The 1,061,127-nt window shown below is 38.3% G+C and overlaps 10 protein-coding genes, 5 long non-coding RNA genes, 3 other non-coding genes and 1 pseudogene across 35 annotated transcripts; 13 read left to right on the plus strand and 6 right to left on the minus strand.

Moving 5' to 3' along the window:
- Positions 1 to 15,829: 15,829 nt before the first annotated feature.
- LOC118497109 lies at positions 15,830 to 17,325 on the minus strand. The gene is made up of 2 exons (XR_004899658.1): positions 17,243 to 17,325; positions 15,830 to 15,907 (listed from the first exon to the last, which is right to left on the minus strand). It is a non-coding gene; the product is annotated as an uncharacterized LOC118497109 (long non-coding RNA).
- A 468-nt stretch (positions 17,326 to 17,793) lies between these two features.
- On the plus strand, positions 17,794 to 60,302 carry LOC114507668 (phosphatidylinositol 4,5-bisphosphate 3-kinase catalytic subunit gamma isoform). 5 transcript variants are annotated; one of them, XM_036010774.1, is made up of 11 exons: positions 17,794 to 18,345; positions 20,696 to 22,702; positions 25,656 to 25,721; positions 25,834 to 26,059; positions 27,477 to 27,580; positions 30,312 to 30,458; positions 32,915 to 33,005; positions 33,792 to 33,922; positions 34,892 to 35,003; positions 36,216 to 36,373; positions 44,365 to 45,404. In XM_036010774.1, the coding sequence occupies exons 2-11, from the start codon at positions 20,708 to 20,710 to the stop codon at positions 44,365 to 44,367; spliced, it is 3,033 nt and encodes a 1,010-aa protein (XP_035866667.1). In that variant the 5' UTR covers positions 17,794 to 18,345; positions 20,696 to 20,707; the 3' UTR covers positions 44,368 to 45,404. The 5 variants fall into 5 exon arrangements, with proteins under 5 accessions (XP_035866667.1, XP_028381418.1, XP_035866664.1 ...); XM_028525617.2 differs by lacking the exon at positions 44,365 to 45,404 and adding an exon at positions 57,081 to 60,302 and having other exon boundaries at positions 17,795 to 18,345; XM_036010771.1 differs by lacking the exons at positions 17,794 to 18,345; positions 44,365 to 45,404 and adding exons at positions 18,360 to 18,720; positions 57,081 to 60,302.
- LOC114508256 lies at positions 19,318 to 19,445 on the minus strand. Its single transcript, XR_003685504.1, has one exon. It is a non-coding gene; the product is annotated as a small nucleolar RNA SNORA28 (small nucleolar RNA).
- A 19,973-nt stretch (positions 60,303 to 80,275) lies between the features above and the next one.
- LOC114508294 lies at positions 80,276 to 80,375 on the plus strand (annotated as a pseudogene).
- Positions 80,376 to 172,350: 91,975 nt separating this feature from the next.
- PRKAR2B (protein kinase cAMP-dependent type II regulatory subunit beta) lies at positions 172,351 to 289,458 on the plus strand. Its single transcript, XM_028525437.2, has 11 exons — positions 172,351 to 172,907; positions 196,241 to 196,276; positions 259,374 to 259,426; positions 262,757 to 262,840; positions 272,223 to 272,329; positions 274,966 to 275,119; positions 281,682 to 281,783; positions 283,074 to 283,148; positions 285,256 to 285,321; positions 285,454 to 285,592; positions 287,554 to 289,458. The coding sequence occupies exons 1-11, from the start codon at positions 172,601 to 172,603 to the stop codon at positions 287,685 to 287,687; spliced, it is 1,257 nt and encodes a 418-aa protein (XP_028381238.1). The 5' UTR covers positions 172,351 to 172,600; the 3' UTR covers positions 287,688 to 289,458.
- Positions 196,546 to 198,210, plus strand: LOC118497111. The gene is made up of 2 exons (XR_004899660.1): positions 196,546 to 196,755; positions 196,977 to 198,210. It is a non-coding gene; the product is annotated as an uncharacterized LOC118497111 (long non-coding RNA).
- Positions 284,504 to 299,509, minus strand: LOC118497110. The gene is made up of 4 exons (XR_004899659.1): positions 299,069 to 299,509; positions 294,859 to 294,943; positions 286,061 to 286,134; positions 284,504 to 284,691 (listed from the first exon to the last, which is right to left on the minus strand). It is a non-coding gene; the product is annotated as an uncharacterized LOC118497110 (long non-coding RNA).
- Positions 299,510 to 299,606: 97 nt separating this feature from the next.
- On the plus strand, positions 299,607 to 331,570 carry HBP1 (HMG-box transcription factor 1). 2 transcript variants are annotated; one of them, XM_028525303.2, is made up of 11 exons: positions 299,607 to 299,689; positions 308,443 to 308,626; positions 310,826 to 311,054; positions 314,048 to 314,186; positions 314,550 to 314,661; positions 314,765 to 314,877; positions 318,531 to 318,687; positions 319,378 to 319,522; positions 326,154 to 326,471; positions 329,258 to 329,399; positions 330,481 to 331,570. In XM_028525303.2, the coding sequence occupies exons 1-11, from the start codon at positions 299,675 to 299,677 to the stop codon at positions 330,496 to 330,498; spliced, it is 1,572 nt and encodes a 523-aa protein (XP_028381104.1). In that variant the 5' UTR covers positions 299,607 to 299,674; the 3' UTR covers positions 330,499 to 331,570. The 2 variants fall into 2 exon arrangements, with proteins under 2 accessions (XP_028381104.1, XP_028381102.1); XM_028525301.2 differs by lacking the exon at positions 299,607 to 299,689 and adding an exon at positions 306,742 to 306,760.
- On the plus strand, positions 323,871 to 325,930 carry LOC118497113. The gene is made up of 2 exons (XR_004899662.1): positions 323,871 to 324,281; positions 324,497 to 325,930. It is a non-coding gene; the product is annotated as an uncharacterized LOC118497113 (long non-coding RNA).
- A 250-nt stretch (positions 331,571 to 331,820) lies between the features above and the next one.
- Positions 331,821 to 695,196, minus strand: COG5 (component of oligomeric golgi complex 5). Of its 2 annotated transcripts, XM_028525999.2 has the most exons (22): positions 695,073 to 695,196; positions 683,295 to 683,434; positions 676,347 to 676,404; positions 671,429 to 671,483; positions 671,257 to 671,326; positions 654,318 to 654,438; positions 545,989 to 546,119; positions 507,858 to 508,023; positions 490,372 to 490,484; positions 490,042 to 490,119; positions 468,444 to 468,525; positions 433,773 to 433,977; positions 424,203 to 424,364; positions 420,968 to 421,067; positions 388,775 to 388,885; positions 386,821 to 386,883; positions 380,439 to 380,542; positions 362,665 to 362,902; positions 356,281 to 356,357; positions 339,714 to 339,840; positions 338,962 to 339,041; positions 331,821 to 332,623 (listed from the first exon to the last, which is right to left on the minus strand). In XM_028525999.2, the coding sequence occupies exons 1-22, from the start codon at positions 695,164 to 695,166 to the stop codon at positions 332,509 to 332,511; spliced, it is 2,490 nt and encodes an 829-aa protein (XP_028381800.2). In that variant the 5' UTR covers positions 695,167 to 695,196; the 3' UTR covers positions 331,821 to 332,508. The 2 variants fall into 2 exon arrangements, with proteins under 2 accessions (XP_028381800.2, XP_035866668.1); XM_036010775.1 differs by lacking the exons at positions 671,257 to 671,326; positions 671,429 to 671,483; positions 695,073 to 695,196 and having other exon boundaries at positions 683,295 to 683,429.
- Positions 512,215 to 512,375, minus strand: LOC114508286. Its single transcript, XR_003685529.1, has one exon. It is a non-coding gene; the product is annotated as a U1 spliceosomal RNA (small nuclear RNA).
- GPR22 (G protein-coupled receptor 22) lies at positions 617,964 to 625,902 on the plus strand. Of its 2 annotated transcripts, none has more exons than XM_036010777.1 (3): positions 617,964 to 620,690; positions 621,631 to 622,565; positions 624,267 to 625,902. In XM_036010777.1, the coding sequence occupies exon 3, from the start codon at positions 624,293 to 624,295 to the stop codon at positions 625,592 to 625,594; it is 1,302 nt and encodes a 433-aa protein (XP_035866670.1). In that variant the 5' UTR covers positions 617,964 to 620,690; positions 621,631 to 622,565; positions 624,267 to 624,292; the 3' UTR covers positions 625,595 to 625,902. The 2 variants fall into 2 exon arrangements, with proteins under 2 accessions (XP_035866670.1, XP_035866669.1); XM_036010776.1 differs by having other exon boundaries at positions 617,965 to 620,690; positions 621,631 to 622,661.
- Positions 643,099 to 644,882, plus strand: LOC118497112. Its single transcript, XR_004899661.1, has 2 exons — positions 643,099 to 643,767; positions 644,295 to 644,882. It is a non-coding gene; the product is annotated as an uncharacterized LOC118497112 (long non-coding RNA).
- Positions 695,197 to 695,244: 48 nt separating the features above from the next.
- DUS4L (dihydrouridine synthase 4 like) lies at positions 695,245 to 714,480 on the plus strand. 3 transcript variants are annotated; one of them, XM_036010778.1, is made up of 7 exons: positions 695,245 to 695,488; positions 703,828 to 703,964; positions 706,498 to 706,619; positions 710,472 to 710,589; positions 711,875 to 711,997; positions 712,751 to 712,977; positions 714,152 to 714,480. In XM_036010778.1, exons 2-7 carry the CDS (start codon positions 703,849 to 703,851, stop codon positions 714,397 to 714,399), a joined length of 954 nt encoding a protein of 317 aa, XP_035866671.1. In that variant the 5' UTR covers positions 695,245 to 695,488; positions 703,828 to 703,848; the 3' UTR covers positions 714,400 to 714,480. The 3 variants fall into 3 exon arrangements, with proteins under 3 accessions (XP_035866671.1, XP_028381977.1, XP_035866672.1); XM_028526176.2 differs by having other exon boundaries at positions 695,246 to 695,450; XM_036010779.1 differs by lacking the exon at positions 695,245 to 695,488 and adding an exon at positions 695,784 to 696,005.
- A 4,145-nt stretch (positions 714,481 to 718,625) lies between these two features.
- On the plus strand, positions 718,626 to 767,315 carry LOC114508179 (B-cell receptor-associated protein 29). Its single transcript, XM_028526188.2, has 8 exons — positions 718,626 to 718,677; positions 719,090 to 719,198; positions 722,143 to 722,243; positions 727,500 to 727,650; positions 731,856 to 731,991; positions 739,224 to 739,332; positions 761,696 to 761,796; positions 766,364 to 767,315. Exons 2-8 carry the CDS (start codon positions 719,107 to 719,109, stop codon positions 766,397 to 766,399), a joined length of 726 nt encoding a protein of 241 aa, XP_028381989.1. The 5' UTR covers positions 718,626 to 718,677; positions 719,090 to 719,106; the 3' UTR covers positions 766,400 to 767,315.
- LOC114508279 lies at positions 742,768 to 742,897 on the plus strand. Its single transcript, XR_003685523.1, has one exon. It is a non-coding gene; the product is annotated as a small nucleolar RNA U109 (small nucleolar RNA).
- A 37,913-nt stretch (positions 767,316 to 805,228) lies between the features above and the next one.
- On the plus strand, positions 805,229 to 853,353 carry SLC26A4 (solute carrier family 26 member 4). 5 transcript variants are annotated; one of them, XM_036010781.1, is made up of 21 exons: positions 805,229 to 805,793; positions 806,580 to 806,746; positions 808,051 to 808,190; positions 812,047 to 812,157; positions 813,734 to 813,918; positions 814,560 to 814,724; positions 820,971 to 821,123; positions 821,227 to 821,309; positions 824,497 to 824,644; positions 825,566 to 825,679; positions 829,780 to 829,857; positions 829,988 to 830,083; positions 831,458 to 831,564; positions 835,548 to 835,617; positions 837,568 to 837,660; positions 838,588 to 838,683; positions 839,170 to 839,400; positions 843,491 to 843,545; positions 844,657 to 844,799; positions 847,106 to 847,189; positions 851,085 to 853,353. In XM_036010781.1, exons 2-21 carry the CDS (start codon positions 806,583 to 806,585, stop codon positions 851,106 to 851,108), a joined length of 2,340 nt encoding a protein of 779 aa, XP_035866674.1. In that variant the 5' UTR covers positions 805,229 to 805,793; positions 806,580 to 806,582; the 3' UTR covers positions 851,109 to 853,353. The 5 variants fall into 5 exon arrangements, with proteins under 5 accessions (XP_035866674.1, XP_035866676.1, XP_028381753.1 ...); XM_036010783.1 differs by having other exon boundaries at positions 805,229 to 805,517; XM_028525952.2 differs by lacking the exon at positions 805,229 to 805,793 and having other exon boundaries at positions 805,863 to 806,746.
- Positions 853,354 to 879,665: 26,312 nt separating this feature from the next.
- On the plus strand, positions 879,666 to 897,115 carry CBLL1 (Cbl proto-oncogene like 1). 5 transcript variants are annotated; one of them, XM_036010786.1, is made up of 6 exons: positions 879,666 to 879,788; positions 884,803 to 884,970; positions 888,565 to 888,662; positions 889,040 to 889,123; positions 890,166 to 890,239; positions 893,214 to 897,115. In XM_036010786.1, the coding sequence occupies exons 1-6, from the start codon at positions 879,740 to 879,742 to the stop codon at positions 894,247 to 894,249; spliced, it is 1,509 nt and encodes a 502-aa protein (XP_035866679.1). In that variant the 5' UTR covers positions 879,666 to 879,739; the 3' UTR covers positions 894,250 to 897,115. The 5 variants fall into 5 exon arrangements, with proteins under 5 accessions (XP_035866679.1, XP_028381096.1, XP_028381097.1 ...); XM_028525295.2 differs by having other exon boundaries at positions 879,668 to 879,788; positions 888,562 to 888,662; XM_028525296.2 differs by lacking the exon at positions 879,666 to 879,788 and adding an exon at positions 880,511 to 880,814 and having other exon boundaries at positions 888,562 to 888,662; positions 893,214 to 896,697.
- Positions 897,116 to 913,675: 16,560 nt separating this feature from the next.
- On the minus strand, positions 913,676 to 946,289 carry SLC26A3 (solute carrier family 26 member 3). Its single transcript, XM_028526031.2, has 20 exons — positions 945,917 to 946,289; positions 945,273 to 945,412; positions 941,263 to 941,373; positions 940,897 to 941,069; positions 939,497 to 939,661; positions 937,955 to 938,107; positions 937,452 to 937,534; positions 932,671 to 932,818; positions 932,446 to 932,559; positions 932,261 to 932,338; positions 929,043 to 929,138; positions 927,938 to 928,044; positions 926,792 to 926,861; positions 926,608 to 926,700; positions 924,170 to 924,265; positions 923,609 to 923,842; positions 922,005 to 922,059; positions 915,976 to 916,118; positions 915,770 to 915,835; positions 913,676 to 914,087 (listed from the first exon to the last, which is right to left on the minus strand). The coding sequence occupies exons 1-20, from the start codon at positions 946,045 to 946,047 to the stop codon at positions 914,064 to 914,066; spliced, it is 2,280 nt and encodes a 759-aa protein (XP_028381832.1). The 5' UTR covers positions 946,048 to 946,289; the 3' UTR covers positions 913,676 to 914,063.
- Between the last annotated feature and the right edge of the window lie 114,838 nt (positions 946,290 to 1,061,127).

The raw sequence follows: 1,061,127 nt of genomic DNA on the forward strand, positions 1-1,061,127 counted from the left end.
TTTGTGTGTGGTTGCAATTATGTTTATGCAAAAGAAAGTTTATATATACATTTCTTTTTCTTCTGAATGTATCTAATATCCATCTCCCTTTGCAAATTCATGCCTTTACCCCTTCCCCTTTGATGTTTTTGTTAGTACAAATTATCCTTATTTATGCTGTGAGTTCATTTCCAAATTGTGGTATCTATTGTCTCCTTCCTCTCTTTTAATATTATTACTCCTTTTAAACTTAATGTGATATTAAAGTATATAGTACCCTATTATAAAAAGGGTTGTAATATCCTTATTCCATCTTCTTGTTGGTGATCTTACTGATAGTTTGGTGAATTTTTATTCTTTGTTTTAGGTAGAATAACTCCTTTGAGTATTTCCTACAATGGAGGTCTTCTGATGGTAGTTTCCCTCAGCTTCTGTATGTTTGGAAAGTCTTTATTTCTCCTTCATCTAAAGGGTAACTTTGCTGAGTGTATTATTCTGGCCTCATAAAGTCTCTCTGTCAGTAGATTGAATATTAGTTTCCACCCCTAACAACTTAAAGGGTTTCTGCTGAAAATCCAGTGATAATCGTGGGATTTTCTTTCTAAGTTACTGTTTTCTTTTCCCTGGTTGGCCTTAAGAATTCTTTCTTTGTTAATAATTTTTGACAGTTTTAATACAGCGTGCCTTGGAGAGTATCAAGGATCAAGCTCTTTCAATAGGTTTGAACAGGATCTCCATTCCCTTCTCCCTCTCTTCTTCTGGTATACCTATTATTCTTACATTGCTTTTTCTGACAGAGTCAGATAATTCTTGTAGAGTTCCATCATTTTTTATCCCTAAATCTCTCTCCCCTCTGTGGCATTTCTAGATTTCTATTTCAATATCTCTAATTCTTTCCTCAGTCTGGTCAGTTTTATTTCCTAAGCTCCTTAGTTCATTCTTTATCTTTTTACTGAGTTCTTCATCTTCAGAATTTCTATTTGTTCCTTGTTTAAAGTTTCAACGTCCTTGGCAAAGCACTTCTTATTTTCATTGATTTTATTTCTGAGTTCATTAAACTGGCTATCTGTATGTTCTTGTAACTAGAGTTTTTTCAGAAATGCAATCTTGAATTCTCTGTCATTTAAATCATATATTTCCACCCTGGCAGGTGTGGCTCAGTGGATTGAGCATGGGCCTGTGAACCAAAAGGTCACTTGTTCGATCCCAGTTAGGGCACAAGCCTGGATTGCAGCCAGGCCCCCAGTAGGGGGCACGTGAGAAGCAACCACACGTTGGTGTTTCTCCCTCTCTCTTTCTCCCTCCCCTCCTCTCTAAAAATAAATAATATTTTTTTAAATCACACATTTCCATGTCTTTAAGTTCATTTTCTGGAGGGTTTTTTTTTTCCTGAGCTTCCCGGTTACATTGGTCATTCACAGTATTTGGTGGCTTTCTTCTCTATTTAGACATCTATGTATGAGTGATACCTCTCTAGTAGATTGATAAGGACTTGCTTTTGTTTTCTTGCTTGCTTTTGTTTTCTGGTAGGTGGCGCTGAAGCACACATTTTTAGTTCTCTTATACCACTCTGGCTTTTCAGATCTCTGCAGGTTGGTGGAAAACGTTCTGTGTTCCATGGGAAGGTGAGCATCTCATCTCTATTTGAGTGTCCTCAGTCCCAGGGGACCAACCCCACAAGGGAATGTGGTGGGAGATGGGGTTCCATATCTGTGAAATCATAGTGCTATCCCCCACAGCCAGACACTGCTGGCAGTGCAGCCACAGTGGATGAAGGGGGGTAAGCAAGAGGATGCTAGCTGCTACCTCTGTTGCTTTGTTCTGCCAGTCATGGTGATTGGCAAACATTAGCAACTTCCCTTCTGTATCTCCACTTGGTCCTGGGATTAGTTGCAGACTGTGCTTGTTGCTCAGGGGAAAAATGTTTCTGTAGTACCAGTTCTCAGGTTTGCAGGTAACATGCTCCACAACCCAACATTCATTGCTACAACTTCTGAGGCCCACTCCTCACTCTGGGAGCATGAGGGCAGGCAAGCTCTTGGCCAGGGAGAGGAGGCAGCCAGGCTCCATGGCTTTGTTTCTCATCTGGAATGGCTACTGCCAGACAACCATAGCCACACCCCTGTGCTTCAGCCCTCTCCAGGTCACTGGGTTTGGCCTCAGCATGTACTGATCACTCCTGAAGGAATGCTCACAGTATCTCTCTGCTCCTTCAGGATAAAGGAGCACCAGTAGCAACCTGATTCTTCCCTTCTCTGGGCTGAAATTCACAAGACATCTCAGGGATATGAGCTCCAGGTTGTCCCCAGCACTGAGTCAGTCCTTCTCCCTTCCCACCTCCATGGTTCACTATCACTTATCCACCTTCAAATGATTCAGTGCATGAATCTCTTAGATGCGCTAGTGCATTGAGCAGGGAAATTTTATTGAATTATAGCTGTTCAAATTGTTGAAACTTTAAGGGAGAGACCAAGGGGACCTCTCAGGCCACCATTCCTCTGATGTCACTTCAACAAATCTACATATTTCTTTTTTATTTCTTTGAATGGTAAGTTTTCCTTCTTATTCTGCCTGTTGCTGTAAGTTGTCTCCTAAAATTAAGTCTTCATTCTTCAGTCCTTTTACTATACCCAGCCTTGTCTCCTCTACCTCTCTGTTCTCCTACAGTTTTCTAACTGGTCTTATAGTTTATGTTTTCTTTGAGTATTGTGATTATACAGAACATTAGCATTTGTAATAATATTACACTGCCCACTTAGGTCAGTATCAGTTTAGGTAACCCTTTTACATTGGAGTCAAAGATGATTTTTTGACTTAGGATATATTATAAAGAAAGCACTTTAAGAGAGAATATCTGAGGATTGTCTAAGAATGAGGTTAGGAAGAGTATAATTCACATTAAAAACTTGACTAGTTCAGGACTTCCGGCAAGATGGAGGAATAGGTGAATGCACCGTACCTCCTTGCACAACCAAGAATAGAAAAACAATAATTTACAGGCATAATTTCACTCAGAACTGTCAGAGGATTTATCTGAATGGAAGTCAGACAGCCAAGAAGTTGAAGTAGACCCGTACATCCAGACTGGTAGGGGATGACGAGCTGGGTGGGCGTGGGGCTGGCACGGGTCGGCGGCGCGAGGAGCAAAATCGGCAAGACAGCCATCTGGGGCGCAAGAACGCAGCGGTGATCCCTGAGTATGCAAGCTGCGGCTGGGGGAACCAGTAGGGCAGCAATTGTGGACCAGGGCAGAGCTCAAGGCCCAGGATCCCAAGCAAGGAAGTGTCTGAGCCCAGGAGAACAGAACTGCCGCCATCGTTCCCTCTCATCCCTGCTCCCACCCCCACATATAACGTCACAATGTAGTGACTGGGGTGCCCAGCCCCGGTGAACACCTAAGGCTCCACCCCCCACTGTAACAAGAGCGACCAGACCGGAAAAGGAAAAAATAATAATAATAATAATAGGAGAGACAGGGAAAGACATAAGACATGTTTCCAGCACAACAGATCAGTCCCCCAGGACTCATCCTTTTGAGCGACCAAGAAATAGCCAATCTATCAGATGCGCAATTCAAAACACTGGTGATCAGAAAGCTCACGGAATTGATTGACTTTAGGCGCAATTTAGATGAAAGGATGCAGGTTACCATAAAAGAGATGCAGGAAGATATACGGAAGAGAGCCAATAGTGAAAGGAAGGAATCTGAGTCTCAAAACAATACAGTGGACCAGAAGGAAGATAGAATCAACCAAGCAGGAAAGCATGATGAAATAAGAATTCAAAAAATCGAGGAAAAGCTTAAGAGCATCAAGGACACCTTTAAATGTTCCAACATCCGAATTATAGGGGTACCAGAAGGGAGGAGCAACAAGTGGAAAAGCTATTTGAACAAATAATAAAAGAGAACTTCCCCAATCTGGCAAAGGGAACAGTCTTCCAAGAAATCCAAGAAGCTCAGAGAGCCCCAAAGAAGTTGGACCCAAGAAGAAACACACCAAGGCACATCATAATTACATTAGCCAAGGTAAAAACGAAGGAGAGAATCCTAGAAGCAGCAAGAGATAAGGGGACAGTAACCTACAAAGGAGTTCCCAGACTGTCAGCTGATTTCTCCAAAGAGACCTTACAGGCAAGAAGGGGCTGGAAAGAAATATTCCAAGTCATGAAAGACAAGGACCTATATCCCAGATTGCTCTATCCAGCAAAGCTCTCATTTAGAATGGAAGGGAAGATAAAGCTTTTCAGATAAGGTCAAATTAAAGGAGTTCATCATCACCAAGCCCTTATTTTATGAAATGCTAAAGGGACTTATCTAAAAAAAGAAGATAAAGAAAAGACATGTATAGTAAAAGGACAGCAAACTCACAATTATTAACAACCACACCTAAAGCAAAACCAAAAGAAACTAAGTAAACAACTAGAACAGGAACAGAACCACAGAAATGGAGGCCACATGGAGGGCTAGCAGTAGGGGGGTGGGAGGAGGAGAGAAGGGGAAAAGGTATAGAGAATAAGTAGCATAGAATGTAGGTTGAAAATAGATAGGGGTAGGGCAAGAATAGTACGGGAAATGTAGAAGCTAAAGAACTCAAAAGTATGACACATGGACATGAACTAAAGGCGGGGAACGTGGGTGGGAGAGGGGGTACAGGGTGGAGGGGAGTGAAGGGGAAATGGGACAACTGTAATAGCATAATCAATAAAATATATTTTAAAAAAAAGAACTTGACTAGTTCAACAAAGGAAACACTAACTCAGGATGTTCCAGCCACGATGGCAGAGTAGGTGGACACTGGGCTCACCCCCTTCCATACCTACATCAAAATCACAACTAAACTGTAGAATAATTGAACTGAAGAACCATCTGAAGACTAGCTGAACAAAAGTCCTATAACTAAGGATATAAAGAAGAAGTCATACCAAGATTAATAGGAGTGGAAACGTAAAATGGGCTGGCCCCACACCCAAGTGTTGTGGTTGAGAAGTAGGAGGGATAACTCAGCTACAGAGGACCCCCTGAGGAGTAAGGAGGCCCAAGGCTCCCCAAACCAGAGCACTAGTATCAGGAACAGGAGCCCACAAAACATCTGGCTGTAAAAACCAGCCAGTATTCCATCCATTCAGGTGAGACAGAAAGCTGCTAGAAACCCATGCATTCTCTTAAAGGGCCTATGAACTGACTGTTGCTTGCAGGTACTCATCATGGGCTCCAGTGGAGGAACAGAGGCTCAGAAAGTGCCAGAGGCATACAGGGAGAAACTGAGTTGTGTAGCTTCAGGGCGAAGGCTGGAGGGACAGCCACCAGTGTCTCTGTGTTGAGCCCTAGTTCAATGCAATTGGCAGACAAAAACCATCTTTACTTTGTTGAACCCCCTTGCCCAACACACACACACACACACACACACACATATCTGAATTTGCATTAGTCTGGTGAACTCTTCTCACTTCACTCTGAGACCCCACTCCACCAAAAATGTATGTAGGCCCCAGGTGCTAGGCCTCAGTGTATACTGTGACTTTTGCAGATTGGCTTCAGGCTTAGCACCGGCACCAAATCTGAAACTGTATTAACCTGGTAAACATGATACACCTCACCCTGGTGACTCTCTAAGATCATGCCTCACCTAACTCACGTACCACTCAAGACTTTCAGCAGCTGAGACTTACAGGCATCCAGCAGGCAGCAGCAGATTTCGGGGCCCTTTGTGCCTTTTGCTGACTTGCCCCAGCTCCATACTGGTGGTAGTCAGCCTCACTTTTCAGTGTGGCCTCTCCTACATGCACCCAGGTCCAGCACAGGTAGCTACCAACTGTGGATCACTCTGTAGCTCTTGACAGGTAGTCCCAAGCTGGTCACAGACAGTGTCTGACATTGGTCTGAAACTGAGCCCCTCCCAAGAGGACTCAGAACCAAAACACCCAGTGGCCTGCTTCAGAACAAAATGCAGCACCATCTGATTAGCTCTACAAGCAGCACACCAAAAGGATGGTCCCATCCAAACAGGCATCAGACCCTGCTGGGCAAATCCTACACCATGATGTCAGCCCCACACAACACCTCGTGCACTGTGTTTGTGGCCAATCATCACAGCCAGTTAGCCTGAGGGTCAATCCCACCCACTGACATGCCGACAACAAACAAGGCTCAACTACAGCAGGAGGGCACACACAACCCACAAAGGAAACACTTCTGGAACACCCAGTTCAGGTGACACCAAAACACTAGGCCCCACAGGACACCTACTACATAAGGACACCCTGCCTGGGAGATGTAATAGATCTGCACAATACATAGAAACAAAAACAGAGAGGCAGCCAAAATGAGGTAACAAAGAAACATGTCCCAAATGATAGAACAGGAGAACTCCCTTAAAAAAAAAAAAAGCCTAAATGGAATTGAGACAAGCAATCTACTAGATAAACACAATGAAGGATAAAAATATCTTATCAATAGATGCAGAAAAAGCATTTGACAAATTCTATCGGATGACAGAATTTGCAATGTGGGAATACAGGGAACATACCTCAACAAAATAAAGGTCATTTATGACAAATCCATAGCTAACATCATACTCAAAGAGGAAAAGCTAAAAGCATTTGCCTTAAGATAAGGAATAGACAAGGTTTTTCTGCACTTTTATTCAACATAGTATTGGAAGTCCTAGCCACAGCAATCAGACAAGAAGAAGAAATAAAAAACATCCATATTGAAGAGGAATAAGTAAAATATTATTTGCAGATGACATGATACTATATAGAGAGAACCCTATGGATTCCACCAAACCACTATTAGAACTGAAGACTGTATTCAGTAAAGTAGCAGATATAAAATTAATATTCAGAATATTCAGAAATCAGTTATATTTTTATATGCCAATAATAAACTTTTAAAAAATGTTTTAAAATCCTATTTACAATTGCTTTAAAAACTACCTAGGAATAAATTTAACCAAAGAAGTGAAAGACCTTTGCTCAGAAAAGTATAAAACAAAAGTATAATTGAAGAAAGAAATTAAAGATACAAATGAAGTATATGTGTGTTCAAGGACAGGAAAATTAACATTTTTAAAATGTCCACACCACCCAAACCAATCCCTTTAAAAATAGCAATGATGTTTTTCACAGAACTAGAACAAATAATGCAAAAATTTATATGGAACCACAAAAGATCCCAAATAGCCTCAGCAATCTTGAGAAAGGAAAAAGTTGGAGGTATCATGCTACCTGATATCAGACTATACTGCAAGGTATTAGTAATTAAAATAGCATCATACTGGCATAGAAACAGATAAATAGATCAATGGAACAGAATAGAGAGCCCAGAAATAAACCCAAGCATTTATAGTTAATTATATTTGAGAAATGAGGCAAAACCATACAATGGGCTAAAGATAGTCCATTTAATAAATGGTGTTGGGAAAATTGGATACATGCAAAAAATTCAACTAGATCATCTTCTTACACCATGTAGAAGAATAAACTCAAAATGGATTAGGACTTAAATGTAAGCCCCCAAACCATATAAACCTAGAAGAAAACACAGGCAGCAAACTGACAGTTTTCTTACGTCCCAAGGTGGTCTGTGGCACAGAGGCAAGGACTAGGAGGGCATGTGGCCCCTGTGCGGTCCTTTGTGGGTCCTCTATAGCCTTTCCTGACATGGACCTGGCTGTCCACCAGAATCAACTGGAAAGATTATTATAACAATCCTTTTAACAAATCTTTTGATTCCGGAGAAAGGATTGAAACAAAAAAGCCTGTTTTTTTAACAAGTCTGCCAGAGGGCTCTTATGTAGCCAAGCCAAACCTGGCATTTGTTAAACACCAGCATAGCCCATCCTGTTTCCTCATAAGCTTGGAACTTCCTGCTACATAGCCAAAGAGAAAGACTCATAAACTATTGTCTCCCACTGAGAGGTATACACACGTTTTCATGTTCCTGTCATCATCCATTGTGAGGTGTATTGGAGCACAGGATACAAGGCATCCACAGTGAATCTTGACCTTGGTCGCAATTATACTACTGCTACAATTTAAGTGTGATAATCATAGAATTTTTAAGACAGAACTGAAGAAACAAAAGGAGAAAAAGATCTTCTGGTATTAATTTCAGTTATTTCAATACCATTAAAAAGGAGGAATTTCTAAGAAAAGCCACACAAAATCCCTAAAGGGGAAGAAGAACAATTTTTATAAAGAAAGACAAAAAGAATTATGTATGATTTATTTTTACTAAAATCTACATCCAAAACTCTGAAAATTATCTTATTTAAAACTGCTGGAAAAAGAAATTAGCTATTATTTTTCTGTAATTGTATACCTTAAACATTAGATTAAATATTTACTGTTTCTTTGGTATTTTTATATAATAAAGAAGCTATAGCATCACTTTGTAGCATTTTTAAATCGAATGTTGTATTTTAATGAATAAATAAGGGCTGGTTTATAACACTTAAATTTGATGCCAACAAAATCTCCAACCCAAAGCAGCTTTACATTTCAAATCCCATACAGCAAAATTAACCTTTTAAAATCTGATCCAAAATATTATCTCAGCCTATTTTTTTCAAGGAGAACCCTTCCCTGATGTAGCAGTCAGACCTGCATTGACAAACAACTCCAAGATTTCAACACCTAGACCCACGAAAGGTACATTTTCTACCAGTATACATCCTGAACATGTGTGAACTGGGCAGGTCTACTGATCCCAGTCTTCCAGGGGCCAGGCTGACAAGGCCTCAATATGTGCTTCCAAGTCATCCACAGAAGCTTCTACTCACATGTCATTAGTCAAAAAAAAAAAAAATGATCACTCCTAACTTCAAAGAAAGTAGAAGATTTTCATCTCTCTATCACCTCCCAGGAGAACTGGAGTATATTTCACCAGCCTTATTGACTATCTCACCTGCTTTTGCTTTTTATCTTCTTTGGACTTTGGCACCTTATAGTAATCTACACTATCTATCCCCTCATTTGGAACTCATATCATCTATCCAATAAACTTATATTATCAATAAAACAACAACAAAACATTTCATTCTTTTCACCTTCATATTAAAGCAAGATCTTATTTTTCTTAGGATCAACATCCCTAGTACATCTCATTTTGGCAGAGCCAGGGTGCCATATATGCTAAAAGAAAAGAGAAATGGTAGTGCTGATATGGCAGGGATGACAAGCTGTTCCAAAGACTGATGACCCTCCCCACCACCACCATAGGGTAGAGATGCTGCTGAGTTACAACAGGAGATATACTCAGGCCCTTGCAATAGGTCTGTTACATGACTGAGTTCTGGCCAATGTAATGTAGATGAAAGTGCCATTCACACTTTCAGGCCCAGCCCATAAAATCTCCTGCTACTCTTATCTTCTGACTGGTTATTGATGCCTGAACCAACCTAGAAAGCCACATTTACAAGATAACAAAGCCTCTAACAGCCTGGTCTCCAGGTGACTACATGACCCAGACCTTCCACCAATCCTTTATCCTGCTGATCATACATATTAACTATTTCATTAAAAATAGTTTTATTGTCCTGGCTGGTGTGGCTGAGTGGAGTGAGTGTTGGCCTGCAAACCAAACAGTCGCTGGTTCGATTCCCAGTCAGGGCACATGTCTGGGTTGCAGGTCCTGGGCCAGGTCCTCAGTAGGGGGCGTGCAAGAGACAACCACACATTGATGTTTCTCTCCCTACCCCTTCTCCTCCTCTCTCTAAAAAAACTTTTATTGTGATAAGTAAACTTTAATAGTGATGGGGGTAGTTAGAATAAACTGATAGAACACTCCAAAGTGTGAATTTTATAAAATGTTTTGATTAGCCTCCACAGTATAACTCCTTAGCTGTCCACTAATTTCTCTCCATTCTCTTGTGTGTATTCTCTGGATTACTGCTCTGCCTGATTAGAAGAGAATTTCCCAGCAAGTGAGGGAAGACTGCATTATTATGGAGGATTTTGGAGAAGTACACAGGGAGGACTGCCAGGTTCTGGTTTTGTACAACCCTTTACTTACCACTAACCACTTGACATAGAAACAAGATATAACTGAGGCAGGAGACAGCATAGGAAGAACTCTGAGACTGCAATACTGTCACTGGCCAGCATTTAGCACCCTGGTTGCCACAAAACGCCTTTTACCAATTAGGTAGAATAAATAGTAAACCGAGGCATGGAGGAGGAAGGAGACATGCCTCACAAACTAACTCAGCAGTCCTGAGCCTGGTCTGATAATATTTCCAGGTGTTCCAACATCACAAGAAACACTATGTTAGTAAGAAAGAAAGAAGTCCTTGAAATTCTATGTAGCATTTCCATTCTCTGGGAAAGAAAGCCCTGAAACTGTGTTTTCTTCCCAGGGCCTGGAATGTGGGAGAAGCTCCCAGTACCCAAAGAAAGACCTCATAAAACAACTTTGGTTAATTGCCTACCTTTGGTCACTGTCTGTTTTATGAGGGAGTCCCTGATGCTTACAGAAAGAGCCCGTAAGTAACTTTGGAAAATGCCCCAATTTTAATTAACCGCCTCCTGTCATGTATATTTTACAACAAGATAGACAAATGGGGTCTGGAGCAAGATAAGGATTCGAGCTAACAGACCCCACATACCTAAGTTTGGGTATTCACATTCCCCCAGGAAAGCTGGCGCCACATTTACCCATAATCAACATATAACTTTTTTCCCTCCTATCCCACCAACTATAAATCCTGAGAACAAAGGACTCTGACTCTCTCTCTCTCCCTCTCTCTCTCTACTCTTGGGGGCTCAGGGTGCTCTTGACTCCTGGGCCATTGGGCCTCTGGCCACCCGGCCTCAGGCTGCCCAGGGCTTGCCACCCTGGTCTTCAGCCGCTCTTGCTTTTGTTACCCTGCTTTGCCTGAGACTTTGTCTTTCACCCCCTGTTCTACCCAGTCCTGTTCTCTTCCATGAGAATGGGCTACTAATAAAGTGATTGCGTGCTACTAGATTTGCTGATATGTAATTCTTTACATGTGTCAGCAAGAAGAACCGGATCTCTCCCATCAATATAATACAATGTCAATGACTGTTTAAATCTGACAGGTCATATTCTAAGTGTCTCATGTTAGAAATAATTCATTAAGCAAAATTAGATATATGATAGTAGTTAAATTTTATCATGCTCATCAAAGCCTTAACATCTCTAACATGTTGTGGCAAACATATTGCTAATGGCTCTGCCAAATCTATTTCCTTTCCCCCTAGACACACAGGCAGGCTGAATTTCCTAGCCGCCCTTTGGTGTACTCCAGGCCCACGGGAAGGGCGGGACTTCCTGGGAAGGAGCTGGTCCCGAATGAATGCCTAAAAAAGCACAGTATCACCCAGCCAGCTTGGGACTAGGAAGTAAGGAAGATATAAATCACCAGGATTTTGTCATGGTTAACACAACATTCCCTAATATATGCCTTAGGACTGTTGCATTTGCTTCAGAGAACTAAAAGGTTGAAACTGAAGGGGATGGTCTGTAAGGTATACATCAATAGAGCTGTTAATCTGAAAAAGGAAGTCCAGCCCTATAGGTACACTCTAACCCCACCCCTACTCCCACCCCACCCTGTTCCATTTAGCTCTTAATTGTTTAAAAACTGCCACAGAATTCTTCTTGCCCTGGCATGGGGTGGGGCAGACCCTAGAGGACCTTGCCCTCTCTGAAGCACACCCATCAGGGCTTTCCCCTTATCTCCAAAAATTCTCTGACAGAGGGGAATAATAGGTAAAAACCTCCAGTTAAAAAAATAACAGTAAGTCATGGGGATGTAATGTATAAGCTAGAAAAAAGTCATTATTATTGCAATAACTTTGTATGGTGACAGATTTTATTGTGATGCTCCCATGGCAAGGAATATAAATATCAAATCACTATGTTGTATGCCTGAAACTGATGTCATACCGTATGTCAATTATGATAATTAAAAAAGCAAGACGACAAAATGGGTATTGTAGCTTTGGAAGAGAACAGGATTCTTCCTAGGTGCAGAGCAAGGCAGGTGCAGCTGTGGCCCCAGGCCACTGGCCCCGCCCTCCTGCTCCACTTACACTGGCCCTTGAGGGTGACCTACCAGGAGACCTTCCCCTCAAGCCACCAAAAGAAGCCCTGCAGGGCTCTGGCCCTGCTACATCAGGAGCCAGGGAAGCCTAGCTCAGGCCAGCACCCCCTCCCCTCTACCTACTTTCAGTCCACACTCTGCACCCTTTTTCTGAACTTGGAGAGGCAGGGCATCCTCTGGCTTCCTTCCAGTGGCTCCTGTCAGACTCAGGAACCCAGGGCTTTGGAAAAAAACAATCCTACACATAAAGATCTAAGAGGCAGTATCTCTTCTGATGTCAGGGCCTCAGCACCAAGGTTTTGAGATCAGGCTCTATTTGAGAGGTCTAAGGCTTCTTATCTCTTAAGACCCTCTGCTATGCCCTTAAACAGGAAAAATCCTGCGAGTAAAGGAACTGTTTACCAGGGAGTACCCCTCCTCAGCCTTCTCTCCCTCAAAAGAAAAGAATCCAGATGAGAGACAACACATATGTGAAATGGTGTAGCAAGTTTATTTATGAAATACACTTGAGTACGAAACTGCAAGCAGGCACCCAGTTAGTCTGAGTGCTCCAACTATTGGGACTTGGGGGTATGCTTGTACCCTGCTTCACATTCCCTCTCCTCCTCCCCTTTCCCATCTTGCAATTAATGTACAGCTTTAAAAGCATACAGAACTTCAAGGGCTCCCCCTCCTATGCTATTTTTTTCTTGTGATTTTCAGAACACCAGGCAATCTTATCACACCAGGCTCAACACTGCTGAATTAATGGGTGAACCTGTCTCCCTCCCCATCCCTGCCTTGGTTTACTATCTATCCTGTCTAACAGAACCATCTGTGATTTGGAAACTCCCTATTGCAAACAGTTTATTCAAGATCCTCATATGTGTGTAAGAGGTAGACAGAGACAGGTAGGTAATTAATTAGTTGTGTAGGTAGAGAGCTAAATAAAACTCCTTGACAATCTGAAGATCATGCTAAAGACAGGGTTGCAGGGGTGAGTCTGGGTATTTATTATATGGGAAAGTTCTCGATCACAAGAATGTAATAAAGTTTTTGGCCTTATGTTTCAGTCAATATAAATAAGGGAACAGCAAAGAAAACGAATAAATTGGGCCAGGCAGAGGGCTAAAAAGGGGATATTTCTAAAGTTCCTACATAGATGCTTATAATTTAATCAGACTAGCGTCCCTCCCAAGTTCCACACTGCACATCATTCCTCTCCCAAGTTTCCTTCTCAGGGTTCAAGAGGAGGCAGATTGCTGGGCTTTGGGTTTCATGGTTAAATGGGAGGGAGGGGATTGCCTGGGTTGATCTGGGCCTTCAGGAGAATCACCCAATATTCCTGTTCCTTCCTATAAATGCAAGGAATCCACTTAAGAAAACGAGCTATTCTATACAAACTATCCATTTCACAATTGTTTATCAAGCCCCTTGCTTTGTATGCAGTAAGTACCATGTACGGCCTCGGGGAGTTCCGTGGTGAACAGACCAGCCACTGTCCCAAGCACTCACAGTCTGGTGGAGCAGGCAGCTTCGTAAACATCTATTCTCTGCAAGGAGAAGTGCTCTGACAACTGCCACTTACCAGCACTGGGACCTGGGGCAAGTCACTGGACTTTCTCTGTATCTTGCTTTCCATCATCTGTAAATGGGTTTAATAGTAGTGCCCCTTCCTTGGGCTGTTGGGAGTATTAAATGAATTAATATATTAAAGTGCTTAGAACAATGTGAGACACACAGCAGGAGCTATGGAAGAGTTTGCTCTTGATGGTGGTGGTCACTAAGGGAAGAAAGCTTCCCCACCCTGTGTTCCCCTAAACCAGAAAGCCCTCCCAGAGGAGGTTACACAAACTGAGTAGAAGAAGAGGAGTTGGTCAAAGGTCTGGGGGGAGGAAAGAAGGGGGGAGGAAGAGGAGGGAAAGGAACAAGGGGAAGAGATGGAGCAGAGGAAGCAGTGATGGCAGTAGCACAGAAGTGCAGAGAGCACAGCAAGTGTGAGAACAGAAATCAAGTTCATTCGAATGTGAAGGCACTTTGGAAGATGAGGCAGGGAACATACAGAATAGATCATAAAGGTCTGTTGTATCATGCTAAGGAATTTGGATGTTTAAACATCTATTTATGAAAAAAATTTCTAGAAATCTGTGAAGTGCTTACTAAGCTGTATCAGCAGTTTAGCTGAACAAGGAAATTGAGAAAAGCACCCTCAATGGCCAATTTCCAATTATAAGAATGGAGAATGTGCGCAATGTCCTACAGCCACCTGGATCTGGCTATAGATCCCTGGGGCCATGTTGACTGTGACTGATTTTCCCTGACCCTAAAGTGGCTCCTCTCTACCCACATGGCATAATAGCTTACCTCCATAAGGCATTCCAGGCTGTGACAAACTCCTGCTGTCCTCCCTACTGCCCCTTTGTCCTTACTGTCAGAGTGCTGACATTTTGTTCTGGGGTCTACCCTTTTCTCCATCTAGGAACTCAGTAGAGAAAACTCTGATTACTCAAACCACTCACGTAATTCTTTCCCTCTTCCCAGTGATTGGCTGAGAGATAGATGGGTACTTGTCCCAATGCTGGCCAGAGACATGAGAGGACCCAGGAGGCTCCTGGGAATTTTCTGCCGTCTCTGAAAAGGGAACACACAGGCTGACATGCCTCTTCTTCCTCTGAATGTTGTGCTGGTATGAGACACCTGGAATTGCAGGTCCTCTGGCATATCTAACACAATAACTTTTGTACAGTTAGATAAATTGGCAGTTCACTGAAAATTAGAGATTTATGACAACTTTCTGTGGGATAAATAGGGTGGTTGTTATCCCTTTGTAGATTAGAAAACTGGAAGATATAAATTAGCATATATATTAGGGCCTAGAGAATGAGCAGAATAAACCCAGGTTTGATGATTGCTAGTGCTTCTATAATACCAGGATGTTTCTCTTTCACCATACCAGGTATAGACCAAAAAAGCTTCATAAAGATTGTCATTCATGCCCAGACAAACAAGCAAGGCATGAAAATCAACCAACCTGTTGCAATATATTAAAATATCCTTCAGCATTTTTGTTCACATTGTATAAGCCATTTGAGGCTGAGCTGAACATATATGAAAGGATGGATTCTAGTGCTTTTCAAGCTAAGAGCTATACACACGTCAGACAGCTACCCTACCCAGGAACAACTACCAATAACACAGCTTCCCAACCAGTGTGTCCCAAAGGGGTTCAGGGCCCTTGGGGATGCGGGCATTATCTCAAGTTTTGAGGAGGCTCTTCACTTCACCCCAGTGTCACAGTCAGTCCAGACTGCTGTAACCAAGTGCCTCGGATAGAATGGTGATAAACACAGAAATTTACTTCTCATAGTTCTGAAGACTGGAAGTCTGAGATAGGGCACAAGCATGGTCAGGTCATAGCAAGGGCCTTATTCTGGATTGCAGACACAGCTATATTTGTATCCCTACATGGCAGAGGGAGGGCAAAGGAGCTCTCTGAGGTCCTTTTATGAAGGCACAAATCTCATTCATGAGGGCTCTGTCCTTATGACCTAATTATCTCCCGAAGGCCCCACCTACTAATACCACTATACTGGGGGGTTAAGATTTCATTATATGAATTTGGGGTGGGAGGACAAACAGTTCATTGCACCCAGTCTGCCATACAAATGTTGTTACTGTTCCATGTGCCGAGATATGAAATAAGTGGGAAGAACATGCCTGTCTTATCATGTTGTTCCCATACCTTCTACTGATGTCCTTTACAAACCCTCCATTTTGGCAAACACATACATTCACTGTTTCGGGAACTGTCCTGTTTGTTTACAGTTTTGGCTTGAAGACCTTCCCTGTGATCCCTCTTGCCTTAAATCCTGCGTCTCCTCCTGCAAAATTAAAAAAAAAATTTAATTACACCCAAAGTGACCTCCTCCAGTAAATTGTTGCACATCTTATTTTTTTATCTGTGTGCCTTGTCTCTCCAAATAGATCACAAACAATCTCTCCGAAGGCTATAACAAAGATCCTTTCTCAGCAAATAATTCATCCTTAACCTGTTTATTGGTCATTGACACATCTTACTGTGTGCTTGCTTTCTAATCTGTTCCATCTTCTCATTCCTGTGATAGCTGGATGTGCTACAGAAGGCCAGACAATTTGATTGTATGTTTCACAGCTCCAGTGCACTGCATGACTGCTGGGTGTACAACATGGTGCTGGATGCATGGAGACTCACAGAAGAAAAAAAAAGAAAAGAAACATATTGATAAAAACACGATTATAATGAAGACTAGGAGTCTTCTAACCTAAAAATCTGGAGATAAAAGAGGACCTAACTAGTAAAGAATTCTTCTGCATGGCAGAAGGACTCACAATGAGGAAGGAGACACCAGCCATTACTTCTCCTTTGGAACATTTACTATATGTAGTCAAATTTTAGTGACTATATTAGGATTTGGGGAAGGGCAGGGTACTTTTATTCTCTAACCACCAATAAAACCTGAAGTATTTGCAAGTTCAGCCATAGAAAAGACAATTTTGCATAATTCAACTTAGCTGAGTATCTCCTGCAGAGGCAAGGAAACCCAAGAGCCAGAGTCTAGCATTTCTGAAATAACCTGTGTGTGTCAGAGGCATAGGTTGGGGGAGGTGGGGTGGGTGGGAGGTGAGCGGTGTCAGGTTGGGACTTTGCCCCAGGGTGTGACTGAGCCAGGGCAGGGAAAGAATCTGTTGAGGGACAGAATCTATTGCCTGATCTGGAGAACAGAGCTGGCCAAGCTCAAGGTCTCTCTGTGGTCAGCCCTACTAACCACAGACCCCTGTCCAGCCCACCTCCCATTGTGAGCCCTCCCAACACACTCTGTATGAAGAACAGCTTGGCAAACTCCTGCAGTGTGACTCCTTGTCCCTCCTTCAGATTTGGTCAAAAGGGCCAGCATGAAGGCTTCTAAAGCTGCCAGCCTCCTAAGGGAGTATTCCTACATCAGAATATATTTTAGGGTGCTAATAAGCCCCCTCTAAATATTTGGGACATCGTTTTTTAATTCAATAGTTTGACTGCTGACATCAACTATTATAATACAACTTATGAAGAGCTAAGATGCAAGAGGCCTATATGAAAAGAGATAGATCCTGTCGATCATGTATCATGATGTCAGAGTGATTTAGAGAACTTTTAATTATATACCTCCAAGGAACCTGTGACGCTAACACCATCCTACCTGTGGTCCCTGGGGTGAACTGGAGTCCATGATAACCCAAGGTGGAGAATGAACTCATATAGGAACCCTGGAATGGAGGACAGTGGGCACTGGTCCAGGATCTGAGTATGCTCAGGGGTCCTAGAAGGAATTGAGGTCATCTGGAAGATATCGAGCTACAGTAAAAATTATTTAGGATGGCTTTTCTATAGATCCTCTACTCTCATGACAATCAGGAGCCATCTCCCAGTAACTATCTGTCTGATTGTGTGACTATGCTCAGCTCCCTAATTTTCCCATGAAATCAAAAACCTCCCAGTTTGTCTGTAATCATTGCCCACAGTTAAGCCTCCACACCAACACTCACGTACAAACGCACATGCGCCAACATACACTATACTTTCTGTTTCAGGCAGCGATATTTTGGATCCAAATGCTCTGAAAAAATAGAGAACTACTTCACCAAGTTAAGGAAGTGAGCTCTCAGACCTTGTCTTTAAAAATGTTCAGCTTGATAACTGGGTCCCCTAGATCACTAGTTTCTCTTCCCCCACCCCTCAGTGGCAGCGTATAAACAAGGGATCATTTGAATTCCCATGAGAGAGAATTAATTGAATTGGCTTTGCAGGACTGATGGATTTAATTTGGCTCTAAAACTCTTCTTACCAGCCCTTTCTCTAATGCTGTGACTGTTAAGCCTTTTCTTCTGCTTAGAACCACCTAGAAAATATTTCATGTGTTTGTGTCTCATGAATGTGGGGTTTGTTTGTTTGTTTGTTTGGATCTATGTAATTTTAATTTGCTTTGGTCTCTCACAATTATTAAAAATTAGTTCAAAGAGTATAAAGAATGTACATGGTAAACAGTGCCCCTTCTCGTGCTTCACTCTCTGTGCTATTAACAGGAAACGCATTTCTGACACTTTTAAAATGAGCAATCACACGTATAATCAACTTGGTTAAAACTTCCTTCCTGGTAACTGCAACACTTCCTCTGCATCTGGATACGAAGGGAGACCCAGAAAAGCGGAAGAGTTTAGAGGTACACTGGGTAGGTTCAAATTTATTGTTTTCAAAAATTGAACAAATGATCCTTCAGCTTCATCACCTCCACTGCTTTATCAGGTATTTTTTCCCTTTCTATTTTTTGCCCTTTTTGGGGATGACTGGGAATAGTGACTCTTTCTTCTCAGCTAGAATATTTTTATCTGAAACGGTTGCTGGTTCTTGAGATGATACTACCACTGAATGTCTCTGTTTCATTGTCTAGTCCAATCTGTATGTTTAGATATCCAGGAGGTTCCGGTGATAGCTTTGCAGGTGCATCAGTCCTTTTTTGTTTTTGTTTGAGAGGAAGAGGGAGGGCACAGAAGTCTGTGCTAGCCAAGCTTCACATTCTTACAAGTGCATGCTTAGCCATTATTGTACTTATCAGTGTTTCTGAGGTCTTCTTGTAAAAGGCAAACACTCCATAACCTCAACCATGAAGAAAAGCAGTGAGTATGTAATCTGCCTGTTTCTTCTGCATCTTGTATCTTTTAAGACTGACTGAGGCAGGAGTTATTGCTGTGTATTTCTACGTTGCCTAAATTCAGACCTATTTTATTTCAAGTGTGGGTATAAATATATCTTGGAGTTCTCTTCTTTGTTATTCTATAATGTAGCAACATTACAGATCAAATAGTGAATGTTTTAAGCTGCAAGGGACAATGCTTTAGGACAGCTGGTTTCATGTATTTACTAAGTAGAATTTCATAATATTTTATGGAGGGAATATTGACTTTAAAAGTAACTTTAAGCCAATATTTGAACAGAAGTTTGGATCTAATGAAACTTGTCTTTCTTATCTTTTAATCAAACTCTTCTTTTTGGTATGTGTCAAGTGCTCCACTATTTCTTAAGGAAATAAGTAGTTATGAGTCTCACTAATATTAGCCATTTAAGAGAGTAAATGTTATCTTCTAAAAGAATTTTTGTGTCAATTGTTGATTCTTATTTAGAACATAATATCTGACAATACAGTGAAACAGAATATTAAAATAAAAACACCCTATTTCTATTTCAACTTTAATATTCCAGCATTTACTTTTTTTTTACACTGTCTAAATCTGTATAATGGCTTGTCTCGTGGAAGAGAGAGCACTGAATAGGTTAGACTCCGTTGCTGCAGCAAGCTCAAATTGTGTCAGACAGTAGCATTTCCATTACTATTCAAAGTGTTTCCTGCTGCCGTATGTCACACTTGTACTTAAATGCTTTGTGCAGGGTAGGTACTCAATAAATATTTATGGAAAGAGTGGATAAATTGATGAGAAGAAAGTTGTGAATTCTCATTATAAACATAAAATATTAGAGAAAAAAAAGAAGTTAAATAATCAGTTGGGATCCAAACGGTAGGTTACTGGAGCCCAGAAGTCCTTCCTTCCTCCCTATGGCTTCTTGACTGTCTAATGTAGAAGGTGATGTAATGAACTAATGAACTGTAACAAAGTTAAAATTACTTAAATGTTCTACAAAGAGGGTTCAGCCATGGGTGCCTCCTCTAAGACACGACCCTAACATAGCAGTGACAACCCAGAACTTCCTGATTCAAAATGATAAATATGCGTGAATGCTCTTGGCCAAAACTACTGATTCTGATATTTTTGAGTTTTGTTAATGAAATGATTACCTTTCCTGACTAGAAAGAAAAAAATGAAGAGAAAAAAAAGAAAGACAGGAATTTGACTAGGGAGTAGATACAAGAATCAAACAGTTTGAACACAGAGAATGTGAAGTGAGGTTGGGGAAGGCATCTGGGTCCCAATAAGTGGGAGACTGAACAAACAGGAAATATTTCAAAGGCCTGTTTTCTTAGTGGGGTTTTTTAATATTTCACAGAGCACCTCACGAACTAGCACTTGATTTTTAAGCTGTATTTAAAAACAATTAACACTTTGAGCCATTATAGTATGCTAGACACCATGCTAGGTTAGTGCTTCACATATTTCCTTTATTAAATTAAATTCTCAAACATAAGTAGATAGAATGATTATAGAACCCCTTACAACACAGTGATACTGAATATTAAAATAAAAATACCTTATTTATACTTTAACTTCATTATTTTAGCATTTCAATTATTTTTTGAAGTATTTCTTACTACACTATGTCACATTTGCCCTTAAATGCTTTGTGCAGAGTAGGCACTCATCGATATACCATCCTCCACACTGAACAAGCACATGCATTACCTTATTTAATCCTCACCTCCAGCCTCTGAGAGTATTACTCCTTTTGAACGATGGGAAACAGGCTCAGAGATTATTTGACTAGCTCAAGTCACCAGATACTAAGTGGCAGGGTGGGGATTCATGGGCCCTGACTCCAAAGCCCCTCGTGCACATTAGTCTACACCGTCTCCTGCCATCTCACAGAAAAATGCACCCGGAAAGTGCCTTCCCTGTGACACAGCCCTCTTTTTCTCTGCTCCCAGGTCGCACAGGGCATGGAGTTGGAGAACAATGAGCAGCCCGTGGTTCTGAGAGAGGATAACTGCCGCAGACGCCGGAGGATGAAGCCTCGCGGCTCCGCGGCCAGCCTGTCCTCCATGGAGCTCATTCCCATCGAGTTCGTGCTGCCCACCAGCCAGCGCACCAGCAAGACCCCGGAAACGGCGCTGCTGCACGTGGCCGGCCACGGGAACGTGGAGCAGATGAAGGCGCAGGTGTGGTTGCGTGCACTGGAGACAAGTGTGGTGGCCGACTTCTACCATCGGCTCAGCCCCGACCATTTCCTGCTGCTCTACCAGAAAAAAGGGCAGTGGTATGAGATCTACGACAAGTACCAGGTTGTGCAGACGCTAGACTGCCTGCGCTACTGGAAGGTGCTGCACAGGAGCCCAGGCCAGATCCACGTGGTACAGCGGCACTCTCCGTCAGAAGAGTCGCTGGCTTTCCAGCGGCTGCTCACCGCCCTCATAGGCTATGACGTCACCGATGTCAGCAACGTGCACGATGACGAGCTGGAATTCACACGCCGCCGCTTGGTCACCCCACGCATGGCCGAGGTGGCTGGCCGAGACCCCAAGCTCTATGCTATGCACCCCTGGGTGACGTCCAAGCCCCTCCCGGAATACCTGTTGAAGAAGATTACCAACAACTGCATTTTCATTGTCATTCACCGCAGCACCACCAGCCAGACCATCAAGGTCTCGGCTGATGACACCCCAGGCACCATCCTCCAGAGCTTCTTCACCAAGATGGCCAAGAAAAAATCTCTGATGGATATCCCCGAAAGCCAAAATGAACAGGACTTCGTGCTGCGCGTCTGTGGCCGCGATGAGTACCTGGTGGGTGAAACACCCATCAAAAACTTCCAGTGGGTGAGGCATTGCCTCAAGAATGGGGAAGAGATTCACCTGGTGCTGGACACTCCTCCAGACCCAGCCCAGGACGAGGTGAAGAAAGAAGAGTGGCCACTGGTGGATGACTGCACAGGAGTCACTGGCTATCATGAGCAGCTGACAATCCATGGGAAGGACCATGAGAGTGTGTTCACTGTGTCCTTGTGGGACTGTGACAGGAAGTTCAGGGTCAAGATCAGAGGCATTGATATCCCTGTGCTGCCCCGAAATGCTGACCTCACGGTGTTTGTGGAGGCAAACATCCAACATGGGCAGCAAGTCCTTTGCCAAAGGAGAACCAGTCCCAAACCCTTTACAGAGGAGGTGCTCTGGAATGTGTGGCTTGAGTTCAGTATCAAAATCAAAGACTTACCCAAAGGAGCTCTACTGAACCTCCAGGTCTACTGTGGCAAAGCTCCAGCACTGTCTGGTAAGGCCTCTGCAGACATTCCGAGTTCTGAATCCAAAGGCAAGGCTCAGCTTCTCTATTATGTGAACCTGCTGCTGATAGACCATCGGTTCCTCCTGCGCCATGGGGAATATGTGCTCCACATGTGGCAAATATCTGGGAAGGGAGAAGACCAAGGGAGCTTCAATGCTGACAAGCTCACGTCTGCAACCAACCCAGACAAGGAGAATTCAATGTCCATCTGCATTCTTCTGGACAATTACTGTCACCCAATAGCCTTGCCTAAGCATCGGCCCACCCCTGACCCTGAAGGGGACCGGATTCGAGCCGAAATGCCCAACCAGCTTCGAAAGCAACTGGAGGCTATCATAGCCACTGATCCACTTAACCCTCTCACAGCAGAAGACAAAGAATTGCTCTGGCATTTTAGATATGAAAGCCTTAAGCATCCAAAAGCATATCCTAAGCTGTTTAGCTCAGTGAAATGGGGACAGCAAGAAATTGTGGCCAAAACATACCAATTGTTATCCAGAAGGGAGGTCTGGGATCAAAGTGCTTTGGATGTGGGGCTAACAATGCAACTCCTGGACTGCAACTTTTCAGATGAAAATGTAAGAGCCATCGCCGTTCAGAAACTGGAGAGCTTAGAGGACGATGACGTCCTGCATTACCTACTACAGCTGGTCCAGGTAGGGGATGCCAGTGTAATTTACAGAGCACTCTTCTCTAGGAATTCATTTGCATGTGCACAGGAACCCCATTCAGTTGTCGTCAAATGCCCTTTGTCCAGAATATCCTGATTTGTCAGAGCAGATCTAAAGAAGCCACCTCAAAAAGTAGTACCCTGTTCCTTTTTTTTATTATTATTCTCTTTGATGGTTTTCTGACAGGCATTTTGAAGATGTTAATATTTCCACTTTTTAGGAGGACTGAGCTTGTGGCAATATGTTGTTCTCATTTGTTGTATTAATGATAGATTTGATTTAACAGAACGTTCCCTTATGCCAAAGCTTCAAGCGATATACATGCTTTTTATGTATTATTACATTTAATTCTTCCAATAACTATGGTGGAGGTCAAGTTAATACTTTAATTATAAGGAAACTAAGGCAGAAAGTGAGGCTAGCTAAGGTGCCTAAGGTCACATGCTTTGAAAGACTAGAGTTCAAACCCAGGAGGTCTGACCCCAGGCCCTGCTCCTTTCACTGCCTCCCAGGATCCTGCATCAGTCCAGTGTCAGGGTCGGGGTCCTAGAGATAAAAGGCCATACTCTCTGATCATGAACATGACATTCATGAATAACACCTCATATCCGGATGGGACCTTGAAAGTCCCTCTCTTTAGACAGGTCTGGCACTGCATTTCCACTCGTGTTCTCATGCCTTTCGTCATTTGCCTAAGGTTTTCTCAGGAAGTTAAAAAAAGGAACAGTTCTCCTACTTACTGCAGCCAATCTCAAATTAGATTGTGCTGCTTGATAAGGACAAGGAAGTAAAGAAATTGAAATTCTTGTTCAGAGTGCAGGAGTGTTCATTCATGAATTCAATAATATGCGCATAGCACTTCTGCTGTTCTGAATGCTGGACATGGTGCGGTGATGAAAACATAGCCCATCTCTGCTCTCAAGTAGCTTGCTGTGCATGAAAAAGACTGACGTTTAATAACAAATTATAATGAATACTTTGGGGAAAACCTAGAGTATTATGAGAAAATAGTTAGGGATCCTGGGGACACAATTTAGATTGAAGAAGCCAGGGACAGTTCCAAATAGGTGATATTTGAGCTGCGATCATTAAGATTAGCCAGGGTAAGTGTTAGACACTAAACTGCCTAATTATTATCTGTATGACTGGAAAGCCCTGGAGTTTCTTGACGAACACTGTGGATGCTCTTCACTTAAATTCTGAACCATCACCTTCCATTAAGCAGGTACTTGAAACATGATATTTGGCTTTTACCTTCATCTATCAAATGGATCCAATATTTTAATCTGTCTGTCAGTGTAGATACTAGCATAACACTAAGGAAAAATTTAGAATAAGCCAAGCATCTTCAGCTTTCTAGCTCTCCAAAACAAATAGAACATAAAACAAATTTGCATGAAATATGTTCCAAGTCCCAAGGCCACTATGAATTATTTCACATTGTCATTTTCACACATAAACCTTCCAGAATTGGAAAATGAATGGTGTTCTTGGAGATATTTAAATGAAAAAGGTCAATAAGTAATATCAGCATTGAATTTGTGGTCATAAATTTGAAGAGTAATAGTCATTTGTAAAATTGAGATATTTTCAAATATGGTCAAATGACTCATTTAGACTAAAATGTCCTCCTCATTGAGACCTGCATTGTCTTTACAGAAGTGAAACATGAAGATGTTTGAAAAGACTCACATTAAAACATTTCTGAAGTGAGTACTGCTAGTGAAATAACCATACTCTTCAAATTGAGATCTTAGCTGGAGCTACAGTGGCACATATTTGACCATACCCATGGAAAGGATCTTTGAAAGTATTGGGTATAATTGAAATATTATCAAATCAGTATTGATCGCTTCCAAACTGGAAAACCAGAGTAAGAAGTGGAAATCATACCCAAAGTCCCCAGGCCTTAAAACGTAAAGTGGAATGGGAATTTCTCCTGTATCATCTGAAGAAGGGTAGACCATGTCTATTTATAAAAAAAAAAAATACTCTGACATATTTAACTTTAAGCCTCCTTTCTTCATCATACCTACCCTATAATTTTATGTATGCATCTATAATAAACAGTATTTGTTAGTCTTACTGTTTTTAAAATTATGGACTATTGCAGATTTATAGAAAAGTACACAGAATGGTGTAACAGATACCACACACCCATCAGGGCTCAATTTTTTTTACATTTTATTGGTTCTTTTTCTTCAGTCATGGAGCTATCATTAAGTCAGTATCTCTACATTAACCAAGTGATATGAAAACTGCTAAACACTTTTCCTGAGGAACCATATTAAATAAGAGATTTTCAGACAAAAGCTCTGTATACACCACTACCTGGCAGGGGGTAGAGATCATTCTGCATGAATCGAATCAGGCCTGCTGTTTACTTGCAGTTAGAACCTGTGAGACAGCTCAGTTACTTGCCTTGGAGATGCCAGGCACACACCCTGAGCAGAAGTGGAGTGATAGCACTTTTAGGATCTTCACATTTAACAAATACTTTTCTCCTTACATGTACTCTGTCTTCACTATTTTCTTTCCAACAACTATTGTGTCTTCACTATTTTCTCTCTTGCCTTCTACTTTTATAGATTCATTATAGCCATTTCCATCTTTCCCCACTATCCTTCCAATCAATAAGTTAAGCCCTTTAACGGAAGCCAAAGCCATCCCCTCTTTGCCTTTGAAGTCATCAAAAGCACATGACTGTGAGTCAAGAGTTCTGGCTTCTACTCCCAGTCCTTAAGCAAGTTCACTTTGGTTCACTCTGGCCCAAACTGTCCTTGAAGAAAAAGTTTTGCACTTAAGTGGCTGGTAAGATTCTCATCACCCTACCCATGAAAACCCACCAAGACAGAGTGCTAGTTTTTCTCCATTTTCTTTTCCCTGATTAACCAACATAGAATGTAGCCCTACAAATGTCCATGTGTTGTTCCTTTAGGCTGTGAAATTTGAACCTTACCATGACAGTGCCCTGGCCAGATTTCTACTGAAGCGTGCTTTAAGAGTAAGTACCTCCATTTTGATTATAGCATGACATTTTAAAAGTTACTCAGGATTGGCTGATAGATCTAGACCATTAGTCACAATAATTTCAACCATCTTGTTCCCACCCTCAGAACAAAAGAATTGGTCACTTCTTGTTTTGGTTCTTGAGAAGTGAGATAGCCCAGTCCAGGCACTATCAGCAGAGGTTCGCTGTGATCCTGGAAGCCTACCTGAGGGGCTGTGGCGCCGCCATGCTTCACGACTTTACCCAGCAGGTCCAAGTAATCGAGATGTTACAAAAAGTTACTATTGATATTAAATCACTCTCTGCTGAAAAGTATGACGTCAGTTCCCAAGGTATGGTAGCTACATTTTCTGGGTTCTCTTTCCAGATGCCTTCATCTCCAAATGCCATCATCCCTGGAAGGTACTTTGTGCATTCCTAAAGGCAGCAAAGAGCAATTTTTAAAATCCTCTCTCTTTAGGGAGCAAGCAAATTTAAGTTCTCTCTTTACAACTTAATATATTTTAAAAATTGTATATATATATTTTTAATGATGAGTTTATGATAGATATTAAACTGAAAATTTTTAAAGCATTATGTAGATATAAGATCTTTTTAAGAACAATTATGCATACACAAAAAGATTAGTTATTTTCGAATATTTACCTTTTACCCCATCTTTCAATATATGCATATAATTTTCAAATTTTCAGTATTTTAAAATAAATTATTAAGAAGATATATAAAATTTTTGGCACATATATACATATGTGTATATACATATATACACATATATTATACATAGTATATATACTATATTATATATTTTATATATAATATATATCAGAGTACTTCATATAAAAATATATATCACCTCTTCTCTGAAGGCACTTCTAATATCATTTTCTTATCCCTAAGAAATCCTGTCCCTGCCCTGCACGGAGAAAGAGAGGAAAATTAATCACTCTTTCTTTGTCATCAGTACATCCTTCTGGTCTGCTAAACTATATGAGCTGGGAAATATCTTTTATTCCTGTTTGTATACCTCGACCCAGCAGCATGGCTCATAAGGGACATTCACTAACATACTCAGCCAGTATTTTAAACTTCTAAATATTTAGAATTTCTCCTTTTTTCCTTTTGATTCTTTTCTAATAATCACCAATAAAGCTCTGTTCTAAACGTAATAATAGTAATAATGATCTTACTCGCTTTTATTTTCATTGTAAGTAAGAAAGGGAAACATTCGTACTGGCCTACAGTCTGTTATACAGGGAGTAATTTTTAATTTCAGTACTTTACTTTTAGAATTTAGAGGCTGTCACATCATTTCTACCCTGCCTAACTTACTCTTTGGAAAAGATTTTACAGAACTTTATCCAAATTCTATTTATTATGGTCTTCAAATGTATGTTCCCCAAATCAGATGGCAGTTTAAAGTTTCACACATTAGAAAGAAAACTAAAGTATCAGTTCCTTAGCGCTATTCTTAAAATACCCTTCCCTACATGACCGTCCTGGTGTACTGTATCTGTCCCCTATCTCTGCCCCTGGTGTAGTATGTGGTAGTATTGCTCCCAGTGAGCCTGCTTCCCTTGACACCCCAAATGGATAGTTCCTCCAAGACAGAGACTAACCCCCCTTTCTCTTACTCCACACCAGACCAGACGTGTAAAGTGTTGTGAATAGATGTGGTCTTAGGAAGTGTCGTGGATAATGTTGGTACTTTCTTGAGCTCACATAACTCTTGTGTGCTTTTGACAATTACAGTTATTTTACAACTTAAGCAAAAGCTTGAAAACCTCCAGAATTCAAATCTCCCCAAGAGCTTTAGAGTTCCGTATGACCCTGGGCTGAAAGCGGGAGCACTTGTGGTATGTATCACCTGGGTGTCTCCATGTGGTCTGCATGTCTTGAAAATGTCTGTCAAGCTCTTTTCTAAACACTAGATACTAAAAGCCTCAAAACAAGGCAATCACCCAGCCATTTTGTTTTAAATTAGCTTTCATGAGGAATCATTTATATGCAAAAAAAGTCCATTTTAAGCATACAGTTCATTACCGCAATCAAGATATAGAACACTTACATAGAAATTTTGTAGAAAGAGTTGTTTCATATTCTTTTTTTAATAAGTCCTTTCTTCCTTCCATGCCCCACCCCAGACAACAAATCTGCTTTCTATTATGTAATTTTGCCTTTTCTAGAATTTCATGATGTGAAGTCATACAGTATATAGTTTTGTATCTGGGTTATTTTATTTAGCATAATGCTTTCAAGATCCATCCATGTTGCTGTGTGTATCAGTAGTTTGTTCCTTTTTATGACTGAGTAGTATTTCCTGATATAGCAATGCTACAGTTTGTTTTCCATTCACCTTCTGAGTAAATATTTAGCAGTGAGATAGTTGGGTCAAATGGTACATGTGCATGTAATTTCTTAAGATACTGCAAGGCTGCTTTTCCAAAGTAACTGTACCATTCATTTTACATTCCCACCAGCAATGGATGTGAGTTCCAACAGTCCCACATCCCAACCAAAACTTGTTATCAGTCTTTTTAAAAGACTGATGTAGCCATTGCAGTGGTGTGATGTGGCATCTCATTGTTGAGCATCTTCTCGTGTGTTCAGCCTCTATCTTCTCTTGAGCAGTTTCTGTTTACATCCTTTGTTCTTTTTTAATGTGGGTGGCCTTTCTATTTCTCTATGAGTTATTTATATATTCTGGACACAAATCCTTTATAAGGTATACATTTTACAAATATTTCCTCCCAGTCTATGACTTGTCTTTTCATTTTCTTAGTATATTTCAAGGAGTAGAAGGTTTTAATTTTTATTAAGTCAATTTTTCACTTTTCCTTTTATAGCTTATGCATTTTGCACTCTAAGAAATATTTGCTTAATCCAGCAATGCTCAACCTGGGGTGGCCAACCCCCCTCCTACATATACACACTCACATGCCAAAGGACATTTGGTGATGTCTCCAGACATTTTTTATTGTTACAGTTGGGAGGATGCTCCAGTGGGTAGAGACCAGGAATGCTGCTCAACACCCTAAAATGAACAGGGGAGCCCCCACACTCCAACAAAGAATTATCCAGCCCAAAATATAATGCCAAAGTTGAGAAATACTGCCTCAGTCAATGTAACAAACATTTTTTCCAGAAATCATATAGGTTTAACTCTTACATTTAAGTTTTTATCTACTTTGAATTAATTTTTGTGTATAGTATGAGATAAAGATCAGGTTTCATTTTTTTTATCTGAATATCCAACTTTACCAGCACCACCTGTTGAAAAAAATTGTCCTGTTCCTGTTTAAATATGTTGACAATGCTTTTGTCAAATGTCATCTGACCATGTGGATTTATACCTAGATTCTCTATTTTGCTCCACTAATCTAAATATATCTATCTTTATGTCAATACCACAGGCTCTTAGTTATATTCAAATAATAAACCACTTCATATGTGCATAACACTCTTACAACAGTATATTTTCATTAACCTCTTCTCATTGGTACACTGTTTTTCTTATGCTTTTAATTTCTACATATAGTAGAAGCCAAACACATTGTTATTATTTTTGCTTTAAACAGTTGAAATAGATTTAACAGATTGACCGTTTTCTATATCTACCCACACGTTTACCGTCATTGGTGTTCTGCACTACTTTGTATAGGCCCGTGTTTCCATCTGGCATCATTTTCCTTCAGCCTTCAATATTTTTAACAGTGCAAGTCTTCTGGCAAGAAATTCTTATTTCGCTTTCATTCTTGAAAGATATTTCCCCTGGAAAGAAGGGGACATTCCTCCCTTCATGTTTATTTTCTGTGCAAATAGTAGTAAACTGGCCCTAAAATAAAAACAAACACTGTCATCTGTCCTTATCCAGTTAGAGATTGCTAGGAATAATAACATGTAATACAGCTTCAAATTGTGTTAAGTTTGTTTTTTTTTTAAGACCACATCACATTTTTGATGCATGGTGAATTCACTTTGGGCCAAAACCCCTAAGATTTTTTTATCTTGGAGTGACTACTAAGCCACATTTCCAGAGAAGTTCCTTGAGTTTATTGAGGTGTATGGGGTTTTTCTTTTGAGAGAGGATGCATTGTACCTGAGTGCCAGATTTCTGCTTACTGCAGTTAAATTTTATCTTACTATATTTGGCCTATTGCTTCTGATTCTGCAAAAATAGTTTTTACATATTGATAGCAGGAGAATACTTTTTCTCAAATTAAATCTTACAAGGCCAAATATATAAAGAACAGCAAAGCTGCTCTGTATTAAAGGGGACCTGAGAGTATCAGAGTTCATGAGAGTAGGGCATGGGAGGATGGGATCTGCTAGATCTCTTGGGCATCTTCACAGACTCTTAGGGTTCCTTGGAACACACTTCAACAACCACCAGTGTAAGTGTTGTGAATTGCTCTCACTAGTATTTTCAGATTTCGTGAGAACCCTTTGTATATTTTTACCAAAATCATTGAAAATCATTTCCCAAATACAAGTTTGTCCTGATTATTTTTAGTGATAACTTCACAAGAGGATGTGTGTCCCCACAATGTGTATTCATTGCATATTAAAGCATCTGTTTCCTGACAGATTGAAAAATGTAAAGTAATGGCCTCCAAGAAAAAACCCCTGTGGCTTGAGTTTAAATGTGCCGACCCTACGGCTCTATCAAAAGAAACAATTGGAATTATCTTCAAACATGGTGATGATCTGCGCCAAGACATGCTTATTTTACAGGTATGCTACTATTAAGGACTTTTTTCAATTATGTGAAAAAATAATTCTAGTATATTAGATCTAAATATAGATGCCTTCAGTAGATGCCTTCTACTGACACTGTCGTGTACATCATACAAGATGAACAATGATAAAAGATTACCTAAGAGAGGGGGAGTATGGCTATGGGTCATTAGATGCACAATCTGATGAGCATCATGGTTCTGTCCATTCCTGACAAGATCCACAGACAACATTCCCAGATAGCCAGATATGTCTCCCCCACCTATCCTCTGTTTTATACACCCATTCCTAGTATGGTAACCTAGAACACAGGCATATTTACCCCACTAGCATTCACTTAATTCTTATTCATAGACATAGCTACATACCCACAGGTTCTCTTGTTAGATACATCACCTTTGATACACACCCACATACATAAACGCAAATGAATGATTTGATAGCAAGGAAAGGGAAAATAAAGAGGTAAGTGACTGGAGAAATCATGCAGTTAAATGACAAACAGTGAATGGACTGCTGGAGCATGTCAATGGCGAAGGTATCGCTGTTAATCATTTTTCTATTTTCTAGCATTTTTGGATAAACTTTAGCTTCACAAATTTATAAAGTGATACTCTATATTCTAATTTCTTAACATTGTAGAGGTAACATAATTGCCAATATTTAATGTGATTTATTTAAAACAGACAAGCCACAATGATGGAAATGTAGACTATTTAAGAATAAGGTCATGGGTGTTTAATTCCCTCTGTGTTTCTGTTTTTGCTTCTTTCTAATATGGAAACAATATTGCCCTTTGCTCTCTTTTCAAGAATGGTATGTGTATTTTCCTGGAAATAATTTTTTATTAAAAAAAGAAAAAGTCCTTCAAACCTTTTTAAATTAATTAAATTCCCAATAAATCTGTAAAATTGAATTATTTTCCCTGGATGGTGTGGCTCAGTTAGTTGGAGCATCATCCCATAACTGAAAGGTTGCCACTTAGATTCCTGGTCAGGGAACATAGGTTGTGAGTTCCATCCCTGATGCCTGCACATGTGATCCCAGTTCTGGGTGTGTTTATCTCACATTGATGTTTCTCTCCCTCCCTTCCCCTCTCTCTAAAAAGCAATGAAAAAGTGTCCTTGGGTGAGGATAAAAAAACCTTTTGAATTATTCAAAGATATATTTGAAAAGCACAAAACATCACTCATTTTCCTCTCATTTTGAGGGAAAGTTTGCACTTTACCTTTATGTACTTTGTTTTGTTGTTAGGGCACTTGGCTTGGCAGATAAGGACATGTTATTTAAGTTCTCTAATCCTCAGTCTCTTCATCTGCAGAATATGAATAATAATCATATCCACTCTATAAGGTGAATGCAAAGGATCAACATAAAACAGTACCCAGTAAATGTTAGTTCTCATTATCATCGTTGCTATTGTTTTCTTGGTTATAGCCCAAGAGTGCCTTATGAATAAAAATTTGTAGGAATGGTAGAGTGGAACACTTTTTATTGTTGTTCAGTTACAGTTGTCCCTATTTTCCCCCCATTACTCTCCCCTGCCCTACCCACCACCCTCCTCCCACATTCAATCCTCCTCCCTGTTGTCCTTGTCCATGGGTCCTTGACATATGTTCCTTGACTTGACCCTTCCCTTCTTTCCCCCATAATGCCCCTCTCCCCTCCCCTCTGGTTACTGTCAGTTTGTTCTTTATTTCCACATCTCTGGTTCCATTTTGCTTGCTTGTTTGTTTTGTTGATTAGGTTCCATTTATAGGTGAAATCATGTGGTATTTGTCTTTCACTGCCTGGCTTATTTCACTTAGCATAATATTCTCCAGTTCCATCCATGCTGTCAAGAAGGGTAGGAATTCCTTCTTCCTTTCTGCTTCATAGTATTCCACTGTGTAAATGTACCACAGCCTGGTACTGGCATAAGAACAGACATAAAAATCAATGGAATAGAATAGGCAGCCCAGAAATAAACCCATGTCTCTATGGTCAATTAATATTTGACAAAGGAGACAGGAGCATAAATTGGAGTAAATATAGTCTCTTCAACAAATGGTGTTGGGAGATCTGGACAACTACATGCAAAAACAAAAAAAAAAAAGAAAAAAGAAAATCGACCACCAACTTACACCATACACAAAAATAAACTCAAAATGAATAAAAGGCTTAAATATGAGTCATGGAACTTTTTTTATTGTGGTAAAATATACATAACTATAGTGGAGTAGATGAATCATGGCTAAAATCTATCTCAAAAGAAATCCATTTATTTTCATTCTCAAGGTAAATCTCAGGAACCAAAATTAACAGGCTATCAAGGAATAGAAACTTTAGAGCACCAGGTTTATAAATAAAAGTACAGTTGTTACTTATATATTCTGTGTTACCAGATAAGATTTTTTAAAAGAGAAAGCATATACACATTTATAATGGAAACTTTTTTGTGTTTTGACGCCCAGATTCTACGAATCATGGAGTCCATTTGGGAGACTGAATCTCTGGATCTGTGCCTCTTGCCATATGGTTGCATTTCAACTGGTGACAAAATAGGTGTGTGGTTACCTCGGGAGAGGGGTAGAACACTGAGTTAGTTTTAAAGGATTATAATTCCTTGAGTGTAGGCATTTACTAACTGACAAATTATAATCATAATCCATAAAAAAGGAGGAAAATGTTCTCAGGCTGGTGAATGTGGCTCCCAATTTAATATGGATATGCTGAAGGTAAATGAATTCATGATTCAAATCCTTGTGCCTAGACATGGAAATGATTTTAGTAAGAACTGGTCCTTCCTCTTTACTTTTCTACCTCTAAACTTTAACTGTTTCATTGCACATTAAACTTCTCCCTCACAGTTAACATTTAAAAATAGACAGAAATATCTGTCACTTATTTTAGTATCCCAGAATTCACATTATCAAAGCTATTACATATTCCGCCCTTAGGTGCTTTTACAAACATTTAACAATTTAACATCAATCAAACATTTTTATTCAAGTTTCCAATTTGAGAACTGTACAAAACCATTTACATTTGACCTGTAATTTGAAAAAGGAAAGGGGCAGATTGCCAAGTAAGGAAGGATATACTCAGGCCATAACTGCTTTTACTTAGTACTTTTCAAAACCATCCTTTTCCTCTTTTCATTTGGAGATATTGAAAGCATGTCCCACATGTTTTCTCCTCCTTTTGTTTGTTTTTATTACTGCTGAGACCACCAACAGCATGAACCTGGAAAATAGCTCTCTGCCCTCCATTCTGCAAAGACATAGCCATTTCTCCTCTGGACCAGGCACTGGACCCCAACCTGATCAAACTGTGTGCCTCCTCCTGTAGGAATGATCGAGATTGTGAAAGATGCCACAACAATTGCCAAAATTCAGCAAAGCACAGTGGGCAACACAGGCGCATTTAAAGATGAAGTCCTGAATCACTGGCTCAAAGAAAAATGCCCCATTGAAGAAAAGGTGAGCCTCTGCATTTCCTTACTCTGAAGGCTCCTTATAAGTTGTCATTTATATAGTAATGGTAGTTTCACATTCTCAAAGGATCTACCGATATCGTGCCTCCTGATGTATTTGGAGAAGCCCTTTATACATAAGGTCATGGGTGTTTAAGCACCTTCCTGTGCTGTCCTAGCATATGTGTATAAACAGACGTGTTCAGTTCAGAACTCCACGAGCATCTGCTTCTCCTTTGATTATCAGGCATGCTTTGCATAAAATTTGGTTCTGTGAAATAATTTGTTAGCACTTTTTATGAAAGTCTGTTTTTGTTGTTCAGCAGAAAAATTTAATTACCACATATAAATTTCTTCCTACCTGGGAAACACCACATACCATATAAAATAATTTCTAATTTACCACTTCACTCTAATGTAAATGGTAAATTATGGATGCTGAAAGTGTCAGTTCCACCATTCCTCTCAAGTACATGTGCTAAATCCTTCCCATGCTGCTGGGCTGCTGTTTGAAGTTCTGCTGCGCAAGATTAGCACTTCTTTGCATGGTTAGCAGCTTTTAGAGAGACAATATAATTAGCAGCACTTATTAGCCTGATATACATGTGTATTGTGACCCCATCATATTTTAAGTGGTCACAAGCAAAACACATGTTCACCAATGACAAATGATCATGGGTTCTGTATGGCTGTTGGCAAGTGACTCATGGTTAGAAAGTGAAGCAACCCCTTGATTAAATTGATGTTGCCCTTTGGCTCGTGTTTCCTCCTGGTGCTGTTGTGATTCATTGAATCTTCACCTAAATACAAGTAGAGCAATGAGAAAGTTGGCACTTAACAGATGTAACATTAATAGAACCAGGCACAACTAACTTGCTCTCTGAAAATGTAATGTCTTTTTGAAAGTCACTTGTAATAGATTCATGCTGCTCTTTGTAGTTAGAACACAACTAATAATCAGATGCTTTTTAATTAGTTTCAGGCAGCAGTGGAGAGATTTGTTTATTCCTGTGCTGGCTACTGCGTGGCAACCTTTGTTCTTGGAATAGGTGACCGACACAACGACAACATTATGATTACAGAGACAGGTGAGTTTATTTATTGTATATTTTTTGTTGTGGTGAAATACACATGACATAAAAATTTACCATTTTAACCAGTGTAAGTGTACAGTATGGTGGCATCAACTACATTCACATTGTTGTACAGTATCACCACCATTCATCTCTGAAACTTTTTCATGTTCCCCAACTGAAACTCAGTACCCATTGAATGCCAATTCCTCCTCCCCCAGCACAGAGCAATTTCTAAATGGAGTTCAAGGGTGGAGCACATATCTAGAAGTCATTGTCCAGAGACACAAATTCCATGATCACCCTAGATCACTCAGGTACGAGTAATAGAAGATGATATGGGAAATGAGACCTAAGTAGCATAAATCAAACAATAGCTAAGTAGGATCTTATCCCAGAAGCTCATGAAGGTAAGTGTGATCAACAGTGTCAGATTTCATAGAAAAGCAACAAAAAGAACTCATAGATAATCCCTTTAAATCTGAAATGCTGGGCCTTCCTAACTTGCCCCTCTTTATTGGTTCACTGTCCACTCTGACAGTGCTCAGTATTGGCTACCATGCCAGGAAATTTTTTTCTAAGAAATTTGGACCAATTTAAGAGGAGAATCTAGAAAAAGCACCACATTTGGGTAAACCACTTACTATCTATGAGAATTGAAAGAGATAATGCCTTTATAGACCCTACACATAATAAAGAGCTATACAAATGAGAAGAGATGACAGTAATTGTGGTGGGGATGGTGACAGTGGTAGAAATTGACCCAAAGGAGATTCAAATGACTTACTTGTTTCTTGCTACTCAAAAGTAAAAGGTAAATGTTCTTCCTCCAAGCGGAATGAAACATCAGTCTATCTTGAGTTACACAAGGGGCATAAGAGGATCTTGGGTATAGTGATGATATATTAGCCTGAGTTTTAATTTACATTTCTAATAATAATTCTGAAATGATAATTTTTAAATAACATTTGACTGTCATTTAAAGAACACCGAAAGGATATATATAGAAAATACCCTTGGTTCAAAGACTGTTTTGTGGCTACTACTACACACACCTGCTAAGACAAAAAATATCACTGGCTGATAAAACAGTATAAAAATAGCTCTGTCACCCAAGATAGTTCATTGTCAGGCAATTTAAAAAAAAGGTTCAAAAGTAAACAAAACAGAGTATTGTTACAAGTGCTTATGCCAGTATAATGATGTCAGACATTTTCTTCTTTTAAGGAAATCTATTTCATATTGACTTTGGGCATATCCTTGGGAACTACAAAAGTTTCCTGGGCATTAATAAAGAGAGAGTGCCATTTGTGCTGACCCCGGACTTCCTGTTTGTGATGGGAACTTCTGGAAAGAAGACAAGCCTACACTTTCAGAAATTTCAGGTAACTGGCCTCCCTCATGACCACCTACTGTGAACACCAAGCAGATGGTGCCGGCAGTGCACAGGTGCCCTCATATTTTCGCTCCACTTTGAGGCTCCTTGCACCTCTGCCTACCCCTTCTGGCATGACCACCCATCACCTCCATTCCTTCCCAAGTACAGGATGACACTTTTCAGTAATCCTGCCACCTAAAGCCAAACAGCAACGAAAAGCTTCAGTGGGACTGGCGATTCTAGGACATCAGAATGACACTGGTACTGAAGAGGGGGCTTTAAGAAAGATCACCTGGCAAGCAGGTTTAGCTTTTGAATATTTATCTATCCAAGGCACTGCCTAGAAGATCCAACTTTTACATAGATTTTTCAGGACTCTCAAATGATTATGGACTTTTCTTGATCATTTTTCCTCCAGGTATATATCAAACTGCTAATGCAGGAACTCTTGTTTTACCACAGTGTGCTTGTCTCATCTTTGTAAAGGACAGTCTTTTCTCTCATTTGAAGTCCTGGCAACTTGACTGCATGTTCTGCAGAGCTCTGGCTTGCCCGCTCACTGTGAACCAGCTCCCAGCTGGGTCTGCCCAGCTCCCTGGGAACATTCACATTCCACCTCTTTTCCAGGTCTTCTTGGTCTACATTCACTTTTGACTCTCAGATATTTTAAACACCTGAGGAGTAAAATTTTCACGCTTGCAAATTTAGTAACTGTGAATGAACATAACTCAGAAAAATTATAATTACTACTATAATATACCAATTTTATTAATAAACACAAAACAGACCAATAGAGGCAACAGGTGATGACTTTATATGTACAGCAGCCCTCTCCCTTAATGCCACTTACGTGCACTCAGCATTTTAGGAGTCTTTTTCCTGAGTCTCTTCTTGAGTCCTACATTATTACCCTTGGGAGGGCACACAGGCCTGACGCTCAGTGAAACAGGAACTAGAATGCACTGTCTTGAAACCTGTCTGTTCTTGTTTGTTCTCCTGCCTGATTTTCACTTCAGTGATTACAGGACTTATCCTCCACAGTTCCAGGAGTTTTGTCAGAGAAACTGAGATCTCTGCAGCCAGATGGTCTTAAGATTTTTAGTGTGTGTTTTTCTGTGTAAACTCAACTGGGTTTCAGACTATTTCCAGGGATTTGATACATTTCAGTCCTGTTTTTCTTTAAAGTTAAAATCATATGTTTTGACAACTTCCTAGAACAGAAAAATGGTTTCACAAAATAAAGGGGGGCGGGCAGGAAGGAAATAAAAAGAAACACCTGGAAGAATTTAACCATTTAATTGAGGGAAAACACTCCATTCTCTTCTCCTGGAGGTGACTCACCTGACTAGCTTTGAACAAACAAAGCAGCAACAGTGCTATTTAAAGAATCAGAGGTACTCAAGGAATTTGACCTCACTAACAGGTTCTCCTTGTGTCTATGGATGTGTTCTCTTCCTGGTCCTGACAATATTTCCATAGACCTAAAAATGCCCATGTCAACCCTAAAATCCCAGGAGGACTTCCCCTTTAGTCTTCTTTGTTGTTGTTTTAAATTTGGGAGGAGAGGAGGCCAAGGAGTGGTTGCCTCCCCATCCCCAGGCAGCTTCCATCCAAAGCAAGAACTCTTTGAAGGGAGACTTTGCACAAGCTATCCTCTCCATCTGGAAGCATTTCTGCATTCTTTGTGCCCAAAGTGTGTTTCTTAAGCCATTAGAACCTCTTTATCTAAAGTGACATCTAGGCAGTTTCCACCACTAAAAACACACCTTCATAAATTGTATGTACTTACAGAGAAAGATCTATACTTTAGAGTATTGACATACTATTTAAGTGCCTGTGTATATATGCACTTTGATCCTTAAACACAGATCCAGCAAGGTATTGTGGTTGGAAGGATGGGCGTTGAAGCAGAGAAACGAGTTTGAATCCTGGCTCTACTATTTCATTGCAGTGCATGTGATACAAATTATCCTTTCAGAACCTCAGTTTTCTCATCTGTAAAGTCAGAATACTAGGACCTATGTCATGTGATTTTTTAGGTGCTATTTCAATGAAAGGTGTAGAATTCTTAGCCCTGTGGCCAGACTATAGCAGAAACTGAAACCCATCACAACAGGTCTTCACAGTTTGAACAATTTCAAGTTGAGAAGCTCTTTCTGAAATGACATCCCAGGCAGAAGAGTAATATATAAAGCATGAAAAAAGTAGCATTATTCTGGTTAAAGAGCAAGTGAGGGTCCACGCTCTGCCTGCCCCCTTATCTGTTCCTCCTTTCTGCATTTGTCCCCACTCACATCACTCACAATCCGACAAAAGCCAAACATATGTACATATGTGTACAGTTACACAGATGCAGACCTTCTAAAGCTTCCAGCCTGACAAAGATGAGCAGCAAGTTTTTTCATCACTTAACTCAGACCTTTGGTAGTTTTTTTGTTGTTGTTGTTGTTTTACATGCTACTAAGCCTTTCAGAATATTTCCTGTTTCTTAGCTTTATGTTCTCTTTTGAGATGAAGTTCTTCAAGCTCAGGAAGCACATCTCTAAACTCTCTAAATAGCATCTCAGACCTTATATAATAAAGCTGTCATTTTTAGGTAAGCTGGGAAATGTTGTATATATTTACATTTGAATTAAAGGTTTCCTCATTTCCAGTGAATCACTCATTTTGAATTGACAAGATTAATTAATGCATACAGCACATTTGAATAACTTATTAGAATGGGTAGAAAAAAGTTGACCCACTTTTTGTTAAGGATAAGGTAAGCCCTCTCCACAAAGTCTTGAAAATAAACCTAGCAAGTGGCCAGAGGATGGAAGCCAGGGGAGCTGCCAGAGGACAGTGCTCCTTTATTTCACCCGTCTGCTTTCCAAGTTTTAATTCAAACTGAACTAAACTAGCACTGGTTAGCTAATTTAGCTGAGGACCATGTTCATAAATTATTTCTAGAACAGTGGAGAGTTCAGGAACAAACTATAGTCAGACAAAAAGACACAAAACCAAGGCCTGCTATTGGAACCTAGGATTGTCTGTCAGCCGGTGGAGCAACACACACACACACACACACACACACGTATGTTTCGATGATGACCATTTTGATAAGTTCTCCTTAGAAAAAATCTCTCTCTTACTGAAGAGATAAAAAAAAGAAAACAGTGTTTTGCCCACTGGCAATTTATTTTTGAACCATTTTGTTTTAAATTTCACTGGACAGTTATAGAACATATTACATGCAAATACATTTATATCACTGGCAAATAAAATGTGGCTTCCCATTTATTTTTATATAAGAATGTGGGGTTTTCTAATTAAAAGTAGTAACTACTTCTTAAAAAAAACCCAGCAAAATACTGAAAACATCAGTAAGATGAAAAAACCATTATCCCGTCTCCCAAAAATGATACTGTCAACAGTCTAGTGTTTTTCTTTCATTCTATTAAGTACACTATTTGGTGTTTTAGAAAGTTGTAAATTAATTAGAACTCGGTTAAAAACTGAAGAAATAGATACAAAGTTCCTCCCTGAAACTGTTCACTGACTTCTCCTCTGACTTGAACTAAAATCTAAATGTCTAATCTTGCCCTACAGGGCCCTGTGCCATGGAGCCCTGCTCCCTCCAACCTGCCCTGTGGCACCTTCCCCACATCCATCAGGTCTCAGTGGCCTTCTTCCATGCCTTCCCTGTCCACCTACCCAGCTGTTCACCACGTAGGCCTTCCCCCTGGAATGGCCTCCCTGCCCTTTAGGGCTCAGTCGAAGTGTTATTGATCAGAGCAGTCTTCTAAATAAGGTCCCTGGTGTCACTCTTTGCCACAGCCCCTGCATGTTGCCCTCATAGCATCTATCACAGTGTGTAACCATCTGTGCTAGCCTGCTCTTTGTATCTCCCTTCCCAAAGTAAGCTCTGTGTGACATGGCCACATCTTACCTGAATCCCTTCCACAGGGCCTGAGACATATAAGTACTCAGTAGGTTATTTGGGGTGTGAAGGAGTGAATGGTAGAGGAGGAATTCCTGCGTTAGTATGAAGTGGATGAGACTAGCCTGCCCCTTGGTTTTCTTCCTTCCTCATAACACATTGTATTCTATGAATTTATGAAGTAGTAACCCAGGCACAGATAGACAAACTACCATCACATGGATGCCAATAAGCCTTCAAGGTACAGGTTAAATAACTGTACATCAGAAGAAGTAAACCTAATTATGAAATCTAACATGTTTTTATATAATACAAATATTTGTTATATGACACCCCTTCACATTTTTGTGAAAGTTTTCTTACTGACATAACCATTACATATTTTTTTTCTGTCAGAGCCATAGTCCGTGCCAAGAGAATAAGACCTGTGGTGTATACACCTGGGGTATGTACTCCTATAGTATACATTCAACGTAGGACACTTTTCAAGGAGCACAAACAACTTGGCCTTGTATAAACAAGCATTTTGAAGATGTTCTTTGCACATAGTAGGCACTAAGCAACTGTACATCAGATAAAGCTGAAGAAGTCAGGGGAACATCTTCACATGCACGTCTATGCAAAGCAGGCAATTTGATGGGCGTACTTAAAAGGCACTAGCCCCTAGATGTCACTCTTAAGAAGCATTATATGAGAGAAGTCTGCGACACATTTTAACTCAGTGTTAACTCAGATGTTTAACTCAGATGTTATTTTAATCTAGGACGCCAGTTTTATCAGGCCCTGCTGGGCTTCCATCCCAGCAGTGCTGTCCCCATGCCAGGGTGTACCCACACCCCTCGACCTGCAGCCCCAGCCCTGGGCCCAGCCGCTATACAGAGTCCTGACTCGGGTTTCTAAAACCTTCATTCTCAGTTCACCTCTGCTCTCATCTAGCTCTCATCTCAGATCCCAGGTTGTCTGAACTACTTTCGCCTCAGTTGCTCCGCCAGGCCCTACTTGTTAACCTGCTGCAAGCCTTGGGTCCCTGCTCCCTCCTGCTATCTGTCTTGGAGAAACTCAAGTAGTCACCTAGGCCCAGCCCCAGGGAGCACCGGGGCAGAGACCTCACCATCTGATCCTCACCGTCATCCCGCAAGCCTGTTCTCTGACTCCCCTTCACTGTTTGGTGTGCCCTGCACTTGTCTACACCTGTAACTGTCTATATGTGTGACCTGCCTTGCTGGGCTATCTCAGCCTCCTGCTCCTTCCTGCTACATCACCAGGCCCTGTCCTTCCATATCCAAGAGAGCACACTTATTTGACACACACTTATTAAATACCTGCTGCATTTCAGATACTGTGCCAGGCACAAAGAAGGCTCAAGTGCTGCTCTTGGTAAGGTGAGATGTCTCTATAGTTTAATCCTCTTCAAATATGATTGTTCCCTAATTCATCCTGATTTTAAAGCAATGAATCTTTCCCAACACTGAACTTGGCTCCTGTGCATTGTGCATTCTGCACATTATCTACAGTGTGCTGGACACGGGTGACACAGAGCAGAGGCACAGCCCCAGGGCCCAGCAGAAAAGATACTATACAAGTTTGTATATCTTTCTACTAAGAGATACATATGCAATTTTGTACTAAGGATTTCGACCATGGGTTGCAGAGGAAGCAACTAAATCCTGGAGGATAGAAAAGGACTATGGAGTGAAGGAAGTGTTTATATTGGGGCCTTAAGGGCTGAGTTAAATTACATTTTGCCCTATATTGAATGTATACTATAGGTCTATACCACATGTCCAAACTTCATGCCCTTGCTCATGTTATTCCTTCTGCCTGGATGTTCCTTCCCTCCTCTGCATCATGAGAATAACATGAGCAAGGGCATGAAGTTGGTGTTCAGCATCAGTACTTAGGAATAAAAGCACAGTTGTCCAGTATGGGTGGAACACAGGTATACACAGGGGTGCGTAGTAGAATTTGAATCAAGAAAGGAAATGTGGGTCTAATTTGAAGCAGGGCGTGGGCTGGATTGGGGGGTAGAGAACAAAACAAAGAAGTCCTTTGGAGCTCATTTGATTAATCAAACATTACTGTAATAAAGGCTTATTACAGGTCACCAGGGAGATGACAAGTTTATCTGTCAAACTGCCCAAAACTTACTGAGTTGATAAAGGATCTCTCTTGAGATTTGTACCCTGGCGCACTAACGAGGACAAGCTCAGCCTCCTCCATCGAGTCTTGAGACTGTCAGAGCTTCACTATCTGTCTGTGCTGCCACTGGAATATATGCTCAGAGAAAGGTCTGGCATCAGCCCTTTGTAGGAGTTCAGATATGTTGGTATGACATCTCCCCGCAGATGCAAACTTGTCTGATTGTAGAATTGTTAGAACTTGGATAGGCTTGCTAAATTTTATCACTTTCCTGGAAAAGAAAAGAACATAACACTGAAAAATGGCCTTGGATTGGTTCCATGTTAATCCACCAGCATGCAGTGTCTCTCAGTGCTTGAGATATGAGACCTCTGGTACTTTTAAACATTTATCAAGAATAACCTTCCAACTGGCATCATTCTCTCAATGTTTGGTTTCTTTTAGAGAATTGTTTTGTCTACCATAAGAGCATTATTGAGGACACTATTCACCATGTTACAAAATGTACTCTTTATAAAAATCCACTCAGAAAATTTCTTAGGTCATAGTCTCTACAAAAACTGTTTCTCCTTAACAAATAGGTTTTTAAAATCTTCTGTATATTGGATGAAGTAACACATGCAAGCTTCCTTTTGGCTACAGATATATTTGAAGACCACCCATAGCAAGTATATAGGATTTGTGATATGTAGGCTTAATCTTTTATCCAAATTCAGTGTGGGTCATTTCCTTTGTGAGTCCCTCTCCTTCTTCTACCCACCTTTAAATAATGTTGTTTAGATTTTTATGTGTACAAATAATCTACCTTCAATCCTTTTTGGAACAAGACTAGAAGATATAGCATACCTCTACATATAGTCTCATCTATTTAGAATATTTTACTAAAATAGGACAGTTTAATTGTAACCTTTATCTTTATAATGAATGAATGTATAGATAAATATATGAGAACATGGAAATACAGCCCTTCTTCTGGTAGACAGAGCTAGTCTGAGAAACATTTTTAAGAAGTCTTTAAAGATAAGAATTCCATTCAAACTGAACAAATGGATGACCAAGTGTCAGACACACTCTTACTTCAGATTTACCAAAAAGCGCTTCTTCCATTATTAGGTCTGCTAATCAGTGACCTTCTCTGTTTGCCAAAATAACTTCTAAAGCATTGCCTAACTAATTCATTGATTCTTATAGAAAACAAAATAAAATCCCCTGTCTTTGACTGAAATATTTTTCTCCACTCTCCTTCCTCTAGCAGACAGAGGCAACATGATCATTTAGGAAAAGTTAGTGGGTGAGAACATTTCTCTTCATTAATGAGTATTTGTTTTTCTCCTCTTTTTCCTGTCAGCCACAGATTCTGCTCAGGGAGTTTCTGTTTCTTTAAGTTTTTTTTGTTTGTTTTTGATCCTGAGATTACTTCCTCATTTTTGTGCATTATGTACAGTAATATTTCACTTCCACTTTGTTTCAAGATGAAAATGGAGGAATTTAAAGAAAAAGCTGGCATATTCCACATGACCTTGGATAGTCTAAAGCAGTCAGAGCTCATTGGTGGTTAAGAATTGAGTAGATTGTACATAAAAAGTAGTTTGTTTGTTTGTTCAGTTTAGCAGAGTAATAAGTTGGTCCAGTTAACAAATCAAGTCAAAGTGTTGACCCTGAAATGGTAATCAATTCCTTTGTTCCCAAGAGTTATGGGAGTGGCAGTTTTGTAAAAGCAATCATTCTGATGGTACTAGGTGCTATAATTAAGGCATTGGAATCCCCTGTGAAGTTAAGAGCAGATATACTGTGTAGGCTTTCTCTATTTACTAGCTACTAAAGCATACTGTGTCCAGCTAATGACATTCACAATACTACAGTGTTCCCCACATTCACACTAACAGTGTATTAACTAAGTCCCTAAAATCAGATTCTTCCCTTACCCCTTCTCCACTCAGTAACAGAAAGCCTTCAACAGGCATCAGAGAAGGACAGAAGAAAGATGTCTGAGGTCAGTGCCAGGCAGCCCTGGCAGAAGGGAAAATTCCATTGCTACAGTCAGTAACTTCTGTGTTCTGTGCTTCCCCCTGAGCTCCCCAAGCCACATCCTCATGGTGCCTCAAACCACAGGCCTCTGAGCTGAGGCAGCATGGTCCGAAATGCTCTCACAGAATGATGGCTGAGTATAAAGGGCAGAAATGGAACCTCTGGGGCGTGAGTGGGTGGAGCAAGTGCTCACCGTGCCCCTCATAGCAAGAAAACCACCTGCATATGTAGCCTTTGTGCCTGTTGCGTGCTCCTGTCTTCCTACCTATCTCAGTGGCCAGTGTGGACAAAACCCACCCCCTGGACACTGGTGGGAACTGAGGCTCCTATCTGGACCCACTTCACTACCTAGGTCTTTACTATCTAAGGAGACATTTTGAACAGGTGGTCTAGATGGGAAGGTGACCTCCTCAGCATTGAGAAGTATGTGATCAATAATGTAACTTCTCACATTATTAACAATAATGGCCAACTACTTACATAGCATTTAAATCTCACCACTACTGTATGAAATGGGTATTGTTGTTATTATTATTCCACAGATGAGGAAACCGATGTCCAGAAAGTTTAAGCAACTTCTGTGACAAGCAGCTTGTCAGTAATAAAGCCAAGCTTTGAATCTGGGCACTGAGTGAAGTGTGAATCTGTGCTTTTAACCACTGCTCCACGCTACCTTTAAGCGATAAATCTGACACCAAGTTTCTAAGTCTGCACAGCCAGTCAGAATTTAGACATATGTCTGACAAGTATGGGGCATGTGGTTAAATTTGGGGATGACATTTCTTTCTCATAGAAGTGACTCCTGTACAATATATGAAAATCAGAACCAACCGAATAAATAAGAGCCAGTGTAAACTCCTTATGTAGGTGAGATGGCCTTCAAGAGAAGCAGAAACATCGATCAGTTGCCCCCCCCATATGCCCCACTACCAGGGAATCAAACCTGCAACCTAGGTATATGCCCTGACCAGGAATCAAACCCACAACTTTTGGTGTATAGGGTGACACCCCAACCAAATGAGCCACCCCAGGGGACAGTTCCATTTTAAACATCTCTTTGTGTGCTTTGGAGATCTTGTGCTTTGGTTAATCACTGTGTTGCCACTTAACACATACTTACTGAGCACCTATAGATTAGTGTTAAAACTTGAACCCAGATTAATTTTCCTCCTCAAAAAAATTGTGTTAAGGAATTTGACCACATAGTGCTCTCAGACAGCAGTGTGTGTGTGGGGCGAGGGGGACAGGAAGTAAGGGGTTTGCCTAGAGCTCCCAGTGTACAGGAGAGAAAATTATTAAAAATCAGAATGTAATCTAATTCAAAATCAAAAGTCATCCTCATTTACACCTTTGTGAAAATTGTGAGTTGGCAAATTAATGAGACTGTTGCTTGGGATGAAGTCTGCCCTTAGCCTGTGTAATTAGCAAAAAAATGAGAGAGACCTCAGTGGGTCCTCTGGGTGAGCAAGAGAAAATGATTCCCTCACGGAAATGGAGTCGTTAAAAACACAAGAGCATTAAGGTGCTGGGGCCCCTTCTAGGGATGTGATGCCTGGGCCACCGCAGGAACAGCACAGTCAATTGTGTCTGTGGAGCCTCCCCCAGAGTCACCCTGTCCTCCAGGTAGGAAGGGAGAAAACTAACATCTATTGAAACCTTGCTATGTGCCATCCTCTGTGACAGACACTTTATATATATTGTCTCACTTAAAAAATGCCAGAAGAGCCCATGAGTTTTTGTCTTTGGCTAGGGTGATGCATGCACAGTCCAGCCTTGACCCACAGAGTGACACAGGCATGACCACCGTTGTCATGGCAGTTACCTTGCCACATGCAAATGACACAGAAGAGGTCATCTAAAAGCAAAAAGAAAAATCACTATTAACATTTTGGCTTATAAACTTACATTCTTTTTTTAAAAAATTGTGTTCAATTATCAAAATGGGATTATACTATGTATTGGTTCAAACCTGCTTTTTAACTCAAAAGCTTTTACATGCTTATTAAATATTATTCTATAATATCATTCTAGTAGTTATAAAGAACTCAGTTATAGGTATTTTCATAAATCCTTTTTATCAATCCCAAGTTGTAGGATATTTAGGTTGCTTTCAATTTTCTACAATTTTAAACAATGTTCTAATTAACATTCTTATAGATATCATTACAAGATTAGCCATTTTTTAAAAAAAGGTAAATTCTGCCCTGGCTGGTATGGCTCAGTGGATTGAGCACCAGCCTGCAAACCAAATAAATGGTCACTGGTTTGATTCCCAGTCAGAGCACTTGTGTGGGTTGGGGGGCAGGTCCCCAGTAGGGGGTGCATGAGAGGCAATCACACATTGATGTTTCTCTCCCTCTCTTTCTCCCTTCTCCTCTTTCTAAACATAAAATAAATACAATCTTTAAAAAGAAAAGGTAAATTCCCAGCATGTAAATTTCTGGACAAAAGAATATAGACATTTTTAAAGTCAAACTTATTGAGGCATAATTCACATACAGCAGAATTGGACCTTTTAAGGTACACAGGTCTTTGAACTTTGACAAATGCATATCATATAACCACCACCACAATTAAGTTATATAACACTTATAAGCATGTTAAAGTTTTTGAGGCATGTTATCAAATTATCTGCTAGTAAAATCATACCTATTCCTATCTACCATCAGCCTATGAAAGGTGAACATTGGGTATTCTCCTTAAAAAATTTAAAAATAAGAAAGATTTTCCAAATCAGTAAATGAATGTTTCCATCTCTTTTTAGGTTAGTTATTTGATTACTAATGGAGTTTCATATTTTTTCATATGTTTATCTGTTTTATGTGTTACAGTATGAATCTTCATTTACGTCCTTGGCCTGTATTTCTAGCCAACTACTTACCTCTTTCTTATTTGTAAGAGCTATTGGGGGCTGGAGTGAAGAAGTAATCTGTCATGTTACAAATATGTTTTTTCTTGTTCTTTGCCTCCTTTAATATTTTTCCCTCAAAAGTTTGAAGTTTCTGTAATCTCTCCAGCTATATTTTACAGATTCTATTTTGGAAGTAATCTTTATAAAGTCCTTTCCCACTTCATGATTATTTAAATACTGTATTTGCCATTTTTTAATTTAAATCTTTAATTCATCTGGAATTTATTTTGAATATTTTTAAATTTTTTTATTTATGATACATTTTCCATTACTGTTTAGTCCCCTTATACCCCTTTCTCCTCACAATCATCACACTGTTGTCCATGCCCATGAGTCCTTGTTCCTTTTTGCTCAATCCCTCCACCCCCAAACTTCCCCCTGCCTTAGCTGTCTTCCTGCTCTCTATCTATAGTCTGTCTCTATTTTGCTTGTTAGTTTGGAAGGTTCATTAGATTCCACATATGATTGAGATCATATGGTATTTGTCTTTCTCTGACTGACTTATTTCACTTAGCATAATGTTCTCCAGGTCTATCCATACTGTTGCAAAGGGTAAAATTTTCATCTTTTTTACAGCTAAGTAGTATTCCATTGTGTAAATGTCCCATAGTTGTTTTATCCACTCAGCTATTGATGGACATTTGGGCTGCTTCTGTATCTTGGTGATTGTAAATAACACTGCAGTGAACATAGGGGTGCTTGTGTTATTTCAGATTAGTATTTTAGATTTTGGGGGATATATTCCCAGAAGTGGGACTGCTGAGTCAAAAGGCAGATCCATTTTTAATTTTTGAGGTATCTCCATACTGCTTTGCACAGTGGCTACACCAGTCTGCATTCCCACCAACAGTGCAAAAGAGTTCCCTGTTCTCTACATCCTCATCAGCACTTCTTGTTTCTTGATTTATTGATGGTAGCCATTCTGACAGGTGGGAGATGATATCTCATTGTGGTTTTAATTTGCATTTTTCAAATGATTAGTGATGTTAAGCATCTTTTCATATGTCTATTGGCCATCTCTGTGTCCTCTTTGGAGAAGTGTCTATTCAGCTCCTTTGCCCATGTTTTAATTAGAGTGTTGTTGTTGTTTTTTTTGGTGTTGAGTTTTGTAAGTACTTTATAAATTTTGGATATTAACCCCTTACAAGATGTATTAGTGAATATGTTCTCCCATTCTGTGGGTCATTTTTTTTTATTTTGTTGATGTTTTCCTTTGCTGTGCAAACACTTTTTAGTTTGATGTAGTCCCATTTGTTTAGTTTTTCTTTTGTTTCTGTTGCCTGGAGAGATATACACAATGAAATAATGCTATGAGCAATGTCCTAGATTTTGCTGCCTATGTTTTCTTCTACGAAAGATTTTTATGGTTTCGGGTCTAACATTTAAGTCTTTAATCCATTTTGAATTTATTCTTCTGTATGGAGTAAGAGGGTAGTCTAGTTTCACTTTTCTGCATGTATCTGTCCAATTTTCCCAACACCATTTATTGAATAAACTATCTTTGGACCATTTTATGTGTTTGCTTCCTCTGTCCAAATATTAATTGACTATAAAGGTGTGGGTTTATTTCTGGGCTCTCTATTCTGTTCCATTGATCTATATGTCTGTTTTTATGCCAGTATCATGGTGTTTTGACTACTATGGCCTTATAGTATCATTTCATATTAGGTAGCATTATTCCTCCAACTTTTTCTTTCTCAGGATCACTGTTGCTATGCAGGGCCTTTTGTGGTTCTTATGGTTCTGTAACATGCAAACTGGGCTTCAGCCACTTGGTGCCCTTATATATGACTCAACAATTCACGTTGAAGGAAACAGGTTTTTATGAACAGGGTTCCAACCTGGGGGAGGCTGATAGGACTGCTGCTCTGATCCCTTCTCTCCCATGAGACCCAGAACTTCTCTTGCATGAAAATCTACAAGCCAAAACTATGCCCAGAAGTCTCCCATTTTCCTATCTCCCCTTAAGTCAGTGATGCAAACATATCTCCATCCTCTCTGGTATGTGCACTTGTAGGTTTCAGTGTCACCATCTTCTCACAGCAGCTCTCTCCTTCAGGTTCTGGGGTGTGGTGCTCCCAGTTTCCATGTAGCCATCCAGAAACTGTGTGGCATACTACTTTGGATTATAGTGTCCCAGATGCTGGAGCCCAGGGAGGCACATGTCCCTGCGTGGGACCCTGCCTCCAGGAGTAGATTCCCATTCATCAGGATCTAAGACCCTGTGGGCCTGGCATCTGCTTGGTCCAGTGAGCACTCCTGTCCATGAGGGGGGCAGGGCCAGAGGCCCAGAATGTCCAAATACCAAAAGCCCAGAGAGAGAGCTTGCTCCAAACTTGAAAGCAAGAGTGACTTTGTACCAAGAGGCCATACCAAGAGTATGAGTAAGAGAGAGAGAGCTTTTCTGCCCTTTATGTTTTTAATTATATTTTATTGATAATGCTATTATAATTGTCCTGAGTTATCCCCCTTTGCCCCCCTCCACCTATCACCCCCCACACACACTCCCTCAGGCTATCCCCCATCATTGTTCATGCCCATGGGTCATGCATATAAGTTCTTTGGCTACTCCATTGCCTATACCGTGCTTTACAACTCCATGGCTATTCTGTAACTATCTATTTGTACTTCTTAATCCCCTCACCTCTTCACTCATTCCCCCATACCATCCTCCCATCTGGCAATAATCAAAATGATCTCTGAATCCATGATCCTCCCTTTACTTTAAAAGTTCCTCCCAATATCCCATGTGCGCAGGAAGCCAGTGGGAGTATCCAGCCTTTCCTATGATGCATCAGTGTCCACCATTTTTGTCAGCTCCCCAGTGTCTTTGACCCTCTTTCAGGTGCCATCTTTAGTCAGGCAAAAGTTTGCCAGCCATACACAGGTGCACATGTATATGTTAGTCCAGGCTGGGGCAACTCACCCCAACAACTCATGGAGGCACTGTATAAAATACCCCCTCTTCCCCTGAGCTGTGTCATGAGTCAATCTGCCAATGTGTGTTCTCACAGTCACATTTACAGTTTGCCCTAGCAGCAGCCTCCTTCCACAGCCTCTCCCTTCAGGAAAGCATGGACTGTTTTAATCTGCCTTTATTATACAGTGTGCCTTAAATGCCCTGCCTTCTGCTCCATCAGTACCCTTTCCCACCCTCTGCCTTTTTGGAGGACCAGGGGTGTCCCCCTGTTTTCCAGGGACCTCTGGTCTGACCTACACCATTATAGTTCCATATAAATGTTGAAATATTTGTTCTAGTTCTGTGAAATATGTCTTTGGTATCTTGATAGGAATTGCATTGAATTTATAGATTGCTTTGGGTAGTATGGATATTTTTCTAATGTCAGTACATCCTATCCATGAACACGGTATGTGCTTCCACTTTTTTATATCTTCTTCAGTTTCTTTCTTCAGTGTCTTGTCATTTTCAGAATACAGATCTTTTACATTTTTTGGTTAGGTTTATTCCTAGGTATTTTATTCTTCTGTTTTCTTAATTTGCCTTTCTGTTAGTTCATTATTGGCATATAAAAATGCAACTGATTTCTGGATATTATTTTGTATCCTGCTACTCTGAATTCATTTATCAGTTCTAGCAGTTTCTATGTGGAATCCTTGGGATTCTCTATGTACAGTTATCATGTCATCTGCAGATAAAAACAGTTTTACTTCTTCCTTTCCAATTTGGATACCTTTTATTTCTTCTTCTTGTCTGATTGCTGTGGCTAGGACTTCCAGAACTATGTTGAATAAGAGAGGTGAAAGCAGATATCCCTGTTTTATTCCCAATCTTTAGGGAAACACTTGTAATTTTTGCCCATTGAATATGATCCTGGCAGTGGGTTTGTCATATATGGCCTTTTTTATGTTTAGGTATGTTCCTTCTATTCCAACTTTGCTGAGAGTTTTTATTATAAATTGGTGCTGGATTTTATCAAAAGCTTTTTCTGCATCTGTTGATATGATCATGTGGTTTCTATCCTTCATTTTGTTTATGTGGTGAATCACATTTATTGATTTGGGAATGTTGTACCAAGCTTGCATTCCTGGAATAAATCCCACTGGATCATGATGTATGATCTTTTTGATGCATTGCTGTCTTCAGCTGGCTAATATTTTGTTGAGGATTTTAGTGTCTGTGTTCATCACAGATATTAGCCTATAATAATCTTTCTTTGTAGTGTCTTTATCTGGTTTTGGAATTAGGATAACGTCAGCCTTGTAAAATGAGTTTGGAAGCCTTCCCTCCTCTTTAATTTTATGAAATAGTTTGAAAATGAGAGGTGCTAGTTCTCAGAATGATTGGTAGAATTCCCCTATGAAGCCATCTGGTCCAGGGTTTGTTTTGTTGTTGTTGTTGTTGTTGTTGGGACTTTTTTTATTACTGCTTCAGTTGTCACTAGGTATAATCCATCTATTCAGATTCTCTGATTCTTCCTGATTTGGAATATTGCATGCTTCTAGAATTTATCCATTTCATCCATGTTGCCCAGTTGTTGGCATATAGTTGTTCATAATATTTTCTTACAATGCTTTGTATTTCTTTGGTGTCAGTTATTATTTCTCCTCTTCCATTTATGATTTTATTTCCTTATTTGGGTCTTCTCTCTTTTTTTCTTGATGAGGCTCACTGTAGGTTTGTTAATCTTGTTTATCTTTTCAAAGAACCAGCTCTTGGATTCATTGATCTTTTGTATCATTTTTTTAGACTCTATTTCATTTATTTCTGCTCTGATCCTTATTATTTTCTTCTGTCTACTCACTTGGGGTTTTTTGTTTTGTTTTGTTTTGTTTTTCTTTTTCAAGTTGTTTTACTTACAAAGTTAGATGTTTATTTGAGCTTTTTCTTGTTTTTGAAATAGGCCTAAGTCTATGAATTTCCCTCTTAAGATTGCTTTCCCAGTGTCCCACAGAGTTTGGATTGTTGTGTTCTCTTTTTCATTTGTTTCACAGCATCTTTTGATTATTTTCTTGACCTCATTGTTGACCCATTCACTGGACCATGTAATTAATTGGGTCATGACCCATTTAATTACATGTTATTGAGCTGATAGGTCTCTGCATGTTTTTCAGCGTTGTTCTTGTGATTGATGTCTAGTTTCATAACATTGTAGTCAGAGAAGATGCTTGATGTGGTTTCAGTCTTCTGAATTTATTGAGACTTGTTTTGTGTCCTAACATGTGATCTATCCTAGAAAACATTCCATGTGCACTTGAAAGTATGTATATTCTGAAGCTTTGGAGTGAAAAGCTCTGAAGATATCAATTTAATCCCTTTGATCTAGTGTGACGTTTAAGGCTACTGTCTCATTGTTGATTTTCTGTCTGGAAGGTGTATCCATTAAGTCACTGGGGTATTAAAATCCCTCACTACAAATGTACTTCTGTCAGTCTCTCCCTTTATGTTCATCAAGATTTGCTTTACATATTTAGGTGCTCCTATGTTGGGTGCTTAAATATTTACTAGGGTTATATCCTCTTGTTGGATTGTCCCCTTTATCATTATGTTGTGTCCTTATTTGTTTCTTACCATAGCCTTGTTTTTCAAGTCTATTTTGTTGGATATAAGTATTGATACCCCAGCTTTTTTTCCCTTTCCATTTTCATGAAATATCTGTTTCCATCCCTTTACTTTTAGTCTATCTGTGTCTTTTGATCTGAGGTGAGTCTCTTGGAGGCAGCCCATATATGGGTCTTGTTTACTTATCCATTCAGCTACCCTCTGTCTTTTGGTTGGAGAATTAAAGCCACTTATATTTAAAGTGATTATTGATAGATATGTATTTAATGCCATTTTATTGTTAGATGATTTTTACTTTTTTTCTTTCTTTTCTTTCTTCTTAAAGCAAGCCTTTTAACATTTGCTATAGTACTGGTTTGGTGTTAACAAACTCCTTTAGTTTTTTCTTGTCTGGGAAGCTCCTTATTTCTCCTTCAATTTTAAATGATAGCATTGCTGGGTAAAGTAGCCCTGGTTGTAGGTCCTTGAATATTTCATGCCCCTCCCTTCTGGCCTGAAGTGTGTCTGTTGATAAATCAGATGACAATCGAATTGGTGCTCCCTTGTAGGTAATTTACCTACTTTTCTCTTGCAGCTTTTAGTATTCTCTCATTGTCTTAAGCCTTGCCATTTTAATTATGATATGTCTCGGTGCAGGCCTCTTTGGGTCCAACTTATTTGGGGCTTTCTAAGCTTCCTGGATTTGTGTGTGTTTTTCCTTCACCAGATTAGGGAATTTTTCTTCAAATAGATTCTCCATCCTTTGTACACTCTCTTCTCCTTCTGGTGTTTCCATAATGCAGATGTTGCTGTGCTTCATGTTTTCCAAAACGTTTCTTAAGCTCTCCTCACTTTTTAAATTATTTTTTCTTTCTGCTGCTCTCTTGGGGTTTTTTCCCTACCTTCTCTTTCAAATTGCTGATTTGGTCCTTTGCTTCATCTAACCTACCGTTTATTCCTTCCAGAGTAGTATTTATTACAGAGATTACATTATTTATTTTTGACAGGTCCTTTTTTTATGGTTCCATGTCTTTTTTTCATGATGCTGAGTATGCTTATAATGATTACTCTAAACTCGTTATCTGATGAATTGTTTGCCTCTACTTCATCTAGTTCTTCTGTGGGTTAATTCTCTTGTTCTTTCACTTGGGGTCTGTTTCTCTGTTTCCCATTTTGGCTGCTTCTTTGTTTCTAGATCTTATGTAGATCTGCAAAGACTCTGGTGCAGACCTTTGTCAGATGCAGCTTGTGGATGGACCTGGGCCACCTGTTTGGAGCTATTAGTGATCCACAGCATATGGCTCCCTCTGCTGGGCCTTTTTGTGTGTAGAAACAACCAGACTGCACACTAAGGCCAGTTTTTACCACCAGTGGACCGGTGGAGGGTCAGCTAAAGTCTCAGAGCTCCTAGTAATCCACCTTGGTTGTTAAACTTAATCAATGACATAGCTTAAAGTTATATCAGCAGCCTGGCTTAACCTACACAGGATGGGGCAGTGTAATTCCTGTGGGCAGCACTATTACTTCCCCTCAGGCTGATGCCACTCACCTGCCTAAGAAAGACAGCCTCTGTAGTGTGGGAAATGGCAAGACACCCTCTGCAGTATGAAGGAATCCTGGAGGCTGTTCCTTCAGTTCTCTCCCCAGAACCATCAGTCCCAGTCTCTCTCACATGTATCTAGTCCACGCAGCCCTCCCTCTGCTGGAGCCCATAGTAAGTGGCTAAAAACAAAATTTTGTGCATCGGCCCTTTGAGAGGCTCTCTGCATCTCCAACCATCTCACCCTGGCAAACAGAAAGCCTGCTGCTTTTCACAGCTGGATGTTATCTGGGTTCCTTCGTGGCTTGGTGCTGTAGGCTGGGAGGCCAGCTTGGTGTTTTGACCCCACACTTCTCATGGAGAACCCTCTGGCCACTGAAATATCCCTCTGAAACTTCAGCTCCCACCCATGGGAACCCAGCCAGCCATCTCTTGCCTCCGGACTCCCTACCAGTCACATAGTGGTAAAGTGTTTTTTTCCTGTCTGTCCATGGTTATGAGGCTTCTCTCCAGCTAGTGGTCATTTGGATATTCAGGATGATTTCTCTACAATTTAGTTGTAATTCCAGATTGGTCCTGGGAGGAGGTTAGTGTAGCTCCCACTTACTCCCCCACCATCCGAGGTCTCTCCCTGGAATTTAATTTAGTATATCACATGAGGTAAACTTTACTTTTCCCCAAAATGATAAGCCAGTTCTACCAGCCCCATGTATCAAATAATAGATTTTCCCTATTAATCTGAGAAGTCACCTTTCTATTGATTATATACTTAGATATGTCTCTGAACTTTCCATTCTGTTCCACAAATTTTATCTTTTTTGTGGAAAGAATAGGTATTACTTCATAAGTTTAAAATATTACAGTTTTAAAATGTTTATTATCTACTATCAAAAGTACTGTTTTTTCATTACTCTACTTCTTCAAAATGTTCTCTAGGGCCCTAATTATTCCAGATGAAATTAAAACCCAATCTTTTATTGAAGTATTATTGTATTTACACATTAACCTGAGAAGAGTTTGCATCTTTCTAATAAGCATCCAGTCATCCCTGAGGAACAGGCTGTGCTGCTCCACATGTTCAGGTTTTCTTTTTCATGCCTCGGTAAATTTTTAGTTTCTAAATATGGGTTTTGCATGTTTTGTATGTGTGTTTATCCAGGAATCATAACTTTTTGCTGCCATTATTCATAGCATCTGTCTTTTCACTATACTTTTTAACTGGCAACTCCAATTCATAGCATTACATTTATTAATATCATAAAAAGCTAGTTTAATAAAAATGAGTTACAATAGTATTTTAGTTTTTCTCTTCCTTTGGTGTTCCAAGAAGACAATTAAGTTATTTGTAAATACTAACAATTTTACCTTCGCTTTTCTGATTTTATATTTCATTTCTTTTTCCTGTACTCCTTATACAAAATGATTGTAACAACTGTTAATTTCAGGTAATTCTTCACATCATTACATTTTAGTTACATATTGTTACATGTTACTTTCATAAAATTAATAGTGGATTTTAAGAGTAATTTCTGATGAACTACTCTTGCAATTTTGGAATAAACCTTACTTAGCTATGGTGTGTTATTCTTTTAACATTTTATTCAGTATTTTATTTGAAATATTTATGTTTATTATTGCTAAATTCAGTTTTCTTTAACATTCTATCTTTGTCAAGTTATGATATTACTGTTGGGTTATTCTAATGCTATCAAGTTGGAAATCTTGCATCTTTTTCTATGCTTTGGAACAACTTAATTGGCATAATCATTCCTGTTGTTTCATAAGTGGATTTAGCTCACCTGTGTCATCTAACTCACCTGTATCACCTGTATCATCACCAGCCATATTTTTAAAGCCCTCTTTCACTTATTCAGAATTCGTATTAAAATTCCAAAGTTCAGTCAAAAATTTTGAGAGTAAAACAGTAAAAAGCCAATTCATGCCCTGTCTGGTATGGCTCAGTGGGTTGAGTGCTGACCTGTGAACCAAAAGATCTCTAGTTCAATTCCTGGTCAGAGCACATGCCTGGGTTATGGGCCAGGTCCCCAGCTGGGTGCATGGGAGAGGCAACTATGTATTTCTCACACACTTCTGTTTCCCTCTCTTTCTCCCTCCCTCCCCCCTCTCTAAAAAAGCAGATAAAATCTTTTTTAAAAGGCTATTCTTTTTTTTTTAAAAAAAGCACTAATTCATATGTTTTCTTAGAATAAAACAACTAAACAAAGATGAACACTAAATCTCAAAACTATGTTTTCATCATTTCTGTGGATTCCATTAGCTCTTGGCAAAGATTGTTTATGTTTATATAAAGTTTATTGATTCCAGTATTGTGTTCAAAAACTGACTCATTACTCTTCAGAGACTACAGAAATTTCCATCCTCAATTTCCTAGGGAAGAATTGAAGTAAACACATAGACTCAGAAATAAGACAAACCATAACAATATCATTAGTTTTCCTTGAGCACACCTGGATATATGTAACTACACTCAAGTGCTTAAGAAATGACAAAAACATCTCATCAAGCTTTTCATCTGAGGCCGGGGACCTACCTTGTTTGTGATGGTTTCTTCTCACACACAGAGTAATGCTGTGCAAATTCCAGTATTGCCCAGTAGTCTCTAGCCTACTTAGTTATTATAACAACAATAACAGCATTTTTTTTCTTTCTTATCCAGGATGTGTGTGCTAAGGCTTATCTAGCCCTTCGTCATCACACAAACCTACTGATCATCCTGTTCTCCATGATGCTGATGACGGGAATGCCTCAGTTAACAAGCAAAGAAGATATTGAATATATTCGAGATGCTCTAACAGTGGGGAAAAATGAGGAGGATGCTAAAAAGTATTTCCTTGATCAGATTGAAGTTTGCAGAGACAAAGGATGGACTGTGCAATTTAACTGGTTCCTACATCTTGTTCTTGGCATCAAGCAAGGAGAGAAACATTCAGCCTAATACTTTGGGCTACAATTAAAAACAAGTTATTGTTCCAAAGCTTTAAATCAGCATGTCAATCATTGATCTTGGATTTAAATTATAACAGGGCATTATGAAAACTGGCACCTCAGAAATACAGCTCTTTCCCTAGTTGGACTCTTTACTGGAGAAAAATATTGGCACATCTGATTGTTTAAGTAACATTCAGTTCTAGGCCTATGTGCAGGTTTGGTTCTTTCTCATTTGTCTCAGCACCTTTGGAGAATATTCTAAGTTTAAAAAGACTAATCCCTTCCTTGTTGTGCCTGACGTTTTGACTATCTTATTATTGAGTGCTTCTGGAAATTCTTTAGAATAATTGGTGACGTCTGTTTTCATCTGGGTTTACTCTCAATTTTGGTTATCCTTGTGTTCCTCAAGCTCTTTACAGAAAAAGATGTAACCATTGTAATCTTTGACTCATAGCTTAAACAATATTTTCAAACATCCTCTCCATGTCTGCAGATGTCAGTGATGTGCTGAAAGGAAGGAAAGTGAGTTAGTCTTTTCAGTGCCTTTGCAATTATGTTCTTTTACAGTGTACAACTGAGATAAACAAACACAAAATGGAAAATCTGAACCTTTGTGCCTCGGCCCTTCTCTACTGGTCTGGTTCCAAGATTATGAGTAGGAAAAATAGAGATGAGACTATTTGTCCCACTCTGTCCACAGGGTGAATTATTAGGCACAACTATTACAGCTTTTTCCAGCACAGAAACAGGAATTAACTAAAGGGACTCATTGTTTTTGCCTTTATATTTTTTCCCCTCCCTTTCCTCCTGCCTCCCTTCTTCCTCTTGCCATAGCTCTTTACTCAGAGTTGTGAAATCTTCAAGAACCCATTTACCTTAGATTCAAAAATTAGTTGAAAAAAATTATGGATTGGTTTCCACGTGTATTAATTTGAAATTTTTGTCTAAGAAGCTTTTTCTTTCTGTTTTAATGGAAGGAGATATTTGCCAGCTAAAAAGTACTCAAGTTAGGAAGGACACTACTTGCCCTAACCATCTCTCAGTTTAAAGAACTTTCAAACTTTGACACATTCTTCAGATTTTCTAAAAATAATTGAAATGTGTTTTTAAAAAACTATTTTCATCTATATATATTTTGATATTTATTGGAAGTGTTTAACCTTTGAGAAAGATCACTAAGTTATTTATAAAATATTTTTAAATTACCTATAGTTAATAATTTACAAGAGAATAATTCTGTTAGCAGTATCTAACTTTATTAATATGAATACATATTAAATCTGAAATTTTGCTAAGTAGATAGATACCTGGTTTGGTGTAGCCCAAACCTTACTTTTGTGTATGCAGAGGTTCAGTGGTTCTTAACCCTGGCTGCAAATAAGAATCACCAGGATACTTTTAAGAATACCCCACCTGAGCACCAACCTCAGGTTATAATTTCTTTGGGATGAGGCCCACACATCAGTGTTTTTCTAAGTACTTAGGGTGATTATAATACACAGCATTCGAAAGCCCTGCATGGCCTTTGAGGGTATGTACAGGTGGCACTGCTTTCTCACCCACAGAGCCTTTCCCTGGCTCATAAGGGAGCTAGAAAGAACTCTTTCTTGCCAACTTGTCTTTTAAAATCATGTTCTGTCCCCCTGTACAGAGGACCATGACCTGAAATGAAATGTGTATTCCTCTGTGGTAATGAAGGATAGATATTTTATGACATTTTTAGAGCAACAATTCCATACCATTCTTTTGAAGAAGAGTAGGAATGATGCTTTCCAATTCAGAAGAGGGTGCTTCTATTGTTTTTATAAAAAATAGCCAAGCTTGCAGAGATTCTACTTTTTATTTCAATTGCTGAACTAATCACCTTAATGATAGAAGAATTACAGAGCAATGTATTTATATTTAGCTTATTGGTGCATGTGCATACATAGTTGTTCCTCAAATGAACTTGATTCTTCCATATTCCAGAGAAGGCATAATTTTAACTCTATAGACTTGCAAATAAACAAAAATCACCTCTGTGTGCTTCCTTCATTGTTGAGAGTGAATCAATGACCCACACCTTTTACATTTTTTAAAATAATCTAGAACTAGGGTCATCTTGCTATTAAATGGAGATGCTGGGGAACAACCCACAACTCTATCTTCAATGCCAAAAAAAACCAGAAACCACAAGTCAGATGACTGAGATCAAAGCAGCTTTTATGTATGCCTAGAACTGGCTACATAATTTTCAGAGCCCAGTGAAAAATGTAAATGCCAGGCCTGTCATTCAGAAATTATTAAGAAATTCAAGCTGGCAAAGAAGAACTTTAGCCAAGCACAGAGCCCTTCTGAGCATGGGTCACTGCACACGTCACAAGCCCATGAAGCCGGCTGCGTGTGTGTGTAGATAATGGTTGTGGTGCTCAGTTTTACATTTAAACCAGGCCTGTATGAGTGCAGATAACGTTCCCAGATCAAAATGTGCTTCTGTTCAAACTGAAATACCTCATGTCTGTGGCTGTGCATCAAGACCTAAAACACCAGCCAGGAAAAGTGAGGCCAAGCAGATATCTGAGAACTCATCCCATATGACTGCACTGGTCTGGCTCTGGTGATACTCTCGTGAAAGCAGAGCAAATGGAAACATTTAGAGAGGAAATATATCAGCTCCTAAAGAAAACGTTTTAATTTAAAACATTAACTTTATGAAATATATCTTTTACAGAAGATGAATTATTTTTTGAAAAGGTTAAATATAGGAATTCTGCAGCATAATTTGGAGGCTGTTAGTCCTATATAATTGTAAATTGTTTTTTGAAATAAGTAAAAAAATAATTTAGAAAGTAAGTTTCTGGAGCAAATTCTGACCTTTATCTGGTAAACTAGGCTCTATTTGACTATGAAATAAAATGTCAATTGTACTCTACAACATGAATAAGAAATAAAATATATGTGGATTGTTAAAGTTTCTACTGTCTTATTTTCTACTTAATCCAACCTAACAACTCTAGCCAATAAATGTGGTTCTAGGCTGGGAGGAGACTTACACGTTTTTATGCAGGTGCTGGGGAACTGAAAGCACACACCTGGCTACAGCACCCACGCAGAAGGCCAAGACATTTCCTCTTCTGGAAAGCCCAGTTCTCCCCACTTGCATTTGTATATTAATTAGAAATTGGTAAATGTAAATAAAAGAAAGAATCTGATATCTCGTGTTCTCTAGTATATACCTTTTAATGTCTAAAAAGCCATAAGTACTGTACTCCGGGTCATAGAACAAGACCGGCCTAGACCCAGTCATTAAAAAGTATAGTTTGCTGGTGATAACAGGCACTTTATATGGGGGGCTATTGTGTGTTGAATCATATCCCCCAAAAGATACATTGAAATTCTAACCCATGGTATCTGTGAATGTAATTTTATTTGGAAATAGGTTCTAGGGATGTACAGATATGCCTCACTTTATTGCACTTCACAGATATGGCATTTTTTACAAATTGAAGGCAAGACCCTCCACCAGCAAAAAGATTAGACATGCTTTATTGAGATACTCAATGTATGCAGTGGTCTGGAAAGGACCCGCCATATCTCTGATGTCTGCCTGTAATTAAGATGAAGTCCTAAACTGATGCAACTGGTATACTTAACAGAAGATGAGGGAGAAGGCCATGTAATGGAGGCAGAAATATCTTGTCTACAAGTCAAGGAACACTTGGGGCTACCAGAGGCTGGAAAAGGAAAGGAAAGATCTTCACCAGAAGCTTTCAAGGGAACAAAGCCCAGCCAACCCTTGTTTTCAGACTTCTAACTTGAAGAACTATGAGACAAGTTCCTAGTGTTGTAAGCCACCTAGTTTATGACACTTTGCTATGCCATCCCCAGGAAGCTAATACAGTGTCAATAACCAAAGTTTTGTGGGGGTTTTTTTTTGGGGGGGGGTGGATGTTGAGAGAATCACACAGTTCTTTTTTTTAAGTAAACCTACTTGATATTTTCTGCTGTTATCAGAAGGATTTAATTGCACATGTGACAAAGTGCTAATATTCCTACTACATTTAAAAAACCCTAATAATTCAATAAGAAAAAGGTAAATACCTCATCAGAAAATACTAAATTCCCTCTGAAAAACACATGTGGCCAACATGACAGCAGACCCCAAATCACTTTAGATTTAAGAAATGAGAATTAAAATAACTTACTTTTTTCACCATCAGATTAGCAAAAATTGGTAATACCAGCAGTTGGTGATAATTTGGGAGAAAGAACACTTTATTATACCATTGAAAGCAGAGCAAGTTGGTAAATTAATGCATGGCATTTTGTCAATTTTATCAAAATTAAGAATTCTCCAATTCAGCAAGTCCACATCCAAGAATTTATTCTTCATAGATTATTGGATTTATGGGCAAGACTTATGGGCAAAAAGTTACCAGCATTCTTTGTAATAACCAAACCTTGGAAACAGCCTAAAAGTCCTTCAATAGGGGACTGGTGAGTTAAGTAACATCTATACAATGAACACAACAAAGCCCTTGATGAGGTAAGGCATGTCAGAACACACAGTGTGCTGACAACCACGTAGATCCCTGACCTACAAAGGAGTGAAACAGAAGTGGTTGCAGGACAGTGTCACGTTACAGCTGCACTCAGGTTAAAACCTAGGTTTGTGTATGCATTAAAAAACTGAGAGGATATACTTCGCATTTATTTTTTCTCTTGCATTTTGGGGAACTTGACTTTCTATCATTTGAACTTCTTAACAAGGGAAAAAAGTTACCTTTTTATTTTGGTGAAAAATGCAATCTGCATAATAATTGTATGCTTTAGCTTCTACCAGTCCTCATTAATAGCTCATACAATTTTGTTTCTCAAAGAAAAATTAACCATGTGAAGTCAATAGTTATCAAGTACTCACATCAAAGCCATTGATGGAACTTTACAGCATAAAAATGACTATGTCAAAGCCTCCTGCTTTCGCTGATTCTACTGGACTGTAATCTGTTATACGCTAAGGCTGGCCTGCTCTACCCGCTAAGATGACCAGACTTCTGTAAAAGGAGGGCCTCCAGGGGTGCTGTCTGTTCAGTCAGTGAGCAGAGCCTTGCCTGGCCCAGTTCTTCTCAGCTCTGCAAACCTCCTCTAGCCCCTGTGGCCATACTGAGCTCTGTCACAGTTAAGATCCCCTTTGGAGGTGCAAACTGACTCATTTTCACTTCTACTGAATGTTAGATTTCTTTTTTTCTAATCATACACTCATTAGTATGTATTAAATCTCACTGCCTACTGCTTTAGTGAGAATTTCCCCTTCTGGGAGCTGGGCTCTGAGTCTGGTCCATAATCCACTTGTTGATCTGACTTGGAGAAAATAACAGGGACAGGGACATACCAAGGAATTGGGAATCCATCTGCAGCATCTCAGCAGCACTTCTCTTCTCTCACAGCAGATGTACAGCCATCTGAGAAGTTTTATACTCAGATAATCAAACTCAGAATTCTTGATTATGCTCCAGAGTTCAAATGGGTCCCTACTTTGCAGAGATGCACCCACCATTATTCCCACTATTTCCAGCCACCTTCAAAGTTTGTGGCTGAACAGCAGCTTTGATCAGCAGATGTGTTTGGTGGCCAAAGCCATACTGGTACCAGCCACCTCCCACCTGGCACCTTTCCCTTCCATCATAACCAGGCACCTGTGTTACAAAACAAACAACCCTGTAACTACTGAGAGTTTTCCCTGGGGAAATTCCCTAGCCACAAACCCCTGCCAGATCCCTGACCTTCTCCAGGCCCTGCTCCCTCCAACCCATGGCTCTGGAAACCAGAGAAGACAATTGCTCATTTTGGGAGCAACTAGCATTCTCTAGCTCTTTCTTTCTTACCTGCTCAGCTGGACAAAGCACATGGTATGTCATGAGCTGCTCTTTGGGGAGGTCTACAGGGCAAGGAACCTGACCAGGGGAAGTATCTGACCAACAGCATGTAAGGAATTGAATTCTGCCAGTAACCACATAAATCAGTTGGAAAATGTATGTTTTGAAGATGAGGCTTCTGAGAGACCCAGAGCCAGACAAGCTAGATAAGTCATGCCCAGATTCCTGACCCATGGATGCCATGAGGTAGTCAGTGTTATGGTTCTAAACCACACAGTTTTGTAGTAATAAATAAGTAATACACTTTAGAGTTGTTTGGAAGATTTAAAAAGACAAAGAAATGAATTGACATGAAAGAACTTACTATTGAGTCTGACACAGAGTAGCTGGTTAGCAATGTTCATTGACTCTAAAAACAGGAGAGTTGCAACTATCACCAGGACTTGTAAACAGCAGCTGCAGCCACCAACCTGAGAATAACCCATATGTATAAAGTCTTCTGGTTTCAGCCTCATCAGAGAAACTCAGACCAAAATGTTTGACGTGTATATACAAACACAAAGACATAATTAATGCCTGTGTGTGTTATACATACTAATGCAGAAAATCTCACTTTTAAATATAAGCTTGTTTTTCCATGAATCATACAGCAGTGCCAGGTACCCCAGCAGGCATTGAGGCAATGATGATGATGGTGATGATGATGATGATAACAATGATGACAATGGAAAAGACAACAAAAAAAGAAAGGGAGCTCCCACTAAACCGTGTTTCATAAAGTAGCAATCCCACTGTTTCTTGTAATTTTCTCTCTCCTACCTTATACTTTATTCAAATATGCAAGTTCAAAAAGCAATCATCAACTGAATGGAAACTACAAGAAACATTTAAGGGAATCCAATCCCAGGCCCAGAGATGCCACTCTATTGTAACAGTTATCACAGCCCTTCACGGAAACTGGTAGTTGAAAGTGGTTCAGTACCACCAAAATCTACATGAAAATCACTGTAAACAGTGTGAAAGCATTTCAAAATGAGAGCAGGTCCACTCTATTCCACAGAACCTTCCTCTGTGTCTGCTGTGTGCCTCTGCCCTGCTCCGTGATACTGGTGAACCGAAATAAGCTCCATCTAGTGGACGGAATGAGCACATTTACACCTGACTCAGACAAACCCTGATGGAGCATGATCTGATGATGTCTGTTATAGGCTTGGGAGTAGGGCCAGGGATATAAAGATGACTTCTTGACTAGAGAGAGAAGACAGATTGTGATACACTATAACAAGTGTAAATAAAGAATGAAGAACATACAAAGGTGGCAAAAGTTAATTCTGACTAAGAGACTAGGAACAACTCCTAATGAAGGTAACATTTGAGTGTGGTCTTAAGGAATAAATAGGATCTCAACACACAAGGTCATCTCAGATGGCATGAGCGCACGGGTGGCATAGACAATGGCACAAAGGCAATGAGGTGTAAAGCCGCAAAGTGAGGCAAGACATTCCAAGCAGAGCAAAACACAAGTGTCAGCTGTATGGCAAAAAAGTGGAAGCAAAGGCTAAAATGGTCAAGATCATAAAAGGTCTTGAAGCTGAGCAGAGGAGGCTGGATTTATTGTGCATGTAACAGAAAGGCATACATGCCTTTTAAGAACAATACCAGTATGACCATGCATTAGTCAATATGCCTTATGTTGCTAGTGACTGAAATCCAATTCAAACTAACTTAAGCATAAAAAGAATGGATTGGTTCATTTAACTGCAAAGTAAAGAGGTATATGTGGCTTCAGGCTCAGCTGGTGCCAAGGAATAAATGTGTCATCTCAGCTCCACATTCCTTTCTTGTCTTCTTTCTCAAGGAGGTTCTGTCCACACTGTGGCAAAGATGATTGTCAACAGCTGGAAACTTACGTCCTACTGGCTTAAGCTCCTCTGTGAGAAGAGAGGGCTTTTTCCTCAGTAGTTCCATCAAGAGTGTGGTGGCTCAGTCTTACTGGATTTGGTTCACCCATTACAGATGTAAATACTATGGCCAGCATAATGTAGTGTCCATCCTTGGAGGGTGGAGTCAGCCATACCCCAACTCCATTCACTGAAGTGGTAAGTTCCTTCAAGGAAAATTCAAGTGCCGTTTTTAAAAGAGAGAGAAATAGGAATAATGGTGGCAAAAAAAATAGATACATACATTCATAATATTTTTAAAACAGCCCATTACAAAACAGAAAAGAAGTTATAGAGACAGAAAATAAGATGAAGGGAGTTTTCCCTGAGGAAAAAAAACCCTCTACAGCAGACTTGGCAAGAGGAGATATCACGCGCCATGAGCACGACCCGAACAAAGCAGTTGTTTGCGGCTTCACACAAAGTGTCTAGGAGTCAGGAGAGAAGAGCATTTTAAGAAGTAAGTTTGGGAATCATCTGTGTAATGAATATAATTTAGGGTGTCATGCAGTGCAAAGTCAAAACTTAGATTTATCATTTTTTTAAGATTTCATTTATTTATTTTTGGAGAGAGGAGAAGGGAGGGAGAAAGAGAAGGAGAAACACAACAATGTGTGAGAGAAACATAGATTGGTTACTTCTCGCACACCCCCAACCGGGGACTTGGCCCGCAACCCAGGCATGTGCCCTGACCAGTAACTGAACCAGTGGCCTTTCACTTTGCAGGATGACACCCAACCAACTGAGCCAAACCGACCAGGGCTTAGATTTATCTTTTATATCATGTTTGTACCCATATTAAATAAGTTCAGGTGACCTTGGTATGTTATCATAGTTAAATTGGTACCAGAACAAACACAGCCTAAGATAACTTAGCTTAAACTTAGAGGAATGCCATATATAGGAGTCTACTGGGGAAAAACAATTACTCATTCACATTACTTGTGGACTCATATTTTTCTTCAATTTGTAAAAATAAAATAAATGTCCATAAATTTGTAGTCATGTATGTGGTATCCATTTTATATTATGAATATTCTAAATATAGTATAGAAGGGAGAACCCAAGTGATGGAGTTTATTTAGGACACCCCACTCCAAAATATGCCACTTTGGCATTCTTATTTTGAGCTTAAAGCACTTGAGGAAAAGCAGATGCAAGAAGAGTTCTCTGACCTCCTATCTTCTTCCTAAAAACAGGCCATAAAATCTCCCAAGATAGAGATGCCCTCCCTGTACAAGGGAAAGAACATCATTATCACCAGAGGCTGGGAACTGCCACCGAAATGCATCTGTACAGCTATACTAAAATACCCCTTATCTTCCACTAACTTCTCTCTCCCACAAATCTCCTAGTCACTTCCCTATAATTACTGCCCCTAGCTCTAACCCAGACCTCTTTGTTTTGTCATTTCTGCACAAATTTATTGTTTCTTGGTCTAAAAGGTATGAAAGATTTCTGTTCTGGTCACTTTTGGGGGGTCTTCATTATTTTTCAAAGGCCCCCCATGGACATGTAAAAATTAAATAAAATGTGTATGCTCTTCTGTTAGTCTGTCCTATGGCAGTTTAATTCCTAGGCCTAGCCAGAGACCTTAAAAGGGTAGAGAATTTTTTCCTCCCCTGCATAGAAATCTAAACCCTCCTTTCATTTGGGAAGTGCTACAGACAGAAGAAGTTTGGGGAAAGAACACTGTTTTCTGGAGGTGGGTGTCCTGGCTGCACCCCAAGGCAAATCAGTCAGCCTGCCTGGCTTCACGATCCTCATCTGGACAAAGGAGATTGTACTGGACTCTGCATTAGGGTCCTTTCCATTCTATGATTCTGAACCCACAAGTCCCCCAAGCCTGGAGTCCCCTTGGGACTTGGTCTGCAACCCTGGCCTTTCTAGGTCCCAGAAAGGACCCAGAGAAAATTCTGAATCTTCTTCAGTCAGCCTGCTCAGTGTCAGTTCTGTAGACAGCCTAACAATTCCACCTGAATCCCCACAGGATTATGGAGCAGCGTTTCTGTGCAGATCAACCAGCCACACCCAGTGTGAAGCATGTGACTGAAGTCACACACTGACCCCTCAAATGGCCAGTGTGGGAGGTCAGCATCCTTGTGGTACCACAAGACAGACAACTACTACAGCACCCACAGAGGTCAGATATGAGAAGGCCCACAGCCCCAAACCTGGACCATTTGGAAAGAAATCTGGTAAAAGCTGATTCTAGCAAATCTGGGTGCTTTATGAGAGGCCTTTCAGTTGGAAGGAAGAGAGAATCACTATAACTTAAAATATAGGATTTACTTGGAGGATATAAATCTGTCTCATAAAATCTTGGATCCAGAACTACAGCCAAGCCTCCCAAAGAACCAGAAACTAAAAAAAAAAAACAAAACTTCAAAATCCCTTGCAACTCTCTTTCCTCTCTCTTACCTTTCTCTCATGTGTGCTTAAACCCCCTCCCTGCAGACCAGCCTTCCTCCTGTTGGTTGAGCAGAAACTAAGCAGGACTGCCTCTTAGCTCTCCTTTGGGTTGATAGTCTAGTTTAAACCTTCAGCACTTTTGCAGTCCAATTAACCTGAACTGAAGGTTATGATTGGCTCAGGTCTGGTCCAGTGTCTACCTCAAGGCTAATCAGTTATGACCAGGGAAGCAGAATCATGATGAAAACATGATTGCCAAGACTTACCCCCATTACACTGGAAAACACAGGCAGAATAACAGGCCATGTTTCTGAGCCTTTTGCCATAAATGAAAATATATAAGTATAAAAATATTTTGGCCAAGTTTTCTGTGATTTTCTTGCTCAAATATTTCACAGTATATTTAAAAATATACATAAAGACATTCTATGGTATTCACATTTTCTACATAGTTTAGTGTATATAGGATCTAAGTGGTAAGACACGATTCCTCGATCTGAACATCACTATCATTCATAAGTGACTATCACAATAATATGGAAGAAAAGCAATTCAATTGAGTGAAGCTAATCATCCCTATCTTTCACTCTACAAGTGAACCCAGGTCATTTAGTTCTCCCCAGCTGAGTATGCATCTGATGTTCCGTGAAGGAAGGATAAAATTGATTTCTGGTTATGTGGGTGTGTTTCATGCAAACAGTCTTCTTCAGCAGTTCTTGACTTCAAATAAGAACTTCAAGCAATAACAGGTACGTTTAGTGCTTAACCCATCTAAGAATAAAGAATTAAAGTTATATGGTTTCCATGGAAACCTTTTCTAAAGAAGCTTGCACATGCACCTTGTCAAAAAACAGGTGCCACAGCCAGGGAGTTTTTTTCCCACCCCAGGCCATACATTTAAAGGTCAAGGCCAGGCCTTCTCAGCTGAAGCTCTGGGAGCAGTGACTGGGCTTACTTTGTTTAAGGTTACTTTAGTATCAGTTCTCTCTTCACTGGTTGGTTCTATGAGAAAGACATGCCCAGGTAGCTCTCGCCATCTTTTGAAGCATTTGCAAGTTCTGGCTATCAGAGAAAGTGCAGGAAGTCCTATACTGTGTATCAAAATGAGTGACAGGGATTCCCCAGGGAACAAGAGGAGAGAGCTTACTAATTATTTTTATTTGTGTCTGAATTTTCAATGTACTAGTGTTCAGATTAGAACAAAAATGAGTAGGAAAGGGGCCATATATATTGGTGTCAGTTTCGTGATCTTTTTCAATAGCCAGGATCTTATAGTTGTGGGGTAAGATTACCAAACAAAACAAAACTATCAGGTTTGCAGAATTTTAGGAAATTATCAATACTTTGATTTCTAAAATGCCATGGAAGCTACATTGAAAATGAATCCTGCCTGGCTGAAAGGGATTTATTGTGAACCACTAAGCTTACCTAAATATGAACAGCTAGGCTTACCTGAGTAACCACCTCTTCCACTGCAACATTTCACAGTCCCCTTTCTGTTTCCCTCCCTTCCCATCTCCATAAAAACCAAGGTTGTTATCAAGAAGAAATCAGCCTGCCTCTTCAATATTTGCCTCTAATTTAGTGATGCTTATCTTGGAACGTCCGTGTTATTTCTTTGTTGGAAACTCTTGACATTTAGCAATATCAGGTCAATATCTTGGTTTCAAAGTCTTCCTTCATGTCCAACATCAATAGAGCAGATGAAACTCAAGGAAATCACAATGGAAGAGAGGCTATCATTGTAAGATATGGAAGAAACTTCATGACTCTATTTAATAGGTCAGGACAGACAATATAGCTACAACACTGACTAGTCTTAGATGGGCAAGAAGGAAAACTATTGGCCAGAACAGCACTTACTCAAAATTCCCTCACTAAGCAAGGCCTCTCAAACAGTGTGCATTTCCACTGGAAGTCATCCTCAACACATAGGATGCCATGAGCTCAAAGCTTAAAGTACCCAATTTACTTTCAAGGTAATGTGCTTTCTCTTTGATCAGCAAACATTCACATGTCAGGAACTAAGTGAAATATTTAGAATTGAGAATTCCTTCAGAGACAAAGTAATTAAGCTCCTGAGTGTATCTTGTCCTTGCTCACTTTTAGAGAAAAATCATGTTCCCTAACCAATCCAGATAAAATAGTACTAGGAAAAACTGCCTTTTAAAAAAATATTTTTTAAAAAATATTTCATTTACTTATTTTTAGAGAGAGGGAAAGGGGGAGAAAAAGAGAGGGAGAGAAATATCAATGTGTGGTTGCCTCTCACATGCCCCCTACTGGGCACATGACCCACAACCCAGTCATGTGCCCTGACTGGGAATCGAACCAGAGACCCCTTGGTTCTCAGGCCTGTGCTCAATCCACGGAACAATACTAGCAAAGGCAGGAAAAACTTTATTGAATCCACTTGCCTTCTAAATTTTCTAAAACACAAGAGCTCAACTTTTTCAAATATTTATCACTGATGAGTGATTTTCATCCTTCTGGGGCTCTGCTCTTCTTGTACAGAAAATGAAGCCAGCAATCCAAATTGACATAGGATGTGTATGAGCAAAAACTACAATCAGCTTTCCTTCAAAGTTCAATAAAGGTCCATCATTTTGTTAGTGGTCCTGCCCTCTAAAATCAGTCCTCTGTTTCTACCAATCAACAGTGAAGTGTGCTGATGATTCATAACTAAAACTCTATTCTCTTTTCTTCAAATTTCCTGGAACTTCCTAAAATTTTTATATTTATCTTAGTGAAGCATATAGGGCATATTTTGAATTCTTAGAATAGTCTGTCTTTACCAAGTATGTTAATTGACTTATGAGTATTCTGAAGTTACACAAACCTGGATATAGAAACTGCAAATAGAATGAAAAATTTCAAAATGTCTAATTAATTGGACTAAATAATCAAAATGGCACAGCTGCCTTGGAAAAGTCTAGCAGTTGCTTGAAAGATTAAAAATGGTGTTACCATATGACCCAGTAATTCTACTCTTAGCATATGAGAAATGAAAACCTATATCCACATAGAAACTAGTACAAAAATGTTTATAGCAGCATTATTGATAATAAACAAAAAATTAGATACAACACAATGAGACAGTAGAAGAATACTGGGTGGCCAAGAAGCCAAATTAAGACCAGGTGGCCAGAGGGTAAGTTGATTGCAAGAATGTCAGCACCCATCCACACTTTGCTTTAAAAACAAAAAATGCAGAATTTTATCTCCCTTCTAACCACTTCGTTTTCTTATCCTGACATGAAAAATTCCAGAGGCTTGCCATTTTCAAAGAGCCTGTCTTTTCATGCAAGCGTTCTTTGTTCTTAGCTTATAAAACAACTGAACAGAGCCAGCCCCCGAATCAGTTCGGAGGAACGTCGTTTCCTCTGGGCCGCCTCCCTTGTGCTCAAACCTAAATTTAATAAAATCTGTCTGTAAATTTCTCTGGGTTTCCTCTCAGTTTCTATCTTGGAAAACCTAAGACCCGGATGCTGGTAAAAAGATCCAACAATTGAAGAATAGATTCAAATGTGGTATAAAATGAAATATTATTCATTAATAAAAAGAATGAAGTACTAATATATGGCACAACATGAATGAAACTTGAAACATTATGTGAGAGGCCAGATCTCATTTATATTGCATGATCTCATCTATATTAAATGTCCAGATTTGGCAAATCTATAGAGACAGAAAATAGATTGGTGGTTACCTAGGTCAGGAGTGGGGAATGGTGGGAAGGAAATAGTGAGTGACCGTTAGTGGCTGTGGTGCTCCTTTTTGAGGTGACTAAATTGTACAAAAATTGATTGTAATAATGGTTACACAACTCTGTGAACATACTAGCACTGTATATTTTCAGAGGGTGGGCTGCATATCTCAATCAGACTTTCATGTGAAAAGGAAGTCAGAGACAATACAAGGAAGCATCAATGCTTCTATCATTGAACCTTGATATAAAAAGAGTCAACAACAATTTATTGTCAACTTTTCTATCTTGCTTCTAGGTACAACCTCTGCGTAATAACACCAGGAGAAAATCTGTTGTTTTTTGGCCCTTAAAAAGAAAAAAAAAATGGGAATGTCCATCGGGTACTTCAATAAACTGTGTCAGTTCTGAAAAGAACTCCATGAGTCAACAGAGTCTTCCCTAAGACTGACTTCGTGTTAGATTTTAGGCTAAGATTAATCTCCCTTGAGGAGGAAAAAATAATATAGTAATTACTGTGTTTCCTGTTTTTCTGAGTTTCTTTTCCTATTCTTGAACTAAGTCTCTGATACTAGTATATTATGCCCCTGCTCTAGTGGTATCATCTCTGTCTTGGTTCCTTATTACAAACGGTAACTAAAAAATCTCATCTTAATTTAAGACAAGAGTAAGGCTGTACGAATGAGTTTCTTTCTCCCTACTTTCATTTCTCCCTGTTATTTCTAAAATGAGGTTATTTGAGCCTATCAATTTCACAGGATAGTGTGTGATAAATGAGTCATATATAAAAGGGAAAGTGTAACCCAATAGCAACAGCATCGTTTTTTTTGAATGACATAGTATTTATTACTACTTTACAGTTTTGCCAAACCCAAAAGGTCCTTATCTTCTTTGCCCAGGTTATTTTGACTGCCTTAATTTAAGGTTATTAACTACCCTTTGCCTGATGCCCTAGGCACTTTAGGCAGATTTTAAAACACCACAGCCTTCTGAAAATCTGAACCAGTGGCTGGAGAGTGTGAGGAGTAAGACTGCAAAGGAAACTCTCCTTTGGGGAGAAGACCTCTCCAAGAAAATACAAAGTAGGAAGAGAAGAGTTGTTGGTAAAAAACCAATATGAGGCTTTTCATTTGGGTTCTATCAGTTTTTCTCTCTTCTACCCAGCATATCAATATGGTAGCCTACCTTTGGGTTATACTTTATGTGAGATAGTCTCCAAAGGTCTCCTAAAGAGTTCTGGCTGAGATAGTCCTCATATGGAAAAGTTCAAAAATGGATAGTGAAACAATTATTATTATTTTAATGCATGAAGACCTTGCCACACTAGCATAGCCTTTTCCCCAGACCACGTGGTGTTTGTGGGTTTGTTTTGGGGTTTTTGTTTTTGTTTTCAGATTCTTATGTTGCTGGGATCCTCGTTTCCTAAAACTAGAAGTTTTTGTCTTTGAATAAAATTCAACTTGGCACAATGGTTACTGAATACTATACAAAACACTGTGTAGGTTAAGAAGATAACTTAGATATAACTCTCAAGGATCTGAGAGTCTGACAAAGGGATAAAGAGCAAAAACAACTTTGATAGAAGGCACATCATGACAGGCATTGTTTACCAACAACAGTTTTTAGTTGATGATTTCCCAAAGCTTTTCTTCCATGTTTAATTACCAGTAGCTGCTAAGCATTTGAATAAAATGCAAATATTAAACAATCACCCAAATATGAGATCTACTCTCCGCTGTCACTTCCTCTGGTTTGCTGTCCTGGTATGAACAACATTCAAGCCCTCTAATGCACTAGCGTTCAGCTCCCTTTTCAATGAGACATTTGTATCCTCTAAAAGAAAGAACAATGATAAGCCAAAACAGCAGAGGAAGCTTTCAAAAGTAAGCCAGACTCTGGTGGGAAATGATTTAATTCTTTGTCATCTTAAAAGATCCAGGTGTTTTTAGAGTCCCTCAACAGATGGATTTTTCTTTAGATAGCTCTTACAAAAACACATGTAATACTAACACCTTAAAATCCCCCAATGTTTTGCATAAATATTTGAGACATTCACAGACAAATGCAAAACTCCAACTCCCTTTCCAAACTACAGAATTAATGAAGTGTTCTTTTAAAGCAAACAATGAGGTTTCTCTTTGGCAGAGTTACAGAAAAACATTTTCTTTAGAGAATGATCATGAAGACTCTTTATTCTCAGGATGTGAATGCCATCTATTTTCAGTGTATATCATATCTATTATATTTTCTTATTTTCCTCTAATGCTTCAACTCCTTTCCCTAATGTCACGCCCTCTACTAAACCTGAAAATTTAGTCTTTGAAGTCAACCAGATAAAACTCCCTAGTAAGTTTGACTACCCAGCAAATCTAGTGAACTTGTTAAATATTTTTTTAGTTGCACTGATATGGCAAAATCTTTGCTCCCATATGAATTCATCTGTGATCCCAATGAAGTTTTGATGAAATTCATTTGCTCATATTCAGAACTCCAAAATCAACATGGGTTTCTTTCCCAAGAGCAGACATTAAAAGAAACAGAGAAAGCACTGCCCACATGTTTAATTCCAGGGAGGTACCAAACGCATCAGCCATGGTGCCCATCCCACCACAGCCAAAGCTAGGGAGTTTGGCTTTGTTCCAAGATACTGTGACCTCACCTGACTGGTGGAACAGGAGCCAATCCACAGCTTGGCTAGTGACCTATGACATATCCTGATGTGGAAAGTTGATGAGACCTTGTCTTGGAAATTTAAACTAGGAAATAATAAGGAGATAAGCACCTCACTCTCTTATTTTCTCAAGTTCATAATGGTAATGGTAATAAAAGCATTTACAACACAGCAGAAATTAAGTTGATCAATAAAATTAAAGCACTTAGAACAGGGTATGGCTTGAATAAGCATGGAATAAATGCATTATCATCAACATCATTATAATTTTGAGTAGCTGTCTACTATTCAAAAACCTTTCATAAAAATGCATATGTAATAATGTATGTGTAAAAGCTGAAAAATAAAAGTAATCAGGGATAATTAGCCCTACCATATAAGAAAATTAAAAAATAAAGCCACTTGAAGCAAAATGAATTGAGATTCATGGAGAAAGAAGCAAATATGAATTGTTCAGAATCCCTCAATATTCTAAAAATATTCATCCATATTTTTCTTCTTTTACTTTCATTCTTTAGATTTAAATCTTTAGCCTACCTAGAATTTATCTTGATGTAAGAGGTGATTTTGAGATTCTACTTTATTTTTCCAAGTAGTTGTCAAGTTGTTTCAAAAATAGTTATTAATAATTTAATAATATATCTTCTCTTCACTAATTTGAAATGTCACCTTCATTTTAACTAAATCCCCACACATATGTAATATTGAGGGACATTTTTTTAGGATGGAAAGATATTCTGAAGGCATTACAAATTACTAACCGTAACTAAATGCAAATGTTTGGGGAAAATTTTATAAAGACGAATAGCAAATGCAGAGAAATATTTGCAATACAAATCAAAGTCTAAGGACTAATTTTCATAAAGAACCCTTTCAGTAGAAAAATGGACAAGGACATACAAATGATCAATAAGTACAGGGGAAATATTTAATTTCCTTATGAAATAAATGTAAATTTAAGCAATTATGTATCACTTTGCAACTCAGATTAGCTGACTTCACTTATAACAATGATGTTGTTGAAGATGTTAAAGAAACAATTTGATTCACTGCTAGAAACAGCGTAGATTGGTACAGTAATTTTGAATGATAATTTGATAATATATTTTCAGCTAGGAATGAACATTCCCTTTTACCCAGCAATTCTATTTCTAGATACTCAGGCAAAAAATTCAAGATTATGTATAAAGATGTTCATTGAAACATTGTTCATAAGGACAAAATACTGGGAACAGTCTAAATGCCCATTAAGAAGGCACTGGTTAAATACATTCTGGATTCTAGAATACTATGCAGCCATTGTTAAAAGATGGGCCCAACAAAATGCATCTTTGGGCTAGATGCAACTCATGGGTCACCTATATATTATCTTAGGATTTTCTAGTATTTATACTTGCCCTCACTCTCCCATTGATAATAAGATCTACCCATTACCTAACTACCCCAGTCATCCCTACTAGAGCATAAGCAATAACAACAAAAAAACACTTTAATGAAGAAAGTACTATAATTAACCAGTCATTTGGTTTTTATGAATAAAATCGGCAATGACATTTTCATGATTTTGTAAATAATTCATCATTTTCTGGGTTTTTCTAATTTCCAGTAAATTCCGAAGTCCTTTGTTTTGTATTATTTTTTAATGAGTTCGCATTTGTGTTTAGGTGCCTTTACTACCCCTTTTCTTTTCAGGTTGGCAATCAATGGCTCCTTGGTCTTGCTCCAGTTCAATGCAGGTTCTTTTTAAAGGAGGTGCCAGCCAAGGTGCAGTCATGCACGTCCTGCTCTAGCCCGTGGATACATTTGCAGAAACCAGCCCCTAGGGGTCAGAATTAACAAACTAGAAGTGGCCTCAGGGGATTAGTCCTCAGCTCTCAGAGCAGAAACCCTCAGCTCTATTTCTCTGGGGAGTGACCTCTTATCTGTTGTGAAGGAATTGGATTTTTCCCCAAAGAAATGTTGACTTCACTCGGTAAGATTGGAGTAGGGTGACAAACAGAGGACAATGTCAAAAGCACTGTGAGTAGGCTAATGAACCTTTTGCATATTGCACAAAAATATTCCTGACTTGATAATTTGGGTAACTATTTTAAGTCTTTCCTAATTCTCTAGCAAGGAAGAATGTTCTTTGCTGATTTGCCAACTTAGACCAAATATGCTGTATGTTCACACTGACAGAATTCTTCCTCCTTGTTATGAAACCACTATATGTTATGTAATTTTTTAGGGAAAAAACAAACATTACACATATGTTTTTAAATTATAATTGATAAAATTCTTTGACAAACCATTTTCACAGAAGCACATTTGTATTTGATCTCAGTGGAGTGTGCCAAAGGCTAACAGTTGAGAAGTGCTTCATGTTTAAAATGTTTATGGTGTTAGAATTTCAGATTAACATGTAGTAGTTCTTGGTAGATATCCCTATTAGAAGGAGAATGGCTCCTTCAGATTAGAGTGAAAAACTACTCCTTTGGGAGGAGATAAAAGTCCCACCGTTTCCTGTATTCCAGTTGACTTCACTTTTGCCCAATAGAAGGATAAAGAATAGCAAAGGCCACTGTCGTGGGCAATGACCAAGCCCGAGGCACCAGTTGGAGCCCAAGTTTCCTCCTAGTCCCAGCAATCCCACTGCATCCTTGGACACTATGAACATTTCAGATCCTTCTGAGCGTCTGGCCCTCCCCTACTCTGCTCCTCAAATCCAATTTCCCACTATTTTCCTTCTTCTTAAGACTTATTTTCAGCTGTCTTCCCCACTTGATAATAAATAAATCCCTTTATTATTCTCAGCCTATTCAAAGATGTTCCCTGCCCTCTACGTCCTCTACTTCCCTTGCATAAGAGGGAAACTCTACTCTCCTTGAGACTAGCACTCTCTCAGTCACCTGGGATAAAAGCTCTTCTATATTTTCCGAGCTCTGCTTTGTGCAGAATTCCCCCGTTTCCACTTCCAAATCGTTAATACTTTCTTAAGTCCCTCATTGTCATCCTTATCTCTGACCTCACTACACACTGATCTCAGACTCAGGCACTTAAATCACCACTTCCTTCTGGAGGACTTACAGCTCGTGAAAAATGATGTCCATAGCCACCCTAGTCACAAAACACCTGACATCTCAAAACCACACCTTGAGTTTAATTACTCCCTAGAATTGTTCCATTTCTGATATTTTAGACTCAAATGCCCACCACCTTAACCACATCCTATTTTTCAAGATCACCACAATACAGCCACCATTCAATCAGACTGGCACCCCCAGTTCTGAATCCCACCCACTCTCTCCAGCCTGTCAACCCCATTTTGTGTTCCCTTCAATCTTTTTTTCCACCCCAGATTTCATGTTCACTCACTTTACTCCCTTGCCTCTTGACGAGCTTCTACTCTCTCCAGTGCCTCACCTGTGTGGACTATTTACCTTCTCCCAGCTCTTCCCTCTGTATTTTCACATTACATACTCTTCCTGAGTGATCTCATCTACTCCCACAGCTTTACCTGCTATGTATAAGCTGATGCTTTCTGAAGGCCTATCTACAACCAGATATTTCTTCTAAATTCAGGAGGAGACACATAACCAACTGTCTGTTGGAAACTCCCATAAGCACTTGCAAACTCACTTTGTCAAAACTGAGCTAATCATCCTTCCCCCACAGTTGAGGTGGAAAATGTGATCCTCCTCTTATATCCCTTTTATTAGTGAATGGTACATTCCACCTATATCCCCAAGTGCTCCTATACTACCTTGAGTAATGTTTATTATAGCATTTTTCACAATTTTGTGGAAGCTTATTCACTTGTCTGGCCTTCACATTAACCTATATTTTCAGAAGACAAAGGCTTTCCTTGCCTCAGCATACATACCCAAAGCATGCATAGCACAGTGTTTGGAACATAGAGAGTATTCAACAAATGTTTGCTGAATTAATGAACAAATAACTGATCCAACTAGTTTCACATTTTGCAAAGTAGACTCTGACTGAAATCAGCGGGTTTACAGGCAATATGAGAAAAGAACAGTGAGAAATTCAGACAGAGTTTGGAGAAAAGTTTATTAAGATAAGAAAGCTACCTCTGTGTTAGGCTCCTTTTGTCTCCAGGATTAGGCCTCCCCCTAAAATGTTACTAAATTAAAATGAAAATAACAAGTTGCTGAGTTTGACTTTTCATGGAAACAATGAGCAAGAGCCCCACATTAACATAATGCAGAAGGTGAGGTGTAGCATCTGTCTTCTCTGACATAAAAGAGTTCCTGGGTACCAATGACATTCTCAAAACTAGTAGGTATCTGGAGCAAAGAGAGGACAAAATCAAGCTTAACCAAGAGTGAAAAGACCTCTGTTGGTCCATGCAGAGGAGATGCATGGAAGTGACAATGAGATATCCCAAAGAAACAGACCTGAGTTGGCTCTCTGAGAGTAAATATAAATCAACACTTAATAGATGGGATTGGAGATAGAGTTGCTACCTACTAGGGCTGTAAACTTGACTATAATGCAATTAGTTTACCTTAAGAAATGTGTAATTTTGGACTTGGATAAGGTGTGTCAGTAACTAATGACTGATCAGGTCTGGAGCATAGACAAGGCTGAGCTTATGAGCCCTTAGGTCTGAGGACATGACAACCCAAAGTCCTGGGACCAAAGGGGGATTTACTAATATCTGAGGTATGTTTGTTAATATTAGCCACGCTAGTATTTCCTAGAGACACAGTCTATGGACTGAATTGTGCTTACTCTCTCCCCACCCCGATTCATATTTTGTTGTCCTAACACCAGTGTGATTATATCTGGAGACAGGGTCTTTAGGAAACAATTAAGATTAAATGACATCATAAGGAGGAGGCTAATCCAATAAAACTGTGGCCTTACAGAAAGAGGAAAATAGAGAAAAAGAGGCTTCTCATGTGAGACGCAGCAAGAAGACACAGAGAGAAAGCAGCTGTCTGCAAACCAGGAAGAGAGTTCTCACCAGGAACGAAATCAGCTGACATCCCAGGCTTCCAGCCTCCCCACCTGTGAGAAATAGGTTTCTGTTGTTTAAGCCACCCACTGCGTGGTATTTTGTTACGGTAGTCCAAGCAGACTGAGACAACACCCAATATCAGGTATGGGCTCCATACTTGAACTTCTATACTCTCCTCTGAAACAATGGGTTTTCTCATACAAAATTCAGATTTGTAGTCTAAAGCCAAAACGTGAAGTCACATGATCCTTGTTGAGTCAGCCTTTGGGATCCTCTCTCTGTTTTGATCTCTGTAAAACGAGAATGACAATTCCCACTCCATCAGTCTCACACCATTGCTGGGCTGACCAAATGCATAAGAACACTCCCCACAAACCAGGAAGTTCCAGGAAACGCGAGTAGCACAGGATCAGGCCCCTCTCTACCTCTGAGCCACACATTATGAATATAGGCTCTTGGGGGTTTTTTCAACTAGTGCAAATGCTTATTTTAATTCCTAGTTGGAATAATTAAATGAGGAAGTGTTCAAAAGCAGCAGGAAAATTTCAGGCAGCCTATGCAGGGGAAGTCACAAGTCAGGAGGGAAACTTGGAAAAGCTGAGGCAGGAAAAAACAGAGTAAGACAAATGTGCAGCTTAAGGGGGAAAAAGCCAAAAAATCTAAGAGCTCTGGCTTCTTTTCCCAAGGCAACAGTCTGTCGCACAAGACAATGTCCCCTTCCAAAGGGAAGAGGGAGAGGTTTTCACAGGATAGCTCTTCTCTAGGCATGGGTGTTGGCGAGGGGAGAGGGACTGTGTGTTTGAGGTCTAGAGAAGACAAATCACTTGCGTAGAGTAAGGGTAAAAGTAAAAGGAACAAGGAAAGGAAGAAGGCCAGCAACCTGAATTTGGACTAAAGTAAATTCCGTCAAACATGATTAAATATACATAATGCAGAGAGCAAAAGCAGGAGCTCCAGTTCACACATCAGCCAAAACCTCAATCTCTCACCTGAGGAGCCAAGACGCAGAGCCCACATGGGGTCACACCCAGTGCTCTTGGATGAAGCCACCATGGACCAGAGGCCTGGAAGCATCGCTAGTGTGGGCATGCCACAGCCAAAGTACTGGAAAAGCATTAGTGAGTCCTATAAAGCTTTTTATTAAGATAAAGAAAACAGCCCTCACTGGTGTAGCTCAGTGGGTTGAACATTGTCCTGAAAACTGAAAGGTCATCAGTTCAATTCCCAGTTGGGGCACATGTCTGGGTTGCAGGCTAGATCCTAGGTTGGGAGCCTGTAAGAGACAACCAATCAATGTTTTTCTCCCTCTTCTTTCCCACCTTCCCCTTTCTCTAAAAAAATAAAATAAAATAAATTTTTTTTTAAAATACAGGTTTATCGTTTCTCAGCCTTTGGGCTAAGATCAAGTGTAGTATCTGTTCTTATCAGTTTTAAAAAATACAGGTTTATGTTAATGAAAAAACAAAACAAAACACTGGAGAAGCCAAAATGAAAAGTGAGCAAATATGACACAATGAAAAGTCCCCCACCTGCATGTTCCACTCCCAGCTCTACCGCTGAGTCCAGACTCTACCACAGTTCGCTTCACCTGTGTGGACCCCAGTCTTCTCCGTTATAAAGTGGGTTTCATAAAACTGGCTCAACCTGCTTTCCAGGGTTGTTAGGAGAATCAAAAGAGTTATAAGAGAAAGTATTTCATAAGTGGAAAAGAATCATACAAATAACTGGTATTCAATATAGGTATTTCCTCAAAGGCCACACCCCTTGCAGCTGAGGTTAGACAAGAGCTCCTCTAGGGACCTCAGCGCACTGTTCGCTCCAAGGAGCTCCCCACCTTCTTCCTGGGAGCTTGAGCCCCTGGTGGTGGCAGGAATGTGCTGCACTTTCTCTTCCTCTCCTTTCTCAGAACCATGCCCAGCAACAACAAAATACAAAACCTCCAGACTCTTGCACTCCTCACGCACTTCCTCCTGCTCAAATTCCTCATCTCCCCACTTCCCCAAAAATGGCATTAGTCACACACACAAAAAAACAAGCCTATTACAGGGTCTGCTGCTCACTCCACACGCCTCTACCTTTGAGTGTAACAAGATGATGCCCCTTCCTCCTGCCAGTGAAAAGGAAATGTTTGTCTTAGCCAGGCTGGAAGAGGGAGAGCAGTAGGGATTTTCCTGTGATGATCCAGATAAGCACCTCAGGCCCTTGGGGAACTTTTGGGGGCCCTCTCAGAACACCCGTAGGGGCATTAAGGCAGCTGGATTATGTGGGGTCAAAGAGGAGTCTGTAGCCCTGGCTTGCATCTCCTCTCCACCCACTCCAGTTGCAGGCCCTTGGCATCCACGCTGCCACCTGGCCCCACCCTGGGATGCTTCTGCCCTGTCCCTGACCTCTGGTGTGCCCCAACGCACTGACTTGTCCCCGCCTTGGCTTCACCTTTTCCTGGCCTCCTGCTCTCTCACCTGGAGAACCCAAAGAGTGGCCCAGGACTCAGGAATTTAGGCATGCTGGGCTCACTTTTTTCTTTCATTTTTTTCTCTTTGTTGGGGAAAAATTTTTCTCTCTGTGCTCACCGTCCAATATAATGAACTGTGTTTATTTACAAGGGCTTATTCACGACAGGTTTGCTCCTGACTCTTGAGGAAGAGTCTTGAGAATCTTGAGTCCCCAATCCCAGGGACGGAGAGAAGTTGTTTTGCTGATGAGATCTTGAAACACTGGGGTGGAAAACAGGACTTGGGGGCCCCCCCCCATAGTGACAGGACATATGCTTTTGTTATGCTTGACAGTGTACAATACCCTTACATGACTACATTATTTTAGTGGAGCCCCATGCAACCATAATAGGGGGTTGTTCAGATTAGAATTAGGGAACTCACAAAGGTTAAAATAACTGGCCCCGCAAACATCTAAGCTGGTTAGGGATGGCCCTGAAGCCTAGGCCTGATGCTTCTGCTTCTTCCCCCTCACCACAGTGACTCTACAGTCTCTGCTGCCTTCCAACCTCCACCCTAGATGCCTACTAGACCCGAGGGTTGCTCTGGGGAAGCAGACCCTGCCTCCCCAGGAGCAGCTCTGGTAGCAGGAAAGCCAAATGAGGGCTAAGTAGCAGGGGCCTTCAGAGAGACAATGAAGTCTCATGACGTCCCTGATGAGGGCCCCCTCCACTCCTCAAGCCTGCTTTCCCCAGTGGACACAAGCTGCACGTTGCTTGCTGCCTGTCTTGTGGCAGCCTGCAGGAAGTTTCCTCGGAGATAAATGAGAGGTGACTCCAACTCAGTGCTCCCCAATTTCATCACATTAGAACCACCTGGAGACCTTATTAGAAATGCTGGTTGCCCAGATCCCATCCCAGAGCAATTGGATCAGAATATGAGAGGGGCCTAGATATCTGCATATTTTTTAATTTCCTCAGGTGATTCTGCTGCACAGGGAAGATTTGGAACTACTGCTCCAACGGGCTCAGAATGAGTGGGGCACAGACGTGGCATGGTGAAAGGGGGGTGGATCACAGAATAGGGGTGCCCTGAAGTGTGCTGTCACTCCTTTTCTCCTCTCTCCCCAAAACATTCCCTCTTAACATGCATTTCTGGCTTCTCCTGGGGTGTCCTTCAGTGTCATAAGAGAGGAATGCTGGTTTGTGCAAGGCCCTAACTTTCTACCAAACAGCAGACCCACTTGTTGATGGGAGGAGTGGCTGAGAGAAGTGGTGACCACCCACCCTGAAGAAGGGAGGCAGTGAGATGAGAAACTGTGCTTGGACACCAGCTACTACTCAGCACTTTCAGCTGGAGGCCGAGGGGCCTAATCATTAGCTTTCCTTTCAGACATTTATCTAACAAAATCTCTGAACCAAGCTTTTCCCAGACTCCCACTGCTTACTGCCTCCCTGGGGCTAAAGCAAGTGACCCCTTTATCCAGCATTATAGTCAGAAGGACCCCCACAACTTAACATCAACTTAACCGTAACTCCCACCTCCCCAGAAAGCCTGTACACCCAGACCATGTCACAGGAGCAAGGAGACAAGAAACGGTCTCTTGAGTGGGAGGGGAGCAAGGTGTTTACTGCAGCAATGGAAAGTGCCCTACACAGCATATGCAATACAAAGGGAGAGGAGTAGATGTTTTTATAAACTGTTTCAATTATCTTCACAACAACTTGTGAGGCAGTAATTATTATCTCTGCTTTAATAACTATCATCTCAGCTCAACAAAGATCCAAGGGGGACATATACCCAGGACCTAGAAGGCAATAAAAGCAAAAGCATCATATACAGGCCTCAAGCTTAGGGGATAGGGTGAGGGGCAGTGATATCAACTGCTCATCAATAATAAATCTGTGCAGGGTAATAGATGGGACAGAAATCCACTGACCTCTCATGCTAACTAAATTCAGAGGAATATTATTCAGCCATAAAAAGAATGAAGTACTGTGACATGCTACAAATGGATGACCCTTGAAGACATCAGCTTAGTCAAAGAAGTCAGTCACAAAGAGCTACATATTTAGGATTCTGTGTATATGAAATGTTTGGAATAGATTAATCCATAGATATAAAAGTAGATTCCTGGTTGCTGGGGCCAGGGGCAAATGGTAAGTGACTGCTAATGGGTATGGACAGGTCTCTTTGGGGTGAGAAAAATGTTTTGGAATTAGATAGGGGTAATGATTGCACAACCTTGCAAATAACTAAAATTTACTGAATTGTACACTTTTTATCGTATATGAATTATATCTAGAAAATAAAATTTAAAAAAAACCCAAGGGTGAAAGACTTCAAAATCTGAAAGCAAACAGAGTTCTTTGAGGATCTTAGGGGGACCTGAGAGTAATTTTTGTAAGATCTCACAAGGGGCAAAGGTAGAATAGAAGCTAAAATTAGTCCGGTTCTGAATGCCCTGCTTTCCCCCCACCCAGTATCAAGTTCAGCCAGTCCCCTAACTCATCAGCAATGCTTGTTAGCTCAGGCCAGTTCCATCCCTCCTGATATCTTGCTCGGGTCTGTAGCACTGAGGAGCTGGGATTTAGGTTAGACGAGACTGAACTAGAAGAGGGTATGGGCAATGTGGGCCCAAGAATCTCTCTTGAAGGCTGGAGGAGCCAGGTGGTATTGCCACAGAAAGCTAAGGGGAACCTTGGGGCAGGACAAGGTCCCTGCAAAATCCCAGCTCCTGGCACAATATCCCACCCATGCCTCCTAAGCTCCAGCCCACAAACACTGACACCAAGTCAGGCCTCTCAAGTGGCAACTGCCATTCACTGAGCACCAGTGAAATGCGCCTGAAAAACTTCAGCCCCTCCCTCAGCTCAGACCCCAGCAGCCCTCAGCTCCCTATAAAGCTCAGTCCAAATGTCCTGACACTCATCATTACTCAGGGTCATGTGCTCAACTTTGGACCTTTGTACTGGCTGTTCTTTCTACTTGGGCCCCTTTTCCCTGGTCACCTATACAGCTACACTCTTGAACGTTGCTTCTGAATGAGGCTGACCGCTCTATTTTAAACCACACACACAAACACACACACAGTACTGCTGCCTCTGCACTTCTCATGCCCTCCTTATCCTGCTCACCTACCTTGTCTTACCTTTTTTCCATAGCACTTAACACCTAACATAGCACATCATTTACTTGGGTATTACTTTGGTTATTTCTTTTCTATTTCCCCCAGCTAGAACATAGTTCCACTATGTGAAAGTCTTTGTGTTTGCTGATGCAGCTCAGCCCCCCAGAACAGTATCTGACATAATTGTATAATGTTTGATAAACACATGTGAAGTGACAGCTGAACTGAAGAATTTGCATTTTGGTCTGTATGTCCCTAATCTACCAGACAGCTGGGGACCCACCACAGACACATACTTACCTGAGCCCTCAGGAACACCTGCACTGAGCTCAGCCCCAGCCCCATTATTACCGAATCACAAAAGTGAGGGTTTGGCTGCCCCCTGCTACCAATACGAAAATTCTGGAGGCAGGGGTTGTTGAGAAAGGAAAGAGGTCTTTACTCAAATGCTGTGCAATCTGGGAGAATGGCAGTCCTGTCTCAAAACCTATTCCCTCGGGGAAATCTGGAGGAAAACCCAGCCACCCTCAGCCAGACCAAAATCAAAGGCAGCATCCAAAGTTCCTTTTCCCTTTCAAAGTACTGTCCCCTGGGAGCTGCAAGCAGCCGTTGAAAGGTCATCCAGGCAGCTGAGCTTTTCACCAAGCCACTGTCAGGCCTCTGGCTCCCTCCTCAGAACACGCATGTGGGGCAGACACTGCATCCGCCATGTGGCTTCCAGGGCCAGAAGGTGCTGCAAATGCACTGGCCAGTACATTGGTGAGGTAAGCAAGCGTGAGTCCCCTTTTTCCCCTGGACTTCTATTAGTTTCCCATGTGAGTTGGACCAAGTGCTTTCTCAGCCCAAACTTCCATGCACTCAGGAAGAATCAGTCCCCAAAACAATCCCTCCTTTTCCCCAAACTAGACTGACATGTTCCCCAGGCCCCCGCCACTGGTGTCGCCATTCTGACCTCTTTGCCTCTTGTACCTGCCTTCCTGTCCCACCCCCAATCAGCTACCAGAGGAGTGTAGGAGGGCTTTTCCCCCATCCAATTATCTTGCCAGCCTTGCACGTGCTTACTGCAAGACTTCCCCCTGTGACCACCTTGCCCAGGGGAGGGGGATCTACCTCCAGGAGCAGGATGCATCAGGCAGCTGGTAGGCAAGGCAGCAGCTTGGTTACCCAGACACAGCAGCCCCACCCACTACGTTGGGCAGTTTGCAAACTCCTCCTCCGTGGACCTTCATGTTCCTCGTGGTCTGGCCAGGCTATTGGTATCACCATAAATCAGCCTTTTTCAAAGTCTTTTTTGAAAGACTTCCTCACTTCTAGCCAAGCCTATGTCTTCTCTTCACTGAGACCAACATCATCTCCGAATACCACCTCACCTGCAGTCCTCTTACAAAGAGGCATTTTTTTTCTCAGCTTAAATGCACCATCCACAACAGCTACTTTCCCAAGCCAACTGTGTTTCGCTGTTCTCTTCTTCCAGCCCCTTCTTTCTTTACTTCGAAGAATTTGTTTCAACATGAAATTGTTTTGCCTTTCTCCCCCTAGAATACAAGCTCCGCAAGGACAGTACCTATTCTGTCTTCTCCACTACCATTACATTAGCACTTAGTACACACGACAGGCACTCTGTTTTTGAAAGGAGAAGAAAGGCAAAGCTGAGGGCACTGGAGGCATCAAGGAGAGCTGGATTCGTTCTTGTTATTCCAAACTCTTCTGCTTTATTCAGTTGCACAGGATATAATTCCACTGAGGCTTCCAGTCCCTCATTCCACATTAGACAGTGAGCAGATCTTGAGAAGAAACAGGAGTTCTGAATATTAAAGGGGCAGAGACAAGATCTGCTAAAGAAGATCTGATAATGGAACCTAAGTGGGAGGAAAGGGGGTCCTGGTCAGCAGGAAACAGGAGAGGCTAGAGCCAAATCCAAGCCTATTGTCATGTTCTCTCCTGTTTGCTTGATTAGGGGATTTAATTCTAGAATCCAAGCCATGGGCATAGATGGCAACCAGCAAGCTAATTCTTCCAATCCAAATGGTGGTAACATTATTTCCCCAATTTTCCAATTAAATCCAAACATGTCCGTGGAGTGACACCAAATGCAAGAGTGTTTTCTCCACATTTAGAATAGCAAACTTGTACTGGGCCCTTCCAAAGTGCCGGCCCTCCCTGAAATGCATAATATGTATCACTTGGTCTAATTCTTACTGCAACTGTTACAGAACAAACAAGGGGGGCCTGGGACGATATACTATTATTGAAAGAAGCCCCCAGGTCTGTTATGTCTGCCGCCCAAGGAAAGACGTCTCTCAATGCCAGAGATTTGTGAAAAGGAAAGGAAATGTTTATTTAATGCTATACAAACTTAAAGTAGTGACCTGATGTCTTTATCAAAAATCCTAAAGTCCCTTTTAAAACACCCACAGACAGTCCTTCCTTCCTTCCCCCTTTGCCCAGTCCAGAGTACCGTATCTCAGGAAAGGAAATAGAAGTCCATGGCTCAGGCAGTCCTCTGGTTCTTCCCAGTTAGTACTCCATCTCAACTGGGAGACCTCCCTGGGTTCCCGGCACCCTCAGCTGAGTCGCCAGGATCTCTGCTAAAACCAGGTGGTGGTTCTCCCTTCTAAAGCTGTGGGGGTTCCCACTCTGGCAAAGGCACATGGCCCTCTCTCCCAGGGCCACGGGAGTCCCCACTCTGCCAGAGCCACGTGGTTCTCCCTCTCTCAGGGCTGCGGGAGTCTCCACTCTGTCAAGGCTGCAGGAAGGGAGAGTCCCCACTCTGTCCAGGCCGTATGGTTCACCCTCTCTCAGGGCTGCGGGAAGGGAGAGTCCCCACTCTGCCAAAGCCGCATGGTTCTCTCTCTCAGGGCTGCAGGAAGGGAGAGTACCCACTCTGTCAAGGCCGTGTGGTTCTCCCCTCAATGGCTGCCGTGTCTGGGTTTAAATCCCCACGCCAATCTTCCTCTGCAGCCCCATTTCCGACTCCTCCTATACTCGGGCACACGTGCCCTCAATCTGCTGTATTCTCCAGCTTTTCTGGTTGCCACTGTGGGTCTGGGCAGGTGTGACCCCATGTCCTGGAGCCAATCTTCTCCGAGCTCCCACGCAGGCGCTGTAACGGGGGACCTGCCCCCCAGTCACATCTTGGGGGGGAGGTCCCTTTCCATCCCCCTGGCCCAGAGCATGGCCATAGCTATTTAGCATATCTAAGTGACCAGCCAAAGGCTATAGGTATGTTAAATGACCATGCCATGGATTAGCTGCAAAGCTGCCCTGCATGATCTTGCTCTGTGTGCCCCTTCCCCCAACTCACACCTGTGGGGGAAGGGGTGAAGACACCTTAAAATCTCCTGGACACCTTGAGTTCTGGACCCCATTTCAAATGCCTATTTGGGATCCCCCCTCTTGGCAGCACCCTGTAACACAACCACATGATATAGCTCTCCTCATTCCCACTTTACAGAGGTAAGCAGGGAGCATGAATCTTAATTCAGGCAGCATGGCTTTGAAACTCACAGGCTTAAATACCACGTCTTATTCTATCTTTTCACTGCTTAGTAAAGCAACTCGTTTATTTTGTACATAGTTCACTTGACAAGGATGATAACCCAGCCCCTCTGTGCTCAGACCTAAACTGTGACTTGTTTACAAAGCTGACACTACAGTTGTTGATGCAAGAAAGGTTCTAGCTCTCAAGAGTTAGTAGAAACTTTTTAAAAAGCTGTTGTCAACAATTGCCTCTGTGCTGTTTTATTTTTAATTTTCATTACATCATTGCCTGAAAACCAGTCCTTTTGTTCCCATTTTGTGAAGATGGGAAAAGTCACAAGGCGTCAATAACACAGTGACCATCAAGATCTCTTGGTGATTTGCACTCCTCCCAAGCCACCTGCTGTAAAGAAAGTTAAGTAATTGAGGACGAGGCCTTTGAAGGGGTTTTCACGTTGCAAATATCTATCAATGCGTCACTTACTTAGCCTTTCCAAAAATAAGACTTTGATTCAGACCTACTTTGTTCTCCTTCACAGAGAAACTACATTTGAATAAAAGCATGAGCACCACCTGCAGTGCTTTTGCGCAAGTACACTGATGTTATTTCTGAAGCAGGACTACAAGGTTGGGGGCAGGGAGTAGTAGCCTCCTGCGAAGTTTTACTTAGGATGTTCCAAATTTCAGGCTGAGCCACTGAGTGTGACTCCTGTTCACCTTAGATGTTGACTCTGTGGAAAGGTTTTCCAGATATGCCAGACTCTTTTCCAAGGCCATCAAAGGTGTTTCTGGGATTCTGCATCTATTTAACAAACAGTATGGTTAAAAGAAGCACCTAGGGCAACCTAGAAATGGAAAGAAAGGGGTGGAGAGAGATTGTCCATGAACATGGAAAGCTTAGAGGCTGGAAAAATAGAAGAATGAAGGAAGAGATTGCTCAAGACTTCGTCAAGGTGTGGGGGCCTAACAGCTATTTATTTATTGATTTGCATCAGTAGGGACAGGAAATCTAAGGGACAACTTTTCCCTTCCCATATAGCTTTGAAGCTCTAGTCTTCCTAGAGCTGAAACCCATGCTAACCTTTATAAGAAAGGCAGATTGCAATTAGAACTTTGCCTGGAACTTGGAAGTAACACCTCCCCCTGCCTGTTCCCTAGAGCCAGTGAGTCCTGCAGAAAAGTGGCCCCTTGTCTTCTCTTCAGATGAGAACAGGAGGTGCTGGACACCAGTCTGAAGGAGCCCTGAAACTGGATTATAATAATCCAAGGCCCCAGAGCAAAGTGAAGTCCAGGCCTATTCCAAAACAACTTTGCAACCTGACTAAAGCCATATGGCTTGAATATATTCAAAGTAGATTTTGTGTGGGAGAAAGACCTTGATATTCAATCCATCTCTAAACTCATGATCTTCCATGAAGGGGACAGTGTCCTCAAATATCTAAAAGAGGGCTTTCTCCGACGTGTGATTCCCTGGACCATCTGAATCAGCTAAATTACCTATTAAAAATTCAGAGTCCTGGGTCCCAACTCAGACATACTAAATCAGATTATCTGGGATGGGTGGCACTTGAGAATTTGCATTTTGCAGATTAGGGGATTCTGAAGCGTATTTGGGTGTGGGAATCACTGGATTTGAAAAGTAAAGACTTAACTATTTTTGGGAAAAAGCTGGCCCAGGTGACATCACATTTTTAGACCAGTATTTCTTTCAAGCTCCCTCCTGTTATTATGCTAACAACAAGGCACTTACGAAGTTGCAGATTCATTGCAGAACAAAAGATCTGTACACAGACCAGTGGCATCTAATTCACTTAAAAGTCTCTGCCTTGCTAATAGTGCTATTTGCTGCTTAATGGCAGTTTGCTCTGAACAAAAGGAGCAGAAAGACTGTGTGTACAGGTGAATCTGACTTGTGCTAGTGATTACCATGGAAACGGCAGCCATTATCACTAGACAGATCCCCCCCAGGCAATCTTGCGGGTCCATTTTTTTTAAAGGCCTGGCTTGTGCTTACTTCAGACTGGAAATCCTGCCTCCTTGGGGCATGGTTCTGAGAGTTCATAAATGTGTGTCCCAAAAAGATGTAAACAGAAAATTTGCGTTCCTACCACTCTGTTTTCTTCCCTTAAGTGTCTTCCAAAAGCATCTCAGCATAATCTAAACAGGATGGAAATTCTCATCACTTAGCACAGATCTGGTCTTGCCTGTTGCTTGTAGGGCAATAGGAGAGGGTGAGTTTGAGATTGAAATAATACATTTGCCTTCTTCATTTCCCTTCTTAATTAGTCTGCCTAATAATAAATACATCTTCACTAAGATTTTAATTAAGTTGAAATTTTAAAACATTGTTTATTCTATACTGCGGCATTCAGGGGAACTTTTAAAAGGATGAATTTGAGGGAAACGATGTCATACTTTCGATCCAGAAACCTAGGCATTATTGCTGAGTACCCATGCACAGTGCACACTGTGTCTGCATTAAGAACTGAGCATTTTCTCTTTGCCTAAAAATGGCAAAATAACAGCAGCTACAAGCATATGTGTTTATCACAAAGGAAACAAGCCTCAGTGAGTTGTATCTTTATCAAGGAAACTTCCCACATTCCAGGGTAAGGCCTTCCCCTTCCAGGCTCAGAAACCTGAGTGCTCCCTGAATATATTCATCTCCTCAGGGGCAGACTCAAATCCACTAACCCCCAAAACCAAATGCCAGATGGCTCCATTTACAATGAGAACTACCTCTCATAGGAACAACACTTTCTCTCTTAGTTGGTCAACCCACAAAGAAAGCCAAATAATTAATAGAAAATGCCATTTTGCTCATTTACAATCAGAAAAACAAAACCATTATAAGGAATGGGATACTAAAAGTTTTTGTAACAGATGGCATATTTCGTAGAACTAGAACAAATAATCCAAATATTTATATGGAACCACAAAAGAACCCCAAATAACCTCAGCAATCTTGAGAAATAAGTGCAAAATTAGAAGAATCACACCTGATATCAAACTATACTGCAAGGACACTATAATCAAAATAGCATGGTACTGGCATAGAAACAGACATACAGATCAATGGAACAAAATAGAGAGCCCAGAGATAAAACCACACCTTTATAGTCAATTAATATTTGACAAAGGAGGCAAGAACATACAATGAGGTAAAGATAGTCTTTTCAGTAAACGGTGTTGGGAATATTGCACAGCCACATGCAAAAAGAAAAAAGAAAAAAGAAACTAGACTACCCTCTCATACCACACACAAGAATAAACTCCAGTAGATTAAATACTTAAACATTAGACTTGAAACCATAAACATCCTGCAAGAAAACATAGGCAGTAAAATCTCTGACATTTCTTGTAACAATTTTTTTTCTGATATATCTCCTCAGGCAAAGGAAACAACAGAAGAAATAAACAAATGGGACTACATTAAACTAAAACTACTTTGCATAGAAAAGGAAACCATCAACAAAATGAAAAGATGACCCACTGAATGGGAGAACATATTTGTCAATGATGCATCTGATAAGGTGTTAATATCCAAAATTTATAAAGAACTTATAAAAACCAACACCAAGAAAACAATCCAGTTTAAAAATGAACAAAAGCCCTTACTAGACACTTTTTCAAAGAGGACATAGAGATAGCCAATAGACATATGAAAAGATGCTCCATGTTACTAATCATCAGAGAAATGCAAATTGAAACCAGAATAAGATATCATCTCACACCTGTCAGAATGGCTACTATCAACAAATCAATAAACAAGAAGAGCTGGTAAGGATGTGGAGAGAAGGGAACCCTAGTGCACTGTTGGTGGGAATGCAGACTGGTATAGTCACTGGAAAACATTATGGAATTTCCTCAAAAAGTTAAAAATGGAACTGTCTTTTGACCCAGCAATTCCACTACTGGGATTATACCCTGAGAATCCCAAAACACCAATTCAAAAGAATTTATGCACCCCAATCTTCATAGCAGTGCTATTTACAATAGCCAAAATTTGGAAACAACTTAAGTGCCCATGAGTAGATGAGTGGATAAAAGAACTATGGTACATTTACACAATGGAATACTACACAGCAGAAAAAAAGGAATTCCTACCTTTTGCAACAGCATGGATGGAACTGGAGACTATTATGCTAAGTGAAATAAGCCAGTCAGTGAAAGACAAATACCATATGGTTTCACTTATAAGAGGAATCTAATGAACAAAATAAACTGAGGAGCAAAATAGAACCAGAGGCATAGAAACATGGAACAAACTGACAGCTGTAAGAAGGAGCAGGGGAGGTAGGGATTAATTGAAAGAAAGTGAAGGGATTAATCAAAAAACATATATACATGACCAATGGGCATGAACAATGGTGTTGGGATTGATTATGAAAGTGGGATTGGGCTCTATGAAAAGGGGAAAAATTGGGACAACTGTAATAGCATAAATGATAAAATATCTTTAAAAAAGAATATATGTACCCCTGTGTTCATTGCAGTAGTATTTACAATAGCCAAGATTTGGAAGCATCCCAAGTGTCCATCAGTAGCTGAATGGATAAAAAAGCTGTGTTATCTTTACGTAATGAAATACTATTGGGCCATAAAAAAGGAAATCTTACCCTTTGAGACAGCAAGGATGGACCTGAAGAGTATTATGCTAAGTGAAATAAGTCAGTCAGAGAAAAAACAAATATCGTATGATTTCACTTATATGTGAAATCTAGTGAATAAAATAAACTAACAAACAAAATAGAAACAGACTCATACAGCGATCAGACTGACAGCTGTCAGAGGGGAGGGAAGTTGTGGGACTGGGTAAAAATGGCAAAGGGATTAAGCAAACACACACACACACACACACACACACACTTCATAGACACAGACAACAGTACGGTGATTACCAGAGGGAAAAGAGAGTGGGGGAGAGAGAAGAGGGTACAGGTAGGATAAATCTTAATGGAAGAAGACTGGAGTTGGGGTGGTGAACACACAATACAATCTACTGATGATGTATTATAGAATTATACCTCTGAAACCTATATAATTTAATTAGCCAATGACACCCCAATAAATTCAATTAAAATGCCATTTTGTTCATTAACAAACAGAAGAAAAATGACAAGGAATGTAGTACTAAAAGCTTTTGTAACAGGTCCATTTCTGTAGGCAGAATTATAGAGGAAGTCAGATAATAATTAGAGATTGTCTGAAAAGCAGGAAATCAGAACAGACTTCAGATAAATCCAGTGTTTAATGGCATCAGACTTAGATAGTCTGATGCTTCCAGCTTTGTAATAGGACTGGTCCAGCCAGTGAGAGGGGATTAGTACCTCCCCCTTGGACAATGCTTTGAAGAGCCCTGCCAACTGTTCCTGGTGACTTCCAAACTAATCATCATGTTTCTGACTTTCACATTATTTCTTTAGCTTTGCTTTGAATGTCAGTCAAGTTATTGTCTTGCAGGATAGGGTTAGGGTGAGGCATTGTCTTTGAAGTGGAATGCATATTCTATGTGCTGTATTCTGCACCACATTGTGTTGATTTTATAGTTTAACTCTGTGCCAGCTACCTTATTTCAATTTTTGAGGACAACTTCTCTGAAGCTCCTCATAAATGGTCAACATATCTAAGTTTAATGTTATATTGCTTCTAATTTGCAAGTGACTCCACCTGGTATTTGAGAAGACAGTAACAAATTCACAATCCATCTCTTCCTTAGCATGGGTTTGCTTCAGACTGTGAGCTGGACTAAGCTACCTTCAAATGCCATTACAGAGGCATCATTGGTTACTTTGGAGATGCCACTCTCCTTATTGTGCTGGTTTGCCTTTTCCCCTGGTTACCATTTGCCCATCACCAGATACCCATTAGGTAAATGCTTGTACCTTCAACTGAGAGGGCTGCGGGCAGATAGGAGAGGAGAGGAGGGTAAAGCAGAGGCTGAGCAAGAGAGTGCAGATGGAGACCTAGTAGTCCCAGGGCTAGTCTGCAGAGACACAGCAAAGAGGCCATTAGAAAACATTTTAAAAGATTTTATTTATTTATTTTTAGAGAGAGACAGGAAGGAAGGGAGAAAGAAAAGGAGAGAAACATCAATGTGAGAGAGAAACGTTAGTCAGTTGCCTCTCATACTCACCCCAGCTGGGGAATGAACCCACAGCCCAGGCATGTGCCCTGAAGCGGCGACCTTTGGCTTTGTGGGATGACGCCCAACCAACTGAACCACACTAGTCAGGGCCATTAGAAAAGTTTTACATTTTGATTTGTTCTATTAAAATTTTTTGATTTGTTGGACTGAACATCCACTGCACGACTATACCTGATTTTACACATAATTATCTTTTCAGGTAAATTCTGATAAGCAGAAGGAAAGGGGAAACACTTTATATTGCTTTATTTAGGTTACTGAGGGAAAGGAGCTAGGGATTCAAGTTCTTCTGAAAGGTTTAGGCTGGAATGAAGAAGCCACCACTCCGAAACAAAGGATTAGGCCAGGAAAACAAAATAGAATGTAAAAAAAAGAGAGAGAGAGAGATACACAAGGCCACTGAATCCATAGATTCTAAAAGATGTGCAGGGTAGGGCATGAAAGAATGGCAACCTATTAGAAGGCTTCAGGCTTTACCTTTTCCTTCCCTTTGACCCTTTCCTCTACTTTAGCCTGTGGGTCTCACATTGTGAAGCAAAGCTGGCAGGTTATTGGCTGCTGGGGTATCATTAGGGTCTCTGCATGGAAAGTGTGGGCATCGTAAGGACACAGCAGACTACTGGAGTGGCCTGGCCCTCTCTGTGGGGTGTTTGTGGGGTCCTGCAACAATCTAAAGGCATGTAGACTTCTAGTCTGGGCTTCTTCCATCTCGAGAAAATTGGGGATCCAACCGAAATAAGGAGAACAAAGGAGTCTTAAGATTCTGCTGAAAAGGTCTGGGGTTGTTGACCATGACTCATATTGAGAGGTGTGCTGGTCCAAGCTGATCAGGAAATAAACAATTCCCAGGATCTCTATGGAGCTAGTCAACTGCTCATCAAGTCACAGAATACCCCAGAAAAGGGAAAAAGATGCAAAATGTCTCAGGGTCTATCCAAAGTTAAACCCTAGGGGGACTTCCAGCCAAAATGGAGGTGTAGGTAGACATACTGTGCCTCCTGGCACAACCAAAAGAAGAACAATAACAATTTAAGAACAAAAAACAACCAGAACTGACAGAAAATCAAACTGTATGGAAGTCTGACAACCAAGGAGTTAAAGAAGACACATTCATCCAGATCACTAGGAGGGGCAGAGTTGGGCGGAGAGGGGTCACAGCAAAAAAAAAAAAAAAAAAAAAGCGGGGGCTGGTGGACCCCAGGCATGCAATGCAGCAGCTGGTGGACCCAGGTATGCAAGGTGGCAGCAGGCGGACTCAGCAAAGCAGCGGATTTGGAGGGGCTTGGTCCACAAGGTTGCTTCCAGAACTGGGTAGTCCCACATTCTTGTGCAGATAAACCAGGCACAACTGGGAAGTGAGACAGACTGCACAACCCAGGGTCCCAGTGTGGGGAAATAAAGCCTCAAAACACCAATTGAAAACACCTGTGGGGAATGAGGTGCCAGGAGGAACTCCCAACTTCACAGGAGAGTTCCATGGAGAGACCCACAGGGTCCTAGAACATACACAAACCCACCCACACAGGAATTAGCACCAGAAGGGCCCAGTTTGCCTGTGGGAAGCCAGGGAAGTGACTGAAATCCAGCAGAGAGCAGAGAAAGCACCACTGTTCCCTCTCTGACCCCTCCCCCACATACAGAGTCACAGCCCAGCTACTGGGTTGCCCCACTCTGGGGAAACCTAAGGATCTGCCCCTCACTAGGTAACAGGTGCATCAAGACAAAAAAAAAAGGCCCAAATGAAAGAACACATCAAAGCTCCCAGAAAAAATACAACTAAGTAATGAAGAGATAGCCAACCTATCAGATGCACAGTTCAAAGCACTGGTAATCAGGATGCTCACAGAATTGGTTGACTTTGGTCACAAATTAGATGAAAAAATGAAGGCTACACTAAGTGAAATGAAGGAAAATGCACAGGGAACCACTAGTGATGGGAAGGAAACTGGGACTCAAATCAATGGTGTAGACCAGAAGGAAGAAAGAAATATCCAACCAGAAAAGAATGAAGAAAAAAGAATTCCAAAAAATGAGGAGAGGCTTAAGAACCTCCAGGATATCTTTAAACATTCCAACATCTGAATTATAGGGGTACCAGAAGGTGAAGAGGAAGAGCAACAAGTGCAAAACTTATTTGAACAAATAATAAAGGAGAACTTCCCCAATCTGGCAAAGGAAATAGACTTCCAGGAAGTCCAGGAAGCTCAGAGAATCCCAAAGAAGTTGGACCCAAAGAAGAAACACAACAAGGTACATCATAATTACATTAGCCAAGGTAAAAATGAAGGAGAGAATCCTAGAAGCAGCAAGAGATAAGGAGACAGTAATCTACAAAAGAGTTCCCATCAGACTGTCAGCTGATTTCTCAAAAGAATCCTTGCAGGCAAGAAGGGGCTGGACAGAAGTATTTAAAGTCATTAAAGGCAAGGACCTACATCCAAGATTGTTCTATCCAGCAAAGCTATCATTTAGAATGGAAGGGCAGATAAAGTATTTCTCAGATAAGGTCAAGTTAAAGGAGTTCATCATCACCCAGCCCTTATTGTATGAAATGTTAAAGGAACATATCTAAGAAAAAGAAGATAAAAATATGTACAGTAATATGAAAGCAAATTCCCAATTATTAACAACCACGCCTAAAACAAAACCAAAAACAAACAACTAGAACAGGAACCAAACCACAGAAATGGAGATCAAATGGAGGGTTAGCAACAGGGGAGTGGGAGGAGGAGAGAGAGGGAAAAGGTACAGAGAATAAGTAGCATAGATGGTAGGTAGAAAATAGACGGGGGAAGGGTAAGAATAGTATCGGAAATGTAGAAGCTAAAGAACTTATGACACATGGACATGAACTAAATGGGGGGAATGTGGGTGGGAGAGGGTGTGCAGAATAGAGGAGAGTGAAGTTGGGAAAATGGGACAACTGTAGTAGCATAATCAATAAAATATATTTTTAAAATAAAATAAATAAAAAATAAGTGAAAAAGTACAAATTGGTAGTTACACATTAGTCACAGGGATATAGAGTACAGCATAGAGAATATAGTCAATAGTATTGTAATACCTATATATGGTACTGGGTGAGTACTAGACTTATCAGAGGGATTAGTTCATAAAGTATATGCCATTCATCTAAAACTAATGAATAATATTGAGTATGTCAACCATAACTGATTATTCAAGCAAGCAAAATACAACTAAAGACACTGAAATTGAGAACAGGCTGATAATGACCAGAGGGCAGAGGGGAGGGAATTTCAGGGGAAAAGGGTGAAGGGTTTGCAGAAACAATTATAAAGGACACATGGACAATAACAAGGATAGGAGTGGAAATAGGGAAGGGAGGTGGAGAGGGCTGAGGTGTTGGGCTGGGGTGGGGGGAAATGGCAGAAAACTGTACTTGAACAACAATAAAAAAAAAGTTAAATCCTAGGGATTAAGCAGAGGCAACTCAGATAAGCAAAAGGCCAATTTACCAATTTTAGGCCACAGAACACAAAAATCTTGGAATTAAACTTTGCAATCTAGAAACAAGATGATGTAGGAGAGGCATCAGGAGTCCTGTAACACATGTTAAAAAAATTAAATTGGGGGCTAAGATGGCGTCAGAGTAGGAAGGAGCAGATTCAGCTTCCCTCTGCTCAGGGGAGAAAATCCTGACCAATCTACGGAGTAGAGAAGCAAGCAACCAACATATTTCAGCATATGTGAAAATAGGAGACCAAGGATTGTGGCAGAACCGAAAAACGGGACCCTAAGAAGAGTGCTGCAACAAGGTAGGGTCCCAGGGACCAGCGTGTGGTCCAGGGGCTGCACCCCAGGCCCAGAGACCGCTGCTGGGTTTGCCTCGGAGTCTTTGGGAGAGAGCCGGGACAACTGCTCCCTCCCCAGCCAAACAAGGTCTGAGCAGCACTGGGAGGAATCCAGGTGCTGGCAAACATACAGGGGCTGTGAGCACCTTTGGAAGCTGTCGACCCTGGAGAGGCTGGGTCACGCAGCAGGCCCCGACTCCCACAGTCACTGGTCTGGCTGGAGAGTTTGGTGGCAGCGGGAGAAACCAGGCCACTGTGGGGAGTGGCAGACTTGAACAGAAGGAATTTCTCAAGAGGAAGGAGTGAATAGACACGGACACTGTTTGGGGAATTCTCCTAAAGTGATCAGCGGCTCCAGCCTCCCTGCCACCCAGCCGTGGGCACCAGGCACACAGGCGCACATGCCGGGAGAGCATCCCCGCACCCCAGTCCACAGCAGTAACCCTGGGGAAAGACCTGATTCCCACACCCAGGGTGCAAGGCTGCTGGCCAAGGAAGAAAAGCCATACCAATCACCCCTCAGCCTGCTGCAGCCAGCAAGAGCAGAAAAACCGGTTTGGCCACTTTGAAACCAAGAGACTTTTTAACTTGATTCTATTTTTTTAATAATTTTTAATTTTTTAATTTTTATTTTTATTCTCTTTTGATTTCTTTTTCCTCTCTTTCCTGATTTCTTGTTTTATTCCTTCCTCCTTCCTTTCCTCCAATTTTATCTCTTCTTTCTTCCTTCGTCTGCCTTTTCTATTTTTACTTTTTAAAATTTTTGCTAAATACCTACAAGTGAGACAAAATCCTGGATCTGTGAAAAAACCAAAGTTGAACCCAAAGACGGGGCATGACAACAGCTGGGACAGTGAGATAAATTTCACTCTGCTATTACAGAGAACCTGCAAGTTATTGCATATTTGTATTATTATTATTATTTTTACATCTTTTTTAATAGTATTTTTGTATCCCTCTTCTTTTTGTATAGTCTGCTTTCCTAGGCTGGATATATTGTATTATCTAACAGCTTTCCCCTGATATCTCTTTCCATACTGTATTGCTAATCTACTGTCCTTTAACTCACCTGTGTCCCATTAGCACACTACTCAAGGTTTTGTACTCCATATTCTTGTTACCTAGATCTCATAGATTCTGTCATATGATTGTTGCCATAATATTATTGTAAATAACTGCTATTCCATGCAATTGTAATTACTTCACAACACCCCCCCCCCACCACCAGATCTTAGCCCATTTCAAAGTTTCCTGAACTCTATTACTGTAGTGGATAACTCTATTCTCTCACTCACTACACCTATTTACTATCCTTTACTCTCACCTTACCTCAGAATCTGACCTCCCACAACCTCCCTGCTTTATAGATCCAACTCATGATCCTTCCTTCCCCAACAAGAGTCTTATCTTCTTTCCATCCTTTCTAAAAATCAGCTAGCTGGGTGGAAGATCATGGTTAACACTATACATAGTCAAAGGATCTCCTATCTCTTCCCTACTTGCTACTACTGTAAATATCATAGAATTCTCTGTTGCTGTCTTAAACCATTTTGCCTTCCCCCTTCAACTGATGACAAAAAAGAATAGGTGGAGGTGGTGAACACCAGGATACCCACTGGAAGAGGAAACCCAACAACAAAGGAACCACTAACAGATAACAACAGAAGAAGGTGAAGGAGGGACTAGTAAACACACAAACCTCAATCCAGGACTTGTTTGGAAATACAACTAAACAGTAGAGACAGTACCCAATACAAACAACTGAACAAGAGCAAGAAAGAATGCTTTCAACCTTATACACACAGAAGAACCAGCTTCAACACAACCTGCCCTCACCAGCACAATGAAATACAGGAGGTGGTGGACAGAGTGACCCTCATTTAACCAGCTGGTGGGAAGGAACCACCAAAGAAAGACTCAACAACAATCAAAACCCAAGGCAAACACAAAGCCAACTCAAATGTCAGCCCAAGACCAGTGAGCTTGGGAGATCAAGGAAACTTCACCACTGAAACTTACTGCTATTCTACTGAAGAAGTTCACATCACAAACCCAGGGAGCCAGAACAGATCAATTTAAGAAGCTAAGGCCAACAAGAAGAGTCTCACAAACAATGGGAAGAAAAAGAAACAATCCCCAAATGAAAGGAAAGGAGGAAGCCTCAGAAAGAAGGTTAAATGAAATACAGGCAATTCAACTATCAGATATTGAGTTCAAAGCAATGATCGTCAGGAAGCTGAATGAGCTCACAATGAGCTACCAGAAACTACAGGAAAGCTACAATGAACTCACTGAAAACTACATCAGCATGAAAAAGGAAATAGAAACTCTCAAGAAGAGCCAAGAGGAAATGAAGAATATAATTTCTGAACTGAAGAACACAGTAGAAGGAATGAAAAGCAGGATCGATGAAGCAGAAGATCAGATCAGCGAGCTACAGGACAAAGTAGAAGAAAACACCCAGAAAGAGCAAGAAAAGGAAAAGAGGTTCAGAAAGAAAGAAGAGGGATTAAGAGAAATGCAAGACAATATGAAACGTAATAATATCCATATAATAGGGATACCAGAAGGAGAAGAAGAAGAACAAGGGATAGAAAACCTAGTTGAACAAGTGATGATGGAAAACTTCCCTAATTTGATGAGATAAAAAGTCACACAAATCCAGGAAACACAAAGAGTCCCATTCAAGAGAAACCCAAAGAGACCCACCTCAAGACACATCATAATTAAAATGACAAAATTTCAAGACAAAGAGAGAATATTAAAGGCAGCAAGGGAGAAACAGGAAGTAACATACAAGGGAACCCCAATAAGGCTAACAGCTGAGTGTTTCTCAATGGAAACACTCCAAGCCAGAAGAGAATGGCAAGAAATATTCCATGTAATGAGAACCAGAGGTCTGCAACCAAGGCTACTTTACCCAGCAAGGCTCTCAATCAAGATAGAAGGCCAAATAAGAAGCTTCTCAGACAAAAGAAGTCTAAAAGAATACACCTCCACCAAACCAGCTCTGCAAGAGATGCTAAAGGGACTGCTTTAAGGAAAGAAAGGAAAAGAGAAAGTGAGAGAGGAACACACGTACATAAAAGGCAATGAATAAGTACCTATCAATAATAACCTTAAATGTAAATGGATTAAATGTTCCAATCAAAAGACATAGAATAGCTGATTGGATAAGAAATCATGACCCACACATATGCTGCCTACAAGAGACTCACCTCAGGATAAAAGACTTGCACAGGCTGAAAGTGAAGGGCTAGAAACAAATTTTCCAAGCAAATGGTCAGGAAAAAAAAAGCCGGGATAGCAATACTCATATCTGACAAAATAGACTTCCAAAAAAGGTCCATAAAGAGAGACCCAGAAGGTCATTTCATAGTACTCCAGGGAAGAATCCACCAAGAAGACATAAATATTGTAAATATATATATGCACCCAACATAGAAGCACCCAAATACATAAAGAAAATCTTAGAGGACTTCAAGAAAGATATGGACAGCAACACAATTATTGTGGGGGATTTTAACACCCCACTATAAAAAATGGACAGATCGTCCAAACAAAATATCAACAAAGATATTGTGGCATTGAACAATACCCAAGATGAAATGGGCTTTACTGATATATACAGAACCCCCCATCCCAAAGAAGCTAAATACACATTCTTTTCAAATGTACATGGAACATTTTCAAAGATTGACCACATGATAGGACACGAAACAAGCCTCTACAATTTCAAAAAAAATTGAAATCATACCAAGCATTTTCTTGGATCATAAGGGACTGAAGCTAGAAACCAACCCCAAGGAAAAAAACCCAAAACACTCAAAATCATGGAGATTAAATAGCATGCTATTAAACAATGAATGGGTCAAGAATGATATTAGGGAAAAAATCAAAAGGTTTCTGGAAACAAATGAAAACAAACTCACAACAACCCAAAACTTATGGGACACAGCCAAGGCAGTCCTGAGAGGGAAGTTCATAGTGATACAGCCCCACCTAAAAAAGTTAGAAACATTCCAAACAAACAACCTAACCTTACGTCTGCAAGAACTCGAGGAACAACAACAAAGACAGCCCAGAGCAAGCAGAAGGAAGGAAATAACCAAGATCAGAGCAGAATTAAATGACATAGAGACTAAAAGCACAATTCTAAGGATCAATGAATCCAAGAGCTGGTTCTTTGAAAAGATAAACAAAATCGACAAGCCTTTAAGCAGACTCATCAAGAAAAAAAAGAGAGAAAACCCAAATTACCACAATCAGAAGTGAAACAGGAGAGATTACAACAGATACCACAGAAATACAAAGGGTTGTAAGAAATTACTACAAAGAACTGTATGCCAAGAAATTTGAAAACCTAGCTGAAATGGACAAATTTCTAGAAAAATATAATCTTCCAAAACTCAATGAAAAAGAAGCAGAAAGGCTGAACAGACCAATAACAGCAAAAGAAATTGAAGCAGTAATCAAAAAACTCCCAACACACAAAAGCCCTGGACCAGATGGTTTCACAGGAGAATTCTACAAAACTATTAAAGAAGAACTAACCCCTATCCTTCACAGACTATTCCAAAAAATCCAAGAAGATGGAAGACTCCCAAACTCTTTTTATGAGGCCAACATCATCCTAATTCCAAAACCAGATAAAGACACAACAAAGAAAGAAAACTTCAGGCCTATATCACTGATGAACATTGACGCTAAAATCCTCAGCAAAATACTGGCAAACCGCATCCAAGAGTACATTAAAAAGATCATACACCATGACCAAGTGGGATTCATTCCAGGGATGCAAGGATGGTACAATATTTGCAAATCAGTAAATGTAATACATCACATAAACAAAAGCAAAGACAAGAACCTCATGATCATATCAATAGATGCAGAAAAAGCATTTAATAAGGTACAGCACCCATTTATGATAAAAACACTCAGCAAAGTGGGAATACAGGGAGCATTCCTCAACATAATAAAGGCCATATATGAGAGACCTACAGCCAACATCATACTCAATGGGCAAAAATTAAAATCTTTCCCACTAAGATCAGGAACAAGACAAGGATGTCCACTTTCACCACTTCTATTTAATACAGTTCTAGACGTGTTAGCCACAGCGATCAGACAAGAAAAAAAAAATAAAAGGCATCCAAATCGGAAAGGAGGAATCAGAACTGTCACTGTTTGCAGATGACATGATAGTGTACATAGAAAATCCTATAGACTCCACCAAAAAACTGCTTGACCTAATAAATGAATTTGGCAAAACAGCAGGATACAAAGTCAATATCCAGAAATCAAAGGCATTTCTGTACACCAACAATGAAACAGCAGAAACAGAAATCAAGAAAAAAATCCCATTTGAAATAGCAAAAAGAAAAATAAAGTATCTAGGAATAAACCTAACCAAAGAGGTAAAAGACCTGTATTCAGAAAACTACATAACACTGAGGAAAGAAATTAAGGAAGACACAAACAAATGGAAACATATACTGTATTCATGGATTGGAAGAATTATTATCATCCAAATGTGCATACTACCAAAAGCAATTTACACATTCAATGCAATACCTATTAAAGTACCAATGGCATATTTCACAGACATAGAACAAACACTTCAAAAATTTATATGGAACCATAAACGACCCTGAATAGCTGCTGCAATATTGAGAAAGAAGAGTAAAGTAGGAGGGATCACAATACCTGGCACTAAACTATACTACAAGGCCACTGTAATCAAAACAGCCTGGCATAAAAACAGGCACATGGACCAATGGAACAGAACAGAAAGCCCAGAAATAAACCCAAGTCTCTACTATCAATTAATATTTGACAAAGGAAGCTGCAACATAAAATGGAATAAAAATAGCCTCTTCAACAAATGGTGTTGGGAGAACTAGACAGCTACATGCAAAAAAATGAAACTCGAGCACCAACTTACAAATAAATTCAAGGTGGATAAAAGACTTAAATATAAATTGTGACACCATTAAAGTCCTAGAGGAGAACGTAGGTAGGAAAATCTCAGATATTTCACATAGAAACTTTTTTACTGACATGTCTCCTAGAGCAAGGGACATAAAGGAAAGAATAAACAAATGGGACCTCATCAAAATTAAAAGCTTTTGCACAGCTAAAGAAAACAGTATCAAAATTAAAATAGAACCAACTGTATGGGAAAACATATTTGCCAATGATACCTCAGACAAGGGTTTAATCTCCAAAATATATAAAGAACTTACACGACTCCACTCTAAAAAGACAAGTAACCCAATTATAAAATGGGCAAAACACTTGAACAGACACTTCTCCAAGGAGGACATACAGAAAATCCAAAGACACATCAAACAATGTTCAATATCACTAGCTATCAGAGAGATGCAAATTAAAACCACAATGAGATACCACTTCACACCAGTCAGAATGGCCATCATAAACAAAGCAACAAACAAGTGTTGGAGTGGTTGTGGGGAAAAGGGGACACTAATGCACTGTTGGTAGGACTGCAGACTGGTACAACCACTATGGAAAGCAGTATGGAACTTCCTCAGAAAACTAAAAATGGATCTGCCTTTTGACCCTGCAATTCCACTGCTGGGTCTATATCCTAAGAGCACTAAAACACCAATACAAAAGAATCTTTGCACCCCGATGTTCATAGCAGCACAATTTACAATAGCTAGATGCTGGAAGCAACCAAGATGCCCATCAGTAAATGAATGGATCAAAAAGTATGGTACACTTACACAATGGAATTCTATGCAGCAGAAAGAAAGAAGGAACTCCTACCCTTTGCAACAGCATGGATAGAGCTGGAAAGTGTTATGCTAAGCAAAACAAGCCAGGCAGTGGAAGACAAATACTATACGATCTCACCTTTAACAGGAACCTAAACAACAAAACAAAGAAACAAGCAAAATATAACCAAAGTCACTGAAATAGGGTACAGTCTGACAGTGACCAGAGGGGAGAGAAGAGGGAATTTCAGGGGAGAATGGGAAGGGTTTACAGGAACAAATTTAAAGGACACATGGACAAAAGCTAGGGGGAGGGTGGTAATGGGAATGGAGTGGGGAGGGTTGGGTGGGTGGGCTGGAACAGGAGTAAATGGGAGGAAACTGTACTTGAACAATGATTAAAATAAAACTTAAAAAAAGGGAAAAAATTATATTGAATAGATATTTTTTGAAACATTATTAACCCGAGGGAAGAAGAAAGCAAGGAAAAGTGTAGAGACTGGGAAATGTTTCATCACATACCAGAGTTTTATTTCTTTTTAAAGCAGATCTTTTGGAACTAAACAACTCTACATTGATTAACTGTGAAAAGTGTATGTGTATGTATATTTAATTTGTTGACATAAAAAAGCTAGTTACAGCCCTGGCTGGTGTAACTCAGTATATTGAGTGCCAGCCTGAGAACCAAAGGGTAGCTGGTTCAATTCTCAGTCAGTGAACACCCCTGGGTTGCAGACCTGGTCCCCAGTAGGGGGAGCATGGGAGGCAACTGCACACCAATGTTTCTCTCCCTCTCTTTTGCCCTCCCTTCCCCTCTGTAAAAATAAATAAATAAATAAAATCTTTTTTTAAGCTAGTTATATTTCATGAAACAACATCAAATAAAAGTAGCAGGGACCAGACTTCTGGCCAAGATGAAGGCATAGGTAGAGAGACTCTGCCTCCTCGAAAAACCAAAAGAAGGACAACAACTAATTTAAAAACAAAAACCAACCAGAACTAACAGAAAATCGAACTATATGGAAGTCCGACAACCAAAAAGTTAAAGAAGAAACATTCATCCAGACCAGTAGATGGGGTAGAGATGGGAAGCCAGGATGGAGACGACTCCAGACAAGGCAGCAGCAGCTGGTGGATTGGGAAATCCCATATTTGTGTGCAGATAAACCAGGGAGAGGAACAACTGGGGAGCGAGACCTACCACACAACACAGGGTTCCAGTGGGGGAAAGAAAGCCTCAAAACTTCTGACTGAAAAAATCTGTGGGAGTTGCAGTGGTGGGAGGAACTCCCAGCCTCACAGGAGTGTTCATTGGAGAGATTCACAGGGTCCTAGAATGTACACAAAACCACCCACCCAGGAATCAGCACCAAAAGGGCCCAGTTTGCTTGTGGATAGCAAGGGAAGTGACTGAAAGCCTGTCAAGAGCTGAGCAATCAATATTATTCCCTCTCAGACCCATCCCCCACATACAGCACCATAAAGCAGCAACCTGGGTTTCCCCTGCCTGGGGAATACCTAAGGCTCCACCCTTTACAAATTAACAGATGCACTGAGACAAAAAAAAGATGACCCAAATAAAAGAACAGATCAAAGCTCCAGAAAAAATACAACTAAGCTATGAAGAGATAACCAACCTATCAGATGCAGAGCTCTGAACACTGGTAATCAGGGTGCTCACAGAATTGGTTGAGTATGGTCACAAAACAGAGGAAGAAGTAAAAGCTATGAATAGTGAAATAAAGGAAAATTCACGGGGAACCAACAGTGACAGGAAGGAAACCGGGACTCAAATCAATGATTCGGACCAGAAAGAAATAAACATTCAACCAGAACAGAATGAAGAAACAGGAATTCAAAAAACTGAGAAGCTTAGGAACTTCCAGGACAACTTTAAACGTTGCAACATCTGAATTATAGGGGTGCCAGAAGAAAAAGAGGAAGAGCAAGAAATTGGAAACTTATTTGAACAAATAATGAAGAAGCACTTCTACAATCTGGCAAAGGAAATAGACTTCCAGGAAGTCCAGGAAGCCCAGAGAGTCCCAAAGAAGTTGGGCCCAAGAAAGCACATACCAAGGCACATCATAATGACATTACTCAAGATTAAAGATAAAGAGAGCATCTTAAAAGCAGAAAGAGAAAAGGAGACAGTTACCTGCAAAGGAATTCCTATAAGGCTATCAGCTGATTTCTCAAAAGAAACCTTGCAGGCAAGAAAGGGCTGAAAAGAAGCTTTCCAAGTCATGAAAGGCAAGGACCTACATCCAAGATTCCTCTATCCAGCAAAGCTATCATTTAGAATGGGAGGGCAGATAAAGTGCTTCCCAGATAAGTTAAAGGAGTTCATCATCACCAAGCCCTTATTATATGAAATGTTAAAGGGACTTATCTAAGAAAAAGAAGAAGATAGCCCTGGCTGGCATAGCTCAGTGGATTGAGCTCGGGCTGCAAACCAAAGTGTCACAGGTTCGATTCCCAGTCAGGGTAAATGCCTGGGTTGCAGGCCATGACCCCCAGCAACCACACATTGATGTTTCTCTCTCTCTCTCTTTCTCTCTCTCTCTCTCTCTCTCTTTCCCTCCCTTCCCTCCCTCTCTAAAAATAAATAAATAAAATCTTTAAAAAAAGAAAAAGAAGAAGATCAAAAATATGGACAGTAAAATGACAACAAACTCACAATTATCAACAAGTGAACCTAAAATGAAAAAATAAAGATAAATTAAGCAAACAATGAGAAGATTCAGGAACAGAATCACAGAAATGGAGGTCACGTGGAGGGTTATCAATGGGGAAAGGGGGAATGGGGGAAAAGGTACAGGGAATAAGAAGCATAAATGGTAGGTACAAAATAGACAGGGGGAAGTTAAGAACAGCATGGGAAATGGAGAAGCCAAAGATTTTATATGTACAACCCTTGGACATGAACTAAGGTGGGGGAATGCAGGTGGGAGGGAGTGTGCAGGGTGGAGGGGAATAAAGAGGGGGAAGGGGACAACTGTAATAACATAATCAATAAAATATATCTTAAAAAATAAATTCTTGTAAAATCAGCAGCCGAGATTTTTGCAATGTCTGGGAAGCAAAATTAAAAATATATTAAGTTTGGTCTAATTAAAAGCTCAAATGCAACTCATTGTTTCACTCTATTCTTAATCAGGAAAAAGCAGCCTTGGAAAAAATGAGCCAGATGACACTTTTCTCATTTCAAATATTGAGTTCAGCTGATTGCTTACCATTTATTTTTAATAAAAATTCTGATTATCAAATAAAATAAAATAAAGTAAAATAAAAGTGGAAAGGGGTAAGAACTCTGGAATTTGAGTTTAATTGCTTGTAAAATCTCTACCTGAGCAATCATAGAAGCCCAATATACAGGTGTATCCTTCTTTAAAGAAATCAGTTATGGCATCAAATCCTTTCCTATGTTTACACACTCTAGTTCTGCAATATTTCCTATTGCAAGTAAATTTATATTCAAAATATAGAAAGTGTCTTCAGTCTCATTAAAAGAATAAAAATAGCTTAAAGCTCACTACTTTATTTTTAAGTTTTTCTATTATCTTACATTCCTTTATTTATGCAGATCTGTCTTATGTACAGTAGCTGGTTCTGTCAAATAATCATACAAAGGCACTCTATTGGTAATCCTCCCCAAAAGAGATTCAGGTAAAATATATATTAGTGCACTTCACATACCATGAAAACTTGAGACTTCATTACAGATTTCAGTTTTGAGGTCATATGTTACAGAATGGATCGAGCGGTTACAGGGTCTCTCTGTCACTGTGGATTGTTTGTTCACCACTGAGGAATTAGAATTATGGCTCTCAATGCTTGAGTTTGGTAAAAGAAAAGGAGCTATTTATTCAAAATTTATATAGGTTTAGAGTAATGGCAGAATGTCACCATTAGATACTCAAAGTCCCTTAAAACACCCTGTTCCCTGCCCCCACACACAGTCCTTCCTTCCCCATCTGCCCAGTCAGGCCAGTCAGGGGTAACATTTCCCAGGAAAAAAAAATAGAAGTCCGTGGCTTGACTAGTTCCCGGTTCTTTCCAGTAATCCATCCTCAGCTGGCTGGCCTCCCGTGGTCCCCAGCAACCATCAGCTAGGTTGTCACGATCTCCAGTTCTCAGTCCAAACCCGTGTGGCACCTTCTTATGGCCCACCAGTGAGAGTCCTTTAACTCCTTTCCTTTCTGCAACATCTCTCCTGTATTCTTCCAAACTGCTAAAAGAGAGCTCTGCATGGCAGCTACATGTTGCTTTCCTGCTTCCTAAGCTGCATGGTTAAGCACACCCCACAAGGCTGCCACACCTGAGTTTTAAATCATGGCGAGAATTTTCCTCTGCATCCCCATTTCTGACTCCTCCCATGACTGGCTACACCTGCCAGCACTCTCCTGTTTTTCCAGCCTTTCTCAGCTGCCATATTTAGTCCAGGCAGGCATGGCCCTATGGGTAGAGCCAACCATCTCCACTGCGACCAGGAGTTAGGTCATGACCAGTTACATCATGGGTCAAATTCATGCCCATCTCCCTGGCTCAAAGCATGGCCACAGCTACTTAACATATCTATGAAGCTAGCCAGCTGTTATAGACATGTAAAATAACCCATTTTGCATATTGGGTATAAAGCTGACCAACTGTTGATATGCAAAATAACTCCCAAGGGCCCTGGTCCATGTGTCCCATCCCCTAGTCCAGACTTCTGAGGGTGAGGATATCCTATATTTATATATTTTCTGGACACCGCAAGCTCTGGACCCCATTACAAACCCCTCTCTGGGGGGGGGCCTGGCTACACCGCATTACACAGGCACAAAATTCGAAATATACACAAAATTCGAAATATACATAAACTGAGGTAGGGTGATAAAAGTGGGCTGAAAGAAACCACAGGATTAAATTGTGTGTTTTGCTTGCATGAGAGCTTTGGTGTGAACAGAAAATGTAATCACATAGCTCTAGTAGTGCAAGGGGCTTCTGTAATCTATGGCAACTGCCAGGCAGTGGGCAAACTGCTGGTGTGCTCTGCTGGAGACTTCGCCAAGAGCTCGCTTCTTCTCAGCCTCTTCTTTCTTAGGTTCTTGTTTCAGTTTGTAATCAGCCCAAAAACTTTGGCCACATCTTCAGCCAGCACGGAGCAGGGTAGTTTCACAGAAGGAAGGCAGAGTTCATTGGCAATATATTTTTGATCATCATGGCTTCCTCCTCTGTCTTCCCTTTCAGCCATTTGGTGGCTAATGAGCCGGGGGTAATTGTAGAACCACAGTCAAGGGTTTTAAACCTGGTATCCTCGATCTTTCCCCTTTCATCCACTTGGATCTGCCATTTCATTACATCACCACAGGCTGGAATCCCCACCAATCCAGTTTCAACATTTTTAGATGTCTTGCCAAGAGACCCCACATTCGAGGATTTTTATAATGATAATCTATCTTCTTATGATGGAGCTGGGCTCCAGACAGCAGGGCCAAGGCTACCAGCCACCACCACCTTGCACAGACAGGCCAAGCCTAAAGCATCAACACCGGAAAAATCCCAATGGTATGTACTATATTTTCAAACTTGAACCATTTGGGCCATGCAGCTGCCCACGAACTAACTGATAAAAGCTAAGGTTTCTAGTGCAGACAATGGTATTTATAAGTAAAGCTTTTTTCATTCCATTGTTTGCCATGATCCACATCCTGACAGCCAGGCCCTGCCCTGCCCACCTGAGAGCAAGCCCACAGCCTTGCCAGCTCCACCCCATGCAGTGTCAGCCAGAAGAGTCCTTATTGTAGCAAATGAAAGCCACACTAGCTACTCAGTCTTTCCTTCTTACACATGAATGGACCATTTAGGATTGCTACGCACAGGAATAAAACTAGCAATAAGAGAGACCAAGATAAATAAATAATCAAAGAAACAGAAATAATTCAGGAAACAGAGCCAATGAGCTATCCATAAACCAAGGTTAAAGTACTAGAAATAAGGAGCAATCAGGAAACATAAAGAACTATTAGAAATTATTAGTTACTGACATAAAAAAATACAACAAAGTTCTCAGACCTTAAAACAGAAAGACAAAAAGATAAAGAAAAAAATGAGATAAAAGTTGAGGCAATTTTATGTTTTGTGTGTTTTAGCTACCTCTCCCTACCCTCAACACACACACATAAATGCTGAAACAAGACTAATTCAACAAGTGTAGCATTCAACAAGTCAATTCAGGAGAAGACAGAGATTACGAAGAAGAGGAAATTAGCAAAGAAATAATGAAAATTTTTTAAAGCCAAGGGATCACAAACCATGGCTTAAAAGTTTGAAACTATCTATTAAATGCCCAGTTCAAGAATTTTAAAATACTTATTCCAAAACATATTACTATGAAATTTTAGAATGCCAAGTATAAAGAGAACATCTTTAAATCTTCCAGAAACTAAAACCAACTCAGCCACTAAAGAGCAAGCCAAAGTAGCCTCAGATCTCTCATTGGTGGTGGTGGGTGATGGAAGGCCACAGAGCTATACTTTCAAAGGTGTTAGGGAAAATAATTTTCAACCTGTTGTAGTGAGATTATATCTTGAAGTATTAATCTGCATGTTTCCTGTGTGTTTCTTTTCCTCTTTACTTACTCGTCGAACCACTAGGGTCCTTTCTTCTTCCAGTCTCTTCTACTCAGATTGGCATGAGTTACCCATTTTAGAAGAAGCAAGAAAGACTATGAAATTAAAAGGAACAAACCTTTAGACAAAGGACCAGACAGAAAGATATATTTTCATGCTTGCAGAACTAGTTTTTCCACCCCAAAGACTAAATAAAATGTGGACTGGGGAAGAAAAGAAAAGGGCAGAAGGACCACTTCAGAAAGGAATGAAGAAAGCTCTAAGTTGAAGGGGGGAATTGGCAAAATGGGGAAAGACTTTCTTCCAACCAACATCTCAGCTGGTTGCCTGGAAACTGATTTGGTATTGAACTGCCCATACTGGTTTCAGTCTCAAGTGAGGAACTCCACCCTTCTGATATTATGGCTGGCCATCAATCTATTGAGTGTCCAGTCTGATGAGACATTCGTTAATATGAATAGACAGTGCACTGTCTGATGATATACACCCAAGATGTTTTGTGAAATGTTGGTGGCATGAATAAAATTGTTAGAATGTACTGGGACATGGACCTAACCCACCACCTATGCTGGAACAAAGAAGGTATAGTCACAGGCTAAATACCTGACCACGTATCAGCAACAGAAGCATAGCTGTTGGCATCCTGCTGGAAACCAGTTAAATCCTCACTGCCCCTTCCCCTGTCCCTTGAGATTTTTACAGAAGCAGCCCTCACCAATCAGATACCCTGGACACTGGGGCAGATCAGCAGGGTGATTCACCCTCTGCCCAGGGGTCTGCTACACACCTTAAAAGCCCTCTACCTTTTCTCTTGGGTCTGCCATCATTTGGGACCCAGCCTGCATGATTGCAGTGTCCTGCCTCAAGTAAAAGCCCCTAATTGGACTTTTCTGGCTCCAGGTCCTTTCTTAGCCACCTTGGCTACCTAACAAAAATGCATTTTCCTCTGCTTAAAATTGGGCTGGGAAAAACCAGCTGAATATAGCCCCATTCCAGTTACTTGAATACCATACCCAAACTATCAAATGCATTGACAAAACTGAGATATTTTGAGACATTCATATCTTAGTTTTATACTATTTTTAGGAAGTTTCTTGATCTATTTTATCAAAATGAGGGGAGGCAAGAAAGGAAGATATGGGATTCAATAAACACACTAAATATAATATAAACAAACAGTAAAGGGAAACCCTAGTATTCTCAGAATATTTGCTATAGTATAGACCTAGAATATAAGCAATTCTTTTTTTTTTAATCCTCACCCAAGGACATTTTTTCATTGTTTTTAGAGGGAGAGAAAGGGAGAGGGGGAGAGAGAGAGAGAAACATTGATTGTTGCCTCCATACATGCCCCGACCGGGGATCAAACCCTCAGCCCAGGTATGTGCCCCAACCAGGGATCAAAACCTGCAACTTTTTGGTTTATAGGACAATGCTCCAACCAACTGAGCCACACCAGCCAGAGTAAAAATAAGCAATTCTTTTAAGGAACAGGAGAATGGAGGTCTCTGTGGGAAGGTGGCCTCTATTCTAAAGGTAATCTTGATGAAAAAGGTGGTATATGGACAGAATGTTTGTGTCACCTCAGAACTCATCTATTGAAACCCTACCCCTCCCATGTGATGATATTAGGAGTTGGAGCCTTCTGGGGGTAATTAGGATTACATGAGGTTATGAAGGTAGGGCCCTTATAAGAGTCACAAAATCCCTTTCTCTCTGCTCTCCACCACGTGAGGATACGACAAGAAGTTGCTGTCTACAACCTGGAAGAGTGCCCTCACCAGAACCAAAACTTACTGGCACCTTGTTCTTGACCCTCCAGCCTGCAGAATTGGAGATAAACGAGCTTCTGTTGTTTCAGCCACCCAATCTATGGAATGCTGTTATAGCAGCCCAAACTGACTAAGACAGATAGTATAATGCAAAGAATTATTCTAAACCAGTTCTTCAAGAAACAAATCAGTGTGTGTGTGTGTGTGTGTGTGTGTGTGTGTGTGTCTTATAAGGCCACTAATCCCATCATGAGAGCTCCTCCTCCATGACCTAATTCCCACCCCACCCCCAACCATTCAAATGCCCATACTGCCAGTAACGTCATATTGAGGATTAGGATTTCAACAATTGAATTTTGGGAGAACACAAACATCATTGCATAGCATCAACTATAGAACTGGGCAAAATGACTATCTTTCGGGGAGTAAGACAAAGAAAAAGCATTGAAAAAGATGAGGGGCAGGCATTAGAAGGGGATATGAAAGTTCCAAGGCCCAATAAGGGATTGTGTGGCCCCTGATGATTACCTAGGATGTCTTTAAGTGTGAAGCAGGAAGGGAAGGGAGAGGCCCTAGAGGGCTCTTTCTGTTCTAAAGACTTGATGGCTCTCCTCCCTCTGTGGACCTGAAGTAATTGTGCTGCATCTGGGAGAGAGACCTGCTGACCTCCCCTCCCCAGATTAGGCAGTATCTCTCAAACTTTGTCCTCACTGAGTCATACCAGACCACAGAAGCTCACCTGGGTTTGCAGATAGGCAATAATGACAATTTGGCATGGGTATGGCTGACTTTGCTTAGATTTTCTCTAAAAGCAATGAAAAAAGAGCTGCACAAAGTATATAAACAAGGGAAATTTGCTGTAGTGTACAAAGATTTCCCATTGCCTCCCTTTATATTTTCTTTTCTCTTTTCACTATTTTTTAAATTGGGGTGACATTGGTTAATATGATTATACATTTCAAGTGTAGAGTACTACCATACCACATCTCTGTATTGCATTTTGTACTCATCACCAAGTTTAGTTTCCTGCCATCACCATATATTTGCCCGCCTTTGTTCTCTTCAATCTCCCCCCACCCAACCTTCCCCCCTTTATCTTATAGCGATCTTCCCAGAGTTGGTGATCTTGGCAGCTTGCATGGATACCTTTTATGCTCCAAGTCAGAAAATACTTACACTGGCATACAATGATTTTACTATCCAGGAAGTTACATCTCTCAAACCATTTATTTGGTTTATAGCCTTGAAATGTTTATTGTGTCAGCCCTGAAACAAATCTCCCCTTATCTGTGCTTATGCTTCTGGGCTGACTTTTCCATTTATGTCCACTAGACAGGCCGGCCATTACACATGCCTGACCTTCCAGAGGTGGACCTAGTTCTGTGAATAATGGCAGCTCACTCTAGTGAAGACTTAACTGGACAGAGGAGAAGAGATGAGTATCTATTGACCTTTCTGGAGCAAGGAAGCTTCTAATATACCACATAAGAAAGGGAGGGCTGCAAGCAGTGTTTCAAAAGAATGTATTGTTTAGTGTTAGTGGAGAATAAAACAAATTTACAATATAGTTTCTTAATAAATCATAAACTACTTTTCTATTGTTATGAATTACATTGATGATGGTATTAAGGATATTTATGTTTTTTTTTAATTTCATGAATCCTGATTTCAAATGTTTGAATTTGCAATGATTGATGAATACAGATTCCTTTAAAATTGGGATTTTTCAAATAGTTGTTTGGGTTTTTTTGTTGTTGTTGTTATCAAGAAAACTTTTTAAAATACTTTCAGCAGTGTAAGAAATTACCTTCTGTACTTGGAGGGTAAATTTGTGATGACAGTGTTTCTTCTTTACAACTCCCCCTATCTTTTTGGAACAGGCTGTGATTGTGGGTGGATTATTCTGATATTACTGCTTTGGCTGTGCAGTATTTTGCAGCTTAAAAGTTGAATTTTGCTGTTATCACTGAACATGCATCCTTGCTAAACACACAATGGCAGTTCTCTAGGTATAAATGAGTTCTTTAGGTTCTGTTATTTCAGTTCAGTGTCCCTCAAATTTTAGCATGTATTAACATCACCTGGAAAGATTTTTTTAATGCACATATCTGGGCTTTACTCACAAAGTATAAGATTGAGTAGTCTGGGTAAGGGCCCAACTATCTCCACTTTAAGCTTTGACCTGAGAACCACATTCTGAGGGTAAATCATTGCCTTAGAGCAGATTTCTCAGTCTAAGCATGGCCGTGACTTTAGTTGAATGAGTACTTGCTATGGGGCTGTTGTCTTCATCTTGGGAGACTTAGCAGCACCCCTAGCCTCTGCCCACTGGATGCCAGTAACATCCCCATCTTCCTAGTTCTGACAAACAAAAATGTATCTAGACATTCTCAAATGCCCCCGGAGTAGATCTGCAAATCACTGCCTTATAATCTTGGTTCTTATAAATTCAAATATCCTAGCCACCCAAGCATTCTTGTGAGTAATATATGGGACTTTAGTCTCACATATTAATTTTCTTAGGACTCTATATGATAAAATGAGTCTTTTGTCATGGAGAGTTCAAACTAAGGGCCTATGATTATTTCTAGCCCCCAGACAATTCTTATTTGACCAAAATATTTTTTAAATTACTAAAGTTAGTTGCCAACAGCCCTAGGTGGTGTGCCTCAGTTGGTTGTAGTGTTGTTCCATAAACTGAAAAGTCACAGGTTTGATTCCCAGCCAGGGCACATGCCTAGATTATGGATTCAGTCCCCACTCGGAGTACATTCAAAAGACAACCAATTGATGCTTCTCTCTCATATCAATGTTTCTCTTCCTCCCTCTCACCTTCCTTTCCCCTCTTTCTGAAGTCAATAGGCATGTCCTTGGGTGGGGATAAAAAAATTAACTGCTAACAAACAAAATTTGAGATTAGTATTCTGGCTTTTGCTTGAAAAATCAGGTCTTTTCACATTAGCCTTGAAGGTAACGTCACAGGTGGGCACAGGTAACCAGGTTCTTAGTGATTGGGACAAAGAATTGAACCGAACACCCAGAGTTTATAGAAGAGAACATGGGAGCAGGCCAACTGCAAGCAGAGATTGACCTCATTGGCCGGAGGGACTCTATTCTTACAGGGCGGATCCTTCCTGGCTAGTTTTGGTGGGCTTTACTGCGCATGTACAAGTAGTAGCATTACTTTAAAGCTACTGAGCTTGTGGTCTCCCATGATCCTCCCCAATTGGCCACCAGGGAAGAGGGTCCCACAATGCTACTGAATTGACCCCTGTTTCTCCTGCGGTCCCCCTGTACTAGGTTTGCCTTTCCCTAAGCCAGAGAATTATAGCTGTCCATGTTAGGGATTGGTGAAAAGGAAAGGAATTATTTATTCAAGTTACACAGCCTTAAGAGTAATGACTTAATGTCTTCATTAAAATCCCAAAGTCCTTTAAAACACCCACAAACACACACAGTCCTTCCTTTCCCCCTTTGCCCAGTCTGGGGTACTGTATCTCAGGGAAAGAAATAGAAGTCCATGGCTCAGGCAGCTCCCGGTTCTTCCCAGTAATCCTTCTCAGCTGGTAGTCCTCACTTGGTTCCCAGCACCATCCACTGTGTTGCCGGGATCTCCAGCTAAAGTCTCGTGGTGATTCTCTGCTAGAGCTGCATGGTGATTCTTCTCATGGCTGCAGCGGGGTGGGGGGAGGGGCGTGTCCCCCTACTCTGGCCAAAGCTACGTGGTTCTCCTCACTGCCACAGATGCATGTTCCCTTCCTTACATGGCTACAGCTGCGTGGCTCCCTCTCCAATGGCTACCAAGTCTGGGTTTAAACATCCTTCCAGCTTTACTGGGGTGCCATCCATGAGTCTTCGCAGGGGTAGCCCCATGTTGTGGAGCCAGTCATCTCCAAGCTCTCACGCAGGCGCTGTAATTAGGGGGAGTTGCCTCCCAGTTACATCTTGGGGGGAAGTTTCTTCCATCCCCAAGGCTCAGAGCATGGCCACAACCATTTAACATATCTATGCAACCAGTTAAAGGTTATATGTTATGGTTATAGGTAAAGATTATAAAGGTTATGTTAAATGACCACACCAGAGGTTAGTTGCTATGCAAAACAGCTCTGAATGGCCCTGCTCCATGTGTCCCTTCCCACAACTCACACCTGTGGTGGAGGGTGAAGACATCCTATATGTCTTTCTAATATTTCCAGGACACCTTGAGTTCTGGACCCCATTACAAGTCCTTCTTTCGGGGGCCCCCTGGCTGCACCCTCCTACAGTAAGAATCAGCTGAACTAGAGGCACAGCTAAAGTAGAGACGCAGATGTGCTTTCCAGTTGCCTGAGTCTGCAGTTGGCAGGCCTCACTCATCCATAGTATCTGCCCGGCTCCTAGAGGCGCTGAATTTGCAATTCTGGGTTTAAAGCTCCACAACTACTAGCTGATGTGGAAAAATTCTGTTAGGGTTGGCAACTGTGATGCTAACTCTTGAATGTATTAAAAATGAATTAGATTGTAAGGCAATGGATCAAATATATTAATCTCCTGTGATTACTATATCTTCTCATATACTTATGAAGAATTTTATGTACTTCCACCTTTCTAAAGTAAAATTTTGTTCATAGGCATTCAGCCCCATTTACTAATTTATCACATTCTACAAAACCTTTTTTTCATTGACTAATGCAAGTTTGCCTTCTGAGAATTCTCTTTCTTAAGTGCTGGTTCTTGATAGGCAAATGAACCATTTCCAGGGAATAGAAAAACAAAGGAGAAATGGGTGTGTGATGCACTCCTCTCCACAGTTACTCTCACCCCACCCAAACCTATGCTGTTGTGGGAATAACAATTTCATATGAGACAGCTAGAAACTGGAACTTGCGACTGATCTCAAGATAAAAGTGGAGGAAAATAACCTGGTGTGGAGATGCATTCATGGACATGTAACTGTACAGTCACATAAGACCCTGTGTATAGAGGGACCCTGCACTTCATTTCACAGAGTGGCCATGCTGAATTTTTTTTTCTTTTTTAAATTTCTTGTAACTCTGTAGTAGCAAATACCCATCTGTAGGAACTAACTGAATAAGCCACATAACAGAGGACTGTGAAGCTGCAAAAGGAACAAGGCAGACAACCACATACTATTGTCTGGAGAAGAGGCTATTTTATTTTGTTTTATTTTCTTATTGTGGGATGTGGGAGTGTTCAAGAAAATTAAGTTCAGGGATTTCATTATTATAAAGGGAGGTAGGGTCCTTTTCCTTGTTGAGATTGGAATAGATTTATTCAGGAAATTAATAGCCTCTAAGAACCATCTATATGTAGGGAGCTGCTAGGCAGTGAATAAAAAGCACTGATAAAAACAAGGCAGTATGGTGGTATGGAGCCAGGTGTAAATGGATTCTAATGAACTTAGATAAACCACATAATAGTTCTGATCTTAAGAAGTTGTAAGATTTAAATGTGTGTGAGCGCCTGGTGCAGTGGTTGGCACATAGTAAGCCCTTGATATATGGCAGTATATTAATATGAAGGGGAAATAGATGTATCAAACCATGACAGTAGAACCTGAGGTATTAGTGAGATCAGGCTGCCATAGCAAAATACCACAGACTGAGTAGCTTAAGCAACAGAACTTTGTTTTTTCAGAGCTCTGGAGGCTATGCGTTAGGATCAGGGTGCTGTCTTGGACAAGTTCTAGTGAAAGTACTCTTCCTCAGCAAGGAAGAGAGAGTTTGGGTGTCTCTTCCTCTTCTTATAAGAATGCCAGTTCTACTGGATAGGAGCCTTATAAGGATGCCAGTTCTACTGGATCAGATCTCCACCCTTAAAGACTTCACTTGTCTTAACACCTTAAAGGCCCTGTCTCCAAATGCAGTCACAAGGAGGATGAGGGCCCCTCGTTTGTATTTAAGGGATACAATTCAGACCATAACACCTGACATAAGTACAAGAAGGACATCAGTGAAAGTGCACAGCTTTTCAGGTCGAGGGAGGTCAGAAAGGCTTCACAGAGAAGGTGATTCCTGAAATGTTTCTCTGTCTAAAAGGTATAAAAGATTCCTGGTTTGGCCACTTCTTTGGGTCATATTTTTGTGGGGCAGCTGAACATACGTACTTAATAATTTTTTTCTCCTGTTAATCTGTCTTTTATTAGAAGTGGGGGTGTTTCACTCAAGATCCTAGAAAAGCAGAGGGACAATTATTTTTCCTGCCCTATACCTCCTTCCAGAAAGTATTTACATTTTGAATGCTAAGAAAGGTAAGTTAATCAAAAATAATTCATCTCAAAAGGTAAATTTTTAAGGACCAAATCTCCCAAATGGATGATTTGAGCAGCCATTTACCCCTCAAAATCATTTACCCCTCAAATGATTTTGAGTAGTAAGAATGTGAGTTATGGAGAGAGGGAAGGGGACCCTTGTAGGGAGAACTTGTAAAGGCAGGTCAGATGGTGAGTAAACAATTCTCCATCTTTCAAATTTATGAAAAAAAAATTAAAAAGGAGATGCCTCTCTCCAAACTTATGTTTGAAAACAGAAAAGTTGGATAGCATTCTACTTGGAGCCTATGGCAGAAATTCCTTTATCTTCAAAAACAACAATGGTAAATTCCCAAAGAGAATGAACCCAAACTGAAAAGCACTCAGTCATTTTCCATTTCCTCTGCAGGGAATGAGGGAAAATAAGAAAGACTATTGCTCACTTGGCCAGCCTCTTTCTGAATCAGCTTCTTCTAGAAAGCTGAACTACTTCTACATAGATATTGCAGATATCAGAGGTCTCATTAACTAACTGTACCTCTGCTAGTAATAATGATGGTTTTAATACAGGCTGTTATACAAGGAAGACTTTTTTTGTTATGACAAATGTTAAGTTACAGATCTGAGAATGTGGCAGTCTTTTCAAAACTACAGAGAAAATGGACATCAGTGGAAAAGAGTTGCAACTTAGAATAAAGATGTGGTTAAGCATGGAGTCTCCATACTGCTTTAAGTTCCATTCCCTGCCCTTCATGTTGTGTGATCCCAGCTAAGACAGGGAAAGGTAGGTTGAACATCATTTAATAGTTTCAAACTGAAGATCACTTAGATATCCAAGCATACCCTCAGCAGAGAAAGAGAAGAAATGAGGTGGTTGTGGGTAGTGGGTCAAAGATAAATTTTAATCTTGAGCAAAAAGACCAACAAGAAAGTTTAACTATAAGGTGTAGAATGAGTGCTAAGCCTACCAGTAAGGAAACAGGTATAGAAAAAGAACGCCTTTAGAAGGAAGGAGATGTGTGCTTAGTCCCAGTTTTATGACTATGTTGTCATCCACTAGCATGTAAGCAAGATGTGGGCAAGAACATTTTGTCTGTTTTGTTCACTACTACCATAGTCCCACCCACAACTTCATTTTCTGTGGTTTCAGTTACCTGCCATCAACTGCAGTCCAAAAATATCAAATGAAAATACCAGAATCAAAGAATTCATAAGTTTTAAATTGCATATCATTCTGAGCAGCATGACAAAATCTCACACCATCCCACTCCCCCAGCCAAGGACGCAAATCATCCCTTTGTTCCGCATATCCACACTGTATACATTCCCTGCCCTGTCTTGGTTGTCAGATCAATTGTCACAGTATAGCAGTGCTTGTGTTCAACTAAACCTTATTTTCCTTAATAATGTCTCACTCACCTCACTTCATTTCCATCATGTAGGCATTTTATCATTTTAAATCATCACAAGAAGAAGGGTGAATATAGTACAATAAGAAATTTTGAGAAGATGGAGGCATAGGTAGACACATTGTGCCTCTTTGCGCAACCAAGATAGGGACAACAACAATTTAGAAACAGCATAACAAGCAGAACTGAAAGAAAATTGAACTGTATGGAAGTCAGACAACCGAGGAGTTAAAATAGTCACATTCATCCAGACCAGTAGGAGGGGTGGAGTTAGAGTGGTGGGACCCCACATGTAAGGCATCCCGGGCATGCAAGACCACAGTGGGCAGACCCTGGGTGAACAGGCGGTGGCTGGCAGGCCCAGAAAGACGGCGACTGTGAAGCAAGGAAATAGAGCCTAGGGGAACTGATTGAAAACCCTTGTGGGGGTTGAGGCACAGGGAGAGATTCCCAGCCTCACAGGAGAGTTCCATGGAGAGACCCACAGGGTCCTAGAATGTACACAAGCCCACCGACACAGGAATCAGCGCCAGAAAGGCCCAGTTTGCTTGGGGGAAGTGGTTGAAGTCCTACAGAGAGTGGAGCAAGCACCATTGTTCCCTCTTTGACACCTCCCCCACATACAGTATCACAACCCAGTGACTGGGTTGCCCCACCCTGGTGAACACCTAAGGCTCCACCCCTCATACTTAACAGGTGTGACAAGACCAAAAAAAAAAAAAAGGCCCAAACGGAAGAACAGATCAAAGCTCCACAGCAAATATATCTAAGCGACCAAAAGATAGCTAACCTATCAGATGCACAGTTCAAAGCACTGGTGATCAGGGTGCTCACAGAATTGATTGAATCTGGTCACAAATTAGATGAAAAAATTAAGGCTACACTAAGTGAAATGAAGGAAAATGCACAGGGAACCAATAGCAATGGGAAGAAAACTGCGATTCAAATCAATGGAGTGGACCAGAATGAAGAAAGAAACATCCAACCAGAAAAGAATGAAGAAACAAGAATTCAAAAAACATGAGGAGAGGCTTAGGAACCTCCAGGACATCTTTAAACATTCCAACATCCAAATTATAGGGGTACCAGAAGGAGAAGAGGAAGAGCAATAAGTGCAAAACTTATTTGAACAAATAATAAAGGAGAACCTCCCCAATCTGGCAAAGGAAATAGACTTCCAGGAAGTCCAGGAAGCTCAGAAAGTCCCAAAGAAGTTGGCCCAAGGAGGAACACACCAAGACACATCATAATTACATTAGCCAAGGTAAAAATGAAGGAGAGAATCCTAGAAGCAGCAAGAGATAAGGAGACAGTAACCTACAAAAGAGTTCCCATCAGACTGTCAGCTGAGTTCTCAAAAGAGACCTTGCAGGCAAAAAGGGGTTGGAAAGAAGTATTCCAAGTTATGAAAAGCAAGAACCTACACCCAAGATTGCCCTATCCAGCAAAGCTATCATTTAGAATGAAAGGTAGATAAAGTGCTTCTCAGATAAGGTCAAGTTAAAGGAGTTCATCATCACCAAGCCCTTATATGAAATGTTAAAGGGACTTATCTAAGAAAAAGAAGATTAAAAATATGAATAGTAAAATGACAACAAACTCACAATTATCAACAGCTGAACCTGAAAAAAAAAAACAAAAACAAACACAAATTAAGCAAATAACTAGAACAGGAACAGAATCACATAATGGAGATCTCATGGAGAGTTATCAGAGGGGAGAGGGAGGGGGAGAATCGGAGAAAAGGTACAGGGAATAAGGAGCATAAATGGTAAGTACAAAATAGACAGGGGGAGGTTAAGAATGGGATGGGAAATGGAGAAGCCAAAGAACTTACATGTACAACCCATGGACATGAACTAAGGGTGGGGGAATGCTGGTGGGAGAGGGATGCAGGCTGGAGGAAATAAAGACGTGGGAAACAAATGGGACAACTGTAATAGCATAATCAATAAAATATCTTTTTAAAAAAGAAAAGAAATTACAGCTCAGAAGGGGCAGCCCAGGAGTCTGTGAACTGGGCAGCAGTGGCCCTGAGAGGTTCTAACCCAGCTGTCATTCTCTGGACACTGCCTTCTGCCCTTGCCACTAGTGGCTTAGAACCCTATTGCTCTCTATCCCGAGTAGCATGTTGCAAGATAATTCAGATATACACATGCTCTCTAGCTATCCATGCCAAATTCTACAAGTTTGAACTTGTACCCAGTTTGCTCTTGTATTTGTCATCGATAAAATTTCTCTTTGTATCTTCTCTATCTCATTTAGTCCTAGCCCCAAGTCTTCTCTGACCTCCTTAGGGGTCATTACATTTTCTACAAAGTCCCAGAGGAGCACTGGAAAGGCACACTACATTCTGCCAAGCACACAATTACGGCTGTAGCAATCTGCCCTGAAGAGGACCGTTAAACTTTCACTCCGTCCTGCCTTTTACCCTTTGTCAGTTCTGAATATACACAGTAAGACTGAGACAACATAAGCTGTGCCTTTTCTCAACCTATCATTACAAATGAAGAATTGTCCTATTTTAAGATATCTGGAGAGATTTCTCACCTTCTAAGTAACTGTGTTCAGCAACCCTCACAGAAGATTCTATTATAATCTCATCTATCCCATATGCTAAAGTTAAGACCTGCTATTTGTTGAAGCAGAGATTGGTTCAATATTTGTTGTCCTCCAATATCCTTTCCTTCATCCTCTATGGTAATAGAAGCTCTGATTGGTAGATATTCATATAGATACTTAGTATCAAGATTGCATAATTTTGCCCCCCCCATACACACACATTTAAGTGTGGCCATGTTGCTAAGAGCTGGCTAATTGCATGTAATAGGAAAAGATATGTTCAGCTCTGGGATATGTCTTAATGAAGGGGCATGACCACCACTCCCCCACTTTCTATCCCACTGCTTGTAATGTGGATATGGATATGATGGCATGTCATATAGGACCATGTAGATAAAAGCAGTATCAAAAGTATCAGAGAACAATAAAATGGAAGGAATTTTGGATCCCTGAGTGATTCATGGAGCAAAACCTCCATTCCATCTCTGGAACCATCTACTCCTTGACTATAACATGAGAGAGAAATACATTTCTACCTGGTTTTAGTCTCAGTTACTTTGGGAAACTATATAATAATAAATATACTTGCTTGTTGTGCATGAATCTTCTTTTAAGTCCAATCACACTCATTCTTCTGACTCTATCAAGATAAATGTCTATTTTCCCCTGCCCTTGTAACTTTCCTGTAAACTTTCTCCAGATACTCTCTATTACTCAAAGTACTTAACTTCTCTAGGGGTTCATCTCCTCATCAGTGAAGTGGAGACAGTGGTACCTACTTCACAGTGTTATTAAACATTAAATGAGACTGTATATATATATATATATATATATGACAGATTAAAGATGGACACAATTTCATTGGTATTGCTCCCACTGAGAGGCAAGTTCTCTGCCCTTTCGCCTTTGAATCTAGGTGAACTCTATGACTACTTTTATCAGTAGACTACGGCAGAAGTAATGCTGTGGCCCCATTCAACATTGCTCAGTGCTATGGTGCTATGGTTAACACTTAACCAAGAGTTAACCTAGTTACCCTTGGTTAAGTGACCTTCTGAGGGTCAGTAAAACACTAGCTTGAATTATTTTCCCTTTTTCATAATTTTGTAGACCAGATTAAATTAGAAAAATACCCATATTTATACTCTTGGCTTCCACTTCTGTCTCTTGGAACTCTTATTCTTGGAAGCCAGCTGCCATCTAAGAAGTAGGTTACCCTAAGACCACCATGCTGTGGGAAGCCAAGCTGTATGGAAATTGGGGCCAAGGAACATTGAGGTGCCAAGCATGTGACTGTGGGCCTCCTAATCTCAGATGCCCTAGGGATGCATGTAGATCCTAGACAAATGGCCCAGCAAAGGCCTCCCCAAATTCTCTGCCCACAAAATCAGGACCAAAATAAAAGTCTGTTTTAAGTCACCAAGTTTTGGGGGTAGTTTGTTAAACAGCAATAGATAACCAGAACTATGGACATAAGCATGTGATAAACACTGACTGTTTGCTGGCCCTGACTCAGGTTTAGCAGTCAGCACTCAGTGACTCCTTGGAAGTCCTCCAGCATGATGATATTCTATGTGAATAATACTGCACTTTAATAAAGAAACACATTTATTATTCTTATCACAGTTTTTATTTTCACTATTTTGATAACAGTATTTTAGTTTAGTTGGTTTCCTTTGTAATACTGTGTATTTTGTTTGACACAATTAAAAATCTTATGCTTAAATAAAATCCATAAAACTTCATTAAACTTCCAAAGAATTTATGACAAAAAAGTGAGAAAAAGAAGAAAATAAATAAAGAATCCTTGTTGGGGGATGGCAGAGCAGATGAAAGGAAACTGGGTCCCTGAATAATTGCATGAAGCAGAATCCCCTCCCTAAGCATTCCCACAAACTTGTAATGGACTGTGATACCAGCTTAAAATAAACTTTATTGTGTTAAGCCACGGAGATTTGGAAGTTTTGTTATTTAGCCTATTCTTCCTAATATAATGTCTAAATATATAAGATTTCATTTATATGCATCAAAAAATGCTACCTGGAAGAGAGGCTATGATAAAGGACAGAATAGTTTAGCCAGGATAATATAAAAAGATAAAGGTGACTCTAAAGATTATAACCAGTCTCACAGATGACCTCAGCCTGGGATCTTGCTGCACTGGAGTCCCTCCTTGCCCAAGCTTTACCATCTCTCCTAATGCACACTCTCGGGTGCTTGATCTCTTCCTTAATACTGACCCTTTGCCTCCTCTAAGCTTTTTCCAGGTTCTCTGAGGGATGGCTATTGCTCAGTGTTGACCCTTGCTGCCTTTGAACACTGGCCTCTGACTCTCCTTGGCTCAGGATGATCTCCTTGGCTTCCCCCTGTGCCTCATTCTTGGTCTTGGCCTGAAGTCTTCTGGCCTGGCTCCCACCCAGTACCCAGAGTGCCCCCACCTAACATCGCCTGATGCTGAAGTTAAGCCATTCACCCTTGCTTGAGTGACCGTCTGAGGGTTAGTCAACACTAGTTGGAATTATTTTTCCTTTCCCATAATTTTTAAAGCAGATTGAGTTAGAAGAATATACATATTTATACTCTCAACTGTTCATATTACCTACTATATAGTGCATGAAAGTAAAAAAAAACCCTCTTTATTGAGCACTTTACTATGTGTCAGCCAATATGTTAAGTACTTTTGCATTTCCTTTAATCATTGCCAAAATATCCCTCTGAGGCAGATATTATAGCTGCACATTTTCAGAAGAAATAAAATGGGGATCTACAAGATTAAATTATTGCCTAAGATCACACAGCTATTAAGAAGTAGAGCTGGGAGTCTGAACTAGATTCATCTTGTTCCAAAGCCCTTCTCTTTTTCACTCCACAATGTTGACTCTGACAACCCCATTTTGGGCTACGATTATTCAAATAGGCATATAGAGTACATATACAGTAGGCAAATAAGGCTGGAGGAAATACAGTGCAAATGCATGAGAACTGTCCTGGCCATCAGTATTTCATATTTCTCTCAACAATTTGAACCACGCAACAGAAATATGGCCATCACACCCTGGCCAAGCAACTCAGTTGATTGGAAAGTTGTCCCTTCCCATACACCAAAACACTGTAAGTACAATCTCCAGTCAGAGCATGTACCTAGATAGTGAGTTTAATCCCCTGTCAGGGTGAACATGGGAGGCAACTAATTGGTGTTTCTTTTTTTCTCTCTCTCTCTTCCTGCTTCTCTTTCTAAAAATCAATGAACATATTCTTGGGTGAAGATTCAAAAATAGAAAGAAAAACAATGTAGCTATCACTTGCCAATGATGTTAAGGTGATTAGTTGAGCAGCAGTCAAAAATAGTCATGGTAAAATTTAATAAGGACAGAACTTCAAAAGCAAAAGTACAAATACACACCTTAGAAGATTAATTTTGTGTATACTTAAAAATATTCCCAGGTTCACAATCACTCAGCCGAACAACCCTAATGATATATTTTGATGTTGGTGATAGTGTTGAATATTGTGCTGTTATTTTTTAAAGTATGACTCCAGGAGTTATTGGCAAAAGAAATCATGGCGTGGAGAAACCATGATGTAACCTTTCCACTCTGTTCAACCTTGGCCAGGACTTTATTGGATTATGTGGCCATTTTGGAGCCCCTCATTGCAAGTGGTATATGAAGGCCTTGGCCATGTTCCAGGGGCAAAGCAATAAAAATGGTTAGCTTGGGGTACAGAGCTTTATTAACAAAGCCCAGGAGATCATGTTTATGGAGAAACAAGAGAGATAAGTCACTAGAGATCAGGGTGAAAAGTCAGAAATTTCAAACGCTATCGAAGCATTTTTCAAATTGTGCACCAGAGGCCACAGGCATCGATCACCATCACCGCAATGCATTAGAAACGCAGACCTTGGAAAGATCCCAAACCTACTAAAGCAAATTTCTGTTGGAGGACAGGGAAGCACCCCAAAGGATTATGAACACTAAAGATGAGAATCTTTGTGCCGGTGTTTTCCAACCTTCACTGTATGTTGGAATCACCTGGAAACACTCCCCAGAGATTCTAATTAATTGGTCTGGGATGATCTAAAGGCATCAGAATTGTTAAAGCTCCCCATGTGATTCTAATGTACAGCCAAGGTTGAGAACCTCTGCTCCGCGCTAAGATATAGCATATGAATGCCAACAAACAAACTGGCCAACTTCCACCAAATAGTTGAGAAACTGGGTAATATTAAGTTTGTGAAACATTTTAATTAAATAATTCCTTAGTATTCACTGTGAGTTACCTTTCCAGGATATTTTTATAACAGTGATTTGTCTGCTCTGGTAATCAGGACCTGAACCTCAAAGTCATTGTGAACATAAGTTTTTTTTCTCTGGATTCTGGAGACTGCATTCTACCTTTCATTTCGGTTTTTCTGACAAGGGCTATGTAGGATGATAAATAAAGTTATTATAGAATGCTTTTAAACAATGGCAAATGTCAGAGAATGACCTGAGCCTCTTGATTCTCAGTGTGGTCTTCCTCTTCACTATGGTCAACTCTAGGCACCAAATCTGATCATTAGAAATGTGCTAGTAGTCATAGGTGCGACAGGGAACTTGTTCCATAGCAGAATAGGGGCAATTACTGCTGCTGATATCAGGCATTTGTGCCTTAGATCAAATTTGAGTTTCTTACCAGGGATATTTACATTTGGGACCTTATCTGATTGTATAATGATATTAACTGGCTCCTGAAGGTGTCTGACAATTTCTGGTAAAGGCCCTTCCCTACTCTCTTAAAATTATATTTTAGGCAAATTTCTTCTTTTTCTATAGATGCATAATTTTGTACCTTATATTTTAAAAATTGTGACAAAATATACATAACATAAAATGTATCTACCATCTTAACCATTTATAAGTTTACAGTTCAGTAGTGCTAAGTACATCTACATTGTTCAACTACTCTCCAGAATTCTTTTCATAGTGCAAAACTGAAACTCTACCTATTAAACAGCTTTCCCATTCTCCCCTCCCCTACTTGCATATCTTTTGAACATGAGAGTTACCAGTTTAATCTACTCTTTAATAAGTTTCCTATAATTAAGTGGTCTACAAAGTTTTATTTGGTGTTAAGTATATTTGCCAATTTAGTCTTAGATCAAAATATTTTCTTTCTCCTTCATGGATCCATATATCACTGGTCTAGGGCAACACATACAAGTACATTCTGGTTTTTCTTTTGGTAAAGTATTCATCCATTTAAGAAAGAATAACAGTGGAATTTTTTAAACTAAGTTTCTCTTTAGTGAACATTTAAAACTTTTATAATACCAGTGGTAGAGAAATCGTAGCTCTCAAATGTTGGTGGAAAAGAAAATCAGTTTAATAAATTAGACAATATCCAACAAAATGCATAGACATTCTTTCATTAACTATTAAACTGCCATATCTTTACAGGTATAGTTACAAAAGTTAAAAACAACTGAAATGTGAATCAATGGGAGCTGGTTAATACAGTATACTGTATAACAGACTATTATACAACTGTTAAAAATAATATGATAGCTCTGTGTATACTGATATGGGGAGATCTGAAATATATTATTAGTGTCCTAAAGAAGTACATAGATAGGAAAATCTCAGATATTCCACACAGCAATATTTTCACTGACATGTCCCCTAGAGCAAGGGACATAAAGGAAAGAATAAACAAATGGGACGACATCAAACTGAAAAGCTTCTGCACAGCTAAAGAAAACACCGGCAAAATCAAAAGGGAAATATCTGTATGGGAAAATATATTTGCCAATCATACCTTGGACAAGGGTTTGATATCCAAAATATATAACGAACTCACATCACTACTCCACACCAGGAAGACAAACAATCCAATTTAAAAAATAGGCAAAGGACCTAAATAGACACCTCTCCAAGGAGGACATACAGAGGGGCCAGAGACATATAAAAGGAGGCTCAATATCACTAGCCATCAGAGAGATGCAAATTAAAACCACAATGAGATATCACTTCACACCAGTCAGAATGGCCATCATAAACAAATCAACAGACAACAAGTGCTGGAGAGGTTGTGGAGAAAAGAGAACCCTAGTGCACTGTTGGTGGGAATTCAGACTGGTGCAACCACTATGGAAAATGGTACGGAATTTCCTCAAAAAACTAAAAATGGAATGGCCTTTTGACCTGGCAATTCCACTGCTGGGATTATACCCTAAGAGCTCTGAAACAACACTTCAAAAGAACCTATGCACCCCAATGTTCACAGCAGCATTATTTACAGTAGCCAAATACTGGAAACAGCCTAAATGCCCATCAGTAAATGAATGGATCAAAAAACTGTGGTACATTTACACAATGGAATACTATGCAGCAGAAAGACAGAGAGAGCTCCTACCATTTGCAACAGCATGGATGGAACTAGAAAGCATTATGCTAAGTGCATTAAGCCAGCTGGTAAAAGACAAATACCATATGATCTCAGCTATAAGTGAAATCTAATCAACAAAACAAGCATGAGAACAAAGTAGAAACAGAAACATGGAAATAAAGAACAAACTGACAGTAGCCAGAGGGGAAGGGGGAGAAGGACAATGGAGGAAAGAAGGGGAAGGGTCAAGGAACACGTATAAAGGACACATGGACAAAGACAATGGGGTGGAGGGAGGACTGAATGTGGAAGATTGGGGAGGGGAGAGTGGGAGAGAGTAATAGGGGAAAAATAAGGACAACTGTAACTGAACAACAATTGATAAAAAAAATTCAAGGTATAATGGAATGGCATAACCCTTTTGTGAAAAAAATCTTAACTTTATACATACATTCATACACAAATATGTATGTATACACATATATGTATTTGTGTGTCTGGGGATATATTCCCTTTTCTGGAAGGGTAAACAAGCAATTGTTAACAATTGTTCCTTTGGGAAAATAGGCAGGTGGTTAGGAAGGTGTGGGAGACAGTAGAAACACCTCTCAATACTATTTGAAATTTTTAAAAAATGTGCTTATATTATTTTTAAGATTTTAAAAATATCACCGAGTTATCTATAAAATGGGATTATGGGCCATTTAAATTTTAATCTTTATTATTTTCTCTATATAAAGAAGTACACTTTAAAAGTCATTGGCATCTCTGGCAAAACAAATCATGGAATTTTATTTTCATGCCTTAGATATTTAGGCAAATACTTTCATTACTAGTTTAAGTCGTACAGTCTTCCAACTGTTTATGTCTCTACAGTAAAAAGCCAACCAAACTAAATCAACCAACCAACTGAACAAACAAACAAAAAATCCCTGCTGTATTTTCTTTTTTTGACAATACAACAAAGGACATTTAATAAAACTCCCCTCAGTTTTCTTCTTGGGGCTCTGAAAAGAGTCTTTGTAGGAGCTTTGTAATTTTATTATTTTTTAAAGCTTTAGTACAGGATTCATCATTTTCTATATATTTTGCTTAGACAGTTTTGCTCAAAGATTTCATTGAATAGAATATAACATCTATGCATCATTCAGGGTCTGAGACACTTAAAGTTTCTGTTTTGTAATAAGATTGCCTCTTTTTCTTCTAAACCTGGGAGTTAAGGTTTAAATATATTTTTTAATTGATGTGAGAGAGGTGTAGCATCCAGCAAACGCGAGGACAAATATCGGAGACTTTCAGGGTATCAAAGATGTTACTTTATTGGCCAAGTTTAACCTGCGCAGGGGCGAACTCTCAAAGTGTCCAACGACACAGTGCCCACAAGGAGCTGCAAACGACAGCTGCGCCGAGCGTTCACATCCAGGTCCTTATATAGGGTTTTTGGTGCGAGCAAGCAAGCATTCCACAGAAGCTGACATAGTGGTTAGCTATTTGCTTACAGAGACGGCGCGAGGGAATTTCAAACCAAGCATTCTTACAGTAGGCGGGAAGGCAGGATGTTTGTTCAGTAACCTAGTAATCTCCTGTCTCTAACTAGCTAGGTTCCCATTTTCTCATGGTCTAAGTTTATCCCTACTCCTTACAAGAGGCAGGGGAGAGAGATCAGTTTGTTATTCCACTTATTTACGCATTCATTGGTTGCTTTTTGTATGTGCCCTGACCAGGGATTGGACCCATAACCTTGGCGTATTAAGATAATGCTCCAAACAACTGAGCTACCTAGCCAGATTCTGGGACTTGAGTTTCATTGCAAGTGAAAACATTCTGCTTTTCTCAGGTCAAAGAAACACATTCTGATGCAGTGCAATAGAACAAAAGGTCTTCCGTCTCTGAGAACTAGCTCAAGATTTCCATATATATCATGCACTAAAAATTAGAGAAGAAAATGTTTCCTTTTTTCTGTTGTAAAAGGACATGTGGTGTTAGTTTTCTGGTTATTATAACTAACATGATGTTTACCTCTGTGCACGAATAAGTGCACTGAGCACTTGTGCCAAAAATTATGTAAATGAGCTATTTCATATGGGATCAAAGTTGCCATTCCAGAGGAACTGCCTCACACATCTTGCTCCTTGAAACTTTGGACTAAGCCAGACCTTGGCCTGGGTCAAACCAACATTGTTTTACAACTGTTTGTAAAGCCAGCAGGACAGTGGACATCTTGACCCCAAAGACTGATGATTAGAATCTGAAGGTAGAATTAGCAACCGGTCATGTATAGCCAAGAGTAGCTCAGTTGATCAACATCTATAGAAACACTTTTGTGTTTGTGTTAATTATTCCTTTCCTTTTCTCATAAAAACCCTTGCTTTCACCCTGTAATTGGGATACTACTTGGGTTTCTGCCTGAATCTATGCTCTCTGAATTGCAATTCTTTGATTCTAAATAAATGTTTCTTGATTCTCACTTCAACTTCTTAATTTTAGGTTAACAGTTGTAACAAATCAGCTCCTAATTACTTTTTTTTCCAAAAGGTGTTTTTGTTGAAAACCAATCACTTTGAAAAACAATAAACAAAACCCAAACTTACTTTTAGTTACCAGAATATCAGAGTTACAAAAAAGTCCAGACTATATTATATAACTTTTAATGGTATTCCCCCTAAATTGAACTCACCCTACTATGTCCCAGCATAAAAATGCAGAAAGCGCTTATTTAGAATTGAGTAATATTCATTGGAAAATAAATTTCTGGCAAAAGTACAAAGAATGTGCAGTTCCCATAGAATTAAACAAAAATAGATCTTGTTCAAAATAACAATAAAAATCCCATGGGACTAACTAGTAAAAGATGGCTGGCACTGTTTGAATTCCATTACAAGAGCTAAAGTAGAACTTTACAAAGTAGTAACATAGAATCATTTATCTTTCTTTGCAACCCAAGCAGCCATCTTGGAACTATCCTGGTGACCACAGCTTCAGATAAGAATTCATACTAGTGACCATGCTGGACAGACAAAAATTGCTTTTCTACTTGGGGGTTTCAACAAACATGTGCTGTCCAGATACCTCAGATGTTAGCCATCGTGCTGATCACAGAAAAATCATACTTTAAACACAACTTCTTGTTTAATTTATGCTAATGTGTCTAAAATGTCATTCCATTGAGCAGAAATTTTTCTTGCTATCAGATTCTAAAATAAGAATAACATGGTCAGAATATATTGTTCTTTAAGTTCTTTTCACATAAGGATGAAACTTATCATGTCAGATTTCAGTTCACTTTGCATACTATAAATACAGCATATTTCCACACCCCTTCCACCATCATGTAATTTTTACTAATTTCAAAGAAAAAGCAATTGATTCCCAATTATAGCTAGATGGTTAGGTGATTTTTATGTCTTTGTAAGAATTTTCATACAATAAACTCAGTAATCAGAAAAAATCTTTTTAAAATTTATATTATTTTATTGTTGTTCAATTACAGTTGTCGGTATTTTCTCCCCATCCCTCCCCCCACCCCCTCCAAACCCATCTCCCTCCCTTTTTTCCACCCTCCCCCTTGGTTTTGTCCATGTGTCCTTTATAGTAGTTCCTGAAAACCCATCCCCCCACTGTCCCCTCCCCTCTGGCTATTATTAGATTGTTCTTAATTTCAGTGACTCTGGTTATATTTTGTTTGCTTTTTCCTTTGTTGATTACATTCCAGTTAAAGGTGAGATCATATGGTATTTGTCCCTCACTGCCTGGCTTATTTCACTTAGCATAATGCTCTCCAGTTCTATCCATGTTGTTGGAAAGGGTAGAAGCTCCTTCTTTCTCTCTGCTGCATAGTATCACATTGTGTAAATGTACCATAGATTTTTGATCCATTCATTTGCTGATGGGTACTTATGTTCCTTCCAGCACTTGGCTATTGTAAATTGTGCTGCTATAAACATTGGGGTGCATAGGTTCTTTTGAAGTGGTGTTTCAGAGCTCTTAGGATATAATCCCAGCAGTGGAATTGCTGGGTCAAAAGGCAGATCCATTTTTAGTTTTCTGAGGAAGTTCCATACTGTTTTCCATAGTGGTTGTAACAGTCTGCAATCCCACCAACAGTGCACTAGGGTTCCCTTTTCTCCACAACCTCTCCAGCACTTGTTGTCTGTTGATTTGTTTATGATGGCCATTCTGACTGATGTGAAGTGGTATCTCATTGTGATTTTAATTTGCATCTCTCTGATAGCTAGTGATATTGAGCATCTTTTCACATGTCTCTGGCCCCTCTGTATGCCCTCCTTGGAGAAGTGTCTGTTCAAGTGTTTTGCCCATTTTATAATTGGGTTTTTGTCTTCCTGGAGTGGAGTCGTGTGAGTTCTTTTTATATTTTGGAGATCAAGCCCTTGTCCGAGGTGTCATTGGCAAATATGTTTTCCCATATAGTTGGTTCTCTTTTCATTTTAATACTGTTTTCTTTAGCTGTGCAGAAGCTTTTTAATTTGATGAGGTCCCATTTGTTTATTCTTTCCTTTACATCTCTTGCATTAGGGGACATATTCCTGAAGATGTTGCTGAGTGGAATGTCTGACATTTTCCTGCCAATGTAGGAAAACTCTTTTATTCAGAATATTTGTCTTAGAAAATAGTCATTTAAAATGAGGCAAAGATTCCAATTTGCCTATTTGTTCTTGGAGAAGAGTCTCTTAAGACATTAAAAAGGAAAAGCATGAAATGCAAGCCATTTGTGTGTATATAAGTGTTAGCTGGTTTGCCTTTTAAAATAGCTAGAAGGGGTTATTCCCTACTCCCCAATCCTTTCTAAATAAAAGGAAAAAACTCTGTTGGATGCCTGTGCTAGGTCAGGTGGCCAGCTCCATACAAGCCCCAGCAGAATGGAAAGTAGTTCTCCAAATGGACCTCACACCTGCTGGTGCACAAGGCTCCTATCTTCCCACGTCAATGGTCTTTGAATGGTCATCGAGGTATCACAGAGTCATAGTTTATTTCAGGGAAATTGTCTCTCCAAAAGATTCAGAAATGGTTGAATGGCATTGTTATGGAGATGCATGGTGGCAGAGTAGAAAGAACATGGGTTTTGATATTAGGTGGATCCAAACTCAATATCTTGCTTCTACCTATTCTAGTCATGTCATCTTGCACAAGTCATTTTGTTTGTCTAAGTCTCAGTTTCTGCATCTATAAAATAAGGACAGTAATGATTTCATAGATTTTTGGAGGAGAGTAAATGTGATAATATTTTTAGTGTGTATTGAATATAAAAACTCTAACAATTGTAGCTGTTGTTATCCTGGGTGTTGTTACTGTTGGTATAATTTCCTACTCTAATTGGCACACTTAGAATTTATGTTCTGTCCTTGCCAATCCAATATTTTCATTCTTAAGTCTCTGGTGGTGCTAAAATGTTGGTTAAATAACTGTCTCCCCTATTAGGTTGAAAGAGCCATGAGGACAGAGGTCTGGTCAACTTCAACTTTATATCCCTCCTTTTAGCTTGGCATTCACAGTACAGGTTGTTTTTGGTATGCTGAACATGTCTGAATACACTAGAGCCTAATAAAGCTTATTTGAACCTTTCCCATTTAAGTTACTTAAAATATGCGAGTATTTCAAAAAGCCTAAATTCACCTCCAAAAATGCTTATGAAATATATTTCAACACACAACCATTGCCAAGACGTAATGGCAATATCAAAACACATAGCAACACCTTCTGCTTACTGCTGTTAATCAGAAAACAGCTTAGTGCATCTATGCATGTGTTCTCATTTGAAGTGTTCCTATGAAATACATGATGCATCAATATCATCAGCCTCATTCTATGGGTGAAAAATATGAGACGAATAAAGTTAGTAAATATTGCACTGAAAATCTATTGTGTAATCAGTGGTGACATAAGCACAGAACCATCACCTAGTATAATTCTCCCCTTTGAAACAAATGTTTATGTCTCAAGATTAAGCATGGGTGTACATTTAGTGCTTAACTGGAGAGTTACTTACTATCAATATAATTTGCTTCCCCAATTGGAATTACTTCCTTCTTTCCATTCTAAAAACATTTATTCATATTCTCTAATGACACTTATTGAAAACCCTCAGAAACAATGTGACTTTTAATTTTATCACTTGAAATATCCAAATGTCCTTCACAGAGCAAAAGGCTGATATCATTAGAAAGATTAGGTGTCCTTGATTAGTATTTTTCAAAGAAATAAAGAGTTATGCAGATTGCTTTGCGGTTATGGGGAACTCCCTCTGACATTAGTGCATGATTTTACAAGGATATAGAGTAAGACAAATAAATTCATAGCATACAGGAGGAAATTTTACTCTTAAGAGAGTCTTGCATTTTCTGGATAAGGGAAGGAGGGCAGTTTCAGACTTACTGCTGTTTTGGTATTATTATAATGTGTTGCAACCATGTAATATAAATCTCCCTTTGCTTTCCTTATAAAAATCATCCTGAGAAAAGACAGCAACCTTTCTCAGCAACTGGCTCCTCTTCCAGGTGTGCAATCTGCATCCTCACCAAGAGGGACTTCAGCTTGGAAACTCATGCAACTGCTGTAAGGTCACAGCAGTTCCAACCCTGCAGACAGTGTCAGACAAGACATAGGAGATTCTTCCCCCACTCAGCCATTTTCCCTGACATACAACATAGATGAGTATAATTTTTGAAGAGCCATTGGGGTAGGTCTACTGTGCAAATGGGAACCCACTGGGCTTTGCCTTGCTAAAAGCAGAGAGGCAACTAAGTAGAAAACATTCTCCTTGCTATCCCAAATTCCTTCCCATTGGGCTAGCTGATATTCAAATTCTGTACATAGTTTCATTCCTTACTTCCTTAATGAGAATATTTCTGGTGGGGGAAAACCAACATTAAGCCTCTTGTTATTTTCTCTTTCTGCCTCTTTAGAGAATGGAATTAACCAAATCCTTTCTTAAAAGCAATGTATAATAATAGAGAATAAGGGCTATTGGGAAAGGAGAAAACAGAGGAGGGAAAAATCACTAGCCAGCTTCTCTTGGGCCATGTGTAATGGTTGGGTACCTTTGCTCTAGGAATATACTCACCATTAATAGGACACTAAAGAATCCTAGAACTTGTCCTTTACTGGTGTATTAGCTAGACTTGGAGATGAAATGCCATTTGCTGAAAGTCTTCCACAACTAAGTTGTCTTTTATTTAAGATTCTGATGTAATGACTCATATCTTAGAGTCTCAAAAACATATCCCCATGAGATATTCTAATTTCTTAGTGTGGTGATTATATCTGAAACAGGAGTGCAAACTTTTTTTTGCTAAAAACACTGGAGAACAAAAAACAGTTAATCTTCCATAACACTGTTCAACTCTTCTTAAGAAACTGTTTGCTGATAAATTCTGCAGTCCTGTTTTCCTGTCCTGCTGGTTGATCAAGGGGTTCAAGGCTCAGGACATGGGCCAGCTTACTTCCTCCTGTTTTTATCAGGGCTACTGCAGCAGTGCTCCAGTGGTGGCAGCCTTGATAGCCCTCCCCTTTCTGTCCCTCTTTCCCTAATTCTAGACTTCAGTGTGGTCACCCTTTTCCTTTCAAAGACAGCTGTGGGAACATGAGAGCTCAGACTGTTATTTTGCTGTAAGGCAAAACTATGTTTTAAGCATTTAATCATTCCATAACATTTGAAATTACCACTTGCATATATATATAAAAGGTCACAAAAATGAAGGTAATACCCTCTTTTTTAAAAAAATCCCTGTATTGAGACTGTAGTTTAGATAGACAGATACATGATAGATGATTGATAGATAGATAGATAGATAGCTAGAGAAAGTCAGGAGTAAAAAAAAATTACCATTTATGTTTGAATAGTGGTTTACATGAGATGTTCCAGGATATGCGAGGTCAGTCTGGGAAAAGTCCAACCATTGTTAATATGATGAATAAGGTTTTCATGGCTTTGATGTAACCTGGCAGCCAGGGAGAGTGTACTGGAATGCACATGTATGAACAATGACGACTTCACTGTACTAGTCAGTGGGGGCAGTAGATGCTATTGAGTGAGCATGTATGGCTGTCACATTCAAAATGACTGAGCCATTAGAGCAACAAATCTGCATAAAATTTTGCATTAAGCTTGAACATTCCTCCATAGAAGCTATTTGGAGGATTCAGGAGGATTTCAGAGACAATGCCATGAATACAGTGCAAATAAAAGTGTGGCATAAATGCTTCAAAGATGGTCAAGAATCTGTTGAAAATGAGCCACATTCTGGAAGGCCTGCAAGCAGAACACCTGAGAATGTTGAATGTGTACAGACTGCAATGGCAAAGATCAGTGACTGACAGTGTGAGAACTAGAAGCTGATCTGGGGATTCCAAAAACTACTGTGTCCAAGATTCTGATGCAGAATTTTGGCATAAAACATGTCATGGTACAATTTGTTCCATGGTTTCTGCTACCAGAGCAGAAGGAACATTGAGTTGCAGTTGCTAATGACTTGATTCAAAATGCTATGAAGGAACAAGATTACCTCAAAAAGTTCATAACTAGACATGAATTATGGATCTGCAGCTATGATGATCCAAGAATGTAGGCCCAGTTGTCCTAATGGAAGTCACCTGGTTCTCCACTCCCAAAGCACAGCAAAATCACAATGAGATCAAGACCACGTTAACTGTGTTTTTTAATTGGGAAAGCGTTGTCCATCACAAGTATGCCCCTCCAAGCCAAACAATTAGTAAGGAATACTATCTCAGTTGAGTGATGCAATACATTGAAAACTGCCACAGCTATGGGCAACTGGTGATTGGGCAGCTTCGTCACGACAATGCACCCACTCGTGCATCGCCTGTCCTGCAGGGGTTTTTTTTGGTGAAATATCAAATCATCCTTGTGACTCAGCCCCCTTACAGCCCAGATTTGGTACCTGTGACTTGTGGCTTTGCCCAAAACTAAATCACCTTTGAAAAGGAAGAGATTTCAGACCACCGATGAGATTCAGGAAAATATGACAGGGCAGCCAATGGCGATTCCAACAAAGGATTTTGCAGAGTGTTTTTTTAACAATGGAAAGAGATGCTGGGAGAACTTTGTGAGGTCCCAAGTTGCCTACTTTGAAGGGGACTGGGCATCTTTGTTCTATGTACATCATTTCTTGTACCTTATACCTTCTTCAAAAAATGCCTCTATTTACATGGATGGATACTTTCTGGACAGACCTTGTAATGTTTGGCTAAAATATTTTTCTAATTTTACTCAATACTTATGTATAAACTAAGTTGATACAGTTCACAAGCTAGCTGGGGTCTTTTGTCTAGTGCTTAGCCATGAGCTAAAACTGAGCTTTTATTTTGCATGGAACCAAAGAATAATGTGGGTATTGTGTAGCCTATTAGCTTGACATTGCCACAGAAAACAGGCAGCTGAAGAAGCCTGTGCTATTCCAGCACCCATTCCTCAGAGCTCCTTCTTTCACATTCTTCTGCCTTGACTCCAGTTTATCTTACCTTCACTCTCTAGAAATAAAGTCACTTAAAGTCTGACCCAGCTACCTCTAGAAATGCTAAGTGCTTTATGGACATTTTCTTATTCAACCTGTAATACCTCTAACAGACCCATGGGAAACAGTTCCATTACTGCAGCAAAGAAAATTAGCTCCATGTAGTCTAAAATATCTACACACAGCAAGCTGATACAGCTACCAAGACAAGAAATCAAAGCCTAATCCATTAAAATATGATTGCCTCATTTCTTTGTAACCCAAGGGTTTGTTTTCATTTGTTTGTTTGCTTGTTTTGGTGTGACATTGTCATGAAAGTATGGATGCTATTTAGTAAATGGAAGAAGAGTACTTTAACCTTTCTGATAAAATTCAGCAAGCATGAGATTGTCACAATTAGAATCAGTTGTCTTTTCCAGATTTAGGTGACCTTTTCTAAGTGGAGCAATTAAAGTTTAATTAAACACAAAGAAGTTTAAGGTTTCACTCAAAAGCCAATTTCTAAATCCAAAATTTCAGTGCTAAGGCTCTGCTTACTTTTAACTGAAAAATAATTAAAAGAGGATTTTTGAAATATTGCATGTGCACTGGTTGATATAGTCTCATAAAGAGTTATTCAATAATTTCATTAGCTACTTTTAGATGTCAAAAGAAATATAAAACATTTGAAAAATGAAGTCATTGATAGTAAATGCTGCAATCAACTTTGCATGGCACAACAGTTGTCAGATAACATATGGAGATAAAAATGTTCAGTACTGGACTGTGCCTTTCATTTGTGGCATATGGGAGGAGGGAAGGATCGACAAGTGGCTTTGTAGGTCAGTGTCAAGTTAACTTCAGGAATGACACAGAGCAGATTAGCTTCATGAGAAGATCTGGGAAGGCTCCTGCATGTTCTTTTCACTGACATGAGAAAAACAAAGAATCTCAGGCCAGGTGTGTCCCTATTCACTGAATTAATTAATTAAGGATGTTTTCATCCTTAGTGAAAGCGCTAAAGATGGTTTAGGCACTTAAAAACAATAATAACAATTCTTACACTTATATGGGACTTAAGTGTTTGAAAACACTTTCATATCATTTCTCATTTTGTCCACACCCAGCCCATTATCTCCATTTACTGAATGCAGAAACACTCAGTTTCTCTGAAATTCAGGCTATAACCACTCAGCACCATGAGATGCAACATTGAGATACAATCCAGAATTTGCAGCAGATTGGAGAGAAACATTTGTGCCCTTCCACCCTGCCTGGCCCTCAAAGGCTGAGAGCAAAGCTACTGCCAGACCCAAGAGTCAGCAGTGTGAGGTTCTTGTGGGAATGAACTATTGACTGGACCTCTGGGTGGGGGTTAAGGACAGAAACGTCTGTGCCATTCAGCATGCCAAATTCCTCCTTTTCAGGCTGAGTCACGGTCAGATTAAGCGGAATGTGCACTGTTGTGAATTAGGCCCTGTGAGGTAGCCCAACACTTCCATCTCACAGAGCACGTGCAGTCACTCTGTAGGCGCATGCGCTGAGGAATGCACCTGCAACCGTGACTGTCGCTCACACCAGATTGGCTGCAGAGCACACAAGCCTTTATGAGGTCTCCCGTGAAAAATTTTACATTCTGACTCTAAAATGTCCACTAGGAATTAGTTCCGCCTCCGACCTAAATTGAGTTAAAAGAAACACATTCAACATTTTTCAAAAACCAAAGCATGAGTCCATTTTATAGATACAAGAATGCCAAGGTAGGCAATGGGTGCCACAGAAATATGGCTCCATTTTGAATTGAGCCAGAATTCATATCTTACCCACGTGAAAAAAATGTTCTCTAACAGAACCATAAGAAACTTCAATTTTTCTTGGAAAATTCCTGTTTTTTGTTTGCAGTGGTAAAGTTGAAACCTAAATATCTATTGGGAAGAACAACTTATTTTAGGAACCAAGTTACTTTGGATAGCATCATGGCTCCCAAATGCCCCACAGGAAGTGTTTTCCTGTGTTGTGCACAGGTACAGGTTTTTGTGGGTGGCTGCAGTATTTTTCATGTTATTTCAGAACACTGAAATACCCTTCTTACCACCACATGTTTACAAAAAGTCAACTGAAGCATAAAGAAACTGTCCAGCAATTAGAGTCAGTTTAGGGCAGTGATTCTCAAAGTGTGGGAAGAGGGCTCCTGGGGATCCTTCTCTAGGTCTTTCCTTTTCCAACCACATATCTGTGTGAGGCAGGATTTTGTTCATATACTTCAACCAAAACAACATATGGCAACAGTTTCAATGCAGAAGCAAACTAGAGAAGCAAACCATCTTTTGTTAGGCCACACATCAAAAAGATTTGTAAAAATATAAAACAATGCCATTCTTAATGAATTTGTTTTTGCTTTGCAAACTATAGGTTTTTGTCATAAAATATATTATTTATGTTTACATGTAATTGGTCTCTTATTGTAAATGAAATAGGGCCTTGACCAGGTGGCTCAGTTGGTTGGAGTGTTGTTAGTGCACCAGAAGGTGCGGGTTTTATTCCCTGGTCAGGGCATGTGCCTGGATTGTGGGTTCGAGCCCTGGTCAGGGCACATGGAAGGCAACTAACTGATATTTCTCACGTCGATGTCCTTCCCTCCCATTGCCCTCTCCTTTTTCCTCTTCTTCTAAAATCAGTTAAAAAACATGTCTTCAGGTGAGGGTTTTAAAAAATAAAATACTTAATATTTAAAAAATTTCCTAGTTGCAATTTCTAGTATTATAAATAGCAATAAAAATAACTCAAACAAAAGCTCTTTGAGGTCCTCAATAAATTTTCAAGGAGTCTTTTTTTTTAATTTTAACATTTTTTATTGCTGTTCAAGTGCAGTTTTCTGCTTTTTTCCCCCACCCCTGCCCACCACCCTGGTCCTCCCCACCTCTCTCCCCTGTTTCTACCCCCCGCTTTTATTACTGTCCATGTGTCCTTTATAATTGTTCCTGCAAACCCTTCACCCTTTTTCCCTGTAATCCCCTGCCCTCTCCCCTCTGGTCACTGTCAGCCTGTTTTCAATTTCAGTGTCTTTGATTATATTTTGCTTGCTTGTTCTTTTGTTGATTAGGTTCCTGTTAAAGGTGAGATCATATGGTATTTGTCTTTCATTGACTGGTTTATTTCGCTTAGCATAATATTCTCCAGTTCCATCCATGCTATTGCAAAGGGTAGGAGCTCCTTCTTTCTTTCTGCTGCATAGAATTCCATTGTGTAAATGTACAATCCTTTTTTGATCCACTCATTTTCTGATGGGCACTTAGGTTGCCTCCAGCACTTGGCTATTGTAAATTGTGCTGCTATGAACACTGGAGTGCACAGGTTCTTTTGGATTGATGTTTCAGGGTTCATATAATCCCAGCAGTGGAATTGCTGGGTCAAAAGGCAGTTCTATTTTTAGTTTTTTTAGTAAATTCATACTGTTTTCCACAGTGGTTGCACCAGTCTACATTCCCACCAACAGTGCACTAGGGTTCCCTTTTCTCCACAAACTCTCCAGCACTTGTTGTCTATTGATTTGTTTATGATGGCCATTCTGACTGGTGTGAGGTGGCATCTCATTGTGGTTTTAATTTGCATCTCTCTGATAGCTAGTGATACTGAGCATCTTTTCATGTGTCTCTGGCCCCTCTGTATGTCCTCCTTGGAGAAATGTTCAAGTCTCAAGGAGTCTTGATACCAAGAAGTTTGAGAACTGCTGTGTGAGGGAATAAAACTCCTGTTAAAACAGAAAGTAAATCACATTATCAAAAGGGACTAGTAAGGATGGATTTAAAATTTAAATGAAGAAATCAATGTTGTAGTTAAAGGAAAAAGGGATTCAGAGAGAAAAGATATTTTCAGTAAGATTAAGAAAGAAAACAAAGTCTTAGGCAAACATATGCAAAGACCAAATAATATAGAAAATAAACTTCAGGGAAAGGCCTTCTCCTTTTGAGACTTTCATGGGAACTTGTTTTTGAAGGGGAATTTGGGTGTATTTGCTCTAGTGGGATGATAGCAAAATCACTGGGAAGGCAGAAAAGGAGTTTTGTCAGCAATGAAAGTATTATGGATGGATCAAAATATTTGTAGGTCTAAAATTAACATGAGGTCTCAGATTGATACATGAATTGATTTTAATTAAAAGATAAGTCAGGATACAATCTAAATGTTTAATAATTGTGATTTGGTTAAGTGAATTTATACATCCTTATGATGATATGTATATTCAGCCAATTATGTTCTGGAAGAATATCTAATGACTTGAAAAAATGTTCACAAATTGGATCTTCCGGCAAGATGGAGGAATAGGTGGACGGACCGTACCTCCTCGCACAACCAAGATTGGAACAACAATAATTTACAACAATAATTTACAGATAGAATAACGCCCAGATCCGGCAGAGGATTTATCTGAATGGAAGTCGGGCAGCCAAGAAGTTGAAGTAGACCCGTAAATCCAGACTGGTAGGAGAAGACGAGCCGGGCGGGCGCAGGGCTGGCGCGGGTCGGCGGCGTGCGGAGGTCAGGGAAAGTTTGGCGCGAAATCAGCGTGACAGCCATCCAGGGTGCAAGAACACAGCGGTGATCCCTGAGTACACAAGCTGCGGCTGGCAGACCCAGTGGGGCAGCGATTGTGGACCAAGGCAGAGCTCACAGCCCAGGATCCCAGAGAAGGGTCTAAGCCCAGGAGAACGGAACTACCACCATTGTTTTCTCCCGTCCCCACCCTCACATATAATGTCACAATCTAGTAACTGGGGTGCCCAGCCCCGGTGAACACCTAAGGCTCTGCCCCCCACCGTAACAAGAGCGACCAGACCGGAAAAAAAAAAAGGAGAGGCGGGGGAAAAATATGTTTTCAACAGAGCAGATCAGTCCCCCAGGACTCATCCTTTTGAGCGACCAAGAATTAGCCAATCTATCAGATGCGCAGTTCAAAACACTGGTGATCACAAAGTTCACGGAATTGATTGATTTTGGGCGCAATATAGATGAAAGGATGCAGGTTACCATAAAAGAGATGCAGGAAGATACGCGGAGGAGAGCCAATAGTGAAAGGAAGGAATCTGAGTCTCAAAACAATACAGTGGACCAGAAGGAAGATAGAATCAACCAAGCAGGAAAGCATGATGAAATAAGAATTCAAAAAATCGAGGAAAACCTTAAAAGCATCCAGGACACCTTTAAACGTTCCAATATCTGAATTATGGGGGTACCAGAATTGGAAGGGGAAAAGCAACAGATTGAGCACATATTTCAACAAATAATAAAGGAGAACTTCCCCAATCTGGCAAAGGGAACAGTCTTCCAAGAAATCCAAGAAGCTCAGAGAGCCCCAAAGAAGTTGGACCCAAGAAGAAACACACCAAGGCACATCATAATTACATTAGCCAAGGTAAAAACGAAGGAGAGAATCCTAGAAGCAGCAAGAGATAAGGGGACAGTCACCTACAAAGGAGTTCCCATCAGACTGGCAGCTGATGTCTCAAAAGAGACCTTACAGGCAAGAAGGGCCTGGAAAGAAGTATTCCAAGTCATGAAAGACAAGGACCTACATCCCAGATTGCTCTATCCAGCAAAGCTCTCATTTAGAATGGAAGGGCAGAAAAAGTGCTTCTCAGATAAGGTCAAGTTAAAGGAGTTCATCATCACCAAGCCCTTATTATATGAAATGCTAAAGGGACTTATCTAAGAAAAGAAGATAAAGAAAAGACATGTATAGTAAAAGGACAGCAAACTCGCAAATATTAACAACCACACCTAAAGCAAAACCAAAAGAAACTAAGTAAACAATTAGAACAGGAACAGAACCACAGAAATGGAGGGCACATGGAGGGTTAGCAGCAGGGGGGTGGGAGGAGGAGAGAGGGGGAAAAGGTATAGAGAATAAGTAGCATAGAATGTAGGTTGAAAATAGATAGGGGGAGGGCAAGAATAGTACAGGAAATGTAGAAGCTAAAGAACTCATAAGTATGACACATGGACATGAACTAAAGGGGGGAAATGTGGGTGCGAGGGGGGGTACAGGGGGGAGGGGAGAGAAGGGGGAAAATGGGACAACTGTAGTAGCATAATAAAATATATTTAAAAAATGTTCACAAATCTAAAAGCATATTTCAAAACAATATTTGGAAAAATATAAGTGTAGAAAAAAGATAGGAAGGCTATAAACAAAAATGTTAATTTGGTAATCTCCGAATGATAACATGAGTGATTATTATTACACTTTTGTATTTTATTGTATATTTAATTTTCCCAAAATAATAACAATAATAATATTACAACAAACTTGTTTTGGTGGAGCTGCCTAACATTCTTGTTTTCTTCAGAGGGTCCGGGCTGGAGCCATCTCTACCCAGACCAGCCACACCCACTGAGTCCTCCCTAGTTTTAATAAATAGGCCCAGGAAGTCAGTCTCTTCCTTCCTCCTACAAGGGTCATGGGAGCACTCCATTTTGTTCTTCAAGTCAGCAGTTCCAGCATGTGCTAATTGATTGTATTCTGTGAATGTATAATTAGATACTTTGAAGCAGACTGATGAACTCTCCTTGAAATAATAAATGCAAATTAATGTGAAAGTATAACTCCAGGATTTCCTGTAAGAATCTTTTATTACAGTGACAGGAGTTTTTAGCACAGTACTTAGCACAAATAATTTATTGCCTCCGGTGGCATGTTAGATACCTTAGGTGACTGTTACTATGGAAACATCAATACCCATATACAATTTAATTCTATTCCCACAAGCTGAAATGAAAGTTGGCATTATCTTAATGTTACAGATGTGAGAATTGAGGCATTCAAAAGCTAAGAAGCTGGCTCAGATCCAGCAACAAACAGAAGCAGAAGAGGGGATACCAGTCTGCTGACATTCAAGTCAGGATACTTGTTGCCTCTTCAAACTGTGTGCTCTGCAAGTTTGGTTTGGCACAGACTTTTCTGTACTAGAGTACTACTGGGACAGTCTATTACAAGCTCAAGGTGGGAAAAGACAGTGTTGTTAACTAGAAACAGCAGGAGAAAGAAGAGGGTGCAATTAAGGCTCTGAATGAAGTGCCCTTAGGAGTAAAAGCCAACAAGCCAAGGCATGGAGTAAGTGTGCACTAGCCAGTCAGCCCTGCTTTGCCCAAGTAGGAGAAGCTCCAGCAAGCAGGAAGGGAAGGAAATGTCCCTGTGCATGAAAGAAAGAAAGAGTGCTAAGAAGCATTTAGACACGTGAAAGAAAGACTATTTCATTTTAAATAAATGTGGTATGGGAAAGAAATGCAGATCATATTTAGATGTCAGGACTGATATTTTTAAGTAGTAATTGTCAAACAGCAAAAGTTTCAGCAGAGTAGCTTTTCTTCTGCTTTCCCCATTGTCAGAAGGACATGATGGCCCTTCTCCAGGCCATCTAATCCTTCTAATCCTCTGTTTTGGTGCAGGGGGTGGGGTTGGGGGTGAAAAATTCCAGAAAACCTAGATAGAGAAGATCCACATTTTATGTGGAGGTTATAGTCTAGGGAAACAAAGTTACAGTCAAATGACTTAAAAAGGGGATTATTTTCTTACAAATTGGCATAAAAAGTCTACCCTCCCACTAGCCACCACTTTTTATTCTTTAATACTGTTTGTCAGTCATTGTAAATAATACTTAATAATGCCTTATATGAATAAGAAATAATTTTGGGGGGTTGTCCTGGCTTCTTAAAAATTTTTTTAAATCATTTTTGTTGTTGTTTGAATACAGTGTCTCCATTTTCCCACCAAACAACAAGTGCTGGAGAGGATGTAGAAAAAAGGGAACCCTCATACACTGCTGGTGGGATTGCAGACTGGTGCAGCCACAGTGGAAAACAGTATGGAATTTCCTCAAAAAACTAAAAATGGGACTGCCTTTCAACCTGGCAATTCCACTGCTGGGGTTATACCCTAAGAATCCTGAAACACCAATCCAAGAAAACCTATGCACCCCAATGTTCATAGCAGCACAATTTACAATAGCCAAGTGCTGGGAGCAAAATAAGAAATTATTTTAAAAGACTTTAGAATTTACACTATGAAACTGTTTGCTCTGGTCTTGGTAAAAGAATTATAGATTGCTCTAAACCAGGGGCCCGCATGTGAAGATGCAGATGGTAAATATTTTAGGCTTTGCAGGATACACAAAATTTCTTTAAAAATGTAAAAATCATTCTTGACTCAGTTGTAAAGAAACATAATTTGCTGCCCCTGCCCTAACCTAATGCAGCAAGCATAGGGCAGTAAAGGGCAGGGGCAAGAATGAATGGGTCATCAGTATCCACCTCCGTCCTCTCCACAGACACGGTCCATTCACTCACACTGAATCTCCAGCCTCTAAAACAGCGTCTACTATACATTAGGCCTAACTGTATAATTGTTGACTTAGTAAATGTAATTCCAAATTTGGATGACTAGAGACAAGTTGCAACTTGTTGAAAGTCTGCAGATCCTCCCCTCTTCACCCTTATAATAAATGTAATTCCAGATTTGGATGACTAGAGAGAAGTTGCAACTTGTTGAAAGTCTGCAGATCCTCCCCTCTTCACCTTTATTAAATGTAAAATATATTTTGGTGCTGATTTTTTTCTATTATGAATCTGAGTGTTGAGAATCTATAGCAGTGGCCTCTACTCTCTCCGGGCCAACACGAGTCTTGTCAATAATAAAACGACTAAATATATGACATAGCACAATATGTTCTATGTGTATGAGCATTTAAACAGAAAACAGTACTTAAAAGGAGTTAACATGCAACAGAGACTTCTTTTATGTGAAAATCATCCTGAATAGAGGAACACAGGTATTTCCTGGTAGAGTGGAAGGAAACTCACAGTTCCTGAGCCAATTTTATGCTAGTGTGCTTAATACATCATTTAATATAATCCACACATGTCATTGCAAGATAGAGAATATTATATTTTATGGGTAGAAAACTGAGGCTCAGGGAGACTGAATAACTTGCTCAAGTTCCAAAAATAAGTAAGTGACATATCAGGATACAAATCCAAGCTTATCTGTTCCCAAACTTCATGATCTTTATATTATATCTGACTGTGGTCAAAGTTATATTTTTAGCTCTATCAACAATTTGCCATGTGACCTTTGAGATGATTGCTTTACCTTATTCATTAAACACAAATATAAATAGCTACTCACCTCTCTGGGAGTTCAAAGAATTCATGAATGTTACAAAACACAGCACATAGCACTACCTGGCACTCAATAAATATTTGCTGAATTTGAATTTTGTTGAACATCTCAATTGGCTGACTCCCCTGAGAAAGGAAAGCAGAGTGTGTGGAGCCCTGATTTACCACCCTGAGAGGGAAAATGAAAGAAGCATGAAATGCAATGAAATGTAGTCGGGGGTATAAATATAGGCAAAGTGGGTGCAAAGCAGAATTTAAGGAATAGATGATGTTGGGTTTCTAGAAAAATTAACATAAACATGTATCAATGATTTTCAAAGGATTTTTGGTTTTGCTTTTGTTAGCAACAGAGCTTTTCTTCAGAAATCTTATTGCAGATACAGAGCTATTCTTTGCCTTGCTTGTGGGTTTCCATGGTATCCCTTGAGGAACTTTCATGGAACTCCTCAGGCCAGCTCAGGGCATGGTTTGAAATTTCCTGTTTTTATACCTTCCTCCTTCCTTAATACCCAATCTAACGTACTATTTACACTTAATGAAGGGTGGGTCTCCTCTTTCTCCTAATAAGAGTATGGAGACCTACTCTGCAGAGTATTTTCCTGTTGATGATTATCACACTCAGAGGTTGAGGCTACTTAGGCATGGTTTAATTCAGGCTTTAAATGATGGGGTCAGGAATCTGTGTCTCTCCATTTTCAATACTGCATGCTCTGTGAAGACTCAATTCTCAAGTCTCTTTCCATATATGGCAAACATGGCCACCAACAGTTTCAGGCTTGTATTATCCTCAGTACCTACAATCTTAGGAGAGAGTGATGCTTGCTTAATAGTACAAGTTTCCTTAAAGGATTTGATTGGCTCATCATCAGTCATGTGCTCATCTGGATCTAATTACTACGGTTGGAGCAATTCAGAATTTGATTGGGCAGGCCTGGTTCATGTGCCCAACCCTAGCATCTGGGGAAAGCCAATTCCAGCAGAACATGTGGACTGCAAAGGATGTGTGTGAAGGGTGATGGCCCAAAGTCAAACTGGGCACAGAAAAAACATGTCCACTCCACTGATCAGAGAGTTGATCATGATGGTGAGCAAGCCCGAGACAGGGAAATCTGAAGACCAGGATGACTAAAGTGATAATATTTTAAAAAAAAAGTAGAAGTAGAATTCAGGGACAAAAAAAAGAAAAAGATGAAAGAAATGTCCTATTAGTGTGCATTTCTACTTCCACAGGAGAAGAAAAAGGTTTATTTGGTCTCTGAAGGGAAGTTGAATAGATTGTGAAGCCATACAAAGGACTATTTGTCATCAGGATAAGACGAAAAGCAGTCAACAAGTGCCTGCATGAGGATTTTGTGTGGGAACCCAGGTTATAAAGTTATTGGGGAAAATTTCAAGAGACATTTTTTGCAGTGATTAAGTTGCCAGGGGTGAAAGAACAGAAAGAACAAGACATACACCTTAGGAGTAGAATAATTTCTTATTTATTTTGGACACAGTACCCAGAGGGAAAAAAAAGTAGAGCTGTTGACTGGACACAAATAGCACTAAGTCAACCAAAGATACAGACCACTTACATGGTAGTGTAGCATGGTGGTTAGATGCTCAGGTTCTGGAATCAAATAGATCTAGGGCTATACAGACTCTTCCTCTTATTGGTGATACAATTTTATTCCTTCTGGGCCATGGCTTCCTCATCTGGAGAATGGGAATAATAATAGTTTCTAGTTCCTAGACTTTAGTGATTTAGAATTAACAAGATAACATTTGTAAAAGACTTTGTACAGTGTTCAGCGCATAATACATGTACATAAATGTTGTTTATATCATTTAGAACAAGATGGTTGATAGATATAATACACTGTAGATATTTTATACTTGATGACATCAAAACAAGTCACCTAAACTGGAGTGAAAAAACTGAATTGCCTTAGAGATAAAATTGGAGGTGGGGTAAGGGAAAGTAGACTATTGTAGTGAAGAGACCAAAATACATGATATTTTAAAATTTGAAATAGAGCAAGTCATTGAAGTATATTTTTCATGCATTCATTCTTCATTCATTCATTCAAGAATGTTTTGCTAAGACCCATCCACTAAGTGTCAGGCACTGTAAGCAAGATGCTATGCATAAAAGGAATAAGGCAAAACTCCGGATCTTAAAGTCCTCACAATCTAGAAGAGGAAAGAGAGAAGGACATAAATGATAACAGAACAGCATGAGAAGAACCACACAGAGCTTTAATCAAAGTGTGTGACAGGAGCAGAGCAGCGAGCAGCCTATTCTACCTGAACATTCTATGACTCTAGAGAGCATTAGGATACAGTCTACTTCATACTTAGAGGTTGGAGGTATAGAGAATAAGAGTTCAGTAATCTGTAGTCTTAGAAGGTCACATCTAGAAGCAAAACTGACAAATGTTAATATATGTTGAAGCTGGGACTTCTGGCCAAGGTGGAGGCATAGATAGATTCACTCTGCCTCCTTGCACAACCAAAAGAAGGACAACAACAAATTTAAAAATAAAAACCAACCAGAACTGCCAGAAAATCGAACTGTATGGAAGTCAAACAACCAAGGAGTTAAAGAAGAAATATTCATCCATCCTGGTAAGAGGGGCAGAGATGGGCAGCTGGTGCAGAGAGGACTCACAGCAAGGCAGTAGCTGGTGGAGTGGGTGGTCCCATGTTTGCATGAGGATAAACCAGGAGGAACAACCGAGAAGTGAGACAGACTGCACAACCCAGAGTTCCAGGGAAGGGAAATAAAGCCTCAAAACCTATGACTGAAAAATCCTGTGAAGGTTGCAGTGGCAGAAAAAACTCCCAACCTCATGGGAGAGGTCACTGGAGAGACTCACAGGGTTCTAGAATGTACACAAACACACCCACTTGGGAATCAGCACCAGAAGGGCCCAATTTGCTTGTGGGTAGTGGAGGAAGTGACTGAAAGCCTGCTGAGAGCCCAGCCAACGGCATTGTTCCCTCTTGGACCGCCCCCCCCCTTGCCCGCAACACACACACACACACACAGTGCTACAATACAGCTACTGCGTGGGTGGCCCCGCTCTGGCAAATACCTAAGGCTCCTCCCCCTTACTACGTAACAGGCACATCCAAACAAAAAATATGGCCCAAATGAAAGAACAGATCAAAGTTCTAAAAACAGAACTAAGTGATGAAGAGATAGCCAACCTAGGGAATGCTGGTGGGAGCAGGGTGCGAGATGGAAGGAAATAAAGGGAAGAAAAAAATGGGACAACTGTAATAGCATAATCAATGAAATATATTTTAAAAATTATTGAAGCTGGGTGATAGTGGTTCTATTATTCTCCCCACTTTTATGTATCTTTGAAAAGATGCTTATAAAACTTTTTTTAAATGACATATGAAACCTAATGTCTCAGAGCCAGAAAAGAACAGTGAAGCAAAGAAGCACTTGGCAGCAGCCATTCCAGGAACTTACAGACTCGAGGAGAAAAGAAGAAATTCAGGCCTCACTTCATATGGATGGAGGAGTAAGCAGAAGAAAGTAAAGAGTAGGGGCCTGAGAAAGACATATTAAGGCAATGATAACAAGAAGAAAAGGAATAGAAATGGAAAGTGGGAGTAAGCAAGAAAACTAAAACAGAAATTCCAAACACCCACTTACAAAAAGAAGGGGAGGAGAAGGAGGAGAAATGAAAGGAAGAAAAGAAAAAAGAAAATATGATCAAAGCAGGCCTAGATGAAAGCATTAAGGGGAAGCTGAATAAAAAGGTTAAGCCACAAGCAAAAAATTATTATCAGAGATGAAAGAAATTAGGATTCAACTCCAAATGAGGAATAGTGAAAGAAAAACACAGAGGAGTGCCCCACAAGTACAGAGGGAGAATAAGAATTTCAAATAAGCTATACAACAATGTGTTGATTTAAGGTGCTGCAGTTTAAAGAAAATTTTTAGAGTGCAGTTAGTTATTTTTTAGGAAGATTCACATATACACCTTGACAAGTTCATTAGTTCATTTATTCATTTAAATAAATAGTTACTAATCTTGTTCTCTTAATCTTGCCAATTATAAGATGGACATGTTGATCATAGAGTTTAGAGCCTAGTAGCGGAGAAAAACAACTAAACAAGCAATGGTGATAAATTGTGCTATGTGCCATGCAGGTAAGTTTATATGGCAGGTCCTCACAGGCTGCCTTCATTTCCATGCAGGATGTTCCCCTAGTCCAGGAGCTGCTTCTTGGGCTTTGTAGGTGCAGAAACTTGATCTGTCCCAATGCCTATATCCTTCTCTTGGGGATGAGCACAGCTTAGCCAAACTTACAAAGACATAACCACCAGAAGTTTCATGTATTGATTTATAGTAAGAAAAATAAATATGAAAGATTCAGATACTTGTATTCTCTGATGAGCATATTCTTTCATGATAAACAAATATAAGTGGAGTTGGATTGCTCAGACAGAATGGATCACAGTAGGGGGAAGCCAGCTGGATGATCTTGTGCCGAGTGTCATGAAGCAGTGACAGCCCAGTGCATTCACCTGCACTCTAGTCATTATCTGCCTCATGGAAGACACTGGTGTTCACAGGTCAGGGCACGATCCCTCTGGCCACTGCTAGAGGAGGTGTCATATTCTAACTTTCTCATTATCTTTTTTATAGATTTTCCTACTTCTATTCACACATTCATTCTCCAGACATGGCTCAATTTAATTAACTATAATTTTTCCTAGATATAATCACAATTCAGTCTTCTCCTAGGTAATACGTGGGTTATATTTGGGCACTCACAATCTGTGGGTTCCTCTCTCTATAGGTCTGATTTTATCTTTAATGTTTTAATTATTCCCGCTTTCACATTCAAAATGTAATTTTAACCTCATTTTTGGGGTGTGCTCTCTATTTTCCACTTATTAGGGCACTCTCTAACCAGGGAAGTTTGGATTTGGCCAATGAATGGGAAGTCAGAGATCAGAGGGAAGAAGGAAAGTGAGGTAGGGATGTTTAATACCTCAACTCTCTCTTTCTGTGGTCACTGCGAATAGGCTCACTCTCCAAGAGCAAAAATCACAGCTGTTTTTGGGAAAGTCTTCTCTGTTTTTGTACTGTTTTCCCCTTTTGGCCTCATGGTGGTAAGAGTTGCCTGGTTTTGCTATTGCCAAGATAGTGCACTGTCCCTTGTTGGTCGCCCTACGTAAAGTCTTTTTATTAAACTCTCCTCAATTATCTACTTTTGATAGGCCATCTCTTTCCTGTTGGGACCCTGATATAGGTTGGGGTTGACTTTAAACCTAAGTATTACTAAAAGGAGATAAAAGTAAACAAGGCTGGAGCACAAATATGTTTATAACTGATTATATAATGATTGACACACAGAGAGATAGGAATTTAATTTGGGGGCCAGTGAAAGAACAAAAGTTAGGTATTTTTACCTTCTTACAAAAAGAAAGTAGATAAGGTAAAGTAAAATTCTGAATTGAAAAGAAATCTTAAGGAATGTCAAGTTTCTTAACAATGTGTAAAATTGAGGCAAGTTATGTTAAGTGATCCACCCAAGATCCTAGATTTGGCTTTCTCATTCCTAGTCTTCTGCTGCTTAACTCTATTTACCCTGGGGACATGATATTGTTTCCTAGAAGAAGGCAACATAGGTGTCTTATAGTTTTCTTTCACCAAATGAGTATTCAAAAAAAGGGATAGAGAAGGAGGTATGTGGTAATTTTATACATGCCCACATTTTCTTCATTTTCTTTTTATAATTTCTCTCTTTAAGAGGTGGAGCTACATTCTCTCCTTTTGAGTGTGGGCTGGATTTACTAACTTGCTTCTAATAAATAGAATATGGTAGAAGAGATGATGTGCTTTTTCCAATACTAGATCATAAAAGAAAATGTGATTTTCTCCTTGTTCTCTCTTGGACACTTTCTCCGGCAGAAGCCAGATGCCATGTTGTGTGGACACTCAAGCAACCCTATAGATAAGAACTAGGGCTACCACCAATAGTCCTTTCAGGGCACCATCTTGGAAGCAAATTCTTTAGCACCAGTCCAGCCTTCAGATGATTATAGCCCTGGATAATAGCTCACCTTCAGTCCAGAGCCAGAGTCACACCTCTAAGCTGCTTCTGCATTCCTAACCCACAAAAATATGAGATAATAAATGTTTATTGTTTTAAGTTGCTGCATTTGAGGGTAATTTTATTACATAGTTAATTAAGATAATAGGGAAGTGGAAGGAAGGCAGAACAAGAGAAAGAAGGGAGAAAAAGTAGTGGAGGTGGGGAGCTGCTTGTGAAACATTCTTGCACACCATAGCCAAAAACTGTTCAGAAAATACATAAATAACAAAAAAGGTTGATGAGCTGGGGAAGTGCCAGATCAACATCATTTGGAGCATAGAATGCCATGGTTTCTGTAAGAATATAAGAAAACATGCTTTATAGTTTAAAAACTTGAAATGTGTCTCTCTGGTCAGATCACAGTTTATACAAGCCCAATAAATAAGATTTTGTGGGGGAATATGATTACTCTTTATGGTACTGATCTCTGAAATCAAGAAAACATGTCCACCATTCCTAATTTCAGGCAAAGATAGATATATAGAGATCAATATGTTTATATAATACACACATATACAAGGTGGAGCAAGAGTAGGCAGTTGTTTGTATAAAAAATAACACCAATAATAAATAATAATATGACTCAACTGTTTTGCATACTCAAAACTATAAATCTATTTTCCCCCAACCTGTATATATATATACATGCAGGCAGGCTGTATTTGTATATTTATGTATGCATATACACATACATATACTCTCTTAAAAGAGGAACTACTTTTTAAAAAGTATTAAGTTCTCCATCATTTTTTTCTTAAAACTGCCTCTGGGTTCCAAGAGTTGACCTTTCCAGCTAAAATTCTTGTTAGAGTCTTTGCAGGAAATCTGGGAACTTAGAGGCTAAAGGAAGCTCTGCTAGTTCAATGTTAATATTTTTTCATTTTTTAAAAATGTATTTTATTGGTTGTGCTATCACAGCTGTCCCATTTTTTTCTCCTCTTTATTCCCCTCCACACTGCTCCCTGTTCCATCTGCATTCTCCAACCTTAGTTCATGTCCATGAGTCATACATATAAGTTCTTTGACTTCTCCATTTCCCATACTACTCTTGACTTCCCCCTGTCTATATTGTACCTACCATTTATGCTTCTCATTCCCTGTACCTTTTCCCCCATTTACCCCTCCCCACTGATAACCCTCCATGTGATCTCCATTTCTGTGATTCTGTTCCATTTCTAGTTATTTGCTTAATTCATTTTTGTTTTTGTTTTGGTTTTTAGGTTCAGTATTGATAGTTGTGAGTTTGTTGTCATTTTACTACTCATATTTTTGATCTTCTTCTTTTTCTTAGATAAGTTCCTTTAACATTTCATATAATAAGGGCTTGGTGATGATGAACTCCTTTAACTTGACCTTATCTGGGAAGCACTTTATCTCCCCTTCCATTCTAAAGGATAGCTTTGCTGGATAGAACAATCTTGGATGTACGTCCTTACCTTTCATGACTTTGAATACTTTTGTCCAGTCCCTTCTTGCCTGTAAGGTTTCTTTTCAGAAATCAGCTGACAGTCTTATGGGAACTCCTTTGTAGGTGACTGTCTCCTTTTCTCTTGCTGCTTTCAAGATTCTCTCCTTATCTTTAATCTTGGATAATGTAATTATGATGTTCCTTGGTGTGTGCTTCCTTGGGTCCACCTTTTTTGGGACTCTCTGAGCTTCATGGACTTCCTGGAAGTCTATTTCCTTCACCAGATTAGGGAAGTTTTCCTTTGTTATTTGTTCAAATAAGTTTCCCATTTGTTGCTCTTCCTCTTCTCCTTCTGGCGCCCTTATGATTCAGACATTGGAACATTTAAAGTTGCCCCAGAAGTTCCTAAGGCTCTCCTCATTTTTTAAAATTGTTATTTCTTCATTCTGTTCTGGTTGAATGTTTCTTTCTTTCCTCTGGTCCAAACTGTTGAATTGAGTCCCAGTTTCCTTCCCTTCACTGTTGGTTTCCTGTGAATTTTCCACTTTGAAAACTTTTCCACAGGAAAAGTGAAATATTCACTTTTCATAGCCTTTACTTCTTCCTCTATTTTGCGACCATACTCAACCAATTCTGTGAGCACCTGATTAGCAGTGTTTTGAACTATGCATCTAATAGGTTGGCTATCTCTTCGTTGCTTCATTCTATTTTTGGAGCTTTTGATCTGTTCTTTCATTTGGGCCATATTTTTTGTCTGGGTATGCCTGTTACATAGCAAGGGGCAGAGCCTTAGGAATTTGCCAGGGCAGGGCCACCCATGTTGCTGCAGTGACACTACATTGGGGGAGGGGTACAAGAGGGAATCCTCGGTTGTGCAGTCTGTCTCGCTTCCCAGTTGTTCCTTCCGGTTTATTCTTATGCAAACGTGGGACCTCCTGCTCCATAAGCCACTGCCTTGCTGTGAGTCCTCTCTGCCCCAGCTTCTCATTTCTGCCTCTCCTACTGATCTGGATGAATATTTCTTCTTTAACTCCTTGGTTGTCAGACATCCATACAGTTTGATTATCTGGTGGTTTGTTTTTGTTTTTAAATTTGTTTTTCTCCTTCTTTTCATTGTACGAGGAGGTGCAGTGTATCTACCTACACCTCCATCTTTGCTGAAAGTCTCAATGTTAATATTTGACGAGAAGATGGTTATCAGAGACTAGTAAGACTTGAAAATTATAGCCATTACCTATCTCAACAAAAGATTTAGTCTCAATGAAGGTCAGTTGTTCATCTTGTCAAACAATTCTATGTTTTGGGCCTTCATGAAGGACACCAAGTCCTTGTTGCTAAGTATAAATGCCTCCGTATGAAACTCCATTTTTTTTGGCTTTATGTTATGCTTAATACAAGACAAGGGGCCCTCTGAAGTTTCTGCTTCAAGTCCTCTAATTGGTGATTATGATATTTGGTGGCTGTCAGTCAGCTCAAGTGTGGATTATTTCTTTATAATCTCATTCCTTTCCATTCAGCTTTTATCTTCTCAGACTCAATGATGGGCAAACATTAAAGAAGGAAAGTCAAACACTGGCTGGTGTGGCTCAGTGGATTGAGTGCTGGCCTGCAAACCACAAGGTCACCAGTTTGATTCCTAGTGAGGGACCATGCCTGGGTTGTGGGCCAGGTCCCCAGTAGGGAGTACACAAGAGGCAACCACACACATTGATGTTTCTCTGCATTTTTTTCTCCCTTCCTTCCCCTCTGTCTAAAAAAATAAAAATAAACTCTTAAAAAAAAGAGGTAAAGAAGGAAAGCCAAGCTGAAGAAATATGACTATCATAAAATGTAGAAAAAAATTTCTTTGAACAAGCGAAGATTTATGATAAGAGAATTACTGCACTTTGTGCTTGGAATCAGAATAAAAAAATATTAGTAAAAAGAAATGATGAAAATGATAGGAGAGATTAACCTCATACTTTTCCCCCCAGAAGAAAGAGAAGACTACAATAACTTGTGAGTGACACAAAGAATCCTGGAGAGTGACTAATGTCCAGACAGTCCAGCTCTGAAAAGAGAGTCTGTGATAATTATGCAAGTATTAGGGGATGAACTAGGACTCCTTATAATTCTCTGGGATTATAACGTTGATTTTCCTAATGGGAGACTTGATTTTAAGTGGCAGAGGCAAACGTCTGAAAGTTAGAGGAGGAAAAAGAGAGTTCCGGAACAGATTGGCTTACCACTGCATTTGCCTACTGTTAAAATAAGCCTTTGGCATATATTTTCAGTCTGATTCTGGAGAAAAGGGAAGTAACAAAATCTATGATACTGGTGTTTTTGACTATTTCATTTATGGAAGCTAACAAAAGAATAGCAGTAATTGGAGATGCTCAACATTTTTGGATTCTGATTAAAATTTTTTCATGACTTCGCTGCAATGACTAGTAGTAGCAAGTGACAGAATAATACTTCAGGCCTAAAATTATGCTACAGAAAGATGGCAGACAAGACTTTCCAATATCTCATACCTAATTAATAGTAGAATGACCAAAAAGAACTTGAATAGTGCCTTTGTTTCAGGAGATAATCACCAATACAAAAAAAAAATAGCCAGCATATGGGTTGCCTTCTGTGTTAAACATATAAAAACACTAGGAAAATGTGATTGGAATTCTGATACATTATGAGCAAAGCTCAAATAAGGCAAGAATATTCACTCAACCCTTTGCAATATGCATAACAATAGAAACTCTGAAAATATACTGCACAGTAAAATGTTAATGAAATAATAAGCAAAAATTTCTGTGCATAATCAATGAAAGTAGAGAGTTATTAAAGTGGAAATCTACAGTTTAGGAAAAAGTGAAGCTATATAAATAAATGGGACACAATTAGAAATGGTAGCAGTTTGTATTGTATATCAAAAACTCAGGAGAAAATAATAAAGTATAATCCCAATTTGTTTTTAAAATAATAGTTATTGTTTCTGGATATTGGGAATATGGGAAGTTCTAATTTTTTCTTTATATTTTCTTATTCTTCAAAAATTTTATATATTATTATTTAAAATATTTTGAAAAATTGTGCTGCAAGTACAAGGCCAATACACTGCATAAAGAGCACATGTTAGTTGTAGCTTACAAAAATAATATTATTGTAAGAATGACAAGAACAGATGGAGCATGTTTTCATTTTGGTGACAAATACTCAAGTCTAGATGCAGTATAAAGAACTACAGAGTCACTGAGGAAGAAAAGGGGAAAATATAAAAAGAATGAGAAAAGGAAAATAAGTTTTTATTAGAGCCTTAAGAGTATGATTTTTTTTAACATACCTGGCTGGAGTAGCTCAGTGGATTGAGCTCGGGCTGCGAACCAAAGGGTCGCCGGTTCGATTCCCAGTTCAGGGTACATGACTCGGTTGCAGGCTAGGTACCCAGTGGGGGCCACATGAGAAGCAACCACACACGTTGATGTTTCTCACTTTCTCCCTCCCTTCCCCTCTCTAAAAAATAATAAATAAATAAAATCTAAAAGAAAAGCATAGACACAACATTTTTTAAAAAGTATGATTTTTTAAAAGGTGAATGGATGCAAAAATAAAATTGGCAGGAATATTAAATAAAAAGAATATTAAGCAGAGTTGATTTCCTATAGACTTTAAAATTATAATATTTGTACATTGTATAGAATATGGAGTATTTCTATTGAGACATTGACAGTATTACAGAACTCTAAACCTAAAAAGAATCTTAGAGTTTACCTAGTATTCAAATCCTTCATTTTATAGAAAAAAACTGAGGCCCAGAAAAACAACAATGTGACCCAAACTAGTTAGGGAGGGTTAGGATTTAAACACAGAACTTCAGCATTCAGTGCTCCTTTTGTCTGTTTTCATTGTAATTTGCACTGTATGTGGGCATCCTCTTACAACTTCCAAAAAGAAGGAACATTCATTAAGGCTTAGCCACGTCATGATAAATGCACATTTTAAAGGGATGTGTTGGACTTTTTTAAAACTGAAAAGGATTGGATAACAGGGAACCAAAAGAAAGAGGTAAGTTACTTCTTGGTTGAATGGAGAAAGTAGGGGCAGTGGAGTGGGCACAAGGAATGTAAATGAACTCAAATGCAAATCAGAAAGTATGAGTAAAAAAGAATAATTGAAACTGACCTTGAATCAAGGGAGGGAATGGACAGAACCAGATGGCTCTCTACAGAAAACTGATGATTGATGAAAACAATGAAATTTTAGGTGTTTGGGGTCTAAGTTTTACAGAAAGCTGAATAGACTCAGAAATCATCTTTTTCACAGAAATGGAAGTAGCAAAGTCTTCTACAAGTCTTGAAAGGAGAACAGAGGGTTAACAGAGTTCTTCTGTTCAGGGAACTATTACTTAAAACACTGACCACAGGAACATAAGTTGGATTTTAAAGGAATTATTTGATATAAAATCGTCCATCCAAGCCTTAGGAAGAAAATCCTCTTTAATAAGTATAAATAAAAATGCAAACAAAAATGTATAAAGAGTGGGTTGGGGATATTTAAATTTCAGTTTCTGTTACATAAGCAATTAATAAATGTAACCTATAAAAATAAAAATGGACAGAATTCCATTGAAGAAACTCATCAATATATAAATAATGCAAGGAGAAAAGACTGGCTTTTAAAAAATATTACAACTGTGAATGTTTGAGTTTCCTGTTTTTTAATATCACCCAGAAAAACTGTTTTAAATTAAAAATATTTATGAATTTTTATGAATAAAGCATTGGCAGCTTAAAGTTAAATCAAAAGATTGTCAAGTATTTTCTTCGTGACTAATTCTGACCCACTTCCCACTGAAATCAGAGGCTCCTGCAATATCCAATACTGGGGAGGACCAGACAGCAGTCCTGCACACTTCCAGGACAAGCGTTTTAAGAGAGGCAGTCCTATGGGAAGAGGAAGTCCTATGGGAAATGGCTACATTTGGCCAACTGCTGTCTCTGGGGTTTTGGCTCTGAGCCAAGGATCTTTCTAATAGTATATCAGCTGCTCCCAGCTGCTCCCACTCTGGCAGCCTTGCCACTAATATTCTCTGGCTCTATTTAATAGCAAAAAAAAAAAATGATGTGTCTATATCCAATACCAGCAGTCAACAAAAAGGACACATTTCCACTTGTTTCCAAATTAACTAGGTCTCCTAGTTTATATTCTTGCAAGCCATCATATAGTTCTTCATAATTTGTGTTCTATTTGTTTGCATACTGTCAGTTTCCCCAGACAAAATATAAAGACAGGAACATTTTACCTCATCCCAATTTTCTCCTTGTTTAACAGTAACTCTTAGCATGGTGCCTTGCACAGAATTGGTGCTATAAATAATGTTGACTTGTGGATGAATTCTCTCTCAGAGAGCCAAATACAGCCATTAAAGGAAATGTTCCTTAATCTATGTCAAACAGGTAACGTTTCATATTTTCTAATCCTGGAGAATGGTTGCATTTCAAATATCTTTCAAGGTTTATTTTCATTCATTTTGCTTAGTGCAACTCTCAGCATTAATATTTTTGATTCATTGAGATGTGCTCCAAAAATAGGAAACCAAATCTAAATACATAAATTGGCCCAGGAAATAGCATCCTGGATATATTATTATTCTTACTGATGATAAACTGTCTTCCCAATAGCTTCCCACCCTCCCTGGATTATTTCATGCCAAAAAAGGCATGCTTCTTCACAGAGCTCCTGGTTCTTTAAGTGGCAGCTTCTATTTAAATACACTGATAAGCCTTGTCAGGCTGTGCTGCAAATAAGAGTGAACTACTGTAAAGTAATGTTGCAGCAAAAACAATACTTTGGGTGGGTAGCTTCTCATGTTCCTTCAATCCTTCCTCATTTTTTGGAGAACCTTGTGAATTTAAAAATTGTTTTAAAGAAATTTTTTTAAAAAAATCATGAACTAAGAAAAGCTAAAAATATCATTATAACAATAACATTGTTACACATGCAAGCATACAGAAACAATAAATACATTTGATATCTTAATTACTAACACATGGTCTTACTTTGATGTAGCCCCTGGGAAATCATGGGGAATACTTATAGAGTTTATTTGATTTTTAGCTTGTGTTCATCTTTTAAGACAATAGGCTTATTTTATTAGGATCCATGGTGAATAACATATTTCCTGAGAAATACAATCTTTCATAGTCTTGAAGGACCAAACAGTGTCTAGAAAAAAATTATTTAACAAGATTTAACCTTATATGCCCTTATTGAGTTTTCATTTCAGATATTACCATAATTTTTCCAGTAGCAGGGTAATATCTTAGAAAGGATGAAGTTGCTAAGCTGTGCCACAAGTACATATTTTCAAATGATGTAGTTTATATATCAGAATCTTGCTGATAAATAGTTGGGAATCATTTGGTGGGAATATCATTTTAAATTTCCACTAAGCCTCATTTTTCTCATTTACAAAATGAAGGAGTTGCATAAGGTCAATGGTTTAAAATATTTAGAACAAACTCCTTTCTTCAAATAAAATAATTTGTCAAAGACTGAGGTATGCAATTGAATATAATTCCAATTAACATAGCTTGAAAATCACTAATCTAAATACTATCTTTTGTCCAATTGTCTATGAAATATTATCATCCCATTAATACATTCATGGTTCATATAAACAAATATTCACTGAATGCCTGCTGGAATTAGACTCTGCAAGGATTCTGCTATACCCTGTGCAAGCCAAGCCATGACCCAATGCTCCCAGCAAATTATTTTCCAGAGGGAGACCACATAATTCCACAAGAAAACCCCCAAAAGTTATAATACAAGTACAAAAGGATGCACCAAAGATGGAGGTAATACTTCTGCTAGGAGATCAAAGAAGTCCTCACAATGCTGTGACATTTGACCAAGAGGTAAGATTTCTGACTGAGGAAGATGCATGAAGGTTTCTAAATAGGGTGAACACATGAAGGTATGGAGGCAGGAAATTGAAAGACAATTTAAGAGAAAGACAAGGTTTCCAGTTTGGCTGTGGTATAAACAGCATGATAGGGACTTTGCGCTAGAGCTGGGAAATTCGGCTGGAATCACGTTACCAAAGTCTTTAAATTTGATGATAATGAGATTTGCCTTTATTCTCCAAGAATCATAAAGCCTTTTTGTGTGTGTGTTAGCGAAAAATAAAATAAACAGCCCTGGCTGGTGTAGTTCAGTGGATTGAGTGCCAGCCTGCAAACCAAAAGGATTGCCAGTTTGATTCCCAGTCAGGGCACACGCCTAGGTTGCAGGCCAGGCCAGGTCCCCAATGCAGGGCACAGGAGAGGCAACCACACACGGATGTTTCTCTCCCTTTCTTTCTCCCTTGCTTCCCCTCTCTAAAAGATAAATAAAATCTTTTTTAAAAAGAAGTTCCATTTTTTTAAAAAATGACATAAACAGAAATGCACCTAGAAAAGAGTTCTCAAAATAATGTGCAATTAGAAATGAGAAAGACTGGAGACAAGAGGGTTAATTAGAAAACATATTCTGGTAAGAAGTGATGGAAACCCAGTCTGCTACAGTGCAGTGCACTGAAATGTGTCCCCCAAAATGTGTATGTTGAAGTCCTAATCCCCAATATGATAATATTTGGAGACAGAGCTTTTATGGCACAGGTGGCAAACGCAAGGCCCGCAGGCTGAATCCGGCCCTCCACCTCGTTTTATCCCACTGGCACCTTGTTTATACTGAGCAGCAGTGCCAAGCTCTCACTTAACTGTTGAGGGGTAGTTACATTTATACACTCCTAAAATTACATTCGGCTTTTTGAAGGCAACCTTGAGGCTGATGTGGCCCCCAGTGAAAGTGAGTTTGACATGCATGTTTTATGGGGTTATTAAGGTTACATGAGGTGATAAGGGTAGGGTGCTAATCCAATAGGATCAGTGGTCTTATAAAAAGCGGTGAGAGAGAGAAAGAAAGAGAGAGTGTGTCAGTCATGTGAGGACACAATGAGAAGCCAGAAAGAGGGCTCTCAACAAAACCTAGCTGGCACCTTCATCTCAGACTCCTAGCCTCCAGAACTGTGAGCAAACAAACTTCTGCTGTTTAAGCCACCCACTCCACAGCATTTTGGTATGGCAGCCTGAGCATACTAACACAGATAGCAGCATCAGGAATAGCATGGAGAGGACGAATGTCAGCAAGACACCATGGGAAAAGAATCAACAGGATTTGACAACTAATCCACTTTGGGATGTGAGAGGCAAAGGTCAACAGAGGCTCTGAGTCTAAGCCTGTGACTAGAAGGTGTTATGATGCTATTTATAGAGATAGAGGGCAGAGGGAAAAGAACAATTCTGAAGGGACAGAGCTTAATTTTAAGTTTCTGACAAGTTTGGTGATTGAACTTGAGGTACTGGCAGCATAGCCACCCAGAGGCTTCTAGTAGGTAAATGCAATTATGGATTTGCTGGTTAAGAGACATAACTGAATTAAAAGTCTAAATCATTTTAGAGTCATCTGCAGAGGAGTAACACCAAGGACTGCTCATGAACAAACAAAAACATTCATGCACAAAAAGATATAAATAACCACAAGTCTACCCCAATGACACCTAGCATTATTTTTGCTATGTATGTCCAGCTTATGTGTACTTTTTTTTACAAATTTTAGAATTTGAGCAGTAAGAGTTGAGAAATGCAGAAGGTTTACCTTTAAAATGTTAAATAAAATGTAGTTTAAACACCCCAATCTGTTTCTGTTGGCCAAAAAAAAAAAAAGCAAAAAGAAATTATTAAATCATACAGTTCAACAAACAAAAGACACTATGACTCTGAGGCAGGGTTAAGGGTAAATTGTTCTTCAGATAAAGCTCATATTAGCTCTAAGAGGACTGAAAGCAAAAATGAAACATTCTTTCCCATCAGGATGCTGACTGGCAAGAGAATTCTACACCTTGGAATCTGGGTCTTTGAATTTCACAAGTGACAATGGGGTAACTAAACTGGAGAGAGAAAATGAGGAGCAAAAAGAGGAAATAACTGATAGAACAAGATATTATAACACGAAGGAAAATTTCATAAACATTAAACTATGTTACATTGTACAATACATAGAATATTTAGAGAATGAGTACTTTGAAGGTCCTTCCCTTCAAGTAAAAAGTGCTACTTGTCTAATGAACAACTGATTTCTAAAATTCATAGAATCTGAAGATGCAGGCTTAGGATTTCCTACCAGATGTTTAGCCCACTAAATAGGGACTGGAAAAATCTTGGCTATATGGCCCCCTGAACCCAAAAATAAAGAGTTGAATGGAACGCGGGGATGTCTGTAACTTAGTACCTGCTATAGAAATTCATACTCTCTAGTTTAACACAGTAATGTGAGTATTTTGTTTCCATTTCCCAGAAGCAAGCACTTTCAATTATTTAAACTATTTGTTTTGCTCTTTAATGACATGTTTCTACCATAAATAATATATATGCTACTATTTCTTGATTCTCCAATTCAGACATCTCTATTGCTTCCTGTGATGGGATATTAGGGTTTACTGCTCTTATTCCACAATCCCCAATGCAGACACAGATATACTCTTCCCTTTTTCCTTTTCTGCCCTGTGTCACCATATAACACTTTTTAGTTGTATCAGTACTGTTTTTTTTTATTTAATGATTACATAAAGATTGCCTATGGCTAAGCTACATAGTGTTCTTCGATTTTATTTCCTTTCTTGTTTTCCTTGGAGTGGACTGTGCTGTTTTTCTTCAATTGTGTAGTTTTCTCTGGAATTATCTTTTATTCATTTCTCAAACCCTGTGCTAGAGGTGTAGTGTTTTTTTTTTTTTTTTTTGCAATATAACCAAACATACTAGATAATTTATCATTGCCTTCCTTTTTCTTTAGGGACATCCTTCTGTATCTCTTTGATTTCCTGCTTCAGTGGGACTTGATGATCTCTACACCTGCTGAAAAGGCACCCCAGGCCCCTCCTCACCATTATCCTAAGAATTCCCTTACCCTTTGTTCCACATGCATGCCCCCAACTTCTTCTTTCTTTCTCCCTCCTTGCATCTTTTTACTCAATAAATTTTGAGTGCCATTATGTTCTAGGTATTTATCTGTGGATCAAGGAGGACTAGTAATAGGGAGTTCAGTGTTGGACAGGTTGAGTCTGAGGTGCTTATTAGACATCTCAAGGCAGCTGAATATAAAACTTTTGAGTTCAGAGAGGTAAATCTGGAGGTATAAGTTTGAGAATCATTTACACATAAATGGTTTTTAAAGCCACTGCACTTAATGCAATTGAACATGTAAGGTCAAGAGGATAAGACTCTTTTACTACCCAGCAAAAATACTACAAAGACGTGTACAGGGAGGTAGGAGAACCAAGAAACAGTGGTATCCTGAAAACCAGGTGAAAAAGCATTTCACTTTGGCCTCCTCAACAGGGCTGCCAGCAAGGAGACTTTCCTCTCAGGGAAGTCCCTGTCCCTCTTTAAAGGGTTTTCAGCTGATTAAGTCAAGCCCTGGATAAACTCATTTTGTATTGACTCAAAATCAATTGCTTTGGGACCTTAATTCATCTGCAAAATCTCCTCACCTTTGTCATATTTTATTGGATAGAAGTAACAGGGACTAATCACACTCAGGGAAGCAGATTCTACAAGCCCTGGGTAACAAGGGTCATGAGCCCAGGGACCCTAGAATCTGTGTGCAACTGAGTGGTTCAGTTGAAAGGGAAACAATGACACAAGGAAGAGGTGGCAACTGCAGAAGCAATTTCCCTGAGGAGGGAACAGGATGGAGCACAGGCAGACAGAACATGGACATCTGAATTAATAAGCAGAAGTACAAATATATGAGTGCAGGCACAGGTAGGCTGGTTGATGTGGTGGGAGCACATGTCAGTTCCCTTCTGCTTACTGGATCCTATATATTCCTATTTCTCAATTTTGTTCCTTGTTTTGATAAAACTTAGGAATCTTGAGAAAAGATAATGGGAGTTTGTATTGTTTAAAAATTGACATATCTGAAAATGTCTTTATCTACCTTTATTTTGCTGTATGTAGAATTCTAGGTTGGAAATAATTTTCCCTCAGCATTTTGAAGATATTGTTCCATTGTCTTCTAGCTTCCAGGGCTATTACTAAGAAGTCTGATGATTTTCTGAGCTTTTATGCTCTTCTGCTTATGTTAGTGTTCTAAAATTTCAGTATTATAGGGTTGGTGAGGGTGTTTTTATTTGTTGTTTCAAGGGCCTGTTCACAGGCTCCTCCAGTCTAGAAATCTATATACTTCAATTCTGGAAAAAATTCCTGTATTTTTTAAACAATTTTCTACATTTCTTATTGTTTGTTTTTCTTGAGCTCATATTGACCTTTCTTTGTTGTTATTTTTCTCTGCCACTGTCTAGATTTTTTCTTTTGTTCTATTTTCTGATAAATTTCCTCAACTTTATTTTGAAACTTTTTATAGATTTGTATAATCATAGTTTAAATTTCTAACAGTTAATTCTTATTTATTCCAAATATAGAATAGTGGCTGGACAGCCAAACTGCCTGGGGTCCTATCCCAGTACCACTTGTCAGCTATGTGATCTTGGACAAATTATTTAACCTCTCTGTGCTTTGGTTTATTAATCTACAGTGTAATAACATATATATCTCATAGAGTTTTTGTGAACATTAAATGAGGTAACATATTAGGTGCTCTGAGTCATATCTGATAAGCAAATGCTAATTAATATTTTTGTTATTATTGTATATCTGAGGATATTAAAGTACTTTACTTCTTTGAGGTACTTTTTTTTTAGTTCATTTATTTTGGTCCCAGTCTTTCATACTAAAAGTTTTTATTGGACACCTAGTGATTCTTACCTGAATTCATGTTTGTGGAGGTGGTAGTGGTTACTGACTGGTGAACTTCAAAATAGGGTGAGAAGCAAGAGAGTTGGGTTTTTCATCCTTAGATATCAGCATCTTTACTTCTTGTCTATTCTGCTGGTCAGTTCCCTAAAGAGGAGTCCTCTGATTTCCTGCTTGGAAGGGTGAATCTGGTTCTCAGAAATTTGGGAGTCCAGTGAAGAGGAAGGCCACTGATAAGTAGCTCAACAAATTGGAATCAAGTCCTTTCTTTTCAAAACAGTTACCTTATCCCCATAATCAGCTGTGAAAACCTCTACAGAAGGTCAAGTCCTCGATCTCCTGCTAGGCATGAAAGGGAGCAGTTGCTGGCCTAGGTAGGACAGAGGAGGGGTCAGAGGGTGGATGAAGTTATCAGCTCCCCATTCAAACATTTCATTAATCCTCACTCCTCATCCCTCTTAGAGGCACGTGGTGTCTCTGGATTCTGTGCTTCTGTGCTCTGTGATACAGATGTGATCTTGCTTCTGGCCGGCTTCCTCTCACTGACCCCGCACCCAAGCTTAGGTTCCAGCATTCTCTAGTTTGCTAAGTTGGTTCCAAAATTCTAGTACACAATTCTCATCTGCTCTTGTCTTTTCTCCTGTTTTTTTTTTTTTTATCTTTTGTAATTACAACATTTTTTAAAAGTTTAAATTGTGGGGAAATACAGGTAACAAAGCTTACCATCTTAACCATTTTTAAGTCTATAGTTCAGTAGTGTTAAGTATATTTACACTGTTTTGCATCCGATTCCAGGATTCTTTCATCTTGCAAAACTGAAACTCTTTACCCATTAAACAACCCCTAATTTCCCTTTCCCCTGAGCTGTTTGCCACCACTGTTCTACTTTGTTTCTAAAAATTTTGACTACTCTAGATATCTCAATAAGTGGAATCATATAGTATTTGTCTTTTTTGACTGGCTTAATTTTAGTTAACATAACATCCTCAACATCCACACTGTAGTATACATCAAAATTTCCTTCCTTTTTAAGGCTGAATAGTCTTAAATTTTTATTATTTTAAATTTTATTATGGTCTCTTGTTCTTTTGTCCTTATGACTTTACAGTTTTATTTCCCCATTCCTTTAGCCACTATTTTAGTGGAATTTTAGGAAGCAGAGATAAAGTTGTTAGTCCAACCTAGTCCTTAATAGGAAAGCCATATCCAACTTACAAAACGGACCATTTAAGGATATATTCTCTGTTGTTTCTTAGGATCTCTTTAACTTTATAAGATGATCTTTCAGCAGATACATTGTGGGGTGCCTGTACGGCATGCAGTGCCCATGTTTTACACTTTCTGCTGAAGAAGCTGTCTTGTCATGTATTTATAAACCTGGCCACTTCCTTATCCTGCACCCCACTGGCCACACTGACTGAACCAGGAGAGAGCCTCTCACTCAAGGCCAGCCAATCCACTGATGGTCAAGACCAACTAACTGGATTCTGTCTCTGGATAATACCAACTAGAGCCACCAAAACGGTAGTCAATGCTGAACTGCTATGGTATATAAAACTGTGAGTGATGGCCACAGTGGGCCTTGTGCAAGCACAGTGCCTGAGTCCTTTCAATTTGCCATTTTTTCTCCTTAAGTGGGTATATATTTCTTGTATAGACACTTGATCAGGATACATCCTAATCATTGGTAAGAAATGCTGTATGATTGATTGGTCATAGTTATTATTATTTATTGTGAAACTTGCCCAGACTATTGATTTGTCCATGCTATTGGTCTGTTTTGGCAATGGCATATAAACAAATTGATGTCTCTGTCCAATACTTTTTTAATTTCCCAGGTATGAAAACAAATTTGGTATCACTCTTATTTTATTCCAATGTTGAACTCTTGGAGTTCTTTTGCAATTGCTCCCTGATTTTCTGAGAAAATAATGCAAATTGCTTTGTAAATCAACAACCAAAGAATCAATACCAGTGTGTTCTTTTAAAGAATTTGAAGATAAATAGTCCCCATAAGCCACTGTCACTGCATGCCAAGGATCAAAAGAAAATGCTGAAAATGAAAGCAAAGAAAATCATACTACATTACCAAAATGGTTATGTGGTAGTGAATAAAAGCCAGACTATGATTTGAAAAGTGAACATTCATTCCAAGAACAATATTAACATAATAGGAATATCAGGATCAAGCTTTACTTTTTCAGGTGATGGTTATTGATATAAGAATTGATGTAAATGAATATTGTTATAAGAGAACTGTTTGCCAAGATATTTTAAATCCAACAGGTCTTCTTTTAATATCACACTATTACACAATATCACAGTATGGGAGAGACCATATAGGTCACCTAATCCAATTATGCATTTTATGCTTGACTCACTTCTTTTCCCCTAAGAAATGACAGCCACACAACCCTGGCAGTGTATTTGATGACAGAGCCATCCATCATGCCTCATATAGTAAACCCACAAAAAGGACTAAATACATTTTGAAACACAAATCAGGAAGCTACTTTGAAATATGGCTCTTGTAAATGTTTGGAAAAGGAGTGTTCTTCTCTCCTGCCATTTCTGTGGGAAGGGGTGTTAAGCATTGTGACAGACACCGATTATTGTTCCCAGAATTGGTTCTCCTTCATCTCCAAATGTTTACTTGGCACATGATTGCTTAAAATAAAGATTACATTCCCAAGCTTTCCTTTTAGCCATGTGTTTTAGTTGTTATTGCTGTGTAACAAATTAACCCAAAACTTGGAGAATTAAAACAACCTTTTTATATGCTCACAGATTCTGTGGGTCAGGATTTCAGACAGGGAATCACAGGACTGGCAGTCTCTGTCGTACTGGAATAACTTCTATCAAAACCCTCACAAGCCCTTTCAGATTCAGAAGAGGGGAACTAAGACTTCAATTTTTAATAGAGGAGTGGCACAGTTACAAGGAAGAGGCACACATGAAACAGGAAATATTTTTGCAGCCACCTTTGGAAAATGCAATTTGTCACACCACAGATGTGGCCATCTTGACTAAGTTCTGGCCAAGAGGATATAAGAGTACTAGGTGTGTTTAACTTCCTGGAAGTGTCCTTAGAGATGGGGTGTGTGTGGTGGGGGGAGTTGGGGGCAAGTTCCCTTCTCTTTTCCATTTTCCTCTTGGCTGAAATATGGATGAGATGACTGAAGATGGAGCAGTAATTTTGGACCACAAATTGAGAATTACAGAGCAAGGTTCTGGAAGGAGCCTGGGTGCCTGATGATCATGGAACCACCATTAACAGTGCTGAACTGCTTACATTTTACATTATAGAGAAATAAGCTATCGTGTTTAAGCTACTGTATTTTGCACTTTCTGCCACATACAAACAATGCTCATCTTAATAAAAAACACCATGAATAAACGCAGATGATGCAAATTTGTCTTAAATTACTAGAGCTATAAAGATAATAATGCTAACTTGGTTAGAGTTTGACAAATATTGTGGGCCATGCAGTGAGGATTGTGGTATAGTATTTAATAAAAGCTTACTCCTTAAAATGCTTGATGCTTACAAATAGAAGTACATTACTATATTTAAAAACATCACTATGAGATTGAAAAGAAATGGAAATAGAGAAAACATTCACCCTTGGAGTGAATTCAAGTTGGATTATTTAAAAAGGTTAATATCAAGAAGTATTTTTTATAAAAGGGACTATTTTGTTACAATTTGATTTCTAGTTTGTAGTCTCTGAGTAATGAAGAAAAGATAACTCAGAGTAAGTTAGCTTGCTGTTCCTGTATTTTATTTACAATAATATGGTGGCCATTGTAGAAAATGACATATGTTTTTAAATAGCATTTAATTGGCAAAAACCAATTTTATAATTCAAAACTGTAAACATTTGCAGAATTGGCTTCATTTCAAAGTCAAGACTCTACTTTGAAAGAACACATCTCTAATTCCATTTCTCTTTATACTGAAGTATTCTTATTTTTGAAGATATTCAAAATCACACAAGGCCTAAGGGAAAGTCTTAAAATAAATAATTAAGAGCCTAATCAAGCAAAGCTTTTCCTGCTTCAGGACCATCTGTCCTAACCATGACATTTTATTCCAGTTCCTGCACTATCCTATTTGAAAGGTATCCACTAACTTTGATAGGTGCCCCACAATAAACGGTACATTTGTCTCAATAAGTAGTAGTAAATGCATAGGGTGGAAAATGGAATAGTATCATTAAAGCGAAACATAATAAACAGGATGGATGGAGAAAGGCTGGATAAAATGTGGTGAAAGAAAAAGGAAGGTGTCACAAACATTTTTTCTTTATCCAAAGAGAACCAGTATCACTCTATGACTTTAAACAAAAGACATTACAAACACTTATCAATGCAACTAGATTCTCGGAAAAAAATAAAATGCCGCTACCGAGGTGGGGGCTTAAGATTCAGGGCAAACCTTGTGGCACCAGCGTGGGTTCCCCCTGGTGAAAGACTCATGAGAATTCGGCCCTGTGGCCCGCCCGCTCGGAGCGTCCGGACAGGTGTACGACTAGGCAAGGCTGGTTACGGGGCCCGGGGGCGGGGGCACAACCCCGGGTACTGTGAAGTGGAGGCCCCACGCCTCAGCCGCGCGCGCGGGAGCCACGTTCCCGCAAACCCGCCCGCCGGCTGGGTTACCATGGTTTCCGAGGGTCACGTGGGCGCACGTGGGGGGCTCCCTCCCGCGCTGCGGAGGGTGGGGGCGGGGCGGTCCGGGCGGGGTAGAGAAGCGGCCGTGGTGGGAGCAGGAGGAGCCGGAGATGCTGCCAGCCCTCCCGGGGCCGCGCTCGCTCAGCTACCGCCGCCGCACCGAGCAGCCGCGTGCTGGGCCAGCCCTGCCGCCGACGCCCATTACGCCACACTAGCAGCCGGTAGCGCTTCCTGCACCCACGGCGCTTGGTGGGTGCCGGGGGGCCCAAGGCTTGTCCGGGGAGGGGGCGAGGGCGGCGCGCAGGCGCCCGCCGCCCGGAAGGCAGGATGAGCATCGAGATTCCGGCGGGACTGACGGAGCTCCTGCAGGGTTTCACCGTGGAGGTGCTGAGGCACCAGCCCGCGGACCTGCTGGAGTTCGCGCTGCAGCACTTCACGCGCCTGCAGCAGGAAAACGAGCGCAAAGGCGCCGCGCGCTCCGGCCATGAGGGCAGGACCTGGGGGGACGCGGGCGCCGCCGTTGGGGGCGGAACCCCCAGCAAGGGGGTCAACTTCGCGGAGGAGCCCATGCACACCGACTCCGAGAACGGGGAGCAGGAAGAGGAGGAGGCCTCGGAAACAGGGGCGTTCAACGGTGAGGACTGACCCCCTGCCCGCTCCCTCTCCCCACAGCCTTTCTCCCCTGTGCTCTTGAATTCCTCATCTTTGCTCACCCACTTCTTCCCGCATTATCCACCTTCCCTACCTTCCCATTTCCCCCACCCCCTCAGCATCCATTTCTGACTCTCCTATTCGCCCACCTTCCTACTCTTGTCATGCCTTTCCCCTCGTCTCCTCCTGGAGTGGGGAGCTGAAAGGTAAGGGTTCTCTGCCCGTCTGCCCCTCTGGCCCTGAGCTGTGAGGCCGAGGACGGTCGGTTGGGGGTGGGCATCTGCAAGACAACTTTCACTGTGGTTGGAGATAACTGCTTTGGACGGATACCATTGTGCATAAAGAAACCTGGCCCGCTTGGCATCCTCTTTCAGCCCTTATGTTTATTAATGGAGTGTCCTAAGCGAAACCGCGAGGAGTGTTCGATTGGATTGGCTTTGTTGTTAGGAGTGCAAATTCTCTAAAAGGAGCATGAAATTGGGGAAGAACAAAATGTATGGTAATAGCTTTGATATTCTTGGAAACAAAGTAATCCCTTATTTTCCAATTTACCAATTCTGCGTTGTGTTATTTTTGGACACACAACAAAGGATCCTTTTTAACCTGTAACGTGCTGGGTCTTTGGAATGAAGAAACGGGGTAATAGTTTATTTTTCATATAAAACAAATATTGAGTGATTCGGAGCCGTTTTAAAAAATAAACGTTTGAAAAACACTGTAGGAAGTTTTGAAAGCTTGGTAAGTTGTCTTTAGAATTAAAAGCCAGTGAGTAATTGCAAAGACTGTTCCAGACACTGAAGCTAGAAAGATGAATGGGAAAGAAAAAGGAATTTTCTCAAATAGCTGCTCCTGGCAAGTCCCACCCCTTCTGCTTACAACCTTCTTTCCCTAACACACACCCACATTTGCAGCCTCCTGTGTTTACACAAATGCGTAAATCCCATCTTTATGGCATCACAAGTTAAAACAACATGGTGTGCACTGTGCAAGTGTTTCTTTTTGTGATATAAGGCAAACATGCATTCAGCATTGCAGCAGCTTTTATTTACTTACACTACTTGTGACTTCTGTGCCTGCAGTTCATTTCATATGATGAAAATAGTTACAAGTGTCATCTTGTGTGTGTACCTAGGAAGATGTTTCTTTGCAAAGTTGTTGAACCCTATTATAAAATTAAAGTATTTTTAGCTTGTTCAAAACAGTCACAAAATCCCTGGAAGTTAGTGCTCTGTGAAGATAAAGGGAAAGGGTGTTACTTAAAAATTTTAAATCAGTTTAAATTTTTTTGTACAAGAATTTAATCAAATAATTTTCTTACTAGAGGCAAGAAAAGGATAAAGGAATACATATTATAAATAAATGAGGAGAAGCCATTAATGGATAACACGAAAGACAGAGGCATCTAATGTTATTTTTTTATGCTTCCAACACACACATGCACACATATGTGCATACCCATGCACATGCACACACACAAAGGGAAAAAAGAGTTGTTTCCAAGATTGGAGGAAACTGGGAACTAAGGGAGTTGTTAAAGAACCTGTATGTGCTCAATACAATTTAGTATAACTAAAATACTTTGTATAATGCTTTTGAAGTACTTGGCATTGATGATTCCAGTTTTTCCTTACAGCCACGTATATTACACACAAGGCAGATTTCATTTCTATTTTGCAATGAAAAAATAAGTTACTAACTTCTGAACAGCAGGGATCATTTTGTATGGTTTTATATTTTCCAAGGCACCCTTATTGTAAAAATTACTGAGTGTGAGTTTTAATACATACTTGTTAACTGATTATACCACCTTCAACGACTTAAAAACTTTTTTGATTTTAACCAAATGCAATTTGATCGTTACCTAGTACACACGTATACACACACACACACACACACACAAAATATCAGAAACTTTGGCAGTGGTACTTCCCTCTACTAGGTGCAGTAGATAATGTCTACTAGAGTATTTTCTGTTATAATCCTCTCCTTTAAAAAAATAAATTGTATTGAGACTTGGAGTTTAAAAACATTTTCAGGCTGCCAGTGGTCGGCAGACTTTTTTGTAAAAGTTCAAGCAGTAAATACTTTATTTAGATTTTGTGAGCCACATTTGGGCTCTATCTCATATTCTTTTTTTTTTAAACAACCCTTTGAATACGTGTTCCTCTGGAGGTCGGGGCTGTACAAAATTGGCCACAGACCAAGGCCGTAGTTTGCCAACTTCTTGTCAGAGAGGGGAAAAAAATGTCAGAGTAATGCCATTGGAAAACAAAGGAGTGAGCCTGTCTGTTCAATGCCTAGGTCCAAAACAGTGCCCAGATATATTTAAACAAACAAACAAACAAATGAACCAGTTACTTGATAATCTCCTAGTAAAGGAAAGAAGTACTGGAAGATAAGTCTTAATTTACTGTGACACAACACAGAGCCAGCTGGATCAGTAATTCTTAAATTTTAGTATGCATCTCAAGGAAGTTCGATTCAGAAATGAATATTCCTAGGTACCATTCTTGGAGAGCTTTTTGAATAGGTTGGGCTGGGACAGGTTTTTTGTTTTTTTTTTCCAGACATGCTAGGTCTTTCTGATACTCATCGTTCCCTGACTACTCTTTGAGAAACATTGATAAACACTGATAAGAATAATATCTTTCTTGTATTAACAATTAAAAAGTAGCTGCCATTTAATGACATTTGGTGTATGCTAGGCACTAGCTAAATGCTTCAATTCATTATCCCACCTTTATGACAAAGACGACTGTTATTTGCTCACTATTTCACAGCCAGCGTGCTGCAAACCTGGTATTGCAACACAGGTGGGCTTGGCTCCATCCCTGTGCCCTTAACTCCCAGCTTTTACCTCTGGAAGGCAGTGAGGGCTGGCATCACTTGAGTATTTTTTTATGTCAAGCTCTACCTTAATGTGGTTTATCTTTAGAGCTTTGAAAAATTAACTTGTCCAAGGTTACACGTAGGGCCAGGAAGTAGCAGAGCCTGTTTTCTCACATCTCTCTAACCCAAGCCTATCAAGGAGTTTTTCCTAAATTAAATTTGTAGAATGGGCTGACTCACAAGTCAGGTTTTCCTGTCGTTGTTGTTTTCCTCAGTAATGGTGATACAATTGCATTGATTGGTTCATACCCATTTTCATGAATCCCTTTAGGACAAGTACTGGAATTTATGAACGAATGGGCAAATAGGCAAGTTTTTGACTGTGAAACGGGTGATCGTAGACTCATAGGCATGTGACATTGACATCTTAGTGTGGTGATTGAATCAAAACAAGGCAGCCCCGGTCTAGTAGCATGACTGGATGGCACCATATGAAATAGGTGGGTGAAGGTGGTCTTGACTCTTTTGCTTTCCTGTTCCTCTCCTGTTTTGTTTTAATTTTGTCACTTCTGATTTCTGTTTTCTGTTTGCTATCATTTCTAGTTAAAAAGGCAATTTTTAGTTATTAGAATAATAATGGCACATGGTAATCCCCTTTTGGGGAACTTCTGACATCCTGAAAGAAGCTATAATGGAGACCCTGCCTCCCTCTTTCCCATCCTGTGGAAGTGAGGAAAGCTTGGCCTATCACTTCGGAAAAGTCAGTGTTCCCAGGCTTGGAATTTATTAGAAAGGTTTAGAGTTTACAGAACAAATAGTTGGATTAGCTGCAGTTTGTAGTGGACTCTATAGTAATTACAGGTTTCCCCCATATAAAAGTAGAGTGTTCCTATGAAATCTTTTGTAAAATGAAGAAGCAATTACAGTTGACCCTTGAACAACAGGAAGAAGGGGTGGGGGTGGGTGTTAGAGGTACCAACCCCTCGTGCAGTCAAACATCTGTGTGTAACTTTTGACTCCTCCAAAAGGTAACTACTGATAGCCTATTGTTGACTAAAAGCCTACTGATAACATAAACAGTCGATTAACATATATTTTTGTTATATGCATTGCATACTGTATCCTTACAATAAAATAAGCTAGATAAAAGAAAGTTACTAAGAAAATCATAAGGAAGAGAAAGTATATTTATAGTACTAACTGAAAATATTCTGCATATAAATGGACTTATTCAAACCTGTGGTGTTCAAGAGTGAACTGTACCATTAATTTATATGGGAAATTTTGACCCCCAAAATAACCCACCAAACCATGCCAAATAGCACAAACCTAAAAATAACACTAACATAAAGTAAAAGTAGTGCCACTCTTGCTGCTCAGGGTACGCACTACCCCTAACATGGCTTGCTACAGAACAAATGCTGAACACTGTTTTTTACCTTTTGCCTTGTTTCATAAGAATGAAAATCCTCTTTTGTTTTTTTTTTCTCAGTTAGCAAAAAACAGGTATGCACTAATACAGGTTTTGTCGAAGTGGTGTAACATGAACTTTGAAAAGCAGAGAATACCTGTAGTGGTTTTACATAGGCATCATTGTGAGATCTTGTGTTGCTCAATAATTTCTTCAGTGAAATTGCTAAAATTATAACATTAAATAAAATTTGAAAATACCCTGATAAATAGACAAGTGTCCAGAAAAGCATAAGTTATACATACTGTATATGAAAAGCAATGAATCTGGAAGAAAAATAAACTAATATACACTATGGAAGAAGTAATTTTCCTTATTGTAGAAGAAAAGGATCTAGAATTCAAAGTGGATAAACAGGCCAAAAATGTAGAACAATATCTAATAAGCAGGCATGTCAGAGGTATATAAAAAGAAATTTACCATGTAAAAACTATGACTTAATCCTCTTAACTTTCAGCAATGTCAAATTTTTGTTGGAGATTTTTATCTACTGTTGACTTTTTACAATTTAAGGGGATTCTCAAAACCATGCAAAATATTGGAAAGTTGGAGCTTGTGGTGGTGGTTGTGGCGGCGGGAGACTTAGGGAACAGTTATGAAATGGTTGAAGGAGAGTTGAGAAGGATAGTCGTGTTTCTAAAAATGTTTTCTTAGTTGATTACGAGCAAATATCTGTTAGAGACAGAATTAGAAGAACTAAAGCCCCATTCCTACTTGAAGAATACAAGTCAGAAACTCATCTGTTGACACGGTTTACATGGTCTCTCTAAAATGAGATGACGGAAAAGTGGTGAGGGCAGTAGACGGACTGACTTCTCAAGACTCGGCTATGAAAGTGTTCTCACTGTGCTTGTGCTGGGAGTAAGAAATATGTTTATCTATCGAGTTCATGACCCAGCTGATAGCAGGAAGCTGGAGAGAGTAATAATCACTTTAAAGAATTGTTGCTTCGGCTAATTTATTAGGCTCACTTCTTTGTGCCCTTATATAAGAACTTGCTTTCTCTATGGCAATGAGATTATTATGAGACAAAGCAACCAATTGTCAGCTCTTCCCTCCTCCTACATGTAGCTGTCAGCATAGTACTGAAGAAATTTTGGTTGTTGGAGTTATCTTAAGCAAGTGACTAAAAGTTAAGATGTCTTAATATATCAGCACCCTCTTAAATACATTTAATCAGTTTGAATAATGTTTATGAAAGTCAGGTTTTCAGGCAACATTTATTTTTTTATGTATGAAGTGCTGGTCTAGGCATGTTGACATGTTACTAGAGTAATAGTACCTACCTCATAAAGTTGTTACGGACATAAATGGTTTAATATTTGTAAGGCCCATAGCACAGTGCACTCTCCAAATGTTGATTGCATGCTAAACAAATTATCTCATTAATGTGAAATCTTACAGAAGTGTACATTTTTCTTGCAGAATAGTAATTTTATTGTATTTGGGGGAAATGAAGCTAGCATTTGCACTTTCTGGAGATATAAAGTAGGAAATAAGTTTATGTGAGTTCTACTTAGGATTTAATATTCAGCTGTGTTGCACAGTAAAAAAACAAAAACCCTCACATCCTTTCAACTCATAATTTGTAGCTAAAAGCCCAGCCCAGGATTTTGTAATTAATGAGACTTAATGGTCTTTGGATATTAGAAATTTATGTGGTAGTTTTAAATCCTCCTGAAATGGATTACATCATTTATGACAGACGGCTAAAACATTGAAGGCATTATTTTACTTATGAGCATCAAACAATACTATTAGAAATTTAAAAAATAGTTTGAGTTATAGATGGTGATTATGATTTTCAGAGCAGACAGTTAAGAACATTATTAATTTTTATAGAAATATTCAGTGGGTTGCTTTAGTGTTGAAATTAGAAAATCAAAGTACTTGAAATAATGTCCTTTTTCAAACTGTTATCCAACTTTTATTTTAGGCTTTAGGAAAAGAGGGCATAGAATGAAAACACCCAAACAAAAGTAAAGTATTGGATGCTTCTGTGTGTCTACTTAAGTATTATCAAACTGTTTAGTCATCGCTTAATGTGATGGTTACAAGTTTTCTTTTTGGGTTGCTGGTAAAGTGATGTGCTATGTCTGGATGGGACTGGAGTAAATATTTAATGGTTATTTGTTGTTGCAAATCTCATTTTATAGATTCTAGTAAATTTCCAGCTGTAAAGATTTTGTTCATAACTGTGTCAAAAAAAACCGCTGTTTTCTTTTTAAACTGTGTAAATACTAATGAGATATTTTGAATTGATCAATAAGAAGTTAAATTGTAAGCCATTAGGTGATTTTTTTTATAGCCTCACCCAAGGACATGCTTATTGATTTTAGAGGGAGGGGAATGGAGGCAGAGAAACATCAATGTGAGGGAGAGAAACATTGATCCATAACCTCTTGTATGCACCTGGACTGGGACCAAACCAGGACTGAACCCACAACCTAGGCATGTGCCCCAACTGGATATCAAACCCGAGACTTTCCTGTTTACTAGACAACACTCAACCAACTGAGCCACACCAGCTAGGACTGTAACCCATTTAATTTAGCCTTTTAATGAAGATAATCCATAGAGCAAGCAGGCCTGTGGTGGAGGTTGGGATTGATGCACTATTTGAGAGTGAGGAGTTCAGTTAAGGAGATTTTGAGTAACTGACTGCAGAGTCTACTTTCTTAGTGTCGAGATCACATGATGCCAGAAAGGGGCTGAGGCCTGGAGAAGGAATACGTGAATGTTGGAAGGTAGCTGATTCACTCATCCACTCACTGCAGAAATTTTTGAGAATCAACTCCTCCATTGTTTTTAAGAAAAAAGAAATTATTCTTTTAAGTGTTCTATCTCTAGACTTCTTAAGAATCACAATCCTGTTGTCAGAGACTGTCTCCCAGATAGCATACATAGTCTATTTCATTTAACAGGTGGAGCAGCTGAGAGCCAGAGAAGTTCCTTAACCAAATTTAGTTGGTTTGGGTCTTCTTTGACATAGAACTATCACTGACATTTTCAGTGCTATTTATATTAACTTGCATATTATGAATTCTTTCTGTTTTCTATCAAGGTGGTAGATAAGGTTTAAGGTATAAAAGATTAGACCAGAGATTTTCAGCTAGCATGCCCCAGAAAATTTTAAAACGTACAATGCTTGACTATTTACTCAGGGGCACTGACCCTTTTTCCCCTTGGACTGTCAAATTAGAAAAACGACAACAGCCAATAACAATAGCTTTCTGTCATGAGTGAATCAAAATTATAGCTATTTTTTTTGGTCACATTGGCATAAAATATATTTTGGGTGTGCCTTGGAATTTTGGTAATTAGTTAATGTGTACCATGAGATGAGAAAGGTTGAAAATTGCTGGGCTAGGCTAAAGAAAACTACTTTTGTATTTTTGTGTTTGGAATTACCATTTTTTAAAGTATATTTTATTGATTACACTACTATAGTTGTCCCATTATTTCTCCCCTTAATACCCCTCTGCCTTGCACCCCCCTCCTGCCAGCATTCCCCCCCCCCAGTTCATGTCCGTGGGTCATACATACAAATTCTTGGCTTCTCCATTTCTTATACTATTCTTAACTTCCCCCCATCTATTTTGTACCTGCCATTTATGCTTCTTATTCCCTGTACCTTTTTTCCCCCCATTCTCTCCCTCCCTGTTGATAACCCCTCATGTAATCTTCATGTTGTGGTTCGGTTCTTGTTCTAGCTGTTTGCTTAGTTTTTGTTTTGTGTTAATAGGTTCAGTTGTTGATAGTTATGAGTTTGTTGTCATTTTAATGTTCTTGATCTTCTGATCATCTTCTTTTTCTTAGGTAAGTCCCTTTAGCATATCATGTAATAAGGGCTTGGTGATAATGAACCCCTTTAACTTGACCTTATCTGGGGAGCATTTTATCTGCTCTTCCATCTAAATGATAGCTTTGCTGGAGAGAGTAATCTTGGATGCAGGTCCTTGCCTTTCATGACTTTGATAACTTCTCTCCAGCCCCTTCTTGCCTGCAAGGTTTCTTTTGAGAAATCAGCTGAGAGTAAGGGAACTCCTTTGTAGGTAACTGTGTCCTTTTCTCTGGCTGCTTTTAAGGTTTTCTCCTTCTCTTTAATCTTGGCTAATGTAATTATGATGTGCCTTGGTGTGTTTCTGCTTGGATCCAATTTCTTTGGGACTCTCTGAGTGTCCTGGACTTGCATATCTGGTTCCTTTGCCAGATAGGGGAAGTTTTTCTTTATTATATTTTTCAAGTAAGTTTTCAATTTCTTGCTCTTCCTCTTCTCCATCTGGCAACCCTATGATTTAGATATTGGAGTGTTTAAAGTTGCCCCAGAGGTTCCCTAAGGCTCTGCTCATTTTTTTTGAATTCTTGTTTCTTATTGTGTTCTGGTTGAATGTTAATGTCTTCCTTCTCTTCCAAATCATTGATTTGAGTACTGGTTTCCTTCCCTTCACTGTTGGTTCCTTGTACATTTTCCTTTATTTCACTTTGTATAGACTTCATTTCTTCCTTTATTTTGTGACCATACTCAATCATTTCTGTGAGCATCCTGATTACCAGCATTTTGAACTCTGCGTCTGGTAGGCTGGCTATCTCCTGTTGCTTAGTTCTTTTCCTGGAGTTTTGATTTGTTTTTTCATTTGGGTCATATTTTTTGTTTGTCTCGTCACACCTGTTATGTTGTAAGAGGCAGAGCCTTAGGTATTCTTCAGGGCAGCACAACCCATGGCAGGGCAGCCTTCTCTGCGTTGTGGTGCTGTTTTGTGGGGCAGGGGTCCAAGAGGGGACAATGCTGCTTACTCGGCTCTCAGCAGGCTTTCAGTCACTTCCCCTTTACCCACAAACAAATTGGGCCCTTTTGGTCCTGATTCCTGGGTAGGTGGGTTTGTGTATGTTCTAGGACCCTGTAGGTCTCTCCAGTGGACTCTCCTGTGAAACTGGGAGTTTTTCCCACTACTGCAACCCCCATAGGTCTTTACAGCCAGAGTTTTTGAGGCTTTAGTTTCCTGCACTGGAACCCTAGGTTGCCATGGTCTGTCTCACTCCCCAGTTGTTCCTCCTGGTGTATCTGCACGGGAATGTGGGATGTCTCAGTTCTACCCCTGCCCCCTGCCAGCCGCTACATTGTCGCGCGTCCTCTCTACCCTGGCCTCCTGTCTCCACCCCTCCTATAGGTCTGGATGCATGTTTCTTCTTTAACTCCTTGGTTGTCAGACTTCCATACAGTTTGATTTTCTGTCAGTTCTGGATTAAAAAAAAATACTTTATTTATTCATTTTTCGACAGAGGGGAAGGGAAGGAGAAAGAGAGGGAGAGAAACATCAATGTGTGGTTGCCTGTCTTGTGCCCCCTACTGGGGACCTGGCTCACAACTCTGGCATGTGCCCTGACTGGGAATCGAACCAGTGATCCCTTGGTTCTCAGGCCAGCATTCAGTCTTCTGAGCTACACCAGCCAGAGCATAGTTGTTTTTTGTTTATAAATTGGTTGTTATCTTTCCTTTGGTTGTATGAGGAAGTGAAGCCTATCTACCTATGCCTCCATCTTGGCTGGAAGTCCTGAATTACCATTTTTTCTGTTCGATTTTTTTCCTTGAATTGAAATCTCATGTTAGACTTTATTTTTGTATTACTGAAGAAGAGACAATTGAAAAGTAAAAAGAATGCAGTGATTTTTCTGAGTTAGATGAATTATTATCATCGTATTCTTGAGCCTGGTTTTATTGTCCTCCTACTCTTACACACACCATTCAGGTGTGGTTGGGATCATCACAGAGCCCTGCACAAAAATCTCACCGTGATGCCAGTCATCATCTTTATTTTCTATGGGTTAGTTTTGTGTTTTGGAAATTCAAAATGACTCAGATTGTTCCGTTATGTAATTATTTTGTGGAAAGAATTTGATCTAAAATTTGTAGGTCATGACTTACATGAAAACAAAACAATCTAAAAAAAATCAGATATATAAACACAGTTGGTGTAACATTTATAAATGTTTTAGCAATAGGCTCTGTCATGTGTAGCCTAATATGTTTGGAAACAGAAAATTCATTCCAGTTGCTGCTGGTTAAAAATGTTTCTGTATTTAAGAAAAAAGACAAAAGGTCAAAATATAAACACATGTTCCACATAAAAGTGAAGCCAAGAAGATACACTGTATACAGTTATTCCGGTATCCGTTTGGCTAGGGACTGACATTGTTTAATTTACATTAGCTGTTCCAAGACAAAATAGTTCATGGCAGTGATATTAAGAGGATTTTTTTGGATTAAAAAAAAGAAAAAAGGAAAAAAGCTTCCGTTTGTTTAAATACATTTCAGTTAGACCCCAAAAACATCATTCTAAAACATTCTTCAAATTAAAACATGACTCAGCTGTTTCATTTCAGTACTGTAGAAAGCTAATATTTGTTAAATGATACTCTTTTTATTTAATAATTGTTAACATTTTGACTGCTTAAGCATGAGACATTGAAAAAAATGCCACTTATAAAGTGTGACGATTGGGTGTTCATGCTCTGGTGTGTGATGCGCCTCCCACAAACCTTGAAAAAATGCCGCTTATACATACTTAGTCCTCACAAGGAAGTGGTATAGTCAGGATTTGAACCTGACAGTCTTAATTCAGAGCCCGTCTCCTTAACCATGGTATATACACTTCATTTTCAGCAGTTCTTACAGGGTAACATAGTTTAAAAGAACTACATATCAAAAAGTAAGCTACTTACTTTTCTTTCTCAAAATTTGCAGTCTAGCCCAGCATTGATCTGTCTGTCTGTCTGTTTTAGTTTGTTTTTTTTTTTTCTGTTTGTTACATTCAAATTCACATTTACAATAGTACTTTAGAAACTAAAGATACTGTTTATTTTTAGAAGTAGCACCACATATACTGAACTGTTTTAATTCTCAAAACTTTTTTGATTATATACCATCATGGGCAAAATCTATTTGAATATGCATTCCCAATAGGTATTTATGAATTATATACATGTACCAGTATATTAGTTTATTATGTAGATGATAAAGCTTCCCAGAGTATAGATATTGAAAAGAAAAAATAATGGTAAACAAGTTCTAATTTTTTCTATACTCCGAAGGATTGCTTTATACTCTGCCTGGGGTGCATGAACCCATTTTGTAGATCCCAACGCTAAACAATACAACACGACCCAGAACTATTAATATATAAGACAGCATGGCTGATTACCTTTGGTTTCCTGACTTAAGCTGTTGGGTTACAAAGGACCTGCCCATAGGCAGGGTTACTGTGGATGTGCATGCTCTCTTAAATGGACATTCATTAGGTAAGTTGTTTGACTCAATAGAAACCCTATTTTTTTTAAAGGAAATAAAACCAAAACCATAGTAGGGAAGATCCAGGCCTTAAGTTTATATTCCTGTCTTCACCTTGAACTCCAACCTAGATTATAGAATACCACTATTCTTCATGCAGATTCTGAATATGGACAAAAAGACTCATCATATCGTAGGTTTTTAAGAATCACCAAACCATGGGAATGCCAATTGGAATTAGAAGAAAATCTAAGCTTAAAGAAGTTTAAAAGAAATGCCGTTTCATGGAGCATCTCTCTCAGGAAGAATGTCTCTGGAGATGACATCTGGTTAGGAGGGAGACTTTTCATTATCTCCCCTTTTTTGTCTTTCGAAAAAATGTTCATCATATACTTGTGTGACGCAGACACCAGCCCACAGTGTCTGCAGTGTCATGCATGAGACATGAGACATTCACATGGACTACCAAGTCCTGTGTAGAGGAAAAGGGACGGCCAGGCTACCCTCTCAAGGGGAGGGCACCTCGGAGTGGCCTGGCCACTCTCTCAAGAGGAGAGCGCCCCCATCCTTCCTTCACAGGGTTTTTACTGGCTTTTGATTTGCCCAGGAATACAGGTAAAGTTCAGGCAGTAAGGATCAAACAATAGATAACATACTAAGAATTCTGAGGGCCTATTCTGAGTCAGGGTCTGTTAGCTAAAGGGCTACAAAACTCTGAGAAGCAAACCCGTTTCCTGCCCGAACCTTTATCATTTAATTAAGAGCATTCTTAGTGAAGCAGGTTTCACAGGAGTTTATGTATTCTTTCTCAGGCCTGATCACCCGGGGAATCTGCCCTTTCTAGCACAGGGCTGCGCTGCCCTCTGTCATTGTTTCAGGATTAAGTCAGGCAGAGGGAGCGAGACAGCCAAGAGATTAGAAGACTTCTTGCAGGCAGAATGAGAACTCGGGCTATGTGAAAGCTGAGGGGCGAGGATCCATCACCGCCTTTCTCCATAGCCCCCCAAGTCCTTCCCTGGGGCCTCCACGTGATCATGCCTGTCTTAGGTCATTCCCCCCTTGGGGAATCTTACCCGTCATTGGCTAACTGATCAAGCACTGGGGGTCAGTTATGGATGAAGTAAAAGGAGCAGAAGTGGTGCTCCTGCCAGGGAGATAAGCTTTTGTCTCCTTAGAGGCTTATGGTCCGAAGGTCGCTCCCTCAGCCTTAGCCATGGGAGGGTTACAGCTCCTGAAACCAGGCAGGGTGGTCCCCAGCACTTGTGTTATATATTTAATGAATTTTAACTGTAAAGAGACGTGAAGAAAAGTCAATTCTTTTATAAATACTCATTAAGTAGTCATTAACACACAGTCTGTAGAGACACACGACATGGTTCTTTAACTGACATGACTGAATATTGCTGCATAAGTTATTCTGGTCCTGACGCCTAGTCCTCCCTCCTTACCTTCTTGCTGAGCCCCACTCTTTCTTAAAGGCCAGCAGACGTTGTGCCCTGACAGAAATTTGTGCCCGTTCTCTGGCCAACATTAATGGCATCAATATGGCAGGGTGAATATGCACTGTATCTGAGTAAGCTTTGCAGATGTCAAGTGTCCCCACCCCAGGCAGGCAGGAAAATGCAGGACTGTGCTCTCTTTCAGCTTTCTGGTGTGGACTGTGCTTTGCCCAGAGTAGGTGATCAAATATACTTTAACCTCAATTGAAAACTGTCTGATTAATAATAAATGCCTGTACATGGGTATTTCTGAAGTGATTGAAACCCTCTCATGCATGTACATTTTTAAAATAGTCTCCTATTAATTCTTTACATAAATGAGTTTTAAAATGTTCACATGAAATGTAATAGCCTTAGCCTATTTTCAGTTTCATAGATTAGGCTTCATTGTATTAAAAATGAGGCTATATTATATATTGGCTTGGTATCTGTTCAGTCTGCAAAATGCAAAGAACATAGGCATATAGGCTTACCTTGCTGGTAAGTAGTTCACATTCTAATCTAGGAGACATTCTGACCAACCTAAGTTTACCACGTTACCTCTTCTTATATGAGCTTCATGCCAAATCTAAAACTTGTATGTTGCCATGAACCTTCTTCCATCAGCCTGAGTGCAGGCTGCCTCCTTCCCTTTCTGAGTGACTCCTGCCCACCCCTCAAGGCTCACATGTTCTTTGGAGCCCCCCAATTTTTCCTCTTTTCCTCTTGCTGCAGCACAGACTTCCCTTTATTTAAGATTCAGATTAACACAGCTACCCATTTACCAACCACCTGTGCTCGTGTGTCCTTTGGGCACCTCCAGATAATTTTATTCTAAACAGAATGTGTTATCTTCTGCCTCAGTTGTTATTCTTTCCTGTACACACTCATGTTGTTCTTTTTTTGTGTGTCCGATAATTTGATAAATGTGATCAATTAGAGCCTATATCCTCTTCCTCATACTTCTTATACCTGGTTGTTTATGGAAAACAAACATTGCTTTTAGTTGCTGAAATTTTAAGAGTAGTGACAGGAAAAATTAGAAACAATGCACACTTTTAAAAAAATGACTTCACTTTAGCATGGACTCGGGGTTTAAATCCTGGCTCTGCCATTTATAACATGTGGAACCTTGGGCAAATTACTTTACCATCTGTGCCTCAGTTTCTTCATCTATGAAATGGGAATAATGATAGTATGTACCTCAGAGGGTTGCTGTAAGAAATGAGTGAGTTAACACTGACTGGCATATACTCATTATGATGAGCTTGTTAAAGAAAGAAGGGAAGTGGGGGAAGGGAACAGTAAGTTTTTAGACATCTGAGAATATGACAGTTTCTAAAAAATGAAGTTTGCTTCGAAATATAAGAAGTGAGAGGTTGCTTTTCAAGGCTGTGTAGTAATAGTAACTTTTTAAAAAGCTGTTAATGAGCCCTGGGTGGCTCAGTTGGTTGGAGGTTCATTCTGTACACCAAAGGTTGTGGGTTCGATGTCTGGTCAGGGCACATGCCTGGGTCTCCGATTGGGTCATGGGTGTGGTGCATATAGGATTGATGCCTCCCTGTCTCTCTCTCTTTTTCAATCAACAAACATATCCTTGAGTGGAATATTAAAAAAAAAGCTGTTAATGAAAAATATGAAAACAGTCTTTAGGTTTTTGAGCTGTTTATCAAAACTTTTAAAAAAATGCTCTTTTAAATCTGAAGCCCTGCTTCTTAATTGCATTTGAAATGCAAGGCAAATAATCTGACTTTTAAAAATAAAGTTTAAAACAACCCCCAAACAATAGGATAAAGCTTTGCTTTGTTTTCCTACCGTCCCCCTACCTCGAGAATTAACTGACAGCATAAACAAACTTATGTGTACAAAATCTTCAAGTTTATAGTTTTATTTAAGTTTTTAAAAAATCATTTTAAAAATGCTCCAGGAACGAGAAGGTAGGAGTATTGAAAATCATCACTTTATTTAAATGAGGCAGCTGTTTATAGTAAAAACATCACTATGTGTCTGAAATAGAAATTAATTGGAAAAAATTAGTTGCATTAAATTGACAGCTTGTTTCTGTTTCCTCATGTCATAATATTTATGAAAGTAAGCTCAGGGTAGGACAAATAACTACCTAAGTTTTACATTAGAATGAGGTTTTATTTCAAAAACCTAATTCTGTACTTGCTCCACTATAAATTGCTAGCTTAATAGATTTTTAGAAGAAAAAAAAAGGCAGTTCTTTCAGGTAACTGTTTGTATGGAGTTGTTCACAGATCTTTGATTTCTTATTTGACTGTCATTAGCAACAGTTTAACAGCTAAGTAACAATAGGACATTTGATTCTTAATAATTCCTTAAAATAATTTCCTTACAATCCCTTTAAAAAAACCAAAAGGATTTTAGTGTTTGAATTTTAATACTCATTTGTAAAAAGGATGTTTTGTAGAAAATATTTTAGGAACACATTTAGCATTAAAAAAGTACAAAGTTTAGTTAATGCAAGATGAATGAGTTCTGGAGATCTAACGTACAGCATGGAGCGGTAGTTAACCAGTACTATGTCATGTACTTGAAATTTCCTGAGAGGTATATCTTAATTTCACACACACACGCACACACATGCACACATACACAAAATGGTAGCTATGTAGAGTGGTAAGTTATTTAGCTTGATTGTGGTTTCACATTGTGTGCATATATCAAAATACCAAATTGTATACCGTAAATATGTACAATTTTTATATGTTCCAAGGTGATATTTAAAAAATGTGAATTAATATGGTTGGGCTGCTGATAATACTGTTAGAGCATAGCAAGAAATTTTTATTTGCCAAAACCAACTAGCGCAGAACATTTTCTATTTTTTTAAAATGTGAGATATTTCTGCCCTGGTTGGTGTGGCTCAGTGTATTGAGCGCCAGCCTGCAAACCAAATGTGGCCTATTCAATTCCTGGTCTAGGGTACGTGCCTGGGTTGCAGGCCAGGTCCCCAGTGAGGGGCACTTGGGAGGCAACCACACATTGATGTTTCTCTCCCTCTCTTTCTCCCTCCCTTCCCTTCTGTCTAAAAAAAAAAAAATAGAAATCTTTAAATGTGAGATATTTCCAATACACAGAAAGGAACAGAGACTAAATAAAGAACACTCACATAAACCATCCTCTAGCTCTTAACAATTTTAACATTTTAACCCTTAAGGTCTTTTTTTCTTTTAAGAAATATCACGTACAGTAGGAGTCCCCTCTCTTACCCCCATTCTCTTCATTTCTTCTCCATCCATGACTGCCACTGTGGTCAGATTGGTGTTTATATTTCCAGTGCATGTGTTTGTACTATAACTACTTAGCCATCTAATTTTATCCAAAGATTAGAACTGGTGTTATTTTGCATACTTCCAAAGCTTTTAGTTGTACCACTTACAGAAGTTCATTTATATAAATTTTCATCTTTCTACTTGTTTTTGAGAACACTGTAATGATGTTACATTGACTCATTAAACCCTAGTTCATTGCTGTGTGATAGACCCTTGTATAAATAGACACTTTGTACATTCTTTAATAAGCATTTTGATTGTTTCCATTTGTTGTTACTGGAGTGCTATAGTAAACATTGTGTGTTATACAAATGTACTAGTGTTGTAAAGGTGGATTTCAAAGTGTTATGTGGGGACCCTTGGAGGATCCCCACATAGGTGTGAGGATAAACGCCTATTATATTAATTTTTCATTAGCATTATTGATTCAGCTTTGTTGAACCTAATGTTTTTATACCAAGCAGTGTTCTAGGCCCTGGGGGTACAGTCTTGAAGCAGACAGACAAGGAAGGACCCTGCCCTCAAAGAGCTTATAGTCTAGTGTGGGAGGAAACAAAATAAAGATAGTACCCTGGATACCTTTAGAAGTGCTGATGGCTATGAAGAAAATGAGACCGGATGATGTAGGGTCTACTTCCAACTGGGTGTTCAGGGAAGGGCTTCCCAAGGAGGGCCCTTTGAGTTGAGACTGGAATAGCAGGGACAACTTCGTCCTATGAAACTGTGGGGGAGGGTTTTCTATAACTGTACTTTTAGGGCAACCATAATCACATACCCTGATTGTTTTCTCAGTTGTTCTTCATTTCAGAGTCCTTATATTTTTTTTTAAAGATTTTATTTATTTATTTTTAGAGAGGAAGGGAGGGAGAGAGAGAGAGAGAGAAACATCAGTGTGCAGTTGCTGGGGGTCATGGCCTGCAACCCAGGCGTGTCCCCTGACTGGGAATCGAACCTGCGACACTTTGGTTAGCAGCCCGCGCTCAATCCACTGAGCTATGCCAACCAGGGCTTATATTTTTCTTATTTATCCTTTTAGGGTTCGTTTGCTGTGACTTTATGGTTGTGAGACAATCTGAACTCAAGCCTTGGGCTTCCTCTATTCTTACTAATTTTATTCGGTAGCATTCACTCTTAGAAACAGAACAGTAGTCTCCACAAATCTTCCCTTTGTACATATTTGACCTTGTAGGTTTAGAAGAGAGAGTATTAGTATATGTAGAAGCAGAGATTGAATTTCTGTAGTTTCGACAACAGACATCCTACATCCTACTCCTCTTCTGAACCACAATGTAAAAATGCTGAAAGTATCTGGGAGCCTTCCTCTCAGAACTGATATTGCATCACTCTGTGTTGTTGAGCTTAGCTGCCTTGGAACTGTTGTAGCTGGAGCTGTATTTTTCTTTTTGTTCCTAAGAGGGCATTTTTGGTAAAGGTCCCATGAATTAAAAAGTGGAGAACCAAGTTCACAAGCAAAAGTAAGTAGGAGTGTTTTTCCCCCTTATATAGTAGTTACATGTTATTACTGTGATATTTTAAAATATCAGTTCTATTTTGAGGACTTTGGTTCATGAATAGAAAGAATAAAAATATGTATCTTTGTAGTGGTCCTTAAAGTTGGCACTTGCTAAAAGCTCAGGTGTCTGTATGTCCTCTCACTGTGCCCTGCGGCTGTGCTTCATTATGTCTTGGTGGGATGGACTCTGGATTGCATGCTGTATAATCAGAAAGGAAGCAGAAATTGGTCCCCCAAATGCCTGCTTCTCAAACAGTTCCCATCATGTCTGATCAGAAGTATGTGGGAGGATACATGGCTGGTAATCTGTGTCATCTTAGGAGCAAGACTGGGAAGCTTTGAAGACCATCTTTTCAACTGTGGTTCGGTCCTAGTGCCCCTGAGGCCCTTCAGAGGCTCCCAGTGTCTGGAAACAAACACAAAGGATCACAGGACAGTGGCGAGTAGAGTATCTCTAAGTAGTACTTATAAAAGTGGTCCAAGTTCATTGTCTTTTGGACAAAAATGTAGACCGTAAGTGATTGTTTTCGATACCAGGAATGAAACGTGTAAAAAGTTTGAAAATTGTGTTAGGTTATTTAGCAAAGTATTTCAGGCTTTTGGGGTTTTTTTTTTTTTTTTTTTTGCTTTTCTGCTATTGATCTTTTAAAAAAGCTAATTCTTCCTTGATTCAAGAGTGAGTTGTACTGCCCTTTTAATTTTTGAAGTGTGGGCATAAGAGAAATGAATGTATTCTGAGCTAAGTATTTGCTCTGTTAAAAACGATTAATTTACATGGCTTCAGTTTATGCAATTTCTAGTACCTTTTATGTAGATAGTTAACAGATTCAGAAAGTGTTTATTACTCGAAAAGGTGACTAATAGAATAGGGATGCTCATTATTTCACTGACTCCAAGATTATTGTGTACATCTCCTCCCTTCAGGGCACGTGATCACTTTTCTGCACAGAGTCCATTTAACTAATGTGGCTTCGGTTTGATGATCCCAGATCATGACTCTAGGCTGTTACTTTGTTAACTTGGAACTTCTTTCCCAGAATTTGCCGTACGCCACTCTACCCTGACGTTCCTTCTTGAAGATCAAACTCACAGACTGATGCTTTTTCAGTTGACTGCTTTTGTTTTATAGAATTTAAGTTTTTAGTTTTGTACAGAATTTCTCTTCTAATTTTTTTGGTTAGGTAGCTGTTTACATGGTGTAACTGTTGCAGTCACAGAATCTGAAAACACAACTAGCATTTATCAGACTCTTCAGAGGCAGGGATTCTGTTAACAGTTTAAAGCAGTAAAATAAGTGGGACAAGGAGCTCGCTTTGTTTACCTCCCAGAGTTATTGATTTGTGCCGCAGGTATTTACATGGGCTTCTGCTCTGCCAGGTGCTTAGGCTTTGGGCACAAAGAACTGGGAAGATTAGCAGGTCCTGCTGACACCAGTGGAGCCACAGGTTGGGAGGCTTTAGGAATTAGAAGCTCATTCAGTTCACCTCAAGTCATGGAGGATTTTTCTTCTAAGAATATTTCAGGATTACAGTTATACTTCTGGGTCTCCTGGAGAGGAATTGAGACCAATCTAGTGGAATATGGTTTGGGGAACTGAGGGTATTTCTGGTTGACAAGAATTAAGATATTCATAGGACATAGGGACTCTCAGTCTTCCACTTGCAATGGGCGTTTGGAAGAAAGTCCAAAGCTATGTAAATAATTCTGCATTTTTCTTGAAGATTCACTAAGATCTTAGGTTGTATCTCTTTAAACTGTTAGCAGTTTAGTGTATTTTTTTATTTTGATCATTGTTCAAGTACAAGTTTTTCTCCCTTTTACTCCTAATCCAGCCACCCACCCAACCCTCCCCACTTCCTTCCCATTACCACCCTCCCCCTAGTTTTTGTCCATGTGACCTTAATTTGTTTCTGTAATAGTGTATACTTAAGTTATGTTTCATGTTTCTTCCAGAAATACCATGCATTTCCTATATTTTTCCTTCTGTATTTTCCTAGTTGCTAATATTGGGTTTTTGTGGGGGTTTTTTTTGGGGGGGGGTGTAAATACATTCATAGAATATATATAGATCAGAAACTCTAAAGGTGAAAACTTTATTTGACTTGTCACATTTAAAAACATCATCTGCTAACTTTTTTGTGAGTTTGTACTGCTGCTTACTTTGTGTGTGTTGAAAATGGTAATAATTAAAATTTGTAACAGTAGCCCACAATAAACATCAGTCTCTTACATTGAATAGGAATGTATAGTTTATAGGCACTTTCAAAGATGTTTCTATTTTTTCTTCATAGCCTCTGCTGCCGCCCCGCCCCCCCCCAAAGAAGGCAGGCAGGTCTTAACTTTTTGTAAGTTGGGAATTTAAATCAAAGTTACATGATCATTCGAGGTTTCACAGAAGGCAACAGGGCCGGTAGTGGATGGAGCCTTAGTTTCCTGACTCCTGGTGGCACCCGACGCTGGGTCTCAGCTTGATCCCCAGGGGCAGGGAATGTCAGCAGTGCCTGTCCTCACCTTCCTCCTGTTCCCTTCCCTGTCCTGGGGTTCCTGAGAGAGAACACCAGGCTACTCTGCCCAGACAAACATTGCTTATTTCCTGCAAGGCAATATGTCACCCTTGGTAATTAGACTAAAAAAATCTAGAAAAATTGTGAAGGTTACTATTACTTGCCAAAAGTTTGTGCAGGAAAGGTGTGTTTCATCCCTGCAAGTGAGTGTGAAAGAATATGGATTGAGGGACTGGATTTTTGGTAATTGTTGTCGACACCCAGTCTTCACCTTGGCTACTGCAGCCCACTAGTCGGGCAACCATCTTCTTAACAACCCAGTTCTGGGGCCCATTTGCTGTTGGGAAGTGGAAATCATAGTCATATAACCTATCTGCCCACAATTTAAAAGTTGATTACAATTTCTAGCAAAAATATACAGGATGAAATGAAGAACGCACTTTATAGTAAGTGAGCTATGTTTTGGTAGGGATGTCAGCATGCACACGAGAAGGCATGTGTCAGGTGTTGCACTTCCATGTGAAGTCACTATGAATATGAAGTGGCACTGCAGCTGTGATGTGACTTTTGAAATAATGAACATCTTATATTAAAATTCCAAACAAAACATAATACAACCCTGCCCCAAATTCCTTATTTATGTGGTAATCATGTTGTGGAAAATTGGTGTATATTAAAAACTGTATAAAATAATCATGTTTACATAAAGCAGTGTTTGGATCCAGGCTCAGATGGCTATAAACTGACTTTTTTGCACCATGAATGTCCATTTGGATATTTGAAAGGAGAACAGGACAAAAATTGTGGGATTCAGGACAGTTCTCTGTTGTACAGAACTGCCCTGTATGTTGTCTGCCAAATGCCAAGCATGTCTTCTAAATTATGGTGACAATGAAAAATTGCCCCCACAAGCTCAGAATATACCTTCTAGGTGGCAGTGCCACTTGTGTTGAAAATCTCTGCCTTAAACACTTCCAAGACACAGAAACCCAAAGAGATCATCTCAAGCCAGAAGCTCATTGTGCTACAATGTCATGGTCTAGAGAGGCTCGACAGGCTGCAGGAGGAAGTCTACTCTGTTTTTTCCCCCAAGGCTAAGATATGTTTTTGCCTTCATCTTGCCTTTATCAGTCTGCACTATACTACCCTGCGTTCCTGTGGTTGAAGCTTTTTGCATCCCCTCCATTCCCCATCCTTGTAGCTTTCTGGGGAGGCTTTCTTTAGACCAGCTTCTGAAGCAAGTGTGCAAAATGGGTTTGAAAGTATCCAAGAAAACTAATGGAAGTGTAAATATATGTAACTTACAGTTTACCCAATTAGAGGCTTTTTCATACATAATTTGTAACTAGGCAAACATGGCTAAATTATTTTGGTACATAAATTATGAGAATTTTATCTCTTGAAGGATACAGTTTTGCTATAAAGTATAATAATATTTTGATAATTGGATTTGTGAATTACTTCACAAAGTTAATCTTTAATAACAATGCAGATCAATATGGGGGAAATACTTAGCTATTATTGTGATTTCAGGAATCAATATTTTTGCTTTCTCTTCTTTGTGAGGCAGCCTTTTGGTGATGTACATAAGTTTAAATTCTCCATCTGTCATAGGGTGGTTGTGTGAGGTAAAGCAAATTAATCAGTATCTCTGAGCCTTGTTGTAAATTGTCCTTATCAGTAATACAGTGATGCTGATATTTAATAGCATGGTTGTAAGGACTCATTTAGAACATCTGATGCAGTTTTCTCCTAGTACTTGCTACTGTGTGTTCATATTTTTCAGGCAGTATAGAATAAGGCTGATAAAAATTTTAAGTCTTTTTACTTGACCTATTTCCATAATGTAAACAGTTTTTATAATTACTGTTTTGAAAATACTGAAATATTAAAAAGTATTACAATAGGCTCATGACATTCTGCTACTAAATATACTGTAGTACATGCTGTCATTTTTGTAAATAATATGGGCAACAATTTTACCTGATTCTCTCAAGAAATGAAGTTTTTAAAAACCTAACATCTTGAGATAACTAAAACCAAAACCAAGAAGAAGTAGTGGGCTGAGTTGAGTCTGGGGAGCGGGCCCCTGACAGGCTTCCAAGTTGAGTGGTACACTCGCACACACCAGCCTGAAATTGTAGCCTTCAGTATATGGATTTGTATGTCATGGACCTTTGGGTTACACAAAAGTTGTAAAGCCGCATAGCTTAAATCTGAGAATGTCGAGGCTACATTGTCCTTCACCTAATAATGATTTTAATATATGTGGGCATTTTAAATTTTGTTTCCTAATATTTGCCATTGTAAAAATGATGCTGCTGAATAGTTACATACATACATTACTTTTTTCTTTCTCTAGTGGTATTTCTTTTTAGTTATTATTTATTGATTTTTTAGTGAGAGAGAAAGAGAGAGACATCAATTTGTTGTTGCATTTATTTAGGTCTTCATTCGTTGCTTCTTGTGTGTTCCCTGATTAGAGATTAAACCTCCGACCTTGATATATCGGGATGACGCTCTAACCAACTGAGTTACCCAGCCAGGGTCTAGTGGTATTTCTTTAGGATAAATCTCTAAAAGTAAAAGTAGAATTAGTGTATTAAAGGACACAAACCTTTTATGGCACTTGATGTAATCACTAAATTATTTATAAAAATGTTTATAGATTTATACTGTCTTCAGGTAAGTAGACACTGAACAGCTGTCTCTAGGGAATTTTTTATTTAAAGTGTGAAATATTTTAATTTGTATTTCTTTGATTAGTAAATTTAAACATTTACTTTTCATATGTTTGTGGTATTTCCTCTTGATTATTTATTCACTTATTTTTTCATATTTAACTTACAGGATCACTTAACTATTTAGGTTTTTTTCAGGACTTCGGCTAAATTAGATTTTTATCTAATCATATTCTGCTTTTTTTTCTTTTAGCTCCGGTAATAAACCGATTCACAAGGCGTGCCTCAGGTAACTCTATGTTATGGATTTTGCTTATTAATGGTGACATTTTTTAAATGATACCAGTACTGGAGAATAAGGTATGAAGAGAATAATTGCTATAGAGCAGTGGTTTTCCATTGGTGTGTAGCCGCAGGCACACTGATGTGCCGCAAGAATTTTTAAAAACATGCAATACCTGACTACTTTGTCAGGGGCACTGACTTTTTTCCCTTAGATTGTCAGGTAACTGGCAACAGCTGTTCCTTGTGAATGAATCAAAATTATACCTATTTTTTTAATCAGATCAACAAAGATTATACTTCTTGGTATGCTGCAGAATTTTAGTAGTTTATGTGTGCCATGAGATGAAAAACGTTGAAAATCGCTGCTATAGATTGATAATTTATTTGTCATTTTCCCAGGAAAACATAACCTCTGATATAGTAAAGAATAGGAAGTAGTTGGAAATATTCTCTGATTGGCTAAACTTAAAATTACACTGTGCAGTGAAGCTAATATCCCTTTTTTTTTAAATTTTTTTTTAAAGATTTTATTTATTTATTTTTAGAGAGGGAAGGGAGGGAGATAGAGAGAGAGAGAGAGAAACATTAATGTGCAGTTGCTGGGGGTTATGGCCTGCAACTCAGGCATGTACCCTGGCTGGGAATCGAACCTGGGACACTTTGGTTCCCAGCCCGCGCTCAATCCACTGAGCTACGCCAGCCAGGGGATGCTAATATCCCTTTTAAATGGAGACTGTCACCCTAATTTGTTTATTCTTGCACTTAATTAGTTATTAGTATATGCATGATTCATGAGCCACAGTTTAGAAGCACTATTTAGAAGATTGGGTAAAGGGTCAAGGACACTCTAGAAACAGTGGTGGATGAGAGTTTTTAATAAGGGGCAGGAAAACTTAAAATGCAGATGCCATAAGAACTTATTGTCATGTAGCCATTTAGAATTGGAACAAATTGCTTTACATTTCTTAATACCCGTATGGCTATTGCTGTCTTCAAGATACCACAGTAACCTCCTACATAGTCACAGTGATTACAAGTGCTTAAATTAGGTTCACTACCTGCACTGGTAGAAGGACATAGCTGAGAGTATTTCTATCCAGAATGGTTGAAGTAAAGTTTGGGCATTGAAATGGGTAAACTGTTATTTGAAAAACTCACCTTTGTGGAATACTTCTTCTCTGAAGGTAGAGGACAAATGAAGTCTTACCATGTTTGGTTTGAGAAAATTACTCTTTCTTTTAAATATAACTAGATTCTTTTTGTTGAAAACCACAAGATAAACATTTCACACAGATCATCTTTGATGTTTATATAATGCAAATAAGTGATTCATTTCATAAAATTACCTTATTTCCATCCGTACTATATTCCTAAAGGTGTTTTAAGGTTGAGTTTTATTTTAATTTGTCAGCCATTACTGAAAAATTTACTCTAATGTAGTGACCAAGTCTGTAAAGAGAAAGACAAGGATTAGGAAAATGTGCTGTATTGGGGTGCTGTTTATTTTACCCTCCTAAATTTTTGTAATCTCAAGGTGCATTTATTTTAAATGTTGAAAACAAAAAGTAAATTATGCTAACTTGTGGAATGAGAGATTATGTTCACGTTAGTAAGTCGTCAAATTTTATCCCAAAGTAGAGCTATCAAGAATGATTATAGTCTGGTTCGGTATATAGTCTTTATGAGCAGTGGTGCAAATAATAAGAGAGAATCATTAGGGTGATACCTTGTTTTTGTGATATAAAATTCTTTCCATAGGTACAGAGATAAGAATCTTAGAGTAAATTATTTATTTTTCTGTCTAAAGCTATATGACATGAGATTTATTTCTGGGCAAGTTTCACTAGTATTTATTGTACCTTATACATATCACCAATTGATGAGTTGGGGCTTCAGTTATGTAGGTTAATTTTTTTAAAGCTTTTATTTAATTTTAGAGAGAGGGGAAAGGAGGGAGTAAGACAGGGGAAGAAACATTCATGCGAGGGAAACATCGATTGATTGCCTTTCATACACGCCCCATCGGTGGACTGAACCTGCTCTGGATTTGCCCTGCTCTGGAATGGAACCAACCACCTTTCGCTTTGCAGGATGATGCCGTCCAACGCAGCTGCACCATTGAGGTTGTAGGTTACTTTTTAAACACAATTGTTTGAGTGCCCCTTCACCACTAATCCTGTGAGCAGTGTATCTCAGCAGGGCTTTGCTGAAAATGGAGAGAAGATGGAATGTGAGCAGAGAAATACACATTAAAGTGATACTGCATTTACTCCTAGAATGACAGGACATAGGAAATGTCAGTGAACATAATAAGCAATTCGATTTAAAGAAAAATGATAAAGTGATACCAAGTTCAGAATCATGTTATATAAAGCATTATGCCTTAAAAGGAATAAAAATTGTTACTGTAACATTCTGAAACCATTATGAGACTAAATCATGACATTGAATATAGGAAGGAAAAGAGAATTAATTTATGGAGTGCCCCTGGTGGGTCAGGCACTAAGCATTTTATATACATTTTCAGTCTTTCAAGCAAGGCGCAAATAGGGTTATGTTTACTCCTTTAGATAAAAACAACAGTGGTTAAAAAAAAAAAGGAATGGGATTGTTACAGAAAACCCCCCTGTGGGTCTTTTGTTCTGTGGCACCAGATACTATTGCAGAAAAAATATTCCCCTTCTCCCCTGCAGTGGTCTTAATCACTCCGGGTTCTTTTTGCCCACTGCCCGGGTTCTTTTTGCCCACTGCCGATATGAACTGTGACTCTCAATGCCAGAGTTTGATAAAAAGGAAAGGAATTATTTATTCAAAAGTTATACAGGTTTAGAGTAATGGTGGAATGTTGTCATTAAATTTCAAAGTCTCTTTAAAACTCCCACAGACACACACAGTCCTCCTTCTCCTTGCCAAACCAGATCAGTTAGGGGTACCGTCTCTCAGGAAAAGAAATAGAATTTGTAACTTGGCTAGGCTCCCATTCCATTTTTAAAATAACTTTTGAATTTTATTGTTGTTCAGGTACAGTTTTCTGCCCTTCCCCTGCTACCCCTTCTCACTGCCCAGCCATCTCTACCCCTCCCCTGTCTCCAGGCCCCACTTGTTTTTGTCCATGTGTCCTTTATAGTTCCTGTAAACCCTTTTTCTTTCCCCCCATTATCCTCTCCCCTCTGGTTACTGTCAGTTCTTAATTTCAATGTCTTTGGTTATATTTTGCTTGCTCGTTTGTTTTGTTGATCAGGTTCCAGTTAAAGGTGAGACCTTATGGTATTTGTCGCTTACCACCTGGTGTATTTCACTTAGCATAATGCTCTCCAGTTCCATCCATGCTGTTGGAAAAAGTAATAGCTCCTTTCTTTCTGCTGCGTAGAATTCCATTGTGTGAATGGACCATAGTTTTTTAATCCATTTATTTAGGATGGGCACTTGGGTTGCTTCCAGTACTTGGCTATTGTAAATTGTGCTGCTATGAACATTGGGGTGCATAGGTTCTTTTGGGTTGGTGTTTCAGGGTTCTTAGGATATAATCCTAGCAGTGGAATTGCCAGGTCAAAAGGCAGCTCCATTTTTAGTTTTCTGAGGAAATTCCGTACCATTTTCCGTAGTGGATGTACCAGTCTGCATTCCCACCAACAGTGCACTAGGGTTCCCTTTGCTCTACAACCTCTCCAGCACTTGTTATTTGCTGCTTTGTTTATGATGGCCATTCTCAATGGTGTGTGTGAAGGTATCATTGTGATTTTAATTTGCATCTCTCTGATGACCAGTGATGCTGAGCGTCTTTCATTATGTCTCTGGACCCTCTGTATGTCCTCCTTTGAGAAGTGTCTGTTAAGTCTTTTGCCCATTTTTTAATTGGGTTGCTTGTCTTCTTAGAGTGGAGTCATGTGAGTTCTTGATATATTTTGGAGATCAAACCCTTGTCTGAGGTATCATCGGCAAATATGTTTTTCTATATAGTTGGTTTTCTTTTTGTTTTAATGCAATTTTCTTTAGCCGTGCAGAAACTTTTTTATTCTGATGAGGTCCCATTTGTGTTTATTCTTTCCTTTATGTCCCTTGCTCTAGGGGACATATCAGTGAAAATATCTGATATTTTCCTGCGTATGTTCTCCTGAAGGACTTTTATGGTGTCACGACTTATATTTGAGACTTTTATCCATCTTGAATTTGTTTTTGTGTATGATGTAAGTTGGTGATGAAGTTTCTTTCTTTCTTTCTTTCTTTTTTTTTTTTTTTTTGCATATAGCTCTCCCAGCACCATTTGTTGAGGAAGCTATTTTTGCTCCATTTTATGCTTTGTACCCCTTTGTCAAATGCTAATTGGCCATAGAGACTTGGGTTTATTTCTGGGCTCTCAGTTCTGTTCCATTGGTCCATGTGTATGTTCTTATGCCAGTACCAGGCTGTTTTGATTACAGTGACCTTGTAATGCAGTTTGATATCAGGTATCATGATCACTCCTACTTTGTTCTTCTGTCTCAAAATCGCTGCAACTATTCAGGGTTGTTTATGTTTCCATATAAATTATTGAAGTATTCTGTATCTGTGAAATATGCCATTGGTACTTTAATAAGTACTACGTTAAATCTATAAATTGCTTTGGGTAGTATGGATATTTTTGATGATGTTAATTCTTCCGATCCATGAACATGGTGTATGTTTCCATTTCTTTGTGTCTTTCTTAATTTCTTTTTTCCCTGTTGTGTAGTTTTCTGAGTACAGGTCTTTTATTTCCTTTTCTAGGTTTATTCCTAGGTACTTTATTTTTCTTGTTGCTATATCAAATGGGATTTTTTTCCCTGATTTCTGTTTCTGATATTACATTGTTAGTATATAGAAATGCCTTTGATTTCTGAATATTGACTTTGTATCCTACTGTTTTGCCAAACTCATTTATTAGGTCGAGCAGTTTTTTGGTGGAATCTATAGGATTTTCTATGTACACAATCATATCATCTGCAAACAATGACAGTTTTATTTCCTCTTTTCCAATTTGGATGCCTTTTATTTCCTTTTCTTGTCTGATTGCTGTTGCAAGGATTTCCATTACTATGTTGAATAGAAGTGGTGAAAGTGGACAGCCTTGTCTTGTTCCTAATCTTAGTGGGAAAGTTTTTAGTTTTTATTTATTGAATGTGCTATTGGCTGTAGGTCTCTCATATATGGCCTTTATTATATTGGGGAATGCTCCCTCTATTCCCACTTTGCTGAGTGTTTTAATCATAAGTGGGTGCTGTACCTCATCAAATGCTTTTTCCATATCTATTGATATGATTTGTGATTTTTGTCTTTGCTTTTATGTGATGCATTACATTTATTGATTTGCGAATATTGTACCATCCTTGCATCCCTGGAATGAATCCCACTTGGTCATGGTGTATGATCTTTTTAATGTATTGTTGGATGTGGTTTGCCATTTTTGTTGAGGATTTTAACGTCTGTGTTCATCAGTGATATTGACCTGAAGTTTTCTTTCTTTGTTGTCTCTTTATCTTTGGGATTAGCATGATGCTGGTTTCATAAAAAGAGGTTGGGAGTGTTCTGTCTTCTTAGATTTTTTGGAGTAGTCTGTGATGGATAGGGGTTAGCTCTTCCTTAAATGCTTTGTAAAATTCTCCTGTGAAACCATCTGGTCCCAGGCTTTTGTGTGTTGGGAATTTTTTGATTACTGCTTCAATTTCATCTGCTGTTATTGATCTGTTCAGGCTTCCTGCTGCTTCTTCACTGAGTTTTGGAAGATTATATTTTTCTAGAAATTTGTTTATTTCACCTAGGTTTTCCAATTTCTTGGTGTATTGTTCTTTGTATTAATTTCTTCTAGTCCTTTGTATTTCTGTGGTATCAGTAGTAATCTCTCTTCTTTCATTTCTGATTGTGTTTGTTTGGGTTCTGTCTCTTTTCTGTTGAGTCTGCTTTTAAAGGCTTGTCGATTTTGCTTACCTTTTCAAAGAACAAACTCCTGGATTCACTAGTTCTTAGAATTGTGCTTTTTAGTCTCTATGTCATTTAATTCTGCTCTGATCTTGGTTATTTCCTTCCTTCTACTTGCTCTGGGCTGTCTTTGTTGTTGTTCCTCCAGTTCTAGTACCTGTAGGGTTAGGTTGTTTATTTGAAATATTCCTATCTTTTGCAGGGAGGCCTGTATCACTATGAACTTCCTTTTTAGGACTGCCTTTGCTGTGTCCCATAAGTTTTGGGGTTGTTGTGAGCTTATTTTCATTTGTTTCCAGAAACTTTTTGATTTCCTCCTTGATCTCATTCTTGACCCATTCATTGTTTAATAGCATGCTATTCAATCTCCATGATTTTGAGAGGTTTTAAGTTTTTCCTTGAGGTTGGTTTCTAGTTTCAGTCCCTTGTGGTCAGAGAAAATGCTTGATATAATTTCAGTTTTCTTCAATTTGTTAAGGCTTGTTTTATGTCCTATCATGTGGTCTATCTTTGAAAATGTTCTATGTACACTTGAAAAGAATGTGTATTTTGCTTCTTTGGGATGAAAAGCTCTATGTGTATCAGTTAAGTTCATTTGATCTAGGACATTGTTCAGTGCTGCAATATCTTTGTTGATATTTTGTTTGGAAGATCTATCCATTTTTGATAGTGGAGTGTTAAAATGCCCCACAATAATTGTGTTGCTGTCAATATCTTTCTTGAAGTTCTGTAAGATTTTATGTATATATTTAGATGCTTTTATGTTGGGTGCATGTATATTTACAATGTTTATGTGTTCTTGATGGATTCTTCCCTTGAGTGTTATGAAGTGACCTTCTGGGTCTCTTTTTACAACTCCTTTTTGAAGTCTTATTTTGTCTGATATGAGTATTGCTACCCTGGCTTTTTTTCCCTATCTGTTTGCTTGGAAAATTTTTTTCCAGCACTTCATTTCCTGTCTGTGTAGGTGTTTTGTCCTGAAGTGGCTCTCTTGTAGGCAGTGTATGTGTGGATCATGATTTCTTATCTATTCAGCCATTCTATGTCTTTTGATTGGAGCATTTAATCCATTTATATTTAAGGTTATTATTGATAGGTACTTAAATTCATCGCCATTTTTTACCTGTGTTCCTCTCTCTCTCTTTTCCTTCCTTTCCTTAAAGCAGGCCTTTTAGCATCTCTTGCAGAGCTGGTTTGGTGGAGGTGTATTCTTTTAGACTTCTTTTTTCTGGGAAGCTCCTTATTTGGCCTTTCATTTTAATTGAGAGCCTTGCTGGATAGAGTAGTCTCCCTTGCAGGCCCTTGGTTTTCATTACTTGAAATATTTCTTGCCAATCCCTTCTGCCTTGGAGCATTTCCATTGAGAAGTCAGCTGCTAGCCTTATTGGGGCTCCCTTGTATGTTACTTCCTATTTCTCCCTTGTTGCCTTTAAGATTCTCTCTTTGTCTTGAAATTTTGCCTTTTAATTGTAATGTGTCTTGAAGTGGGCCTCTTTGGTTTTCCTCTTGATTGGGGCTCACTCTGTTTCCTGGATTTGTGTGACTTTTTCTCCCATCAAATCAGGGAAGTTTTCCATCATTACTTTTTCTTTCTTTTTTTTTTTTTAAGATTTTATTTATTTATTTTTAGGGAGGGAAGGAGAGAGAGACACACACACACACACACACATCAATGTGCGGTTGCTGGGGGTTATGGCTTGCAACCCAGGAATGTACCCTGGCTGGGAATCGAACCAGGGACACTTTGGTTCCCAGCCCGCGCTCAATCCACTGAGCTATGCCAGCCAGGGCTCCATCATTACTTTTTCAAACAGATTTTTTATCCTTTACTCTTCTTCTTCTCCCTCTGGTATCCCTATTATACAGGTATTTATGTTTCATATTGTCTTGCATTCCCTTACCACCTCTTCTTTCTAACTCTCTTTTCCTTTTCTTGCTCTTTTTGGGTGTTTTTTCTCCCTAGTCCTCCAGCTTGCTGATTCAATCCTCTGCTTCATCCAGCCAGCTTGTAATTCCTTTTAGTGTGTTTTTTATTTCCGAGATTTTAATTGTTCATTTCTTCCTGGTTGTTGTTTATAGTTTATATTTCCTTTTTCGTACCATTGTAGTTCTCACTCAGTTCCTTGTAGTTTTCTGTGAGTTCCTTGAGCATATTAAAACCATTCTTTTGAATTCTATATTTGATAGTTTGCTTACCTCCATTTTATTTAGCTCTTTTAGTGGGGAGTCTTCCATTCCTTTTGATTGCATGTTTTTTTGCCTCCCCATTTTAGGTGAGTTTGTTTGTTTCTTCATTCCTGATGTTTTGCTTTGCTAGCTGTCTTTGTAGGGTGAACTTCTATACTTCTATGGTAGGAGTTCTGTGGGGTTCAGTGGTGTGGTCTCTTTGATCTCCTTGTGTGGATGCTGTAGGTTTGCCCTTTCTTCTTTTTATATGGGCTTTCTAGTTGTACTTGGGTTTTTACTTTTTGGTGGTTCTTTTGTTGGTGGTTTTTCTCCTCCAGCAGGTATACTGATGTTTGCAGCTCCCACGTATTCTTGTATGGGATCAGTGTAGGGGGTAGGCAAAATGGACTAAGACAGCGGGAGAGTATTTTATGGGATTTAAAGTACCAGCAAGTAGAGAAGAGATGGGATATTCTTTGGGTAAGTATAGTGTTAACTATGATATTTCACCCACCTAGCCACTTTTTATGAAAGGTGAAAGAGAGATAAGACTCTTGTTTGAGGAGAGGATTGTGAGCTGAATCCAGAAAACAGAGCACTTGTGTAAGGTTAGATGATGAGATGTAGTGAGAGTAAAGGATAGAAAGTTGGCATAGTGTGAGAGAGAATAGAGTTAACAACAACAATGATAAAACTCAGGAATAAAGTGGAGTGGGCTAAGATCAGGGAGGGTTGCTGTGTATTTACAATTGCATGGAACAACCATTATTTACTATAGTACTGGAACAACAATAATATGTCAAGAAATACATGATTTGGATAGCCAGAATAGAAAGTACATGATGAGGAGTAGTGTGTAATTGGAACACAAGTGAAGTGAAAGAAGGAAAATTAAAATACAGTAGAGAGAGAATTAGGAAAGCCAATCAAACATTGCAATTAAACAGAGAAATAAAAATGAGGAAAACTAAACATATGGAAGAGAAATTTAAAAAATACTAATAAAATAAGAGAAGTAAAAATAATGAATAATAATAATAATACAAATAAACCATAAAATGCCAGTTCCATGGGATAGCAAAGTGACATTTGTCCCAGTTTCTCAGTTGTTGGGGTTAGCCTTGTGCTCCCTTTTTGTGTCTATCTCTGGACCTTTCATAACTCTGCATCTCATTGTCTCACTTGGGGGAAGAAAAAAAAGAGGAAAAGAAAAAAAAATAAGCCTCTTGCTGACTTTAAACCTATTCAGCGAGTTATGCTGGTCTTCCTGGTTGCCACAGGAGGTTGTGGGGGCTGGGCCTTGCTTTTCTCCCTTCCTATGGTTCTGGGAGGATGGGGACCGAGTCTGGGCCCAATATTCACAGTTCCTCAGCCTCTGGCCCAGGTGCTCTGTGAGCTGCTAGGCTCAAATCTGCTACTCAGTATCTGGGCGTGCAGTGCGAGTCAGGCCCGGGCACACTGTTCCACTCAGCCCCTCTGCTTCTGGGCCTGCACAGCTCAAATCACCCTCAGGGCGAGCCAGCTGCTGCTAGAGTTCCTTACAAAGCAGCTGCCCACTGTTCTTTACAAGCCCATAGCTTTTCCCACAGCCCAACTTTCCAACCAGTCAGAGACTATCCGAGTCAGGGTCTGACAAGGTCCAATTCCTTCTTTCTCCAGGTGTCGCCTGCACTCGACAATTTCTCTGGTGCTGGTGTCCAGTGTCAGTGGATGTATATCGCCTCTGTGTGTCTCCCACTTCACCTGTTTCCCGCAGTGACTTCCAGGTCCTTCCTTGTGCTGGGCTGCCCTCCTGCTCTGATAGGGCAGGGAGCTGGCAATCTAACTCTTCTACTTGTATCCTGAAGAGCTGGGCCAGGGGCCACAGCAGCCTGGGTTCCTGTGCAGATCCCAGGGACCTAACCATCCTCACTGTCTGTTTTTTAATGTCCTCTACAATTTTTGGCCTCTAAACTTTACATAAGCTGGGATTCCATTGGCTGTTCACTCTGTTCCTCAGGTAAACTAGGTGTTCCAACTGGGCACAGGGAGAATTGGCCTCAGCTCCCACATACCTCGCCGCCATCTTGCCATATCCTGTAGGCTCCCATTCTTAATCCAAGACCATCCTCATGGTGGGCGGGGAATCCTACATCCTTTCAAACCACATGGCCAAGAGAGAGAACTCTCACGGCTGCTACATCTTGCTTTCCTGCTTTCTAAGCCATGTGGTCAAGAGAGCCCCCTCTCTACCCCCAAACCACGTGGATTAAGCCCCCTTTCCACTCCTACATGGCATGATAAAAGCCCCCAAACTTCATGGTAAAGCTCCAGCATGGCTGCTGCACCTGGGTTTAAATCCCGGCTCAGATTTGCCTGCAAAACCCCATTTCTGACTTCTCCCACACTGGGTTACACCTGCCAGTAGTCTGGTTTCTTTGCTTTTGTCAGCTGCCGTTGTTAGTCTGGGCAAGCATGGCCCTGTGACACAGCCACCTTCAAGCCTCTCTGGAAGGCACATGAAATGAAGCCCCTCAGGCAACATTGCATCTGTGGGTTAGAGTCATGCCCCTCTCCCTGGTTCAGAGCAGCACAGCAGCTTTTAAACACTGGAAGGTTTTTCAGTTATGCAAAGTAGCTTTCAGTGGCCCTGCTTTGCTTCCCTTATTCCCCAAGCAATAGCTATGGGGGTTTGGGGAAAACTCTAGCTCAGCACCCCGTTACAGGATCTGTTTAATCATCTACATGTCTATAATTTATATTGACTTTCTTATATTAAAAAATGTGTTTAATTTTCACAGCAAAGAAGAATATAAAAACAACCTTAAAACATCTTGAAGAAGAAATTCTATAGCTTTCTTTGCTAATTTAGTGGCTAAAAGTAATTTATTTTCATGGTAGAGGTATATACATCAGTTTCTTTTCAAGTAGCATTTCCTGAAAATGAAAATAAATGTCTGCTTAATATAGATAGTCATACTTGGTAATTAAAAATTTCTTAGGCTGTCTTAGGCTTGGAGTTTTATTTAAGAAATATTTTTCTTCTTAGAAATAAACTGTAAAACTTTGTAATTTAGGGGAGGAAAATTAAGTTAGGTAAAATTAGCCAGAAGTCTGTATGATATGAAAGTTTTAAAAAGTATCTATTTTTAATGTAACAATAATAAATGTGATGTTTTTATGTATATAAAACAATAATAAGTATACTATGTGTAGTGCTAGGTATTCAATCACTATTGATTGAATGAAAAAAATGTTTATTTTTAATTCTGAGTTTTCCAAATCTCTGAGGTTTTTTGGCTTTTGATATTAATATTGCATCTATCAAAATAAGTTTTTCAACCTGAATGATTCAAACAAAACATTATTTCTTTTATGCCTTTTTTCTTTTGTTGTGGTTCATGAAGATAAGAGGAATGTTATATTAAAGTGTTTAACAAAAATGTTATTTAGGATCATTTTTACACTTTTAATAATACTTTTGCTAAATGCTTTTCATGTGTTTTAAGTGGCTGTCCACAAAACTGTCAGTTTTTATTCTGTGAGTAAAATAAATCATTTCACTCAGTATTTTTGAACAGAATTCCTAGATTTTTTTTTAAATCCTCACCTGAGGAGGAAAAAAGGGAAGGAGGGGAAGGAGAAAGAGAGAGAAAAACATTGATGTGACAGAGAATATTGCTTGATTGCCTCCCACATGTGCCCCAATTGAGAATCATACTGGGAATTGGACCCACAACCTATGTATGTGCCCTGACTAGGGGTTGAACCAGCCACCTTTTGGTTTATGGGGTGATGCTCCAACCAACTGAGCCACACTGTCCAGGGCCAAAGTTCATAGAATCTTAAGAGTTTGTGGAAGTTTCAGAATTTCTTTTTTTATTTTTTAAAAGATTTTATTATTTATTTTTAGGGAGAGGGGAAGGGAGGGAGAAAGACAGGGAGAAAAACATCAACATGTATTTGCCTCTCACATGCCCCAACCGGGGCTAAGCATGTGCCCTGACTGGGAATCAAACCAGCGACGCTTTGGTTCACAGGCGTGTGTTCAATCCACTGAGCTACACCAGCCAGGGTGAGGTTTCAGGATTTCTTAAGCAGTTTTCTACTTGGTACAGGAATGAAAGAAAGAAAACAAACCAATGGGCATTGGAAGAATAGGGTCTTGCCTTATATGTTAGATTGGCTAAGTTGTACAAAACATATTTGAAACTGTTAGATATCCTCCTGAAATCCAGGTAAATGTAACTTTGGTATCTTGCTGACAACACTCTATAACCTTAATTTTATTATTTATTTTATTAAGATATAATTGGCATACAATCTTGTGTATGTTTAAGGCATACAGTGTGTTGATTTGATACATTTCTGTATTGCAGTATGATTACTCCATAATGTTATTTTAAATAGCACCCCATAATCCTATTTTTAAACAAGGAAAAAGTATTGCTTTTGTTCTTTTTTTAACCCATTTCCACTCTTAGTAATCACTTCTTATCTGTGTTTTTTTTAAATACACAGAAGTCACACACAATCTATTTTAGAATTTTTATGTAATTAACATTGCCAAATTTGGGTTTAATTTTTCCTGTAGCTTATTGTGGGCTTTCTGTTTGGGAGGTCATTTTTTTAGGTGGGAAAATAGAAATATACCATTTATTGTTATAATTATTAAAATTAGCACTGACTGGTGTAGCTCAGTAGGTTGAGCATCATCTAGCAAATCAGAAGGTCACCAGTTTGATTCTCAGGGCACATGCCTAGGTTGTGGACAGGTCCCCAGTTGGGGACGTGTGAGAAGTAAGCAAGCTATTGATGTTTCTTTGTCACATCGATGTTTCTTTCCCTCTCTTTCTCCCTCTTTTCCCTGTTTAAAAATAAATAAATAAATAGGGTCTTTAAAAAGTTATCTGTGGTGGTAGATATAGTAACTCAATAAAACTTTGAAGAGTAAATAAGCAAACAACAATCTTGTTTCATTGTTCATCTAGTATAACATATGGGAAAGACTCTAGACTGTGAAGTTACAAAGACCAGACTTGAGTTCAAAGTACCCATTTAGTCCTGGAATTTGCATGTAAGTTCTTTATCTCATTGAGTTTTACTTTATTTTCATTTTATTTCAGTTTGGAATCATATCAGCTACAGTCATACTTGTGATGGTTAAATCATTTTGTTAAGCAGAATGTCTAGGCTCTCAAAAATGTTAAGTGGTTGTTCTCTAGAACATTAAAACAAAGGAAAACAATAATATCCTCAGCTCTGTGCCTTAGCCTGCCACCATTCAAAAAGCCTTAAAGATATAACACTATTTGGTATTCATCCTTTAATATAGGCATCTCTTTTTATTATTTGCACTTTATGATTTTTAAAAAGATTTTAATGGTTTTTATATGTGTTTTCCCCCTCTGAATTGAGGGGGACAAATGTCAGGAAGTACCCTTTCATCTGGAGACACTAGGCTGCAGCATGAGGTCAGACCTCTGTCTGAATTTTTTTTAACCCCAGCATTTTCTTTTTGAAAAAAGTCAAGCTTATAGGAAAGTATGAAGAGTAATTCAGTGCACACCTTTATCTAGATTTCCCATTTGTTAAAATTTTGCCACATTTGCACACTATTTTCCTTCCTTTCTTATACATGCACATACAGATATTTTTTGTTTTTCACTGAACCTTTTAGGAATCCTGAATCCTTCATGGATAGCTCCTAAAAATAAGGACTTCTTCTACATAATATAACACAAAATAGTTTAATCTTCATACAATGATGTTAACTAATATAGAGTCTGGAGTTCAGTTTCCTCAGTTGTCTTGATATGTTCTGTCTCCCTCTCTCTTTTTTAAAAAAATTCAAGCTCATTCAAGACCTTTATATTGATTGAATTTAATTGTCATGACTTTGCTTTTCTTGACATAAATTGACTTCTTTTTTTGCAACCTGCTTTCTTAGAGTTCTGAAGGTTATCCCTAACAATGAAACAGTTCACTGTATCGTGTGCTATGAATTCCTAGACTGCATGGGCACATGCACTGCCCAGTCACTGTGCCCCATTGATGTGCAGGAATCTCTGTATTGACATTTAGTGTTGCTTTCATGGACTAACCGTGAGCATTACTTGTTGTAATATGTAATTATTTATTCTAATAGAAATGAAAATCAAACTCCAAATTATGAATTTGCTAATTTTTCTTATGTACTTAACCAACTCTATATTTTTAACATGAGTATTGAACTTTATAGTATATTTTTTAGCACAGCTAAAATTTTCTATTTTTTCCTAAACTAACATTTAGAATAATTCAGGGGTAAAATTAAGTTTTTAAATCTCATATACCCACTGTGTAAAATGACATTAAAAACTCATTGAAATCACCCAAAACAGAAAAATGATTAGTCTCCAAGAAAGTGATAAATAGCAGAAGTTCAGATCTTGTCTTGAATCTGATTCAGGGAACATGTGCTCCCTTGATTCAGGAGACATATGCTTCCTTTTGTTTTGTTTTAGAAATATTTTGTAGCTGTGGCATTCATTGTTTTTATTTTGAAGTTATTTGATGAGATCTCTTAAACTCCTGTCCCTCTCCCATAATGATTGTGCCAGAGGTTATTCTCAGATTGTCAAAAAACTAATTTGCTAGTATGGCTGTATTTACCTTTATATTTGTTTTCGAAATGAGCATTTTCAAGCTTGGTAATCACCAGCACTAGGTAGATAATGCACACTGGAAGAATACTACTTTAACTCATTTATCAAACATTTACTCAGTCCCTAATGTATGCCAGATGCAGGGCTGGGGATACAAGAAGAGTCTGGGGAGCTACAGCACGTGGGAAGCTCATAGTCTAGCAGGGAAGCTGGTTGTGACTCACTGTGGTCACCCTCTGAGTGTGACCACAATATCCACAAAGGGAAAAGGAGAAAACATGTAGTTTTTCCATGGTATGGCTCACAGGTGCCATTTGAGCTGGTCTTTAAGTTTATAATGTGGGTTTGAAGCGGAAAGGTTTTTATTATTAAAAACTAGCTATTTTGATTATAAAAAACCCCTTTTTACAGTATGCTGCTCTGCCTTTTGCCTCTGTCATCAAGCACCTGTGTCATGGAGTAAACAGATGCCATGACCATGGTTAGCAGGGTCTTAGGGCCAGGAGTTATTTATGCCTTTGACTTACCATTGTTTCAGAACGTGTGTGTCTTACCAGAGTAGGCAGTCTGAGCTCTGGGTTCAGACAGGCCTGGGCTGGAGTACTGCCTCTGCCACTCACATGTCCACTTATTAAAAATAAGTAACTGTGTGTGTGTGTGTGTGCGCGCGCGCGCAGCCTTAGTCACCTTTCTGATGCCCAGTCTTCTCACAAGATTGTTAAACAGTAAATAATCTCTGAAAGACACTTAACACGGTATTTTTTCCAGTTTGGTTTCAGAGTATCTACCTGTTGTCCATATGTGTCTCCTAGATAGGCAGGGGCTTCTAGGAGCTTAGAATGAATGTTGAAGTGCATCAGAAGTAGCTCGTGGACTGCAAACCCTGACCTGAAGAATTTGTTAGGAAGATGATACCCCAGGTGAGGCTGAAATCAAGAGTCAGAGAGTTCAGCCAGGGCAACAGGGTGAAACCAGGGTGCTGTCAGTGAGCATGGGAGGTGAGAAGAGAGAGTAGAGGGTAGACCTGAGAGAGCAGAGGGTCTCTGAGATGCCAAAGCACAGTCCCCAAGGCTCTTCGTCTGGGCTTCTCTCTCAGATGGGGTGGAAGTAGCTTCAACTACTCCATGCACCTGTTAATGCTCAGTGCCCAGGCTAATGTTAAAATCGATTCTCCCCTTTGAATGGTTACAAATAAAACCAAAAAGAACAGAGCAGGTGGTACGACCACTTGTCCCCAACCTCTTCCCTCTCTTTATATTCTAGCAATGCTCATTTACTGCTACTTAAGCATACTGTGTTCTTGCAGGCTTTAGCTGGCTGTGGGATTTAGATTCCAGTGGAATCTATGGGAAATGTTGAGTCTGGTTCTTTTTTGTTAGTCCCATGAATGCAGATAAACTATCTCAAGGTCAGTGAGAAATTCAGTTATTGCCCTGGCTGGCGTAGCTCAGTGGATTGAGCGCGGGCTGCGAACCAAAGTGTTGCAGGTTCAATTCCCAGTCAGGGTACATGCCTGGGTTGCAGGCCATGACTTCCAGCAACAACCACACATTGATGTTTCTCTCTCTCTCTCTCTCTCTTTTTCTCTTTCTCCCTCCCTTCCCTCTCTAAAAAAATAAATAAATAAAATCTTTAAAAAAAAATGAGCTTTAAAAAAAATTCAGTTATTTCTTGAACTTAACTGCATTTTCTTCAAAGTACCCTTTGAGTCCTCCAGAGAAGAGAGAGAGGAATACAATAGTAAAAACATGACTAACAGTGCAGGGCTGGGCAGTGTGGGATGTCTCCTGTTCCTGTGTCTTTAGATTTTTCTCATCAGCGGACTCCAAGGGACTGTGTCATGGGAAGCCTCTGTAGGTTGTTAGCCCTTAGTCGGTCACTGCCTAAAAACACACATGAGCCACATGGAATGGCCATTTGAACTTATCACTACCATCTCTAATTAGGATCGGCGTTTAGGTCATAAATTCACCATAATTTACTCCACAAATTCTCTGTGTAAAGGGCCAGTTTTTCCCCATAATCCATTGCAGACCAGTACTTTTATAAAATATAGTAAATTGCCACAGCAAAATGAAATAGCTATAATAGTTTCTAAACACTTTTACTCTCTGTACTTATCTCATTGTGGACTGCTGTGATATGGGTGACTTGACCTCAGTATGCTCTGTAGGAAGCATGAAAGTTCTCATAAAAAGCTTTTATAAGGGGAAATTATGTATTTATCTAAAAGAACTGCTTATTAAAACAAAACCAGAAACCTTACTTGCCACTTGGCAGTCTGTGAGAACAGACCGCAGCTTGAACAGTGCCCCGCAGAGTGGTGGAATGGTGATACTTGGTAGCCCTGCGGCAGGTCTGTGGTGTACATATTGCTACTTCTGCTGCCTGGCATGTGCCTTGCTCCTATTGGGAATACTCCACAAACTTCGTTTGTCCAGCCTTGCTACAACTCACTGCCTCCCCTCCCCTAATCATGTTCCTTCCCCCTCAGCATTATTTCTGTCTCTCTGGATGCCATCTGTGTTTAGAGTACATACTCCTGCTGCTCTTACTATTATACATCATTTGCTATTATAGTTTTTGATGTGTCTCTTCCCTCCATTGAACTGTGAGCATCACAATTGATGAACAAAGAGAAAAGGGTATTTCTGGATGAAGTGAAAGAAAAAATAGAATGCAAAATAGAAGTGGGAGTGATGGCAGGATGCGAAGATTTGGCCAGATGTGGGTAATGGGGTTTACAATTCTATTTTTTTTAAATTTAATCTTTATTATATTTAATAAGGACCAGCCATGTATGTAATTATAGAGTGAGACTACTAAAGTGGATGAAGTTTTATTGGTGTCAAAAAAGCAAACACACTTCTGGCTAAGATGGAGGCATAGGTAGACACACTGTGCCTCCTTGCACAACCAAAAAATCCCCAACAATTTAGAAACAAAAAACAACCAGAACTGACAGAATATCGACTGTGTGGAAGTTGTACAGCCAAGGAGTTAAAAGAAGAAACATTCTTCCAGACTGGTAGGAGGGGTGGAGACAGGCTGCTGGGCAGAGAGGACTCATGGCAAGGTGGTGGCTGGTGGACTCAGTGAGGCAGCGGATTTCGGAGCGGGGCACACAAGACAGCAGCAGGTGGATCAGCCAGGTGGCGGATTGTGGGCTGGGTGGCCCCACATTCACATGCAGATAAACTGAGAGAAACTACGGGGGGGGCAGGATGGACTGCACAACCCAGGGCTGTAGCACAGGGAAATAAAGCCTCAAACCACTGATTGAAAACACCTGTGGGGGTTGAAGCTGCCAGAGAAACTCCCAACCTCACAGGAGAATTCGTTGGAGAGACCACAGGGTTTTAGAATATACACAAACCCACCCACCCAGGAATCAGCACCAGAAGGGCCCAATCTGCTTGTGGGAAGTGGGGGAAATGACTGAAATCTGGCAGAGACTGTAGCAAGCACCATTGTTCCCTCTCAGACCCCTGCCCCACATACAGCGTTACAACACGGTGACATGGGTTACTCCACCTGGGTGAATACTTAAGGCTCCGCCCCTTACTACAGAACAGGCATGTCAAGACCAAAAAAAATGGCCCCAAACGAAAGAACAGATTAAAGCTCCAGAAAAAATACAACTAAGCCACGAAGAGGTCGCCAGCTTATCAGATGCACAGTTCAAAACACTGGTAATCAGGATGCGCACAGAATTTGGCCGCAAATTAGATGAAAAATGAAGGCTACACTAAGTGAAATAAAGGAAAATGTACAAGGAACCACTAGTGATGGGAAGGAAACTGGGACTCAGATCAATGGCGTGGACCAGAAGGAAGAAAGAAACATCCAACCAGAAAAGAATGAAGAAATTAGAATTCAAAAAAAATGGGAGGAACCTCCAGGACATCTTTAAACTTTCCAACATCTGAATTATAGGGGTACCAGAAGGAGAAGAGGAAGAGCAACAAGTGCAAAACTTATTTGAACAAATAATAAAGGAAAACTTCCCCAATCTGGCAAAGGAAATAGACTTCCAGGAAGTCCAGGAAGCTCAGAGAGTCCCAAAGAAGTTGGACCCAAGGAGGAACACACCAAGACACATCATAATTACATTAGCCAAGGTAAAAATGAAGGAGAGAATCCTAGAAGCAAGAGAGAAGGATGACAGTAACCTACAAAGAGTTCCCATCAGACTCTCAGCTGGTTTCTCAAGAGAGACTTTGCAGGCAAGAAGAGGCTGGAAAGAAGTATCCAAGTCATGAAGGGCAAGGACCTACATCCCAGATTGCTCTATCTAGCCAAGCTTTCTTTTAGAATGGAAGGACAGATAAAGTGCTTCTCAGATAAGGTCAAGTTCAAGGAGTTTATCATCACCCAGCCCTTATTATATGAAATGTTAAAGGGACTTATCTAAGAAAAAGAAGAAAAATATGAACAGTAAAATGACTGCAAACTCACAATTATTAGCAACCACAACAAAAACAAAAACAAACTAAGCAAACAACTGGAACAGGAAGAGAACCACAGAAATGGAGATCAGATGGAGGGTTGTCAACAGGAGAGTGTGTTTGGGGGGGAAGGTACAGAGAATAAGTAGCATAAATGGTAGGTAGAAAATAGGGGGAGGGTAAGTATAGTATAGGAAATATAGAAGCCAAAGAACTTATACGTGTGACCCATGGACATGAACTAAAGGGGGTAAATGTGGGTGGGAGGGGTGTGCAGGGTGGAGGGGAGTGAAGGGTGGGAAATGGGACAATTGTAATAGAATAATCAATAAAATACATTTTTAAAAAAAGAATTATTGATCAACATACAGAAATACTAGGAAAATTACTGCTGGACTGCAACCCTTACCAATTAAACTTAAAAAGAAAACAACCTTACCTACCCTTCTAACCAATTAACCTTTCCCAAAACCTGTTACCCACCCTTTCTTCTCTTTGTAAAAAGGTCAACTTGAAAAGAGGTGTTAAGGGCCAACTTCTTAGATCCTTGACATCTAAAAAAAAAAAAAGAAAGCAAACACAATGAGGATGGGCTTGGACATTGAAGTCTTTGTGATGATGGAAAACCTGGAGTGGAAAGCAAATTGAGTCAGGTGCCAATCATGAGGGGTGCCAGAATGCTGTGTATATCATAGGGGCACAGGTGTTTGCATGGGAGGGCCAAGCAGTGGTCTGGGTGCCAGTGTGGGGAGCCATGAGAGTCACTCGCTTGTGCAGGGAGTGAGTCCTTCTAAGAGAACTGGTGTTCTTAGAGAAGAACCAGGTTCCAGCTGAGGCAGAGAAGTGTTGGAAATGTGTTATAAAAGCACTTAAAGGTGTGGGGAACGTATTGGAAAGGAGAAAGGTAGTAGTGGACAGGAGGAATCCACACGTCGGCAGTTCAATGAGCAAATACTAATTGAGCAGTTACCATTGCCAGGCACTGTGCTACGCACTGGATACTGCAGCAGCAAACACTCCCTGCCTTCAAGATACTTACAGTTTGATGGGTGACCTTAAAGGAGTGTGGAGATGACATTGGGGCAAAGGCAGTTGTCTGGAAGGTCTTGCATGCTGTGGGTGACCAAGGATGACAGAGTAAAGAGGGCAGGTTGGTTCTAGGGACTTTAGGTTCTAATTTGTTTACTATGAATACTTTACTTGTTTACTTGCTTAACTTACCTTTCTTTAGGGTTAACTCTGTTGGGTTTCCAATGAGAGCTTTTAACTTTCTGCTGTTTACCTTAAGTATAAAGGCAGTATGGTGTAGATGTGAAGAGCTTGAATTTGGGCCATTCTTTTATTTATGTATTAAATATTCAAAAGAAAACCTACAATGTGTTTGGCACTGGGTGAGCCTGAGGCAAAAAAAACCCCCCAAAACATCATTTAGGATCTTAGTTGCATCATTTATTAGCTTTGTGACCTGGAGCAATTTACTCAAACTGTCTTCGGTAAAACTGGGTGGTTGTAATTCGTGAAGAGAATACAGGTGTAGCTGTCGTGTGCATGTGTCTGTTTTAAGTACAGTGCCTGGCACAGTGAGTGCTAATATATCATTACGCTCAGTTTATCAAGTTTTTAAAATAAAAATGCCACCATATTAATATCCTTGTTATTTTCTCCTCTAATTTATCCCACTTAATTTTAAATGGCCAAAGTACATAATTTTATGTGTCTCTGACAGCTAATTCCCTCACCCCAAATTTGGATTGATTTAACATTGTAAGGAGATTTTGTGAGAGATGGAAGAGATTTCTTTGAAATACAACATCCTTGACTTCCGGCAAGATGGAGGAATAGGTGGACGCACCGTACCTCCTCGTACAACCAAGATTAGAAAACCAATAATTTACAACAATAATTTACTGTCAGAATAACACCCAGATCCCGCAGAGGATTTATCTGAATGGAAGTTGGGCAGCCAAGAAGTTGAAGTAGACGCATTCATCCAGACTGGTAGGAGAAGACCAGCCGGGCGGGCGTGGGGCTGGCTCGGGTCGGCGGCGTGCGGAGGTTGGGGGAAGGTTTGGCGCGAAATCAGCGCAAAAGCCATCCGGGGGTGCAAGAAGGCAGCGGTGATCCCTGAGTACGCAAGCTGTGGCTGGCAGACCCAGAGGGGCAGCGATTGTGGACCAGGGCAGAACTCGAGGCCCAAAAGCCCAGACAAGGGTCTGAGTCCAGGGGAACGGAACTACCGCCATTGTTTTCTCCCACCCCGCTCCCGCCCCTGCCCCGCCCCCACATATAACGTCATAATCTAGCAATTGGGGCGCACAGCCCCGGTGAACACCTAAGGCTCCGCCCCCCACCGTAACAAGAGCACCAGGCGGGAAAAAAAAAGGAGGACAGGGGGAAAAAAAAAATGTTTTCAACAGAGCAGATCAGTCCCCCGGGACTCATCCTTTTGAGCGACCAAGAATTAGCCAATCTATCAGATGCACAGTTCAAAACACTGGTGATCAGAAAGCTCACGGAACTGGTTGATTTTGGACGAAATTTAGATGAAGGAATGCAGATTACCATAAAACATATGCAGGAAGACACGCGGAGGAGAGCCAATAGTGAAAGGAAGGAATATGAGTCTCAAAACAATACAGTGGACCAGAAGGAAGATAGAATCAACCAAGCAGGAAAGCATGATGAAATAAGAATTCAAAAAATTGAGGAAAAGATTAAGAGCATCCAAGACACCTTTAAACGTTCCAATATCCGAATTATAGGGGTACCAGAATCAGAAGGGGAAAAGCAACAGATTGAGCACATATTTGAACAAATAATAAAGGAGAACTTCCCCAATCTGGCAAAGGGAACAGTCTTCCAAGAAATCCAAGAAGCTCAGAGAGCCCCAAAGAAGTTGGACCCAAGAAGAAACACACCAAGGCACATCATAATTACATTAGCCAAGGTAAAAACGAAGGAGAGAATCCTAGAAGCAGCAAGAGATAAGGGGACAGTCACCTACAAAGGAGTTCCCATCAGACTGTCAGCTGATTTCTCCAAAGAGACCTTACAGGCAAGAAGGGGCTGGAAAGAAATATTCCAAGTCGTGAAAGACAAGGACCTACATCCCAGATTGCTCTATCCAGCAAAGCTCTCATTTAGAATGGAAGGGCAGATAAAGTGCTTCTCAGATAAGGTCAAGTTAAAGGAGTTCATCATCACCAAGCCCTTATTTTATGAAATGCTAAAGGGACTTATCTAAGAAAAGAAGATAAAGAAAAGACATGTATAGTAAAAGGACAGCAAACTCACAAATATTAACAGCCACACCTAAAGCAAAACCAAAGCAACTAAGTAAACAATTAGAACAGGAACAGAACCACAGAAATGGAGGGCACATGGAGGGTTAGCAGCAGGGGGGTGGGAGGAAGAGAGAGGGGGAAAAGGTATAGAGAATAAGTAGCATAGAATGTAGGTTGAAAATAGGGGGAGAGCAAGAATAGTACGGGAAATGTAGAAACTAAAGAACTCATAAGTATGACACATGGACATGAACTAAAGGGGGAAATGTGGGTGGGAGGGGGATACAGGGTGGAGGGGAGAGAAGTGGGGAAATGGGACAACTGTAATAGCATAATCAATAAAATATATTAAAAAAAAAAGGATCACCCCCCCAAAAAAAAAAAAGAAAAAAAAAGAAATACAACATCCTTTAGCTTTTTAGATAAAAACAAAAGAGCAACTCCATTCTCCTCTAAATGATATTTGTGGACTTATTTTGAAAATAAATGGATCTGCCTTTTAAATTTTAACCTTTAATTTTAAACAGGCAAGTATGAATTTAGTTCCCACCCTCCCCCTTCCATGCTGTGAATCAGGTTGAACCACCTGCTTTTTGGAGCTGATTAGTAGGGAATGTTACTTTCACTGGGTTCTGAGAGCCCAACAGTGTATTATATGCTAGCTGATCATTTGATTATGTTTCTGATATTTAAAAAAATTAATGGCACAACTAAAACTCAGAAAAGTATGTTTAGGCCTTCTCTTTCTTTTACCAGTAGCAAGCAGGTTTCACCTGCACCATCACCACCACCCTCTCTCCTGTCTTCAGTCTTGAGTTACTAAAACTAGGGAACATTGATTCTGATGTTGCTGTTTTACAAACGATGGTATAATTAAACTGCTGAAACCTTAAAATATAGATTAGTGATATATTGTTTTCAGAATGGTAGAAAGGAGGAGTCTTCCGTTTGAAAGACTAAAGAACTTAAATAATGGTGTTGTTACACTTTTATCAAGGAATTGTGAATATTATCGTTATTGACCTCCATCAGAAAAGGTGGAACTGACCCCTTCCTTAGATATTTTAAAACAGGATTTCAAGTTATAGCTCCCTTTTAAAAACAGATGTGGATAATTCAGTATGTCCATTGTATAACACAAAGTAATACTAGATGCAAAGTGTCTCAGAAAATGTACATGGTTATGCTGTCAGGTCATTTTTTTTAAATATATTTTATTGATTATGCTATTACAGGTGTCCCATTTCCCCCCTTCTCTCCCCTCCCCCCTGTACCCCCCCTCGCACCCACATTTTCCCCCTTAGTTCATGTCCATGTGTCATACTTATGAGTTCTTTAGTTTCTACATTTCCCGTACTATTCTTGCCCTACCCCTATCTATTTTCAACCTACATTCTATGCTACTTATTCTCTATACCTTTTCCCCCTCTCTCCTCCTCCCACCCCCCTGCTGCTAACCCTCCATGTGCCCTCCATTTCTGTGGTTCTGTTCCTGTTCTAATTGTTTGCTTAGTTTCTTTTGGTTTTGCTTTAGGTGTGGTTGTTAATATTTGTGAGTTTGCTGTCCTTTTACTATACATGTTTTTTCTGTATCTTCTTTTCTTAGATAAGTCCCTTTAGCATTTCATATAATAAGGGCTTGGTGATGATGAACTCCTTTAACTTGACCTTATCTGAGAAGCACTTTATCTGCCCTTCCATTCTAAATGAGAGCTTTGCTGGATAGAGCAATCTGGGATGTAGGTCCTTGTCTTTCATGACTTGGAATACTTCTTTCCAGCCCCTTCTTGCCTGTAAGGTCTCTTTTGAGAACTCAGCTGCCAGTCTGATGGGAACTCCTTTGTAGGTGACTGTCCCCTTATCTCTTGCTGCTTCTAGGATTCTCTCCTTCATTTTTACCTTGGCTAATGTAATTATGATGTGTCTTGGTGTGTTCCTCCTTGGGTCCAACTTCTTTGGGACTCTCTGAGCTTCCTGGACTTCCTGGAAGTCTATTTCCTTTGCCAGATTGGGGAAGTTTTCCTTTATTATTTGTTCAAATAAGTTTTGCACTTGTTGCTCTTCCTCTTCTCCTTCTGGTACCCCTATAACTCGGATGTTGGAAAGTTTAAAGATGTCCTGGAGGTTCCTACGCCTCTCATTTTTTTGAATTCTAATTTCTTCATTCTTTTCTGGTTGGATGTTTCTTTCTTCCTTCTGGTCCACGCCATTGATCTGAGTCCCAGTTTCCTTCCCATCACTATTGGTTCCCTGTGTATTTTTCTTCATTTCACTTATTGCAGCCTTCATTTTTTCATTTAATTTGGAACCAAAATCAACCAATTCTGTGAGCATCCTGATCACCAGTGCTTTGAACTGTGCATGGGATAGGTTGACTATCTCTTGGTCGCTTAAAAGGATGGGTTCTGGGGCTTTCATTTGTTCTTATGTTTGAGCCATCTCTTTTTTTCTTGTTTGGTCTGGTCGTGCCTGTTATGTATGAGGGGCAGAGCCTTAGGTGTTCACCAGGGTGGGGCAACCCAGTCACTAGGTTGTGACGCTGTATGTGGGGACGGAGTCCAAGAGGGAACAATGGCGCTTGCTTCGCTCTCTGCCAATTTCAGTCCCTTCCGCTGCTTCCCCTAATCAAACTGGATGTTTCTGGTGCTGATTCCCATGTGGGTGGGCTTGTGTATGTTCTAGGACCCCGTGGGTCTCTCCAGCGAACTCTCCTCTGAGGCTGGGAGTCTCTCCCTGCACCTCAACCCCACAGATGTTTTCAATCAGTGCCCCAAGGCTCTATTTCCCAGTGCTGGGAACCTGGGCTGCACGCAGTGCCTTGCTTCACAATCGCCACCTCGCTGTGTCTGCAGGTTGCCACCCCTTGGCCGGGGTTTGCCAGCTGCCGCTTGTGCACCCAGGGTCTGCCTGCTGCGGTCTTATGCGCTAGGTCCCAACGTTCTTTGTGCAGAGCGACCCCTCTCCTCCTGGCTTCCTGACTCCGCCCCTCCTAGCAGTCTGGATGATTGTGTCTATTTTAACTCCTTGGTTGTCCAACTTCCATACAGTTCAGTTTTCTGTTAGTTCTGGTTCTTACTCTGTTTCTAAAGTAGTGTTGTTCCTATCTTGGTTGTGCGAGGAGGCACAGTGTGTCTTACCTATGGCCGAAGTCCTTTTTTTTTTTTTTTTTTTTTTTTTTTAATTTGAGTGAGGCTTGGTGGCTTTTCATTGTTGTTAACTCTTTGTATTTGTTTTTCATGTGAAGTGTCTGTTCAAATTTTTTCTCCTTTACTGATTTGTTAAATGTTTGAATTCCGAAGTCAGATCATTTTGGGTTTAAACTTGGGCTTTGTCACTCACTAGTTGTTTGACCTTGAGAGGGTTATTTAGTTTTTTCGAACTTCGGTTTATTATATGTGAAATGTGGTAAGTGTTGAGTCCTCATGGACTATTGTTAATTGATTAATAAAATAATCAATGTAAAATGTTTAACATTTGTATAGTAAGACTATAATATGTATTTGCTAGTTTCATTACTAATACTAGTAAGATTTTTTAAAAATTAAGAACAGAATTTGTCAAATGCCTTCCTAGCATTATCTGATCAGTTAGTTTTTCTCTTTTAACACAGTGATGTAATAGATTTTGTAATATTGAACTATACTTATATTTCTGGAACAAACTGCTTGGTCCTAATATTTATTATTAATTGTGTTCTTAAAATATAAAACACATATAAACTTATTTTAGTACAGATCAAAATACATTTTAAACAGAACCTGAGAATTTTAGGTATATTTCAGACATATCACTGAATGTGCTTTCCTGTTTTAGGTGAATAATGAGAATCACAGCTAGGGATCATCAAACTAGAAACTGTTGCTTGAAGCACCTGCTCACCCCAGCAAGAGGCATTTATTTTGCATGAGATGCCCTAGTCAATATATATAACAAGCAGCCATTGTCCATCCATACTTTAATGCCAATTGAGATTTTATATATGTACCTCATGCCTTTTAAAATAAGAGCCACGATGTAGTTTTATGAAACTGCAATAAAACTTCTAACACATAGGAAAGTCTTACATGTTCTAAATTGGTGTCTTTTTAAGGATGTGTGTGCCTCCATAATAGTATGTTATATTCTTTTTTTTTTAAGATTTTATTTATTTATTTTTAGAGAGGAAAGGGAAGGCGAAAGAGAGAGAGGGAGGGAGAGAAACATCAATGTGTGGTTGCTGGGGGCCATGGCCTGCAACCTAGGCATTTGCCCTGACTGGGAATTGAACCTGCGATGCCTGGTTTGCAGTCTGCGCTCAATCCACTGAGCTATGCCAGCCAGGGCCTGTTATATTCTTTTGATTATTTATATTATGTTATTAAGATTGATTTTATAGGGAATCTAGTGGAGAAATGAAATAAATACATTAGGAACATTTGTGTAAATTACTTCTCATGGTTTTTGTTCCTAAAACCATTTGCATTCATCAAATACTGACTTCTTTCTTAATTGTTCTTTTTTAACTGCAGAAGTACTGAGGGTATTAGAAATGTGATATGCATAGTAAAGATATTTTACATTGTATACAAACTTATATGTATAATTAGAACCTGGAATACCAATGAGAAACACTTTGAATAAACCTAATAGCTGCCATTTATTGAGGGCTTACCATGAACCAGGAACTGTTCTTTACATAAATGTTTTATATATATATAAATCCATTTTATTCTTAAAGCATTTCTACACAAGTACTGTTACTGTTTTAATACTACAGGGAAAGAAACTGTTACACAAAGAGGTAGTCCATGCCCCAGGTAACAGCAACAGAATGGCAGAGACAGGATACAAATTCAGGCTGTCTATCTATAGAACCTGTGCTCTTTTAAATACTTCAATCCACTGACAAAGATGGAATTACTTCCATTCAACAAACATTTACTGAGTGCCTACAGAGTATGTACAACAATGTACAACTTAATTGTTGTACATCTGGGACAGTGCCATGGTGTGGTGAGTAAGACACAAGTTCCCTGCTGTCATGAGGTGTACATTATGGTGAAAACAGAAAATATCAATAAAAATGTGAATTGATAGCTTCTCAAGGTTTTTCATGATGATGAATGTTTTTTGCCATTTCTTCATTTACTCAGTTGGGTTATGAATTCCTCCCTTGGCCATAAGTAATATGCTCTGTTTTTATATAAACCCAGGAGATTGGGCTGTGTAAGGAGAAATTCCTATACTTTGTGAAGACCTGGGTGAGAATGTGTTAGCTGTGTGTGAAATCTGAGCTTTTGTGTCTTCATTTATAAGCTAGGCATTGAATGCCCTACCTCTTGAGGTGGTGGTTAGGATTAAATACACACAGGCTCCTAGCACAGTGCTTGACATAGAACAGGCTGATAATTATTGGTTTCCTCCCTTCCCTACATTTTATAGTCCTAATTTTTAGTAGAATATATGTAAATGCAGATAGAGGGACTACATTGAATTGCCTGTAAATGATTATTTCTCAACAAAATGCTGTGGGTTTTTCCTAACTTACATACTTATTGCTTCAAATTCTCATTTAGGCATATGTTGAAAAAAGTTGATATTTTCAGGATATCTGAAAATTATTGGGTTGGCCAAAAAGTTCATCTGGGATTGGGAGTTCTGGCCAAGATGGAGGCATAGGTAGAAACGCTTTGTTTCCTTACACAACCAAAAGAAGAATGACAACCAGTTTAAAAACAAACAATCAGAACTGCCAGAAAATCAAACTGCATGGAACTCCTTAGGGGTGGAGACAGACAGCTGGGTGGAGAGGACCTGCGGAAAGGTGGCAGACTAAGTGAGGCGGGGTTGGCTGACTGGGAAACTAAAGGCTCAAAACCTGTTGCTGTAAAATACTATGGGGGTTGCAAAGACAGGAGAAATTCTCAGTCTCACAGGAGAGTGTGTTGGAAAGTGGGGCTAGAGTAGAGGCATTGTTCCCTCTCTGATCCCTCCCCCCCACACAGCACCATGATGCAATAAAGAAATGCAGGTTTCTCCACCCTAGCAAATACCTAAGGCTCCACCCCTTACTACGTAACAGGTGTGCCAAGACAAAGAAATATGGCCCAAATGGAAGAATAGATCAAAACTCCAGAAAAAGAGTGAAGCAATGAGGAGGTAGACAACTAAACAGATGCAGAGTTCAAAAGACTGGTAATCAGGATGCTCACAGAATTGATTGAGCTCAGTCCCTAATGAAGGTAGACATGAAGGCTACACAAAGTGAAATAAAGGAAAATATGCAGGGAACCAACAGTGAAGGGAAGGAAACCATATCTGAAATCAATGATTTGGAACAGAAGGAAGAAATAAACATCCAGCTGGAACAGAATGAAGAAACAAGAATTCAAAAAGATGAGGAGAGGCTGAAGAACCTCTGTGACAACTTTGAACATCCCAACATCTGAATCATAGGGGTGCCAGAAGGAGAAGAGGAAGAACAAGAAATTGAAAACTTATTTGAACAAATAATGAAAAAGAACTACCCCTATCTGGTGAAGGAACTACACTTCCAGGAAGCACAGAGAGTCCCAAAGAAATTGAGCCCAAAGAGGAACATACCAAGGCACATCATAATTATCTAAGTTATCCATACTTATCCACGATTAAAGATAAGGAAAGAATCTTAAAAGCAGCGAGAGGAAAGGAGTTACCTGCAAAGGAGCTCCCATAAGACTGTCAGCTGATTTCTGAAAAGAAACTCTATAGGCAGTAAGGGACTGAAAAGAAGTGTTTGAAATTATGAAAGGCATGGACCTACATCCAAGATTATTCTATCCAGCCAAGCTGTCATTTAGAATGGAAAGGCAGATAAAGTGCTTTCCAGATAAGCTAAAGGAATTCATTATCACTTAGGCCTTATTATACGAAATGTTAAAGGGACTTACCTAAGAAATAGAAGATCAAAAACTATGAATGTTAAAATGACAACAAGCTCATAATTATCAATAACTGAACCTAAAAAAACAAACAAACAAGAAAACTAAGCAAACAGGTAGAACAGGAACAGAATCACAGAAATGGAGATAACATGGACGGTTTTCAGTTGGGGGGTGGAATTGGGAAGAAAGGTACAGGATATAAGAAGTATAATTGGAGTCCTGGCTGGCATAGCTCAGTGGATTGAGCGCGGGCTGTGAACCAAAGCGTCACAGGTTCGAGTCCCAGCCAGGTCACATACCTGGGTTGCAGGCCATGGCCCCCAGCAACCGCACATTGAAGTTTCTCTCTCTCTTTCTCCCTCCCTTCCCTCTCTAAAATAAATAAATAAAATCTTTTTTAAAAAAAGAATAGTACAGGAAATGGAGAAGCCAAAGAACCTATATGTGGGACCCATGGACATGAACTAAGGGGGGGTGGCGAATGTAGGAGGGTGGGGGTTGCAGGGCAGAGGGAGGTTTAAAAGGAGAAAAAATGGGGACAACTGTAATAACACAATCAAAATATACTTAAAAGAGAAAAAGTTTATTTGTTTTTTTTTCTTTTAGATGGCTCTAATAGGGCTTAGTTGTTTTTAACTTTATTCAGAACAATTTTGTTAGATTGTATTTTGACAGCTGTCATATCAGCATGCATTAAAAAAACTTACCAAACTGTTGAATTTTTGTGTAGCCATTTTAATATTGAAGATGGAAGAAAATAAGTGACATTTTTTGGCATATTATACTTTATTATTTCAAGAAAGTTAAAAACCAGTGAAATGCCAAAAAAGATTTGTGCAGTGTATGGAGAAGGTTCTGTGACTGATTAAATATGTCAAAAGTGGTTTGTGAAGTTTCGTGCTGGAGTGTTCTCACTGGACAATGCTCCATGGTTGGGTAGACCAGTTAAAGTTGATAGTGATCAAATCAAGACATTAATGGAAATAAGCCAGGATGTGAAAGACAAATATTATATGATCTCACTTATAAGTGGAATCTAATCAACAAAACAAAGAAGTTAGAACACTGTAACCAGAGACATTGAAATCAAGAACAAACTGATAGTAACCAGAGGGGAGGGAGGAGGTCAATAATGGGGGAAAGAAGGGGGGAAGGGTCATCAAGGAAAATGTATAAAAGACCCATGGACAAAGCCAAAATGGTGGAGGAGTGAGGGTGGGAGGTGGGTGGGTGGGGGAAAGTGGTGGCAGGAAAATGGAGACAACTGTACTTAATACAACTTTTTACAACACCAATAAAAATAAAAAATAAAGACATTAATTGAGAACAATCAGCAATATACCACAGAGGAGATAGCCGACATCTTCAAAATATCCAAATCAATAAAGCTATTTGTGAAAATGAAAAATGTGTCTTTTACTTTACAGAAAAAAAATAAACATAACTTTTTGGCCAACCCAGTATTAATCATAAAAATATCTTTTTGAAAGAGTTAAGTATAAAAAATGCATCATAGCAGACTGGTTTCTCAAATTTTCCTTGAATGACATTGGTATATTACACTTCTGTGCTAGAATTCAGTTCCATATTTTGTACCCTAAAAATAATTTGTTACTTTGGTATTACTTTAAAAATGATATTGCTTATTTGATTATACTTACTAATATCCACATTTGGTTCATTAGAAATATTTTTAAACTAGTAACTGAGTATAATGTGGTAGTTTTATTGTACTACGGTGAGTTCTTGATAGAAGCCATATCCGTTCATTAAATTATTAATGTGTACAGTTAATAACCTTGGCCCTATATCTAGTCTGTCAGTGGGTTAAGGCTTTCTTTTACTTTCTTTCTATTGTCACCATACCAATGAGCATACACACAGATTTCTGTAGTGATGCTAAGTGATCTCTCTTGCTTTAGTCTTCCTCCTTTTTTCTAATTCATTTGGTACATTTCTATCATTTTACATGTCGCACAAGGCAAAGTCTATATATTTTAAACCTGTATTCAACTCAAGACCCTTACAAACCTAAACTCAGCTGCTCTATAACACTGTACAGGGTGGGGCAAAAGTAGATTTACAGTTGTGAGTACATGAAACAGAGTTCATTTTTGTATTATTATTTATTAGTCATTGTATTATTTTCTGTATGAACAAGTGTAAGCCTACTTTTACCCCACCCTGTAATCTGTTATCCCTAACAAAAACCTTGCCATCCACACATGTTGTGGCTGCCTATGGTATTCCGAACATTCTTGAATTGAAAATATATGTAATCCTTCCATCAACTTCTTGAATAAGGTACCATTATTATCCCCATTTTATAGACATAAAACTGAGCCACAGATAAGTTAAGTAACTAGTCCAAAGTCCCTCAGCTTCTCTGGAGTGCTGTCAAAGTTTGTTTTCCCCTGATGTGGGCTTTTTGCACAGCCTTTTTTAAGGGGCTACAGCCCTCCTCAGGTGTCACCTTGATGAAAATCTGTGGAGTGACTCAGTTCTTCAGTGAGAGACACATGATACCTGTTTATGTGGGGTAGCTATTTACATGGGGGATAATGCCTCTCTCAGGAGGTCATGTTTTAACCAAGACCTGGGAATAAGTGGGTAGCAGGGCTTGGTTGGGGGAAGCATTCCAGGAGGTTCCATGTGCAAAAGACTGGAGCTTACTCTCATTCATAGGAAAGTATGAATGTGTGTGTATTCCACTTCATCATTGTATGTTTGAGCTTAAGCCAGGTATGTCAGTAGAGTTTTCAAGGTTTACTCCTTATGTGATTCCTATACAGCTGACTTTTATTTATTTAATCATAGCAAGTTGATGAGGTAGTTCATAATAGCCACACTTTACAGAAAGAAAAGAATTGATATTCCTAATACTTAGTAATGTACAAAGGTCACACAGTTAATATGTGGCAGGAACAAATGGCAGGGCTGAGATATGCCTCACTCTCTTTGAATCCTGTGCTGTTTCCCCTACACTGTATATCAGTACTCTCTGTATAATAACCACATAAAATAGATTACACTACTGCTTTAACAGATGAATCAATCTCTCTAACCAGATTATATAGGCTAGTAGAGTGCAAGGACCTGGTTTGGTACTGAGTACTTGCATCTCTCATAAGCACCAAGCACAGCTTTACAAGTAGTAAGGTAGAGTTATTTTCATGTGGTAGTTTCACTAAAGCTGGAGGCATTTTGCATTTGATAAAACAGAATTTTACTAGTTAGCAGATGAGGTGTTTGCAAGGTGCATGTATTATTTTCATAAAAACAGTAAAGCTATTTTTTAAAAACACCAGTTCATGGAGCATAAGAACTAAATTGTAGAGCTAAGCCCACTGTTATTTGTTCTGCAAGATAGCAAAATTTGTTGGCAGAGAATATTTTCAATTTGATGGAGAACCTTTCTCATTTTTACATTCTCTGATATCACAGATGTGCGCACAGATGTGCGAAAAGTTGTGCGTACTCTTGTGAGAACCACACATGGTCCCCAAGCCATCTACTTTTGTTGTTAGAATTTCATTGAATAGGCCCTAGAGTTTGAACTTATTTTCCAAATACCACTTCCTTATCAATGATTGCTCTGTAGTTTTATTCTTAGTTATTTTTGGTAGTTGGATGAACCTTTGTTATATTATTTTCCATGTGTTGTCCTGATCTTTTGAATCAGTGTTCCCCTTAATTTCTGAAGTCTCCTGGGTTGCGAGTTATTGAAACACATTGAAATTAAGTGAAAATGAAAAATGTATTGAAATGTTGGGAGTGGAGGGCAGGCAGGAATGCAGCTGGACCTGAAGAGCAGCTGCACTGTTAGGGATCTCTCCGTCTCTTGCCTCTAACTCTCTCTTGTTGTAGGCTGCTTTCCCCACATGGTGAGGAATATGACCACCACAGCTCCACACTCTACAATAGCCACCAGAAAGAGACTGGCCTGACATTCCCTCAGATTCAGGCTTCCCAAAATCCCCGGAAAGGGTTCTGACTAGCCTAGCCATTCTGGATTGACCTGGACGTTGTCTCATTTGCCCATCTGGAGTCTGCTGTGACACAGGGCTCAGAAACCCAACCTCCCGTGGGACTTATTTTAATTGACCCGTTTTGGATTATTGGAATCGGGTCTGCTAGTTTATTCTTAGTTTGGGGCATCTGCAGTCTACCCAGCACATTTGTTAAGTCAGAGGGCCAACAAGCCTTGAGCTCCATGTAAGACAGAAACTCAAGTAACTTGTTTTACTTGAGTGTGCAAGTAAAACTTACTGCAGAGTGTGTACTGCTGCAGGTGACCTATTTGTATGAGTCTTTTTCTATTGAGAAAAATTACCATTTTATGATGGAATAATAATTTACACATAGAATGACAATAAAAATGCCAGACAAATGTTGCTTCTCTTCAAAAGAATAGAATTATTACCTTGCATATCAATTCATCCCACAAACTTTAAAAGAGATGAAGTGGGAGACTAAAGGTCACTGTAATTTTCTTTATTTCTTCAGAACATTAACAGCAGCCAGCCACCTGGTTCTCTCATACTCTGCAGAATTATTGCATTTAAAATCAGATTGGATGTTTTTTCTACACTTGCAAGTGTTTTTAATTTGTAAGAGGATAACTTTTGTGCTAAAATGTTTGTTTTGGGAATGTTTATTCCCTGATACCCATAGAAGAGATGGCTTTATATCTGGTTGGTTATACTGTCACTTCAGTTAAATTTAAAAACCATTAATCATTAACTCACTACATGCAAGACTGTCTTTGCATACTGTGAGATTACTAAAGGTGAGGAAGACATATCTTGTGCCCAAGCCCCTGGAAGAGCTGACCATGTGTGTACCCATGGCTGTCCTACCAGACAGCTGCTGTGTTGGGTCATGGCCAGTGACATTCACTCTGATTCCACTACACATGTTCTATAGAGAGCCTAAGTGCAAAGGAACAGAGACACATTCTGCTTAGTGAGTTTGTGCCTTCAGGGGGCAAGGGGTAGATGTGAATCTACCATTTCTGCTGGCCTGCTCAGCTCCTGCATGCCTTTCAGAGTATGAGCACTTTTAGTGATTAAAGGTATCTGTTTTCCAAACATGTGCCTTCTGAATGTAAGCCAGCAACAACTTATAGTGATCAACAGAAGAAAAAGCAATCAGTCCTAATGCTGGAGGGAAAACCCATTGTTGTGGACTTACTGTGGGGCTTCATAACCATTTTTCAGCAGTGGCTTCCTACAGGATTTTTAAGAATAACATACAGAGTATTGGAGATTTTTGCCTCATATATTGTATTTAGAATTTGCCCCCACATAATACATGATTACACTGAGGTAAATATACAAATAAGGTACATTCTCTGTTGCTACATAAAATGAAGCATTTAATTCTAACTTTTGTGCTTGGAGAAAGTGTCAGGGAGTATGTGGCATTTATGCAGAGCTTTGGGAGAAGAGTCAGATTTTGATAGCGGGGAGTGGGAATGGAACAGATAAATTGCCTGTTGAGCATACCACATGAAATAATACTGTGCTGAGGCAATAGTGAGTAGTCTAATGAGGTTAGAAATTTATGGGTTTTATTATAGGAGGAGGAGAATATAAAAAAATAGGTTTGAATCATCGTGGGAGACCCTTGAAAGTCTTCTCAAGAATTTGAATTTTATTCTTGGTGGTGTGGGAAGCATTAAAAATTTTTGGTCAGAGATGTACCATGACCAGGAATGGTCTGGATGGAATCCAGGAAGGTCCTTATTATTCTCCACTTCTCTTTTACCTTCACATCATGCAGGAACAAACTGAGATGTGATCTCTTTCCGGGCAAGGCCACATGTATCCATCAGACCACCTTATTAAGGTGTATGAACTCGGAGGAATTAAGGGAGGTAATGTTAGACTGTCAGCCCACTGTGCTATTACTATCTTTTAAGATTTTATTTATTTTATTTTTAGAGAGAGGGGAAGGTAGGGAGAAAGAAAGGGAGAGAAACATCAATGTGTGATTGCCTCTCACATACCCCCTACTGGCGACCTGGCCCGCAACCCAGGCATGTGCCCCAATTGGGAATCAAACCAGTGACCCTTTGGTTCACAGGCCTTCAATCAATCCACTGAGCTACACCAGCCAGGGTTATTGTCAACATATGTATTATACATTTATAAACCCAACCATTTAATGTTATAATTATTGCTTTATTCAGTCTTGTCCTTTAGAGTAAAAATTAAGAGAAAAAGTGAAAAAGATGTGTTTATACAGTCTTTTATATTTACCTTTTATTTCCTGCCAGTTGAAGTTTGCATCTAGTGTCATCTCCTTTCAGCCTGAAGAACTTCCTTTAATATTTCTTTTTTTAAAAAAATGTTGTAAGCTGTATGTCTTTTAAAAATTATTTATTTTTTAGAGAGAGGGAAGGAATGAAGAGAAACATCAATTCAAGAAAGAAAGATCAATCAGCTGCCTCTCACTCACAACCTGACTAGGAACAAAACACGCAACCCAGGCATGCTCCCTGGCTGGGAGTTGAACTGGTGACCTTTTGTTCTGTAGGACTACTTGTAACCAACTGAGCCACACTGGTCAGGGCTTCTTTAATATTTCTTATAGGGCACATCTGCTTGCAACAAATTCTCTCAGTTTTCGTTTATCAGAGAAGAAATATATTTCACTTTAATTTTTAAAGGACCATTTTGCTGGGTATAGAATTCTTAGGAGCTATTTTTCTTTCAGGAATCTGAATATGCCATTAATGCCTTCTGATTTCTGTTGTTTCTCATGAGAAGTTAACCATTCACTAATTTATTGTTCCCTTGTATAATCTTTTTTTTCTGTTTTGATGATTTTCTTTGTTCTTGACTTTTAACAATTTGACTGAAATGTGCCTAAGAATGGATTTCTTTGTGTTTATTCTAGGTTAAGGTTCATTGAGCTTCTTTGATCTGTAAATTGGTGTTCGTTATAAAAATTGGTAATTTCTTGGCCATTATTTCTTCCCATTTTCCCAGTTCTTGGTACAGAGCTCCTACAATCTTGTAATTTTCTTTTTTAAAAAATGTATTTTATTGATTATGCTACTACAATTGTCCCATTTCCCCCCTTTTTTCCCCTCCATCCTGCACACCCCCTCCCACCCACATTCCCCCCCTTTAGTTCATGTCCATGTGTTACACATACAAGTTCTTTGGATTCTACATTTCCTGTACTATTCTTAACCTCACCCTATCTATTTTCTACCTACCATTTATGCTACTTGTTCTCTGTACCTTTCCCCCTCTACCCCCTCCCATTCCCCGACTGATAACCCTTCATGAGATCTCCATTTCTGTGGTTCCGTTCCTGTTCTAGTTGTTTGCTTTGTTGTTTTCGTTTTTTTAGGTTCAGTTGTGAGTTTGTTGTCATTTTACTATTCATATTTTTTATTGTTGTTCAAGTAGTTTTCTGCCTTTTCCCCCTAGCCCTGCCCACCACCCTGGCTATCCCTCCCTCCCTCCCTCCCATTTCCACCCCCCCTTGTTATTGTTCATATATCCTTTATAATTGTTCCTGTAAACCCTTTACCCTTTTTCCCCATTATCCCCCTTCCCCCCTAGTCACTGTCAGCCTGTTCTCAATTTCAATGTCTTTTGTTATACTTTGCTTGCTTTTTTGTTTTGTTGATTAGGTTCCTGTTGATGGTGAGATCATATGGTATTTGTCTTTCACCACCTGGCTTATTTCACTTAGCATAATTCTCTCCAGTTCCATCCAAGCTGTCATGAAGGGTAGGAGCTCCTTCTTTCTTTCTGTTGCATAGAATTCCATTATGTAGATGTACCATAGTTTTTTGATCCAGTTATTTAGTGATGGGCACTTGGGTTGCTTCCAGCACATGGCTATTATAAATTGTGCTTCTGTGAACATTGGGGTGCATAGGTTCTTTTGGATTGGTGTTTCTTGGGATATAATCCTAACAGTGGAATTGCCAGGTCAAAAGGCAGTTCCATTTTTAGTTTTCTGAGGAAATTCCATACTGTTTTCCATAGTGGTTGTACCAGTCTGCAGTCCCACCAACAGTGTACTAGGGTTCCCTTTTCTCCACAACCTCTCCACAACACTTGTTATTTGTTGCTTTGTTTATGATGGCCATTCTCAATGGTGGATGTGAAGTGGTATCTCATTGTGGTTTTAGTTTGCATCTCTCTGATAGCTAGTGATATTGAGCATCTTTTCATGTGTCTCTGGTCCCGCTGTATGTCCTCCTTGGAGAAGTGTCTGTTCAAGTGTTTTGCCCATTTTTTAATTGAGTTGCTTGTTTTAGAGTGGATTTTGGAGATCAAACCCTTGTCTGAGGTATCATTGGCAGATATGTTTTCCTATGTGGTTGGTTTTCTTTTCATTTTAATATTGTTTTCTTTAGCCATGCAGAAGCTTTCAATTTCGATGAGATCCCATTCGTTTATTCTTTCCTTTATGTCCCTTGCTCTAGGGGACATATCAGTGAAAATGTTGCTGCATGAAATAGCTGAGATTTTCCTGCCTATGTTCTCCTCTAGGACTTTCATGGTGTCACAGTTTATATTTAAATATTTTATCCACCTTGAATTTATTTTTGTGTATGGTGTAAGTTGATGCTCGAGTTTCATTTTTTTGCATGTAGCTCTTCAGCTCTCCCAACACCATTTGTTGAAGAGGCTATTTTTACTCCATCTTATGCTGCTTCCCCCTTTGTTGAATGTTAATTGACCATAGAGACTTGGGTTTATTTCTGGGCTATTATCCATATTTTTTATCTTCTTTTTCTTAGATAAATCCCTTTAACATTTCATATAATAAGGGCTGGGTGATGATGAACTCCTTTAATTTGACCTTATCTGGGAATCACTTTATCTGCCCTTCTATTATAAATGATACTTTGCTGGATAGAGTAATCTTGGATGTAGGAAGCCTTTCCTGACTTTGAATACTTCTTTCCAGCCCCTTCTTGCCTGCAAGGATTCTTTTGAGAAACCAGCTGACAATCTAATGGGAACTCCTTTGTAGGTATCTCTCTCCTTTTCTCTTGCTGCTTTTGAGATTCTCTCCTTAACTTTAATCTTGAGTAATGTAACTATGATGTGTCTTGGTGTGTTCCTCCTTGGGTCCAACTTCTTTGGGACTCTCTGAGCTTCCTGGACTTCCTGAAAGTCTATTTCCTTGCCAGATTGGGGAAGTTCTTCTTCATTATTTGTTCAAATAAGGTTTCAGTTTCTTGGTCTTCCTGTTCTCCTTCTGGCACCCCTATGATTCGGATGTTGGAACATTTAAAGATGTCTTGGAGGCTCTCCTCATTTTTTTTTTTGAATTCTTGTTTCTTCATTCTGTTCTGGTTGAATGTTTATTTCTTCTTTCTGCTCCAAACTGTTGATGTGAATCCTGGTTTCCTTCCCATCACTGTTGGTTCCCTATAGATTTTTCTTTATTTCACATAATGCAACTTTCATTGCCCCCTGGGTCTTTTTTATGCTATTGAAGTACCCAGTAAGTTCCTGGAGCATCCTGATAACCAGTGTTTTGAACTGTGCATATGATAGGTTGGCTATCTCTTTGTTGTTTAGTTGTATTTTTTCTGCAGCTTTGAAGTGTTCTTTTATTTGGGCTTTTTTTTTTTGTCTGTGCATGTCTGTTACATAGTAAGAAGCGGAGCCTTAGGTGTTCACCAGGACGAGGCAACGCATGTTGCTGCTTTTGTAATGCTGTATGTGGGGAGGGGGTCCGAGAGGGAGCAATGCCGCTTGCTCTGCTCTCTGCTCATTTTTAGCCACTTCCTCGGCTACCCACAAGCAAATTGAGCCTTTCTGGTGCTGATCCTGGGTGGGTCGGTTTGTGTATGTCCTAGGACCCTGTGGGTCTCGCCAATGAACTCTTGTGTGAGGCTGGGAGTTTTTCCTGCTGTCACTTCAACCCTCACAGGTTTTTTTAGTCAGAGGCTTTGAGACTCTTATTTCCCTGTGCTGGGTTTTGCAGTCTATCTCACTCCACAGTTGTTCCTCCTGGCTTACCTGCAGGCAAATGTGGGTCTGCCTAGTCCACTAGCCACTGCCTCTCCCAGTCCTTTAGCCACTGCCTTTCCACAAGTCCTCTTCACCCAGCTTCCTGTTCCACCCCTTCTACAAGTCTGGATGAATGTTTTTTCTTTAACTCCTTGGTTGTCGGACTTCCATACAGTTCGATTTTCTATCAGTTCTGGTTGTTTTTTGTTTTTAAATTTGTTGTCCTTTTGGTTGTGTGAGGAAGCACAGTGTGTCTGCCTACACCTCCATCTTGGCTGAAAGTCCTAAAGCCTTGTAATTTTCTAAGTGGTAAGAATAATAAGAGCATCTTTTGAATTTGATCTTTGACCCTAGTTCTTGACATATAACTTCTAAATCCTTTGGAATTTCCTGGGTTATAGTAGTGTCTTTTGTTCTAGTGAGGTGACTCTTGGTGGGCTCCTGTATAGTTTCAAGATGCGAGCTGGTCACCAGAAAGACCAAGCTATATGTGCAGGCCTAGAATTTTCAGCTCCTTTCCCCATCTTCTGAGAAGGGGAGAGTGTCTGGAGATTGAGTTAATGATCAATCATGCATACGTGATGAAGCCTCCATAAAAATCCCAGAAGTATTGAGTTTGGTGAACACATCTACGTGCTAGAAGGGTAGTATAACCCAGCTCCACTGGAATAGATGCTCCAACCCTGGGGACCCTTCCAGACTTTGCCCTCTCTATCTGTTTATCTGACTTTCCCTGGATTCTCTGAGCTATTCTAGAAGTGATCAAATTTGAGGAGAGGGTGTGGTAACCTCTAGTTTGTAGCTGTGTTCAACAGATGTTGTGGGTAACCTGGGTACCTGCCACCTGCTATTGGCATCTGAAGTGGGTAGGCTTATGAAATGAAACCCTTACCTTGTGGGATCTGGCTCTAGATCGATAGTGTCAGAATTGGGTTGAAATGTAGAACACTCAGCTGGTCTTGGAGAATTAGCCAGTGTGGAAATGACCCACATATCTGTGTCAGAAGTGTTGTGAGTGTGGTAGTAGTTTGAGTAAATGAAAAACATTCCTTTGTTTCTCCTATATACTCCCAACTGTTCTAACTTGCGATTCAGTAGTTTTCTGTGAAATGCTTCTCAGTTTATTGTATGTCTTTAATTGATGTTGAGTCCTGAAATGTTTTTTATTTTTTTGTGAAAATTTCATCTTGTTTTTGTCATTGTTTTGGGGGCAAGGATTTGCCACACCCTCCACTCTGCTGTACTGCACCCCTGCAGGTGGTTTTTAAGCATTCAAGGATAAAGGAAGCCATGTTATTGTAAAATTGAGGTAGACATTAAGTCTCTATTCTTTTCTTTTAATCCTCACTGAGGATATATTTATTGATTTTAGAGAGAGGGAGGAAAGGAGATAGAGAGAGAGACATATTGATGTGAGAGAGAAACGTCAATCGGTTGCCTCCCAGATGCGCCCTGACCAGGAGTTGAACCCACAGCCTTTTTTGGTGTATGGGATGATGCTCCAACCAACTGAACCACTCATCCAGGGCTAAGTCAGTATTATTGTTTGAGAATTTTTATTAGAATATTTTCAGTTTTACAATAATATTGTTAATGAAGTTATTTTTATAACTACTTTCTAAGTAGTTCTAGTACCTTATTTCTGCCAGTTGTAGAAGCTGTACATTTTTAGGAAGTATTAAATTATAAAAATTATAATTTTTATAAAAGGATTAGATGCACTTCAAAGAAAGACTAATTATTAGCAAGATAACTTATTTTTAAGCCTTTTTATGTTTTAGTTATGAATGTTTCAGGGAGTTTTATAATCACTTTTTTAAAAGAAACCCTTTATTTCCAATTGTAGACATAAATTCTCTGTTGAAAATGAGGAAGACCTAGGGAAGTACAAGTACGAAAAATAGAATTATCACAGTCATACTACCAAGAAACAAATATAAACTTTCGTGTCTGCCCTATCAGACTTCTGCATATTTTATGTGGGCTGAAATCATGCACCTGCCTTGAAACCTGCTTTTACAAAAAAAAACCAAACTAGTAAGATTTGGTGAACATTTGCTTTTGTCATTAGATACTCTTGTAAAACAAATTTTAAGTGGCTACACAGTATATCAGTAGTATATGTGGATAGCTATCATAATTTGTTATTTGTTTATTTTTGGAACAGGTTTCTTCTGTTTTCAACTGTCATCTCTTTAGATCAAATTACTTGAAGATCACTTGCTTAATTGGATATGGACATTTTTAATTATTTTTTTTGCTTAAATATATTTTTAATTCATTTTTTATTTTACGTTCTTCTGTCACCATTTATCCCCCACACCCTCTTCCACCTCCATGTACTCCCCTTTCTCCACAGCCACCACACTTGTCCATGTCCATGAGTTCTTTCTCTTTTTTATCCTTTTTGCTCAATTCCTGGCCCCCCAAGCCTTTCCCCATCCCCAGCTTTTCCCCACCCTCTGCTGTCAGCCTGCTCTCTGTAAGCCTGTCTCTGTTTTGCTTGTTAGTTCAGCTTGTTCGTTATGTTCCTCATGTGAATGAAATCATATTAGTACTTTCTTTCTCTGACTGGCTTATTTCACTTGCATAATATTCTCCAGGCCTCTCCATGCTGTGACAGGAACATTTTCAAGATTTTTAATATTTTCACACTGACCTCTCCATCTCTAACCCCACTCCTTGTTTAGCATTTCACCAGCAGTGTATGAAAAAGTTCATTCTAATCTATGTACTCCTTCTAAAAGTGGGTTTTATTAAAAAAAATTAACTTGGCTTATTTATTAGATTTAAAATACAGGTTCCAGCACAAATAATGCCCCTATGTATTACAAAACCTTTTATTACAGAATTATAGGTATGTAATTCTGTATCACACTCAAGCATACCATATGACATTTTAGGTGAAATGTTCAAATTTAAACTATTAATTATTACACCCATATTATTACCCTACCAACCATACTCAAGCAGGTGTTACTTCTACTGGACCTTTTATATTTAATTGCTGTTTTATTTCCACATCTCCTGCCTTATTGTCTTTATATCGTTTTTCTTTTTAATTAAAATTCATTTAAATTCATTGTCATTTATCACCTTGCAAATTTTGACTTTTTAAAAAAGTTTCCCTTTGAAAAGTAGAAATGGAAATTGTCTCCAAGAAAATCCAATTAGGCTACTTACAAGGATTTATGTCTTTTGAATTTAATTAATGAGAAAGCTTGACTGAATTGCATTCATGTCTATGTGTGTGTATGTCTCTGGATATTGATAGGTGTTGTTCTGTCACAGTTTGGTCATATTTTCCTAAAATAGCATTGAAATTCTTTTCAGATTTTTGATGATCACATAGAGAGCCTTGATTGAAATACGTTGACCAAATGTTCACATTTGGTAGTTTTATTACTAAACCTGGAAACCCAAAATTGACTAAACCATTTTCCTATAACTCTGGCTATACTTAAGTGTATATTTAGCATCCCAGAACCATCTGGTCAGATGATACTGGTTATGAAAACTTACTAATAAATTATAGAAATCCCTGTGGTGATTCTGTTCCTATACTTTTCTTATAGGTACATGTTAAGCACATAAGCCTGAAAATCAGCAAACAAGTATTCAGAAGCTTTAAGAGCTCTAGCTTTACTGTATCTGAAGAGTAAAATTGTATTTTGATAAATGTGGGTATATTATTTATTATCAGTTAGTATTTATATTCATATTACTTTAATATGATTCAAGTCCTCAGACCAAAATAAAATGCCATGAGATGATCATATTATCTAAATTATTAGAGCATTTGCAAAAATTCTTGGGAAGCTGTTAGTGTTTTTAATCGAAGGATCAGAATTCTTTTTTGATTTCTCCTTGGCTGTTAATTTTTAAAAACCTATAACCATAAAATACAATGCTCAGAAGTTCTTATTAGACCCTTTTCAGCAAAGCACATTATAATTTCTGTTACATGTCCTCTAGTACAGATGATCTACTTACTGTTCGCTGTTTAATAGTTCTGGAGAATTTCAGTGAGGAATTTTAGTGATTAGTAGCAGGCTTTAAAATATTAATGGTTATCCAAATTTATTCTCAGAGTTATTCATCAGGTTCTTTGTATTTTATCTACTTATCTTGGTCATTTGCAAATTTTTATACTTTAAGAAAATTTACTTGGAATAAATTATTTAGAAAATATCCAAAAATTAGGCCCTTTGATTACATGTACTTTTCCTATCTTGGATCTTGCACATTGTTAACTTTCTTATAACCTTACTGATGAAAGGAACATTAATAGCTATGGGGACCACTGTCCTTTGTGAGAGAGAAAGAGGGCTCATAGTGTATCCTCCGTTCTCTCAATCCTACAGGCTCATTATAGTGTATGAACAGTGGAATTATGTCAAGTAGTTGAGCCTTCTGGTTCTGGATTCACCCTCACAGGTACATTCCATACTGACATGGTTTTCTGTATAAACCTACTGAGTGGTTTGTCTTATAAACTGTGCCATATTCCTTATAAATGAGTTACTTATTAAAAGAGGCTGTGGATATTTTATAGACTGAATGCATACATGTAGAGCATGTAGTGGAAAGAAAATGAAATGGAGATAGATGCAATGATTGAGTTCACATACTTCATAACTACAGTTTTTAAATACATTGGAATCCAAGTGTAGGATAAAAATTGCATGTACATGGGTTCTACACAGTTAGGGCTTTGTTTTTTCTTTGGAGGAGGCTTTGAAGAAAAATTGATACATTTTTTGAAACAGATTAAGGAATATTTTGTTTTCTGTAGCTTTAATAATAGGGAAAAAACAAATGATGAACACATTTTCATTTGTCTGAAGCTGTATTGCTGCTTATTTATGTGACTCAGTGACACTGATCTAATAGTATCTTGAACATGATGGTATGTTTGTAAGATATGAATGGTTCTTCATTATACAGTCACTTAAAGAGCATGGTGTACAGGTAGAAGAAAATTGTTTTTAGAAATACAAAAACACAATCCCATTTACTATTACAACAAAAAAAAATTAAGTACCTAGAAATAAATTTAACCAAGGAGATAAAAGACCTGTACTTGGAAAATTGAGAGTGCATCAAAAATGAAATTAAGGAAGATACAAATAAGTGGAAGCATATACTGTGATCATGGATTGGAAGAATTACCATCATTAAAATGTCAATACTACCTAAAGTAATCTATAGATTCAACACAATTCCTATTAAGATACCAATGGCAAGTATTCCAAAAATGTATATTGAACCACAAAGACCCAAATAGCTTCAACAATCTTGAGAAAGAAGAACAAAGTAGGAGAGACCAGAATACCTGATATTAAACTATACTACAAGGCCACTGTAACCAGAACAGCCTGGTACTAGTGTAGGAACAGACACATTGATCTTGGAACAGAACAGAGCCCTGATACAAACCCACACCTTTATGGTCAATTAATGTTTGACAAAGGAGGGCAGTGTCTCCAATAAATGGCGTTGAGGAAATTGGACATGTACATGCAAAATAAGCTAGATCACCAACTTAAACTATACATAAGAATAAACTCAAAGGAATAAAACTATGTAGGTCATAAAACCATAAAAAATACTAGAAGCAAACATAGGTAATAAAATCTCATATTTCTCAGAGCAGTATTTTTGCTGATATGTCTCTTAGGGCAAGGGAAATAGAGGACAAAAATGGGACTATATCAAACTAAAAAGGTTTTGTACCACAAAAGAAAGCCATCAACAAAATGAAAAGGGAACCCACTGTATGGGAAAACGTATTTGGCAATGATACTTCAGATAAGGGTTTAATTTCTAAAATACTTCTACAACTCAATACCAGGAAGACAAACAGTCCCATTAAAAAATGGGCAAAGGACCTGAGTAGACATTTCTCCGAAGAGGACATGTAGATGGCCAGCAGACATATGAAAAGATGCTCGGCATCACTAATCATCAGAGAGATGCAAATTAAAACCACAATCACCTCACACCTGCCAGAATGGCTACCATAAATAACAAACAAGTGTTAGGATGAGGAGAAAGGGAACACTTTTGCACTGTTGGTGGGAATGCAAACTGGTATAGCCACTGTGGAAAACAGTATGGAGTTTCCTCAAAAAATTAAAATTGGAGCTGCCTTTTGACCCAGTGATCCCACTTTTGGGAATATAGCCTAAGAATCCTGAAACACCAGTTCAAAAGAATATATGCCACCCTGTGTTCATAGCATTATTTAAAATAGCCAAGACCTGGAAACAGCCCACATGCCCATCAGTAGATTAGTGGATAAAACTGTGGGACATTCACACAATGGAATACTACCCAGCTATAAAAAAGGAGGAAATACCACCTTTTGTGACAGCATGGATGGACCTAGACATTACTATGCTAAGTGAAATGAGCCAGTCAGAGAAAGACAAATAGCATATAAACTCATTTATATGTGGAATCTAATGAACAAAATAAACTGATGAATAAAATAGAAATAAGCATGGACACATGGAACAGACTGGCAGCTTTCGGAGGGCTGGGGAGAGGTCGACTTCGTGAAAGAATGTGAAGGAATTAACCAAAGAACATATATGCATAACTCATAGACATAGGCAACAGTGTGGGAATAGCCAGAGGGAAGGGGTTTTGGGGAATAGGTGGAGGTGGGGAAAGGAGGGTGTAATGGGGATGTGTATTAGTGTCAACAATAAATATAAGGGGAAAAAGAAATATAAACATAGAAAGGAACTGGTAAATTAATGCACTTACTCAAAATACCTCTTGTTAAAGTGAAACAAGATACTGTTTTTGTAATGAGTCAGGGCAGTTTAGTGAAATATTTAATAGAGTATATCTGAAATATGAGACAGTAGAACCTTTTATACTGGAAGTAGCAGGAAAAAAATTATCAGTATTTTCTTTAGGATTGATAATTATACATCTTGGATGCTTCAGGAACCTACCTGAGTGAAGTTTAAAACAGAATTCTTTAGAGAACCAGAGGTGGTTTATGAAGTGCTGATTCTTAAAGCCCCCTTGATAACTGGAAAATGTATTTCTACCATTTGTACAAGACAGGGTTATATATATAGTCTTAACTAAAATCTTTTTAGTAAAATTCTGCTGACATGAACATAGATGATCTATTTAGATACTATTTAGGGAGAATATAGGGGGAAAGGTACAGGGAATAAGGAGCATAATAGGTAGGCATAAAATAGACAGGGGGAGGTTAAGAATGGTGTAGGAAATAGAGAAGCCAAAGAACTTATATGTACAACCCATGGACATGAACTAAGGGGAGAGGGAATGCTGGAGGGTGGGGGGTGGTACAGGGTGGAGGGGGAATAAAGTGGAGAAAAAAACTGAGACAACTGTAATAGCATAATCAATAAAATATACTTTAAAAATACCATTTAGTGAAGCCTGCCAACGTTTCTGCAGGATAGGTACATGATGTATATATTGCTTTTTTTTTTTTTGCTGAAATGTAGGCAGTAACACAGCAGATTATAATAATTTATAGTTTGATGCAGGAATATATTAAGTTATAAATTAAATCTTTGAATATTCATTTACTATTTGAAAGGCAGTTTTAAAGAAAATTGTAATGATTCTTTTCAGAGTTTATGAACCTTACTCTGAAGATTTTTAGGAATTTTTTTCTTTGTTTTTAAGTAAGCTGTGAGGTTGAGTTTAGTGCTCCCTTTATTCCCTTTCTGAGTGAGAGGAAACCTGGGGTTTAGGGCCGTCAGTGGTTTCTTTGGTCATTAGGGCTCTTCACAATATCCTGGTTTTTTCTTCTCTGAGCACATGGTAAGATTATACTTCTCTGTCTTCTTGAAGTTAGGAATGGCCATGTCACTTGTCGCATAAAATGTGACATATATTCCTTCTTGGCAGAAGTGACATGTATCATTTCCAGGCAGAAGCTTTAGGAGTGCAGGGGAGAGAAAATTGTGTTTCCTCTTTGGGTCTCTGGCTAGGCCTAAGTATTAAACTGACATAAGATGAACATGAGAAAAACATACAAATTTTATTGAATTTTTTACATATATATATATGAGAGCCTTTGCAGGAAAATGACTCCCCGAAGAAGTGATTGAAGCAGGAAGCTTTTATGCCTGTCAGACAAAGAAACAATAAATGTGTGAAGAATTGACAAGACAGGTTGGTACCATGTTGGAACATTTACTATGGGTAGTAAATGATGAAGAAGTAGCAAGGTTTGTTTATATGGCCTTTTCAGCTCTAAATTCCCTGTCTCCAGTGATAAGGATGTCTTCCTCCTGGTAGAGGGAGAAGGGTACCTTTGAGATGAGAGGTTTACCTCCTGCTTTCAGGGCAGAAGGGTGACCTTCCTGCTTTGGCTGTTTTCTCAGATGCCTTCAGCTTAAGATGTTTTGGGTTGCCACATCTTGACCCCATCAGAAGCCAGTCAGCAGTTTGCCATGGCCTTGGGGACTGGTAACATTACACATTGTGACAGCTCTGTTAGCCTGTAGTCTTCAGTAAAGACCACATGGAGCAGATTACCCACTGCCCTGAGATAGTCTTAGCAAGAAGTGAACCTCTGTTTCTTGTCACTAAGATTTGGGGATGCTTGTTACTGTAGTATAGGCCAGCCCACCTTGACAGATGCAGTTTCCGTTAGTCTAAGGATCAAAAGAAGATAATGCTTTTCTTCCAACAAAAAGAACTATTCATTTCTTCAACCATTTTTGTTAACATTTATTGTGTGCTAGTCATTATTCTAAGTATTAATATAGCAGTGAACAAAACAATCTCCTTTTTTTTCTCAGTGAACAACTTTCCATTCTTGATTATTTAAGGAGTCTCTTCTGTGAGTCCTTCCTCTGTCCTCTAAGCAGCTGGTCGCTCCTTTGTCTTCTATGCTCCTACAGCACTTCGTACATACCTTCATCATGGCATTAATATTATTGTTGATTATTCTATTTGTGTCTTGCTTTCTAAGCTGTGATCTCCTAGACAGCAGATGGTTATATACAGTACATAGTTATGTATATTTAAAGTAATATAATAATATAACAGTAAAGTAAATATAAAATATATAGGCAAAATAATTTTTACCCTATTCATAATACATAATGATAATATGGTTTGCATTATTATTTTGCTGTTTGTGTTATCTCCTAAATTTCACAAATTATTTTTTAAGTTAATTTTGTTGGGGTGACATTGGTTAATAAGATCATATAGGTTCCAAGGGAACATTTTTCTGACACATGATCTGTAGGTTGTGTTGTGTGTCCAACACCCAAAGTCAAATAATCTGTCACCATATATTTGGCCCCCTTTACTATCCCTCCACCCCCTTTCCTCTGGTAACCAAAATACTGTTGTCTGTGTCTATGAGTGGAGTTGTAGTAGTTTTTAGATTTTTCTGACTCACTTAGTTCACTTAGCATAATATTTTCAAGTTCCATCCATGTTGTCACAAATGGCATTATTTTATCTTTTCTTATATCTGAGTAGTATTCCATAATACATCTTCTTTATCTAGTCCTCTATTGACGGACACTTTGGTTGTCTCCATGTCTTGGCCACCTTGACTAATATACTGCAATGAATAGGGGGTACAAATATCTTTGTGAGTAAATGTTTTAGAGGGTTTTTTTGTAGATACCCAAAAGGAGGATTGCTGGGTCATATGCTTATTCTTAATTGTTTGAGGAACTGCCATACTGCTTTTCATAGTATCTATACCAGTTTATGTTCCTACCAGCAGTGAATGAGGGTTCCCTTTTCTCTACAGCCTCTCCAACATCTGTTATTTGTCTTGTTGATAATAGCCATTCTAACTGTTGTGGGATGGTATCTCATTGTAGTTTTATTTCCCTGATAGCTAGTGAAGTTCACCATCTTTTGCTGTATCTGTTGGCCATTTGTATGTTTTCTTGTGAGAAGTGTCTGTTCAGGTCTTCTGTCCATTTTTAATCAGATTGTTTTGTGTTGAGTTGTATGAATTCTTTATATTTTTTGGATATTAACGCCTTGTCAGAGCTGTTGTTTGCAAATATCTCCCATTGAGTAGGTTGCCTTTTTGTTTTGGTGGTGGTGTTGCTGAATTGCCTCAGAATTGCAATCTTGAATTCTCTCTCATTTATATCACATATTTCCATTTCAGTAAGTTTGTTTTCTGGAGATGTTTTATTTTCTTTCTGAACTGCCTTGCAACCTTGATTATTCATGGTTTTGATGGATTACTTCTCTGTCTAGGCATCTATGTATGAGTGGTACTTCTCCAACAAATTAATACGAAGAGGTCATTCTATTATTTTCTAGTAGGTGACACTGAATCACAAGTTTTTTAGCTCTCTGGCACTCCTCTGGCTTTTCAGATCTTCATGGGTGATGTTCCCTGGGTAGATGATTCCCTCCACCATGAAGTGGTCCCAGGCGACCAACCCCACAGGGAAATACAGTGGGCAATGGGGCTCCAAATCTGTGAAGTCCCAGTGCCATCCCCAGCAGCCAGATGCTAGCATCGCTATAGCCAGGTGGGGGTTAGGTGGGCTGGGGGAATGCAGCTGGCTTCTTTGTTGTTTTGCCTTAACAGTTATGGTGACCTTGGACCACTGTGTGGTCCCCTTTGTGCCTCAGCTCCAGGCTAAGTCACAGAGTGCACCCTTTGTTCAGGGAATAAAGTGATTTTGTAGTACCAGTTCTGGGGTTTGCAGGTAATGTGCACCACAACCCAACACCAAAGGTGAGGGGAGGCACAACTCTGGGAAGTCATGAGGTGGCCAGATGTGCCTTTTTTTCTCTGTTTAGAATGCCAACTGCCCAACAACTGCAGCTGAACTGTGCTGTTCTCTCTTACCCAGGTCTCTGGGCTCAGCTTCCGCTTCTACCGCCCACTCCTGCAGGAATACTCACCAAATTTCAAATTTCTTTGTTCCTCCTGGAGGAAGGGAATTCCAGCCACAACCTGATTCCTAGTTGTAGGGCTCCCAGTTGTAGGGCTGTGTCGCTGGCTCATCTCAGCTTTTCTCCCTTCTTGTCTCTCCAGTTCACTCCCACTTGCCTACCTTTAGATGTTTCAAAGTGGGATCTCTCAGGTGTGTTTGTACATTGAGTGGGGAATCTTTTGTTGAATTGTAGCTGTTGAAATTGTTGAGACTTCAAGGAGAGAGACCAAGGGGATCTCTCATACCACCATTCTTTTGACATGCATAGTTTTTTTGTGTGTTTTTTTGTATTTTAATGAATAAATAAGACTTCCTATGGGTCCTTTTGCTTGAGTATGATTTGGGATCAGAATGTGAACTTATGTATTTTTTGGACACATGCTAAATGCTTTGCTTTGTGAATTCAGATTTAAGATTGTGGACTTGGAGAAGGACTATATCTGCCAAGAAGGACTCCTTGTAGTTAACTGGGCACAAATTCATAACTCAAGTCTAGCAGCTGTTGCCCATAGAGGCCTCTCACATGCAGTATTTCAGGGAAAAGGTGTAGGCTGAACTATCAGCCTACAAAACAAAAGTACTGTGCTTCTGCCCTCTGAATCAGCCCTTATCAAGGAGTTTCTGGTATTTTTTTTTTTTTGGACCAATGGGCTGAGACCTGCCCCATTCAGTCAGAAGTGCACAGCCATATCTCCATTGCATCTGAACAGATCAGTCAGAGTGGCTCCATAATGACCAATCAGAATGTGTGAAGCTAACCAATCAGGAAAGTGCTTCTGTGACCAGATAGCACATGTGGAGCCATCCTTTGTATAAAAATGGACCTCTTAGGAACCAGCGTGGGAACTCTCTCTATATAAGCTGTTCTCTGTATTGTCTCTGTGGAGCCTAGTTTTGGTTTCCGCCAGAAGCTCCATTTCTCCAATTTGCAAACCATTCACCTGAATAAAGTTTTTCCTTTTTCCACAACCCAGATTAGGAACTCCTGTTGACACTGGCTTGGTGGCGGTAACTTGTGTTGAGAAGATTATCACTATTGTGTCAGAGAAGATATGGAGCAAATTACCTTTACAGAAATGTAAAGGGGGAAGGGGAAAGTATATTGACTTGTCATTTTGCCTCTTCCCTCTACTTAGCTCTGACTAGTATGTTCTTATACCAACGTTTCTCAATTTTATTTTTATAGGTACCTCTCCTTTTTAGATATTTCCCCTTAATAGTCCCCAATGACATTTTAATACCACAGATATACTGTATATCTGTGTGTGCCTGTATAAATGTATATGTTTGCATGTATGTATATATATATATATATATATATATATATATATATATATATAGTGTGTGTGTGTGTGTGTGTGTATGTATCAGTGCTTTATGTGGGGGGAAAAACATGCTTTTTTGACCCCTCTCCTAACGGTCTTGTCTGAGAATGCATGCCTTGAACTAATCTCTGTAACAGGTAATTTTTTTTCCATTGTAGGAAGGCATTTCTTTAATAGGCTAAGTTTAACCATACTAAATCAGAACTCTGTTGTCTGATGCACCTGTGCTTTTATAATACCTTTATTTGAAGCCAATTATCATTTAAATAAGTATGCTAAAATCTTAATGTACTGAGAACCTTGGAAAAGTAAATTTGATATTTTTTATAGAAGTCAATTTTTTTCTAGTCTAAAGGCCTTTAAAGCACGCAGTGTTTCTGTACAGGCTACATTTGCTTTTTATTCTTTCAATAAATATTTATTAAGGGTGTACCATGTGTAAGATTCTGCACCAGGTGCTGAGGCCCAGTGGCTCATGGAGTTCAGTTTGGTTCCCTTATGTTTTGTTAGCTTTGCTAAAGCTAATGTGGGTATGTAAACTTGTCCAGTGAAGAGTTGTTTTGACTGTCCTGCTTTTTATGCATTACCAACAGAGTATAGTGGGTACTTCATGAAAGACGCTGGGAGTTGGTGTAACCCCTGTGTGATATAAGTAAGAAAGGTACTTGGTCTTTGTCCTGCATGCATGGCACAGAGTTCCAGAAACCCTTAGAGTCTCCTCAGTGCTGTTTCTTTGATGTGCTCCTGAGGAGCTCCTAGACTATTCATAATGGGGGCTGGTTACCAGAAAGGCCAAGCTTTGATTAGAAACTTAAAACTTTCATCCGGCCAAGATGGAGGCATAGGTAGATACACTGTGCCTCCTCACACAACCAAGATAGGAACAACAATTTAGAAACAGAATAACAACCAGAACTGAGAGAAAATTGAACTGTATGGAAGTTGGACACCCAAGGAGTTAAAATATAGACACGTTCACCCAGACCAGTAGGAGGTGCGGAGTCAGGAAGCTGGGCAGAGAGGGGTCATGGGCGGAGAGGGGTCACACGGCACGAAGAGCATTGGGATCTGGCACGTAAGACCACAGCGGGCAGACCCTGGGTGTGCAAGTGGCGGCTGGCAAACCCTGGCCTAGGGGTGGCAACCTGCAGATCCAGCAAGGTGGCGATTGTGAAGCAAGGTACTGCACGCAACCCAGGATCCCAGTGCTGGGAAATAGAGCTTCGGGGCACTGATTGAAAACACGTGTGGCGTTGAGGCGCAGGGAGAGACTCCCAGCCTCACAGGAGATGTCATTGGAAAGACTGATGGGGTGCATAAGCCCACCCACATGGGAGTCAGCACCAGAAATGTCCAGTTTGCTTGGGGGAAGCAGTGGAAAGGACTGAAGTCCCACAGAGAGGGGAGCAAGCACCATTGTTTGCTCTTAGACTCCGTCCCCACATACAGCGTCACAACCTAGTGACTGGGTTGCCCCACCCTGGTGAACACCTAAGGCTCCGCCCCTCATACATAACAGGTGTCACCAGATTCCCCCCCGCCCCCCCCCAAAAAAAGAGATGGCTCAAACAGAAGAACAAATGAAAGCCCCAGAACGCATCCTTTTAAGCGACCAAGAGATAGCCAACCTGTCACATGCACAGTTCAAAGCACTGGTGATTAGGATGCTCACAGAATTGATTGATTTTGGTCCCAAATTAAATGAAAAAATGAAGGTTGCAATAAGTGAAATGAAGGAAAATGCACAGGGAACCAATAGTGATGGGAAGAAAACTGGGACTCAAATCAATGGAGTGGACCAGAAAGAAGAAAGAAACAACCAAAAAGAAAAGAATGAAGAAACAAGAATTCAAAAAATGAGGAGAGGCTTAGGAACCTCCAGGACATCTTTAAATGTTCCAACATCCAAATCATAGGGGTACCAGAAGGAGAAGAGGAAGAGCAACAAGTGGAAAAGTTATTTGAACAAATAATAAAGGAGAACTTCCCCAATCTGGCAAAAGAAATAGACTTCCAGGAAGCTCAGAGAGCTCCAAAGAAGTTGGACCCAAGGAGGAACACAACAAGACACATCATAATTACATTTTTAGCCAAGGTAAAAATGAAGGAAAGAATCCTAGAAGCAGCAAGAGAGAAGGAGACAGTAACCTACAAAGGAGTTCCCATCAGACTGTCAGCTGATTTCTCAAAAGAGACCTTGCAGGCGAGAAGGAGTTGGAAAGAAGTATTCCAAGTCATGAAAGGCAAGGGCCTACATCCAAGATTGCCCTATCCAGCAAAGCTTTCATTTAGAATGGAAGGACAGATAAAGTGCTTCTCAGGTAAGGTCAAGTTAAAGGAGTTCATCATTACCAAGCCCTTATATTATGAAATGTTAAAGGGACTTATCTAAGAAAAGAATATAAAAAACATGTGTAATAAAATGACAGCAAACTCATAATTATTAAAAACCACACCTAAAACAAAAACAAACTAAGCAAACAACTAGAACAGGAACAGAACCACTGAAATGGAGATCACATGGAGGGTTAGCAACAGGGGAGTGGGAGGAGGAGAGGGGTAAAAGGTACGAATAATAAATAGCATAAATGGTAGGTAGAAAATAGACAGGGGGAGGGCAGGAATGGTGTCGGAAATGTAGAAGCTAAAGAACTTATGACACATGGACATGAAGTAGAGGGGGGAAATGTGGGTGGGGGAGAGTGTGCAGGGTGGAGGGGGGTAATGGGACAGCTGTAATAGCATAATCAATACAATTTTTTAAAAAAGAAGCTTAAAACTTTCAGCCCAATCTTGGGCTGTGTAATGAGACCTCCATAAAACCCCCTCAACTGGTTTCAGAGGGCTTCCAGATTGGTGAACAAACACATTGAGGTGCTAGGCAGTGGGTGCACTAAAGACATCTTGGAGGCTCTTTGCCACCCCCACCTGCTACCCTCCATGCCACCCCCATTTCTTGCCCTCTGCTTCTCTTCCTGTTGGCTCTTCTTAAGTATCTTGTATAATAAAGTGGTAAGAGTAAGTAAAGCCTTCTTTTGAGTTCTGTTGGGTCATTCTAGTAAATTATCAAACCTGAGGAGGGGGTTGTGGGAACCTTCGATTTATAGCTGGTTGGTCAGAAGTATGGGTAGCCTGGGAATTGCACTAGTGTCTGAAGTGGGGCAGTCCTGTAGGACTGACTGAGTCCTTTAACTTGTGGGATCTAATGTTGCTTCAAACAGATAATGTTAGAATTGAATTGAATAGTTGGACACCCAGTTGATGTCAGAGTTGAAGAAGTGGTGTTGCAAAAGGTAACACATATTTGATACCCTTCATGTATCACTGTATCTCTATATCTGTCTGTCTGTCTGTCTGTCTACCTACCTACCTACCTATTTACCTATTTCTCATCTATCTGTTGAATTGTATGAAGAGATTGAGGGCAAGGCCCCAGAAGATGCAAAGTCAGTGTAATTCTCACTTTTATTTTCTGTCTTGCAAACTGTGACAGACGTCTGACTACACCATAGCATGTTATACTCTCTGCAGTATGAGAATGTACTTAAATTATTGGACCATTCTAGGTAACTACTGTATTATCCAAATACATATATGCACAGCATAATGGGAAAACCTTAATATTAGGTTCACTTAAACAAGAAGGCTCTGTCCCTCACTCTTGTGTAATTACTAAAGTATTATATATTATTTCAAGCTTGGATTTCAGATTGCCCAGGAGGGATGGGGTAAATATATTTCAGAAAGGATATGAGGAAGCTCAAATTATCTGGAGACCATAGTTTGAGCATAGAACATTTCATTCATTCATTCATTCGTTGGACAGATAGTTATTGAGTTCCTAATCTCTGTGCCAGGCCCTTTGGCGAACAGGACAAGAGGTCCTCATTTTCATCTATCTTTTCTGTCCCAATTTCTTGGACAAATGATGTAGGACATTTTAACGTAACTGCCAAGAACTAAATCATTTAATACTGGCACAGTAAATGTTCAGTGAATTGGATAGTTCAGAACCAAACAATAAACATGTCATAAAGTAGGTGTCACAAGTTAGGAGGGTGTTAAATAGCAAATAATACTGGAACAATCAATGAGTTATTTAGGAAAAAAAAATAGATACCCTTCATGGTTTTTAGTCAGAGTTTAGTGCTTGAAACTTAGAAATTACAGGGTTAAGATTTTCCTCTGTGAATTAAATTGTAAGATCAATGATAATGGGCCAGAGGATATATATGCTTATAATAAATACCTTAAAGAACCAAATACCTTACTTGCCGTATAATCACTTAATTGAATGTATTGATCTCATTAGCAGAGCTTAATTCATGGGCCCCATACTCACAAAGGCATCGATGTTGGTTTAATGTTCTGTTGTTGACCTCTTGAAATTCTTAATTTTTAAAAATGGTGGCTTTGTTTTTACACTGAGTCCTGTAAATTTTGTAGCACTCCTGCCTGTGAAATTGGCCATTTATAGAAACAGAAAGTTACAGAGCCCACCTTCAGAAGTAGATGTTCTCATGCTTTTAGGAGAGTTGCAGCCAACAAAATTAAATTGTCTAGGCCACATTAGCAGGGCCATCTCTTGTGTAAGTGGATGCCTCAGTCTGTCCCAGGTGATGCCATTAAACATTCATTTTATTTGACAAACTCTCTTCCTCCCAATTCTTTTCTACCAAGCAATCTTTTGTGATTTGGCTTTTTCTGTGGTCTTTCTGCAGGTAAAAAGCTGGCTAGTCATGCTGACTCCCTATTTGATTCAAGAAGTTAGTTATTAAATTGGCATTTTGGTGATATGCATCAGTTAGGTTCTTTAATAGGAGCCTGCCCCTTAGAGACAGGTCTTCTGTAGATTTCTGAGACAGAAGGCTGAAGGTGAGGCATCATACTGACGAATTCATCAAAGCAGTTGAGTGCAGAACTGTGGTTAAGAATGGGGACTTTGGAGTCAGCCAGCCAGTCCTGGGATCAAGTATTGGTACTGTGGTACTACAATATGTGATTCTGGCCAAGATACATAACCTCTGTATATCCTAGTCTTTCATCTGTCAAGTGGTGACATACCTGTCTTAGGGTTGTTGTGAGATTGAATGAGAAAATATACACTAGGTCAGGGTCTCTCAACCTTAGATCTATTGACATGTTGGAGGGTGGGTGCAGCAGGGTGCTATCCTGTGCATTGTAGGATGTTTAGCAGTATCTTTGGCCTTTTCCAGTAGCTTCCTCCTCAGCCCTCATAGGTGTTTACAAAATGTCTTCAGACATTGCCAAATGTCCTCTGGGGACCAAATTTGTTCCTGGTTAAGAATCACTCACTGGCCTAGGTATATAGAGCAATGCTTGGAGATGAGAAAGCTAATGTCAGATTTTAGAATAAATAATGGTAATAGCAATCCTAATGATGACAATATTCTTTTTTTGTTTGCATTCTTTGCTTTATTATTTTCTTAAACTGTTTTTTATTTTAAATTACAGTTGACATACATTTTTATATTAGTTTTAGGTATACACCCTAGTGGTTAGACATTACATAACTTAAGTGATCATCCTGATAAATCTCACACCATCTGACACCATACATAGTTATTAGACTATTACTGACTATATTCCCTATGCTGTACTTTATATCCCCATGACTATTTTGTAACAACCAATTTGAATTTCTTAATCCCTTCACCTTTTTTGCCCATCTCCCTGAACCCCCCCTCCCCCCACCCCAATCTGGCAGTTATCAAAACATTTTCTGTATCTATGATTCTGTTTCTGTTCTGCTTGCTCATTGATTTTGTTTTTTTTTTTTTATATTCCATTGTTGATAGATGGGTGTTGATTGCCATTTTATTGTCCATATTTTTTGTTCTTCTTCTCCCCCTTCCCCCCCTTCTCCCCCTTCCTCTCTCCTGCTCCTTCTCCTTCTCCTCCTCCATTTACTCCTCCACCTTCACCCTTTAACATTTCTAATAATACTGTTTTGGTGGTGGTGAACTCCTTTAGCTTTTTCTTATCTGGGAAATTTTATCTGTCCTTCAATTCTAAATGATAGCTCTCTTGGGTAGAGTAATCATGGTTGTAAATTCTTGAGTTTCATCACTTTAAATATTTTTTGACACTCCCTTCTGGCCTGCAAAGTCTCTTTATAGAAATCAGTCTTGACAGTCTTATGGGAGCTCCCTTGTAGGTACCTTACTGCTTTTCTCTTACTACTTTTAAGATTCTTTCTTTGATTTTAGCCTTTGGCATTTTAATTATGATGTGTCTTGGTATGTGCCTCTTTGGGTTCATCTTGTTTGGGACTCTCTGTGAATCCTGAACTTTCCTTCATCAAAGTAGGGAAGTTTTCTGTCACTATATTTTCAAATAGGTTTTCAATTTCTTGCTCTTTTTTTCCAGCACCCCTACGATGCGAATATTGGTATGCTTGAAGTTGTCCCCGAGGCTCCTTAAACTAACGTCATTTTGGGGGGTTGTTTTCTTTTTACTCTTCTGATTGGATATTTTTTGCTTCCTTATACTCGTATTCCAAATTGCTTATTTTTGGATAGAGTGGCTTCATCTACTCTATTGTTGATTCCCTATAAATTATCCTTTACTTTAGTTAGTGTATTCTTTACTTCTGTCTGGCTCTGTTTTATGTTGTTGAGGTCCTCACTAAGTTCATTGAGCGTCCTTATATCCAGTGTTTTGAATTTTGCATCTGATAGATTACTTGTCTGTGTTTAGTTCTTTTTCTGGAGTTTTGTTCTGTTCTATTTCATTTGGGCCATGTTTCTTTGTCTCATTCAGGTGGACTCCCTGTGTTTGTTTCTATGTATTAGGTAGAGCTGCCATGTCTTCTAGGCTTGGTAGATTGGCCTAATATAGTAGGTGTCCAGTAGGATCCAGTGGCATAGTCTCCTCCATCTTTCAAACTGGATAGTCAAGGCTCACCCTCATGTGTTCTGTATACCCTCATTTTATAGTTGGGCTTTGATAGCTGTTGCCATGTCAGTGGTAGGGTTTTACCTAGACTGATCAGCTGCAACATGTGGCTGTGACCATTGACCACCTACCGCCAACCACCTTGAAGAATCAGCTGTGCAGGGGCCTGCTCTGCAGAGCAGGACTTAACGTCAGGAGGGCTCTGGTGTCTGCTAAGTCTTCCTCTTGAGTGTGTCACTTGTGGAGGTGGTTGAGTGATGGTGCCTTGATGTGGCCTGAAACTGACCACAGGGTGCGCTGGCCCTGGGGGGCTGTCTCAGAGGTGCACGCTAATGTAAGCCACCACTTGTATCCTGCACGGGGCCACCCTGCATAAGCTACAGAGTGATCTGCAGATGGCTGCTACTTGTGCTGGGCTTAAAGGTGACCAGGCAATACCAAGTCATAAACCAAGGCCTGCTGCTGCTTGTGCCAGGCCAGGGGCTACTTAGTGAGAGGAGAGGTATAGGGCTTTGCTGAGGCCAGATGATGCTTTTGAGAAAATTTAGGAAAATCTGAATCATGAGCCAAGCCAAGTCATTTGTATGGAAAAGCCACTGGAAATAGGTTGGGGGATGGGGCGGGGGGCAGGCTTCTGGAAATCCCCATGGTGGGGCAAACAGTGAACTAGATTGATGGGAGTCTCAGATATGGCACCCTACCTGCTGGTTCTGTGAGGGGAGGTCTCAGCAAAGTAGCAATGGCCTCTGGCAGCACTTCTGTCTAGAATGAAGCTGCCCCTTTAGCCCTCACCCTAATGCCAGACAATTCACTTCCTCCCTGTATGTCTCTGGTGCCTTTCAAGCTGCTGCCCAATGTTGGGGTTCAGAGAGGGTGAGTCTGAGTAAGTTCATTTGGGGGCACATTAAGAAGAATTGCCTGGGACTCCAGAAGTTTCTGTCTTCCTCAGCCTCAATTGCTACTGGTTTTTAGAGCCAGAAGTTATGGGGACTTCTCTTCCTGGCGCTGGAACCCTGGGCTGGAGGGCGTCGTATGGGGTTGGGACCCCTTGCTCCACAGGGGGTACCTCCACAGCTGAGCTATCCCTCCTGATTTTCATCTGCCACAGTTTGGTGTGGGACCATCCCATTCAGTATCCCCACCCCTCCTACCATTCTCGTTGTGGTTTCTTCTTTAATTCCTTAGTTGAAGGACTTGCACTCAAGCTTGATTTCTGGCAGTTCTGAATTGTGGGGGTTTTTTTGTAGTTTAGTTGTAATTTTGATGTGGTTGTGTTACAGAACAATACAAGGGGGACCTGGGACAATATACTATTACTGAAAGAAACCCCCAGGTCTGTTACGTCTGGTGTCTATAGGAAAGACATCTCTCAATGCCAGAGATTCGTGAAAAGGAAAGGAAATGTTTATTTAATGCTATACAAACTTAAAGTAGTGACCTAATGTCTTCATCAAAAACCCTAAAGTCCCTTAAAACACCCACAGACAGACACAGTCCTTCCTTCCTTCCTTCTTTGCCCAGTCCGGAGTACCGTATCTCAGGAAAGGAAATAGAAGTCCATGGCTCAGGCAGTCCCTGGTTCTTCCCAGTACTCTGTGCTAGGCTGGTAGGCCTCCCTCGGTTCCCGGCACCCTCAGCTGTGTTGCCGGGATCTCTGCTAAAGCTGGGTGGTGGTTCCCCCTTCAAAAGCTGCAGGGGTCTCTACTCTGGCAAAGGCATGTGGTCCTCTCTCCACCACTCCAACTGCATGGTCCTCTCTCCCAGGGCCACGGGAGTCCCCACTCAGCCAAAACCACGTGCTTCTCTCCTCAATGGCTGCTGTGTCTGGGTTTAAATCCCCGTGCCAGTCTTCCTCTGCAGCCCCATTTCCAACTCCTCCCACACTGGGCCACACTTGCACTCAATCTGCTGTCCTTTCCAGCTTTTCTGGTCGCCATCGTGGGTCTGGGCAGGTGTGGCCCCATGTCATGGAGCCAGTCTTCTCCGAGCTCCCACACAGGCACTGTAACTCGGGGGACCTGCCCCCCATTCACATCCTGGGTGGGAGAGTCCCTTTCCATCCCCCTGGCCCAGAGCATGGCCATAGCTATTCAGCATATCTAAGCGGCCAGCCAAAGGCTATAGGTATGTTAAATGACCATGCCATGGATTAGCCCCAAAGCTGCCCTGCATATTCTTGTTCTGTGTGCCCCTTCCCCCAACTCACACCTGTGGGGGAAGGGGTGAAGACATCTTAAAATCTCCTGGACACCTTGAGTTCTGGACCCCATTTCAAATGCCCATTTGGGGCCCCCCGTTCTTGGCTGCACCCTGTAACAGTTGTAGGAGGAGGTGAGAACTGTGTTTACCTATTCTTCCATCTTGACTGGAAGTCCTCTGATAATCTTCTCTGGAGTCCTGGCTCTTACCCACTGTACCATGCTGCCATGCTGCCTGTTCTTGATACTATTCTTTTTTTTTTTTTTTTAAAGATTTTATTTATTTATTTTTAGAGAGGGGAAGGGAGAGAGAGACACACACACACACACACACACACACACCCCAGTGTGTGGTTGCCTCTCACGTGGCCCCCACTGGGGATGTGACCTGCAACCCAGGCATGTGCCCTGGCTGGGAATCGAACCTGCAATGCTTTGGTTTGCAGCTTGTGCTCAATCCACTGAGCTACACCAGCCAGGGCTCTTGACACTATTCTTAATGATGACATATTCTTGATTCCATTGGAGGCCCTCGGAAAGACATTTTGTCAGCAGCCTTTTATCTATCCTCTGTTCTTTAAATTTCTGTATCTATGGCAGAATTCATACGGGCTAGAGGGTAATGTATCAATAAAAAGACCTGCCTTAAAAAAAATGGAAAGGACTGTAGAGACGGGTTTATTTTTGGGCTCTCTGTTTTGTTCCATAGGTCTATGTGCCTGTTTTTATGCTAGGACCAGGTTGTTTTGATTACAATGACCTTGTAATACAGTTTGGTATCGGGTATTATGATCCCTCCTGCTTTGTTGTTCTTTCTCAAAATTACTGCAGCTATACAGGGTCATTATGGTTCCATATAAATTTCTGAAATGTTTGTTAAATATATCTGTGAAATATGTCATGGGTACTTTAATAGGGATTACATTGAAACTATAAACCATGGGAGCAGGGAGGGGAGAGTGGGGAGAAGGGTTTTCAGGAACTACTGTAAAGGACACATGGACAAAACCAAGGAGGAGGGTGGAAGCAAGGGAGAAAGGTGGGTTTGGAGGGGGTGGAGGGAGGGGTGGGGAGAAAATACAGAAAACTGTAATGGAACAATAAAATAATTTTTAAAAGAACTGAAAGAAGTAACGGAGCTTGCAAATTAGACTTGCAAATTAAGATGGGATTTTCAAGCTCAGAACCAGTGGTAGTTTTGTGATGTTTAACATTTTAATTTAAATCATATTGGGGAATTTTCTTCCTTGGTATCACTACATTAAAAATATATAAATATGCATATCTATAAAATCTTTGTAATTATAGTTAAAAAGCAAACGGGATAAGATGATTGTGAGAAATATGACACAGTAGTATTAAGAAATTGGTATGAGTCAAAAAGAAAACCAAATACATACATAAATTCCTTATACATAAGGACAAAGGAGGAAGTATAGTCAGCTTATAAACATTTGAAATTTGTTCAAGGTCAGCAATAACTTTTAAAGTTTTAAATCCCTTTTTTATCTAAATTGGGAAAGATTTTGTACAGTTTAGAGGAGTTGTCTTATACATTCTCCATAGGACAGTAAATAGGTACACTCTCTTTTGGTGGTATGTCTTAAAAATTGTATCTTTTAACCTACCCCTCAAAATAACATTTGAGAATAATTTCTTACAGCATAATTTGAAGTGTAGACATACATTTCTGCATGAAGATGTTTATTGAAAGGTTGTTTTAATAGAAGCCAGGCTAAGTGTCTAGCATTAGGGGAATGGTTAATTATAGCTTATGATAAGTAATCATCAGTCCTTAAAACATTATTTACAAAACGTTTCTATTAGCATGTAAATTTTTTACAGTGTTAAATGAAAAAAGGAGGTTTTAAAATTGCATATGCAGTATGAACTCAATTCAAAGAATAAAGACTGGATAGGAATATACAAAATGTTAATAGTAGTATTTGTTCCTAGAAGATTGGGTTATACATAATTTATGAAAGTCACTCCTGACTATATAATTAAATCAATCATTTCATAGCAGACTTAAACTTTTTTTTTGCTGTCTGTTCTTTTAGGTAACTTTTAGATCTTATACATTTCTATAGCTTGGAAATGAAGTTGGCAGAGGTTAAGCTATGTTTCTCTGAATAAGAGAAAGCAAACAGCAGTTGTCAGTGTCTTAAAGTACAGCTTTGTGTTTTAATAAATTCCATACGTACTGCAAGAGGAAATCGGTTTGGGGGTGGACTGCTTGTCCTGGATGAGGTGAATTAATGGTTTTTACACAATAGTACGCTTTTTGTTTATTAATTTTTTAAAGATGTAATTATTATAGTATTTTTCTTGATGAAAGAATCTTTACTCATTTTTATTTTTATAGTTTGTGCAGAAGCTTATAATCCTGATGAAGAAGAAGATGATGCAGAGTCCAGGGTATGTAATTTACTGAATAAATTAATTTTAAATTACTCCTATATTGGGTAAGGAAAATAATAATAGAAAAGGTGTTAACAGGCACATAGTTTAATGGAATTACTTTGACTATTTCTTTCCCCAGTTTTATCTCTGATAGTTTACTTCTCCTTCAATCTCTGTAGAATTACTTTTATCCGGTCTCTCTCTTTGGCTAAAGGAAAGGTAAATATAAAACCTCACTGCAGTTGTGGTTTTATTTCTTTTGCAAAAATACAGCTTCCTCATAATGACACTTTATTTTTCTTAGTATTTCTAGTAAAGAACAATATGGGGAAGAGCCTGCTGCTCCTACTAATTTGTGATAACTGAAGCTTACTCTGAAACAAACAAAAAAATCCTGGTAAAATGACATCTAAAGTGTCAGTACAGCAGTTGATATTTTTTATGAGTCTTAATAGTTTCCTCAGAAACTGAGATTTTAGAGGTCCTAGTGTTTTTGTAAAAATTTGTTCAGTTTGGTTGGAAGCAAATTTTTCAGCTGTGTTGTTTAGTGCCGATTTCCTGTTACTTATTTAGTAAAAAGTAAACTAAATAAAGAGGTCACTGTGCTTGGAAATGGAAGCAATAATTTACCCTTTTTTTTAGTACATATTTTACAAAAGTCCCCCTTTTCTATTTGGCCTTTAAAAATATAAACAAAAGTGTATTTCTGTAGCTCTCAAAAATACTTCTGTAAAATTGAGTTTAATATGGAAAACCAGATATTGCATCCCTAAGTCATTGCTTCATTAAGCTCCCTGAAATATATGTAAAATCCAATGGTAACAAGATGAGGAGGCTTATATGACCAGAAGATCTTCAAGGAACTCCCATTTCCCTCCCTACTGTGGAGATTCCTAACACCAGGGTTGGGGAGGGCAGGTAGAAAGTAAGGAACAAGTAAATTAGTTTAGAGACGGCAGTTGGCTTAACTTGAGGATTGGTTGACTGGATATATCATGTTTCTGGTGAAGCAGAGCATTTCCGGGTACACAAAAGTTATCAAAGTTTTGGTTTGCCAATGTGGCACCCCAGGTGGGAGCGGCTCCAACTTGGACCTAGAAAGTTATTTCAACAATGGTGACCTGATATCCCCAACTTTTTCTCTCTAAGGATAGAGCTTCTCAGCAGGTAAACATTTAAGAATGCTTTAGCTTGAAGGTCTTGATGAATTTCATGAAGTGAGAAATAACTTTTTGTTTTGTGCTGTTAGTTAGCCTTCCTTGCTTAAAGTAGGAAGAAGTGAATTTTGGTTGGCATGATTTAGTGAATACCCACATTTTACAAGTGTCTTGTACACAATGAGTTAGTAGTCACCAAATCTGTTTTTTCTGTGTTCATGTGTCACCTTAGAATCTAGTTTGAGATGAATATTGATTAGTGAACAAAAGTTTGCATATGTCTTACCCTTAAATAGTACACACATAAGTGGTATACATATATGGTAAATTTCCTTGATTCTTATTGGCCTTATGATTTTCGTTAATATTTAGCCATCTGAGATGGGTTGAAATACTGATTTTTATTTCCCATTTTAAGTTCTGATATATTCATGGGCATAGAACTCACCGCGGCTGGATTCTCGTTGCTCTGGTGGTGGGGCTAGCTGGCTGAAGAGGAGAGGCTCCAGCTTATTATCTCCCACGCTCACTCTTAGAGTGAACATCAGAATAGGGAAAGGTGGTTTGTAGGTTTCCAAGAGATCAACTTGTTGCCTGCTGCTTTTAGGATTGTCTTTTGCCTAACTTGTTTTATAAAAGTTACAAACTACCAGTGTTCATGAAAAAAATAGACCATTTGGTCCAAGTCAGTTTTGCCTTCTCTAATTTAGAGGGACTCTGGAGAGTTGGCAGGCCACACTTTCACAGAGCATTCTGTTTGTTCTTTACCTTCCTGGAATGAGAGTTTGGTAAGAATATAGGATGCTGGTTTTCTTGGAGCTCATTCTAAAGTGAGCACACCAGGACTGCTGGATTCATTTGTTCTCAAATCCACATTCTTGGTGTGGCATGGCACAATTGCTCCCTCCCTTTGGAGAGTTGCTCCCTGGGGAGGTATTTACATACAGGTTACATAAAAATGTATTTAATATCTACCGTACTGTACATGTAAGAATTTACTTGTTTCTAGAGACTGTATTATATTCTGAGTAAGAATATAGAGAGTGTATTAAACAGAATAAAGGAAGTCTCTAGATTTTTAGTGTATCTGTTGTCACCTGTTATCCTGTTCTGTGTTCCCACCAGCTGGGGGCTTGAGTGTCTGTAGCAATTAGACCATTGCAGACCTTTTACAAAGTGTAACTTGCTAACCTGGGGGAAACACTCCTTTCAAAAACATTGAAGTGCTGTCCAAAACACTAATTTGAAAAGATACATGCAGCCCTGTATTCACTGTAGCACTATTTAAAATAGCTAAGATATGTAAGCAACCTAAGTGTCTATCAATATTGGATAAAGAATATGTGGTATGTACAGGGTGGGGAGAGCTAGGTTTACAGTGAGTACATGAAACACAAGAGTTTATTCTTGTATTATTTATTAAATATTGTATTATTTTTCCATACAAACAACTGTAAACCTACTTTTCCCCCACCCTGTATCTACAATGGAATACTACTTGGCCATAAAAAGGAATGAAATCTTACCATTTGCAACAACATGAAAGGACCTAGAGGGTATTATGCTAAATGAAATAATTCAGATAGAGAAAAACAAGTACCATATGATTTCACTTAAATGTGGAATCTAAAGAACAAAGTAAATGAATAAACTAAATAGGCAAAGACTCAGAGATAACAGAACAAACTGATAGTTGCAGATAAGCGAGGGGTTGCAGGGCTGGGTGGAAAAGGAGAAGGGAGTAAGAAGTACAAATTGGTAGTTACAAAATAGTCAGGGAGATCTAAAGTACAATATAGAGAATATAGTCAATAATATTGTAATAACTATGGTGCCATGTGGGTACTATATATAGTATTTTTATAGACTTATGGGGGAAATCACTTCATAAATTGTACAAGTGTCTACCCACTTTGTTGTATACCTGAAACTAATGTAATATAATATTGAATGGCAAGTATAATTGAAAAACTAATAAAGAAAAACATTGAAGTGCTGTATTAATCAATGTACACCCACTCCTTGAGACAGATTATATTATTTTCTCCTACTTAGTAGGCTGATAGGTATCTAATTGCCTAAAGCAACCTTAGCACTCTCAGTTCTTCCTTCTAACATCCTACTAGGAAATTTTATCCCTTATAAATAAGAATAGACTAATTATTTGTTGGTTTATTTGGTGTTTTAGATTATACATCCAAAAACGGATGATCAAAGGAATCGATTGCAAGAGGCTTGCAAAGACATCTTGCTGTTTAAGAACCTGGATCCGGTAAGATAAATCTCAGTGATAGAAATGGTTTCTGCAGTAGTAGTGTGAAAAACTGTGCAGAGTCTTGGGATTCATTCTCTTTACTAGCTCACATCACCCTGTTGTGTAATGGCCCTATTGTGGGTGCCTGCATGTGCAGTGGGTTGTAATATAGGGGAGGAATGTTTGTACTGAGCTTGGGAGGTCACTGCTGTTAGAACAAGGAGTAAGCAGGCCTGCTGTTTGTCTGGGGGAAGACATTATCTCATCCCTCAAAGTTACTAGCTACAAACAGCCCTGAGAAATGGCCCAGCTGAAGAGAAGTTAGGACCTTGCATTGTCTCTACACCCAGCTGGAACATGCAGGCATGTGCAGGGCCCTTTGTGAATTGCCTCTCTCACCAGCTGGTAATAGTAACTATATTCTCATGTGTAACTCCTAACACATACTTTAAAAATAACATTTTACTTAGCTCTAAATGTAGTGGGGGTTTTTTTTGTTCTTTGTAAGGATTTCAAAATCTCTAGTCTTTGGTTTGGGATGTATTTCTAGAGTACCCTTTCAGTATGAGTGAGCACGCCACTCAGATTTTGCCTGGTTCTGCTTCCACCATCACAACTGTTGCTGTGTGGTCATTTGGGAGGAAAACCCTGCTGCTGTATTTCATATGTGAAAACTGAGTTAACTTTTGTGACTTACCTCGACCTTTTCTGGTCAAACTCAACATCTTAGTTTCCAGATTGATGCCCTAGAGAAGAAAACGTTAAATCTAGACCCGTGCTTTTAAAGACGAAGTTTTCTCGTAAAGGCCTGTTTTATAAAGAGGAGGGTACTACATTATACCGAGTCTTCTACCCTGGGTCTGCTCCCAAACTGAAATAAAGCTTCTGTGTTTCTAATGCCATTTATGTTGGTATCATGTTCTAGGAACATGGATTACATTTTGTGACCTTGGAGATCTTATTTTAGGACCATACATTACAAGTTTTGTCCAGTTTGATCCTGGTCCTCCAGAATTATCCCTGGTGGGCAGAATTAGGAGCTATGAAGAATGCAGTTCTCTAATAATGGAAGACTAAGAAATGGAATTAAGAGAGAAAATTTAAGAATTTAATTTACAAATGGAAAATTTCCCCTGTTGTTTTAAATAGTGGAATGATAGACTAAAGGGCATTTGTGAAATTTTGGTGGGCTTCTAAATAATCCCAAATCTCATTTATTTAGAGTAGTAATGATTCTGTGAAATAGAAGACACTAAACTGTGTGATCACTTATAATCTCCCACCAGTAAGAGTCCAGATTATTAGTGTAAAGATACAATTGTGTGTGTGTGTGTGTGTGTGTGTATAAGGTGATAATTTTGGTAGTGGGATTAAATGAATTTAGAATTTACTGTAACTCCCACTCTAGGTACATAGAGAAGACAGCTACACCATTAATCCTCAGTTTTACCCATTGGTATAGGCTTCACCCAGAGAAATTCTCTATTTTTCAACTAGAAATTTCAGAGGTCACCAAAAACAGTGATTCTGAAACTTTAATATGCCTGTATACCATCAGGGGATGTTGTTAAAAATACAGATTCATGTTCCACAGGACTGCAGTGAGCTGGAGAGCCTGCTTTTCTCACAAGCTCCCTGGTGATGTTGATGCTCCTACCCACAACAGTACACTTCAGTAGCAAGGAGTAGAGCTAGACGTGAAAATGCTCTAGCTCAGTATTTTGGTGCTACCATATGTAATTTTGTTTGCATATTTCCCTGTGAATTTGAACCAGTATTTTAATGCTTCTGCAGTGACTAAGCAATGATAGCCTGGTGTTTATGCACTAAGTGACAGATAGGCATGGGGGAAATAGCTGCCTATTCTAGTTCATACTCTAAATTATTATTTTTTTTTTGCCATTTCAACCCTAACTTTTTTAAAGCATTGTTAATACTTGGTTGCACTGAAAGCAGTTTAAAAAAACTTTTGCTAGTATATTCTGGCAAGGGGCATCTTTGCTTGAACTGATTATTTTTATAAATATGGGAATTTTTTTAGTCTTCTTTTGCTGCTTTTTTGAAGGTCTTCAGTATATGTATTTTTTTAACAAAGAAAAAGTTCATGAAACTACTAATTCATGAATTACCATTATTGAATGTTTTTATAGGGAGGAGCAAATATTACTTGCATAGTTGTTTCCAAGAGATCTTTCACTGAGTTAGAGCTCAAAGCATCTTGACTTATTTCCCCACCATCTCACTTTCCCTTCTAGGAAAGATGCAGAATATAAATAAGTAAAAGTTAATTTTTCTCAGTAAATTACAACCTGTAATAAGAACTTTATCCTCAAACTTGGTTGATTGAAGATTTTGGATTAAGCTTGTATTTCAAGTAGCTCTCTAGTTTTCTATGGTATACATTTTAACAATAACCCAAATGCATTTAAATTGAATTACACATTCACCTCCTATAATCTGCTTGTTATGCAGGAGCTCTTTTCAGCTCAGTTCCTTGGCTACCCACTGTGTTCCAAGTCCTGTCTAAAGTGTTGGAGGCCACAAAAATACTTAGACATGGTTATTGTCCTCTTGGAACTTAAATTTGATGAGGGACTCAAATGTACATATAAAGCAGTTGGGTAAAACATGATACATACTGTAATATGGTCAGGGCACTAAGAGAGAAGGAGGGTCTCTGATCCTCACTTGAGGAATCAAGAGGCTGGAGAGGCCACCTCCAAAGGTGAGTAGGAAGCTGCCAGTTGAACAAAAGTACAGAGTGTTATCACTGCAGCCTAAAGTGGAAGACATCCAGTGGTGGGAGTTAAGATGTGCATTCTCTGAGCATTCTGGAATGCCTCGCTATAGCGTGGGATGCATGCTGTAAGCAGTGGGTAGGCACAGCTGAAACACTTCAAGCAGAGAATGTAGCAATCAGATGTGTCTACAGGGTCACTGTGGTCGAGTTAAAGACCAGAGGGAGAGTGATAGAGCAAGCACAGAGGAACGGAGCTCAGTGAGGAAGCAGTGCCATCTGTGATCCAGGGAAAAGAAATGGGCCCAACTAGGGAAAGAAGGGGAGAGGGATGGCTTCACAAAATATTTAGGATTAGCAGAGGTTGGTACTTGGTGGTTGAATGAATTGGAACCCAACAGAAAGAATCTAGGATGACTCCCAGTGTCTAGCCGGAATGACGGTGAGGTGGTACATTTTCCTGAAATGGGAAAACTTGACAGAGGAAAAGGAAGCAGTAATCACTGACTGACAAGAATAATAATCTTGGCTTTGTGTCTATTATCTCATTTGAATTTCCTGAAGTCATTGTTTATCTTGAAAAGCTTGCACCTCCTAGGCCTCACAGCATTTTTCCTTGCAGTGTTGTAATATTCATACATTGAGCGCAGCATTTATAATTATTAATCTCTTTGAAGATAATCTTTTCATGAATATTTTAATGCTCGACTCAGTAGGCCATTTTTCTTCTGAAGTATTTCTACTATGAGGCAAACTGAAGTAATTTTCCTAAGCTATATGCTAGGCTCTTTCATTAATGAAGAGTAAATTGTTATTTTTAAGTGAGTCAGAGCCCTTTAACTGAGCTTAGTCTCCTAACTGCATTCTGTAGGAGAATAAGATAGGGATTTCCTATAGCAGTTGTCAGTCATTTTGATAAGGCCCTGTATGTTGAACATTTCCTAAGTTGTTCTCACTCTGTGTATAATTATGGGGAAATTACATTTTGATTGACTGGAACAGACACCTGTCACATAGAGAAGTTCTAGAAGAAATATTTGTTCTGTATTTTATCAGGAATTAGTTTTTAATATATCCATGTATGAATTCTTAAGCATTATAATATTTTTAAATGCAGCTAATTGAAAGATAGCAAAAATACTTATTATAGCACTGTTTTTCATCTTTGTCTACATTTGACATTTACAGCCAGAGCTAATCAATAAAGGTGATATTCCCCCTCCATTTGTCCTAAAAGAGTTGAAATATAAACAGTAAGCAAAACAAAGTATTAGTAAGCCATGTAATCCAATGTCATAATTTTAATAGGTGACCATATGTTGCCTGGTTCATGAACTCATTTCGGTAAAATGGCCCCTGTGGGGTCAATTAGCACCATACCAAGAAAGCACTGTTTTGCTCTGCCACATTGGCATCATCTTCAGGCCTGGCTGCTGTTTCACAAAGAGGTGCCAGGGCTCACACAGAGACCCAGGGCAGGGGTGAAAACCACTTCCTATGAACCCATCACCATTGTTCTCCCAAAAGTCTTTCTTAATTCACATGAAGATTCAGTATTATGTTCTCTGTATAAATGGAGAGTTTGGTTTTTTAATTAATTAAAAATGGTAAATCAGTATACATGTACAATTTACAAAAATTAAAAAAAAAAAAGAATAAAATTCTAAAACAACAAAAGAGTAGTCAGTGAAAGGAAATCTCCCTTTCATTCCTGTCTCCCAGCAACCCAGTTTCTCAGGAGCCAAGTTCTTTTAGCATTATCATGTGTATTTTCCAGGATTATGCTATGTATATACAAGTACGAACTTTTAAAAATTTTGGCAGCAAATTCTACACAGTGCTGTGCCCAGTTCTTTTTTTTACTTAACACCATGTCTGTACTCATGGAGATTCCATAATCTTTTTAAAATTATTTTTATCACTATTAATTTATTTGTAAAAGTTAAAGGTAATATGCTATAAAGCTTAATCATGAAAACTAACATTTTGCTATTGTCTAATGTATGATTTAAAATTGTATATAATAGGGAGGCTTCAATAGCAAAATAATATTGAAAAAGAAGAGCAAGTTGGAAGACTCACACTGGCCAGTTTCAAAGCTGTTACTGCATAGCTACAGTAATCAAAACAATGTGTTACTGGCATAGGGATAGACAGAGAACATGGGATACAGTGGAGTCTAGAAATAAATCTGTGTATCTATGGCTATTTGATTTCAACAAGAATGCTAAGGCCCCTGGCTGGTGTAGCTCAGTGGATTGAGTGAGGGCTGCGAACCAAAATGTCGCAGGTTCGATTCCCAGTCAGGGCACAATGCCTGGGTTGCAGGCCACGGCCCCCAGCAACCGCACATTGATTTCTCTTTCTCTCTCCCTTCCCTCTCTAAAAAAAATATAAATAAATAAAATCTTAAGAAAAAAAAGAATTCTAAGGCCATTCAACGGGAAAGAATAGTCACTTCAACAAATGGTGCTAGGACAACAAGATATCTACACACAAAATAACAGACTTGGCCTCCTACTTCATACCATGTAAAAAAATTAACTCAAAGTGGATCAAAGACCTAACTGTAAACTCTAAAACTTTATAGTTTTAGTTCTCTTAGAAGAGAACAGAGAGGTATTCTTGACCTTGGATTTAACAGTGGGTTATTAGATGCTAAAAACAGGAATAAGAAAAGAAAAAAGATTACAGTCAGACCTTGTTACTTGTTGGCTTCAGAACTTGTTAACCCCTGTACTCATCACATTTTGACGGGGAAAAAATGTTTCCACACTTGGCACTTGCTCAGGACTCATGGTGGTTGCCAGAACTTGTATGAGTCTATGCCACCCCACAAGAGAAAATGTTTCATCATTCAGTATTTGTTTCGGCACTTGTCATGAGTTTTGGAAGTAATTAACAGTGAGAACAGGGGTAACACTGTAATTGGACTCCATAAAAAAAGAAAATACAAAAAATTGTGCATTAAAGGACATCATCAAAAAAATGAAAAGATAACTTACAGAATGGGAGAAAATATTGTAAATAATATGTATGATAAGGCCTAGTATCCAGAATATGTAAAGAGCTCTTACTATTCAGCAACAAAAAGACAAACAACCCAACTTAAAAATGGGCAAAGTACTGGAATAGACATTTCTCCAAAGAAGATATACAAATAATCAATGAGCACATGAAAAATTTTCAACATGGTTAGTCATTAGGGTAATGCATCAAAACCACTTCACCTGCACCCTGGCTGGGTGGCTCCGTTGGTTGGAGTGTTGTCTGTACATCAGAAAGTTTGCAGGTTTGATTCCCAGTCAGGGAATGTACCTAGGTTGTGGGTTTGATTCCTGGTCAGATGTGTACTGGAGGCAGCTGATGGATGTTTCTCTCTCTCAAATCAATAAACATATCCTCTTGTAATGATTAAAAAAAATCCACTTCACCCGCAGTGGGGTGGCTATAATTAAAAAAAAAAAGGAAAATAAGTGTTGGTGAGGGCATGAGAAAATTGGAACCTTAATACATTTCTGATGAGAAAGTAAAATGGTTCAGGCACTGTGGAAAACAGTTTGGTGGTTTCTCCAAAATTAAACATGTAACTCAGCAAATTCTACTCCTAGTCATAGACCCAAAAGAATTAAAACACAGATATTCAAACAAACATTTGTATATGAATGTTCATAGCCACATTATTCACTATGAACCCAAGTATTCATTGGCAGATGAATGGATAAGCAAATTTTGGAACAAATAGTATGTATCCCTAAAAACAAATGAAGTAATGCTGTAACAGGGGTGAACCACAAAACCTTTATGCTCAGTGAAATAAATCAGACACAAAAGATCACATACTATAGGACCCTATTATATGAAACATCCAGAATGAGTAACTCTATAGAAACAGAAAATGGATTAGCATAGCCAGTGGGTAGGATGGGGTGCAGGGTAGAATGGCAAATGACTGCTCAGTGGGTACAGGTGTTCATTTTAGGGCAATGAAAACTGTTTTGAAACTAGATAGATGTGATGGTTGTACAACTTTGTGGCCACTGAATATTGTTCACTTTAAAATGGCTTTTCATTTTATGTTGTGTAAAATTTCACTTTGTAAAAATTTTGTATATTTAATCCAGCTGAGCATTTTGATTTCCATTATAACATTTAATGGCTAAAATACACTTTAAGGATGCAATTAAATCAACTATTTACAGAATTAATCCCTGAAGCGCCTCCAGAAAAGCCCTGGGTTCCACAAAACACAATTTGAGAAATGCCGGGCCCTTTCATGGCATGTAGAAGATGGAAAGCCAGCCTTGAACATTGTGTTGAGTGACAAGGAGCTGATCTCTGTGCAAGGGGTCCAGTGCCACTGATAGACAGCTCTCATTCTTGGACAAGTTTTTACATTATGCCAAAGTCTCCATGACACTTCGACCCCGCAGTCCTGCTTGTGGCCTCTAGCATCACTGACATCATCAGTGTGACCACATGCAGGTCTTTTCTTACCTAAATGCCTCCAGTTCCTTGAACTATTCCCCTGTGGCAGGTTTTCAGATTTCCTGATTACCCTTGAGTGTTCTCAGTTACTCCAAGGAAAGGTAGATGTCTTAAATACCACATTCTTACAGCTACATAGCTTTTCAGTGAATAGATATACCAAATTTATTTATCCAGTGCCCTGTAGGTAGACGTTAGTTGGTTTCCATTTGTTTTGCTATATGATGCTGCAATGAAAAATGCCTGTGCACATGTCATTTCGCAAATATCTATATACTATCCTCCTAGAAAAAGAATATTGAGGTGAAAGGTATGTGTATTTGGAACTTTATCAGATATTGACAGATTACTCTCTAGTTTCTTTCACTTTAGCAGTCTGTGTGAGGAGACCTCTTTCCCACACCATCTCCAACACTTAAATCTAAATGTTTATTTTTTTTTAATCTGACTGGTGAAAAAGGTATCTTACTTCAGTTTTAATTTGCACTTCTTTTTGCTTTGAAAGAAGTGGAAAATCCTTTTGTGTTTTTAAGAGTTCCTTCCCTCTTTTTCCTGGAAGCTTTACAGATCAAGTTTACAAGTCATGTTAGGGTGGGGCTTTCAGTCTTTGATCGTGTTGGACACCTTCCATTTACTGTATTTTGTCATGTAGAATGCGCACTTTTTGCTCAAATGTTTGAGGGAAAAATAATCATGTGCATTATACCTGGGTATAAGGAATGCATACTATGGATATAATGGGCGTAATCCCATGTTATAATGCATACAAAACTGTGGGTGTGCATAATACACAGTAAAATCCAGTAGCCACCTGTGTTCTAGAAATGTCACCTCCATCCATTTCCTCTTCTATATTGTGTGTATTCATACCTTATATTTCCTATGAAATGTTCAAAAAGAGTCATGTATGTTCTGTTCTTGCTCTTGATCCAGAGCATCTTTTAAAAAAAAAAAACTAATTTTGATTTTAGAGAGAGGGGAAGAGGGAGAGAGAAAGGGAAACATCAATGTGAGAGAGGCATCTATTGGTTGCCTTCCATAAGCACCCTGACCTCCAGCTGGAACCAAACTGAAACCATACCCAGGCATGTCCCCAACCAGGATAGAACCATCTACCTTTCTTTTGGTTTTGTGGAACGACACCGAACCAACTAAGCCATATCGGCAGGGACAGAGCATCTTGTTTTTTAACCAGTGTTCTCTACTTATATTTTCCTCACTACCCCCACAGTCTATCTTCAGCTCCTTAACTTGTAATACTAATGTATTTTGGCATGGGCAAGTTAGTGTTGTACCCTTTTAATACCCATTGAAAATAACTTGATAAAATATTCACAGCTAATAAGTGGCAAAGCAAATAACCCTCTTAAATCTTTTGACTTTTCTATTACTATGCATCATACTATTTTTCTGTGTCCATTTGTTTTGTGTATTCAAAGCCCTTTGAATTGTGTGTGGATTTCTTTTACTTCCTAGTTTATTCTCACTGGCTGAAGTTTATTTGTAAGCCTTGTTAAACTACCTGTTAGGAGAATAAAATGTTTATATAATTTAAGTAGTTTCTGAATATTAGATTTGATGTTTCTGGCTTCAGTTTTAATAAACCTTCTCTCAAGAGGTAAATGGTTGTTTCTTGAAAAGAACCTTAGTGAGAAAAAACAGTGATAGAATATTTGCCACAGTCATTTTTTATTTTGCTTTTTTGTGTGTGTGTGCTAAACCAAAAAGGACTGGAGTCACGATTTAAATTCACCAAGTATTTAAGTAATCTTCATATAAATTCTAGTGATGACTAATATAGGGAAGTTTTAAAAACAGATTTTTAAAAAGATATTTGCAGTAGTTCTTTACTTAACCTGGTCATTTTAGTTATGATTATATTTCACAAGGTATATGTGGTTTGATGGCTAATTTTTCATGTTAAAGTGGTGCTAAATGCAAATACTCTGAAACAGATGAATTAGAATCCATTTAGATACTGAATATGAGGGTAAATATATAATCATCTCATTTATATGTGGTCAGAAAGATTGCTATGTATTTTTTTGATAGGACTTAATAGCATGATATTCCATTTATTTGCACTTGCTCACAGAAACATAAAGCTAATTATGGTTACTTAAGAAAACATGTTCTAGATAACATATAGATTATATCCTTTTTTTTTAAATATAGGAGCAGATGTCTCAAGTATTAGATGCCATGTTTGAAAAATTAGTCAAAGAAGGGGAACATGTAATTGATCAAGGTGATGATGGTGACAACTTTTACGTAATCGATAGGTAAGTTTTGCATAGCTTCACTAAAATGTAACAAACCTTTTGGGTAAAATCTCAATGGTTATAATGGTAGCAATTTAATATATAATTGCTATTGCTTCTTTACTCGTATTACTACATAATAGACACTAAACCTGCTATGAATACATGCGGTGAAATCATACTGGATCATGAAAAGAGGCACAGTTTATAAAAGAACTGATGATTTTTATTTTAATCTATACATCTCAGTTGCTTACTGTGACCCTTCCCATTTGTTAACTTGTTTGACAGGTAGTTAGTATGTAATTGGTGCCTATTATAGTGAGAATTAGAAGCATAATACAGCACCTGAGATACTGAATCACAGTAAACTCAATCTGTTACATTTTTTATTAGCTATAAAGTAAAACGTGCTTGTGGTTTAAAAAGTCAAAGGGGGTATAAGGCAGAAAGTCTCATCCCCACTTCTTCAGCATCATGTAGTCAGTCTAGTAGTAGTTTGTCCTTCAGAAGTTGCTTATGCATTATTTTGTTTGCCTTTTAAGAACTCTATAAATTATTTTACTAAAATAAGATGGCATTGAAAAATCTAATTTCAGAAAACTTCAAGTTGTGCTTAATAAGACTTTGTGCATTAAGTATGCTTTTTACTGGTAATTAGGTGAGAGACCCAAAGTTGTGATAGGGGAGCAGTCTGAACTGAGTATTTCTTCACGTTGTAAAGTGATGTTGAAGTATTTATGAGACAATTGGTATCCCTACCCTGATTTATTGGATTACATTTGCTGCTGTGGGTAGAGCTGTGTTCAACTCAGAAGGCTTGTGGAAAATTACTCCCCATCTGTCTGCTTAGTCCTCGTTTCTTGATCTTCGCTCTGTGGGTGGTATCTTGCATAAATCAGCAGCGTGCGCTCTCTGCATCAAGGGTTTCCACTGATTCCTCCAATCCTTCATCCCAAATACCCTGGTGCCTGCAGAGCTGTTGCCAAGGCAGTATCCAGGGCCATAGTGCACTCTGATTTTAGAACAGAATAGAACCAGTTATCTCATATGTAAGTTACAGTCATGGTTTTTATATCATATACCACTTCCATCAGTGAAGTGCCTCAGAAATTCATTCAGCTATTTGTTATTTAATTGTAGGGGCCTATGAGAACCACGAATGCCATGTAGGATTAATCTTCTTTTAGTAGGTATTTTGACCATAATAATTCCCTTACCTTTGTATAAAGTGCATTCTTTTCAGGTAGTTCCTGATTACCCATTTGACAGGTGAACTCTCAGGCACACAGATGTGGCGTGAGTGGATGAAGGTTACCCAGATGATCGGTGTAGAGCCAGCCCTGCAGGCAGGTCTCTTGGCCACCATTTGTGTTCTGTCCATGCCCAAGGCCTCATGTTACCAGGGCAGCGATCTGTATAAAAAACCAGCACACAGTACTTTAACAGATTTTAGACTTACGTGATTTCAACTGGACTAGAACTCATTTTACTTCTCATCAGCACATTTGTTGTATATTTTACCTTACCTCAAAGTAGAAAATGTAGAAACTAGCTTTAGTGCAAAGGTATAAATATCATAAAATACAAGAATTAAGCTATGCTTGAAAATTAATTATTCAGAAAAAAATTCTAGATGTTATCCTTGAAATAGCCATTCTATATGTGAATTAATTAAGCCAATTACTCTCTTCCTTATTCACTAGTACTTTTTGTCTATTTTATTATGTCTTTGTTTGTATTGTTTTAACCATTCATAACCCTTTTTAAATAAAAACATTCCCTTTTTTTGTCTTTGCTAGGGTTTAGCCAATAAGATAAAGCCAAAGAACTTCAGTTGTTTGCCATCACAGGTGCTTCAGCAAGCCTTGAAACCATGTTCCCTGATAACGTACAGCATATGGAAAGGCAGTCTTCCACAAGAAGAGTGTAGTTCATATAAATACAGGATCTGGACAATATGTAGTGCAAATAAACCTCAGTGTGCTTGTGTTCCAGTAAAACTGTTTATGAAAACAGGCAGCCAGTGTGTGGGCCAGCCCCCCCTCTAGATTATAAAGGATCCTCACAAGTATTGTATAGTAATGGCTGACCAAATTGTTGTTTTTATATATATATATAAAATACATATATCTTAAATTGTTATATATATATCTTAAATTGTTATATATATATTTTAAAGTTATTTTCTTCTGATCTCAAAAGTAATACATATTCATTTTAGAAACAAAAACTCTTTATTAGGTAGTTCATGTCCCTGGATTCCTCCAGTATTCTTATGCTTAGAGATAACTACAGTTAGCATTTTCATATACATTCTTTCAGACGGTTATCGATGTGTATACTGCTGGTTGCTCTTAGTTATGTAATATCACTTATTTTATTACATACAGTTTTCATTGTTTCACCTTGTTTTCCCTAGCAGGCACATGTATGGTCCTCCCCCTAGTCTACTCAATGGTCTCTTCATGCTTTTCTGGATCAGGGGGTATCTCTAGAACATCTTAATGCCCTTTAATTGCTTATTGCCATCAGAGGGGAAAGGAAAGCATGGAATGAGGTTTTATTGCACAGGGCTTTTCTCTCAAACCAGGTTTTATTGTAATGAGATTTTACCTGAATTACTTTTTACCTTTTATTTTTCCTGTGTCCAACAGAGGAACATTTGATATTTACGTAAAATGTGATGGTGTTGGAAGATGTGTTGGTAACTATGATAATCGTGGGAGTTTTGGTGAACTGGCCTTAATGTACAATACACCCAGAGCAGCTACAATCACTGCTACCTCTCCTGGTGCTCTGTGGGGTTTGGTGAGTGAAATATTTCTTTGAACTGAATATTATTTGTAAAAAGCATATGACCAAAGCTAGGTAGATACAGTATTTTAGTTCTAATAGGTGGATTTATTGGGATCATCACCAAGCCCCAGGGGCTTAAGCAACTATTGGTTGCTGAAATGTTGGGCACTAAGACTGTGCTGAGTGGAATCTTCGTGTTTTTTCCCCCAGTCAAGTCAGGTGCTTAATGCACTGGCCCTGGGAAAGACACTCAGATCCAAAATGGTCCTCTGCCTTTGCTCATCTTTAAACAGTCACACTAGAAACCACCAAGGCCTTCAGTGCTCTTTTCTGAGATAGCCTTCTGTCTTAAGTGTGACCATCTGTGGCTCCCAAAGTGTGGTCCCCTAACTAGGAGCATCTGATCTGGGGCCCCACTTACTGATTTGGGCCCACTAAATCTGAAACTCTGGAGATGGAGCCCAGCAATCTGTATTTGAGCAAGCATGCCAAGTGATTGTAATGCGCACTCAAGTTTAAGGAACCACTGTAAACTGATTTTGGTGGGGTATACATTGATTGGTAACAGCTTTGCATTGAATAGCAGCTGTGTAGAGACAAAACACTTGGTGCCTGGGTTTCTTACCTGGATGCACATCAGATCTACTTGAGCAGGGGTGGGGGGTGGGGGTGGTGGTGATAAAAAATCCTTTTGCCTAGGCCCCACCACAAATTTAATCTCACTCTCCCTAATCAGACTCTCCCCAGGGTAGGGCCTGGGCCTTCAAAATAAATTTCTTAATGGTAGTATTAGGGTAATAAGTAATGGTAGTATAACAACACTTAAAAGTTGGTTCAGAGGCATTTGGGTTTGTCCTTGTCATCTTTGCATAGATGATACCAGAATACAGAGGAGCAGGCACTAGTAAAGCCGATTCTGGAAGACTGTTTAAGCTGGTGCTTGTACAGATCACCTTGGAATTTAGTTAAAACTCAGATTCTGATTCAGTGGGTCTGGGGTGAGGCCTGTGCCTCTCTATTTCTCATAAGCTCCCAGGAGACACCAGTGCTTCTGGGACCTGAAACACACTTTCAGCAGCACTGATGTAAAGGACTGTTTATACCACTTGTATTTTCTTTTTAAATTGTTGAAAACAGTCCACCCTGTAGTTTTGACATGCATCTATCAGGTTATTTCTCTCAAATCCTTTGTAGAAGAGGGAAAAGGTAAGATGATAGGAAGTGTGTTGATTTCATTTCCAAGGACTGTAGCTTCACAGAAGCTAAAAATCATTCAATCAGGACTCCACATTTGACTCCAAAGTGGATTCAGCTGGTAAAAATACCACTTGATCATAGAAATAAGACAGTACCCTTCTTTTTACTAGAACCAGGCAGTTACTGGTCTACTTACTAAAAATGAGTCATGTTTTAAGTTGTAGAAGAAAACTTGGAATTGTTTCTGGTGGAGGAAAACTCATCATCTGAAGTGTTTTAAGGGCTATAAAAGATTTGACTACCCCAAGCCAGCCCAGTGAAGCTTCCACATCAAGAGCAGACTTGATCCACAGGAAGTGTTCGCTTGTCAGCAGAGTGGTGGGGAAAGCTAGAGTCTGCCATAACCTGTTCCCTAAGATATCATGGAAAGAATTAGTCTTCTGAGCGGGGTTGCTTGATAACCTTAGAGAAAGAACTGATCAACGTGACCATGCTGATGATTCAGAGAGGTAATTATGGAAATGACTAGGATGAAAACATTTGAAATGGGACATTCTGGATTTTATTTATATGTCACAGTGGGTGCGAAGAGGTGGGCCACTGATAGAAATTTTTTTTTGAGACATAAAGCTTACTTCTAAATCTCTAAACTATTTCTAGTCTTCTCTGTTTTGCAATAAACTCTGTCTATTAAATGGTGTTTCAGCTGGTTCCCAAACTTGATCGTTTGGGAAGATTTTATGAAACACAGATTATTGGGCCCTACATGGAGAGATTTCAGTCATGAAACTCAGGGACCTCAAAAACCTTTTCTTAATACTCAGCTGATTCTGATGCCAAGCTTGGAAAATATTCAGTATTTTTTACTTTGTAAGACTTTCTCTTTTAAAAAATATTAAGAGTACAAGTCCAAATTATAGCCCTTGTAAAATTATAATAAACTAAACTGGAGAAAAGTACGCTTAATTTTTTTGAGACATGTTCACACTGGCATTTTTCTGCATCTTCTCAGTTCATTTAAATTCAGCCTTAATATGTTGGCACAATTTAGTAATTGAAGAACATATCCCAGTTAATTTTATATAAGTTGGTATTATTTATCAAAGTATGCCAAACTAACATAATTTGGGGGCCGTTTACTAAGAACCAAAATTTCGTTCGGTAGGGATTTTTTTTTAAAACAAAATTTGTAGGAAAGTCTTTTTTTTTTTTTTTTTTGATAAAAAGGAACAGAACTATTTATTCAAAAGTTATAGGTATAACAAAGTTCCTTTAAAACACCAACAAACACACACTCAAGTCCTGCCTTCCCCCATTTTTTGAGCTGTGATATTTAAAATTTCTCCAGTTCCTTAATTGAGTTATCTTTGAGGTTAAGTAGTATAAATATAGGAACATTTTAAAATCATAAGCATGAAATAAACACTGGAATTAGACTTAAGAAAGTTGTTTGTCTATGCACATCTTTAAGAGGACTGATATAATGTGGATATTAGAAAAATAATATTTCAAAAACTCTTATTAATTGCTTTATGATTTTAAAATATTTAATAGTGTTTCTCATGTAATTTTTTTACTGCAACTCATATTAAAAAGCACATCAGGAAACATGTATATGTGTTTGTAAAACTGAAACATACATAGGTAAAAAAACACTTTACTAAAAGGAGTTAATGCTATATTCTATTTTACTTTATGATTTTATTTTATAAAAATGCTGGTCATGGGTGAAGGGGTCAAAAGGTACTAACTTCCACTAACATAAAAAGTTCTGGGTATGTAATGCTCAGCGTGGAGACTGTAGTTAATAACAATACTGTATCATGTATTCGAAAGCTGCTGACTTAGGGTCAAGATGGTGGGGTAGGTAACTGCTGTACTTATTTACTCCTAAAACCTCATCACAATTACAACCAAATTGCAGAACCTCCTGAAATCTGGCTGAATAATAGTCCTATAACTGGGGAATTAAAGAAGCCACTTGGAGACTAGTAGGAGGAGCAGAGAATCAAACAGGCTTGTCTCATACCCATGTGTGACAGATAAAAATCAGGAGGGATAGCTCAGCTGTGGAGTTCTCCCTGTAGAGCAAGGAGTCCCAACCCCACACCAATTCCTCCAGCCCAGCGTCCCAGTGCCAGGAAGAGAAGTCCCTATAACTTCTGACTCTGAAAACCAGTGGGGTTTGAGGCTGAGTGAGACAAAAGGCTTCTAGAGTCCCAGGCAGTTACTCTTTAAGGGTCCCCACATGGACTTACTCGGACTCACTTCCTTTGAGTTCCAGCGCTAGGGCAGCAGCTTGAAAGGCACCATTGGCATACAGGGAGGAACTGGAACGTATCAGGTAGGCACTTGGGGAGATGTGCAGCTTTCTGCCACAAAAAAGTGCTGGCAGACACCATTCTGTTTCTGAGTCCTCCCCCAACAAAGCCAGCCAGCAGGCATTATACATGAGTCTCCATCAACTAGGCTCACATTGTTTGCCCACCCTGGTGATTCCCTGAAGTCCCTGCAGCATCCAACTTTTGGCCCTCTCAAGTTGTTTCCAGTGGCTTTTCCATAAGATTGGCCTGTCTTGACTTATGTTTTAGACTATTTAAAACCTCTCAAGCAGATTCTGGCTTCAGCATGCCCAAACCTCTCTTGCTAAGTCGCCCCAGGCCTAGCACTAGCAGCAGCCAGCCTTGATTTGCACCTTGTCCTTACCTAGGGACCTCCAACCCCAGCACAAGTAGTGGCCATCTGCAGACTGCTTCGTAGCTTATACCAGGTGACCTTGGCCTACATCTCCCAGGAGACCTCAGAGCCACACCGCTGGTGGACAGCTTCAGACCATATCAAAGCAACCCCCAACCACCTTCACAAGCGACACACTAAAGGGGCAGACTCAGCAGGCACCAGAGCCCTGCTGACGTAAGTCCTGCTCCATGGGGTGGGCCCCTGCACAGCTGATACTCCACTGTAGTCAGAGGTTGGTGAACACAGCCAGTCCTTGAAGCTGATTAGCCTGGGGGTAAATCCCTATCATTGACGTACCAACAGCAATCGAGGCTCAACTACAATAGGAGAGAGTATACAGTCCACATGTAGAGGGTGGACGACACCTGGAGTGTCCAGCTTGGATGACTGGGGGAGGCTGTGCCACTGGACCCTACAGAATACCCACTACCTTAGGCCACTCTACCAAGCCCAAGAAGACGTATCAACTTTACTTAATACATAGAAAAACACACAGGGAGGCTGCCAAAATGAGAAGAAACATGTTCCAAATAAAAGAACAGAACTCCAGAAAAAAATAAACATAATGGAGACAAGCAATCTACTAGATGCAGAGTTCAAAACACCAGATATAAGGATACTCAATGAACTTAGAACTTCAACAGCAGAAGAAAGGACATGGAGGGATACACTAACTGAAATGAAGAACAATTTACAGGGAATCAACAGTAGAGTATATGAGACCAAGAATCAAATCAGCAATTTGGAATATAAGGAAGCAAAAAACACCCAGTCAGAATAGTAGGGGAAAAAAATCCAAGAAATGAACATAGTGCTTCTGAGACAACTTCAAGCATACCAACATTCGCATCATGAGTGTGCCAGAAGAAAGAGCAAGAAACTGAAAACCTGCTTGAAAAGAATAATGACAGAAAACTTCCTTAACCTGGTGAAGTAGATAGATGTATAAGTCCAGGAAGCATAGAGCCAGTCTCAAACAGGATGAACCCAAAGAAATCCACACAAAGAGATATCATAATTAAAATGTAAAAGGTTAAAAACAAAAATTAAAAAATGTTAAAACTAGTAAGAGAAAATTATTTACCTACAAGAGTTTCCATAAGACTTCCGGCTGATTTCTCAACAGGAACTTTGCAGGCCAGAAGGGATGGGCAGGAAATAACGAATAGTCAAAGTGATGGAAAGCAAGAACCTACAACCAAGATTACTTTATCTAGCAAAGTTATCAATTAGAATCAAAGGACAGATAAAGAACTTCTCAGCAAGAAAAAGGGAAAGGAGTTCACCATACCAAGCCAGTATTACATGAAATGTTAAAAGGTCTTAAAAAGAACAAGATCAAAAAAATGAACAGTAGAATGTCTATGAACAGTTGAATCTAAAAAACAAAATAAATGAACAAGCAGAACAGAAAGACTCATAGATACAGAGAACATTTTGAGTTTTGCCAGCTAGGAGGGGGTTGGGTGGATGGGTGAAAATGGTGAAGGGAGTAAGGAGTACAAATGGTTGTTGGAGGTGTGAAGTGCAGCATAGGGAATGTGGTAGTAATATTCTAATGACTGTGTGTGGTGTCAGATGGCTATGAGATTTACCAAGATGATCACTTAGTTATACAATGTCTTAACTACCGAGGTGTACACCTGAAACTAACATGAGACTGTATGTTCACTGTAATTTAGAACTGAAAAGTTGCTTAAATTATAAATAAAGTTGCCAAGAGCAGATTTTAAGTGTTCTCATCACAATAAAGTTTTTATACGTGTGTAAAGTGATGGACATTAACTAAACTTTTTAATTGTGGTGATCATTTTCAATATATACAAAATCCAATCATCATGTTGTACAACTGAAACTGTAATATAACAGTTATACCTCAATTTAAAAATGCTGGTTATACGTTATCACTACTCTAGGGTTATCATCCATGGTCAAAGAACTGGGCACGAGTCCCAACTAGAAGCTGCATACATTGGTGGTTGCCAGGGGCTGTGCGTGGGGTGTGTAGGGTGCATGGGGAGATACTGGTCAAAGGGGAGATACAACTTACAGTTAAAAGAATAAATTCTGGGACCAAATGTACAGCATGGTGGTTATTATAGTTAACAATATTGCATTATATATTTGAAAGTAGCTAAAGTAAATCTTAAAATATTCTCACCATAAAAGAGAAATGGCATTTAGGTGATAGAGGCTTTAACAAACTCTACTGTGGGAGTCACTTCACATGGTATAAGTGTATCAGATCAACACGTTGTTTACTTTAAACTTACACCATATTATTAGTCAATTATGTCTCAGAACTGAAGCAAGAAAAAGAACATGGTGCTGGTATCTAGTTTTTAAAATGGAGTGACAGCGCCACCTTGTGGGTTTAGCTTAATACATGGTAGCTGATCTCTTCTGAATAAACGTAAACTGATGCTTCCTTTAAAAAATGTAAAATACTATTTTATATGGTTCTGTATTTCATGCTTGAATAAAAATTTTAAAACTTACATTAAATGTATAATAATGTTACTCTTATTTCAAAATCTTGTTATCATTCTTATTATAGGGAATGAAACTCTCTCTTAAAACTTTTTTTCCTCAGAAAATTCACCTTTTAACTGTCTTTGTATTTGATATTCTGCCTTAGGACAGGGTAACCTTCAGGAGAATAATTGTAAAAAATAATGCCAAAAAAAGAAAAATGTATGAAAGTTTCATCGAGTCACTGCCATTTCTTAAATCTTTGGAAGTAAGTATATATTTATATTTTGCTTTGAAAACCTATGTTTTATTAGGAATATTTACTTCTATACAAGTTTCTTTAAATAGAAATCTATCCATATTTTCATTTAAAGATTAGTTACAGTGTTTGTGTAGTTCAGTATTTCTTTCACTACTTAAAGCTGCATTTATTTTACTGTTTATAAGCAGTAGTTTCTTGTGAGCATCTCTAGCAGTTTTATGCAGTCTTTTTCTAAAAGTGATTTGAAATAAACATGCAGTGTCATCAGGAGCCACTAGTTATACCTTTCTAGGGAGAGTATCAAAATATAGAAATGGATATTAACTCAATATAACAAATATCTATTCCCTTATAAATATACCAGGGAAAAGAAACAACAAATAGAACAACATTCTCTCCCCTCACCAAAAAATTAATCTTTCTAGTTACAAAAAAAAAAAAAAGAAAGAAAGAAATTCCTCACTGGCCTCTCCTCCTCATGTCACCTTTGCTGTTTATTCCTCTTTTCGTTTCCTCTTAAATTGGCATTCTAGTATCTTTTCTTTTTTCAGGCTACTCTTACTCAGTGAACTTGTCAACTCCCCTGGCTTTAAACACTGTGTGTTGATGCCTTTTAAAATTGACATAATCTGATAAGGTCCCTCCCTAGAATGCCAGACTCATATAACTATCTAACTGCATATTTAACATTCCCTCTCAGACACTAAATAGACAGCTCAAACCTCACATCCTAAATCTACTCCACCCCTCTTCCCCGTCTTAGTGGCTGGCAACTAAGATCCTTTCAGCATCTGGGCCAGTGTCTTTGGGGCTAGCACTGACTCATCTGCAGAGTACCTTTGTTGTATTGTTAGTAGTATACGCCTGGCAAAAATTTTGGTCCCATTACAGAATGCAAACTAGGCAACTGATTTCTAGCAGCATATGTCTTTAAATTTAAATAGATCAGGGGTTGGAAATCCAAATGCCTTCAGATCTAGGCAAGTTACATAAAGAAGAAAAACCAAGCCAGGACAGGATTTTGGTAAACTGGAGAACATGTGCTCCATCTAAAGAAACAGCTGCAATTCCATGGTTGTTTTGTCATGTGGAAATATGGGCTGTATACTGTTTTTTCAAGAGAAACTGGGAATTCAAATTTTTTTTAGAAACTTACTTTAAAATGCTGTTAGTTAATTAATGTAACACATACATACCCATACACTTCTTGGCTTATTGGCTACTGATTTTTAAACCTCTGAAATAGATATTACCACCCAATTAATCTTTACTTAATAGTTATTTTTTTCTTTGTAGGTTTCTGAACGCCTGAAAGTGGTAGACGTGATAGGCACGAAAGTATATAATGATGGAGAACAAATCATTGCTCAGGTATAATCCTCTTTATGTAATTTAGTTTAGGGTTATATTCCAAAAGTTTCTTAAAAATTGTTACTCTTGAGTTTTTCTTATGTCTATAATTAGCATGTATTGATGGATTAAATGAATATTACTTTTACCACATGACCTATTTAAAATGGTATAATTTACAGCCATTAAGCTTTGAATATTTTTATTTATATAATTATCTCCTAATGAATATGTATTAAGCCATCAAGTGGACTTCTGCTTAATTTTGTATTTGTACATAATATATATATATATAAAGAATAAGATGCCATTTATAAGAAGAAAATTACAGGTGAATGTTCCATGAGATTAATGAGGACTCAGAAGGTGCACTGCAAGATATTAGACTTTTGTACAGTCAATTCATGATGTCATTCACGATGGCTGCTCCCTCATAAAATTAACCAAAAATGGAACACACTGTACCATATACTGTATTGGCTTCCAGACACTAAATGAGGGCCAACATGTTATTCAACCATTAATCTTATCTAAAAAGCACACTTCAAGCCAGTAGTAGTAGTATACCTTGGTTAGAATATGGCTTGCGAGAAGTAGGATTTATGAGATAATTGAATTTCACAGATTGAGCACACAGGTGATAGTACCTTATTTCCTAGTTATATTTTTGAAGTATTGAACAAATTATTTAAGCGGATTTTTAATAGATTCTGTAGTTTTATCATAATTATATACTGTATTGTACTATTTATCTAAATATCCTCTCTTCTTTGGATATATGTGAAACAAGATTCAAGGTCTGTGAGACTGAGGAAGTAATTGTTTTAGAAGGTAAATAAGTCAATGTCTGTCCCCTCCCTGCTCCCCATTCCCCAGACATACTCAGAGCAGTGAAGGGTTGGGAAGAAGTGGAATCAAATTAGAAAACAAGGCTAAGGTTCTATTATATAAATTGATAAGAAAGTATAGAACACTTCTGAAATGGTTTTTTCAGCTTTTTATTTTGAAATAATTATAGCTTCACAGGAAGTTGCAAAAATAGAAGAGAAGTCCCATGCACTCTTCACCTAGTTTCCCCAGGGCATCTTGCATCACTAGAGCCACAGTATCAAAACTAGGAAATGACACCGGCCTGATCCACAGACCTGACTCAGGTTTCACCAGTTCACATGCACTTAGAGCATGTTTTAGAAACTAAATTACATAGCAGTCGATGGATCTACTATGACTCAAATTTGAAAATGAAACTCTTATGAAAACTTGATGTAAAAATAAGGGAAAGAGATATGTATACTATACTTGGAGTTTATTAAGGATATTTTGAGATATTTTTAAGCATTCATAAACATACACATCTATATTATATAAATCTCAATATTTATTTTGTGATATAAATTGATACTATAGTTCTTGAATTACACTACAGGGTTTTAGAGTACCTAAGTTTCTTTTCCATATTACTTGGAGAGGCCCAGTAAAGTCGGTATCTACTATCTTTTGTATTATACTATTTAATTTAGAAGGCATCATTGGAAGTCAAGGTGGAGTTTATTCAAAAACATCACTGAGAAAAAAATGAATATGCAGTTAGAAATGGCAACACTTCACCCCCCCCCCAAAGGTTTTATTTTTATTTATTTTGCTTAATCCCTTCATCCTTTTCACCCAGCCTTTTCTTTCAGAAGTTTTTTTTTTTTGACACCTTGAGGTGGGTTGTCAATAAACAGGCATCTCAGAGTTTGGTCTCTAGCTAACTTCAGTCAAAACATCAGGATCCAAATTGACAGTTTCTGAATAAGTCTGGGTGTTCTAACATCTGTGCTGTTATCCAGGCTGTAGTTTGAGTGGAATTCTTATCCCAGTGTTATTTGCCATTTTTCTTGACTTAAAAATGCTGTGCTAGAGAGTGTATTCAAGTAATTTTACAAATGAAATCATTACTACATAACTGTTGATTGTAACCTCTGTTTAGAAAGTGAGAGATGGGAAGGAACTATGGGGTGTTGCTTTTCAGGCAGATCATCACTGGAGTACACTGGAGTTGGCTTGACTTCAGGGTTATGATAGGCAAGAGGATTTTTGTCAACTAAATTTGCATTTTCATTCTGTTTTTGTTTTATTCTAATAGGGAGACTTGGCTGATTCTTTCTTCATTGTAGAATCTGGAGAAGTGAAAATTACTATGAAAAGGAAGGTAAGTGTGAATTCTCAAAAATTCACATATTAGCTAGGAACGTAATAAATTTTTTGTGATGTTTAGACTAAAATTAACTTTTGTTTTTTCAACATGCTGAGTAAAAGTTGATGCTTTTAATGACCTTGTCAGGGTAAATCAGAAGTGGAAGAGAATGGTGCCGTTGAAATCGCTCGGTGTTCTCGGGGACAGTACTTTGGAGAACTTGCGCTGGTAACTAACAAACCTCGAGCAGCCTCCGCACATGCCATCGGGACTGTCAAATGTTTAGGTAGGACTCACAGTGGTGGGCATACTCCTCCTGGCTGAAATTTTTATGTCTGCATTTTATGTATCTATGTTGTACAGATTACTTCATTGGATTCATAGGTTTTATGGTCCCCACAAAATATAACAAGGGTAGCATTCATTGTATTATAAAATCAGTTTGTGGAAGCCAGGTTTTGTTTTTTGTTTTTTGTTTTGTTTTTCATTAAAAGTTTCACATACATATATAGTGTTTTTTTTATAGGCATGAAATAACATTTTATTATAATAATTCTGGGTACCACATTTTATATCTGATTTTTCAAATAACATGTATTCTGTTCCTCAAAAAAGGCTAAAACAATATTTTTATAAAGTGAATTAAGCTCTGTGGAGAAAGTTGGAGTATCTGTGGGAATACTTAGTACTGGGAAACACAGGTTAAGGTTGTGAGCACAGTACAATTTTCTTTATTGTTTAGCTGTTTAATTACCTTCTTAAACTGTGTAGTAGTTTGGCAGAAGTGCCATCTTCAGCTGCAAGATTATAAATATGACCAACAACTTGCTTTAATAATGAAAAATATAATTCAGGTGGTGTGAATATAGATGACACTTTCTTTAAAAAATTATTCAGCTATAATTAGCCACTCTATTTTCTTCATCCACCGTTTAGTAGAAGAAACTCAGCTTCTATATTCTTAAGATTTGTTAGTATCCTTAGAATTAACTTACAGAGAAGTCACTTTTTAAAATGTTTTAAAGTATAATGTTAATCAGTTGTTACACTTGGATAAAACAGAAGACAAACTGACAGGGAATTTCCCTGAGTAGAAATAGTAAACAATAAGAGTAAAGGTGATATGAATGAAAGCCCAATATTTTTTTTCTATAATTATATTCACATTAAAGAAAATTTGAGAAATACAGAAAAGGTAGGAAAAACTAAGGGGCACCCACACCACTACTACCCAGTGACTTTCCATATCCTATTATAGTTCCTTCTCATCTTTTATTTGCATGATTTTTCTGTTTTAAACAATTTTGTTAAATGCTTTTTTCATTCATTATAGCTTAGGCATTTTCTCATTTTATTACATCAAATTGTAACATTCTGTTAGGGAAATATGCACATTATAAAGTATTTAATGATCCCCCACTGGTAAATGTTTTAAGGATTTCGGTTCCATTTTGGAGGGGGCACTGCTTTCTCCAAATGTAGGATTTTCCCTTAGAAATGTTTTTTTTTTTTTGAGTGGGTTTTCCTTTTATAGCTTTTGCTATATATTGTCAGGTCACTTTTACTTCTACCAATTTACATGCTACCAGCAGTGCAAGAACATCCATTTGCTCTAATTTTGTAAACACTGCCTTTTTTACCTTTGTTACTTTAAAAGGCAAAAACATGTATTTTAAATCGTAGTTCTAGGGTACAGAGTGTGATCATATTTTCCATGTGTGTATTATAAAAGTGCATGAGATAGGCAAGCAAAATGACATACAACATATAGTTATAGAAGTGGACAAAGCATTATTGTGACTGCTATTTCAAAGTGACTATATGATAGTATAAGAGTAAAAATTATAAAAGGTTAACATTTGGTCTTAAAACATGGCATTGTAAACCTTGAGGGAAAACAAGATATTTCCTTGTCATCTTTGAGTTTGTATTTACTCAGATGACATAAGAACTAATTTTTTGAATTTCAAGGCCTTGCCGATGACAGTCCCTCATTCTTTTCTCAGTCTGGATCAGGAACTGCTCCCCAGCCTTGCATTGCGCATCATATTGCCAAGGAACTCTGGCTACTTTGAAGTAGAACAATTTTACCCTTATGCCTTTTTCTTGTATATTTATCTAAAAATACCATTGAATTATTGACACATACAGAATGAATGACATTACAAATTACTCAGAAATTCTGCAGATTTTCAAGGAACGTTATTCATTTTTCTTTTATTCGCCACACCCCCCCTTTGCTTTTAGCCATGGATGTGCAAGCATTTGAAAGGCTTTTGGGACCTTGCATGGAAATTATGAAAAGGAACATCACCACCTATGAAGAACAATTAGTTGCCCTGTTTGGAACAAACATGGATATTGTTGAACCTACTGCATGAAGCGAAAGTATGGAGCAAGAAGACCTATAGTAACAAAATTACACAGTAGTGGTTAGTCCACTGAGAATGTGTTTGTGTAGATGCCAAGCATTTTCTGTGATTTCCTGTTTTTTCCTTTTTTTACATTTACAGTGTATCAGTAAACAGTAGTGATAAGTCAATAGGCTTTAACATCACTTTCTAAAGAGATCATAAAAATATCGATATACTGATAAAATGATTTTGTGGTCCACAAAATTGAAAGGTTTATTCAAATGATTGTAATATACTGAAAGTATCTGTGTTTAAGAAGATAACTAAAGGATGTTATCATAGGCTATTTGTGTTTGTTTTGACTTACTCAGATTGATATGTCAGTGAGTATGCCCATGTAAGAGGGAACTTGGCAATGAATCATGCTATACAGCATGATTTCACATTCTTTTACAACTCATTGTATATATAGTAAGTACAATTTTAATCATTTTTGTTTTAAAGTTGTTCTGCCTTGATAAGTTACGTGCTGGCTTTGGCCTTTGGTGAAATGGTGTAACACATCATATGCAATTCAAGAACCTTTTATATTTTTGCAATAAAGTACATTTTGACTTCTTTGGCATAATGTCAGTAACCAGTAGTTTTAGGACAGGCAATTTAGTTGTAATAGGTGAGAGTCTTTTTCAGATGAGAGATCATTAACACTTTTTCCTCATAAAGCATATATCTCTGCTTCTTTTTCATTTACAATTCTCTGTATTCTTTATCTTTAAAATTTTGAGTTTGACATTTAATGTCACAAAGTTTTTTTAAAAGCTTTATTTTGAATTAACTTGTCTTCTAAAAGTCTAAGATCTTATATATACTACAAAAAAAAAATCCACACCAAAAATAATATGGGGTCCTTATCAACATGCGCACAAGATATTTCTTTGTTCTTCACTTGTATCCATAACATGATTCTTTCAGACATCTGCTCCCATGGGGTTCCTCCAAGGTAGTAAAAATAAATTTTTATAAGCAAAATCATATGCAAAGATAAAAGGAATTTCTGCCCATTCCAAATGTACCATTTGGCCTTACCATTTGCTTTAATGTAGACTCAAAGAATGACACCTCAACCAGAATAGATTTTCATTGATAACTGATAACTTATTATTGGCTACATAAGATGAATTATATTCAGCCAAAGCAATACAGCCTTATATTTCTAACCTATATAATCCAATGTCTAGAGAGATTAATTCTAACCAGTTCACTTTTCAATGAGGAATTCCATTTTAGGAAATGTTTTAAAGAAATATTTACATGGGTAAAATTTTTCTGTGGCTAGTGTGGTCTTATTAGAGAATGTTTTTGGTCTTACTTGTATAATTAAAATGTGTTTAAAATATGTTAACCAGATAATGTATATATAAGAAGTTAAAATATGTAAAGTGTAACTTCAGCCACATTTTAGAACACTGTTTAAAAATTTTGTAAACTTTCTTGTAGGAAGAGAGCTTACTATATGAAAATGACTTGTTTTCTATTTAATTTTATTTTGAAAGCCATGTTAATAAAAAAAAAAACCCAGAACCCCAGATTTCTGGTTCATCATTCTGTATTCTTTATTCACTTTTTCAGATTACCTATTTTGTTGCATAAACTGATGAACTATTCATGGAATAGCAAAAATGCCTGTTTAATAAAGAACTCTGAAGCTGTAAATGCCAGTTACATTATTGTTGGTTATATTTAAATTTTCCTTATAATGAAGCACACTTTTATAATAAACTATGTTAATTATGTTTAATCAAGGGTTTTTCATTTGTTTTTTAATGACTTCCAGAGTGCATATTGTACCATGTGGAGAGCATGAAAAACACAGCATGTGTGAAAACTAATCCCCAGGTCATAATAGAGCAAGAAAGCATGGTTCTGAATGGCAATAGATTTTTTAAAAAATTTTAACTATTAGTCATATGATTTTGGCATGTTTATATAATTATGGTATGTTAGAATAACCAAATAGATCTGGCTAAAAAATTTATGTCTTAAAGTATCTAAAACACTTCTAGTTTTACATGTGGATGTTATTTAATCACTAATCAAGAATCCTTACTAGTATTTGGAAGTTCTCTGTTTAAGTTTCTATTCAAGGATGTATTATATGTAGCTAAGAATTTTTCTCAGAGCATATTCTTTTAACACAAAAGTTCTTCCCCATATGTTAAATAAATATGAGTGTGTATGTGCTTCTTGCATTTCCATATGAACTAGGGCTTGGTGCATTATTGTTTAACATAAATACTCCTATGACACAAGTTGGTGAATACATTGGGTTTATTGTTAAAGTGCTGTTACAAAATGGTGGCTGGCAGAACATTTACTATGCTCAAAAATGCTGCTGCTGCAAATAAAACATAGGGCATGGAACAAAGGGGCTTTGAATTTTATAGAAGTATGTAAGATTAAGTGCTGAGTCCTTTTCCTTTATAAAGCATCTTTTAAAATGATAAAAAAAATGTCCTACTTTTCTCAAGAAATGTTATGTTTATGACAAGGATTTGTCATAACATGACCTTTGTCATTCTTAAAGAAAATTAATAATGTGTAAGCCTAAGTAATACATCTGGGTAAGCCAAGACTTTCTTAAATAACTGATGGGATTCTAATATCTAATTATGTTAACACTTAAGGGAGAAACAGAATTATAATGAATGCTGGCTTCTAAAATTAAAAATAGTGTATGGTACAGCTTGATAATGAATATCAGGATTTTGACAAAAGAAACTGGAATGAGAATTGAGACAATATAATAGGATTTCTGGCCAAGATGGAGGCATAGGTAGACACACTCTGCCTCCTCACACAACCAAAAGGAGGACAACAAACTTAAAAACAAAAAATAACCAGAACTGCCAGAAAATCGAACTGTACAGAAGTCTGACAACCAAGGAGTTGAAGAAGAAACATTCATTCAGACTAATAAGAGGGGCAGAGATGGGCAGCTGGGGTGGAGAAGAGGCAGCAGCTGGTGGACTGGGTGGTCCCACATTTGCATGCAGATAAATCAGGAGAAACAACTGGGGAGCGAAACAGACCATGTAACCCAGGGTTCCAGCATGGGGAAATAAAGCCTCAAAACTGTTATAACTACAAACCTGTAGGGGTTGAGGCATGGGAGAAACTCCTAGCCTCACAGGAGAGTTCCATGAGAGACCCACAGGGTCCTAGCAGGTACACAAACCCACACACCTGGGAATCAGCACCAGAAGGACCCAGTTTGCTTGGGGGTAGTGGGGGGAAGTAACTGAAAGACAGTGGAGAGCCCAGCAAGCAGCTTTTCTGACCCCTCACCCATACACAGCACCACAATGCAGTGATGTGGGTTGCCCTGCCCTGGCCAATACCTAAGGCTCTGCCCCTTACTGTGTAACAGGTGCTCCAGGAAAAAAAAATATATGGCCTAAATGAAAGAACAGATCAAAGCTCCAAAAATAGAGCTAAGCGATGAAGAGATAGCCAACTGATGAGATGCAGCGTTCAAAACACTGGTAATCAGGATGCTCACAGAAATGGTTCAGTATGGTTGCAAAACAGGAAGAAGTGAAGGCTATACAAAGTGAAATGAAGGAAAATACACAGGGACCCAACAGGAAAGGGAAGGAAACTGGGACTCAATGATTTGGAACAGAAGGAAAAAATAAACATTCAACCAGAACAGAATGAAGAAACAAAAGTTCAAAAAAATGAGGAGAGGCTTAGGAACCTGTGAGACAACTTTAAATATTCCAACATCTGAATCACGGGGGTGCCAGAAGGAGAAAAGGAAGAGCAAGAAATTGAAAGCTTATTTGAAAAAATAATGGAGAACTTCCCCAATCTAGCAAAGGAAACAGACTTCCAAGAAGTTCAGGAAGCTCAGAGAGTCCCCCAAAAGTTGGACCCAAGGAAGCACACACGAAGGCACATCATAATTACATTACCCAAGATTGAAGAGAGAATCTTAAAAGCAGTTAAGAGAAAAGGAGACAGTGACCTACAAAGGAGTTTCATAAAACTACCAGCTGATTTCTTAAAAGAAACCTTGCAGTTAAGAAGGGGCTGGAAAGAAGTATTCCAAGTCATGAAGGACAAGAACCTAGATCCAAGATGACTCTATCCAGCAAAGCTATTATTTAAAATGGAATGGCAGATAAAGTGCTTCCCAGATAAGGTCGAGTTAAAGGAGTTCATCATCACCAAGCTCTTATTATATGAAATGTTAAAGGGATCTACCTAAGAAAAGGGAGATGACAAAAAATATGAACAGTAAAATGAAAACAAACAACTAACAACGGGACCTAAAAAAAACTAACTAAGCAAATAAGTAAAACAGGAATTGAGTCACAGAAATTGAGATCACATGGAGGGTTATCATCAGGGTGGGGGTGAGAGGAGAACTGCAGGGAAGATACAGGGAATAAGAAGCATAAGTGGTAGGTACAAAATAGACAGGGGGAGGTTAAGAATAGCATGGGAAATGGAGAAGCCAAAGATCTCATATGTACAACCCATGGACATGAACTAAGGTGGAGGAATGGTGGTGGGAGCGGTGGTGCAAGGCAGAGGGGATTATAGGGGAGGAAAAAAATGGGACCACTATAATAGCATAATCAATAAAATATATTTTTTTTAAAAAAGTGAGAAACCTTCCCTGTTTCAGGGCACTTTTAAAGGCAGGAAAACTGGTTGCCCACCTGAACTATATAGTCATCATTTTTCACGAGTATTAAAAAAACATTTAAAATATTATGCAAATATTAGCAACCAAGTACACCAGGTATTTCCAGGGGACTTGTGTCCCCAAGAATAGCTATGAGAGCTTAAATTAATTCAGTTCTATAACTGATTGACTTCACCAAAATCATTTACTTTGTGAGTCCGTGGCAGAACTCATGGGCAATTAAAATCTCTTGGTTCCTTGTGTAATTCTTGGCTTCATATAGTTTCCTAATAGTGATGTTATTGGGCCTAGTGTATAGAGAAATTTATAGAAAGTTTCCAAAGCAGACAGTATTTTGAGAGGAAAACTCATTTGACCTACAGATCTGTGCCATTCTATCCCTTTTTATGCTGTTTGTAAATCTAATATTGCCTAGGAAATCCTAAAGAAGCATATGACTATGTTTGATATGGAAGTAATTGTCTATACCATAAAAATGAAATGCTACCTATTAGGTGGTCTAGCTAGACTTTGACTTAACCATAGCCTGAGTCTTGCCATTTTACCAAATTTTAAGAAGTATTTTTTTATATATGTGTATCTATGTACATATGTTTGTGTATATATACTGCAAAATGTATATACATGAAATGTTAGTAACAATTATAACATTCATTGTAGTAATGAATATCTTTTACTTTTAATGGAAAAACAAAACTTTTTTTTTCCAGGTGCAAGGGAAAGTTAAGTGTAAGTGGGACATGAACTCGGAAATGACAAGATGCCTGGGCTCTTCACTGGCTAACCCAGAGGTGAAACTCTAAATGCTTTCTATCTAACATTAAAAAATGTTTACAAAATAGAACCCCCGAATGCTCTTGTGAGCAGTAAATATGACCAGTCAAAATACTGGGTAAAATTGCTTCCAACTGCTGATTTTCCATCTGTGTCTGAACTGAAAACCTACCTGGATCCTGCTGAGGAACAAGAGAATGAACATGCATCCCTCCAATGCCACTGCCTCTTTTAGGCCAAAGGCTGACACTTGATACAACTGTCCTTCTCTTTACATGATGACTATATTCTTGAAGTGGAAATGAATGACACTTTTGAACACCAAGTAATATTTTAGGAGAGGTGTTCACTATAAAGATATCTTTGGCAAATCTTTTTTTCTCATAATTGCTCCTTAAAGCTGAACTTAAATATCCTCAGCCTTTTTATTACTATAGCACAGTGACTGTCAGCCTGTGTGCTACGAGAATTTTTAAAACATGCAATACCTGATTATTTAGTCTGGGGCACTGACCTCTTTTCCCTTAGATTGTCAAATAAAAAAATGACAACAGTCAACAACTGCCATCTGGTGTGACTGCCCTGTGCTGAGACATAAACATCTAGGTCATATAATAGAGTTACATCTTATTGGTCACATTGCTTAATAAGTTTGTGTCGGACTGGTTAATTCTTGGTACCAGAAATCCTTATATATAAATATAGGTACCTGTGTATTTATTTATTTACTTATATTTTTTAAAGAGAGAGGGGGAGAGAGGAAATGATTTGTTGTTCCACTTATTTGTGCTTGATACATGCCCTGACCAGCGACTGAAACCACGACCTTGGCCTACTGGGGCTATGCCCTAAGCAACTGAGGTAACTGGCCAGGGCAGCACCTGTTTTTCTAAAATTCACTTTAGAGCAAAAAGGGTAAATACTATTATTATTTTTTTGTGAATCAACCAAAATTACACCTATTTTTTGGTCAGACTGGCAATGTATATTTTTTGGTGCATTGCTGAATTTTAGTAATTAGTTTATCTGTGCCATGAGATGAACACAGTTGAAAATCGCTGCTATAGTGCATTATTATATGCTGTGTAACTTGAAGAATTGAAGTGTGTTAGACAAATATCATTTGCCTTTGAGAAGTCATTTGAGCAGATAAAAACCCATTACACCAGGAGGAGACAAAATGAATGACAACAGTGCTAATTACACATAATGTAGCTAGAAGATAAGACCTGTTTTCAAATAATAGTGATAAATATATAGAACAGGTGAGACTTAAAGCCCATGGAAGCTATTTAACAGAGTTAATGTTCAAAAGGGTATATGACATACAGCATGACACAATATACACTATACATTAGTAAGAAAATTCTTACTACTTATTCTCCCTAACCTTTCATCCATTTTTTTCAGCAAGCATCTATTTATTGATTGCACAGACAAAAAGATGCTTTATGGTCACCAGAGTCAAATCTTAACTTTTAGTTGCATTAATAATTACAAGCACAAGAGACATATATTACTCAGTTCTAAAATGGCACTCATCATCTCCTACACATTACAAGTTGAGTTTTTAAAGTAGTTAGTAAAACATGGAATGGTATTTTGGAGAGTTTAAACCTACCAAGACAATATTATCTGGAAAGTCTGAGAACTTACTTTTCAGACCATACATGTGTTCCATTTCCCAATTTTAATATTTAATTTGCGTACCTTTTGAGAATTTGCACAGCAGTATTCTCAGTATTTAAGCAATACCCCATGTTTGAACTTCTAAGTCTTTAAAGCAGTCACTGACCTGCCAAATGTGATGGAATCAAGGGAAATGTATTGTTTAATTACACACCATAGAATTTATCAATTTTTTTTTACCATCTTTAAGACTTCATTTCTGTCTGATAACAGAATTTTACCACTGGAAAAACCTTGATTTCGGATGACTTCTTCACATATTTTGGCCATAGTATGTGTGTAACATGTGATTGATACGGTATCTACACTAACCAAGAGTAGGTATTATTTAACCAAACTGATTTTTTTAAATGCCAGTTTTATTATGGAAATGTCTGAAGAACATATAAAAGTTAATTATATCTGAAAAAGCTGTGGTAATTATATACAATGAAATATTACTCGGTTATAAAAAAGAATGAAATCTCACCATTTGAAACAGTGTGGATGGACCTACTATGTTAAGTGACATAAGTCAGAGAAAGACAAATACCATATGATTTCACTTATATGTGCAATCTAAAGAACAAAATAAATGAACAAACAAAATTGAAACAGACTCATATATACAGAGAACAGATGCATGGTTACCAGTGGGGAAGGGGTTTTAGGGACTGGGTGAAAAAGGTGAAGGGATTAAGAAGTATAAATTGGTAGTTACAAAATAGAGGGAGGAGAGCAAAAGGGATACAGTCAATAATACTGTAATAACTATTGTGCCAGGTGGGTACTAGAAATATCAGGGGGAGTACTTGGTGAAATGTATGATTGGCCACTCTGTTGTACATCTACCTGAATGTCATCTGTAATAAAAAAATAAAAAACTTCTATGAAAAAAGTAATTACAGTTATATTTGTTTTAGTGAAAGAATAGAATTTCTATATGTAAAGATTTCCAAGGAGCTCTTGCTAGTTTTTGTTCCTTGATCTTTGTTCTGGCTTACCAGTTGACTGGTTTGGTAATAGTCACCCAGGAATTGATGATGTTGCTCACCCAAGGATATGTTTATTGATTTTCAGAGAGAGGGGAAAGGAGAAACATGGATATGAGAGACAAACATTGATTGGTTGCCTCCCATGCACGCCTTGAAGGGGAAGGAAACTGCAACTTAGGTATGTGCCTTGACCAGGAATTGAATTTGCAACCTTTTGGTGTTTGGGACAATGCTACAACCAACCGAGCCAGCGGGCCAGGGCTTAATATGATGTTTCTGTTAAATATACATAAGGTATCAGTGTGGTCATTTAGCTTCTCAGGAAAGTCAGAAGATAGGACTAATTGTAGAGAATTCTAATACTGATATTTAATCAGTTGTGACTGAACTACTACAATTTTACTCTCATGACTTGGACAAAAATTAAAGTATGTAAAAACTTTAATCTATGCATCCTTATCAATTAGCAAAGTGGTCAACAAACATTATAAACTAGTCCTGGCTGGTGTGGCTCAGTGGACTGAGTGCCAGCCAGCCTGTGAACCGAAAGGTTGCTGGTTCAATTCCCAGTCAGGGCACATACTTGGGTTGTAGGCCAGGTCCCCAGTTGGGGGCATGAGAGAGGCAACTGATCCATTTATTTCTCACACATTGATGCTTCCCTTCTTCTCTTTCTCCCTCCCTGCTCTCTAAGTATAAACAAATATCTGTAAAAAATATTAGAAACTAAATATTTTTGAATGAATCAATAGAGACAACTTTTTAGTGCTATTCAAAGATAAATTATTGCTTATACTGATTCAGTATCTTGATCTGAGGTTAAAGTTATTTTTCCCATTACAGTATTTACCAATAAGAATATCTCCACTAAGACTGTTAGAATTATAAGGTTTGTATGCTTGATGCTTTGAAAGAAAGGCCAATATTCAATACATCAGAGATGGAGTAAGAAAGTTCAAGAAGACAGAAGAACTAATACACAAATCCATCTTAAGAAAGCTCAAAATTCAGGGTTCTTATATATCAAGGGAAGACAGGATGGGTGAGGCAAAGAGGTGGGTAAAGACTGTAGACAGCCAGGCTGGGAAAGGGATCGAAAGAAAAGTGGGCAATTTCTAACTCCCTGAATTCCTGGAAGGTCCTTTGACCACCGCTGATCTGCATCTAGTTCTTGAGTCATTATTTTATGCACATTTCCCCACCTCTGCTGACACAAGGTATCCTCAAGTCTGAAGCAGAATTCCCCTACTTCGGCAATTTTCAAACATTTTTATCTCATGGCATACATAAACTAATTATGAAAATTCTGTGACAAAGCAAAAGTATACAGGGTCTAGCAGGAGTAACGCCTGCTTGAGTGTGGGTGGTAGGGTAATAATATGGGTGTAGTTTTAATTTGAACATTCACTTAAAATGTCATGTGGTGTGCTTGAGTGTGACATTGTTACAAAATAGCATGCTTATGATTATGTAATAAAAAGGGGGGCTTATTTGTGCTGGACCCTGTATTTATTGCTAATCTGACAAAAAAAAAAAGGCCATAGTTTTGATTGAACCACACCGATGGAAAAGAGATCAGTGTCCCTGACTAGATTCTCAGGTATCAGTGTTTTAAAAATTCTCAGTGGTACACTGGTTGTAAATCTTGAAATCACAGCTCTAGTTAATTACATATCTATAACAGGAGCTATTAGCCTGAAGGCCAGAGAGAGGAAACATTTCACTCTGTCACAAGGCTTTCAGTAAAACTTACAAATGGAAAGACTTCTAATGTAAAGTTTAGCCAAAAACAGATTTCACAGTTTATGCCCTGAAGAGGGAAAGGAGTAACTTAAGCTCTTGAGAACTCACTTTTTGGACAAGGGGAAGCTTTTCAGTTTCTTGGAGGGAGTGAGACATAAATATCTCAGATTTTAGTTTTAAATGAATAGGTGAATTCCATAAATTTTCCTTTTTGTCAAGAAATTTAAAATTGGAGTTTACATTTTCAATTTGGGGCACGATGAACCTCTCCTGAAAAATAAGGAAGAAAATAAGGATATACAGAACTGCATGGACACAGTCAAGCTCTTTTCTTGGATTACTCTATTAACCCCTTTTGGATGCTAGTCAAATCCTGTCCTTTTTCCTGAGGGAAAAATTCTGGCGTTTTGTTGGCTTTCTGAGTTATTTTTCACAAAAATGATTACTATTTGTGAATTCGGAAAGTAAAACCTTTGATCACATTCTATTGTGATAGGAAGGACTATCCTATAAATAATTCTCTTCAAGCATTCAAACGGAATCCCTAAAAAGAATTTGAAAATTTGTTTCAACATATGAGGGTAATTTTGGATTACTTGATTTGTTATGTGGCTTTCATGCAGATCTAAAAATTCAAGAAATGTAATTAATTGAAGAAATAATGAGCTATGATTTTAGGCTCTTTTCAGAAATTTGACTTGACTGTTTTCTTACTAATGTAAGTTTTCCTCCTCTTAAACTTTAAGCATACATATAATGATCTAAAGATATAAAAACCTAAAGCATAGTTTAAATGATTAAACACTAAAGGTTCAAAGGGAAAAGGCTTAATAATGTCTTTGTAATGCGAATGGTAAACATATCAATTATAGGCTAGATGTGCTGTGGACAGCCATGTTTAAAACGAAGGGAATCTAAAGCAGAGAAGCCATCCTCCTTGGGTGAGTCAGAGCATTAGTAATTTAAGGAGGAACTTTTGGTAGAAACAAGTGGAAAGACATACTTTTATCAATGGGAAGCCATTAGGAGGGGAAATATCGTTACCAAATACCAAAGAAACTTAGGTAATGATTAACAAATCAGTTTAAGTCACGTTATAACCTTCTGCATTACTGTAAACAACGAGCAAGTTGGTCAAAATAGAAAACACCGTTTTGATTTCCTTCAATTTCAAAGCATATAGTAATCGTCCACCCCTTTCACAGCTTTGTGAAATTTCCAGACCCTAAGCTTCCCTCTCAACTGCCCATTCCCAAGGCTATCGGTGCCTTGCCTATAGCCGGCAACAAATGTTGGGTGGCATGAATTGAGTAGGCAAACAAATCTTAAATTACTGTTCTGGGGTGACGAGCAGAGGCTCAGAATAAAGAAAATCTAATTCCACTGGAGCCCAGCACCACCTCTATTGTCCCCATCATGACGGGGACCGAGATTTGTGGGTGACTAGGACCATCGCGAGGCTACAATGCTTCCGCTTTGGTAGTCATCTCCTTCCCCTAACACTTAAACAATACCTTGGCCTGCTGCCAAACTCTGAGCAGCCAGGCACTATGGCTGTTTATGACCGAGAACCGGTACCGCGAGAGGCTGGGGCTGCTCTGACTGCTAGGACCAGTCCAGAGGAGGAGAAGAGGCCAAAGCCTTAAAATGCTCCCTTCCTCCGCCTCCTCCCTTTTGTCCCAGACACCAAAACAAACGAGCTGATACACGTGTCCCTATGACTCTTGTTTACTATCAAGACTTCGCTGTTCACGCACCTCTGGGATATGTAGTCCAACCGGTTCCTCTGGCACGCGGCTTCTCAGAAGCAGAAGTAATGCTGAGACTACGAACCCAGAATCCATTTCGGGAGCAAAGTTTGGCGTGGGTCCCTGGAGCCTCGGCAGCAATCCAATCCGAAGCGCTTATTTTAGTGACTGACATGCCATCTTCTCCAATAAACACAACACAAAAGTCAACACAAGCCCGCCCCTCGAGACGGACCTCGGTATCACCCAATGGGGAAGGAAAAGGATCGAATGGCAGTTCTGCAGACCAATAAGAGGGTGAAAGAGCTGGAAGGAGGCTCAACCCCCAGGGGGTTGAGGGGAGGGGGAAGACGAAGCTTGAAAGACTTGGTAATGGCGACGGGTTTGGTAAGTAGGAAAGTTTCGGTTGAAGAGTAAGAGCGGAGACGCGAACAGTAATGCGCACTGGGGAGGCCGGCCTCAGTGGGAGAGGGGGTACGCGAGCTGCTGGTGGTGTTGTCGCGGCCAGGGCCGCCCGCGCCCGTGCTGCCCGCACTCTGCGGCGGGTTTGTTGTCTTTTAGTTCGGGAAGGGGTGGGGGTGGGGAAGGGAGGGGCAGGATCCCGAAGGGAACGGACGGCCGGGCGTAGCTGGGTCCGCGCTCGTGATCCTCGAAAGGCTTCCTTCACGATGGGGGCAGTTAACCGGCCAGCAGCTGCCCGCTGTGAACCCAGTGGATCGACGCCCGGCGCAAGCTCACCTGGGCTTCGCGACCGCGCGGCTCCAGGGGGGCGCGGGCGGGGGCGGGGAGGAGTAGGCGAGGACTTAGTTCTGAACCAGGTTCGCGGTGGGTGGCCGGACTTGGTGCGGAGATGGGGGCGGGGGGAGGTTCTGGGCCGGGGGAAGGACCGAGGCGGCGCTGGGGCTGTCCAGGAAAGTTTGACTTCCAACTTCCACCGCATGTGGGTGGAGGGTCTGAGGTTTGCCCGCGGTGGGACACCGGCCGCGGATGAGGGACTCGAGTGAGGCGCTGCCTCATTCGGGTCTTAGAAGGGCTCGAGCGGTGCTGGGGAGCTCGCGGAGCCGCTGGGCCCCCGGGCTCATTGTTACGCAGTTCGAATGAATGGACTCCGAGGCGCATGCGCGGTGGAGCTGAGCGGAGGGGAAAAACAAGCCTGGAGTCCAGGCTGCGGTCACATGATGGGGGGAGGGGAGGGGGAACGCGATGAATGGCGAAAGAGGGTGGGGGATGGACTTGGCTTGAAACTGCGGGCACTGCCTCTGTGACCGAGAGCCGAGACTTGGCTGGTGATTCCAGTCTCCGCCTTCCAACCTTTGCTGCTGCCTTAGGCAGATTAAAACAAAAAGGAATCCAGGCGAAGTCGACCGCGGGGTCCCTGGTTTTAGCTTGTTTGAATGCTGCGTACTGTTTAGGGGATTTTACTCGCTTCTGTGCCTTCTGCAATACTTAGAGTTAGTTCTCAGGAAGTTTTCAACAAGAATCGCTTTTAAGAGGAGCACTGACAGCAGGACAGTACTGAGTAGTTTTTAGCTTAGGATGTGACCGATGCCATAAAACAGAAGGGTAAAAGGGAGTGATATGTATTAGGAAGTGTTGGAGTCCTAATAAGACTTCCACCTAAATACCCGTAACAGATGATTCCGAGCAGTGGTTTTGAAATTAAAGTTAACTTTTGAGAATTAGAATAATTATAACATTTGTGAATACTTTTCTATTGTTTACCTATTGATAATCTACCTTTGTAATGTATTCCTAGAATTTTTGGTCTTAGCTTACTTTTTTCTATTGTCTTTTGCTTTAACCTTACTAACCAGGAGTGTTAGGATCTTGTTTTATTTCCTTGATTAAACTACCCAGTTTTGTTGGGTTGGCAATATTTAGCAAGTTTTAAGGAAATTTAAATTATGTTCAAAATAGTTAAATTCACTCTTCAGTTTTCGAGTTACTTTATGCTTTTGAGGAAGCCACTTTACAGCAAAATACTGTTCTGACGACATTATTTATAGAACAAAAATTTGATTGCACATTCTAGTCCATTTTATGTAGTTTTCCAAGCCGAATTACCTTTTTTTTTCCTGTCTGGAAAACCCATCCCCCCTTGTTCACTTCTTAAACTTTGTTCACTTCTACATAAGTTAGTTAAAAGGTTACCTTCTCCCAAGATTTTATTGCACACCTGCCCCCACAATCCTCCATGCTTCAAAGTGCCTACTTCTCAGACTTCAAACGTGGACTGTCACTTTAAAGAATGGTCTTCTCCACTATATTTTCATTTTTTTGGACTTATGCTCCGTGGAGGCAGTATATATATGGCCTGGGGTTAATGAATGAATAAACTGCTAAGCCCTGAAGATTTCCTGGAGGGAGATTTTCAAGCTGGTGTCTTGTATTTCTGATTGAAATGAAGATTTTTTTTCCTGTCAAAAATTATGTTACTACCATATTAATGAGACAATGCCAGGTATTTTGCATGTAGTATATTTTAAATATGAAAGTGAATACTTAGAATGAATATAAATCTAAGCAAAATTTAAAGCTGACAGATACTGTATATTATCACAAAATTCAGAAAAAATAGTCTTGTTAACTGCCTGACACATGGATAATACATTCCTTCATACTTTGGTCTGCATTTACTTTGGTGCTTCATATATAATTTATACTATCATTTTCCATAGAAAATAGAAAAATAATTTTCTGTTGAAACAGATAGCTATACATTTTTAAAAGTTACTCAGGAAAAGTTAAATAGCTTAGAAAAACTTTTCACAAGTTGTCATAGGTCATGTAGAATTTGTAGAATTTAAGTTAAGTTTAGGGAAACAAGTTTCATGTATGAATTTTAGATTTCAAGTTTCTCCTACAATGACTCATCTTGAATAGTATTGGAATTGATAGCTTTCTTTTAAACAGGTTTGTGCATGGCTTCTTGTAAATGATGTATTGTGGGTTTTTTATTATCTTCATCAATATCAGCTTTTTGTGTCAGATCAGCTCAGAATTGATAAGAATCTGTATAGATGTGATTCTGTACTGTCCAGCAAAGGCAAGGAGTCTGGTGTGGGCAGCAGTGACTGATGCAAGAGGGCTTTGGAATCAGGTAATCATGTGGGATGTAGTATTTCTTTTCTTCTTTTAAGAAATTTAAAAATTTCTTAAAATTTTTTAAAGATTTTATTTATTTTTAGAAAGGGAAGGGAGAGAGAAAGAGAGAGAGAGAGAGAAACATCAATGTGCAGTTCCTGGGGGTCATGGCCTGCAACCCAGGCATGTACCCTGACTGGGAATCGAACAAGTGACACTTTGGTTCGCCGCCCGCGCTTAATCCACTGAGCTACGCCAGCCAGGGCTGGATGTAGTATTTCTTATACCTGCAGTAATTGTGCTAGGTAGACAGGTTCTGGTCCCATTTACAAATAAGAAAACTGAGGTATAGAGGTTAAATTCTTCAGCCACGTAGGTGGTAAGTAATATTCTACAGTAGTATATTTTACTAAAAGTACCACCCCTTGCTGGGGTGTGCATGTGGGTCCCCAGCATAATGGCAAACAAATTCTTGAAACATATCTTTGAAATCTTTTGTTAGAAGTTTCATGGAAAATAATTCTGGAAGAACTGCATTAAGGTCCCTGACTACTTTTGGTGTAGAAAGCTGCATTTAATATAGTTTATTATGAAGGTTCATTTTAGCTTAGAATTATAGTCCATTTTTAAGTACCTCAGTTCTCACGCTAGAAATCTCACGCTAAATTCATTGCAAATTATCTTCTGACCCTTTGCTCACAAAAAATTTGAGTTTGGTATACATACAGTCCTTCAGAATTGGGAGAGCATATAGGAACTTCTTTCAGTGAAATTTATAGTAAGGATGGACAGTGAAGGATTTGGGGTAGAATAGGCACTTGGACGTAGTCTAACTTATGTTGATCTATACCTTTTGACATTTTTCTCATTTCTTTTAAAAAAAAAATGGTCCCATTCAGTTGGCAGAATCCTGTTTTCCTCATCCATAATAATACTTTGTTCACAGAGCTGTTGTGAGGCTATACAAGGTTAAACAAACTGTGGAAATGGTCTGCATGGAGTAGGTAGGCATTTAGAAAAACTATTTCCTTCGCTTCCATTCACTGAAACTTAGTTATTTTTGGTCCTCTCTTAGTCTCTTACTTAAGATGTTGTGACCCTGTACTTCTGAAAGTATGCTAAACAAAAGCAATAGAGTCTTACCAATCCCACCCAATGGAAATTTGTAACATCACATTTCAAAGCACAGCTGCTGCAGAATGTCACTCTTCCCTTTTGAGAATCAGTGATCTAGTGAAGAGAGAACATACATACTTATACATGAATCTTATAGTAACCAAAGCAGAATACAAAAGTATGAATGAACAATGGGTTTAGCTCTACCAGGAAGTATCTGAAAGAGGAACTTGTTTATCAGAATGAATGTCTAATTGGTATATATGGGGGAGTGGAATATTTTTGAGTATGAACTCTTCTGGCATTCCTTTAATGTTATCAGGGGCCTCGCTTCCCCCAAATAGTTTGACCAAAAAAATGAAAACCAAAAACTTAAGCTTGTATATGGGTTTGAATTTTGCTTTCATGTATTTAATTCTCACACAAGCCCTGTGAGTACATAGAGGTACTGTGAGGCTGAGGTTAAATGACCTACCCAAGGTGACATGGTCTACAAGAGTGAAATTCAGGTCTTTTGACTAAGTCTGGCTTCCACTTGAGGTTTACAGTTGCAAAGTCTCCATTATCTCAAGATCAGTTTTTGATAACCAGCATCAATAAGGTATGCAACTGCATAGAACTCAAGTTCAAGTATTTATTTGGTCCCTTTTATTATTTGTAGGTGGCTCTTTCAAAATTAATTTTTTTTTTACTTCATTTACGTATCTACCAATATCCCATGTGATGGGATATTGGTAAATAAGGTTAGGAACTGAAGAAATGATAGTTGCAAGGAGGTGTTAGTGAATTATAAATGGTGATTGGTGGACAATGCAGGACCTGTTAATAGGAAAAAATCTAGATGGGAAGAAAGAAAATCAGCTCTACAGGGTGAGGGGAAGGCAGACAAGCTGCTACACTGCTTCTGTGGACCCCAAGAACAGTGATGTTTCATACACTTAAGACTAGCTCTGAGAAGATGTGTACGTGTGGGGCAACCTGAGTTTCATAAAGGTAAAAAAAAGAAAACTTTCAAGTTTAAGATTAAAGCTGGGGTGACTTAAGCAGTTCATATCTATATGTAAAGAGTTTATAGAATGACTCATTTCCTTTTACGTCTTAGGCATCACTAAGTAAGGAATCCATACTGATAACGAACTGTTGGCAGAGGAAGCTGGGGGCAGGTGGCTTACATGGATAGAAGTTTGGAAAGTTAATACATTGTGTTTTTAGTACACTATCCCTTAAATATTTGTTATAGATGTTCTTGCATACTGATACAGTGTTTCAGGATGATTTTGTATAGAAGTGAATGTCAAACCTCTATTCCAAAATCTTAAGTGGTTCCCCATTGTTTGATAATAGCTAATACTAGTCACTTTACTCAGGTTTGCTCTGTGCTGGGCACTGTTGTAAGCTTTTTACATGTATTAGCTTGTTGTGCTTTTAAAACAACCTATGAGGTGTAGATGCTTTTATTACTTCCATTTTATAACAAGGCATAAAGATTTTAAATTGTTCAGGGAATATAGTAAATAACAAATTTGATATATTAAGTCAGATAGCCTAATTTCAGAGTCCTTATTCTTCTCTACAAAAAACTCCCCAATTTTCCTGCACTAGGATTGAAGATTCTGATCTCAGTCTACCCTTCTAGCTTTAATATCCATGACCACAATACACACAAGACTACCTTACCTTCTGGTGATGGTGGATTCTGTGTCCTCTCAGCCAGTACTTCACTAATTGTGCATTTGGTCATGTGCATTTCTTATGTTCTGAGACCACCTTTTCTTTCTTTTACTCATTCATAGCAAAGCCCTGATCTGTAGAATTATGGTCATTTTTTACTAAAGTAGATTCATTGAGATTCATGATTCATCATTGAATGTTAACATTGAAACTAGTGTCTTGAGCCCTGGCTGGTATGGCTCAGTGGATTGAGTGCCAGCCTGCAAACCAAAGAGTTACCGGTTTGATTCCCGGTCAGGATACATGCCTAGATTTCAGGCCAGGTCCTCAGTTGGGTGTTCACAAGAGCCAACCATACATTGATACTTCATTCCCTCTTTCTCTGTCCCTTCCCCTCTCTAAAAATGAATAAATAAATAAAAGTCTTGGGGGGGAAAAACTAGTGTCTTGAATGTAAGTGTATATTAAATTAGTAAATATATATATTTTAAGTAAAAAGGAATTTGGCAATCATTTTTAGTCCACTTGTTCACTCACTGCACCTGGCCAAAATCATGACTCTAAGCCTCTACCTTCTCAACTGCAAAAATCAAGCTAACTTAGCTCTATCAGTGATTCCTAACCCTTGTGACACATGCAATTGTATAGTACTCCCAACAAAATGATAACCCAGGCTTTTACCTAAGTCAGTTTGTGTTACTCATCTTATTTTTTGTAGCCACCAGTTTTGTAGGAAATTCTTATACCCCAAGCAGATTTGCTATAACCACTTTATATTAGGTACTGATTAATCAGTCTCATTATATAAAGGCTGGTTAATCAGTACATAATAGATTATACTAAACTGGGAAGATGTGAAATTTCTTGCAAATGCCTCAAATGTATTTTAGATAAATTGTTATTTGCCCAAAGTAATTGCATGACACGTGACTTTTATTGAGATATGTTGGATATCTTATAATATTCCCAGAGAGGAAATTGCTGAAGCTGAATAGCTGTCTTGTCTCCTGTTATGAACTATTCTGTCTCAGTTAACTGTTCTACTTAGGACAATTGGCCAAAATATGTATAAATTAACTATGTGTCACTCTAAATAAAATAAAAATTTTAAAGAAATTTTACATTATTTCCACTTACTTTGTTTCAGTTCATCCTTACAACTATTCTAGAAGGAAAGTTGGGCAGGTGTCATTAACTCTGTAAATAGGAAGATACTGAGTGAGAAGTTCAGTCACTTAGGTCATATATTTAATAAGTGATCAAGATGGAATCAAAACCCACGCTATCTTATATTTAAACCAGTGCCCTTCACTACCTTCTACTTAGTGAAACATACAGTAGATACTGAGTAAGGCTGTAGCAGGGGTGTCCAACCCACGGGCGCATGAGGTCCAGGATGGCTATGAAGGCCACCCAACACAAAATTGTAAATTTACTTAAATTCTTTTTTTTTTATGGTGATTAGTTTTTGTTAGTGTTTGTGTATTTAATGTGTGGCCTAGAACAACAATTCTTCCAGTGTGGCCTAGAGACACCAAAAGGTTGGACACCCCTGTAAGCATGTCCAGGATATGGGTCATTTTTGAGGTATGCAGACAGCACCCAAAATAGAATATTAGAAAATAAAATGAGGCAATATGTAGTTTGGCTGTATGTGTCAAGAAGCTTAGGAAGGTGTTTAAGTGCCATCCACCTATTAGGAATCTAAAGAAATAATCAGATCTAAGCAAATACTATTGTAAAAAAATAAGAATGTAAATGCAGTGTTACTAAGAATAATGAAAAAGTTCAGGAATAGGAGGAATAAGTTAATTTTGGTACAGCCATATGATGTATGTTACTTATTTAAAATGGGTATTTGTTAATGACACAGGAAAATGCTTATGAACTTACGTAAAGGAAAAGTTATATGAAGAAAAATATGATCATGGGTACTTGTGTGAAAAAGACTGCAGACAATATACCAAAGTGTTAACAGTATCCAAATCCGGTTGGTTGATTAGAAATACTTACTTAAATTTTTTTTGAAAAGTATGCTTTTTAAATTTTTGCTACAGTGATTGTATTTTATAGTTAGAAAAACATTCATAATTTAAAAGATGAAAATGCCTTTGTAAGAAAAAAATTAGTATTGCCAGTGTTTTTTGGTGAGTATGTCATGACCTAGAAAGCTCTAGTATCAATATTAAGCATTTAACATCTTTTCATTTTTTGATTAGCTGGGTTGGGGTACTTTTAATGACTTTTAACAGCGATATGTTTCATTTATTTTGAAGAGAAAAGTATGTTTTCAGACTTTATTGTGTATGTCCTGTTAGCTCAGAACTTTTTTAGAAATGAGATTTGGAGTACAGCCTGAAAAATCAGGAAATCCTGCTGCTTCTCTCGCTTGTGTTAAATAAACCAGTTTGATAATATCCAAAGGCAAGAGTATAAAAGTTGTTATTTTCATAACAAAATTTAGTTGGTGGACTCCCCTGACAAATTATTTCATTGTGTTAACCTGTGTTATTTTCTTCTTTGTGATAACTTTCTGGCCTTGAAAGTAGATTTACTATTTATTAGCAAAATCTCCCTTGATTAGTATTCATTTTTTTAGAAATAATAGCCTAGTCAGAAGGACAGGTGTCTTTTTATTATGTCTAGGCCCCAAATTCTCATTAGGAAGACATAGGAACATTTTTATTTTCATGAGAAGTGTGATATATGGCCATTTTAAGAAACTCGTCTTAAATGTTCTTTACAGAATACAATTTTAAGAGTGTTAAACTTGTTTACTCTCATAAGATATGAAAACAAAATAATGAACACAGTAAATAGAAATTAAAATAGAATCTTCAACAAATAAATAGAATATTCTTTTAGTCTTTTTGAATTTAACCAAGGAAAGTGTTAATTTTCTTTTAAATTTGAAGATAGAAGCTAGAAAAAGACTAGCTTCTTTTGAGACCAATGAGACCAATATTGTTGGTCTCAATATTGGGGTCTGAAAGAGATGTTTGATTAAAACTATATTGTTATTTAGAAGAAAGGACTTTTATAAATTCAAGATATGGTCCTTTGGGGTTGGGTATAATTTAGTGCTGACTACATGGATGGTAGGTCAAGATATCAGGGAGTCATCCTGGTAGAAAGGATTTGATAGGGATACAAATAGAAATGTATAGTTAAAGGTATAGTATTGTGATGCCTCCGATTGATTTTATACTTATATAATCTTCAGATCACATGACTTGACATTTTTTCCTTAAATTATTTTTGTTTTAAAGTCGGAGCACCATAACATGGTGTGGGAAGTGAAGACAAATCAGATGCCCAATGCAGTACAGAAACTCCTGCTGGTAATGGACAAGAGAGCTTCAGGAATGAATGACTCATTGGAGTTGCTGCAGTGTAATGAAAATTTGCCGTCCTCTCCTGGCTATAACTCCTGTGATGAACACATGGAGCTCGGTAAATAAAATTAAAAACTTTTTAGGAATCCCACTGAAATTCAGATAATTTTCATGTGTGGCCTACCTTGAACTGCTAAAAAGTATGTAAAGTTTTATACATTAGTTTTCAATGTTGTCTTGTTAATTGCTTATAAAAATATTACTTAAAACCAACATAAATTTGAACTATTTATGGTTATCATAGAGACTCATTTACAGATTATTATACTAACCTGCCTTATAAAGATCAAGCTGTTAAACACCTTAGCAAAACCCTGCTGTGTGACTTTTCAAAAAGTGTTTAAACATCCTAGTGAGCTCAGTAAATTATCCTTGGCCACTCTTCATGTCTGGTTTGTTAGTGCACCCTTGAAACCTGAGGGTCTGCTGTTCGTGGTTATCACTGTTGCTGAGCTACTCCAAAGATATGTGACCTGTAGAAATGTGTAGGGTTGTTGAGATACAATTTTGAATTGTATTACTTTGAGATGTTGAAGAGTAAACAACTAATGAGTAACCTTGGCTTGCTGCCCAGCTTTTCAATTAGGCTTCCCCCGTCTTTAATATGTAGTTTTTCTAACGTTTACAAATACCCTGAGATGTGATTATCCTCATTTTACGAAGATGAAATAGAGGAGATCAGATTATATGCTATAGTGCTGTGTGGGAATTTGGAGATTCCGAACATCTTGGGGCATACACATGTTTGAATGCCAAGAGTTTACTGGGCACTATAATTCATTGAGTAGTAGTTATTGTTGAGCAGAGACACCACTTTAATTGTGTAATTGATCCTCCACCATCACGTTTTAGGTTTCAGGAGGAAACCAGGAATTTAGGGCCTGGGAGTGTGGGGGCTCAAAAGTTTATACCATCCAAAATGACTTAAGTTAAAAGCAGTTAATTTCCTGTACTTAAAGAAGTGAGCTCTTTATAGTATTGGAGGAAAAAAAAAAGAAATGAAGGGAAGAGGCTGTAGCAGGATTACAGGGTAGAGGTATATCAAGTTGGTAAGACATTTTGGTTGCTCTATGAAGGGGGGATATATTTTACTCAGTTTTGTAAATGGATATCCTGAATCAGTATTTATAAACAAGGGATTTCAGTTTTAGTAGGCTCTTTTGGAATATTTGCCTGAATAGGAGTTATGTGTAAGTACATTTATAGTGGCTGGAAGAGTTTCTTGACATACATTGAAGGGAACCAGGGATCTGTAGAGTGTGTAAATGTGTGTTTCATAAGAGTTTTAAGATCTGCAAGATGCTTTCTCTCTGTGTATTTTTTTCCTCGATATTTTAGAATTTAATTTTATAGAATTCCTTACAGCGTTCATAGCCTTGGTATGTACATGTGAGTGGTATGTGGGAAGTACTTCTCGTCTTCTCTCTTGAGGAGTAAAAATCTATCATGAAGTACCTATCAGGAATGTATTTACAGGAAAAAATAATAAATATTACTGAGTTCAGAATTTCTCAGTAAATAATTTGTCATATATAAAGTTGAATATGTAGTACCTAAAAATTTATATGTGATTTTAATCTCATCTTTGAAAATTGTTTCATTATTGAAGTAATTTTGTATAACAGGTTAATAAAAGTATGTGAATGATGAGTACATATATGCACACATAAAATGCCTTTTTCCTTATTAATGTGTTCATATAAAAATGTTGTAGTAGCCCTGGCTGGCATAGCTCAGTGGATTGAGCGCGGGCTGCGAACCAGTGTCGCAGGTTCGATTCCCAGCCAGGGTACGTGCCTGGGTTGCAGGCCATAACCCCCAGCAACCGCACATTGATGTTTCTCTCTCTCCCTCCCTTCCCTTTCTAAAAATAAATAAATAAAATCTTAAAAAAAATGTTGTAGTAGTATATGGATTACTCTTCAGGAAAGCATAAAAAACTTGGGGGGGAAATCAGGAAATACAAACCTTGTTTTTCCAGTTTATGAATGGTTTGTGATAATTACATGGTTTAGGTAGTAAAGTTATTACATTTATATTATTGGATTCACTTTTCTATTAAGCTCTGTTTACCCTAATGTACTAGGTATCACTTTTTAAAATTGAAGCTTGTTTCATACAAAAAAATTTTTTGAATTTATACTTTTCCTGTCACAAAATTACTTGGCTAAATTTGAAGATTTCTCTTCCAACTGTAATTATAGTATTGCCCTGTTTTAGTAATTTACATTTTATAATGTTGAGTGTGTTTTTGCAGATGACCTTCCTGAACTTCAGGCTGTTCAAAGTGATCCTACCCAATCTGCCATATACCAGCTAAGTTCAGATGTTTCACATCAAGAATATCCAAGACCATCTTGGAACCAAAATACCTCAGACATATCAGAAAATACTTACCGTGAAAATGAGGTGGATTGGCTAACAGAATTAGCAAATATTGCCACCAGTCCACAAAGTCCACTTATGCAGTGCTCATTTTACAACAGGTAAGAAGACTATATTTTTATTGAAAACTTCTATCATTACAAATAGCTATTAATTTTTTTTTAATTTTAAAAGTAGTGCTATTAACCATTTAATGAATGGTTTACTTAAATTAGGATTGAAGTAAAGTTACCAGAATTAAGCTTCTTATAATGATCAAAGAGCTATTTCACTCAATAACATGATTTCGTACTCGGAGAATTAGATAAAAGTGATGTGAAACAGCATAGTGAAGAATATTTGTAAATATTTTAAAGTCACTAGAAAATACATCAGACCAAGAAATACCTTATTGTTACTGTATTTCTACCTATTGAAATAAAAATTGTATTTGTCCAAAGAACTGTGATTATAATAAACATTATATTTTACAACTTGTATCAACCATAAGTTCAGTTCCTCTTTTGTCTAGGTTTATTTTCTTATCGTGTACATGACCTTATGGTTCTTAACCTATGTGCTAATACTAAAATTAGCTTATCTTAAAATTGTCAACTTATAAAAGTTAGTCTCCCGTTGGTGAAAACCACTGTTTCATACACCTCAACTAGGGTTTAAGAAAATAAGTTGTCCTATGAAATTATGGCAGCTTTCAAACAATATTTCTAGAGGGACCTAGGTGGATAATGTTTCATTAACTTTTTAAAATCATAAAATTATTTATGTAAAAAGATACAGATAAATATGATAGGTAGTAGGGGGGAGAAATGCCCAGATTTGCACTCATGGGGATGGATAGATCATAATTTCATACTAGGTGATATAGAAATAACTCAATTTTGGTAAGCGCTCTTTAAGTTAGTATAATTCTTTGCTAAAAAATAAATTTTTTAGGTGTGAAAACTGATTTTCTTACAACCCATTAATTCTGCTGCTTTTATTCATCAGGATATGGTCTTGATTAGAGCAAATTCATTTTAGTTAACTTCAGTTTAATTCCATGAAAATTTCCACAGGATAGAAAAACTTGCCTTTTAAAGTATTATTTCCTTTAGAGTCCCAGTTTTTGTTACAGTCTTAATAGTCAAAAAGCTAAAAATTATTTTACGTTAAAAAAAAAAAACAAGCGCCTTGGCTGGTGTGGCTCAGTGGATTGAGTGCCAACCTGCAAACCAAAGGGTCGCTGGTTCGATTCCCAGTCAGGGCACATGCCTGGGTTGCAGACCAGGTCCCCAGTAAGGGGCGTTCGAGGGGCAGCCACACATTGATGTTTCTCTCCCTCTCTCCTCCTCTTCCCCTCCCCTCTCTAAAAATAAATAAATAAAAATTTTAAAAGCAACAACCATCACAACCCTGATTTTACTATCGGGCTTTCTTTTTTCCCCTTTCTAGTTCACAAATAATACTTTCCATTTTTCACCACAGACTCATGATGATGATTAATAATATAGTTCATGGAAAGTTGAGTAAACCCTTCAGAAGAAAAGCAATATAAATAAAACTGTAAATAAAGGAGTGTCTCTCTGAAGATGTAAATTTATTCTCTGTAGTATTTTCTGTGCTTCCCTTCTTCCTAAGGAACAAGACTAAGAGGCACAGTCTGCTTTCTAATACTGTCAGTGGCTGTTCATGCAGCCTCTTGTAGCCTGTTATTAACCTATTTAGTTACTGAGCTTTGGATTTCTGAAGTTGTATCTGTATAGTACCAAGGGGTTGAGGACAAGTAAAATTATATTATCTCTGCATAGATAGAGGGATGAAGAGACCAATGGTATTAGTGTTTTAGGCATGTTTACATGCAGGCCACTATACATTTTGGAACATAGCATTGTTACTTCTCTTAAATGGTTAAATAGAAGAACTAATAAAACTCATTCTTTCTATTAATGATAAGGGTAAGAATGAGGAGTTTTTAGCAGTTTGGCCATTCTCTAATGTTTCATAAAGTTCTAAATACATGATAAAAGGAAGAAATTAGGCAAAGATGAAATATTCAGTATTTGTATTTCAAAATCTAAAATTGATTAGAGAATATACTAAAATGCATGGAAATTGGTGGGGTTTTTATTTAAGAAGTGATGTGCACATGAAAACAGTATAGTTTTATAGATCTTTATTTAAAAATAATTTCTGCAAAGGTATAGTGAAAAAGGTTAATGATAAAATTAAAATTGAGGGGCAAATAAAATTTCTCAGGAAATAAGGGAAGAATTGAAAAGTGAGATGTCCCTCCTCCCCTTTTTAAAAAGAGCAGTAATACAAACACACATAAACTTTTTTCTGTTAAGGACCAAATCCCTGTTTGGCGTCTCAGAGAATTGTTCTTATTTGGGACCTTCAGACAGATCTACCCCCTAGTCTTACTCTCTGCTGCTTTCCAAACTCCCATGTCAGTACACATTACTGGACATCCGTTAGAGGCTTGCTTCTTCCTGTTATCCCTTCTGTGAATAGCTAGCTAGCTGATCTGTTTGTGGAGGAAGGATCTTAGTATGTTCTTGGGAACATGAGCAGTCTAAGGAGAGCACTGTCTAGTAAAGAGACTTCTGAGGGGAAAATTGGGCAAGGGATTACTTTCTAAAAAGTGACCTGGGGGAAAATAATTAGCCCTTATGTGTAAATGCTTTTCAACATTTATATTAGAAAACAAGGAAAATAGTGTTCAGTTATGGTTGGTAAATAAGAGTTCCATATTGGTTGCGTTAAGCATAGATTTCATTCATTTTAAGACTTAAAACTGCCTTAGTAGGGGAAATAAATGGATAGGGAGCATTTATACATACTTGTTGATATAAAAATGAATGAATAAGTGAAACAGTAATTTGGAGTTTAAAATACATTGTCAAATATTGAAAAAACTTTGAAATGAGTGAGAAGAGCTTGGGTAAGAAGTTAAGGAACAACATACTATAAATGAAATCTTGATGTCTTTACTAGTGTTTTCCATTGGTGTCTTATATGTAATTGGCATTTTGAATATAAATTTTTTTCATCAAAAGCAAAAATCTACTTTAAGTACCTATGCTTTATGGTTAAAACTGCCTCCTTATTTTAGATCATCTCCTGTACACATCATAGCTACTAGCAAAAGTTTACATTCCTATGCACGCCCTCCACCTGTGTCCTCTTCTTCTAAGAGTGAGCCTGCCTTCCCTCCCCACTGGAAGGAGGAAACACCAGTCAGACATGAAAGGGTGAGTTTATTCATGAGATTAAACTTTTATAAAGATTGCACAACAGTTGTAATGTATTAACTTTCCCTCTCTAAAAATGTTTCTTGAAGTACATACAGATGGGAAATAGTATGTCTTACTGTTCTGCTAGTGATCTGGATTGATTCTATGTACAGCTCTATTAACCCTTAGGAAGGTTTGTTACAAGTGGGAACATATAATTAACTAAAACTTTCAAAAACTTCAGTTTTGAAGGTGTATTTTTTCTTAAGTTTAGAATAATTAAGTTATACCCTGGTAAGAACAGAGCCTGAAAGCTTGAGATGGAGACTGATAGTAACAAGCTATGTTTTAAAATGAAGTTTGTAATGTTATTCTTCACAGGCAAATAGTGAGTCAGAATCTGGCATTTTCTGCATGTCCTCCCTCTCAGATGATGATGATTTGGGATGGTGCAATTCCTGGCCTTCAACTGCTTGGCACTGTTTTTTGAAAGGTGAGAAGAAAACTACACTTGACTTTGTTTACTGCTTACTTGTCTAGCTCACTGTTACATACCTAATACTTGTTTATTTATTTATTTTTTACTTAAACTTTAGGCACACGTCTGTGCTTTCATAAGGGGAGCAATAAGGAATGGCAGGATGCCGAAGATTTTGCTAGAGCTGAAGGCTGTGATAATGAGGAAGATCTCCAAATGGGCACTCAAAAGGTTGATTCAAAATTCCTTAAAAAATTTTTTTTAATGAAACATAAGGTTTATGCTTGTACAGGACTACCTTCCACTTTCCTATTTAAATGGTATCTTACATTTTAGGTAGTGGTTTTGTGACTAATTGTTGCTTAGCCTGATGGAGAGGCTTTAGCTTTACCTTTATAACTAGGCTTTCTTAGGTGGAGAAAATGAAACATTAAAAATAAATGCATAAATAAATGAACCAAAGCCTTATCTTTGATAATCTGTAAAGTGGTTAATTCCCCTACAAATGATTGAGAGTTAATTATATTAAAGTACTTTTTTATTTATTTGTTTGTTTTAGAGAGAAGGGAAGGCAGGGAGACAGGAAAAGAAACAGCAATGTGTGGTTGCCTCTTGCATGTCCCCTTCAGGGGACTTGCCCACAACCCAGAATGTGCCCCAACTGGAAATCAAACTGACGACCCTTTGGTTCGTAGGCCAGCACTTAATCCACTGAGCCATACTGGTCAGGGCTTAAGTTACTTTTTAAATGACTCCATAAAAACACTGGTATTTTCTTTTGTGTTTTTTCCCCCTAAGTTTTTAGTTATATTTTATCGAGTTAATAGTGCATATACCTTAGCATTCGTCATTTTAAAGTGTACAATTCATTGCTTTTTAGTACATTACAAGAATGCCACCATCACAAGTGTCTAATTACGAAATATTTTCATCACCTCAAAAAGAAACTCCTTAAGCATAAGAGATCACACCCTATTCCTTCTTTTTCCCTAGACCGTAACAGTTGCAAATCTGTTTTCAGTATCTATGGGTTTGCCCATACTGGACCATTTATGTAAATGAAATCATTTAATATGTGACCTTTTGTGACTGGCATCTTTCACTTAGTGTAATGTTTTCAAGGTTCATCTTCATCATAACATATAATAATTGTGTTCTTGTTATGACTGAATACTCTGGGTGTACTGGATTTATTTATTCATCAGCTGAAAGACATTTGGGTTGTTTTCACTCTTAGGCTGTTAGGAATAATGCTGCTATGAACCTTCCTATACTAACTTCTGTGTGAACGTATGTTTTCATTTCTCTTGTTACATACTTAGTGGGATTACTGGGTCATAAAATAACTCCATGTGTAACATTTTGAGGAACTTCCAAAAAGTTTTCCATGGTGAATGATTCCATTTTACATTTCATACCAGTAATAATGAAAGTTCTGGTATCTCCACATCTTCCTCTACCCTCATCTTCTATTTCACTCAAAAACCATCTCAGTGTGTATGAAGTGGCATCTCCTTGTTGGATTTGCATTTCCCTAATGACTAATGATGGTGAGCATGTTTTCATGTGCTTGTTGCTCATTTGTGTATCATCTTTAGAGAAATGTCTATGTTCAGATCAATTCCCCATTTTCAAATTGGGTTGTCTTTTTATTGTTGAGTTGTAAGTGTCCTTTAGATATTCTGGAAAGTACACATTATCAGATAGGAGATTCGCAAATATTTCCTCCCATTCTGTGGGTTGTATTTTCACTTTCTTGACAGTGTCTTTAAACATACAAAAGAGTTTAATTTTGATGAAGTGCAATTATGGTTTTTTTTTTGGTTGCTTGTGCTTTAGGTACCATATACAAGAAACCATTGCATAATTGAAGGTCATGAAGATACACACCTTTGTTTTCTCCTAAGAGTTTTTATAGCTATAGATATTACATTTAGGTCTTAGATCCCATTTGAGTAATATTTGTATATGGTGTTTGGTAATTTGTTGAAAAGACTATTTTTTCTCAATTAAAAATTTTTTGGCACCTAGTGGAAAATCAAAATCATTCTCTCCATTCTCAACATTTTCTAAGTTGATACGCAAAAGTAGTAGAGGGCAACAATAGGATAAATGTGGACTGATAACCTTTGTCTTTGAAATCATTAATTTCTCCATCTCTACTACAGGTAAAGAAATGGGAATGTGAAGTGTACTTGTTTGAATTCGTGTTTGATCTTGTTATTCCTGACTGTTGAGTTTCTTGAGAAAATTAGTCCTGACATATAGCCGGCTTCAGTTTCCCCCCTTTATTGTAGTGAAGTTTGCCATAGTCTGACTTCGGCATGTAGCACTTCACTACAATTGTCTCAAATTAGCTTTACTCTGATTTCTAGAGAGACTTCTGCTTGTTCTCTTTGACAACTCCTTGCATTTGAGAAAGTGAGTTCTTGACATTGTCTTGATTTGTGTAAAACAGCAGTGCCCTGATTCTCTTTAATATTTCAGTCTTCTTCACTGGTGGCTTGTCTGCTGGTAATGTTGAATATAAGCAGGGTCCTATTCCTCTTCACTCTCTCCACAAATTCATCTCTGCTGCTCATGTCAGCACCACCTCTTTGTAGCCTGTGGAGAGCACTCTGGACTTGGAGTCAGGAAGCCTGGGCTCTCTCTCTCCGGTGCTTCCAGTAAGTGCTTCCAGTAACCGTGTGACTTACCTTGGGTAGGTTGTTAACCCTGCTGTTGGCTTCCTGATCTGTAATAAGGAATTGGATTTGTTGTAATGTCTTGTAGCTCCAAGAATTAGAAGATTCTGTTAATTCAGTTATTTATAGCTGTATGTCCATAGCCTTTACCTGTGTGTTTCCAGCTGCATATTAGATATTTTGGCTTATTAGTATAACCAAAACTGGAGTCACCTTTTTTTACTCTTTTTTCCTGGCCTACTTTTTACCCCTATTCTTTTAAAGGTATTGTTATCCTTCTTGATTGCCAGATTCAAAACCATGAAGTTGACTATTCCCTTTCCTCCCTTCATGTTTAGTTATCAATTCTTTTTCCTTAAAGATTTTTACAGTCATTCTCTCCCATTCTTTACTTCGTTCATGTACTAGTGTAATAATAATTGGATATGATAGCTTGGTGTTGGCATATCTGTCTCTTGTTTACCTGTGAATTTAAGGATAGGAATCATGTGGTGGTAACACTTAGGTTTTCAGTGGCTAGAACCTGGCATGCACTAAATGCTCAATACATATATCGAATTTAAATTTAGCCTGGTTCTACCGCCACTGTACTTAGTCATATGGGCTTCTCTCATTATGTCTTGAAATAAATGGAATATTAGAGGTAACTTTTATTCTATAATCTTTATCATTTTCTTAAAATGAGCTATCATATTAATAAAAACACCTTTATTGGTTTCCCAGTACCCTTTCAGAGGAAAGTTGAAGCCCTTTCCTTGACTTTCAAGACCTTTTCCTTACTAAACTGCTCCTCCTTTTCACTCTTACTTGCTCCAACTTTGAACTCAATACTTGCACTCCCGAAGGCAATTGTTAGTTACAACTATCCTGATGTAAGCCATGTTTTTCTACCTTTCTAAATTTCATTCTTCTTTTATATCTCAGTTCAAAGGAGAGTCAAAAGCCTCTCTAATATCTCTCTTTTGGAATTGTCTCCTTTTATTAAACTGCATTAGCATTATTTATACTTGAATTAAAATGTTGAGTACAGTCTGCCTTACATATTTGTGTCTTTCTTCACTACTGGTCTAAAGCTACATAAAGACAGGGATCCTGCCTGGTTTATTTTTACCTTTTCTGCACAGTCTTACCCATGATAGGAACTCACTATGTGTTAAATTGAATGTTGCCAATTCATTCACTATATGCATGTATTTTCAGGGCTATGGTTCTGATGGTCTAAAGTTGTTATCACATGAAGAAAGTGTATCATTTGGCGAGTCTGTACTGAAGTTGACTTTTGATCCTGGTACAGTAGAAGATGGTTTACTAACTGTAGAGTGTAAACTGGACCACCCTTTCTATGTTAAAAATAAAGGTAGGGCTTTAATTTGAATTCGTAGTTACTTTTTACAGAAATATTAAATCTATAATCTGTCTTGTGGCATAATTCTTTGAAGGTTAAGAAAAAAATTTGAAGGGAAAATTTCAAACTAAATGAAACTACCTTAGGAAATGCCTTATGATGCTTAAGTGTCTTAGCAGTAGTCAGACTGAGCTCTACTTCCTGTGGTATGAAAAACTTACAAATTTATGTGTCATACTGTAATAAGCTGTTATCTTGGTGTATAGTTTGGGGAATGGATTATTCTGGTAATTGCATTTTGGTTTAGGCTTACCAAATATGCTATATACCTGAATCACTTCAGAGCCTTTTTACAACACCACCATGTTAGATTGACACTTGAGAGAGTATTCCGTGCTCTCACTCCTCATCATTTATCACTCACTGTCTGGTAGATCAGTACAAGTGCTGATCGATAGAATCTGTTGGTAAAATGCCAAATTAAACTACATTTTGGAGGGCTTTTGCATTGCTTAAAGCAAATACTTATACTTGGCTTTATGATATATGTACATGATTTGTGTTAGAAAATCTCTTGGTACTTATTTTTAAGTAATAACTTTATTTTTAAGACTTGGAAATGATATGTCTATCTTACAGTAAATTATGTGGGTGCTTTCTGTCAATCCTGTCCTCATGTCACTGTGCTCGGTTTAACTTCAGGTTGGTCATCGTTTTATCCCAGCTTGACTGTGGTGCAGCATGGCATTCCGTGTTGTGAGATTCATATCGGTGACGTATGTCTACCTCCTGGACACCCTGATGCCATTAATTTTGATGATTCAGGTGTTTTTGATACATTTAAAAGGTAATACTGGATTAATTCTTTTTCTATTAAAAGTTCACTCTAAATTTCCCTAATGATTGCTAAGACAAATATTTAAGAGGTTAATAAACCTCTAACACCTTGAGAATTAAAAAAGCACTATTCAGAGGAAGTATATACACATGATTAAGTGAAAAACTATAAGGTAAGTAAAATAACAGCTCATGGTTTACATATAGTAGTCATATAAGGAAAGTAAGTCCATAAAACATTATAGACTATAATAGGAAAAATATCACGTTATATGATCAATAACTTAAATCAACTTGATATTATATAAAACATGCTATATCTGGCCAGTTGTTTTTAACTAGCTAATAAACCTGTTAGTAGTACTTTTGTAGTTAACTGTATCTTTTTTCCCTTTAGTTAACTATGTCTTTAATACCCATTTTGACCAAGGGCATTAATTGCATAGTAAAAATACCTAAAACTTGATACTTGGAAAGACTTAAGAGAGAAATGATTTTTCCTAAGATCTTCTTGCTGTTAAGTCATACAGTGGGACAAAGAGCCCACATGTCCTGACACTCAAGGAGTTTGACCAGCTGTCTTAGTTTGTGTGGGGCTTTCCTGATTCTGGCACTGTAAGTCTTGCAACCGTGGAAACCCCTTAGTCCTGGACAAACTGGGACAGTGTGCCAACTTACTCCCAGGAGATACCAAGAGAAAGTCTCTGTGTAGACATCTGGGATTTTTAACACTTGTTCTTCCTTTAACATAATTATCAAATCAATGGGCATTAGGTAAGGAATTTTCAAGAGTTCCTGCTGGCTTGTAGAATTTATTTCACTCAATTTAATAACTATAAGGTAAATATAACAAATATAAGGTAAATATATTACTCAAAAAGAATAAGTAAGACTACGTAAAAAATCAGGCCACATGCTCAGTACCATCTGTAAGATTGGAATCTGAGTACTGTTTGATTACATCCCTCATACACATTCTTTGAAAACTAGAAAATTAGACAAAACTTTTAAGGTCTGATGCTCTAATTATACATAGTATTTGGATCAGTGATAACTCTTAGGTTTTGGTGAGAGAGTAAATAAAATTTTGGGAGATAATTTGGCTTTATTTTACAATTCCAAATATCAGCAGTCTTATTCCTCTATGTGTATACCCTAGAGGAATAAGCTCTTGTAGAAATGCACTAGGAGATATGTAACTAGGTTCATAGCTATATTGTTCATGATAGCAAAACTTGGAAACAGTATCAGTATTTATTAACTGTAAACACATGAATTGTTATATAACCATATAATGGAGTTCTCCATCAGTGGAAGATTAATGAACCATAGCTGTACATTTTATTATTTTATTTATTCTTTTAGAGAGGGGGAAGGGAAGGAGAAAGAGAGGGAGAGAAACTTGGATGTATAAGAAAAACATCATTGCCTCTTGTACACACCAGCTAGGGACACTGACCTGCAACCTAGGCATGTGCCCTGACCAGGAGATGTTAGCAATAAATATGGGTTAATTTTAGAAATAATACTAAATAAAAATTAGTCTCAAATAATGCTGTTAACTAAAAATTAGTCTCAAATATATAGTATGGTTCCATTTTTTATGGATTCAGATGTTCTTTGAAAATATAGGTAATAAAATTATAAATATTATATAATATTTGTATACTATATATAATACACATCATACAATTATGCTGGAGGTCTTCAGGATCACGCCCAGGTATGATGATTCACCAGGATTGCAATTCAGCATATAATCCCTACAGCTCTGATTTCTTACAGTGAAAGGATACAAAGCAAAATTGGGAAAACGAAAGGAATGGGGTGAAGTCTTGGAACAAGCCAGACTTCCAGGAGTCCTTTCCTGATGGAGTCACACAGGACATGCTTATTTCTCTCAGCAGTGAGTTGTGACATGTATGAAATGATATCTGCCAGGGAAGCTTGTTAGACACTGAGCTGGGTTTTTATTAGGAGGTGGTAACCTAGGCTGGCTCAGGCTGGCACCTATCAAAATTCTAAGCTTCCTAAAGGAAAGCAGGGGTTCAGGGTCAACCATATTGTTTGTACACACAGTTTAGGCAAAGTGAGGCACTCTTCTCAGTTGTGGGAATGATGGGAGCCATCCCAAAAGCCAAGTTGCTCAAGGGTCAACCCTCTAAGTAAACCTTTGAAAGGATAGCAATAAAGCCTGCTAGGCTAAGTCTTTTCATAAAACAAAATATTATGTATTATATTCTAATAAATTGGCATAGTGACATAATTAATGCTATTACAGTATTTATATTTTGTGTTTATATAAATGAATAATGCGTTATTTCTACGATAAAATTATTGACGAAGGAATGATAAACTGGTTGTCTCTGGAGGGTGGCAAGTGTGGAACTTCAGTAATAATAGAAAAAATTTCTTAATTGGTTTTGGGTTTATTTATATTCATATACTATTTATATATCAAGTATTGCATAGTGCAAAACTTAAGTTTTTTAAGCAAAACAGGAACATTTGGGTACCTAATTCCTGTTTTTCCAAGATGGCAAGTTCTCATCCCTTGGTCCCACCTAGTATCACTCACTCTTAGTATTAGTCTTATTTTATGGTAGAATGGCAGCACCACCCCTCTTTTCCCCTCCCCATTAAGGAGTGGAAATAGGCAGTTCACCCCAGGGAAACCATGAAAAGTTTTGAGAGGTACTGTATTTTTTAAAAAATTGTTCAAGTACAGTTTTCTGCCTTTTACCCCCCACCCCAGAGAGGTAATGTATTTTGCTGTGTATAATGCACTCCCAACGTATAATGCACACCCATGTTTTTGTGTGCGTTATACAGGGGATTGTTATATCCATTATATACCCATGGCATGTAATCATTATACCCAGGTATAATGCACATCCTTACTTTTACCTCAAAAATTTGGGCAAAAAAAGTGCACATTATATATGGCAAGACGTGGTATAAAGTTTACTGAATTTTCCTTATGGATTGGATTATGACTTGCAGTGGGGGTTGGGAGTGGGTGGGTCTTAAGGAAGATGCTCCCTGGTACAAGGAAGGCAAGAAAGGAAGAAGAAACACTTAATCAGAGGGAACCAGGAACCCCAGAATCAATTCCCAGGTCCCACCTGTAGACCTCAAGCAAGCCATTGAGTCATGCTGTACAGGGAAGACATTTGAGTAGGTACTAACTTGGTAAGGACAAGGAGTCAGCAATAAATTGATGAGCTCTTAGACACAATTGTAACTCTTCTGTAGAAAGAAGTTTCTAAATGAGAGCATGATTTGAAGAAGCCCATTTGAGACATTGAGAATTGAGGGCAATTTTCTAGGCATCTGGCAGGTTTATAAAACAGTCACTTCTGACTTTGTAAAGTTGACATTTCTGTTCAAGAAATATAATTTAATAAGCATAATGAGTACCTGTTATGACCAGACACTGTACATATGTTAATTTACTTCATCTGCATTACCCTGTTGGTAGATTATATCCTCATTTTACAGACATAGAGAACTAAAGCTGAGAGAGGTAAAAAGAACATGCCCAAAACAGCTAGTTAGTATTAGAAGTAGGATTCAAGGCAGTAACTTAACAAAGATTCTAGGTTTAGTGTACAATAATAGATACTCCGATTAAGTACCTACTATGTGCCAGTTTCTCCTGTAGTGACTTTTTTTTTAAGATTTTATTTTTAGAAGTGAAGGGAGGGAGAGAAACATCAATATGTGGTTGCCTCTCCTGCATTCCCCAGTGGGGACCTGGCCTGCAACCAAGGCATGTGCCATGACTGGGAATTGAACTGGCAACCCTTTGGTTTGCAGCCCATGCTCAGTCCACTGAGCTACACCAACCAGGGCTGTAAGCGTTTTTATTCTTTTGCAGCATTGCATAGCATGTATTACCTTTATTTTAGAAATAATGTAAACGAGGCAAGATGTTTCAGCTTGCCCAAGGAACCCAATTAAATTTTTGCATTATTATGTTTTGCAAAATTATTTTTATTTTATCATTTTAGTCACTCATCAAACATTTGAGAGCTTAGTATGTGCTGGGCATTGGGGATTTAAAATCATTTAAGGCATGGGCCTTGCCTCTCTGCTTCTAGCCTGGAGAAAGAAATGGATTGGTAAATGCATGGTGTTGTGGGTTCTAATTGAGACAGTATAGCCTAATAGGAATGCGAGCTCTGGAGCCGGACTGCTGAGGTTCAGATCCTGGCTCTGCAATAATTTTCTTTGGAAGCTGGGGTAAGTTAATTACCTTGCTATGGTTCTTTATAAAAAATTGTAAAATGAGGATAATATTGAAGGGACGATTAAGTGAGTTAATAAATATGACATAGCATATGTCATAGATACTACATAGATACTATGTCAGTAGATACTACACTATTGTGGAAGTTTTCTTTTTTTAGAGTAATAATTAGTGAAGGTCAGAAAGGACATTCCAAGCTTAATGAATGGCATGTTATAAAAAGCAGAGGTGTGAAAAAAGTCACATTTCAGGAACTATAGAGAATGAGGAAATCAATCCTGAATTCTGTGATTGAATAGCTCAAACTTCTTTAAATTGTATCCATACTAGAAATAGATGATGGTTATTTGTGCCACTAGATGGTAGTGTTTTCAAATAATCAGTGGTTAATTAGCTTACAATATTTAAAAAGAAATCTAATTGAAATGAATTTGACATACAACAATTTGTATAAATTTGTATTATGTTCTACTCTCTGAGCAAGTTCCATTACAATACAATATTATCTGTGTTAAAGGTATTGTGCAAGCCCTGGCTGGCATAGCTCAGTGGATTGAGTTCAGGCTGCGAACCAAACCATCGCAGGTTCGATTCCCAGTCAGGGTACATGCCTGGGTTGCAGGCCATGACCCCCAGCAACCGCACATTGATGTTTCTCTCTCTCTCTCTCTCTCTCTCTCTCTCCCTCCCTTCCCTCTCTAAAAGTAAATAAATAAAATCTTAAAAAAAAAGGTATTGTGCATTAAATCTATAGGGCTTATATATCACTCATTGTAAGTTTGCACCCTCAAACAACATCTGTCTTCCCCCTTTCACCCCCATTTCCTGCTAATCATCATTTCCATTCTTATGTTTCTCTTTCAAATTCCTCATATTAGTGAGATCATATAGTACCTGTCTTTCTCTGACTTACCGACTTAGCATAATGTCCTCAAGGTCCATCCATATATTCTTAGCCTAATTAGAAGTCCTTTGCTATTTCAAGTTGTAATTAAATACTTGTTTTCAGTAGTGATTGTGCCAGATTCATTTATAATGTTTCAAGTTTGCTGTTTTTCTGAATTATATTTGGAATTTGCTTAAGATAGTAGAAGTTGTTTCTCTGACACACTACTGATTGCTGTGCATTCATTAGATGATTTTGGAGTCATACTGTAAGTACATTTATTTCGTGTGGCAGCCTTAAAAACACATTGTGTGGTTGAATTTTGGTCGAAGTAATTTTTGCTGTGCAGTTAATGGCAAGGCCCTTATTCCTTTGGCTTTCTTCCTCTGTCTTTAGAATAACTCACAGTCTCATGGATTACCTTTACGCTGATACTATTCCTTCAGCTAATACCAACCTGTTTTGATGCATTACCAGTTTGTTTTTCAGGGAGTGAAGGAGCTAGGTTTAGAATAAGAAATGTATAAATGTTTTCTGGTAACAAAACAGTATAAGCAGAGGGGTTAACACAGTTGGAACAAAAGAGAATAATTTCCACAGGTGTACCTTTGGATGACATTTGCTCTGATTTCCAGTAATATTTTCAATTAACATGACGACAGTTTTTTTCACCTTGAGGCTAACCAGTGGCAGTAAGGAGCACCATAGTATTGATGAGGAAACCTGGGGCTCTGGAGGTGAACCGACAGATCTGGGTTTGGATGTAGTAGCTGTGTGGCCTTCAGCGAGTAATACTTTCTTAGCCTGTTTCTTCATGTAAAAGAGAGGAAAAATGATACCCTTCAAGCAAGCTTGTTGAGAGGATGAAATGATATTGTTATTAGGCTAAGTTATATGGATGGCTTTTTGGGGAGATTGAAGTCTGACTCTATCTAAACAAATAACGCAGATTACTGTGCATTTTACAAGTCCTTTTAGCTGCACTTAACTGCTTTGATTGTCCTTACCAAACATTTTATCATCTGTAGTAGTCTTTAGGCCTGCTATATGCCTACCGCTCTGTTTCACAATAATCTCCTAGTTTTAGGCTTTTATAGTATGTCCAGAAATCACATTATAAAATTTGTCACAAAGTGAACCTAAAATAAGCATAAAAGGATGTGCAGGATCTGGAGGAGAGATTAGTTGTGATTAAAGTATGTGGTATAACAGTTCTTTGGGGGCAGAGGGGTGCTGCTTGAAGCCTTTTATTTTACTTTTTAACTTTTCTCAGATTAAAAAAAATTAGTGCATACAGAAGCTTTCATCTTATAAGTAACTATCAGTGGTGAAGTTGTTAGTGTTAATGTAAAATCACTTGTAATGGTAACACTATATAGGCAAAAATGCCTCGAAAAAACACTGAAATTTCCAGTTAGATTTTTTTTTAAATCCTGTTTTTCTAAGTCAGGTACTTAAATTGAATTAAAACCATGCTACAAATTTTAATTTTATTTTTTTTAGCTATGATTTCACACCTATGGATTCTTCTGCAGTCTACGTGCTGAGTAGTATGGCTCGTCAGCGTCGTGCATCTCTGTCGTGTGGAGGACCTGGAGGTCAAGACTTTGCAAGATCCGGATTCAATAAAAACTGTGGCTCACCCGGATCCTCACAGCTCTCTTCCAGTTCTTTGTATGCTAAAGCTGTCAAAAACCACAGCTCAGGGACTGTGAGTGCCACCTCTCCTAACAAGTGCAAAAGACCAATGAATGCCTTCATGCTTTTTGCCAAAAAATACAGAGTTGAATATACTCAGATGTATCCAGGGAAAGATAACAGGTAAAAATAATGATGATTCTAAATAATTAACCTTTCAGTGCAGTTCACAGGAACTGGAACAGGTACTTATTCTACAGTAGTCCTTATTATTGAAGTCTTTGTTTTCTTAGGTTGACTGTGAAGTAAAGAGTGTAAGTGGAGTTTTTAGTGTTATAATTATTTTATAATACTTAGGTAACTAGGTTATCTAAGTGGTAGGGACCTGCCTTCTAAAGTAGTAGTATTAAATGTCATTTACCTGTTAAAGGACACAATTCTAACAATTGTCAGTTCCATCTTTATTGAAAAGCTTTATGGAAAAGTCTAGTTCCTTTCTTGCATTAGATCTCATTATTTAACAATTGTGTCATAGTATGGAATGTGCGGGCATTGGCAGTTTGTGATAACTGCCAGATCTGTCAAAACTAAACCTAGGGGTGCCCTCAGTAGGGCCTGGGAATAAAAATTAACTCCAGTCTTTCTGTTCTGTTTGCTGTATGGTTACCTTATCTCAGAATTCTCTAATGCTCACTCCCTCTCAAACCAACCAAGTTTTCCAGGTATGAAAATTACCTTCTTTATGTCTTTGTAGTTCCCTGACAAAACTACATCTCTTATACCTGTGATAGCATGAGTCAAATGATTATCCACATGAAATAATCAGGATTTGTTTTGTGAACTTTATATATATTTTTATATATATACACACACATATTTCTAAAATATAATTGACATAGCATTATATTGGTATGAGGTGTATAAATGATTTCAATATTTGTATAGTGCAGAATGATCACAGCAGTAAGTTAACATCCATTGCCAGTTTATTTCTTGTGATGAGAACTTTTAAGATCTACTTTCTTAGCAGCATTCAACTAAGCAATACAGCATTAAGTCAAGTCAGTCACCCTGTGTTAATGTTATGTCCCCAGTACTTACCTGTTTTGTAGCTGGAAGTTAGTACTTTATGACCATCTTCACCTATTTTGTACCCAAGTCCGTCTGTCCCCCTGTTCCCCACTTCTGCTAACAACCCATCTGTTCTCATGAACTTAAGTTGTTAACATTTGAAAAAAAGAAGCTACTTTTATTGAGTGCATCCCTGATTTAGGAATTCACACACAGCTGAGTATTTCTTCCTGGTTTAACTGGTGGATGTGTTGAGCATTATGTGGTATCTTTAACCTAGAGACGAACAAACACTGGTTTTTATTTTTATAAAGGAGGATGCAGTACAGTTGTAGTACTTGATTGCATCCACTTAATGGATTAAAATATTTACTGCACATTTAATTTGTTTTTAAGTAGTAGAGCTTCTGTAGTTACTGTTCTGTAAATCTTAGAAGCAAACAACAACAAAACCTGAAACAAAGCTCAGATGGGTATCTCTAGCTTCACTGTGAATTACTGTAAAATCGCTTGCATGAGGGGGGTACTCCCCCAAAAATGAAAGTTACTTATAAAAAGTTGTGTATACTTACATGTGTAAACTTCAGTCACCTTCAAAACACTCTCCAATTGATGCAGCACACCTATTGAGACATCTTTTCCACTGCTCAAAACAATTTTTGAACTCATTTTGATGTCTTTTAGTGCTTTTGCCATTTTTGTGTCACCTTTTCCACCTCAACAAAAGTTTCCCTTTGAGGACTCTTTTCATCCAGGGAAACCAAAGAGAGTTGCTTGGGGCAGGGGATGAGATCATGTGAATGGGGAGGGTGGGGCACGGGGGTCATGCCAGTTTTGGTGAAAACTTGAGTGGGCAGGTGCACTCATAAATCACCTATCATGAAGTGAGCAAATGCGTTAAGGGTCTTAAAAAAAAAGTTTCACTGAAGATGAATGCAGCCTCTCACAACACCAGCTGGTACACTGACACAGATGGGTTCCTAGTACACCCACCTGGCAGGAAAGTCACCTAGAATTATCTTCTGGCCCTCCCTCCAGAAGATTGTTCCTTTTTTTTTTTTTGCAGGGTGAGGGGGCTCCCCTCATACACACTTCATGCAATTATTCCAGGACCTTTTGTTCTGTACGGGTGTCATGAAATTAGTGGTTAAAAGCTCTTCGCAGAAGAAAAATGGTTTATGTCTAAGTGTCCTGAATGAGACTATTTTAAGTAGGTTTAGGAACATATTAATATAAACAGAAAATAACTTCAGATTTCTATCATGAAGTCTTAACAGTGTGACTTCTTTCCCTTTGAGTTTATGCAATTTTCTCAAGTGATAAGTGTACATATTGTTTAAGGTTTAAGTGGTCTTGTCTTAGGAGGTAAATAGTAGGGTTTGCATATTTACTGCCACATTTTTACTATGGCTGCATGAGTGAAAAAAGACATAAAATTACTTGACAGGTTATGGGCACAGACAAAAGTAAAAATAGCTTTTAATACAAGATGAATACTTTGTGCTGCTGCTGTTGTCTGCCTTGGTATCTTAAATGTCTTTTAAAAACCAGTGTACCAGGGTAGATCCACTTGTAATTTAAAACATTTCTTTGAAGTAGTAAACTTCTTTCTTTAAACAAAATTTTGTAGAACAACCATTTTTTAACTGTTTCAGATGTCCTTCGACAATTGGAAATGTTGGCATTATCCCAGGAGGCTTTAACTGCCAAATGATGATAAATGGACCATATGACAGATTTTACTGAAAATGAGTACTATGGTCTTGATTTGTTCCCTCCTCTATGTTGGAGATTTTTGTCTTTTTTCCTTCTATATTTCTTCCTGAAGTAGTAGCACTTGACGTGAGTTTTATAAAAAATTCTTGCCCTCAGCAGTGTGTAAATGTTTATTTTTGCAGAGCCATAAGTGTGATCCTTGGTGACAGGTGGAAGAAAATGAAGAATGAAGAGAGAAGGATGTATACATTAGAAGCAAAGGCTTTGGCTGAAGAACAAAAACGTTTAAATCCTGACTGTTGGAAAAGGAAAAGAACCAATTCAGTATGTTTCAAGAAGTAGTTGCTTAACGTTATCTTCGCTCTTCTCCTAAAATTGTACTGGAATATTGCAGCAGTTGTTATAACCTTTAAAAGGCTGTGTTGATACCGTTTCTCAGCCTTTTTGTACTTCAAAACCTAATAGTATTTTTATACTACCATACTATGCAGGCTTCCTTCCTTTGCATTTCTCAGTGTCATTTAGTCTTTCAGCATGGAAGGTAGAAATGTTAGACATGCATGTGAAGAATGTCGGAAATGTTGAGATATAAAAATAAATTTGGAATAGTATTTTTTGGGGGGGGTTGAAAAGTGGGTGTTAACTTGAATATCAAAGGAATTTTTTCTAATTTGGGGGTGGTATGTCTCAACAGCCTTTTTTTTTTCCCTTAATTGGTGAGGGGTGATAGAGGAATGGGGGGTATAGGGGTACATTACCCAACCTTTGTGAGGACCTCTAACATATGTATTGTTTCTAGATTAAAAAAAAAACTCCAGGAAAGAGAAGAAATAGAAAGGTCCAGGAAGACTGGTGAAAAGTTTGCACCATAATGCTACCTTTAATAGACTTGATTCTCAGAACTTTGCTATTATTAGACTTGTATATTTTAGGTGTTTTTAGATTAATTACAAGAAAATATTGTATGATAGAACAAAATGAGCTCAATTTGAAATACCTAAAAATGAAGGGCAGATGTCAGTTTGCAGCAGGACTGGCCAGTGTGTCTATGCCTGGTTCTTTAGGGTAACTTGCACTTCACATATGTTTACATTTTTCAGGAATTTCTTTTAAAGAAATAGTGGTCAGATTCCAGTATAAAAGGGTGGCTGAACTAGATTTTCGAAGTTCTTGACTACCTTAGGATTCCATGGAGGACTCTGCCTGCATCCCTTTTTCTGTACCTCCTAAGTTCATTTCTCTCCTTTTCATCTTCAAAAATGTCTTGAATGCTTGAGCCATCAGATACTAGTGAAATTTTTTAAATTCTCACCTTTGAGAAAGTGATTTTGTAGAAAACAATCTTATAAATGTTACCTGTCTTCACTTTCATTTGTAGAACTGAGTTTTAATTTTATCTCCACAGGGCTCACAACAGCATTAAACCGGGATGCTCACATCGTCTGCATTTGCATAAACCTAGACAGCTGATGGGAAGACTTAAGAAAATCATGGTCTCACCGTTTGTCCAGAATTCCTGTGACCATAAGATACTGAAAGCATTGAGTCTTGAAATGATTTAATAATAAGAGTGAGGATTTGCTTTCTCCATTAGAACATTAAGTAAGCTAAAACTATCAACATTGTAAACCAAATTGCCTTATTTTTTCTTCCAAACTTCACATATGTCTATCAGGTAATATAGGCTTGAAAATTGATATCCTGTGGTGCTAAAAAGTACAGTAGAAAGAGAGGAGAAGTGTATACATGTTTTATTTTAAATTGTACAAAAGGGGAATTTAAAAATATGTAACTGCTGTTTATACATTGGCTCCTTACTGCTTATTAATCTGTATTGTATACATAATGGAATGAAACAGAAGCTGGGAGTTGGCCTTTCTTTGAGCAGCCACCACATGGCTCAGCAGCTGTGCCAAACACAGGAGCTCTAGTCTGGCCAGTGCCAAGAGGCTACCAGAACATGTGGCAGGTGGCTGGTGTCAGTCTCAGCGGAAGAGCTGCCCGCTGTAGTTACCCAAGCATGTTGAGTTTATGCACCAGGTGGCAGCACCCGTCCATTATTGCCAGTGGAGACCTGGCCCAGGCCACCATGAAGTTAATAGCATTGGGGTATAGTCACTGTAATGGTGCTATTAACAGTCGATACCATTGTATTTTCAATTTTGTGTTCTGTATTTCCTCAGCCACATATCTTAAATATCTTATTTTGTCATCATATCTTTATGGTGGGGGCAGACTTTGCACTTATTGCAGTGCAACACTTGCACTTTACTTTTCCTCCAACTGTCTGAAATTAGAGCAAATACATTGGCAATACAGCTGCTTTGCTCTGAGCTACAATCATGGCTTTTCATGTTACTTACCAAGTGGTGTTTCTGGTTAGGAATCACAGCTGTAAAATTGATTTCAGTTCCTTACACTTCATGATGTTGCCCCTAAATTTTGCACACTATATTCTTGTATATTATTTCAAATAAAATGAAAAAAAATTGTTTCTCTCTGACTTCAGCTGATTGGTTTTGACTTAACGTCATGTATGAGACATTAGAATAACAGGTTCAGGAGATGGAAAATGAGTTACAGATGTGGTTTTAAGCATCACATTAAAAATACAATGTTAATAGGACAAGGACAGCAGAGAAATAAAACCTAGATTATTATCTATTAGAATCTTTGTAGAGTAAAAATTGTTTTTGACTTTGCAACAGACCTGAAAGTCTGCTTTTAATAAAATGACACACACACTGTAAAGACAGCCTTTCTTTATTGCAGATGCTGTGTGACAGATTGAAACAGCCAGTTAGCGCTCCATCTCTGGGACATGCCAGTGGTTCCCAGACTTTGTTGCATATTGGAAACACTTGGGAATGTTTTACAAAACATACTAATGCCTGGCTCCTACTCCACATGTCTTACTATGCAGTACAAATTAATACCAGGGTGTGTGTGTGTTTTGTTTTTTTTTAAGGTTCCACCACTGATTCTAATGTGCAACCAAATGTGGGAACCACTGGGGCTATAGATCTGGTGAGGGAGCAAACTAGTTGGGAGAAGCAGGGTACTTAACTGTATAACCTGATCAGGTACCTTAAAAAGCAGTGGGGACTCAGTATGCATATCTGTGGGGGACTTGGTTAGGTGATGGGAAAGAAATTTTAGCTAGCCTTGTAGAAAAGCTTAAGAGGAAGAGGTACAAGTTTGAAGGTCTTTGTAGAAAATCAGGTCCCTGGAGTTTGAAGTTGGTGATTTTTGACATTTTATGCTACTTAAGTGAAAAAGGCTAAAGAGATCAACAGAAAAAGAGCTGTAGGAAGTACAAAAATTTTGATTACATTCTTAAGGTAGTGACTAGTGGCTTTTTTAGAGTACGTGTTATTTAAACTGCCAACTTTGAATGGGTTAGCCACAAAATGGAGATGAATACTTCAAATTCTTACTGAAGAGTAGACATAGCTTTTTGAAGCAGTTGAACCATTATGGGATAAACTGGAGCAAATTCTTTGCCTTCTCTACTTCTTACTGACTGAACATAAGCCTCCAGGGCTCCCCTGAAAATAAAAACAAAAACTTTGTCAAAAAATTATACAAAGTAAAATAACTTAGAGGGTGTCAATATATAAAAAAGCAAGCCCCGTTTCTGGAACTGCTCTGCCCAGTTCCATAAGCTAAATGACCAAACAGCCTTAACATTGGTAGTGTTGCTATGGGTAAGGTACAAAACAGCCTTTTCCAGTCTGCATTATACTTGGTGGTCTAATTAACAATCAGAGGCTCTCTGACCTCTGAGATTGTTCCCATTCAAGCTCACTCTGAGAGAAGGCATTGTCAGTGTGGGGGCTGGGGCCCTAGGGTGCACTGTGACACCAGTAGGTGCACTGTCATTTGGTAGAACATAAACCCACACAGAGAATTACTCTTGGGCTCAAACTTTTGGCAAGTGGTGGGATAATAAGGAAGTCGATTTAGTCACAGGTATGTGATACGAGCCAGTTATTTATGAGTATAATGTTCTCATGGATTAGATCAGGGGGTTAGCAAATGGCCCACAGGCCAAATCTAGCTCTATGCCTGTTTGTATATCGGTGGTGGTGGCTTTACAGTGGCATGGTTGAGCAGCCAGGCAGGGGCCATATGGCCTGCAAAGCCTAAAATACTTGGTATGTGGCCCTTCATGGAAAAAGTTTTCAATCCTTGAACCAGATGATCTGTTTAAGTGTTAGATCACATTTCAATGGAGCTAAAACAGTAGTTAAAAGTAATCATCGGTCTATTTAAGTCCCAGGTATAATCAAATTTTTAACATTAATACTGTTTTTTAAAATTGCACAACCCTGAGATTAGAACATTTCTATAAAGATGTAAGTTAACACCATTAGCTCACATACTGTCTCAATTCCCACCTAATACTTAATTTTTAACTGGCTGATTTGCTCCCAAACACTGAAAATGTTAATCTTTGATCAGATTTGTTCATTATTTTCATGTAACTGTGGAGAATGTACTTGCCCGGGGCCTGTTCAGCTTATCACTCCCCCTGCAGGGCCCCTCCACCCCCACTGTTTGCTTTCACAGTCTCAGCCCCTTTATTTCCAGCCCTGACCTCCCTCCTGATGGCTGCTTTCAACCTGCATTCTGGGTATTTTTACCTGCTTTCTTCCAGATCCTTCAAACTTACCTGCCAGAAACCTAGGGCAGTGGAAACCCAGTAAACAAAGGTATAGCACCAAGAGTGAACCCTAATGTAAGCAATGGGCTTTGGGCAATAGTGATGTGTCAGTGTCGGTTCACGGATTGTTACAAGCAGACCACTCTGGTGGAGGATGCTGATAATGGGGGAGGCTATGCATGTGGGCAGGAGGGATGGATGGGAAACCTCTTCCTTATCAGATTTGCTGTGAACCTAAATTTGCTCTTAAAAAATGAAGTCTATCAAAAAAGAAACGGAAAGAAACCTAGGAGGAGGAAAACCACCCCTAGGGCAGAGTTCTGCCCACTTTTCCCTATTGCTACAAAAGGCACCATCATCCCTCAAAAGCTCCCCTTCAATGCTACACTTAGTTATCAAGTCTTATTTTATTTTGTCTCGTGTATTGCCACATCCAGTCCCTTCTCTCTCTCCTTTGCTTCAGTTTGTATCCTGCCATTGTGTGTGCCTAACTGCTGCTGTAGCATTATAGATGGTCATCCCAGTGCCAGCTCAGCCCACAGTCCATCGCTGGCCACACCCTGTTCCCTTGAGGATGGTGTAAGCTCACTGCCCCCAGTCCTGCCCCAACTCGGTGTGTGCTACTGCTGGGTTCCAGACAGTGCTGTGCCCTAAAAGGCCCCTCACCTAACCAGTTTCCATCGCCTGTGTCACCAACACACATGCAGAGCAGCTTCGCCCTGTTTGTGATTCCAGGTCCCATTCCAATGCCCACCCAGGGGGAGATCAGCAGTGTGGGTGCATAAAGATGCCTGTCTGTGCCACAGAAGGGCCCACTCTGAATACCTCAGTATTAGGACTCCTCTTAGGCCTTTCTCATCTTCCTCATCCTCCGAATGCCCTCTTTTCAAGAAAGTCTTTCCTAACGCCAGGCAGCACAAAAGAATTGATGCCACATTGTTGATGCACCTTCTGCACCAACAGCCCTGGCTTAGCGGATTCCAGTGCTTGGGAATCCCTGAAGGCTGGCTCCATTCTCTGTTCAGGGCCTGCTCACATGACACAGAGGACTGGCCGCCTTTATTTAAGCAGCCTAGCTGGTATTCCAGGCTCTGCTCCACCACCTGCTGCACGAGCTGGGCTACATTTGAGCCAATTTGCTTTGAGCAGGGGGTTTACACTCCTACCACATTAGAATTACCTGTTTGTTGGTCAGTATCCCTTTTAAGCTGTAACTTAAAGGGTTACAGCTGTTTTGCTCATTTATGAAACTCTAGGACCTAGTGCTTGACAAGTGCATGATAAGTGACTAAAAAAATGAATGGAAATACAGGATTATAATGAAAAGTAAAGCAAAACTGCAGAAGAAAGTAAAGGAGAAATATGATTGTTGGGTCCTCAAAAGAAGCCAAGTCCTGCCAAGTGGAATTCAGTGCTGTCTGAGAGACAAAGTCTTGTGAGAGGCCTTGGTTCACGTCACAGCTGAGCTTCAGTGAGGTTCTTTCTTCATGAAAAAAGAAACTTGCCTCTTTTAGTAACTTTACAAGTTGCTATGGTATCCTGGGCAATCACCCCACTCCCCAAAGTGGCCCCTAGAGATTTACACACAGTAGAAAAATCCCCAAGAGCCCCAACTGTCTTTGAGAAGGTATGTGTAGGTATCAGTCTCAGGACTGGGCACACTGAAATTCTCAGAAACTAATCGCTCTGCAGTGAATGGATTAGACCCCTTTTATTTAGTACAATACAAAAATCAACTCTGCAGTTTCATTTGCATTCAAAAGGATAAGGCATATGAACTACACAATATGTAGGAGAAAGTTTAGAAATGAGTTTGGTATTCATCAAAATCACCATCAGAACAAAAAGAAAAACAGATTAAAGCTGCCCTCCTACATAAAATCAGAGCAAGGTTTTCTAGCAATTATTAAATTATTTGCTTGAGCAAAACATAAGCTTTCTTGGAAGTCAGGCTAAGCATTATGTAAGAATCAGTCCCAACTCTGGTTTGTAACCAAAAGGATTATTAGTTACCCTCATTTAAAAAAAAAGTACAGGAATTGTGCAAAAGATTAGTAAAGGAATAGCTTGTAACATGGCAACACGCCTCAATGTGATACAAACTAGCCAAGTGGAGGCTTTTCTGGAACACAGACTTGGTTTTGTCAGGCAGTAAATATCAGTGTGCTTAGTACTGAAATGCATCAACGACGTCAAGGTCTACCACGTGCCTTCACAGGCAGGTACATCCCTGGCTTCCCTGGGCTCCATCCTCTCAGAATCATCTCTGGCACCAGGTTCCAGACTGGTAGGTATCTAGTGCCACAGGTACCCCAGGGGCAGAGACCAAATATCGCCCTCCATCCACAGGGGCCCGAAGCACAGGAGCTGGGGAGTGGTTCCTAGCTTGTGGGCCTTGGGCCAGGGCAGGAGGGCAAGGGGTCCAAGATGCATCTGGCACCAAGAACTGTATGGTGACTGCACAGATGAAAATTACCAATAGGTAAATAAAGCCTGTAAACATTTTTGACATCATAAAGGTGTTCTACTTAGATGATGGAACAGCAAGGAGAAGAGTTGCTGCTCCATTACAAATGCCAAGAGTAAATGGGTTTGCGGCCAATCCCACCACTTCTGCAGAACTCGAGAAACCTTTTCATAAAAAATTCAGCCTTCCTCTTTACTGACAGCACATTCAACATTTACGGACCCACAGGTCTTCCCCCAGGGTGCAGCCTCCACACACGGTGGGCACACTTGTGGCTGGAGCTCCTGCCTGGCAGGCGCTGAGTAGGTACAGCTTTCCCCCCCTTATACCACTTGACTCCATGAGCCAGTGGTTACTCTAATTTTAAAATTAACTTGACAAGTATCCACGCAAGCTCCAGAGAAACATCTGTGTCCAAAGGAAATAGCATGGAAGGCAGAAGAGAGCTCATTATCTGCCATCTATTCACAGCAGCAGTTGCACTGCCCTCCATTCGCCCTCCTTCCTGGCAGCCCAGCACACTGCTGGGAGGGACAGACGAGTGTGCAACAAGGTTTGCCCCAATCGCTAAAACAGATTTACTGACATTTAAAGAGCAACACTCGCCCTGGGTTTATCTGCAGGGGAAAGAAATTCATCCAGCAGCGCTTTAGCATGCGGGGAAAAGGCAGTTAGCGGTAACAGATGAGAAAGGACACTGTCAGGACGAAGCCTTGCCCACAGCCGGGACTGCAGCAGGAGCTGCTGTGGGACCCTCGGGGAGGGTTCCATTAGCTGCTCAGAGTGTGAAGATTCTGGTATCAGACATGGGGGGTACGGAAAGACCTTATTTAAAAAGCATGACATTATTTCTTAGCATGATTTTCAGTTGCTAATTATAGGCTTAGCAACAGCACTGCTGATGAAATCACCCAGGAGACATTTTTGAAGAGCGGCAGAAGACGGATCCATGACTGTCCATAGCAGGACGGCTGTTGCGGACGGACTCATTCCAATTTGTTAAGAAGACAAAAAGGAACCCTGTTTGGCTGACTGAATTCCAAATACTCTTCTATCACCCCCAAGTTGGTTGCAGCTGAGCAAGTCTTTGGGACTCAGAACAAAAATGCCACAAAGACACTGAGAATCCCCGAGTTAGCCCAGGCCCACATTCTTTTCTAAGGGTGGTTTGGACTGGTCTCGTGAATTGCTGGGAGGCTCACCTGATGTCCTTTCCCATTTGGGTCTGATGCTCATAGCTGAGAAGAGGAACACACATGCAAAGATGAAGAGCAGGGGCCAAGCAAATCTACTTTTCATTCGTAGAGGAGCACGGAGGGTGAGGGGCTCAGGCAGGCTCTGCACCAAGCTTGAGAGCTCCGTGCCTCTCCCTGAAGCTGGGCCGGAGCTCCTCAGGGACGGCCCAGAGCACCTCTCCTCGGTGGGGTCCATCACCTAACACCAAGCCAACGGGTCTCCGCCTTGGCTGCTCGGTGGAACTGCCTGGACAGCTATGACAGCCTGAGGCCAGGTCCTAGCTCCCAAGATTCTCAGGTAGTCAAGAGTGTGGCCTGAACACCGGGACTTTTCAAAGCTCTGTAAATGACTCCTGTGTGCACACACCGTTGACACCACATCACCGCATTGGCCTTGGGGAACCCAACTCACCACCCACACTTAGGCTCAACTAAGCCTTGTTCAGGGCTATGATCCCCAGACCAACATCACGGGGATCCTCTGGGAGAGCTGCAAATGGTTTCAAGAGCTACCGAAGAGGCACAACTGACTGGATTTGGAGGATGAGGGTGACGAGGAGCTGAATGATGACTTCAAGGTTTCTAGCTTGCTGGGTAAGTGATGGTGACACCTTATCCAAGACATGGAGTCTACAAGAATAAGCAGATTTGAGAGGAAAGATGATTTTTGACATTTTGGGGTTGAGGTTTCTGTGGAGCTTTGCAAGGTGACATATGATAATGAGTCTGCTTGTCTGAGGCTCTAGGCAATCAAGGTGGGTCCCAGACCTGGGAGCCCGTGGGGTAGAAGCAGTCACTCTGGTCATGGGTCTGGATGAGCTCACTTGGGGACCAAAACACAGGAAGAACATGAAGGGAAATGAGCCAGGAAAAAACCTCGGGAAACTGGCATTTAAGGAGTGAACAGAAGACAGGGAAAAAATGGCCAGAAAGGTTAGAACAGAAAGAGATGACTAGGGTATCCTGGAAGCTCCAAGAAGGCTGGACTGTGTCTCAGTTGGCTTTTTGTCCCCAGGGCCTCGAGCACAGGGATCAGCAGTAGGGAGCTGCTGCGGGGCACATAGTATCTAAATCACTGCTGGCTTTGTCCTTATTTTCTACTAATAACTACACCAAACTTTTGAGTATTTTTCGAAGTTTACTCACATCTGTACTCCACCAATTCAATAACTGCAACATGAAAATAAAGCAGAAAATGTGAAGCTAAGACAAGGAGTCTTTTCATAGCTGAAGTTGGTTTTCAAAAGCAGAAACGCATATTCTTAGGGCTGCATCAAGCATGGGCCAGCACAAAAGGGATGTGAAGACTTGGAAGTGAAGGAAGCAGGAAGCAACCACTGTTGTGCCCAACGGTTCTCTCATGGGCTCCTTTACGTGTGTGCCCCTGCAGTGAGGTGCCTGCAGCTTGGAGGCGCCATCACATGTACACGCCCACCTGGGCACTGTTCCTTCCCCTGCGTCTCCCACTCTCCCCAGGCTTCTAAAACAGACAGGTGCCCCTGGAACACATGGCTTTACCTGATGAGGAGGAGCCTGTCCTTTTCAGATGGATGGTCGTCTAGCCACTGGGAGAAACGTGCATGGGACCATTCTGCCCTCTGAAGGGTTGAAACACAGAGAAGGGCGCACACATTCTTCAGTGAATGACAGCAAGTGCTGGTTCAAAAAGTGCTCTTAAGGATTCCCAAGGTGAAATTACCTCCAACAACTGCCAGAAGGAAGGCGGCACGGCTGTTGGGGCACCTTCCTAACCCCCAAGGAGACTTGTGGATTTGCCAAGAGAAGGTGAGTCAGCAAAGGAGATGGGGCCTCTATCAAAGAAGCTTTATGAACATAAACTACTGCATTTTGGGGGCCATAAGACACACCTAGGTTTTAGAGGAAAATAGAAAAAAAATTTTGAAGCAAAAAATGTGGCAAAATATTTAATATCATAAATAATATTTCACCAATGTAAATGTGAACAGAACTCAACAGCAACATTAACAACCATTATTCCTCCCAAACTGGGGGGGAAGGAGGGGAGCGTCTTATAGTCCGAAATTGAGTTACTTGTGTCATTATTATTTAAAGGGCTTATTCTGAATTCATTAGGTAATTCTTATACTGCAGGGCAGTGGGAATCTTCATTCCTTAATGATTCTGCTGAGACAGAGGCCCATGACTAAAGGGGACAAAAGGAAGGCCAGGAATGCATTCCGTGAATGGGGCTCGGGGTTCGCAGACTGAAGAGGGAAGACTCATAATGGGTCGTGGCCTCACATTATTACCTGGAAGGGGGATTTCAGCTCAGCGGGTGCTCTCGTGAACAAAAACTGAATAATGATGCTGAATGGAATAAGGTCCCCCAGGGCAGGACTGCTGGCCACGTGTTCGCTCGTCTGGAAGAGGAGTGGTCTGAAAGAGGGAGAAGCAGGGTTACTTCATGCTGGTCAATACTGAAAGAGGTGATTTGGTGGAAAAATCAAAATAGCATATTAGTAGAATAGACTAGCATAGGAGTATAACAACATAACAGAAGAATGAATAATAGCATTCTTTCTAAACTGGCCAATTCTTAACCATTTCTTAACTCCACACTCAGCCTGGACACCCACATACGTCCACATACTCTGCCAGGCTGACCCGCCATCAGCTCTTTCCTTGTCCCCCAGCTCACTGGCCTATGGGTCCCACTTTGCTGTCAGCAAAGTCTCCTCCTAGAGCCCATCTAACTAACAGGCTAAACTTAAACCACACATTATAACTGCCTTTGAGCAGTTATAATTAACAACTTCTTATCTTCATCAAAACTTTCAGCTTTCACTTTAAATAAAATCCTCTTTTGGGCCATAATCTAAGGTGGGTAAATTCAAACATTTTCTACACAACTTTTCAGAGGGCAATTATGTCTTTGTACACACAAAATTGTTTCTTTGCTGAACACTGCATCAAATATTTATGCCAGCTCCCTTCTAATGAGGTACATGTCAGGGGTCACCATCCACCACAGAGGCAGGCAGGCAGGCAAACCTACCCCACTACCAGTCACCTGCCACCTTGTCAGAAGGCTGGCAGGAATAATTAGAAACTCTTACTGGCCTCTCCTTGGCTTTGGGCTCTGAGGAACAGGAGGGGGTTAGAGGCCTGGCTGGCGGTGAGAGGTAAGATGGTAGCCACATCTAACAGAGAGCAACGATGCTCACCCATGAGAACAGCTCTGAGTCCTGGGCTCCTTCCTCACCCCATCGTGACCACTCCCGTCCATGGCTGAAGGCCCGCACAGACCACAGACCAGCCTCTCCCAACCGATGCTCAGCTGGGGTGGCAAGTCAGGGGTGCTCTCAACAGACAGGTGATTCTTGCTGCACCCAGAATGTTATTGGAAAGAGTGTCTTTATATTAATTATTCTATAGGTAAAATCTATCTCTGGGCAGATTTTTCTAATTTCAACTGTTTTATCAAATAATATTTATCAGTAATGTATTTTATGTAGTTATTGTAGAAACATTTTGGTTCATTTGTGTTCCTATCACCAGAAACCAGGACTGCTCCAAACTGGATGCTGCCTGGGGCCACAGCTAAGGTCCCCCATGGCCGCACCGAATCACCTCTGTGTTTTACACTGCAGAACTTCAGGCAAGGAGTCCAGCACCTCATCAGGGACGAAGACGAGCTGCAGGAGCTCTGGTCTTTCTGTAGGCGTCCCAGTAAGTCCTGCACTGGTGTGGAGGATGCTGTCTCCATCCAGGTGAAAGTGCCTACCTTCAGCAATGGCAGCGGCAACCAGAGTGATAGCCACCACATAGAGCAATGGTCCCCAACCTTTTTGGCAGCAGGGACTGGTTCGTGGAAGATGATTTTTCACAGACAGGGGGTGGGGGATGGTTTCGGGATGGTTCAAGCACATTACAGTCAAGCTCACCTCCTGCTGTGTGGCCCAGACTGGTACCAGTCCGTGACCCAGAGGTTGGGGATCCCTGATATATAGGACTTAGGGGTGTCAGGCACTATTTTAAAAGCTTTATATGCATATATGTGAACTCATTTATTCCTCTAAAAACCCAGTGGGGGGTAAAGAATCAAGTACAAGCTAGAAAAGGGCAGGGCAAGGATTCAACAGCCCCATGCTTAGTTTTGCTCTTCAGCCCTTTTGAGGATCTCAATGGTATCTCAAAACTGCTTGCCCTGTTTTCAAACCAGACAGACTCTCAGTGAGAGAGAAGAACCCTGGAGAGAGGATGATTTAGAACTGTCAACACTCCTGTAGAAGAACCAACCTGAGCTTCCAGCAAGATGGCAGCATAGGTAAATGTGGTACTCGCCTACCCTCACAACCACATCAGAATTACAACTGACCTACAGAACCACCACCATTCAGAACCGCCTGATATCTGGCTGAACAGAAGTCCTATAAGTAGGGTTATACAGAACAACACATCAAGACTGGTAGGAAGGGTGGAGAAGCAGAATGTGCTTCTGCCATACAATGTGTGGTAGTTAAAAATCAAGAGGGAAGCCCTGGCTTGTGTGGCTCAGTGGATTGAGCACTAGCCTGTGAAGCAAGGGATTGCTGGTTTGATTCCCAGTCAGGGCACATGCCTGGGTTACAGGCCAAGTCCCCAGTATGGGGCATGTAAGAGGCAACCACACATTGATGTTTCTTTCCCTCTCTTTCACCCTCCCTTCCCCTCTAAAAATAAATAAAATATTTTAAGAAATCAAGAGGGATACCTTGGCTGCCAAGGTACCCTCCCCTGAGGAGTAAGACGTCCCAGCCCTACCCAAGGCACCCCAGCCCAGGGTTCTCAGGAAGAAAAGTCCCTATAACTTCTGGCTGTGAAAACCAGCAGGGATTGTGGCTGAGATGAAAGGCTGCTGGAATCCCAAGTATTCCTCTTAAAGGGCCCACAAGGGACTTAAACTGACTCGTTCTGAGCTCTAGCTCAAAAGGCTCCAGGGACGTCCATGAAGGATCTGAATTGTCTAGCTTCAAGGTGAGAGCTGGAGGGGCAGCATGCTCCCAGAGAGAAGTGCTGGCAGAGGCCACTGTTCCTTTGATGAGCCCTCCCCCCACAAAGCCAGCAGGTAGGCACCATATCTGAGTCTCCATCAACCTCCTTAACACTGTTTACCCCACCCTGGTGATTCCAAGACCCCACCCAACCTGACATGCAGGCCCACCCAAGCCATTTCCGGCTACTTTTCCATACAAATGGTCTGCGCTGGCTCAAGCTGTAGACTTTCCTAAATCTCTCAATGGGTCACAAATCCCAGACAAGCAGCATCTGGCCTCAGCATGACCCATATCTCCTGCTAAGCAGCCCCAGGCCTGGCACTAGTGACAGCCAGCCTCTGTATGCAGCTTGGCATCTCCCAGGCACCTCCAAGCTCAGGACAAGTAGCAGCCATCTGTAGATCACTTCATAGCTTATGCTAGGTGCCTCTGGCCTGCGATTCCTGGGAAGCCTCAGAGCCAACACACCCTGTCTTTAGCTTCAGACCACACCAAAGCACCACACAACCACCTCCATGAGTGACACCTTCAAGTGGTGGACTCCTCAGGCACCAGAGCCCCACTGAAATGAGTTTTGCTTTGTGGGGTCAGCTCCTGAACAGTAGATCCTCCACTGTAGTTGTGGTCAGTCCTCCCAGCACACTGGCCTGGGAGTAAATAACTCCCATTGACCTGCAAACAGCAATGAAGGACCAAAACCAGTGTACACATCCCACATTGAAGGGGTGCACCTGAAACGCCCAGGTTGATTGACAGGAGAGGCTGCATTACTGGGCCCTACATGACACCTAGTACATAAGGACACTCTACAAGACTGGGAGACAGTAGCTCTGCCTAATACACAGAAACAAACACAGGTAGGCTGCCAAAATGAGGGTATAAAGAAACATGTCCCAAATGAAAGAACAGGACGAACTTGAGAAAAACAACTAAATAAAAAGAAGACAAGCAATCAACCAGATGCAGAGTTCCAAACACTGGTTATAAGGATGATCAATGAACTTAGGGGAAAAATAGATGAACTTAGTAAGAACTTCCACAAAGAAATAGGAAACAGAAGTGAAACTAGGAAATATAAAAAGGAACTAGTCAGAAATGAAGAATATATAACTGAAATTAAGAATACATTACATGGATCAACAGTGGAGAAGATGAAGCAAAGTATTTAAAAAGTGATTTGGAAGATAAGGAAGCATTAAATGTTGGGGACTAGACTGTGTGATTTTGGAGACTGTAGCCCCACAAGAACAGGCTCTGAAAGGGGCTAGTAAGTATCCCAGGAAAACCAGGTAATGCAGGGGGCAGGCATGACCTGACTCTAACACTAAGGGTTCCTGTGGGAAATCAGGCCTGATAAGTACATTATATCCTTGAAGCTTGCTTTGCTTTGTATAGCCCTATTGATATAAACCAGATGTTTAAGTTCAAGGCATAAGGATAAACTCCTTATCTCATGAAATATGTCTTAAAGACCATCTGGTGTCAGCATGTCTCACAGACCCTGACCTATGACAAATCTCTGTGTTCCTTCAATTATTGTCTATAGATAATACCTGTTTTTGTATGACTATAGCCTTTTGACATTGATTGATGAGCTATGCATGTGTGCTGTACACCCCTGCGAATACCGATCCCAATAAAAGTGGTTTGGGAGAAGGGCTCGGGGCATTCCCCACTAGAGGGAAATGCCACACCTTTTCCCGCTGGATCAAGACTGTGTCCAGGACAATTTATTTCTCATCCACGGCGGCCGGGAGAGCTCTCTGGGGTGGAGTTCTCCCTCAATTAAACACCCAATCAGAACAGCAAAAAGAAAAAAGAATCCAAAAAAAATGAGGATAGTATAAAGGGCCTCTGAGACAACTTAAAGTGAGCCAACATTCATGTCATGGGGGTGCCAGAAGGAGAAGAGAGAGCAAGAAATTGAACACTTAACTGAAAAAATAATGACAAAATTCCCTATCTGGTGAAAAAAAGAAACATACAAGCCCAGTAAGCTTACAGAGTCCCAAACAAGATGGACCCAAAAAGGCCCACACCAATACACATTATATTTAAAGTGCCAAAGTTTAAAGACAAAGAGAAAAACTTAAAAACAGCAAGAGAAAAGCCATTAACTACTTACAAGGGATTTTTCAACACAAACATTTCAGGCCAGAAGAGATTTGTACAAAATAATCAAAGTGATGAAAAGCAAGAACCTACATACAACCAAGATTACTCTACCCATAAAGCTATCATTCAGAATCAAAGGCCAAATAAAGAGCTTCCCAGCTTTAAAGAAAAAACGAAAGGAGTTCATCTCCACCAGGCCACTATTACAAGAAATGTTAAAGGGACTTCTTTAAGAAGGAGAAAAAATTTTAAAAATATGAATAATAAAGTGACAGTAAGTATAAATCTATCAACAATGACTTTAAATGCAAAGGGATTAAATGCTCCCTCAAAAGACATATGGTACCTGATTAGATAACAAAACAAGACCCTTACATACTGTATGCTGCCTGCAAGAGACTCACTTCATATTAAAAGACATACACAGACAGAAAGTAAAGGGATGGATAAAGATATTGCATGAAAATGGAAATTTAAAAAAAAAACAGCTGAGGTAGACATACTTATTATACCAGACAAAATAGACTTTAAAACAAAGAGACAATGAAAGACCAATCAATTCCACTTCTTAGTATTTTTCAGAAGAAACTCAAACATTAAATCAAAAAGACTTATGCATCCATATATTCATAGCAGCATTATTTACAATAGCCAAGATATGGAAGGAACAGATAAATTGCTAAGTGCCCATCAGCAGATAAATGGATAAAGAAGTGACACACGCCCATATACAAACAAAGGTATATGACTTAGCCATAAAAAAAAAGAATGAAAATTTGCCATCTGCAATAACATGGATAAACCTAGAGGGTATTGTGCTGAGTAAAATAAAGCAGACAAATACCATATGATTTCATGTATATGTGAAATCAAAATATAAAATAAATGAACAAGCAGACCAGAAACAGACTCATAGATACAGACAACATTTTGACAGTTGCCAGTGGGAGAGGGGTTAGGGGAATGGGTGAAAAAGGTGTAGGGATTAAGGAATAAAAACAATGAACAAGTCACAGACACAGACAACAGTATGGTGATTATCAGAAGCAAAGTGGGGGAGGGGAATAGAAGGGTGTAAAGGGGGAATAAATGGTGATGGAAAGATGGTGATTTTGGGTGGTGAGCACACAATATAGAATTGTACCCCTGCAATATAATTTTATTAACCAATAAATTCAATAAAAATTAAGAAAAAAGAAATGATGTGTAATCTGCCATATCCCCTTGCTCTGCTGGGAAGACCTCCAAAGCACAGGTCATGAGAGAGCCTCTGTCAGTCCATATCCTGAGAGTCTCCATGGAGCACACACAGGCTGCCTGACAGCTATCATGCACATGTGCAAGGAGCAAGGAAAGAAAAAACGAACTTTGTTATGGTAAGCCACCAAGATTCTGAGGTCATTTGGTATCATAGCATAACCTAGTCCATTATGCTTAATACACCTGGTGTACAGTAACCTCTCAAATTATTACCAGCTATGACTATTATAATTCTTGTCCATCAGTGGCTTACAGCTCATATAGAGTAGAAGCAAGACTTAAGAAAATGAAATACTAAATGATAAGCTTTCACTGTCTATGAGAAGTCCAAAATTTCCCATAAAGTATACATTTTAGAAGGCAGTAAAGAGAAAGAGATTGTGGCCTACAACAATTTGAAAAGGTCTGGTTTTATAAAACCCAAATTTACTGAGACTTTAATTTTTGTTCTATCTTAAACAAAAAGAAATTTAATTGCTGGGGAAAAAAAAGAGAAAGAAACCGGGAATTTTCAGCTTCACCCTTCATCCTCCAGAGAGGGGAAAAGGGCTGGAAGTGGAGTTGATAGTTGATGGCACCTATGTGAGGAAGCCTCCATAAAATCCCAGTGGGAGAGCCTCCAGGCTGGTGAGCACATCCCCACTGTTGACACACCCAACTCCACGGAGACAGACATCCTGCACTCAGGAACCCCCCAGACCTCACCCTAGGTATCTCTTTATCTGGCTGTTAATCTTTACCCTTTACCATATCCCTTAATAAACTGGTTTGTAAACCTAATAAAAAAAAGAAGTATAAATTGGTAGTTACAGAAGAGTCATAGGGATGTGAAGTACAGCATAGGAAATATAGTTAATAATAATGTAATAACTATGTATGGTGCCAGGTGGGCACTAGATTAATTGGTGTGATCACTTTGTAAGTTACCTATGAGGGGGCACATCCAAAAATGGAATTTACTCATAAAAAAATTGTGTATTTACTCTTACATGTTTAAACTTGAGTCACCTTCAAAGTACTCTCTATTTGATGCAATACACCTATGGAGGCTTTTTTTCACTGCTCAAAACAGTTTTTGAACTTGTCAGTTTTGATGCCTTTTAGTGCTTCTGCCACTTTTTGTTTTACCTCTTCCACATCAGTAAAACATTTCCCTTTGAGGACCTATTTTATCCGGGGAAACAAAAAAATCTTTTGGGCAAGATCAGGTGAATAGGGAGGGTGGGGTATGAGGGTCATGCCATTTTTGGTCAAAACTGCTGAATCCTTAGCATGGTGTGGGCAGGTGCACTCATAAATCACCCATGTTGAAATGGGCAAACAAGTTAAAAGCAGCTTTAAAAAAATTCACTAAAGCTGAATGCAGCCTCTCACAATGACGCCAGCTGGTACAGTGATACAGATGGGTTCCTAGAACATTCACCTAGCAGGGGAAGCCTTTACTACAAGGGGCCTGCCCTCCAGAAGATAATTCTGTTTTTTTGGGGGGGTCCCCCCTCATAAATGTCTAATCACCAGGTTGTACACCTAAACTAATATAATGTTGTAGGTCAACTGTAATCAAAAAGTAAGAATTATTTAAGAAAAAAGAAAACCAACCTGAAAATAATAATTACAGGATACCATTTGAAGCCCATGCTATTTTTATCTCTCTAGGTACCCCAAATTCTCCCTTTGGGACAAAGCGGACTCCAGTTCCCCACATACTTGAGCCATGTATCACAGCCTCTCTTGGCATTATTTTCATCTGGCATGACTATAAATTCCTGTGGAGCACCCGGTGGTGCTGTCTTACAGGCCTCTGGAGGCAGACTGTGGGTTGGAATGGGGATGAGGCAGCACCACAGCTCCACTTCCCCCAGACTGGAGACCTCTTTTTCCAGCAGGGGAAGTTACAACTCCACAAAGCCCAGTCAGTGTCCCTGTGAGCTTAGCAGTTAGCATTCCCAGACGGCTTCCCGGAACTCCAAATCAAGTGAGTGGCCCAGTGGTCTGCTTATGGCACCATTGACAAGATACTCCCACATCTGAGCTGTAAGAGAAGAAAGAGGCCGTAGGGATGGGGTCCCTCCACTGGGCTCATACTGCAGGCACCACAGGCCTGAAAGGCCTCTCTGAGGGATGTAGGGAGACAGGGGCACTCATGCCTTCACTTTTCCCCCTGCTATCCCAGGTCCTGTGAGATCTTCTCCTTTCCCCAGAAGAGCCCAGTGTTTGCCTATGCCATGTGACATGGCAGGGATCATCTCAAATCCTAGTTCAAGACACAGGAGACCCGGGAGGTCAGTCCTGTATAACAGTCTTTGACTCACTGAAGAAGAGCCCAGTGGAATTCTTTCTGCCTCCACAACAGGAAGATAACCAAGAACTTTGGTCCCCATCTCTCCTGAAGCCCCATGCAAAAGGACTTCAAAATTAAATACTAAGAAACACTGAACTTCCTTGTAGGAAAAGATATATTTCCTTTCTTCTGAAAATGAGAGTTACATAGCTGATTCTGTTTCTTTTCTATCTTTGATTTCAGGAACTGCTGGAAACAGCCTAAGTGCCCATGAGTAAATGAATGGATCAAAAAACTATGGTACATTTACACAATGGAATTCTACACAGCAGAAAGAAGGAGCTCCTACCCTTTGTGACAGCATGGATGGAACTGGAGAGCATTATGCTAAGTGAAATAAGCCGGTTGGTGGAAGACAAATACCATATGATCTCACCTATAAATGTACCCTAATCCACAAAACAAACAAGTGAGCAAAATAGAACCAGAGACATGGAAATAAAGAACAAACTGACAGTGACCAGAGGGGAGGGGAGAGAGGGATAAAGGGGAAGAGTCATCAAGGAACATATATAAAGGACCCATGGACAAAGACAATGGGTGGAGGGGAGGTCTGAATGTAGGAGGTGGGAATGTGTAGGGTTGGGGAGAGTAATGGGGGAAAAATGGGGACAACTGTAGTTGCATAACAATAAAAAAAGGAAAAAAGAAACTTAACTACCTATAGCAATTAGTTTTATGCTTTGAATATTTGTGTTTTCCTTTAATTTCCATATATAGAGAGTATATATTTTATCCTCACCCGAGGACATGCTTATAGAGAGTAATGGGGGAGAGAGAGAGAGAGAGAGAAACACTGATGTGAGAGAGAAGCAACGATTGGTTGCCTCTCATATGTGTCCCAACTGGGGACCTCCTGTACACACTTCAAACGAGGACCGAACCTGCAACCTAGGCACATGCCGAGTGGAAATCAAACCTGCAACCTTTCTTTCGGTTGTGGGACAACACTCCAACCATGTGAGCTACATCGGCTAGGGCAGATTTCCTTCAATATATTCTTGATGCAAACTGCAAATGATACAATGACAGAAAGGGAAGAAGGAAGGGAAGGAGGGAGGGAGACATGGGGAGAGGAACAATTTGTAATGTGCCATATCTAACAGGCCAACGAACACTGAGGTTGCTGGCTGAGATGCCTGCACAGGCCCAGCCTGGTAAAACCCAGCTCATTTTAAAATAGGATCTTTCAGCCAATCACCTGTCCCTTTGGAGCTCTGAGTCACAGCAGCCATCTTTCTGCCAAGACCAAGTCTTTCACTCTAGCTACTAACAGGAATGCCCAAACAGCCACAGAAAGCAGAACTAAACTTGACTCCATATTATGCTCCACTGACACAATTAACTGTAAACATCAAATGCAGACATTTTATTTCTGGTGCTTTTAAAAGAATCTGACAGAACACAGCATGGAACTTCCTTTCTCCCTGAATCCCAGTGGAATCTGAAATATCAGCAATTTAAAAAATAAATCACCATTTGAGATGATATAAGGAACCAAAGGAAATTAAGTAATTTGTTATAAAATACAGGTACCCCAAATGCTACAGTATCATTCTTAGAGAAAAATAAATATAGCAGCACTTTCAAAGTTAAGCTTTACAACCAGAAGGTAGTCTTAAATCATGTATTAGGCCCTATTAGAAAAAAATGGAATGTCACGCTTAATTTGTTCTGGAAGACTGTTCAAGGAGCAATTTGTCCAATCATTTTTTCCCTGTTAGGAATAACGTAAATTGAATTAATTCATTGTGGAATCCCAAATGATTCCTTAATTTAACCTTTCTTCCTTTTTCTAGTAAAGGATCTCCACAGTTAAGTGGCCCATAGCTGTGGAGCTGTAAGTCTTCTGTCAAGGACAATTACAAAGTGAAGAAAGACAAAAGTCCTGCTGTTTGTGCACACTCAACATCAATGGTGGCCCATGCCACCTGCCACCACTCCCATTCCAACCTCCTTTTGGTGAGGGGCCTGGGAAGGTGGCAGGACCATTGAGACTGCGCACTGAGATCTGGAACCAGCACAGAAATGAGAGGTGGTGGGAGGAAGCACAGTTCCTCCCTGCCTAGGACACACGGAGGGCCCTCTGGGAGAAGCAAGGGGAGAGACGAGTGTTGAAGGCCCACAGGAAGTGAAGGCTTCGATGGAGTGTCTTTAGGAAGATCCAGGCCCTGGCTGCTGTGGCTCAGTGGATTAAGCGCTGGTCTGTGAACCAAAGGGTCACCAGTTTGATTGGCAGTCAGGGCACATGCCTGGGTTGTGGACCAGGTCAGGTCCCCAGTAGGGGGTGTGTAAGAGGCAACCACACACTGATGTTTCTTTCCCTCTCTTTCTCCCTCCCTTCCCTTCTGTCTAAAATAAATAAATAAATAAAATCTTAAAAAAAAGAGAGAAGGCCCTGATACTGTGGCAAGGGGGGCCATGGGAACCCCAGAAGAGAGTGAAGCAGGACTTCCAGGCTCCTCTCTTAGATCTAGACTGTAAATCCCAGAGGAGTAGTATGAAGGGAGGCCAGGGTTTCAGGCAGACATTCCATAGAAAAAGAGGGTGTACTGGGCTCGAGGTTCCTGATGCACCTCCTGGAAGCCTGTACTTGGCAGAAGATAATGAGATGGGGCATTTCACTGCAGAAGGTGCCCACCAAAGGAGAGGAGTTAAGATTCCCTTAAATTTTCTGACATTTTCCTAGATGATTCATAGAAGCACTCAAATGTAGTTTTAAGGCCAGAGTACAAGCACATGGGAAATGCAGGAATAAGAAGTGGGTGTGGTGGTCACACACACAGGCTTTGGGACCAGGCAGCCCTGCATCTGAAATGCAGCTCTGCAATCCTCACATTTCCAGATGGGCTGCCCTAGCAACTTCCCTTCTCTCTCGGCATCAACTGCCTCAGGAGATCATACCTGACTTGCGAGTGTGATGGTGAAGTGAGAAAACAGCAGTAAAACATGTAGCATAGGCTTAGCACAAAGTAAATGATAAATAATGATTGCTAGAATTAAAATGATAATAAATCCATCCCCGGGTACTGTGGCAAACAGCAAGCCTTACCAGGCCCAAGATGCGGGTGCCTTCTGACTACAGTGCTGAAATCTCTAACTTGGAATTAAGAATCTAGAAACCTGGGGAAACAGTTATTTCGGGGGATGGGTTGATGAGCTCCAAATTCACAAGTGGAAAAAAAGGACATAACACATTTGGGGGTCCTAGTTCTTCAAGTGCTAAAAATGGCAGCTGCCAAGATGACTGCCTTCAGTTCTAGTAATGCACAGGCACGGAGGGTGGGGATTTGAAGCAGCAGATGGTCACCAGTACAAACTGTAGACACGAAAAACACTCACTACTAAAAACAGCTGACACGAACACTGCACTCTAGAATTACGGACGGTTTTTTCCTTCCAGGCCCCTCACGCTAACAGACCCACGGGAACAGCCCATGTTTCCCGACAGCTCTCACTGCTCTTTTATGAACCCCAACAAAGCTTCGGCACAGCAGGCTGCGCACACGACTCAGGGACAAAGCTGCTCCCTCCAGAGCAAAGGTGGAGGTGCCTGCCTGAAAGCAGGGTCTGTGTTCCGGAGCTGGTGAAAGGCCTGCAGTCCCTTTTCTGTCCTTTGCCTCACAAAGATTTACACTGAGAATGTCAAGGGTCAGAGCCTTCCAGGAAGGGGAACTCAGACTGTGTTGTGTGGAAACAGAGGTCATCCAGGAGCAAATCCCTAATGTTGGCAGCTTTGTGAGGCAGGGACAGCGGTGTCTAACTTTTTAGTGTCTCTGGGCCACACTGGAAGAAGAGTCGTCTTGGGCCACACATTAAATACAAACACTAATGGAAACTGATGCGCAAAAGAGAGGTTTTAAGTAAATTTACAATTTTGTGTTGGGCCGCATTCATAGCCATCCGGGGCCATGGCTGTGGGTTGGACACCCCTATGAGTAAGAAATGATTCTTTCTGCCTCAGACCCTCCAATGTAGACAGTAAAATGTAAATGTATGCAAGAAGCTTGCTGGCTTAATTGAACAGTCCACTAATATCACTGTCAAGCATAAAGTGCCTTGTGGCAGATGGCTATGTGGTGGTGGTTTGGGGGTGGGGGGGGTTCCCTGCTGAGGCCCGTGTGCTGTGTGTGTGAGGGGTTCTGCTCCTGGGCTCGCACTGGAGGGCCTCTGGGTGGCACTGCCACAGTCCCTTTCAAAGGGCCCACTGCCCTCTCCTGCAGCCACAGCCACTAATTCAGACCAAGGCCCACTTGCTGAGGGTGGACTGTATGGCTGCCCATTTTTCTTGCCCACCCCCCGCCACACTGCATAATGTTTTAGTATATTTTATATATATTTTTACCTCCCTTGTTATTTTAAAATGGGAAAAACACTGCAAAGGGGATTTTAAAATGTTTATTGACTTTTCTGACTACAACTATTAAACAACCAAGGCAGAAAATCTGAAAAAATATAGAAAATCTCTATGTAGAAAATGAAAAATCACCAGTGACGATTCTACTCTCTAACAGTAACATTTTGATGTTTATCATTCCTAGATTTTCCTCTCCATGTGCACACATGCATTACTATTTAAAAAACAGTAGGGGTCATATCACATATGCTGTTTAGTAGCCTGTTTTTTTACTTCATGATATTTTAGGACATATTTTTCATATTATTAGTTATTAACTAACAAAACAAATTGCTTGTTGATGCATGTGTTTGATGCTATGGATATGGCATGTATTGGCCAGTCTCCTGCTGACTGCCATTCAGCTGGTTTGGTGTGATTCAGAACGTCCGGGGAGGAGACTGTGGGCAAGAGCCAAGTCAGCTCTATACACGTCCACTGGCTGATGCCTCTTCCTTGTCACAACCCACAGCACAGATGGGATGATTAACAAGAGTGGGCTCTTCCAATGCAACTGCTCAGAACTAATTTTGGATTAGAGATAAATCCCTAACAAGCTTTTGCAGACTGGCAAATAGAAGGCCTAGAATTGGGTTATTGGAATAAAGATCACTCTGCAGTGATTTGCTCCTTTCTGATAAGGGATTCTGTTGGGCCCTCCAACCAGAATCCCATTCCTGAGTCAGCTCTCTCCAAGTGACCACGGGGAAGAAGCCTGCAGCACAGCCGAGGGCTTTTCCAGCATTTGCAGGCAGGGGCAGCAGGGCATACTGACACCTCTCTTCTCAAAAGATGGGACCTAAAACATTTTTTTGACAACTAGGGCTAGATTTAACCTCAGAATACACTATGCTTTCATTTTATTTCCTGATCTGGTTAGTCCTAAAATCTTTATCCAACGGTTGTCCAAGTCCTATCAAACATACTGAGAAAATACTAGGAGCTATTCAATAGATTTTTGTTGATTCGATATGACTATAGGAATATACTGGCAGATATAAACCTCTATTAGAATTTTTCACTGATTTCAAGTTATGGAGAATGCTCCGTACATAAGATACAATTATTATGTAAGTGATGAGGCCTTGGAAGCTAAGGAGTTATCTGCAGGAGGAAGCTTAGGTGTACACGAATCCCAGGAGAAGAGGGGATAAATCATTACAGCATAAAAAGGAACAAGCTCTGCCCCTGTTACTAAAGCAACTAAAGTGTAAGTGTTAAGGGCCACGGGAGAAAGGTGAGAAACTGCTGAGCGCAATTCAGTGGGTTAAAGTAACCAAACGAAAAAGAAATGTAAGAGCATATCGCATGTAAGAGCAATTCTGCTTCAGGACACACGAGTACGCATGTGTGCCGTGTATGTGGGTTTGAGCATGCTTTGCAAGTCTGCATGCAGAGCCAAGCCAGATTACATAACAAAGAGTAGCTCTTCTGTGAGTCATGCTCAAACATCTGAAACCCATCTAGGCTGACTTTGTTCCATGAATGAAGCTAGATACACAAAAACCAGAATTTTCTTTTATTATACATTAATCAATAATTTTTTTCTCTGAGTAAGTACTAAAATGTGTCACTATTCAAACTTTAAATCTCCTTCACACGCCTCTTCTCATGTGAGAACTGGGAACCTAACATAAAAGCCCCATCTTAGACAACTTTTTAGCAGAACTGTCCTATGTGAAACTTTCAGTACTTGTACCACCATACTGTGACACAACTTTAACAAAGGCCATCTTGCTCCAACAAACAGGAAGACAAGCACTAGTTTAATACATACACATACAACAAACAACTAAACATAGCAGCTGGGACTATGAGAAATAATAGCTTGATTTTAATATAGCAAATCCCAGATCACAGCCTTTCCCATGCCTTTTCAACAACTAGCTGGTTAACATCCTCCAGTATGGTAACTGATTCTATGACTCAGGGCAGTGTCTTATTACCCGACTGGGACTGCTATGTTATCATCTTATTCAAGGTAAGTGATTTTTATAAGAATTTTATTCAGGTTAGTTTTACAGTACAGACGCATGACTTAGGGATGAGTGACCTCTTAATCTTTCAAGTTCTCCATGTTGGTTAGCGTCCCACTTTAAATTTTTTGAAGTCTCCACTTGTGATTCCAGTTTTAATTTTTTTGAAACCCACCTCTGCACAGAAGAGCATTTGGGAAAAATAATTCAGGCTCTTGTGTTGGCAGTGAAAAAATCTTTGCCAGTTATAAAGCATAGGACTCCCTTTTCTTTCTTTCTTTTTAAGCTTTTACTTATTTAATATTAGAGAAAGGGGAAAGGAAGGAGAAAGTGAGGGAGAGTATGTGGTTGCCTCTCGCATGCTCCCAACTGGGGACCTGGCCTGCAACCCAGGAATGTGCCCTGACTGGGAATCAAACCAGTGACCCTTTGGTTCGCAACCCGCACTCAATCCACGGAGCCACACCAGCCAGGGTAGGACTCCCTTTTTAATCAACAACCTTGGATTCTTATATTTCTAGTGATGTTACACCTGAATTTTCTACTACCAAAAGCTGGATGAAATAAGAGAGAAAATGATTATTTAAAGGACATACTACTTGTTGATTACTCTAGTTTCCAGTACTGAGTTCATTTTTAGAAAGTCACATAACTGGACTCCCTTACCTTATCTTCATAGAAATACATTCAAAGACCATTACACAAGGGGGGGTGAACCTAGGTTTACAGTTGTTTGTATGGATAATACAATAATTAATAAGTAATAGTACAAGAATAAACAGTTTTGCATATCACAGCTGTAAACCCACTTCTGCCCCACCCCGTGTGCTGTCAGACATTGTGGATAGTTTACATGGAGGCTTCCCATCCAGGATGCTGTGGTCACTTAATGGTGGTAAGTATTGGGTGGATCCCCTCAACCCCCAGGGATAATCATCTTGCTGAATGCATACATTTTCTATGCGTGCCATGATGTCAAAATGTTTGGGAAGTTCCGGCTGACTGAACAAACAGCCACATGAACATCTTATCGTTTATAACCTGCTACTAAAGACACTAGTCCTTAATCTACCTAATGTTCCTTAAAATCCGAATTGGTAAAAGGCCTATGGAAGCATTCAGCATTGAAAAGGATTTTCCCATTAAATTGGTATATTCTTACATCATGAGTATGAGTTAACTCGTTTTCTTTTTGAATGGGGTTTTAGGAAGCTCAATTCTGCATTTTGTGCTCAACTATACTAGCCATCTTTAGTCTAAATTATCTGCTACACTTACAGTTACTCACTACATTTCATCACTAAACAGTTCTTTTAATACTTTATTCAATAATTTTGTTATAGAATGTAACCTATGACCTATTTTGTAGATTGGATTGAAAATAGTAAATGAACGAATAAAAATTTCAGAAAAAATGTAACTATAAAAAGTCTGGTATTACTATTCAATATATTTCTGTAATAATGGAAAAATATTACCCTAGAAAGAGCATAATAAAATTTACCAGCTCAGTCTTGTGCACTGTAATTCAAAAACAGCACACACATAAACTCATTAGTCATTGATTATAAAGCTATACAGCTTTCTGGATTGCATAATAACTTTTGAGGTAAACTATATGAAAGTGCCGTTGTTGTAGGTCACAAAATGGTTAAATATTAGGAATTTCATATAGTTTATATGAATGAGAAAATGATTTATTTGCTAATAGGATATGGATATATTAGCGACAAGAATAGAATTACGTCTCACCTGAATGACCTCAGCATTCGATAGGACTTTCCTAAATCAGATACTCTTCTGCAGAATGGACCCACAGCCAACTCCATCTGAAATATTAAAAGATAAGACCCATAGCTTTAATGCAGAATCCTAACATGAATTGGGGACACACCTGGATCATAGAAAGTTGTAGCTTACAGTAAACTTAATTTTATCTGGACTCTGAGGAAAGCTTTAAGTCAATCAAATCTATTAAAAGACAAGAACTTAGGTGATTTTGGTACTTATTTAGTAAAAGGGCATAAAGTAAGACAATTCCTTAAAGAAAATAGAAAAACATTCTTTGTTACATAATAGGAGAAAGTTTTAGACCATTTCTCCATTAAAAACTCAGAAAAACTAAGGTTTTCAAGACTGTGTGCCTATACTTAGTAGATATAACAGGCCTTTTTATATTAAATATAAACAATGACAATTTTTTCCAAGCAAGCTCAAATGATTAAAAGCACTGACTGGGGAGGTAGCTCATCTGTGTAAGAAGTCCAATCTACAATGACTAAACTAGTTGTGTGGTCTTGAACTTAACCTAAGTCCCAGGTTTCTTATTTGTCAAATGCAGATGTATGTACTTCATAGTATTATGCAAATAGATAATTTCACAAAACTCTCTGTGCATGGCATATATAATAAGTGCTCTTTAAATGTTGGCAATTAGTGTGAATATTTTAAAAACTTTTTCTCATTTAAATTATTAGTAAATTACTTTACACCCTGACTCAATAATTTAACAACTACTGGTTTCACTTCTCTTTATATTCCTCCTTTGATTGGAAATTTTACTTGTTATTAATTGGAGTTTTAGGCTACCTATTCTTTTTTAAAAAAGATTTATTTATTTATGTGTGTATGTATGTATGTATATATGTATAGACAGATGGGAAGAGAGGGAGAGAAACATCAATGTGTGGTTGCCTCATATGTGTCCCCTACTGGGGACCTGGCCTGCAACCCAGGCATGTGCCCTGACTGAGAATCAAACTGGCGACCCTTTGGTTTGCAGGCCGGTGCTCAATGTACTGAGCCACACAGGCCAGGGCTTAGGCTACTTATTCTCTATCTACCAATTGCATATGCAAAGTTTTTGCACATGTGGCATTCAGATGATACTATCTCTGCACTCTTGCTATAAAGAGGACCCTAGTTAAGAATTGTTTAGAAAGTAGCTGAACGAAAGGCTGCTAGCTGCTAATGCAGCATCTTTCTTCAAGAAAAACATACAAAAGGAAAGTGAGGGCTTCCATCCTGCTGGCCATCCTTCTGAAAAACTGTTCAAATCTCCTTGCCATTGGAAGACCATGGAGACCTCCACAGCCACTCTTTTGAGAAAGATTTTTGACTACCTATTCATTACAAGTACCAAGCTAGACATGGGAATGAGAAGATGAATTACCCTGTCTTGTCTTCAAGGAGCTCTCTCAAATTTAGTGAACAAAAGGATATGTGTTTATCTAAATGATATAAATATTACTTAAAAAATCGTAAGAAAGGTGTGTGTATACATATATGCACACATACATATAGAGATACTGGATGATGAGTATTTAGCAAAATGCCATGTGGTATCAAACGCTTGGACTAAGTGTTGGGGAGAACTGGGGGGGCGGAATCCTTGAGACGGTCCTGAGGGTGACTTAAGGCTGGGTGAATTTCTCTCTTAATAGAGACACAGAGGATACATACTATATGTCCTGGAAGAAAACTCCCATGCTTGAAAAATGTGCTAAAATAGAGAATAAATAAGTAAAAAGTAAAAAGTTTAAGAAAGAAAAGGATTCTTGCCAACAATGCAAAACAGAACAGCTTTGAGCTGGTGCTCAATTCAAAAGACAGTGAGTGATGGATGGGCTGTTCCATGGGGCCTGTTTAGCTTATTTACTCCGTGAGAGTTTCTGTTTTTCTTCAGAATGGGTCATATTTACACCGAGCACAAAGTAAAAATGTGATTATCATGTATCTGATGGCAATTCCAATCATATACTAGCTCTGTGTGAATATGTGTGTATATAATAAATATGTTATGATGGTTTTTTATACACAAATTTTTTTGTCATTTTTTTCAACTACCCTAGTGGGTTTCATCATCTTCAAAGGCAAAACCTTTTGCCTTAAACCAAACCACCTTTGCCTTAGCACTTGAGCAGGATTGAATGTTAAAACAAATAAGTGGCTGGGAAAAAAAATTACAATATGAGAGAATACATGTATGATAGTGAATGGCTGTGTAATCTATGATAATGCAGGATATTTCTATGCCAAAGGGCAATTTCAAAATGTTAAGGGCTTAAAATTATTTTCTGATCCATAAAGGACCTCTAGGATACTGAAACCCACTTTCTTCTGCAGGAATTCCAGGAAGCAATACGGGCCATGTTTCGAAGGGGCAGGAGTGCCACCTTTGGAGGAGGCGACTCTGCCATTAGCTATGGACACGAAAGTGGCACGTGCAGCTGCCTCTCTTCAGCTCTCCTGTTAGGATGGAATGAGCAGTCGGCTGCAGGCCCAGTGAACTGATTACATAGCTGCTCCTCACCCGTCACAGACATTTGGTTAACCCCAGGGCATCTCTGGATGCTCCTAGGACACGCCTGCTCTGACACTGTTCAGGAGAAATGGCAATGGAATTAGAACAGAAAATAGAATCTTGAATATTTTGTTTTCTTTTAAAGTCTGTATTTCCAGGCAGAAGACCTATAAATAGAAACTGCTAAGAAGTACCACTGAGTAAATAATCTAATGCTAACACAAACAGTCATCCACTCCCTCAAGGAAGAAACAAAACTGAGAAGCAGAGGGGCGTATGTGCTTCAGAGGACATCGTGGACAAGTCCTTAAAGCGACTCTGACTCAGCAGAACCTCAGTGGCCTTGGACCAGCTTTGTGCTTCAGAACCACTGTGTGATTAGTGTCGACTCAGAGACCATGTGGTCACAGTAAGGAATTAATTACCTGCAGGAAACCACCTTGTGCTGTGACCTGATTCCTCAGGGGACTGGATGTTATGTCCCTCCTCCCCATGAACCCTCCAGATGGCACCCCGAAACTACTTCCTCTTCCACCTGCGCAATGGTACCAGGGGAGAAGTCAGGGTCCTGATGAAATCCTTAAATATATCATGTCTTTGCGACTGGACTCTATGCCAAATAATCAGTATCCCCAAATACCCGCCACTGGTCTCTTTATGAGCAGTTTCTTTTTCTGTTCTTTGTGCCTGAGGAGCGAGCACTTTCCTCACAAGAACTCTTTCGAACCCACAGAGGGTCTGCATGTTCCTGATCCCAGTGGCCTCGATTGCTTCATTTAATTTTGGATACAAACAGCTAGAACTTTCAATAACGAGGCAGTCTTGAGGCTTTCTAGTCCCCAGTTGATGCCTGTCATGAATATAAATGTAAGGGTGGTGCTATTTAAGCATGGTGACTGACCCTAGAAAAATACTCCCACCCAAGTACAATTCTGAAAGCTGAGGTGCAGCCACCACATAACTGCAGATGTAGCCAGATACCAAATCAAACAAAATGAAAACCACAAATCCATGTAGTCACTGTGTCATTTCAAATTTTTAAAAATATGGACAGAAGGATAATATAACAGCTGCATAATATTTGCCAGAATTACTGGTCAAAAACATGATTATGAGAGTACTCCCACCTGTCTTTCTTTCCCGGGCCCACCACCCACAGGACCAAGAAGCCATTTCCAAGGTAAACGGGGGGATGTTCTAAGACTGGGGCACACTGTATAGGAGTGAACAAAGGAATCAGCACCACAGAGGCTTTAGCAAACAACATCAGTGCAGGACTGGAAAACATACTATTAACACAGAGGAAATGCTGTATTGTAAACGTGTTGTCTCTATATATTTAAGCAATGAAAACACTGGATGCTCTGAAGCATAAGAGTTTCATTTAACTTAAGGGAAGGGACCTGGAAAAAGGTTTGGTTTATTGGGCAACATGTCTTAAAAAAGAAGGAATGCCAAATAAAATTCTGAATACCACAGTTTTCAGAAAGTGGGAGCTCAGCCCTGCCACTGGATGGTATGCAGTTTTCAGCAGGTGCCTGTCGTAGTAGGAAGGGTTAATGGGCAATGCTTTCCATCTCTCGAGAGTCATAGGCACCATATTAAAATGAAAAACAAAAGCCAAAAGCCTCTTCCTACAGAACTCTCGCTCTGGCCATCTCCTGGTCATCTCCTGCTCTCCTCCTCTAAGTGGACTTGAAGTACCTCCTCCAGGAAAGTGACTGAAGGACCAGCTGGAGCAGAACACAAATAAACCCATGGGGGAGGCAAAGGAGAGGAGAAAATAGGAACAGAAAAAACAAAATTAAGAAGGAAGGGGAAAAGAGGAATAGATATTCATTTGACTATAGCTCATGTTTTTTTCTTTTTATATTTAGTTATTGATTTTAGAGAAAGAGAGAGGAAGAGATGGGGGAGAGACACAGAGAGACAGAGAAATTTTGTTCCACTCATCTATGCACTCATTGGTTGATTCTTGTATGTGCCCTGACTGGGGATGAAACCCACAACTTTGGGGTGTTGGGACAATGCTCTAACCAACTGAGCTACCCGACCAGGGCTGGTAGTCACTGCGTCTTCATTTCAGTAACAGTATGTAAGCCCAGTAAGGGACAAGGAAGACACTATCTATATATAATTCTATTTAAGCTTAAGTTTACCTGTGTAACAAAGCAGAATATACAGGTGCCTTAGAATGAAGCTGATAAAAACGGGAAAGGTAAAAGGAGCCACATTAATGGTAACAATTAATTTCTGTTTTCTTGCTAAGGCTACCAAAGGCATATTTCCCAAAGGAAGGCTCTTTATTATGGTCTAGTGGTCTCAGGTATATCATTTGAGGATAAAAATGACATTTCTAGACTAATAGGTATGCAAAGAGCTAGCTCTCAAGACATCAGGTTATGTACTTGGTTCATTTTTGTGACTCTGTTGGGTGTGAGGGAGTGTCAGGCAACCACCACACTGGCACAAAGCATCCTGTCACATCCTTTTCTCTGTGCAGGAAGAATAAACCAAGACTTTCCCATACATACACACAGGTATAAATAAGGACATTAAAATTTGTTCATCTTTATAAGCTGGGGGATCTGGGAAACCACTATGAATACTCTATTTGAATAACTAGACTACTCAGGCTAACAGCTTTGAAAGGCTCAAAAGTGATTTCTCCTTTGACATGCTATGTAAATGGGAATTATCTGTTTCTGAATCTTTTAATTAAAGTGTATGCTTGAGATGTTTCTTCTTTGCCTCTGATACTATTAAAAAGTATAAAAAATATATCTTGGAGGACAAAGAAAAAATACTATCTATAAATGCTGATTTTGGTTCTGTTAGTTTAACGTCATTTTTACCTCACCCATATCGCAAATCTTGAAATGTGCCTACCACCCACAGGATAGGAACTTCCTAAATCAGAGGAAACGGAGATGTTTGGGGAGATCTGCCTTCCCTAAACAAATTCTTGGCAAAGATATTTCTGTTCTTGTATCTGATCAGTACAATAGTAGAACTCTGACTGTAAGTGGGTCCATATACGAGAAAGGTTCTTCATTTAATAGTGGGGACCAGCTCCTCAGACTCTTTATCTCCCGGCCCCTGTGCATCTAAAGGAATTAGAACACTGTCTTGGAATGTTGAGATGGCCACCAGAGGATTACACATGTGTAGGAGTTTTTTCTCTTTACATGACAACAGACAGACCCTTCACACTGTTTGAAGAATAAATTTCACTGCCTACATTATTTTCTAGCAGTCACTTTTATCCACGCTGCCCTGCCCTGGTGGGACAGTGAAACAGAGGAAGCCCCATGTTACGTGAAAGTGGGAGGTACTGCTTTACTGCAGAATGAATGACTTCACCTTGACTGTGAAGTGTCAAAGATAAGTGATGATTCTTTTATTAAATATAAAGAAAATAAGTATCTGCTATGAATTCTCTCCTATGAAAGTACATTTAAACGTTTTTATTTTTTACCAATTAGGTTTAAATGAATTTTTTTCCTCATACTTCAATGTTTTAAAACATCAAGAAATGCTTATTTATTTATTTACTCCTCACCCAAGGACATACTTTCATTGATTTTAGAGAGAGAGGAAGGAAGAGAGAGAGAGAGAAACATCAAATGGTTGCCTCCTGTATACACCTCAACCGGGCATCAGGCCTGCAACCTAGGTACGTGCCCTACTGAGAATCAAACCTGCAATGTTTTGGTGTACGAGATGATGCTCCAACCACCTAAGCCACCCGGCCAGTGCCGTATTTAGTATTGTATTTACAGATAACATTGAGGCTAAAATATTTTCCCCTTTGTAGCGATGCATCAACATACCTGTGCAAAATCAGCAGCAAGTCGCATTTTCCCACCTTCACCAAGAGGTCTTATGAGACTGGCATTGCGGATGAAAAGTTCAATTGCTCTTTGGGCAATGGCTTCAGTGTTATCAAAGACAAAGTCTGAGCATTCAAAGTGCTTAAAGTAGTCACTCATGACTCTGGCAATGAAACCTTGAAGCTCCTTCATATACAGAGAACAAGGAACATCAGGCTTTCCTGAGCTGGGTAATGACCTGTGAGAGAAAAAACAGCCAATGCACTAAAAGGGACTCTTTGACATTTGTTCTCCCTTGTGCTTATTTTAATCCCAAGCATTTTTTCCCTTATCGTGCAGAAATGACATTGCTTATTTTTGCTAAGAGTTAAAAGGCATAAAAAGGCATAAAAATGTTCAAATTATATCCTAAAGACTATTTTAAGATTCTGGGAAGATTACTGAGGGAATCATTAGAATTCATTTACCTAAAAATTATTAAAAATAAAATAGACAACCGTCTGTCCTGGATAATTCACAGGAGTGCCTTATGCACTCTCTGACCTCTGAGGTCTCTCTCAGCTTCACAACTCTGCACCCACTCATATGTTTTGCCTGGTTAGTGAATAAATAGATCCTGAAGTAGCATTTTACACTTTGTAATGGCAATAAATGCTGCCTTCCCTAAACAAATTCTTGGCAAAGATATTTCTGCTCTTGTATCTGATCAGTAAAATAGTAGAACTCTGTGGAATTGGTTATATAACAATACACATTGCACAAAATTTTTCCTCCCAGTTGATGAGGTTTAGAAAGGCTTTAATTTGGATCAACAACTAACGCCGGCTGATGATCCGCCCAATAGTCTTTATAATTTATAAGTGTTCACAATGGCTTTTTAAAGAATACATTAAAAGAATGTGAAGTAGTTACAGGAAAGAAGAGTTATATCAAAATTAGAAATCACCTAATGTTAAATACTAAATCATTTTTAAAAAATAAATCACGTGTTTCTGTATTCTGAGAATGACAGAGAGAAACTGGCAACGGTCTAGAGAAGAACTGACTCAAGCACTTAGAGTAAGAGAATGAGGTAAACTTATTTTCAAATACGGCAGTAGTTATTATAAGGAGAATGCTAATCAAAGGTCTTCTACTTCCAGAGGCAGAGGGAAATAGAGAAAGTAGCCAGAAATTCCAGGCAAGCTCTGGCAGTGCCAGAGACACACAGGGAAAGAGTGAGTTGTGTGGATTTAGAGAGAGGGCTATTTTCCCCCTAAGCCAAACCTACCCCCCACCATTCCCATGTTGGGCCCTCCCCACCAACCCCACACATACACAGCATTAGACTGAAGCACTGCACTAGCTCCACCCTGGTGATTCCTGGAGGCCCTGCCTTGCCCAGCTAGCACATGACTGTGGCACAGGCCAACTTGGGCCTGTGCTGCAGCATTTCTTAAAAAACTCTCAGGGAATTCTATGAGGGCTATGGGAGTGCCAGAGACATACAGGAGAGGCTAGGTTGTATGGCTTCAGGGTGAGAGCCTCTTTCCAGTACGCCTGATGGGCGCCACCTTTTCCATGCTGAGCCCTCCTTCCACAGGGCCCAATCTTAATCTGCTTTAGCATGATTCACTTGACTGGTCCAACCCTTATGACTCCTGAGATCCTGAGCCACCACAACAATCCTCAAGCCCTAGGCAGATGGTAGCTGGCCTCAGTGTACCTGAGACTTTTGCTAGGTGGCATCAGATCCAGCACTAGCGCTGAGTTTCAATCTGTATTAACCTGGTGAACACCACTAGCCCTCAGCTGGTTCCTCCGAAAAACCTATCTCACACAGCTCATGTATTATTACCTAAGGCTCTTCTGGAGGCTGAGCTTATCAAGCAGCAGCACCAGATCTCGAGGTGCCTCAAGCCTTTTGCTGACCTCCCCAGCACCGGTACTGGTGGCAGCAGGCCTTGGTACGCAGCTTGGCCCATCTCCTATGCACCTAGGCCAAGCACAAGCAGCTCCCAACCCTGGACTACTTTGTAACTCCTCACAGGCAGCCTCAGACAGGTCATAGGCAGCTTCTAACACTGAGCTGCAACAAAGTCCCTCCCAAGAGGGCCCAGAACCAACACACTCAGCAGCTCACTTCAGATCACAATAAGAGCATGACCTCATTAGCTCCACAGGTGGCACACCCAAAGGGAGTTCTCAGTGAGCACCAGAACCTTCAGGGGTACATTCTACTCCCTGGGGTCAGGCCCAATACAGCAGCTCGTATGCTGTGGTCATGGCCAATCCTCATGGACAGACAGTCCAAGGGTCAACCCCACCCACAGACATACCAATAGCAATCAAGGTTCAACTGTAACACAAGGACTCACATAACCCACACGAGAGACACTACTGGAACACCCAGCTCAAGTGACCAGGGATACTTTGCCACTGGGCCCTACAGGACACCTACCACATAAGGCCACTCTACTAAGACTGGGAGACATAGCAGATGTACTTAATACACAGAAACAAATAAGAAAAAGCAGTGAAAGTGGGGAGACAAAGAAACATGATGCCCCAAATAACAGAACAGAAGAAGTCTCTAGAAAAAGAATTATATGAAATGGAAGCAAGCAATTTACTAAACACAGAGTTCAAAAAAAAATACTTACAAAGATGCTCATGAAACTCAGAATTTCGACAGAATAAAAAATGACATAGAAACTATAAAAAAGACACAATAAAAAAGGAAGAATAAAGTAATACAAAGAAAGATAAACTAGAGATAATCAAAATCAGGTTAGATGAAGCAGATGATCAAAACAGTGATTTGAAAGACAAGGTAGGAGAAAATACCCAATCAGAGCAGAAAAAAAGATTTTTTTATATGAGAATATTTTAAGGGACCTGTGGGACAACATCAAACATAACAATATCAGCATCATAGCAGTACCAGAAGGAGACGAGAGCAAGAAATTGAGAACCTATTTGAAGATAATTGCCTGAAAATTTCCCTAATGGTGAAGGAAAAAGGCACAGAAGTCTAAGAAGCACAGAAAGTCCCAATCAAGATGAATCCAAAGAGACCCAACCAAGACACATCATAATTAAAATGGCAAAGGTTAAAGACAAATAGAAAATCCTAAAGACAGCAATAGAAAAACAGTTAACTACAAGGGAGTTCCCATAAGTCTGTCAGCTGATTTCTCAACAGAACCACCACAGGCCAGAAGGGAATGGCATGAAGTATTCAAAGTAATAAAAAGTGAGGATCAGAAACCAAGATTACTCTATCCAGCAAGGCTATTGTTTAAAATTGAAGGTGAAATTAAGAGATTTTTAGACCAAAAAAGAAAGGACAAGGAGTTCATTACCACCAAACCAGCATTGCAAAAACTGTTAAAGGCAGTGATTTAAGAAGAAATTCAGAAAGAGAGAGAGAGAAACAAGCAATGCAGAGAGATGAGCTCAGGCATAAAGAATTTAAATTGTAAGAAATAATGACCTATTGATGATAACCTTAAATGTAAATGGAGTAAATGCTCCAATCAAAAGACACAGGATAGCTGAATGGGTAAGAAAACATGACCCATATATAAACTTTCTACAAGAGAGCCACATCAGAATAAAAGATTTACACAGGCTGCAGATGAAGGGATGGAAAAAATATTACATTCAAATATAAACTAAAAAAAGCTGGGGTAGCAATACTTATATCCGACAAAATATACTTCAACACAAAGGCCATAACAACAGACTAAGAAAGTGATGAAATAACACTAAAAGACCAATCCAACAAGAGGACATAACCCTTGTAAACATATATGCACCCAATATAGGAGCACATAAATATATCAAAAAACTCTCGGTGGACTTTAAGGGACAGCAATGCACTGATACTAAGGGATTTTAATACCCCAGTGATATCAATAGACAGATCTTCTAGACAAAAAATGAGGAATGAGAAATGTTGACACAATAGATCAGATAGATTTAATTGTTATTTACAGAACATTTCAACCCAAAGCAGCAGAATACATATTCCTCTCAAGGATACATGGAACAGTTTCAAGGGCAGACCACATGTTAGGACACTAAATAAATCTTAACAAATTCAAGATTGAAATCATACCAAGCATCTTCTGAGATAACAATAGCATGAAACCAGGAAATCTACTACTCAAAAAATAAAAAAAACAAAACAAACAAACAAAAAACCCTCAACTACTCAATAAAAAAAAACTCAAAGACATTTAAACATATGGAGGCTAAATAACATGTTATTTTTTAAAAATATGTTTTATTGATTATGCTATTACAGTTGTCCCATTACCCCCCTTCATTCCCCTACACCCTCTCACACCCACATTCCCCCCTTTAGTTCATTTCCATGTGTCATAAGCTCTTTAGCTTCTACATTTCCCATACTATTCTTACCCTCCCCCTATTTTCTACCTACCATCTATGCCACTTATTCTCTGTACCTTTTCCCCCTCTCTCCTCCTCCCACTCCCCCGTTGCTGACCCTCCATGTACTCTCCATTTCTGTGGTTCTATTCCTGTTCCAGTTGATGGCTTAGTTTGTTTTTGTTTTTGTTTTAGGTGTGGTTGTTAATAATTGTGAGTTTGCTGTCATTTTACTATACATGTTTTTTATCCTCTTTTTCTTAGATAAGTCCCTTTAACATTTCATATAATAAGGGCTTGGTGATGATAAACTCCTTTAACTTGACCTTATCTGAGAAGCACTTTATCTGCCCTTCCATTCTAAATGAAAGCTTTGCTGGATAGAGCAATCTTGGATGTAGGCCCTTGCCTTTCATGACTTGGAACACTTCTTTCAAGCTCCTTCTTGCTTGTAAGGTCACTTTTGAGAAACCAGCTGATAGTCTGATGGGAACTCCTTTGTAGGTAACTGTCTCCTTATCTCTTGCTGCTTCTAGGATTCTCTCCTTCATTTTACTCTTGGGTAATGTAATTATGATGTGCCTTGGTGTGCTCCTCCTTGGGTCCAACTTCTTTGGGGCTCTCTCAGCTTCCTGGGAGTCCATTTCCTTTGCCAGATTGGAAAAGTTCTCCTTTACTATTTGTTTAAATAAGTTTTGCACTTGTTGCTCTTCCTCTTCCTCCTTCTGGTACCCCTAATATTCAGATGTTGGAACTTTTAAAGATGTCCTGGAGGTTCCTAAACCAATCCTCGTTTTTTTGAATTCCTGTTTCTTCATTCTTTTCTGTTTGGTTGTTTCTTTCTTCCTTCTGGTCTACTCCATTGATCTGAGTCCCAGTTTTCTTCCCATCACTATTGGTTCCCTGAGTATTCTCCTTCATTTCACTTAGCATAGCCTTCATTTTTTCATCTAATTTGCGACCAAATTCAACCAATTCTGTGAGCACCCTGATCACCAGTGCTTTGAACTGTGCATCTGATAGGTTGGGTATCTCTTGGTTGCTTAGTTGTATTTTTTCTGGAGCTTTGATCTGTTCTTTCGTTTGGGCCATTGTTTTTGTCTCCGTGCGCCTGTTATGTAGTGAGAGGCGGAGCCTTAGGTGTTGACCAGGGCAGGACAACCCTGTCACTGGGTTGTGACACTGTATGTGGGGCAAGGGTCCAAGAGGGAACAATGGCATTTGCTCAGTTCTCTGCTGGATTTCAGTCACTTCCCCCACTTTCCATAAGCAAATTGGGCTCTTCTGGTGCTGATTCCCATGTGGGTGGGTTTGTGTACATTCTAGGACCCTGTGGGTCTCTCCAACAAACTCTCTTATAGGCTGGGAGTTTCCACTGGCACCTCAACCCCCACAGGTATTTTCAGTCAGTGTTTTGAGGCTTTATTTCCCCACACTGGAGCCCTAGGTTGTGTGGTCTGTCTCACTCCCCAATTTCACCTGGTCTATCTGCATGCGAATGAGGAGCCCCCCAGTCAGCCAGCCTCCTTGCGTGCAGTGCCTCACTTCACAATCACCTCCTTGCTGGGTCTGCCCTTGCCACCCCACGCCCAGGGTCTGCCAGCTGCCACCTGTGCACCTAGGGTCTGCCCGCTACAGTCTTGAGCACCAGGGATGCCTTACGTGCCTGGTGTCACCACTTTTTGTGCCTCGACCCCTCCCCGCTGGCTGCCCGACTCCCCCCATCCTACCAGTCTGGATGAATGTGTCTATTTTAACTCCTTGGTTGTTTGACTTCCATACAGTTCAATTTTCGGTTAGTTCTGATTGTTATTTTGTTTCTAAATTGCTGTTGTCCTTATTTTGGTTGCTCAAAGAGGCACAGTATATCTACCTATGCCTCCATCTTGGCTGGAAATCCTAAACAGCATATTACTAAACAATGAATAAGTTACCAATGAGATCAAGTAAAAAAATCAAAAACTATCCTGAGACAACTGAAAATGAACACCTTTCGCTGTATGGACAGTGAAAGCAGTCTCAAGATGGAAGTTCATAGCATCCCAGGCCTACCTAAAGAAGATAGCAAAACCTCAAATAAACAATCTAACCTTATACCTGAAATAATTACAAAAGAACAACAAACAGAGCCTAGAGTTCCTGGGCTAGTGTGGCTCAGTGCATTGAACACCAGCCTGTTCACTGAAAGGTAACTGGGCCAATTCCTGGTCAGGGCACATGCCAGGGTTGCAGGCCAGGTCCCCTGTAGGAGGTGTGCAAGGGGCAACAACCAACTGGTGCATCTTTCACACATTGATGTTTCTCTCCCCCTCTCTCTCCCTCCCTTCCTTTCTCTCTAAGAAGTAAATAAATAAAATCTTTTAAAAAACCCACAAAAAAACAAAACCCAGAGTAAGTAGAATAAAGGAAATAATAAAGATCAGAGCAGAAATAAATGACAGAGATCAAAAATTAGATATAAAAGACCAATGTAACCAAGAGCTGGTTGTTTGAAAAAATAAATAAAATTGATGAATGCTTAACCAAACTCATTCAGAAACAAATAAAGAGGACCCAGACAAATAAAATCAGAAATGAAAGAGGTGAAGTAACAATGAACATTACAGAAATACAAAGAAAATACTGTGAACAAATACATGCCAAAAAAATCGGACAACCTGGGCAAAATGGAAAAATTCTTAGAAACACATAATCTTCCAAAACTGAGTCAGGAAGAAACAGAAAACCTGAATAGACCAGTAACAACTAACAACGCAGAAGCAGTAATAAAAAACCTCCCAGAAAACAAAAGTACCTGGAGCAGAAAGCTTCTCAGGCTAATATTACTGAACAAAGAAGAAATAACACCTATCCTCCACAAACCATGCCAAAAAATTTAAGGAGACTCTGAAGCATTTTATATGAGGCCACCATTATTCTATTCCAAAACCAGATAAAGAGCCCTGGCTGGCATGGCTCAGTGGATAGAGTACCAGCCTGAGAACCTAAGCATCGCCAGTTTGATTCTCAGTCAAAGGACATGCCTGGGTTGTGGGAAAGGTCCCAGGTAGGAGGCACATAAGAGTCAACCACACGTTGATGTTTCTCTTCCTCTCTTTCTCCCTCCCTTCTCCTCTCTCTAAAAATAAGTAAATAAAATCTTTAAAAGAGAGAGGAACATGGCAGAGGGGTAGGAAGGAGCAGATTCCACTTTCCCCTACACATGGAAGAAAAACCTAGCTCATCTACAGAGGAACAGAATAAATAGCCAACAGTACCCCAGCATATATGAAAATAGGAGACCAAAAATTGTAGTGGACATTGATAAACCAGACAGTAAAGAAAGTACTTCAGGACAATAAGGTCCCAGGGACCAGTGCAGGGACCAGGGTGGCTGCAGCCCCAGGCCCGGCACTCGCTGGGTCTGCCACAGGGTTCTCGAGAGAGAGCTGGGTCAACTGATCCCTCCCCAGCCAAAAAAGGTTTGAGCAGCACCGGGACAAACCTGGTTGCTTGAAGTTGCAGAAAGGGGAATAAGGACTAAGTGGCAAACACACAGGGGCTGAGAGCACTCATGGAGTCTGTGGACACCAGCTGTGGAGAGTTGAGAGTTGGGCTGTGTCGGGTCCTAAACCGGATAGTCCCCAGAGTGGTTGGAGAATTGGGCTGTGTAAGAGGCCAGGCCACCGTATGGAGCGGCAGGCTTGAGTAGGAGGAATTTCTCCAAAAGAAAAAGTGAAAAAAGAGATACTGTTTAGGGAATTCTCCTGCAGTAGTTGCTCTGGCCTCCTCCCCACACAGCCAGGCAGGACTCCTGAGGTGGCGAGGAAAGCCCTGCATGCACTCACTCCCATTGCCCTGAGAAGGATGCTCACCCGAACCTGAGAGTCGGGTGTTCACCTGAACCTGAGAGACTGGAGGCACCGAGTGCGTTCTGTGGAAGGTACAAAGCAGACACCTCTAGCCCTGGGAAGAGTGCGAGCCCCAGGCTAACTGAGTGTGGATCAAGAAGGGAGAAAAGCAAAACCAATCGCCCCTCAGACTGCTGCAGCCAGCAAGACCAGCAAAACTGGTCTGACCAGTTTGAAACCAGCAGGAGGCTTTTTTTTTAAGTAATTGTTTATTTTTAAATATGTATTATTTTTTTATTTCTCAGTCTGTTTTTCTTCTCTTTCCTTCTATCTTATTTTATTCCTTCTTCCTTTCTTTCCAATTTTATCTCTTCTTCCTTCCTTCTTATTTTCTTCTTCTTTTTTTTTAAATACCCACAAGTGAGACAGGAAAGCCTGGAACTGTGAAAAGACCAGAGTTGGACCCAAAAAGGGGTCATCCCAACAGCTGAGACAGTGACACAAATTATACTTTGCTATTACAGAGAACTGCCAAGTTATTTACATAATTGTATTATTATTTTTTCATTATTCTTACATCTTTTATTTTAATAGTATTTTTGTCTTCCTCTTCTCTCTATTTAGTCTTCTCTGCTTGGCTGATTAAACTGTATCATTTGACAGGTTTCCCCTTTTCTCTCTTTCATACTGTATTGCTAATTTACTGTCCTTCCCTTCACTTGTGTTCCATTAGCACACTACTCAAGGTCCTATACTCCCTATTCTTGTTATCCAGATCACATAGATTCTGTCATATGATTGTTGCTCTAATATTATTGTAAATAATAGCTGTTCCATACAATTGTAAATACTACACAACACCCCTCCCAGATCTTAGCCCGCTTCACCGTCTCCTGAACTCTATTATTGTAGTGGTTAACTCTCTTCTCTCACACACTACACCTATTTACTATCTTTTACTCTCACCTTACCACAGAGAATGACCCCCCACAACCTCACTGCTTTCTAGATCCAACTAACAATCTTTCCTTTCCCAACAAGAGTCTTATCTTCTTTCCATCCTTTCTAAAAAGTGGCTACTTGGGTGGAATATCACAGTTAACACTATACACAGCCAACGGATCTCCTGTCTCTTCTCTACCAGCTGCTAATATAAATATTATAGAATACTCTCTTGCTGACTTAAACCAATTTGCCTTCCCCCTCCAACTGATTACAAAAAAGAGTAGGTGGAAGCTGTGAACACCAGGATACCCACTGGAAGAGGATACCCCAAAACAAAGGAACCACCAACAGAGAACAACAGAAGAAGGCGAAGGAAGGACTGGAAGCCACACTAACCTCAATCCAGGACCTATCTGGAAATACAACTAAATAGTAGAGAAATTACCCAGAACAAACAACTGAACAAGAGCAAGAGAGAATCCTTAAAACCTTGTATACATGGAAGAACCAGCTTCAACACAACCTGCCCATAGCAGCACAACAAAATACAAGAGGTGTTGGACAGAGGGAACCTCAGTTAACCAGCTGGTGGGAAGGACCCACCAAAGAAAGACCCAACAACAATCAAAACCCAAAGACAAACACAGAGCCAACTTAAATGACAGTCCAGTACCAGTGGGCTCGGGAGATCAAGGAGATGGCACCACTGAATCTCACAGGCATTCTACCTAAGAAGTCCACACCATAAATCCAGGGAGCCAGAACACATCAATATAAGAAGCTGAGGCTAAGAAGAAGAGTCTCACAAACAATGGGAAGACAAAGAAATAATCCCCAAATGCAAGGAATAGAGGAAGACTCAGAAAGAATACAAAATGAAATAGAAGCAACTCACCTATCAGATACAGAGTTAAAAGCAATGGTTATTAGGAAGCTCAATGAGCTCACAGTGAATTACCAGAAACTACAGGGAAACTACAATGAACTCACTGCAAACTATATCAATGCGAAAAAGGAAATAGAAACTATCAATAAAGGGCAAGAGGAAATGAAGAATTCAATTTCTGAACTGAAGAACACAGTAGAAGGAATCAAAAGCAAGACTGATGAAGCAGAAGATCAGATCAGTGAGCTGGAGGACAAAGCAGAAAAAAAAAGAAAGACAAAGAAAAGGAAAAGAGGCTCAGAAGAATGAAGAGGGATTAAGAGAAATCCAGGACAATATGAAACGTAATAATATCCGTATAATACGGATACCAGAAGGAGAAGAAGAAGAGCAAGGGATAAAAAGCCTATTTGAAAAAGTAATGATGGAAAATATCCCTAATTTGATGACAGAAAAAGTCACACAAATCCAAGAAACACAGACAGTCGCCATCAAGAAGAACCCAAAGAGGCCCACTTGAAGACACATCATAATTAAAATGGCAAAACTCCAAGACAAAGAGAGAATCTTAAAGGAACCTAATCAACAAAACAAACAAACAAGGAAAATATAACCAAAGACACTGAAATAGAGAACAGGCTGACAGTGACCAGAGGGGAGAGGGGAGGAAATTTCAGGGGAAAAGGGGAAGGGTTTACAGGAACAAGTATAAAGGACACATGGACAAAAACAATGGCGGGGGGAGGGGAGGGTTGGAAACAGGAAGGAAGTGGGGGAGGGCTGCGGGTTGTGCTGGGATGGGAGTAAAGGGCAGAAAACTGTACTTGAACAACAGGAAAGAAAGAAAGAAAGAGAGAGAGAGAGAGAGAGAGAAAGAAAGAAAGAGAGAAAGAGAGAGAGAGAAAGAAAGAAAGAAAGAAAGAAAAAAAGAAAGAAAGATAGAAAGAAAGAAAGAAAGAAAGAAAGAAAAACATGTCTAGAAAAAAATCTTTAAAAAAACAGATAAAGAGGACTTCCAGCAAGATGGTGACATAGGTGGATGCACCATACCTCCATGCACAACCAAGATTAGAACAACAACAATTTAGAGGCAGAATAACACACAGAACTGACAGAGAATTTATCTGAATGGAAGTCGGACAGCCAAGAAGTTGAAGTAGACCCGTTCATCCAGACCAGTAGAAGGGGTGGAGAGGAGCAGCCAGACATGGGTCGCGGCACGTGGAGATCAGGGAGAACTGGGCACATAAGGCAACCGGGAGCACGTAAGCCTTCTGGGATGCGCAAGATTGCAGCGGTGGACCCTGAGTACGCAAGCAGCGGCTGGCAGACCCAGTGAGGTGGCATTGTGGACCAGGGCAGAGCGTGCAACCCAGAATCCCAGAGGGGTTACTGAGGTCCCACTAGAATGGAGCAACGGCCATTGTTCCCTCCCGCCCCTGCCCCCACCCCCACATACAACGTCACAATCTAGCGACTGGGGTGCCCAGCCCCAGTGAACACCTAAGGCTCCACCCCTCACTGTAACAAGAGCGACCAGACCAAAAAAAAAAAAAAAAAAGGGAGAGAGACAGAGAGAGAGAGAGACATGTCTCCAACAGAAGAACAGATCAATGCCCCAGGACTCATCCTTTTGAGCTACCAAGAGATAGCCAATCTATCAGATGCACAGTTCAAAACACTGGTGATCAGGGAGCACATGGAGTTCGTGGATTTGGGGCGCAATTACATGAAAAAATGCAGGTTACCATAAAAGAGATGAAGGAAGATGCAGAGAACCAATAGTGAAGGGAAGGAAACTGGGACTCAAAACAATAGAGTGGATCAGAAGGAAGAAAAAAAACAACCAAACAGGAAAGAATGAAAAAATAAGAATTCAAAAAAATGAGAAGCTTAGGAACCTCCAGGACATTTTTAAATGTTCCAACGTCTGAATTATAGGGGTACCAGAAGGGGAAGAGGAAAAGCAACAGACTGAGCACGTATTTGAACAAATAATAAAGGAGAGCTTCCCCATTCTGGCAAAGGAAATAGACTTCCAGGGAGTCAAGGAAGCTCAGAGAGTTCCAAAGAAGTTGGACCCAAGAAGAAACACACCAAGGCACATCATAGTTACATTACCCAAGAGTAAAATGAAGGAGAGAATCCTAGAAGCAGCAAGAGATAAGGGGACAGTAACCTACAAAGGAGTTCCCATCAGGCCATCAGCTGATTTCTCCAAAGAGACCTTACAGGCAAGAAGAGGCTGGAAAGAAATATTCCAAGTCATGAAAGACAAGGACCTATATCCCAGATTGCTCTATCCAGCAAAGCTCTCTTTTAGAATGGAAGGGCAGATAAAGTGCTTCTCACATAAGGTCAAGTTAAAGGAGTTCATCATCACCAAGCCCTTATTATATGAAATGTTAAAGGGACTTATCTAAGAAAAGAAGATACAGAAAAAACATGTATAGTAAAAGGACAGCAAACTCACAATTATTAACAACCATACCTAAAGCAAAACCAAAAGAAACTAAGCAAACAACTAGAACAGGAACAGAACCACAGAAATGGAGATCACATGGAGGGTTAGCAACAGGGGAGTGGGAGGAGGAGAGAGGGGGAAAAGTACAGAGAATAAGTAGCATAGAATGTAGGTTGAAAATAGATAGGGGGAGGGTAAGAATAGTATGGGAAATGTAGAAGCTAAAGAACTTGTAAGTATGACACATGGACATGACTAAAGGGGGGGATATGGGTGGGAGAGGGTGCACAGGGTGGAGGGGAGTAAAGGGGGAAAATGGGAGAACTGTAATAGCATAATCAATAAAATATATTAAAAAAACAGATAAATTAAAAGAGAAAAAAATTAGGCCAATATCCCTGATTCTCATAGATGCAAAACTCCTCAACATAATATTTGAAAATCAAATCAGCAATAATATTATAAAGATCCTACATCATGATCAAGTGAGATTTATTCCTAAGATGCAAGGTCAGTTCAATATCCACAAATCAATCAATGTGAAACACCACATAAACAAAATGAAGGATAAAAATCATATGCCCATATGAATAGATGAAGAATAAGTATTTGATAAAACCCATTTTTGATAAAAAAAACTCTCAGCAAAGTAGAACAGAGGAAATATATGTCAAAATAGTAAAGGCCATTTATGACAAATGCAGAGCTAATGTCATATTCAACAAGGCAAAACTGAAAGCATTTTCCTTAAGATCAGGAACAAGACCAGAATGTCCACTTTCACCACTCTTATGTAACACAGCAGTGAATGTACAGGCCACAGCAAGGCTGCATTATCAAAACACCATGGTACTATCATAAAAAATGGACACATAGATCAATGGAATAGAATGGAGAGCCCAGAAATAAACCCACACCTATATGGTCAATTAATACATTACAAAAGAGGCAAGAACATACAATGGGGGTAAAGACAGTCTATTTAATAAATGGTGTTGGGAGAACAGGACAGATATATGCAAAAAATGAAACTAGATCACCAACTTACAGAACATACAAAATAAATTCAAAATGGACAAAAGACCTAAATGTAATAGTGAAAATCATAAAACTCTTAGAAGAAAATACGGGCAGTAAAATCCCTGACATTTCTTTGAGCAATCTTTTTGATACATATCTTTGGATAAGGGAAACAAAAACAAAATAAATAAATGGGAGTATATAAAATGTTTTTGCACATCAACAAAATCAAAAGACAACCTATTGAATGGAAGAGGATATTTGCCAATGACACATCAGATACGGGGTTGCTATCTAAAATTTATAAAGAATTTACACAACTTAATACCAAAAACACAAACAATCCGGTAGAAAAAAAAAAAAAGCCTTAGTCAGGGTGGCTCAGGTGGTTGGAGCATCATCCTGTAACCAAAAGGTTGTGGGTTAGATTCCCAGCCAGGGCATGTACTTAGGCTGCAGGTTCAATCCTGGATCTGGGTACATGGGATCCCCTCGATGTGAAAGATCCCCAGTCTGTGTGAATACACCATGCTACCAATCAATGCTTCTGTCTTGTATCAATGTTTCCCTCTCTCCCTCCCTCTCTCCTTTCACCTCTCTCCAAATAAATAAATGAAAAAATGTCTTCAGGTGAGGATTAAAAAAAATGAGCACAGAACCTATACAGACATTACTCCAAAGAGGACATACAGATGTCCAATAGACATATGAAAAGATGCTCAAGGTCACTAATCATGAGAGAAATTCACATTAAAACTGCAATGAGATATCACCTCAAGCCTGTCAGAATGGCTGTCATTAATAAATCAACAAACATGTGTTGGCATAGATGTGGAGACTGAGGGGAAAAAGCTGCCAATTTCTGTCATATCTTCTTATGCCTTATCAAAAGCACTATTGTTATCTTGATACTACTCTGGAGGATTGTTCCTAGAATTTTAATCTGATTAGTAGAAGTGATTTCCTGGATTAGAAAATAACATACTAAACAAGTTCCGTAAGCGTGTTTTGATGTAATTAAAATTACCTATTATACAGAATCTTGAAATATATATGATTAATTCTCATCTGGACTAGAAGCTTGATTTAAATTTACCAGAATACAAAACATGCTTGGCAATTATTAAAGCTTAATTTTCCAAATTATGCCAAAACTTTTAGTAAGAGGTTCTCCACTGATAAGGTACAGTAGGAAGTAGTGCAAAAATGTAAGAGTCTTTATGTCGAGAGCCTGCATGTAGAAGTTGAAGACAGACTACAAAGGCATCTGACAAGTGGTAGATAGTCACCTTCTGTGTGTGTGTGTAACTCTCCCTCCCTCATCCATCACTTCAAAGACCCATGGTGTTCCTACTTTACTGCCTTCCCTCCCCCATTCACAGTAATTAAACACAAGTCATTTTATATTAAATAAAAGAATTTCAATCAATATACTAAGTCAATCATTTATATTTTAAGCTCTAATTACACACAATGGCCCTATTAAATTGATTTCAACTACCAGGAAACCATGTTGAGGACAACTTTTTAAATAGCAAGGAATTCTGGAACCACACTACAGGTAAGGTTGGCCTAGAAGGTTAACCTGATTTATTCCTTTTACCTAGAATAATTGCAGAGGGCTTAGAAGGGCATGCGTCCACTTTTGCTTTCCCAATTGTGTCCCCTGGAGGCTAGTCCTATTATGAAAGCGATGTCTACTTCTTGAGTAGTTTAATCTAACTTTACATTTCATGTAAGCCACACATAGATGACATGACATATCAGAATTATTAATAACAATATTCCAGAAAAGAAATGTGGGAACATTATTGTTGCAGAAGCAATATTTTATTTTTTAAAAGATTTTACTTATTTATTTTTAGAGAGAGAGGAAGGGAAGGAGAAAGAGACACATCAGTCAGTTGTCTCCTACACGTCCCCTACAGGGTTATCTGGCCCAAAACCCAGGCATGGGCTTTGACCTGGAATCAAACCAGCAATCTTTCAGTCCACGAGGTGGTGCCCAAACCACTGAGCCACACTGGTCAGGGTGATAGGAGCAACACTTAAATACAGTATAAAGCAACAGTGCCCATAGTCCTACACTGTCATATACAGAAAATGGCTTCAGTAGAATCTCAAATGTCTGCTGTACATGAGAGAGCCGAAACGGAACCATCAAAGACATTTGGGGAAAAAATACAGATGTTATACACTGTAAAATAATGCTTCAAACTCTTGGCAACTGCAGTAGTTAAAGAACCACACTGGCTCACCAGTATTTAGGCAAACTAGTAGGAACATACCTATTTGGGAAACCAACTTTTAATGTTTAAGGTGTTATTTGTAGGCACTAGTTTGGCTCACTAATATAATTACTGAAGTAAATATATGACCACTTTAATAAAATAAGCCTTTAAAATTCACCTTGTTTTTGCTTCCTTTTCAGAGGAACTTATGATTAGTCTAGCTGGAACCTTTCATATCACAATTAAACAATGTTCATGTCCTCCCAGGTACTGGTATCAGCAATTTTACAGTCCTGTATCCAAATATGATAGCATCTTTTTGCAGAATCCACTTTACCCTTCTGTGCTAAGATTCTTACCATTATTAAAAATATAGGTTAACCTTATCACCCTTCAAAAGATATATTGTAAATGAAATGATAAATGATTTAAAAAATTAAAAGAGAGTGCAATAGCCACACAAATTTTTCACAGACTTGTGGCTAGAAATTTAATAGACTATTTTTTTAAACAACATGAATATAAAGAGAAACAAGACAGTTAAAAAATAGTAACTAAATGTAAACTAGGAATATAAAATATACACTTATATTTAGTATTTAAATGTTTAACTCTAGAGTGTGTTTTTTTTAAATCACCTTAAGCATTTGTGAATAATGTGGATAAAAAAGGCATTCAATGGAAAATAGTACGTATCATAAAGTAAAATGATAATAAGTTCCTAACTGGGCAGATTTCAGTGGGCAGTCATACCCTGGGCTTATAACTGTAGTGAAAGGTTTACTTTTGCTTTAAGCAAGCCCTACCCATTGTTACTGTGCACTTAGGTTAACACACCTTTGAACTGCTCTCTTTTCAAACCCCTCAAGAGAGCACATAATCTTAACTACTCTGCAATCCCCTCCCCAAGTTCCTTCCTGCCACCTTCATGTAATCTTCCTTAAGTTCCCTACATAATTTCAAATGCATAAAAGAAATTGCAAACTGTTATTCTTGGGAGCATTTATCTCAGTCTGTAGAGATCTTACTTTCAGTTGTATCCTCTGCTTGGCTCAAATAAAATTTAAAAAATATATATTGTTTTCATATGTTTATTGATTTTAGAGAGACAGGGAGAAAGAGAAAGAAAGAAGCATCAATGTGGGAGAGAAGCATTGACTGGCTGACTCATAAGGCACCCCATCAGGGATCAAACACAAAACCTAGGTATGCGATCTGACCAGGAATCAAACCCCCAATCTTTTGATGTATGGGACAATGCTCCAACCAACTGAGCCACCTTGGGCAGGGCTTAAATGCATTTTTATAAAAATTCTCAAATGCATTTTTATAAAAATTGTTTATATTTTATTGTCTTACATTGACAATAACTATTCCAAATTCTCCGTGAACAGCTTCCTAATACACCAAGTCAAAACCATTTTACTTGGCTTAAAAAAGACTGCAGTAAACACTGCAGGAACTACGATTCTTATTCTCAAGATAATATAATGTGGATAAGCAGTATACATACGGAATAGCTATGGAGTAATATAAAAATGTTTATGGATGGGTGTGATATGACCAGGTTAGACTGTCACAAAACTCTGAGAAAGGAAAGTCACTCTGGGAGGGGTTAGGCAGGAGCCTGCCCTCAAAGCCAGAGCAGGATTTGGATTTTATATAAGAAATACCATGCCTATGCCAGAGTTCAAGTACAAGGTATTTGTGAAAAGTAAAGACAGAGATAAAATGGGAAGTAAGATGGTACAGACTACAAAGATTCTGCAATGCCAAGCTGAGTCCTGTAGACATGAATGATTCTATGTTTCAGTGATAGGAGAGATGATGAAAACAGCAACTGAAAACAATTTCGTCTGCTAATCGTGATCACCATGAATAAAGTAGGATAAGGCTGGAGGCTAACCCTGTCAAGAGGAACAAGCCCTAGATGTCAGGAGAATGTAGGGAGTAGGAGTGGAGAAGAAAATGAAAATCAAATGCAGTAAAGATTAGTGAAAAATTTGTTTTGAAGTTATTACCCAGAAAAATCCTCTTGATGCATGGTGATGATTATGGCCTCTATAGCATCTGCCACTGAAGTCAGTAAGGGCTGCACCGCATTTCCCATTAGAACATGGATCGTCTGAAAAGAAGAAAAAAGGAAGTACAGGCAAAATTAAAGACTAACAAAGAAATATGAGAAGCATTTTGACTAAAAGTTTTTATATCATGTCAAACTCAAAGTATATACAGTTTAACTGTAATAACTCAACAGAAGTCCGGTACTCTCCCTACCTGCTGTCAAAAACGACTTTTAAAGTTTACATTTGTAGATGGCACTAAAAATTTTTAACTTCCCACTCCTCTCATATTTTCAAAAGTTTAATAGTCAAATGAGCCCCTGGAAAAAGGAAAAAGAGAGGAGTAGTGCTACTATGAAGTAAAGATCAAATGAACACATTTTTTTAAAAAAACTTCTGAGGAATGAGTTAAGACCAAAACTGATTCTGCACAATTGGAACGACATCATATGCTTGTAACCAGAGTGCATATAATATAGTGGTGATTCTTATAGGGCAGAACAGTTAAAGACTTCCTGAATTAGGTTTCAATTTAGAATTTCACAGTAGTGATTCTCAACTGGGGACAATTTTGTTTCCTCATCTGAAAATGTTTGGAGACACTTTTTGATTGTTAGAACTGGGGAATGTGAGGGTTTTACTTTTAGCATCTAGTGGGTAGAGGATGGAGATGCTGCTAGACATCCTACAGGACAATCCCCATAACAAAGAACTAAAATGTCAACAGTGCTAAGACTGAGAAACTATTCTACAGTGAGGTATAATGATTGGTTAGGTTATGTAAGACTGTAGGTCTTAGTTAAGGGTTTCAATAATGATTATACACAGAATGAAGATGGATGGCTTTGGCTCCTACAAATGATTTCAACCAAAGAGAAAAGTTTAACTAGGACCCTTATTCATTAAATTTCTAAGTGTCATCTCTAGGCCTTGAGGAGCTCACAATCCAGTGACAACAGAAAACGAGTTATAGTGATTATCAGTGCTCTACAAAGTGCTGATGAAAGAGACCTCCAACTCATAGCGAGAGAATATGAAAAACAAAAGTGTTCCTTGAACTTAATTTCGAAGGACAAATAGGTAAGAACCACTTGGCCCAGGGTGGGGATAGGAGAGCTTACGCTAAAGGCAGAGGAGCCTGGGATAGCTGATGCATTTGGGGAACTGCACACAGTGAACACAGATCCCTTGAGGTGCCTGCCTAGGTGGAAGAGAGCCAGGCAGCAGACATACTCTGTGTAGGATGCTACGGAGTTGGGAGTTTATCCCGACGGTCGAGGGAAACCAATGATGGGTTGTAAGCAATGGAAAAAAGTGGTTAAAGGTTTGAATTTGGGAAAAACCCTTGTGAATTGAGACAGGCTATGTCAGACTAAAAGCAGGAGGTCTCAGTGGCTATATAAATGCAAAACGGTGGGCACCTGAACCAAATCAGAGGCAGAAGAAATAGGGATGAGGAGATAGGATGGAAGACACTTTGAAAAGAGAATCAAATTTCCATTTGTTTTCTTTCATATTTTTAATTATTATAATGAGATTTCCTACTATTTTTCTATTATTAGAACTTTTTTCTTTTTTTTTTTTTTATTTTTTATTTATTTATTTTTAGAGAGGGAAGGGAGAAAGAGAGAGAAACATCAATGTGCGGTTGCTGGGGGTTCTGGCCTGCAACCCAGGCATGTACCCTGACTAGGAATCAAACCTGCGACACTTTGGTTTGCAGCCCGAGTTCAATCCACTGAGCTACGTCAGCCAGGGCCCAGTCGTTCTTCTTGAAATCTTATCTGTTTATTTCTATCATGCTCTAAAGGAAATTGACAACTTTAAATGTTTATTTTGGGGAAGAAGAGGTCTAAAAATCAATGTTATATGGTCTCAAAATTATTTTTTAAAAAAGTCAGAGAAAATACAAAGTAATCAGAAGGAAAGAAAAAAGACAAAAATAGAAACCAATGAAATAGGAACATAAACATTAGAGAAAATTAATAAAGCCAAAAGTTGGTTCTTTGAAAAAATCAATGAAATCGATAAACCGCTAGCTATACTAATGAAGAAAAAAAGGAGAGCACAAATCAATATAAAAAATGAAAAAGAGGTTATCACTATAGGTCCTAAAGACATCAAAAGGACTATGAGAATATCATGTCCATAATTCTGATCATTAGAGAACTTATAAGAATATACAAACATCTAGAAAGTCACAAAGTATCAAAGCTCACTCAATAGATAATCTGAATAACTCTTTATCTATTAAACAAATTAAATGTGTAGTCATAAACTTTCTATTGCTACAAAGAAAACTACAGAACTAGATGGCTTTACTGGTGAAGTCTACTAAGCATTTAAAGGATGAAACAGTACAAATTCTACATAAATTCTTCCAGAAAACAGAAGAGGGGGGGAAACATTTCCAAACCTAATTAGTGAGGCCAGTATTACCTTTATATAAAAAACCAAACAAAGAATTTCAAGAAAACTATAAGCCAATAACCCTTATGATTATAGATACAAACATCTTTCATAAAAATTAGGTAAATCAAATCCAGGAATACATAAAAAGGGTAATACATCATGGCCAAGGTTGGTTTGATACTTGAAAATAAGTTCTTGTATTTTATTAACAGAATAAAGGAGTAAAAACATATGATCACTTTGGTAGATACAGAAAAAGCTACTCACTGAAACAATACCATTTATAATAAAAAAAACAGTTTCAGTAAACTAAAAATAGAAGGGAACTTGCTTACTCTGATAAACACTATCTAAAAAGCCCCTACAGCTAACCTCATACCTCACACAGCCCAACACTGAACGCGGCCCCCATCGGCAAGGTCCACTCTCGCCAGCCCCAGTGAAGACTGTACTGGAGGCCATGGCCAGTGAAACAAGGCATTAAAAAGCAGGCATAAAGGCCAGAAAGCAAGAAATAAAACTGTCTCTGTTTGCACGTAATATGATGGTTTACCCAGAAAACTTTATAGCTGGATGAAGGGTCCCACTCAGAGAAAATATAAAGCAGAAAGAGAAGAGAGCACCTTGGGGATGCCTTCATTTCGAGGACAGTTAGAGGATTAATAACTATCAGAGGAAACTGAGGAAGGAGACTAACTTATATTTTAGAAGCTCTTTACAAAGCAGGGAATTGTGTCATACATTTTTAAAAGATTTACCTAAAATAATTAACAGTACAAAAATACTGAAGCCTCAGCAATCTGGAATATTCAATCATACAGAACATCAAACCTTCACAATAAGGGAGAAATGAAGAGTTGTCATATTTAAACTTAGTAATATAATCACTATGTATACCTGATAATCACAGTAATAAATGGATCAGAATTACTGGGCCAAGGTGTTTAAATGGTACTAATAGCCAAGGGGGTTATAAAGAAATGACATCAAGTGCATACTCAGTAATTATGCAATTCATGACACATCGGATGATGCTTGTAACACAAGATGTTGAGCTTCAAGCCTAAAGTAACCTTTATTTTTAGGAAAAAATCTCAACATGATAGAGAAGAAAAGACTATCATGTGTCTTTACTTATATTTTCAGTAAATAAGTAAGTTTAATATCTTCTCTATTAAATGATAAAAACATACAAATTTTTGGTTCTTGGGCTGCTGTCATTTAGGCATCATATCATTCTGTTCGTAATTCAAAGTGATGTAGTAAGTTTCCTATAATTTTATGAAGTAAATTTTTATGAAACTCTTTTTTTAAAGTCAGTGGGTTTTGTTAGTTTTTTACTTAATATATCAATGAATTTTAAGATTTAACTGAAAAGCAAGGTAAAACTTTCAGTGATAAGCAATTAAGTCTCTAACTGTCAGGGCCACTGCAAGATGGTCTTGAACTAACTGCTAATCTTCTCTGACCCAGTTCTCAAGGGCAAAACTGGTGCTGCTTCAGCAAAGCACAGTACCCAAGCACATGAGACACTGGTTCTGGTGGGCAAACCTCGGAGTGAGGGCTGGAGCCTAAGATCAAGGCAATTTCCATGCACTGACCTCAATTTCCAACCCAAAGTGATTAATACTAGGAACAACCTTTGTTGTATGTTATGATACAGATTCAGAGAATCCACCCTATACTGAATTACTCTCTGACAAATTTCCATTTTTAACTTGTCTAGGAAGTTTTAATCATCAGGCAAAATGTAGGTACTCTGTCTTAACCTGTAGAATAACTTCCTTAAAATATGAGTTGTGATCATTAGGGGACAAATAATCTGTTTAGTGAATCACTATCAGAATATTTTATTTTTTATTTTTAGATTTTATTTATTTTTAGAGAGAGGGGAAGGGAAGGAGAAAGAGGGAGAGAAACATCAATGTGTGGTTGCCTCTTGTGCGCACCCTACGGGGGACCCAGCCCACAACCTAGGTATGTGCCTGCACTCAATCCACTGAGCTACACCAGCCAAGGCAGAATGTTTTAAAAAGTAATATATGAGTATGGAAAATAACACAGTCTCTTGCAAAAAATAAGACAAAGTATTTGTTTTGTGAAACCTTCATTTTAATTATGGAAATGTGCAGAGATGTATAGTCTATATATATATACAATTACCTGTGTGTGTACACGTTTTTAAATGCATATGTATTATGTATGGGGTGACAAAGTAAAAAGTATTTATCTTGGGTAGTAATCAAAAAATGTTTGACACTACTGCTAGAACATAAGGAAAAAACGTGGAACTATAGAAAAGAAAATTACATATATTTCCTGTTTGAGAGCAAGAATATTAAGACCCTTTGGTTTGTCATACTCACCTGATTTTATAGTGTTTTCATTTTTTTATGTTCATCAATAAATTAGACAATTCTTACTAAAGGTAATTATTTAATTGTGGCAGCTTTAATAATATTTTATCATCACAAGATGAGCACAGTGGGCAAAGGAAAAAGATAGGGAAAACATCCAAGAATACTTTCCATATGTTGGGGGAACACAGACCATCTCCTCTTACCCTCATATCTGAATTTGGTGTCCTTAAGTTTTGGGGCCCGTTAAACCCCCACCAAGGTCACTTAGGGACAGTATTTGACCTCAGAAGTTCCCTTTTCCTTTAAGATTTTTGACACTGTCCTCTCCCAATTTTCTTCCTTACTCTCTTTCATTGTGTGCTCTTTACTCTCTGAATATAAATGTTTCTCACTAGAGTTTATTGGTGGTTTCTCTGTGTGTGTCTCTGTCTCTCTGTCTCTTTATAACTCTACCCAAGTGATTTAAATCCAATCTAAATATAAACTTAGCAATATAATCATAGTTGACATGAATTATCTTTGTATTGGTATATTATACCATTTTATAGATGGAAATCAAGGCAAGTGAAAACTTATTAACTTGTCTGAAGGTGATATAGCTAGTTAACAGTTAAAATAAGATGCATATAAAGGTCATTTGGCTCCATAGTCTTTACCATATGGTCTTACTTATTTAGTAAATGAATGAATGAATGAATGAATGATAGTGCCAAAGCACAGTAGACATGACTCTTTTGAGTCAGTGAGGTCTAGGTTTACCAGCTGCAGTGTCTTTGAGCAAGTTATTATTTGTAAGTTCTATAAAATGGGAATAAAAATACACAAGTTTTGTATTTCCATTGCTGTAATGTTTCAACAGATTGCATGTGACTGGCAAGTAGCAGATGTTAAAGGATATCTATTACTATCATAAGAATGAATGATTCGCTTTGTTAAAAAAGGGTTACTAATGTAAACTACATATGACTCAGAATCTCATACCAACATTATTCTTCATTAAATTTCCTTGTAGTAAAAAGGGGGAACATTTATGTTAATTTATTTTAAAAAGAGGGGGGAAGGAATTTACCCTGGTTTCACACCTTATAGACACACACTAGAGTTTCTCAGCCTTGGCACTATTGACCTCTGGGCTCCATAATTCGTTGTTGTAGGAGCTGTCCTCTCCACTGCAGGATGTGTCACAGCATCCCTGGCACCAGAAGCACCCCTCTCCCTTCAGAAACTGTTAAATCAACCTGGTGGAGAAGCACTGCTTTACTAGGATAATCCTTGGCTCTGTTGCCTTAAAATACAGTGAATTTTTTTGCTTCTCTTGCTTATCATACAATTATTGTAAGTAGAATAGAATACAATCTGTAGACCAACAGAGTCTATTTTTAAATTCTAGAAAATACTAGAAAACATACCTGTATCTTCTCTTTAGGATAAATATCAACATTCTACCTTTGGTATACGTAAAGGATTCTGAATTATTTTTAAAATGTGATATCTCCCACTCATCCAAACAAGTAATTCTAAAATCCACTTTGATCTACAGACTCAAAGATTAAATTAAATTATTTTACCTTTAGTGCTGAAATTATAGTTTGCTCAGCTGCTGCTGGGAATGAGCTCTGAGTGGAAACCACCTAAAACAAAGTTTTGATCTGGTTATACTTTTGCTTAAGCTATCTATTTTTATAAATACTAATTTTGACCATAATATGATAAAGCTATTTCCACAAGCCACATATAAAACAGTATCATTATTTTAAAGCATCTCATAAATGTCTTAAAAACTCATTAGTATTTATTGGTTAAACAGTTGAAAATACCTTCTTCTATCAAGCAAACATACACTTAAATAATCAAATGTTAAGAATTCTTGACCCTAGCTGGTGTGGCTCAGTGGACTGAGCACTGACCCAAAAACTAAAGGGTTACCAGTTCGATTCCCAGTCAGGGCACGACTGGGTTGCAGGCTGGGTCTCCAGTAGGGGGGATGCACAAGAGGCAACCACACATTAATGTTTCTCTCCCTTTCTCCTTCCCTTCCCCTCTCTCTAAAAATAAATTTAAAAAAGTCTTTTAAAAAAGAATGTTAAGCGCTAGCTTCCTTTTATTCACTCTACATAGATTTGAATGATAAAGTTTCAACTTGGAAAGGTCAGTCTAAAGCCATATTTACATATTTCTTTTAAAAAATTAACTTTTCTAGGATGACTGTAATTTTCAACATTTAAAAAATACAAATGTCAAACATTTCCCTTTTTACAAATCAATACAAACATTATGAAAATTGTGAAAGTATCAATAGAGACATTTAAATCAGGTCAAATAAACGCTACCTTTCATTGCTCAAGGTGCTTTGGGGTAATAAAGAAAATGGAAAATACATCGTTCATTGTTTTTATTTATTTTTGTTTGCTATTTATTTTTCTGAGATTCACCTGATAACAGCTATTTATTTATTTATTTATTTAGAAAGGGGAAGGGAAAAAGAAAGAGAAGGAGAGAAACATCCATGTGTGGTTGCCTCCCATACTCCCCCTACTGCAGACCTGGTCAGCAACCCAGACATGTGCCCTGACTGGGAATCAAACTGGTGACCCCTTGGTTCACAGGCCACCACTCAATCCACTGAGCCACACCAGTGAGGGCTAATAATAACTCTTTAAAGTATATTTTGCTTAATGTGTGAAATGTACATTTTTAGAAACCCCTACTTGATAAAAGGACTTGTTAAAAAGTTTAGTAAGTAAATAATAGTCACATAATTTCTTTAAAATACATTTTAGCATATTAAATCTCATGTTAGAGGTGAAATTTTAAGAGCATTATCTAACCTTTAGCAACGTTCAGGCTTCTAAATATTTATCTCCCCACCTTCTAAATACTTTGACGACGATTTATAGAGAGAAATCACAAGCTACTCAAAGGTCAAAGATGGGCTGAAAGTGCTTTCCTAGTAATTATGAATACTGTTCATCTTAGACCTAATACACCAAGGCAAACAAGTTAAAGTTCAGTCATTTTTTTAAACTGTCAAGAAGAATATATATATATTGTAAAATAGTCATCAGTGATTATATTATAATAATTCAGTTTTAATGCAGCTCCTCTCATTTCTAGTGCAAAAATGGAGGCTTTTTAACATGTTGGAGGGCTTAGAGTTCTCACTATAATTAGCTTTGCTATAATTTACTACCAACCACATGATACCATATTATGCTTTTTAATGGGAATGAAACAGATGATTTACCCTTAAATCATTTGTTTAATGAACTTGATTATAACAACCAAACTTGAGAATCTACAGTTCACTTGTTTTAAACTAAATGTATAGATAAAATGTCACACAAACAGTAAAGGCCAGGGTCAAACACTATAAACAGTTAATTCTTCAGCTTATTTTACAATCATGTTTTCACTATAATCTTTTGCAAAATTAAATAACTCATAAACTGTCTAACTTTGAGACAAGAAGAAACAAAAACTTGAAATTAAGACAAACGAATGTGAAATACTGATAAAGGTTACCTTGGTTACTGACTGGTGCAACCTAAACAGGGAATTCACGACTGCCACATTTCTTCTCTGCCCTTCAGTAAGAGGCCCAATGACCTGACTGGCATCTCCTTGTGTGGACAGCTGTAAGATATCAACACAAAAAGACATTACTAAAATCATAGTCCATATTTAACTGGGGGGAGGGAACCACTGCCCCTCTGATAGAATGTTAACTGAAAATATTCAAGTCAAGCTTTGGACTGTAGGCACAGCAGGAACCTCTGTAGAGGTAAGACCACGGATAAGGAGACAAGCTTGCACAGGAGGAACATCCTTCATCAGTATGTCATCACTGATGGACTCCTGAGGCAGGTGTGACCCAAAAGCACAGGAAGGGTTGATATTTTGATACAACAGCATAGTACTCCTAGGGAATACTTTCTGACAACTGTCAAGGAAGAAGGGACGGAGGAGAGAACAAGAATAAATGGATATCCTACACACATTTGGTTGCCATCATAATATTCCCATGAAATTAGTGGTAAAGAGGGTATTCCTCTTATCTTTTATGTCGATAGATTAAAAACAATTTAGAAAGGAAGTTACCTAAGATTATAATGCGTGTGGATGATTAGAGGTGGTATTAGAACTTTCTACTCCTGACCTTTAATTTACTTTTTTAAAAATATATTTTACTGATTATGCTATTACAGTTGTCCCATTTTTCCCCCTCCATCCCCCTCCACCCTCTCCCACCCATATCCCACCCCTTTAGTTCATGTCCATGTGTCATAACTTCTTTAGCTTCTACATTTCCCATACTGTTCTTGCCCTCCCCCTGTCTATTTTCTACCTACCATCTACGCTACTTATTCTCTGTACCTTTTCCCCCTCTATCCTCCCCCCACTCCCTGTTGCTGACCCTCCATGTGATCTCCATTTCTGTGGTTCTGTTCCTGTCTATTTGTTTGCTTAGTTTCTTTTTGTTTTTGTTTTAGGTGTTTTTGTTAATAATTGTGAGTTTGCTGTCATTTTACTATACATGTTTTTTTATCCTCTTTTTCTTAGATAAGTCCCTTTAACATTTCATATAATAAGGGCTTGGTGATGATAAACTCCTTTAACTTGACCTTATCTGAGAAGCACTTTATCTGCCCCTCCATTCTAAATGATTCCTTTGCTGCATAGAGCAATCATGGATGTAGGTCCTTGCCTTTCATGACTTGGATACTTCTTTCCAGCCCCTGCTTGCCTGTAAGGTCTCTTTTGAGAAATCAGCTGACAGTCTGAGGGGAACTCCTTTGTAGGTGACTGTCTCCTTATCTCTTGCTGCTTCTAGGATTCTCTCCTTCATTTTACTCTTGGGTAATGTAATTATGATGTGCCTTGGTGTGTTCCTCCTTGGGTCCAACTTCTTTGGAACTCTCTGAGCTTCCTGGACTTCCTGGAAGTCTATTTCCTTTATATAATTTAGCCATCTTAATTTCAGTTTTCACAAGGTTCTCAGGGCTTCTGTCAGTAACCTTGAAGTCTGGGGATTCTTCTTTCTATACATTTTTAAACACAGCTTTATTAAAATATAAGTCACTCATTTAAAATATACAGTGTAATGGTTTTTAGTATATTCATAATCAAAATTGTAACATTTCATCACCACAGCAACAGAATCTCCTACTTAGCAATCTGGCCATGACTTATCATATCCCCTTTCTACCCGTCCTTCACTAATTTACTTTCTGTCTCTTTGAATTTGCTTATTCTGAATTTTCATATAAATGTAATCATTCAATATGTAGCCTTTTGTGCCTGGCTTCATTTGCTTACAATGTTTTTAAGGTTCATTCATGTTATAGCATGTATCAGAGCTTCATTCCTTTATTTATTTATTCCTTTGTGCATTTATTGCTGGGTTATGCTCCATTGTATGGACATGCTACATTTTATTTATCCATTCATTAATTAGTTAACATTGGTTTTTGAAAATTTGTTGGTTATTATGTATAATGCTGCTGTGAACATTTGTGTACAGGTTTTTGTGTGGACATGTGTTATCATTTATCTTGTGTGTTTAACTAGGGATTGAATTGCTGGGTTATGTCCTGTTGTATTTGTCTTTGAGGAATGGCCAGACGGTGTTCTAAGGCAGTTACTTCATTTTACGTTCCTACCAGCAAAGTATGAGGCTTTGTTTCTTCACATCATGGCCAGCTTTGTTATTATCTGTCTTTTTGATTATAGCATTCCAATGATTATGAAATGGGCCTTTTCTATGCTTTTAACACCTAAAAATATGATCAGTCCTCAGTAATAAGATGATCTCCACACTCTTGTAGCAGCCAGCCTTTTTCTTCTTTAAATACAGAATACATAAAATAAATGGAAATAAGGTAACAAAAAAATTCTTTCCCTTTCCCATTTCTTTGGTAGTTCTTCATAATTGGAGAAAATCTCAAGAAGTAAGGGAGATCAGTAAGGGAGTTTTTTTTTTCATTGTACATCTAGAACTGATAACTTTTTGTTTTGGTTTGTTTCCCCTCTGTTTTAAAACTGATAACTTTTAAATGCCCATTAAATGCAATTGTACTTGGCATCTGACCCTTATGTCTGCTGTAATCACAGATGCCACTGCCCATGGCCACTGTGATCTCTACAGTAGCTTCTTCAGGAGCCTTTCCCCACCTTTATCCCAGCATGTAGCCTGCTCATCTGCTGTTCCTTGGGAGCTCAGAGCTTATGTTATATTAGTGCCAGTTTACCATTTAAAAGTTAAACTGGATTTTGTGGGCTCTTCTGAGAATCTAATAATTAATTTTTAACATAAATGCTGTAAGGACACTATGGCTTTTTTCAGACTGCTAACTTTACAAATGATCATTTAGAATGCAGCTTGATTGCAAGTTGGTGACTATGTCCATTAGGAAAGGTGAAATTAAATTAGATTTGTTTAACATGGTGTCAAAAATCCTTATGTTGAATTAATAGCCATTATCATGGGTTGGAACTTCAACAAAAGATTATTCCTTTTATTTTAATTGCAATTTTTTATTTTTTAATAGTATTTTATTATGATAAGTAGGAATTGATAAAGTGGTAATTGAGTTTAATTTTAAAAATATATGTATGTTTATAAAAGGAAAGATGAAAGAAAAATAGTATTTCCTTTTCTACCAATTTATTTGGCTCACTATTAGTAATTCTAAAAGGCCAGTTTTTCATATGTTTGAGATCTGTATCCACATTCATAGAGTTACTTTCCCCATGTGTTACTTGTTTTGATCAAGTTTAATTACCTTTAAATAATAACTGTTATAGAGGAATGGATTAAAATCTGATCAATATGAGAAAGATTTATATGTGGATTACTTTCCTTAAATTGAACTACAATTGTTTTAGTTTAACTCAATAAAACTTTCCATGTCCTGTTCCCTAAAACTCCTTCATTTAGAAGTAAATTAGATTTCTGGCCAAGATGGACATATAGGTAGACACACTGTGCCTCTTTCCACAACCAAAATAAGGACAACAAAAACACAACCAGTACTGACACAAAATTGAACTGTATGGAAGTCCAATAACCAAGGAGTTAAAATAGACACATTCTTCTAGACGGGTAGGAGGAGCAGAGTCGGTGACTGGTGGAGAGGGGTCGCAGCAAAAAAACAAACAAACAAACAAAAAAAACCAGGTGGCTTGCGGACCCCTGGCACACAAGATGGCAGCAGGCAGACCCAGTGAGGCACGCAAGGTGGCTGGCTGACCTGGCAGTCACACATTCATGCTCAGATAAACTAGGCAAAACTGGGGAGTGAGACAGACCATTAAACCCAGGGCTCCAGCACGGGGAAATAAAGCCGCAAAACACCCATTGAAAATACCTGTCAGGGGCTGAAGTGCTGGGAGAGACTCCCAGCCTCACAGGAGAGTTCGTTGGAGAGACCCACAGGGTTCCAGGATGTACACAAACCCACCCACACGGGAATAGCACCAGAAAGGCCCAGTTTGCTTGGGGGAAGAGGCAGAAGGGACTGAAATCCAACAAAGAGTGGAGCAAGTGCTGTTGTTTCCTCTCTGACCCTGCTACCACATACAGCATCAAAACCCAGCAACTGGGTTGACCCACCCTAGCGAATACCTAAGGTTTCGCCCCTTACTATGAAACAGGTGTGACAAGACAAAAGAAATGTCCCAAACATAAGAGATCAAAGCCCAGAAAAAATACAACTAAGTGACAAAGAAATAGCCAACCTATCAGATGCAGTTGAAAGCACTGGTGATCAGGATGCTCACAGAATTGGTTGAATTTGGTCACAAATTAGATGAAAAAACGAAGGCTACGCCAAGTGAAATAAAGGAAAATGTGCAGGGAACCAATAGTGATGGGAAGAAAACTAGGACTCAAATCAATGGAGTGGACCAGAAGGAAGAAAGAAACAACCACACAGAAAAGAATGAAGAAAAAAGAATTCAAAAAAATGAGGATTGGCTTAGGAACCTCCAGGACATCTTTAAATGTTCCAACATCTGAATTATAGGGGTACCAGGAGGGGAAGAGGAAGAGCAGCAAGTGGAAAACTTATCTGAACAAATAGTAAAGGAGAATCTCTCCAATCTGGCAAAGGAAACAGGCTTCCAGGAAGTCCAGGAAGCTCAGCGAGTCCCAAAGAGGTTGGACCCAAGGAAGAGCACACCAAGGCACATCATAATTACATTACCCAAGAGTAAAATGAAGGAGAGAATCCTAGAAGCAGCAAGAGATAAGGAGACAGTTACCTACAAAGGAGTTCCCCTCAGACTGTCAGCTGATTTCTCAAAAGAGACCTTACAGGCAAGAAGGGGCTAGAAAGAAGTATTCCAAGTCATGAAAGGCAAGGACCTACATCCAAGATTGTTCTATCCAGCAAAGGTTTCATTTAGCATGGAAGGGCAGATAAAATGCTTCTCAGATAAGGTCAAGTTAAAGGAGTTTATCATCACCAAGCCCTTATTATATGAAATGTTAAAGGGACTTATCTAAGAAAAAGAGGATAAAACACATGTATAGTAAAATGACAGCAAACTCACAATTATTAACAACCACACCTAAAACAAAAAGAAACTAAGCAAACAAATAGACAGGAACAGAACCACAGAAATGGAGATCACATGGAGGGTTAGCAACAGGGGAGTGGGAGGAGGAGAGAGGGAGAAAAGGTATAGAGAATAAGTAGCATTGACGGTAGGTAGAAAATAGGGGGAAGACAAGAATAGTATGGGAAATATAGAAGCTAAAGAACTTATGACATCTGGACATGAACTAAAGGGGGGGGAATGTGGGTGGGAGAGGGTGTGCAGGGTGGAGGGGGATGGAGAGGGGAAAATGGGACAACTGTAATAGCATAATCAATAAAATATATTTTAAAAAAGATGTTATAAGTTATATATGTCTTATATAACTAAATAAGTTATATAGCTCTACAAAGTTGTATGAAAAAATGTTAGAGGAGAAAGATATTGATAATATAAAAGAACTAAAAATGAAATACTACTATGCCAAATACAAGGAATAAAATTTAAATATCGAATTAAAAATGTAGCAGTAGATAATTAGCAATGTAAGATAATCTATTGCTTATTCTGGTTTCAGAACACAAAACGTAATCAGTCCAACGTCTTAGCTAAGTGGGTCGCCCAGTGTCTCCCTCCAACACCACTCCTGTCATCATCTTTTGGGGGAAATAATTTTAAACTTACAAAATGTTACAAAAATAAAAACTGTGCAAGGAACACCGATATACACTTTACCCAGAGTTACCTATTAACTTGTTATCCCATTTGCCTTATTTGTACTCTCTCCCTCTCTCCCTCTATCTCTCTCCCTCCCTCTCTCTCTCTCTCTCTCCCCAGCCCCTTCTCACACACATACAGTATAGGCTTATTTTCTTCTGAATCATATGTACATTATGGCCCTTTACCCCTAAATATTTCAGTATATATTTTCTAAAAATATAGATATTCTCTTATAAAACCTCTGTTGTGAACTTCATTAGTTTATACCGATATAATACTTTTATCTGGAATCTGCCATGTCTCTAAGAAGTTCTGGTTCCTTTTGGTGGGAAGTGGTATTAGAGACCCAAGATCTGGACATTAGGTGCACAGTATTTATACAGACGGTCTTTCCGATACCCTGGGCTCTTACTTCCTCGTCCTCGTCTCCTTCAGGTAAAAAGAACTACACAGTGAACACCCATATGTTCTTAGCAACTTCTGACCTACAGATAACCTACATTTCATAACTAACATTCTACAATTTACCCTATATCACATATCTATTGTTCATTTTATATTTTTGATTCATTTCGCAATAATTTGCAGACATCAGTATATTTTACCTCAAAACACTTAAGCATGCATAATTAACTACAATCCAATATTTACTTATAGATTTTCCCCTTTTAAGACAAAGTTAGGCATAATGAAATGTAGACATCAGGTGTAAAAGTCAACAAGATCTGGTAAATGGTTTTACTGGTGTAGTTAACCACATCATTCTAGAAGGTTCCTTCATTCCACTTCCCAGTCAAACCCCACTGTTCTGATTTGATTAGCCTTGGGGTTAACAGGGGCTACATTCATAGATGATGATGAAAAATATTTTAACAAGTTCCAAAGACAATGTTTCACAGATCACTCAGTCTTCACCAGCCCCTGTTGCCACTGTGGTGTTGTTCTTGAGGAAAAATTTTTTTACCTTTGCTCATACATATTGTTTTTTTTAAAGATTTTATTTATTTATTTTCAGAGAGGGAAGGGAAGGAGAAAGAGAGAGAAACATCAATATGTGGTTGCTGGGGGTCATGGCCTGCAACCCAGGCATGTACCCTGACTGGGAATTGAACCTGCGACACTTTGGTTTGCAGCCTGGGCTCAATCCACTGAGCTACGCCAGCCAGGGATACATATTGTTTTAAACACTAAATGTAATGTACAATTCACTTTTTCTAACATTTAATTATGAACCCTTGAATGATTTGTACAGTGAACACCCATATACTCACCACCTAAAGGTTTTACAATACTTGTGTATGCTATCCATCTCTATCCATTTTATATTTTTGATGCATCTCAAATAACTTGTTGACATCAGTATACTTGTTACCACTGATTTAACACCACTGATTAGTCTTGCCTATTCTATATCTTCATATACCTTTTTCTGTGTATGTGAATGTAAAGCTTCTTACACTCAGCATAATGCTTATGGTTTTCACCCATGTTTGTTCCTTTTTACTGCTGTGTGATATTTTGTTGTATGAATTTATCAGTTTGTTTTATTCATTCTCCTGTTATTCCTAGAATGTCTGCAATAAAATGAACTACAGACTTAGGAATATAAACAGACTCGTCTCCACCACTTGTGCCTTCCACTTCTTCATCTATAACATGGAACTAACACAGTTGATGCAAAAAGAATGCTTTCTAAACTGTAATATGCCTTGGCAATGTGAGGTATTATCATTTTTATCTCTAGGCAATTCTATATCTTGTTTTCACTTTATTCGCACTTATTCTTTGGTTAGTCCTTTCCCCTACAGCCCACTCCTCCAAGCTATAGCCTATCTCAGTATTGACTAGTGCCTAAAGGCATTAGGATTGAGGAATCAGAATCAAAGGCCATTGAAGCTGCCTGGCCTTAGGCAGTGAATTCTGGCCCCTTTTGGGTTGTGATAAAAGAGCACCTTGCACAGAGCAGGCACTGCTATTTCAGAAACTTCCACTCATCTTCAGCCATTTTAACTTCCATTGTTTCAGGCTATTTCCTTTATCTGAACTCCTTATAGTTGTCTTTCCACTGATTCACGTACATATTCAGCAAAGTGTCTTTTGTTTTTAAATTTAAAAAATTTTGTTCTTGTCCTGGCTGGTGTGGCTCAGTGGACTGAGTGCCGTCCTGCGAACCAGATTCCCAGTCAGGGCACATGCCTGTGTTGTGGGCTAGGTTCCCAGTAGGTGGCACATGAGAGGCAACCACACATTGTGTCTATCCCTCTCTTTCTCCCTCCCTTCCCCTCTGTCTAAAAATAAATAAATAAAATACTTAAAACATTTGTGTTCTTTACAGTTTACATTCAATATTATTTTGTGTTAGCTTTAGGTGAACACAGCACAGTGGTTAATCACACATATACTTTACAAAGTGTTCCCCTGATATTTCTAATACCCACCTGGCATCATACACAGTTATTACAATACTATTAACTGCATTTCCTGCATAGTACTTTATATCCCCATGACTATTCAGCAAGGTGTCTTAAAAAAGAAGATGTTCATTACATATATATTGAATAACTGAAGTGCCAGAATAATGGTACCACATTGTTGCACTTTTAAAGTCCTCTGTATTTGAGATGAATAAAATTGTATGAAGGGGCAAAAATACAGATTTGGAGGTAAACCTTTAGGACTTAGGGGATTAAAAAGGTGGGAGCAATAAGAGATTCAAGATTCTAAACTATAAGAAATGTACACTGTTTAATACAGTATGAAAAGATGTCAGAAACCAAAACAGTTGTATTCAAATATTAAAAACCCACAAACACACATACACAGTGAGAGGGAAATCAAAGTTTAAACAAATCCTTAATCATAATTAAAATGTTTCCTGTATGTGAATGACAAGACCTAGTAATCCTTTTTACATTTACCTAAAGAAAATAGTTTTCAGAAATTCTAGTTTTGTATATCTGCTCACTAGGAATCTTGGTGAATTCAGTGCATGAGAAACAACTGAGACTGAATTCATGAAACAATGATAACCTATAGAGTTAGCATGAGAATTGTTTTTATACAAAGGTTAATTTGCGGAGGAAATGACCAAGATCTCCCTAACATCACAGCTAAGGGCTAGTATAGATGTAAAAGTAATAAAACAGACAATTCAACAGATGAGTTGGGTGACAGCTTTAAATTTCTCATTAGAAAATCTACTAAAAATTACTTTTTGGAAATTATAAAGTTGGTAATTCAGAAAAATGTCTAAAAAGAATAAGAAATTATATTGTAGATTAGTTATGAATTACAGACCGTTAAATAACTTTCCAGATACCATGGAAATACCACTAGTGCTCTGTTAACCTAGAATTTCCTTTACTGCTGAGGAAATGTCAAGACTAGAGGACTGCTACTTTTTACGTGGATCTGTTCATAATTCTAATTATTTCTTTGCAAGCATGTAACAGGGTGAGTCAGACTGATAGGGGCTTAAGACTTGTGAAAATTTAGCTTAAGGTAAATAGTCATAAATCTAGCAAGTAATGTGTATGTTAAGTTTTTGTTTCAGTAACTACAGATAAGGCCTATCTTGGCGCCTAAGAGTAAGCAGATGACCTCTTGGAGACGTCTGTACCAGGAAGAAGCAAGCGACTACCCTTCCCCCTTGGAGGCAACTGTTGAATTTCAAAGGCTTTCGCTGACACCTTGTTTGCCCTCCCTCAACCCCCTTATAAAAGATCTGGCTGGGAAAGAGAGAGCAAGATGGTTTGTTAGGGTATGAACCTGCCATCTTCTTGGATCGCCAGCCATCTGAATAAAGCTCCTATAAAAGATTCAATCACTGTCATTGCTTATTGGATTTGGTAGTGACAGGCAGCCTGAATGCTGGTGTCTTTTCCAGTTACAAGACCAGATAGCTGGGGAGCAGGGGAGACCTTAATCCAGGGAAACCCTGATCTGGCACAGAGCCTGCACTCCCCCAGAGAAGGGAAGAAGGGGAGGGAGAAACACAGAAGTGGATGATTGAAACAGCTGCAGCAGGAGGAGGCTGCCCAAGGCAACTATTAACAAGCCAACATGCGTTGCCCCAGCAACCAAACTGCAGGGAAGGGGCTGTGGGAGGAGGCTGCTGCCCAAGGCTACAGTAAACCTTCAGTGTGCCTGGCCCTAGCAGCCCCTAAGCTCACAAACCAGCCGGAGGGAGCTGGTACTGAGGCTGGTGGATCTGAAAAAGTCAAAACACTCGCGCATGGTGGAGGTTAGCAAGCTGCAGCAGTGATTGGACGCTGGCCCCAGGGCCAGACATTTCTGCACCTGTGCCAGGCTGGGAAACTTCTGTCCCCTTCCACAAATGCAGGCTGGAAGAGGGGCACAGACACTGACAAACATCACCAACACTGGCCCACACTGGTGGAAAAGCTGGACACTCCAACGGCTAGTGGGATTTTGGGAGGGGACTTTAAAGCAGAACAGACACTGAAGCCTTCCTCTCTTTCTTGGCTATTGCAGACACTGGGCCCACTTGGGGCTTAGGCTTCAGGTGGTCGGAAGCCAGCTTACAGAGGCAGAGTCCCATGCTTTGGAGGTGCCTCAATGGATGCCGCCCTTGGGATGCTGGCAACATACCGCTCAGCCTGGACTGCCTCCATTCTCTCGCCCTGAGAGCAGCACATGGAGGCATGAGCTGGGAAAGGTCCTTGTCCTAGGGGCACAGATGGTCCCGGGTACTAGGGCCCCACGGATGCGGCTTCCCCTGCCTGACCATCTGGAGTGATTTGGCAGTGCACTCCAGACCCCAGGAGAGAGCAAGCGAGCAAGCTGCCAGGTGATGACAATGCTAAAACCCACCAGCATGCACCACAGAGAGAGCCTGAGGATGGACACCCTTTGTGTAGCCATCTTGAGGTCCAAAAGGACAGATAAGCAGTAACAGGAAACTTCTGGGCAGGATTTGTACTTTAATCTTTCTAGGAGCAAGGGAATTTCTTTGCTTTGTGGAAGAGGTTAGCTTGGAGCAGGAATGCTCCCACCCCCCTTAAATTTGGTACCCTGTTAATAAAAATCTCTCCTTCCCCACAGATCTTCATGTTATGCTTATACATGGTGCCAAGCAGCTGGACTCCAGGCTGCCTGGTTAAAGCATACATAAACTAAATGAGAAAGAAGTATTGGACTTTTATAGGTTTAGAGCAGAAAGATGTGAAATGTACTGTACAGTCATCCCTCGCTATGTCGCAATTCACTTATTGCGGCTTCACCTGCAAGATAGTGGAACCGCAATATAGCAAGGGACGACTGTATACTTCACTGATGAGTACCCATACAGAATTTTATATGTTGTAAAAATTACATAGGTTTAAGGGTGTAGGAAGTGTTTAAGAGCATATGAAGTGTTTATAAGAGTGTGGGAAAGGTTAATAAAAGAGTGAGAAAGGTTTATAGGAATGTGGGAAGTGTTTATAAAGCCTTAAAATATATGTAAATAATAAAATAAATAGAACGCCGCTACTTCCCAGATTTTCACCTATAGCTTGGGTCTCTGGAATGTAACTCCTGTGATAGGTGAGGGATTGCTGTAATCTACAATGCTTCTCTGAAAAGAAGTCAAAACATTTTTATACTTAGACATATTTTTTTAAATTTATTTTTTTATTTTAGAGAGAAGTAAAAGGAGGGAGAAACAAAGGGAGAGAAACATTGATGTGAGAGAGAAACACTGACTGTTTGCCTCCTGCACGTGCCCCAACCAGGGACCAACCCTGCAACCCAGACATGCGTCCTGACCGGAAATGGAAGGGAATGGAACTGGCAACCTTTCAGTTTGTGGGATGATGCACAACTAACTGTGCCACACTGGCTGGGGCTAAATCAGTTATTTTTAATAAAAACTTTGAAATTACCTTCGGAGACCTTTAGTTATAAATGCCTGGATCTCAGATTGTCACTTTCTCCTCTAACACACATAGAAAACGTCAGTAATCAACTGTGGGCCTGTTGAGGTCTCACAATGCAGTGCTCCAGGCAGTGATTACCAATCTCTCAGACCTGGCACAGGGGATGAAATCTACTTGTAATCCCTGATCTACCTCATATCAATTCTTCTGGACATATGGTCCAATAATTTTTAGTGTACTCGATAGTTCATCTAAATGTTTTCTAGGTCAAGAGATGCTAATGAGCAATATATTCTGGGAGCCTCAAAATCACTGTACCCTAACATATTCCACCTATTAGAAATGTACCCTAAGAAAATAACAACGTTATATGCACAAGATAAATGTCAAATGACCGAGAAAATGGTCATTTTCTCGTGTACAAGAACAAGAAAATAGTTGGGTATATGAGGTAATTCGCACAGTGGAACGAGTAAACAACGGGAGGTGCAGTTAAGTCTTCTTAACTGCAACGAAAGTAGATCTGTCTCTGAAGCACTTTGCTCTCACTGAAAGACTGGGAAGACATTAAAAAATGTTAAAACAGTATGAAGCATTACAAAATGACAAAAGTTACTAAAATTCTAATAAAGGGTATTAAGGAATTTCATAAAATATCTAAACCGTTCACTGACAGGTTACACTTAGAAATTGTTATGGAAGATAATTCCATCCACTATAAAAATAAAAGTACAACCTCCATTCCTAAAAGATTTCAGATAATGTGAGAAATTACATTGTATTTAGAATTCAAAAGTAGAACATATTTCTGCAAATGTACAGCAAATGACAAATCCATAGGTTTATACAACAAACCTTCATTTCCCTGGCTTGTCAACCTAACTAAACTTCTGACAAATAAACTAATTGTCTCAGGTTGTAAAACTACCAGAAAATACTTTCAAAAAATCTTGCTACAGTGCATGTCATACTTTTCTAGTTTCATAAATAAGGTACACAGAACCACTGTATGTTCACTAGTGTTACCATGTCTGCTGTTTTGTGCTATTGCACTTTTGTTTTAGGAGTGACCCTATTGGAGCGCAATAGGGTGTATATGGCTACTTTCCCCTTCACTAAACAGCCTTATGTTACTGCATCTTTTGAAGCTATGCATTTCCCTTTTATTTAAATTTTGGTGCTTCTATGAGTCTTCTCATTTTGCTAAGGTGTCAGTTTTCTTTTTTTGATCTTCTCATCTTCCCTCATGTTGGTCTAACTCGCTTTAAAGTGGGAATCTAAAGAAGTAATCATATTACAGCTGGGAGACTTTCCTATGTGTTAAGAGCATGGACATTGTGACACCAATTCTAGCAGTTTGAAGGATGTTCTTATTTCCTTCTTGGTTTTATTTATACTTCAGGCTGTTGAATTTGTCAAATATTTGAATATCTGATAGAAAAAGAAAAGAGTTACTACATATCTATGTATGTGAAAATAAGAACAGGTTCATTCAATCATAGAACAGATTCAATGGTAACATTACATCTTGACATCAGACTGAATCTTCACAGTTTTGAATGTTATCAAAGAGAAGACAGCTTGAGATGGTTTCCCTTTTGAATAGTTAACATACAACCAAAAAGCTGGAAGCAAAATCATATCTTGCTTATACATGAGAGATGAACAAGACCATCACACAGGAATTAAAATAGAGCTTTGCAATTCAAAGCCGTATTGCTCAGGCACCTGTATTTCTGTTACAAAAATTTTGCTAACTTGCCTTTCTCATTAACCTCTCTACGTCTCCCCGCTCCTATTCTTTAAGTCAAAACCTCTACCTGGCACATGGGATTTGTAACTACAGGGGATGAGGAAGGCACACTCGATATGCTCAGAGGGGATCATTTAGAGCTTTTACTTTATTTTTCTTCAAGGGCCTTATGCTTTTGAACAACAGATGGAATTTCCACCTACCCATAACTAATCACTACATCTTAAACACCAGCTTTGTTCATTAAATTCAGAGTCACAAGTCTGCACATTTTTTAATTCTTTGAGGAAGAAAGAACTATTCACTGTCAAGTAGACTAAGCTTTCCTATTTTTCAATAAATGTTGTAACTAATTTGTTGATCAATAGGAACACTCTTCACATATACATAAAGTTTAGAGAATAAAGGCTCTTTGATTTAGGGTAATTTGGATTTGATACAGATTAAATTTCAAACCACAGAATTTCCAAAAGAGAATGTTGTTTGTTTTTTTTACCCTTAGGGATAGAGAAAAACTAAAATTGCAGCATTCTCTTATTAAGGCCCAAATTAGACACAAATATATAACTACTAAAAATAATCAGTAATTTATATATTTTATATAGGCAAGTACTTTCACAGTTTTAAATGTAAATTCTAATATAATTAAATCTATAATCTTGTATGCATTTTAATTTTCAAAGTATGTTTTTACATGTAGTAGTATAAAGATAAATTTCAATTTAACTAAAGTTTTAATAATAAAAATTTTATATTATTGAACTCCAAGCTGAGGCTCATCCTATAAATTAATTTTAATAAAAAGAAGATAAAAAACATGTATAGTCAAATGACAGCAAACTCACAATTATTAACAACCACACCTAAAACAAAAAGAAACTAAGCAAACAACTAGAACAGGAACAGAACCACAGAAATGGAGATCACATGGAGGGTTAGCAACAGGGGAGTGGGAGGAGGAGAGAGGGGGAAAAGGTACACAGATTAAGTAGTGTAGAAAATAGGGGGAGGGCAAGAATAGTATGGGGAATGTAGAAGCTAAAGAACTTTTATGACACATGGACATGAACTAGAGGGGGGAAATGTGGGTGAGGGAGGGTGTGCAGGGTGGAGGGCGGAGGGGGCTAATGGGACAGCTGTAACAGTATAATCAATAAAATATTTTAAAAGATTTTAAAAAATTTAATAGTACTGTTTACAATGTCAAACTAGAAAAAGAAAAAAAAAAGAGGTTAATTACCTGACTGAGAGCAATTGTTATCTAAAAAATCAGAAATTTATTGTGCAAATTTGGCAGTACTATTCTATGTCTGTATCTGCAATAAATTACTATAATTGTCTGAGGAATCTTTTTGTTATTGAATTTACTGGGTGACATTGGTTTGTCTGAGGAAATTAAGGAGGTAGTTCGAAGGAGTATCATTCTGCTGTGGCTTGATTAACCCCCTTAACCTGAGCAATCTCCCATTCTGATAGTGGGTCGGTCAATCTTTCTCTGAAATTCGAGCCACTTTGTTTTATTAGTCCGAGGCTGTGCTGTAAGGTGTATCATAATTCTCATATTTCCTAGTTAATTATTCCTTCTCTCACTTTGTGACACTCCTCCCCTAATCACTAATAATGCTGTCTGCCTTATAGTCTGTTTTTCTGATGGTACTATAGTTATATCAACTTTCATGTAACTAGTATTTGCTTGAAATATTTTTTCTGCCTTTCTTTACTTTCATCCTTTATATGTTTACATGTTTTAAGCAACATTGCACAGAGCTAAATTTAGTTACTGAATCAATCCAAACTGAAAAATGTCAATAACCAGTTTAGTCTATATTCATCATGATCAATGATGTATTTGGAATCCACCTTACTATGAACTTTTCATATAATTTTTTTGCTTCTTTTTATTCTGTTTATTTAGCCTTTTACTAAACTGGTACTTTTCTCTCTTTTTACTCATTTTTCTATTAATTCATTTATAAATTACATATTCCATTTTTATTCTTTCAGTGGTCTTAATTTATATTAAAATTGATACCGAACTTAAGTCAAGTACCTATATGGCCTTATAATTTTCCTAAACCATATAAGCATTTTTAGAATGCTTCAGAATTCATCATCTCCTCTTCACTTTAAACTTTAATATGGAGCTCTGGCCAGTGTAGTCCCCAAAAGGTTTGATCTACAGTCAGGGCACATACCCAGGTTGTGGGTTCGACCCTCTGTTGGGATGTGTACCAGAATGCAATCAAACCTTGTATCTCTCTCACATCCATTCTTCTCTCTCTCCCTGTCTCTAAAAACAATGAAAAAATGTCCTTGGGTAAAGATTAAAAAACAACCCTTTAATGTGGACCTGTATTTTATTCTATCTTGTTTATGTGTCCCAAATCAGTCCCTATTTTTTTCTTACTTTATGCAATTAAGGCTTAGGTTTACCTACATGTTTACCAATTATTTATGTTTACTATTACCTCTTGCTATTCAATCCTTCCTTTCAAATTAGATTTCCCTCTTTGTTATACCAATAAATGGCTTCACTCTCACTCGGAGTGAAGACTAAAGTTCTTCCTATATCTTGCAAGGGTGGGAATATCTGGAGTTAAGAAATACTAGTCTCAAGTATATTAGATTTGATCACAAGAATTCTAGGAAAGGAACAGCACTGAATTAGTCTCTTTTCTTTCAGTATTCAGGAATCCAGGCATAAAAGCAGGGTTAAAGAAACACTCCTGAGAACTAGAAGCTCTGGGTTGAAGGTACCAGTTTATGATGATATAAATCAAAGTCTAGAGCACAAATTGCATCAAGAGCTACCAGACTTCTGTTGGCTTTAACCTGCCTTCTCAGTGCCCACAAGGGTGATCAGGTCCTTTGGGACATAATTAAGTGATTTCTTGCATATGGTAAAAATTGAAATAGAACTAACTGAAAGAAATAAATTAAAAAACAAAAGTTCTTTCTCTACATCCTTAGTCCCAACCTGCACTGTTACACACTAACAGTGCTGTAACCTTCTAAGGAAAAATGAATAAAGAGGAGAAGGAGGATGGGGAGGAAAAGGAAGAGGAGGAGGACGGGGCAGAAGGGAGGGCAGAGGGGGGAGGAGGGAAAAAACATATATACAAGGGAGGACCCTTAAAAAACAGAATTATCTTCTGGAGGGTGGGCCCCTTGCAGTACAGGCTCTGCCTGGTAGGTGAGTGTTCTAGGAACACATCTGTATCACTGTACCAGCTGGCATTGTTGTGAGAGGCTGCATTCAGCTTCAGTGAATTTTTCTTGAGGACTCTTTCAACGCATTTGCCCATTTCATGAAGGGTGATTTACAAGTGCACCTGCCCACAGAGTGCTAAGTGTTCTGCAGTTATTGACCAAAAAAGGCATGACCCAGATGCCTCACCCTTTGTATTCACCTGATCTCTCCCCAAGTGACCTTTTTTTTTGGCTTCCCCAGGTGAAAAGTCCTCAACGGGAAACGTTTTGCCAACATGGAAGAGATGAAACAAAAAATGGCAGAAATACTAAAACGCATCAAAATCAACAATTTCAAAAACTTTTTGAGCAGTGGAAAAAAGTCTTGATAGGTATATTGCATCAAATGGAGAGTACTTTAGAGGTGACTAAACTTTAAACATGTAAGAATAAATACACATTTTTTAATAAATAAATTCCATTTTGGGGGGTCCCCCTCATAACTATTTTTCACTTACAGTCAGATCAACTACATAAAGAAGGAGTACCCACACCTGACTCGGGATCAGCTACCTCCAGGACCATGCCCCTTCTCCAAGAGGAAAGGCCATTGGGCAAATGAGTGCCCTAGGCTTCAAAAGGAACCTAGTGCCTCCAAACCAATGATGGCCAAAACACTCCAAAATTAACAGTGCCTAAGACCTCCTACTGCCCTCACTGACCATCTGACCAATGGAGCCTCAGGTGACCCTTGATGTGGCAGGTAAGCCGATTAGATTTTTATTAGACACAGGGGCTGCTTACCCTGCTCTGACCACACACCAGAGCCTCGTTCTTCCAAAACCTGCTTGATCACTGGAGTAAATGGGCTTCTGCAATGCTACCACTTCACTCAACCCCTCAGCTGTGGCCTTGGGAATCTTATTTTCAGTCATACCCTTGCTGTGATTTCTGGGTGTCCCATCCCTTATTAGGGAAGACATCTTATCTAGTCCAGGAACTACCATCACACTAGACACATTAGCTATAGAAGCTAATGGACCCTCATTGTTATGCATGATGGCCAATCTAACTTCTCACCCTGAACCAGAAAGCAGTAATATTCCAGAATCTGTCCTCAAAGTGAACCCCAGGGTATGGGAAACTGGAGTACCGGGGAAGGCAATGATTGTAAGCCCTGTCAGGATATCTCTAAAACCAGGGGCACCCCATCCTACCAAAAACCTGAGGCCATAAAAGGGACTGAACCTTTCATTGAAAGATATTTAAAAAGCATGGGCTTCTCAGTACCTACCAGTCCCCATGCAATATGCCTGTTCTCCCACAAAAGCCAGACAGAGAATACTGGTTTGTGTAAGACCTCAGGACAGTAAATGAGACTGTAATTCTGGTACATCCTATGGTTCCAAACCTCTACACGATCTTAACTCAAATTCCAGGAGAAGCCAACTATTTTACTGCATTAGATTTAAAGGATTCTATTCTGTATCCCTCTTCACCCTCACTCCCAGTATTTGTTTGTATTTGAATGGACTAACCCCCAACCAGGGAGACTTGCCAATATACATGGACTGTATTCCCTTAGGCTTCAGGGACAGTCTCCATTTATTTGGAAATGCTTTAGCCAAGGAATTATGGAACTCCAGTTGATCAACAGGGCCCTTCTCCAATATGTTGATGACTTCTTAATTTCTAGTATTACCAAAGAAGACTCAGATAATAATTCCATCCTAGTATTAAACTTCCTCACAGGTAGAGGGTATAAAGTCTCTCCTGAAAAGGCCCAAACAACCTCCCAGATGGTTCAATATCTAGGGTATCTACTCACTCCAGGAGCCTGGGCCTTGTCATGCAAAGAAAACAGGCCTCCTCCTGTGATCTCTTTTTTCTGCTTCCCCTCTCCCCCCTTATAAAAACTTCTGCCTGCACTGAGATGTTAAGATGAGCTTTAAGAGGACAGTCCCCCATCTTTATAGACTGCTGGCATCTGAATAAACCGCTTCCTTTTCAACAGCATCTGTCTAATGAGTTTGCCTTTTGTTGCAATAGGCAGCCCTATCTGTATTCAGTTACAGTAATGATAGGATCCCAATTATATGTGGAATCTAATGAACAAAATAACAAATAAAATAGGAACAGAAGTATAGATAATTAGAACAGACTGACAGCTGTCAGAGGGGAGGGGGGTAAATGAAAAAAAAAAGGTGAAGGGATTAAGCAAAAAAGAAATACACAGACAAACACACAGACACAGACAACATATGGTGACAGCTAGAGGAAAAGAGGGGGAGGGGGAAGGTGGAAGAAGGCAAAGTGGGACTAAATGGAGATGGAAGGAGACTTTACTTTGAGTGATGGGTGCATGATGCAGTGAGCAGATGATGTCTGGTTGAGTTGTACACTAGAAATTTGTATGGTTTTGCAAACCAATGTCACCCCAATAAAAAAATGCTGCTTTGGCACATTGATTATTTTGAGCAGAAGGTTCTTGAAGAAGGGTAAATACATGGAAAGGCTTTCCCTGGACCCACCACTCTACCTAAAGAAAGAGCCAAAAGGAACTCAACTGGCACCAGTCTAGCCAGGTGGTGATTCATCAGCTGGGGAAGATTGACTCTCTCTCTTTTTAACTTTTTTTCACTGCTCCCTGATGTCTGCAAATAAGAGACTAGCCTGCCATTGCAACTTTTCTGCTGTTATGATGACCTGTCCACCTTGCTTTAGATAGATGAATGCTGTGCAGTGCTTTTTTGAAGGCTGTCATCCCCAGTTCATCCCCAACACTTGGGAGCCCAGATCCAGAGCAGCCTAGAAAGCCAATCATTAGGAGCTTCTTAACAATGCCAGTGGCCCCTCACTGGCATAATTCTTAATTCACTAGTGCGAAGCTTGCCCTCTGGGCTCTCCCAGAGATGGTTAATTACTAGACTCTGATCTAACATAATAAGCCAATTTTTGTATGCCTCCCTCACCAAACCTTCCACCCCTTCTGCTGCCAAGGCATTCTGGCACAAACATCTCATTTACTCAAGACCATCATGGCTTTCAAGATTCAGGGCACTATCTCAGCAGCAAAGGGGCTCTAGGGGCCTTGCCAGGTTGCTCAATCCTGAGTCACGAGGCAGTGACACACATCAATAAACTCTCTTACTCAGTCTTACATTTTATTCCTAGTCAAAACTCTCAGGACTCATTCCCAATGTAAATCATCTCTTATCACAGGAGAGGAAACTAGAAGTAAACATCATACCCATTCAAACTTTGTCACAAATAACCATAGTGTTATGGTAGAATGAGCGTCTAGAGGGGAAATAAAGGCAGGGACCCTCCCATTGCAATCTAACAAAGAACTTAATACAGGAAGCTAAAAGCAAAAGCTCACATACTGACCCAGTCATCCTGAGCCTGGTTCCATAAGGTTGCTTGACATTCTGACCAAGATAGTGTAGGGGTGGGGGCAGCCCTTGAAAGTTGGTGTGTATCATCTCCACTAGCTGGGAAAAGGAAAACCTTGGGACTGTGTATTCATCCCAAGGCCTAGAAGAGAGAAGGGGAGGGGGCTACAGTGCCCAAAGAAAAGCCCATAAACAACTCTGGTTAACTGTTTGCTTCACATCATGTATACAAAATGAACAAATAGAGTCTGCAGCAAGATAAGGATTTGGGCTAACAGACCCCCATACCTACATTTGGGTTGTCATGTCTCGCTGGGGGAAGCTGGTACCACCTATACCTGTTAATCAATATGTAACTCCCTCACCCCCATCTCCCTAACTATATAAGTCCTCAAAACAAAGGACTCTCTCTCTTGGCTCTTGGCCCCTCTTGGCTCTCTTGCCACACAGGGGACCCCTGGCCTGCTGGCCTCTGGCCACCCTTGCTTTTGTCTTCCTATTAGAACTTAGCAGTACTAAACTTCACTTGCTTGCTAATAGGATCACTGACCTGTAATTCTTTACTGTGTCAGTGAGAAGAACCAAGTTTCTAGGAGCTTCTCCCATGACAATATTGCCCATCTATTTTTCTAAGAGCCCACTCAACCTTTCAAAAATTAATTTATGCTCTCCTAAGTAGCCTATATTCCCTCCTTTCTACTTCCCTTATTAAGATGGTACATTCTTAAATTTCATCCCTTTTTTGGGTATTCACTTATTTTTTCCTGTGATGCCCTCATACATGTATTATTGAAAAAATAAATTTGTATACTTTTTCTTCTTTTAATCTCTCTACTGTCAGTTTATTTCATAGACCTGGCTATTGAACCTAAGATAGCAGAGGGAAACTCTTTCCTTCTCTATATGTACATTCATTGTAAAAAGTCACTTTTAATCTGTGGATAAAAAAAAAGTAATGCTGTAATAAATCTAACCAAAAATAACCTCACAAGGTGATCTGATCATAAATTTCTAACTGGGTAGGTCATGGTGCAAAGTCATGCCTCAAGCTTATAAACTTTGGCAAGAAGTTTAGCCAAGCTCTGTCCATTGTTCTGGCACATCTAGGTTAACATACCTTTGCAAGCCACTAGGAATCCTCTTTTCTATATCCCTTGAAGTCTAAACATCCTCAAGGAAGCATAGTATTTTGTTAACTATCCTGTACCTTACTGTCTACTACATTCATGCAATCTTTCTTAAGTACCCTCCTTAATTCCAAATGTATAAAAGAAACTGCAAAACTGTCATTCTCGGGAGCATTTCAGGTATTGCTTCCCAGCAATTGTCAGTTTGGCTCCAATAAACTTACAAAAATTCTCTACAGGTTTTGGAGGTTTCTTACACCAATAAATTCTTAAAAAGGCTTTTGGTTTCACTGACTTCTCTTTATTGGTTCCTGTTTTCAACTTAATATTTCCACTGTAATCTTTATTACCTCCTTCTTTCTACTTGTTATGAATTTAATTTGTTTTCTCCCTCTGTTTGGGGAAAGCCATAAAAGTCTACATTCACAATTGATTCAAAGAACTGACATGTAGCCTTATTCCAGTTCATAAGGGCTTTAACAGGAGAAAATTACATACACAAGCAAAGCAGTTGCTTGCTCCTAATGGTGGCTGGCTGGGAATACATCCTTCCCTCCCAGGACAGGGTCTGTTTTTCATAGGGGTTCACAGTAAAACCATATGCTAGATAGTCACTAGACCACCAGAGAGAGCAATGCCTTTCTAAGCTAACAGATAACATTGGGCAGTTATCCACTCTATACATTCATTAACCTTTCTGGGGGCATGAAGTTTATCTTTGGGTGGCATTCCAATTTTCTGGGTAGTGAGCCAAGCCTGAGGCTACAAAGAGTTAAACAGTCACAGAAAGTTAAACAGAGAATTCCGCATTTCCCAGGCAACTTTAAGGCTGGAGCCCCTAGTGCACCTCTGACTTCCCCTACACCACCCTAGTGTCTTGAGGTGGGAGATTAGAACCCTGATGTGAGAACTGCTCCCTGCCCCCACAACAATACAACTATTTAGTGCTATGAACTTCCCTAAGTTTAACTGCAACCCACAAATTTTGATATTTTATATTTTAAGTTCAAAATATGTTTTTATATTTCCGTTTTTGACCCAGGGGTTATTTAAAAGTATGTTATTTAATTTCCAAATATTTGGGAGATTCTCCAGATATTTTTAAGTTACTTTGGGAGGAAGGATCATAGACCTCTTTGAAATACTTTGAAAACGTACAGAGCTCTAGTGGTGTAATTGGTTAGCGTGCGGTACTCACACAAAATCATTTGAAAATGTTACATTTTCCAAGAAAAAAATCCACATATCATAATATTTTATAATTTCCTGGAGTTCACAGATACCTGAAACCTTTTCACAGAGCTCTTCAATTAATCATTCCTGCTCCAGGATACTGAAAATGATTAAATTAAAAAAGAATTGCCCAAAAAGGAGAAATACTTTCTTGATTCCGATCACAGAGAAAACACTTTCCATATGCACCATGTCTCTTTAGGTGTGTCCTGAAAATATTCTAAATTGGTATAAACTCACACTAGTGTACTGAGTAAAAAGTGCTGTCAACCTAAGAATGTCCAAACCTGTAGAACTTGTTTATAAAGAGTTTATTTGAGTCAAAACTAATGACATATGCCAGGTAGCAAGACTTCAAAAGTTCCCAGGAATGGCAGTTTACAGCTTCTTTTACACGTTTGGATTTATGGAGGGAATGATTACATGAAGGTGGGAGAAAGCAAGTCAGGGACTGGATTGCAGGATAGCTAAAAAGATTGTATGTTCTCTTGAAGATGATTTCTCCTCTAAGGAACCTGAAAAGTGGCATTTCATGGGTGTATTAACCAGGATGCACAGAAACAATGTGTATGGCTTGCTTAAGGCAAAGATAAAAATTTTTACTGAAGAAGCTGTATGCCTGGGCATGATCACTCACCATAACTGCCTAGTCAGAAATGTATGCTCAGATCACCCTGTGAGGTTGCTTTCCCTGGAATCCCTTTTACTCCACAGTGTCCTATGTGCTTCACATAGTAATTAAAGACAATCAATAGCTTTTAAAATGCAAATGAGTTCTTTTATATTCAAATGCAGTGAATTTTAGATTGTATTCTAATTTTTAAAAGGAAGCATTTAGGTGTCTTTTCCTTCTGGTTTGTCCCTGGTGCCTGGGGATTTTATTGGTGATCTTTCAACCGTGCCTCCCTCCGACCACTCCACTCCAGCTCTCCAACTCAGAACCATCTCTAATGCTGGGGCTCAGAGATCCTGTACCACTAGAATACTGCAGATCCAATCCCTGAGCATGTGTTCCATTTGCAAGGCTATCTTACCTCAGGTCACACTGTGCTGATACCTAGAGAATGAGCAGAGGTAGAGAATAAGCTACCTAGACTAAGGGGGGCCATATCACTGGGGGCCATATCAGCCTTGCAGTTGTCTTCAAAGGGCCAAATGTAATTTCAACTCCTTAACAGTTAAGAAGTAGTTACACTTATACAGTCCTAAAATTATTTTGGCCCTTTTGAAGGCAACTGCAAGGCTGATGTGGCCCCCGGTGAAAATGAGTTTGACACCCCTGGCCTAGGGGGTAAGTGTAGGTTTTCTTTATATCTTATTTGTGAGCGTGGCTGTATCTTTGCTGTTACTTGTATGTGTATGTCTGTGTGTGCTAGGAAGAGGGTGCTCTGAGTGAATCAGAACCTAACTTCACTAAATGCTGACAGCTTCTCTCAGAAACACACTTTAAATAGTGTAATTTTAAAAGGATACATTAGGGAACTAAATTACATTCTTATACCTTGGAACAGAGATAAGAGTGAAAGTTCTTGATCACTGATATGATTGAAAAGATTTGAAAGTTCTTAGTATTAAATGGACCAGGAAAGTCAGACTAATCCTAATATATTAAGAGCATCTTCATAGTATCGAAGTGTAAAATTTTGGAGCAAGGTCCAATTGCCCAATCTCTTTTCAAGTCCCTAGCTACTGTAGCCTAGATCAGCAGCCAGCCTCTGTAAGCCAAGATTAGCAAAGTCACCCAGCTATACCTCCACTTGCCCTGGAAAGTATGAGCAATAAATGTCTATTGTCTGCTGCTCAGGTTTTGAGGTTGTCTGTTATGCAACGTTCTTATTGCACACAGAGAATTAATTCAGACTTTGAAAGACTTTAACTGCAATGTTCAAGTTTTGACTTTCTCTTGAAAATATTTCCTAATACCAGTAACCATTATTTGATGTTTCTCTGTCTTCACTATAGCCTATTGAATCTTAGATAAGCATGACCATCTACTACTGACCTGGCACAGTCCCCAGAAAATCAAGCTCTTAAAGTCTGGGAAGCAAGTCAGAGCTATCTTAAAGAAAAGGATGAGTGGCCCTAAAATAGTCCAACATAAGGACAGATAAGAATAGACAGAAATAAGGAAGAGTAGAAGGTTGTCTAAAGAATCAAGAGGGTGGGTAATCCAAAGGGATCAGTGTATTTCTATTATGGCTAAAATACATTTGGTCCAACAGGATCTACTCATATGGTTCACTTGTCAATGAACCATAATACAAAAACTATTTATATAATAGTTTTATAAACATAATATAAAAACTATTCCAAGTGATTTCTTACTTTCTTGGTGATCTCCCTCCCGGGAGTACTCCTGTGCCTTTCTTTTCATCCTTTTCTTCCCACACAGGTGTGCATCTCCTAAACTTTAAGAGATATCATGAGACTTGCAACCAGGGGAGCAGTGAGCAGTGGCAGCTCCTACCAGGCTAAACCCCTAAACCCGTCTCCATGGTCCCCCTGTTTGTCCACTCTCCGGTGAGCTGTGAGCAGCCCCACCTAGCCTCTCTCCTATCCCTTCTTCTATCCTAAGATTTCCTTGTATCACTGTCCTAAGCTTCAATAAACATACTCTCAAAAATCACACACAATCGTTAACAATTTAAATGTTAATAACATAAGTTATTACCATATGATATTATACAGGTTATAACCAGATAGATGACATTTAAATCTGCATTCAGTATTCATTTTAAAACTAAAAAAGTTGACCTGATGTTTCTATATCACTTAAATAGCACAATGTAGGTTGTGCTAGGGCAATGTAGGTTTTTCCATTATAGGAATGTCAGGTCTCCAAATTATTTATTATACAAAGAATAAAGTGTATACTGTATTTACAAAGCTTTAAAAAGTCTTATTGCCATCAAGAACTCCTGACCTCATACAAAGTTAATGACCTGCACTGAAGCTGAAACCTCCCCTGAAATGTTGTTCTATTATTGTTTCACATGGTCTGTAACCTATTCAGATGCCAATCTACTTTCTCTGTTTGTAACACTTGACATTTATACACTAAGATCCTAGATATTCCATTATATAATAATTATTATTGGAAAGTATCCTGACAGTTTACCTTTTAAAAGGAATACTTATTAGTATATTTGCCTATAATTTTGATATTACAAAAGTTTATAAGTCTATAAATTATAAAACAGTAATTCCCTTATATATTAATATTTTAATTTCCTTTAACATATAGAAGACAAAGAAATTTATTCTAATTCCCATAGCAAGGTCTAGTGACATTTTCTTCTAAAGGTCACATTTCAAAACTCTTCAAATTACAAACATGTCACTATTAAATAATGTTTGTTCAGTTCAATCACAAAATATTTTATAGGTGCATCTATGGGTATTCATGTGTTTGTGAACATAAAATTTTACTTAGTAAATAAATTATAACTTCTAATTGTTGTCAACACAGATGAATAAGGATTTTTAAATGATGAGAGTCTAGAAAACACTAATTTATTTCCACAAAAGAGCACCTTGGAAGCCAGTGTTCACATGACACATACTGAATTAGAGGAAGTAAACCCTATTGCTATAACTCACACAGGAGAACTTAAGGCTAAATCCCCATTATTTGTGAATTAAACTACTAAACTACCTATGTATTTGCTATTGTCTGAATGTTTGTATCACCCCAAACCCAATTCGTTTGTTGAATCCTAATGCCAAAGTGACAGTATTAAAAGGTGAGACCTGTAGGAGATGCTGCAATCCCAAGTGTGAAGTACTCAAGAAGGGGATCAGAGCCCTTAGCAAAGAAGCATGAGAAAGCCTTGCCCTTTCTACCCACTGAGGTTATAGAGAAAAGAGAGTGACCTACCAGCCATAAAAGAGGCTCTCATTAGACATCAAATAGCTGGTGCCTTCATCTTGGACTTCCCAACTCCCAGAACTGTGAGCAACAAATTGCTATCATCTACAAGCCACCCAGTTTATGGTATATTATAACATCTCAAATGTACTATGACACTATCCATTAAGAACAAAGAAATTAAATATACTGATACATAAATGAAATACATTATACATGTATAAAAACAGTAGATGTAGCCCTGGCTGGTGTAGCTCAGTGGATTGTGCGTGGGCCTGTGAACCAAAGGGTCCTGGTTCGATTCCCAGTCTAGGGTACATGCCTGGGTTGCAGGCTGGGTCCCCATTAGGGGGTGTGCAAGAGGCAACTACACATTGGTGTTTCTCTCCCTTTCTCCAACCCTTCCCCATTCTCTAAAAATTAACTCTAAAAAAAAAAAAAACAGTAGATACAGATCTCTATGTCATATTATAAAGGGAATAAGTGAATCACAAAATAATATGTATGCATGAGCCCAAATTTTATTATTTAAAAAAAAGATGTATTTGTATTGAAATACAAGAGAGAGTTTTAAAAGCTGGCCTAGAGTCAAATCTGAGCTTGAATGCTAGTTTCAATACTTGCTAGCTCACATCCTATTTTTAGGGATCTATTTCAGGCATGCTACCAATTCTTCCTTCTCAGCCTCAATTTCCACATTTCACAATGACAAATACTGATATTTCCATTTCATAAGACTGTTGTGAGATAAAAGAGATGATACATGTGCAAGGCTTGACACAGTCCAGGCCACTTTAAGGGCTTGATAATGGTAGTTACTTTGATGGCCCCATCCTAACCTTAAATAGTGAATTACCTGCTACCATTTAAGAAGCAGAAAAAAGAATTTAAGGATTTTTCCTTATAGAGGTTTAGCTTTGTATGACACATAATTTTGGCTATTAATAACAGAAAAGCCTTAGAAAAAGGTTACATGCATGTGTAATGATAAAATAATTTCAGATTGTTTTAAGTCTATATATATACACTATAATGTATATACTATATATAACTTACATATTTTATTCTACTATATGCAGAACATTAAAATAATGAGGTTGAAACGAAACACATAGGTTTCATAGAAACATGGAAGAATAGATCCGAAGAGACACAATGAGTTTCAATCACCCACAGAAAAAACCTACTTCAAAAAATCCTTTTATGAGGCTTTATCCTGATGTGACTAAAGGCAGTTCCATATACTAAAATGTTCTGATAGCCAAGGAACTTCCACAACTAACCTTTAGGGAAATTTAGGACTCTTGTCAAGCTGCTCATTTTCAAGTCACCTTCCACCTGCATTTTATTAAATTTATTGAGGTGAAAGTGGTTAACAAAATTATACAGGTTTCAGGTGAACAGGCAAAATAGAGACAGATTCATCGATAGAGAACAGGCTGACAGCTGTTGGGAGGTTTGGGGGGCTGAGTGAGGAGTGGAGGGATTGAGCAAACAAGGTAGAAGAGAACTCATGGACACAGGGAACAGGCGCTGGACGTGTGGAGGATGATGGGGGAGGGGATGGGGGTGTTAAATGGTCAGTCACCCTTTTTGAAAACATGCTTGAGGCAGAAGATTGTCAGGAAGGAGGAAACTCTGGAGGTGCCCCAGGGCTAAGATAAAGGGTGTCAATACAGGACAGAGACCCGTTCTAAGACCAGTAGTTCCCGATTTCTAGGAAAGCGCTGAATCATGGGGAATTATGAATGCATCTGCACAGAAAATACTACCTGATCCCTGCTTCATTATAATAGCATTATAATAAACTGACATCGTGTGACCCCCTTCTCCTGTGGCCAGTAAAGGAAAATCACCGGAGACCACATGTGCAGTAGCTTTAAAGTAATACACCTACTTGTACATGAGCAATTAAAGCCCACCAAAACTAGTTAGGAAAGATCTGCCCTATAAGAGTAGAACCCCTCCAGCCCCTGAGGTCAATCTCTGCTCAGAATTGGCCTACTCCTATGTTCTGAGGAGTGTATTATTGCTTAATAAATCTGTTCTTTCCCTTTCTGCTACAAACTCTGTGTGTTCAGTTCAATTCTTTGTCCGCAATCACCAAGAACCTGGTTACTTCTGTCCACCTGTGACATGCTCGCCTTTAAAATTCTAGCTTTCCTTTATCTTACTTCTTGAACTGATTTATATTACCTTTCAACCTTGTGGACTTGAGGCTTAAATTTTTCATCTATAAAAATAATCCTCCATTTTTAGACTTATCATACCAAATTTCAAGTCAACATTTCCATTTACAAAGCTATTTTACTTAACAATCTGTTTCAAGTCTTTCTCCCACTAAACATTTAATTTTGGCCATTTTCCTCTAAGTGTTTTCAGTGAAACAATACTACAAGTTTAGGAATACAACAAGATCAAGGAACAAAACATGTCAAATTTTGAAACACAAGAGTGGAAGAAACAGTATTATTAACACCTAAAAAAATGAGAGATAAATACTAAAATGTTACTTATCATTAATCAATAATACATTTTAAAAATAGAGCAAATGATCTTCTTTGTACTCTTATTTAATGCTAAGGGTTTATTTATAAAATACTATAAAATAAAAATTGAAAAGTAAATTTTCTTGTGAAAAAAAGGAAACAATTCAATTAAAAAATGTTAGTTAATGACTTTCCATTAACCTTTAGCATACAGTAGATTTGGTAGGCCTACGTAACTTAGGGTCACAGACTACTTGACCAGTAATATCAATTTAATCAGATGTATGTTCATATATTTTAATTTTGTCAATACCTTTTGCATTACTACCTTAACAAAAGTCACAAGTTACCATCACCACTGCGTCCTCCTGCCACAAAAAAGTTGAATATTTCCCATATATATATACTGGCTCTTCCTCCTAATGTTGTCTTTAGGTGGGACCATCTCATAATGATTATCTTCCTGACATTTTCACTATTACACTATTGGATATAGTCCTGACTTCATATATAGGAATACACCATGTGGCCCTGGCTGGTAGCTCGATCGTTAGAGCACTGTCTCAATACGCCCAGGTTGCAGGTTTGATCCCTAATCAGGGTACATTCAAGAATCACCAGTGAATATATCAATAAGTGGAACAAATAAATCGATGTTTTATTCTCTCTTTCTTTCTCCCCCTTCCTTCTCTCTCTAAAACTAATAAATTAAAAAATAATAATAAATAAACCATGCTTTTTTAAAAGCTTGAGACAAAAATTAGTCATCTAATTGCCTACAAAGAGCTTTGATGGTCTCTATAGGGTCAGTTTTCAATAAACAAAGTTTCAAAACAAGATGCTTTTAAATTGTTTGTCAAAGCTGCAAGAACAATTAAATGGAAAATAGCACCATATTATTAATAGCATGCAAACAAAACCCGGCCAGCCTTTGGAACTGAAAGTAGGATATGACTGTACCATCAAGATTCATTTTACACAAATTCCTTCAGTTCCATTTGTTACTGGCCTCACCTAAAAATTATTCCAGCACCACATGGACCTACTAGGACGCAGGTAAAACAGATTACTTCATTTTCTGACATTGCTACTAGGAGCAGTAAAAGAGGCTAAACTGAAACTATGGTTGGTTACACAATAAAGACAGTAGAGATGTCAGATTTTGGCATATTCTCTAAAGTTAATGTAGTCCATCAATGACAGTTAAAAGTATATTAAAGCCTTATTCTTTAGATTTCAGTTAGCTCACATATATACTAGTTAAACATGCATTTAACTTTAAATAATTAATTTATAGAATTAAGATTATGATTCAGCTATACAGCTATTGTTTTAAATATATGCAAACCCCGGTTTCAAATGGAATCATTTTAGGGTTAAACTGCCAGGCTCTAGGGTTAGAGCCTTTAGAAAGTTAATCAATACTTTCATATTACAATTTTAAGCACGTCACTTCTTCCAATCACTTTCTAACAGTTCAATTTCACAGTAGGTAACAGTGCATGAATATCTGGAGTAAGTGGTTAAAGAAAGGGTAAATCTGATCAATCTGAAATAATCATTATTTTAAAAACATGTAATTAGCCCATAAGTGGCACACACATTGTTTTAACAAGTCCTATTTAAAAAACCTGCCTGCATTCTGAGAGTATAACAGTGGCAGGAGGGCCATTTTTAATAGACGTAACACTTTTTTTTCTGATTAAAATTCATCACAAAGTTTCGAAAGTTCACTAAAGTAAAAATGCCAGTAAATTAATATTCACAGTGTGGTGATGGCTGGGGGGAAGGGAGTACAAGGGGACTAAATGATAATGGAAAAAATACAATAAAAATATTAAAATACCTCCCAGCTAAGATGGAGGCGTAGGCAAATACGCCTTGCTTCCCCTGCACAACCAAAAGAAGGACAACAACTAATTTAAAAACAAAAAATAACCAGAACTGCAAGAAAATTGAACTATATGGAAATCTGACAACCAAAGAGTTAAAGAAGAAATATTCACCCAGACTGGCAAGAAGGGTGGAGATGTGCAGCTGCAGTGGAGAGGACCAAAGGCAAGGCAGAAGCTGGAGGACTGTGTGAGGTGGACCAAAGGCAAGGCAGAAGCTGGAGGACTGTGTGAGTGAACCAGGCATTCCAAATTCGAGTGTGGATAAATTGAGAGGAACAACTGGGGAGTGAGGCAAACAGCTCAACCCAGGATTCCAGCATGAGGAAATAAAACCTTAGAATCTGTGGTGGTAAAACCCTCTGGAGGTTGTGGCAGCGGAAGAAATACCATTTTTTCAAAGAGGGGTGAGAGCCGAGTGAGTGGCTTTGTTCCCCCTCTGATCCTTCCCCCACATACAGCACCGTGACACATCCAACGTGGGCTGCCCCATCCTGGCAAATACCTAAGGCTCTGCCCCTTACAATGTAACAGGTGTGCTGAGACAAAGAAATATAGCCAAAATGAAAGAACAGATCAAAACTCCAGAAAAAGAACTAAACAATGAGGAGACAGCCACCTATCAGATGCAGAGTTCAAAACACTGGTGATCAAGATGATCATAGAAATGACTGAGTATGGTTGCAAAATGGAGGAAGAAGTGAAGGCTAGGGAAATAAAGAAAAATATACCAACAGTGAAGGGAAGGAAATCAGGACTCAAATCAACAATTTGGAGCAGAAGGACGAAGTAAACATTCAACCAGAACAGAATGAAGAAACAAGAAATCAAAAAAACAAGGATAGGCTTAGGAACCTCTGGGACAACTTTAAACATTCCAACATCCGAATCATAGGGGTGCCAGAAGGAGAAGAGGAAAAGCCGAAATTAAAAACTTATTTGAAAAAATAATGAAGAACTTCCCCAACCTGGCAAAGAAAATAGGTTTCTGGGAAGTCCAGGAAGCTCAGAGAGTCCCAAAGAAGCTGGACCCAAGGAAGCAAACACAAACTAAGGTACATCATAATTAAGTTACCCAAGATTAAAGATAGGAATCTTAAAAGTGGCAAGACAAAATGAGAGAGTTACCTACAAAGGAGTGCCCATAAGATTGTCAGCTGATTTCTCAAAAGAAGCTTTACAGGCAAGAAGGGGCTGGAAATAAGAATTCAAAGTCATGAAAGGCAAGGACTTAGATCCAAGATGACTCTATGCAGCAAAGCTATCATTTAGAATGGAAGGGCAGATAAAGTGCTTACCAAATAAGGTCATGTTAAAGGAGTTCATCACCGAGCCCTTATTATATGAAATGTTAAAGTGGGGGTATGCTGGTGGGAGGGGGGGTGTAGGGCAGAGAAGGATAAAGGGGAGAAAAAATGGGCCAACTGTAATAGCATAATCAATAAAATATACTAAAAAATTAAAATAAATTAAAAAAGAAAGTACATAAATATTAAACAAATAAAACATCAACTGGTCACAAAAATTAATTAATTACTATTCAGTCCATTTAATATTTATAGTTAGTCAAATATTGTAAAATTAGTAATTTTAAACAAAATGGTGAAAGTTTATAGAAGAGATAACACTTACAAGCTGCTCTGATTTCACACCGTATAACTGGATGGTCTTTGCCACGTTTTTTGATATGGCCAGTGTCAGGTCTCCATCAACAGCAGCTACATTTAGTTCACTGGACAAAACAAACAGACTTCATTATTAGCAGCAGTGCTTATTAACAAACATATAAACCTAAAACGAATACACAATATGGTAATTCTTTTTATAGGTTTAATTGATTGCTTGCAAGAATTGGTTGCATTGTTTCATTTTCCCTTCCAAATTCAGCATTAGAAGAAAGTGATTTGAGATGGCTTTGTTAACGACCAGTTTCTCATTAATAAAAGCATGTCATGTGTGGATTCGGGCTGTGATTATGAGAGTAAATTGTGTACAGATTTTTTAAGTTGCAACCTTGTTAATACTGAGAAGTGCAATTAGAGCCACTGCATATTACAGACATCTGCACGAAAATGGCAGCTCTTGAATGGAAGAGGTTCCATTCAAGGTCAGGGTTAGCCCTGACCTTGGAGGACAGGGGCTAACAATAGAAATCACATATGATACATAAAGGAACTCAATTTCTAGAAATTAATGCCAATTTACGCTATTTTGTTTAGATTTTCAAATATCTCCAAAGCATAGTAAGAATTTGAAATTTTGAACTCTTAAAGTATTTCTTTCTTGTGTCTATTTCCAACTTTAACATTGAGTTAAGTGGGACATTTGAACTGACTACCAAGCCAAAAAAGACAAAACAAACAAACAAACAAACAAAAAAACCCTGGAGTGTTTACAAACACCATGGAAAAAATACTAAGAGTTAAAAATTACATGAAATCCCACAAGAGGTAGAAAGCAGGAGAAGTATTTATTGTCTCTGAAGTAGCAGATTAAATTTTGGCACTGATCAGATTCTCTTGATGAAGCAATTGAAGGACTTTGAAACAACATTAGTGCAGACTATAAGTGACAAAATGTCTTCTCAAAGGTCTGTGGAGAAAGTCTCCAGCCATGTAATACAGAAAATAGAGATATTTACTGAAGATACAAGAAGCATTGTTCATAGGACAATGATGCCTCAGTCCCCTTCAAAGTAGGCAACTTTGGGATCTCACACAGTTCTCACAATTGCCATCAGCTACCCTGTCATATTTTCCTGAATCTCACAGATTATCTGATATCTCTTCCCTTTCAGAGGTGATTTTAGTTTTGGGGAAAAAACAGAAGTTGAAGGGCACCAGAGGGGCTGTAGAGGGGCTGCGTCACCTGGTGATTTGATGTTTCACCAAAAAAACTGCATGAAATGTGATGCGTGAGCAGGCATCATGTCACGATGAAGCTGCCCAATCACCAGTTGCCCACAGCTGCAGCCTTCTGAATCATCTGAATAATTTCCATGAATGAATGTTCAAGCTTAATGCAAAATTTGATGTAGATTCATGCTCTACTCACTTAGTCATTTTGATGCAACAGCCACACAGTACACATGCTCACTCAGCAGCATCTACTGCCCCCACTAACTAGTACAGTGAAGTTATCATTGTTCACACATGTGCACTCCAGCCCACTCTCCTTGGCTGCTAGGTTACATTGATTTTGCACAAACCATTCTCATTGTATTTACAATGGATATACTTTTTCCAGACAGATCTCATATAATAGTGAGACATAATTTCTTTAATGTTCACTTTTAAACACTGGTATAAGTATGCTTCTTTAAGGTCCACATTATATTTGATTACAGCATTGCCAAGCTGCATAAAGGAATGAGAGGGATGCCCCTTTAATATTCCTATAAGGTCAAAGAGAACAAGTTGAATCCAGGACTATTTTTATTGCTATCGTGGTAAACAGATAAACACATTAGGGTTAAAAAAATCTTGAGCCAGAACTTTGGAAAGTCAAGATAATTGTGGAGAGATTTAGGATCAAGATGCTGGATAATTAGACAATGTTAAGGTATATTTGCAGCTGGAAAGATGCTTATGTATATTATATCTGTGATTTTGTAGTCTTATTCTGACATGCCACAGAATCACCACCTTCAAATTTGTAGTGTAAAAGAATCTAGACATTTCTATACCTTGGTCCTATATTGACTAACTACTAGTTTTACCCCTCAAAATGTTCATTGACAAATGTAAAGACCTACTGTTATGACAATTTGTTAGCTATGGCAGGAACTGAGATAGTCATAACTGCAAACGGATTTGGGCAGCTGTAATATCTAAAGGCAACAGTATAACTGATACAGAGGGATCTGATCAGATCACTGGGGAGGAGAAGGAGGGGAAGTGGGAGGAGGTTCCCCAAGGCAATGGTAAACAGCCTAAGATGGGATTGGCCGAGAAGCTGAATGCCTCTGGAGTGCATGGAATTATGAGCCAGAAGATTTAAAACAAAAAAAAAGAGGGCAGAGACTGGCTCTCTGGCTCTCTTCCTCAAGGATGCCTAGATGACAATGCTGTAGCTGCCTGCATTTTCCAAAGGACAGTATTTTGGATGGATTTTGGATGGGAGAAGAAATTCCGGGGCCCAGCCCAGGATCAAACTGGTCTGGCAGAGGATGTCAGGGTTATTCTTCTTTGGGTGTTCTATAGCAGCAGTCCTCAGCCTTTTTGGTACCAGGAACCAGTTTTATGGAAGACAATTTTTCCAGGGATAGGGGAAGTTGGAGAGACAGGAGGCAAAGCTTAGGTGCTTTGTAAGTGAAGCTTAACCACCTTGCTTGCCACTCACCTCCTGCTGTGCAGCCTAGTTCCCAACAGGCCATGGACCAGTATCAGTACATGGCCCTGGAGTTGGGGGCCCCTGTTCTAGAGGGAACAGGTTCTGAGACAGAAGCCTGCCATCCTTCTAAAATTGTGTAGCTTTTATATCTTATGCTGTTTTAGTTTCTAAACTAATCCTATCATTATTTCCACCTTATAGAAATAAGATAATTAAAAACTAACATGGGGAATAATAAGGGAACTCAGGAGTATAATACTAGAAATTTATTATGGCGTAAAGAACTAGGTTTACTTTGCATCATTGACAAGATTAAAATAATCAGAACAGACTGTTTCTAGATTGTATTTAAATGACTTTATCAATTGGAATCTCAAGTACTTATTTTATGTGTATTCATTCACTGCAAAACTCTTAATTACAGGACTAATTACTTGAATAATTTGCAATAAATTAAAAATATACTGCAATCATACATGACTAACAAACTTAATAGGCATTTTAGTAACATGCCATTATATACAAAAATACATACCTTGCTATAGTTTTAATAATACCATCCAATTCATCCGAAGAAGGAGGATTACGACCACCAGGAGGGAAAACCAAGTTGATAGGATCAAAAAGTCGAGATAAGGATTTTGATAGATAAGCAGCCTCATAGGGCTGTAGTGAGTCTTTTAACGCCTTTTCTGGACTGTGGGAACACAATTTATTGAAAATTGACTTAAATTATACAAAACTAAGTGTTATTATATCAGGCTATAAGTGCCTTTCTTAAAAAATATTACTTAAATAAAGTGTAACTCTATATGCAGAAAAAGAAAAAAATTATTTAAAAATGTATAAAAAATGCCAAAGTTTAAAGATAAAGAATCTTAAAAGCAGCAAGAGAAAAGCAGAGAGTTACCTACAATGGGGTTCCCATAAGACTATCAGCTGATTTCTCAAAAGAAGCCTTGCAGGCAAGAAGGGGCTGGAAAGAAATATTCCAAGTCATGAAAGACAAGGACCTACATCCCAGATTGCTCTATCCAGCAAAGCTCTCATTTAGAATGGAAGGGCAGATAAAGTGCTTCCCAGACAAGGTAAAGCTAAAGGAGTTCATCATTACCAAGCCCTTATTATAGGAAATGTTAAAGGAACTTATCTAAGAAAAAGAAAATCAAAATTATGAACACAAACTCACAAATATCAACAACTGAACTTAAAAACTAAAACTAAAACAAACAAACAAAAAAAACCTAAGCAAACACCTAGAATAGGAACAGAATGATAGATATGAAGATCACTTGGAGGAATATCAGTAGAAAGGGGAAAGGGAAAAATGGGGGAAAAGGTACAGGGAATAAAGAAGTATAAATGATAGCTACAAAATAAATGGGGAGGTTAAGGACAGTATAGAAAATGGAGAAGCCAAAGAACTTAAATGTCCAACCCATGGACATGAACTAAGGGTGGGAACTGCTGGAGGGAGGTGGGGCATGGGGTAAGAGAGGGCCAAAGTGGGATAACTGTAATACCATAATCAATAAAATATACTTTAAAAATCCATACCAAATAAAATTTTCAAAAATCCTATAAATAAATAAATAAATAAATAAATATTGTTGCAAATGCATTTTGGAATTAAATTTTTTAAGGACTAAACATTTTAATTTATACCTAAATTACCATAAACAATATTATATTCAGCAGTACCTACTGGAGTAAGTCTGTCACTTGAAACTCAAAGAATAACACTGTAAAACCTTAATTCTATTGGGGCTATGCCTTTCATTAGCAAATCCTGTCTTTATACAGTATCAGATCTGTAGAGACCTGTTTCACTAGCTCAGTGACTGCCAACTTTTTTCATTTCATGGTACATATAAACTAATTAAAATTTTATAGCACACCAAAACTATATTTTTTTTTGCTAATCTGACAAAAATAGGTATAATTTTTGATTTACAAAAAATAATAAAAATAGTAATTACCTACCCTTTTTGCTCAAAAGAGACTTTTAAAAAAACCCAGGTGCTTATTCTTGTATATAAGGAATTCTGGTACTAAGAATTAACCAGTCAGATACAACATTATTATATGATGTGACCAATAAGATGCAGCTCTGTTATGTGACCTATATATTTATGGTTCAAGACAGGGCATTCACACTTGACAGCTATTATTATGTGGTCTGTTGTCAGTTTTTAATTTGACAATCTAAAGGAAAAGAGATCAATGCCCTTGACTAAATAGTCATATATGGAATATTTTAAAAATTCTTGCAGCACACAGTTGAAAACTACTGCGCTAGCTCAAGCCTTTTCACCCATAGCTGCCATATCCCATAAGGCTCACTGACTGAGAGAGAAGTATATACACTCATATAGGACTAGGCTCTTATCAGTCTTCCCATGTCAAAACTGTTGTTATCAAGAATGAGGACAAAAATAAAACATATTTTGTTAAAGTTCTACAATCACATACATACTCCCAACTGGAGTTCTAAGCTATTTAATTTTACAATATTCTTCACAAACCAAAACTTAACCTACTAAACAGTCTTTCTTCCTTACTCTTTCCATGTCTTCAATTATTTGTGTTGATTTTCATTTAGCAATCCAATTATTGTGTCTTAGAGTTTTCCTTTGACAATTAATCTCAAATGTCTATAACCATTATTTCCCTTTGCTTTCTTACCCCTATTATTAACTCCATATCTTCTCACATCACCCCTATTTATGAACCTTTTGCCAGTACTACCACTTTTCTGTTTTGCCCTACCACTATCTTTTTTTCTTTCCTCTTTTAAAAAATAAACCCCTCTTCATCCAAAATATTAACCTTGAAAATGACTGACCTGCTTGTTCACATATATAAAACCTGGCTTTTTCCTTCCCACCCTTTCTAATCAACTAACAAGACCTAGAAGTCAGAATGCTCCTGGTTCCTACATCATAATTTCAGTTATCTTTTAATACTTTCTCATTCAAGAAGTATTTCACTTAGCACACATTTAGTAAGAATACAACATACAAGACCTTTGTTAAGTACTGGGAAGATAGAGATTTAAAATGCTTTACACTGTAGTAAAACAATGTGCTGGTAAAGTGCTAACTATAACTTCTAGAACAGATGAAGACAGAAAGGCCCTAATGGGAAAAGTAAAGAACTAGTGTCTAAATCTGTCAGGAGCAATCCTCTGTTGAAGTCAATGTCTTGTTTATCTTTCCTCCTGTCATTTACTATCCTTAAGAAGTTTCTTCACACATACAAAGATGATGTATTATATAATATTTGATTACAGTCCTGAAACCTATATAATTTTTTAACCGATGTCAACCCAATAAATTTGAAGAAGACATAAGAAGGAAGAAGAAAAGAAGAAAACAGAAGAAGAAGAAAATGAGAAAGAAGAAGAAAGAAGAAAAGAAGAAAGAGAAAGAGAAGATGCTTCTCCCCTCTTCCACAGCAATTTCAGCATTGAATTCTAAGTACTTAACATTCTTCCTGTTCTCCAATGCTGCAAGGATCCTTGGAAGCTACAATGTCAAAACAAGTAACTTTTCTAACTTTTTTCTGTCTTGTGTCAGTAGTCTACCTAACTTTTATTTTAGCTGTACTATGGATCCTTCATATCTGAGTCAATCTTTTTTTTAATATATTTAATGGATTATGCTATTACAGTTGTCCCATTACCCCCCTTCATTCCCCTCCACCCTGCACACCCTCTCCCACCCACATTCTCCCCCTTTAGTTCATGTCCATGTGTCATCAGTTCTTTAGCTTCTACATTTCCCATACTATTCTTGCCCTCCCCCTGTCTATTTTCTACCTACCATCTATGCTACTTATTCTCCATACCTTTTCCCCCTCTCCCTCCTCCCACTCCCCTGTTGCTAACCCTCCATGTGATCTCCATTTCTGTGGTTCTGTTCCTGTTCTAGTTGTTTGCTTAGTTTGTTTTTGTTTTTGTTTTAGGCGTGGTTGTTAATAATTGTGAGTTTGTCATAATTATTAATAGCTGTCATTTTACTATACATGTTTTTATCTTCTTTTTCTTAGATAAGTCCCTTTAACATTTCATATAGTAAGGGCCTGGTGATAATGAACTCCTTTAACCTGACCTTATCTGGGAAGCACTTTATCTGTCCTTCCATTCTAAATAAAAGCTTTGCTGGATAGAGCAATCTTGGATGTAGGTCCTTGCCTTTCATGACTTGGAATACTTCTTTCCAGCCCCTTCTTGCCTGTAAGGTCTCTTTGGAGAAATCAGCTGACAGTCTGAGGGGAACTCCTTTGTAGGTTACTCTCTCCTTGTCTCTTGCTGCTTCTTGGATTCTCTCCTTCATTTGTACCTTGGCTAATGTAATTATGATGTGCCTTGGTGTGTTCCTCCTTGGGTCCAACTTCTTTGGGACTCTCTGAGCTTCCTGGACTTCCTGGAAGTCTGTTTCCTTTACCAGATTGGGGACATTCTCCTTTATTATTTGTTCAAATAAGTTTTCCACTTGTTGCTCTTCCTCTTCTCCTTCTGGTACCCCTATAATTCAGATGTTGGAATGTTTGAAGATGTCCTGGAGGTTCCTAAGACTCTCCTCATTTTTTTGAATTCTTATTTCTTCATTTTTTTTCTGATTGTATGTTGTTTTCTTCCTTCTGGTCCACTTCATTGATGTGAGACCCAGCTTTCTTTCCATCACTATTGCTTCCCTGTGCATTTTTCTTCATTTCACTTATTGTAGCCTTCATTTTTTCATCTAATTTTCGACCAAAGTCAACCAATTCTGTTAACATCCTGATCACCAGTGCTTTGAACTGTGCATCTGATAGGTAGGCTATCTCTTGGTTGCTTAAAAGTATTGTTTCTGGTGTTTTCATTTGTTCTTCTGTTTGAGCCATCTTTTTTTTTTTTTTTTTTTTTTGGTCTTGTCACATCTGTTACATATGAGGGGGTGGAGCCTTAGGTGTTCACCAGGGTGAGGCAACCCAGTTGCTGGGTTGTGAGGCTATATGCGGGGCATGGATCAGAGAGGGAACAATAGTGCTTGTTCTGCTCTCTGTTGGACTTCAGTCCCTTCTGCTGTTTCCCCCAAGCAAACTGGGCCTTTCTGGTGCTAATTCCCATGTGGGTGGGCTTGTGCACCCCGTGGGTCTTTCCAAGGACCTCTCCTGTGAGGCTGGGAGTCTCTCCCTGAGCCTCAACATCCACAGGTGTTTTCAATCAGTGCCCCGAGGCTCTATTTCCTGGCGCTGGGACCCTGGGACTTCCAGGTCGGCCAGCCGCCTGGCACACCATGCCCTGCTTCACAATCGCTGCATCCCTGGGTCTGCCAGTTGCCACCCCTCAGCCACGGTGTGCCATCCGCTGCAGTCTTGCGCACCCAGGATGCCTCATGCCAGTCCCAACGCTCTTTGTGCCATGCAACCCCTCTCCCCCCAGCTGCCCGGCTCCACCCCTCCTACCGGTCTGCATGAATGTGTCTATTTTAACTCCTTGGTTGTCTGACTTCCATACAGTTCAATTTTCTGTCAGTTCTGGTTGTTATTCTGTTTCTAAATTGTTGTTGTGCCTATCTTGGTTGTGCGAGGAGGGACAGTGTGTCTACCTATGCTTCCATCTGGGCGAGAACTCCTGAGTCAACTTTTTGCACTCTAAAACTGTAAACCTTTTGAATGCCAACTCTAAAATCTCCACGCTTGGGAAAACTTTCCATATCCCTACTACCCTCTATTTCCTTCCCTCCCATAAATACAGTTAAGCCTCCATAATTTGCCAGGTACTTCCTACATGCAGAAAATGTAGCAGTGAAGTGGGTTAGAAAATTCTCTGTCCTCAAAGTTTACATGTCAATGAAAGTGGTACAAAATAAATAAATAATGTTAAATGGGTTAATTATGGAATACAATGTATCTATTTGTGGTCTTTTTGAGTTAACCCTGCTTTGATTTTGTCGAGCTTCCTCAATATGCAGCTTTTTGTTTTTAAATACATTTTGTAACTGCACAGAAACTCAATTTCTTTAACATGACCTGTTCTCCTTTCTATCCATCCACTCCCTTCCTTAATCATTAAGCCCTTAAGACATCAGATTTGGTCAGCATCAAATTGTCTTTTTTAAAAAAAACAAGGCTCAGGTAACATCTTACTGAAAGAACTTGGTGGGGGTGGGCAGCAGCCTGAGGTCCCCTTAGCCTGCATTTTCTGGTATGGAATGCCATTTAAAAAGCCAAGCAAAGGTATATTGGGACTCTAGTGTTTTCAGGGAGCCGCAACAAGGTAGAGATGCCACTGCTGAGTGGTATCCAGGCACAATATGGGAGCACCCACCTCTTGATCTCATTTGCCTGAATTAAGGCTCAACTACAGGCAGAATGAGACATGTTGAGGCTCTCCTATCCCCAAGAAAGTCAGCCCTCTGACTGGAAGTTGGGGGCTGTGGATTAATAAAGGGGTTCTATGGAAAGTAGCCTCCCAGGGTAACTGGATCATAAATTCTTTTTTTTAAGATTTTATTTATTTATTTTTAGAGAGGGAAGGGAGGGAGAAAGAGAGAGAGAGAAACATCAATGTGCGGTTGCTAGGGATCATGGCCTGCAACCTAGGCATGTACCCTGACTGGGAATCGAACCTGCGTCACTTTGGTTCACAGCCCGTGCTCAATCCACTGAGCTATGCAAGCCAGGGCTGGGTCATAAATTCTTAACTGGGCTGGTCATGGTGAGTAGTCATACTCCAGGCTTGCAACTTCTTTAGATAAAGGTTTTAAGCCAGCTCTGTCTATTTTGCTATGCTAAACTTTAGAAATATAGGAAGTAATAGCCAGGGAGGGGGAAGTATTAATCCCTAAGAGCACATATAATCTCATTAACAATTCTGTAATCCAATTTCTGTCTTGATTTCTCCAATCTCTCCTTATATCCGATGACTTCTGGTGTTTGGGGTGATGCTGCAACTAACTGAGCCTCACACACAAGGGCTCAAAAGAGTATTTAAAACCCATTGCATTTGTTTCCTTGTAAACTCATGATTTGGGGCATTCCTGAAATATGGGTCATAGGTCTTCTTCCTCAGCAACTACTTTACTGAATTTAGTCTCCAAAAGGTGACAGTGACATCCCATTAGTCAAAAACACAGGGATTTTTTCTCTATTGAATTTAAAAAGCAGAAAATACAAAATAAAAACTCTACCTCCTGGAGATAAACCATTCTTACCATTTGCTGTGTATATTTCCAGGTGTTTTTTAACATAAGCATATTGATTTTAAAGACTAAAACAGAAATAGAATCATAATAGAATCATATACCATGTATTATATACTTTTGGAAAAACTAATATATTATTTGATCTTTGTAGATCAACATATGGGTTCAGTCTTCTTGTCCCCTATTCCATTAGTCCTTATCTAACCTCCATGTTTTGCATAAAAAAGTTATTGAAGAAAACAATACAGCGCTCTCCTTCCCGGGAACACACCCATGTCTTTCTTCCCTCTCAGGCTTGCATCTCTCAAACTCTAAAGTTCCTGCTGAGACTTGCAACCAGGGGAGCAATTGGCAGAGACAGCTTGACCCAGGCTAATCCCCTAAACCTGTCTTCATGGCCCCCTTTTCTCTGACTTTTCTGTGGGCTAAAGCAGCCCAGTCTAGGCTCTCCTGTTGTTTCTTTTATCCTAAGCCCTTCTTTGCTTCACTGTCCTCAGTTTTAATGAAGAAAGAAAAAACAGAAAAGAGAAAAGAGAGAAGAGAAGAGAAGAGAAGAGAAGAGAGAAGAGAATAAATAATATATAGACTCATCCTATCATTCTAGTCTACTCATTTTCCACTTATTTTGCCAATCAAAACTTCTACTTCCTATATTTTACCAGTCAGAACTATTTACTGCAAAGGACACAATTCAGCTATAAGCACTTTCTTAAAAAAGTGAAAGAGAAACAAAGACTGGCAAGATGGAGGAATAGGTGGACGCACCGTACCTCCTCGCACAACCAAGATTAGAACAACAATAATTTACAGACAGAATAATGCCCAGAACGGACAGAGGATTTATCTGAATGGAAGTCAGACAGCCAAGAAGTTGAAGTAGACCCATTCATCCAGACTGGTAGGAGAAGACGAGCCGGGCGGGCACAGGGCTGGCGTGGGTTGGTGGCGCGCAGAGTTCGGGGAAAGTTTGGCGCGAAATCGGCGCAACAGCCATCGGGGGCGCAAGAACGCAGCAGCGATCCCTGAGTACACAAGCTGCGGCTGGCGGACCCAGTGGGGCAGTGATTGTGGACCAGGGCAGAGCTCGCGGCCCAGGATCCCAAGAAAGGTCTGGGCCCAGGAGAACGGAACTGCCGCCATTGTTCCCTCCCGCCCCCACATATAACATCACAATCTAGCGACTGGGGTGCCCAGCCCCGGTGAACACCTAAGGCTCCGCCCCCCACTGTAACATGAGCGACCAGACCGGGAAAAAAAAAAAAAAAAGGAGAGACAGGGAAAAATATGTTTCCAACAGAGCAGATCAGTCCCCCAGGACTCATCCTTTTGAGCGACCAAGAAATAGCCAATCTATCAGATGCACAGTTCAAAACACTGGTGATCAGGAAGCTCATGGAATTGGTTGATTTTGGGTGCAATTTAGATGAAAGGATGCAGGTTACCATAAAAGAGATGCAGGAAGATATACGGAGCAGAGCCAATAGTGAAAGGAAGGAATCTGAGTCTCAAAACAATACAGTGTACCAGAAGGAAGATAGAATCAACCAAGCAGGAAAGCATGATGAAATAAGAATTCAAAAAATTGAGGAAAAGCTCAAGAGCATCCAGGACACCTTTAAACATTCCAACATCCGAATTATAGGGGTACCAGAATCGGAAGGGGAAAAGCAACAAATTGAGCACGTATTTCAACAAATAATAAAGGAGAACTTCCCCAATCTGGCAAAGGGAACAGTCTTCCAAGAAATCCAAGAAGCTCAGAGAGCCCCAAAGAAGTTGGACCCAAGAAGAAACACACCAAGGCACATCATAATTACATTAGCCAAGGTAAAAACGAAGGAGAGAATCCTAGAAGCAGCAAGAGATAAGGGAACAGTCACCTACAAAGGAGTTCCCATCAGACTGTCAGCTGATTTCTCAAAAGAGACCTTACAGGCAAGAAGGGGCTGGAAAGAAATATTCCAAGTCATGAAAGACAAGGACCTACATCCCAGATTGCTCTATCCAGCAAAGCTCTCATTTAGAACAGAAGGGCAGATAAAGTGCTTCTCAGATAAGGTCAAGTTAAAGGAGTTCATCATCACCAAGCCCTTATTTTATGAAATGCTAAGGGGACTTATCTAAGAAAAGAAGATAAAGAAAAGACATGTATAGTAAAAGGACAGCAAACTCACAAATATTAACAACTACACCTAAAGCAAAACCAAAAGAAACTAAGTAAACAATTAGAACAGGAACAGAACCACAGAAATGGAGGGCACATGGAGGGTTAACAGCAGGGGGGTGGGAGGAGGAGAGAGGGGGAAAAGGTATAGAGAATAAGTAGCATAGAATGTAGGTTGAAAATAGATAGGGGGAGGGCAAGAATAGTATGGGAAATGTAGAAGCTAAAGAACTCATAAGTATGACACATGGACATGAACTAAAGGGGGTAAACGTGGGTGGGAGGGGGGTACAGGGTGGAGGGGAGAGAAGGGGGGAAATGGGACAACTGTAATAGCATAATCAATAAAATATATTTAAAAAAAGTGAAAGAGAAACAAACATTTAAATATCACTCATGTATCTATCCAACATTTTTCTCACAAGGTAGGTGATAATCTGTTATCTGAGTCAGCCTCCTCAGTATAACTCTGATTCTAGTGTTTAAAGACACACCAATTGATTTGGTATTCAAATAAAAAACTGAAAATAATACTCTTTCAATATAGGAGGAAAAGTTGGCTGTTTTAAACTTATTGAGATGTGTTTTTTTCTAATGTTGCTCCTAAAGATGAGTGATCTATGAGATTTTTCAGGTTTAAATTTGAGTATATTCAGGTTTTTTCCTACCAGACTGAGAACCTATCCTGGCATAATATTAAGACAAATCCTTAATATGCCAACAAACAGGTTTGTTTAAACAAACATACTCATAATCTGGCTTTTTTGGTATGAATATGTCTTGTGCATCATCTTCCATGTGCTGTAAGTCAACGTAGAGGTCTGTGGCTCCAGTTGCATTAAACTTTCCTTGAATATTTTGGCTGTACTGTTGAAGACGCTTCCATAAATCATTAAAAAGACGCAGTAATTTAGGATATTCTCCTTCAAATGCCTGTTTCAAAAACATAGAAGCTGCCAAGCAAAACAATAACATTCATTAGATAAATGATAAAACAATAAAATGTAGCATGTAAAAGTTTCTTTTTTATATAAAGATGATGGGACAAAGACACTACATTACAGGATAAATCAGAGAGATATTCTCTGAGGCCATTTGAAATAATGTGAGTACCAGTAATTTCCTACCCAGACTATATTCATTGCATTTGATGTTTGTGGACCATATGTTTTGAAATGTAATGTATAAAGAAATAGGCAAATCAAAAATTATAATTGAAGATTTCAATTTCTTTTCTCAATGATTGATAAAACAAGTACATATAAAATCAGATGCATATGGAAAACCTAAACAACACACAAAATTTACTTAATTGACATTATCTAAAACAGCCAAGTACACATTATTTTCAACTGCACATGAGTCATTTACCTGGAGAGACAATTTTTGATTCCACAAAACAGTTTGAATAAATTTAAAAGTTTTCACATTATACAAAAGTATGTTCTCTAACCAAAAAAGTTTGGGGTTAGAAATCAATAACAGGTATCTTTGGAAGTAAATATTTGGAACTGAAAGGCATGCTTCTAAATAAATAATTCATGTTGTTTGTTCATACAAGAAATTAAAAGGGAAATTAGCAAGCATTTTGAACTCAATGGAAATTAAAATACAACATATGGAAATCTGTTGAATTTCAATGAAGGAATACTTTGGAGAAATTTATACACACATGTACATTTGAAAAGAAGACAAGTCTCAAATCAATGACCTCAGTTTCCATCTTAAGAACGTAGAAAAAAAGGAGCAGAAAAATCACAATATAAACAGAAGAAAATAAAGATCTATGCAGATATCAATAAAACAGAAAAAGAATAAAAACACTGAAACCAAAAACTAGTTCTTAGAGAAAATAAGTAAAATTGACAAACCTCTAGACAAATTGGTTAGGAAAGAAGAGAAGGAACAAATTAGCCATATTAGGAATGCGGGGGGCTCACCTCACTACATATGCTGCAGATGTTAAGAGGATCATGAAGGAATTATGAATAACCTTATATGAATAAATCTGACCACACCTATGAATGTACAGTTTATCAAATTCCTGGAAAGACACAAACTAATAAAGCTCACTCAATAAGAAACAGATATACTGAACAGCCTTATTATATATTGAGCTTTTTAGTTAAAAACCTTCCCACAATGAAAATACACAGGCCCAGATAACTTCAGTGGTCAATTCTATCAAACAATTTAAGGAAGAAATAGTACCAATTACCAACTCTCTTATAAGATCGACATTACTCTGATGACAAAACCAAAAACATAACAGGAAAACAAATAAACAAGCAAAAGAATAATATCCTTCATGAATGTAGATACAAAAATGCAGCACATCTTGTCCAAGAACATATAAAAAGAATAATACATTATGACCAATCCTAAGAATTCATGGTTGATTTAACATTTTAAAATCAATCAATGTAAAAGGGCATAGGATCAAGGGTGGGAGGTGGGGATGGCTGGGGTGTGTAGGAGAATGGAGACAACTATACTTGAACAACAATAAAAAGGTAAAATAAAGAAATAAAATAAAGTCAATCAATGTGATCCATCATATTAACAAAGATGAAAAGTATGTGATCACATAAATAGACACAGAAACAGCACTTGAAAAAATAAAAAGTTAATTCCTACTAAAAACTCTCAGTCTACTAGGAACAGAAGGGAATGTTCTCAACCTGATAAATGGCATCTACATTTTCTACAAAATGTAGAAAATTTTCTTTCTTTCATTTTTTCTACAAAAATCCCTACAGCTAATGTGATACCTAACAAGGCACACTGCTTTTGCCCCAAAGAAAGAGGACAGCACTTCTATTTAACAGTATCCTAGGGGCTCCAGTCAGTGCAGTAAGACCAAGAGCAAAACAAGACAAAACAAAACAAACAAACATTTAGCTTGGAAATCTGTAAGAGATACCACTATTTTATTCACAGACATGATCATCTATGTAGGAAATCTGATGGAATCTACAAAAAAACTATAAGAATTAATAAATGAGTTTAACAAGGTTATAGGGTATAAGATCAATGTGTAAAACTCAATAATATTCCTACATACTAGAGATGAACAATAAGAAACTGGTATTAAAAATAATATGATGTATAATAGCATTAAAATATGAATACTTAGAGATATATCTAAGTATTTCACATAACAAAAATATGTGAAAGATCTGAACACTAAAAACAGAAAAAGCAATGCTGAGATAAACTAAAGAAGACCTAAATAACTGAAGAGACAACATATTCACATATTCAAGGCTCAGTGTGGTTAAGATGTAAATTCTCCCCAAATTTATATATTAAAATCAATTGCAGCCTTTCTCTTTAGAAATGGAAAAAAACCCTAAAACATATGAAAATGGAAAGGATCTATAATAACCAAAAAGAATAAAGTTGAAGAAATAATACTACCTGATTATAAGATTTATAAAACTACACAAATCAAAATACTGTTAAAGACAGATACAGAGACAAATGACATGAAACAGGAAGCCCAAACATAGAACCACACATACACAAGAAAACCAAATTCTGACCAAGGTGCAAACGCAATTTAGTGGACACTGGGCATATTTCAATGAAGGGTATCATAACAATTAGGTGTCTATTTGAAAAACAAAACTTTACTTCATGCTTTGCACCTCAGACAAAAATTAACACAGGAAGGACTCAAGACCTAAATATAAAACCTAAAGCTACAAATCTTCTACAAGAAAACATAAGAGAACCTTTCCATCCTTGGGTTAGGCATGATGTAAACCTAAAAGTATGACCTATAAAACAATAAACTGATAAACTGAATGTTATCTAAATTAAAAGCATGTGCTCTTCAAAAGATACCTAAGAGAATGAAACAGTAAGTCCCAGGGTGGGAAAGTAAATTTTTCATATATCTGAAAAACAATTTGTATCTAAAATATATAAAGAACTGTCAAATCTCAATAATAAGAAAACAATGTAATTTTTAAAGTGGGATTTTTATCAAAGAAGGTATATGAATGGCAAATAAGCACATTAAAAATAGTCAATACCTTTAGTCATTAGCAAAATGCAATTAAAGCCACAATTAGATATGACCATGTACCTGTTAGAGTGGCTAAATAAAAAAAAAATCATATGTTGGTGAGAATAGAAAAACTAGAATTCTCATATACTGTTGGTGGAAAGAAAAAAATGTATAATCATTTTGCGAAAGAGTCTTCCATTTCCTTAAAATGTTCAACATATACCTATCAAATGGTCAAACCATTCTTCCACTAGATGTTTATTCAATAGAAATAAAAGTATATGTCCATATAATGAGTTGTACATGACTATTCAAAGCACCTTTATTTGTAATTGCCAAAAATCAAAAACACCCCAAATGTCTAACAACAGATGAGTATAAACAAACTCTGGGACAATGAAATACTACATCCAACAAAAAGAACACACTACAATATGGATGAATCAAAATATTGAATATAGTCATGCTGCATGAAAGACAAACAAGAATACATAATGCAGGCTGTGTCATTCAATTTGTACAAAGTTCTAGAAAATATAAACCAATGCAGAGTGACAAAAATCAGCATTTGCCTGGGGGAGGAGAAAGGAGATGGGAGACGAATTACAAAGGGGCACAAAGGTAACGTGTTCGCTGATCTTGACTGCTGTGATGGTTTCATGGATGTGTATCTATATTGAAACTTACCAAATTGTACACTTTAAACATGTTCAGTTTACTGTATGCCAATTATACCCTAGTAAAGCTGTTTCCAAAAAATTTTTATTGATTGATTTGGAGTTAAGGGGGAGAGAGGGAGAACATCACTTTGTTGTTCCACTTCCACTTTTATGCATTTATTCTTGGTTGATTCTTGTAGATACCCTGACTGGAGATCAAACCTGCAGCCTCGGTGTATCTGAATGATGCTCTAACCAACTGAGCTACTCAGCCAGGGCAAAGCTATTTTTTCTTTTTGTTAAATATCTGAGAGGACTTCTTTGAAATCCCTCCTCCCCTTAGAAGAAGCAATCCACCAAAGCCCTGAGTATTCCTACACATTTCTACAGAGTATGCTAATAATGGGGGCCCTGGTTGCTCTTTATCCAGGCCATTTATCAGGTTCATAGTTGCAGAAAGCAATTTTGAGAGATGAGGTAACTTCTCCCTGCACATGAAGAGTAAGCTTGCTTACTGCTTACTACAAAAGTGGTAGATTCTCACCTGCAACAAGAACTCACAGCATGTACACCAACCACTTGGGCTCCATATTTTGTCTCCCAATGAGACTTGGAGGTATAGGGAACCAACAATATTTTGAGGCTCGTGATCCTTGCTGTGCTGTGAGTAATAAAGTCCTTTTGCTCTGATTCAGGAGTCTAATGTCTTCTGACAACATTCAGCAAACTTTGGCAGGCTAGGCAAACCCTATTCCTTTGGTTACTCTTTCATAAACAATCTGTTCTTTGCCTTCTTGGCATTCACTGCAATTTCTAATTATATTTGCCAGAAGACAGTTTTCCCTACTTCACCGTGAACTCCATTAGGACAAGAACGATGCTTGTTTTCTTCAATGCATATTTGGTACCCAGCGCAGTGCCTGAAATAGTAGAAATTAAGTAAATATTTTCTTCTTTAAAATAAAGATTATTTATTTATTTTAAGAGAGAGGGGAAGGGAAAGAGAAAGAAAGGGAGAGAAACATTGATGTGAGAGAGAAAAACTGATTGGTTGGCTCCTCCACGAGCCTCAACCAGGGACTGAACTAGCAACCCAGGCAGGTGCCTGACCGAGAATTGAACCCACAACCTTTTGGTTTGTGGGACGACTCCTAACCAACTGAGTGATACTAGCTAGAGCACTACTAGCTACTCTGGAGCAAATCACAGACATCAATACATTTTGTTACGGAGCAAGGGCTCGTTGCCCAGTGCACACAGAAGTCAATACTATGAAATTGGCTTTTGAGAAAAGACAAAGCTTTCTTGCCAGGCTGACAGGCAAGGAGACAGGAGGCAAAACTCAAATCTGTCTCTCTTATCAAGAGTTTGGGGTGGAATTTAAGGAGTTAGGAAAGGATGAGGTGGGTTGGTATATGGGAGCACTGGTAGGACAGGTTTCATTGGCAGAGATTTGGAATTTGACTATTTGTAGCAAGATGTGGTAAGGGTCTTTAGCACCAGATCTTCCTGGACAATGCACCAATTGCTTCTGAAAGGGTTCCTGTGTTCAAGTTCTGGTCATGTCCCAATCTTTTTGTTCTGTCAAAGGGAGGGAGACTTTGGTTCCAGGTGTAACTGGAGGTCAAAATTCTCACATTTGCACCTTTTTTGGCTGCATAACTTGTGCTTTTGGTCTGTTGTCTTTGAAATGAAAACTTAAAATCTTGTTAGAAACAGAATAGGACCAGTTTGAGCTGGTTCAGTGGTTATCATTTCATTCATAAATATTTCTGCATGCATCTCTAATAAGTAAAGACCATTAAAAAATAACAATGCTTTTATCACACTTTGCAATAACAATCAGTGCTCACATTTTCCTGATTGACTAGTAATTTTTTAATGATCTGATTTAGTTTTGTTTGATTTAGTACCCACAAATAGTCCACATTGTATAATTAGCAGCTATACCATCAAGCCTGATTTATAGTTTCTTTTTATTACTTTTAATTCTTTGAGGAACTGGGTCATATATCCTACAGTTTCCCACAATCTAGATTTTGCTGACTGTACCACTCTGATCCCAGTATTTTCTGTAAATTATCAGTTGGATCTAAAATAGTGCATTTCAACTTTGGCTGCACATCTTGATGCTTAGATCTAACTCTCAGAGACTTTAATGTAATTGTAGTCGTGGCTTTGGAATTTTAAAACACTCTCCAAGTGATTCTATATTTATGAGTAGGGGAGGAGGTAGAGGAAGATGGAGGGGGAAAGGAAGAGAGAGAGAAAAAAAGAGAAATTGATTTTTGTTCCATTTATTTATGCATTCATTAATTCTTGTACGTGCCTTGACTGGGTATCAAACCCACAACCTTAGTGTTTCAGGACAATGCTCCAACCAACTGTGCTACCTACCCTTGTGATAGATTAGAGGTTGTGATCAGATTCCTATTTTATAATTTCTGACAAGACTAGTGAATATATAGTGTCTGAACTTGTGTTCTGTTTGTGTTTTTATATTTGCAATCGTTAATAATCATTGACTAGATCCGCTAGGAGATTTCAAAATACAGATGTTTTAATATTCTTTGTGCATTTATTACAGGTAATACTTTTATAAATAGATACTTCTGCCATCAATTATTTGGTTTCTTTAAGATATCATTTGTATAGGAAAGGCAGAAAAAAATTTCTGATATTTATCCCTGTAAATATCATTTTTCAAAGTAAGAAGTAAGTTCCATGTAACCACTCATCAAGGGTAACCACTGTTTCAGTATGAACTCAGGGATTTAGGAATATTTTATGGGTTTCAATCCTTTGTGATTGTTATCCTACTGATGCCAAACTTATTCCATCTTTAGTAGATATCTACTCAAATTGTTTCCTGGGTCCTTTAAATACAATCCTAAGAGTCTCTGGTATCTTCCTTGTTTTTTGGTACACAGAGTTACAGAACTGTCCTACACATTTCCTGGCCCAGACCCAGAGTCAGTCATTTCTTCAAGGATCCTTGGTTTCTTTTAATAGGAAATCATGTTAAAAACCACATGTGTATAAGAGGAAATGGTCACTATTTCTAGGCCTTTTCCATGGACAAATACATAAAATGTATGGTAATCAAATTACATATTTTCAAAGAAAAAAACACCTACTCAAGCAATCTCATTTTACATTTTTCCTCCCATGTTGAAAATCCTGATTCACTATGATACCAACATAATTATTCATTTAGTTTATCCCACACTACACACAAGTGGTCTGATGATAATAATGATGATGATGATGATGATGATGATAATGCCAACTATAACATGACTATTGAAAAGAGTTCATAGGGTTTTGGAAGATCTTGTCCTTGACATATATCCCAGTAGGGCTACAAAAACAAATTACTGTGTTTTAATAAAGTACTTAAGTAAGTAAAAAGTCAAATGAAGAAGTTCTTCTCTATGTGGTTATACCACCAACTAGACACATACTTACATTAAGATCTGCCTTTTTACTTTTTATTTTTAGTAATTTCTTCTTTCATTTCACTTTTGTTTTATGACTATATAAAATATGCACATGACTTCAAAGTTAAATCTATAAAACAAAATATATTTAAATAATTCTACTTTTTATCCCCGGTCTCTTCAATGTATTCTTCACATGCAACCTCCTCCCTCCACTATTGGTAAACATTTTTCTGGAGTTTAGGGTTTATGCTTCCCCTTCTTAAAAATATAAGCAAAAATGTACACATATTGATACTATGTCCTTTCCTGGGTAAATAATAGCATACTGTATACATTTCTCAACTTTCTTTTTGAAATTTAATATATCTTCAAAATTGCTCTATAATCCTTATTCCTTTTTGTTAGTTTCCTCATTCCATTTTATAGCTGCACAGCACTCCATTCTATGGATACACCATAGTTTAATCCCCTAGTGATGAACATTTGACTGTTTCTAGTTTTTTTCTCTTTTTCTAGTTTTTTTCCATTCCAAATGATGATGCAGTTAATAGCCTTGTAAATATGTCTTTTCATATTTTTGCTAGTGCATCTATGGAATGAATCCTTAGAATAAATCCTGAGTAAAAAACCAAATGCCTATATAATTTTCCTCCATAAGGCTTGTATGCTAATTAACAATGTGTGAATGACCATTTCCCCATATCCCTATAAAGGGAAGCCAACAGAGGATCATACCATCCTCTGTTGCCAACAAAGTGTGGTATGAAATTTTTCATTTTTTTGCTAATTTTATAGATAAGAAATGGTATCACTGTGTACTTTTATTTTTCATTTCTCTATTTATGCATAACATTGAGCATCTTTTCAAACACTTAAAGAGATATCTACATCTTTTCTTTAAGGTGGTTGGCCTTTTTCTTCTCAACTTTTTATACATGAGGGATATTAACTCCTTTTCTTTGGTGTAAATTATAAATGTTTTTCTAGTTTGTGTCATTTGTCTTTTTATTTTGCTTATGCTTGTCTTGCCATGTAAAATTTTTAATATAATTAACTACCAGTGTTTTATTCATTGATTCTGGACAATAAAACTACTAGAGAAGCCTTCCCAATTCTTAGCTTACTCACTTATGTTTAATTCTACCCCTTGAATGTTTTAATAATTTACATTTAATTATCTTTTATGACTTTTTGCTTAATTTCTTCACCTATTTCACAAACCAGTCCCTCAATCTCAGCCTGCCACCAACACCTGCCAGTCTGTTTTCTGTATCTATGAGTCTGTTTCTATTTTGTTTATTTATTTTCTTTATTAGATTCCACATATGAGTTATAAGTGAAATCACTGAGTATTTGTCTTTCTCTGATTGGCTTACTTTACTTAGCATAATATGCTGTAGGTCCATCCATTCTGTAGCAAAAGGTAAGATTTTCTAATTTTTTTATGCCCAAGTAGTATTCCATTGTATAAATGTACCACAGCTTTTTTTTCTAAAGATTTTATTTATTTATTTTTAGGGAGGGAAGGAGGGACTGAGAAAGAGAGAGAGAGAGAGAGAGAAAGAGAAACATCAATGTGCGGTTGCTGGGGGTTATGGCCTGCAACCCAGGAATGTACCCTGGCTGGGAATCGAACCTGGGACACTTTGGTTCCCAGCCTGCGCTCAATCCACTGAGCTATGCCAGCCAGGCCACAGCTTTTTTTATCCACTCACATACTGAGGGGCACTTAGGCTGCTTCCAAACCTTGGCTATTAAAAATAGCACTGCAATGAACAGAGGGATGTATATACATGTATTGTTTCAAAACAGTGTTTCAGGTTTTTCTGGATATATTTCCAGAAGTGGAATTGCCAGGTCAAAAGGCAGTTCCATTTTTAATTTTCTGAGGAAACTCCATAATGTTTTCCACAGTGGCTGCACTAGTCTGCATTTGCCCAACAGTGCACCAGGATTCCCTTTTTTCCCCACATCCTTGCCAACAATTGTTTGTTGATTTGTTAACGATGGTCATTCTGACAGGTGTGAAGTGATAGCTCATTGTGGTCTTAATTTACATTTCTCAGATAGTGATGTTGAGCATTTTTTTTCACATGTCTATTGGCCATTTGTATGTCCTCTTTGGACAAGTATCTATCCTTAGCCCATTTTTAAATTGGATTTATTTGTTTCTCTGTTTGTTTGGGTTGAGGTTTCTGAGTTCTTTACAAATTTTGGATATATCATTGACAAATATGGTCTCCCATTCAGTGGATTGTCATTTTATTTATTTATTTTTAGAGAGAGGGAAAGGGAGGGAGAAAGAGAGGAACATCAATGTGTGGTTGCCTCTTGTGTGCCCCCTACTGGGGACCTGCCCTGCAACCCAGGCATGTGCCCTGACTGAGAACCAAACCAGTGACCTTTTGTTTTTCAGGCTGGCACTCAATCCAACTGAACCACACCAGCCAGGGCTGTCTTTTAATTTTGTTGATGGTTTCCTTTGCTGTGTAAACACTTTTTAGTTTGATGCAGTACTATATATTTTTTATTTTGTTTCTCTTGCCTGAGGAGATAGATAAAAAAAAATGTTTCTACAAGAAATGCCCGAGATTTTACTGCCTATGTTTTCCTCTAGGAGTTTTATGGTTTTGAATTTTACATTTAAGACTTTAATCTATTTTGAGATTATTCTTGTGTGTGATATAATAAGTTGGTGGAATACTTTCATTTTTTTGTATCTGTCCAATTTTCCCAACACCATTTATTGGCTAGACTATCTCTACCCCATTATATGTTTTGCCTCCTTCGTGAAATACTAACTGACCATAAAAGCATGGTTTTATTTCTGGACTCTGTTCCACTGACCTATATGTTTGTGTCTATGCAGTACCATGCTGTTTGGATTACTATGGACTTGTAGTATAGTTAGTTATCAGGTAGTATACCTCCAATTATATTCTTTTTCTTTTTTTTAAATATATTTTATTGATTATGCTATTACAGTTGTCCCATTTCCCCCCTTCTCTCCCCTCCACCCTGTGCCCCCCTCCCACCCACATTTCCCCCTTTAGTTCATGTCCATGTGTCATACTTATGAGTTCTTTAGTTTCTACATTTCCCGTACTATTCTTGCCCTCCCCCTATCTATTTTCAACCTACATTCTATGCTACTTATTCTCTATACCTTTTCCCCCTCTCTCCTTCTCCCACCCCCCTGCTGTTAACCCTCCATGTGCCCTCCATTTCTGTGGTTCTGTTCCTGTCCTAATTGTTTACTTAGTTTCTTTTGGTTTTGCTTTAGGTGTGGTTGTTAATATTTGTGAGTTTGCTGTCCTTTTACTATACATGTCTTTTCTTTATCTTCTTTTCTTAGATAAGTCCCTTTAGCATTTCATAAAATAAGGGCTTGGTGATGATGAACTCCTTTAACTTGACCTTATCTGAGAAGCACTTTATCTGCCCTTCTGTTCTAAATGAGAGCTTTGCTGGATAGAGCAATCTGGGATGTAGGTCCTTATCTTTCATGACTTGGAATATTTCTTTCCAGCCCCTTCTTGCCTGTAAGGTCTCTTTTGAGACATCAGCTGACAGTCTGATGGGAACTCCTTTGTAGGTGACTGTCCCCTTACCTCTTGCTGCTTCTAGGATTCTCTCCTTCGTTTTTACCTTGGCTAATGTAATTATGATGTGCCTTGGTGTGTTTCTTCTTGGGTCCAACTTCTTTGGGGCTCTCTGAGCTTCTTGGATTTCTTGGAAGACTGTTCCCTTTGCCAGATTGGGGAAGTTCTCCTTTATTATTTGTTCAAATACGTGCTCAATCTGTTGCTTTTCCCCTTCCGATTCTGGTACCCCTATAATTTGGATATTGGAACGTTTAAAGGTGTCTTGGATGCTCTTAAGGTTTTCCTCAATTTTTTGAATTCTTATTTCATCATGCTTTCCTGCTTGGTTGATTCTATCTTCCTTCTGGTCCACTGTATTGTTTTGAGACTCATATTCCTTCCTTTCACTATTGGCTCTCCTCCGCGTGTCTTCCTGCATCTGTTTTATGGTAACCTGCATCCTTTCATCTAAATTGCATCCAAAATCAACCAGTTCCGTGAGCTTTCTGATCACCAGTGTTTTGAACTGCGCATCTGATAGATTGGCTAATTCTTGGTCGCTCAAAAGGATGAGTCCTGGGGGACTGATCTGCTCTGTTGAAAACATATTTTTTTTTTCCCCTGTCTCTCCTTTTTTTTCCGGTCTAGTTGCTCTTGTTATGTGGGGGGCGGAGCTTTAGGTGCTCACTGGGGCTGGGCACCCCGGTCGCTAGATTGTGACGTTATATGTGGGGGTGGGGCGGGAGCGGGAGCCGGACGGGAGAAAACAATGGCGGTAGTTCCGTTCCCCTGGACTCAGACCCTTGTCTGGGCTTCTGGGCCGCGAGCTCTGCCCTAGTCCACAATCGCTACCCCTCTGGGTCTGCCAGCCGCAGCTTGCGTACTCAGGGATCGCCACTGCCTTCTGGCGCCCTGGATGGCTTTTGCGCCGATTTCGCGCCAAACCTTCCTCCGACCTCCGCGCGCCGCTGACCCGCCGACCCGAGCCAGCCCCGCGCCCGCCTGGCGCCCGCCCCGCTGTCTTCTCCTACCAGTCCGGCTGAACGCGTCTACCTCAACCTCTTGGCTGTCCAACTTCCATTCAGATAAATCCTCTGCCGGATCTGGGTGTTATTCTGATAGTAAATTATTGTTGTAAATTATTGGTTTTCTAATCTTGGTTGTACAAGGAGGTACGGTGCGTCCACCTATTCCTCCATCTTGCCGGAAGTCCAATTATATTCTTTTCCAAGATTGCTGAGGCTATTTGGGGTCTTTCGTGGTTCTGTACAAATTTTTCGAATATTTGTTCTAGTTTTGTGAAATATGCCACTGGAATTTTAATAGGAATTACGTTGAATCTACAGATTGCTTTGGGTACTATGAACATTTTTAATGGTGTTAATTCTTCCTATCCATGAACAAAACATATGCTTCCACTTATTAGTATCTTTTTCAATTTCTTCCTTCTTCAGTATCTTATAATTTTCTGAGTAGAGGTCTTCTACATCCTTGATTAAATTTATTATTCCTAGGTACCTTATTTTTTTGTGTGTGATTACAAATGGGATTGTTTTCTTAGTTTTCCTTTCTGATAGTCCATGATTTGTGTAAAAATGTCACTGATTTCTGAGTAATAATTTTGTATCCTACTACTTTACTGAATTCGTTTATCAGCTCTAGAATTTTTTTGGTAGAGTTTAACATTTTCTATATACAGTATCATGTCATCTGCAAACAATATCAGCATTGCTTCTTCCTTTCCAATTTGGATGCCTTTTATTTTTTCTTTTGTCTAATTGCTGTGGCTAGAACTTCCAGTACTGTGTTGAGTAAGACTGGTGAAAGCAGACATCCTTGTCTTGTTCCTTATCTTAAGGGAAGCACTTTTAGCTATTTGCCCACTGAGTATGATGTTGGCTATGGGTGCCAACATCCACTCAAATCCATTTCAAATTTACCCTGTTATGTCAGATATGCTGGAGATTTCTACTCTTTCTATCTCACTCTACTGTTCAACACTGAGCACTTTATCCATTTCTATAACTACTGGATCCATTCATTTGTCCACTCCACCAATCTTCATGGAGGATTTCTTAGTCTTACATTTGCCTTCTTATTTTATCTCAATGAAAATTGTTTCATATTTTATAACTAATGATATAAAATCTTCACTGCAAAGAATCAAATTAAGTTATAAAGAAAAAAGTAAGGTAAGGTTGGCTGGAGTGGGGGTAGTGGTAGGGGACAAAAGAAAAAAAAGTAAGAATTATTTCATATCCTATTATCTTATGATAATCGTTCTAACATTCTTACATTATCATTTCATGTCCCTGTTTATTACTTATATATGCTGTTTTCTTTTTTAATATTTAATTATTGATTTTAGAGAGAGAAGGGAGAGAAAGAGAGAGAGAGAGAGAAGGAAACAATAATTTGTTGTTTCACTTATTTATGTATTCATTGGTCTCATATGTGCCCTGACAAGGGACTGAACTCACAGCTTTGGGGTATCTGGATGATGGTCTAGCCACTGAGCTATCTAGCCAGGACTATTGTTGTTCTAATGGTACTTCATATTAGGGTCTTATTTAGCTTATAAGTTGTTACCAACTTTTAACTGAAAGCACTTTTATTTTTAAAGTTTGTTTTCTCATCAAACTTCCACCCAATTCTTAAAGCCTTTAAATATTAATTTAACACTTTGGGATCCAGTTCAACAGAATGCCTATTATGAATTGCACCCTGCACACTGTGTCTGTGATAGGAATATAATATGGAACCAAATTACACAGAGAGCTACTTCACCTAGAGCCAAGTGGAAATATGGATATCAAGCAGATGAGCCATTATAATGTAGTGAGGTATGTCCTAAATTGGGGGCATAGAAAAGTTTTATGGGAGCATATAGAGGATATCATACCCATATCTGAATGCATGGGGATGGAGGTGTCTGAAACACTTCATTTCTAAACTGAGACTGTAAACATGAGTCCGAGTTATCCAGATGAACAGGAGGATAAAAATATGTGTTTCAGGTACTTGTAAATACTGAGAAAGACAGTGATTCATCCAAAACCTAAAGCTCAAGTACAGAGACAAAAATTTAGGGTAAAAAAAATGAGTGCTGAAGAAATAGTAAAGAACCAGAGAAGTCATGTTTGGAATGTATTCTGAGAGTAATGTGGGAAGAAGAGTAGAGGCAGACCAGTGCTCTCACTGTAATAAAGAAGCCACACACATTTAAAAATTAAATCTGGCCCAAGCAGAAAACCTCTGCTAAAGAAGAGAATATCTAGGAAAGCTTTTAGTGGTTCATGGGATTGGACTGAAAATTTTGAAATGCAAGAAATCTCAAACCAAGTTTCCCATGGAAGATTTACTTTGTTTATGGAGTTGCAAGTAAAGCTGATAAGTAGGTCTAAAGCTTTCTAAAGCAAATGTAAAATACCCTTCATATTTATGGAAACATATCTTAGGAAACAAGAACCAGCTTGGGGGACAGAATATGCTGCATGCACAGGCAGGTCTTTCTTTCCATGAAGACATTCACATGGTGCTGAAATTTCATGAGGTAGGAGGTTAAAGAGTTTGTCTGGAAACCTGTGGTTGGCAGAGCTAGATCAATCTCATTGCTTCAGGGATGAGAAGACAAAGACCTTCTGACTTTTAATTAAAAGCCTGAGAGGGCCCTGGCTGGCGTAGCTCAGTGGATTGAGCGTGGGCTGCGAACCAAAGCATTGCAGATTTCATTCCCAGTCAGGGCACATGCCTAGGTTGCAGGCCACGGCCCCCAGCAACCGCACATTGATGTTTCTCTCCCTCTCTCTCTCTCTCTCTCTCTCTCTCTTTCTCCCTCCCTTCCCTCTCTAAAAATAAACAAATAAAATCTTTTAAAAAATGGCTAACATAATAAATTAAAAAAATAAAATAAAAACATAAAAGCCTGAGAGGCCCTGGCTGGTGTGGCTCAGTTGGTGGGAACATCATCCCGTGTACCAACAGGTCTTGGACAGGTTCCATTTCTGGACAAGGTACATACCAAGGCTGCAGGTTCAGCCCCAGATCAGGACATGTGCAATAGGTCACTGACTGAAGTTTCTCTCTCATATCAGTGTTTTTCTCTCTCTCTCTCCCTCCCTTCACCTGTCTCTAAAATCAATAAGCATGTCCTAGGGTAAGGATTTAAAAAATAAAGCCTGGGAGAAGCATGTCCAAGAAACAAGGGAGAGTTAGAGATAGACTAAGTCTATGTACGGCTAGAGTACCAAAGGGAGAAAAAAACAATTCAACAAAATAGTTCAGAATATGTAAATAAAATCCTGTAACTCAACATGACAGACAATTCTACAGAAAACAGACACTTTGTAAAGGAGCATATCGAAATGGCCAACAGAGAGATATGTATCATTAATCAAACAAACAGAAATTAAAACTACAATATGACTTAACTAAATGTTCACCCAAATAGCCAAAACAAAAAAAACACAGAAAATAACAGGTGCTGACAAGGATATGAACTCTCATATACTGGCATTGGGAATTTATTAATTTGTTTGTTTATTTATTTATAGAAGTGAAAACATATGTTCACATAATAACCTATACACTGATGTTTAACAGCAGCATTATTCATAATTTCCCCAAATGTAAATTAAAATATTCTTTTTAAAATATATTTTATTGATTGTGCTATTACAGTTGTCCCATTTTTCTCCCTTCACTCCCCTCCACCCTGCACACCCTCTCCCAACCACATTCCCCTCATTTAGTTCATGTCCATGAACTAAACCTGACTTGTGTCATACTTACAAGTTCTTGGCTTCTACATTTCCCATACTATTCTTACCCTTCCCCTGTCTATGCTATACCTACCATGTATGCTACTTATTCTCTGTACCTTTTCCTCCCTCTGCTCCTCCCATTCCCCTGTTGCTAACTCTCCATGTGATCTCCATTTTTGTGGTTCTCTTCCTGTTCTAGTTGTTCGCTTAGTTTGTTTTTGTTTTTGTTTTAGGTGTGGTTGTTAATAATTGTGACTTTGCTGTCATTTTACTATATATGTTTCTTATCTTCTTTTTCTTAGATAAGTCCCTTTAACATTTCATATAATAAGGGCTTGGTGGTGATAAACTCCTTTCTTTAACTTGACCTTATCTGAGAAGCACTTTATCTGCCCTTCCATTGTAAAAGAAAGCTTTGCTAGATAGCGCAATCTTGGGTGTAGGTCCTTGCCTTTCATGACTTGGAGTACTTCTTTCCAACCCCTTCTTGCTTATAAGGTCTCTTTTGAGAAATCAGCTGACAATCTTATGGGCACTCCTTTGTAGGTAACTCTCTCATTTTGTCTTGCTGCTTTTAAGCTTCTCTCCTTTTCTTTAATCTTGGGTAATGTAATTATGATGCTGGCACTAGGAAGTTAAATTGGTATAACAACACCAGCACACACTGGCAGTATCTAAAGCAGAACATATGCATACTCTATCACCTACTGTATTAGTTTTCTACACTTGCTGTAACAAATTACCACAAACTTGGCAGCTTAAAACAACTTAAATATATTATCTTTCAGTTCTGAAGATTAGAAGTACAGGATACAGATCTGGCCTCACTGAGCCAATGGCAGGGTGTGAGAAAAGCTGTTTTTCTTCTGAAGGTTCTAGGGAGTTTTTCCTTCTTTTTTCTACCGGCCTGCTTCCTTGGCTTGTGGCCCCCTTCATCCAATTGTATCATTTTGACCTTTGTTCCACGAACACCTCCTCCTCTATTGAGTTCTTAAGCACTGACATCTTTTCTTCCTTGATTCCTCCATCCTTCATTCCATTCAACAAGTTTATTGATACCCTATTGTGAATCAGGTACTCTTTGGGCCATTAAGGATACTGCTATGATAAAAATAGTATTGCAGGTCTTAAGGGGATTACCTTCTAGTGGGGCAGGCATGTGGTGGTGGGAGGGGAAGTGGGCCCAGATATAATAAAGCGAAATATTGGGAAATGATAAGAGATATAGAGAAAACAAAGCAAAGTAAGAGGAATGAGATATTTTGGGAAAATCACCAGATTACAAAGAATTATGTATTCATTTGAAAGAGTTCAAAATGGTAATGTTTATTTTGCTGGTTTACATTGGGACTTAAAAAATATGTATCATAATCCAACAGGTTGGTGAACAAATATTATTATCTGGAAACTACAATAGAAAAATAACAGACACAGAGCTTCAAATCATCTTGGAAATAACTACTACCCACAGATAATTAAAGGAAAAGATTTCCTATAGGGAACATTTTAAATCTTCATGATGGTAGGTTCAGGCCTCTTACCTTCTTTGGTAAATTCATTGTTTGTCAAACCCTTGGATTCTATTTTATTGTATAGAAGTTTTCTAGGAAGTTTTCTTTTCCTAAGCAGGGACATTTGTAATCAGAAAGAACATGTTCCTAACTAGAAAAATTTCCCTTTAGATTTTTTCTGCCCAAGTAATACTTACTTAGTGTGGGGTCAGTGGACATGGCCCTTTCCCCTCCCATGACTGAGGCCTGGTGAGACATACTGGCCAGAAGGGATGTGTATTGTGTTAGGACTGGATTGCAACTCCCTCCTCATCTCATTTTGGGAGTGGCTTCTTGTGCTGTGACTGCTTCTTGATCCTTTTACAAACTGTGGTAATACAGTTTATAGTCATACACAGGACATGTACCTCCTTTGTCTGGGACCCCTTATAATGAGCCTCAGACTGGAGGAGTTGTGGTCTCTGTCGCACCAATCTGCCACCCTTGGTGCACTCCCCTGTAACGTGAGTATGAATGGCCTGGTGCACATCTGCTAGTGCACCAGGTGGTTATTTTTTGGAAAATCAAGAACACTTAAGCAGCTTCCAGGTTTGGGGCTCCTGTGCAACAATCTGTTACATTATATAGCATCTTCAGCTCTGCAGATGGTTGAATTTCCTTAATATTTTGTGTCTATAATTTTCAGTACTACAGTACACATCAGGGACTGTATGTGCTATGTTAATGAAAGGTGCTTTGCAAAACACTTACTTTGGAGTTATCCCAAAGGCACTTATTAAAGTAATAATGCTATAGAAGTAACAGACCACTCTGAATATGAACTATCAATTGGATTTTTAAAAATTCTCAACCAAGGACATGCTTATTGATTTTAGAGATCAATAAAGGGAAAGAGAGGTATAGAAAGGTGGAAAAAAACATCGATGTGAGAGAGAAATGTATCAGTTGCCTCCCATGTGTGCCCTGGCTGGGGATTGAACCCTCAACCCAGGCATGTTCCCTGACCAGGAATGAACCTGTGGCCTTTTGGTTTACGGGATGAAGTTCTAACCAACTGAACCACACCAGCCCGAGCTCAATGGAATTTTTGCTTAAACATATTATACTTCCTTTTAGTAGGTTCTTTGACTACACAAGCCAGATAGGTCCCAGTAAGATAAGAATTGAAAAACATACACTGTATTTGGTAAAGAGGTAGGTCACTGCTTATATTAATTTCAATAAAATGGTATAAGATAAACAGAGTACACCTAGTTGAGAAATAAACAGTATGAAAACAAAAACAAGAAGTTTGGATTAAAAAGGAAAGATTAAATAGTAACTAAAGAGAAGTCCTCTAGTTTGTTTCAGTTTTTATTAGATTACAGAAACTTGAATAGGTTTCTATTTCAGAGGAAGAAATTTTTTAAAAAAGTAAAATGCAGACAGAAAACAGAAAAGTATGAATGATGTTGCTGAGATAATGGGGTAGACAAGCAAGTGGGCAGGCCATCACCAGTAAGTGCGTGACCTTGAAGAAGAATGAGGCCCTCAGGGAGGAAATGAGGCTTTTCTTTGGAGGGAAGGTACAAGACAGTGAAAGAGTTTCCTAAGGACATTTGTTGGGGACCATTTCCTGTGGTATCAGAGACTGTAGCCCCAAGTGAGCTAGGCCTTGCCTATAAGTCTCAACCGGAATGCTAGGAATGCAGGTGGCAGTCACGATCTGATACTAACACTGAGGGTTTCCATGGGAAATCAAGCCTGAAGACTACATTGTATCCTTTGAAGCTTGCTTTGCTTTGCTATAGCCCTATTGGTATATACCAGATGTTTAAGTTCAAAGCATAAGGAGTGAACTTCTTATCTCATGAAACACACCTTAACAACCACCTGGCATCAGCAAGTCTAACAGACCCTGACCTGAGGCAGTTCTCTGTGTTTCTTCAATTGTCATCTATAAATAATATCAGTTTTTTATAGCTATAGCCTTTGGACATTGATTGATGAACTATGCATATATGCTCATATCCCTGTACATACCAATCACAATAAAAGCCATTTTGGAGAAGGGCTTGGGGCATTCTCCATTAGAGGGAATCACCAGCCCCTTTCCCACCAGAACAACAGATTGTGTCTGGTACGACTTATTCTCATTCGAGGCCGGGAGAGCTCTGAGGGATGGAGCATCCCACAGACATTAACTGTCCTGATGACCTAGGAGATAAGATTGGCTACTGAGAATGAGCAAAATGGGAAAACGGAGGTCATGTAAAGAGTGTCAAAGGTTTGTAACAGTTAAGAAAAAACAAGCAGATGACCAAAGACAAGTAAATGACAGTACCATTAAACATACATACATACATACCATATAGTACTTTGAAATGTACTTTTGTCACTGGGCTATCACGTGGGAAACGCTACTGCTCCCAAATACTTAACTATGTCAAAAGCTATGCTTGCTTACAGGAACTAAGGTAAACTGCTAAAGGTAAAACCATGCCATCTGCAGACAGCTTAAGCAGGCAGCTCATCTGCAGAACCAGCCAGCTCCAAATTGCTGGAAGCAGAATCCCCCCTCCCTGCTTTGACCTCTGAAGAACTTGTCTTCATTACCTTACTAAAAATCATGCCCTGGGAAAGAAATGCACATTGTCAGGCACAATTAGTGCCACATGCAAACCAAGCCTTCAGGAATGTGCATACCCCAACTTTTCCCAGTTGTTGGACCATTTCTAAGAACTCTCCACCTTTATCACTGCCCCTGATCCCACCACATACTCTGAATGCCTTGCAGGCTCCTGAACCTCCCCAATTCAGGAAGAAGGTGCTTTTAGAGCAGGAGTTCACTCTCCTCCATTCCTTGATAAAAGAATCAAGTTTCTGCTCTGCTTTATAAGACTCCACCTCATTCCATTGGTGTGAGAGGCACTAAGTAGAAGGACCTTTGTTTGGGTCCTCGACTCAGAAGGATCGAGTACACTTTTTATCATTGTTCTTAAAACTAGGTGAGAGACTTCTGCTTCTGATCAAGATGGAGTAACAGTGACCAGAGTTACCACTCTATCTAAAACAATAAAAAAACAAACAAAATATGTTTAACATCATGCAATAAAGAAACAGTGTTCCTTAATATCTTGCACTAAATTAGACAGTGTTCCCTGAGGTACAAAAAACAAATGAGGTAAACCCTACCATCACCACAGTTAATTTCCCAGCAGGTGCCTCCTGCTTCTGGCAAAATACATGGGAAGAAACCCCTCTACCCCTACTGTCCTGGAGATCAGGAACACAGAGGCCCTAGAGTACATAGGACAGAATACCAGAGAGGAGAGAGTCTGACAACCAAGGAGTTAAAGAAGAAACATTCATCCAGACTGGTAAAAGGGGTGGAGATGGGCAGCCGGGGTGGAGAGGACTCATGGCAAGGCAGCGGCTGGAGGAGAGAGCGGTCTCATATTTGCATGCAGATAAACCAGGAAGAACAACTGGGGAGTGAGACAGACTGTGCAACCCAGGGTCCCAGCATGGGAGAATAAAGCCTCAAAACCTCTGACTGTAAAAACCTGTGAGGGTTTTGGCATCAGGAGAAACTTCCAGCCTCACAGGAGAGTTCGCTGGAGAGACCCACAGGGTCCTAAAACATACACAGACCCACCCACCCAGGAATCAGCACCAGAAAGGCCCAATTTGCTTGTGGGTAGCCATGGAAGTGATTGAAAGCCAGCAGAGAACAGAGCAAGCCACACTGTTCCCTCTCAGAACCCTCCCCCACTGACAGCAGCACAACACAGCAACTTGGGTTGCCCCGCCCTGGTGAACACCTAAGGCTCTGCCCTTATTACATAATAGGCACATAGAAACAAACAAAAAAAAGACCAAATGAAAGAACAGTTCAAAGCTCCAGAAAAAAATTAAAAACTAAGGGATGAAGAGATAGCCAACCAATCAGATGCACAGTTCAAAATACTGGTAATCAAGAAGCTCACAGATCTGGCAGAATATGGTTGAAAAATAGAGGGAAAAAAGGAGGCTATGAATACTGAAATAAAAAAAAAATGTATAGAGAACCAACAGTGATGGGAAGGCAACTGGGACTCATATCAGTGGTATGGAGCAAAAGAAAGAAACAAACACTCAACCAGAACTGAATGAAGAAACAAGAATTCAAAAATATGAGGAGAGGCTGAGGAACCTCTAGGACAACTTTAAACATTCCGATATCTGAATCACAGAGGTGCCAGAAAGAGAAAAGGAATAGCAAGAAACTGAAAACTTATTTGAAGAAATAATGAAGGAGAAATTCCCCAATCTGGCAAAGGAAATAGGAGGTCCAAAAAAGCTCAGAGAGTCAGTCCCAAAGAAGTTGGACCCAAGTAAGCACACACCAAGGCATATCATAATTATATTACCCAACATTAAAGAGAAGGAGAGAATCTTAAAAGCAACAAGAGAAAAGAAGACAGTTACCTACAAAGGAGTTCCCATATGACTATCAGCTGACTTCTCAGAAGACACCTTACAGACAAGAAGGGGCCGGAAAGAAGTATTCAAAGTCATGAAAAGCAAGGACGTATATCCAAGACTGCTGTATCTGGCAAAGCTTTCATTTAGAATGGAAGGGCAGATGAAGTGCTTCCCAGATGAGGTCAAGTTAAAAGAATCCATCATCACCAAGCCCTTATTATATGAAGTGTTAAAGGGACTTATCTAATAAAAAGAAGATAAAAAATATGAACAGTAAGTAAAATGACAACAAACTCACAACTATCAACTGAAACTAAAAAACAAAAACTAAAACTAAGCAAACAACTAGAAGGGGAACAGAATCACAGAAATGGAGATCACACAGAGGTTTATCAGTGGAGTGACAGAAGGGGAAAATAAGGGAAAAGGTACAGGGAATAAGTAGCATAAATGGTAGGCAGAAAATAGGTGGAGACTGAGAATAATATAGGAAATATAGAAGCCAAGGAACTTACATATATGTCCCATGGACAGGAACTAAAGTGGGGATATGCAGATGGGAGGGGGCGTGCAGGACGGAGGGGAATAAAAGGGGGGAAATGGGACAACTGTAATAGTAAAATCAACAAAATGTATTTTAAAAAAACAAATAGACTTCCAGCCAAGATGGAGGCATAAGTAGACACACTGTGCCTTGCCACACAACAAAATAAGGTCAGCAACAATTAAGAAACAAGGTAACAACCAGATCTGATAGAAAATTTATCTGAATGGAAGTTGGACAACCAGGAAAATAGATGCATTCATCCAGACTGGTAGGAGGAACGGAGTTGGGCAGCCAGGTGCGGGTCACTGCTCAGAGATGGGAGAGCATTGAGACTGAGCCTGTAAGGCTTCCATGCGCAAGACTGCAGTGGGTGGACCCTGAGCCCGCAAAGGGTAGCTGTCAGGCCCCGGCCGAGGGGTGGCAAACAGCAGACCCCGTGAGGAGGTGATTGTGAAGCAAGGCACTGTGCAAAACCCAGGATCACGGTGCTGGGAAATAGAGCCTCAGGGCACTGATTGAGGACACCTGTGGGGACTAAGGAGCAGGGAGAGACTCCCAGACTCTCAGGAGAAGTTCTTGGAGGGTCCCAGAGTGTGCATAAGCCCACCTACACGGGAACTGGCACCAGAGAGGCCCAGTTTGCTCAGGGGAAGCAGCGGAAGGGACTAAGGTCCCACGGAGAGCGGAGCAAGCACCATTGTTCCCTCTCAGACCCCCGCACCCACATACGTCACAACCCAGCAACTGGAGTGCCCCGCCCTGGTGAACACCTAAGGCTCAGCCCTTCATATGTAACAGATGCAATCAGACCAAAGGAAAACATAAAATAAAATTAAAAAGATGGCTCAAACAGAATTAAAAGCCCCAGAGCCAGGTTTTTTAAGTGACCGAGAGATAGCCAACCTACCAGATGCACAGTTCAAAGCACTGGTGATCAGGGTGCTCACAGAATTGGTTGATTTTGGTCGAAAATTAGATGAACAAATGCAGGCTATGATAAGAGAAATGAAGGGAAATGCACAGGGAACCAATAGTGATGGGAAGGAAACTGGGACTCAAATCAATGGTGTGGACCAGAAGGAAGAGAAAGACAAACAACCAGGAAAGAATGAAGAAATAAGAATTTGAAAAAATGAGGAGAGGCTTAGGAACCTCCAGGACATTTTTAAATGTTCCAACGTCCAAATTATAGGGGTATCAGAAGGGGAAGAGGAAAAGCAACAGATTGAGCACATATTTGAACAAATAATAAAGGAGAGCTTCCCCATTCTGGCAAAGGAAATAGACTTCCAGGAAGTCAAGGAAGCTCAGAGAGTTCCAAAGAAGTTGGACTCAAGAAGAAACATACCAAGGCACATCATAGTTACATTACCCAAGAGTAAAATGAAGGAGAGAATCCTAGAAGCAGCAAGAGATAAGGGGACAGTAACCTACAAAGGAGTTCCCATCAGACTGTCAGCTGATTTCTCAAAAGAGACCTTGCAGGCAAGAAGGGGTTGGAAAGAAGTATTCCCAGTCATGAAAGGCAAGAACCTACATCCCAGATTGTTTGATCCAGCAAAGCTTTCATTTAGCATGGAAGGGCAGATAAAGTGCTTTTCAGATAAGGTCAAGTTAAAGGAGTTCATCATCACCAAGCCCTTATTTTATGAAATGGTAAAGGGACTTATCTAAGAAAAAGAAAATAAAAAACATGTATAGTAAAAGGACAGCAAACTCACAATTATTAACAACCACACCTAAAACAAAAGCAAAAAGAAACTTAGCAAACAACTAGAACAGGAACAGAACCATAGAAATGGAGATCACATGGAGTGTTAGCAACAGGGGAGTGGGAGGAGGAGAGGGCGGGAAAGGTATGGAGAATAAGTAGCATAGATGGTAGGTAGAAAATAGACAGGGGGAAGGCAAGAATAGTATGGGAAATGTAGAAGCTAAAGAACTTATTGACACATGAACATGAAGTAAAGGGGGGGAATGTGGGTGGGAGTGGGTGTGCAGGGTGGAGGGGAATGAAGGGGGGAAATGGGACAACTATAATAGCATAATTAATAAAATATATTAAAAAATTAAAAAAACAAATAAATGAAATAATCCTGTACCTATGAAAAACACTGCAATTGTAGTTAAACCCTTACCATAAAGAAAATTCAGGCCCAAGTGACTTCTTTGGTGAATTCTACCAAAGATCTAAGGGAAACCATAATACCAATTCTATACAAGTGGCTTGCAAAAATTGAAAAGGAGGGAATATTTCCCAACATAGTTTCTTAGGTTTTCATTTTCCTGATACTAAAACTGGAAAAAGACATTACAAAAAATCCTAAAGATCAATAGCTCATAAACATAGAATCAAAACACCTTAAACTTTAAAGCAATTTGAACCCAATAACATGTAAAGAGGATAATACATCATGAGCATGTGTGGCTTCTAACAAGGATGAAATCAATGTAATTTATAATATTAACAGACTAATATAACTAAAACCATTTGATCATCTAAATGGATGCAGAAAAGCATTGAAAAAAATCAACTTCCCAAATAAAAACTCTTAAAAAACAAGAAACAGAAAGGAACTTCATCCCAATTAAGGATATCATTGAAAAATCTGCAGTTAAGATCATATAAACATTAACTGATGGTAAACAGGTAAAAACTACTTCAATTCTACACTACATTGGAGGTATCAGCCAGTGTAGTAAGGAAAAAAAAAAGAAGTTAGATTGGAAAAGAAGTAAACTGCCTTTCTTTGTAGACCATATAATTGTCAATATAGAAAATTCTCCAAATTCTCTATATTAAAAATCTCCAAAAACTATTAGATCTAATAAGGTTAGCAAGACCAAGGATACAAAACCAGTTCCTGAAAAAAACAAGTGGATTTCTATATTCTAACAATGGACAACTGTAAATTTTAAAAACAGTATCATTAATAACGGCTTCAAAATATATGAAATCATAATAAGAACAGACCTTAAGAACAGACCTGCTCAACCTGGAGACTGAAAACTATACAACACTGATAAGAGAAAATGTAAAAATCCTAGGTCAATAGTAAGATATAGCACACACGTGGATCAGAAGGCTCAATATTGTCAAGATGTCAAATCATCACAAATTGCTCTATGGAGTCAGTGCAATTCTAATCAAACTTCCAGGAGATATTTTTATAGGAACAACAGCTATATTCTGAAATATCTATGAAAATGCAAAGGACCTAGAATAAGCAAAATTATTTTGATAAAGAACATAAAATAGGACAACGTACTCTTTAGTAATTAAAACCATATGGTATTTATACAAATATAGACATGCCAAAAATGGAACAAAACAGAACCTGTAAGTTTTACTTACATATAACCACGCAATTTTCAACAAAAGCACCAGGGCAGTCAATAGGCAGAGTATATAACCTTTTAGATTCACATGCAAAGAAATGAACCTTAACCCATATATCATATTAAAAAATTAACTACATATGAACCTAGTAAAAGTTCTAGGATAAAAAATAGGAGGAAATACCTCTGGCCTTGATTAGAGAAAGATTTCTTAAATCAAAAATTCCCCCCACAAATTATAAAAGAAAGATTGATAAATGCGACTTTACCAAAATTAAAACGGTTTTAACAAAAAAATAATTTAACAAAATATTGTTAAAAAGATGAAAAGGCAAACCACACACAAGGGGGATATATTAGTAAAACACTCCTCTGAGAAATTTGAACCTAGAATATATAAAGATCTCTTAAGACTTGAGAGAACAAGCAATAAACAAAAAAAAATTAATTAAAAGCCAACAATTTTGACAAACATGTAACCAAACTCATAGAATTTTTTGCTTAAAATTGGTCAATTTTACTGTATATAAATTATATCTCAGAATAAGCTCACAAACACAGATACTCAGTGGAGGGAGACGTGCAGTATTCTCCGAGTAAATGGAGTAAATCAGCCCTAAATAAGCCCTCTCCTTAGGTTCTGTTTGGCCACACATTTCAAGAAAACCTCTTCCACGGACCAAGTCTTGCTGCACACTGCTTTAGAAATAGAATTGGGGAGGCGGGGAGGTAGTGTGGTTGATTCAACCTATGTTGTCAGTGACTAATGATTCTAAGTACTAGATACTTTGTGAATAAAATTTAACTACATACAAACTCTCAAAGCTTAAAAAAGCCTAGGTACCTTCAATACTTTTACATTCAGTGATTATATTAGCTAGTTTGTATATTTCATTGTTTAGAACTACCCTGTACAACTATTTCATGGCAAAAACAAATTAAGAAAGTTTTCCAGATCATATTTGAATAGGCAACTTTTAATTCATGATGCAGGTATTTCATCTGTTCATTTATTAAATCTTCATGTTTAACTATAAGGAAAAAACTATAAAGTCTATCATTTTTATATTTTTTTTAGTTAGGAAAATAATTCTATACATATTAACTAAATTCTTCAATATCAATTGATTTAGAGCCTTTATACGCAGGAAAATTCAGACAAAATTGTGGAGAATTAACTTATTTTTTGGAGAATTTTATTCAAGACAGTATTTGAAAAGGTAAAAAATTAACTTACTGCTTAGAAAACTAAATATATGGCTAACTTAAGAAGCCACAATTAGCGGGGATCTAAGATGGCGTCGGAGTAGGAAGGAGCAGATTCGGCTTTCCTCTGCTCAGGGGAGAAAATCCTGACCGATCTATGGAGTAGAAAGGCAAGCAACCAACATATTTCAGCATTTTTGAAAACAGAGGACCAAGGATTGTGGCAGAACCAAAAGAACAAAGAACAGATCCTAAGGGGAGTGCTGCAACAAGGTAGGGTCCCAGGACAAGCGTGTGGTCCTGGGGCTGCAGCCCCAGGCCTGGGCCGCTGCTGGGTTTACCATAGGGTCCTTGGGAGAGAGCCAGGTCAACTGCTCTCTCCCCAGCCGAGCAAGGTCTGAGTGGCTCTGGGAGGAATCCAGGTGCTGGCAAACACATGGGGGCTGTGAGCACCTTTGGAGGCGGTGGACACCGGAGAGGCTGAGTCACGCAGCGGACCCGGACTCCCACTGTCACCAGTCTGGCTGGAGCGTTTGGCGGTGGGAGAAGCCAAGCCACTGTGGTGAGCGGCGGGCTTGAACGGGAGGAATTTCTCAAGAGGAAGGAGTGAATGGACACAGACACTGTTTGGGGAATTCTCCTAAAGTGATTAGTGGCTCCAGCCTCTCTGCTACCCAGCTGTGGGCGCGCTGGCACGGGCGCAACAGCCCACCAGCCCACCGGCCTACCGGACCACCGGCGGTCGGGCGCACCAGCGGACGGGCGCGCCTGCAAGGAGAGCATTCCCGCACACCAGCCCACAGCAGTAACCCTGGGGAAAGACCTGATTCCCACACCCAGGGCCCAAGGCTGAGGAGCCAGTGCGAACTCCACTAGCCAAGGAAGAAAAGCCAAACAAATCATCCTTCAGCCTGCCTCAACCAGCAAGAGCAGAAAAACCAGTTTGGCCACTTTGAAATCAAGAGACTTTTTAATTTGATTCTATTTTGTTAACAATTTTTAATTTTTTAAGTTTGATTGTTTTTATTCTCTTTTGATTTCTTTTTCCTCTCTTACCTGATCTCTTCTTTTATTCCCCCCTCCTTCCTGTCCTCCAATTTTACCTCTTCTTCCTGCCTTCGTCTGCCTTTTCTATTTTTCACTTTTTTAAATTTTTTCCTAAATACCTACAAGTGAGACAAAATCCTGGATCTGTAAAAAGACCAAAGTTGAACCCAAAGAAGGGGCATCACAACAGCTGGGACAGTAAGATAAATGTCACTCTGCTATTACAGAGAACCTGCAAATTATTGCATATTTGTATTATTATTATTTTGCAGTGTTCCTACAACTTTTTTAATAGTATTTTTTATATCCCTCTTCTTTTTATATAGCCTGCTTTGCTAGGCTGCAGATATTGTATGACCTGACAGCTTTCCCCTGATATCTCTTCCTATACTGTATTACTAATCTACTGTCCGTTAACTCACCTGTCTCCCATCAGCACACTACTCGATGTTCTGTACTCCCTATTCTTGTTACCTAGATCTCATAGATTCTGTCATATGAATGTTGCCATAATATTTTTGTAAATAACTGCTGTTCCATGCGATTGTAATTACTTCACAACACCCCCACCCCCCTCAGATCTTAGCCCATTTCAAAGTTTCCTGAACTCTATTACTGTAGTGGTTAACTCTATTCTCTCACACACTACACCTATTTACTATCCTTTACTCTCACCTTACCCCAGAATCTGACCGCCCACAAACTCCCTGCTTCATAGATCCAACTCACAATCCTTCGTCCCCCAACAAGAGTCTTATCTTCTTTCCATCCTTTCTAAACATCAGCTAGCTGGGTGGAAGACCACGGTTAACACTATACCTAGTGAAAGGATCTCCTACATCTTCCCTACTTGCTACTACTGCAAATAGCATAGAATTCTCTGTTTCTGGCTTAAACCATTTTGCCTTCCCCCTCCAACTGAGGACAAAAAAGAATAGGTGGAGGAGATGAACACCAGGATACCCACTGGAAGAGGAAACCCAACAACAAAGGAACCACTAACAGATAACAGCAGAAGAAGGTGAAGGAGGGAATAGTAACCACACAAACCTCAATCCAGGACTTATCTGGAAATACAACTAAACAGTAGAGACAGTACCCAATACAAACACCTGAACAAGATTTCTTTAAACCTTGTACACACAGAAGAACCAGCTTCAACACAACCTGCCCTCACCAGCACAACAAAATACAGAAGGTGGTGGACAAAGTGACCCTCATTTAACCAGCTGGTGGGAAGGAACCACCAAAGAAAGACTCAACAACAACCAAAACCCAAAGGCAAACACAAAACCAGCTTAAATGACAGCCCAAGACCAGTGAGCTTGGGAGATCAAGGAAACAGCACCACTGAAACTCACTGCTATACTACTAAAGAAGTTCACAAAATAAACCCAGGGAGCCAGAACAGATCAATATAAGAAGCTGAGGCGAACAAGAAGAGTCTCACAAACAATGGGAAGACAAAGAAATAATCCCCAAATGAAAGGAAAGGAGGAAGTCTCAGAAAGAATGCTAAATGAAATAGAGGCAATTCAACTATCAGATATTGAGTTCAAAGCAGTGATTGTCAGGAAGCTCAATGAGCTCACAATGAGCTACGAGAAATTACAGGGAAGCTACAATGAACTCAATGAAAACTACATCAGCATAAAAAAGGAAATAGAAACTCTCAACAAGGGCCAAGAGGAAATGAAGAATACAATTTCTGAACTGAAGAACACAGTGGAAGGAATGAAAAGCAGGATCGATGAAGCAGAAGATTGGATCAGTGAGCTAGAGGACAAAATAGAAGAAAACACCCAGAAAGAGCAAGAAAAGGAAAACAGGCTCAGAAAAAATGAAGAGGGATTAAGAGAAATGCAAGACAATATGAAACGAAATAATATCCGTATAATAGGGATACCAGAAGGAGAAGAAGAAGAACAAGGGATAGAAAACCTAGTTGAACAAATGATGATGGAAAACTTCCCTAATTTGATGAGACAAAAAGTCACACAAATACAGGGAACACAGAGAGTCCCATTCAAGAGGAACCCAAAGGGGCCCACCTCAAGACACATCATAATTAAAATGGCAAAATTTCAAGACAAAGAGAGAATCTTAAAGGCAGCAAGGGAGAAGAAGGAAGTAACATACAAGGGGGCCCCAGTAAGGCTAACAGCTGACTTCTCAATGGAAACACTCCAAGCCAGAAGAGAATGGCAAGAAATAATCCAAGTAATGAGAACCAGAGGCCTGCAACCACGACTACTTTACCCAGCAAGGCTCTCAATCAAGATAGAAGGCCAAATAAGAAGCTTCTCAGATAAAAGAAGTCTAAAAGAATGCACCTCCAGTAAACCAGCTCTGCAAGAGATGCTAAAGGGACTGCTTTAAGGAAAGAAAGGAAAAGAGAGAGTGAGAGAGGATCACACGTACATAAAAGGCAATGAATAAGTACCTATCAATAATAACCTTAAACGTAAATGGATTAAACGCTCCAATCAAAAGACATAGAATAGCTGATGGGATAAGAAAACATGACCCACACATATGCTGTCTACAAGAGACCCACCTCAAGATAAAAGATCTGCACAGGTTGAAAGTGAAGGGCTGGAAACAAATTTTCCAAGCAAATGGACAGGAAAAAAAGGCCAGGGTAGCAATACTCATATCTGACAAAATAGACTTCCAAAGAAGGACCATAAAGAGAGACCCAGAAGGTCACTTCATAATACTCAAGGGAAGAATTCACCAAGAAGACATAAATATTGTAAATATATATGCACCGCCCTGGCTGGCATAGCTCAGTGGATTGAGCGCGGGCTGGGAACCAAAGTGTCCCAGGTTCGATTCCCAGTCAGGGTAGATTCCTGGGTTGCAGGCCATAACCTCCAGCAACTGCACATTGATGTTTCTCTCTCTCTCTCTCTCCTCTCTCTCTCTCTTCCTCCCTGCCCTCCCTAAAAATAAATAAATAAAACCTTTAAAAAAAATATATATATATATGCACCCAACATAGGAGCACCCAAATACATACAGAAAATCTTACAGGACTTCAAGAAAGATATGGACAGCAACACAATTATTGTGGGGGATTTTAACACCCCACTATCAAAAATGGACAGATCTTCCAAACAAAATATCAACAAAGATATTGTGGCATTGAACAATACCCTAGACGAAATGGGCTTTACTGATATTTACAGAACCCTCCACCCCAAAGAAGCTAAATACACATTTTTTTCAAATGTACATGGAACATTTTCAAAGATTGACCACATGATAGGTCACAAAACAAGCCTCAACAAGTTCAAAAAAATTGAAATCCTACCAAGCAATTTCTCGGATCACAAGGGACTGAAACTGGAAACCAACCCCAAGGAAAAAAACCCAAAACACTCAAATTCATGGAGACTAAACAGCATGCTATTAAACAATGAATGGGTCAAGAATGATATTAGGGAAGAAATCAAACAGCTTTTGGAAACAAATGAAAACGAACTCACAACAACCCAAAACTGATGGGACACAGCCAAGGCAGTCCTGAGAGGGAAGTTCATAGCGATACAGGCCCACCTAAAAAAGTTAGAAACATTTCAAACAAACAACCTAACGCTACGTCTATAAGAACTCGAGAACAACAACAAAGACAGCCCAGAGCAAGCAGAAGGAAGGAAATAACCAAGATCAGAGCAGAATTATATGACATAGAGACTAAAAGCACAATTCTAAAGATCAATGAATCCAAGAGTTGCTCTTTGAAAAGATAAACAAAATCAACAAGCCTTTAAGCAGACTCATCAAGAAAAAAAGAGAGAAGACCCAAATAAACACAATCAGAAATGAAAGAGGAGAGATTACAACAGATACCACAGAAATACAAAGGATTGTAAGAAATTACTACAAAGAGCAGTATGCCAAGAAATTTGAAAACCTAGATGAAATGGAAAAATTTCTAGAAAAATATAATCTTCCAAAACTCAATAAAATGGAAGCAGAAAGCCTGAACAGACCAATAACAGCAAAGGAAATTGAAGCAGTAATCAAAAAACTCCCAACACACAAAAGCCCTGGACCAGATGGTTTCACAGGAGAATTCTACAAAGCATTTAAGGAAGAACTAACACCGATCCTTCACAGACTATTTCAAAAACTCCAAAAAGATGGAGACTCCCAAACTCTTTTTATGAGGCCAACATCATCTTAATTCCAAAACCAGATAAAGCCACAACAAAGAAAGAAAACTTCAGGCCAATATCGCTGATGAACATTGACGCTAAAACCCTCAACAAGATACTGGCAAACCGCATCCAACAGTACATTAAGAAGATCATACACCATGACCAAGTGGAATTCATTCCAGGGATGCAAGGATGGCACAATATTCGCAAATCACTAAATGTAATACATCACATAAACAAAAGCAAAGACAAAAACCACATGATCATATCAATAGATGCAGAAAAAGCATTTGATAAGGTACAGCACCCATTTATGATAAAAACACTCAGTAAAGTGGGAATAGAGGAAGCATTCCTCAATATAATAAAGGCCATATATGAGAAACCTACAGCCAACATCATACTCAATAGGAAAAATTAAAATCTTTTCCACTAAGAACAGGAACAAGACAAGGATGTCCACTTTCACCACTTCTATTCAATATAGTACTGGAAGTTCTAGCCACAGCAATCAGACAAGAAAAAGAAATAAAAAGAATCCAAATCGGAAAGGAGGAAACAAAACTGTCACTGTTTGCAGATGACATGATAGTGTACATAGAAAATCCTATAGACTCCACCAAAAAACTACTTGACGTAATAAATGAATTTGGCAAAACAGCGGGATACAAAGTCAATATCCAGAAATCAAAGGCATTTCTGTACATCAACAATGAAACAGCAGAAGCAGAAATCAAGAAAAAAATCCCATTTGAAATAGCAAAAAGAAAAATAAAATACCTAGGAATAAACCTAACCAAAGAGGTAAAAGGCCTGTATTCAGAAAACTACATAACACTCGGGAAAGAAATCATGGAAGACACAAACAAATGGAAACATATACCGTGTTCATGGATTGGAAGAATTAATATCATTAAAATGTCCATACTACCAAAAGCAATTTACACATTCAATGCAATACCTATTAAAGTACCAATGGCATATTTCACAGACATAGAACAAACACTTCAACAATTTATATGGAACCATAAACAACCCCGAATAGCTGCTGCAATTTTGAGAAAGAAGAGTAAAGTAGGAGGGATCACAATACCTGACACTAAACTATACTACAAGGCCACTGTAATCAAAACTGCCTGGTACTGGCATAAAAACAGGCACATGGACCAATGGAACAGAACAGAGAGCCCAGAAATAAACCCAAGCCTCTACGGTCAATTAATATTTGACAAAGGAGGCAGCAACATAAAATGGAATAAAAATAGCCTCTTCAACAAATGGTGTTGGGAGAACTGGATAGCTACGTGCAAAAAAATCAAACTCGAGCACCAACTTACACCTTATACAAAAATAGATTCAAGGTGGATAAAAGGCTTAAATATAAAACGTGACACCAGTAAAGTCCTAGAAGAGAACGTAGGTAGGAAAATCTCAGATATTTCACACAGAAACATTTTTGCTGACTTGTCTCCTAGAGCAAGGGACATAAAGGAAAGAATAAACAAATGGGACCTCATCAAAATTAAAAGCTTTTGCACAGCTAAAGAAAACAGTATCAAAATAAAAAGAGAACCAACTGTATGGGAAAACATATTTGCCAATGATACCTCAGACAAGGGTTTAATCTCCAAAATATATAAAGAACTTACACGACTCCACTCTAAGAAGACAAGTAACCCAATTAAAAAATGGGCAAAGGACTTGAACAGATACTTCTCCAAGGAGGACATACAGAAAATCCAAAGACACATGAAACGATGCTCAATATCGCTAGCCATCAGAGAGATGCAGATTAAAACCACAATGAGATACCACTTCACACCAGTCAGAATGGCCATCATAAACAAAGCAACAAACAACAAGTGTTGGAGAGGCGGTGGAGAAAGGGGGTCCCTAGTGCACTGTTGGTGGGACTGCAGACTGGTGGAAAGCAGTATGGAACTTCCTCAGAAAACTAAAAATGGATCTGCCTTTTGACCCAGCAATTCCACTGCTGGGACTATATCCTAAGAACACTGAAACACCAATACAAAAGAACATTTGCACCCCGATATTCATAGCAGCACAATTTACAATAGCTAGGTGCTGGAAGCAACCAAGATGCCCATCAGTAAATGAATGGATCAAAAAACTATGGTACATTTACACAATGGAATTCTATGCAGCAGAAAGAAAGAAGGAGCTCCTACCCTTTGCAACAGCATGGATGGAGCTGGAAAGCATTATGCTAAGCGAAACAAGCCAGGCAGTGAAAGACAAATACCACATGATATCACCTTTAACAGGAATCTAAACAACAAAACAAACAAACAAGCAAAATATAACCAAAGACATTGAAATAGGGGATAGTCTGACAGTGACCAGAGGGGAGAGAAGAGGGAATTTCAGGGGGGAATGGGTAGGGTTTACAGGAACAAATTTGGTGGACACATGGACAAAAACTAGGGGTGGGGGGTAATGGGGGGAAAGGGGGAAGGGTTGGGTGGGTGGGCTGGAATGGGAGTAGGGGGGAGAAAACTGTACTTGAACAATGATTAAAATAAAATTAAAAAAAAAAAAAAAAGAAGCCACAATTAGCCTGGAGCTTTAAAAAGACATGTTTTATAAACCAATAGAGGAAAACTTCTTGACATTAAATTGTAAAGTAACTAACCAACTTTGAAATGAATTTGCAAAATAAATAGTGTACTTACAATTTGTTGCCATTTGAAATTGAGAATGAAGTGCCTGAGTCACCGAATTCCAAAAAGTGTATAAAATTTCAGACTGCCCATCCTGTGACCCAAAAAATGGATGTGTTCATTAATTTAAAAAAATTATAATGGATAAGATGTAATGCAGACATTTAATTAAAATGTACTGAAAGAAAAATTTCTAAGACATCCATCAGACAAGAGAATTACTGAGTAACTAAGAAGAAAATATCCAGATGACTGAAATTGTATTTCACGATCAGGTGTTCAGACAGTCATCAACCCGCTCTGCTGCCCTCTGCTACTTTAACTAGCTGTGTGGGCTTGGGCAAGCTGCTCACTCACTCTGAGCCTTCCTCCCACCTGTGAGATGGAGATGGTAACAGTACCCGCATTGCAGGATTATTACAAAGGTTTGAGAAGTCTATAAAAGTTAAGCCTTGGAACAGTTTCTGATATATAATTAACCCCTAGTGAACATTAGTTATTGTAATTTTTATTATCACCCTTCCATGTAAAAAAGGCAACTTCTGTGACAACAATAAAATGATGGGCTTAACATTTTTATCCTAAGAATCCAGGACATAATTCATCCATTACAAAGGAGAACTGCATGAAATACAGATACAGGGTTTGTTTTTTTTTAAGTATCATTTGTTAAATCAGGACAAAGTACTTTAATACTGTTAAAACAGAATTATACTTCTAGAAATTTTACCAAGTACTTTTAAGGTACTTTTACACATATGTGGTGCACAATATCAAATTACCAATATTCTATTTTTGAAGTACAAAAATGACAATTTCACATGGTTCACATTAATAATATCCATGCAATGTGTCTAATGTTCAAATATGATTACTGTCATAAAAGAGAATAACTAGAAATTCTGTTGTTTTATTTTTGCACTTGTAACAAAATTAATTCTAATTTTCAAGGACATAAATGAAGAAAATGACCAACAAAAAATACTTATTTCTCACTTTTATATTTACACACACTTCTATTTTCATTGTAATTTCTTTTTTTTAATATGTCTTTTGCTTTGATTTCTGAGTATGGTACATCTTAAAAAGGCAAATCAAATAACTCTTAATTTCTTATACAAAGATTTAGATCCCCAAGATTTTAAACAATATGTGCACTGTGTATCATGCACTTATGTATATTTGTTCCATCTTATTAAAGAACTATTGTAACACAGCACATTAACAGGATGAAGGACAAAAATGACACAATCATCTCAAATGATGCACAAAAAAACATTCAATAAAATTCAACACCCTTTTGTGATAAAACCACTCAACAAGCTAGGAACAGAAGGAAATTACCACATCATAGTAAAGGTGATCTATGAAAGCTCACAACTTACATCATAATGGTAAAAAACTAAAAGCTTATTATCCTCAAGACATGGACAATTTGATGACTGTATGTACTTTCACATACACACTACACACACACACACACACACAATGAAGAAAACTACAGGGTCAATGTTGTATAAGAATCAAGTGCCAAAATCTCAGATACGAAAGCAAATTTATTTCAACAGTGTATTAAAATAATTATTTTAAGTGTCTACCTAAACAAGTAGAAGTTAGGTCAGCAATATAAATACCATTTAATCTTATGAAGTCTATTAATATAGTAGCCCAGTGTCTCCAGTAAAGAAACTTAGAGTTGAGTGAATAATTATTAAAAAAAATATTATATAACTTCCTGAATAAAATGGAAAAATATGAAGATACATAACTAATTTCCAAATTACACTTACTTTTACTAATTACTTACTTTACTAATTACACTTACACTTCCAAATCAAATTATCCTGTCAAATAATTGCTCCTAGGCATGTTGAAATAAAATGTATTTAACTGGACTTTAATAGTTCAACTAGATTTCAATTGGAAGGATATTGACATTAACCTATTTACAATTTCTGCCCAATACTGTTTTACTTTCTTGGCTCATTTGGGTTGTTATAACAAAAATATCATAAGTTGGGTGGCTTATAAACAGCAGAAATTTCTTTCTCACAGTTCTAGAAGCTCCAAATCTAAGATGGAGGTGTTGTCTGGTGAGGACCTGCTTGGTCACCGATGGCCGTCTTCTCACTGTAACCTCACATGATGGAAGGGAGCAGCTCTCTGGGTCTCTTTCACAAGGGCACCAACCCCATATTTATGGGGCTTCAACACAAGTTTTAGGGGACACAAACATTCAGACCACAGCACTTTGTGACTTCAATGCAATCATGCTGTCAGATCAAGTCTGTAATACCTCTGCAATTTAAAACAGCTTCTTGGTCTTTTTTCTTAGTTGTAAATATAACCAATAGAAATAATTTCAATTTTCAGAAATTTGGATCTTTGAGTGAGATCAATAATTGAAAAGTAAAACCAAAATTAGATACATTTTACACATATAAATAGAATAAAAATAAAATATAGAGGAATACTAAAACATTTATGTTTGAATGAATCTGTTATTTAGAATTACAGTTTGGTCTTTGCTTTTGTTATTGATTTTGACATCACTAAATATATAAAGAGAAACTTAGAATGTACTACAAAGAACAGATTTTAAGGCATATGTGATTTAGTTTCTCTATTTTTATAACATAGAACTAGCCACAGATTTCCTCTCTCAAATATATTTGATAGTCTTACTGCACACAATATAAGGTTCAAAACTTCAAGCTAACATTCTTGAATTAGGTGTGGTGGAAGTGTATGGGGGTGGGGGCGAGGCTGAAGTAAGATAACCTTGACTTAAATCTAAGGTCTGCTACTTATTGGTTCTATAATGATGGGCAGGTATGGTGCTTCATCTTCCTAAGCTTGTAAACTACAGAAACGATAGGGATTATAATACTTTATAGAATTTACTTATTATAAAGATACCTTGGGCTAGAGCTTGAAGGAAGATCAGAATTCACTATACAGATAAGAAGAAGATGTGAGCAGAGATATGGAAAACCATTTTTTATCCTCTGAATACACAGTGAGCATTCAGGAAAGAGGAAAGACGTGAGAATGAAAAGCAAGGCGAGGATTAGAGTAGTGTCTTAATTTACCATGTAAGCACTAGTCAAACATGTAACAGTTTTAATGAGCAAATAGAACAGTTAAGCTGTGTTTTATGTAAATCATAAATAGTATGTGGGGAGGTCATGAGCCTGCAGGCAATAAAATCAATTATGAATTTTCTAAAAAAAATTGATAGGACATGATGAGCAGGCAAATATTTACAAAGGATTAGGACTAGATGCATTTGTGTAGGACTAATAGGGGTGTCCAACTCACAGCCCAAAATGGCTATGCAGCCCAATACACAATTGTAAATTTACTTAAAACCTTTGTTTTTGCTCATCAGTTTTCGTTAGTGTTTGTGTATTTAATGTGTGGCCCAAGACACTTCTTCTTCCAATGTGGCCCAAAGACACTAAAAGGTTGGACACCCCCGGTAGAAGATGTAACTAAAATGTACTTTCAGAAGAGGCAGAAGGTGGACAGAGAAAGATTTGTTCATCTTGTCGTCTAGAATCTGTGGGGCATACAAGCAAGGACAATTCAGTGAATGTAACCCTCTTGCTTAAGAACAAGCTCTAAACTGAAGAAACAGATTTAGGTATCATCTGTATTTGGAGTTGGTAGAAACTGTTAGCATGGGTGAGCTTTTCCATAGATTGTATGTGACATCAGAAGAAAAGAATCTTTAGGATGGGTCCCAGGGGAACGACTTTACTTGAAGGGTGATAGAGGAAACAATTCAGAGTAGAGAGAGATAAGTGGGTGAGATAGTTATTTTTTTAAAAAAAAAGATTAGTTAAAGTTAGTAATTGTTGAATCTCAGTGATGGGCACAGAGATTCACTGTCCTATAGTTTGGGTATATGTTTGAAATAACATAAATAAAATATTTTAAAAGAAGGGGTAGGTAGAAAAGAATGAATCAGTGAAGTATTGAAGAGATGGAGTATCTCTTGTGGACAAAAAAAGGGAGTGGGAACTCTGTAATAAATCTGATTAAGTCCTGTGATCAAAAGTAACCTCACAGAGTCACTTTCCTATCTGGGCAGTTCAGGGCTCCAGGCCTGTAACTTGTTTAGTAAAAGGTTTATCTCTGCCTTAAGCAAGCCCTGTCTACCTTTCTTGTGCATCTAGGTTTACACACCTTTGAAATGCTGGAGTAATCCTCTTTTTCAGACTCCTCAGAAGGGTAGACACCCTCAAAGGAACACATAATCTGTTGTTTATCCTGTAATCCAATCCCCGCCTTGCTTTCTCCCATTTTCTAACAATCTTCTTAAACCCAAACATACAGTATCGAAAGAAACTGCAAACTGTCATTCCCTGGATCATTTGAGATCTTGTTTCCAGGCATGTTGTTAGTTTGTCCAAACTCTTTTAAAAATTCTCTATAGGTTTGGACATTTCTTACAGGGACATTGTGAGGGAGGAAAGCATTAAGCAGGAGTAGCATTTACCTCAGTGGAGTCAGACATGAGTGGAAGTGATAGGGGACTCAGGAGTTAGAAAATTTTAGTTTAAGTAATAGCTAATAAGCTTAGTAATCAATGCTCGTAAAAGCTATTGTTCCAGGAAAGGAAGATATGACACACCCTGACTCCAGGAGACCATAAGCAGTTCCACCTTTGTGCCTCAGGAGGGCTGTAAGCAATTCAAGATAGTATTTGAGCCATTGCACTCATGCGTGAGATGACCACTGCCCAGGACACAGCTAATGACCACTGCCCAGGGCGAGAATGCTGTAGTTTTTTAATCCAATTAAAATTTCCTTGAATTCCAAACCCCTTACCTCCACTTTGTTCTCCTTATAAAAAGGGCCATTTTAGAATGGAATTCAGGGTGTGAACCTGCCATCTTCTCAGACCGCCAGCCCTCTCAATAAAGCAGCCATAAAGATTCAATCCTTGTCTCTGCTTATTGGATTCAACATGTGACAGGCAGCACGAACAGTTGATCTTTTCCAGTTTCAGAAGGGTTTGGTAGTTGGGTCATTAGAATGCCTTTGTCAGGAACTGTTTCGGTGGAGTGCAAGCTTCATTTCAGTGATTTGGGGCAACACAGAAACAAAGTAGAAACAAAGCAGCTTACTGAAACCTGAGCATGAACACATGAAAGAAAGGCAGGTATAGGACCAAAGATCAGGGTTTTATTTTGGTTTTAGTTTTACATGGTAGACTGGACAGGGTAATTAATGTCAGAGAAAGCAGAGAATTTCCTAGGAGAGGGTAAGATGTACTGGGTTGGCCAAAAAGTCCAGTTAGTTTTTTCCATAAAATAAAAGATACATTTTTCATTTTCACCAATAACTTTATTGATTTGGATATTTTGAGTAGGTCAGGAATCTCCTGCATAGTACAAGTTGATTTTTCTCAGTTAATGTCTTGATTTGATCACTATCAACTTCAACTACAGCATTGTCCAGAGAGAAATCTCTAGCACAAAATTTCAAAAACTACTTTTGACACATTCAATCAATCACAGCACCTTCTCCACAGATTGCACAAATCGTTTTTTGTGTTTCATTTGAGTTTTTAACTTTCTTGAAATAATAAAGCACAATATGTCCAAAATGTTGAACATTTTCTTTCAAATACTGCATGAACAACAAAGTAGAAGGATAAATCTGAACAACAAAAAGTATAATCTACCTCTGCCTTTGAAATGAAAGGTGCAGACAAGGATCAGCTCAGAGGAAGAGCTTATGTCAGAGTGCTTAAGCAGGGGAAGTCAGAGGGGAGCATGGAGAAGGTTTAGCAAAAAGTCTGGGCCTGAGGTCCCTGTGCAGAGGTTATGTAAATAAGGAAGCCTGAGGACTTGATCAAAGACACCAACTAGATAAGAATTTTAAATTAACTCATTTTCTGAATTCAAAGCAAAGGGATTCTGGTGAAGCAAATATAAGGCAAAGAAAATAAATTCTCTTTACTGAAAAATAGCCTTCAGAGTGAAACAGTTTGCTGTGTCTGACTGTGACAGGACATAGCTGAAGCTGTAGCTATTCTTAGGTAGGAGCTGACCAGCAGCCATTCCCAGACAGCAGAGCAGCCATTCCCAGATAACCAGTTATCTCAAGGTCGTACACTAACCCCCATTTTAGCAGCTGCACTCCTTCCCCTCCTCCTTCTGCCTGTGTAACAAGCATATAAGGAAGCTCCATCTTAAGCTCATTGCACAGATTTTGGATTTTTTTTATCTCCTCTGTGTCCACACGCATGAATAAACCCCACTTCGCAAACTCCGAGGCCATCTGAGTTGTCTTTTCCGAAACATGATCACAAAAGAAGGAAGACTTAGAAATTCAGTAGAGATGCAACATGGACACTACAGAGCAAAATGAGAAAGTCTGTACACCCAAAAGAGTTTTAGTTAAAATCAAAATGTAGGCTCTTATTATATGTATATTCTTTTTTCTCTTTGAACAATATATTTATGGCCCAATAACATTTTGTTTTTAAAATAGGATGCTTAGACTAAGGTGGTAGAGGGAAAGGTATTTCTGATACCTTTTAAAGGTAGAACAGATGGACTTGTTAAAATGTATACAGTAAAATAAAAATAACCGTAGATAAAATGTTAACAGAGGTTAGCTAGGTGATATAATTAAATATGATGCTTCCTGTATTCTTTTAAAATTTTTACAGTTATTTAGATAACTTAATTCTAAACAGAAGAATAAGATCTTGATATAAAAATTCAATAGTGAAATACATACAGTAAAAATGTTTAAGTTCCTCTTCAAACTCAAATCCCTTATCCCATACTCTTCCCTAGAGATCACTGTTGAACTACAGCATTAAAGGGTTTCAAAGCCCTTCCCATATGGCTTACTGTTTTGTTTTTCATCCTTTCTTTTCTTTTTCTTTTTTTTTAAAGATTTTATTTATTTATTTTTAGAGAGGGAAGGGAGGGAGATAGAGAGAGAGAGAGAAACATCAATGTGCGGTTGCTGGAGGTTATGGCCTTCAACCCAGGCATGTACCCTGGCTGGGAATCGAACCTGCAACACTTTGGTTCGCAGCCCGCGCTCAATCCACTGAGCTACACCAGCCAGGTCTTTTCTTTTTCTTTATTCAACCTTTCATTTCATTATAGCCCTCCAGAGAGAAAACTAAATTAAAGAATTAATGTGTATATATAGCTCTGGCTGGCGTAGCTCAGTGGATTGAGCGCGGGCTGCGAACCAAAGCATCGCAGATTCGATTCCTAGTCAGGGTACATGCCTAAGTTGCAGGCCATGACCCCCAGCAACCGCATATTGATGTTTCTGTCTCTCTCTCTTTCTCCCTCCCTTCCCTCTCTAAAAATAAATAACTAAAATCTTTTAAAAAATTACTTATAAAAAAGTGTATATATTATATAATCATATAATTTACTTAATTAATTTAATTTTAAATTTAATTTAGTTTCACCTAAACCCCCCAAAAATAAATACCTAAGGAATAGGATTTTGTAGGGCTGAGCTCCAGAGGCCACAAACCACTGTAACATCTAAGATTATTTTATACAGCCCCTCTCCCCTCAGAAATAGAACTACTTCTCCCCCTTGAGGTCAATACTGCCCTTATTAAGAACACAGGGTGTACTGATATTTTAAATACAGTGTCAGTCAAATAGGATTTGGTATGAACCATGCTCTCCATAACACTGTCTGCTCCCTTGGCTTCCCTCACCGCACTCTTTGGTTTCATGCCCCTCTTGAGATACTTAGTCTTCACTGCTTCCTCTGTTACAGTGTTTCTGAAACTCACTATGTAAAATAGTTTTTAATTCACATTCTAATATATGCTTACTTGTTTCAAAGTTATATACAAATATTCCCATAGTAATAAAATATGTATAATATAAAACATACAAAAATAGTTTAAAGGATAAGACATTTTAAATGTAGAGACAGAAATTATAACTATCCTTTTTCCACATGAAAATATACCTACCATCTTGGAAAACCTAGTTTTATGTGAATTTTATAAGTTGCATTTTCTTTGGACTCTGTCTAGGTATATTTCCTTTTTCTATATGTCACAGGTAGGCACAGGTAACCAGGTTCTTGGTGATTGGGACAAAGAATTGAACCAAACACCCAGAGTTTATAGCAGAGAACATGGGAGCAGGCCAACTCCAAGCAGAGATTGACCTCATGGGCTCAAGGGATTCTATTCTCATAGGGCAGATCCTTCCTGGCTGGTTTTGGTGGGCTTTTACTGCGCATGTACAAGTAGTTGTATTACTTTAAAGCTACTGCACCTGTGGTCTCCCATGATTTTCCCTGATTGGCCATCAGAGAAAGGGTCGTACAATGTTACCAAATGGACCCCACCTTCTCCTGGGGTCCCCCTGTACTAGGTTCACTTTGCCTGCCGCCAGGGAATTATAGCTCTCCATGTTAGAGATTGGTGAAAAGGAAAGGAATTATTTATTCAAGTTATATAGAATTAAGAGTAATGACTTAATGTCTTCATTAAAATCCCAAAGTCCCTTAAAACACCCACAAACACACACAGTCCTTCCTTCTCCCACTTTGCCTGGTCTGGGGTAACATATCTCAGGAAAAGAAATAGAAGTTCATTGCTCAGATAGCCTCTGGTTCTCCCCAGTAATCTCGGCTTGGCTGGCAGGCCTCCCTCAGTTCCCGGCACCATCAGCTGTGTCACTGGGATCTCCAGTTCTTATTCCAAAACCACATGGCACCTTCTCATGGCCCACCAGCAAGAGTCCTTTCACCCCTCTCCTTCCCACAGTATCTCTCCTGCATTCTTCCAAACTGCTAAGAGAGAGCTCTGCATCACTGCTACATCTTGCTTTCTGGCTTCTTAAGATGCATGGCAAAGGGAGACCCAAAGCCGCATGGTTTTCCCCTGCTAAAGCCTCCCAGTTCTTCTCTACTAAAGCAGCATGGTTCCTCTGCCAAAGTCGCGTGGTGATTCTTGTCATGGCTACTGCACCTGGGTTTAAATCCCAGCGCCAATCTTCCTCTGCAACCCCATTTCTGACCCCTCCCACAATCAACTACACTTGCCAGCATTCCCATATTTTTCCAGCTTTTCTGGGCTGCCATAGTAAGTTCAGGCAGGTGTGGCTCTGTGGTGTGGAGCCAATTATCTCCAAGCTCTCACACAGGCACTGTAACCAGGGTGAGTTGCCTCCCAGTTACATCCTGACTGAAAGTCACTCCCTTCTCCCTGGCTCAAAGCATGGCCACAGCTATTTAACATATCTATGAGACCAGTTAAAGGTTATAGATACGTTAAATGACTGTTCTAGAGGTTATCTGCAAAACAACTCAATGGCCCTGCTCCATGTGTCCCAGTCCCCAGTGCAGACTTGGGGGGGGTTAGGACATCCCATATTTTTAATATTTCCTGGACACCCTGAGTTCTGGACCCCATTACAAATCCTTCTTTTGGACACTCCCTGGCTGCACCCTCTTACAAATATAGCAAACCTCATCTATTATCATGGCTTGGATTGCCATCTATGAGTTGCTGTCTCCCAAATTTTATGCCTCTAGCATAGACCTCTATTCTGAGCTCCAGAAACACATATTAAATTGCCTCACTGACATCTTCATTTGGATGTTACATGAGCACTTGAATATAGAGCTCCTCATCTTTCCTATCAGAAGTGCTTCTCACCTTATGCTCTCAAATGAAGTCATTACTATCTACGAGGAACGCTTGTCAAACCAAAATTAGTGGTGTCATCCTTGATACCTTCTCTTCCATTGCACCACCTCTTCTCTGTCACTAAGATGTCAGTTTTATCTCCTGAAAAATTCTCAAAACAGTCCACTTGCCTCCATTTTACTGCCATCAACATAAATTACTTTATACACTAAAGTCTATTCCTACAAAACTCATATGTGGAAGTCCTGACCTCCTATACCTGACCATATTTGGAGATAGGGTCTTCAAAAAAGTAATTAAATTAAAAGGGGGTGACTAAGATGGACCTTCATCCATTGTGACTGGTATCCTTACAAGAAGAGGAAATCTGAACACAAAACATGCAGGAAGAAGGCAATGTGAAGACAAGGGAGGAGATAGCTGTGGACATTTGTATTCAAGTCTTTGCGTGGATACAGCCTTTCATTTTTCTTGGATTAGTACCTAGGGGTATATTACTGAGGTACATGCTATGTGTTTGTCTTTTTAAGAAACTGTTAAACTATCTTCCAAAATGTTTATACAATTTTACATTTCCCATCAGCAGTATATAAGAGTTACAGCTGCTCCATATCCTCAACTGACACCAACACTGGGTATGATGAATTCTTTCAAATTTTATTTATTTCACATCTACCTATAGAGTGTCTACTCAAATTTTTGGCCTATTTTTTAAACTAGTTTTATTGTTTTCTTATTGAGTTTTGAGAATTTTTAGACATAGGTTCCCAGTCTATGCCTTGTATACTCTCATTGGAGTATTTTGGTGAGCAGCAATTCTTAGCTTTCAGTAAGTCCAAAATGTCTGCATTTTTTTTTTATGAATACAGCTTTTGGTGTTGCATTTAAGAAATCTTTGCCTACCTTGTGGTCACAAAGTTTTATTCTGTTTTCTTGTATAACTTTTAGACTTTTAGGTTTTACATTTGGGTATCAAAATGTTTCAGCACTATTTGTTAAAAAGACTATTATATCACCACTGAATTACCTTTGCTATTTTTTAAATCAGTTATTCATATGTGTGAGTATTTTGGGGGCTCTATTCTAAATCAATGATCTATGTCTTTGACTTTATGTTAACCCTATACTTTCTTAAATACTGTAGGTTTTTTGTTTTTGTTTTTTAAATCCTCACCCTATGGTATGTTTATTGATTTTAGAGAGAGGACAGACAGACAGATAGACAGACAGACATCAATGTGAGAAAAACTGACTGGTTGCCTCCTATACCTCCCTTACCAGGGGGAAGTTACAAACCACAATGTAGGGATGTGCCCTGACCAGCAATTAAACCTGCGACCTTTCAGTGTACAGGCTGATACTCCAACCAACTGAACAACCCAGCCAGGGCTTAAATACTGTAGTTTTATAATAAATCTTGAAATTAGGTATTGTTAGCTCTCCAGTTTTGCTTTTCTTTGTTAAAGTTATGTTAGAGACCCCAGGTTCTTTGTATTTCTATTTAAATTTTGGAATCAGCTTGTCAATTTCTCCAAAACACTTGTTGAGATTACAGATCAATTAAAGAATGAAAATCTTAACTACAGAGGATCTATCAACTCATAAATATCTCTATTTATTTAGGTCTTCATTACTTTTTATCAATAATATTTATACTTTTTAAGGAACAAGGGTTATTTCTCTTTTTTAAAACAATATTTTATTTATTTTTAGGAAGAAAGGAAGGGAGAGAGAAAGAGGGAGAGAAACATCAATGTGTGGTTGCTTCTCGTGAGCCCCCTAATGGGGACCTGGCCCACAACCCAGGCATGTGTCCTGACTGGGAATGGAACCAGTGACCCTTTGGTTCGCAGGCTGGTACTCAATCTACTGAGCCACACCAGCCAGGGTTGCTCCTGTCTTAACAGATTCATTTTGACATATTTCTTATTCTTTGATATTACTGTATATGTTATTAAATTTGAGTTCTCAATTATATATTACTAATTATACATAGAAGTACAACTGATTCTTATATGTTGACCCTGTATTCTGTAATCTTGCAAAATAACACTTATTAGTTCTAGTCACTTTCTTGTAAATCTGGTCAAACTATGTAGATGATCATGTCATCTGCAAACAAAGACCATTTTACTTTCACTTTTCTATGCTGGAAGTATTTTATTTCTTTTTCTTGTTCATTGTACTAGCTAGGATAATGTTAATAGAATTAGTGAGAGCTGAAAGAAATCCTGTTTTCTCCCTAAATTTAAGAAAGAAGCAGTCAGTCTTCTCCATAATGTATGATTTTTACCTGTTCATTGTCCGTGAATGCCTTGTTAGCAGGATGATAAAACTCTCTTTTATTACTAGTTTGCTGAAAGTTCTTATCAGGAATGGATGTTGCATTTTTAACATGGCTTTTCAGCATGTATTGAGATGTTGATGTTTTCTTTTTCTTTGGTTTACTGGCTTTCCTTTTCTAATTGTTTTATACTAAAACCTCATTTAATCCTCCATATATTTTACCCTCTCGTATTTCCCATACCATTATCCTTATGCTACATAATGGATAATAAACCAATTCTATCTGCCTGGCTGCTAATTCATTCTTTGGTTTTGTGTAATATCTGTTTAATACATTGGCTAAACTTTTTATTTCAGTAAATTTATTTTTAATTTATAAATGTTCTGTTAGGCTTCTTTTTATATCTGAATGGCTTTTCGAACAATAACTTCTTTCTCATTTTTTATTCCATCCTTTTTTATGTATAAGTTTTTAAAATATATTTTATTGATTATGCTATTTGAGTTGTCCCATCCCCCCATTATTTCCCTCTGCATGCACCACTCTCCCACCCCATTCCCCCTCTTAGTTCATGTCCATGGGTTGTATGTATAAATTCTTTGGCTTCTCCATTTCCTATACTGTTCTTTACATCTCAATGGCTATTCTGTACTTCTTATTCCCTGTACCTTTTCCCCCATTCTCCCTTCTCCCCCTCCTGGCTGATAACCTTCCATGTGATCTCCATTTCTGTGATTCTGTTCCCCTTCTAGTTGTTTGCTTAGTTTTTTGTTTGTTTGTTTGTTGGTTTGTTTAGGTTCAGTTGTTGATAGTTGTAAGTTTGCTGTCATTTTATTGTTCATATTTTTTACTATCTTTCTTTTCTTAGATAAGTCCTTTTAACATTTCATACAATAATGGCTTGGTGATGATGAACTCCTTTAACTTAACCTTATCTGGGAAGCTCTTTATCTGCCCTTCCATTCTAAATGATTGCTTTGCTGGATAGCGTAATCTTAGATGTAGGTCCTTGCCTTTCATGACTTGGAATACTTCTTCCCAGCTCCTTCTTGCCTGTAAGGTTTCTTCTGAGAAATCAGCTGATAGTCATATGGGAACTCCTTTGTAGGTTACTGTCTCCTTTTCTTTTCCTGCTTTTAAGATTCTCTCCTTCTCTTTAATCTTGGGTAATATGATTATGATGTGCCTTGGTGTATGCTTCCTTGGGACCAACTTCTTTGGGACTCTCTGAGCTTCCTGGACTTCCCAGAAGCCTGTTTCTTTGCCAGATTGGGGGAGTACTCCTTCATTATTTTATCAAATAAGTTTCCATTTTCCTGCTCTTTCTTTTCTCCTTCCGACACCCTTATGATTCGGATGTTGGAATGTTTAAAGTAATCCTAGAGGTTCTTAAGCCTCTCCTCATTTTTTTGAATTCTTGTTTCTTCAAGTTTTAAATATTTTATTTACTTTTAGAGAGGGGAAGGAAGGGATGAGGAGAGGGAGAGAAACATCAATGTGTGGTGGCCTCTAATGTGCCCCCAACTGGGCACCTGGCCCACAACCCAGGCATACGCCCTAGACTGGGAAACAAACCAGCGATCCTTTGGTTTGCAGGCCGGCACTCAGTCCACTGAGTCACACCTGTCAGGGCTGTTTCTTCATTCTGTTCCGGTTGCATGTTTATTTCTTCCTTCTGCTCCAAATTGCTGATTTGAGTCTCAATTTCCTTCCCTTCACTTGTGGTTCCCTATATATTTTCCTTTATTTTGCTTTGCATAGCCTTCACTTTTTCCTCCATTTTGTGACCATCCTCAACCATTTCTGTGAACATCCTGATTACCAGTGTTTTGAACTATGCACCTGATAGGTTGGCTATCTATTCATCACTTAGTTCTAGTTTGGAGCTTTGATCTCTTCTTTCATTTGGGCCATATTTCATCTGTCTTGGCACATCTGTTATGTTGTAAGGGGCGGAGCCTTAGGTATTCACCATGGCAGGGCAACCTACTTCACTGTGTAGTGACGCTGTATGTGAATGAGAAGTCACAGAGGGAACAATTTCTTGGCTCTTGCCTGCTTTCAGTCACTTCCCCCGCTACCCACAAGCAAATTGGGTGCTGACTCCCAGGTTGGTGGGTTTGTATACATTCTAGAACCCTGTGGGTCTCTCCAACAGCTCTCCTGTGAGGCTAGAAGTTCCTGCTGCTGCTGCAACCCCCACAGGTTTTTACCACCAGAGGTTTTGAGGCTTCATTTCCCTGCCCTGGAACCCTGGGCTGCACAGTCTGTCTCACTCCCTAGTTGTTCCTCCTGGTTTATCTGCATGTGATTGTGGGAACTTCCAGTCTGCCAGCTGCCACCTTGCCCACCTGGTTCTCCAGCTGCTGCCTTGCCCTGAGTCCTCTCTGCCCCAGCTACCTGTCTCTGCCCCTCCTACCAGTCTTAATGAACATTTCTTCTTTAACTCCTTGCTTGTCGGACTTCCATACAGTTCAATTTTCTGGCAGCTCTGGTTATTTTTTGTTTGTAAATTTGTTGTTGTCCTTCTTTTGGTTGTGCAAGGAGGTAAAATTGTATCTACCTATGCCTCCATCTTGGCCAAAAGTCTCTCATTCTTTATTTTTTTAAACATATAGAGACATTTTAAGTTTTTATCAGATGATTCTTTACTCTCAAGTCCATAGTGTCCTTTAAACGTTTTTTAGCAGTGTGTATCTCTCTTGCACTGTCTTTATTTTTCCTGCAGATTCTCAGTACCAGCTTCTAGTTTATTTATAGGATTGATGATTTTTTACTGTGAGCTCATATTTGGCTGACCTTAATGTTGTATGGAGAATTCTGATGGCTGAAACTACAAATGCTTCCTCTGCAGATGATCTGAGTTTGTTTCTTGTGGGAGTGAAGTACTGTAACTGAGGACCATGATAGTCACTGTAACCACACCCAGCTTTGTGCAAGACTATCTAGTTTGTTTTTTTAGCTTGTTAGAGCCTCAGAGTTCACTGGGCTGATCCCAGCATTGACATGAACATTTGGCCCTGAGACAACTATAGCTTAAGGAATGACTTATAGCTCAGAAAACTCCATTACAGTTTCAACTATTTTATCTGCTTCTGTATATGCATATGTTTATCTGCTTATGTATATATGCCCCTCAAAGATTCTCTTACTTTTTGGGGGTCCAACAATGCATTAAAAATTATGCTTTTCTGACTTATCTAGAATTTGTTTGTTCTGTAGTGAGAGGACCCTTAAGACCATCTGGTCCCTATACCAGTAAAAGTGTAAATCTTCTAACCTTTATAGATAAGAATCTTATTTGTAGATAATAATCTAACTTAAATATTTAATTGGCTATTACTACATGATTTTTTAAAATCAAATGAAATGCCAAAGATAAACTGATCATTTTTCATATAAAATTAAAAAGATTTTATATTTGGGTGTTCTAAAATTTTTCTAAGTCTCTAATGCTATCATGAAATCATTTGCTATGTCTAAAAAAGAAAAAATATAAATTTCATAGTTAAAATTCTCATTATTACTATAGCTGCTCAAAATGCTGAACACATTCCAAATTTAGCCTAATACATCCTACACACATGATTACAAGATTCTGTTCAATGATAAAAATTGCTGGCTTAGAAAATGAAAGTATATCTACACTCCCACATATAGCTAAACTGGCTTAATTCCACAGATGAGAATCTAAAACCTGTTTTTGACTATGTGGATCCTGAATAATGTGTCAATAATTTTCTTTACCCACTTTCAAATGAAGTGTTAAATAATACTTATGATTATATAGTCATACTCTAACTCAATTGGTTTTAAAAAATACCTAAATTTTTAATGTCTAAAAAATAAAGTCTAAAATACCAATTTAAAATCAAATTGTTATTCATTCAAGTAAACTATAGATAAATTATAGATAATACAATATAGAAAGGAAAAACATATATTCCATATTTAAATGTCATAAATAACAAATTTGATTAATAGGTATCAATGTGTTTTCAAACTGCCTGATGAATAGGTATGAAAATAAGCTAATTTTATAAGTTTACAAGGTATTTGTTAAAGCAGAAGTAAAATTAGTTATCTTAACTAAGGAAAAGCTTTGAAAAGGTTCTACATTTAATTTACATTCCTAAGATTTATTATAGACAACATAATTGGTCCAGTTCTATTTTATACTCAACCCACTTGTATACACTTTGATGTAGTCTTTATAATGATGAGCATCATTACTGCAAGAGCTTCTGAACTAATAAAACATCACAGAACCTACCATCAGGTAAAATTTTCTTCTCTTCTTGAATATTCTTTAATATTAGCCTCTGAATACTACTAATATGTACTCTGTCATCTGGAATAAAATATCTTGCAAACATCAAGGCAGACTTAAGCAATATTAATTTGAATAGAAAAGATTTTAAAGTAAACTTTTTCTTGGCCTAATAAAAGAGTATAAATGACTTTTAACAATTCTCACAAGATCTCATAGACCAGAACTAAGGAAAATCATTTTCATTGTTTTTATGGTTGCAAAATTAACAAATGTTAAACCATAAACCCATGATTCCTTAGTAAAGTGAGACATACAAATGGGACACATTCATAGTAAATCCTTGATAGTGTCTTATTTAAGGAAGCATCATTTCTTAAATTTCCAATACTCTGAATGAATTAATGTACATGCATATCATGTTATTAGAACTGTTAAACAAAACTGACTGCCTTTTTTAAAAAATTGATTTGAGAGGGAGGGAGGGAGGGAGGGGGAGGGAGAGGGAGAGAGAGAGAGAGAGAGAGAGAGAGAGAGAAAGAGAGTAAGAGAGATAAGTTTGTTGTTCCACTTATTTATGCATTCATTGGTTGATTCTTATATGTGCCCTGACCATGAATCCAACCTGCAACCTTGGCGTATTGGGGCAACACTCTAACCAACTGAACTAACTACCCAGCCACAGTCAAAGCTGACTTTTTTACATGGCAGGATTCTACATTACCTAGATTAACTAGCACAAGAAAAGTTTAAGATCCCTAGATAAAAATTTCAAGTTTTAAAAACAAAAGATTGAAATAATTATGATAGCAAATTATTAAGCCATTCTTTGAATTAAGTCTATATTATTTCATTTCCTTCAGAATACCACAGTTTAGTAAGTAGTATTACCATCCTCACTTGATATTTGATGTTCTGAAAGATTACAGAACCTACCCATGGTTGCATAAGCAACAGAACAATGTTTAGCTCTGTCCGTACCAAGGTACAAGGCCCCAGTTCACTCTACTATCCTGCCTTTGGCACTACTTAACTAGGTATTCAGAAAGGAAACCTTTAAGATTTGCCTTTCCCAATGCTAAAAAAACTATATCTAATCTTACAAAGACATTTTAACACATTTTAAACACCTGGGTTAACTATAACATATAAATATTAAATAATAAGCATGGCAGGGCTTTATTTCTATGGACAAAGTCTTAGAACCTTAATTAATGAAGATATTTTTACATGAACTAATTTTTGAAAAATCTATAGGGAAATACAAATTAAAACAATGAGATACTACCACTCACCTATTAAAATAGCTAAAATCTAAAACATTGAGAATATCAAATGCTGGTGATGATGGAACAACAATTCTGTTTTCTTTGCTAGTCAGAATACAAAATGATACATCAGTGTTGGAAGATAGTTTGGTGATTTCTTACAAAGCTAAATGTGGTCTAACAATATGATCCAGCAAGCTTATTCCTCAGTATTTATTCAAGTGTGTCAACAACTTATTTCCACACAAAAATCTGCATATGAATGTTTACAGCAGTTTTAGTCATAATTGCCAAAAAAATGGAAGCTACAAGATGTAGCTTTCAGTAGGTGAATAAACAATGTACATCCATACAGAGGAATATTATTCAGTAATAAAAACAACTGAGCAATCAAGCCACAAAAATACGTGAAGGAACCTTAAATGCAAATTACTAAGTGAAGTAAACCAGTCTGAAAAGGCTATCTACTATATGGTTCTGATTATATGACATTCTGAAAAAGGCAAACCAATAAAGACAGTAAAAAAATGAGTGCTTATCAGGAGTTAAGGAGAGAAGTGGGAGAAGAATGAGTTGCGTAAGGGATTTCTCGGGAAGTGAAACTATTGAACCCATTTTGTGTGACACTAGAAAGATGGATACATGACACTATACATTTACGTGATGCATTATGCACCTTGCACTGGTGGGGCACATTTGTTACAAATGATGAACCATTATTAATTAATTCAGTATTATTAACTAAAGTCCGTAGTTTACATTAAGGTAATAAGCTCACTGTGTTGTACAATTCTGTGGGGCTTTCATAATGCATAATGGATGTTATGATAACCTAAGTAACAGATGTACTTTCTGCTCAATTTTTATAAACCTCAAGCTGAAGTGAAAACTAAACACTATTAATTATTTTAAAATCCATAGGTTATGAACTACAGCAAAAGGATAATTATAAAAATTATTCAACAAAATAATATGCAAAATAAGTTTTTTGTAAAAATAACACAAGTTGGAAAGAATAAATCAAAATATGGAAATTCCATCACAGTTTATAGAGAAATACATAAGCATTAAAATAAAATGTTTTAAAAACAAAGAAACTTGAGAAATGGATTCTTAATTTTCCTACTGACATGAAATTACTAGTGTAACTTTGTTTTTATCCCATATTATAAATGAAGGAGAAACTATTTATTAGTTTAACTTTTAGTGAATTTCAAAATATGTACTACTCCTTACAAAAATTTAATACATAAATATTTTTAAAATCTGTTCTATGTAAATGTCATTTAAAAAAGATATTTACTAGAAATAATCTCCCTAGGAAAAAAAAAGAATTAATTTCTAAAAAGAAAACACATAGCATAATTCAATATTGTTTTACCTTAAATTATTTACACATTTTGTTTTTCTACCAAACATTCACAGGTTTAAAAGGCTAAACCACTAAATTAGAGAGAATTTTAATACCAGGATATATCCTTCTTAAAAATCTTGAAGATGCAAAAACTTGTAGTGCATGAACATTCTGCTCACAATCTTTTCCTCAAAAAGAGATTAACAGATGATGTCGAGATCAGATCTTGACCTAGATATTGTTCTTGACACCAGAAATTGTTCTTGACACCAAGACATCAGAAATATATAAAATCACCTACAAAGGTTTAACATTTCCTGAAGATTTTAAGGGTTACTATGTAGAGCCTCAAATCATTCTAAAAATCTGATGCTTTAAAAAAGGTTTTACTGCCATCAAACATTATTTTAACTAAATAATGTTTTAGGTTAGTTAGAAATTTAGCAAAAATATTTGTTTATAGCTTTATAAATGAAGACTATTTTAAAGAAATTATAGTAAATACAGTGAAATGTATGTGCTATCTTTGTAACATATATAACAGATATTTTCCTTGCCCTGGAATTCCCAAGCAACAGCAAAATCTGCTTCTTTGTTGGTGGGAATGCAAAATGATACAGCCATGCTGGAAGACAGTTTTGCAATTTCTTACAAAGCTAATAAACATGACTATAGGGTCAAAAGTAATTTTAGACTCTTCATGAAAGGCTGATTTTTTTCTTAATATAGGTAAGTACATAGAATTCCAAAAGGAACTTTTTTTTTTCATAAATAATACCCTAAAAGAATAAATATCAACTAAACTGGAAATCTGCTTTAAAATTTACATATAAATATAAAGATGTGTATTATGTATGTTTGTAAACTTAAACAGATCGAGAGCAATGTTTGAAAAAGCAATCTTTGTTATATTTTACTCAACAAGAAATGTTGTAAATAAATGAAAAGGGTCGCTGAGATGAAATCGCATGTTCCTATTTCCTGTTTAATTGGTGACAGTTCACACACCTTCAACCCTGACCCACGTGGACTGCCAGTGTCCACTCACTGGGACAACTTCATCCTGATGCCAATCAATACAAGCTTTTAACGCTGAAACTTTGCTTGACGCTGTGCTATCGCAAACATAAAGCCTTTTCAAATGGCACTATTCCTTTTCTGTCGTTTTTTAGACTCTCTTAAATAAAATGATTTCATTATAATTGTTCACATGTTGTTAGAATATTAAGTAAAGAAAAAATATACAAAAAGAAACAAAAAATATACAAAAGATTAGCCAGTGAAGGCTTAGAACCAAGACACCCCACATAAAGACTAAATTAATCTGTGGAGAGAGATGACCAAAATCAGGAGAAATGAGTGATAATAGTTCATGTGCAGCAAGTAGCTTGCCTATAAAAATGAAGACCTGATATCAGTAATCCCTTCTACTAGAAAATGTAAAAACTGATAACTATACAAATCGCCAAAGGCATCCTATTGTTTCTTTCAGACAATTAAAAGCCAAATTCGAAGCAGAGTAATGTAAGTAAGTATGTACTAATGCATTAAGTATATGTGCAGAAAAAGTTAACATAGCAGATCTGTATTTTAAAATACCTGCTAACAGTCTGATCCTTGCCTGGCAGGAGACTTGGGTTTTGAGAGGGTCCGCATGATTCTCTGACAGGATATAAAGTATTTGTAAAAATAATGTGGTTTATGCTGAACACCTGTTTTTCTTTGGAGGGGTCTAGAATTTTGGTACATGCTAGACACTGACTTCTGATGAAAATCCTGGCCTGCTAGGCTCAAAACGAGATTCCCTGGAAGACAGCACTTCTTGCATGATGTCAGAACCTATGGCCGAAGAATGAGGAGTGTTCTAACTCCAGTGGGAGAGGACCCTTGGAAGTATGCACCTGGCTTCCTCTGGACTTCACCATATACCTGCACATTTTCCCTTTGCTAATTTTGCTCCATATACTTTCACTATAATAAATCACTGCTGCCAGCATGACTATCTGATTAGTGCAGTGAAAGCCTCTAGTAAATCACCAAAACTTAAGGTACTTTTGGAAATCTCCAACATGATATATAAAATATTTAAAATTTTGAACTACAAAGGAAACTACTTACACCATGACACTAGAACATTAGAGAAATTTTTTCTTTGGAACCCCAGGTGTTAGTATTTAATAATGAATCATCAGTTATTCTATTAGCCATTATCAAAAATATATCAAAATGAATGAATAAAATATAGTCAGGGTTTCCTAAGCACAGAATGAAATCTTATTGCTCATGAGGCCAGCAGATATGTGGACAACAGGAGGGGGATTTCAGAATTTAGAACATGAATATAGCAATGTCCCGTTTAGGAGACATTAACAACTGAAGGGATCCTACCATCTTCAGTGAAGGCTTTATAAGACATTATAATAACCACTAAATAAATCCCTTATTTACCAAAATGTTTCATCTTACTCTTGAGTAGAACTTTAAAAGACATTTATAATAAATCATTTATATTAAAGAAAAAGGGAAAATATTATATGAATTTCAGAAATTATTCTATAAATAGTATTACGCAAGAAGCCACTCAATAAACAAATGTGTTTATACATATATTGCCTAAAATATTTGTGGTTTTCAAGAAAAACACTTATTTTACTATAGCTATTTGACATGTAGCCTCACTGTAAGATAGAAACACAAATAACACTCACTATCTCCTTACATTCTTCAATGAAAAGACAAAGATATTTTCATGTAAACATACCTTAACTATTTCTTCAATGAAACAAATGTGAGAAACAGGATCTCTCTTCTTGGCTAATATTTTTTGTAGATGTTGAACCTAAAAAGGGGAAGAAAGGCAAAATGTATGTAATTGGGGTTTTCAAATGAAACAAGTGGAAAGAGCAGGCACCAGAAAAAGCAAGGGAAGGGAAATGACATTTTGCCAGAAGCTTTCCATACATGATAATTAGCTAAATGAAGTTATTTTGAATGCTCAGAGATTTTAAGAAACCTGCCCTAGGTCACAAAACTTGAAATGCCCTGGAGTTAATCCATAATTAATGTTCTTCTCACTCTAAAAAAAACTTACCTGTCCACAGACAGTACAAATATGATCCATAAGTTTCTCCATATTGGTCCAGAGGGAAGCACGAAAAGCAGCTGTGTTTCCTGGGGCTGGCAAGGTGGATCGTCCAGGTCCCCCTATTCATATGAGTGAGAAAAAAACAGAAAAAATAAGATTCTCCAATTATAACAATTGTATGTTATTATAAAAAGCTAAAAAATTAGGAGTCCCTTCTTTCAGAAATAATTTCTTATAAGTAACATAGTAACAAATGTTAGCCTTTTTTTGTTTTAGAAAGAAAGGGAGGCCCTGGATGGGTGGCTCAGTTGGTTACAGCATCATCCTGATACACCAAGGTTGTGGGTTCAATGGTCAGAGCACATACAAGCAGCAACCGGTGAAGACATAAATAAGTGAGGCAACAAGTCATTTCTCCCTCTCTCTCCCTCTCCCTCTCTCTCCCCTGCTTTCTCTCCTTCTCCCTCTCTGTTGCATGCACACAGGTAGGAAGGATAATACACACACAAAAAAAATGAATGAAGATGGTTTCCCAAAAGGGGGAGTGGAAGTGGTGGAATGTAGTACCCAGATGAAAGCAATAGGCAAGAACAGGTAGTAAATCTTTGTGAGACATATAAATATTTTAGATATTTCAAAATAAGTTGAATTTTAAAAGGATGAAAAAGCAACTCTAAAACTAAAACTAAATGCAAATAAGTCAGAAACAAAACTAATCATACTTCAAATTGCTAATGTAAAAACACACAGGGTAAAACAAATAGTTGGTGTAAATTATTTATTTATTTTAAAGATTTTATTTATTTATTTTTTAGAGAGGAGGGAAGGGAAGGAGAGAGGGAGAGAAATATCAATGTGTGGTTGCCTCTCACCTGCCCCAACTGGGGACCTGGCCCACAACCCAGGCTTGTGCCCTGACTGGGAATCAAACTAGAGACTCTTTGGTTCACAGGCCTGTGCTCAATCCACTGAGCTACACCAGCCAGGGCAGTGTAAATTTTTTTTACTCCTCACTCGAGGCTATGTTTATTGATTTGAAGTGGAGGTATAAGGAGGGTGGGGAGGGAAGACAGAGAGAGACAGAAACATTGATCAGTTTCCTCCCCTTCACACCACAACTGGGTATAAAACTTGCAACCTAGGTGTTGCCCCTGACTGGAAATCAAACCCACAACCTTTTCATGTACAGGATAATGCTCCAATCAACCAAGCTACCTGGCCAGGGAAATTCTAGTATTTTTTAATTATAGAACCCTGGTAAAATATGTTTTAGGGGCAAAGAGAATTACAAAGAAATACTGTACTTAATAGATTTGATGTTGGAGATAGTATTGATGTAGTAATCCTGAAACTAGGTTAGGTGTATTTTAGAATAGAACAAATAAAGGTTCTCAGTGTAAACAGAAGAAACATACAAATATACTAAAGGGATTACAGGTATTTCTCAGTTCTGTCCACTAAAAGAACAGAAAGACAGGACTCAATAGATATGAGCACACCTAGTGCCCACATTTTGATTCGTATGCACTATTTCCTGATAAAAGAAACCAGTGCCTATTGAAGAAAAGGGGTGATTCCATATCTGGAGCAGTGAACACAGAAGGTGAATGTATACATTCTGGGCCAGAGAGCAAAGAAGTGTTCCAAGTCAAATGGAGATATGTCCAAGGACATAAGAACTTGATGACAGGAGGCTTGCATAATATAAAGTTGGGAATATTTGGCCATACAAAATTTCATTGATCATAATGGATTATAAAACACTAATAATTGATGAGTTCATAGTAAAAAATCATGTTTAAAAGGATGAGAATTGCTATTTACAGAAGAGAGTCAGTTAATAAATGCAGATGAAATGACAGAATTAAAAAACTCCCCATTTTGAAACTACTAGTAAAATAATTGAGAGAAAGATTATAGTTGAGCACTAAAACATTGGGAGAAATGTTACAGAAAACAGGATATTCATATGGTCTCAAAGTATGTGCTACAGATTACTAATTACAAAGAAAAGCGAGTACTTTTACAGAGCAATCTGGCATACACCACAGTAACGAAGTGATTTCATTTAGCATCTGTAATTATGAGACAGACTAACATATTTCTGGTGCTTCCTGATATAATGTAATGAGGAATACACATTACCACTTTACCATTTTGTTTACTCTGTATGTAATCACGAAGAAACAATCAGATAAATCCAGACAAATACAGATTGTGGGGCTCTCCAAACGTGTTAATGTCATAAAAGATGAAGAAGTCAGTGGGGTTTCTGATTACAAGAGAGTAAAGGGGCAAGATAACCAATAAGCATAATGTCACATTGGTTTAAGTTGGGAGAAAAAAGAGTTATAAAAATCATTTTGGGAAACAACTAAAAATGTTGAATATGAATTACTTGTTAAATAATATTAGTGTATCTGTTAAATTTCTGGAGATTGATGTCTAAGAGTGTTACTGTATTAAAAACACACACAGCTATTTGTACAGGTTTAAAATGCTTCAACACAAAAGGAAGGAATTTTAATCTCAAATTGAAAATTATAAATTTCACCTGGCTGGACTGTGAACCAAAGTGTCACAGGTTCGATTCCCAGTCAGGGCACATGCCTGGGTTGCAGGCCATGGCCCCCAGCAACCGCACATTGATGTTTCTCTTTCTCTCTCTCTCTCTCTCTCTCTAAATAAATAAATAAATTTAAAAAATCTTTAAAATCTTAAAAAAATAAAATAAAGTGGGTTAGTTAAAAAAAAAAGAAAATTATAAATTTCAAACCAAACTCAGCTTAAAAACCAGGCAGTACAAGAACTTATCAGTGACTAGATGGTCTACCCTGCGTTAAAGAAGGGCAAAAAGCAAGAAAACCACAGGCTGTGTTTGTAAGCTCCTTTCTTCAGCTTTTCAACGATTCTGTTTAGAAAAGAATTACATGTACCTTTAGTAAAAAGATGCTCTGATAATTTTTACTCTGGTAATTGCAAAGCAATAAAAAAAGAAAAACATTGAAAAGACATACTGGCTTTAAAATATAACTCCTGTTTGAAGTCTAGGTCTAAATAACTTTTAAATTATTTGCACTGTTTTGCAAAGAACATTAAGGAAAAATATAAAGAGAGTAGAGCAGTAATACTGAAACAATATGCAATTTTTTTCATGTCAAATAAAGATCGAACTTGCAATAGTGAGAAAAGGCTATGTAGTATCTTTGTGAAAATTACAATATAACGATCAAATTCCTAGAATATGTTCAGTTTGGTTTCATTATAAAGAATTATGGGGTGCATCAACCCCTTACTCTCAAAATAAATACCAGAAGAAATACAAGAAGATACTATTTTCTGCTCATATTTACTTTGGAAAAACTGAGATACAGAAAAACAAGATCACAGTCACAGGTTCAACTTGTTCTGAAGGCTTTATTTTTCTTACTTAAAGCTTAGTATTTAAAGATTTTTATTCCCATAAGCTTAATACATCTTGTCATATAAATATGATAGAAATAATCAATTGAACATAGGACAGCTGTGCAAAGGAAGGGAAGAAATAATAATTAAAAGAAAAACAGATGCCATTATTAGTTAGCCTGAAGGGACTCAGGACACAACTAAAGATTGCCATACACTGTTCTATGACAGTCATAAAAGAAAATGCGAGTTCCTCAAAAAGACAATGCTTAAGAGTTCTGTCCAGTCGATTATAGCAGGATAAAATAATTTTCCTACTTTCATCCCTTGAAAGGTAATGACAACAAGAACATAAAGTAGAGCAAAATGTCAACTTCAGAAAAATTAGGAATCAACTAAAACTTCAAACTTGAGATTATGATGTGTCCCAAATGCTGTAGATAAATCGCAATGAACAAGGAACTAGATAGCTAACGTCTAAGACCCTTAACAAAGAACAAACTGTTCTTAAAATCAATTGTAAGAATTTAGACATGCCATCCAATGATTCTTTGCTTGGAGTTGAGATGGATAGCCCTGGATGGTCCAGGGAAGAAGCTAGTAATGTGGCAGAGTGGCAAAGAAAGAAAAGCTAAAAGAGAAGAAATCACAATAAAATGACATTGACATTCTGTAAGAATTAGCCCTCTCACTTGGGGAGACTATTACACATAAAAGGAGGTGAAAGAGGAAAGAAACAGCAGAGAATAATGAGATTTCCACACAGAAATTGCTTAAAGGCTTTACCAGGACTCAAACTAAATTCCAGAACACTTCAAAATTTGACAACAGAAGTGTAGAAGTGTTACCAAGGTAGAAGGAAATAAAAATTGGTGAATAGTTATATTAGATGGCAATGGGGGGTGGGGAATGGAATGAAGATTGCTAAGAGAATCACTTAAAATAGAGTCAGGAGGCTATGTAAGGAAGTGGGGCCTATGTGCACCTTGTGCCTCAGTTCCTAGAGCTGTTATTAAGTTGCTAAACTCAGCTGAAGGTCAAGTCATTAACATCCTGGAACAAGGACTGCCTATCACCATACGATTTTCAACCTGGTTGCTGAAAGAATCTTCATCACATGCAATACTTGACTATTAGTCAGGGGCACAGACATCTTTTCTCTTAGAGTCTAAGAGAATGTAATTTCAACTCCGTAACAGTTAAGGAGTAGTTACATTTATTCAGTCCTAAAATTATTCTGGCCCTTTGAAGGCAACCATGAGGCTGATGTGGCCCCCGGTGAAAATGAGGTTGACACCCCTGCTTAGACTGTCAAATAAAAAAATGACAACAGCCAACAAAACAATAGCCATCTGGCATGAACAAATCAAAATTATACCTATACTTTTTTTTGTCAGATGTGCAAAAAATATATTTTTGGTGTGCTGCAGAATTTTAGTAGTTTATATATGCCATGAAATGAAAAGGGTTGAAAAAATGCTGCCATATATGGATTTTACTTCCTTCCTGCCTTGTTTGCATGCTGAAACTGTACAATTCCCTTTAACCTAGCCAGCAATCCTTCACTTGCATGGAAAAATTATATTTTGTGGTTTTTATCTTTATATATGCCACCTTTCTTTGTTCTCTCGCCAGAGCACAATTTGGGTTGCTACCTGAATCTGCCTGTCTCAGATTCAATCCTCTAAATCCCCAAATACACTTTCCATTTTTTTACAGCCTCAAATTTTTATTGGTTAACACTAGACAACCTAAAACAAAGTTATAGACTGCCCCAGGTCGCTCCCTACAACCATTCCTATACTACTAAGCAGTAACTTTCAAGGATGAATAGTAATCAGAAACGAAGGAACATGGGACCTAACATATTTTGGGGGTGGGGGTGGGGGACTGGGGGAGGGAAAGAAGAAAGAAATAAAGGAAAAAGTAATGATAAACACAGGTTACCAAAAACATTCCCAAAGGAAACAACAGGAAGGGTTTCTTAGTTTTCCACTGTCTCAAAGTAATTAGAGGGAACATTCTCAGTGTAAATATGTAACAAAGATTAAGACCACATCAAAAAATATATTATAATGATCAAGGGTGAAAACACAGACATGGGAAATAGGCAAGAGGAAATCATACAAAATTAATAACATACAAAGATATAAAATATAATTAAGGAGATGATACTAAAAATGGAAAACAAGATGTGATATATGCATAAAGTTCCTGAAGAGAAAAATATTCAAATGTACAAATGAGGTAAACTTTTCTATACAAGAGAACATAATCTAACCCTAAAAACAGATATAGAGCATTCAATCCCAAAATATATCCTAAAGAAATTACTAAACTTCAAAGATAAACAAAGAACCATTTAGACATCAAAGAAAAAACAAGTGAGCTATAGAAGTCTGATTAGCAATTCCATTACGGGTTCCACATGTAAGAAGCTTGGAAGTCACCACTGTGTCCTAACAACAAATAAAAGGCTGAGCACACTGAAAAGTCATCAATTCTTCTTGGATCTGTAAGAGAGGGGAGGAAATGTGGCAAACCACTCTCCTTCAAACTAGAAAAGACCCACAAGCAAATACAAGGAGTTGCTGCTTACCAATGCACAACTGCTGAGGGAACCAGTTACCTTTCTGGCAGGAAAAACAAAATGGTAACTGATGAATTGCTAGAGGCTAAGTGTGGACAATTCAGAGAGTTAAAAACTCCAGCAAGACCTAGTTACAAAGAGATCCTACAATATTGAGATTCACCTGTAGGAGCCTGACTAGGTTTCCACAGTTATTATCAGACAAAAATCCCTTCATGTTTCCAGAGGAGGAGAGGGAAAGGAATCATTTTCAAATATGCAGAGCACTCTGTTCTTAACAAGGCCTGCTCTCAGGAGAAACTAATTACCAGAGCCTAACTGACCTGGGAAACAGAAATACCCAAATATAGCCTAGTCTTTCTTTCATACCTAAAGCAGAAAAAAATCTAAAACACTTGTTTGGGAAGTTCACAGAATGAAGGTATAGGCTCACTAAAAGAGTGAGACCTAATAAGCACCCACTATAGAATGCTTCCCTTCCCCAAATAGCTTACCACCATATTAAAGGCCTATTTACAGTGATTACCTTTACCAATAACAAAATTGTAAGACATACTAAAAGGCAAAAAACACAATTTAAAGGAACAGAGCAAGCATCAGAATCATACACAGCAGGGATGTCGGAATTATGAGACCAAGAATTTAAAATAACTAAGATAAATACAGTATGGTCTATAACGGACAAAGTAAACAGCATGCAAGAACAGATGAGCAATTTAAGCAAAGAGTTGAAAATGCTTACAAAAAAACCCCAAAGAAATGCTAGAGACTAAAAAAAGAAACAATGAAAGAGAAATAAAGCATGCTTTTGATGGACTTATTAGTAGACTAGAGAGTGGGATATTGAGAGTATGCACATGTTGAGATTTAAACAAACAAACAAACAAAAAACACCAACCTAAAATTTTGTACCCTGCGAAGTTATTCCTCAAAAGTGAAGGATAATTAAAGATTTTTTCAGTCAAACAAAAATTGAGGGAATTTGTTGCCCATAGATTCACTTATGCAGAAATGTTAAAGGTAGTTCTTTAGAAAGAAAGAAAATAATATAGGTTAGAAATATGGATCTACATAAGGAAAAAAAAAAGCAATGAAGAAGGGATAAGTAAAGGTAAAATAAAAGTATTTTTATTATTAACTGATATAACAGTATATTAAAAAAATAGTAGCAGCAATGTATCTGATTATCCTAATATGCTTATGTTTATATCTTATATGTGTTTGTACTTATATCTTATATATATATATATGTTTAAGTATACTTATGTATAGGTAAAATGAATGACAGCAATGTTTCAACAGATGGGAGGAAGGAATTAGGATTATTTTGTTATTACAAGGTACTTCAACTATCCAGGAAGTGGTATATACTATTATTTGAAAGTGGACTTCAATTAGTTCTAAATTTATATTGCAATGTTTATGGAAAACTGCTATAAAATTTTTTTAAGTATAACTGATATGCTAAAGAAAGGAGAAAAAATGGAATCATATAAAATGAACAACTAAAACCAAAAAAGGAAGAAAAAGGGTAGAAGACAAAACTACAAACAAAGGCAGACAACAAATAGAAGAGAGTAATCCAACTATGTCAATAGTCACTTTTTATGTCAATGGTCCAAATGCACGAATTTTAAGACAACACAGAGTGGATCAAAAAGTGTCAATTATATGTGTCACAAGAAATCCACTTTAAATATAAAAACACATATAGATTAAAAGTAAATGGAGAAAAATACATCATTCTAACACTAATCAGAAGAAAGCAGAAACAGCTATATTATCAGACAAAACATTTTCAAAGTAAGAAAAGTTATCAGGGATAAAGAAGAACATTACATAATTATAAACAAGGTCAATTCTTCAAGAAGACATAACAATTAGCACGACTGTACCTAACAACAGAGTGTCAAACTATAATACAGGAGACAAAAAGTGAAAGAATTCCAAGAAGAAATAGATGAATCCACTATTACGGCAGGAGACTTCCACATCCCTCCTTCATAAATGGACAGATTAGCAGGAAGAAAATCACTAAGGAATGGTTGAATTTCAACAACGCCATCAGTCAACTGTACCTAATGACATCTATAAACTACTTCTGTTGCAGAAAATAACTCACACGCAGAGAAGATGGTGAAGCACGATCCTTTATTATGCTCGGGCTCAGAAGAGAATCTCCAAATTCTGAGCAATACGCTTTGATCTCCCAGGGTTTAAATAGCCCTGGGCTTCCTGCCTACGTGGCGAAGCAAAGTTACAGAAGCCAGATGCGGAGGGGTTAGGGAGTTAGTGTCCAACCTTGAGATAACAGGCTGTTGCCTTGAAAACGGTTGCTGGTCAGCTCCTACCTAAGAATAGCTACTGCTCAGCTATGTCCTGTCACACTTCATCCAAGAGTAACATAATAGACATTCTTCTCAAGCTCACATAAAACATTCAGTAATATAGACTACATTCTGATTCATAAGACACACCTTAACAAATTTAAAAGAATAAAAATCATATAATGGTTGTTCTCAGACCACAAAGAAATTAAACTAGAAATCAACAACAGATAAGTAGAAAGTTCCCAAATATGTAAAGATTAAACAACACATTTCTAAATAACACATGGGTCAAAGAAATCTAAAGGAAAATTAAAAAATATTTTTAATTAAATGAAAATATTAAAAAGTAATGGATTTTGGTAAAAGTGATAGAGGAAAATTTATGATATTGGGTGCAAATATTAGGTAAAAAAGAAAATCTAAGGGTCAGTAAGTTTCCACCTTAGGAAATAAAAAAAAAGAACAGCAAATTGAAGACAAAGTAAGCAAATTAAATACATAATAAGAATTACAGCAGAAATCAATAAAATTTCCAACAGGAAATTAATGGAGGAAAAAAATTAATAAAACAAAGATATGGTTCTTTGAAAAAATCAGACATCATTATAATAAAAAGCTTCTGTACAGCTAAAGGAAACACCAGCAAAATGAAAAGGGAATCAACTGTATGGGAAAATATATTTGCAAATGATACCTTGGACAAGGGTTTGATCTCCACAATATATAAAGAACTTACATGACTCCACAGCAGGAAGACAAACAACTCAATTAAAAAATGAGCAAAGGACTTGAACAGACACTTCTCCAAGGAGGACATACAGATGGCCCAGAGACATATGAAAGGATGCTCAGCATCACTAGCCATCAAAGATGCAAACTAAAACCACAGTGAGACACAACTTCACAGGGGTCAGAATGGCCATCATTAACAAATCAACAAACAACAAGTGCTGGCAAGATTGTGGAGCAAAGGGAACCCTAGTGCACTGTTGGTGGGATTGCAGACTGATGCAACCACTGTGGAAAACAGTATGGAATTTCCTCAGAAAACTAAAAATGGAACTGCCTGTTGACCCAGCAATTCCACTGCTGGAATTATACCCTAAGAATCCTGAAGCACCAATTCAAAAGAACCTATGCACCCCAATGTTCATAGCAGCACAATTTACAAAAGCCAAGTGTTGGAAGCAACCTAAGTGCCCATCAATGAATGAGTGGATCAAAAAGCTATGGTATATTTACACAATGGAATACTATGAAGCAGAAAGAAAGACAGAGTTCCTACCCTTCATGACAGCATTATGGAACTGGAGAGCATTATGCTAAGTGAAACAAACCAGGCAGTGAAAGACAAATACCATAGGATTTCACACATAAGTGTAACCTAATCAACAAAACAAACAAACAAGCAAAATATAACCAGAGACATTGAAATAAAGAACAAACTAACATTAACTAGAGGGGTGGGGAGGTAATAGGGGGGCCCGAAATGGGGAAGGATCATTAAGGAACTAGCATAAAGGACACATGGGCAAAGCCAAAGGGGGTGGGTGATGGGCATGGGTGGGGTGGGGAAGAGTGGTGATGGGAAAATAGAGACAACTGTACTTGAACAACAATTTAAAAAATAGAAAATAAAAAATAAATTTAAAAAATCAATGAAATAGCTAACTAAGAAAAAGAGCATACAAATTACTAATATCAAAAATGAAAAACAAGACATCACTACAGATCACATAGAAATTAAAAGGCCAATAAAGGAATAATATGAACAATTCTATGCCCACACATTTTTTTTTGAAAGATGCAATTTGCCAAAACTCATGCAAGAAGAAAGACATGATCTGAATAGGCTTATATCTATTACAGAGGTTGTATAAATACTTAATAAGCTTCCAAAATTAAAGCACCAGGTCCAGATGAACACAGTTGTACTCTACCAAACATTTAAGGAAGAAATTATACCAATTCTCTACCATATCATTCAGGGGATAGAGACAGAGGGAGTACTTCCCAACTCATTCTATGAGGGCAGTAGTACTTTAATACTGAAACCAAACAAGGATATTACAAGAAGAGAGAGCTACACATGATTATAGATGCAAATATCCTAAAAAAAAACTAGCAAATAAAATATAAGAAGAAGTTTACAGCATGACCAAGTAGGACTTCTCTTAGGTGTGCAAGGTTGGTTCTACATTCAAAAATCAGTTAATGTGCCCTGGCTGGCGTAGCTTGGTGGATTGAGCGTGGGCTGGGAACCAAAGTGTCCCAGTTTCGATTCCCAGCCAGGGTACATGCCTGGGTTGCAGGCCATAACCCCCAGCAACCGCACATTGATGTTTCTCTTTCTCTCTCTCTCTCTCCCCCTCCCTTCCCTCCCTAAAAATAAGTAAATAAAATCTTTAAAAAAAAATCAGTTAATGTAATCCATCACAACAAGCTAAAAAAGAAAAATCACATGATCACATTAATGCATGCACAAAATATATTTGACAAAATCCAACACCAATTAATGACAAAAATTCTCAATAAACAAGGTATAAAGGCAACTTTCTCAACTTGATAGACTATCTACAAAAATCCTGCAACTAACATCACATTGAATGGTAAGAAACCTTCCCACTAAGATCCGAAATAAGAAAAGGAAACCCCTCTCACCATTTCTTTTCAACACAATATAGAAGTCCTTACTAAAGCAGTAAAGCAGGAAAAACAGGTAGACATAGAGAAGGAAGACATAAAACTTTTTGTTTGCAGATGACATCATCATTATTAGAGAATTTTTTTAATTGGTAATAAAAATCATGGAACTAATATGCGATTATACCATGCTTGCCGGATACATGGTTAATATCCAAAAGTCAATTGCTTTCCTCTTACCAACAATAAACAAGTGGAATTTGAAACTGAAAACCAATACCATTTACATTATGCTCCAAAATGAAATACTTAGGTGAAATAAATCTAACAAAAAATGTACAAGATCTACATGAGGAAAACTACAAAACTCTGATGAACAAAATCAGAGAGGAACTAAATAAATGAAGAGATATTCCATGTTAATGAATAGAAAGATTCAAAATTGTTAAGATATCAATTCTTTCAAAACTGATTTATTGAATCATGCATTCCAAATAAGAATCCCAGCAAGCTACTTTATGGATATTGACAAACTGATTCTAAAGTTTATACGAATAGGCAAAAGACCCAGAAGAGCCAACACAGTATTTTTTTAAAAAAGAGCAAAGTTGTAAAGTAGACTATCTGGCTTCAAGACATACTATAAATCTACAGTAAACAAAACAGTATGGTATAGACAAAAAAAAAAGAGAGAGACAGATCAATGGAACAGATTAAAAACCCCAGAAATACACACACATAAATATAGTCAAATGATCTTTGATAAGCAATAAGCTTTGAAATGAACTTTGAAAAGCAAGAAGATTAAGGAGAGGTACTCACTTCTCTCACCAGAAAAGATATACAGATGGCAGATAAGTATATGAAAAAATGCTCATTACATATATCATCTAGGAAATGCAAATTAAAACAGCAATAAGATATCACCACATACCTATTAGAATGGTCAAACTCTGCCACACTGACACCACCAAATGCTGCCAAGGATGTGGGTCAACAGGAACGTTCATTCATTACTGATGGGAACGCAATATGGTACAGCCACTTTGGAAGACAATATGGCAACTTCTTACCACACTAAATACATACTTAGTGTACAACCCAGCAATTCTACAATTCTGCCTATTGCTATTTACCCCAAGGAATAAAAGAAAAAAAATTGCACATGAATGTTTAGTAGCTTTCTTCATAATTGCCAAAACTTGGAAACAAACAAGATGTCCTTCAGTAGGTGGATGAACATCTTGGTACCTCCATACAATGAAATATTCACTCAGCATTAAAACAAAATGCGCTATCAACAGTACCTTAAATGCATATAGTAACATATGCTACATACTGTATAATTCCAACTATATGACATTATGGGAAAGGCAAAACTATGGAAACAAATTGTGGGTGGGATGGGATGGGATGGGATGGGATGGGATGGGATTAAAGGAAAGAAAACTGTACTTGAATAACGATTAAAAAAAAACTATGGAAACAATAAAAAGTCAGTGGTTATCAGGGATAAAAGTGTTGGAGATGAACAGGCAGAGCATAGGAGATTTTTCGGACAGTGAAAATATTCTGTATGATATTATAATGATGAAGCTGTGTCATTATACATTTGTCCAAACTCATAAAATGTACACTACCAAGAGTGTACCCTAATATAAACTATGAAGTTTAGGTGATTAGGATGTGTCATTGTTATTTCATCCTTCATAACAAATGTACCATTGGTAGAAGATAATAGGTAAGGTTATGCATGTATAGAGACAGGTGTATATGAAAAATCTGTTACCTTCCTCTTAATTTTGCTATGGACCTAAAACTCCTCATTTTAAAAAACGCCTTAAAGCAGGGTGCCCTGGGCAAAACACAGGTGGGGGCTGACCTTGGCCTGAACTATGCAGGAAACACCAGGGCCAAAACACACAGTGGCAGCCACAGACCACATCAGAGCAACAACAACCTGTCCCCGTACACCTGATCCTCCACAGAGGGTGGAGGTTGGTGGTCAGTGGTTATAGTCGTTCTTGAAGCTAAGCAGCCTGGGCAAACCCCTCCCATTGATCTACCAATAGCTACTAAGGCTCAGTTACAAGAGGAGGGTGTACTAAGCAAACACGAAGGGCATACCTGGGTGACAGAGGAGGCTGTGGCACTGGACCCTACAGGACACCTGCTACATTAGACCACACTACCAAGAGACAGGGAAAAAGCTGCTCTACCTAATACACAGAAACAAATACAGGGAGGCTGCCAAACTGATGAGACAAAGAAACATGGCCCAAATGAAAGAACAGATCAAAACTCCAGAAAAAGAGCTAAACAAAATGGAGATAAGCAATCTATCAGAAGCACAGTTCAAAACACTGGTTATAAGGATGCTCAAGGAATGTAGGACCTCGGCGGCATAAAAAAGACCCAGTCAAAAACAAAGGATACCTTAATTGAAATACAGAAAAATTTACAGGGAAACAACAACAGAATGGACAAAGCCAAGAACCAAGTCAATGATTTGGAACATAAGGAAACCAAAAAACAACCAATCAGAACAAGAAGAAAAAAGAATCCAAAAAAACAAGGATATATAAAAAACCTCTGAGACAACTTTAAGAGGTCCAACATTTGCCTCACAGGAGTGCCAGAAGGAGAAAAGAAAGCAAGAAATTGGAAATCTGTCTCAAAAAAATAGTGAAAGAAAACTTCCTTAATTTGGTGAAGGAAACAGACATGCAAGTCCAGAAAGCTCAGAGAAACCCAATTATGATGGATGCAAAGAGGCCCACTCCAAGACACATCATTATTAAAAGGCCAAAGGTTAAAGATAAAGAGGGACTCTTAAAAGCAAGAGAAAAGAAGTTAGTTACCAGAAGGTAGACAAAATGGGAGGTTGGAGGGGGAGAATGGGTGAAGAGGTAAGGGGATTAAGAAGCACATATGGGTAGTTATAGAATAGCCATGAGGATGTAAAGTACAGTACAGGAAATAGAATAGCCAAACTTACAAGTATGACCCAGGGGCATGAACAATGGTGGGGGGAATGTCTGACGGAGTAGGGAGTGCTGGGTAGAGGGGGACAAAGGGCGAAAACTCAGGACAACTGTAATAGGATAATCAATAAAATGTAATTTAAAAATTTTTAAAAAGAAGAAAAGCAAAAAATAAGAAAATATTTAATTCCTTAAAACCAAAATGTTAAAAAAGGACTAAAAGTGAATGAATAAATAAAGTTCCCTTGCCCTAGCCGGGGAGTTCAGTTGGTTACAGCATCACCCCAACATGCCAAATTGCAGATACCATCCCAGGTCAGGGCACACACAAGAGGCAACCAATGAATGCATAAATGGGCAGAATAACATATTGCTGTCTCTGTCTGTCTCTCCCCCTTTCTCTGTCTCTCTCTCTCTCAAATATATAAATAAAAAGTTTTAAAAAATAAATTTAAAAAATTAAGTTCCCTTTACACCCCTCCCTTCTCGAGGGGTCCCATTTTCTTTGATCTCTCCCCAGAGCTAATGCTATTTTGAATTCAATGACTATTATTACAATGTATATATTTATACTTTTATTACATATTTACATATGCAAAACAATATATGGCATAGTCTATTATGTTCTTAAGCTTTAGACATAGCATCATACTGTATGTCTCTTTCTGCAACTTGCTTTTTCATGTAATGTTTTTGATAATTATCTATTCTGGAAATTTATTAATTTAAATATCCTATATAACCTACTTAATAAATAAGCCAGTTTATTCATTTTTCCATTGAAGAAAAGGTGTGTTCACTGTCTCACTATTGTAAAAAATAGTGCAATAAAAATTCTAATACATAGGTACCAGAATTTCTCTAGGGCACAACGGTGACAACTTTTTTGGCACCATGGACTGGCTTCACGGAAGACAGGGCTGGGGGAGACATGACAGGAGGTGGAGCTCAGGTGAGCTTTGCTTATTGCCCATTCTTAACAGGCTGAGGACAGTATCGGGTTGGGAACCCCGGCATTAGCATATAATCTTATAAGAGAAATAATAAAATCATGAAGTATACACATTTTAAAATTTATAGAACAATTTGATAAACTTAACTACAGTGGCTGGACCATGTTATTCTCCTACAATTAGAGTGTAAGAGTTTGTGATCTTACCCAATCTTATGACTGAGACATAGTATCTTATTTAATGTGTAATTCCCTAATGATTAGTTCACCCTCCAAAAAGAAAATGATCATCTTTTCACATTTACTGGATGTCTTCTTTGAATTGCCTATTAATAGTCTTTATTTTGGGGGGGATTCTAATATTTTTATGTTTTAATATATTTTATTGTATTTTTTCCATTACCATTTGTCCCCCTTACATTGCACCCCACCCCACAATCAATACACTGTTGTCCATGAGTCCATTTTCCTATTCTGCTCAATCCCTCTACCCCCAACCCCCACCAAGAGCTATTATCAGCTCTCTATGAGTCTGTCTCTATTTTCCTTGTTAATTCAGTTTGCTCATTAGATTCCACATATGAGTGAAATCATAATTGAGTTGTTAATTTTTTTGTATCAAATTATAAAGTTTTAAATATGTCACAGGTAACATTTTCCTCTTAAAATTGCATTAATGCTATTTTTTTAAATCTTACAGAAATTTGAAAAGCATAGTAAAAAAATTGTTTTCCCTGAATCTTTTGTGAATAGTTTATTGACATGATGCCCAACCTTGAATGTAATGCTTTAACATGTATTTCTAAAACACAATAACATTTACTACATAGTATCAATACCAGGAACAAATAAGAAAATTAACATTAATATTGTCAGTGGGGGAAGGGGGAAAGGCTTTTCGGGAACAACTATAAAGGACACACGGTCAAAACCAAGGGGGAGTTGAAGCAAGGGAGGGAGGAGGATTTGGATGGGGTTGCAGGGGGAGCAGTGGGGAGTAAACGCCCACAACTATAATTGAACAACAACAAAATAATTTAAAAATAAAAGTAACAGTGATTATTCTTTTAAAAAAGAATTGATGCTTAAGGTTTCTACATTAAATCACAGTATCCACTCCTTAACAGATAATAATAAGAGTTTAAACTCTTTTCCTTACAGCAAAAGGCTGTACATTAGGATCAACAGCATGTGAATAAGTGCTTTCATTTTTTTTCCTATTTTTAACAACACAAGGGGGACAAAATTAAACTGCTTGTGAAAATTTAAACAGTAGATCAACTTTTCTGAGAATAATTACTAGGGAAAACTCAGAGTGAAATCTCCTCTCGTAATTTCTGTTCAAAGCTCTCCTAAAATAATCTTAATACAGACCTACTCAGAGGCTTGTGCTAACCTTTAAAATTTTGTTCAAGATCTAAGACTCTTTTATCTCTTTGTATCTAGTATAACTTATTTATGAGTGACATATATTCTGTGCTATAAGGTTATGTTTATACAGCAAATGTAAAAATAATAATGCCTGCCAATAATAATGTTTTAGTATTAGCCATGTATCAAGAATTCTGTTCTTAATTTTACATGTATCATTCTGTTTATTTTTTAGGAGAACTCTATGGTAATTAGAGTACCTTCTTCAATACAAAAAAACAGAAAGAGAAAAATTGGAGGCAGTGTGTGCACACAATACTTTGGGGCATTTTTCTATATTCTGAAATAAAATGGGGTAGTAAAGCTGAAGAAAGTAACAGTCAACATAGATTTGTTTGATTGTCTTTAAGCAGAACATACACTAGCATGATTATATGTGATGAAAAAGACAAGTGAAAAATGAAACCTGATGAGCTGGCAGAGAAGGGAATCTATTAAAACAATGTCTTTGAGTAATGGGATCTAATGCACAAGTGGAACAAGTACAGCTCATCCACAGTAATAGGAGAGAAGAAAGAATATAAGGTGAAAAATGCAGAGCTGGGGTTGCCTAGGTAAGTGAGAGGTACACACAACTTACAGTCTTTCCTATCTGTGAAGTATGTTACATATGTGAATGTCTCTATAGGTGCAATGTGGGGACACTCTTCTTCAACTTGGCTCTACCTATCTTTAGTAGTTTTTTTTTAGATGTTGCCATAGTTGTAATGTTTCCAAAGGTTTTGTCATTTTCTATCTTTATAGTTTGCCATTGTTGTTCCTGAATACTAAAATTATAAGGAAAAGCCCAAAAAGCTAAGATAGAGATGGCATTTCCTTAAAATATATTTTCTATCTCAGTAAGAACTACATGTGAGGATATGGATTTCAGAAAAAAAAAACATGTTCCTTTTTTCCCCTGCATCTGTTTCCTCTGAACTAAATGAAGTCACAGTTTATAGATTTTTATCCACAAGTTCTGAATATACCAATTGGCCAGTTCAACTCACTGATTAGACAAAAATGTTATAAATAAAATATGAAACATAATTTCTTCTCTCATTTTCTGTCTATTAAAAATGAGTCATTAAGTTGCTTTGAAACTCAAGTGTTTCATATACTATTCAAAGGGCTTCTTGGTTATAAATAAATAAACTAAATATAAACCATATCCTTACCTCTCGCAGCTGACTGAGAAGGCTGAGTCAAAACTTTGACATCTAATGCACTGCTGATACTTTCTTCTAAAGTAGCACAATATCCTTCCACAACACTGGTGATAGTATTCTTCAAAGTTCCAAGATTATGGAAAACCTGAAGAGCTGTTCCAACTTGGGTTGGATTCTTTTAAAAGGTGGGGGTGGGTAGAGTGGAAATAGATATAAAGAGAAAAACAAACAAAAAATACATGAATATATAACTTTTATTGGTACTTGAGCAGGTACTACAATATTTTTAAATTATCAAAAACAAGAACTAAGACAATGCATTTGGGACAAATATTTTTAGTTATTATTTCATAAAAGACAAAGCTAAATATTGTATATATAATTTCACTCATGTGCTTTTCCTCCTCCTTTGAAGGATAAGATCAGAAGTTTGCTATATTATTACAGTGTTTTCTAAATTTACTACCAATACTTACAGAGAGAGTCATGCTGGAACTAATAGTAATCCTACATTTGTTTGGAAAATAAATCAATGAATTCTGCATAGTTACCTGAGGGGTATGCCATGCAGACTGATAACTTGCTTTTCATTATATGTTACTCATTCACTCTAACTGCAAATACTTATACAGTGCTTACTATGTGTCTGTCTTGGTTCTAGGTGCTGGAAATATAGTAGTAAACAAAACCAATTAAATCCCTGCCTTCATGGAGTTTATAATTACTGAGAAATGTATAAAGATAAATATAACAGAATATCAGATGCTGATAATGTAAAAAATGAAGCCAGGAATAAGAAAAGAGAATGCTGGGAATTATTATAGAGAAGGGTCAGAGGATCTATCTCTGAGGTGACAAAAAGACAGACCTGCATATAATGGAGGGGGTGTAGGGAGAATTTGGGAACTACAGATCTGAGCAGAGGTATCAGCAAAAGTGAAGAGGCAGAAATGTGCTTAGTAGCCAGCAAAATAGCAAAAAGGCCTTAATGGTTACTGGTGCAAAGTGACTAAAGCAGAGGGAGGTAGGTAACAAACTAGGTAGTAGAAACACTAAGAGAAGATTAAGTCTATAGTACTGATAATATAAATAGATTGCTGGATTTGTCATCAAGTAAATCACTGAATTATCAAGCCAGAATCTAGAACGCCAACATATACTTCCAGGCCCAAATAGCTGAAATTCCTCTCTCATTTATGGTCCAGTGACTATTATTAGAAGAACATTGCTAAAAAGTTAAATTATTTCTTTAACTTATATTCCTTCCCTTTAAGCTTATAAATAAGACAAAAGGTTGTTTTTATAATCTACTGGTGTTAGTAAATGTACATACTGTAGATACATACAAATACACACAGAAGCAAAGTAGAAAATATCATAAAAACATAGTTGATGAATAACAATGTCCACTTTGTTTTTTAAACAAGAAAAAGAAACAAATGGACACTTTTAAATTAAAATGTTTTAATTTAGACTTCCAGCCCAGATGGAGGTGTAGGTAGACACACTGTGCCTCCTCACACAACCAAAATAAGGACAACAACAATTAAAAAACAAAAAAAACAACCAGTACTGACAGAAAATTGAACTATATGGAAGCATGACAACCAAGGAGTTAAAGAAGACACATTTCTTCAGACTGGTAGGAGGGGTGGAGTCAGGGAGCCAGAACAGAGAGGGCTTAAGGCAGGGTGGCTGGCCCACCCAGGCACCCAAGGTAGCAGCTGGTGGACTCAGCAAGACGGTGTAATGTGGAGGGGTGAGGCATGTCCAGACCCACATTTGCGGGCAGATAAACCAGGCAAAACTGGGGAGTGAGACAGACCATGCAACCCAAGGTCCCAGAGCCAGGAAATAAAGCCTCAAGGCACTGATGGGGTCACCTGTGGGGGGGTTGAGGCTTAGGGCGACACTCCCAGCCTCACAGGACAGTTCACTGGAGAGACCCACATGGTCCTAGAATGTATACAAACCCACCCACATGGAAATCAGCACCAGAAGGGCCCAATTTGCTTGTGGGAAGTGGAGGAAGTGACTGAAATCCGGCAAAGAGCGGAGCAAGCACCACTGTTCCCTCTCGGACCCTTGCCCCACATACAGTGTCACAACACAGTGACTGGGTTGTCCCACCCTGCTGAACACCTAGGGCTCCACCTCTCACTATGTAACAGGCACATCGAGACCAAAAAAAAAAAAAATGGCCCAAACAAAAGAACAGATCAAAGCTCCAGAAAAAATACAATTAAGTGATGAAGAGATAGCCAACCTATCAGATGTACAGTTCAAAACACTGGTAATCAGGCTGCTCACAGAATTGGTTGAATTTGGTAGCCAATTAGATGAAAAAATGAAGGTTATGCTAAGTGAAATGAAGGAGAATACACAGGGAACCAATAGTGATGGGAAGAAAACTGGGACTCAGATCAATGGAGTAGACCAGAAGGAAGAAAGAAACAACCAAACAGAAAAGAATGAAAAAACAGAAATTTAAAAAAATGAGGAGGGTCTTAGGAACCTCCAGGACATCTTTAAATGTTCCAGCATCCAAATTATATGGATACCAGAAGGAGAAGAGGAAGAGAAACAAGTGGAAAAGTTATTTGAACAAATAATAAAGGAGAACTTCCCAAATCTGTCAAAGGAAATAGACTTCCAGGAATCCCAGGAAGCCCAGAAAGCCCCAAAGAAGTTGGACCCAAGGCAAATCATAATTACATTACCCAAGATTAAAGAAAAGGAGAGAAGCTTAAAAGCAGCAAGACAAAATGAGAGAGTTACCTACAAAGGAGTGCCCATAAGATTGTCAGCTGATTTCTCAAAAGAGATCTTACAGGCAAGAAGGAGCTGGAAAGAAGTATTCCAAGTCATGAAAGGCAAGGGCCTACATCCAAGATTGCTCTATCCAGCAAAGCTTTCATTTAGAATGGAAGGGCAGATAAAGTGCTTCTCAGATAAGGTGAAGTTCAAGGAGTTCATCATCACCAAGCCCTTATTATATGAAATGTTTAAGGGACTTATCTAGGAAAAAGAAGATAAGAAACATGCACAGTAAAATGACAGCAAACTCACAATTATTAACAACCACACCTAAAACAAAAACAAAAGCAAACTAAGCAAACAACTAGAACAGGAACAGAACCACAGAAATGGAGATCACATGGAGGGTTAGCAACAGAGGAGTGGGAGGAGGAGAGAGTGGGAAAAGGTACAAAGAATAAGTAGCATAGATGGTAGGTAGAAAATAGACAGAGGGAGGGTAAGAACAGTATGGGAAATGTAGAAGTCAAGAACTTGTAAGTATGACACATGGACATGAACTGAAGGGGGGGAATGTGAGTGGGAGAGGGTGTGCAGGGTGGAGGGAAATGAAGGAGGGTAAATGGGACAACTGTAATAGCATAATGAATAAAATATATTAAAAAACAAAAAATAAAATGTTTTCATTTTAAAAACTTAATATGGTTATAATAGAATTTAACTGTAGTATATACTATCAATTCTCTCTCGGTACTAATAAATGAAATAAAAGAAAATTAAGTATTTTATATAAAAATAATTAACTGAAAATGAGGTATAGTGCTTTGCCTAGATTGTTGTTAGTTTCATCCAATGATGATATGTTTTAAATTTTTAGTAGATTTCAAGAATTAGGCAGCTGTAAAGAAATTTTTCCTTATCATCATATAAGTGTCTATATAATCCTAGAAAGCATTATGCAAGCAACTTCAGAGAATATTTTCAACCTCATAAAATGAGAATACTGATATATATTGTAAAATTATACTTATTGCTTTAACTATCTTCAAAGGATTTGAAAAGCACAACTTCTCAACATTATGGTAAGGTTTCAGTTTTATCAGTTGAATCTACACTGTAAATTATATATATACCTTAACTGAAAAACATTTAAAGTCATATTTCATTTAAAAGATTTGGCTAAAGCTCACTCTCTTCCTCTCTCCCTCTCTCCCTCTCCCTCTCTCTCTCTCTCTCTCTCTCTCTGTCTCTCAAAACAAATGACAAAAAATATTGGCTAAAATAGACTAGTCTTCAAATTTCCCAGTCCATAAATGATTAACTGTCAAAACGTTTTAAAAACAGAAACATACATAGCTCATTCTTAAAAGGCATCTTATAGTAATATTTATAATTCATAATACTTATAATTCTAGATGTAATTTTAAGCTTGCTCATTAACATAATTACTTTTTCAATTAATGCCAGTTATTCACATTCATTGCTTAATGTAAATATATCATTTGTTAGTTGGCAAATTATGTATTATCAAAAAGTGAACACCTATGTAACTACCGCCTAGATAGTGAAACCAAGTATTATCGGCACCTATGAATTTTTTTTCTTTCCTCAGGGGAGAGCAAGAACCCAGTCCCCCAATCCCACAAATTATGTAGTAGAGTTTCCCACATTTGGGGAAATCGCAGGAGTCAGCACACTTGGAGTGCAATGGGTGAGCCTCACCCTGGGAAACCACTCTGTGATCCTGGTATTTACCCTGCCAGGTAGTATATAGCACCTATGAATCTTGTGTGGCTTCCCAAATGCAACTCTCCAAATATTATCACTGCCCTAACTTCTAACACCATTGATTAGTTTTATCTGTTTTTGAAATTTTACATAAATGGAACCATAAATTAAGTGCCATTTTGTGTCTGGCTCCTTTTAGTCAATATTGTATTTGTAAAATTCATCTATGTTGCTGTATATAGCAGTAGCTGGTTCGTTTTTGGCATTATCAACTATTCCAGTGTAGAAATTTACTTTGGTTTATCTATCCTTCCCACTGTCGATGTATGTTTGAGTTATTTTGATTTTTTTAGGTATTTCAAATAATGCTGTCACGAACACTCCAGTGAATGGCTTTTAGTAAACACATATGCACATGCACTTCTGCTAGGTCATCAGCTATTTGTATGCTTAGTGTTCGTAGACACTGCCAGTTTCCCCAAGTCATCATAACAATTTATATCCACACTGGTAACAATAGCATGTGAGAGTCCCACAACTTTGCTAAAATTTGGAATTACCAGTCTCTTCTATTTTAACTGTTCTTTTCAGTGAGCACTGTGGTTTCATCTGCCTTTTTGTGAAGACTAAGAAGTTATCCTTTTTTGCATGTTAAGTATCCATTTGGATACTTCTTTTGTGAAGCATATATTCATATCTTTTGCCTGTTTTTCTCATTGGTTGTTTCCATCATTTACATATTTATAAAAATTGCTCATAGATTTTATGCAATCCCTTTGATGATTATATGTATTATAAATACAATGTCCCACTCTCAAAAAGTCATTAAGTTCCTAATTTGAATGCAGTGCATTTTATTAACCTTATTCTCTGTGGTTAGTACTTTCAGTATCCTGTTTAAAATTTTTTCCCATATTGCATTCATGAAAATGTCTTTCATTCATGAAGTTATATTCCAGAAATTCTATTTGTTTGCCTTTCACGTTTAGATAAACAAGCCACCTGAAATAACTTTCTGTAGAATGTGAGATAGAAGGCATGATTAGTGTTTTTCTACATGAATATCCAATTGACACAGCACCATTTTATTTGAAAACACAAGAAAAAGATGGACCATACTACCACCCACTCTTAAGGTCTATCTTGGCAATAAATCAAGTTTCTAATTATATATCTTGGTTTCTAGACCCTCAGTTCTGTACCATTAACCTGTCCTTATACAAAGTCACCTATGTAAATTATTTTAGCTTCAGAGTAAGGTTTGATAGTTCTCTACCTCTGTTCTTCAAATTGATATAGGCTCTTCTTGGTTCATGGTATTTCCATATAAATTTTATAATGGGCTTGACAATTTCCATTGGAAAACAAAGCTTCTAAAATTGTGAGATTGTATTAAATCTACAGATAAAATTAGAAAGACTACAATCATTATAAAATTGAGCTCTTTAATTCATGAATATGGCATTTCTCCTCATTTACTTAGGTCTTTAATTTCACTTTTTTTAAAGCAAATATTTCTTTATTTATTTTATTTTACTTATTTATTTTTAGAGAGGGAAGGAAGAGAGAAAGAGAGAGAGAAACATCAATGTGCAGTTGCTGGGGGCTGTGGCCTGCAACCCAGGTGTGTGGTCTGACTGGGAATCGAACCTGCGACACTTTGGTTCGCAGCCCACGTTCAATCCACTGAGCTATGCCAGCCAGGGCTAATTTCACTTTAAATATTATAGTTTCTGTGATGAGGTCTTGCATGTCTTTAATTTGAAGACACGTGTATTGTACATATTTGATGTTCTTTGATATTGTAAATGGTAATTAAAACCTTCTTTCTGTGTTGCTGTTACTAGTATATTTGGCCCTGGCTGGGTAGCTCAGTTGGTTAGAGCATCATTCCCATAAGCCAAGGTTAGGGGTTCAATCTCTGGTCAGGAAGACACATACAACAATCAAGCAGTGAATGCATAAATTAAGTGCATCAACAGAATGATGTTTCCACTCTCTCTCTGCATTTTTCCCTCACTCTCTCCTTCCCTCTAGCTCTCTAAAATCAATCACTTTAAAAAATACAATTGATTTTATATATTGAATTTCAGCAAAATTTCAAAATTCAGTTATTAATGCTAATACTCTATCTGTAGATTATTTTGTATTTTTATATATACAATCTTGTTATCGCTGAATAATCTCTTTTTTCTTTCCACTCATTCTAAATTTCATTACTTTTTCTTATTCCCTGATTAGGATCTTCAGTACGTTTCTCAGTAAAAGTGATAAGAAACTTCCTTGTATCATTCCTAATCTCAGGTAGATATACTTAAATATTTCACACTGATACCCCTAGAGATAACCTTTATCAAATTAAGAAAGTTCTATTGTTAGTCTGCTAAGAGTATATATAATGTTGACTTTTTATTAAGTACTATTTCTACACATGTTGAGATTATCAGTTTTTCCCTTTATGGAAGAAACTACATTGTACTTCTGGACTAAAGCTATCTTGGCCATGACTGATTATGCTTTTTAGATATCCCTAACATTTGCTAATACCTTGTTTAGTATTTCTTTATTGATTTCCAAGAGAGACAACTAGTAATTATAATATCTCTTTTGATATCAAGTTCATGCTCACCTTAATCAATTAAGCGTTCCCTCTTTCTCGATTCTTGGATAGAGGGTATGTAATACTGGTTTATTTAAAAATGTTTGAATTAATTCACCAGCAAAGCCATCTGTTTTGTTTGAGGGGAGGTGTTTAATGATAAATTCAATTTGTCAATAGAACTATTTAGATTTTCTAATTTTCCCAGTGTTATTTTGGTAAGTTGATTCTCTAGAAATTTAACTTCATCAAATTTTCAATACTTTTGAATAAAGTTGTGCCTAATGTCCTCTAATTTTTTAGTTCCTATTGGATACATATTAAATCACCTATTTCATTCTTAACACTGGTAATTTGTGCTTCTCAAAAAAAATTTTTCCCTCCTCTCATCAGTCTTTTTCAGTGTTTATCAATTTAATGTATTAATCATGTTAAATAACCAACTTCTGTCTTTGTTAACTCTTTTATTATTTACAATTAATGTTGTAAATAACCAACTTCTGTCTTTGTCAATTCTTTGTTAAGCTTTTATTATTCTTACTTCACAGACTTTACAGCAAGACCAAGATCAAAATCCAAGCAATAGTACTCAGCTAACACCTTAGCAAATTATTTAACCTGACTTATTTTCCTCATCTGAATAATGGCAAAAATCATATTACCAAACTCACAGGAAAAAGAAAGAATCCTTATAAATGATCTAGTGCTGAAGACAGAGTGCAGAGGTCATAAACATCAGTTGCCTTTATCTTGATCTGGCAACATCATGGTATAAAGAATGTGGGCTTTCATAATTAGGTACAGGCTTGAAACAAAAGCCCAGTTGTGCTATAGATAAACTTTGTGACTTTCGGCAAAGTACTTTATCACTAATCAAATTTCATTTTATTTTTATAATCAATTTTGTTTCCTCATCATATTTTGAAGTCTCTGAGGGAAGGTTCCAAGTTTGTTTTGTTGACTGCTACAGTGCAGTCAACAGGCAGGTGACTGCAGGTGCAGGTGACAAATAGGCATTCAAGAATTATCAGTTTAATAAGTGAATTAGTGAGTAAATTTTATGATTTGGTTTAATAAATGAATGAGTAAGTAAACTTTATGACTTGGTTTGCTGATATGTCATTTGCATGATGGTGGGAAAGACTGAGAGAACACATTTAAAATGCCTGGCACTCCCTAACCATGTTCCCTTTCTACCTCTGCACGTCTCATGCACGTGGGGACTCTGCCTCTCTCATGTAAGTCAGGTTCCCAAAGATAAGTATGTATGCAATTTGCTTATATATTAATAAAATTCGATTCTTGTTAAAAAAATAAAGATACCTAATATTCAGTATATGAGGGCTAGAAGATATTAGCTTTCAGATCATTTATTAATATTCCAAAATTTAAAAGGATGATATGCAATAGCCTTACTCCAGTTTGTAAAGAATTTTTATCACTCCCTTTTACCTATCACTGAAATATGTAAAGTTACCTAATAGATATTATTTGAATAACTCCAAGAAACTCAGCTCTCTTCTCTGTATCTCAACAAATTTCATATTTAAGAAATATTTCCTTTATTTTTATTCTTCACACTATGGCAGATGTCCCCATCTTACCCCCTCCTTTGAACACCCTCTTCCCAAACACCATTCCTCCTTCCTCTGGCCATCACCATACCACTGTGTGTTTCCGTGGGTTATGTCCATAGGTTCTTCAGCTAATCCCTTCATTTTCTTTCATCTATTTGCCCTCCTTCCTCTGCCCACTAACAGCAGTCTGTTCCATGTATCCAGGCCTCTGTTTCTATTTTGTCAGTTTATTTTTTTCATTGAATTCCACATGTAACTGAGATCATATGGTATGTCTCTTTCTCTGAATGGCTTTTTTCATTTAGCATAATATTCTCAAGGTCCATCCATGCTGTCGCAAAAGGTAAAATGTCCTTCTTTTTTCCATCCCAGTAGTATTCCATTGTATAAATGTACCACCGCTTTTTTATCCACTAATCTACTGCTGGCACTTGGGCTGTTTCCAGGTCTTGGGTATTGTAAATAATACTGCTATGAACACAGGAGTGCCTATATATATTCTTTTGAACTGGTGTTTAAGGATTCTTAGATATATTCCTTGAAGTGGGGTCACTGGGTCAAAGTTCCATTTTCAGTTTTTGGAGGTAGCTCCATACTATTGCAGTGACTGCACCATTCCACATTCCCACCAACAGTGCACTAAGGTTAACTTTTCTAATACCCTTGCCAAGACTTGTTGCTTGTTGAATTATTGAGGTTAGCCATTCTGGCAGGTGTTAGCTGACATCTTGTGGTGGTTTTAATCTGCATCTCTCTGACGATTAGTGACGTTGACCATTTTTTTATGTCTATTGGCCATCTGTACGTCCTCTTTAGAAAACTCTCTGTTCAGGTCTTTTGCTCATTTATTAAATTGGGCTGTCTTTTGGGAGTTAAGTTTTATAAGTTCTTTACACATTTTGGATATAAATCTCTTATCAGATGTATCATTGCCAAGTATGTTCTCCCATTTAGTGGATTCCCTTTTCATTTTGTTGATGGTTTCTTTTGCTGTGCAGAAGCTTTAGTTTCATATAGTCCCATTTGTTTATTTTTCCTTTGTGCCCATTACCATAGAAGACATGTCAGCAAAAATATCTGAGACATATGAGATTTTTATGGCCTATTTTCTTCCAAGGTTTTTATGATTTAAAATTCTTATATTTAAGTCTTTTATCCCTTTTGAGTTTATCCTTGTGAATGGTGTAAGTTGGGAGTCTAGATTCTTCTTCTTCTTCTTTTTTTTGCATATATCTGTCCAGTTTTACCAACACCATTTATTCAAGAGACTATCTTTACTACACTGTATGTTCCTGCTTTTTTGTTAAGTATTAATTAACCACATAGGTGTAGGTTGATTTCTTTGCTCTCTATTCTGTTCCAATTATCTACATGACTATTCTTATGCGAGTACCAGGCTATTTTGATTGCAATGGCCTTATAGTATAGTTTGATATCAGGTATTATAATCCCTCTAATTTTCTTCTTCTTTCTCAAGATTGCTAAGGTTATTCAGGGTCATTTTTCTTTTTTTGGTTCCATATAAATTTTGGGATATTTGTTCAAGATCTGTAAAATATGTCATTGGTATTTTAATAGGAATTGTGCTGAATCTGTAGACTGCTTTGAGTAGTGTGGTCATTTTAGTAATGTTAATTTCTTCTAGTCCATGAACACAGTATGTGTTTACCTAGTTGTATCTGCACCAATTTCTTTCCTCAATGTCCCATAGTTTTCCAAGTATAGGACTTTAACCTCCTTGGTTAAATTTATTCCTAGGTACCTTAATTTTATTGTTCAAAGAGTAAATGGGATTTTTAAAATTTCTCTTTCTGAGACCTCACCTTTGTGTATAGAAATGCCACCAATTTCTGGATATCCAAGAATCTATATGGCTAAAGAAAACGTCAACAAAATAGAAAGGGAACCAACTGTATAGGAAAACATATTTCCTAATGATACCTTGGACAAGGGTTTGATCTCCAAAATATATAAAGAACTCATACAACTCAACAGCAGGAAGACAAACATCCCAATTAAAAAATGGGCAAAGGGAAGTTTTGGCCAAGATGGAAGCATAGATACATACCCATTCCTTCCTCACACAACCAAAAGAAGGAAACAACAAATTTAAAAACAAATTAAAAACCGATAACTGCCAGAAAATCTAACTGCATGGAAATCAGAAAACCAAAGAGTAAAAGAAGGAACATTCATCCAGACCTGTAGGAAGGGTGGAGCTAGGCAGGCAGGGCAGAGAGGACCCGGGGTAAGGCAGCAACTGGAGGACCAAGTGGGCAAGGCAGCAGCTGGCAGTCCCACATTTGCACATGGATAAACTGGGAGGAACAGCTGGAGAGTGAGGCATACAGAGTAACCCAGGGTTCCAGTGTGGGGAAATAAAGACTCAAAACCTTTGGCGGTAAAAACCTGTGGTGTTTTAGGTGGCAGGAGAAACTCCCAGCCTCAAAGGAAAATGCACTGGAGAAACTCACAGGGTCCAAGAATGTATACAAACCCACACACCCAAGAATCACCACCAGAAGGACCTAATTTGCTTGTGGGTATCAGGGGAAGTGGCTGAAAGCTGGCCCAGAGCTGTGCTAGGGTCATTGTTCCCTCTCTAACCCCTCCCCCACATACAGAAGCACACTGGAGGAACTTGTGTTGCCCCGCCCTGGCAAATACCTAAGGCTCTGCCCCTTATAACATAACAAGTGTACTGAAACAAAGAAATATGGCCCGAAAGAAAGAACAGATCAAAACTCCAAAAATAGAACTAATCAACTAAAGGAAAGCCAATCTATCAGAAGCACAGTTCAAAACACTGATAATCAGAATACTCAAAGAAATGGCTGCATATTAGAGGAAGAAGTACAGACTATGCAAAGTGAAATAAAGCAAATTATACAGAGAACCAACAGTAAAGGGAAGGAAACTGGGACTCAAATCAAGGATTTGGGGCACAAGGAAGAAATAAAGATTCAACTAGAACAGAATGAAGAAACAAGAATTCAAAAAAATGAGGAGACCCCTAGGAACCTCCAGGACAACTTTGAACATTCCAACACCAGAATCAAAAGGGTGCCAGAAGAAGAGGAAGAGTAAGAAATTGAAAACCTATTTTATAAAACAATGAAGGAGACCTTCTCCAACCTGGGAAAGGAAATAGACTTCCAGTAAGTCCAGGAAGTTCAGAGAGTCCCAAAGAAGTTGGACCCAAGGAGGAACACACTAAGGAACATCATAATTACATTACCAGGATTAAAATTAAGGAGAGAATCCTAGAAGCAGCAAGAGAAAAGGAGACAGTTACCTACAAAGGAGTTCCCATCAGGCTGTCAGCTGATTTCTCAAAAGAAACTTTGCAGGCAAAAAGGGGATGGAAAGAAGTATTCCAAGTCATGAAAGGCAAGGACCTACATCCAAGATTGCTCTACCCAGCAAAGTTTTCTTTCTTTTTTTTTTTAATATATTTTATTGATTATGCTATTACAGTTGTCCCATTTCCCCCTTCACTCCCCTCCCCCCTGTGCCCCCTCTCCCACCCACCTTCCCCCCCTTTAGTCCATGTCCATATGTAATACTTATAAGTTCTTTAGCTTCTACATTTCCCGTACTATTCTTGCCCTCCCCCGATCTATTTTCAACCTACATTCTATGCTACTTATTCTCTATACCTTTTCCCCCTCTCTCCTCCTCCCACCCCCCTACTGCTAGCCCCCCCTTGTGCCCTCTATTTCTGTGGTTCTGTTCCTATTCTAGTTGTTTACTTAGTTTCTTTTCGTTTTGCTTTAGGTGTGGTTGTTAATAATTGTGAGTTTGCTGTCCTTTTACTATACATGTCTTTTCTTTATCTTCTTTTCTTAGATAAGTCCCTTTAGCATTTCATAAAGTAAGGGCTTGGTGATGATGAACTCCTTTAATTTGACCTTATCTGAAAAGCACTTTATCTTCTCTTCCATTCTAAATGAGAGCTTTGCTGGATAGAGCAATCTGGGATGTAGGTCCTTGTCTTTCATGACTTGGAATATTTCTTTCCAGCCCCTTCTTGCCTGTAAGGTCTCTTTTGAGAAATCAGCTGACAGTCTGATGGGAACTCCTTTGTAGGTTACTGTCCCCTTATCTCTTGCTGCTTCTAGGATTCTCTCCTTTGTTTTTACCTTGGCTAATGTAATTATGATGTGCCTTGGTGTGTTTCTTCTTGGGTCCAACTTCTTTGGGGCTCTCTGCGCTCCTTGGATTTCTTGGAAGACTGTTCCCTTTGCCAGTTTGGGGAAGTTCTCCTTTATTATTTGTTCAAATAACTTTTCCACTTGCTGGTCTTCCCCTTCTGGTACCCCTATAATTCGGATGTTGGAACGTTTAAAGGTGTCCTCGATGGTCTTAAGCTTTTCTTCGATTTTTTGAATTCTTATTTCATCATGCTCTCCTGCTTGGTTGATTCTATCTTCCTTCTGGTCCACTGTGTTGTTTTGAGATTCAGATTCCTTCCTTTCACAATTGGCTCTTCTCCGTGTGTCTTCCTGCATCCCTTTTATGGTAATCTGCATTTTTTCATGTAATTTGGATCCAAAATCCACCAGTTCCGTGAGCTTCCTGATCACCAGTGTTTTGAACTGTGCATCTGATAGATTGGCTATTTCTTGATCACTCAAAAGGATGCGTCCTGGGGGTCTGATCTGTTCTGCTGGACACATCTTACGTCTTTCCCCGTCTCTCCTATTATTTTACTTATTTATTTATTTTTTCTCCGGTCTGGTCGCTCTTGTTACGGTGGGGGGCGGAGCCTTAGGTGTTCACCGGTGCTGGGCGCCCCAGTCGCTAGCTTGTGACGTTATATGTGGGGGCAGGGGCGGGAGCGGGGACAGGAGGGATCAATGGCGACCCTTCCATTCTCCTGGAGTCAGACACTTCCCTGGGCTTCTGGGCTGTGAGCTCTGCCCTGATCCCCAGTCGCTGCCCCACTGATTCCCCCAGCCGCCGCTTGCGTACTCAGGGATCACCGCTACACCGCTGCGCTCGCTCCTGCGTCCCGGATTGCTGTTGCGCGGATTCTGCGCCAAATTTCCCCCGACCTCTGCGCGCCTGCGACCCGCGCCAGCCCCACGCCTGCTCGCTCGGCTCGTAGTCCCCTACCAGTCTGGATGTGCGGGTCTACTTCAACTTCTAGGCTGTCCGTCTTCCTTTTAGATAAATCCTCTGACAGTTCTGATATTATGACTGCAAATCATTGTTGTAAATTGTTGCTCTGTTCTTGGTTGTGCGAGGTACGGTGCGCCCACCTATTCCTCCATCTCCAAAGTTTTCATTTAGATTGAAGGGCAGGTAAAGTGCTTCCCAGATAAGGTCAAGTTAAAGGAGTTCATCATCACCAAGCCCTTATTGTATGAAATGGTAAAGGAACTTATCTAAGGAAAGTAAGATGATCGAAAACTATGAACAGGAAAATGACAACAAACTCACAACTATCAACAACGGAACCTAAAAACAAAAACAAACAACTAGGAGAACAGAATCACAGAAGTGGAAATTACATGGAGGGTTATGAGTGGGGAGCAGAAAGGGGAGAATGGGGGAAAAGGGTACAGGGAAGAAGCATAATTGATAGGTACAAAATAGACAGGGAGAAACTAAGAATAGTATAGGAAATGGAGAAGTCAAAGAACTTACATGTAACGATCCTTGGACATGAACTAAGCAGGGGGTGAAGGAGAATGATGGTGGGAGGGTGGGGTGCAGGGTGGAATGGAATAAAGGGGAGAAAAAATGGGACAACTGTAATAACATAATCAATAACATATTCTTAAAAAATGGGCAAAGGACCTGAACAGACACTTCTCCAAGGAGGACATACATACACAGGGCCCAGAGGCAGAGCCATCAGAGAGATGCAAAATAAAACTACAATGAGATGCCACCTGACATGGGTCAGAATGGCCATCATTAACAAATGAACAAACAAGTGCTGGCAAGGATGAGGAGAAAAGGGAAACTTAGTACACTATTTGTGGGAATGCAGACTGGTGCAGCCACTGTGAAAACAGTATGTAATTTCTGCAAAAAAATAAAAATGGAACTGCCTTATGACAGCAATTCCACTGCTAGGATTATACCCTAAGAATCCTGAAACACCAATTCAAAAGAACTTATGAATCCCTATGTTCATAGTACCTTTATTTATGTATTAATTTTATTGAATATGTTAGTACAGTTGTCCTGATTTTTCTCCCTTTACACCCCTCCATCCAGCACCTTCTACTCCCTCGGGCAACCCTGCCACCACTGTTTATGTCCATGGGTCATGTGCAAAAGTTCTTTGGCTATTCCATTTCCTATACTGTTCTTTACATCCCAATGGCTATTCTGTAACTACTATTTGTACTTCTTAATCCCAACTTGACCCATGGCCCTACATCCCCCCTTCCTATCTGGTAACCATCAAAACACTCTCTGTATCCATGATTCTTTGTTTGTTTTTCTTGTTTGCTTAGTTTGCTTTTTAAATTCAATTGCTGATTTGTACTTTTTGCCATTTTATTGTTCATAGTTTTGATTGTCCTCTTTTTCTTAAATAAGTCTCTTTAACATTTCATATAATAGTGGTTTGGTGATGATGAACTCCTTTAGTTTTTCCTTGTCTGGGAAGCTCTGTATCTGCCCTTCGACCTAAATGGTAGCTTTGCTGGGTAGAGCAATCTTGGCTTAGGTCCCTGCTTTTCATGACTGAATATTTCTTGCTAGTCCCTTCTAGCCTGCAAAGTTTCTTTTGAGAAATCAGCTCACAGTCTTATAGGAACTCCCCTGTAGGTAACTAACTTGTTTTCTCTTGCTGCTTTTAAAATTTTCTCTTTATCTGTAACCTTTGGCATTTTAATTATGATGTATCTTGAAGTGGGCTTCTTTGCATCTATCTTGTTTGGAACTCTCTGTGCTTCTTAGACTTGAATGCTTATTTCCTTTACCAAACCAGGGAATGTTTCTTTCATTATTTTTTCCAATAGATTTCTAATTTCTTGCTTTCTCTTCTCTTTCTGGCACCCCTATGAGGAGAATGTTAGGCCTCTTGAGTTGACCCAGAGACTGCTATACTATTTCATTTTTCTGGATTCTTTTTTCTTATTTTTCTGTTTGGTTGTTTTTTGCTTCCTTATGTTCCAAATCATTGGCTTGATTTTCAGCTTCATCTTCTCTACTGTTGTTTCCCTATAAATTTTTCTTTATTTTAATTAGTGTATCCTTCATTTCTCACAGGATCTTTTTCTTATTGTTGAGGCTATCACAAAGCTCCTTGAGCATCGTTAAAACCAGTGTTTTGAACTCTGCATCTGATAAATTGCATATCTTCATTTTGTTTAGCTCTTTTTCTGGAGTTTTGATCTGTTCTTTCATTTGGGCCATGTTTCTTTGTCTCACTGGTTTGGCAGCTTTCTTGTGCTTGTTTCTATGTATTAGGTAGAGCTGCTTTCTCCCTGTGTCTTGGTAGTGTGGCCTAATGTATTAGGGTCCAGAGGCACAGCCTCCCCTGTCACTCAAGCTGGGTACTCGAGGTGCACCCTTTGTGTCTGCTTAGTACACCCTCCTCTTATAGTTGGCCCTTGGTAGTTGTTGGCAGATCAATGTAAGGAATTTACCAAGTCCAGGCAGCTGCAAGGATTGGCTGTGATCACTTACAAGCTACCTCTGCCTCTGTGGAGGATCAGCTGTACAAGGGCAGGTTGTTGGTGCTGTGGTGTGGTCTATAGCTGTCCACTGGTGCACTGGCCCTGGGGTTTTCTGGGTGGTACAGAGAAAGGTCAGCCCCAACCTGTGTTTTTCCCAGGGGAACACTGCCTGAGCTATAAAGCAATCTGAGATGGCTGCTACTTGTGATGGGCATGGAGATTCCCAGGCAAAGCCAAGCTATGAATATTGGCTGGCTGCTGCTAGTTCTGGGCCTGAGGCTCACTGACGACAGTTGTTGTCTGTTTGGTAGGATTTATGAAGTTGTGAAGTATGAGCCAAGACCAATCATTCATATGGAAAAGCAGCTTGGGTGGGCCCATAAATTGGGTGGGGTGGAGCATCTGGGGGTCTTCAAGGCAGGTAAAGTTTTAGCCTGGTTGTTGGAGTCTCAGATATAAGGCACCAGCCTGCCAGCGCTGTTGGGGGAGGATTTAGAAAAGGGACAATGGCCTCTGCTAGCTTTGATGCCAGGCACTCCGGTTTCTCCCCATTTACCACTAGTTCCTTTCAAGTCGCTACTCCAGTGCTGGATCTCAGACAAAGTGAGTCTGTTTAGATGAGACCATGGGTGGGTTCCTTAATAGGAACTGCCTGGGGTCCAGCAGTTTCTTCCACCAACTCCATCCCTGCTGCATTTTGTAGCCAGAAGTTGTAGGGACTTACTTTCCTGGTTCTGACACCCTAGACTGGGGGGCTTGGTGTGGGCCTGAAACTCCTCACTCCTGAAATATCCCTCCTGAATTTTTATCCACCACACATGGGTGAGGGACCAGCCTGTTTCATATCCGCACCCCTCCTACTAGTCTGGGTGAATGTGTTTTTTTTTAATTCTGTAGTTGTCAGACTTCCATTTAACTTGATTTCTGACAATTTTGAGTGATGGTTGTTCTCCATAGCAGCATTATTTACAATAGCCACATGCTGGAAACAGTGTAAGTGCCCATCAGTAAACGAGTGGATCATAAAACTGTAGTATATTTACACAACGGACTACTACATAGCAGAAAGAAAAACTCCTACCTTTTGCAACAGCATGGATGGAACTAGAGAGTATCATGCTAAGTGAAATAAACCAGAAGACAAAGACAAATAAAATATGATCTCACCTATAAGTGGAACCTAATGAACAAAACAAACAAAGGAACCAAATAGAATGAAAGGCATGGGAACAAGGAACAGACTGACAGTGACCACAGGGGAAGGGGTGGAAGGATAAGGGGAGAAAGAAGGGGAAAGGTCTAATCAAGGAACAGGTATAAATGACTCATGGACAGGTTGGCGATTGACTGTGGGAGTCAAGGGTGGGCACAGCAGGGTAGAGCAACAGGGGGAAAACTGGGACAACTGTAATAAAACAACAATACAAAAAAAGACCTGTAGTCACAAAATTATAACACATTGAAGAAGATACAAATAAGTAGAAGCATATACTATATTCATGAATTAAAGAATTAACATCATTAAAATGTCCATACTTCCCAAACCATATACAAATTCAATGCAATTCTTATCAAGATACCAATGGTCTACTTCACAAAACTAGAACAAATATTCCAAAATTTTATATGGAACCACAGAAGACCCCGAAGAGCAAGAACAATCTTGAGAAAAGAAAACAAAGCTGGAGGAATCAAGATTCCTGTTATCAAACTGTACTAGAAGGTCATAGTAATCAAAACATCATGGTACTACCATAAAAACAGACACAGAGATCAATAGAACACAATAGAGAGCCCAGAAATAAACCCACACCTTTATAGTCAATTAATATTTGACAAAGAAGGTCAAAGTGTACAATGGGGTAAAGACAAACTCTTCAATAAATGGTATTGGCACTACTGGACAGAGACATGCAAAAAAAAAAAAAAAAAAAGAAACTAGATTACCTTCTTATAAACCCAAGATGGATGAACATTTAAATGTTAGACTGAAAACCAAAAAATCCTAGAAGAAAACAGAGGCAGTAAAACCTCAAACATTTCTCACAGCAGTATTTTTTGTGATATATCTCCCCAGGCAAGAAAAACAGGGAAATAAGTGTCTTCCGGCCAAGATGGAGGTGTAGGTAGACACACTGTGCCTCCTCGCACAACCAAAATAATGACAACAACAATTTAAAAACAAAATAACAACCAGAACTGACAGAAAATTTATCTGTATAGAAGTCCCACAACCAAGGATTTAAAATAGACACGTTCATCCAGACCAGTAGGCGAGGCAGAGTTGGGCAGCCGGGCAGTGAGGGGTTGCTGCACAAAAAGCAGTGGTACCACGCACACAAGACAGAAGCAGGCAGACCCTGGGCGTGTGTTGGCAACTGGCAGACCCAGAGAGATAGCAATTGTGAAGCGAGGCACAGCTTGCAAGGAGGCTGGCTAACCAGGAGGTCCCACATTCGCACGGGCAGGTAAAGCAGGTGAGGCTGGGGAGTGAGACAGACCATGCAATCCAGGGTCCCAGCGCCAGGAAATAAAGCCTCAAGGCACTGAGGGGGTCACCTGTGGGCGTTGAGGCGTAGGGAGAGACTCCCAGCCTCACAGGACAGTTTCTTGGACAGACCCACAGGATCCTAGAACATACACAAGCCCACCCACATGGGAATCAGCACCAGAAAGGCCCAGTTTGCTTGGGGGAAGCGGTGAAGGGACTAAAATCCAACAGAGAGTGGAGCAAGTGCCATTGTTCCCTCTCGGACTCCACCCCCACATACAGTCTCACAAACCAGCAATTGGGGTGCCCCGCCCTGGTGAACACCTAAGGCTCCGCCTCTCACTATGTAACAGGCACATCAAGACAAAAAGAAAAAAGAAAAAAAAGAGGCCCAAATGAAAGAACATATCAAAGCTCCAGAGCAAATACAACTGAGCAATGAAGAGACAGCCAACCTATCAGATGCACAGTTCCAAAGCACTGGTGATCAGGGTGCTCACAGAATTGGTTGAATTTGGTCACAAATTAGATGAAAAAATGAAGGCTACAATAAGTGAAATGAAGGAAAATGCACAGGGAACTAATACTGATGGGAAGGAAGCTAGGACTGGATCACAAGGAAGAAAGAAACAGCCAAATAGAAAAGAATGAAGAAATAAGAATTCAAAAAAGTGAGGATTGGCTTAGGAACTTCCAGGACATCTTTACACATCCAAATTATAGAGGTACCAGAAGGGGAAGAGGAAGAGCAACAAGTGGAAAACTTATTTGAACAAATAATAAAGGAGAATTTCCCCAATCTGGCAAAGGAAATAGACTTCCAGGAAGTCCAGGAAGCTCAGAGAGTCCCAAAGAAGTTAGACCCAAGGAGGAGCACACCAAGGAACATCATAATTATATTACCAAGATTAAAATTAAGGAGAGAATCCTAGAGACAAGGAGACAGTAACCTACAAAGGAGTTCCCATCAGACTGTTAGCTGATTTCTCAAAAGAGACCTTATAGGCAAGAAGGTGCTGGAAAGAAGTATTCCAAGTCATGAAAGGCAAGGACCTACATCCATGATTGCTCTATCCAGCAAAGCTTTCATTAAAATGCAAGGTCAAATAAAGTGCTTCTCAGATAAGGTCAAGTTAAAGGAGTTCATCATCACCAAGCCCTTATTTTATGAAATGGTAAAGGGATTTATCTAGGAAAAAGAAGATAAGAAACATGCACAGTAAAATGACAGCAAACTCACAATTATTAACAACCACACCTAAAACAAAAGCAAACTAAGCAAACAACTAGAACAGGAAGAGAATCACAGAAATGGAGATCACATGGAGGGTTAGCAACAGAGGAGTGGGAGGAGGAGAGAGTGGGAAAAGGTACAGAGAATAAGTAGCATACATGGTAGGTAGGAAATAGACGGGGGGAGGGCAAGAATAGTATGGGAAATGTAGAAGCTAAAGAACTTATGAAACATGGTCATGAACTAGAGGGGAGAAATGTGGGTGGGGGAGGGTGTGCAGGGAGGAGGGGAATGAAGGGGAGAAAATGGGATAACTGTAATAGCATAATCAATAAAATGTATTTTAAAAAAAGAGAAACAGGGAAATAAGAGAAAAATGAAAAACTGGAACTATATCAAACCAAAAAGTTTTTGTACAGCAAAGAAAACTAAGAAGAAAACAAAAGGACAACCTACTGAATGGAAGAAAATATTTGCAAATGATACAAAAGATGAGGGGCTGATATCCAAAATTTATAAAGAACTTAAAAACTCAACACCAAGAAAACAAACAATCCAATTTCAGAAATTGGTAAAAACCTGAATAGACACTTCTCCAAAGAGGACATTCAGACAACCAACTGACAGATGAAAAGATGCTAAACATCACTAATCACCAGAGAAATGTAAATTAAAACCATAATGACATACCACCTCACACCTGTCAGATGACTCATCAGTAAATCAAGAAACAGCAAGAGTTGGGAAAGATGTGGAGACAATGGAACCCTCGTGTACAGTTGGTGGGAATGCAGGTTGGTATAGCCACTATGGAAAGCAACATAGAGTTACCTTAAAAAAATTAAAAATGGAACTACCCTATGACCCAGTGATCCCACTTTTGAGAAACCTGAAATAATAATTGTAAAGAATATATGCACCACTATGTTCATTGAAGTATTATTTACAATAGCCATGATTGGGAAGTTGCTGAAGTGCCCATCAGTAGATGAGTGGATAAAAATGTGGTGTATTTATACAATGGGATACTACTGAGACATCAAAAAATGGTCCTGGAAAAAATTATGGTAAGTGAAATAAGTCAGTGAGAGAAATACAAGTACTGTATGATTTCTTTCATTTGTGGCATCTAATAGACAGAACAAATGAACATTCAAAATAGAGACAGACTCACAGATAGAGAGCAGCCTGACAAATGTTGAGGGTGTGGGCTGGGGCTTGCTGGGTGAGCTGGAGGGATTGAAAAAAGAGAAAAAAATCATGGGCATGGACAACAGTGTACTGACTGTGGAAGGAGGGGAGGTATGGGGAGGAGGAGGATATAATGGGGTAAATGGTGATGAACACAGATTACTTGGCTGTTCAAGACACAAAATAGTATACTGATTATATAATAGAGAATTGCGTACCTGAAACTGGTATAAGTTTGTTAACTGGTATCATCCAAATAAGTTCAATAAAAAGGAACAAAAATAAAGAGAAGGGGATACATTAAAAATAATGATAATATTTCTATGCTGCAGTGATCTAGTAAGCTGTATTGTAAATGAGGGATTACTTTAGGGGCTTTATACACATGATGCCTGTTGAAAAGAAACAACAGGCCCAAAATGGACTCACTCATGCTAAGCTCATCAAACCAAACTTTAACACCTAACTTAATTACAGTTAATAACATTCCCCAGTGACATAGTCTTAACTGGTCAGTCTGAGTCTGGATGTTCCAGTCAACACCAATGAGATCATCTACCACATATCCCTTTTAGATTCCCAACAGGAGGGGGAGGTAATCCTGGTTTTCCTTATCTCTTCCCTCTTCTGCCTATACATGCCTTCTATTTTGTAGTACTTCTTGGAGTTCCTTTCTACATAATAGAAGGGATGATTCTTGATTTATAAATTGCTCAATAAAGCTAGTTAGATCTTCAAAATTTACTCAGTTAAATTTTCTTTTTTAACATGTCTAATCCTTCCCAACAAAGTCTTCAAAGTAGCTGTTATTTTTCCCTACTGAAAGACAGGAATATTGAAAAATGAAGTTAACAGAAGGTCCAATACACATAGAATAAATGGCAGAGTCTAATTTTAATTTTTAAGTTCATGCTTCTCCAAGTAACAATGGTTAGTTGCAAATACTTATTAATACCCATTAAAGAAAATTCTGGTTTTCTTTAAGCAGGAAAGTTTAAAAGGAGAATAACCAATGAATGCTTTCTTTTTACTTTGCCAAGTAAGGACATTTTTAAAAACTCACTATTTACTATCATTATGTCATTATAAAAAGGTTATTTAATACCAAGAAAAACAGGAGTAAACAAAAAGGAGAGATGTTGTTTCAATTATGAATATTGCTTTTATGAAAAAGTCACTACTTTGTTCTCATTTTTAATTTTACTGGGAACTAATAAAACCTCAGCGTAACTGCAACAACCCACAGGTCAGTGTTGGGGAACCAGTACTGATGTTATCTCTCTGTACATATAAGCAGTTTAGCCCATCTTGCCAAGAGGCTCCTGCACACATTAACCACAAGTTTAAAGTCTCCCTGAAAACTGCCCATGAAAGAACTCCTTTCTAAGAACCCTGGGTCGCTGTGTTCTCTGGGAAGCTTGATGGTACTAATTCAGAAGCAAACAGCTAATCAACTTCTTGCTTTACTCACCTGGTTCTCCAGTGTCTGCTGCAAATCACTTTAGCATAGTTTAAATCAGTAAAATCATAACTTGTCTTTAACAGTACCCTCTTTTTCATCCCACAGGTAATCCTCACAAATATAATGTGAATACTTCAATTCACTGCTCACCATTAATTGCTTGATGTGTGTGCCTGTTTTCTTAATGCTCCAGGATCAGCTCTATGACTTCTCTTTGTTTTCTTATACAACCTACCAACTGCCTCACTACAAAATCAGAACCATTCTTGGTATTCTGTGCCCTTGGTGGTCTAGATTTATCATAATGTCCAAACCTGATCTGTGAAAATAGTATACTAGATGGAGATGCTTTCTCCCCTTGACAGCAATGTTTCAAGGGCCTTAACACCCACCAATTTTGTCATTAAAACATAAGTAGGGTATATATTACAATGCTCATTTTACACTTAAGGAAACTAAAGTAAGAAACCAAGAGGGAAGGATCACAGCTTCTTAGTGGGAGGCCAGTTTTAGGTCTTGGGACCTTCACTCCCTATTCTATACTCTGCAACAGGCCATCCTATCATGATATACTTGACTTAGAACATCTCCAGATATACCATTTTTGCAGCGGGAAATATTCTCTGGCACTTGTAAGAGATCTCAAAACAGAGAGACTAAACACACTCAAAAATTAGCATGCTAGAAAGAGATGAACTTCTACTAAAAAGGCAGCAATGCTTTTAGATAATGTCTTCTCTTTAAATGAGACAGTCAATATTCTAAGAATAATTTTCCTACAAATTGTCACTGTGACTTCCAACAAATTATTAAACTTGAGAGGAAATCATCCAACCTCATAAATTGTAACATAAAAAAAGCAGAACAAAAAAGAGAAAGAAGTCATGGACATGGACAACAGTAAAGTGATTGCTGGGGAGTAGGGTGGGAGGTAGAGGAGGGTATGGGGGATAATTAAATGGTGATGGATAGAGATTTGACTTGGGGAGGTGAACACAATGCAGCATTCGGATGATGTGTTGAAGAATTATGAACCTGAAACCTGTATAATTTTGTTAACCAGCATCATCCCAATAAATTCAATACAAAAATGCAATGAAAAACTATGTACTAAAGTAGAAAGGATAATTTCATAAGTAGATCGAGATAGAACTCTATTCTGAGGCATTTCAAAACATGGCAGAGCCATTTTATTTATTAAACTAAAATTATTTATCTGCTTTGGAAATAAATATGATGATTTTGTTATTTCCTTTTCAATGTCTTGGTAACATTACAGGGAGGAAAATAAAGTCACAAAGAACACAGTCAGAAAAGAAGTGTAGTTTTTTAAGATCCCTAAAAAGCTTGCCTAAACAGGAACACTGTAACCAAAGCAACAGCTGGCACTGAGCTAATGGACAGAGATATATCTGCAGACTACTGTAAAGATTGTTCCAAGAAATAGCAAGCAATATTCAGGCATCTACTAAGCTACATACTAATATGAAATGACTTTTGTGAGTATGCATACAACATTAAAAGTTTGACAGGGTTTTAAAAGCTTCACATCATTGAAATTAGAAATTGAAAGAGTAACAAAATTTTATTTAGTTGTAAATAAAACACACAAATGACATTAATTCACAAGACCAGGATTCTACTATGGATGATACAAAAGTCAGAAAGGTTCGTATAATCCTTGTATCACATTTTACTTTTTCTCCTCATTAAATAATTCTTTAGCAGTCAAATTATTTTTCTTTAGGTTTCATAGATAAAAGAAGAAAAACACACTGAGAAAAGGAAAAGGACAAATATAGAATATACATTTTGATGATGCTATTTTGCCGTTATAGTTCATGCAATATTCCACAAAATGACTTCGTTTATAAAGCCTTAAACATGATGTAAAATTCTGAGTTGATTCCAACTGATTTTAACTAGAAAAAGAAGCAAAGATTTAAAAACTTTACTTCCAAAACAATTTATTAGTGAGGAGCCTTCAGGACTACAATATTTCCTCAAAGTTTGCTTTTATTAAGCCATTTCATATTTAATAAAAAAAAACAATAAGGACCTCTAGAATCACAGTAAAAAAATGGGTGGGTGAGGAAAGAGAGGCAGAATTGATGAACATGTCCCCAACCTGGCTTCTCCTAAGACACAAGGATTATAGTAAGAAAGATGCAAAGTCACTTTAAGCAAAAATTCAAAGAACAGGTATCTCTCACTATGAAGATAATCCTTACTGCTGAAAAATAAAACATTTTTATAACATAGAAAAAATATAGATCTTTATTTTTAAAAAGCAAGTAATTCTTTAAAAAACTCAGTACACTACAATTTTAATAAAATTAGGTTGACTTTCAAGTATATTTTAAGACTAAAAAGCACAGCATTTTAATCAATAACTGAGGAACTTTAAAATACAAATATTTTATTTATCAAGAGAGGTGCTAATAAACTCACAACACCTTATAGGTAACAGGTATATATTAGGACCAAATATTTAAGGGGACTTATAATATCTGTGTGCACATGTACTAACATGATATATACATAACACCTATTTTTGAGCTATAACATGCCTAAAACACTGAAAACTTAATGGAGCCCCATGAAAAATTACATGTAGTAAAGAAAGAAAGAATCACATTAAATAATGTAATTTAAAATCAAGAATTACATTAGCTACCTTGGTTGTGATTCAGAGTTTACCAGTGGCTTTTCTGATTCAGTAACATGCAGCCCATTAATGCTTGATATGTACTTCTCAGCTAGCCTAATATAATTATTTCAGAACCTGTTAACAATCAACAGTCAACAGTACACACCTAAATGAAATTAAGAGACTAAGCAGGATATTTAATAGCATAATATGATCTTATAAGCCAGAAATCAACTTTAATCTAGGCCTTTCTAAGGAGAAGCAGAAAAAAATAAGGAGCTATAGTAAAGAAAGGAAAAAAAGAGAAAGAGACAAAAGGAAGAAGAGGAAAAACAACAAAAGTGAACATGGTTTGGAAGAGGAAGATTCTATAGAAAAGAAGTGATAACACAAACAGACCCTAAGAAAATGGAGAAGAGAGTAAAGGAATAATCAATAAAGAGAAAAGGGTTATTTTAGCTTCCAAATTTCTTTACAAAATAAATTTGAAGAGCATAGCCTACATCAACTCAAACTTCGGCATGCATGATATTAGATAATAGTAGGTAATATTTCCAGGTCACTACAATGTGTTCAATAATAAAATGAATTTTTTAAGACAATAAAAGTAGTCACAGAACACTGAGAGTCAAGCCATAAATTTTAGTCTTTAAATATAAAATTTTAAGTTAAATATATATGTCTTATTTCTTATGTAAAGTAACAATATAATTCTAGTCATTCATGCTTTAACAAAAATATTTATGGCAAGTATTACTAGCTAATCACCCCTTGTTTCTTATTAGTAAAATTCTAATTTTCTCCAGGGGTTAAAAATGTGTACCGCCCCAGGAAACGGCTCATGCATATTCTAAGGCAATGTTGACAATTCTATTCCTTTTTGCCAAATACTTGCTTTCACAGTCTTCCAGAAAGCTGGGGTGACACAGCGACCCAGATTGGGCCAATGAGACATAAGGACAGGTCTGCTGGGGCAATTTTAGAAAAGGATTCTGTAACACTGTCTTTTGGCTGGCAGCTAGTACTGACCCATCTCCATACCTTGAATATAGACATAATGCCTAGAGGTGTAACAGTTATCTTATGACCATGACAAAACAAGCAAGAGGACAATGAGGATAACAAAATGGAAAGACCCTTGTTGAATAGCTGAAACAATGCTAAGACCACCCATATACAAATACCTACTTGTTTACGCTACTGTTAGTAGCTTGTTGATACAATTCTAACAGTCCCATCCAGTACCAAATTGATTGAAACACTATATATAATAATACATCACTCCATAACATTTTTAAAAAGGGACAGGGAGAAGATCCAAGAAACAGTGGATTAAGTGAAATCTACACTAACCTACTCCAAGCACCAAACTAGAATAACAACTAAATTATAGAGAAATAATCCTGAATAACCAACTGAAAACTAGCTGGAGAGAAGCCTTCTAACCAGACTTAGAGAAGAAGCCATATCAAGTCTGGCAGAGCACTCCCCTCCATCTGGCATCAAAATGAGGGGAATCAATAACCCCCTCCCCCACTGGAGTCCCAATCTCCCCACAATGTGGAGCTCATACCCTGCTGAAAAATACAGCCAGAGGCTCTTGAATGCCTAAGCTAACAGAGCCTGCAGGAGGAGGCAGATCTCTGGATGCTTCCAGACTTTTGCCAACCCACCTCCAAGCCTGGTGCTGGTAAAAACCAACCACGGTGTGCAGCTTCGTACTTCCTACACACACTCAGGCCCAGTTGGGAACTGCTCTGCCTGGTTTCAGGAGCTGTAACCGCCCACCATGGCTAAGGCTAAGTGAGTGACCTTTGGACCATGAGGCATTAAGGAGACAAAGCTTATATCCCTGGCAGGGGCACCACCTCTGCCTCTTTTACTTCACCCTGGCTGGCCCCCAATGCTTGATCAGTTAGCCAATGACGGGTAAGATTCCTCAAGGGAAGGACCACCTGAGACAGGCACAATCACAGGGCCCCCAGGGAAGGACTTGGGGGCTACAGAAAAGGGGTGATGGACCCTCACCCTTTGACTTTGACACAGCCTGAGTCCTCATTCTGTCTTCAAGAAGTCTCCTAATCTCTTGGCTGCCTTACTGCCCCTGCCTTACTTAAGCCTGAAACAATACCAGTGGTGGGTGCAGCCCTGTGCTGGAAAGGGCGGGTTCCCTAGGGCAATCAGGCCTAAGAAAGAATATGTAAAATCCTGTGAAACCTTTGTTTAGAATGCTCTCAATTAAATAATAAGGGTCTAAGTAGGAAGTGAGTTTGTTCCCCAAAGTTTTATGAACATTTATCTGACCCTGACTCAAAAGAGGCCTTCAGAGTTCTCTGTATGTTATCTATTGTTTGATCCTTACTGCCTGATAATGATTAATGAGATTTACATATATACCCTGTATTCCTATGCAAATTGAATCCAATAAATGCCTCTCAAGGCAAGGGTCAGGGTGCTCTCCTCTTGAGAGCGTGGCCTAGGTGCTCTGAGGCTTGGTCTCCCCTTGAGAGAGAAGTCACGCCCTCCCTTTTCCTCTACAGAACTCAGTAGTCCCTGTGAATTTATTTCATCTCATCTATAACTCTTCGGACACTGTAGGCCAGTGTCCACATCAAGGCCCAGCAGACGAAGCCACAGCTATGAATCAATTTAGCTCCAAACAAATTGCCCAAAGACTTTCACAGTCAGTGTCTGACACAGGTCTGCACCAGATACTCTTCAAAGAGGTCAGGAACTAACACACCCAGGGGCCACCTTCAGACAACAACAGAGCTGGGCCCAATAAATTTCACGAGCAGCATATCCACAGGAAGATTTCAGCAGACACCAAACCCTGGCGAGGCAAATTCTACTACATGTAATCAGTAACTGCACACCAGCTTGCACAATGTGATGGGGGTAGGGACTCATAGTCAGGCAGCCTAAGAAACAGATTTCACGTACAACGGGGCCAATAATAATCAAGACTCAATTACAAAAGGAGGGCCCACATAATACACACAAAGGACATTTCTAGAGCAGCCAGCTAAGGTGATCAGGGAGACTGCACTATTGGATGCCACAGAACAACTACTTCATAAGGCAATGCTACCAAGCTTGCAAGTCATAGCATATCTACCTCATACAAGGAAACAAACACAAAGAGGCGGCCAAAATGGGGAGACAGAAAAAGGCCCAAAATAAAAGAACAAGAGAATTCTCCAGAAAAAGAGCTAAATGAAATGAAGACAAGCCCTTTATCAGAAATCAAGTCCAAACTATGGATTATAAAGGTATTCATCTGCATGAAAAAGTACATAGAAATCATAAAAAAAGACCAGTCAGAAATAAAGAATGTAATATCTGAAATAAAGAATATACTGGAAGGAATAAACAGTAAGTTAGATGAAACAGTGGATCAAATCAGTGATTTGGAAGAAAAGGTAAAAAATACCTAATCAGAGAGGCAAAAAGAAAAAAGAACATTAAAAAAAATGAAGACACTTTATGGAACCTTTGGGACAACATAAAACATAACAACATCCATACCATAGGGGTACCAGAAGAAGAAAAGGGTGAGCAAGGAATCAAAAAGCTATCTGAAGAAAATTTCCCTAACCTGGTGAAGGAAAAAGACATAAAAGACCAAGAAGTGCACAGAGTCCCAAACAAGACGGACTCAAAGAGGTCCCCCCCCCCCCAAAAAAAAACACATAACTAAAATAGCAAAGGTTAAAGGCAAAGACAGAATCTTAAAAGCCACAAGAAAAAGGCAGTAAGCTCCCTACAACGGAGCTCCCTTAACACTGTCAGGTGATTTCTCAATAGAAACATTTTAGGGCAGAAAAGGTTGGCATGAAACATTCAAAGTGATAAAAAGCAAGGGCCTATAACCAAGATTACTTTACCAGGCAAGGCTGTCACTGAAAATTGAAGGAGAAATAAAAAGCTTCCCAGACAAGAAAATGCTAAAGGAGGATGTTACCTCCATACCAGCATTATAAGAAATGTTAAAGGGCATGCTGTAAGAGGTAGAAGAAGTAAAAACGGAGGCAAAAAAAGCAGAGGAATATAGTTTAAAAAATGGCAACAAATACATACCTATCAATAATCACTTTCATTATAAATATATTAAATGCTCCAAACAAAAGACATGATAGCTGAATAGATAAGAAAACAAGACCCATGTATATGCTGTCATCAAGAGATCCACTTTAGAATGATATATACACACAGCTTAAAAGGATGGAAAAACATTTCATATAAATGAAAAGGGGGAAAATGTTGGGGTAGAAATACTTATATCTTGACAAAATAGACTGTAAAACCAAGGCTATAGTAAGAGACAAAGTAGTACACTACATAATGTTAAAGAGAGCAGTCCAACAAGATGATACATCCATTGTAAACATCTATGCACCCAACTTAGGAACACTTAACCATGTAAAGCAAATCTTGATGGACATATAGGGAGAGAATGACAATAATACAGTCAAGTAAGAGATTTTCATACTACATTGACATGAATGGATAGATCTTCCAGGCAGAAAATCAACAAGGAGACAGCAGCCTTAAATGACATACTAGGTCAGGTCAAGTGGTTTTAATTGATATCTTCAGAGCATTTTACCCCAAAGCAGAAGAATAGAGAGAAAGAGAAAGAAAGAACTTACTGCAGTGTTAAAATTCTTCAGAGAAGTATTTGTAGTTTATCAGAAGAGTTGTAGTTTATCAGATCTTGTATTTGTTTCTCAACCCTTCATTTCTATATTACTACATATTTGGAAGTAGTGTGTTTAAATATGATTTTCAACAATTGAGTATCTTTGGAATAGTCTCTGATTCCTTTCTTATTCTTGCAAAAGAATATATTCAGCATAGGTGGATTTAAAAAAAGTTGATGTGCAATCCCTTGGATAGTTCTGTGAAAAAAGATATCTTCTTTCATTTAATGTAGACAAGTATCTTATTTATCTTCAAAGTGAGACTCCAAGTTAAGATATAATTGGCAGTAGATAAAGCTAATCTCCAGTATTAAAAGTTAAGATAATAGTTACCTTTTGAAAATAAGAAGAGATGTGTTTGTGAGAGGACTGAAGTGGACTTTCTGGGGCTGGGTTTCGATTTCACAGTTGTGTTCACCTGGTTGTATTTCAATCTGTATGTCCAAAATTTATCTTTTCATTAGGTATATAATCATTTTAAAAGTTTACTGCAAATAGTAACTGACATTCAGTTATATATTTTAATTTACAACAATTAAGAATGAGAAATCACGGACTTCCGGCAAGATGGAGGAATAGGTGGACGCACCGTACCTCCTTGTACAACCAAGATTAGAAAACCAATAATTTACAACAATAATTTACTATCAGAATAACACCCAGAGCCAGGAGAGGATTTATCTGAATGGAAGTCGGGCAGCCAAGAAGTTGAAGTAGACGCGTTCATCCAGACTGGTAGGAGAAGACCAGCCGGGCGGGCGCGGGGCTGGCTCCGGTCGGCGGCGTGCCGAGGTCGGGGGAAGGTTGGCGCGAAATCGGCGCAAAAGCCATCCAGCGCGCAAGAAGGCAGCGGCGATCACTGAGTACGCAAGCTGCGGCTGGCAGACTCAGAGGGGTAGCGATTGTGGACCAGGGCAGAACTCCCGGCCCAGAAGCCCAGACAAGGGTCTGAGTCCAGGAGAACGGAACTACTGCCATTGTTTTCTCCCGCCCCGCTCCGCTCACTCCCCGCCCCCACATATAACATCACAATCTAGCGACTGGGGTGCCCAGCCCCAGTGAGCACCTAAGGCTCCGCCCCCCACCATAATAAGAGCAACCAGACTGGAAAAAAAAAAAGGAGAGACGGGGGGGAAAAATGTTTTCAACAGAGCAGATCAGTCGCCCAGGACTCATCCTTTTGAGCGACCAAGAATTAGCCAATCTATCAGATGCGCAGTTCAAAACACTGGTGATCAGAAAGCTCACGGAACTGGTTGATTTTGGACGAAATTTAGATGAAAGAATGCAGATTACCATAAAACAAATGCAGGAAGACACGCGGAGGAGAGCCAATAGTGAAAGGAAGGAATATGAGTCTCAAAACAATACAGTGGACCAGAAGGAAGATAGAATCAACCAAGCAGGAAAGCATGATGAAATAAGAATTCAAAAAATTGAGGAAAAGATTAAGAGCATCCAAGACACCTTTAAACGTTCCAATATCCGAATTATAGGGGTACCAGAATTGGAAGGGGAAAAGCAACAGATTGAGCACATATTTGAACAAATAATAAAGGAGAACTTCCCCAATCTGGCAAAGGGAACAGTCTTCCAAGAAATCCAAGAAGCTCAGAGAGCCCCAAAGAAGTTGGATCCAAGAAGAAACACACCAAGGCACATCATAATTACATTAGCCAAGGTAAAAACGAAGGAGAGAATCCTAGAAGCAGCAAGACGTAAAGGGACGGTAACCTACAAAGGAGTTCCCATCAGACTGTCAGCTGATTTCTCAAAAGAGACCTTACAGGCAAGAAGGGGCTGGAAAGAAATATTCCAAGTCATGAAAGGCAAGGACCTACATCCCAGATTGCTCTATCCAGCAAAGCTCTCTTTTAGAATGGAAGGGCAGATAAAGTGCTTCTCAGATAAGGTCAAGTTAAAGGAGTTCATCATCACCAAGACCTTATTTTATGAAATGCTAAAGGGACTTATCTAAGAAAAGAAGATAAAGAAAAGACATGTATAGTAAAAGGACAGCAAACTCACAAATATTAACAACCACACCTAAAGCAAAACCAAAAGAAACTAAGTAAACAATTAGGACAGGAACAGAACCACAGAAATGGAGGGCACATGGAGGGTTAGCAGCAGGGGGGGTGGGAGGAGGAGAGAGGGGGAAAGGTATAGAGAATAAGTAGCATAGAATGTAGGTTGAAAATAGATAGGGGGAGGGCAAGAATAGTCTGGGAAATGTAGAAGCTAAAGAACTCATAAGTATGACACATGGACATGAACTAAAGGGGGAAATGTGGGTGGGAAGGGGGTACAGGGTGGAGGGGAGAGAAGGGGGGAAATGGGACAACTGTAATAGCATAATCAATAAAATATATATTTAAAAAAATTTAAAAAAAAAGAATGAGAAATCAAATAACTAACTTTCCGATTTAGAGGCTACATAAATGAATTATTTATAACATTATTTTCATTCCAGTACAATGCACAAAATGAAATTCATGGTTTTAAAGTATACAAATAAAATGACAGGTATTAATGATTTGTACTTGGATCGAATACAGAGAAAACAGGTGGGTGCAACACAAATGTAGAACTGATATTTACATCTGATTTGTTTTACTTATTCCTGGAATTACTGGGGTGACAATGGTTAATAAAATTATATAGCTTTCAGATGTACAATTCTGTAATACATCATCTATATACTGTACTGTGTGTTCACCACTCCAAGTGACTTATTGATTCTATTATGTTAGTATCTTTGGATTTCTTCAAATTCAGAAAACTAACCATCAGGAAATTAACACCTTAAGAAAATCTCAAGTCAACAGTGTTTTTTAATCGTGGCACAGTGATTAAGGGTGGAAGGTCTAAGTTTAGAGTAGTTAATGTTTTGATCCAAACTATAACGTTTATGAGCTGTCTCTTCTTCAACAAATTTAAGCTCTCAGCTCTAGGTCAATATGGCAGAGTAGGAAAAGGCAGTACTCAGATCTTTCCATAACCCCATCAAAATTACAACTAAACTACAGAATGACATCATTCAGAACCACTTTAAATCTAGCCAAACGTCTTATAACTAAGGACACATAGAAGAAGCCACATCGCAACTGACAGGAGGGGTGGAGATGTGGAATGGCTGGTCCCACCAAACACGTGGTAATTAAAAACTGGGAAGGATATCTTGGATTTGGAGGTATTCCCTGAGTGGAAAGAGATCCCAGCCCCATCCCAAAATCCAGCCCAGGGTTCCAGAGCCAGGAAGAGAGGTCCACATAACTACCAGTTGTGAAAAACTAGCAGGGATTATGGCAGACTGAAATAAAGACTCTGGAAACCCAGGTGTATCTCTCAAAGGGGCCCCTCATGCACTAAATGGGACTCACTCCCTCTAAGCTCTAGCACCAGGGCAGTACCTCAAAGGGCAGCAAGGACATACACGAGGAATGGAATTGTCTAGCTTCAAGGCAAGGGCAAGGAGGGATAGCCTTCTCCCAAACAGAAGTGCTGGCAGAGGTCACTGTTCCATTGATGTGTCCTCCACCACACAACGAGCAGACAGGCACCACAGCTGAGTCTCCATCAACCCAGCTAACGCTATTCTATCTGCACTGGTGACTCCCTATGACCCAACCTCACCCAACTTGAATGCCCACCGAAGCTGTTTCTAGTGGCTTTTCTATACAAATTGCCTGTCTTGAACTTGCCTAAAATCTCTCAAATAAGCAGTATCTCGCAATTGGCAAGCCCCATACATCTTGCTAAGTGACCCAGACCTGGCATTAGCAGCAGCAAGCCTTGCTTTGAAGTTTGGAAATCTATTTGAAAAATAATGAAAGAAAACTTCCTTAATTGAGTGAAAGAATCACACAAGTCCAGGAAGCACAGTGAGTCTCAAACAAGATGAAACCCAAAAGCCTACAAGAAGAAAAAATATAAAAAATATGAATAAAATGACAAAACACACATTTATCAACAATTACTTTAAATGCAAATGGACTCAATGCTCCAATCAAAACACATATGGTGACTTAATAGATAACAAGACTCATCCATATGCTATCTATGAGAGACTCACTCCAGATCAAAAGACACACAAGCTAAATATAAAGGAATGAAAAATGTATTTTACAAAAATGGAAACAAACAAGAAAAGATGGGGTAGCAATACCTATGTCAGTCAAAACAGATTTTAAAACAAAGAGTATAAGAAGAGATGAAGAAGGACCCAGCAATTACACTTCTGGGTATTTATCTGAAGTAGCCCAAACACTACATTGAGAAAACATATGCATCCCTAAGTTCACTGCAACATTATTTACAATAGTCAGATATGGAAGCAACCTAAATGTCCATCAATAGATGAATGAATAAAGAAGAAATGGTGCATATATACAAGAAATAAGACTCAGTCATAAAGGAAAAAAAGAATACACTCTTTCCATCTGCAACATGGATGGACCTAGAAAGTATTTTGTTGACAGAAGCAAGTCAGACAGAGAAAGACAAATGTGATATGATTTTACTTATATGTGAAATCTAAAAAGAAAAAAAAGAACACAAACAAGAGGATTCAAAGGTGGAGATGTAGGAAGAAATGCTTTGCTTTCTCACATAACCAAAAGAAGGATAACAACCAATTGAAACCTCCAAAACAAGCAGAACTGCCAGAAAATCAAACCGCATGAAAGTCTGACAACCGAGGAGTTAAAGTAGAAACATTTATCCTGACTGGTAGAAGGGGCACAGAGATGGGCAGCTGGGGCGAAGAGGACGTGTGGCAAGATGGCGGCAGACTGAGGCAGGCGAGGGGGTAGGTAGAGAAGAGAGTTCCCCACATTCCTGTGCAGAGAAGCCAGGAGGAACAACTGGGAGCAAAACAAACCGTGCAACCCAGGGTTCCAGTGCAGGGAAATAAAGTCTCAAAACCTCTCCCCGTAAAACCTGTGGGTGTTGCGGCAGAGGGAAAAACACCCAGTCTCACAGAAGAGTCCTATGGAGGGGCCCACAGGGTCCCAGAATGTATACAAGACCACTCACCTGGAAATAAGCACCTGAAAAGGCACAATCCATAGTGGGAAGCAAGCGAAGTAATCAAAAAAAGGGTGAGAGCCCGGCAAGCTAGCAAGAGGCATTGTTCCCTCTCTTACTCCTCCCCCACATAGTGCTATAACCCAGCAAACTGGGTTGCCCCGCCCTAGTGAACAACTAAGATTCTGTTCCTTACAATGTAACATGTGTGCTGTTCAGAAAAAGAAATGTGGTCCAAATGAAAGAACAGATCAAAATTCTAGAAAAAGAACTAGGCAATGAGGAAATAGACAACCTATCACATGCAGTGTTCAAAACACTGGTAATCAGGATGTTCACAGAATTGATTGAACTCGGTCCCAAAATGAAGGAAGAAATGAAGGCTCTACAAAGTGAAATAAAGGACAATATACAGGGAACCAACAGTGAAGAGAAGGAAACCAGGACTCAAATCAACAATTTGGAACAAAAGGAAGAAATAAACATTCAACTGGAACAGAATGAAGAAACAAGAATTCAAAAAAATGAGGAGAGGCTGAGGAACCTCCAGGACAACTTTAAATGTTCCAACATCCAAATCATAGGAGTGCCAGAAGGAGAAGAGGAAGACCAAGATATTGAAAAAACAATGAAGAAAAACTTCCCCAATCTGGCAAAGGAACTAGACATACAAGTCTAACAAGCTCAGAGAGTCTCAAAGAAGTTGTATCCAAGAAGAAACATACCAAGACACACCATAATTAAGTTAACCAAGATTAAAGATAAGAAGAGAATCTTTATTTTTCTTTTTTAAATTTCAATATATTTTATTGATTGTGCAATTATGGTTGTCCCATTTTTTTTCTCCCCTTTATTCCCCTCCACCATGTACTCCACCACCATTCACTCCCCAACCTTAGTTCATGTCCATGGGTCGTACATCTAAGTTCTCTGGCTTCTCCATTTCCCATACTATTCTTAACCTTCCCCCTGTCTATTTTGTGCCTAACTATTATGCTTCTTACTCCCTATATCTTATCCCACATTCTCACCCCTCCCTGCTGATAACCCTCTATGTGATCTCCATTTCTGTGATGCTGTTCCCCTTCTAGTTGTTTCTTAGTGACTGTTTTTGTTTTTTAGGTTCAGTTGTCGATAGCTGTAAATTTGTTGTCATTTTACTGTTCGTATTTTTGATCGTCTTCTTTTTCTTAGATAAGTCCCTTTAACATTTCATATAATAAGGGCTTGGTGATGATGAACTCCTTTTAACTTGACCTTATCTGAGAAGCACTTTATCTGCCCTCTCATTCTAAATGATAGCTTTGCTGGACAGAGTAATCTTGGATGTAGGTTCTTGCCTTTCATGGCTTGGGATACTTCTCTCCAGCCCCTTGTAGAAGCCTGCAAGGTTTCTTTTCAGAAATGAACTGATAGTCTGATGGGAACTCCTTTGTAGGTAACTGTCTCTTTTTCTCTTGCTGCTTTTAAGATTCTCTCCTTAAAAGATAACATAAGATAAACTATCAGCTCATTTCTCAAAAGAAACCTTGCTGGAAAGAAGTATTCAAAGTCATGGTGGGCAAGGACCTATATCCTAGATTACTTCATCCAGAAAAGCTATCACTTAGAATGGAAGGGTAGATAAAGAGCTTCCCAGATAAGGTCAAGTTAAAGGAGTTCATCATCACCAAGCCCTTATTATATGAAATGTTAAAGGGACTTATCTAAGAAACAGAAGATGATCAAAAATACGAACAGTAAAATGACAACAAATTGACAACTATTGACAACTGAACCTAAAAAACAAAAACAATCAGTAAGAAACAACTAGAAGGGGAACAGAATCACAGAAATGGAGATCACATAGAGGGTTATCAGCAGGGAGGGGGAAGGAGAGTGGAGGAAAAGGTACAGAGAATAATAAGTATAACAGGTAGGCACAAAATAGACAGGGGGAAGGTTAAGAATAGTATGGGAAATGGAGAAGCCAAAGAACTTATATGTACAACCCATGGACATGAACTAAGGTGGGGGAATGATGGTGGGGGAGTACAGCATGGAGGGGAATAAAGGGGAAAAAAATGGGACAACTGTAATAACATAATCAATAAAACATACTTAAAAATAAAAATAATAAATATATAAACAAGCAGAACTGAAACAGACCCATAGATACAGAGAACATTTTGATGGTTCAGATGTGAGGTGGCTTGGGGGATGAAGAAAAAAGGTGACAGGGTTAAGTAATACAAAGTTGTAGTTATACAACAGTCATGAGGATATAAAATACAGCATAAGGAATATAGTCAATAATATTGTAATAACTATGTATGGTGTCTGACGGGTACTGAATTTATTGGGGAAATCAATTTAGAAGTAACATAAATGTCTAATCACTGGATAATCCACATGAAACTAATATAATATTGTACATTAACTGTAATTAAAAATGAAAAAATAATTAAAATTGAAAAATTATTTAAGCTCTCAGTGTCCTCATTTAAAAAAAATTTTTTTAGTCCTCACCTGAGGATATGTTTATTTTTTAAATTAATTTAGCAAGGCATGAAGGAAGGCAGGGAGAGGAAGGGGGAAAGAGAGAGAGAGGAAATCAATTGGTTGCCTCCCATATATGCCTTAACAGGGACTGAACCCACAACCTAGGTATATGTCCCGATCAGAATTGAACCCACAACCTCTTTGGTGTACAGGACGATGCTTCAGCCAACTGAGTCACCCGGCCAGAGCCTCAGTTTTAATAGAAAAATAACAATAATATTAACCTTACTGGACTGCTAAAAGGCTTAAATGAAAACGGTGCCTTAAACAAAATAAGCATTCTCAACAGGTTACTATCCATTTACATATATACACATTATATAAAAATATATTTCATATTATATACATTATACATTAGAAACCTTTAAAAGACTCTATATTTAGAATTAAATAAATTATATTAAATAATTTTTCCTGTATTTACTATATGCCCAATTCAAATTATAGTTCAGTGATAAAGTGAAAATATGCATTGCTTTGGTAATTCATCTCTATTATGGCACATTTTTCACAAAAAAAGGTGTTATTTTTATTACCTGAGTTTCCACACCCTGCTCCAGTAGGCGTTTAGCTTGATTTTCCACTTCAAGATGAGCTCTTGCAATAAAAAGTAGATCATTTTCTATTACCTCAATTCCAGAAAGATCTACTCCTTGAGAAAGATAATCTATTTAAAAAGAAAAAAAACAACACAAACATGTTTAAATATTTTAGTATTAAATACATATCAAGGTATTAAAGCATCAGGTCTAACTTGTTCAAAATACTAGATTTGCTGTTGAACACTATTCCATTTCAAATCTGTATCAAAAAAAATCTGTATTTTAAAAAATACCTAAACATTTTCTACTCAATAAATAACTTTATTCCAGAGCAAAATGTTCCAAATAAAATAGTAAAGCAAGAATAGAAAGTATGATTATCTTAAATTCAAAGTAATGTCAATAGGTTATATAAAAAGTAGTGTCAAATTTATTTTAATGAAAATAAATAACCTCATAATCTTAGAAATTTCTTAATTTGCAAGGCTGATTTAAAAGTTATCCTATAATAGCAAAACATTTGGAATAAATGTACATTTGGAAAATGATTAATAAATTATGAACTAGAACCCTTAGCATGCTTCTAGTTCACATGATGATGCAGTTCTCAGTGATTCACTGAAAAACTTTCATGATATTACGGAATGAGAAAAGTTACAGAGGAATTCACTCTATATAATTATGTATCATTTATAATTCTGTAAACTTTAGTCATAGAATTATACATATTTTATTCATAGAATTATGTATACAAAGCAAAAAGTATGAAAGGATATATACCAAAATGTTAACAGTTGTCTCTGCATTTAGAGTCTGAGAAGTTTATTTATTTTTATTTTTTTGGCTTAATCTTAGACATATCTAGGTTAACTAAAATGTTACAAATAAAGGTCAAGCTTTCATTAAGTATCCTACACACCATTCTAAAACTTGTATTTTCTATTTCATTAAGATAAATTATTTCTAACAAAATTTATTTAGATAATTTTGTTTTCCAATGACTCAATAGAATATTAAATGTGTTTTTCAGGTTTTTTCTTACCATATTTTGCTGTGTTTAATGTGGACCCACACTTTGTGCACACTGTGCATGGGATTATTGTACTCATTATTGTACCCACGGTATGTAATTATTATACCCATTATAATGCACATCCTTATTTCCCCTCAAAAATGTGGGCAAAAAGTACACCTTAGACATGGCAAAATAAATAATTAGAATTTAAACTTTAAGTCTTATTTAAAAATATCCCTAACACTTACATATTATCATATCTTATTTAAACCGGGTGTCAGCTACTACCTAGGTAAAACTACATTAAAGCATCTAGTACAACACTTAACCACTTAGCGACACTCAAATATCTGCCAACTGAACACCATATAGTTAGTTCTACACAAAAGGACAAAAGGAAATGATATAAAGAGCAAGTGGAGAGCGGTTATTGATAACTGTACTTCAGTCATGACCCTTTAAAAAAAATGTGTATACTTAATGGCTCATTTGCCTATCACAAGGGAAAGAATATTGAAAATGCCTTTAAATCATTTGGGCTTAGAGTCTAAATTTACTCAATAGGTGAACACAGTCAAGTGATATAGTTTCACTGGGCCTTATTTTTATATCTATAAAATGCCAACAATTTAAAATTAATGCCCTATGGAGACACTAAATGAGCTGGTCCTACACCCATGTGTAGAGGTTAAGAATCAGGAGGGATCTCTCGGCTGCAGAGGTCCCTAATGGTGAGTGAGGGGTTCAAGCCCCACAGGAGGCTCCACAGCACTGAGCACCAGTGCTAGAAAGAGAAGTTCCCATAACATCCAGCTGTGAACATCAGCAGAACTCTGTCCAGGTGAGATGAAGGACTGCTGTAGACCCAGGTATCCTCTTGAAGCACAGACTCGCTTAATCACAAACATTCACCTAAAGCTCCAGAGAAGCCACAAGAACTTGAAAAGTGTCAGGGATACACTGGGAGGAAATTAATTGCCTGGCTTGAGGAAGAGGGCTGGAGGGGCAGGCACCACTATTCCTTTGTTGCGCGTACTCCAAACACAGCTATCAGGCACAGGTTACTGCCATCTCTAAGTTTCCATTAACCTGCCTAACACCTCTCGCCACACCCTGGTGATTCTCTGAGACCATGTCCCACCCAATTCAAAAGGCAGGGACAAACTGCTTTTAGAGGCTAATCCACACAAGCAGTGGGCCAGGCTGGACCTCTGCTTTGAACTTTCCTAAAATCTTTCAAAGGTCCATAAAACCCAAAGAAGCAGCGGATGGTTTCAGCATGCTCTGTACCTTTTACTGAGTGGCCCCAAGCCTGGCAATAGTGGCAGCTGGACCTGGTTCACAGCACAAAACATCCTAGGAGTCTCAAAGCCCAGTATAGGAGCTATAAACTGCAGATCACTTTATAGCTCCCACCTGATGGACCCAGACTAGACACGGGCAGTGACTGACCTGGCCTGCCCCATATCCCCTCCCTATAGGCCCTAGAAACAACACACCTAGTGTTGTTTCAGAGCACATCAGAGCATCACCAAATTGGTACCACAAATGACATACACAAAGGGTGGACTTGGCAGGCACCACAGCCCTGCTAAAGAAAATCCTGCTCAGTGGATCAACCCCCACACAACAGCTAATCTTCATAGCCAATCAGCCTAAGGGTCAATCCCACCCACTGACAAGCCAACAGAAATCAAGGTTCAACTACAACAACCACACATACAAAACTCACAGAAGAGATACCGCTAGAGCACTTGGTTCAGGTAAACAGGGAGACTGTACCTCTGGGCCCCACAGCACACCTACTACATAAAGACTTCTCTGCAAAGAGTGAGAGATGTAACCATCTAACTAATATGTGAAAAGAAACAGATGGAAACAGCCAAAATGAAAAGAAAAAGAAGTATGTCCCAAACGAAGGAACGGGATAAAATTCCAGAAAAAAGAACTAAATGAAATGGACACAATCCACCAGATGCAGAGTTCAGAACATTAGTAACAGGGTTGCTCAATGAACTCAGGAGAAGAATAAACAATCTCACTGAGAATTTCAACAACAACAAAAAAGAAATAGGCAACAAAAAAAAGGAGAGAGAAAACATAAAACAGGAGCAATAAAGCATAAAAAAGAACCAGTCAGAAATGAAGAATACAATAATTGAAGAATGTATTAGATGAAATGAAGAGATTAGAAGAAAGGAGAAAAGACAAGGTAGCAGAAAACACCCAATCAGAGGATAGTTAAGGGACTGCTGGAACATCAAGTATAACAACAGTCATATCCTGGGGGTACCAGGAGAAGAGTACAAAACATTGAGAAACTATTTGAAGAAATAATGATTAAGAATTTCCTTAACCCGGTAAAGGAAACAGGCATGCAATTCCAGGAAGTACATACAGAGTCCCAAAAAAAGATTAACCCAAATAGACCCACACAAACACAAATCATAATTAAGATGCCAAAGGTTAATGACAAAGAAAATCTTAAAAGCATCAAGAAAAAAGCAGTAAGTTACTTAAAAGGGAGCTCCCATAAGACTACCAGCTGATTTCTCAAGAGAAATTCTGCAGACTAAAAGGGACTGGCATGAAATATTCAAAGTGATGAAAAGCAAGGACCTGAAACCAAGATTACTCTACTTAGCAAGGTAATCATTTAGAATCAAAGGAGGGATAAAGAGCTTTCCAGACAATAAAAAGCTGAAGGGCCCTAGTAAGGTAGCTCAGTTGGTTACAGCATCATCCTGCTCCACTAAGATTGTGGGTTCAATCTTCAGTCCCCAGTCAGGACATACCCAAGAAGCAACAAATCAATGGAACATAAATTGAAGTAGAACAATAAACTGAAGTTCTCTTTCTCTTCCTCTCTCTTTCTTTCCTCTCTCCCTACCCCAACCCTCTTTCTCTCTCTTTCTCTCTAAATCAATTTTAAAAAGGTAGAAAATCTAGTGAAGTTAATAGATGAAACTCTGAGAGAAAAATTGAATGTACTGTCTCATAAAGAAGAGTTTAATGCCAGGACTATTAACTGATAACTGGATAAAAGTTTTTCTTTGTTTTTTAAATATATCATGCTGTCTACAGCCATACCACCTTTAACACGCCTGATCTTGTCTAAATATATTATGTTCATTTAAAATTTTTTAGAAATCAGAAAAATATTTTTTAAAAGGGGGAAAATTATATAACCATACAACATACAGGCCACAAATGCCAAGTGGATTATTGGATATACATGAATATGCCTGAGAAATTTACAAATCTTCAAATTCTCAAGTAGTACCAAAATAGCATATATCCTCCTCCTGGATGTTTATGTGAGAAAGAACAGAAAAAGCAAAAACTGACATACAGGGACTGGGCAGCTGGCTATAGACACTTAGCAATGAAAGTGACTCCCTCCTACACAATAACTTTGCAAAGAGCACAACTCAGATGCATGCCTCAAGAGAAACTTCAAGAAACCTTCAGATGTTCCTAAAATACTTAAAATTTTGGTTGTGCTTAAAAGTAAAGGTCTACTATATTCTTTTAAGATCTTATCCTTTGTAATCTACTGATGGGTTGTTTTATTCTTATTTCTCTTTGTAATTATACTTATTTACACTGTGTTCTTTATTTAATTTTAAATTTAATGTTATATAAGCATTCACCCATCCTTTTATAGTCCTTTGAAATAAGAATTTTTGAGACTTATCTAATATTTCATCAAGTAAGTGAACCAAAAATTATTTAACCAACTGTCCAAGAAGGAATAGTTATCATACATAACTACTTTATTTTCACATTTAAAGATTTTAAATATCTAGAATTATTTCCTTAGGAAATAATCAAAGAATTATTGGATTAAAGTAACACTTTTAAATATATTGATACAAATTATCAAATTTATTTTCAAAATGACTGTGATGCTTTATGGACTTGTTTTAGTAATCTATAAGAGTTACTTAACTACAGATAGTACTGGATGTTATCACTGCTCTGAATATTTCATATGCTTAAAAAGAAGTATGTTCTTACAGATGGTCTGACATGGTTTTACAAGTAAAATGAGATAATATGCATAAAGAATGTCTTGTAAATCACCAAGAACTAATGTAAGTTATTATTTTCATAAATGAGGTATGAGTTAACCTCATTTTTTTGATGGAGGGAAGGACACTGAAAAACAGATAATCAATAAATTTGGTATTACAAAAAACCCAATAAAGTTAACATTTGTACTTTTCTAACCAAACCAAATTGTTATTACTACCTACACTACTCACAGAATAGCTTCAGGCATAAGTAAACTCTTTTGGGTGAATCTTTATACTTCAAAGCCAAAGCACTTCTGAGGGCAAATTGATCCTTGCTCTTCAAGGCTTCATGGAAACTTACTACCAAAACCCTTCATTTTTTTTCTTGTTGTCATGCAGAGTAGGGAAACACCTTACTATAAAAAAAGATTCGTTTTTTTCCCAAATTTTACTCTATGTCTATTTCAGCCAGCACAAAAAAAATGGCTAAGCGTCAAAAAAAAATTTTTTTGACCTTTCCTCTGGACACAGGTTTTGGGGTTTTTTTCCCCTTCTTTTTCCCTTTCTAACAATGGTGCCATTAATATGACATTATAATCTAAAAATATAGATTTATACAAAACCTCACCACTTGTTCTCCAGTATCATATTTCAGATGCTTTATTCAGCAAGTCAATATCACTCTCAATAACTGAGGGAAGTACTAGATAAAACCAGGAAAAATACAGACAAAATAAACAACACCATAAAGAGGGGATCTAACTGACATCTACAAAGGACTCTACTCAACAAAACTGGAATACACATTCTATTCAACTACATCTGCAAAACTGACCAAGACAAAGCATGTTCTGGGTCATAAAACAAACACTATTACATTTAAAAGAATGTAATAATATGTTCTTTTAAGAAATCATATATTATTTATTATATTAAATAAATAATATATATTATATTAAATAATATATTTAATACATGTTAAATTAATATATTTATTATATTAAATAATTAAATAATATGTATATTATATTATTGTATAATTAGGTCTTTATAAGAAATAATATAAAGTATTTTCCTTGAGCAAAATAGAACCCAACTACAAATCGATAATAGAAAAATAACATAACTAAATTTTCTAAGCATCTGGAAATTAAACAACATATTTCTAATTAATCAAGAGATCACAAAACATCTTACAGCAGTTCTTTGTTAAAATAATTAACTGAATGAGTATAACTTCCAGCCAGGATGGAGGTATAGATAGATACACTTTGCCTCTTCGCACAATCAAAAGAAGGACAACAACAAATTTAAAAACAAAAAATAACCAAAACTGACAGAAAATTGAACTGTATAGAAGTCCAACAATCAAGGGGTTAAAGAAGAAACATTCATCTAGACCAGCAGGAGGGGCAGAGATGGGTAACCAGGTGGAGAGGACTCAGGCAAGGTGGTGGCTAGTGGACCTGGCAAGGCAGTGGCCTCACATTTGCAAGCAGATAAACCAGGAGGAACAACTGTGGAGCAAGACAGACTGTGCAACCCAGGGTTTCAGTGCAGGGAAATAAAGCCTCAAAACCTCTACTGAAAAAACCTGTAAGTGTTGAGGCAGGGGGAAACTCCCAGGCTCATAGGAGAGTTCATTGGGGAGAGACCCACAGGGTCCTAGAATGTACACACAAACACCCACCAGTAATCAGCACAAGAAGGACCCAATTTGCTTGTGGGTAGTGGGGAGAAGTGACCGAATGTAGGTCGAGAGCTGAGCAAGCAGAATTACTCCCTCTTGGACCCCCCCCCACATACAGCACACAATGCACACCTGGGTTGCCTCACCCTGGTGAACACCTAAGTGTTTGCCCCTTATTACATAACAGGTATGCCAAGACAAAAAAAAAAAAATGACCCCAATGAAAGAATAGATCAAAGCTCCAGAAAAAATACTACGCATTGAAGTGATAGCCAATCTATCCGATGCACAATTCAAAACACTGGTAATCAGGATGCTCACAGAATGGTTGAGTATGGTTGCAAAAGAGAGAGAAAAGTGAAGGCTATCCAAAGAGAAATAAAGAAAAATACACAGGGAACCAACAGTGAAGGGAAGGAAACTAGGGCTCAGATCAATGGTTTGGAGCAGAAGGAAGAACTAAACAGTCAACCAGAACCGAATGAAGAAACAAGAATTCAAAAATATGAGGAGAGGCTTAGGAACATCCAGGACATCTTTAAACTTTCCAATATCCAAATCATAGGGGTGCCAGAAGGAGAGGAGGAAGACCAAGATATTGAAAAAATAATGAAGGAGAACTTCCCTAATCTGGCAAAGTAAACAGACATTCAGGGAGTCCAGGAAGCTCACAGAGTCCCAAAGAAGTTGGACCTAAGGAAGCATACACCAAGGCACATCATAATTACATTACCCAAGATGAAAGAGGAGACAATCTTAAAAGCAGCAAGAGAAAAGGAGACAGTTTTCTATAATGAAGTTCCCATAAGACTATCAGCTCATTTCCCAAAAGAAACGTTACAGGCAAGAAGGGGCTGGAAAGAAGTATTTGAAGTCATGAAAGGCAAGGAACTACATCCAAGATTACTCTATCCAGCCAAGCTTTCATTTAGAATGGAAGGGCAGATGAAGTGCTTCCCAGATAAGGTCAAGTTAAAGGAGTTCATTCATCACCAAGCCTTATTATATGAAATGTTAAAGGGACTTATCTAAGGAAAGGAAGATGATCAAAAACTATTAACAGTAAACTGACAACAAACTCACAACTATCAACAACTGAAACCTAAAAAAAAAAAATGAAAAGAAACTACGCAAACACTAGAACAGGAACAGAATCATCAGAAATGGAGATCACATGGAAGGTTATCAACAGGAGGGGGACAAAGAAGGCAAAGGTACATGGAATGAGTAGAAATTAAATGAGACTGAGAGTTTCTAGCTAAACTGAGTAAGAAAAAAGAAACACAAATTATCAACACTGGGAATGGCATCACTAAAGAAACTACAGCTATGAAAAGGTTTAAAAATTAATTTATGAATAATGTTATACCGCAAAAAATATAAGTGATTATCAATTAACCATGCTGTGTTAAAAAAGTACATGTTACATGATTCTATTTTAGAATTTTAGAAAATGTAAACTCTAATGGAAGTCATTGGTCCCTTGGAAATGGAAGGGGATTTCAGTGAGGCTAAGAAGAAAGCCTTACATGGAAACATTTCAAGTGATGAATATGTTTATCTTTATTGTGTTGATGGTTTCTCTGCATATAGATATCAAACTGTCTACTTTAAACATGAGCAGTTACTGTATATCTATTAAACCCCAATAAAGTGGGTTTTTCAAATGAACAAAAACTGCAACAGAAACACATCAAACAGGACTATGGGGCTTATTCAACAAAAAAGTAATTTTCCTTCTTCATTTTGTTTATGAAAGACATCAAGAAGAATCTGTATGGTTTTGATTTCCCTTTCAACAGCCATTTAAATGCCTCCTTTGTGCTAGGTACTGTCTATACATGGACAATAGACACCCATCCTATCCCCGAAACATTTACTTTATAATGTTGTTGATGAACTAGAAAATAGCACTATATAATCCAGGCAATCCCCCAACCATAAAGTCTAACAATAAACTTACACATTTCAAAGTTTTGTTCCAACAGTTAAAACAATTAGTTCTCTCACACTACTTCTCTTAGATCCTGTCATTCCATAAGAATGAATATTTAATGGACACTAGCTCTTCACTATATTAATCACAACATGATTAAAACAATTAGGAAATGCCTGGTTATACACAAAATAAAGCAGATTCCCTTAGTATAGTACTCCTCATAAACATTAAGATGCACTAGAAACATCCAAAAATGATACATACTTCCCCAGTCTATTATCTTACTTCCCCTAAAATTGCAGATCTAGAATTAGCAACTGTGATATAACATAACTAAAATAACAAAAAATGAGGAATATACATATCCATATATCTTACTTTGTGTTAATACACATTATTAGATAAGTATCTATGACTATAGAATTGGTCCATCTCTATTTCCCCATATATAACAATTTCTAGCCATATTCTTATTCTATATCTGAATTTTACTAAAATTGAATTTTACTTAACAATACACAAGAAGTATCATATGACTCTCTTAATTTATCCACACTATGAAGATTACTGTGATGAAGCAACATAAAGGTGATTAACAGTAATTACTAAGGTTTACAGAATTAAAGTTGACCCTGAGAATACCTATCTCTAATCCATATATTATATATACAGCATACTGATGCAAAAATGTTAGAAAAATTACACTCACAATACAACTAGTCATCTAATAATAAAAAGAAGAATTATTACTCATGCAGTGCTTATGTATGTGTTTAGGTTGAATTGTATGCCCCCCACAAATTATATTTTAAAATCCTAACCCCCAGTATCTCAGAACATGATCTTATTTGGAAATATAGTAGTTTCAGATGTACTGAGTTAAAATGAGGTTCCTAATCCAATATGACACAACCAGTTACACAGGGAGAGCACTACGTGAGGATGAAGGGAGAGACTGGGGTGATGTGTCTACAAGGAAGAAACTCCAAAGATTGCTAGCAAACCACCAGACGTAGTGGTGAGGCATGAAACACATCCTTTCCTCACCACCTTCAGAAGGAACCAGTCCTACTGGTATCTTGATTTTGGACTTCTGGCCTCCACAACTGTGACACGGTAATTTCTGTTGTTTAAGCCACCCAGTTTGTGGGATTCTGTTATAGCAGCCTCCACACACGAATACACTGTGTGTCCAGTCAAGGGGATAAGAGCCTGTTAGGTGCTTTCATCTATTCCACTTTATGGACAACAGAACCAAGGTACAGAGCAGTTAATTCATCTTGCCAAGTCACAAGTGTCACATTGTAATGGCAGGATTTTGGAAGTGACACATGTGGTGCAGATAAAATAGTCCCACAGTGAGGGTGAAAATTTCAACTGTCTGGCAGTTCAATATCAAAATTAGATTCTCTGGCCTTCTAAAGCATTGTTCTCTTCATACACTCTCTAAAATGTTCTAATATTCCTTTCTGCTTAAACTAGTGGGAGGAGATTCAATTGGCCTCAACTGGGAATCCTGACTGATGGATAGATAAGGAGGTCTCCCATTAGGAACTAGGGTGCAGGAGAAAGCTGAAGTACCTAAGGAAATCTGACAGTGGTCCCAGACCCAGGAAAAATATCGATGTGATCCTGTGATTACCAATTATTACATGGGTTTTAAGTTTTGCAACTGAGGTAGTGAAGGGTCTATCTGACAAGCCTGGGCATAAAAATTAATTCCTCTGATCTTAAAGTAGCTTTATTTGGTTCTAACCATAAACACTTCAAATCCCTCTCCAAAAGCAAGGCCGTGTGTGTGTGTGTGTGTGTGTGTGTGTAAAAAAAAAAAAAAAAATATATATATATATATATATATATATTGAGAGAGATAGAGACTATACTGGAGTCCAACTAAGGTATGTAGGGTAGAGAGGTAAGGAGAATAAGGGAAGGGAGAATGATGCACTTCAGGGACTTCTAGAAAGAAGACTACAAGATCAGTACTTCAGGTTTGGTTTTTTCTATATGTCAAAGTTGACAATGGCCCAAACTTGGTAATTCTTTCTCATCTTTTCATTGCTTTTTATTAAATTCATTTTATGTTACTGCCTTGTAAAAACACCAGCACTCATAAATTATTTCAGAACTTGATAGTTAAATATATTTACTTATTTTACATTTACAATATTTTTTATTGTTATTCTATTACAGTTGTCCCAATTTTCCCCCTTTTGACCTCCTCCACTCATCCCACACACCACCCCTTAGTCACTTGCCATACTGTTGTCCATGTCCGTGAGGCATTCATACATGTTCCTTGACTAGTTCCTTCTCCTTCTTTCCACCATTATCCCTTTCCCTCCTTCCCCTCCAGTCACTGTTTGTTCTATGTTTCCATGCTTGTGGTTCTATTTTTCTCATTAGTTTATTTTGTTCATTAGATTCCTATTATAGGTGAGATCATATGGTATTTCTCTTTCACCAACTGGCTTTTTTCACTTCGCATAATACTCTCCAGTTCCATCCATGCTGTCACAAAAAGCAGGAGTTCCTTCTTTCTTTGTGTTGTGTAGTATTCCATTGTGTAGATGTACCAAGTTTTCTGATCCACTCATTTACTGATGGGCACTTAGGCTGTTTCCAAAACTTGGCTATTGTAAATAGCACTGCTATGAACATAGGGGTATGTAGGTTCTTTTGAATTGTTGATTCAGGATTCTTGGGGTGTATTCCCAATAGCAGAATTGCTATGTCAAAAGGCAGTTCCATTTTTAGTTGTTTTTTTTTTTTTTTGAGGAAATTCCATACTGTTTTCCACAGTGGCTGCACTAGTCTGCATTCCCACCAACAGTGCACTAGGGTTTCTTTTTCTCCGCATCATCTCCAACACTTGTTGTTTGTTGATTTATTAATGATGACCATTGTGACAGATGTAAGGTGGTATCTCAGTGTGGTTTTAATTTGCATCTGTCTGATGGCTAGTGATGCTGAGCATCTTTTCAAATATCTATTGGCCCTGTGTATGTCCTCCTTAGAGAAGTGTCTATTCAGGTCCTTTGCCCATTTTAATATATTTTAAAACAAAACATACTCTTCTATTATGGACTGAATTGTATCCCACAAAAAGATAAAATGAAATCTTAACTGCCAATTTCTGTAAATGTGACCTAATTTGGAAAGAAGATGAGGACATACTGTAGTAGGGTGGACTCTAATCCAATGAGTAGAGTACTTTAAAAAATGAGGGAAATTAGGGCAAGAAGGAGAATGCCATGTGAAGACACAAAAAACCTATAAGGAAGAAGTGTATGTGAAGAAAGAATTAGAGAGTAAAATGACCCATCTGTAAACCAAGGATTTCAGGCAACCTGCAAAAGTTAGAAGAGGTAAGAAAGGATCCTTCCCCTAGAGACTTCTGAGTCAGCACAGGCCTGCCAATAACCTCATTTATGATTTTTAGACTCTTGAACTGGGAGAAAATACATTTCTGTTGTTTTAAGACACTTGGGGTTTTTGTAATTTGTTAGAACAGCCCTAGGAGAACAATACATCTTCTTGCAGATATATTGGCATTTTCCAATGTCAATAACCCCCCAATTTAGGCCTGAAGTTACAGACCAAAAGAGGTAATTAAGAAATGAAGTCAATAAAGGTTCAGCATGCAGAGCAGCTGCAGGATGAGCCATTCAATCTACCATAGTACAGCATTTACTGGCCCATTATCAGCGAGTTCCCATGTTCTGCTAGCTTAAAAGCTCTTGAGCTACTGAACACAATTTTCACAATGAATGAATTATGCTTGTAAAGAAAAGTGAGGAAAGGGGAACAAAAAACGATTTGGGTTTAAAGCACAGAAATCAGACATTTTGCTAAATAAAATGGAGATTATGATTTCATTTCATCATTAGCATTTCCTGTCTGTTCTATATTAACAAAAAAAAAATCAAGAATTAAGCATGCCAAATCAATTGTACAATGGAATATACTAAGAACTAGAAATTAAAAAGACTACATATATTCAAAATTTTACCTAAAACATACTGGCTACATATAAAAACATAAATCCAGATTTTATTAGATAGAATCTTTAGGGAACAACCATATTTTAGTTAAATTTTCAAAGGGATTAAAAAATTATGATCTCTGTAGGTCTCTGGTAAGCATAACATGAATGTGACAGCTTCAAATGAGTAGAATGTTTCTAACTGCAAAAATTGAATTAGCTTTCCAATAGTTTCAGGAAATTATAAATGGCTAGATGATACATTAAACCCTGATCATACCATATGATATTATATATACATTTTCTTACCCATGATAGAAGGGAAAGAAATTTCAAAAACCAAAATATTCTAATGTTTCCTTTACATTAAGAATGAGTATAATTATGGTATCCTTTTTAGATATTGTAAAATAATCTTTTGGGTAATTTTTTTATAGTTTATTGAAATATATTTCACATACCATCAAATTCATTAAGTGTGTGTGTATATTCATAAAGCTGTACAACTAATTTTAGAATATTGGTATCACCTCAAAAAGAAACTCCAGGCCTATTCAGTCACTTCCTATTTCTGCTTCCCCCAATTCACTCTGCCCTACCCCAAGTAACCATTAATCTATTATGTCTCTATGGATTTACCTACACTGGATATTTCATATAAATATAGTAATACAATTAGGCATTTGTGATTGGCTTCTTTCACTCAGCATAATGTTCTCAAGATTCATCCATGATGTAGCATGTATCAGTACTACACTCCTTTTTATTGTCAAATAATATTCCATGTATGGATAGTCAATGTTTCTTCAACCATTCATAGTGACATTTAGGTTATTTTTAATTTGGGGGCTGTTATGAATAATACTGCTATGAATATTCATGTATAAGTTATTATAAGTTTTTGTGTGCACTCATGTTTTCATTCCTCATAGACACTAAGAGTGGAATTGATGCTTAGCATTTTGAGGAACTAGCAAACTACCTTCCCAAGTGGCTGCACCATTTTATATTCCCATCTGCAGGTTATGAGAGCTCCAATTTCTCTATATACCCTCAATACTCATTATTGTCTGTCTTTTTACTTTATCCATCCTAGTGGATGTGAAATGGTATTTCATTGTGATTGATTTATATTTCCCTAATGACTAATGATGTTGAGCATTTTTTCATGTGCTTGACCTTGAAAGGACATGAAACCACATGTACTTGTGACTGGCCTTTTGTATATGATCTTTCAAGAAATGTCTATTCAAGTCCTTTGTCCACTTTTTAGCTGGGTTATCTTTCTTTGAATTTTAAGAGTTCTTTATATGTTCTGCATACAAATACCTTGTCAGATACATGATTTATAAACAACTCTTATTCTATGGATTTTCTTTTCATTTTCTTGATAATATGTCCTTTGCAGGACAAAAGTTGTTAATTTTGATGGAGTACAATTTTTTCCTTTTGTTATTTTTTTCTCTTGGTATCAAATCTAAAAAAATCAACATCACAATAATTTACTCCATGTTTTCTTCTGGGAGATTTGGGTTTTAGCTCTAATATTCAGATCTATGATATATTTTTTGGTTTTTAAAAATATGTTATTGATTATGCTATTACAGTTGTCCCATTCCCCCCCTTAATTCCCCTCCATCCTGCCTCCTACCTGCATCGCCCCCCTTTAGTTCATGTCCATGGGTCGTACATATAAGTTCTTTCACTTCTACATTTCTTATACTATTCTTAATCTCCCCCTATTTTGTACCTACCATTTATGCTTCTTATTCCCTGTACCTTTTCTCCCTCAATCTCCCTTCCATTCCCCCACTGATAACCTTCCATGTGATCTCCATTTCTGTGATTCTGTTCCTGTTCTAATTGTTTGCTTAGTTTGTTTTTGTTTTGTTTTATTTTTAGGTTCAGTTTTTAATAGCTGTGAGTTTGTTGTCACTTTAATGTTCATATCTTTGATCTTCTTTTGCTTAGTTAAGTCCCTTTAACATTTCATATAATAAGGGCTTGGTGATGATGAACTCCTTTCACTTGACCTTACCTGGGAAGCACTTCATCTGTCCTTCTACTCTAAATGATAGCTTTGCTGGATAGTCATCTTGGATATAGGTCCTTGCCTTTCATGACTTTGAATACTTCTTTCCAGCCCCTTCTTGCCTGTAAGGTTTCTTTTGAGAGATCTGCTGATACTTTAGTGGGAACTCCTTTGTAGGTAACTGTCTCTTTTTCTCTTGCTGCTTTTAAGGTTCTTTCCATCTCTTTCATCTTGGCTAATGTAATTATGAGGTGCCTTGGTGTGTTCCTCCTTGGGTCCAACTTCTTTGGGACTCTCTGAGCTTCCTGAACTCCCTGAAAGTCTATTTCCTTTGCCAGATTGGGGAAGTTCTCCTGCATTATTTTTTCAAATCAGTTTTCAATTTCTTGTTCTTCCTCTTCTCCTTCTGGCACCCTTATGATTCAGCTGTTGAAATGTTTAAAGTTTTCCCAGAGATTCCTAAGCCTCTCCTCATTTTTTTTGAATTCTTCTTTCCTCATTCTGTTCTGGCTGGATGCGTATTTCTTCATTCAGCTCCAAATCCTTGATTGGACCCTGGTTTCCTTCCCATCACTGTTGGTACCTTGTAGGTTTTTCTTTATTTCACATAATGCAACTTTCATTGCTGCCTGAGTCTTTTTTATGCTGCTGATGTACCCAGCGAGTTCCTGAAGCATCCTGATAACCAGTGTTTTGAACTGTACATCTGATAGGTTGCCTGTCTCTTTGTCACTTAGGTGTATTTTTTCGGGAGCTTTGATCTGTTCTTTCATTTGGGCCATATTTTTTGTCTCAGCAAACCTGTTACACAGTAAGGGGTAGAGTTTTAGGTGCTCACCAGGGCAGGACAATCCGAGTCACTGGGTTGTGGCACTGTATGCGGGGGAGGGGTCTAAGAGGGAACAGTGCCACTTGTTCAGCTCTCTGCTTATTTCCACTCACTCCCCCTGCTACCCACAATCAAATTGGGCCCTTCTGGCACTAATTCCTGGGTAGGCGGGTTTGTGTACATTCTAGGACCCTATAGGTCTCTCCAACAAACTTTCATGTGAGGTTGGGAGTTTCTCTCCCTGCCACCTCAGCCCCATAGGAGTTTTCAGTCAGAAGCTTTTAGGCCTTATTTCCCTGTACTGGAACCCTGGGTGCTAGGTCTATCTCACTCCATAGTTGTTCCTCTTGGTTTATCTGCATGCAAATGTGGTACTGCCCAGTGGCAACTGCCTTGCCACGAGTCCCTTCACCCAGTTGCCCATCTCCGCCTCTCCTACCAATCTGGATGAATGTTTCTTTTTTAAGTCCTTGGTTGTCCAACTTACGTACAGTTTTATTTTCTGTCAGTTCTGGTGGTTTTTAGTTTTTAAATTTGTTGTCGTCCTTTTGGTTGTGGGAGGAGGCACAGTGTATCTACCTACGCCTCCATTTTGGCTGGAAGTCCCAGATCTATGATATTTTTTTGAATGTATAAGGCAAAGTTACAATTTTTTTGCATGTGGATATCTACCTATCCCAGCACCATTTCCTGAAAAGACTGTTTATTCTCCATTAAATCATCTTCACACCTCTGTACAAAATCAATTCACTATAAATGTTAAAGTGTAAATTTCTGGAGTCTAAATTCTATTCCATTGATCTATATGTCTATCCTTATTTTAGTGCCCAACTATCTTAATTACTCTAGCCCTGTACATTTCAAAATCAGGAAGTTTAGGCCCTCAACTCTATTCTTGTTCAAGTTTATTTTGACTTCTTTTTCAAACTTGTTTTAGCTATTCTGAGTCACTTGCATTTCAATATAGATTTTCGGATCATCTTGTCAATTTCTGCCAAAACACCAGTTAGAATTTTGATAGGGACTGCATTAAATATGTAGATTAATTTGGGGAGTTTTGCCATCAATGGTGCCCCAAAGATATTTTTACCCTAATCATCACAATGTATAAATATGCTACCTTACAGGGTTGAAGGGATTACAAAAAATAGTGTGATAAATTAAGGATTTTCAAGATGGGGAGATTATTCTGGATTATCTGAGTAGGCTGAACATAATCAAAAGTATTCTTGTTAGAGGAGAGTAAGGGTAGATTTGACTGAAGATGGCAGTGTGAGAACGGAAGCACAGAAGGAAGAGATGATGGAATGCATCACCATAAGGAAGGAATAAGGAGAGCCTCCAGAAACTGAAAAAGACAAGGAAATGGATTCTTTCCTTTAGTTTATAGAAGGAGCCAACCCTGCAAATATAACAGGGTGACTGTCCCATGAAATGGGAGAGGGGTTGGGAAGCGCCTAGGACTGCACAAGAGCACTAGCTGCACCATGGCTGCACAAAGCAGTGTGCATTGCTCTAGCAACCAGAGCGACACAGCATGACTTGATGGTAAAAAGCATGTAGGGCACATGCATCGGGCTAGGGAGGTGAATGGACAGAGGGATATACCTTTCTATCTACTTTTACCACCCAGGGGATTCTGGAGGCCATCTCTTCTCGCTGGTCCAGTCAGCAACCAGGAGCTTGAGTTCCTAAACCAGTGGGCCCTCAAGACCAAGTAATCAGGGAGCATTCCCAGCACCCCATCCAAGTGCTCCAGGGCCTGCCTGGCTACAAGCACAGCAGGCCCTGGGCTGCTAGGACAGAAGGGGTGAGGCTAGTGGGCCCTGGAGGCTTCATGGCCAGTAGGCAAGCCCTGCGCCCCACCCCTACAGGGAAAGCCATGTACACACTGGTGACTGGAATGAGCACTGTACAGGCCTGCCTGACCAGAAGCTCAGCTGCAACAGCAGAGATGGGGTGCAAGTGCTGGACCTACGGGCAACAGCCAAGGAAGGAAGAGCACTCCAGGAGTAGAACCTTGGCCAGCACACAGACTCGAAGAATACCTAGAGCAAGCCATGACTGCATGTTGCAGCCACCTGCATTTTCTTAAGGATGGTACTTTTATATGGGGAAAAGAATTCTGGGTGCAGCCTAGAAGTTGACTAGCCTGGCAGAGAGTAACAGTGTCATTTTTTCTTTGGATATTTTAGAAAGAATGGGTTTTGAGGCAGAAACCTGCTTTATTTCTAATTGTAAGGTCATTAAATAAAAAATTCCTCTTCCTTTCCACTGAACTCTGTCACCAGAGTTTTGCCTGCTTTGCAGGAAGTGGTAGGACCCCCACTGGCTGGTTTGGTAACATTAATACTCTGTTGGGAACCACCCTGCCTGGTATCAGAAGCTGAACACCCCCCCCAGGCTAAGGCTAAGGGAACGCCCTTGGAACCCTAAGCCAGCAAGGAGACAAAAGCTTATCTCCCTGGCAGGAATGCTGCTTCTGCTGCTTTATTCATAACTGAACCCCAAAAAGCTTGGTCGGTTAGCCAAAGACGGGTAAGATTCCCTAAGGGGGGGAATGACCTAAGACAGGCACGATCACTTTGGGAGGCCCCCCAAAAGAAGGACTTGGGAGCTGCAGCAAAAGGGGGTGATGGACCCTCGCTCCTTGGCTTTGACATAGCCTGAGTTCTCATCGTCTGGGAGAAAAACTCCTTATCTCTTGGTTGCCTTAGTTCCCTTGCTCCACCTAAGCTTGAAACAATGACAGGGTGGTGCAGCTCTGTGCTGAAAAGGGCGGATTCCCAGGGTGATCAGGCATAAGAAAGAATATGTAAATTACTGTGAAACCTTCTTTGTTTAGAATGCTCTCAGTTGAATGAGAAGGGTCCTAGGAGGAAGTCTTACAGCTCTTTTACCCTGACTCAAAATAGACCGTCAGATTTCCTAGTTTTCTATGGTTCCTTACTTCCCTCTAATGAGTACTGTACTTTACCTGAATTATTATGCAAAATGAGCCTAATAAAAGCAGGTATGGACAGTAAATCGGCGCACTCCCCACTAGAGTGGGTAGCCATTTCATCCCTACTTCTCCACAGAAACTAGTTTGTCTCTGTGCATGTTTTTTCTCGCGTGTTTTTCGGTGAGACATCTGCAGCATTCTGTGATCACTGCTGACCGGTGACCCACGCATCAATACTCTGATTCTAGTCTCATAACATTCATTTCAGATTTCTAACCTCTTATAAGAAAATAAATTTGTTGTTGCTTCAAGCCACTAAATTTGTGTTAATTTGTTAAATCATCCATAGTAAATCAATATACATAATACATCCTAAGTGTTTTTTACACATAATAGCAGAGTTAAATATACATGAAGCAAGAACTAATAAAAAATGAAACAAACAAAAAACTATAGTTATAGTTAGATTATTCCTATTTTCTTTCCTCAATAATTGATAGACAAAGCACACAGAAAATCAGTATGGACATCTACAGAGGGTATCTACAGACACTGCCAAATTTTTATGACTGGTAGATTTAGGTATGAGTAAAGAGTATTTATTCACTTTACTGTTTTGGGGTGGGGTTTTTTTTTCAATTTTCCTCCAGTTTAAAAATTTTCAAATAATAAGATAAAAAATTCACTGAAGTACAGAGAATATAATAAATGAAATAGAGTCTTTTTATTTTAGGCATCATCAGATTTGACCATCTTACCATCAAGATATTGTTATTGCCTAAAAACAATAGGCAATTGCCTGAATGGCAATAGGTTATTGCCTGAATGGACAGCTCAGTTGGTTACAACATCATCCCAATACACCAAAGTTGTGGGTTCAAATCCCATCAAGACACATGCTTGGGTTGTGAGTTTGGTCCCCTCTCATGCATATGAGAGGTCCCTGGTTGGGGTACATATGAAAAGCAACCAATAAATGTTTCTCTTCCTCTCTCTCTCCCCCCCTCTCACCTTTCCCTCTCTATAAAATAAATAAGCATGTCCTCAGGTGAGGATAAAAAAAAAAATCAACCAATTAATGCATCAATAAGTAGAATGACAAATTGTTGTTTTTCTTTCTCATCAATAAAAAAGAACTTTTAAGTCCTATTATTTTCAAATACTGATTTAAATAAAGATCAACCTCCAAATATAGAGCTTAAATAAATGTTATTTTGATAGTAAATTTTGAGGGTTTTCTTTAATATTTTATAATAAACATGTCATAAAAGAAAAAATTATATAATGAGGCCACAGTACCCCATTACTGAGTTTCAACAACTCTCATCATTGACCAATCCTATTTTGTATACACCACTACTCCATTACTTGTTTGTTTTGATGAAGCTTTTTAAAGTACGTCTCAGAAATCAGGTTAATTCCCCTTTATATACTTCAGAATATGCATTAAAATTTCAAATACAAAAAGAATCATCAAGGAGAGTATGTCAAGTGAAAAGACCCAAGTGCTCTACAAAAATAGCTCTATTTTAGTTAATAAAGTTGAAAAACTAAGCACAAGGAAATCATGCAAAACACTCCTTGGATACAATAAAATTTATGGTAAAATATGCCAAGCTACAAAACATCTTGGCAATTCAAAAGTAACTGATCTCTCTCTCCCTCTCTCTCTCACACACACACACACACACACACAGTTAAAATACAACCATGTAACCACTGAGGATGCAATCTACAGATACTGAAACTAATGATAATATGAATTCCTCTAGGCAAACTAGTCCTGTAAGAAACACTGCTTCTTGATGAAAATAGCCTTTTTTCCTTAACTAACAACTTAAACTATAAAAAAGTGGATCTCTAGAGTCATATTATATTTTTATTACATATATTCTACAAAGTACTATAAAAATTATAAGTATGCATCATTTTTTGCAGTAAAAATTCTACAAAAAAATCTTGTTCTATTTTTTTCTATTCAACAGTACTGGAAGTCCTAGCCAGAAGAATTATGCAAGAAAAGGGAATAAAAAGCATCTAAATTGGAAAGGAAGAAGTAAAATTATCTCTGCTCACAGATAACATGATCTCATATGTAAAAAAAAAATCCTAAATATTCCACATAGAAAAATGTTAAAAATAATAAATGAATTCAGAATTCTGCGGGATGTGGAATTAACAAAACCATTTCCTATCTATACACTCACAATCAAAAAATCTGACATGGAAATTAAAAAATCAACCCCATTTACAATAAATAGAATTAAAAAAATAAGATACTTAGGAATCAACCAAGGAGACAAAAGACTTGTACTTTGAAAACTACAAAACAATGCTTAAAGATATTAAAAATGGCATAAATAAATGGAAAGATATCAGGTTTTCACTGATTGGAAAAAAGAAATATTAACATTAAGATAAAATACTGTTCAAAGTGATCTACAGATTTAATGCAATCTCTAATAAAAATTTCAATGGCACTTTTTGCAGAAATAGCAAAGGTCATCCTAAAATTCAGATGGAACCTTTTGAATAGTCAAAACCCCCCAAAATAAATAAATAAATAAAATAAAACTGAAAGTTTCACACTTCATGATTTCAATCAAAACTTACTACATAACTACAATAATGAAAACTGTGGTACTGGCATAAAGACAGACGTATAAACCAGTGGAATAAAATAGAGAGCCCAAAATAAACCTTTGCATATATGGTCAAATCATTTTTTCTTCAAGATTAGGGTACCAAGATCATTAAATGGTAAGGTGTAGTCTCTTCAACAAATGGATATCCACATACAGAAGAATGAAGTTGGGTCTTTACCTTATCATATACAAAAGTTATCTCAAAATGGGTTAAAGACCAAAATATAAGAAAGAACTAAAACTATAAAACACTTTTAGAAAAAAATATAGAACAAAGCTTCATAAACTGGATTTGATAATGATTTCTTAAATATAAAGTCAAATAAATAGGCAAAAAAGTATTGACAAAATCAGACTACATAAAAATTTAAAACTTCATCAAAGTACACAGTGAATAAAGTGAAAATGCAACCTACAGAATGGGAGAAAATATTTGCAAACCAGCTATCTGATAAGGGGTTACTATTCAAAATATGTAAAGAACTTCTACAGTTAAACAACAAATAAAAACAACTCAATTTTAAAATGGGCAAAGGACTTGAATTGATAGTTCTCCAAAGATGATATAGAAATTGCCAACAAACATATGCAAAAATGTTCAATATTATTAATCACTACAGAAATGCAAATCAAACCACTAGATAGCTAGCACCTCACACTCATTAGAATGATCGCTATTAAAAAAAACAAAATAACAAGTGTTGGTGAGGATGTGTAGAAACTAGAACCCTTGGGCACTGTTGGTGGCAATGTAAAATGGTGTTTCTGCTATGGAAAACACTATGGATGTTCTACAAAAGATTTAAAATAGAATTACCATATGATCCAGAAATACCATATATGGATATACATCTAAGAGAACTGAAAATATGTTCTTGAAGAGATATTTGCAAACCCATGTTCACTGTAGCTTTATTCACAATAGCCAAGGGATAGAATCAACCCAAATGTCCATTCATGGATGAATGGCTAAAGAAAATGTGGTATGTACATAGAACAGAATAATATTCAGTCATAAAAATGGAAATCCAGCCACATGCTCTTTCATACCACATGGAGTTATCTTGAAGGCATTATGCTAAGCGAAATAAGCCAGTCACAAAATGACAAATACTGTATGATTCCACTTACATAAGGTATCTAAAGTCGTCAAACTCAAAAACACACAATAGAATGGTGGTTGCCAGGCACTATGGGAGAAGGGAATCAGGAGTTCTTGTTCAATGAGTACAGAGTTTTAGGGTTGCACAATACAGTAAACACAGCAAACACTATTAAACTGTAAACTTAAAAATGGATTAAGATGGTAAATTTTGTTATGTGTGTTTTTATCACAACTTAAAAAAAAACAACAGAAAAAAAGTATGGAAGAGAATATGGAAAACTGGAAGGAAACCTTGTGCCCTGTTGGTGGAACTATAAAATGGGGCAGCTCCTGTGGAAACAAGTTTAACATTTCCTCAAAAGATTAAACATAGAATTACTATATGATTCACCAAATTTTACTTTTAGTATATACACACAAGATTTAAAAGCAGGAACATGAACAGGTATTTGTATACTCATGTTCACAGCAGCATTATTCACAATATTGAAACAGTGGAAGCAACCCAAGTGTTCATCAAGAGATGAATGGATAGAGAAAATGTGCTATAGGCCCTGGCCAAGCAGCTCTGTTGGTTAGAGTATCGTCTCAATACTCCAAGGTTTTGGGTTTAATTTCTAGTCAGGGCACATACAAGAATGAACAAATGAATGTATAAATAAGTGGAACAATAAATCGATGTCTCTCTCTCTCATTCCCTTCCTCTTCCTTTGAAAGAAATCTACCAATAAATAAAAGAGAAAATGTGGTATATATATATCATGTAATATTATTCAACCTTAAAAAGGAAATTCTGACACATGCTACAATGTGGATGAAACTTCAAGACACTATATTAAGTGAAATAAGCCACTCACAAAAGGACAAATATTGTATCATTCCACACATATACGGTATCTGGAGCAGTCAACTTCGTAGAAGCATAGTGAAATGGTGGGTTCTAGTGACTGGCGGGTAGAGAGGACTGACAGTGTAGAGTGGGCACAGAGTTTCAGGTTGGGAGAAGAAAACATTCTGGAGGGTAATGGTGATAATGATTGCACAACTATGTGAATGTACTTACTACTTATGGATGGACAGGGTGGTCTTTCAGGGCTGAAGTCAGTCGATGCAAGGCCTAGCTGAGGAATGTGAGGTGGGGACTGGTAGCATCTGCTACATGCAGAAAACAGCATGGAGTGTTCCAAAAAGAAAGTCAGTGAGAGTGGCATATAAAACTTGTGGGGGCACAGAATAGGAAGTGACATCTGAGAGGCAGGGAGGGGCCAAAACTTTCCATTTTAAACACAGTATTAGTGTTAACTTTGTATTGGTTAAGCTGGTATATGAGCAACATTGGTATATGTTGTTTATTTTTATAAACAACACTGACAGAAAGAAAACAAAATCTGAATATAAAGGGGAAAAAGGAAATCATTGGCTCACAAAATGGAAAACTCAAAGCAACAGAGTTCAAGTAGAGCTGAATCATGCATGCTTAGCAAACATCAAAGACTCAGTTTTCCCCTTTTACAAACAGTCCAACTAAAAACAGGCAAAGAACCTGAATACACAATTCTCCAAAGAATACAAACAGATAGCCAATAGACAAATGAAAAAATACTGAACATCACTAATCATCAGGGAAATGCAAACTAAAACCATAATGAGATATCACTTCACACCTGTGAGAATAGCTATCATCAATAAATCAACAAACAAGTGCTGGAAAGAAAGTGGAGAAAGGAAAACCCTTTTGTACTGTTGGTGGGAATGCAGATTGGTGCCGCCACTGTGGAAAGCAATATGGAGACACCTCAAAAAATTAAAAATGGAGTGCCTTATGACCTAGTGATTCCAATTCTGGGAATTTATCCCAAGAAAGTTGAACCACTCCCTATGTTCATTGCAGTGTTATTTACAATCACCAAGATTTGGAGGCAGCCTGAGTGTCCACCAATAGATGAATGGATAAAACAACTATGGGACATTTACACAACAGAATACTACTTGGCTGTATAAAGAAGAAAATTTTACCCTTTGTGACTGCATGAATGGGCCTGGAGAACATTATACATTTACTATCTAATAATTAAAGAAAATAATATGGTGTGTTTATAATGCAAATATTATCCACAATTATCATTTTAAAAGAGTGAATGTCCACTTAAAATAACATCCAAATTAAATAAAAGACATTCCAATGGCACAACGTATGGTCACACAGCATGTATTACCCAAAAACTAGACCACAAATCAGGAAATCAAACATCTGATCTCAACTTCACCATTTATAGACCATGAGCCCGTGGACAAGGAGCTTTCTGAGCCTCAGTTTGCTCGTTGACTCAAATGGAGTCACTTTTCTGGTTAGTATGTGTTTCAAATGAGATATCTGTGAAATCTCTTAGAAAAATATGAAAGTTTTATACAAACCTGAGATGTTATAATTAAAAAATTTATTGCTTAAATATAGGAAGCAAAGGGACATATTCTCATACAATGATTGCCTTCCTACTTTACTTCACCAAGTCCCTTTTCTTCCTCCACTCACCTCCACCCCAAAAAGGTATCTAGTCCCAGTGCAGGTCCTGGCGTCATTCATTTAAAAACACTTAGCTGAGCCCTGGCCAGGTAGCTCAGTTGACAGAGCATTGTCCCAATACGCCAAGGATGCGGATTCGATCTGCAATATGGGCACATACAAGAATCAACCACAGTATGCATAAATAAGTGGGACAACAAACTGATAGCTCTCCCTTTTCATTTCTCTCTCTCTCTAAAATTTATTTTTAAGAAAACAATTAGCTAAAACCCAAGGTTTAGGCATCTTAAATGAAACACTATTCTAATTTTTATTCTTGCTTATGTGATATTTTCTGCCTAAAGACTTAAAATGCTGCTGCCTGGAACAGAATTAAATGCCTTTCTGTTCATAGGAAGATAATTGTTGGACAGCCACTGTATAACAGGTGCTCTCCTAGGTATTCAATTTAAACTTTCACCATTGAGACAAAATAAAATTTTAACATGATTTCATATGCACTTTCCTTTTATTATCTACTCTGCATTAATACATTATTTATTATATTAAAAGCTACATTTTTAAAGGCATTTTAAAGATTTTATGTATTTATTTTCAGAGAGGGGAGAAGGGAAGGAGAAAGAGAAGGAAAGAAACATGTGCAAGAGAAACATAGGTTGGTTGCCTCTCTCATGCCCCTGATTGGGGACCTGGTCCATAACCCAGGCATGGGCTCTGACAGGGAATCGAACCAGTGACCTTTCAGTTCACAGGCCAGCATTAAATCCACTGAGCCACACAAGCCAGAGCTACAAGCCCTATTTTGATATGCACCCAATGATGCTTTCATACAAAAACTCTAACAGGGTCAGACACTTCACAGAAATTGCATTTCCCAGCTTTCCTATAACAATAGGATACTAAGTATTTAATTGTAGTCACTGCAACATGTCAAAACAATAACCATTTCCCCTTCTTCATTCCTAACCAAACTTCAATTTTGTTCAAGGCAGGCTACTCAGCTAACTAAATCTCCTGTTACAGCTAAGTGTGTCCACAGGACAGAGTTCAAATGCTGGAGGTGGCCAATTAGATACACTGCCAGTCTGTTAAACTTTCTGGGAAAGTTTTACCTTCTCTGATAGACAACACCCCTCCCTTCATGGATTTCTTTTTCCTATATAGAACCTGGATGTGATACTTGGAAGTACAGCAATCTTATTGAGGATCCAAGAATAAAAATAAGAATGGTGGAGCAGAAAAAGAGAAGAAGCTCAGTTCCTTGACATTATCCTTAGTTCCTTGATACCACTCCTGGACTATTATATAAGAAAGATACATTTAAATCTGTTACGTTTAACAGTATACCCACAGTATGACAGGGTTTGTTATTCACAGCTGAAGTGTTGATACAGGTTACTTATAAATAAGTAATTACACAGGAGTACATTTCTCTTTTGACTTAGTGTTTTCATCTTCTTTGAATAAATACCCATAAGATACATAGATGTCAAATCACTATGTTGTACACTGAAACTAATATACTGTAATTATAATTACAATATTGTAAATAATGCCAATTATAATCTTGTAAAAGTAAAAAAATAAGTAATTATAAACAATAATTTAAGTGCTTAAAAAGAGAAGACCACAAGAAAGAATAGAATTTAGATTAGAGTCACAGACTACATGAAGAAAACAAATTCATACCTTGTGTTTCCAACTTACCATGGTTTTCCTCCTATTTGTTTTATAGATATTCATAATCAGATTAAGGGTATCCCTTACTATTTCTGGTTACCTGTCAATTTTTATTTTAAAAACAGTTTAATGTATTCAATACATTTTCTCCATCTATGGAGATGGTATTTTTGTCATTTAAACTGTCAATATAAATAACTGATTATAATGTTAAATTAAATTTATATCATCCAAATAAATTCAACTTTCTTGGGATGCTTGTCATTTTTAAACATTGCTGGATGCCTCATTATTCCTCCTCTCACTCTAAAAAGCCATGGTTTCCAATATTTCTACACCAAGGACAGAGTTTTTTGGGTTCTTAAGTTTAAATATCCATAAGCAGGTCATCTGATACAGGAAGAAAGTTGTTCTTCCTTTGTCCACAGGGTTTCCAGAAAGTAGAGACTTCTAGTGGACAAACCAGTGAAAATGCCATCCTGAACTCATAATAGATCGGAAATTATAAGCATGGGAGACTGGATGAGGGTATAATGAAAATGGGTTGTACTTTACCAGAATCTGAACCAGTCAGGACATGTACAAGGCAACTGATCCATGTTTCTTTCTCACATCAGTGTTTCTCTCCCTCCATCTCCCTTCCTCCCTCCCTCTCTCTCTCTCTCTCTCTCTCTTTCAAATCAATAAGCACGTCCTTAGGTGAGGTTAAAAAAATTAGATGTGCTGGGAAAAAGAAGAGAATAAGGAGCAGAAAGAAGAGCAGGTTTCTAAGTTTGGTAAAGTAAACTGCAAAGGGGAGAGGCTATGGACTAGGGAGAAAGAAGGAGATCCTTTGTTTTTTCTGGGAAAGAGTTTGGTTTCTAGGATTATTACCATCCACACTACTTGACCTCAAATTTATAGTCTCAGGCCAATGAATTCCCTATCTCATATATCATCTCCTCTTGCATAACTTAAAAGCCATTTCAAATTTAATATATTCAAAATGAATTATTTCCCCCGTAAACCTGCTCCTCCTTCAGTATTCTCCATATTAGTAAATAGTACCATATATGTATTTACTTGTCAAACTACCCCATAAAATGTTCTTGTAATCTCCTTGAAATCAGAAACTTGGCTTTTTTAAAATCCCTAAAGCTTAGTGCAATAGGTAGGACATACAGAATGTCAATAAATACTTGTTTGAATGAATTCATTACCAGAAGATTAAGTCTGATCTTAATTCTTCCCTCTTCTGCAGAAATCAGTAAGAGAATTAAAATTTCTAGTAGCTATAAGACAGTTTAGTTTTAGTCCTTCCTGCTAGTTAAAAAAAAAAGAAAAAGAAAAAAGCAAATATACATGTATACTCAGTATAGAGCAGAGAGGGAAACAAGGTAGAAAGGTAGGAAGAAAACAGTAATTTCCCATATTAATTAGATACACCCACAAAGTGAGCAAGTTGATTTGTGGCCATTATCATGATAAATAAGCCTAGAACTGCTTTAATAAGATTATAGTCTTACAACACACAATTAGAGAGGAGGCTCACCCTGCTACGCATGCACAAGCACTTTATTCAAAGTAGATTCTGATGAGCAAAAGAGAAAACCCAGGGTTAAAACTGAGAGGGTTTTGCCATTAAGGAGGAGAACAAATTTTACCCACAGGAAATTAGGAGGTACCAAACCGCTACCTCATTTTCTTCTTTCTTCTCCAAATTTAGAATAACCATCCATATTTCACAGTTTTTCTGGTCTGTCCTGTTAATCAACTGACCAACTGAATGGATCTTAGGGAGTGTTTAGTTGCTAGTACAGAGTATTACCAGTCAACACACCTATTTTCCAACACCAAAGTGGCTTCTTCAAAGTTCTAAGTGATGGCTTATAGAAATTCAACACATTCCCTTCTTTTTAGTGTCATCCTTTCTCCCATCTTCATGAGCCTATGATGCTTGTAGTTCCCAGCCTATCCAGAATTCCATGAGGTGGCATGCTTCTTCTTGGCCTCCTACTCTGCAGGTATTTGTTTCCACTGTCTACACTTTAATAAACCAATTATCCCTCATCTATCTGCCTTCCATATTCCAAATTTCTGTTAATTTCTCTCTTCTGCTATATCTCTTTTGCATTCTACGTCCTTGTGGATTTATACCTTTTTATTCCTTTACTAAAGTCATTTCAGTGAATTTTAAGAAGGTGCAGAAAGAAAAAAAAGTTGTACATTCAATCCACTATATGGGACCAATAATACAGAGGTTATATTTTGGTCAAACTAAAATACTACCTACTACCCCCAACCCTAAATTCTTGTACCTTCCCAGTTTCTAAATATCCCCCAAAGTCCTATCTTTAGTGCTAAAACACACATAACATCTTTTCCACTCTCCCAAGCTGTAAATTATCTATCTTCTGAATTTTCACAGCATATTTCTTTTATTTCTTCTGGCATTTACTTAGACCATATGTGCTAAATTTTAATGACTAATGCTTAAAAATCTTCTGCATTGCCCAAAGTTATTTACTTTACTAAAACACTTTAAATTCTAACAATCAGGGATTTATTGAAATGACTGAACTTTTGACATATAAAAGACTCCCCAAACTGGCTTCTGGCCCAAATGGAGGCATAGGTAGATAGATTTTGCCTCCTCACACAATCAAAAGAAGGATAACAACAAATTTAAAAACAAAAAATAACCAGAACTGCCACAGAATCAAACTGTATACAAGTCCAACAACCAAGGAGTTAAAGAAGAAACATTAATTCAGACGGGTAGGAATGGTGGAGACGGGCAGCTGGAGTAGAGAGGACCTGTGCAAGGCGGCAGCTGGCAGACTGGGAGGTCCCACATTTATGTGCGGGTAAACCAGGAAGAGCAACTAGGGAGCAAGACAGACCGTGCAACCCCGGGTTCCAGTGCAGGGAAATAAAGCCTCAAAACCTCTAACTGAAAAAACCTGTAGGGGTTAAGGCAGTGGGAGAAACTCCCAGCCTCACAGGAGAGTTTGCTGGATAAACCCTCAAGGTCCTATAAAGTACACAAACCCACCTGCCAGGGACTCAGCACCACATGGGCCCAATTTGTTTGTGGGTAGCGAGAGAAGTGAACAAAAGCCAGCCGAGAGCCAAGCAAGCGGCATTGTTCACTCTCAGACCCCTCCCTCCCCATACAATGACATAGCACAGCAACTTGGGTTGCCTCACCCTGGTGAATAACTAAGGCTCCACCCCTTACAACACAACAGGTGTGCGGAGGCAAAAAAAAAAAAAAAAAATGGCCAAGGGAAAGAACAGATCAAAGCTCAAAAAAAGAACTAAGTGATGAAGAGATAGCCAACACACCAGATGCTCACAGAAATGGTTGAGTATGGTCACAAAATGGAGTCAAAAGTGAAAGCTATGCAAAGTGAAATAAAGAAAAATCTACAGGGAACCAACGGTGAAGGGAAAGAAATCAGGATTCAAATCAACAATTTGGAGCAGAAGGAAGAACAAACATTCAACCAGAACATAAGAAATAAGAATTCAAAAAAAATGAGGAGAGGCTTAGGAATCTCTGGGAAAACTTTAAACATTTCAACAGCTGAATCATAAGGGTGCCAGAAGGAGAAGAGGAAGAACAAGAAATTGAAAACTGATTTGAAAAAATAATGCAGGAGAACTTCCCCAATCTGGCAAAGGAAATAGACTTTCAGGGAGTTCAGGAAGCTCAGAGAGTCCCAAAGAAGTTGGACCCAAGGAGGAACACACCAAGGCACCTCATAATTACATTAGCCAAGATGAAAGAGATGGAAAGAACCTTAAAAGCAGCAAGAGAAAAAGAGACAGTTACCTACAAAGGAGTTCCCACTAAAGTATCAGCAGATCTCTCAAAAGAAACCTTACAGGCAAGAAGGGGCTGGAAAGAAGTATTCAAAGTCATGAAAGGCAAGGACCTATATCCAAGATGACTATCCAGCAAAAGCTATCATTTAGAGCAGAAGGACAGATGAAGTGCTTCCCAGGTAAGGTCAAGTGAAAAGGAGTTCATCATCACCAAGCCCTTATTATATGAAATGTTAAAGGGACTTAACTAAGCAAAAGAAGATCAAAGATATGAACATTAAAGTGACAACAAACTCACAGCTATTAAAAACTGAACCTAAAAATAAAACAAAAAACAAACTAAGCAAACAATTAGAACAGGAACAGAATCACAGAAATGGAGATCACATGGAAGGTTATCAGTGGGGGAATGGAAGGGAGATTGAGGGAGAAAAGGTACAGGGAATAAGAAGCATAAATGGTAGGTACAAAATAGATAGGGTGAAGTTAAGAATAGTATAAGAAATGGAGACACCAAAGAGCTTTCAGGTATGACCCATGGGCATGAACTAAGGTGGAGGAATGCTGGTGGGAGGGCAAGGTGCAGGGTGGAGGGGAATAAAGAGATTAAAAATGGGACAACTGTAATAGCATTATCAATAAAATATATTTTTAGAAAGAATTAAACCAAGAAAAACCAGTTGTAGGGTTACTTAACTCAAGGGGTACACTGCTTGGGATGTTCTATTCAAAAATAAGACACGGTTTTCGTTAAGTAGTTTTATTTACTTGCATCAAGTAAAGAAGACAGGACTAGATCCAGAAGGGAGGCTTGGCCATTGCTTATATACACTATTTGTTTAATTACATGTTGATCTCTTATAGTGGCTGAACTTACTCCCATCAAGCTCACCTAGTCAAGCTCATCAGGTTACAGCTGCTTGTGCAAACTCTATGCTACATTTTAACATTTAGCAAGAATAGCATTAAGAACACATCAGACCTTGAAACCCTTGTATTCTAACAATAGTCTATCTTCAACCTTCCTTGAATTTCTCAAAAAATACCTCAGAATCCTTGATCTTAAAGGGTCACAATGAAGAATAGTAGTGCTAGGAACTTGAAGAAACACCTGTTGTTTAAAGTAGCTTAAGATGGTATTAGTGTTGACATATAAAACTAGTTTTCAACTAATCTCAATTTCAAATGAAAAAACACAGTTTTAGAAATGCTCAATAACTTGCATGAAATTATATTACAGAAAGAAAAACAAACTTACAAATATACAGACCAAATTGGTGGTAACCAGGGAAAGGAGTTCGGGAGCTATGCCAAATGGGTGAAGGGGGTCAATTGTATGGTGATGGATGGAACCTAGACTTTCAGGGTGAGCACTATGTAGTGTATACAGATGTCAAACTATAATGCTGTACACCTGAAACTTATATAGTTTTTTAAAATCACACTGCAGACCTGGGACTATATATGCCAAATGAGGTAATCTACAACTGGTAATTTGTCATCTTAGGCACATCCATCCTGCGGTAGCCAGCCTTCAACATGATCCCCTAACCATCTCTGCCTCCTGAAAATCACCCTCTTCTGTAGTACAATTCATTATTGTACTAGTGTTGGTCTGTGTAAGCAATTGAACATGGCAGACAGGATATGTCACATCTGGGATTTGATTTTAAAAGATACTGTGGCTTCTGTCTTTGTGTACTCAGATGCTGTCAAACTCATTCTCTCGCTTTCTCTCACCACTCACTGTTGAAGAAGTCAGCTGCCATGCTGTATGCAGCACTATGAAAAGGCACTCATGGTAAGTAACTGAGTTCTGTCAACAACCACGTGAGTGAGCATGAACGCATCCTGAAGCTCCAGACAAGCCTCCAAATGACTCTAGCTTCTGGACAGCTTCTATGCAAACTCATGAGAGTCAGAATCACCCCTGCTAATCTGGTTCTGCATTCCTGACTCCACATACAACTGAACTCTTGTTTATATCAATTTCCTTACAGTAAAATTGGTTTCATTACAGGTCATTTTGCTTAAAGTTGCAGAATTAACAATGTTAAATTGGACTTATTGAGGTTTGCTATTGCTGACACAGAAAACACAAAAATTAGTGGCTTTAAACAACACAACTTACTATCTCACACACCTATAGATCAGAAGTCCAGTGGGTTCAGCTGGTGTTTTCTGTTCTGGGTGTCACAAGCCTGAAAACAAGGTATCCTCAGCTATCTATCTACATTACCTACTGGAGGCTCTAGGGAGAAATCTGCTTCTAGTCATTCAGGGTTGGACAAAATTTGGTTTCATGCAGTTGTAGGACCAAGGTCCCTGTTTCCTTCCCGGCTGCCTGGCTGTAAGCTTCTGAGGATGGCTCACACCACCTGGCTCCTAGTCCCTGACGACCTCCAGGCCATTCTTTGAATCTCTCTGAGCCCCCTTCTGCCCGTCTTTTCTGACTCATCTCTTCTGACTTCAGCAGGGAAACGTTCTCCACTTCTAAGGGCTCATACTTTAGATTGAGCCCATCCGATAATCCAGTAGATCTCCCCATCTCAAGATCCACAATATTTTTTTAAATTTATTTGTATTGTACTTTTTTATCCCTTTAAGCCCCCTTCCCCTGCAATCACCACATGGATCCATAATCTCATCATATTTGCAAAGTCTCTTTTACTATGCAATATAACATAATCACATGTTTTGGGAAATACAACATGAAACATCTTTAGGAGGGCTATTATTCTGTTTACCATACCCTCAATAACAGTGGTTATTCAACAAATGTTGTTTTAAACTTTTGGGCATAATCTATTATACAACAACAGATAAACAATGCACATACCAAGAGAAAAAATGCCCTAAATGATTAATCAGTATATATAGTTATACATAATGTGTCCAATATAATCACATTTATATAGATCAGCAATTTTCAGCCATTTTCATCTCATGACACACATAGACTAATTACTAAAATTCTGTGGCACACAGAAATTTGGTAATCTGACCAAACAAAAGATATAATTTTGACTGATTTACCAAAAATTATAATAGTAATTACCTACCCTTTAAACACCCAGGTGCCCATACTTGTATAAAAGGATTTCTGGTACCAAGGAATTAACCAATCAGACACAACCTTTATTATGTGAGGTGGACCAATAAGATGCAACTGTATTATGTGACCTAGATGTTTATGTTTCAAGACAGGGTATGCACACCAGACAGCTATTGTGATTGGGCTGTTACCATTTTTTCATTTGACAATCTAAGGGAAAAGACTCAGTGCCCTGACTAAATAGTCAGGTATTGCATGTTTTTTTTTTTTTTAATCTTCACCCAAGGATATGTTTATTGATTTTATAGAGAGAGGAAGTGGGGCAGGGACAGAGACAGAAACATGGATGTGAGAGAGAAACATCAATCAGTTGCCTCCAGGATACCCCCCAACTGGGGATAAAGCCAACAGCCTAGGAATGTGCCCTAACCTGGAATTGAATCTGAAACCTTTCAGTGTTATGGAATGATGCCTCCAACCAAACTGAGCCACCTGGCCAGGGAAGGTATTGCTTGTTTTAAAAATTCTTGTGTCACACAGGATGACAGTCACTGATACAGACACATGCACACAGGTCAGCATTATGCTAAACATTTTTTCATATATTATCTCTAAATTCTTTAAAAAATCTAATAAATTCTTAATTTCTATCAATAACCACATAGCATTATCTATAAACTGAAACGTAGCAACTGGCAGAGTTTAGATTAAATCTTAATTATTTCACATCAGATCTATATATTTGACATTTATTTCTCTCTTTTATAATCTAAAATTTCAAGTTACAGAATTTCAAGAATCAGATTTTTATTCTATAGTTTTCAAAATAATTTTCCCCAAATTAATTTTATTCCTGCTGACTCACAGTACTTCCTCCTGACCCCCCAAAAAACATGAAATGCTTCATAACTGCACTTGACAACTGGAACTGCCTCTCACTGACAGGGTCACATGGAAAATATTCTCACACCATGTTCACCTGGTCTCTGTGCCTGTCCTTGCTGAGGCCACCAACTACTTTTTTTAAAACTACACCTTAATGACACTTCTCAATCTTATTTGAAGTCTCAGTAACATCTAACCATGTTGACCACTCTAGCCTTAAAGCACTATCTTTTCTTAGCTTCCATCCTGGCAAACCCTCTCACTTCTCTAGTCATTGCCTCTCAGTCATCTCTGTGGTCTTCTCTTCCTATGCCCACCTTTACATATTACAGTTTCTCAGAGTTTACTCATAATTCCACTGTCTTTGAGGGATCCAACTCCGTGTATCTTCATATTCAATTACCATCTATACATGGCAACTCTCAGATCTGTATTTTCTGCCCCTTATTTTCTCCTGGAGTTTCTCATCAAATGCACACATACAGTACCCTATTAAACACCTACACCTCTGTGTCAAACAAGCACTTCAAACTCAACATAATCCTAATACACACTTATAATCATCCTGCATAACACTATCCCTCATAAGAGCTGTAACTCAGTGAGTAGCCCTACTGGTTAGACTAATTCACTTAATTGGTCAAAATAGCCTTACTCCTCTCATCAAATCTCACTGCTTTTTTATCTTCTTAAAGTGGGTCCTTACTACTTTGTCCCATCCTCAATATTCCAATAATTCTTACCACAATCAACTCTTGCCTAACATACTAGGTTTCTGTGTCTCTAATTATGTTCCCTACTTTCTAATTCATTTGACATTGCCGTCAGAATAATCCTTCTAAAATACAAGTGTGATCACACTATTCTCTACGTAAAGGCCTTAGTGAGTCTTTGTTGCCTCCTGTGAAAGTTCAACTTCTCTAACATGGCTTGCATGACCATTTACTGTCTGGTCCTATCTCTCAACACTTCACTGTCCTCTTCCCTTGTCTTTTCTACCTCTAACTCCTAGGAAAGGCTGTTTCTTTTGTCTTTCATCAATCTGGACCAGCACCCATCCCCTTGATCTGGTTAATATCTGAATATCATTCATGTCTCAACTTGTCTACTTCTTCTGGAAAGTTTTCCCTGATCATTTCCCTCCAGATTACTGCCCCTCTTATGATTTCACAGCACCTCATATTTAACCCTTAGCGTTGCACTTACTCTCCCACCATAGTACATTTGTCTCTCAGTAAAAAAAACCTTATCTTTGTTTCCTAGCACCTTACCTACTATCTGATACACAGAATACTGAATAAATATTTGTTAAATGACTACCAAGTCATCAGGCTTTCCTTTGATAATTTTGATATATATAAATAACCTCCTGATAACAGTCATGTCTTCACTACACAAAAGAATTATAGCTAAAAGTATAAGAATCAAAGCTCCCAGATAGTACATTCAAAAGATATAAATGACAGTACTTTTCAAGAATTCCCAGTTTTTAAATATTACTTTTATAAGAGTTACTGTATACAGTATCATTAATGAAATCTTAAAAATAATAGAGAACAAAACAAGATGAGACGAGGAAAGCAGACAGGGCTAGGATACATATTAGCAAAATGACTCCCTGAACATCAGCAAGACCGTGTGTTTCAAACTTTTTTCTCAGCAAATAAATCACTATAAATCAAGCAATCTTCCAAGACAAATGAAATAGAGTCAAAATCTAAAATGTAAATTTAAGGTTTCACAGAGCAATTTCTCAAGTAACAAGTCATGATTACACTTTTACAGTTCTCTTTTATAAAGCTAATGAAAGCAATTGTGTTTTTAACTTACCTGAACTATCTTCATTACATCGTATGTACAAAAACAGATCATGCCCTGACTGGTGTGGCTCAGTTGGTTGGGCTTCATCCCACAAAGTGAAAGGTCACTACCTAGATTCCCAGTTGGGGCACACACCTGGGTTGTCGGATCCAGTCACCAGTGGAGGCAGTGTAAGGGGCAGTGTTTCTCTCTCACATCAGTGTTTTTCTCTCCCTGTCTTTCTCCCTCCCTTCCTCTTGCTATAAAAATAAATATATTTTTTTAAAAGGGTTGTAATAGCACGGTACAAATTTTGATTCCACTAATGTGATTCAACAGATTTAAATATTGAACACAGCTATTATGATACTGTTTCTTTATTCTAGTCCCAAATACTCTCAAATCCAATTGTAACATCAAACACACATTTAAAAAATGTTAAAATTATTGTATTCTGAATACTACCAAATCATTCAAGTGCAGCTTCCTTCAATTTTGAAAAGTTTTGAGGTTATATTTTACATATTCAAAATATCCAAATTAAAACTATGTTTTGAAATTTACTCAACCGATAGAATACTTATTAATGATGCAACTGTGTGACCATCAAAACGGAGGAACAGGAAAATTCAAGAGTAAAGGCCCACCATAAAACTAATCAGGAAAGACAAAAGGAAAGCAATTAAAATACAAGACCAAAGCACTGTCAACTTGTAGCATATGTGACTGCAAAATAATAATCTAAGAATAACTGCATCTAACAAAATATACAGTCACAGAGTATAAATACCTATTATATGATATAGCTACTTAAGAGAACAACCTACCATAAATTCAGTCTTGAATGCTTAAAATTATTTCAAATTTTAATTTAATTCAGAAATTACATGAAATCTGAAAAATAACATCTACAGATGGAAGTCTAGTACTGTGTGTTTACCTCTGGGAGTTGCAGGCTGCACCATGATTCTATTCTTACATTATAAATCTGTTGTGTGGGGAGCGGGGGAGGAATAACTGTGCTACCAAAAAAAAAAAAAAAAAAAGATAGAACAAATTGTTGTAAGAACATGTAGTTTTTTAATGTGTCTTAATCCTTTACAAGTAACCTAATCTTTAAAGTTTCTTTTTTATATAAATAGACTATATTTAAAACACTGAATGCCCCTTGTGCTTCATAGTATAAGAATGATCTAAGAAATCACTGATACTTAAACCCATAACATCATAAGAAAAATGAGGGATTCTTTTGTATTTTTCCTCCCCCATCATAAACCAAAAACACCAATGCAAACCACTACATGAAGGAAGAAGAGAGGAGGGGACTGCTGGGATAGCAGCCGTGCTGAAGCTTGGCAAGGACATGCATTGGCAGGTTATGCGAGGGGACGCCTGCAACACAATGTGCATACAGTTAGTCTGATCCCTACATTAAAAAAAAAAAATTCTGTACTTGATGTTTGACTTTTAGGTAACTATATCCTTCCCTACCATAGGGTATTTTTGCTTGAGACATTATATTCATTAGTCTTTGTATGTTGCCACTAGGTGCTAGGAGGAGAGCGTTGTTAATTTATGAAATGAAGAAAACCATGGCAAAGATCACCTCAGAAATGAGTATGTATCATAAATATACCTTATACCTATGTACTTTACTCTTGCTTTAAAGCAATACTTTTTCATTTAGAATTAAACTCAACTAAAAGTACTTTAAGAAGGTGTAAATGAACTCTGAAGAGATGAAAGCAAGAATCCACATATCTGGCTTAAACTAAGATGAAAGAATATGTGTATATCTACACTCGACACAGAATGAAAAATGGACACATAACTGGAGATCTAGATAGGCCCTGGTATGGAATACATAGGAAGTTAGAAGTTGACAAAGTTCAGGCCTCAATTTTTTTCCCTATTTTTACATTTACAATTAATTTATTTCTCATAATTGACATACAGTAATTATTAGTTTCATGTGTTACAACATAGTGATTCGACATTAACAGACCTTACAAAGTGATCCATCACAATTACTATGTTACTGACTCTATTCTCTACGCTGTACATTGCAACCCCATGACTTATAATTGGATGTTTGTACTTCTTATTTTTTGTGCTTCTATTCTGTTTAATGAAGTAAGAAATAAGGTCTTCTGGTAAAGTGAAAGAAGGGAAGGTTCTTTGAACAAAGTTGTGTCAAGTGTTGATCAAAGTAAGGCCCACGGGCCAAACATTCAAGCTAAGAATAATGTTTACATTTTTAAGAGTCAGAAAAATAAAGAAGAATATGTGACACAGACTCGGTGTGGCCTACAAAGCCTAAAACATTGATGATCTCACCCTTTACAGAAAAGTTTGCCAATCACTGGTCTACATAATAAAAGATGAGGAAAAGATGACAGGTTAGAAGACATAAATTTGCAAAAGTATCAATCTACATAACTGTATAATCTTTACTCCAGCAGTTTATTTTTTTTTCTCCAAAAAGGAAAAAAAAAATAACAGAGGCACTTACAAGAATAAATTTTCCAGAGCAGAGATGAAAGAATATGTGTATATCTACACTCGACACAGAGATTTTAAATGGAACCAATCTTAATTACATGACACAAAGTATTATCAGCCTATTACACTATAACATAAGAAACAAGGCAAAGAAAGTGAGACATTTGAATGACTTTAAACAGCAGTAAAAGAAATGCCACAAAAGAGTTTGTAATTAATTGCTAAAAGAAATTCCAAGCCCTGGGTGGCGTAGCTCAGTGGATTGAGCTCGGGCTACGAACCAAAGTGTCCCCATTTCGATTCCCAGTCAGGGTACATGCCTGGGTTGCAGGCCATGACCCCCAGCAACCGCACATTAATGTTTCTCTCTCTTTCTCCCTCCCTTTCCTCTCTAAAAATAAATAAATAAAATCTTTAAAAATATATTATTATAAAAAAAGAAAGAAAGAAATTCCATAATGGTCCTGTTGGGTAGCTCAGTTTGTTAGAGTGTTGCCTAAGGTTCCAGATTCAATCCTCCAGTCAGGGCACACACAAGAAGCAACCAATGCAGGCATGAATAAGTGGCGCAATAAGTCGATGTTTCGTCCTCTTTTTTTCTCTTTCCTTCTGCCCCTCCCATTTCTTCTCTCCTTCAAATCAATAATCTTTATAAAAAGGAAGTTCCATAACTAGTTTTTATAAAAAATTGAAGCTCCTACTCGCAACCTAAGAAAATAATTTGTATAGGACTTACCCTAGCAACTAGAAAACAGGACAAAAAGTTCATGAAACTACTATTTTCAAATACTGGTCAACAGGAAGTACAAGACTGTGATCCCTGGAAAACAAATGAAGTGATTATTTAGGTTTTATGCCTAAATACACTTTCCCCTAGAAAGTAAACAAAAACTACATAAGAGCATAATGGTGTAGATGAGTTGAGGGACAAATTTGAGTTAAGGGAGGCTGAAGCAGCTGGGAGTTGAGAGAGGCCAAAATAACAGAAAAGAGTAAGCTAAGCAGAAGAAAGTTTCAAACTTTTCTATATAGAGTTCCTTGAGTCTTCAAAGAAATCTTAAATTATGAAGGCATGCGGTAACAATGAAAGAGGCCAGGCAAAGAACTACCAAAAAGCCTGCAAACAGATCAACTCTCTGAACACATACAGAAAGTACTACAAGATATTTTAGTTTGGAAAGTCAAAATGAAAGACACCATTGAACTCAGGGGCATTAGTATAGATCTATAAAGAATTATGCCTTAATGGCAAAGTTACATTAGTCTTAGAGTAAAGGTTCTACTGAAGCTGCCTAATTATAGCTTCCTAATAAACCTTAAAAGGATCACCTTGATTCACAAGTAACTTGACTGACTGACAGAACAAAGCATAACTTTCATTAAAGGAAGACAAAGAAATCTATTTACAGCATTCAAACATTGACAGCCAGTTTCAAATTAAAATTTATTAGAATAACCAAGATGTAAAAAGATGATGAATTAAGAGAAAAAGATCTTAAATATCTATTATAACTGTGTCCATAGTTTTAAAGAAAAATATAAACACAATGAAGAGAGTAATGGACTCTATAAAAAATTGATCAAATAAAAATTCTAGTCCCGGCTGGTGTGGCTCAGTTGGTTGGGCGTCATCCAGCCAACTGAAAGGTTGCAGGTTAATTCCCAGTCAGGGAACATGACTGGGTTGCAAGTTCAGTCCCTAGACAGGGCACATATGGAAGGCAGCCAATCAGTGTTCCTTTCTCACATCAATGTTTCTCTCCCTCCCTTCCTCTCTCTCTAAAAATCAAAAATAAAATTTAGAAATTCTAGAGCTGCAAAATATAATATTTGAAGTGAAAATTCACTGGAAGGGCTTGATGCAGATCAGACATTACAAAAAAAGAGACTGATGGACCTACAGCAAAAAAGGTATCCAAACTAAAATACAAAAGAAAAAGGAAAATAAAAATTAACAGAGCCTCACTGATATGTGGGACAATACTAAGAATGTAAAATGTATGTTATCGAAGTTCAACAGAAAAGATGTAAGAAATAAAAGATATGAGAAGAAAGAACAGGTGAATTTTTTTTCAAATTTGGTGAAAAATACAAAAACAAACAACAAAATAGCAGCAAAACCAACAATAAGACAAAGCCAAGAATATAAGCAAACCCTGTGCAAGGAAGGAAGGTAACCACAAAGAAAGGATACCAAGGCACATCATACTGAAGCCACAGAAACAACAAAAGAAAAAGGTAATCGTAAAAGGGCCAGAGAGAACAAATACACATCACAGAGCAAGGAACAAACTTAAGAATGTTCAGACTTTTTGTCAGAAACTATGCATGCTAAAAAATTACAAAATAATTTTTATTTGATAAAAATGTCTATATTTCTCTACAAGTGAAAATAAGTAAAAAATAAAGATACACAGACCACATTTTTGACAAAAGCACACAGAATTTGAAAGCCAATAGTCCCCAAAACACCCCAAAAAACAACTCAGTCTTCACACTGAAGGATCTCTGATATATACAAAGAAATTAAATGTCAGAAATTTATGTGCATAAATATAAAATTTTTTATCTTCAAAATTTCTTTAAAAGAATGATGGTTATTTAAAACAAAAATAATAATGGTCCATTATGTTTATAACAAGTAGAAGAAAATTTATTTATTTTTATTTTTTATTGATTTTAGAGAGAAAGGAAGGGAGAGAAAAACAGAAACATCAATTCATTGTTCCACTTATTTATTCCCATTAAGTATGATGTTGGCTGGGAGTTTGGCCTTTATTATGTTGAGATATTGTAACAGGGTACAGCCAAGAAGGGAGCTCCACATAGGGATTTGGAATGGGGTGCAGAACTCAAGGTGTTCAGGAAATAATAGAAAAATATATATACAGGATGTCCTCACCCCCACACATCTGAGATAGAGGATGGGACACAGGGAGCAGGGCCATTGAGAGCTGTTTTGCATAACAACAGCTTTACAGCTAATCTCTGGCATAGTCATTTAACATATCTATAACCTTTAACTGGTTTCATAGATACGTTAAATAGCTGTGGCCATGCTTTGAGTCAGAGGAATGGAAGTGACTTCCACCCAAGATGAAACTGGGAGGCAACTGCCCCTGGTAATACTGCCTGTGGTGAGAGCTTGAGATGATTGGCTCCACGTCAATGGGGCCACGCTGCCCAGACTCATGATGGGCATCCCAGTAACCTGGAATAATACGGAATGCTGGCAGGTGTAACTGATTATAGGAGGAGTCGGAAATGGGGCTGCAGAGGAAGACTGGTGCTTGAGATTTTAAACCCAGGAATGGCAGCCCTACCTGGGCAGGAACCAGGTGGCTTGGGCAGAGAGCAAGGAATCACCATGGACTTTGGTAGGGTTAGGAGCCACGTGGCTTAGGCAGCGAGGAGAAAACTTTGCCTGGCAAGGGGGAGAACAGGACTCTTGCTGCAGGCCATGAGGAAGGTGCCACATGGCACTGGATTACTGGAGATTGTGGTGGCAACCACAGAGGATGGTGCTGGCACCAAGAGGCTGCCTGAAACCACCGACTTTTACTCCTTCTCCTGACATACGGTACCCCGGACTATGCAAAAGGGGAGAAGGAAGAACTGTGAGTTTGTGGGTATTCTAAAGGACTTTAGTATTTCAATGAAGACATTAAGTCATTACTCTAAGTCTGTAAACTTTTAAATAAATAATTCCTTTCCTTTTCACCAGTCTCTGGGTCATCGAGAGACGTCTTTCCTCTGGTGGCAGGCAAAGAGAATATAACTATAGGGGAGGAAAGGAATGGTCTTTTTGGTAATAGTGTATCATTCAGCCCTCCCCGCCAGCCCTGGTCTGTTCTGTAACAGTATGATCTCTCTATTCCCACTTTGCCGAAAGTTTTTTATCACAGATCAGTCCTAGATTTTGTCACATGCTTTTTCTGTACCAATTGATCACATGATTTTTATTCTTCAGTCTCTTAAATAAAATGGTGTTCGGAAAATTAGACAGATATGTGCCAAAAAATGAAACTAGACCACCAACTTACACCATAAACAATAATAAATCCAAAATGGACTAAAGACTTATATGTAAGTTGCAAAATCATAAAAATACTAGAAGAAAACACAAGCAGTAACTGTAAGGTTTTCTTAGACCCCCGCCGAGGAAATAAACAGCCAATTAGCCATGGAAACAGGCAGGTGAGCTTTATTGTGGAAGTTTGTGCTCCTGGGCGACGTTTTCCCCGCCCGGAGAAGGGGCTAAGAAAAGACCCCGTGGGAGAAGGGAAAGGCTGGGAGTTTTATATGGCTGGACTTCCCGCGGGAGCCAAGGATTGGGTCTTGGTGAACAAAGAAGCAACTTAGCATTGGTGGCTCCTGGTCTGATGTCAGTCACCTCTTCTGGGTCAGAGTTCAGTTGCCATATTACTTGTAGTCCAAACGGTGGCCATATTTGTAGTCCAAAATGCTAATTATAACTAGATGCCCACTTGTCCTACCCTGCCCATCCTGACCTTTCCATGGCTAATTGGCTGCTTATTTCCTCGGCGGGGTCTAAGAAAACCTTACATTTGGTGCGGAAACCCGGGAGGAGTTAATGTCTCCTGGAGACTGCTCCTCTCCTGGCTCCCCGAGGAGGCCTTATGGCTACCCCACCAGTCTGAGCACCGAATCAGGGTAAGTGCCGCAGTCCCTCAACTTCCTGGTCCCAGGGTTTCCCTCCGGGTTCTCCTGTCCCCTGGAGGCACTGGCCTCCCTCTGAAAATCGTGGCGCCACGTCAGGAAACCCTCCGGGAACCCTGGTTCCCTCTGGGGTTCAAAACCTTGCGGGAGACGTCTCCAGGTTTTTGAACTCATCTGCCCCCTTAGGTTGGTGGTTTGAGTTGCGGGACCCCAATTCTCAGCCACTAATCTCCGTCCCTGGGACCAGGAACGGGAGGGCAGGGGTCCAAACCAGACCCTAAGTCACCTCTAGGGTGTCTTGCCTTAAACAGAAATGACTGATTTTTCTGTCCGATAGCGCCTGGCCGTTATATCCGTTCAGTAATTGCAAAACCTGACCCCCCTGAAGGCACTTTCAATTTTGTTACCCTTATTAACTTGAATAGTTTTTGCAGACGGGCTGGAAAATAGTCTAAGGTCCCCACATTCAGAGCTTCAGAACTTTGTGCTCCCGCCCGGACTTGTGCACTTGTGCACCCATTGTTCCACGGCACAAGTCCATCTGCATTCTCTCTCTCTCTCCTAATGACTCCGGAGCTCTCTACCTTCTTTTTCTGCCTCTCCTGAAAATCTTGTTTCCCTCCTCATTCTCCCCCTCCCTCTGAGGGCCTTTCTCCCCGCTCCTTTCCCCCCTCCCTACCAGCCCCCGCCAGCCAGCGTCCTTCCTTGACCTTCCTCCAGCAGAGGCCTATGCTGGGGGGAAAAATGCCAAGGCTGTGCCAGAAAACTTAACCCTTTGTCTCCAGACGTTTGGAACACAGTGAGTACGATCACCTTCGGAATTCAGGAAATGCTGTGCTGTGGGGGTGGGAAATTTCAAAGTGCTAAGCCTATGCTCAGAAGTAAAAGCAATAAGATCTGAAATGAGTGCTCCGGTTCTGCCCGGGCTCCGAAGAAAAGAGGCAGTCCCCAGCCCAAATCTTTAAGTGTCCCTGCGTAAGCGGGGGCCTTGCTGGGGTGTCTGTGGTCAATCCCTCAAACGGCAATTAAACTCCGGCTGGTCCGGGAAAGTAAACTTAAAGGCTGGTCACCCAGCACTCCAAGCCCCCCTGGCTGTATTAGACAGTTAGGGGAGAAACTGAAACATGTAAAAAGTTAGGGATAACCAAAGGAATAACGGCTTTTAAAAACCCTGCACATAAGCAACACAATCTAATCTACTACTTGGATTCCTTAGCCTTTTCTGCCTCCAAACCTCACCAAAAAATGTCGGTTTTGTTCATTAGCTTGTAAGCTTGCAGCAGCTCTTTCTCTCCAGGTAACTTCTAACAACTCAATTTGCATCCGAATACCCCTTGCAAAACTGAGGCGGGTAAACAGTGTTATGTCTGCTGGGCAAATGTCTTGCTTTCTTTCTCTCTTTCTCTCAAAAAATCGTGGTACCCCAAGGGCACTGGTCAAGCATTTAAAAGCCACAAGGGCGCTCGCAGCAACAAAGACAAAAAACACTAGGTTTCCCGCCAACTGCAAGCAAATGTCCCGCAGCTAGAGGCACACTGTAAAAGCATACATGGTCTCATCCCTGTGGTACATTCCCCACTTAGGTGTAGTCTTTCAAAAAACAGCAAGATTTTAGCCTGTAGTAAAAGTTTGGCCTTTTCCAGGCTCTGTTCTCCTAACTGGGTATTTTTTTCAAATTTGCCTCCAGTGTTTTCTCCTTTCTCTGACTACATTTGCATCTCTAGCTACTCTCATGCCTGTCTGCTTTACCAAGTAATTGCTGTGTTTATTTTCTAGCCAGGCAGCCATCTAATCTGTAAAACCATGCCTTTGATCCTTATTGCGTGTGCAGCAGGAGGTGATAATATTCCTTATTTGCCTGACCCAAGCCTTGCATTCAATTTCAGCTTTATATTGGGCTTGGCCCTACTATGCCCACATTGCCTAAAAACAAGGGTACAAAAAAAAAATAAAATCTCATTCCATCCTTAACTGTAAAACTCAAAAAGAAAACTGAGGAATTAAGTCTTTAGAGCATTGTAAACTTCTAAACCTAAAAGCTACTATAGGTCCTCAAAACAATAAAGTAATTAACTGGCCACTCAGAACAGCAGGGTACCTGCCCCTCAAGTGCTGTGAAAAAAAGGTAACATTTTAAACTGAGGCGTTTTTTTTCCAGCTGTGCCTGAGTCCTAAGCCTCGTATCTCTGCGGGTTTTTGTGTTTTTTTCTTTTCTTCCAGCCTCTGTCCTGAGCAGAGCAGGGGGCAGGGCACCACAGCACCCTGAGTTTTCGTAATGCTGGCAAACAGCAGCTTATGGTAGTTTTTTTTTTTCCGTCCTTTAAATAGGGCCGTACTCGGTTACACGTGCCTTTCTCAATAGCTAATCAGCAGCAGTACAATAAAGGCTACAAAACTTTTCTACAAATCCCTCATAACTCATCAGTAACTTCCATATTTTAACCCTTGCCTTTAATATGGCCTGCAAAAACCTTCACATAGTTCTAACTAATTTCAAAACAAAATCCTGCACTTTTCTGCAACAGACTGCTAAAGGCCTTTCAGAAAAACCCTAATATAAACCCATCGTCTCCAGACAGACAGGTGTTAATACGTCAATACCTTATAACTCAGTCAGCCCCAGGCATTCAAAAAAAACTAAAAAAGGCAGAAGACAGTCCTCAAACCCCCGTCCGACATCTGGTAAACATGGCATTTAAAGTTTTTTTTACTGGGACAGAAATGCTAAGGCTGCTTGCCGAGCGCGCCTGCAACGGAAGGTAGCCCTGCAGACCCAGGCTATAGTAGCAGTCCTGAGGCCAGCCGAAAACCCAGGACAGCAGCCCAGGGGCCAAGTCAAAGTCCAGGCCACCGAAAGAAACACTGCCAGGAGCCTGTTTCAAATGTGGTCAACTGCCCACCAAACTGCTTCAACTGCTGGCAGCTCGGCCGTTAAAGAGATGCCTGTCCCCTTAAAGGCTCGTTCCCGGCGCCTCTACGCGGGGGACCAGCCCGCCAAGGTGAGGACTCCTCTCCGGCCTTAAAGCTCCTTGGCTTCATGGGCAACTGATGTGGGCCGGACTCAAAGACACTCATTACCCTCGTCAAGCCCAGGGTAATGCGGCAAATAGTAAGTCTATCTCATTCCTAGTGGACATGGGAGCTACCTATTCAGCCTTGCCGTCACATTCTGGTCCCCTTATCCCTTCCCAGATCTCGGTCATGGGGGTTAACGGAACTCCAACACGCCCCCTATCACTTGTCAGTTTAAAAGCCATGTCTTTGAAGCATTCTTTTCTGATTATTCCACAATGCCCTATACCACTGCTAAAAAAACCCTCTTGGCCAGACTGAAAACTATTTTAAAGTTACGGGAAGCCTCATATAAGGTCCTTATAATTATGCTAGCTTGTAAAGACAAAAAGGAAAATAATATCACAAAGCAGATTTTACAAAAAATAAATCCCTTAGTTTGGAACCCTGGAGTTCCTGGCCAGGCCAGCACTGCCCAACCAGTCCAAATCTGCCTTAAGCCAGCCCCTGTCTCGGAAAAGTGGTCAGCGCAGTTTGTAGGAAATATCCAAGTCTGCTTTACTCGAACACCAGATTCTCCCGATTAAGTTTTTACTGTTCCTCCTCCTCCTTGCTCACCCATGCCTGTCAGAAACCATTCCTAAACTACAAAGCAAATACATTTGCAGATTCTTCATATGTAAGACCCGTAACAAAGATGGACAGGTGGTTTCTCACCTAGTCACTTCCACGAATTGCCCTCCCTCTGGTTGCTCTACATCCATCCTTCTCTCTGCTTCCATAAGTAGCTTTAAAGGGCTAGACTGCTGGACTGCCCTGTATGGATGGCATGCTCTCTGTTCCCTCTATGATCAGATGGGTAGTAACTGCAAACTCTGGCTAGACACACATGGAAGGCTGCCCCTACTACTATTGCAAATACCATGAATGGAGTACTCTCCAGCCTTGGCGCTTTGCTATTAATAACCTGTGGGACTCCAAATGGGAGCAGGGAGTAAAGGGAAAACTGTACCAAAGCCTCTCCTATTTGCATCCTCAGAGTTCCATTGAAATATACTGAGCTCTTATTCCAGGTCCATGGATTAAAACCCTACGTCAAGGTATTTCCCTCCTAAACCTTACTGACACAGGAAATATTACTGACTGTTTCTTATGTGCTTATCTCGACCATTCTCCGATCGCAGCTGTCTCCATCCCTAATCCTCTCAATGTCACTGACTCCCCCTACACCTTTCCTCTTAAAGGATGCACCTCTTCTCTAAGATCCTGGAAGCCAGCTGCAGGTATGTTACGCCACTGATAGCACCTCCTCCTGCAACCAAACTATTCCCATATCAGGAACCACCACCAGCCCCGTGGTACATTTTTTGGTGCAATGGAATGCTGCTATGGACCGTTAACTCTGCCTCTGCCTTCCCCTGCTTCCTGACCGTGCTGACCCCACAGCTTATGCTTTATAGAGAGGGGAAGCTCAGGGACAAACTAACCAGGCATCAAAAACGGGCCAGTCTTCCTGCTCATACTAGCAGGTATAACCTTCACAACCCTGCCAGCAGCTGGAGTAGGCAGCGCTGGGTTAGCACACAGTTTCTAAGCCATTTGCCAACTACGGGCTGAGTTGGAGCAGGCCCTTAATGCCTCTGCCACCTCTCTAGCATCTTTGCAAAGACAGATAACCTCGGTAGCCCAGGTTGCTCTCCAGAATCGTAAAGCCCTAAACCTACTAACAGCAGGAAAAAGGAGGGACATGTCTTTCTGCAGAAACATTGCTGCTTCTATGTAAATAAAAGCGGCCTAGTAAAGGGAAATGTCAATACCCTACAGGATCTCAGGGACAAATTACGCCAGGACCCTACCTCTCTCAAAACAACTCCGTGGTGACATTCTTTACTCTTTACCACCCTGGCCCCGGTCCTAGGGCCACTCATAATAATCTGCATACTATTAATGTTTCGCCTGTTTCCTGAAGTTTCTCCAGGAAAAATTCGTGAAGCCTCCCGGGTTACCTTCAACCAGATGCTGCTTCAGGCCCACACCTACTTGCCCTTGCCTGATGGACCAGAAACAGCCGACCTCTCGCCCCTCCCCTCTGCGCCCATTCTGACAGCTCGAAGAAGCCAGATTGACAACTACGCCCCCTTATCCCTATACCAAAACGGTCGGAATGTCAGGATGGGCAGGGTAGGACAAGTGGGAATCTAGTTACAATTAGCATTTTGGACTACAAATATGGCCACCATTTGGACTACAAGTAATATGGCAACTGAACTCTGACCCAGAAGAGGTGACTGACATCAGACCAGGAGCCACCAATGCTAAGTTGCTTCTTTGTTCACCAAGACCCAATCCTTGGCTCCCGCGAGAAGTCCAGCCATATAAAACTCCCAGCCTTTCCCTTCTCCCAGGGGGTATTTTCTTAGCCCCTTCTCCGGGCGGGGAAAACGTCGCCCAGGAGCACAAACTTCCACAATAAAGCTCACCTGCCTGTTTCCATGGCTAATTGGCTGCTTATTTCCTCGGCGGGGTCTAAGAAAACCTTACAGTAACATTTCAAACTTTTTTTTAGCAATAGTTTTTATGATATATCTCCTTGGCAAGGAAAACGAAGGAAAAAAATAAACAAATAAAACTACATAAAGCTAAAATGTTTTTGCACAGCAAAAGAAATCGACAAAATAAAAAGCAAACCCACTGAATAGGAGAACATATTTGCCAATGATACATTTGACAAGGGGATAATTTCCAAAATATAAAGAACTTACACAACTCAATACCAACAAGATAAACAACCCAATGAAGAAATGGGCAAAGGACCTAAACAGACGCTTCTCTAACAAAGACACACAGATGGCCATACTCATATGAAAAAATGCTCAACATTACCCTGGCTGAAAGCCGTCCCATATACCAAATGGTTGTGGGTTCGATTCCCAGTCAGGGTACATATCTAGGTTGCAAGTTCAATCTCTGGTTGAGGCAGTGTGTGTGCAGGAGGCATGTGATGGATGTTTCAATTTCACATCAATGTCTCTGTCTCTCTCACTCTCTTGCCCCATCTCTCTCCATAACCAGTGAAAACATATCCTCAGGTGAGGATTAAAAAAGTAATAATAAAAATAAATAAAAAATTTTAAAAATTCTCAACACCACTAATCAGAGACATGCAAATTAAAACCACAATGAGATATTACCTCTTACCTGTCAGAATGGTCATCATAAACAAATTAACAAACAAGTGCTGGTGAGGTTGTGGAATAAAGGGAACACTCGTGCACTATTGGTGGGAATGAAGCCTGGTGCAGCCACTGTGGAAAACAGTGTGAACAGTCCTCATCAAAGTGAAACTGTCTTTTGACTCACTGATCCCACTTCTTGGAATATTATCCTAAGAATCCCAAAACACTAATTCTAAAGATATATGCATCCCTATGTTCATTGCAGTGTTATTTATTTACAATGGCAAAGATCTGGACACAGCCCAAGTACCCATCAGTAGATGAATGGATAAAAAAGCTGTGGTACATTTACATAAGGGAATACTACACAGCCATAAAAGAGAAGGGAATCTTACTGTTTGCAACAGCATAGATGGACCTGGAGGTAATTATGCTAAGTAAAAGAAGCCAGACAGAGGAAGACAAATACCATATGATCTCACTTACATGTGGAATCTATTGAACAAAATAAACTGATGAACAAAATAGAAACAGAGGCATGGTAGCAGACTGACAACTGTCAGAGGCACCAGGTATTGGGGCTGAATGAAAGAAGGTTAAAGAATTCAGAAAAAAACATATATAATATATAAAACACACAGACCCAGATAAGAGTGTGGTGATACACAAAGGGAAAGGGGGTAGTGGTAGGTGGAGGTGAGCAAATGGGAGTGGAAAGAATCTTTGCTTTGAGCAATGGGTGCAAAACGCAGTGAGCAGATGATATTTAGCTGACTGTACACTTGAAACCTGTATGCTTTTGTGAACCAATGTCACCCCAATAAATTCAATTTAAAGAGTACAAAAAATAGAAGAGGGACAAAGAAAGTGATATATTAAGAATATAACATTATGGCCCTGACTGGTGTGTCTCAGTTGGTTGGTGGGTCATTCTGTAAGCTGAAAGGTTGCAGGTTTGATTCCCGGTCACAGTACAGGCCTAGGTTGCAGGTTCTGTCCCTGGTTGGATTGGGATGCTTAGGAGATACAACCAGTTGATGTTTACCTCTCACATCAATATCTCTCTCTCCCTTTCTCTCTCCTTCTCCTCCCAGCTCTCTAAAATCAATAAGCATACCCTCAGGAGGGGATTTAAAAAAAAGAATATAACATTAAGTATGATATGATCTATTACTTGTAAACAGACTATAATTAGTTAACCATCTATAGCATAAACATAAAACACACCAAAATTAGAAAACTAAAAGAGCTAATAAGTTGATATGCTATTTACTATTCCATTTTTATTATTATTCCATTTTATTTATTTATTACTAAATGCAGAAGAATTGTCACTCCATTTTTACCATTCAGTTTTGTTTGGAATGGTAAAAATTGACTAGTAAAGGTTATTCATTCCAAAAGAAGGTAGAAAAGGTTGAAAAATTAAGATAGAACACATAAAAGAAACAAATGCCAAGTACAGGACTTAGCAAAATCGTATGTAATATTATCCAGTCATGCCTCAGTACCCATCAGCTTCAAAACTCATCAAACCATGAATTCGTTGCATTTTCATGAGTAAAATTGAGAACATACCTGAAGAAATAGTGACCAAAAACTTCCCTAACCTGGTGAAGGCAAAAGACATATTAATCTAGGAAGCACAAAGATCCCCAAACAAGGTAAGTCAAAGAGGCTTATACCCAGACACACCATAATTAAAATGGCAAAGGTTAAAGACAAAGAGAGAATCAGAAAAGCAGCAAGAGAAGGATAGTTACCTATAACGAATTCCCATAGGAGTGTAAGCTGATTTGTCAACAGAAACTTTTCAGACCAGAAGGGAAAACATGAAATATTCAAAGCAATTAAAAGGAAACACCAACAACCAAACTACTTTACTCAGCAAGACTATCATTTAAAATTAAGTCAAATAAAGGACTCATCAACATGTGAAACAGTGTGGTGATTGCTGGGGGTGGTGTATAAGGGGACTAAATGATAATGGAAAAAAATACAATAAAGGTTAAATAAAAAAAACAAAAACAAAAAACACAGCTCACCAGAAAAGAAAGAGCCAGAAGAGTTCATCACCACCAAACAGTATTACAAGAACTGTTACAAGAACTGTTAACTTTAGGAAAAAGAAAGAAAAGAGGAACATAAATATGTATAACAAAATGGCAATAAATACATACCTATCAATAATCATTTTAAATGTAAATGGATTAAATGCTCCAATAATAAGGCACAGGAGAGCTGAATGGATAAGAAAACAACATACACAATATATATACATGCTGTCTGCAAGAAACCCACTTCAGATATAAAGACATAGACTGAAAGTAAAGGAATAGAAGCAGGTATTTCATGAAAATGGAAAGAAACAAACAAAAAACCTAGGGAAGCAATAGGTATATCAGAAAAAGTAGACTTTGAAACAAAGGCTGAAACAGAGACAAGGAAGGACACTACATAATGATAAAGGAATCAATCCAACAAAAGGATGTAACCCTGTAAACATTTATGAAGCCAGCATAGAAGCACCTAAGTATAGAAAGTAAATCTTAATGGACAGCGAGACAGCGACTGTACCCCAGTCATAATAATAGTAATACAGTCATAGTGACACAGTCATTGACACCAGCAGTTATATATTCCAGACAAAGTCAAGGAAACAGCGGCTTTAAATGAAATGCAACACCAGATGGATATAATACTTATTTTCAGAGCATTTCACCACCAAAGCAGCAGGATATATATTCTTTTCAAGTGCACATGCAACATTTCCAGAAACAGAGAACGTGTGAGGCAACAAAACAAGTCTCAATAAATTTAAGAAGATTGAAATCTTATCAAGCATCTTCTCTGACTACAATGGTATAGAACTAGATATGAATTATACAAGAAAAAATGAAAAACACAGAAACAGATAGAGGCCAAATAACATGTTAATAAGAAATGGGTTAACAATGACATCAAGGAAGACATCAAAACATATGTTGAAAAAAATGGAAATGAAAACATAACAACCCTCTAGGACACACTAAAAGCAGTCCTAAGAGGAAAATTCATGGCAACAAAGGCCTACCTCAAGAAACAATGAAAATCTCAAATAAACAATCTAACCTTACACCTAAAGGAACTAGAAATAGAACAACAGACAAAGCCCAAAAGAGTAGAAAGAAAAAATAATAATAAAGGTCACATCAAAAATAAAGGAAATAGAGTCTAAAACCAATACAAAAGATCATTGAAACCAAGAGCTGGTTCCTTACAAAGATAAACAATATCAATAAATCTTTAATAAGACCCATGGGGTTGGGAGGAGAGAGGACCCAAATAAATTCAGAAATAAAAGAAGTCAAAACTGACACTATACAAACACAAAAGATTATAGGATAATATTATAAACAACTATATACCAAGAAATTAGACAATCTAAAAGAAATGGATGAATTCCTAGAAATATACAATCTTCCAAGAATAAATCAAGAAGAAACAGAAAAATCTGAACAAATTAAAACCAATGAAACAAAAGCAGTAATAAAAAATAAAAATAAAACACTCCCAAAAACAAAAGTCCTGGACCAGATGACTTCCAAGGTGATTTTCACCAAACATTCAAAGAAGAACTAACGCCTATCTTTCTCAAACTATTCCAAAAAATTAAGAAAAGAGACTACCAAGCTTATTTTACGAGGCCACCATTATCCTAATTCCAAAACCAGATAAAGACACCCAAAAGAAAGAAAAGTATAGGCCAATATCCCTGATGAACATAGATGTAAAGATCCTCAACAAAATACTAGCAACGACACAATAAAAATTCCAATTCCAGCAACACAATAAAAGATCATACACCATAGTCTAGCAGGATTTATTCCTGAGATGCAGACTGGTTCAATACCCACAAATCAATAAGCATGATACACCACATAACTAAAATGAAGAATAAAAATCATATGATCATAGAAACAGGTGTAGAAGAAGCATTTGATAAAATCTAGCACCCATTGATGAAAAAACCTCTGAGCAAAATGGCAACAGAGGGAACATACCTCAACATAAGGGCCATATATGACAAATCCACAGCAAGTATCAAAGTCAGTGGGAGAAAACTGAAACTGTTTTCCTTAAGATGAAGAGCAAGACAGGAATGTCTGCTTTCACCACTCTTATTCAACATAGGACTAGAAGTCCTAGCTATAGCAACCAGACAAAAAGAGGAAATAAAAAACATCCAAATTGGAAAGGAAGAGTAAAGCTGTCATTATTGCAGATGACACAATACTGTACACAGATAACCTTAAAGATTCCACCAAAAAACTATTAGAACTGATAAATAAATTCAGTAAAATAGCAAGATACAAAATAAAGATACACATATCAGTTGCATTTTATACACCAATAATAAACCATCAGAAAGGGAAACTAAGAAAACAATTCCACTCACATGGTATCAAAAAATAAAATAAAATACCAAGGAATAAATTTAACCGTGGATGTAAAAAACCTATACTCAGGAAATTATATAAGACACTGAAGAAAGAAATTGAAGAAGATACAAATAAGTGGAAGCACATACTATGTTAAAGGGTAGGAAGAATTAACATCATTAAAATGTTCATACTACCCAAAGCAATCTATAGATTCAACACAATTACTATCAAGATACCAAGGGCAAATTTCACAAAACTTGAACAAATAATGCCCAAATTACATGGAACCAAAAAGACCCCAAATAGCGGCAGCAATGTTGACAAAAAACAACAAAGTTAGAGTTATCAAGCTTCCTCATAACTATACTACAAGGCTACAGTAAACAAAACGGCATGGTACTGGCTTAAAAACAGACATAAAGATCGGTGCAACAGAATAGAGAGCCCACAAATAAACCTAAGTCTCTATGGTCAATTAATGCTTGACAAAGAACATAAAAAATACAATGTGGCAAAGATAGTCTATTCAGTAAATAGTGTTGGGAAAATTGAATAAAAAAATGCAAAAACTGAAATTAGACCACCTCCTTTACCATATACAAGAATAAACTCAAAATGCATTAGACTTAAATGTAAGACTTGAAACCATAAAACTCCTAGAACACAACATAGGCAGTAAAATCTCTGCCATTTCTCTTAGCAACATTTTTCTTATATATCTCCTCAAGCAAAGGAAACAAAAAATAAAAAATAAACAAAGGGAACTACACCAAAGTAAGGTTTTGCACTGCAAAGGAAATCATCAACAAAACAAAGACAGCTTGCTGAAAGAAAAACTATATTCATCAATGATACATATAATAAGGGGTTAATATCCAAAATTTATAAAGAACTCATAAGACTCAACACCAAAAAAACAACAACCCAATTTTAAAAGTGAGCAGAGGACTAGAATAGACACTTCTCCAAAGAGGAGATACAGATGAACTATAGACATATAAAAAGATGTTCAATGTCATTAATCATCAGAGAAATGTACATTAAAACCACAACAAGATATTGCTATCACCTCACCCTGTCAGAATGGGTATCTTAAATAAATCAACAAGCAACAACTGTTGCCAAGGATGTGGAGAAAAGGGAACCCTCATGCACTATGCCGGGAATGCAGGTTAGTACAGCCACTGTCGAAAACAGTATGGAAGTTTCTCAAAAAATTGAAAATGGAGCTGTCAGCAATTCCAATTCTAGGTATATACCCACAGAAACCAAAAATAGTAATTCCGAACAATATATACATTCTTATGTTCACTACAGCACTATTGACAATAACCAAAATACGGAAGTAACTAAAAGATGCCATGGAGGAGACAAGTGGATAAAAAAGTTAATGTTTCAAGCACACAAGGGAATATTACCCAGCCACAGAAAAGACTAAAATCTGACCATTTACAACACCATGGAAGGATCTAGAGGATAATTATGCTCAGTGAAATAAATCAAAGACAAATACCATATGATTTCACTTAAAGGTGGACTCTGAAGAACAAAAAGAACAAATGAAAACATTGAAACAGACTCATAGGCACAGAGACCAGACTGGTGATTGCCAGAGAGGAGAGGGTTTGGAGGCTGAGTGAAAATGGTGAAGGGATAACGAACTACAAATTGGTAATCAAAAATACTCATGGGGCTGTGAAGTACAATATAAGAAATATAATCAGTACTACTGTAATAGTTATGTGCAGGGCCAGGGGGGTGCTTGAAATATTTGAGAAACCACTTTGTAGAGTAAATGATTGTCTAATCACTGAGCTGTGCACCTAAAATTAATAAAAAATAACATTGTTCTGACCAGTGTGACTCAGTTGGTTGGGTGTCATCCCACAAAGGAAGAGTTGCAGGTTTGATTCCAGTTCTGGGCACATGCCTATGTTGTGGGTCTGGTTCCCGGTCCAGGTGCATGCAAAAGGCAACCAACCAGTATTTCTCTCTTACATCAATTCTTCCCTCTTTCCCTTCTCCCTCTCTCTAAAAATAAATGAATAAAATATTTTTAAAAATAAAAACAAAATAATATTGAATGTAAACTGTAACTAAAAAGAAAATATTTAAAGCCACAAAAAATAAATAACACAACATAAAAAAAGTAACTAGAAAATAAAATATGCATCACAATTAGTAATCAATTTTCTTTTTTTTTAAAGATACATTTTCATTTTTTTATTTTTTAAAGATTTTATTTACTTATTTTTAGAGAGGGAAGGGAGGGAGAAAGAGACAGAGAGAAACATCAATGTGCGGTTGCTGGGGGTAATGGCCTGCAACCCAGGCATGTACCCTGATTAGGAATCGAACCTGCGACACTGGTTCGCAGCCCGCGCTCAATCCACTGAGCTATGCCAGCCAGGGCTAGTAATCAATTTTCAATAATGTAAATGCTCTGAGGTCTATTTAAAAGACAGAAATCAGACTTCCGGCCAAGATGGGGGCATAGAAGACACACTGTGCCTCCTCGCACAACCAAGATAGGGACAACAACAATTTAGAAACAGAATAACAACCAGAACTGACAGAAAATTGAACTGTATGGAAGTCAGACAACCAAGAAGTTAAAATAGACACTTTCATCCAGACCAGTAGGAGGGGTGTAGTCAGGCACAGGTCAAAGCATGGAAAGCAGAGAGCCTTGGAAGCTGGCATGTAAGGCATCCAGGGCCACAAGACTGCAGCGCGCAGACCCTGAGCATGCAAATGGCAGCTGGCAGACCCCGGCCAAGGGGTGGCAACCAGCAGGTCCAGCAAGGTGGCCATTGGGAAGCAAGGCACTATGGGCAACCCAGGATCACAGCACTGGGAAATAGAGCCTTGCGGCACTGACTGAAAAGACCTGTGGGGGTTGAGGCACAGGGAGACACTCCAAGCCTAACAGGAGAGGGTCCTTGGAAAGTACCATGGGGTGCACAAACCCACCCGCATGGGAATTGGCACCAGAGGGGCCCAGTTTGCTCAGGGGAAGCAGCGGAAGTCACTGAGGTCCCATGGAGAACACAGCAAGCACCAGTGTTCCCTCTTGGACCCCGTGCCCACATACAACATCACAACCCAGCAACTGGGTTGCCCTGCCCTGTGAACAACTAAGGCTCCGCCCCCTCATACATAAAAGGTGCGACCAGACCAAAGGGGGATAGGGGAAGATGGCTCAAACAGAATTGAAAGCCACAGAACCAGTGCTTTTAAGTGACCGAGAGATAGCCAACCTATCAGATGCACAGCTCAAAGCACTGGTGATCAGGATGCTCACAGAATTGGTTGATTTTGGTTGCAAATTAGATGAAAAAAAGTGAAGGCTACAATAAGTGAAATGAAGAAAAATGGACAGGGAACCAATAGTGATGGAATGAAAGCTGGGTCTCACATCAATGGAGTGGACCAGAAGGAAGAAAACAACATACAATCAGAAAAGAATGAAGAAATAAGAATTCAAAAAAATGAGGAGAGTCTTAGGAACCTCCAGGACATCTTTCAACTATCCAACATCCGAAATATAGGGGTACCAGAAGGAGAAGAGAAAAAGCAACAAGTGGAAAACTTATTTGAACAAATAATAAAGGAGAACTTCCTCACTCCGGCAAAGGAAATAGACTTCCAGGAAATCCAGGAAGCCCAGAGAGTCCTAAAGAAGTTGGACCCAAGAAGAAACACACCAAGGCACATCATAATTACATTAGCCAAGGTACAAATGAAGGAGAGAATCCTAGAAGCAGCAAGAGATAAGGAGACAGTCACCTACAAAGGAGTTTCCATCAGACTGTCAGCTGATTTCTCAAAAGAGACCTTACAGGCAAGAAGGGGCAGGAAAGAAGTATTACAAGTCACAAAAGACAAGGACGTACATCCAACATTGCTCTATCCAGCAAAGCTTTCATTTAGAATGGAAGGGCAGATAAGGTCCTTCTCAGATAAGGTCAAGTTAAAGGAGTTCATCATCACCAAGCCCTTATTGTATGAAATGTTAAAGGGGCTTATCTAAGAAAAAGAAGATAAAAAATATGAACAGTAAAATGACAGCAAACTCACAATTAACAACCACACCTAAAACAAAAACAAAAACAAAAACAAAAACTAACTAAGCAACCAACTAGAACAGGAACAGAACCACAGAAATGGGGATCACATGGAGGGTTAGCAACAGGGGAGTGAAAGGAGGAGAGAGAGGGAAAAGATATGGAGAATCAGTAGCATAGATGGTAGGTAAAAAATAGACAGGGGGTGGGCAAGAACAGTATGGGAAATGTAGAAGCTAAAGAACTGATGACACGTGGACATGAACTCAAGGGGGGGAATGTGAGTGGGAGAGGGTGTGCAGGGTGGAGGGGAATGAAGTGGGGAGTAATGGGACAACTGTAATAGCATAATCAATAATATATTATATTATTTACTTTTAATAAATATATTAAATATTTTAATAATAAATATATTATTTACTTTTAATAAATATATTAAAAGTAAACAAATCAAAATGAAAAAAAATGAAAACACATTACTGCTATCAGCAGAAAACACACCTTTATAATAAAGATACAGAGAGTTAAAAATAAGAGGATGACAAAATATATAAAATGTAAACTATATCAAAAAAATCCTGGAGTTGACTACACTGATACCAGAAAAAGCAGACATCAGAAAATGAAATATTGACTTCCAGCAAGATGGAGGCATAGGTGGACGCAGCATACCTCCATGCACAACCAAGATTAGAACAACAACAATTTAGAGCCAGAAAAACACCCAGAACTAACAGAGAATTTATCTGAATGGAAGTCGGACAACCAAGAAGTTGAAGTAGACCCGTTCATCCAGACTGGTAGGAGGGGCTGAGAGGAGGAGAGGACTCGGGTTGCGGTGCACAGAGATCGGGGAGAACTGGGCGCGAAAGGCCACTGGGAGCCCATAAGCCTTCCGGATCACAGCGGTGGACCCTGAGTACGCAAGCGGTGGCGAGTGGATCTGTTACAGGGTGCAGCCAAGAGGGGGGCCCCAAATAGGCATTTGAAATGGGGTCCAGAACTTAAGGTGTCCAGGAGATTTTGGGATGTCTCCATTCCCCCTGCCTAGGGTGTGGGTTGGGGAAAGGGACAAATGGAGCAGGGCCATTGAGAGCTGTTTAGCATAGCAACAGCCTTGCAGCTAAGCTCTGGCGTGGTCATTTAACATATCTGTAGCCTTTGACTGGTTGCATAGATATGTTAAGTAGCTGTGATCAGCTCTAAGCCAGGGGAATGAAAGTAACTTCCCACCCAGATGTAACTGGGGGGGGGCGGGTCCCCTGAGTTACAGCACCTGCGTGGGAGCTCAGAGAGGATTGGCTCCAGGACATGGGGCCACGCCTGCCCAGACTCATGATGGCAGCCCAGTAAAGCTGGAAGGATACGAGTTCTGGCAAGTGAAGCCAAGTGTGGGAGGAGTCGGAAATGAGGCTGCAGAGGAAGATTGGCCGCGGGGATTTAAAACCCAGATTTGGTGGCCATTGAGAGGGAGAACCATGCTGCTTTGGGAAGGAGAGCCATGCGCAGCCCTGAGGAGGAGAACCATGCTGCTTGAGGAGGAGGAGAAGTACGCGGACTTGACAGAGTGTAGACTCCTGCAGCCCTGAGAGAGGAGGAGAACCACGTGGACTTGATGGAGTGGAGATTCCTGCAGCCCTGAGGAGAGAACCACGCGTCTTTAGCAGAGTGGAGACTCCCGCATCCCAGAGAGGGAACCACACGGCAGCCCTGGAGGAGAGAACCACGCGGCCTGGCAGAGTGGGGTCCCCCACAGCTTTAGAAGGGGGAACCACCACCTGGTTCTAGCAGAGATCCCGGCGACTCAGCTGAGGGTGCCGGGAACCCAGGGAGGTCTCCCAGTTGAGATGGAGTACTAACTGGGAAGAACCAGAGGACTGCCTGAGCCATGGACTTCTATTTCCTTTCCTGAGATACGGTACTCTGGACTGGGCAAAGGGGGAAGGAAGGAAGGACTGTGTCGTGTCTGTGGGTGTTTTAAGGGACTTTGGGATTTTGGTAAAGACATTAGGTCACTACTTTAAGTTAGTATAGCATTAAATAAACATTTCCTTTCCTTTTCACGAATCTCTGGCATTGAGAGACGTCTTTCCTCTGGCGGCGGACAGAAAGGACCCGGGGCCTTCTTTCAATAATAGTATATTGTCCCAGGCCCCCCTTGGTGTGTTCTGTAATATATCCAGTGAGGCGGCATTGTGGACCAGGGCAGAGTGCGCAACCCAGGATCTCAGAGAAGGGACTGAGATCCCAGGAGAACGGAGCTACAGCCATTGTTCCCTCCCGCCCCCGCGCCCACCCCTGCCCCCACATACAATGTCACAATCTAGCGACTGGGGTGCCCAGCCCAGGTGAGAACACCTAAGGCTCCGCCCCTCACCATAACAACAGCGACCAGACCCCAGAAAAAAAAAAAGGAGAGAGAGAGAGAGACATGTCTCCAACAGAAGAACAGATCAGTCCCAGAGGACTCATCCTTTTGAACAACCAACAAATAGCCAATCTATCAGATGCACAGTTCAAAACACTGGTGATCAGGAAGCTCACAGAATTGGTTGATTTTGGACACAAATTACATGAAAAAATGCAGGTTACCATAAAAGAGATGAGGGAAGATGCACAGAGAGCCAATAGTGAAGGGAAGGATACTGGGACTCAAAACAATAGAGTGGACCAGAAGGAACAAAAAAACAACCAAGCAGGAAAGAAGGAAGAAATAAGAACTCAAAAAAAACGAGGAGAAGCTTAGGAACCTCCAAGACATCTTGAAACGTTCCAGCATCCGAATTATAGGGGTACCAGAATGGGAAGAGGAAGAGCAACAGATTAAGCATGTATTTGAACAAATAATAAAGGAGAACTTCCCCACTCTGGCAAAGGAAATAGACTTCCAGGAAATCCAGGAAGCTCAGAGAGCCCCAAAGAAGTTAGACCCAAGAAGGAACACACCAAGGCACATCATAATTACAGCAGCCAAGGTAAAAATGAAGGAGAGAATCCTAGAAGCAGCAAGAGATAAGGGAACAGTCACCTACAAAGGAGTTCCCATCAGACTGTCAGCTGATTTCTCAAAAGAGACCTTACAGGCAAGAAGGGGCTGGAAAGAAATATTCCAAGTCATGAAAGACAAGGACCTACATCCCAGATTGCTCTATCCAGCAAAGTTCTCATTTAGAATGGAAGGGCAGATAAAGTGCTTCTCACATAAGGTCAAGTTAAAGGAGTTCATCATCACCAAGCCCTTATTTTATGAAATGGTAATGGGACTTATCTAAGCAAAGAAGATAAAGAAAAAAACATGTATAGTAAAAGGACAGAAAACTCACAATTATTAACAACCACACCTAAAGCAAAATCAAAAGAAACTAAGCAAACAACTAGAACAGGAACAGAACCACAGAAATGGAAATCACATGGAGGGTTAGTAACAGGGGGGTGGGAGGAGGAGAGAGGGGGAAAAGGTACAGAGAATAAGTAGCATAGAATGTAGGTTGAAAATAGATAGGGGGAGGGTAAGAATAGTATGGGAAATGTAGAAGGTAAAGAACTTATAAGTATGACACATGGACATGACTAAAGGGGGGGATATGGGTGGGAAAGGGTGTACAGGGTGGAGGGGAATGAAGGGGGAAAATGGGACAACTGTAATAGCATAATCAATAAAATATATTTTAAAAAAGAAAATGATATATTAATTAGATAACATTAGATAAAGACATATATTTCTTAACACTCTGAAATGTGCATGCACCCAATAATAATGCATGGTGCAAAAAAGAGAAAAGCAGATAGTTACCTACAAAGAAGTTCTCATAAGACTATCAGCTGATATCTCCAAGGAAACCTTACAGGAAAGAAGGGGCAGGAAAGGAGTACTCAGAGTCATGAAAGGCAATGGCCTACATCCAAGATTACCCTATCCAGCAAAGCTACCACTTAGAATGGAAGGGGAGATAAAGTGCTTCTCAGATAATGTCAAGTTAAAGGAGTTCATCATCACTAAGCCCTCATTGTATGAAATGTTAAAGGGACTTATCTAAGAAAAAGAAGATCAAAACTATGAACAGTAAAATGACAACAAACTCACAACTATCAACAACTGAACCTAAAAAACAAAAACAAAGCAAACTGCTAGGACATGAAAAGAATCACAGAAATGGAGATCACATGGAGGGTACCAGTGGGCAGGGGGAGGAGAGAGAATGGGGGGAAAGGTAGAGGGAATAAGAAGCATAAATGGTAGGTACAAAATAGACAGGAAGAGGTAAAGAATAGTATGAAAAATAGAGAAGCCAAAGAAGTTATATGCACATTCCATGGACATGAACTAAGGCAGGGAAGGCTGGAGGGAGGGGTTGCAGGGCGCAGGGGGATAAAAGGAGGAAAAACATGGGACAACTGTAATAGCATAATCAATAAAGTATACTTAAAAAAAATGTTACCTTCAGTACAAAGCTTAAACTAGTAAAACAAGTAAACAGAAAATCAGTAAGGTGAGAGAACATTCAAATAATACTATCAATCAACTTGGCCTATTTGATATTTGTAGAACACCATTCAACAATGGGAGAAAACTATTTTCAAGAGCATGTTCACCAAGACAGATCAAATTCTGGGCCATGAAACAAACCTTAAAAATTTTGAAATCCTGAAATTTTATTAGGTTATGTTCTCTTACCACATGGAATAAAATTTGAAATCAATAACAAAAAAACTAAAAAAATCACCAAACACTTAGAAATTGAAAACCACACTTTAATAATCCATGTATCAGCAAAGAAATACAAGACACACTGGAGAATATGCTGAACTGAGGTTTACAAAATAAATCATAATCAAATTTGTGTGATGTAGGTAAAGCCCTACTAACCATACATTAGATAAAAAGAGATTAAAATCTATTAAAGACACTTTCACCAAGGTAGTAGAAGAAGGAAACACTACAGGTAAGAGCAGAATCAATAAAAAAGATAAAGAACAGTAAGAACACTGTTCACTAAGAACTATGAAACTTAAAGCTGGTTATTTGAAAAGATGATTAAAAATACAAACCTCTAGGCAAATGACCTCCCCCAAAACATGAATTTTCAATATCAGTAATAAATGGGAAGACACAGTACTGATTCTACATATATTAAAATATAGTGATATGTTAAAAACAAATAAATGCCAATAAATTTGGGAACTTATGTGATACAAACAAATTCAAAAGATATTTACCACCAACACAGAGCCAAAAATACTTAAAAAATACAAAATTATCTATTAAATTAGGATTTAAAACTTTAAACAACATAAATCCTCCTGGCTCAAATGTCTTCTCTATTGAATTCTGCAGAACATTTAAGAAAAGACTACTAATGTTGTTACACAAGCTGTTTTACAACTAGACGTAGAGGAAACATTTTTTTACTCATTTTATTAATCCAACATTGCTCTGATTCTAAAACCAGACAAGAACATTATAAAAGAAGAAAATGACAGATCAATATCTCTCTTGAATATACAGATAAAAGACTTTACCAAAACAACTACAAATAAATTCATACAATGTCTAAAAGGGTCATGATTGATTAATCATGACCGAGTAGGGTCATGAAATTAATCTGTTATCATAGTAAATAGGTACAAGGAGAGCTGAAGTTATAGGGCAACCAAACAACCCAAACTCGACGGAAAAACAGGTGCCTTAAAGGACAAATGGGACATGAGTATAAGAGTACCTGGAAAGACCAGAAAGATTAATTCAGCTAAACTGTGTACTGGTGAGAAAATATAGAACTCATAGAGGTCAAAAACAAAGGGAAGGCATACCTATTTATACCTATTCACAGGTTCTTCACAGACCTCACCAGGTGAACCCAAAAAAAGACAAGGTGCAGAGTGAGAAGCCTAAGAAAGTGTCCCTCACAGAGCATACTTGGTGGGGAAAACAACGGCCACTGAGAAGAAGGCATAGAGTCTAGCTGAGACCCCTTCTACCATCTCTAATACAAGGAGGGGAAAGCCTGAAACCACTGAGGGAAGTGCACAGCCTATCAACTCTGGACACTGCTGAAAACACATAAGAGCTGGGGCAAGAGCAAAAAAACCCCGTATCTGTGGGGGAGGAAAAGGAATTTGTCCCACAAGTAGAAGTGGGGGATGCACATCAAGCAGTCCCCTTTCCTAAAACCCAGGACACCATGGTTGCCCAGTATATTAGGTGGACATGTTGCTATATCCAATACAATAATGAATTGGGATAGAAATGGCAGCAATCTGAGAAGTACAGGTTCCAGTGACCCAAACTGTCTAAGAGCCGCAATTTGTTTCCATGGTTTGCAGTCCCAAAGAGAGATGTTTTTACTCTGTGGATCTTCCAAGTGGTACAGCTGAAAGCTAGGCTACTGGAAAGAGCCCAGCCAGAAGTCAGTAAAATATGCCAACCTTAATGAAGGGGAATGGAGTGGTCACTTCCACCCTCAGTTTTCTGTAGCTGGCTCTGAGGTTGAATGGCTGCATCAGCACAAGGGATACATCAAGTATTTACAGGAACTTCTGAAAATCAAAGACTCCATTGAGCCAGTGGCTTTGTTTCAGGTGGGAGAGATAAGGTCTTGCCAATGGGCTTGCTTGCACACCTTCATCCAAAATCACAATGAAAGGAAGCCCAGGCAAGATGTTCCCCCTTAATACACCATTTTCATTTGATCAAAGATGTCTATTAGGCCCTTTCCTTGTTAGTAGTCAAGTAGAAATTAACCTAGCCCCAAATGGTGACATGAGTCACCTTGTGACTTGAGAGTCACCAGACATCTACGGGTCAGGTGTTTCCCTTTAACATGACCTTAGTAGCAGACTTTTTCCAGAGGTGCACTTGGTAGCTGGGTCAGGCAGGTGGCACTGCTGTACTAAGAAATAGCCTGAGTCCTTTTGCAGCCACAAAATCACAACTAAAGCTATTGTGATTTTTTCTTTCTTTCCTCCTGGAATGATACATTGTGCTGGATCACCTAGGGACAGGACATGGAGCAGCCCATGAATGGGAGAATCTCCCGTGAACTTGTAAGCATTTGCAGTTTATTTATGTAAAAAAGATCAACACCAAATATACATTTGACAGAGAAGTCAGAACAACAGTACATTAAGTAGGCCCAAGGACCCCACTAACACTTTAGCTTTTCTTAAATGTGTTTTTCACACATACAAAAAGGACTATAGCCAAAGCTCCCAGGAGATGACATTATTTTCTGACCAGAAGCATTGGAAGTATAGTGTAGTGCAGGAGGCCAACCTGCAAAGGTGGACTGAGAAGGTTGGGACTTTTCTTCCAATAGGGCCTCAAAGTGCCAACTCTCCTCCTCAGCTCCAAGCTCCTGAAAGCACCTAAACCTAGGGGCCCTTACTTTGCCTTTGTGCAAGCTCCACACTACACTTGGCAGTGCCTTCAGCCTCTCTTGCCCCTTACTGTGCTTTCTCCCCCACAGGATTTGGTAGGATGGTGCCTGGGCACCTCTATCCAACAAAGCTATAAAAGTCTGACTCCCTCCCCATCCTTGGGATTCCTTCCATACTTGGCTTTTATCCTAAGCAGCTGAGGTTACAGTAGAGGGAGAGAGGAATCCGAGGGCACAGAAGGAAAGAGGAGCTCTGCACCAATAAGCCAGACTTTGTTTTGCATTTACATCGAATTTCCAGTGGCTGGGGTGGCTGCCTATTTGGATTTAAGGAATGAACTTAGAGTGTATTCAGTCTCACCAAAGCTCTGTATATCCTCATTGTTGACACCTTTAATTTTTGCTCTGGCAAGCCCTTGATTAAGCAGCCACAGCCACACATGCTGCCTTCTGCCTAGAACCCAGAGGCTTGCTGCCTTACTGATGTAATAACATGTTTTCCTCCTGTAACCTAGAAAGTGAGCAGTGACCAAAAGCACCATTCAAGCAGCTTCATTTAATTCTATCTCTCACTGCTTAGCCTCTAAAAAGTCAATATGGAATCTAATAGCCCACCACTTCAATAACACCATTTGCTACTGGATCTCACAATCCCTACAATGGCCCACAAGAGCCCTTGTCTTTTCCCTTGCAGGAAGCCATGCTTCCTTCAAAATCATATCATTGTTTCCAAAACTGTCAAAAATCATGGAAGGTCTAGGATTTTTGCAGCAGCAAAGCTATGATGTTTCTATCATGGATGCTGGCAAGTAATGAGATGCCTGTGTCAGAGGAAAAGGACTTTATTACCCATGACACAGCAGGCAGCAGAGGATAAGGTAAGTGACAGTTCACCTTCCCCTCCAAGTCACCTAGCAGAGGGGCCTGGTGGATTCTCTGTATATAGTAGGTTTATATCACAGTTGAAGAACACTGAGCTTTGAAAATACACCATTTTTATAACAAGCAGAAGCAAGTCTGCTCTTTGCCTGGGGAGTCATTATTGCATCTCTCAAGGTTGCCAGCTTCAAACACAACCCCCAAAAATGGATCAAGTAAAGAACAGTAAGGTTTTTGCATTCTTAACATACCCAACAATACCCAGCATGCCCAAGGACACTCAGGGATGCTCAGGGCCCATGGCAGGTTGCTTCTTCTCACACACTCCCTTCAAATCTAATACCAAAGGTCTTAGGCAGTACAATAAGCAAGTAAATAAAAGTTATGGTTCAAGGGAAGTAAACTGTCTCTATTTGCAGATATTACCTAGATAAAAACACTATGAAATTCACAAAAAAGTTCCCAAGACCAATATGTAAGTTTAGTAAAGTCGCAAGACACTAGGTTAATATATATATATATATTCTCTATACACTAAAAATAAACACTAGGAATTTTGTTTTTTTTTTTAAAGGTGCTGTTTCAAATAGCACTGAAGAAATTAAATACTTAGGTATAAATCTAAAAAAATATGCACAGGATCTATAAGCTAAATGCTATAAAACATTGATAAAGTAAATCAAAGAAGACCTAAAAATAGTAGAGATATTGTATCCATATATTGGAAGAGTCAATATTGTTAAAATGTCTCTTCTCAAATTGATCCGTAAATTCTCTGTAATACCAAGACTTTTTGTAGACAGTATATCCCTAAGTGGGGACAAGAAGGTAGCAGTAACTGAGGGTATACTGTTGTATTTTGCTAGCAGAAAGTTACCAGTGAGCATAGCCTGTAACTACTGTTAGTAAATGCTTAAAATGCATCCATTTTCCCAAATGGATGCCCCAAGTAGTACTGTAGAAATTACTAAATCTATAGTAGAACTCTACCATTATCTGACTGTATGCATCAAGGATAACAGCCTACTTACAAAAGCATTTTGTGTCTAAGTAATTTTAATAAAAGATCAGCAGTTCATAGACAGCCATTCAATTATGTCTCCTATCAGAGCACAGGGCAAATAACAGCACAGAAGAGGGTATCTGCCATAGCTTTGTTAAATATATGATCTAGTTTATCAACTGACTTGATTTCAGGACACAGAAATGAATTTGATTCTGCAAAATAACCTACAATAGGAGCATTATTCAAAGAAAAAGAAACAAAAGAAAAAGAAAACCAATGCGAAAAGCACAAAAATTACTGATAGATTCTTTTATGGAAATTTAAACAAAATCATAATAAATAAGGACACAAAGAGGGATACAAGGCAGTCAAAAGAGAAAGACAAAATTGGGGGTAGAGTTGGTAATAATTTGGACAAGAAGCCAAAGAGAACATGCAAACAGCAGGAAAACAGATGGAGATTAATAAGTGGTAATAGTCACCGAGTCCCAAATCTAGACTGGATGAGAAAATGGAAAGAAATCTATGCATTTATTTTAATAATATGTCATAATAGCCATTGTTACAAATACATAGCATAAAAAATAAAAATAAAAACTTTAAATGCCAAGCTAAGTTAAGGTAAAAAAAAAAAATGCCGGTGGAGTTACTCTGTTAAGGTATAGAATTTTACCCTGAAGAGCCACAGCACTTTTCAGAAAGAAGCACAAAGTTGGAGGAGTCATGCTACCCAATATCAAACTACACTAGAAAGCCATGGTAATTAAAACAGCATGGTACTGGCATAAAAACAAAGAAATGGATCAACAGAACAGAACAGAGAGCCCAGAGATAAACCCACACAGTTATGGTCAGTTAATATCTGTTAAAGGAGGCAAGACCATACAATGAGGTAAAGATAGCCTATTCAATAAATAGTGCTGGTAAAATAGGACAGACATATGCAAAAAAATGAAACTAGACCACCTTCTTACAAAATACCCAAGAATAAACTCAAAAAGGAAAAAGGCTTAAATGTTAAACTTGAAACCATAAAAACCTAGAAGAAAACATAGGCAATACATTCTGAAACATTTCTTGTAGCAACATTTTCTTTATGATATATCTCCTCAGGCAACGAAAACAAAAGAAAAAATAAACAAATGGGACTACATCAAGCTAAACAGTTTTTCCACAGAAAAGGAAACCATCAACAAAATGAAAAGACAACCCCACTGAATGGGAGAACATATCCGCCAATGATACATCTGATAAGGGATTAATATCGAATATTTATAAAGAACTCATAAGACTCAACATCAAAAACAACAACAACAACAACAGCAAAAAACAATTAATGATGGGCAAAGGACCTGAACAGTCACTTCTCCAAAGCAGACAGAGATGGCCAACAGACACATGAAAAGATGCTCCATATCAGTAATTATCACAGAAATGCCAATTAAAACCACAATGAGATATCAACTCACACCTGTCAGATCTTAAATAAATTAACAAACAACAAGTGTTGGCGAGGATTCAGAGAAAAGGGAACCCTTGTGTACTATTGATGGGAATGCAGACTGGTGCAGCCATTATAGAAAACAGCATGGAGTCACCTCAAAAAATTAAAAGTAGAATTACCTTGTGACCCAGCCATTCTACTTCTAGAAATATATACGAGGAATCCTGAAACCTACTTCAAAAGAATATATGCACTCTTATGTTCACTGCAGCATTATTTACAATAGTTCAGATTTGAAAGCAGCCCAAGTGTTCCTCAGTAGATGAGGGTATAAAAGAGCTGTGGTTAAAAAAGAAAAAGGAAATCTTACCTTTTGGAACAGCATGGAAAGACCTGGAGAGCATTATGCTAAGTGAAATAAGCCAGTCAGAGAAAGACAGATACCACATGATTTCATTTATATGTGAAATCTAATGAACAAAATAAAATAACAACAACAAAAACAAAAACAGAAACAGACTCACAGAGGTAGGGGGCTGGGTGAAAATGGTGAAGGAATTAAGAAAAAAAACAACTCATAGATACAGACAACAGTTTGGTTGTTTCCACAGGGAAAGGGGAGTTGGGGAGGTAAAAGAGGGCATAGAAGGGATAAATGCTGATACAAGGAGACTTGGCTTGGGGTATGAAAACACAATAAAACATACAGATGATGTATAATAGAACTGTACATCTTAAACTTATATAATTTTAATTAACCAATGTCACTCTGATAAATCTAATTTTAAAAAAGAGTATAGAATTTGGATGCAAGTACTTTATCCAATTATAATCAGTTTTTAATTATTCTCTTACAGATAATGAATCACCAGTGTTACTGACTCTCTACTACCTTGGCTACTGCCCATTTGATGTTTCAGCAGATAGTCCATTTCTGTTTTTCTGGTAGGACATTTGTTGTGAAATAAATTTATCAGAAGGCAAATGAAAGTTTGGAATTAGTTTTAAAGCAAAACAATCCTTTCTTCCTTGGGCTCTAGTATCAGAAAGAGTTGAGAGCTTTGTTAAGTATTCATTGAAAAAGGGCCCCTGAAACAATACAATTTAAAAAGTGAGCTTTCAGCAATTAGAAACAGTTTTTGTACATATACATTCAATTATGATTACTTCCAATATTTTGTGAAGTTGAATATATTAATATGCAAATTCAGAATCATCAGAAATGTGGCATCAGAACTAAATATAAGCTAGGTAAGAGGGATCTGATATAAACAGTGCAATGTAAATATAAACTACTCTTTTACACTCACCCTTGTGCAAACCTAAGAAAGAAAATGTGTAGAATTAAATATTAAAGGTTCCCATAGCAAGAATTTTATGAATTAAAATTCCTATGCAATCAAACTATTTAAAACTATAAAGAAAACATAACTTGTAAAAAAAGAATTTTAATAGAAATATTTAGGGTTAGGTCCATAGCTGTTGCTTAGTTATTAGAAAAGTTAAACTGCATTCCCAGACTATTAAGTAATTAATAATTAATCTATAAAAATATTTTATAGACTTCTGGCCAAGATGCAGGTAAATATACTTTGCTTCCTTGCATAATCAAAAGAAGGACAACAATAAATTTAAAAACAAAACAATCAGAACTGCCAGAATACAGAAATGTGTGGAAATCCAACAACCAAGGAGTTAAAGAAGAAACACTCATCCACACTTGTAGGAGGGGCAAAAGCAGACAGCCAGCCATGTATTACAAGGTGATGGCTGGAGGACCAGGTGGGTGAGGTGGTAGCTGGCAATCCCACATTCTCATGTGGATAAATCAGGAGGAACAACTGGGGTACGAGACATACCACACAACCCAGGGTTCCAGAGCAGGGAAATAAAGCCTCAAAACCTCTGGCTGTAAAAACCTGTGGGTATTATGGCAGCGAGAGAACTCTCAACCTCATGGGAGAGTTCATTGGAGAGACCCACAAAGTCCTAGAATACACAAAAAATCACTCACCTGGGAACTGGCACGAGAAAGGCCCAATTTCCTTGTGGGTGGTGGGAGAAGTGACTGAAAGTGGGTCGAGCAAGCAGCATTGTTCCCTCTCTGACTCCTCCCCCTAACACAACGCAGCAAAGTGGGTTAACCCACCCTGGCAAATACCTAATGCTCTATCTCTTACACATAGCAGGCCCACCAAGACAAAAAAATATGGCCGAAATGAAAGAACAGGTCAAAGCTCCAGAGAAAGAACGAAACCACAAAGAGACAGCCAGCCTATCAAATGCAGAGTTCAAAACACTGGTAATCAGGATGCTCACAGAAATAACTGAGTGTGGATACAAAATAGAGGAAGAAGTGAAGGCTATGCAAAGGGAAATAAAGAAAAATATACAGGGAACCAACAGTAAAAAAAAGGAAACCAGAACTCAAATCAACAATTTGGAAAAAAAAGAAGAAATAAACATTCAACCAGAACAGAATGAAGAAACAAGAATTCAAAAAAATGAAAAGAGGCTTAAGAACCTCTGAGACAACTTTAAATGTTCCAACATCTGAATCACAGGGGTGCCAGAAGGAGAAGAGGAAGAACAAGAAATTGAAAACTGATTTGAAAAAATAATGCAGAACTTCCCCAATCTGGCAAAGTAAATAATATACTTCTAGGAAATCCAGGAAGCTCAAAGAGTCCCAAAGAAGTTGGACCCAAGGAAGCACACACCAAGACACATCATAATTACATTACCCAAGATTAAAGATAAGGAGAGAATCTTAAAAGCAGCAAGAGAAAAGGAGACAGTTACCTACAAAGGAGTTCCCATAAAACTATCAGCTGATTTCTCAAAAGGAGCTTTGTGGGCAAAAAGGGGCTGAAAAGAAGTATTTCAAGTCATGAAAGACAAGGACCTAGATCCAAGATGACTCTATCCAGCAAAGCTATCATCTAGAATGGAAGGGCAGGTAAAGTGCTTCCCAGATAAGGTCAAGTTAAAAGAGTTCATCATCACCAAGCCCTTATTGTATGAAATGTTAAAGGGACTTATCTAAGAGAAATAAGATGATCAAAAATATGAACAGTAAAATGACAACAAACTAACAACTATCAACAACTAAACCTAAAAAAACAAAAACAAACTAAGCAAACAACTAGAACAGAAACAGAATCACAGAAATGGAGATTACATGGAGGGTTAGTAACAGGGGAGTGGGAGGAGGAGAGAGAGGGAAAAGGTAAAGGGAATAATAAGCATAATTAGCAGGTCCAAAATACATAGGGTAAGGTTAAGAATAGTATAGGAAGTGGAGAAGCTGAAGAACTTGTATGTCCGACCCATGGACATGAACTAAGGGGGCAAAATGCTGGTGGGAGGGAAGGTGCAGGGAGGAAGGGGATAAAGGGGAGAAAAAATGACACAATTGTAATAGCATAATCAATAAAATGTAATTTAAAAAGGATATTTATAACATAAAATTTGGTTTTAAACCACCAATTGTAGCATTTTTCAAAATTGGTATCCTACATGAATACAAAATATATTAAATGCAGAAGTATCAGAATCTGTTATTATGGAAATAAGAATCTTTTAGAATTCTGACATATGTAGTTCAATATTGTTTTTTTCAGGAAATAATACCATCTGATTTTCAATTCTGAGATATAGACATTTTCCTCTTTGTTAAAGAAACAGGAAGTTAGGATTATCCTGCTAAGAAATCAGAGAACCATGTTATCACCAAGCCAATCTGTGGTGTTTAAAAAGAAAACTATACTAAACACCGTATGCAATAAAAACATGTTTGTAATATACTGTGTACCTTAACCACAGGGAATAAAGAACAATGTCCAGACCTCAGCTTTTTTCCTGCCATTATTTCTTACAGAAAGCCCAGAATATGTTTTTTCAATATAGTCTCAATTTCACTTGGAAATAATGCCTCACAGAGAGTTAAACAAAGCACAGAAATACACTTCAACAACAAAAAAAATCAAAGCTCTGTGACCCAGAAAATGATTGATTTTCCAAAAGTCGTGTAACTAATGGGTAGTATATAAACCCAGATCATCCAAAACTAAGTGCCAAATACCTTCAGAATTTTCTAAAGAGAGAGAGCCCACTACAGGTAAAGGGGAGTTTGCTGAGTCCTAACACTGGCTTTACTACTAACTTACCAGGACTTTTTCAAGTCATTAAATATCTCTGTGTCTTGGTGTCCTCTACTTCATGTGGATATTTTAATTATAAATACATAGCAAATACTTGAACTTTGGCAGAAAGGCACTATATGTATTTCACTGCATTAATAATCTCCCCTGCCCACAAGTGTAAACTGATGCTAACATTTTTTCTCTGGTTTTCGTTTCAGGCTTCAATTAACATGTTTGTGTCATGCACACACTATCTTTCAACATGGCTGGCGTTCTAATAAGACTCTTTTCTCCAGCTTTCAAGATGTATGAAAAGTAACACAACATTTTAAATTTTTAGCATTACCAAAGCCTTGCCACTCAAAGCTCTGCAGAAAATTTTAAAAATTCACAACAAAATTTTCTACCGCATTATTTTCAACCACTACAGAAATTCAATTCAAAACTCATATACTACTTAGCTACCCCCTGTAAAGCTTGAATACTACCAGCAGATTATAAAAATGTATAGTGCTTTTCAAAAATATAAAATAATAATTCCAATTAAAATTTAAAATTAGCATACATTTTAATAAATGAAGGTCACTAGTATTCCTAAAATAATGAAAATAGGATGGTGATCAATATTCTAATAATTCAATCATTTGCATTGTATCCTCTATTTTGTCAAAAGATAGAATATAGCTACTTTATATACTCAAGTCTTCAAAAACCTCCAATTATTGAAAATAGAAAATTATTTATAGGTAACCAAAGTTAACAGAAATCTAAGTTAATGAAATATTTTAAGTTAATTACATATTGTAACATTGTTTTTATTCTTTTGACAGCATATCTATCTCAAAATAACTTAGCTTTATAATCTACAAAGACTGTAAATAGTTTCCCTTTCCTTTACCAACATATTTACTCAATAATATTAGCATATAGCCACATATAATACTTAGGACATAGCAATCCACTAATATTTCCCAGGTTAAAAATAAAAATAGCCAGTTGAAATAAAATATTATGGCAAGATCAGTATATATCCACTGAATAAAAGGGTTACCAAAGGTGAAGGCAATAGTAATGCACATGATTAAATCTTTATACACTGAGAGTATATTAATAAAAATGGAATTTTTAAAAAATACTGAACACCTGGAAATATTCACAATTTGGAATACACAGAGGAGGTGATTTGAATACAAACACACTACTTGAAATTCAATGTGGTTCACAGTAAAGATGCAGTGGCTTCCATTTGTACAACAAAGAATCTCAACCTAAAACATATATATGACCAAAATACTCTGAAGCACAATTATCCAGGCTTTAAAAAGAAAATATATTCTTACTATGTGAATTCTTTCTTGACCCCCATCTCCCTGTGTTTTTTAATGTTTCGCATAAATGAACAAAACCAGAACAGAATAGACATTTTTAAAGGACTAATTTACTCATATTCTATTTAAGAGCAACATAAAACCACTTATAAATATAGCCTTTCAAAAAAGTATTCTTATGTAAAAACATTGGGGTAAAAAAACCCTGTTATACATATGAAGCACAGTTGAAGCCCAATAAAACTGACCAATCAAAATTAGTGAATGCACTGCATCTCCCTGCAGTAGAGAGCAGCAACAAGGTAGGCTGTCATTCTGCAAAAGCTGCCCAGAGCAGGCTTTCCTCTGAGAAGCAGTGCCGTTCCTTTTCAGAAAGACAGAATCTAAATGTTGTCTCTGGAGACAAGAAGACTTCAGCATGTTAAATTACTTTCATTATGTATTGTCAGACGCTTATTGATTCCACAGTAGGAAGAGTGAGAGACTGCCGCAGCCTCTAAGCAGCATTACATGTTCCATACATTAGCAGTACTGCTGAAACAATGGCACCGTACAGACCTATTTTCATTACAGTCTTTTCGAAGAGATGTTTATGACTCTCTTCCCCAAGTCCTCTACTAACGAGTGAACAAAATGAATCAATCAAAACTGGAAATGCTTCAACTACATCAGGAATTTATCAAATCCTTAGCAGAGAGAGGTAAGGTTCCTTATTATAGTATGCAGCTGCTTTTGAACGGGCACAGTGGGGTAAGATCACTTTTGAAAAATTTTAGCCTGAATTTTAGGAGTTTATTTTACTTAATTCTATTTATTGCTAAACATGTGTTTGTAAGATCTATTTCTTTTAAGACAATGTATTTTGCATGTAATTTAAGGGTGCTATGTTAAATACAAGAAGTATTCTTTAATTCACTATGAAGACATCAGTTTTTAAGTCACTTCAGTTATACTAAGTATTTGTAATGTCATCAATACAGTTGTTTCTCAACTGTTCAAAAAATGCTTTTTTTTTCCTTAAAAGAACCAGGTTTACTATTTTGCTATTATGTATTACTCAGCTTTTGGTTAAGTTTATTACTGGGCATGGCCATTGAAAATTATTTAATTTGCAGTTACATTTTGCATTATCTTTTATATTTTAATTACATGAACAGCTCTTCAGTGCAAGTTGATAATATCATGAAATCTGTTGTAATCAGTTGAAATTCAAACTATGTGCTAATGGTGTAGCAAGCTACAATATTTTACAACAGGAAATAATGTCAAATTTATGATAAAGACATGGGGGAATGACAGTATGTTTAGTATAAGCTAATTGCCTATAATCTCTGAAAATACAGGTTAGCTTCAAAAAATGCAGAAATCAATTTAAAAAAAGAACAGTTTTCCTTTAATGGTTATATTTGCAATATTAATTCTGTTATTAAATAACATAATATTTATAATCCTTATTAGGAAAATAAAGTATTTTATTTAAAAAGCCCTTAAATTTATGTATAAGCTGTGTCTATAATAACATAGTTTGCTTACATTGATAACAAATACTATATATAGTGTTAAACAAACAAAGCTACTTTCAATTAACTGGAAATTTTAGGAACCCTGTTTCTTAACTACTTTTTTTTCTTTTTCACAAGGGCCACAGCAGCTAATTCAGTACTTACAACTGAAAATATGAAGAATGCATCTGACCGAGCATCTCTCTCCCTAGCTGTCTGAACCATAAACTGCAGGATATTCTTGTAACACATGATTTTAAGATACCAAGGAGATAAAAGCAGGGAATACAGGTCTACATTACTGCTGGAATACAACACATCGACAGTAATCATCTTACAAAGATGCTGTATAAAATAGCCACAAAAAGAAAAACAATGTAATTATAAAATCCTGAAGACAAAATGGTGAGCATTTTTAAAAAGGGAGTTTATACTTTAACACACCAGAATTGTGGAGCTACTAATTCTTAAACGATGAAACATGGATTGCCACAATAAGAATGCCATACATTACCAGCAAGCTAAATGAAGCTTTAGCAAGTATTTTCTGCATTAAATATACAGATATTTGTATTAATTGATATTACTAAAGGATTGTTCCATTGGAGTTTTATGACCAATTATATATCCTCTTCTAATGAAAACAAACCGGATTGAACAGCAGATGGTTCTTATCGAAAAACACAGACTGGATTTGTAATATAAAGCAAGTTATGTGATCAAGAAATCATTCCAAAATAATCAAGACTGCTATGGAGACAGTTTGTAACAAAAGGATGTCTGAATACATTTTAGGAGCTAGAAACCTTATGTTTCCTTTTTTGTTTTCACATGTTCTGGAAAATAGAGAGACACTATCATATATTCCTTCAAAGGGGAACATAATTCTTTTCATCTGAAGAAGTTTCTCTTGGTCGTGACATTTTAAGATAAAACATAACATATTTTGTACTGGTCTTTAGAAATCCATCAGCCAACTAAATCTCACAATTCATGCAGTTGAAGTACTGGAGAGAAAATGAAACAATTCCTACAAGACTTGAAATAAAACACAGCTACTTCACTGTTGTCAGGTAAAATTCATGTCAAAATCGGTCAATGACATCATATTTCAATTTGTGAAAAACTGCTATAATAAGCCAAAAGGCCCATAAGGCAACAGCAAACAGGTAGGTCAGAAAATGCATGCACGCCACCACACTGTTGAACATTTACAAAAGAAAAGAATCTTGTTCTAGAAGAGATGCATTTTTCTTAATTATCACCTAACTTCACATTTCTGCTTTATTTACTTACAAATTTAACTGATGTGACAAAGAACTGATGTTTACTCTGTCAGTTCAAAAAATTTGGCACACTTAAAATTTTTCAATTTTATAGGACTCCCTTTACTTAAGTATGTACCTCTAATAATACTTTATATCAAGCTCAAAAGAAATTAATATTGTGATCATTTTTACTTCTGAAATTTTATCCCTAAAATAGTATGCATAACTGTATTCTTAAACTTGTAAAAGGTAACATTAAGTGAAAGGTTAACAAAGTTCTCAAAATTATGAGCTTTTATAATTTGTTTGGTTATGCTTTTGCAATCAAAATGCTGTACTTGAAATGTGAAATATAGTTGGTTGTATAATTTTATATTTTAACTGAATATACCACCGGTTACTGACATTTTAGCCCAGAAAATCAGACATTTTTATAAATTACTCCAAACCTTTGTATATTAAAATATAGATTTGCATGACTTGGCAAGAGTTTTTTTTTTAAGTTTCCTCAAAATTATACTCAGGGTAATTTATATAAAAGGTTCCAGAGCAAATGTGTAACTTCAAAATATTCTTCAGAAAATGGGCTTCAGATACTTTTTCCCTAAAATTTCACTTTTTTACTTTAAACTTTGTTTAAATAAAATCAACTGATATAGTCTCTTAAACCACTTTGAAAGGGGCTATTTATTAATAAGATATTAAATTTTAATTTTCTTCCATAAGATACAAGAGGGTGTGGTCACAAAATAAATCATTCATAAGAGTGATTATTGTTCCAAGCTTTGTGCTGTTTTACTTTAACATATGTCCTTTCTCTTCCAATTTTTATAAGTTTGCTCACTTTAAAGTTCAGTGAACATTTTAACTATGAAATGTGAAATATTCATCCTTTGTCTCCTTCTGTGGGAAAATAAGTCCCTAGTCACACTGTTGACATGTGAATATGAATTTCAATCAAGAACATGAACAAAATAATTTAAACAAGCAAGTGCTTTATGCCATTTACCATGTTAAATGAACACTGTTCTGTTCATCTGAAATCTCATGGGAAAAATTAGACCTACACTAATTATGCTAGAACAAATTAAAACAATGTTTATTTGCTACCTACTCACAATATTTTAAAATGAAATCTTAAAATAATGAGCTAAAATTAGTTTTCCAGACTGGGTAGTTTTATTATACAAAAGTACACTGTGTCTAAAAAATAACTTTGAAAAACCCAAATGAGTAAAATGTTTTTAGTATATGAAATAATTTTAAACTATATAGGAGTAATCCCCACATAGTTATTTCTTCAAAGGTAGAACCCAATATCCTTTTATATCAAAATAATACAACCTTGATGTTTCCTAATTCTGTTTTCAATTAACAGCTTACAAACTTAAAAATTAAACTAAGTACACAATAAAAAAGGTTGTTTTTTTTTTACAAAGAACATATGTTTTATACGTCATTTAAAATGCCAAAATATCAAATAGTTTATTCTATTTCACTTTCCAGGGAAAAAATCCAACTGCTCCAAAAGAATGTGTTTTTCTCCCCTTCTGGAAATCAACATGCAGTCTGAATCTAACATTACAGTTCGAGATGACATTGATGACATCAACACCAATATGTACCAACCACTGTTATACCCATTAAGCTTTCAAGCATCTCTCACTGGATTTCTTATGTTAGAAATTGTGTTGGGACTTGGCAGCAACCTCACCGTACTGGTACTTTACTGCATGAAATCCAACTTAATCAACTCTGTCAGTAACATTATTACAATGAATCTTCATGTACTTGATGTAATAATTTGTGTGGGATGTATTCCTCTAACTATAGTTATCCTTCTACTTTCACTGGAAAGTAACACTACTCTCATCTGCTGTTTCCATGAGGCCTGTGTATCTTTTGCAAGTGTCTCAACAGCAATCAACGTTTTTGCTATCACTTTGGACAGATATGACATCTCTGTAAAACCTGCAAACCGAATTCTGACAATGGGCAGAGCTGTAATGCTAATGATATCCATTTGGATGTTTTCATTTTTCTCTTTCCTGATTCCCTTTATCGAGGTAAATTTTTTCAGTCTTCAAAGTGGAAATACATGGGCAAACAAGACACTTTTGTGTGTCAGCACAAATGAATACTACACCGAACTGGGAATGTATTACCACCTGCTTGTACAGATTCCAATATTCTTTTTCACTGTCATAGTAATGTTAATCACATACACCAAAATATTGCAGGCTCTTAATATTCGAATAGGTACCAGATTTTCAACAGGACAGAAGAAGAAAGCAAGAAAAAAAAAGACAATTTCTCTAACCACACAGCATGAGACTACAGACATGTCACAAAGTAGTGGTGGGAAAAATGTAGTCTTTGGTGTAAGGACTTCAGTCTCTGTAATAATAGCTCTCCGACGAGCTGTGAAACGACACCGTGAACGACGAGAAAGGCAAAAAAGAGTCTTCAGAATGTCTTTATTGATTATTTCTACATTTCTTCTCTGCTGGACACCAATTTCTGTTTTAAATACCACCATTTTATGTTTAGGCCCAAGTGACCTTTTAGTAAAATTAAGGTTGTGTTTTCTAGTCATGGCTTATGGAACAACTATATTTCACCCTCTTTTATATGCATTCACTAGACAAAAATTTCAAAAGGTCTTGAAAAGTAAAATGAAAAAGCGAGTTGTTTCCATAGTAGAAGCTGATCCCATGCCTAATAATGCTGTAATTCACAACTCTTGGATAGACCCTAAAAGAAACAAAAAAATTACCTTTGAGGATAGTGAGATAAGAGAAAAGTGTTTAGTACCTCAGGTTGTCACCGACTAGGGAGAAGTCTAAGCTTCACCAAATCCACATTCAGAAGTTTTAAATTTAAATTGTAAAAAGTGAAATTACTGCCAAATATAAGAAAATAATATTTTAAGTATTGGTTATGTTACAAATTTTCGATGTAAATGTCAAGATTAGATTAAGTCATATATATACAATTTCTTCATAATTTAATGTATTTGTTGCATGGTAGTTTGTTAAAGTGATATTGTGTATATTTTGTCAATATCATGTCCATCAGAAGATATTCATGTAAGTCATATTTTCTAAATAATAAATACATAGCCTTAAAACAGTATATAACTTTAAAATGTAACTGACACAGGTATCCTTGGTTTTTTTTAAATAAAGCATATTGTTTCTAATCCACAAACTACAGATATATTTATATAATGATAACCGAGATAGCATTTTAACATAAGAACCAAAATCATGGCTCCAAACAATCAAAACAATCCAGGATTTTCTGTACCACTATTTTGTTTTCTGTTATAGTCAACTTGCTATATGATTTAATGCACCAAAATTAATGAACCATGTATAAAACTTTATCCTTTTTCTAATGTAGAAATTGTAGGGTTTCTCAGGATTTCAAAAATCCTATGAATGTTAGAATTCATTGTTATGTGTTAGAATGAAAATGTTAAATGTAAAAGCAATAGAGGTAACAGTAAACAATGTGAGATTCTTCTTAAAATTATGTCATTCTACCCATATGTCACAAATCACAGAGATGGATATCAATTTCTATTCGTTAACTAGATTAGTTTTTTGAAAGCAAACAACCTGTATATGTACACCAAGATAGGAAAACTTTGAAATTCAAGTTTATCACGAGAAAGAGACTGATTTTCTATGAACAAGAGCATTGTGCCTGTGCTACACAAATGACTGACAATAGAGAGACCGGAGCAAACAAAAGCACCAGTCCCTTTCTTCCTTTCTCACTTCCATCTAAGCCAAATGCTTGAAATTAACACAATCTGCTGGAAAAAGAGTACATTAACTTTATTCAAGCTGGCCTTTTTATATAGTAGAAGTTAACTATTAAAATCTGAATACAAGGGAGAAAAAAAGTATATCAGTGTAGAAAAGCTTAACAAAGCCAACTATTTCTAATTTTAGATACATAGCAAGTTTAGAGTAATACAGTTTACACAAATATTTCTACCCTATCATGAAGCTCCCAAATGTTTAAAAACACAGTTCTATTTCCACTCTGAAAATCACTGAAGTAGCGTAAATCTTGTCATTTTGTTTTACTTTACATCACTTAATTTAACTTTAAGCATTTTGCTTCCAATCCTCAAATCATGCTGGAAAAATATGAAATTACTAATCTAAACCACATATATCAGGTTTGGAAATTCTTATCAAACAAATATTTTCCAAATATAATAATCTAATAATCCATCCACGAGTGCTAAGTATAACTATATCAAAAAATAGCAATAAATTACTTAATAGGCAAATACTTGTCACCTTATAATTGGTTAACTGGACAATTTTTTATTCTATTTTTAACACTATCCACTAAATCAAGTAGCAACTCATTTTTAATTAAATTTCCTATCAAACAACTCAATATCACTTTAATGTAAATAAATGAGATTCATCCAGCTGAGTTTACTGAATTCCCTAATACTTCAGGAAAGGATTACAATGCAATAGTTTGAACTCCCTGAGGTTACACAACAAATTTAATAGTGATTTACTTCTCATAATAATACTAACAATGTCAAGTCTCAGCAAAGCAAAAATTACCTTCTTTTCTACTTTTCCAGATTTAAAGAAGTGCTTCAATTTGACAAAATGTTACATAAGGCTTATTTTTTAAAACCTTGAAGAAAAATTAAGAATTCACAAAGATATTAAGAAAATGTTCATTTGATAAATATATTTGGCATAGAATATCTGCTAATATATTAATTTCAAAAATATTAAACTAATTTTATATGTAGACTTCTAAGCATAAATTAAAATCTTAAGATATAGTTTTATAATCTTACTAAAAAATTAGACTATTTTTAGAGTTTTCTTATTAAAAGAAAACCCTTTGTGTTTTAAATATTTTTTAATATATTTTATTGATTATGCTATTACAGTTGTCCCATTTTCCCCCCTTCATTCCCCTCCACCCTGCACACCCTCTCCCACCTACATTCCCCCCCTTTAGTTCATGTCCATGTGTCATACTTATAAATTCTTTTTAGAGTTTTCTTATTAAGAGAAAACCCTTTGTGTTTTAAATATTTTAAATTTTCAAGTCTATATGCATGCCAAAGAACTCAGTTAAAAAACATTTTTCTAGCCCTGGCTGGTGTGGCTCAGTTGGTTCGAGCTTTACCCCATACACCAAAAGGTTGCAGGTTCAATTCCCAGTCAGGGCACATACCTAGGTTGCGGGTTTGATCCTTGCTTGATCCAGGCATGTACAGGAGGCAACTAATAGATGCTTCTCTCTCTCTCATCTATGTTTCTCTCTCTCCCTTTCTCTCTCTCTAAAAGCAATAAAAAAATGTCCTTGGGTGAGAAAAAAAATTTTTTTAATTTTTCTAAAATATTTGCCTAAACTGCTTTTAAGCCCTCTTGTTCTCTGTAATAAGAAATCCAACAAAATAAGAAATAAATGGCAAATATTATAATGATGCCCTCTAAACTGTTGTTATTTATACACCTGACATTGAAACAGAAAATTAGCAAGCATTTTTGCCCACTTGTCATGAACTTTTGGATATACACAAGTGTACCCAATAATTTACAATAAAGAAAAGGCACACTTATCAAGACAACTTCTCATAGCTTTTTAATGTTAAATACTATGTAATATGTGAATCAAAATCATATTTATAAGTTCAGTTTTTTTAAAAAGATTGCAATTACTGACCTCAGCTTAAATAAAAGGACAAGAGAACGTTTCTGTTAAATGTCTGTTCTATGAAAAGGTACATTTTTCCCCCTAATAATGACGTTCACCACTATGTATAAATTTTTCCCTTTACTTCAAGTAACTTTACCAAAAAGAAGCATTAATGGTAATTTCTCATATTAGAACAAAATTTTTAAATGCAAAAGCAATAGAGGTAATAGTAAACAACATGGGATGCTTCTTAAAATAATGTTTTTCTACCCATATGTCACAAATCACAGAGATAAATATCAATTTCTATTAGTTAACTGGATTAGTTTTTCAAAAGTATAGAAATAAGAAATATTATTTTAAAAACTAACCAAAGATGAGCTCACAACATATGAAACTGTTATTTTCTCTTTTGTTTTGTCTACTAATTTAAGGAGGTTATTATTCTAACAACTAGTACCCAACAAATGTTCAACCTATTATGAAAATTAAATTATTTATAATTATGCTGTTTTAAAAAATGGTATTCACAATAATTCTGTACTTCTCACTTGATGTAAGTCAATTTTTAGGTATGTGCTCTATTTTCTAATACCCCAAGTAAAATTACAGCAAAATCTCAGTTCTTTGGACATTAAAAATCAAACTCTTTATTTAACAGAGATTAGACTTAAAAATTAAAATCTAAAAGTATTCAGAAAACAGGTGCTTAGTAGCACTTTAGTAAACAGTAATTTCAAGACTGCTTTCCAAAGTCAATAAAACTTTTGGTTTTATTACATTTTATGATTATACACTTAAGTAAGCTTTGTAATTCAATTAACACTTTAATTCTTGCCATGCAGATGACCTATGGCAAATACTTATATTCAGATGGAACAGAGTCATTACTCTCAGAGCTTAAAATCTAGAATCAAGCTACAAAAAAGTGTAACAACATCTGTTTTAAAAGGTAGAATGCGATAAGTGCTACAAAAAGATTGAGTTCTTAAAAGACTGAAGACAAAAGAGATTGTGTTGGATTTAAAAACAATGTAAACAAAAGCACTGCTGAGGGAAGCTGAAGCACATTATGGCAATGGCAAATTAATTGTTTTCTTTAGGAGAAAAGTAATACACTAGTGAGAAGTTTACCTGGGAAGTTGAATTGGGGTCAAAAGACAGAAGGCCTTTAATGCCAACAGAGAAATTTGAGCAGGGGAATAATACCGTGCAAAATGAGATACAAAAATAATAATAATAGACAGCAAAATGTAGAAAAGAGTTGAGTGGGTAAAACAGAAATGAGAAGCTGAGACACCAACTTGTTGCTGGATAAGACACAGAAAACAGGAAGCTGTTGCCATCACCCGGATAGGTAATGAAAGACCTGGTAGTAGCACTGCAAAGGAACATATAGATGTGACAGGCAATGTGAAGGTGAAATCAATATGGAATGTCAGCTGACTAGAAAGACAATGGGTATAAGGAATTAAAGAATTTAAAACGATGACCATAAAAAGAACCATAAGAAACTAGATTATCCTCAATGATCTAAGAACTTTTTAATTGTTTTGTATAAAGTACAAGGATGAAAAGGACAAAAAATTCAATTAATCTAAATAAATAACATTATTCAATAATGTTCCACCCTTGCAGGTGTGGTTCAGTTGGTTGGAGCATAGTCCCATCAACCAAAAGGTTGCGGGTTTGATTACCAGTCAGTGCACATGCCTGGGCTGCAAGTGTGTATGGGAGAGGCAACTAACCAATGTTTCTCTTTCACATCAATGTTTTTCTCTCTCATTCTCTCCCTCCCCTCCCCTCTCTCTAGAGTCAATGAACATAATACTATACATAGAGAATAAGAAATATTTCTAAAATAAATATTCAGTGAAAAATGCTAAACAGATGTCACTAAAATTAGGTAGATGGTTTGAGTCAAACATGTTTCCTTTATTATTGTAATTTCCTTTGTACCATTAACACAATTTAGAGAATATTCAGCTGTTCTTAATGATTTATGACAACTTTAATTTCCTAATCTGTTATATAACAGTTTATATAACTCATACACTGATATTCAATAAATACTTCAAATGATACTGTGGAAACACTACCCTGGGAACATTTCTTATTAGCCCATTCACTGAGATTTCTTTCCAACAATACTGATATTATCATCTTTGGTTATAATTCTTGCTTTTTAGCATTTTCATTCATTGAATCATGGAACTGAGCTATAACAAGCTAGTATTATTGGAAATGGGCTGCTAAAGAATACAATTTAAATATATAAAGATAACAGCTCAGATGATTGGATATAGCCACCTTCCAGAAAAACATCCACCAAACAATATATTATAGATAAACAATGACTTTGGGACAGGGTCTTGAGAGTCTCATAAATCCCCTGAAATTTTGCGCAAAATGTCGTGTGTGTGTGTGTGTGTGTGTGTGTGTGTGTGTGTTTTTCCTCTGGAACAAACATCTATAGATCATAAGATCCTCAAAAGAGTATATAACCCAAAACTAAAACAAAAACTATTCCTCGTGTTAAGAAAATAAGAAAACAAAATTGGTAAATGTTAGATGTAATTTTATTTATTCAGATCCTGCCTTTTTCAAAAGGCGCCTTTTAAATACATACAATTTTAGATACACTTCAATGAGAAAATAGGTGATAAAATCAGAACAAGAAGGATGAAAAGAATGAAAAAATTAAAATTAACCCAGGTGTGAAAAGAAAATACAAAATGCTTATCATTAAGTCCTATATTCTTGCAAAAAGTCAAAACTGTCCCTATGTTTTCTATTAGGTCATATAAAGAGAGGGAAAATAAAACTCTTCTAGCTTTTCATAAATACAAACTGTTCTTAATACTGAGACCATTGTCTTTCATGGGTCTTCTCAGAAAGTGCAGAATGTATAAACAATGTTTCTACAACAACTTGTTTCTTATGTACAAAACTGGCCATAACAACCTTACAGAAAAGGCAACAAGAAATCTTTATACTATTATAATTTTCCTCAGTGTATAGTTACAACAAACTAAAGGGAAATTAATAAAAGAAATTTTATGGAAATGAATAATATGATGTCCAGGTACATAACCCTTTTCTGGTTTATTCCAAGGATAGATTCTAGAATAGTGAAGCAGCGGATCTCACTGTTCCCTATGCATCCAAGGGGTTGACCAGGCTCTTTGGAGCAGAGATGTGGTGCTGCCAACTGAACACAGGTGTTCTTAAAAACAAACAGAAAAAGGCCTCTAGGTAATTCTGATGTACTTAATTCATCTCCTCCCCGTACTCCCCAATCTTCATATTCACTATTCAAGAGAAATGGATGGCCTAACTAGCCTTCAAAAAATCATCCATAAATATTCTCTCTCAACAAAATTATGGAAAAAATAATTGGCAGGGAAATGGTTAAGTGCAAAACCATAAATCTGAATAGCCACCTGAACCAAGGGAACGACTAACATTCACAAACTGACACTACTCTTTGCACAGAGGTGGCTATTGGCAAATTCGAAAATGACAAGTTAAAAGCCTGGATTTTCATCAACCAATTTTACAATCATCTACTTTGCCTGAAATTTCTGATCCTCATTAAAACATCTTACCGATGGTTCAAATATACAATTAAACAGATACAATAAGAGCTAAAAGAAAAGAACTGTGCTTTCAACTACATCGAAAAAGACTCCATATAAATATTTTATCACTGTCATTAAGTACAAAAAATAAGATACAATAAGTTTTTACTTTTAAATATAGCACTCTATCATTACCATTTATATTAACAAATAAGCTTACTGGTTCAATAACACATAAATGTTTCTAAAAAACTTAAGGAATAACATATGTCACAAGATCTAGTAAGCAGATACACAAAATATCCCAACAAAATAGTCAAATAGCAATAACCATAAAATCCTAGTGACTATCATAAACAAGTCTGTTATCTTGTAAGCATTTTAAAAAATCATAAAAGCACTTTTAAATGGCCCCTTATAATAGCACTTAGCCCTCACTTGCCCAAATTTGAATATTTCATAAGAGGTTTGGGTTGTATGCACTTACAGAAGAGGTGGCAATAAGAAAAATATGTCAACATCAGTATCACAAGGCAGAATATAACTACAATAAAAAAAAAGAGTGCAAATGAAAAGCAATGGGGCTCAAAGTAAAAGGTGCACATGGACCTGGACAAGCTGCAGAAAGAAAACGGCAATTGAAATCAACAGTAACTGAGGGACGAGAGAGGCTGATGGCATCTAGGCAACAGCAGCATATCAAGCACAGACAGAAGCATGAGCAATTACACAAAAGCAAGAAAACAAAGTCTCCAGAGCAGCGAACAATTCAATTTGGCTGGTACACAGGCTATGAATATGAATATGGATGTGTGGAGAGATAAAGCTGAAAAATAGGTTATAATTCTGTTCTGCCAAAGAAAAAAAATTAAACCCAAAACCCAGTGAAAGCCTTTCTAGAGTTGAGGGTATCTAAAATATATAACCTTGTACTTCATTTCTATCATCACAGTCTGGCCCCCAATACCTAGACCACTCAACCTCCCAGAGTTGCCACTTTTCTCATCCTAAAGGACAGTTCTCCTCCCCTCACTTCCATCCCCTGATCACAGCATGCCTCCTCCCATCAGGTACTGTTCATCGAGACTTAAAATAAAATGTAATATTTAGTAGAAAAGAACTAAAATCCAAATATTAGTAGTAGTAACACCTCCATGTTTCTCAAATGTAGAATCAGAGATAATCCACAAGTTATACAAAAACACAGCCTTTAAAATACATCAGTGGAAAAAAATGAGTATGTCTTATTCTACTTTCCTATTAAAAACAATTAAAAATGCTGGAAACATTCAGCTGTGAATAGTAACTAAAAAATAATTAAACACAACAACTTAACCCCAGGATTTAAAAAGGAAAAACAGAATAGACAACTGAGATATAATAGAAAACCCAATAAAAAATTCAAGCAAATGAAGGGATGTATTTCAAATGTGAAGTGATAGATTATCCATTAAGGGGTACTGGGGAAATAATTAAACATTGGCAAAATAAAGATAACTGCTTACCTACCACAAAGGTCAGAGAGTTGCACATCCAGGAAGCATAATTCTATAATAACTCATGTGAAAGTAAATGGCACTGCTGAGTGCTATGAAATATGTGATTACATGTGTTCAAGTTATACCAAAGTAAACTGCAGATGGGCAAAAATAAAAACATAAAAATATTTAAAAGTAGGTAGATGAGTACTTTTCTAACACTCTGGTGAGGAACCAAAGTAATCCATTAAGTAAAAAGGTTAACAAGTATAACTACAGGACTTTTAAAAGTATGCATAAAAATCAAATAAGAAATAAAACAAACTGGGAAACAAACTTACAGCCTATAATAGCAATGCAAATAGGCCTCAATTATGTAAAGAACACTTACAAACCAACACAGCAACAGGAAAAGGAGCCAAGAACAAAAACAGGTAGCTTCCCAATGAAAACAAACAACAAACACAGAACAGTTCAACCACAGTCAGCAAAAACAAATGTAAATTAGAATAAGTTATAAAACAAATCAATATGTTATTTTTTACATAACATGATTGGCAAATAATTTTTAAATGCTAATGTCTACTAATTATGGTTAAGTTGCAGGTATGCCTTCACATTGGTACTAGAAATAAATTTCATTTTGAAATATTAAGCAAAATCTTAAACATAACTTTTGATCAAGAAATTCAACTTCCCAAGTTTATCCTAAGAAAACAATTATACAATTTCGCAAAAATGTATATCCAAGCATGGTCATCAAAGGACAGTAATAGTAGTTAAAAAAAAAAGCAGTTAAAATAGTAGACTATTTACATAAATTAACAGAAAATTTTCAACTGAATACTATCTAGCCAGTAAAATGATATAGATTTGTTTATTAACATGGAAAGTTAAGAACAAAATAATGTAAAGTTAAGAACAAAATAATATGAATAATAGAGTAACATATAGGCAAATAGTTAGGAGGTTAGTTTCCCCAAATGAATCTCTAGGTGATACTTACCAACATTTTCTAGTTTTTAGCAATTAACACATAGCTAAATTTTCTAGTTTTACAGCACACATATATTAGTATAATTTTACAAATTAAATAAATTACTTTTTAAACCATTGCTAGTAGTCTGACAGTAGTACTTAATTTTTAAAATAACACACAATTGACCTGGTAATTCTAAACCTATTTATTAAAAAATAAAAAGATACAGCCCTGACCAGTGTGGCTCAGTTGGTTAGCCATCATCCCACAAAGCCATAGGTCTCTGGTTTGATTCTGGGTCATAGCACATGCCTGGGTTGAGAGTTTGGTCCTATCAGGGCACATGCAGAAGGCAACTAATTGATGTTTCTCTCTCACATTGATGTTTCTCTCCCTCTCTTTGTCCCTCCCTTCCCCGCTCTCTAAAAATAAATAAGTATTTTCTAAAAAGATACAGTAAATGGCAGGCTTTATCAAAATTCCTTCCTCAGCTGCCTTTAGGATCTTAATAATAGTCAACAGCCATAAGTGTAAAACCATACTATTAAACAAACCCTATACAAGTAAAACTGAGACTTTAAAAGTCAAATTAATTGGGCCTAGCTGGATAGCTCAGTTAGGGTGTCATCCTGATATGCCAAGGCTGTGGTTTAGATTCCTGGCCAGGGCACTTACAAGAATCAACAATGAATCCATAAATAGTTTTTTGATCCATTCATTTATTGATGGGCACATCAGTAAATGAATGGATCAAAAAACTATGGTACATTTACACAATGGAATTCTATGCAGCAGACAGAACGAAGGAGCTCCTACCCTTTGCAACAGCATGGAAGGGAACTGGAAAGCATTATGCTAAGCAAAATAAGCCAGGCAGTGAAAGACAAATACCATACAATCTCACCTTTAACAGGAACCTAAACAACAAAACAAAGAAACAAGCAAAATATAACCAAAGACACTGAAATAGAGAACAGGCTGACAGTGTTCAGAGGGGACAGGGGAGAGAATTTCAGGGGACCTTCAGGGGAAAATGGGAAAGGTTTACAGGAACAAGTATAAAGGACACACAGACAAAAACGAGGGCAGGTGGAAATGGGAGGAGGGAGGTGGGGAGGGCTGGGTGGGTGGGCTGGGAGTAAAAGATAGAAAATTGTACTTGATCAACAATTAAAATAAAATTTTTAAAAATTGAATCCATAAATAACTCTCTCTAAAATCAATAAATAAAAAAATTAAGTCAAATTAATTGATCACTTTTTTTAAAAGATTTTATTTATTTATTTTTAGAGAGGGAAGGGAGGGAGAAAGAGAGAGAGAGAGAGAAACATCAATGTGTGGTTGCTGGGGGCCATGGCCTACAACCCAGGTATGTGGCCTGACTGGGAATCGAACCTGCGACACTTTAGTTCACAGCCCGTGCTCAATCCACTGAGCTACGCCAGCCAGGGCTTAATTGATCACTTTTAAATTAATGTATTTAAAAGAGACATTTTCCTCACAAAGGTACTATCCAGATTGAAACATATTTGTCAATAGCCAGCTCTTATTCTTTCTCTTTTAACATTTTCATTATTTATGTGTATACACTATAAAATACTCATTTCTCTGCCATATTTTGCAGAGATTTTTAAAAAATGTATTGTTGTTACCTAATTTTTGGTTTATTTTAAACCAAGAGTAATAGATAACATTTTTCTCATTTCTTCCTTTTGCACTCAAAACTATATATTTTACCCAAAGTTAAAATGTTAAATATATGAAATATAACATTTTCATTTAAAATACCCTGAATAACTCCATACACATGGTATATTCATTGTGATTTCTCCAGCCCTTAAAATGTCCCATGAATAAGTTTTCCTCTGTTATCTTATATTTTAATTAGGCCGAGCTACTAAAACTTCAGAGGTAAAAATGTCTGAAGCTATACACTTACAGTGTGTGCACACTTTTTGTATTTCAATAAAATGTTAAAACAAAAACTACAGGGGCTATTTAAACAATGCCTGTTTTTGTCCTTAAATGTTCTCTAGAATATATTTAAATAACCAGAAACAAATTACAAACCCCTGACTAAGATATATTTTTATTTTCTTGTAATACTCAAAAGGAACTCATTTAAATCCCAAATCAATCTCCTATCTCAGCTGAGATAAATGTTCAAAAGAAAATGCAAGCAGCATCAATGGAAGACAGAAAGCACCATTAACATTTTTTTTATTGACTGAGTTCAGAGAAAGAGAAAGAAACATTGATTTGTTGATCTACTTTTTTATACATTTATTGGTTGCTTCTTTTTTTATGAGATCTAATCTTTATTAAGAATGGACACACATATCTAAATGCCTAATCAGACTCTTTGAAAATTCCAATTTGTTTTCCATTTTCTAAAAGTCCTCTTCAATGACTCTGATAAGATGAATTCCATGACCTTCATACCCAGATTTGAGGGGAAGGGTCCTGCCTTTCCTTCCTTCCTTCTTTTCTGTCACTCTCCCTCCCTCCCTTCCTTCCATTATCTTATTTTAGGAAATTCTAAAGTTAATTTATAAGTATATTTTATTGATTATGCTATTACACTTTTCCCAATTTTTCCCCGTTTCCCCCCTCCACCTTGTACCTCCAATCCTCCAATATTCCCCCCGCTTAGTTCATGTCCATGAGTTGTACAAAGAACTCAAAGTTCTTTAAATTCTCTGTTTCCTATACCATTTTGGACCTCTCCCTGTCTATTTAATGCCTACCATTTTGCTGCTTCTTCCCTATACATTTTCACCCCACTCCTCCCTTCCCCTTCCCCACTGAAAGCCCTCCATGCAATGCTCATTTCTCTGATTCTGTTCCTGTTATAGTTGTTTGCTTAGTTTTTGTTCTCATTGTTTTCCTTTCTTTTTTAATTCAGTTCATTTGTTGATACCTGTCAGTTTGTTGTCATTTTACTGTTCATATTTTTTATCTTCTTTTTCTCAGATAAGTCCCTTTAACGTTTCATATAATAATGGCTTGGTGATGATGAACTCCTTTAACTTGACCTTATCTGGGAAGCACTTTATCTGCCCTTCCATTCTAAATGATAGCTTTGCTAGATAGAGTAATCTTGGATGTAGGTCCTTGCCTTTCACGACTCTGAATACTTCTTTCCAGCCCCTTCTTACCTGCAAAGTTTCTTTTGAGATATCAGCTGATAGTCTTATGGGAACTCCTTTGTAGGTAAATGTCTCCTTTTCTCTTGCTGCTTTTAAGATTCTCTTTGTCTTTAATCTTATGTGACTTAATGATGATGTGCCTTGGTGTGTTCCTCTTTGGGTCAACTTCTTTGGGCCTCTCTGGGCTTCTTGGACTTCCTGGAAGTCTATTTCCCATGCCAGATTGGGGAAGTTTTCCTTCATTATTTGTTCAAATAAGTTTTCAATTTCTTGCTGTTGTTCTCCTCCTCCTGTCACCCCTATAATTTGGAATGTTGTAAGTTGTCCCAGAGGTTCATAAGTCTCTCATTTTTTTAATTCTTGTTTCTTCATTCTGTTGCAGTTGGACATTTATTTCTTCCTTTTGTTCCAAATTATTTGTTGATTTGAGTCCTGGTTTCCTTCCTGTCACTGTTGGTTCCCTGAATATTCTGCTTTATTTCATTTTGGGTATCTTTCATTTTTCAACCAAGCTCAAACAGTTCTGTGAGCATTTTGATTACCAGGGCTTTAAATTCTCCATCAGATAGGTTGCCTATTTCCTCATTGCTTAGCTCTCTTTCTGAAGATTTGCTCTATTCTTTCATTTTGGCCCCATTTCTTTTTCAGGGCACCTGTTAAGTTGCAAGGGGGTATGTCTTAGGTATTCACCTGGGCAGGGCAACCCTCCTTGCTGTCCTACAGCACTGCTTGTGGGGGAGGGGCCAGAGAGGGAACAGTTGCTGTGGACTACAGCAATTGCCGTAGTCCACAGTCAGCTCTTAGTCTCATTTTTCCCCTTCAGTCAGTCCCACCTCCATAGTCTGCCCCCTCACCTAAATCGTCCATCACCTCACCTCGGGTGCTCTCCGTCCACCACCTTACTGGTCTGGTTGTTCTGTTTGACTATTTCTTTAATTCCATGGTTGTCGGAGTTCCATGCAGTTTGATTTTCTGGCACTTCTGGTTGTTTATTGATTTTAGATTGGTTGTTATCCTCCTTTTAGTTGTGCAAGGAAGTGAAGGGTTTCTACCTATGCCTCTATCTTGGCTGCAAGTCTGGTTGTTTCTTTTTTGTCCTTTGATCAGAGGTCGAACCCACAGCCTTGGCATATTGAGATGAAGCTCTAAATAACTGAATACCAAGCCGGGGCAAAAAAAATTTTTTTAATTTGAGGAAGGTTACATAGTTCATTCAACTTCCACTGACAAGTAATATTCTTATAGCCCCTGCCCCAAATTTACATAAATCCCAATTCACACAATTCTTGTGCCTCATAAAACTTTTATTCTCATTAGCACTTCTCTACCAGAGAACAAGTAGAGGAAATAAGTAAGTACAAATTGAGGTCCTCTCCTGGGCATGTTACTTAAATCTTATCCAGACTCTGCTTTCTCGTCCGTAAAATGATAACATGTACCTCAAGGGGCTATTGTGAAGCTTCAATTAGGTAAAACAAACACCGTATTTAGCACAGTACTTGCCACACGGCAATAAATGGCAGCTTTTATCATTTTCCTGATATTTCATTTTTTTAAATATTAACAAATGTATTTTCAATTCAATTATGTAATTGAATCAGCATGGGTTGATTATTCTAGTTTCTCAAAAAAGCAGAAGCTTTGACTATTTATTTCCATAGGAATTTGAGAATTGATATTCACTTTTCTTTTCTAAGATTTGATTGATTTATTTTTAGCGAGAGGGGCAAAGAGAAAGAAAGAGGAGAGAAACATCAATTTGTGGTTGCCTCTCATGCACCCCTTACTAGGGACCTGGCCTGCAACCCAGGCATGTGCCCTGACTGGGAATTGAACTGGCGACGACCCTTTGGTTCATAGGCCAAAACTCAATCCACTGAGCCACACCAGCCAAGGAAGATATTCACTTTTCTTAAAGGCTATTTATTTCCTTTCAATGTCTATCTTTAACTTGAAAATCCTTATAGTAATACTTTGATATTTAGTTACTAGAAAAACATGCATGAGACGTACATTATGATGTGATTTTTGAAAAACAATAGCATTCTTGCACAAGAGTAGAACACACTACCACAAATTATGAGGTGTAACCAATGTGACCTTCAAAGTGTCATATATATTCATTCTTTACCTCTATTTCTAAAGAAAGATGGATAAAGGAAAACATTATTTGGGGGTCTATTATACGCTAGGTAAGGTCAAAGGCAATCTATAAACTTGGTCTCATTAAATCAACCCAACAGCCCTTTGAAATCTGAGAGTGAAATTAACCTGTTGAAATTCACAGTTAGCAAGAGGGAAGGAAACTGTATTTAGAGTAAAGGTCTAGATGGTTTCAAAGCCTATGTGCTCCTTTCTCTTCATTACAAAGTACATAGCAGAAACAATTTGGTATTTTATGTTACAATCTTATGATGTGTAAGTCTCTAAAGTGTTAGTAAAATAAATATTACTTTGATGGAAGAAAAGTTTATGAATACTGTGTTGCTCTGGTTGTTACATTAAAATAACTAGCCTTGTGTGTCTATTCAACAAGATTTCCTCCTAAGTCATTTACGCTCAGTAGAAGTCTTTCCAACTACTTTTTTTCCAGTTTTTATTTTTGTTGCCACAGTTTAACTCAATCTCAAATACCAATTTTACTACTTGGTTTTAGGTGGAATGTCTCTTTCAAGTGGCTATTCTTAAGTATCCCCAAAACTTATATAAAAAAACAACAGTAAACATGCTACCTTCTCTCTACCTTCTACCCAGCAACTACCACATCTCAGTATTTATGGAGAAAACCAGGCAGACACTACCTCTATCCTTGATCTTCCAAAGAGAAGATTGTCACTTTGGGTAGCCTTCCATCCCTGAAGAGTAACTGCAGCAAGCTGGAGGATGTAGGCCATCACACAGCACTAAAACACTCACCAGAAGAGTATGTATCATATTTTGTAAGAAGTATCTCCTCACAGGTATTTACTTTAAAATAGTCAGTTAACATTTTATAGCTGTGTATAAAATTTTTACTCACCAACACTCTTAGTCTATTTATTTGTTATTATATATTTTAGCCACTCATGCTCCCTCCACTATGTCCCAAAATGTAATTCTTCCTGAAGTCTCTTCCCAAGTGAAGGCTTAGATCCTTCAACTGCCTCAATCAATGATCTACTAAACTACATCTTCCAAAATATAACATGACTTCCATTTTCAAACTTATTTTAGCAATATAACTTTTTTTCAAACAAATTATTTTACCAAATCTAATACATATGATAAAAGGTGCTTACTCTCAATGAAATAAAACTAAGGGACCTGAGTTAAGTAACTATATATAAATAACCAGGATTCCTCAAAATACAATTTGGAACAATATGATTTTGAACTACTAACCTTAACAAGAAATTCTATAGGAAATTTCCTCCTCACTGTATTGAGATCCTGACTAAATATTACTCTTTTCTGTTAGAAATTAAGTAACTATGACTCAAACTGACTCTACCACATGCCTGTAACCAGATCTGGATTCACATTCTGTGAGTTCCCTGAAGATCACAAATCCACTTTATTACTTTATATAACTCTAAAACAGTCTCAGAGATGAACACATAATAGGGTTTTAAAACATATCTGAACACAGAATTGAGTATGTAAATCAGGTTAGAATAAAAAGCTGTTTTCTTTAATTCCCAAATTATTTACCTGTAATAACTATATTTCTTAAGAGCAAAAAAGCGGCCCTGGCTGGCATAGCTCAGTGGATTGAGCTCAGGCTGCGAACCAAAGTGTCGCAGGTTCGATTCCCAGTCAGGGTACATGCCTAGGTTGCAAGCCATGACCCCCAGCAACCGCACATTGATGTTTCTCTCTCTCTGTCTCCCTCCCTTCCCTCTCTAAGAATAAATAAATAAAATCTTTAAAAAAAAAGACAACTCTTTGAAAACTTTTAAAAAAAAGAGCAAAAATAGAAAAGAAAATGTATCATTAGCAGTAATATTAGAAGAGTATGCAGGATATTTTATAACCAGTATCTCCTTACAGTTGTTTACTTTAAAATCTATAGTTAACATTTTATACCTGTGTATAAAAAATGTATCTAGTTCCCTGCCAATCTCACTTAAGGAAACAACTAATTTGGTAAAATGGTAATAAGACCCATGAATACAAGACACATCATCCAGAATCTTGAATCTCCATCCTGACTATATCCAAAGATTAAAAAAAGGGTGTTGCTGCTTTAAACTAGTTTAGGCAAAGAGAAATAATAACTTCTATGAGCATAGTTTTTCTGCTGTTCTTCTAAGTAAAGATTTACCTTAGAAAATCGATTGTTAAATATTTGGAAAAATGATCCCAAGGAACTGATTTCTGACTTTAAGTAAAAATTTCCACAAGACATGTCATCTTTTTTCTGAAGTGTATATATTTTTTAATATTTAATTTACTTATTTAAATAAATCCATTTATTAAAATTTATTTTAATAAATTAAATGCAAATAAAATTTAAGTTTGCAATTAAAATAAGTAAATTTTAATAAATCAATTTATTAGAGTAGAATTGGTTAATATAATTATATAGGTTTCAGGCGTACAATTCAATAATATGTCATCTGTGTATTATACTGAGTGTTCACCACCCCAAGTCAAGTCTCCTCCCATCACCATTTATCCTCCCTTTACTCTCTTCTACCTCTCTTCACCCCCTTTTCCCTCTGATAATCACCAATCTGCTGTCTGTCATCTTTTCAAGACAAAGTAATAAACTTTTAATAGTAGTAGACTCCAAAAGACAAAGTAATGATAAAATGATTTGGCAACTTTATTGTCCTAAATTTGTATTTACTTAGTCTATGAAACATTCTTGTTTCCATTTGTTCTTTAGAAGTATAGAGATTTCATATACATAAAACTTAAGTTTGCATTTAACATCACTTCTAATTGTATTTAAAAATTAAAAGTATGAACTCTCAACCTGCACATATTTTTATCAAAGGGGCAGAAAATGGGGACATCTGTAATGATTTCAAAAATAAAAGTAAAGTCAAAAATTTTACAATGCTTATTCAATTTGATGTACTTTTAGAGCATATGAAAAACAAAACTGCTCAGGTTGGCATGGCTTAGTGGATTGAGAAATGGCCTGCGAACCAAAGGGTCTCTGGTTCAATTCCCAGTCAGGGCACATACCTGGGTTGCAGGCCAGGTCCCCAGTAGAGGATACACAAGAGACAACTACACATTGATGTTTCTCTCCCTCTCTATCTCTCCCTCTTCCCCTCTCTCTAAAAAGAAATAAATAAAATCTTAAAAAAAAAACAACCAATTACAAATTAATTTAGTCTTGCTTCCACTAATGGCAGAATGAATTGCTCAGGTGTGGTTTCCTGAAGATCATTTAAAAAAAAAATTTATTGACTACAAGAGAGAGAAAAAGAGAGAGAGAGAGAAACATGTATTTTTTGTTCCACTTATTGATGCATTCATTGGTTGATTCTTACAAGTGTCCTGACAGGGGATCAAACCTACAATTTTGGTATATTAGGACCACACACTAACCAACTGAGCTACTCATTCAGGGCATGGCAAATAATGTCTAAATCTAGATAAATCGTTTTTAAAAACACACTATTTGAGGGCACTAGAAAGTTATAAAGTTAGGAGCAGACCAGAGGAGGGTTTACCTTTGAAACATAGAAACTGCAATGGGTAAGAATCACAAGTTTGGGCATTATGCCTGAGGGTGCTCACCACCACTATTCTTACCAACATCCCCATTCAATACCCATAGCTCTTGCAGCAGAAAAATACAGTCTTACAGTCCTGTGTGACAGCAGAGCACAGAAATCGGGGCAGACAGATTAGCTATAAATTTAGGGGGAGAAATCCTAAAAACAATAGAGCTACAGAAGGAGAGAAACCCAAATCCTTGGTTTACCATTAAAATTCACATTCAGGAGGGGAGACAGGAAGGGATTCAGAGTAAAGCAAGCAAAAATCAGATGGGAGTATGTCCTTTGAAAACTAGTAGGATATGTATGTTTACTGCTTTTTTCAGACTGATGGAATTTCCCAAGCAGTGCGTAGTTCACAGAGCAGAAAGCTAGGGTCTGACTAACTTGAGATGTTAGAAGACAGGTGTTAGAAGACAGGTGTAGGAGACCGTTCTGCGTGGCATAGGCCTAGCTCCCACTCAGAGATGCATAGGACCCACGCCCACGAATAGGTTCTCCCATGGGGTATCAGGCCTGCAATGTGCCTAGGCTGCTTTGAGACTTGCTTTTTGCTAAAACTCCCTCACCCTGAATTGAGACAGCAAGTACTTACTGTAACTTCCTAAAATCCATGCTAAACCTTCCAAGGACAATGTAACAGGTTCAACTACTTTTCCCTTTTCATTTGCAAATATCCTTCTGTGGCATTGGCTCCTTTGTTTTCTGTAAAAGGTAACCACCTAAAGTGAAACTGTGCATAGTAAATGAGGACCATCATGTAATGTGACCAAAAGGGGAAATAAAAAGGCCTGTCATGGCAGAAGCCATGGCTTTTTTGCTCCCCTTGAGAGCGAAGCCACTCACCTTTTTCCTCCACAAGACTTGGTAGTCCATGGAGTCTTTCCCCCACCCACAATGTCTCGGACCCCACAAGCCGGGCTCCCCAGACAGGCCTCATGGCTGAGAAAGGAGCTGCAAATTTAGGGAGGAAACTTGGAAAGAAAAAGACACACAGAGAGGTAAGGCCCATAATCTTAGTAACAACTCTGCCCAAACTCCTAGTGACAGCTAATGACAGAGGTACAGGGAACATTCCTCAGGCACTAGCTTCTAAAAGCAATAGCTATAAGCTGAAAGAATTGAGCAGAGACAAAGACTACACAACACAGGGAAAAAATGTGTAGTTTGTTTGAGACCAGTCAAGTTAACTGCCACTTAGAGCAACAACAAAGCCATCCTTAGAGAACATAACAGAATCTAAAATGACTAAGAGGTACTGCAAGCAAATAGCCCAAAAGTCACCAAAGTAAAATGAAATACACAAAAGTATTTCATTAACACAAAAGAAAGTACAAAATTCCAACAAAGGAAAGCCCAACACCAGGTGGCTTCATTGGTGAATTCTTTCTACCAAATATTTAAAGAAGACTTAATATCAAAATTTATCACTCTTCCAAAAAAAAATGAAGAGGCAGCAACACTTTCTAACTCATTCTATTAGGTCAGCATTACCCCATTACCAAAGCCAAAGACACACTACAAGAAAAAAAGAGGAAGAGGTGGAGGCACCGTGCCTCCTCGCACAACCAAGATTAGAACAACAATGATTTGCAGACAGAATATCACTCAGAACTGACAGAGGATTTATCTGAATGGAAGTCAGACAGCCAAGAAGTTGAAGTGGACCCGTACATCCAGGCTGGTAGGAGACGAGGAGCTGGGCAGGCGCGGGGCTGGCGCAGGTCGGCGGTGCGCAGAGGTCAGGGAAAATTTGGTGCAAAATTGGTGCGACAGCCACCCGGGGCGCAAGAACGCAGCGGTGATCCCTGAGTACGCAAGCTGTGACTGGCGGACCCAGTGGGGCAGCGATTGTGGACCAGGGCAGAGCTCGTGGACCAGGGCAGAGCTCGCGGCCCAGGATCCCAAGCAAGGAAGGGTCTGAGCCCAGGAGAACGGAACTACTGCCATTGTTCCCTCTCGCTCCCGCCCCCACCCCCACATATAACGTCACAATCTAGCGAACGGAGTGCCAAGCCCCGGTGAACACCTAAGGCTCCGCCCCCCACCCTAACAAGAGTGACCAGACCGGAAAAAAAAAAAAAAAGGAGGAGAGACAGGGAAAGACTTAAGACATGTTTCCAACAGAAGAACACATTGGTCCCCCAGGACTCATCCTTTTGAGAGACCAAGAAATAGCCAATCTATCAGATGCACAGTTCAAAACACTGGTGATCACAAAGCTCACAGAATTGGTTGATTTTGGACGAAATTTAGATGAAAGGATGCAAGTTACCATAAAAGAGATGCAGGAAGATATGCGGAGGAGAGCCAATAGTGAAAGGAAGGAATCTGAGTCTCAAAACAATACAGTGTACCAGAAGGAAGATAGAATCAACCAAGCAGGAAAGCATGATGAAATAAGAATTCAAAAAATTGAGGAAAAGCTCAAGAGCATCCAGGACACCTTTAAACGTTCCAACATCCGAATTATAGGGGTACCAGAATGGGAAGGAGAAAAGCAACAGATTGAGCACGTATTTGAACAAATAATAAAGGAGAACTTCCCCAATCTGGCAAAGGGAACAGTCTTCCAAGAAATCCAAGAAGCTCAGAGAGCCCCAAAGAAGTTGGACCCAAGAAGAAACACACCAAGGCACATCATAATTACAGCAGCCAAGGTAAAAATGAAGGGGAGAATCCTAGGAGCAGCAAGAAATAAGGGGACAGTAACCTACAAAGGAGTTCCCATCAGACTGTCAGCTGATTTCTCAAAAGAGACCTTACAGGCAAGAAGGGGCTGGAAAGAAATATTCCAAGTCATGAAAGACAAGGACCTACATCCCAGATTGCTCTATCCAGCAAAGCTCTCATTTAGAATGGAAGGGCAGATAAAGTGCTTCTCAGATAAGGTCAAGTTAAAGGAGTTCATCATCACCAAGCCCTTATTTTATGAAGTGCTAAAGGGACTTATCTAAGAAAAGAAGATAAAGAAAAAACATGTATAGTAAAAGGACAGCAAACTCACAATTATTAACAACCATACCTAAAGCAAAACCAAAAGAAACTAAGCAAACAACTAGAACAGTAACAGAACCACAGAAATGGAGATCACATGGAGGGTTAGCAACAGGGGGGTGGGAGGAGGAGAGAGGGGGAAAAGGTATAGAGAATAAGTAGCATAGAATGTAGGTTGAAAATAGATAAGGGGAGGGCAAGAATAGTATGGGAAATGTAGAAGCTAAAGAACTCATAAGTATGACACGTGGACATGAACTAAAGGGGGGAATGTGGGTGGGAGGGGGGTACAGGGTGGAGGGGAGAGAAGGGGGAAATGGGACAACTGTAATAGCATAATCAATAAAATATATTAAAAAAAGAAAAATATGTATTTTAAATACATTATTTTACTAATGTATTAAAAAATGTTACCAATTTACAGTAAGGTCCAGCTAAATTTAGTCCCAAAACTCTTCTTGAAGAAAAGCCATAAATTAATGTGAGACAATTTAATCCTGAAATGGGCACTATCTAGTTTTATTTTTAATCATTAAAGAATAATCAGTATGAAAAATTAAAATGTCTTCACTTAAACAATTTTATTTATTCTGTCAATATGACACTAGTATGATTTTAATTTTTATTTCCCTAATGCTTAATAATGTTGAGCATCTATATGCATATTTGCAATAAATCTTTTTTAAAATTTATTTCATTGATTATGCTATTACAGTTATACCAATTTTCTCCCCTTAGTCCCCCTCCTCCCAATACCCCCACTTCATCCAGCAATTCCCCTCTTAGTTCATGTCCATGGGTCATGCATATACGTTCTTTAATTACTCCATTTCCTACTCAGTTCCCTAATATCCCTGAGCCTATTTTGTACCTACCAATTTGTACTTCTTAATCCCTGCATGTTTTCCAACATTCTCCTACTTCTTCCTCCCAACTGATAACCCTCCAAATGATCTCCATATCTCTGATTCTGTTCCTGTTCTGCTTGTTTCCTTAGCTTGTAATTGAGATTCAATTACTGATAGTTGTGAATTTGTCATTTTAATATTCATAGTTTTGATCTTCGTCTTTTTTATATATAATTACCTTTAGCATTTCATATAACAATGACTTGGTGATAACGAACTCCTTTAGTTTTACCTTGTCTAGGAAGCACTTTCAAAGTGCTGCCCTTCTATTCTAATGATAACTTTACTGGATAGAGTAATCTAGGTTGTAGGTCCTTGCTTTTCATCACTTTGAATACTTCTTTTCAGTCCCTCTAGCCTGCAAAGTTTCTTTTGAGAAATCATCTAACAGTCTTTCGAGAACTGCCTTATAGGTATCTAATTGCTCTTCTCTTGTTGCTTTTAAGTTTCTCTCTTTATTTTTAACCTTTGGCATTTTAATTATTATGTGTCTTGGTGTGGTCCTCTTTGGATCCATATTGTTTGTAGCTCTCTGTGCTTCCTGGTCCTGTATGTCTATTTCTTTCATCAAATTTGGGGAGTTTTCTTTCATTATTTTTTAAAATAAGTTTCAGTTTCTTGCTCTTCCTCATCTCCTTTTGGCATCCCTATGATTCAGATGTTATGTTTAAAGACATCCCAGAGGCTCCTTAGCTCATCCTCATGTTTTTTTAACTTTTTTCTTGCTGTTCTGATTGAATGCTTTTCTCTTCCTTATGTTACAAATCATTGATTTGATTGTTGGCTTCATCCCCTCCACTGTTGGTTCCCTGTCAGGGGTGTCCAACTCGCGGCCCACAACCCCATTCAGCCCAGGATGACTATGAGTGCAGCCCAACACAAAATCATATATTTACTTAAAACATTTTTCATGCTCATCAGTTTTCGTGTTTGTGTATTTGATATGTGGCCCAAGACGATTCTTCTTCTTCCAGCGTGGCCCAAAGACATCAAAAGATTGGACACCCCTGCTGGATTTTTCTTTATCTCACTTAGTGTAACCTTCATTTCTGTCTGGGTCTTTTTTATGCTGTTGAAGTACCCGATGAGTTTCTCGAGCATCCCAATAACCAATGTTTTGATCCCTGCATTTTATAAGTTGTGTATCTCCATTTCATTTAGTTCATTTCTGGAGTTTTGTCCTGTTTTTTCATTTGGGCCATATTTCTTTGTCTCCTCATTTTGGCAGCTGCATGTTTATTTTTGTGTATTAGGTACAGCTGCTTTGTCTCCCTGTCTTAGTAGCGTGGCCTACTGTAGAAAAGCACACCCCTGAGTTGTATGGTGTGGAGCCTTAGGTAATAGCCAGGGCAGGGCAACCTGTGTCACTGCTGTGTGGCTCTGTATAGGGGAAGGCTCAGACAGGGGACAATACCACTGCCTGGCCTCTGGAGATTTGCCCAGGAGGAAGCTTTCTCTCAGCACTTGCCTTGTTGCCAGTCACTTCAATTTCTCCCCGTATGTTACTGGTGTCCTTCCAGCTATTGCCCTGGAGCTGAATCCCAGAGGAGATGTGTCTGGGTGAGTCCCAAGTCTGTTGAGGGCCCTTTAAGAGGAGTCTCTTAAGAATCCCGCAGTTTCTTCTGTTACCCCAAACTCCACTGGTTTTTACAGCCAGAAGTTACAGGGACTTATCTTCCTGGTGCTGGAACTGTACGCCACATGGTTTGGTCTGGGACTGGGATCCCTCGCTCCCAAGGTATCTCTCCCAATTTTTATCCACCAGACATGGATATAGGACTGCCCACTCTGCATCTCCACACTACTCTGAGTCTCTGCACCTCTCCAAGCGTCTCCACCACTCTTTCCCTCCTACCCATCAGGGTGAATATAGTTCTTTAAACCCTTGGTTGTTGTACTTCTATATAGCTCAATTTTACGACAGTTCTGAGTGATATTTACTTTATAGTTCAGTTATAATTTGCTGTAGTTGCACAAGGAAGAGAGGCGTGTCTATCTACACCTCCATTTTGACCTGAAATCCCATATATCTTCTTTGGTGAAGTATCTCTTCAAATCTGTCTATTTTTGAATTAAATTGTTTGTGTTACTACCAAGGTTGGGGAATTTTTAATAAATGCTAGACACAGTCCTTTACCAAACATATACTTTACAAAAATCTTCGCCCTGTCCATGGCTGTATCTTCAGTCTTCTAACAATATCATTCAAAGAACAGAAATTTTAAATGTTTATAAAGACTAATTTATCATTTTTGTGTATGTGAATTGTGCTTTGGGTGACATATCTAAATAATTTTCTGATTCAGAATCACAAAAATGTTCTCCTATGTTTCCTTCTAATTTTATATTTGAGATTTTACATTTAGGACTATGATCTATTTTCATTTAAAATTTTTATATGAAGTGAGGTACAAATAAAGTTCACTGTTTTGCATATAGATATCCAATTGTTCCAGTACTATCTGTTGAAAATACCTGTTTTCTCCACTAAATGTATCAAAAATCAGTTGTTCATATATGTCTGGGTCTATTTCTTTGCTCTCTATTCTATTCAATTGATTCATCTACGTTTTTGTCTTAATTGCTGTTTTTGTAATAAGTCTTCAAATCAGGTGGGGTAAATACTCCAACTTTGTTTTATTTTAAAAGTTCTGGCTATTCTAGATCCTTTGTATTTCCATATGATTTTAAAAATCAGTTTGTCGGCCCTGGCTGGTATGGCTCAATGGATTGAATACCAGCCTGCAAATCAAAAAGTTGCTGGTTCAATTACCAGTTAGGGCACATGCCTGGGTTATGGGCCAGGTCCCCATTAGGGGGCACGTGAGAGGCAACCATACATTGATGTCTCTCTCTCTCTCTCCTTCTATCTCCCTTCCCCTCTCTCTCTAAAAATAAATTAAATCTTTTTAAAAAATCAGTTTGTGAATTTCTAAATAAAAGCCTGCTGAAATTTGGAAAGTAATTGCTTTGAATCTGTATAGATCAATTTAAGGAGAATTAGCATATTAATAAACATTAAGTCCTCCAACTCACAAACAAGGTTTATTTATTTATTTAGGTAATCTTTAATTGTTTTCAACAATGTTTTCTAGTTTTCAGTGTACAGGTCTTATGTTTCTTTTGTCAAATTCAACCCTATGTATTTTGTATTTGTTATAATAAGTGGTATTTTTGAATTTCAGTTTTCAATTGCTTGTTAATGGTAGAGTATTGATCTTATATCCTGAAATCCTGTTAGAATCTTTTATTAGTTCTAGTCATGTTTTTGCAAACTCAAAAGAAGATACAACTACACACCTATTACAATGGCTAAAAGAAGACTGACTCTAAAATCTGTTGGGAAAAATGTGAAGGAATTAGAACTTTCTTGTACTACTGCTAGGAATGTAAAACGCTACAACTAGTTTGAAAAACACGTTGGCAATTATGGTATATAAAAACTTAAACATACATCTACTATATGAACTAGCCATTCTACTCCTACATATTAATCAGAGAGAAATTAAACCCTACATCTTACAAAGACTTGCACATAAATGTTCATGGCAGCTTGATTTGTAAGTCAAAAACTGGGAACAACCCAAATGCCCACCAAGAAGTGAACTGATAAATCAGCTACAGGATACCCATACAATGGAATACTATCAACAACAATAAAGGAATGAGCTATTAATACACACAACATTAATAAATCTCAAAGTAATTAAGCTGACTGAAATGAGATGAACAAAAACACATACAAACTGTATGATTCCAATTAATGTAAAATTTGTTTAAGTATCAGCTAATCTATAATAACAAAAAGCAAATCAGTAAATGCCAGAGGAGGTAATTACCAAGGCACATGAGGAAACTTTTGAGGGTGATAGTTATGTTTATTATCTTGATATTTGCCAAAGGCTTCATGTCAAAACTTACCAAATCATACATTTCAATATGGGCAGTTTATTGTTAGTCATTTAGACCTCTATTTAATAAAAAGAAAAGGTGTCACTGTAAGATTATTGTCACTATATATACTATATACTTTTTAAATTTATACATTTAATGTACTTTTAAAATTGATACATATATACTTGTTAAATTGATATATATTTTTATATCGATATATAATTCACATACCAAAAATTCAACATTTTAAAGTACAAATTCACTGGTTTTTTTGTTTACTGACAAGGTTGTGTAATAATCATCACAATTTAATTTCAGAACATTGTGGTCACGCCCTGACCCCAGAAAAGAAATCTCTACCACATTCCCCCCCAGGCTCTCAGAATATATTTAATTTCTAGATGACAGTTATTTTATCTAGTTACTGCAATTCAAGTCTCAAGACCTTTCAAGTTTGAGAGGTTGGTTTTAAGTTAATTTCAAGGGCTTATGGTGTAAGTACTGGTACTCTTCATCATTTTATTCCTTCTAATATGAATCAGACCCATATTGATATAAAAATTGATAATTTCAAGACATTCCAGTCATAAAAATATAATTGAGATACATGTATAATTATAGTAGTGATTACCAAATTATTACTTCTATTAAAATATTAATTTCAAATACAGAAACTTCATTTCCCTCTTGGTGTCCCTTATTATCAATGCTAGATCTAGCCAATACTGAACCACAGCAATGAATAAAGAGAAGATGCCTTCGCAAATTTTGAATAGCACATAATCTGTAAAGCTTTAAAAATTTAAATTAATACAATCCATTTTGAAATAAACTCACCATGAACAATATTTTCTCAACAACCTCTCATCATCATCATATTTATAAAACTTTGGGTAAAGTCAATACCTCATTGGAGGGATAGTGTGTTTATACTCTGCACTGCACCAACTCAAAGAATTATGACTAACTATATGGTCTCACTTATGTGTGTAATCTAATAATGAACAAAATAAACTGACAAACAAAATAGAAACAGAGGCATGGATACATGGAAGTGACTAACAGCTGTCAGAGGGGAAGGGGAGGGGGAGGGGGAGACTGGATGAAAGAAGGTGAAGGGATTAGCCAAAGAACATGTATGCATGACTACGGGCACAGACAACAGTGTGGTGATGGCCAGGGCAGGGGGGAAAAGCAGGGAGACCAGGTAAAGGTGGGCAACAGTGGGGAAAATAGGGAATCTGTAACATGGTCAACAATAAAAATAAAGAAAAAAGTCACCATTTGCATTACAGCATCCATTGTTTCTAGAAGAGCTAATAATCATAAAACCTAGCAATTTTTTATTATGAAGGAATATTAGTGATGATGAATATATATAATAAACCTTGGAATAATTTGTATGTTTTTACTTATTCTATTATCCTACAGATTACTTTTGAAGCACAGCAATGAAATTTGATAAAGCAAAAAACGTGCTGATACTAGGGATTTTACACTCTTGCATTTAGCACACAGTCTGAAAAAGAAGCAATTATTACTCACTGCTAAAAACTTAACTTTTTAAAAAATTTATTTATTTTTAGAGAGGGGGGAAAGGAGGGAGAAAGAAGAGAGAAGCATCAGTGTGTGGTTGCCTTTCGTGCACCGCCTACTGGGGGCCTGGTCCACAACCCAGGCACATGCTCTTGACAGGGAATCAAACAAGCAACCCTTTGGTTTGCAGCCCAGCACTCAGTCCACTGAGCTACTACACCAGCCAGGTTTTAGCCAGGACTAAAACTTAACTTTTTATACAATATATTCCAAGCATTTCAAATAACAAGTAAGATATATTCCCAATAATGTGTCTAAGCAATACATTTAAGTATTATAAATTGAAAAGTGTTAAAGCATGATTTGTGAAAGGTATTACATTTTCCTAGGAAAAAATATGGAATAAACATTACAGCATGACCATGTAACTGAAATATCAAAGACAGAAAAATTTAAAAAATCATTTAATACACATCTTTCTGATAATACTTTGGCTAAATAATATCACCAAGACTAAGTAGAATCTTGATATTTGAGATGGATATAATCAAAGACCTTCTGAACCTACAAAGTTACAAACACCACTAAACAGATCTACTTCAGAAAAATTACTGGGTACGTACGTATTGAAAAGAAAACCACAAATCCTCAATAAAATGCAGGTGTTAGGTAATTCTATGCGCATTTGATAACTATTCAAAATTTTGCCTGAAAAATTAGGAACTGCTTCATCATGGACCTTCCAACTTGTTAATAGTTAAAACCATAAATATTAAACCCTTGAGTGTCAAGAGTCTACTCTGAATATTTGAGAAAGTAAGGAACAAATGAAGAAATGAATTAACTAAGTCTTCTAGGCATAATGTCAACAAGGGATCTGTCACCTACATAACAGCATTTCTCCCAGATATTTCTCCTAGAGAAATGAAAACGTTTAAGTTCACATAAAAACCTTTACATGAATGTTTATAGTAGTTGTATTCATAATCACCAAAAACTAAAAACAATACAAATTTCCTTCAACCAGTGAATCAATAAACAAAGTGGTACAACCACACAGCGGTATCTCAACAAACACAAAGTAACAAATTACAGTGTATACACAACAACTTGGATAATTCTCAAAGGTATTAAGCTGAGTATAAGAAGTCACCCTCAAAAAGTTATATACTTGATGACTCTATTTACGTGACATTCTCCAAAACACAAAACTACTGTGATGCAGAACCCACAGGTGGTCACCAGAGTTAGGCATAGCGGGTGAGGGGAAGGTAGGCATCACTATAAAGAGAGATCATGATGGAATTTGGGGGTGATGGAGCTATTCTGTATATGACTGTGCTAGAGGTTATATAAACCTATGCATATGTTAAAATTCACAGGTCTATATTTTTAAAAGGCCTATTGCATATGATAGCTTTAAAAATAAACAGCATTTCTAAGAAATCAATTGTTTACTCACCCATTCTGAAAAGTGTAACAGTGTTGAAAATAGCCAATTATTAAATAAATTTGATCAATAATATCTGTTAATGGTGATAATATAACAAAAGTCAACAAATCAAGTGACTGAAAAAAAGCCTTTAAAACTCTGCTAACTTTGTAATAAAAAAGAACTTACCAAGTTCGTTGAGACTTTGGGCGGCTTTTGTTATCTCTCTACTTCCCCCTTGCAGCTGTCCTTGGAGTCTCTTACTGAGATGTAAGATGCGAATTATTCTCCGAAGCAAATCACAGGCAACCTGTACAAATAACACAATGTTAAATGCAAATCACTCCATTCTTTCTAGATGCTATAGATTGTCTTTTTTGATTTCCACCAATCAGAAACCTAAATAAGCACAAGTCTTCAAAAGCATCATTATAATAAAATAAACTCAAATTCATCCCACATGGAGAGAATTTGGGATTAAGATACTATGAAACCTAGGGACTCTTCTCTTCAATCCTCCACCAGTTTTCCTCTCTAGGCCAGTGGTTCTCAATCTTGACTTCCTATTAAATTCAAGTGGGTAGGTTCAAAAAGTTCTAATGCCAAGGCCATAGTCCCAATCAATTAAATCAGAACTTCTAGCAGTGGGAACTAAGCATCAACATTATGTTTTAATATCCTCAAGCAGTACCTTTGTGCAGCCCATGCTGACATCCACTGTGCAAGGACTGCCTAGCTTCCTACTACGGCCTCCAATTGTTTCCAGTCCTGGCTTCTCTTTTCTAAGGACCAGAGGAACAGACTTGAAGTTTTCTCCCAATTTTACTAGACCTTAAAGAATAAGCATGCCTTAAAGAATAAGTTGAATTTTCCTAACTTTTTAATCACTAATAATTATCCCAGAAAAAGTTATTTTAAAAAAACTTTAAAAAAATAAAAATGTTTTAACTTTTGTCACCATATGTGTCACCTCCTATTATCTTTCCTTATCAAATCTAATACTGGTTCTGTATGTGTCCAAAAGACTAAGGCATAAAATAAAACAGATTTTGGGGTGCTTCATTACAGAAGCCGGATCCAGGACAACTGCCTGGGGGAGAGTGAGGAGAAGGGAAACTGATGGAGTTAACATACATCTAATGTCCTTCAGCTTCAGCAGTGATAATGAACAAGAGACAGACCGTCTGTGCTGCTGCAGCACCACCACCATCTTTGCATGGCCCCGAAGCTTGTTGAACAGCAAGAACATCTCCTGTCTAAGGAGGAAAATCCTAACTAGTAACAACAAAAAAAGCAAAGGCAACCAGGCATTAAACATGTGTTTACCTGATTGCTTTTCTGTGTAATTATAGTCTGAAGTACTTAAAATAATAAAAGAATGCCAAATACAAATCTCCCACTGGAAAGTGAAAGACTTGGGCATCTTTATTTTTTAATTACATTTTATTTATTTTCTGAATAGGTAATATGAGCACATGATTCAAAATTCAAAAGCTAAAAACGATGAAGGCACCCTCATATCTCTATGTCCCAACCATAAACTCCCAACACAACCACTACTGTCAGCTTTGTGCCTGTCAGATTGCATTTTCAGAAAGCTAGACCATTTGGAATGTAGAGTCCCTAGCAATCGTTCCTCTGGGATTTTAAATACATCATGAGGAGAAATACACATCCTTTTTTAGTCTAATCACCTAGAATTGTCCTGTCAGAATACCCCAGTACCTACCCAATAAAGGATATAACCACAAACATGAAATCTTTGAGCTTATTTCTACTTCTTTTACTTATAACCATAGTTAATCTCTCACCAAGCCTAACTGACTATCCTTTTGTTGCATAACACAACAGCTATTTTAACTCTATTCCTACAACCATCACCCTAATCCAAATCTTCATCACCTTCCCCTTAATACTGTGGTCTCCTGGCTAGCTTCCCAGTCTCTTACTGAAATCCATCCTGCCAGATTTATCCTCTTACAAACAGTTTTCAGCACTCCAGCCCCTTTTTTTTAAATAAACCTCACTGACTTACTATGTTGAATATTCTCAGAATAGCATTTAATAAAATCCTCAGTCAACAGGTCTTAAGATAGTCTATTAAGGCATTACCTCTCAGCATTTTCTAATATAGTTGCCTCCACTCCAATCAATTTCCTTTTCTTAATTTTAGACTTTTATTATCAAAAATAATACAAACATATTATTCAGCACTAAAAAGGAATGAAACTATCAAAATATGAAAAGACAGGGGAACCTTAAATGCATATTACCAAGTGGAAGAAGCCAATCTGAAAAGGCAACCTACTATATGATTCCAACTATACGACGTTCTGGAAATGCCAAAACTATGGAGACAGTAAAAAAAAATCAGTGGTTGCCAGGGGGTGGGGGATGAGTAAGCTAAAAACCAAAGATTCTAGGGCATTGAAAATATTCTGTATGACACTATAATGATGAACACATGTCATTATACATTTGTCCAAACCCACAGAATGTATTCCAAGAGTAAACCCTAATGTAAACTGTGGGCTGTAAGTGATTCGTCAGCTGCAGCATATGCACTACTGTAGCAGGGTACGTTGATTAAGGGGGAAGCTATGCATGAGAGGATACACAGGAATTCTTTGTATTTTCCTCTCAATTTTGCTGTGAATCTAAAACTGCTCTAAAAAACTAAAGTCTTTAAAAATACAGATAAGATACGACAAAGAAAATCACATACAGAAGTAATAGCTGACTGAACTTATAACCACCACACAGAGCAGGAGAAAGAGCTATGTCAGCCATTACAGAAGCCCTCCATGAACCCTCTGCCAATGTCAAAACCCTCCATCCATCACCCTGCATGCTTCATCCCAAGAAAAGAAACAACTATTCTGGCTTTTGTGGTAACCACTTCCTTACCTTATTTATGGTTTTATTATTGAAATGTCTCTACATAAACACTATAGGTTAATTTTGCCCAACCCCCTTTTTAAAGATTTCATTTATTTATTTTTAGAGAGAGGGTAATGGAGGAAGAAAGGGAGAGAAACATCAATCGGTTGGTCACCCCTCACACGTCCCCAACTGGGGACCTGGCCCTCAAACCAGGCATGTGCCCTGAAAGGGAATCAAACCAGCAACCTTTCAGTTCACAAGCTGGCACTCAATCCACTGAGCCCAACCAGCCAGGGCTAATTTTGCCCTTTTAAAATCTATATAGATTCCATTATCATCTCTTTTTTCTTTTCAATCTGTTGTATATATTGGATCATCTGTCCTGTATAGCTTCTCACAGACTAAGTTTTCTTGGTTGCACCCCCACAGTGTAGTTCAACATGTTCCACTGTCGTCTGTATTTCCTACACCAGATTCAGGTTTAATATCTTTGGCAAGATTACTCATTAGATGGAAGAGTAACTAGAACACATATGATTTTCTCTTTCAGTGCTTTTAGCAGCCACTAAAACTAAATGTCAAAATCCATTAAAATGATGATATTCCAATTCTATCATTTTGTCTTTATTTGTCAGTATATAAAATTTCCCTATAAAAAGAAACTTTACCTCATCTACTATGTTTAGCCAATGGTATGTTCATACAAAAAAGTAAGAATAAATACTCGACTCTTCCCATGGTTTATCAGTTTGAAAATTAAAAACTGCTTTCCTAGTATCCACCAAAGATAAATAATTACTTGATTTTGTTTTGGCTATCATCACAAACTCATAGATGTAAGCATAAAAAGGGTGTCAATCCACTGTAGTTCTTATCCTTATAGATGCTTACACTGTCCCACTTTTGGCCAATGGGAGCCTCTGAAGGTGATCAAATGTACACATTTGCAGAAGACTAAGAGGTCTCTGAGGACATAAAACTTTCTTTCAGTTCTAAAACTGGGGAGTTGGTCACCCTAGAACCAATGCAAGTTAGCTGCTGAATCCTTTTGTCATGACCTCTAGTTAGTAGCTGTTGATAGCTTCCTTAGTATATGATATAAAAATATTCCAGAATCATTTTATATATTTCATGCCCCAGACCTGGAGTGAATGATTTATCAAAAAAGCCATGGTTTCTTTTAGAAGTCAACAGCATGTCAAACCACATTCTGGGAATTAGGTTTCCACATTTCTGGGACTTTTCAGTAGACACAGCTAGGAAATGTTAGAATTAAAATATCATATAAATATTCATTCATTCTATTCCATAATATAAATAAAATTCTCAAATTAGCATTATATGCACATATATATTTGTACAAAAATATATACGCATAATATATATACCATTTTAAGATAAAATTAAAATATGAATTCACACTGATTACTTTCAATTAAAAATCAAGAAAACAAGGTGTTTACTTCATCTTCTAACTTATTTCTTCCACACAGGAACTCCTGGCTCTTAAGACATAGGAGATTATCAGCATTATAGTAATTTAAACTATTCCTTATTTTTGCTACACAATACATAGAAAACGTTATCTTAATAAAAAAAAACAAAACTACAGAAATATAATTGCTAAAGACAGTTTTGAAAAATTGTTTTGTGTATGTTCTTTACACATTTTTCTACAATTAAAATTTTTTTTCTGTCAAAACATACAGCTAATTGCCCTGACCAGTGTGGCTCACTTGGTTGGACATCGTCCTGCAAAGCAAAAAGTCACCAATTTGATTCCCAGTCAGGCACATGCCTAGGCTGCAGATTTCATCCCTGGTCAAGACATGTACGAGAGGCAACCAATTGATGTTTCTCTCTCACATTGATGTTTCTCTCCCTCTCTTTCTCCTTCCCTTCTCCTCTCTCTAAACATAAACAAACAAATAAACATACAGCTGTTAAGTGAAATAATCAGTCAGAAAAAAACAAACACTGTATGTTTTCTCTTGTATGTGGAATCTAAAGAACAATATAAATGAACAAACAAAACGGAAACAGATTCAGATACAGAGATCAGATTGATGGTTGCCGGAGGAGAGGCTGGTTGGGGGACTGGGTGAAAAGGTGAAGGGATTAAGAAGTACAAATTGGTAGTTACAAAATAAAGTACAGGGACAGCTGGAGTATTGAGCAGGCAGAGCAGCCGCAGCCTCCACGTGCCCAACAAGCAAGGTAGAGCCAACTGTGCAGAGCTCTGCAGCCAGCAGCCTGAAGAGAAGCAGTTACGTTGTCCAGCTGAAGTGAACTGGCCTCCTTAAAACTGCCCGAGCCCTGGTACCAGGTCTCTGTCCCAGCACTAAGACTCTTTGTAGAGGACTTGCTTAGGCAAGGGTGCTGTCACCTATGGCTTCATGCTGGGAATTCACCATTGCAGGAGAACATCATAATACAGAGAAAAGTGCCCCAGCCTCAGAGACATTTGACCTTGGTTTGAGCCTGGCTTGACCATAGTTGTGTGATTACCTGGCCTTTCTGATCCAGTTACCTCATCTGTAAAATGGGCTGAATAATAACTAACTATAGTGAAGGTTAATAGAATTACTTATATAATGTTTTCCCCACAAAGTAAATGACTATTAAATGGTACCCATTATTTTTTTCTTGTACCTCTACTGAAGTATAATTGATAGACAAAAACATGCACAAATTGCACACCTTGATGAATTTTAAAATTTGTATATCCTCATGAAGTTCTCCCCCCAAAGTAATGAACATAAACATTACCACTCAAGAGTTTTCTCCATCACCTTATCTCTCACTCCTGCCCCTCTCTCTGTCTTGCTTCCCATGCCCAGGGTATCACTATTCTATTTTCTATTAATATCAGTTAATTTGCATTTCCTAGAACTTTCTGTAAATAGCATAATACAGCATGTGGCCTTCTTAAACTCAGTGTAATTCTACTGATATTCATGCATGTTGTAGCAACAGTTCGTTTCTTTATTGCTGAATAGTATCCATTGTATGGAAATACCATGATTTGTTTATCCATTCAGCTGTTGACAGACATTTGGGTTGTTCTCATTTTGGAGGGGCTATTAAAATAAAGCCACTGTAAGCAAAATAAATAAATAAGTAAGTAATGAATGGAACTGGAGAGCATTATGCTAAGTGAAGTTAGCCAGGTGGTGAAAGACAAATACTATATGATCTCACCTATAAGTGGAACCTAATCAACAAAACAAACAAGCAAGCAAAATATAACCAGAGACAATGAAAATAAATAACAAACTGATAGTGACCAGAGGGGAGAGGGGAGGTAAATAATGGGGGAAAGAAGGGGAAGGGTCGTAGAGGAAATGTATAAAGGACCCACGGAAAAAGCCAAAGTAGGGAAGGATGGAGGGTGGGGCAGGAGAAAGTGGTGTTGGGAAAATGGAGTCAACTGTATTTGAACAACAATAAACAAATGATAAAGAAAAAAAATAAGTAAATAAATAAATAAAGTACAGCATAGAGAATATAGCCAATAATATTGTTATAACTATCTGTGGTGCCAGGTGGGTAGGGGGACACTTTATAAAGTAAATGATTACCTAAACACTATGCTGTAAACCTGAAACTAATACAAAATAATATGGAACATAAACTGTAATTTAAAAATAAAATAATACAAACAGGAGAGTATATATAGGAAGTATAGCTATTATATGCTATACTCCCCTATATATCAGTCATTTAATCCTAGTTTTAGTAATCATCACTAGTCTTACTCTGATGTTTCTCTAGTCACTTTGGTTGTCTCAAGTGCACTGTCTAACAGATTCCTGGGGAAGGGGCAGAGGAACCATCCATCTATAAGAACTTGCACTCTTTTTCTAAAAAAAGTTTTATTTATTGATTTTAGAAAAAGAGTGAAGAAGAGACAGGGAGCAAGGAAGGGAGAGGGGAGGGAAGAAAGAGAGAGATACAGAGAGAGAGATTGATTTATTGTTCTACTTATCATGCACTCATTGGCTGCTTTTCTTAAGTGCCCTGACCAGAGATCAAACCTGCAACCTTGGTGTATCAGGAGGATACTCTAACCAACTGAGCAACCCAGCAAAAGCCAGAACTTGCACTCTTATATGTGGATACCTGCTGTTATCAATTTCTATTGCTGCACAAAAAACTCTAAAACTTAGTGGTTTAAAATGACCTATTATTTCTCACAATTCTGTGGATCAGGACTTTAGGTAGGGCTCAACTGCTTCATGTGGTAACATCTAGGATTACACACTCTGCTGCACTGACCTAACAAGGCTCATCTGGATGGTACAAGAAGGCTGCACTCATATGTCTGATGCCTCACTGCTTCTCTACCTGTTATCTCCACAAGGCTACGAGCCTTCTGCACAGCATGTTGATGTCAAGGTATTTTGACTTCTTACATGGATAGTGGCTTTCCCAGAGCAGAAAAAAAGTTGCTATGCTCCTTGAAGGGTAGGCCAAAACTAGCACAGCATCACTTTCACCAGCATGAGGTCTTTGGTTTTTCTATCCTAGTTGCTCTACATGTTTTTACAGTGTTTAGGGATACTGGTAATTTATGTTGCTTTTGTTATTCTTGCTCTTCCTTCCTTCCTTCCTGGTACATTCACTTATTTGGTGGATAATTGTAAAACCAGTATAAAAAAGTCATTATTCCACATAACAATATAGATAAAATTATTTGATTATCAACTGAAAACTAAAAATGGCTCCTACTAAAGTATATTAAGAAAACTGGAAAGACTTCCAGTCAAAATGGAGGTATAGACAGACATGCTTTTTGTGCAACCACAAAAAGAATTACAACTAAATTTCAAAACAAATAACACACAAAACTGCCAGAAAATTGAACTGTGTGGATATCCGACAACCAAGGATTTAAAGAAACCATATTCATCCAGAAGCATTGTAGGGCGAGACTCGAGGAGACACAGTGTGGTGTGGAGGAGCAGCGACAGCAGCAGCAACAATGGAACAGGCATGGGTGGTCCCACATTCACATGTGGTAGAAAAAAATCAGGAGGGATACCTTGGGAGCAGATAATGCCAGCCACAGGCCAGACCTCATAGCCCAGGGTTCCAGTGCTGGTAACATAAATCCCCATAACTTCTAGCTATAAAAACCAGTGGGAGTTGGGGTGGTAGAAGAATAGCCAGATTATCAGGAAACTCCACTTAAAGGGCCCCCACTACCATAAAACATATGCAAACCTACCCACTCTGGGATTCAACACCAGGACAACAGCTGGAAGGGCACCGGTCACATCAGGGAGTGGGTGAAGTGACTGGAAGCAGGGCACATGCTGGGTAAACCACCAGAAGCCAAGCAGTGGCACAGTCACCTCTCTGGGCCCTCCCCCAACACAGAGCCACAAAGTGGTAAAGAGGGTTGCTCCACCCTGGCGATTAACTAAGGCTGTGCCCCACACAATTTACAGATGTCTTTCCAACAATAGGCCATGTTACTAAGAGAGGGATTCAAAGCAGCTCTACCTAATAGACAGAATAAAACACAGGGAGGCTGGCAAATTGAGGAAACAAAGAAACATGACACAATGAAAGAACAGAACAAAACCCCAGAAAAAGAATTAAACAAAATAGAGAGAGCCAACCTATTAGATGCAGAGTTCAAGACACTAGTGATCAGGATACTCAAAGAAGTCATTGAATACGGCAACAACATAAAGGAAGAAATGAAGGTTATGCTAAGCAAAATTTTAAAAAACATACAGAGAACCAACAGGGAAGGAAGCTGGGATTCAAATCAACAATTTGGAACATAAGGAAGAAATAAACATTCAACCAGAACAGAAAGAAGAAACAAGAATTCAAAAAAAAAACACAAGGATAGTATAAGACTCTGGGACATCTCCAAATGTGCCAACACCTGAATCACGGGGATGTCAGAAGAAGAGGAACAGCAAGATTGGAAACTTATTTGAAAAAATAATGAAAGAAAACTTCCCTAATTTGGTGAAGGAAATAGATGTACAAGTCCAGGAAGTACAGAGAGCCCCAAAGAAGTAGGACCCAAAGAGGACCACACCAAAACACTTCATTATTAAAACAACAAAGGTTAAAGATAAAGAGAGAATCTTAGAAGCAGCAAGAGAAAAGCAGAGAGTTACCTACATAGGAGTTCCTGTAAGACTGTCAGCTGATTTCTCAAACTCTGTAATCAAGAAGGAACTGGCAAGAAGTATTCAAAGTGATGAAAAGGACCTACAACTTAGATTACTCTATTCTGCAAAGCTATCATTTAGAATGGAAGGCAGATAAAGTGCTTCCTAGACAAGGTAAAACTAAAGGAGTTCATCGTCATCAAGCCATTATTACATGAAATAATAAAGGAACTTATTTAAGAAAAAGATAAAAACTATGAACATTAAAAAGGCAACAAATTTGCAACTAGCAATAACTGAAGCTAAAAAAACAAAAATTTTAAAAAATTAAAAACTAAGCAAACAATCAGAACAGGGACAGAATCATAGGTATGGAGATCATTTGGTGGGGCTATTAGCTGGGAGGGGGAAGGGGAAGAATGGGGAGAAAGGTGCAGGGAGTAAAATGTATAATTGGTAGGTACAAAATACACAGGGGGAGGTTAGGGATAGTACAGGAAAGGGAGAAGCCAAAGAACTTACATGCACAGCCCATGGACATGAACTAAAGGGACAGAGGAATGCTAAAGGGAACACGGACACTGGGTGGAGGGGGACAAAGGGGGAAAAATTGTTACAACTATAACAATATACTCAATAAAATATGCTTTAAAAAAGAAAACCATGTATATATAAAACATATACATATAAAAATAAAGGTTTTATGAATGATTTCTCCCTTCTTTATTCTAACATTTTCATAAAGTCTTACTTAAATAATTTCAAAGTTAAAAAATTAAATAAAAAATATTTAATTGTATATGTATGACTTAAGTATAATATGTATATGTATGGCTTAAAATATTAAAAAGTAAAATGATAAAAAGTTAAAAAAGAAAAAGATAAATTTATAGTAGTTGTATGAATTATATCTCAATAAAGCTGTTATATTTTTAAAACATAATTAAACATATTAAACTTATAATATTTGAACATTAAAAATGTTTTTCACTTATAACTTTAAAAATTTTAAATATTCTATATAAGGGATAATAAGCTCTTCAAAATTTCTTTCTGAAAAACTCTGAGACAGTTCATAAACAAACAATGTTACTAACATAAGCTAAGATGGAGATTATTCTTGGGATGATAATTAAATTCAACTCATGTATTCATATAGATAAATAGGAACTCCGAAACTTCTGCTTGAAGAAAGAGTGAGAAAAATGAAAGGCAAAAAGCATTAAGTGTAAAAGTACTTCTCATTGAGGTTACATCCATAGGGACTTTAAATTCAAGGTAAAAACAACTTTGTAGGTATTTCTTACTTGCTTTCAAATACCACATGCATCTAAATGAATTAGAAGATCAAAAAATAAAAAGATTAAACAGAAACATTAAAGTTTCTCCAAATGTTTAAATTGAAAATGGCTAGAATGAAGAAAATAAAAATGGCTAAAACATAAGCTCCCAAAAAGCCCTTAGATTTCAAAAGTGTTTGAAAAGCAACAAATTTCTAAGATAAACATCCTCCCTAAGTGCATATGAGTTAATCCAGGAAAAATTAAATTCTGGATATAAAAATAATAAAATGTTCTTAGGCATATTTCTTTTTCTTTTCCCTTCCTTCCTCTCTTTCTTCCTTTATAATAATTTGATCAAATTCAACTTGATTGTCCCTATACAATAACATTTTTATAGTAGGAGTATAGAAAATGAGGGCTAATATTTAATAACAATAATAAAAATAAAGTGTTTATCTTAAACACAAGTAATCCTGACATCTCATGCTTGCATAACCATAAAAATTAAAAACATCCATAAAAGTAACTGTTGCAGCTTTACAGAATCATAGTATTTTAGAGCTGGAGGAGAATTCACAAATCCAGTCCAAACTTTCATTGTAAAAACACACTATACCACCACCATACAACAAACATGATAATTATATGAGGTGAAGGATATGTTAACTAACCTTGTTGTGGTGATCATTTCACAATATATACACATATCAAATCATGAAGTTATACACCTTAAACTTTTACAATGTTACATGTCAATTACATCTCAATAAAGCTGGGGAAAAAAGACACTAAGGTTTGTTTTACATCATCATGCAGCTAGACTGACAAAAGCAGTCAGGGCTCTTCATCTGTACTTCGAGATCCTAAATTTGTTTTTTATTTTTTTAACCTACAGAGAGCATCTTCACCTGTGTTAGGCAGTACAGCTAGTAAACCAAGGCAGGGAGAGGGAGGAAGACATGTCTCACCATTAATTCTGCAGTCCTGAGTCTGGTCCAATAATATTGCCAGATGTTCTGAACATCACAAGCAAGACTATGATAGTGCAAGAGAAGGGAAGTCCTTGAAATTCTCTGTGTATCGTCTCCACTAGCTGGGAAAGACAGCCTTTGAAACTGTGTATTAATCCCAAAGTCTGGAGAGAGAAGGAGAGGTACCTAGAAGCTGGCTAAAACATACAACCCCTGAGCTCCAATAGTTGAGGCACTCAGATTAGGTAGGTGCCCGCTTACAGCTTTGATAAGTATATAAACAATTTACATCTTATTTCTACTATACCTGAGGCACACAGAATAGCTGAGTGCCCACTTGCAGTCTTGTGCTCAAGTTTACTTCATTAATAAACTTATCTCATTTCCACTATCTGTGTTTGTCTTTCACCTGAATTCTTTTCTTGTAAGCAAAGCAAGAACTGAAGAGGAGGGCCCCCTGACTCAGGTCTCCCCAGTAACAATCTGTACTTTGCCCTTCATCTGTAGTTTATGAATCCAGGTTCATCTATGATTTTTTTTTTACCTACAGAAAACTCCTGAAAAACAGAAACAATATTTTCTACTTTTTTACATATTCCACAAGATCAAAAGCAAAAAATACTAAATTTACAGAAAGACATCCTGTTTTACATACTGGCTACATGAACTTCAGAACCTTGGTTTATTCACCCCATAAAATGATGAGATAAGTAAACTCTAAAAATAATTATTATAAAAATTAAATAATTTAGAACACTTAGAATTTTTCTTACATTATAAACTCCTGCATAAACATAAACATTTTTTATCACTAGTGCCTAGGTAGGTGACAAAAATAAGTAGATTCCTAAAACTTACTGTCAAAAAGACTGTATTGAACAAAGGAGAAAAAAAGAAATGAATGATTCTGACATGTTTAAGATCCAGAGTTGAAAGCAGAGAAGTGATCTGAAATTAAATACCAATTCATTTCCTAAAATTAAATAATAATCTATAACCAAAACAATATTCTATGATGCACATAAGGACTAACACTCCCATACTCTTCATACATAAACATATTTTAAAGTTTACTAACCTAAAAGTCAATTTCCATCTATGCCCAAAATATCAGAATAGAATTTTATAAAATTTTATTTTGTTAAGGGCAAGTCTGTAAACATAGACATAATCAGTTTTTTTTTAACAATACCATCCTTACATGTTAGTCTATATTTTAATGTTTTTAATTTAATTTTTTATTTTTTTCCATCTCTACTTATCCCCCCATATCCTCTTCCACCCAACCTCCTTCCTGCTAGCCCCCACAATTACCACACTGTTGTCAATGTCCATGAGTTCTTTCCCTTCTCTTCTCTTTTGCTCAATCCCTCCATTCCCAACTCTCCCCAGAACTGCAGACCTGCTCTCTAACTACAACTCTGTTTCAATTTTTCTTGTTAGTTCAGTTTCACTAGATTCCACATGAGTGAAATGATATGGTATTTGTCTTTCTCTGACTGGCTTATTTCACTTAGCATAATATTCTCCAGGTCCATCCATACTGTCGCAAACACTAAAATTTTCTTCTTTTTTACTGCCAAGTAGTATTCCATTGTATAAATGTACCTAAGCTATTTCATCAACTCATCTGATGGATGGACATTTGGGTGGCTTTCAAATCTTGGCTATTGTAAATAACACCACAATGAACCCAGCATATATTCTTTCAAATTAGTGTGTTGGGTTTCTTTGGATAAATTCCCAGAAGTGGAAATGCTGGGTTATAAGACAGTTCCATTTTTAAGTTTTTGAGGAACTCCATACTACTTTCCACAGTGGCTACACCAATCTGCATTCCCACCAACAGTGCGTGGAGGGCTCCCTTTTCTCCACATCCTCACCAACACTTGTTGTTCCCTGATTTATTGATGATGGCCATTCTGACAGCTATGAGATGACATTTCATTGTGGTTTTAATTTGCATTTCTCTGATGATTAGTGACATTAGTATCTTTTCCTATGTCTATTGGCCATTTGTATGTCCTCTCTGGAGAAGTGTCTATTCAGGTTCTTTACCCACTTTTTAATTAGACTTTGTTTTCTTGGTATTGAGTTTTGTAAGTTCTTTGTAAATTTTGGATATTAACTCCTTATCAGATGTATCAGTGAATATGTTCTCCCATTCAGTGGGTGGTCTTTTAATTTTGTTGATGGTCTCCTTTGTTGTGGAAAATCTTTTTAGTTTGTTGTAATCCCATTTGTTTACTTTTTATTAGTCTAGGATTTCACAAAAGAAAGAATTCCAGGAAACTTAATCCTATAATAAAGTTATCCTAAAAAGCAATATTTAAATCCAAATTTAAGTTTGGGCAGTACTGTTTTAATGTGTATTTTTAACATTAAAGTAAACCTTAGCTTCCTGGAGAGAATTTTAAAATGCTCTAGGCACTTGCAGTGACCACACCCCTTCTTCAGGAAAGTAGCTTGGGCAAGTCCTTGTGTACGGTTCCCCACATTTTAGGTCATATGACCTTGAGACCTCAGTCACACTGGTTAGATCAGGGAAAGGAAGCTAGCTGAAAGGAAGCCATACAAAGTCTGTCACCAGTGGCCTATGATACCATCTTGCACAAGAACTGCCCAAAATTGTTACTGACAATCATTGCTGTTTAGAGAAATGGTGTACAGGAAAGGGCAGAAGCTGAGGTGGCAATAATCAGATGTCTTGAGACAGAAGCAAAGAGTGAGAAAACAATGAGCAAGTGAAACAGAGAATGAGGGAAAATTCATAGTGGCAGCAAGAAAAGCTGCAGACGAAGAGAAATGCAAAAATGCAGGAACTAAGGTATAGGAAAGGTTAAGGTGCTATTGTTGGCAGGGTGATGTTCCACCAGTCCAAGACACCTCTTTGGATATTAAGACAGGTTCCTGTGCATCCTTACTGCCCCATGTATTCTTCTTTTCAATTGATTTTAGAGAGAGAGGGAGGGAGAGAGTGAGAAACAATGATTTGTTGGTCCACTCATTTATGCATTCATTGGTTGATTTTTTTAAGTGCTCTAATTGGGAATTGAACCCACAACCTTGGAGGATCAAGATAATGCTCTAACCAACTGAGCTACCCAGCCAGGGCTTATACCATGTACTCTTAAGTGGTTATCCCTGAAATAAACTGAAAGTATCTCTTCTCATTTCAAAAACACTAAGACATCTAAACTTCTCAAAAATTATATTACCCAAGTTTTTATAGGAGACATGTACAAGTACATTATTAAAAAGATTTTTTAATACCATGTATGTTTTATTCAGTCACATGTTACATTTTAGAAAAAACTGTATAACTGGGGCACAGAACAAGGAACAAATCATTTTATTCATTCCTTAAACACTTAATAAGTTTAAATGCCTGATACATAATAACACTATATTAGGCTAGAGATTCAAATATTAACATATATTATCATAGTCCTCAAGGAGCTCAGTATTATGGGAGAGTATGAGTAAGGGGAAAGCTATGTAGAAAGTACTATAATATAAGTATAAGAAATTAAAGGAACCACAAAACGAAAAAAGACACACTCTGCTGTGCCAGAAGAAAGGGCAGGAAAGAATATCACAAAAGAGATGACATATCACTTAGAATATGATGAGTGGCATTCTGAGAACATTCTGAGTTAAAGAAAAAAGAAAATGTGGAAAGGAATGAATGTGAGAATTTCTAGCACATTAAGGACTAGTAAGTAGTTCAATATGATTTTGCCCAGAATTAAGTTTTTTTAAATGACAAAAGGTAAATTTGATAAAAGCAAGAAGAGGTCACGTAATGAAGTGGCATATGCGCCATATTAGTAACTTGAGATTTCGTTCTCTTTCTTGTTAAGGAACTACTAATAATTGTATCAGGAGAATAAAATATCTTATGTTTGTTTTATAAAAAAGATGAGACACGTAAGTTTCCTGTTTTCTGTAATAGTAGAGTAGGTTATTACCTTATCACTGAAAACTAAAAAGCAAATCCACTTACAAACTGAGCACACCTGCTAACCCTGGAAAACCAGAGCCCACATTTTGATAGCCTCTGAGGCAAAATGAAGCAAGAGAGTTAAAGTTGATTAAATCATATTTAATGCTGTCTTTGGACTGGTAATGATTTTTAATGCCACAAATAAACAAATCAAATCCTCTCAGAAGGATTCAAATATTCTAAAAAATAGCTTTTCAAATAAAATGTGTAGGACATAGCAAAAGATAACCAGGCACCCAGGGAAACTGGACTCCGTTAGACAGAACCAGCAAACACCACAAAGACAAACATACCCACAAGACTACGAATGCTTTCCCTACCAGAGTAGGGCAACAGAACACCTCATCAGAACATATTCAAAGAAAGAAAAGTCAGGGAACAAGAAATAGGACAGGTTATATAGGAGTTCAGGAAAATAAAAATAGAACTTCTAAAAACAAAACATACAATAACCAAAGTTTAGCAAAATAATAATAGACTAGTTTGACTAAATAATTAATGAAATGGAAAACTAATCAGAAAAAAAACACCACAGAGAACAGCATGAAAAGAAAAAAATATGTAAAATAAGGAAGATAAAGAGAAAATGTTGAGCATATATTTATTCAGAATCTAAAGACAAAGAAGACAGACTGATGCATATTTGAAGAATCATGGCTTAGAAATAATAAAAGAGATAAACTCACAGATGGAAGAAGAAAAACAAATTACACATGAAATGAAAAAAAAAGAAACCACATTCTGAAACTGAAGGGACTCAAAAGAAGAAAAAATTCTAAAAGCCAGAGGAAAACTACAGATTACCTTCAAAAGACCAGGTCAGCATGACAGCTTCTCAATAACTAAATTGGAAGCCACAACACAATGGAATACCTTCCAAGCCTAGAAAGTAACTAAAGGAAGGGAGGAAGGGAGGAAGGGAGGGGAGCAGGTAAATAATGTACCTTAAAAATTAGTAAAAGATTTGAATAGACATTCCTCCAGAGAAAATATATAAATGGTCAACAGGCACAATAAAAGATGCTCAATATCATTAGTCATTGGGGAAATTCAAATTAAAATGTTGAAATGTTACTTTACATCCCAAAGGATGGCTATATTTTTTTAAAGTGTTTGCAAGAAATAAAGAAATTGAAACTTTCATATACTGCTGATAAGAAAACTGTTTGGTATTCCTCAAAATGTTTTTCCCCACTTTATTAAGATAAGTTTAAGATATCTGTGGGGGTTTTTATTGTTGTTCAATTATGGTTGTCCCATATTTTTCCCCATTGCTCTCCCCAACATTGCCCACCCCCCTGGCTCCCCCAGTCAATCCCCGCACACTTTTATAAATGCTGGGTTGCTTTCTGTTCTTTATTAAAAGAAATAATTTTGAATTCTAAAAAGTCAATGTGCCCTGACTGGTGCGGCTCAGAGGGTTTGACGTTGCCTTGCAAACCAAAAGATTGCTGGTTTGGCTCCAGGTTAGAGCACATGCCTAGATTGTGGGCCAGGTCTCAGTTGGGCAGGAGGCAGCCATCAATGTTTCTCTCACACATCAATGCTTCTCTCCTTCTCTTTCTCCATCCCTTCCACTCTCCAAAAAAAATGTAATTAATTAATTTTTTAAAAACCTTTCTAAAATAATAAATAATTATACACTGCAATAACAAGAGTGAGAATAATTCACTGGAATGGTAGTTTTGATTTGTACTTTTTTAACTTCATTTCTTATTTTAAAGCCCTATAGTATCTCCCCCTTTTGTCTCATATTCCCTTATTTTCTCAGAATTAATTCACTTGAAATTTGTCCATTTATAGAAACAAGATGAACAAAATATAAAGAAATGAAAAGTGAGAGCATACCTGAAGTCTTGCTAATTGTGCAGTACGGGCTACTATTTTATTATACGGCTCAACAATTTTTGTTTTCATCCTAAAAGAAAAATAAAAAGAGAAATGATGATAAAATAATCTTTGAAATATAAACAGATGTCAATCTTCCCACTCCATTTATTTACAAAGTGAACAACAGTACCTATCAACAGCTCCCTGTAACGCCCCAATTCTTGTCTGCATCATCTGAAGAACACCTAGGAAAATATGACAGCTTACATTATTTTACAAATCTACAATGGCTCAAATTCAGTAAAAATTAAATTAAAATAGATATGTATACACACACACACACATATATATATATACATATATATAGAAAATTTCAGGCCCTGGCTGGATAGCTCAGTTGGTTGGAGCATCTCCATGATACGCCAAAATTGCAGGTTTGATGGCCTAGGTCAAAGCACATACAACCAATGAGTGCATAAATAAGTGAAACAACAAACAAATGTCTCTCTCTCTCTTTCTCTCTGTCTCTCTGTCTCCTCTCTCTCTTACAAATCAATAAAAAAATTTTTAATGTCAAGTTTTTCTGCCACCATTATAATCTAAGTGACCAATATCTTTTACCTACACTATTATAAAAGCTTCTGTTTCCCCCTCCAATCCCTGGTCCACTAAAGAAGTCTGACAAGAAATGAGGAGTGAGTGCTTCATGGGTATAGGGTTTCCATTTGGAGTGATGAAAAATTTCCCAAACTCCACAGTGATGGTTGTCCAACACTGTAAATGTACTCTATTTTTCAGACTATAAGATGCACCTTTCCCCCGAATTTGGGAGGAAAGGAGGGTGTGTCTTATAGTCCAAATGTAGCTTGCCTGGCTCACTGTGTTGGGGAGGGGGGGGGTGGCAGGCAGCGGTGGAGTGAGTCATAAGTTATTAAATATTTTACCACATTTTTTGCTTCAAAAGTTTTTCCTACTTTCCTCCTCTAAAACCTAGGTGTGTCTTATAGTCCTAAAAATACGGTAATTAATGCCACCAAATTATATACTTAAAAATGGATAAAATGGTAAATTTCATATTGATATGTACTGTGCTATAATTACAAAAAAGAAGCCTCAATAATCTTTAAAAATGCAAATTGTACTATGACATTCCTCTGCTAAAACCCTTCCACAGTCTTCCCTTCACTCCTATGTTAGAACTAAAGTCCACAGCTTGGTCTACAGGACTCTACATGTTCTGAAAATGGTGTACTCTCTACCTGGTATTGTCTCTCCAAACTCCGACCCTACAACCAGGCTCCAAGTGGATATTACCCTTTCTTCAAGCCTTGCCTTATCATGAACAATTACTAACAGGTCACTCAACTGATTTATATTCTCTTGTTATTTCCTTCAACAGCATATATTTCCTTCATGGCACTAATTATATTAGGTAATTATATATCTACTTGTATATATGTTTAATGTTTTACTCTCTTACTAGCCTATACATTCCTGGTGATTAGGGAGTCTTTTTCTTTCACAATTGTATGACCAGGCCTAACTCAAACTACTTCCCATAGCAAGTAGTCAATAAGTATTTAAGTTTATTATATGCAAGGGTATTATTGCTTTTAATCTCCATATATACAACATGGTAAATACTTTTTACAAAATTGTAAAATACTTTCAGAAAGATACATCTTTACTATTTATATGCCTATAAAATAGACTTTCCAATATTACAGATTTAATTATTTTAAACTTCATTCTTTAAAACTCAGTTTTTATATATAACTGGCATAGCTATAGTTTTGTAACATAGTATTCTAAATAAATTTAAGTATAAAATGTTGACATATATTAGATGAAGTAACAATAGAACTAATAAACATTCCTATCAGCATACAAATAGGCATGCTTTCACATGGCTCTGTCCAACAGAATCTTCTCTGGCACCAGGGATTCCTGTTTTTCTGCTGGTTTTATGGCTCTTTAACCTTAACCCTCCAAGAATGAACTGCCCTTACTTGATATCATTACTGCCATACAGCTTACTCTCTCCCAAGGCAATCTCCATAGGCTTTTCATACATACTCCATCAAGACAGATCTTATCAAGGTCACCAGGAATGCCAAATTCCATTGTCAAAGATGCCAAAGTCCATTGTCAGTTCTGTCTTTATCTTGTTCGAAATCTCAGAAATTCATCACACATTTAAAACCCCCCTTCTCTAAAACATTTTTTTCCTCTGGGCTTTGAAGTCATCACACCCCCTGGATTTCCTCCTACCTCATTATTTGTTCCCACTCCTTTTCTGTTAGATCTCTACATGCTGGGGTACTCCAAAATATGATCCTCAGCCATCCTCTGTTCTCTATCTATCATAATACAATCTTTCTTTGAGATTTCGTTCAGTCCCAATGTTTTAAATACCATCTGTTCAATACTGATTTTATACACACGTACATTTATGTACACATGCGCATATATCTGTGGAGATTTTTTCTGCCTGTCTATGTGTACACACACATGCATGTAAGTCTTTAGCCCTGAACTCTTATTGCAAATTTAAGACACCCAAGATAACTTCTCCTCCACCCTGGCCCATCAAAATCATAATCTCTTCCAGCCTAACATACTTCAGTTACTCATGATTACTCGTATCATCATCTATCCAATTTTCCAGACTAAAATCTTAGGAATCATTCCTGGTGACTTTTTTCCCTTGGTCTTTTTATTTCCCATCAATAAATCCTATCAGCTCTGCCCCCACTTTCATCTATCCATTTCTCTGTCTATCTCTTTACATCCACCACTCTAATCAACTTCTACTACTCTAATAACTTCTAAATTGGTACCAAGGATTCTACTCTTGCCTTCTTATAGAACCACCAGATGAAACTTCAAAGAGCATTAATCTGATCACATAAAACCCCTAAATAAAATCCTCCAACAGTTTACCATGCATTTAGAAAGAAAATCAAAATTTCTTTCCAAAAATCTCATCTACAATTCTCTCCCTCATTCACTAAACTCCAGTCATACTATACTTCTTTCTGCCCCTCAACTTGCCAAGCTAATATTGCCTTCCTATTTATTGGTCCCTCAGCTTCTCCTCAGGTCTTTCTGTGGTAGCTCTTCCACATCATTCAGATCTCAACTCAAATGTCCTCTTCTCAAAGCAGCCTCCCCTGACCATCCGAGCTAGTAAAGGACTACCCTTCCTCCACCCCATCATCCATTTTATTTTCTCTGTAGAATTTGCAAATAACTGAAGTTTCCTATCTATATATTTTTTGCTCTTTTTCCCCACCTACTACATAAGTTCCACAGGAAAAAGTGACTTTATGTATTGTTCACAGGTGCCTGATACCTAACAAGTTCCCAATTACTATTTGACTGAGTGAATGAATGAGAATTATCTCGTTTTATAAAACAGGGCTAATTAAATATTCCATGAAAACAGGGACTCTATTATCACAGCTGCCTGGAACCAAGCAAATTTTCAATTAATATTGAGAATTTAATAATTCTCAACAAAAAATAAATAGGATGCAATTTTTAATAAAATAGCCTTGATAAAGATATCTCCAAACTACTTACACGACAAAATTTTAAGTACATAAGAAAAAAGCAGATGAAGTAGAAGTTGGGAAACACACCTTTTCCAATAAATATCACACTTTTCAAAATCTCAAAATAATATCCTAAAAGGGGTTAGAAATATAAATCATGCTAAGATAAATACTAACCAATTCATACTTTGATTTTTTATGTTCAAATAATCTGGAGAATATTCTTAGATTATCATAGGAATTCAGAGAAACCAGCCTTTGTACTCTAGACAATCATCCAACAAATAGCTACTCTTACTCAATCCAACAGAGTATTTTAAATATTGTAATCAGTGAAAAGTATTCTAGGAAAAACAAGCACATTATAGAACTAAACATATATAAGAAAACAAGGAGAAGTATTTCTGTTGCGATGATTCATATATACATTGGTATATACGTACATTGATACACACTCAGAATCAATGTTCTACCATGCCATCCTTATGACACAAATAATTTATCATTTGTCTTTAAAAAGTTACTGTTAAAACAGGTTATTTACTTACTTCCAGAAACACATGAAAAAAGAGATTAAAAAATAATTAATATCCAGTAGTAAGTCAGTACTTAGAGCCTCTAATTTTTCTAAGAACATAGTCTGATACACATCCAAAATATTAAAATACCAGTCAAACTATTATTTCTGAAAATACTAAGTTATTCATCAAGATGTCTTAGAAACAGTGTACATGCTGTGAATAATACCTTTGAGTACATAAGAAACACTGGGGGAAGCATTAAAGAATATTGCATCACAAAAAGCAATATCCTTCCTCCTTAAGAATTTCATCAACACAGAAAAAGATCATTTAGCTTTCCTTTGACGTGCAATGATTAATAACAATAATCAAAACAGAAGTAACACACAATATTAACATTTCATGTTTATGAGAAACAGTCAAAAGAGAACAAAAAGTTCATAAAAGTTCATCAAACAAAAATAAGAGGATTCATAAAATTAAAAATCCAATTTATTTTTATCCTATACTTTCATTGAAAAGTGTTTCAAAGAAAGCCAAAAATAAGGAAGAATTCCAGCTTACTTCCACAACTACCCACTCCGGTGTTGTTGATATTTTAGTTGTTTTAATTAACCAACAGTTATAAAAGTACTAAATATGTACCAGGAATGGTTCTAAGCATTTTGCTAGCTCATTTAATTCTATAAATAACACCATGTTAGTACATATTAATACTCCCCTCCTTTATAGATAAAACTGAGGCACAGAAACATTAAAAGTCACACATCTAGTAAGTGGCAAACAAGAACCTGAACCCAGATTTAGCCCAGGGGTCAGCAAAGGTTTATTAAAGATTTGTTGGAACATAGCTACACACATTCATTTACATATTTTGTCTGCTTTCACTCTGCAATGGCAGTTCAGTAGTTGCCAACAGAAACAGTATGGCCTACAAAGTCTAAAATAATGACCATTTGACCCTTAACAGGAAAGTTTGCTAATCCCTGGTCTAACTCTACATAACCTGTACTAGTTCATGGAAATATACCTTCCAAAGACTCAATCCCAGTTGCTTGTGCCAGTAAATCTTCATGTCTTGCCACAACCTGAAAATAAAAAAATGAATAATCAGCATATGCTCTAAGTATGAGATTTTTTTCTTTGTAACCATAAGGTAGAACTGAAGATCTCTCTCCATACGGGAGGGAGACAAATACTGTCATGAAAAAAAAAAATACAGGTTACAAAAGTGTGTTTAAGATGAGTTACTAGCAGGAACACAAACATACTTATAGTTCAACATAAAGCCAAACAACAACAACAAAAATTACAGCCTTCTCACTAGTCCCTTGCTTTCCTACTGGGATGTGCAGATGGAGTTATGCCAAAACTGAAAAATAAAAACCAACTAGTTCTTGCCATGGTATATATGCTTTCCCTTTAAAGAATATTTTCAAACATCAGATTATCTTAGCTGTTGAACTTAATTCAACATCACCAAGACCACATTCCAATGTGGAAAGACAAAGCCAAGTCAGTGCCCACATCTCTGAATATTTCTCTGCTTCTAGTTTCCCAGTCACAGCAAATCCTCTTCCCTACAAAAGGCTGATACTTTCATGAAAATTAGGGCTGTGTGAATGATCATACTAAAAAACTAAAAAGGTTAAGAGTTCAAGGCCACAAGCAAAAGATTCCTAGAAACATCAAGAAATCATGCAAATCTTTAGAATACAAAGGTCCTGATCATTTTGTACCCTTTATTCCAATAAATAAGTTTCCTGTCGAAGCTGTATGCTGGAGCTCTGAATCAGCAAGGATTCATTCACTGGAACTCCTGTATCCTCCACTTAGTCCTGTTTCAGAAACCATGTTATTCTGTCAAGTCCCTTTCTATCATGTCCATCTAAAATAAGTGTTACTTTTGGTCTCTTATATCTCTTACCCTTAAGATTGTCAAAAGATGTCTGAATTTTTCCCAGTGCACTGATATAGTCACCAATGTGTCCATTCTAACAAGACTAACTTTCTTTTAATTCTCCATTCCTTCTTTGTCCCTTATGATAAATACTTTGGAAAGGTTGAAAAGTCTAAAACTACACTTTCCTAGACACCCCTGTAGCCAAGTGAATGAATTTCCAAGAGATCTGGAAGACAACGAGAAGGGAAAGCTATCTTCCTGTTACTGTTTCAGGTAGCAAGCAAGGTCCTGAAACCTGAGGATTTAAAAAAACTGAGATAGCTGGTCATTCCAGAGTTTAGTTATCAGATATTCAGAAGCACAATTTTAACTGTGCTGTGGAAGGCAACACCAGGAGCTTCTGGGCCTCTGTGCTGCATTTACGGCAGATCCTCCCACTCAGTCCACTTGCTGTCATCCAAAAATTACATAAGCAACCAATACTCTGTATTAAATATCTTCCTGCTTTAAATACCCAAAGCAGGTTATATTTCCTAACTAAACCGTAACATTCCTCAGTACATCTTTTCTAATCTTAATCATTGCAATTATATTGTTATATTTATTATATTTATTTATGGTATAGTTAGGATTACCCCAATTTTTTCCTGGAGAAAACAATTGTAGCAGGTTCAGATCTTATACTAGGACTCAGACTTTTTTCCCCTCACACATGAAACTACTGCAGGTATAATTTGCCCCCTGTAAGAGATATTAAATATATTTTTTGCAGTTCTATTTTTACTTTTTATTTATTTTTTATTTTTCAATTACAGTTTACATTTGGCATTATTCTGTATTAGTTTTAGGCGTACAATATAGTAGTTAGACAATCGTATACTTTACAAAGTGTTCCCCCCAATATATCAAGTATCCACAAGACATTAAAATATAAAGTTTTTACTGATTCCTGCCGAAAAGGCATTGCATGAAGAAATAAGGAAAATACACGCCATAAAAGGGAAGAATTTCAGGTGGTTCTTGCAAAAAGCCACCTCCTGCGATCCCTAGGCAGAGTTAAGTGCATTCTCTTCTGCTTGCACAAAAACTTTGTACCATTCTATTTAAAATAGGCATCACTTGGCTGTCATTATTTCTGATGTATCTGCCACTGGTCTGTGAGTCCTTGGGGAGCCAGAAAAATGTGTTCATTTTCCTATTCCCACAACCTGACAATTAAAGTGTGTTATAAATGTTTGTCAATGAACTCTATACTATAATCAGAATATTAAAGTGAGCTTTGAAGTTATTCTAGTCCTAACTAAGCTACTCTTTTAATTGATAAAGAAAATAAGACATATATATGTACATAAATATGTCTCATGACAGAACAGTTCTGGGGTTCCTGGTAAACAATCCATTTATTAAAAAAATTTGTTCATTCATTTAAATATTTATTAAGTGTCTGCTCAGACAAAAGGCAACACTAGTAAGTATACCATCAAACCACCTGATAAAAATTATAGAATTGATTATGAACAATTACATGCCAACAAACTGAACAACCTGGAAGCCATGAAAAAATTCCTAGAAATATATACATACAATCTTCCAAAACTGAATCAAGAAGCAGAAAATCTGAACAGGCCATTACAACTAACAAAATTAAAGCAGTAATCAAAAGACTTCCAGCAAACAAAAGTTCTGGACAAGATGGTTTCACCAGTGAATTTTACCAAACATTCGAAGAAGAATTGATACCTGTGCCTCTCAAACTATTCCAAAAAATTCAGAAGGGAAGATTCCCAAGCTCTGTTCAAAATGCCAACAGTATTCTAATTCCAAAAACAGAGAAAAACACTACAAAGAAAGAAAATTGTAGGCTAGTATCTTTGATAAACACAGATGCAACAAAATATTAGCAAATCAAATCTAGCATTATGCCCTGCCTGGTGTAGCTCAGAGGATTGAGCTCGGGCTGTGAACCAAAGTATGGCAGATTCGATTCCCAGCCAGGGCATATGCCAGGGTTGCAGGCCACGGCCCCCAGCAACCACACATTCATGTTTCTCTCTCTCTCCCCCTCCCTCCCCTCTCTAAAAATAAATAAATAAATCTTTAAAAAAAAATCCAGCATTACATTAAAAAGATCATATACAATGAGCAAGTGGGACTTATTCCTAGGATGCAAGGTTGTTATCATATCTGCAAATCAATAAACATGTTACACTACATCAACAAAATGAAGTATAAAATCATATGATCACATTCACAAGTGCACAAAAAGCACTAGACAAAATCCAGCACCCATTTATGAAAACACTCTGAACATAGTGGGAAAAAGGGATCAGACTTCAACATAATAAAGGCCATATTTGACAAACCACAGCCAACACCATATTCAATGAACAAAAACCAAAAGTGCTTCCCTTCGGGATGTCCATTTTCACCACTCTTATTCACTATGGTGCTGGAAATCTGAACCACAGCAATACACAAGAAGAAATAAAAGGCATCAAAATTGGAAGAGTAAAATTGTCATTGTTTGCAGAGGACATCAATATCCCTAAAGATTTTACCAAAAAACTACAGAAACTGATCAATGAATTCAGTAAAGTAGCAGGATACAAAATTAATATTCAGAAATCAGTTATATTTTTATACACCAATAATAAACTATCAGAAACATTGACTAAGAAAAGAATCCCATTTAAAATTGCATCAAAAAAATCAGGTCCCAGCCCTGACTGGTATAGCTCAGTGGATTGAGCACAGGCCCAAGAACCAAAAGGTCGCTGGTTCGATTTCCAGTTAGGGCACATGCCTGGGTTGTGGGCCAGTCCCCAGTAGAGAGCACATAAGAGGCAGCCACACATTGATATTTCTCTCCCTCTCTTTCTCCTTCCCTTTGCCTATCTTTAAAAATAAATAAATACAATCTTTAAAACAAAGTAAGGTCCCTAGGAATGAATTTAACTATGGAAGAAAAAGATCTATATTCAGAAAGGTATAAGATACTAAGGAAACTGAACAAGATAGAGTAAGTGAAAACATGAGTTCTATCCATAAAATTTCAGCCATTGTTAATATAATAAAAACAGTTTGTGCAACATCAACATGACCTGGCACCCACAGAGAGTAGACTGGAATGTGCATGCATGAACAATGACAACTTCACTGTACTACTCAGTGGGTCACTAGACACAGTTGAGTGACCATATGTAATGTGTGGCTGTCGCATTCGAAATGACTGAGCAAGTACAGCAATGAGTCTGCACCAAATTTTGCATTAAGCTTGAACATTCCACTGCAAAACCTATTTGGATGATTCAGATGGCTTAACTATGGGCAACTGGTGATCAGCAGCTTCATCATGACAATGTGCCTGCTCCTGTATCACATCTCCTGCAGAGGTTTTTGGCAAAACATCAAATCACCTAGGTGACTCAGCCCCACTACAGCCTAGATTTGACACCCTGCAACTTCTGGCTTTTCCCAAAACTAAAATCACCTTTGAAAGGAAAGATATTCCAGACCATGGATGAGATTCTGTAAAATACGACGGGGCAGCTGATGGTGACTGGTAGAACTGTGTTGGGGCCCAAGGTGCCTACTTTGAAGGGGACTGATGCGTTATTGTCCTATGCACAATGTTTCTTGTATTTTGTATCTTCTTCAATAAATGTCTCTATTTTTCATATTGCATGGCTGGATACCTTCTGGATAGACCTTATATACTATGTTTTTGAAAAGGAAGAATTAAGATCATTAAAATGTCCACACTACGCAAAGCAATCTATAGATTCAACATAATTCCTACCAAAATACCAATAGTGTTTTCACAAAGCTAAAATATTTCAAAGATTTATATGAAACAATTATTTAAAAAGATCCCCAAAGCCTCAGCAATTTTGAGAAAAAAGTTGGAGGTGTCACAATACCTGGTGTCAAACTATACTACAAGGCCATAGTATTCAAAACAGTGTGGTACTGGCATAAAAACAGGCATTCATATTAATGGAACAAAATAGAAAGCCTAGAAATTAGCCCACACCACCATGGTCAAATTAATATTTGACAAGGCAGACAAGAACACACAACAGGATCGAGATAGTTTATTCAATAAATGGCACTGGGAAAATTGGACAGACATATACAAAAAAAATGAAACTAGACCACCTTCTTACAAGATACACAAGAATAAACTCAAAGTGGATAAAAGACTTAAATATAACACTCAAACTCATAAAAATCCTAGAAGTAAATAAACACAGCCTGTTAAATCTCAGAAATTTCTTGTAGCAATATATTTTTCTGATATTATCTCCTCAGGCAAAGGAAACAAAAGAAAAAATAAATGAATGGGACTACATTGAACTAAAAACTTTTTTCACAGCTAAGGAAACCATCAACAAACTGAAAAGACAACCTACTGAATGGAAAAACATACTGGCCAATAATACATCTGATAAAGGGTTAATACCCAAGATTTATAAAGATTGAGACAACTTAACACCAGAAAGATAAACATTCCAGTTAAAAAGTGGGCAGAATACCTGAATAGACACTTCTTCAAGGAGGAAATACAAATGGCCAATAAACATATGAGAAGTTGTTCAACATCACAAATCAGAGAAATGAAAACCAAAACCACAATGAGATACCACCTCACACCTGTCAGAAGGGATATCTTCAATAAATAAACAAACAGCAAGTGTTGTCAAGGATGTGGAGAAAAGGGAACTCTAGTGCACTTTTGGTGGGAATGCAGACAGGTACAACCACTATGGAAACAGTGTGAAGTTTCCTCAAAAATTAAAAACAAACAGCCTTATGATCATCAATTCCATTCTGGGAATATATCTGAAGAAACCAAAAATACTAATTAAAAAGAACATATGTACCCTTACGTTCATTGCAGCATTATTTATTAGAGCCAAGATATGGAAACAAACCAAGTGCTCATAAGTAGTTCAATGGATAAAAAAGCTGTGGTATATTTACACAATGGAATACTACACAGCCATGAAAAAGAGGGAAATCGTACATTTCTGCAACAGCATGAATGGACAGAGGGTATTATGCTAAGTGAAATAAGCCAGACAGAGAAAGACAAATATCATGATGTCACTCACTTACAAGAGGAATCTAATGAAAAAATAGACAAAATAGAAACAGACTCATAATATAGAGGTCAGATGGACAGCTGTCAGAAGAGAGGGGGATTGGGGGGTCGGGTGAAAAAAGTCAAGGGTTTTAAGCAGTACAAACTGATAGTTAACAAAATAGACACAGAGATGTAGATTACAGCATAGAGAATATGGTCAATATCAAGATAAATATGTATGTGCCCAAGTGGATATTTGAAGCAGAACAGGGGACCACTCTATAAAGCACATATTTTCTAACCACTTTGCTGTACATCTGAAACTAATAGAGAATAATACTGAATAAACTATAGACAAAAAATTAAAAATAATTTTTAAAAATTATAGAAATGTAGAGGAAGGAACCTTCCAGATTTTCTACTATAATCCTCTCTTCTTTATTCACTCTAACCCTGTTTATTTTTTTTTTTAAAGCAAGATTCAAAGGCACAAAAAGTACAAATGGCAACAGCAGAGCTGAGATTAGGACCCATCTCCTAACTCCCTCTATTGTGTTCTATCCACCACAAATTTATCAACTTTCCATAATTTCAGCAATTGTTATATTTTGTGCTCATAAAGTGTGAACTACCAATGTGAACATCACAATTTTTCTTATTTATAATTTCAAAATTCCATTTTCTATTATCTTTATCAAAGTCATCTTATTCTTTGCCCACCTATATTCATCAATTGCACATCAATTAAGGTGGTGAAAACAAAGTATGAAAAATAGGTTTTCGACAGATGGGTATATTAGTTTGTCAACTAACAAAAAGTACATTACAGAAACCTTTTCAAAAGCATACTTTGAAAAATAAGCCACACTTGTAAGTTACACATTTGTTTATGTAAATATGCATGTAGATTAAATAATAACAGGACTATAAAAATAATAAATTATCACTTTAGGCTGAATTATCTGTATGATCCAAAAGATTAGAATTACCTGTAGGTGTAGTTCTTTATCCAACTGACTGATTCCTTGGGCAAGTTTTGCTAGTTGTTCAGCAATTACAGCTTGATGAATAGATTGGGAAGTATAAGCCTTTACATCAAAGTCTTCATTTAAAAAATCACTGTAGCATTCTGGAGAAAATATAAGAAAAAGTTTTTTATTTATTAATTACACTGTACGAAACCATAGATATCAAACAACAGAATTACAATCATAGTTAACATATTCTAAGGTCTTACTATAAACCAAAAATCATTGTAAATATTTTCTGTTGTAAATGAGAAGAGGAAGAGGCAATAGCAGAAGACAGTGATAATATTCACTGAGAGCTTACTATGTACCAGGCATTGATCTAAGCACTTTACAAGTATTAACTCATTCAATCCTCACATAACCCTGTTGGACTATTATTTTCCCCATTTCACAGATGAAGAGGCAGGTACACACATGGCATGCAGCTTGTCCAACCTGAGATTTGAACCCAGGCAATCCAGCTTTGGAGCCCACATTCTGAACCACTACACTATACTGCTAAAAGCTAACTTTTGTCAGTGAGTCAAAATAGATATTGAGTAAAAGATTAAAAATTAACTATTCACCATAACCTTTAATGCAAAAAAAAAAAATGTCACTGACAATGACAAGAGGAAAGTTGACTATATTTGATATTTATGATCCCTGCTATGTCTAGATAATACATGAAAATTATTACTATACAGTGACTCTGGACTTTTTTAATAGATTATGCTACATCAGTTGTCCCAATGTTTCCCTCCCTTGTCCCACCCTCCACCCAGCAGCCCCCTACTCCCTCTGGCAATCCCCCCTCCTTTGTTCATGTCCATGGATCATATATATAAGTTCTTTGGCAACTCCATTTCCTATACTTATTCTTAACAACATCCTGCTTATTCTGTAACTACCAATTTGTATTCTTAATCCCTTCACCTTTTCCCCCATCCCCCAGATCCCCCACAAAGCCGCTATCCCAGTGTTCTCCATATTTATGATTCTATTTCTGTTCTGCTTGACTGTTTAGTTTGTTTTTTTAGAATCAATTGTTGATAGTTACATATTTATTGCCATGTTAATCTTCTTCTTAAATAAGTTTTATCTTCTTTTTCTTAAATAAGTCCCTTCAGCACTTCACATAATAACAGTTTGGTGGTGATGAATGAACTCCTCTAGTTTTACCTTGTCTAGGAAGCACTATATGTGCTCTTCCATTCTAAATGAAAGCTTTGCTGAATAGAGTAATATAGGTTGTAGGTCCTTGCATTTCATGACTTGGAATACTTCTTGCCAATCCCTTCTAGCCTGTAAGGTTCCTTTAGAAAAATCATCTGACAGTCTTACAGGAAGTCCATGTAGGTAAACAACTGCTTTTCCCTGCTGATTTTAAGATTCTATCTTACTTTCAGCCAAGATGGAAGCATAGGTAGATACACTTTGGCTCTGCACAAAACCAAAAGAATGACAACAAATTTAAATACAAAAAATAACCAGAACTGCCAGAAATCAAACTGTATTGAAGTCTGACGACCAAACAGTTAATGAAGAAACATTCATTGAGACTGGTAGGAGGGAGGGAGACAGGCAGCCAGGGTGGGTAAGACACGTAGTAAGGGGGCAGCTGGCGGACTGGGCGACCCCACATTTCCACAAGGATAAACCAGAAGGAACAACTGGGGAGCAAGACAGACCACGCAACCCTGGGTTCCAGTGCACAGAAATAAAAGCTAAAAACTTTTGGCTGTTAAAACCTCTGGGAGTTACAGTAGCAGGAGGAAATCCCAGCCTCACAGATTCATTGGAGAGACCCACTTGGTCCTTGAACATACACTAGCCCACCTGCCCAGGAAACAGCACCAGAAAGACCCAGTTTGCTTGTGGGTAGCAGGGGAAGTGACTGAAAGCTGGCCAAGAGCTGAGCAAGCAGCACTGTTCCCTCTCAGACCCCTCACCCACACACAGCACCACAATACAGCGACGTGGGTTGCCCCACCCTGGCAAATACCTAAGGCTCCATCCCTTACAACATTAACAGCTACACCGAGACAAAAAAAGTATGGCCCAAATGAAAGAACAGATCAAAGCTCCAAAAATAGAACTAAGCAATGAAGAGACAGACAACCTATAAGGTACAGAGTTCAAAACACTGGTAATCAAGATGCTCACAGAAATAGTTGAGTATGATCGCAAAGTAGAGGAAAAAGTGAAGGCTATGTGAAGTGAAATAAAGAAAAATATATAGGGGACCAACAGTGAAGTGAAAGAAACCAGGACCCAAATCAATGATCTGGAACATCAGGAAGAAATAAACATTCAACCACAACAGAATGAAGAAGCAAGAATTCAAAAAAATAAAGAGAGGCTAAAGAACCTCCAGGATAACTTTAAACATTCCAACATCTGAATCATAGGGGTGCCAGAAAGAGAAGAGGAAGAATAAGAAACTGAAAACTTATTTGAAGAAATAATTAAGAACTTCCACAATGTGGCAAAGGAAATAGACTTCCAGGAAGTCCAGGAAGCTCAGAGGGTCCCAAAGAAGTTGGACCCGAGAAAGCACACACCAAGGCACATCATAATTATATTATCCACAATTAAAGAGGAGAGAATCTTAAAAGTAGAAAAAGGAGAAAGTTACCTACAAAGGAGTTCCCATAAGACTATCAGCTCATTTCTCAAAAGATACCTTGCAGGCAAGAAGGGGCTGGAAAGAAGTATTCCAAGTCATGAAAGGCAAGGACCTACATCCAAGGTTGCTCTATCTAGCAAAGCTATCATTTAGAATGGGAGGGCAGATAAAGTGCTTCCCAGATAAGGTCAAGTTAAAGTAGTTCATATCACCAAGCCCTTATTATATGAAATGTTAAAGTGACTTATCTGAGAAAAAAATGATCAAAATTATGAACAATAAAATGACAACAAACTCACAACTATCAATAACTGAACCTAAAAACAAACGAAAAAAAACTAAGCAAACAACGAGAACAGGAACAAAATCACAGAAATGGAGATCACATGGAGGAGTATCAGTGGGGAGAAAGAGGGGGCAGAATGTGGGAAAAGGTACAGAGAATAAGAAGCATCAATGGTAGGTACAAAATAGACAGGTGGAGGTTAAGAATAGTATAGGAAATGGAGAAGCCAAAGAACTTATACGTACAACCCAAGGACCTGAACTAAGGGAGGGGGAATGTTGGTGGGTGAGAGGAATAAAGGGGAGAAGAAAAAAAAGGACAACTCTAATAGCGTAACCAATAATATATATATATTTCTAAAAAGTTTCTCTCTTTAACATTTGGCATTTTAATTATGATGTGTCTTGGTGTGACACTCTTTACATCCACCTTGTTTGGGGCTTTGTTCTTCCTGGACTTGCATGTCTATTTCCTTCACCAAATTAGGTTAAGTTTTCTTTCATTATTTTTCAAATAGATTTTCAATTTCTTGCTCTTTCAGAAGGGGTCTCCTTCTGATACCCCTATGATGTGAATGTTGGAGTGCTTGAAGTTGTCCCAGAGGCTACTTTTATTATCCTCATTTCAAGGGGATTCTTTTTTCTGTTCACTGTTCTGATTGGCTTATTTTTTCCTTCCCTGTGTTCCAAATCATTGATTTGATTCTCCGTTTCATTCACTCTACTGTTGTTTCTCTGTAAATTAGTCTTCATTTCAATTAGTGTATCCTTCATTTCTGACTGGATCATTTACGTGGCTAAGTTTCTCCCTAAGTTTCTTGAGCATCCCTATAACCAGTGTTTTGAACTATGCATCTGATAGATTGCTTATCTTCCTTTTGTTTTGTTCTTTTTCTGGGGTTTTGATCTGTCCTTTCATTTGGTTCATGTTTCTTTGTCTCCTTGTTTTGGCAGCCTCCCCTTTCTTGTTTCTATGTATTAGGAACAGCTGTTTTGACTCCACGTCTTGGTAGCATGGCCCAGCATTGTAGTTGTCCTATAGGGTCCAAAGGCACAGCCTCCCTTACCTCCCAAGCTCAGTACTCAAGGTACACCTTCCATGTGGGCTGAGTGCTCCCTCCTCTTGTAGATGAGTCTTGATGGCTGTCAGCAGGTCAATGGGAGGGATTTAGCCAGTCCAGACAGCTAGCAGTACTGACTATAACCTTCTAGCCAGCAACCACCTTCCTCCCTGGCTTGTGGAGATGGTTGGGTGGTACTCCATCATGGTCTGTAGCTGTCTGCTGAGTAAGGAAGCTCTGGGGTTTCCTAGGTGATACAGGCAAAGATCAGCCTCCACCTGTGTTCTGTCTGGGGCCCCTTGGCATAGTCTATAAAGCAATCTTCAGATGACTGCTGCTAATGCTGGGCCTGAGGCCACTCAGTAAATACAGGAACTGTATGAGCAGATTTAGGAAGGTCTGCAGCCTATGCCTATCCCAGATCTTCATATGGAAAAGCCACTGTTACCAGCTTGGGCAGATGCTCCAGTAATCATCAAGGTAGGGCTTACTATGTGAGCCAGGTTGATGGAGATTCAGACATGGTACCACCATACTGTGGGTCTGTGTGGGAGAGGGCTCAGAAAATGTATAATGGACACTGTCTGCAGTTCTATGTGGAAGGAACCTGTACCCCGGCTTTCACCCTGATGCCAGCCACTTCAGTTCTTCCCTACATGCCCACTGGTGCCCTTCAAGCTGCTGCCCCAGTGTTGTTGCACAGAGTGAGTAAGTCTGAGTAAGTCTGTGTGTGGTGCAAGGCCCTTTAGCGGGAGAGGCCTGAGAGTCCCACGGTTTCTTCCAACAACCCAAAATCCACAAGTTTTTATAGCCAGAAGTTATGGGGACTTAGCTTCCTGGTGCTGGAACCCTGGGCTGGGTGGTCTGGTGTGGTGCCGGGATCCCTCACTCCCGAGATATCCCTCTGTTTTATATCCACCACAGGTGGTTTTGAGGACCAGCCAGTTCCCACATCTCCATGTCTCCCTTCTGTCCCTCCTACCAATTTGGATGAATGTGGTTTAATTCTTTAGTTGTCAGACTTCCATACAACTCAATTTTTTGTTGGTTCTGAGTGATGTTTGTTCTATATTTTAGCTGTAATTTTGCTGTGGTTGTGCAAGAAGGTGAGCCATGTTTACCTACCTCTCCATCTTGACCAGAAGTCTGAATCTGGATTTTTAATAGAAATACAAACTTACAGGTATTACTAAAATTTAGAATTCTGGGGTGAAATAGTAAATGGAAAGAGAAACTGTTCAAAACAGACCATTAATAGACAGGAAAAAAGTGATGTCAGATGTTAAGATATCTTTCAGTATAGAAATCCTGTGAATGAAAGAAAACCTGAGAATGAAAGAAAAAAATGGAGAAAATTATGAGTTAAAAATAAATATATTGAAGTGAAGTGAACTTGATATAGGTGTAATCCACTATTTCTTAATCATATTCTAGATATACGTAAAACCGCCCTGACACATTATGAAACAAGCAAAATAGAGTTCTTACAAAAACACTTAATTTATCTATATCCACCGTGTGTGTATATATATATATATGTGTGTGTGTACATGTATATATGTGTGTATACATATATATGGGTATGTATGTATGTGCATGTGTGCACGTGTGTGTGTAGTGTTCCATGAGGGCAAAGTATTTATTTACTACCACATCCCTGGAGCCTGAACAATGCCTGACACATGGCAGATGCTCAATATTGAATGAGTCAACTGAATGAGTTGAATGAATGAATGAATATATATATATTCATTCATGGTGTATATATATATATATATATATATATATATATATATATATCAGCTGGAAATATTCTGCATTCTTCCCTACTTTCTAAGTAGAGTAGAGTAAAAGAAGGAAACTGCTACTTTGGTCTAAATTCTGAGAACCATTTCCTTCAGTCTGGCAAGTCCTGAGAATTAAGAAGCTGGCCAGTCAGAAAAGTGGAGGCAGCCATTCCAAGAGGGGGGAAATTTTAGAGGGAGCAAATACCACAGCATATTTTGAGATATAGAGGAATACTGACTTTATGTCTAGACCACAGTGAGTGTGTTGGGAAAAAGGGTTAAGAATAATAGGAGTTGAGGTTCCAAAGGAAGGTTGGGGGTCAGTTTAAAAAGAGGCTGTTAAGACATCAAGATGTTCAGACTATATCCATTTGAGGTTTTAAAGCCAAAATGAGCACTACCATCTTTGTTTTAAGATGTTTCTAGCAGCAACTGGATGATGAGTGAAAAGGAACTAGTCACACAGTGGTGTTTTGGAGCTGGCTTCTAGTGGCTCTGGAGAGCTAACTGTTAACTTTTCAGGAACTGTGTGAGCCAGTTGACATCACATGTAAGTATCTTAAAATTGACCATGGTGAAAGGATTTATACCATGGAAGCTGGTACACCTACAAAACCAGGGCTTCCCCTATTTTCCCAGAAAGCTGGTTTATCCACACACCCATGAACAAAGCCACAAAAGCCAATAAGGTGCTATGTTCACAGCCCAAGCGGCAAGATAAAGGCCTATGACAGCAGCACTAAGAATATCAAGGAAGTGACAAATTTGACAAATATTCAGAGACTGTAATGTGTAGGACATAGAGTCAAGCTGAAAATGGGTGATTAATTAGAGAAAAAAGAATGATTCCTAAGTAACTGACATAGAGAATTCAGCTTTGCATTAAGCCAGACCACTAGGCATCTTTTTATAAACACGAACATGCCCCTGCCTCCAAGGAACTCATAATCTACATGGGGAGCAAGCACACATCTAACCACATGTAATTAATGCTAACAGAGACTACCAGAGTAAAAGGTTAGGGGAAAGAGGTTTTAAAATTTTCATTTAGTCTTGGTTGGTGTGGCTCAGTCTTGGTCGTAGTATGGTCTAGTAAACCAAAAGGTCACGGGTTCAATTCCCAGTCAGGGCACATTGCCTGGGTTGCAGGTTCAGAACCAGTAGGAGTGCATGCAAGAAGCAACCAATGTTTCTCTCCCTCCCTTCCTCTCTAAGATCAGTAAGTATTTCCTCCAGTGAGGATAAAAAACTTTTATATCACTTTTTTATATGTGGAATTTGTACTATTTGTTTATATGTAGGTATTTATAGGCACAACTACTAGTGTTTGTTCACTATCAAATAGAAATGTCAAGCAGACAGTAGTTCTATAACTCAGAAGAGAAGCAAGTACCATACATATGTGCATTTTTCAGCATAGATATTAATTTTGAAACCATGGGAAAAAAAACAGATGACTTAGGAAGAAATTTTAGAGCATACAAAAAGACGAAAATGTGAAGATATAGTTCAGAAGCCAAGAAAACACCAAAAATTTGGAGGCAGACAGAAGAAATGAAAGTAATCAAAAAGACTTAGAGTGTTCCAAGAGAAAGAAAGAGAAACAGGAGAGAATGGCAAAAACCAAAATGGACATATTAAAGAAAGTAAGTGGTCAGTACTATAAAAGACCTAACAAAGATCAAACACAATGTAGGTTCACTGTCCACTGAATTTGGACTTATGGACTGATGGCCCTCAGAGAGAAGTCTTCTCTTTTATAGTTTATAATGCCTTTCATAGTTTTCTCATTCCTCTAGAAGGCAAATCAGAAACACCTCACCAATTTTCAAATTATGCATCTGCACACCAACCATATCAATCCTATCCTCTATTATTGACAGATAACTGTTACTGATGGAAATGTTTAATTCCTTAGCAATATTGCAGGGGATGAGTAAGTGAACTACTGAATTAGGGACAAACTAAGGAAGACAAGCATCTAAAAGAAAATGGAACAGAGCACTTAAAGAATTAGAAATTTTTTAAGTATGGCATTCAAGTCATATGAGGAAAATATTTCAAAAAGAAGTCAAACCCTTTTAAAAGGTCAAGAATCAAAAAGTGTCCATTTGTCAAAAGTTTTCATTGAATCTATTAGGGCAACACTGGTCAATGAAACCATACAGATTACAAGTGTACAACTGTAACACATCATCTGCATACTGTATCAAGCACTTGCTACCCAAAGTAAAGTCTCTTAACCACCACTGTTTATCGCAGCTTTGCCTTCTTCTACTTCCCCCACCACCACTTTCCTTTGGCAATCACCATGCTGTCATTGTCTGTGTCTATGTGGCTTTTTTTTCCTTCTTAATCTAAACTTCACCTTTCTCACCCACCCCCACAACCTTCCTCCCATCTGACAGCTCTGTCTGTTCTATGTATCTATGATTCAATTTCTATGTTGTTTGTTAGTTTATTTTTGTTCATTATATTCCACATACGAATGAAATCATATGGTTCTTGTCCTTCTCTGACTGGCTTATTTCACTTAGCATAATATTCTCCAGGTCCATCCACAGTGTCCCCCAAAATTTCCCTCTTTTTATGGCCAAATAGTATTCCATTGTGCCAATGTAACACAGCCTCTTTATCCACTCATCTACTGATGGGCACTTGGATTGCTTCTAGAGCTTGGCTATTGTAAATAACACTATCTCCATTTGATTTATCCACAAGGAAATCACTGCAGACCTGGGCAAAGCAATTTCAAACACACAGAATGAGTGTGACTGGGTCCTTGAGAAGACCGGAAGAAAATCCAGGGCATAAGAGGAGGGACTGTCCTTAGGAAGGAGCAGAGATTCACTTTTGTTGTAATTGAAAATATGAGAGGAAAAGGGAGAAAACATAGTTGCAGGTTCAAGTTCAGCTTACAAGTTTAATAGAGAGAAATGAAGAAAGCTCACATCTGGTGGATTCTCTCTCTCTCTCTCTCTCTCTTTTAGGTATCAGTCATTTGTTAAACTTGAAGGAAGAATTTAAAAAGACTTAAATAACCACTGTGGAAAGAAAAGATGGGTAAGAAAATGAAACAGGAAAATTCAGAAGGCAGAATTGAGGAATAATTACCCTGCAAAAATCGATTACAGTTCCTAACATGTATCTTACTGAAATATTGTGTTGGCCAAAAAGTTCCTTTAATTTTTTTCCATATGATGGCTCTCGTAGTGCTCTCTTTAACTTCACATGAAACTATTTTGTTAGATTGTATTGTGACAGCTGTCATATCAGCATGCATTTTTTAAAAATTATCAAAATTGGTGAATTTTTGTGCAGCCATTTCAATATTGAAGATGGAAGAAGATATACAACATTTTCAGTGTGTTATGTTTTATGATTTCAAGAAAGGTAAAAATGCAACTGAAATGCAAAAACAATTTGTGCAGTGTATGGAGAAGGTGCTGTGACTGATGGAACATATCAAAGTGCTTTGCAAAGTTTCCTGGTACTCTTGACATTTTGGCCAAATAATTCCTTGATGTGGAGCTGTCTTATGCATTAGAAGATGTTTAGCAGTATCCTTGCCCCTCTATTCACTAGAAGCCAATAGTGGGAGATATCTGACATATTCAAAAGATCCAAGTCAATAAAGTTATTGGTGAAAATGAAAAATGTGTCCTTTATTTTACAGCAAAAACAAAACAGACTTTTTGGTCTGGTATACATACCTGTATTTACCAAATATATACCTATGTCTGGCATGTGTTGTTCCTTCCGTTTCTTCTGGGGAGTTCTATTTATGCTTCAAAACCAACTCTACCTAGATGGTTCTGACACCCCCCTAACCATTCCCAGTTATTATTCTCCTCTGTATTACTGTTTTACTTTGTACACAATTTTACTGCTACCCTTACAACCCTCTATTACAGTGACTCTCTTTATAGCTCTACAAGACTATTTCCCCTACTAAATTAGTGAGCTACTTCAGAGTGGGAATTGCTCAATATATCAGAACTCAAAACTTGGTTCAACTGAATTTAAATTAAGATACAAAGATGCATTAGAGAGAATCTAACCTGCAGAACCTAATAACATCTAGTTCAAAAACCACCACCAGTAGGTAGGTTTTGACTGAAGTATATAAACTGTAAGAAGGTTAGTAGTTAAGGGCAACAATAAAATATACAACAGTCAGAAAAAAAAATTTATAACTTTCAGATGTAAGAAACATCCAAACATGTAAGAATTTTTATGAATTTATTTGAACCAAACTAACAATTACCAGACAGCAAAATATCAACAGACTGAGAAGATGCTCCAGAGAATGACAGTTCTGCACCTGATTTATATATCATAATCAAAGGAGAAGACACAAAGCAGTTACGCAAAACTCCTTGGTGACAGATTAGAGAGGTGGGAGAAAGCAAAGCAAGGAAATCTCTGAGACAGGATGAAGAGTAAAAGGCATAGACAAATACTTTACATTGGTGGGTATGGGATAGTTGAAAATTAACATTTATGGCACATAGAGATGTTATGTGGGAAAACAACGATGAATTCTCTGGTCCCAAGCTCTGGTGGGCGACTGTGTCCTGAGGGGTACGGCAATGGCAAACTGGATTAGTCTGACATTCTAAAGGTATGTTATCGTGGATGCCAAAAGACAATAGACAGGCTCAGTTAAGGTTAAGATTGACCTCTGTCAAGAAAGATACCGGCCTAGGACTACCCACCATGACTCACTTTTAGTTAGGAAGTTTTAATTTCAGACCATCCATGTGGTTACTTTAGGTCTCTGAGTTTGTAACGTCGCTATGCAGTCCTCCCGAGTTTGTCGGTTTAGTGCGTGGCCCCTTTTTTGTCTACAGAATCTTATTTCATTCGTTTTAAACCTACATGGTCTACAAATGTGTGCATGTTTCTTACATTGATGTTTGATTTAAAAACCCTTATTTGTCCTGAGTGGTGTGACTCAGCTGGTTGAGTGTCAACAGCAAAGTGAAAGATCACCAGTTCAATTTCCAATCAGGGAACATGCCTAGGTTGCAAGTTAGCATAAGGGAAGCAGCTAATGGATGTTTCTCTCCAGTACTGATGCTTCTCTCCCTCTCCCTCCCTCCCCCTCTCTCTAAAAGATAAGTAAAATTTAAGAACCCTTATTCTGTACCTACTACATGCAAGATAAAGATATTAACACTGTCGAATGTAAAAAGAAGTTTTACAATGCAGTAGAAAGATTAAATTATCAAATTATTTTAATAAAGGTAGAAAACATGTGACAATTTGGTAAGAAAATTAAGAACAGATGAGAAGGGTCTTAGAAATTTGAACTTTACTCTGAAGAATAAGAGATTTGGGATATGTCAACTGGAATAATACAATTTAATGTGCTTCTCAAATGTACTATGTTTAGCTTATCTTCTACTACCTAGCATTTTCTGTCTAAACTGTCAATAAATCTAACTGCTATATTCAACACATGTCCCAGGTTGAACGAATGCTCCAAACCCTCTCCAGTGTATGGTTGTGGATAAACGCCTTTAAAGAAACAAACGGAACTGCAAGAATTGCCATCTGTGCAGTCTGAGGATTTAACAGAGGGGATGTTCCCAACTGTATTTAAAAATGAGGCCCTCTTTCATTAAGTGTCCGTCATCTGCTCTAGGTCTCACACTTCTCATGGGATGGGATGCTTCACCCTTTCTTTCGTCAAGAACTGTGGCAGCTGCCAGTGGCTGCCAACGCGAGTAACCGGATGCGAAGTCACAGGACTTCAGAGAAGCCCCAGGAGTGTGGAGGGTAGAGTTGAAAAGAGCAGCAACCAAAAATCAGGCGTCCCAAGAAACAAGGTAGGCGAGGCCAGCATCCAGATGCCAAGGGGCCGAGCGGAGGGGAGTGGTCACGTCCGGAAAACTTTCTGCAAAGTGACAGGTTGAGTCCACCACCTGGGCCCACGTGCGGCGCAGGACAGCCTTACAGCCCCACAATCCGACCCACCCCGACTCCTTACCGTCCTGCAAAAGCTCCCGGACTGTCACTCCAGCCGCCCGGGATCCCAGAGCCCCATGGCCAACGAAAGCGATGCCTCCCTCGCTACCTTCCATGTTGGCAGGTACCAGAAGTGATGACGTTAGCGGCGGACAGCCCCTCCCATGTAGTGACGCAAAATCCCGGCGCCGCCCGTTCGCCCCGCCCACGGCTTCGGACCTGCCTGGAGTGCTGATTTAATAGGTAGCAGGTGGCAGGATTCTGGCCTAGAGCAGCGTTTGTCCCAGAGCAGGCGGGCGCCGAGGGTTTAGCCCACCCGGGAATCCGAAGCCGTGGGGCCGTCGCTTTCTGCCGTCTCTCGCCGCTCCACTGGGGCTTGAGTGATTCCAGGGCCGAAAAGGTGGGCACCGGAACTTGGCCGCAGCAGTTATCGCTAAAGCAAGTATTTATCCTAAGAACAGGGGCTTCTTGGTGACCAGAGAGGAAGGAGAGGGTTTGTGGGTGTTTCGCTTGCGTTCCACGGGCCCAGCTGGTGGGAGTTAGTTATCCAACTTTCTCTGTCCCACGCCTTTGATTATCAATTCTGGGGTAAAGGCTGGCGGGAAACGATCTGGAAGAAAGTTCCCGGGGATGAATAGTGAGAATTAGGGAGAGCCGAAAGTCAATGAAGAATGAAGTTGTAGACTCAGCATCCAGATGCTACAGTGGGAATGTAGACTCAGCCTCTGTCCTCTCTCCCATGAGATCAGGACCTGCTTTTTTACTTCATCTACGTTTCAGCCACGTGCTGTGAATGATGCCATACTTCTTCATATTACAAACTGATGGATTTTTCCATATCTTAACTAACAGTACTTTAGCTGTAAAATCAAGTTCTCATCGTCGTCTCCTCTGCTAGATCTGCATTATTCATTACCCTAGATATCTCCCAAGCTAGATGCTAAATAATTAACAGGTCAGTCACGTATGCAAGAAGGTTAATTTAAGCATTTCTTCATAAGAAAGCAATACAACCTTTCCTTTATGTACTCAGGGATCCCAATTCAGAGCTATGTGGTTCTCTTGATTCTGCTAAGTGTTTCAGAAAGTGCAGTAATGGTATTTACCCTGTGCTAAATGCTTTTCTAAGTACTTTATAAATGCATTTAATACTTAAAACAGCTCAAGTGACCAACTCTCATGATACACTACATTATCCTTTTTGTTTGTCTCAGGTTTCTCCCTAATATAATTTGGTCTCAATCATGGTGTGAATAGGATTGAGGGCTCGGAATGGAGGCCACACAAATTGAGGTTACACAATTGCCAAGAGCAGTGTGCTTAGACTCAGGTTTCACTATCCGTAATACATAAAATTTTAAATAATTCTTCAATGTTAATAAGCAGTATCTTTGAAATGTGAAATTTATTTTTCTTCCTTTGGCATTTACATTGAAAATTTTTAGAAAACTTACATAGTATTTACTCATTCGATGAAGAGTTTTGAACCCCTATACCTACCAACATGAGTTTACAAACAGTCTCAAGTCTCAATCCATATCCTATCCCAAAGGAGCTAATAGGTAAGGGAGAGACATTTAACTATGCAGTTGAAGCAGGTGCTTTGTAGTATATGGATTTATTTTCCCCTATGCTTCGTTGCACATTGAAATAACCTAGATAGCTCTAAAAGTCACTGATGCCGGCGTCCTAAGCCCAAAGATAAACATTTAATTGGTCAGGAATATGGGTGAGGCATCCTGATTCTTAAAAGCTCCCCATATTGTGCTCATTTACAAGTTGAGAGCTACTGATTTATGAATTTATTAAGCAAAATTACAAGAGTGAATATGAATAAAATTGTTCCTGCAAAAGTCACTAATGACCTAGTTGTCATTGCACACTTTTTAGTCTTAACTCTTCTGTGATGTTAAGATGCTTATCCCCTCCCTCCTTTGTAATCCCCTCCCCTCTCTTGGTTTTCAAATATGTCTTCAGGTCTCTTCCCAGCTCCAGAGTTCATCTACATCTCCTTTGCATTCTTTTTCTCTTTTACTTAAATGTTGGTGTTTTGAAGGATCTCTTGCAAGGTAAGGCATCCTTAAGTGTCATCTGTGTTTGTAGATTCAATTTATTATCTAAAGGTTAAAGACTCAATTTATATCTTTAGCTTGTTCCTGAGCACTATATCTATATGACCAATTATGAAGCATCACCATCTGAAAATCTATCCCATGAGCACTTCAAGTTCATTGTGCTCAAATGTGAACTCATGTTTCCCTGCCAAAATCTGTTTCTCCTTCTGGTTCTTTATCTCATTGATTCAAATTGCCATCCATCCAGAATTCTTTCTTCTTGTCTAACATGCACTGTCATAAAGTGGTTTCCACCTTCTAAATATTTTGCCAGTTTATTGTTGTTTCTAAATAGCTCCTAAATTTGTTCTCTTTTCTATATTCTCCAGAGTCCCAGATCAGACACTTATACATGGCCTGATCTACTACTATAATGGCCTCCTTACTGATATTTTGCCAACATACCTACGCCTTCCAGTGAAGTCTTTCTAAATCAGAAATCTGATCTTGTCATTTCCCTGCTAAAAATTTTCAGTTACAACTAGTAACAAGGAGAGACAGCTTGTATAAAAATCTATGGTGCACGCATAGAAATGGGTTACATTCATATGTTAGCATGTTGAGTACTTATGTAAAAATCTCCCATGGAGGAGAAAAACTGGTTAAGAACCAAGGGCCTACCTCAGCGATTTTCAACCAGAGTGCCAAAAGAATTTTAAGAACATGTGATGCCTGACTATTTAGTCAGGAGCTCTGACCTCTTTTCCCTTACACTGTCAAATTTTAAAAAAAAAGTGGGCCCTGGCTAGTGTAGGTCAGTGGATTGAGTGCGGGCTGCGAAACCACAGTGTCGCAGGTTTGATTCCCAGTCAGGGTACATGCCTGGGTTGCAGGCCATGACCCCCAGCAACCGCACATTGATGTTTTTCTCTCTCTCTCTCTATCTCCCTCCCTTTCCTCTCTAAAAATAAATAAATAAAATCTTTAAAAAAAAGTGACAATAGCCAATGCAACAATAGCCATCTGATATAAATGAATCGAAATTATACCTATTCTTCTTTGTCAGATCAGCAAAAAATACAGTCAAACCTCGCTTTTAGGTCTTGAACATCTCTAGTCCCGAGCATTCTCAAGTTCTCAAATAGCATTACAAAATAAATTAAGTTCGAGAACGGAAGTTCCACTGTTTTGGGGTTTTCTTTTCCTTTGGTGCACTGCAAGATTTTAATAATTCATGTATGACATGAGATGAAAAAGGTTGAAAATCAGTGCCTTGCATTGTATAATCTAAAACACTCTTAACCTGGTATGTAAGGTCCATTACTATCTAGGCCCTCTTACTCTCTAGTTCATTTAGAACTCAAACAACACTAAACCACTAATGGTTCATTGAAAACATCAAGCACTTTCAAGCATCTGGTCTTATATGTGTTGTTGTCTGTGTCTGGACACTTCCCCCAACTCCCACATAGTTACAGCTCAAGCTTTCCTTCCTGTGTTGATGACTTCCTCACTTCTCGAGACAATTACATAGTGGTTAAATTGTGAGTGTGTGCCTGTGTGTTTCTGAGCTATTGTTTTGTGCATTCTAATATGTTTTTAAGGACATAGGAAATGTATTTTCATCTGTATTTCCAACATCTACCAGGAACTTAATATTTGTTGAATGAATAAATACACACCCATGCCCTCAAAAAACTCATGAAGAGATAGATAGGTATTATTATACTCTATAAAAATAATTGTAAATACACATGATGACATTACAGAGTAATGGGTGTAGTGGGTAAATAAGATCAACTCTGGGGTTAAAAAAAGACTGTCAGGAGGGGGGATTATGCGTATATACAGAGAGGGGGAATGAAGATGTGCTTAACAATTAAAGGTACCACTTGGTTAACACACTTGTGGGAGATAGAGAAGGAGAGAAAACCCTCGATTTCTGACTTGAGTGAGTAGGGGTAGACAGTGATGGTATAACCAAGATATGAAATGTAAGAGAGAAGAAACAGGTTTGACTCATGAAAAGAACTATTTTGTTATTTGTACTTTATATATGTTACTTATATCATTCTAATGAATCTTTATTATAAAAAAGATAATAAAGGTCAAGATGGTAGCATAGGTGTGGTACTCACCTCCTCCCACAACCACATCAAAATACCACTAAACTGCAAAACAACCATCATTAAGGACTGCCTAAAATCCAGCTGAATGGAAGCCCTATAAATAGTGAATTAAAGAACAAGCCACATCAAGACTGATAGGAGGAATGGAGATATGCACAGACTGGCCACATACCCATGTGTGGCAGATGAAAATTAGGAGGGATATTGGCTACAGAGCTACTCCAAGGAGTATGAGGTCCCAGCTCCACACCAAGCCCCCCAGCCCAAGGTTTCAGTGCCAGAAAGAGAAGTCCCCATAACTTCTGGCTGTAAAAACCAGTGGGGATGGAGGCTGAGAGAGACAGAGGGACATTAGAGTCCCGGGCAGTTCCTTTTAAAGGGTCCATGCACAGACTTACTCAAAATGACTCCATGTGAGCTCCAGCCCTGGGCAACAATTTGAAAGGCACCAGACACATACAGAGAGGAAATCAGTTACCTGGCATCAGGGCAAAAACTGGGTGCACGGAAGCAGCCATCTCTCAAACAGAAGTGCTAGCAGAAGCCGTTGTTCCTTTGATGAGCCCGCCCCCACACAAAACCAGCAGGCAGCCATATCTGAGATTCCATCAACCTGGCTAACACTGTTTGCCCCACACTGGTGATTCCCCAAGGGTCCACCCCACCCAGCTTTCAGACTGACCCAAGCTGTTTCCAGTGGCTTTTTCACACAAATAGCCTGTCTTGGCTCAGCCTGCAGACTTAACTAAAATCTCTCAGACAAGCAGCATCTGGCCTCAGTGTGCCCTATACCTCTTGCTAAGTGGCCCCAGGCTTGGCAAGAGTAGCAGCCAGCCTTGGTTTGCAGCTTGGCCTCACCTGTGCACCTCCAAGCTCAGCACAAGTGGCAGCCTTTTGCAGATCTCTTTGTAGCTAATGCTGGCTGGCCCTGGCCAAAACACAGATGGCAACTGAGCTTGGCCTACACCTCCTTGGAGGCCCAGAGCCAGTGCACCAGTGGACAGCTTCAGATCACTTGAAGCACCACCACCCAACCACCTGCACAAGTGACACACTCAAGGGATGGACTCAGCAAGCACGAGAGCACCACTGAAGTTAAGTCCTGCTCTGTGGAGTGGGCCCCTGCACAGCTGATCCTCCCTAGTATTTGCAGGTCAGTGTTTGGTGGTTGCAGGCAGTTCCTCTTGCAGCCCACCTACCTGGGGGTAAATCTTTCCCACTGATGTGCCAACAACAATCAAGGCTTAACTGCAACAGGAGGGTGTACGCAGCCCAAAGGAGGTGCACCTTGAGTTCTTAGCTTGTGTGATTAGGAAGGCCATGTCACTAAACCCCACACCCACTACATTAGGCCACCCTACCAAGCATGGGAAACAGTTCTACCTAATATATGGAAATGAATACAGGGAGGCAGCCAAAATGAAGGGACAAAGAACAGAACAGAACAAAACTCAAAGAATTAAACAGAATGGAAACAAACAATTTACATGATGCAGAGTTTTAAATACTGGTTATAAGAATGTTCAAGGAACATAATGAGAAAATCAACAGCATAAAAAAAGGACCAGTCAGAAATGAAGGATACACTTAACTGAAATGAAGACTAATTTACAGGGAATCAACAGTAGAGGAGATAAAGCCAAAGATCAAATCAGTGATTTGGAATATAAGGAAGCAAAAAACACCTAATCAGAGCAGCAAAAAGAAAAAAGAATCTTCCCCCAAAATAAGGATAATGTAAGGAGCCTCTAGGACAGCTTCAAGCATACCAACATTTGCATCATGGGTGTGCCAGAAAAAGAGACAGCAAGAAACTGAAACCCTATCTGAAAAAATAATGCTAGAAAACTTCCCTAACCTGGTGAAGGAAAGAAACATGCAAGTCCCAGAAGCACAAAGAATCCCAAACAAGGTGAACTCAAAGAGGCCCACAATAAGACACATCATAATTACAATGCCAAAGGTTAAAGACAAAGAGAGAATCTTAAAAGCAGCAGGAGAAAAGCACTTAATTATCAACAGCGGAGCTCCCATAAAACTCAGCTGATGTCTGGACAGAAACTTCACAGGCCAGAAAGGACTGGCAAGAAGCAGTCAAAGGGATGAAAAACAAAGACCTACAATTAAGATTACTCTACCCAGCAAAGCTGTCATTTAGAATCAAAGGAAAGATAAAGAGCTTCCCAGACAGGAAAAAACTACAGGAGTTCATCACTACCAAACCAGTATTATATGAAATGTTCTTTAAAAAGAAAAAAAAAATAGATCAAATATTTGAACAGTAAAATGGCAATAAATACATATCTATCAACAGTTGAATCTAAAAAACAAAATAGCCCTGGCCAGGTGGCTCAGTTGGTTGGAGCATTGTCTCCTACACCAAAAAGTTGCAGGTTTGATCCCTGGTTGAGACACATACGAGAGGCAACCGATTGATAATTCTTTCAAATCAATGTTCTGTTTCTTTCTCTCTCTCCCTGACTCCCTCCCTCCCTCCCTCTGTCCCTTCCTCTCTCTCTCTCAAATCTATTAAAAATAAGAAGAAATTAAAATAAAAAACAAGTGAAATGGTAACAGACTCATATATGGAACATTTTGATGGTCACCAGATAGGAGGGGTTAGGGGAGATGTGTGAAAAAGTGAAAGGATTAAGAAGTACAAATTGGTTGTCACAGAGTACTCATGGGGCTGGAAAGTACAGCATAGGGAATATAGTCAATAAAATTCTAACAACTATTGGTGGTGTCAGATGGGTACAAGATTTATCAGGATATTCACTTAATTATGTAATGTCTAATCACTGGGATGTAGACCTGAAACTAATATGATAATGTATATCAACTGTAATTGAAACATAACAGGTAATTTTTAAAAAGATAATGAGAAGATGCTAATAACTTTGTCCAAATTTTTATTAAGTTGGGCTTATTGAACAGTGATTAGTAAAGCTAGTTTATCATATTCTAACTGTACATTCCACCTAAGAAAATTAAAGTAATTGGTTTATATTTAGGTTATATCTGTACTTTCAGGATTAGCTAAATAAAACTTGCATGTTCATCAAGTCAACCTTTCTAAAGTTGGCCCATATCTGTTTCTAAGTTACTAAGGCCAAAAACTGAAATATGAAAAGAAGCTGACACTATGAAGTTAAAAAATTTTAAGTGTAGTAGCAACTGTAAAATACTACTAACTGCCTAATTTAATCATTTGTACCTCTTTGGGCAGAAAAGTAATTTACCAGGCAATTATATATTTTTCATGAAATTTTCACTAGACAATACTACATTTAAATTTTTAAGAATAAGGGTTTTTTTTTTCTTTTGCCTTGTGATTTAGGTACAAGGAATAGAATTTGAGAATAAGAATAAACATTAAACATACCAGTCTATCTTTTGAAATGCTAACTACTTAAAGTTGTACAATTAATGCCATTTAAATTTCTTGGATAAAATAAGGTATTTCAAAGTGCCAGGAATACATTTACAATATATGAAATGATACCAGTCAAATTTCCTGGTTTATCATTGCCAAAATTTTAAATTAAAAAATAACATGAAAAGTTATGATAGGGTATACTATGAAAGAAATCTTGTAGTTTTCCACTTCTTGGTCATTTACTAATTTGAGCAGAATATGTTACTATAATGAGTTAAGTATATAATTTGAAACAGTGTTTGATATGAACAAGAATAATCTGTACAGAACATAAACATAATTTCCCATTGCGCTAAAAACTATCAGTGAAGAATGCTGGTGGGAGAGGGGGTGCAGGGAGGAGGGGAATAAAGGGGAGAAAAAATGAGACAACTGTAATAGCATAATGAATAAAATATATTTAAAAAATAAAAAAATAAAAATAAAAATAAACTATCAGTGACTTGTAGAGGCAGAATTTTGTGGTATCACATTTGATACTGTGAAAAGAAGTTAAGAAGATTGCTGATCCTGCCCTGGCCCATGTGGCTCCATTGGAACATCATCCTATACACCAAAAGGTTGTAGGTTCAATTTCCAGTCTGGGCACATACCTAGGTTGTGGGTATGGAAGACAACTCATCAATGTTTCTCTCTCACGATAATGTTGCCCACCTCTACCTCTCTCTCTCCTTCCCTCCCTCTCTGCCTCCCTTCCTTCCTTCCTTCCTCTCTCTCTCCCTTTCTCTCTTCCTTCCACTCTCTCTCTAAAAGCAATGAAAATGAAAAAATATCCTCAGTCCCTGACTCATGTGGCTCAGTTGGTTGGGCATCAATCCACAAAATGAAACGTTGCCAGTTCGATTCCTGGTCAGGCACGTGCTGGTTGCAGGTTTGTCCCCAGTGGGGCACATATGAGAGGCAGCCAGGCAGTGTTTCTCTCTCATCTATGTTTCTTTCCCTCTCTTTCTCCCTTCCCCTCTTTATAAAGATAAATAAATAAAATCTTTAAGAAAACAAAAAGGATTTTTTAAATGTTCTCAGGTGAAGATAAAAAAGGAAAGCTTTCCTATCCCACAGGCCTAATGAAAAATGTATGGAATTGTTAGAATGATAGGAATTCACGTAATGGAAAGTAACTTTTCTCTATGTAAACTGATTGATTTTTTTTTTCAGATTTGAAACAAACCTGTGTCTATGAAGAATGACTGTGTACAAACCACAGTATGTCAAGAAAGAAAAAAAGATCCAATAGAAATGTTTCATTCTGGGCAGCTGGTAAAAGTCTCTGCCCCAATGGTTCGATATTCAAAGTAGGTATTGTTAAATGGTGATTTCCTTTTTGTGCTCTGGCGTCTTGCCACATGGCATCTTCAAACACTGAGCTTTGGGATCTGTACTTGGCTTGGGCCACTTGCCAAGTATATATGTGGCACTGAGTAAATAATTAACTTCTCCAAGCTTAATTTTTAGATCTATAAAAATGGTAGTGCTTACAGCTCCCACCTATAAAGATATGATGGATGTTAAATAAATATGAACATTCATGCACAGGTTTCTGTGTGAGCATAAGTCTTCATTTAATCTAGGACTGTTCCCCAGGATTGCAATTGCTGGGTCATGTGATAGTTATATATATTTACTTTTTTAAGAAACTGCTGGACTTTTCTAGGGTGGCTGCACTGTTTTATGCTCCAACCAACAATATATGAGGGATCTGGTTTCCTCTCCTCCTGCTCACCAACTTTTCATAATGTCATTGTATTTTAGCACTGCTGATAGGTTTGCAGTAATATTTCATGGTTTTTTGATTCCTACTTCCTGTGTGTCTAATGACATTGAACATCTTTTCATGTTCTTCTTTGCCATTTGTGTATTATTGAAGAAATGTTTCTTTATGTCTTTTGCTAATATTCTAATTGTTTGCTTTTTTATTATTGAGTTGGTTTTTTAATTTTTTTAATTGTGGTAAGATACATGTAACTTAAAATTTACTGTTTTAAACATTAAGTGTATGATTCAGTACTATGAAGTACATTCATACTGTTTTGCATCCAATCACTTTTCATCTTACAAAACTGCACTTCTATACCCATTAAATAGTAACCCCCCCATTCCCTATTGCCCCAGCTTCTGGCAACCTCCACTTTCTCCCTCTATGAATTTGACTTGTCTATATATAAAACTTCATAGAAGTAGAATTTTATCACGTTTGTTTTTTTGAGACCAGCTTATTTCACTTAGCATAATATCTTCAAGGTTCATCTATGTCTTAGCATGTATCAGAATTTCCTCTTTAAGGCTGAATGATATTTCATTGTATGTGTATGCCACATTTTGTTTATTCATTTATTAATGAACACTTGGGTTACCATAGTTTGGGCAAAAGCCAAACTATAGTAAAAGTTTGCTGCTATCAATATGGATGTATAAATACCTCTTTGAGACCGTGTTTTTAATTCTTCAGGGTATTTGCCCAGAAGTGGAATTGCTGGGTCATATGGAAATTTTATTTTTAGATTTAGAGGAAACTCCATATTGTTTTTCATAGTGGCTGTACCATTTTGGATTCCCGCTTGCAGTGCACAGGAGTCTGATGTATCACCAATGTTTTGTTTTTCTTTTTGTTTTAATGATACTCATCCTAATGGATATGAAGTAGTATTTCACTGTAGTATCAGCTGTGGGACCTTTCGTGGGTGCTCTTTATCAAGTTAAGAAAGATCCCTTCTATTCCTGTTTTTCTGCATTTTTTTATCATGAATGAGTTCATGATAAAATGAGTTCATGAATGAGTTCTTCAAATGTTTTTTCTGCATCAATTGATGATTTTTTTCTTTAGCCTGTTGATATAGTGGATTACATTGATTCTGAGTATTGAATCAATGAGTATTGATTTAAAAACAGTATCTGTTTTTATTTTTTTCTGACACCACTACAGCAGGGGAGATATAAGGTACTACTTCATCACAATCAGGTGGAGGAGGAAACCCAGTTCCCACACTTGGCCTACTTTCACAGTCTGAGGGCAGGGGTCTCCTCGTTACTGTGGAGCAGGGGTGAGAGTTCCAGCTCCCCATGGAATGGGTGGCCTGGTAACTACTGGGCAATGATGAAAGTGCTGGCTCTTCACCGTGCACACTCTGATACTACTCCTAGTGTGGAGAGAAGGGTGCCTCACTGCTGCTGGGTCGGTGTGGGAATCCAGGCTCCCCTTGAAGTCTCCACTGATGTCCCCAAGAGACACATCATTACTTGCAAGCAGAGATTAAAGTCCTAACTGCCTTCCTGGCCTTTTCTGATACTGCCTTGGAGGGGTGTTAGAGAACATTGTTACAGCCTTGGAATGGTAGAAATCTAGGCTCCCTGCAACCTTTGTGGAGGTGGAACCATAACTTTTCTTTTTCCTGAGTGTTTGGTTATAGTAGAGCTGCTTTTTAAAGTTTTCTGTTTTGTTAGGCTGCCCCTTCCCTGACTGTTGGTTAGAGAGAGCAAACTTTTGTTGGGGCTGTTTTGTCTGTACCCATTGCTGGCTTCTTGAGCCCCAGGTCTGGGTTCTTTGAGGCAAAAACAAAACCCAGGGAAGTCACTATTTTTATTCCTCAGGTCCCAAGGTCACTGTCTTACTCTCTTCTCTCCATCTTTCAGAGTTTTCTTATCTTCATTTTACATATAACATACAGGATTTTCAGTTACACTAAGCACAAAGTGCAAGGAAAAGTACATCTCCATCTTCCCATGGGCAGAACTTTTCTCTAATATTTAATAATTAACTGAATTAAACTTGGAAGTACATATGATTGTGGTGATTTCTAAATGCCTAATTAAAGTCTTACCCATTTACAGGTTGGCTTTTAGAACACTAGTCAGAAAGTACAGTTGTGATCTGTGCTATACACCAATGATAGTTGCTGCTGATTTTGTCAGATCTGTGAAAGCCAGAGACAATGAATTTACCACAAACCAAGGTATGTGAAACTCAAAGTTTGCTGACTTGATAGAATTTAAAAAGGAAAAAGAACTCAACCATCTTGTCTAATCAGAGACAACAAATTCCGAGATTTTAAAGTATTTTAGTTTTTTTATGTGTTTAATGTAAGTCTGTTTTTAAGTATCTTTTTGCTGAGTGTCTTCAAACTTTGGATGGCATACAAAGTGTAAGGTTAGCCTTCCCTGTGGCCCCCTTCTCACCTGGACTGTTCGATTAGATTCCTATCACAGTGCCCCCAGTCTTGTCTCATTGCAGACTATCCCCCAAACAGCCCAAAGTGACCTTTCTAAAATGTAAATTTGATCACGTCTCTTAGATCTCTCATTGCCTAAAGCGGTGATTCTTAAAATGAGCTCCCGACCAGGAGCGTCACCATCATGTGGAAATCTGTGAGAACTGGAAATTCCCAGGCTCTACTTCGGGCCGACTGAATCAGAAACTCTGGGTATGTGGTCCAGCCATCTGTTTTAAAATGCCCTCCAGATGATTCTAAGCTTGCTAAAGATTGAGAACCACTGACCTAAAGAGTAAAATTCCAGCACTTGTGAATAATATATAACATTATTCATGATCTAGTCCTAAATATATCTGCAGCTTTTTCTTTCATTAGTTTTTCTCCATAGCCCACTGACTTTATTATTCACAAATACTAAGTTATTTAAAGTCCTTGAACATGCCCTATTCATACTTCTCTACCTAGAACATCCTTCTCAGTCATGCCAATCTCCTATGTCCCCATTTCTCTGCCAAATGACCGTTAATGCTTCTTAATCCAGCTCTCAAATTTTGTGGCTGACATAATTTCCTAATCACCCTCCATTCATGGCCTTTCTTTGATGCACAGGCTTTATGTTGTGCTGAATCCTGCTGTGTTATAATTTCCTCTTTAAATAACTCTCTCCTGCTAGACTATGGACTCCTTGAGACCTGGAACTCTTTCTTACTCTCTTGTATCCTCCACTTCTAGCACAGTGTTGAAAATATATTAGACCCATAAATGAATGTAACTCTCTTGAGTTGCAAAGGAAAACACACCTACATCCTCAGGAGAAAGCAAATTCTCTGATCCTGTGATAATACTATAAATGGTGGAACCAGGATGATGTCCAGAAATCTGCATTTTGGCAAACCGTAAATCTCATACAGGTAGTTATCAAAAAGTCTTTAGAAAAATTAAAATACATCTATTTGGAGTTTATAACACTAACCCAAAGATGAAAAAAATTGTCCTTAATATCTAGGAAAGTCCTGATACATTTAGCTATATTAAAATTTAAACTTTTATATGTAAGAAAAGAGGACAAATATACTCAAAGACAAACTAAAACTGGGGAAATATTTTTAATATTATGCTTAAGATGGAGCTAATTTCATTGCTTTATTAAAAAATAAATAAGAAAATAAGGAACTAAAAGAAAAATTGTGCATAGAAAAATGTTCAAAGAATATGTAGGCTTCAACATCAAAATGTTAGATGCTCATTCAACAGTTACAAGCCTAGGAGTTTACCCAATGAATATATTCACAGCATGTGTGTGAGAGCATCCTCACCACAGTGTTTGCAAGGGCCACAAATGCAAAACTAGAAGTACGCTGTGGGGTCCATCTACACACATTGGAATATGCCACTAAAATAAGAAAATAAGTCTCCCAGGTACATCAGATTTAAAAGAAAGCAGTAGACATAGCAACGTACATAGAATGTACACATTTGTGTAAATATTACAAGTATACATAAAATTGTTCTGGAATACAATAACTAGCTCTCACCATTGGAAAAGGGGTCTGTCAACACTGTTGTACTTTTCATTTTGTAAAACTTTATACTGGACTCCCGGCAAGATGGAGGCATAGGTGGACGCACCGTATCTCCACGCACAACCAAGATTAGAACAACAACAATTGCGAGCTAGAGTAACACCCAGAAGTGACAGAGAATTTATCTGAATGGAAGTCGGACAGCCAAGAAGTTGAAGTAGACTCATTCATCCAGACCGGTGTGAGGGGCGGAGAGGAGGAGCCAGGCGGGCGCGGGTCAGCGGCGTGCAGAGGTTGGGGAGAACTTGGCGCGAAATTGGCGCATAAGCCATCCGGGGCGCGCAAGAACAAAGCGGTGGACCCTGAGTACGCAAGCAGCGGCTGGCGGACCCAGTGAGGCGGCGATTGTGGAACAGGGCAGAGCTCGCAACCCAGGACCCCAGAGAAGGGACTGAGATCCCAAGAGAACGGAAATACCGCCATTGTTCCCTCCCGCCCCCGCCCCCACCCCCGTCCCCACATACAACGTCACAATCTAGCGACTGGGGTGCCCAGCCCTGGTGAACACCTAAGGCTCCGCCCCTCACCATAACAAGGGCAACCAGACTGAAGGAAAAAAAGGAGAAACAGGGAGAGATATGTCGCCAACAGAAGAACAGATCAGTCCCCCAGGATTCATCCTTTTGAGCGACCAAGAAATAGCCAATCTATCAGATGCACAGTTCAAAACACTGGTGATCAGGAAGCTCATGGAATTGGTTGATTTTGGGCGCAATTTAGATGAAAGGATGCAGGTTACCATAAAAGAGATGCAGGAAGATACACGGAGCAGAGCCAATAGTGAAAGGAAGGAATCTGAGTCTCAAAACAATACAGTAGACCAGAAGGAAGATAGAATCAACCAAGCAGGAAAGCATGATGAAATAAGAATTCAAAAAATTGAGGAAAACCTTAAGAGCATCCAGGACACCTTTAAACGTTCCAACATCCGAATTATAGGGGTACCAGAATCGGAAGGGGAAAAGCAACAAATTGAGCACGTATTTCAACAAATAATAAAGGAGAACCTCCCCAATCTGGCAAGGGGAACAGTCTTCTAAGAAATCCAAGAAGCTCAGAGAGCCCCAAAGAAGTTGGACCCAAGAAGAAACACACCAAGGCACATCATAATTACAGCAGCCAAGGTAAAAACGAGAGAATCCTAGAAGCAGCAAGAGATAAGGGGACAGTAACCTACAAAGGAGTTCCCCTCAGACTGTCAGCTGATTTCTCCAAAGAGACCTTACAGGCAAGAAGGGGCTGGAAAGAAATATTCCAAGTCATGAAAGACAAGGACCTACATCCCAGATTGCTCTATCCAGCAAAGCTCTCATTTAGAACAGAAGGGCAGATAAAGTGCTTCTCAGATAAGGTCAAGTTAAAAGAGTTCATCATCACCAAGCCCTTATTTTATGAAATGCTAAAGGGACTTATCTAAGAAAAGAAGATAAAGAAAAGACATGTATAGTAAAAGGACAGCAAACTCACAAATATTAACAACCACACTTAAAGCAAAACCAAAAGAAACTAAGTAAACAATTAGAACAGGAACAGAACCACAGAAATGGAGGGCACATGGAGGGTTAGCAACAGGGGAGTGAGAGGAGGAGAGAGAGGGAAAAGGTATAGAGAATAAGTAGCATAGAATGTAGGTTGAAAATAGATAGGGGGAGGGTAAGAATAGTATGGGAAATGTAGAAGGTGAAGAACTTATAAGTATGACACATGGACATGACTAAAGGGGGGGATGTGGGTGGGAGAGGGTGTACAGGGTGGAGGGGAGTGAAAGGGGGAAAATGGGACAACTGTAATAGCATAATCAATAAAATATATTTAAAAAATTTTATACTGTTGAATTTGTACTAAATGTAAATTTTTTATTTAAAATATTTAAAGTTATTTTAATACTATCTTGTTTCAACAGATATACTTCTTAGGCTAAAAAAGTTATATTGTACAAACACTAGAGTTTAGTACCTCGTGTGTGCATATGTTTCTGTGAATTTTAATGTTGAACTATTTGTTTTACCAGGTGACTGCCCACTGATTGTTCAGTTTGCTGCTAATGATGCAAAACTTTTATCTGATGCGGCTCGTATAGTTGGTCCTTATGCAAATGGAATAGACATTAACTGTGGTTGCCCTCAGAGGTAAAGCTCAAAGAAGTTGGAAGAATTTTCTTTTTTTTTTTAAAGATTTATTTATTTATTTATTTATTTATTTATTTATTTTTAGAGAGGGAAGAGAGAGAGAGAGAGAGAGGGAGAGAGAAACATCAGTGTGCAGTTGCTGAGGGTTATGGCCTGCAACCCAGGCATGTACTCTGGCTGGGAATCAAACCTGGGACACTTTGGTTCCCAGCCCATGCTCAATCCACTGAGCTACGCCAGCCAGGGCTTTTTTTCAAGAAAAGATTAGGAAAAAAATCTATGTGGACATGGTAAACTACCTGTTTTCCAAGAACTAAAACATAAGGAAAATAGAGTTAAAAGTTTTTGGGCTCTAAATAAAAAGCAAGAAAGAATAAGGGAAGATCATTTAGGAACTTACATGCTGTGGTAGGTTCTGATGGCACAACAATGTGTAGACTCTTGACAACTGTTTTAGCTTACCTCACTGCTAGAATTGTTTTAATCTGTGGATCTGCTTTGAACCTCATCCATAAGTACTTACTGAGATGCTAATGTTTATAGTAATTTCTAAAAGGTGTTTTTACTGCTATGTCAGATATACTTGGTTTAAAGACTATGATTCTGTGATTTGGGAACTCACCATTTATTTTCTCCTAATTAATTTCTTTATAAAAATAACTTCTTGTAATAAACTTTTTTCCTATACCACAGTTACTTGGTTGATTTTAAATAATTAGGTATTGATAGATGTACTTAATTTGACAATAATATCCCTATGTTTCTGACATCGTACTAAATTATCTGGCAGTAATTCAAAATGTGTCCAAACAATAAAATCAAGGTTTTAAGTAGGGCATAATCCAAATTAGATTAGACATATTTGTATACTCATTAGGAGAGTTAAATGAGCTGTTTACTGGTGTTGGAATGCTGTAAGCCAAAATTTTCTCTCTACTGTTAAGACTAATAAAACCTCTTGTTATGTACAATAAACATCAAATTTGAAATTTAAAAAATCTGAAATAATTGCAGTTAATTACAAATACTTAAATCTGTTTTGGTTGAGTGAATGCTAATTTAATTTTCTCACTTGCCAATGAAAACCATTTCCCCTAAGTACTTTTTGGTCTGGGAATGTGTTTACCTAAAGTTGATCCACTTAGAAATGTTGGGTTTATGAATTGTAAAAAACTGATTCCATTCCAGATTGCTACATAGAGAAATAGATGCATTTACAGTGCCTTTAGTATTATATCTTCTCTTCAACTCTGTACAATTTATTTGTTGTGTTGGCTTTATAAAGGTGGGCAATGGCAGACGGTTATGGAGCTTGCTTAATAAACAAACCAGAGCTTGTTCAGGATATGGTGAAACAAGTAAGAAATCAAGTGGAAAGTCCCAGGTTTTCGGTATCTATTAAAATAAGGTAAAGACAATATTTTAATTTATTGACAGGTAATTCTTAGGAAATAAAAGAGTATTCCTTCTATCTGGGGTTCATATCCTTCATTTGTAGCTGGGTATATGGAAATGTTGAAACAAGATACTTAGTAAATGCATATATACCTTAATTTTTATTTATATTCCAGAACAACTTCATCTTTTTATTTTTCAACAGAAATGAGAACATTCCTTTATCATTAAAAACTTCCCTAGAAAGAAACCCTCAACTTTTTCTGTGTACTATGTAATTAATGCTAAGAAACATTCCTGGTACCAAGAGTAGAAAATAGGAATGGTATTTGCACAAAAAATTCCACAGTGAAAAGAGAATAAACCAGGAATGAGTTTTTTGGTGACAAATTAAAAACATATTTCAAGATAAAGTAGTATATTCTCCCACCTTGGGTGTGGAGTGTGTACAGCAGATATTAGGTAGGATAGCGTCTTTTAGTTCATGTGTGACAGTATTTGGATGACTTCAGTTACAAAAGCTGAAGGGGAAGAGCACTAGGTAGGATAAAACTTGTCATCCTATTGTTCCCAATAGCAAAATAGCTAAATTTGAAATCTTAAATGGAAACTGATCCCTGAGCAAAAACCCTTAGTGATAGTGGAATGTAGTGATAATATGATAACAGCAAAACTAACTAAATAATGTTTTATATGAAATATTATTTATTAATTTTAGCTTTGATTTGTGTGCTATAAAAAGATGGATATAATTTTGAAATTATAGGATCCATGATGATCTTACAAGAACTGTAGATCTTTGTCGAAAGGCTGAAGCAACAGGTGTTTCCTGGATTACAGTCCACGGGAGAACTGTTGAAGAAAGACATCAACCAGTTCACTATGAAGCCATTAAAATAATTAAGGAAAATATGTCTATACCTGTTATTGCTAATGGAGACATCAGAAGCTTAAAAGAAGCAGAAAATGTATGGCATATTACTGGGACAGATGGTAAGAAATAAGTATTTGAATGCTTTACTTTTAACTAGCAAAAAAAGTTGGGATGGGAGAATCATTGAATGTTTTATTTTTCTTTAAATTGAAACTATTCTCTTGTAGTGGATTTAAGCTAAGCAGTTTATTAAAATGATGTTAAAACTCTTCTACTTAGAAACAATAGATTATTTTATTATTACTATTTTTTAATCCTCACCCGAGGATATGCCTATTGACTTTAGAGAGAAAGGAAGGGAGGGAGAAAGAGAGGGAGAGAAACATCGATTGGTTGCCTTTCAAACACATCTTGAACTCGGGTCTAAACCCACAACCTAGGCATGCACCTTGACCTCGAATCAAACCCCTGACCTTTCTGTTGAGGGGACAATGCCCAACCAACTGAGCCACACTGGCCAGGGTGGAAACAATATATTATTTTAATTGGAGTAAATTCAGTTACTCTACTGCCACCATCGTATCTAATGAATGACCAGTTAAGAATCTTCCAGATAGCCTATTTGTAAAATAGAACACTTAGACTAGAATTGAGAGTTAGTGACACAAGAGAAGTCATAGAAACCAAAAGAACCCCAGACTGCTATAGAGTTTCATCATCCCCTAAAGTACCGGCATACTAAGCCCTGTGATACCTATTGCCAAGGGGGAGAATACAGATAAACTTAACTTCAAGCAAGCCTAATTTATGACCATTTGGATTTACCCTTAACAAAAAGCTTCAAGATTAATTAATGTAGAAGTCTTAATACAATAAAGAATACCTGTAAATTTAAACTTTCTGGGTTTATAAAAACAACTGTCAAAATAAACTGTAGTATAAGCCCTTGCTGGCGTAGCCCAGTGGATTGAGCATGGGCTGCGAACCAAAATGTCACAGGTTCGATTCCCAGTCAGGCCACATACCTGGGTTGCAGGCCATGACCCCCAGCAACCCCACATTGCTGTTTCTCTCTCTCTCTCTTTCTCCTTCCCTTCCCTCTCTAAAAATAAATAAAATAAAATCTTTAAAAAACTAAAAAATAAACTATTATAATTCAATTAAACAGACTAATATAAGGGCATTGTAAAACTTTGTAATACTACTTTTTTAAAAAATATTCTGTTTGTTTGAGTTTGACCTTGTAACTGAATTCTTAATGTGTCAACAAATGTGATGTGCTTTAATTTGTAGGTGTGATGGTTGCAAGAGGACTCTTAGCAAACCCGGCCATGTTTGCTGGATATGAGGAAACCCCTCTGAAATGCATCTGGGACTGGGTTGACCTTGCTCTTGAACTTGGAACTCCTTATATGTGTTTTCATCAACACTTAATGTACATGATGGAAAAGATAACTTCAAGGCAAGAGAAAAGAGTTTTTAATGCTTTGTCAAGCACAACAGCAGTCTTAGATTACCTAACAGACCATTATGGGATTTGACTGGATTTCCTAAGTTATTTTAATATATATTTTAAAGAAAGTGTGTTTAACATTTTTATATTAAATAAAATTTTTTACTTTTAATACTAAAAGTATGACTCATACAGTATCTGTAAGTTAACATGAAGTATTGTTACATGTACTGGTACATGTAACAGTACTTGGGGTTCTGCTGCCCCCTGACACCCTCTAGGCAAAAATTCGAGAGGTGAAAGCTTGATGATAAAGGAAAGGAATCTTTATTCCAAACGTAGTTACTTAAGCCTATCACAGCTTTAATCACTTAAGCCTATCAGTTAAGGCTAAACTCTTAACACCTGAGTTCTCCTAGCTTTTTCCCGGTTTTTAGTTACCTTGTTTCTGTTGGGTTAGTTTACAAACTAAAAACAACATAATATACAAAAATTAGACAATTTTGGAAGAATGGCGGACTTCTACCTCAGAGCCTGTACCCTCTAGAACATCCAAAGAATAAAACTGCCACCCTCTGCCAGGCCAGCCTGATCCTAGGCTGTGCCCAGAGTTCCTTCCCATACAAAATACCATCGTTGGGAAATGCCGGCAGCAGCAGCACTATCATCCAGGCATCCTTGAGGAAGAACAGACCCAGACCCAGAGCCTGAGAGAGCCAGCTCTCTATTTCCATTGGCTCTGGAGGCATTCAGCTCAGCCAATCCAGTCCTGGACTGCAATCCACAATTGCTTCAGCAAACTCCTCCTGTGGCCCCTCTTACTCCTCCTTAGTGATCTCAGTTATCTTAATCAGATCACTCTGTATCAGTCTGTTATTAATGAGAAAAAGTGCAGAGAAGTGACAGAACAAAAGCCAACTTTTGTAAAATGAGAAGAAATGACATTCTGTATAAAGTTGCATTCAGGGATTAGATTAAAAATTCAAACTGGAAGCCCTGGCTGGCATAGCTCAGTGGATTGAGCACGGGCTGGCAACCAGTGTCCCAGGTTCGATTCCCAGCCAGGGTACATTCCTGGGTTGCAGGCCAGAACCCCCAGCAACCACACATTGATGTGTGTGTGTGTCTCTCTCTCTTTCTCTCTAGCTCCATCTCTCTCTATCTCCCTCCCTTCCCTCTCTAAAAATAAATAAAAATCTTAAAAAAAAAAGTTCAAACCGGAAAAACACACTGGTACTTCCTAATTTGTGAATTACACACCCCAAACTGTTTAAATTGTATGTACCTGAATTTAATTAGATACATTTTCTATAATTTAAAACTAAGTTTCCATTACACATTAAATGACATTAAACTTGTTACATTTCAAGTCTTCTGTATCAGTGATTTTTAACCAGTGTGCCACTTCACACTGGTGTGCCACAGGAATTTCTAATATATGCAATACCTGATTATTTAGTGAGGGGCATAGACCTTTCCCTTGGATTGTCATATAAAAAAAAGACAACAGCACAATAGCTGTCAGGTGTGAATGAATCAAAATTATACCTGTCTTTTTTTTTTCAGATCAGCAAAACGTTCTTTTGATGTGCCACAGAATTTTAATAGTTCATGTATGGTGTGAAATGACAAAGGGATGAAAATCATTGGTCTAGATCTTTAGAAGATTGAAAGACTGATAAATACAACTACCTAAACTAGTATCAATTGTGTTCCACCACATTTTAAGTATAAAAAATGTAGTAACTAATCTGAAAATGATTATATATTTGAAGCATTATTTCCTGAAGAACAGTAACCAGGTTTTATTTTTAACTTAAAAACCTAATTTTCAGATTCTGGGGGTTGTTTTAGATTTTATTTATTTATTTTCAGAGAGGGAAGGGAGGGAGAGAGAGAAACATCAATGTGCAGTTGCTGGGGGTCATGGCCTGCAACCCAGGCATGTACCCTGACTGGGAATCGAACCTGCGACACTTTGGTTCGCAGCCCGTGCTCAATCACTGAGCTACACCAGCCAGGGATAGATTCTGGTTTTTTAATGGTGGTATTTGTAGGCTTCCCAGCAGTTGATAATAATTTTAACCTTAAAGTTCCATGTTTGGGAAATGTTACTGATAGAATTTTGTTATTGGTGAATGTGCTACTGCAAGAATATCTCAGGTAAAATAAAACAGCTCCATAATCAAGGTATTGGTCTATGTTACTAACATGAAAATTACAAAAGGAGACAATTATCTAAAACTTCTTAATTCAAGAGTTTGGGAATATTAATTTTAATGTAAGCACTCTGTTGTCCTATTTTTTTCTCTGATGCATTCTCCTTTCATTTTTCAGTTACTGTATTTTTTTTAATGCTCACCAGAGGATATACTTATTGATTCGGGAATGGAATTCAGAGACACTCCAACCAGCTAAGCCACATGGGGCCAGGGCTGAGTTACTATATTTTTAAAGATAACTGCCTTTTCCATTTAATAGGAGTGGTATTGTCACAAGCATATATTCCTGATAGTCTTTCCTAGCTGCCTGCTGAGCAGCCTGCCACCAAGGAATAGACAGGAGTCACACACAGTAACTATGCTCTTCAGTCATTTGTTTATTGAATGCAGGTTCACTCAAAGTAGAACATCAACATACATGAATATCATACTCACATTCTAACATTCTAAGAGAAGTATTACACACACATACACAGTAATCAATGGGGGATAACAAACCCCAGTCTCAGAGTCTCAGTCTGCAGGTCTGAGAGATGGCACAGTGGGCAAGGGAGTTGTCAGCATCTTGCAAGGAATGATCTTCAGAGCCAGATGGGTAGCAGGGGCAGGTGAAGTCCTCAGTCCAGCAGAGCAGGACCTCCAGTGGCCAATTCCAATGGACGTCATTGTGGAGGGGAGCAACACTCTGGTATGTGGAGCTCAGCTGTCTCCACAGTGGTCTGGAACCGGTCTCAATTATACCTTGAAAGTGGTGTACCCTACCCTTCTGGATCTTTTTATAAATGTCTTGGCATCCCTGATGGCAAGTGTGGAATTTCCCCAGGAGCCTATCTGTGGGTGGTCCCACTCTGCAGACGTGGCTGTTCTGATCACATGTGCACATATCTTAGGTGTGTCTCCTTGCCAAGTGTGTCTGTTCTGACTTAGATAGCTTCCCTCTTGAACCAAAGTGTCATGGCTGACTGACAGCCATTTTGGCTGACATGAGTGACTCCACTTTGTTTTATATACTTTATGCTAACTTGATCAGACCAATGTCATTTTATTTGCCCTGCTCTCCACAAGGATACAAGCAAATAGGGAGCCATCAGCAAAACTTAGTCATCTTTCTAAGTCAACTCTGAGGTGAATTATACTAGTGTTGTGATAAAATAATTCAATTTAGGTGAACAGCCTTCCAAAGGCACCACTGTGGAAGGGCAAGGAGTTCTAAATGTGTTTGGTTAAAAAAAAATTATTCCATAGGGTTAATTTATGTTGCCTTTTATTTAGATGTGATCAAGTATATTTATGATAAGAAAAGGCACCAACTTAAATGTTTTTATATTCTATAATTACGTCTTTTTCACCCTTTGTTTAATGTTCCCAAAATAATTGTTTCCAGGAAGATACATCATTTGCATTTTTTATGTTATCGAGGTCAAAATAGTTCATATTTAATCATTTGAATGTATTCACACAATTTGAAAACCTGGAAAATAGTCATTGAAAGAAACTACCCATACTACAGTTTCCCTTTCCCGTCAGTCCCCAAACGTCACAACAACACCCTTAAGTTCATGGCCTCTTCCCAGCACGTCCTGTTCCCAGGACAACAGCAGAAAGAATGTTTTCACTCTACATTTCCTACAGTCTGAGAACAAAATGCTGCATAACTACCCAATCCTGGCCCTTCTATTTAACTAGAGCTTATTTCCGGACAGTGAAGTCAGTTCTATCGTAACACTGAACCGAAATACGAAAAGAGTGCGTTTCAAAATGGTCACGTAATTTACACCACCTTATCCAAACCTTCTGACCCGGTGCCATTTTCCTTGGACCCCACGCTGCTTTATAGTAAGAGATCCATTAACGATGCCTCCTACCCAAACCACACAGTATTAGAAATTTAAAGTCAACTCTCCTTAAGTTGCACCTGGGAGTCCCACACATCCACCACCAACTAGGACACAATCAACTTCTACCGTATTCGCGCCACCGGGGACACCTGCGGGGATGGACCGGCACCTCGGCCCTGAACAGGAGGCCGGCCCCGCAGCGGGTGGGGGTGGGGCACGCTTCCCTCCGCTGCCCCGCCGCGGCGTCTGACGTCTCGCGCGTCGCCGGCCCAGAGCAACGCGGGGAGCCCGGCCGCTTCAAGCGGGGTAAGGCCCGGCGAGATCCAAGGGGGGCCGCGGGGTCGCCGCCTTCTCCCGGGTTGGGCCTGTCCCCGACCCGTCGATCTAGGGCCTGCTGCGCACTAGGGTCTCTGGGCGCGGAAGTTAGTAGAGGCTGGCGTTACGCAAAAGTCGCCGCAAAGCTGGCGGAAAAACCGTGTGCTACACAGGCGGCCCTCCCAGCAGCTCAGGGCTGGGCCGGGGAGGTGTTGACGCCGGTCTCCCGACCCACCCTTAACCCTTTCTTTTCCTTCCCTTCCCTTGCTTTCCTGGACGGGCGCGTGCAGTTACTGGGACGTCGGACTTCGTAAACCCCCTGGATGAAAACATTGGCGACCCGGGGGTTATACCCAATTTTCTTTGAACGGCAATAAAGTAAAACAAGTGTTTCTCTATTTAGGTGTGAAGAGAAAAAAAATGACATTCCAATGGGCGGCAGTTGCAACCTTTCTTTATGCTGAAATAGGACTCATTTTAATCTTCTGTCTACCTTTTATTCCTCCTCAGAGGTAGGAAAACGCCAAATTGTTACAATAATAAGTATATGACTAGCTCCTTTATGCCGTTTAGTGTGATACAGAAAACGTTTTCTTAAAATTTGAAAGTTTTGAGTGCTGATTATATAAAAGATGCAGTTAAAAAAATAAAGCCACTAACAAAGTAATATATAATGACAACATTAAAATATCACTGTTTATAAAACTTTTTGTTAAATGTACAAATTAACTCCCCCCCCCCCAAAAAAGGAAATGGCAAGTCCTTTGTTTCTTTTAATTACGGGTAGAATAAAGGTTATGGTTTTAACATCTGCCTTGTCATCAGGTTTTACCTTTGTTTTATTGCCCTGATTTGGAACAGTGAACTAAGTGAAGGTGGATAGATAAAGATGGTTACAGCCTAGCATGGAGGCAGAAATGTTTCACTGGGGCAGTGAAAGGACAATTTAGAAACTTAAGCCAGTAAGTAATTCTTAGTGTTGGCCTATCTAAACAAGAAATTGTTTCATTAATGGTAATTTTACTACTGTTCCCCACACACAGAATTAATGAATATAGGTTAAAGGTGCTGATTATGGAAAGTATCAGAGCCAGACATTAGCATTAGTTCCTTAGGTCTTTAAGTATTAAGTAATTTAATTGAAATATTGGCTCACTTTACCCCTGTGATAATCCACTTAACGGGAGTTCAATTTTAGATCCAGAAACTTGCTTGTGTGAATGGTGAAATACACTTGTAATAAAAATGTTACATGACTTTTGTTCATACGCATGGCGTAAAAGAAAATCTTGCATAAATGCCTACAGATAACCCACTGAAGTTTACTAGGAGCCCATGAAAGAGATATACAAAAGCTTTTACTTTGGCTCAGGGTTCAAATAGTCTTTCACAACTCTTAGCTTGCTTCTTTCCTACCTGGATTTCTACTCATTTCTGTCTTTGTCCATCAGTGGTATCATTTTTTTCTTCCTTGATCAAGACAAAAAAAAAATTGAATGATACTGTAGGAAAGGAGCTTAAAGATCATTGTATCCAACCCACTCATTCTATAGGGAAAATGGTCTAAGGTCAAGTAACTGATTAATGGCAGATTCCAGACAAGAATCTTGCTTTCGGGTTAGTGCTCTTTCTACTCCATCCCTCTACTTACTTCTCAGCGCCTTGATTTGTTTCTCATCCTCAATAATACCCTGTTTAGGTTTTTGGTAATACTTGCAAGGACTTGCAAAAAATATTTTTAGTCTGTCTACTTTTTCTCTATCAAAATGATCCATTAACTTTTCTCCATCAAAATGATCAATAAGTTATTTTTCTTCCTGCCAAATAAATTTTTTCCCTATTCTGATCAAGTAGCTATTGGATAGATGTGTTCATATTTATATTATGTTTATATAATATACATGAGAAAATATGGTATATTTGTGTGTTTATATATATATCATTTATAATATGCCCTACTGTGTGTATCTCCATCTTTTTATCTTTTATATGTGTATCACCATAATCTTCAAAGAAGAGCTTTTAGTCTTTTTTATTTGGCTCTCTATTTTTGTCTCACAAAACCAACTGGTTAGGCGCATGCTGAGAGGTCAGAGGTCAGACTGCCTGGGTTTGTAGCCTTACTGTGCATTTTACTGTGCAACCCTCTGCAAGTTTTCACCATCTCTAGTCAGTTCTCCCATTTGTAAAATGGAGGTAATATTCATATCTACCTCACAGAGTGGTTGTGGTGATTAAATTAGCTAAAACATATAAAAAGCTTAAAATGTATAGTAAGGACTCAATATATGGTAGCTATTATTAGCTCTTCCTTGAATTTAGTGTTAATATAAACTGCTTGTTGTTCTCTGCAGGGTGTCTCTTGTGTTTTGTTTTGTACTGGCCCTTGAAATGTAAATCTACATTTGGACCTTGATTGCCACTTATGTTCTCTTTCAAAAAATATAAAATTTTTATAATGTAAAATCTAAATGCCCTTGGAATTGGAAGCATAGAGACAAAAGAAATCAATTTATCTTATGTCAATCTTCCTCTCCCCTCAAAATTCAAGTTATTATTTACAGTTGTTTCCAAAACTTATTAGCTAATAATTTGTCATAATCTTTTAAGTTTTTTGAAGTTGTGTTTGAAGTTTATTTAAGTGCTTATTACTCAGTTAATGTTTTCATTTTAAATGCCCTTGCGCAAAGTTTGTTACCTTTTGAGTTGTGTAATGAGTTACTTCATCAGTCTTTGGCATTTATAAGCCATACATTTTTACCCCTGTCTTTGTTTATACCTTTTAATTCATCCATTATAGACTATTTACTTTCCAATTTTATTTCCTCTGTGTTCACATCTTGATCATGGTAACTACATAGGTACATACACATACGTACATATACTCTTCAAGTCATATATTTAAGAGTCTTACATTTTGTCATGTGTATATAATATATCAGTGATTTTAAAAATCCATGGTAAAAGAGAGGAAACACTTTTACTTGGAGTAAATGTTAAAATTGTGCTACATAAAATAAATAGCTGAGGGGGTTGGGCCCACTACTCAAATATTGCTAATTTAGGGCCAATATTTGTTGTTTCCCTGTTATTACCCTGATTAGGAAAAAGACATAAAATGATAGCTTCTATCAGCCATATAACATTTTACTATGAGAATTCCTTTTTAAGATTTTGATCATGTATCTTGCCTTTAAGTTACTTTCACTGTAGAATATTTAAGCTTCTGGAGAGAAGGTAATGAAATGTCAGGTTATTATTAAATTTGAGAGAAGTGTTCTTCATTTCATGAAACTCTTTTATAAATTAGTAACTCTCTGATATGACATAAATTAAATTTCTGTAATTCTTATTACTCACTACACAATAACCAAAATATCAATTCAGTATTCAGAAAGTATTTCAAAATATTCTTTCAATTTTTTTTATACCTAATGTAATTGTATTGCTTTACAGATGGCAGAAGATTTTTTCATTTAATATCTGGGGTAAAATTGCAACCTTTTGGAACAAGGCTTTTCTTACTATTATAGTCCTATTGATTGTTCTGTTTCTAGGTAAGTACTAGAGTAATAGATGCCTACTTTGAATAAGCTTACTCTAGTTTTTATTTATTAATGAATTTTTTAAATTAAGTTAATGTTGCTATTGATATACAGTTGACTTTGTATAGTATATGAATAATATATAGAGCAAATACTGATATATGTATATAGTTAATAGATATTACTATTATATATTCAAAGCATAAATTTCAACAGAAATTTGTTGTTCTTAACCTCTTTTAAGTTGTTTTAAAATTTAAATAAACCAATGTAGAGCCCACTTTTCAGTGTTACCAGTTATACATACAGTCCTTTGTTACTGTGGCATCCTAGGCACCAGGGGCTTAGCTGTTAGGGAGGCATAGAGGAATAGAATGATTAGGCCCTCAAAGGGACTCTTAGGTGCAGGTTTAAAAACAATTACGACACAGATATTTGGGGACTACTGAAAAAAACTGAATATGGACTGGTTGTTAGAGAATATTAGGGAATTTTTTTTGTTAACCTTAGTTGTGATAACAGTGTTGTTACATAGCTGTGGCCTGCAAATCAAATGCCAATTTTGGAAATTAAAGTTTTAGTGGAGCATAACCACACCCATTTGTTTATGTGTCATCTATACATGTTTGCATGGACAGCTACAGAGTGACACAGTTGCAGCAGACACACCGTGTGACCAAAAACATTTACTATCTGCCCTCTTACTAAAAAAGTTTACCAACACCTGTTCTATAGGAATATGTCCTTATTCCTAGGAGCTGCATGCTAACATATTACAAGTGTCATGATATTTTCAACTCACTTTCAAATGGTTAAAAAATTAAGACAGATAAAGCAAACACAGGGAAAAGTTAGCAATTATTGAATCTAGGTGGTAGAAATATGGGTGTTTATTATACTAGTTTTTCAGCATGTTTGAAATTTTTATGATAACAAGTATCTTAGATATTAGAATTAAACCCTTAAGTTTCTTGTCAAAGCAGAAATTCCATAAGTCTAAATAATTATATATTTTAGAAGAAGTAGCTGAACTTAGAAAATTAAGTATCTTGCCTGATCACCCAGCTACTTTTTGACACTTCAGCTTTTAATACACATTGCAGAATATGCTTTACCTCAGAATCCCTAAGAGCTGTTGTATTGTAGGTTAAGTTTTACAAGGGCCAGCCTGTAACCATAGCCACCATGTGTGCCACTATTTTGTGAGAAAATGTTTCCCATGTTCCATAACATCAACCTCTGAAATGGAATCCTCTTTATAAAACTGGGACCAACTGGTGTGAGAGGGTGTGAGTAGGTAATTGTATCAGGGTGTGAATGGGTTTCTGCCTCATCCAAAAATGTCAATATTTGTCTCCTGGTACATTATTGTTAATGTTATCAACTTAATCTCCAGCCTTATAAGTAATAACACTAAATGAGTGAAGAATAAGGAAAGCAGTCCTGCTTTGCCACCAGCTAACTAAATGACTTCTGGAATGGCGTTTCCTGTGAGTTTGATTTATCTATTGGCAAAGTCACAGGAGAGAAGATCATTTCTGCAGCTTTTTCTAGCTCTAAAGTGTTTCAAGATCTAACTCTAAAATTATCACAAGAATTTCTACTGAAAACTGCCACACACCCCACCCGTATAAGGAAGGAGAACTTTAGTCACAGTTTTGGTTATATCTATCAGGAACAAACTTGAACTCACTTGAGCAAGAAGGAGGAATTTATAATAAAATATGAGGCTGTTTTAGAGCAGCCCAGGGAAGGAAGTAAGCCAAATTCCAGCGAGGAACTAATAGTCCCTAAAGTGCCCTTTTGTGTCCCTGCATCTCTCTCTCGGTCTACTTGATTCTTCATCATTTCCATGGACTCTCAGTCTATTCCCAAAGCAGAAAATGGCCACCACACAGCTGCCAAGTATTAATCACTCCAGCCATATGCAAGGATTAATTAGCCAATTCTGAATCCCAATTCTAAGGAAAAAAATGAGCCAGCTAGCACCAGGTATGCAGCCCTTGTCTGGTAAGCTATGACACAGTCATGACTGCTGCCTGTAGCCTACATCTGTGGGCAGAGTACATAATTCCCAGGGTGTAGGGAAGTCATGGATGATTACTGCAGGAACTTTAACAGTGGATGAGTAAAGGCAGGTAGATAGGGACTTACTTTTTAAGCCTCAGTGTTTACATTTCAGAAGAGGGTAGTAACATCTACTTCACTGAGGTATTGGAAGTTTTCGCCTCAATAGATTTTTTAAAGTAATAAATTTTTTAAAGACAAATGGCAAGATAGCCTGTATTAGATTAATCCTCCTGTGATAACAATTATGTACCCTGGACAAAATAAGAAAAAAAAAGTATTTGAAGGCTTAGGAGAGCAACCAAAAGTAGATGGAAACTGGAGTCTAGTCAAACCTTGAAAGTAGGGAATCACGCAGAGTGTGATTTTATTTACATAGCTCTTCCTCTAAGGACAGTTCTCAGCCGTGTGGCATGGTCACATAGACCTCAAAGTGGAAAGCCACAGTATTACTGGCTTAAAGGGGTCAAAGGTCAGAGAGGCTGGTAATTAAAGGGAAATATCCAAAAATAGAGAAAGCATCATAAAGTGAACCCCAAAATCTGCATAAAAATTCACCTCAAATCCTTGGTTGAATCTTGAACCTGGATCTATAAGGGAGATTGCAAAGAGTTCTGTGGAAAGCAGCAGTTAGAACGCTAAAAGAACTGAGTGGATTTAGATGCTGCCCACCAAAAAAGAAACAGTTTAGAGTTTCAACTCCCGTCACGTTTGATGGCCATGGTAAAGACATTTGACCTTTCTACTAAAATCACAGAAGATTGCTTTTTCAGAATAGAGAAGTTATTGTGTCCCAGGAATTAGGAATTTAACTAAAATTAAAATCAAAACAGACTAGCCTTAAAAAGTGTAAAAAGCAAGTCTCTGAAAACACCTGTAGACACTATACTCTGTTCACAAAGATACACTATATTCTGGCACATAAATATAAGTCTCAATAAGTTACAAAAGAATTGAAATCATGCAAAGTATATAAAAGAGAATTCAATAACATACCTGAAACAACCCCACATGTTTGGAAATTAGATAAGACACTTGTCAATAATGCATGGGTCATAGAAGTACTCAAAGGCAAAAGAGAAAATATTTTAACTGAGTAATAATGAAAACACTGTACAAAAATTTTTTAGATAATTAAGCAATAAAGTGCTGTTTAGAGGATATTTACAGCCTTGAATGTTTATTAGAAAAAGAAGAGTTATAATCAGTGAATTTTTGCTACCTTAAGAATATTTATTCATGATTTTTTCTAAAAGGTTAGTCATAAAAATTATATGATCATCTCAATAGATGCTGAAAAAGCATTTAAAAATATTTGACATCCATTTATGATAAAAACTCTAAACATACTTTTTATAGAGGGAATGCACCTCAACATAATAAAAGCCATATATGACAAGCCCCCAACTAATATCATATTCAACAATGAAAAGCTGAAAGCTTTTCCTCTAAGACCAGGAACCAAACAAGGATACACAATTTCACCATTTGTATTCCTAGTATTGGAAGTCCTAGCCAGAACAGTTAAGCAAGAAAAAGAAACAAAAGGCATCCAAGTTAGAAAGGAAGTAAAACTGTCACTATTCCAGATCATGTGATACAGAAATCTATAGCTACATTGATTAAAAATCTCTAAGGCTTCCTAGAAAAGACTGGTGAGTTAATAAGTGAATTCAGTAAAATTACAGGATACATCAATACTCAGAAATCTGCATTTTTATATGCTAATAACAAACTATCAGAAAGAGAAATTAAGAAAACCTCATTTATAATCATATTAAAAAGAATAAAATACCTAGGAGTAAATTTAACCAAAAAGGTGAAAAACCTGTACACTGAAAACTATGACATTGATGAAAGAAATTGCATAATAGGAAAGATATTCTGTGCTTATAGATTGGAAAATTAATATTGTTAAAATGCTTATGCTACCCAAAGTAACCTGCACATTCAGTACAATCCCTATCAAAATTCCAGTGGCATTTTTTTACAGAAATAGAATAAACAATCCTTCGTATGAAACCACAGAAGACCCCAAATAACCAAAGCAGTCATGAGAAAGGACAAAGTTGGAGGCATCATGCTCCCTGATTTCAAACTATATTACAAAGTTATAGTAATAATCAAAACAGTATGGTATTTGGGGGAATGGGTGAAGAAGTAAGGGGTTTAAGAGGTACAAATTGGTAGTTACAGAATAGGCATGGGGATGTAAAGTGTAGTGTAGGAAATGAAGTAGCCAAAGAATACATGCATGACCCATTGACATTAACAATGGTGTGGGGATTGCTTAAGGGAGTAAGGGGTACTGGGTGAAGGGGGGCAAAGGGGAAAAAATTCAGACAACTATAATAACATAATCAATACAATTTTTTAATATATAAACAGTATCGTATTGGCATAAAAACACACATATATCAATAGAGCACAATAGAGAGCCCAGAAATAAAACCACACATATTCAGTTAATTTTTGATAGAAGAGCCAAGAATATACAGTGAGAAAAGACAGTCTCTTCAGTAAATGATGTTGGGAAAACTTGACTACAGTCTTACACAATACAAAAATTAACTTAATGTACACTTGGAACTAATACAAAGTAATCTTGAATGTAAGATTAACTCAGAATGGATTGGAGACTTGAACTTAAGACCTGAAACCACAAAACTAGAAGAAAACATAGGTGGTAATGGGTCTTGGCAATGATTTTTTTGAAGTTCACACCAAAAACAAAGGCAACAATGGCAAAAATCAACAAGTAGGGCTATATCAAACTAAAAAGGTTCTGCAAAGCAAAGGAAACCATCAACAAAATGATAGACACAATAAAATACTAGTACAGTAAGAGAAATAGGATAGTCTCTCAGAATTTATTGTAATGGGATATGGCCTATGTGTTATTGTTAATAGGTTAAAATGTAGTCACCCTATTAAGGATATAGAGTAAAAGATAGTAGTTTGCAGTGTAGCTGGAGATGAGACAGTAAATGATGGTGAGTACTAGATGAACAGTGAAAACAAAAATGGTGAGTACAGATCATCCATTTTGAGCACAGTATCCTCTCAAGTACTTAGAGGAAAAGTCCTGCCTAAAGTCCATTATTTTAAAGTTATATCAGTTACTCTATAACTGCTTTCCATTTTAATAATAATTTTATATTCTTACAAGCCAAAAGTAATGTGTTCTCTTTTCTCTAACAGATGCTGTGAGGGAAGTAAGGAAATATTCCTCTGTTACTACTGTTGAAAAGAGCTTACCCAGCAGACCTGGTGCCCATGAACATACACAGATGAAACTTTTTAGGTCTCAAAGAAATCTTTACATTTCTGGATTTTCATTATTTTTTTGGCTGTAAGTAAAACACATACACACATTTGAAAACAATTTGTTTCTTATTTTTTAACCTAAACTATAGATTTTTTTTCCTGTAATATTAATTATACTAATGTCTGCATAAAAGAACCCAGGCTATATTCCCAACTAACAAGCAATAGTTACAGATTGTAGGTTTGAAAAGTTAATAAGCTCTGCATGATCACCCCTGCTTCTATCTGGAGCCTTGTTTCATACTCTTTGCTGACAAGTACACCACATTCCTACTCCACTATTCATTCATTCATTCTTTTAAAAAATATTTATTGATTTTAGACAGGGGATGTGGGGGAGGGAGAGAAACATCAATTTGTTCCACTTACTTATTCATTCAAATGTGCCCTGACTCGGTATCAAACCTCCAACCTTGGCATATTGGGATGATGCTCTAACCAACTGAGCTACCTGGCCAGGCATTCATTCATTCTTGTAACAAATATTTATTAAGTTCCAATTGTATAATTAGCTCCTGACTACTTCAGGATCTTCATACCTGCTTTTCCTTCTGCCAGAACACTCTTTCCTCTTTCCCTGGCTAACTTTTCATCATTCAGCATCTTTCCCAGGGAAGCCTTCTGTGACCACCATTCCCCTCAAAGTAGATAGGTATCCTCTTGTACTCTCCTATAGAATATATACATACTGTATTTTGTCGTGTATAATGTGCTGCTGTTCATAGTGCACACCCATGTTTTTGGCCCAAACTTTCAGGAAAAAAATCTTTCATTTTAATTTTTAATTCAATTATTTATTCGTTTATATTTAGATACTTGTTTTTTGTATTATAAAAGAATTTTAGTATTTATTTTTGAACATATGGTACATGAAATTTTATGTAACATACAATTATAAGATACAAGAACAGATGCAAGGTCTTTCAGGTACTACCCATGTATAATGCACAACCTTATTTTTCCCTCAAAAATTTGGGCAAAAAAGTATGCATTGTACACAACAAAATATGATATTTTCTTTCAAGCATTATCCATGCTTATAATTAAATACTGTTTTAACTCTTGCCTCTCCAACTACAACCTAAACTATTTGAGAACAGGGACTTTGTCTTGTTTCTTCCTATGTCCCCAATATCTGAAACAATACTTAACACTTAGCAACTCCTTAGAAGATATCTGTTGAATGAGTAATTGAAGATACTAATTACTACTAATAACAATAAAAGTTACCCACAAACACATGTGTGTGAGCAGTTTGGGGGCTTGACCAGCCTCATACACTGCTCTTTAAATAGCAAAGTTTGAACTGGGGGTAAAAAAGATTTCTCTTACTGGCCCTGCCACCCTGTATGAAATTCTCTTTCTTCTCCTCTTGGCTGGAGGCATCTACAAAGAAAAACATTAAATTAGTAAGTACTATTGGACCTGTATTTCAAATGCTAGTTTTCTAACAAAGATTCTTTTTTTTATTATTTATTATTGATTATGCTATTACAGTTGCCCCAATTTTCCCTTTTACCCCTCTCTGCCCAGCAACCCCCACTCCCTCAGGCAGTCCCCACACACCATTGTTCATGTCCATGGTTAATGCACATAAACTCTTTGGCTATTCCATTTCCTACACTGTACTTAAACATCCCCATGGCCATTGTGTTACTACCTATTTGTACTTCTTAATCCTTCACCTATTCATCCATTCCCCAATACCCCCCTCCCATCTTGCAACCATCAAAATGTTCTCCATATCCATGATTCTGTCTCTGTTCATCTTGTTTTCTTAGTTTGTTTTTTTATATTCAATTGTTGATTTGTATTTGTTGCCATTTTATTGTTCATAGTTTTGATCTTCATTTTCTTAAATAAATCCCATTAACATTTCATATAATAGTGGTTTGGTAACGATGAATTCCTTTGGTTTTTTCTTATCTGGGAAGCCATTTATCTACCATTCAATTCTAAATGATATCCTTGCTGAGTAAAGCAATCTTGGCTGGCTGTAGCTGTCTGCTTTTCATGACTGAATATTCCTTGCCAATCGCCTCTAGCCTGCAGAGTTTCTTTTGAGAAATCAGCTGAGAGTCTTATGAGGACTCCCCCTGTAAGTAACTGTCTGCTTTTCTCTTGCTGCTCTTTATCTTAAACTTTGGCATTTTAATTGTGATGTGTCTTGGAGTGAGTCTCTTTGCATCCATCTTGTTTGGGACTATATGTGCTTCCTGGACTTGCATGTCTAGTTCCTTCACCAAGTTAGGGAAGTTTTCTTTCATTATTATTCAAATAGATTTCCAATTTCTTGCTCTTTCTCTTCTCCTTCTGGCATCCCTACCTACAATGTGAATGTTGGAAAGCTTGAAGTTGTCCCTAGAGGCTGCTTACACTATCCTCAATTTTTTAGATTCTTTTTTTCTTCCTGTTATCATAATTGGTTTTATTTTTCTTCCTTATGTTCCAAATCATTGATTTGATTCTCGGCTTCATTCACTTTACTGTTGTTTCTCTGTAAATTGTTCTTTATTTAAATTGATGTAGCATTCATTTCTGACTGGATCTTTTTTATGCTGTTGAGTTATTCACTAAGTTCCTTGAGCGTCCTTATAACCAGCGTTTTGCATAACCAACTGCATCTGATAGATTGCTCATCTCCCTTTCATTTAGTTCTTTTTCTGGAGTTTTGATCTGTTTTTTCAATTGGGCCATGTTTCTTTGTGTCCTCATTTTGGCAGCCTCCCTGTGTTTGTTTCTATATATTAGGTGGAGCTGATGTGGCTTCCTGTCTTGGTAGTGTGGCCTAATACAGTAGGTGTCCTACAGTGTCCAGTGGCATAGCCTCCCCTATCTCCCAAGCTCGGTACTCAAGGTGTGTGCTTCATGTGGGCTAAATGCACCCTTCTCTTGTAGTTGAGCCTTGGTTTCTTTTGGCAGGTGAATGGGAGGAATTTTCCCAGACACGTCAGCTTCAAGGACTAGCTGTGACCACTGACCACCAACCTCTGCCCTCCATAGAGGATCAGGTGTTCAGTGACAGGTAGTGATGCTCCAACATGATTTGTAGCTGTCCCCTGGGAGCACAGGCCCTGGGATTTCCCAGGTGGTGTAGGCCAAGGTCAGCCCCCACCTTGTTTTGCCTGGGGCATCCCTGTCTGAGCTATAAAACAATCTGAGATGGCTGCTACTTGTGCTGGGCTTGGAGATTCCTAGGCAAACCCAAGCTGTGAATCTAGGATAGCTGCTGCTAGTGCTAGCCCTGGGGCCACTTAGCAAGAGGTCCAGAGTTTGGTGGCTCACTGAGGCTCGCAGTTGCTTGTTTGAGAGGATTTAGGAAGTTGTGAAGCATGTACTAGAACCAGCCATTCACATGGAAAAGCCACTGTTAACAGCTGTAACATGGGTCAGATGGAGCCTCAGGGCATCTCCAGGGTGGGGCAAAGCGTGTTAGCCATGTTGATGGAGTCTCAGATATGGCACCTACCTGGCAGCTCCATGGCTGTGTGGGGGAGAGATTCAGAAAAGGGACGGTGGCCTCTTCCTGCCTTTTTGTCTGGGAGATAGTTGTCCCCTAGCTTTTGTCTTGATGCCAGACACTGTAGTTCCTCCCTATATGCCACTGGTGCCTTTCTAGCTACTACCCTGGTGCTGGAGCTCAGAGGCAGTGAATGTGAGTAAGTCTGTGTGTGTTTGGCTTAAGATGAACTGCTTGGGACTCTTAAAGTTTCTTCCACTGACTCAATCCCCCCTGCCTTTTGCAGGCAGAAGTAATGGGTACTTATCTTCCTGGCACTGGAACCCTGGGCTTCAGGCCTGGGGTGGGGCTGGGACTCCTCACTACTGAGATATCCCAAATTTTTATCCACCACCTGTGGACTTGGAACCAGCCCATTCCGTATCCCTGACCCTTCTACCAGTATGGATGGATATGATTTCTTTAATTCCATAGTTGTCAGAGTTCCATTCAACTTGAATTCTGATGATCCTGAGTGATGGTTGTTCTATAATCTAATGGTAATTTTGATGTGGTTGTGCCAGGAGGCAAGCTGTGTTTACCTATGCTGCCATCTTGACTGGAAGTCTAACAAAGATTCTAAACAAATGAGTCACAGGTGTGTTTGGACTGAAAGACTTGGATCTTTTTTAAAAATGTGTTCTCCCTAACCATCATCTCTCTCCACCACACACATACCTAAAGCAATGTTGTTATATCAATAACTATTTATTTTACCTTTTTTTCTTTAGAGTGCTGAGACGTCTGGTTACTCTTATTACTCAGTTGGCAAAAGAACTATCAAACAAAGGAGTACTTAAAAGTCAAGCAGAAGATGCTAATGAAACTGCCAAAAAATTCATGAAAGAGAATGAGAAACTAAGACAGGTATTTAAATTTTTTTTTAAAAAATTTGTGTGAATGTTGTTGATATTCCCACAGGATGATATATTATTTTTCAGCATTGAAAAGGGCATTTGCTTAATTTATATGCAGAAAATAACCAAAAATAGCAACATTGTTCTACAAATCAGTGATTTCATTTTATTATCTTTTACATTTATTTGTTCTCATACTTTCCCTCCATAGTAGATTAATACCATTGGACTTTCTGTGATTCGAGGAGAAAAGTATTCTGGGAATGTGAATTTTAATCTATTCATTACCATTAATTTTACTTTATAACCTAAAACAGGTATTTATAAGTGTCTATATTTCTTTTTTTTAATCCTTACCTGAGGATATGATTATTGATTTTAGAGTAAAGGGAAGGAAGGGAGAAAAAGAGGGAGAGAAACATTGGTGTGAGAGAGAAACATCTATCTATTGCCCTTCTTATGCACCCTGACCAGGACAGGACCCAAAACCTAGGTATGCGCCCTGACCAGAATCAAACCCTGGACCTTTCCATTCACAGTACAATGCTCCAACCAACTGAGCCACACCAGCCAGGACTAAGTCTCTGTATTTCCATTTTCTTTTCAGTTAAATTATTTTTGTAATGCTGTTTTGCTTTATTTATTTTGTTTTATTTTAAATGATGGTTATGTAGGAAGCAGAGGAAAATAGTTGATGTAGATTGATGATTATACAATATTTAAAACCTTTAACTTGGTGATGCTGCTGATAATGCTTCTTTGACAGCCCATTGCTGAACCCCTGCCATTCAGGGAGGGTGCTTTTCCCATTAAATAAAAAGAACAAATGGAAAAATGAAAGATACAAAATTATTTGGGTTTTTTTTTTCTTAAGTTTAAAATTTAGTACTTAGATCTCATACTTGAGTGTGTTCAGTTCATAGTAAGTCACATATTTTGAGAATTCTGCTTTTTAATAAAAATAGCCAGTGGAAGCATTCATCAAGCAGATTTTCTTGAAGATAACATTCCTAAAAGAATGCAATAAGATTATTTCCCTATTATGAATTAATGAAATGCAAATAATTATATGTTACACCAAGTTATGTTTATGTAAAAAGTTTTGGCTCCCTCAGTAGAGAATATAAATCCTTATCCAAGTCCTAAAGTCCAGACTCTTATAAGAAGAACTCAAAGCACCACCTTCCATCAGTTCTAAATGAGGTAGCTATTATATAGGATAGTGTAAAGCTTTCCAAAACCTATTAAATAAGGCAAAATTCATTTCAGAAAATTCTGTTGGATGCTATAATATCATGGTTACTTTCTCAAAACCCTGTTTTACTTTTTTTTGATGTCTGCCTTATTTTCCATACGAAAAGGTATCTTTATAGAAACAATTCAAAAATGTTTCTTAGATTGTATGCAGCATCTTTTAAGGAAACCTTTAGAGAATAAGCATCAGTTTGTGTTTTGTTTTGTTCTGTTTTGGAAAGGCATTGATTCACAGATGTCATGTAAATTTCCCTTTGTAGTAAACATAGGTCTGGGAAATCAAGCTGTTGGTAAAAGCAACCAATAAGTTATTTTTGCTTTGGGGGGGAATATTTCAGCAACAGAGTTAGTCTCATTTTGTACATTAATATTTTTGCTTCATTTTCTATCCTTTGATCTCATTTCCTAATGGTAAAAAGAAAACAAAACCTTCAAAGCTTTGATTAATATGATGGCTAGCCTCGAAGCACACAGCCATGTCTTTGTAGATTCGCCGTGTGCCTGTCTAGATTTAATATTCTGCCCATCATGTCAGATTAAGGAGTTGTAACTACAAATAGAACACTGCTTTTTCCCTCTAATTCTTTCGTTATTTTATTCCTGCTCTTTAGCTCTAAGAAAATGGAAAGTGGTTTTGTACTATTATTTTTCTCATATACATCATAATTAATATACTTAAATTAGTATTGTCCTTCAAAGAAAGCATCCTCCTCAAAACATTTTTGGAATTATTTTCAGGACCAGTTACCATTCCAAGGAAGCTTATTTCATGACTACTGATTCTTTGATCCCCCACAATTTCTTCCTTTGGTTCCATGCTGTCCTTCTTCCTGCATATCTCTAATCAAATTAGTGGTCCTAGATCATCAAAGGTACGCAGATATGCTAGGCTAAAACCAGGACACAGTGGGGAGAAAGTCTGTGAGTTGGACATAAATACTGCCAATGCCCAAAGAGCACCTAATTGCTACGGGGCTATGCCTGCACTGACACTGCTACTGCTGAGGAGCCGACCTGGCTTGGCCCAGCGGCTCCTGGTGCAGCATGCCTAAATCCATTCCAGGTCTCCGCAGGAGCAGCTCAGGACCATATCACCCTTGGGTTCACCTGTTGCCATTGGGGGTATGCCTTGTCTCACCTGGAGAGCCACAAGAAGCAGGCATGAAGGGCGCTGTCCTCTCCCTCACCATGTAACCTCACCACCCCTCACTTGTCCTGATCAGGCCTCCTGCACTCCTGGCCAGCCTCCCCTGGATCATGTCCTCCAATTTACAGTGACCTCTTCTGCAATCATGATCTCTTGACTTCTCCATTGTGACATCCTGGGACCATATATTTCAGTTTATAAGGCCCTCAGTATGACCTTCCTTTGTAATGATAAAATCTTTCCCCCCTCCCCCCAAAAATAAAAAACAAATTGCAACTAATTGATCAATAAAGGCCATAGGTTAGAATATCAAAGATGACTTATTTCAAGTTATGTAATTCTTGTGGGTGTTGAAATACTACTTAAGGAAGGATAAAATTGCAAAAACACCTCTTCATTCTCTGTCAGAGACACATTATCTAATGGAAAGTATATTACTCTTGAGATGCAAGAGATTTGGCTGCTGGTCCCAACTCTACCAATAATTAGCATTGTCACCTAGGGCAAGTCACCTCATATGTTCTGGACCTCAAGGTCCAGATAATATAATAGCTAACACTGTGCCAGGTATCACTTCACATGCTTCACAGTAAGATATTAATTCTTGCAACAACCCCATGAAGTTGATACGGTTATTATCTGCAATTGATACATGAGAAAGGGAGGCACAAAAATGTTAAATGACTTGCACAAAATCATCCAGCTAAGTGACAACTAAGATTTAATCCAAGCAGTCTGACTCTGCAATCCACAGTCTTAACCTTCTCTTGTATACTAGCCTATAAAATGACTTGCAGATGGTGCCTGAGACCCTTTTGTGTTCTGATATTCAGTTAATTAGATGAAATAATTCTATGAAAGACCAGTTAACTTTTAATTGTTTTAAATAACAACAATAGTGGAATTTTACTTCTTACTAGTTTTTTTCCAGCCACGTACCAAGATGGGATAAGGTAGATGAAAGAGTGAACACGTGCATTATTGTAACTGGTAGCTATTGGATTTCAGATTCCAAGACTCTTGGTCTTTCTCCACTGTCAAGTTACACATAATAAATTTGGACAAGTTTGCAGGTGCAGTAATGAAAGCATATTTACAAAACCAACACAAATTCACCTTTTCTAAGTAAATGGCATAATAATTCAAGCAGTGTAAACATTCCTGCAACTCAATGATTCCCTTCCAATTTGGGTAATCACTGGAGAGTCTGTGGGAACTGGATTCAGTGAACCAACAGCTAGGATTGTTTTGAATGTGAGCAGGCAAGACATTCACAGAGATTTGGAGAAATATTTTTTTCTTATTTCTGATCTTTAAATTTTTTAAATTTTAAAACATTTTGAAACTATAGGCTTCTTTAGTCATAGTGTGCACTTCAGTCCTCTTACTTCCTAAAAAAATTTCTTGGGATTATATAATATATTCATTAGTGCTTTAATTCCTCTCGAGTTGCTTAATCTTTATTGCAACACAGTAATGCTGTATTTGAAATTATGCTATAGTTTGTGTGCTCTTATCTCATCCTTTTCAGTAGACTAAGTTACCTGAGAGCAGAGATCATATTTCTCTTACATTTGTATCACTTATAACACCTAGTATTGTTATATTTGCATGTAGTCGGTGCTCAGCACGATTTGTTTGTTAAATATACCAGCTTACATTAGAAGAGGAACCATCTGCAAAAGAAACCGTTTTCTATGTCAGTCTGTTTTAAATTGTCCTGTGTTGCTTTTTTACCTATGGAAACTGTCACTGTCAAGTTGCTGCATTCTAGTCAAATAACCCATGCCAGTGTGTACATACTTTATTTTTTAAACATTAATTTGCCTTTCTTGGTAACTTAAATTATTAAAATTTCTTTATGATGTCAACTTCTTAATTCTTTTAACAGTGGTGATTTCCACCCAGACATACAGATCATGAAATTTATGTTTTTATTTTAGGCAAATATTTTACTATTCAGACTTTAATTTTTCTTCCCTAGAAAGGATAAGCTGGAAACATAAAATAAACACTTTAAAAGCCAGATTAGGAACTTCCGGCCATGATGGAGGCACAGGTAGACACACGGTGCCTCCTTACACAACCAAAATAAGGTCAGCAACAATTTAGAAACAAGGTAACAACCAGATCTGACAGAAAATTGAACTGTATTGAAGCCACACAACCAAGGAGTTAAAATATACACATTCATCCAGACCAGTAGGAAGGGTGGGAGAGGAGTCACAGCACAAAAAGCGGTGGCACCAGGCGTATAAGGCATCCAAGACCGTGGCAGGCAGACCCTGGGTGCGCAGGCAGCTGGCAGACCCAGCAAGGCGGCAACTGTGAAGCAAAGCCCTACGCGCAAGGCAGCTGGCTGTCCAGGCAGTCCCACATTCACGCACAGATAAACCAGGCAAAATTGGGCAGTAAGACAGACTGGGCAACCCAGGGTCCCAGTGCTGAGAAATAGAGCCTCAGGGCACTGATTGGAAACACCTGTGGGGGTTGAGATGCCGGGAGAGACTCCCAGCCAAACAGGACAGTTCATTGGAGAGACCCACTGGGTCCTAGAACATGCGCAATCCCACCAACAAGGTAATTAGCACCAGAAAGGCCCAGTTAGCTTGGGGGAAGTGACAGAAGGGACTGAAATCCGACAGAGCAGAGCAAGCGCCATTGTCCCCTCTCGGACCCTGCCCACACATACAGCCTCAACCCAGCGACTGGGTTGACCTACCCTGGTGAACACCTAAAGCCCCGACCCTCACTGCTTAATAGGTGCAACAAGACCAAAAAAATGGGCCAAACGGAAGAACAGATCAAAGCCCCACAGCAAATACAACAAAGCAACCAAGAGATAGCTAGCCTATCAGATGCACAGTTCAAGGCACTGGTGATCAGGATGCTGACAGAATTGGTTGAATTTGGTCGCAAAATAGATGAAAAAATGAAGGCTACACTAAGTGAAAAGAAGGAAAATGCACAGGGAACCAATGACGATTGGAAGAAACCAGGGGACTCAAATCAATGGAGTGGACCAGAAGGAAGAAAGAAACAACCAAAAAGAAAAGAATGGAGAAATAAGAATTCAAAAAAATGAGGAGAGGCTTAGGAACCTCCAAGACATCTTGAAACGTTCCAGCATCCGAATTATAGGGGTACCAGAAGGGGAAGAGGAAGAGCAACAAGTGGAAAACTTATTTGAACAAATAATAAAGGAGAACTTCCCCATTCTGGCAAAGGAAATAGACTTCCAGGAAGTCCAGGAAGCTCAGAGCGTCCCAAAGAAGTTGGACCCAAGAAGGAACACACCAAGGCACATCATAATTACAGCAGCCAAGGTAAAAATGAGGGAGAGAATCCTAGAAGCAGCAAGAGATAAAGGGACAGTAACCTACAAAGGAGTTCCCCTCAGATATTCAGCTGATTTCTCAAAAGAGACCTTGCAGGCAAGAAGGAGCTGGAAAGAAGTATTCCCAGTCATGAAAGGCAAGGACCTACATCCAAGATTGCTCTATCCAGCAAAGCTTTCATTTAGAATGGAAGGGCAGGTAAAGTGCTTCTCAGATAAGGTCAGGTTAAAGAAAGGAGTTCATCACCACCAAGCCCTTATTTTATGAAATGTTAAAGGGACTTATTTAAGGAAAAGAAGATAAGAAAAAGAAGATAAAGAACATGTATAGTAAAATGACAGCAAACTCACAATTATTAACAACCACACCTAAAATAAAAACAAAAACAAACTAAGCAAACAACTAGAACAGGAACAGAACCACAGAAATAGAGATCACATGGAGGGTTAGCAACAGGGGAGTGGGAGGAGGAGAAAGGGGGAAGATGTACAGAAAATAAGTAGTATAGATGGTAGGTAGAAAATAGACAGGGGGAAGGCAAGAATAGTATGAGAAATGTAGAAGCTAAAGAGCTTATGACACATGGACATGAGCTAAAGGTGGGAAATGTGGGAGAGAAAGGGTGTGCAGGGTAGAGGGGAATGAAGGGGGAAATGGGACAACTGTAATAGCATAATCAATAAAATAGATTTTTTTAAAAAGCCAGAATAGATTTTAAAATATGAAGAACATTGTAGAGGATTAATGGAATAAAATTAATTTTGGGACTAATCAATGAAAATTAGATAGAATTTTCCAGGCATAGAGATGGCCCTTCCATTTTGTACTTACCTACCTCCACCCTGAGAACATATTCTTCTCTTACAAATTCATCTTTATAAAAATAGAGTGAGTAGACAGCTCACACTATTTTTAACATAAGGATCTTCCAATTAATATCCTCAGAACTGATTTTTCTTTAGATTTGCATTACATACATGAAAAGGCATGTATATTATTTACCTAAATTCTATTTTCATTTTTTACTTTTATTTTTTTATCCTCACCCAAGAGTATGTTTATTGATTTTATATAGAGAGAAACATTGAACAGTCACCTCCCATTTGCTTCTACCAGGGATGGAAACCACAACTAGGTATGTGCCCTGACTGAGAATTGAACCCGCAACCTTTTGGTGAATGAGATGATGTTCCAACCAACTGAGCCCCCTGGCCAGGGCTATGTAAATACTTTTGAAAATATAATTTTAATCATAGCCCAAAAAGAAGCTCTTGTTATTTTCATTTTAGAAATTTTAGCCATTGTAAGGAGAAATTTATTTGTATGTTAGCCAAATGCCAAGTTTCTGTTGGCAAAATTACATTGCAGAAAATTATAAAATACTAAAAAGACAGAGGATAAAATAAAGACTAATAATTTTAAATACATTACTCAAACCATTTCCTGGAAGAATATCTGGCTATTGCGATCTAAGCTCATTTCTATAACTCTCTTTTCTCGTAGCTCTTGAAAAGCTGTAACAAGGAAGAGGAACACCTTTTGGAAGCACAAAACAAAAAACTGGTAAAAGACCAGGAAAAACTGAAAACTGAATTAAAGAAGACTTCAGATGGTAACTTTGTGTGCATGTACCAAAGTAGAAAGAGCATGGTATTTTATGCCGTTACACTTCACTGTTTTCCCTAAAACAAATCTAATGGCTAAATGTTCTTCTGGCTGAAATACCATGAGCGACCTATTTATAAATTCCTGCTCAAATATGAAGATAAAACATTGTTTCAGCCAAGAGAAACATGCTGTGTTATACAGAAAAACATGTAGGTGTTTCAGATCTGTGTTGTAAATACAGATGTTCCTACCTTAGCAAAAGAGCTATGTTCCTGAAAAGTTGCTTGTAAATACGTTACTGGAAATAAATCACATTCTTCCATCACAGTAGATTGCTCCTTTGGAAGAAGTGATCACAGGGGGATTGTTTTGGTTATAAGAAATTATATTGCTAATCTCAAGCCCTAATATTTACTATCTGCCAGATAAAAGGAAAGCATTCCTTGAAAGAGATGGGCAGGCATAGAGTAAGAAAAATCTGATGATGAAAAGTTGAGAATTTGAATGTCTCATTCCAAAATACATTGCAATGAGCACTTGGGGTAGGGCATCCTAACTTCATTTCCCTGAAGGGAGCTATTTCTTCCACATTATTTTGTTTTTTAAAAGATAGTTCTGATAGTATTTTAATCTTCTTAGTCAAATAAATTATTATTGCCTACAGTCACATAGCACAGAAAAGTAGATATCCCAAGTCCAAAGTCATCCCAGGAAACTGTAAAAAAAGGTCTGTGGCTGGACCCCAGTCAAAATTTCTGTATATAATAGATACTCCTTGATGTCGTCCAGGCACTAGGGAACTTCTCAGTCAGAGTTAAAATACTGATCAATGCATAGACCTCCAATTTTAAGTCTCTTTTATTACTTTATGTTGAAGGTAAATTTGAGAATGTTCAGTAACTGAATCAAGGACCTACTTTATGCCATTTGTAAATTTAGATTTTTTAAATAGGCCTCTGTATAATAGAGGTTCTCTATAATATAACTTACAAATTGATTATCTATTTACATTGTTTGGATAGACTTAACTTCAAGATGTATTTGAATTTGAGATGGAAAGTATGAATATAAAAGCTAATTCTGAAAAAAAGCAAAAATTAATAGGATATTTCATGCAATGTAAAAAATTTTAGTCACTTTTTTACTTCTTATTTAAAGTGAAAAAAGTAAATCAGAAAATTGTTTAGAGTCAGTAAGTTAAAAAATAAGTTACTCTTCTAGACAAGGTGGTATATTATTGGTAGGTATAGTGTAGCTCATAATTCAAAATCTTGTCATAGTTATACTGTATACTCTTCTGCAATTCCAAAAGATTTGGAATATGATTAAGAAGTTTTTTTTTCAAGATTCTATTGACTTGTTTTTAGAGAGGGGGAGAAAGGGTGAAAGAGAGGGAGAGAAACATTAATGTGTGGTTGCCTCTCATATGCCCCAACAGGGAACCTGGCCTGCAACCCAGGCATGTGCCCTGACCAGGAATCAAGCTAGCCACCCTTTGGTTCACATGCAAGCACTCAGTCCACTGAGCCACACCTGCCAGGGCAATCAAGAGGTTTTAATATTTGTATAAAAATAAATTTAGTAATCACCTACTTTCTACATTAGACATTTCAGAAATGTGTTCTTTTTTTTCCCAATGCAAAATATTGCTGCTGATCCTTCAGAAGAAGGCAAGAGACTATTTTCAAAATACTTTTGCTTAATTTTAAAATACTGGTTCAAAATCTTGCTTTCTTTTTTTCACATCTGCAAATGATCCTTTTTCTTATGTTGTAATCAGGGTGGTGGGAAAACCAAGGACAGACAAGAATAGGTTGTGTGCCACGCTACACCTCTCAACCCTGGCCAGTTTCTTCATTCTTTGCCTTTCAAAAATTCCAACTCTGAGATATTTTGAGCTTTAACTTCACAAGTCTGGAATATAACTCTTGAAGCTCAATATTATTTTAGATTAACACAAAGAAACTCAATATTTCTTTAACAGACAATTCAAATGCTTGGAGAAAATGGACTTTTGGATAATATAGGCATGGTGTTTCCTATCTGATAACAAAAGATGCCAGCCTCTGTATTTGAAGTGTAGACTGCAAAGCTACTTTCAAAGTGAATCAGTGTTGAGGTAAAAGCAGATTTTACCTGTTTGAGTATGTCCTGTTTGGTTCCTGCAAGGTGTGTAGTATTTTATGAGTACATTTTATTTACCCAAAATTATTATTTTAGATAACATTATTAATGACCTTGAGAATATCAACTTTCAGTTCTAAAGGAAATATATCCTAGACTACATTCTCTTGACCTACAGCAGTCAAATTTATTATGGTAAGAACTAAGAAATTACATAAACAAATAGTACAAGATTTGGATAAATTTAGCAGCACAATGCTTTGCACATAGTACCATTCAAAAATATTCACTGATTTCTAAAGATTGAGGGTATTTATGCTGACAGTGCTTAAGAAATGTTTCAGAAAGTTCTTTTATACTTGAAAATTGAGTAGAAAAGCAATGTGGTTTATTTTTTATAGTGGTAAATAGAGTATTTGCCATCTGATTTGTCTTACCCTTGTTGTTTCTTTAAATGAAACATTTTCTCCAAAGTGTATAAGTAGAAATGAAACATAAACACAAGTATTTATTTTAGCTGGTTAGCCCCAAATTGGAAAACTGGCATTCTGAAGTCAGGTATTAAAAGCACTCTATCAGACCTGACTGGGTAGCTCAGTTGATTAGAGCATTGTCCCAATACACCAGGGTTGTGGGTTCAGTCCCCAGTCAGGGCACATACAGGAATCAACCAATAAATACATAAATAAGTGGAACAACAAATTGATGTTTGTCTGTCTGTCTCTCCTTCCCTCCCTCCCTCTTCCTCTTTCCCCCTTTCCCTCTCTCTCTAAACCAAAACAAAAAAGCAGAAAAAAAAAAGAACATACTACAGTAGTACCAAGCACCATCAATTTTTAACAACCAACTCAGATTTCACCCAGAATTCGTAAATTACCATGCTTCAGTGCAGTAATATGACCCTAGTGATCCAAAAGGGCGTTCATGTCCCAAAACACCCAGTTTACACTCAGGATTAAGTCAGGTGTAAGGACCTGCCAGATCTGTCATTTTTAATGATCTGTTAACGATAAGTCGATGTCCCAGTGTGTGGAGTAATTGGGAAAGGGCATGACCATGAAAAATGAGAACTTAAGTTTTGAAGAATTTACAAAGCTCATGGCTTTCATAATAAAAATAGATCTTGTATGTAGTAGAAAACCTTCTGATATTCAAGGAGATTAACTTCAAAGGAGTCTTTTGGAATAGCCACTGTATCTATTCTTATAAACAAATACCTTCTCAGTATTATTCTTATTAGAGGAGGCAATAGGTACCATTTAATCATTGCATGTATCCAGGCAGTGGTAAAAGTAAATCTGATTTTAAAAGTGAACTACATGTGGAAATGTCTCCTCCTCATTCATTTAGGAGCAGGAATATGTCCATAACATGTTTCATAACAGAGTTCTTAGGTCAGCAATCTTATAGTAGGAGTTGAGTAGTAGCATTTGTCTCCTGCATAAAGGTCCCTGGTTGGAGGTGTGTGGGAGGCAACTGATCAATGTTTCTTTCACAGGTCAGTGTTTCTCTCCCTCTCTCTCTCTCCCCTCCTTCCCCTCTCTCTAAAAGCAAATAAATGTAAAAAATAAGCATCTGCTTATATAGCCCCAAGTAATGTAATTAAGCAAAGTGACTATCAGGAACTATTTTTATTGTTGGCTTTTGACTCTTAAATTTATATTTATTTTTTATGAGAAAAAACTTTTCACTGTAACCTCTCTTCTCCTAGAATTAATTCAGTATGTGGTTGACCTAACCCTATTCCTCAGTTTCATGCAGTCTTAGAATCATAAAGACAGAGCCTGGCATGTTTTATTCATCCATAGACCAAGTGTGTTATATTTGGAATGGGGCCACAAATCTTAAATGTTTAACTCCCTTGGATGGGACATCTGGAGGGTGAGGAGAGGAAAGAGTATATGCCAGTAAACATAACCACTTCTCATTATTGTTTTTAAAGATTTTATTATTTTTAGAGAGAGGGGAAGGGAGGGAGAAAGGGAGAGAAACATCAATGCGTGGTTGCCTCTTGCGCACCCCCTACTGGGGACCCGGCCCACAACTCAGGCATGTGCTCCAACTGAGAATTGAACCAGAGACCCTTTGGTTTGCAGGGGGAGGTTCAATCCACTGAGCCACACCAGCCAGGGCAGTTTCTCATTACTTTTATAGTGTGATTATTTGTTTAGAACATTCGTTGGAATCATAGACATGGAATGATAAAACTTTACAGGAAAGGGCCCTGGCTGGTGTGGCTCAGTGGACTGAACCCTTACCTGCAAACCAAAGGGTCGTCCGTCGAATTCCCATCAGGGCACATGCCTAGGTTGTGGACTGGGTGCCCAGTTGCAGGTGTACGAGAGGCAACCACATATTGATGTTTCTCTCCCTCTCTTTCTTCCTCCCTTCCCCTCTCTCTAAAAATAAGTAAATAAACAATTTTTTAAAAATACTTTGCAGGAAAGGAGAACTGGTTTGAGTAGAGAAATCATCATGTTCTTTTTATTATAAATATTGTATTAGGGAAATTAAAAATGAGACTAGATCTCAAGAGCTCTTTCTAGCTCTGAGAGCTTTTGCCTGTGGGATTAAAATAGTCACTTTATGTTTAAAAAGACTACTTACCTTTTTCTTTTTAATTTTTATCAGAGTTTTACATACACATAAACTTAACAGTCAAATAGTACTGCAGGACTTACAATGAAAAAGAGCAGTCCCCTGGGACCCATCCCCACAGGCAGCTATTCAGCTCATTTAGCTATTATTTCTGATATTTGCCTCCAGATTTCTAAATGCAATGTTTAGGTAGCAATTTCTTGATCTTTCTGTGTCTAGGATATTATCTTTGTCTGTCTTGTGTAGAAAAAGACTTAGGATCTAGGGACTGCTCTCTTAGCTAACCTAACTCCTCACACACACTTCCTATCCCCCCCAATTTTCCAATATAATAAACATCAATTTTTATTATATCAAATTATTATGGCTATATATCTATTATTCGTCATCATCATCAAGGGGACCCCTTTGCCTTTTTCTGGTGTTGCTACCCTGTTTCCTGGATTCCATGTTTTCCACTTTTCAGTAACTCTCTTCTTTTGGTAGAACATATCATCTAATGTTTTCCTGAGAAATAATACATGAAAGGTGAATACTTTGAATACATGAATGTCTAAGAATCATTCTTTTCTGAAAATCATTATTATTATTTTAGCCTCACCATTGATTGCAAAATCTTTAACCCTAGGAATTTGGAGGCTCTGCTTCATTATCTTCTGGCCTGTGTTATTTCTGTTGACATGGCCAGAGTCATTATTCTAGTCCCTGACCCTTTTTGTATATAACCTGTTATGTTTTGTTTTGCTCCCTGGAAAGTTGTAGAATCTTCTGTCTGTCCCCAGGGTTATGAAATTTCACCTAAAGAGATTTTAGGAAGCATGCAGAATCAATAAGATTTGGGGAATGAGGGAAAGTAAAAGTTTAAGATGACTGCAAGTTTCTAACCTGGTTGACTAGGTAAGTGACACTTTTAACTAAGATTGGTACCAAAGGAGGAGTGGAGTGCTTTCATTTATCTGGGGGAGAGGGGAAGCAGAAGTAATGTATATGGTTATAAATATACTGAGTTGAAGGAGTCATTAGGATATCCTAGTTAAAATACCCAAAGAACAGTTGAAGCTTGAAAGAAAGGTGGTCTCAATATGAAGTCTAAACCATCATACAGATGGATCTGATGTTTAAATCAAGGAGTGGATGATTACCAGTCAAGGAAAACTGTATTGAGTGGGAAGGAAGAAGCCTGAACATACAACTCTGGCACATAACATTTGAGGATTAGACTGAGAAGAATCATCAGAGGTTTTTACTGGTATCTACTCACCTCTAGTGATTTAATTCTCAATCATTCATTAGTAAAGATTTTCTGGATTCTAGGTGATACCTCTACTTTTTGGTGTGTATTAATAATATCAAGCCTACTGATGGTCTACAAAGTATAGTAAAGAATGCTGTGTATATGTATAAAATTTTCTAAAATGTTTAAAAATTTTTATATATTTATTTTAGAGAGAGAAAGAGAGGAAGGGAGATATTGATGAGAGGTAGAGAAACAGTGATTTGTTTCACTTATTTATGAATTTAGTGGTTGGTCTTGTATATGCCTTGACCAGAGATCTAACCCACAACCTTGGCATATTGGGATAGTGCTGTAACCAGCTGAGCTACCTGGCCAGGGCATTCTACTAAAATTCTACCCTTTGAAAGATATTTTGAAATTACAAGAAGGAATGGAGTGTATGAGAAATGTGTGGTTAATAGGAGTTGGAAGAAGTTGGGCTATGAGAGGCAACAAACTTAGGAAGCAAATACTGTGTTGCTCAGCATGCTCCCTTCTCTCTCTTTGGACTCCTTCACTGATTTCCACAACTTGATTTTTTCTCCAGAAGAAATTCAACAGTATTTTCCTTCACTTCCTTCCTCCCTACCTTGTTTCACCTTCTTAAATGTTTGCAAGACATTGCTGTCAAAAGTAAACTTTATTTAGTCAACACTTCTGAAGGTTTGTGTTTCATATATTCCATTCATTATGTCTGCACACAAAGTGACCTTTGCGGAAAACATTTACCCCTTTGCCCTCTACCCTGGTTCCAAAACAGGTCTTTTTATTCAATATTTTATAGAATGTCCTACAGCCTTTACAAACCAAGAACTCCTCAGCAGTTTTTATAGAATTGGTTCCTGGGATTTGGGGTTCTGCAGATGGCTGTGGGTTCTTGCAGGTTGCATATTACAAATATTTTAGCAAAATGGAGTTTCTCTGCTCAATTCCTCTTGTAAAATTTTACTGTACCTGCCATGTAAAAACTATTGTGCTAGATGTTGTGAGGGATATCAGAAGAATACATTGTTGTCTCAGTCTTCAAGGATGTCTGGTGAGAAAGATGGACAGACTCACTGACAAGAAAAATGTAAGTCAAGGGATGATAAAAGCCAAAATAAAGGTACAAATAAATACATACAAGAGGCTATGGTAGCACAGAGGAGAGAGTGATTGTTATTACTGGCAGAGTTACAGAAAAATTTGTGGGGGAGGTATAATTTGAGCTGAGGCTCAGGGATGAGTGGGATTTCACAAGATTAATGGGAGAGTCTTCCTCTAGCCTCAGGAATGCACACAGACCAAGGATGAAAGCCCATGGTGCCTAAACCCATGGTTTATGGCAGGGCAAAATGGGAAAGTTGAGACAAGATCTTGAGGCCCATGAGTACCATGCTTGAAAGTTCAAAATTTATTCTAAAGTTAAGTACAGAGGCAGCGGCAGATTTTTAGCAAGAAAAAATATAGAGCCAGAAACTCAAATAATTTGTGGACAGAGATTTAAATTAGAGAACAGAGAATAAAATAACTCTGAAATGTTTCAATCTATTTAAGAATTCTCTTGCACAGTTTATTTGTTTAAAGATGCTGTGAAAGCATCTAACAAGCATTTGGAAATGCAAAATTTGAAGTGACTCAGATTTGGTTTAAGACTGACTTTCCCTTTGGGGAAGTTAGTCTACATTGCAGTTCTTCACAGAGTTCTTCTGTGTACTAATGGTCCAATGCACTGTCTATGTTGAAATTTAATAAAGTGCTAGCTATTATTATTATTAATAATATCAAAAACTTTACAAGATAAATAGGGAATGATTGAAACAAGAAGTTTTTTTCATTTAAATTTTAAGTGTCAACCTAAAAAAAAATTGTCAAAACTAATTTAAAACACTTCCTTTGAGTTTAGGGATCACTTTTCTGGCACTATCTTACTTTCCAAACCCATTTGCCTTTTTGTATATCATAATAAAAAGTTTTCAAATATAAGGTAAAATCTTTTACAACCTTCTAAATTGAAAAAGATAAACATACCTCTATAGCCTGATCGATGGTAAAATGTGCATTATTAGATGTTTGGTATGTTCATTTGCTAATTAAACCCGTAACTGATTTAGAAAGCCAAAGTATAATAATAGCACTGTTCTTTTCTGTAGGTATCTTGGAAATATATTGGTTGGGCCCAGGGTATTTTAATTGGCTAGTGTTTAAAAGTGATCAACACCAATGAGATGAATTAGTTTTGCTTGAGAAGCTGAAGCATGCATTTTTGCTTTAGAAGTTGCCTGATGGGGGCACCTCCATGTGAAAGTCCAACTAGGCTCGAATCAGCTTATCCAAAATTGAACTTACAATCTTCTTGTTCAGATTGTTTCCTCTTGGTTCCTGAGTCAATCATTTTTGAAATGGACAGAAAGCAATCAGCTAGGAAAGTGACCTGGAAAATTCAAGGAGGAAAAAACTTTTTTTTCCTTTAACTAAACCTTATTGCAACATCCCCTATCTATATAGACTTTGCTCTTTCTATAAGGAAAATGGATAAAGCTAAAATAGGAAACTTTTAAGGGGATTTCTTAAAACATCCACTATAATTTGGACCCTCTTCTCATGTTCTGAAACTTTATTTTTTAGTTATTTTGAGTAAATTTATAACTCAGGAGAAACCGATAAAACCTACAAGTGTTGTTTTAGAACAGGGGTCAGCAAAGTCTAACCCAGGGGCCAAATCTGGCCTACTGCCTTGTGTTTGCAAATTAAATTTGATTGGAACAAAACCACAATCATTTGCTTACATATTTCCTGTGAGTGCAGAGTCGAAAAGCTAGAGTCCACATGACACAGAAAGCTGAAAATATTGACTATCTGGCCCTTCACAAAAATTGTTTACCAAGCCTTACTTTGGCTCTTCAAATAAAGAAGAGTGCCTTTTTCAGATAAATGAGGATACTGAAAAGATTTGCTTTTGCTGTTAATGGTAAAAAAGTTGCCGTGTACCCAAGTGCTTGTTGAACGAATATTGAGCAGATAATTTAAGAAATTATATATGCTTGTGTATACTAAAACTAGTTCTTGGTTTATAGTTCATGTACACTGACTCCTTCAATTCTCACGTTATGATGTGTTGGTAATTCTGTGTTCCACTTGCTTTTGTTTAGACGTGAAAGTGCTTTATAGAGCATACTCTCTTCAAAGCAGTTTGTTAGGGTCTATACTTACACATTGCTTTGCCTAAAACATACATCCTGATTTTTAAGTGCAAAGCTAGCATATTAATATAATTTATAATTACTCTTTAAGTACAGAACCAAAATTGTTTCCTTAAATACATTACTTAACAACCTAACTGAGATTAATGAAGAAAGTCTTTATGCATCTATTGATATTTCTTGTGCCAACAGCATACACATTGGGGCTGATTTTGTTCATTGGATAGCCTACCTTTCAGTTCCCTGGCCCAGGGTACAAGTAATCATTATAAGTGTCAACATGCTTTAAGACCATGTCTTTTCTAAACCCAAAAGCAATTTACCCATGAATCTCATTCATGTTCCCAGTACATTAGAAGGTATGGGCAGGCACTACGATACCTGCCGATGGGGTAAAGAAATCGAGACACATGCACAAAAATAAATACATAATTTCCCCTTTGTTCTTTGCATGTGAAAAATAGGACTATTTTTGATGTTATTCATTAATGTTTACTCCATATTATCACAACTTGTGCAGTTTTATTCCACTCCAAAACTTTTTGCCTCTCCCCTCACAAAGCAAGCAGTCTCCTAATGCATGTCCCACCTTAGTCTCTCTGACATTAGTTTGGCTTCTTCACATTGCCACCAGCGGTTTTCAACCCCACATATCTGACTATGCCTCTGCACTATTTAAAATTCTCTACTGGTTTCTGTCACCTTTACAGCTCATCAAAATGGCACACATGTTCTTCTGTGACCTGATCCCCAGTGTCATCTGTAGTTTTGTCCCCCACCCTTGTCCAATCTAAATTTCATACTCCTACTTTATTAAATATTGTAGTTTGTAGTTCTAACAGTGGTGTTTCATTACTTTTTACCTTTGCCCAGTAATGCAGGTCCGGCTGCCTATAATGTCCTTTCTTCTCTCTTCTCTATGGTTTATGCTCATCCTTCAGTTTCTTCCTTTTTGTTTTAAGATTTTATTTATTTTTAGAGAGAGGAAAGGAGGAGAAGGAGAGGGAGCAAAACATCAATGCATGCTTGCCTCTCATGCACCCCCTACTGGAGACCTGGCCCACAACCCATGCTTGTGCCCTACACTGGGAATTGAACCATCAGCCCTTTGGTTCACAGGCTGATACTCAATCCACTGAGCCACACCAACCATGGATCATCCTACAGTTTCAGTGTTGCCACCTCTAGGAAGCCTACTTGATACTCTCTCCCTTCAGGCTGGGTTGAGTGGCCTCCTTGGGGCCTCCATATTCCTGCACAGTTACTTACTTGATAATGCACTTTTTATCTTCCTAGATTTTAAGTGCTGTGAAGGCAAGGGTCACAAAATCAGCTCTGTGTCACCAGCACACAACTGCTATTCCAGATAGCAGATTTATTTATTTATTTATTTATTTATTCATTCATTCATTCATTCATTCATTAATAAATCTCACCCCAAACACTGAACTTGGTGCCCTCTCTTACCTCCTTACCCAGTTTAGATTTCATGGTTCATCATAATTGTGTTTTTGCAAACTACCTAACTCCTTTCTCTGCCTCCCTTTTCCCTCCCTCCCTGACTCCCCTCCTCTCTCAAGCACCTAGCCCTGGTAGTAGTCAAATATCCCTCTATTTGTTACCTGTGCCCAAATATCTCAGCATTGTTTTAAATACATGGTCACTAAATTCAAATGGGGCTTCAACACTGCATGACAGTCCTATTGCACTTCTCTAAAATCTTTTCCACCTTCCAAAACTACTTTATGTCTTCTTGGCTCACTTCTAAATTCTAAACCCATCCTGCTTCTATGGACACAAAGAATAAATCACAAAATCTTCATTTGCTCATCACCTTTAATACCATCCTCTCCCAGCTGGCTTCAGACTTTCTGCCTGTCCTTGGGTCACAGTGGATTAAGTGTCACTTCTCTTCTAGTGTTGTGCATCTGGTCCCCACTGACCTCCTCAGGACTTTGTTTCCGTGGTTACTCCCTTCCTATCATCCCACAGACATCCTCCATCTCCTGTTCAAAAATGAAAATGACAACTTCCCTTTGTCTCATATTCTTCCTGTTACCCATTTCTCTGCTCTACATTTGACAAAAATTCTTTTTTTTTTACTTTTTATATAGACATAATTTCAAACTCACAGGAAAAATACAAAGTAATACAAAAAAATTCCCCTATATCCTTCATCAGTTACCCAAATGATAACATCTTACATTTGCTTTATCCTTTCCTCTGACTCTTTATATTATTTCACTTATTTTTTATAATTTTCAAATAATAATATTCTAATTTCCTTATTTCTTCTATATTTGTTAGATGCCATTCTGTTGTGAGGAAGAGCTTTCTTCACCCCTCCCCACAAGTTTTTTTTCTTTTGCTTGTTTAATATATTCAGTGGGTTATAATCTATTATGAGCATTATATTTTATTATTTAGTTTTCTCAGATTTGGCCTTTTCAACCTGGACTGTTTTGCCATTATCATTTTGTCATGCTTCCATTCTATAAGCACTTACTTTCTGGTATAACAAGATAGTGCAAGGTCATCTTGTACATTTCTTCCTCCAGCCTTTGAATCATCATTTCTCCAATCGGTCATGGTTCCTTTAAGTGGAGAATGATATTTAGAAAATAAAATAAGGACCCTAGGTGTGCTCATTGCTACTGGGACATCATTATTTGAGATCCCTTTAACAGAGAGAACTAATGTAACTTAAATTTCACCTCTTTAGAGAAACTTTTTCTGACTATGCAACCTATTGTAGCTACACAGTCATTTGGTCTCCCATCATCTTATTTTAACTTTCTGTATGACACTTAGCACTCACTTTTGGTTGGTCAGACTCTATAGTATGTCTTCCACCCTCACTAGAAAATGAGTGTTATAAGAGCAAAGACCCTAGCTATCTTTTCACTATATCCTCAGCACTTAGAAAAATGTCTGATGCCTCGTAGGCATTCCGTAAGTTGTTGAACAAATCAATGAGTAGATAACTTCCTTGTCTTAGAGCAGTTTCATCTATGTATCAACTTCGTATTTTATGTTCATGAATGGTAGGAGTCTTTGGGAAGTGTTCTTTCATTTCATGGACTCTCAGCAATTAGAGGCTAGGAGAAATATTTTCTTCCTCATTTTCTTAATGAAAAGCAAAGGTTTGTCATTAATGTTAAGAAGTTTAATTCTCACAGCCCTTCCATATTTGTTGTACTACTGACCCTAATGTATGATTTCATAAAAACAATTTTTATGAACCCAAATTTTAAATATTTTTAAGATATTTATAACCATATTGCCCCTCAACCCTCTTAAGTAACTAAACCTTTTACACAAGATGTATACATAAAGGTTAAATGTCTTTGCTATTCTTGAGATCTATTAAGTCTATGCTTCTATATTAGAGTATCTGCTTTTTCTTTATCCACTTTCTCATTGCCTACTTCTTTTTTTTTAGTATTACCACTTTTTTAAAAAATACACAATATAATACTATAATAAATCATTTTAAAACATCAAGATTTTATACAAGATACATTTTTAAATAAGGTTTTGTTTATTTAAAGCAAAGGAATTTGGGGGGTCAGATTTGATAGGTTCTTACTCAGGACTTCTGCTTTTTTATAATAAGCTTTTTATGTTAGGACAATTTTGATGTACATAAAAATAAGATAGTACAGAAAATTCCCATATATCCCACACTCAGTCACTTTTTTTATTTATGTCTTACATTAATATGGTACATTTATACAATTGATGAACTGATATATATATATATATATATATATAACTAATAGTTATATATATATATATATATATAACTATTTACTAAAGTTCATAGTTTATTCAAATTTTCAACGTTTTTTCCTGATGCCTTTTTTCTCTTATAGGACCTCATTCAGGATACCACATTACATTTAGTATTCTTGTCTCCTTAGGCTCCCCTTGGCTATAATAATTTCTCAGACTTTCCTTATTTTTGATGACCTTGACAATTTTGAGAAGTACTGGTTAGGTATTTTGATATTTTATTTTTTAAGATTTTATTTATTTTTTGAAGGAAGGAAAAGAAGGGAGAAAGAGAGAGAGAAACAGATATGCGAGAGAACCATCAGTCAGTTGCCTCTCTCACGCCCCTATTGGGGGCCTGGCCCTCAACCCAGGAATTGAACCGGTGACCTTTCAGCTTGAGGGAGGATGTCCAACCCACAGAGCCACACCAGCCAGGACCTGGTTAGATATTTTGTAAAATGTTTCTCTGTTGGAATGTATCTGATGTTTTTCTTGGTTAGACTGGGCTATGGATTTGAGAGGAGAGGCACGAAGGTGAAGTACCATTTTCATCACATAACATCAGGAGCACATACCAACATGATTTATTATTGTTGATGTTGACCTGACTGAGGTAGTGTTTTTCAGGTTTCTCTAGTGTAACATTACTTAACCCCCTCCCCCCTTGGAAGGAGGTCACCATTTGCAGCCCACACAAGGAGTTCTGTTCCACCTCCTGAAGATAGAGTACCTACAGAAAGTATTTAGAAGTACTCTTCATGGATTTGTCTCTTCTCCCCTATTTATTCATTTATGTATATCAGTATGGACTTGGAGGGTATTCATTTTTTACTTTGAGTTATAATTTTATATGTGTGTGTGTGTGTGTGTGTGTGTGTGTGTATTTTTTTTGCTCAAGTTGTTCCATCCTTGACCAGTGGGACTCTTTCAGTTGGATCCTGTGTCCCTTTGACATATCCCCATTATTATGGACTTTTAAAAAATATTTTTTCAGTACTTTCCTAATTACAGACACTACAAGATGCTGTAGACTTCTCTTTCATATATCCTGCCCCATTTCTCAAATGAGTGTTTTATGTTTTCTATTTTAATTGAACTGGGTTCTGTGATGCCGTTTGTTTGGTTTCTTGTTTTTAATTCTGAATTAGCATGAGATATTTATAATATGCTTATATTTTTATCAAAATATCTAAAGAAAGCTCTGTTTGTTTTGTGACCGCCCAGCTATCCTGAATATTTTGTTCTTTTTAATTAAAGTTATAACTTTTTAATTGGAACCACAATTCTTATCATGTAACTAAAGTGACACCTCATCGTTTACCTGGTTTTTATTTTTATTTTTAGGAAATGAACTGGTTTTACACAAGTGAATTTTTTAGATGCTTAAAGCTTAGACTTTTCATTTATCCATTCTTTCCTTCCTTTAAGGAACATATTTTAAGCACCTTCCATGTGCTGGGCATTGTGCTGGGTGCTCAAGACAGACAAGACACAGCTCTGTTTCTTGAGTAGTCCATAGTCTAGTGGGGACATAGTTATACTTCAGCATAATAAGTGTTAAATAAACATAAGCTCTCCTGGCTGGGTAGCTCAGTTAGTTAGAACTTGGTTGGAGCTTTGTCCTATACACCAAAAGGCTGAGGGTTCTATTTCCAGTCAGGGCACATGCCCAGGTTTTGGGTTTGATCCCCAGTCAGGGCACACGTGAGAGGCAACTGATTGATGTTTCTCATATTGATCTCTCTCTATCTCTCTCTCTCTCTCTCTTTCTCCTCCCCTCACGCTTCTCCTGCTCTCTCCCTCCCCCCTTCCCTGTCCCTTTCTCTTCCTCTAAAAAATCAATAAGCATTTCCTCAGGTGAGGGGTGGGGGGAAGGTAAGCTCAAGATGAAGTAGAAGCCAATAGCAGAGATCAAAGACAATTTGTTAACATTTCGAAGGATGAATCTTAATTAGCCAGACTAAATGGAGGAGAATAAGAAAGACAGGGAGGTTAAGGGAGATGGACAAGGATGTTTTTACAAAATGAAGGGCATGTAAATGAAGGAGTACGGCACTTTCAAAGTACTACAAGGAGCTCAATGTGACTGGAGCATAAAATAAAGTGGAGGTAGTGCTGAGAGTTCAGCAGTAAGCCTAAGATCCGTCATGAAGGGCCTCATGCCATGTTTATGTTAACATTCTGGGGGGCACACTTGGAGCGTTTTTAGGCAGAGGAGCAATTACTTTGACAATACTGTGGACAATGAATTATAGTAGCCAAGAAACTAGGCAAGGAGTCCATTTCAGTAATCTAAACTATAGATGAGGACAGTGCTGACAGAGATGGCATGGAGTAAGTGGATTGTTGAGATGTAAAGGAAGTATAGATGTGAGGTTAAAAGATGACTGAAGTGATGACTGAATCAGACCTCATCTATATATACCTGATAATATAGGCATGTATAAAAATAAAATTAAAACTTAACAGAAGTTTGTATCTTGGAAGCATTACTGTAGACTAACTGTCCAGTAATGAGTCACTGGTAAAGGAATAGTACATGTGAGGATTAAGTACTGAGCAACTCTAGTATATAACACTCTTAAGTTCTCAAAAATAGAAGCAAATAAGCTGAAGAAAAAAAACCAACAACACTAGGTGTGTGGAAACTCGTCAAATTAAAAATGTTTCTTCCAGCGCAATCCTTAACAGCCTTTGTACTACAGCCATCTTTAGCTGTCACACCAGTGCCTTTCAAAACTTTCATTTCCTGGCAAAACTTAGTTTGCAGTGTCTGTTATCTCAGGTAGAAATCACAGTGACACAGCACATTTACACAGTGTACTAGTTTCACCAGCTCCTTCCACTGTGCAAATAGCTCCATAATGTAAGTTTGGCACTTTGAAAACCACAGGTGTTTTTGGCCTGCTTACATGTCATTTTACACAAACATTTTGCCTTACTGTGTGTCACTATAATATTAATTGGGGTTACTCTCTGATGCATGTACCTCAAACATGACCTAGTTTCCATTTGAATCTGGCCAAAATTGTCATGAAATATCTCAGCATTTCCATAAACCCACTGTCTAGTGAGAGCAACTCATATTTGCTCATGAGAAAACAAAGTGAGTTAGATGTATCACCTCAAGTCTCTTTGTCTAATAATATCTTCCCTATACATGCTATTTCCAAAATAATATGGTTCAAAATAAAACAAGCATTTCCCAATGTTAGATAACAAGTTTATGTAATCCCTTAGTCACAGAGTTCCAGATGGAGGTAGAAGGCATACAAAACAGAATATTATAATTTTTATAAAACAAACAGTAGGACTGGAAAACAATCCAAAACACTCCTGGACAATAACAGCCTGCACTTACAGGAGTATATTCAGTCAGATAGTAATTCAGTCATCAAATTTATTAATATCCGCTAAAACACAAAACAAAACAAGAAACACAGTTTATACCTTGGCTTAATAGTGCCAGGAAAACAGAATTAGCCTATAGTTGTTTCTTTATAGCTTCATACCAGAAGCAATAAGAAGAAACTTCTGAATAATCTGTATAAGTGGTTCTCTAACTTTTTTTAAATTAAATTTATTGGGGTGACAATTGGTTAATAAAATTATATAGGTTTCAAGTGTACATCATCTGTACATTGCATTATGTTTATCACCCAATGATAAATCTCCTTTTGTCACCATATATTTGACTTCCTTTACCCTTTATTATTACCCACCCCCTTTCCCTTTGGTAACCACAGTACTGTTGTCTGTGTCTATGAATTTTTGTCTTGTTTGCTCATTTATTGCTTTCAGTTTTATATCCCACATATAAGTGAAATCATATGGCTCTTCACTTTTTCTGTCTGACTTAACAAGATATTCTCAAGTTCTATCCATGTTATTGCAAATGGCAGTATTTTATCTTTTCTTATGGCTGAGTAGCATTCCATTGTAGATAGGTGTCCATCAAAGAACACTTCCATCATCTCCATGTCTTGGCAACCATGAGTAATGCTGCAGTGAACATGGGGAGACATAGCTTTGCTAATGAAAGTTTTTGGGTTTGGGGGTAGATAACCAGAAAAGGGATTACTGGGTTAAATGGTAGCTTTATTTTTTTTTTTAGGAACCTCCATACTATTTTCTATCATGTCTGTACCAGTTTACATTCCCACCAGCAGTGAATGAGGGTTCCTTTTTCTCCACAACCTCTCCAACATTTATTACTCACCTTGTTAATAATAGCCATTCTAGTAAGTATGAGGTGATACCTCATTGTAGTTTTGATTTGCATTTCCCTAATAGCTAGTTAAATTGAGCATCTTTTCATATATCTGTTGGCTATTTGAATGTCTTCTTGGGAGAAATGTCAGTTCAGGTCCTCTGCCCATTTTTTAATTGGATTGTTTGTTTTGTAGTTGTTGAGTTGTATGAGTTATTTATATATTTTGGATATTAACCCTTTGTTGGAGGTGTTTGCAAATATCTTTTCCCATTCAGTTGGTTGCCTTTTTGTTTTGTTGTCAGTTTCTCTTTCTGTGCAGAATAGTTTAATGTAGACCCACTCATTTATTTTTGCTTTTACTTCCCTTGCCTTGTAGGTCAACTTCATAAAGTCCTCTTTAAGACCAAAGTCCAAAAGTTGAATACGTATTATTTTCTTCTATGTAATTAATTGTTTCAGGTCTTATATTTAGGTCTTTGATCTATTTTGAGTTAATTTTTGTATATGGTGACAAAGAGCAGTCTAGTTTCATTCTTTTGCATGTGGCTTTTCAATTTTCCTAGTACCATTTATTGAAGAGACTTTCTATATTGTATGTTTTTGGCTCCTTTGTCAAAATCTTTTGCCCATGTACATGCACATGGGTTTATTTCTTGGTTCTCAATTCTGATTCATTGATTTATGTGTCAATGAACAAGAATTGACAGTTTTTCTGCCAATACCATGTTGTTTTGATTATGGTTGCTTTGTAGTATAACTTGAAGTCAGGGACTATGATGCCTCCACATTCATTCTTTTTTCTCAGTGTTGTGCTGGCTATTTGGGAATCTTTTGTGGTTCCATACAAATCTGATGGTATTTTGTTCTATTTCTTTAAAAAATGCCATTGGGATTTGATGGGGATTGCATTACATCTGTATATTGTTTTGTGTAATATGGCCATTTTAACTTTGTTGATACTTCCAGTCCATGAACATGGAATATCTTTCCATTTCTCTGTGTCTTCTTTCATCTCTTTTAATGATGTCTTACAGTTTTCAATGTATAGGTTCTTCACAACCTTTGTTAAGTTTATTCCCAGGTATTTTATTCTTTTTCAAAAGGAATTTTTTTAAATTTCTTTTTCTGAAATTTGTTAGCATATAAGAATGCAGTGGATTTTTGTACATTGATTTTTGTATCCTGCAACTTTATTGTATTTGTTTATTGTTTCTAATAGGTTTTTGGTGGAGTCTTTAAGATATAAAGAAAGATATGAAGAAAGAATCATGTTGTCTGCAAAAAGTGACAAGTTTACTTCTTCATGCCTTTTCTTTCTTTCTCTTGACTGATTGCTCTGGGCAGGACTTAACAGTGCTGTGTTGGGCAAAAGTGGAGAGAGTGGGCATCCTTGTCTTGTTCCTGATCTTACAGGAAAAGCTTTCAGTTTTTCACCATTGAGTATGATGTTAGCTGAGGGTTTGTCACATATGACCTTTTTTATATTTAGGTACTTTGTTTCTATAGCTATTTTATTGAGTGTTTTAGTCATAAATAGATGCTAGCAAATTGAATACAACAATACATTAAAGTGATAATACATTGTCATCAAGTGGGTTCATTCTGGGGGCACAAGGAGAGTTCAAAATATGCAAATTGATCAATGTGACACATCAAATTAACAAAATGAAGGATAATAATACATACAATCATATCAATAGATGCAGGAAAAGCATTTGACAAAATACAACACCCACTGATGATTAAAACTGTTTCTTCTTTTACAAATTCATAAGACACCTGACTCATTCTCTCTACTAACAATCCATGAGAAAATGATATCTTTTAATGAAAGTTGATATCTAAGGTTTATGAAATTTCCTAAGTAATTTATTCATGTCAGAAATTTAAGTATAAATCATTTTTATTATATTTTTTAATCCTCACCTGAAGATACATTTATTGGTTTTAGACAGAGAGGAAAGCAGGGAGAGAAACATCAATGTGAGAGGGAAACATCAATTGGTTGCCTCCTGTATGTGCCCTGACGGGGGACCAAACCCACAACCTGGGTATGTTCCCTGACCAGGAATGGAACCCATGACCTTTTGGTGCACAGGACAGTTCTCCAACCGAGTCACACCTGCCCATACAGTATAAATCATTTTTAACATTAAGACCAACCTCTGTTCATTAATAAGCTCCTGGCCAATATTTTTCAAGCCACCATTATTGGCTAGTCAGACATTATTAGGTTGTAAAATCATCTTCTTTGCTTTTTATATATTGGAAATCTAGGCTCTTAAACATTTTTAGTTTCATATTTTCAAGTGCCCTCTAGGAAATGCCCTTGAGAACCCAAATTGAAAGCAAGTATATAAGTCTTTATGATGTAACTCTGGTTCCAGTGAAATCTAACAACTACCATAAATCTCTCTTCCATACCTAACCCATACTTTTACCAAATGACACATTCAGTTTGTCATATTCAACTTTTAAGTAACCCTGGCTGGTGTAGCTCAGTTGGTTGGAGCATCCTCCCATAACCAAAAGGTTGAGGGTTCACTTGCAGTCAGGGCACATGCCTGGGTTGCAAGTGCAGTCCTGTTCTGGGTTTGTGCAATCCCCAGTCTGGGCACCTGTGATCCCTGGTCTAGGTGCGTGCAGCCCCAAGTTTGAGTGGGTACAAGAGGCAACTGATCAATGTTTCTCTCTCTCTTTCTTTCTTTCTAAAATGCAATGGAAAAATGCCCCTGGGTAAGGATATAAATAAATAAATAAATAAATAAATAAATAAATAACAAAATTCAAACCTTAATACCTAATTTAGATTTATGGATCTATAGAAGTAATGTGGAAGAAATTATAAACTGTGCTATTTAAATTAATTAAAAGTAAATAAAATTTAAAATTCAGTTCTTCAGTTGCACCAGCCATATTTTAAGTACTCAGTAGCCACATGGAACTAGTGGCTACTATGCTGGACAACAGAAATGCAGCACATTTATTGTACATTGTAGATGCAGGACAGTACAGAAAGTTCAACTTGACAACATTGTTTAGAAACTGATACAAAAGGCACTTTAGTTAATAGTGAATATATGTATATTTTAAAATGTCCATGTAATGGCTTCTCAAGAGATAAAGCAACCAGATTGTTTATAAATGGAACCTATAATTTCATTTATTGTGCAAAAAGTGCCTTTTAAATTTATAAATTCCACTTTCTTTCCTACAACTTTTACCCTAAAAGGTTTACAAATGCAGAACTTCTAAAGGCTACATGCGCAGAATTTTATGTATAGCTAGTTCCAGATTCCCAGAATTTCTTCAATCCATTTTATACTCTCTTCCCTTCTACACATTTGATCATTAGCTTCTCCATAGCATGTTGACTTAAATGTTTAGCACATATATATGGGGCATGGCGGGGCAAAAGTAGATTTACAGTTGTGAGTACATGAAACACAGAGTTTATTCTTGTATTATTGTTTATTAATTATGGTATAGTGTTCCATGTAAACAACTGTAAACCTACTTTTGACCTAGCCTCTCTTGTATATTTTTTAAAACTTCTTTCTAATCTGCTGACTTAGACTGGAGCTTCATGGTGAACAAAGGCTAGTATAAAGCCGTTTTTTTGTGCATCATCTTGAGGTAATATCTTTAAGTGCCACTTATATACCTTCATGTTTTTCAGCTTTCTATAAAAAGTGATTTTCTTTGTTCTCAAGGGAATATGCACACAACCCTTAGTAAGAGTGATTAAATAATTTTTCTTCCCTCGTTTTTTTTCAAAAGCGGACCCTTCTGATAAATTCTGTTTTATAATGCCTGCCCAAGTGGAGGCTGAGGCAGGGAAGAGTTAGGATGAGCCTGGAATATCTTGTGCCTGAAGTAAAGTACTCAGAAAAATGGTGGGAACATTAGATCAAAGGATGTCAGAGCCCACCTAAAGGGGGTTCCACTGGCCAAATTTGGGGGAAATTGAGTATAGTAATGAATTACAAATCACTGAAAAAATAGGCACCTCCAAGTTCATCCTGATGGATGGATCAACGGATGGATAGATGAATGGACAGACAGCTGGAGGGATAGATGGGTAAGAAAGGAAGGCTCTTCTTCTTTTTTTAATTTGTATTTATTAATTTTAGAGAGGGACTAAGGGAGGAAAGGAGAGAGAGAAACTTAATCTTGTTCCACGTACTTATACATTCATTGGTTGATCCTTGTGTGCACCCCGACCAGAGATCACCAGCAACCCTGGCGCAGTAGGGCGATGCTCCACCAAACTGAGCTACCTGGTCAGGGCAGAAAGGCTCTTCTTTATACTAGAATGCTGACTGATAAGTGTGGATGGGTTGGTAAAGCTGGAAAATCACTATTTCACAACCATCATAGTAAAGATTGGTTTAGGCAGGAGTTATCGGTGGATGCTAAATGTAAGGGGAAGTTTATCAAGGAACAGGATGTTTACATGGCCTTAATTGTCTTCCCACATACTGCTTCTTAATTACCAGAAAGTAACTATGAAATGGGAAAACCAGTGAGAGGCATATGGGCCTCTTTTCAATGATTTTGAAAGATATTCAACACAACTTATTTCATATTTGTATGTAAATGGATGCATACACTGAATCTAGTCATGAGGAAACATCAGACAAAACAAAATGAAAAACATTCTGTTATTTTTAAAACATCTTATATTTTTAAAAATTTCAGTGTCTCAAAAGATGGGGGCAAGGAGAGCAGGGCAAGACTGAAAAACTATTCCAGCTTAAACTAGAGATGTGACAACTTACTGCAAATCTCTGATATAGGACTGAATCTTGGACAAAAAGTGAAAAAAAGTAATAAAAAGAACATAATTGAGACAATTGCCAAGATTGGAATATGGATGGGAAACTAGAAAAAGTATTAATGTTAAATTTTGTAACTATACTATGGCTATTGTTAGAGAATACCTTTGTTCTTAGGAAATACACTAGTGAAGTATTAAGAAGTAAAGGGTCATGATGTCTGTAATTTATTCTCAGATGGTGCAAGAAAACAGTTTTGTGTGTTTGGAGAGAATACAATAACAAATATGCTGTATCATTAACAGTTGGTGAATTTGTGCAAAGGTCACGAAGGATTCCTTTATTTGTCTTGCAAAGTTTCCGTAAATTTGAAATTATTTCAAAATAAAATTGTTTTAATTTTATTCAATGTTTTCTAGCCCTTTCTAGGGCACAAAATGACCTGGTAACAATGAAGATACAATCAGAGAATCTTTCAAAAGAATACGACCGACTCCTAAAAGAACACTCAGAACTTCAGGTGGGTGACATCTATGTTATGGGCCTAAATTTTTTGAAATTGTAATTACTTAAATCAGCTATTTGGGTTATTTGCTCTTCCCAAATCAAGAGGTTATACTTAATCCTGGCTTTGTTAAGTGATTAAGGAAGACAGAATTTAGAGGGTAAAGATTAGGACATTACATGGAAATACAAGATAATCGTAACATAGAGAATAACTGACATACTAACTTAAAACATCCTAGTTTTTGGTGAAGCTTTAATCAAAAGAATTGAGCCACAAAAACGGCAGCATCAAAAAACACATTGGTTCTAGAAAATTTTGTTTTGCTCTTTGGAATATTTATCATATCCATACCAAAGAAAGACCAACAGTGAAGTCCCTCATCACACTGCTCCTTCTGTCCTGCTCTTTTAAGCATTTTAGGACAAAGCCTATTGGCTTTGATTTACCTGCAATTGATTTGAAAGAGAAATGAAAAAAATCTTTTTGTTGTTAAAGTCATAAAGTTGGGGCCATAGATATTTCTTTCTCTTCCCCTCCAGTCTAGCAGTGTAAGTTCCCAACATTTATTCATGTTGGGTTTGTTTTTTCCTTTCCTCTTGGTCTTCCAGCCCCTAACCTGAATTGATTTCCCAGCCAGACTTTGACCATATGTGGGGAGAATTCAAGGGAGTGACCATTCCACTGGCAGCCCTGGCCATCCTACCTCCTCCCAAGATGGAGGGTCTGTGCTCTTTTTCTTTCAGGTTGGGCTGATCCTTAGAATTTGGCAGCCTTGTGTCTTTCAATCAAGGCTTTTTAGCAATTACAGTTCTACAGTTAACTTCAGTACACTCATTGTTCCAAGACTCATTTCCTTGCATTGTAATTGTCATTATATCTCCAAGGTCTAGCACTGTGCCTGGCGTAAGACAAGGGGACACTATACCCATAGGCCTTTGAGTCAGGCAGACCTGAAGTAACTACTAGCTTTGTGATCTGAAGCACGTTAATGTAACCCCTCTGGGACTTATTATTCTCCATTTGTAAAATCAGAACAATAATAGCACCTGGATCACTGGGTGGTTGGGACTATTAAATAGAATGTGAAGGGTGCCCGCTTAGCATTGTGCTAAGTAAATACTCAAGATAGCTATTAACGTAATTATAATCATCATCAGTATTAATCCCTCTGTAGAAGTTTTGCTGAGAGAATGATATTCTCAACCAGCCACTTGGCCTTCATCTAGAGCCAGTCAAGGGCATTCTGAAGCATATGTGTAATCTAGTATTCCAAGTTCAGTTGCATGTTTGATTTAACTAACGTACTTTGACAATAGGACAATGCAGAGCAGGGTAGATACCCATTGTTTTAAGCCCAGAACACTAAGATCTCAGTTCACATTGTCTGTAGGGGGCAGTTACAATATCAGCAATACCACTACCTTCTCCCCATCTCTAAAACAGTGGTCCTGATGTTGCCAACTTCACTGTGGCATCCTTCAAGATCCACCATGGAAAGCAAAAGAACAGCCCTGGCTGGTGTGGCTCAGTGGGTTGAGTGCCAGACTGCACAGCCAATCAATGTTTCCCTCTTTCTTCCTCCTTTCCCCCGCTCTCTAAAAATAACAATTAAAATGTTTTTAAGAAAGAAAAAGAATGTGAAGGAACACTTCAGAAGCCTCTTCACTTCAGAAGCCTCTTGCCTAGAAATAGAACTTTTTGTCCTCCCTCTTGTGAGGTCAGAATGACCTCACATCAACAAGGGTGAGGACCAGCACCAGTGGACTTTCCCAGAGTGTCAAAAATGTTTAAGAGAAGCAGGAATATTCCCTCATTTTCTTATGGCTAGTGGCTATTGCTTGAATGTTCCCATTGTTGGAACAGTTAATGATTCTCTTAATCCCTGAAGAATATATGTGATAGTGAGATTTCCTCAGCCCATTTTCTTTCCCCCTCAAAAGGCCTCAGCTTGGAGCTTATGCATTCTTGATAAAAAAAATGTTAAAGAACTTTAATGAGTAATTCCTTCCCCAGAAAGTAGGTACTCTGTCATACCCATTTCTTTGAAAAATGACCCCATCCCAGATACCCCAAGTGCCATGCCAAAAATTGGGTCTCGTTCACCAGTGCCTTTAGGCCTGGACCTAATTTCTGCTTGTATCAGGTTTTTTGAAATATTTAATGGATAACATTTAGTAAGGGTGTGGTCTGGACTAAGCACTTCACTTCATGTAGGTTACCCTGTTTACTCTCCATCACAGCCCTCTAAATTAAGGTATTTTAATATCCTGTTTTGTAGATGAGGAAAATGAGAACCAGAGATGTTATATAATGTACCCAAAGTTATTGAACTAAAAAGTGATAGCATTCAAAGTTAGGAAGTATTTCTCCAGAACCTCCATCATTAACCGCTGTGGTCTTTGGCCTGTGCCGGTCATTGGACTATATTCTGGGATTCATCCTCTTCCCATTGCTCCTCTGCTCCATATCTCAGGGAGATAGATGTATTTTTCTGGGCTCTATCTCTTTCCACGGTTGCAGTTCCCACTGGTCAGCTTCCACCTGGTGGCCCTCACTCCTGGGATCCATAACACTGTCTCCTCCCTCATCCCAGCCTGAAGGGTGGCGGTGGTTTTCTGCTATTAATCCCTTAGGCACCTTACTACCCTGTTTGGTGTGTGTGCCCTCTCATCACTATGAAACCAATCCTTGTAATAAATAACTGAAGGAAAAAAACTCTCAGTGCCATAGTTTACCATTTCTATAAACCTCAGGTAAAATCATTTGACATCTGTTTTCCTTGGCTGCTTCATTACTTAAATCAGTATTATAATACTTTGTGAGCATTACACCAGATCCTCTACAAAAAAAAACAGTTTAAATATTTTTAAACAAGCCCTGGCTGGTGTGGCTCAGTGGATTGAGTGCTGGCCTGCAAACCAAAGGGTCTCTGGTTCACTTCCCAATCAGGGCACATGCCTGGGTTGCAGGCCAGGTCCCCAGTGAGGGGCATGTAAGAGGCAACCACACATTGGTGTTTGTCTCCCTCTCTTCCTCCCTCCCTTTTCCTCTCTCTAAAAATAAATAAATAAAATCTTAAAAATATGCTTTGGAAAAAATATTTTTAAACAAGAAAAGCTTTATATAGCTATAAAATGCTAGTAATTATTTCTTGATTGGACACATTTTTTCCCATTCACCTGCTATCCTATCCACAACGTTGTCCATTATGAGAACATGTGTAAAATTCTGAGATCCAGGTGTCATTAACTGAGAACCATTGTCTTAAAGTGACTCTTACACTTTGATATCCACCTTCGGAATCCAAATGGAGAATCAAAAGATTGCTGTAGACCATCTATGGTGAAAAGCTGTATCACATTGTCCTGTATGAATCTTACTTCTTTTGTCAAACTAACCTTAACAATCGAATAATCCTGAGTTCTTTGAGAAACTTAGCTTTCTCAATTTTACATAGTTGATTTACTTTAAATAAAGTTATCATAAAATACAGAACTGTAAAACATTAAGGAAACAAAGGTGGTAGAGGGGAAAGCTGGTTTCTTTACTGAAACAAATCCCAATTTGTAGCTTTTCAACCCCTTTGGGTTTCCCCATCTGGTCCCCTATTTGAAATATTAGGAAACAGTCCCTTCAGAAAATGTAGTTTTTGCTTTTCCTTGTTTGCCCTGGCTCTCTTCTAGAGAAGAAAAAACAGAACTAAGGGTTATTAGCAGCACAAACGCTTAAGCACCTGCCAAATTTTTTATTTCATTTTGGATAATCACCCTTCACTTAAGGGACTTGTCCAGAATAACAGCTCCATTAAAGCTATAATTTTATCTAAAGTGGTAAGAGATATGTAAACACATGCAGTGATACACTGTCATTTAAAATGCCCCCTCTAATCCTGTTTTCTGATTTGGTTGCTTAAAGTTAATGTTATTAAAGTTGTTCTGAAAGCATCAATGCTCAGCCTGAATAAGATCTTGATGACCTTCCCATGTATATGCAATAATACTACAACTCTATTTTATGACATTTTTTCCTGCATGTAGACTTGTACCTTGTTAGTGCAAATGATTTTTTAAGATTAATTTCTATCCGATTTTCGTCCAGTTTTAAATTATGTATTATAGTCAACTCTTAACATGATCAGTAAAGAGTATTATTTGAGAAGGTAGTTCTATTGTCAAATATCTGAAGAACAACAATAAACAAAGGCCAGCCCATCTGGATTTCTGCTTTCCTTTATTTTTTCTCTACCAAAAAATCTTAATTGGATTTGCAAGAGGAGAATTTTAGAAATTTTGTTTTCCTGATATAAGTGTGAAACTAAAGCAAAATAGATTGAGACAGGCAGGGAAAGAAACTTAACAAGAGTGTTATTTTCCCTTTTAGACATTTTTTTCAAATAAAATCCATCAGTTTTGTGGTTTTTAAAATTTGAGACCTTCTCAGTCCATACTTCACTTTTATTACTCTTATAATTAATAACTATACACAGAAAAGAGAAAAAATTTAAAGTCCTTGTCATATCTATGAATCTGCTTCTCACTCTTTGCTATGACTACTTAAGTCATTTTTTTTTTTTTTGCAGGGTCGTCTAGGAAAAGGCAGCAAGAAAGGCCAGTGAACTGTATGAAAGAAGATTGCGACACACATGTCAAGATAATGAATTTGTGATCATGTTAGCCTCTAGAAAATTTAAAATTCAGTCCAGAAAAATGTACTCTGACCAGCCAGTATTTTTTAAATGTCATGCACAATGGCATCATCACAATATTTGATGATGTTTTACACATGTTGTACAGTACTCTGGCTCTTAAATAAAATATAAGCATGTTGCACACAATATTTATATATTCATAGTAACACTGGTGGATGGTGGTTGTTTACCAATAGAAGGAAAAAGTCATTAGCCAGTTTCTTCCAAAATTAGATTTTTAAGTTGCATAAAACCATTAATAGCCTTTAAATCTTTGATGAGGTTCCCCTACTAATAATCTAATTAATCATATGATGATAATGATTATGTATTTGAGTATAGTATCCAGTACCAGCAAATGTGTTCATAGGGATATTAAATAAGGGTAAATGATCACAAGTTGCCACTATAGAGAAGAGTCAGAAAGTGCAAAAAATAAAAACAGTGACCTTAGGCTTTTTAAGACTGATGATACTATGGTTTACTCTCATGAGACAGCTATATTTATAATTTTTGTTACTGTGCTTCTGCAACTGTTGGACTGTTTTTGTTGACATTTGTGTTAATAACATAAGTGTTCAACCTTTTAAAAGTTTATTTAGGAATGGAGTTTACATCTATTTGCATTAACTGTTAGAGCACTGAACTGAAATTATTTTACAATAATGAGGAATTCTTGACTCAGAAAGTTAATGTACAACATATTAAAAAAAAACAAGTATTTCCCATTGCTGTGAGAGTTACTAATTATACAAATATTACCTCAAATATACATCGGGAGTCACGGTTTTTCTGAGATGTTTCTGTACTCTGGAAGCTAAATAATAATATTTTTTCATTCAAATATTCATTTAGAGTTTCCTTTAGATGTTAATCATTACAACTTTAACATGATTTAGGTTGTTCTAGTGTTTAGACATCGGAATTATCTTCCATGTCTCAAAAACCTAAATATAAAAGAAAATGGAGCCCTGGCTGCGTCACTCAAATGATTAAGATGTTGTCCCAATACACCAAGGTGTTGTGGGTTTAATCTCCAGTCAGGGCACACAAAAGAATCAACCAATGTTCCCAATACCATTTATTGAAGAGACTTTATTCCATTGAATGCTCTTGCCTCCTTTGTCAAATATTAACCATGAAGGCATGGTTTTATTTCTTGGCTTCCTGTTCTGTCCCATTGATATTTATGCCTATTCTTATTCCAGTACCAGGCTGTTTTGATTACAATGGCCTTGTAGTATAGTTTGATATCAGATATTGTGATACCTCCAGCTTTGTTATTCTTTCTCAAGATTGCTGAGACTATTTGGGGGTTTTTTGGTTCCATATAAATTTTTGGAATATTTGTTCTAGATCTGTGAAATATGTCATTGATATTTTAACAGGAATTGCATTGAATCTGTATATTGTTTTTGGGTAGTATGGACATTTTAATAATGCTAATTCTTCCAATTTGTGAACATGGGATATGCTTCCACTTGCATTATCTTCAATTTCTTTCTTAAATGTCCTATAGTTTTCTGAGTACAGGTCTTTTACCTCCTTGGTTGTGTGTGTGTGTGTGTGTGTGTGTATTCCTAGGTACTTTATTATTTTTTTGTTGCGGTAGTAAATGGGATTGTTTTCTCAGTTTCCCTTTCTGATAGTCCATTACTGGTATATAAAAATGCAACTGATTTCTGAATACTAATTTTTTTCCTGCTACATTGCCAAATTAATGCATTAGATCTAGTATTTTGAGTGTGTGGAGTCTTTATGGTTTTCTATGTACAGTATTATGTGATCTGCAAATACTGACAGATTTACTTCTTTCTATCCAATTTGGATGCATTTTAATTCTTATTCTTGTCTGATCACTGTGGCTAAGACTTCCAGAGTGGTGAAAGCAGACATCCTTGCCTTGCTCCTGATCTTAAGAGAAATGTGTTTAGTTGCCCATTGAGTATAATGTTTGTTGTAGGTTTGTATATATTTCCATTACTATGTAGAGGAGTGATCCATCTATTCCCACTTTGCTGAGAGTTTTCATCATAAATAGGTGCTGAATTTTATCAGATTGTTTTCTGCATCAATATAATCGTGATTTTTATCTTTCATTTTGTTTATGTGATGCACCACATTTATTGACTTGCAAATATTGTACCAACCTTGCATTCACAGAATAAATCCCACTTGAACATGGTTTATTTTTAGTGTATTCCTTGATTCAGTTTGCTAATATTTTGTATTGGACCACCAGCTTACCCATACACAAGAATAAACACAAAATAGATAAAAGACATAAATGTGAGCCACAAAATCATAAAAATCCCAGAAGAAAACATAGGCAGTAAAAGTCTCAGACATCTCTCATAGCAATGTTTCTGCTGATATGTCCCCTAGGGCAAGGGGAATAAAGGAAAAAGTAAACAAATGGGACTACATCCAACTAAAAAGCTTGTGAATGGCAAAATAAATTATCAACAAAATGAAAATGGAACCCACTGTGGGAGAGCATATTTGCCAGTGATACATCCAATAAGAGATTACTTTTTAAAACATGTAAAAAACTTAATACAACTCAACACCAGGGAGGAAAACTATTCAATTTAAAAAAATGGGCAAAGGGCCTGAATAGACACTTCTCCTAAGAGGACATACAGATGGCTAATAGACGTATGAAAAATGCTCAACATCACTAATCATCAGAGATGCAAGTTAAAACCACAATGAGATAGCACTGCATACCTGGCAGAATGGCTGTCAGCAATAAATCAACAAACAACAGAGCTAGTGAGGATGTGGGAATGTAGACTGGTGCAGCCACTGTGAAACCCAGTATGGAGTTTTCTAAAAAAAAATTTTTGCATAGAACTGCCTTTTGATCAAACTCCACTACTGGGAATATATATTAAGAATCCCAAAACACTAATTTGAAAGCTCAATGAACTTAGAAGAAGAGTACATGAACTTAGAACTTTAACCAAGAGATAGGAAACATAAAAGTAGAACTAGAAAGCATAAAAATGACCAATCAGGAAGAATACAGAAAATCAACAATAGAGTAGATGAAGCAGAGCATCAAATCAGTAATTTGGAATATAAGGAAGCAAAAAAACACCCAATCGATACAGCAAGAAGAAAAAAGAATCCTAAAAAATTAGGATTGTGTAAGGAGCCTCTGGGACAACTTCAAGTGTAACAACATTCATATCATAATGGTGCCAGAACGAGAAGAGAAAGAGCAAGAAATTGAACATCTATTTGAAAAAAATAATGACAGAAAACTTCCCTAACCTGGTAAGGAAATAGACATACAAGTCCAGGAAACAGAGAGTCCCAAACAAGATGAGCCCAAAGAGGCACACACCAAGACACATCATAATTAAAATGCCAAAAGTTAAAGAGAAAGAGAATTTTAAAGCACCAAGAGAAAAGCAGTTAGTCACCTGCAAGGGAGCTCCCATAAGACTGTCAGCTCCTTTTTCAGGAGAAAATTTGCAGGCCAGAAGGGATTGGCAATAAACATTCAAAGTGATAAGAAGCAAGGACCTACAACCAAGATTATTCTCCCCAGCAAAGCTATCATTTAGAATCAAAGGACAGATAAAGAGCTTCCCAGAAAAGAAAAGGCTAAAGAAGTTCATCACCACCAAACCAGTACTGTATGAAATGTTAAACAGTCTTCTTTAAGAAGAAGGGAAAAAAAGATTTAAAAAATGTGATCAACAAAATGGCAATAAATATATATCAATCAACAATTTAATTAAAAAAAACAAAATGAACAAGCAGAACAGGAACAGACTCATAGATACAGAGAACATTTTAATAGTTGCCAGATGAGAGTTTTGGGGAGAGGGGTGAAAAAGGTGAAGGGAGTAAGAAGTACAAATTGGTAGTAATAGAATAGTCAAGGGAATGTAAAGTACAGCATAGGAAATATAGTCATAACCTTCTAATAACTGTATGGTGTCAGATGGGTGCAAGAGTTATCAGGATAATCCTTTAGTAAGTTATATAATATCTAACCACTGGGGTATATACCCGAAACTAATATAATAATGTATGTCAACCATAATTGAAAAATAAAACTAATTTTTAAAAAACAAACAAAGAGCCTTGGCTGGTGTGGCTCAGTGGATTGAGTGTGGGCTGCAAACCAAAGGGTCACTGGTTGGACTCCCAGTCAGGGCACACGCCTAGGGTGCAGGCCAGGTCTCTAATGGGGGGTGTGCAAGAGGCAATCAAACATAGATGTTTCTCTCCCTCTCTTCCTCCCTTATCCTTTCTCTAAAAATAAATAAATAAAATCTAAATTTTTTTCTTAAAAGTGAACAAAGAAACTTGGTGGCTTAAAACAACAAAAGTATTGTCTCATGGTTCTAGAATCCAGAAGTCTAAAATCAGTTTCATTTGTGTCTATAGGGTCATACTCCTTCAGCAGGTTCTAGTGAGGTGTCTGTTCCTTGCCTCTTCTAGCTCTGGTAGCTACAGCACTCCAGTCCCTTCCTTCATGGTCACAATGCCATTTCCTCTTCCTTTGCCTCTGATAAGGATACTTGTGATTGCCTTTGGGGCCTACCCAGATTACCCAGGATATTTTTTCCATTTCAAGATCATTAATTTAGTCATGTCATTTCTAATATAAGGTAATATTCACTCTATTTTATTATTATTTTTAATCCATACCTGAAAGCATGTTTATCAGTTGATTACAGAGAGATATGAAAGGGGGAGAAAGGAGAGAGAGAGAGGGAGGGAGGGAGATATCAGTGTGAGAAATGTCAATCAGTCGAACATTCACTCTTTTGATACAGAATATTCCCAGTATTAGGACATATCTTTGGGGGAGGGTGTTATTCAGTTCTGTCATGTTGACATCACTTTTGGCTATAGAAGGAAGGAGTAATAAAGTCTTATGTTTGTTTAGAGATCAAGGTGGAAAGCAACATTGTGAAGATAATTAAGTAAACTAAGTAAACTAATTAGAGAAAAATGTTAAAAAGAGAAAACTGAAATTTCATAAATTGGTTTTCAAGAATTCTCAGAAAGGCATGCTGAAAAACAGAAAAATTCAGAAGGGCTTCATGGGCTTTAGACATGTATAGAAACCACTCAAACACAAGGTATATCACATGTCAGCAAGGCTGGGTATGGGACGTTCAGTTGTGATGGAACATGGATGGAAGGAACAGTGAATAGACAGTAGGCAAAGGAGTAAGAATGTAGGACCAGGCTAACCTACAGAGGTAGAGCAAAACTACAGGGGCAGGTACATCCAAGTGGCTGTGGTTGGGAGACCTAAGGAGGAAGTAGGAATGTCACTATAGACAAGCAGAGACCAGCACCAGAACTACAAGCATGGATATTTATTTAGAGATCCTTGCAGGCTGGTGGCATCTAGACAGTATCATAAGAAATAGTTAAATTGTTAAAGCTCCAGGCTCTAAATTGGGGTTCAGGGTACCCTAGTAACCAGTACTGGGCCCAAGATATAGCCAGATAAGCAACAAGGGTGACTCCTACCAAATTCTAGGATACTTGACTAGAACTTATTAAGTGCTACTTTCTGGACTCCAGAACCTCAAGTTGGAATTGTAAGTAGGGAGAGGGAATTTGATGAAACTGTGTAACGCTAACAGAAGAGGACAAGAGTGGCACTCCTGTGTTTGAGACCATAGTACAGCTGTGCTCTTAAAAGACATAAAGAAGTCATTATTGACAATAGAAAGGAACACAACTTAATATGAATTGTAACTAAATCCATAGAAGACATGTTCATTTTTTGCTAACCACCATTATTGGCAAGGAGAATAATAACTAACAGGCATAGTTTGAAGGGCATTTTGGTATTGTGGTAAAGTACACAGGTTCTGAAGCTCAAGCTCCTGGTTCAAACCCTGGATAAATCATGGCAATATTTGGTTTAACAAATTACAGCTAACTTGTGTTCATAAAGACTAGTTATCTGGGGGAACCAGGACATCTGAATTCTAGATGCAGATCCTGACCCCGAGTCAAACGATTCATGTTACCTTGGGAAAATGACTCAGACTTTTGAGGCCTCAAGTTGCCAGTCTGTAAAACTGAGGGTTGAAGTCTAGGATTACTTAAATTTACACTTGAATTCCTCTCATGAAACCTTTGAAATCCTCATGCTTTTCTCTTTTTCTTTTCTTTTAAATATATTTAATTGATTATGCTATTACAGTTGTCCCATTACTCCCCTTCATTCCCCTCCACCCTGCATACCCTCTCCCACCCACATTTCCCCCAATTCAGTTCATGTCCATGTGTCATAAGCTCTTTAGCTACTACATTTCCCATACTATCCTTGCCCTCCCCCTATTTTCTCCCTACTGTCTATGCTACTTATTCTCTGTCACTTTCCCCGCTCTCTCCTCCTCCCACTCCCCTGTTGCTAACCCTCCATGTGCTCTCCATTTCTATGGTTCTGTTCCTGTTCTAGCTGTTGCTTAGTTTGTTTTTGTTTTTGTTTCAGGTGTGGTTGTTAATAATTGTGAGTTTGTTGTCATTTTACTATACATATTTTTTTATCTTGTTTTTCTTAGATAAGTCCCTTTAACATTTCATAAAATAAGGGCTTGGTGATGATGAAATCCTTGAACTTGACCTTATCTGAGAAGCACTTTATCTGCCCTTCCATTCTAAATGAAAGCTTTGCTGGACAGAGTAATCTGGGATGTAGGTCCTTGCCTTTCATGACTTGGAATACTTCTTTCCAGCCCCTTCTTGCCTGTAAGGTCTCTTTTGAGAAATCAGCTGACAGTCTGATGGGAACTCCTTTGTAGGTGACTGTCCCCTTATCTCTTGCTGCTTCTAGGATTCTCTCCTTCATTTGTACCTTGGCTAATGTAATTATGATGTGCCTTGGTGTGTTCCCTCTTGGGTCCAACTTCTTCCTGGACTTCCTGGGTGTCTATTTCCTTTGCCAGAATAGGGAAGTTCTCCTTTATTATTTGTTCAAATAAGTTTTCCACTTGTTTCTCTTCCTCTTCCCCTTCTGGTACCCCTATAATTCAGATGCTGAAACATTTAAAGATGTCCTGGAGGTTCCTAAGCTTCTCCTCATTTTTTCGAATTCTTATTTCTCCATTCTTTTCTGTTTGGTTGTTTCTTTCTTCCTTCTGGTCCCCTCTATTGTTTTGAGTCCCAGTTTCCTTCTCATCACTATTGGTTCCCTGTGCATTTTCCTTCATTTCTCTTATTGTAGCCTGCATTTGTTCATCTAATTTGGGACCAAAATCAACCAGTTCTGTGAGCATCATGATCACCAGGGCTTTGAACTGTGCATCTGTTAGGTTGGCTATCTCTCAGTCGCTTAAAAGTACTGGTTCTGGGGATTTCAATTCTGTTTTGAGCCATCTTCCCCACCCCCTTTAGTCTGGTTGCACCTGTTAAGTATGAGGGGGCAGAGCCTTAGGTGTTCACCAGGGTGGGGCACCCCAGTTGCTGCTTTGTGAGGCTGTATGTGGGGGCAGGCTCAAGAGGGAACAGTGGTGCTTGCTCTGCTCTCCATCTGACTTCAGTCCCTTCTGCCACTTCCCACGAGCAAACTGGGCCCCTCTGGTGCCCATTCCTGTGTGGGTGGGCTTGTGGACCCTGTGGGACTTTCCAAGGACCTCTCCTGTGAGGCTGGGAGTCTCTCCCTGCACCTCAACCCCCACAGGTGTTTTCAATGTTTCAAGGCTCTGTTTCCCAGCACTGGGATCCTGGGTTGCTCATAGTGACTTGCTTCACAATTGCCACCTTGCTGGGTCTGCTGGTTGCCACCCCTCAGCTGGGGTCTGCTAGCTGCCGCTTGCATACTCAGGGTCCGCCTGCTGTGGTCTTGTGGCCCTGGATACCCTATACGCTGGGTCCCAACGCTCTCTGCTCTCCGAGCTTCAACCTGCGCCCAGCTGCCTGACTCCACCCCTCCTACCGGTCTGGATGAATGTGTCTATTTTAACTTCTTGGTTGTCCGACTTCCATACAGTTCAATTTTCTGTCAGTTCTGGTTGTTACTCTGTTTCTAAATTGTTGTTGTCCCTATCTTGGTTGTGCGAGGAGGCACAGTGTGTCTACTTATGCCTCCATCTTGGCCGGAAGTCGAAGTCCTCATGCTTTTCAAAGACTACCCAGGCTTTCTCCTTGCTGTACAGTCTGAACAGCTTTGAGAATCACAGTATTATCTTAGTTTATATAGTAATCCTGATTAAGTGCTGTTATGCTCATTTTGGAGATGAGGAAATGGAAGTCTAGCAGGTTTAAATAATTTGTACAAAATTACGTGGGTAAACTTTTGTGAGGCTGGGATTAGATTTTAGTTCCACCAGTTCTAAAGTAGTGTATTTTCTACTTTTCTGTATGTTATTGTCATCAGACTTGATTTCCATATAATAGGCCAGAATCACAAACACTATTTATATATTTACCCATGTAGCTTTAACTTCGATATTCTAAGTGGATACTTTGAGTTGTCATTTGTTCTGTCCTATTTCAGCACTCCCTCCCTTTTCTTGTTATTTATGGTACTGTCAGCCCATATGGTCTAACTCCCATTTCTTACTCCTGTTAAATGTCTCCTACATGTCTTGTTTTCTAGCAGTAATTCTTGACTTTTAAAAGTCTGAAATAAAAGTCTTATATGTACTTGTTCAGTTCATCCATTTTACAATGAAAAATTAAATATGTGTGAAATTGATGTTAAAATGATAGATAATAAACAACAAAGGATGAAACAAATATTGCAAGTAAAACTCTAGTAAATATTTTCCCTTTAAAAAATGGCTTAGAGAAAGAGAGAGAAAGGGAGATAAAAACACTGATTTTTTGTTCCATTTACCTGTGCATTCATTGGTCAATTCTTTTTTAGTCCCCATTACAGGATATGTTTATTGACTTTAGGGAGAGAGGAAGGGTGGGGAGACAAAGGGAGAAAGAGAGATAGAGACAGACAGAGAGATTGATGTGAGAGAGAAACATCGGTTGGTTGCATTGGGTGCCTCCTGATGCACTCAGACCAGGCGCATCGAACCCACAACCTAGATATGTGCCCTGCTGATGCACCCCTAACTGGGGATTGAAACCACAATGTAGGTATGTGCCCTGATTGGGAAGTGAACCCACAACTTTTTAGTGTATAGGACAACACTCCAACCAACTACAGTAATCCACCTGGCCAAGGCCACCAGGCTAGGGCTGATTCCTTTTTTCAACTTTATATTTATTGTTTCCACTATTTTGTAGACGAACCCATTTCCCCCACCTTTGCCCATCAGCCCCTGCCCCCTGTTCCCTCTGGACATCACCACACTATTATCTGTGTCTATGTGTCCTATTTATATGTTCTTTGGTTAATCCCTTCACATTCTTTTTTAAAATATATTTTATTGATTATGCTATTACAGTTCTCCCATTTTCCCCCCTTCACTCCCCTCCACCCTGTACACCCTCTCCCACCCACATCCCTCCCTTTAGTTATGTCCATGTGTCATACTTATAAGTTCTTTAGCTTCTACATTTCCCATACTATTCTTACCCTCCCCCTATCTATTTTCAACCTACAATCTATGCTACTTATTCTCTGTACCTTTTCCCCCTCTCTCGTCCTCCCACTCCCCTGTTGCTAACCCTCCATGTGCTCTCCATTTCTGTGGTTCTGTTCCTGTTCTAGTTGTTTGCTTAGTTTCTTTTGGTTTTGCTTTAGGTGTGGTTGTTAATAATTGTGAGTTTTCTGTCTTTTCACTATACATGTTTTTTCTTTATCTTCTTTTCTAAGTCCCTTTAACATTTCATAAAATAAGGGCTTGGCGATGATGAAATCCTTGAACTTGACCTATCTGAGAAGCACTTTATCTGCCCTTCCATTCTAAATGAAAGCTTTGCTGGATAGAGTAATCTGGGATGTAGGTCCTTGCCTTTCATGACTTGGAATACTTCTTTCCAGCCCCTTCTTGCCTGTAAGGTCTCTTTTGAGAAATCAGCTGACAGTCTGATGGGAACTCCTTTGTAGGTGACTGTCCCCTTATCTCTTGCTGCTTCTAGGATTCTCTCCTTCATTTTTACCTTGGCTAATGTAATTATGATGTGCCTTGGTGTGTTCCTTCTTGGGTCCAACTTCTTTGGGGCTCTCTGAGCTTCCTCGATTTCCTGGAAGTCTATTTCCTTTGCCAGAATGGGGAAGTTCTCCTTCATTATTTGTCAAATATGTTCTCAATCTGTTGCTTTTCCTCTTCCCCTTCTGACCCCTATAATTCGGATGTTGAAACGTTTAAAGATGTCCTGGAGGTTCCTAAGCTTCTCCTCGTTTTTTTGAATTCTTATTTCTTCATGCTTTCCTGTTTGGTTGTTTTTTTCTTCCTTCTGGTCCACTCTATTGTTTTGAGTCCCAGTTTCCTTCCCTTCACTATTGGTTCTCCGTGCATCTTCCTTCATCTCTTTTATGGTAACCTGCATTTTTTCATGTAATATGCACCCAAAATCAACCAGTTCTGTGAGCTTCCTGATCACCAGTGTTTTGAACTGTGCATCTGATAGATTGGCTATCTCTTGGTCGCTCAAAAGGATGAGCCCTGGGGCATTGATCTGTTTTTCTGTTTGAGACATGTTTCTCTCTCTCTCTTTTTTTTTTTTTTTTGGTGTGGTCGCTCCTGTTACGGGACCCCAGTTGCTAGATTGTGAGGTTGTATGTGGGGGCGGGAGGGAACAATGGTGGTAGCTCTGTTCTCCTGGGACCTCTGTCCCTTTGCTGGGGTCCTGGGTTGCGCGCTCTGCCCAGCTCCACAATCACCGCCTCACTGGGTCTGCCAGCTGCCGCTTGTGTACTCAAGGTCCAGCCGCTGCTATCTTGCACGCCCCGGATACCTTATGTGCTCCCGGTTGCCTTATGCGCCCAGTTCTCCCTGTTCTCCGCACGCCACGACCCACGCCTGGCTGCTCCTCTCCACCCCTCCTATCGGTCTGGATGAACGGGTCTACTTCAACTTCTTGGCTGCCCGACTTCCATTCAGATAAATTCTCTGTCAGTTCTGGGTGTTATTCTGCCTCTAACTTCTTGTTGTTCTAACCTTGGTTGTGTGTGGAGGTACAGTGCGTCCAGCTATGCCTCCATCTTGCCGGAAGTCCCCCTCCCTTCACATTCTTTCACCCAGTCCCCTGTCCTCCCTCCCCTCTGAGAGGTGTCAGTCTGTTCCATGTGTCCATGCCTCTGTTTCCGTTTTGTTCTACAGTTTATTTTGTTCATTAGATTTCACTTATGAAATCATACAGTATTTGTCTTTCTTGGACTGGATTATTTCAATTAGCATAATAATCTCTAGTCCATCCATGCTGTCACAAGAGGTAAGATTTCCTTCTTTTTTAAGGCTGTGTAGTATTTCATTGTGTAAATGTCCCACAGCTTTTTTATACAATTATCTACTGATGGGCACTTAGACTGTTTCCAGATACTGGCTATTATAAATAATACTGCAAAGAAGAGGGGGGTGCATATGTTCTTTTTTCTTATTTTTTTCAATTACAAATTAACATACTTTATTATGTTAGCTTCACTTGAATATCCCAGTGATAAGACATTATGTAATTTACTAAGTGATCATCCCAATGAATCTAGTACCCATCTGATACCATAGTTATTATTGACTATATTCTCTATGCTATACTTTACATCCTCATGACTACTCCATTACTACCAATTCATATTTCTCAATCCCTTCACTTTTTCCACCTATGCCCCCTCTTCTCTGGCAACCATCAAACATATTCTCCGTATCTATAAGTCTATTTCTGTTCTGCGTGTTCATTTTGTTTTTTATTTCAATAGTCGATACATAAGTATGTACTACCCTTTTGTTGATCTTTTTTTCCCCTTCTTCTTAAAGAAGACTGTTTAACATTTCATACAGTACTGGTTTGGTGGTGATGAACTTCTTTAGCCTTTTCTTTTCTGGGAAGCTCTTTATCTGTCCTTTGATTCTAAATGATAGCTTTGCTGGGGAGAATAATCTTGGTTGTAGGTCCTTGCTTCTTATCACTTTGAATGTTTATTGCCAATCCCTTCTGGCCTGCAAATTTTCTCCTGAAAAAGGAGCTGACAGTCTTATGGGAGCTCCCTTGCAGGTAACTAACTGCTTTTCTCTTGGTGCTTTAAAATTCTCTTTCTCTTTAACTTTTGGCATTTTAATTATGATGTGTCTTGGTGTGTGCCTCTTTGGGCTCATCTTGTTTGGGACTCTCTGTTTCCTGGACTTGTATGTCTATTTCCTTACCAGGTTAGGGAAGTTTTCTGTCATTATTTTTTTCAAATAGATGTTCAATTTCTTGCTCTTTCTCTTCTCGTTCTGGCACCATTATGATATGAATGTTGTTACACTTGAAGTTGTCCCAGAGGCTCCTTACACAATCCTAATTTTTTAGGATTCTTTTTTCTTCTTGCTGTATCGATTGGGTGTTTTTTGCTTCCTTATATTCCAAATTACTGATTTGATGCTCTGCTTCATCTACTCTACTGTTGATTTTCTGTAAATTATTCTTCATTTCCATTAGTGTATCCTTCATTTCTGACTGGTTATTTTTCATAGTATCTCTGTATTTTTCTATGCTGTTGAAGTATTCACTAGTCCATTTATTGTCCTTATAACCAGTGTTTTGAACTCTGCTTCTAGTAGATCACTTGTTTCCACTTTGTTTAGTTCTTTTTTGGAGTTTTGATCTGTTTTTCCATTTGGACCATGTTTCTTTGCCTCCTCATTTTGGCAGCCTCCCTGTGTTTGTTTCCATGTATTAGGTAGTGCTGCTATGCCTCCTGGGCTTAGTAGAATGGCCTAATGTAGTAGGTGTTCTGTGGAGTCCAGTGACATAGCCTCCCCAATCATTCAAGCTGGGCATTCCAAGTGCATCATGCACCAGCACCCCCACCCTGACCCACCCCCCCGCCGCCCCACATACTCTGAACACTCTCTTGTTGTAATTAAGCCTTAATTGCTGTTGGCACATCAGTGGAAGGGATTTACCACCAGGCCAATCAGCTGCAAGGACTGAGTGTGACCACCAACTACTGTGGAGGATCTGCAAATTTTCTGTTGAGAAAGCAGCTGATAGTCTTATGGGAGCTCCCTTGCAGGTAACTAACTGCTTTTCTCTTGGTGCTTTAAAATTCTCTTTGTCTTTAACTTTTGGCATTTTAATTATGATGTGCTAGGGCCCATGCCATAGAGCAGGACTTACTTCAGTGGGGCTCTGGTGCCTGCTGAGTCCTTCTCTTGAGTGTGTTGCTTGTAGAGGTCGTTGGGTGGTGCTAACACATGATCTGAAGCTGTCCACCAGGTGTGCTGGCTCTGAGGACTTCCAGGAGTTGCAGGCCAATATAATCCACCACCTGTGCTCTGCTCAGAGCTATCCAGCATGAGCTATAAACTGATATTCAGATGGCTGCTACTAGGCTGGGCTTGGAGGTGCCCAGGCAAGGCTGAGCTAAGAACCAAGGCTGGCTGCCACTAGTGCTGGGCTTCGGGCCACTTAGCAAGAGGTATGGGTCATGTGAGGCCAGATGCTGCTTGTTTGCAAGATTTTAGGGAAGTCTGAAGCATGAGCCAAGACAGGCAATTCATGTAAGAAAGCCACTGGAAACAGCTTGGGTGAGCCTACATGTTGGGTGGGATGGGATTTCAGACAATCACCAGGACAGGGCAAACAGTGTGAGCCTCATTGATGGAGAATCAGATATAGTACTTTTGGGGAGGGCTCATCAAAGCAATGGTGGCCTCTGGCAGCAGTTCTGTCTGGTAGAAAGCTTCCTTCCCAGCTTTTGCCCTGATACTGGCAATTCAGTTCCTGCCTAAATTCTTCTGGTACCTTTCAAGCTGCTGCCACAACATTGGAGAGTTCAGAGGGAGTGAGTGAGTCTGAATATGTCTATGCATGGGCCCTTTAAGAGGAACTGCCTGGGACTCCAGAAGCCCTCCATCTCCCTCAGCCTCAATTCCTGCTGGTTTCTACAGCCAGAACTTATATGGACTTGTCTTCATGGCATTGGAACTCTCACTAGAGGCCTGTTGTGGGGCTGGAACCCTTGTTCTTCATGAGGGACCTCTGCAGCCAAGATATCCTTCCCAATTCTTATCTGCCACATATGAGTGTAGGAGCAGCCCTTCCCACATCTCTGCCCTTCCCACTAGTCTCAGTGTGGCTTTTTTAATGGCCTAGATGTAAAACTTCCGTTCAGCCAGATTTCAGGTGGTTCTGAATGATGGTTGTTCTGTATTTTAGTTGTAATTTCAATGTGGTTGTGGAAGGAGGAAAGTACTGCATTTACTTACACTGCCACCTTGACCAGAAGTCCCAAGCTTGTGATACTTTGTTAGTAGTGCTAAGAAACTAATGCGAGTATCATACAGGACAAATCTGTAATGGGATGGACTGAATTTTACAATGTGTGGAAAACAGATTCCCTTTAACATCATTCCTATCTTCTTTTTCCCTTTCAGTTTTATTTCTCTCATTCCCACTGCCACTGTCAAACCAAGCCATTATCATTTCTCATCTGGACTAGTATGACAACTTCCTACTTGTCTCCTGCATACTTTCTCATGTTAATACTGTTATAAATCACATCATCCCCTACTTAAAGTCTTCCTGTTATTTCCCATTGCACTTAACATCAAACTCTCCAAACCTCACCAGGCTCCCATCTTGTTTCCAGCCTCATCTCAGTCTACTTTCTTAGCCAATTATACCTGCCAAGGTTCTGCCAACCACACCTACCAAGTCAGATTCTTCTTAGAACAAACCAAGGTTTTTCCCCTCTCAGGGCTTTTGCAGTATATTCTGCATCCTATATTTCTGAAACACTTGTCATTATCTGAAATTATCTCATTTAAGGTTTGGTTTTGTCTACTGCCCAGTGACTCTGCAGTTCCCACACACAGTAGAACAGTTTCCCTACATGAAGTGGGAGAGATGTTCCTGAGGGGCATGAAGCAATGTCCAGAAATGTTTCTGGTTGTCACTACTATGGAATACTTTTGATGGGTAGAGGCCAGGGGCGCTGCTAAACTCACTCTGCAATGCACAGAATGTCCCCGCCCCCCAAATTATTTGACCCTAAATATCAGTATTGCCAAGGTTGAAATACCCTGCAATAGATGCTTGTGGCAAAGGGTACTAGCTGTCCCCTCATATCTGTTCTTTCTCCTGTGGCAATAGACACCCTGATATTTTCATATCCAGCTGCCAAGCATAAAGACAATATTTACCAATTTCATTATAGGCAGAAATAGAAAGGAATGTCACGTGGTGGTACTTGCTTTATTTTTTCTTCATTTTGTTGCCTGAATCACAGACACTGCCATCCTAGATCATGAGATGGAGGCCATACGAGCTAACGCAACCAGATAGAAGGATGTTGTATCTCTGACACTATAGAGCATCATACCTTAATTGCTCCGCATTAAATAGTTGAATAAGTGAATAACACCAGATATCTGTAATGTACTGTTTCTCTTAATGGTCTAGGCATGAATAAAAAGCCAAAAATATATGTGTCCTATATGCCACAAAACCATCAGCCTATTCTCTTCCCTTTCCTACTTGTGGGGTCTCATATACCTTGTCTTTTATGTTAGGGTTGTAATTCAAAGTTACATTACCTACTTTCTCTGTACTTTCAACTTTTATATTCATTGGCCAAAATTTCTTTTGTTTTTTTCCCGTAGGATGGCTCTAGTAGTGCTTAGTTGTTTTTACTTCATTCAGAAAAATTTTTGTTAGATTGTATGGTGACAGCCATCATATCAGTGTGCATTTAAAAAACTTATCAAAATTGATGAATATTTGCATAGCTTAATATTGAAGATGTAAGAAAATATGAAACATTTTTGGCATATTATGTCCTATTATTTCAAGAAAGGTAAAAATGCAACTGAAATGCAAAAGAAAGATTGTGCAGTATATGGAGAATGTGTTGTGCCTGATTGAATGTGTCAAAAGTCCTTTGTGAAGTTCCATGCTGGAGATTTATCACTGGACAATGTTCCATGGTTGGATAGACCAGTTGAAGTTGATAGTGATCAAATCAAGACATTAAATGAGAATAACCAATGTTGCACCATGCTGGAGATGGCTGACATACTCAAAATTAATGGCTGACATACCCAAATTAATAAAGTTTTGGTGAAAATGAAAAACGTGTCTTTTATTTTATGGAAGAAACCACATGGACTTTTTGGCCAACCCAATATTTAACTCCTTCTACAACATGCAGTGTGCCCCCCAAATATCTATGTATTTTGCACTATTAGACTTTACAAGAGAAAACTCTTGGTCTCTTCTTCCCTCTCTTTACTGTGACTTTTACCACAAGAACAAACATCACACAAACATGAGAGCTTTTGGTTACATCACATATTACACACATAGTGAACAAAAGCTTGAGGTGTAATTGTGACAAAAGTAGGAAAAACTTAAGTCCTTGCAGGGTTTTGTTTTTTGGATCATCCTCTTCCTACATTTGAAGAAAGAACATATATGAAGTTTTGGCTTACTTTCATAAACCAGATGCCTTCCTGGTTAGCCAGGTTTCTCCAGAGAGTGTATCAGTCCTAAGAAATTTTTGTTGTCTCAAAAGCATGAGCAATGGTGAAGAACTTCATTCTCATTCTTCCAAGGGCTGAGAATTTCCCAAAACACAAATGACTCCTAGATGGCCGCTTATCAGCCAAAGGCTTCCTGAAACAACCCTCCATGGGGATGAACAATGATGACTTCACTGTACTAGTCAGTAGGGGCAGTAGATACCATTGAGTGAGCATGTGTGCTGTGTGGCTGTAACATTCAAAATGGCTGAGCGAGTAGAGCAACGAATCTGCATCAAATTTTGAGTTAAGCTTGCACATTCCTCCACAGAAACTATTTGGATGATTTAGAAGCCTGCAACTATGGATAACTAGTGATTGGCAGCTTCATCACAACAACGTGCCTGCTCATGCATCTTCAGTAAATGTCTCCATTTTTCATATTGTGTGGCTGAATACTTTCTGGACAGGCCTCGTTGTATTTAATTTATCCCTGTTGTCAGACATTTCATAAGGATTTTTATTGGCATAAAGTGCTCTAGAAGCAGTAGAGCATCTTGATTACATGCAGGGACTCCCTGGGGTCAAGTCTCATTTCCTTTATTAACTACTCACTTTGAGTCTCACTTTCTTCATCTTTAAAGTAACCATAAATGCTGCTTCCTGGACATGCTGAGAGGATGAAATGAGGTAATACACGTTGTTAACCTAAAAATAAAGACTGTTCAAAGAGAGAGGCAACAGGCACTTATTGAGGTCAATAAGAATTGGGATTCGAGAAACACTGATTCAGGCAGAAACTCAAATAATGTACCAATTAGGACAAGGGATATTTATGAGAAAAGAAGGGGAGCAACTATATCAGTAGAAAGAAAACATTTCAGTTGGTCCAGGTAACATAATACAATAATGTTTATTTTAAACAATGTTTTAAATTTTCAGTCCAGCAGTCATCAGTGTGGCAGTGCTAATAACTGCTGCCTTGCTATCTTTGTGGACAGTTCTTTGCAAGGCACCAGGTTGCTCAGGCCCAGGCCAAAGATTATTTTGTCATTTTAACATTCCAATGTTTGAGACATGTGACCTGCAAAGCAGTTCCTCTGTCCTGGAAGCTCCAGTTCCATGTAAAGTGGCTTCCTTTATATCATTGTTTACTACATAAAGAACTTTTCTGGTGGTAAGCTACTCAAATATTATACAAAAACTGGTACCCAACTGTAACTTGCCCCCATTTAAAAAAATCATTGGAAAATAGATTTTATAAATACATTTTAAAAGTGGACTGCTTAGTTTTATGTAAAGAAAATGTACTGTGGGGCATTTAAGGATGACTTTTCCTGAGAACTTCGAGCAACCATTCCCTTCTCCTCCCTCAGACAAAGCACAGTGTCTGATTTTACTTATGAATGCAATAAATCTTTGCTTATTTGGATTGCTTTCAATTAAATTCTAGTGCATCAGATTCTCTTCAGATGACTCTTCCCACTCCTTGTCTTTAGAATGTATCCTGTTGTTTGATGATTATGACAGAATCAGCTATAATTTTGACCAACTTTCTTTAAAAATTAATTAGTAATTCTCCCTTCCTAGACATTAATGTATCTCCCTTGAAATCCCAGTGGCAGACTTGATGTTGTGGAAGGGCCTGGGTGTGGGATGTTTTAGAAGCCACATGAATATTAACTGCAATTCTTTTTCTTTTCCTTTCCCTGTGTGTGTGTGTGTGTGTGTGTGTGTGTGTGTTTAATAAAGGAAAAAGCAAAGGCAGGGATAGATCCAGGGTGTTTTTCAGCCTACAGCAGATAAAATTTGGAGACTTCTATGTAAAAAAAAGAATATAAAATTACCAAAGTAAAATCATATTTGAACATAAGAATTTATTCAGAATAAAAACAGAAATCACAAGAAATTGCTCGAAGCTTAGAGATCCAGATCCCTTTCTTCTAAGGTCTCTGTCAGGAATGCTCCCTGGTTGGACCCTAGCCCCTCCTTTCTGCCTGGAACACTCAACAACCCTAATACTCCAAGGGTACCTGTGTACTTGAGAGGCCCAAAGCTTTAGCTATATTAACTCAATAAAAATCTGCCTCCCCTGGTTGGGTGGCTCAGTTGGTTGGAGGGTCATCCCATGCATCCAAAGATTACTGGTTTGATTCCTGGTCAGAGCATATACCATATTTTGCGATGTATAATGTGCACTTTTTTGCTCAAAATTTTAGGGAAAAATAAGGATGATCATTATATATGGGTATAATGATTACATACCATGGGTATAATAATCCCGTGGGTGCACATTATACACAACAAAATATGGTACCTAGGTTTCAGGTTCCATCCCCTAGGCACATACGGGAGGCAACTGATGAATGTTTGTCTCTCATATTGATGCCTCTCTCTCTCTCTCCCTCTCCTTCCCTCTCCCTCTCTATTTGAAATAAATAAAAACATATCCTCAGGTGAGGACTGAAGGGGAAAAAGGGAAATCTACTTCTAGGTGTGAAATGGGAGAGCAAAGTGAATATAATCAACTTGTTCAAAACTTCAAAATTTAAAGGAGTATAAATCACAATCACTTTTTAAATTTTACAGTAAGTATATTAGTTTCCTACTACTGATATAATGTAGTACCACACATATTGTGGTGTACAACACTACAAATTTATTCTCTTACAATTCTGGAGGTTAGAAGTCTGAAATGAGTGTTACGGGGACTAAAATCAAAGTGTTAGAAGGGTTGGTTCCTTCTGGAGACTCTTGAGGGAAATGTTTTCTAGCCTTTTCCAGCTTTGCATTCCTTTGCTTTTGGACTCATTTCACCTTCAAAGCAGTCATGGCCTGTGCAGTCTCTCTCACACTGCATCTCTCTGACATTGCTCTTTTGCTTCCCTCTCACATATAAGGACCACTTGATTACAATGAGTCCACCCACATAAGCCCGAATAATTCCTTTATTTACAAGTTAATTGATTTGCTACCTTAATTCCACCTGCTACCTCTTTGCCATGTAATTGAATAAATTTACAGTTTCTGGAGATTAGAATATAGTCATTTTAGGAAGGCCATTATTCTGTCCACCACAGTGAGTAAACTATTCGAGTACCAAGTACTTTTGGAAACGATTTTTGCAATAGATTCCCATAACTTAGCATTGTTTCTGAATTAGACAATCTGTGAGTGAAGCCAAAGCACATTTGTACATTTCAGAATTGAAAGAGAGCAGGCACCAAGCTCAACATGCAAAGAGTAGGCTGTCTTTATTTTTATTTATATTGAAGACAGTTACAGAACTCTCCAAATGGTAGAAAATATCAGATTTTTACATAAAGAAAAGAGAATTGTAAAGATAGCTAAGTGAACACACACTTTTTACTTTCTACTAAGCTGTACTAAAACTATAGTAAAGAGAGTTTTTAAAGGCGTAACCCTACAAGGATAAAGTGTGCGTGAGAAGTAGCACCAACTTTTTGGGAGCTGTGAAATGGATGAACAGTAGTGCTGACAGTAGAACTGGTGAAGAATGAATTCCATTTCCTAAGTGGGATCAGCCAAGAGCAAAGTCCATTTAAACCACCAAATACTCTGTGCCCAGGAATGAGGCAACCAGCTCCTTCTGGCAAAGGGGAGTAGGTATGTTCCCCAATAAGGAAGGTTGGTCAAAAGCTGTTTGAGAAGAAGTTGGAGCCCTAGATGGTTTTCTCTTTCTCCAGACTGCTGGGTGATACCCTCCTTCTCCCCAGCAAAAAAGTTTCCTCTTTGAAAGGGTAGAGCAGAGGGTCTTTTGAATAAATGGAAAACAGAGGCGTTAAATAAATGATGTGTACATACTAATTGCAGAACTTCTTCCTCAGCCCAGAATGATAACAGTCAGTCCCTTACTTCCAGGCAGGAGACTAGACAAGCTTTTCCTAGGCAGGAAACTATCAGACTCAAGATGAAAGACTGGATGACACGGAAATGGTGCTGACACCCAAGGTTCCCCCAGGAGATTCTCTGACAACTCACCAGACAGGTAGGGAATCCCACTCACTCATGCAGAGCTTCCAGGCAGCTCTCCAGTCCCCATACTTAAATGTGAGCAAGCAAACAAACACGAGGAGATGGGAGAACAGCCTCTAATGTGAAAAAATAGAAACTAAAAAACAGGAAAAATGTGGTAAAAATAGAAAGTATTCAGGCAGTAAAAAGTGCATTAAAAAATAACAGCAACTAAACTCTTAATGTCTTTAGAGAAGTCATGGATTCTTATGTTATTCAATGCACCCTAGAAATCAGGAACCACCAAAGTGTCCCAGGTTCGATTCCCAGCCAGGGTACATTCCTGGGTTGCAGGCCATAACCCCCAGCAACCGTACATTGATGTTTCTCTCTCTCTCTCTCTCTCTCTCTTTCTCCCTCCCTCCCTCTCTTCCCTCTCTAAAAATAAATAAAATCTTTAAAAAAAAAAAGAAATCAGGAACCAAAATAATTTCTTTTTTCAGAAAATAAAAAAAGCCTTTAGGAAAAACTGGAAAAGGCTCTACCAAATACCCACAATACTGAACTGGGTTCAAAGAGAAAGTTCTACAAGTTTACAGGGAGAAAACACAACACAGAAATTTTAAGGGACCCAATGAGTTCAGATTTCTCAAAAGGAACTTGGTCAGTTGGAAGACAATAGAACAGGCAGTACATTCAAATTCCTGAGGGAAAAACATCTCAACCAAGAAATCTATACTCACTCAAGTTATAAATCAAGTATGCCTGAAGAATAGACATCTTTAGGCTTTCAAGGTCTCAGAAATGTTCCCTCCCACACACCCTTCCTTAAGTAGCTAGTGGATAGAGGATGTGCTTCACCTAAAGGGTGAGTAATCCAGAGAGAGGAAGATGGCAACCAGGAAAAAAGGGGACCTGCACAGGGGACAGACAGGGAATCCCCAGGCTGATTGTAAGTGGAAATTTTTCATTGTGAAGCAGCTCAGCCAACTGTGGGCGAGGCTTTTTTAAGAAGGTGAAGTTAATCAAACAGCTATGTGAATGAGCATATTGAACAAAAAGAACATAGTGAAAAGAGACTGCAATTATGCTGGAGAAAGGTTTGGGCTTAAATAGTGATAAGTATCACTAGTCATAGAAAACTAAGCAACTAGCACAAGATAAACAAACCAAAAAAATCAAAGTAGGACTCAAGAGAACAGCCCCCACCCCTCCAAAAGTCCAGGAAATAAAAGAATAATAGTGACTTACCACATAGCTCCCCTGTGAATACAAAACAGAATTATAATAATGTGAATACTCACTGTTTAACCAAAATGATTACCTTGTATAAGGAAATGGAGAAATGGGGAGTGTGCATAGGTTTTGAGTGGCAGGAACACAGGAAAGAGAACTAAATTCTCATCTCACATAGTAAGAAAAATGTAAAAACTAAGCAGTACTGCATGATGACCATTATTTAGAGATATGGATATCCATATTGGAGAATCATCTAAGCATTTGAAAGCGGTTGCCTTTCGGACAGAGAAACTTAGGAAAGGGTTAAGGACTGCTATTTATCTTATCCGCCCTTGTGGAACTGTAAATTATAACAGTGATAAAAATAAAATTTTAAAAATTTAAAAGAAGAGCAATATTGCAGAGTTAACTTTATTTTACTTTTCTGGAAATAACTGTTCAGATTAAAGAATGTTTATAACACATTATGAGCTCTTTGAAAGAAAAAAGGCCATATTTATTTCTTTTTTAAAGTATACTTTATTGATTGTATTACAGTTGTCCCATTTTTTTTCTCCCTTTTATTCCCTTCTACCCTGCACCACTCTCCCCCCAGGATTCCACCTGCTCTTAGTTCATATCCATGGGCCATACATATATGTTCTTTGGCTTCTCCATTTCCTATACTGTTCTTAACCTCTCCCTGTCTATTTTGTAGCTACTATTTATGCTTCTTATTCCCTGCACTTTTCCCCCACATTCTCCTCCTTCTCCCTCCCAGCTGATAACCCTTCATGTGAACTCCATTTCTGTGATTCTGTTCCGGTTCTAGTTGTTTGCTTAGTTTTGGGGAGGGGGGGGGTTTAGGTTCAGTTGTTTATCATTGTGGGTTTGTTGTCATTTTACTGTTCATAGTTTTTGACCATCTTCTTTTTCTTAGATAAGTTCCTTGAACATTTCATGTAATAAGGGCTTGGTAATGATGAACTCTTTTAACTTGACCTTATCTGGGAAGCACTTTATCTGCCCTTCCATTCTAAATGATAATTTTGCTGGGCAGAGTGATCTGGATGGAATGTAGATCCTTGCCTTTCATGACTTGGAATACTTCTTTCTAGCCCCTTCTAGCCTATAAGGTTTCTTTTCAGAAATCATCTGATAGTCTTATGGGAACTCCTTTGTAGGTAACTCTTTTCTCTTCCTTTGCTGCTTTTAAAATTCTTTCCTTGTCTTTAACCTTGGGCAATTTAATTATGATGTGCCTTAGTGTGTACTTCCTTGAGTCCGACTTCTTTGGGACTCTCTGAGCTTCCTGGACATCTATTTCCTTTGCCACATTAAGGAAGTTCTCCTTCATTATTTTTTCAGGTAGGTTTCCAATTTCTTGCTCTTTCTCTTCTCCTTCTAGCACCCCTATGATTCAGATGTTGAAATGTTTTAGGTTGTCCTGGAGGTTCCTAAGCCTCTCCTCATTTTTTTTTTGAATTCTTGTTTCTTCATTCTGTTTTGGTTAAATATTTATTTCTTCCTTCTGTTCCAAATCATTTGATTTGAGTCCCAGTTTCCTTCCCTTCACTGTTGGTTCCCTGTATACTTTTCGTTATTTCACTTTTCATAGCCTTCACTTTCCCTCTATTTTGCAGCCATACTCAATCATTTCTGAGTATCTTGATTATTTCTGTATCTTGGTTACCAGTGTTTTGAACTCTGCAACTGATAGGTTGGCTATCTCTTCATTGCTTAGTTGTATTTTTTTCTAGAGCTTGGATCTGTTCTTTCATTTGGGCCATACTTTTATCTCCAGGAGCCTTTTACATTCTAAGGGGTGGAGTCTTAGGTATTTGCTAGGGTAGGGCAACCCACATCCCTGAGTTGTGGCACTTTGTGTGGGGGAGGGGCCCAAAAGGAAACAATGCTGCTTGCTTGGCTCTCAGTCACTTCCTCTGCTATGCACAAGCAAATTGTGCCCTTCTGGTGCTAATTTCAGGGTGTGTGGGCTTGTGTATACTCTAGGACCCTGTGGGTCTCTCCAACGAACTCTCCTGAGTCTGAGAGTTTCTCCCACTGCTTCAATTCCTACAGGTTTTTACTGCCACAGGTTTTGAGGCTTTATTTCCCCACACTGGAACTCTGGGTGGCATGGTCTGTTTTGCTCCCCAGTTGTTCCTCTTGGTTTATCCACATGTGAATGTGGGATTGCCAGGTCTGCCAGCTACTGCCTTGTCCACCCAGTCCACGCCTTGCCTTGCATCCTTTCCACCCTGGCTGCCCGTCTCCACCCCTCCTACGAGTCTGGATGAGTCTTTCTTCTTTAACTCCTTTGTTGAAGTGGTTGTTGGACTTCCATACAGTTCAAGTTCTGGTTGTTTTTTATCTTGAAATTTGTTGTCCTTTTGGTTGTTTGAGAAAGCAAAATGTATGTGCCTACACCTCCATCTTGGCCAGAAGTCATCAAATATTTTACTTATTCGTTTTTAGAGAGGGGAAAATAGGAGAGAGGGAGAGAAACATCAGTGTGTGGTTGCCTCTCACATGCACCCTACTGGGGACCTGTCCTACAATACAGGTATGTGCCCTAGACTGGGAATTGAACCAGCGACCTTTTGCTTCACAGGCCAGCACTCAATCCATTGAACCACACAGCCAGGGCTATTTCTTTATATTGGTCCTCAGCTCATATTAACATTTCTATTTGTTCCTAATATAATTATGTTAACATTATGTTAGCATATGACATTGCCTTTTCCAGAACTCTAAGGTTTACAGTGAGTATACTGGTAGGAATCTCTTATTTTCCCTTGTTAAACACCTTTCCTATTTGATTATAATTCCACTTACTAATTCCTTCTGGCTTTTGTCTTCCAAACAATTTTTGATTTTTATTGCATGAATGCAGTTTGAACTGGCCCAGCAGATGGTTTACAAGGTGCAGGTGTAACATAAATTGGCAAACTCAATAGAAAAGAAGACAACCATTGGCTAGAAAACAGTAAGCAAGGTTACCTCAGCATATCTGTTCAGAAGGGTCATGCTATGAATTTTTTTCCAATTCATTTTGAGTAGTTTTAGAGACCCACTCTATACTGAGCTTTATGATAATAACAGCCAATAATCACATATTCACTGTGTTCTAGGTTCTAATTGTTTTCCCTACCCCTCATTTAATTATTGCAGGAACCCTATGAAGCAAATTATTCCCAATTTGCAGACAAGGAAAATGAGGCACAGAGAGAATAGGTATGTTTCCTGAATTCCTTGGGAAATGGTGGAGCAGGGAATCAAGCATGTGGAGGAGATAATAAAACCAAAGAAAAGATAGAAATGAATTAACTACTGAGCACTTTGCTATGGTCTAGAAAGTTCTATCATTGTATTTAGTTATCACAGCAATGTAATGAATGATTATTACTTCCTTATACTTGTGAGAGAGGTTTGGAAACTTGTTCAGAGTCACAGAGATAAGCTTCAGCCCTAAAGAAAACTTTTTCTCCTGGGAGTTAACACAAACAATAGGAACTGGCACAACTACAGATGATGTCAAATGTGTGCTATAAATAAAAGCATAGTACGATCTCCGAGGAAGGAATGTGGAAACTAAGGGAGATGTTGGTGAGACTCCTGGGCTCGGTGTATTTATTTTGGATAGACAGAGAGGAGGGGTGAACAGCATTTTTCCTGGTTATTGTTCTTTGCTGTATTTGATGTTTTCCTTTTTTGGTAAGTGTTTATTATTTTAAAAAATATTGGCTTTCATGTTGACAAAAAATCATTTCTAAATTCCCCTCTTTTTATAGAAATTTCAAAGCAGGGACAAATGTGTAAGCTTAAAAAATGATAAGAAGCATGGATGAAAGAGCAGAATACAGGAACTCAAGAGGAGGATGGTTGTTCTTTCAAGGTTAGAACAAAAAGAAGGAGAGGGTAAATGCTGGGAAATGATTTGATGAAAGGGCAGAAAAATTTAGTTTAGGAAAAAAAGTGAACTTCTCTGATGGAAGTCCATTTTGAGAGAGGAGTTGGATTTGAAGCCTCTGTGTCCCAGCCCACTGACCTCTATGCTCTTGGAGAGGTTTACATAAATAGGATACTGCCACACTTTTTTAAATAAGAAATTCCAGGGTGTGGGTGAGAAGAAGGTTTCTCTCAGCTGAGATGTTTGCAGCTCCTTCAGATCAGTGGCATATCATCTCAGTCTTGGGGAGTGCCGCTGCTGCTCAGTGCCCTGCATGAAGTCCACAGTGATGGTCAGCAATATGGGTTCCATCTACTTGAGAGTCATTGTCTTTGCATCATGTGACATCTTCCATGGACTCTGCAATGAAAATCAATTATAATCCCTTTTGGTGAGAGAAACTAAGTTAGAAAGAAAAATGATTAGAAACAGAAGGCAGCTTGACACTTGAATTGCCACATTTGTTCAACATGTGATTCAAAAGCTGTGAATAAGTTTTGCTGGCTGGTCTCCCAACTAACAACCTTTCGCTTACTTGAAAGCCAAAATCCGTGACTCAAAGAGCGTGCTAGGAAGAAATTTTTAACAGATAAAATTAACTATTCCCAGCAACATTGAATAACATATATACATATACTCATGTACCTTTTTTTGAAATGAAGCTCAAAATATATCAAGATCTAACTCAAACTACTCTCCACAGCTCCAAAACTCAGTCATGACAGCTAACATTTTTCAAGTGCTCACTATGTACCAGGTACTGTATTTAAATCTAACACCAGCACGGAAAGTTAGGTACTATTGCCACATAATCTTTTTTTTAACGATGAAATTGAATCAAGGGGAATTTAAATAACTTTTCAAGGTCAAAAAGATAGAAAATGATGGAGCCAGGGCTGAAACTCAAACAGTCAGACTCTACTACACTCTTGACAAAGTCCTTGATTTCATGGAGTTTATAATCCTATAGTGGATTCAGATAAGTACCCTTCAGTTTGGTAAGCATACATAGTAAAATTACTAAGGACCTATGTCAGAAGACCATCTAACCTTGCTTTTGGCTATTGAGGAGGATGAAAGGGCCAGCTAAACCAAGACAAGCTAGTAATGGTGCAAGGGAGGAAGAAGTTACAGAGACAAAGGAGAGCTCAGAGATGAAAGAGAGGGTGCCTGGAAGGGAGGGCTAATGCAAGAAGGGCCATTTTGAAAGATTTTAAGATAAGGATGGACGTAATTTGCATTTCTGAAACTGTTTTTTTGGCTGGCTTGGAGAATGACTTGTGAAATTTGTTAAGGGGCTATTGCCTTGGGTGTAAACCAAGGCAGAGACATGCAAATGCAGAGAAGCAGAGGAACTGTAGAATTATTCACACAGCAGACTTGACAGAATGGCATCAAAGACAACAAAGGAGACAGAATCCAGGATGGATCCTACATTTCTGCCTTGGAAACTGGAGAGATAGGGTGCCATTCACCAAGATGGGAAATCCAGGAAGAGTAACAGGTTCAAGAATGAGGTTGAAAGAAGATGATTCCATCTTTACTGTATTGAGGTACTTATGTAACATATAAATACATAGGAGGATCATTCCTTATAAAAGAATAACTCACATGGGTTATTTTAATTACCTAGTTCTCTTGTCTTTAAAAAATTAATTCACAAAATATTTTCCAATAGAGCTTTTTTTTTTTACATCTAGTTATCTGCAACTATTGAGACATACATATACACATTTTACCTTATCGCTAGGACATTTCAAACATATTATTTCTATTTATTTATTATTTAATTTTTATGATCAATATAGGATATAGAAATCAAAAACAAACAATAGAAAAGTTGGTAAAGATGAACAATACATTAAAAAAATAAGTGATCATTTAACATGTTAGTCTCACTAGTAATCAGAAAAATGCAAGTTGAAACAGAGTAAGATCCTATTTCTGCTGGTCAAATTGGCAAATTTTAAAAGAACTAATTGTTAAAGAGGATATTAGGAAAAAGTATTTTTATAGGAATATAAATAGCTATTTTCTGTATCATTTTGGGGCAATATGTATAAACAACGATTACTTGGCAATTCCATATGTAGAATTTATTCTTAGGGAAAAAATAAGATGACATTGAAGGATGTATCATTAAAGAGGTGTACTTCTGCATCTGTGGAAGAGTTAAAAACTGAAAATAATCCAAATGTCCAAAATGAAAGGGGGTAAGTACATCATGATATCCTCCTTACAGTAAAATATTGCAGAGAAAATGGAAATAATATTGCCACATAATGGCACAAAGTTTATAGATACTGAGAGGTAGCAATGTTAAGTACAGAAAGCTAATGCGTGTATCAGCAGAACAGAAACTGACAGTGCAGAAGCCTGCGGGGAGTAGGAGGTCATTTATTCCCTTTATCTCTCTCCACAGACAAGGAATCCTGGGCCCAGATACAGAAAATGGTCTGCCTAAGGTCATTTGGGACACTAGTTTCGTCCTTCATCTGTCAGCATCCTCCTGGCCTGGGAAGACTGCAGCAACTGTTGATGTCTTCTGTGGATAAGTACCAGACACTGTGTCAGGACCTTTTCACTTGTAATTGTACCCAAAAGACAGGAAGAGGCTGATGAATAAGAGAGGGAGAGGATGATCAATTGACATGAGGCCCCTGAGAAGCTGAATGGATGGGAACTAGGGCAAAGCTAAAATTACAAGTCTTGGATAGTAAAGGAATCCCCCTTTTTTACTGCAGTGGACAAAGGGTACAGGTCAGGGTACAGAGGGTTTGTAGATTCTGCATAGAAGGAGTTTCTTACTTTCTTTGTGAAGTTGAAGAGGTTACTGGGAGTGAGATTTTGGGTCAAGGGTTTAAAAAATATGACGGCATCTTTGCCGGTGTTGTTTGGTTGAAGCCTCGTCCAGTACACCAATAGCTTGCGGGTTCGATTCTCACTCAGGGCACATACCTAGGTTGCAGGTTCAATCCGTGATCAGGGAGTGTATTGGAGGCAACCCAAATCAATGATTCTCTCTCACATGGATGTTTCTCTCTCTCTGTCTCTCTTCCTCTCTCCCGTAATCAATAAACATATTTTTTAACAATAAAAAAATATGGAGGCACCTGTTGTGAACAGACAGAAGAGCTATCCAGGGAAACAAATGCCGCTGCCTGGTGCTGGGGGCCCCATTGAAAGAGGAGCTAGAAGTGACATTGGCACAAATCTGATCATGACATGCTTGTCTCCAGCATCACTCTCAGTCTAAATGTAAAGATGGAGGAGAAGTGAATAAGAGAAATCTTGACTCAAGCTAGAAAGCACTAATAATTCAGAAAAATAAATGTGCTTTTTTATCTCTAAAATGTGTGAAAATGGAGAGGGAACAATCAGGTTCAGATGGGTGCAGTCTGATATAATCAGAGGCCATCAAACATTTGTTTGGATTTGGATCTATACATCATTGTCCCAGAAAAAAGGAGACAAATGTTCTTCAACTTAGCCTGACCAGGTTGCTCATTTGATTAAAGCACTGCCCTGATGTTGCTACCAGATAGGGGCCTGGCCCTGAGAGGGGCTAGGGCCAGCTGTAGTGTGTGGGTTTTTGACTTTGTGTAGGAATGATTTCACAACATGACTCCAGGTGACTGTGAGGACACATTTATTAAAGGTGGGGACAGTAAGGCAAGGAAAGGCTTGGCATAGAAGAAGCAACAGGAGAGCCTAGGCTGGGCTGTCTTAGCTCACTGGGAAGTCAGAGAAGAGGGGGATTTGGGGAGAGGTTCTGGGGATTCTCTTTCCTTCCTTCTTTCCTTCCTTCCTTCCTTCCTTCCTTCCTTCCTTCCTTCCTTCCTTCCTTCCTTCCTTCCTTAAAATCAATCAATAAAAAAATGTTTAAAGTATTCTTCAATTAAAAAGACCTGCATTTTCTTTATTATTCTTTTTAATCTTACACAGGTCCTAGTTCTGGAAGGAAAGGCTTTAAGGGTGCTTTTAGCTTTGAGATTTTAAGATTCTATAATCAGATTTTGAGATGAGCAATATTTCTAAATGACTTTTAAAATAATTAATTAAAAAACTGACTCTGGCTGGGTAGCTCAATTGGTTAAAGCATCATCCCCATATGCCAACATTACAGGTTTGATCCCTGGTCAGACCACACACGAGATTCAGCCAATGATTGTGTAGATAAGTGGAACAATGAAGTGATGTTTCTCTCTCTCTCAAATCAATAAATAAAAAAGGTAATTGAAAAAGTAACATATGGACCTAGTAAAAAAATAAACTCAAACAGTACAAAATACTGTGCAATAAAGTAATTCTGTTAATTAGTATGAACTTATGTTTAGGTTAATAGATATAAGATAGTTACATATAGAAATATTGTATATGTTTATATACATATTTCACAATATATTATAGTATATAAAATACTATATAACATTATTTCATAATATACCCATATATATTTCTTTGCTCCATCAACTGATAGGGCCTAGAAGCAATGATATTTCAATAGCAAAGAGCACGCCTATTGCTGACATCTTGGTTCTAGCAAAATTCTCTAGTGAAAGAAATCAGAGCTCCTTGGAGCATCTTGTAGTGCTGGAAAACAAAAAACAAACCCACCCCACATGTTGGGGCCTTGTCGGAGGGGCACAGGAGCCAACTGAAAAACTTCCCAATTGGACAAAGCTAGAACAATTTGATCAACAAAATAAAATAATATAGGGTCTTGATGCAAAATATAAAATAAATACTCTGATTCCATACTGACATAAAGAAATGGCTGAACAAATAAATGGGGAGCAGGGAAGACAAATGTCTCTTTCAGAATTTCAAGTAATTTATGAACATTTTCTGCCCTCAAGGAGGTGGTTTAACTCCCCACTCCTTAACTTTGGGCTGCATAGTGAGTTCCTTCCAAAGAGTACAGTACAGAAAAGGGTTGGAGGTGGGGGAGAGTCATTTTACCACGGAGAAACCTAACAAACACTACCTCAGCTAGATGATCAAGGTCAGTATCAACAATGATAAGCAAGTTGATACTATGTATTCTTAGTACAATGTGATGAAAATGCTTCTGTTACTTTACCTTCCCCAAAACCCATAACACTAATTTAAACTTTGAGAAAAACCAGACACATTCTAATAAGCATACTACAAAATATTTCTCAAAACTGTCAAGATCATCAAAACAAAGGAAGTCTGAGAAATTGTCACAACTAAGAGGAACCTACGAAAACCTGACAGCCCTGGCTGGGTAGCTCAGTGTCTAGAGTGCCATCCCAATATGTCAAGGTTGTGGGTTCAGTCCCCAGTCAGAACACATACAAGCCACTAAATGCATAGATAAGTGGAGCAACAAATTGATGTTGCTCTCTCTCTCTCTCTTTGCCCCTCTCCTTCCCTAGTTCCTCTCTCTCTCTCTCAAATCAATTAGGAAAAAACCCAAAAAACAAAAACATGACAACTAAATATAATGTGGTATTCTAGAAGAGAAAAATGATATTAGGTAAAAAGTAAGGAAATCTGAACAAACTATTGACTTTAGTTAATAGTAATGTATCAATATGGTTTTTTAAATTGTGGTAAATATATCATACAGATTTAAGATGCTCATAAAAGAAGAAAGTAGATATGGGGTATATGGGAATTTTCTGTACTATCTTCTCAATTTTTCATTGACTCTAAAACTGTTCTAAAAATAAAATGTAATTTTTTTAAAAGTCTCTTGCCTTCCATCAGAACCTACTGTCTTGTGAATCTTTTCCAAAATACTCTTATGTGTGGAGATAGTCTCCACTTGCCCCTTCCTTTCCTCTCTCCATCTTTCTCTGCTGTGTGCCCTGAAGACTGACTTCATGGGCAATCAGTAAGCTCTCTAGATCTCAGGCTTCTTCCTGTAGAATGTGGGCAATGGAGGAATGGAGGAGTGAGGACGCACCTACCAGCAGATCAGAGTTAAGAGGGCAAACTGGGGTGTTTATTTCTGCAGTTCCTTCCTGGTTGGACCTGGTAATTAGCAGTGGCTCCTTTCCTCTCCTGAAGGCCTCAGTTCCTGCTGGGCAGCCCTGTCCATCAACACTCTGGGTTCTGGTAACAGCTTCCTCCCTCTGCCCCTAAGGCTAGGATTGTTGACAGCTCTCCTTCCTAAGTAAAGCTCCTGACAGCTACCTGTCCCTGAGGGGCTTTGCTAGGCCTTGTTTGTGTTCTTTGGCCCTTTCCACAATTTAAGAGTCCCTGCATTAACTTTCAGTGTGTTAACTCTTTCTTGCTAGGACTCTGATGAATATCATGTATGAATGTATACTCCCTTCTATACAAAATAAACATATTATACACATTTTCTTTGCACATTACTTTTTTTTCATCGATAGTTGACTTTGGGTTTCTTCCACGTCCATATATTTTTATCTACTTTTTTAGTATCCCAAGGTCTATGTATATTATACTTCCATATTGAAAGAGGAGAATTCAAAACTGAATTTAGCAGAGGGGCCCAAGCCCGGGATGGGATGATGACACTGACAAGAAGTTCTGATATAGTGGGAAGGTGAACTGATGCTGCTGAATTCCTGGATAGTTTTGCAGAAGGTTTAGAGGATGGGCTTTGGAATCAAACTGCTTGAGTTTGTATTCCAGCTCAGTCCTGCTGTGTGACCTTGGGCAAACTATTTAACCTTTCTGTGTGTATTTCCTCATCTGTAAAATGGGAATAACAATATCTATCTCAAAGCAGTTCAGCTTTCAAGTCAACTTTCAAGTCAGATCACACTGGGCAACATGGGACATCCAATGGAAAATATCTTTTAATTTTTAATTTTTTTCTCTTCACTTGAGTTCAAGGATTACCTGTATTTTACAGAAAAAAAGAAGCCCCTTATTTTCCTCCTGTGATCTCAAGGGTTAGCTGCTGGCCTTATTAAGTCTATCTACCTCCACTCCCTAAATACCTGGGTTTCATTGCCACATACCCACGGAGGACTGCAGGTTGTTATCTCTAGATCTGACTTCATCTGAATTTTGGCCCCTGCTTTCCTTTTAGTTTCTCAAGCCCATCCAGCTTTTTCCTGACCCAGCATTTTTGCCTTTGCTGTTTTGTTTTCCAGAAAGGCCTGTCCTACTTGTACTTCAACTTTCTTTAAATGTCACCTCTTTGGAGAGAGAGAGGCTTTCCCTAACCACCCTGGTGCAAGCAGTCCTCCCCCTCCCCATGCTGTGCATTGCCTCTTCAGTAATTCTACAAATTGTTCTGCTTATTTCTCTCATAGCTTGACAGATTTTATCATGATAAATATTTGCTTAGAGTCACCCACCAGACTCTAAGTCCTTTAAGGGCAGAACTTTGTTAAACTTGTTCACTGCTGTATCCCCAGCACTGAAAATGGTCCCTGACACAAGTGAAGGGCTCAATAAATACTCACTGACTAATAAGTGTATGCATGGATGGATGGATAGATAAATGAAATACTTAAACATCCAACTCAGGATAATACAGCCCATCATGTTTACTTGAAACATCCCTCAACTTTCCTTTTTCTCCCACTGTGGACAAACCATAGAGCTATCAGATAAGGTGTGCAAGGATAACTTTAAAAGTTAAGTACATTTAAATAATAAGAAACTTGGGCAGACCCTCACATTATTCTTTGCTTAGAAAACTATGACATTATTTCATGGTGGTGAATGACAAATATACTAAACTAAATATCAAATTTTAATTAATATTAAAAATGTGGTATTTCCTCTACTATTTGAGACATTTATTGAATTATATAAAAGTAAATTTTTATTGACACTAAAAGTTGCTTTAAATTGGGATGGATTGCCACATAGGTTCAGAAAAAAATTCTCTTATTTAGTGTTCTTTTTAAAGAACAGACTTACATTTTTTTAAAAGTTTTTTCCTACCCAATGATTTCTTAACATCCCATTATTAAATGATCAATCAATCAATAATTTAACAAATATTTTTTCCAGTACCTGTTACATTACCATAATATGCCAAAGTATTCTGGAGAGAAACAAAAAAAGGTATAATTTTACTTACTTGAAATTCTTCTGATTAGAGAACTTTTTTAATTACAATTTTTAAAAGGAAGAAAAAAAGGAAAATAAAAATCTGCCCTTTAGATAAAAAAATAGCAAAGACTGACCTCTATTAAATCATTCTTGTGACACACAAACTCACTCAAAAACATAGATACACTTATGATTTTATACATATATCCACATTTTATCAATTCTAGTATGTCATACATTATAAAACTCATGGTTATTCTCTGAATCACTAAGAAAGAAAAAATACTGCTGTCACAGGTGGGAACAGGTAACCAGCTTCTTGGTGATTGGGACAAAGAATTGAACCAAACACCCAAAGTTTATAGCAGAGAACATGGGAGCAGGCCAACTCCAAGCAGAGATTGACCTCATGGGCTGGAGGGATTCTATTCCTGGCTAGTTTTGGTGGGCTTTTACTGAGCATGTACAAGCAGTTGTATTACTTTAAAGCTACTGTGCATGTGGTCTCCCATGACTTTCCCTGATTGACCACCAGGGAAGAGGGCCCCACAATGCTACCAAATTGACCCCCGTTTCTCCTGGGGTCCCTCTGTACTAGGTTTACCTTTCCCTTGACTAGAGAATTATAGCTCTCCCTGTTAGAGATTTGTGAAAAGTAAAGGAGCTATTTATTCAAGTTTACAGACTTAAGAGGAATGACTTAATGTCTTCACCAAAATCCCAAAGTTCCTTAAAACACCCACAAACACACACAGTCCTTCCTTCCCCCCTTTGCCCAGTTTGGGGTACTGTATCTCAGGGAAAGAAATATAAGTCCATGGCTCAGGCAGCTCCTGGTTCTTCCCAGTAATCCGTGCTCAGTTGGTAGGCCTCCCTTGGTTCCCAGCACCATCAGCTGCGTTGCCAGGATCTCCAGCTAAAGCCGCGTGGTGGTTCTTTGCTAAAGCTGCATGGTGATTCTTCTCATGGCTGCAGGGGTGGGGGGGGGGGGCGGGTGGCTGTCCCCTTACTCTGGCCAAAGCTACATGGTTCTCCTCACTGCCACAGCCGCATATTCCCTTCCTTATATGGCTGCAGCCATGTGGCTCCCTCCTCAATGGCTGCCGAGTCTGGGTTTAAATATCCTTCCATCTTTACTGGGCTGCCATCATGAGTCTGCGCAGGGATGGTCCCATGTCATGGAGCCAGTCATCTCCAAGTTCTCATGCAGGCACTGTAACTAGGGGGAGTTGCCTCCCAGTTACATCTTGGGGGAAAGTCCCTTCCATCCCCCTGGCTCAGAGCCTGGCCACAGCTATTTAACATAGCTATGCAACCAGTTAAAGGTTATAGATGTTAAATGACCACCCCAGAGGTTAGCTGCAAAGGTTAGTTGGTATGCAAAACAGCTCTGAATGGCCCTGCTCCATGTGTCCCTTCCCCCAACTCACACCTGTGTTGGAGGGTGAGGATATCCTATATATCTTTCTAATATTTCCTGGACACCTTGAATTCTGGACCCCATTACAAATCCTTCTTTCGGGGGGCCCCCTGGCTGCACCCTTGTACATGACCAGTTGAACTATATAGCACACCATCAATTGTAAGATGAGCCCTGATAAAATGTGAAAAATGTGCATTTTAGATCAGTGAAATAGGGTTTACACTTTCGTGACCATTTGATAAATATTTGTTGCACCCACAGATATGCAGCCACGGTCCATGCTTTTTTTATTCATCATTATACCATGGCCAGTTCTAATAAATTCTTAATAAATCCTTGGATGAATGAATGGACAAATAAGTGAGTGTGCATATCTGACAGTGAAGTTTGCCTTACACTCCAAGCACCTAAATGATAAATAAGAAAACGCATTTTAAATCATCATTAACTGCTAAGTGCTGGAAAGTAACAATTTATTTTGAAGTGGTATCTGTCAGCTTGAAAAGAAGTTCTGAAAATGATGAAATTATCACAAAAAAAAGAACCACCCACCTCCACTAGAAACAGGTGAAGCTTGATTTGTAAAGCCTAAGTGAGTAATTTGAGGTGTTTAATATAACAAGTAAATTGGGTGGGGAGAGCAAGCTGTTTTCACCTCCTACTCTTCTCTGTTTCTAAAAGACAGTCAAATTCAGATCTAGGAGAAAAGCAGTTCTGTACTTTTATAAAAACCTATGAGGGAGATGTCATCTTGCCCATGCACCACTCGTTTCTTCTGTCAAAAAGAGAAGAAAGCAATATCTTCATCTAGACCCATGCAGGGCTCATTATAGTGTGGTAATTATTAAATTGAATTTTTATATAGAAAGATGCTCAAAAAAGAATTCTATCTATTCTCCAAGGGAAGTCGCACACCCGACTCCTAGTGTTATTTGGTAGTCTATTCTCTCTTCTGTCTTCTGACACCTGCCTCTACCACACTCCTCATTCCTTGGATTCACCAACAGCACCAAATCATCACCAGGTTCTGATCCAAACTGGTCCACAAAACTGACTGAACCAGACCAAAATTATCAAAATAGAAGTAACAAGGAGCAAACATGCCTATTAGACTGGGATATTGGTTCTATTTATATTTGTGTGGGAGGCCACTGTGCCTGGCATGGGCGCTGCTCCCACTGGGAGATGCACAGGACCCATGCCCACGGATAGGTTTTCCCATGGGGAATCAGGCCTGCAATGTGCCTAGGCCACTATGAGTCTTGCGTTTTGCTAAAACTCCCTCACCCTGAATTGAGGACATTTAATGCAAAGCAACTTCCTAAAAACCATGCTAAACCTTCCAAGGATGAGTGTCACCGGTCCAACTACTTTTGCCTTTTCATTTGCAAATATCCCTCTTCTGTGATGTGATTACCAGCGTCCTCTCCTTTGTTTTCTGTATAAGGTAACCACCTAAATCGAGCTTGTCCATAATTAACGAGGACCTTCTTGTAATGTGCCCAGTAAAACAATAAAAGCTCATTAGAGCGAGGGCTAAGGCTTTTGCTCCCCTTGAGAGAAAAGCCATGCTGTCCATTTTCCTTCCCAGGACTCGGTAGTCCGTGTGAATTTGTCTCATATTTCATCCACAATGACACGGACCCCATGAGCCAGGGGCCACATCAATTTGTACAGAATGCCTCCTAATTAACTCAGGGAAGAATTGTGAGCCTTCTGGGTGAGTTACTGTGGAACTCAGTGTACAATGAGTTAATAGTATTAGATCCTAGGCAGCTGCTGACAGTGTTAAGAAAAATTCATATGTATTCATCTGGAAAGATATTTGTGGCATAGCCTTAATTTTTTTTAAGTTGTAGGCCAATATGTAATATATTTTTATTAGTATAAAAAATCTTTGGGCTATAGGTATATATGTTAGACAACTTTATGGAAGATAATGGTTGGAAGAAGTCATAGTGTTTGTCCTAAAGAAGATTTTGTCTAGTGAGGGAGATGAGACTTGTATGTAAATAAAATTATGATACCAAGGTAGATAGTAACTGGCATTTTAAGAGACAATCAGATAAGGTACCAGGAGAATCCAGAAAAGAAATCAGATTAATTCTGACTGAGAAAATCAAGGAATGTTCATGGAGGAGACAGTAATTTAACTAGGCTTTAAAGGTATGTGTGAAGGTGTACTGAGTAGGTGCAGTCAGAACCAACTTAAAAATTTTTTTCCCTCTATTTCAGTGTAGTTGAGTTTCACATCCAACAATAATGAGCTCATAGAAATGCATGTACACTATGTATATGTGTGTACTAGATATGTCTCCATATATATGGAGAGATGCATGTTTAGTACACATAAGAATTTAATGATAAATGTACATTTTATTTTTAAAATTTATTGATGTGTGAGTGAGAGAGAGAGAGAAGGACAAACATTGATTTGTTGTTCCACCCATTTATGCATTCATTGGTTGTTTCCCATATGTGCCCAGACAGGAGATTGAATCTGCTACCCTGGCACATTGGGACTTTAAGTCACCCCAGGCACATCTCTAACCAACTGAGCTATTCGGCCAGGGCAATAAACGTGCATTTTAAATAACATACAGAATCTCAGAGGGACTGCAAATTCCATCATAGGATGCTTAGTAGCAGCCCTGGCCTCTATCCACTAACATCCCCCAAGGTGTGAAAACCAAAAATGTCTCTGGACATTGCCAAATGTCTTCTGGAGGACAGAAAAATCCTTAGATAAGAACGACTAGTTCTCATCCCTGGCTGGTGTAGCTCAGTTGTTTGAACGCGGGCTGGGAACCAAAGCATCGCAGGTTCAATTCCCAGACAGGGTACATTCCTGGGTTGCAGGCCATAATCCCCAGCAACCGCACATTGATGTTTCTCTCTATCTCCCTCCCTTCTCTCTCTAAAAATAAATAAATAAAATCTTTTAAAAATTTTAAAAAAGGATACACTTAAAAAAAAGAAAGACTAGTTCTCAATTCCTGTCGACCAAGAGTTTTAAAATTCGTGATTTAGATTTTGTTTTTTAGGTCCCTTTTTCAAGGGTTTATAACCGTACTGGGTCAAGAAAGTTTTGAAGATCTGTTGAAAACTTTTGACTCATTCATTCCTCAGAAAAATGCTCATGTTTGCATCATGTCAAATACAATTTCAGGGATGTACACTTGGGTTCTCCTGAGAGTCCTGTTTCTGGGAGCTTGCAGAATTGTTATGGTCTGTACTTTCCAGCTGGGTGGGTAACTGAATGCTGATGTCCAGAAGGTCCATATTTTAGAACCTCGTCTGTGTTTACTTCAGAACACTGCTGATGAGGAGAGAGTCGTCCTGTTCACCAAACTTGCCCTCCCTTCATCTTAACCTGCATTTGCCAGTTTTAACAAGATTCTTCCCAGAAGAAAACAAAACACGGATGAAGAAGAGATCCAGCTTCCCCTCATTCCCTTCTAGTCTAGACCCCTGTCTAGTCCAGCTTATTCCCTCTGATTGTCCAAATGAATGAGAAGAAAGAACCAAGAGTCAGGCTGATAAGAAAGGGGGCCACCTGGACACTTGAATTTGATTGTGAAAATAATGCACACATACACAGAAGTGCAAACTATATCTAAAATTTATGAATAAATTATGAACTCTCTATAGCCACCATTCATTGGGTACTCCTAAAGAAAAGAAATCCAAGGGCTTATTAAATACAAAACTGGCCACCGCTCCTTTCCTCCTTCCACCTGGCGTGAGAGCTGTGTGCCAGCCCGCGGAGCTTCCTGGTTGACACAGGCGAGGCTCCGCGCTCCCAGCAATCGCTAACCTCTTCTACGTGAGACTCCGCATTTCCGTAACAGGTACCCCAGGGTCGTCGCGCTTCTGATTTCGTAGCCTCTGTTAGTAACTGGGAGGAAGGTGAGTAAGGATCTGGGTGGCCCCGTGAGGGACATCCAGTAAGATTCTCAGCGTTGTCTGTTCGGGAAAGAGAAGGAATGAGGGAAGGGTAGGATTTCTTTCCCGGTAAGATAGACGGGGGGGGGGAAAACCGCTGCCTGTGTGTCCCTCATTTCGACTTAGGTGTCTCTATTGCTCCATAAATAAAACGTGTCCCTGCCTTCTGCGAGTGCTATAAAGGCCGCGAAACGGCCATGCCCGGGGCACACGGGCGGGGCAGCAGCAGAGGCACAGCAGGTGAGATCCGTGCAGAAGGTGTAGCCCACGCCACCCAGCGGGGCTTGACTCCTAGGGAGATGTGGCTGGTTGGGGGGTGGGACTAGTGTGGGGGCCTGGAGCGGACGGGCAGGGGGCTGGACAGCCTTCTTTCTGAGAAGCTGAGAGTGAGAAGGAAGCTAGGAAAACAGACGTGGGGAAGAGATCTGCCCCACACCCCCAAAGTTCTGCCCCCAGGAGAGCGGCGGCCTGCTCCCGGAATCTGACTGCAGTGCGCACAGCCTCCGGACCCGGGAGATCGGCCAGAGGGTCCCACGACTGGCCTGGGGTTGTACTTTTCTCCAATATGCGCCTGGACCTGCGCCCTTAGCCCGGTGCAGGGAGGGAGAAACGCCGTCGAGATCCCCTTCCAGCCCTTCCCTTGCCCCGGGTCCCAGCCCGGGTCTGGGGAAATTTCAGAACGCGGACAGCGCCCTGACCACTAGCGGGAGAGGACTGACTGGGTCGCGCTCCCGAAGCCCCCAACGCGGGGCTCACTCTCTTCAGAGTTTGGGAACCACGGGAAGCAGGTGCAGACTGCGGGACCGGAAGTCTTCAGGTGCCCCCTTCAGCTGGTGGTGCGCGCCGCGGAGCGGTGGGCCCCGACCGCCCAGGGTGGCTGCAAGCGGTCCAGGCTCTCCAGCATCCGCTGCAACAGGTGGGGCCGGGAGACGGCTAACCTGCCGTCACCTCTCCCTTTGCCTTCCTCTTCACTATTTCTTCTCCTTCCTCGCTCCGTCATCTCCCTCCTCGTCCTCCTGCTCGAAGGTCATGGAAGCTCCGGGCAGCAGATCGGAGCCGCCGCCGAACCCCGAGTACAGTGGCAGCTACGTGGTGTCGAGGCCGGTCTACAGCGAGCTCGCCTTCCAGCAGCAGTGCGAGCGGCGCCTGCAGGAGCGCAGGACGCTGCGGGAGCGGCTGGCCAAGAGTTGCAGGTAGCGGGGTCAGCAGTCGAGGTGGGGACGCCTGCGCTTCTCCTGACAGGACGCGCTCCGGCTGCGCGGTCCTTCCCGGTGGGAGGAAGGCTGCACCGTTCTCCGCTAGAGGTTGACTCTAGTCTCAGAAACTTATCTTTGGGGAGAGTGTGTTCCGGGAGTCCGGTCTCTCCTTCTCCCCTTTTGTGGACATACGGAGTTCTCCTTGGGGGTGCTTTACCAAGTACCTTCCGGTGAAGGCTTTGAGGAGAGTGGGGAAGAAAGGGGCTCCATTGAAAAGAGATGATGGGTAAACCCATCACCTGACCAACAGGAGTCTTTGAAAGCCGAAGCTCATCTAGGCAGGATGCCACTCAGTCAGACACTGAATGACAGCCAGAACTCAGGAGAGCGCGCTGAGCTCCAAGTCCTTCACAACAGGCAGTGGGACCCCTGGAAACCTCCAGCAGTCTCAGCCAAAAAGGGCCACCGTAATTAGATATCACAAACAAAAAGAATTAGAGAACCGGCAACTACTGCTAGATTTTATTTCTTTTTAAAAAACGTCACTTTTTAGGACATTTCAAATACATACAAAAGTAGACATATTAGTATAATGAACTTCCTCTCCATGTTTTTACCCATCGCTCAGCTTATGATCTTGTGATCTACTGAAAGTTAATCTTGTTTCAACTTGCCCACCCACACTCTTTTTGAAGCAAATCCCACCTCTCTCTCATTTTATATACATATAAAATCTCTAGAGACTTAAAAAATATAACCACAATCCCATTATCAAGAGTCAAAGAATGTTCACTTACTGTTAATATATTTTCCTTTTATCTATTGGTTGCAGAATTTAAAAAACACTAAGTAGCAAAGTACAACAAGGTGTACATGTTAAGAGTTTTGTAAAAACTGATTTCAAGCTTGTATTGCCAAAATATACACAGCATGTTTATTTTTATTAAAAGACAAAAAGTAAAAGAAGGCACCTGGGGCTAGAAGTCTGAAAATTAATCTCCATTTAGACTTGGAGACTCTACATTGTCAATGTATGGCTAGACTAGAAAATGGGTTCTTGTATAGGGATGTTTTCTCAGAGTATGGGGGTGGGTCAGTTAATCCTGTGTTTTCTAGCATACTGCATTTAAAAGTGTAGACAGAGCTCTTGGCAAAATCATAGTAAGCATTTCAGTGTTGGTATTTGCAATTCCCATTCTTTTTCTAAATAGTCATAAACATCAGCAGAGTTCAGTTCAAAACTTTTTGATTGCTTGTGGCTGAGATTAGATTGAAAGCCCACTTTTCTTGCTTTTTGACAGTTGTTCAAGGAAGAGAGCCCTTGGTGTGCTGAAGACTCTCTTGCCCATCTTGGACTGGCTCCCCAAATACCGAATCAAGGAATGGCTGCTTAGTGACATCATTTCAGGAGTTAGCACTGGGCTCGTGGGTACACTGCAAGGTAAGGTTTTGGTAGGTCGGCTCCAAGTGACTGCAAATCATAGTCTCCAGAAGCAGTTCATGACTTCCCCCAGGCTTTCATCGGTCTGCACCACATGCTTGCTCGCCCTTGAAGGCCTTGTTTCTCCTCTAGAGCCCCTTGGTGGAGAAAGTGGCCTCTTTCCTCCTCCTCTTCCTTAGAGTTCTCTATCTGGGGAACCAAGCTGGTTCTCCAACTGCATGGCTCCAGTAGAACCCTATTACCGGGGTAGTGGCTTCCCAACTTGTACTGACCATAACTCACAGTAAGAAATATGTGTTACATTACGATCTTTATACATTTAGCTCTGGCTTTGCCAAAGAATATTTACCTTCACCACATGATATACTCTGATATTTTTGTCTTATTTTATTACGCTTATTTTTTAAATGATAATTGCATCCATTAAATTACTTTACCTCTCACACGTGCTCTTAATCTGCAGTTTTGAAACTAGCTTAAGGGAATGTGGAGAAAGTATTGTAGCCTGGTTACACATAAGTGTTTTTTCTGTTCCTCTCCCCTCTCCTTTTTAATACATCCCCTTGTTTTAATCTCTGGAAAAATGTCCCAGTGTAGGTGGTTATTACTTTTTTTTAAACTGGCTTTGTATCACATTTCCATGAGCATCTTGGAAATATGTTGCCTAGCTGATGAATAATATTCTCCTCTGTCCTCCCTCCCTGTCATCTTGCTTCTGTCCTCCCTCCAACTCTACAAATCCCTGGAATCATGAAACAGAAATCTCATTTATTTATTATAATTTAATGGAGCATTTGTATGTACCAGGTACTAAGTGTGCTGCCATGAATAAGATGCACCACTTGCTTTCAAGGAGCTCAGTTTAGAGGGGAAATAGATAACAATTGGATGTAAGGGCTGTGGCAGGGATATGCAATGTAACCTTGCCTGCTAAGGGAGTGCACACAGCCTTAGGGGATTGGGAATGGCTTTCTGTGAGAGCTGAGTTTCCCTGAAGGTTCAGTCTGAGTTTGCCAACTGAGGGAAGTAGGGTGGGGTGGGGATGTGTGTAAAAAGATGGTTTGGTAATAGACTACTTCAGAAGTTAGTAATAGTTGTTGCGTAATTCATGAGTCAAAATTTTCCTGTAGAGCTCTGAAGATTACTCAGAGCAGACCAGGTAGATTCCCATAGAGAAGGAGGATGTTTTGTGGTCTGAGTGTGGAGTCTCAGCCTGGTCAGCCATGTTTCCAGTCACAGAGGGGGATGGCAGCCTCCGTTGGGGCTGTTGCAGTTCCTAAGTTAAACAAAGTAAGTACCTGTGTGTACAAGGTACTCTCATAGCTGTGGCATGGCAACACCCTGTGACTTCTGGGGGACAGGAAGCAACAAATCCATGTTTGTTTAGTCAGTGCCTAGCAAAGAGACTGGCACAAAATAGATAGCACTGTAAACATTTAGTGAGGAGGATTGAATTGTATTCCTGGAAATGAATCATCTTTTTTTAAGTTCGTATGTATGTATGTATGTATGTATGTATTTATAGAGAGAGGGAAATGGAGGGAGAAAGAGAAGGAGAGAAACATCAATGTGTGAGAGAAACATCAACTGGTTGTCTCTTGTACACCCCCAACTAGAGACCCGGCCCCCAACCCGGGCATGTGCCCTGACTGGGAATGAGCTGGCGGCATTTTGGTTCACAGACTGGCACTAAACCCACTGAGCCACACTAGCCATGGCATGAGTCATCTTTGTGTATGAAAAAATGGCATTTCAAGTTTGGTTTCTCCCAAGTTTTTATAGACAAGTACCTTATAAGAATTCATTTTAATTTTAGTTTTATTTATTAACTATCAGGCACTATGCTAAGGGCTTTGACCAATTATCTTATTTAGTTCTCACAACAACTATTATTAACTCCTTTTTAATAGATGAGAAATCTATTTTTTTCTTTTTGTTATTTGAGAACATGTTCATTGATTTTTAGAGGGCGGGAAAGGAGGAGAGAGAGAGAAAAACGTTGATGAGAGAGACAAACATGGATCAGTTGCCTTCTGCATGTGCCCCAAATGGGGATAGAACCTGGAACTAGTTATATACCCTGATCAGAAATCAAACTGGCAACTTAGGTGTGTGGGGCAATGCTCTGACAACTGAGCCACACCAGCCAGGGCTAGATGAGAAAGCTATTAATTAAATTTTGTCCAAGATCATGTTGCTGGTAGGTGGTGGAGCTGAGATTTGAACGGAAACTTCAATTCCTAGGATCTTAACTTGTACACTGCACAGTTCCTTACTTTATAATAATTTGTTTTTCAGAAACTTACCTCTATACACTTATCTCTGTAAGATGAATTTCTGAGAGGTTAGCCTGGTTCATTTATACATTCATTCATTCATCATTCATTCACTTGATAACATTTGTAGAACAATTCTGTATGCCAAGTGTTCAACCACAGGGATTCAATAATTTTTGACAGGCACTGGTACTGACCCCACAGAGCTCATTTCCAGTGGTAGGCAGGAGAAATAAAGAAATCAATAGGTAGATAAATATTTCAGAGGTGGTGGATTAAATGTGCAACAATAAGGATTAATTTGGGTGAGAAGAGAGAAACATCAACACACATAAATGCATATCTATGTGAAAGCATAAAAATGTCTAAGAGTGATAAGCACTAAATTCAGCATTGTGGTTGTCCTCTAGGAGTGGAGAGAGGAAAGAGGATGCAGTTGAGGAAGAGCATGCAGAAAGTTTCAGATGCACTGGCAAAAATCACTCATTTCTTAAGCTGGATGGTGGATACATAGGTGTTTATTATGTTATAGTCTTTTTGCATATGTGAATTACTTTTTAATATGTTGAAAATCTTCCAAGATCATTTTCATGCATACAATGTACTTTACTTTTACAAACATGGGAGCATGCATACTTACTATTTTTAATTGTTTTTTTCTCACTTTTTTGTATTTTACATATCTCCATGTAAATGTATTTCCATACATCACATCAATTTCATTTCATTGAATAACAGTATATAAAATATAATTTAGTTTAGTTAGCCACTTTCATATTTTGAGGCATTCATTCAAAAAATAATTTTGGGTGTCAGTGGGCCAAGACATTTAGGTTGTTGCCACACTTTTTCATTTTTACTGTTAGAAATGTATTTATTAATGACCCAAGAGCCAAAGGGCTTGACTTTTTCCCACTTAAGTAAATGATATATGAGAAGGTAACATGGAATAAGATATACTGACTATGTAAGAAGTATCTAACCAAGGAAAAGAACATGTCATATCCTCCAGCCCCTATGTACATAGGAAAGCTGAGATTTCTTCATATTGGATGACATTTGTGCTGGGGTTGGCTTACTGGAGAGGCCAGTCACCTGTGGAGAGCCCAAGGGAGTTGCCTTGCCTGTCACTAAATACAATTGTCATTTTTTCCTTATTTGAATCTAATCTCTGTTTCCCAAGAAGAAAGGAGAAAGAGCAGAGCAACAATGAATTCCCAAAGTGTCCCTCAGAACATAGAGAAACAATGAATTCATATGAAACTGCCTACATGCAAAGTGGTATAAGCTTCTGGACTGAACCGACGAAGTTTTTTAATCAACCACTGACTTGAGTTCTTTTCTCCACTCATGTGATCAGTGAATAATTGAATTACTGAGCAGTTGAGCCAGTTCATTAGAGCTGTTGATTCATGTGGTGCACTCATTTCCCTAGCATGGCCACAGACTGTATGCATAACCAGGGGAAGCTTAGGACAAGCTGCAAACTGAAGATCTCTTCGAAAAAGGCCTTCTTTGTTACAGGAGAATTATACTGTAATGTTTGTTTGTGAATTCCACCATTTTGGATGTACTTTCAGGCATGGCGTATGCTTTACTAGCGGCGGTTCCTGTTGGATATGGTCTCTACTCTGCTTTTTTTCCTATCCTGACATACTTTATCTTTGGAACATCAAGACACATCTCAGTTGGTAATTATAAGCAAATACTACAATTGCAGTGTTCACGTTTAATGTAATTTTGGCCATATTATGTGCATTGTGCTTCCATATCTTTGTTAATGATTTCCAGGGAAATAGGGCTTCAGTGCTTTGCCTCATTTTTCTATTCAATAGTGCAAGTGGCTCTTCTCACCTTTCAAAATACTGTGCCTTCAGTTTGCTTTATACTTGACTCTTTACAAGAAGAGGAGAAGTTGAAAAATTATTAAAATTATAGACTACTTTTAAATTTTAGCATGGTTTTATTTTTAAAAATGTAATAAATTTGACTCCATATTTAGAGAATATTCTCTTCTGAAACAAAATATGACAGGGAAAAAATCTTTGAGGGATCTTTGAAATTACTGTTTTACCAGATTAATTTAGCATTTACTAAATTATATTCATCAAATACATATTCATTATTTCATTAAAGAGCATACTTATTTTAAGTCACTAAGATTGGAAGACTGGCAAAATCATGCCAAAACAATTTAGAAACTAAGCTTGGCTTTCCTTCTTAGTATGGCTCAAAATAGATTTATTTCCTGTAATTCCTAAAATTTGAATTCTCTTTTGCTAGGATGTTCAAGTAAATAAATGTCTTAATGCTACTTTGCAACTTTGATAATTTTGTGCCTATATCCATCTGCTGACTAGACATGTCTACTTGGACAAACGTGAAACAAACACAACTGTCCACTATATTCCCAATCCATATCCTTGTCCTTAATTGTATTTCCCCCAATATCTGGCATATTGCTTTGTCTGTGGAAGGAAGTCAGGAAGAGGTTTGTGATTGAAAGAACTTCCTCACCTGGGAGAACTGATCAGCATCAAATGCTTGGTGAGGTAAGGAACACAGAAGCTAATTTTTTCCTTTTTGGTGTTCTATCCATTTAGACATTCAAGTTAGTGGATTTGGGGACAGCCTTGCAATCATTAAAACATCCATGATTGAAGGATAGGATCATCATCATCATGGGTAAACATACCAGTAGTGACTGGAGCAGTTGCTGGAAGAAAAGGAGCACTTTCAAAACATAGAATCTTACAAACTGGCATTTGATATGAAAAAATTAAGTTGTCCTGGAAAGAGAAAAAGGGAATCTATACTCTCCTTTTCCTGTTTCTTTACCCAAATTTGAACCCTGGGTATTGATCAAGGTACTCAGCCCCACAGAGTAGGACAGTGGATGCTCTAGGAAATGGGCTTCTGTAGCATTCACATGAGACAGAACAAGTAAGGACTCGGCTTGTGTGCCATCTCTGCTGGAAAACTTCTCCTGACAACCCTCTCCATTCCCTTCGCGTGAACATCACACAAAGTTAGACACCCTTTCCATATACTTAGAAAGCATTCTGGATGCTGTATTGCAATAGCCTTCCTACAAGTCTCGCTTGCTCACTTCTAAGTCCTGAATGCCTTTTTAGCTTCTTATATGAATAAGCAATATTTTCCCAATCACTGCTAATTTACCTCTTTCTAATCATATGTAGACATGACATGTTGAATCTAAATACTTGTGATTAATAAATATTAATTGATTGAGACTTTTTCCCCCAGGACCTTTCCCGGTGGTCAGTTTAATGGTGGGATCTGTTGTTCTGAGCCTGGCCCCAGACGAAAACTTTTTCATACTCAGCAGTAATGGGACTGCATCAAATGCTACCATGATAGACAATGTAGCTAGAGATGCAGCAAGAGTATTGATTGCAAGCACCCTTACTCTTTTGGTTGGGATCATACAGGTAATGTACTTATAAGTAAAATATAGATTGGTATGATTTTTATTTGAAGTAACTAACCGTTGCTGACTCAAAAATAAAAGACTCTTCAAAGTGGGAGACAATAATGATTTTCTGAGATCAATAAGAATAGCTGTTCCAGAAGCATTGATTCAGGTGGAAGCCCATATAATGTAGGCCTTAGGAGGCCAAGCACTGGGAATTTATGAGCAAGGGGAGGGGAACAATTACATCAATAGAAGGAAGGCATTTATAGTCATGCAGATAACATGATATAGTGACGTCAATTCTAAACTGTGTTTTTAATTTTCAGTCCAGTAGTTAACAGTTCAGTAGTCAGAATAACCTATTTCTTGTTATCTTTGTAAAAGCTCACAGAAATAAGCCACATTATTTTTTACTTTTCTTAATACATATCTAGAAATATTTCAAGGTTCATATTACCCATAGTTTTCAAATTTTAGAGTGATGGAGGGGAGAGATAGAGCGTTAAGAAATTCAGATTTATTTCCTACAAGTATTTTTGTGTTATAGGCCAGCTACCAGAATTTAAATTGTTGTTAACTTGAATTTGTTAATAGTTCAAGGGAGTGGTTTCTTTTCCCAGGCAAACATCTAATTTTTCCTTCCTTTTCTCGTTCTAGTTGGTGTTTGGGTGTTTGCAGATTGGATTCATAGTGAGGTACTTGGCTGATCCTTTGGTTGGTGGATTCACAACAGCTGCTGCCTTCCAAGTGTTGGTTTCACAGCTAAAGATCATCCTCAATGTTTCAACCAAAAACTATAATGGCGTTCTCTCCATTATCTATGTAAGTGTTTCTTCTTACTCTAGGATGTTTGACTAAGAACAATGTGTTCTTTTCTTCTTTAACCTGAGTCTGTAGAACCTATATTCCTTTGTGCCATACTTTGGACCCATTGAAAGCATTCTTTTCTAAAAGAAGCAATAGAATTAGGAGTAACATCAGAGATGGTCACCAGGACTGATCTGGGATGCAAGAGGCTAGAGCTCTAGTCTCAGTTTTGCCTCTGACAAGCTAAGTGGCCTCTGGCACATAGATAGTGGCTGAAAAAAGCTCAGGTTTGGAGCTGGATGACCTGGATTTGGAATGGAGTTGGTAAAAGTATCTACCAACTAAGTCAAATAAGGATGGATGAGAAGCACTTTGGCCCAGAGGCTTACACAGAATAAGTACTCAATAAAAGCAGATATTTTGAAATTACTATTTCACATCTCAAGGCTTCTTTTCTTTTTTATTTGTAAAATGAAACAATTGGACATGTAACTCTAAAGCCATTTTTAACTGTGAGAGTCCATAAAATATATAATGTAAATATCTCAGCAGTTATAGATGAAAAAGAATATTAGATTCAGAGAGGGTTCAACTTGAAAAACAGATGCAAAAGAAAGATGTAAATCACACTAGTTACATTGAAAAGTGATGATAATAGTAACATGATGTCACTCTAGCTTGGAGAGAATGATATTATGAAAAAATAACGTATCAACATTTAGAATGGAGTCATTAATGATCCATGTATTAGCTTCTAAAACAATGTAACATGATGAACACATATCTAAAAAATTGTGAGGTGGCCAGGAATTTGCTCAGTTTCACAACAGTGCCATAATCCCACATTACTCCATCTGTTAAATAAATATTACCCAGTGCCTACTACAGGTCAGGTACTATGCTAAGCAGTGGTGGAGGAGGCAGTATAACTCAGTAATTAAGATCATGGACTTTGAACTTCAGTGAGCTTGAGTCGTAGTCTTGGTTCCACCCACTGCCCATGTGATTCTGGGCATATTATATTTCCCCATACCTCAGTGTTCTCAATTGTGAAATGGGGATAATAATAGTACCTCTTAGAGTTGTAAGGATTAGAAAGGAACAATTGTGTATATCACTTAGCACAATATCTGGCACATAGTAAAAACTTATAGTAATATTATTATTATTGTCATTATCACAATGAACAGACCTCATCAAGCTTACTGTTTACTTCCCAGGCACTCAGCCTATTAGAACACATTAGCACAGACTTTTTTTTAAGTCTGTTTTTTGATTCAAAATTATTGTTGTCATTGTTGCTTTTTTCCCTACCAAGTCCTGGGTTCACTTTGAAACCTTCTGACTACCTTTTCCTGACAGGCTCTCTCACTTTGGCATCTCCTCACACAGCTTGCTTTTTCTTGCTTTCATACTTTCTCCATCAAGTATTCATTGATTTATTCCTTCATTGTTATTAATTCAATTAATCTATTCAGTAAGTATTTATTGACTTCCTACCATATGCCAGGACTTGTTCATTCCCTACACAAACCCACTGGTCCCTGAATCCACCAAGATATCCTTCCTGAGTATACTCACCCTGTGTGAACACTGCTAGATCAGCATTCACCCAGATCACGTATGGGGGGCTTAGGCCAACAGCTATCCTGGGTCCCTGGCCATTGTTGGACCTGTGCAGACAGAGAGCTGAAGTAGTTCTTCTGGCCTCCTAGGACTGTGTTTATGGTAAAGCTTGCTGCCAGTGATCCCATTATCAGCAGGGACAAAAGTAACCAGAACACACTAGGACAAGGTCAAAAAAAGGGTTTTGAAACCAAACACAATCATTATGTGACATGTCCTGTTAAACATTATTCTTAAGTCTCAGGCAACAATATGTCATAGAATTTTACCAGAATTCCTCCCAGGTCAGCCAAATTGGATGAAGATGTTTTTTAATCATCTTTGTGTGATGGTGAATATAAGCTTCCTCTTCTGAGAAGAAAGAATCAGTATGTTGGGAAATGATTGCATAAGGCTTGAATGAGCCACTCAGTAAGTGAACAGAGAAATTTGTTGATGACATTACCAATTGCAATTATTCATGAAAGAATCCTTCAACAATTGCAGAGTGGTAGTAGATTCTTCCAAGAAAGACTGTAAGATTATTGTTAGATTCTTTCCTTAGAATGTAGTCAACATTCCTTTTGTTATAAGGTTGTACTTTGGATTGACCCCTGACCCTACAAAAAATAACAGGAAATAATGAATACAAAAGATGGAGAATGAAAGAGTGGGAAAGAAAAAAAATATAGAGACATTAATTCACAAATGCTAAAGATACTGGGTATAGGATGCAGAAAGGAGCATTTAGAATTAGTCATACTCTTCATGCTACCATGTAGCTACTCAATTTCTAAGTAAACCACACAGTCTATTTCAGAGTGATTATTTTCCCACCATTCACTTTGAATGGTTTGTTTCAAGAGACAAAAGAAAACTTTCTTCATGCTTACTAGATTGATGCTACTTGTCCCATTTTTCCTTTAACAAAGAGGAAGAACATATTTAAAGTTTTGCCCAGATGGTGAGAGTTTTGAAAGTCACTCCTAAGCTTGATCAGTTTCATTACTTTGAATCTATTTAAGTATGTAAATTTAAGCCATTGTAATAAAGAAAGTAACACTTTAAGGGTTGAGATATATAAATGCATATATATATACACACACATATGTATGTATATATATACTAACATATATATCTCATACTTATGTATAGACTATCAGGAGATGCCTGACAGTAAATGGTGATTATGAAGGGCCTGTTATATTTATAGAAATAAGATGAAGTAAAATAAATTTGGTTTTAGAAGTTAACTAAAAAATGTCCTCATATGTAACACCAGGTATATTTTTTCCTTACGACTTCAAACACCCAGGCAATTCTAGGTAAGAATGAAGAAATTATCTAAATGAAATGGTCCTAATGTTCTCCAAGCATGGGGAAAATATACTGAAACGTTATCCATTACTGAAAAGCTTATTTTTGTGATTTGAATTATTTAGAAGACTAGGCTAGGTGTGTTTATCCAGATTTAAACATATTTTAGAAAGTATTTTAATAATAAACTAAATTAGGGCTACTTTTCAGTGCTTTCTTAGAGTCTCATTTCTGTATCTTTGAGCACAATCTGACTACTTCAGTTTATCTACTACTTCAGTTTATATGGGTGAGTTTTATTTCACATAGGTTAAACTTTCTATTGTAAAGCTTTTTGTAAGAGATCCTGAATGATCCTGACTCAATATATAGGCAACTAATATACTCATATGCCTTATTTGATGCACCTTATTTGATGCAATTGTGTGATGTAAACTTATTTTGCTTTTTGGAACTCCTATTGCATTGTTAATATAACAGAGGTGCTTTTTTAAAAAAAGATTTTATTTATTTATTTTTAGACAGGAGAAGGGAGGGAGATGGGGAGGGAAGGAAACATCAGTTTGTGCTTGCTTCTCACATGCCTGCAACCCAGGCATGTGCCTGACTGGGAATCGAACCAGCCAGCCTTTCATTCGAGGGCGGGTGCTCAATCCACTGAGCCACACCAGCCGGGGCACAGGGTGCTTTTTATTCAAAGGTCTAAGTGACTCTCACAGATTATATGAGACTCTTGTAGTGATTACTCTTATAAGGTGAAAATGTTTTTATGATTAGGATAATTATTCTGATTGTTTTTAAGTTTGAATTTTTCATCTTGAGTTGAAAGTAAATCTTTTTTGTATAGACAGTTAATCAAAATATTATATCTCACGAAGTAATGAGGATCATCATCAGAAAACTGCTTAGGTAAAGGGCCAGAGCACAGTAACTGCAGGACTTAGGGCTGTTTATCTCTATGGTAGGTACTCTAAGTTCTTGAGTTACCATGTCTGCTTGTGGTAGTTTCTCTATTTTTTTCTTTTTCAAGCTGCTATCACTTGCCTCAATTTGTTATTATCAGTGTATCTGCATCCAGAAATTTTTACTGACTCTGGGAAACAAAGTATACTTGTTAGTACTGAGTTGAAAGCAAGAGTTAAAATACTCTGAATGAAAATCCAAGAGGTTTGCTCCAAGTCAAATGTTTGCACTCAAGTTCGAGCACTTGGTGGAATGTATTTTGTCTGCACTATAACTTCTCCCCTCATTCCTTTACTCTTGAATGTATTCCAGGGAGCTGGGGTTGCTGGCACAACTACTCCTAGATTACTTAATGTTCACAACACGTAATTGTTATCAGATTGTCATGATAAATCTTTTAAGCATGATTCACCTATAAAAAGAAATAAGATATATGTTATAAACTATAAGATGCTCCATTCCTTTATCTTCACATAAAATATATATAAAAGGACTCATTTAAAGAAAAGTAACCTTCACTGAGAGATTAACTTATCTCAAAGAATTGATGAAAGCCTTTTCCAGCCATGCCTTCTTCAGTACTGAAGTTGCTATAACAAAGATACTAGTGTTCTTCCCTGGGATTCTCCCTTGCAAATATCCCTCTATTTCCAGAAGCTTCCTGTTTACAAAACGAGACTATTTTTTCTTGAACTGGTTTATCTCTCCATTTGGAAAGAGTTGTTTTTATTTGTAATCTTAGTTCAAGTTTGAACTAACTACCAGATTAATTTCCAAAAATTTATAATTGACCTATATATCAATTCAATAGATTTTCTTTGTCATAATGAATAGGTCAGCCCATATGTATACACAAATGAAGTATTTTAGGTATTTTATTATCACCTGCATCACCAGAAAGAGCTTCACCTAAAATACTGGTTAGTCGGGACTTTTTGGCTTATTAGTATTTAGTTTCAATGATACCATATCGACAAGGTAAAAATTAGGCCAGTTAATGGCACCTGTCAAACCACTTTAAGATACAAACTTTTTTAAAAAATTTAATTTTAATCATTGTTCAAGTACAGTTTTCTCCCTTTTACTCCCATTCCAGCCCACCCACCCAACCCTCCCCACTTCCCTCCCATTACCACCCTCCCCCTAGCTTTTGTCCATGTGTCCTTTAAATTTGTTCCTGTAAACCCTTCCCATTCTACCCTGAAATTCCCTCTCCTCTCCCCTCTGGTCACTGTCAGTCTGTTCCCTATTTCAGTGTCTTTGGTTATATTTTGCTTGTTTCTTTGTTTTGTTGTTTAGGTTCCTGTTAAAGGTGAGATCATATGGTATTTGTTTTTCACTGCCTGGCTTGTTTCGCTTAGCATAATGCTTTCCAGCTCCATCCATGCTGTTGCAAAGGGTAGGAGCTCCTTCTTTCTTTCTGCTGCATAGAATTCCATTGTGTAAATGTACCATAGTTTTTTGATCCATTCATTTACTGATGGGCATCTTTGGTTGCTTCCAGTATCTAGCTATTGTAAATTGTGCTGCTATGAACATTGGGATGCATAGGTTCTTTTGGATTGGTGTTGTAGTATTCTTAGGATAGAGTCCCAGCAGTGGAATTGCAGGGTCAAAAGGCAGATCCATTTTTAGTTTTCTGAGGAAGTTCCATACTGCTTTCCATAGTGGTTGTGCCAGTCTGCAGTCCCACCAACAGTGCACTAGGGTCCCCTTTTCTCCACAACCTCTCCAACACTTATTGTTTGTTGCTTTGTTTATGATGGCCATTCTGACTAGTGTGAAGTGGTATCTCATTGTGGTTTTAATTTGCATCTCTCTGATGGCTAGCGATATTGAACATTGTTTCATGTGTCTTTGGATCTTCTGTATGTCCTCCTTGGAGAAGTGTCTGTTCAAGTCCTTTGCCCATTTTTTAATTGGGTTGCTTGTCTTCTTAGAGTGGAGTCATGTAAGTTCTTTATATATTTTGGAGATTAAACCCTTGTCTGAGGTATCATTGGCAAATGTGTTTTCCCAAGATACAAACTTTTAAAGTTTTCCTGCAAGTAAGAGACTGTATATAATGATGTTTTTTCTTTTAAGACATCTCATTTTTATTGTAAAAACACAGATAGCTAAAATAAGAAAGTAGAAATCATCCATCGTTTTAGAACTCCAAGTAAACCATTGTTAATAATTTAAGATACGTACATACACATATATCAAAGATATGGTTAAATATCAAAGGGTACATATATATCAAAGGCTGGATGTGTCTAATGGTCTCTGTATTAGTCAACATATTTTTATGGTTTTGCGTAGAGTTCTTAAGTGTTGTGTGATGATGATATGATTTTTTTTCATATGAGAAGTACATAAAATTATTTTTTACAGACTCTGGTTGAGATTTTTCAAAATATTGGCAATACCAATCTTGCTGATTTCATTGCTGGATTACTCACCATCATCATCTGTATGGCAGTTAAGGAATTAAATGACCGATTTAAACACAAAATCCCAGTCCCTATTCCTATAGAAGTAATTGTGGTAAGTAGAATATGTAATTAGAAAATTCAGCATTAATTAGTTTGACAAGAAAGGAATTGTTAAAACAAATGAATTTTTTAAAACCTCTTTTGTTTTATTTCAGACAATAATTGCTACTGCCATTTCATATGGAGCCAACCTGGAAAAAAATTATAATGCTGGCATTGTTAAATACATCCCAAGGGGGTGAGTATAGTATTCCTCTTAGGAAATACTAATATATTAAGTCAGTACTTTCTATTTAAATGAAACCTTTTATTACAAGCTTCATTTCATTGGTGCTCCTTCAATAGTCCTATTTGTGTACGATCATAAAGAACCACCCATTTGTGCAAACTATCAGAAAAGCAGTATGTTCAATCCATTTGTTTAAAGCAGCCCCCATATACTCTCCCTTTGTCCTTCACTTTCTTAAAAAGTGGCAAGACGTGTACAGTTACCACCAGACTCCTGAGTTAAACTTACATGTATAATTATAATAATATAAATAGAATCATGGGTAGTAAAATTGTTTTTTGCACTGAGAACAATCTGCTTAAGAAATCAGAGACATCTAATCTAAATTCTCCATTTAGTTTAACCAGTCTTAGGTAATACTTATGTCATTTGTTTCTTTAAATAAAATGCATAACCTGCAAGGGAATTTTTATGTATGTGTGGTAGTTTGGTGAATTATGACCAGGAAGAACTAAGGTCCTTTGTCCATCTCTGACACATCTAGTTCTATGGCCCTGAGGGGTGGGGGTTTTCTTGTAAAACGAGAGTAATGACAGCGGCTGAAACTTCAGTTTGAGCTTGTTATGAAACACTAATGAGATCTCTCATAAAACGCACAGAGTGAACCAACTGCCCTACACTATAATTTTATCATATGGCATTTTAAAAGAAGCCCAAATGTGTATTAGGTTTATAACATTAATTTACAGCATTTGTGACTAGACTTGCTGTTATATAATCACTAAACACTAATTTCCCCTCTCCTAATACTAGCTGAAGGACCTTGCACCAGTCTTTGTTCCTCCACACTCTCAGTAGTAACACCTCGGCCAGCGGAGTATCAGTGCTTACTCCACAGGGAACTGCTGCCTTTTCATTTGATCCATCTTATGATTTCTTCTAACATCTGTTTAAAAAACATTTGAAAAATTGCAACTGGCTCCATGGGCCTTAGTTAACATAGTATCCATTGTAATGTTTCTCAGACTTAACAAGACCCTTGTTAAGATAGGTTCCTGGTTCTCACCTGAAACCTGTTAAATCAGGCTTTCCAGAGGAGGGGCCTTGGAATTAATATTTTTCAAAAGTGCCTCAAGTGATTCTTATGATCAGGTATTTTTGGGAAATTTTACCTTAGAGGATCAACATTTTGATGGTAAATCCTAGTGTTGAAAGGAATTAAATAAAAGATACAGTGTAGCTTCTTGAGTTACAGCATTTTCAACACAACAATTACATTATTAGAGTACTTAAAAACAACTACACAAAAATGTATGTATTATAGACTTCTTTTGTTAGGCTTCCTAAAATGTAACACTTTGGTGTGGTCCACAGCAAATGCTTGGTCCCATAAATCTGTGTTTCATTTGTTGATAGGGGGAACTCATTTCTGCTGCCCTAAATTATCCTTTCTTCCCCTATCCAGAGCTTTCCTAACTGCTCTCCCTTTGAAAATGGATCTCTAGTCTCTTGCTCTTGGCTTTAGTCAAGCTGAATCTTCTGACAGACAACCTTGTGTGAGTTGGTCAGCTAACCTAACCTGCCTGACCCCAGGGTCTCTAAGCTCCTCCGAAAGGCAGTGAGCCTGTTTGTCTTATTTAGCTCTGTCTTCCTAGCGCAGACCCTATCTCACAGTGGGACCCCAGAAAATATTTCGTAACGGAATACAACACCCAAGCCTATGCCATTATAAGTAAGCCACAAGAGAAGACTTTGTTGCCTGATCTAATGTGATAGTACGGAAACAAGCCTAAAGACATTAACAAACCTGAAAAAGAAAGGATGGAGTAGAGAGATTACAAAAGAAAAAAAGTAGTGTTAAAGGTTAGAACAACGAAAGCAAGAGGAGCAAAGAGAAAGGTTGAGTTAGTGCACTTTTTCATTGTCTCCCCTTCAATCCTCCAAAAGAGAGTAAAAGTAAGGCTGCTGTTGGCAGTTCCTTTCCATCCTGTTGAGGATCAATACCATACGCTCGGATCACTTAGTCCCCAGTACATCTGTATATGAATCTAATGTCTGTAAGAATCTTATTTCTACTTTATCACGTCCCTCTAATTATAGGGGAGAAAATGTAATTTATTATTAAAAGAATTTTAGGCTTATGTGAGTTGTATGTAGAGGAGATTTTTCTCCTCTGGAATTGGTCTTTTCTCCTAAGACTTCTGGAATTACACCATACAGATAGATAGTTGTCAAGATATACGTTCATGAAGGTCATCACCCAAATTTCACATTTGGAGACAACCACATGATTACAAAGTAATAGGGCTTTTTTCCTTTGTACAGTTTGTAGTATAGCTCAGGTTTTGTGAAACAGTAGTCATTCAACTCCACCACAATCACTAGGATATGTTAGTCATTGTGACTATGAAGCATTCTGATGATTACATAAATTTAATTCTTTTCTCAACTCAAGAAGATTTTAAATATCAAGGCTCTTTTTAAAATTTGATTTTAGAGAGAGGGAGGAAGGTGGGGAGAGAGAGAGAGAGAGAGAGGGAGAGAGGGAGAGAGGGAGAGAGGAGAGAGAACTGTCGATTTGCTGTTCCTCTTATTTATTCATTCACTGGTTGATTCTTACATGTGCCCTGACCAGGGATCAAACCCACAAACTCACAAACCCATGACCTTGGCATATTGGGACAACGCTCTAACCAACTGAGCTGCCTGGCCAGGGCTAAATATCATGGCTCTTGAGATACTGATTTTCCACTTAGCTCTTTAGCACTATGTATTCTTTGTTTCTTTAATAAATCTCACATCTCTTCATACAGAGTAGATGTCACTTTATGGCCAGTATATCCTTTAAATTCAAAGATCTTTAAGTTGAAATTGTGTAAGCAGACACACTAATGTGGACAGTGCATGCCATAAGATTTTATGATATTAAGGAGCCAGTAATGGCAGGTTTATTCATGTCAGAGGTACAAAGGAGGCAGCATTTGTAGGCTGTCAATAGGGAACAAAGAAATCAGCTGATGAGAGGGCAGCAACTTCTGATGAAAAATTATAAAACTGAGTGCTGCCATTTATGCTCATGTGCTTTTGCCCTCTTGGATCAAGTGTTTTCTTGTCTAACTTGTGGCTGGGTTGGTGAGGGGGGAAAAGAGAATTTTGGTAAAATATTCACAGCACTTTTCATTTGAAAACTCACTAGATTCTTGCCTCCTGCACTGCCACCTGTGAACTTGTTTTCTAAGATGCTGGCTGCATCGTTTTCCATCGCTGTGGTGGCTTATGCTATTGCAGTGTCTGTAGGAAAAGTATACGCCATCAAGTATGATTACAGCATCGATGGGAACCAGGTATGGTCACCCTCTTGCTAACTGGTTTTGAAGGGCTGAAAAGAAATACATGGAAAAAGATTTTATTGTCTGCTAAAGAAGAGATTGGTTTCTTCTACCAGTCCTTATTGAGTTGGTTTCCCTCTTGTGCATTGGTAATTTGAAATTATTTTAAAATATGCATACTGCATCACTTTGGTTTTTAAGAAATCAGTTAAAGTGATAAGAATTTTTAAAGAGTTAATTCAGTCAGGTTATAAATAACATTCAAAGTTAATATATTAGATCAGAACAAGGATTCTTCATGTTATCTTATACCTCCTGGTAATTTTTTAAATAGTGGCTATAATATGACAAAATGAACACTCTTAATAATAGCTATGGCCACTTTAAATCCAGATGGTTCTCTGCACAATTAATGACACAGGACAGTTTTTGTATGCCTCTGAAACATTGCCAGGTGAGCTCACAAATTCTCAGTTATGGTGTATTTCTGAAAGCACAGCATAGCAATTACAGCAGTTAAATGATTAGTAATCAAGCAGAATAATAGCTCTCCTAGTCATAATAGGCTTCACAGCAAATATTCAACCACGGAAATAACACTTTATGTGAGAGCAGAAGAAATGTTTTATGTGAGAGCTATAGCAGATATGCCACTCACCAGGAAGTAAAATAAGCAATTTAGCAAAACATCAGTTACTCTTCCTCATCAACCTTAAAAAAAACAATTAAGAGCAGTGAGATGCTTTTAGAGTCCAAGGACCCCAAACTCCTGACGTTTTTCAGGACCCAGGCAATTTTCATGGTAAAAATTAAATTGGGACTCTCAGGCAGGGTGGGCTTGGGTGCTTGTTTCCTGAACATTCTTCCTTAAACATCTGGCAAGGGTCTTAAAAAGATTATATTTGTAGCATCACTGTCATCCAGTCTCTCCCTTAGGAATTCATTGCCTTTGGGATCAGCAACATCTTCTCCGGGTTCTTCTCTTGTTTTGTGGCTACCACAGCCTTGTCCCGCACTGCTGTCCAGGAGAGCACTGGGGGAAAGACACAGGTAGGGAGCAACAGTGTGGTCATATCCATCCATGGTGAAGTCGGGCCCTGGCCAGGTGGCTCAGTTGGTTGGAGCATCTTCCCATACAGCAAAGGGTTGAGGGTTCAATCCCCAGTCAGGGCACACACCTAGGTTGTTGGTTCAATCTTGGGTTGGTGCGTGTATGGGAGGCAACTGGTAGATGTTTCTCTCTCACAATGACCTCTCTCTCTCTCTCTCTCTCTCTCTCTTTCTCCCTTCCTCTCTCTCTAAAATTAATAAGCATATCCATGGGTGAGGATTTAAAAAAGAGAGAGAAAAAGAACAGGTCTGGAATAGCAGTTCAGAAAGGCTTGCTCAAGAACAGAGCAGGACAATTAGCCTGTGAGAAGAGAGAGCATGCTTCCTGCTCTGATTTCCCTGACTCCCCCGGGTGTCACCCCCTCACCAAGAACCTTTCAAACCACAACACTGACAGTTTTCTGAGGCGGTAATTCTCAAATCTCTTCATGTCAGTGCTGAGCTGGCAGATAATTACATTTACTTGTTTTTTTCAGGGACAATAACAATTGACAAAGAACCAGTAATGAAGAAAGCTGACTCTTATCAATTCGTTATCTGGAGCTAGAGAAGGCCTAGTGAAAGCATATTCATGGCTTACTGAGTTATTGTATTTTCAGAAATATTGAGTGTCTATTTACATTTCCTTTACAAGGATCAGGAACTTCTTCCAGAGGCCTTTGGTCCCACAGAACAACAGTTTGCTAGCCAAGAATATTTTGTTAAAACGTTTTGACATTTCTTCTTGAGTAAGATCTTTTTCCCTCAAGTTTGGAAGGTCAGTTTAATCTTGCCTTTTATATGTGTTCTTAGTCGTTGCCTTTACAAGGTGACCCCAAAACCTGCATCCCAGTTAATCTCTGGACAGCCTCTCCTTTAGTCCAGAAAACTGAGGAGCCTTTCTCAGAGGCCATGCTTTCCAGCCAAACATGGAGTCAAAGATGTCAAATCCAGTGGCTGAGGGCAAGGGGCGGGCTCAGGAGTTGTGTTGCTGTTATGCCTGGAGAGTTTCTCCTTCTAGCACAGAGAGAGCTATTATTTAAGAGTAAAGAGTAAATTGAGACTATAAAGGAGAACAACAAATCCAAAATAAATAGTATCATACACATGTGCACACACACAGAATCTTTAAAACAGGGTTTTATTAGAACAGACATACTACCAGTCAGCATAAAAAAGAATGACTGAGAAAACCAATGACTTCAATAGTGGCTTGCCCAGGGAGAGCTTTAATTGTCCCCAAGGCACACGTGATACTTCTTTCTTATTTATAATGGGTCTTTTCAACAGGGCTGGAAGAATGGATCTCTCCCAATTTCTTGGCTCCTATTGAACAAAACTTTAATTTTAATTTTTATAATTTTTCTTTGTAAAATTGAGTTCACTTTTTATGCAAACATTTCTAGCTCTGAGGGTGCAAGTAAAACAAGATAGCCCATACCAGGGAGCATAACCAGAGACCTGTTGTCAAAGGAGAAGAGGTCAGAGGTGATTTCCAAAACTGCACCCATGTTTGGGGCCAGCTGTCAGCAGCAGGAGTTTCCGCTGCTTTCATTTGAGATGGAGCGTTGACAAGGTCTCCAGGGCACATGGCTGTAAGCAGGTACAGGCAGATCCCCAACTGCTGATGTTCACTGCCCTGCTGTCACCTCCAAGTTCAAATGAGGCACAGACTGGCTGCCCAAGTAGGAATGCTGATGTAAAATGATTCCTTGGCAGAGAGTTTAGGGATAATGGTGTTATGGTAAGCTAATACCCCCCAGCCACACACTGGCCTGTATTATATTTAGGAGTAAAGGAAGCCAGGATTTCAGTATTGAATAATGAAACAAGCACAGAAATGGCTTGATATTTAATTACTGAAATGTATACTAAGCTCTGGGGTTAAAAGTCTAAGTGCCTGAACTGAAATTCAGCAACTCATGACTGAATAAACCAGCCAGTCTTTCCTTATGTGGCTTCTCATGTTTTCTTTTACTTTAGAGGCTCAGTTTCAGCATCTCTTCAATGGGCATAGTAACTGTATCCACCTTAGGGATGTTGTGAAGTCCTCCTGTATTTGTAAATCTGTAAATTTACTAACTGAGTATTTGTAAATGCTCATGGCTCCAGTCATTAACTCCTCACGATAAGAAGTATCTTAACACCTATGAGACATATATTACACCAGTCACAGAACCACTGAGCACATACTTGCTGAATGAATGAACAAATGGAATAATGAGTGTTGGTGGATTATTAACTGTTTCAGCACATCTGGAGATTGTAGAAGAGCTCAAAATTGCAACCCGTTCTTTCTGTGCCCCCATCTGATTCCTACCGGTTCATGAAAAAGAAATTCTAATTACAAACTATTCTCTAGTTCTGATTACCCTCTCACTTAACAGAATAGTGAATTTTCTAGTAATTGAGTCTAATTATAGATACAAAATCTGTAGCATTTCCCACAAACCAGCCTTAATTAAATTAAGTACAAGTAATGGGCCCTCCCTCACAGATTTCAATATAGTAACCAGAATTAGTCTTGACCCCCATAACCAGAGGCTTATTATTACAGAAACTTGACAAGTAGATGACCACCCACCTGACATGCGTTGGGCAGCTGGCTGTAGTCCCTGTCTCCCACTCTCCATCTTGCTCCCAATTCACAGAGCCCTACATCCACAGTGAGATGCAAGTGGCTCATTGTAGATGATAAGTACTGGCTAAGCAATTGCATGGAAAGAAAGAGGAATGAAAGGGTTGAAGGAGGAAGGGAGGGTATTAGCAGCTATGCTTAGATAGGAGGTAGGAAAGTCACCAAGGTACTGGGAATCTGGTGGTATGGTGCTAGAAGGTAACAAATTGCATAGACAAAGGGATGTGGATGCAAAGCAAAATTTTTAGTACATCATATGTGTAATATTGCCTCAGGCTGACCTCGCTATACTCTGAACATGAATGATCAATTTGCTAGGTGAAGTGAGAGAGTGCAAGTATGAAATTTCCTTGTTTTGTATGTCTCCTTTAACTCAAACATTTTGCACTAGGCAGTATCTGTACCCAACACAACCTTTCCTGTTGCTTCCTCTCTGATTGCTCTGCTTCTGGTTCCCTGTCTTCTCTTCTCCTTTGTTCTAGAGCTTCTAATCTTCCCCTTGGCCATTCTCTAGCTGTCTCAACAGAGAATTCACTGGCCATCTGATTAAACCAGAGAATAGTCCTCAATCCCTCAGCCCCTCTCCAAACAATTTAAGGATCTTAGGAGTGTTTTTTTTGGCCAGCAAAGGTAAACATTCTGAAGTTTTCTTTACTCTACTATTGTCTGTCATTAGTCCGGGCAACCAGAGTGCACAGTTCTGGGCCTGCATCTGTGAAACTGTTAGAGGAGACAGGAGACATGGTCCACCTCTCAAGAGGCTCATGTGACATTTGGGTTGGCAATAAGACTGGCAAATTTATTTTCTCTGGGACTTCGGTGGCAACAATGTGCTACACATACAGTGTTATCAGAATTGTTATTATGGCTGCTGATTCAACATTGCAGAAGAATCCATATGTGCTCTGAGAATTTATTTCCGCCAAACATGGTCTGTTGTTGGGGAAGGGGAATGGTCCATGTCTCCTGGTATGGAAAATAATTAGAAGTTTGGGCCCCTGAATTGACACCAAAAATAAAGATCAGATATATCCAGGTGACACCCAGGTCAAACTGGCTTTACTTTAGCATGCTCAGTCTCCACATTTTATTTAATTTCTCTGCCATAGCTATTTTATATATATATATAAATATATATACAATATATATTTATTATATATATTTATTAGATATATATTTATATTTATTATATATTTATTATATATTATATATTTATTATAATATATATAATATATATATTATATATAAACTGTATAACTAATATATATATTAGTTATACAGTTTTTATTTTTCTTCAGTTTTGTAGAGTTTTAGAAAATAGTTCTTATTTCTCTCATCCCATGGATGGGCACACACATCCAGCAGGCTGGGAGATAGGAGGGGACAGGAGGGGCTCTGTTCATGGGAGATGTGTATCTTTCAGGTTGCTGGCATCATCTCTGCTGGGATTGTGATGATCGCCATTGTTGCTTTGGGGAAGCTGCTGGAACCCTTGCAGAAGGTAACCCTGCTTCTCGGCACACTGATTGTGTAATTTCTCTGCTCTGCCACCAGAGAAATAACAGATTTATAAATCATCACATGGAAAACCATTCCCCGAATAACACAGCCCTCTCTGTCTCTCTTGGCAGTCCGTCTTGGCAGCTGTTGTAATTGCCAACCTGAAAGGGATGTTTATGCAGGTGTGTGACATTCCTCGTCTGTGGAGGCAGAACAAGATTGATGCTGTAAGTCACCCATTTTTCTCTAAAGGAAGATTTGGTTTTTATATGCCTTTCGCTGTATCATTGTTTTCTTATCTCCTAAGTTGTACTCGACTTGCATTTTGGGAGGCCCAAGGCAGGAATTAAATCGTGTAGATAAGCCAAAGATTTGAAGTCTTCCTCTTCCACATGAACTGTGTTTTTGGAGGTCTTGTATCCATTTCCAGCAAAAGTCCCATAGGTGCTCATTCATATACCGTTTTCTTTCTAGGGCTCAAAGCCAAACAAGCAAATTAAAGCAAACAATGAAACTCCCTCTAATTTAGAAAGACAAACAAAACAAAACACAAAACAAAGCAAGAACAACAACAAAATACAAAAACCCATGCTGATTATAATTCTGACCAAAGTAACCTTCACAACTATTCTGAGGAATTATAAAATCCGGAAACTAAACCCTTTAGAGTTATACTCTAATTTAAAACAGAACAGATGAAAGGAATGAGAAAACGTCCTATATGTTGATATGGAATGATCTCTAAGCCAAATTGTTATGTGAAAACAGACCAGCACAGAATAGAATAGTGTGCATAATAACACAAAAAGATGGAAAAATAAAACATGCTTTGTAATCATATTTACTTGTATTTGCAAAAACGACATGCTGGTGAAAATTGTGGGTGAGTGTTTGTATCACACACTCAGAGAGAGAACAAAAGAGAACACAAACAGGGTGGGAGGATGGGAATGGGTGAGGGGAGGAGGGGCTGCAAGCAAGATTTTTACTGCACACCCTTTTTATATTAATTCCGTTTTGAACATGTTACTATACTACCTATTTGAAAATTAAATTAAAAAATAGTTAAATGGGACAATTGGTCTATATTGGAATGCCAATTTCCACTTTTACTTAAATAGGAAATGAAATCAGAATATTAAATAAAACAGTGTGTGGTGGGGGAAATGGGGACAACTGTATTTGAACAACAACAAAAACGATGTGTGGGGGGTTGGGGTGCTGACCCCTTGCACAGTCAAAATTCCACATGTAACTTTTGAGTCCCCCAAAACATAATTAATACCTTATTGTTGACCAGAATTACCAATAATATAATTAACTAATGTATTTTGTATCTTATATGTATTATGTATGTATTCTTATAATAAGTAATCTAGAGAAAAGAAAATATTAATTAAGAAAATCATAAGGAAAATACATTTAGAGCACTTAGTGAAAAAAAAATCTATGTATAAGTGGACCCACACAATTCAAATCTGTGTTGTTCAAGGGTTAACTGTAATATGTTCATAAACAATTGATCTTATTAATTGTACAGGTAATCTCTCACCTGATGGTACATGATAAATTAATATAGCTTTTTATTTCCATTTCCCTAGGTTATCTGGGTGTTCACATGCATAATGTCTATCATTCTGGGACTGGATCTTGGGTTGCTCTCCGGCCTTGTATTTGGGTTGCTGACTGTGGTGCTGAGAGTACAGTTGTGAGTAATATAAGACCCAGGATACCTGTGGCCAGGACAGCACACTGAGATTTCTTATGACATTTTGAGATAAATATAGTAAAATGACTCTCTTTCATAATAGTTACTATATATTGCATGTTTCTGTGAATTAAGCACATAGTACTCTCCACATATAATATTTAACCTTCAAAAAAAGTCCTGTGAATAGGTTATATTATTCTCATCCCAAAGGTAAGAAAATTGAAGCTCAGCAAGGTTAAGAACCTTCCTTAAGATCACATAGCTAGTAAGGGGCAGAACTAGGATCTGAACCCAGATGCATCTCACCCCAACATCTGTGCACTTAGTCACATGCTCTAATGCTGGTGCTCTCCTCCTAGTCATGGTAAGACCAAAAGGTATGTAATTCAGCAACAGACTGAGGTTGCTTTGCAGTTTCTTTTTAAAATGAGATGAAGTCTGTGAGGTACTGGGCCCAAGGCTCAGAACAAGATAGCTGCTAAATATATTTTAGCTCATTTGGTTGAAGCTGGTAATCCAGAAGTTATATAACCCAGAACAGGAGACTTAAAAACAGTTCATTGTAGTCAAGATTTATTCAAATCTGCCAAATAAGGCATGTACCCAAAAAGCCCCACAATTATATGAAAAAAAAAAAACACAATTAGATCATCTTAAGAGTGAAAGCAGTAAAGACAGTTGAAAATAACGGAAAATCATCTATGAGGCAGCATAAAAGGGTATGATTTTTGTTGGTTTGTTTTGACTTTTTTTCTTGAAAATATATTTTATTGATTATGCTATTGCATTTGTCCCATTTTTTTCTCTCCTTTCTCCCCCTTCACCCTTTACCTCCCCTCCCACCAGCATTACCCGTCCCCCTTATTTCACATCCATGGGTTATACATACAAGTTCTTTGGCTTCTCCATTTCCTATCTCCCCCTGTCTATTTTGTACCTACCATTTATGCTTCTTATTCCCTGTCCCTTTTCCCCCATTCTTCTCCCACCCCCTCCCCACTGATAACTCTCCATGTGATCTCCATTTCTGTGATTGTGTTCCTGTTCTAGTTGTTTGCTTAGTTTGTTTTTGGTCTTGTCCATTTTTAGGTTCAGTCATTGATAGGTGTGAGTTTGTTGTCATTTTACTGTTCATAGTTTTAATCATCTTCTTTTTCCCAGATAAGTCCCTTTAATGTTTCACATAAGGGATGGGTGATGATGAACTCCTTTAACTTGACCTTATCTGGGAAGCACTTTATCTGACCTCCTATTCTAAATGATAGCTTTGCTGGATAAAGTAGTCTTGGATGTAGGTCCTTGCCTTTCATGACTTGGAATACTTCTGTCCAGCCCCTTCTAGAAGCCTGCAAGATTTCTTTTCAGAAATCAGGTAACAGTCTTATGGGAACTCCTTTGTGTAGGTAACTGTCTCCTTTTCTCTTGCTGCTTTTAAGATTCTCACCTTATCTATAATCTTGGCTAATGTCATGATGATGTACCTTGGTGTGTGCTTCTTTGGGACTCTCTGAGCTTTCTGGACTTCCTGGAAGTCTATTTCCTTTGCCAGATTAGGGAAGTTCTCCTTCATCATGTTTGCAAATAAGCTTTCAATTTCTTGCTCTTTCTCTTCTTCTGGCACCCTTATGATTCATATGTTGGAATGTTTAAAGTTGTCCCGAAAATTCCTAAGCCTCTCCTCATTTTTTTGAATTCTTGTTTCATCATTCTGTTCTGCTTGACTGTTTCTTTCTTCTTTCTGGTCCGAATCATTGATTTGAGTCTTGGTTTCCTTCCCTTCACTGTTGGTTCCCTGTATATTTTTCTTTATTTCACTTTGCATGGCTTTCACTTTTTCCTCCATTTTGCAAGCATACTCAATAATATCTGTGAGCATCCTGATTACCAGTTTTGAACTCTGCATCTTACAGGTTGGCTGTCTTTCCATTGCTTAGTTGTATTTTTTCTGGAGCTTTGATCTGTTCTTTCATTTGAGCCGTATTTTTTTTGTCTCCGTGCGCCTGTTTCATAGTAAGGGATGGAGTCTTATATTTGCCAAGGCAGGACAACCCAAATCACTGAGTTGTGGCACTTTATGTGGGGGAAGAGTCGGAGCAGAAACAATGCCACTTGCTTGGCTCTCGGCTGGCTTTCAGTCACTTCCCCTGCTACCCACAACCAAATAGGGCTCTTCTGGTGCTGATTCCTGGGTGGATAGATTTGTGTACATTCTAGGGCCCTGTGAGTCTTTCCAATGAACTCTCTTTAATGCTGGGAGTTTCTCACAGCCTCAACCCACACAATCTCCACAGGTTTTTTTACAGTCAGAGGTTTTGAGGCTTTATTTCCCTGTGCTGGAACCCTGGGTTGCATGGTCTGTCCCAATTATTCCTCCAGTTTAATCTGCATGCAAATATGGGACCATCAGGTCCTCCAGCTGCTGCCTTGCTGCACATTCTCTAGGCCCCTGCTGTCCATCTCTGACCCTCCTATCAGTCTAAGTGAATGTTTTTTCTTTAACTGCTTGGTTGTCAGACTTCCATACAGTTTGATTTTCTGACAGTTCTGGTTGGTTTTGTTTCTAAGTTTGTTGTCCTTCTTTTGGTTATGCCAGTAGGCAAAGTGTATCTACCTACATCTCCATCTTGGCTGGAAGTCCCTCAATTTTTTCTGTTTTTACTCTTGAAAGGCTTTTTGTGTGCACCCTTCTGGGTCTGCAAAATTGTCTGAACAGAGAGGGAAACAGAGCTTCTCTCCCACATCAAAACTTGCTGCCTTTCTGGACTTCTGGCCCTTCTTTGTATTTGGGCAGTGAAGGAATAAAAACCTGGAAACTATCCACATGGATCTCTTCAATTTAGCATAAGCCCACCTTTCATGTTCCACCAGCCAGTTCTTCTCTCCCTTCTTTTCACCCCTGGCATGCTGGAGCCCACAAAAGACTGCTGTACACTGCCTTGGCATCCTTAAATGGTGTCCAAGGGCCCCAAAGAGTTCACAAGCTCCCAAAGTGTCCAGTTTACTTCCATGTAACAACTCAAGAGTTGTCCTTAAAGGCTTAAAAAAGGCTGCCTCTCCTGCTCTGTTTGCCTCAGCGTTTACTTTCCTTGTGTGGGTGTGCTTGGAAGAAAGGGTTTTGTGGAGAGAACCTATGTAATTTATGAGCTTTAAGTTAAAAGTTAGCACAGCACAGTAAGCAGAGGAGAAAGCGGTGGCACATTTTAGCTTCTGTGTTGGTTTATCTGGGCTTTTAGCCAACAGAAAGCAGTATCCTCCACAGTATTTAATTTCCAGTAATTATAAGGCTGATCCAGAGAGCACATTGCTGGGAGTACCCCAAACAGATACTCTTTCTTCAGGAATTGTATTTAGCATTTGTTCCTACTCATGCTTGAAGAATGACAGAATTTATTTGATTGCAACAGGAACAGGAAATAGGAAGTGGTTATTTCTGGCTCTCCCAGGCTCCTATTTCTATAAAATGAGACTAATTTGATCATTGCGGACTCTTCATAACTCATCAGAAAGTTGTAATAACTCACAAGGAATTTCCAGGCACTGGCACTATGTCAGGCACTGAAGACCAACGGGCTAATGATAGAGCCAGGCTGCTCCTGACCTCTGGGATCTTTTCAAACTTCTGATTCTTAGTTTATTCTGCAATAAAAATGAGGATAATACTGCTGACTTTTCAGGGTTATGGTGGGGCTTAAATAAGATTTAACAGGTGTGAAAGATCTTTGCTTATTCTATAAAGTCCTACACACATGAAAGTCTGACACTCATTATTTCTCTCAGCCATTGGAGAAGAGTCACAGTTCCTGTCTCCTCCAACTGCACACAGACACCAGCTGTTCACTTCAGAGTTAGCTATAGCAGCATCTTGTCTGCAGTAGAGGCAGTGTCCAAAAACATCAGAAATGATGAGCTCTTTAGTATCTGTTATTTTTCATTCCAAGATATGCTTGTTCCAAAAAATGCTGACTGTAATTTTGTTTTAGTCCCTCCTGGAATGGTCTTGGAAGCATCCTCAGCACAGACATCTACAAAAGTACCAAGAACTACAAAAATGTGAGTGCCTTTGTGAGATATTTGCTGGACTGGGGTTTGCTGGCCTGGATCACATATTTCTCTTCTAGTATATTAGAGACAAAGTAGGCACAGGTGGGGTGCTTCTGTCAGGAATTTCCACAAATCCACTGGGGTGTTTTGATTCAATGAGCCTTCTGATATCCATGGTTTACATGAATTTTGCCGATGCTAGATGAATGTCATTTTAAAGCCAAACCACTGTAAAAAGAATTTTTAAATATAGGCAATTAAATTATTTTGAGAAGTTGTATCAAATTCTAATTCTTTTGATAAAGGGGGTTAAAGGTACAAATTTCTAGTTATAAAATAAGTCCTGGGGATGTGATGTACAATATGGTGACTATAGTTAATAACACTGTGTTACATATTTGAAAGTTGCTAAGAGACTAAGTCTTAACAAGTCTCATCATAAGAAAAAAATCTTAATTATGTATGATGACAGATGTTAACTAAACTTAGTGTGATGATCATTAGCAATATATACAAGTATCAAATTATGGTGTACACCTGAAACTAATGAAATGTTATATGTCAATTATACCTCAATAAAAAATGTGGACAGAACCTCAGAGACCTCTAGAACAAAATAAAACATATTGACATATGCATAGTGAGAGTCCCAAAAGAGGAGGAAAGGAAAAGACAGGCCTAATATTGAGATAATATCAAAATTTCTCCAAAACTGATGAAAAACATCACATAAATATCTAAAAGGCCCATCAGACCCAATTACTGCACATACGAAGGTCTACACCTAGACACGTTACAGTAACACTGCTGAAAGCCAGGGGATTAAAAAAATTCTACAGCAGCGGAGGAAGAAAAAATACTATTTTTTGCTATATAATCCTTATCGTCCATGAAATTGTCTAAAATCCCTGGAAGATTTTTCACTCATTTTTACTAAGAGACTTTCATATTCTCTGTCACCAAGAAGCTTAGTTGACATTGTGCTCTATGCTTGGAATTGGAAGAAATAATATAAAATACAGGAAATTAAAAAAACAAAGAAAATGAAAAAAAAACCCACAAAGAAACATCTTACCGATAGGCTTGTAGACCCTGCAGATAAGATTGCTTAGTGACCAGCAACAGAAATGAAGATGAAAAAGCAGAGAAAGAAAATGAAGAAAACACTAATTTAGCAAAAAAAAAAAAAAGTTTACAATTAAAAAAATTTAAAATGTGAACCCTAGGAAGTTGTAGTCTAATTTTACCTTAACATTAAAAAAATGTTAGACACTGAATCTGGAATTCCAGTAGTTGCCACTTAATTTATTTCCACAGCTGTCCTCAGTTATGTTGAGCCAAGTGCCATCAAGAGCTACAAATGATTCTAGAAAATCTCTCGTCTTTGGGTTCTGAGTTCTGAATTCTGGGCTCCGGCTTGTAGAGACCTTGCCCAAGTCACCCATGCTCGCAGGGCCTCCATTTTCTTCTCTGATGGGCTGGACTAAAATTGTTATGGCTCCTAAACACCAGACAAGCCTGTGATTCTGGTTCTACTTTGGGTCTGGTCACTGTGTCAGTGTAAGAACATGCAAATGACATCATAGGCCTCAGCTCCAGCAGATCCCCTTGAATTTGCTACTTTTTTCTATTTTAAAGGAATTTGGGGGGATAAATAGAGGGGCAGTGTTACAAACCTGAGGCAGCTCATGTCATTGTTCTGAGCTTCTTTTTTCATCCAGAAATCAGAGGGTTGAATAATTGCTTTTTATGGCCCTTTCTTTCATCAGCTTCTCCTGGACGGTTCAGGAGTGTGGGGAACCTATCGCCTCCCAACTGGGGTGAGGCCCTAAGAAGGGAGTTGAGTGCTGTTACCCAGCTCCTCTGAGTGATTGTAACTCAGCTTCTACCTGAATAGCCAGAAATTTAATTGAGTATTTGAGGCCTGAAATTATTTAACCTCAATTTTTTTAATACTAGATTGAAGAACCAGAAGGAATGAAGATTCTTAGATTTTCAAGTCCTATCTTTTATGGCAATGTCGATGTTTTTAAAAAATGTATTAAGTCTACAGTAAGTATTTTATCCCTAAAAATTTGTTTGCTAACCTCCTTTGAGACTTCATTCATTCTACAGGTATTTATTAGGCTCAAGGTGGACATGAGGCCCTATATACTATTCCCTTTGTATAGGGCATTAAGAATTATAACATATATCCTTGCCCTCAAATAACTTATGCTCTGTTGAAGATAGGAAAAAAAACAGTAACAGATGTTAAAATCCAAGTAGCAGTAACTATGCCGCTGGACAAAAACACTAGAGTTGTCTCCAGGCAGATTTTGAGTAATTTCAAAATGAATGGTATAGGCAGTACTTGCTAAGAGTTCATAGCGGGGAGTGATCCATGTGAGCTGGAACTCGTCAGGCAGTGTGGCAGTGAGCAGAAGGAAGGAGATTATAGCAGGTGTTTGGGAACTAGGAGAACTGAGAGGAAAAAGTGGGAACATGTACTGGGGAGAGGTTGCCCAACTTGGGTAAGGGGTTAAACAGTATAGGTAGAATCTGAAGGTAGGAAATTCTGGTCTTAAATTCCATGCTGTGCTTCAAAGTTGGGTTTTGTTTCTAGATCAGTGTTTTATTATGTACATTCTAGGGTAAATTGCTGGTTCACCCTAGGGGGACAATCATGGATTTTGCAATAAAAAAAGAGCTCTGTAATGTTAAAGAAATTTGGAAAACACTGACTTAAAACTAGTGAAATTATTTTTTGCTATTTTGTTTTCTACTGTCTTGGAGTCTTTAATATGCTCCTGTCTTCCCTGAGTCTCTGGGTGGGTGGGGTAGATGAGCCAGTTGTGGAAACCTCAACCAAGAATTTCTTATTTGGCAGAATGTCTCAAGGAATAATACTCCTCAAGAAATTACCTTTCCAGATAACAATTGCCAGTAATGAGCATTAGGAACCAGATGTCTTAAGTAACTTGACATTTCTTTCCAAAGGTTGGATTTGATGCCATTAGAGTGTATAACAAGAGGCTAAAAGCACTGAGGAAAATACAGAAACTCATCAAAAAAGGGCAATTAAGAGCAAGAAAGGTGAGACAACAGCTTTCCCCCCTCTTAAATTTCTTCCTTTCTCAGATGAAAATGAAAGCAAATAATCTAAAATTAAATCCACCCCCTTTGGTACCCAGATGTGTACAAGCAGATGACATACACTTGTCAGAGAACAGCTGAGTTGTTCTTATAGCCAAAAGGGAATGGGAGAAAATAAAATGAAATCAGCAAAAAAAGCTCAGGGTGTGAGTTCATAAACATTTATAGCTATTACTTGTATTGTCCCACCAATGTGTCTCTTGGCCAATTCCACAACCTTCCAGAAATCAAGAGTTTCCTGGCTCCTCTGCCCTTCCATTTTTCTTCCTAGAGAACATGCAAGTTTGGACAAAGCACATTCATTAAGCGTTCATCCCCTCAATGTTTTGCTTATCAAGTGTATAGGACTTTTAAGTAATTTGAAATAAATTGTTTAAAAAATCCCAAATCATTGGCAATTAAGTTGGCAGCATTTTCTTTGTTTAGAATGGCATTATAAGTGATGCTGGTTCATCAAATAATGCTTTTGAGCCTGATGAAGACATTGAAGATCCAGAAGAACTTGATATTCCAACCAAGGAAATAGAGATTCAAGTGGATTGGAATTCTGAGATTCCAGTGAAAGTGAATGTTCCGAAAGTGCCCATCCACAGCCTTGTGCTTGATTGTGCAGCTGTGTCTTTCTTGGATGTTGTTGGAGTGAGATCATTGCGAGTGGTAAGGTTCTAAGTGTTTTTGAACAACAGATTAGGAGCTTTGGCAATAATAAAACCACATGGGTTGCCCAGTCTGGCAAAAGGGTGATTGAGTGCATAGGCTCTACACTATTTCTAGGGGAATGCTTTTGCAATAGAGCTTAATATTTTAAAGCACAGGTTATGGAGACAGACTACATGGGGTTGCATTTAGGCCCTACTATTTGCTGTAGTGTGACTATAGGCACATTGCTTAATTCATCTGTACCTCAATTTCTTTACTCTAATATGAGGATAATAACAGTACCTATTTAATATGGTTTTCATGAAGACTAAATCAGCACATACATGGTTATGGTTTAGAACAGTATCTGGCATACAGTCACCCTTCAGAAAACATTAACATTTATTATGTTTTATTTTTCTGAGAGCATATAGGAAATTGAATATGAAAAGGAGGAAGTTTATGTTAAGTATTATGTTTTTCTTTGTTATGTAAACAGCAGCAGAATGAGGAATACGGAGTACATGGTACAACTGAAAAAGCCAGGCATTGTTAAGAGGTTGGAGCAGGTAGCAGGCCAGGCATCTAGGAAGTGAAAGGATTGAGGAGCATGTAGGACAGGAACATTCATGATATCAGACACCAGTTATGTAAGGTTGAGTTCATTCTTTCAGCAACAGATGTGAAGTGCCTAATATATGGCAAGCACTCAGCCAGGTGCAAGAGACAAATGATGAGGCGGTCATAGTCCCTATCCTCATGGGACGAAGCAGTCTAGAGGGAGAGGAAAATGTTAAGTATTCTTTTTGAATTTATTTTTTAAAGTATGTTTCATTGATTATGCTATTATAGTTGTCCTGTTTTTTCTCCCCTTTATTCCCTTCCACCCTGCACACCCCTTCCCACCAGCATTCTCCCCAGCCTTAGTTCATGTCCATGGGTTGTACATATAAGTTCTTTGGTTTCTCCATTTCATATACTATTTTTAACCTCCTCGTCTATTTTGTACCTACCATGTATACTTATTATTCTCTGTTCACCCCCATGTCCCCTCCCCATTTTCTCTTTCCAGCCCCACTCCGCTGATAACCCTCCATGTGATCTTCATTTTTGTGATTCTATTCCTGTTCTAGTTGTTTGCTTAGTTTGTTTTTGTTTTTAAAGATTATATTTATTTGTCTTTAGAAAGAGGGGAAAGGAGAAAGAGGGAGAGAAGCATTGATGTGTGAGAGAAACAATCAGTTGCCTCTCATATGCCCCCATTTGGGCTGCAACACAGGCATATACCTTGACTGGGAATTGAACCAGTGACCTTTTGGCTGATAAGCCAATGCTCAGTCCACTGAGCCATCCCAGCCAGGGCATGATAGTTTTTAAGGCTCAGTTGTTGATAGTTGTGAGTTTCTTGTTATTTTTGTGAGTTTCTTGTTATTTTACTGTTCGTATTTTTGATCATCTTCTTTTTCTCAGATAACTCCCTTTAATGTTTCATATAATAAGAGCTTAGTGATATGAACTACTTTAACTTGACCTTATCTGGGAAGCACTTTATCTGCCCTTCCATTCTAAATGATAGCTTTGCTGGATAAAGTAGTCTTGGATGTAGGTCCTTGCCTTTCATGACTTTGAATACTTCTGTCCAGCCCCTTCTAGAAGCCTGCAAGATTTCTTTTGAGAAACCAGGTGACAGTCTTATGGGAATTCCTTTGTGTAGGTAACTATCTCCTTTTCTCTTGCTGCTTTTAAGATTCTCTCCTTATTTTTAGTCTTGAGTAATGTAATTATGATGCGCCTTAGTATGTGTTTCCTTGGGTCAGCTTCTTTGGGACTCTCTGAGCTTCCAAAGAAGCTCCACATTAAAATGGGAACTCCCAAGCCCTGGCTGGCATAGCTCAGTGGATTGAGCGCAGGCTGGGAACCAAAGTGTCCCAGGTTCGATTCCCAGCCAGGGTACATGCCTGGGTTGCAGGCCATAACCCCCAGCAACCGCACATTGATGTTTCTCTCTCTCTCTCTCTCTCTCTCCCCCCCCTCCCTTCCCTCTCTAAAAAAAAATAATAAATAAATAAAATCTTTAAAAAAAATGGGAACTCCCTTTTGCAACCATACTCAACCAATTCTGTGAGCATCCTGATTACCAACCAGTGTTTGGAGCTGTGCATCTTATAGGTTGGCTATCTCTTCATCATTTAGTTCTGTTTCTGGAGTTTAGATTTGTTCTTTCATTTGGGCCATATTTTTCTGTCTTGGTGCAGCTGATACATTGTATGGGGTGGAGCCTTAGGTATTTGCCAGGGTGGGACAACCCACTTTGCTGCACTGTGTTGCTGTATGTGGGGGAGGGGTCAGAGGGAACAATACCACTTGCTAATCTCTCTGTTTCTTTTCAGTCACTTCCTCCATTACCCATAAGCAAATTGAGCCCTTCTGGTGCTGATTCCCGGGTGGGTGGGTTTGTGTATATTCTAGGACCCTGTGGGTCTCTCCAATGGACTGTCCTATGAGGCTGGGAGTTTCTCCTGCCATCACAACCCCACAGGTTTTTACACTCAGGCTTGAGGCTTTATTTCCCCATGCTGGAACCCTGGGTTGCACAGTCTGTCTCACTCCCCAGTTGTTCTGTCTGGTTTATCTGCACGCAAATGTGGGACAGCCAGCTGCTACCTTGCCGTGTGTCTGGCTGCCTGTCTCCATCCCTCCTACCAGCCTAAATGAATGTTTCTTCTTTAACTCCTTGGTTGTTGGACTTTCATACAGTTTGATTTTTCTGGCAGTTCTGTTTTTTTTTTTTTTTTTTGTCTTTATATTTGTCATCCTTTTGATTGTGTGAGTAGGCAGTGTATCTACCTAGGCCTCTGACCTGGCTGGACATTAATTAATCTTTTAAATAACAACTGTACTAAGTGCTCCAAAGCAGACAAACTGGGGTCTAAACTTGATTAGGAGTGTTAAGTTTAAGTGAAGCTTCCAGTAGGTATCAAGCAAGTTAGGCAGAAAAGTAAGCAGGTTAAAGACACCAACAGTCAGATATAATAATATGGAAGTGACCTGCTACTGAGGTTTAGCTTAGTTGGGGCTTCTTGGCTGCTTTGCAAGGGTAGGAAATCATTACAGAATGCAGGTACTAGGCAGGTACAATAGAAAGTGATAATACTTGACAAAAGACAATGATACAATAGTGGCAGGTTCTCTTCCAGTTCTCTTAGCAGACCCAGTCATTAGCTCATTTGAGAGCATTTTCTTGTTTTTCATTGTGCATTTTACTCTGGGTATTGGCTCAGATGCATTGTAGATTGTGTTGGCCAAAGGTTTAGTGAATTACTTTTGGGAAGAGTATTGATATATTTCATGACAGAGTATTTTTCACACTTAACAAATAATTGCTTTCAAATGCTATAATGACAATTGTGAAGAATTCAACCTTTATGCTTGCATAGAGGTCATGATCTTTTCCCCAGAAATTTCAAGTTCTATTTTATTATTTCCTTTAGGTCTTGCATCTTGATTTTTTAAATTAAACTTTTCATTTTGAGATAACTGTAGATTCCCATGAAGTTTTCAGAAATACAGAGAGATCCTCTGTGCCCCTTACCCAGTTTCTCCCAATGCTAACATCTTGCAAAACTAACATCCAAAATTACAATGAGGATACTAAGACTGATATAGTCAAAATACAGAGCCCTTTGTTTGTACATTTTTTACACTCAGGTCAGTTTTTACATTCATGATCTGGTGGCCACATGTCTACAGCTATATATTTTCCATTCACAGATATAAACTCAGTGTTGTCTCTGATCTTCAGGGGCTGTATCAGGAAGCTTCCTGTGCTCCCTTGTTTTCTTCCTTCCACAAATATTAGGTACCTTTGTGCTATTGAGTGCTGTGCCATCAAGCACTGGATGTTGCCACCTCTTGAGATGGGAACATCTTTTCATCCCTAATCATATCATCACTTCAGGTTGAAAACCTTCGTGGTTTTCCAATAATGAACTTTCCTCAAAGTCCTGGTTAAGCATGAAAATACTGAAGTTCCTCCTGAGCAAGTAACTGAATGCTACTAAATTATGTGCAAGTCAAGTTACTCAAATTCTCCTTTTTAAATTTTTAGATTGTCAAAGAATTCCAAAGAATTGATGTAAATGTGTACTTTGCATCGCTTCAAGGTAAATGCGTATGTATACATATCTATCTATAAGACTTTTCCCTAAGCCCTTTCTCCTATCTGGTAATATGGATACATCATGACCAGTGATATTTTTATTGTGATAAAGTGCATAATAATATTTGTTATTTGAGTCACATTCGAGTGGCATTTGAGTCAGTGGCATTAAGTGTATTTACAATGTTGTGCAACCACCACAACTATCTCTCGCCAAAAATTTTCATCACCACAAACAGAACTCTACCCATTAAGCAATCCCACTGAGGGCATTTTTGTACCTAGGGATATATAACTTCCAGTTGTGCCAGAGAGCTGGTAATGCATAGCAGCTGATCCTGCCAGCAGTGCCAGATTACCATGGGAGAATTGTCTTAGGGAGAGCAGAGCTGGAGATGACTTAGATCCCTTAAAACTAGAGGATCCTCCAGGGTGTGATTCTGTGTCTATGTGCAAGAGTATGCATGTGGGAAAATACTAATGCTTAGGCCGAGTTCTCTAGAACCAGAGGCTGAGTCAAGGACTCTTGCACAAGTGATTTATTGAGACCTGAAAAAAAAACTGGCTTTCAGAAAAACTCATGAAGGAGTGAGGGGAGCAGGATAGGGCTGGAAAGAAGCTGGAGAAAGATATGGTTGCAAAAGTCTACCTTAGCCTAATTTCACAGGGGCCACACAGCAAGGAAAGCACCAGAGGGTGGTTATTCCTCCTGGAGGCAGCAGAGCATGTCTTCTTACCCCCATATTGGTCCATCAGTGTTGCAGGCCATGCAAGAGTGGGGGTGTCAACCTCCCAGGCGACACTGTGTTCGTTGGCCCAGGAATGTTCTCCAGAGAAGGCCACAGCTGGAACCGTTAGCAGCCAGACTCACATTAGCAGCTGGAGGATGGGACTCTAGCAAAAGGACCTGGTCAGGAACCAAGGCCATTTACTACAAACAGTTACCGTATAACCATGGCATGTGCTACTGGAAATGAAACTCAGAGTGCAGCAGGGTCACATTTTGGAAACGAGAAAAGAATTAAAAGGAGGAGCCACTAAACCTTAGTATTGGTTGATGTTACAAAATTATCTTTTCTTAGAAACGAACTAAACACTATTTCTTTCTTTTGAAGATCATGTAATAGAAAAGCTGGAGAAATGTGGTTTCTTTAATGATAACAGAAAGGACATATTTTTTCTGACTGTCCACGATGCTGTCCTCCATGTACAGCACCAGGTTAAATCCCAAGAAATTCAAGATTCTATTTTAGAAACGGTAAACATTTAATCTTTCTACCTATGTGTCTTTCCTGAACTATCATTATTTCTGTAAATGGCAGGAGTTCCACGAATTTAGGTTTAAATTCCATTCTAGTGGGATGTCAAACCAGTGGTTAACTTCTCAGAGCCTAAGTTTTCCCATCAGTAAAATGAAAGTGAAAACATTTACTTTGCTGTGTAGATATGAAGACTAAATATGATAGTTTATACGAAAGCACCTGGGACTACCTAGTATTCAATACATAATAGTTCTATCACATGTAGGTTTACTAATAAAAGTAGGCTTTAGTTATACTGCCTTTTTAGAATACAGGCACTGAATCTCAGGTCTTCTGTGATTTGTATCTACAAATCCAGTTTAAATTCTCAGCAATCTAGAAACTCTTTATTATAAATGTCAAAGGTCATAAGTGATCTTTGAAAAAAAAATTAAAAGCTATGAATTAGCCAGGACTTAGTTATCCCCCACAAAATAGAACAGAGCCTGATTTCCTATGGTACCCTTAATTTTGTTAGTTCCCTTGTCAGATGCCTGGGAGTGCTGAGCTTTCTGGTCTGGGTGTGGGCTTGGACCTACTGGAGGGCCGGGTATAAGAATCTCTTCTCTCATGGACCCTGCCACAGAGAATTCAGGAAACCAAAATAATACCTATAAAAATAACAACAATAATTATTCCAGTGACCCAATCTACTCTATTTTAAATTGCTTCTCCCCCACCCCAAATTAGGATAGATTCTTATTGTGAACTGGAAGTTAATATCTGAAGTAAAATTAATTTTAAAAACAATAGCACATTATTTTTTAAGCTATTAGTGGAGAGATTGCTCAGTTTAATGCTCTGGGAGAAACATAGGGGTTCTAAATACGAAGATCTGGATCTGAAATACAAAAAAGGAAAAAAAAAAGGAAAGTAGTAAAACCACAAATCTATGGGGGAACAGGGGGAAAGAAAGCTACATGCAAGCAAAATGCTTGTCTTTAAAAACTCATAAAACTTTTTCTAACTTAAAATTCTCTAACCTACAGGTAATAACAAAACAGGATCTTATAAAGTATCTTAAAAAGGCCTGTCATAAAAGTAAAATAGAACCAAAGTGTCAACTTCTTTCCCAACGTGAAAACAGTTATTGTGTTTGTTTATACCTTGCTTTGATCCAAGATCTCAGATCCCACAAATGTCACAAAACCCACTGATGACAGTGCCCCTACCAGCATTAGATGCAACACTGTTTGTAGTCAGGGAGGCATCATAGTGCCTTGGATGGATTTTTTCACCCTGAACAAATGTCAGACTGAGTATAACTGAGTGCTTGTACTATATACTTACTGGTTCACTGGATAGTGGGTTGAGCACTAGGGTTAGCCTCTCAGACCAGTAGCCTTAAGCTTCTGCGTACCCTCAGTTATCTAGCACAAAGCCCTGCATACGGTGGGTGTGTAGTAAATGACAATAAATCTTGCCTGTGGCACTTTCCTTTTCTTCAGGAAAGGTAACAAATGTTATGGATGTTGTGGATGCAGTGATGACCATCAGAAGGCTATCCCAGGACTGTCCCAATATGTAGTTACACCTATCCTCCTTCTCTCATTATGTTTGACCATCTGCACAGGGCCTGGCATCTAATTCATTTCCATGCTAGCAAAGAGAATTGCATTATTTATTTGTGAGATAAAAAATAGCTGAAAAGCTCTTTGAAATGTCACTCTTATCTTGATATACATTTGAAGTTGCTTTGGGAATATCCTTCTTTATGTATCAGATAAAGCCCAAACTGTTATTGGTTTCCTCTGTTATTGATTTACTGCTGAAAAGCAGAACTTTCTTGAAAAACCATCTCGGTCCATAGATGTTGATTTCCATCTCTGACAAAATTAATATCCAACCAGTCTAACTTGTGACTGGTTATCGTCATCAGTCACGAGCCCATTCAGTGCATACTTAAACCTGCACTAAGTGCTCTTAGTTTTAGCCTTTGAAATAAAGACACTTTGATTACTGCATCATTCAGGCAGACAGGGTGACTGCTTAAGAGGCATGCCCTTCAAAGTCTGGGAAAGAGAGTTGAAAAGGAGTTTAGCAATGGAAAACTGTGGCAGTTCACACTTGAATGTGAGAAAAGGGGTACAGGGAAAATTCTAAGTGAGAAATACAAAAGGACAAGAAAGCTGAACAGATTTTGAAGTGTGTATATTATTATATGAGAAGTACCAGCAGTGCTTCAAGTAATTTTCAGTGGTTTATCAGGTGGATTGTTGCTATTATATTTTCAGCAAATATTTTCTGTGTTCTCTTTGTCAAGATCTCCCTCATTCAAGACCATAAAGATCCTCTTGAATTAATGGAAGCAGAGCTGACTGAAGAAGAACTGAATGTTGAGGATGAGGTATGAGCATTATTTTTTTCAAAGAAAATAATTTAGATGAAATCTTGAGTAAATAGAATAATACATATAGTAACTATGTCTGATACAAACTATTCAGAAAAAATAATTTAAAAAAATACCCAAAGGATGGTGTAATAGAATGAGGAAAATGGAAAACAAGAATTCCCTCCTGAAGACAATAAGAACTTGGGAACCTTCTGGTCCAGGCTCACAGGATGATCCTCGACCAGAAGCAGCCAACACTCTGGTCCTGGTTTTTGGTCTAAGCCTCTGAGTACTTTTTCTTCCAGAGACCTAAGAAACAGAGGAAAGATGATTAGAGGAAATTTCTAATCCAGAAGTTTCATAAGCTTCAGAAACAGTCTGTGTGTAACAGGAACCTCATGACTTTCTTCACCTGACTGATAATGGCTTAGAAAAGACTGATTTTATATATTTCTGATGTTTTTGGGGGCATGAGTCAATTCTGAGGAAACTTGACTGAAACTTGTAGTAATCTGGATAAACTTTGCGGCTCCACCATAGAGTAAAATGAGACTAACAAAAGAAGATTGCAGAATTTTAATGTTGAAAGATGTCTGAGAAATCAGGTAGTCCCACACCTTACTTAGCCCATGCAGAAATCCCTCCTACACCATGTCTAAGGATGTTCACTCAGGTTTTGTGTGGATGTTTCCACACATTGGCAGCTAGGAGCTTTTCCAGGGAGCTTGTTGCATGCTTGAAAGTGTCCAAGTGTTACTTGTGCTTACAAAATTAGATTTGGCCTTTCTCTAGTACCTGGTAACTGAGCTCTCTCTTTTCTAGCAATACAAGCCCTCCACTAAACAGTCCTTAAATATTTGAAAGTATCTCCCAGGTCTCCACCAAACTCTACTCCAGGTGGGACTCCTCCCTTTATCATTCTTGCAGAAACTAAATTTGTCAATGTTCCTTTGCCAAAGAAGGGGACCCAAAGCCTTAGACAGAGTCAGGCCAGCATTAAGATTACACAACCGTGACCTACCTTGATCTCATAAAGATATTTCTATTACTATGACTTAAAAATGTGTTTATAGTAGCTACATCAAAATCTATGCTTCTATTACAGGGGTCAGCTAAGAGACTTGGGCATTTTTACACAAATTGTCATCCAGCTGGGTTCTCCATTTATATTTATGTAATTGATTTTTGACTTCTAGTGCAGGACCACACATTTATGATAAATTACCTCTTGTTTGCTCCCATTGACATCCTCTTGAATTCTGAATCTATCATCCAGAATAACAATTATGTACCCCCATTGGTATTATATGCAAATCTGATAAGCATGCCTTCTCTGCCTTATTCCAGGTCCTGATAAAAATGTTGAAAAGCATATATTCAAAGCCCTGTGGTAAAATCAGATAGTGAGGATGACAGGAGAGAAGACTTTTGTGGAGGAAATACAGTACTAGGGTGAAATCTGAGGTTCTGCATCTTAGCCCATCAGCTTAGTGTGCCCAGGAACATCATCACTGAGCTGTGTAGTACTTTATGACTATGGATATCGGGCCAGCTCAGTTGAGTACAAATTCATACATCAAAATTGGGACCTAAGAAACTGCCATTATATAGAAGTATTTTTGATTGCTACAAAAAAGATTATTCAGGTACGATTCCTGTAGATAATGAGTCGGTATAGCAGTATGATTTTAAGGGCATGGACTTTAGAACTGGATGGATTTGAGTACAAACCATGATTCTGCTACTTAATGGATGTGCAGCCCAGGGAAAATTATTTATCCTGTCTTCATGTAAAATAAAGATAATAGTACTTCAAAGAGTTGTGAAAATTAAAGGATGGATAGTAAGTACTCAATAAATAGTAATAACCATTTTTAAATAAATCAAATGAAAGTATGATGAGTTACAGTGAACTTCTAGCCAAGTAGGAGGTACAGGTAGATACACATTGCTTCCTTGCAAAAACCAAAAGAACAACAATAAATTTAAAGACAACCAAAAGACAACCAAAACTGCCAGAAAATTGAACTGTATGGAAGTCTGACAACCAAGGAGTTAAAGAAGAAATAGTCATTCAGGCCGGTAGGACGGGCGGAGATGGGCACCCAGGGTGGGAAGAACACGCAGCAAGGCGACGAACCAGGCAGTCCAACATTTGCGGGCCGATAAGCTGAGAGGAACATGTGGGAAACAAGGCCGATAACACAACCAAGGGTTCCAGTGTGGGGAACTAAAGCCTCAAAACCTCTGGTTGTAAAAACTTGTGGGGGTTTGGCAGCAGGAGAAACTCCCAGTCTCAGAGAAGAGTTTGTTGGAGAGATCCACAGGGTCCTAGAATGTACAAAGATCTACCCACCCAGGAATCAGCACTAGAAGGTCCCAATTTGCTTGTGGGTAGCGGAGGAAGTGACTGAAAGCCAGCTGAGAGTCAAGCAAGTGGCACGTTCCCTCTCAGACCCCTCCCCCACATACAGCTGCACGAGCAGTGAAGTGGGTTGCCCCGCCCTGGTGAATACCTAAGGCTCTGCCCCTTAACAGGTGTGCTGAGATAAAAATGAAAGAACAAATGAAAGCACAGATCAAAGCTCCAAAAATAGAACTAACCCAAGGAGACAGACAACTTATCAGATGCAGAGTTCAAAACACTGGTAATCAGGATGCTCACAGAAATAGCTGAGTCTGGTCACAAAATGGAGGAAGAAGTGAAGGCTATGCAAAGTGAAACAAAGCGAAATATACAGGGAACCAATGGTGAAGGGAAGGAAACCGGGACTCAAATCAATGATTTGGAACAAAACAAAGAAATAAACATTCAACTGGAACAGAATGAAGAAACAAGAATTCAAAAAAATGAGGAAAGGCCTAGGAACCTCCAGGACAACTTTAAATGTTCCAACATCTGAATCATAGGGGTGTCAGAAGGAGAAAAGGAAGAGCAAGAAATTGGAAACTTATTTGAAAAAATAATGAAGGAGAACTTCCCTAATCTGGCAAAGGAAATAGACTTCCAGGAAGTCCAGGAAGCTCAGAGTCCCAAAGAAGTTGGACCCAAGGAAGCACACACCAAGGCACATCATAATTAAATTGCCCAAGGTTAAAGACAAGGAGAGAATCTTAAAAGCAACAAGGGAAAATAAGATAATTATCTACAAAGGAGTTTCCATAAGACTATCAGCTGATTTCTGAAAAGAAGCCTTACAGGAAAAAGGGGCTAGAATGAAGTATTAGAAATCATGAAAGGCAAGGATCTACATTTAAGATTACTCTGTCCAGCAAAGCTATTATTTAGAATGGAAGGGCAGATAAAGTGCTTCCCAGATAAGGTCAAGTTAAAAGAGTTCATCATTACCGAGTCCTTATTATGTGAAACCTTAAAGGACTTATCTGAGGAAAAGAAGATGATAAAAAATATAAACAGTAAAATGACAACAAACTCACAACTATCAACAACTGATACAAACAAAAACAAACTAAGCAAACAACTAGAATAGGAACACAATCACAGAAATGGAGATCACATGAAGGGTTATCAGCAGGGAGGGGGTAAAGGGAGGATAAGGGAAAAGGTACAGGGAATAAGAAGCATAATTGGTAGATACAAAATAGGGGAATGTTAAGAATAGTATGGGAAATGGAGAAGACAAAGAACTTATGTATGACCCATGGACATGAACAATGGTGAGGGGGATGATGGTGAGAGGGGGGTGCACAGCCAAGGGGGATAAAGGGGAGAAAAAAATGGGACAACTGTAATAGCATATTCAATAAAATATAACAATAAAGTATGATGAGTTACAAAATTTTTACTCACCATCATAAATTATGACAATATACACCTGAGATGGTTCAATGTAAGCAATATGTGTAAAAAGACTTAAGAATTTACTTTGTTTCCTCTTTGTTCCCACAGGCTATGCGTAGACTTGCTACGTGAAAGTGGGCTTGGGAGGTTGCTATAAGCAAGGACTACAGGATTGCCAAATTTAACCAGCAATGTAATTCTATGCAAACATTTTCTGCATTGACTGTTTCTCCGGACTTGAAACACTCATTCTTTTTCTGTTAGAACTTTGATTTTTTAACATCTTAGCCATTAAAAGAGAGGCACTTAAGATTGTTTCTAGGCTTTATTTATAAAATAAATAGCTTACTTCTAAACTGCAAAATGGTAAGAATTATCCTGGTGATCTAGTGATGTCTAGGATCTATTCACGTTGTGCTACTGTACCTCCCTGACATATTTGCCAACAAAGTTCACATGGGCATGGGGTCCCCTGCTCAGTCGGGGCAGGTGTGGCCCCACAGCCTCTGTGGCCAGTTGAGTCATGAATGATTATCATAAAAAAGATCTATTTTTGACTGGCCTGGATACCCATGGGCTGCGCCGATCACAGTGTAAGGGCACACTGAGTAAATGCTGAAATATAATTGTTAATGCATTTATCAATAAAAGCCTTCAAAAATCACTTTTGGTCAATACATCAAAAATGTTTTTTAAATGCAAATTTGGTTAATACTTAATAATGAATGTTATATTGACCATATACTTAACAAGAATTCAGAATCAAGATGGTTCACTTCTAAACTACAGAACTAGGCTGATATATATTTAAAACATTGAGTTAGAGAGACGAAGCAATAATATTATTATGGTTTATAAATTCATTTTTTGATATAATCATGGATCACAATTAAGATCAAATAAAAATATAAGAAAGACTATCTCTAGGTTAAAATGCAATTTTAACTTAGTTTATAGAAATAATCATTAGGTAGAGTATGTAGCAGTATGGTCTATTTAAAATCTAACACAAAAACTGTGTTATTTTGAACAAAAACCAATTCTGATATGTTTATAAGACTGTGGTGATTAAAACAAGTTTATGTTTTTCTCTAAAATGTAGCAGTATATAAAATAAATGATATTTAACTAAATTGTGACCATCTTTCAAAAAAATCTAAAAAGTTTTCAACCTGGATATAGATATATGTTTAAGATGAGTTTAAGAGAAAACATTCTATGACTGAATAGCAACAATAAAAAAAAATGGATTGGAATATAAACATTGGAAACATACAGGTTTTTAAAAATCTATATTTTAAGGGAGAACATGTTTGAAATTTTTAGTTTTATTTAATCTTTTCTGACCATCAACAATTTTGTAGGTATTATATATAATACAGAGGCTATAGCCCTGTGGACTATTCCCATATAATTCACACTTGAATGAATGAACTTGTGCTTTATTTCTAGAGAAAAATAAACATGTAGGTCCCCAACTAAGATAATGTCTTGTGTGGCTGAGATAATTATGTTACACCTTTGGCACAATTGTGTGAAATTCCCAAATGTGTTTGGTTATTATCCAAAGGCAGCATGTCCTGTCTCTCTTTCTAATTAAATACAATGAGAAACAAGATGTCTAATTCTGAAGGAATATCATCAGTGATAATATCAAATTGGTAACTAAAAGAATCATTATTGCCACCCCCTCATTTTGCCCATTGGAATTTGAGTGAGTTGTAATGGACTGTGATTTTACAATAATATTCTTTCTTCTAATGGATTATTCTGTCTTTAACTGATTTAGAACAGATTTCTCCCTGTGTTGGGTACAGTATAACTGGGGTTATAAGATTATCTCATTTTCACAGTGATACCTGCTTATACTGGTAACAAACCGTATTGATAAAGAGTAAGTACAGTAGTCTTGCAGAAAATGGATGAATACCTGTGTTCAATAAAGGAAATATGCACTGATTATTTTTTTATTAGTTGAAGGAAAGTTACCCTTTATAATAAGGCTAGAATTTTGTGAAATCCTGGTTCCATTTGTGAGACTATATAAGACCAGTCTATTTGGCTAGTTTCCCAAACACACTCTAGGAATACTGGCTCTTCTATACATTTTTGAATAATAAGCACATTTTAATCCTGTATTGCCAATGAAAATTTACTTGAAATTAAAATTGCCTCATGTTATGTTTTAACCTATATAAGATTCCAATGTTGTGACTTTCAATAAATAAAAATATCAAATCATGTACATTTGGAAATAATTGCAAATATATATTATTAAATGTAAAGTCACCTTTTAAACTACTCTGTTGTGTCCTCTCTGAGCAAAACTATTAATTATAATTAAAAATGCTACATTTTAAGTTTGCCATTACTCTTATCACTCGTCAGTTTGATGTATTTTTTTAAAGTTCTACTTCCATTTTGTGTGTGTGCAATTACTTTTTGTAAAAACTTGGTACAATAAACAATGTTACAAATATCTGTTAAATCTTGTAATTTTTATACAAATATTTCTAGCTTATTGTGTGGGATGATTTTCATTTAAGGAAACTTTTTGTGCTGGTACAACAGATGTATTAAAAAGATACAAAGCATAGTTTTCTACTTGAAGAATTTTCACAAAACAAACACACCAGTATTAAAGAGCACTCACACTAATAAGCAGAGCATAACCAGCATCCCAGAAGCCCTCAGCTAATTACTGTCCTGACTTCCAACACTTGTTTTTTGACAAGTTGTTTTTGACATCTTCATATAAATGATATCAAACAAGATTATTTCTTTTTTTCCCTTCTCTTTTGTCTTTTTCTTTTAATCCTCACCTAAGGATATATTCATTGATGAGTGGGAGAGGGAGGGAGGGTGGGAGGGAGAGAGAGAGAGAGAAGCAGAGAGAAACATTAATGTGAGAAAGAAACATTGATCGGTTGCCTCCTCTACATGCCTTGAGCAGGGATCACGCTTGTAACACAGGTGTGCACCCTGAGCAGGGATCGAACCAGCAACCTTTTGGTGTATGAGATGATGTTCCAACCAACTGAGCCACCTGGCCAGGGCTTGTATATGTGTCTCTTTTTTAAGTCAACATCACAATTGTGATATTCATCCATGTTAATGTTATCGCATATAACAATCATTTAAAATTTTCACTGCTGTGTAGTATTCCACTACCTGAATTTACCATCACTTATTTACCTATGCTACTGTTGGTGGATGTTTGTGTTGTTTCTAGTTATTGCCTTTCATGAATAATGCTGCTATGGACATTCTTATTCATTTTATTTTTGGTGACTATAGGTACACAATTCTGTAAAGTATATACCTAGGAATGGAGTTGCTGGGGTCATGTACATGGATTCTGCTTCTGTAGATACTGCAGTACACATCTAGTACCCCCTGCAGACTTTTATCCAAAGTGATCACACCAATTTACGCTTTTTCTTTTTAATGTGAGCTCCTGTCGCTGCACATTTTTGCCAACACTGGGTCTGTATGTCTTTCTCATTTGAGCTTTTCTTGTGGGTGTGTAGCAGTATTTAACTTGCATGTCTCTGATGACTAAAGAAGTTAAACACCTTCTCGGGTATTTATTATCATTTAAATCCTTGTGTGAATCCTCTTCCCAAGTCACTTGCCTATTTTTCTTATTGGTTGTCTGCCATTTTCTAATTGCCATGTAAAGGTTTATATAGTAAGGACACAAAAATCTTTGTTGAAAATATGTATTGTAAATATTCTATGGATTGCTTTTTCACCCTTTTATTTATGTCTTTTGATGAACATAAGTTCTTAATTTTAATGTAACAGAATTTATCATTTTTCCCTTAAGGGTTAGCCTCTTTTTTTTTTTTATTTTGGTATCTAGTTTGGTTTTTTTTAAAGCTTTGTTTTACCTCTCCCATTTAGATATACAAGATATCTAGAGTTAATTTTTGTGTGTGCTGTGAGGCAGGGAGTGAAGATACATATCATTTTTTTTCAAAAAGACTTACCCCATTAACCCAGCACCTTTTGATAAATACACAGTTCTTCTTCAATGCAGTGTCACTTTCAACTGACTGCAAAGGTTTGACTCTGTTTCTGGGCTCTGCTCTGTTTCCTTGGTCTAGTCTACTGGCCTTGTACCAACACTGTAACTGTCTTGATGAGTACAGGTTTTTAGTAGCTACAGATATTGGAAGTATAGTTACTCCAGTTTCTTCTTTTCTCACTATATTTATGCTTAGCCATCTTCATTTCCATATACATTTTAAAATAGCCTATTAATTATTGACAAGTATTATTCTTAATATATTTTCTAGAATTAGCAAACATTTTCATTCAGCCAATAACTCTCAAAAAATTAAACTATGCTTTACATTAAATGAAATATATGTTGAAAACCACATGAATTAATTATGGTTATATTTTATTAGATGATATAAAATATAAAAACAATTTGAGTTTTGTATTTGTTTTAAGTTAGAAATACAAATTTCAACTCCTGTGCTTCATAATCTTATATGTTAGCTAGAAATACAAATTTCAACTCATGTGCTTTACAAACTTACACAGTAGACTCCTGGGTTGAAGTCAAGTGTCTAATTGGATTTGAGATGTGTCTGGGCACTGCCACTGACAGGGAAGGCTAAAAAGAAGTCTGTTTAATTACTGAGGAGCCTCCTGGGAGAGAGACAATTCATTCTAAAGCAAGAAGGGTCAGACTAAAGAGCTGAGCCAGTAGCAGGGCTTAGTTTTTAGTGCATAATTGAGTTTGGGGATAACACAGGGCCTGTCAATCTGGGATATGTTCTAGAGCCAGATTCATAAACTCATGCTTGGGTTCTATGAAGAAAGGAAGTTGCAATTCAAAGGAGCTGCTTTACTGACATATCTATGAAAGGATGGGGCACATGCAATGCTCTGGGCAACCACTATAACAATGTAACTGCCAAGTTAAAGGAAGACATGCTGCCCTGGTCTCCCGGCACATCTATAGCTCTGGACACCTCAAGTCTTAACGATGGTGCTCTGCAACAGAGCATGGAGGAGAGCAGCCCTTGGTAGAATGGACTTGCTCATGAATACATGAGAGGCACTTTTTGGAACTTTCAGAAACATTTGAGGAGTTGTCTATCTGGGACTTAGATCTATGTGAACAGATGAGGTGAGAGTCTATAAAGCATCCATTATGCAAACAATATAACAATGTAACAAAGGCCATATTAACTTTAATCATATAAACTTCCATGTCATTAAAAAAGCCATAAAATGACAAATAGAGAAAAATGAAAATAATGAGGAGGGCTAGAGGGGGAAAGGAGACAGACAAAAAATGAAACGGTGAAAAAAAACACTGATGGCATTAGGGAAGGAAAACAAATAAAAAGGGGGAGTTTATTGAAGAAACAGAAAAAAGGAAAGCTAAAATAAACGGTAAAGAGAGAAAAGCTTCATGAAGGACTGTGGTGGGTGCTGATGTGATATGATTTCTGCCCAGTGCTCTGAAAGTCAAAGTGAAGAAATTCAGTGAAGCAGGGGTAAAAGGCAGGAGTAACTATGACTCTCTTAAGGTAGTCAAATGCCTTGTCATCTAATTAGTGATGTGCATGAATGGATGAATGAGATTCCCACTGCTGTTATCCTGAAAAACCACAGACAAGGCAACAGGTTTGAAAGATCAGCAGGGAAAGAAGACCCTGTTGAGCTTGACTTTAGTCGGGCATGGTGAAAAGACTTTAGATGTGTAGAAAGAGGGAGGCCCTAGGTACGCTCCCCTCCCCTGGAGGAGTTGGGGTGAGGCCCACCAGCCTTGCAATCTATAGATTCAATGCAATTCCTATCAAAATACCAATGATGTATTTCACAGAACTAGATCAAATATCTCAGAAATTTATATGGCACCACAAAAGGCCCCAAATAGCAACAGCAATCTTGAGGAAGAAGAACAAAGTTGGAAGAATCACACTACCTAATATCAAACTATACTATGATAGAAGGCCATAGTAATCAAAACAGCATGATACTGGCATTAAAAACAGACACATAGATCAATGGAACAGAATAGAGAGTCCAGAAATAAACTCACACCTGTATAGTCAATTAATATTCGACAGCAGAAGCAAGCACATACAATGGGCTAAAGATAGTCTATTCAATAAATGGTGTTGGGAAAATTGGACCGAAAAATGAAAATAGACCACCTTCTTACTCCGCACACAAAAATAAATTCAAAGTGGATTAAAGACTGTCATGTTAGACCCAAACCCATAAAATTCCGAGAAGAAAACATAGGCAGTAAAATCTTGGACATTGCTCACAGCAATATTTTCTCTGATATATCTCCTCCGGTAAGGGAAACAGAAGGAAAAAAAACAAAAACAAATGAAACTATGTCAAACAAAAAGTTTTGACACAGCAAAGGAAATCAGCAACAAAATGAAGACAACCCACTGAATGGGAGAACATGTTCACTGATACATTTGATAAGGGGTTAATAGCCAAAATTTATAAAGAACTTATAAAACTCAACAATAAAGAAGCAAACAATCCAATGAAAAATGAGCAAAGGACCTGAACAGACACTTCTCCAAAGAGAACATACAGATGGCCAATAGACATATGAAAAGATGCTCAACATCATTAATCATCAGGGAAATTTGAATTAAAACCACAATGAGATATCACCTCATACTGGCTATCATCAATAAATCAACAAATAACAAGTGCTGGTGAGGATGTGGAGAAAAAGGAACCCTTTTGCACTGTTGGTGGGAATGAAGATTGTGTAGCCACTGTGGAAAGCAGTATGCAGATACCTCAAAAAATTAAAACTGGAACTGCCTTATGACCTAGCAATCCCACTTCTGGAAAATTTATCCAAACAAACTTGAAACACTAACTCGAAAGAACATAAGCACACTAGTTCATTGTAGCATTATTTACAATCTCCAAGATATGAACACAACCCAAGTGTCCATCAGTAGATGAAGGAATAAAACAACTGTGGGATCTTTACACAATGAGATACCACTTGGCCATAAAAAAGAAGAAAATTTTACCCTTTGTGACAGCCTTGGAGATGGTGGGCCTGGAGAACATTATGCTAAGTGAAATAAGCCAGTCAGACAGAGACAAATTGTCAGAGAAAAACAATATGATTTTACTCATATGTAGAATTTAATGAACAAACTGAACTAACAGCGGAATAGAGACAGACTTATAGATGGAAAGCAGGCTGACAGCTCTGGGTTGGCAGTAGGGGTTAGGGCATGGAGGAATTGAGTAAAAAGGAAAAAGGGCTCATGGACATGGGCAACAGTGTGATAATTGTTGGGGGGCAGTGGTATAAGGGATAAATGGTAATGGAAAAAATACAATAAAATATATTAAAAAATTAAAAACTAAAAGAAGAAGAAGAAATCAGGAAGACATAGAAAGAGACTTTGGTAATGGGCAAAGGAAAATCAAATGGAGGATTAATTTCAATACAATTGTGTCATTTATGAACTCAGAGAATTTAGCAACACTCCTTCCACATATAACTCTACCTCTTGATTCATGGTCCCCCCTCCCCTGGCTCTATTTTCTTTTCACATAATAGTTATCATCAGCTAGAATGCTCTAAAATTAACTTATTACCATTTATTTTCTATCCCAGCTTCCTCCCCTATGTTAGAATATAAGCTTCTCTAGGGCAGGGTTCTTTGTTTCATTCCTGTACATATCCTAGGCACCAGAAAAGTGAAGAGTGTCGGGCACACGGTAGGTGCTTAATAAATATTGTTGAAAGACCAAATTAAGCTGCAGTGATGCGGAATAAGGCCAACATGGTGAACAGCAGTCATCTAAGCGTATAAGACATTCAGAGTTTCCTGGGCGTTTCAGGCCTATTCTGCCTCCCCCAGACTCTATACATTTTGAGTCTGCTGACTGAGGTAGGCTACTTCATTCTTTTCTTCAGGAACATCTTTGGACCTGGACATAGAGAGACTGTTTTTGCACAGGGTCTTCTGGCTTCAAGGCCATCTCCAATGCTCTATTTTATATCTTAGAACAAGTACTCTTGTGTTCTAAGTCTCTCCTTTCTTAAAAACTTTATCTTTTGAAATACAGATTCACAGGAATTTACCAAGAACTGTATGACAAGATTCCCACATACCCTTCACCCAGCCTCCCCCAATGTTAACATCTGGCATAACTACAGAGCAATATAAAACTCAAGAAACTCGCATTAGTACAAACCATAGATATTATTCATATTTTACCAGTTATACATATACTCATTTGTGTGTGTCTCTATGTAACTTTATCCCAAGTATTGCTTCCCAAGTATGTAAACACCAACACAATCAAGATGCTTAACTTACCATCAACACAAGACTCCTTCTGAGGGTCCTTTGGAAAAAGCACTGCAGGAGTGTATCCAGACTTATGGCTGGAGTTAGAAATACCCCTCTCATATTATACTTCCTACACCCAAGATAAGTCAGCCACCTAATATTCTGTTTTAGAACTTGTTTGTGATTTTCTCTACTTTTATTCATTACTCACCCAAGCATGGAGGAGCTCTAGGCCATATAGGAGAGGTATCTGAAGGTCACACTTTAGAGCAAAAGAATAGCACAAATCCTTGACCAACCAGCCCTGTAAATTGGTGGAGATTCTTCAAAGGGGAGACCAGGTATGGCTCTTGTCTTAGTTCAGATTGCTATACACATTACCATAGACTGAGGGGCTGAAACCACAAACATTTCTCTCTCACAGTTCTTGAGGTAAGAAGTCTGAGATCAGTATGCCTGCATGGTCAGGTTCATGGTGAGTGCCCTCTTCCTGGTTTAGAGAGGGTTGCATTATTGCTGTGTTCTCACATAACTAGTTAGCTCTCTGACCTCTTCTGGCAACAGCACTAATCCCATTGTGAGGGCTCTACTCTCCTGACCTAACCACCCCAAAGGCCCCTACCCACCTCCAAATACCTTCACTTTGGGATTATGATTTTAACATATACATTTGGTGGGAGGACACATTTGGTTCACTGCTGCTTTCTTTGTGAACTAGGTGGCACGAATACAGACTTGAGGACAGATTCTGATTTCTGCATGTTGATCAAAGTAGCCAGTCTTAACCCTTCCAGGTGAATTCACTTCCCAGCTCATGGATTTGTGGTAAATCTAGCACATCAGGATCCTTTAACCCATTCCCCCAAGCCTATACCATGTACAAAAGGAGGCCTGGTCATCCTTCTCTATCCTGGTACATAACTATTCAGGTGAATAGGAGAGGTCTGGGCCATTCAAACATACTTGTGAGGTCATGACCTTTCTCTGGTAAGCTCCCAGTTAAGTGTGTAAGGGAAGGGAGTGGTGAGAAATGAGGCTGGGAGGTGGACTGGAGCCCGATTATGAGGGGCCTTGTGAGCCACATTAAGGATATTGGATTTTATCCTCTATTCTGGAAAGAGATAAGGGCAAAATGGCTGGGTTACATTACTTAGCTAATCCACTCAACTGACCTGGATACCTAGAAATAAATTCAGAAGGTGCAATTAAAGTAGAAATGAATGAAGCTTTTGTTGTTTAGTTTCCAGGGAGAGTAACAGATGGATGCAGACAAGTTGGCTTTTGTGATTTACAAATAACAAGCTTGTTCCATAGATATGATTTTATTTCCCTAGTTTATCCTTTTAACGGCAATTTTAATATTCTATTATCTATAATGATATGAGGCATTACTTTTATAATTAGGAAAACATGTGCCATATTAAAGTACTTAGGGCAGAAACAGATACTGATATGAGATTGTGGAGTTAATATTTCCATATGAACAGGTTGCTGTTTCTGTATAAGAGTCATTGTCTCCTCTGGTTTTACTTGCTTGTAAAACAGAAAGAATTTTTGGTCCCAAAAACAAAGGAAGAAGTGATTGCTTAGTATTTTTGTTTAAACCAGTTATTAAATGTCTGTGACAAAATACAAGGTCTGGCAAAGGAAAGTTCTGTGCTTGCTGCCACTTTCTCCCCAAAGATTCAAGGTCTTGAACCCTTGGGGGTGACCATCCACTTTTCTCCCTGCCATACCCCCTCTCTACATTGACTGGGTGGCCTAAACAGAGACACAGTTAGCTACATAGTATGAGGAAGCTCAGGATAGAAATCTGTGCTTGGGGGAGAAACAATATGAAGGCCAAATTGCTTGCTTACATAGTTGAGGCTAGTTCCTCTTTTTAGTATCATCTGCCCTCCCAGGACTCTAGTTTTTCTATCAGTTTCTCATTCATTCATTCATTCATTCATTCACTCATTTATTCAGTGTTAACTGTGCACCTATTTTGTGATTGGCACAGAACTAGGAGCTGGGTATACAGTGTGGTAAGCAAAGCATATACCACAGACAATAGACAATCTCTGTTCTCATGAAACTTATGGTCCAATATGGGAGATGGCCAACAAACACCCTAATAAATATATGATGACTACTTGTGGTAGGAGCTTCAAGGCAACTGTGGAGGGCCTTCTGTTACAGAGGATAACAGGGGAGGAAAGGCTATGCACTGAGGAAGTAATTTAAGGAAAGAATTAGCATGCACAGACCTAGGGGGGAATTGTCCAAGCAGAGGGAACAGTGTAGGTAAAGCCCATAGGCAGGAAAGATTTCAACTGAGAAGGCAGTTTTCTGGAATTGAAAGGCCAGCAGGACAGGTGTGGCTGCCAACACAGGGTTCTAAAATTCAAGAATTTGTAATGGGAAGGCACTGAAAGACTTTAAACTGGGAAAAACATGGTCAGTATTGTGTTTTTGGAAGATTACTCTGAGAGATACCTAGATTTGCTTCTTTCTATGTGCAGAGTGGCTCTTGATGGACACATAAGGACCTGGTCATTTGGGCTGCCTCCAGGCAGAGAACCAGGTGGCCAGGGGACAGGCAGGAGGAAGAAATTCTACTGTGGACCCTTTATGAACTTGATTTTGAAGCTTTTATATATATCCTAAGACTGGAAGCAGGAATAAGAAGAAGGCTATTGCAGATGTCCAGGATAAATACTTAGGAAAACCTAGTGATCAGATGCGCATGAATAAGAAGGAGAAATTAAGATGATCCCTGTGTTTGGATTCAGGATTGAGCAACTAAGTGGATGGTGATAAGAACTGAAATTGGTGAAAGTTGAAGAGGGAACGTTTGGGGGCATTGGAAGCCCCAGAATTTTTATTTAATTGAGGCATTGAGATGGCTAACTCATTGGCAGTGGGAGCCATAAGAGATCTGTCTTAAATATGCATTTGCATATCATTTCTATGAGCCAGGACATATTTTATTACACTGGCAGTAACCTACAGTAATATACACATGAACACACACCTCAAAAGTAAAGAAGTGAAGCATCAGTGACTTATAAAATAAAGGTTTTTTTTCCTATGTTTTTCTTCCTTGCTCAACATTTGCTGTGGGTCTGAATGACTCTCTGGGCAGTTTCCCCCCATGTGGTAGCCCACCATTCCTGGATGTTTGATCTTAGGCATCTACAAAACTTCAACAAAGCAAAGAGAGGTGAAAAAAAAGATAGCAAGGAGAATTGTGTGCTTGCTCTTAAATATTTCCATTGAGAAGCAATATGTATAATTTTAATTTACATTTGAGTGGCCCAAGTAAGTGCCATAGCCACGTCTAACTTCAAGGATGTGGATAAAATCCTCTCAAATGTCTAGGACAGAAAGGAGAGCTGGGAGTATTGTTGAGCCCTAGTACTGTTTATAATGCTACTTTACATAAGAATGAAAAAACTTCAGAAGTCTGTATCAAAGCATGGGGCTGAATTTACGAAGAGAGGTGGAACTTGGCCTACCAATGAGTGAACCCCTCTCCCCAGCCTGCTCCCATTTCGCATGGTGTTTTGTATGTTGAGGGTGGGCAGCTCAGGAATCCCAACTTTGGACATGTCAAAGTCAAGATGCCCCTATCCAAATGGAGGTCTCAAATAAGTAGTTAACTCAGAAAGTCAGAGGATGGGTCTGGGCTGGAGATATAATTCATTTGGGAGATTAAGAAATTTATATATCTCCAGTTGGAGATGAGTGTGTGAAGTCCAAGAGGGTGGTTAGGGATAAGACTGTCTGAGCAAAAGGTAGAGAGGATAATTAGAGGGCAGTTGTGGACAGAACCATGCTGACAACCATAATTAAGGGGGTCCTGAAAAGAAGACTGAAGAGGAACAAAGAGGAAGGGGGAGAATCAAGAGTGACATTGTTAAAACTAAAAGATCTTTATTTTTTTAAAATATATTTTATTGATTATGCTATTACAGTTGTCCCATTTCCCCATTCATTCCCCTCCACTCTGTGACCCCTCTCCCACCCACGTTCCCTCCCTTTAGTCCATGTCCGTGTGTCATACTTATGAGTTCTTTAGCTTCTACATTTCCCATACTATTCTTGCCCTCCCCCTATCTATTTTCAACCTACATTCTATGCTACTTATTCTCTATACCTTTTCCCCCTCTCTCCTCCTCCCACCCCTACTGCTAGACCCCCCATGTGCCCTCTATTTCTGTGGTTCTGTTCCTATTCTAGTTGTTTACTTAGTTTCTTTTGGTTTTGCTTTAGGTGTGGTTGTTAATAATTGTGAGTTTGCTGTCCTTTTACTATACATGTCTTTTCTTTATCTTCTTTTCTTAGATAAGTCCCTTTAGCATTTCATAAAGTAAGGGCTTGGTGACGATGAACTCCTTTAATTTGACCTTATCTGAAAAGCACTTCATCTTCTCTTCCATTCTAAATGAGAGCTTTGCTGGATAGAGCAATCTGGGATGTAAGTCCTTGTCTTTCATGACTTGGAATATTTCTTTCCAGCCCCTTCTTGCCTGTAAGGTCTCTTTGGAGAAATCAGCTGACAGTCTGATGGGAACTCCTTTGTAGGTTACTGTCCCCTTATCTCTTGCTGCTTCTAGGATTCTCTCCTTCGTTTTTACCTTGGCTAATGTAATTATGATGTGCCTTGGTGTGTTTCTTCTTGGGTCCAACTTCTTTGGGGCTCTCTGCGCTCCTTGGATTTCTTGGAAGACTGTTCCCTTTGCCAGTTTGGGGAAGTTCTCCTTTATTATTTGTTCAAATAACTTTTCCACTTGTTGGTCCTCCCCTTCTTGTACCCCTATAATTCAGATGTTGGAACGTTTAAAGGTGTCCTTGATGGTCTTAAGCTTTTCTTCGATTTTTTGAATTCTTATTTCATCATGCTCTCCTGCTTGGTTGATTCTATCTTCCTTTTGGTCCACTGTGTTGTTTTGAGACTCAGATTCCTTCCTTTCACAACTGGCTCTCCTCCGTATGTCTTCCTGCATCCCCTTTATGGTAATCTGCATTTTTTCATGTAATTTGGATCCAAAATCAACCAGTTCCGTGAGCTTCCTGATCACCAGTGTTTTGAACTGTGCATCTGATAGATTGGCTATTTCTTGGTCACTCAAAAGGATGAGTCCTGGGGGACTGATCTGTTCTGCTGGAAACATGTCTTATGTCTTTCCTTATCTCTCCTATTATTTTACTTATTTATTTATTTTTTCTCCGGTCTGGTCGCTCTTGTTACTGTGGGGGGCGGAGCCTTAGGTGTTCACCGGGGCTGGGCGCCCCAGTCGCCAGATTGTGACGTTATATGTGGGGGCAGGGGCGGGAGCGGGGACAGGAGGGATCAATGGCCACCCTTCCGTTCTCCTGAAGTCAGACACTTCCCTGGGCTTCTGGGCCGTGAGCTCTGCCCTGGTCCACAATCGCTGCCCCACTGATTCCCCCAGCCGCTGCTTGCGTACTCAGGGATCACCACTGCACTGCTGTGCTCTTGCGTCCCAGATTGCTGTCGCGCGATCTTGCGCCAAATTTCCCCCGACCTACGCGCGCCTGCGACATGCGCCGGCCCCGCGCCCACTCGGCTCGTCGTCCCCTACCAGTCTGGATGTACGGGTCTACTTCAACTTCTTGGCTGTCCGACTTCCATTTAGATAAATCCTCTGACAGTTCTGATATTATGACTGCAAGTTATTGTTGTAAATTATTGTGGTTCTGTTCTTGGTTGTGCGAGGAAATCAAACCTGCAATGCTTTGGTTCACAGCCCGCACTCAATCTACCAAGATATTTTAAACAAGATTTTATTTGAAGGTTTAGGGATAACAGAAGGGAATGTCAAGAAAGAATAGTAAAACTGCGTTGTAACTCAAATGTCCAGCCCATTTTGTTCCTGCTTTACTTTGAGATCATTTTCTCAGGTGTCAGAAAAACACAATCTAATAGCAAAAGCACTATTGATTTTCATTACCACATAGAAAAACTTGCTAAAAACCCTATCTGAACTCTCCTGCACTTCTAACCAATTTCCTGTCCCTATGTCAGCTGTCTGTTGCCTTGTGAATCCTTGCAAGAGCTTCCTTCCACAACACACACACATCTCTAGCGTTCTGCTGGGTCCTTCCCAAATCACACCCTGCTCAACAAAACAAAAGCTGGAGGAACAAATTTCTGGAAAAAATAAAGCCCCAGTCATTAGCCAAACCTGACCAAGCATCACATGACCCATCACCACACCACAATACAAAATGGAAGGGTTTCTCAAAGTCTCTCTGCTGATCCCTGCAGAGAAATCTCCTGGGGTCTGGAAATCAAGCCAGAACACATTTGACTTGGAATTGTTTTAGATATGGTTTCAGTAATTATTATGGATCAAATGCTTAGTTTGTGGGCCAATGTATATTTACATCTATATATGTACATTTCCTTGTTACCATGGCAGTTTTATTTCTGCCTCTTCATATGACTTCCAAACTTGTGGTGAAATACAGTACACGATATGAATTAGGTGGAAGATTTTATTTACCTGTAGCTGGTGCCACCTAGTGGACAATCATCTCCTAAACAGCTTTGAGTTCAGGATTTTTTACCTACATGACAAAAGTGATGATGAATGAGATGGCTAACTTCATTACGTGCTTATTATTTATTAGGCATTGTGCTGGATGTCACACTAATCTATTTACATTTGTTAGCTGGTTTAACCTCCAAAACAACACTAGAAAGTGGGAACAACTATCCTTATTTTGCAGAATATGGAAACTGAGGTAAGAAACGTTTGAGTTGTCTAAGGCAACTTTTACTTCCTTTTACTCAGGAGCTAAAATGCCAAAGTCCATGCCCTTAATATGCCAAAACACTGAGTCAATTCTATTGATGAATGGGTACAATGTGTTTATATATTGGTGGGGTGAGTGGAACTCGATGTGGTTTAGCACCTGGGAGATGGTTCTAACAGGTTCTGAGGACGCAGAAATGTCGGGCACTGGAGACGGGGCAGACAAGATTCATTCTGAAGTCTTCTGATGCCCAAGACAAGGATGCAGGTGGACTAGGCCATTGTTCTTATTGTTTTTAGTTGCAAGATATAAGCAAATATTTGCAATAAATGGGTTAACTAAAGTAGGGTTAAGACTGACACTCTCCTTCCCCCCAAATGGAATTAGAAAACTCAGACTCTATGCTGATGATCTGAAGTATTTATTCCTGATAAAGGCAGTGTGTATAATTTCCTAGCCTCTCAGTGAGAAGCTCAATGCACTCAAGTGCCCGTTTTTCTCTGTCAAGTAAACCTTACAACTAAGGTTAAAGATTTTCTGTGTAACTAAGGAAAATTAAGTCATTCCAGACTGCCATAACAAATACCATGAACTGGGTGGTTTAAACAGCAGAATTTTATTTCCTCACCCTTCTGGAAGCTAGAGGTCTGAGATTTGGGGGTCAAGTTCTCATGAGAGCTCCCTACAAGAAGGCAGCCAGGAAGAGACCACGAACCAGAACTGAACTGCACCATGTTCAGGAGGACTGAACACGCAAGTTCTCTGGTGTCTCTTCTTGTAAGGGTACTGAACCTATTGTGAGGACCTCACCCTCACGACCTCATCTAACCCTAGTTACCTTCCAAAGGCTCCATCTCCAAATACCATTACATTGGGGATTAGGGCTTCAACACAGGAAGTTTGTGGAAAGACATTCAGTCTATAACACCAGCTATTGTTTAATTTCTTTTGTTTACTTTTATTTATTTATTTTTGCAAATGAGTCTGTCTAGAATTTTTCCAACTTTTTATTACATAGTAATTTTAAATACTGGGAAAATTGAAAGAAGGGAACAATAGTATGACACCGCCTGTATTCATTAATTGCCATATTTGCCTTATCTATAGGTCTATTTAGCTATATATTTTTGTTCAAAGTATATTGCTAAAATCAAGATATTCTTCCAATAACTATGCTAGCATGCATTCCCTAATCAAAAGACCATTATAAAACTTAAGGTAACAATTCAATTATATCATCTTCTAGCCAATCCATATTAAAATTTTCCCAATATCTTCAAGAGCTGTTTTCTCCTGAATTTGTATCCAATGAAGCTTCAAGCACTGCATTTAGTTATTATAGCTCTTTAGTCTCATAAAAGTCCTTCTATCCACCATCCCCCTACCAAAAACATTGATTTTTTGAAGAGACTAAAGTGTGATAGTAGCACAGTGACTTTATTATCTCATAGAGATTTATACATAAGTATTTACTGAGGAAATGGGAGAAATGCTGTTACAAAAACACAATGCATAACTGTCCTCAGATTTAATTTAAACTTCTAAGTGGAATCAGAAAGCTTATCAATTGCAGATGTTAACATATTGCTATATGGTAATAACACAGAAAAAACACTGCATGTTCATAATTCTAGAATTCTGCCTAAATTTACCAGCTTTTTTTCAAGATTTATTTTTAGAGAGAGGGTAAGGGAAGGAGAAAGAGAGGGAGGGAAATATCCATGTGTGGTTGCATCTAGCATGCCTCCATCCTGGCCCGCAACCCAGGTGTGTGCCCTGATTGAGAATCGAACTGGTGACCCTTTGGTTTGTAGGCCAGCACTCAATTCACTGAGCCACACCAGCCACGGCAGTTAACCATAGTTTTAAACTTCTGTTCATTAATGGTTCAGCTCATCAAAATATGTGGATGAAACATTTAAAAAATCTAACTAAAAAAATTCTCATATAATGCAGAAAAATACAAGGATAAAATCACAAGACTCACTCAAAATAAGTCTAGCCAGAAATAACTATTATTAACACCAGGTGAACAGTGAGGTGAAACAGTTTGCCACCCAAAAATATGGCTTTCGGGATACTATTTTAAGCTGGTAATTTTTAAGAAATGAAAGACTCAGGAAAAACCAGACCTTTCCCCCTAACTGCTTAAAAGAATTTAGAGGGCTTGTTCCAGGGAGATATCATCATAGATAACTGCAGTTTAATATGAACTAGTGTGTGATAGACAGTGAGAAACCTATCAAGCTCATTTGATCCAATCTCTGTGTCCCAGTGTTAAAGATGGCCAGCTGTGTGAACTGCCTTCCTCCCCATTGAAGTTCTAAACTACAAACCCCTCCCCACTCTCCTTAGCTCAAGATGGCACACAAGCCTTACTTATACCATCTATCCTTAAGTCTCATATTCTTATGAAATCCCTCTATGTATATCCATAATACCTTTGGTCATTTATCTCCTGTTGATCTGTCTCCTTTTAATTTGATTATCAGTCACGCTAGAACTTAGAATGGTAGGAGGAAATTACTTCTCCTCCCACAACAGCAGGTCCAACTATCTCTCTACACATCTCCATGGGTAGATAGGTAGCAATACTTTTTTAAAGCTGTTATTTATTTATGTTTAGAGAAATGGGAAGGGAGAGAGAAAGAAAGGGAGAGAGAAAGAAAGGGAGAGAAACATTGATGTGTGAGAGATACATGGACTGGTTGCTTCTCACACGCCCCCAACCAGGGACCTGGCCCGCAACCGAGGCATGTGCCCCGAATGGGATTTGAACCAGCAACACTGTGGTTTGCAGGCTGGTGTTCAATGTACTGAGCCACACCAGCGAGAGCCAATATTTTAATAAAAATAATATAGTAGTTTCAACAATCAATAAAATATATTAAAAGTAAAAAAATAATAGTTTTGGACTTCTGGGCAAGACAGAAGCATAGGTAGACACATTGTGCCTCCTTGCACAACCAAAAGAAGGACAACAACAAATTTAAAAACAAAGAACAACCAGAAGTGCCAGAAAATTGAACTGTATGGATCCAACAACCAAGGAGTTAAGGAAACATTCATCTGGATTGGTGGAGTGGGCAGCCAGGGTGGAGAGGATTCAGAGCAAGGTGGTGGCTGGCAGAGCAGGCAGGGAGTGGGAGGAGGCAGAGAGGGGGAAAAGGTACAGGAAATAAGAATAAATGGTAGGTAGAAAATAGGCAGGGGAAGGTTAAGAATAGTATAGGAAATGGAGAAGCCAAAGAACTTATATGTACAACTCATGGACATGAACTAAGGGAGTTGGGGGGAAATGTGGGTGGGAGGGGGAGTGCAAGGTAGAGGGGAATGAAGGGGAGGAAAAGGGACAACTGTAATAGCATAATCAATACAAAAATTACAAAAAGTAATTATGATAGGAGGGCACTGACCACTAGGATTGTAAAGAATTAGTGGCAATTTATTAGACCAATATTTAGAGTTTACTGAATAAAATGAACAAAGAACATCTAATGCTAGAAGATAATATGTCTTCAAACATGAAGGAACTCAAGCAACATAGCATGTCTGAGCTTTTCTTGTTTTAAAAGATTTTATTTATTTTTAGAGAGAGGGGAAGGGAAGGAGAAAGAGAGGGAGAGAAACACCAATGTGTGGTTGCCTCTCACATACCTGCTACTGGGGACCTGGCCCACAACCCAGGCATGTGCCCTTACTGGGAATCAAACAGGTGACCCTTTGGTTTGCAGGCCAGCACTCAATCTACTGAGCCACATCAGCCAGAGCATGAGCTTTTCTTGAGTGAGAAAAACGCTCTGTGTTTGTGTGTTTATACATATGCACATATAGTACAATGAAACCCAGCCAATTAGGGGAGAAATTAAAATTTTAAACTAAGAGTAATAACTGTAAATCACTTTTCAACAAGTATTTATTAGTGCTAGACATTCTTCTTGTCATTTTACTACACCAGTGAACAAAGCAAATAACCTACCTTGCCTGTGTGAAACTTACATTCTAGTGAAATATAACTGGTTTAAATATGTAACTTTACTAATTCTAAACAATTATTGGAATTATGGTTACAGAATAGAATGTGAATGTTATAAACCTCAACAAAATAAATATGTAATAAAAAATTATAAAGAGGTAACAGAAAGCACATACATACTAATCTTTCATGAATTGTTTACTGTCTAAAACTGAAAAGTTGTTAATATTAATAACAACTCTAACCCCTGACAGGTTTTCATAATTTCTTTTCTTAACCTAGAAAGAACTGTTTTAAAAAGTAATACCCCTCACATTAAAGAAAAAAAGTTCTACCTCATGTGCTTTTGTTGTATCAAATTAATTAAAATTAGAGTATTTTAATTAAAACAGCACCTATCATAGAGCAGTCAGGGTCTAACTGGAAACTACTTTGAATATTTTCAGTAAGGGAACTTAATCCAGGGAACTGGTTGTGCAGATAATGGAAGAGCTAAGAAGCCAAATGTGACAATGAGGTAACCCAGAGATTAGTGTTAGAGCCCAAAGCCACTGAGCCCTTAGGCTGAAGGGACAAAAGGAGAAAGCAGTGTTATCTGAAAAACAGGACCAAAAAGAACACAACTGCTGTGAAGAATATACCCCCGGATTCTCTCATGCACACCAGGCTCTCATCAGTTGACCCCAGCCAGACATTAGCTAAAACAGGAGTCAGGGCAATGTGGCTTACAGGGATCTGACAGAGCAGAGGCTGGGCAAGAAATGGGCACATAGGCCTTGCATTGAATAAAGACTACTATATTATTTTTTAAAAGATTTTATTTATTTTTAGAGAGGGAAGTGAGCGAGGGGAAGAGAGAGAGAGAAACATCAATGTGCGGTTGCTGGGGGTTATGGCCTACAACCCAGGAATGTACCCTGGCTGGGAATTGAACCTGGGACATTTTTGGTTCCCAGCCCGCGCTCAATCCACTGAGCTACGCCAGCCAGGGCTAGGACTACTATATTATTTTTATTTGTTTTTGTTTTAAATATATTTTTATGATTATGCTATTACAGTACTCCCATCCCCCCTTTTATTCCCCTCTACCTTGCACTCCCCCTCCCACCCACATTTCCTATTTTGTACCTACCATTTATTCTTTTTTTTTTTTTTTTTTTTGGTGGGAATGCAGTGTGGTGCAGCCACTGTGGAAAACAATACAGAGTATCCTTAAAAAATTAAGAATGGAATTCCTTTGCACCCAGCGATCCCATTTCTGGGACCATTTATTCTTATTATTCCATGTAGTTTTCCCCCATTCTCCCCCCTCCACCTCCCTGCTGATAACCTTCCATGAGATCTCCATTTCTGTGATTCTGTTCCTATTCTAGTTGTTTGCTTAGTTTTTTTTGTTTGTTTGTTTTTGTTTTTTTTTTAAGGTTTGGTTGTTGATAGTTGTTGAGTTTGTTGTCATTTTACTGTTCGTAGTTTTTGATCATCTTCTTTTTCTCAGATAAGCCCCTTGAACATTTCATATAAGGGCTTATTGATGACAAAGTCCTTCCACTTGACCTTATCTGAGAAGCACTTTTTCTGCCCTTCCATTCTAATTAATAGCTTTGCTGGATAGAGCAATCTTGGATGTAGGTCCTTGCCTTTCATGACTTTGAATACTTCTTTCCAGTCCATTCTTGCCTGCAAGGTCTCTTTTGAGAAATCAGCTGACAGTCTGAGGGGAACTCCTTTGTAGGTGACTGTCCCTTCTCTCTTACTACTTCTAGGATTCTCTCCTTCATTTTTACCTTGGCTAATGTAATCATGATGTGCCTTGGTATGTTCCTTCTTGGGTCCAACTTCTTTGGGACTCTCTGAGCTTCCTGGACTTACTGGGAGTCTATTTCCTTTGCCAGAATAGGGAAGTTCTCCTTTATTGTTTGTTCAAATAAGTTTTCCACTTGTTGCTCTTCCTCTTTTCCTTCTGGTACCCCTATAATATGGATGCTGGAACATTTAAAGATGTTCTGGAGGTTCCTAAGCTTCTCCTCATTGTTTTGAACTCTCGTTTCTTCATTCTGTTCTGGTTGAATGTTTATTTCTTCCTTCTGGTCCACACCATTGATATGCATCCCAGTTTGCTTCCCTTCACTGTTGGTTCCCTGTATATTTTTCTTTATTTCACTCTGCATAGCCTTCACTTCTTCCTCCATTTTGTGACCATACTCAGTCATTTCTGTGAGCATCCTGATTACCAGTGTTTTGAACTGTGCATTTGATAGGTTGGCTATCTCTTCATCGCTTAGTTGTATTTTTTCTGGAGCTTGGATCTGTTCTTTCATTTGGGCTTTTTTTTTTTTTTTTTTTTAAATCTCAGCACCTGTTATATAGTGAGGAGCACAGCCTTAGGTTATCACCTAAGGTGGGTCAATTGATGTGGCTGCAGTGCTCTATGGTGCTCTATGTGGGGGAGTCAGAGAGGAAACAATGCCACTTGCTCAGTGCTTGGCTGACTTTCAGTCATTTTCTGCACTACCCACAAGCAAATTGGGCCCTTCTGGTGCTGATTCCTGGGTTGGTGGGTTTGTGTATATTCTAGGACCCTGTGGGTCTCTCCTATAAACTCTCCTGTGAGGCTGGGAGTTTCTCCCACAGCTGCAACCCCCACAGGTTTTTACAGTCAGAGGTTTTGAGGCTTTATTTCCCCATGCTGGAAAACCCTAGGTTGCACAGTTTGTCTCACTCTCCTATTGTTTCTCCTGGTTTATCTGCATGCAAATGTGGGACCAGTGGGTCTGCCAGCCACCGCTTCACCCACCCAGGTGCTCCAGCCACTGCCTTGCCATAAATCCTCTCCACCCCAGCTGCCCATCTTGCCCCTCCTACTAGTCTGGATGGATGTTTCTTCTTCAACTTCTTGATTGTGGGACTTACAGTTTGATTTTCTTCCAGTTTTGTTTTTGGTTTTAAATTTGTTGTCCTTCTTTTGGTTATATGAGGAAGCACAGTGTATCTACCTATGCCTCCATTGTGACCAGAAGTTTTTATAATTACTTATTTTTTTTTATATTTTATTTATTTATTTTTAGATAGGGAAGGGAGGGAGATAGAGAGAGAGAGAGAGAAACATCAATGTGCGGTTGCTGGGGGTTATGGCCTGCAACCCAGGCATGTACCCTGGCTGGGAATCGAACCTGGGACACTTTGGTTCCCAGCCCGCGCTCAATCCACTGAGCTACGCCAGCCAGGGCTAATTACTTATTTTTTATTGTGAGTTTTTAATCCAGTTGTTTGCCACATTCATTTTATGCAAAAGTTTTATGTATTAAAAAAAACCCTCACCTGAGGGTATATTTTCAATATATTTTTTAAAGATTTCAATTATTTATAGAGAAATAAGGGAGGGAAAAAGATGGGGAGAAACCTTGATTGGTTGCCTCTCCCAGGCCTGCAACAGGGGACTTGGCCCTCAACCCAGACATGTGCCCTGACTAGGAATTGAACCAGTGACCTTTGGATTTGCAGGCCAGTGCTCAACCCACTGATCCATACCAGCAAGGGCACATTTTCTATATGTTTGATTTGAGAGAGGAAGAGGAAGGGGGTGGGAGGGAGGGTGGCCAAGAGAGAAAGGGGGAGAAAGACATATTCATCAGTTGCCTCCTTCACCTGCCCTGACCAAGGATGGAACCCACAACCTAGTTATGTGCCTGGCCTGGGAATCAGACCCACAACATTTTTGGTGTCGGGGGCCATGCTCCAATTAACTGAGCTACTTGGCCAGTGCAAATTTCTTTTTTAAATTTTTGACAGGGCCATATTATCTCTGATGAAATTTTTCAGTAAGCCAACAAGTATTTTAGGAGTACCTTCTACTAAATTCTGTGTATTAAACAACTATGAACAGCCAATGAACCCTATCCTCAAGGGTGGATAAAATAAGCCTGTTGCTACAATACGAAGCAGAGTGTGATTTCTTAAAGAAAGCACAGTGCCTGGATGTTCTAAAGGAGTTGTAATTACCAAAAGGAATGAAGGAAATGAACATTTATTGAAAGCCTGTTATTTGGGAAGCAACAAAGAACCCTCACAGACATTATGGCCTTTGATCATCAGGACAACTCTGCAAGGAAAGTTATCATTATCTCCATTTTACTGATACAGAAATTAAGCATAATTGACAAATTATCACACACAAAGAGTTGACATTTGAACCCAGTCTGCCTGATTCCAAAGCTCATGCTCTTTCTCTACTACATATATTACCTGATTTAAGAATGAGTTAGAGAAGGCTTAATGGAGAAAGTAGCATATGAGCAAGTATCTTGATAGAGAGGTAGGTTTAAAATGGGAGTAAGAATCACAAATTCATGCCTAGTATTTTCCTCAGCTAATGGACTGGTAGGTATTAAGTCTACTGTCAAGAAATTGTTTTTGTGTTTTTGGAGACCCAGTTCTCAGGAGGTAACCATTATAGATTGTAGGAAAGAAACTCCAAGTAGCCTTGTTCTTCAGTTTCCTGGCATTCTTTGGTCTTGGATATCTATCTGTCTTCCTCCCTGTCACCCTACTGCAGAGCCACACAAGGATTTAGCCCTCTTGATGCTAAGATTTATCCTCCCTTGCAGACATTTCTAGAATAGCATAAGCTCTTGGAAACACCATGAGAAATATAAAGCAGTGGCTTTCAAACTTAAATTTCAAGCCATTAGTATACTTGGACATTTTAGTGAGTCATAACCAGCACTTTAAAAAAAGGGACAGAATACAACAGAAATAGCAGACAAAATTGTATTTGGTAAAGGTAAATATAATTTCACAACAGTTATATGTGTATGTGGGTGAGTTTGTGTTTAAAGTACTGGGAATAAAGGAAATGAACATTTATTGAAAACCTGTTGTTTTATAAAATGTATTCCTGTTAGTGAGAGGTATTTAAACAGTAACAGCGCCTATTTACACACCAAGTATCCCAAGAAAGACTGAAAACTCCTTCTAACTGGCATGGAGTAGCAGCTGGGGTTAGGGTCAATGAGCACTTGTACAAAAGCTTTCTAAAATCTAGAAAATAGTATCACAGACTGCTTGCTTACAAACATGGCATAGCTACAGAGCAGTTTAATATCCTAAACATTCTTTTAGGAGTGAGCTGAATAGAAATATAGGGATAAAAAAATAGGCAATTCTCTCTTAGCAGAAGGGTCAGGGAAAAAAGCAGGCCTATCCAAAAGCAGGATACCACAGCAAACTGTCCTTCTCACATGAGAAGGAAGGCTGCAGGGCCTCTAGATCAAAGAACTCCTGCCCTGGCTGGTGTGGCTTAGTTGATTAGGTGTCATCCTGCAGACTGAAAGGTTACAGATTCAATTCCCAGTGAAGGCACATGACTGGGCTGTGGCTTTCATCCACTGTCGGGGCACATGCACCAGGCCACCAATCGATGTTTCTCTCACATGGATGTTCTCCTCCCTCTCTTTCTCCCTCCCTTCCCCTTTCTCTGAAACCAATAAAAGAAAAAAATGTTTAAAAAGGACTCCTATCTGAATGGGTATGCATACTGCCAGGCTTCAAAGGATAAGAATGGAGAAATGCCTTCAATCGGCAACTTTCAATCCTTGCAGTCTTCCTTCCCATTCCCTGAAAATATCTCTTGCCCAGTTCAGTTTTTGATACTTGGAAAACCAGCTGCCATAATTGATAAGGTTTGGCTGTGGTAAAACATTGGGACTCAGTTTCAAGAGCTGGGAAGGGGAGGAGGAAGCTGGGACTTTGTGAGGCTGGAGTTAAGCCTGCTGACCCAGTTTGAGAGCAGATCACTTCAACTGACTCCAGTATACAGAAGTCAAAGTCTTGGTTAAATACCAGGCTTGCTTTATGTGAGCCTCAGTGTGCTAACAGGTCCAAAGCAGCCTTATTGACCTTATCTTCAAAACCTATTTCCAGTACATTTTTACACATAAGGTAAGCAAGCAGCTTGGGGTCTTGTTGCCTGCTGCCATGTGCATACATAACATGAGGATTGGTGGAGAAGGAGAAAGGTTTTTACCAATGGGGTACCCAAATTGGGGAGGGGAGCATCCCTACTCCAAGCCAACCTCTTCCACAAAACACAGAAGTTCCACAGTTCCTAGAAAGATGGGAATCTAAACCCATGTCCAGAAGTTCCCCATCACGCTGCTGCAAGATCACTTCCATCAGTTGTGCAGGGGAAGCTCCACCCGTGCGGCCCAGCACCCCACGGTTATTCTCATCCCCCTGGCTGGTGAGTATTCCAAGCCCACGCCTCATTGTGCTACCCTGAGCACAAGAGCGGGGGGTGCAGTCTCAGATCCTTGCTGTGTGGTGCAGGGTCACTGCATTTTCCAGGGCCTGTGCCCTGTGAGATATGTCCCTGCATGGAACTCAGCCTCTGCAAGCTGGCTCCCAACTGTGCCGGGGGTGGGGGGGTGGGGGCGGTGGTGGAAACCCTCAAGCGCCCCTGCATCTGCCAGTCCTGACAGTGCTCCTGTGCCCCATCCCAGCGGGGTGGGGGGCTGGCGAGGCAAGGGCTAGAGAGCGCGCTTCCCCATGTGTTTTGTTTTAAAGCCTCGGCCCAGAAACCCATGTGCAGTGGACCATCTGGCTTTTCAACCAATGTGTGCTAATGTGTGACACATTTGTCACTGTGTCTTTGACCCGTTTCCAGCCACCGTGTTCTGGAAGGGGGCAGAGTCTTTAGTCACATGCCAGCCTCCAGCCATGTTTAGAGTTGCCTCCTGCAGCCTCCTCAGAGGTGGCCCCTCTTCTTCAGCGGCTCTTTCAATCTGCCACCAGGCATTTCTCCCTGCCCTTCTTCAGGGGAGGGGTGCTGGCTCTGGTGCCACTTCTGGGTTTTCCTCCTGTGCTACCCAGCGATCTTGCTCAACCTTCCCTGTTACAATAATAATGAAACTGTAGCTAACATTTAATATGTACCAGCTGTTCTATTGTTATTTCATTTATTCTTCTATTACCTCCAGAAGCAAGGGATATAATAACTACCCTAGTCATAATAAAACTACCCTTTAATGAGGATTTACTGTGTGCCTGAGGGTCCTCAGTGCTTTAGATAATATTCAATTCTCACAATAATCCTGAGACAGGTACTATTATTATCTCCATTTTACAAATGAAGGCAGTCAACCACAAAGGTTAGGTAATCTGCCTAAAGTGATAAACGGCAGTGCTGGGCTTGAGAACCCCCATCTGTAATTCCCAAGTCTATATATCTAATTACTATTTTCTACTGCTTTTCCTATCCATTCCCACTTAATCAAACTTGTTAATGTAGATGGTCACTATCTTGATCAGTTCTTCTCTTATTAACAGTTCATTCATACTTGCTGGCATTTTGGCCATCACATGGGTCTCTGGCTTTTTGGTCAACTGATCTTCTCTTACCAGTTACAGAATTATTTAATTCCTCCCCCCATAAATTTAAGATTTGCTCATTACTTTTCAATATATCCCTCTGAATCATTTTGTTTATATAAATATATCTTGCTAGGTTTTGTTTATATGTTCTCAACTGGTACTCTAAAATCTTTTCGAGCATCTTTGCAATAATTTTTCAGTACTTTGAAGCACGGATAAACAGTACAACTCAAGCTGGTCACTGTCCTCTTCAGAAACTATAACAATTCTCATCTGTGTTGTTACTATTTCCTGCTTGATATGCCTTTCATTGTTCTCCTCTTCTCCAATCCTACCTGTTAATCAAGGCTCAGCCTAAATCCCTCTATAAAGCTTACCTAACCATCCTCAGTCCTACTGCTTATTATTTTCTTTCAATGTAGGTAGCACTGCATTCCCTCAAAATACACAGAATCATGTGTCTTCTTAATTATTTCTACAAATACTAGCCTGTGTGGTGCTTGAGTTAGGGACCATTATTTATATAGTTCTTACCTTCTGCAATCTTAGGCACCATGAGTGACACAACTGAAAGAGCTTTAAGGAGAGGAAGGTTAATGTCCTGATCTTGTATGGAGGAGTCTCAAACAAGGTCTTGGGAAAACAAGCTCTCTGATACCATTCTATTTTCCTTACAGCGTATAAATAGTGCTATGTAAATGGAAAGCTATTGAAACATCTCGAAGAATGTTAGCTTGTAATTCATAGGCCAGCAGATGGTCTGTCACTAAGATGAAAATATGCGCCTCAGTGCTTCAGATGGTCTATTATGATAATGTTTCATTTTTATAAAGCTTAGGACAGTACCATGCTATAAGTAAATGTGAATGTCAATTTCCAGTAAAGAAACTGTGGCTGATTGCAGCATACAGGTCACCAACAATAGATACCACAGCACAATAATAAAAAATAAGCCTGTGTATGTATAGTTTCACTTATTGATTTAGGTAGAGAAAGTAATTTGTCACACTGTTACTGCACTGGTAAAATGAAGCAACTAGAGTTAGGGGAGAAATGAACATAGACCACAGATGCTAATGCAATGCATAAAAACATGTCAAATCAAATAATTCAATAAATGTTTTTCTAACATTTTATCAATAGGAAGTCTAAAATGAGTGACTCTTCCCTCAGTAAATGTGGTAAAAAAAGGTCTTTCCATTATTTTTTACATGTGGTGCTGAGTTACAAGATTTTAAGATGATTTTTTAAATTTTTTATTTTAGAAAGAGAGGAAGGGTGGAAGAAAGAGAGGGAGAGAAACATCATTTAGTTGCCTCTCACACCCCTAACTAGGGACCTGGCCCACAACACAGGCATGTGTCCTGACTGGGAATCAAACCACTGACCTTTTGGTTTGCTGGTCAGTGAGCAATCCACTGAACCACACCAGCCAGGGCAGTAAATTTTCATAACTTGGTAGACGATAAAATGCTGACAAAACTCCCTATTTACTGATTAAATTATGTAAAATACAGTTTGAAGTTTCTTTTTATTCTATTTTTTTTTAAATATTAGCATTAGCAGATACTAATATTATTCAGAAGCTGGATTTCCATCAATCTGAAGTATGGCTGATAGGCTAAATATGAGGACAGAAAATAAAAAGAGCTCTTTCTAGGTGAAAACTACCTGCTTTTATACCCCAGACTGGTGGAATGTCCAATCATATCAGTAATATACTTACAGAAATAGGGAGATTTGAGAAAAGGTTAAGCTTCCTCCAACCCCCAAAACAAGGAATTTACATTTTAACAAAAGCAGTGGTAACTTTGATTCACAATTGACCTTAGTTATGAATGTACTTAAAAACTTGTTTATAAAGCTGCAAATATAGCGGGCATGTCTTTTAAAAAATCCTCAGTGAAACACTCACTGAATGACACAACACTTATAGTATTGATCATGTTATTATTCAAAGTTGTTACTGTATAACTACACAGATAGAGCACATTGCTACACATATTTTATGACGAATTCAGTACCATGAAAACATTTCTGTAAAGAGGTCAATATAATCTGTTATTGATCTAGGAACTCTGGCACTGAAAGCGTGAATAACCTGGTAATGATGTCGTCACCAAGGGAGGACAAGAATAGAACCCAAATCCCTTGACTCCTCAGTTTGTGTTTTCCACTAATTGTACTCCTTTCTACTTATTCAAAGGCATCAAGTGTAAAAGGCTGGGGAAAGGAGTGGACACAAATAAGCCAAGTCCACGAGGTGGAGACTGCATTGAAGGTCCTCAGGAATCACTCTTTGGCACTTTCCTTTGTTTTGGACAGGGAAGATGAAAGCAGCAGCGACCACGAACCCCTGGGACCAAGAACTGGAACTAGGTACTGCTAGTTGTGGTAACTCTCTCTTCCTCATTTTCAGTCCTTTCCTTTTTAACCTCACCCTTCCCGCCAGCCCTAACCGCTTTCTTCACCTCTTCCCACGTCTATCTGCCCCTTCAGCTCCACTCTGCACTTTATTGCCGGGTGTCCCCTAGTAACAGGCGGCTGTGCTGCACGCAGTTTCCACCTGACCCCGCGTCCAATCCTTGAGGTGTGCTCTAGGGGTTCCTAGAGGCACAAGCGTTTTTGCTGGAGAATGAATACCAAACAATTTAAATGTGTTGCAATGGTTAGAAACTAAAGAGGTAGGAACTGGGACATACACCAAGTCCGCTTTGCGTGGGTCTATGTAGCTCATCACGACACAGCGACATTTAGATAAGCACTGAAAGCTTCACACAGCTCATCCATCCCTTGGGCGACCTCCCAGCCTAGAACGGTTTCCGGAACGCGCGCGTTTACACTTTTCCTAGACCTAGGGGAGGAGACGGTCGCTCGTGGACCTCAGGCCAGGAGGGCGGGGAGTGGTGCGGGTGGCGGTGAAAGTGGGGAGGAGACCCAAACCAACACCGTCTGCGGGGTGGGGCCAGCCCCATGGCGGAGCCTGCGCAGTTGGCCCGACCGGCTTAAGGGCTCCACTGTACTACAAGTCCCAGAAGGCAATGCACTGCGGGGGGCGTCCGTCTTACCTGCCGCGAGCTTATTCCATGGGGCACTACCGCTTTCTCCTTCCCCGCTTCCTGTCGGTCTCCTTTCAACAGTTAGAAGCTACTCTCACTCGAAGCACGTGAGAAGCTCTTTTCGAACTCGCTCTTTCTTCCTCCGACCGAAGTATGCCTGACTCCCTCACAGGAGTTGGGTAGTGTACGTGAGAGAAGAAAACCCTTGCAGGCCAAAGCCGGGGCCACCTGGTCCTACTTCCGACTCCCGGGCTCCGGAAGGTAGCGCGCAAGCGCCCCCTGCGACTCCGGCGCAGTTGACTTCCGCTCCCACTGTGCTCTGCGAGCCGAATCATGGATCACACTGGTAAGGAGGCGGAGGCAGTGGGGGTCCCAGTACCAAGCCCCCTAGGCTAGCCTGGGACTGGTTGCCTAGCGGGCATAGAGGGGTTGTGCTTGTCCTACAGCACTGGGGTGTGGCGGTGAGAAAGAAATCTCACAGACCCCTCCCCGTGCCTGGCAAGCGCCTGCTACTTCCCGGCCTACTCTCCGGTGTGGTACCCACAGCCTCGGTGCCGGCGGTTGCCGTTTCTTATCTGGTTCTGCTGAGCTTCGAGCCCGGACGGTGGGCGGCGCGGGCCTTGTAGGGAGAGAAGGCTGGATCTTCTAAAAAACTCATCTCGGGTGTTCTGCCCTACATTATGGGACTGGCGGGTAGCTTTCAACCGCGGAGTGGAGAAGCCTTATTACGCTGGGAGTCAATGCGCGAGAGTGGGTTGAAGACTTCCTGCTATCTCAGTCAGCTTTGGGCGGGTGCTGCGGTGATCACCGCCTGTCGTTATTGTCTCTCCGGTTTTTCATGGACTAGGTAGAGGTGGGAGAAGGGGATCAGATATTGTGTTCGGACTGATACTCGGAGAAGCTTTTCCACCTAAACCCAAAGCATGCCCCACGTTTCGGCTCTGATCCTTATTCATTGTTTGGGGACGTTTACAAAGAAGAGCTTAAAGTGAAGATACCCACATCCCTTTCTTCAAGTAAGAATGGTTCCAGTCTTCGTTATGTGAAGTTTTTTATTTTTATTTTTTGTTTCCTTGTGTTTTTTCAATAGTGAATGAGTTCATTTGGAGTTAGAAAGTCCCCCATACCGTTATGCCAACCATATCACAAGTAGGGAAAAAAGACTTCTCCCTGTATCGAGTATTGGTGGGTATGCCTGTATTCCTGGAGATGGAATAATGGAATGGTAAACAAGACAGACTGAGTTACTGCTGCTCTGGATGTTACATTCTATAGGGGAAGACACAGTAACATTTAAACAATCTCAAATGTTTACAGATCGTAAGTTCTTCGAAGACAATAAATAGATACTATGGTAAAGACTAATTGGAGAGTGGTCAGACAGGGTCGGGGAAGGTCTTTCTGGAAATGTTACATTTATAGTTTGAGATCTGAAGGATGGAATAAATCAGGAGGAAAACAAGTACAAAGACAAGTAGGAAAAAATAAGACCAGTCTGTTACACACAGCTTAGTTATTAGGAAGAGGGAGAGAGCTCTAAGATGAGTTTGGAAAGGAGAGCAGGAGCTAGGTTGTGCAAGACTTTGAAGACCATAGCAAAGATCTAGATTTTATTTCAAGTGCAACATGAAGTCATTGAACAGAAGTAGAGAAGAAACACAATCTCTTTAAAAACTATAATAAGTTTTATGGAGAATGGTGTAAGAGAGGGAGGCAAGAGTATAGAAAATGGACAATTTAGGAGGTAATTACAATAAAGCAGAAGGAAGGTTTGGCTTAGTAAAGGTCATTCCATTTAGTGAAAACGGGAGTGGGCAGAGCCAACAAATATTTCCGTGGTAGTACTTAAAACACATACTGATGGATTGGTTTGGAGATACCTGAGAGAAAGGAGAGATGCCTGGGTTTCTGGTTTGATCAGGTAGGTAGTGCCCATTACTAAGTTGGGGAGAACTTGGGAGAAAAAACTTTTTTAAGGGGTAGAGGTGATTCATGGGTATTTGGGAACAAGATTTTGGACTGCTAAGTATGAGATATATATTGAGGCATGCAAGGGGAGATGTTGGAAAGATGTGGACTGAAAAACACATATTTGGGCCTTAGTACTGCGTAGTTGATACTTTAAGGCATGAGGATGGACAAGATCATTTAAGGAAAGGGAATGCAGAAGAGGACCTAGAACCAGGCTTTAAGGAACTCTAGTACTAGTTGAAAATATTACAGAATTGAAAGTCTGGGACCTTAATGTTAGAGTAGCAAACATCCAATGTTAGCAAAATATTTCTCATTTGAGCCTGTTACTGGAAAAGCCTCAACCACAGTTTAGAGAATATTATGTTAGAATACGGATGAGTGTGTACCTGAGTATTTAGTATCCTAATTCTCCTAAGTCAACAGGTTGCCATAGGAAAGTGAAAGTCATCCTAACATGAAAATATTTACTAATAAGCTGACCACTAAAAAACGCAGTAGGATATCCTACTCAGATATCCCCTGCTGTTTTAACACTAGTTTCTTTTCTGTTCTTTCAGTTAACGTTATATCCTTGATGTTTCATATCAGGCAACAGTATCAAGTGCTGTATATATATTGTGATTACAAACCTTACAAAGGACCCAGGTTTTCATGAAATTCATAAACTGTTTGAATCACAAAATCATTGACAAATGAGGAAATGCCACTTAGCCAGTTACTTAGAGACGTTATGACATGGTAGTCATCTCAAAAGAATGATTTAATATCAAAGGATTAAGAGCCACCCTTGAGGAAATTGCTAAAACCCTTGAAGGTTATGAGGAAATGACCAATTTTATGATCATGTTGAAAAAGTCAAACATAATACAATGAAGGCTATCCTGCAGTGTTCTAATAGAATTTTGCTGGGAAAATTGCTCCAAGAAACTTCTAGTTAACACTTGATTAATTCTTTGCTCATTCTAAGAATTAACACCTAGTTGTAACTGTAACCTAAATTTTGTAATATTTCTTGGTTCCTTTAATTCAAGATAAAATAAACACACCTTAAAAATACTATATAATATAAAAGTAGATTCACCTAAATGGCCAGTTATATACATACTTCTCACCTTCTTTGTAATATCCAATGATTTTTGACATGGGCTTGGTGTTTTTAGTTGGCATATTCAAAAGGAAACTGTGCTGTATGTTCTGCTTCTTAATAAACCAAAAAACCCAAGACAGACCTAGAATGAGGCAGGCAGCAAGGCATTAAGGGGCAGTAGGCTCTTGAAAGTCGTGGTAGACTAAGCAAGCAACAGTAGTGACTTCCAAGTGCTGAGGGTGGTGTGAAAAGGACTTGTAATGAAATGTTAGTATTTTGATTATTCACCAAGGTAAAACCATTGAAAGTCCTTTTAGTATATGAAGGACAGTGTTGAACTGTTAGCTGTCTGTCTACAATTTGGATATTTTTTTAGTTATTAGGAAATCAGGAACAACTTTGAGCAAAAAAATTTCATTCTGTTCTGTCGTTTGGCTGTAACAGTGCTTGAAGGTATGCTTAAATAAGCAACTAGACTGAAAGCAGTTGAAATACATTATTCATTGTGTTAATACATTTAGTGAAGTGTTGAAAGTTGATAAAATTGGGTTTATCTGAAGTCAAGATTTTAGCTGTCTGTATAATTCCTTTTCTATGAATTTTGTCTTGAGGGTTAGCTATTATAAGAGTAATAGTATAAAGTATACTGAAAGATAAATTCCATTAATTATTAAGGACCTATTTTAAATTTTCTTCATATTGTTCAGCAAGAGTACAGATTATCACTGTGAATTTAATATGTCTATAATCCTACTAGCTTTGTAGGTCACTAGTTACTGCTTCCAAATGTGGCTTTACTGAGTTTATGTCGACAGCTTGGCTATCAGTTTTGGTTGTACTGTCTCCTACGGTGGCAGTTACATAGTCTGTTCAATAACCTGCATTTTTAAAACATTACTGTTTTTTTTAAAACTAATTTATTTGCCTTTCCTACTGTATGGAATTTCCCTTATCTTTGGCTTATGAAAGGTTTTGTGTTTCTATAAACCCATGTCAGATATATGAAAAATTTTATTGTCTACTTTTTTTAGGGTGAGTTCTATAGCTTTTGTCAACTTTCTGAAAGAGTCCATGTCTCAAAAAGCATTTTGTTTAGTCTTTATTCATAGTAGAGAAAATTAGCACTTAAACTTGTAACATAGTACATTTTTATAATCAGAACTCAGATATTCAACCCTTGACAATGTTGGGTATATTGTTTTAATACCTGTGGCAGAATTATCATCAAAAGAAAAACTAAAAGACATTACAACTTTTTTTTTTCCTAACATAGACAATGAGTTACAAGGCACTAATAGTTCTGGATCATTGGGTGGTCTTGATGTTCGAAGAAGAATTCCTATAAAGCTCATCTCTAAACAAGGGAACAAAGCCAAAGCTGCACCGCGCACTCAGAGGACTATAAACAGAATGCCTGCAAAGGCTCCACCTGGTGATGAAGGTAATTTGTCTAAACTAACAGGTCCAGAAGTCTTTTTGTTGTATCTGATTCCACCAAATAATCCACATGATTTTACTTGCTTACAGCTATCTTTTAAAAATCTTACACACTCTTCATTCTTTAGTCTTATTGATGTCTCGTGGTATACTGTATTTTTCTGTCCCTTTATAAGTACAGGGTGGGGGGAAAAGTAGATTTACAGTTCTTTGTATGGAAAATAATATAATAATTAGTAAATAATAATATAATACAAGAGTAAACTCTGTGTCTTGCATACTCACAACTGTAAACCTGCTTTTGCCCCACCCTGTATTTTGGTTCAGTTTTCTTTTGTTGAAAGTAACACTGTCTATTGTTAAAATCTAAACAGTATTACAGTCTTATACAGAAAACACGATATTAAAAGTAAAATTTCCCCTCTCTCCCGTACCAGTCTTCTCCTCAAATTGATCTGTGATGATTATTTTATTTTATTTTAATTTAATTTTGTTTTAGAGAGCTGGGAAGGGAGGGAGAAAGAGAGGGAAAGAAACATCAGTGTGTGAGAGATACATTATTTGTTTGTCTCTTGAGTGCCTTGACTAGGAATTGAGCCTGTGACCTTAGGTTTTGCAGGCCAGCACTCAATCCACTGAGCTCCACCTGCGAGGGTGTGACTTTCTTATAGTTTTTTCATGTGTAACTTCCCTTTTTTCTTATAAAATGCATTTGAGATTTTGCCTTCTCAGCACATACAGATATACCTCATTTAAGAAATTAGGTTTAGGTATTTCATGTATTGACATTACCATAACTTGTTTAACAAGTTTGTGCAATTTTTTTACTGTTAACAACAGTGTTACATTAATATCCTTGTACATACACCTTAATATGTATACTTCGTAGAATTTAAACTTTGCATGGTTTGGACATTTTAGAACTCAGTGGATACTGTGCATGTTTAGACTGATACGAATATTGTCAAATGGCTCTTCAGAAACAGTACATCAGATTATACTCCCACACACCAATATTGGTACAGACTATTACTAACCTTTCAAAAAATTTTTTCATATACATTTCTCTAATTATGAGTGAGGTTGTATGTCTTTTCATAATATTGGCCATTTCTTTTGCCTAGGACCTACCTGTTTTTATACTTTTCCCATTTTTTCCTGTTGCCTTTATCTTGATTTTTATAAGTTCTTTGTAAATTAATAAAATTGGCCCTTTGTCTTATATTGTATATATTCCCCATTTGTCTCAAACAGACAAATGTTATGTATAAAATTTTTGTTGTAGAGAAGCTCGAAGAGTCTAAGTAGCAGACAGCCAGTCTTTTCTGTTATGACTTCTAGGTTTTATGACATTCTTAGAAAGGCCTTTACCATATTTCGTGAGTATAAAAGTTTTCCTCTTTTACCTTTATATAGGGTCAACAAACTGGCCTGTGGGCCAAGCAAAGTTTTATTTGAACATAGCTATGCCCATTCATTTAAATATTATTTATGGCTGCTTTCACACTGTGATGGCATGGTTGAGTAATTGCATGAGTACTTAATTATCTGACATTTTATAGAAAGTTTGCTGACCCCTGCTTTGGAACATTCTGTTATTAAAAAAAAAATGTAGCTGGCTTTACCTACTTTTTCTGTAAAACAGCTTCCTATTTGTCTCAACCACTGAATAATCTGTCTTTCTTTGTTGAATAGGAATCACGCGGTTATCATATATTATAAGTTCTATGAGTATTTTGATCTGTCCTAGTAATCTGTCTGTATTCCTTTTTAAGAATCAAACTTTTAATTATACCTTAAATTACAGTTTCCTTTATTATAGGATTTCTCTCCCCATCTAAACAAGTATTTAAAGTCAAATGTTATAAATTGTAGTTGCAGCTTAGGGCTGTGGCTGCACTAGCAGTGAGGAGGGCCTTTTTGCCTTTTTGTTTTCTAAATAATTTTTTTGAAACTACACAGTAATGTACATATATTGTAATAATCCAAGTAATTCAAAAAAGCTAAAATCCCCCTTCTACCCTTTTCCTTCAGGTATCTCTTCATCTCCCCCCTACCCCTACCCCACAGTCCTTTCTAGGGGGAACTTCTATTACCAGTCTCTCTATTAATAGAGCAAACTGAGGCTGAAGGTAATTTTTGGATACATTAGATTTACCTATTTGGGGTAAAATTATTGATTTTTTCCCCTTAGGCATTGTTTAAAATAGCGGGTTTTGGGTGCTGATGAGGTACTTGTACAGATATCTATCTATATATATATATATATATATATATATATATATATATATATATACGGTTTAATGAAAGATGGCAGTGCAGGTTGAACTACTCCGAAAAATTATAATGAGCTCTTAATTTCCTTGGCTATTGCTCTGCTCAATAATTTTTTGAGTTTTAGGTAAATGAGAAAAATTGATTTTCTTATTTTGAGTTTTAGATGATACCAGCTTTTATAAGGTGTAAATGGGCCATAAAAGAGCGTACAGTCACTCAGGTGTAACTCACAAGAACACTCTTTGAACTCTACATTTGATTGGAGATAATTAGATAGCAATACACTAGAGTGACTATTAGCTTTAAAAAATTCTTGCATTGCTGTGTGTGTGTGTGTATGTCCTTGTGTTCATCCATCTGTCTGTTTTGTACTGGTTAGTGTGTGTGTGTTGTACCCAGGTGCTATAACTTAGCCATGTGGGTAAAATTAAAACTTGTGTGCTACTCTCCTTTACCAATTCCAGGACCAAAAGAGTCATGAGAAACCTGGTACTTTGAAGGGACAGATTTGCCTTTTTAGCTTTACTTTAGTTAATTGGATTCTACCTAGAATCCCCATCAGACTATTTATTGTTTTATTGGTTCTGTTGTATGGGATGAGAGGATTACCATCAACCTTTTTGTTAGGTCGGAGAAAAGAGCTCATTTAATCTTCATATTTTAAGTTTGCTGATACTGGTATATGCAGTAAAAGGGGAGGACACTTGTAAGTATATATGATATGGAAGTAGATATATATGGCTTCATCTGTTTGGATGATTAACAAAGGAGTGGTTTAATTGGAGGGATGAAGTATCAATATGTTGATGTTTCTAAAATGAGGCTTGGTTTAAAGCTGAAAAAAAAGATACACAGTTTACTAAATTACAAAAAGAAGATTTGCAGAATTTTTTGTTTCATTACATTCTTTTGGCTTACTACTTTTGTAGATAAATTAAATGATGGTCGGTACCTTTAAAATTTGTGTAGTAAGCACAATGAGGATAATTAGTAAAGTTTTATACAAGAGATAGTTGGGTCCGTAATGAGAGCCTTGAATAGAAGTGAGATCTGAGGTCTGTTACTAGCTCTTCCATTTACCTTCGCTGCATTGAGTGCTGGTCTCCTTACTGCAGTGTTCTCAGTTATGAAGTAAGAGAGTTGGACTACTCAATCACTAGGATAATATCTAGCTGAAATTTAAACTAGTCTCGGTTATCTTGTTCATACAAGAGTTTTGAAAAAACATCAGGCAACAGGCCTATTTTACCATGTACATGTACTTCCAAAGTGAAATGTGAGATATGGAAAGTTAATAGATAACCCTTTCTTTTCTCAGAAGGATTTGATTATAATGAAGAAGAACGGTATGACTGTAAGGGGGGTGAACTGTTTGGAAGTCAGCGAAGATTTCCTGGACACCTTTTTTGGGACTTTCAGGTATACTTTTATTAGAACAATAAGATATTTTAAATATTTTATTAGAACAATGCAGGATACATAAAGAGCGGCATGAACTTTTATTATAGCTGTCTTTCAGCACATATAGCTTATGCTCTATTTTTGCCACTTCCAAAAATAATTTGAAGCAGTTTTAAATAAAGTTCAGTAAAATTAATAACCATTGATGCTGTTTAAGAACAATGAAACAAAAAACTGGCAGCACAGCCAATGGTGTGGAATATGTGAGTATACCAAGAAATTTTTATTTCTAATTGTTTTTAACAACTTTATAAAATATAGATTAATTGTGTAAATTATAGGTAGGAATTTTAGAAATGCTTAAAAAGGAAACTTTAATTATGTAATTTTAACAGATAAATATCCTTGGTGAAAAGGATGATACACCAGTTCATTTCTGTGACAAATGCGGATTGCCTATTAAGATTTACGGGCGAATGGTAAGTATAATTAAATTAAATTCTATTTCTGTAAATGTAAACATTTTTGTAGAAGTAGGATTCTGAAATTTGAGTAGATAGGTTTATCATTGTTTAATGTCTACGTTCATGACATTTAAAATAAATGTAAAATAGCTAAGGGAAATTTTGGGATGATACGCATTTAATATAATTGGCTTGACAAACTTGAATTGCTTGTAAAGTATTATGGAAACTAACTTTTGAAACTAAATTTCTTTGGACTGTTGGATACCTGTTTATATTTATTCTGTTTATTAAGGAAAAACTTTTTTTTCTTGATTAATAAAATAAAATCTGTTATTCATTTTTGAAGGCTATAAATTTTTAATGTAAAACTGAATTAATAACATTTTTATTTTTGAGAATTGTAATCATTAAAAAAATTACAACCCTAACTGTAATTTTATAGTATTTTTGACATATCCTCCATTTTAAAAAGGTATTTTTACATTTGTGTGTGAAGAAAATTAAATTCAATAATATGTTTGTATGATAGAGGGCATTGACTGTGACTGTTGCTTTGCTGTATTACATAGCTAAATAACAGTAATGGACTGTGAATTATAAAATGGCCTAACATCACTTTCCTGTATCCTGATTTATTTTTAGATTTTTATAAGTTTATTACCATAAGGCTACCAGGGGAAAATACTACTTACGTTGAATGGAGGAGACATTTCTTATCCTACTGCTTTGGCATAGTTTCAGGAGGGACAGGATAAGAGATAAAACATGGTTACAGAATTCTTTTTCAGGAGCTTTTAACCAGTGGGGACCATGGATGAAATTCATAGGGTTAATACCTTCAGAAAGTATAAGTGAATGTGCATATATACATTTATTAGGTAAAGGGCCAAAGTCTGAAAAAGGCTGTTACTTTTATATAATTAGTACTTACTAAATGTTCATTTTAAAAAACAGTTTTCTTGTGCCTTCTATGTCTAGATTATTATCCTCACTGTTAGTTTTTTGGAAATACTTTAATTTGTTTTAATATGCATAATTATATGTCTGTTCACAGATTCCATGCAAGCACGTGTTTTGCTATGACTGTGCTATTTTACATGAAAAAAAGGGAGACAAGATGTGTCCAGGGTAAGATCATCATTAAAATTTTGAATAATAAAGTTTGTGTTAATAGATTTATAATCTTGGTTAAAGGTTGGAGGTGATGTATACCAGTGGCAACATATCAAATGTGTAGGCATGACTACTCTTTCTGTGTGAGCCCAGAGTTGACCATAACCTTCTCAGGATAGGGCTAGGTAGCTGTTATCAGTCGATTCAGATCAGCCAAATTGACAAAATACATTTGTCATCACAAAATTTGTTAAAAGCCAGAAATGGTTATTTTCTTGTTTTGATGGGATACTAGAGAGGTCATTTGGATAGTAATTGAGGGCAAAGACTTTGGAATTAGGGGTTCAAATCCCTTTTCTGCCATTTATTAGCTGTGTTGATATACAGGGTCTGGCACAAATAATGCCCACTTTTTATTACAAAATCATAAGCATATAATTCTGTAACATAACTATCACACTCAAGCATACCATATGACATTTTAGGTAAAATGTTCAAATTAAAACTGTAAATTAGTACACCCGTATTATTGCCCTCCAACCACACTCAAGCAGGCATTACTTCTGCCAGATCCTGTAGGCTGTTCCTTCATCTGTAAAATGGAACTAATAGCATCTACCTCATTGGGTTATTATTTGAATTAATACTATATTATTATATATAGAATGTGTGTGTGTGTGTGTATATACACACACATATACATATATATTACGTAGTATATAGTAAGTAGTCTATGTAAGTGTAAGCTTTTATTTATTACCTCCAAATCTGATTATTATATCTTGAGCATATCTTAGAACACCATGGTGGCATAGACTCAGGCAAGTTATGAAGATCTAGACGCATTGGTTCATATTCATTTATATTGGAATGGTCTTGAAGGATCCAGATTAAATTAGGAATTTTTATATCAATGTAGAGCCCTTGGTAGAAGGCTGGAGGAAAGCTTTGAGAGAAGCTTCCTTGTCCTAGGTTCCTTCTAACCTGTGTCAGAAGCTATCCCAAGAATTGTTCTTTGGTTGATAGCAAAGCCTTGGACAATTGTAAGGGATGATTTCCTTTTATGGTGTAGGAAGATTGGTATCACTGAGAGAGAAAGGATGATTTGTTGACAAACCAGTACAAACTGATTGTCTAGGCATATTTTTATTAGCTCTTTAAAGTCACAGATTGAAAAATCTGTAGTATGAGTATAAAGAATATTTCTTTTCTACAGTTACAATTTAGAAGATTATGCAATTAAAAGTGCATATTCTCTTTTGCCTAATTTTCTGTAATGTCTAATTTTTCAACATGGTTACATTCACGTAAAATTACATAGTAAATTGATAGCTTCATTGAGGTAAAGGATGTTTAGATGTTGTGAAACACTGGTAGAGTATATTAAAAGCTTTTCCTTTTGATGTAAATGTTCTAATGTTAATATTTAAAAGGGAATTTAATTTTCAAGGTAGTAAATGTAACTCCGTAAGCACCTCAGTGCTACTTAGAGCATAGGCCTATCAGCATTATCAGACCCAGATCAGAAAGTGAAGAAATGGCAATCCAAGTTAATGTAACTATTATATACTACTGCTTTTAAGTATTATCTCACAGCAAGCGCCTTACTTCCTGTTACTGTGCAGATACTCTTGAGCTTACAGTGAAAAGAAGCTAAAAATGAGAAGTGTGTCAAATGGCTATTAAAGAGAAGCCTCTTAGTTTCAAGAAGGAGTGCTAGCCATACAGACACAACTCAAGAGTCAAGAATATAGAGCCACACTGGCCATAGTGGCTCAGTTGGTTGGAGTGTTGTCCTGTAAACCAAAAGGTTGTGGGTTCCATTCCAGGTCAGGGCACATGCCCTGATTGTCCCAGGTTGGGATGCATGCGAGGAGCAACTAATGGATGTTTCTTACATTGATTTTTCTCTCCCTCCTTTTCCTGCTCCGTAAAATCAATGAGCCTATCCTTGGGTGAGGATTAAAAAATAAAAATTAAAAAAAAAGAATATAGAGCCATTTAATATAGTGTTGAATGACTTGACATATATATTCAATGATAGCAGCTTGTAGTTATACATATATAGTGTTTAGTGATTAGTGTTATTTTTGTTGTTCCATTGATTTAAGGATACTCTTCAAGTGAAGTAGAGATAAAAACAGTTAGGTAGAGTACATTTTTTAACCCATTCTATAGATGAAGAAACAGATTAAATGGCCTCTCCAAAATTACATGGCTACTACTAAGTCCCAGTTCTTTGATTCCTAGTTTAGTTCTCTATCCACTGTTTTAGAAGACTATATATAAAGGCAAGAGAAGACTAAATATAGAGAATGAAGAATAGTAATTTTGACCCTGAGTCATTAAAATACTGAGTTAAAATTAGTGCTTACAATTTAGAAAGGCTGGAGTGTATAATACTTTATAGTAGTAAATTTGACTATCCAGAAAGATCCCTTCCTTAAAAGGCTCTTGGTAGCCAGGGTTTGAATTTAAATTTTGTATTTTTTAATATTGAGAACCCTGATATTAGGATGATCTTGTTTTAGTAGTCCTTGCAACATCTTCCACTTAGTGTTCTTTCGCTTAGTATTTGCTCAGCAAATGCTTGTTGCTCAAATACCATACCAGTTTGAATGGTATGATTGTGACATTTGGTTTGCACTTCCTGGTGTGTGTTTGTTGTTTTTGCAGATGGACTCAAAGCATAGAATTGTTTGAGAAAATCAGATAAATTCTAGGTTTGGGGAAGAATAAGGTCTTAAAACATTGTTTCATACACTTTCAGTTTTTTCTTGTATTAAGAGTTCTGAAGTTGTTAGAAATACTGATGCTTAATAGTGAACAAAATGGGAAAGATTAAAGGTTCACTTACAGTATAATTTTTAATTGTGAACTTGTATAGTATTTTGCGTAATAAGTTTTAAAAATAAGCATATCTTTGAAATTAAGTGCATTATTTTTAAAGTCTGTTTTAGTAAATTCATTTTTTCTTTTTCTAATTTAGCTGTAGTGATCCTGTGCAGCGAATTGAGCAGTGTACACGGGGTTCTCTCTTCATGTGTAGCATTGTTCAAGGGTGCAAGAGAACATATTTGTCTCAGAGAGACTTACAGGCTCACATCAACCACCGCCATATGAGAGCTGGAAAACCTGTTACCCGTGCTTCACTTGAAAATGTTCATCCTCCTATTGCCCCACCACCAACTGAAATCCCTGATCGTTTTATAATGCCGCCAGACAAGCACCATATGAGCCATATTCCGCCAAAGCAGCACATCATGATGCCACCACCTCCTTTGCAACATGTGTCACATGAGCACTATAATCAGCCACATGAGGATATTCGTGCTCCTCCAGCAGAATTGCCCATGGCTCCACCTCCACCTCGATCGGTCAGTCAGGAAACCTTTCGTATTTCAACAAGAAAACACAGCAATTTAATAACTGTCCCTATTCAGGATGACTCAAATTCAGGTGCTAGAGAACCACCACCTCCTGCCCCAGCACCTGCTCACCATCATCCTGAATATCAGGGTCAACCAGTGGTATCGCACCCTCATCATATTATGCCTCCACAGCAACATTATGCACCACCCCCTCCTCCACCACCACCAATAAGCCATCCAATGCCACATCCTCCCCAGGCTGCAGGTACTCCTCACTTGGTTTATAGCCAAGCTCCACCTCCACCAATGACCTCTGCTCCACCACCAATAACCCCACCCCCTGGACATATTATTGCCCAGATGCCACCTTATATGAATCATCCTCCTCCAGGACCTCCACCACCTCAACATGGTGGTCCACCTGTAACTGCACCCCCTCCTCACCATTATAATCCTAACTCTTTACCCCAGTTCACTGAAGATCAAGGAACTCTGAGCCCTCCATTTACACAACCAGGGGGAATGAGTCCTGGTATATGGCCTGCACCAAGAGGGCCACCGCCTCCTCCACGAATGCAGGGTCCGCCTTCTCAGACCCCACTTCCTGGACCACATCATCCCGATCAGACAAGATATAGACCATATTACCAATGATAATAGTATTTTCAACTGAAGACGTGGAAAAAATTATGTATAGTTAATCTTTTAATTAAGCTTTGACTGTTTTGGGAAGGAAAAACACCTCTTATTGAGGTGGCTCTAAAACACTTAGGGTCTTGTCTCTTAAAATGTTTTAAATCTCCACCTTAGGATTGATTTCAAGTGCTATACTGTAGTGCAGATAAGTGGCTCAGGAGAGCACAGCTATATTTTAACAACTTTATTCCCCTAGTGTGGTAAATTGAGGTGATCATTTGTAAAAAATTAGAAAATAATTTTTATTGTTCCACTTTCAAGAACACTGCTTTTGTTAAACCCAGTTTCATTTTTCTTGTGATACATTTTGTTAACCTGTGTAAAAGGATTAAATTTCAATATGGTTGTAAAAATGCTATTTTTATGTGAATTTAAGTGCAGCCACATACTGTTTTTTAAAACCATATGTTTTACCACTAATTTCCCGAAGTTACAATAAAATCCTAAAAGTAAAAATCTACTAGAATTTACTGTAAGGCAGACTGTTAAATGGTAGAAAATTTACACATTTTAGGCACTGAAATTTTGAGGTATAAAGTATATAATGCACTTCACTTGGATGCCTTTTCATTTGTAGGCAGCCTCAGGAGCACCAAAAATACAATGAAATTCCAGTACTGAGATATATTTACATTTGTAATATATAAGGCATTACTAATTATTTGGAAAGATAAGGCCAAAAATAATAGGCTCTACAGACTTCAGGTTCTTGGGGGATGCTGTTACTCATTAATGCTTTTTAATGAATGGTTGGAATCATGTGATTCACCACACTTAGTAATCTTAGTAACGTTTCATAGAACTGTTTAAATGGCGTTCTTTAGATGAAGTGAGTTCTATTCTGCTCATTGTCTTAAACTAAATATTTAGGGCTTAATAGGCTTTATGTATTCCTCATTTCATGACAGTTCAATCCTGTGCTTAAGAGGGGTCTTGTTTGTTGGGTTTTAAGTTACAATTTGAATGCCATGGAGGAATCTGAATACTGTATTAATGAAGGACATTCTTGTAGTCACAAACTTGCATTGCTCAGGTTTCATTACTGTGTGATAAGGGTTCTTTAACTTGAAATTTTAAAACTATTAATGATTTCCTTTTTCTTTTGTTGGTTAAGCAGTCTAAAACTTGGGATATTTTAACATGGAGTCAGCAGTGAAGATTACCAGATGATTTTGTATTGGAGAAGAGAAAAGTAATGACTAAATTGTGAATTTCAGTGCTTTATAAGGTGCCTTTAGAGTCAGCTTTTGCATTATAGGGGCTTGTTATAGTCCACCTAAGATGACCACTCAGTTTCTACAGGATTCATGTACAATTCATTATTCATGGGATGTTACTATATATCCTCTGAATAAACCCCTGTGAAGTATTTCCTCCCCCCTAAAATGGTGCATAATATAAACATGAAATGTGTAGTATGCAGATATCCTTTATTGAATAGTTTGTAGTGTATAAATTTAGAACATTTCTTTTTGACAAAGGGTGAACTGATTGCTAATTTACCATTTAATTATGTCAGGTACAGGCAAAACAGTTTCTCATCTTCAATAATCAGATGCAAAGTCATCTGTGAACTTAGAGCTGAAGTTAGAAATAATATAAATGGCCATTTCAACCTTGACCAGTCAAAAATAACTAATACACTTTTAAAAATGATTTTTCACAGCTATCAATTTGAGAGTCCAGTGTTAATGTAATATTTCCAGTAAGAAATTTTTGTTATTAGAAGCATGGAAGTGAAATAGTGTGAAAAGTTGGTGGTGAGTGCTTCTATCATACATATTACTGTAGGTACTCAGACTGGTGCAAACTTGATTCCCTTTCATGCAAATATATAGGAACTGTTACAAAGTGGTATTGAAAATCCAATACCATACTTTGTTTCATGTAATAAGAGAATAGCCAAATTCATTTTAGAGCTCAACTATTTATGAAGAACTCTCCTGTTTTTATTGAAATTTGCTCGAGTTGAATGTGGTTATGAAACCACTTAGCCTATGTATTGGACATAAAAACTAGTATCATGATACAATTCCACATATTAAGAGAATTCTTGTAGGCTTTTAAAAAATGATTTATTTTCAGTTAGGTTTAAGAAATACAAGTTATGCAAGGAGGCAAATCAGATGAATGTGTTGTAGCAGACACAATTTTTAAATGTGTTAGACTTGAATTCATCCAGTTATTTGAACGAGGGTGGGTGGGTATAAGGATAACAAAATTACTGTTAGTGTTTCTTTTTTTGAAGAAAAAAGATGTGAATTCCAGCCGTATTTCAGGGAAGCCTTTGAAACTATAATGGACACAGTCTAAATTAAATGTATGTATGTTTCATTATATTGCTCTTAAGACTACTGAGGTGGCAGTTTAATTCTTAAAAACAATAAAATGGAAGCATAAATACTATTTTGCCTACATGAGTTTTTACCTAATGATGACATGTTTGGGAGAATGCAGAATTTTCCATGTTTCTGTTGATAGAACTTTTACAGTACAATTAGACTCACTTCTGGAGATTAAATGAGCAAGTTGAATGTTAAATTTCTTCAGTGGCATGTTTGTTCAAAGTGTTACATAGTATTTGGGGAAATAGTTGCAAAGATCATATATCCATTTTGCCCTTTGAAAACCACTGGCTCAATTATTTTGTAAATGCTAACTAGATACCACTGAACATTAAATGGAGAAAATACTTGAACATATTTTTAAACTCACATAATGAACTTGCTGTGTGAAGTCTGCAGAGATGCTCTAGGCTTTGTTCTAACATACTGGAAGAGTACCTTTCATACACCTTTTTGGAAAAGCCCTGTTAGCCCTATCTAAAAAAAAAATTGTGAAAAGTCCTATCAGTACATGGAAAAAAACTCACAAATATCTAAAACAAATACTTTTCTAGTTAATAGATTAGCCATCAAATTGGTATATTTATGTTAATTGAAGCTTAACAACCATATTTATACGTTTTCTGAAGGGAATATTTTTCACTGAAACTAATTTTTTAAATTGTGGCTTTGAAACTAAGCAAAATTATTGCAATTTATGCACAATCTAATAAAGCAATAGTGGATATCTTAGACTTAAGAGGAGAAGGCAGTAAGCCAGTTAAAATAGTAGTAGTGATACTAATAAAAACATTTGGATTTTCAAACATTTTTGTTTTGTTTTGATTCATGCCCCTTCAATTTCCCATCATTGAGGGAAAAGGTGTTATAGTAGAATTCTTTTTTATTAAAGATGATTTTTATTAATTTTGAGACAGGAAGGAAGGGAGAAAAAGAGGGAGAGAAACATTAATGTGTGGTTCCCTCTCAAGTGCCCTGCAACGTAGGCATGTTCCCTGACTAGGAATGAAATCAGTCTAACCCTTTGGTTTGCAGGCCAGCACTCAATCCACTGAGCTACACCAATCAGGGCTTAAACGAGCATTTCAGTGTTCAAGTTTCATTGTCCCATCTCCCTATCTTTAAGAATTTTTAGGCATTGCAGAATCAAAAAGGATTGAAATGAACAATGATAGATCTTGGGTTTAGCTCTCACACTTGGACAGGATCATGCCATTTAAAAAATCTAGCATTTTGAAATGTTAATTTATTACCTCAGAGTATTCCATTTTTATTTTTAGTAGTAGTAAGCACAGTTTCATACTGTATTTAAATCCATTTCTTAATCTACCTTTAGAATTGTCCTCCCTTTGCCTTTCTTCAGATTGAAAAAGCCTACTCCCTTTTCTTGTCTCTTTCTTGCTTCTTTTCAAAACCTCTTATTTTTGTTTTTAAATCTGCACTCAATGACATGAGTGATACATCTTTTAGGGAAAAATGTAGTATTACAAATAAAGCTGAAGTTCCCCTTGACAACTGATGTAATGAACATTATCCTTCCAGAGGTAACTACTGTTACAATTTTGTTGTGTATATCTAATAATTGTAGTTACAAAGCTGACATCTAAATAGGCTCCATGCTCTGGTTAAGCATCCTAATCCATGATAAATGTAATTTCATGGTCTATACTCAATAAATATATACTGAGCACCTGCTGTTTGGGATATAAAAAGATTCATTCAGGTATTTCTATGCTAGACACCATTCTACACTTGGGATGCCCAGGTCTTTAAAGACAGATGATTAACAAGCCTCATTAAATTATGTATGATAAAATCCTATGGAATAAGAAAAGCTGGGGTAATATGGTGGTGGTAGATTTGCAACTTTATATATTAAAGTGGTTTGTGTAGAACTCATTGAGAAGACATTGGGCAAAGGTGTAAGTAGATGAGAGCCATGCAGATAACATGGGGCAGAACTTTCCAGAGGATACAGAATGTAAAGGCCTTAAAAGGGGGGTTGTACCTGGAATATTTGAGGAATGGTAAGGAGAGTGGAATGGTGGGAGGTCAGAGGTATAGCAGGGAACGGGGAGGACACAGGCTTTCTAGGCCACAGTAAGACTCCTCTGACATGGGAAGACCTTGTGGGATTCTGAGCAAAGCAGTGAAATATCTGGCTCTTTAAAAAAGGATCATTCTGGCAGCTGAGAAAAGATAAGGGAGACAAAGATACACAAATTAGAAGGTTGCTTTAATAATTTACACAAGATTAGCATTATGGGTTATCAAGAAGGGGGTGACTGGTGGAAGGATGTATATATATACATGTATAATATATACATAAGAGTTATGTAAATATGTAAGAATATTATAAATTTTATATCTAAATTAAGCACTTATATGCTAGACATGGATATATAATGATGAACAGAATAGGTATGGTCCTTGCTTTTTTAAGAGTGTACATTCTAACTTATCTAGGAATTGATTGTGGTAGTCATCCCTAAATTTCCTTGAAAAATTTCTTACATTCTTTTTCAAAGTATAATGGCCAGGAAGAATATATTTTTAAAATAGATTACCAAAATATACACATACAACTATAATGAGAGGAAAATACTAAGTTTATTTAATTCTGGACATTAATATGTATTTCCTAATAGCTTTTCTGTGTACATTTACTTGTACAATGCTAAATTAGTTCCTTTGGAACAAATCTGTGTAATGCACCTATATTGTTTCTGAGTTTAGTCCTGTCTAGTACTAGATCAGTTTTAGACAGATCTTAATTTTGCAGGGGATATAATATTTCCTAATGGCTAATAGCTTGAGCTCTGGAGTCAGACTGTACACTGAATTCTGGCTTTGATACTTGCAACTAAGAATAATTACCTATCCTCTTTGAAGAATAAGTAATTTTTTAAAAATTATATTTTATTGATTATGCTGTTATAGTTGTCTGAATTTTTTCCCCTTTGCCTCCCTCCACCAAGTAAGTCCCCATGCAATTTTCACACTGTTGTCCATGTTAATGGGTCCTGCATATATGTTCTCTGGCTATTCTATTTCCTATGCTATATTTTACATCCCCATGACTATTCTGTAGCTACCAATATGTACTTCTTAATCCCTTCACCTTTTTGGCTCATCCCCCCTCAATCCATCTCCCATCTGGCAACTATTAAAATTTTGTATATATGATTCTGTTTCTGTTCTGCTTGCTTGTTTTTTTTTTTAGATTCAGTTGGTGATAGATATGTATTAGTTACCATTTTATTGTTCATATTTTTTATCTTCTTAAAGAGGATCCTTTATCATTCACATAATGCTGGTTTGGTGGTGATATATTCATTTGGCTTTATCTTGTCTGGGAAGCTCTTTATCTGTCCTTTGATTCTAAATGTCCCCTTAAACCTCCCAATCCCAGCAATCACCACACTGCTGTCCATGTCTGTGAGTCCTTTTTCCTTTTTGCTCAATCCCTCCACCCCCTCACCTACCCCTGAAATAGCTCTCATCTGCTCTCTATGAGTCTATCTCTATTTTGCTTGTTAGTTCACTTTGTTACTAGATTCCACATATGAGTGAAATCATATGGTATTTGTCTTTGACTCACTTATTTCACTTAGCATAATGTTCTCCAGTTCGATCCATATTGTAGCAAAGGGTAACATTTTCTTCTTTTTTATGGCCAAGTAGAATTCCATTGTGTAAATGTCCCATCATTTTTTTTATCCACTCATCTACTGATGGAAACTTGGGCTGCGTTCATATCTTGGCATCTGTAAATAATGCTGCAATGAACATAGGGGTGCTTATGTTCTTTCAAATTAGTGTTTTGGATTCCTTTGGATATATTCTCAGAAGTGGGATTGCTGGATCAAGAGGCAGATCCATTTTTAATATTTTGAGGTATCTCCACTGTTTTCCACAGTGGCTACACCAATCTGCATTCCCACCTTTCTCCACATCCTTGCCAACATATGTTTGATGGTTTACTGATGATAGGCATTCTGACATGTGTGATGATATCTCATTGTGGTTTTAATTTACATTTCTATATAAAATTTGTATGATGATTAAGTGACATTGAGCATCTTTTCATATGTCTGTTGGCCATCTGTATGTCCTCTTTGGAGAAGTATCTATTAGACCCTTTGCCCTTTCTTAATTGGATTGCTTGTTTTTTGGGGGTCGAGTTTTGTAAGTTCTTTATAAATTTTAGATATTAAAACCTTATTAGATGTACTGGGGAATATGTTTTCCCATTCTGTGGGTTGTCTTTATATTTTATTGATGGTCTCCTTTGCTGTGCAAAACATTTTTAGTTTGATGTAATTCCATTTGTTTATTGTTCTCTTGTTTCCTTTGCCAGGGGAGATATATGCGATCAAATATTGCTATGAGCAGTGTCCAAAATTTTGCTGCCAATGTTTTCTTCTATGATTTTTATTGTTTCAGGTCTAACATTTCAGTCTTAGGTCCATTTGAATTTATTCTTCTGTGTGGTGTAAGAAAGTGGTCTACATTTCATTTTTCTGCATGTTTCCATCCAATTTTCTCAACACCATTTATTGAATAAACTATGTTTAGTCCATTGTATGTGCTTGCTTCCTCTGTTGAATATTAATTGACTATAAAATATAGGTTTATTTCTGGGCTTTCTATCCTGCTCCATTGATCTATGTGTCTTTTTATTCCAGTACCATGCTGTTTTGATTACTATGGCCTTATGATATAGTTTGATATCAGGTAGTAAGATTCTTCCAACTTTGTTCTTTTTTCCCCAGGATCACTGTTGCTGTATAGGACCTTTCGTGGTTCCATATAAAATTTAGAAATACTTTTTCTAGTTTTGCAAAAATACTTCATTGGAATCTTGATAGGAATAGTGTTAAGTCTATAGATTGCTTTGGGTAATAAGGGCTTTTTAATGATGTTAATTCTTCATATCCATGAACATGATAATGTGCTTCCACTTATTTGTATCTTCAGTTTCTTTCTTCACTGTCTTATAATTTTCTCAGTACAGATCTTTTACATCTTTGGTTAGTTTTATTCCTAGGTATTTTATTCTTTTTGCAGCATTTGTGAATGGGATTGTTTTCTTAATATCCTGTTCTGTTAGTTCATTGTTGGCATATAAAAATGCAACTGATTTCTGGATATTAATTTTGTATCCTGCTAATTTGCTGAGTTCATTGATCAGTTCTAGTAGGGTTTTTTTTTTTTTTTTTTGTAGAATCTTTGAGGTTCTCTATGTATAGTATCATGTCATCTGGAAATAATGACAGTATTACCACTTCCTTTCCAACTTGGATGCCTTTTATTTCTTCTTGTCTGATTGCTATGGCTAGGACATCCCGTTCTGTGTTGAATAAGAGAGGTGAAAGAGGACATCCCTGTCTTTTTCCAGATCTTAAAGGCAACACTTACAGTTTTTGCTAGTAGAATATGATGCTGGTAGTGGTTTGTCATATATGGTCTTTATTGTGTTTAGGTATGTTCCCTCTAATCCCACTTTGCTGAGAGTTTTTATCATAAATGCATGATAATTTTATTGAGTGCTTTTTCTGTATCTACTGATAGGATCATGTGTTTTTTTCCCCTTTATTTTGTTTATGTGGTGAATCACAGTTATTGGTTTGCAAATGTTGCACCAACCTTGTGTTTCCGGAATAAATCCTACTTGATCATGGTGTATGATCTTTGGGATGCATTGCTGTATTGGTTTGCTAATATTTTGTTGAGGATTTTAGCATCTATGTTGATTAGGGATATTGGCCTATACTTTTCTTTCTTTGTAGTGTCTTTATATAGTTTTAGAATTAGGATAATGCTGGCCTTGTAAAACGAATTTGAGAACCTTCCTTCCTCTTGAAATTTATGAAATAGTTTGAGAAGGATGGGTGTTAGTCTCAGAATATTTGGTAAAATTCACTGTGAAGACATCCAGTTCAGGGCTTTTGTGTTAGGAGTTTTTTTAAATTATAACTTAAATTTCAGATTTTCTGATTCATTCTGATTTAATTTTGGAAGATTGTATGTTTCTAGGAATTTATCTATTTTGTCCAGGTTGTCCAGTTGTTGGCATATAGTTCATAATATTTTCTTACAATCCTTTGTATTTCTTTGGTATAAGTTGTTATTTCTCTTCTTTCATTTCTGATTTTATTAATTTGGATCTTCTCTCTTTTTTCTTGGTGAGTCCTTTCTCTTTTATCTTGATGAGTCTGTTTAAAAATTTATCAATCTGAACTTTTCTTTTTTAAAAATATACTTTTAAAAAGTATATTTTAAAAAATGAAAAGTTTATCAATCTGAACTATACTTTTTTAAAAAGTGTATTTTAAAAAACACCTTTTCTTTTTTAGGAATTGTCCCCCCTCATTTTTCCCCCTTCATTCCCCTCCACCCTGCACACCCTCTCCCACCCACATTCCCCCCTTTAGTTCATGTCCATGTGTCATAAGTTCTTTAGCTTCTACATTTCTCATACTATTCTTACCCTCCCCCTGTCTATTTCTACCTACCATCTATGCTACTTATTCTCTGTACCTTTTCCCCCTCTCTCCTCCTCCCACTCCCCTGTTGCTAACCCTCCATGTGATCTCTATTTCTGTGGTTCTGTTCCTGTTCTAGTTGTTTGCTTAGCTTGATTTGTTTTTGTTTTAGGTGTGGTTGTTAATAATTGTGAGTTTGCTGTCATTTGACTATACATGTTTTTTATCTTATTTTTCTTAGATAAGTCCCTTTAGCATTTCATATAATAAGGGCTTGGTGATGATGAACTCCTTTAACTTGACCATATCTGAGAAGCACTTTTTCTGCCCTTTCATTCTAAATGAAAGCTTGGCTGGATAGAGTATTCTTGGATGTAGGTCCTTGCCTTTCATGACTTTGAATACTTCTTTCCAGCCCATTCTTGCCTACAAGGTCTCTTTTGAGAAATCAGCTGACAGTCTGAGGGAAGTCTACTGAGTCTACTCCTTTGTAGGTGACTGTCCCCTTATCTCTTGCTGCTTCTAGGATTCTCTCCTTCATTTTTACCTTGGCTAATGTAATTATGATGTACCTTGGTGTGTTCCTAATTGGGTCCAACTTCTTTGGGACTCTCTGAGCTTCCTGGACTTCCTGGAAGTCTATTTCCTTTGCAAGATTGGGGAAGTTCTCCTTTATTATTTGTTCAAATAAGTTTTCCACTTGTTGCTCCTCCTCTTCCTCTTCCCCTTCTGGTACCCCTATAATTTGGATGTTGGAACATTTAAAGATGTCCTGGAGGTTCTTAAGCCTCTCCTCAATTTTTTTGAATTCTCATTTCTTCATTCTTTTCTGTTCAGTTGGTTGTTTCTTCCTTCTGGTCCACTCTATTGATTTGAGTCCTAGTTTTCTTCCCATTACTATTGGTTCCCTGTGCATTTTCCTTCATTTCACTTAGTGTAGCCTTTATTTTTTCATCTAATTTGCAACCAAGTTCAACTAATTCTATGAGCATCCTTTGAACTGTATGTCTGATAGGTTGGCTATCTCTTGGTTGCTTAGTTGTATTTGCTGTGGAGCTTTGAGCTGTTTATCCGTTTCAGCCATATATATATTTTTTGTCTTGTCGCACCTGTTACATATGAAGGGGGGAGCCTTAGGTGTTCACCAGGGTGGGGCAACACAGTCGCTGGGTTGTGACGTTTATGTGGGGGCAGAGTCCGAGAGGGAACAATGGTACTTGCTCCGCTCTCTGTTGGATTTCAGTCCCTTTTGGTGCTTCCCCTAAGCAAATTGGGCCTTTCTGGTGCTAATTCCCATGTGGGTGGGCTTGTGCATGTTCTAGGACTCCATGGGTCTCTCCAACGAACGCTCCTTTGAGGCTGGGAGTCTCTTCCAGCACCTTAACCCCCACAGGTGTTTTCAATCAGTGCTCTGAGGCTCTGTATCCTGGGACCCTGGGTTGCTTCGTCTGTCTCGGTCCCCAGTTTCTCCTGGTTTATCTGCACTCGAATGTTGGACCACCAGGTCAGCCAGCCTCCTTGCATACAGTGCCTCACTTTACAATTGCCCCCTTGCTGGGTCTGCCTGTTGCCACCCTGCTCCTGGGGTCCTCCAGCCACTGCCTGCGTGCCCAGGGTCTGCCCACTGCAGTCTTGCATGCCTGGGGTGCCTTATGCACCCGGTGCCACTGCTTTTTGTTCTGAGACCCCTCTCTGCCCAGCTGCCCAGCTCCATCTTTCCTACCGGTCTGGACGAATGTGTCTATTTTAATTTCTTGGTTGTCCGACTTCCATACAATTCAATTTTCTGTCAGTTCTGGTTGTTATCTTGTTTCTAAATTGCTGTTGTCCTTATTTTGGTTGTGTGAAGAGGCACAGTGTGTCTACCTATGCCTCCATCTTGGCCAGAACTCCCCAAGTCTTCCTATCTTTTCAAAGAACCAGCTCTTGAATTCATTGATATTTTGCATCACTTTCTTAAGACTCTATTTTGTTTATTTCTGCTATAATCTTTATTATTTCCTTCTTTCTGCTCACTTTGGGCTTTGTTTGTTGTTCTTTTTCAAGTTTCTTTAAGTATGAAGTTAGATTTTTTATTTGAGCTTTTTTTGGTTCTTGGGGTAGGCTTGTATGGTTATGAGTTTTTCTTAGGGTTGCTTTCTGTGTGTCTCCCAGATTTTGGATTGTTGTGTCCTCATTTTTATTTGTTACAAGGCATCTGTTGATTTCCTTCTTGATCTGGTTGTTAATCCATTTATTGTTTACTAACTTGTTATTTAGACTCCATGTCTTTGCATGTGTTTTAGTATTTCTCCCTGTGGTTGATTTCTAGTTTCATAGCACTTTTTTATGGTCAGGGGAGATGCTTGACATGATTGCAATCTTTTTAAATTTATTAAGATTTGTTTTGCATCGTAACATGTGGTCCATCCTAGAAAACCTTCCAACTGCACTTGAAAAGTATGTATATTATGCTGCTTTGGGATTAAATGCTCTGAAGATACCAATTAAATCCACTTGATGAAGTTTGTCATTTAAGTTTGCTGTCTCCTTGTTGATTATATGTCTGGAAGACCTATCCATTGAAGTCAATGGGATGTTAAAATTCCTCACTATGATTGTATTTCTGTTGATCTCTCCCTTTATGTCCATCAAAATTTGCATCACATATTTAGATGCTCCTATGTTGGGTGTGTAAATGTTTACTAGGGTTAGAAACTCTGGCTGGATTGTTCCCTTTATCGTTATGTAGTGTTCTTCTATGTCTCTTACTAGATCCTCGGTTTTAAAATCTATTTTGTTAGATGTAAGTAATGCTGCCCCAGCTTCTTTTGCCTTTCCATTTACATGAAATATCTTTTATTCCCTTTATTTTTAGTCGGTGTGTATCTTTGATCTGAAATGAATCTCTTGGAGGGAGCATATAATGTGTCTTGTTTTCTTATCCATTCAGGTACCCTATGTCTTTTGATTGGAGCATTATAGTTTTTTACATGTAAAGTGATTATTGATAGATACAAATTCAGTGCTACTTTATTGTTGGACTATTTTTCTCTGGTGTTTATTCTTCTCCTTCCCCTCCTTCTCCTTCTCTTTTTCCTCCACCTCTTCCTTCTCTTCCATCTTTTTTAAGCAAGCCCTTTAACATGTGTTGCAGTACTGGTTTGGTATTAACAAACTCCTTTAGTTTTTTTCTTGTTTTGAAGCTCCTTATTTCTCCTTTGATTTTAAATAATAGTCTTGCTGGGTAAAGTAGCCTCAGTTGCAGGTTCTTGCTTTTCATCACCTTGAATATTTCACACCACTCTCTTCTGGCCTGAAATATTTCTGTTGAGAAATCAGATGACAGTCTAATTGGCGCTCCCTTGGATGTAACTATCTGCTTTTCTCTTGTGACTTTTAGAATACTCTCCTTGTCTTTAAGCCTTGTCATTTTATCTGTGATGTGTCTCAGTGTAGGCATCTTTGGGTTCAACTTGTTTGGGACTCTCTGAGCTTCCTGGGCTTGAGTGTCTTTTTCCATCACCAGATTAGGGAAGTTTTTCATCAGATAGGTTCTTGATACCTTGCTCTCTGTCTTCTCCTGGTATTCCCATTATGCAGATGTTTTACACTTCATGCTGTCCAAAATATTTCTTAAGCTATCTTCATTTTTAAAATTCCTTTTTCTTTATGCTGCTTTTCCTGGATGTTCTTTTGTTTTTAGCTTGTCTTCCAAATCACTGATTCAGTCTTCTGCTTCTTCTAGCCTACTGTTTATTCCTTCCAGTGTATTATTTATTTCAGACACTACTTTGTTTCTGACTGGTCCTTTTTTATGGTTTCTATATCTCTTTTCATGCAGTTTAATATTCTTATGATCATTACTCTAAACTCTCTATCTGATAAATTGCTTGCCTCCATTTCATCTAGTACTTCTGGAGAATTCTCCTGTTCTTTCATTTCATTCTCTGTTTGTCTTCCCACTTTGGCTGCTTCTTTGTATTTTCTCCATAGTTGTTAAACTGATCAGTGATATACCCTCAAGCTGTAATCAACAGCCTGGCTTAACACACAGGATGGGGCATAGTAATTCCTGCAGGTGGGGCTGTTGCTTCACCTCAAGCTGATCCACTTGGAGAGGAGTGCTCTGCCTAAGAAAGACAGCTTCTGTAGTCTGGTGAATGACACAACACAGATATCCTGTTGGCTGTTCATTCAGTTCTCTCCCCACAGCTACCAATCTAGATTCTCCTCAAGCATCTCTAGTCCACTCTGCCCTACTTCTGCCAGAGTCCAGGGTAAGTGGCTACAAGTAAAATTTTGGGTGGTGGCCCTTTAAGGGCCTCTTAAAGGGCTCTCTGAATCTCCAGCCATTACTCTCTGGTAGACAGAAGCCCTGCTGCTTTTCACAGCTGGATATTATCTGTGTTTCTTTCCAGCTGTGGTTGTGTAGGCTGGGGAGCCTAGCTTGGGGTTTAGACCACACACTTCTGAGAGAGAACACCTCTAGCCACTGAATATCCCTTCAGAACTTCAGCGGCCTCCCTTGGGAGCCCAGGGAGCCCTCTTGTGCATCTTCTGCACTCCCTACATGTCTTGTTGTGGTGAAGTGGTTTCTTACATCTGTACATAGTTATAAGGCTTCTCTCCAGCTGGTGTTCAGTTGGTTATTGAGGATGATTTCTCTATAATTTAGTTGTAATTCCAGATTGGTCCTGGGAGGAGGTTAGTGTAGCTTCCACTTACTCCTCTGCCATCTTGGATCTCCTCTAAAAGTTTCTTTTGAGAAATCACCTAACAGTGTTATGTGAGCTTCTTCGTAGGCAATAAACTGCTTTTCTCTTGCTGCTTTTAAGATTCTCTCTTTGTCTTTAATTTTTGGCATTTTAATTGTGATGTGTCTTCGTGTGGGCCTCTTTGAGTTCAACTTGCTTGAATCTCTGTGCTTTTAGGAATTGAATATCTATTTCCTTCACCAAGATAGGGAAGTTTTCTGTCATTTTTTTTGTATGGGTTTTCAATTTCTCTCTCTCTTCTTCTGTCAACCTCTTGATGCAAATGTTGGTATGCTTAAAGTTGTGCCAGAGGATCCTTACAAAATCCTCATCTTTGTTTGTATTCTTTTTTCTTCTTGCTGTTTTGCTTGGGTGTTTTTTGCTTCTGTATATTGCTAATCATTGATTTGATTCTCAGCTTTATCAACTCTACTGTTGATTCCCTGCAAATTGTTCTTTATTTTAATCAGTGTATCCTTCATTCCTGACTGATTCTTTCTTCTTTTTAAAATTTTATTTATTTGTTTTTAGACAGGGGGAGAGGGAGGGAGAAAGAGAGGGAGAGAAACATCACTGTGTGGTTGCCTCTCACACACCTCTACTGGGGACTTGGCCTACAACCCAGGTATGTGCCCTGACTGGGAATCGAACCAGTGACCCTTTGATTCTCAGGCTGGCAATCAGTCCACTGAGCCACACCAGCCAGGGCTTGACTGATTCATTTTTATGGATTCCATGCCCTTTTTTATGCTGCTGAAGTTCTCACTAAATTCACTGTATCCTCATAACCATTGTTTTGAACTGATTCTAGTAGCTTGCTTGTCTCCATTTAAAAAAATTTTTAAATTATATTTTGTTTATTATGCTATTACTGTTGTCCCATTTTTTTCTCCCAGTTATTCCACTCCACCCTGCATTCCCCACCAATCAGCATTCCCTTGCCTTAGTTCATGTCCATGGATTGTACATGTAAGTTCTTTGGTTTCTTCATTTCCTGGACTATTCTTAACCTCCCCTGACTATTTTGTAGCTACCAGTTATGCTTCTTATTCTCTGTACCTTTCCCCCCATTATCTCCCCTTCCCCTCTCACTGATAACCCCCTATGTGATCTTCGTTTCTGTTATTCTGTTCCTATTCTAGTTGTTGTTTTTTTTTAGGTTCAATTGTTGCTAGTTGTGAATTTGTTGTCATTTTAATGTTCATATTTTTGATCATTTTCTTTTTCTCAGATAAGTCCCTATAACCTTTTATATAATAAGGTCTTTGTGATGATGAACTCCTTTAACTTGACCTTTTCTGGGAAGCATTTTATATGCCCTTCCATTTTAAATGATAGCTTTGCTGAGTAGAGTAATCTTGGATGTAGGTCCCTGCTTTTTGTGACTTTGAATACTTCTTTCCAGCCCCTTCTTGCCTACAAGGTTTCTTTTGAGAAATCAGCTGATAGTCTTATGGGAACTTTTTTGTAGGTAAATGTCTCCTCTTCTCTTGCTGCTTTTAAGATTCTCTCCTTATCTTTAATCTTGGTTAATGTAATTATGATGTGCCAGGGTGTGTGTTGCCTTGGGTTCAACTTCTTTGGGACTCTCTGAACTTCCTGTACTTCAAGGAAGTCTATTTCTTTTGCCAGGCTGGGGAAGTTCTTCATTATTTTTTTCAAGTAAGTTTACAATTTCTTGTTTTTCCTTTCTCCTTCTGGTATCCCTATGATTCAGATGTTGGAATGTTTCAAGTTGTCCCAGAGGTTCCTAAGCCTCTTTTTTTTTTTAAACTGTTGTTTCTTCATTCTGTTCTGGTTGAATGTTTATTTATTCCTTCTGGTCCAAATCATTGATTTAAGTCCTGGTTTCCTTCCCTTCACTGTTGGTTCCCTGTATATTTTCCTTTATTTTACCTTGCATAGCCTTCTTTTTCCTCTGTTTTGTGACCATACTTAACCATTTCTGTGAGCATCCTGATTACCAATGTTTTGAATTCTGCATCTGATAGGTTGTCTATCTCCTCATTTTTCTGGAGTTTTGATCTGTTCTTTTATTTGGGCCAAATATCTTTGTCTTGGTGTGCCTGTTATGTAATAAGGAGCAGAGCCTTAGGTATTTGCCAGGGTGGGGCAACACACTTTGCTGGGTTGTGGCACTGTATGTGGGGAAGGGGTCGGAGGGGAAATAATTCCACTTATTCAGCTCTCGGCTGGCTTTCAGTCATGTCTTCTGCTACCCACAAGCAAACTAGGCCCTTCTGGTGATGATTCTTAGATGTATGGTTTGTGTAAATTCTGGAAGCCTGTGGGTCTCTCCAGCGAACTCTCCTGTGAGACTGGGAGTTTCTCCTACTGCCGTAACCACCACAGATTTCTATCCCCAGAGTTTTTGAGTTTTTCTTTTCCCACACTTGAACCCTGGGTTGCACAGTCTGTCTCGCTCCACAGTTGTTCCTTCTGGTTTATATGCACTCGAATGGGGAACCATCCAGTCTGCCAGCTGCCACCTTGTCTGCCTGGGTTCACCAGCTGCCGCTTTGCCCACCTAGTCCTCCAGCTGCCACCTTGCTGCAAGTCCTTTCCACGCCAGCTGCCCATCTCTGCCCCTCCTACCAGTCTGAATGAATGTTTTTTGTTTAACTTGTTGGTTGTTGGACTTCCACACAGTTTGATTTTCTGGAAGTTCTGGTTGTTTTTTATTTTTAAATTTGCTTTTGATTTCTTTTGGTTGTGCAAGGAGGCACAGTGTATCTACCTACAATTCCATCTTGGCTGGAAGTCTCCATTTTGTTTAGTTCTTTTTCTGGAGTTTTGTTCTGTTCTTTCATTTCGGTCATGCTTTGTCTTTTCATTTTGTCAGCCTCTCTGTCTTTGTTTCTGTGTATTAGGTAGAGCTGCTATATCTCCCAGGCTTGATAAAGTGGTCTAATATAGGAGGTGTCCTGTAGGATCCACTAGAAAAACCTCTCCTATTACCCATTCTGAGTAGTTGAGCTGTGCCTACTGTGTGGGCTGTATGCCACCTCCTGTTGTAGTTGTACCTTGATTGCCATTGGCACATCCAAGATCAGTAACTGCTTGTGTTTTGTCCAGGCTCATGCAGCATAAGCTACAAAGTGACTTGCAGATGGCTACTACTTGTGCTGGGCTTAAAGGTGGCCAGGTGAGGCTAAGCTGTTAAACAAGGCTAGTTATGGCTAGTGTCAGGCCTGGGGCATCTTAATGAGAGGTATAAGAGGTACAGGGCTCACTGAAGCCTGATGCTGCCTTTGAGATAATTTAGGACAATCTGAAGCATGGGCCAAGATAAGCCATTCATATGGAAAATCCAGTGGAAACAGCTCAGGTTGACCAGCAAGTTAGGTGGGTAGGGCCTCAGGGAATCACCAAAATAGGGCAAACAGTGTGAACAAGATTGATGGAATCTCAGGTATGGCAACTACCTGCCCGCTCTGTTGCTCTGTGCAGGGAGGACTCAGGAAAAGAACGATGACCTCTGCCAGCACTTCTGTCTGGGAGAAAGCTGTACACCAGCTCTCACCCTGGTGCCAGACAATTCAGTTCCACCCTCTGTGTCTCTGATTCCTTTCAATCTACTGCCTCCATGCTCTAGTTCAGAGGGAGTGAGTGTGGGTAACTTTGTGCTTGGGCCCTTTAAGAGGATCTTCCAGGGAGTCTAATAGTTTCTTTATTCCACAGCCTAAATCCCTGCTGGTTTTTAGAACCAGGAGTGTGGACACTTCGCTTCCTGGAACTGGAACTTTTGGCTGGAAGTCCTGGTGTGTAGCTTGGACCCTTTGCTCCTGAGACATCCCTCTCTATTTTTATCTGCCACAAGTGGGTGAAGGACCAGCCTATTCTATGTCTCTGCCTCACTACCAGTCATGATGTAGCTTCTTTAATTCTGTAGTTGTAGGACTTCCATTCAGTTCTGTCTCTGGTGGTTCTGAATGATGGTTGTTCTATACTTTAGTTGTAATTTCATGTAGTTGTGCAAGGGGGCAAACCATGTTAACTCATGCTGCCATCTTGACTGGAAGTGGACACAACATTTACAATTGATAAAGTGTTTTGATGTTGAAAGGAGGGCACATAATCGTTTTTCTGTTAGTGGTGATGTTTAATTTCTAACTATTATAGAAATATAATTTACACCAAGGACAGTGCCAGTGAAAAAAAGAAGTGTGTGGGCTGAATCTCATGCACTAGCCAAACTGAGTTTTAGAGCTGCTACTCTGTCCTGTGAGTTACAAACAGTTGTAACAGGTGGTCAGGTCAGATAGCTGGGAACTGGTGAGATCTCAATCTGGAAGAAACCCTGACTTGCCAGAGCCTGCACCACCCCCACAAAAAGTTGGGGACAAATGCTGTGGCAGCAGATTCAAAGCCACAGCAGGAGGCTGCTGCCTGAGGCAACAGTAAACAGTCAGTGTGTGTCCCCAGAAGCTGAGCAGCTCATGACCCAGCCAGAGGGAGCTTGTACAGAGGCTGCACAGGGCTGAAAAGGTCAAAACACATATGTATGGTGGAGGTTAGCAAGCTGCAGCAGGGGCTGGCTGTCCTGCCCTGGGCTGATACCTGGTGCTTTTCATGTAACTGGAAACCTTGCCACATTATGCAAAATGATGGTCAGAAGAAGAGCTAAGACAACTGGGACAAACATAGCTGACCTTGGCTCACGTGGTTGAAAAGCTGGACATTCCCACAGCACATGGGATTTTGGGAATGGACTTTAAAACAGAATGTGTTCAGAAGCCTCTTTTTTGCTTCGTACCCCAAGTTGGGGAGCACTCATGGGACAAGCAGACACCAGTCCCACTTGAGGCTTAGGCCTCACATGGATGGGAGCCAGCTTGCAGAGGTAGAGTCCCTTGCTCAGACATGCCTTGATGGGTGCCAGCCCTTGGGATGCTATGGCCCTATACAGGCACATGGGCCTGGACTGCTTCAGTGCATGGAGGCTGAGAACAGTACATGGAGGCATTAGCTGTGAATACTCCTCAACCCCAGAGTGTAGGCAACCTTGGGCACTGGAGCCCGATTAACGGAGCTTCTACACAGCCATCTAGAGTGATCTAGCAGTGTACCACAGGCCCCAGGAGAAAGGGGAAGCTGCATGAGATGATGATGACTCTAGAACTCAATGTGCACACCAGAGAGAGAAAGAGAGAGAGCCTGAGGCTGGAGACCCATTTGTGTAGCTGCCATGAGCTCCAAAATGACAAATAATATGGGGCAAGGTGTCTAGACACTGTTCTGGTCCTGGGGGTTGGCTGGTTTTCTGTGCTTTGCAGATGAGGTTGGCTCAAAGGTAGAAAGCTCCAGCCCCCTCAAAGTGGGAACCCTGTTAATAAGAACCTCTTTTTTTCCCCATGAACTTCTGTGTTATGCTTGTACATGGTGGCAAGCAGCTGGACCCCAGGCTGCCCAGTTACATAATGGCCAGTAGTGAAGAAAGAGTCAAACCTTCTGCTATCTTTTCTTTCCTCCCAGGGAGACCAGGAAGAACCAGGTACTCATCAGATTTTCTCTTCACTTTTTACTTTCTTGTCTTTTCAGTTTTTATCTTTCATTAGCTTATGTAACTTTTATATTAAGAACCTGAAAAAATAAGGATTTGCTTCAAAATCTAGTTATGGAAAAACTCTCTAAATTTGGATAGGAGGCTGGATGCTTTAAAAAGACGTAGTGATAATCATACAATCTGGACAAAGAAGTCTCAATATAAGGGGTTTAGAAGATTCTCATGTAGCAAGCTTCAAATCAGACCACTGTAAAGGGGGCTTGCAGCAAGCATGTTTCAGAAAGCAAGCAAGAAATTTAACAAGACACATCTGTACAAACTGATTTTTTGAGTGGAGCTATATTAGTATGAGCAGTACAAACTGCAAGATTCAAATCAGTGGTATAAGTACATTGTAAAACATACATGAAAATAGTGACTTGGATAGAAATCTGTCAGTGCTACAAAAATACATATAAACAAAAAAACTTCTTCCTTTGACAAATCTACAAGCTATAAAATTAAGAGTGTTTAGATAATTTTATACTACATATGTGAAAAATACCAAGCTAGAACAATCTTGTTCCAAAGTTTAGAATATAATTCTGTCAAATAAAAATATTCTTCATACAATGTATGAATTTATCAATGACTTTCTGGGTATGAAGTTGTTCTTTATGTGGCAGTCCGATTAGAATCCCTCTGAATTATATATTGATTAGAATTTCGTCTCAACTGATACCTAGAAGAAGACAGGAAGTTCTTATTTAAAAAAAAAACCTGTTAAGTTTTATCCCTTTCAATAATCATATCTTATATTTAAAATGTGATCAATCTGATTAAAGTTAGGAGCTAGAATTTGCCTGAGTCATCAACAATTTTTTGTATTGAATTTTAATAATGAATGAAATACCTTTCATTTCAACTTGGTTGACATAAAACCATGTGATACCAGGTTGTAATATAAATATCTTTTGAAGGCCCACTTTGACTTAGACAGTAACAATACAACTTTTTGTAGCAATGTATTTCTTCACATTTGTTTCACAGGGCACTCAGCTCCAAGGGGCTATGTGTGTTGGCCAGGAACTCTCACCTCTTACATACATCACTACTGGTGGCCTATCCATGACTGCTGATTTTCTTCCTCTAAGTAACACAAGGAGCTGGAGTTAAATGTTTCTTTTTTTAAATGCAGAGGAATAGATATAAAATGCTGCTGACTACATTCTGTTAGTTGGTTCTTAAGCTTTGATCTCCCATCAGGTTTAAATTCTGTTGCTATACTTTATCCTCTAAAACTTGGTGTTAACAGTGAATCCAGCTCCTGGACAAGAGGGTTGCAGATGAAGCTTTCTGTAATAGGGGTGAGGGGTAGGGGTGGGCTCAGGCAAGGTGCTGGATTTGGGTTTCTCGGGAATCTCTGCCTTGGGAAACAGTCACGGTGCTCTTCTCGGTTCTCCTCTTACCTCAGGTCTATATGACTTTCTGGAATAGCTTTTTTCATCAAACCTTCTTCTACTTAATATAACTCTTAACATTTCTTCTTTATTTCTAATCTAAATTCTTCTTGCTGTATTTCTTAGACCTTTCTTCCTGGCATACTTGAAGACAATCATTAGATTCTTTCTCAAGACCCTCACTTCCATTTGTCTTTCAACAACGGATAGATCTGGCATAGTAATAGTGAATATAGCACAGGTCCTGGCACCAAATCCTGTTGCTGTCACTTTGGTGTGTGATCTTAAGCAAATTGGTTAAGTTCTCCAAGCCCCTCTAATTTCCTCACTTGTGAAATGAAGATATTGTCTTTGCATATTATTGTAAGGATTGAGATAATGCATGTAATGCACCTACCATGTATCTGGCCTACAGCATTTTGTGTTTCTGCTTTTCCCAAACTATAAACATTCCCTTAAAGGAGATAATACTCTAAAGACGAATGTTTTAGAATGAAATGGGACTAATCAGCTAAGTGATGACTTGGCAACTCTTTCTAGTAAGGAAGAAAAGGAACTTAACTTTCATTGCTGGGCGAGGCACTGTGCTAGGGACTTACCACACACCTGGGAGTCAGAAGGTGTGTATTAGCTTCTCAGCTCCATCACTTGTTCATCTATAAATGGAAAGAGCAATACTTTCCCTACCTCACGGATTATTATGAGACCAGAATAAGATTTTGGTTGTAAGTACTTTAAAAACAAAAGAAGTTTTTTCTATATATACTCAGTCTTACATTAACAGAGATCTCGTGTCACTATTTTCCATCCTTGTTTCTACTGGCCTGAGTTGTTTCATTCCAAGTTTGTATGAGACTGGCATTGCTTCAGTGTTGTAGGGATGAAGCACACATCCTCAGCCAAGTTCTGTGTTATATTGTTATTACATCTAGTAAATATAAAACTGCTGAAGAATCGGTCTTACCCTACATTCTCGATTACGTAGTCCTCCATTTGTATGTATGGTGAAATCAAGTTTTCTATCATTTTCCTGAAAAAACAAAACAAAATGAAACACAACAGGATGGAATTATGGGTTAGGAACAATATTTTAAATATTAAAAAAAAGGGAAATTTAAGAAGCAAAGATAATTGGTTGTATAAATATGAAAGTCACCAAAGAGCTGGTACCTGACTGGAATTAAACTTTGAAGTACTGCAATCCTTTTTCATCAAAATATGCAAAACAGCATCATGGATTGTTAAGAAAAATATTGAGTCCTTGACTTCATCATCAAAAAATTCACAGCGTTCAAGCTTCTCAATGAAATCATCTGGAGAGGGAAAAAGAGAATAATTGTTAGTAAGAAGTAATTATTTGACCATACATTTCTCCTTGAGGCTGGGAATTCTAATTTTTGTTTGCAAATGTATAGAACATACGCTCATGGACCAGTGCTATGTGGCAGTTCTGGGTTGCCAGACTGGTTATTTATCAGGTACTTACTGTAGTCCATTTCCCCAAAGTGGCTGGGTTTTATCAGAAAACATCTTTTCTGGCCACCCCACATTACCTCTCCAGTCACTTCTGAGGGGTCTCATTCTTGTAGGCATTAACCAGCACTTGTTTGCACAGATCACTCACCCAAATATTACCTCAAAGCTCTGGATAGGTAATATGAAGGATCAGGAGATAAATTACACATGAATCTTGCCCTCAGTGACATAAGAACATTTATGTATACCAACAGTAATGAAAGGAAAAGTACTCTAGAATAATAAAGGCAGAAAGCAATCTGACTTTTTCTTTACTGTTTTCTTAGTTTTTAAAATAATTACCAGCACATAGTAGGTCCTCATATTTTTGTTGAATGAATAAGAGGGGTACAGACTATGTACTATGGAAATTCAGAGGAAGTAGGGTTAAGATTGTTTCCTCTTGACCTAACCAGTGTGGATCAGTTCACTGGGCATCATCCTGCAAAGAGTAAGGTTGCTAGTTCAATTCCCGCGTAGGGCACATGCCTGGGTTGCAGGTTCAGTCCCCCATCAGGGCACATACAAAAGGCAACTGATCAATGTTTCTCACATCAGTGTTTCTCTCCCTCTCTTTCTCCCTCCCTTGCCCTCTTTCTAAAAAATAAACCATTAAAAACATTTTTTTTCCCTTGGTGGATGTCTGGGAAAACTTGACTAAGCAGATACCATTAAAAGAATGACTAGGATTTGGAGAAAGATGGAGGGACAGTAAATATTTTTGTTAAAAACAGAGGGATGCCAGGCAGCAGAAGCAGAAGGAAGAGATACTTTCAAAAAGATCTGGGATGATGGAGAAGGAGTAAAATTATTTAATAGATTAAAGGGTTACTGAGGTCAAGAGAACTAGACTATATCTGTAGATTTTAGGAATAGGACCCAGTAGAAAGGCAAAACTGAAGATGCCAGTTTCATGCCTCCTTCAGGACCTGTGATTTCCCACAAGATACTGTCAAGGTTACTCCCTCACCTCATTCCAGTTTCTGGTCAAATATCATGTTATTGGACATATTTGATCACCTGTCTAAAATAGGATAATCTGCGCTACCAGTTTTTTCTTCACTGAACCTATTACCTGAAATGTGTTTTTTATTTACTTGTTATCTGGCTTTCCCTCTAGACTGTAAGATTCATAAGGGCAGGGGCTTGTCTTATTCACAGCTGTATCCCCAGCACCCAGAACCTGGCCTGGAAGAGTGTCACCTAGTGGGAACACAAGGACAGAGCTGCAGAACACTGTGATATGTGTGTTCCACGGATGCAAACAGTCTGAAGACCACAGCGCTCTGTCTAGGGAAGCAAGGAAGTTCTCACAGTTACTAAAGGATAAATCCTAGGAGTTTTCTAGTCAGAAAATGGAATGGTATGTTTAGAGACAAGGACACTAGTTAGAAACTTGTTCCCCAGGGCCTAGATGAGAAATGATAAAGATCTGGATTAAGGTGTGGAAATGCAGAGGAAGGGACTGATTAAAGAGGCAATATCCACAGGTGACTCACTAGATGTAGAGGGAAGGGAAGAAGAAGAAGAAATTAAAGATGGGTCTAGAGTTTCTACTTTAGGCAACTGAGTGAGTGGTGATGGAGTGACTGAAGCAGGAAAGGAGAAGGAGTGGTTTTTGGAGGGAGGATAATATATTTAGTTTTGAACATGTATATCTGAGGTGACTAGTATACATCCAAACAATTGAATACATGGATCAGCACCTCAGAAGAAAGGTCTGGGCTGAGGGTGTAATTTGGGAATTCATTAACAAGATATACTTGCAGTCACAAGCATGTAGAAGATTGACTAGAAAGAGTCCATGGTGTTAGGAAAATTGGACAGGTATGTGCAAAAAACTGAAACTAGACTATTAACTTACAACACTCAAGAATAAACTGAAAATGAATAAAAGACTGGCAGAAGGGGTGGAGACATGAAATGGCTTGGTCCCAAACCTATGTGAGGTAGATAAAAATTCGGGAAGGATATCTTGGGAGTGAGAAGTCCTAGCTGACACCAGGCTTCCTAGCCCAGGGTTGGAGGGCCAGGAAGATAAGTCCCCATAAGTTCTGGCCTCAAAAACCAGCAGGGACTGAGTTGGTAGAAGAAACTTCTGGGGTCCCAAGCAGTTTCCCTTAAAGAACCAACACATGGACTTGGACTCACTCCCTCTGAGCTCCCGCACTGGGGTAGCAGCTTAAGGCACCAGTGGCATACAGGGAGGAACTGATATGTCTGGCATCAAGGCTGGAGCTGGGGGACAGCTTTCTCCCAGACAGGGAGGTGGGAAGAGGCCATTTGTTCCTTTTTTGAGCCCTCCTGCCACAGAGCCACAGAGCTGGCAGCTGGATGCCATTTCTCAGAATCCATCAACCCAGCTAACAATATTTGCCCTGCCTTGGAGATCCCCTGAGACTCCATCTCACCCAACTTATGGGCCTACCCAAACTGTTAACCATGACTTTTCCATATGAATAGCTGGCCTTGGCTCCTCCTTCACAACTTCTTAAATCCTCTCAAACAAGCAACAGCCCGTTTCAGTGGGCTCCCAGCCCCCATACCTCTTACTAAGTGGCCCCAGGAATGGCACTAGCAGCAGCCAGCCTAGATTCACAGCTTGGCTTCACCTGGGAATCTCCAAGCCCAGCACAAGGAACAGCCATCTCAGATTGCTTTATAGCTCATGCAGGGTGCCCTCAGGCAGAACATGGGTGGGGGTTGAACTTGGCCTGTACCACCCAGGAAAACCCAGAGCCTGCACTTCCAGTAGACAGCTACAGACCACATTGGAGCACCACTAGCCTGCCTCTTCATAGCTTATCTTCCATAGAGAGCACAGGTATGCTATCTGTAGTTATGGCCCATCTTTGTTGCTGACTAGCCTGGGTAAATCCCTCCCATTGACCTGCCAACAGCTATCAAAGCTCAACAAGAGGAGGCAGTAGTCAGCCTACATGAAGGGTGCACCTTGATCAAGTACCCAGTTTGGGTGATAGGGGAGGCTGAACCACTAGACCCCATAGGACACCTATATCATTAGGCCACACTACTAAGACAGGGAGTCATAGCAGCTCTGTCTAATAGATACAAACAAACACAGGGAGGCTGTGTTTGTCAGAATGAGGAGACAAAGAAACATGGCCCAAGTGAAAGAACAGATCATAACTCCAGAAAAAGAACTAAATGAAATGGAGATGCAGGGTTCAAAATACTGGTTATAAGGATGCTCAGGGAACTTAGTGAGGACCTCAACAGCATCAAAGGGATCCATTCAGAAATGAAAGATACACTAATTGAAATAAAGAACAATTTACAAGGAAACAACAGTAGAGAGGAAAGCTGAGAATCAAATCAATGATTTGGAACATAAGGGGAAAAAAAAGATAACCAATCAGAACAATAAGAAGAAAAAAGTCCAAAACAATGAGGATAGTATAAACAGCCTCTGGGGCAAATTTAAGAGGCCCAACATTCACCTCACAAAGGTGCCCGAAGGAGAAGAGAAAAAGCAAGAAATTGGAAATCTATCCGAAAAAAATAGTGAAAGAAAACTTCCCTAATTTGGTGAAGGAAATAGACATGTAAGTCCAGGAAGCACAGAGAGTCCCAAACAAAATGGATGCAAAGAGGCCCACTCCAAGACACATCATAATTAAAATGCCAAAGGTTAAAGAGAGAGAATCTTAGAAGCAGCAAGAGAAAATCAGTTAGTTACCTAGAGGGAAATTCCCATAAGACTGTCAGCTGATTTCTCAAAAGAAGGGATGGGCAAGAAATATTCAAAATCATAAAAAGCAGGGAGTTACATCCAAGATTACTCTACTTAGTGAAGATGTCATTTAGAATCAAAGGGCAGATAAAGAGCTTCCCAGAGAAGAAAATACTAAAGGAGTTCATTATCATCAAACCATTATTATATGCAATGTTATAGGGACTTAGTTAAGAAAAAGATTAAAAATATAAACAATAAAATGGCAATAAATTCATATCTATCAATAATTGAATATAAAAAACAAACCTAGAAAACAGGAAAAACAGAGACAGACTCATGGATATGGAGAGTGTTTTGGTGGTTGCCAGATGGATGTGGTCATGGAGGAATGGGTGAAGAAGTGAGGGGATTAAGAAATACAAAAAAGTAGTTACAGAATAGCCATTGGGGATGTAAAGCATAGTATAGGAAATGGCATAGCCAAAGAACTTATACATGTGATCCATGGACATGAACAATGGTGTGAGGATTGCCTGAGGGAGTTGGGGTTACTGGATGGAGAGGGGCAAAGAGGGATAAATTGGGACAATTGTAATAGCATAATTAATAAAATATAATTAAAAAGTAAAAAAAAAAGATATTGCCTCACACCTATCAGAATATCAATAAATCAACAAACAACAAGTCCTAGCGAGGATGTGAGAAATGGGAACCCTAGTGCACTGTAGGCAGGAATGCAGACTGGTGCTGCCCCTGGGAAACAGTATGGAGGTTGCTCAAAAAATTAAAAATAGACCTGCCCTTTGACTCCATGATCCCACTGCTTGGACTATATGCTAAAAATCCTGAAACACCAATTCAAAAAAATATATGCACCCCTATGTTCATTGCAGTATTATTTACAATAGCCAAGATCTGGAAACAGACCTAATGCCTATCAGTAGATGAGTGGATAAAAAAAAAACTGTGTTACATGAACACAATGGAATGTTATACAGCTATAAAAAAAGAAGGAAATCTTACCTTTAGCGACATTATGTATGGACCAAGGGAATATTATGCTGAGTGAAATAAGCCAGTCAGAAAAAGGCAAATAGTATATGATCTTACTTATATATGAAATCTAATGAACAAAATAAACTGATGAACAAAATAGAAACAGAGGCATGGGCACATGGAAGAGACTGACAGTTGTCTGAGGGGATGAGGAAGGAGGGGCTGGATGAAAGAAGGTGAAAGGATTAGCCAAAGACCATACATGCATAGCTGATAGACACAGACAATAGTGTGGAGATGGACAGAAGAGAAGGTGGAGGTAGGCAAAGCGTGGGGGCAGGGAGAATGGGGACATCTGTCATAGTGTCAACAACAAATTCATTAACATTTTTTTAAAAGTTTATGGAATTAGAACTAGAGGGTTCAAAGGTGAAGACTGGAAAAGAATAGTTGCTGAAGAGTGGAAGAGGAGCCAATGTTGGACAGTGAGTTGCTATGAGGGCGGTAGGGGAGGGGTGAATCAGAAGAATGGTCTTGCAGAAGTTACAGGGAGAGAGGTTCAAAGACAAATGCAAAAGAAAGGGCCAAATGCTAAAGTGAGAATGAGGCTGGAATGGAGGCAGTTGATCTTGATAATTCAGACATTACTGATGATGTCATCAGCAAGGTGAAGCAGAAGGTATTAAGGGAAGCAAGGAAGAGAGAAAGCAAGCCTACTTTTTCAGGAAGATTAGAGTGAAAACAGTTACATATTCACTTTTTTTTGCTGCCTATTAAACTAGGATTCAAACTGTAAAGTTAATTTAATTACATATCAACACAACTAAAATATAAAGGTGCTATTTCCAGAGGGATTTCTATAGCTTCAACTACAAATTAGATTTCTTTCTTGGTGATCATAACAAAAATATAGCTGTTCTTAAGCTGTCTAGATTGAGAGTTGGCAATGAACCTGAAGTGACTGTCAGAATATAAAAATAAAACAACTTACCATCAGTTCCAACAATATATACATCTACCTTGATCCTGATAAATTCTTGCAAAATCTGTTTAAAAAGAGAGTAGATCTTCCTTGAGCAACAGTTTCACTTGTCAGAAATGTGAAGAAAACTGTTGTAACTATGCCTGATGACTGACCTTGCTTTTAGAACCTGTTACACTTGGAAAAGAGACAATAGTATAAAGAGACATGGAAGTATAAAAACAAGGTTCTGTGACAGAAAGAAATGAATCCAAAGGAAGAGCCCTCTTCATAAGGAAAAATGTTAAAAGTGATCATTCTTCTGGAAGTATGATGGGAAAATGCCCTGCTTTAATTCACAAGGTAAACTTTGATTTAATTTCAAATTTAGGGAGAAACAAAGGAGTCTTCTCAATACACCATGATGCTGACATCATCATCCTAAGACAGTTTTTTTTTCTGTGAATTGGTCTTGACTAGAACTTCCTACATAATAAGCATAAGAAAACCCCAGGACCCTTAAGTTGTTTGTTATTCTTGCCCACAGTGACTGGATGTTTCTAGCACCAACAAATCTTTATCCAATTGCTTGGTTTCTAGGCTAAGAACAAATACCAGTAGTGATACAGTGATATTGTTAAGGTCATATAAGGTGAGAAAAGTAGCTTATATCATTGATCTATAAGACATAGAGCTAAAAATTAGGGCTTTAAAGAAATGTAGGCAGAGTCCCTGTCCCTTGTGCTAGCCTGCTAGGATAAATATTGTATGTGTGTGTATTTTTTTCTCCTAAATTGACACAAACAAATTGACAAACACAAAAATAAAGAAAGAAAAGTCAAACAGCCTTGAGAGTTATGTGATGTTAAGGTTTTTTTAGAGAAGTTCAAACAAAAAGAAAGTGATCCTATTATCTAATTTTTAATCAAATTCACCCATACTTAATAGATCTTATCTTAGCTCAGTTCTTATGTAGGTAGATTTCTGTGAAAAAGCAAGCAAAAGAGGGGAAATGTGGAATTTCTTAAATTTTCTTTTTATCTGTTGCTGCATCTCAGTTAGAAACTTCTTTATTTTAGAAATACTGACAAAACTGTATAAAGAAAATAGACTGCAACTTGATGGTTTCAGTCCTGCTTTTAAATGACACATGACAACTATTCTTTCACATATCTCCTTTAAAGAAAAAAACCTGATTGTTATTTAGCCAAGTGCATTTTCATCAGTTTATAATGAATGGAGATAAAAACAAAAGGAACCCCTATTTCACTTTTCCCCAAGAACTTTCAAGTCTGTGTTTCAGGACAAGTTAGATACAATGTCCTTAAGGATATGAAGGTGCCACAGAATTGGAATTTGAAAGGCATGTGAACAGAGTTGTCTACTAGCAGGTTCAACATACATAAGAAAGGTGGATTTGGTAGCCTTCAAAAATTTTATGCCAGCTCATGGGAAATGCACTTTTAAAAGGTTTACTGGAAATGTCTCACCTATCCTCCCACTTTATGGAATATTCTAAGATTATTATTAACTTCTACCTAAGTGTGTTTTGTCTAAAAGAGCATCCCTCCACCGATACAAGTTTTCACTTTTAGTTGTTGATTGGTTGTTTCTGTTAAGAAAAAAGAAATTACCGTTTTGAGACCCCTCATTGAAGAAACATCAAGAAACGACACTGCTGAAAAATCAAGAATAAGGCTATGCAGTTCAATTTTAGGGACCACAATGTTGAGAGGAAGGTTAGCATTCCAGTCTATCTGGAAGGGCAGGTCTGTGGTGTTGATTGGCTGATTCAGTTCTTCTATCTGATTGTTGTCCAGCTCTTCATCAGAATCTTTCAAGCCATCAATGGTGCATATAAATCCTTTCTGCAAGAGAGGACAGTAATATGCATGATAATTCCAACTAAAAAATACATTTTGTGTGTCAAAGGTAACCAGTGACTTTCTGAAGCACAAGTTCAAAGTTGGGTTAAGCAAGTGAGACTGTAAATTCCTTTCTTTGGGGAATAAAAATTGTCCCAGGAGAATGCAGTTTAAGGAGAACCTCAAAGATGCCATTTAAAAATACTACATTAATTGACACATGAATAACTCGTTTATCTGCACTTTATATGAAACAATAGAACCAACATCTTGACCTTCATTTTACTGAGCTTTTAGCATAACACACAGAAATGTGGTCAAGAAGCTTACTGGTGTCACTTGTAGCAGGCCTTCCTTCTGCAGTTTTCGGATTTTCTTCATAGCTTTGTTGCGCTTGCGTAGAATTCGAAGTGGACTAAAGCCAACCTGCAAATCCCATTGTTGTGTTACAAGAGTACTGAATATTCTGCTACTTATGCAGCATAATTCTAGTACCCTTAAGTGGGATAGGTTGAGAGATTGAGACACATAATAAAGAGAATTATCATAAAATGTAAGTGGTTCAAACAACATCAGTGAAAGCATTGTGTCAGAACTATGGTATGCTCAGCCTGCATGCAATTATTAACATTTAAAAACCTCTGTGCTATCCAGCATTTATCCATAAATTATCCTTGAATGGGTCTAAACTCTAATTTGAATCTGTTTGTGGTTTTGGTTTATACAACTCTTAAGGGATTGTATTGTATTTATTTTCTATTTATTGAATATGGGTGGTATCTAATTAGCATTCTGCTTCTAAATAATTTTATTCTATTAAAATATAATTGATTATATTTTATAATATCTATTATTATGTGATTTAATTTTATAATTTTGATGTTAGATCTGAGAATAACCTTCATCTTTCCTTTTTCAAAATGAATGTATTTTTATTGTGGCAAGGTGTAGCTCCAGAGTAACAGCTAAGGAGAACCAAATTATGTAGTGAAAAGCCTTGGCCCGTTAGCTCAGCTGGTTGGGGCACTGTCCTGACACACCAAAGTCTCAGGTTTGATTTCTGCTTAGGTCATATACGGTTTTCTCTCTCTTCCTCTCTCTTGTCCTCTCTCTCTAATATCAATCAATAAATAAACATTAAAAAAGAACAATAAAATGACAACAAACTCACAATGCTCAACAACAGAACCTAAAAAAAAAAACCAAAAACAAAACCAGGAACAGAATCACAGATATGGAGATCACATGGAGGGTTATCAGTGGGGAGGGAGAGAGGCGAGAATGGGGGAAAGGTACAGGGAATAAGAAGCATAATAGGTAAGTACAAAATGGACAGGAGGAGGTTAAGAATAATATAGGAAATGGAGAATCCAAAGAACTTACATGTACAACTCATGGACATGAACTAAGGCAGGGGGATGCTGGTTGGAGGGGGGAAACAGGGCAGAGGGGAGTAAAGGGGAGAAAAAATGGGACAACTGTAATAGCATAATCAATAAAATATATTTTAAAAAAGAAACAAATGTTTTAAAATTATGTAATAAAAAAAGGCCTGACCAAAAAATGTGGTTAGTTGGAAAAATACTAAATTAAGTAAAAATAACAGTGCATGAAATCATATACACGATATGATCAATTATTGTAAAAAAAATTGGTGTCCTGGCTGGCGTAGCTCAGTGGATTGAGCGCGGGCTGGGAACCAAAGTGTCCCAGGTTCGATTCCCAGTCAGGGTACATGCCTGGGTTGCAGGCCATAACCCCCAGCAACCGCACATTGATGTTTCTCTCTCTCTCTCTCTCCCTCCTTTCCCTCTCTAAAAAAATAAATACATAAAATCTTAAAAAAACACACACACACAAATAGACGGGCAGCAAATATATGACCTTTAAAAAACAAAAACAAAAAAAACAGTGCCTTTCAAAGAGCAAGTTTTAAAAAAAATTGGTAGAAAAATATTTGTTGTATACCAAACTAATAATAATAGGACTGAGGCAGACATTCTATGTAAGGTAGAGAGGAGACCAAAAGGCAGGTTCAGGAGTAAGTGCTGAGTTTTTGTTTTTTAATCTTAAAGATTACTTCTTTGTCATATTCTCTCCAGGTCACCAGGGACACTCAGTTGTTATTTGTGTTAAATATTCATTTATATTATATTTATTAATTTCATTTCCATTATAAATATTTGTCTGCTATTCTAAATCTCTTCAACATGCAGTCAAATAAAAACATTACTCTCTCGCTGTTTCTGAAATTGATTCCTTAAGAAAATCTGTAGGATAATATCTTTTAAAAACATGTAGCCCATAAGTAGAGAGCAGGCTGACAGCTTGACAGGGGTAGGGGGGCCTAGGGGGTAGGGGGCAGGATTGAGCAAAAAAGAGAAAAGTCTCATTTGAGAGCAGGGGGTGATTGCAGAGAGGAGGGGAAGAGGATGGAAGTGGAAGAGGGTGTGGGGGGCATGAATGGTAATGGAAAAATATAATAAAAAATAAAAATGATTAATGTAATAAAAAAAACAATATCCCTAAAGAGAGAGAGATTCTTTTTACTCTACAGCAGAATTTAATAAAAGGTGACTGTACATTGGACATTGTCCAAAGACTCTTTATAAGATAGGTTTTCACCTGCTCTGGGACATGGGAAACAAAAACTCCAATACAACTTCAATATATGTGAAGTTAATGACCCTCTCTTGTTATAAAACAAACATTTCATTTCTAGATATTTGGTGGAATTACAAAAAATAATTAATAACCCCTAAACTTACAGCTTCAATAAGTTTCTGCTTAAAGAAATTAATGTTTGCAAAGTAAATAGGAGATGGACATCTGAAAATTTTCACTCCTTCCAGTTCATACATCTGTAAGGCAGAGAAGTAATATTAGATGGTGCCCAGTAGACTCATATTAATATCATTTAGCAAATCAAAATAAAAAGTAAATCTTTCTTACATCAGAGTAATCTTTTTTATTCTTGTAGATGTTGCTCCTTCCAACATTAGCCAATGTGCTGCATTTTGGACTGTAGGGAAAATCATTACCATATGAATCTTTCATACACGTTTGGGAGGCCCATAAGGCTAACACTGATGTTTCACTAGCATACCTAAGCAGGCTCATTTTCAAAATGTAAAAGATACATCATGCCATCAGAGACCCTGGAGGGCGAACACTTTGTTTTACTTATTCTTCTACAGCTGCTAAGACAGTGCCTTCCATCCACTATATTGTGGTTTACAAAGAGGTTCTCTATGTCTTTGCCATTTTGATTCTGAATATCACAGTTATTTGATGACATAAGGCAGATATAATGACCCAGTTGTATAGATGTGGACATGGAGAAATATGATCATTTGCCTAAGACAACCCAGTTTGTCTCTATGTTTGATGAATCCCCATGAAATGGGTGAAAGTATAAATGAGTAAATGAATGCAGGAACATTGCAAAATAAATGTATTCTATCAGTCAAGGATTAACTTTAACCATGATAATACTATGTTCTAGAACTCCTTAGCTCTTAAAAAGCCTCATTTCTCTGTCACACATGTAATCCTACTTAGGCTGAGTGGTCACATGGTGGTAACATTATACAACAGAGATTTAAGAATCAGAAAGATGTTTGTACTGAGTGACTGCTAAGAAGCAATCATTCTCAGTGGTTTTTGTGGAATTCTAGGATGGGAGGGGCCTTTCAGAAATTCTCTTAATTCAGCTCCATGTTTTTCAGGTGGGGGTACAAGCTAGCAACCTACAAAGAAGAACAACCCTCCACTAGACATGGAGAATATCACAATCTTTTCAGTAACATGTTCCCATGTTTAAAAAGTCTAAGGCAAAGAGATTTGTATGATTCCTTTGAGTTGGAGAGTAAGCATGGAGCAGACCAACAGCTGGAGGGCCCTGGGCTGATGCTGTAAGTTCAGGCTGTTCTGTTGCCCTTCGGGGGTGAGCAACCTGAGGAAGAACAAACCGGCCAATCGTGATTGATTTGCATGCCTATCAACTAAACTACTTTCCCCTTGACCAGTGACAAGTTCTTTTTCCTTGGCACTGGCAGGTCCAAGTCTACAAGGATATAGAGTGCAACAGTCACTCACAATTGGGTCCTGAACACGATGGTTAGGAGCTGAAACGCCACGCTAGCGGCCAGGCCTAAAGCAAGTCCCAGGACAATGACAAAGATGAAGGTCATGATCCAGATCAGCTGCAGAAAGAAGGCAACACATACACCAACACTACAATTGACTCTGATTCAAGTGCAATGTTTTAGGTCCATTGCTATGAGAAAGCATAAACTTCTAGGGACAATAGCAGAGGTTGGAGGTGTACAAAAGAAACAACCTGCCTCCAGAGGTCATTTCTGCTGGCTTAGGTTCTGAACCACAGAAGCACAAGCAGATGTTTAAAAAAATCCAAAGAGAGAGTGCATCTATTGATAATCCCATCCCTGAAAAGGTTAAGTAAATGATTGAGTCTATCACAGCTAAAATTCTAGAACCAGCTGTTGTTCCTTAAAATTAGCAAATTAGTTGATATATAATATAGTAATCTCTTACTTTTAGTCTGCTGATTTCCTTAATGGCTATGATTGCTGTAAGAATCTTAGTATGCCAAAGGGCTGTGAAAATTTCCAATTATCTAGCAGAAACAAAAAGTAAACCAAGTGTAGTTTATTACTTCATGCTTGTAAAGGACCACAGGATGTGTTAAGCACTTTTATGCCACAGACTTTGACCCTGATGTAATTATGGACTCTGCTTCTCACAGTAAGGCATGCTGAGAGCAAGGGGAGTCTTTATAGAGTATTTCCGAAAGGAATGTTCAGAATTTAAGTTTTTCACAGGTTCTCTGGTAACTAACATATAATGTAATGAAGAACAGAAGCAATGCATACCCTGAACTTCAGAGAGTTTCTGTGCATTTGGGATGACTGAGAGAATTTTTAAAACAGATCTAAGGAAGTTGTCCACTAGTGTTTCCTGGAGCATTTCCTACTTGCCAGAAACTCGCCCTTTTCAGTTAAAATCCCAGAGAATGATCATGAGAGTATGCAGTTTAAAGATAGTAAATAAAATAAACTAAGGTCATGTTAACAGCCATATAGAAACAAAATTTCTCTTAGTGTACAATATAAATATGCATTTTATATCAGCACTAAGTACCATCCTGATTTCTCTCTCAAATAATGTTGCCTCTGCTTACACAATCATACTTATCCTTTTGCCACAATCTTCGTATTTCCATGAACTGCATCAGCATTCCTTTTAAGTTTCCAAGAGCTAAAGCTGCCAGGACAGACTGTGAAAAACATAAATGGCAGATGTACTTTCAGATAACCAAATAAACCATACAGAAGCAAAGGTGAAAGTTGTAGATAAGTGAATCCTTTAAAGGGCCTCAAAACAAAGGGTACACCCTTCTCTTGTGTGCAATACCATGCAAGACATACCAGATCTTTCCTACCACAGTGACAGTGACATGCCGTGGATGGTAGGAGATGATCTGACAGCACATAGTAGTAGCCTGTACCTTGGGACAGTGAAAGGCAGATCTTAAGATCTATTGCAGAAATAAATTCTTCTCAATCAGAGATAGTCTTTATTGGAAGGTGGGGGAGGGGGTTGCTCTTTGTTAAAAAATAGTTTGGGGAGCTTGGGTTACTGGAATAAGAATTCAAAACTTTGATGATGCACAGCAATCATGCCATTTTGAAAGAGGAAGCTGAAGATCAGAGAGAGGTTAACAAAGATTTGAGACAGACTTTCTGGGACAGTGTGAACCATACCTGGCATGTTCCCAGCTATATCCCTAGAACTGACCATGATAAATATATACAGGAGGGGCTTAATAATTATTCAACGAACAAGTGAATTATTATTTTCCAAACTAGTGCTAATTATCCAGTAACACAGCCTCTTTTAAAAAACCCTGATGTGGATTCCACTGAAGAGTAGATTCACTAAGATATCTGGGTAAGAAGCTCAGCTTTGCCACAGCAACACTTCTGACTCCTGATTCTTCAAATGCCCAATGAGATCATGTGTCTCACAGGAATGAAGATAGTTAAGGTGAAAAATGCTGACTAGTCAAATAAGCTCTCTTTCTTATTGGATTTTAACACAATGGTAGAAACATGTCCCTGGTCCTCACCCCCAATTCAGGCTGTTCCATTCTGAATGGCCTATAAAATTTGTATGTGGATTACTTTCACACCATAAAAGCACAGTGTACAAGGAAAAACCAAACAAGTTTTTATTTTCATATCTCAAAGATCATTGAATTGATCTGGACACTTGATTTTTACAGGTAACATTTACAATTTAATATCTAACCAGTTATTTTATTCACTGTGAGAACATAGGTCATTGTTTAGAAGGCTAAATATGGTTTTAAGTAACTTTAAAAAGGAAATTGCACACAAATAAATGCTAGTTTGAAATGGTGAAAAATGGAAAAAGTCTGTCATTTAGTTAACAGCACTATCTCAACATTGAAACTGGTTTCGATGTGCTATAGCTGTGTAAGATGTCAGTGCCATGATGCCTGGGAGGGCTCCATAAGACTCTCTACAATAGGCCTCCTGGGTTGGGGGATGTTAGTATAAGCATGTCCAGTGCTACCTGCACAAGAGACACAGTTTTCTTTCCATTAGGCGTTATTTCCCACCCGGTCAGTATTCCGCAGAAAAACAATTTGAAACAATTTAAGGGGCCCTTAAAAAATAAAGATTGCAGAGCACTGAGAAGCAATAGAGGGGAATTTTACCTGGTATCTACACTGTAATTGACATAAAGGTTTACATAAATGTAAAATGCTGAGGACTCTGCTGGTGCTTACTTAGTAAGCACCCAAGAAACATTTGTTACAAGCTATTACTATGGGTTATTTTGCCCTCCTATGATAAAAAAGAAGCAAAAACAGTTACTCGAGTGAAACAAGAACATTACAGACACAGTCTGAAAAGAACTTGTCATGTGAATCCTTTAAAGAAGGAGTTTTGATTAACATCCTGGACAATGTCCTTGGTTATTGTTTATTCACAAGAGGGATAGGATTTTATATGGCAATTGTTTCTTTAATTCTCCAAGTTGATGTGGGTGAGGGAGAGCCTAAGCGCTCACCTGGGAGAAGCACAACAGGGAAGAATCCTCTATGTAGGGAGGCTGAGTGTGCATTTATTTGTGTGGACATATACATTCTTCTATTTCTTTGGGGTTGGCTTACTGACTCCTTTTATGTCATTCCTTTGGAAATCAGAAGGTAAGTGTATGGAGAATGTGTATTTTTGGCAAACAGTCCTTTGCAGTGCTTGCACACAGACTGGCCCAGTGAGGCTCTTTGGGGTGGCTGCACTGGGAATCTAGAAACTCAGGGCCAAGTTCACATTCCTGCTACCAAGAAACAAGGAAAAAGATCTAGATGTCAACCATCCTTTGTGATCTGTGACATCTCTATATCTTTTGTAGTCAGAAATGTAATAGAATGTTCATAGGATAATAATAATAACAGTATTAGCAATAAATTATTTGGTGTTTATCATGTGCCACACAGTGAGCTAACTACTTCACCTACTTATTTTATTTCATTTTTGCAGCCATTCTGTGAGGTGGGTGCAATTTCCCTCCTTATTTTGCAAATGGAGAACTTGAGTTTGAGAGAAGTAATTTGCCACAATTCTCTTTGCCACAGATAGTAAGGGCCAGGATTAGAAGCAGGTCTGTAGGACTCCAGAACCAGTGTGCCATACACTACCCCACAATCATGTTAACACCACAAACCACAATGTATATACCATTGTTTGGTTTCCTAGAGATCCTATGTTTCCCAGAGTCTGTTGTTATGTTTTGCATCTGAGTGTTGCAGCAGTTTACAAAGCATTCACCTAAGGCCTCAAAAATTATAGTTCAGGAGAGCTGAACAGAGGAGCAGAAGGACACCACAAGTCTGTGTTTGGCTGTTTGCTCCCATCCTGCAACCCGACAGCTTTGGTCTTGGAGTCAAACCAAACTCTGGGAGCTACAGGGTGGATTCCTAAGAACAGGTTGAGTGACTGGTAGCACCATTCTCTGACTTAGATAGAGGAGAGGCTCTCAACCTTTAAGAAAATATTTGCTTCAGTCAATTCATATTGAAGCTGCAGTGCCAAGTTGTCTTTCTGTCTAAACATTAATTATATTCAAGGCTATGAACATGGGAAGAGTAGAATAGATAAGGTCTTTTGGGCATGTGCATTCCTAACATTCATAAGATGCTACCAGAGGAAAAAATATGTTGGCCCATAGAGTATTATCTGCGAAGAGCCCTTAACAGTGTGCAGTTACCTCATTTTCCTGTTTGTTACCAGAGTTTAGAAACCTGGGTCTTTGATTCATCAGAAAAGAGAAAGATAGCAAGCAATCAAAAAGAGGGAGGGTTGTTACCTTTTGTAGAGGCTCCAGAAGAAATCCCAGGGCCATAATGACAATCAGCACAATGACAGCAGAGAGAATCCCAGCAACCTGTGTAGATGAAAACACTCCCATGACAAAATCAACTTTTCCCCCGACTCGCACTCCTCGCAGGGACTAATGCTAGGATAGCCTTCACAGCAAAGATCCTAAAATACCTGTGTTTTGCATCCAGTACTCTCCTGAATCGCTGACCTGGAGAGGGCAGTACTTGAGGCAAATCCTTTGAATGATCCAGTGACTATGTTACCCAAACCCAAGGCTATTAACTCCTGACAAGAGAACAAGAAAGAATCTTCAATAAAAGCGGCATCACTGATACTGTGTACACAAAATATGATGTGAAGTTGCCAAATTAGACCCAGTATAGACTGTAAATTTACCTGATTGCCATCGATTGGATAATCATGTTTGAGAGAGTAGACTGTGGCGACTGAAAAAGCCACTGCGAAGCCAACGATTGCAATGCTGAAACTATCTCCAATGGTTTCTTGGACAACCATCATGTCAGGTGTGATAGGTGGCTGAAATCTGAGATTGAAATAAAGCAAGTCTGAATGTTGCCAACCTGTTTATGAACCTTCAATGGCACCTATCTAGCTCAGAAAAAGTCCAAATTCCTTAGTAAGGCCCTGGTCTACACCTTTCCCCCATTTCTGCTTAATCACTACCATTTCCCAGAATTTATGCTCCAGCCATACCCAGCTTTTTGTTTGTTTCTCAAGAGCATCACCCATTCTCTCACCTTGGAAGCTTCTAATTTGCTGCTCCCTCTGCCTGAACCACACCCCTAATCTCCATCCTTCCTCCTAGAAAGTCTTCCCTTACCACCACAGTAAGGGTTAGGAGAGATTTCCTCTGTTTCCCTAACTCTTGATACCTCTGCACCCTAATACACTGTCCTCCTAGCCAACTCTCCATCCAGACACTGAGCAGAGATGGACTGCTTCACTACCCTGTGACCAGAACTGAACACTATTCATGGCATACAACAAGTGGTCAATAATTGTTGGGCAAATCAATGAATAAATGCAACCTAGAAAGAATGGTGCCTCACTTTGGAGCATGACTAGCAAGAATTTAGCATCACTGAAAACTTTGGAATCTGTTATCTTATTGTTGAAAAGAAGTAATGCTGCTTGAATTTGATACAAGATTGTAAATACAGTCTAATGACAGTGGTATCTGATATGATTTTGCTAGTATAATCAAAGTACAATGTATACTTGTATCTGCATGAGCAGTGTGCAGAATATCTTAGGTCCCACTTACACTAGTACATTGGGGTGGCAAACTATCGCTCACAATGCTTCTACTAGTTACCCATGGATGAAGGCTTTTTGAGGAAACACAATTCTGAAGCAAGGCAAGGAAGCAAGTCTGTTTTGACTGTTGATAACATAACCTTTCGTGAAAACCTCTTAGCAAACACCTGGGCCTTGGACTCTGCCCTGTGCTCCACAGAACTGCTAGAGACAACTGTGGCCCTGGTGTGTCAGAGAAATGTACAACTTATAGAAGATACTGTTGTGCTTATGCCTCATGAACTTAGAGCAGTTAAGTGATATTTACATACTGTATTATAGACAGTGCAAATGTCTCAAACTCAAGAACAATTTACTCCAATGCCCAGCTCTTATAAAAATCTAAAACTTATTGGAGGTGAGTTAATTGGCTCCACTCAACTCCTTAATTGCTGTTCATGTTTTATGAATATCTATTTTTAAAAATTGTTCAGCTGTAATTTGAAGAAGTACTATTATCTTATATTCTGTAGCTACCATGAATCAGAAAGATGACTTGGAATATTTTGTTTATTAAATAAATCTACAATTGGTGGTACAATTAAAATTTGTATTTTATATCAAAGTAACCAGAAGTCAGTTATTACCCTTTTAATCTGGCTTCTAAACACCATAGACAGAGTGGTTTGAAAACCTGGGTTCGTTGCTTGACTCAGTTATCTACCTAGCCCAAGGTAACCAAGTGAGTCAGAAATAAATCCTAGGCACGCTGCCTCGCAGGGGTGTCCAACTCGTGGCCCGCAGGATGCATGCAGCCCAGAATGGCTATGAATATGGCCCAACACAAAATCATAAATTTACTTAAAACCTTGGTTTTTTGCTCATCAGTTTTCATTAGTGTTTGTATATTTAATGTGTGGCCCAACACACCTCTTCTCCCAGTGTGGCCCACAGATGCCACAAGTTTGGACGCCTCTGCTCTAGAACATGCGCACTTGCCTACTAGGCTAATGACCCCTCTGCAGAATGTAACAATGAATGAATGTGAATTCCCCCTTCCTCACCCCACACGCACTGTGGAAAGAGGTCCACTGACATTTAAAATATATTCATGAAGTAAAGTCTCTAAGATTGTAACTCAGTGATGTGTTAAGTTTATCTTTTATTTTCAAAACCCTTCTGACAAGGTCTCCTTTAATTTAACAAAGTATAATTATTTGAAAATTGCAGTGCAGAGAGAAGCCCTAGAAATAGTCTTTCAGTTTCAGGCTAATTCTTACTTAAAAATATTTTAAATTAAAAGTGAGGTTTGAGATCACTGAGTGTAACACATGAATACCTGGTGATAAAAATATGGTTTTGCTTAAAAATACATACAACTATATTTGCTTTTAAAAGAATTTGGCCAAGATGGAGGCATAGGTAGAAACCCTTCACTTCCTCATACAACCAAAAGGAGGATAACAACCAATTTAAAATCAATAAACAACCAAAATCGCCAGGAAAATCAAACTGCATGGAACTCCGGCAACCAAGGAATTAAAGACAAAATCAACCAGAGCAGCCAGACTGGTAAGGTGGACCTTGACGGCCGACTCTGAAAAACAACCAGGGCAGCTGCGGGGAGGAGCTGATTGCTGGGCTTGCCAGAGCTGCTCAGGAGGGACTGACTTAAGGGGAAAATTGAGACTCAGAACTGACTGTGGGCTGAGGCTGGAGTGGCCCCATGAGAGATACTTCCAGTTTGACACCAGAGTCTGTTGGCAAGTATGCTACAGACAAGAAGGGAAGCTGCACTGTTCCCTCTCTGGCTCCTCCCCACCAGGCAGCACAGCAAAGAGGGTTGCTCTGCCTGGGTGAATACCTAAGGCCCCGCCCCCTTACAATCTATCAACTGCACCAAGACAAAGAAATATGGCCCAAATGAAAGAACATAGCAAAACCTCAGAAAGAGAACTAAGTGATGAGGAGACTGCCAACCTATCTGATGAAGGATTTAAAGCCCTGGTAATAAAAATGTGCACAGAACTGATTGAGCTTGGTCAAACAATGATAGATACCTAAAATGAAATAAAGCAAAATATTCAGGGAACCAACAGTGACAAGAAAGAAACCAGGATTCAAAGCAATGATTTGGAACATAAGGAAGAAATAAACATCCCACTGGATCAGAATGAAGAAACAAGAATCCCCAAAATTGAAGAGAGACTGAGGATTCTCTGGGACAACCTGAAATGTTTCAATATCTGAATTATAGGGGTGTCAGAAGGAGAACAGCAGCAAGAAGTTGAAAACTTATTTGAACAAATAATGAAGAAAAACTTCCCCAATCTGGCGAAAGAAATAGACTTCCGGGAAACCCAGAGAGTCCCAAAGAAGTTGGACACAAAGAGGAACATACCAAGGCATATCATTAAGTTAATCAAGATTAAAGACAAAGAGGAAATTCTAAAAGCAGCAAGAGATAAGGAGACAATTACCTACAAAGGAGTTCCCATAAGGCTGTCCACTGATTTCTCAAAAGAAACCTTACAGGCAAGAAGGGATTGGAAAGAAGTATTTGAAGTCATGAAAGACAAGGAACTACATCCAATATTACTCTATCCAGACAAGCTTTCATTTAGAATGGAAGGGCAGATGAAGTGCTTCCCAGATAAGGTCAAGTTAAAGGAGTTCATCATCACCAAGCCCTTATTATATGAAACATTCAAGGGACTTATCTAAGAAAAAGATAAAAAATATGAATGATAAAATGACAACAAACTCACAACTATCAACAAATGAACCTAACAGGAAAGAAAACAACAAAAACAAAAATGAACTAAGCAAACAACTAGAACAGGAACAGAATCAGAGAAACAGAGATCACACAGAGGGAGTTCAGTGGGGAGGAGGAAGGGAGAAATAGGGGGAAAAGGTACAGGGAAGAAGAAGCATAATTAGTAGGCATCAAATAGATGGGGAGAAATAAAAAATGGTATAGGAAACAGAGGACTCAAAGAACTTCTATGTACAACCCATGGACATGAACTAAGGGGGTTATGCTGGAGAGTGGGAAGGGGCAGGGTGGAGGGAGGATAAAGGGGAAAAATTGGGAAAACTGTAATAGCATAATCAATAAAAATACTTTAAAGAAAAAAGAAGTTGGCTATTTTTAACTCAACAATGCATACAAATGCTGATTCATGGAATTCTCAAATACACATTAAGCATGGAGAGGGAGGTAAGTCTTTTTTTTTTTTATAGGAACACAATCTTTTCTTGTAAGTGAGTTGGGAGAGATTGATGTTATGGTCAGGGGGAAGACAGAGGAAAGAGAACACAAATCTGGACCTCCCTTCTCAATCCAATAAATGCAATGGGATACATTTTCAAATTCCTCATGTGAATTGGAGCTCCCTTCCCTTTGCAGTGGTAAGAGTTGCTCTGGCCTTGTTTTGAATTTGATCACGAGAAAGGACAAAGTGTGCCTAACTGGGTTGCTCAAGCTGTGTGCCAGGTATTCCTTCCAGTGTCTCTTTTGAAGTGTTGGATCTTGGCTCCAGTAACCTCAAACAAAGCACTATGATTGTTTATAGTAATTTCTGGACAAGGAAATCTGGTTTCATTTTTTTAATGAGGAAAAGCAGGTTTAATTGCCTATTTTTCTACTTTCACCACTTCACTTTTACTTGTGTTTGAGTCTCTGTTCATCTGGTTTGTAAGTTCTTCTACAAGAAGACACTTTCTTATATTAAGAACTCCAGACCCTTATGTCGTTTGTGGCTCATTCCTAAAAGGACAATAACAAGCCTTCTTCATAAATGCAGATGCAGGGAGGAGTCTGACCTGGATTATTCTGTTTCAGCTGGTTGTCTTCAGTAACTACTGCATACTCTCTAATTAGTGCTTGGAGATGCCATCTTAAAGGACACACTTACCCACTTTCCATCTTCCCAACCACAGCCACCTTAAACCTGTTTCTGAAGTCAAAACCATAGGACACACCTGTTGCGATCACAGTCTGCAAAGTTGCAAATTTCCAAAGTTAGAAATGTGAGATATACCTCAGTCTTGCTTTACAAAAAATACCAAAGCCTTGACCTAAGAATTCAATCCCAGGCTTTGCTACTTTTTTAAAAATCCTGAGGCATTTTTATGTCCCACCCGAGTTGAGAACCATGGCTCTAATTCAAGTGGCTCTATCAGCTTCTCCAAAATCTTGCCCTCTGTACCAGTCTTGTCTTAAATGGACAGAATAAGCCCAAAATCTTAAAAGAAAATTCTTAAATTCTGAATAAAGATAAAACTGTAATTAATGTTATATCCAGAACCTGCAGAGATGGCATCTGCCCCACTGAAACCTTGCAGGTGGTGAAGGGCATTCAACATAAAAATATAAGACTAATGAATTATGAAAGAAAGTTTTAAGATGATCAATTACCAGGATGAGTTCAATTGGTATGGGTACTGGAAGCTTGTCTTTGTAGCACTGGTTTATTTCTTTGACCACAAATAAAATGAAGAAGATAATCAAGGATGTCACAAGGTCTGCAATATTAGTCTTCTCTATTTGTGTGAATATGGAATTTAGGACCTAAAGTTACAAAAGCAAAAAACACCCAAGTATTATAGTAATGTATAATTTGATTACATCACTCAATTATTTTAAATAGATGAAAATAAGCACGGAAGCAAAATAACTGACATAGATTGATAGCTATTCTCTGCTCTGCTAGGAGGGGTAGCACAGTGTCAGCACCACACTGATTTAGGGATGCTTCTGAAATTTTTGCTGGGAATCTCTTTGGCTTCTGTCAGATTTTCTTGAACACTTTTCACATTTTTAGAATTGGCCTTGTCTACTCTTAAGTCTCTTTGGCCATCATTTTTTATTTCACAGTCATCACTATTGCTCTATCCATGGAATAACCTCTGATCACTAATAGATTTTCTTCACATTTACCCCTTAATTCCTGATCTTTTTTTATTAAACCCTCTCACATTTTTTAGTCTACTCTCTGTGTCACTTTTGGAAATAATTTTCCTGGATAACTGCACTGTGCATAATCTTAATTCTTGAAGCCAGTTGGATTCTGTATCCATGGGATTTGGATGTCTCAAGCAGACCTAAACTAGACCTCAGATTGCTCCTAGACCAATCCACTTTTGGAATAGCTTTGGATGGGGTGAGAGAGTGTTGGTTCTAATCTGAAGCAAGTGCTATCTCAGACTCCCAAAGTCTATCTTGATAGAAGCATGAATATGTCCAAAGTTAGCAAAAGGAAGGAAATAACAAAGATCAGAGAAGAATCAAAGAAGTACAGACTAAAAGGACAATAGGAAAAATTAATAAACTAAGAGCTGTTTATTGAAAAGATAAAGAATAGACAAATATTTAGCTAAAGTCACAGAGAAAATAAGAGAGGGTACTCAAATAAATAAAATCAGAAGAGATAAGAAAACTGTTCTACACAGTACACCCTCTGTAGGAGGGAAGAACCACTGTTCTATTTACATATTGGCCAATTTCCTTTTGCTTTATGAACAGGATGTATAAAAGAGTTAGAAGAACTTCAATTCTAAAAGAATGAGAACTGCTTTTTAGAAATAGGGAAGCATTATCACTCAATTAGCACATTTCTTTCAAAATAAATTTTGAGAAAATTTTAAAAACTTGGAACAAAATATTAAAACTTTTTAATAATGTATGTAGATTTTTTCTTTTTAATAATACTTAGGTATCAAATATAAGAGAAGTAGTACTTTGTTTCTGTTGTTCACATTAGCTGTACAGTACATGTGGTTGATTTTCAGTATTCTCTTTGTCACTAACTTTCTCTTAATGTGAATAAATTTCATAACCCACGTGTTTCTTGGAAATTGTAGGAAAGCCCCATGGCAAAGGCATTAAAGGGAAGTTCTCCCAGAAACATGAAAGTGAATTTCATGTATTTAAATATTTTTAAGCAAAAGGAATACTTACTTTAAAAATTGAAAATGGATCAGTGTATGACAGGACATTCAGCTGAAGAATAAATTTGAGTTGGGAAACCAAAACATGAATAGCAGCAGCTGTGGTGAAGCCACTGATTAGGGATTCAGATAGATATACCACCATGAATCCGACCTGTAGAACCCCCATGAGCAACTGGAAACAGAAAGGCAATTGTTAGTATAGATTAGGAGTACACTTTAGCAAACTGAAGGATCAGCAATTGAAGTAATCAAAATTTAAAGGTTCATCCAGTACATATAAGTCTTAAAATAACATCAGTCCCTGTCTCCTGAAACACCTCTCCTCTCCCACCCCATCTTCCAATGTGGAATGTTACATGCTGTTCAAATAGCATGCAAGTCTAGCACCCACCCCCGCAAAGTAACGGGCTTATCTACCCCCCTCTTTCAAAGGTGTCTTTAGAAGACTTAACTATAAAGCTTTCATAGCAGAATCTTATCTATTTTCCTCAACAATTTCCCTAAGTCATTTTTAGTTACACTTTCTAGCTGCTGTAGCATCCATTCATATTCTCTCAAACAAGTTGCTTGACTTTTGTAAGAAATAAATAACTGCGTATTGGACATCTGAAGTGCTCAGTTTTAACTGAGAGAAAAAATGGTTAATTGCCCCAAAGCATCAATATTTTGCAATCAGGTGAATGGATGGATTTTTCTTCCCTTGGACACTTGCCCTGCCTTTCCATTCATGTTCCTGAATGCAGCCAGGGCTGTGGACATGCTAAGACACTGGGTTCAGAAATGTCTTAGAAAGAACTGATGACACAGATTGTCAATAGAACACACCACTTACATTTTTGTACAAACTGATTCTTTAAGGAAAGGTCTTAACCAGTAATATCACTATTCAAAACTTAGGCAACATCTTGTGGAGTCCATGACATTTTCACCATCAGCAGTGATATGGCATGGGAAGGAGGCTCTAAGTCCCTCTGTCAACCACTTCAGCTTTCCCAAAATCTTTGATATGGACAGTTGAAAAGTCTGAAACTCCAATCCCTTCCAACTAGATTACAGTCTCTAAGGAACTAGAAAAAAGTTCCAAAGCTTCCAGTTTTACTCTTACTTGCATATAGTTACATTTAGTGACTATATTGAATTCAGCATTTCACTCCTTACCACGTGTCTTTCTGTTCCCACTTTTCCTACTCTCTAGACCCACACTCACTCATCTTTGCAATGTGGATCTGCCCCTCCACTTCTGTTTGTGGCAAGTGACCCTTAAATTATTTCCCATGGGCCATGAAAGGAGGGCTACAAATCAAATGGAAGAGTGGGGAGGGGTGGCAAGAAGGAGGAAAATCAGAGAAATGTGCATCAGTCAGGAAAAGCAGATGGGGAGGGTAGATTATATGAGAAAGTGCTCACCTGAATGATTCCAGAAAAAACTGTGACCGTTGCAGCCACCATCACCTTATGGTCATCTAGTGATGAATCATTACTCATTGAGTTATTAGAGGAATCCATAGCAACTGGATTGGACATGGGGGTTAATCTCGAAACTGTTGCTCCCACCATCATACTCAGAACTGGAAAAGGACCTAATTCACAGAGGGTGAATTGTGGTCAATAAACATCTTCCTAATGCACAGCTGTCTTTCAGTTTTAATTCTTACAAGGAACTATGATTCATCTCCTGGATTATGCACAACTTGAAATTGATACAATATGTGGCTAATGGGATTCACAAAGAAAAGGCATAATGAGCATCAATTAGTCCAGGAACTCACTTACCCGCAGATATGTGTCTAGAAGTTCCCAAGAAAAAGTAGATGATGACTGGGAAAAAGGCTGCATATAACCCATAGCTTGGAGGGATGTTGACCAGCAGACCATATGCTAAACCTGTAAATACACAAACATTAGGGTCTTTATTTTATGCAAGGAGAATCAAATTCTCATTAGATTCTTTACATATTTATAATTGGACCCTAAATATGTTACTTTATGAACTCAAAAGTATCAAAGATGTAAATGTAAGAGCTAAAACTATAAAACTCTTAGAAGAAAACAGGTGTAAACCTTTGTGATCTTGAATTAGGCAATGGTTTCTTAGAAATGATAACTACAGTAGGCAATCAAATTAAAAACAGATAAAATGGACTTCATCAATAATTTTAAATGTGTGTTTCAAATGATACCATAAGAAGTGAAATGACAATGCATAGAGTGGTAAAAATTATTTGCAAATTATATTTTGAATAAGGGCCTAGTATCCAGAATATATAAATAACCCTTGCAACTCAACAATAAAAAGTCAAATAATCTAACTTGAAAATATGCAGGACTTCCAGTCAAGATGGCAGCATAGGTAAATGTGACTTGCCTCCTTCAAAAACCACATCAAAATTACAACTAAGCTATAGCACAACCATCACTCAGAACCATCAAAAATCGTGTTGAGTGGAAGTTTCACAACTACAGAATCAAAGGAACCACATCCATCCAGACTGGTAGGAGGGGCAGAGATATGGAATGGGTTAGTCCCACAACCATGTGTGGTGGACAAAAATTCTGGAAGGATATCTCATGAGTGAGGGGTCCAGCCCCACAACAGGCACCCTAGTCTAGGGTCCTAGTGCCAGGAAGATATGTCCTCACAACTTCTGGCTGAAAAAACCATAGGGACTGAGTTGGTAGAAGAAACTTCTGGAGTCTAAGCAGTTCCTCTTAAAGAACCCACACACAGACTTACTAAGGCTCACTCTCTCTGAGCTCCAGCACCAGGGAGCAGCCTTAAAGGCACTGTTAGCATACAGGGAGGAACTAAAGTGTCTGCTTCAAGGCAAGAGCTGTGGGACAGCTTTCTCCTAGACAGAAAGGTAGGCAAAGGCCATTATCCCTTTTCTGAACCCTCCCTCTAGAGGGCCACAGAGCTGGCAAGAAAGTACCATATCTGAGACTCCATCAATCTGGCTAACACTGTTTGCTCTGCCCTGGAGATCCCCTGAGACTCCATCTCACCCAACTTATGGGTCCACACAAACTGTTAAACGTGAGTTTTCCATATGAATAGCTGGTCTTGGTTCATGCTTCACAACTTGTTAATTCTCTTAAATAAGAAACAGCCAGTTTGAGTGGGCCCCCAGCCCCCATGCCTCTTGCTAAGTAGCCCCGGGCATGGTACTAGGAGCAGCCAGCCTAGATTCACAGCTTGGCTTCACCTGGGAATCTCCAAGCCCAGCACAAGGAGCAGCCATCTCAGATTGCTTTATAGCTCATGCAGGGTGCCCTCAGGCAGAACATGGGTGGGGGTTGAATTTGGCCTGCACCACCCAGGAAAACCCAGAGCCTGCACTTCCAGTAGACAGCTACAGACCACATTGGAGCACCACTAGCCTGCCTCTTCATAGCTTATCCTCCATAGAGAGCACAGGTGTGCTATCTGTAGTTATGGCCCATCTTTGTTGCTGACTAGCCTGGGTAAATCCCTCCCATTGACCTGCCAACAGCTATCAAAGCTCAACAAGAGGAGGCAGTAGTCAGCCTACATGAAGGGTGCACCTTGATCAAGTACCCAGTTTGGGTGATAGGGGAGGCTGAACCACTAGACCCCATAGGACACCTATATCATTAGGCCACACTACTAAGACAGGGAGTCATAGCAGCTCTGTCTAATAGATACAAACAAACACAGGGAGGCTGTCAGAATGAGGAGACAAAGAAACATGGCCCAAATGAAAGAACATATTATAACTCCAGAAAAAGAACTAAATGAAATGGAGATGCAGGGTTCAAAACACAGGTTATAAAGATGCTCAGGGAACTTAGTGAGGACCTCAACAGCATTGAAGAGATCCACTAAGAAATGAGGGATATATTAATTGAAATGAAGAACAATTTACAAGGAAACAACAGTAGAGAGGAAAGCTGAGAATCAAATCAATGATTTGGAACAAAAGGAAGAAAAAGAAAACAACCAATCAGAACAATAAGAAGAGAAAAAGAATCCAAAACAATGAAGATAGTATAAACAGCCTCTGGGACAACTTCAAGCAATCCAACATTGCCATCATAGGGGCACCTGAAGGAGAAGAGAAAAAGCAAGAAATTGGAGATCTATTTGAAAAAATAATGGAAAAAAAAAAACACCTTCCATAATTTGGTGAAGGGAATAGACATGCAAGCCTAGGAAGCACAGAGAGTCCCAAACAAGAGGGATGCAAAGAGGCCCACTCCAAGACACATCATAATTAAAATGCCAAAGGTTAAAGAGAAAGAGACTCTTAGAAGCAGCGAGAGAAAATCAGTTAGTTACCTCAGGGGAGTTCCCATAAGACTGTCAGCTGATTTCTCAAAAGAAACTTTGTAGACTAGAAGGAATGGGCAAGAAATATTCAAAGTCATGAAGAGCAGGGACCTACAGCTAAGATGGTTCTCCCCAGCAAAAATATAATTTAGAATTGAAAAGCCAATAAAGAGCTTCCCAGAGAAGAAAAACTAAAGTAGTTCATTATCATCAAACCATTATTATATGCAATGTTATAGGGACTTATTTAATAAAAAGAAGAAACTGAACAATATAATGGCAGTAAATACATATCTATCAATAACTGAATCTAAAAACCAAACCTAGCAAACAAGAACAGAGACAGATTCATGGATACAGAGTGCATTTTGATAGTTGTCAGATGGGAGGGGTGTTTGGGGAATTGGTTGAAGAGGTGAGGGGATTAAGAGGTACAAATACATAGCTACAGAATAGCCATGGGGATGTAAGTACAGTATAGGAAATGGCATAACCAAAGCACTTATACACATGACCCATGGACATGAACCATGGTGGGGGGACTGCCTGAGGGAGTGGAGTATGCTGTGTGGAGCAGGGCAAGGTGGAAAAATTGGGATAACTGTAATAGCATAATAAATAAAATTAAATAAAAAAGAAAATATAAATGAAAAATAAAATGTGTAAAAGATTTAAATAAACTCTCACAAAATATATACACATCTCTCATAAGTACCTGAAAAGATATTCAATATCATTAGTCAGTAAATACAAACAAAACCAGAATGTGACACCATTTTTTAATGATTACAACAGTTAAAATAAAAATGTCAGACAGTAACCAGTGTTCACCATGATGTGAAGAAATTTGAACCCTCATATGTCACTAATGGGTTACCATATGACACAGGAACTACACTCTGAGAATTGAAACATATGTTCCCACAAAACTCATACATAATGTTCATTCCTAGTAGCCACAAAGTAGAAATCAAAGCAACCCAAATGTCCATTGACTCATGAATGCATAAACAAAATGTGGTCTATCCATACAATAAAATATTATTTATCCATAGAAAAGAATGAAGCATCCATACAAGCTGAAACATGGATGAACTTTAAGAACATTCTTCTAAGTGAAAGAAACCAAACACAAAAGACCACATATTCTTCTGAGTGAAAGAAACCAAACACAAAAGACCACATATTCTGTGAATCTATTTATATGAAGTGCTCAGAATAGGCAAGTCCATAGAGACAGAAAGTTATTGCAAGAGGTATAGATGGAGGGGGAAATGCAAAGTGACTGCTAACGGGCAAGAGATTTTTGGTGTAGTGGTGGTGGTAAAAATATTCTGGAATTAGATGTGATGGTTGCATAACCTTGTGAATATATCAAAAACAAACAAAAAACCCCACAAAAACCCAAACAAACAAAAAACAAACCCCACTGACTTGTACACATTAAGAGAATGAATTTTATGATAGTTGAATTATATCACAAAGACATTTTTACCTTGCAGTACACACACCAGCCCTGTGCTGATTCCAGAAACAATGTCACTGAGTAGCCACTCCTTTACCCGGTATGCTGGTAACCAAGATGCTATGGGGAGCAAAGAGAGGGCAATTTTCCTGGCCTTTTCTGTAGAACAGCTGAAATATTGAAAGCCACAGGTCAGTTAATGTCAAATTTTAAGTTAGTACCTCATTGTGGGTGGAAAATTGGTAAAGATAATACTATTTTAAAGAACAGACTAGTACTTTTACTAACTTTCCCACAAATAGTCACTTTCTTACCCATATCAATTGCCCCCTGGCCACAACCAAACAATTTTTAAAAAGAAAAATGCTGCTTTTCTTCAGCTGTAATAGACCTTATTTGTCATCCTCAGCATGAATTGTTCAACATTTCAATTGAAAATTTGCCTCTGTCCTCATCTATTAATCCTGTGACATGGAAAGATTGTGTTGAGAGCTGAGATGGTGTTCATTTCAGAGTCGACCTTTCCAGCTCTAGCAGGAAAATTTGGAAACCAAAGATAAGAAGACTCTGAAAGCTGTGGGCTAGAGCCGGAAAGGAGAGCTTGAAAGTCTAAAAATTTAAGAGAAAGTGTTGCATTTATTTCTAATGCCAGTACCTTAAAAAAATTATCTTACCTACAACACACTTTGAGATGATCCAGAAATGTCTTATGATATCTGTGTTTCTTCTTATGTTCTTCCCCAAAAGCATTTGCAGAATACACTGGCCTGGCCACAATGTACTGATTCCCAATGGGCTCGATCATTTTGCTTCTTCTGAAGGCTGTGGTAAGTGGAAGACCTTTGGAACGATGTGGCAAACCCTCTTCTTGCCTTTAGCAGGTAAAAATGCCAGAAACCAAATGGAGCTTGCTTCTTAAATAACTCGGAGATAATGTGATGCAATTTACAGATGAGTGAGCTCTGGACTGAATGTTACCACCTTTTGAGATCAAAAGAGGCAGGATTAAGGGACCTGGTTGTGTTTTGAGACAGTGATATTCCAATGAGCTGGACACTGCTCCTTTGGGTAAGTGAACAAAAGCTTTTATTTTTTAAAAAAAGACCACCAAAAAGCAATAGAAATTGACTTCGTTTACTAATCAGTCAGTGTATTTTTACTTGTAAAGTAAGATCTCCTCAAGAAAAGGAATTTTACTTTTTTTCCTTAGAAACAGTCCCAAAATTATAGCATTTGAGGAGTGGGACAGATTAGATTTAAAGTCTACCCATTCCCCCTAACTCCAGTCAAGACTGTTCTATTTTACCCATTAGAATTTTTGTAATACCTTAGCAAATGCTTTTAATGTGTGAAATTCAAGAATATTGCTCATTTAAGTTATTTTTCTATTGTTTCTGGCAGTTGAATAGAGTTTTACAATTTATAATTGAGGAAACTGGCATAAAACATTACTTGGTGACTTAGTTCACTAGTGATGAGATCTTTTAAAGGAAAGATCTTGGGCAATTTACTTAACCTCTCTGAGGTTCAGTAATTGGGATAATAATACTCAAGTTTTAGGGTGATTTTGAAGATTAAATGAGAATGTCTTCAAAGCATCTACCTTGTGCCTAGCACACAAAATGCAAATGATATTTATTATTCTCTTAGCATTTCTGCATAAAGTGTTTACATTTTTTGTTCTTATCTCAATCTATTATGCTTAAAAGATCAATTTTGCAAAACCTTTTAATGGTCATTACTTATTTAGCCCTTACAATTTTTTGAGGCACTTACAATTATTATTACTGCTTTCTTCTTACAAATGAGAAAATAATAGTACACTCCTCCTCACAAAAAAACTAAGTACTTTTTTTCAGGTTATACATCTAGTAGAGTGACAAAATGTGACTTCTGTTTTTAGATTTCTTTGCTATTTCTTCTTCAACTTTTCTATTGTCCAGTGTGAACATAATTAAAGAACATTCTAAAGAATTATTAGCATTTTCCCCTCTTATCTTCCCTGACCACAATCACAATTATTAATGGAATTATCTCAAACTAGATTGTACCTTGTTACATGGTGCTGTCTCATAGCTTAGGAATTTTCAGCATGTTTGCAAAGCTTAAGTTATAACCAGGAATCAGATGCTAGGCTCAACTTCTGTCCCCACCTGACCTTTCTTTGACCATCCATTTCTCTTTCCAACCCCATTCCCTGGCCTTCTTCTAAAGTTCTCTCTACTGACCTTCTCTCATCTTGGTATAAAGCTTCTTGCCACCCTATGGCTTGACCTCCAGAGTTTAAGTCCCTTTGAGCTTTGTTATGACTGGTAGCTTAGACTCCCTCATCTGCTCTTTCTGACCCTCCTCACACCTCAAACTGCTTGTTCTCCCTGCTTCTCACCTCTCTCTCCTCTTCCATCCCTTCACCCCCAGTTCCAGGTGTCATAGCTTACTAGCTATATAGTTCTTCCCACTTTCAGAAAAACTTGTACATGAGGTAGAGTTGACTTACTTATTGCTGTGCATAGCACAGATTTTCATCCTGACTTGCCAATTACGAACAGTGTGGTTGGAACATCAACACTTAAGATCGAATCCATGTTATTGACTCATGACACCTTAGCGCTCTAGCAAAGGCTATCTGGAGCTGTCCTTCAAGAACAACTTTAGTCCTGTGAGGTATCCAACCCAGCCAACCTTAAGGTGAAGAAAACTCAGGTACTGTATATTTATTTCCGTCAGATGCTGTCATGAACAGAAAAAAAAAGATTCCAGTATTTTGTTGCTTTACTCATACTTTCACCAAGTTGTTCATGAAAACTCATTAATTCTCCTTCTAAAAAAAGATCCTATAGGGGAAGGGCCATCTAGGAACATGTATAAAGGAAATATGAACAAAGCAAAAGGAGGTAGGTTCGAGGGTGGGGATGGGTGGGGTGGGGAGTAAAGTGGAGTGAAAATGGAGTCAACTGTGCTTGAACAACAATAAAAAATAAAAAAAAAAAAGTAAAAATTTTAAATGAAAAAAAAAAAAAAAAAAGAGAAAGATCCTAAAAGTATTCCTTGTTTTCCTTTTGCTCTTTATATTTTCTCCCGGCTAAGTCATGGCCTAATTTTTTTCTTTTGCCAGTAACAAAGATGGCAGAAACAACTTCATTTTTATTAAGCGTCCTTCCCTGGGGATGCCCTTGGTGGCTCTTTAGTGGGCTCCATCATACCTCCAGCTGCATGAAAGGACTAAACTTTGGCCATCCTGCCTCAGACTGGAAAATGCCTCCTCCTCCTCACACCCAGAGCTGAATAAAAGGTGAGTGCTCAACACAGGAATCAGGACAGCTTACAGAATATTTTCAGAATGAGAGAGAGAGAGAGAGAGAGACCCTAATGGCCACATTCTATCTGGTGGTTTTTCCCTTGCTGTGTTTCTGCTCCCCAAAGCTATTGTCTTACATTCCTCATGTGACGGACAACCTGACCCACAGAATCAACCACCCTTCCATGTCTCTGCTGAGAGAAGTTCCAAGTAGTCATAAATTGATGTCATTCTCCATTTTATCATTTCAGGGGTTATTGAGAATGAGCTATATTACTTAGGAATTAAAAAGTGAATTTCTTAACTTTAAAAAAAAACCCTGAATGGGTTACTTTTTCCCCATAAATTCTTGGAAAAATTTTCCTTGGTTCCTAGAATCACAATTCTAGTTTCAAATATTAACACTCATGTTAATGTATACCTTTTCATGTTCTGTTTTATCTTAGTGCATCAAATTTCTTTCTGGGTTCCTTAGAGTGTCAATGGCTTTTGAGGGATTAAAATTTATTTTCAGGGATGTTTCCTCCTAAAAATTTTAGAATTCTAAACTTTGTTTATATATATTTCCAATGTTATTTCTTTTCCTATTATGTGTTCTTTTTAATTTTTTGGTTTATTATCTCTCTCTCTCTCTCTCTCTCTCTCTTTCGCTCTTGGTCCTAGAGCTTAGTCATACACACTTATCTTTCTCTGCTTTTCTTTTTATTTTTTTCTAAGAAGAAATTTAATTTTGAGATTATTTCTGGACTTCAGTTCTTTTCCAATTTAACTATTCTAGTTTATTAATAACTTGATATTTCTAGGGATTAAGATGCGTATGTGCATACTCTTCTTTCCCTGCCAGTTCCACCCATCTCCAACCTGTAAGCCAATCAGCAGGCCAACACTTCCTGGCTCTGCCAAGCTCACTGCACTGAGAAGTTTCTTATGACCCTGACCTTTCCACTCCTCAACACTTACCTATTCAGTGTTCTAGTCTTTCAGGGGTCTGCCCTTCCCAACATGCTCAGATGTAATGCTAGTATTTTTCTTTCATTAGTGATAATTTGAAACCAGGAGGCAAGCAGGTATAGAGAGTATTTCCCAGCCTGTCCCCAGTCACAGTAGATACTTCCACCACACACATAATGTGGGCTCTTGGTTACTCTGGCCCTCAGTAAGGTCTCAAAATACTCCTGTGCCAGTCCATGGAAAAGCAGAAGTAAACCATCCCTCTTTCATGAGTTGGTCCTTGGACAATGGCAAATGTCTTGATAGCTATAGTTGGGTGACAAGTAGGAGAATAAGCAGAATAATTGCTCCAGTAAGCACCTTGAGAGGGACCCCAATCAGCAGCTGAAGGGGAACCAGAACTCAAGGGTACATAACTCCCATATTCTGGTTGGTGTCCAACTGGATAGAAGCAGGCAGATGATGGTATCAGAACTTGAGAGGGCCAGAGGATGATTAGGAGTAACTGGGCTGGTGGTGGGGTATGCTGGGAGTGGGTGAAAAGGATATCAGTGCAGATGTTGGTGAAGAAAGGTCAGGAGGAGTCAGGGCTGGGGCAGGCCGTAATTTCTAGTTAAATCCTATGATTCCTGTGAGCCTTAGTCACTTTTGAAACATAACAGGGTAAGGAATTAAACTATATTATATATGTAAACCCAAACTGAGTAGCTATTTTCTTGGGAGATATAAATTATCATCTAGAACATAAAAAACATAGCTGTTTTTCACTATCATTTAGTGATGATCCTTTGAAAACTACCAGCATCTCACAAGCCCTTCCAACTTCTTTCTGAAGTCATAGTCTCTCCAGAGAGAGGGGAGAGGCTGACACAGAAGGTGATTCAAGGTGATGGGACTGAGGTGAAGATCCTGAAGATATGAAGGCAGTTCCTCCACAGAATCCCAGAACAAGATGACTTAAGGGAAAAATTTGGATATTTTTTAACTAAAATAATAGGGACAATTAACACAACTCTAGTTCAGTGTCTCATATTGCTTATTAATAAAGTCTGTTTATGTGTCAATTTGTAGTGATCTGATCTTCTAAGAACTTAGTTTTAACTTTATCTTAGTTCAGGTACTAAACTTATTATTATTATTGATAATTGGCTCCATTGGCAATTATTATTATTGGCCATGCTGCTGAAAAACTAAGTCATACCTAATTTAGTTAGGAGGTACAGCAGAGGAGAGGTAGAATATGGCAGCAAAGTAGACTGGGCTTGCTTTGCCATTGCATGTGTTATTACAAGCAAGCACTTCAAACTTTAGTATTTCTTTCTTTTTTTATTGTTCAGTTACAGTTGCCCCCCTGGCCCTCTCCCCCCCCCCCCCATTACTTAGTATTTCTAATGGTAAGAGGAGATGCCATTACCTTCCTTGTAGGGCTGTTGTTAAGACTGAAAATAAGGTATGTAAGGAGAGACTTCTTAGCTTTAATTTCATAGGTAAAGGCTTCAGGTCTGAGTTTAATATTGTCTTAGTATTAACCTAATTTACAACTGCACCTGTATGACAAAAGTCATTTGGAACCTACCTGACAATGTTAGTGTTGTGATGTTTTCTATGACTTCCTGTTTACTCTGAGCTTTTCCAGAATTAACATTTTTCCTTTCTGACCCATTTAATTTAACTTAATTAGAAAGCATCTACCTATCTGTGGCATACAAAGTCTTTGGTATTTTAGCTCCAGCCTATCTTACAAGCTTCTTCACACCTCTTCCTCCTTCACAATTACAGCAGTTTCCTAGCACACCATGATATGTACCATCTCCATGCCTTTGCACACATTTTCCTTTTTCTGTGCTCCTCTCCTTCAAAACCTGGTAAATTCCAATTCATCTTGAAAAATACTCAACTATCCCTGACTATGATTCATTCCTTCAACAACTATTGTTTGTCAGGAACTACTTCTTAACATAATTGTATAAGATAAAAAGATACTGTGACATCTTTGTGGGAACCCTCAAGAAGTTCATCATTTCTTTCTTGTACATACTTGTACTATCATGTGCCACATGACAACTTTTCAGTCAATGATGGACTGTATATATTATGGTGGTCCCATAAGATTATAATGGAGCTGAAAAATTCCTATCATGTGGTGATGACATGGCCTTAAATGTTGTAGCACAATACATTCACTCACGTGCTTGTGGTGATTCTCATGTTAACAAACTTACTGCACTGTTGGTCATATAAAAGTATAGCACATACAATTAGGTATGGTACATAATACTTGATAATGATAATAAAAGACTGTGCTACTGGATTATGTATTTACTATGCTATACTTTTTATAGTTATTGTAGGGGATACTCTTTCTACTTATAAAAAGTTTGCTGTAATACAGTATGCTATGTTACCCAACAGTACCCTCTTATATCTTGTGTTTCCTGAGTCCTTTGATTACATCATTCTCTTTTATGCTTGATTTAATATTGCATTGTTTTGTTCATCATGTCCCCTAGGTGTTCAAACAATTATGAAATTGCCTATGATGCATTTCTCAGAATGCATCCCCATCGTTAAGTGAAACCTGACCATGTATATTTGTACCCCATATCATACTGTATTGTTGTTGTTCACAAGTTTCTCTCCCCAATAAGACTCAGTTCCCTAACAGCAAGGTCTGAATCTTAATCATTTTTTCTTTTTTGCATAGTAATTGCTCACAAAGGCTTCTGGAACTAAACCAAATTATAAGCAAGAGATATGTAAATGATAAATGATGTAGTCCTAAACTCCAAAGTTTATGTACATAGGAAGAATGCCCAAAATAACTGGTACAGATAATAAAGTGTGAGAGGAAGGGATATGAATGTAGGTTGGAAATGAAGATTTGATAAAGAAACTGGGTATTATGTTAGACCTTAAAAAACTGATAGGTTTGGGAGCGGTGATGGGAAATAGCTAGAAATGAACAAAATCATGTTTAAGGGATAATGATTCAAAAACAGGAACAAAAGACATTGTTGGTCAACTTCAGAGGAATGTTAAGATGCGCCATAGCAAGGAGTTTCAGACCCTGTTGGCTCACAAAACAGTAAAGATGACCACTTGACTGTCTATAAGGCTTTGTGGTTTTCTAAGCATTTTGAATTTTCCTTTTAAGTATTAAATTATGACATAGACAAAGAAGGTAACCATGATCACCAACTTACAGATGAAGAAATTGAAATTGGAGATGATAAATAACTTTCCCAAGTCTTACAGCTAGTAAATGGCAGAGCTGGGACCATGAGCTAGTTCTTTGAATGATTGTTTCCAGTATATACTATCATTTGCCATGTTCATATGTGTGTGTGTGTGTGTACATTAGTCTGATCCCAAGAGACACAACACAGGAAAACCAAACTCCAGGTGAGACCCTTAGTACCCTTGACCTTGAGCATAAGAACCTCTCCCTTCATGCTCCTACTCTCAACATTCCATGCACAAAATGTGAGCCTGGGTAGCCTGGAGTTTAATATGCTTGTAGAGAAATGGCCTATTCTCTCCTATGTTGCCTAACAAAGTGAAACAGGCTAGAAGAGGTTCTTCTTTTTTCTTTGGAGAACAAAAGACTTCCTTTATGGAGAGAAGCTGGACTAAGTTATTACTTAGTTATTGTATAGTTAAAAAAATATCCATTCTTGCCCTGGCCAGGTGGCTCAGTTGGTTGGCGTGTTGTCCTGATGCACCAGGGTTGTGGGTTCAATCCCCAGTCAGGGTGCATACAGGAATCAACCAGTGAATGCATGAATGACTAAACCAACAAATCCATATTTCTCTCTCTCTCAAATCAATCAACAAATAAAAAAAATCATTGTCATTTTTAACTGTTTTGTTTCATATTGGAATATGAGTTTTAGTCAATATGAGACATTTGTTCATTTATTTACCTACTTCCTTATTCATGTATCCAGATGGAGCAGGCAAGGTACATATTAATCCACTATAAACTACTTGTTTCTGAAATTAAATAGTTGCTTCCTAATTCCTCAGTAAGAATGATCTTTATGTGGCCAACTTTCACTACACTATTTCTCTGAATGATAAATTTACTTTGAAAAAAAATTATTTAGTCCAAAGATTTAACCCTTGGACATTTTTCTCACTTGCACTTTTAAAGAATGTTGTGTGATCTTTTCCTAATGTTTTAAAGAATGAAATAAATTTCATCTTGTTAGGACTGGTAAGCTGTGGGATAAGTATCCCTGTATGGTATACAATTGACCCTTGGACAACATGAAGGTTAAGGGCACCAAATCTGTATATAACTTTTGCTCCTCCAAAACTTAATTACTAATGCCTTACTGTGGACCAGGAGCCTTACCAATAACATAAAGTTGATTAACACATATTTTGTATATGTAGTATGTACTATATTCTTACAATAAGGTAAGCTAGACAAAAGCAAATATTATTAAGAAAATTGTAAGAGAAAATACATTTACAGTATTTATTGAAAAAAATCCACATATTAAGTGGACCCACACAGTTCAAATCTGTGTTGTTCATGGGTCAACTGTAATATTACTCGTGGCACATGGTAGTCTGTTAATTTCCAGTGACAATTTCTCTGTCTCTCTTCTTTTTCACTGTGTATTGTACTTGTCTCTATTCCCTTTTCTCTTTCCACCCCTTTTCTGTCTTGGACTTTTTGGGGTGCCTGGCAGATAAATCCCTCACTTCTGGACCAAAAGACTTTTTGCAATACCTTCTAACAGATGATTCTATTTACTGGAAAAACCTTTCCTAAAAGCTTGTTCTATTTGCCAACCTTCAGAACAAATCATTTACCTATAAAGTCAGATTTGGGGGCAGAATTAAGAAAATTATGTGGGCAATTAAGGCAAAAATCTCTGCTACCTTTGTAAAAAGCTATTAAAGCCTTAACAATGCATATAATCATTTACTTTGTCAAATCAAATTCTACTCAAATATTTGTTTCACATTGCCAGGGCTCCATACATACATTTTTACGCTATTGTTCTAAAGAGGTTTTGATCAGCAAAAAATATACCATTTTCAAGAAACATTAAACCAATTTGAGTAAAATGATCATAAATTTGGTTCCTACCTGATACACATTCAGTGAAGCACTTCAGCAACAGTGGCTAATTTCTGAGATAAAGCAACCAAGTTCTAAGGGCTAGTGTCCATTCACTTAAAGCTATAGACTTTGAATGCATCCATATGTACAAAGATGTCTATATGTAGAATATGTAAGTCAGTTGAGAAATTACCATTCTGTCAGCTTTAATAATTAACTTTCATTAACTTTTACAACAACAAAAAGACTCTAATGTGGTCTTGACCTTTGAGACTATGATCAGCAGAAAGGATGATAACAGCTTCTTCAAGTTCCTCATGAGATTACACCACTCATTGCACTTCTGTGTGTGCAAGTGTATCATTGATTTGTGGAGACCTGCACAGCAGATGTTCATGTGTAAGTAGAAAGAAAATCTCAGCAAGGGTTATCTCTCTGACATTTTACCAACCAGTTTAGATAGGAGTTCAGAGGTGTGTCTTCTTGGCTGGATGACTCCGTGGAACTCTCATGAGCTGCACAAGGATGCTGTCCATGTTAACCCCTGGTGTGATAAAGGGCCTTCTTAGGAAGCTCTCCCAACTCCAGGCAACAAGACTCCAGACTCTAATTCCTGCCCCTCTGCACCGCCTATCACTATTCCCACTAAGAGCAGTAAACCCTTTGTCACTAAAGCCAATAATAATTTGCATCCTCATTTCACTCAATATATTAGCATTTAACATGATGAAGATTCTTGGAAATCTTCTCTTTTAAAATGTCAAAAAATTTTTTATCACACTTCTCTTTATTTTTTACCTCATGCTTATCTACCAACTTTTCCTCTATCCAAACCTGGACTCCTCCTCTCCTCTCCCCTCCCCTCCCCTCCCCTCCCCTCCCCTCCTCCCCTCCCCTCCTCTCCTCTCCTTTCCTCTCCTCTCCTCTCCTCTCTCTAACCTCATGCCCTAAGTAAAAATCCAATGGTTTCTAGCGACTTTCTGGTCTCTAACTCCACCCCTCTACATCCATATATTGACCTGTCTGAATGCCCCATAGCCATCTCAATCTCAATGCATTCAAATTTGAACTCTTAGTCTTTTCCCCCAAATGTGTATCAGCTCTAACTTTTACCATTTCAGTACGGAACTCTTGCTTCTACTCATGTCAGAAGCCTGAGAATCATCCTTGACACTCGCTCTTGCAAATACTCTTCTCACCCAATCACCAATCCATCATCACCAAGTTCTGTTGACTTCAACTCCAAAACATAACACAAAGCCATTGTTTTATCTCTACTCTTGCTTCCCTTGCCCAAGCCACCACCATTTCTCACACTAGCCACCCTGCCACACTTCTTGCTCCCTCTTTTAACCCTTCTAGTCTCTTTACCACCTAATAATAGGAATGATCTTGGCATGCTAGTCCTCTTCATGGAGCCAATGTTAATCCTTTTTTATTTTTTTCTACATTTTTAAATATATTTTATTGATTATGCTATTACAGTTGTCCCATTGTTTTCTACCATTTATTCCCCTCTGCCCTGTACCCTCCCCACCCCCCACCCCCCACCCTTAGTTCATGTCCATGGGTCATATATATAAGTTCTTTGGTTTCTCTATCTCCCATACTAATCTTAACCTCCCCATGTCTATTTCGTACCTACCATTTATGCTTTTTATTCCCTGTAACTTTTCCCCCATTCTCACTCTTTCCCCTCCCCACTGATAACCCTCCATGTGATCTCTGTTTCTGTGATTCTGTTCTTGTTCTAGTTGTTTGCTTAGTTTGTTTTTGTTTTTAGGTTCAGTTGTTGATAGTTGTGAGTTTGTTGTCATTTTACTATTCATAGTTTCGATCTTCTTTTTCTTAGATAAGTCCCTTTATCATTTCATATAATAAGGGCTTAGTGATGATGAACTCCTTTAACTTGATCTTATCTGGGAAGCACTTTATCTGCCCTTCCTTTCTAAATGATAGCTTTGCTGGACAGAGTAATCTTGGATGTAGGCCCTTGCCTTTCATGACTTGGAATACTTCTTTACAACCCCTTCTTGCCTGCAAGGTTTCTTTTGAGAAATAAACTGATAGTCTTAATGGGAACTCCTTTGTAGGTAACCTTTTCTCTTGCTGCTTTTAAGATTTTCTTTTTACCTTTAATTTTGGGTAATGTAATTATGGTGTGCCTTGGTGTGTGCTTCTTTGGGTCCAACTTGTGTGGGACTCTCTGAGCTTCCTGGACTTCCTGGAAGTCTATTTTCTTTGCCAGATGGGGGAAGTTCTCCTTCATTATTTTTTCAAATACATTTTCAATATCTTCCTCTTCCTCTTTTCCTTCTGGTACCCCTATGATTCAGATGTTGGAATATTTAAAGTTGTCCCAGAGGTTCCCAAGCCTCTCCTCACTTTTTTGAATTCTTTCTTCATTCTGTTCTGGTTGAATGTTTATTTGTTTCTTCTACTCCAAACCATTGATTTGAGTCCCAGTATCTTCCCCTTCACTGTTGGTTCCCTGAATATTTTCCTTTATTTCACTTTTTACAGCCTTCACTTTTTCTTCTATTTTGTGACCATACTCAATCATTTCTGTGACTGAAAAGTGAGTATCTTGATTACCAGTGTTTTTAACTCTGCAAATGATAGGTTGGCTATCTCTTCACCACTTAGTTGCCTTTTTTTCTGGAGCTTTGATATGTTCTTTTATGTAGGCCTTTTTTTTTTGTCTCGTCACACCTGTTACACAGTAAGAGGTGGAGCTTTAGGTATTCAGCAGGGTGAATGCCTAAGGCTTCCCACATTGCTGCGTTGTGACGCTGTATGTGGGGGAGGGATCCAAGAGGGAACAATGTGGCTTGCTCAGCTCTTGGCTGGCTTTCAGTCACTTCTGCTGCTACCCACAAGCAACTGGGCCTTTTGGTGCTGATTCCCGGGTGGGTGGTTTTGTGTACATTCTAGTACCCTGTGGATCTCTCCAACAAAGTCTCCTGTGAGCTGGGAGTTCCTCCCACTGCCTCAATTGCCTCAGGTGTTTTCAGTCAGAAGACTTGAGGCTTTATTTCCCCTGGGTTGTGTGGTCTGTCTCACTCCCCAGTTGTTCCTCCCAGTTTATCCACAAGCGAATGTGGGACCACTCACTTCATTAGCCGCCACCTGATCCTCCAGCCATCGCCTTGCTGTGAGTCCTCTCTGCTTGGATGCCTGTTTCCACCCCTCCTACCAGTCTGGATGAATATTTCTTCTTTAACTCCTTGGTTGTCAGACTTCCATACAGTTTGATTTTCTGGCAGTTCTGTTAATTTTTTGTTTTTAAATTTGTTGTTGTCTTTCTTTCAGCTGTACCAGGAGGCAAAGTGTATGTACCTATGCCTCCATTTTGGCCAGAAGTCCCCAGTGTTAATCCTCATGATATTGAATATAAGGCCTGCAAAGTCTTGCATGATATCTCCTTGCCCAACTCTCCAACCTCATCTGACCCCTCTTTCACCATTGTTTTCTCCATTCTAGCCACTGTGCTTCTTTAGAGACCTCTGCATTTGCCAGCTCCTTTCAGGCACTGTTTTTTTTACAGAAATTCTCACCTCTTTCCTCTATGTCTGGCTATTACTTAGTTTCAATGTCACTTATTCAGAGTGAGCTCCTTTGATGCCCTAATCTAAAGTAGCTCCTCTTGTGGTATTCCCTCAAAGTATCTTTTACTTTTCTAACATAGTATCATAATTTCAAAATAAACTATTATTTTTGCAACTACTTATTTAATGGTTGGCTCCCTTATTAGAAGGAAGCTCCATATAAGCAGGGAGTTTGACTGTCTTCTTTAATACTGTATTCCAAGTACCTTGAATGAATCTATCACAGAACTAGTCAAATGACAGTTAAGTGAATGAATGATATTTGATATAACACAATTCCAAAAGAATTTGGACAAGGCACTGATTTGTTCTAAATTAATCTAACCTGTGTTATTAAATTTGGCTAAAACTTACCAACTGTTTAATTGAATTACCTGTGGTATCATTTAGAGTATATAATACTACTTTTAATTGTTTTAACAAATGTCCAGCATATATTCAGAAGTCCTGTGCATTGATCACATTGTGTTCTTAGATTTGGTTGTTGAAAGAACTGGAAAATAATGCATATGAGATAGAATCTCAGAAACACTGATCATATTAAAAATGATTTATTTTAGAACAAATAGGAGAGTTTTGCAAGGTTAATAGCATACAAGTTGAACAAAGACAAATAAAAAACATTCCTATATATGAACAATAACCAAATAGAAAATGTAACAGAAAGAAAGATCCCATTGACAATAGCAAAAAAAAAAAAAAGCTCCATTGTTAAGTAGGAATAAATCTTATTTGAAGACATACTAGAACTTTATGGAGAAAATTGCAAAACATAAGTAAGGAATGAGAAGAAAAACATACAGCCATACATCTTCATGGATGTGGGGGTTCAATATCATAAAGCCATTTCTCTCAAATTAATCTAATATATTAAATGTTATTGCGGACTTCTGGCAAGATGGAGGAATAGGTGGATGCACCGTATCTCCTCGTACAACCAAGATTAGAAAAACAATAATTTACAACAATAATTTACTATCAGAATAACACCCAGATCCGGCAGAGGATTTATCTGAATGGAAGTTGGGCAGCCAAGAAGTTGAAGTAGACGTGTTCATCCGGACTGGTAGGAGAAGACGAACCGGGCGGGCGCGGGGCTGGCTTGGGTCGGCGGCACGCGGAGGTCGGGGGAAGGTTTGGTGCGAAATCGGCGCAAAAACCATCCGGGGGCGCAAGAAGGCAGCGGTGATCCCTGAGTATGCAAGCTGCGGCTGGCAGACCCAGAGGGGTGGCGATTGTGGACCAGGGCAGAACTTGCGGCCCAGAGGCCTAGACAAGGGTCTGAGTCCAGGAGAACGGAACTACCGCCATTGTTTTCTCCTGTCCCGCTCCCACCCCACCCCCACATATAACGTCACAATCTAGCGACTGGGGTGCCCAGCCCCAGTGAACACCTAAGGCTCCGCCCCCCCACCGTAACAAGAGCACCAGACCAAAAAAAAAAAAAAAAAAAAGGATAGACAGGGGGAAAAAAAGAATGTTTTCAACAAAGCAGATCAGTCCCCCAGGACTCATCCTTTTGAGCGACCAAGAATTAGCCAATCTATCAGATGCGCAGTTCAAAACACTGGTGATCACAAAGCTCATGGAACTGGTTGATTTTGGATGCAATTTAGATGAAAGGATGCAGGTTACCATAAAAGAGATGCAGGAAGATACGCGGAGGAGAGCCAATAGTGAAAGGAAGGAATATGAGTCTCAAAACAATACAGTGGACCAGAAGGAAGATAGAATCAACCAAGCAGGAAAGCATGATGAAATAAGAATTCAAAAAATTGAGGAAAAGATTAAGAGCATCCAAGACACCTTTAAACGTTCCAATATCCGATTTATAGGGGTACCAGAATCGGAAGGGGAAAAGCAACAGATTGAGCACGTATTTGAACAAATAATAAAGGAGAACTTCCCCAAACTGGCAAAGGGAACAGTCTTCCAAGAAATCCAAGGAGCGCAGAGAGCCCCAAAGAAGTTGGACCCAAGAAGAAACACACCAAGGCACATCATAATTACATTAGCCAAGGTAAAAACGAAGGAGAGAATCCTAGAAGCAGCAAGAGATAAGGGGACAGAAACCTACAAAGGAGTTCCCGTCAGACTGTCAGCTGATTTCTCCAAAGAGACCTTACAGGCAAGAAGGGGCTGGAAAGAAATATTCCAAGTCATGAAAGACAAGGACCTGCATCCCAGATTGCTCTATCCAGCAAAGCTCTCATTTAGAATGGAAGGGCAGATAAAGTGCTTCTCAGATAAGGTCAAGTTAAAGGAGTTCATCATCACCAAGCCCTTATTTTATGAAATGCTAAAGGGACTTATCTAAGAAAAGAAGATAAAGAAAAGACATGTATAGTAAAAGGACAGCAAACACAAATATTAACAACCACACCTAAAGCAAAACCAATAGAAACTAAGTAAACAATTAGAACAGGAACAGAACCACAGAAATGGAGGGCACATGGAGGGTTATCAGCAGGGGGGGTGGGAGGAGGAGAGAGGGGGAAAAGGTATAGAGAATAAGTAGCATAGAATGTAGGTTGAAAATAGATAGGGGGAGGGCAAGAATAGTACGGGAAATGTAGAAACTAAAGAACTCACAAGTATGACACATGGACATGAACTAAAGGGGGGAAATGTGGGTGGGAGGGGGGTACAGGGTGGAGGGGAGAGAAGGGGGGAAATGGGACAACTGTAATAGCATAATCAATAAATATATTTAAAAAATGTTATTGCAATACAAATCTAAAAGTGGGGAGACTTACTCTGTCAGATATGAAGACTTATTACAAAGCTTAGTAATTATAACAGTGCTCTATGTGTGCTACAGGGGACAAATATACCAATGGAGCAGAAAAGAAGGGTGCAGAAACATATTTAAACTTGGTATATGATTGAAGTTACATTACAGTACAGAAAGAATGAACTAACTATTCAATAAGTGGTACTGAGGCAACCAGCTATACACAAGGAACAAATAAAATTTAGATCCCAAATTCACACCACACACACACACAAAATTTTTCAAGTTGCTTTGAGATCTAAATGTGAAAAGCAAACTTTTAAAACTTTTAGAAGAAAAAAGATACCACTATAACCTGAAACAACAGTATTTCTTATATAAGTAACAAAATGTACATTTCATAGTTTATAGTTTAAATAATCTTGTCCACACTGTGCAAGATAATGTGCCCCAAATAAGTCTTTTTTTTAAAAAAAACTTTATTATTTATTTATTTTTTATCCTCACCCAAGAACATAAATCTTGATTTTAGAGAGAGGAGAAGCGAGGGAAAGAAACGTCAGTGTGAGAGAGAAACATTGATTTTTTGTCTCTCGTATGCGACCCAACTGGGACTGAACCTGAAACCTAGGACTGTGCTCTGACGAAGAATCAAACCCACAAACTTTTGGTTTACAGGATGACTCTCCAACCAACTGAACCACACTGACCAGGAACCAATTAAGTCTTTAAAAGGTTAATGTCCAGCATATATAAAGAACTACAAATCAATAAAACAGGCAAAAAGTCAATATGACTTGTTAATTTACAGAAAGCTTGAAGTGCCAATTAACATATAAAAGATATTCAATTTCACTCCTAATGAGGGAAAAATAGGTTAAAACCACAATGGGATGCATTTCAGACCTGTCATAAGAGGGGTGGAACTAGATTTGGTGCTGTCCAAAGCTTATGCAATTTGTGACGCTCACTTTAAGAAAAAGAATACAAAATTATAAGTACAAAATTAACTATAGGGCTTTTGAATGGGCCCAAACAAATGAAGAGGCCTGAAATTAAGCTTCATTTGTTTCATGGTAAATCTCTTCTGCATGAAATGCCTGAAAATGTCAAGGGTCATGAAGGACTCGGAGCAATAGGAGCTCTTTACTGTTGTGTGAATTGGGACAATTACTTCAGAGAGCCTTTGGCACTGTATTGTCAAGTTGAAGATACACACTTCTAAGACTTGGTGGTTCCACTCTTAAGTGTATATCCTTAAGAAATGTTGACATGTTAAAAAATGTTTGAAGCGCCAATATTTGTAACAGTGGGTAAAAAAGGAAATACCCTAAATTCCACTTACAAGACAATGGATTAGGGAATTAATGGTTTGTTCAAAAAATGGAATTTCACACAATGATGAAAAAATAATGTATTAGAGCTGCACATAGCAACATGAACTCATCTGACAAGAACTCATCTGAACATGACAAGGATAAATGGAATACAAAAGTTGTGAAAGAACAAATACAATATGGTTCTATTTATATAAAGTTCAAAAACATGCCAAAATGCTCATGATGCCCTGTCACTGACCAATCAGAGGAAACCATGACCCTGAGAAAGCACACCTGGAGAAACTCTCCCCAGAGATCTCCCCTAAGATTCCCACCTGCAAGAGAGATAAAAGCCTCAAGAGAAAGTATCCAGCTCTCTCTCTCTCTGGGCAGCAGCCTGCACCATTTCCCTCTTCTTCCCTTACTTCTTTCTTCACAAGAATGTGTTTCATAAACTCCAAGGCACCAGTCCACAACATTTTTGGCACCAGGGACAGGTTTCATGGAAGACAATTTTTCCATGGATGGGGTGGGGGACAGGGGGTTGAGGGGCAGAGACAGACAGTAGGTGGAGCTCAGGGCCCCTTGTCTCCTGCTGTGTGGCCCAGTTCCTAACAGGCCACTGACCTGTATAGAGTACAGGTTAGGTCTGTAGCTGCGGGCTAGGGACCCTTGTTATTAAGGCCATGGGCAGCGGTTAGTTTGTCCCCGGCTAATCCCTGAACTGGTGCCCAAAGTCCCCTTTTCTCTGACTTCCCAGTGAGCTAAGGCAGCTCAGCCTAGGCTCTCCTGTTTCTTTTCCTATGCTAAGCCCTTCCTTGTTTCACCATCCCCAGCTTTAATAAATGAATTCTCATAGTCAAAACAAAAACAGAATGCTTATGATTCATGGACATGTAGCAAATGTGTAAGAACAAGCTATGGTTGTAACAGTCTGCAATCCCACCAAAGTGCACTAGGGTTCCCTTTTCTCCACAACCTCTCCAACACTTGTTGTTTGTTGCTTTGTTTATGATGGCCATTCTGACCGGTGTGAAGTGGTATCTCATTGTGGTTTTAATTTGCATCTCTCTGATACTGATAGAGATACTGAGCATCTTTTTGTGTGTCTCTGGACCCTTTGTATGAGCCTTTCTTGGAGAAGTGTCTGTTCAAGTCCTTTGCCCATTTTTTAATGCGTTGCTTGTCTTCTTAGAGTGGAGTCATGTGAGTTCTTTATATATTTTGGAGATTAAACCCTTGGAAAACAGTATGGAATTTTCTCAGAAAACTAAAAATGGATCTGCCTTTTGACCCAGCAATTCCACTGCCAGGATTATATCCTAAGAACCATGAAGCACAACCAAAAGAATCTATGCACCCCAATGTTCATAGCAGCACAATTTGCAATAGCCAAGTGTTGGAAGCAACTTAGGTGCTCATCAGTAAATGAATGGATGAAAAAACTATGGTACATTTACACAATGGAATTCTATGCAGCAGAAAGAAAGAAGGAGCTCCTATCCTTTGTGACAGCATGGGAGGGAACTGGAAAGCATTATGCTGAACAAAATAAGCCAGGTGTTGAAAGAGAAATACCATATGATCTCACCTTTAACAGGAACCTAATCAAAACAAAACAAACAAACAAAATATAACCAAAGACACTGAAATAGAGAACAGGCTGACAGTGACCACAGGGGAGAGGGAAGGGAATTTTGGAGGAAAAGGGGAAGGGTTTGCAGGAACAGTATAAAGGACACATGGATAAAAACAAGGTGGGGGTGGAAATGGGAGAGAGGTGGGGAGGGCTGGGATGGTGGGTTGAGATGGGAGTAAAAGGCAGAAAATTGTACTTGAACAACAATTAAAATAAAAAAAAAAAGAACAAGAAATGGAATGACAAGCAAGAAGTTCAGGCTAGTGGTTACCTCTGTGGAGAAAGAAAATTTACTGGGGAGGACTATGAAGAAGGCTTTAACTGTAGGTGTAATATTTTATTTCTTTTTCTTACTGTAAATTCATCCCTCTCTCCCTCCCTCCCTTCCTCTCTTTCTTTCTTTCTTTCTTTCTTTCTTTTCTTCTTTCTTTCTATTGAAGATATGTATTAGTTTTCTAGGGCTGCCATAACAAAGTACCACAAACTAGGTGCCTTAAAACAACAGAAATTTACTTTCCCACAGATCTGGAGGCCAGAAATCCAAAATTAAGATGCCACACGTCTCTATTCCCTATGAGACACTGTGTAGAATCTTTCTTTGCCTCCTCCTAGTTTCTGGTGGTGGCTGTCAATCCTTGGCATTTCTTGTCTTGCAGCTGCATGACTCTACTCTCTGCCTCTGTCATCATGTGATATTCTCACTGTGTCTGTATTCACCTTTTATTATAAAGACACTAATCATTTTGAATTAAGGGCCCATTCTACTTCAGTATGACCTCATTTTAACTAACTGCATCTGCAATGACCCTATTTCCAAATAAGGTCAGTCCAAAATACTGGCAGTTAGGACTTTAACATATCTTTTTCACGGGGAGGGTAATTAGAGCCACAAGAAGCATGCAGTAAAATATACAGTTCTTAAATGTATATTTGAATGAGTTTTGACAAATGCACATACCAACTAGTATTAGTTTTCTGTAAAAATTTGATCTGGTAACAACTTACCACAAATGGTAGCTTAAAACAATATAAATTTATTATCTTATACTTCTGTAGATCAGAAGCTTCACATGGGTCCCACTGGGCTAAAATCAAGGTATTGATAGGACTGTGTTCCTTTCTAGAGTCTCTAGAGGAAAGTCTATTTCCTTGCCTTTTTCATCTTCTATAGACCACTCACATTCCTTGGCTCATACCTTTTTCTCCATCTTCAAAGCCAGCAATGTTATGTCTCTCTGCCCTTTCTTCTGTTGTCAAACTCTCTCTGACTATAGCTGGGAAAGTTTCTCTGCTTTTAAGGGCTCATATAATCTCCCCATCTCAAGGTCATTAATCTTAATAACATCTGCCAAGCCCTTCTGCCATAGAACATAACATATTCCCAGGTTTGGAGCAATAGGGCGTGGATATCTTTGGGGGCCATTATTCAGCCTGCTGCACCATGTAACACCCGCCTCATCAAACTATAGAATATTTCCAGCACCCCAGAAAATTCTTTCATGCTTCTGGACAGTCAGTCCCAGCCAACCTCCATAAGCAACTTCTGTTCTGAGTTCTATCATTTTCCATTAATTTGGCCAGTTTTAGAACAACATGTATGTTGAATGACAGTATGCTCTGTTTTGGGCATCTTCTGTCTCATCACATAATATTTTTAAATGCCAAAAGGTGTATGTATTTAGTACTATTACACCAGAACATGTACAGAATGTTGACGCAATTATACAAATATATTAATTCTCCAAAATGGGATATTTCAACAGATCTTCTTGGTTAATGAAATATAAAACATAATAATACTTGCAAGTATACAACTGACATAAAAACCTAAATAATTGTTTTTCAAGAAACAATGTATAAAATGGCATTTGACCACAAATACTGAGTGTTTGAATCACATTAACAAAATGAAAAAATTAAACAGTGGGTAATCATACATAAAAATTGAATGTAATGAAACATACTGGGTTTATTACTTAAATAGCAATAAGCCATAATAAAAAACTTCCACAAACTGCCAAATGTATTCACAAACCTTATTTCAGTAATAGAAATATCCACAATAAAGAAATGCAGGGTCAGTGCAGCTTCTTAACAATGTAACCTGGGAATTAAGTGTCCTGCATTTTGCTCAGCATTAAATTATTGAGATGAAGGCAAGAAAAATATCTACCAATAGGAGAACAAGATGCCTACTACTAAGGAAATCACATAATTATCAAATGGGAAATAAAGGGGATGATAGGGTGAAAGGTTAATAAAAGCAATAGCCTAAGAGGTCTGATGGACTTCAAAGAGCTACAGGAAAATGCAAGAATCTGTGTGAACCTGAAAACTAATGAGTGTCCATGGTGAAGGAGTTCATGTGAAAGTTTGTGGAATCTGTTGTTTGAGGGAATTAACATCAAATTTGTGTTTAGTTGCAACCTGTTTTAGGTGGGCAGAGCCAGAAGTCAGAAAAATATGCTGTAAGTTATGCCCACTTGTTCCCTTTCACTCTGTCTCCTGATGGCATAGGAGATTTGAAACTCACGGCTTCTTCTCTTCTGCCTTCCAAACCCCATGTGCCTTTTCCCCCCATGAACTTTAACTCATAACTATAAATAGAAAAACTCTGGGCTATAGTTTTCCACCTTGTGCAAGGTGACAACACAAGTTCATGTTGTGGAGCAATTTGGACATGAACTTTCATTTTCATGCCATGGGCTTTCTCTTTGTAATCTTGTTCCATTACCAACCAAGATCAAGAATGATCAGCAGAGGTAAAATTGTGAACATAATCAGACCAGACTGTTTTCTTCCAAGAACTCCCACTAATTACTAATTTCTGTGAGAAACACAGATATGATATGCACTACAAACAATATGAAAGATACGTTTCAATCACAATGGCTGAAGGGGATAATATATGTCGAGTCAGTAAATTCTAGCATCTGTAACAAGGGACCAGAAAAAAAACTTCAGCAATACACGTCTCATGTCATGATCACATACTGGAAACACAGTAAAAAATATCAATCAACTTTTCATGTAAAAATTATATTATTACACATGAAAAAATACCCAACTTATTACCCGTCTCAAAAAGATATTGCAGTGGAAATGAGACTAATATATAACTGTATAATTATTTAAGCAGAGTATATGTAGCGTAGGAAGTAAGGGACATAAGAGCATATTTATTAAATATTCACATCAGGAACATGAACTAGAAGTAGACTGGGATTTTTATTAATAATAAGTCATTTACAAAGGCAAGTCCATATTCATAATAATTATAAGATTACTGTCCTGCTCTGAGTTTTTACGTAGAAAATAAGAGAAACTCTGCAGATTCTGGCACATTGTTTCCATTCATAAGGTTTGTCTCCAGTGTGTTTGCTCACACTTAAAATGTCTTAAGAATGAACGTGCTCTCCTATAGTTCTTACCTTCAGTTTTTTCTATGTGTGCCATCATATGTACTTGCAGGCTGTGGATTGCATGAATGATTTCCACAAGTTTTACATTCATAAGGTTTGCCCCAGGATGTTTCTCACATGTTCTCAAAGATGGGAGTGAGAACTGAAGGCCTTCCCATACTCTTTGTATTCTAGGGCTTCTCTCATCTGTATTCTTGCATGTACTCAAAGGGAGGCATGACAAGAGAAGGCTTTCCCACAATCCTTATTCATGGGGTTTTCCTTCACTGTGCCTTCTCATGTGTCATTGCAGTAATGAAAAATAACTGAAATCTTTCCCTACACTCCTCATTCTAGTGTCCTTCCCAGTGTGCATTCTTGCATGTACTTTAAGGTAGGCATGATACCTAAAGGTTTTCCCACACTCCTTATATTCACAGTGTTTCTGCCCAGTGTGTGTTCTCAAATGCTCTTGCAGGTTGTGGAAATCCTGAGTCTTTCCTATCCTCCTTACATTTTTAGTGTTTCTCCTCACTGTGTGTTCTCACGTGATATTTAAAAAAGCTTAGCTGACTGAAGATTTTCCCACACTCCTTACATACATAGGGTTTCTCCCCACTGTGCATTCTAACATGTACTTGAAGCTTGCGGTGAAAACCGAAGACTTTCCCACATTCCTTACACACATAGCAGTTCTCTCCACAGTGGATTCTCACATGTTTTCCCAGATATGAAGAATATCTGAAGACTTTACACAGCTTCCATTCATAGGATTTCTCTCCACTGTGCATCCTTATGTGTTCTTGAAGGAAGAGCAGCAGAAAGATTTTCTTACGCTCAAATTTATTTTTTTTACTGTGCAAGTTGTTCATGCATCTCTTAGATTCACCTCCAGTCTCCTGACATTGATAAGGTTTCTCCACAAAGTCTGTTTCCTCAATAGTCCTTAGGCCCAAGACACAACTGCAGATTTGCCAACATTCCTCACAAGGGTAGGGTATGTATCCAGTTTGAGATCTTTCCTGATGCAGAAGAAAAGAATGTTCCAGGGACTTTTCCACACATAGTGCATTCACTGGGTTGAATTCCAGTCAAATATCTCTCATGCACAGAAAGATTTGTAATTGGATTCAGGGTGTGATCACATGGATAAGCTTCATTAGTTTCATGCTTCTACAAGGCATCTCCTATGTTAGGTGCTCATCTCCATTATTATTATACAACTGGTTTTCACCAAAAACTGACCAAAAATAATTTCTTGTAAATCTTACTGTTTTCTCTTCAATGAGTATTTTATTGTTCAAAATATTCCCCTGAGAACAAGACTGGTTTTAACTTGAGTGCAATAATCTAGAAACTGTTCCTCCTGATGGTTTCTGCTGTATTCTTGCTGGTAGACAGAGAGGCCCTAGATGAAGTCTTTCTCCTGGATCCAAGCTAGCAATGGGAGATAAAATGGCACCTGGCTGCTCCTGCACAAAACACACTGAAGATAGGTTTCTTCCAGTCTCCAGCATCACATCTTTATAGAGCTTCCTCTGGGAACAATTCAGCAAAGTACACTCTTTCCAGTGAAGTTCACAGCCACATCTGCAAAGACTACTGGATTCATCTCCACACTGCTCAAGAAACAATGCCCCATGGCTCTTGGCCAGGGCAAGTGAGAGCAATGGTGATGGAACACCTGGGGTTGCATACAGAACACCCACTGGAGCACTGCTGTGGAACCTGTGTATAGTTTTTGGGTTCATCTATATTATGTGTGTCAGTTGCCTATTTTTAATCATTGAATAGTATTCCATTTGTATGAATAAGCAAAAATTGGTTTATATGGATCTTGTTGATGAATAGTTGAGTTTCTTCCAGTCTGGGACAATTATAAACTTTCTTGTACAGGTCCTTTTTAGACACATGTTTTAATTTCTATCGAGTGAAAACCTAGAAGAACTCTGGGTCAAGGGATAGAAATATGTTTAGCTTTATATGAAATTGCTAAATTGTTTTCCAAATGTGGTTTTTACCAATTTAAATTCCCAGCATCCATGTATGGGAATTCCAATTACTCTCCATTTTTTTTCAACATTTGGTATTATTGATGTTTTTTGGTTCTAGACATCAGGTAGGCATTTGTTTTATTTCTTTAAAAAAGTATTTTCTCAGCCATGGCTGGTGTAGCTCAGTGGATTGAGCACGGGCTGCAAACCAAAGTGTCGCAGGTTCAATTCCCAGTCAGGTACATGCCTGGGTTGCAGGCCATGACCCCCAGCAACCACACATTGATGTTTCTCTCTCTCTCTCTTTCTCCCTCCCTTCCCTCTCTAAAAATATATAAATAAAATCTTTAAAAAAAGTATTTTCTCCCCTCCAACAACATGGTAATATTCCTCAAAAGATTGATAAACTATGGTGGTATAAGTTAGGAAACCATTTTTAATACTATTGAATGATTATGACTTAGAAGCACTTTGTAAAAATTAGTAGCATTGGGACCTTAATATAATAAATTTATTGATTTATACATATGTCTTATGAAACAAATGTTTTTCTCTCTTCAAAATTTAACCTTGTAATTGACATGATGCCTTGAAATAAATATTCTTGGTTTTGCAACTTGGTTCCACTTCCTGAATATAGGCTGTGTTTTATTTATCTTTCAATTCCTAGTGTGTGGCACAGTGCTGGGAATAGAACCAATGCTTAATAAAATGGTTGAGTGAGTAAACAAACAAATAAGCATATCTATTTAAAGCACAAAGATAAAATATTAGAATTATTTATCTTTCTTTTAATAGAAAACCACAGTTTATAAATTAGTGCTGAAATCTTAATTTGACCCCAGTTATAAATGTGGGTTGAGATAAAACCTCTTTTACCACACATCCCAGGGTTCCAATGTGGGGAAATAAAAGCCTCAAATCCTCTGACTGAAAAAATCTGTGGAGGTTGAGGCAGTAGGAGAAACTCCCAGCCTTACAGGAGAGTTCATTGGAGAGGCTCACAGGGTCCTTGACTGTACACAAAAACACCCATCTGGGAATTACCACCAGAAGGGCCCAATTTGCTTATGGGTAGCAGGGGAATAAATGGGAGAGAACGATGGGACAACTGTAATAGCATAATCAATAAAACATATTTAAAAACAGCCAATTTTATTTTATTCCTCATTTATGATGGAAGAAATCTGTTGAATTTAAGAAGGAAATTAGCATTTTTGGAAAAGAAAATCAGGGACTTTTGATGTCCATAGTCTCCTGAAACACCACATTTTACATCTACAAGCTTGTTTCAGTTGTGATATCATGACTCATAACACTTTTGAGATAGATGGGTGTCTTTGTATCTAGTGGCTTAGTATTACCCTATTCTGCAGCTCTGATAGGCATGGCCTCCTGGCTGTACTGAATTCTACTAGAAGTAAGAATGTCTGGTTAAAATTTTCATGAGTCAAATTCAATTTAAATGTAACAGAGTGCCTATATGGATACCAAGATCTGTGGTTAGAAATCAGGACCCTGTTTAAAGCTCTGCAAAAATTGTGTGTGTGTGTGCACGTGCACACAAGTGTGAAATTTTCAGGTAAGGTGGGTCATAATTTTCATCAGATTTTAAAAACCAAGAAGTATGAAAAATCACAGAGTAGTCATATTCAAATATTGTGGCTACATTGATTTGTGTGTTATGTCAATTTCTGTATAACAATTAGTGGACTCATTTAAATAATTAACTTGATTTTTCTTTTTCTGAGTTGACCTTTCAAGTGTTTGGCAGAAAAGATCAAAACAAATTTCCTGGCACAATGCAGGTGCACCCCCAAACAGCATTGACAAAATGGGCAGAAATTACATTAGGAGGCAAATGTCTTGTCATGGAGAGAAAAAAAACTTTACCTCCCTTAGATTTACTATTATATCTAGACTTCAAATCACACTGATTTTTCTAATAGAATCCAGGCTGCCTTCTCAAAGGCTCAGTCTGTCCATACAGAATAGGTAGGCATGAAATAGTCAGGGGGCGGTTAAGAATAGTATAGGAAATGGAAAAGCCAAAGAACTTATATGTACAACCCATGGACATGAACTCTGGGGACAGAGAATTCTGGAGGGTAAGGGGGGCAGTTCAGGGATGAGGGAGATAAAGGGGAAAGAAAAATTGGGACAACTGTAATAGCATAATCAATAAAGTATACTTGAAAAACAGAATATTATTTTCTGTTTCCTTGAAGAGTTAGGAAATGAGGCAGTTACTCTTTTGCACTTCATAAAGACTGACCTCAAAAGGATTCCAATCTATTAAAGAAAATAATTCCCAGTTTAATAAGAGTTTCTATTAATTCCTCTTAGTGTCAAGATGAAACCAGACACCAGGTGGAAACTCAAATTTTAGAATGAAGAGAAAAGAGTAAAACTAACCAGTAATCACCATTCAGAAGCAAATTAAACTTTCGGATGTCTTTTATTTTAGTCAAACTTAAGACAATTTAGAAAAGAGTACAAAAGGAAAAGAAGAAACAATACTAGAGAATGTAATCCAAGAGAAACTCTTAGATCAGAGTGACCTAGTGCAGCCACCGTCACCCTCAGATGCATTTGGGGGTGAGGCATAGTTGAGGAAGGGTGTGGGTGGTGATGCTGAAACATTTACAGGAAGTACACTTTGTACAAACTTGAAAACAGTCACCTGGGGCTCATGACTCTTATTCCAAGCATAAATTACATTTTCATTATTGCTTATGTTTTTTTTAGATTTGTTTATTATATGCAGCCATGTGACAAAACTTCTTGTAGCAATATTGGAATAGAGAATTGCATTTTATATTTAAACATAATGTTACAACCTTTGGTCCTCATCATTCCTGGCCTCCTTCCAATTGCTAGTCTTCATTTCAGAGGTGGGACTCCCAGTAAAATCATGGGTGTGGAGAGTACATTGGGGTAGCATGGCCAGACTGATCCTTTGAAACTTCCTTTCCCTTTACTGCCAATATTATTTAACATTTTGGAACTGAGTCAACTCCATCTTGCAGGGAGTTTAAAGAGCTGACTGGATTCTGCACTAGCCTCATCATGGTAGAATTTTCTAGTAAACAGTAAAGGTTTCTAACACAGATGTTGTCCACAAAACTTCTAACATTTGGATAACAATAAGATGGAATTAATCCATTTTTATATTTCTGGCAAATCAAAGGGCCTCTTTTGGCCATTTGCCTAGTTCTTGATACAACATGTTACACTTTTCACTTTCTTCCTGAAATTCTGTTGTCTATAATTTTGACTACTCTTGATTCTCTGTTTTTTTATTCAGTCTCCATATTGTTCTTTGTGCCACCACTTCTGTCCCCAAGGGTCAGTTTTGTTCTCTGCTTTTCTAACTCTAAATTCACTCTTCGAAAGAACTTTTTTCTCTCTGTGGTCATGATTCCAAAATCAGCATCTCTATTGTTCCCCTTCATTCAAATGCAGATCTTGTACTTCTAACCACCCACACGAATGCTCCCTTTACTCTACCTTGTGGGTCCTCAAATAGAATGTCTAAACTTTCATGTAGCTACTTAAAACTATAGTATAGGAACGTTATTCATGTGTCAGTCTTGCAAGATGAAAAAGTTTAGAAATATTCATTCTAATGAGAGTGTGGAGAATCAGGGCCCCTTGTGTTCTGTGAGTACAGGTGTTTACTAGTACACGCTATTTATTTTGCAGTATTTAAAAGACATTTGTTAGGGGGGTTGTGGAGGTGGAGGGATCCAGCAAAAAAGAAAAAGGACTCATGGACACCGACAACAGGGTGGTGACTTCAGGAGGATGGGTGGGTGGCAGTGGAAGAGGGTATAAGGGGGATAAATGGACATGGCAAAAAATATAATAAAAATAATGAAAAAATAAAAGAAAAAATTTATTAAAATTTAACAAGACATATTATTTGGCCTAACTTTTCTACTTCTCTAAGAATTTATCTTAGAGATACATATTCACAAATATATTTAAAAATTGCATATAAGAATTTGCATTGCAGCAGTGTTTTTTAAAATTCTTTTTTCTTTTTAAATTACAGTTGATATACAATGTTATATTCATTTCAGGTGTACAACCCTGTGATTAGACATTTATATAACTTATGAAGTGATCACTCCAATAAACCTAGTACCCATTTAACAGCATACATAGTTATTACAATATTATTGACTATATTCCCTATGATGTACTTTACATGCCTGTAACTATTTTGTAACTACTAATTTGTACTTTTGATACCTTCATAGAGTAGGTCTTGCTTCAGTGAGGTTTTGGTGTCTGCCAAGTTTGCCCCTTGACTGTGTTGCTCATAGAGGTGGTAGGGTTGTAATCCAGCATGGACTGAAGCTGTCCACAGAGTACACTGGTTTTGGGGCCTCCTAGGAGGTACAAGATCAGCCATCACCTGTGTCCTGCACAGGGCCACTCAACATGAGCTACAGAGTGATCTGCAGATGGCTGCCACTTGTGCTGGGCTGGAGGTACCTGGGAGAGGCTGGCTGCCACTAATGCCAGGCCTGTGGCCACTTAGCATGAAGTATGAGGTACACAGAGACCAGATGCTGCTTGTTTGAGAGATTTCAGAAAAGTCCTCAGCATGACTCAAGAGAGGCTATTTGTAAGGAAAAGTCACTGAAAACAGCTTGGGTGGGCCTGGAAGTTGGGTAGGGCAGGGTTTCTGGGAATCATCAGGACAGGGCAAATGGTGGGAGCCAGGCTGATGGAGACTCAGATATGGTGAGTTTGCCAGCTCTGTGTGGGAAGGGCTCAGCAAAAGAACAATGGCCATTGTTCTCACTTCTGTGTGGAAGAAAGTCTACCCTTCAGCCCTGTCCTGATGCCAGACAATTCAGTTCCTCCTTGTATGTCCCTGCTGTCTTTCAAGGTGCTGCTGCAGTGCTGAAGCTCAGAGAGAGTGAGTCTAGTAAGTCCATGTGTGGGCCCTTTAAGAGGAACACCTGGGACTCCAGAAGCCCTCCATCTCACTCAGTCACATCTTGGCTGGGTTTTATAGGCAGAAATTTTGAGGTCTTCTCTTCCTGTAACTGGAACACTGTGCTGGGGTTTCTGATGTGAGGCTAGGACCCCCCCACTCCTCAGGGGACACCTCTGCAGCCAAGAAATCACTCCCAATTTCTAACCAGCACACATGAGTGTGGGACCAGCTTGTTCGGAGTCTCTTCCCCTCCCACCAGTCTCAGTGTGGCCTCTTATTTATATCCTTAGTTATAGGGCTTCTGTTCAGCTAGATTTTAGATGGTTGTGAATGATGGGCATTCTATAATTTGGATGTGATTGTGGGAGGTGCCAAGTACCACGTTTAAACTACTCAAGCATCTTGACTGGACCCCCGTAACAATGTTTTGTACAGCATTTTTCCTGTCACTCTTGTGTACCCTTGTTCATAGCATATGCAGCTACCAAGTTAATTTTCCAAACAATAACAGTGACAATATCCTACAAAAGCAACTCCATTATTTAATCCCATTAATCCCACCAATCAGGAACAGACTTGTCAAATATAATATACCCATACAATGACTATATTATATATAGCCTTTTAAAAAGAATAAGGCACATCTGAAAAGCTTTAACTTAAAAATATACTATTAAAGGCAATATAAATAACAGTTGGTACAGTATGATCATATCTGTGAAAAAGAAACTTTCAAGAAAGAATACACAAGAAGGAGTTAATAGTCACTAAGTTTTGAAAGTAGAATTGGAAAGAGGAGGGAGAATATTTTCCTTTTCATATTATATTGGCTGATTTTTGAAAATACTAACAGTTTTATTAATAACATTAAAAATGACTTTTTTCTTTCTTACAAATTCATCTTGTTAACTTTGTCCACATCATCATTCCTCTATCAACCTGATTTAAAGGCTTGGAACCAGTTTGTTTCTCTTTTTTTAAATCCTCACCCTAAGATATGTTTTTATTGATTTTTAAAGGGAGAGGAAGGGGGAGAGAGAAACATTGATTAGTTGCCTCTTGCATGTGCACTGAATGGAGATCAAACTCCCAATCTAGGTATGTGCCCTGACCAGGGATTGATAAAACCCACAGCCTATTGGTGTATAGGACAACCCTCCAACCAATTGAGATACCTGGCCAGGGCTCATCTTTCATTTCTAGCACATAGTATGATCTCAATAAATACTGCTTCCCATCTTCTTTCTAGACATTTTCCCTGTCACTCTTGTGTACCCTTGTTCATAGTATATGCAGCTACCAAGTTAATTTTCCAAAAAAAAAAATATACTACTTTCATCATTAAGCCCCTTTGTTAATTTCTTTTTATATTATAACTCAACCCTGGAATCACAGACTGGACAAGTAGACAGCATCATTACTGCTGGTGAGCCATAGAGGCTTTGGATAATTTCTTCTGGAAGGAAGAGACGTTGCTATGTATGTCACCCTGGGTCCATAGTAGTAAAGCTGGGGGCTCCTCCTGGAGCAAAGTTTCCCATAGTCAAACCTCTTAACTTCCCATCCTGAGATCTTCCTGTAAATTCTCATTGATCTAATTTGAGTATAAATCAATGGGTAAATAGATAAAGCCCCAAGTTTTCTACTTGGTACTCAAAATCTTGCATCAAGATCTTGCTCTGTCATATCTATTTTTTCTACTTTTCCTTCATCAAGTCAATTCAATTCTATACTGTGTTTCACATGTTCACATTCTATTATCACTTCTTTTAGCACAAAAGTTTCATATGCTTATTGTAAAAAAAAGTATTACATTTTATGGAGCTATACAAAGTAAAAAGGAAAGTCTCTCTTACTACCCCAATTTTACTTGTCAAAAAACAAAGCTGATCAAGAGCTAGTTAAAATAGAATTTGGGGTTTTGTCAATAGATTTAGGTAAGAACAGAAAATATAATAATAATTTACCTTTTGTGCCTGTTTTAAAAACATTGGCCTTTGAAGATTTTTAAAGGGTTTGCGGGTAACAAAGCAAAAATTCTATTTTTCTTCTGGGTGTACTCATAGGATGGACAGACACTGCTATTCCAGTTGGTGAAAACAGAGGAACCAGAAGTGAATAGTAGCTAAAATGAGCAGAGCATAGGAGGTTTCCAGAACCAACCAAAGCTTGGATAAAAGGAGGTACCATCTGGTACAACCAGGTATTTAAGACCTCAGGTTCTCTTTTCTTTCCACATGACCAACCCCCAGGCTCTCCCCATTCCAGTGTGCATGGCTGAATGGTGGGCTTCTCTTACTTCACTTGACATAAGTCATTTTACAGGAACCACTCTGCCTCCTGAGCCCCAGGCACAATAATTTCTAGGAGCACTCAACTGTCCCCTCAGAGCCTCACTGTTAATCTCCCCAAAAATCTCCATAGGCCCTCTGAAGTAAGTGCAATTCTTATACTTTGCTTATTAGATTGCATTGGCAAGTGATTTGTGTACACATTAAAAGTATATTATTGTATAGTATATAGAAATGTCAATTAGAGTTGATTATGTGATGCTGTGGCCATTTCTAGAAAAAAAATATAACATCAAGCATTTGATTACAAATATAACCCTGCTATTGCAGCATTGTTCCTATGAGAAAGTCAGATTCAATCCACAATCTTTTGATTTATTATACCTTTTTGAGTAAGGTAACCCATTGTAAGTTTAAGAACTGCTTGTACTAGTATTACCACTTGTAATCATTGGATGTTTGTTGAATTCATTATAAGGAGATTGAGTTGGTTAGTACTGCCAACTTGGATACCATGTAATCAAAATTTTAGGAACACAGTGGAGAGAACACACAAGTCATGGGTAGTTGGGTATGAAAGGAAAAATATGACTCTCTTGAAAAAAGGAGTTTTCTTAACGCAATTCACTAATGTTAATTAATAATTGACTTTTAGGTATTTGCACTTAGTGTTGCATTATTTTTTTTAAAAAAAATAGCAAAGAGGATTCTCATTGGATTTTCTGTAAAGTTCCAGTAACATTAAAAAATATTTTACGAGGAGACCTATCTGATCCAACCTAAACCCAGCAAAGAAAAGAAGCTAAGATCAGATGACAGGCTATTGTGAAGTCTACATACCTTAAAGACATAATTGTTAGCTCAAAACTCATTATTTTACTTTTAATTTAGATTAGTTACCAACCCTAAATGTTATCTTCTACTTCTTTGCACGTTTATAGAGCTCTGAAAATCTCCAAAGAATGTTCCATCCATTACCTTGTCTTCCCAACTCTCTCAACTCTATGAGCCTCATCTTGTAATGGAGGGCCAGTGTAACACCCATGATCATGTTCTGTTCATGACTGTAGAGATTGCAGACAGTAGCCAGTTCTTTTGTGTTTTTCCACCATTTGTCAACCTGGAGCCTCTTCTTTTTCTTTCCAAGGAGACTGAGTTCTACATTCATGTGATTGAAGTTCTTCTGCAGGTTGCCTCTAGGGCCCTTAACAATAACCATGTATCCCTTCAGAGTGATGTTGACACTTTTTTGAATGTCAACAGTTTGATTGCTGAGAATGGTCTTCATTTGCATAGTAGATATGGAGAACAAAAAAGTCCTGTAGAACATATTTAATATTTGCTCTCAGTTTCAGTAGTGCCTTTACTCTTATCTAGCTAAAGCCTGGTTTGGAAGTGTGTATGTTTCTGTAGGTGTAAAAGGATAGGCAGGGTGCTGGTTTCTCTCAGAAAATCTGTTTCTAGCAAGAGGCATGGAGGGCAAGAGGAAAGTAGCCTTGGCTCTGGTGCTGCTCCATTCAATATCACAGAGTTGCACATTGGCTGTTTTTTTCACTCAGCTACCAAAGCAATGTTTTGGTAAATAAAGATTTGTCTATATAGGGGGGACCCCCCAAAAATCAGAATTATTTTCTAGAGGGTGGGCCCCTTGTAGTACAGTCTTCCCCCACTGGGTGAGTATCCTAGGAACTCATTTCTATCAGTAACCAGTTGGTTTGTTGTGAGAGGCTGTATTCACCTTCAGTGACTTTTTTAAAAGATTCTTTCAGTGTGTTTGCTCATTTCATAATGGGTGATTTATGAGCACACCTGCCCACACCATGCTCAGTGTTCAACAGTTTTTGACCAAAAATGGCATGATATGCATGCCCCACCATCTCTATTCACCCAATCTGACTCCAGGCAACTTTGTTTTTGTTTCCCTGGATGAAAAAATTCCTCAAAGGGAAATGTTTTGCTGATGTGGAAGAGATGAAGCAAAAAATGGAAGAAGCACTAAAAAGCATCAAAATTGACAAATTCAAAAACTGTTTTGAGCATTGGGAAAAAATGTTTCAATAGGTATATTGCATGAAATGGAGAGTGCTTTGAAGGTGACTGAAGTTTAAACATGTAAGAATAAATACACAATTTTTTAATATATAAGTTCCTTTTGGGGGGATCCTCTTTCATGTAGTTCCTCTTTCTGACCATGCTGTTAAGATATTAACTGAGGATTCAAGATAGCTGCACAGTGTCTGGGATCTCTGTCCACTTGCTCCCAAACCTGTACCAGCCTTCCAGCTAACCACAGGGCAATCAACTTGAAAATCTAGCAGAGAGTGAGTGAGACCGAGTGTGAGTGTGAGTGAGTGTGTAAGTGGACAAGAGTGCAGGAAGTGTGAGTGTGTGGGCAAGAGCCTACCTATCTGCAGGGCACTCAGGAGCAAGTGGTCTTGGCTTTCCTGGTGGAGCAACTGCTGCTGCCACTGCCCAACCTGGCACTTCTGACTGCACAGATTCAGGGTGGCTGTGGGTTGGCTCAGGAGCTGTGAGCTCTAGGGGCAGAGAGAGATGGCCGGCAAGGTGTTGGCTACAGAAAAAGCAAGGCAAGAGCAAGGCCCATGCAAGACTGAGAATCACTGTACCATGGCCCTGTGTTGTAGTATCACTGCAAGACTCCTACCAGTGCCAACCAGAAAAAAACCATAGAGAAACTTTATCTACAACTGTCAGAGGCTTTGGCAGGCTGTGTCTAGCCCTGACCAAGAGAGATGCTGTGGTTTTGTGGGGGGAAGAATGTGGAGAACCCCCAATTGAAAGAAAAAGAAGAACCCTCAGAAAGAGTATTAAATAAAATTAAATAAAAATAAAATAAAATTGATACAAACTATCAGACATTGAGTTCAAAATAATGGTTATAAGGATGCTCAAGGAGCTCAGTGACAACTACAAGGAACTCCATGGAAGCTATGAAGAACTTACTGGGAACCACACCAGCATGAAAAAGTACATAGAGACTATCAATAGGAGCCAGGAGGAAATGAAGAATACAAATCTAAAGTGAAGAATACATTAGAAGGAATTAAAAGCAGGCTAGATGAAGCAGAAGATCAAATCAGCAAGCTGGAGGACAAAGTGGAAAAATTCCCAGACTGAGCAACAAAATGAAAAAGACTCAGAAACAATGAAGAGGGTTTAAGGGAGCTGCTGGACACCATGAAATGCAATAATATTCATATCATAGGGAAATCAGAAGGAGAAGAGGAGTAAGATATAGAAAACCTGTTTGAAAAAGTAATAACAGAAAACTTCCTAGCCTTGATGAGGAAAAAAGTGACACAAATAAAGAAAGCACAGAACATCCCAACCAAAATAAACCCAAAGAGGCCCACTCCAAGACACATTGTAATTACAATGGCAAAGTTTAAAGACAAAGAGAGAATCCTAAAGGTAGCAAGGGAGAATCAGCTAATAACATACATGGGAACTCCAATAAGGCTATCAAATGATTTCTTAACAGAAATACTATAAGCCAAAGAGAATGGTAATAAGTATTCCAGGTAATGAAAAGCAAAAGCCTACAACCAAGACTACTCTATCTAGCAAGGCTCTAATTTAAAATGGAAGGCAAAATAAGGAGTTTCCCAGACAAAAAAAAAAAAAGGCTGCAAAAACACATCTCCATTAAACCTGTACTGCAAGAGATGCTGAAGAGACTGCTTTAAGAAGATGAAGAAAAAGAGAGAGAAAGAGAGGAACACAGATACAAAGGGGAAAATGGCTATGAATAAGCACCTATCAATAACAACCTTAAATGTAATGGATCTAATGCTCCAACCAAAGAAATGGGGTAGCTGAATGGGTAAGGAAACATGACCTGTATATATGCTGCCTTCAAGAGACCCACCTCAGAACAGAAGATCTGCACAGACTAAATGTGAAGGGATAGAAAAATTATTCCAAGCAAATGGACATGAAAAAAAAGTTGGTGTAGCAATACTTGTATCAGACAAAAAGACTTCAAAACAAAGGTCATAAAAAGAGACAAAGAACATTACATAATACTTAAGAGAGCAATCCATCAGAAGGTATAACTCTTGTAAACATATATGCACCTAACATAGGAGCACCTGAATATATAAGGAAAATCTTGGAGAACTTCAAGAAACATATCAATAACAACACACTCATAGTAGGGGATTTTAACACCCAATTGTCGACAATGGATACATCTTCCAAGCAAAGAATTAACAAGGATATTGTGGAATTGAACAACACTCTAGTTCAAATGAACTTAATCAATATATACAGAACTTTTCACCCCAATGAAGCAAAATGTCTATTCTTTTCAAATGCACATGACACATTTTCAATGATAGACCACATGTTAGAACACAAAACAAGCCTCAGCAAATTGAAGAAAATTGAAATCATATTGAACAACTTCTTGGATCACAATGTCTTAAACTAAAAATCAACCTCAAGAAAAAAACTCAAAAACATTCAAATACATGGACACCGAATAACATGCTATTAAATAATGAATAGGTTAACAATGAGATCAAGGAATAATTCAAAAAGTTTCTGGAAACAAATGAAAATGAACATACAACAGCTCAAAACCTATGGGACACAATCAAGGCAGTCCTGAAAGGGAAGTTCATAGCAATACAGGCCTACCTAAAAAAGGTAGAAAAACCTCAAATAAACAACCTAACCCTATGTGTACAAGAACTAGAGGAACAACAACAAAGCCTAACTAAGTACAGGAAAGAGATAATCAAAACCAGAACAGAATTAAATGACATAGAAAATAAAAGAGCAATTTAAAGGATCAATAAATCCAGGAGCTTGTTCTTTAAAAAAAATAAACAAAAATCAACAAGGCTTTAACCAAACTCATCAAAAAAAAAAATGAGAGAGAGAGAGAGAGAGAGAGAGAGGAGACCCAAATAAATAAAATCAGAAACAAAAGGGGAGAAGTTACAACAGATACCACAGAAATACAAAGGATTGTAAGAAATTACTATGAACAACTATATGCCAAGAAATTGGACCGCCTGGGAGAAATGGACAAATTCCTAGAAACATACAATATTCCAAAACTGAATCAAGAAGAAGCAGAAAGCCTGAGTAAACTGATAATAACTAGTGAAATTGAAGCAGTAATCACAAAGCTCCTGGTCCTGGGTGGCTTCACAGATGAATTTTACCAAATAAAATATACTTAAAAAATTAAATGACTGCATAATAAAAAAAAAACAGAGAACTAACTCCTATCCTGTTCAAACTATTCCAAAAATTTCAAGAAGAGAGAAGACTCCCCAACTCATTTATGAGGCCAGTATTATCCCAATTCCAAAACTCAGTAAAAACACAATAAAGAAACTACAGGCCAATGTCTCTGATGAACATAGATTAAAAAATTCTGAACAAAATATTGGCAATCGGGACCCAGAAATACATGAAAATGATTATACACCATGATCAAGTGGGATTCATCCCAGGGATGCCAAGATGGGTACAATATTTGCAAGTCAATAAACATAATATATCACATAAACAAAATGAAAGACAGAAAGCACATGGTTATATAAATAGATGCTGAAAAAGCACTTGACAAAATCCAGCACTCATCATAAAAATGCTCAGCAAAGTGGGAATAAAGAGAGCATACTCAGCATAATAAAGACCATATGTGAGAAACCTACAGCCAATATCAATCATACTCAATAGGAAAAACCTAAAAGCTTTCCCCTTAAGATGAGGAACAAGACAAGAGTTTCCACTTTCACTACTTTTATTCAACATAGTGCTTGAAGTTTTAGCCACAGAAAAGAAAAACAAATAAAAGGCATCCAAATTGGAAAGGAGGAAACAAAGCTGTCATTGTTTGTGGATGACATGATAGTGTACGCAGAAAACTTTGAAGTCTCCACCAAAAAACTACTTAACCTAATAAGTGAATTTGGCAAAATAGGAGGATACAAAGTCAATATTCAGAAATCAATGACATTTTAGGAACACCAACAATGAAATATCAGAAACAGAAACTAGGAAAAAATCCCATGTACTATAGCAACAAGAAAAATAAAGTACCTAGAAATAAATTTAACCAAGGAGGTTAAAGGCCTGTACTTGGAAACCTCAGAACACAAAAGAAAGAAATTAAGGAAGGTACAAAAAAGCAGAAGCATATACTATTTCAAGGACTGGAAGAATTAACATCATTAAAATGTCCATACCTAAGGTAATCTATAGAATCAATGCAATCCCTATTAAAATACCAATGGAATATTTCACAGATCTAGAAAAAATGTTTCAAAAATTTATATGGAACCACAAAAGACCCAAATAATTAAGAGATTCTTTGGATCCTAAACCTCCAAATGATTCTCCTTGTCACTTTGATTCCATGGTCTCCTTAATAGGTCTGAATATTATTGTAACTCATGATTTTTGTTTATTATTTTAATATTAATGTGTATCCATGTATTTTATACTTATCAATTTTTGTTGAATGCATGTTAAATATAGCCCTATTGAAGGTATGTCTAAATGAAATTTTTTTCCTTTGAAAAGCATGAACTTCATATATATTTTTCAAAATGCATTTTTCATTTTCAAATTATTTTAGATTTACAGAATAATTGTGAAGATTGTATGAGAAAGGTGACGCCTGGTGTCCCTTAGTATTACCATCTTAAATTAATATGGGACATTCATTTCAATTAATAAAAAATGTTGTTGTTATTAATTGAAGTCTTTTCCATTAGTTTTAGTTTTACCTATTTTCTCTTCTCCCTCCCTCCCCCCCTTCCTTCCTTCCTCCTCTCCCTCTCTCTCTCTCTCTCTCTCTCTCTCTCTCTCTCTCTCTCTCTCTCTCTCTCCCTCTCTCTCTCTCTCTCTGTCTCTCTCTCTCCCCCTCATATTATTTAGTTTTCAGGTCTCCTTAGGCTCCTCTTGGATATGATGGTTTCTCGGACTTTTCTAGTTTTGATAACTGTATGAGTCAGGGTTCTGCAGAAAAACACAATCAATGGGGAATTTTACTCAGGCAGGAGTTGGTATTGCACTCTTGAATCCAAATTTCTTTTTGGGAAACCTCAGTTTTTGCCCTTAAGACCTTGCCTGATTGAATAAGGACCACCCACATTATAATATCTTTTATAATCTTTATAATCTTATTCTTAACCTTTATAATCTCAGAGTCAACTGATACTGAATTTATTTAAGCATAGTCAAATGACTAGATATTAATCACATCTACAAAATACCGTCATAGCAAAACCTAGATTAGTGCTTGATTAAGTAGCCGTTTATTATAACCTAGCCAAATTGACACATGAAAATTAGCGTTAACTAAGCATCACAGTGACACATAAAACTAAGCATTAACACTTGAAAAATAGTGGTCAGATATTTGTAGAATGTTCTTCAAATGGAATTTGACTGATGTTTTCCTCATGATTATAGTGGATTGATATATTTTGGGGTGGACTGTATTATACTATATTATTGGTCAGTGGACTAAACTGTGACTTTGGCTGTGTTATTTGAAAATAGGTTGCTTAAAAATATCACCTTGGACATTCTGCTGGAATGTCCAATTTGACCTTCTGGTTATTACTTTTAAACTTAAAAATAATATTAGCATTATAAAGAGTTGCAATAAATAGTATAGGAGTTCCTATAGACTATTCACCCAGCTTCCTCTAAAATTAACATCTTATATCATCCAAGCTAAGAAATTGACATTAGTACAACACTATTAACTAAACCATAAACTAAACTGGGATTTCACCAGTTTTGCTACTATTGTTCCTTTACTGCCCCAGGATTCAATCAGGATGGTAGACATTTAGTTGTCTTGTCCTTTTCATTTTAATGTGTGTCCTTATTGTTTTACTCAGTTTTTCTTTGTCTTCTATGACCTTGAGACTTTTGATGAGTTCTGGTCAATTATTTTGTAGAATGTCTTTCAGTTTGGTATGATATTTTCTATTTGTCTGATATTATGCTTAGATTGAAGTTATGCATTATTGGGAAGAATACTACAGAAGTGATGACTCTTCTTAGTGTATCATATTGGGGTGCATGGTATACATATGTCTTATTACTGATAATGCTAACCTTCAGCACTTGGTTAAGGTGGTATCTTCCAAGTTTCTCCACTATATAGTTATTTTTGCTTTTGTATTATTTTCTTATTTTTCATCTGCTAGGAGGAGATAACTTGAGACTATGCAAATACCTTGTTTCTTCTAAAACTTTCATTCATTAATTTGTGGATCTTGCTTATAGCATTTATCACTTTCCTGTTCTCATGATGATTTTCTGTTTCTCTGATTTCTTCTACAATTATTAATTGGAATATTCTGTAAGGAAGAGTTGATCCTTCTCCTCCATTCATTCATTCATTTATTTTTCCAAGTATTTATTTATATCAATGTAAATTCACAAGCTTTTATTTTATATCAGATTATTATGTTTTTATATTGGATTATATGCTGATTTTTAAAAATTCTACTACAATTTTGAAGTGGAGAATTTTAATGAATCCTTGAGAGAGAAGACACTTTGGTTTTCTCATTTGTTATTGCATATTCTAATTCTCTTTAAAGAAGTCAAGGTACTTCCGGCCAAGATGGAAGTATAGATAGATACACAATGCCTCCTCACACAATCAAAAGATGGACAACAACAAATTTAAAAACTAAAACCAACCAGAACTGACAGAAATTCAAACTGTATAGAAGTCTGACAACCAAGGGGTTAAAGAAGAATATTCATCCAGACTGGTAGGACAGGTGGAGACCAGCAGCCAGGGTGGAGAGGACTTGTGGCAAGGTGGCAGCAGGCTGTCTAGGCAGGGTGATGGTTGGTGGAGCCGGTGGTCCCACATTTGCATGTGGATAAATCAGGAGTAACAACTGGGGAGTGAGACAGACCACACAACCCAGGATTCCAGTGCTGTGAAATAGTGTCAAAATCTCTGACTGAAAAAATCTATGGGGGTTGAGGTGGTGGGAGAAACTCCCAGCTTCACAAGAGAAGTTGTTGTAGAGACCCATAGGGTCCTAGAATGTACATAAGCCCACCCACCTGGGAATCAGCACCAGAGGGGCCCAATTTGCTTGTGGGTAGCCCCTTATTATGTAACAGGCATGACAAGAAAAGAAAAATGGCCCAAATGAAAGAACAGATCAAAACTTCAGAAAATACACAACTAAGCAACAAACAGATAGCCAACATATCAGATGCACAGTTCAAAACACTGGTAATTAGGATGCTCCCAGGAATGGTTGAATATAGTCACAAAATATAGGAAAGAGTGAAGGCTATGAAAAGTGAAATAAAGGAAAATGTACAGGGAACCAATAGTGAAGGGAAGGAAACCAGGACTCAAATCAACAGTTTGGACCAGAAGGAAGGAAAAAACATTCAACTGGAACAGAATGAAGAAAGAAGAATTAAAAAAAAAAAAGAGGAGAGGCTTAGGAACTTGTGGGACAACTTTAAATGTTCCAACATCCAAATCATAGGGGTGCCAGAAGGAGAGAGTAAGAGTAAGATATTGAAAACTTATTTGAAAAAATAATGAAGGAGAACTTCCCCCATCTGGCAAAGAAAATAGACTTCCAGGAAGTCCAGGAAGCTCAGAGAGTCCCACACAAGTTGGATCCAAAGAAGCACACACCAAGGCACACCATGATCACATTACCCAAAATTAAAGGTATGAAGAAAATCTTAAAAGCAGCAAGAGAAAAGGAGACAGTTACCTACAAAGGAGTTCCCATTAAGACTATCAGTTTATTTCTCAAAAGAAACCTTGCAGGCAAGAAGGGGTTGTAAAGAAGTATTCCAAGTCATGAAAGGCAAGGGCCTACATCCAAGATTACTCTGTCCAGCAAAGCTGTCATTTAGAATGGAAGGGTAGATAAAGTGCTTCCCAGATAAGGTCAAGTGAAAGGACTTCATCATCAACAAGCCCTTATTATTTGAAATGGTAAAGGGACTTATCTAAGAAAAAGAAGATCAAAACTATGAATAGTAAAATGACAACAAACTCACAAATATCAACAACTGAACCTAAAAAGAAAACAAAAACAAAAATGAACTAAGCAGACAACTAGAAGAGGAACAGAATCACAGAAATGGAGATCACATGGAGGGTTATCAGGGGGTGCAGTAGGGAATGGGGGAAAGGGTACAGGGAATAAGTACAATAAATGGTAGGTAGAAAATAGACAGGGGGAGGTTAAGAATAGTATAGGAAATATAGAAACCAAAGAACTTATATGTACTACCCATGGACATGAACTAAGGGGCCGGAGGGGAATGATGGTAGGAGGGTAGGTGCAGGGAGAGGGGAATAAAAGGGAGAAAAAAATGGGACAGCTGTAATAGCATAATCAGTAAAATATATTTTAAAAATAAAGAAGGCAGGGTAAAATTTAAATCTCTGAAAAGTAAGCAGTAGACAGTCTAGAGAAGTGGTTTTAAGAGCAAGTTTCTGGAATCACAGTGGCCAGGTTCCAATCCAGACTTTGCTCTGTGACCTGAGGCAAGGTACTTATCCACTCTGCTCTCCTTTCCTAGCCTGTAAAATGAACTTGCAAGCAATATTTACCTAAAAGGATATTTGAGAGAGTAAAGCAAGGTACTGTATATAGAATGTTTAGTGTATTGCCTGAGTATATAACAAGTGCTTGATAAATGTTAATTTTCACCATTAAGAATAAGTAGATGAAGGCATGATCAACCCCATTTGTCATGATTGAAGCAGAAAGAATGAATTAAGGGATTACTGGAAATCATATCTTAGATTGTTTCTACATCTTGCTTATGTTCTGCTGCCTTCTTTTATGTACTCAATAAATATCAAACTGAGTATTTGCCCTAAGTATTATTTTTATAATTTTGCTTAAGTAGACCTTACTTTGAGGAGCTGAGAAATTATAGAATTAGAAACAGGCACACATATCATCAGTGCTCATCTTCCTCTGTTGCAATCCCTCTTCCCTGTGGCCCCCTCAGCCCCTTATACAATAAAAATTCAGTGTATTTGGTAACAGAACCAGATGTATAACTCCTCTCCTCCACCACCCAACCCCTTCCAACTTGGAATGTTATCCTTTCATATTTTTGTGCAGTTGACAAATATTTATATGTACTAGCCTCTGTAGCCAATCTTTTTATTTTCATCTAAGATCATTCTATTGTCATTTTATGATGTCATTGTTTCTGAGTAACTAGAAATTTAGGGTCCCAAATCAAACCATTTCACAAAGGTCCTTCTGTTAATTGTAAAACAGAGGTTTTTTATGTGCTCCACTCCCCATCTTAAATGCCCAGAAGACATAACTTATAATATCTTTATAAAATGTTAAACAAAGAAGCTGGCAGGGCTGCTTCTTTAATCTGACTTTACTCAAAAGTCTACTCAATTGACTTTTTATTTTTATTGAGGTAAAATTCACGTAATTTAAAATCAATCACTTAAAAAAGTACTAATTCAATGGCACTTTGTGCATTCATAATGTTGTGCAACCATCAGTTCTATCTCATTTCAAAACATTTTTATATCCCCAAAGGAGACCCCATACCCATTACACAGTCACTCTCCATTCCCAAGCTCTTGACAACCACAAATTGTATTATGTCTTTATGGATTCACCTATTCTGGTTATTTCATATAATTGGAACCATACACTGTGTGACTTTTTATGTCTGCCTTCCTTCATTTAAAATAATGTTTTTAAGGTTGATCTATGTTGTAGCCAATATCAGTACTTCATTCCTTTTTATAGCTGAATAATATTTCATTTTGTGGATATGCTACGGTTTTTTTAAGTCTCACCCAAGGATATGTGTATTGATTTTAGAGAGATAGGAAGGGCAAGAAAAACATCAGTGTAAGAGAGAAACATTTGATCGGTTGCCTTCCGTTCGCAACCCCCCACCCCCGCCGCCACCCAGCGTTCAAAACTGAAACCTAGGTATGTGCCCCAACCAGGAATTAAACCTACAAACTTTTGGTGTATGGGATGATGCTTTAATCAACCTGGCCAGGGCTATAATTTTTTAATCCATTAAACTGTTGATGGACATCTGGGTTGTTCCTACCTTTTAGTTAATGTGAATAGTACTGCTATGAACATTTATGTGTAAGTATTTGTTTGAATACCTGTTTTTAATTCCTTGGGGGTATTTACTAGGGGTGGAATTGCTGGGTTATATGATAATTCTATGTTTAAAATTTTTTAGGAACTACCAAACTATTTTATATAGCAAATGCACCATTTTACAGTCCCACTAACTGTGACAAGGGTTCCAATTTCTCCACATTCTCTTTTTAAAAAGATATTATTTATTTATTTTTAGAGAGAGTTGAAGGGAGAGAGAAAGACAGGGAGAAAAACATTGATGTGTGAGAGAAATATCAGTTGGTTGCCTCTTGCATGACCACAACTGAAGACCTGGCCCACAACTCAGGCATGTGCCTCTCCTGGGAATTGAACTGGTGACATTTTGGTTTGTGGGATGATGCCTGACCCACTGAGCCACACCAGTGAGGGCATCTCCACATTCTTGCCAACACTTGTTATTTTCTGTATTTTTGTTGTTTTTATAGCCATCGTGGTGTAGATGAAGTGCTATCTCATTATGGTGTTTTTTTGCATTTCCCTGATGCAAAAGATAATGTTGAGTATCTTTTCTTTTCATGTGCTTGTTGCTCATTTGGATAAATATCTGTTCAAGTCCTTTGCCCATTTTTAATCAGGTTGTTTGTCTTTTTATTGTTGTGTTACAGAATTTCTTTATATATCTTGGATATTAGACATGTTTTTTCCCTGCAGACAACTCTGCAGGTTGTCTTTTAACTCTCTTGATAGTATTCTTTGATGCACAGAAGTTATTATTTTGGTGAAGTCTCATCTACCTTTGTTTTTAAAGGTTTTATTTATTTACTTTTAGAGTGAGGGGAAAGGAAGGAGAAAGAGAGGGAGAGAAACAGCAATGTGGGAGAGAAATACATTGGTTAGTAGCCTCTTGCACACCCCCAACCAGGGACCTAGCCCATGACCTAGATATGTACCCTAACTGGGGATTGAACTGGTGACCCTTCAGCTCGCAGGCTGACACTCAGTCCGCTAAGCCACACCAGTCATGGCCCATTTATCTGTTTTTTATTTTGTTGTTTATGACTTTCACATTATATCTCAGAGTCCATGGCCAAATTTATGGTTATAAATATCTATCCCAAAGTTTTCTTCTAAGATTTTTATAGTTTCAGCTTTTACATTAGATCTTTGATTCATTTTGTGTAAAGTTTTTATATGGTGTAAATTAGGGTTCCAAATTCATTCTCTTGCCTATGGATATCTAGTTGCCCCATCACCATTTTTTTGTAAAGACTGTTCTTTTTGCTATTGAAAGATCTCAAAAGCCTTGCTGTAAATGACTGACTATATAGATGTATACTCCACTAACTCTTGCATTTTCTCTACCCAGACCAGACCTGAGGAACATGTGAACTTAACTTTTAAAAAACACATTTCTGATTTAATATGTGAAACCTATGTATTCCACTCCACAGATATATCTCAGGTATGTTCACTTCTCTTTATACCAGCTGCTACTACTTTAGTCCAAACCTTCATCAACTCTCACTAAAACTCCTGCAGTGGTCTCCCAACAGGTTCTCCCTTTCTTTTCTCTTGACCATTCCAATCAGTTTTAAAATCAGCAACCAGAGACATCTTCCAAAGTTAAAATCTGGTCATGTCACTCATTGGCCTTAAGTTACTATATGTCAAGGATAAAATTCAAAATCTATAACATGATGCCAAAACCAGCATTGTTTGTTCTGCCTCTCTGGGTCCCTGTAAATCTTTACACTCCAACTTCTCCAGATTTCTTTTTGTTTCTTGAATTCACTCATTTCTTTACTGCCTTATGGCCTGTGCATATTTCTTTTCCTCTGCCTAGAGTAGTCTCCCGACTCCTCATTTACCAGTTATTCATCTTTCAGTCCTCAGCTTATAATGTTACTTCCTCAAAGAGGCCTTTGCTGATCTCCACCCCCTTATTCTTTTTCATTGATCCCAGCTCTTTCCTTTGCTGAGCCTTATCACACTTCTCCACCCCCTTATTCTTTTTCATTGATCCTAGCTCTTTCCTTTGCTGAGCCTTATCATACTGAGTAGTTATACATTTATATATTTGTGCCCTTTGTTATGCCTGATTCCACCACTAGAATCCCAGAGGGGAGAGCTGTGTTTGCTTTATTCTTGTACATCCTGTGCCTAGTGCAGTATCTGATAAATAATAATGATTAATAAATGCTTGTTGAATGAATAACAGCTAATATCTGCAAGATGAGAGTATTTAATTCAATTTATTACCCAACCACCCATAAACACTTGTTGAATACCTGTTAGTGCTAAGTGCTGGGAATAAAAATATGAACAAAACACATCCCATACCTGTCTTTGCAAATAGGATCTTGCAATGAGAAGATCAGCTGGATTACAGAGGTACGCCCTAAATGCCATCGTATGTATTCTTATGAAAGATAGATTTCATAACACAACACAGAACATCAGGTGATGTGAAGATGGAGAAAAATATTGGAGCCAAGGAATGCCAGCAGCCACAAGAAGCTAGAAGAGAAGAGGAACAGATTCTCCAGTAGAGCCTCTGGAGGGGATGTGGCCTGGCTGACACTTTGGTATTAGCTTAATGATACTTTGGACTTCTGTCCCTCAGCATCATGAGAGAATAACTTTCTATTGTTTTGAACTATCTAGCCTGTGGTAATTTGTTACAGCAGCCACAAGAAACTAATAGAGACAATGGTACAAGTAGATACTGTAAATCTTTGCAAAACAACATCATATATGCAGATAAGAATCAAAGTGGTGCATGTTTTGAAAGAGCTGTCTGAGAGGTATCTGGGACAGTGTCCCAGGGGAGGCATTGAAGTGGGGAGGTCATTCGTGACAGAAGCAGCAGCATGTAAAAAGGCATGGAGACACAAAGCATGGTGTGTTCAGGAAACTGAAACATATGGCTTCAGCTGAAGTGTCAGATAGATGGAGAAGAATGGTGGAAATAGGAGGTAGAGAATTAAATTGTGGCCATACTGTGAAGGGTTAATATACTATACCTTTATTCTGTAAATGATAGGGAACTAATGAAAATGCAGTATAGGGATGGCTGACTTGTAGAGAATGAAGTTCTGCAGCGATGTGAATTGTGGGCTAAAGGGAGATGAGACCAGCTCAGTTCTGCTAGTGACTGTATCCACAGGTCTTGCCCTTAAGTAGCTTAGAGATTAAGAGGTGAAACAAACATGGAAACAGATGTGTACTTTATCCCAGAGATTTGTTATAAGGCTGTGGCAATAATCCTATGATAGACTAAGGCAGCTGCAGTAGAAATAGAGAAATGAAGATATTTGGAAGACATCTCCTGTATATATAAATTGACAGAATTTGGAGTCCTATGTGGAATGTAGGTGAGAGAAGAGTCAAGGATGAATCAGGGATTCTAGTATGTGTAGATGAGAAATACCATTAGTAGAGTTATACAGAGAAATGTCTAGGCATTTAGTTCTGGTTGAATTTAAGATGCCTGAGGGATAGCTAACTAGAATCTTTGGGGAGATTGTTAGAATTATTGGTTGAGAGTCTAGAGACAGTTCTGGACATCATCAGCAAGAGATGGGATTTGAAGACATGAAAGAGAATAATAAGCAGACAGATAAGAGAAGAGAGGATCAAGGTCAGAATCATGGACAGTACTAGTACTTGAACAGGAGAAGAAGTAAAACCTCTGTAGTGTGTGAAAAGAGCTGTAGACATGAATGAATATTCTGAAGTCCATGACTTCTGTGAATGCCTTTATTTGAAAGACTTTTGGATCTCTTAGAAACTTGAGTTTTCAGAGGCTAACACACTGGGAACTTGGTTGATGGCCTATACTTCTGTGTACACTGGCTTCTTAGGATCCAGCCTAAAGATAAGATTGTATGGTTAACCTGAGCACCCAAGTCAATAACCAAACCCTTGATCAAATCATTAAACAATTAATCCAGTGAGCACTGGATGGTGTGATCTAATGGGCTAATAGGTTGACCATAATGAAAATCTAAATGCCCCTTTGAAACAACTCTTGCACCAATTTATCATGTGGACATTTCTTGAGATAAGCATTTAATTTTTCAGTTATTAACAGGCTTCCAGTTAGATTGGCAATGATTCTTAAACTACATAACTTGTGTTTAAATTAATGAGGTTATGCTCAGGACTCTCTCACACCCTTATTGCTCTTTCTAAGTGTTATTGGTAGACTTGAGGCATGATCAAAGGAGGAGAAAAGAAGGAAGGAAAACAGGAAAGAAAAGAAGACAAGAGAGGAAGAGAAAAGGGGAGAGTGAAGAGAGAAATTGAAGGAGAAGAACAGAGAAACAGGAAAAAGAAGTTTACCTGAATTTGTTTCTGAAGAGTAGAATGAAATATTTCCAGTGATCACACGATGAAGGCCACAGTGAGGTATAGGAGAAAGCACACGTTTTGGTGCCAGACAAATCTGGGCTCTGAGCTCTGGCTCTGCCATTCTATTTGTGTGACCTTGGGTCAGGTAAGCTCTCTGAGCTTCTTTTCCCTTCTCCTGAGAGGTAGTCAGGTGCAGAGGTGAAGAGCCTTGTTTCTGGAGCTAGATTTAAATCCTGATTGTGATACATACCAGTTGCATGACCTTGAGCAAATTACTTAACTCCTAATGACTCAGTTTCCTCATGTTTTAAGGTGGGGATAATACTAAAATATGTTTTATCTAGCTATTGTGACTTAAGTGAATTAATACTTATAAAACACAAAATTGAGCTATAAAATTATAATGATTAGATTGGAAAATATTTGTAAAATCTTCTAGCATGGTGCCTGACTTATGGAGCCACTCAAACTGTGAATCACCTTCCCTTCCTTCAACTCTTCAGGTGCCCCAGATGGAGCCACTGGTAGAAGGATGACTATTCTTTAACTCTTCTTTCTCCATCAGGCCACATCAAAGTCCACTTGGACCAGGATTTCCAAACACCCCATCCATATCCTGGTCTCATTTGGTTCTGAGACAAACAAATGGAACACCTCCCTGGAAGAAGATTTTTAATAAGTTGTTCTTTTCCAAAGCCATCTAAAGACTAGTTACAAATGGTCTAATAATTTCTCTATTAACTTTGCAACAGTTTCCAAAGCTCAAGACTCGTGGAACATGGGTGTGGCATATGCATGGTATGTTGATTAAAATAATAACTCAGAAGAGAGACCCAAGAGGACAGAAATTAAAGTCAATAGTGGTAAAGCTCAACTCAGTGTTCATTCTTTTAATTATGGTTTGATTGCAGAACCTGGAATAAAAGACTGAAGCAAGAGTTTTGTCTTTCCTAAATAATGGTGGTATATACAACACACGCACACACTTGCTTTTCACATAATTCATTAAGCTATATAAAATCAAACCTTCATACTTTTTATATTTAGCACAATTCTTACAGCCCAAAAGTCAAGATTTTGGCAGGAATAAATCTTGAATGGAGAAACATCCATGAATGAATGTGGAGAATTCTGCATGGCAAGTTCACTCCTGTTATAAGGGGAGCAAAAAAGACCCCACTACACACACACACACACACACACACACACACACACACACACACTTTTTGCAGCCGCCAGATTACATCTACTTTCCTGTGATTTCCATTTTACTTTCTACTGCCGTGCTCAGGGAACAGTAATAAACTGTGGCAGATTCCCTCTAGTGCCAGTAAATATAGATTAAGGGGGATGAGCACATGCAGCTGGCATCAGACTACCTGAGTTTGATTCCTACACTCATCACTTACTAGAGGTATAAATTGCACAAGTTTTATATCTTTGCCTTGCCTCATTTTTCACATCTCTAAAATGGAGATAGAGGTAGAACCAACCACCTAGGGCTGCTGTTGGGATTGAATGAGATGATTAAATGAGATAAAGTTGTTGGCTCAGGTTGTGATTCATGCTTAGAAGTCAATACATAGGTGTTATTGTTTTCAGGAGGTTAATGTTAAGGCTAAATTCCAAGCCAACTATGTAGAAAATCTTTTGCCCACTCTCGAATTGATAAACACTTTTCCAAATGTGCAGGAGAAATCAAGTTTGTCATAAATGCAGCAATGTGTTGATCACATTACTTTATCAGGATATGGCTATCTTTTTAAAGTGTTTACTGTGTTCTACGTTATCCTTCACGAACTGCTGTCAAGGTCACCTGTCAGTTGACTTTGAATTACTGATTAAAAGTTATTGCTAAATATCTGCCTCTTCCACATTATATCTGGAAGACTGAACTGCCCAAAGGTGTGTGAGGAATACTGATGAACATATTCTAGAGATAAACTCTAGGGAGGAAGATTTCTAACACATGCCAAGTACAAACTTGGTGTGGGAGGTAGTGAGGTGTTATGTAGTCACTCTTTTAAAAAATATTTTATTGTTTATGCTGTTACCATTGTCCCAATTTTCCCACTTCACCCCACTCCACCCAGCCCATTCTCCACTTCCAAGGTCAGTCCCCACACTGTTGTCCATGGGTCCTTCTTTGATTAACCCCTTCACCTTCTTTCAAACAGTCCCCACCTCTCCCATTCCCTCCTCAGCTGTCAGTCAGTTCCATGATTCTATGCTTCTGGTTCTATTTTGCTCATTAGTTTATTTTGTTCATTAGATTCCACTTATGAAATCATATGGTATTTGTCTCTCACCAACTGGCTTACTTCGCTTAGCATAATAATCTCCATTTCCATCCATGCTGTCACAAAAGGTAGGAATTCCTTCTTTCTTTCTGCTGTGTAACATCCCATTGTGTAAATGTACCACAGTTTTTTAATCTACTCATGTTTTGGAAACTTAGGCTGTTTCCAAATCTTGGCTATCATAAATTTCACTGCTATGAACATAGGGGTGCATAGATTGTTTTGAATTGGTGTTTTGGTGTTCTTAGGGTACAATCCCAGCAATGGAACTGCTGAGTCAAAAGGCCACTCCACTTTTAATATTTTGAGGAAATTCCATGCTGTTTTCCATAGTGGCTGTACCAGTCTGCATTCCTACCAACAGTGCACTAGGGTTCCTTTTTCTCTACATTTTCTCCAACACTTGTTGTTTGTTGATTTATTAATGATAGCCATTTTAGCAGGTGTGAGATGATGTATCACTGTGGTTTTAATTTGTATCACTCTGATGGCTAGTGATGTTTAGCATTTTTTCATATGTCTATGAACCCTCTGTATGTCTATGAACCCTCTGTATGTTTATGAACCCGCCTTGGAGAAGTGTCTGTTCAGGTCCTTGGCCCATTTTTTTAATTGGATCGTTTGTCTTCCTGGTGTTGAATCATATGAATTCTTACATATTTTGGAGATTAAACCTTTGTCCAATGTATCATTGGTAAATATGTTCTTCCATACAGTCAGTTTCCTCTTCATTTTGATGCCGGTTTCCTTAGCTGTGCAGAAGCTTTTTAATTTGATGTAGTCCTTTTGTTTTTTTTTTTTCCTTTGTTTCCCTTGTTTTAGGAGATATATCAGCAAAAATATTGGTATGTGAGAATATATGAATTTTACTGCCTATTTTTTCCTCTTGAATTTTTATAGTATTACAACTTAGCCTTTTATCCATTTTGAGTTTATTCTGGTATATGGTGTAAGTTGGTGGTCTAATTTCATTTTTTTGCATATACCAGTCCAGTTCTCTCAACACCACTTATTAAAGAGACTGCCTTTACTCCATTGTATGCTCTTGCTTCCTTTGTCAAATATTTATTGGCCATAAAGACATGGATTTATTTATGGGCTCTCTGTTCTGTTCCCTTGATATATGTGTTTGTTCTGATGCCGGTACCAGGCTGTTTTGATTACAGTGGGCTTTGTAGTATAATTTGACTCAAGTATGTATTCCCTCCAACTTTGTTCTTCTTTCTCAAGATTACTGGGGCTATTCAGGGTCTTTTTGTTGTTGTTGTTGTTCCAATTATATTTTTGGAATATTTTTTCTAGATATGTGAAATATGCCATTGGTATTTTAATAGGAATTTTTATTGAATCTATAGATTGCTTTGGGTAATACCAACATTTTAATGATTTTATTTCTTCCAATCCTTGAAACGGTATATGCTTCTACTTATTTGTATCTTCCTCAGTTTCTTTCTTCAGTGTTCTATAGTTTTCCAAATATAGGTTTTTTTTAATTTTACCTTCTTGGTTAAGTTAATTCCTAGACACCTTATTTTTTGTTGCAATAGTAAACAAAGTTTACTTACAAAGTAAGTTTTCTTAGTTTCTTGTTCTGATAGTTCATTACTGGTATATAAAAATGACATCAATTTCTGAGTATTGGTTTTTATATCCTGCTCCTTGGTCAAACTCATTTATTAGGCCTAGTAGTTTTTTGGTGGAGCCTATATGGCTTCCTATGACATGTATAATATCATGTCATCTGAGAATAATGACAGTTTTACTTCCTTTTTTCCAACTTGGATGCCTTTTATTTCTTCTCTGACTGCTGTGGCTAGTACTTCCAATACTATGTTGAATAAGAGGTGAAAGCAAACACCCCTGCCTAGTTGCTGATCTTAAGGAAATGCTTTTGGTTGTTGCCTATTGATGATGTTGTTGGCAGTAGGTTTTTTTGTATATGGCCTTTATTATGTTGAAGTATGCTCCCTCTATTCCCACTTTGCTGAGTGTTTTTATGATAAATGGGTGCTAGATTTTATCAAATGCTTTTCCAATATCTGATATGTTCATTGTGAACATAACATTGATATATTCATGTGATTTTTGTCTTTTATTTTGTTTTTGTGATGTATCCCATTTACTGATTTGTGAATATTGTGCCATTATTGCATCCCTGGAATAAATCCCACTTGATCATGGGGCATAATCTTTTTAATGTGTTTCTGGATCCAGTTTACTAATACTTTGTTGAGGATTATATAGTCACTCTCACATTTGTGCCACCCCACTGGTCTAGTAAATTATTTAGCCAGAGGAGCACCTCTTCTTCTTAAAGTTAGCTTCTGCTTCTCTCCTGGTGATATCCCAAGGTAACCTGGAGGAAGAGAGGGAAGGCTTGTCACAGATTTAGGACTTTGACCTCAGCAAGGCACAGCAACTACTATGTGTGCTCCTGATACCACATGAGGTAAGATATAGTCACAAAAGAAATAAAAGAAAAATATATTTGTTGGAGGTGTGTAAGGAGCCTAGGAGAACATAAAGGGGAAAATCCAGGTGATACACAGTGGCACCAAGTAAGGATCACTACTTCTGCATTTTTTACTTAAATAAGAATAAATTGGAATTAAACTGATTATGTAGCTTTATTCATCAAAAATGCCTGTGTGCATCTCTCATGTTTCTGTGCCTTGTACTCCTTCTTTATCCTCACCAAATTAGTGAGTCAGCTTGGGAACTTTATTTGGAGGGAAGAGGTCAGTGTTGTATTTTAAGAAAGGTGGCAGGGATACCTCTATGTTCTATTACACTTGCCTTTTCTTAAAACTCCAGGAGAAGTCAGTTGTGGTGGGGGAATATGGAGAGCCTGCCCACACTAAGGAATTAACAGCAGGTTAGATAAAGCAGAGGATCAAATAAGAGATTTGGAAGACAAGGTTGCAGAAGACATCTAATCAGAGAAGCAAAAAGAAAAAAAGATTTGTTTTAAAATGAAGGACCTCTGGGACAACATGAAGCATAACAACATTTGCATCATAGGGGTTCCAGAAGAAGAAGAGAAAGAGAAAGGGATTAAGAACCTATTTGATAAAAAAAGACTGAAAACTTTGCTAACTTCATGAAGGAAAAAGAGACACAATTCCAGGAATCACAGAGAGTTCCAAATAAGTTGAACCCAAAGAGGAATGCACCAATATACATCATAATTAAAATGGCAAAGATTAAAGACAAAGAAGGAATCATAAAAGCAGCAAGAGAAAGAGATTTAGTTGACCTCAAAAGGAGCTCTATAAGATTGTAAGCTGATTTCTCAACAGAAACTCTGCACACAAGAAGGGACTGGCATGAAATATTCAAAGTGATGGGAAAAAAAGGACCTATAACCAAGACTACTATGCCCAGCAAGACTATCATTTAAAATTAAAGAATAAATTAGAACATTCAGACAATAAAAAGCTAAAGGAGTTTATTATCACCAAACTAGTATTATAAGAAATGTTAAAGGGACTTCTTTAAGAAAAAGAAAAAAGAAGGAGCATAGTTATAAATAATAAAATGTCAATGCATACTTATTACTTTAAATGTAAATGGATTAAATGCTTGAATCAAAAGTCATAGGGTAGCTGACATGCCTTGAAAAACATTTATAAATCCTAGTCTCAAACTCTTTACTATGCTGTTGAGATATATATATATATATATTATGTTTCCTAATTTCTATCATCTTGATATATATACATGTATAATATACATGATACCAGGTATTTCAACAATACTCTGTCTCCTGTAAACATTGGTCCCTCTGAGTTGTTTTAGAAAATTAGTGCAATGTATTAAAATCAAGTATTAGGAAATTTCATGGTCTCACTTACAAAAACTTTTATTGTGGAATTTTATCTAATTCTGTATTACAGTTTAGTTATACTCAGTGCTTCTTAAGGCTTCATAAAATATTTTTTCCAACTTAAAAATAAAGACATAAGGTAGATGAATGGATATGAAAACAAGACCTATATATATTCTGTCTACAAGAGACCCTCTTCAGAATGAAAGCCACACACAGACTAAAAGTAAAGGAATGGAAAGAGATACTACTAGAAAATGAAAACAAACAAAAAGCTGGGGTATCAATATTTATATCACACAAAATAGACTTTAATACAAAGGCTATAATAAGAGACAAAGAACATTACATGATTATAAGGGATAAATTCAACAAGGGGATGTAACCTTTGTAAACATGAATGCACCCAACATAGGAGTACCTAAATGTACAGAGCAAATCTTGATGGACATAAAGGGAGAGACTGACAGTAATACAGTCATAGCAGGGAATTTTAACACCCCATTTACATCAATAAATAGATTTTGTTCGGACAGAAAATTAAATAAGAAACAATGGCCTTAAATGACACATTAGGTCAGCTGGATTTCATTGATTACTTCAGAGCATTTTACCCAAAAGCAACAAAATATACATTATTTTGAAGTGTACAAGGAACATTCTCTAGGTTGACTACATGTTGGGATACAAAACAAGTCTTAATAAATATAAGAAGACTGAAATCATGTGGAGCATCTTCCTCAACTACAATGTTAGAAAACTAGAAATCTATTACAAGAATAAAATGAAATACACAGAAATATATGGAAGCTAAATAACATATTACTAAACAATGAATGTGTTAACAATGAGATAAAGGAAGAAGTTAAAAGATACCTTGAGACACATGAAAATAAAAACACTGCAACACAAAATCTATAGGGCTCAGTGACAGCAGTTCTAAGAGAAAAATTCATAGCATTACAGGCTTACCTCAAAAAAATAATGAGGAAAATTTGGAAATAAACAATCTAATCTAACACCTAAAGGAACCAGAAAAAAAGAACAACAAACAAATCCAAAAGTGAGGAGAGGAAGGAAATAATACAGGTCAGAACAGAAATAAATTAAATAGTCTAAAAAATAATACAACAATTCAATGAAACTAAGAACTGTTTCTTTGAAAACAGAAACAAGACTGATAAATCTTTAACTAGATTCATGAAGAAAATAACAGAAAGAACCCAAATAAATAAAGTCAGAAATGAAAGAGAAGTGACAACTGCCCTGACTGGTATGGCTCAGTGGTTGAGCATTGTCCTGCAAACTGAAAGGTTGCCAGTTCGATTCTGTCAACCTTGTTAGGACATATGCCTGGGTTGCGTGCCAGGTACACAATTAGGGGTATGCACAAAGAAGAACCAATTCAATGTTTCTCTTCCTCTCTTTCTCCTTCCCTCTCTAAGAAACAAATAAAATCTTTAAAAAAATAAAAGAGAAGTGACAACTGATACCACAAATACAAAAGATTATAAGAAAATAGTATAAACAACTATATGCCAACAAATAAGACAATCTGGAGGAAATGGATAAATTCCTAGAAACATGCAATCTTCCAAAACTGAATCAGGAAGAAACAGAAATCTGAACAGACCTATTACACTAACAAAATTGATAAAATAATTAAAAAAACCTTACAACAAACAAAAGTCTTGGACTAGATGGCATCACAGGTAAATTTTACCAGATATACAAAGAACTAACACTGACCTTTTTCAAACTATTACAAAAAATTCAAGAAGAGGGAACATTCCTAAGCTCTTTTTATAAGGCTAGCATTATCCTAATTCCAAAACCAAATATAGATACTACAAAGAAAGAAACTTATAGGTCAATATTTCTGATGAATACAGATGCAAAAATCCTCAACAAAATATTAGCAAACCAGATTCAGCAACACCTTAAAAAGATCACACACCAGGATTGAGTGAGTTATCCTGGGTTACAAATTTGGTAGAATATCTGAAAATCAATTCACATAAGATACCCCATAAACAAAGTAAAGAATAAAATCATATAATCATATTAATAGATGAAGAAAAAGTGTTCAACAAAACCTAGCACCCTGATAAAAACTCTGAGCAAAGTAGGACTAGAAGGAACATACCTCAACATAATAAAAGCTATGTTTGACAAACACACAACTAACATCATATTTAACAAAGAAAAACCGAAAGATCAGGAACAAGACAAGGAAGTCTATTTCCACCATTCTTAGCAACATAGTATGGAAAGTACTAGTACCACAACCAAACAAGAAGAAGAGATAAAGGGTATCCAAATTGGAAAGGAAGAAGTAAAACCATCATTATTTGCAGATGACATGATTGATACTTTATATAGAGATCCTAAAAGATTCCACCAAAAACCTACCAGAATAAACAATTTTAGTAAAGTAGAAGGATACAAAATCAATATTTAGAAATCAGTTGCATTTTTATATACCAATAATGAACTATCAAAAAGGGAAACTAAGAAAATAATTCATTTACAGTTGCATAAAAATACCTAGTAGTAAATGTAACAAAGGAGGTAAAAAACTTACACTTGGAAAATTATAAGATAATGAAGAAAGAATGAAAGAAGATGCAAATAAATGGAAGTACATACTATGCTCATGAATAGAAAGAATTAACATCATTAAAGTGTCCCTATAACCCAAAACAATCTATAGATTCAACACAATTTCTATCAAAGTGCCAATGGTGTTTTTTTCACAGGACTACAACAAATAATCCAAAAATTTAATGGAACCACAAAAGAGTTCCAAAAGGCTACAGAAATCTTAAGAAAGAAGAATAAAATTGGAGGTATGACACTACCTAATAACAAAATATACTACAAAGCCATAGTAATCAAAACAGCATGGTACTGGCCCTAATATAGTGACTTGCACATGGTAGGTGCTTAATAAATATTGTTCTGTAAGTTCTTGAATAAAAATGTAGATGATTTTTATTTTATCCTGTGAGCTAAGTTCATTTTGTGTCATATTTTCTGAGTAACATATTAATATAAATAAATGACCTGCTTATTATCTACTTTTGTTTAGCAGGTTAGATCATTCTGTGCCAACTCCTTAAAACTGTCAAAATAGTCTACTATTCTTCACTTGTATTCCAACTCAATTCTAACTGAATAATGTCTAGACTTTTGAAAATATTTATTAAACTATTTCATGGTTATACATTTTTTAACAAAATAGACATACAGATCAATGGAAAAGAATAGAAATATCAGAAATAAACCTACACCTGTATGGTCAATTAATATTTGACAAAGCAAGCAAGAACATACAATGGGGTAAAGACAGTCTATTCAATAAATGGTTTTGGGAAAACTGGACACAAATATGCAAAAATTAAATTAGACTGCCTTCTTACACCATATGTAAGAATAAACTCAAAATAGAGTAAAGATTTAAATGTTAGCCCTGGCTGGCGTAGCTCAGTGGATTGAGTGCGGGCTGTGAACCAAAGTGTCGCAGGTTCGATTCCCAGTCAGAGTACATGCCTGGGTTGCAGGCCCTGACCCCCAGCAACCACACATTGATGTTTCTCTCTCTCTTTCTCCCTCCCTTCCCTCTCTAAAAATAAATAAATAAAATCTTAAAAAAAGAGATTTAAATGTTAGACCCCAACCCATAAAACTCCTAGAAGAAAACATAGGCAGTAAAGTTTCTGACATTTCTCTTAACAATATTTTTTTCTGATACATCTCCTCAGGCAAGGAAAACAAAAGAAAAAAAATAAACAAATAGGACTACATCAAACTAAAAAGCTTTTGCACAGCAAAGGAAACCAACAAAATGAAAAAACAACCTACTAGATGGAAAAAGATATTCACCAATGATACATCTAATAAGGGGTTAATATTAAAAAATTATAAAGAACTTATACAACTCAACACCAAGGGAAAAAAATCCAATAAAAAAAAAAAAGCGGAGGACCTGAATGAATATTTCTCCAAAGAGGACATACAGATGGCCAATAGATATATGAGAAGATGCTTAATGTCACTAATCATCACAGAAATGAAAATTAAAAGTACAATGAGATTTCACCTCACACCTGTCAAAATGGCTACCATCAATAAATCAAAAAAACAAGTGTTAATAAGGACATGGAGAAAAATGAACCCTTATACATTGTTGCTGGGAATGCAGATTGGTATAGCCACTACAGAAAACAGTATAGAAGTTCCTCAAAAACTTAAAAATGGAACTACTTTATGACCCAGAAATTTCACTTCTAGGAATTTATCTGAAGAAACCCCAAACACTGATTTGAAAGAACATAAGCGCCCCTATGTTCATTGTGTCATTATTTACAATAGCTAACATATGGAAGCAACCCAAGTGTCCATCATAAGTGGACATAGACATAGACAAGTGTCATAGACAAGTGGATAAAAACCCTATGGCATATATAAGTGGAATATTACTTGGCTGTTAAAAAGAATGAAATTTTACCATTTGCTACAGCATGGATTGACTTACAAGGTACTACATTCAGTAAAATAAGTCAGACAGAGAAAGACAAATACCATATGATTTCACTTATATGTGGAGTCTAAAGAACAAAAAAAAATGAACAAACTAAATGGAAACAGACTCCTAAATACAGAAAACAAACTGATGGTTGCTGGAAGGTATAGGGTTTGGCAGACTAAGTGAAAAAGAGTGAAAAAGTAAAGGGATTAAGAAGTATAAATTTGTAGTTACAAAATAGTCACAGGAATATAAAAGTACAGTATAGGGAAGAGTCAATAATATTGTAAAAACTATGTATGGTACCAGGTGGATACTTGAAATATCAGAGGGAATATTTAGTAAAATATATGAGTGTCTAACCATTATGCTGTATACCTGAAACTAATATGAAAATAATATGTAAACTATAATTGAAAAGTAAAATTAAAAAATAGTAGGAGCCCCTCAGGAGAGCCTCTGGGAGAGAGCTCCCCCAGGTAGGGAAGCGCATGCACAGGGGATAATGGTGGAAAGGCAGCAGTGGTGTCTGGATTGTACAAGGTCTGTGAGAACATGGTGGCAAGCTAGTGTGGAAGGACATGACTGGCCTCCATCAAATGCCTCATAGAGATACCCAGGCTGTAGTGTCCTTTTGATGATATGGATCACACAGACCCAAAATTATCTTGCAGAACTAACAATGAGGTTTGCCTTTGTCTAATGAAGAGGAGGTAGCATTTACCCTTCTTAAATTTTTAAAAAAATGTTTTATTTACTTACTTATATACAAATGTAACTTGTTACATTAAAACCTATGACTATGTATGTTTTTCTAAAATGTATTCTATTGATTATGCTATTACAGTTGTCCCATTTCCCTTCCGCCCTGCACACCCCCTCCCACCCACATTCCCCACCTCAGTTCATGTCCATGGGTTGTACATATAAGTTCTTTGGCTTCTCCATTTCCTATAATGTTCTTAACCTCCCCTGTCTATTTTGTACCTATCATTTATCCTTCTTATTCCCTGTACTTTTTCCTCCACTCTCTTCTCCCCCCTCCCCACTGATAACCCTCCATGTGATCTCCATTTCTGTGATTCTGTTCCTGTTCTAGTTGTTTGCTTAGTTTGTTTTTGTTTTCTTTTTACATTCAGTTGTTTATAGTTGTGAGTTTGTCATTTTACTGTTCATAGTTTTGATCTTCTTTTTCTTAGATAAGTCCCTTTAACATACCATATAATGAGGGTTTGGTGATGATGAACTCCTTTAACTTGACCTTATCTGTGAAGCACTTTATCTGACCTTCCATTTTAAATGATAGCTTTGCTGGACAGAGTACTCTTGGATGTAAGTCCCTGCTTTTCATGACTTTGAATACTTCTTACAACTCCTTCTTGCCTGCAAGGTTTCTTTTGAGAAATGAGCTGATGGTCTTACGGGAACTCCTTTGCAGGTAGTTAACTGTCTCCTTTTTTTCTTGCTGCTTTTGACATTCTCTCCTTATCTTTCCTCTTGGGTAATGCAATTATGGTGTGCCTTTGTGTGTGCTTCCTTGGATCCAACTTCTTTGGGACTCTCTGAGCTTCCTGGACTTCCTGGAAGTCTATTTCCTTTGTCAGATTGGGGAAGTTCTCCTTCATTATTTTTTCAAATACATTTTCAATTTCTTGCTCTCCCTCTTCTCCTTCTGGAACCCCTATGATTTGGATGTTGGAATGTTTAAAGTTGTCCTGGAGGTTCCTAAGCCTCTCCTCATTTTTTTTTAAATTCTTTTTTCTTCATTCTCTTTTGGTTGAAAGTTTCTTCCTTCTTTCTGGTCCAAACTATTGATTTGAGTCCTGGTTTCCTTCCCTTCACTGTTGGTTTCCTGTGCATTTTCCTTTATTTCACTTTTCATAGCCTTCAATTTTTCCTCTGTTTTGTGACCATACTCAACCAATTTTATGAGCATCCTGAATACCAGTGTTTTGAATGGTGCATCTGATAGGTTGGCTATTCATTCATCGCTTAGTTGTATTTTCTCTGGAGCTTTGATATGTTCTTTCATTTTGGGCCATTTTTTTTTGTCTAGGCACACATGTTACATAGTAAGGGGCAGAGCCTTAGGTATTCACCATGATGGGGCTTCCCATATCACACTGTTGTGGCGCTGTGTGAGGGGGAGGGGTCCAAGAGGAAATAATGCTGCATGCTCAGCTCTTGGCCTGCTTTCAGTTACTTCCTCTGCTACCCACAAGCAAACTGGGCTCTTCTTGTGCTGATTCCCGGGTGGGTGGTTTTGTGTGCATTATAGGACCCTGTGGCCTCTCCAACAAACTCTCCTGTGAGGCTGGGAGTTCCTCTCACTGCCTCAACTGCCACAGGTGTTTTCAGTCAGAGGACTTGAGGCTTTATTTCCCCTGGGTTGCATGGGCTGTCTCACTCCCCAGTTGTTCCTCTGGGTTTATCCACATGCAAATGTGGGACCACCCAGTCTGCCAGCCACCACCTTGCCAACCCCAGTGCTCCAGCTGCTGCCTTGCCATGATTCCTTTCTGCCCTGCTGCCTGTCTCCACCCTTCCTATCAGTCTGAATGAATGTTTCTTCTTCAACTCCTTGGTTGTCAGACTTCCATACAGTTCAATTTTCTGTCAGTTCTGGTGGATTTTTGTTTTTAAATTTGTTGTTTTCCTTCTTTTGGCTGTGTGAGGAGGCAAAGTGTATCTACCTACACTGCCATCTTGGCCAGAGGTCCCTAAACCCTATGACTATGTCTGTTGAATACATTTTGTCCTGACCTTTTCAGGTTGCTATTCTCTCCAGGGATGCATGTAGTGATGAATAATATAATTCTATATTTATGATGGAAAATTTTATCTTTGGTTCACAACAGCCATTTTACTTCATTATTTTGGGGAAATGAGCTATTTTTAAAAAATATTTTGTAAAACTGTACTTGAACAATGATTAAAACAATAAAAAAACTGTACTTGAACAATGATTAAAACAATAAAAAATATTTTGTTATTCATGCTATTACAGTTATCCCACTTTTTCCTCCTTCACCCTTCTCCATCCAGTCCACCCCCACTTCCATAATCAGTTTCCTCACTGTTGTCTATATCCATGGGTCTTTCATATATGTTCTTTGACTAACTCCTTCACTTTCTTTCAATCAGTCCCTACTTCCCCCCTCCCCTCTTACAGTTGTCAGTGTGTTCCATGATTCTATGCCTCTGGTTCTATTTTGCTCATTAGTTTATTTTGTTCATTAGATTCCTCTCATAAGTGAGATCATATAGTATTTGTTTCTCACCAACTGGCTTATTTCACTTAGCATAATGCTCCCCAGTTCTATCCACACTGTCACGAAGGGTAGGAATTCCTTCTTTCTTTCTTCTGTGTAGTGTACCACATTTTTAAAAACAAATTTTATTGTATTTTTTCCATTACCATTTATTTCCCTTATACCCCCACCCCCACCCAATCACCACACTGTTGTCCATGTCCATGAGTCCCTTTGCCTTTTGCTCAATCCTTCTACCCACTAACCTCCCCAACCCACTAACTGTCATCTGCTTGTCATCTATGATTCTGTCCCTATTTTCCATGTTAGTTCAGTTCATTAGATTCCACATATGAGTGAAATCATATGGTATTTGCCTTTTTCTGATTGGATTATTTCACTTAGCATAATGTTCTCTAGGCCCGTCCATGCTGTTGTGAATGGTAATATTTTCTTTTTTTATGGCCAAGTAGTATTCCATTGCGTAAATGTTCCATATTGTTTTATCCATTAATCTACTGATGGACACTTGGGCTGCTTCCACATCTTGGTGATTGTAAATACTGCTGCAATGAACATAGGGGCAATTAATGTATTTTTTAAGCAATGTTTTGGATTGCTTTGGATATATCCATGGAAGTGGGATCTCTGGGTCAAAAGGAAGATCCAGACCTGGCTGGTGTAGCTCAGGGGATTGAGCATGGACCTGTGAACCAAAGGGTCACTGGTTCAATTACCAGTCAGGGCACATGCCTGAGTTGTGGACCAGATCCCCGGTGGGGTACATGTGAGAGGCAACCACACATTGATGGTTGTCTCCCTCTCTTTCTCTCTCCCTTACCCTCTCTCTAAAAATAAATAAATAAAATCTTTAAGAAAAGGAAGATCCATATTTTTAGGTATCTCCATACCACTTTCCACACTGGCTGCACAAATCTTCATACCCACCAACAGTTCAAAGGGGTTCCCTTTCTCCATATCCTTGCCAGCACTTTTTTTTGTTGATTTATTGATGGTAGACATTCTTATTGCAGTTTTTATTTGTATTTCTGTATGATTAGTGATGTTGAACATCTTTTCATATGTCTATTGGCCATCTGTATGTCCTCTTTGGAGAAGTGTCTATTCAGGTCTTTTCCCCATTTTTAATAGGATTGTCTCGAGTTTTTGGTGTTGAGTTTTGCAAGTTCTTTATAAATTTTGGATGTAAACCCTTTATCAGATGTATCGCAAAATATGTTCCCCCACTCTGTGGGTTATCTTTTTGTTGTTGTTTTCCTTTCCTGTGCAAAACTTTTCAGTTTGCTGTAATCCTATTTGTTTACTTTGTCTTTTGTTTCCTTGCTTGGGGAGATACAAGGTCTGTCTGGAAAAATTCCAGCCATCATTAATATAATAAGAAACACTTTGTATGACATTGATGTAACCTGCCAGTCAAAGAGAGTGTACTGGAATGCACATGCATGAATGATGATGACTTCACTGTACTAGTTAGTGGGGGTGGTAGACACCATTGAGTGAGCATGTGTACTGTGTGGTCATCCCATTCAAAATGACTGAGTGAATGAGTAGAGCAATAAACCTGCATCAAATTTTGCATTAAGTTTGAACGTTCCTCCATGCAAACTATTTGGATGATCCAGAAGGCCACAGCTATAGGCAACTGGTGACTGGCAGCTTCATCACCACAACATGCCCACTCATGTTTCTCATCTTGTGCAGCTTTTTTTTGGTGAAACATTAAATCATCCAGGTGACTCAGCCCCGCTACAATCCAGATTTGGTGCCCTGTGATCTGGCTTTTCCTAAAATTAAAATCACCTTTGAAAGGGAAAAGATTTCAGACTGTCAATGAGATTCAGGAAAATATGATGAGACAGTTGATGGTGACTGGGAGAACTGTGTGAGGTCCCAAGGTGCCTACTTTGAAGGGGACTGAGGTGTCATTGTCCTATGTACAATATTTCTTTTATCTTCTTAAAAAAATGTCTCTATTTTTCATATTACATGGCTTGATAACTTCTGGACAGACTTTATAAATACTTTTGAATTGATGTTTCAAGATTCTTTGGGTATATTCCCAGCAGTGGAATTTCTGGGTCAAAAGGCCATTACATTTTTTGTTTTTTGAAGAAATTACATACTGTTTTCCACAGTAGCTGCACCAGTCTGCATTCCCAACAACAGTACACTGTGGTTTCCTTTTCTACACATTCTCCCTGGCACTTGTTGTTTGTTGATTTATTAATGATAGCTATTCTGACAGGTTTAAGGTGAAACACTTATTTTTTAAGTCAGGTTAATTGGGATTTAATTTACATACAATAAAATTGTTTTTTTTTTTAAGATTTTATTTATTTATTTTTAGAGAGGGGAGGGAGGGAGAGAGAGAGAGAGAGAGAGAGAGAGAGAGAGAGAGAGAGAGAGAGAGAAAGAGAAACATCAATGTGCAGTTGCTGGGGGTTATGGCCTGCAACTCAGGAATGTACCCTGGCTGGGAATCGAACCTGGGACACTTTGGTTCCCAGCCCGTGCTCAATCCACTGAGCTACGCCAGCCAGGGCTCAAATTGTTGTTTTTAATATATATATTTTTATGCAACAAACACATAACATTGTATAGGTACCACCACAATCAAGATACAGAATAGTTTCATCTTTACAGAAAAAGTCCCTTTATAGTTGTTTCCTCCTTCACCCCAACTCCTGGCAACCACTAATCTTTTTTCTTTTCTGATAGTTTTTGCCTAAATGTAGTCCTTCTTCACTTTGCATAACACATTGTAGATTCATCCATGTTGATGTGTGTATCAATAGGATGTTCCTTTTTATTGATGAATAATATTCCTTTGTAGATGTACCATAGTTTGTACCATTTCCCAATTCAATGTTACTGGGTTGTTTTTGGTTTTTGGTAATATTGAATAAAGCTGATGTCAATATTTTCATCTAGTCTCTGTGTGTGTGTGTGTATGAACACATGTTTTTACTTCTCTAGGCTAAATATTTAGGATTGGAATTGTTGGGTCATATGGAAATATTTGTTTAATTTATAAAAAATTGCCAAAATATTTTCCAAAGTACTTGTGTCATTTTCCATTCCCATCAACAATGTTCAAAAGTTCCAGTCAGCACTAGAACAAATCCAGTTAGCACAAATATTTTTGTTTGTTTTATTTTAAAGAAAATTAAGATTCCCTTTCTTTTCTATCAGTGTTGTTAGTTTTGTAGCATTTGCTCCTAGTTTAGATTTTATGTTGTTTGGATATGAATAAAGAATATCACTTGTTTTGTGAATAACAATAGAAGAAACTATAAGTGGATCACAAACTGAGAGCACATGGTAGGAGTGAACATCCCCTGCCTCTGCCTCAGGTCATCTTCAAGTCCTGGCCTAGGAGTGGATGCCAGCCTGGCAGGTGATACTCTAGACTGCTCCAGCTGCAGGGCTCAAGGTCAGACAAACTCAGATAAGTTTCACAGTCCAGGAAACTGGAATTTGTTATCATGGACCATATATAAATACTTGAGTTTGGAGAGAAGATCTTGGGAGCTTCAGAACTCATCTGTGCTGTTTGGCAGTTTCTAAAATGAAAATCATGTCATTCTGAGTACATATGGGATAGCTGTACATTAGAATGTCCTTCCCTAGCTTCTAAATTGTGTACCTGGAGTTGCCATCCAGTATGAGGTGTCCTATTGATCAAATGGCCAGAACTATGGCCCAACCTATCCTTCACTTAATGCTACATAGACCAGCTTATTTATGTAGGGTGGAATTTAATGGATTCAATAGACATCCAATATCTATAACTTGTCTAAGGAATTAAGTGACACAGCAGTACCTGGGTCATATTTTCTGAATCACAAATAAGGAAATATGATTCAATAGAAGATTTGGAGGGGACTCCTGTCTATTTATTATAATATTTATTCATTATTTAAAGAAACGGAATCTCTGGGACATTTGGGTGACTTTTGAGGACAAGGAGACAGGGTATTTAAAATTAGCAGGGTGGTTCTAGAAAATCCAAATGTGTGCTTGTCCTACAGACTGCACTTATGAGCACTTGTCCTGCTATCTTATAACAATGACAGGGTTGGAAAAACGGATAAAACCCCGCAGTTATGATCAGGCTATGGAGTCAGAGGAACTCGCATGCCAATCTTGGTTCTTCCCATCTCTAACAGTGTGATACTAGGTACATTTCTTACCATTCAAAAGCCTCCATGGGGTTAATGTAAATATTAAATGAGATAGTATTTGTAATGCTAAGTACAGAGCATGAAGCAAGCAAGACCTCAGTTAATGATAGTTATCATTATGATAATTTTATTTCTTCTGTAGATGTAGGAAGAAGAGAATATGACATTTCAAAATGAGTGATTTAGAGGCCAAAGATGCAGAGGATTTTTTTCCACTATTAAAACCTTTACATTTTCTACTCATTCCTCCAGTATGACAGCTGAAATGTCTGGAATGCCATTATTGAAATTACCAGCTATATTAGTTTTCTATTTCTATTTGTGAAAATTACCAAAAACTTAGTGGCTTAAAATGACAGATTCAATTACCTTACAGTCCTGTAGGTCAAAAGTTACATATGGATCTCACTGAGCAAAAATGAACATGGAGACAGGGACATGTTCCTTTATGGAAGCTCTGAAAGAGAATCTGTTATCTTGCCTTTTCTACCTTCTAGAGGTTGTCCACATTCCTTGACTGTGGCCCCTTCCAATCTACTCTCAAATCCAGCAATAATGGGTTGAGTCCTTCTCATATCACATCTTTCTGACCCACTTTTATTCCACTTAAGAACTTGAGCAATGAAGTTGGGACCACTTGGATAATCCAAGATCATTTCTCAATTTCTTTAAACTTCTTATTTCTGCAAAGTCCCTCTGCCATGTACAGTAACATATTCACATGTTCTAGGGATTAAGATGTGGATATCTTTGGGGGTCATTATTCCTCTTACCATACCAGCAAATTAAAAATGTATTCATTTTTAAATTTAAATTATATATTATTGTTTATGCTATTACATTGGTCCCAATTCTATCACTTTGCTTCCTTCTGCCTCTGCTCCCTCAGGCAATCCCCACACCATTGTCCATGTCTGTGGGTCATGCAGATATATTCTTTGGCACTATATTACCTATGCTTTACTTTTCATCCCCATGACTATTCTGTAACACTCAATTTGTATTGCTTAATTCCTTCACTTTTATTGCCCATCCTCCTGTCCACTCTCTCATCTGGCATCCATCAAAACATTCTATGTATCTATGATTCTGTTTCAGTTCTGCTTGTTCATTTATTTTCTTTTTTAGATTCAACTGACATTTTATTGTTTATATTTTTGATATTCTTTTTTTTAATTCTAATCATTGTTCAAATACAGTTTTCTCCTTTTTACTCCCAAACCAGTCCCCCCTCCCAACCTCCCCACTTCCCTCCCATTACCACCCTCCCCTTAGTTTATGACCATGTGTCCTTTAAGTTTGTTCCTGTGAACCCTTCCCACTATCCCCTTAAATTCCCTCTTCTCTCTGCTCCGGTCACCGTCAGCCTGGCCTCTATTTCAGTGTCTTTGGTTATATTTTGCTTGTTTCTTTGTTTTGTTATTTAGGTTCCTGTTAAAGGTGAGATCATATGGTATTTGTCTTTCACTGACTGGCTTGTTTCGCTAAGCATAATGTTTTCCAGCTCCATCCAAGCTGTTGCATAGGGTAGGAGCTCTTTCTTTCTTTCTGCGGCATAGAATTCCATTGTGTAAATGTACCATAGTTTTTTGATCCATTCATTTACTGATGGGCATCTTTGGTTGCTTCCAGCATCTAGCTATTGTAAATTGTGCTGCTATGAACATTGGGATGCATAGGTTCTTTTGAATTGGTGTTGTAGTATTCTTAGGATAGAGTCCCAGTAGTGGAATTGCTGGGTCAAAAGGCAGATTCATTTTTAGTTTTCTGAGGAAGTTCCATACTGCTTTCCATAGTGGTTGTACCAGTTTGCAGTCCCACCAGCAGTGCACTAGGGTCCCCTTTTCTCCACATCCTCTCCAACACTTGTTGTTTGGTGCTTTGTTTATGATGGCCATTCTGTCTGGTGTGAAGTGGTATCTCATTGTGGTTTTAATTTGCATCTCTCTGATAGCTAGCGATATTGAACATCATTTCATGTGTCTTTGGATTTTCTGTATGTCCTCCTTGGAGAAGTGTCTGTTCAAGTCCTTTGCCCACTTTTTCATTGGATTCCTTGTCTTCTTAGAGTGCAGTTGTGTAAGTTCTTTATATATTTTGGAGATTAAACCCTTGTCTGAGGTATCATTGGCAAATATGTTTTCTCATGCAGTTTGTTATCTTTTAATTTTGATACTGTTTTCTTTAGTTGTGAAGAAGCTTTTAATTTCGATGAGGTCCCATTTGTTTATTCTTTCCTTTATGTCCCTTGCTCTAGGGGACAAGTCAGTAAAAAAGTTTCTTCGTGAAATATCTGACATTTTCCTACCTACGTTCTCCTCTAGGACTTTAATGGTGTCATGTTTTATATTTAAATCTTTTATCCACCTTGAATTTATATTTGTATATGGTGTAAGTTGGTGCTCAAGTTTCATTTTTTTTGCACGTGGCTGTCCAGTTCTCCCAACACCATTTGTTGAAGAGGCTATTTTTATTCCATTTTATGTTGCTGCCTCCTTTGTCAAATATTAATTGACCATAGAGACTTCGGGTTATTTGTGGGCTCTCTGTTCTGTTCCATTGGTCTATGTGCCTGTTTTTATGCCAGTACCAGGCTGTTTTGATTACAGTGGCCTTGTAGTATAGTTTAGTGTCGGGTATTGTGATCCCTCCTACTTTACTCTTCTTTCTCAAAATTGCAACAGCTATTCGGGGTCATTTATAATGCCATATAAATTTTTGAAGTGTTTGTTCTATGTCTGTGAAATATGCCATTGGTACTTTAATAGGTATTGCATTGAATGTGTAAATTGCTCGGGACAGTATGGACATTTTGATGATATTAATTCTTCCAATCCATGAACACGGTATATGTTTCCATTTGTTTGTGTCTTCCTTGATTTCTTTCTTTAGTGTTGTGTAGTTTTCTGAATACAGGTCTTTTACCTCTTTGGTTAGGTTTATTCCTAGATATTTTATTTTTCTTTTTGCTATTTCATATGGGATTTTTTTCCTTGATCTCTGTTTCTGCTGTTTCACTGGTGGTGTACAGAAATGCCTTTGATTTCTGGATATTGACTTTGTATCCCGCTGTTTTGCCAAATTCATTTATTAGGTCAAGCAGTTTTTTGGTAGAGTCTATAGGATTTTCTATGTATACTATCATGTCATCTGCAAACAGTGACAGTTTTGTTTCCTCCTTTCCGATTTGAATGCCTTTTATTTCTTTTTCTTGTTTTATTGCTGTGGCTAAAACTTCCAGTACTATATTGAATAGAAGTGGCGAAAGTGCTCAGCCTTGTCTTGTTCCTGATCTTAGTGGAAAAGATTTTAACTTTTGGCCATTGAGAAAGATGTTGGCTGAAGGTCTCTCATATATGGCCTTTATTATGTTGAGGAATGCTCCCTCTATTCCCACTTCGCCGAGTGTTTTTATCATGAATGGGTGCTGCACCTTATCAAATGCTTTTTCTGCATCAATTGATATGATCATGTGGTTTTGTCTTTGCTTTTGTTTATGTGATGTATGGCATTTACTGACTTGTGAATATTGAACCATCCTTGCATCCCTGGAATGAATTCCACTTGGTCATGGTGTATGATCTTTTTAATGTGTTGTTGGATGCAGTTTGCCAGTATTTTGTTGAGGATTTTAGCGTCAATGTTCATCAGTGATATAGGCCTGAAGTTTTCTTTCTTTGTTGTGTCTTTATCTGGTTTTGGAATTAGGATGATGTTGGCCTCATAAAAAGAGTTTGGAAGACTCCCATCTTTTTGGATTTTTTTGGAATAGTCTGTGAAGGATAGGGGTTAACTCTTCCTTAAATGCTTTGTAGAATTCTCCTGTGAAACCATTTGGTCCCGGGCTTTTGTGTGTTGGGAGTTTTTTGATTACTGCTTCAATTTCTTTTGTTGTTGTTTGTCTGTTCAGGCTTTCTGCTTCTTTTTCATTGAGTTTTGGAAGATTATGTTTTTCTAGAAAGTTGTCCATTTCACCTAGGTTTTCAGATTTCTTGGCATACAGCTCTTTGTAGTAATTTCTTACAATCCTTTGTATTTCTGTGGTATCTGTTGTAATCTCTCCTCTTTCATTTCTGATTGTGTTTATTTGGGTGTTGTCTCTTTTTTTCTTGATGAGTCTGCTTAAAGGCTTGTCAATTTGTTTATCTTTTCAAAGCACCAGCTCTTGGCTTCATTGATCCTTAGAATTGTGCTTTTAGTCTCTATGTCATTTAATTCTGCTCTGATCTTGGTTATTTCCTTCCTTCTGCTTGCTCTGGGCTGCCTTTGTTGTTGTTCCTCGAGTTCTTGTAGACACAGGGTTGGTTGTTTGTTTGGAATGTTTCTAACCTTTTTAGGTGGGCCTGTATCCCTATGAACTTCCCCCTCAGGACGGCCTTGGCTGTGTCCCATAAGTTTTCAGTTGTTGTGAGTTTGTTTTCATTTGTTTCCAGAAACCTTTTGATTTCTTCCCTAATATCATTCTTGACCCATTCATTGTTTAATAGCATGCTATTTAATCTCCATGATTTTGAGTGTTTTTGGCTTTTTTCCTTGGGGTTGGTTTCTAGCTTCAGTCCCTTGTGGTCTGAGAAAATGCTTGGTATGATTTCAATTTTCTTGAAATTCTTGAGGCTTGTTTTGTGTCCTATCATGTGGTCTATCTTTGAGAATGTTCCGTGTACATTTGAAAAGAATGTATATTTAGCTTCTTTTGGATGGAGAGCTCTGTATATATCAGTAAAGTCCATTTCATCAAGGGTATTGTTCAATGCCACAATATCTTTGTTGATATTTTGTTTAGAAGATCTGTCCATTTTTGATAGTGGGGTGTTAAAAATCTCCCACTATAATTGTGTTGCTGTCCATATCTTTCTTGAAGTCCTCTAAGAATTTTTTTATGTATTTGGGTGCTCCTATGTTGGGTGCACATATATTTACAATATTTATGTCTTCTTGATGGATTCTTCCCTTGAGTATTCTGAAGTGACCTTCTGGGTCTCTCTTTATGGACCTTTTTTGGAAGTCTATTTTGTCTGATATGCGTATTGCTATCCTGGCTTTTTTTCCCTGTCCGTTTGCTTGGAAGATTTGTTTCCAGCCCTTCACTTTCAGCCTGTGTAGGTCTTTTATCCTGAGGTGGTCTCTTGTAGACAGTAGATATGTGGGTCATTTTTTCTTATCCAATCAGCTATTGTATGTCTTTTGATTGGAGCATTTAATCCATTTACATTTAAGGTTATTATTGATAGGTACTTATTCATTGTCTTTTATGTATGTGTGTTCCTCTCTCTCTCTCTCTCTTTTCCCTCCCTTCCTTAAAGCAGTCCTTTTAGAATCTCTTGCAGAGCTGGTTTGGTCAAGGTGTATTCTTTTAGACTTCTTTTGTCTGGGAAAATTCTTATTTGGCCTTCTATCTTGATCGAGAGCCTTACTGGATATAGTAGCCTTGGTTGCAGCCCTCTGGTTCTCATTACCTGGATTATTTCTTGCCATTCTCTTCTGGCTTGAAGTGTTTCCATTGAGAAGTCAGCTGTTAGCCTTATCGGGGCTTCCTTGTATGTTACTTGCTTTTTCTCCCTTGCTGCCTTTAAGATTCTCTCTTTGTCTTGAAATTTTGTCATTTTAATTATGATGTGCCTTGGGTTGGGTCTCTTTGGGTTCCTCTTGATTGGGACTTTCTGTGTTTCCTGGATTTGTGTGACTTTCTCTCTCATCAAATTAGGGAAGTTCTCCTTCATTACTTGTTCAACTAGGTTTTCGATCCCTTGCTTTTCTTCTTCTCCTTCTGGTATCCCTATTATACGGATGTTATTACGTTTCATATTGTGTTGCATTTCTCTTAATCCCTCTTCATTCTTTCTGAGCCTCTTTTCCTTTTCTTGCTCTTTCTGGTTTTCTACTTTGTCCTCCAGCTTGCTAATCCGATCTTGTGCTTCATCGATCCTGCTTTTCATTCCTTCTATTGTGTTCTTCAGTTCAGAAATTGTATTCTTCATTTCCTCTTGACCTTTGTTGAGAGTTTCTATTTCCTTTTTTCACGTTTATATAGTTTGCAGTGAGATTGATGTAGTTTCCCTCTAATTTCTGAAAGCTCATTGTGAGTTCATTGAACTTCCTGGTAATCATTGTTTTGAACTAACTATCTGATAGTTGAGTTGCCTCTATTTCATTTAGCATTTTTCCTGAGGTTTCCTCATTTCCCTTCAATTGGGGGTTGTTTCTTTGTTTTCTCATTGTTTGTGGGTTTCTTCTTTTTCTTCTTGTTTGTTAATTTGATCTGTTCTAATTCCCTTTAATTATGGTGTGAACTTCTGTGGTAGCATATTTGTGAGATTCAGTGGTGCAATCTCCTTCGTGTATCCTGGTGCTCACAGCTTTCTCCTATTCTTTTTTGTGATCAGTTGGAGGAGTAAGGCAAAATGGTTTAAAACAGCAAGACAGTATACTATGATATTTACTTTAGCAGCCAGTAGAGAAGAGATGGGTTATCCTTTGGCTCCTCATAGTGTTAACCATGATCCTCCACCCCACTATCCACGTTTTAGAAAGGATGGAAAGAAGGTAAGACTCTTATTGGGGACGAGAGGATTGCTAGTTGGATCTAGAAAGCTGTGAGGCTGTGGGAGGTCAGATTCTAAGGTAGGGTTGGACTAAAGATTAGTATATAGGAGTAGTGAGTAAAGGAATAGAGACAACCCCCATCATAGTATAATTCAGAAAATTGCAAAGTGGGCTGAGATCAGGTAGGGGTATTGAGAAGCAGTTACAATTGTATGGATTACATCTTATTAGCAGTAATAGTAAAGTGACAGTCTTGTGGCAGAATCGATGAGGTCTAGATAACAAGAATAAAGAGTATAGAACCTTGAGAGGTGTATTAATGGAACACAGATGAAGGATAGTTTCTTATCAATACCTTGTGACTGAGATACCAGGGGGAACCTATCAAATGACAGTATAACCAGCCAAGCAAAGAAGATTATACAGAAAGAGAAAGAATACCAAAATATTATTAAAATAAAAAATGTCGGAAGAGTGAGAAAAAGATAATACAAATTTACAGTAACTTGCAAGATTAAAAAAAAGGAAAGAAAAGCAGAAGATGTAGTGCAGGAGAGATAAATTTGGAGTGGAAAGAATAATATTAGGATGAATAGAAGAGAAACATAAAGGATTGTGAGATAAAAATAATAAGAATTGAAAAATAAAATGTCACATAAAACACAAGATAAAATCAATCAAGCCAGAGAAACCAAACAAAACCAAAAAACAAACAAACAAAAAAAACCCCCCAAAAACCCTCTTGTTGGTTTCTAACTGTCCAGACCAGTTTTTCTGATCTTGCTGGCTTCAGCTGGCTGAGGGACCTTTGAAATGCTTCTCTCTCTCCCAGCCAGACCTCAGCAGGTCTGTCAGGTAGCCTAGGCGCTCCCGAACACACTGGCTCTTTGGATCTCACTTCCATGTTCTTCTGAACTCTGGGGTTCTGCAGGTTTCCAGCTCTATGATCTCAGGAGGCACCCGTGATGTTTTGGGATTCACTGTGCCCTCTCTGGGGATTGTAAATCTGGGGATTGCACCCCTCCCCCAAACTTTTGAGATTGGGGTCTAGGATCGCCCTAAGCGCCTCTCTGCAATCCTTCCGGGATCAAAGAGCACAAGAGTCAGTCATCCTGATGGTGCGCGAGCCAAGCCGTTTCCAGCTCCATGTTCCCCGCCGAACCGCTCTCCAACCGGGTGTGGGCGCCTTTCCCTGCTCCCCGGTCTGGCTGGCTGGAAATCTCTGAGCCACCACTGTAGGAACGCACCAAGTGCCACGTCCCTCCCGGGATCACAGTGTGCGATTCAGGCCTCCCTATGGGGTTCGAGCGGAGCGAGGCCCGGTTCTGTACTCTCCATCAGTCTGTACTTCCACTGGGTGAGGGGTGCTGGTGCTCTTCCAGGCTGCCCCTGGTCCTGTCGGCTAGAGTCCCTCACTCCTCCCAGGTCTCTGGGCGGGTGTTCATAGTCCCTGGGAGATTTTTTTCCCAGTCCAACTGGCCAATCTGTTCCTTTTAGCAACACGTTCTCCCCTGGAGTTGCTCACCCCCCCGTATTCAGGGGAGGGAGCAGAGACTCCCCTCTCTCAGAAGCCCTGAGGCAGACCCAGGAGCACCGGGCCTGGGGTCTGCACACCCCTAGACCCCGAGCTGATCCCTGGGCACCTTTTGTCCCGTATCCATCTCCTTGCCGTCTGGTTTTCCAGTGAGTGCAATAATTTTTGATGTCCTGCTTTAAAAGTGATTGGGTAACCTAGCCCGCTTGCTCTGTTTCTCCACCGATCCACGAGTTCCCCACCTCTTCACAAAAGCCAAGAAAAATGCTGCCTAGAGTAAAGCAGCCATCTTCCCTCCCCAGATCTTCTTTTTAAAGAAGACTCTTTAATATTTCATATAATACTGGTTTGGTGATGAGGAACTCCTTTAGCTTTTTCTTGTCTGGGAAGCTTTTTATCTGCTCATAGATTCTAAATGATAGCTTTGCTGGGTACAGTAATCTTGGTTGTAGGTCCTTGCTTTCCATTATTTTGAATAATTCTTGCCAATCCTTTCTAGCTTGCAAAATTTCTTTTGAGAAATCAGCTGACAGTCTTATGGGAGTTGCCTTGTAGGGAATGGATTTTCTCTTGCTGCTTTTAAGATTCTCTCATTGTTTTTATGACTTCTGGCCAAGATGGAGGCATAGGTAGACACACTGTGCCACCTCACAAAACTAAAAGATAGACAACAACAATTTAAAAACAAAAAACAACCAGAAATACCAGAAAATTGAACTGTATGGAAGTCTGACAACCAAGGAGTTAAAGAAGACACATTCATCCAGACCGGTAGGAGGGGGCTGAGACAGACAGCTAGGGACTCCTGGCAAGGTAGTGGCTAGAGGACTGGGGTGGGCAAGGCAGTGTCTGGCAGAAACATTGAGGTGGCAGATTGTGGAGCTGGGTGCACAAGGCTGCAGCTGGCCAGCAAGGCAGCAGTGGGCAGACCCAGCAAGGTGGGAGATTGTGGATTGGGTGGTCCCACATTTCCACACAGATAAACCAGGAGAAACACCTGGGGAGTGGGATGTGCTGTGCAACCCAGGGCCCCAGCACAGGAAAATAAAGCCTCAAATCACTGATTGGAAACACCTGTGGGGACTGAGGCAGTGGGAGAAACTCCCAGCCTCCCAGGAGAGTTTGTTGGAGAGACCCTCAGGGTCCTAGAACATACAAAACCCCACTCACACAGGAATCAGCACCATAAGGGCCCAGTTTGCTTGTGGGAAGCAGGGAAAGTGACTGAAATCAGGCAGAGAGCAGAGCAAGCACCACTGTTCCCTCTCAGACCCCTTCTCCACATACAGCATTGCAACACAATTACACGAGTTACCCTGCTTGGGTGAATACCTAAGGCTCTGCCCCTCACTACATAACTGGTACATCAGGACAAAAAAAAGAGAAAGAAATGGCCCATATGAAAGAACAGATCAAAGCTCCAGAAAAAATACAACTAAGCAGTGAAGAGATAACCAACCTATCAGATGCACAGTTCAAATCACTGGTAATCAGGGTGCTCACAGAATTGGTTGAATTTGGTCACAAGTTAGATGAAAAAAATGCAGGCTACACTAAGTGAAATAAAGGAAAATGTACAAGGAAAAAATAGTGATGGGGAGGAAACTGGGACTCAAATCAATGGAGTGGACCAGAAGGAAGAAAGAAATATCCAACCAGAAGAGAATGAAGAAACAAGAATTCAAAAAAATGAGGGAAGGCTTAGGAACCTCCAGGACATCTTTAAATGTTCCAACATCCCAATTATAGGGGTACCAGAAGGAGAAGAGGAAGAGCAACAAGAGGAAAAGTTATTTGAACAAATTTATTCAAAAGTTATTTGAACAAATAATAAAGGAGAACTTCCCCAATCTGGCAAAGGAAACAGATTTGCAGGAGGTCCAGGAAGCTCAGAGAGTCCCAAAGAAGTTGGGTCCAAGGAGGAACACATTGAGGCACATCATAATTACATTACCCAACATTAAAATTAAGGATAGACCCTTAAAAGCAGCAAGAGAAAAAGAGACAGTTACCTACAAAGGAGTTTCCATAAGACTATCAGATGATTTCTCAAAAGAGAACTTCCAGGTAAGAAGGGGCTGGAAAGAAGTATTCCAAGTCAGGAAAGGCAAGGACCTACATCCAACATTGCTCTATCCAGCAAAGCTTTCATTAGAATAGAAGGGCAGATAAAGTGCTTCTCAGATAAGGTCAAGTTAAAGGAGTTCATCATCACCAAGCCCTTATTATATGAAATGTTAAGATTCATCTAAGGAAAAGAAGATAAAAAATATGAACTGTAAAATGACAGCAAACTCACAATCATTAACAACCACACCTGAAACAAAAACAAAAGCAAACTAAGCAAACAACTAGAACAGGAACAGATTCACAGAAACGGAGATCACATGGAGGGTTTTCAACAGTGGAGTCAGAGGGGGAGAGAGGGGGAAAAGGTACAGAGAATAAGTAGCATAAATGGTAGGCAGAAAATAGACAGGGAAGGGTAAGAATAGTATAGGAAATATAGAAGCCAAAGAACTTACATGTACGACCCATGGACATGAACTAAAGCGGAGGGAATGTGGGTGGTAGGGGATGTGCAGGGCAGAGGGGGGTGAAGAGGGGGAAATGGGACAACTGTAATAGCATAATCAATAAAATATATTTTAGAAAAGATTCTCCCATTGTTTTTAATCTTTGGAATTTTAATTATGATACATCTTGGTGTGGACCTGTTTGGGTTCATCTGACTTGGTACTCTCTGGCCTTGGTGGTCCAGCATTAGGTCTGTCTAGAAAGTATCCAGCCATGTACTATGAAAAATAGAGACATTTATTGAATATACAAGAAACATTGTACATAGGACAATGATGCCTCAGTCCCCTTCAAAGTAGGCATTCAGTACCTCACACAGATCTCCTGATCATCTTCAGTGGCCATGGTTTATTTTCCTGAATCTCACTGATGGTCAAATCTATTCCCTTTCAATGGTGATGTTAGTTCTGGGAAAAGGCAGAAGTCACAGGGTATCAAATCTGGCTGTTAGGGGGCTGAGTCACGTGGGTGATTGGATCTTTCTCCAAAAGATTCTGCGTGAGACATGAGGCATGAGCTAGCTCATTGTTGTGATGAAGCTGCCAATCACCAGTTGCCTATAGCTGTGGCCTTATGAATCATCCAGATAGTTTCCATGGGGGAATGTTCAAGCTTACAATAAAATTTGATGCAGATTCATTGCTCTACTTTTTCACTCATTTTTAATGGGACAGCCAAACAGTGCATATACATGCTCATTCAGCAGGGTCTACCACCCCCACTGACCAGTACAGTGAAGTAGTCATTGTTCATGCATGCACATTTCTCCACACTTTTCTTGGCTGCCAGGTTACATTGATGTTGTGTGAATGGTTTTGTTATATTTAAAATATTGAGGTCTCTTCTGGTCAAGATGGTGGCATAGGTAAACATGGCTTGCCTTGTCACACAACCACATCAAAATTACAACTAAATGATGGAACAGCCATCTCTCAGAACCATAAGAAATTGAGTTTGTGGAAATCTGATAAGTATGGGATTAATGAAACCACATCCATACAGACTGGTAGGTGGGGTGATATGTGGAATGGGCTGGTCCCACACCCATGTGTAGCAGATAAAAACTTGGGAGGTATGTCTTGGAAGTGAGGAGTCCCAGCCCTACATGAGGCCTCCCAGCCCAGAGATCCAGTGACAAGAAGATAAATTCCTATAACTTCTGGTTGCAAAAGCCAGTGGGGACTCAGTCAGTGGAAGAAACTTCTGAAGTACCAAGAAGTTCCTCTTAAAGAACCCACACATGGACTCACCTAATCAGACTTACTCTCTCTGAGTTCCAGCACCAGGGTAGTAGCTTGAAAGGTTCCAGTGGCAAACAGGGAGGAAGTGACAGGTCTTCCATCAAGATGAATGCTTGGAGACAGCTCTCTCCAAGACAGAAAAGACATTACCCCCTTTCTGCACCCTCCCCCACAGAACCACAGAGTTGGCAGGTGGGTGCTGTATCTGAGACTATATCAACCTGGCTAACACTGTTTGCCCCACCCTGGAGATCCCCAGAGACAATATCCCACCCAACTTATGGGCTCACCCAAATGATAACAGAGACTTTTCCATATAAGTGCCTGATCTTGGCTCATGCTTCACAACTTCTAAATTCTCTCAAACAAGCAACAGCTGACCCCTGTGAGCCTCTAGCCCCTGTACCTCTTATTAAGTGTTTCTAGGCATGGGATTAACAGCAGCCAGTCTGTATTCACAGCCTGGCTTTGCCTGGGAATCTCCAAGCTTCACACAAGTAGCAGCTATCTCAGATTGCTTTATCTCCCATATAGGGTGGGCCCAGACAAGACACAGGTGGGGGCTGACCTTGGCCTGTACCACCCAGGAAACCACAAAGCCTATGTACCCAGTGTACAGGTAAAGAGTGTACAGGTGAAGACCAGGTTGGAACACTACAACCCTGCTCCTACACAGCTGATCCTCCATGGAGGGTAGAGGTTGATGGTAAGTGGTCATAGTCAGTCCTTGCAGCTGACAGGCCTGGGAAAATCCATCCCTTTCACCTGCCAACAGCAATCAAAGCTCAACTACAGAAGGGTATAATCACCCCACAAAAGGGCACACCTTGAGTACCCAGCTTGGGTGACAGGGGAGACTGTGCCACTGGACCCTACAGGACACCTACTACATTAGGCCATGCTACTAAGACATGGAATCTAAGCAGCTCTACCTAATACATAAAAAACAAACACATGGAGGCTGCCAAAATGAGGAGACAAAGAAACATGGCCCAAATGAAAAAAGCAGATAAAACACCAGAAAAAAGAACTAAGCAAAATATAGATAAGGAGTATCAGATGCAGAATGTTTTGAACACTGGTTATAAGGCTGCTCAAGGAACTTAGTGAGGACTTCAACAGCATAAAAAAATCAAGTCAGAAATGAAAAATTCACTAATTGAAATAAAGAACAATGTGCAGGGAAACAACATTATAGCAGATGAAGTTGGGAATCGAATCAATGATTTGGAACATAAGGAAGCAAAAAAAAAAAAAAACAAAAAAAAACAAACCCAATCAGAACTAGAAAAAAGAATATGAAAAAATGAAGATAGTGTAAGCAAACTATGACAAATCTTCAAATATTCCAACATCCACATTATAGGCATGCCAGATGGTGAAGAGAAAGAGCAAGAAATCAAAAATTTATTTGAAAAATAATGAAAGAAAACTTCCCTAATTTGGTGAAGGAAATAGGCATGCAAGTCCAGGAAGCACAGAGCCCCAAACATGATAGATGCAAAGAGGCCCACTCCAAGACACATCACAATTAAAATACCAAAAGTTAAAGATAAAGAGAGAATCTTAATACCAGCAAGAGAAAAGCAGTTACTTAACATAAAAGTATCTAAACTATAAACAATAAAATGGCATAAATACATATCTATCAACAGTGAAATCTGAAAACAAACTAAGCAAACAAGAAGAACAGAGACAGAATCATGGATACAGAGAATGTTTTATAGTTGCCAGCTCTTAGTGGGGTGTGGGGGAAAGGATGAAGAGGTGAAGGGATTAAGAAGTACAAATAGGTAGTTACAGAACAGACAGGGGCATGTAAGGTACAGTATAGGAAATGAAATAGCCAAAGAACTTACACGCATAGCCTATGGACATGAACCACAGTGTGGGGATTGCCTGAGGGAGTTGGGGATGCTGTGTGGAGTGGGGCAAAGAGGGAAAAGTTGGGGCAACTGTAATAGCATAATCAGTAAAATATAATTTAAAAAACAATACTAGGACTTTCTGGACAGGCCTCGTATGTCTATTTCTTTCACTAAATTAGGGAAGTTTTCTGTCATTTTTTCAAACAGGTTTTCAATTTCTTGCTCTCTCTCTTCTCCTTCTGGTACCCTCATGATGTGCATTTTGACATGCTTGAAGTTGTCCCTGGAGCTCCTTATACTATCCTCATTTGGAGGGAGGATTCTTTTTTCTTCTTGTTCTGATTGGGTGTTTTTTGATCCTTCTATTCTAAATCACTGATTTGGTTCTTGGCTTCACCCACTCTACTGTTGATTCCCTGTAAATTGTTCTTCACTTCAGTCAGTACATCCTTTAATTCTGACTGGTTCTTTTTAATGGTTTCCATGTCCTTTTTTATGTTCTGGAACATCTTCCTAAGTTCACTGAGCATCCTTATATCCACTGTTGTTGTGAACTCTGCATCTAGTAGATTGCTTCTCTCCATTGCTTAGTTCTTTTTCTGGAGTTTTGTTCTGTTCTTTCATTTGGGTCACGTTTGTCTCCTCATTTTGGTAGCCTCCTATGCTTGTTTCTATTTATTAAGTAGAGGTGCTATGACTCCTTGTCTTGGAAGAGTGGCCTAATATAGTAAGTGTCCTATAGTGTTCAGTGGCACAGCCTCCCCTATTACTGAAGCTGGGTACTCGAGGTTGCCCACTGTGTGGTCTGTATACATCCTCCTCTTGTAGTTGAGCCTTGATTGCTGTTGGCAGGTCAATGAGAAAAATTTACCCAGGTTGATCAGCTGCAAGGACTGACTATGACCACAGACCACCAACCCTGACCACTGTGGAGTATCAGCTGTGCAATGACCCACTTCACAAGCAAGACTTACTTATCAGGGCTCTTGTTGCTGTTGAGTCTACCCCTTGAGTGTGTTGATTGTGGAGGTGGTGAATAGTGGTGCTCTGATGTTACCTGTAGCTCTCCACTGGGAGTGCAGGCTCTGGGGTCTCCAAGGTGGTGCAAGCCAAGGTCAGCCACCATTTGTTTTGACCAGGGCTGCCCAGCATAAGCTACAAAGATATCTGCAGTTGGTTCCAACTTGTGCTCTGTTTGGAGGTACCTATAAGAGTCCATGCTGTGAACCAAGGCAGCTGCTGCTAGTGCTGGGCCTGGGGCCACTGAGAAACAGGCATGGGGCATACTGTGGCAAATGCTGATTTTTGAGAGAATTTAAGAAAATCTGAGGCATGAGACAAGCCAAACCATTCATATGGAAAAGCCACTGGAAACAGCTAGCGTGGGTTGAAAGTTGTGTTGGGTGGAGCCTCGGGGAATACTGGGGCAAACATTGTGAGTCAGGTTGATGGAGTCTTAGAAATGGTGCCTGACTACCTGCTGTGTTGGTGGAGAGTCAGAAAAGGAACAATAGCCCCTTCTAGCACTTCTGCCTAGGAGAAACCTGCCCCCAAGCTCTTGTTCTGATGCCAGGCACTTAGTTCCTCCCTGTATGTCTCTGGTGTCTGATGATCCCATGCTGGCACTCAGAGGGAGTGAGCCTGAGTAAATCTGTACAGGAGTCCTTTAAGAGGAACTTGCTGGGACTCTAGCAGTTTGTCTTCCACAGCCTCAATCCCCACTGGTTTTTACAGCCAGAAGCTATGGAGACTCTTCTTGGATGTGGAACCCTGGGCTGGGGCCCCTCACTCCCAAGATTTCCCTCCTGATTTTTATTTGCCACACTTGGGTGTGGGACCAGCCAGTTCCACATCTCTGCCCCTCTTACCAGTCTCAATGTGGTCTCTTCTTTAATTCTGCAGTTGTAGGATTTCCATTCAGCTCTATTTCCTTTGCTTCTGAATAATGGTTGTTCTGTAGCTTAGTTGTTATTTTGATGTGATTGTGTGAGGAGGCAAGCTGTGTTTACCTACACTGCCACCTTGAATGGAAGAGCTAAAAATGCATGTAGCTGTGTGAGGAGGGAACCACCCAAAAACCAGAATTATTTTCTGGAAGGCAGGCATCTTACAGCACAGGCTTCCCCTGCTAGATGAGTGTTCTTGGAACACATCTGTATCAGTGTACCAGGTGGTGTTATTGTAAGAGACTATGTTCAACTTCAGTGAATTTTTTTTGAAGACTCTTTCAATGTGTTTGCCCATTTCATGATGGGTGATTTATGAGCACACCTGCCCACATCACGCTGAGTATTCAGCAGTTTTTGACCAAAAATGGCATAACCCCCATACTCATTCTTTCCTATTCACCTGATCTCACCCTGAGTGTGTTTTTTTGGTTTATGTGGATTAAAAATTCCTCAAAGGGAAAGATTTTGCAGATGTGGAAAAGATGAAACAAAAAATGGGAGAAGCACTAAAACACATCAAAATCGATGAGTTCAAAATTATTTTGAGCAGTGGAAAAATCTCAATAAGTGTATTGCATCAAATGGAGAATACTTTGAAGTTTTCTGAAGTTTAAATATGTAAGAATAAATACACATTTTTAAATAAATAAATTCCAGTTCTTTGGGTTCCCTTTTGAATATATACATATATATCTATGCATGTATGTATAAGAATCTATAGCCTATATATTAATTCAAAAATGAGAATCATACCCAAGTATCCATCATTAAAACTCAGCAACTCTGATTAGAGAAATTTCAACTGAGTTATTTTATTTCCCATGTAAATGATCCAATTATTGAACTACTTAAAATATATCCACTCAAAATAATGTTTAAAAGACAAATTTATTGGCCACTAAAGTCAAAATATACCAAAATCAAAGATGTGTTGTCTTGTTTTCTATATGTTCTCCATAGGAAAGTGGAAACCCATGCCATGCAATAACCAGTTTTGATATAAATACAGACATAACAACTCACTTGCATTGTTTTGTATACACGCACCCTCTATACATGCTTGTGCTATTTTTTTAAAACTGAGAGTGGAGAAATAAACTGTTTCCAGTGATACTACTGCATTTGAGGGGTCTCAGGCAACTGCAGTTGGTGAATGTAATCCCCCAGCTGCCAGAAGTGGACAAGGCTTAGTTGGAGTACTTGAGGAAATATAGCAATTCTTGCTTTTATGTTCAGCATGTCAGATTATTTTTCCTTTTCTCAATTACTTTAGAAACACTTTGAAGGAGTTCCTACTTCTTTTGATAGTCACAGAAACCTGATTCATGGAGAAAGAAAAGAAGAGGCAGGGAGATGAGGTGGCAGTTATGGAAAGAGACATAGGGAAGTTAATTCATTCGTTTTGTCCACATCTCAGGGAAAAAAATCATCCAAAAACACATGATTTTTATGTCCATTCTTTTATTACTCTAATAAAAATGTATAAATGCTATTGTTAATTTGTTCTTTAAGCCTATACCTTGAATAGTTTTTACAAAGATGATGAATTTGAGTTCATATTTTTCAATACTCTATGTGACAACCTGTGCTTGCAGAATGACTAGCTAGAGATGATTTGCAGTCTGTAGTTAAAGAAGTAAAGATCACGGGCAGATTAAATGAGTTCAAGTAAAGCCCTTTGACCAGGAAAAAAGGTTTACTGTAAGAAATAAACATTTTTCACTCATTTCACCTACCACTTATCACAGATGACATAGTGGACCCATGTCTTTGACCTTCCAAAAGGTACCTGAGGATTGTGAATCATTTGGATTAATGACTGCAACTTCCCACCAGTAAAACTTAAAGGGTTGAGATCAATATACAAAAATATTTCCCAATAACAGAGAGCTCTTTGAATCCCCTGGGTCTTTCACAGCCAGGCCCTGGCTGTCAGGTACCTCTTCAGTCAGTGGAGCCCCATTCTTGGCAATGCACTACTCTGGAGATGCAATCATGTCAGTGTTGAAGACATCATTGAATGACAGCAGAAGCTGGAATGGACCAGTTCAGACGGCTTCCTCAGCCTATCACAGCTAGAACTGAGACTTGCACAAGATCATGACTATAATAAAGTCTGACTATGGGAGTAAAATTTACTTCATTTCACTACAGAATAATCCCACAAGGCCCTATGTACTCTGATATTTGACTTTGCCACTTTTCAAATCACTTCCCTGTTCAAAGCCCCAGCCTCTCCAGTATGGGCAGGGCAGCATGGTGGGTGTGGACCAAATGGACTTTAACATGGGTGAGGTTAAAGGTCCAGAGGCTTAGTGTTACTGACATAGAGATATTAAACTGGAATTAGGGTTTGGAAAATTGGGAGTGGAGACTGGGAAGGGAAAGAAAGTACAAAGATGTATACTGTAGAAAATAAAGTCACAACCCTAGTCTATGACCTTGACTTCAAATAAGGTCTATTTATAGGCATCATGTACTGATCCTTTAAGTGCTAGAGTTCATTGGTTCAGTTCTTCAGTCACTCAAAAAATATTTATGGAGCACTGATTTAGGGTGAGAGTCTGTCCTAAGTAATAGGGAACAAAATGAATGAAATTTTCTTGGAAGCTTACATTCTGGTGAAAAAGACACATATAAGTTAACAAATAACAGGATAAATACAGACAAGAGAAGGAGAAAGTTGAATGACATCTGGATTTGGAAGCAACTAATTGTGTGAAGTGCTGGTAAATAGACTTCCAGGGAGAGAGAAGAGTGAGTACAAACACCCTGGACTAAGAAAAAGCCAGGTGGTATTGAACAACAGCAAAAAAAGGGCCAGTAGACTGGGAAACTTTTCTCCTCAGACTCAGTTTTGTTTTGTTTAATTGTGGTAAAATATAGCTAACAATATTTGTCAATTTAACAGTGGCATTAAGTACATTCACATCATTCTGTAGCCATAACTACCCATTTCTAGAACGCTTTTGTCATCCCAAACAGAAACTGCCCATTAAACAATAACTCTCCATTCCCCTGTCTGTCTGGTCCCCCAGCAACCACCATTTTACTTTGTGTCTCTGTAGATTTCACTTCTCTAGGGACCTCATATAAGTAAAATTATATAAATTTTTCCTTTTGTATCTGGCTTATTTCACTTAGCATAATGTTGTCAAGTGATGCGGACCCCAGCTTGTGGAGTCTGCCACATTGTGGATGGGGGAGAGACATTCATATGGACTACCGAGTCCTGTGGGGGAAAAGGGCGAGCAGCTTCACTCTCAAGGGGAGCAAAAAAGCCGCAGCCTCTGCCATGATGGGCCTTTATTTCTCTTTCTGGTTACATTACATGATAGTCCTCATTTACTATGCACAGGTTCACTTTAGGTGTTTACCTTTTACAGAAAACAAAGGAGCTGATGCTGCTAATCATATCACAGAAGAGGGATATTTGCAAATGAAAAGGGAAAAGTAATTGAATGGGTTACCCTCCTCCTTGGAAGATTTAGCATGGATTTTAGGAAGTTACAGTAAGCACTTGCTGTCTCAATTCAGGGTGAGGGAGTTTTAGCAAAAGCAAGTCTCAAAGTTGCCTAGGTACATTGTAGGCCTGATTCCCCATGGGAGAACCTATCCATGGGCATGGGTCCTGTGCATCTCCAAGTGGGAGCTGGGCCCACGCCATGCCGAATGATCTCCTCCAGTCAAGGTTCACACATATTGTAGCATGTATCAATTTCCTTTTTAAGGCCAAATAATATTCCTTTGTATGTATATACCACATTTTGCTTCTCTGCTCATCCACTGATGGACATTTGGACTGTTCTCACATTTTGGCTATAGTGACTAATGCTGCTATGAACACTGGCATTGAGATTCAGTTTTAATTGTTGACATCAGTGTCTAATTGAACTCTTATCAATGGATGTATATATGATTGACACCCATGTAAACCCATATTTTTAAAAAACAAGATGGCAAATGACTTAACTGATAGTGTATGTTCCTCATCTTAAGACTTATAATTTGCATAGTTATTATATTTATTTTTATTTGTTAACTGATCTGGTGTTTATGTACATTCTTAGATATTGCTTGGGGATTGCATTTTTAAATGATTGTAATTATTTTCCTTCTTAGATTGTTCAATGTAAGGTATATAATAAAAAGTAAGCATAGTTTTTCAACCCCATATGTATGTTATCTACAAGAGACCTACCTCAAAATGAAAGACTAAAAGTAAAAGGTTGGCAAAAGATATTTCATGAAAAAGGAAAGGAAAGAAAGCTGGTGTAGCAATACTTATATAGAACAAAATAAACTTTAAAACAAAGGCTATAATAAAAGACAAAGAAGGACACTGCATAATGATAAAGGTATCACTCCAACAAGAGGTTATAACCCTTATTGATGCACCCAACACAGGAGCACCTAAAAAATGTAAAGCAAATGGATGTAAAGGAAGAGATTGGCAGTAATACAGTCATAACATGAAATTTTAACACCACATTGATATCAATGGATAAATCTTTCAGACAGAAAATCAACAAGGAAATGATAGCCTTAAATGCCATACTAGATGAGATGGGTTTAATTGATATCTTCTGAGCATTGTACCCTAAAACAGCAAAATATACATTATTTTCAATGCACATGGAACATTTTCAAGGGTAGACCACATATTAGGACACAAGACAAGCCTCAATAAATTTAAGAAGATGAAAGACATATCAAGCACCTTTTCTAACCACAATGATATGAAATTAGAAATCAATCACAAGAAGAAAACTGAAAAACACACAGACATGGAGACTAAATAACATGTTACTACAAAATGAGTTAACAATGAGATCAAAAAGAAACCAAAAGACACTTTGAAAGAAGTAAAAATGAGAACACAACAATCTATGTTGTTCCAAAATCTATGGGACACAGGGAAAGCAGTCCTAAGAGGGAAATTCATACCTTTATAGGCCTATCTCAAGAAACAAACAAACAAAAAACCTCATATAAACAATCTTACTTTACACTTAAAGGAACTTGAAAAAGAAAAACAAAGCCCAAAATGAGTACAAGGAAGGAAATAATAAGTATCAGAGCATTTAAATGAAGTAGAGTCTACAAAAAGTACAAGAAATCAATGAAAGCAATAGCTGGTTCTTTGAAAAGATAAAAAGATTGGCAAACCTTTAAGCAGACACATCAAAGAGAGAGAGAGAGAGAGAGAGAGAGAGAGAGAGAGAGAGAGAGAGAGAGAACCCAAATAAATAACCAGAAATAAAAGAGGAGAAATAAAAACTAACACCAAAGAAATACATGTGATTGTAAGAAAATATTACGAACAGCTACATGACAACAAGGTGGACAACATGGATGAAATGGATAAATTCCTAGAAACATATAATCTTCCAAAATGAAATCAGAAAGAATCAGAGAATCTTAATAGACAGAGTACACATAGTGAACTTGAAGCAGTAATAAAAAAACTACTAACAAACAATAGTCTTTGGGAAGAGTTTTTGGGAACAACTATAAAGGACACATGGATAGAACCAAGTGGCAGGGGTAGAAGCAAGGGAGGGAGGTGGGGATGGCTGGGGCAGGGGGTAGGGAGTTGGGGGGGGTAAATGCAGACAACTGTACTTGAACAACAATAAAATAATTTTTTTTTAAAAGGTCTGGACCAGATGGCTTCACAGGTGGATTTTAGCAAATATTCAAAGAAGAACTAAGACCTATTCTTCTCAAGCTATTAAAAAAATAGTTATTCAAAAACTCAAGCTATTCAAGAGTACGAAAGACTCCCAAGCTCATTTTACAAGGACAGCAATATCCTAATTCCAAAACCAGATAAATACACTACAAAGAAAAAAAATTATAGCCAATATCCTTGATGAACATAAATACTAAAATCCTGAACAAAATAATAGCAAATTCAACAACACATTAAAAAGATTATATATCATAATAAAGCAGAATTTATTCTGAAGATGCAAGGTTGGTATAATAACCTCAAATCAATAAGCATGATATACCACATAAACAAAATGCAGGATAAAACCCACACAATCAAATCAATAGATGCAGAATTGGCATTTGATAAAATCCAGCACCCATTTTCAACAAAAATTCTCAGCAAAGAGGGAAGAAAGGAAACAAACCTCAGTATAATAATGGCTGTATATGACAAACCCACAGCCAACATCATACTCAATGGGCAAAAACTGCAAGTGTTTCCCTTAAGACTATGAACAAGACAGGGATGTCCACTTTCACCATTCTTATTCAACATAGTACTGGAAGTTCCAAGCAAAGCAATCATACAAGAAAAAGAAATAAAAGGTATCCAAATTGGAAAGAAAGAATTGCAGATGACATGATTCTATATAGAGAGAACCTTAAAGATTCCACCAAAAACTACTAGAAGTAACAAAGAATTCAGTAAGGAAAATACAAAATAAATATCCAGAAATCAGTTGTATGTTTATATACCAATAAGGAACTATCAGAAAGGGAAACTAAGAAAACAATCTTATTCACGATTGCTTCAAAGAGTATAAAATACCCAGGAATAAATTTAACCAAGGAGGTAAAAGACCTCTGTTTGGAAAATTTTAAGACACTAAACAAAGGAATTGAAGAAGATAAAAAATAAGTGAAAGTATATGAGCTGTGTTCATGAATAGGAAAAATCAACATCATTAAAATGTCCATACTACCCAAAGCAATCTATAGATTCAACACAATTCCTATCAAGATACCAGTGGTGTAATTCACAGAACAAGTGATCCAAAAATTTATATGGAATCATAAAAGACTCCAAATGGCAACAGTAATCTTGAGAAAGAAGAACAAAGTTGAAGGAATCATGCTACCTGACGCAAACTATACTACAAGGCTATATAGTTATCAAAACAGCATGGTACAGTAGTCTTTTTTTAAAATATCTGAGTTTTTTAAAAGATTTTATTTATTTATTTTTAGAGAGGGAAGGGAGGGAGAAAGAGAGAGAGAGAGAAAAACATCAATGTGTGGTTGCTGGGGGCCGTGGCCTGCAACCCAGGCATGTGCCCTGACTGGGAATTGAACCTGTGACACTTTGGTTCACAGCCCGCACTCAATCCACTGAGCTATGCCAGCCAGGGCTGTACAGTAGTCTTTAATCCAAAACAGCATGGCTTAAAAACAGACACATAGAACAATGGAACAGAATACAGTGCCCAGCAATAAAGTCACACCTTTATGGGCTATTGATATTTGATAAATTAAGTAAAGACAATCTTTTCAATAAATGTTGTTGGAAATATTGGACAGATACATCAAAAAAAATGAAACGACCATATTCTTGTATTATGTACAAAAATAAGCTCAAAGTGGATTAAAGACTGAAATGTTAAGCTCAAATCCATAAAACTCAAAGGAGAAAAGATAGACAGCAAAATCCTGAACATTTCATAGTATAATTTTTTTCTGATAATGTATCTTTTTGAGCAAGGGAAACAAAAGAAAAAATAAACAAATGAGGCTATATCAAACTAACTGCTTTGCTGTGCAAAGGAAACCTTGACAAAATAAAAAGACAATCCATTGAATTTCAGAACATATTCACCAATGATAAATCTGATGATAAGGGGTTAATATCCAAAATTTATAAAGAACTTATAAAAATCAACTCAAAAAACATCAAAATACCCAATTTAAAAATGGGCAAAGGACTTGAATAGACACTTCTCCAAAGAGGACACACAGATGGCCAATAGACATATGAAAAGGTGCTCAATGTTACTAACCATTAGAGAAATGCAAATTAAGACCATAATGATATATCACTTCTCACCTGTCAGAATGGCTACCATCAGTAAATCAACAAACCAGTGTTTTCAAGGATGTGGAGAAAAGGAAACCTTCATGCGCTGTTGGTGGGAATGCAGACTGGTGCAGCCACTGTGGAAAACAGTATGGAGTTACCTCAAAATTTAAAAATAAAACTACCTTAAGACCTAGTGATTTCACTGGTAGGAATTTATCTGAAGAAACCCAAGAGACTATTTGAAAGAATATATACACCCCTACATTCATTGCATCATTATGTACAATAGCTAAGATTTGGAAGCAGCCTAAGTGTCCATGAGTAAATGAGTGAGTAAACAGCTATAGTACATTTACACAATGGAAGATTACTGGCCATAAAAAAAAGGAAATTTTACTCTTTGTGACAGCAAGGATGGATCTGTAGAGCCTTATGCTAGGTGAAATAAGCTAGGCAGAGAAAGACAAATATCACATGACTTCACTCATATGTGGAATCTAATGAACAAAATGAATGAACAAGCAAAATAAAGACTTGAATGAACAAGCCAGATAAAGACAGATATAGAGAGCATACAGAAAGCTGTTTGGGGTGAGGGGGCTGGGTGGGGATAGATTGAGCAAAAAAAGAAAAAAAGAGAAAAAACTCGAGGACAGGAATAACAATGTGGTGATTATTGCGGGGAAGGGGGTGGAAGGTAGTGGACAGGGGTATGCGGGGATAAATGGTGGTGTGTACAGTGCATAGGTGATGTGTTGTAGGATTGTGCACCTAAAACATATATAATTTTGTTAAACAGTGTCACCTCAATAAATATAATAAGAAGGGCAAATAAATAAATAAACATAGTTTAAAAAATTACCTAATGTGAAAATATCCACAGAGGTGACTTGGTTTCTAATTGCCCCAAAGCTCAGCCAGAATGTTCTGGAGGAGAGGATGCCTTACTCTTATGAAACAAAGATGTATGTTATAGTGTTGACAGCTGTGAGCTCTGTTTATGTAGCTGTGCCTATCTTTACAAAATGGTGACTGAGTAAATGTGCCACCAGCCCTGTCTCCCTCAAGGTTGTTGTGACATGTATTGACAGTGGGGCTGAATTTCCATAAGCCCCACTCCACCCGATGAGGAGCAGAGATTATGCCCATTTTTACCATATGTGCCTGGTGCTTTCCTGAGGTGCTTCTCAACAAATAAATTTAAGTACACATTTGACATTTATTAGTGAATGTTGTTTAAAATGAAACCAAGTGATTCACCCCCTACCTCCTAAAAAATACATTTTTAAATATTAGCTAGAGTCACTAGTTAACTAGATAAACTGAGTCAGAGCTGAAGATGTTCATCCAGAGAAGACTCTCCTCACTATTTTAAAATCCTGGTTTAAACTTTTAAAATTTCTTTAAAATCCATGAACTGTAAATCATATAGAATGATGTAACCATGCAGCTATTTCAAGTGTTTTCACAGTAAGCTTTTGTGAGACCCCACAAAAAAAATCACAGGGTTTTCTAGATTCAAAATCACTATACTCCTTTTCTGTCAAGGCCTGCAGAAGAATCACCCTCACTTATTGTGATCCTATAATCTACATGACCGAGGAGTTCCAGGCATGAATAAATGTGGCCTCCCTCAGTGGCGAAGGACCTGTTAGTTGAGGGTGGGGCATCTGAAAAGATGTCACTGGATTGGGTCCTTAACCCTGGGCTCGTTAAACACACACCCCAGAACAGGCCTTCCTCCTGAGCTAGCAGCTGGCCAGGATTTTGCAGAGATTGCTGCCATGGTTCATTCTGTGGGCAGGTGTGGTAGGGAATGCAAGGACAGGGGGTGAACTGGAAGGGCAAGTTGAACTAAGTTCTGAATTACTGTTTCTTTTTGCCTTTTTCTCTTATAAGGACAGAAATGGGTTTTCCCCTTTACCTTTCTCCCACTAGTGGCTGGAGCCGCTCCCTGAACATTATTCATTCTCCTGTTTTTTCCTGGCCAAAGGGCCAGACAGATGTGATACTGTAGGTGTCCAGAAATTGCTTTCCTCCCAAATTTCCCCACTATTTTACAAATTCCATCAGAATATAAACCCCAAATTAGTCAGATTATCACCACACCTCCAATTTACTCTGTGAAATCTGCAGACAATGTCTACTCTGGGTTAGGAGACCAAAATGATGTCCATTTTCAGTGATTTGTCTCTGTGGGCTAGCACAGTGTTTGTAGCCTTGGCAAGTTACCTCTGCTTGAGAACTTAACTGTGCTGGATCTAAACAAATACAATTCTTACAATCCTGGCCAGTTTCTACCAGCCTGTGCCCACATTTCCCTCAAATGTAGGAAGCATTTAGAGCATAGAAATGACCTCTGTGATAATTACAATCTGGGAAAAATGGACCTAATTTTTGACAGAGAAGCTGAATGGGAAGCTGTGTTTGGCGAGATGACCAGAAAAGCTACACAAACATCCCTGATCTTACACTGTCAAGAAGACAGTCTCCAAATTGGTGGTTTGGAGGGAGGCCAAAATGTGTGAAGGGGATCAATTGTCTGGGGGGTAACTAGACTTACAGTGGTGAACACCATGTAGTGGCTACACATATTAAATTGTAGTCTTCTATACCAGAAATACATATAAATTATAGAATAATTTTAAAAAATAATAATAAAAAATATTTAGACAGAAAAAAGATATTCTCTGATAAGACCCTTGAGTACACAGCTCAAACTTCAAAAATCTGATCCTCCCTGCCAGTCCCCACCCCACCTCTATTACCCTGTTCTCCATCCCCAAACTTAAAACCTTATCAAACATCCATTCACAAAATAAACAGCAAAGTCCTTTGCAGACATAGAACATAACAGGCTTTCCCTTGATCTAGACTCTCTCTCCCTTCCCAGAGCCACCTTTAGATACCCTCCCCACAACCTCTACTCCATGCTTTAGTCAAACTCAGGTGTCTGAATCTTCCAAATGCACTGCGCTGTCTCTCACTCCCAAGTCAGGCCTTTACCTACACTGACCCCTCCACCCCATTTGCCTTTTCTCCCTGCTTCACCTGGTGTGGAAAACATTTGGCATATTTTGACCTGCTGCCTCTGAACCCTTTTCCCATGTGTGAGGACATTCTTCACCTTATGAATCTTGTTGGGAAACAGCACCTGTCTTCTGTTACAGAAGTTGAAAGACCCAGTACTCAATTTGCCAGCTGTCCTGGCATCTAAGATGTGGGCAGGTAACCTTATCCTGGTCTGCCTCTGTCTGGAATGTGGAATCTGGAAACAATGCTACCAAGAATCAGGGCAGGGAAGACTGCCTCATGGCTATGACATTGGTGGGGACAGCAAGCAGCATATAGTTCCCGGGGGGCATGTGTGATGCCACACCACCAATAGCAGCCACATCACACTGGTACAAATTTTCCAAATTGTTCTGTAGTCTTTCCAAAAGTGTGTGGTCAACTGATGTTCTCACCATAGATTCTGGCCAGAAACTGTTTCTGTTACTTGCAATTAAGAGTCTGACTGTTAACATAACTAGCTTCTATTTGTCCTTCAAGACCCTCTCAGTTATGACTTTCTTCAGAAGCAGCACCCATCCCTTTCCCAACCCTAACCAGTGTTTCTCTTCTGGACTCCCATGGAAGTCTGGTCCACCCCCGCTCAGCACTAGCAACACCATGTCGTGACTTGCCATTCACTCACCTGTCCTATCACTTCTAGACTAAAAGTTCTCTGAGATGATTATGCTTTGCTCATCTCTGTCTCCAGAACCTGGCACAATGTCTAACATGACAGTAACAGTAGCAACAGGACTAATACCAATACTAATAGTAATGACATTTGCCGAGCATCTACTATGTGCCAAGGGCTGCATTATCTTGTCAGGTGCAAAAAGAAAGATGTTTATTTAATGAACAAATGAATGTTTACCAAGGGTTGCCCGCAGGATATTTTTAAATAGTGTCGTTCAGGCAACCCTGAGGAAAAAATGGTACTATTCCACTTCATTACTTAACGCCACCTTTCTCTCTCTTTTCTTCCTCCGGATATATCACTAGTGTTCCATTCTTGTCCTCAGTTAGATGTTATTTAATACCTAGAAAGGTAATTGGCAGTGGTTATGGTGTTAGTTGCCAGTGACTTGCTTTTCAAAAGAAGCTTCTTAAGGTGTGAAACAGTTTCAGAAGTACCAAAGTCTTTGCTGCAGAATGGATTACTGAAGACCATACTTGTTTTTGTGGAGTGGGCATAGGGGCTGGGGATATAGGGAGAGTATTTGCATACCCATGTGAAGAAGTGGTGAAAGCTGCTCTCCCTCTCCCTCTATTTGCTCTGTTGTAAGGGAAGTCCTTGTCTGGGCTCTTCCTAAGCTCCACAGAGATTTTTCCAGGGCCTTGGCTAAGACATCTCCCCTGGAGAAGGCTCATGGTAAGAAGGAAGAGAGGAATCTACAGACAACTATTCCTACCCTACACTTTCCTTCTTCCTGGCTGAGTGAACACAGAGTTGACACATCTCTGAGAGGCCACGGACCCTGTTCTGGCATGCCTCTCTGCTCAACACTTGCTGTACACCCTAACAGAAAGTCTGAGGGTGAACAGAGGCCCCTCAGGTCAGGTGTAAATTGATTGCAAAAGCAAACTGAACAAGAAAACAAAAAAACAGGACAAGGACAGGGAAAGGACAACAGAGAGTTCCCCGTCACCTACTGGTCTTTCGGTCTAACTTCCTGCAGGCTGTCCTGGGACATTGGGAATATATGGTTGGAGGAGGCTGGTTACTTATTTCAAAAACAAGCAAGGCCCTCAAATCCTCTGAGCAACTAACGGAACAGAACACTCCATTAAGATTATTCCTGCATTTCCTCCAAACTGAGGTCTTCATCAGGGTGGCTGGTCTGGGCTGGAAAAATGGCAATCAGATGTAGATCAAAATGATAACTCCCAAATGATTATCGCAGAACACAGCAGCTAGTGTCTTTTAAGTGAGCCCTAATGTCTGGATGGAATTGGGGTTGTAGAGGAAAAAATGGAAGTTCATAGGAAAACATGAATTTTAAAATAGTTTACTGTGATTAGAGGCTCACCATATTTCTGACTTGACTTTACAATATTTCCCATGTTTAAGTCAAAAGGTGCAGAAGTGTGGCTGTTGTGGGGCTTTCACTGGGTACAGTCTCAGCAATGAGTCTCTTCTTACTCATTTCACTTGGGAATACAATTCACATATACAGCTGACCCTTGAACAGCACAGTTTAAACTGCATGGATCCACTAGTACATGAAAATTGTTTTCAATAAATACTGTAAATATTTTTCCATTCTTATGAATTTCTTTTTTAAGTATGTTTTATTGATTATGCTATTACAGTTGTCCCATTTTCCCTCCTTTATTCCCCCCTGCCTTGCACCCCGCTCCTATCTGCATTCCCTGCCCCCTACTTCATGTCCATGGGTCATACATATAAGTTCTTTGACTTCTCCATTTCCCATACTATTCTTAACCTCCCCCTGTCTATTTTGTATCTACAAGTTATGCTTCTTGTTCCTTGTACCTTTTCTCCCTCCTCACAGCCTCCCCACTGATAACTCTCCATGTGATCTCCATTTCTGTGATTCTGTTCCTGTTCTAGCTGTTTGCATAGTTTGCTTTTGTTTTTGGTTTTTTTTTTAGGTTTGGTTGTTGATATTTGTGAGTTTGTTGTCACTTTACTGTTCATAGTTTTGATCTGTTTTTTTCTTAGATAAGTCCCTTTAACATATCATATAATGAGGGTTTGGTGATGATGAACTTCTTTAACTTGACCTTCCTTATCTGGGAAGCACTTTATCTGCCCTTCCATTCTAAATGATAGCTTTGCTGGATAGAAAAATCTTGGTCCTTGCCTTTCATGACTCTTACTACTTCTTTCCAGCTCCTTCTTGCCTGCAAGGTTTCTTTTGAGAAATGAGCTGATAGTCTTACAGGAACTCCTTTGTAGGTATCTCTCTCCTTTCATTCTGCTGCTTTTAAAATTCTCTCCTTATCTTTAATCTTGGGTAATATAATTATGATGTGCCATGGTGTGTGCCTCCTTGGGTCCACACATCTTTGATTCCCAGTTAAGGAGGGAATCCTTAACTGGGAATCAAACTGGTGACCCTTTGGCTTGCAGGTCAGCATCCACTCCACTGAGCCACATAAGCCAGGGCATTTCTTTATTTCACTTTGCATAGTCTCTACTTTTTCCTCCATTTTGCAACCTTACTCAACCATTTCTGTGAGCATCCTGATAACCAGTGTTTTGAACTCTGCATCTGATAAGTTGGCTATTTCTTTGTCACTTAGTTCTTTTTCTGGAGTTTTGAACTGTTCTTTCATTTGGGTCATATTTCTTTGTCTTGGTGCACCTGTTATGTTGTAAGGGGTGGAGCCTTACCAGGGCAGTGCAACCCACATTGCTGTGTTGTGGCACTGTATGTGGGAGAGGGGTCTGAGAGGGAACAATGCCGCTTGCTCAGCTCTCTGCCAACTTTCAGTCACTTCATCCACTACGAACAAGCAGATTGAGCCCTTCTGGTGCTGATTCCCAGGTATGTGGTTTTTGAGTGCATTCTAGGACCCTGTTGGTTTCTCAAATGAACTCTCCTGTGAGGCTGGGAGTTTCTCTTGCCACCTTAACCCCCATGGGTTTTGAGGCTTGCTTTTCCCATGGTGGACCCCTGGGTTTCACAGTCTGAGTCATTCCCGCATTGTTCCTCCCAGTTTATCTTTATGCAAATGTGGGATCACCAGCCACTGCCTTGCCCGCCAGGTCATCCAGCTGCCACCTTTATGTACATCTTCTCTGTTCCAGCTGCCTGTCTTTGCCCCTCCTAGGGGCAAAGATGAATCTTTTTTCTTTAATTCCTTGGTTGTTGGACTTCCATACAGCTTGATTTTCTTGCAGTTCTGGTTTTATTTTGTTTTTAAATTGTTGTTGTCCTTCTTTTGGTTGTGTGAGGAGGCAAAGTGTATCTACCTATGACTCCATATTGGCCTGAAGTCTCTTTCTTATGATTTTCTTAATGAAACTTTATTTTCTGTAATGTACTTTATTGTAAAAATACAGTATATAATACATGTAACATAAAATATATGTTAATCAATGGTTTATGTTATTGGTAAGGCTTCTGGTCAACCATAAGCTACTAGTAGGAGAAATCGAAAGTTAAACATGGATTTTTGACTCCACATTAGGTCAGTGTTCCAAACATCTTATTGTTCAGGTGTCAACTGTATTGCTCTTTCAATTTGGGGATCACGGAGTACATGCAAACCATGGCATTTGTGAGCTCATTGCCTGCTGTTCTCACAACAAAAAACAGTGGAATGAGGCAAGTACTGGCTTAATTTCATCAGTGCATGCAGTGGATCTAAATGAATTCCCACAGTAGGGTACATTGACCTCAATTATCAAGTTTACCTGCACTGTATGGATTACTCACTAAAATATTTTATGTTACAGAGTGTGTTAAACTTTTGTATATTTCTTCACATTTGCACTTATAAGATTATTAAGGTCAAAGCTTTAAAATGAATATTAAAATTGAACAGTTTTAGAGATTATTTTTCTTTCTCTTTTCCTGCCATGCCACAAAAGTAAAAAATTCCAGTACTTTTCACTCCAATCCTGATTCATGTCACTGCCAACCACCTCCCAAACACTGAAAAAGTTAACAGAGACATCTCTCTGCCTCTACTCTTACCCTGGGCCTTATCAAGCAGAGACCATCCACCATTCAGGAGCAAGAGGTATCTTTATAAAGTGTCGTGGATAGACTGTGTTGGAGGTGTTTTTGGAGTATCTTTAAATTAGATTTGGTCACGCTCTGGCTTAAAATTCTTTCAAGGCTTCCCCTTACAACTAAAATAAAGCCCATATTCCAACCTTGGCCTATCAGACCTTCCTGACCAGGATTCTGCCTGGCTCTCCAACTAACCCATAACTTGCCCTGGTTATTGGCACTTTAGTCTCTTTAGCCTTCTTTCTGTCCCTTGAACCCACTAAACTTGGTCCCTCTCTAGGCCTTTGTACTTGCTGTTCATTCTGCTATTTTCTTCTTCATCAGATCTTCACATGGCTGCCCCCATTTTACATGTGGGTCTCAATGCACATCTCTTTGGGAGATTGTCAAAGACCATTCTAGTTAAATCACACCCCCTGTCCACCTCTGCCATTCTATCCATTATCCTATTGCATCACTTACAAGTACTTGAAATTAAATTATTTTTAAAAGTTCTGCTTATGTGTTTATTGCTTGTCTGCCTCCCTAATCAACACTAGAGTATGAGCTCATTGAAGGCAAAGACTCATTTTTTTTCAGTCACTGTTGTCCCCCCAGTACCCAGAAGAGTGCCTATCCTAGCAAATATTCATTAATTGTCAGATGACTTAACAAATTTAACATTCAGTAAAATTTATCTGGCAAGTATGATCATAGAACAGCATGGATGACTCTCAAATGCATTATGGTGAGTGAAAGAATTCAGACTCAAAAGGCTACACACTATAAAATTCTACTTCCATGGCATTCTGGAAGAGGGGAAACTCTAAGGATTAAGAAGAAAGGATCAGTGGTTACCAGGGGTTGTGGTAAGTATAATAGGGGTTGAATTAAAGATGCACAAGAGAATTTTGTATCTCGATTTTGATGGTGATTCCATGGCTACATATGTTTGTTGAAGTCATAGACTCATTTACTAAATAAGATAATTTTTGTATGTAAGTTATACTTCAATAATCCTGATTTCATTTAGTCACCTGACAAAATTCTTCACTCACCCTGGAATAAGCATACAATGGTTTGTAGAAAGGTTCTCATATTGAATGTGTGGTGAACAATCACCATGTATATGTGTTATGCTTGCAGAGACCTTGGGAGCAGCTTGGTGTAGCAGAAAAGTATAAACAGGACATTAGGTATACTAGGCTTTGAATTTTCACTTTGACGCTTAATGTGTATTTCAGTTAGAATTTCTTGGTTTCAATCAACCAAAAACCAGCTCTGCCAGCTATCTACCACTTGACTATACCATTAGTCAGAAAGAGGAATAACACAGTTTCTTGATTCACTGCATAGTACCTGGAACTATGCTACATGCAATGGCAGGGATGTAATTCCACCCCCTCTGCAAAAAAACAAAAACAATAACCAGGGTTCTCTTAGGACTCCAGGCAGCCCAAACAAACAATGTCCAACACACTGTATGATCTTACTTAACATGTCTGACACTCATTTTTCTCATATTTAATACTTACCTCTTAGGGATATAAGAATTAAACATGAGAGCTAGCTAAATTATTACTTAGAATTCCTAGAACATGAATGATGTTTTATAAATATTATTTCCCCTTTTGCTTCCTTTTGGCCTACACAGCTGAAACTTGTACCTTTAGCATTCCTAAACTCAGTTAGAAGCTTAATAATTTACTTAGTTCCCCAAGCTAGAAATCAGGAAGTAAGCATCAGTCTATTTTTTGTTGTCTGTTTATTTTCACCTCCTAATACAAAATATGCATTTCCTCAGGACTATTACATCAGCCTTGCAACAGGTCCACCTGTCTTACTCCCCTTCTCTGTCCCTAAGGTGGTGTAGCAGAATGGTAAAGCACATAGGCTCTGGAGCCAAACTATCTGGATCTAAATTTTGACTTCATTCTTTAATAGCTACACAACCTCAATCAAGCTGCAGAATCTCTGTATGTATTTATTTCCTCATGTGTAAATCAAGGATGATAATAGTTCTTACCTCAAAGAATTGTTATGGGGATTAAATGAGTTACTCTATGTAAACACAACAATGCTTGGGTCATCTTAAGTGCTATACAATATGTCTTGTTAAACAAATCTACCTCCTTGCTGTTTCTAGAATGACCTTTCTAAAATTTAAACAGGGACCTTCTGCTTAGAGAAACCATGCCCACCTGACTAACCTTTTTCACCCCTTCAAGCTTCCTTCTCCAACTGCCCAGCCCAAGCTACAGCTGGGCCCCTGTTTGCACTTTGTACTAAACCCTTTTATTGCACCTGGCCCATTGGGTTATAGTGATTTTTTATGTTTGTTTTCTACACATAGACTGTGAACTCTTGGAACTGTAGACACATCAAACTTATCTATGTACGGCCAGTACCTATGCATCCAAAGAAAGTGCTTTTAAATATTTTCTGATTGAATAAAATGAACAAAATAGGTAATACTTTGTCCACTGAGAGAAAATAGAGGATATTGTCTTCAAATGTAGTTTTACTGAAAATTGATGGGCAGAAATTCCTATGGCCATTCCTTTTACTAACTCACCATAAAAATCTAAGACCATAATAGTAAATGTTACCATCATACTGACATTCGTATAGAAATCTAAGTACTAAAGAGCAATTTTGGCACTATCTGGTAGCTCTATGCAGAAACGGAACATATAGAATCTAGACAAGAGGGTGATTTGCATGTAGACCTTGAACTTTGATTAAAATTTCAATCAGACTTTTGCTGGGCACTACAGAGTGAAGTGTTCCAGTCAATATTCCTTAGCAGGTCCTGAATGGTAGAAATTCTGTTACGGATTGAATATAGAACCATCTGGTTTATATTCCAGGCCTGCTGGAGGGTAAATTTATACCTTGTGAAAAATAGACCTGAATTCTTGCCTGGATCTGGAGTCTTGAAAAGCATACAGACGCAACAGGAGGACATAGGTAGGGTAGTGTTTTATTAAGAGGCCAAATGGAATCTTGGAATCTGTCCAAATGCCTGAGCAAATTCTCAGCTGGAGGCCCAGAGTTTGGCATCATTAAGTGTGGGAGAGACAATGCTGGCCAAGACCACTGAGGGATATTAGAGGATCTTAGTAAGGCTAAGGGGGGATGTTTACTTCAGAGAAGGGCTTCATTTTGATAGACCCAGAAGAAGTTAGCTGCTAAATGCAGCCCCAGAAAATTTGAACCTACTAAAATCACATCACCTACAGAGATTTAAAAACTATCAATGATCAGGCACCAGCTCAGACTGATTGACTGATAAATCACCAGAAATGGGGGCTCAAGAACCAGCCTTTTTCAAAAACCTCTAGACAATTCCAATGTACTAACAGGATTGAGAATCCCAGGTAAAGAGGGAAGGAAGAGACTCCTATGTGCTGAAGCAGAGTGCTATCCAGCCCATTCATACAAAACCTCTGTCAACTTAACTTAGACTACCATGAAAGAGGGGAATGCAGGGCACCCTTCCCCTATTTTATATCATTAAGATGGAATTCAGTCAGATGTTTATTTTTAATACTCTGAGCCTGGCAGGGCTATGACAAACACTCCTAAGAAGTAGCAATTGTTGGAAAAAAGTGGCAGAAAAGAAATTTCAGCAGACTTCTGGTAAAGATGGCAGCATAGGCAGACATGGCTCACCTCCTTGCACAACCACATCAAAATTACAACTAAAATATAGAACAACCATCTCTCAGCACTGTAAGAAATTGAGTTGAATAGAAGTCTGACAACTACAGAATTAAAGAAACAACATCCATCCAGACTGGTAGGAAGGGTGCAAAGCAGAATGGGCTGGTCAAACACCAACATGTGGTGAATAAAAATTCGGGAGGGATATCTTGGAGCAAGGAGTGCCAGCCCCATACCAGGCCCTGCAGCACAGGGTTCCAGTGCCAGAAAGGTAAGTCCCTACAACTTCTGGCTGCAAACACCAGCAGAGACTGAGACTGTGGAAGAAACTGCTAGAATCCCAAGCAGTTCTCATTAAAGAACCTACAAATGGACTTACTCAGACTCATTCCCTCTGAGCTCCAGCACCAGCATAGCAGCTTGAAAAGCACCAGTGATGATTATGGGGAAACTGAAGTGTCTGACATCAAGGTGAGCAGAGGCCATTGTCCCTTTTCTGAATCCTCCCCCATAGACTACAAAGCTGGCAGGCTGATACCATATCTGAGATTCCATCAACCTGGCTAACACTGTTTGGCTCACCCTGGAGATACCTGAGAATCTGCCCCATCCCACTTGCAGGCCCACCCACACTCCTTTTCCATATAAAAGGTCTTGTCTTTGTTCATTCTTCACAGCTTCCTAAATCTTCTCAAACAGGCAACAGCCAGCCTCAGTGAGCCTCCAGCACCCAAACCTCTTGCTAAGTGGCCCCAGGCACAGCACTAGCAACATACAGCATAGATTCACAGCTTGGCTTTGCCTTAGAATCTCCAAGCCCAGCAGAAGTAGCAGCCATCTCAGATTGCTTCGTAGCTCAAACAGGGTGGCCCTAGGCAAAACCCAGCAGAAGGCTGACTTTGGCCTTCACCACTCGGGAAGCCTCAGAGCCTTTGTACCCAGTGGACAGCTAGAGACTATATCAGAGCACCACTACTCTGCCCACTGCACAGCTCATCCTCCATAGAGAGTGGAAGTAGGTGATCAGTGCTCACAGTTAATCCTTGCTTCTGACCAGCCTGGGTAAATCCTCCCCATTGACCTGCCAAGAGCAATCAAGGCTCAACTACAAGAGGAGGGTGTACTCAGCCCACACAAAGGGCACACCTCAAGTACCCAGCTTGGGTGACGGGAGACTGTGCTACTAGACCCTATAGGACACCTGCTACATTAGGCCACACTACTGAGACATGGAGTCAAAGCAGCTCTACCTAATACATAGAAACAAACACAGGGAAGCTGACAAAATGAGAAGACAAAGAAACATAGCTCAAGTAAAAGGACAGATCAAAACTTCAGAAAAAGAACTAAACAAAATGGAGATGAGCAATCTATCAAATGCAGAGTTCAAACCACTGAGTATAAGAATGCTCAAGGAACTTAGTAAGGACCTCAAAAGCATAAAAATGATCCAGTCAGAAATGAAGGATACAGTAATTGAAAAAAAGAACAAATTACAGGGAAACAGAAGAAGAGCGGAAAGCCGAGAATCAAATCAATGATTTGGAACACAAAGAAGCAAAAACCAGCCAATCAGAACAACAAAAAGAAAAAAGAATCCCCCAAAATGAGGCTAGTGTATGCAGCCTCTGGGAAAACTTCAAGTTGTCCAACATTCACTACATAGGAGTACCAGAAGGAGAAGAGAATGAGCAAGAAACTGGAAATCTATTTGAAAAAAATAATGGAAAAAAAACCTTTCCTAATTTGGTGAAGGAAATAGATATGAAAGTCCAGGAAGCACAGAGAGTCCCAGACAAGATGGATACAAAGAGGCCCACTCCAAGACACATTGTAATTAAAATGCCAAAGGTTAAAGTAAAGACAGAATCTTAGAAGCAACAAGAGAAAAGAAAGTTACCTACAGGGGAGTTCCCATAAGACTGTGAGGTGATTTCTCAAAAGAAACTTTGCAGGCTAGAAGTGATTGGCAAGGAATATTCAGAGTGATGAAAAGCAGGTACCTACAGCCAAGATTGCTCTACCCAGCAAAGCTTTCATTTAGAATTCAAGGGCAGATAAAGAGCTTCCCAGACAAGAGATAACTAAAGGAGTTCATCATCACCAAAGCATTATTATATAAAATGTTAAGGGGACTTATTTAAGAAAAAGAATATCAAAACTATGAACAATAAAATGGCAATAAACACATATCTATCAATGATTTAATCTAAAAAAACAAACTAAGCAAACAAGAACAGAGACAGAATCATGGATACAGACAACGTTTGATGGTTGCCAGATGGGAGGGGAGTGTAGGGGAATAAGTGAGGATGTGAGGGGATTAAGAAGTACAGATAGGTAGTTACAGAATAGTTGTGAGGATGTGAAGTACAATATAGGAAATAGAGTAGTCAAAGAACTTATACCTGTGACCCATTGATATGAACAATGGTGTGGAGATTGCCTGAGTGAGTGGGGGCTGTTGGGTGGAGGGGAGCAAAGGGGGGAAAACCAGGACAACTGTAATAGCATAATCAATAAAATATAATAAAAATGGTAATAATTGTCTGGATCAACGTCAGGAATCACTCTTAGTTCCTGCTTATGAAATAAAATGTTGATAATAGATTGATATATAATAGAAAAATCTTCAAATATTTTCTTTCATAAAACAGAAAATGGGAGAGGAAAAAAGATGGTGGTGAGGTAGGTGGGAGCAGATCCCAGTTCTCCATGTGCCCAGCTGGAACACCTGGCTGATCTTCTGAGGAACAGAGTGAACAGCCAACAGAATCCCAGCATATATATATATATATATATATATATATATATATATATGAATGAAGTTTGGAGGCCAAAAAATGTAGAGGACATTGAAAAACAGGCAGTGGGGAGCTTGTGTTGGAATGGTAAGGTCCCTGGGATTTGTATTATTATTATTTTTAATTATTTTTACTTCTCTTATTTTATTAGTATTTTTTAAACTTCTCTTCCATATGTTTAATTTTCCTCATTTTATTTCTCTGTTTATTTGCATTGTTTGACTGGTTTTCCTTATTCACTCTTTATTGCATTTTAATTTTTCTTCTTTCGCGTTACTCATGTTCATATAACACACTACTCTTGATCAGGTACTTTCTATTCTGCCTATTCAAATCATATATTTCTTGTCAGATTATTATTGTTCCAGTACTATAGTAAATAATTGTTGTTCAATACAATTGTAAATACTACACAGCAACCCTCCCTGATCTTAGCCTACTTCACTTTATTCCTGAGCTTTATTATTGTTGTTAACTCCATTCTCTCACACTCTATGCCTACTTTCTATCCTTATTCTCACTATATCTCATCATCTAACCTTACACAAGCTCTGTTTTCTGTATTCAGTTCACAATCCTCCTCCCCTCTAACAAGAGTCTTATCTCTCTTTCACCTTTTATAAAAAGTGACTAGTTGGGTGAAATATCACGGTAAATGCTATGCTTATCCAAAGAATCTCCTATCTCTTTTCTATTTCTTGGTACTTTAAATCCCATAGAATAATCTCATTCTGTCTTAATTCATTTTGACTACCCCCTGCCACTGATCACATACAAGAATAGATGGGAGCTGCAAACATCAGCATACCTGCTGGAGGGGAGAGAACCCACCAACAAAGGAACCAACAACAGGTAAAAACCCAAGTACAACTAGAGACCCCACACAAACAGAAGAAAGGGCAAACCTGGAGCATCCAGACAAGGAGATCAAAGAGACTACAACACTAAGTCCCACAGAACTCCGACCACAGGAGTTCATCCTATAAAGACAGCTGGCAAAGCAGAACATCAGGAAATGCAGAAACAAACAAAAAGAGACACCTAAAATGGGGAGACAAAAAAGAACCTTCAATCAAAAGGAATGAAAGACCCCCTACTAAAATAGGTAAATGAAATGAAGGTAAGCAAACTATCAGATATAAAATTCAAAAGAATGATTATAAGGATGCTCAAGGAACTTACAGACAACTACAGGGAACTGAGTGAGAACTACAACAGTATGAAAAAAGAAATAGAAACTATAAACAAAAACCCCAGGAAGAAATGAACAATAAAATCATGGACATAAGAAACACACTAAACGGAATTACAAGCAGACTGGATGAAGCAGAGGATTGAATCAGCAAGCTGGAGGACAAGGTAGAAAAAAATACCCAGAAAGAGCAAGAAAAGGTAAAGAGACTCAGAAAGAATGAAAAAGTGTTAAGGGAAATGCCAGACAACATGAAATGTAATAATGTCCATATAATAGGGATACCAGAAGGAGAAAAAGAAAAGCAAGGGATAGAAAACCTGTTTGAAAAAGTAATAATGGAAAACTTCCCTAATTTGATGAGAGAAAAAGTCACACAAATCCAGGAAACACAGAGAGTCCCAATCAACAGGAACTTGAAAAGGCCCATTTCAAGACACATCGCAATTAAATGGTAAAATTCCAAAAAAAAAAAAAAAAAAGAGAGAGAGAATTGTAAAGGCAGCAAGGGAGAAACAGGAAGTAACATAAAAAGTAGCCCCTATAAGTCTAGCAGCTGACTTCTCAATGGAAACGCTCCAAGCCAGAAGATATTGGCAAGAAATGTTCTAAGTAATGAGAACCAGAGGCCTGCAACCAAGAGTTCTCTACCCAGCAAGGTTCTTAATTAAGATAGAAGGCCAAATAAGGAGCTTACCAGACAAAAGAAGCCTCAAAGAATACACCTCGACCAAACCAGCTCTGCAAGAGATGCTAAAGGGTTTGCTTTAAGAAAAAGAAGGAAAAGAGAGAGAGAGAGTGGAACACAGGTATGAAAAATGGCAATGAATAAGTACCTATCAATAATAACCTTAAACATAAATGGATTAAATGCTCCAATAAAAAGACATAGAATAGCTGAATGGGTAAGAAATCGTGACCCATACATATGCTGCCTATAAGAGACCCAACTCAGAACAAAAGACCTACACAGACTAAAAGTGAAGGACTGGAAACAAATATTCCAAGCCAAATGGACAAGGAAAAAAAGCTGGGGTAGCAATACTCATATCAGACAATATAGGCTTCAAAAAAGGACCATAAAAAGAGACACAGAAGGACACATTATAATACTCAAGTGAATAATCCACCAAGAAGACATAAACATTGTAAATATATATGCACCCAACATAGGAACACCCAAATGCATAAAACTTTGGAGGACTTCAAGATAGATATAGACAACAACACAATTATAGTAGGGGATTTCAACACTCCACTGTCAAAAATGGATAGATCTTCCAAACAAAATATCAACAAAGATATTGTGACATTGAACAATGTCCTAGATCAAATGAACTTAACTGATATATAGAGAGAGCCTTTCATCCCAAAGAAGCTAAATACACATTCTTTTCAAATGCACATGGAACATTTTCAAAGATAGACCACATGATAGGACACAAAACAAGCCTCAACAAATTCAAGAAAATTGAAATTATATCAAGCATTTTCTCTGACCACAAGGGACTGAAACTAGAAACCAACCTCAAGGAAAAAACTCAAAAACACTCAAACTCATGCAGATTAAAGAATGTATGGCATGCTATTAAACAATGCTATTTTGTCATTAAACAATGAATGGGTCAACAATGAGATGAAGGAAGAAATAAAAAATTTCTGGAAACAAGTGAAAATAAACTCACAACAACCCAAAACTTATGGGACACAGTGAGGGCAGTCCTGAGAAGGATGATCATAGCAATACAGGACTACCTGAAAAACTAGAAACATTTCAAATAAATAACCTAACCCTATAACTACGAGAAGTGGAGGGAAAACAACAAGACAGCCCAGAGCAAGCAGAAGGAAGGAAATAACCAAGATCAGAGCAGAATTAAATGACAAAAAGAGTAAAAGCACAATTCTAAGAATCAATAAATCCAGGAGCTGATTCTTTGAAAAGATGAACAAAATAGACAAGGCATTAAGCAGATTCATCAAGAAAAAAGAGAGAGAGAGAGAGAGAGAGAGGACCCAAATAAACACAATCAGAAATAAAACAGGAGAGATTACAACTGATATCACAGAAATAAAAAGGAAAGTAAAAAATTACTACCAAGAAGTATTTGACAAGAAATTTGAAAACCTAGGTGAAATGGACAAATTTCTAGAGAACTATAATCTTCCAAAACTGAATGAAGAAGAAGCAGAAAGGCTGAACAGACCAATAACAGCTGACAAAATTCAAGCAGTAATAGAAAAAACTCCCAACACACAAAAGCCCTAGACCAGATGGTGTCACAAGAGAATTCTACAAAGCATTTAAGGAAGAGTTAACCCCCATCCTTCACAGACTATTCCAAAAAATCCAAGAAGACAGAAGACTCCCCAACTCTTTTTATGAAGCCAGCATCATCCTAATCCCAAAACCAGATAAAGACACAACAAAGAAAGAAAACTTCAGGTCAATATTGCTGACAAACATAGATGCCAAAATCCTCAACAAAATATTGTCCAATTGCATCCAAAAATACATTAAAAAGATTATACACCATGATCAAGTGGGATTCATTCCAGGGATGCAAGGATGGTACAATATTTGCAAATCAATAAACGTAATACATCACAAAGACAAAAGCGAAGACAAAAATCACATGATCATATCCAATAGATGCAGAAAAAGGATTTGATAAGGTACAGTACCCATTTATGATAAAAACACTCAGCAAAGTGGGAACAGACGAAGTATTCCTCAACATAATAAAGGCCAAATATGAGATACCTACAGCCAACATCATATTCAATGTGCAAAACTAAAAACTTTCCCACTAAGATCAGGAACAAGACAAGGTTGTCCACTTTCACCACTTCTATTCAATATAATATTGGGAGTACTAGCCACAGCAATCAGATAAGAAAAGGAAATAAAAGGCATCCAAACTGGAAAAGAGAAAACAAAACTGTCATTGTTTGTAGATGACATGATAATGTACATAGAAAATCCTATAGACTCCACCAAAAAACTGCTCAGCCTAACACATGAATTTGACAAAACAGTGGGCTACAAACTCAATACCCAGAAATCAAAGGCACTTTTGTACACCAAAAATGAAACATCAGAAGCAGAAATCAGGAAAAAAAAAATCCCATTTGATATAGCAAGAAGAAAAATAAAACACCTAGGAATAAACCTAACCAAGGAGATAAAAGACTTGTACTCAGAAAACTACACAACACTGAAGAAATAAATTAAGAAGACACAAACAAGTGGAAGCATATACCATGTTCATGGATTGGAAGAATTAACATCATCAAAATGTCCATACTAGCCAAAGCAATTTATAGATTCAATACAATACCTACTAAAGTACCAATGGCATATTTCACAAATATGGAACAAACACTTCAAAAATTTATATGGAACCATAAACCACCCAAATAGCTGTGGCAGTTTTGAGAAAGAATAACAAAGTAGGAAGGATCACAATACTTGATATCAAACTGTATTACAAGGCCACTGTAATCAAAACAGCCAGGTACTGGCATAAAAACAGACAGATAGACCAATAGAACAGAACATAGAGCCCAGAAATAAACCCAAGTCTCTACAGTCAATTAATTTTCGACAAAGGGAGCAGCAGCATAAAATGCAATAAAAATAGCCTTTTCAACAAATGGTATCTGACATATCTGGACAGACACATGCAAAAAAAAGAAATTTGAGCACCAACTTACACCATACACAAAAATAAATTCATGGTGGATAAAAGATTTAAATATAAGTCATGACACCATTAAAGTCTTAGAGGAGAACATACACAGGAATATCTTGGATATTTCACACAGCAATATTTTCACTGATATGTCCACTAGAGCAAGGGGCATAAAGGAAAGAATAAACAAATGGGATCTCATCAAAATAAAAAGTTTCTGCATGGCTGAAAAAACAGCATTGAAATGAAAAGAGAACTAACTGTATGGGAAAACATATTTGCCAATGATACCTCAGACAAGGGTTTGATCTCCAAAATATATGAAAAACTCACATGACTCCACTTTAGGAAGACAAACAACCCAATAAAAAAAAATGGACAAAGGACTTGAACAGACACTTCTCCAAGGAGGACATACAAAAGGTCCAGAGACATATGAAAAGATGCTCAGTATCGCTAGCTATCAGAGAGATGCAAATTAAAACCACAATGAGATACCACTTCACACCAGTCAGAATGGCCATCATAAACAAAGCACCAAACAACAAGTGCTGGAGAGGTTGTGGAGAAAAGGGAACCCTAGTGCACTATTGGTGGGATTGCAGACTGCTGCAACCACTGTGCAAGACAGTATAAGATTTCCTCAGAAAACTAAAAATGGATCTGCCTTTTGACCCAACAATTCCACTGCTAGGATTATATCCTAAGAACACTGAAACACCAATCCAAAAATACCTAGGCACCCCAATATTCATAGCAGCACAATTTACAAGAGTCAAGTGCTGGAAACAGTCTAGGTGCCCATCAGTAAGTGCATGGATCAAAAAACTATGGTACATTTACACGATAGAATTCTATGCAGCAGAAAGAAACAAGGAGCTCTTACCCTTTGCAATAGCATGGATGGAACTGGAGAGCATTATGCTAAGCGAAATAAGCCAGGCAGTGAAAGACAAATACCATATGATCTCACCTTTAAGTAGAACCTAATCAACAAAACAAACAAGCAAACAAAATATTACCAGAGACATTGAAATTAAGAACAAACGAACAGCAACCAGAGAGGAGGTAAGAGGGGTAATGGGGAGAAAAGGGTGAAGGGTTTTCAGGAACAAGTATAAAGGACACATGGACAATAACAAGGGGGGGCGTGGGATCAGGGGAGGGAGATGGGGAAGGCTGGGGTGTGGGGGCAAGTAGGGGAAAAGGCAGAAAACTGTACTTGAACAAAAATAAATTTTAAAATAAAAATAAAAATAAAAATGCAAGAGGGGTAGCTGGAATTGTCGAGGGGAACACTATGTAAAGTATACTGTGTAACCACTAAGCTGTACACCCAAAACCAAGGCATAATAATGAAGAATGAACAAGTGACCCCCCCCCCGGAAAATGGCATCAATCAACAATAGAGTAATTCTCATTAAGGCTGTTCAATGGATAACAAGAAACCAAAAAGTTATTATTTTCTTTTTTTTAATTGAATTTATCGGGGTGACATTGGTTAATAAAATTATATAGGTTTCAGGAATACCATTCTATAATATATCATCTGTATACTGTATTGTGTGTTTACCACACCAAGTCAAGTCTTTTTCTATTACCATGTAACCCCCCTTTACTCTCTCTACCTTCCCTACTCCTTCTTTCCCTCTTGTAATTACCATACTGTTGTCTGTGTCTATGAATTCTTTTTCACTGAAGCTTGAAATTTATTCATAGATATTTAAGGAGATAGCTAGTACCCCAATAATTCTGTTATAATGTGAAGTTGAGTTAGAAAGTTGTCCTTTTGGAAATTACTTGGTGAACAGAGAAGAAGCTGGGTTTAGAGGAAAGATCACATGTTCAAAGACTTCACTCAAGCTCTGAATCCACAACTTACTGCTTATCTTGAATGTGTTTCTAAATTTATAAATAGTGGCTAATACAACTACTGCTAATGTATTCTTTTAGGTGTTCATGAGAAAATGTATGTGAAAGTGCTTTGGAAACTGAAAAGTACTACCTTAACATTATTATTATTATTTTAATTAATTATTAAGGATTAATACCTGATGAGTTAATTACTGTAGTTTCACAATAATTTAAATCTACAGGGTGGTTTAAAAGTCTGTGGTAAATATATACAATGGAAGTGAAAGAAGACAGAATTGGAGAGTAAATGGAAGAAAAGTTTGAAGTAAGTTTGGGATGTTACGGTGACATCATTTGGGGCCATGGTAAAGTTTGACACTGACTATCCTCAGTGCAATGGGAAACCAGAGAAGGATTTTTATGCAAAGGAGCAACCTGCTCTAATTTGTGTTTGAAGAAAGTCACTCTTGGTGCTGATATATGAATGAATTGGAGAGGGGGCAAGAATGAAAGCAGAGAGAACATTTAGGAGGCTTTATAGCAACCTGGGTAAGAGGCAAGGTGGAATGGTGTAAGGTGGGACTGGCTTGTGGGTGAATTCGAGTTATAGTTGGAGCTGGGTTTATCAAGGCTTCCTGAAAGATTGAAAGTAGAGGGGAAATAAGGGATCAAGGCCATCTCCTAGGTTTGGGACTCAAGCAATTGGAGGGCTGGTATTGCCACTTACTGAGGTAGGTGAGATTTATAGAAGAAGGAAGAGGAGGGCCAACCTGGAGGGTTGTGTGGGTAGGAATAGGAGTGGGAGTGTTGTATGATGTATTTTGAGGACATACAATTGGAGTTGTTAAGTAGGTAGTGGAATATACTTTGATGGAGTGATGATAGATATAGTTTGAGAACTGCTGAGCATTTTTTTATGTAATCGTGTGAGTAGAAATGTCCAGCAGGTGATAAAGGATGTATATGCCTGATGCTTAGGAGAGAGGCCAGAGCAAGAATTCTAGGTAACAAATGAAACCAGCTATATGAAGAATTCAAGAGAGGGGAGCAAGGAGTTTCCTTTGTCAGCTGCCTTTCTGCATAGTTCATACTGACCACAGCTCACCACCAATCCCCTATTTGTCTCTACATATCATGTTACAGAACTGGCCAGTGGTGTTCTGGAACAGCTGTGATGTTTGATTGCCCACTGTCAGGAAGCATGACTTCCAAGGCAAGAGTTTGGTGAAAGGAGTTGTTTATTTAAAGGTTATATAGATTTAGAATAATGGCAGATTTCTGGGGTAGGTTCTTCTCCCTTTAAAATTACCTAAATACAAATAGTCCTACCTTCCTTTAACAAAGCACGCCAGTTTCAGAATATACCACTTGGAGGTACCATCTTTCAGAAAAGTAGAAGTCTGCAGCTTAGCATTTCTGGTCACAGGTTAGCTTCACACATTTTTTATGAGTTTGGGTAGCCAGGCAGGTCCCCAGAGAACAGCCAGCTTTGCCACAATTTTTTGCAGGCAGACGTCCAGCCAGACCTCTTGACCTTGTGGCAGCCTCTCGGAAGACCTCCCATCGGGCTCTTCCTATGGTGTGCTAGTGTCCTTCATTTTTGTCAGCTCCCCCCCCGCCCGTGTTTTTGACCCTCTGTCAGCAGCCATTTTTAGTCAGGGCAAAAGTTCCCAGTGATACACAGACATCCAGGGAGGGCATCTGCCCCCAGATATGCCATGAGTCACTGCACATACCCACACAGTTTGCCCCAGCAGCAGCATTCTTACCTTCAGGAAGGCACAGCTATTGATCTTTGTTATGCAATTTGCATAAATGCTGTACTTTCTACTGTTCCCTGACCCCATTATAGGGGTTGTTCCCCTACTTTCAGGGGACCCATACTCTGCACCTTATTACAATCACACTATGCATATTATACTGTGCAAATGTTGATATTTCTGCTAAATCTCCCCTAAATTCTCAAATCTCAGTGTTAAAGCTGAGATTAGCATTAATGAAAATCCTATAATTAAAAAAAAAACATCAAGTTACTTAGCAGGACAGTGACATTTGAAATCTTAGCATGAAATATAGAGCTTTTCTGAAATATGGTATATATACTATTGTAAATTTTCTTATGTTGATTCCACAAGTCAAGGTAGCACTAGGATGAATATGCTCATCAGAAATTGATAGTGATAACTTTTTACACGAACTCTGTAATTCATTAGCTGTAAGACCTCTTAAACAAGTCACTTCATGTTTCTGAGCCTTTGTTCCTCAATTGCAAATGATATGGAGCAGATTAAATAAAGGTTCCTTCCATTTATAAGATTCCATGATTGAATGATTGCACTTATTTATAAATGGGCTCAGACCTCCACCCTGATTTACATCATTTGACAAGATCTTAGCACAGGAAAAGGAGAGTGATCAGATTTCCATGTGGGGCATGCAGTAAACAGGCAGAGGTCTAAGATGCCAGTGGCCACTAAGGGCATTTCCAGGGTCACTTGTCACCAATATCCAGGCATCTTAGGTCAAAGATCCCAAAGAAGTGGGACAAAATGGAAGTGGGTCTCTTGAGGTTCTCTTGAGTTAAAATCTTTTACCAGGTTTTGCTGTGAAACCTGCTGTGTGGTTCCGGTGACTCCCATTCACTGTGCTGAGAATATCTGTGTCTTTGAAACCGATTAAGTCAGCAAAGACATGGGACATGATTCCTTCACCAACTCATTTAGAAGAGACAATGGACAGGGAGTTCTAGCCAAAATGGAGGTATAGGAAGAAACCCTTTGCTTCCTCGGACAACCAAAAGAGGACAACAACCAAACTAAAAACAATAGACAACACAGAACTGCCAGAAAATCAGACTTAATGGAACTCTGACAACCAAGGAATTAAAGAAACATTCACCAGACTGGAAGGAGGGACAGAGAGGGGCAGCCAGGTTGGCTTAGAGGACCCGAGGCAAGCCAGAGGAGCATGCAGGTGAACTGGGGCTGGCTGAGAGGACTCGGAGCAAGGTGGTAGAATGAGCAGGCAAGGCAGGGTTGGCTGAATGGGAAACTAAAGATTCAAGCTAGCTGTAAACTACTTTGGTAGTTGCCACAGCAGGAGAAACTCCCAGTCTCACATGACAGAGTTTGTAGGAAAGTGGTGCTAGAGCCAGGAAAGTAAGCTGCATTATTCCCTCTCTGACCCCTCCCCCGCAGACAGCACCACAACACAGCCATGTGGGTTACCCTGCCTTGGTGAATATCTAAGGCTCCACTCCCTTACAACATAACAGGTACACCAAAGCAAAGAAATATGGCCTGAATGAAAGAACAGACTAAAGCTCCAGAAAAAGAGCTAAGCAATGAAGAAACAGCCAGCCTCTCTGATGCAGAGTTCAAAATATTAGTAATCAGGATGCTCACAGAACTGATTGAGCTTGGCCACAAAATGAAGGAACACATGAAGGCTACACAAAGTGAAATAAAGCAAAATATACAGGGAAACAACAGTGAAGGGAAGGAAGCCAGGACTCAAATCAACAATCCGGAACAAAAGGAAGAAGTAAACATCCAACCGGAATAGAATGAGGAAACAGGAATTCAAAAAAATGAGGAGAGACTTACAAACCTATGGGACAACTTTAAGCATTCCAATATCTAAGTCATAGGGGTGCCAGAAGGAAAAGAACAAGAGCAATAAGTTGAACACTTATTTGAACAAATAATGAAGGAAAACTTCCCCAAACTGGTGAAGGAAATAAACTTCCAGGAAGTCCAGGAAGCCCGGAGAGTCCCAAAGAAGTTGGTCACAAAGAAGAACACACTAAGGCACATCATCATTAAGTTACCCAAGATTATAGACAAAGAGAGAATCTTAAAAGTAGGAAGATGAAAGGAGAGAGTTACCTACAAAGGAGTTCCCATAAGATTATCGGCAGATTTCTGAAAAGAAACCTTACAGGCAAAATGAGGCTGGAAACAAGTATTTGAAGTCATGAAAGGCAAGGATCTACATCCAAGATGACTCTATCCAGCAAAGCTATTACTTAAAATGGAAGGGCAGATAAAGTGCTTCTCAGATAAGGTCAAGTTAAAGGAGTTCATCATCACCAAGCCATTATTATATGATGTCAAAGGGAATTATCTAAGATAAAGAAGATCAAACTATGAATAGTAAAATGACAACAAACTCACAGCTATCAACAACTGAACCTAAAAAAAAATGAAAACAAAAACTAAGCAAACAACTAGAACAGGAATAGAATCAGAGAAATGAACATCATGTGGAAAGTTTTCAGTGGAGGAGGGGGAGGGAAAGAATGTGGGGAAAAGGTACAGGGAATAACAAGCATAATCGGTAGCCATAAAATAGATGGGGAGAGGTTAAGAATAGTATAGGAAACAGAGAAGTCAAAGAACTTACATGTACAACCCATGGACATGAACTAAGAGGGGGAATGCTGGAGGGTTGGAGAGTGCAGGGCAGAGGGGGGATAAAGGGAGGAAATGGAAAACTATAATAGCATAATCAATAAATATACTTTTAAAAATGAAAAGACATGGGACAAAGACATAAATTTATTGATTATAAAAACAATTTTGTTATGGTAATGAAACTCCCTGCCATGCAGGTAAAACTGCTGGATATAAATGCAAATTTTTGTGATTATGACACTTAATTTCAAGATTGAGTTATTAGCTATCCCCTAAACTGTAGTGGTGTTTGCTACCTTGGTAATGTGAACAGGATTAACCTAAAGACTTACATAAGTATAGTATCATATTTTTCCATTTAGTAAATATTTTTTACTCATCCACACTGTGATTATTTAGTTGCCTCTAACAGGATTCAAACTCTTTGCCTATAATTCTGATTTCTTTGTCTCCATTATATAATAAAGTTTTCATTTACTTAAATATACATAATACTAACTGGAACAACTGTCAAATTAAAAATATATATGTATTTCTGACTTAAGAATGTGGCCAGAAGAATTTTATGCAAGAATTATGTTCAAAATACTTAACATCAGGTTTAAGTACTAACATCAGGGCACTGACCAGTCAGAGTGATCATAGGGCATACACAGTAGATAACATTCTCTCCACTATGTCTGGCTGAATAGTGGCCTGACTTCAGTGTGGTTTTAAACTAGGACATTTTGATTTCTGGTTTAAGACTAGGATTTCAAACTTGAAAACTTAACAAGAATGAAGCAAATGATACAAATAAATGAAGGGGGCTAAGGGTAAGACAAATACAAACAAGCGAGATCTGGTCCAATTTTAATGTTCAACAATCACCCACAGAAGAGTGTAACAACTTAGCTGCAGCTGATTTTTGCCTTGAAAATGCAGATTGAAAAGAATCTCAGAAATTGGATTGTGGGGAAAACAATTGTATGGACTGAGTGTGATTCAAGGACAGCCAGTTTACTCATCTGTATTCTAAGCCCATTCTTGAGTTTTCACTACAAAAAGTATAGAAATTTCTCATTTGGCCCTGGCTGATGTGGCTCAGTGGGTTGAGCTCTGGCCCATGAACCGAAAGGTCACTGATTTAATTCCTGGTCAGGCACATGCCTGG

Source organism: Phyllostomus discolor, chromosome 10 (assembly GCF_004126475.2).
Source record: "Phyllostomus discolor isolate MPI-MPIP mPhyDis1 chromosome 10, mPhyDis1.pri.v3, whole genome shotgun sequence".
NCBI classification, from domain to species: Eukaryota; Metazoa; Chordata; class Mammalia; order Chiroptera; family Phyllostomidae; genus Phyllostomus; species Phyllostomus discolor.

What these genes read in the sequence shown, in the direction of transcription:
- SLC26A4 (XM_036010781.1), top strand. Translation starts at nt 806,583, where the DNA reads ATGGAAGCTCCGGGCAGCAGATCGGAGCCGCCGCCGAACCCCGAGTAC. An exon ending in TTCCTATAGAAGTAATTGTG is followed by an intron (nt 821,124 to 821,226) that starts GTAAGTAGAATA and finishes GTTTTATTTCAG; the next exon opens with ACAATAATTGCTACTGCCAT. An exon ending in TGCTGGAACCCTTGCAGAAG is followed by an intron (nt 829,858 to 829,987) that starts GTAACCCTGCTT and finishes CTCTCTTGGCAG; the next exon opens with TCCGTCTTGGCAGCTGTTGT.
- CBLL1 (XM_028525295.2), top strand. Translation starts at nt 879,740, where the DNA reads ATGAAAGCAGCAGCGACCACGAACCCCTGGGACCAAGAACTGGAACTA. An exon ending in GGACCAAGAACTGGAACTAG is followed by an intron (nt 879,789 to 884,802) that starts GTACTGCTAGTT and finishes TTCCTAACATAG; the next exon opens with ACAATGAGTTACAAGGCACT. An exon ending in GGAGACAAGATGTGTCCAGG is followed by an intron (nt 890,240 to 893,213) that starts GTAAGATCATCA and finishes TTTCTAATTTAG; the next exon opens with CTGTAGTGATCCTGTGCAGC.
- LOC114507668 (XM_028525617.2), top strand. Translation starts at nt 20,708, where the DNA reads ATGGAGTTGGAGAACAATGAGCAGCCCGTGGTTCTGAGAGAGGATAAC. An exon ending in ACCTACTACAGCTGGTCCAG is followed by an intron (nt 22,703 to 25,655) that starts GTAGGGGATGCC and finishes TTGTTCCTTTAG; the next exon opens with GCTGTGAAATTTGAACCTTA. An exon ending in CATTATGATTACAGAGACAG is followed by an intron (nt 35,004 to 36,215) that starts GTGAGTTTATTT and finishes TCTTCTTTTAAG; the next exon opens with GAAATCTATTTCATATTGAC.
- HBP1 (XM_028525303.2), top strand. An exon ending in GTTTTTGATACATTTAAAAG is followed by an intron (nt 319,523 to 326,153) that starts GTAATACTGGAT and finishes TATTTTTTTTAG; the next exon opens with CTATGATTTCACACCTATGG. An exon ending in TATCCAGGGAAAGATAACAG is followed by an intron (nt 326,472 to 329,257) that starts GTAAAAATAATG and finishes TTATTTTTGCAG; the next exon opens with AGCCATAAGTGTGATCCTTG.
- LOC114508179 (XM_028526188.2), top strand. Translation starts at nt 719,107, where the DNA reads ATGACATTCCAATGGGCGGCAGTTGCAACCTTTCTTTATGCTGAAATA. An exon ending in AGAATGAGAAACTAAGACAG is followed by an intron (nt 731,992 to 739,223) that starts GTATTTAAATTT and finishes CTTTTCTCGTAG; the next exon opens with CTCTTGAAAAGCTGTAACAA. An exon ending in ATTAAAGAAGACTTCAGATG is followed by an intron (nt 739,333 to 761,695) that starts GTAACTTTGTGT and finishes AATGTTTTCTAG; the next exon opens with CCCTTTCTAGGGCACAAAAT.
- DUS4L (XM_036010778.1), top strand. Translation starts at nt 703,849, where the DNA reads ATGAAGAATGACTGTGTACAAACCACAGTATGTCAAGAAAGAAAAAAA. An exon ending in CCAATGGTTCGATATTCAAA is followed by an intron (nt 703,965 to 706,497) that starts GTAGGTATTGTT and finishes ACCCATTTACAG; the next exon opens with GTTGGCTTTTAGAACACTAG. An exon ending in TGAATTTACCACAAACCAAG is followed by an intron (nt 706,620 to 710,471) that starts GTATGTGAAACT and finishes TTGTTTTACCAG; the next exon opens with GTGACTGCCCACTGATTGTT.
- GPR22 (XM_036010777.1), top strand. Translation starts at nt 624,293, where the DNA reads ATGTGTTTTTCTCCCCTTCTGGAAATCAACATGCAGTCTGAATCTAAC.
- PRKAR2B (XM_028525437.2), top strand. Translation starts at nt 172,601, where the DNA reads ATGAGCATCGAGATTCCGGCGGGACTGACGGAGCTCCTGCAGGGTTTC. An exon ending in AAGATGATGCAGAGTCCAGG is followed by an intron (nt 259,427 to 262,756) that starts GTATGTAATTTA and finishes TTGGTGTTTTAG; the next exon opens with ATTATACATCCAAAAACGGA. An exon ending in CATTTCTTAAATCTTTGGAA is followed by an intron (nt 281,784 to 283,073) that starts GTAAGTATATAT and finishes TTTTCTTTGTAG; the next exon opens with GTTTCTGAACGCCTGAAAGT.
- COG5 (XM_028525999.2), bottom strand. Translation starts at nt 695,166, where the DNA reads ATGGAAGGTAGCGAGGGAGGCATCGCTTTCGTTGGCCATGGGGCTCTG. An exon ending in TTGCTGCTGATTTTGCACAG is followed by an intron (nt 356,358 to 362,664) that starts GTATGTTGATGC and finishes TTAATATTTCAG; the next exon opens with ATGGAGTTGGCTGTGGGTCC. An exon ending in GACAGGCTCCTCCTCATCAG is followed by an intron (nt 332,624 to 338,961) that starts GTAAAGCCATGT and finishes TTTTATTTTCAG; the next exon opens with GGGAGCCCTGGAGGCTTATG.
- SLC26A3 (XM_028526031.2), bottom strand. Translation starts at nt 946,047, where the DNA reads ATGATCGAGCCCATTGGGAATCAGTACATTGTGGCCAGGCCAGTGTAT. An exon ending in GCTGGTGTGTGTACTGCAAG is followed by an intron (nt 941,374 to 945,272) that starts GTAAAAATGTCT and finishes GTGTATTTACAG; the next exon opens with GTTTAGCATATGGTCTGCTG. An exon ending in GCCTGCTACAAGTGACACCA is followed by an intron (nt 923,843 to 924,169) that starts GTAAGCTTCTTG and finishes CCTCTCTTGCAG; the next exon opens with AAAGGATTTATATGCACCAT.